Genomic DNA, 1,143,987 nt, shown 5'->3' on the forward strand with positions numbered 1-1,143,987 from the left:
GCTGTGCAGAGAAAGCTGGGATAATTTGAGAGTCCTTCCGTGTTTCGGTGGGGTCTCCTGAAACATCCATAGACAGCGAGGCCCGTGCAAAGAAATAGGGAGCGATTCATGAGAGAAGTTTCAGAGCTCTTTCTTCTCCAGCCACATGGGCGGGGCACTGCCAAAGAACTGAGCAGCCACGGCACAACCAGGGCCCTCCTGGCACAGGGCAACACAAAATAAACAGTGCTGAACAGGATTAGGGCACATGTCAGCAGGGAGCAGGGAGACCCCGTGCCCAGGCCATGCCTCTACCCCAGGGTCCCCTCTCCCATGACCTCATGGCAGGGGGGAGGAACCCCAACACTTCCGGAGGTGTAGTCTCTCTCCTCCTCCTTGCAGCTGGCTCGTGGGCCCACATTCAGGGCCCCCACCTCGGGAGAAAATTCTCCCAATGTGGTCTGATGTTGAAAGAGTCAAGAAGAGAAGAAGGGAAAAAAAACCCCAAAGTCCCAGGAAAACAAAGTTCAACTCTCCATCTCCCCCCAGAGAAAAGGAGCTGAAAACTGGCTAAAAAGAAACAAAGTTGCTTCCTCTGCTCTTGCTGCAAGCAGGATGCAGAGGAGTGTGTATGTGTGTCCTTGAACAAACGCTCTGAGAAGTTTGTCCGGTTTTTTTTCCCTCTCCCCCCTCTCAGGCTCAGTTGAAAGGCACAGAAATGCACAAAGTTCACTTCTGGGCATAGAGCAGCGATAGGGGATACACATGATAAAGTCACCCCAAGACACAGGGACAGAGAATTCAGTGGAAAGACTCCGAGAATTCTGCTCCCAGAGAATTCTGCTCACCCTGACCCTTGTAGAAAGGGGACATCGTTCCCGGCAGCCTGTACTGAGCATGTGGCTCCTGAGTGGGGTTTGTTGTTTGGGAAACCTGCTCCGGCTTTTCCATTCTTTCCTTCCAAACAGGAAAACTTCTCCTGGGGCTGTGTGCAGGCAGAGCCCTGAGGAGAGCAGGTGGCACATGGTGCGCTGGGCTGGGACAGCCAGCTGCAGAGCTCAAGGGAAGAAGCCCAAAGTGTCACAATGGCTCCTTGCCTTCACATGCAACACCTGGGTCACAATGGTCTCCTTGATTCCATGAGGCCCCACTGTGTCACAATGGCTCCTTGGTTCCATCGGGTTCCGCAGTGTCACCATGGTCTCCTTTGATCCGCACTGTCATCATGGACAATTGGTTCCATGAGGCCCCGCAGTGTCACAATGGTCCCTTGCTTCCATAGGTTTGATGTTGTAACAATGGACTCCTTGCTTCTATGAGCTAGCCTGCTTTTTGCAGAGGTGTCTTTGGTTCCAACAAGGCCCCGCTGTGTCTCAGTGCACCCTGGCTTCCATGTGGATCTGGAGTATCACAAAGGCTCCTTGGTTCCACCAGGTCCTGCTGTGTCACAATGGGTCCTGTGGTCCCCGAGGCCCTCCAAAGTCATCATGGAGGCTTGCTTCCATGAGGTTCCATTATGTGCCAGTGGTCATCTTGGTTCCAGGAGTTTCCTTAGTGTCACAATGCTCTCCATGCTTCCATGATTCCCCACAATGTCACAATGCTCTCCATGCTTCCATTAGGCCCTGCTTTGCCACAATGGTCCCCTTGTTTCCATGAGGCCCCGCTGTGTCACAATGGACCTATGGTTCCATGATGTTGCGTGGTGTCACCGTGCTCTTCTTGAATCCGCCGTGTTACCATGGACCATTGGTTCCATGCGGCCTGGCCGTGTCACAATGGGCTCCGTGATTCCATGATTCCCCACGGTGTCACAATGGAGCCTTGTTTCTAGGAGGTTCTGTACTGTCACAATTGCCTCCTTGATGCCATCAGCCCCTGCAGTGTCACAATGGCTCCTTGGTTCCATGAGGAACACAATAGCTTGGCATAAGCATTGAGCAACAGCTGCTGAACACACCTGGCAACATCTGCTTGCATCAAAAGAGGGCTTCAAGCTGACAATGGCACCAGCAGCTTCCATCTGCAACAGAGACCCAGGAAAGGACAGGCTGTGCCGGTTTGGACAAATGTGGAGGAAAATATCCTCTGATAGAAGGCAGGTTACACCCAGCCCTCCCCCACCAGCTTCGGGAAAAAAGAATTTTCCTGGGAAGAAAGTGAAAGAGATAAAAACCATTTTTTAACAAACACCCAGGAAAAGGAGAACAATGCTAAATGTTAAAAGCTCTCGCTGTGCAGAGAAAGCTGGGATAATTTGAGAGTCCTTCCGTGTTTCGGTGGGGTCTCCTGAAACATCCATAGACAGCGAGGCCCGTGCAAAGAAATAGGGAGCCATTCATGAGAGAAGTTTCAGAGCTCTTTCTTCTCCAGCCACATGGGCGGGGCACTGCCAAAGAACTGAGCAGTCACGGCACAACCAGGGCCCTCCTGGCACAGGTCAACACAAAATAAGCAGTGCTGAACAGGATTAGGGCACATGTCAGCAGGGAGCAGGGAGACCCCGTGCCCAGGCCATGCCTCTACCCCAGGGTCCCCTCTCCCATGACCTCATGGCAGGGGGGAGGAACCCCAACACTTCCGGAGGTGTAGTCTCTCTCCTCCTCCTTGCAGCTGGCTCATGGGCCCACATTCAGGGCCCCCACCTCAGTAGAAAATTCTCCCAATGTGGTCTGATGTTGAAAGAGTCAAGAAGAGAAGAAGGGAAAAAAAACCCCAAAGTCCCAGGAAAACAAAGTTCAACTCTCCATCTCCCCCCAGAGAAAAGGAGCTGAAAACTGGCTAAAAAGAAACAAAGTTGCTTCCTCTGCTCTTGCTGCAAGCAGGATGCAGAGGAGTGTGTATGTGTGTCCTTGAACAAACACTCTGAGAAGTTTGTCCGGTTTTTTTTCCTCTCCCCCCTCTCAGGCTCAGTTGAAAGGCACAGAAATGCACAAAGTTCACTTCTGGGCATAGAGCAGCAATAGGGGATACACATGATAAAGTCACCCCAAGACACAGGGACAGAGAATTCAGTGGAAAGACTCCGAGAATTCTGCTCCCAGAGAATTCTGCTCACCCTGACCCTTGTAGAAAGGGGACATCGTTCCCGGCAGCCTGTACTGAGCATGTGGCTCCTGAGTGGGGTTTGTTGTTTGGGAAACCTGCTCCGGCTTTTCCATTCTTTCCTTCCAAACAGGAAAACTTCTCCTGGGGCTGTGTGCAGGCAGAGCCCTGAGGAGAGCAGGTGGCACATGGTGCGCTGGGCTGGGACAGCCAGCTGCAGAGCTCAAGGGAAGAAGCCCAAAGTGTCACAATGGCTCCTTGCCTTCACATGCAACACCTGGGTCACAATGGTCTCCTTGATTCCATGAGGCCCCACTGTGTCACAATGGCTCCTTGGTTCCATCGGGTTCCGCAGTGTCACCATGGTCTCCTTTGATCCGCACTGTCATCATGGACAATTGGTTCCATGAGGCCCCGCAGTGTCACAATGGTCCCTTGCTTCCATAGGTTTGATGTTGTAACAATGGACTCCTTGCTTCTATGAGCTAGCCTGCTTTTTGCAGAGGTGTCTTTGGTTCCAACAAGGCCCCGCTGTGTCTCAGTGCACCCTGGCTTCCATGTGGATCTGGAGCATCACAAAGGCTCCTTGGTTCCACCAGGTCCTGCTGTGTCACAATGGGTCCTGTGGTCCCCGAGGCCCTCCAAAGTCATCATGGAGGCTTGCTTCCATGAGGTTCCATTATGTGCCAGTGGTCATCTTGGTTCCAGGAGTTTCCTTAGTGTCACAATGCTCTCCATGCTTCCATGATTCCCCACAATGTCACAATGCTCTCCATGCTTCCATTAGGCCCTGCTTTGCCACAATGGTCCCCTTGTTTCCATGAGGCCCCGCTGTGTCACAATGGACCTATGGTTCCATGATGTTGCGTGGTGTCACCGTGCTCTTCTTGAATCCGCAGTTTTACCATGGACCATTGGTTCCATGCGGCCTGGCCGTGTCACAATGGGCTCCGTGATTCCATGATTCCCCACGGTGTCACAATGGAGCCTTGTTTCTAGGAGGTTCTGTACTGTCACAATTGCCTCCTTGATGCCATCAGCCCCTGCAGTGTCACAATGGCTCCTTGGTTCCATGAGGAACACAATAGCTTGGCATAAGCATTGAGCAACAGCTGCTGAACACACCTGGCAACATCTGCTTGCATCAAAAGAGGGCTTCAAGCTGACAATGGCACCAGCAGCTTCCATCTGCAACAGAGACCCAGGAAAGGACAGGCTGTGCCGGTTTGGACAAATGTGGAGGAAAATATCCTCTGATAGAAGGCAGGTTACACCCAGCCCTCCCCCACCAGCTTCGGGAAAAAAGAATTTTCCTGGGAAGAAAGTGAAAGAGATAAAAACCATTTTTTAACAAACACCCAGGAAAAGGAGAACAATGCTAAATATTAAAAGCTCTCGCTGTGCAGAGAAAGCTGGGATAATTTGAGAGTCCTTCCGTGTTTCGGTGGGGTCTCCTGAAACATCCATAGACAGCGAGGCCCGTGCAAAGAAATAGGGAGCGATTCTTGAGAGAAGTTTCAGAGCTCTTTCTTCTCCAGCCACATGGGCGGGGCACTGCCAAAGAACTGAGCAATCACGGCACAACCAGGGCCCTCCTGGCACAAGGCAACACAAAATAAGCAGTGCTGAACAGGATTAGGGCACATGTCAGCAGGGAGCAGGGAGACCCCCGTGCCCAGGCCATGCCTCTACCCCAGGGTCCCCTCTCCCATGACCTCATGGCAGGGGGGAGGAACCCCAACACTTCCGTAGGTGCAGTCTCTCTCCTCCTCCTTGCAGCTGGCTCATGGGCCCACATTCAGGGCCCCCACCTCGGTAGAAAATTCTCCCAATGTGGTCTGATGTTGAAAGAGTCAAGAAGAGAAGAAGGGAAAAAAACCCCCAAAGTCCCAGGAAAACAAAGTTCAACTCTCCATCTCCCCCCAGAGAAAAGGAGCTGAAAACTGGCTAAAAAGAAACAAGGTTGCTTCCTCTGCTCTTGCTGCAAGCAGGATGCAGAGGAGTGTGTATGTGTGTCCTTGAACAAACGCTCTGAGAAGTTTGTCCGGTTTTTTTTCCCTCTCCCCCCTCTCAGGCTCAGTTGAAAGGCACAGAAATGCACAAAGTTCACTTCTGGGCATAGAGCAGCGATAGGGGATACACATGATAAAGTCACCCCAAGACACAGGGACAGAGAATTCAGTGGAAAGACTCCGAGAATTCTGCTCCCAGAGAATTCTGCTCACCCTGACCCTTGTAGAAAGGGGACATCGTTCCCGGCAGCCTGTACTGAGCATGTGGCTCCTGAGTGGGGTTTGTTGTTTGGGAAACCTGCTCCGGCTTTTCCATTCTTTCCTTCCAAACAGGAAAACTTCTCCTGGGGCTGTGTGCAGGCAGAGCCCTGAGGAGAGCAGGTGGCACATGGTGCGCTGGGCTGGGACAGCCAGCTGCAGAGCTCAAGGGAAGAAGCCCAAAGTGTCACAATGGCTCCTTGCCTTCACATGCAACACCTGGGTCACAATGGTCTCCTTGATTCCATGAGGCCCCACTGTGTCACAATGGCTCCTTGGTTCCATCGGGTTCCGCAGTGTCACCATGGTCTCTTTTGATCCGCACTGTCATCATGGACAATTGGTTCCATGAGGCCCCGCAGTGTCACAATGGTCCCTTGCTTCCATAGGTTTGATGTTGTAACAATGGACTCCTTGCTTCTATGAGCTAGCCTGCTTTTTGCAGAGGTGTCTTTGGTTCCAACAAGGCCCCGCTGTGTCTCAGTGCACCCTGGCTTCCATGTGGATCTGGAGCATCACAAAGGCTCCTTGGTTCCACCAGGTCCTGCTGTGTCACAATGGGTCCTGTGGTCCCCGAGGCCCTCCAAAGTCATCATGGAGGCTTGCTTCCATGAGGTTCCATTATGTGCCAGTGGTCATCTTGGTTCCAGGAGTTTCCTTAGTGTCACAATGCTCTCCATGCTTCCATGATTCCCCACAATGTCACAATGCTCTCCATGCTTCCATTAGGCCCTGCTTTGCCACAATGGTCCCCTTGTTTCCATGAGGCCCCGCTGTGTCACAATGGACCTATGGTTCCATGATGTTGCGTGGTGTCACCGTGCTCTTCTTGAATCCGCCGTGTTACCATGGACCATTGGTTCCATGCGGCCTGGCCGTGTCACAATGGGCTCCGTGATTCCATGATTCCCCACGGTGTCACAATGGAGCCTTGTTTCTAGGAGGTTCTGTACTGTCACAATTGCCTCCTTGATGCCATCAGCCCCTGCAGTGTCACAATGGCCCCTTGGTTCCATGAGGAACACAATAGCTTGGCATAAGCATTGAGCAACAGCTGCTGAACACACCTGGCAACATCTGCTTGCATCAAAAGAGGGCTTCAAGCTGACAATGGCACCAGCAGCTTCCATCTGCAACAGAGACCCAGGAAAGGACAGGCTGTGCCGGTTTGGACAAATGTGGAGGAAAATATCCTCTGATAGAAGGCAGGTTACACCCAGCCCTCCCCCACCAGCTTCGGGAAAAAAGAATTTTCCTGGGAAGAAAGTGAAAGAGATAAAAACCATTTTTTAACAAACACCCAGGAAAAGGAGAACAATGCTAAATATTAAAAGCTCTCGCTGTGCAGAGAAAGCTGGGATAATTTGAGAGTCCTTCCGTGTTTCGGTGGGGTCTCCTGAAACATCCATAGACAGCGAGGCCCGTGCAAAGAAATAGGGAGCGATTCTTGAGAGAAGTTTCAGAGCTCTTTCTTCTCCAGCCACATGGGCGGGGCACTGCCAAAGAACTGAGCAGCCACGGCACATCCAGGGCCCTCCTGGCACAGGGCAACACAAAATAAGCAGTGCTGAACAGGATTAGGACACATGTCAGCAGGGAGCAGGGAGACCCCGTGCCCAGGCCATGCCTCTACCCCAGGGTCCCCTCTCCCATGACCTCATGGCAGGGGGGAGGAACCCCAACACTTCCGGAGGTGTAGTCTCTCTCCTCCTCCTTGCAGCTGGCTCGTGGGCCCACATTCAGGGCCCCCACCTCGGGAGAAAATTCTCCCAATGTGGTCTGATGTTGAAAGAGTCAAGAAGAGAAGAAGGGAAAAAAAACCCCAAAGTCCCAGGAAAACAAAGTTCAACTCTCCAGCTCCCCCCAGAGAAAAGGAGCTGAAAACTGGCTAAAAAGAAACAAAGTTGCTTCCTCTGCTCTTGCTGCAAGCAGGATGCAGAGGAGTGTGTATGTGTGTCCTTGAACAAACGCTCTGAGAAGTTTGTCCGGTTTTTTTTCCCTCTCCCCCCTCTCAGGCTCAGTTGAAAGGCACAGAAATGCACAAAGTTCACTTCTGGGCATAGAGCAGCAATAGGGGATACACATGATAAAGTCACCCCAAGACACAGGGACAGAGAATTCAGTGGAAAGACTCCGAGAATTCTACTCCCAGAGAATTCTGCTCACCCTGACCCTTGTAGAAAGGGGACATCGTTCCCGGCAGCCTGTACTGAGCATGTGGCTCCTGAGTGGGGTTTGTTGTTTGGGAAACCTGCTCCGGCTTTTCCATTCTTTCCTTCCAAACAGGAAAACTTCTCCTGGGGCTGTGTGCAGGCAGAGCCCTGAGGAGAGCAGGTGGCACATGGTGCGCTGGGCTGGGACAGCCAGCTGCAGAGCTCAAGGGAAGAAGCCCAAAGTGTCACAATGGCTCCTTGCCTTCACATGCAACACCTGGGTCACAATGGTCTCCTTGATTCCATGAGGCCCCACTGTGTCACAATGGCTCCTTGGTTCCATCGGGTTCCGCAGTGTCACCATGGTCTCTTTTGATCCACACTGTCATCATGGACAATTGGTTCCATGAGGCCCCGCAGTGTCACAATGGTCCCTTGCTTCCATAGGTTTGATGTTGTAACAATGGACTCCTTGCTTCTATGAGCTAGCCTGCTTTTTGCAGAGGTGTCTTTGGTTCCAACAAGGCCCCGCTGTGTCTCAGTGCACCCTGGCTTCCATGTGGATCTGGAGCATCACAAAGGCTCCTTGGTTCCACCAGGTCCTGCTGTGTCACAATGGGTCCTGTGGTCCCCGAGGCCCTCCAAAGTCATCATGGAGGCTTGCTTCCATGAGGTTCCATTATGTGCCAGTGGTCATCTTGGTTCCAGGAGTTTCCTTAGTGTCACAATGCTCTCCATGCTTCCATGATTCCCCACAATGTCACAATGCTCTCCATGCTTCCATTAGGCCCTGCTTTGCCACAATGGTCCCCTTGTTTCCATGAGGCCCCGCTGTGTCACAATGGACCTATGGTTCCGTGATGTTGCGTGGTGTCACCGTGCTCTTCTTGAATCCGCCGTGTAACCATGGACCATTGGTTCCATGCGGCCTGGCCGTGTCACAATGGGCTCCGTGATTCCATGATTCCCCACGGTGTCACAATGGAGCCTTGTTTCTAGGAGGTTCTGTACTGTCACAATTGCCTCCTTGATGCCATCAGCCCCTGCAGTGTCACAATGGCTCCTTGGTTCCATGAGGAACACAATAGCTTGGCATAAGCATTGAGAAACAGCTGCTGAACACACCTGGCAACATCTGCTTGCATCAAAAGAGGGCTTCAAGCTGACAATGGCACCAGCAGCTTCCATCTGCAACAGAGACCCAGGAAAGGACAGGCTGTGCCGGTTTGGACAAATGTGGAGGAAAATATCCTCTGATAGAAGGCAGGTTACACCCAGCCCTCCCCCACCAGCTTCGGGAAAAAAGAATTTTCCTGGGAAGAAAGTGAAAGAGATAAAAACCATTTTTTAACAAACACCCAGGAAAAGGAGAACAATGCTAAATATTAAAAGCTCTCGCTGTGCAGAGAAAGCTGGGATAATTTGAGAGTCCTTCCGTGTTTCGGTGGGGTCTCCTGAAACATCCATAGACAGCGAGGCCCGTGCAAAGAAATAGGGAGCGATTCATGAGAGAAGTTTCAGAGCTCTTTCTTCTCCAGCCACATGGGCGGGGCACTGCCAAAGAACTGAGCAGCCACGGCACAACCAGGGCCCTCCTGGCACAGGGCAACACAAAATAAGCAGTGCTGAACAGGATTAGGGCACATGTCAGCAGGGAGCAGGGAGACCCCGTGCCCAGGCCATGCCTCTACCCCAGGGTCCCCTCTCCCATGACCTCATGGCAGGGGGGAGGAACCCCAACACTTCCGGAGGTGTAGTCTCTCTCCTCCTCCTTGCAGCTGGCTCGTGGGCCCACATTCAGGGCCCCCACCTCGGGAGAAAATTCTCCCAATGTGGTCTGATGTTGAAAGAGTCAAGAAGAGAAGAAGGGAAAAAAAACCCCAAAGTCCCAGGAAAACAAAGTTCAACTCTCCAGCTCCCCCCAGAGAAAAGGAGCTGAAAACTGGCTAAAAAGAAACAAAGTTGCTTCCTCTGCTCTTGCTGCAAGCAGGATGCAGAGGAGTGTGTATGTGTGTCCTTGAACAAACGCTCTGAGAAGTTTGTCCGGTTTTTTTTCCCTCTCCCCCCTCTCAGGCTCAGTTGAAAGGCACAGAAATGCACAAAGTTCACTTCTGGGCATAGAGCAGCGATAGGGGATACACATGATAAAGTCACCCCAAGACACAGGGACAGAGAATTCAGTGGAAAGACTCCGAGAATTCTGCTCCCAGAGAATTCTGCTCACCCTGACCCTTGTAGAAAGGGGACATCGTTCCCGGCAGCCTGTACTGAGCATGTGGCTCCTGAGTGGGGTTTGTTGTTTGGGAAACCTGCTCCGGCTTTTCCATTCTTTCCTTCCAAACAGGAAAACTTCTCCTGGGGCTGTGTGCAGGCAGAGCCCTGAGGAGAGCAGGTGGCACATGGTGCGCTGGGCTGGGACAGCCAGCTGCAGAGCTCAAGGGAAGAAGCCCAAAGTGTCACAATGGCTCCTTGCCTTCACATGCAACACCTGGGTCACAATGGTCTCCTTGATTCCATGAGGCCCCACTGTGTCACAATGGCTCCTTGGTTCCATCGGGTTCCGCAGTGTCACCATGGTCTCTTTTGATCCGCACTGTCATCATGGACAATTGGTTCCATGAGGCCCCGCAGTGTCACAATGGTCCCTTGCTTCCATAGGTTTGATGTTGTAACAATGGACTCCTTGCTTCTATGAGCTAGCCTGCTTTTTGCAGAGGTGTCTTTGGTTCCAACAAGGCCCCGCTGTGTCTCAGTGCACCCTGGCTTCCATGTGGATCTGGAGCATCGCAAAGGCTCCTTGGTTCCACCAGGTCCTGCTGTGTCACAATGGGTCCTGTGGTCCCCGAGGCCCTCCAAAGTCATCATGGAGGCTTGCTTCCATGAGGTTCCATTATGTGCCAGTGGTCATCTTGGTTCCAGGAGTTTCCTTAGTGTCACAATGCTCTCCATGCTTCCATGATTCCCCACAATGTCACAATGCTCTCCATGCTTCCATTAGGCCCTGCTTTGCCACAATGGTCCCCTTGTTTCCATGAGGCCCCGCTGTGTCACAATGGACCTATGGTTCCATGATGTTGCGTGGTGTCACCGTGCTCTTCTTGAATCCGCCGTGTAACCATGGACCATTGGTTCCATGCGGCCTGGCCGTGTCACAATGGGCTCCTTGATTCCATGATTCCCCACGGTGTCACAATGGAGCCTTGTTTCTAGGAGGTTCTGTACTGTCACAATTGCCTCCTTGATGCCATCAGCCCCTGCAGTGTCACAATGGCTCCTTGGTTCCATGAGGAACACAATAGCTTGGCATAAGCATTGAGCAACAGCTGCTGAACACACCTGGCAACATCTGCTTGCATCAAAAGAGGGCTTCAAGCTGACAATGGCACCAGCAGCTTCCATCTGCAACAGAGACCCAGGAAAGGACAGGCTGTGCCGGTTTGGACAAATGTGGAGGAAAATATCCTCTGATAGAAGGCAGGTTACACCCAGCCCTCCCCCACCAGCTTCGGGAAAAAAGAATTTTTCTGGGAAGAAAGTGAAAGAGATAAAAACCATTTTTTAACAAACACCCAGGAAAAGGAGAACAATGCTAAATATTAAAAGCTCTCGCTGTGCAGAGAAAGCTGGGATAATTTGAGAGTCCTTCCGTGTTTCGGTGGGGTCTCCTGAAACATCCATAGACAGCGAGGCCCGTGCAAAGAAATAGGGAGCGATTCTTGAGAGAAGTTTCAGAGCTCTTTCTTCTCCAGCCACATGGGCGGGGCACTGCCAAAGAACTGAGCAATCACAGCACAACCAGGGCCCTCCTGGCACAAGGCAACACAAAATAAGCAGTGCTGAACAGGATTAGGGCACATGTCAGCAGGGAGCAGGGAGACCCCCGTGCCCAGGCCATGCCTCTACCCCAGGGTCCCCTCTCCCATGACCTCATGGCAGGGGGGAGGAACCCCAACACTTCCGTAGGTGCAGTCTCTCTCCTCCTCCTTGCAGCTGGCTCATGGGCCCACATTCAGGGCCCCCACCTCGGTAGAAAATTCTCCCAATGTGGTCTGATGTTGAAAGAGTCAAGAAGAGAAGAAGGGAAAAAAACCCCCAAAGTCCCAGGAAAACAAAGTTCAACTCTCCAGCTCCCCCCAGAGAAAAGGAGCTGAAAACTGGCTAAAAAGAAACAAGGTTGCTTCCTCTGCTCTTGCTGCAAGCAGGATGCAGAGGAGTGTGTATGTGTGTCCTTGAACAAACGCTCTGAGAAGTTTGTCCGGTTTTTTTTCCCTCTCCCCCCTCTCAGGCTCAGTTGAAAGGCACAGAAATGCACAAAGTTCACTTCTGGGCATAGAGCAGCGATAGGGGATACACATGATAAAGTCACCCCAAGACACAGGGACAGAGAATTCAGTGGAAAGACTCCGAGAATTCTGCTCCCAGAGAATTCTGCTCACCCTGACCCTTGTAGAAAGGGGACATCGTTCCCGGCAGCCTGTACTGAGCATGTGGCTCCTGAGTGGGGTTTGTTGTTTGGGAAACCTGCTCCGGCTTTTCCATTCTTTCCTTCCAAACAGGAAAACTTCTCCTGGGGCTGTGTGCAGGCAGAGCCCTGAGGAGAGCAGGTGGCACATGGTGCGCTGGGCTGGGACAGCCAGCTGCAGAGCTCAAGGGAAGAAGCCCAAAGTGTCACAATGGCTCCTTGCCTTCACATGCAACACCTGGGTCACAATGGTCTCCTTGATTCCATGAGGCCCCACTGTGTCACAATGGCTCCTTGGTTCCATCGGGTTCCGCAGTGTCACCATGGTCTCTTTTGATCCGCACTGTCATCATGGACAATTGGTTCCATGAGGCCCCGCAGTGTCACAATGGTCCCTTGCTTCCATAGGTTTGATGTTGTAACAATGGACTCCTTGCTTCTATGAGCTAGCCTGCTTTTTGCAGAGGTGTCTTTGGTTCCAACAAGGCCCCGCTGTGTCTCAGTGCACCCTGGCTTCCATGTGGATCTGGAGCATCACAAAGGCTCCTTGGTTCCACCAGGTCCTGCTGTGTCACAATGGGTCCTGTGGTCCCCGAGGCCCTCCAAAGTCATCATGGAGGCTTGCTTCCATGAGGTTCCATTATGTGCCAGTGGTCATCTTGGTTCCAGGAGTTTCCTTAGTGTCACAATGCTCTCCATGCTTCCATGATTCCCCACAATGTCACAATGCTCTCCATGCTTCCATTAGGCCCTGCTTTGCCACAATGGTCCCCTTGTTTCCATGAGGCCCCGCTGTGTCACAATGGACCTATGGTTCCATGATGTTGCGTGGTGTCACCGTGCTCTTCTTGAATCCGCCGTGTTACCATGGACCATTGGTTCCATGCGGCCTGGCCGTGTCACAATGGGCTCCGTGATTCCATGATTCCCCACGGTGTCACAATGGAGCCTTGTTTCTAGGAGGTTCTGTACTGTCACAATTGCCTCCTTGATGCCATCAGCCCCTGCAGTGTCACAATGGCTCCTTGGTTCCATGAGGAACACAATAGCTTGGCATAAGCATTGAGAAACAGCTGCTGAACACACCTGGCAACATCTGCTTGCATCAAAAGAGGGCTTCAAGCTGACAATGGCACCAGCAGCTTCCATCTGCAACAGAGACCCAGGAAAGGACAGGCTGTGCCGGTTTGGACAAATGTGGAGGAAAATATCCTCTGATAGAAGGCAGGTTACACCCAGCCCTCCCCCACCAGCTTCGGGAAAAAAGAATTTTCCTGGGAAGAAAGTGAAAGAGATAAAAACCATTTTTTAACAAACACCCAGGAAAAGGAGAACAATGCTAAATATTAAAAGCTCTCGCTGTGCAGAGAAAGCTGGGATAATTTGAGAGTCCTTCCGTGTTTCGGTGGGGTCTCCTGAAACATCCATAGACAGCGAGGCCCGTGCAAAGAAATAGGGAGCGATTCTTGAGAGAAGTTTCAGAGCTCTTTCTTCTCCAGCCACATGGGCGGGGCACTGCCAAAGAACTGAGCAATCACGGCACAACCAGGGCCCTCCTGGCACAGGGCAACACAAAATAAGCAGTGCTGAACAGGATTAGGGCACATGTCAGCAGGGAGCAGGGAGACCCCCGTGCCCAGGCCATGCCTCTACCCCAGGGTCCCCTCTCCCATGACCTCATGGCAGGGGGGAGGAACCCCAACACTTCCGTAGGTGCAGTCTCTCTCCTCCTCCTTGCAGCTGGCTCATGGGCCCACATTCAGGGCCCCCACCTCGGTAGAAAATTCTCCCAATGTGGTCTGATGTTGAAAGAGTCAAGAAGAGAAGAAGGGAAAAAAACCCCCAAAGTCCCAGGAAAACAAAGTTCAACTCTCCAGCTCCCCCCAGAGAAAAGGAGCTGAAAACTGGCTAAAAAGAAACAAGGTTGCTTCCTCTGCTCTTGCTGCAAGCAGGATGCAGAGGAGTGTGTATGTGTGTCCTTGAACAAACGCTCTGAGAAGTTTGTCCGGTTTTTTTTCCCTCTCCCCCCTCTCAGGCTCAGTTGAAAGGCACAGAAATGCACAAAGTTCACTTCTGGGCATAGAGCAGCGATAGGGGATACACATGATAAAGTCACCCCAAGACACAGGGACAGAGAATTCAGTGGAAAGACTCCGAGAATTCTGCTCCCAGAGAATTCTGCTCACCCTGACCCTTGTAGAAAGGGGACATCGTTCCCGGCAGCCTGTACTGAGCATGTGGCTCCTGAGTGGGGTTTGTTGTTTGGGAAACCTGCTCCGGCTTTTCCATTCTTTCCTTCCAAACAGGAAAACTTCTCCTGGGGCTGTGTGCAGGCAGAGCCCTGAGGAGAGCAGGTGGCACATGGTGCGCTGGGCTGGGACAGCCAGCTGCAGAGCTCAAGGGAAGAAGCCCAAAGTGTCACAATGGCTCCTTGCCTTCACATGCAACACCTGGGTCACAATGGTCTCCTTGATTCCATGAGGCCCCACTGTGTCACAATGGCTCCTTGGTTCCATCGGGTTCCGCAGTGTCACCATGGTCTCTTTTGATCCGCACTGTCATCATGGACAATTGGTTCCATGAGGCCCCGCAGTGTCACAATGGTCCCTTGCTTCCATAGGTTTGATGTTGTAACAATGGACTCCTTGCTTCTATGAGCTAGCCTGCTTTTTGCAGAGGTGTCTTTGGTTCCAACAAGGCCCCGCTGTGTCTCAGTGCACCCTGGCTTCCATGTGGATCTGGAGCATCACAAAGGCTCCTTGGTTCCACCAGGTCCTGCTGTGTCACAATGGGTCCTGTGGTCCCCGAGGCCCTCCAAAGTCATCATGGAGGCTTGCTTCCATGAGGTTCCATTATGTGCCAGTGGTCATCTTGGTTCCAGGAGTTTCCTTAGTGTCACAATGCTCTCCATGCTTCCATGATTCCCCACAATGTCACAATGCTCTCCATGCTTCCATTAGGCCCTGCTTTGCCACAATGGTCCCCTTGTTTCCATGAGGCCCCGCTGTGTCACAATGGACCTATGGTTCCATGATGTTGCGTGGTGTCACCGTGCTCTTCTTGAATCCGCCGTGTTACCATGGACCATTGGTTCCATGCGGCCTGGCCGTGTCACAATGGGCTCCGTGATTCCATGATTCCCCACGGTGTCACAATGGAGCCTTGTTTCTAGGAGGTTCTGTACTGTCACAATTGCCTCCTTGATGCCATCAGCCCCTGCAGTGTCACAATGGCTCCTTGGTTCCATGAGGAACACAATAGCTTGGCATAAGCATTGAGCAACAGCTGCTGAACACACCTGGCAACATCTGCTTGCATCAAAAGAGGGCTTCAAGCTGACAATGGCACCAGCAGCTTCCATCTGCAACAGAGACCCAGGAAAGGACAGGCTGTGCCGGTTTGGACAAATGTGGAGGAAAATATCCTCTGATAGAAGGCAGGTTACACCCAGCCCTCCCCCACCAGCTTCGGGAAAAAAGAATTTTCCTGGGAAGAAAGTGAAAGAGATAAAAACCATTTTTTAACAAACACCCAGGAAAAGGAGAACAATGCTAAATATTAAAAGCTCTCGCTGTGCAGAGAAAGCTGGGATAATTTGAGAGTCCTTCCGTGTTTCGGTGGGGTCTCCTGAAACATCCATAGACAGCGAGGCCCGTGCAAAGAAATAGGGAGCGATTCTTGAGAGAAGTTTCAGAGCTCTTTCTTCTCCAGCCACATGGGCGGGGCACTGCCAAAGAACTGAGCAGCCACGGCACAACCAGGGCCCTCCTGGCACAGGGCAACACAAAATAAGCAGTGCTGAACAGGATTAGGGCACATGTCAGCAGGGAGCAGGGAGACCCCGTGCCCAGGCCATGCCTCTACCCCAGGGTCCCCTCTCCCATGACCTCATGGCAGGGGGGAGGAACCCCAACACTTCCGGAGGTGTAGTCTCTCTCCTCCTCCTTGCAGCTGGCTCGTGGGCCCACATTCAGGGCCCCCACCTCGGGAGAAAATTCTCCCAATGTGGTCTGATGTTGAAAGAGTCAAGAAGAGAAGAAGGGAAAAAAAACCCCAAAGTCCCAGGAAAACAAAGTTCAACTCTCCAGCTCCCCCCAGAGAAAAGGAGCTGAAAACTGGCTAAAAAGAAACAAAGTTGCTTCCTCTGCTCTTGCTGCAAGCAGGATGCAGAGGAGTGTGTATGTGTGTCCTTGAACAAACGCTCTGAGAAGTTTGTCCGGTTTTTTTTCCCTCTCCCCCCTCTCAGGCTCAGTTGAAAGGCACAGAAATGCACAAAGTTCACTTCTGGGCATAGAGCAGCGATAGGGGATACACATGATAAAGTCACCCCAAGACACAGGGACAGAGAATTCAGTGGAAAGACTCCGAGAATTCTACTCCCAGAGAATTCTGCTCACCCTGACCCTTGTAGAAAGGGGACATCGTTCCCGGCAGCCTGTACTGAGCATGTGGCTCCTGAGTGGGGTTTGTTGTTTGGGAAACCTGCTCCGGCTTTTCCATTCTTTCCTTCCAAACAGGAAAACTTCTCCTGGGGCTGTGTGCAGGCAGAGCCCTGAGGAGAGCAGGTGGCACATGGTGCGCTGGGCTGGGACAGCCAGCTGCAGAGCTCAAGGGAAGAAGCCCAAAGTGTCACAATGGCTCCTTGCCTTCACATGCAACACCTGGGTCACAATGGTCTCCTTGATTCCATGAGGCCCCACTGTGTCACAATGGCTCCTTGGTTCCATCGGGTTCCGCAGTGTCACCATGGTCTCTTTTGATCCACACTGTCATCATGGACAATTGGTTCCATGAGGCCCCGCAGTGTCACAATGGTCCCTTGCTTCCATAGGTTTGATGTTGTAACAATGGACTCCTTGCTTCTATGAGCTAGCCTGCTTTTTGCAGAGGTGTCTTTGGTTCCAACAAGGCCCCGCTGTGTCTCAGTGCACCCTGGCTTCCATGTGGATCTGGAGCATCACAAAGGCTCCTTGGTTCCACCAGGTCCTGCTGTGTCACAATGGGTCCTGTGGTCCCCGAGGCCCTCCAAAGTCATCATGGAGGCTTGCTTCCATGAGGTTCCATTATGTGCCAGTGGTCATCTTGGTTCCAGGAGTTTCCTTAGTGTCACAATGCTCTCCATGCTTCCATGATTCCCCACAATGTCACAATGCTCTCCATGCTTCCATTAGGCCCTGCTTTGCCACAATGGTCCCCTTGTTTCCATGAGGCCCCGCTGTGTCACAATGGACCTATGGTTCCGTGATGTTGCGTGGTGTCACCGTGCTCTTCTTGAATCCGCCGTGTAACCATGGACCATTGGTTCCATGCGGCCTGGCCGTGTCACAATGGGCTCCGTGATTCCATGATTCCCCACGGTGTCACAATGGAGCCTTGTTTCTAGGAGGTTCTGTACTGTCACAATTGCCTCCTTGATGCCATCAGCCCCTGCAGTGTCACAATGGCTCCTTGGTTCCATGAGGAACACAATAGCTTGGCATAAGCATTGAGCAACAGCTGCTGAACACACCTGGCAACATCTGCTTGCATCAAAAGAGGGCTTCAAGCTGACAATGGCACCAGCAGCTTCCATCTGCAACAGAGACCCAGGAAAGGACAGGCTGTGCCGGTTTGGACAAATGTGGAGGAAAATATCCTCTGATAGAAGGCAGGTTACACCCAGCCCTCCCCCACCAGCTTCGGGAAAAAAGAATTTTCCTGGGAAGAAAGTGAAAGAGATAAAAACCATTTTTTAACAAACACCCAGGAAAAGGAGAACAATGCTAAATATTAAAAGCTCTCGCTGTGCAGAGAAAGCTGGGATAATTTGAGAGTCCTTCCGTGTTTCGGTGGGGTCTCCTGAAACATCCATAGACAGCGAGGCCCGTGCAAAGAAATAGGGAGCGATTCTTGAGAGAAGTTTCAGAGCTCTTTCTTCTCCAGCCACATGGGCGGGGCACTGCCAAAGAACTGAGCAGCCACGGCACAACCAGGGCCCTCCTGGCACAGGGCAACACAAAATAAGCAGTGCTGAACAGGATTAGGGCACATGTCAGCAGGGAGCAGGGAGACCCCGTGCCCAGGCCATGCCTCTACCCCAGGGTCCCCTCTCCCATGACCTCATGGCAGGGGGGAGGAACCCCAACACTTCCGGAGGTGTAGTCTCTCTCCTCCTCCTTGCAGCTGGCTCGTGGGCCCACATTCAGGGCCCCCACCTCGGGAGAAAATTCTCCCAATGTGGTCTGATGTTGAAAGAGTCAAGAAGAGAAGAAGGGAAAAAAAACCCCAAAGTCCCAGGAAAACAAAGTTCAACTCTCCAGCTCCCCCCAGAGAAAAGGAGCTGAAAACTGGCTAAAAAGAAACAAAGTTGCTTCCTCTGCTCTTGCTGCAAGCAGGATGCAGAGGAGTGTGTATGTGTGTCCTTGAACAAACGCTCTGAGAAGTTTGTCCGGTTTTTTTTCCCTCTCCCCCCTCTCAGGCTCAGTTGAAAGGCACAGAAATGCACAAAGTTCACTTCTGGGCATAGAGCAGCGATAGGGGATACACATGATAAAGTCACCCCAAGACACAGGGACAGAGAATTCAGTGGAAAGACTCCGAGAATTCTACTCCCAGAGAATTCTGCTCACACTGACCCTTGTAGAAAGGGGACATCGTTCCCGGCAGCCTGTACTGAGCATGTGGCTCCTGAGTGGGGTTTGTTGTTTGGGAAACCTGCTCCGGCTTTTCCATTCTTTCCTTCCAAACAGGAAAACTTCTCCTGGGGCTGTGTGCAGGCAGAGCCCTGAGGAGAGCAGGTGGCACATGGTGCGCTGGGCTGGGACAGCCAGCTGCAGAGCTCAAGGGAAGAAGCCCAAAGTGTCACAATGGCTCCTTGCCTTCACATGCAACACCTGGGTCACAATGGTCTCCTTGATTCCATGAGGCCCCACTGTGTCACAATGGCTCCTTGGTTCCATCGGGTTCCGCAGTGTCACCATGGTCTCTTTTGATCCGCACTGTCATCATGGACAATTGGTTCCATGAGGCCCCGCAGTGTCACAATGGTCCCTTGCTTCCATAGGTTTGATGTTGTAACAATGGACTCCTTGCTTCTATGAGCTAGCCTGCTTTTTGCAGAGGTGTCTTTGGTTCCAACAAGGCCCCGCTGTGTCTCAGTGCACCCTGGCTTCCATGTGGATCTGGAGCATCGCAAAGGCTCCTTGGTTCCACCAGGTCCTGCTGTGTCACAATGGGTCCTGTGGTCCCTGAGGCCCTCCAAAGTCATCATGGAGGCTTGCTTCCATGAGGTTCCATTATGTGCCAGTGGTCATCTTGGTTCCAGGAGTTTCCTTAGTGTCACAATGCTCTCCATGCTTCCATGATTCCCCACAATGTCACAATGCTCTCCATGCTTCCATTAGGCCCTGCTTTGCCACAATGGTCCCCTTGTTTCCATGAGGCCCCGCTGTGTCACAATGGACCTATGGTTCCAGGATGTTGCGTGGTGTCACCGTGCTCTTCTTGAATCCGCCGTGTTACCATGGACCATTGGTTCCATGCGGCCTGGCCGTGTCACAATGGGCTCCGTGATTCCATGATTCCCCACGGTGTCACAATGGAGCCTTGTTTCTAGGAGGTTCTGTACTGTCACAATTGCCTCCTTGATGCCATCAGCCCCTGCAGTGTCACAATGGCTCCTTGGTTCCATGAGGAACACAATAGCTTGGCATAAGCATTGAGCAACAGCTGCTGAACACACCTGGCAACATCTGCTTGCATCAAAAGAGGGCTTCAAGCTGACAATGGCACCAGCAGCTTCCATCTGACACAGACACCCAGGGAAAGGACAGGCTGTGCCGGTTTGGACAAATGTGGAGGAAAATATCCTCTGATAGAAGGCAGGTTACACCCAGCCCTCCCCCACCAGCTTCGGGAAAAAAGAATTTTCCTGGGAAGAAAGTGAAAGAGATAAAAACCATTTTTTAACAAACACCCAGGAAAAGGAGAACAATGCTAAATGTTAAAAGCTCTCGCTGTGCAGAGAAAGCTGGGATAATTTGAGAGTCCTTCCGTGTTTCGGTGGGGTCTCCTGAAACATCCATAGACAGCGAGGCCCGTGCAAAGAAATAGGGAGCGATTCTTGAGAGAAGTTTCAGAGCTCTTTCTTCTCCAGCCACATGGGCGGGGCACTGCCAAAGAACTGAGCAATCACAGCACAACCAGGGCCCTCCTGGCACAGGGCAACACAAAATAAGCAGTGCTGAACAGGATTAGGGCACATGTCAGCAGGGAGCAGGGAGACCCCGTGCCCAGGCCATGCCTCTACCCCAGGGTCCCCTCTCCCATGACCTCATGGCAGGGGGGAGGAACCCCAACACTTCCGGAGGTGTAGTCTCTCTCCTCCTCCTTGCAGCTGGCTCGTGGGCCCACATTCAGGGCCCCCACCTCGGGAGAAAATTCTCCCAATGTGGTCTGATGTTGAAAGAGTCAAGAAGAGAAGAAGGGAAAAAAACCCCCAAAGTCCCAGGAAAACAAAGTTCAACTCTCCATCTCCCCCCAGAGAAAAGGAGCTGAAAACTGGCTAAAAAGAAACAAAGTTGCTTCCTCTGCTCTTGCTGCAAGCAGGATGCAGAGGAGTGTGTATGTGTGTCCTTGAACAAACGCTCTGAGAAGTTTGTCCGGTTTTTTTTCCTCTCCCCCCTCTCAGGCTCAGTTGAAAGGCACAGAAATGCACAAAGTTCACTTCTGGGCATAGAGCAGCAATAGGGGATACACGTGATAAAGTCACCCCAAGACACAGGGACAGAGAATTCAGTGGAAAGACTCCGAGAATTCTGCTCCCAGAGAATTCTGCTCACCCTGACCCTTGTAGAAAGGGGACATCGTTCCCGGCAGCCTGTACTGAGCATGTGGCTCCTGAGTGGGGTTTGTTGTTTGGGAAACCTGCTCCGGCTTTTCCATTCTTTCCTTCCAAACAGGAAAACTTCTCCTGGGGCTGTGTGCAGGCAGAGCCCTGAGGAGAGCAGGTGGCACATGGTGCGCTGGGCTGGGACAGCCAGCTGCAGAGCTCAAGGGAAGAAGCCCAAAGTGTCACAATGGCTCCTTGCCTTCACATGCAACACCTGGGTCACAATGGTCTCCTTGATTCCATGAGGCCCCACTGTGTCACAATGGCTCCTTGGTTCCATCGGGTTCCGCAGTGTCACCATGGTCTCCTTTGATCCGCACTGTCATCATGGACAATTGGTTCCATGAGGCCCCGCAGTGTCACAATGGTCCCTTGCTTCCATAGGTTTGATGTTGTAACAATGGACTCCTTGCTTCTATGAGCTAGCCTGCTTTTTGCAGAGGTGTCTTTGGTTCCAACAAGGCCCCGCTGTGTCTCAGTGCACCCTGGCTTCCATGTGGATCTGGAGTATCACAAAGGCTCCTTGGTTCCACCAGGTACTGCTGTGTCACAATCGGTCCTGTGGTCCCCGAGGCCCTCCAAAGTCATCATGGAGGCTTGCTTCCATGAGGTTCCATTATGTGCCAGTGGTCATCTTGGTTCCAGGAGTTTCCTTAGTGTCACAATGCTCTCCATGCTTCCATGATTCCCCACAATGTCACAATGCTCTCCATGCTTCCATTAGGCCCTGCTTTGCCACAATGGTCCCCTTGTTTCCATGAGGCCCCGCTGTGTCACAATGGACCTATGGTTCCATGATGTTGCGTGGTGTCACCGTGCTCTTCTTGAATCCGCCGTGTTACCATGGACCATTGGTTCCATGCGGCCTGGCCGTGTCACAATGGGCTCCGTGATTCCATGATTCCCCACGGTGTCACAATGGAGCCTTGTTTCTAGGAGGTTCTGTACTGTCACAATTGCCTCCTTGATGCCATCAGCCCCTGCAGTGTCACAATGGCTCCTTGGTTCCATGAGGAACACAATAGCTTGGCATAAGCATTGAGCAACAGCTGCTGAACACACCTGGCAACATCTGCTTGCATCAAAAGAGGGCTTCAAGCTGACAATGGCACCAGCAGCTTCCATCTGCAACAGAGACCCAGGGAAAGGACAGGCTGTGCCGGTTTGGAGAAATGTGGAGGAAAATATCCTCTGATAGAAGGCAGGTTACACCCAGCCCTCCCCCACCAGCTTCGGGAAAAAAGAATTTTCCTGGGAAGAAAGTGAAAGAGATAAAAACCATTTTTTAACAAACACCCAGGAAAAGGAGAACAATGCTAAATATTAAAAGCTCTCGCTGTGCAGAGAAAGCTGGGATAATTTGAGAGTCCTTCCGTGTTTCGATGGGGTCTCCTGAAACATCCATAGACAGCGAGGCCCGTGCAAAGAAATAGGGAGCGATTCTTGAGAGAAGTTTCAGAGCTCTTTCTTCTCCAGCCACATGGGCGGGGCACTGCCAAAGAACTGAGCAGCCACGGCACAACCAGGGCCCTCCTGGCACAGGGCAACACAAAATAAGCAGTGCTGAACAGGATTAGGGCACATGTCAGCAGGGAGCAGGGAGACCCCGTGCCCAGGCCATGCCTCTACCCCAGGGTCCCCTCTCCCATGACCTCATGGCAGGGGGGAGGAACCCCAACACTTCCGGAGGTGTAGTCTCTCTCCTCCTCCTTGCAGCTGGCTCGTGGGCCCACATTCAGGGCCCCCACCTCGGGAGAAAATTCTCCCAATGTGGTCTGATGTTGAAAGAGTCAAGAAGAGAAGAAGGGAAAAAAAACCCCAAAGTCCCAGGAAAACAAAGTTCAACTCTCCATCTCCCCCCAGAGAAAAGGAGCTGAAAACTGGCTAAAAAGAAACAAAGTTGCTTCCTCTGCTCTTGCTGCAAGCAGGATGCAGAGGAGTGTGTATGTGTGTCCTTGAACAAACGCTCTGAGAAGTTTGTCCGGTTTTTTTTCCCTCTCCCCCCTCTCAGGCTCAGTTGAAAGGCACAGAAATGCACAAAGTTCACTTCTGGGCATAGAGCAGCGATAGGGGATACACATGATAAAGTCACCCCAAGACACAGGGACAGAGAATTCAGTGGAAAGACTCCGAGAATTCTGCTCCCAGAGAATTCTGCTCACCCTGACCCTTGTAGAAAGGGGACATCGTTCCCGGCAGCCTGTACTGAGCATGTGGCTCCTGAGTGGGGTTTGTTGTTTGGGAAACCTGCTCCGGCTTTTCCATTCTTTCCTTCCAAACAGGAAAACTTCTCCTGGGGCTGTGTGCAGGCAGAGCCCTGAGGAGAGCAGGTGGCACATGGTGCGCTGGGCTGGGACAGCCAGCTGCAGAGCTCAAGGGAAGAAGCCCAAAGTGTCACAATGGCTCCTTGCCTTCACATGCAACACCTGGGTCACAATGGTCTCCTTGATTCCATGAGGCCCCACTGTGTCACAATGGCTCCTTGGTTCCATCGGGTTCCGCAGTGTCACCATGGTCTCTTTTGATCCGCACTGTCATCATGGACAATTGGTTCCATGAGGCCCCGCAGTGTCACAATGGTCCCTTGCTTCCATAGGTTTGATGTTGTAACAATGGACTCCTTGCTTCTATGAGCTAGCCTGCTTTTTGCAGAGGTGTCTTTGGTTCCAACAAGGCCCCGCTGTGTCTCAGTGCACCCTGGCTTCCATGTGGATCTGGAGCATCACAAAGGCTCCTTGGTTCCACCAGGTCCTGCTGTGTCACAATGGGTCCTGTGGTCCCCGAGGCCCTCCAAAGTCATCATGGAGGCTTGCTTCCATGAGGTTCCATTATGTGCCAGTGGTCATCTTGGTTCCAGGAGTTTCCTTAGTGTCACAATGCTCTCCATGCTTCCATGATTCCCCACAATGTCACAATGCTCTCCATGCTTCCATTAGGCCCTGCTTTGCCACAATGGTCCCCTTGTTTCCATGAGGCCCCGCTGTGTCACAATGGACCTATGGTTCCATGATGTTGCGTGGTGTCACCGTGCTCTTCTTGAATCCGCAGTGTTACCATGGACCATTGGTTCCATGCGGCCTGGCCGTGTCACAATGGGCTCCGTGATTCCATGATTCCCCACGGTGTCACAATGGAGCCTTGTTTCTAGGAGGTTCTGTACTGTCACAATTGCCTCCTTGATGCCATCAGCCCCTGCAGTGTCACAATGGCTCCTTGGTTCCATGAGGAACACAATAGCTTGGCATAAGCATTGAGCAACAGCTGCTGAACACACCTGGCAACATCTGCTTGCATCAAAAGAGGGCTTCAAGCTGAGAATGGCACCAGCAGCTTCCATCTGCAACAGAGACCCAGGAAAGGACAGGCTGTGCCGGTTTGGACAAATGTGGAGGAAAATATCCTCTGATAGAAGGCAGGTTACACCCAGCCCTCCCCCACCAGCTTCGGGAAAAAAGAATTTTCCTGGGAAGAAAGTGAAAGAGATAAAAACCATTTTTTAACAAACACCCAGGAAAAGGAGAACAATGCTAAATATTAAAAGCTCTCGCTGTGCAGAGAAAGCTGGGATAATTTGAGAGTCCTTTTGTGTTTCGGTGGGGTCTCCTGAAACATCCATAGACAGCGAGGCCCGTGCAAAGAAATAGGGAGCGATTCTTGAGAGAAGTTTCAGAGCTCTTTCTTCTCCAGCCACATGGGCGGGGCACTGCCAAAGAACTGAGCAATCACGGCACAACCAGGGCCCTCCTGGCACAAGGCAACACAAAATAAGCAGTGCTGAACAGGATTAGGGCACATGTCAGCAGGGAGCAGGGAGACCCCCGTGCCCAGGCCATGCCTCTACCCCAGGGTCCCCTCTCCCATGACCTCATGGCAGGGGGGAGGAACCCCAACACTTCCGTAGGTGCAGTCTCTCTCCTCCTCCTTGCAGCTGGCTCATGGGCCCACATTCAGGGCCCCAACCTCGGTAGAAAATTCTCCCAATGTGGTCTGATGTTGAAAGAGTCAAGAAGAGAAGAAGGGAAAAAAACCCCCAAAGTCCCAGGAAAACAAAGTTCAACTCTCCATCTCCCCCCAGAGAAAAGGAGCTGAAAACTGGCTAAAAAGAAACAAGGTTGCTTCCTCTGCTCTTGCTGCAAGCAGGATGCAGAGGAGTGTGTATGTGTGTCCTTGAACAAACGCTCTGAGAAGTTTGTCTGGTTTTTTTTCCCTCTCCCCCCTCTCAGGCTCAGTTGAAAGGCACAGAAATGCACAAAGTTCACTTCTGGGCATAGAGCAGCAATAGGGGATACACATGATAAAGTCACCCCAAGACACAGGGACAGAGAATTCAGTGGAAAGACTCCGAGAATTCTGCTCCCAGAGAATTCTGCTCACCCTGACCCTTGTAGAAAGGGGACATCGTTCCCGGCAGCCTGTACTGAGCATGTGGCTCCTGAGTGGGGTTTGTTGTTTGGGAAACCTGCTCCGGCTTTTCCATTCTTTCCTTCCAAACAGGAAAACTTCTCCTGGGGCTGTGTGCAGGCAGAGCCCTGAGGAGAGCAGGTGGCACATGGTGCGCTGGGCTGGGACAGCCAGCTGCAGAGCTCAAGGGAAGAAGCCCAAAGTGTCACAATGGCTCCTTGCCTTCACATGCAACACCTGGGTCACAATGGTCTCCTTGATTCCATGAGGCCCCACTGTGTCACAATGGCTCCTTGGTTCCATCGGGTTCCGCAGTGTCACCATGGTCTCTTTTGATCCGCACTGTCATCATGGACAATTGGTTCCATGAGGCCCCGCAGTGTCACAATGGTCCCTTGCTTCCATAGGTTTGATGTTGTAACAATGGACTCCTTGCTTCTATGAGCTAGCCTGCTTTTTGCAGAGGTGTCTTTGGTTCCAACAAGGCCCCGCTGTGTCTCAGTGCACCCTGGCTTCCATGTGGATCTGGAGCATCGCAAAGGCTCCTTGGTTCCACCAGGTCCTGCTGTGTCACAATGGGTCCTGTGGTCCCCGAGGCCCTCCAAAGTCATCATGGAGGCTTGCTTCCATGAGGTTCCATTATGTGCCAGTGGTCATCTTGGTTCCAGGAGTTTCCTTAGTGTCACAATGCTCTCCATGCTTCCATGATTCCCCACAATGTCACAATGCTCTCCATGCTTCCATTAGGCCCTGCTTTGCCACAATGGTCCCCTTGTTTCCATGAGGCCCCGCTGTGTCACAATGGACCTATGGTTCCATGATGTTGCGTGGTGTCACCGTGCTCTTCTTGAATCCGCCGTGTTACCATGGACCATTGGTTCCATGCGGCCTGGCCGTGTCACAATGGGCTCCGTGATTCCATGATTCCCCACGGTGTCACAATGGAGCCTTGTTTCTAGGAGGTTCTGTACTGTCACAATTGCCTCCTTGATGCCATCAGCCCCTGCAGTGTCACAATGGCTCCTTGGTTCCATGAGGAACACAATAGCTTGGCATAAGCATTGAGAAACAGCTGCTGAACACACCTGGCAACATCTGCTTGCATCAAAAGAGGGCTTCAAGCTGAGAATGGCACCAGCAGCTTCCATCTGCAACAGAGACCCAGGAAAGGACAGGCTGTGCCGGTTTGGACAAATGTGGAGGAAAATATCCTCTGATAGAAGGCAGGTTACACCCAGCCCTCCCCCACCAGCTTCGGGAAAAAAGAATTTTCCTGGGAAGAAAGTGAAAGAGATAAAAACCATTTTTTAACAAACACCCAGGAAAAGGAGAACAATGCTAAATATTAAAAGCTCTCGCTGTGCAGAGAAAGCTGGGATAATTTGAGAGTCCTTCCGTGTTTCGGTGGGGTCTCCTGAAACATCCATAGACAGCGAGGCCCGTGCAAAGAAATAGGGAGCGATTCTTGAGAGAAGTTTCAGAGCTCTTTCTTCTCCAGCCACATGGGCGGGGCACTGCCAAAGAACTGAGCAGCCACGGCACATCCAGGGCCCTCCTGGCACAGGGCAACACAAAATAAGCAGTGCTGAACAGGATTAGGGCACATGTCAGCAGGGAGCAGGGAGACCCCGTGCCCAGGCCATGCCTCTACCCCAGGGTCCCCTCTCCCATGACCTCATGGCAGGGGGGAGGAACCCCAACACTTCCGGAGGTGTAGTCTCTCTCCTCCTCCTTGCAGCTGGCTCGTGGGCCCACATTCAGGGCCCCCACCTCGGGAGAAAATTCTCCCAATGTGGTCTGATGTTGAAAGAGTCAAGAAGAGAAGAAGGGAAAAAAAACCCCAAAGTCCCAGGAAAACAAAGTTCAACTCTCCAGCTCCCCCCAGAGAAAAGGAGCTGAAAACTGGCTAAAAAGAAACAAAGTTGCTTCCTCTGCTCTTGCTGCAAGCAGGATGCAGAGGAGTGTGTATGTGTGTCCTTGAACAAACGCTCTGAGAAGTTTGTCCGGTTTTTTTTCCCTCTCCCCCCTCTCAGGCTCAGTTGAAAGGCACAGAAATGCACAAAGTTCACTTCTGGGCATAGAGCAGCGATAGGGGATACACATGATAAAGTCACCCCAAGACACAGGGACAGAGAATTCAGTGGAAAGACTCCGAGAATTCTACTCCCAGAGAATTCTGCTCACACTGACCCTTGTAGAAAGGGGACATCGTTCCCGGCAGCCTGTACTGAGCATGTGGCTCCTGAGTGGGGTTTGTTGTTTGGGAAACCTGCTCCGGCTTTTCCATTCTTTCCTTCCAAACAGGAAAACTTCTCCTGGGGCTGTGTGCAGGCAGAGCCCTGAGGAGAGCAGGTGGCACATGGTGCGCTGGGCTGGGACAGCCAGCTGCAGAGCTCAAGGGAAGAAGCCCAAAGTGTCACAATGGCTCCTTGCCTTCACATGCAACACCTGGGTCACAATGGTCTCCTTGATTCCATGAGGCCCCACTGTGTCACAATGGCTCCTTGGTTCCATCGGGTTCCGCAGTGTCACCATGGTCTCTTTTGATCCGCACTGTCATCATGGACAATTGGTTCCATGAGGCCCCGCAGTGTCACAATGGTCCCTTGCTTCCATAGGTTTGATGTTGTAACAATGGACTCCTTGCTTCTATGAGCTAGCCTGCTTTTTGCAGAGGTGTCTTTGGTTCCAACAAGGCCCCGCTGTGTCTCAGTGCACCCTGGCTTCCATGTGGATCTGGAGTATCACAAAGGCTCCTTGGTTCCACCAGGTCCTGCTGTGTCACAATGGGTCCTGTGGTCCCCGAGGCCCTCCAAAGTCATCATGGAGGCTTGCTTCCATGAGGTTCCATTATGTGCCAGTGGTCATCTTGGTTCCAGGAGTTTCCTTAGTGTCACAATGCTCTCCATGCTTCCATGATTCCCCACAATGTCACAATGCTCTCCATGCTTCCATTAGGCCCTGCTTTGCCACAATGGTCCCCTTGTTTCCATGAGGCCCCGCTGTGTCACAATGGACCTATGGTTCCATGATGTTGCGTGGTGTCACCGTGCTCTTCTTGAATCCGCCGTGTTACCATGGACCATTGGTTCCATGCGGCCTGGCCGTGTCACAATGGGCTCCGTGATTCCATGATTCCCCACGGTGTCACAATGGAGCCTTGTTTCTAGGAGGTTCTGTACTGTCACAATTGCCTCCTTGATGCCATCAGCCCCTGCAGTGTCACAATGGCTCCTTGGTTCCATGAGGAACACAATAGCTTGGCATAAGCATTGAGAAACAGCTGCTGAACACACCTGGCAACATCTGCTTGCATCAAAAGAGGGCTTCAAGCTGAGAATGGCACCAGCAGCTTCCATCTGCAACAGAGACCCAGGAAAGGACAGGCTGTGCCGGTTTGGACAAATGTGGAGGAAAATATCCTCTGATAGAAGGCAGGTTACACCCAGCCCTCCCCCACCAGCTTCGGGAAAAAAGAATTTTCCTGGGAAGAAAGTGAAAGAGATAAAAACCATTTTTTAACAAACACCCAGGAAAAGGAGAACAATGCTAAATATTAAAAGCTCTCGCTGTGCAGAGAAAGCTGGGATAATTTGAGAGTCCTTCCGTGTTTCGGTGGGGTCTCCTGAAACATCCATAGACAGCGAGGCCCGTGCAAAGAAATAGGGAGCGATTCTTGAGAGAAGTTTCAGAGCTCTTTCTTCTCCAGCCACATGGGCGGGGCACTGCCAAAGAACTGAGCAGCCACGGCACATCCAGGGCCCTCCTGGCACAGGGCAACACAAAATAAGCAGTGCTGAACAGGATTAGGGCACATGTCAGCAGGGAGCAGGGAGACCCCGTGCCCAGGCCATGCCTCTACCCCAGGGTCCCCTCTCCCATGACCTCATGGCAGGGGGGAGGAACCCCAACACTTCCGGAGGTGTAGTCTCTCTCCTCCTCCTTGCAGCTGGCTCGTGGGCCCACATTCAGGGCCCCCACCTCGGGAGAAAATTCTCCCAATGTGGTCTGATGTTGAAAGAGTCAAGAAGAGAAGAAGGGAAAAAAAACCCCAAAGTCCCAGGAAAACAAAGTTCAACTCTCCAGCTCCCCCCAGAGAAAAGGAGCTGAAAACTGGCTAAAAAGAAACAAAGTTGCTTCCTCTGCTCTTGCTGCAAGCAGGATGCAGAGGAGTGTGTATGTGTGTCCTTGAACAAACGCTCTGAGAAGTTTGTCCGGTTTTTTTTCCCTCTCCCCCCTCTCAGGCTCAGTTGAAAGGCACAGAAATGCACAAAGTTCACTTCTGGGCATAGAGCAGCGATAGGGGATACACATGATAAAGTCACCCCAAGACACAGGGACAGAGAATTCAGTGGAAAGACTCCGAGAATTCTACTCCCAGAGAATTCTGCTCACACTGACCCTTGTAGAAAGGGGACATCGTTCCCGGCAGCCTGTACTGAGCATGTGGCTCCTGAGTGGGGTTTGTTGTTTGGGAAACCTGCTCCGGCTTTTCCATTCTTTCCTTCCAAACAGGAAAACTTCTCCTGGGGCTGTGTGCAGGCAGAGCCCTGAGGAGAGCAGGTGGCACATGGTGCGCTGGGCTGGGACAGCCAGCTGCAGAGCTCAAGGGAAGAAGCCCAAAGTGTCACAATGGCTCCTTGCCTTCACATGCAACACCTGGGTCACAATGGTCTCCTTGATTCCATGAGGCCCCACTGTGTCACAATGGCTCCTTGGTTCCATCGGGTTCCGCAGTGTCACCATGGTCTCTTTTGATCCGCACTGTCATCATGGACAATTGGTTCCATGAGGCCCCGCAGTGTCACAATGGTCCCTTGCTTCCATAGGTTTGATGTTGTAACAATGGACTCCTTGCTTCTATGAGCTAGCCTGCTTTTTGCAGAGGTGTCTTTGGTTCCAACAAGGCCCCGCTGTGTCTCAGTGCACCCTGGCTTCCATGTGGATCTGGAGCATCGCAAAGGCTCCTTGGTTCCACCAGGTCCTGCTGTGTCACAATGGGTCCTGTGGTCCCTGAGGCCCTCCAAAGTCATCATGGAGGCTTGCTTCCATGAGGTTCCATTATGTGCCAGTGGTCATCTTGGTTCCAGGAGTTTCCTTAGTGTCACAATGCTCTCCATGCTTCCATGATTCCCCACAATGTCACAATGCTCTCCATGCTTCCATTAGGCCCTGCTTTGCCACAATGGTCCCCTTGTTTCCATGAGGCCCCGCTGTGTAACAATGGACCTATGGTTCCAGGATGTTGCGTGGTGTCACCGTGCTCTTCTTGAATCCGCCGTGTAACCATGGACCATTGGTTCCATGCGGCCTGGCCGTGTCACAACGGGCTCCGTGATTCCATGATTCCCCACGGTGTCACAATGGAGCCTTGTTTCTAGGAGGTTCTGTACTGTCACAATTGCCTCCTTGATGCCATCAGCCCCTGCAGTGTCACAATGGCTCCTTGGTTCCATGAGGAACACAATAGCTTGGCATAAGCATTGAGCAACAGCTGCTGAACACACCTGGCAACATCTGCTTGCATCAAAAGAGGGCTTCAAGCTGACAATGGCACCAGCAGCTTCCATCTGACACAGACACCCAGGGAAAGGACAGGCTGTGCCGGTTTGGACAAATGTGGAGGAAAATATCCTCTGATAGAAGGCAGGTTACACCCAGCCCTCCCCCACCAGCTTCGGGAAAAAAGAATTTTCCTGGGAAGAAAGTGAAAGAGATAAAAACCATTTTTTAACAAACACCCAGGAAAAGGAGAACAATGCTAAATGTTAAAAGCTCTCGCTGTGCAGAGAAAGCTGGGATAATTTGAGAGTCCTTCCGTGTTTCGGTGGGGTCTCCTGAAACATCCATAGACAGCGAGGCCCGTGCAAAGAAATAGGGAGCGATTCTTGAGAGAAGTTTCAGAGCTCTTTCTTCTCCAGCCACATGGGCGGGGCACTGCCAAAGAACTGAGCAATCACAGCACAACCAGGGCCCTCCTGGCACAGGGCAACACAAAATAAGCAGTGCTGAACAGGATTAGGGCACATGTCAGCAGGGAGCAGGGAGACCCCGTGCCCAGGCCATGCCTCTACCCCAGGGTCCCCTCTCCCATGACCTCATGGCAGGGGGGAGGAACCCCAACACTTCCGGAGGTGTAGTCTCTCTCCTCCTCCTTGCAGCTGGCTCGTGGGCCCACATTCAGGGCCCCCACCTCGGGAGAAAATTCTCCCAATGTGGTCTGATGTTGAAAGAGTCAAGAAGAGAAGAAGGGAAAAAAACCCCCAAAGTCCCAGGAAAACAAAGTTCAACTCTCCATCTCCCCCCAGAGAAAAGGAGCTGAAAACTGGCTAAAAAGAAACAAAGTTGCTTCCTCTGCTCTTGCTGCAAGCAGGATGCAGAGGAGTGTGTATGTGTGTCCTTGAACAAACGCTCTGAGAAGTTTGTCCGGTTTTTTTTCCTCTCCCCCCTCTCAGGCTCAGTTGAAAGGCACAGAAATGCACAAAGTTCACTTCTGGGCATAGAGCAGCAATAGGGGATACACATGATAAAGTCACCCCAAGACACAGGGACAGAGAATTCAGTGGAAAGACTCCGAGAATTCTGCTCCCAGAGAATTCTGCTCACCCTGACCCTTGTAGAAAGGGGACATCGTTCCCGGCAGCCTGTACTGAGCATGTGGCTCCTGAGTGGGGTTTGTTGTTTGGGAAACCTGCTCCGGCTTTTCCATTCTTTCCTTCCAAACAGGAAAACTTCTCCTGGGGCTGTGTGCAGGCAGAGCCCTGAGGAGAGCAGGTGGCACATGGTGCGCTGGGCTGGGACAGCCAGCTGCAGAGCTCAAGGGAAGAAGCCCAAAGTGTCACAATGGCTCCTTGCCTTCACATGCAACACCTGGGTCACAATGGTCTCCTTGATTCCATGAGGCCCCACTGTGTCACAATGGCTCCTTGGTTCCATCGGGTTCCGCAGTGTCACCATGGTCTCCTTTGATCCGCACTGTCATCATGGACAATTGGTTCCATGAGGCCCCGCAGTGTCACAATGGTCCCTTGCTTCCATAGGTTTGATGTTGTAACAATGGACTCCTTGCTTCTATGAGCTAGCCTGCTTTTTGCAGAGGTGTCTTTGGTTCCAACAAGGCCCCGCTGTGTCTCAGTGCACCCTGGCTTCCATGTGGATCTGGAGTATCACAAAGGCTCCTTAGTTCCACCAGGTCCTGCTGTGTCACAATGGGTCCTGTGGTCCCTGAGGCCCTCCAAAGTCATCATGGAGGCTTGCTTCCATGAGGTTCCATTATGTGCCAGTGGTCATCTTGGTTCCAGGAGTTTCCTTAGTGTCACAATGCTCTCCATGCTTCCATGATTCCCCACAATGTCACAATGCTCTCCAGGCTTCCATTAGGCCCTGCTTTGCCACAATGGTCCCCTTGTTTCCATGAGGCCCCGCTGTGTCACAATGGACCTATGGTTCCATGATGTTGCGTGGTGTCACCGTGCTCTTCTTGAATCCGCAGTGTAACCATGGACCATTGGTTCCATGCGGCCTGGCCGTGTCACAAAGGGCTCCGTGATTCCATGATTCCCCACGGTGTCACAATGGAGCCTTGTTTCTAGGAGGTTCTGTACTGTCACAATTGCCTCCTTGATGCCATCAGCCCCTGCAGTGTCACAATGGCTCCTTGGTTCCATGAGGAACACAATAGCTTGGCATAAGCATTGAGCAACAGCTGCTGAACACACCTGGCAACATCTGCTTGCATCAAAAGAGGGCTTCAAGCTGACAATGGCACCAGCAGCTTCCATCTGACACAGACACCCAGGAAAGGACAGGCTGTGCCGGTTTGGACAAATGTGGAGGAAAATATCCTCTGATAGAAGGCAGGTTACACCCAGCCCTCCCCCACCAGCTTCGGGAAAAAAGAATTTTCCTGGGAAGAAAGTGAAAGAGATAAAAACCATTTTTTAACAAACACCCAGGAAAAGGAGAACAATGCTAAATATTAAAAGCTCTCGCTGTGCAGAGAAAGCTGGGATAATTTGAGAGTCCTTCCGTGTTTCGGTGGGGTCTCCTGAAACATCCATAGACAGCGAGGCCCGTGCAAAGAAATAGGGAGCGATTCTTGAGAGAAGTTTCAGAGCTCTTTCTTCTCCAGCCACATGGGCGGGGCACTGCCAAAGAACTGAGCAGCCACGGCACAACCAGGGCCCTCCTGGCACAGGGCAACACAAAATAAGCAGTGCTGAACAGGATTAGGGCACATGTCAGCAGGGAGCAGGGAGACCCCGTGCCCAGGCCATGCCTCTACCCCAGGGTCCCCTCTCCCATGACCTCATGGCAGGGGGGAGGAACCCCAACACTTCCGGAGGTGTAGTCTCTCTCCTCCTCCTTGCAGCTGGCTCGTGGGCCCACATTCAGGGCCCCCACCTCGGGAGAAAATTCTCCCAATGTGGTCTGATGTTGAAAGAGTCAAGAAGAGAAGAAGGGAAAAAAAACCCCAAAGTCCCAGGAAAACAAAGTTCAACTCTCCAGCTCCCCCCAGAGAAAAGGAGCTGAAAACTGGCTAAAAAGAAACAAAGTTGCTTCCTCTGCTCTTGCTGCAAGCAGGATGCAGAGGAGTGTGTATGTGTGTCCTTGAACAAACGCTCTGAGAAGTTTGTCCGGTTTTTTTTCCCTCTCCCCCCTCTCAGGCTCAGTTGAAAGGCACAGAAATGCACAAAGTTCACTTCTGGGCATAGAGCAGCGATAGGGGATACACATGATAAAGTCACCCCAAGACACAGGGACAGAGAATTCAGTGGAAAGACTCCGAGAATTCTACTCCCAGAGAATTCTGCTCACCCTGACCCTTGTAGAAAGGGGACATCGTTCCCGGCAGCCTGTACTGAGCATGTGGCTCCTGAGTGGGGTTTGTTGTTTGGGAAACCTGCTCCGGCTTTTCCATTCTTTCCTTCCAAACAGGAAAACTTCTCCTGGGGCTGTGTGCAGGCAGAGCCCTGAGGAGAGCAGGTGGCACATGGTGCGCTGGGCTGGGACAGCCAGCTGCAGAGCTCAAGGGAAGAAGCCCAAAGTGTCACAATGGCTCCTTGCCTTCACATGCAACACCTGGGTCACAATGGTCTCCTTGATTCCATGAGGCCCCACTGTGTCACAATGGCTCCTTGGTTCCATCGGGTTCCGCAGTGTCACCATGGTCTCTTTTGATCCACACTGTCATCATGGACAATTGGTTCCATGAGGCCCCGCAGTGTCACAATGGTCCCTTGCTTCCATAGGTTTGATGTTGTAACAATGGACTCCTTGCTTCTATGAGCTAGCCTGCTTTTTGCAGAGGTGTCTTTGGTTCCAACAAGGCCCCGCTGTGTCTCAGTGCACCCTGGCTTCCATGTGGATCTGGAGCATCACAAAGGCTCCTTGGTTCCACCAGGTCCTGCTGTGTCACAATGGGTCCTGTGGTCCCCGAGGCCCTCCAAAGTCATCATGGAGGCTTGCTTCCATGAGGTTCCATTATGTGCCAGTGGTCATCTTGGTTCCAGGAGTTTCCTTAGTGTCACAATGCTCTCCATGCTTCCATGATTCCCCACAATGTCACAATGCTCTCCATGCTTCCATTAGGCCCTGCTTTGCCACAATGGTCCCCTTGTTTCCATGAGGCCCCGCTGTGTCACAATGGACCTATGGTTCCGTGATGTTGCGTGGTGTCACCGTGCTCTTCTTGAATCCGCCGTGTAACCATGGACCATTGGTTCCATGCGGCCTGGCCGTGTCACAATGGGCTCCGTGATTCCATGATTCCCCACGGTGTCACAATGGAGCCTTGTTTCTAGGAGGTTCTGTACTGTCACAATTGCCTCCTTGATGCCATCAGCCCCTGCAGTGTCACAATGGCTCCTTGGTTCCATGAGGAACACAATAGCTTGGCATAAGCATTGAGAAACAGCTGCTGAACACACCTGGCAACATCTGCTTGCATCAAAAGAGGGCTTCAAGCTGACAATGGCACCAGCAGCTTCCATCTGCAACAGAGACCCAGGAAAGGACAGGCTGTGCCGGTTTGGACAAATGTGGAGGAAAATATCCTCTGATAGAAGGCAGGTTACACCCAGCCCTCCCCCACCAGCTTCGGGAAAAAAGAATTTTCCTGGGAAGAAAGTGAAAGAGATAAAAACCATTTTTTAACAAACACCCAGGAAAAGGAGAACAATGCTAAATATTAAAAGCTCTCGCTGTGCAGAGAAAGCTGGGATAATTTGAGAGTCCTTCCGTGTTTCGGTGGGGTCTCCTGAAACATCCATAGACAGCGAGGCCCGTGCAAAGAAATAGGGAGCGATTCTTGAGAGAAGTTTCAGAGCTCTTTCTTCTCCAGCCACATGGGCGGGGCACTGCCAAAGAACTGAGCAGCCACGGCACAACCAGGGCCCTCCTGGCACAGGGCAACACAAAATAAGCAGTGCTGAACAGGATTAGGGCACATGTCAGCAGGGAGCAGGGAGACCCCGTGCCCAGGCCATGCCTCTACCCCAGGGTCCCCTCTCCCATGACCTCATGGCAGGGGGGAGGAACCCCAACACTTCCGGAGGTGTAGTCTCTCTCCTCCTCCTTGCAGCTGGCTCGTGGGCCCACATTCAGGGCCCCCACCTCGGGAGAAAATTCTCCCAATGTGGTCTGATGTTGAAAGAGTCAAGAAGAGAAGAAGGGAAAAAAAACCCCAAAGTCCCAGGAAAACAAAGTTCAACTCTCCAGCTCCCCCCAGAGAAAAGGAGCTGAAAATTGGCTAAAAAGAAACAAAGTTGCTTCCTCTGCTCTTGCTGCAAGCAGGATGCAGAGGAGTGTGTATGTGTGTCCTTGAACAAACGCTCTGAGAAGTTTGTCCGGTTTTTTTTCCCTCTCCCCCCTCTCAGGCTCAGTTGAAAGGCACAGAAATGCACAAAGTTCACTTCTGGGCATAGAGCAGCGATAGGGGATACACATGATAAAGTCACCCCAAGACACAGGGACAGAGAATTCAGTGGAAAGACTCCGAGAATTCTACTCCCAGAGAATTCTGCTCACACTGACCCTTGTAGAAAGGGGACATCGTTCCCGGCAGCCTGTACTGAGCATGTGGCTCCTGAGTGGGGTTTGTTGTTTGGGAAACCTGCTCCGGCTTTTCCATTCTTTCCTTCCAAACAGGAAAACTTCTCCTGGGGCTGTGTGCAGGCAGAGCCCTGAGGAGAGCAGGTGGCACATGGTGCGCTGGGCTGGGACAGCCAGCTGCAGAGCTCAAGGGAAGAAGCCCAAAGTGTCACAATGGCTCCTTGCCTTCACATGCAACACCTGGGTCACAATGGTCTCCTTGATTCCATGAGGCCCCACTGTGTCACAATGGCTCCTTGGTTCCATCGGGTTCCGCAGTGTCACCATGGTCTCTTTTGATCCGCACTGTCATCATGGACAATTGGTTCCATGAGGCCCCGCAGTGTCACAATGGTCCCTTGCTTCCATAGGTTTGATGTTGTAACAATGGACTCCTTGCTTCTATGAGCTAGCCTGCTTTTTGCAGAGGTGTCTTTGGTTCCAACAAGGCCCCGCTGTGTCTCAGTGCACCCTGGCTTCCATGTGGATCTGGAGCATCGCAAAGGCTCCTTGGTTCCACCAGGTCCTGCTGTGTCACAATGGGTCCTGTGGTCCCCGAGGCCCTCCAAAGTCATCATGGAGGCTTGCTTCCATGAGGTTCCATTATGTGCCAGTGGTCATCTTGGTTCCAGGAGTTTCCTTAGTGTCACAATGCTCTCCATGCTTCCATGATTCCCCACAATGTCACAATGCTCTCCATGCTTCCATTAGGCCCTGCTTTGCCACAATGGTCCCCTTGTTTCCATGAGGCCCCGCTGTGTCACAATGGACCTATGGTTCCATGATGTTGCGTGGTGTCACCGTGCTCTTCTTGAATCCGCCGTGTTACCATGGACCATTGGTTCCATGCGGCCTGGCCGTGTCACAATGGGCTCCGTGATTCCATGATTCCCCACGGTGTCACAATGGAGCCTTGTTTCTAGGAGGTTCTGTACTGTCACAATTGCCTCCTTGATGCCATCAGCCCCTGCAGTGTCACAATGGCTCCTTGGTTCCATGAGGAACACAATAGCTTGGCATAAGCATTGAGAAACAGCTGCTGAACACACCTGGCAACATCTGCTTGCATCAAAAGAGGGCTTCAAGCTGACAATGGCACCAGCAGCTTCCATCTGCAACAGAGACCCAGGAAAGGACAGGCTGTGCCGGTTTGGACAAATGTGGAGGAAAATATCCTCTGATAGAAGGCAGGTTACACCCAGCCCTCCCCCACCAGCTTCGGGAAAAAAGAATTTTCCTGGGAAGAAAGTGAAAGAGATAAAAACCATTTTTTAACAAACACCCAGGAAAAGGAGAACAATGCTAAATATTAAAAGCTCTCGCTGTGCAGAGAAAGCTGGGATAATTTGAGAGTCCTTCCGTGTTTCGGTGGGGTCTCCTGAAACATCCATAGACAGCGAGGCCCGTGCAAAGAAATAGGGAGCGATTCTTGAGAGAAGTTTCAGAGCTCTTTCTTCTCCAGCCACATGGGCGGGGCACTGCCAAAGAACTGAGCAGCCACGGCACAACCAGGGCCCTCCTGGCACAGGGCAACACAAAATAAGCAGTGCTGAACAGGATTAGGGCACATGTCAGCAGGGAGCAGGGAGACCCCGTGCCCAGGCCATGCCTCTACCCCAGGGTCCCCTCTCCCATGACCTTATGGCAGGGGGGAGGAACCCCAACACTTCCGGAGGTGTAGTCTCTCTCCTCCTCCTTGCAGCTGGCTCGTGGGCCCACATTCAGGGCCCCCACCTCGGGAGAAAATTCTCCCAATGTGGTCTGATGTTGAAAGAGTCAAGAAGAGAAGAAGGGAAAAAAAACCCCAAAGTCCCAGGAAAACAAAGTTCAACTCTCCAGCTCCCCCCAGAGAAAAGGAGCTGAAAATTGGCTAAAAAGAAACAAAGTTGCTTCCTCTGCTCTTGCTGCAAGCAGGATGCAGAGGAGTGTGTATGTGTGTCCTTGAACAAACGCTCTGAGAAGTTTGTCCGGTTTTTTTTCCCTCTCCCCCCTCTCAGGCTCAGTTGAAAGGCACAGAAATGCACAAAGTTCACTTCTGGGCATAGAGCAGCGATAGGGGATACACATGATAAAGTCACCCCAAGACACAGGGACAGAGAATTCAGTGGAAAGACTCCGAGAATTCTACTCCCAGAGAATTCTGCTCACACTGACCCTTGTAGAAAGGGGACATCGTTCCCGGCAGCCTGTACTGAGCATGTGGCTCCTGAGTGGGGTTTGTTGTTTGGGAAACCTGCTCCGGCTTTTCCATTCTTTCCTTCCAAACAGGAAAACTTCTCCTGGGGCTGTGTGCAGGCAGAGCCCTGAGGAGAGCAGGTGGCACATGGTGCGCTGGGCTGGGACAGCCAGCTGCAGAGCTCAAGGGAAGAAGCCCAAAGTGTCACAATGGCTCCTTGCCTTCACATGCAACACCTGGGTCACAATGGTCTCCTTGATTCCATGAGGCCCCACTGTGTCACAATGGCTCCTTGGTTCCATCGGGTTCCGCAGTGTCACCATGGTCTCTTTTGATCCGCACTGTCATCATGGACAATTGGTTCCATGAGGCCCCGCAGTGTCACAATGGTCCCTTGCTTCCATAGGTTTGATGTTGTAACAATGGACTCCTTGCTTCTATGAGCTAGCCTGCTTTTTGCAGAGGTGTCTTTGGTTCCAACAAGGCCCCGCTGTGTCTCAGTGCACCCTGGCTTCCATGTGGATCTGGAGCATCGCAAAGGCTCCTTGGTTCCACCAGGTCCTACTGTGTCACAATGGGTCCTGTGGTCCCCGAGGCCCTCCAAAGTCATCATGGAGGCTTGCTTCCATGAGGTTCCATTATGTGCCAGTGGTCATCTTGGTTCCAGGAGTTTCCTTAGTGTCACAATGCTCTCCATGCTTCCATGATTCCCCACAATGTCACAATGCTCTCCATGCTTCCATTAGGCCCTGCTTTGCCACAATGGTCCCCTTGTTTCCATGAGGCCCCGCTGTGTCACAATGGACCTATGGTTCCATGATGTTGCGTGGTGTCACCGTGCTCTTCTTGAATCCGCCGTGTTACCATGGACCATTGGTTCCATGCGGCCTGGCCGTGTCACAATGGGCTCCGTGATTCCATGATTCCCCACGGTGTCACAATGGAGCCTTGTTTCTAGGAGGTTCTGTACTGTCACAATTGCCTCCTTGATGCCATCAGCCCCTGCAGTGTCACAATGGCTCCTTGGTTCCATGAGGAACACAATAGCTTGGCATAAGCATTGAGAAACAGCTGCTGAACACACCTGGCAACATCTGCTTGCATCAAAAGAGGGCTTCAAGCTGACAATGGCACCAGCAGCTTCCATCTGCAACAGAGACCCAGGAAAGGACAGGCTGTGCCGGTTTGGACAAATGTGGAGGAAAATATCCTCTGATAGAAGGCAGGTTACACCCAGCCCTCCCCCACCAGCTTCGGGAAAAAAGAATTTTCCTGGGAAGAAAGTGAAAGAGATAAAAACCATTTTTTAACAAACACCCAGGAAAAGGAGAACAATGCTAAATATTAAAAGCTCTCGCTGTGCAGAGAAAGCTGGGATAATTTGAGAGTCCTTCCGTGTTTCGGTGGGGTCTCCTGAAACATCCATAGACAGCGAGGCCCGTGCAAAGAAATAGGGAGCGATTCTTGAGAGAAGTTTCAGAGCTCTTTCTTCTCCAGCCACATGGGCGGGGCACTGCCAAAGAACTGAGCAGCCACGGCACAACCAGGGCCCTCCTGGCACAGGGCAACACAAAATAAGCAGTGCTGAACAGGATTAGGGCACATGTCAGCAGGGAGCAGGGAGACCCCGTGCCCAGGCCATGCCTCTACCCCAGGGTCCCCTCTCCCATGACCTCATGGCAGGGGGGAGGAACCCCAACACTTCCGGAGGTGTAGTCTCTCTCCTCCTCCTTGCAGCTGGCTCGTGGGCCCACATTCAGGGCCCCCACCTCGGGAGAAAATTCTCCCAATGTGGTCTGATGTTGAAAGAGTCAAGAAGAGAAGAAGGGAAAAAAAACCCCAAAGTCCCAGGAAAACAAAGTTCAACTCTCCAGCTCCCCCCAGAGAAAAGGAGCTGAAAACTGGCTAAAAAGAAACAAAGTTGCTTCCTCTGCTCTTGCTGCAAGCAGGATGCAGAGGAGTGTGTATGTGTGTCCTTGAACAAACGCTCTGAGAAGTTTGTCCGGTTTTTTTTCCCTCTCCCCCCTCTCAGGCTCAGTTGAAAGGCACAGAAATGCACAAAGTTCACTTCTGGGCATAGAGCAGCGATAGGGGATACACATGATAAAGTCACCCCAAGACACAGGGACAGAGAATTCAGTGGAAAGACTCCGAGAATTCTACTCCCAGAGAATTCTGCTCACCCTGACCCTTGTAGAAAGGGGACATCGTTCCCGGCAGCCTGTACTGAGCATGTGGCTCCTGAGTGGGGTTTGTTGTTTGGGAAACCTGCTCCGGCTTTTCCATTCTTTCCTTCCAAACAGGAAAACTTCTCCTGGGGCTGTGTGCAGGCAGAGCCCTGAGGAGAGCAGGTGGCACATGGTGCGCTGGGCTGGGACAGCCAGCTGCAGAGTTCAAGGGAAGAAGCCCAAAGTGTCACAATGGCTCCTTGCCTTCACATGCAACACCTGGGTCACAATGGTCTCCTTGATTCCATGAGGCCCCACTGTGTCACAATGGCTCCTTGGTTCCATCGGGTTCCGCAGTGTCACCATGGTCTCTTTTGATCCGCACTGTCATCATGGACAATTGGTTCCATGAGGCCCCGCAGTGTCACAATGGTCCCTTGCTTCCATAGGTTTGATGTTGTAACAATGGACTCCTTGCTTCTATGAGCTAGCCTGCTTTTTGCAGAGGTGTCTTTGGTTCCAACAAGGCCCCGCTGTGTCTCAGTGCACCCTGGCTTCCATGTGGATCTGGAGCATCGCAAAGGCTCCTTGGTTCCACCAGGTCCTGCTGTGTCACAATGGGTCCTGTGGTCCCTGAGGCCCTCCAAAGTCATCATGGAGGCTTGCTTCCATGAGGTTCCATTATGTGCCAGTGGTCATCTTGGTTCCAGGAGTTTCCTTAGTGTCACAATGCTCTCCATGCTTCCATGATTCCCCACAATGTCACAATGCTCTCCATGCTTCCATTAGGCCCTGCTTTGCCACAATGGTCCCCTTGTTTCCATGAGGCCCCGCTGTGTAACAATGGACCTATGGTTCCAGGATGTTGCGTGGTGTCACCGTGCTCTTCTTGAATCCGCCGTGTTACCATGGACCATTGGTTCCATGCGGCCTGGCCGTGTCACAATGGGCTCCGTGATTCCATGATTCCCCACGGTGTCACAATGGAGCCTTGTTTCTAGGAGGTTCTGTACTGTCACAATTGCCTCCTTGATGCCATCAGCCCCTGCAGTGTCACAATGGCTCCTTGGTTCCATGAGGAACACAATAGCTTGGCATAAGCATTGAGCAACAGCTGCTGAACACACCTGGCAACATCTGCTTGCATCAAAAGAGGGCTTCAAGCTGACAATGGCACCAGCAGCTTCCATCTGACACAGACACCCAGGGAAAGGACAGGCTGTGCCGGTTTGGACAAATGTGGAGGAAAATATCCTCTGATAGAAGGCAGGTTACACCCAGCCCTCCCCCACCAGCTTCGGGAAAAAAGAATTTTCCTGGGAAGAAAGTGAAAGAGATAAAAACCATTTTTTAACAAACACCCAGGAAAAGGAGAACAATGCTAAATGTTAAAAGCTCTCGCTGTGCAGAGAAAGCTGGGATAATTTGAGAGTCCTTCCGTGTTTCGGTGGGGTCTCCTGAAACATCCATAGACAGCGAGGCCCGTGCAAAGAAATAGGGAGCGATTCTTGAGAGAAGTTTCAGAGCTCTTTCTTCTCCAGCCACATGGGCGGGGCACTGCCAAAGAACTGAGCAATCACAGCACAACCAGGGCCCTCCTGGCACAGGGCAACACAAAATAAGCAGTGCTGAACAGGATTAGGGCACATGTCAGCAGGGAGCAGGGAGACCCCGTGCCCAGGCCATGCCTCTACCCCAGGGTCCCCTCTCCCATGACCTCATGGCAGGGGGGAGGAACCCCAACACTTCCGTAGGTGCAGTCTCTCTCCTCCTCCTTGCAGCTGGCTCGTGGGCCCACATTCAGGGCCCCCACCTCGGGAGAAAATTCTCCCAATGTGGTCTGATGTTGAAAGAGTCAAGAAGAGAAGAAGGGAAAAAAACCCCCAAAGTCCCAGGAAAACAAAGTTCAACTCTCCATCTCCCCCCAGAGAAAAGGAGCTGAAAACTGGCTAAAAAGAAACAAAGTTGCTTCCTCTGCTCTTGCTGCAAGCAGGATGCAGAGGAGTGTGTATGTGTGTCCTTGAACAAACGCTCTGAGAAGTTTGTCCGGTTTTTTTTCCTCTCCCCCCTCTCAGGCTCAGTTGAAAGGCACAGAAATGCACAAAGTTCACTTCTGGGCATAGAGCAGCAATAGGGGATACACGTGATAAAGTCACCCCAAGACACAGGGACAGAGAATTCAGTGGAAAGACTCCGAGAATTCTGCTCCCAGAGAATTCTGCTCACCCTGACCCTTGTAGAAAGGGGACATCGTTCCCGGCAGCCTGTACTGAGCATGTGGCTCCTGAGTGGGGTTTGTTGTTTGGGAAACCTGCTCCGGCTTTTCCATTCTTTCCTTCCAAACAGGAAAACTTCTCCTGGGGCTGTGTGCAGGCAGAGCCCTGAGGAGAGCAGGTGGCACATGGTGCGCTGGGCTGGGACAGCCAGCTGCAGAGCTCAAGGGAAGAAGCCCAAAGTGTCACAATGGCTCCTTGCCTTCACATGCAACACCTGGGTCACAATGGTCTCCTTGATTCCATGAGGCCCCACTGTGTCACAATGGCTCCTTGGTTCCATCGGGTTCCGCAGTGTCACCATGGTCTCCTTTGATCCGCACTGTCATCATGGACAATTGGTTCCATGAGGCCCCGCAGTGTCACAATGGTCCCTTGCTTCCATAGGTTTGATGTTGTAACAATGGACTCCTTGCTTCTATGAGCTAGCCTGCTTTTTGCAGAGGTGTCTTTGGTTCCAACAAGGCCCCGCTGTGTCTCAGTGCACCCTGGCTTCCATGTGGATCTGGAGTATCACAAAGGCTCCTTGGTTCCACCAGGTACTGCTGTGTCACAATCGGTCCTGTGGTCCCCGAGGCCCTCCAAAGTCATCATGGAGGCTTGCTTCCATGAGGTTCCATTATGTGCCAGTGGTCATCTTGGTTCCAGGAGTTTCCTTAGTGTCACAATGCTCTCCATGCTTCCATGATTCCCCACAATGTCACAATGCTCTCCAGGCTTCCATTAGGCCCTGCTTTGCCACAATGGTCCCCTTGTTTCCATGAGGCCCCACTGTGTCACAATGGACCTATGGTTCCATGATGTTGCGTGGTGTCACCGTGCTCTTCTTGAATCCGCAGTGTTACCATGGACCATTGGTTCCATGCGGCCTGGCCGTGTCACAATGGGCTCCGTGATTCCATGATTCCCCACGGTGTCACAATGGAGCCTTGTTTCTAGGAGGTTCTGTACTGTCACAATTGCCTCCTTGATGCCATCAGCCCCTGCAGTGTCACAATGGCTCCTTGGTTCCATGAGGAACACAATAGCTTGGCATAAGCATTGAGCAACAGCTGCTGAACACACCTGGCAACATCTGCTTGCATCAAAAGAGGGCTTCAAGCTGAGAATGGCACCAGCAGCTTCCATCTGCAACAGAGACCCAGGAAAGGACAGGCTGTGCCGGTTTGGACAAATGTGGAGGAAAATATCCTCTGATAGAAGGCAGGTTACACCCAGCCCTCCCCCACCAGCTTCGGGAAAAAAGAATTTTCCTGGGAAGAAAGTGAAAGAGATAAAAACCATTTTTTAACAAACACCCAGGAAAAGGAGAACAATGCTAAATATTAAAAGCTCTCGCTGTGCAGAGAAAGCTGGGATAATTTGAGAGTCCTTCCGTGTTTCGGTGGGGTCTCCTGAAACATCCATAGACAGCGAGGCCCGTGCAAAGAAATAGGGAGCGATTCTTGAGAGAAGTTTCAGAGCTCTTTCTTCTCCAGCCACATGGGCGGGGCACTGCCAAAGAACTGAGCAATCACGGCACAACCAGGGCCCTCCTGGCACAAGGCAACACAAAATAAGCAGTGCTGAACAGGATTAGGGCACATGTCAGCAGGGAGCAGGGAGACCCCCGTGCCCAGGCCATGCCTCTACCCCAGGGTCCCCTCTCCCATGACCTCATGGCAGGGGGGAGGAACCCCAACACTTCCGTAGGTGCAGTCTCTCTCCTCCTCCTTGCAGCTGGCTCATGGGCCCACATTCAGGGCCCCAACCTCGGTAGAAAATTCTCCCAATGTGGTCTGATGTTGAAAGAGTCAAGAAGAGAAGAAGGGAAAAAAACCCCCAAAGTCCCAGGAAAACAAAGTTCAACTCTCCATCTCCCCCCAGAGAAAAGGAGCTGAAAACTGGCTAAAAAGAAACAAGGTTGCTTCCTCTGCTCTTGCTGCAAGCAGGATGCAGAGGAGTGTGTATGTGTGTCCTTGAAAAAACGCTCTGAGAAGTTTGTCTGGTTTTTTTTCCCTCTCCCCCCTCTCAGGCTCAGTTGAAAGGCACAGAAATGCACAAAGTTCACTTCTGGGCATAGAGCAGCAATAGGGGATACACATGATAAAGTCACCCCAAGACACAGGGACAGAGAATTCAGTGGAAAGACTCCGAGAATTCTGCTCCCAGAGAATTCTGCTCACCCTGACCCTTGTAGAAAGGGGACATCGTTCCCGGCAGCCTGTACTGAGCATGTGGCTCCTGAGTGGGGTTTGTTGTTTGGGAAACCTGCTCCGGCTTTTCCATTCTTTCCTTCCAAACAGGAAAACTTCTCCTGGGGCTGTGTGCAGGCAGAGCCCTGAGGAGAGCAGGTGGCACATGGTGCGCTGGGCTGGGACAGCCAGCTGCAGAGCTCAAGGGAAGAAGCCCAAAGTGTCACAATGGCTCCTTGCCTTCACATGCAACACCTGGGTCACAATGGTCTCCTTGATTCCATGAGGCCCCACTGTGTCACAATGGCTCCTTGGTTCCATCGGGTTCCGCAGTGTCACCATGGTCTCTTTTGATCCGCACTGTCATCATGGACAATTGGTTCCATGAGGCCCCGCAGTGTCACAATGGTCCCTTGCTTCCATAGGTTTGATGTTGTAACAATGGACTCCTTGCTTCTATGAGCTAGCCTGCTTTTTGCAGAGGTGTCTTTGGTTCCAACAAGGCCCCGCTGTGTCTCAGTGCACCCTGGCTTCCATGTGGATCTGGAGCATCGCAAAGGCTCCTTGGTTCCACCAGGTCCTGCTGTGTCACAATGGGTCCTGTGGTCCCCGAGGCCCTCCAAAGTCATCATGGAGGCTTGCTTCCATGAGGTTCCATTATGTGCCAGTGGTCATCTTGGTTCCAGGAGTTTCCTTAGTGTCACAATGCTCTCCATGCTTCCATGATTCCCCACAATGTCACAATGCTCTCCATGCTTCCATTAGGCCCTGCTTTGCCACAATGGTCCCCTTGTTTCCATGAGGCCCCGCTGTGTCACAATGGACCTATGGTTCCATGATGTTGCGTGGTGTCACCGTGCTCTTCTTGAATCCGCCGTGTTACCATGGACCATTGGTTCCATGCGGCCTGGCCGTGTCACAATGGGCTCCGTGATTCCATGATTCCCCATGGTGTCACAATGGAGCCTTGTTTCTAGGAGGTTCTGTACTGTCACAATTGCCTCCTTGATGCCATCAGCCCCTGCAGTGTCACAATGGCTCCTTGGTTCCATGAGGAACACAATAGCTTGGCATAAGCATTGAGAAACAGCTGCTGAACACACCTGGCAACATCTGCTTGCATCAAAAGAGGGCTTCAAGCTGACAATGGCACCAGCAGCTTCCATCTGCAACAGAGACCCAGGAAAGGACAGGCTGTGCCGGTTTGGACAAATGTGGAGGAAAATATCCTCTGATAGAAGGCAGGTTACACCCAGCCCTCCCCCACCAGCTTCGGGAAAAAAGAATTTTCCTGGGAAGAAAGTGAAAGAGATAAAAACCATTTTTTAACAAACACCCAGGAAAAGGAGAACAATGCTAAATATTAAAAGCTCTCGCTGTGCAGAGAAAGCTGGGATAATTTGAGAGTCCTTCCGTGTTTCGGTGGGGTCTCCTGAAACATCCATAGACAGCGAGGCCCGTGCAAAGAAATAGGGAGCGATTCTTGAGAGAAGTTTCAGAGCTCTTTCTTCTCCAGCCACATGGGCGGGGCACTGCCAAAGAACTGAGCAGCCACGGCACATCCAGGGCCCTCCTGGCACAGGGCAACACAAAATAAGCAGTGCTGAACAGGATTAGGGCACATGTCAGCAGGGAGCAGGGAGACCCCGTGCCCAGGCCATGCCTCTACCCCAGGGTCCCCTCTCCCATGACCTCATGGCAGGGGGGAGGAACCCCAACACTTCCGGAGGTGTAGTCTCTCTCCTCCTCCTTGCAGCTGGCTCGTGGGCCCACATTCAGGGCCCCCACCTCGGGAGAAAATTCTCCCAATGTGGTCTGATGTTGAAAGAGTCAAGAAGAGAAGAAGGGAAAAAAAACCCCAAAGTCCCAGGAAAACAAAGTTCAACTCTCCAGCTCCCCCCAGAGAAAAGGAGCTGAAAACTGGCTAAAAAGAAACAAAGTTGCTTCCTCTGCTCTTGCTGCAAGCAGGATGCAGAGGAGTGTGTATGTGTGTCCTTGAACAAACGCTCTGAGAAGTTTGTCCGGTTTTTTTTCCCTCTCCCCCCTCTCAGGCTCAGTTGAAAGGCACAGAAATGCACAAAGTTCACTTCTGGGCATAGAGCAGCGATAGGGGATACACATGATAAAGTCACCCCAAGACACAGGGACAGAGAATTCAGTGGAAAGACTCCGAGAATTCTACTCCCAGAGAATTCTGCTCACCCTGACCCTTGTAGAAAGGGGACATCGTTCCCGGCAGCCTGTACTGAGCATGTGGCTCCTGAGTGGGGTTTGTTGTTTGGGAAACCTGCTCCGGCTTTTCCATTCTTTCCTTCCAAACAGGAAAACTTCTCCTGGGGCTGTGTGCAGGCAGAGCCCTGAGGAGAGCAGGTGGCACATGGTGCGCTGGGCTGGGACAGCCAGCTGCAGAGCTCAAGGGAAGAAGCCCAAAGTGTCACAATGGCTCCTTGCCTTCACATGCAACACCTGGGTCACAATGGTCTCCTTGATTCCATGAGGCCCCACTGTGTCACAATGGCTCCTTGGTTCCATCGGGTTCCGCAGTGTCACCATGGTCTCTTTTGATCCGCACTGTCATCATGGACAATTGGTTCCATGAGGCCCCGCAGTGTCACAATGGTCCCTTGCTTCCATAGGTTTGATGTTGTAACAATGGACTCCTTGCTTCTATGAGCTAGCCTGCTTTTTGCAGAGGTGTCTTTGGTTCCAACAAGGCCCCGCTGTGTCTCAGTGCACCCTGGCTTCCATGTGGATCTGGAGTATCACAAAGGCTCCTTGGTTCCACCAGGTCCTGCTGTGTCACAATGGGTCCTGTGGTCCCCGAGGCCCTCCAAAGTCATCATGGAGGCTTGCTTCCATGAGGTTCCATTATGTGCCAGTGGTCATCTTGGTTCCAGGAGTTTCCTTAGTGTCACAATGCTCTCCATGCTTCCATGATTCCCCACAATGTCACAATGCTCTCCATGCTTCCATTAGGCCCTGCTTTGCCACAATGGTCCCCTTGTTTCCATGAGGCCCCGCTGTGTCACAATGGACCTATGGTTCCATGATGTTGCGTGGTGTCACCGTGCTCTTCTTGAATCCGCCGTGTTACCATGGACCATTGGTTCCATGCGGCCTGGCCGTGTCACAATGGGCTCCGTGATTCCATGATTCCCCACGGTGTCACAATGGAGCCTTGTTTCTAGGAGGTTCTGTACTGTCACAATTGCCTCCTTGATGCCATCAGCCCCTGCAGTGTCACAATGGCTCCTTGGTTCCATGAGGAACACAATAGCTTGGCATAAGCATTGAGAAACAGCTGCTGAACACACCTGGCAACATCTGCTTGCATCAAAAGAGGGCTTCAAGCTGAGAATGGCACCAGCAGCTTCCATCTGCAACAGAGACCCAGGAAAGGACAGGCTGTGCCGGTTTGGACAAATGTGGAGGAAAATATCCTCTGATAGAAGGCAGGTTACACCCAGCCCTCCCCCACCAGCTTCGGGAAAAAAGAATTTTCCTGGGAAGAAAGTGAAAGAGATAAAAACCATTTTTTAACAAACACCCAGGAAAAGGAGAACAATGCTAAATATTAAAAGCTCTCGCTGTGCAGAGAAAGCTGGGATAATTTGAGAGTCCTTCCGTGTTTCGGTGGGGTCTCCTGAAACATCCATAGACAGCGAGGCCCGTGCAAAGAAATAGGGAGCGATTCTTGAGAGAAGTTTCAGAGCTCTTTCTTCTCCAGCCACATGGGCGGGGCACTGCCAAAGAACTGAGCAGCCACGGCACATCCAGGGCCCTCCTGGCACAGGGCAACACAAAATAAGCAGTGCTGAACAGGATTAGGGCACATGTCAGCAGGGAGCAGGGAGACCCCGTGCCCAGGCCATGCCTCTACCCCAGGGTCCCCTCTCCCATGACCTCATGGCAGGGGGGAGGAACCCCAACACTTCCGGAGGTGTAGTCTCTCTCCTCCTCCTTGCAGCTGGCTCGTGGGCCCACATTCAGGGCCCCCACCTCGGGAGAAAATTCTCCCAATGTGGTCTGATGTTGAAAGAGTCAAGAAGAGAAGAAGGGAAAAAAAACCCCAAAGTCCCAGGAAAACAAAGTTCAACTCTCCAGCTCCCCCCAGAGAAAAGGAGCTGAAAACTGGCTAAAAAGAAACAAAGTTGCTTCCTCTGCTCTTGCTGCAAGCAGGATGCAGAGGAGTGTGTATGTGTGTCCTTGAACAAACGCTCTGAGAAGTTTGTCCGGTTTTTTTTCCCTCTCCCCCCTCTCAGGCTCAGTTGAAAGGCACAGAAATGCACAAAGTTCACTTCTGGGCATAGAGCAGCGATAGGGGATACACATGATAAAGTCACCCCAAGACACAGGGACAGAGAATTCAGTGGAAAGACTCCGAGAATTCTACTCCCAGAGAATTCTGCTCACACTGACCCTTGTAGAAAGGGGACATCGTTCCCGGCAGCCTGTACTGAGCATGTGGCTCCTGAGTGGGGTTTGTTGTTTGGGAAACCTGCTCCGGCTTTTCCATTCTTTCCTTCCAAACAGGAAAACTTCTCCTGGGGCTGTGTGCAGGCAGAGCCCTGAGGAGAGCAGGTGGCACATGGTGCGCTGGGCTGGGACAGCCAGCTGCAGAGCTCAAGGGAAGAAGCCCAAAGTGTCACAATGGCTCCTTGCCTTCACATGCAACACCTGGGTCACAATGGTCTCCTTGATTCCATGAGGCCCCACTGTGTCACAATGGCTCCTTGGTTCCATCGGGTTCCGCAGTGTCACCATGGTCTCTTTTGATCCGCACTGTCATCATGGACAATTGGTTCCATGAGGCCCCGCAGTGTCACAATGGTCCCTTGCTTCCATAGGTTTGATGTTGTAACAATGGACTCCTTGCTTCTATGAGCTAGCCTGCTTTTTGCAGAGGTGTCTTTGGTTCCAACAAGGCCCCGCTGTGTCTCAGTGCACCCTGGCTTCCATGTGGATCTGGAGCATCGCAAAGGCTCCTTGGTTCCACCAGGTCCTGCTGTGTCACAATGGGTCCTGTGGTCCCTGAGGCCCTCCAAAGTCATCATGGAGGCTTGCTTCCATGAGGTTCCATTATGTGCCAGTGGTCATCTTGGTTCCAGGAGTTTCCTTAGTGTCACAATGCTCTCCATGCTTCCATGATTCCCCACAATGTCACAATGCTCTCCATGCTTCCATTAGGCCCTGCTTTGCCACAATGGTCCCCTTGTTTCCATGAGGCCCCGCTGTGTAACAATGGACCTATGGTTCCAGGATGTTGCGTGGTGTCACCGTGCTCTTCTTGAATCCGCCGTGTAACCATGGACCATTGGTTCCATGCGGCCTGGCCGTGTCACAACGGGCTCCGTGATTCCATGATTCCCCACGGTGTCACAATGGAGCCTTGTTTCTAGGAGGTTCTGTACTGTCACAATTGCCTCCTTGATGCCATCAGCCCCTGCAGTGTCACAATGGCTCCTTGGTTCCATGAGGAACACAATAGCTTGGCATAAGCATTGAGCAACAGCTGCTGAACACACCTGGCAACATCTGCTTGCATCAAAAGAGGGCTTCAAGCTGACAATGGCACCAGCAGCTTCCATCTGACACAGACACCCAGGGAAAGGACAGGCTGTGCCGGTTTGGACAAATGTGGAGGAAAATATCCTCTGATAGAAGGCAGGTTACACCCAGCCCTCCCCCACCAGCTTCGGGAAAAAAGAATTTTCCTGGGAAGAAAGTGAAAGAGATAAAAACCATTTTTTAACAAACACCCAGGAAAAGGAGAACAATGCTAAATGTTAAAAGCTCTCGCTGTGCAGAGAAAGCTGGGATAATTTGAGAGTCCTTCCGTGTTTCGGTGGGGTCTCCTGAAACATCCATAGACAGCGAGGCCCGTGCAAAGAAATAGGGAGCGATTCTTGAGAGAAGTTTCAGAGCTCTTTCTTCTCCAGCCACATGGGCGGGGCACTGCCAAAGAACTGAGCAATCACAGCACAACCAGGGCCCTCCTGGCACAGGGCAACACAAAATAAGCAGTGCTGAACAGGATTAGGGCACATGTCAGCAGGGAGCAGGGAGACCCCGTGCCCAGGCCATGCCTCTACCCCAGGGTCCCCTCTCCCATGACCTCATGGCAGGGGGGAGGAACCCCAACACTTCCGGAGGTGTAGTCTCTCTCCTCCTCCTTGCAGCTGGCTCGTGGGCCCACATTCAGGGCCCCCACCTCGGGAGAAAATTCTCCCAATGTGGTCTGATGTTGAAAGAGTCAAGAAGAGAAGAAGGGAAAAAAACCCCCAAAGTCCCAGGAAAACAAAGTTCAACTCTCCATCTCCCCCCAGAGAAAAGGAGCTGAAAACTGGCTAAAAAGAAACAAAGTTGCTTCCTCTGCTCTTGCTGCAAGCAGGATGCAGAGGAGTGTGTATGTGTGTCCTTGAACAAACGCTCTGAGAAGTTTGTCCGGTTTTTTTTCCTCTCCCCCCTCTCAGGCTCAGTTGAAAGGCACAGAAATGCACAAAGTTCACTTCTGGGCATAGAGCAGCAATAGGGGATACACATGATAAAGTCACCCCAAGACACAGGGACAGAGAATTCAGTGGAAAGACTCCGAGAATTCTGCTCCCAGAGAATTCTGCTCACCCTGACCCTTGTAGAAAGGGGACATCGTTCCCGGCAGCCTGTACTGAGCATGTGGCTCCTGAGTGGGGTTTGTTGTTTGGGAAACCTGCTCCGGCTTTTCCATTCTTTCCTTCCAAACAGGAAAACTTCTCCTGGGGCTGTGTGCAGGCAGAGCCCTGAGGAGAGCAGGTGGCACATGGTGCGCTGGGCTGGGACAGCCAGCTGCAGAGCTCAAGGGAAGAAGCCCAAAGTGTCACAATGGCTCCTTGCCTTCACATGCAACACCTGGGTCACAATGGTCTCCTTGATTCCATGAGGCCCCACTGTGTCACAATGGCTCCTTGGTTCCATCGGGTTCCGCAGTGTCACCATGGTCTCCTTTGATCCGCACTGTCATCATGGACAATTGGTTCCATGAGGCCCCGCAGTGTCACAATGGTCCCTTGCTTCCATAGGTTTGATGTTGTAACAATGGACTCCTTGCTTCTATGAGCTAGCCTGCTTTTTGCAGAGGTGTCTTTGGTTCCAACAAGGCCCCGCTGTGTCTCAGTGCACCCTGGCTTCCATGTGGATCTGGAGTATCACAAAGGCTCCTTAGTTCCACCAGGTCCTGCTGTGTCACAATGGGTCCTGTGGTCCCTGAGGCCCTCCAAAGTCATCATGGAGGCTTGCTTCCATGAGGTTCCATTATGTGCCAGTGGTCATCTTGGTTCCAGGAGTTTCCTTAGTGTCACAATGCTCTCCATGCTTCCATGATTCCCCACAATGTCACAATGCTCTCCAGGCTTCCATTAGGCCCTGCTTTGCCACAATGGTCCCCTTGTTTCCATGAGGCCCCGCTGTGTCACAATGGACCTATGGTTCCATGATGTTGCGTGGTGTCACCGTGCTCTTCTTGAATCCGCAGTGTAACCATGGACCATTGGTTCCATGCGGCCTGGCCGTGTCACAAAGGGCTCCGTGATTCCATGATTCCCCACGGTGTCACAATGGAGCCTTGTTTCTAGGAGGTTCTGTACTGTCACAATTGCCTCCTTGATGCCATCAGCCCCTGCAGTGTCACAATGGCTCCTTGGTTCCATGAGGAACACAATAGCTTGGCATAAGCATTGAGCAACAGCTGCTGAACACACCTGGCAACATCTGCTTGCATCAAAAGAGGGCTTCAAGCTGACAATGGCACCAGCAGCTTCCATCTGACACAGACACCCAGGAAAGGACAGGCTGTGCCGGTTTGGACAAATGTGGAGGAAAATATCCTCTGATAGAAGGCAGGTTACACCCAGCCCTCCCCCACCAGCTTCGGGAAAAAAGAATTTTCCTGGGAAGAAAGTGAAAGAGATAAAAACCATTTTTTAACAAACACCCAGGAAAAGGAGAACAATGCTAAATATTAAAAGCTCTCGCTGTGCAGAGAAAGCTGGGATAATTTGAGAGTCCTTCCGTGTTTCGGTGGGGTCTCCTGAAACATCCATAGACAGCGAGGCCCGTGCAAAGAAATAGGGAGCGATTCTTGAGAGAAGTTTCAGAGCTCTTTCTTCTCCAGCCACATGGGCGGGGCACTGCCAAAGAACTGAGCAGCCACGGCACAACCAGGGCCCTCCTGGCACAGGGCAACACAAAATAAGCAGTGCTGAACAGGATTAGGGCACATGTCAGCAGGGAGCAGGGAGACCCCGTGCCCAGGCCATGCCTCTACCCCAGGGTCCCCTCTCCCATGACCTCATGGCAGGGGGGAGGAACCCCAACACTTCCGGAGGTGTAGTCTCTCTCCTCCTCCTTGCAGCTGGCTCGTGGGCCCACATTCAGGGCCCCCACCTCGGGAGAAAATTCTCCCAATGTGGTCTGATGTTGAAAGAGTCAAGAAGAGAAGAAGGGAAAAAAAACCCCAAAGTCCCAGGAAAACAAAGTTCAACTCTCCAGCTCCCCCCAGAGAAAAGGAGCTGAAAACTGGCTAAAAAGAAACAAAGTTGCTTCCTCTGCTCTTGCTGCAAGCAGGATGCAGAGGAGTGTGTATGTGTGTCCTTGAACAAACGCTCTGAGAAGTTTGTCCGGTTTTTTTTCCCTCTCCCCCCTCTCAGGCTCAGTTGAAAGGCACAGAAATGCACAAAGTTCACTTCTGGGCATAGAGCAGCGATAGGGGATACACATGATAAAGTCACCCCAAGACACAGGGACAGAGAATTCAGTGGAAAGACTCCGAGAATTCTACTCCCAGAGAATTCTGCTCACCCTGACCCTTGTAGAAAGGGGACATCGTTCCCGGCAGCCTGTACTGAGCATGTGGCTCCTGAGTGGGGTTTGTTGTTTGGGAAACCTGCTCCGGCTTTTCCATTCTTTCCTTCCAAACAGGAAAACTTCTCCTGGGGCTGTGTGCAGGCAGAGCCCTGAGGAGAGCAGGTGGCACATGGTGCGCTGGGCTGGGACAGCCAGCTGCAGAGCTCAAGGGAAGAAGCCCAAAGTGTCACAATGGCTCCTTGCCTTCACATGCAACACCTGGGTCACAATGGTCTCCTTGATTCCATGAGGCCCCACTGTGTCACAATGGCTCCTTGGTTCCATCGGGTTCCGCAGTGTCACCATGGTCTCTTTTGATCCACACTGTCATCATGGACAATTGGTTCCATGAGGCCCCGCAGTGTCACAATGGTCCCTTGCTTCCATAGGTTTGATGTTGTAACAATGGACTCCTTGCTTCTATGAGCTAGCCTGCTTTTTGCAGAGGTGTCTTTGGTTCCAACAAGGCCCCGCTGTGTCTCAGTGCACCCTGGCTTCCATGTGGATCTGGAGCATCACAAAGGCTCCTTGGTTCCACCAGGTCCTGCTGTGTCACAATGGGTCCTGTGGTCCCCGAGGCCCTCCAAAGTCATCATGGAGGCTTGCTTCCATGAGGTTCCATTATGTGCCAGTGGTCATCTTGGTTCCAGGAGTTTCCTTAGTGTCACAATGCTCTCCATGCTTCCATGATTCCCCACAATGTCACAATGCTCTCCATGCTTCCATTAGGCCCTGCTTTGCCACAATGGTCCCCTTGTTTCCATGAGGCCCCGCTGTGTCACAATGGACCTATGGTTCCGTGATGTTGCGTGGTGTCACCGTGCTCTTCTTGAATCCGCCGTGTAACCATGGACCATTGGTTCCATGCGGCCTGGCCGTGTCACAATGGGCTCCGTGATTCCATGATTCCCCACGGTGTCACAATGGAGCCTTGTTTCTAGGAGGTTCTGTACTGTCACAATTGCCTCCTTGATGCCATCAGCCCCTGCAGTGTCACAATGGCTCCTTGGTTCCATGAGGAACACAATAGCTTGGCATAAGCATTGAGAAACAGCTGCTGAACACACCTGGCAACATCTGCTTGCATCAAAAGAGGGCTTCAAGCTGACAATGGCACCAGCAGCTTCCATCTGCAACAGAGACCCAGGAAAGGACAGGCTGTGCCGGTTTGGACAAATGTGGAGGAAAATATCCTCTGATAGAAGGCAGGTTACACCCAGCCCTCCCCCACCAGCTTCGGGAAAAAAGAATTTTCCTGGGAAGAAAGTGAAAGAGATAAAAACCATTTTTTAACAAACACCCAGGAAAAGGAGAACAATGCTAAATATTAAAAGCTCTCGCTGTGCAGAGAAAGCTGGGATAATTTGAGAGTCCTTCCGTGTTTCGGTGGGGTCTCCTGAAACATCCATAGACAGCGAGGCCCGTGCAAAGAAATAGGGAGCGATTCTTGAGAGAAGTTTCAGAGCTCTTTCTTCTCCAGCCACATGGGCGGGGCACTGCCAAAGAACTGAGCAGCCACGGCACAACCAGGGCCCTCCTGGCACAGGGCAACACAAAATAAGCAGTGCTGAACAGGATTAGGGCACATGTCAGCAGGGAGCAGGGAGACCCCGTGCCCAGGCCATGCCTCTACCCCAGGGTCCCCTCTCCCATGACCTCATGGCAGGGGGGAGGAACCCCAACACTTCCGGAGGTGTAGTCTCTCTCCTCCTCCTTGCAGCTGGCTCGTGGGCCCACATTCAGGGCCCCCACCTCGGGAGAAAATTCTCCCAATGTGGTCTGATGTTGAAAGAGTCAAGAAGAGAAGAAGGGAAAAAAAACCCCAAAGTCCCAGGAAAACAAAGTTCAACTCTCCAGCTCCCCCCAGAGAAAAGGAGCTGAAAATTGGCTAAAAAGAAACAAAGTTGCTTCCTCTGCTCTTGCTGCAAGCAGGATGCAGAGGAGTGTGTATGTGTGTCCTTGAACAAACGCTCTGAGAAGTTTGTCCGGTTTTTTTTCCCTCTCCCCCCTCTCAGGCTCAGTTGAAAGGCACAGAAATGCACAAAGTTCACTTCTGGGCATAGAGCAGCGATAGGGGATACACATGATAAAGTCACCCCAAGACACAGGGACAGAGAATTCAGTGGAAAGACTCCGAGAATTCTACTCCCAGAGAATTCTGCTCACACTGACCCTTGTAGAAAGGGGACATCGTTCCCGGCAGCCTGTACTGAGCATGTGGCTCCTGAGTGGGGTTTGTTGTTTGGGAAACCTGCTCCGGCTTTTCCATTCTTTCCTTCCAAACAGGAAAACTTCTCCTGGGGCTGTGTGCAGGCAGAGCCCTGAGGAGAGCAGGTGGCACATGGTGCGCTGGGCTGGGACAGCCAGCTGCAGAGCTCAAGGGAAGAAGCCCAAAGTGTCACAATGGCTCCTTGCCTTCACATGCAACACCTGGGTCACAATGGTCTCCTTGATTCCATGAGGCCCCACTGTGTCACAATGGCTCCTTGGTTCCATCGGGTTCCGCAGTGTCACCATGGTCTCTTTTGATCCGCACTGTCATCATGGACAATTGGTTCCATGAGGCCCCGCAGTGTCACAATGGTCCCTTGCTTCCATAGGTTTGATGTTGTAACAATGGACTCCTTGCTTCTATGAGCTAGCCTGCTTTTTGCAGAGGTGTCTTTGGTTCCAACAAGGCCCCGCTGTGTCTCAGTGCACCCTGGCTTCCATGTGGATCTGGAGCATCGCAAAGGCTCCTTGGTTCCACCAGGTCCTGCTGTGTCACAATGGGTCCTGTGGTCCCCGAGGCCCTCCAAAGTCATCATGGAGGCTTGCTTCCATGAGGTTCCATTATGTGCCAGTGGTCATCTTGGTTCCAGGAGTTTCCTTAGTGTCACAATGCTCTCCATGCTTCCATGATTCCCCACAATGTCACAATGCTCTCCATGCTTCCATTAGGCCCTGCTTTGCCACAATGGTCCCCTTGTTTCCATGAGGCCCCGCTGTGTCACAATGGACCTATGGTTCCATGATGTTGCGTGGTGTCACCGTGCTCTTCTTGAATCCGCCGTGTTACCATGGACCATTGGTTCCATGCGGCCTGGCCGTGTCACAATGGGCTCCGTGATTCCATGATTCCCCACGGTGTCACAATGGAGCCTTGTTTCTAGGAGGTTCTGTACTGTCACAATTGCCTCCTTGATGCCATCAGCCCCTGCAGTGTCACAATGGCTCCTTGGTTCCATGAGGAACACAATAGCTTGGCATAAGCATTGAGAAACAGCTGCTGAACACACCTGGCAACATCTGCTTGCATCAAAAGAGGGCTTCAAGCTGACAATGGCACCAGCAGCTTCCATCTGCAACAGAGACCCAGGAAAGGACAGGCTGTGCCGGTTTGGACAAATGTGGAGGAAAATATCCTCTGATAGAAGGCAGGTTACACCCAGCCCTCCCCCACCAGCTTCGGGAAAAAAGAATTTTCCTGGGAAGAAAGTGAAAGAGATAAAAACCATTTTTTAACAAACACCCAGGAAAAGGAGAACAATGCTAAATATTAAAAGCTCTCGCTGTGCAGAGAAAGCTGGGATAATTTGAGAGTCCTTCCGTGTTTCGGTGGGGTCTCCTGAAACATCCATAGACAGCGAGGCCCGTGCAAAGAAATAGGGAGCGATTCTTGAGAGAAGTTTCAGAGCTCTTTCTTCTCCAGCCACATGGGCGGGGCACTGCCAAAGAACTGAGCAGCCACGGCACAACCAGGGCCCTCCTGGCACAGGGCAACACAAAATAAGCAGTGCTGAACAGGATTAGGGCACATGTCAGCAGGGAGCAGGGAGACCCCGTGCCCAGGCCATGCCTCTACCCCAGGGTCCCCTCTCCCATGACCTTATGGCAGGGGGGAGGAACCCCAACACTTCCGGAGGTGTAGTCTCTCTCCTCCTCCTTGCAGCTGGCTCGTGGGCCCACATTCAGGGCCCCCACCTCGGGAGAAAATTCTCCCAATGTGGTCTGATGTTGAAAGAGTCAAGAAGAGAAGAAGGGAAAAAAAACCCCAAAGTCCCAGGAAAACAAAGTTCAACTCTCCAGCTCCCCCCAGAGAAAAGGAGCTGAAAATTGGCTAAAAAGAAACAAAGTTGCTTCCTCTGCTCTTGCTGCAAGCAGGATGCAGAGGAGTGTGTATGTGTGTCCTTGAACAAACGCTCTGAGAAGTTTGTCCGGTTTTTTTTCCCTCTCCCCCCTCTCAGGCTCAGTTGAAAGGCACAGAAATGCACAAAGTTCACTTCTGGGCATAGAGCAGCGATAGGGGATACACATGATAAAGTCACCCCAAGACACAGGGACAGAGAATTCAGTGGAAAGACTCCGAGAATTCTACTCCCAGAGAATTCTGCTCACACTGACCCTTGTAGAAAGGGGACATCGTTCCCGGCAGCCTGTACTGAGCATGTGGCTCCTGAGTGGGGTTTGTTGTTTGGGAAACCTGCTCCGGCTTTTCCATTCTTTCCTTCCAAACAGGAAAACTTCTCCTGGGGCTGTGTGCAGGCAGAGCCCTGAGGAGAGCAGGTGGCACATGGTGCGCTGGGCTGGGACAGCCAGCTGCAGAGCTCAAGGGAAGAAGCCCAAAGTGTCACAATGGCTCCTTGCCTTCACATGCAACACCTGGGTCACAATGGTCTCCTTGATTCCATGAGGCCCCACTGTGTCACAATGGCTCCTTGGTTCCATCGGGTTCCGCAGTGTCACCATGGTCTCTTTTGATCCGCACTGTCATCATGGACAATTGGTTCCATGAGGCCCCGCAGTGTCACAATGGTCCCTTGCTTCCATAGGTTTGATGTTGTAACAATGGACTCCTTGCTTCTATGAGCTAGCCTGCTTTTTGCAGAGGTGTCTTTGGTTCCAACAAGGCCCCGCTGTGTCTCAGTGCACCCTGGCTTCCATGTGGATCTGGAGCATCGCAAAGGCTCCTTGGTTCCACCAGGTCCTACTGTGTCACAATGGGTCCTGTGGTCCCCGAGGCCCTCCAAAGTCATCATGGAGGCTTGCTTCCATGAGGTTCCATTATGTGCCAGTGGTCATCTTGGTTCCAGGAGTTTCCTTAGTGTCACAATGCTCTCCATGCTTCCATGATTCCCCACAATGTCACAATGCTCTCCATGCTTCCATTAGGCCCTGCTTTGCCACAATGGTCCCCTTGTTTCCATGAGGCCCCGCTGTGTCACAATGGACCTATGGTTCCATGATGTTGCGTGGTGTCACCGTGCTCTTCTTGAATCCGCCGTGTTACCATGGACCATTGGTTCCATGCGGCCTGGCCGTGTCACAATGGGCTCCGTGATTCCATGATTCCCCACGGTGTCACAATGGAGCCTTGTTTCTAGGAGGTTCTGTACTGTCACAATTGCCTCCTTGATGCCATCAGCCCCTGCAGTGTCACAATGGCTCCTTGGTTCCATGAGGAACACAATAGCTTGGCATAAGCATTGAGAAACAGCTGCTGAACACACCTGGCAACATCTGCTTGCATCAAAAGAGGGCTTCAAGCTGACAATGGCACCAGCAGCTTCCATCTGCAACAGAGACCCAGGAAAGGACAGGCTGTGCCGGTTTGGACAAATGTGGAGGAAAATATCCTCTGATAGAAGGCAGGTTACACCCAGCCCTCCCCCACCAGCTTCGGGAAAAAAGAATTTTCCTGGGAAGAAAGTGAAAGAGATAAAAACCATTTTTTAACAAACACCCAGGAAAAGGAGAACAATGCTAAATATTAAAAGCTCTCGCTGTGCAGAGAAAGCTGGGATAATTTGAGAGTCCTTCCGTGTTTCGGTGGGGTCTCCTGAAACATCCATAGACAGCGAGGCCCGTGCAAAGAAATAGGGAGCGATTCTTGAGAGAAGTTTCAGAGCTCTTTCTTCTCCAGCCACATGGGCGGGGCACTGCCAAAGAACTGAGCAGCCACGGCACAACCAGGGCCCTCCTGGCACAGGGCAACACAAAATAAGCAGTGCTGAACAGGATTAGGGCACATGTCAGCAGGGAGCAGGGAGACCCCGTGCCCAGGCCATGCCTCTACCCCAGGGTCCCCTCTCCCATGACCTCATGGCAGGGGGGAGGAACCCCAACACTTCCGGAGGTGTAGTCTCTCTCCTCCTCCTTGCAGCTGGCTCGTGGGCCCACATTCAGGGCCCCCACCTCGGGAGAAAATTCTCCCAATGTGGTCTGATGTTGAAAGAGTCAAGAAGAGAAGAAGGGAAAAAAAACCCCAAAGTCCCAGGAAAACAAAGTTCAACTCTCCAGCTCCCCCCAGAGAAAAGGAGCTGAAAACTGGCTAAAAAGAAACAAAGTTGCTTCCTCTGCTCTTGCTGCAAGCAGGATGCAGAGGAGTGTGTATGTGTGTCCTTGAACAAACGCTCTGAGAAGTTTGTCCGGTTTTTTTTCCCTCTCCCCCCTCTCAGGCTCAGTTGAAAGGCACAGAAATGCACAAAGTTCACTTCTGGGCATAGAGCAGCGATAGGGGATACACATGATAAAGTCACCCCAAGACACAGGGACAGAGAATTCAGTGGAAAGACTCCGAGAATTCTACTCCCAGAGAATTCTGCTCACCCTGACCCTTGTAGAAAGGGGACATCGTTCCCGGCAGCCTGTACTGAGCATGTGGCTCCTGAGTGGGGTTTGTTGTTTGGGAAACCTGCTCCGGCTTTTCCATTCTTTCCTTCCAAACAGGAAAACTTCTCCTGGGGCTGTGTGCAGGCAGAGCCCTGAGGAGAGCAGGTGGCACATGGTGCGCTGGGCTGGGACAGCCAGCTGCAGAGTTCAAGGGAAGAAGCCCAAAGTGTCACAATGGCTCCTTGCCTTCACATGCAACACCTGGGTCACAATGGTCTCCTTGATTCCATGAGGCCCCACTGTGTCACAATGGCTCCTTGGTTCCATCGGGTTCCGCAGTGTCACCATGGTCTCTTTTGATCCGCACTGTCATCATGGACAATTGGTTCCATGAGGCCCCGCAGTGTCACAATGGTCCCTTGCTTCCATAGGTTTGATGTTGTAACAATGGACTCCTTGCTTCTATGAGCTAGCCTGCTTTTTGCAGAGGTGTCTTTGGTTCCAACAAGGCCCCGCTGTGTCTCAGTGCACCCTGGCTTCCATGTGGATCTGGAGCATCGCAAAGGCTCCTTGGTTCCACCAGGTCCTGCTGTGTCACAATGGGTCCTGTGGTCCCTGAGGCCCTCCAAAGTCATCATGGAGGCTTGCTTCCATGAGGTTCCATTATGTGCCAGTGGTCATCTTGGTTCCAGGAGTTTCCTTAGTGTCACAATGCTCTCCATGCTTCCATGATTCCCCACAATGTCACAATGCTCTCCATGCTTCCATTAGGCCCTGCTTTGCCACAATGGTCCCCTTGTTTCCATGAGGCCCCGCTGTGTAACAATGGACCTATGGTTCCAGGATGTTGCGTGGTGTCACCGTGCTCTTCTTGAATCCGCCGTGTTACCATGGACCATTGGTTCCATGCGGCCTGGCCGTGTCACAATGGGCTCCGTGATTCCATGATTCCCCACGGTGTCACAATGGAGCCTTGTTTCTAGGAGGTTCTGTACTGTCACAATTGCCTCCTTGATGCCATCAGCCCCTGCAGTGTCACAATGGCTCCTTGGTTCCATGAGGAACACAATAGCTTGGCATAAGCATTGAGCAACAGCTGCTGAACACACCTGGCAACATCTGCTTGCATCAAAAGAGGGCTTCAAGCTGACAATGGCACCAGCAGCTTCCATCTGACACAGACACCCAGGGAAAGGACAGGCTGTGCCGGTTTGGACAAATGTGGAGGAAAATATCCTCTGATAGAAGGCAGGTTACACCCAGCCCTCCCCCACCAGCTTCGGGAAAAAAGAATTTTCCTGGGAAGAAAGTGAAAGAGATAAAAACCATTTTTTAACAAACACCCAGGAAAAGGAGAACAATGCTAAATGTTAAAAGCTCTCGCTGTGCAGAGAAAGCTGGGATAATTTGAGAGTCCTTCCGTGTTTCGGTGGGGTCTCCTGAAACATCCATAGACAGCGAGGCCCGTGCAAAGAAATAGGGAGCGATTCTTGAGAGAAGTTTCAGAGCTCTTTCTTCTCCAGCCACATGGGCGGGGCACTGCCAAAGAACTGAGCAATCACAGCACAACCAGGGCCCTCCTGGCACAGGGCAACACAAAATAAGCAGTGCTGAACAGGATTAGGGCACATGTCAGCAGGGAGCAGGGAGACCCCGTGCCCAGGCCATGCCTCTACCCCAGGGTCCCCTCTCCCATGACCTCATGGCAGGGGGGAGGAACCCCAACACTTCCGTAGGTGCAGTCTCTCTCCTCCTCCTTGCAGCTGGCTCGTGGGCCCACATTCAGGGCCCCCACCTCGGGAGAAAATTCTCCCAATGTGGTCTGATGTTGAAAGAGTCAAGAAGAGAAGAAGGGAAAAAAACCCCCAAAGTCCCAGGAAAACAAAGTTCAACTCTCCATCTCCCCCCAGAGAAAAGGAGCTGAAAACTGGCTAAAAAGAAACAAAGTTGCTTCCTCTGCTCTTGCTGCAAGCAGGATGCAGAGGAGTGTGTATGTGTGTCCTTGAACAAACGCTCTGAGAAGTTTGTCCGGTTTTTTTTCCTCTCCCCCCTCTCAGGCTCAGTTGAAAGGCACAGAAATGCACAAAGTTCACTTCTGGGCATAGAGCAGCAATAGGGGATACACGTGATAAAGTCACCCCAAGACACAGGGACAGAGAATTCAGTGGAAAGACTCCGAGAATTCTGCTCCCAGAGAATTCTGCTCACCCTGACCCTTGTAGAAAGGGGACATCGTTCCCGGCAGCCTGTACTGAGCATGTGGCTCCTGAGTGGGGTTTGTTGTTTGGGAAACCTGCTCCGGCTTTTCCATTCTTTCCTTCCAAACAGGAAAACTTCTCCTGGGGCTGTGTGCAGGCAGAGCCCTGAGGAGAGCAGGTGGCACATGGTGCGCTGGGCTGGGACAGCCAGCTGCAGAGCTCAAGGGAAGAAGCCCAAAGTGTCACAATGGCTCCTTGCCTTCACATGCAACACCTGGGTCACAATGGTCTCCTTGATTCCATGAGGCCCCACTGTGTCACAATGGCTCCTTGGTTCCATCGGGTTCCGCAGTGTCACCATGGTCTCCTTTGATCCGCACTGTCATCATGGACAATTGGTTCCATGAGGCCCCGCAGTGTCACAATGGTCCCTTGCTTCCATAGGTTTGATGTTGTAACAATGGACTCCTTGCTTCTATGAGCTAGCCTGCTTTTTGCAGAGGTGTCTTTGGTTCCAACAAGGCCCCGCTGTGTCTCAGTGCACCCTGGCTTCCATGTGGATCTGGAGTATCACAAAGGCTCCTTGGTTCCACCAGGTACTGCTGTGTCACAATCGGTCCTGTGGTCCCCGAGGCCCTCCAAAGTCATCATGGAGGCTTGCTTCCATGAGGTTCCATTATGTGCCAGTGGTCATCTTGGTTCCAGGAGTTTCCTTAGTGTCACAATGCTCTCCATGCTTCCATGATTCCCCACAATGTCACAATGCTCTCCAGGCTTCCATTAGGCCCTGCTTTGCCACAATGGTCCCCTTGTTTCCATGAGGCCCCACTGTGTCACAATGGACCTATGGTTCCATGATGTTGCGTGGTGTCACCGTGCTCTTCTTGAATCCGCAGTGTTACCATGGACCATTGGTTCCATGCGGCCTGGCCGTGTCACAATGGGCTCCGTGATTCCATGATTCCCCACGGTGTCACAATGGAGCCTTGTTTCTAGGAGGTTCTGTACTGTCACAATTGCCTCCTTGATGCCATCAGCCCCTGCAGTGTCACAATGGCTCCTTGGTTCCATGAGGAACACAATAGCTTGGCATAAGCATTGAGCAACAGCTGCTGAACACACCTGGCAACATCTGCTTGCATCAAAAGAGGGCTTCAAGCTGAGAATGGCACCAGCAGCTTCCATCTGCAACAGAGACCCAGGAAAGGACAGGCTGTGCCGGTTTGGACAAATGTGGAGGAAAATATCCTCTGATAGAAGGCAGGTTACACCCAGCCCTCCCCCACCAGCTTCGGGAAAAAAGAATTTTCCTGGGAAGAAAGTGAAAGAGATAAAAACCATTTTTTAACAAACACCCAGGAAAAGGAGAACAATGCTAAATATTAAAAGCTCTCGCTGTGCAGAGAAAGCTGGGATAATTTGAGAGTCCTTCCGTGTTTCGGTGGGGTCTCCTGAAACATCCATAGACAGCGAGGCCCGTGCAAAGAAATAGGGAGCGATTCTTGAGAGAAGTTTCAGAGCTCTTTCTTCTCCAGCCACATGGGCGGGGCACTGCCAAAGAACTGAGCAGCCACGGCACATCCAGGGCCCTCCTGGCACAGGGCAACACAAAATAAGCAGTGCTGAACAGGATTAGGGCACATGTCAGCAGGGAGCAGGGAGACCCCGTGCCCAGGCCATGCCTCTACCCCAGGGTCCCCTCTCCCATGACCTCATGGCAGGGGGGAGGAACCCCAACACTTCCGGAGGTGTAGTCTCTCTCCTCCTCCTTGCAGCTGGCTCGTGGGCCCACATTCAGGGCCCCCACCTCGGGAGAAAATTCTCCCAATGTGGTCTGATGTTGAAAGAGTCAAGAAGAGAAGAAGGGAAAAAAAACCCCAAAGTCCCAGGAAAACAAAGTTCAACTCTCCAGCTCCCCCCAGAGAAAAGGAGCTGAAAACTGGCTAAAAAGAAACAAAGTTGCTTCCTCTGCTCTTGCTGCAAGCAGGATGCAGAGGAGTGTGTATGTGTGTCCTTGAACAAACGCTCTGAGAAGTTTGTCCGGTTTTTTTTCCCTCTCCCCCCTCTCAGGCTCAGTTGAAAGGCACAGAAATGCACAAAGTTCACTTCTGGGCATAGAGCAGCGATAGGGGATACACATGATAAAGTCACCCCAAGACACAGGGACAGAGAATTCAGTGGAAAGACTCCGAGAATTCTACTCCCAGAGAATTCTGCTCACCCTGACCCTTGTAGAAAGGGGACATCGTTCCCGGCAGCCTGTACTGAGCATGTGGCTCCTGAGTGGGGTTTGTTGTTTGGGAAACCTGCTCCGGCTTTTCCATTCTTTCCTTCCAAACAGGAAAACTTCTCCTGGGGCTGTGTGCAGGCAGAGCCCTGAGGAGAGCAGGTGGCACATGGTGCGCTGGGCTGGGACAGCCAGCTGCAGAGCTCAAGGGAAGAAGCCCAAAGTGTCACAATGGCTCCTTGCCTTCACATGCAACACCTGGGTCACAATGGTCTCCTTGATTCCATGAGGCCCCACTGTGTCACAATGGCTCCTTGGTTCCATCGGGTTCCGCAGTGTCACCATGGTCTCTTTTGATCCGCACTGTCATCATGGACAATTGGTTCCATGAGGCCCCGCAGTGTCACAATGGTCCCTTGCTTCCATAGGTTTGATGTTGTAACAATGGACTCCTTGCTTCTATGAGCTAGCCTGCTTTTTGCAGAGGTGTCTTTGGTTCCAACAAGGCCCCGCTGTGTCTCAGTGCACCCTGGCTTCCATGTGGATCTGGAGCATCGCAAAGGCTCCTTGGTTCCACCAGGTCCTGCTGTGTCACAATGGGTCCTGTGGTCCCTGAGGCCCTCCAAAGTCATCATGGAGGCTTGCTTCCATGAGGTTCCATTATGTGCCAGTGGTCATCTTGGTTCCAGGAGTTTCCTTAGTGTCACAATGCTCTCCATGCTTCCATGATTCCCCACAATGTCACAATGCTCTCCATGCTTCCATTAGGCCCTGCTTTGCCACAATGGTCCCCTTGTTTCCATGAGGCCCCGCTGTGTAACAATGGACCTATGGTTCCAGGATGTTGCGTGGTGTCACCGTGCTCTTCTTGAATCCGCCGTGTAACCATGGACCATTGGTTCCATGCGGCCTGGCCGTGTCACAACGGGCTCCGTGATTCCATGATTCCCCACGGTGTCACAATGGAGCCTTGTTTCTAGGAGGTTCTGTACTGTCACAATTGCCTCCTTGATGCCATCAGCCCCTGCAGTGTCACAATGGCTCCTTGGTTCCATGAGGAACACAATAGCTTGGCATAAGCATTGAGCAACAGCTGCTGAACACACCTGGCAACATCTGCTTGCATCAAAAGAGGGCTTCAAGCTGACAATGGCACCAGCAGCTTCCATCTGCAACAGACACCCAGGAAAGGACAGGCTGTGCCGGTTTGGACAAATGTGGAGGAAAATGTCCTCTGATAGAAGGCAGGTTACACCCAGCCCTCCCCCACCAGCTTCGGGAAAAAAGAATTTTCCTGGGAAGAAAGTGAAAGAGATAAAAACCATTTTTTAACAAACACCCAGGAAAAGGAGAACAATGCTAAATATTAAAAGCTCTCGCTGTGCAGAGAAAGCTGGGATAATTTGAGAGTCCTTCCGTGTTTCGGTGGGGTCTCCTGAAACATCCATAGACAGCGAGGCCCGTGCAAAGAAATAGGGAGCGATTCTTGAGAGAAGTTTCAGAGCTCTTTCTTCTCCAGCCACATGGGCGGGGCACTGCCAAAGAACTGAGCAATCACAGCACAACCAGGGCCCTCCTGGCACAGGGCAACACAAAATAAGCAGTGCTGAACAGGATTAGGGCACATGTCAGCAGGGAGCAGGGAGACCCCGTGCCCAGGCCATGCCTCTACCCCAGGGTCCCCTCTCCCATGACCTCATGGCAGGGGGGAGGAACCCCAACACTTCCGGAGGTGTAGTCTCTCTCCTCCTCCTTGCAGCTGGCTCGTGGGCCCACATTCAGGGCCCCCACCTCGGGAGAAAATTCTCCCAATGTGGTCTGATGTTGAAAGAGTCAAGAAGAGAAGAAGGGAAAAAAACCCCCAAAGTCCCAGGAAAACAAAGTTCAACTCTCCATCTCCCCCCAGAGAAAAGGAGCTGAAAACTGGCTAAAAAGAAACAAAGTTGCTTCCTCTGCTCTTGCTGCAAGCAGGATGCAGAGGAGTGTGTATGTGTGTCCTTGAACAAACGCTCTGAGAAGTTTGTCCGGTTTTTTTTCCTCTCCCCCCTCTCAGGCTCAGTTGAAAGGCACAGAAATGCACAAAGTTCACTTCTGGGCATAGAGCAGCAATAGGGGATACACATGATAAAGTCACCCCAAGACACAGGGACAGAGAATTCAGTGGAAAGACTCCGAGAATTCTGCTCCCAGAGAATTCTGCTCACCCTGACCCTTGTAGAAAGGGGACATCGTTCCCGGCAGCCTGTACTGAGCATGTGGCTCCTGAGTGGGGTTTGTTGTTTGGGAAACCTGCTCCGGCTTTTCCATTCTTTCCTTCCAAACAGGAAAACTTCTCCTGGGGCTGTGTGCAGGCAGAGCCCTGAGGAGAGCAGGTGGCACATGGTGCGCTGGGCTGGGACAGCCAGCTGCAGAGCTCAAGGGAAGAAGCCCAAAGTGTCACAATGGCTCCTTGCCTTCACATGCAACACCTGGGTCACAATGGTCTCCTTGATTCCATGAGGCCCCACTGTGTCACAATGGCTCCTTGGTTCCATCGGGTTCCGCAGTGTCACCATGGTCTCCTTTGATCCGCACTGTCATCATGGACAATTGGTTCCATGAGGCCCCGCAGTGTCACAATGGTCCCTTGCTTCCATAGGTTTGATGTTGTAACAATGGACTCCTTGCTTCTATGAGCTAGCCTGCTTTTTGCAGAGGTGTCTTTGGTTCCAACAAGGCCCCGCTGTGTCTCAGTGCACCCTGGCTTCCATGTGGATCTGGAGTATCACAAAGGCTCCTTAGTTCCACCAGGTCCTGCTGTGTCACAATGGGTCCTGTGGTCCCTGAGGCCCTCCAAAGTCATCATGGAGGCTTGCTTCCATGAGGTTCCATTATGTGCCAGTGGTCATCTTGGTTCCAGGAGTTTCCTTAGTGTCACAATGCTCTCCATGCTTCCATGATTCCCCACAATGTCACAATGCTCTCCAGGCTTCCATTAGGCCCTGCTTTGCCACAATGGTCCCCTTGTTTCCATGAGGCCCCGCTGTGTCACAATGGACCTATGGTTCCATGATGTTGCGTGGTGTCACCGTGCTCTTCTTGAATCCGCAGTGTAACCATGGACCATTGGTTCCATGCGGCCTGGCCGTGTCACAAAGGGCTCCGTGATTCCATGATTCCCCACGGTGTCACAATGGAGCCTTGTTTCTAGGAGGTTCTGTACTGTCACAATTGCCTCCTTGATGCCATCAGCCCCTGCAGTGTCACAATGGCTCCTTGGTTCCATGAGGAACACAATAGCTTGGCATAAGCATTGAGCAACAGCTGCTGAACACACCTGGCAACATCTGCTTGCATCAAAAGAGGGCTTCAAGCTGACAATGGCACCAGCAGCTTCCATCTGACACAGACACCCAGGAAAGGACAGGCTGTGCCGGTTTGGACAAATGTGGAGGAAAATATCCTCTGATAGAAGGCAGGTTACACCCAGCCCTCCCCCACCAGCTTCGGGAAAAAAGAATTTTCCTGGGAAGAAAGTGAAAGAGATAAAAACCATTTTTTAACAAACACCCAGGAAAAGGAGAACAATGCTAAATATTAAAAGCTCTCGCTGTGCAGAGAAAGCTGGGATAATTTGAGAGTCCTTCCGTGTTTCGGTGGGGTCTCCTGAAACATCCATAGACAGCGAGGCCCGTGCAAAGAAATAGGGAGCGATTCTTGAGAGAAGTTTCAGAGCTCTTTCTTCTCCAGCCACATGGGCGGGGCACTGCCAAAGAACTGAGCAGCCACGGCACATCCAGGGCCCTCCTGGCACAGGGCAACACAAAATAAGCAGTGCTGAACAGGATTAGGGCACATGTCAGCAGGGAGCAGGGAGACCCCGTGCCCAGGCCATGCCTCTACCCCAGGGTCCCCTCTCCCATGACCTCATGGCAGGGGGGAGGAACCCCAACACTTCCGGAGGTGTAGTCTCTCTCCTCCTCCTTGCAGCTGGCTCGTGGGCCCACATTCAGGGCCCCCACCTCGGGAGAAAATTCTCCCAATGTGGTCTGATGTTGAAAGAGTCAAGAAGAGAAGAAGGGAAAAAAACCCCCAAAGTCCCAGGAAAACAAAGTTCAACTCTCCAGCTCCCCCCAGAGAAAAGGAGCTGAAAACTGGCTAAAAAGAAACAAAGTTGCTTCCTCTGCTCTTGCTGCAAGCAGGATGCAGAGGAGTGTGTATGTGTGTCCTTGAACAAACGCTCTGAGAAGTTTGTCCGGTTTTTTTTCCCTCTCCCCCCTCTCAGGCTCAGTTGAAAGGCACAGAAATGCACAAAGTTCACTTCTGGGCATAGAGCAGCGATAGGGGATACACATGATAAAGTCACCCCAAGACACAGGGACAGAGAATTCAGTGGAAAGACTCCGAGAATTCTACTCCCAGAGAATTCTGCTCACCCTGACCCTTGTAGAAAGGGGACATCGTTCCCGGCAGCCTGTACTGAGCATGTGGCTCCTGAGTGGGGTTTGTTGTTTGGGAAACCTGCTCCGGCTTTTCCATTCTTTCCTTCCAAACAGGAAAACTTCTCCTGGGGCTGTGTGCAGGCAGAGCCCTGAGGAGAGCAGGTGGCACATGGTGCGCTGGGCTGGGACAGCCAGCTGCAGAGCTCAAGGGAAGAAGCCCAAAGTGTCACAATGGCTCCTTGCCTTCACATGCAACACCTGGGTCACAATGGTCTCCTTGATTCCATGAGGCCCCACTGTGTCACAATGGCTCCTTGGTTCCATCGGGTTCCGCAGTGTCACCATGGTCTCTTTTGATCCACACTGTCATCATGGACAATTGGTTCCATGAGGCCCCGCAGTGTCACAATGGTCCCTTGCTTCCATAGGTTTGATGTTGTAACAATGGACTCCTTGCTTCTATGAGCTAGCCTGCTTTTTGCAGAGGTGTCTTTGGTTCCAACAAGGCCCCACTGTGTCTCAGTGCACCCTGGCTTCCATGTGGATCTGGAGCATCACAAAGGCTCCTTGGTTCCACCAGGTCCTGCTGTGTCACAATGGGTCCTGTGGTCCCCGAGGCCCTCCAAAGTCATCATGGAGGCTTGCTTCCATGAGGTTCCATTATGTGCCAGTGGTCATCTTGGTTCCAGGAGTTTCCTTAGTGTCACAATGCTCTCCATGCTTCCATGATTCCCCACAATGTCACAATGCTCTCCATGCTTCCATTAGGCCCTGCTTTGCCACAATGGTCCCCTTGTTTCCATGAGGCCCCGCTGTGTCACAATGGACCTATGGTTCCGTGATGTTGTGTGGTGTCACCGTGCTCTTCTTGAATCCGCCGTGTAACCATGGACCATTGGTTCCATGCGGCCTGGCCGTGTCACAATGGGCTCCGTGATTCCATGATTCCCCACGGTGTCACAATGGAGCCTTGTTTCTAGGAGGTTCTGTACTGTCACAATTGCCTCCTTGATGCCATCAGCCCCTGCAGTGTCACAATGGCTCCTTGGTTCCATGAGGAACACAATAGCTTGGCATAAGCATTGAGAAACAGCTGCTGAACACACCTGGCAACATCTGCTTGCATCAAAAGAGGGCTTCAAGCTGACAATGGCACCAGCAGCTTCCATCTGCAACAGAGACCCAGGAAAGGACAGGCTGTGCCGGTTTGGACAAATGTGGAGGAAAATATCCTCTGATAGAAGGCAGGTTACACCCAGCCCTCCCCCACCAGCTTCGGGAAAAAAGAATTTTCCTGGGAAGAAAGTGAAAGAGATAAAAACCATTTTTTAACAAACACCCAGGAAAAGGAGAACAATGCTAAATATTAAAAGCTCTCGCTGTGCAGAGAAAGCTGGGATAATTTGAGAGTCCTTCCGTGTTTCGGTGGGGTCTCCTGAAACATCCATAGACAGCGAGGCCCGTGCAAAGAAATAGGGAGCGATTCTTGAGAGAAGTTTCAGAGCTCTTTCTTCTCCAGCCACATGGGCGGGGCACTGCCAAAGAACTGAGCAGCCACGGCACAACCAGGGCCCTCCTGGCACAGGGCAACACAAAATAAGCAGTGCTGAACAGGATTAGGGCACATGTCAGCAGGGAGCAGGGAGACCCCGTGCCCAGGCCATGCCTCTACCCCAGGGTCCCCTCTCCCATGACCTCATGGCAGGGGGGAGGAACCCCAACACTTCCGGAGGTGTAGTCTCTCTCCTCCTCCTTGCAGCTGGCTCGTGGGCCCACATTCAGGGCCCCCACCTCGGGAGAAAATTCTCCCAATGTGGTCTGATGTTGAAAGAGTCAAGAAGAGAAGAAGGGAAAAAAAACCCCAAAGTCCCAGGAAAACAAAGTTCAACTCTCCAGCTCCCCCCAGAGAAAAGGAGCTGAAAACTGGCTAAAAAGAAACAAAGTTGCTTCCTCTGCTCTTGCTGCAAGCAGGATGCAGAGGAGTGTGTATGTGTGTCCTTGAACAAACGCTCTGAGAAGTTTGTCCGGTTTTTTTTCCCTCTCCCCCCTCTCAGGCTCAGTTGAAAGGCACAGAAATGCACAAAGTTCACTTCTGGGCATAGAGCAGCGATAGGGGATACACATGATAAAGTCACCCCAAGACACAGGGACAGAGAATTCAGTGGAAAGACTCCGAGAATTCTACTCCCAGAGAATTCTGCTCACACTGACCCTTGTAGAAAGGGGACATCGTTCCCGGCAGCCTGTACTGAGCATGTGGCTCCTGAGTGGGGTTTGTTGTTTGGGAAACCTGCTCCGGCTTTTCCATTCTTTCCTTCCAAACAGGAAAACTTCTCCTGGGGCTGTGTGCAGGCAGAGCCCTGAGGAGAGCAGGTGGCACATGGTGCGCTGGGCTGGGACAGCCAGCTGCAGAGCTCAAGGGAAGAAGCCCAAAGTGTCACAATGGCTCCTTGCCTTCACATGCAACACCTGGGTCACAATGGTCTCCTTGATTCCATGAGGCCCCACTGTGTCACAATGGCTCCTTGGTTCCATCGGGTTCCGCAGTGTCACCATGGTCTCTTTTGATCCGCACTGTCATCATGGACAATTGGTTCCATGAGGCCCCGCAGTGTCACAATGGTCCCTTGCTTCCATAGGTTTGATGTTGTAACAATGGACTCCTTGCTTCTATGAGCTAGCCTGCTTTTTGCAGAGGTGTCTTTGGTTCCAACAAGGCCCCGCTGTGTCTCAGTGCACCCTGGCTTCCATGTGGATCTGGAGCATCGCAAAGGCTCCTTGGTTCCACCAGGTCCTGCTGTGTCACAATGGGTCCTGTGGTCCCCGAGGCCCTCCAAAGTCATCATGGAGGCTTGCTTCCATGAGGTTCCATTATGTGCCAGTGGTCATCTTGGTTCCAGGAGTTTCCTTAGTGTCACAATGCTCTCCATGCTTCCATGATTCCCCACAATGTCACAATGCTCTCCATGCTTCCATTAGGCCCTGCTTTGCCACAATGGTCCCCTTGTTTCCATGAGGCCCCGCTGTGTCACAATGGACCTATGGTTCCATGATGTTGCGTGGTGTCACCGTGCTCTTCTTGAATCCGCCGTGTTACCATGGACCATTGGTTCCATGCGGCCTGGCCGTGTCACAATGGGCTCCGTGATTCCATGATTCCCCACGGTGTCACAATGGAGCCTTGTTTCTAGGAGGTTCTGTACTGTCACAATTGCCTCCTTGATGCCATCAGCCCCTGCAGTGTCACAATGGCTCCTTGGTTCCATGAGGAACACAATAGCTTGGCATAAGCATTGAGAAACAGCTGCTGAACACACCTGGCAACATCTGCTTGCATCAAAAGAGGGCTTCAAGCTGAGAATGGCACCAGCAGCTTCCATCTGCAACAGAGACCCAGGAAAGGACAGGCTGTGCCGGTTTGGACAAATGTGGAGGAAAATATCCTCTGATAGAAGGCAGGTTACACCCAGCCCTCCCCCACCAGCTTCGGGAAAAAAGAATTTTCCTGGGAAGAAAGTGAAAGAGATAAAAACCATTTTTTAACAAACACCCAGGAAAAGGAGAACAATGCTAAATATTAAAAGCTCTCGCTGTGCAGAGAAAGCTGGGATAATTTGAGAGTCCTTCCGTGTTTCGGTGGGGTCTCCTGAAACATCCATAGACAGCGAGGCCCGTGCAAAGAAATAGGGAGCGATTCTTGAGAGAAGTTTCAGAGCTCTTTCTTCTCCAGCCACATGGGCGGGGCACTGCCAAAGAACTGAGCAGCCACGGCACAACCAGGGCCCTCCTGGCACAGGGCAACACAAAATAAGCAGTGCTGAACAGGATTAGGGCACATGTCAGCAGGGAGCAGGGAGACCCCGTGCCCAGGCCATGCCTCTACCCCAGGGTCCCCTCTCCCATGACCTCATGGCAGGGGGGAGGAACCCCAACACTTCCGGAGGTGTAGTCTCTCTCCTCCTCCTTGCAGCTGGCTCGTGGGCCCACATTCAGGGCCCCCACCTCGGGAGAAAATTCTCCCAATGTGGTCTGATGTTGAAAGAGTCAAGAAGAGAAGAAGGGAAAAAAAACCCCAAAGTCCCAGGAAAACAAAGTTCAACTCTCCAGCTCCCCCCAGAGAAAAGGAGCTGAAAATTGGCTAAAAAGAAACAAAGTTGCTTCCTCTGCTCTTGCTGCAAGCAGGATGCAGAGGAGTGTGTATGTGTGTCCTTGAACAAACGCTCTGAGAAGTTTGTCCGGTTTTTTTTCCCTCTCCCCCCTCTCAGGCTCAGTTGAAAGGCACAGAAATGCACAAAGTTCACTTCTGGGCATAGAGCAGCGATAGGGGATACACATGATAAAGTCACCCCAAGACACAGGGACAGAGAATTCAGTGGAAAGACTCCGAGAATTCTACTCCCAGAGAATTCTGCTCACACTGACCCTTGTAGAAAGGGGACATCGTTCCCGGCAGCCTGTACTGAGCATGTGGCTCCTGAGTGGGGTTTGTTGTTTGGGAAACCTGCTCCGGCTTTTCCATTCTTTCCTTCCAAACAGGAAAACTTCTCCTGGGGCTGTGTGCAGGCAGAGCCCTGAGGAGAGCAGGTGGCACATGGTGCGCTGGGCTGGGACAGCCAGCTGCAGAGCTCAAGGGAAGAAGCCCAAAGTGTCACAATGGCTCCTTGCCTTCACATGCAACACCTGGGTCACAATGGTCTCCTTGATTCCATGAGGCCCCACTGTGTCACAATGGCTCCTTGGTTCCATCGGGTTCCGCAGTGTCACCATGGTCTCTTTTGATCCGCACTGTCATCATGGACAATTGGTTCCATGAGGCCCCGCAGTGTCACAATGGTCCCTTGCTTCCATAGGTTTGATGTTGTAACAATGGACTCCTTGCTTCTATGAGCTAGCCTGCTTTTTGCAGAGGTGTCTTTGGTTCCAACAAGGCCCCGCTGTGTCTCAGTGCACCCTGGCTTCCATGTGGATCTGGAGCATCGCAAAGGCTCCTTGGTTCCACCAGGTCCTGCTGTGTCACAATGGGTCCTGTGGTCCCTGAGGCCCTCCAAAGTCATCATGGAGGCTTGCTTCCATGAGGTTCCATTATGTGCCAGTGGTCATCTTGGTTCCAGGAGTTTCCTTAGTGTCACAATGCTCTCCATGCTTCCATGATTCCCCACAATGTCACAATGCTCTCCATGCTTCCATTAGGCCCTGCTTTGCCACAATGGTCCCCTTGTTTCCATGAGGCCCCGCTGTGTCACAATGGACCTATGGTTCCATGATGTTGCGTGGTGTCACCGTGCTCTTCTTGAATCCGCCGTGTTACCATGGACCATTGGTTCCATGCGGCCTGGCCGTGTCACAATGGGCTCCGTGATTCCATGATTCCCCACGGTGTCACAATGGAGCCTTGTTTCTAGGAGGTTCTGTACTGTCACAATTGCCTCCTTGATGCCATCAGCCCCTGCAGTGTCACAATGGCTCCTTGGTTCCATGAGGAACACAATAGCTTGGCATAAGCATTGAGAAACAGCTGCTGAACACACCTGGCAACATCTGCTTGCATCAAAAGAGGGCTTCAAGCTGAGAATGGCACCAGCAGCTTCCATCTGCAACAGAGACCCAGGAAAGGACAGGCTGTGCCGGTTTGGACAAATGTGGAGGAAAATATCCTCTGATAGAAGGCAGGTTACACCCAGCCCTCCCCCACCAGCTTCGGGAAAAAAGAATTTTCCTGGGAAGAAAGTGAAAGAGATAAAAACCATTTTTTAACAAACACCCAGGAAAAGGAGAACAATGCTAAATATTAAAAGCTCTCGCTGTGCAGAGAAAGCTGGGATAATTTGAGAGTCCTTCCGTGTTTCGGTGGGGTCTCCTGAAACATCCATAGACAGCGAGGCCCGTGCAAAGAAATAGGGAGCGATTCTTGAGAGAAGTTTCAGAGCTCTTTCTTCTCCAGCCACATGGGCGGGGCACTGCCAAAGAACTGAGCAGCCACGGCACAACCAGGGCCCTCCTGGCACAGGGCAACACAAAATAAGCAGTGCTGAACAGGATTAGGGCACATGTCAGCAGGGAGCAGGGAGACCCCGTGCCCAGGCCATGCCTCTACCCCAGGGTCCCCTCTCCCATGACCTCATGGCAGGGGGGAGGAACCCCAACACTTCCGGAGGTGTAGTCTCTCTCCTCCTCCTTGCAGCTGGCTCGTGGGCCCACATTCAGGGCCCCCACCTCGGGAGAAAATTCTCCCAATGTGGTCTGATGTTGAAAGAGTCAAGAAGAGAAGAAGGGAAAAAAAACCCCAAAGTCCCAGGAAAACAAAGTTCAACTCTCCAGCTCCCCCCAGAGAAAAGGAGCTGAAAACTGGCTAAAAAGAAACAAAGTTGCTTCCTCTGCTCTTGCTGCAAGCAGGATGCAGAGGAGTGTGTATGTGTGTCCTTGAACAAACGCTCTGAGAAGTTTGTCCGGTTTTTTTTCCCTCTCCCCCCTCTCAGGCTCAGTTGAAAGGCACAGAAATGCACAAAGTTCACTTCTGGGCATAGAGCAGCGATAGGGGATACACATGATAAAGTCACCCCAAGACACAGGGACAGAGAATTCAGTGGAAAGACTCCGAGAATTCTACTCCCAGAGAATTCTGCTCACCCTGACCCTTGTAGAAAGGGGACATCGTTCCCGGCAGCCTGTACTGAGCATGTGGCTCCTGAGTGGGGTTTGTTGTTTGGGAAACCTGCTCCGGCTTTTCCATTCTTTCCTTCCAAACAGGAAAACTTCTCCTGGGGCTGTGTGCAGGCAGAGCCCTGAGGAGAGCAGGTGGCACATGGTGCGCTGGGCTGGGACAGCCAGCTGCAGAGTTCAAGGGAAGAAGCCCAAAGTGTCACAATGGCTCCTTGCCTTCACATGCAACACCTGGGTCACAATGGTCTCCTTGATTCCATGAGGCCCCACTGTGTCACAATGGCTCCTTGGTTCCATCGGGTTCCGCAGTGTCACCATGGTCTCTTTTGATCCGCACTGTCATCATGGACAATTGGTTCCATGAGGCCCCGCAGTGTCACAATGGTCCCTTGCTTCCATAGGTTTGATGTTGTAACAATGGACTCCTTGCTTCTATGAGCTAGCCTGCTTTTTGCAGAGGTGTCTTTGGTTCCAACAAGGCCCCGCTGTGTCTCAGTGCACCCTGGCTTCCATGTGGATCTGGAGCATCGCAAAGGCTCCTTGGTTCCACCAGGTCCTGCTGTGTCACAATGGGTCCTGTGGTCCCTGAGGCCCTCCAAAGTCATCATGGAGGCTTGCTTCCATGAGGTTCCATTATGTGCCAGTGGTCATCTTGGTTCCAGGAGTTTCCTTAGTGTCACAATGCTCTCCATGCTTCCATGATTCCCCACAATGTCACAATGCTCTCCATGCTTCCATTAGGCCCTGCTTTGCCACAATGGTCCCCTTGTTTCCATGAGGCCCCGCTGTGTAACAATGGACCTATGGTTCCAGGATGTTGCGTGGTGTCACCGTGCTCTTCTTGAATCCGCCGTGTTACCATGGACCATTGGTTCCATGCGGCCTGGCCGTGTCACAATGGGCTCCGTGATTCCATGATTCCCCACGGTGTCACAATGGAGCCTTGTTTCTAGGAGGTTCTGTACTGTCACAATTGCCTCCTTGATGCCATCAGCCCCTGCAGTGTCACAATGGCTCCTTGGTTCCATGAGGAACACAATAGCTTGGCATAAGCATTGAGCAACAGCTGCTGAACACACCTGGCAACATCTGCTTGCATCAAAAGAGGGCTTCAAGCTGACAATGGCACCAGCAGCTTCCATCTGACACAGACACCCAGGGAAAGGACAGGCTGTGCCGGTTTGGACAAATGTGGAGGAAAATATCCTCTGATAGAAGGCAGGTTACACCCAGCCCTCCCCCACCAGCTTCGGGAAAAAAGAATTTTCCTGGGAAGAAAGTGAAAGAGATAAAAACCATTTTTTAACAAACACCCAGGAAAAGGAGAACAATGCTAAATGTTAAAAGCTCTCGCTGTGCAGAGAAAGCTGGGATAATTTGAGAGTCCTTCCGTGTTTCGGTGGGGTCTCCTGAAACATCCATAGACAGCGAGGCCCGTGCAAAGAAATAGGGAGCGATTCTTGAGAGAAGTTTCAGAGCTCTTTCTTCTCCAGCCACATGGGCGGGGCACTGCCAAAGAACTGAGCAATCACAGCACAACCAGGGCCCTCCTGGCACAGGGCAACACAAAATAAGCAGTGCTGAACAGGATTAGGGCACATGTCAGCAGGGAGCAGGGAGACCCCGTGCCCAGGCCATGCCTCTACCCCAGGGTCCCCTCTCCCATGACCTCATGGCAGGGGGGAGGAACCCCAACACTTCCGGAGGTGTAGTCTCTCTCCTCCTCCTTGCAGCTGGCTCGTGGGCCCACATTCAGGGCCCCCACCTCGGGAGAAAATTCTCCCAATGTGGTCTGATGTTGAAAGAGTCAAGAAGAGAAGAAGGGAAAAAAACCCCCAAAGTCCCAGGAAAACAAAGTTCAACTCTCCATCTCCCCCCAGAGAAAAGGAGCTGAAAACTGGCTAAAAAGAAACAAAGTTGCTTCCTCTGCTCTTGCTGCAAGCAGGATGCAGAGGAGTGTGTATGTGTGTCCTTGAACAAACGCTCTGAGAAGTTTGTCCGGTTTTTTTTCCTCTCCCCCCTCTCAGGCTCAGTTGAAAGGCACAGAAATGCACAAAGTTCACTTCTGGGCATAGAGCAGCAATAGGGGATACACGTGATAAAGTCACCCCAAGACACAGGGACAGAGAATTCAGTGGAAAGACTCCGAGAATTCTGCTCCCAGAGAATTCTGCTCACCCTGACCCTTGTAGAAAGGGGACATCGTTCCCGGCAGCCTGTACTGAGCATGTGGCTCCTGAGTGGGGTTTGTTGTTTGGGAAACCTGCTCCGGCTTTTCCATTCTTTCCTTCCAAACAGGAAAACTTCTCCTGGGGCTGTGTGCAGGCAGAGCCCTGAGGAGAGCAGGTGGCACATGGTGCGCTGGGCTGGGACAGCCAGCTGCAGAGCTCAAGGGAAGAAGCCCAAAGTGTCACAATGGCTCCTTGCCTTCACATGCAACACCTGGGTCACAATGGTCTCCTTGATTCCATGAGGCCCCACTGTGTCACAATGGCTCCTTGGTTCCATCGGGTTCCGCAGTGTCACCATGGTCTCCTTTGATCCGCACTGTCATCATGGACAATTGGTTCCATGAGGCCCCGCAGTGTCACAATGGTCCCTTGCTTCCATAGGTTTGATGTTGTAACAATGGACTCCTTGCTTCTATGAGCTAGCCTGCTTTTTGCAGAGGTGTCTTTGGTTCCAACAAGGCCCCGCTGTGTCTCAGTGCACCCTGGCTTCCATGTGGATCTGGAGTATCACAAAGGCTCCTTGGTTCCACCAGGTACTGCTGTGTCACAATCGGTCCTGTGGTCCCCGAGGCCCTCCAAAGTCATCATGGAGGCTTGCTTCCATGAGGTTCCATTATGTGCCAGTGGTCATCTTGGTTCCAGGAGTTTCCTTAGTGTCACAATGCTCTCCATGCTTCCATGATTCCCCACAATGTCACAATGCTCTCCAGGCTTCCATTAGGCCCTGCTTTGCCACAATGGTCCCCTTGTTTCCATGAGGCCCCGCTGTGTCACAATGGACCTATGGTTCCATGATGTTGCGTGGTGTCACCGTGCTCTTCTTGAATCCGCAGTGTTACCATGGACCATTGGTTCCATGCGGCCTGGCCGTGTCACAATGGGCTCCGTGATTCCATGATTCCCCACGGTGTCACAATGGAGCCTTGTTTCTAGGAGGTTCTGTACTGTCACAATTGCCTCCTTGATGCCATCAGCCCCTGCAGTGTCACAATGGCTCCTTGGTTCCATGAGGAACACAATAGCTTGGCATAAGCATTGAGCAACAGCTGCTGAACACACCTGGCAACATCTGCTTGCATCAAAAGAGGGCTTCAAGCTGAGAATGGCACCAGCAGCTTCCATCTGCAACAGAGACCCAGGAAAGGACAGGCTGTGCCGGTTTGGACAAATGTGGAGGAAAATATCCTCTGATAGAAGGCAGGTTACACCCAGCCCTCCCCCACCAGCTTCGGGAAAAAAGAATTTTCCTGGGAAGAAAGTGAAAGAGATAAAAACCATTTTTTAACAAACACCCAGGAAAAGGAGAACAATGCTAAATATTAAAAGCTCTCGCTGTGCAGAGAAAGCTGGGATAATTTGAGAGTCCTTCCGTGTTTCGGTGGGGTCTCCTGAAACATCCATAGACAGCGAGGCCCGTGCAAAGAAATAGGGAGCGATTCTTGAGAGAAGTTTCAGAGCTCTTTCTTCTCCAGCCACATGGGCGGGGCACTGCCAAAGAACTGAGCAATCACGGCACAACCAGGGCCCTCCTGGCACAAGACAACACAAAATAAGCAGTGCTGAACAGGATTAGGGCACATGTCAGCAGGGAGCAGGGAGACCCCCGTGCCCAGGCCATGCCTCTACCCCAGGGTCCCCTCTCCCATGACCTCATGGCAGGGGGGAGGAACCCCAACACTTCCGTAGGTGCAGTCTCTCTCCTCCTCCTTGCAGCTGGCTCATGGGCCCACATTCAGGGCCCCAACCTCGGTAGAAAATTCTCCCAATGTGGTCTGATGTTGAAAGAGTCAAGAAGAGAAGAAGGGAAAAAAACCCCCAAAGTCCCAGGAAAACAAAGTTCAACTCTCCATCTCCCCCCAGAGAAAAGGAGCTGAAAACTGGCTAAAAAGAAACAAGGTTGCTTCCTCTGCTCTTGCTGCAAGCAGGATGCAGAGGAGTGTGTATGTGTGTCCTTGAACAAACGCTCTGAGAAGTTTGTCCGGTTTTTTTTCCCTCTCCCCCCTCTCAGGCTCAGTTGAAAGGCACAGAAATGCACAAAGTTCACTTCTGGGCATAGAGCAGCAATAGGGGATACACATGATAAAGTCACCCCAAGACACAGGGACAGAGAATTCAGTGGAAAGACTCCGAGAATTCTGCTCCCAGAGAATTCTGCTCACCCTGACCCTTGTAGAAAGGGGACATCGTTCCCGGCAGCCTGTACTGAGCATGTGGCTCCTGAGTGGGGTTTGTTGTTTGGGAAACCTGCTCCGGCTTTTCCATTCTTTCCTTCCAAACAGGAAAACTTCTCCTGGGGCTGTGTGCAGGCAGAGCCCTGAGGAGAGCAGGTGGCACATGGTGCGCTGGGCTGGGACAGCCAGCTGCAGAGCTCAAGGGAAGAAGCCCAAAGTGTCACAATGGCTCCTTGCCTTCACATGCAACACCTGGGTCACAATGGTCTCCTTGATTCCATGAGGCCCCACTGTGTCACAATGGCTCCTTGGTTCCATCGGGTTCCGCAGTGTCACCATGGTCTCTTTTGATCCGCACTGTCATCATGGACAATTGGTTCCATGAGGCCCCGCAGTGTCACAATGGTCCCTTGCTTCCATAGGTTTGATGTTGTAACAATGGACTCCTTGCTTCTATGAGCTAGCCTGCTTTTTGCAGAGGTGTCTTTGGTTCCAACAAGGCCCCGCTGTGTCTCAGTGCACCCTGGCTTCCATGTGGATCTGGAGCATCGCAAAGGCTCCTTGGTTCCACCAGGTCCTGCTGTGTCACAATGGGTCCTGTGGTCCCCGAGGCCCTCCAAAGTCATCATGGAGGCTTGCTTCCATGAGGTTCCATTATGTGCCAGTGGTCATCTTGGTTCCAGGAGTTTCCTTAGTGTCACAATGCTCTCCATGCTTCCATGATTCCCCACAATGTCACAATGCTCTCCATGCTTCCATTAGGCCCTGCTTTGCCACAATGGTCCCCTTGTTTCCATGAGGCCCCGCTGTGTCACAATGGACCTATGGTTCCATGATGTTGCGTGGTGTCACCGTGCTCTTCTTGAATCCGCAGTGTTACCATGGACCATTGGTTCCATGCGGCCTGGCCGTGTCACAATGGGCTCCGTGATTCCATGATTCCCCACGGTGTCACAATGGAGCCTTGTTTCTAGGAGGTTCTGTACTGTCACAATTGCCTCCTTGATGCCATCAGCCCCTGCAGTGTCACAATGGCTCCTTGGTTCCATGAGGAACACAATAGCTTGGCATAAGCATTGAGCAACAGCTGCTGAACACACCTGGCAACATCTGCTTGCATCAAAAGAGGGCTTCAAGCTGAGAATGGCACCAGCAGCTTCCATCTGCAACAGAGACCCAGGAAAGGACAGGCTGTGCCGGTTTGGACAAATGTGGAGGAAAATATCCTCTGATAGAAGGCAGGTTACACCCAGCCCTCCCCCACCAGCTTCGGGAAAAAAGAATTTTCCTGGGAAGAAAGTGAAAGAGATAAAAACCATTTTTTAACAAACACCCAGGAAAAGGAGAACAATGCTAAATATTAAAAGCTCTCGCTGTGCAGAGAAAGCTGGGATAATTTGAGAGTCCTTTTGTGTTTCGGTGGGGTCTCCTGAAACATCCATAGACAGCGAGGCCCGTGCAAAGAAATAGGGAGCGATTCTTGAGAGAAGTTTCAGAGCTCTTTCTTCTCCAGCCACATGGGCGGGGCACTGCCAAAGAACTGAGCAATCACGGCACAACCAGGGCCCTCCTGGCACAAGGCAACACAAAATAAGCAGTGCTGAACAGGATTAGGGCACATGTCAGCAGGGAGCAGGGAGACCCCCGTGCCCAGGCCATGCCTCTACCCCAGGGTCCCCTCTCCCATGACCTCATGGCAGGGGGGAGGAACCCCAACACTTCCGTAGGTGCAGTCTCTCTCCTCCTCCTTGCAGCTGGCTCATGGGCCCACATTCAGGGCCCCAACCTCGGTAGAAAATTCTCCCAATGTGGTCTGATGTTGAAAGAGTCAAGAAGAGAAGAAGGGAAAAAAACCCCCAAAGTCCCAGGAAAACAAAGTTCAACTCTCCATCTCCCCCCAGAGAAAAGGAGCTGAAAACTGGCTAAAAAGAAACAAGGTTGCTTCCTCTGCTCTTGCTGCAAGCAGGATGCAGAGGAGTGTGTATGTGTGTCCTTGAACAAACGCTCTGAGAAGTTTGTCCGGTTTTTTTTCCCTCTCCCCCCTCTCAGGCTCAGTTGAAAGGCACAGAAATGCACAAAGTTCACTTCTGGGCATAGAGCAGCAATAGGGGATACACATGATAAAGTCACCCCAAGACACAGGGACAGAGAATTCAGTGGAAAGACTCCGAGAATTCTGCTCCCAGAGAATTCTGCTCACCCTGACCCTTGTAGAAAGGGGACATCGTTCCCGGCAGCCTGTACTGAGCATGTGGCTCCTGAGTGGGGTTTGTTGTTTGGGAAACCTGCTCCGGCTTTTCCATTCTTTCCTTCCAAACAGGAAAACTTCTCCTGGGGCTGTGTGCAGGCAGAGCCCTGAGGAGAGCAGGTGGCACATGGTGCGCTGGGCTGGGACAGCCAGCTGCAGAGCTCAAGGGAAGAAGCCCAAAGTGTCACAATGGCTCCTTGCCTTCACATGCAACACCTGGGTCACAATGGTCTCCTTGATTCCATGAGGCCCCACTGTGTCACAATGGCTCCTTGGTTCCATCGGGTTCCGCAGTGTCACCATGGTCTCTTTTGATCCGCACTGTCATCATGGACAATTGGTTCCATGAGGCCCCGCAGTGTCACAATGGTCCCTTGCTTCCATAGGTTTGATGTTGTAACAATGGACTCCTTGCTTCTATGAGCTAGCCTGCTTTTTGCAGAGGTGTCTTTGGTTCCAACAAGGCCCCGCTGTGTCTCAGTGCACCCTGGCTTCCATGTGGATCTGGAGCATCGCAAAGGCTCCTTGGTTCCACCAGGTCCTGCTGTGTCACAATGGGTCCTGTGGTCCCCGAGGCCCTCCAAAGTCATCATGGAGGCTTGCTTCCATGAGGTTCCATTATGTGCCAGTGGTCATCTTGGTTCCAGGAGTTTCCTTAGTGTCACAATGCTCTCCATGCTTCCATGATTCCCCACAATGTCACAATGCTCTCCATGCTTCCATTAGGCCCTGCTTTGCCACAATGGTCCCCTTGTTTCCATGAGGCCCCGCTGTGTCACAATGGACCTATGGTTCCATGATGTTGCGTGGTGTCACCGTGCTCTTCTTGAATCCGCCGTGTTACCATGGACCATTGGTTCCATGCGGCCTGGCCGTGTCACAATGGGCTCCGTGATTCCATGATTCCCCACGGTGTCACAATGGAGCCTTGTTTCTAGGAGGTTCTGTACTGTCACAATTGCCTCCTTGATGCCATCAGCCCCTGCAGTGTCACAATGGCTCCTTGGTTCCATGAGGAACACAATAGCTTGGCATAAGCATTGAGCAACAGCTGCTGAACACACCTGGCAACATCTGCTTGCATCAAAAGAGGGCTTCAAGCTGACAATGGCACCAGCAGCTTCCATCTGCAACAGAGACCCAGGAAAGGACAGGCTGTGCCGGTTTGGACAAATTTGGAGGAAAATATCCTCTGATAGAAGGCAGGTTACACCCAGCCCTCCCCCACCAGCTTCGGGAAAAAAGAATTTTCCTGGGAAGAAAGTGAAAGAGATAAAAACCATTTTTTAACAAACACCCAGGAAAAGGAGAACAATGCTAAATATTAAAAGCTCTCGCTGTGCAGAGAAAGCTGGGATAATTTGAGAGTCCTTTTGTGTTTCGGTGGGGTCTCCTGAAACATCCATAGACAGCGAGGCCCGTGCAAAGAAATAGGGAGCGATTCTTGAGAGAAGTTTCAGAGCTCTTTCTTCTCCAGCCACATGGGCGGGGCACTGCCAAAGAACTGAGCAATCACGGCACAACCAGGGCCCTCCTGGCACAAGGCAACACAAAATAAGCAGTGCTGAACAGGATTAGGGCACATGTCAGCAGGGAGCAGGGAGACCCCCGTGCCCAGGCCATGCCTCTACCCCAGGGTCCCCTCTCCCATGACCTCATGGCAGGGGGGAGGAACCCCAACACTTCCGTAGGTGCAGTCTCTCTCCTCCTCCTTGCAGCTGGCTCATGGGCCCACATTCAGGGCCCCAACCTCGGTAGAAAATTCTCCCAATGTGGTCTGATGTTGAAAGAGTCAAGAAGAGAAGAAGGGAAAAAAACCCCCAAAGTCCCAGGAAAACAAAGTTCAACTCTCCATCTCCCCCCAGAGAAAAGGAGCTGAAAACTGGCTAAAAAGAAACAAGGTTGCTTCCTCTGCTCTTGCTGCAAGCAGGATGCAGAGGAGTGTGTATGTGTGTCCTTGAACAAACGCTCTGAGAAGTTTGTCCGGTTTTTTTTCCCTCTCCCCCCTCTCAGGCTCAGTTGAAAGGCACAGAAATGCACAAAGTTCACTTCTGGGCATAGAGCAGCGATAGGGGATACACATGATAAAGTCACCCCAAGACACAGGGACAGAGAATTCAGTGGAAAGACTCCGAGAATTCTGCTCCCAGAGAATTCTGCTCACCCTGACCCTTGTAGAAAGGGGACATCGTTCCCGGCAGCCTGTACTGAGCATGTGGCTCCTGAGTGGGGTTTGTTGTTTAGGAAACCTGCTCCGGCTTTTCCATTCTTTCCTTCCAAACAGGAAAACTTCTCCTGGGGCTGTGTGCAGGCAGAGCCCTGAGGAGAGCAGGTGGCACATGGTGCGCTGGGCTGGGACAGCCAGCTGCAGAGCTCAAGGGAAGAAGCCCAAAGTGTCACAATGGCTCCTTGCCTTCACATGCAACACCTGGGTCACAATGGTCTCCTTGATTCCATGAGGCCCCACTGTGTCACAATGGCTCCTTGGTTCCATCGGGTTCCGCAGTGTCACCATGGTCTCTTTTGATCCGCACTGTCATCATGGACAATTGGTTCCATGAGGCCCCGCAGTGTCACAATGGTCCCTTGCTTCCATAGGTTTGATGTTGTAACAATGGACTCCTTGCTTCTATGAGCTAGCCTGCTTTTTGCAGAGGTGTCTTTGGTTCCAACAAGGCCCCGCTGTGTCTCAGTGCACCCTGGCTTCCATGTGGATCTGGAGCATCACAAAGGCTCCTTGGTTCCACCAGGTCCTGCTGTGTCACAATGGGTCCTGTGGTCCCCGAGGCCCTCCAAAGTCATCATGGAGGCTTGCTTCCATGAGGTTCCATTATGTGCCAGTGGTCATCTTGGTTCCAGGAGTTTCCTTAGTGTCACAATGCTCTCCATGCTTCCATGATTCCCCACAATGTCACAATGCTCTCCATGCTTCCATTAGGCCCTGCTTTGCCACAATGGTCCCCTTGTTTCCATGAGGCCCCGCTGTGTCACAATGGACCTATGGTTCCATGATGTTGCGTGGTGTCACCGTGCTCTTCTTGAATCCGCCGTGTTACCATGGACCATTGGTTCCATGCGGCCTGGCCGTGTCACAATGGGCTCCGTGATTCCATGATTCCCCACGGTGTCACAATGGAGCCTTGTTTCTAGGAGGTTCTGTACTGTCACAATTGCCTCCTTGATGCCATCAGCCCCTGCAGTGTCACAATGGCCCCTTGGTTCCATGAGGAACACAATAGCTTGGCATAAGCATTGAGAAACAGCTGCTGAACACACCTGGCAACATCTGCTTGCATCAAAAGAGGGCTTCAAGCTGACAATGGCACCAGCAGCTTCCATCTGCAACAGAGACCCAGGAAAGGACAGGCTGTGCCGGTTTGGACAAATGTGGAGGAAAATATCCTCTGATAGAAGGCAGGTTACACCCAGCCCTCCCCCACCAGCTTCGGGAAAAAAGAATTTTCCTGGGAAGAAAGTGAAAGAGATAAAAACCATTTTTTAACAAACACCCAGGAAAAGGAGAACAATGCTAAATATTAAAAGCTCTCGCTGTGCAGAGAAAGCTGGGATAATTTGAGAGTCCTTCCGTGTTTCGGTGGGGTCTCCTGAAACATCCATAGACAGCGAGGCCCGTGCAAAGAAATAGGGAGCGATTCTTGAGAGAAGTTTCAGAGCTCTTTCTTCTCCAGCCACATGGGCGGGGCACTGCCAAAGAACTGAGCAGCCACGGCACATCCAGGGCCCTCCTGGCACAGGGCAACACAAAATAAGCAGTGCTGAACAGGATTAGGGCACATGTCAGCAGGGAGCAGGGAGACCCCGTGCCCAGGCCATGCCTCTACCCCAGGGTCCCCTCTCCCATGACCTCATGGCAGGGGGGAGGAACCCCAACACTTCCGGAGGTGTAGTCTCTCTCCTCCTCCTTGCAGCTGGCTCGTGGGCCCACATTCAGGGCCCCCACCTCGGGAGAAAATTCTCCCAATGTGGTCTGATGTTGAAAGAGTCAAGAAGAGAAGAAGGGAAAAAAAACCCCAAAGTCCCAGGAAAACAAAGTTCAACTCTCCAGCTCCCCCCAGAGAAAAGGAGCTGAAAACTGGCTAAAAAGAAACAAAGTTGCTTCCTCTGCTCTTGCTGCAAGCAGGATGCAGAGGAGTGTGTATGTGTGTCCTTGAACAAACGCTCTGAGAAGTTTGTCCGGTTTTTTTTCCCTCTCCCCCCTCTCAGGCTCAGTTGAAAGGCACAGAAATGCACAAAGTTCACTTCTGGGCATAGAGCAGCGATAGGGGATACACATGATAAAGTCACCCCAAGACACAGGGACAGAGAATTCAGTGGAAAGACTCCGAGAATTCTACTCCCAGAGAATTCTGCTCACCCTGACCCTTGTAGAAAGGGGACATCGTTCCCGGCAGCCTGTACTGAGCATGTGGCTCCTGAGTGGGGTTTGTTGTTTGGGAAACCTGCTCCGGCTTTTCCATTCTTTCCTTCCAAACAGGAAAACTTCTCCTGGGGCTGTGTGCAGGCAGAGCCCTGAGGAGAGCAGGTGGCACATGGTGCGCTGGGCTGGGACAGCCAGCTGCAGAGCTCAAGGGAAGAAGCCCAAAGTGTCACAATGGCTCCTTGCCTTCACATGCAACACCTGGGTCACAATGGTCTCCTTGATTCCATGAGGCCCCACTGTGTCACAATGGCTCCTTGGTTCCATCGGGTTCCGCAGTGTCACCATGGTCTCTTTTGATCCGCACTGTCATCATGGACAATTGGTTCCATGAGGCCCCGCAGTGTCACAATGGTCCCTTGCTTCCATAGGTTTGATGTTGTAACAATGGACTCCTTGCTTCTATGAGCTAGCCTGCTTTTTGCAGAGGTGTCTTTGGTTCCAACAAGGCCCCGCTGTGTCTCAGTGCACCCTGGCTTCCATGTGGATCTGGAGCATCGCAAAGGCTCCTTGGTTCCACCAGGTCCTGCTGTGTCACAATGGGTCCTGTGGTCCCCGAGGCCCTCCAAAGTCATCATGGAGGCTTGCTTCCATGAGGTTCCATTATGTGCCAGTGGTCATCTTGGTTCCAGGAGTTTCCTTAGTGTCACAATGCTCTCCATGCTTCCATGATTCCCCACAATGTCACAATGCTCTCCATGCTTCCATTAGGCCCTGCTTTGCCACAATGGTCCCCTTGTTTCCATGAGGCCCCGCTGTGTAACAATGGACCTATGGTTCCAGGATGTTGCGTGGTGTCACCGTGCTCTTCTTGAATCCGCCGTGTTACCATGGACCATTGGTTCCATGCGGCCTGGCCGTGTCACAATGGGCTCCGTGATTCCATGATTCCCCACGGTGTCACAATGGAGCCTTGTTTCTAGGAGGTTCTGTACTGTCACAATTGCCTCCTTGATGCCATCAGCCCCTGCAGTGTCACAATGGCTCCTTGGTTCCATGAGGAACACAATAGCTTGGCATAAGCATTGAGCAACAGCTGCTGAACACACCTGGCAACATCTGCTTGCATCAAAAGAGGGCTTCAAGCTGACAATGGCACCAGCAGCTTCCATCTGACACAGACACCCAGGGAAAGGACAGGCTGTGCCGGTTTGGACAAATGTGGAGGAAAATATCCTCTGATAGAAGGCAGGTTACACCCAGCCCTCCCCCACCAGCTTCGGGAAAAAAGAATTTTCCTGGGAAGAAAGTGAAAGAGATAAAAACCATTTTTTAACAAACACCCAGGAAAAGGAGAACAATGCTAAATGTTAAAAGCTCTCGCTGTGCAGAGAAAGCTGGGATAATTTGAGAGTCCTTCCGTGTTTCGGTGGGGTCTCCTGAAACATCCATAGACAGCGAGGCCCGTGCAAAGAAATAGGGAGCGATTCTTGAGAGAAGTTTCAGAGCTCTTTCTTCTCCAGCCACATGGGCGGGGCACTGCCAAAGAACTGAGCAATCACAGCACAACCAGGGCCCTCCTGGCACAGGGCAACACAAAATAAGCAGTGCTGAACAGGATTAGGGCACATGTCAGCAGGGAGCAGGGAGACCCCGTGCCCAGGCCATGCCTCTACCCCAGGGTCCCCTCTCCCATGACCTCATGGCAGGGGGGAGGAACCCCAACACTTCCGGAGGTGTAGTCTCTCTCCTCCTCCTTGCAGCTGGCTCGTGGGCCCACATTCAGGGCCCCCACCTCGGGAGAAAATTCTCCCAATGTGGTCTGATGTTGAAAGAGTCAAGAAGAGAAGAAGGGAAAAAAACCCCCAAAGTCCCAGGAAAACAAAGTTCAACTCTCCATCTCCCCCCAGAGAAAAGGAGCTGAAAACTGGCTAAAAAGAAACAAAGTTGCTTCCTCTGCTCTTGCTGCAAGCAGGATGCAGAGGAGTGTGTATGTGTGTCCTTGAACAAACGCTCTGAGAAGTTTGTCCGGTTTTTTTTCCTCTCCCCCCTCTCAGGCTCAGTTGAAAGGCACAGAAATGCACAAAGTTCACTTCTGGGCATAGAGCAGCAATAGGGGATACACGTGATAAAGTCACCCCAAGACACAGGGACAGAGAATTCAGTGGAAAGACTCCGAGAATTCTGCTCCCAGAGAATTCTGCTCACCCTGACCCTTGTAGAAAGGGGACATCGTTCCCGGCAGCCTGTACTGAGCATGTGGCTCCTGAGTGGGGTTTGTTGTTTGGGAAACCTGCTCCGGCTTTTCCATTCTTTCCTTCCAAACAGGAAAACTTCTCCTGGGGCTGTGTGCAGGCAGAGCCCTGAGGAGAGCAGGTGGCACATGGTGCGCTGGGCTGGGACAGCCAGCTGCAGAGCTCAAGGGAAGAAGCCCAAAGTGTCACAATGGCTCCTTGCCTTCACATGCAACACCTGGGTCACAATGGTCTCCTTGATTCCATGAGGCCCCACTGTGTCACAATGGCTCCTTGGTTCCATCGGGTTCCGCAGTGTCACCATGGTCTCCTTTGATCCGCACTGTCATCATGGACAATTGGTTCCATGAGGCCCCGCAGTGTCACAATGGTCCCTTGCTTCCATAGGTTTGATGTTGTAACAATGGACTCCTTGCTTCTATGAGCTAGCCTGCTTTTTGCAGAGGTGTCTTTGGTTCCAACAAGGCCCCGCTGTGTCTCAGTGCACCCTGGCTTCCATGTGGATCTGGAGTATCACAAAGGCTCCTTGGTTCCACCAGGTACTGCTGTGTCACAATCGGTCCTGTGGTCCCCGAGGCCCTCCAAAGTCATCATGGAGGCTTGCTTCCATGAGGTTCCATTATGTGCCAGTGGTCATCTTGGTTCCAGGAGTTTCCTTAGTGTCACAATGCTCTCCATGCTTCCATGATTCCCCACAATGTCACAATGCTCTCCAGGCTTCCATTAGGCCCTGCTTTGCCACAATGGTCCCCTTGTTTCCATGAGGCCCCGCTGTGTCACAATGGACCTATGGTTCCATGATGTTGCGTGGTGTCACCGTGCTCTTCTTGAATCCGCAGTGTTACCATGGACCATTGGTTCCATGCGGCCTGGCCGTGTCACAATGGGCTCCGTGATTCCATGATTCCCCACGGTGTCACAATGGAGCCTTGTTTCTAGGAGGTTCTGTACTGTCACAATTGCCTCCTTGATGCCATCAGCCCCTGCAGTGTCACAATGGCTCCTTGGTTCCATGAGGAACACAATAGCTTGGCATAAGCATTGAGCAACAGCTGCTGAACACACCTGGCAACATCTGCTTGCATCAAAAGAGGGCTTCAAGCTGACAATGGCACCAGCAGCTTCCATCTGCAACAGAGACCCAGGAAAGGACAGGCTGTGCCGGTTTGGACAAATGTGGAGGAAAATATCCTCTGATAGAAGGCAGGTTACACCCAGCCCTCCCCCACCAGCTTCGGGAAAAAAGAATTTTCCTGGGAAGAAAGTGAAAGAGATAAAAACCATTTTTTAACAAACACCCAGGAAAAGGAGAACAATGCTAAATATTAAAAGCTCTCGCTGTGCAGAGAAAGCTGGGATAATTTGAGAGTCCTTCCGTGTTTCGGTGGGGTCTCCTGAAACATCCATAGACAGCGAGGCCCGTGCAAAGAAATAGGGAGCGATTCTTGAGAGAAGTTTCAGAGCTCTTTCTTCTCCAGCCACATGGGCGGGGCACTGCCAAAGAACTGAGCAGCCACGGCACAACCAGGGCCCTCCTGGCACAGGGCAACACAAAATAAGCAGTGCTGAACAGGATTAGGGCACATGTCAGCAGGGAGCAGGGAGACCCCGTGCCCAGGCCATGCCTCTACCCCAGGGTCCCCTCTCCCATGACCTCATGGCAGGGGGGAGGAACCCCAACACTTCCGGAGGTGTAGTCTCTCTCCTCCTCCTTGCAGCTGGCTCGTGGGCCCACATTCAGGGCCCCCACCTCGGGAGAAAATTCTCCCAATGTGGTCTGATGTTGAAAGAGTCAAGAAGAGAAGAAGGGAAAAAAAACCCCAAAGTCCCAGGAAAACAAAGTTCAACTCTCCAGCTCCCCCCAGAGAAAAGGAGCTGAAAATTGGCTAAAAAGAAACAAAGTTGCTTCCTCTGCTCTTGCTGCAAGCAGGATGCAGAGGAGTGTGTATGTGTGTCCTTGAACAAACGCTCTGAGAAGTTTGTCCGGTTTTTTTTCCCTCTCCCCCCTCTCAGGCTCAGTTGAAAGGCACAGAAATGCACAAAGTTCACTTCTGGGCATAGAGCAGCGATAGGGGATACACGTGATAAAGTCACCCCAAGACACAGGGACAGAGAATTCAGTGGAAAGACTCCGAGAATTCTACTCCCAGAGAATTCTGCTCACACTGACCCTTGTAGAAAGGGGACATCGTTCCCGGCAGCCTGTACTGAGCATGTGGCTCCTGAGTGGGGTTTGTTGTTTGGGAAACCTGCTCCGGCTTTTCCATTCTTTCCTTCCAAACAGGAAAACTTCTCCTGGGGCTGTGTGCAGGCAGAGCCCTGAGGAGAGCAGGTGGCACATGGTGCGCTGGGCTGGGACAGCCAGCTGCAGAGCTCAAGGGAAGAAGCCCAAAGTGTCACAATGGCTCCTTGCCTTCACATGCAACACCTGGGTCACAATGGTCTCCTTGATTCCATGAGGCCCCACTGTGTCACAATGGCTCCTTGGTTCCATCGGGTTCCGCAGTGTCACCATGGTCTCTTTTGATCCGCACTGTCATCATGGACAATTGGTTCCATGAGGCCCCGCAGTGTCACAATGGTCCCTTGCTTCCATAGGTTTGATGTTGTAACAATGGACTCCTTGCTTCTATGAGCTAGCCTGCTTTTTGCAGAGGTGTCTTTGGTTCCAACAAGGCCCCGCTGTGTCTCAGTGCACCCTGGCTTCCATGTGGATCTGGAGCATCACAAAGGCTCCTTGGTTCCACCAGGTCCTGCTGTGTCACAATGGGTCCTGTGGTCCCCGAGGCCCTCCAAAGTCATCATGGAGGCTTGCTTCCATGAGGTTCCATTATGTGCCAGTGGTCATCTTGGTTCCAGGAGTTTCCTTAGTGTCACAATGCTCTCCATGCTTCCATGATTCCCCACAATGTCACAATGCTCTCCATGCTTCCATTAGGCCCTGCTTTGCCACAATGGTCCCCTTGTTTCCATGAGGCCCCGCTGTGTCACAATGGACCTATGGTTCCATGATGTTGCGTGGTGTCACCGTGCTCTTCTTGAATCCGCCGTGTTACCATGGACCATTGGTTCCATGCGGCCTGGCCGTGTCACAATGGGCTCCGTGATTCCATGATTCCCCACGGTGTCACAATGGAGCCTTGTTTCTAGGAGGTTCTGTACTGTCACAATTGCCTCCTTGATGCCATCAGCCCCTGCAGTGTCACAATGGCTCCTTGGTTCCATGAGGAACACAATAGCTTGGCATAAGCATTGAGAAACAGCTGCTGAACACACCTGGCAACATCTGCTTGCATCAAAAGAGGGCTTCAAGCTGACAATGGCACCAGCAGCTTCCATCTGCAACAGAGACCCAGGAAAGGACAGGCTGTGCCGGTTTGGACAAATGTGGAGGAAAATATCCTCTGATAGAAGGCAGGTTACACCCAGCCCTCCCCCACCAGCTTCGGGAAAAAAGAATTTTCCTGGGAAGAAAGTGAAAGAGATAAAAACCATTTTTTAACAAACACCCAGGAAAAGGAGAACAATGCTAAATATTAAAAGCTCTCGCTGTGCAGAGAAAGCTGGGATAATTTGAGAGTCCTTCCGTGTTTCGGTGGGGTCTCCTGAAACATCCATAGACAGCGAGGCCCGTGCAAAGAAATAGGGAGCGATTCTTGAGAGAAGTTTCAGAGCTCTTTCTTCTCCAGCCACATGGGCGGGGCACTGCCAAAGAACTGAGCAGCCACGGCACAACCAGGGCCCTCCTGGCACAGGGCAACACAAAATAAGCAGTGCTGAACAGGATTAGGGCACATGTCAGCAGGGAGCAGGGAGACCCCGTGCCCAGGCCATGCCTCTACCCCAGGGTCCCCTCTCCCATGACCTCATGGCAGGGGGGAGGAACCCCAACACTTCCGGAGGTGTAGTCTCTCTCCTCCTCCTTGCAGCTGGCTCGTGGGCCCACATTCAGGGCCCCCACCTCGGGAGAAAATTCTCCCAATGTGGTCTGATGTTGAAAGAGTCAAGAAGAGAAGAAGGGAAAAAAAACCCCAAAGTCCCAGGAAAACAAAGTTCAACTCTCCAGCTCCCCCCAGAGAAAAGGAGCTGAAAACTGGCTAAAAAGAAACAAAGTTGCTTCCTCTGCTCTTGCTGCAAGCAGGATGCAGAGGAGTGTGTATGTGTGTCCTTGAACAAACGCTCTGAGAAGTTTGTCCGGTTTTTTTTCCCTCTCCCCCCTCTCAGGCTCAGTTGAAAGGCACAGAAATGCACAAAGTTCACTTCTGGGCATAGAGCAGCGATAGGGGATACACATGATAAAGTCACCCCAAGACACAGGGACAGAGAATTCAGTGGAAAGACTCCGAGAATTCTACTCCCAGAGAATTCTGCTCACCCTGACCCTTGTAGAAAGGGGACATCGTTCCCGGCAGCCTGTACTGAGCATGTGGCTCCTGAGTGGGGTTTGTTGTTTGGGAAACCTGCTCCGGCTTTTCCATTCTTTCCTTCCAAACAGGAAAACTTCTCCTGGGGCTGTGTGCAGGCAGAGCCCTGAGGAGAGCAGGTGGCACATGGTGCGCTGGGCTGGGACAGCCAGCTGCAGAGTTCAAGGGAAGAAGCCCAAAGTGTCACAATGGCTCCTTGCCTTCACATGCAACACCTGGGTCACAATGGTCTCCTTGATTCCATGAGGCCCCACTGTGTCACAATGGCTCCTTGGTTCCATCGGGTTCCGCAGTGTCACCATGGTCTCCTTTGATCCGCACTGTCATCATGGACAATTGGTTCCATGAGGCCCCGCAGTGTCACAATGGTCCCTTGCTTCCATAGGTTTGATGTTGTAACAATGGACTCCTTGCTTCTATGAGCTAGCCTGCTTTTTGCAGAGGTGTCTTTGGTTCCAACAAGGCCCCGCTGTGTCTCAGTGCACCCTGGCTTCCATGTGGATCTGGAGCATCGCAAAGGCTCCTTGGTTCCACCAGGTCCTGCTGTGTCACAATGGGTCCTGTGGTCCCCGAGGCCCTCCAAAGTCATCATGGAGGCTTGCTTCCATGAGGTTCCATTATGTGCCAGTGGTCATCTTGGTTCCAGGAGTTTCCTTAGTGTCACAATGCTCTCCATGCTTCCATGATTCCCCACAATGTCACAATGCTCTCCATGCTTCCATTAGGCCCTGCTTTGCCACAATGGTCCCCTTGTTTCCATGAGGCCCCGCTGTGTCACAATGGACCTATGGTTCCATGATGTTGCGTGGTGTCACCGTGCTCTTCTTGAATCCGCCGTGTTACCATGGACCATTGGTTCCATGCGGCCTGGCCGTGTCACAATGGGCTCCGTGATTCCATGATTCCCCACGGTGTCACAATGGAGCCTTGTTTCTAGGAGGTTCTGTACTGTCACAATTGCCTCCTTGATGCCATCAGCCCCTGCAGTGTCACAATGGCTCCTTGGTTCCATGAGGAACACAATAGCTTGGCATAAGCATTGAGAAACAGCTGCTGAACACACCTGGCAACATCTGCTTGCATCAAAAGAGGGCTTCAAGCTGACAATGGCACCAGCAGCTTCCATCTGCAACAGAGACCCAGGAAAGGACAGGCTGTGCCGGTTTGGACAAATGTGGAGGAAAATATCCTCTGATAGAAGGCAGGTTACACCCAGCCCTCCCCCACCAGCTTCGGGAAAAAAGAATTTTCCTGGGAAGAAAGTGAAAGAGATAAAAACCATTTTTTAACAAACACCCAGGAAAAGGAGAACAATGCTAAATATTAAAAGCTCTCGCTGTGCAGAGAAAGCTGGGATAATTTGAGAGTCCTTCCGTGTTTCGGTGGGGTCTCCTGAAACATCCATAGACAGCGAGGCCCGTGCAAAGAAATAGGGAGCGATTCTTGAGAGAAGTTTCAGAGCTCTTTCTTCTCCAGCCACATGGGCGGGGCACTGCCAAAGAACTGAGCAGCCACGGCACAACCAGGGCCCTCCTGGCACAGGGCAACACAAAATAAGCAGTGCTGAACAGGATTAGGGCACATGTCAGCAGGGAGCAGGGAGACCCCGTGCCCAGGCCATGCCTCTACCCCAGGGTCCCCTCTCCCATGACCTCATGGCAGGGGGGAGGAACCCCAACACTTCCGGAGGTGTAGTCTCTCTCCTCCTCCTTGCAGCTGGCTCGTGGGCCCACATTCAGGGCCCCCACCTCGGGAGAAAATTCTCCCAATGTGGTCTGATGTTGAAAGAGTCAAGAAGAGAAGAAGGGAAAAAAAACCCCAAAGTCCCAGGAAAACAAAGTTCAACTCTCCAGCTCCCCCCAGAGAAAAGGAGCTGAAAACTGGCTAAAAAGAAACAAAGTTGCTTCCTCTGCTCTTGCTGCAAGCAGGATGCAGAGGAGTGTGTATGTGTGTCCTTGAACAAACGCTCTGAGAAGTTTGTCCGGTTTTTTTTCCCTCTCCCCCCTCTCAGGCTCAGTTGAAAGGCACAGAAATGCACAAAGTTCACTTCTGGGCATAGAGCAGCGATAGGGGATACACATGATAAAGTCACCCCAAGACACAGGGACAGAGAATTCAGTGGAAAGACTCCGAGAATTCTACTCCCAGAGAATTCTGCTCACCCTGACCCTTGTAGAAAGGGGACATCGTTCCCGGCAGCCTGTACTGAGCATGTGGCTCCTGAGTGGGGTTTGTTGTTTGGGAAACCTGCTCCGGCTTTTCCATTCTTTCCTTCCAAACAGGAAAACTTCTCCTGGGGCTGTGTGCAGGCAGAGCCCTGAGGAGAGCAGGTGGCACATGGTGCGCTGGGCTGGGACAGCCAGCTGCAGAGTTCAAGGGAAGAAGCCCAAAGTGTCACAATGGCTCCTTGCCTTCACATGCAACACCTGGGTCACAATGGTCTCCTTGATTCCATGAGGCCCCACTGTGTCACAATGGCTCCTTGGTTCCATCGGGTTCCGCAGTGTCACCATGGTCTCTTTTGATCCGCACTGTCATCATGGACAATTGGTTCCATGAGGCCCCGCAGTGTCACAATGGTCCCTTGCTTCCATAGGTTTGATGTTGTAACAATGGACTCCTTGCTTCTATGAGCTAGCCTGCTTTTTGCAGAGGTGTCTTTGGTTCCAACAAGGCCCCGCTGTGTCTCAGTGCACCCTGGCTTCCATGTGGATCTGGAGCATCGCAAAGGCTCCTTGGTTCCACCAGGTCCTGCTGTGTCACAATGGGTCCTGTGGTCCCCGAGGCCCTCCAAAGTCATCATGGAGGCTTGCTTCCATGAGGTTCCATTATGTGCCAGTGGTCATCTTGGTTCCAGGAGTTTCCTTAGTGTCACAATGCTCTCCATGCTTCCATGATTCCCCACAATGTCACAATGCTCTCCATGCTTCCATTAGGCCCTGCTTTGCCACAATGGTCCCCTTGTTTCCATGAGGCCCCGCTGTGTAACAATGGACCTATGGTTCCAGGATGTTGCGTGGTGTCACCGTGCTCTTCTTGAATCCGCCGTGTTACCATGGACCATTGGTTCCATGCGGCCTGGCCGTGTCACAATGGGCTCCGTGATTCCATGATTCCCCACGGTGTCACAATGGAGCCTTGTTTCTAGGAGGTTCTGTACTGTCACAATTGCCTCCTTGATGCCATCAGCCCCTGCAGTGTCACAATGGCTCCTTGGTTCCATGAGGAACACAATAGCTTGGCATAAGCATTGAGCAACAGCTGCTGAACACACCTGGCAACATCTGCTTGCATCAAAAGAGGGCTTCAAGCTGACAATGGCACCAGCAGCTTCCATCTGACACAGACACCCAGGGAAAGGACAGGCTGTGCCGGTTTGGACAAATGTGGAGGAAAATATCCTCTGATAGAAGGCAGGTTACACCCAGCCCTCCCCCACCAGCTTCGGGAAAAAAGAATTTTCCTGGGAAGAAAGTGAAAGAGATAAAAACCATTTTTTAACAAACACCCAGGAAAAGGAGAACAATGCTAAATGTTAAAAGCTCTCGCTGTGCAGAGAAAGCTGGGATAATTTGAGAGTCCTTCCGTGTTTCGGTGGGGTCTCCTGAAACATCCATAGACAGCGAGGCCCGTGCAAAGAAATAGGGAGCGATTCTTGAGAGAAGTTTCAGAGCTCTTTCTTCTCCAGCCACATGGGCGGGGCACTGCCAAAGAACTGAGCAATCACGGCACAACCAGGGCCCTCCTGGCACAGGGCAACACAAAATAAGCAGTGCTGAACAGGATTAGGGCACATGTCAGCAGGGAGCAGGGAGACCCCGTGCCCAGGCCATGCCTCTACCCCAGGGTCCCCTCTCCCATGACCTCATGGCAGGGGGGAGGAACCCCAACACTTCCGGAGGTGTAGTCTCTCTCCTCCTCCTTGCAGCTGGCTCGTGGGCCCACATTCAGGGCCCCCACCTCGGGAGAAAATTCTCCCAATGTGGTCTGATGTTGAAAGAGTCAAGAAGAGAAGAAGGGAAAAAAACCCCCAAAGTCCCAGGAAAACAAAGTTCAACTCTCCATCTCCCCCCAGAGAAAAGGAGCTGAAAACTGGCTAAAAAGAAACAAAGTTGCTTCCTCTGCTCTTGCTGCAAGCAGGATGCAGAGGAGTGTGTATGTGTGTCCTTGAACAAACGCTCTGAGAAGTTTGTCCGGTTTTTTTTCCTCTCCCCCCTCTCAGGCTCAGTTGAAAGGCACAGAAATGCACAAAGTTCACTTCTGGGCATAGAGCAGCAATAGGGGATACACGTGATAAAGTCACCCCAAGACACAGGGACAGAGAATTCAGTGGAAAGACTCCGAGAATTCTGCTCCCAGAGAATTCTGCTCACCCTGACCCTTGTAGAAAGGGGACATCGTTCCCGGCAGCCTGTACTGAGCATGTGGCTCCTGAGTGGGGTTTGTTGTTTGGGAAACCTGCTCCGGCTTTTCCATTCTTTCCTTCCAAACAGGAAAACTTCTCCTGGGGCTGTGTGCAGGCAGAGCCCTGAGGAGAGCAGGTGGCACATGGTGCGCTGGGCTGGGACAGCCAGCTGCAGAGCTCAAGGGAAGAAGCCCAAAGTGTCACAATGGCTCCTTGCCTTCACATGCAACACCTGGGTCACAATGGTCTCCTTGATTCCATGAGGCCCCACTGTGTCACAATGGCTCCTTGGTTCCATCGGGTTCCGCAGTGTCACCATGGTCTCCTTTGATCCGCACTGTCATCATGGACAATTGGTTCCATGAGGCCCCGCAGTGTCACAATGGTCCCTTGCTTCCATAGGTTTGATGTTGTAACAATGGACTCCTTGCTTCTATGAGCTAGCCTGCTTTTTGCAGAGGTGTCTTTGGTTCCAACAAGGCCCCGCTGTGTCTCAGTGCACCCTGGCTTCCATGTGGATCTGGAGTATCACAAAGGCTCCTTGGTTCCACCAGGTACTGCTGTGTCACAATCGGTCCTGTGGTCCCCGAGGCCCTCCAAAGCCATCATGGAGGCTTGCTTCCATGAGGTTCCATTATGTGCCAGTGGTCATCTTGGTTCCAGGAGTTTCCTTAGTGTCACAATGCTCTCCATGCTTCCATGATTCCCCACAATGTCACAATGCTCTCCAGGCTTCCATTAGGCCCTGCTTTGCCACAATGGTCCCCTTGTTTCCATGAGGCCCCGCTGTGTCACAATGGACCTATGGTTCCATGATGTTGCGTGGTGTCACCGTGCTCTTCTTGAATCCGCAGTGTTACCATGGACCATTGGTTCCATGCGGCCTGGCCGTGTCACAATGGGCTCCGTGATTCCATGATTCCCCACGGTGTCACAATGGAGCCTTGTTTCTAGGAGGTTCTGTACTGTCACAATTGCCTCCTTGATGCCATCAGCCCCTGCAGTGTCACAATGGCTCCTTGGTTCCATGAGGAACACAATAGCTTGGCATAAGCATTGAGCAACAGCTGCTGAACACACCTGGCAACATCTGCTTGCATCAAAAGAGGGCTTCAAGCTGACAATGGCACCAGCAGCTTCCATCTGCAACAGAGACCCAGGAAAGGACAGGCTGTGCCGGTTTGGACAAATGTGGAGGAAAATATCCTCTGATAGAAGGCAGGTTACACCCAGCCCTCCCCCACCAGCTTCGGGAAAAAAGAATTTTCCTGGGAAGAAAGTGAAAGAGATAAAAACCATTTTTTAACAAACACCCAGGAAAAGGAGAACAATGCTAAATATTAAAAGCTCTCGCTGTGCAGAGAAAGCTGGGATAATTTGAGAGTCCTTCCGTGTTTCGGTGGGGTCTCCTGAAACATCCATAGACAGCGAGGCCCGTGCAAAGAAATAGGGAGCGATTCTTGAGAGAAGTTTCAGAGCTCTTTCTTCTCCAGCCACATGGGCGGGGCACTGCCAAAGAACTGAGCAGCCACGGCACAACCAGGGCCCTCCTGGCACAGGGCAACACAAAATAAGCAGTGCTGAACAGGATTAGGGCACATGTCAGCAGGGAGCAGGGAGACCCCGTGCCCAGGCCATGCCTCTACCCCAGGGTCCCCTCTCCCATGACCTCATGGCAGGGGGGAGGAACCCCAACACTTCCGGAGGTGTAGTCTCTCTCCTCCTCCTTGCAGCTGGCTCGTGGGCCCACATTCAGGGCCCCCACCTCGGGAGAAAATTCTCCCAATGTGGTCTGATGTTGAAAGAGTCAAGAAGAGAAGAAGGGAAAAAAAACCCCAAAGTCCCAGGAAAACAAAGTTCAACTCTCCAGCTCCCCCCAGAGAAAAGGAGCTGAAAACTGGCTAAAAAGAAACAAAGTTGCTTCCTCTGCTCTTGCTGCAAGCAGGATGCAGAGGAGTGTGTATGTGTGTCCTTGAACAAACGCTCTGAGAAGTTTGTCCGGTTTTTTTTCCCTCTCCCCCCTCTCAGGCTCAGTTGAAAGGCACAGAAATGCACAAAGTTCACTTCTGGGCATAGAGCAGCGATAGGGGATACACATGATAAAGTCACCCCAAGACACAGGGACAGAGAATTCAGTGGAAAGACTCCGAGAATTCTACTCCCAGAGAATTCTGCTCACCCTGACCCTTGTAGAAAGGGGACATCGTTCCCGGCAGCCTGTACTGAGCATGTGGCTCCTGAGTGGGGTTTGTTGTTTGGGAAACCTGCTCCGGCTTTTCCATTCTTTCCTTCCAAACAGGAAAACTTCTCCTGGGGCTGTGTGCAGGCAGAGCCCTGAGGAGAGCAGGTGGCACATGGTGCGCTGGGCTGGGACAGCCAGCTGCAGAGTTCAAGGGAAGAAGCCCAAAGTGTCACAATGGCTCCTTGCCTTCACATGCAACACCTGGGTCACAATGGTCTCCTTGATTCCATGAGGCCCCACTGTGTCACAATGGCTCCTTGGTTCCATCGGGTTCCGCAGTGTCACCATGGTCTCCTTTGATCCGCACTGTCATCATGGACAATTGGTTCCATGAGGCCCCGCAGTGTCACAATGGTCCCTTGCTTCCATAGGTTTGATGTTGTAACAATGGACTCCTTGCTTCTATGAGCTAGCCTGCTTTTTGCAGAGGTGTCTTTGGTTCCAACAAGGCCCCGCTGTGTCTCAGTGCACCCTGGCTTCCATGTGGATCTGGAGCATCGCAAAGGCTCCTTGGTTCCACCAGGTCCTGCTGTGTCACAATGGGTCCTGTGGTCCCCGAGGCCCTCCAAAGTCATCATGGAGGCTTGCTTCCATGAGGTTCCATTATGTGCCAGTGGTCATCTTGGTTCCAGGAGTTTCCTTAGTGTCACAATGCTCTCCATGCTTCCATGATTCCCCACAATGTCACAATGCTCTCCATGCTTCCATTAGGCCCTGCTTTGCCACAATGGTCCCCTTGTTTCCATGAGGCCCCGCTGTGTAACAATGGACCTATGGTTCCAGGATGTTGCGTGGTGTCACCGTGCTCTTCTTGAATCCGCCGTGTTACCATGGACCATTGGTTCCATGCGGCCTGGCCGTGTCACAATGGGCTCCGTGATTCCATGATTCCCCACGGTGTCACAATGGAGCCTTGTTTCTAGGAGGTTCTGTACTGTCACAATTGCCTCCTTGATGCCATCAGCCCCTGCAGTGTCACAATGGCTCCTTGGTTCCATGAGGAACACAATAGCTTGGCATAAGCATTGAGCAACAGCTGCTGAACACACCTGGCAACATCTGCTTGCATCAAAAGAGGGCTTCAAGCTGACAATGGCACCAGCAGCTTCCATCTGACACAGACACCCAGGGAAAGGACAGGCTGTGCCGGTTTGGACAAATGTGGAGGAAAATATCCTCTGATAGAAGGCAGGTTACACCCAGCCCTCCCCCACCAGCTTCGGGAAAAAAGAATTTTCCTGGGAAGAAAGTGAAAGAGATAAAAACCATTTTTTAACAAACACCCAGGAAAAGGAGAACAATGCTAAATATTAAAAGCTCTCGCTGTGCAGAGAAAGCTGGGATAATTTGAGAGTCCTTCCGTGTTTCGGTGGGGTCTCCTGAAACATCCATAGACAGCGAGGCCCGTGCAAAGAAATAGGGAGCGATTCTTGAGAGAAGTTTCAGAGCTCTTTCTTCTCCAGCCACATGGGCGGGGCACTGCCAAAGAACTGAGCAATCACAGCACAACCAGGGCCCTCCTGGCACAGGGCAACACAAAATAAGCAGTGCTGAACAGGATTAGGGCACATGTCAGCAGGGAGCAGGGAGACCCCGTGCCCAGGCCATGCCTCTACCCCAGGGTCCCCTCTCCCATGACCTCATGGCAGGGGGGAGGAACCCCAACACTTCCGGAGGTGTAGTCTCTCTCCTCCTCCTTGCAGCTGGCTCGTGGGCCCACATTCAGGGCCCCCACCTCGGGAGAAAATTCTCCCAATGTGGTCTGATGTTGAAAGAGTCAAGAAGAGAAGAAGGGAAAAAAACCCCCAAAGTCCCAGGAAAACAAAGTTCAACTCTCCATCTCCCCCCAGAGAAAAGGAGCTGAAAACTGGCTAAAAAGAAACAAAGTTGCTTCCTCTGCTCTTGCTGCAAGCAGGATGCAGAGGAGTGTGTATGTGTGTCCTTGAACAAACGCTCTGAGAAGTTTGTCCGGTTTTTTTTCCTCTCCCCCCTCTCAGGCTCAGTTGAAAGGCACAGAAATGCACAAAGTTCACTTCTGGGCATAGAGCAGCAATAGGGGATACACGTGATAAAGTCACCCCAAGACACAGGGACAGAGAATTCAGTGGAAAGACTCCGAGAATTCTGCTCCCAGAGAATTCTGCTCACCCTGACCCTTGTAGAAAGGGGACATCGTTCCCGGCAGCCTGTACTGAGCATGTGGCTCCTGAGTGGGGTTTGTTGTTTGGGAAACCTGCTCCGGCTTTTCCATTCTTTCCTTCCAAACAGGAAAACTTCTCCTGGGGCTGTGTGCAGGCAGAGCCCTGAGGAGAGCAGGTGGCACATGGTGCGCTGGGCTGGGACAGCCAGCTGCAGAGCTCAAGGGAAGAAGCCCAAAGTGTCACAATGGCTCCTTGCCTTCACATGCAACACCTGGGTCACAATGGTCTCCTTGATTCCATGAGGCCCCACTGTGTCACAATGGCTCCTTGGTTCCATCGGGTTCCGCAGTGTCACCATGGTCTCCTTTGATCCGCACTGTCATCATGGACAATTGGTTCCATGAGGCCCCGCAGTGTCACAATGGTCCCTTGCTTCCATAGGTTTGATGTTGTAACAATGGACTCCTTGCTTCTATGAGCTAGCCTGCTTTTTGCAGAGGTGTCTTTGGTTCCAACAAGGCCCCGCTGTGTCTCAGTGCACCCTGGCTTCCATGTGGATCTGGAGTATCACAAAGGCTCCTTGGTTCCACCAGGTACTGCTGTGTCACAATCGGTCCTGTGGTCCCCGAGGCCCTCCAAAGTCATCATGGAGGCTTGCTTCCATGAGGTTCCATTATGTGCCAGTGGTCATCTTGGTTCCAGGAGTTTCCTTAGTGTCACAATGCTCTCCATGCTTCCATGATTCCCCACAATGTCACAATGCTCTCCAGGCTTCCATTAGGCCCTGCTTTGCCACAATGGTCCCCTTGTTTCCATGAGGCCCCGCTGTGTCACAATGGACCTATGGTTCCATGATGTTGCGTGGTGTCACCGTGCTCTTCTTGAATCCGCAGTGTTACCATGGACCATTGGTTCCATGCGGCCTGGCCGTGTCACAATGGGCTCCGTGATTCCATGATTCCCCACGGTGTCACAATGGAGCCTTGTTTCTAGGAGGTTCTGTACTGTCACAATTGCCTCCTTGATGCCATCAGCCCCTGCAGTGTCACAATGGCTCCTTGGTTCCATGAGGAACACAATAGCTTGGCATAAGCATTGAGCAACAGCTGCTGAACACACCTGGCAACATCTGCTTGCATCAAAAGAGGGCTTCAAGCTGACAATGGCACCAGCAGCTTCCATCTGCAACAGAGACCCAGGAAAGGACAGGCTGTGCCGGTTTGGACAAATGTGGAGGAAAATATCCTCTGATAGAAGGCAGGTTACACCCAGCCCTCCCCCACCAGCTTCGGGAAAAAAGAATTTTCCTGGGAAGAAAGTGAAAGAGATAAAAACCATTTTTTAACAAACACCCAGGAAAAGGAGAACAATGCTAAATATTAAAAGCTCTCGCTGTGCAGAGAAAGCTGGGATAATTTGAGAGTCCTTCCGTGTTTCGGTGGGGTCTCCTGAAACATCCATAGACAGCGAGGCCCGTGCAAAGAAATAGGGAGCGATTCATGAGAGAAGTTTCAGAGCTCTTTCTTCTCCAGCCACATGGGCGGGGCACTGCCAAAGAACTGAGCAGCCACGGCACAACCAGGGCCCTCCTGGCACAGGGCAACACAAAATAAGCAGTGCTGAACAGGATTAGGGCACATGTCAGCAGGGAGCAGGGAGACCCCGTGCCCAGGCCATGCCTCTACCCCAGGGTCCCCTCTCCCATGACCTCATGGCAGGGGGGAGGAACCCCAACACTTCCGGAGGTGTAGTCTCTCTCCTCCTCCTTGCAGCTGGCTCGTGGGCCCACATTCAGGGCCCCCACCTCGGGAGAAAATTCTCCCAATGTGGTCTGATGTTGAAAGAGTCAAGAAGAGAAGAAGGGAAAAAAACCCCCAAAGTCCCAGGAAAACAAAGTTCAACTCTCCATCTCCCCCCAGAGAAAAGGAGCTGAAAACTGGCTAAAAAGAAACAAAGTTGCTTCCTCTGCTCTTGCTGCAAGCAGGATGCAGAGGAGTGTGTATGTGTGTCCTTGAACAAACGCTCTGAGAAGTTTGTCCGGTTTTTTTTCCCTCTCCCCCCTCTCAGGCTCAGTTGAAAGGCACAGAAATGCACAAAGTTCACTTCTGGGCATAGAGCAGCGATAGGGGATACACATGATAAAGTCACCCCAAGACACAGGGACAGAGAATTCAGTGGAAAGACTCCGAGAATTCTACTCCCAGAGAATTCTGCTCACCCTGACCCTTGTAGAAAGGGGACATCGTTCCCGGCAGCCTGTACTGAGCATGTGGCTCCTGAGTGGGGTTTGTTGTTTGGGAAACCTGCTCCGGCTTTTCCATTCTTTCCTTCCAAACAGGAAAACTTCTCCTGGGGCTGTGTGCAGGCAGAGCCCTGAGGAGAGCAGGTGGCACATGGTGCGCTGGGCTGGGACAGCCAGCTGCAGAGCTCAAGGGAAGAAGCCCAAAGTGTCACAATGGCTCCTTGCCTTCCCATGCAACACCTGGGTCACAATGGTCTCCTTGATTCCATGAGGCCCCACTGTGTCACAATGGCTCCTTGGTTCCATCGGGTTCCGCAGTGTCACCATGGTCTCTTTTGATCCGCACTGTCATCATGGACAATTGGTTCCATGAGGCCCCGCAGTGTCACAATGGTCCCTTGCTTCCATAGGTTTGATGTTGTAACAATGGACTCCTTGCTTCTATGAGCTAGCCTGCTTTTTGCAGAGGTGTCTTTGGTTCCAACAAGGCCCCGCTGTGTCTCAGTGCACCCTGGCTTCCATGTGGATCTGGAGCATCGCAAAGGCTCCTTGGTTCCACCAGGTACTGCTGTGTCACAATGGGTCCTGTGGTCCCCGAGGCCCTCCAAAGTCATCATGGAGGCTTGCTTCCATGAGGTTCCATTATGTGCCAGTGGTCATCTTGGTTCCAGGAGTTTCCTTAGTGTCACAATGCTCTCCATGCTTCCATGATTCCCCACAATGTCACAATGCTCTCCATGCTTCCATTAGGCCCTGCTTTGCCACAATGGTCCCCTTGTTTCCATGAGGCCCCGCTGTGTCACAATGGACCTATGGTTCCATGATGTTGCGTGGTGTCACCGTGCTCTTCTTGAATCCGCAGTGTTACCATGGACCATTGGTTCCATGCGGCCTGGCCGTGTCACAATGGGCTCCGTGATTCCATGATTCCCCACGGTGTCACAATGGAGCCTTGTTTCTAGGAGGTTCTGTACTGTCACAATTGCCTCCTTGATGCCATCAGCCCCTGCAGTGTCACAATGGCTCCTTGGTTCCATGAGGAACACAATAGCTTGGCATAAGCATTGAGCAACAGCTGCTGAACACACCTGGCAACATCTGCTTGCATCAAAAGAGGGCTTCAAGCTGACAATGGCACCAGCAGCTTCCATCTGCAACAGAGACCCAGGAAAGGACAGGCTGTGCCGGTTTGGACAAATGTGGAGGAAAATATCCTCTGATAGAAGGCAGGTTACACCCAGCCCTCCCCCACCAGCTTCGGGAAAAAAGAATTTTCCTGGGAAGAAAGTGAAAGAGATAAAAACCATTTTTTAACAAACACCCAGGAAAAGGAGAACAATGCTAAATATTAAAAGCTCTCGCTGTGCAGAGAAAGCTGGGATAATTTGAGAGTCCTTCCGTGTTTCGGTGGGGTCTCCTGAAACATCCATAGACAGCGAGGCCCGTGCAAAGAAATAGGGAGCGATTCTTGAGAGAAGTTTCAGAGCTCTTTCTTCTCCAGCCACATGGGCGGGGCACTGCCAAAGAACTGAGCAATCACGGCACAACCAGGGCCCTCCTGGCACAAGGCAACACAAAATAAGCAGTGCTGAACAGGATTAGGGCACATGTCAGCAGGGAGCAGGGAGACCCCCGTGCCCAGGCCATGCCTCTACCCCAGGGTCCCCTCTCCCATGACCTCATGGCAGGGGGGAGGAACCCCAACACTTCCGTAGGTGCAGTCTCTCTCCTCCTCCTTGCAGCTGGCTCATGGGCCCACATTCAGGGCCCCAACCTCGGTAGAAAATTCTCCCAATGTGGTCTGATGTTGAAAGAGTCAAGAAGAGAAGAAGGGAAAAAAACCCCCAAAGTCCCAGGAAAACAAAGTTCAACTCTCCATCTCCCCCCAGAGAAAAGGAGCTGAAAACTGGCTAAAAAGAAACAAGGTTGCTTCCTCTGCTCTTGCTGCAAGCAGGATGCAGAGGAGTGTGTATGTGTGTCCTTGAACAAACGCTCTGAGAAGTTTGTCCGGTTTTTTTTCCCTCTCCCCCCTCTCAGGCTCAGTTGAAAGGCACAGAAATGCACAAAGTTCACTTCTGGGCATAGAGCAGCAATAGGGGATACACATGATAAAGTCACCCCAAGACACAGGGACAGAGAATTCAGTGGAAAGACTCCGAGAATTCTGCTCCCAGAGAATTCTGCTCACCCTGACCCTTGTAGAAAGGGGACATCGTTCCCGGCAGCCTGTACTGAGCATGTGGCTCCTGAGTGGGGTTTGTTGTTTGGGAAACCTGCTCCGGCTTTTCCATTCTTTCCTTCCAAACAGGAAAACTTCTCCTGGGGCTGTGTGCAGGCAGAGCCCTGAGGAGAGCAGGTGGCACATGGTGCGCTGGGCTGGGACAGCCAGCTGCAGAGCTCAAGGGAAGAAGCCCAAAGTGTCACAATGGCTCCTTGCCTTCACATGCAACACCTGGGTCACAATGGTCTCCTTGATTCCATGAGGCCCCACTGTGTCACAATGGCTCCTTGGTTCCATCAGGTTCCGCAGTGTCACCATGGTCTCTTTTGATCCGCACTGTCATCATGGACAATTGGTTCCATGAGGCCCCGCAGTGTCACAATGGTCCCTTGCTTCCATAGGTTTGATGTTGTAACAATGGACTCCTTGCTTCTATGAGCTAGCCTGCTTTTTGCAGAGGTGTCTTTGGTTCCAACAAGGCCCCGCTGTGTCTCAGTGCACCCTGGCTTCCATGTGGATCTGGAGCATCGCAAAGGCTCCTTGGTTCCACCAGGTCCTGCTGTGTCACAATGGGTCCTGTGGTCCCCGAGGCCCTCCAAAGTCATCATGGAGGCTTGCTTCCATGAGGTTCCATTATGTGCCAGTGGTCATCTTGGTTCCAGGAGTTTCCTTAGTGTCACAATGCTCTCCATGCTTCCATGATTCCCCACAATGTCACAATGCTCTCCATGCTTCCATTAGGCCCTGCTTTGCCACAATGGTCCCCTTGTTTCCATGAGGCCCCGCTGTGTCACAATGGACCTATGGTTCCATGATGTTGCGTGGTGTCACCGTGCTCTTCTTGAATCCGCCGTGTTACCATGGACCATTGGTTCCATGCGGCCTGGCCGTGTCACAATGGGCTCCGTGATTCCATGATTCCCCACGGTGTCACAATGGAGCCTTGTTTCTAGGAGGTTCTGTACTGTCACAATTGCCTCCTTGATGCCATCAGCCCCTGCAGTGTCACAATGGCTCCTTGGTTCCATGAGGAACACAATAGCTTGGCATAAGCATTGAGAAACAGCTGCTGAACACACCTGGCAACATCTGCTTGCATCAAAAGAGGGCTTCAAGCTGACAATGGCACCAGCAGCTTCCATCTGCAACAGAGACCCAGGAAAGGACAGGCTGTGCCGGTTTGGACAAATGTGGAGGAAAATATCCTCTGATAGAAGGCAGGTTACACCCAGCCCTCCCCCACCAGCTTCGGGAAAAAAGAATTTTCCTGGGAAGAAAGTGAAAGAGATAAAAACCATTTTTTAACAAACACCCAGGAAAAGGAGAACAATGCTAAATATTAAAAGCTCTCGCTGTGCAGAGAAAGCTGGGATAATTTGAGAGTCCTTCCGTGTTTCGGTGGGGTCTCCTGAAACATCCATAGACAGCGAGGCCCGTGCAAAGAAATAGGGAGCGATTCTTGAGAGAAGTTTCAGAGCTCTTTCTTCTCCAGCCACATGGGCGGGGCACTGCCAAAGAACTGAGCAGCCACGGCACATCCAGGGCCCTCCTGGCACAGGGCAACACAAAATAAGCAGTGCTGAACAGGATTAGGGCACATGTCAGCAGGGAGCAGGGAGACCCCGTGCCCAGGCCATGCCTCTACCCCAGGGTCCCCTCTCCCATGACCTCATGGCAGGGGGGAGGAACCCCAACACTTCCGGAGGTGTAGTCTCTCTCCTCCTCCTTGCAGCTGGCTCGTGGGCCCACATTCAGGGCCCCCACCTCGGGAGAAAATTCTCCCAATGTGGTCTGATGTTGAAAGAGTCAAGAAGAGAAGAAGGGAAAAAAAACCCCAAAGTCCCAGGAAAACAAAGTTCAACTCTCCAGCTCCCCCCAGAGAAAAGGAGCTGAAAACTGGCTAAAAAGAAACAAAGTTGCTTCCTCTGCTCTTGCTGCAAGCAGGATGCAGAGGAGTGTGTATGTGTGTCCTTGAACAAACGCTCTGAGAAGTTTGTCCGGTTTTTTTTCCCTCTCCCCCCTCTCAGGCTCAGTTGAAAGGCACAGAAATGCACAAAGTTCACTTCTGGGCATAGAGCAGCGATAGGGGATACACATGATAAAGTCACCCCAAGACACAGGGACAGAGAATTCAGTGGAAAGACTCCGAGAATTCTACTCCCAGAGAATTCTGCTCACCCTGACCCTTGTAGAAAGGGGACATCGTTCCCGGCAGCCTGTACTGAGCATGTGGCTCCTGAGTGGGGTTTGTTGTTTGGGAAACCTGCTCCGGCTTTTCCATTCTTTCCTTCCAAACAGGAAAACTTCTCCTGGGGCTGTGTGCAGGCAGAGCCCTGAGGAGAGCAGGTGGCACATGGTGCGCTGGGCTGGGACAGCCAGCTGCAGAGCTCAAGGGAAGAAGCCCAAAGTGTCACAATGGCTCCTTGCCTTCACATGCAACACCTGGGTCACAATGGTCTCCTTGATTCCATGAGGCCCCACTGTGTCACAATGGCTCCTTGGTTCCATCGGGTTCCGCAGTGTCACCATGGTCTCTTTTGATCCGCACTGTCATCATGGACAATTGGTTCCATGAGGCCCCGCAGTGTCACAATGGTCCCTTGCTTCCATAGGTTTGATGTTGTAACAATGGACTCCTTGCTTCTATGAGCTAGCCTGCTTTTTGCAGAGGTGTCTTTGGTTCCAACAAGGCCCCGCTGTGTCTCAGTGCACCCTGGCTTCCATGTGGATCTGGAGCATCGCAAAGGCTCCTTGGTTCCACCAGGTCCTGCTGTGTCACAATGGGTCCTGTGGTCCCTGAGGCCCTCCAAAGTCATCATGGAGGCTTGCTTCCATGAGGTTCCATTATGTGCCAGTGGTCATCTTGGTTCCAGGAGTTTCCTTAGTGTCACAATGCTCTCCATGCTTCCATGATTCCCCACAATGTCACAATGCTCTCCATGCTTCCATTAGGCCCTGCTTTGCCACAATGGTCCCCTTGTTTCCATGAGGCCCCGCTGTGTAACAATGGACCTATGGTTCCAGGATGTTGCGTGGTGTCACCGTGCTCTTCTTGAATCCGCCGTGTAACCATGGACCATTGGTTCCATGCGGCCTGGCCGTGTCACAACGGGCTCCGTGATTCCATGATTCCCCACGGTGTCACAATGGAGCCTTGTTTCTAGGAGGTTCTGTACTGTCACAATTGCCTCCTTGATGCCATCAGCCCCTGCAGTGTCACAATGGCTCCTTGGTTCCATGAGGAACACAATAGCTTGGCATAAGCATTGAGCAACAGCTGCTGAACACACCTGGCAACATCTGCTTGCATCAAAAGAGGGCTTCAAGCTGACAATGGCACCAGCAGCTTCCATCTGACACAGACACCCAGGGAAAGGACAGGCTGTGCCGGTTTGGACAAATGTGGAGGAAAATATCCTCTGATAGAAGGCAGGTTACACCCAGCCCTCCCCCACCAGCTTCGGGAAAAAAGAATTTTCCTGGGAAGAAAGTGAAAGAGATAAAAACCATTTTTTAACAAACACCCAGGAAAAGGAGAACAATGCTAAATGTTAAAAGCTCTCGCTGTGCAGAGAAAGCTGGGATAATTTGAGAGTCCTTCCGTGTTTCGGTGGGGTCTCCTGAAACATCCATAGACAGCGAGGCCCGTGCAAAGAAATAGGGAGCGATTCTTGAGAGAAGTTTCAGAGCTCTTTCTTCTCCAGCCACATGGGCGGGGCACTGCCAAAGAACTGAGCAATCACAGCACAACCAGGGCCCTCCTGGCACAGGGCAACACAAAATAAGCAGTGCTGAACAGGATTAGGGCACATGTCAGCAGGGAGCAGGGAGACCCCGTGCCCAGGCCATGCCTCTACCCCAGGGTCCCCTCTCCCATGACCTCATGGCAGGGGGGAGGAACCCCAACACTTCCGGAGGTGTAGTCTCTCTCCTCCTCCTTGCAGCTGGCTCGTGGGCCCACATTCAGGGCCCCCACCTCGGGAGAAAATTCTCCCAATGTGGTCTGATGTTGAAAGAGTCAAGAAGAGAAGAAGGGAAAAAAACCCCCAAAGTCCCAGGAAAACAAAGTTCAACTCTCCATCTCCCCCCAGAGAAAAGGAGCTGAAAACTGGCTAAAAAGAAACAAAGTTGCTTCCTCTGCTCTTGCTGCAAGCAGGATGCAGAGGAGTGTGTATGTGTGTCCTTGAACAAACGCTCTGAGAAGTTTGTCCGGTTTTTTTTCCTCTCCCCCCTCTCAGGCTCAGTTGAAAGGCACAGAAATGCACAAAGTTCACTTCTGGGCATAGAGCAGCAATAGGGGATACACATGATAAAGTCACCCCAAGACACAGGGACAGAGAATTCAGTGGAAAGACTCCGAGAATTCTGCTCCCAGAGAATTCTGCTCACCCTGACCCTTGTAGAAAGGGGACATCGTTCCCGGCAGCCTGTACTGAGCATGTGGCTCCTGAGTGGGGTTTGTTGTTTGGGAAACCTGCTCCGGCTTTTCCATTCTTTCCTTCCAAACAGGAAAACTTCTCCTGGGGCTGTGTGCAGGCAGAGCCCTGAGGAGAGCAGGTGGCACATGGTGCGCTGGGCTGGGACAGCCAGCTGCAGAGCTCAAGGGAAGAAGCCCAAAGTGTCACAATGGCTCCTTGCCTTCACATGCAACACCTGGGTCACAATGGTCTCCTTGATTCCATGAGGCCCCACTGTGTCACAATGGCTCCTTGGTTCCATCGGGTTCCGCAGTGTCACCATGGTCTCCTTTGATCCGCACTGTCATCATGGACAATTGGTTCCATGAGGCCCCGCAGTGTCACAATGGTCCCTTGCTTCCATAGGTTTGATGTTGTAACAATGGACTCCTTGCTTCTATGAGCTAGCCTGCTTTTTGCAGAGGTGTCTTTGGTTCCAACAAGGCCCCGCTGTGTCTCAGTGCACCCTGGCTTCCATGTGGATCTGGAGTATCACAAAGGCTCCTTAGTTCCACCAGGTCCTGCTGTGTCACAATGGGTCCTGTGGTCCCTGAGGCCCTCCAAAGTCATCATGGAGGCTTGCTTCCATGAGGTTCCATTATGTGCCAGTGGTCATCTTGGTTCCAGGAGTTTCCTTAGTGTCACAATGCTCTCCATGCTTCCATGATTCCCCACAATGTCACAATGCTCTCCAGGCTTCCATTAGGCCCTGCTTTGCCACAATGGTCCCCTTGTTTCCATGAGGCCCCGCTGTGTCACAATGGACCTATGGTTCCATGATGTTGCGTGGTGTCACCGTGCTCTTCTTGAATCCGCCGTGTTACCATGGACCATTGGTTCCATGCGGCCTGGCCGTGTCACAATGGGCTCCGTGATTCCATGATTCCCCACGGTGTCACAATGGAGCCTTGTTTCTAGGAGGTTCTGTACTGTCACAATTGCCTCCTTGATGCCATCAGCCCCTGCAGTGTCACAATGGCTCCTTGGTTCCATGAGGAACACAATAGCTTGGCATAAGCATTGAGCAACAGCTGCTGAACACACCTGGCAACATCTGCTTGCATCAAAAGAGGGCTTCAAGCTGACAATGGCACCAGCAGCTTCCATCTGCAACAGAGACCCAGGAAAGGACAGGCTGTGCCGGTTTGGACAAATGTGGAGGAAAATATCCTCTGATAGAAGGCAGGTTACACCCAGCCCTCCCCCACCAGCTTCGGGAAAAAAGAATTTTCCTGGGAAGAAAGTGAAAGAGATAAAAACCATTTTTTAACAAACACCCAGGAAAAGGAGAACAATGCTAAATATTAAAAGCTCTCGCTGTGCAGAGAAAGCTGGGATAATTTGAGAGTCCTTCCGTGTTTCGGTGGGGTCTCCTGAAACATCCATAGACAGCGAGGCCCGTGCAAAGAAATAGGGAGCGATTCTTGAGAGAAGTTTCAGAGCTCTTTCTTCTCCAGCCACATGGGCGGGGCACTGCCAAAGAACTGAGCAGCCACGGCACATCCAGGGCCCTCCTGGCACAGGGCAACACAAAATAAGCAGTGCTGAACAGGATTAGGGCACATGTCAGCAGGGAGCAGGGAGACCCCGTGCCCAGGCCATGCCTCTACCCCAGGGTCCCCTCTCCCATGACCTCATGGCAGGGGGGAGGAACCCCAACACTTCCGGAGGTGTAGTCTCTCTCCTCCTCCTTGCAGCTGGCTCGTGGGCCCACATTCAGGGCCCTCACCTCGGGAGAAAATTCTCCCAATGTGGTCTGATGTTGAAAGAGTCAAGAAGAGAAGAAGGGAAAAAAAACCCCAAAGTCCCAGGAAAACAAAGTTCAACTCTCCAGCTCCCCCCAGAGAAAAGGAGCTGAAAACTGGCTAAAAAGAAACAAAGTTGCTTCCTCTGCTCTTGCTGCAAGCAGGATGCAGAGGAGTGTGTATGTGTGTCCTTGAACAAACGCTCTGAGAAGTTTGTCCGGTTTTTTTTCCCTCTCCCCCCTCTCAGGCTCAGTTGAAAGGCACAGAAATGCACAAAGTTCACTTCTGGGCATAGAGCAGCGATAGGGGATACACATGATAAAGTCACCCCAAGACACAGGGACAGAGAATTCAGTGGAAAGACTCCGAGAATTCTGCTCCCAGAGAATTCTGCTCACCCTGACCCTTGTAGAAAGGGGACATCGTTCCCGGCAGCCTGTACTGAGCATGTGGCTCCTGAGTGGGGTTTGTTGTTTGGGAAACCTGCTCCGGCTTTTCCATTCTTTCCTTCCAAACAGGAAAACTTCTCCTGGGGCTGTGTGCAGGCAGAGCCCTGAGGAGAGCAGGTGGCACATGGTGCGCTGGGCTGGGACAGCCAGCTGCAGAGCTCAAGGGAAGAAGCCCAAAGTGTCACAATGGCTCCTTGCCTTCACATGCAACACCTGGGTCACAATGGTCTCCTTGATTCCATGAGGCCCCACTGTGTCACAATGGCTCCTTGGTTCCATCGGGTTCCGCAGTGTCACCATGGTCTCTTTTGATCCGCACTGTCATCATGGACAATTGGTTCCATGAGGCCCCGCAGTGTCACAATGGTCCCTTGCTTCCATAGGTTTGATGTTGTAACAATGGACTCCTTGCTTCTATGAGCTAGCCTGCTTTTTGCAGAGGTGTCTTTGGTTCCAACAAGGCCCCGCTGTGTCTCAGTGCACCCTGGCTTCCATGTGGATCTGGAGCATCGCAAAGGCTCCTTGGTTCCACCAGGTCCTGCTGTGTCACAATGGGTCCTGTGGTCCCTGAGGCCCTCCAAAGTCATCATGGAGGCTTGCTTCCATGAGGTTCCATTATGTGCCAGTGGTCATCTTGGTTCCAGGAGTTTCCTTAGTGTCACAATGCTCTCCATGCTTCCATGATTCCCCACAATGTCACAATGCTCTCCATGCTTCCATTAGGCCCTGCTTTGCCACAATGGTCCCCTTGTTTCCATGAGGCCCCGCTGTGTAACAATGGACCTATGGTTCCAGGATGTTGCGTGGTGTCACCGTGCTCTTCTTGAATCCGCCGTGTAACCATGGACCATTGGTTCCATGCGGCCTGGCCGTGTCACAACGGGCTCCGTGATTCCATGATTCCCCACGGTGTCACAATGGAGCCTTGTTTCTAGGAGGTTCTGTACTGTCACAATTGCCTCCTTGATGCCATCAGCCCCTGCAGTGTCACAATGGCTCCTTGGTTCCATGAGGAACACAATAGCTTGGCATAAGCATTGAGCAACAGCTGCTGAACACACCTGGCAACATCTGCTTGCATCAAAAGAGGGCTTCAAGCTGACAATGGCACCAGCAGCTTCCATCTGACACAGACACCCAGGGAAAGGACAGGCTGTGCCGGTTTGGACAAATGTGGAGGAAAATATCCTCTGATAGAAGGCAGGTTACACCCAGCCCTCCCCCACCAGCTTTGGGAAAAAAGAATTTTCCTGGGAAGAAAGTGAAAGAGATAAAAACCATTTTTTAACAAACACCCAGGAAAAGGAGAACAATGCTAAATGTTAAAAGCTCTCGCTGTGCAGAGAAAGCTGGGATAATTTGAGAGTCCTTCCGTGTTTCGGTGGGGTCTCCTGAAACATCCATAGACAGCGAGGCCCGTGCAAAGAAATAGGGAGCGATTCTTGAGAGAAGTTTCAGAGCTCTTTCTTCTCCAGCCACATGGGCGGGGCACTGCCAAAGAACTGAGCAATCACAGCACAACCAGGGCCCTCCTGGCACAGGGCAACACAAAATAAGCAGTGCTGAACAGGATTAGGGCACATGTCAGCAGGGAGCAGGGAGACCCCGTGCCCAGGCCATGCCTCTACCCCAGGGTCCCCTCTCCCATGACCTCATGGCAGGGGGGAGGAACCCCAACACTTCCGGAGGTGTAGTCTCTCTCCTCCTCCTTGCAGCTGGCTCGTGGGCCCACATTCAGGGCCCCCACCTCGGGAGAAAATTCTCCCAATGTGGTCTGATGTTGAAAGAGTCAAGAAGAGAAGAAGGGAAAAAAACCCCCAAAGTCCCAGGAAAACAAAGTTCAACTCTCCATCTCCCCCCAGAGAAAAGGAGCTGAAAACTGGCTAAAAAGAAACAAAGTTGCTTCCTCTGCTCTTGCTGCAAGCAGGATGCAGAGGAGTGTGTATGTGTGTCCTTGAACAAACGCTCTGAGAAGTTTGTCCGGTTTTTTTTCCTCTCCCCCCTCTCAGGCTCAGTTGAAAGGCACAGAAATGCACAAAGTTCACTTCTGGGCATAGAGCAGCAATAGGGGATACACATGATAAAGTCACCCCAAGACACAGGGACAGAGAATTCAGTGGAAAGACTCCGAGAATTCTGCTCCCAGAGAATTCTGCTCACCCTGACCCTTGTAGAAAGGGGACATCGTTCCCGGCAGCCTGTACTGAGCATGTGGCTCCTGAGTGGGGTTTGTTGTTTGGGAAACCTGCTCCGGCTTTTCCATTCTTTCCTTCCAAACAGGAAAACTTCTCCTGGGGCTGTGTGCAGGCAGAGCCCTGAGGAGAGCAGGTGGCACATGGTGCGCTGGGCTGGGACAGCCAGCTGCAGAGCTCAAGGGAAGAAGCCCAAAGTGTCACAATGGCTCCTTGCCTTCACATGCAACACCTGGGTCACAATGGTCTCCTTGATTCCATGAGGCCCCACTGTGTCACAATGGCTCCTTGGTTCCATCGGGTTCCGCAGTGTCACCATGGTCTCCTTTGATCCGCACTGTCATCATGGACAATTGGTTCCATGAGGCCCCGCAGTGTCACAATGGTCCCTTGCTTCCATAGGTTTGATGTTGTAACAATGGACTCCTTGCTTCTATGAGCTAGCCTGCTTTTTGCAGAGGTGTCTTTGGTTCCAACAAGGCCCCGCTGTGTCTCAGTGCACCCTGGCTTCCATGTGGATCTGGAGTATCACAAAGGCTCCTTAGTTCCACCAGGTCCTGCTGTGTCACAATGGGTCCTGTGGTCCCTGAGGCCCTCCAAAGTCATCATGGAGGCTTGCTTCCATGAGGTTCCATTATGTGCCAGTGGTCATCTTGGTTCCAGGAGTTTCCTTAGTGTCACAATGCTCTCCATGCTTCCATGATTCCCCACAATGTCACAATGCTCTCCAGGCTTCCATTAGGCCCTGCTTTGCCACAATGGTCCCCTTGTTTCCATGAGGCCCCGCTGTGTCACAATGGACCTATGGTTCCATGATGTTGCGTGGTGTCACCGTGCTCTTCTTGAATCCGCCGTGTTACCATGGACCATTGGTTCCATGCGGCCTGGCCGTGTCACAATGGGCTCCGTGATTCAATGATTCCCCACGGTGTCACAATGGAGCCTTGTTTCTAGGAGGTTCTGTACTGTCACAATTGCCTCCTTGATGCCATCAGCCCCTGCAGTGTCACAATGGCTCCTTGGTTCCATGAGGAACACAATAGCTTGGCATAAGCATTGAGCAACAGCTGCTGAACACACCTGGCAACATCTGCTTGCATCAAAAGAGGGCTTCAAGCTGACAATGGCACCAGCAGCTTCCATCTGCAACAGAGACCCAGGAAAGGACAGGCTGTGCCGGTTTGGACAAATGTGGAGGAAAATATCCTCTGATAGAAGGCAGGTTACACCCAGCCCTCCCCCACCAGCTTCGGGAAAAAAGAATTTTCCTGGGAAGAAAGTGAAAGAGATAAAAACCATTTTTTAACAAACACCCAGGAAAAGGAGAACAATGCTAAATATTAAAAGCTCTCGCTGTGCAGAGAAAGCTGGGATAATTTGAGAGTCCTTCCGTGTTTCGGTGGGGTCTCCTGAAACATCCATAGACAGCGAGGCCCGTGCAAAGAAATAGGGAGCGATTCTTGAGAGAAGTTTCAGAGCTCTTTCTTCTCCAGCCACATGGGCGGGGCACTGCCAAAGAACTGAGCAGCCACGGCACAACCAGGGCCCTCCTGGCACAGGGCAACACAAAATAAGCAGTGCTGAACAGGATTAGGGCACATGTCAGCAGGGAGCAGGGAGACCCCGTGCCCAGGCCATGCCTCTACCCCAGGGTCCCCTCTCCCATGACCTCATGGCAGGGGGGAGGAACCCCAACACTTCCGGAGGTGTAGTCTCTCTCCTCCTCCTTGCAGCTGGCTCGTGGGCCCACATTCAGGGCCCCCACCTCGGGAGAAAATTCTCCCAATGTGGTCTGATGTTGAAAGAGTCAAGAAGAGAAGAAGGGAAAAAAAACCCCAAAGTCCCAGGAAAACAAAGTTCAACTCTCCAGCTCCCCCCAGAGAAAAGGAGCTGAAAACTGGCTAAAAAGAAACAAAGTTGCTTCCTCTGCTCTTGCTGCAAGCAGGATGCAGAGGAGTGTGTATGTGTGTCCTTGAACAAACGCTCTGAGAAGTTTGTCCGGTTTTTTTTCCCTCTCCCCCCTCTCAGGCTCAGTTGAAAGGCACAGAAATGCACAAAGTTCACTTCTGGGCATAGAGCAGCGATAGGGGATACACATGATAAAGTCACCCCAAGACACAGGGACAGAGAATTCAGTGGAAAGACTCCGAGAATTCTACTCCCAGAGAATTCTGCTCACCCTGACCCTTGTAGAAAGGGGACATCGTTCCCGGCAGCCTGTACTGAGCATGTGGCTCCTGAGTGGGGTTTGTTGTTTGGGAAACCTGCTCCGGCTTTTCCATTCTTTCCTTCCAAACAGGAAAACTTCTCCTGGGGCTGTGTGCAGGCAGAGCCCTGAGGAGAGCAGGTGGCACATGGTGCGCTGGGCTGGGACAGCCAGCTGCAGAGCTCAAGGGAAGAAGCCCAAAGTGTCACAATGGCTCCTTGCCTTCACATGCAACACCTGGGTCACAATGGTCTCCTTGATTCCATGAGGCCCCACTGTGTCACAATGGCTCCTTGGTTCCATCGGGTTCCGCAGTGTCACCATGGTCTCTTTTGATCCGCACTGTCATCATGGACAATTGGTTCCATGAGGCCCCGCAGTGTCACAATGGTCCCTTGCTTCCATAGGTTTGATGTTGTAACAATGGACTCCTTGCTTCTATGAGCTAGCCTGCTTTTTGCAGAGGTGTCTTTGGTTCCAACAAGGCCCCGCTGTGTCTCAGTGCACCCTGGCTTCCATGTGGATCTGGAGCATCGCAAAGGCTCCTTGGTTCCACCAGGTCCTGCTGTGTCACAATGGGTCCTGTGGTCCCTGAGGCCCTCCAAAGTCATCATGGAGGCTTGCTTCCATGAGGTTCCATTATGTGCCAGTGGTCATCTTGGTTCCAGGAGTTTCCTTAGTGTCACAATGCTCTCCATGCTTCCATGATTCCCCACAATGTCACAATGCTCTCCATGCTTCCATTAGGCCCTGCTTTGCCACAATGGTCCCCTTGTTTCCATGAGGCCCCGCTGTGTAACAATGGACCTATGGTTCCAGGATGTTGCGTGGTGTCACCGTGCTCTTCTTGAATCCGCCGTGTAACCATGGACCATTGGTTCCATGCGGCCTGGCCGTGTCACAACGGGCTCCGTGATTCCATGATTCCCCACGGTGTCACAATGGAGCCTTGTTTCTAGGAGGTTCTGTACTGTCACAATTGCCTCCTTGATGCCATCAGCCCCTGCAGTGTCACAATGGCTCCTTGGTTCCATGAGGAACACAATAGCTTGGCATAAGCATTGAGCAACAGCTGCTGAACACACCTGGCAACATCTGCTTGCATCAAAAGAGGGCTTCAAGCTGACAATGGCACCAGCAGCTTCCATCTGACACAGACACCCAGGGAAAGGACAGGCTGTGCCGGTTTGGACAAATGTGGAGGAAAATATCCTCTGATAGAAGGCAGGTTACACCCAGCCCTCCCCCACCAGCTTCGGGAAAAAAGAATTTTCCTGGGAAGAAAGTGAAAGAGATAAAAACCATTTTTTAACAAACACCCAGGAAAAGGAGAACAATGCTAAATGTTAAAAGCTCTCGCTGTGCAGAGAAAGCTGGGATAATTTGAGAGTCCTTCCGTGTTTCGGTGGGGTCTCCTGAAACATCCATAGACAGCGAGGCCCGTGCAAAGAAATAGGGAGCGATTCTTGAGAGAAGTTTCAGAGCTCTTTCTTCTCCAGCCACATGGGCGGGGCACTGCCAAAGAACTGAGCAATCACAGCACAACCAGGGCCCTCCTGGCACAGGGCAACACAAAATAAGCAGTGCTGAACAGGATTAGGGCACATGTCAGCAGGGAGCAGGGAGACCCCGTGCCCAGGCCATGCCTCTACCCCAGGGTCCCCTCTCCCATGACCTCATGGCAGGGGGGAGGAACCCCAACACTTCCGGAGGTGTAGTCTCTCTCCTCCTCCTTGCAGCTGGCTCGTGGGCCCACATTCAGGGCCCCCACCTCGGGAGAAAATTCTCCCAATGTGGTCTGATGTTGAAAGAGTCAAGAAGAGAAGAAGGGAAAAAAACCCCCAAAGTCCCAGGAAAACAAAGTTCAACTCTCCATCTCCCCCCAGAGAAAAGGAGCTGAAAACTGGCTAAAAAGAAACAAAGTTGCTTCCTCTGCTCTTGCTGCAAGCAGGATGCAGAGGAGTGTGTATGTGTGTCCTTGAACAAACGCTCTGAGAAGTTTGTCCGGTTTTTTTTCCTCTCCCCCCTCTCAGGCTCAGTTGAAAGGCACAGAAATGCACAAAGTTCACTTCTGGGCATAGAGCAGCAATAGGGGATACACGTGATAAAGTCACCCCAAGACACAGGGACAGAGAATTCAGTGGAAAGACTCCGAGAATTCTGCTCCCAGAGAATTCTGCTCACCCTGACCCTTGTAGAAAGGGGACATCGTTCCCGGCAGCCTGTACTGAGCATGTGGCTCCTGAGTGGGGTTTGTTGTTTGGGAAACCTGCTCCGGCTTTTCCATTCTTTCCTTCCAAACAGGAAAACTTCTCCTGGGGCTGTGTGCAGGCAGAGCCCTGAGGAGAGCAGGTGGCACATGGTGCGCTGGGCTGGGACAGCCAGCTGCAGAGCTCAAGGGAAGAAGCCCAAAGTGTCACAATGGCTCCTTGCCTTCACATGCAACACCTGGGTCACAATGGTCTCCTTGATTCCATGAGGCCCCACTGTGTCACAATGGCTCCTTGGTTCCATCGGGTTCCGCAGTGTCACCATGGTCTCCTTTGATCCGCACTGTCATCATGGACAATTGGTTCCATGAGGCCCCGCAGTGTCACAATGGTCCCTTGCTTCCATAGGTTTGATGTTGTAACAATGGACTCCTTGCTTCTATGAGCTAGCCTGCTTTTTGCAGAGGTGTCTTTGGTTCCAACAAGGCCCCGCTGTGTCTCAGTGCACCCTGGCTTCCATGTGGATCTGGAGTATCACAAAGGCTCCTTAGTTCCACCAGGTCCTGCTGTGTCACAATGGGTCCTGTGGTCCCTGAGGCCCTCCAAAGTCATCATGGAGGCTTGCTTCCATGAGGTTCCATTATGTGCCAGTGGTCATCTTGGTTCCAGGAGTTTCCTTAGTGTCACAATGCTCTCCATGCTTCCATGATTCCCCACAATGTCACAATGCTCTCCAGGCTTCCATTAGGCCCTGCTTTGCCACAATGGTCCCCTTGTTTCCATGAGGCCCCGCTGTGTCACAATGGACCTATGGTTCCATGATGTTGCGTGGTGTCACCGTGCTCTTCTTGAATCCGCCGTGTTACCATGGACCATTGGTTCCATGCGGCCTGGCCGTGTCACAATGGGCTCCGTGATTCAATGATTCCCCACGGTGTCACAATGGAGCCTTGTTTCTAGGAGGTTCTGTACTGTCACAATTGCCTCCTTGATGCCATCAGCCCCTGCAGTGTCACAATGGCTCCTTGGTTCCATGAGGAACACAATAGCTTGGCATAAGCATTGAGCAACAGCTGCTGAACACACCTGGCAACATCTGCTTGCATCAAAAGAGGGCTTCAAGCTGACAATGGCACCAGCAGCTTCCATCTGCAACAGAGACCCAGGAAAGGACAGGCTGTGCCGGTTTGGACAAATGTGGAGGAAAATATCCTCTGATAGAAGGCAGGTTACACCCAGCCCTCCCCCACCAGCTTCGGGAAAAAAGAATTTTCCTGGGAAGAAAGTGAAAGAGATAAAAACCATTTTTTAACAAACACCCAGGAAAAGGAGAACAATGCTAAATATTAAAAGCTCTCGCTGTGCAGAGAAAGCTGGGATAATTTGAGAGTCCTTCCGTGTTTCGGTGGGGTCTCCTGAAACATCCATAGACAGCGAGGCCCGTGCAAAGAAATAGGGAGCGATTCTTGAGAGAAGTTTCAGAGCTCTTTCTTCTCCAGCCACATGGGCGGGGCACTGCCAAAGAACTGAGCAGCCACGGCACAACCAGGGCCCTCCTGGCACAGGGCAACACAAAATAAGCAGTGCTGAACAGGATTAGGGCACATGTCAGCAGGGAGCAGGGAGACCCCGTGCCCAGGCCATGCCTCTACCCCAGGGTCCCCTCTCCCATGACCTCATGGCAGGGGGGAGGAACCCCAACACTTCCGGAGGTGTAGTCTCTCTCCTCCTCCTTGCAGCTGGCTCGTGGGCCCACATTCAGGGCCCCCACCTCGGGAGAAAATTCTCCCAATGTGGTCTGATGTTGAAAGAGTCAAGAAGAGAAGAAGGGAAAAAAAACCCCAAAGTCCCAGGAAAACAAAGTTCAACTCTCCAGCTCCCCCCAGAGAAAAGGAGCTGAAAACTGGCTAAAAAGAAACAAAGTTGCTTCCTCTGCTCTTGCTGCAAGCAGGATGCAGAGGAGTGTGTATGTGTGTCCTTGAACAAACGCTCTGAGAAGTTTGTCCGGTTTTTTTTCCCTCTCCCCCCTCTCAGGCTCAGTTGAAAGGCACAGAAATGCACAAAGTTCACTTCTGGGCATAGAGCAGCGATAGGGGATACACATGATAAAGTCACCCCAAGACACAGGGACAGAGAATTCAGTGGAAAGACTCCGAGAATTCTACTCCCAGAGAATTCTGCTCACCCTGACCCTTGTAGAAAGGGGACATCGTTCCCGGCAGCCTGTACTGAGCATGTGGCTCCTGAGTGGGGTTTGTTGTTTGGGAAACCTGCTCCGGCTTTTCCATTCTTTCCTTCCAAACAGGAAAACTTCTCCTGGGGCTGTGTGCAGGCAGAGCCCTGAGGAGAGCAGGTGGCACATGGTGCGCTGGGCTGGGACAGCCAGCTGCAGAGCTCAAGGGAAGAAGCCCAAAGTGTCACAATGGCTCCTTGCCTTCACATGCAACACCTGGGTCACAATGGTCTCCTTGATTCCATGAGGCCCCACTGTGTCACAATGGCTCCTTGGTTCCATCGGGTTCCGCAGTGTCACCATGGTCTCTTTTGATCCGCACTGTCATCATGGACAATTGGTTCCATGAGGCCCCGCAGTGTCACAATGGTCCCTTGCTTCCATAGGTTTGATGTTGTAACAATGGACTCCTTGCTTCTATGAGCTAGCCTGCTTTTTGCAGAGGTGTCTTTGGTTCCAACAAGGCCCCGCTGTGTCTCAGTGCACCCTGGCTTCCATGTGGATCTGGAGCATCGCAAAGGCTCCTTGGTTCCACCAGGTCCTGCTGTGTCACAATGGGTCCTGTGGTCCCTGAGGCCCTCCAAAGTCATCATGGAGGCTTGCTTCCATGAGGTTCCATTATGTGCCAGTGGTCATCTTGGTTCCAGGAGTTTCCTTAGTGTCACAATGCTCTCCATGCTTCCATGATTCCCCACAATGTCACAATGCTCTCCATGCTTCCATTAGGCCCTGCTTTGCCACAATGGTCCCCTTGTTTCCATGAGGCCCCGCTGTGTAACAATGGACCTATGGTTCCAGGATGTTGCGTGGTGTCACCGTGCTCTTCTTGAATCCGCCGTGTAACCATGGACCATTGGTTCCATGCGGCCTGGCCGTGTCACAACGGGCTCCGTGATTCCATGATTCCCCACGGTGTCACAATGGAGCCTTGTTTCTAGGAGGTTCTGTACTGTCACAATTGCCTCCTTGATGCCATCAGCCCCTGCAGTGTCACAATGGCTCCTTGGTTCCATGAGGAACACAATAGCTTGGCATAAGCATTGAGCAACAGCTGCTGAACACACCTGGCAACATCTGCTTGCATCAAAAGAGGGCTTCAAGCTGACAATGGCACCAGCAGCTTCCATCTGACACAGACACCCAGGGAAAGGACAGGCTGTGCCGGTTTGGACAAATGTGGAGGAAAATATCCTCTGATAGAAGGCAGGTTACACCCAGCCCTCCCCCACCAGCTTCGGGAAAAAAGAATTTTCCTGGGAAGAAAGTGAAAGAGATAAAAACCATTTTTTAACAAACACCCAGGAAAAGGAGAACAATGCTAAATGTTAAAAGCTCTCGCTGTGCAGAGAAAGCTGGGATAATTTGAGAGTCCTTCCGTGTTTCGGTGGGGTCTCCTGAAACATCCATAGACAGCGAGGCCCGTGCAAAGAAATAGGGAGCGATTCTTGAGAGAAGTTTCAGAGCTCTTTCTTCTCCAGCCACATGGGCGGGGCACTGCCAAAGAACTGAGCAATCACAGCACAACCAGGGCCCTCCTGGCACAGGGCAACACAAAATAAGCAGTGCTGAACAGGATTAGGGCACATGTCAGCAGGGAGCAGGGAGACCCCGTGCCCAGGCCATGCCTCTACCCCAGGGTCCCCTCTCCCATGACCTCATGGCAGGGGGGAGGAACCCCAACACTTCCGGAGGTGTAGTCTCTCTCCTCCTCCTTGCAGCTGGCTCGTGGGCCCACATTCAGGGCCCCCACCTCGGGAGAAAATTCTCCCAATGTGGTCTGATGTTGAAAGAGTCAAGAAGAGAAGAAGGGAAAAAAACCCCCAAAGTCCCAGGAAAACAAAGTTCAACTCTCCATCTCCCCCCAGAGAAAAGGAGCTGAAAACTGGCTAAAAAGAAACAAAGTTGCTTCCTCTGCTCTTGCTGCAAGCAGGATGCAGAGGAGTGTGTATGTGTGTCCTTGAACAAACGCTCTGAGAAGTTTGTCCGGTTTTTTTTCCTCTCCCCCCTCTCAGGCTCAGTTGAAAGGCACAGAAATGCACAAAGTTCACTTCTGGGCATAGAGCAGCAATAGGGGATACACATGATAAAGTCACCCCAAGACACAGGGACAGAGAATTCAGTGGAAAGACTCCGAGAATTCTGCTCCCAGAGAATTCTGCTCACCCTGACCCTTGTAGAAAGGGGACATCGTTCCCGGCAGCCTGTACTGAGCATGTGGCTCCTGAGTGGGGTTTGTTGTTTGGGAAACCTGCTCCGGCTTTTCCATTCTTTCCTTCCAAACAGGAAAACTTCTCCTGGGGCTGTGTGCAGGCAGAGCCCTGAGGAGAGCAGGTGGCACATGGTGCGCTGGGCTGGGACAGCCAGCTGCAGAGCTCAAGGGAAGAAGCCCAAAGTGTCACAATGGCTCCTTGCCTTCACATGCAACACCTGGGTCACAATGGTCTCCTTGATTCCATGAGGCCCCACTGTGTCACAATGGCTCCTTGGTTCCATCGGGTTCCGCAGTGTCACCATGGTCTCCTTTGATCCGCACTGTCATCATGGACAATTGGTTCCATGAGGCCCCGCAGTGTCACAATGGTCCCTTGCTTCCATAGGTTTGATGTTGTAACAATGGACTCCTTGCTTCTATGAGCTAGCCTGCTTTTTGCAGAGGTGTCTTTGGTTCCAACAAGGCCCCGCTGTGTCTCAGTGCACCCTGGCTTCCATGTGGATCTGGAGTATCACAAAGGCTCCTTAGTTCCACCAGGTCCTGCTGTGTCACAATGGGTCCTGTGGTCCCTGAGGCCCTCCAAAGTCATCATGGAGGCTTGCTTCCATGAGGTTCCATTATGTGCCAGTGGTCATCTTGGTTCCAGGAGTTTCCTTAGTGTCACAATGCTCTCCATGCTTCCATGATTCCCCACAATGTCACAATGCTCTCCAGGCTTCCATTAGGCCCTGCTTTGCCACAATGGTCCCCTTGTTTCCATGAGGCCCCGCTGTGTCACAATGGACCTATGGTTCCATGATGTTGCGTGGTGTCACCGTGCTCTTCTTGAATCCGCAGTGTAACCATGGACCATTGGTTCCATGCGGCCTGGCCGTGTCACAAAGGGCTCCGTGATTCCATGATTCCCCACGGTGTCACAATGGAGCCTTGTTTCTAGGAGGTTCTGTACTGTCACAATTGCCTCCTTGATGCCATCAGCCCCTGCAGTGTCACAATGGCTCCTTGGTTCCATGAGGAACACAATAGCTTGGCATAAGCATTGAGCAACAGCTGCTGAACACACCTGGCAACATCTGCTTGCATCAAAAGAGGGCTTCAAGCTGACAATGGCACCAGCAGCTTCCATCTGACACAGACACCCAGGAAAGGACAGGCTGTGCCGGTTTGGACAAATGTGGAGGAAAATATCCTCTGATAGAAGGCAGGTTACACCCAGCCCTCCCCCACCAGCTTCGGGAAAAAAGAATTTTCCTGGGAAGAAAGTGAAAGAGATAAAAACCATTTTTTAACAAACACCCAGGAAAAGGAGAACAATGCTAAATATTAAAAGCTCTCGCTGTGCAGAGAAAGCTGGGATAATTTGAGAGTCCTTCCGTGTTTCGGTGGGGTCTCCTGAAACATCCATAGACAGCGAGGCCCGTGCAAAGAAATAGGGAGCGATTCTTGAGAGAAGTTTCAGAGCTCTTTCTTCTCCAGCCACATGGGCGGGGCACTGCCAAAGAACTGAGCAGCCACGGCACATCCAGGGCCCTCCTGGCACAGGGCAACACAAAATAAGCAGTGCTGAACAGGATTAGGGCACATGTCAGCAGGGAGCAGGGAGACCCCGTGCCCAGGCCATGCCTCTACCCCAGGGTCCCCTCTCCCATGACCTCATGGCAGGGGGGAGGAACCCCAACACTTCCGGAGGTGTAGTCTCTCTCCTCCTCCTTGCAGCTGGCTCGTGGGCCCACATTCAGGGCCCCCACCTCGGGAGAAAATTCTCCCAATGTGGTCTGATGTTGAAAGAGTCAAGAAGAGAAGAAGGGAAAAAAACCCCCAAAGTCCCAGGAAAACAAAGTTCAACTCTCCAGCTCCCCCCAGAGAAAAGGAGCTGAAAACTGGCTAAAAAGAAACAAAGTTGCTTCCTCTACTCTTGCTGCAAGCAGGATGCAGAGGAGTGTGTATGTGTGTCCTTGAACAAACGCTCTGAGAAGTTTGTCCGGTTTTTTTTCCCTCTCCCCCCTCTCAGGCTCAGTTGAAAGGCACAGAAATGCACAAAGTTCACTTCTGGGCATAGAGCAGCGATAGGGGATACACATGATAAAGTCACCCCAAGACACAGGGACAGAGAATTCAGTGGAAAGACTCCGAGAATTCTACTCCCAGAGAATTCTGCTCACCCTGACCCTTGTAGAAAGGGGACATCGTTCCCGGCAGCCTGTACTGAGCATGTGGCTCCTGAGTGGGGTTTGTTGTTTGGGAAACCTGCTCCGGCTTTTCCATTCTTTCCTTCCAAACAGGAAAACTTCTCCTGGGGCTGTGTGCAGGCAGAGCCCTGAGGAGAGCAGGTGGCACATGGTGCGCTGGGCTGGGACAGCCAGCTGCAGAGCTCAAGGGAAGAAGCCCAAAGTGTCACAATGGCTCCTTGCCTTCACATGCAACACCTGGGTCACAATGGTCTCCTTGATTCCATGAGGCCCCACTGTGTCACAATGGCTCCTTGGTTCCATCGGGTTCCGCAGTGTCACCATGGTCTCTTTTGATCCACACTGTCATCATGGACAATTGGTTCCATGAGGCCCCGCAGTGTCACAATGGTCCCTTGCTTCCATAGGTTTGATGTTGTAACAATGGACTCCTTGCTTCTATGAGCTAGCCTGCTTTTTGCAGAGGTGTCTTTGGTTCCAACAAGGCCCCGCTGTGTCTCAGTGCACCCTGGCTTCCATGTGGATCTGGAGCATCACAAAGGCTCCTTGGTTCCACCAGGTCCTGCTGTGTCACAATGGGTCCTGTGGTCCCCGAGGCCCTCCAAAGTCATCATGGAGGCTTGCTTCCATGAGGTTCCATTATGTGCCAGTGGTCATCTTGGTTCCAGGAGTTTCCTTAGTGTCACAATGCTCTCCATGCTTCCATGATTCCCCACAATGTCACAATGCTCTCCATGCTTCCATTAGGCCCTGCTTTGCCACAATGGTCCCCTTGTTTCCATGAGGCCCCGCTGTGTCACAATGGACCTATGGTTCCGTGATGTTGCGTGGTGTCACCGTGCTCTTCTTGAATCCGCCGTGTAACCATGGACCATTGGTTCCATGCGGCCTGGCCGTGTCACAATGGGCTCCGTGATTCCATGATTCCCCACGGTGTCACAATGGAGCCTTGTTTCTAGGAGGTTCTGTACTGTCACAATTGCCTCCTTGATGCCATCAGCCCCTGCAGTGTCACAATGGCTCCTTGGTTCCATGAGGAACACAATAGCTTGGCATAAGCATTGAGAAACAGCTGCTGAACACACCTGGCAACATCTGCTTGCATCAAAAGAGGGCTTCAAGCTGACAATGGCACCAGCAGCTTCCATCTGCAACAGAGACCCAGGAAAGGACAGGCTGTGCCGGTTTGGACAAATGTGGAGGAAAATATCCTCTGATAGAAGGCAGGTTACACCCAGCCCTCCCCCACCAGCTTCGGGAAAAAAGAATTTTCCTGGGAAGAAAGTGAAAGAGATAAAAACCATTTTTTAACAAACACCCAGGAAAAGGAGAACAATGCTAAATATTAAAAGCTCTCGCTGTGCAGAGAAAGCTGGGATAATTTGAGAGTCCTTCCGTGTTTCGGTGGGGTCTCCTGAAACATCCATAGACAGCGAGGCCCGTGCAAAGAAATAGGGAGCGATTCTTGAGAGAAGTTTCAGAGCTCTTTCTTCTCCAGCCACATGGGCGGGGCACTGCCAAAGAACTGAGCAGCCACGGCACAACCAGGGCCCTCCTGGCACAGGGCAACACAAAATAAGCAGTGCTGAACAGGATTAGGGCACATGTCAGCAGGGAGCAGGGAGACCCCGTGCCCAGGCCATGCCTCTACCCCAGGGTCCCCTCTCCCATGACCTCATGGCAGGGGGGAGGAACCCCAACACTTCCGGAGGTGTAGTCTCTCTCCTCCTCCTTGCAGCTGGCTCGTGGGCCCACATTCAGGGCCCCCACCTCGGGAGAAAATTCTCCCAATGTGGTCTGATGTTGAAAGAGTCAAGAAGAGAAGAAGGGAAAAAAAACCCCAAAGTCCCAGGAAAACAAAGTTCAACTCTCCAGCTCCCCCCAGAGAAAAGGAGCTGAAAATTGGCTAAAAAGAAACAAAGTTGCTTCCTCTGCTCTTGCTGCAAGCAGGATGCAGAGGAGTGTGTATGTGTGTCCTTGAACAAACGCTCTGAGAAGTTTGTCCGGTTTTTTTTCCCTCTCCCCCCTCTCAGGCTCAGTTGAAAGGCACAGAAATGCACAAAGTTCACTTCTGGGCATAGAGCAGCGATAGGGGATACACATGATAAAGTCACCCCAAGACACAGGGACAGAGAATTCAGTGGAAAGACTCCGAGAATTCTACTCCCAGAGAATTCTGCTCACACTGACCCTTGTAGAAAGGGGACATCGTTCCCGGCAGCCTGTACTGAGCATGTGGCTCCTGAGTGGGGTTTGTTGTTTGGGAAACCTGCTCCGGCTTTTCCATTCTTTCCTTCCAAACAGGAAAACTTCTCCTGGGGCTGTGTGCAGGCAGAGCCCTGAGGAGAGCAGGTGGCACATGGTGCGCTGGGCTGGGACAGCCAGCTGCAGAGCTCAAGGGAAGAAGCCCAAAGTGTCACAATGGCTCCTTGCCTTCACATGCAACACCTGGGTCACAATGGTCTCCTTGATTCCATGAGGCCCCACTGTGTCACAATGGCTCCTTGGTTCCATCGGGTTCCGCAGTGTCACCATGGTCTCCTTTGATCCGCACTGTCATCATGGACAATTGGTTCCATGAGGCCCCGCAGTGTCACAATGGTCCCTTGCTTCCATAGGTTTGATGTTGTAACAATGGACTCCTTGCTTCTATGAGCTAGCCTGCTTTTTGCAGAGGTGTCTTTGGTTCCAACAAGGCCCCGCTGTGTCTCAGTGCACCCTGGCTTCCATGTGGATCTGGAGCATCGCAAAGGCTCCTTGGTTCCACCAGGTCCTGCTGTGTCACAATGGGTCCTGTGGTCCCCGAGGCCCTCCAAAGTCATCATGGAGGCTTGCTTCCATGAGGTTCCATTATGTGCCAGTGGTCATCTTGGTTCCAGGAGTTTCCTTAGTGTCACAATGCTCTCCATGCTTCCATGATTCCCCACAATGTCACAATGCTCTCCATGCTTCCATTAGGCCCTGCTTTGCCACAATGGTCCCCTTGTTTCCATGAGGCCCCGCTGTGTCACAATGGACCTATGGTTCCATGATGTTGCGTGGTGTCACCGTGCTCTTCTTGAATCCGCCGTGTTACCATGGACCATTGGTTCCATGCGGCCTGGCCGTGTCACAATGGGCTCCGTGATTCCATGATTCCCCACGGTGTCACAATGGAGCCTTGTTTCTAGGAGGTTCTGTACTGTCACAATTGCCTCCTTGATGCCATCAGCCCCTGCAGTGTCACAATGGCTCCTTGGTTCCATGAGGAACACAATAGCTTGGCATAAGCATTGAGAAACAGCTGCTGAACACACCTGGCAACATCTGCTTGCATCAAAAGAGGGCTTCAAGCTGACAATGGCACCAGCAGCTTCCATCTGCAACAGAGACCCAGGAAAGGACAGGCTGTGCCGGTTTGGACAAATGTGGAGGAAAATATCCTCTGATAGAAGGCAGGTTACACCCAGCCCTCCCCCACCAGCTTCGGGAAAAAAGAATTTTCCTGGGAAGAAAGTGAAAGAGATAAAAACCATTTTTTAACAAACACCCAGGAAAAGGAGAACAATGCTAAATATTAAAAGCTCTCGCTGTGCAGAGAAAGCTGGGATAATTTGAGAGTCCTTCCGTGTTTCGGTGGGGTCTCCTGAAACATCCATAGACAGCGAGGCCCGTGCAAAGAAATAGGGAGCGATTCTTGAGAGAAGTTTCAGAGCTCTTTCTTCTCCAGCCACATGGGCGGGGCACTGCCAAAGAACTGAGCAGCCACGGCACAACCAGGGCCCTCCTGGCACAGGGCAACACAAAATAAGCAGTGCTGAACAGGATTAGGGCACATGTCAGCAGGGAGCAGGGAGACCCCGTGCCCAGGCCATGCCTCTACCCCAGGGTCCCCTCTCCCATGACCTCATGGCAGGGGGGAGGAACCCCAACACTTCCGGAGGTGTAGTCTCTCTCCTCCTCCTTGCAGCTGGCTCGTGGGCCCACATTCAGGGCCCCCACCTCGGGAGAAAATTCTCCCAATGTGGTCTGATGTTGAAAGAGTCAAGAAGAGAAGAAGGGAAAAAAAACCCCAAAGTCCCAGGAAAACAAAGTTCAACTCTCCAGCTCCCCCCAGAGAAAAGGAGCTGAAAACTGGCTAAAAAGAAACAAAGTTGCTTCCTCTGCTCTTGCTGCAAGCAGGATGCAGAGGAGTGTGTATGTGTGTCCTTGAACAAACGCTCTGAGAAGTTTGTCCGGTTTTTTTTCCCTCTCCCCCCTCTCAGGCTCAGTTGAAAGGCACAGAAATGCACAAAGTTCACTTCTGGGCATAGAGCAGCGATAGGGGATACACATGATAAAGTCACCCCAAGACACAGGGACAGAGAATTCAGTGGAAAGACTCCGAGAATTCTACTCCCAGAGAATTCTGCTCACACTGACCCTTGTAGAAAGGGGACATCGTTCCCGGCAGCCTGTACTGAGCATGTGGCTCCTGAGTGGGGTTTGTTGTTTGGGAAACCTGCTCCGGCTTTTCCATTCTTTCCTTCCAAACAGGAAAACTTCTCCTGGGGCTGTGTGCAGGCAGAGCCCTGAGGAGAGCAGGTGGCACATGGTGCGCTGGGCTGGGACAGCCAGCTGCAGAGTTCAAGGGAAGAAGCCCAAAGTGTCACAATGGCTCCTTGCCTTCACATGCAACACCTGGGTCACAATGGTCTCCTTGATTCCATGAGGCCCCACTGTGTCACAATGGCTCCTTGGTTCCATCGGGTTCCGCAGTGTCACCATGGTCTCTTTTGATCCGGACTGTCATCATGGACAATTGGTTCCATGAGGCCCCGCAGTGTCACAATGGTCCCTTGCTTCCATAGGTTTGATGTTGTAACAATGGACTCCTTGCTTCTATGAGCTAGCCTGCTTTTTGCAGAGGTGTCTTTGGTTCCAACAAGGCCCCGCTGTGTCTCAGTGCACCCTGGCTTCCATGTGGATCTGGAGCATCGCAAAGGCTCCTTGGTTCCACCAGGTCCTGCTGTGTCACAATGGGTCCTGTGGTCCCTGAGGCCCTCCAAAGTCATCATGGAGGCTTGCTTCCATGAGGTTCCATTATGTGCCAGTGGTCATCTTGGTTCCAGGAGTTTCCTTAGTGTCACAATGCTCTCCATGCTTCCATGATTCCCCACAATGTCACAATGCTCTCCATGCTTCCATTAGGCCCTGCTTTGCCACAATGGTCCCCTTGTTTCCATGAGGCCCCGCTGTGTAACAATGGACCTATGGTTCCAGGATGTTGCGTGGTGTCACCGTGCTCTTCTTGAATCCGCCGTGTTACCATGGACCATTGGTTCCATGCGGCCTGGCCGTGTCACAATGGGCTCCGTGATTCCATGATTCCCCACGGTGTCACAATGGAGCCTTGTTTCTAGGAGGTTCTGTACTGTCACAATTGCCTCCTTGATGCCATCAGCCCCTGCAGTGTCACAATGGCTCCTTGGTTCCATGAGGAACACAATAGCTTGGCATAAGCATTGAGCAACAGCTGCTGAACACACCTGGCAACATCTGCTTGCATCAAAAGAGGGCTTCAAGCTGACAATGGCACCAGCAGCTTCCATCTGACACAGACACCCAGGGAAAGGACAGGCTGTGCCGGTTTGGACAAATGTGGAGGAAAATATCCTCTGATAGAAGGCAGGTTACACCCAGCCCTCCCCCACCAGCTTCGGGAAAAAAGAATTTTCCTGGGAAGAAAGTGAAAGAGATAAAAACCATTTTTTAACAAACACCCAGGAAAAGGAGAACAATGCTAAATGTTAAAAGCTCTCGCTGTGCAGAGAAAGCTGGGATAATTTGAGAGTCCTTCCGTGTTTCGGTGGGGTCTCCTGAAACATCCATAGACAGCGAGGCCCGTGCAAAGAAATAGGGAGCGATTCTTGAGAGAAGTTTCAGAGCTCTTTCTTCTCCAGCCACATGGGCGGGGCACTGCCAAAGAACTGAGCAATCACAGCACAACCAGGGCCCTCCTGGCACAGGGCAACACAAAATAAGCAGTGCTGAACAGGATTAGGGCACATGTCAGCAGGGAGCAGGGAGACCCCGTGCCCAGGCCATGCCTCTACCCCAGGGTCCCCTCTCCCATGACCTCATGGCAGGGGGGAGGAACCCCAACACTTCCGGAGGTGTAGTCTCTCTCCTCCTCCTTGCAGCTGGCTCGTGGGCCCACATTCAGGGCCCCCACCTCGGGAGAAAATTCTCCCAATGTGGTCTGATGTTGAAAGAGTCAAGAAGAGAAGAAGGGAAAAAAACCCCCAAAGTCCCAGGAAAACAAAGTTCAACTCTCCATCTCCCCCCAGAGAAAAGGAGCTGAAAACTGGCTAAAAAGAAACAAAGTTGCTTCCTCTGCTCTTGCTGCAAGCAGGATGCAGAGGAGTGTGTATGTGTGTCCTTGAACAAACGCTCTGAGAAGTTTGTCCGGTTTTTTTTCCTCTCCCCCCTCTCAGGCTCAGTTGAAAGGCACAGAAATGCACAAAGTTCACTTCTGGGCATAGAGCAGCAATAGGGGATACACGTGATAAAGTCACCCCAAGACACAGGGACAGAGAATTCAGTGGAAAGACTCCGAGAATTCTGCTCCCAGAGAATTCTGCTCACCCTGACCCTTGTAGAAAGGGGACATCGTTCCCGGCAGCCTGTACTGAGCATGTGGCTCCTGAGTGGGGTTTGTTGTTTGGGAAACCTGCTCCGGCTTTTCCATTCTTTCCTTCCAAACAGGAAAACTTCTCCTGGGGCTGTGTGCAGGCAGAGCCCTGAGGAGAGCAGGTGGCACATGGTGCGCTGGGCTGGGACAGCCAGCTGCAGAGCTCAAGGGAAGAAGCCCAAAGTGTCACAATGGCTCCTTGCCTTCACATGCAACACCTGGGTCACAATGGTCTCCTTGATTCCATGAGGCCCCACTGTGTCACAATGGCTCCTTGGTTCCATCGGGTTCCGCAGTGTCACCATGGTCTCCTTTGATCCGCACTGTCATCATGGACAATTGGTTCCATGAGGCCCCGCAGTGTCACAATGGTCCCTTGCTTCCATAGGTTTGATGTTGTAACAATGGACTCCTTGCTTCTATGAGCTAGCCTGCTTTTTGCAGAGGTGTCTTTGGTTCCAACAAGGCCCCGCTGTGTCTCAGTGCACCCTGGCTTCCATGTGGATCTGGAGTATCACAAAGGCTCCTTGGTTCCACCAGGTCCTGCTGTGTCACAATGGGTCCTGTGGTCCCCGAGGCCCTCCAAAGTCATCATGGAGGCTTGCTTCCATGAGGTTCCATTATGTGCCAGTGGTCATCTTGGTTCCAGGAGTTTCCTTAGTGTCACAATGCTCTCCATGCTTCCATGATTCCCCACAATGTCACAATGCTCTCCATGCTTCCATTAGGCCCTGCTTTGCCACAATGGTCCCCTTGTTTCCATGAGGCCCCGCTGTGTCACAATGGACCTATGGTTCCATGATGTTGCGTGGTGTCACCGTGCTCTTCTTGAATCCGCCGTGTTACCATGGACCATTGGTTCCATGCGGCCTGGCCGTGTCACAATGGGCTCCGTGATTCCATGATTCCCCACGGTGTCACAATGGAGCCTTGTTTCTAGGAGGTTCTGTACTGTCACAATTGCCTCCTTGATGCCATCAGCCCCTGCAGTGTCACAATGGCTCCTTGGTTCCATGAGGAACACAATAGCTTGGCATAAGCATTGAGCAACAGCTGCTGAACACACCTGGCAACATCTGCTTGCATCAAAAGAGGGCTTCAAGCTGAGAATGGCACCAGCAGCTTCCATCTGCAACAGAGACCCAGGAAAGGACAGGCTGTGCCGGTTTGGACAAATGTGGAGGAAAATATCCTCTGATAGAAGGCAGGTTACACCCAGCCCTCCCCCACCAGCTTCGGGAAAAAAGAATTTTCCTGGGAAGAAAGTGAAAGAGATAAAAACCATTTTTTAACAAACACCCAGGAAAAGGAGAACAATGCTAAATATTAAAAGCTCTCGCTGTGCAGAGAAAGCTGGGATAATTTGAGAGTCCTTCCGTGTTTCGGTGGGGTCTCCTGAAACATCCATAGACAGCGAGGCCCGTGCAAAGAAATAGGGAGCGATTCATGAGAGAAGTTTCAGAGCTCTTTCTTCTCCAGCCACATGGGCGGGGCACTGCCAAAGAACTGAGCAGCCACGGCACAACCAGGGCCCTCCTGGCACAGGGCAACACAAAATAAGCAGTGCTGAACAGGATTAGGGCACATGTCAGCAGGGAGCAGGGAGACCCCGTGCCCAGGCCATGCCTCTACCCCAGGGTCCCCTCTCCCATGACCTCATGGCAGGGGGGAGGAACCCCAACACTTCCGGAGGTGTAGTCTCTCTCCTCCTCCTTGCAGCTGGCTCGTGGGCCCACATTCAGGGCCCCCACCTCGGGAGAAAATTCTCCCAATGTGGTCTGATGTTGAAAGAGTCAAGAAGAGAAGAAGGGAAAAAAAACCCCAAAGTCCCAGGAAAACAAAGTTCAACTCTCCATCTCCCCCCAGAGAAAAGGAGCTGAAAACTGGCTAAAAAGAAACAAAGTTGCTTCCTCTGCTCTTGCTGCAAGCAGGATGCAGAGGAGTGTGTATGTGTGTCCTTGAACAAACGCTCTGAGAAGTTTGTCCGGTTTTTTTTCCCTCTCCCCCCTCTCAGGCTCAGTTGAAAGGCACAGAAATGCACAAAGTTCACTTCTGGGCATAGAGCAGCGATAGGGGATACACATGATAAAGTCACCCCAAGACACAGGGACAGAGAATTCAGTGGAAAGACTCCGAGAATTCTGCTCCCAGAGAATTCTGCTCACCCTGACCCTTGTAGAAAGGGGACATCGTTCCCGGCAGCCTGTACTGAGCATGTGGCTCCTGAGTGGGGTTTGTTGTTTGGGAAACCTGCTCCGGCTTTTCCATTCTTTCCTTCCAAACAGGAAAACTTCTCCTGGGGCTGTGTGCAGGCAGAGCCCTGAGGAGAGCAGGTGGCACATGGTGCGCTGGGCTGGGACAGCCAGCTGCAGAGCTCAAGGGAAGAAGCCCAAAGTGTCACAATGGCTCCTTGCCTTCACATGCAACACCTGGGTCACAATGGTCTCCTTGATTCCATGAGGCCCCACTGTGTCACAATGGCTCCTTGGTTCCATCGGGTTCCGCAGTGTCACCATGGTCTCTTTTGATCCGCACTGTCATCATGGACAATTGGTTCCATGAGGCCCCGCAGTGTCACAATGGTCCCTTGCTTCCATAGGTTTGATGTTGTAACAATGGACTCCTTGCTTCTATGAGCTAGCCTGCTTTTTGCAGAGGTGTCTTTGGTTCCAACAAGGCCCCGCTGTGTCTCAGTGCACCCTGGCTTCCATGTGGATCTGGAGCATCACAAAGGCTCCTTGGTTCCACCAGGTCCTGCTGTGTCACAATGGGTCCTGTGGTCCCCGAGGCCCTCCAAAGTCATCATGGAGGCTTGCTTCCATGAGGTTCCATTATGTGCCAGTGGTCATCTTGGTTCCAGGAGTTTCCTTAGTGTCACAATGCTCTCCATGCTTCCATGATTCCCCACAATGTCACAATGCTCTCCATGCTTCCATTAGGCCCTGCTTTGCCACAATGGTCCCCTTGTTTCCATGAGGCCCCGCTGTGTCACAATGGACCTATGGTTCCATGATGTTGCGTGGTGTCACCGTGCTCTTCTTGAATCCGCAGTGTTACCATGGACCATTGGTTCCATGCGGCCTGGCCGTGTCACAATGGGCTCCGTGATTCCATGATTCCCCACGGTGTCACAATGGAGCCTTGTTTCTAGGAGGTTCTGTACTGTCACAATTGCCTCCTTGATGCCATCAGCCCCTGCAGTGTCACAATGGCTCCTTGGTTCCATGAGGAACACAATAGCTTGGCATAAGCATTGAGCAACAGCTGCTGAACACACCTGGCAACATCTGCTTGCATCAAAAGAGGGCTTCAAGCTGAGAATGGCACCAGCAGCTTCCATCTGCAACAGAGACCCAGGAAAGGACAGGCTGTGCCGGTTTGGACAAATGTGGAGGAAAATATCCTCTGATAGAAGGCAGGTTACACCCAGCCCTCCCCCACCAGCTTCGGGAAAAAAGAATTTTCCTGGGAAGAAAGTGAAAGAGATAAAAACCATTTTTTAACAAACACCCAGGAAAAGGAGAACAATGCTAAATATTAAAAGCTCTCGCTGTGCAGAGAAAGCTGGGATAATTTGAGAGTCCTTTTGTGTTTCGGTGGGGTCTCCTGAAACATCCATAGACAGCGAGGCCCGTGCAAAGAAATAGGGAGCGATTCTTGAGAGAAGTTTCAGAGCTCTTTCTTCTCCAGCCACATGGGCGGGGCACTGCCAAAGAACTGAGCAATCACGGCACAACCAGGGCCCTCCTGGCACAAGGCAACACAAAATAAGCAGTGCTGAACAGGATTAGGGCACATGTCAGCAGGGAGCAGGGAGACCCCCGTGCCCAGGCCATGCCTCTACCCCAGGGTCCCCTCTCCCATGACCTCATGGCAGGGGGGAGGAACCCCAACACTTCCGTAGGTGCAGTCTCTCTCCTCCTCCTTGCAGCTGGCTCATGGGCCCACATTCAGGGCCCCAACCTCGGTAGAAAATTCTCCCAATGTGGTCTGATGTTGAAAGAGTCAAGAAGAGAAGAAGGGAAAAAAACCCCCAAAGTCCCAGGAAAACAAAGTTCAACTCTCCATCTCCCCCCAGAGAAAAGGAGCTGAAAACTGGCTAAAAAGAAACAAGGTTGCTTCCTCTGCTCTTGCTGCAAGCAGGATGCAGAGGAGTGTGTATGTGTGTCCTTGAACAAACGCTCTGAGAAGTTTGTCCGGTTTTTTTTCCCTCTCCCCCCTCTCAGGCTCAGTTGAAAGGCACAGAAATGCACAAAGTTCACTTCTGGGCATAGAGCAGCAATAGGGGATACACATGATAAAGTCACCCCAAGACACAGGGACAGAGAATTCAGTGGAAAGACTCCGAGAATTCTGCTCCCAGAGAATTCTGCTCACCCTGACCCTTGTAGAAAGGGGACATCGTTCCCGGCAGCCTGTACTGAGCATGTGGCTCCTGAGTGGGGTTTGTTGTTTGGGAAACCTGCTCCGGCTTTTCCATTCTTTCCTTCCAAACAGGAAAACTTCTCCTGGGGCTGTGTGCAGGCAGAGCCCTGAGGAGAGCAGGTGGCACATGGTGCGCTGGGCTGGGACAGCCAGCTGCAGAGCTCAAGGGAAGAAGCCCAAAGTGTCACAATGGCTCCTTGCCTTCACATGCAACACCTGGGTCACAATGGTCTCCTTGATTCCATGAGGCCCCACTGTGTCACAATGGCTCCTTGGTTCCATCGGGTTCCGCAGTGTCACCATGGTCTCTTTTGATCCGCACTGTCATCATGGACAATTGGTTCCATGAGGCCCCGCAGTGTCACAATGGTCCCTTGCTTCCATAGGTTTGATGTTGTAACAATGGACTCCTTGCTTCTATGAGCTAGCCTGCTTTTTGCAGAGGTGTCTTTGGTTCCAACAAGGCCCCGCTGTGTCTCAGTGCACCCTGGCTTCCATGTGGATCTGGAGCATCGCAAAGGCTCCTTGGTTCCACCAGGTCCTGCTGTGTCACAATGGGTCCTGTGGTCCCCGAGGCCCTCCAAAGTCATCATGGAGGCTTGCTTCCATGAGGTTCCATTATGTGCCAGTGGTCATCTTGGTTCCAGGAGTTTCCTTAGTGTCACAATGCTCTCCATGCTTCCATGATTCCCCACAATGTCACAATGCTCTCCATGCTTCCATTAGGCCCTGCTTTGCCACAATGGTCCCCTTGTTTCCATGAGGCCCCGCTGTGTCACAATGGACCTATGGTTCCATGATGTTGCGTGGTGTCACCGTGCTCTTCTTGAATCCGCCGTGTTACCATGGACCATTGGTTCCATGCGGCCTGGCCGTGTCACAATGGGCTCCGTGATTCCATGATTCCCCACGGTGTCACAATGGAGCCTTGTTTCTAGGAGGTTCTGTACTGTCACAATTGCCTCCTTGATGCCATCAGCCCCTGCAGTGTCACAATGGCTCCTTGGTTCCATGAGGAACACAATAGCTTGGCATAAGCATTGAGAAACAGCTGCTGAACACACCTGGCAACATCTGCTTGCATCAAAAGAGGGCTTCAAGCTGAGAATGGCACCAGCAGCTTCCATCTGCAACAGAGACCCAGGAAAGGACAGGCTGTGCCGGTTTGGACAAATGTGGAGGAAAATATCCTCTGATAGAAGGCAGGTTACACCCAGCCCTCCCCCACCAGCTTCGGGAAAAAAGAATTTTCCTGGGAAGAAAGTGAAAGAGATAAAAACCATTTTTTAACAAACACCCAGGAAAAGGAGAACAATGCTAAATATTAAAAGCTCTCGCTGTGCAGAGAAAGCTGGGATAATTTGAGAGTCCTTCCGTGTTTCGGTGGGGTCTCCTGAAACATCCATAGACAGCGAGGCCCGTGCAAAGAAATAGGGAGCGATTCTTGAGAGAAGTTTCAGAGCTCTTTCTTCTCCAGCCACATGGGCGGGGCACTGCCAAAGAACTGAGCAGCCACGGCACATCCAGGGCCCTCCTGGCACAGGGCAACACAAAATAAGCAGTGCTGAACAGGATTAGGGCACATGTCAGCAGGGAGCAGGGAGACCCCGTGCCCAGGCCATGCCTCTACCCCAGGGTCCCCTCTCCCATGACCTCATGGCAGGGGGGAGGAACCCCAACACTTCCGGAGGTGTAGTCTCTCTCCTCCTCCTTGCAGCTGGCTCGTGGGCCCACATTCAGGGCCCCCACCTCGGGAGAAAATTCTCCCAATGTGGTCTGATGTTGAAAGAGTCAAGAAGAGAAGAAGGGAAAAAAAACCCCAAAGTCCCAGGAAAACAAAGTTCAACTCTCCAGCTCCCCCCAGAGAAAAGGAGCTGAAAACTGGCTAAAAAGAAACAAAGTTGCTTCCTCTGCTCTTGCTGCAAGCAGGATGCAGAGGAGTGTGTATGTGTGTCCTTGAACAAACGCTCTGAGAAGTTTGTCCGGTTTTTTTTCCCTCTCCCCCCTCTCAGGCTCAGTTGAAAGGCACAGAAATGCACAAAGTTCACTTCTGGGCATAGAGCAGCAATAGGGGATACACATGATAAAGTCACCCCAAGACACAGGGACAGAGAATTCAGTGGAAAGACTCCGAGAATTCTACTCCCAGAGAATTCTGCTCACCCTGACCCTTGTAGAAAGGGGACATCGTTCCCGGCAGCCTGTACTGAGCATGTGGCTCCTGAGTGGGGTTTGTTGTTTGGGAAACCTGCTCCGGCTTTTCCATTCTTTCCTTCCAAACAGGAAAACTTCTCCTGGGGCTGTGTGCAGGCAGAGCCCTGAGGAGAGCAGGTGGCACATGGTGCGCTGGGCTGGGACAGCCAGCTGCAGAGCTCAAGGGAAGAAGCCCAAAGTGTCACAATGGCTCCTTGCCTTCCCATGCAACACCTGGGTCACAATGGTCTCCTTGATTCCATGAGGCCCCACTGTGTCACAATGGCTCCTTGGTTCCATCGGGTTCCGCAGTGTCACCATGGTCTCTTTTGATCCGCACTGTCATCATGGACAATTGGTTCCATGAGGCCCTGCAGTGTCACAATGGTCCCTTGCTTCCATAGGTTTGATGTTGTAACAATGGACTCCTTGCTTCTATGAGCTAGCCTGCTTTTTGCAGAGGTGTCTTTGGTTCCAACAAGGCCCCGCTGTGTCTCAGTGCACCCTGGCTTCCATGTGGATCTGGAGCATCGCAAAGGCTCCTTGGTTCCACCAGGTCCTGCTGTGTCACAATGGGTCCTGTGGTCCCTGAGGCCCTCCAAAGTCATCATGGAGGCTTGCTTCCATGAGGTTCCATTATGTGCCAGTGGTCATCTTGGTTCCAGGAGTTTCCTTAGTGTCACAATGCTCTCCATGCTTCCATGATTCCCCACAATGTCACAATGCTCTCCAGGCTTCCATTAGGCCCTGCTTTGCCACAATGGTCCCCTTGTTTCCATGAGGCCCCGCTGTGTAACAATGGACCTATGGTTCCAGGATGTTGCGTGGTGTCACCGTGCTCTTCTTGAATCCGCCGTGTAACCATGGACCATTGGTTCCATGCGGCCTGGCCGTGTCACAACGGGCTCCGTGATTCCATGATTCCCCACGGTGTCACAATGGAGCCTTGTTTCTAGGAGGTTCTGTACTGTCACAATTGCCTCCTTGATGCCATCAGCCCCTGCAGTGTCACAATGGCTCCTTGGTTCCATGAGGAACACAATAGCTTGGCATAAGCATTGAGCAACAGCTGCTGAACACACCTGGCAACATCTGCTTGCATCAAAAGAGGGCTTCAAGCTGACAATGGCACCAGCAGCTTCCATCTGACACAGACACCCAGGGAAAGGACAGGCTGTGCCGGTTTGGACAAATGTGGAGGAAAATATCCTCTGATAGAAGGCAGGTTACACCCAGCCCTCCCCCACCAGCTTCGGGAAAAAAGAATTTTCCTGGGAAGAAAGTGAAAGAGATAAAAACCATTTTTTAACAAACACCCAGGAAAAGGAGAACAATGCTAAATGTTAAAAGCTCTCGCTGTGCAGAGAAAGCTGGGATAATTTGAGAGTCCTTCCGTGTTTCGGTGGGGTCTCCTGAAACATCCATAGACAGCGAGGCCCGTGCAAAGAAATAGGGAGCGATTCTTGAGAGAAGTTTCAGAGCTCTTTCTTCTCCAGCCACATGGGCGGGGCACTGCCAAAGAACTGAGCAATCACAGCACAACCAGGGCCCTCCTGGCACAGGGCAACACAAAATAAGCAGTGCTGAACAGGATTAGGGCACATGTCAGCAGGGAGCAGGGAGACCCCGTGCCCAGGCCATGCCTCTACCCCAGGGTCCCCTCTCCCATGACCTCATGGCAGGGGGGAGGAACCCCAACACTTCCGGAGGTGTAGTCTCTCTCCTCCTCCTTGCAGCTGGCTCGTGGGCCCACATTCAGGGCCCCCACCTCGGGAGAAAATTCTCCCAATGTGGTCTGATGTTGAAAGAGTCAAGAAGAGAAGAAGGGAAAAAAACCCCCAAAGTCCCAGGAAAACAAAGTTCAACTCTCCATCTCCCCCCAGAGAAAAGGAGCTGAAAACTGGCTAAAAAGAAACAAAGTTGCTTCCTCTGCTCTTGCTGCAAGCAGGATGCAGAGGAGTGTGTATGTGTGTCCTTGAACAAACGCTCTGAGAAGTTTGTCCGGTTTTTTTTCCTCTCCCCCCTCTCAGGCTCAGTTGAAAGGCACAGAAATGCACAAAGTTCACTTCTGGGCATAGAGCAGCAATAGGGGATACACATGATAAAGTCACCCCAAGACACAGGGACAGAGAATTCAGTGGAAAGACTCCGAGAATTCTGCTCCCAGAGAATTCTGCTCACCCTGACCCTTGTAGAAAGGGGACATCGTTCCCGGCAGCCTGTACTGAGCATGTGGCTCCTGAGTGGGGTTTGTTGTTTGGGAAACCTGCTCCGGCTTTTCCATTCTTTCCTTCCAAACAGGAAAACTTCTCCTGGGGCTGTGTGCAGGCAGAGCCCTGAGGAGAGCAGGTGGCACATGGTGCGCTGGGCTGGGACAGCCAGCTGCAGAGCTCAAGGGAAGAAGCCCAAAGTGTCACAATGGCTCCTTGCCTTCACATGCAACACCTGGGTCACAATGGTCTCCTTGATTCCATGAGGCCCCACTGTGTCACAATGGCTCCTTGGTTCCATCGGGTTCCGCAGTGTCACCATGGTCTCCTTTGATCCGCACTGTCATCATGGACAATTGGTTCCATGAGGCCCCGCAGTGTCACAATGGTCCCTTGCTTCCATAGGTTTGATGTTGTAACAATGGACTCCTTGCTTCTATGAGCTAGCCTGCTTTTTGCAGAGGTGTCTTTGGTTCCAACAAGGCCCCGCTGTGTCTCAGTGCACCCTGGCTTCCATGTGGATCTGGAGTATCACAAAGGCTCCTTAGTTCCACCAGGTCCTGCTGTGTCACAATGGGTCCTGTGGTCCCTGAGGCCCTCCAAAGTCATCATGGAGGCTTGCTTCCATGAGGTTCCATTATGTGCCAGTGGTCATCTTGGTTCCAGGAGTTTCCTTAGTGTCACAATGCTCTCCATGCTTCCATGATTCCCCACAATGTCACAATGCTCTCCAGGCTTCCATTAGGCCCTGCTTTGCCACAATGGTCCCCTTGTTTCCATGAGGCCCCGCTGTGTCACAATGGACCTATGGTTCCATGATGTTGCGTGGTGTCACCGTGCTCTTCTTGAATCCGCAGTGTAACCATGGACCATTGGTTCCATGCGGCCTGGCCGTGTCACAAAGGGCTCCGTGATTCCATGATTCCCCACGGTGTCACAATGGAGCCTTGTTTCTAGGAGGTTCTGTACTGTCACAATTGCCTCCTTGATGCCATCAGCCCCTGCAGTGTCACAATGGCTCCTTGGTTCCATGAGGAACACAATAGCTTGGCATAAGCATTGAGCAACAGCTGCTGAACACACCTGGCAACATCTGCTTGCATCAAAAGAGGGCTTCAAGCTGACAATGGCACCAGCAGCTTCCATCTGACACAGACACCCAGGAAAGGACAGGCTGTGCCGGTTTGGACAAATGTGGAGGAAAATATCCTCTGATAGAAGGCAGGTTACACCCAGCCCTCCCCCACCAGCTTCGGGAAAAAAGAATTTTCCTGGGAAGAAAGTGAAAGAGATAAAAACCATTTTTTTAACAAACACCCAGGAAAAGGAGAACAATGCTAAATATTAAAAGCTCTCGCTGTGCAGAGAAAGCTGGGATAATTTGAGAGTCCTTCCGTGTTTCGGTGGGGTCTCCTGAAACATCCATAGACAGCGAGGCCCGTGCAAAGAAATAGGGAGTGATTCATGAGAGAAGTTTCAGAGCTCTTTCTTCTCCAGCCACATGGGCGGGGCACTGCCAAAGAACTGAGCAATCACGGCACAACCAGGGCCCTCCTGGCACAGGGCAACACAAAATAAGCAGTGCTGAACAGGATTAGGGCACATGTCAGCAGGGAGCAGGGAGACCCCGTGCCCAGGCCATGCCTCTACCCCAGGGTCCCCTCTCCCATGACCTCATGGCAGGGGGGAGGAACCCCAACACTTCCGGAGGTGTAGTCTCTCTCCTCCTCCTTGCAGCTGGCTCGTGGGCCCACATTCAGGGCCCCCACCTCGGTAGAAAATTCTCCCAATGTGGTCTGATGTTGAAAGAGTCAAGAAGAGAAGAAGGGAAAAAAAACCCCAAAGTCCCAGGAAAACAAAGTTCAACTCTCCAGCTCCCCCCAGAGAAAAGGAGCTGAAAACTGGCTAAAAAGAAACAAAGTTGCTTCCTCTGCTCTTGCTGCAAGCAGGATGCAGAGGAGTGTGTATGTGTGTCCTTGAACAAACGCTCTGAGAAGTTTGTCCGGTTTTTTTTCCCTCTCCCCCCTCTCAGGCTCAGTTGAAAGGCACAGAAATGCACAAAGTTCACTTCTGGGCATAGAGCAGCAATAGGGGATACACACGATAAAGTCACCCCAAGACACAGGGACAGAGAATTCAGTGGAAAGACTCCGAGAATTCTGCTCCCAGAGAATTCTGCTCACCCTGACCCTTGTAGAAAGGGGACATCGTTCCCGGCAGCCTGTACTGAGCATGTGGCTCCTGAGTGGGGTTTGTTGTTTGGGAAACCTGCTCCGGCTTTTCCATTCTTTCCTTCCAAACAGGAAAACTTCTCCTGGGGCTGTGTGCAGGCAGAGCCCTGAGGAGAGCAGGTGGCACATGGTGCGCTGGGCTGGGACAGCCAGCTGCAGAGCTCAAGGGAAGAAGCCCAAAGTGTCACAATGGCTCCTTGCCTTCACATGCAACACCTGGGTCACAATGGTCTCCTTGATTCCATGAGGCCCCACTGTGTCACAATGGCTCCTTGGTTCCATCGGGTTCCTCAGTGTCACCATGATCTCTTTTGATCCGCACTGTCATCATGGACAATTGGTTCCATGAGGCCCCGCAGTGTCACAATGGTCCCTTGCTTCCATAGGTTTGATGTTGTAACAATGGACTCCTTGCTTCTATGAGCTAGCCTGCTTTTTGCAGAGGTGTCTTTGGTTCCAACAAGGCCCCGCTGTATCTCAGTGCACCCTGGCTTCCATGTGGATCTGGAGTATCACAAAGGCTCCTTGGTTCCACCAGGTCCTGCTGTGTCACAATGGGTCCTGTGGTCCCCGAGGCCCTCCAAAGTCATCATGGAGGCTTGCTTCCATGAGGTTCCATTATGTGCCAGTGGTCATCTTGGTTCCAGGAGTTTCCTTAGTGTCACAATGCTCTCCATGCTTCCATGATTCCCCACAATGTCACAATGCTCTCCATGCTTCCATTAGGCCCTGCTTTGCCACAATGGTCCCCTTGTTTCCATGAGGCCCCGCTGTGTCACAATGGACCTATGGTTCCATGATGTTGCGTGGTGTCACCGTGCTCTTCTTGAATCCGCCGTGTTACCATGGACCATTGGTTCCATGCGGCCTGGCCGTGTCACAACGGGCTCCGTGATTCCATGATTCCCCACGGTGTCACAATGGAGCCTTGTTTCTAGGAGGTTCTGTACTGTCACAATTGCCTCCTTGATGCCATCAGCCCCTGCAGTGTCACAATGGCTCCTTGGTTCCATGAGGAACACAATAGCTTGGCATAAGCATTGAGAAACAGCTGCTGAACACACCTGGCAACATCTGCTTGCATCAAAAGAGGGCTTCAAGCTGACAATGGCACCAGCAGCTTCCATCTGCAACAGAGACCCAGGAAAGGACAGGCTGTGCCGGTTTGGACAAATGTGGAGGAAAATATCCTCTGATAGAAGGCAGGTTACATCCAGCCCTCCCCCACCAGCTTCGGGAAAAAAGAATTTTCCTGGGAAGAAAGTGAAAGAGATAAAAACTATTTTTTTAACAAACACACAGGAAAAGGATAACAATGCTAAATGTTAAAAGCTCTCGCTGTGCAGAGAAAGCTGGGATAATTTGAGAGTCCTTCCGTGTTTCGGTGGGGTCTCCTGAAACATCCATAGACAGCGAGGCCCGTGCAAAGAAATAGGGAGCGATTCTTGAGAGAAGTTTCAGAGCTCTTTCTTCTCCAGCCACATGGGCGGGGCACTGCCAAAGAACTGAGCAATCACGGCACAACCAGGGCCCTCCTGGCACAGGGCAACACAAAATAAGCAGTGCTGAACAGGATTAGGGCACATGTCAGCAGGGAGCAGGGAGACCCCGTGCCCAGGCCATGCCTCTACCCCAGGGTCCCCTCTCCCATGACCTCATGGCAGGGGGGAGGAACCCCAACACTTCCGGAGGTGTAGTCTCTCTCCTCCTCCTTGCAGCTGGCTCGTGGGCCCACATTCAGGGCCCCCACCTCGGGAGAAAATTCTCCCAATGTGGTCTGATGTTGAAAGAGTCAAGAAGAGAAGAAGGGAAAAAAACCCCCAAAGTCCCAGGAAAACAAATTCAACTCTCCATCTCTCCCCAGAGAAAAGGAGCTGAAAACTGGCTAAAAAGAAACAAAGTTGCTTCCTCCGCTCTTGCTGCAAGCAGGATGCAGAGGAGTGTGTATGTGTGTCCTTGAACAAACGCTCTGAGAAGTTTGTCCGGTTTTTTTTTCCTCTCCCCCCTCTCAGGCTCAGTTGAAAGGCACAGAAATGCACAAAGTTCACTTCTGGGCATAGAGCAGCAATAGGGGATACACATGATAAAGTCACCCCAAGACACAGGGACAGAGAATTCAGTGGAAAGACTCCGAGAATTCTGCTCCCAGAGATCATTCATTCCTGCTCACCCTGACCCTTGTAGAAAGGGGACATCGTTCCCGGCAGCCTGTACTGAGCATGTGGCTCCTGAGTGGGGTTTGTTGTTTGGGAAACCTGCTCCGGCTTTTCCATTCTTTCCTTGCAAACAGGAAAACTTCTCCTGGGGCTGTGTGCAGGCAGAGCCCTGAGGAGAGCAGGTGGCACATGGTGCGCTGGGCTGGGACAGCCAGCTGCAGAGCTCAAGGGAAGAAGCCCAAAGTGTCACAATGGCTCCTTGCCTTCACATGCAACACCTGGGTCACAATGGTCTCCTTGATTCCATGAGGCCCCACTGTGTCACAATGGCTCCTTGGTTCCATCGGGTTCCGCAGTGTCACCATGGTCTCTTTTGATCCGCACTGTCATCATGGACAATTGGTTCCATGAGGCCCCGCAGTGTCACAATGGTCCCTTGCTTCCATAGGTTTGATGTTGTAACAATGGACTCCTTGCTTCTATGAGCTAGCCTGCTTTTTGCAGAGGTGTCTTTGGTTCCAACAAGGCCCCGCTGTGTCTCAGTGCACCCTGGCTTCCATGTGGATCTGGAGTATCACAAAGGCTCCTTGGTTCCACCAGGTCCTGCTGTGTCACAATGGGTCCTGTGGTCCCTGAGGCCCTCCAAAGTCATCATGGAGGCTTGCTTCCATGAGGTTCCATTATGTGCCAGTGGTCATCTTGGTTCCAGGAGTTTCCTTAGTGTCACAATGCTCTCCATGCTTCCATGATTCCCCACAATGTCACAATGCTCTCCAGGCTTCCATTAGGCCCTGCTTTGCCACAATGGTCCCCTTGTTTCCATGAGGCCCCGCTGTGTCACAATGGACCTATGGTTCCATGATGTTGCGTGGTGTCACCGTGCTCTTCTTGAATCCGCCGTGTAACCATGGACCATTGGGTCCATGCGGCCTGGCCGTGTCACAATGGGCTCCGTGATTCCATGATTCCCCACGGTGTCACAATGGAGCCTTGTTTCTAGGAGGTTCTGTACTGTCACAATTGCCTCCTTGATGCCATCAGCCCCTGCAGTGTCACAATGGCTCCTTGGTTCCATGAGGAACACAATAGCTTGGCATAAGCATTGAGCAACAGCTGCTGAACACACCTGGCAACATCTGCTTGCATCAAAAGAGGGCTTCAAGCTGACAATGGCACCAGCAGCTTCCATCTGCAACAGAGACCCAGGAAAGGACAGGCTGTGCCGGTTTGGACAAATGTGGAGGAAAATATCCTCTGATAGAAGGCAGGTTACATCCAGCCCTCCCCCACCAGCTTCGGGAAAAAAGAATTTTCCTGGGAAGAAAGTGAAAGAGATAAAAACTATTTTTTTAACAAACACCCAGGAAAAGGATAACAATGCTAAATATTAAAAGCTCTCGCTGTGCAGAGAAAGCTGGGATAATTTGAGAGTCCTTCCGTGTTTCGGTGGGGTCTCCTGAAACATCCATAGACAGCGAGGCCCGTGCAAAGAAATAGGGAGCCATTCTTGAGAGAAGTTTCAGAGCTCTTTCTTCTCCAGCCACATGGGCGGGGCACTGCCAAAGAACTGAGCAATCACGGCACAACCAGGGCCCTCCTGGCACAGGGCAACACAAAATAAGCAGTGCTGAACAGGATTAGGGCACATGTCAGCAGGGAGCAGGGAGACCCCGTGCCCAGGCCATGCCTCTACCCCAGGGTCCCCTCTCCCATGACCTCATGGCAGGGGGGAGGAACCCCAACACTTCCGTAGGTGCAGTCTCTCTCCTCCTCCTTGCAGCTGGCTCATGGGCCCACATTCAGGGCCCCCACCTCGGGAGAAAATTCTCCCAATGTGGTCTGATGTTGAAAGAGTCAAGAAGAGAAGAAGGGAAAAAAACCCCCAAAGTCCCAGGAAAACAAAGTTCAACTCTCCATCTCCCCCCAGAGAAAAGGAGCTGAAAACTGGCTAAAAAGAAACAAAGTTGCTTCCTCTGCTCTTGCTGCAAGCAGGATGCAGAGGAGTGTGTATGTGTGTCCTTGAACAAACGCTCTGAGAAGTTTGTCCGGTTTTTTTTCCCTCTCCCCCCTCTCAGGCTCAGTTGAAAGGCACAGAAATGCACAAAGTTCACTTCTGGGCATAGAGCAGCGATAGGGGATACACATGATAAAGTCACCCCAAGACACAGGGACAGAGAATTCAGTGGAAAGACTCCGAGAATTCTGCTCCCAGAGAATTCTGCTCACCCTGACCCTTGTAGAAAGGGGACATCGTTCCCGGCAGCCTGTACTGAGCATGTGGCTCCTGAGTGGGGTTTGTTGTTTGGGAAACCTGCTCCGGCTTTTCCATTCTTTCCTTCCAAACAGGAAAACTTCTCCTGGGGCTGTGTGCAGGCAGAGCCCTGAGGAGAGCAGGTGGCACATGGTGCGCTGGGCTGGGACAGCCAGCTGCAGAGCTCAAGGGAAGAAGCCCAAAGTGTCACAATGGCTCCTTGCCTTCACATGCAACACCTGGGTCACAATGGTCTCCTTGATTCCATGAGGCCCCACTGTGTCACAATGGCTCCTTGGTTCCATCGGGTTCCGCAGTGTCACCATGGTCTCTTTTGATCCGCACTGTCATCATGGACAATTGGTTCCATGAGGCCCCGCAGTGTCACAATGGTCCCTTGCTTCCATAGGTTTGATGTTGTAACAATGGACTCCTTGCTTCTATGAGCTAGCCTGCTTTTTGCAGAGGTGTCTTTGGTTCCAACAAGGCCCCGCTGTGTCTCAGTGCACCCTGGCTTCCATGTGGATCTGGAGCATCACAAAGGCTCCTTGGTTCCACCAGGTCCTGCTGTGTCACAATGGGTCCTGTGGTCCCCGAGGCCCTCCAAAGTCATCATGGAGGCTTGCTTCCATGAGGTTCCATTATGTGCCAGTGGTCATCTTGGTTCCAGGAGTTTCCTTAGTGTCACAATGCTCTCCATGCTTCCATGATTCCCCACAATGTCACAATGCTCTCCATGCTTCCATTAGGCCCTGCTTTGCCACAATGGTCCCCTTGTTTCCATGAGGCCCCGCTGTGTCACAATGGACCTATGGTTCCATGATGTTGCGTGGTGTCACCGTGCTCTTCTTGAATCCGCAGTGTTACCATGGACCATTGGTTCCATGCGGCCTGGCCGTGTCACAATGGGCTCCGTGATTCCATGATTCCCCACGGTGTCACAATGGAGCCTTGTTTCTAGGAGGTTCTGTACTGTCACAATTGCCTCCTTGATGCCATCAGCCCCTGCAGTGTCACAATGGCTCCTTGGTTCCATGAGGAACACAATAGCTTGGCATAAGCATTGAGCAACAGCTGCTGAACACACCTGGCAACATCTGCTTGCATCAAAAGAGGGCTTCAAGCTGACAATGGCACCAGCAGCTTCCATCTGCAACAGAGACCCAGGAAAGGACAGGCTGTGCCGGTTTTGACAAATGTGGAGGAAAATATCCTCTGATAGAAGGCAGGTTACACCCAGCCCTCCCCCACCAGCTTCGGGAAAAAAGAATTTTCCTGGGAAGAAAGTGAAAGAGATAAAAACCATTTTTTAACAAACACCCAGGAAAAGGAGAACAATGCTAAATATTAAAAGCTCTCGCTGTGCAGAGAAAGCTGGGATAATTTGAGAGTCCTTCCGTGTTTCGGTGGGGTCTCCTGAAACATCCATAGACAGCGAGGCCCGTGCAAAGAAATAGGGAGCGATTCTTGAGAGAAGTTTCAGAGCTCTTTCTTCTCCAGCCACATGGGCGGGGCACTGCCAAAGAACTGAGCAATCACGGCACAACCAGGGCCCTCCTGGCACAAGGCAACACAAAATAAGCAGTGCTGAACAGGATTAGGGCACATGTCAGCAGGGAGCAGGGAGACCCCCGTGCCCAGGCCATGCCTCTACCCCAGGGTCCCCTCTCCCATGACCTCATGGCAGGGGGGAGGAACCCCAACACTTCCGTAGGTGCAGTCTCTCTCCTCCTCCTTGCAGCTGGCTCATGGGCCCACATTCAGGGCCCCCACCTCGGTAGAAAATTCTCCCAATGTGGTCTGATGTTGAAAGAGTCAAGAAGAGAAGAAGGGAAAAAAACCCCCAAAGTCCCAGGAAAACAAAGTTCAACTCTCCATCTCCCCCCAGAGAAAAGGAGCTGAAAACTGGCTAAAAAGAAACAAGGTTGCTTCCTCTGCTCTTGCTGCAAGCAGGATGCAGAGGAGTGTGTATGTGTGTCCTTGAACAAACGCTCTGAGAAGTTTGTCCGGTTTTTTTTCCCTCTCCCCCCTCTCAGGCTCAGTTGAAAGGCACAGAAATGCACAAAGTTCACTTCTGGGCATAGAGCAGCAATAGGGGATACACATGATAAAGTCACCCCAAGACACAGGGACAGAGAATTCAGTGGAAAGACTCCGAGAATTCTGCTCCCAGAGAATTCTGCTCACACTGACCCTTGTAGAAAGGGGACATCGTTCCCGGCAGCCTGTACTGAGCATGTGGCTCCTGAGTGGGGTTTGTTGTTTGGGAAACCTGCTCCGGCTTTTCCATTCTTTCCTTCCAAACAGGAAAACTTCTCCTGGGGCTGTGTGCAGGCAGAGCCCTGAGGAGAGCAGGTGGCACATGGTGCGCTGGGCTGGGACAGCCAGCTGCAGAGCTCAAGGGAAGAAGCCCAAAGTGTCACAATGGCTCCTTGCCTTCACATGCAACACCTGGGTCACAATGGTCTCCTTGATTCCATGAGGCCCCACTGTGTCACAATGGCTCCTTGGTTCCATCGGGTTCCGCAGTGTCACCATGGTCTCTTTTGATCCGCACTGTCATCATGGACAATTGGTTCCATGAGGCCCCGCAGTGTCACAATGGTCCCTTGCTTCCATAGGTTTGATGTTGTAACAATGGACTCCTTGCTTCTATGAGCTAGCCTGCTTTTTGCAGAGGTGTCTTTGGTTCCAACAAGGCCCCGCTGTGTCTCAGTGCACCCTGGCTTCCATGTGGATCTGGAGTATCACAAAGGCTCCTTGGTTCCACCAGGTCCTGCTGTGTCACAATGGGTCCTGTGGTCCCTGAGGCCCTCCAAAGTCATCATGGAGGCTTGCTTCCATGAGGTTCCATTATGTGCCAGTGGTCATCTTGGTTCCAGGAGTTTCCTTAGTGTCACAATGCTCTCCATGCTTCCATGATTCCCCACAATGTCACAATGCTCTCCAGGCTTCCATTAGGCCCTGCTTTGCCACAATGGTCCCCTTGTTTCCATGAGGCCCCGCTGTGTCACAATGGACCTATGGTTCCATGATGTTGCGTGGTGTCACCGTGCTCTTCTTGAATCCGCCGTGTAACCATGGACCATTGGGTCCATGCGGCCTGGCCGTGTCACAATGGGCTCCGTGATTCCATGATTCCCCACGGTGTCACAATGGAGCCTTGTTTCTAGGAGGTTCTGTACTGTCACAATTGCCTCCTTGATGCCATCAGCCCCTGCAGTGTCACAATGGCTCCTTGGTTCCATGAGGAACACAATAGCTTGGCATAAGCATTGAGCAACAGCTGCTGAACACACCTGGCAACATCTGCTTGCATCAAAAGAGGGCTTCAAGCTGACAATGGCACCAGCAGCTTCCATCTGCAACAGAGACCCAGGAAAGGACAGGCTGTGCCGGTTTGGACAAATGTGGAGGAAAATATCCTCTGATAGAAGGCAGGTTACATCCAGCCCTCCCCCACCAGCTTCGGGAAAAAAGAATTTTCCTGGGAAGAAAGTGAAAGAGATAAAAACTATTTTTTTAACAAACACCCAGGAAAAGGATAACAATGCTAAATATTAAAAGCTCTCGCTGTGCAGAGAAAGCTGGGATAATTTGAGAGTCCTTCCGTGTTTCGGTGGGGTCTCCTGAAACATCCATAGACAGCGAGGCCCGTGCAAAGAAATAGGGAGCCATTCTTGAGAGAAGTTTCAGAGCTCTTTCTTCTCCAGCCACATGGGCGGGGCACTGCCAAAGAACTGAGCAATCACGGCACAACCAGGGCCCTCCTGGCACAGGGCAACACAAAATAAGCAGTGCTGAACAGGATTAGGGCACATGTCAGCAGGGAGCAGGGAGACCCCGTGCCCAGGCCATGCCTCTACCCCAGGGTCCCCTCTCCCATGACCTCATGGCAGGGGGGAGGAACCCCAACACTTCCGTAGGTGCAGTCTCTCTCCTCCTCCTTGCAGCTGGCTCATGGGCCCACATTCAGGGCCCCCACCTCGGGAGAAAATTCTCCCAATGTGGTCTGATGTTGAAAGAGTCAAGAAGAGAAGAAGGGAAAAAAACCCCCAAAGTCCCAGGAAAACAAAGTTCAACTCTCCATCTCCCCCCAGAGAAAAGGAGCTGAAAACTGGCTAAAAAGAAACAAAGTTGCTTCCTCTGCTCTTGCTGCAAGCAGGATGCAGAGGAGTGTGTATGTGTGTCCTTGAACAAACGCTCTGAGAAGTTTGTCCGGTTTTTTTTCCCTCTCCCCCCTCTCAGGCTCAGTTGAAAGGCACAGAAATGCACAAAGTTCACTTCTGGGCATAGAGCAGCGATAGGGGATACACATGATAAAGTCACCCCAAGACACAGGGACAGAGAATTCAGTGGAAAGACTCCGAGAATTCTGCTCCCAGAGAATTCTGCTCACCCTGACCCTTGTAGAAAGGGGACATCGTTCCCGGCAGCCTGTACTGAGCATGTGGCTCCTGAGTGGGGTTTGTTGTTTGGGAAACCTGCTCCGGCTTTTCCATTCTTTCCTTCCAAACAGGAAAACTTCTCCTGGGGCTGTGTGCAGGCAGAGCCCTGAGGAGAGCAGGTGGCACATGGTGCGCTGGGCTGGGACAGCCAGCTGCAGAGCTCAAGGGAAGAAGCCCAAAGTGTCACAATGGCTCCTTGCCTTCACATGCAACACCTGGGTCACAATGGTCTCCTTGATTCCATGAGGCCCCACTGTGTCACAATGGCTCCTTGGTTCCATCGGGTTCCGCAGTGTCACCATGGTCTCTTTTGATCCGCACTGTCATCATGGACAATTGGTTCCATGAGGCCCCGCAGTGTCACAATGGTCCCTTGCTTCCATAGGTTTGATGTTGTAACAATGGACTCCTTGCTTCTATGAGCTAGCCTGCTTTTTGCAGAGGTGTCTTTGGTTCCAACAAGGCCCCGCTGTGTCTCAGTGCACCCTGGCTTCCATGTGGATCTGGAGCATCACAAAGGCTCCTTGGTTCCACCAGGTCCTGCTGTGTCACAATGGGTCCTGTGGTCCCCGAGGCCCTCCAAAGTCATCATGGAGGCTTGCTTCCATGAGGTTCCATTATGTGCCAGTGGTCATCTTGGTTCCAGGAGTTTCCTTAGTGTCACAATGCTCTCCATGCTTCCATGATTCCCCACAATGTCACAATGCTCTCCATGCTTCCATTAGGCCCTGCTTTGCCACAATGGTCCCCTTGTTTCCATGAGGCCCCGCTGTGTCACAATGGACCTATGGTTCCATGATGTTGCGTGGTGTCACCGTGCTCTTCTTGAATCCGCAGTGTTACCATGGACCATTGGTTCCATGCGGCCTGGCCGTGTCACAATGGGCTCCGTGATTCCATGATTCCCCACGGTGTCACAATGGAGCCTTGTTTCTAGGAGGTTCTGTACTGTCACAATTGCCTCCTTGATGCCATCAGCCCCTGCAGTGTCACAATGGCTCCTTGGTTCCATGAGGAACACAATAGCTTGGCATAAGCATTGAGCAACAGCTGCTGAACACACCTGGCAACATCTGCTTGCATCAAAAGAGGGCTTCAAGCTGACAATGGCACCAGCAGCTTCCATCTGCAACAGAGACCCAGGAAAGGACAGGCTGTGCCGGTTTTGACAAATGTGGAGGAAAATATCCTCTGATAGAAGGCAGGTTACACCCAGCCCTCCCCCACCAGCTTCGGGAAAAAAGAATTTTCCTGGGAAGAAAGTGAAAGAGATAAAAACCATTTTTTAACAAACACCCAGGAAAAGGAGAACAATGCTAAATATTAAAAGCTCTCGCTGTGCAGAGAAAGCTGGGATAATTTGAGAGTCCTTCCGTGTTTCGGTGGGGTCTCCTGAAACATCCATAGACAGCGAGGCCCGTGCAAAGAAATAGGGAGCGATTCTTGAGAGAAGTTTCAGAGCTCTTTCTTCTCCAGCCACATGGGCGGGGCACTGCCAAAGAACTGAGCAATCACGGCACAACCAGGGCCCTCCTGGCACAAGGCAACACAAAATAAGCAGTGCTGAACAGGATTAGGGCACATGTCAGCAGGGAGCAGGGAGACCCCCGTGCCCAGGCCATGCCTCTACCCCAGGGTCCCCTCTCCCATGACCTCATGGCAGGGGGGAGGAACCCCAACACTTCCGTAGGTGCAGTCTCTCTCCTCCTCCTTGCAGCTGGCTCATGGGCCCACATTCAGGGCCCCCACCTCGGTAGAAAATTCTCCCAATGTGGTCTGATGTTGAAAGAGTCAAGAAGAGAAGAAGGGAAAAAAACCCCCAAAGTCCCAGGAAAACAAAGTTCAACTCTCCATCTCCCCCCAGAGAAAAGGAGCTGAAAACTGGCTAAAAAGAAACAAGGTTGCTTCCTCTGCTCTTGCTGCAAGCAGGATGCAGAGGAGTGTGTATGTGTGTCCTTGAACAAACGCTCTGAGAAGTTTGTCCGGTTTTTTTTCCCTCTCCCCCCTCTCAGGCTCAGTTGAAAGGCACAGAAATGCACAAAGTTCACTTCTGGGCATAGAGCAGCAATAGGGGATACACATGATAAAGTCACCCCAAGACACAGGGACAGAGAATTCAGTGGAAAGACTCCGAGAATTCTGCTCCCAGAGAATTCTGCTCACACTGACCCTTGTAGAAAGGGGACATCGTTCCCGGCAGCCTGTACTGAGCATGTGGCTCCTGAGTGGGGTTTGTTCTTTGGGAAACCTGCTCCGGCTTTTCCATTCTTTCCTTCCAAACAGGAAAACTTCTCCTGGGGCTGTGTGCAGGCAGAGCCCTGAGGAGAGCAGGTGGCACATGGTGCGCTGGGCTGGGACAGCCAGCTGCAGAGCTCAAGGGAAGAAGCCCAAAGTGTCACAATGGCTCCTTGCCTTCACATGCAACACCTGGGTCACAATGGTCTCCTTGATTCCATGAGGCCCCACTGTGTCACAATGGCTCCTTGGTTCCATCGGGTTCCGCAGTGTCACCATGGTCTCCTTTGATCCGCACTGTCATCATGGACAATTGGTTCCATGAGGCCCCGCAGTGTCACAATGGTCCCTTGCTTCCATAGGTTTGATGTTGTAACAATGGACTCCTTGCTTCTATGAGCTAGCCTGCTTTTTGCAGAGGTGTCTTTGGTTCCAACAAGGCCCCGCTGTGTCTCAGTGCACCCTGGCTTCCATGTGGATCTGGAGCATCACAAAGGCTCCTTGGTTCCACCAGGTCCTGCTGTGTCACAATGGGTCCTGTGGTCCCCGAGGCCCTCCAAAGTCATCATGGAGGCTTGCTTCCATGAGGTTCCATTATGTGCCAGTGGTCATCTTGGTTCCAGGAGTTTCCTTAGTGTCACAATGCTCTCCATGCTTCCATGATTCCCCACAATGTCACAATGCTCTCCATGCTTCCATTAGGCCCTGCTTTGCCACAATGGTCCCCTTGTTTCCATGAGGCCCCGCTGTGTCACAATGGACCTATGGTTCCATGATGTTGCGTGGTGTCACCGTGCTCTTCTTGAATCCGCAGTGTTACCATGGACCATTGGTTCCATGCGGCCTGGCCGTGTCACAATGGGCTCCGTGATTCCATGATTCCCCACGGTGTCACAATGGAGCCTTGTTTCTAGGAGGTTCTGTACTGTCACAATTGCCTCCTTGATGCCATCAGCCCCTGCAGTGTCACAATGGCTCCTTGGTTCCATGAGGAACACAATAGCTTGGCATAAGCATTGAGCAACAGCTGCTGAACACACCTGGCAACATCTGCTTGCATCAAAAGAGGGCTTCAAGCTGAGAATGGCACCAGCAGCTTCCATCTGCAACAGAGACCCAGGAAAGGACAGGCTGTGCCGGTTTTGACAAATGTGGAGGAAAATATCCTCTGATAGAAGGCAGGTTACACCCAGCCCTCCCCCACCAGCTTCGGGAAAAAAGAATTTTCCTGGGAAGAAAGTGAAAGAGATAAAAACCATTTTTTAACAAACACCCAGGAAAAGGAGAACAATGCTAAATATTAAAAGCTCTCGCTGTGCAGAGAAAGCTGGGATAATTTGAGAGTCCTTCCGTGTTTCGGTGGGGTCTCCTGAAACATCCATAGACAGCGAGGCCCGTGCAAAGAAATAGGGAGCGATTCTTGAGAGAAGTTTCAGAGCTCTTTCTTCTCCAGCCACATGGGCGGGGCACTGCCAAAGAACTGAGCAGTCACGGCACAACCAGGGCCCTCCTGGCACAGGTCAACACAAAATAAGCAGTGCTGAACAGGATTAGGGCACATGTCAGCAGGGAGCAGGGAGACCCCGTGCCCAGGCCATGCCTCTACCCCAGGGTCCCCTCTCCCATGACCTCATGGCAGGGGGGAGGAACCCCAACACTTCCGGAGGTGTAGTCTCTCTCCTCCTCCTTGCAGCTGGCTCATGGGCCCACATTCAGGGCCCCCACCTCAGTAGAAAATTCTCCCAATGTGGTCTGATGTTGAAAGAGTCAAGAAGAGAAGAAGGGAAAAAAAACCCCAAAGTCCCAGGAAAACAAAGTTCAACTCTCCATCTCCCCCCAGAGAAAAGGAGCTGAAAACTGGCTAAAAAGAAACAAAGTTGCTTCCTCTGCTCTTGCTGCAAGCAGGATGCAGAGGAGTGTGTATGTGTGTCCTTGAACAAACGCTCTGAGAAGTTTGTCCGGTTTTTTTTCCTCTCCCCCCTCTCAGGCTCAGTTGAAAGGCACAGAAATGCACAAAGTTCACTTCTGGGCATAGAGCAGCAATAGGGGATACACATGATAAAGTCACCCCAAGACACAGGGACAGAGAATTCAGTGGAAAGACTCCGAGAATTCTGCTCCCAGAGAATTCTGCTCACCCTGACCCTTGTAGAAAGGGGACATCGTTCCTGGCAGCCTGTACTGAGCATGTGGCTCCTGAGTGGGGTTTGTTCTTTGGGAAACCTGCTCCGGCTTTTCCATTCTTTCCTTCCAAACAGGAAAACTTCTCCTGGGGCTGTGTGCAGGCAGAGCCCTGAGGAGAGCAGGTGGCACATGGTGCGCTGGGCTGGGACAGCCAGCTGCAGAGCTCAAGGGAAGAAGCCCAAAGTGTCACAATGGCTCCTTGCCTTCACATGCAACACCTGGGTCACAATGGTCTCCTTGATTCCATGAGGCCCCACTGTGTCACAATGGCTCCTTGGTTCCATCGGGTTCCGCAGTGTCACCATGGTCTCTTTTGATCCGCACTGTCATCATGGACAATTGGTTCCATGAGGCCCCGCAGTGTCACAATGGTCCCTTGCTTCCATAGGTTTGATGTTGTAACAATGGACTCCTTGCTTCTATGAGCTAGCCTGCTTTTTGCAGAGGTGTCTTTGGTTCCAACAAGGCCCCGCTGTGTCTCAGTGCACCCTGGCTTCCATGTGGATCTGGAGCATCACAAAGGCTCCTTGGTTCCACCAGGTCCTGCTGTGTCACAATGGGTCCTGTGGTCCCCGAGGCCCTCCAAAGTCATCATGGAGGCTTGCTTCCATGAGGTTCCATTATGTGCCAGTGGTCATCTTGGTTCCAGGAGTTTCCTTAGTGTCACAATGCTCTCCATGCTTCCATGATTCCCCACAATGTCACAATGCTCTCCATGCTTCCATTAGGCCCTGCTTTGCCACAATGGTCCCCTTGTTTCCATGAGGCCCCGCTGTGTCACAATGGACCTATGGTTCCAGGATGTTGCGTGGTGTCACCGTGCTCTTCTTGAATCCGCCGTGTTACCATGGACCATTGGTTCCATGCGGCCTGGCCGTGTCACAATGGGCTCCGTGATTCAATGATTCCCCACGGTGTCACAATGGAGCCTTGTTTCTAGGAGGTTCTGTACTGTCACAATTGCCTCCTTGATGCCATCAGCCCCTGCAGTGTCACAATGGCTCCTTGGTTCCATGAGGAACACAATAGCTTGGCATAAGCATTGAGCAACAGCTGCTGAACACACCTGGCAACATCTGCTTGCATCAAAAGAGGGCTTCAAGCTGACAATGGCACCAGCAGCTTCCATCTGCAACAGAGACCCAGGAAAGGACAGGCTGTGCCGGTTTGGACAAATGTGGAGGAAAATATCCTCTGATAGAAGGCAGGTTACACCCAGCCCTCCCCCACCAGCTTCGGGAAAAAAGAATTTTCCTGGGAAGAAAGTGAAAGAGATAAAAACCATTTTTTAACAAACACCCAGGAAAAGGAGAACAATGCTAAATATTAAAAGCTCTCGCTGTGCAGAGAAAGCTGGGATAATTTGAGAGTCCTTCCGTGTTTCGGTGGGGTCTCCTGAAACATCCATAGACAGCGAGGCCCGTGCAAAGAAATAGGGAGCGATTCTTGAGAGAAGTTTCAGAGCTCTTTCTTCTCCAGCCACATGGGCGGGGCACTGCCAAAGAACTGAGCAGCCACGGCACATCCAGGGCCCTCCTGGCACAGGGCAACACAAAATAAGCAGTGCTGAACAGGATTAGGGCACATGTCAGCAGGGAGCAGGGAGACCCCGTGCCCAGGCCATGCCTCTACCCCAGGGTCCCCTCTCCCATGACCTCATGGCAGGGGGGAGGAACCCCAACACTTCCGGAGGTGTAGTCTCTCTCCTCCTCCTTGCAGCTGGCTCGTGGGCCCACATTCAGGGCCCCCACCTCGGGAGAAAATTCTCCCAATGTGGTCTGATGTTGAAAGAGTCAAGAAGAGAAGAAGGGAAAAAAAACCCCAAAGTCCCAGGAAAACAAAGTTCAACTCTCCAGCTCCCCCCAGAGAAAAGGAGCTGAAAACTGGCTAAAAAGAAACAAAGTTGCTTCCTCTGCTCTTGCTGCAAGCAGGATGCAGAGGAGTGTGTATGTGTGTCCTTGAACAAACGCTCTGAGAAGTTTGTCCGGTTTTTTTTCCCTCTCCCCCCTCTCAGGCTCAGTTGAAAGGCACAGAAATGCACAAAGTTCACTTCTGGGCATAGAGCAGCGATAGGGGATACACATGATAAAGTCACCCCAAGACACAGGGACAGAGAATTCAGTGGAAAGACTCCGAGAATTCTACTCCCAGAGAATTCTGCTCACACTGACCCTTGTAGAAAGGGGACATCGTTCCCGGCAGCCTGTACTGAGCATGTGGCTCCTGAGTGGGGTTTGTTGTTTGGGAAACCTGCTCCGGCTTTTCCATTCTTTCCTTCCAAACAGGAAAACTTCTCCTGGGGCTGTGTGCAGGCAGAGCCCTGAGGAGAGCAGGTGGCACATGGTGCGCTGGGCTGGGACAGCCAGCTGCAGAGCTCAAGGGAAGAAGCCCAAAGTGTCACAATGGCTCCTTGCCTTCCCATGCAACACCTGGGTCACAATGGTCTCCTTGATTCCATGAGGCCCCACTGTGTCACAATGGCTCCTTGGTTCCATCGGGTTCCGCAGTGTCACCATGGTCTCTTTTGATCCGCACTGTCATCATGGACAATTGGTTCCATGAGGCCCCGCAGTGTCACAATGGTCCCTTGCTTCCATAGGTTTGATGTTGTAACAATGGACTCCTTGCTTCTATGAGCTAGCCTGCTTTTTGCAGAGGTGTCTTTGGTTCCAACAAGGCCCCGCTGTGTCTCAGTGCACCCTGGCTTCCATGTGGATCTGGAGCATCGCAAAGGCTCCTTGGTTCCACCAGGTCCTGCTGTGTCACAATGGGTCCTGTGGTCCCCGAGGCCCTCCAAAGTCATCATGGAGGCTTGCTTCCATGAGGTTCCATTATGTGCCAGTGGTCATCTTGGTTCCAGGAGTTTCCTTAGTGTCACAATGCTCTCCATGCTTCCATGATTCCCCACAATGTCACAATGCTCTCCATGCTTCCATTAGGCCCTGCTTTGCCACAATGGTCCCCTTGTTTCCATGAGGCCCCGCTGTGTCACAATGGACCTATGGTTCCGTGATGTTGCGTGGTGTCACCGTGCTCTTCTTGAATCCGCCGTGTTACCATGGACCATTGGTTCCATGCGGCCTGGCCGTGTCACAATGGGCTCCGTGATTCCATGATTCCCCACGGTGTCACAATGGAGCCTTGTTTCTAGGAGGTTCTGTACTGTCACAATTGCCTCCTTGATGCCATCAGCCCCTGCAGTGTCACAATGGCTCCTTGGTTCCATGAGGAACACAATAGCTTGGCATAAGCATTGAGCAACAGCTGCTGAACACACCTGGCAACATCTGCTTGCATCAAAAGAGGGCTTCAAGCTGACAATGGCACCAGCAGCTTCCATCTGCAACAGAGACCCAGGAAAGGACAGGCTGTGCCGGTTTGGACAAATGTGGAGGAAAATATCCTCTGATAGAAGGCAGGTTACACCCAGCCCTCCCCCACCAGCTTCGGGAAAAAAGAATTTTCCTGGGAAGAAAGTGAAAGAGATAAAAACCATTTTTTAACAAACACCCAGGAAAAGGAGAACAATGCTAAATATTAAAAGCTCTCGCTGTGCAGAGAAAGCTGGGATAATTTGAGAGTCCTTCCGTGTTTCGGTGGGGTCTCCTGAAACATCCATAGACAGCGAGGCCCGTGCAAAGAAATAGGGAGCGATTCTTGAGAGAAGTTTCAGAGCTCTTTCTTCTCCAGCCACATGGGCGGGGCACTGCCAAAGAACTGAGCAGCCACGGCACATCCAGGGCCCTCCTGGCACAGGGCAACACAAAATAAGCAGTGCTGAACAGGATTAGGGCACATGTCAGCAGGGAGCAGGGAGACCCCGTGCCCAGGCCATGCCTCTACCCCAGGGTCCCCTCTCCCATGACCTCATGGCAGGGGGGAGGAACCCCAACACTTCCGGAGGTGTAGTCTCTCTCCTCCTCCTTGCAGCTGGCTCGTGGGCCCACATTCAGGGCCCCCACCTCGGGAGAAAATTCTCCCAATGTGGTCTGATGTTGAAAGAGTCAAGAAGAGAAGAAGGGAAAAAAAACCCCAAAGTCCCAGGAAAACAAAGTTCAACTCTCCATCTCCCCCCAGAGAAAAGGAGCTGAAAACTGGCTAAAAAGAAACAAAGTTGCTTCCTCTGCTCTTGCTGCAAGCAGGATGCAGAGGAGTGTGTATGTGTGTCCTTGAACAAACGCTCTGAGAAGTTTGTCCGGTTTTTTTTCCCTCTCCCCCCTCTCAGGCTCAGTTGAAAGGCACAGAAATGCACAAAGTTCACTTCTGGGCATAGAGCAGCGATAGGGGATACACATGATAAAGTCACCCCAAGACACAGGGACAGAGAATTCAGTGGAAAGACTCCGAGAATTCTGCTCCCAGAGAATTCTGCTCACCCTGACCCTTGTAGAAAGGGGACATCGTTCCCGGCAGCCTGTACTGAGCATGTGGCTCCTGAGTGGGGTTTGTTGTTTGGGAAACCTGCTCCGGCTTTTCCATTCTTTCCTTCCAAACAGGAAAACTTCTCCTGGGGCTGTGTGCAGGCAGAGCCCTGAGGAGAGCAGGTGGCACATGGTGCGCTGGGCTGGGACAGCCAGCTGCAGAGCTCAAGGGAAGAAGCCCAAAGTGTCACAATGGCTCCTTGCCTTCACATGCAACACCTGGGTCACAATGGTCTCCTTGATTCCATGAGGCCCCACTGTGTCACAATGGCTCCTTGGTTCCATCGGGTTCCGCAGTGTCACCATGGTCTCCTTTGATCCGCACTGTCATCATGGACAATTGGTTCCATGAGGCCCCGCAGTGTCACAATGGTCCCTTGCTTCCATAGGTTTGATGTTGTAACAATGGACTCCTTGCTTCTATGAGCTAGCCTGCTTTTTGCAGAGGTGTCTTTGGTTCCAACAAGGCCCCGCTGTGTCTCAGTGCACCCTGGCTTCCATGTGGATCTGGAGTATCACAAAGGCTCCTTGGTTCCACCAGGTCCTGCTGTGTCACAATGGGTCCTGTGGTCCCCGAGGCCCTCCAAAGTCATCATGGAGGCTTGCTTCCATGAGGTTCCATTATGTGCCAGTGGTCATCTTGGTTCCAGGAGTTTCCTTAGTGTCACAATGCTCTCCATGCTTCCATGATTCCCCACAATGTCACAATGCTCTCCATGCTTCCATTAGGCCCTGCTTTGCCACAATGGTCCCCTTGTTTCCATGAGGCCCCGCTGTGTCACAATGGACCTATGGTTCCGTGATGTTGCGTGGTGTCACCGTGCTCTTCTTGAATCCGCCGTGTTACCATGGACCATTGGTTCCATGCGGCCTGGCCGTGTCACAATGGGCTCCGTGATTCCATGATTCCCCACGGTGTCACAATGGAGCCTTGTTTCTAGGAGGTTCTGTACTGTCACAATTGCCTCCTTGATGCCATCAGCCCCTGCAGTGTCACAATGGCTCCTTGGTTCCATGAGGAACACAATAGCTTGGCATAAGCATTGAGCAACAGCTGCTGAACACACCTGGCAACATCTGCTTGCATCAAAAGAGGGCTTCAAGCTGAGAATGGCACCAGCAGCTTCCATCTGCAACAGAGACCCAGGAAAGGACAGGCTGTGCCGGTTTGGACAAATGTGGAGGAAAATATCCTCTGATAGAAGGCAGGTTACACCCAGCCCTCCCCCACCAGCTTCGGGAAAAAAGAATTTTCCTGGGAAGAAAGTGAAAGAGATAAAAACCATTTTTTAACAAACACCCAGGAAAAGGAGAACAATGCTAAATATTAAAAGCTCTCGCTGTGCAGAGAAAGCTGGGATAATTTGAGAGTCCTTCCGTGTTTCGGTGGGGTCTCCTGAAACATCCATAGACAGCGAGGCCCGTGCAAAGAAATAGGGAGCGATTCATGAGAGAAGTTTCAGAGCTCTTTCTTCTCCAGCCACATGGGCGGGGCACTGCCAAAGAACTGAGCAGCCACGGCACAACCAGGGCCCTCCTGGCACAGGGCAACACAAAATAAGCAGTGCTGAACAGGATTAGGGCACATGTCAGCAGGGAGCAGGGAGACCCCGTGCCCAGGCCATGCCTCTACCCCAGGGTCCCCTCTCCCATGACCTCATGGCAGGGGGGAGGAACCCCAACACTTCCGGAGGTGTAGTCTCTCTCCTCCTCCTTGCAGCTGGCTCGTGGGCCCACATTCAGGGCCCCCACCTCGGGAGAAAATTCTCCCAATGTGGTCTGATGTTGAAAGAGTCAAGAAGAGAAGAAGGGAAAAAAAACCCCAAAGTCCCAGGAAAACAAAGTTCAACTCTCCATCTCCCCCCAGAGAAAAGGAGCTGAAAACTGGCTAAAAAGAAACAAAGTTGCTTCCTCTGCTCTTGCTGCAAGCAGGATGCAGAGGAGTGTGTATGTGTGTCCTTGAACAAACGCTCTGAGAAGTTTGTCCGGTTTTTTTTCCCTCTCCCCCCTCTCAGGCTCAGTTGAAAGGCACAGAAATGCACAAAGTTCACTTCTGGGCATAGAGCAGCGATAGGGGATACACATGATAAAGTCACCCCAAGACACAGGGACAGAGAATTCAGTGGAAAGACTCCGAGAATTCTGCTCCCAGAGAATTCTGCTCACCCTGACCCTTGTAGAAAGGGGACATCGTTCCCGGCAGCCTGTACTGAGCATGTGGCTCCTGAGTGGGGTTTGTTGTTTGGGAAACCTGCTCCGGCTTTTCCATTCTTTCCTTCCAAACAGGAAAACTTCTCCTGGGGCTGTGTGCAGGCAGAGCCCTGAGGAGAGCAGGTGGCACATGGTGCGCTGGGCTGGGACAGCCAGCTGCAGAGCTCAAGGGAAGAAGCCCAAAGTGTCACAATGGCTCCTTGCCTTCACATGCAACACCTGGGTCACAATGGTCTCCTTGATTCCATGAGGCCCCACTGTGTCACAATGGCTCCTTGGTTCCATCGGGTTCCGCAGTGTCACCATGGTCTCTTTTGATCCGCACTGTCATCATGGACAATTGGTTCCATGAGGCCCCGCAGTGTCACAATGGTCCCTTGCTTCCATAGGTTTGATGTTGTAACAATGGACTCCTTGCTTCTATGAGCTAGCCTGCTTTTTGCAGAGGTGTCTTTGGTTCCAACAAGGCCCCGCTGTGTCTCAGTGCACCCTGGCTTCCATGTGGATCTGGAGCATCGCAAAGGCTCCTTGGTTCCACCAGGTCCTGCTGTGTCACAATGGGTCCTGTGGTCCCCGAGGCCCTCCAAAGTCATCATGGAGGCTTGCTTCCATGAGGTTCCATTATGTGCCAGTGGTCATCTTGGTTCCAGGAGTTTCCTTAGTGTCACAATGCTCTCCATGCTTCCATGATTCCCCACAATGTCACAATGCTCTCCATGCTTCCATTAGGCCCTGCTTTGCCACAATGGTCCCCTTGTTTCCATGAGGCCCCGCTGTGTCACAATGGACCTATGGTTCCATGATGTTGCGTGGTGTCACCGTGCTCTTCTTGAATCCGCCGTGTTACCATGGACCATTGGTTCCATGCGGCCTGGCCGTGTCACAATGGGCTCCGTGATTCCATGATTCCCCACGGTGTCACAATGGAGCCTTGTTTCTAGGAGGTTCTGTACTGTCACAATTGCCTCCTTGATGCCATCAGCCCCTGCAGTGTCACAATGGCTCCTTGGTTCCATGAGGAACACAATAGCTTGGCATAAGCATTGAGAAACAGCTGCTGAACACACCTGGCAACATCTGCTTGCATCAAAAGAGGGCTTCAAGCTGACAATGGCACCAGCAGCTTCCATCTGCAACAGAGACCCAGGAAAGGACAGGCTGTGCCGGTTTGGACAAATGTGGAGGAAAATATCCTCTGATAGAAGGCAGGTTACACCCAGCCCTCCCCCACCAGCTTCGGGAAAAAAGAATTTTCCTGGGAAGAAAGTGAAAGAGATAAAAACCATTTTTTAACAAACACCCAGGAAAAGGAGAACAATGCTAAATATTAAAAGCTCTCGCTGTGCAGAGAAAGCTGGGATAATTTGAGAGTCCTTCCGTGTTTCGGTGGGGTCTCCTGAAACATCCATAGACAGCGAGGCCCGTGCAAAGAAATAGGGAGCGATTCTTGAGAGAAGTTTCAGAGCTCTTTCTTCTCCAGCCACATGGGCGGGGCACTGCCAAAGAACTGAGCAGCCACGGCACATCCAGGGCCCTCCTGGCACAGGGCAACACAAAATAAGCAGTGCTGAACAGGATTAGGGCACATGTCAGCAGGGAGCAGGGAGACCCCGTGCCCAGGCCATGCCTCTACCCCAGGGTCCCCTCTCCCATGACCTCATGGCAGGGGGGAGGAACCCCAACACTTCCGGAGGTGTAGTCTCTCTCCTCCTCCTTGCAGCTGGCTCGTGGGCCCACATTCAGGGCCCCCACCTCGGGAGAAAATTCTCCCAATGTGGTCTGATGTTGAAAGAGTCAAGAAGAGAAGAAGGGAAAAAAAACCCCAAAGTCCCAGGAAAACAAAGTTCAACTCTCCAGCTCCCCCCAGAGAAAAGGAGCTGAAAACTGGCTAAAAAGAAACAAAGTTGCTTCCTCTGCTCTTGCTGCAAGCAGGATGCAGAGGAGTGTGTATGTGTGTCCTTGAACAAACGCTCTGAGAAGTTTGTCCGGTTTTTTTTCCCTCTCCCCCCTCTCAGGCTCAGTTGAAAGGCACAGAAATGCACAAAGTTCACTTCTGGGCATAGAGCAGCGATAGGGGATACACATGATAAAGTCACCCCAAGACACAGGGACAGAGAATTCAGTGGAAAGACTCCGAGAATTCTACTCCCAGAGAATTCTGCTCACCCTGACCCTTGTAGAAAGGGGACATCGTTCCCGGCAGCCTGTACTGAGCATGTGGCTCCTGAGTGGGGTTTGTTGTTTGGGAAACCTGCTCCGGCTTTTCCATTCTTTCCTTCCAAACAGGAAAACTTCTCCTGGGGCTGTGTGCAGGCAGAGCCCTGAGGAGAGCAGGTGGCACATGGTGCGCTGGGCTGGGACAGCCAGCTGCAGAGCTCAAGGGAAGAAGCCCAAAGTGTCACAATGGCTCCTTGCCTTCACATGCAACACCTGGGTCACAATGGTCTCCTTGATTCCATGAGGCCCCACTGTGTCACAATGGCTCCTTGGTTCCATCGGGTTCCGCAGTGTCACCATGGTCTCTTTTGATCCGCACTGTCATCATGGACAATTGGTTCCATGAGGCCCCGCAGTGTCACAATGGTCCCTTGCTTCCATAGGTTTGATGTTGTAACAATGGACTCCTTGCTTCTATGAGCTAGCCTGCTTTTTGCAGAGGTGTCTTTGGTTCCAACAAGGCCCCGCTGTGTCTCAGTGCACCCTGGCTTCCATGTGGATCTGGAGCATCGCAAAGGCTCCTTGGTTCCACCAGGTCCTGCTGTGTCACAATGGGTCCTGTGGTCCCTGAGGCCCTCCAAAGTCATCATGGAGGCTTGCTTCCATGAGGTTCCATTATGTGCCAGTGGTCATCTTGGTTCCAGGAGTTTCCTTAGTGTCACAATGCTCTCCATGCTTCCATGATTCCCCACAATGTCACAATGCTCTCCAGGCTTCCATTAGGCCCTGCTTTGCCACAATGGTCCCCTTGTTTCCATGAGGCCCCGCTGTGTAACAATGGACCTATGGTTCCAGGATGTTGCGTGGTGTCACCGTGCTCTTCTTGAATCCGCCGTGTAACCATGGACCATTGGTTCCATGCGGCCTGGCCGTGTCACAACGGGCTCCGTGATTCCATGATTCCCCACGGTGTCACAATGGAGCCTTGTTTCTAGGAGGTTCTGTACTGTCACAATTGCCTCCTTGATGCCATCAGCCCCTGCAGTGTCACAATGGCTCCTTGGTTCCATGAGGAACACAATAGCTTGGCATAAGCATTGAGCAACAGCTGCTGAACACACCTGGCAACATCTGCTTGCATCAAAAGAGGGCTTCAAGCTGACAATGGCACCAGCAGCTTCCATCTGACACAGACACCCAGGGAAAGGACAGGCTGTGCCGGTTTGGACAAATGTGGAGGAAAATATCCTCTGATAGAAGGCAGGTTACACCCAGCCCTCCCCCACCAGCTTCGGGAAAAAAGAATTTTCCTGGGAAGAAAGTGAAAGAGATAAAAACCATTTTTTAACAAACACCCAGGAAAAGGAGAACAATGCTAAATGTTAAAAGCTCTCGCTGTGCAGAGAAAGCTGGGATAATTTGAGAGTCCTTCCGTGTTTCGGTGGGGTCTCCTGAAACATCCATAGACAGCGAGGCCCGTGCAAAGAAATAGGGAGCGATTCTTGAGAGAAGTTTCAGAGCTCTTTCTTCTCCAGCCACATGGGCGGGGCACTGCCAAAGAACTGAGCAATCACAGCACAACCAGGGCCCTCCTGGCACAGGGCAACACAAAATAAGCAGTGCTGAACAGGATTAGGGCACATGTCAGCAGGGAGCAGGGAGACCCCGTGCCCAGGCCATGCCTCTACCCCAGGGTCCCCTCTCCCATGACCTCATGGCAGGGGGGAGGAACCCCAACACTTCCGGAGGTGTAGTCTCTCTCCTCCTCCTTGCAGCTGGCTCGTGGGCCCACATTCAGGGCCCCCACCTCGGGAGAAAATTCTCCCAATGTGGTCTGATGTTGAAAGAGTCAAGAAGAGAAGAAGGGAAAAAAACCCCCAAAGTCCCAGGAAAACAAAGTTCAACTCTCCATCTCCCCCCAGAGAAAAGGAGCTGAAAACTGGCTAAAAAGAAACAAAGTTGCTTCCTCTGCTCTTGCTGCAAGCAGGATGCAGAGGAGTGTGTATGTGTGTCCTTGAACAAACGCTCTGAGAAGTTTGTCCGGTTTTTTTTCCTCTCCCCCCTCTCAGGCTCAGTTGAAAGGCACAGAAATGCACAAAGTTCACTTCTGGACATAGAGCAGCAATAGGGGATACACATGATAAAGTCACCCCAAGACACAGGGACAGAGAATTCAGTGGAAAGACTCCGAGAATTCTGCTCCCAGAGAATTCTGCTCACCCTGACCCTTGTAGAAAGGGGACATCGTTCCCGGCAGCCTGTACTGAGCATGTGGCTCCTGAGTGGGGTTTGTTGTTTGGGAAACCTGCTCCGGCTTTTCCATTCTTTCCTTCCAAACAGGAAAACTTCTCCTGGGGCTGTGTGCAGGCAGAGCCCTGAGGAGAGCAGGTGGCACATGGTGCGCTGGGCTGGGACAGCCAGCTGCAGAGCTCAAGGGAAGAAGCCCAAAGTGTCACAATGGCTCCTTGCCTTCACATGCAACACCTGGGTCACAATGGTCTCCTTGATTCCATGAGGCCCCACTGTGTCACAATGGCTCCTTGGTTCCATCGGGTTCCGCAGTGTCACCATGGTCTCTTTTGATCCGCACTGTCATCATGGACAATTGGTTCCATGAGGCCCCGCAGTGTCACAATGGTCCCTTGCTTCCATAGGTTTGATGTTGTAACAATGGACTCCTTGCTTCTATGAGCTAGCCTGCTTTTTGCAGAGGTGTCTTTGGTTCCAACAAGGCCCCGCTGTGTCTCAGTGCACCCTGGCTTCCATGTGGATCTGGAGCATCGCAAAGGCTCCTTGGTTCCACCAGGTCCTGCTGTGTCACAATGGGTCCTGTGGTCCCTGAGGCCCTCCAAAGTCATCATGGAGGCTTGCTTCCATGAGGTTCCATTATGTGCCAGTGGTCATCTTGGTTCCAGGAGTTTCCTTAGTGTCACAATGCTCTCCATGCTTCCATGATTCCCCACAATGTCACAATGCTCTCCAGGCTTCCATTAGGCCCTGCTTTGCCACAATGGTCCCCTTGTTTCCATGAGGCCCCGCTGTGTAACAATGGACCTATGGTTCCAGGATGTTGCGTGGTGTCACCGTGCTCTTCTTGAATCCGCCGTGTAACCATGGACCATTGGTTCCATGCGGCCTGGCCGTGTCACAACGGGCTCCGTGATTCCATGATTCCCCACGGTGTCACAATGGAGCCTTGTTTCTAGGAGGTTCTGTACTGTCACAATTGCCTCCTTGATGCCATCAGCCCCTGCAGTGTCACAATGGCTCCTTGGTTCCATGAGGAACACAATAGCTTGGCATAAGCATTGAGCAACAGCTGCTGAACACACCTGGCAACATCTGCTTGCATCAAAAGAGGGCTTCAAGCTGACAATGGCACCAGCAGCTTCCATCTGACACAGACACCCAGGGAAAGGACAGGCTGTGCCGGTTTGGACAAATGTGGAGGAAAATATCCTCTGATAGAAGGCAGGTTACACCCAGCCCTCCCCCACCAGCTTCGGGAAAAAAGAATTTTCCTGGGAAGAAAGTGAAAGAGATAAAAACCATTTTTTAACAAACACCCAGGAAAAGGAGAACAATGCTAAATGTTAAAAGCTCTCGCTGTGCAGAGAAAGCTGGGATAATTTGAGAGTCCTTCCGTGTTTCGGTGGGGTCTCCTGAAACATCCATAGACAGCGAGGCCCGTGCAAAGAAATAGGGAGCGATTCTTGAGAGAAGTTTCAGAGCTCTTTCTTCTCCAGCCACATGGGCGGGGCACTGCCAAAGAACTGAGCAATCACAGCACAACCAGGGCCCTCCTGGCACAGGGCAACACAAAATAAGCAGTGCTGAACAGGATTAGGGCACATGTCAGCAGGGAGCAGGGAGACCCCGTGCCCAGGCCATGCCTCTACCCCAGGGTCCCCTCTCCCATGACCTCATGGCAGGGGGGAGGAACCCCAACACTTCCGGAGGTGTAGTCTCTCTCCTCCTCCTTGCAGCTGGCTCGTGGGCCCACATTCAGGGCCCCCACCTCGGGAGAAAATTCTCCCAATGTGGTCTGATGTTGAAAGAGTCAAGAAGAGAAGAAGGGAAAAAAACCCCCAAAGTCCCAGGAAAACAAAGTTCAACTCTCCATCTCCCCCCAGAGAAAAGGAGCTGAAAACTGGCTAAAAAGAAACAAAGTTGCTTCCTCTGCTCTTGCTGCAAGCAGGATGCAGAGGAGTGTGTATGTGTGTCCTTGAACAAACGCTCTGAGAAGTTTGTCCGGTTTTTTTTCCTCTCCCCCCTCTCAGGCTCAGTTGAAAGGCACAGAAATGCACAAAGTTCACTTCTGGGCATAGAGCAGCAATAGGGGATACACATGATAAAGTCACCCCAAGACACAGGGACAGAGAATTCAGTGGAAAGACTCCGAGAATTCTGCTCCCAGAGAATTCTGCTCACCCTGACCCTTGTAGAAAGGGGACATCGTTCCCGGCAGCCTGTACTGAGCATGTGGCTCCTGAGTGGGGTTTGTTGTTTGGGAAACCTGCTCCGGCTTTTCCATTCTTTCCTTCCAAACAGGAAAACTTCTCCTGGGGCTGTGTGCAGGCAGAGCCCTGAGGAGAGCAGGTGGCACATGGTGCGCTGGGCTGGGACAGCCAGCTGCAGAGCTCAAGGGAAGAAGCCCAAAGTGTCACAATGGCTCCTTGCCTTCACATGCAACACCTGGGTCACAATGGTCTCCTTGATTCCATGAGGCCCCACTGTGTCACAATGGCTCCTTGGTTCCATCGGGTTCCGCAGTGTCACCATGGTCTCTTTTGATCCGCACTGTCATCATGGACAATTGGTTCCATGAGGCCCCGCAGTGTCACAATGGTCCCTTGCTTCCATAGGTTTGATGTTGTAACAATGGACTCCTTGCTTCTATGAGCTAGCCTGCTTTTTGCAGAGGTGTCTTTGGTTCCAACAAGGCCCCGCTGTGTCTCAGTGCACCCTGGCTTCCATGTGGATCTGGAGTATCGCAAAGGCTCCTTAGTTCCACCAGGTCCTGCTGTGTCACAATGGGTCCTGTGGTCCCTGAGGCCCTCCAAAGTCATCATGGAGGCTTGCTTCCATGAGGTTCCATTATGTGCCAGTGGTCATCTTGGTTCCAGGAGTTTCCTTAGTGTCACAATGCTCTCCATGCTTCCATGATTCCCCACAATGTCACAATGCTCTCCAGGCTTCCATTAGGCCCTGCTTTGCCACAATGGTCCCCTTGTTTCCATGAGGCCCCGCTGTGTCACAATGGACCTATGGTTCCATGATGTTGCGTGGTGTCACCGTGCTCTTCTTGAATCCGCAGTGTAACCATGGACCATTGGTTCCATGCGGCCTGGCCGTGTCACAAAGGGCTCCGTGATTCCATGATTCCCCACGGTGTCACAATGGAGCCTTGTTTCTAGGAGGTTCTGTACTGTCACAATTGCCTCCTTGATGCCATCAGCCCCTGCAGTGTCACAATGGCTCCTTGGTTCCATGAGGAACACAATAGCTTGGCATAAGCATTGAGCAACAGCTGCTGAACACACCTGGCAACATCTGCTTGCATCAAAAGAGGGCTTCAAGCTGACAATGGCACCAGCAGCTTCCATCTGACACAGACACCCAGGAAAGGACAGGCTGTGCCGGTTTGGACAAATGTGGAGGAAAATATCCTCTGATAGAAGGCAGGTTACACCCAGCCCTCCCCCACCAGCTTCGGGAAAAAAGAATTTTCCTGGGAAGAAAGTGAAAGAGATAAAAACCATTTTTTTAACAAACACCCAGGAAAAGGAGAACAATGCTAAATATTAAAAGCTCTCGCTGTGCAGAGAAAGCTGGGATAATTTGAGAGTCCTTCCGTGTTTCGGTGGGGTCTCCTGAAACATCCATAGACAGCGAGGCCCGTGCAAAGAAATAGGGAGTGATTCATGAGAGAAGTTTCAGAGCTCTTTCTTCTCCAGCCACATGGGCGGGGCACTGCCAAAGAACTGAGCAATCACGGCACAACCAGGGCCCTCCTGGCACAGGGCAACACAAAATAAGCAGTGCTGAACAGGATTAGGGCACATGTCAGCAGGGAGCAGGGAGACCCCGTGCCCAGGCCATGCCTCTACCCCAGGGTCCCCTCTCCCATGACCTCATGGCAGGGGGGAGGAACCCCAACACTTCCGGAGGTGTAGTCTCTCTCCTCCTCCTTGCAGCTGGCTCGTGGGCCCACATTCAGGGCCCCCACCTCGGGAGAAAATTCTCCCAATGTGGTCTGATGTTGAAAGAGTCAAGAAGAGAAGAAGGGAAAAAAAACCCCAAAGTCCCAGGAAAACAAAGTTCAACTCTCCAGCTCCCCCCAGAGAAAAGGAGCTGAAAACTGGCTAAAAAGAAACAAAGTTGCTTCCTCTGCTCTTGCTGCAAGCAGGATGCAGAGGAGTGTGTATGTGTGTCCTTGAACAAACGCTCTGAGAAGTTTGTCCGGTTTTTTTTCCCTCTCCCCCCTCTCAGGCTCAGTTGAAAGGCACAGAAATGCACAAAGTTCACTTCTGGGCATAGAGCAGCGATAGGGGATACACATGATAAAGTCACCCCAAGACACAGGGACAGAGAATTCAGTGGAAAGACTCCGAGAATTCTGCTCCCAGAGAATTCTGCTCACCCTGACCCTTGTAGAAAGGGGACATCGTTCCCGGCAGCCTGTACTGAGCATGTGGCTCCTGAGTGGGGTTTGTTGTTTGGGAAACCTGCTCCGGCTTTTCCATTCTTTCCTTCCAAACAGGAAAACTTCTCCTGGGGCTGTGTGCAGGCAGAGCCCTGAGGAGAGCAGGTGGCACATGGTGCGCTGGGCTGGGACAGCCAGCTGCAGAGCTCAAGGGAAGAAGCCCAAAGTGTCACAATGGCTCCTTGCCTTCACATGCAACACCTGGGTCACAATGGTCTCCTTGATTCCATGAGGCCCCACTGTGTCACAATGGCTCCTTGGTTCCATCGGGTTCCTCAGTGTCACCATGATCTCTTTTGATCCGCACTGTCATCATGGACAATTGGTTCCATGAGGCCCCGCAGTGTCACAATGGTCCCTTGCTTCCATAGGTTTGATGTTGTAACAATGGACTCCTTGCTTCTATGAGCTAGCCTGCTTTTTGCAGAGGTGTCTTTGGTTCCAACAAGGCCCCGCTGTATCTCAGTGCACCCTGGCTTCCATGTGGATCTGGAGTATCACAAAGGCTCCTTGGTTCCACCAGGTCCTGCTGTGTCACAATGGGTCCTGTGGTCCCCGAGGCCCTCCAAAGTCATCATGGAGGCTTGCTTCCATGAGGTTCCATTATGTGCCAGTGGTCATCTTGGTTCCAGGAGTTTCCTTAGTGTCACAATGCTCTCCATGCTTCCATGATTCCCCACAATGTCACAATGCTCTCCATGCTTCCATTAGGCCCTGCTTTGCCACAATGGTCCCCTTGTTTCCATGAGGCCCCGCTGTGTCACAATGGACCTATGGTTCCATGATGTTGCGTGGTGTCACCGTGCTCTTCTTGAATCCGCCGTGTTACCATGGACCATTGGTTCCATGCGGCCTGGCCGTGTCACAACGGGCTCCGTGATTCCATGATTCCCCACGGTGTCACAATGGAGCCTTGTTTCTAGGAGGTTCTGTACTGTCACAATTGCCTCCTTGATGCCATCAGCCCCTGCAGTGTCACAATGGCTCCTTGGTTCCATGAGGAACACAATAGCTTGGCATAAGCATTGAGAAACAGCTGCTGAACACACCTGGCAACATCTGCTTGCATCAAAAGAGGGCTTCAAGCTGACAATGGCACCAGCAGCTTCCATCTGCAACAGAGACCCAGGAAAGGACAGGCTGTGCCGGTTTGGACAAATGTGGAGGAAAATATCCTCTGATAGAAGGCAGGTTACATCCAGCCCTCCCCCACCAGCTTCGGGAAAAAAGAATTTTCCTGGGAAGAAAGTGAAAGAGATAAAAACTATTTTTTTAACAAACACACAGGAAAAGGATAACAATGCTAAATGTTAAAAGCTCTCGCTGTGCAGAGAAAGCTGGGATAATTTGAGAGTCCTTCCGTGTTTCGGTGGGGTCTCCTGAAACATCCATAGACAGCGAGGCCCGTGCAAAGAAATAGGGAGCGATTCTTGAGAGAAGTTTCAGAGCTCTTTCTTCTCCAGCCACATGGGCGGGGCACTGCCAAAGAACTGAGCAATCACGGCACAACCAGGGCCCTCCTGGCACAGGGCAACACAAAATAAGCAGTGCTGAACAGGATTAGGGCACATGTCAGCAGGGAGCAGGGAGACCCCGTGCCCAGGCCATGCCTCTACCCCAGGGTCCCCTCTCCCATGACCTCATGGCAGGGGGGAGGAACCCCAACACTTCCGGAGGTGTAGTCTCTCTCCTCCTCCTTGCAGCTGGCTCATGGGCCCACATTCAGGGCCCCCACCTCGGGAGAAAATTCTCCCAATGTGGTCTGATGTTGAAAGAGTCAAGAAGAGAAGAAGGGAAAAAAACCCCCAAAGTCCCAGGAAAACAAATTCAACTCTCCATCTCTCCCCAGAGAAAAGGAGCTGAAAACTGGCTAAAAAGAAACAAAGTTGCTTCCTCCGCTCTTGCTGCAAGCAGGATGCAGAGGAGTGTGTATGTGTGTCCTTGAACAAACGCTCTGAGAAGTTTGTCCGGTTTTTTTTTCCTCTCCCCCCTCTCAGGCTCAGTTGAAAGGCACAGAAATGCACAAAGTTCACTTCTGGGCATAGAGCAGCAATAGGGGATACACATGATAAAGTCACCCCAAGACACAGGGACAGAGAATTCAGTGGAAAGACTCCGAGAATTCTGCTCCCAGAGATCATTCATTCCTGCTCACCCTGACCCTTGTAGAAAGGGGACATCGTTCCCGGCAGCCTGTACTGAGCATGTGGCTCCTGAGTGGGGTTTGTTGTTTGGGAAACCTGCTCCGGCTTTTCCATTCTTTCCTTCCAAACAGGAAAACTTCTCCTGGGGCTGTGTGCAGGCAGAGCCCTGAGGAGAGCAGGTGGCACATGGTGCGCTGGGCTGGGACAGCCAGCTGCAGAGCTCAAGGGAAGAAGCCCAAAGTGTCACAATGGCTCCTTGCCTTCACATGCAACACCTGGGTCACAATGGTCTCCTTGATTCCATGAGGCCCCACTGTGTCACAATGGCTCCTTGGTTCCATCGGGTTCCGCAGTGTCACCATGGTCTCTTTTGATCCGCACTGTCATCATGGACAATTGGTTCCATGAGGCCCCGCAGTGTCACAATGGTCCCTTGCTTCCATAGGTTTGATGTTGTAACAATGGACTCCTTGCTTCTATGAGCTAGCCTGCTTTTTGCAGAGGTGTCTTTGGTTCCAACAAGGCCCCGCTGTGTCTCAGTGCACCCTGGCTTCCATGTGGATCTGGAGTATCACAAAGGCTCCTTGGTTCCACCAGGTCCTGCTGTGTCACAATGGGTCCTGTGGTCCCTGAGGCCCTCCAAAGTCATCATGGAGGCTTGCTTCCATGAGGTTCCATTATGTGCCAGTGGTCATCTTGGTTCCAGGAGTTTCCTTAGTGTCACAATGCTCTCCATGCTTCCATGATTCCCCACAATGTCACAATGCTCTCCAGGCTTCCATTAGGCCCTGCTTTGCCACAATGGTCCCCTTGTTTCCATGAGGCCCCGCTGTGTCACAATGGACCTATGGTTCCATGATGTTGCGTGGTGTCACCGTGCTCTTCTTGAATCCGCCGTGTAACCATGGACCATTGGGTCCATGCGGCCTGGCCGTGTCACAATGGGCTCCGTGATTCCATGATTCCCCACGGTGTCACAATGGAGCCTTGTTTCTAGGAGGTTCTGTACTGTCACAATTGCCTCCTTGATGCCATCAGCCCCTGCAGTGTCACAATGGCTCCTTGGTTCCATGAGGAACACAATAGCTTGGCATAAGCATTGAGCAACAGCTGCTGAACACACCTGGCAACATCTGCTTGCATCAAAAGAGGGCTTCAAGCTGACAATGGCACCAGCAGCTTCCATCTGCAACAGAGACCCAGGAAAGGACAGGCTGTGCCGGTTTGGACAAATGTGGAGGAAAATATCCTCTGATAGAAGGCAGGTTACATCCAGCCCTCCCCCACCAGCTTCGGGAAAAAAGAATTTTCCTGGGAAGAAAGTGAAAGAGATAAAAACTATTTTTTTAACAAACACCCAGGAAAAGGAGAACAATGCTAAATGTTAAAAGCTCTCGCTGTGCAGAGAAAGCTGGGATAATTTGAGAGTCCTTCCGTGTTTCGGTGGGGTCTCCTGAAACATCCATAGACAGCGAGGCCCGTGCAAAGAAATAGGGAGCCATTCTTGAGAGAAGTTTCAGAGCTCTTTCTTCTCCAGCCACATGGGCGGGGCACTGCCAAAGAACTGAGCAATCACGGCACAACCAGGGCCCTCCTGGCACAGGGCAACACAAAATAAGCAGTGCTGAACAGGATTAGGGCACATGTCAGCAGGGAGCAGGGAGACCCCGTGCCCAGGCCATGCCTCTACCCCAGGGTCCCCTCTCCCATGACCTCATGGCAGGGGGGAGGAACCCCAACACTTCCGTAGGTGCAGTCTCTCTCCTCCTCCTTGCAGCTGGCTCATGGGCCCACATTCAGGGCCCCCACCTCGGGAGAAAATTCTCCCAATGTGGTCTGATGTTGAAAGAGTCAAGAAGAGAAGAAGGGAAAAAAACCCCCAAAGTCCCAGGAAAACAAAGTTCAACTCTCCATCTCCCCCCAGAGAAAAGGAGCTGAAAACTGGCTAAAAAGAAACAAAGTTGCTTCCTCTGCTCTTGCTGCAAGCAGGATGCAGAGGAGTGTGTATGTGTGTCCTTGAACAAACGCTCTGAGAAGTTTGTCCGGTTTTTTTTCCCTCTCCCCCCTCTCAGGCTCAGTTGAAAGGCACAGAAATGCACAAAGTTCACTTCTGGGCATAGAGCAGCGATAGGGGATACACATGATAAAGTCACCCCAAGACACAGGGACAGAGAATTCAGTGGAAAGACTCCGAGAATTCTGCTCCCAGAGAATTCTGCTCACCCTGACCCTTGTAGAAAGGGGACATCGTTCCCGGCAGCCTGTACTGAGCATGTGGCTCCTGAGTGGGGTTTGTTGTTTGGGAAACCTGCTCCGGCTTTTCCATTCTTTCCTTCCAAACAGGAAAACTTCTCCTGGGGCTGTGTGCAGGCAGAGCCCTGAGGAGAGCAGGTGGCACATGGTGCGCTGGGCTGGGACAGCCAGCTGCAGAGCTCAAGGGAAGAAGCCCAAAGTGTCACAATGGCTCCTTGCCTTCACATGCAACACCTGGGTCACAATGGTCTCCTTGATTCCATGAGGCCCCACTGTGTCACAATGGCTCCTTGGTTCCATCGGGTTCCGCAGTGTCACCATGGTCTCTTTTGATCCGCACTGTCATCATGGACAATTGGTTCCATGAGGCCCCGCAGTGTCACAATGGTCCCTTGCTTCCATAGGTTTGATGTTGTAACAATGGACTCCTTGCTTCTATGAGCTAGCCTGCTTTTTGCAGAGGTGTCTTTGGTTCCAACAAGGCCCCGCTGTGTCTCAGTGCACCCTGGCTTCCATGTGGATCTGGAGCATCACAAAGGCTCCTTGGTTCCACCAGGTCCTGCTGTGTCACAATGGGTCCTGTGGTCCCCGAGGCCCTCCAAAGTCATCATGGAGGCTTGCTTCCATGAGGTTCCATTATGTGCCAGTGGTCATCTTGGTTCCAGGAGTTTCCTTAGTGTCACAATGCTCTCCATGCTTCCATGATTCCCCACAATGTCACAATGCTCTCCATGCTTCCATTAGGCCCTGCTTTGCCACAATGGTCCCCTTGTTTCCATGAGGCCCCGCTGTGTCACAATGGACCTATGGTTCCATGATGTTGCGTGGTGTCACCGTGCTCTTCTTGAATCCGCAGTGTTACCATGGACCATTGGTTCCATGCGGCCTGGCCGTGTCACAATGGGCTCCGTGATTCCATGATTCCCCACGGTGTCACAATGGAGCCTTGTTTCTAGGAGGTTCTGTACTGTCACAATTGCCTCCTTGATGCCATCAGCCCCTGCAGTGTCACAATGGCTCCTTGGTTCCATGAGGAACACAATAGCTTGGCATAAGCATTGAGCAACAGCTGCTGAACACACCTGGCAACATCTGCTTTCATCAAAAGAGGGCTTCAAGCTGACAATGGCACCAGCAGCTTCCATCTGCAACAGAGACCCAGGAAAGGACAGGCTGTGCCGGTTTTGACAAATGTGGAGGAAAATATCCTCTGATAGAAGGCAGGTTACATCCAGCCCTCCCCCACCAGCTTCGGGAAAAAAGAATTTTCCTGGGAAGAAAGTGAAAGAGATAAAAACCATTTTTTAACAAACACCCAGGAAAAGGAGAACAATGCTAAATATTAAAAGCTCTCGCTGTGCAGAGAAAGCTGGGATAATTTGAGAGTCCTTCCGTGTTTCGGTGGGGTCTCCTGAAACATCCATAGACAGCGAGGCCCGTGCAAAGAAATAGGGAGCGATTCTTGAGAGAAGTTTCAGAGCTCTTTCTTCTCCAGCCACATGGGCGGGGCACTGCCAAAGAACTGAGCAATCACGGCACAACCAGGGCCCTCCTGGCACAAGGCAACACAAAATAAGCAGTGCTGAACAGGATTAGGGCACATGTCAGCAGGGAGCAGGGAGACCCCCGTGCCCAGGCCATGCCTCTACCCCAGGGTCCCCTCTCCCATGACCTCATGGCAGGGGGGAGGAACCCCAACACTTCCGTAGGTGCAGTCTCTCTCCTCCTCCTTGCAGCTGGCTCATGGGCCCACATTCAGGGCCCCCACCTCGGTAGAAAATTCTCCCAATGTGGTCTGATGTTGAAAGAGTCAAGAAGAGAAGAAGGGAAAAAAACCCCCAAAGTCCCAGGAAAACAAAGTTCAACTCTCCATCTCCCCCCAGAGAAAAGGAGCTGAAAACTGGCTAAAAAGAAACAAGGTTGCTTCCTCTGCTCTTGCTGCAAGCAGGATGCAGAGGAGTGTGTATGTGTGTCCTTGAACAAACGCTCTGAGAAGTTTGTCCGGTTTTTTTTCCCTCTCCCCCCTCTCAGGCTCAGTTGAAAGGCACAGAAATGCACAAAGTTCACTTCTGGGCATAGAGCAGCAATAGGGGATACACATGATAAAGTCACCCCAAGACACAGGGACAGAGAATTCAGTGGAAAGACTCCGAGAATTCTGCTCCCAGAGAATTCTGCTCACACTGACCCTTGTAGAAAGGGGACATCGTTCCCGGCAGCCTGTACTGAGCATGTGGCTCCTGAGTGGGGTTTGTTCTTTGGGAAACCTGCTCCGGCTTTTCCATTCTTTCCTTCCAAACAGGAAAACTTCTCCTGGGGCTGTGTGCAGGCAGAGCCCTGAGGAGAGCAGGTGGCACATGGTGCGCTGGGCTGGGACAGCCAGCTGCAGAGCTCAAGGGAAGAAGCCCAAAGTGTCACAATGGCTCCTTGCCTTCACATGCAACACCTGGGTCACAATGGTCTCCTTGATTCCATGAGGCCCCACTGTGTCACAATGGCTCCTTGGTTCCATCGGGTTCCGCAGTGTCACCATGGTCTCCTTTGATCCGCACTGTCATCATGGACAATTGGTTCCATGAGGCCCCGCAGTGTCACAATGGTCCCTTGCTTCCATAGGTTTGATGTTGTAACAATGGACTCCTTGCTTCTATGAGCTAGCCTGCTTTTTGCAGAGGTGTCTTTGGTTCCAACAAGGCCCCGCTGTGTCTCAGTGCACCCTGGCTTCCATGTGGATCTGGAGCATCACAAAGGCTCCTTGGTTCCACCAGGTCCTGCTGTGTCACAATGGGTCCTGTGGTCCCCGAGGCCCTCCAAAGTCATCATGGAGGCTTGCTTCCATGAGGTTCCATTATGTGCCAGTGGTCATCTTGGTTCCAGGAGTTTCCTTAGTGTCACAATGCTCTCCATGCTTCCATGATTCCCCACAATGTCACAATGCTCTCCATGCTTCCATTAGGCCCTGCTTTGCCACAATGGTCCCCTTGTTTCCATGAGGCCCCGCTGTGTCACAATGGACCTATGGTTCCATGATGTTGCGTGGTGTCACCGTGCTCTTCTTGAATCCGCAGTGTTACCATGGACCATTGGTTCCATGCGGCCTGGCCGTGTCACAATGGGCTCCGTGATTCCATGATTCCCCACGGTGTCACAATGGAGCCTTGTTTCTAGGAGGTTCTGTACTGTCACAATTGCCTCCTTGATGCCATCAGCCCCTGCAGTGTCACAATGGCTCCTTGGTTCCATGAGGAACACAATAGCTTGGCATAAGCATTGAGCAACAGCTGCTGAACACACCTGGCAACATCTGCTTGCATCAAAAGAGGGCTTCAAGCTGAGAATGGCACCAGCAGCTTCCATCTGCAACAGAGACCCAGGAAAGGACAGGCTGTGCCGGTTTTGACAAATGTGGAGGAAAATATCCTCTGATAGAAGGCAGGTTACACCCAGCCCTCCCCCACCAGCTTCGGGAAAAAAGAATTTTCCTGGGAAGAAAGTGAAAGAGATAAAAACCATTTTTTAACAAACACCCAGGAAAAGGAGAACAATGCTAAATATTAAAAGCTCTCGCTGTGCAGAGAAAGCTGGGATAATTTGAGAGTCCTTCCGTGTTTCGGTGGGGTCTCCTGAAACATCCATAGACAGCGAGGCCCGTGCAAAGAAATAGGGAGCCATTCATGAGAGAAGTTTCAGAGCTCTTTCTTCTCCAGCCACATGGGCGGGGCACTGCCAAAGAACTGAGCAGTCACGGCACAACCAGGGCCCTCCTGGCACAGGTCAACACAAAATAAGCAGTGCTGAACAGGATTAGGGCACATGTCAGCAGGGAGCAGGGAGACCCCGTGCCCAGGCCATGCCTCTACCCCAGGGTCCCCTCTCCCATGACCTCATGGCAGGGGGGAGGAACCCCAACACTTCCGGAGGTGTAGTCTCTCTCCTCCTCCTTGCAGCTGGCTCATGGGCCCACATTCAGGGCCCCCACCTCAGTAGAAAATTCTCCCAATGTGGTCTGATGTTGAAAGAGTCAAGAAGAGAAGAAGGGAAAAAAAACCCCAAAGTCCCAGGAAAACAAAGTTCAACTCTCCATCTCCCCCCAGAGAAAAGGAGCTGAAAACTGGCTAAAAAGAAACAAAGTTGCTTCCTCTGCTCTTGCTGCAAGCAGGATGCAGAGGAGTGTGTATGTGTGTCCTTGAACAAACGCTCTGAGAAGTTTGTCCGGTTTTTTTTCCTCTCCCCCCTCTCAGGCTCAGTTGAAAGGCACAGAAATGCACAAAGTTCACTTCTGGGCATAGAGCAGCAATAGGGGATACACATGATAAAGTCACCCCAAGACACAGGGACAGAGAATTCAGTGGAAAGACTCCGAGAATTCTGCTCCCAGAGAATTCTGCTCACCCTGACCCTTGTAGAAAGGGGACATCGTTCCTGGCAGCCTGTACTGAGCATGTGGCTCCTGAGTGGGGTTTGTTGTTTGGGAAACCTGCTCCGGCTTTTCCATTCTTTCCTTGCAAACAGGAAAACTTCTCCTGGGGCTGTGTGCAGGCAGAGCCCTGAGGAGAGCAGGTGGCACATGGTGCGCTGGGCTGGGACAGCCAGCTGCAGAGCTCAAGGGAAGAAGCCCAAAGTGTCACAATGGCTCCTTGCCTTCACATGCAACACCTGGGTCACAATGGTCTCCTTGATTCCATGAGGCCCCACTGTGTCACAATGGCTCCTTGGTTCCATCGGGTTCCGCAGTGTCACCATGGTCTCTTTTGATCCGCACTGTCATCATGGACAATTGGTTCCATGAGGCCCCGCAGTGTCACAATGGTCCCTTGCTTCCATAGGTTTGATGTTGTAACAATGGACTCCTTGCTTCTATGAGCTAGCCTGCTTTTTGCAGAGGTGTCTTTGGTTCCAACAAGGCCCCGCTGTGTCTCAGTGCACCCTGGCTTCCATGTGGATCTGGAGCATCACAAAGGCTCCTTGGTTCCACCAGGTCCTGCTGTGTCACAATGGGTCCTGTGGTCCCCGAGGCCCTCCAAAGTCATCATGGAGGCTTGCTTCCATGAGGTTCCATTATGTGCCAGTGGTCATCTTGGTTCCAGGAGTTTCCTTAGTGTCACAATGCTCTCCATGCTTCCATGATTCCCCACAATGTCACAATGCTCTCCATGCTTCCATTAGGCCCTGCTTTGCCACAATGGTCCCCTTGTTTCCATGAGGCCCCGCTGTGTCACAATGGACCTATGGTTCCAGGATGTTGCGTGGTGTCACCGTGCTCTTCTTGAATCCGCCGTGTTACCATGGACCATTGGTTCCATGCGGCCTGGCCGTGTCACAATGGGCTCCGTGATTCCATGATTCCCCACGGTGTCACAATGGAGCCTTGTTTCTAGGAGGTTCTGTACTGTCACAATTGCCTCCTTGATGCCATCAGCCCCTGCAGTGTCACAATGGCTCCTTGGTTCCATGAGGAACACAATAGCTTGGCATAAGCATTGAGCAACAGCTGCTGAACACACCTGGCAACATCTGCTTGCATCAAAAGAGGGCTTCAAGCTGACAATGGCACCAGCAGCTTCCATCTGCAACAGAGACCCAGGAAAGGACAGGCTGTGCCGGTTTGGACAAATGTGGAGGAAAATATCCTCTGATAGAAGGCAGGTTACACCCAGCCCTCCCCCACCAGCTTCGGGAAAAAAGAATTTTCCTGGGAAGAAAGTGAAAGAGATAAAAACCATTTTTTAACAAACACCCAGGAAAAGGAGAGCAATGCTAAATATTAAAAGCTCTCGCTGTGCAGAGAAAGCTGGGATAATTTGAGAGTCCTTCCGTGTTTCGGTGGGGTCTCCTGAAACATCCATAGACAGCGAGGCCCGTGCAAAGAAATAGGGAGCGATTCTTGAGAGAAGTTTCAGAGCTCTTTCTTCTCCAGCCACATGGGCGGGGCACTGCCAAAGAACTGAGCAGCCACGGCACATCCAGGGCCCTCCTGGCACAGGGCAACACAAAATAAGCAGTGCTGAACAGGATTAGGGCACATGTCAGCAGGGAGCAGGGAGACCCCGTGCCCAGGCCATGCCTCTACCCCAGGGTCCCCTCTCCCATGACCTCATGGCAGGGGGGAGGAACCCCAACACTTCCGGAGGTGTAGTCTCTCTCCTCCTCCTTGCAGCTGGCTCGTGGGCCCACATTCAGGGCCCCCACCTCGGGAGAAAATTCTCCCAATGTGGTCTGATGTTGAAAGAGTCAAGAAGAGAAGAAGGGAAAAAAAACCCCAAAGTCCCAGGAAAACAAAGTTCAACTCTCCATCTCCCCCCAGAGAAAAGGAGCTGAAAACTGGCTAAAAAGAAACAAAGTTGCTTCCTCTGCTCTTGCTGCAAGCAGGATGCAGAGGAGTGTGTATGTGTGTCCTTGAACAAACGCTCTGAGAAGTTTGTCCGGTTTTTTTTCCCTCTCCCCCCTCTCAGGCTCAGTTGAAAGGCACAGAAATGCACAAAGTTCACTTCTGGGCATAGAGCAGCGATAGGGGATACACATGATAAAGTCACCCCAAGACACAGGGACAGAGAATTCAGTGGAAAGACTCCGAGAATTCTGCTCCCAGAGAATTCTGCTCACCCTGACCCTTGTAGAAAGGGGACATCGTTCCCGGCAGCCTGTACTGAGCATGTGGCTCCTGAGTGGGGTTTGTTGTTTGGGAAACCTGCTCCGGCTTTTCCATTCTTTCCTTCCAAACAGGAAAACTTCTCCTGGGGCTGTGTGCAGGCAGAGCCCTGAGGAGAGCAGGTGGCACATGGTGCGCTGGGCTGGGACAGCCAGCTGCAGAGCTCAAGGGAAGAAGCCCAAAGTGTCACAATGGCTCCTTGCCTTCACATGCAACACCTGGGTCACAATGGTCTCCTTGATTCCATGAGGCCCCACTGTGTCACAATGGCTCCTTGGTTCCATCGGGTTCCGCAGTGTCACCATGGTCTCTTTTGATCCGCACTGTCATCATGGACAATTGGTTCCATGAGGCCCCGCAGTGTCACAATGGTCCCTTGCTTCCATAGGTTTGATGTTGTAACAATGGACTCCTTGCTTCTATGAGCTAGCCTGCTTTTTGCAGAGGTGTCTTTGGTTCCAACAAGGCCCCGCTGTGTCTCAGTGCACCCTGGCTTCCATGTGGATCTGGAGCATCACAAAGGCTCCTTGGTTCCACCAGGTCCTGCTGTGTCACAATGGGTCCTGTGGTCCCCGAGGCCCTCCAAAGTCATCATGGAGGCTTGCTTCCATGAGGTTCCATTATGTGCCAGTGGTCATCTTGGTTCCAGGAGTTTCCTTAGTGTCACAATGCTCTCCATGCTTCCATGATTCCCCACAATGTCACAATGCTCTCCATGCTTCCATTAGGCCCTGCTTTGCCACAATGGTCCCCTTGTTTCCATGAGGCCCCGCTGTGTCACAATGGACCTATGGTTCCATGATGTTGCGTGGTGTCACCGTGCTCTTCTTGAATCCGCCGTGTTACCATGGACCATTGGTTCCATGCGGCCTGGCCGTGTCACAATGGGCTCCGTGATTCCATGATTCCCCACGGTGTCACAATGGAGCCTTGTTTCTAGGAGGTTCTGTACTGTCACAATTGCCTCCTTGATGCCATCAGCCCCTGCAGTGTCACAATGGCTCCTTGGTTCCATGAGGAACACAATAGCTTGGCATAAGCATTGAGCAACAGCTGCTGAACACACCTGGCAACATCTGCTTGCATCAAAAGAGGGCTTCAAGCTGACAATGGCACCAGCAGCTTCCATCTGCAACAGAGACCCAGGAAAGGACAGGCTGTGCCGGTTTGGACAAATGTGGAGGAAAATATCCTCTGATAGAAGGCAGGTTACACCCAGCCCTCCCCCACCAGCTTCGGGAAAAAAGAATTTTCCTGGGAAGAAAGTGAAAGAGATAAAAACCATTTTTTAACAAACACCCAGGAAAAGGAGAACAATGCTAAATATTAAAAGCTCTCGCTGTGCAGAGAAAGCTGGGATAATTTGAGAGTCCTTCCGTGTTTCGGTGGGGTCTCCTGAAACATCCATAGACAGCGAGGCCCGTGCAAAGAAATAGGGAGCGATTCTTGAGAGAAGTTTCAGAGCTCTTTCTTCTCCAGCCACATGGGCGGGGCACTGCCAAAGAACTGAGCAGCCACGGCACATCCAGGGCCCTCCTGGCACAGGGCAACACAAAATAAGCAGTGCTGAACAGGATTAGGGCACATGTCAGCAGGGAGCAGGGAGACCCCGTGCCCAGGCCATGCCTCTACCCCAGGGTCCCCTCTCCCATGACCTCATGGCAGGGGGGAGGAACCCCAACACTTCCGGAGGTGTAGTCTCTCTCCTCCTCCTTGCAGCTGGCTCGTGGGCCCACATTCAGGGCCCCCACCTCGGGAGAAAATTCTCCCAATGTGGTCTGATGTTGAAAGAGTCAAGAAGAGAAGAAGGGAAAAAAAACCCCAAAGTCCCAGGAAAACAAAGTTCAACTCTCCATCTCCCCCCAGAGAAAAGGAGCTGAAAACTGGCTAAAAAGAAACAAAGTTGCTTCCTCTGCTCTTGCTGCAAGCAGGATGCAGAGGAGTGTGTATGTGTGTCCTTGAACAAACGCTCTGAGAAGTTTGTCCGGTTTTTTTTCCCTCTCCCCCCTCTCAGGCTCAGTTGAAAGGCACAGAAATGCACAAAGTTCACTTCTGGGCATAGAGCAGCGATAGGGGATACACATGATAAAGTCACCCCAAGACACAGGGACAGAGAATTCAGTGGAAAGACTCCGAGAATTCTACTCCCAGAGAATTCTGCTCACCCTGACCCTTGTAGAAAGGGGACATCGTTCCCGGCAGCCTGTACTGAGCATGTGGCTCCTGAGTGGGGTTTGTTGTTTGGGAAACCTGCTCCGGCTTTTCCATTCTTTCCTTCCAAACAGGAAAACTTCTCCTGGGGCTGTGTGCAGGCAGAGCCCTGAGGAGAGCAGGTGGCACATGGTGCGCTGGGCTGGGACAGCCAGCTGCAGAGCTCAAGGGAAGAAGCCCAAAGTGTCACAATGGCTCCTTGCCTTCACATGCAACACCTGGGTCACAATGGTCTCCTTGATTCCATGAGGCCCCACTGTGTCACAATGGCTCCTTGGTTCCATCGGGTTCCGCAGTGTCACCATGGTCTCCTTTGATCCGCACTGTCATCATGGACAATTGGTTCCATGAGGCCCCGCAGTGTCACAATGGTCCCTTGCTTCCATAGGTTTGATGTTGTAACAATGGACTCCTTGCTTCTATGAGCTAGCCTGCTTTTTGCAGAGGTGTCTTTGGTTCCAACAAGGCCCCGCTGTGTCTCAGTGCACCCTGGCTTCCATGTGGATCTGGAGCATCACAAAGGCTCCTTGGTTCCACCAGGTCCTGCTGTGTCACAATGGGTCCTGTGGTCCCTGAGGCCCTCCAAAGTCATCATGGAGGCTTGCTTCCATGAGGTTCCATTATGTGCCAGTGGTCATCTTGGTTCCAGGAGTTTCCTTAGTGTCACAATGCTCTCCATGCTTCCATGATTCCCCACAATGTCACAATGCTCTCCATGCTTCCATTAGGCCCTGCTTTGCCACAATGGTCCCCTTGTTTCCATGAGGCCCCGCTGTGTAACAATGGACCTATGGTTCCAGGATGTTGCGTGGTGTCACCGTGCTCTTCTTGAATCCGCCGTGTAACCATGGACCATTGGTTCCATGCGGCCTGGCCGTGTCACAATGGGCTCCGTGATTCCATGATTCCCCACGGTGTCACAATGGAGCCTTGTTTCTAGGAGGTTCTGTACTGTCACAATTGCCTCCTTGATGCCATCAGCCCCTGCAGTGTCACAATGGCTCCTTGGTTCCATGAGGAACACAATAGCTTGGCATAAGCATTGAGCAACAGCTGCTGAACACACCTGGCAACATCTGCTTGCATCAAAAGAGGGCTTCAAGCTGAGAATGGCACCAGCAGCTTCCATCTGACACAGACACCCAGGGAAAGGACAGGCTGTGCCGGTTTGGACAAATGTGGAGGAAAATATCCTCTGATAGAAGGCAGGTTACACCCAGCCCTCCCCCACCAGCTTCGGGAAAAAAGAATTTTCCTGGGAAGAAAGTGAAAGAGATAAAAACCATTTTTTAACAAACACCCAGGAAAAGGAGAACAATGCTAAATGTTAAAAGCTCTCGCTGTGCAGAGAAAGCTGGGATAATTTGAGAGTCCTTCCGTGTTTCGGTGGGGTCTCCTGAAACATCCATAGACAGCGAGGCCCGTGCAAAGAAATAGGGAGCGATTCTTGAGAGAAGTTTCAGAGCTCTTTCTTCTCCAGCCACATGGGCGGGGCACTGCCAAAGAACTGAGCAATCACAGCACAACCAGGGCCCTCCTGGCACAGGGCAACACAAAATAAGCAGTGCTGAACAGGATTAGGGCACATGTCAGCAGGGAGCAGGGAGACCCCGTGCCCAGGCCATGCCTCTACCCCAGGGTCCCCTCTCCCATGACCTCATGGCAGGGGGGAGGAACCCCAACACTTCCGGAGGTGTAGTCTCTCTCCTCCTCCTTGCAGCTGGCTCGTGGGCCCACATTCAGGGCCCCCACCTCGGGAGAAAATTCTCCCAATGTGGTCTGATGTTGAAAGAGTCAAGAAGAGAAGAAGGGAAAAAAACCCCCAAAGTCCCAGGAAAACAAAGTTCAACTCTCCATCTCCCCCCAGAGAAAAGGAGCTGAAAACTGGCTAAAAAGAAACAAAGTTGCTTCCTCTGCTCTTGCTGCAAGCAGGATGCAGAGGAGTGTGTATGTGTGTCCTTGAACAAACGCTCTGAGAAGTTTGTCCGGTTTTTTTTCCTCTCCCCCCTCTCAGGCTCAGTTGAAAGGCACAGAAATGCACAAAGTTCACTTCTGGGCATAGAGCAGCAATAGGGGATACACATGATAAAGTCACCCCAAGACACAGGGACAGAGAATTCAGTGGAAAGACTCCGAGAATTCTGCTCCCAGAGAATTCTGCTCACCCTGACCCTTGTAGAAAGGGGACATCGTTCCCGGCAGCCTGTACTGAGCATGTGGCTCCTGAGTGGGGTTTGTTGTTTGGGAAACCTGCTCCGGCTTTTCCATTCTTTCCTTCCAAACAGGAAAACTTCTCCTGGGGCTGTGTGCAGGCAGAGCCCTGAGGAGAGCAGGTGGCACATGGTGCGCTGGGCTGGGACAGCCAGCTGCAGAGTTCAAGGGAAGAAGCCCAAAGTGTCACAATGGCTCCTTGCCTTCACATGCAACACCTGGGTCACAATGGTCTCCTTGATTCCATGAGGCCCCACTGTGTCACAATGGCTCCTTGGTTCCATCGGGTTCCGCAGTGTCACCATGGTCTCCTTTGATCCGCACTGTCATCATGGACAATTGGTTCCATGAGGCCCCGCAGTGTCACAATGGTCCCTTGCTTCCATAGGTTTGATGTTGTAACAATGGACTCCTTGCTTCTATGAGCTAGCCTGCTTTTTGCAGAGGTGTCTTTGGTTCCAACAAGGCCCCGCTGTGTCTCAGTGCACCCTGGCTTCCATGTGGATCTGGAGTATCACAAAGGCTCCTTGGTTCCACCAGGTACTGCTGTGTCACAATCGGTCCTGTGGTCCCCGAGGCCCTCCAAAGTCATCATGGAGGCTTGCTTCCATGAGGTTCCATTATGTGCCAGTGGTCATCTTGGTTCCAGGAGTTTCCTTAGTGTCACAATGCTCTCCATGCTTCCATGATTCCCCACAATGTCACAATGCTCTCCAGGCTTCCATTAGGCCCTGCTTTGCCACAATGGTCCCCTTGTTTCCATGAGGCCCCGCTGTGTCACAATGGACCTATGGTTCCATGATGTTGCGTGGTGTCACCGTGCTCTTCTTGAATCCGCAGTGTTACCATGGACCATTGGTTCCATGCGGCCTGGCCGTGTCACAATGGGCTCCGTGATTCCATGATTCCCCACGGTGTCACAATGGAGCCTTGTTTCTAGGAGGTTCTGTACTGTCACAATTGCCTCCTTGATGCCATCAGCCCCTGCAGTGTCACAATGGCTCCTTGGTTCCATGAGGAACACAATAGCTTGGCATAAGCATTGAGCAACAGCTGCTGAACACACCTGGCAACATCTGCTTGCATCAAAAGAGGGCTTCAAGCTGACAATGGCACCAGCAGCTTCCATCTGCAACAGAGACCCAGGAAAGGACAGGCTGTGCCGGTTTGGACAAATGTGGAGGAAAATATCCTCTGATAGAAGGCAGGTTACACCCAGCCCTCCCCCACCAGCTTCGGGAAAAAAGAATTTTCCTGGGAAGAAAGTGAAAGAGATAAAAACCATTTTTTAACAAACACCCAGGAAAAGGAGAACAATGCTAAATATTAAAAGCTCTCGCTGTGCAGAGAAAGCTGGGATAATTTGAGAGTCCTTTTGTGTTTCGGTGGGGTCTCCTGAAACATCCATAGACAGCGAGGCCCGTGCAAAGAAATAGGGAGCGATTCTTGAGAGAAGTTTCAGAGCTCTTTCTTCTCCAGCCACATGGGCGGGGCACTGCCAAAGAACTGAGCAATCACGGCACAACCAGGGCCCTCCTGGCACAAGGCAACACAAAATAAGCAGTGCTGAACAGGATTAGGGCACATGTCAGCAGGGAGCAGGGAGACCCCCGTGCCCAGGCCATGCCTCTACCCCAGGGTCCCCTCTCCCATGACCTCATGGCAGGGGGGAGGAACCCCAACACTTCCGTAGGTGCAGTCTCTCTCCTCCTCCTTGCAGCTGGCTCATGGGCCCACATTCAGGGCCCCAACCTCGGTAGAAAATTCTCCCAATGTGGTCTGATGTTGAAAGAGTCAAGAAGAGAAGAAGGGAAAAAAACCCCCAAAGTCCCAGGAAAACAAAGTTCAACTCTCCATCTCCCCCCAGAGAAAAGGAGCTGAAAACTGGCTAAAAAGAAACAAAGTTGCTTCCTCTGCTCTTGCTGCAAGCAGGATGCAGAGGAGTGTGTATGTGTGTCCTTGAACAAACGCTCTGAGAAGTTTGTCCGGTTTTTTTTCCCTCTCCCCCCTCTCAGGCTCAGTTGAAAGGCACAGAAATGCACAAAGTTCACTTCTGGGCATAGAGCAGCGATAGGGGATACACATGATAAAGTCACCCCAAGACACAGGGACAGAGAATTCAGTGGAAAGACTCCGAGAATTCTGCTCCCAGAGAATTCTGCTCACCCTGACCCTTGTAGAAAGGGGACATCGTTCCCGGCAGCCTGTACTGAGCATGTGGCTCCTGAGTGGGGTTTGTTGTTTGGGAAACCTGCTCCGGCTTTTCCATTCTTTCCTTCCAAACAGGAAAACTTCTCCTGGGGCTGTGTGCAGGCAGAGCCCTGAGGAGAGCAGGTGGCACATGGTGCGCTGGGCTGGGACAGCCAGCTGCAGAGCTCAAGGGAAGAAGCCCAAAGTGTCACAATGGCTCCTTGCCTTCACATGCAACACCTGGGTCACAATGGTCTCCTTGATTCCATGAGGCCCCACTGTGTCACAATGGCTCCTTGGTTCCATCGGGTTCCGCAGTGTCACCATGGTCTCCTTTGATCCGCACTGTCATCATGGACAATTGGTTCCATGAGGCCCCGCAGTGTCACAATGGTCCCTTGCTTCCATAGGTTTGATGTTGTAACAATGGACTCCTTGCTTCTATGAGCTAGCCTGCTTTTTGCAGAGGTGTCTTTGGTTCCAACAAGGCCCCGCTGTGTCTCAGTGCACCCTGGCTTCCATGTGGATCTGGAGCATCACAAAGGCTCCTTGGTTCCACCAGGTCCTGCTGTGTCACAATGGGTCCTGTGGTCCCTGAGGCCCTCCAAAGTCATCATGGATGCTTGCTTCCATGAGGTTCCATTATGTGCCAGTGGTCATCTTGGTTCCAGGAGTTTCCTTAGTGTCACAATGCTCTCCATGCTTCCATGATTCCCCACAATGTCACAATGCTCTCCATGCTTCCATTAGGCCCTGCTTTGCCACAATGGTCCCCTTGTTTCCATGAGGCCCCGCTGTGTAACAATGGACCTATGGTTCCAGGATGTTGCGTGGTGTCACCGTGCTCTTCTTGAATCCGCCGTGTAACCATGGACCATTGGTTCCATGCGGCCTGGCCGTGTCACAATGGGCTCCATGATTCCATGATTCCCCACGGTGTCACAATGGAGCCTTGTTTCTAGGAGGTTCTGTACTGTCACAATTGCCTCCTTGATGCCATCAGCCCCTGCAGTGTCACAATGGCTCCTTGGTTCCATGAGGAACACAATAGCTTGGCATAAGCATTGAGCAACAGCTGCTGAACACACCTGGCAACATCTGCTTGCATCAAAAGAGGGCTTCAAGCTGACAATGGCACCAGCAGCTTCCATCTGACACAGACACCCAGGGAAAGGACAGGCTGTGCCGGTTTGGACAAATGTGGAGGAAAATATCCTCTGATAGAAGGCAGGTTACACCCAGCCCTCCCCCACCAGCTTCGGGAAAAAAGAATTTTCCTGGGAAGAAAGTGAAAGAGATAAAAACCATTTTTTAACAAACACCCAGGAAAAGGAGAACAATGCTAAATGTTAAAAGCTCTCGCTGTGCAGAGAAAGCTGGGATAATTTGAGAGTCCTTCCGTGTTTCGGTGGGGTCTCCTGAAACATCCATAGACAGCGAGGCCCGTGCAAAGAAATAGGGAGCGATTCTTGAGAGAAGTTTCAGAGCTCTTTCTTCTCCAGCCACATGGGCGGGGCACTGCCAAAGAACTGAGCAATCACAGCACAACCAGGGCCCTCCTGGCACAGGGCAACACAAAATAAGCAGTGCTGAACAGGATTAGGGCACATGTCAGCAGGGAGCAGGGAGACCCCGTGCCCAGGCCATGCCTCTACCCCAGGGTCCCCTCTCCCATGACCTCATGGCAGGGGGGAGGAACCCCAACACTTCCGGAGGTGTAGTCTCTCTCCTCCTCCTTGCAGCTGGCTCGTGGGCCCACATTCAGGGCCCCCACCTCGGGAGAAAATTCTCCCAATGTGGTCTGATGTTGAAAGAGTCAAGAAGAGAAGAAGGGAAAAAAACCCCCAAAGTCCCAGGAAAACAAAGTTCAACTCTCCATCTCCCCCCAGAGAAAAGGAGCTGAAAACTGGCTAAAAAGAAACAAAGTTGCTTCCTCTGCTCTTGCTGCAAGCAGGATGCAGAGGAGTGTGTATGTGTGTCCTTGAACAAACGCTCTGAGAAGTTTGTCCGGTTTTTTTTCCTCTCCCCCCTCTCAGGCTCAGTTGAAAGGCACAGAAATGCACAAAGTTCACTTCTGGGCATAGAGCAGCAATAGGGGATACACATGATAAAGTCACCCCAAGACACAGGGACAGAGAATTCAGTGGAAAGACTCCGAGAATTCTGCTCCCAGAGAATTCTGCTCACCCTGACCCTTGTAGAAAGGGGACATCGTTCCCGGCAGCCTGTACTGAGCATGTGGCTCCTGAGTGGGGTTTGTTGTTTGGGAAACCTGCTCCGGCTTTTCCATTCTTTCCTTCCAAACAGGAAAACTTCTCCTGGGGCTGTGTGCAGGCAGAGCCCTGAGGAGAGCAGGTGGCACATGGTGCGCTGGGCTGGGACAGCCAGCTGCAGAGCTCAAGGGAAGAAGCCCAAAGTGTCACAATGGCTCCTTGCCTTCACATGCAACACCTGGGTCACAATGGTCTCCTTGATTCCATGAGGCCCCACTGTGTCACAATGGCTCCTTGGTTCCATCGGGTTCCGCAGTGTCACCATGGTCTCCTTTGATCCGCACTGTCATCATGGACAATTGGTTCCATGAGGCCCCGCAGTGTCACAATGGTCCCTTGCTTCCATAGGTTTGATGTTGTAACAATGGACTCCTTGCTTCTATGAGCTAGCCTGCTTTTTGCAGAGGTGTCTTTGGTTCCAACAAGGCCCCGCTGTGTCTCAGTGCACCCTGGCTTCCATGTGGATCTGGAGCATCACAAAGGCTCCTTGGTTCCACCAGGTCCTGCTGTGTCACAATGGGTCCTGTGGTCCCCGAGGCCCTCCAAAGTCATCATGGAGGCTTGCTTCCATGAGGTTCCATTATGTGCCAGTGGTCATCTTGGTTCCAGGAGTTTCCTTAGTGTCACAATGCTCTCCATGCTTCCATGATTCCCCACAATGTCACAATGCTCTCCAGGCTTCCATTAGGCCCTGCTTTGCCACAATGGTCCCCTTGTTTCCATGAGGCCCCGCTGTGTCACAATGGACCTATGGTTCCATGATGTTGCGTGGTGTCACCGTGCTCTTCTTGAATCCGCAGTGTTACCATGGACCATTGGTTCCATGCGGCCTGGCCGTGTCACAATGGGCTCCGTGATTCCATGATTCCCCACGGTGTCACAATGGAGCCTTGTTTCTAGGAGGTTCTGTACTGTCACAATTGCCTCCTTGATGCCATCAGCCCCTGCAGTGTCACAATGGCTCCTTGGTTCCATGAGGAACACAATAGCTTGGCATAAGCATTGAGCAACAGCTGCTGAACACACCTGGCAACATCTGCTTGCATCAAAAGAGGGCTTCAAGCTGACAATGGCACCAGCAGCTTCCATCTGCAACAGAGACCCAGGAAAGGACAGGCTGTGCCGGTTTGGACAAATGTGGAGGAAAATATCCTCTGATAGAAGGCAGGTTACACCCAGCCCTCCCCCACCAGCTTCGGGAAAAAAGAATTTTCCTGGGAAGAAAGTGAAAGAGATAAAAACCATTTTTTAACAAACACCCAGGAAAAGGAGAACAATGCTAAATATTAAAAGCTCTCGCTGTGCAGAGAAAGCTGGGATAATTTGAGAGTCCTTTTGTGTTTCGGTGGGGTCTCCTGAAACATCCATAGACAGCGAGGCCCGTGCAAAGAAATAGGGAGCGATTCTTGAGAGAAGTTTCAGAGCTCTTTCTTCTCCAGCCACATGGGCGGGGCACTGCCAAAGAACTGAGCAATCACGGCACAACCAGGGCCCTCCTGGCACAAGGCAACACAAAATAAGCAGTGCTGAACAGGATTAGGGCACATGTCAGCAGGGAGCAGGGAGACCCCCGTGCCCAGGCCATGCCTCTACCCCAGGGTCCCCTCTCCCATGACCTCATGGCAGGGGGGAGGAACCCCAACACTTCCGGAGGTGCAGTCTCTCTCCTCCTCCTTGCAGCTGGCTCATGGGCCCACATTCAGGGCCCCAACCTCGGTAGAAAATTCTCCCAATGTGGTCTGATGTTGAAAGAGTCAAGAAGAGAAGAAGGGAAAAAAACCCCCAAAGTCCCAGGAAAACAAAGTTCAACTCTCCATCTCCCCCCAGAGAAAAGGAGCTGAAAACTGGCTAAAAAGAAACAAGGTTGCTTCCTCTGCTCTTGCTGCAAGCAGGATGCAGAGGAGTGTGTATGTGTGTCCTTGAACAAACGCTCTGAGAAGTTTGTCCGGTTTTTTTTCCCTCTCCCCCCTCTCAGGCTCAGTTGAAAGGCACAGAAATGCACAAAGTTCACTTCTGGGCATAGAGCAGCGATAGGGGATACACATGATAAAGTCACCCCAAGACACAGGGACAGAGAATTCAGTGGAAAGACTCCGAGAATTCTGCTCCCAGAGAATTCTGCTCACCCTGACCCTTGTAGAAAGGGGACATCGTTCCCGGCAGCCTGTACTGAGCATGTGGCTCCTGAGTGGGGTTTGTTGTTTGGGAAACCTGCTCCGGCTTTTCCATTCTTTCCTTCCAAACAGGAAAACTTCTCCTGGGGCTGTGTGCAGGCAGAGCCCTGAGGAGAGCAGGTGGCACATGGTGCGCTGGGCTGGGACAGCCAGCTGCAGAGCTCAAGGGAAGAAGCCCAAAGTGTCACAATGGCTCCTTGCCTTCACATGCAACACCTGGGTCACAATGGTCTCCTTGATTCCATGAGGCCCCACTGTGTCACAATGGCTCCTTGGTTCCATCGGGTTCCGCAGTGTCACCATGGTCTCTTTTGATCCGCACTGTCATCATGGACAATTGGTTCCATGAGGCCCCGCAGTGTCACAATGGTCCCTTGCTTCCATAGGTTTGATGTTGTAACAATGGACTCCTTGCTTCTATGAGCTAGCCTGCTTTTTGCAGAGGTGTCTTTGGTTCCAACAAGGCCCCGCTGTGTCTCAGTGCACCCTGGCTTCCATGTGGATCTGGAGCATCGCAAAGGCTCCTTGGTTCCACCAGGTCCTGCTGTGTCACAATGGGTCCTGTGGTCCCCGAGGCCCTCCAAAGTCATCATGGAGGCTTGCTTCCATGAGGTTCCATTATGTGCCAGTGGTCATCTTGGTTCCAGGAGTTTCCTTAGTGTCACAATGCTCTCCATGCTTCCATGATTCCCCACAATGTCACAATGCTCTCCATGCTTCCATTAGGCCCTGCTTTGCCACAATGGTCCCCTTGTTTCCATGAGGCCCCGCTGTGTCACAATGGACCTATGGTTCCATGATGTTGCGTGGTGTCACCGTGCTCTTCTTGAATCCGCCGTGTTACCATGGACCATTGGTTCCATGCGGCCTGGCCGTGTCACAATGGGCTCCGTGATTCCATGATTCCCCACGGTGTCACAATGGAGCCTTGTTTCTAGGAGGTTCTGTACTGTCACAATTGCCTCCTTGATGCCATCAGCCCCTGCAGTGTCACAATGGCTCCTTGGTTCCATGAGGAACACAATAGCTTGGCATAAGCATTGAGAAACAGCTGCTGAACACACCTGGCAACATCTGCTTGCATCAAAAGAGGGCTTCAAGCTGAGAATGGCACCAGCAGCTTCCATCTGCAACAGAGACCCAGGAAAGGACAGGCTGTGCCGGTTTGGACAAATGTGGAGGAAAATATCCTCTGATAGAAGGCAGGTTACACCCAGCCCTCCCCCACCAGCTTCGGGAAAAAAGAATTTTCCTGGGAAGAAAGTGAAAGAGATAAAAACCATTTTTTAACAAACACCCAGGAAAAGGAGAACAATGCTAAATATTAAAAGCTCTCGCTGTGCAGAGAAAGCTGGGATAATTTGAGAGTCCTTCCGTGTTTCGGTGGGGTCTCCTGAAACATCCATAGACAGCGAGGCCCGTGCAAAGAAATAGGGAGCGATTCTTGAGAGAAGTTTCAGAGCTCTTTCTTCTCCAGCCACATGGGCGGGGCACTGCCAAAGAACTGAGCAGCCACGGCACATCCAGGGCCCTCCTGGCACAGGGCAACACAAAATAACCAGTGCTGAACAGGATTAGGGCACATGTCAGCAGGGAGCAGGGAGACCCCGTGCCCAGGCCATGCCTCTACCCCAGGGTCCCCTCTCCCATGACCTCATGGCAGGGGGGAGGAACCCCAACACTTCCGGAGGTGTAGTCTCTCTCCTCCTCCTTGCAGCTGGCTCGTGGGCCCACATTCAGGGCCCCCACCTCGGGAGAAAATTCTCCCAATGTGGTCTGATGTTGAAAGAGTCAAGAAGAGAAGAAGGGAAAAAAAACCCCAAAGTCCCAGGAAAACAAAGTTCAACTCTCCAGCTCCCCCCAGAGAAAAGGAGCTGAAAACTGGCTAAAAAGAAACAAAGTTGCTTCCTCTGCTCTTGCTGCAAGCAGGATGCAGAGGAGTGTGTATGTGTGTCCTTGAACAAACGCTCTGAGAAGTTTGTCCGGTTTTTTTTCCCTCTCCCCCCTCTCAGGCTCAGTTGAAAGGCACAGAAATGCACAAAGTTCACTTCTGGGCATAGAGCAGCGATAGGGGATACACATGATAAAGTCACCCCAAGACACAGGGACAGAGAATTCAGTGGAAAGACTCCGAGAATTCTACTCCCAGAGAATTCTGCTCACCCTGACCCTTGTAGAAAGGGGACATCGTTCCCGGCAGCCTGTACTGAGCATGTGGCTCCTGAGTGGGGTTTGTTGTTTGGGAAACCTGCTCCGGCTTTTCCATTCTTTCCTTCCAAACAGGAAAACTTCTCCTGGGGCTGTGTGCAGGCAGAGCCCTGAGGAGAGCAGGTGGCACATGGTGCGCTGGGCTGGGACAGCCAGCTGCAGAGCTCAAGGGAAGAAGCCCAAAGTGTCACAATGGCTCCTTGCCTTCACATGCAACACCTGGGTCACAGTGGTCTCCTTGATTCCATGAGGCCCCACTGTGTCACAATGGCTCCTTGGTTCCATCGGGTTCCGCAGTGTCACCATGGTCTCTTTTGATCCGCACTGTCATCATGGACAATTGGTTCCATGAGGCCCCGCAGTGTCACAATGGTCCCTTGCTTCCATAGGTTTGATGTTGTAACAATGGACTCCTTGCTTCTATGAGCTAGCCTGCTTTTTGCAGAGGTGTCTTTGGTTCCAACAAGGCCCCGCTGTGTCTCAGTGCACCCTGGCTTCCATGTGGATCTGGAGCATCGCAAAGGCTCCTTGGTTCCACCAGGTCCTGCTGTGTCACAATGGGTCCTGTGGTCCCTGAGGCCCTCCAAAGTCATCATGGAGGCTTGCTTCCATGAGGTTCCATTATGTGCCAGTGGTCATCTTGGTTCCAGGAGTTTCCTTAGTGTCACAATGCTCTCCATGCTTCCATGATTCCCCACAATGTCACAATGCTCTCCATGCTTCCATTAGGCCCTGCTTTGCCACAATGGTCCCCTTGTTTCCATGAGGCCCCGCTGTGTCACAATGGACCTATGGTTCCAGGATGTTGCGTGGTGTCACCGTGCTCTTCTTGAATCCGCCGTGTAACCATGGACCATTGGTTCCATGCGGCCTGGCCGTGTCACAATGGGCTCCGTGATTCCATGATTCCCCACGGTGTCACAATGGAGCCTTGTTTCTAGGAGGTTCTGTACTGTCACAATTGCCTCCTTGATGCCATCAGCCCCTGCAGTGTCACAATGGCTCCTTGGTTCCATGAGGAACACAATAGCTTGGCATAAGCATTGAGCAACAGCTGCTGAACACACCTGGCAACATCTGCTTGCATCAAAAGAGGGCTTCAAGCTGACAATGGCACCAGCAGCTTCCATCTGACACAGACACCCAGGGAAAGGACAGGCTGTGCCGGTTTGGACAAATGTGGAGGAAAATATCCTCTGATAGAAGGCAGGTTACACCCAGCCCTCCCCCACCAGCTTCGGGAAAAAAGAATTTTCCTGGGAAGAAAGTGAAAGAGATAAAAACCATTTTTTAACAAACACCCAGGAAAAGGAGAACAATGCTAAATGTTAAAAGCTCTCGCTGTGCAGAGAAAGCTGGGATAATTTGAGAGTCCTTCCGTGTTTCGGTGGGGTCTCCTGAAACATCCATAGACAGCGAGGCCCGTGCAAAGAAATAGGGAGCGATTCTTGAGAGAAGTTTCAGAGCTCTTTCTTCTCCAGCCACATGGGCGGGGCACTGCCAAAGAACTGAGCAATCACAGCACAACCAGGGCCCTCCTGGCACAGGGCAACACAAAATAAGCAGTGCTGAACAGGATTAGGGCACATGTCAGCAGGGAGCAGGGAGACCCCGTGCCCAGGCCATGCCTCTACCCCAGGGTCCCCTCTCCCATGACCTCATGGCAGGGGGGAGGAACCCCAACACTTCCGGAGGTGTAGTCTCTCTCCTCCTCCTTGCAGCTGGCTCGTGGGCCCACATTCAGGGCCCCCACCTCGGGAGAAAATTCTCCCAATGTGGTCTGATGTTGAAAGAGTCAAGAAGAGAAGAAGGGAAAAAAACCCCCAAAGTCCCAGGAAAACAAAGTTCAACTCTCCATCTCCCCCCAGAGAAAAGGAGCTGAAAACTTTCTAAAAAGAAACAAGGTTGCTTCCTCTGCTCTTGCTGCAAGCAGGATGCAGAGGAGTGTGTATGTGTGTCCTTGAACAAACGCTCTGAGAAGTTTGTCCGGTTTTTTTTCCCTCTCCCCCCTCTCAGGCTCAGTTGAAAGGCACAGAAATGCACAAAGTTCACTTCTGGGCATAGAGCAGCGATAGGGGATACACATGATAAAGTCACCCCAAGACACAGGGACAGAGAATTCAGTGGAAAGACTCCGAGAATTCTGCTCCCAGAGAATTCTGCTCACCCTGACCCTTGTAGAAAGGGGACATCGTTCCCGGCAGCCTGTACTGAGCATGTGGCTCCTGAGTGGGGTTTGTTGTTTGGGAAACCTGCTCCGGCTTTTCCATTCTTTCCTTCCAAACAGGAAAACTTCTCCTGGGGCTGTGTGCAGGCAGAGCCCTGAGGAGAGCAGGTGGCACATGGTGCGCTGGGCTGGGACAGCCAGCTGCAGAGCTCAAGGGAAGAAGCCCAAAGTGTCACAATGGCTCCTTGCCTTCACATGCAACACCTGGGTCACAATGGTCTCCTTGATTCCATGAGGCCCCACTGTGTCACAATGGCTCCTTGGTTCCATCGGGTTCCGCAGTGTCACCATGGTCTCTTTTGATCCGCACTGTCATCATGGACAATTGGTTCCATGAGGCCCCGCAGTGTCACAATGGTCCCTTGCTTCCATAGGTTTGATGTTGTAACAATGGACTCCTTGCTTCTATGAGCTAGCCTGCTTTTTGCAGAGGTGTCTTTGGTTCCAACAAGGCCCCGCTGTGTCTCAGTGCACCCTGGCTTCCATGTGGATCTGGAGCATCGCAAAGGCTCCTTGGTTCCACCAGGTCCTGCTGTGTCACAATGGGTCCTGTGGTCCCCGAGGCCCTCCAAAGTCATCATGGAGGCTTGCTTCCATGAGGTTCCATTATGTGCCAGTGGTCATCTTGGTTCCAGGAGTTTCCTTAGTGTCACAATGCTCTCCATGCTTCCATGATTCCCCACAATGTCACAATGCTCTCCATGCTTCCATTAGGCCCTGCTTTGCCACAATGGTCCCCTTGTTTCCATGAGGCCCCGCTGTGTCACAATGGACCTATGGTTCCAGGATGTTGCGTGGTGTCACCGTGCTCTTCTTGAATCCGCCGTGTTACCATGGACCATTGGTTCCATGCGGCCTGGCCGTGTCACAATGGGCTCCGTGATTCCATGATTCCCCACGGTGTCACAATGGAGCCTTGTTTCTAGGAGGTTCTGTACTGTCACAATTGCCTCCTTGATGCCATCAGCCCCTGCAGTGTCACAATGGCTCCTTGGTTCCATGAGGAACACAATAGCTTGGCATAAGCATTGAGCAACAGCTGCTGAACACACCTGGCAACATCTGCTTGCATCAAAAGAGGGCTTCAAGCTGACAATGGCACCAGCAGCTTCCATCTGCAACAGAGACCCAGGAAAGGACAGGCTGTGCCGGTTTGGACAAATGTGGAGGAAAATATCCTCTGATAGAAGGCAGGTTACACCCAGCCCTCCCCCACCAGCTTCGGGAAAAAAGAATTTTCCTGGGAAGAAAGTGAAAGAGATAAAAACCATTTTTTAACAAACACCCAGGAAAAGGAGAACAATGCTAAATATTAAAAGCTCTCGCTGTGCAGAGAAAGCTGGGATAATTTGAGAGTCCTTCCGTGTTTCGGTGGGGTCTCCTGAAACATCCATAGACAGCGAGGCCCGTGCAAAGAAATAGGGAGCGATTCTTGAGAGAAGTTTCAGAGCTCTTTCTTCTCCAGCCACATGGGCGGGGCACTGCCAAAGAACTGAGCAATCACGGCACAACCAGGGCCCTCCTGGCACAAGGCAACACAAAATAAGCAGTGCTGAACAGGATTAGGGCACATGTCAGCAGGGAGCAGGGAGACCCCCGTGCCCAGGCCATGCCTCTACCCCAGGGTCCCCTCTCCCATGACCTCATGGCAGGGGGGAGGAACCCCAACACTTCCGTAGGTGCAGTCTCTCTCCTCCTCCTTGCAGCTGGCTCATGGGCCCACATTCAGGGCCCCAACCTCGGTAGAAAATTCTCCCAATGTGGTCTGATGTTGAAAGAGTCAAGAAGAGAAGAAGGGAAAAAAAACCCCAAAGTCCCAGGAAAACAAAGTTCAACTCTCCAGCTCCCCCCAGAGAAAAGGAGCTGAAAACTGGCTAAAAAGAAACAAAGTTGCTTCCTCTGCTCTTGCTGCAAGCAGGATGCAGAGGAGTGTGTATGTGTGTCCTTGAACAAACGCTCTGAGAAGTTTGTCCGGTTTTTTTTCCCTCTCCCCCCTCTCAGGCTCAGTTGAAAGGCACAGAAATGCACAAAGTTCACTTCTGGGCATAGAGCAGCGATAGGGGATACACATGATAAAGTCACCCCAAGACACAGGGACAGAGAATTCAGTGGAAAGACTCCGAGAATTCTACTCCCAGAGAATTCTGCTCACCCTGACCCTTGTAGAAAGGGGACATCGTTCCCGGCAGCCTGTACTGAGCATGTGGCTCCTGAGTGGGGTTTGTTGTTTGGGAAACCTGCTCCGGCTTTTCCATTCTTTCCTTCCAAACAGGAAAACTTCTCCTGGGGCTGTGTGCAGGCAGAGCCCTGAGGAGAGCAGGTGGCACATGGTGCGCTGGGCTGGGACAGCCAGCTGCAGAGCTCAAGGGAAGAAGCCCAAAGTGTCACAATGGCTCCTTGCCTTCACATGCAACACCTGGGTCACAGTGGTCTCCTTGATTCCATGAGGCCCCACTGTGTCACAATGGCTCCTTGGTTCCATCGGGTTCCGCAGTGTCACCATGGTCTCTTTTGATCCGCACTGTCATCATGGACAATTGGTTCCATGAGGCCCCGCAGTGTCACAATGGTCCCTTGCTTCCATAGGTTTGATGTTGTAACAATGGACTCCTTGCTTCTATGAGCTAGCCTGCTTTTTGCAGAGGTGTCTTTGGTTCCAACAAGGCCCCGCTGTGTCTCAGTGCACCCTGGCTTCCATGTGGATCTGGAGCATCGCAAAGGCTCCTTGGTTCCACCAGGTCCTGCTGTGTCACAATGGGTCCTGTGGTCCCTGAGGCCCTCCAAAGTCATCATGGAGGCTTGCTTCCATGAGGTTCCATTATGTGCCAGTGGTCATCTTGGTTCCAGGAGTTTCCTTAGTGTCACAATGCTCTCCATGCTTCCATGATTCCCCACAATGTCACAATGCTCTCCATGCTTCCATTAGGCCCTGCTTTGCCACAATGGTCCCCTTGTTTCCATGAGGCCCCGCTGTGTAACAATGGACCTATGGTTCCAGGATGTTGCGTGGTGTCACCGTGCTCTTCTTGAATCCGCCGTGTAACCATGGACCATTGGTTCCATGCGGCCTGGCCGTGTCACAATGGGCTCCGTGATTCCATGATTCCCCACGGTGTCACAATGGAGCCTTGTTTCTAGGAGGTTCTGTACTGTCACAATTGCCTCCTTGATGCCATCAGCCCCTGCAGTGTCACAATGGCTCCTTGGTTCCATGAGGAACACAATAGCTTGGCATAAGCATTGAGCAACAGCTGCTGAACACACCTGGCAACATCTGCTTGCATCAAAAGAGGGCTTCAAGCTGAGAATGGCACCAGCAGCTTCCATCTGACACAGACACCCAGGGAAAGGACAGGCTGTGCCGGTTTGGACAAATGTGGAGGAAAATATCCTCTGATAGAAGGCAGGTTACACCCAGCCCTCCCCCACCAGCTTCGGGAAAAAAGAATTTTCCTGGGAAGAAAGTGAAAGAGATAAAAACCATTTTTTAACAAACACCCAGGAAAAGGAGAACAATGCTAAATGTTAAAAGCTCTCGCTGTGCAGAGAAAGCTGGGATAATTTGAGAGTCCTTCCGTGTTTCGGTGGGGTCTCCTGAAACATCCATAGACAGCGAGGCCCGTGCAAAGAAATAGGGAGCGATTCTTGAGAGAAGTTTCAGAGCTCTTTCTTCTCCAGCCACATGGGCGGGGCACTGCCAAAGAACTGAGCAATCACAGCACAACCAGGGCCCTCCTGGCACAGGGCAACACAAAATAAGCAGTGCTGAACAGGATTAGGGCACATGTCAGCAGGGAGCAGGGAGACCCCGTGCCCAGGCCATGCCTCTACCCCAGGGTCCCCTCTCCCATGACCTCATGGCAGGGGGGAGGAACCCCAACACTTCCGGAGGTGTAGTCTCTCTCCTCCTCCTTGCAGCTGGCTCGTGGGCCCACATTCAGGGCCCCCACCTCGGGAGAAAATTCTCCCAATGTGGTCTGATGTTGAAAGAGTCAAGAAGAGAAGAAGGGAAAAAAACCCCCAAAGTCCCAGGAAAACAAAGTTCAACTCTCCATCTCCCCCCAGAGAAAAGGAGCTGAAAACTTTCTAAAAAGAAACAAGGTTGCTTCCTCTGCTCTTGCTGCAAGCAGGATGCAGAGGAGTGTGTATGTGTGTCCTTGAACAAACGCTCTGAGAAGTTTGTCCGGTTTTTTTTCCCTCTCCCCCCTCTCAGGCTCAGTTGAAAGGCACAGAAATGCACAAAGTTCACTTCTGGGCATAGAGCAGCGATAGGGGATACACATGATAAAGTCACCCCAAGACACAGGGACAGAGAATTCAGTGGAAAGACTCCGAGAATTCTGCTCCCAGAGAATTCTGCTCACCCTGACCCTTGTAGAAAGGGGACATCGTTCCCGGCAGCCTGTACTGAGCATGTGGCTCCTGAGTGGGGTTTGTTGTTTGGGAAACCTGCTCCGGCTTTTCCATTCTTTCCTTCCAAACAGGAAAACTTCTCCTGGGGCTGTGTGCAGGCAGAGCCCTGAGGAGAGCAGGTGGCACATGGTGCGCTGGGCTGGGACAGCCAGCTGCAGAGCTCAAGGGAAGAAGCCCAAAGTGTCACAATGGCTCCTTGCCTTCACATGCAACACCTGGGTCACAATGGTCTCCTTGATTCCATGAGGCCCCACTGTGTCACAATGGCTCCTTGGTTCCATCGGGTTCCGCAGTGTCACCATGGTCTCTTTTGATCCGCACTGTCATCATGGACAATTGGTTCCATGAGGCCCCGCAGTGTCACAATGGTCCCTTGCTTCCATAGGTTTGATGTTGTAACAATGGACTCCTTGCTTCTATGAGCTAGCCTGCTTTTTGCAGAGGTGTCTTTGGTTCCAACAAGGCCCCGCTGTGTCTCAGTGCACCCTGGCTTCCATGTGGATCTGGAGCATCGCAAAGGCTCCTTGGTTCCACCAGGTCCTGCTGTGTCACAATGGGTCCTGTGGTCCCCGAGGCCCTCCAAAGTCATCATGGAGGCTTGCTTCCATGAGGTTCCATTATGTGCCAGTGGTCATCTTGGTTCCAGGAGTTTCCTTAGTGTCACAATGCTCTCCATGCTTCCATGATTCCCCACAATGTCACAATGCTCTCCATGCTTCCATTAGGCCCTGCTTTGCCACAATGGTCCCCTTGTTTCCATGAGGCCCCGCTGTGTCACAATGGACCTATGGTTCCATGATGTTGCGTGGTGTCACCGTGCTCTTCTTGAATCCGCCGTGTTACCATGGACCATTGGTTCCATGCGGCCTGGCCGTGTCACAATGGGCTCCGTGATTCCATGATTCCCCACGGTGTCACAATGGAGCCTTGTTTCTAGGAGGTTCTGTACTGTCACAATTGCCTCCTTGATGCCATCAGCCCCTGCAGTGTCACAATGGCTCCTTGGTTCCATGAGGAACACAATAGCTTGGCATAAGCATTGAGCAACAGCTGCTGAACACACCTGGCAACATCTGCTTGCATCAAAAGAGGGCTTCAAGCTGAGAATGGCACCAGCAGCTTCCATCTGCAACAGAGACCCAGGAAAGGACAGGCTGTGCCGGTTTGGACAAATGTGGAGGAAAATATCCTCTGATAGAAGGCAGGTTACACCCAGCCCTCCCCCACCAGCTTCGGGAAAAAAGAATTTTCCTGGGAAGAAAGTGAAAGAGATAAAAACCATTTTTTAACAAACACCCAGGAAAAGGAGAACAATGCTAAATATTAAAAGCTCTCGCTGTGCAGAGAAAGCTGGGATAATTTGAGAGTCCTTCCGTGTTTCGGTGGGGTCTCCTGAAACATCCATAGACAGCGAGGCCCGTGCAAAGAAATAGGGAGCGATTCTTGAGAGAAGTTTCAGAGCTCTTTCTTCTCCAGCCACATGGGCGGGGCACTGCCAAAGAACTGAGCAATCACGGCACAACCAGGGCCCTCCTGGCACAAGGCAACACAAAATAAGCAGTGCTGAACAGGATTAGGGCACATGTCAGCAGGGAGCAGGGAGACCCCCGTGCCCAGGCCATGCCTCTACCCCAGGGTCCCCTCTCCCATGACCTCATGGCAGGGGGGAGGAACCCCAACACTTCCGTAGGTGCAGTCTCTCTCCTCCTCCTTGCAGCTGGCTCATGGGCCCACATTCAGGGCCCCAACCTCGGTAGAAAATTCTCCCAATGTGGTCTGATGTTGAAAGAGTCAAGAAGAGAAGAAGGGAAAAAAACCCCCAAAGTCCCAGGAAAACAAAGTTCAACTCTCCATCTCCCCCCAGAGAAAAGGAGCTGAAAACTGGCTAAAAAGAAACAAGGTTGCTTCCTCTGCTCTTGCTGCAAGCAGGATGCAGAGGAGTGTGTATGTGTGTCCTTGAACAAACGCTCTGAGAAGTTTGTCCGGTTTTTTTTCCCTCTCCCCCCTCTCAGGCTCAGTTGAAAGGCACAGAAATGCACAAAGTTCACTTCTGGGCATAGAGCAGCGATAGGGGATACACATGATAAAGTCACCCCAAGACACAGGGACAGAGAATTCAGTGGAAAGACTCCGAGAATTCTGCTCCCAGAGAATTCTGCTCACCCTGACCCTTGTAGAAAGGGGACATCGTTCCCGGCAGCCTGTACTGAGCATGTGGCTCCTGAGTGGGGTTTGTTGTTTGGGAAACCTGCTCCGGCTTTTCCATTCTTTCCTTCCAAACAGGAAAACTTCTCCTGGGGCTGTGTGCAGGCAGAGCCCTGAGGAGAGCAGGTGGCACATGGTGCGCTGGGCTGGGACAGCCAGCTGCAGAGCTCAAGGGAAGAAGCCCAAAGTGTCACAATGGCTCCTTGCCTTCACATGCAACACCTGGGTCACAATGGTCTCCTTGATTCCATGAGGCCCCACTGTGTCACAATGGCTCCTTGGTTCCATCGGGTTCCGCAGTGTCACCATGGTCTCTTTTGATCCGCACTGTCATCATGGACAATTGGTTCCATGAGGCCCCGCAGTGTCACAATGGTCCCTTGCTTCCATAGGTTTGATGTTGTAACAATGGACTCCTTGCTTCTATGAGCTAGCCTGCTTTTTGCAGAGGTGTCTTTGGTTCCAACAAGGCCCCGCTGTGTCTCAGTGCACCCTGGCTTCCATGTGGATCTGGAGCATCGCAAAGGCTCCTTGGTTCCACCAGGTCCTGCTGTGTCACAATGGGTCCTGTGGTCCCCGAGGCCCTCCAAAGTCATCATGGAGGCTTGCTTCCATGAGGTTCCATTATGTGCCAGTGGTCATCTTGGTTCCAGGAGTTTCCTTAGTGTCACAATGCTCTCCATGCTTCCATGATTCCCCACAATGTCACAATGCTCTCCATGCTTCCATTAGGCCCTGCTTTGCCACAATGGTCCCCTTGTTTCCATGAGGCCCCGCTGTGTCACAATGGACCTATGGTTCCATGATGTTGCGTGGTGTCACCGTGCTCTTCTTGAATCCGCCGTGTTACCATGGACCATTGGTTCCATGCGGCCTGGCCGTGTCACAATGGGCTCCGTGATTCCATGATTCCCCACGGTGTCACAATGGAGCCTTGTTTCTAGGAGGTTCTGTACTGTCACAATTGCCTCCTTGATGCCATCAGCCCCTGCAGTGTCACAATGGCTCCTTGGTTCCATGAGGAACACAATAGCTTGGCATAAGCATTGAGAAACAGCTGCTGAACACACCTGGCAACATCTGCTTGCATCAAAAGAGGGCTTCAAGCTGAGAATGGCACCAGCAGCTTCCATCTGCAACAGAGACCCAGGAAAGGACAGGCTGTGCCGGTTTGGACAAATGTGGAGGAAAATATCCTCTGATAGAAGGCAGGTTACACCCAGCCCTCCCCCACCAGCTTCGGGAAAAAAGAATTTTCCTGGGAAGAAAGTGAAAGAGATAAAAACCATTTTTTAACAAACACCCAGGAAAAGGAGAACAATGCTAAATATTAAAAGCTCTCGCTGTGCAGAGAAAGCTGGGATAATTTGAGAGTCCTTCCGTGTTTCGGTGGGGTCTCCTGAAACATCCATAGACAGCGAGGCCCGTGCAAAGAAATAGGGAGCGATTCTTGAGAGAAGTTTCAGAGCTCTTTCTTCTCCAGCCACATGGGCGGGGCACTGCCAAAGAACTGAGCAGCCACGGCACATCCAGGGCCCTCCTGGCACAGGGCAACACAAAATAACCAGTGCTGAACAGGATTAGGGCACATGTCAGCAGGGAGCAGGGAGACCCCGTGCCCAGGCCATGCCTCTACCCCAGGGTCCCCTCTCCCATGACCTCATGGCAGGGGGGAGGAACCCCAACACTTCCGGAGGTGTAGTCTCTCTCCTCCTCCTTGCAGCTGGCTCGTGGGCCCACATTCAGGGCCCCCACCTCGGGAGAAAATTCTCCCAATGTGGTCTGATGTTGAAAGAGTCAAGAAGAGAAGAAGGGAAAAAAAACCCCAAAGTCCCAGGAAAACAAAGTTCAACTCTCCAGCTCCCCCCAGAGAAAAGGAGCTGAAAACTGGCTAAAAAGAAACAAAGTTGCTTCCTCTGCTCTTGCTGCAAGCAGGATGCAGAGGAGTGTGTATGTGTGTCCTTGAACAAACGCTCTGAGAAGTTTGTCCGGTTTTTTTTCCCTCTCCCCCCTCTCAGGCTCAGTTGAAAGGCACAGAAATGCACAAAGTTCACTTCTGGGCATAGAGCAGCGATAGGGGATACACATGATAAAGTCACCCCAAGACACAGGGACAGAGAATTCAGTGGAAAGACTCCGAGAATTCTACTCCCAGAGAATTCTGCTCACCCTGACCCTTGTAGAAAGGGGACATCGTTCCCGGCAGCCTGTACTGAGCATGTGGCTCCTGAGTGGGGTTTGTTGTTTGGGAAACCTGCTCCGGCTTTTCCATTCTTTCCTTCCAAACAGGAAAACTTCTCCTGGGGCTGTGTGCAGGCAGAGCCCTGAGGAGAGCAGGTGGCACATGGTGCGCTGGGCTGGGACAGCCAGCTGCAGAGCTCAAGGGAAGAAGCCCAAAGTGTCACAATGGCTCCTTGCCTTCACATGCAACACCTGGGTCACAGTGGTCTCCTTGATTCCATGAGGCCCCACTGTGTCACAATGGCTCCTTGGTTCCATCGGGTTCCGCAGTGTCACCATGGTCTCTTTTGATCCGCACTGTCATCATGGACAATTGGTTCCATGAGGCCCCGCAGTGTCACAATGGTCCCTTGCTTCCATAGGTTTGATGTTGTAACAATGGACTCCTTGCTTCTATGAGCTAGCCTGCTTTTTGCAGAGGTGTCTTTGGTTCCAACAAGGCCCCGCTGTGTCTCAGTGCACCCTGGCTTCCATGTGGATCTGGAGCATCGCAAAGGCTCCTTGGTTCCACCAGGTCCTGCTGTGTCACAATGGGTCCTGTGGTCCCTGAGGCCCTCCAAAGTCATCATGGAGGCTTGCTTCCATGAGGTTCCATTATGTGCCAGTGGTCATCTTGGTTCCAGGAGTTTCCTTAGTGTCACAATGCTCTCCATGCTTCCATGATTCCCCACAATGTCACAATGCTCTCCATGCTTCCATTAGGCCCTGCTTTGCCACAATGGTCCCCTTGTTTCCATGAGGCCCCGCTGTGTAACAATGGACCTATGGTTCCAGGATGTTGCGTGGTGTCACCGTGCTCTTCTTGAATCCGCCGTGTAACCATGGACCATTGGTTCCATGCGGCCTGGCCGTGTCACAATGGGCTCCGTGATTCCATGATTCCCCACGGTGTCACAATGGAGCCTTGTTTCTAGGAGGTTCTGTACTGTCACAATTGCCTCCTTGATGCCATCAGCCCCTGCAGTGTCACAATGGCTCCTTGGTTCCATGAGGAACACAATAGCTTGGCATAAGCATTGAGCAACAGCTGCTGAACACACCTGGCAACATCTGCTTGCATCAAAAGAGGGCTTCAAGCTGACAATGGCACCAGCAGCTTCCATCTGACGCAGACACCCAGGGAAAGGACAGGCTGTGCCGGTTTGGACAAATGTGGAGGAAAATATCCTCTGATAGAAGGCAGGTTACACCCAGCCCTCCCCCACCAGCTTCGGGAAAAAAGAATTTTCCTGGGAAGAAAGTGAAAGAGATAAAAACCATTTTTTAACAAACACCCAGGAAAAGGAGAACAATGCTAAATGTTAAAAGCTCTCGCTGTGCAGAGAAAGCTGGGATAATTTGAGAGTCCTTCCGTGTTTCGGTGGGGTCTCCTGAAACATCCATAGACAGCGAGGCCCGTGCAAAGAAATAGGGAGCGATTCTTGAGAGAAGTTTCAGAGCTCTTTCTTCTCCAGCCACATGGGCGGGGCACTGCCAAAGAACTGAGCAATCACAGCACAACCAGGGCCCTCCTGGCACAGGGCAACACAAAATAAGCAGTGCTGAACAGGATTAGGGCACATGTCAGCAGGGAGCAGGGAGACCCCGTGCCCAGGCCATGCCTCTACCCCAGGGTCCCCTCTCCCATGACCTCATGGCAGGGGGGAGGAACCCCAACACTTCCGGAGGTGTAGTCTCTCTCCTCCTCCTTGCAGCTGGCTCGTGGGCCCACATTCAGGGCCCCCACCTCGGGAGAAAATTCTCCCAATGTGGTCTGATGTTGAAAGAGTCAAGAAGAGAAGAAGGGAAAAAAACCCCCAAAGTCCCAGGAAAACAAAGTTCAACTCTCCATCTCCCCCCAGAGAAAAGGAGCTGAAAACTTTCTAAAAAGAAACAAAGTTGCTTCCTCTGCTCTTGCTGCAAGCAGGATGCAGAGGAGTGTGTATGTGTGTCCTTGAACAAACGCTCTGAGAAGTTTGTCCGGTTTTTTTTCCCTCTCCCCCCTCTCAGGCTCAGTTGAAAGGCACAGAAATGCACAAAGTTCACTTCTGGGCATAGAGCAGCGATAGGGGATACACATGATAAAGTCACCCCAAGACACAGGGACAGAGAATTCAGTGGAAAGACTCCGAGAATTCTGCTCCCAGAGAATTCTGCTCACCCTGACCCTTGTAGAAAGGGGACATCGTTCCCGGCAGCCTGTACTGAGCATGTGGCTCCTGAGTGGGGTTTGTTGTTTGGGAAACCTGCTCCGGCTTTTCCATTCTTTCCTTCCAAACAGGAAAACTTCTCCTGGGGCTGTGTGCAGGCAGAGCCCTGAGGAGAGCAGGTGGCACATGGTGCGCTGGGCTGGGACAGCCAGCTGCAGAGCTCAAGGGAAGAAGCCCAAAGTGTCACAATGGCTCCTTGCCTTCACATGCAACACCTGGGTCACAATGGTCTCCTTGATTCCATGAGGCCCCACTGTGTCACAATGGCTCCTTGGTTCCATCGGGTTCCGCAGTGTCACCATGGTCTCTTTTGATCCGCACTGTCATCATGGACAATTGGTTCCATGAGGCCCCGCAGTGTCACAATGGTCCCTTGCTTCCATAGGTTTGATGTTGTAACAATGGACTCCTTGCTTCTATGAGCTAGCCTGCTTTTTGCAGAGGTGTCTTTGGTTCCAACAAGGCCCCGCTGTGTCTCAGTGCACCCTGGCTTCCATGTGGATCTGGAGCATCGCAAAGGCTCCTTGGTTCCACCAGGTCCTGCTGTGTCACAATGGGTCCTGTGGTCCCCGAGGCCCTCCAAAGTCATCATGGAGGCTTGCTTCCATGAGGTTCCATTATGTGCCAGTGGTCATCTTGGTTCCAGGAGTTTCCTTAGTGTCACAATGCTCTCCATGCTTCCATGATTCCCCACAATGTCACAATGCTCTCCATGCTTCCATTAGGCCCTGCTTTGCCACAATGGTCCCCTTGTTTCCATGAGGCCCCGCTGTGTCACAATGGACCTATGGTTCCATGATGTTGCTTGGTGTCACCGTGCTCTTCTTGAATCCGCCGTGTTACCATGGACCATTGGTTCCATGCGGCCTGGCCGTGTCACAATGGGCTCCGTGATTCCATGATTCCCCACGGTGTCACAATGGAGCCTTGTTTCTAGGAGGTTCTGTACTGTCACAATTGCCTCCTTGATGCCATCAGCCCCTGCAGTGTCACAATGGCTCCTTGGTTCCATGAGGAACACAATAGCTTGGCATAAGCATTGAGCAACAGCTGCTGAACACACCTGGCAACATCTGCTTGCATCAAAAGAGGGCTTCAAGCTGACAATGGCACCAGCAGCTTCCATCTGCAACAGAGACCCAGGAAAGGACAGGCTGTGCCGGTTTGGACAAATGTGGAGGAAAATATCCTCTGATAGAAGGCAGGTTACACCCAGCCCTCCCCCACCAGCTTCGGGAAAAAAGAATTTTCCTGGGAAGAAAGTGAAAGAGATAAAAACCATTTTTTAACAAACACCCAGGAAAAGGAGAACAATGCTAAATATTAAAAGCTCTCGCTGTGCAGAGAAAGCTGGGATAATTTGAGAGTCCTTCCGTGTTTCGGTGGGGTCTCCTGAAACATCCATAGACAGCGAGGCCCGTGCAAAGAAATAGGGAGCGATTCTTGAGAGAAGTTTCAGAGCTCTTTCTTCTCCAGCCACATGGGCGGGGCACTGCCAAAGAACTGAGCAGCCACGGCACATCCAGGGCCCTCCTGGCACAGGGCAACACAAAATAAGCAGTGCTGAACAGGATTAGGGCACATGTCAGCAGGGAGCAGGGAGACCCCGTGCCCAGGCCATGCCTCTACCCCAGGGTCCCCTCTCCCATGACCTCATGGCAGGGGGGAGGAACCCCAACACTTCCGGAGGTGTAGTCTCTCTCCTCCTCCTTGCAGCTGGCTCGTGGGCCCACATTCAGGGCCCCCACCTCGGGAGAAAATTCTCCCAATGTGGTCTGATGTTGAAAGAGTCAAGAAGAGAAGAAGGGAAAAAAAACCCCAAAGTCCCAGGAAAACAAAGTTCAACTCTCCAGCTCCCCCCAGAGAAAAGGAGCTGAAAACTGGCTAAAAAGAAACAAAGTTGCTTCCTCTGCTCTTGCTGCAAGCAGGATGCAGAGGAGTGTGTATGTGTGTCCTTGAACAAACGCTCTGAGAAGTTTGTCCGGTTTTTTTTCCCTCTCCCCCCTCTCAGGCTCAGTTGAAAGGCACAGAAATGCACAAAGTTCACTTCTGGGCATAGAGCAGCGATAGGGGATACACATGATAAAGTCACCCCAAGACACAGGGACAGAGAATTCAGTGGAAAGACTCCGAGAATTCTGCTCCCAGAGAATTCTGCTCACCCTGACCCTTGTAGAAAGGGGACATCGTTCCCGGCAGCCTGTACTGAGCATGTGGCTCCTGAGTGGGGTTTGTTGTTTGGGAAACCTGCTCCGGCTTTTCCATTCTTTCCTTCCAAACAGGAAAACTTCTCCTGGGGCTGTGTGCAGGCAGAGCCCTGAGGAGAGCAGGTGGCACATGGTGCGCTGGGCTGGGACAGCCAGCTGCAGAGCTCAAGGGAAGAAGCCCAAAGTGTCACAATGGCTCCTTGCCTTCACATGCAACACCTGGGTCACAATGGTCTCCTTGATTCCATGAGGCCCCACTGTGTCACAATGGCTCCTTGGTTCCATCGGGTTCCGCAGTGTCACCATGGTCTCTTTTGATCCGCACTGTCATCATGGACAATTGGTTCCATGAGGCCCCGCAGTGTCACAATGGTCCCTTGCTTCCATAGGTTTGATGTTGTAACAATGGACTCCTTGCTTCTATGAGCTAGCCTGCTTTTTGCAGAGGTGTCTTTGGTTCCAACAAGGCCCCGCTGTGTCTCAGTGCACCCTGGCTTCCATGTGGATCTGGAGCATCGCAAAGGCTCCTTGGTTCCACCAGGTCCTGCTGTGTCACAATGGGTCCTGTGGTCCCCGAGGCCCTCCAAAGTCATCATGGAGGCTTGCTTCCATGAGGTTCCATTATGTGCCAGTGGTCATCTTGGTTCCAGGAGTTTCCTTAGTGTCACAATGCTCTCCATGCTTCCATGATTCCCCACAATGTCACAATGCTCTCCATGCTTCCATTAGGCCCTGCTTTGCCACAATGGTCCCCTTGTTTCCATGAGGCCCCGCTGTGTCACAATGGACCTATGGTTCCATGATGTTGCGTGGTGTCACCGTGCTCTTCTTGAATCCGCCGTGTTACCATGGACCATTGGTTCCATGCGGCCTGGCCGTGTCACAATGGGCTCCGTGATTCCATGATTCCCCACGGTGTCACAATGGAGCCTTGTTTCTAGGAGGTTCTGTACTGTCACAATTGCCTCCTTGATGCCATCAGCCCCTGCAGTGTCACAATGGCTCCTTGGTTCCATGAGGAACACAATAGCTTGGCATAAGCATTGAGAAACAGCTGCTGAACACACCTGGCAACATCTGCTTGCATCAAAAGAGGGCTTCAAGCTGAGAATGGCACCAGCAGCTTCCATCTGCAACAGAGACCCAGGAAAGGACAGGCTGTGCCGGTTTGGACAAATGTGGAGGAAAATATCCTCTGATAGAAGGCAGGTTACACCCAGCCCTCCCCCACCAGCTTCGGGAAAAAAGAATTTTCCTGGGAAGAAAGTGAAAGAGATAAAAACCATTTTTTAACAAACACCCAGGAAAAGGAGAACAATGCTAAATATTAAAAGCTCTCGCTGTGCAGAGAAAGCTGGGATAATTTGAGAGTCCTTCCGTGTTTCGGTGGGGTCTCCTGAAACATCCATAGACAGCGAGGCCCGTGCAAAGAAATAGGGAGCGATTCTTGAGAGAAGTTTCAGAGCTCTTTCTTCTCCAGCCACATGGGCGGGGCACTGCCAAAGAACTGAGCAGCCACGGCACATCCAGGGCCCTCCTGGCACAGGGCAACACAAAATAACCAGTGCTGAACAGGATTAGGGCACATGTCAGCAGGGAGCAGGGAGACCCCGTGCCCAGGCCATGCCTCTACCCCAGGGTCCCCTCTCCCATGACCTCATGGCAGGGGGGAGGAACCCCAACACTTCCGGAGGTGTAGTCTCTCTCCTCCTCCTTGCAGCTGGCTCGTGGGCCCACATTCAGGGCCCCCACCTCGGGAGAAAATTCTCCCAATGTGGTCTGATGTTGAAAGAGTCAAGAAGAGAAGAAGGGAAAAAAAACCCCAAAGTCCCAGGAAAACAAAGTTCAACTCTCCAGCTCCCCCCAGAGAAAAGGAGCTGAAAACTGGCTAAAAAGAAACAAAGTTGCTTCCTCTGCTCTTGCTGCAAGCAGGATGCAGAGGAGTGTGTATGTGTGTCCTTGAACAAACGCTCTGAGAAGTTTGTCCGGTTTTTTTTCCCTCTCCCCCCTCTCAGGCTCAGTTGAAAGGCACAGAAATGCACAAAGTTCACTTCTGGGCATAGAGCAGCGATAGGGGATACACATGATAAAGTCACCCCAAGACACAGGGACAGAGAATTCAGTGGAAAGACTCCGAGAATTCTACTCCCAGAGAATTCTGCTCACCCTGACCCTTGTAGAAAGGGGACATCGTTCCCGGCAGCCTGTACTGAGCATGTGGCTCCTGAGTGGGGTTTGTTGTTTGGGAAACCTGCTCCGGCTTTTCCATTCTTTCCTTCCAAACAGGAAAACTTCTCCTGGGGCTGTGTGCAGGCAGAGCCCTGAGGAGAGCAGGTGGCACATGGTGCGCTGGGCTGGGACAGCCAGCTGCAGAGCTCAAGGGAAGAAGCCCAAAGTGTCACAATGGCTCCTTGCCTTCACATGCAACACCTGGGTCACAGTGGTCTCCTTGATTCCATGAGGCCCCACTGTGTCACAATGGCTCCTTGGTTCCATCGGGTTCCGCAGTGTCACCATGGTCTCTTTTGATCCGCACTGTCATCATGGACAATTGGTTCCATGAGGCCCCGCAGTGTCACAATGGTCCCTTGCTTCCATAGGTTTGATGTTGTAACAATGGACTCCTTGCTTCTATGAGCTAGCCTGCTTTTTGCAGAGGTGTCTTTGGTTCCAACAAGGCCCCGCTGTGTCTCAGTGCACCCTGGCTTCCATGTGGATCTGGAGCATCGCAAAGGCTCCTTGGTTCCACCAGGTCCTGCTGTGTCACAATGGGTCCTGTGGTCCCTGAGGCCCTCCAAAGTCATCATGGAGGCTTGCTTCCATGAGGTTCCATTATGTGCCAGTGGTCATCTTGGTTCCAGGAGTTTCCTTAGTGTCACAATGCTCTCCATGCTTCCATGATTCCCCACAATGTCACAATGCTCTCCATGCTTCCATTAGGCCCTGCTTTGCCACAATGGTCCCCTTGTTTCCATGAGGCCCCGCTGTGTAACAATGGACCTATGGTTCCAGGATGTTGCGTGGTGTCACCGTGCTCTTCTTGAATCCGCCGTGTAACCATGGACCATTGGTTCCATGCGGCCTGGCCGTGTCACAATGGGCTCCGTGATTCCATGATTCCCCACGGTGTCACAATGGAGCCTTGTTTCTAGGAGGTTCTGTACTGTCACAATTGCCTCCTTGATGCCATCAGCCCCTGCAGTGTCACAATGGCTCCTTGGTTCCATGAGGAACACAATAGCTTGGCATAAGCATTGAGCAACAGCTGCTGAACACACCTGGCAACATCTGCTTGCATCAAAAGAGGGCTTCAAGCTGACAATGGCACCAGCAGCTTCCATCTGACACAGACACCCAGGGAAAGGACAGGCTGTGCCGGTTTGGACAAATGTGGAGGAAAATATCCTCTGATAGAAGGCAGGTTACACCCAGCCCTCCCCCACCAGCTTCGGGAAAAAAGAATTTTCCTGGGAAGAAAGTGAAAGAGATAAAAACCATTTTTTAACAAACACCCAGGAAAAGGAGAACAATGCTAAATGTTAAAAGCTCTCGCTGTGCAGAGAAAGCTGGGATAATTTGAGAGTCCTTCCGTGTTTCGGTGGGGTCTCCTGAAACATCCATAGACAGCGAGGCCCGTGCAAAGAAATAGGGAGCGATTCTTGAGAGAAGTTTCAGAGCTCTTTCTTCTCCAGCCACATGGGCGGGGCACTGCCAAAGAACTGAGCAATCACAGCACAACCAGGGCCCTCCTGGCACAGGGCAACACAAAATAAGCAGTGCTGAACAGGATTAGGGCACATGTCAGCAGGGAGCAGGGAGACCCCGTGCCCAGGCCATGCCTCTACCCCAGGGTCCCCTCTCCCATGACCTCATGGCAGGGGGGAGGAACCCCAACACTTCCGGAGGTGTAGTCTCTCTCCTCCTCCTTGCAGCTGGCTCGTGGGCCCACATTCAGGGCCCCCACCTCGGGAGAAAATTCTCCCAATGTGGTCTGATGTTGAAAGAGTCAAGAAGAGAAGAAGGGAAAAAAACCCCCAAAGTCCCAGGAAAACAAAGTTCAACTCTCCATCTCCCCCCAGAGAAAAGGAGCTGAAAACTTTCTAAAAAGAAACAAGGTTGCTTCCTCTGCTCTTGCTGCAAGCAGGATGCAGAGGAGTGTGTATGTGTGTCCTTGAACAAACGCTCTGAGAAGTTTGTCCGGTTTTTTTTCCCTCTCCCCCCTCTCAGGCTCAGTTGAAAGGCACAGAAATGCACAAAGTTCACTTCTGGGCATAGAGCAGCGATAGGGGATACACATGATAAAGTCACCCCAAGACACAGGGACAGAGAATTCAGTGGAAAGACTCCGAGAATTCTGCTCCCAGAGAATTCTGCTCACCCTGACCCTTGTAGAAAGGGGACATCGTTCCCGGCAGCCTGTACTGAGCATGTGGCTCCTGAGTGGGGTTTGTTGTTTGGGAAACCTGCTCCGGCTTTTCCATTCTTTCCTTCCAAACAGGAAAACTTCTCCTGGGGCTGTGTGCAGGCAGAGCCCTGAGGAGAGCAGGTGGCACATGGTGCGCTGGGCTGGGACAGCCAGCTGCAGAGCTCAAGGGAAGAAGCCCAAAGTGTCACAATGGCTCCTTGCCTTCACATGCAACACCTGGGTCACAATGGTCTCCTTGATTCCATGAGGCCCCACTGTGTCACAATGGCTCCTTGGTTCCATCGGGTTCCGCAGTGTCACCATGGTCTCTTTTGATCCGCACTGTCATCATGGACAATTGGTTCCATGAGGCCCCGCAGTGTCACAATGGTCCCTTGCTTCCATAGGTTTGATGTTGTAACAATGGACTCCTTGCTTCTATGAGCTAGCCTGCTTTTTGCAGAGGTGTCTTTGGTTCCAACAAGGCCCCGCTGTGTCTCAGTGCACCCTGGCTTCCATGTGGATCTGGAGCATCGCAAAGGCTCCTTGGTTCCACCAGGTCCTGCTGTGTCACAATGGGTCCTGTGGTCCCCGAGGCCCTCCAAAGTCATCATGGAGGCTTGCTTCCATGAGGTTCCATTATGTGCCAGTGGTCATCTTGGTTCCAGGAGTTTCCTTAGTGTCACAATGCTCTCCATGCTTCCATGATTCCCCACAATGTCACAATGCTCTCCATGCTTCCATTAGGCCCTGCTTTGCCACAATGGTCCCCTTGTTTCCATGAGGCCCCGCTGTGTCACAATGGACCTATGGTTCCATGATGTTGCGTGGTGTCACCGTGCTCTTCTTGAATCCGCCGTGTTACCATGGACCATTGGTTCCATGCGGCCTGGCCGTGTCACAATGGGCTCCGTGATTCCATGATTCCCCACGGTGTCACAATGGAGCCTTGTTTCTAGGAGGTTCTGTACTGTCACAATTGCCTCCTTGATGCCATCAGCCCCTGCAGTGTCACAATGGCTCCTTGGTTCCATGAGGAACACAATAGCTTGGCATAAGCATTGAGCAACAGCTGCTGAACACACCTGGCAACATCTGCTTGCATCAAAAGAGGGCTTCAAGCTGACAATGGCACCAGCAGCTTCCATCTGCAACAGAGACCCAGGAAAGGACAGGCTGTGCCGGTTTGGACAAATGTGGAGGAAAATATCCTCTGATAGAAGGCAGGTTACACCCAGCCCTCCCCCACCAGCTTCGGGAAAAAAGAATTTTCCTGGGAAGAAAGTGAAAGAGATAAAAACCATTTTTTAACAAACACCCAGGAAAAGGAGAACAATGCTAAATATTAAAAGCTCTCGCTGTGCAGAGAAAGCTGGGATAATTTGAGAGTCCTTCCGTGTTTCGGTGGGGTCTCCTGAAACATCCATAGACAGCGAGGCCCGTGCAAAGAAATAGGGAGCGATTCTTGAGAGAAGTTTCAGAGCTCTTTCTTCTCCAGCCACATGGGCGGGGCACTGCCAAAGAACTGAGCAGCCACGGCACATCCAGGGCCCTCCTGGCACAGGGCAACACAAAATAAGCAGTGCTGAACAGGATTAGGGCACATGTCAGCAGGGAGCAGGGAGACCCCGTGCCCAGGCCATGCCTCTACCCCAGGGTCCCCTCTCCCATGACCTCATGGCAGGGGGGAGGAACCCCAACACTTCCGGAGGTGTAGTCTCTCTCCTCCTCCTTGCAGCTGGCTCGTGGGCCCACATTCAGGGCCCCCACCTCGGTAGAAAATTCTCCCAATGTGGTCTGATGTTGAAAGAGTCAAGAAGAGAAGAAGGGAAAAAAAACCCCAAAGTCCCAGGAAAACAAAGTTCAACTCTCCAGCTCCCCCCAGAGAAAAGGAGCTGAAAACTGGCTAAAAAGAAACAAAGTTGCTTCCTCTGCTCTTGCTGCAAGCAGGATGCAGAGGAGTGTGTATGTGTGTCCTTGAACAAACGCTCTGAGAAGTTTGTCCGGTTTTTTTTCCCTCTCCCCCCTCTCAGGCTCAGTTGAAAGGCACAGAAATGCACAAAGTTCACTTCTGGGCATAGAGCAGCGATAGGGGATACACATGATAAAGTCACCCCAAGACACAGGGACAGAGAATTCAGTGGAAAGACTCCGAGAATTCTACTCCCAGAGAATTCTGCTCACCCTGACCCTTGTAGAAAGGGGACATCGTTCCCGGCAGCCTGTACTGAGCATGTGGCTCCTGAGTGGGGTTTGTTGTTTGGGAAACCTGCTCCGGCTTTTCCATTCTTTCCTTCCAAACAGGAAAACTTCTCCTGGGGCTGTGTGCAGGCAGAGCCCTGAGGAGAGCAGGTGGCACATGGTGCGCTGGGCTGGGACAGCCAGCTGCAGAGCTCAAGGGAAGAAGCCCAAAGTGTCACAATGGCTCCTTGCCTTCACATGCAACACCTGGGTCACAGTGGTCTCCTTGATTCCATGAGGCCCCACTGTGTCACAATGGCTCCTTGGTTCCATCGGGTTCCGCAGTGTCACCATGGTCTCTTTTGATCCGCACTGTCATCATGGACAATTGGTTCCATGAGGCCCCGCAGTGTCACAATGGTCCCTTGCTTCCATAGGTTTGATGTTGTAACAATGGACTCCTTGCTTCTATGAGCTAGCCTGCTTTTTGCAGAGGTGTCTTTGGTTCCAACAAGGCCCCGCTGTGTCTCAGTGCACCCTGGCTTCCATGTGGATCTGGAGCATCGCAAAGGCTCCTTGGTTCCACCAGGTCCTGCTGTGTCACAATGGGTCCTGTGGTCCCTGAGGCCCTCCAAAGTCATCATGGAGGCTTGCTTCCATGAGGTTCCATTATGTGCCAGTGGTCATCTTGGTTCCAGGAGTTTCCTTAGTGTCACAATGCTCTCCATGCTTCCATGATTCCCCACAATGTCACAATGCTCTCCATGCTTCCATTAGGCCCTGCTTTGCCACAATGGTCCCCTTGTTTCCATGAGGCCCCGCTGTGTAACAATGGACCTATGGTTCCAGGATGTTGCGTGGTGTCACCGTGCTCTTCTTGAATCCGCCGTGTAACCATGGACCATTGGTTCCATGCGGCCTGGCCGTGTCACAATGGGCTCCGTGATTCCATGATTCCCCACGGTGTCACAATGGAGCCTTGTTTCTAGGAGGTTCTGTACTGTCACAATTGCCTCCTTGATGCCATCAGCCCCTGCAGTGTCACAATGGCTCCTTGGTTCCATGAGGAACACAATAGCTTGGCATAAGCATTGAGCAACAGCTGCTGAACACACCTGGCAACATCTGCTTGCATCAAAAGAGGGCTTCAAGCTGAGAATGGCACCAGCAGCTTCCATCTGACACAGACACCCAGGGAAAGGACAGGCTGTGCCGGTTTGGACAAATGTGGAGGAAAATATCCTCTGATAGAAGGCAGGTTACACCCAGCCCTCCCCCACCAGCTTCGGGAAAAAAGAATTTTCCTGGGAAGAAAGTGAAAGAGATAAAAACCATTTTTTAACAAACACCCAGGAAAAGGAGAACAATGCTAAATGTTAAAAGCTCTCGCTGTGCAGAGAAAGCTGGGATAATTTGAGAGTCCTTCCGTGTTTCGGTGGGGTCTCCTGAAACATCCATAGACAGCGAGGCCCGTGCAAAGAAATAGGGAGCGATTCTTGAGAGAAGTTTCAGAGCTCTTTCTTCTCCAGCCACATGGGCGGGGCACTGCCAAAGAACTGAGCAATCACAGCACAACCAGGGCCCTCCTGGCACAGGGCAACACAAAATAAGCAGTGCTGAACAGGATTAGGGCACATGTCAGCAGGGAGCAGGGAGACCCCGTGCCCAGGCCATGCCTCTACCCCAGGGTCCCCTCTCCCATGACCTCATGGCAGGGGGGAGGAACCCCAACACTTCCGGAGGTGTAGTCTCTCTCCTCCTCCTTGCAGCTGGCTCGTGGGCCCACATTCAGGGCCCCCACCTCGGGAGAAAATTCTCCCAATGTGGTCTGATGTTGAAAGAGTCAAGAAGAGAAGAAGGGAAAAAAACCCCCAAAGTCCCAGGAAAACAAAGTTCAACTCTCCATCTCCCCCCAGAGAAAAGGAGCTGAAAACTGGCTAAAAAGAAACAAAGTTGCTTCCTCTGCTCTTGCTGCAAGCAGGATGCAGAGGAGTGTGTATGTGTGTCCTTGAACAAACGCTCTGAGAAGTTTGTCCGGTTTTTTTTCCCTCTCCCCCCTCTCAGGCTCAGTTGAAAGGCACAGAAATGCACAAAGTTCACTTCTGGGCATAGAGCAGCAATAGGGGATACACATGATAAAGTCACCCCAAGACACAGGGACAGAGAATTCAGTGGAAAGACTCCGAGAATTCTGCTCCCAGAGAATTCTGCTCACCCTGACCCTTGTAGAAAGGGGACATCGTTCCCGGCAGCCTGTACTGAGCATGTGGCTCCTGAGTGGGGTTTGTTGTTTGGGAAACCTGCTCCGGCTTTTCCATTCTTTCCTTCCAAACAGGAAAACTTCTCCTGGGGCTGTGTGCAGGCAGAGCCCTGAGGAGAGCAGGTGGCACATGGTGCGCTGGGCTGGGACAGCCAGCTGCAGAGCTCAAGGGAAGAAGCCCAAAGTGTCACAATGGCTCCTTGCCTTCACATGCAACACCTGGGTCACAATGGTCTCCTTGATTCCATGAGGCCCCACTGTGTCACAATGGCTCCTTGGTTCCATCGGGTTCCGCAGTGTCACCATGGTCTCCTTTGATCCGCACTGTCATCATGGACAATTGGTTCCATGAGGCCCCGCAGTGTCACAATGGTCCCTTGCTTCCATAGGTTTGATGTTGTAACAATGGACTCCTTGCTTCTATGAGCTAGCCTGCTTTTTGCAGAGGTGTCTTTGGTTCCAACAAGGCCCCGCTGTGTCTCAGTGCACCCTGGCTTCCATGTGGATCTGGAGTATCACAAAGGCTCCTTAGTTCCACCAGGTCCTGCTGTGTCACAATGGGTCCTGTGGTCCCTGAGGCCCTCCAAAGTCATCATGGAGGCTTGCTTCCATGAGGTTCCATTATGTGCCAGTGGTCATCTTGGTTCCAGGAGTTTCCTTAGTGTCACAATGCTCTCCATGCTTCCATGATTCCCCACAATGTCACAATGCTCTCCAGGCTTCCATTAGGCCCTGCTTTGCCACAATGGTCCCCTTGTTTCCATGAGGCCCCGCTGTGTCACAATGGACCTATGGTTCCATGATGTTGCGTGGTGTCACCGTGCTCTTCTTGAATCCGCAGTGTAACCATGGACCATTGGTTCCATGCGGCCTGGCCGTGTCACAAAGGGCTCCGTGATTCCATGATTCCCCACGGTGTCACAATGGAGCCTTGTTTCTAGGAGGTTCTGTACTGTCACAATTGCCTCCTTGATGCCATCAGCCCCTGCAGTGTCACAATGGCTCCTTGGTTCCATGAGGAACACAATAGCTTGGCATAAGCATTGAGCAACAGCTGCTGAACACACCTGGCAACATCTGCTTGCATCAAAAGAGGGCTTCAAGCTGACAATGGCACCAGCAGCTTCCATCTGACACAGACACCCAGGAAAGGACAGGCTGTGCCGGTTTGGACAAATGTGGAGGAAAATATCCTCTGATAGAAGGCAGGTTACACCCAGCCCTCCCCCACCAGCTTCGGGAAAAAAGAATTTTCCTGGGAAGAAAGTGAAAGAGATAAAAACCATTTTTTTAACAAACACTCAGGAAAAGGAGAACAATGCTAAATATTAAAAGCTCTCGCTGTGCAGAGAAAGCTGGGATAATTTGAGAGTCCTTCCGTGTTTCGGTGGGGTCTCCTGAAACATCCATAGACAGCGAGGCCTGTGCAAAGAAATAGGGAGTGATTCATGAGAGAAGTTTCAGAGCTCTTTCTTCTCCAGCCACATGGGCGGGGCACTGCCAAAGAACTGAGCAATCACGGCACAACCAGGGCCCTCCTGGCACAGGGCAACACAAAATAAGCAGTGCTGAACAGGATTAGGGCACATGTCAGCAGGGAGCAGGGAGACCCCGTGCCCAGGCCATGCCTCTACCCCAGGGTCCCCTCTCCCATGACCTCATGGCAGGGGGGAGGAACCCCAACACTTCCGGAGGTGTAGTCTCTCTCCTCCTCCTTGCAGCTGGCTCGTGGGCCCACATTCAGGGCCCCCACCTCGGTAGAAAATTCTCCCAATGTGGTCTGATGTTGAAAGAGTCAAGAAGAGAAGAAGGGAAAAAAAACCCCAAAGTCCCAGGAAAACAAAGTTCAACTCTCCAGCTCCCCCCAGAGAAAAGGAGCTGAAAACTGGCTAAAAAGAAACAAAGTTGCTTCCTCTGCTCTTGCTGCAAGCAGGATGCAGAGGAGTGTGTATGTGTGTCCTTGAACAAACGCTCTGAGAAGTTTGTCCGGTTTTTTTTCCCTCTCCCCCCTCTCAGGCTCAGTTGAAAGGCACAGAAATGCACAAAGTTCACTTCTGGGCATAGAGCAGCGATAGGGGATACACATGATAAAGTCACCCCAAGACACAGGGACAGAGAATTCAGTGGAAAGACTCCGAGAATTCTGCTCCCAGAGAATTCTGCTCACCCTGACCCTTGTAGAAAGGGGACATCGTTCCCGGCAGCCTGTACTGAGCATGTGGCTCCTGAGTGGGGTTTGTTGTTTGGGAAACCTGCTCCGGCTTTTCCATTCTTTCCTTCCAAACAGGAAAACTTCTCCTGGGGCTGTGTGCAGGCAGAGCCCTGAGGAGAGCAGGTGGCACATGGTGCGCTGGGCTGGGACAGCCAGCTGCAGAGCTCAAGGGAAGAAGCCCAAAGTGTCACAATGGCTCCTTGCCTTCACATGCAACACCTGGGTCACAATGGTCTCCTTGATTCCATGAGGCCCCACTGTGTCACAATGGCTCCTTGGTTCCATCGGGTTCCTCAGTGTCACCATGGTCTCTTTTGATCCGCACTGTCATCATGGACAATTGGTTCCATGAGGCCCCGCAGTGTCACAATGGTCCCTTGCTTCCATAGGTTTGATGTTGTAACAATGGACTCCTTGCTTCTATGAGCTAGCCTGCTTTTTGCAGAGGTGTCTTTGGTTCCAACAAGGCCCCGCTGTGTCTCAGTGCACCCTGGCTTCCATGTGGATCTGGAGTATCACAAAGGCTCCTTGGTTCCACCAGGTCCTGCTGTGTCACAATGGGTCCTGTGGTCCCCGAGGCCCTCCAAAGTCATCATGGAGGCTTGCTTCCATGAGGTTCCATTATGTGCCAGTGGTCATCTTGGTTCCAGGAGTTTCCTTAGTGTCACAATGCTCTCCATGCTTCCATGATTCCCCACAATGTCACAATGCTCTCCATGCTTCCATTAGGCCCTGCTTTGCCACAATGGTCCCCTTGTTTCCATGAGGCCCCGCTGTGTCACAATGGACCTATGGTTCCATGATGTTGCGTGGTGTCACCGTGCTCTTCTTGAATCCGCAGTGTAACCATGGACCATTGGTTCCATGCGGCCTGGCCGTGTCACAACGGGCTCCGTGATTCCATGATTCCCCACGGTGTCACAATGGAGCCTTGTTTCTAGGAGGTTCTGTACTGTCACAATTGCCTCCTTGATGCCATCAGCCCCTGCAGTGTCACAATGGCTCCTTGGTTCCATGAGGAACACAATAGCTTGGCATAAGCATTGAGCAACAGCTGCTGAACACACCTGGCAACATCTGCTTGCATCAAAAGAGTGCTTCAAGCTGACAATGGCACCAGCAGCTTCCATCTGCAACAGAGACCCAGGAAAGGACAGGCTGTGCCGGTTTGGACAAATGTGGAGGAAAATATCCTCTGATAGAAGGCAGGTTACATCCAGCCCTCCCCCACCAGCTTCGGGAAAAAAGAATTTTCCTGGGAAGAAAGTGAAAGAGATAAAAACCATTTTTTAACAAACACCCAGGAAAAGGAGAACAATGCTAAATGTTAAAAGCTCTCGCTGTGCAGAGAAAGCTGGGATAATTTGAGAGTCCTTCCGTGTTTCGGTGGGGTCTCCTGAAACATCCATAGACAGCGAGGCCCGTGCAAAGAAATAGGGAGCGATTCTTGAGAGAAGTTTCAGAGCTCTTTCTTCTCCAGCCACATGGGCGGGGCACTGCCAAAGAACTGAGCAATCACAGCACAACCAGGGCCCTCCTGGCACAGGGCAACACAAAATAAGCAGTGCTGAACAGGATTAGGGCACATGTCAGCAGGGAGCAGGGAGACCCCGTGCCCAGGCCATGCCTCTACCCCAGGGTCCCCTCTCCCATGACCTCATGGCAGGGGGGAGGAACCCCAACACTTCCGGAGGTGTAGTCTCTCTCCTCCTCCTTGCAGCTGGCTCGTGGGCCCACATTCAGGGCCCCCACCTCGGGAGAAAATTCTCCCAATGTGGTCTGATGTTGAAAGAGTCAAGAAGAGAAGAAGGGAAAAAAACCCCCAAAGTCCCAGGAAAACAAAGTTCAACTCTCCATCTCCCCCCAGAGAAAAGGAGCTGAAAACTTTCTAAAAAGAAACAAGGTTGCTTCCTCTGCTCTTGCTGCAAGCAGGATGCAGAGGAGTGTGTATGTGTGTCCTTGAACAAACGCTCTGAGAAGTTTGTCCGGTTTTTTTTCCCTCTCCCCCCTCTCAGGCTCAGTTGAAAGGCACAGAAATGCACAAAGTTCACTTCTGGGCATAGAGCAGCGATAGGGGATACACATGATAAAGTCACCCCAAGACACAGGGACAGAGAATTCAGTGGAAAGACTCCGAGAATTCTGCTCCCAGAGAATTCTGCTCACCCTGACCCTTGTAGAAAGGGGACATCGTTCCCGGCAGCCTGTACTGAGCATGTGGCTCCTGAGTGGGGTTTGTTGTTTGGGAAACCTGCTCCGGCTTTTCCATTCTTTCCTTCCAAACAGGAAAACTTCTCCTGGGGCTGTGTGCAGGCAGAGCCCTGAGGAGAGCAGGTGGCACATGGTGCGCTGGGCTGGGACAGCCAGCTGCAGAGCTCAAGGGAAGAAGCCCAAAGTGTCACAATGGCTCCTTGCCTTCACATGCAACACCTGGGTCACAATGGTCTCCTTGATTCCATGAGGCCCCACTGTGTCACAATGGCTCCTTGGTTCCATCGGGTTCCGCAGTGTCACCATGGTCTCTTTTGATCCGCACTGTCATCATGGACAATTGGTTCCATGAGGCCCCGCAGTGTCACAATGGTCCCTTGCTTCCATAGGTTTGATGTTGTAACAATGGACTCCTTGCTTCTATGAGCTAGCCTGCTTTTTGCAGAGGTGTCTTTGGTTCCAACAAGGCCCCGCTGTGTCTCAGTGCACCCTGGCTTCCATGTGGATCTGGAGCATCGCAAAGGCTCCTTGGTTCCACCAGGTCCTGCTGTGTCACAATGGGTCCTGTGGTCCCCGAGGCCCTCCAAAGTCATCATGGAGGCTTGCTTCCATGAGGTTCCATTATGTGCCAGTGGTCATCTTGGTTCCAGGAGTTTCCTTAGTGTCACAATGCTCTCCATGCTTCCATGATTCCCCACAATGTCACAATGCTCTCCATGCTTCCATTAGGCCCTGCTTTGCCACAATGGTCCCCTTGTTTCCATGAGGCCCCGCTGTGTCACAATGGACCTATGGTTCCATGATGTTGCGTGGTGTCACCGTGCTCTTCTTGAATCCGCCGTGTTACCATGGACCATTGGTTCCATGCGGCCTGGCCGTGTCACAATGGGCTCCGTGATTCCATGATTCCCCACGGTGTCACAATGGAGCCTTGTTTCTAGGAGGTTCTGTACTGTCACAATTGCCTCCTTGATGCCATCAGCCCCTGCAGTGTCACAATGGCTCCTTGGTTCCATGAGGAACACAATAGCTTGGCATAAGCATTGAGCAACAGCTGCTGAACACACCTGGCAACATCTGCTTGCATCAAAAGAGGGCTTCAAGCTGACAATGGCACCAGCAGCTTCCATCTGCAACAGAGACCCAGGAAAGGACAGGCTGTGCCGGTTTGGACAAATGTGGAGGAAAATATCCTCTGATAGAAGGCAGGTTACACCCAGCCCTCCCCCACCAGCTTCGGGAAAAAAGAATTTTCCTGGGAAGAAAGTGAAAGAGATAAAAACCATTTTTTAACAAACACCCAGGAAAAGGAGAACAATGCTAAATATTAAAAGCTCTCGCTGTGCAGAGAAAGCTGGGATAATTTGAGAGTCCTTCCGTGTTTCGGTGGGGTCTCCTGAAACATCCATAGACAGCGAGGCCCGTGCAAAGAAATAGGGAGCGATTCTTGAGAGAAGTTTCAGAGCTCTTTCTTCTCCAGCCACATGGGCGGGGCACTGCCAAAGAACTGAGCAATCACGGCACATCCAGGGCCCTCCTGGCACAGGGCAACACAAAATAAGCAGTGCTGAACAGGATTAGGGCACATGTCAGCAGGGAGCAGGGAGACCCCGTGCCCAGGCCATGCCTCTACCCCAGGGTCCCCTCTCCCATGACCTCATGGCAGGGGGGAGGAACCCCAACACTTCCGGAGGTGTAGTCTCTCTCCTCCTCCTTGCAGCTGGCTCGTGGGCCCACATTCAGGGCCCCCACCTCGGGAGAAAATTCTCCCAATGTGGTCTGATGTTGAAAGAGTCAAGAAGAGAAGAAGGGAAAAAAAACCCCAAAGTCCCAGGAAAACAAAGTTCAACTCTCCAGCTCCCCCCAGAGAAAAGGAGCTGAAAACTGGCTAAAAAGAAACAAAGTTGCTTCCTCTGCTCTTGCTGCAAGCAGGATGCAGAGGAGTGTGTATGTGTGTCCTTGAACAAACGCTCTGAGAAGTTTGTCCGGTTTTTTTTCCCTCTCCCCCCTCTCAGGCTCAGTTGAAAGGCACAGAAATGCACAAAGTTCACTTCTGGGCATAGAGCAGCGATAGGGGATACACATGATAAAGTCACCCCAAGACACAGGGACAGAGAATTCAGTGGAAAGACTCCAAGAATTCTACTCCCAGAGAATTCTGCTCACCCTGACCCTTGTAGAAAGGGGACATCGTTCCCGGCAGCCTGTACTGAGCATGTGGCTCCTGAGTGGGGTTTGTTGTTTGGGAAACCTGCTCCGGCTTTTCCATTCTTTCCTTCCAAACAGGAAAACTTCTCCTGGGGCTGTGTGCAGGCAGAGCCCTGAGGAGAGCAGGTGGCACATGGTGCGCTGGGCTGGGACAGCCAGCTGCAGAGCTCAAGGGAAGAAGCCCAAAGTGTCACAATGGCTCCTTGCCTTCACATGCAACACCTGGGTCACAGTGGTCTCCTTGATTCCATGAGGCCCCACTGTGTCACAATGGCTCCTTGGTTCCATCGGGTTCCGCAGTGTCACCATGGTCTCTTTTGATCCGCACTGTCATCATGGACAATTGGTTCCATGAGGCCCCGCAGTGTCACAATGGTCCCTTGCTTCCATAGGTTTGATGTTGTAACAATGGACTCCTTGCTTCTATGAGCTAGCCTGCTTTTTGCAGAGGTGTCTTTGGTTCCAACAAGGCCCCGCTGTGTCTCAGTGCACCCTGGCTTCCATGTGGATCTGGAGCATCGCAAAGGCTCCTTGGTTCCACCAGGTCCTGCTGTGTCACAATGGGTCCTGTGGTCCCTGAGGCCCTCCAAAGTCATCATGGAGGCTTGCTTCCATGAGGTTCCATTATGTGCCAGTGGTCATCTTGGTTCCAGGAGTTTCCTTAGTGTCACAATGCTCTCCATGCTTCCATGATTCCCCACAATGTCACAATGCTCTCCAGGCTTCCATTAGGCCCTGCTTTGCCACAATGGTCCCCTTGTTTCCATGAGGCCCCGCTGTGTAACAATGGACCTATGGTTCCAGGATGTTGCGTGGTGTCACCGTGCTCTTCTTGAATCCGCCGTGTAACCATGGACCATTGGTTCCATGCGGCCTGGCCGTGTCACAATGGGCTCCGTGATTCCATGATTCCCCACGGTGTCACAATGGAGCCTTGTTTCTAGGAGGTTCTGTACTGTCACAATTGCCTCCTTGATGCCATCAGCCCCTGCAGTGTCACAATGGCTCCTTGGTTCCATGAGGAACACAATAGCTTGGCATAAGCATTGAGCAACAGCTGCTGAACACACCTGGCAACATCTGCTTGCATCAGAAGAGGGCTTCAAGCTGAGAATGGCACCAGCAGCTTCCATCTGACACAGACACCCAGGGAAAGGACAGGCTGTGCCGGTTTGGACAAATGTGGAGGAAAATATCCTCTGATAGAAGGCAGGTTACACCCAGCCCTCCCCCACCAGCTTCGGGAAAAAAGAATTTTCCTGGGAAGAAAGTGAAAGAGATAAAAACCATTTTTTAACAAACACCCAGGAAAAGGAGAACAATGCTAAATGTTAAAAGCTCTCGCTGTGCAGAGAAAGCTGGGATAATTTGAGAGTCCTTCCGTGTTTCGGTGGGGTCTCCTGAAACATCCATAGACAGCGAGGCCCGTGCAAAGAAATAGGGAGCGATTCTTGAGAGAAGTTTCAGAGCTCTTTCTTCTCCAGCCACATGGGCGGGGCACTGCCAAAGAACTGAGCAATCACAGCACAACCAGGGCCCTCCTGGCACAGGGCAACACAAAATAAGCAGTGCTGAACAGGATTAGGGCACATGTCAGCAGGGAGCAGGGAGACCCCGTGCCCAGGCCATGCCTCTACCCCAGGGTCCCCTCTCCCATGACCTCATGGCAGGGGGGAGGAACCCCAACACTTCCGGAGGTGTAGTCTCTCTCCTCCTCCTTGCAGCTGGCTCGTGGGCCCACATTCAGGGCCCCCACCTCGGTAGAAAATTCTCCCAATGTGGTCTGATGTTGAAAGAGTCAAGAAGAGAAGAAGGGAAAAAAAACCCCAAAGTCCCAGGAAAACAAAGTTCAACTCTCCAGCTCCCCCCAGAGAAAAGGAGCTGAAAACTGGCTAAAAAGAAACAAAGTTGCTTCCTCTGCTCTTGCTGCAAGCAGGATGCAGAGGAGTGTGTATGTGTGTCCTTGAACAAACGCTCTGAGAAGTTTGTCCGGTTTTTTTTCCCTCTCCCCCCTCTCAGGCTCAGTTGAAAGGCACAGAAATGCACAAAGTTCACTTCTGGGCATAGAGCAGCGATAGGGGATACACATGATAAAGTCACCCCAAGACACAGGGACAGAGAATTCAGTGGAAAGACTCCGAGAATTCTGCTCCCAGAGAATTCTGCTCACCCTGACCCTTGTAGAAAGGGGACATCGTTCCCGGCAGCCTGTACTGAGCATGTGGCTCCTGAGTGGGGTTTGTTGTTTGGGAAACCTGCTCCGGCTTTTCCATTCTTTCCTTCCAAACAGGAAAACTTCTCCTGGGGCTGTGTGCAGGCAGAGCCCTGAGGAGAGCAGGTGGCACATGGTGCGCTGGGCTGGGACAGCCAGCTGCAGAGCTCAAGGGAAGAAGCCCAAAGTGTCACAATGGCTCCTTGCCTTCACATGCAACACCTGGGTCACAATGGTCTCCTTGATTCCATGAGGCCCCACTGTGTCACAATGGCTCCTTGGTTCCATCGGGTTCCGCAGTGTCACCATGGTCTCTTTTGATCCGCACTGTCATCATGGACAATTGGTTCCATGAGGCCCCGCAGTGTCACAATGGTCCCTTGCTTCCATAGGTTTGATGTTGTAACAATGGACTCCTTGCTTCTATGAGCTAGCCTGCTTTTTGCAGAGGTGTCTTTGGTTCCAACAAGGCCCCGCTGTGTCTCAGTGCACCCTGGCTTCCATGTGGATCTGGAGTATCACAAAGGCTCCTTGGTTCCACCAGGTCCTGCTGTGTCACAATGGGTCCTGTGGTCCCCGAGGCCCTCCAAAGTCATCATGGAGGCTTGCTTCCATGAGGTTCCATTATGTGCCAGTGGTCATCTTGGTTCCAGGAGTTTCCTTAGTGTCACAATGCTCTCCATGCTTCCATGATTCCCCACAATGTCACAATGCTCTCCATGCTTCCATTAGGCCCTGCTTTGCCACAATGGTCCCCTTGTTTCCATGAGGCCCCGCTGTGTCACAATGGACCTATGGTTCCATGATGTTGCGTGGTGTCACCGTGCTCTTCTTGAATCCGCAGTGTAACCATGGACCATTGGTTCCATGCGGCCTGGCCGTGTCACAACGGGCTCCGTGATTCCATGATTCCCCACGGTGTCACAATGGAGCCTTGTTTCTAGGAGGTTCTGTACTGTCACAATTGCCTCCTTGATGCCATCAGCCCCTGCAGTGTCACAATGGCTCCTTGGTTCCATGAGGAACACAATAGCTTGGCATAAGCATTGAGCAACAGCTGCTGAACACACCTGGCAACATCTGCTTGCATCAAAAGAGTGCTTCAAGCTGACAATGGCACCAGCAGCTTCCATCTGCAACAGAGACCCAGGAAAGGACAGGCTGTGCCGGTTTGGACAAATGTGGAGGAAAATATCCTCTGATAGAAGGCAGGTTACATCCAGCCCTCCCCCACCAGCTTCGGGAAAAAAGAATTTTCCTGGGAAGAAAGTGAAAGAGATAAAAACTATTTTTTTAACAAACACACAGGAAAAGGATAACAATGCTAAATGTTAAAAGCTCTCGCTGTGCAGAGAAAGCTGGGATAATTTGAGAGTCCTTCCGTGTTTCGGTGGGGTCTCCTGAAACATCCATAGACAGCGAGGCCCGTGCAAAGAAATAGGGAGCGATTCTTGAGAGAAGTTTCAGAGCTCTTTCTTCTCCAGCCACATGGGCGGGGCACTGCCAAAGAACTGAGCAATCACGGCACAACCAGGGCCCTCCTGGCACAGGGCAACACAAAATAAGCAGTGCTGAACAGGATTAGGGCACATGTCAGCAGGGAGCAGGGAGACCCCGTGCCCAGGCCATGCCTCTACCCCAGGGTCCCCTCTCCCATGACCTCATGGCAGGGGGGAGGAACCCCAACACTTCCGGAGGTGTAGTCTCTCTCCTCCTCCTTGCAGCTGGCTCATGGGCCCACATTCAGGGCCCCCACCTCGGGAGAAAATTCTCCCAATGTGGTCTGATGTTGAAAGAGTCAAGAAGAGAAGAAGGGAAAAAAACCCCCAAAGTCCCAGGAAAACAAATTCAACTCTCCATCTCTCCCCAGAGAAAAGGAGCTGAAAACTGGCTAAAAAGAAACAAAGTTGCTTCCTCCGCTCTTGCTGCAAGCAGGATGCAGAGGAGTGTGTATGTGTGTCCTTGAACAAACGCTCTGAGAAGTTTGTCCGGTTTTTTTTTCCTCTCCCCCCTCTCAGGCTCAGTTGAAAGGCACAGAAATGCACAAAGTTCACTTCTGGGCATAGAGCAGCAATAGGGGATACACATGATAAAGTCACCCCAAGACACAGGGACAGAGAATTCAGTGGAAAGACTCCGAGAATTCTGCTCCCAGAGATCATTCATTCCTGCTCACCCTGACCCTTGTAGAAAGGGGACATCATTCCCGGCAGCCTGTACTGAGCATGTGGCTCCTGAGTGGGGTTTGTTGTTTGGGAAACCTGCTCCGGCTTTTCCATTCTTTCCTTCCAAACAGGAAAACTTCTCCTGGGGCTGTGTGCAGGCAGAGCCCTGAGGAGAGCAGGTGGCACATGGTGCGCTGGGCTGGGACAGCCAGCTGCAGAGCTCAAGGGAAGAAGCCCAAAGTGTCACAATGGCTCCTTGCCTTCACATGCAACACCTGGGTCACAATGGTCTCCTTGATTCCATGAGGCCCCACTGTGTCACAATGGCTCCTTGGTTCCATCGGGTTCCGCAGTGTCACCATGGTCTCTTTTGATCCGCACTGTCATCATGGACAATTGGTTCCATGAGGCCCCGCAGTGTCACAATGGTCCCTTGCTTCCATAGGTTTGATGTTGTAACAATGGACTCCTTGCTTCTATGAGCTAGCCTGCTTTTTGCAGAGGTGTCTTTGGTTCCAACAAGGCCCCGCTGTGTCTCAGTGCACCCTGGCTTCCATGTGGATCTGGAGTATCACAAAGGCTCCTTGGTTCCACCAGGTCCTGCTGTGTCACAATGGGTCCTGTGGTCCCCGAGGCCCTCCAAAGTCATCATGGAGGCTTGCTTCCATGAGGTTCCATTATGTGCCAGTGGTCATCTTGGTTCCAGGAGTTTCCTTAGTGTCACAATGCTCTCCATGCTTCCATGATTCCCCACAATGTCACAATGCTCTCCAGGCTTCCATTAGGCCCTGCTTTGCCACAATGGTCCCCTTGTTTCCATGAGGCCCCGCTGTGTCACAATGGACCTATGGTTCCATGATGTTGCGTGGTGTCACCGTGCTCTTCTTGAATCCGCCGTGTAACCATGGACCATTGGGTCCATGCGGCCTGGCCGTGTCACAATGGGCTCCGTGATTCCATGATTCCCCACGGTGTCACAATGGAGCCTTGTTTCTAGGAGGTTCTGTACTGTCACAATTGCCTCCTTGATGCCATCAGCCCCTGCAGTGTCACAATGGCTCCTTGGTTCCATGAGGAACACAATAGCTTGGCATAAGCATTGAGCAACAGCTGCTGAACACACCTGGCAACATCTGCTTGCATCAAAAGAGGGCTTCAAGCTGACAATGGCACCAGCAGCTTCCATCTGCAACAGAGACCCAGGAAAGGACAGGCTGTGCCGGTTTGGACAAATGTGGAGGAAAATATCCTCTGATAGAAGGCAGGTTACATCCAGCCCTCCCCCACCAGCTTCGGGAAAAAAGAATTTTCCTGGGAAGAAAGTGAAAGAGATAAAAACTATTTTTTTAACAAACACCCAGGAAAAGGATAACAATGCTAAATATTAAAAGCTCTCGCTGTGCAGAGAAAGCTGGGATAATTTGAGAGTCCTTCCGTGTTTCGGTGGGGTCTCCTGAAACATCCATAGACAGCGAGGCCCGTGCAAAGAAATAGGGAGCCATTCTTGAGAGAAGTTTCAGAGCTCTTTCTTCTCCAGCCACATGGGCGGGGCACTGCCAAAGAACTGAGCAATCACGGCACAACCAGGGCCCTCCTGGCACAGGGCAACACAAAATAAGCAGTGCTGAACAGGATTAGGGCACATGTCAGCAGGGAGCAGGGAGACCCCGTGCCCAGGCCATGCCTCTACCCCAGGGTCCCCTCTCCCATGACCTCATGGCAGGGGGGAGGAACCCCAACACTTCCGGAGGTGTAGTCTCTCTCCTCCTCCTTGCAGCTGGCTCATGGGCCCACATTCAGGGCCCCCACCTCGGGAGAAAATTCTCCCAATGTGGTCTGATGTTGAAAGAGTCAAGAAGAGAAGAAGGGAAAAAAAACCCCAAAGTCCCAGGAAAACAAAGTTCAACTCTCCATCTCCCCCCAGAGAAAAGGAGCTGAAAACTGGCTAAAAAGAAACAAAGTTGCTTCCTCTGCTCTTGCTGCAAGCAGGATGCAGAGGAGTGTGTATGTGTGTCCTTGAACAAACGCTCTGAGAAGTTTGTCCGGTTTTTTTTCCCTCTCCCCCCTCTCAGGCTCAGTTGAAAGGCACAGAAATGCACAAAGTTCACTTCTGGGCATAGAGCAGCGATAGGGGATACACATGATAAAGTCACCCCAAGACACAGGGACAGAGAATTCAGTGGAAAGACTCCGAGAATTCTGCTCCCAGAGAATTCTGCTCACCCTGACCCTTGTAGAAAGGGGACATCGTTCCCGGCAGCCTGTACTGAGCATGTGGCTCCTGAGTGGGGTTTGTTGTTTGGGAAACCTGCTCCGGCTTTTCCATTCTTTCCTTCCAAACAGGAAAACTTCTCCTGGGGCTGTGTGCAGGCAGAGCCCTGAGGAGAGCAGGTGGCACATGGTGCGCTGGGCTGGGACAGCCAGCTGCAGAGCTCAAGGGAAGAAGCCCAAAGTGTCACAATGGCTCCTTGCCTTCACATGCAACACCTGGGTCACAATGGTCTCCTTGATTCCATGAGGCCCCACTGTGTCACAATGGCTCCTTGGTTCCATCGGGTTCCGCAGTGTCACCATGGTCTCTTTTGATCCGCACTGTCATCATGGACAATTGGTTCCATGAGGCCCCGCAGTGTCACAATGGTCCCTTGCTTCCATAGGTTTGATGTTGTAACAATGGACTCCTTGCTTCTATGAGCTAGCCTGCTTTTTGCAGAGGTGTCTTTGGTTCCAACAAGGCCCCGCTGTGTCTCAGTGCACCCTGGCTTCCATGTGGATCTGGAGCATCGCAAAGGCTCCTTGGTTCCACCAGGTCCTGCTGTGTCACAATGGGTCCTGTGGTCCCCGAGGCCCTCCAAAGTCATCATGGAGGCTTGCTTCCATGAGGTTCCATTATGTGCCAGTGGTCATCTTGGTTCCAGGAGTTTCCTTAGTGTCACAATGCTCTCCATGCTTCCATGATTCCCCACAATGTCACAATGCTCTCCATGCTTCCATTAGGCCCTGCTTTGCCACAATGGTCCCCTTGTTTCCATGAGGCCCCGCTGTGTCACAATGGACCTATGGTTCCATGATGTTGCGTGGTGTCACCGTGCTCTTCTTGAATCCGCCGTGTTACCATGGACCATTGGTTCCATGCGGCCTGGCCGTGTCACAATGGGCTCCGTGATTCCATGATTCCCCACGGTGTCACAATGGAGCCTTGTTTCTAGGAGGTTCTGTACTGTCACAATTGCCTCCTTGATGCCATCAGCCCCTGCAGTGTCACAATGGCTCCTTGGTTCCATGAGGAACACAATAGCTTGGCATAAGCATTGAGCAACAGCTGCTGAACACACCTGGCAACATCTGCTTGCATCAAAAGAGGGCTTCAAGCTGACAATGGCACCAGCAGCTTCCATCTGCAACAGAGACCCAGGAAAGGACAGGCTGTGCCGGTTTGGACAAATGTGGAGGAAAATATCCTCTGATAGAAGGCAGGTTACACCCAGCCCTCCCCCACCAGCTTCGGGAAAAAAGAATTTTCCTGGGAAGAAAGTGAAAGAGATAAAAACCATTTTTTAACAAACACCCAGGAAAAGGAGAACAATGCTAAATATTAAAAGCTCTCGCTGTGCAGAGAAAGCTGGGATAATTTGAGAGTCCTTCCGTGTTTCGGTGGGGTCTCCTGAAACATCCATAGACAGCGAGGCCCGTGCAAAGAAATAGGGAGCGATTCTTGAGAGAAGTTTCAGAGCTCTTTCTTCTCCAGCCACATGGGCGGGGCACTGCCAAAGAACTGAGCAATCACGGCACATCCAGGGCCCTCCTGGCACAGGGCAACACAAAATAAGCAGTGCTGAACAGGATTAGGGCACATGTCAGCAGGGAGCAGGGAGACCCCGTGCCCAGGCCATGCCTCTACCCCAGGGTCCCCTCTCCCATGACCTCATGGCAGGGGGGAGGAACCCCAACACTTCCGGAGGTGTAGTCTCTCTCCTCCTCCTTGCAGCTGGCTCGTGGGCCCACATTCAGGGCCCCCACCTCGGGAGAAAATTCTCCCAATGTGGTCTGATGTTGAAAGAGTCAAGAAGAGAAGAAGGGAAAAAAAACCCCAAAGTCCCAGGAAAACAAAGTTCAACTCTCCAGCTCCCCCCAGAGAAAAGGAGCTGAAAACTGGCTAAAAAGAAACAAAGTTGCTTCCTCTGCTCTTGCTGCAAGCAGGATGCAGAGGAGTGTGTATGTGTGTCCTTGAACAAACGCTCTGAGAAGTTTGTCCGGTTTTTTTTCCCTCTCCCCCCTCTCAGGCTCAGTTGAAAGGCACAGAAATGCACAAAGTTCACTTCTGGGCATAGAGCAGCGATAGGGGATACACATGATAAAGTCACCCCAAGACACAGGGACAGAGAATTCAGTGGAAAGACTCCAAGAATTCTACTCCCAGAGAATTCTGCTCACCCTGACCCTTGTAGAAAGGGGACATCGTTCCCGGCAGCCTGTACTGAGCATGTGGCTCCTGAGTGGGGTTTGTTGTTTGGGAAACCTGCTCCGGCTTTTCCATTCTTTCCTTCCAAACAGGAAAACTTCTCCTGGGGCTGTGTGCAGGCAGAGCCCTGAGGAGAGCAGGTGGCACATGGTGCGCTGGGCTGGGACAGCCAGCTGCAGAGCTCAAGGGAAGAAGCCCAAAGTGTCACAATGGCTCCTTGCCTTCACATGCAACACCTGGGTCACAGTGGTCTCCTTGATTCCATGAGGCCCCACTGTGTCACAATGGCTCCTTGGTTCCATCGGGTTCCGCAGTGTCACCATGGTCTCTTTTGATCCGCACTGTCATCATGGACAATTGGTTCCATGAGGCCCCGCAGTGTCACAATGGTCCCTTGCTTCCATAGGTTTGATGTTGTAACAATGGACTCCTTGCTTCTATGAGCTAGCCTGCTTTTTGCAGAGGTGTCTTTGGTTCCAACAAGGCCCCGCTGTGTCTCAGTGCACCCTGGCTTCCATGTGGATCTGGAGCATCGCAAAGGCTCCTTGGTTCCACCAGGTCCTGCTGTGTCACAATGGGTCCTGTGGTCCCTGAGGCCCTCCAAAGTCATCATGGAGGCTTGCTTCCATGAGGTTCCATTATGTGCCAGTGGTCATCTTGGTTCCAGGAGTTTCCTTAGTGTCACAATGCTCTCCATGCTTCCATGATTCCCCACAATGTCACAATGCTCTCCAGGCTTCCATTAGGCCCTGCTTTGCCACAATGGTCCCCTTGTTTCCATGAGGCCCCGCTGTGTAACAATGGACCTATGGTTCCAGGATGTTGCGTGGTGTCACCGTGCTCTTCTTGAATCCGCCGTGTAACCATGGACCATTGGTTCCATGCGGCCTGGCCGTGTCACAATGGGCTCCGTGATTCCATGATTCCCCACGGTGTCACAATGGAGCCTTGTTTCTAGGAGGTTCTGTACTGTCACAATTGCCTCCTTGATGCCATCAGCCCCTGCAGTGTCACAATGGCTCCTTGGTTCCATGAGGAACACAATAGCTTGGCATAAGCATTGAGCAACAGCTGCTGAACACACCTGGCAACATCTGCTTGCATCAGAAGAGGGCTTCAAGCTGAGAATGGCACCAGCAGCTTCCATCTGACACAGACACCCAGGGAAAGGACAGGCTGTGCCGGTTTGGACAAATGTGGAGGAAAATATCCTCTGATAGAAGGCAGGTTACACCCAGCCCTCCCCCACCAGCTTCGGGAAAAAAGAATTTTCCTGGGAAGAAAGTGAAAGAGATAAAAACCATTTTTTAACAAACACCCAGGAAAAGGAGAACAATGCTAAATGTTAAAAGCTCTCGCTGTGCAGAGAAAGCTGGGATAATTTGAGAGTCCTTCCGTGTTTCGGTGGGGTCTCCTGAAACATCCATAGACAGCGAGGCCCGTGCAAAGAAATAGGGAGCGATTCTTGAGAGAAGTTTCAGAGCTCTTTCTTCTCCAGCCACATGGGCGGGGCACTGCCAAAGAACTGAGCAATCACAGCACAACCAGGGCCCTCCTGGCACAGGGCAACACAAAATAAGCAGTGCTGAACAGGATTAGGGCACATGTCAGCAGGGAGCAGGGAGACCCCGTGCCCAGGCCATGCCTCTACCCCAGGGTCCCCTCTCCCATGACCTCATGGCAGGGGGGAGGAACCCCAACACTTCCGGAGGTGTAGTCTCTCTCCTCCTCCTTGCAGCTGGCTCGTGGGCCCACATTCAGGGCCCCCACCTCGGTAGAAAATTCTCCCAATGTGGTCTGATGTTGAAAGAGTCAAGAAGAGAAGAAGGGAAAAAAAACCCCAAAGTCCCAGGAAAACAAAGTTCAACTCTCCAGCTCCCCCCAGAGAAAAGGAGCTGAAAACTGGCTAAAAAGAAACAAAGTTGCTTCCTCTGCTCTTGCTGCAAGCAGGATGCAGAGGAGTGTGTATGTGTGTCCTTGAACAAACGCTCTGAGAAGTTTGTCCGGTTTTTTTTCCCTCTCCCCCCTCTCAGGCTCAGTTGAAAGGCACAGAAATGCACAAAGTTCACTTCTGGGCATAGAGCAGCGATAGGGGATACACATGATAAAGTCACCCCAAGACACAGGGACAGAGAATTCAGTGGAAAGACTCCGAGAATTCTGCTCCCAGAGAATTCTGCTCACCCTGACCCTTGTAGAAAGGGGACATCGTTCCCGGCAGCCTGTACTGAGCATGTGGCTCCTGAGTGGGGTTTGTTGTTTGGGAAACCTGCTCCGGCTTTTCCATTCTTTCCTTCCAAACAGGAAAACTTCTCCTGGGGCTGTGTGCAGGCAGAGCCCTGAGGAGAGCAGGTGGCACATGGTGCGCTGGGCTGGGACAGCCAGCTGCAGAGCTCAAGGGAAGAAGCCCAAAGTGTCACAATGGCTCCTTGCCTTCACATGCAACACCTGGGTCACAATGGTCTCCTTGATTCCATGAGGCCCCACTGTGTCACAATGGCTCCTTGGTTCCATCGGGTTCCGCAGTGTCACCATGGTCTCTTTTGATCCGCACTGTCATCATGGACAATTGGTTCCATGAGGCCCCGCAGTGTCACAATGGTCCCTTGCTTCCATAGGTTTGATGTTGTAACAATGGACTCCTTGCTTCTATGAGCTAGCCTGCTTTTTGCAGAGGTGTCTTTGGTTCCAACAAGGCCCCGCTGTGTCTCAGTGCACCCTGGCTTCCATGTGGATCTGGAGTATCACAAAGGCTCCTTGGTTCCACCAGGTCCTGCTGTGTCACAATGGGTCCTGTGGTCCCCGAGGCCCTCCAAAGTCATCATGGAGGCTTGCTTCCATGAGGTTCCATTATGTGCCAGTGGTCATCTTGGTTCCAGGAGTTTCCTTAGTGTCACAATGCTCTCCATGCTTCCATGATTCCCCACAATGTCACAATGCTCTCCATGCTTCCATTAGGCCCTGCTTTGCCACAATGGTCCCCTTGTTTCCATGAGGCCCCGCTGTGTCACAATGGACCTATGGTTCCATGATGTTGCGTGGTGTCACCGTGCTCTTCTTGAATCCGCAGTGTAACCATGGACCATTGGTTCCATGCGGCCTGGCCGTGTCACAACGGGCTCCGTGATTCCATGATTCCCCACGGTGTCACAATGGAGCCTTGTTTCTAGGAGGTTCTGTACTGTCACAATTGCCTCCTTGATGCCATCAGCCCCTGCAGTGTCACAATGGCTCCTTGGTTCCATGAGGAACACAATAGCTTGGCATAAGCATTGAGCAACAGCTGCTGAACACACCTGGCAACATCTGCTTGCATCAAAAGAGTGCTTCAAGCTGACAATGGCACCAGCAGCTTCCATCTGCAACAGAGACCCAGGAAAGGACAGGCTGTGCCGGTTTGGACAAATGTGGAGGAAAATATCCTCTGATAGAAGGCAGGTTACATCCAGCCCTCCCCCACCAGCTTCGGGAAAAAAGAATTTTCCTGGGAAGAAAGTGAAAGAGATAAAAACTATTTTTTTAACAAACACACAGGAAAAGGATAACAATGCTAAATGTTAAAAGCTCTCGCTGTGCAGAGAAAGCTGGGATAATTTGAGAGTCCTTCCGTGTTTCGGTGGGGTCTCCTGAAACATCCATAGACAGCGAGGCCCGTGCAAAGAAATAGGGAGCGATTCTTGAGAGAAGTTTCAGAGCTCTTTCTTCTCCAGCCACATGGGCGGGGCACTGCCAAAGAACTGAGCAATCACGGCACAACCAGGGCCCTCCTGGCACAGGGCAACACAAAATAAGCAGTGCTGAACAGGATTAGGGCACATGTCAGCAGGGAGCAGGGAGACCCCGTGCCCAGGCCATGCCTCTACCCCAGGGTCCCCTCTCCCATGACCTCATGGCAGGGGGGAGGAACCCCAACACTTCCGGAGGTGTAGTCTCTCTCCTCCTCCTTGCAGCTGGCTCATGGGCCCACATTCAGGGCCCCCACCTCGGGAGAAAATTCTCCCAATGTGGTCTGATGTTGAAAGAGTCAAGAAGAGAAGAAGGGAAAAAAACCCCCAAAGTCCCAGGAAAACAAATTCAACTCTCCATCTCTCCCCAGAGAAAAGGAGCTGAAAACTGGCTAAAAAGAAACAAAGTTGCTTCCTCCGCTCTTGCTGCAAGCAGGATGCAGAGGAGTGTGTATGTGTGTCCTTGAACAAACGCTCTGAGAAGTTTGTCCGGTTTTTTTTTCCTCTCCCCCCTCTCAGGCTCAGTTGAAAGGCACAGAAATGCACAAAGTTCACTTCTGGGCATAGAGCAGCAATAGGGGATACACATGATAAAGTCACCCCAAGACACAGGGACAGAGAATTCAGTGGAAAGACTCCGAGAATTCTGCTCCCAGAGATCATTCATTCCTGCTCACCCTGACCCTTGTAGAAAGGGGACATCATTCCCGGCAGCCTGTACTGAGCATGTGGCTCCTGAGTGGGGTTTGTTGTTTGGGAAACCTGCTCCGGCTTTTCCATTCTTTCCTTCCAAACAGGAAAACTTCTCCTGGGGCTGTGTGCAGGCAGAGCCCTGAGGAGAGCAGGTGGCACATGGTGCGCTGGGCTGGGACAGCCAGCTGCAGAGCTCAAGGGAAGAAGCCCAAAGTGTCACAATGGCTCCTTGCCTTCACATGCAACACCTGGGTCACAATGGTCTCCTTGATTCCATGAGGCCCCACTGTGTCACAATGGCTCCTTGGTTCCATCGGGTTCCGCAGTGTCACCATGGTCTCTTTTGATCCGCACTGTCATCATGGACAATTGGTTCCATGAGGCCCCGCAGTGTCACAATGGTCCCTTGCTTCCATAGGTTTGATGTTGTAACAATGGACTCCTTGCTTCTATGAGCTAGCCTGCTTTTTGCAGAGGTGTCTTTGGTTCCAACAAGGCCCCGCTGTGTCTCAGTGCACCCTGGCTTCCATGTGGATCTGGAGTATCACAAAGGCTCCTTGGTTCCACCAGGTCCTGCTGTGTCACAATGGGTCCTGTGGTCCCCGAGGCCCTCCAAAGTCATCATGGAGGCTTGCTTCCATGAGGTTCCATTATGTGCCAGTGGTCATCTTGGTTCCAGGAGTTTCCTTAGTGTCACAATGCTCTCCATGCTTCCATGATTCCCCACAATGTCACAATGCTCTCCAGGCTTCCATTAGGCCCTGCTTTGCCACAATGGTCCCCTTGTTTCCATGAGGCCCCGCTGTGTCACAATGGACCTATGGTTCCATGATGTTGCGTGGTGTCACCGTGCTCTTCTTGAATCCGCCGTGTAACCATGGACCATTGGGTCCATGCGGCCTGGCCGTGTCACAATGGGCTCCGTGATTCCATGATTCCCCACGGTGTCACAATGGAGCCTTGTTTCTAGGAGGTTCTGTACTGTCACAATTGCCTCCTTGATGCCATCAGCCCCTGCAGTGTCACAATGGCTCCTTGGTTCCATGAGGAACACAATAGCTTGGCATAAGCATTGAGCAACAGCTGCTGAACACACCTGGCAACATCTGCTTGCATCAAAAGAGGGCTTCAAGCTGACAATGGCACCAGCAGCTTCCATCTGCAACAGAGACCCAGGAAAGGACAGGCTGTGCCGGTTTGGACAAATGTGGAGGAAAATATCCTCTGATAGAAGGCAGGTTACATCCAGCCCTCCCCCACCAGCTTCGGGAAAAAAGAATTTTCCTGGGAAGAAAGTGAAAGAGATAAAAACTATTTTTTTAACAAACACCCAGGAAAAGGATAACAATGCTAAATATTAAAAGCTCTCGCTGTGCAGAGAAAGCTGGGATAATTTGAGAGTCCTTCCGTGTTTCGGTGGGGTCTCCTGAAACATCCATAGACAGCGAGGCCCGTGCAAAGAAATAGGGAGCCATTCTTGAGAGAAGTTTCAGAGCTCTTTCTTCTCCAGCCACATGGGCGGGGCACTGCCAAAGAACTGAGCAATCACGGCACAACCAGGGCCCTCCTGGCACAGGGCAACACAAAATAAGCAGTGCTGAACAGGATTAGGGCACATGTCAGCAGGGAGCAGGGAGACCCCGTGCCCAGGCCATGCCTCTACCCCAGGGTCCCCTCTCCCATGACCTCATGGCAGGGGGGAGGAACCCCAACACTTCCGGAGGTGTAGTCTCTCTCCTCCTCCTTGCAGCTGGCTCATGGGCCCACATTCAGGGCCCCCACCTCGGGAGAAAATTCTCCCAATGTGGTCTGATGTTGAAAGAGTCAAGAAGAGAAGAAGGGAAAAAAAACCCCAAAGTCCCAGGAAAACAAAGTTCAACTCTCCATCTCCCCCCAGAGAAAAGGAGCTGAAAACTGGCTAAAAAGAAACAAAGTTGCTTCCTCTGCTCTTGCTGCAAGCAGGATGCAGAGGAGTGTGTATGTGTGTCCTTGAACAAACGCTCTGAGAAGTTTGTCCGGTTTTTTTTCCCTCTCCCCCCTCTCAGGCTCAGTTGAAAGGCACAGAAATGCACAAAGTTCACTTCTGGGCATAGAGCAGCGATAGGGGATACACATGATAAAGTCACCCCAAGACACAGGGACAGAGAATTCAGTGGAAAGACTCCGAGAATTCTGCTCCCAGAGAATTCTGCTCACCCTGACCCTTGTAGAAAGGGGACATCGTTCCCGGCAGCCTGTACTGAGCATGTGGCTCCTGAGTGGGGTTTGTTGTTTGGGAAACCTGCTCCGGCTTTTCCATTCTTTCCTTCCAAACAGGAAAACTTCTCCTGGGGCTGTGTGCAGGCAGAGCCCTGAGGAGAGCAGGTGGCACATGGTGCGCTGGGCTGGGACAGCCAGCTGCAGAGCTCAAGGGAAGAAGCCCAAAGTGTCACAATGGCTCCTTGCCTTCACATGCAACACCTGGGTCACAATGGTCTCCTTGATTCCATGAGGCCCCACTGTGTCACAATGGCTCCTTGGTTCCATCGGGTTCCGCAGTGTCACCATGGTCTCTTTTGATCCGCACTGTCATCATGGACAATTGGTTCCATGAGGCCCCGCAGTGTCACAATGGTCCCTTGCTTCCATAGGTTTGATGTTGTAACAATGGACTCCTTGCTTCTATGAGCTAGCCTGCTTTTTGCAGAGGTGTCTTTGGTTCCAACAAGGCCCCGCTGTGTCTCAGTGCACCCTGGCTTCCATGTGGATCTGGAGCATCACAAAGGCTCCTTGGTTCCACCAGGTCCTGCTGTGTCACAATGGGTCCTGTGGTCCCCGAGGCCCTCCAAAGTCATCATGGAGGCTTGCTTCCATGAGGTTCCATTATGTGCCAGTGGTCATCTTGGTTCCAGGAGTTTCCTTAGTGTCACAATGCTCTCCATGCTTCCATGATTCCCCACAATGTCACAATGCTCTCCATGCTTCCATTAGGCCCTGCTTTGCCACAATGGTCCCCTTGTTTCCATGAGGCCCCGCTGTGTCACAATGGACCTATGGTTCCATGATGTTGCGTGGTGTCACCGTGCTCTTCTTGAATCCGCAGTGTTACCATGGACCATTGGTTCCATGCGGCCTGGCCGTGTCACAATGGGCTCCGTGATTCCATGATTCCCCACGGTGTCACAATGGAGCCTTGTTTCTAGGAGGTTCTGTACTGTCACAATTGCCTCCTTGATGCCATCAGCCCCTGCAGTGTCACAATGGCTCCTTGGTTCCATGAGGAACACAATAGCTTGGCATAAGCATTGAGCAACAGCTGCTGAACACACCTGGCAACATCTGCTTGCATCAAAAGAGGGCTTCAAGCTGAGAATGGCACCAGCAGCTTCCATCTGCAACAGAGACCCAGGAAAGGACAGGCTGTGCCGGTTTTGACAAATGTGGAGGAAAATATCCTCTGATAGAAGGCAGGTTACACCCAGCCCTCCCCCACCAGCTTCGGGAAAAAAGAATTTTCCTGGGAAGAAAGTGAAAGAGATAAAAACCATTTTTTAACAAACACCCAGGAAAAGGAGAACAATGCTAAATATTAAAAGCTCTCGCTGTGCAGAGAAAGCTGGGATAATTTGAGAGTCCTTCCGTGTTTCGGTGGGGTCTCCTGAAACATCCATAGACAGCGAGGCCCGTGCAAAGAAATAGGGAGCCATTCATGAGAGAAGTTTCAGAGCTCTTTCTTCTCCAGCCACATGGGCGGGGCACTGCCAAAGAACTGAGCAGTCACGGCACAACCAGGGCCCTCCTGGCACAGGTCAACACAAAATAAGCAGTGCTGAACAGGATTAGGGCACATGTCAGCAGGGAGCAGGGAGACCCCGTGCCCAGGCCATGCCTCTACCCCAGGGTCCCCTCTCCCATGACCTCATGGCAGTGGGGAGGAACCCCAACACTTCCGGAGGTGTAGTCTCTCTCCTCCTCCTTGCAGCTGGCTCATGGGCCCACATTCAGGGCCCCCACCTCAGTAGAAAATTCTCCCAATGTGGTCTGATGTTGAAAGAGTCAAGAAGAGAAGAAGGGAAATAAAACCCCAAAGTCCCAGGAAAACAAAGTTCAACTCTCCATCTCCCCCCAGAGAAAAGGAGCTGAAAACTGGCTAAAAAGAAACAAAGTTGCTTCCTCTGCTCTTGCTGCAAGCAGGATGCAGAGGAGTGTGTATGTGTGTCCTTGAACAAACACTCTGAGAAGTTTGTCCGGTTTTTTTTCCTCTCCCCCCTCTCAGGCTCAGTTGAAAGGCACAGAAATGCACAAAGTTCACTTCTGGGCATAGAGCAGCAATAGGGGATACACATGATAAAGTCACCCCAAGACACAGGGACAGAGAATTCAGTGGAAAGACTCCGAGAATTCTGCTCCCAGAGAATTCTGCTCACCCTGACCCTTGTAGAAAGGGGACATCGTTCCCGGCAGCCTGTACTGAGCATGTGGCTCCTGAGTGGGGTTTGTTGTTTGGGAAACCTGCTCCGGCTTTTCCATTCTTTCCTTCCAAACAGGAAAACTTCTCCTGGGGCTGTGTGCAGGCAGAGCCCTGAGGAGAGCAGGTGGCACATGGTGCGCTGGGCTGGGACAGCCAGCTGCAGAGCTCAAGGGAAGAAGCCCAAAGTGTCACAATGGCTCCTTGCCTTCACATGCAACACCTGGGTCACAATGGTCTCCTTGATTCCATGAGGCCCCACTGTGTCACAATGGCTCCTTGGTTCCATCGGGTTCCGCAGTGTCACCATGGTCTCTTTTGATCCGCACTGTCATCATGGACAATTGGTTCCATGAGGCCCCGCAGTGTCACAATGGTCCCTTGCTTCCATAGGTTTGATGTTGTAACAATGGACTCCTTGCTTCTATGAGCTAGCCTGCTTTTTGCAGAGGTGTCTTTGGTTCCAACAAGGCCCCGCTGTGTCTCAGTGCACCCTGGCTTCCATGTGGATCTGGAGCATCACAAAGGCTCCTTGGTTCCACCAGGTCCTGCTGTGTCACAATGGGTCCTGTGGTCCCCGAGGCCCTCCAAAGTCATCATGGAGGCTTGCTTCCATGAGGTTCCATTATGTGCCAGTGGTCATCTTGGTTCCAGGAGTTTCCTTAGTGTCACAATGCTCTCCATGCTTCCATGATTCCCCACAATGTCACAATGCTCTCCAGGCTTCCATTAGGCCCTGCTTTGCCACAATGGTCCCCTTGTTTCCATGAGGCCCCGCTGTGTCACAATGGACCTATGGTTCCATGATGTTGCGTGGTGTCACCGTGCTCTTCTTGAATCCGCAGTGTTACCATGGACCATTGGTTCCATGCGGCCTGGCCGTGTCACAATGGGCTCCGTGATTCCATGATTCCCCACGGTGTCACAATGGAGCCTTGTTTCTAGGAGGTTCTGTACTGTCACAATTGCCTCCTTGATGCCATCAGCCCCTGCAGTGTCACAATGGCTCCTTGGTTCCATGAGGAACACAATAGCTTGGCATAAGCATTGAGCAACAGCTGCTGAACACACCTGGCAACATCTGCTTGCATCAAAAGAGGGCTTCAAGCTGACAATGGCACCAGCAGCTTCCATCTGCAACAGAGACCCAGGAAAGGACAGGCTGTGCCGGTTTTGACAAATGTGGAGGAAAATATCCTCTGATAGAAGGCAGGTTACACCCAGCCCTCCCCCACCAGCTTCGGGAAAAAAGAATTTTCCTGGGAAGAAAGTGAAAGAGATAAAAACCATTTTTTAACAAACACCCAGGAAAAGGAGAACAATGCTAAATATTAAAAGCTCTCGCTGTGCAGAGAAAGCTGGGATAATTTGAGAGTCCTTCCGTGTTTCGGTGGGGTCTCCTGAAACATCCATAGACAGCGAGGCCCGTGCAAAGAAATAGGGAGCGATTCTTGAGAGAAGTTTCAGAGCTCTTTCTTCTCCAGCCACATGGGCGGGGCACTGCCAAAGAACTGAGCAATCACGGCACAACCAGGGCCCTCCTGGCACAAGGCAACACAAAATAAGCAGTGCTGAACAGGATTAGGGCACATGTCAGCAGGGAGCAGGGAGACCCCCGTGCCCAGGCCATGCCTCTACCCCAGGGTCCCCTCTCCCATGACCTCATGGCAGGGGGGAGGAACCCCAACACTTCCGTAGGTGCAGTCTCTCTCCTCCTCCTTGCAGCTGGCTCATGGGCCCACATTCAGGGCCCCCACCTCGGTAGAAAATTCTCCCAATGTGGTCTGATGTTGAAAGAGTCAAGAAGAGAAGAAGGGAAAAAAACCCCCAAAGTCCCAGGAAAACAAAGTTCAACTCTCCATCTCCCCCCAGAGAAAAGGAGCTGAAAACTGGCTAAAAAGAAACAAGGTTGCTTCCTCTGCTCTTGCTGCAAGCAGGATGCAGAGGAGTGTGTATGTGTGTCCTTGAACAAACGCTCTGAGAAGTTTGTCCGGTTTTTTTTCCCTCTCCCCCCTCTCAGGCTCAGTTGAAAGGCACAGAAATGCACAAAGTTCACTTCTGGGCATAGAGCAGCAATAGGGGATACACATGATAAAGTCACCCCAAGACACAGGGACAGAGAATTCAGTGGAAAGACTCCGAGAATTCTGCTCCCAGAGAATTCTGCTCACCCTGACCCTTGTAGAAAGGGGACATCGTTCCCGGCAGCCTGTACTGAGCATGTGGCTCCTGAGTGGGGTTTGTTGTTTGGGAAACCTGCTCCGGCTTTTCCATTCTTTCCTTCCAAACAGGAAAACTTCTCCTGGGGCTGTGTGCAGGCAGAGCCCTGAGGAGAGCAGGTGGCACATGGTGCGCTGGGCTGGGACAGCCAGCTGCAGAGCTCAAGGGAAGAAGCCCAAAGTGTCACAATGGCTCCTTGCCTTCACATGCAACACCTGGGTCACAATGGTCTCCTTGATTCCATGAGGCCCCACTGTGTCACAATGGCTCCTTGGTTCCATCGGGTTCCGCAGTGTCACCATGGTCTCCTTTGATCCGCACTGTCATCATGGACAATTGGTTCCATGAGGCCCCGCAGTGTCACAATGGTCCCTTGCTTCCATAGGTTTGATGTTGTAACAATGGACTCCTTGCTTCTATGAGCTAGCCTGCTTTTTGCAGAGGTGTCTTTGGTTCCAACAAGGCCCCGCTGTGTCTCAGTGCACCCTGGCTTCCATGTGGATCTGGAGTATCACAAAGGCTCCTTGGTTCCACCAGGTCCTGCTGTGTCACAATGGGTCCTGTGGTCCCCGAGGCCCTCCAAAGTCATCATGGAGGCTTGCTTCCATGAGGTTCCATTATGTGCCAGTGGTCATCTTGGTTCCAGGAGTTTCCTTAGTGTCACAATGCTCTCCATGCTTCCATGATTCCCCACAATGTCACAATGCTCTCCATGCTTCCATTAGGCCCTGCTTTGCCACAATGGTCCCCTTGTTTCCATGAGGCCCCGCTGTGTCACAATGGACCTATGGTTCCATGATGTTGCGTGGTGTCACCGTGCTCTTCTTGAATCCGCAGTGTAACCATGGACCATTGGTTCCATGCGGCCTGGCCGTGTCACAACGGGCTCCGTGATTCCATGATTCCCCACGGTGTCACAATGGAGCCTTGTTTCTAGGAGGTTCTGTACTGTCACAATTGCCTCCTTGATGCCATCAGCCCCTGCAGTGTCACAATGGCTCCTTGGTTCCATGAGGAACACAATAGCTTGGCATAAGCATTGAGAAACAGCTGCTGAACACACCTGGCAACATCTGCTTGCATCAAAAGAGGGCTTCAAGCTGACAATGGCACCAGCAGCTTCCATCTGCAACAGAGACCCAGGAAAGGACAGGCTGTGCCGGTTTGGACAAATGTGGAGGAAAATATCCTCTGATAGAAGGCAGGTTACATCCAGCCCTCCCCCACCAGCTTCGGGAAAAAAGAATTTTCCTGGGAAGAAAGTGAAAGAGATAAAAACTATTTTTTTAACAAACACCCAGGAAAAGGATAACAATGCTAAATGTTAAAAGCTCTCGCTGTGCAGAGAAAGCTGGGATAATTTGAGAGTCCTTCCGTGTTTCGGTGGGGTCTCCTGAAACATCCATAGACAGCGAGGCCCGTGCAAAGAAATAGGGAGCGATTCTTGAGAGAAGTTTCAGAGCTCTTTCTTCTCCAGCCACATGGGCGGGGCACTGCCAAAGAACTGAGCAATCACGGCACAACCAGGGCCCTCCTGGCACAGGGCAACACAAAATAAGCAGTGCTGAACAGGATTAGGGCACATGTCAGCAGGGAGCAGGGAGACCCCGTGCCCAGGCCATGCCTCTACCCCAGGGTCCCCTCTCCCATGACCTCATGGCAGGGGGGAGGAACCCCAACACTTCCGGAGGTGTAGTCTCTCTCCTCCTCCTTGCAGCTGGCTCATGGGCCCACATTCAGGGCCCCCACCTCGGGAGAAAATTCTCCCAATGTGGTCTGATGTTGAAAGAGTCAAGAAGAGAAGAAGGGAAAAAAAACCCCAAAGTCCCAGGAAAACAAATTCAACTCTCCATCTCTCCCCAGAGAAAAGGAGCTGAAAACTGGCTAAAAAGAAACAAAGTTGCTTCCTCCGCTCTTGCTGCAAGCAGGATGCAGAGGAGTGTGTATGTGTGTCCTTGAACAAACGCTCTGAGAAGTTTGTCCGGTTTTTTTTTCCTCTCCCCCCTCTCAGGCTCAGTTGAAAGGCACAGAAATGCACAAAGTTCACTTCTGGGCATAGAGCAGCAATAGGGGATACACATGATAAAGTCACCCCAAGACACAGGGACAGAGAATTCAGTGGAAAGACTCCGAGAATTCTGCTCCCAGAGATCATTCATTCCTGCTCACCCTGACCCTTGTAGAAAGGGGACATCGTTCCCGGCAGCCTGTACTGAGCATGTGGCTCCTGAGTGGGGTTTGTTGTTTGGGAAACCTGCTCCGGCTTTTCCATTCTTTCCTTCCAAACAGGAAAACTTCTCCTGGGGCTGTGTGCAGGCAGAGCCCTGAGGAGAGCAGGTGGCACATGGTGCGCTGGGCTGGGACAGCCAGCTGCAGAGCTCAAGGGAAGAAGCCCAAAGTGTCACAATGGCTCCTTGCCTTCACATGCAACACCTGGGTCACAATGGTCTCCTTGATTCCATGAGGCCCCACTGTGTCACAATGGCTCCTTGGTTCCATCGGGTTCCGCAGTGTCACCATGGTCTCTTTTGATCCGCACTGTCATCATGGACAATTGGTTCCATGAGGCCCCGCAGTGTCACAATGGTCCCTTGCTTCCATAGGTTTGATGTTGTAACAATGGACTCCTTGCTTCTATGAGCTAGCCTGCTTTTTGCAGAGGTGTCTTTGGTTCCAACAAGGCCCCGCTGTGTCTCAGTGCACCCTGGCTTCCATGTGGATCTGGAGTATCACAAAGGCTCCTTGGTTCCACCAGGTCCTGCTGTGTCACAATGGGTCCTGTGGTCCCCGAGGCCCTCCAAAGTCATCATGGAGGCTTGCTTCCATGAGGTTCCATTATGTGCCAGTGGTCATCTTGGTTCCAGGAGTTTCCTTAGTGTCACAATGCTCTCCATGCTTCCATGATTCCCCACAATGTCACAATGCTCTCCAGGCTTCCATTAGGCCCTGCTTTGCCACAATGGTCCCCTTGTTTCCATGAGGCCCCGCTGTGTCACAATGGACCTATGGTTCCATGATGTTGCGTGGTGTCACCGTGCTCTTCTTGAATCCGCCGTGTAACCATGGACCATTGGGTCCATGCGGCCTGGCCGTGTCACAATGGGCTCCGTGATTCCATGATTCCCCACGGTGTCACAATGGAGCCTTGTTTCTAGGAGGTTCTGTACTGTCACAATTGCCTCCTTGATGCCATCAGCCCCTGCAGTGTCACAATGGCTCCTTGGTTCCATGAGGAACACAATAGCTTGGCATAAGCATTGAGCAACAGCTGCTGAACACACCTGGCAACATCTGCTTGCATCAAAAGAGGGCTTCAAGCTGACAATGGCACCAGCAGCTTCCATCTGCAACAGAGACCCAGGAAAGGACAGGCTGTGCCGGTTTGGACAAATGTGGAGGAAAATATCCTCTGATAGAAGGCAGGTTACATCCAGCCCTCCCCCACCAGCTTCGGGAAAAAAGAATTTTCCTGGGAAGAAAGTGAAAGAGATAAAAACTATTTTTTTAACAAACACCCAGGAAAAGGATAACAATGCTAAATATTAAAAGCTCTCGCTGTGCAGAGAAAGCTGGGATAATTTGAGAGTCCTTCCGTGTTTCGGTGGGGTCTCCTGAAACATCCATAGACAGCGAGGCCCGTGCAAAGAAATAGGGAGCCATTCTTGAGAGAAGTTTCAGAGCTCTTTCTTCTCCAGCCACATGGGCGGGGCACTGCCAAAGAACTGAGCAATCACGGCACAACCAGGGCCCTCCTGGCACAGGGCAACACAAAATAAGCAGTGCTGAACAGGATTAGGGCACATGTCAGCAGGGAGCAGGGAGACCCCGTGCCCAGGCCATGCCTCTACCCCAGGGTCCCCTCTCCCATGACCTCATGGCAGGGGGGAGGAACCCCAACACTTCCGGAGGTGTAGTCTCTCTCCTCCTCCTTGCAGCTGGCTCATGGGCCCACATTCAGGGCCCCCACCTCGGGAGAAAATTCTCCCAATGTGGTCTGATGTTGAAAGAGTCAAGAAGAGAAGAAGGGAAAAAAAACCCCAAAGTCCCAGGAAAACAAAGTTCAACTCTCCATCTCCCCCCAGAGAAAAGGAGCTGAAAACTGGCTAAAAAGAAACAAAGTTGCTTCCTCTGCTCTTGCTGCAAGCAGGATGCAGAGGAGTGTGTATGTGTGTCCTTGAACAAACGCTCTGAGAAGTTTGTCCGGTTTTTTTTCCCTCTCCCCCCTCTCAGGCTCAGTTGAAAGGCACAGAAATGCACAAAGTTCACTTCTGGGCATAGAGCAGCGATAGGGGATACACATGATAAAGTCACCCCAAGACACAGGGACAGAGAATTCAGTGGAAAGACTCCGAGAATTCTGCTCCCAGAGAATTCTGCTCACCCTGACCCTTGTAGAAAGGGGACATCGTTCCCGGCAGCCTGTACTGAGCATGTGGCTCCTGAGTGGGGTTTGTTGTTTGGGAAACCTGCTCCGGCTTTTCCATTCTTTCCTTCCAAACAGGAAAACTTCTCCTGGGGCTGTGTGCAGGCAGAGCCCTGAGGAGAGCAGGTGGCACATGGTGCGCTGGGCTGGGACAGCCAGCTGCAGAGCTCAAGGGAAGAAGCCCAAAGTGTCACAATGGCTCCTTGCCTTCACATGCAACACCTGGGTCACAATGGTCTCCTTGATTCCATGAGGCCCCACTGTGTCACAATGGCTCCTTGGTTCCATCGGGTTCCGCAGTGTCACCATGGTCTCTTTTGATCCGCACTGTCATCATGGACAATTGGTTCCATGAGGCCCCGCAGTGTCACAATGGTCCCTTGCTTCCATAGGTTTGATGTTGTAACAATGGACTCCTTGCTTCTATGAGCTAGCCTGCTTTTTGCAGAGGTGTCTTTGGTTCCAACAAGGCCCCGCTGTGTCTCAGTGCACCCTGGCTTCCATGTGGATCTGGAGCATCACAAAGGCTCCTTGGTTCCACCAGGTCCTGCTGTGTCACAATGGGTCCTGTGGTCCCCGAGGCCCTCCAAAGTCATCATGGAGGCTTGCTTCCATGAGGTTCCATTATGTGCCAGTGGTCATCTTGGTTCCAGGAGTTTCCTTAGTGTCACAATGCTCTCCATGCTTCCATGATTCCCCACAATGTCACAATGCTCTCCATGCTTCCATTAGGCCCTGCTTTGCCACAATGGTCCCCTTGTTTCCATGAGGCCCCGCTGTGTCACAATGGACCTATGGTTCCATGATGTTGCGTGGTGTCACCGTGCTCTTCTTGAATCCGCAGTGTTACCATGGACCATTGGTTCCATGCGGCCTGGCCGTGTCACAATGGGCTCCGTGATTCCATGATTCCCCACGGTGTCACAATGGAGCCTTGTTTCTAGGAGGTTCTGTACTGTCACAATTGCCTCCTTGATGCCATCAGCCCCTGCAGTGTCACAATGGCTCCTTGGTTCCATGAGGAACACAATAGCTTGGCATAAGCATTGAGCAACAGCTGCTGAACACACCTGGCAACATCTGCTTGCATCAAAAGAGGGCTTCAAGCTGAGAATGGCACCAGCAGCTTCCATCTGCAACAGAGACCCAGGAAAGGACAGGCTGTGCCGGTTTTGACAAATGTGGAGGAAAATATCCTCTGATAGAAGGCAGGTTACACCCAGCCCTCCCCCACCAGCTTCGGGAAAAAAGAATTTTCCTGGGAAGAAAGTGAAAGAGATAAAAACCATTTTTTAACAAACACCCAGGAAAAGGAGAACAATGCTAAATATTAAAAGCTCTCGCTGTGCAGAGAAAGCTGGGATAATTTGAGAGTCCTTCCGTGTTTCGGTGGGGTCTCCTGAAACATCCATAGACAGCGAGGCCCGTGCAAAGAAATAGGGAGCCATTCATGAGAGAAGTTTCAGAGCTCTTTCTTCTCCAGCCACATGGGCGGGGCACTGCCAAAGAACTGAGCAGTCACGGCACAACCAGGGCCCTCCTGGCACAGGTCAACACAAAATAAGCAGTGCTGAACAGGATTAGGGCACATGTCAGCAGGGAGCAGGGAGACCCCGTGCCCAGGCCATGCCTCTACCCCAGGGTCCCCTCTCCCATGACCTCATGGCAGTGGGGAGGAACCCCAACACTTCCGGAGGTGTAGTCTCTCTCCTCCTCCTTGCAGCTGGCTCATGGGCCCACATTCAGGGCCCCCACCTCAGTAGAAAATTCTCCCAATGTGGTCTGATGTTGAAAGAGTCAAGAAGAGAAGAAGGGAAATAAAACCCCAAAGTCCCAGGAAAACAAAGTTCAACTCTCCATCTCCCCCCAGAGAAAAGGAGCTGAAAACTGGCCAAAAAGAAACAAAGTTGCTTCCTCTGCTCTTGCTGCAAGCAGGATGCAGAGGAGTGTGTATGTGTGTCCTTGAACAAACACTCTGAGAAGTTTGTCCGGTTTTTTTTCCTCTCCCCCCTCTCAGGCTCAGTTGAAAGGCACAGAAATGCACAAAGTTCACTTCTGGGCATAGAGCAGCAATAGGGGATACACATGATAAAGTCACCCCAAGACACAGGGACAGAGAATTCAGTGGAAAGACTCCGAGAATTCTGCTCCCAGAGAATTCTGCTCACCCTGACCCTTGTAGAAAGGGGACATCGTTCCCGGCAGCCTGTACTGAGCATGTGGCTCCTGAGTGGGGTTTGTTGTTTGGGAAACCTGCTCCGGCTTTTCCATTCTTTCCTTCCAAACAGGAAAACTTCTCCTGGGGCTGTGTGCAGGCAGAGCCCTGAGGAGAGCAGGTGGCACATGGTGCGCTGGGCTGGGACAGCCAGCTGCAGAGCTCAAGGGAAGAAGCCCAAAGTGTCACAATGGCTCCTTGCCTTCACATGCAACACCTGGGTCACAATGGTCTCCTTGATTCCATGAGGCCCCACTGTGTCACAATGGCTCCTTGGTTCCATCGGGTTCCGCAGTGTCACCATGGTCTCTTTTGATCCGCACTGTCATCATGGACAATTGGTTCCATGAGGCCCCGCAGTGTCACAATGGTCCCTTGCTTCCATAGGTTTGATGTTGTAACAATGGACTCCTTGCTTCTATGAGCTAGCCTGCTTTTTGCAGAGGTGTCTTTGGTTCCAACAAGGCCCCGCTGTGTCTCAGTGCACCCTGGCTTCCATGTGGATCTGGAGCATCACAAAGGCTCCTTGGTTCCACCAGGTCCTGCTGTGTCACAATGGGTCCTGTGGTCCCCGAGGCCCTCCAAAGTCATCATGGAGGCTTGCTTCCATGAGGTTCCATTATGTGCCAGTGGTCATCTTGGTTCCAGGAGTTTCCTTAGTGTCACAATGCTCTCCATGCTTCCATGATTCCCCACAATGTCACAATGCTCTCCATGCTTCCATTAGGCCCTGCTTTGCCACAATGGTCCCCTTGTTTCCATGAGGCCCCGCTGTGTCACAATGGACCTATGGTTCCATGATGTTGCGTGGTGTCACCGTGCTCTTCTTGAATCCGCAGTGTTACCATGGACCATTGGTTCCATGCGGCCTGGCCGTGTCACAATGGGCTCCGTGATTCCATGATTCCCCACGGTGTCACAATGGAGCCTTGTTTCTAGGAGGTTCTGTACTGTCACAATTGCCTCCTTGATGCCATCAGCCCCTGCAGTGTCACAATGGCTCCTTGGTTCCATGAGGAACACAATAGCTTGGCATAAGCATTGAGCAACAGCTGCTGAACACACCTGGCAACATCTGCTTGCATCAAAAGAGGGCTTCAAGCTGACAATGGCACCAGCAGCTTCCATCTGCAACAGAGACCCAGGAAAGGACAGGCTGTGCCGGTTTTGACAAATGTGGAGGAAAATATCCTCTGATAGAAGGCAGGTTACACCCAGCCCTCCCCCACCAGCTTCGGGAAAAAAGAATTTTCCTGGGAAGAAAGTGAAAGAGATAAAAACCATTTTTTAACAAACACCCAGGAAAAGGAGAACAATGCTAAATATTAAAAGCTCTCGCTGTGCAGAGAAAGCTGGGATAATTTGAGAGTCCTTCCGTGTTTCGGTGGGGTCTCCTGAAACATCCATAGACAGCGAGGCCCGTGCAAAGAAATAGGGAGCGATTCTTGAGAGAAGTTTCAGAGCTCTTTCTTCTCCAGCCACATGGGCGGGGCACTGCCAAAGAACTGAGCAATCACGGCACAACCAGGGCCCTCCTGGCACAAGGCAACACAAAATAAGCAGTGCTGAACAGGATTAGGGCACATGTCAGCAGGGAGCAGGGAGACCCCCGTGCCCAGGCCATGCCTCTACCCCAGGGTCCCCTCTCCCATGACCTCATGGCAGGGGGGAGGAACCCCAACACTTCCGTAGGTGCAGTCTCTCTCCTCCTCCTTGCAGCTGGCTCATGGGCCCACATTCAGGGCCCCCACCTCGGTAGAAAATTCTCCCAATGTGGTCTGATGTTGAAAGAGTCAAGAAGAGAAGAAGGGAAAAAAACCCCCAAAGTCCCAGGAAAACAAAGTTCAACTCTCCATCTCCCCCCAGAGAAAAGGAGCTGAAAACTGGCTAAAAAGAAACAAGGTTGCTTCCTCTGCTCTTGCTGCAAGCAGGATGCAGAGGAGTGTGTATGTGTGTCCTTGAACAAACGCTCTGAGAAGTTTGTCCGGTTTTTTTTCCCTCTCCCCCCTCTCAGGCTCAGTTGAAAGGCACAGAAATGCACAAAGTTCACTTCTGGGCATAGAGCAGCAATAGGGGATACACATGATAAAGTCACCCCAAGACACAGGGACAGAGAATTCAGTGGAAAGACTCCGAGAATTCTGCTCCCAGAGAATTCTGCTCACCCTGACCCTTGTAGAAAGGGGACATCGTTCCCGGCAGCCTGTACTGAGCATGTGGCTCCTGAGTGGGGTTTGTTGTTTGGGAAACCTGCTCCGGCTTTTCCATTCTTTCCTTCCAAACAGGAAAACTTCTCCTGGGGCTGTGTGCAGGCAGAGCCCTGAGGAGAGCAGGTGGCACATGGTGCGCTGGGCTGGGACAGCCAGCTGCAGAGCTCAAGGGAAGAAGCCCAAAGTGTCACAATGGCTCCTTGCCTTCACATGCAACACCTGGGTCACAATGGTCTCCTTGATTCCATGAGGCCCCACTGTGTCACAATGGCTCCTTGGTTCCATCGGGTTCCGCAGTGTCACCATGGTCTCCTTTGATCCGCACTGTCATCATGGACAATTGGTTCCATGAGGCCCCGCAGTGTCACAATGGTCCCTTGCTTCCATAGGTTTGATGTTGTAACAATGGACTCCTTGCTTCTATGAGCTAGCCTGCTTTTTGCAGAGGTGTCTTTGGTTCCAACAAGGCCCCGCTGTGTCTCAGTGCACCCTGGCTTCCATGTGGATCTGGAGTATCACAAAGGCTCCTTGGTTCCACCAGGTCCTGCTGTGTCACAATGGGTCCTGTGGTCCCCGAGGCCCTCCAAAGTCATCATGGAGGCTTGCTTCCATGAGGTTCCATTATGTGCCAGTGGTCATCTTGGTTCCAGGAGTTTCCTTAGTGTCACAATGCTCTCCATGCTTCCATGATTCCCCACAATGTCACAATGCTCTCCATGCTTCCATTAGGCCCTGCTTTGCCACAATGGTCCCCTTGTTTCCATGAGGCCCCGCTGTGTCACAATGGACCTATGGTTCCATGATGTTGCGTGGTGTCACCGTGCTCTTCTTGAATCCGCAGTGTAACCATGGACCATTGGTTCCATGCGGCCTGGCCGTGTCACAACGGGCTCCGTGATTCCATGATTCCCCACGGTGTCACAATGGAGCCTTGTTTCTAGGAGGTTCTGTACTGTCACAATTGCCTCCTTGATGCCATCAGCCCCTGCAGTGTCACAATGGCTCCTTGGTTCCATGAGGAACACAATAGCTTGGCATAAGCATTGAGAAACAGCTGCTGAACACACCTGGCAACATCTGCTTGCATCAAAAGAGGGCTTCAAGCTGACAATGGCACCAGCAGCTTCCATCTGCAACAGAGACCCAGGAAAGGACAGGCTGTGCCGGTTTGGACAAATGTGGAGGAAAATATCCTCTGATAGAAGGCAGGTTACATCCAGCCCTCCCCCACCAGCTTCGGGAAAAAAGAATTTTCCTGGGAAGAAAGTGAAAGAGATAAAAACTATTTTTTTAACAAACACCCAGGAAAAGGATAACAATGCTAAATGTTAAAAGCTCTCGCTGTGCAGAGAAAGCTGGGATAATTTGAGAGTCCTTCCGTGTTTCGGTGGGGTCTCCTGAAACATCCATAGACAGCGAGGCCCGTGCAAAGAAATAGGGAGCGATTCTTGAGAGAAGTTTCAGAGCTCTTTCTTCTCCAGCCACATGGGCGGGGCACTGCCAAAGAACTGAGCAATCACGGCACAACCAGGGCCCTCCTGGCACAGGGCAACACAAAATAAGCAGTGCTGAACAGGATTAGGGCACATGTCAGCAGGGAGCAGGGAGACCCCGTGCCCAGGCCATGCCTCTACCCCAGGGTCCCCTCTCCCATGACCTCATGGCAGGGGGGAGGAACCCCAACACTTCCGGAGGTGTAGTCTCTCTCCTCCTCCTTGCAGCTGGCTCATGGGCCCACATTCAGGGCCCCCACCTCGGGAGAAAATTCTCCCAATGTGGTCTGATGTTGAAAGAGTCAAGAAGAGAAGAAGGGAAAAAAAACCCCAAAGTCCCAGGAAAACAAATTCAACTCTCCATCTCTCCCCAGAGAAAAGGAGCTGAAAACTGGCTAAAAAGAAACAAAGTTGCTTCCTCCGCTCTTGCTGCAAGCAGGATGCAGAGGAGTGTGTATGTGTGTCCTTGAACAAACGCTCTGAGAAGTTTGTCCGGTTTTTTTTTCCTCTCCCCCCTCTCAGGCTCAGTTGAAAGGCACAGAAATGCACAAAGTTCACTTCTGGGCATAGAGCAGCAATAGGGGATACACATGATAAAGTCACCCCAAGACACAGGGACAGAGAATTCAGTGGAAAGACTCCGAGAATTCTGCTCCCAGAGATCATTCATTCCTGCTCACCCTGACCCTTGTAGAAAGGGGACATCGTTCCCGGCAGCCTGTACTGAGCATGTGGCTCCTGAGTGGGGTTTGTTGTTTGGGAAACCTGCTCCGGCTTTTCCATTCTTTCCTTCCAAACAGGAAAACTTCTCCTGGGGCTGTGTGCAGGCAGAGCCCTGAGGAGAGCAGGTGGCACATGGTGCGCTGGGCTGGGACAGCCAGCTGCAGAGCTCAAGGGAAGAAGCCCAAAGTGTCACAATGGCTCCTTGCCTTCACACGCAACACCTGGGTCACAATGGTCTCCTTGATTCCATGAGGCCCCACTGTGTCACAATGGCTCCTTGGTTCCATCGGGTTCCGCAGTGTCACCATGGTCTCTTTTGATCCGCACTGTCATCATGGACAATTGGTTCCATGAGGCCCCGCAGTGTCACAATGGTCCCTTGCTTCCATAGGTTTGATGTTGTAACAATGGACTCCTTGCTTCTATGAGCTAGCCTGCTTTTTGCAGAGGTGTCTTTGGTTCCAACAAGGCCCCGCTGTGTCTCAGTGCACCCTGGCTTCCATGTGGATCTGGAGTATCACAAAGGCTCCTTGGTTCCACCAGGTCCTGCTGTGTCACAATGGGTCCTGTGGTCCCTGAGGCCCTCCAAAGTCATCATGGAGGCTTGCTTCCATGAGGTTCCATTATGTGCCAGTGGTCATCTTGGTTCCAGGAGTTTCCTTAGTGTCACAATGCTCTCCATGCTTCCATGATTCCCCACAATGTCACAATGCTCTCCAGGCTTCCATTAGGCCCTGCTTTGCCACAATGGTCCCCTTGTTTCCATGAGGCCCCGCTGTGTCACAATGGACCTATGGTTCCATGATGTTGCGTGGTGTCACCGTGCTCTTCTTGAATCCGCCGTGTAACCATGGACCATTGGGTCCATGCGGCCTGGCCGTGTCACAATGGGCTCCGTGATTCCATGATTCCCCACGGTGTCACAATGGAGCCTTGTTTCTAGGAGGTTCTGTACTGTCACAATTGCCTCCTTGATGCCATCAGCCCCTGCAGTGTCACAATGGCTCCTTGGTTCCATGAGGAACACAATAGCTTGGCATAAGCATTGAGCAACAGCTGCTGAACACACCTGGCAACATCTGCTTGCATCAAAAGAGGGCTTCAAGCTGACAATGGCACCAGCAGCTTCCATCTGCAACAGAGACCCAGGAAAGGACAGGCTGTGCCGGTTTGGACAAATGTGGAGGAAAATATCCTCTGATAGAAGGCAGGTTACATCCAGCCCTCCCCCACCAGCTTCGGGAAAAAAGAATTTTCCTGGGAAGAAAGTGAAAGAGATAAAAACTATTTTTTTAACAAACACCCAGGAAAAGGATAACAATGCTAAATATTAAAAGCTCTCGCTGTGCAGAGAAAGCTGGGATAATTTGAGAGTCCTTCCGTGTTTCGGTGGGGTCTCCTGAAACATCCATAGACAGCGAGGCCCGTGCAAAGAAATAGGGAGCCATTCTTGAGAGAAGTTTCAGAGCTCTTTCTTCTCCAGCCACATGGGCGGGGCACTGCCAAAGAACTGAGCAATCACGGCACAACCAGGGCCCTCCTGGCACAGGGCAACACAAAATAAGCAGTGCTGAACAGGATTAGGGCACATGTCAGCAGGGAGCAGGGAGACCCCGTGCCCAGGCCATGCCTCTACCCCAGGGTCCCCTCTCCCATGACCTCATGGCAGGGGGGAGGAACCCCAACACTTCCGGAGGTGTAGTCTCTGTCCTCCTCCTTGCAGCTGGCTCATGGGCCCACATTCAGGGCCCCCACCTCGGGAGAAAATTCTCCCAATGTGGTCTGATGTTGAAAGAGTCAAGAAGAGAAGAAGGGAAAAAAACCCCCAAAGTCCCAGGAAAACAAAGTTCAACTCTCCATCTCCCCCCAGAGAAAAGGAGCTGAAAACTGGCTAAAAAGAAACAAAGTTGCTTCCTCTGCTCTTGCTGCAAGCAGGATGCAGAGGAGTGTGTATGTGTGTCCTTGAACAAACGCTCTGAGAAGTTTGTCCGGTTTTTTTTCCCTCTCCCCCCTCTCAGGCTCAGTTGAAAGGCACAGAAATGCACAAAGTTCACTTCTGGGCATAGAGCAGCGATAGGGGATACACATGATAAAGTCACCCCAAGACACAGGGACAGAGAATTCAGTGGAAAGACTCCGAGAATTCTGCTCCCAGAGAATTCTGCTCACCCTGACCCTTGTAGAAAGGGGACATCGTTCCCGGCAGCCTGTACTGAGCATGTGGCTCCTGAGTGGGGTTTGTTGTTTGGGAAACCTGCTCCGGCTTTTCCATTCTTTCCTTCCAAACAGGAAAACTTCTCCTGGGGCTGTGTGCAGGCAGAGCCCTGAGGAGAGCAGGTGGCACATGGTGCGCTGGGCTGGGACAGCCAGCTGCAGAGCTCAAGGGAAGAAGCCCAAAGTGTCACAATGGCTCCTTGCCTTCACATGCAACACCTGGGTCACAATGGTCTCCTTGATTCCATGAGGCCCCACTGTGTCACAATGGCTCCTTGGTTCCATCGGGTTCCGCAGTGTCACCATGGTCTCTTTTGATCCGCACTGTCATCATGGACAATTGGTTCCATGAGGCCCCGCAGTGTCACAATGGTCCCTTGCTTCCATAGGTTTGATGTTGTAACAATGGACTCCTTGCTTCTATGAGCTAGCCTGCTTTTTGCAGAGGTGTCTTTGGTTCCAACAAGGCCCCGCTGTGTCTCAGTGCACCCTGGCTTCCATGTGGATCTGGAGCATCACAAAGGCTCCTTGGTTCCACCAGGTCCTGCTGTGTCACAATGGGTCCTGTGGTCCCCGAGGCCCTCCAAAGTCATCATGGAGGCTTGCTTCCATGAGGTTCCATTATGTGCCAGTGGTCATCTTGGTTCCAGGAGTTTCCTTAGTGTCACAATGCTCTCCATGCTTCCATGATTCCCCACAATGTCACAATGCTCTCCATGCTTCCATTAGGCCCTGCTTTGCCACAATGGTCCCCTTGTTTCCATGAGGCCCCGCTGTGTCACAATGGACCTATGGTTCCATGATGTTGCGTGGTGTCACCGTGCTCTTCTTGAATCCGCAGTGTTACCATGGACCATTGGTTCCATGCGGCCTGGCCGTGTCACAATGGGCTCCGTGATTCCATGATTCCCCACGGTGTCACAATGGAGCCTTGTTTCTAGGAGGTTCTGTACTGTCACAATTGCCTCCTTGATGCCATCAGCCCCTGCAGTGTCACAATGGCTCCTTGGTTCCATGAGGAACACAATAGCTTGGCATAAGCATTGAGCAACAGCTGCTGAACACACCTGGCAACATCTGCTTGCATCAAAAGAGGGCTTCAAGCTGACAATGGCACCAGCAGCTTCCATCTGCAACAGAGACCCAGGAAAGGACAGGCTGTGCCGGTTTGGACAAATGTGGAGGAAAATATCCTCTGATAGAAGGCAGGTTACACCCAGCCCTCCCCCACCAGCTTCGGGAAAAAAGAATTTTCCTGGGAAGAAAGTGAAAGAGATAAAAACCATTTTTTAACAAACACCCAGGAAAAGGAGAACAATGCTAAATATTAAAAGCTCTCGCTGTGCAGAGAAAGCTGGGATAATTTGAGAGTCCTTCCGTGTTTCGGTGGGGTCTCCTGAAACATCCATAGACAGCGAGGCCCGTGCAAAGAAATAGGGAGCCATTCATGAGAGAAGTTTCAGAGCTCTTTCTTCTCCAGCCACATGGGCGGGGCACTGCCAAAGAACTGAGCAGTCACGGCACAACCAGGGCCCTCCTGGCACAGGTCAACACAAAATAAGCAGTGCTGAACAGGATTAGGGCACATGTGAGCAGGGAGCAGGGAGACCCCGTGCCCAGGCCATGCCTCTACCCCAGGGTCCCCTCTCCCATGACCTCATGGCAGGGGGGAGGAACCCCAACACTTCCGGAGGTGTAGTCTCTCTCCTCCTCCTTGCAGCTGGCTCATGGGCCCACATTCAGGGCCCCCACCTCAGTAGAAAATTCTCCCAATGTGGTCTGATGTTGAAAGAGTCAAGAAGAGAAGAAGGGAAATAAAACCCCAAAGTCCCAGGAAAACAAAGTTCAACTCTCCATCTCCCCCCAGAGAAAAGGAGCTGAAAACTGGCTAAAAAGAAACAAAGTTGCTTCCTCTGCTCTTGCTGCAAGCAGGATGCAGAGGAGTGTGTATGTGTGTCCTTGAACAAACACTCTGAGAAGTTTGTCCGGTTTTTTTTCCTCTCCCCCCTCTCAGGCTCAGTTGAAAGGCACAGAAATGCACAAAGTTCACTTCTGGGCATAGAGCAGCAATAGGGGATACACATGATAAAGTCACCCCAAGACACAGGGACAGAGAATTCAGTGGAAAGACTCCGAGAATTCTGCTCCCAGAGAATTCTGCTCACCCTGACCCTTGTAGAAAGGGGACATCGTTCCCGGCAGCCTGTACTGAGCATGTGGCTCCTGAGTGGGGTTTGTTGTTTGGGAAACCTGCTCCGGCTTTTCCATTCTTTCCTTCCAAACAGGAAAACTTCTCCTGGGGCTGTGTGCAGGCAGAGCCCTGAGGAGAGCAGGTGGCACATGGTGCGCTGGGCTGGGACAGCCAGCTGCAGAGCTCAAGGGAAGAAGCCCAAAGTGTCACAATGGCTCCTTGCCTTCACATGCAACACCTGGGTCACAATGGTCTCCTTGATTCCATGAGGCCCCACTGTGTCACAATGGCTCCTTGGTTCCATCGGGTTCCGCAGTGTCACCATGGTCTCTTTTGATCCGCACTGTCATCATGGACAATTGGTTCCATGAGGCCCCGCAGTGTCACAATGGTCCCTTGCTTCCATAGGTTTGATGTTGTAACAATGGACTCCTTGCTTCTATGAGCTAGCCTGCTTTTTGCAGAGGTGTCTTTGGTTCCAACAAGGCCCCGCTGTGTCTCAGTGCACCCTGGCTTCCATGTGGATCTGGAGCATCACAAAGGCTCCTTGGTTCCACCAGGTCCTGCTGTGTCACAATGGGTCCTGTGGTCCCCGAGGCCCTCCAAAGTCATCATGGAGGCTTGCTTCCATGAGGTTCCATTATGTGCCAGTGGTCATCTTGGTTCCAGGAGTTTCCTTAGTGTCACAATGCTCTCCATGCTTCCATGATTCCCCACAATGTCACAATGCTCTCCATGCTTCCATTAGGCCCTGCTTTGCCACAATGGTCCCCTTGTTTCCATGAGGCCCCGCTGTGTCACAATGGACCTATGGTTCCATGATGTTGCGTGGTGTCACCGTGCTCTTCTTGAATCCGCAGTGTTACCATGGACCATTGGTTCCATGCGGCCTGGCCGTGTCACAATGGGCTCCGTGATTCCATGATTCCCCACGGTGTCACAATGGAGCCTTGTTTCTAGGAGGTTCTGTACTGTCACAATTGCCTCCTTGATGCCATCAGCCCCTGCAGTGTCACAATGGCTCCTTGGTTCCATGAGGAACACAATAGCTTGGCATAAGCATTGAGCAACAGCTGCTGAACACACCTGGCAACATCTGCTTGCATCAAAAGAGGGCTTCAAGCTGACAATGGCACCAGCAGCTTCCATCTGCAACAGAGACCCAGGAAAGGACAGGCTGTGCCGGTTTGGACAAATGTGGAGGAAAATATCCTCTGATAGAAGGCAGGTTACACCCAGCCCTCCCCCACCAGCTTCGGGAAAAAAGAATTTTCCTGGGAAGAAAGTGAAAGAGATAAAAACCATTTTTTAACAAACACCCAGGAAAAGGAGAACAATGCTAAATATTAAAAGCTCTCGCTGTGCAGAGAAAGCTGGGATAATTTGAGAGTCCTTCCGTGTTTCGGTGGGGTCTCCTGAAACATCCATAGACAGCGAGGCCCGTGCAAAGAAATAGGGAGCGATTCTTGAGAGAAGTTTCAGAGCTCTTTCTTCTCCAGCCACATGGGCGGGGCACTGCCAAAGAACTGAGCAATCACGGCACAACCAGGGCCCTCCTGGCACAAGGCAACACAAAATAAGCAGTGCTGAACAGGATTAGGGCACATGTCAGCAGGGAGCAGGGAGACCCCCGTGCCCAGGCCATGCCTCTACCCCAGGGTCCCCTCTCCCATGACCTCATGGCAGGGGGGAGGAACCCCAACACTTCCGTAGGTGCAGTCTCTCTCCTCCTCCTTGCAGCTGGCTCATGGGCCCACATTCAGGGCCCCCACCTCGGTAGAAAATTCTCCCAATGTGGTCTGATGTTGAAAGAGTCAAGAAGAGAAGAAGGGAAAAAAACCCCCAAAGTCCCAGGAAAACAAAGTTCAACTCTCCATCTCCCCCCAGAGAAAAGGAGCTGAAAACTGGCTAAAAAGAAACAAGGTTGCTTCCTCTGCTCTTGCTGCAAGCAGGATGCAGAGGAGTGTGTATGTGTGTCCTTGAACAAACGCTCTGAGAAGTTTGTCCGGTTTTTTTTCCCTCTCCCCCCTCTCAGGCTCAGTTGAAAGGCACAGAAATGCACAAAGTTCACTTCTGGGCATAGAGCAGCAATAGGGGATACACATGATAAAGTCACCCCAAGACACAGGGACAGAGAATTCAGTGGAAAGACTCCGAGAATTCTGCTCCCAGAGAATTCTGCTCACACTGACCCTTGTAGAAAGGGGACATCGTTCCCGGCAGCCTGTACTGAGCATGTGGCTCCTGAGTGGGGTTTGTTGTTTGGGAAACCTGCTCCGGCTTTTCCATTCTTTCCTTCCAAACAGGAAAACTTCTCCTGGGGCTGTGTGCAGGCAGAGCCCTGAGGAGAGCAGGTGGCACATGGTGCGCTGGGCTGGGACAGCCAGCTGCAGAGCTCAAGGGAAGAAGCCCAAAGTGTCACAATGGCTCCTTGCCTTCACATGCAACACCTGGGTCACAATGGTCTCCTTGATTCCATGAGGCCCCACTGTGTCACAATGGCTCCTTGGTTCCATCGGGTTCCGCAGTGTCACCATGGTCTCCTTTGATCCGCACTGTCATCATGGACAATTGGTTCCATGAGGCCCCGCAGTGTCACAATGGTCCCTTGCTTCCATAGGTTTGATGTTGTAACAATGGACTCCTTGCTTCTATGAGCTAGCCTGCTTTTTGCAGAGGTGTCTTTGGTTCCAACAAGGCCCCGCTGTGTCTCAGTGCACCCTGGCTTCCATGTGGATCTGGAGTATCACAAAGGCTCCTTGGTTCCACCAGGTCCTGCTGTGTCACAATGGGTCCTGTGGTCCCCGAGGCCCTCCAAAGTCATCATGGAGGCTTGCTTCCATGAGGTTCCATTATGTGCCAGTGGTCATCTTGGTTCCAGGAGTTTCCTTAGTGTCACAATGCTCTCCATGCTTCCATGATTCCCCACAATGTCACAATGCTCTCCATGCTTCCATTAGGCCCTGCTTTGCCACAATGGTCCCCTTGTTTCCATGAGGCCCCGCTGTGTCACAATGGACCTATGGTTCCATGATGTTGCGTGGTGTCACCGTGCTCTTCTTGAATCCGCCGTGTTACCATGGACCATTGGTTCCATGCGGCCTGGCCGTGTCACAATGGGCTCCGTGATTCCATGATTCCCCACGGTGTCACAATGGAGCCTTGTTTCTAGGAGGTTCTGTACTGTCACAATTGCCTCCTTGATGCCATCAGCCCCTGCAGTGTCACAATGGCTCCTTGGTTCCATGAGGAACACAATAGCTTGGCATAAGCATTGAGCAACAGCTGCTGAACACACCTGGCAACATCTGCTTGCATCAAAAGAGGGCTTCAAGCTGACAATGGCACCAGCAGCTTCCATCTGCAACAGAGACCCAGGAAAGGACAGGCTGTGCCGGTTTGGACAAATGTGGAGGAAAATATCCTCTGATAGAAGGCAGGTTACACCCAGCCCTCCCCCACCAGCTTCGGGAAAAAAGAATTTTCCTGGGAAGAAAGTGAAAGAGATAAAAACCATTTTTTAACAAACACCCAGGAAAAGGAGAACAATGCTAAATATTAAAAGCTCTCGCTGTGCAGAGAAAGCTGGGATAATTTGAGAGTCCTTCCGTGTTTCGGTGGGGTCTCCTGAAACATCCATAGACAGCGAGGCCCGTGCAAAGAAATAGGGAGCCATTCATGAGAGAAGTTTCAGAGCTCTTTCTTCTCCAGCCACATGGGCGGGGCACTGCCAAAGAACTGAGCAGTCACGGCACAACCAGGGCCCTCCTGGCACAGGTCAACACAAAATAAGCAGTGCTGAACAGGATTAGGGCACATGTCAGCAGGGAGCAGGGAGACCCCGTGCCCAGGCCATGCCTCTACCCCAGGGTCCCCTCTCCCATGACCTCATGGCAGGGGGGAGGAACCCCAACACTTCCGGAGGTGTAGTCTCTCTCCTCCTCCTTGCAGCTGGCTCATGGGCCCACATTCAGGGCCCCCACCTCAGTAGAAAATTCTCCCAATGTGGTCTGATGTTGAAAGAGTCAAGAAGAGAAGAAGGGAAAAAAACCCCCAAAGTCCCAGGAAAACAAAGTTCAACTCTCCATCTCCCCCCAGAGAAAAGGAGCTGAAAACTGGCTAAAAAGAAACAAGGTTGCTTCCTCTGCTCTTGCTGCAAGCAGGATGCAGAGGAGTGTGTATGTGTGTCCTTGAACAAACGCTCTGAGAAGTTTGTCCGGTTTTTTTTTCCTCTCCCCCCTCTCAGGCTCAGTTGAAAGGCACAGAAATGCACAAAGTTCACTTCTGGGCATAGAGCAGCAATAGGGGATACACATGATAAAGTCACCCCAAGACACAGGGACAGAGAATTCAGTGGAAAGACTCCGAGAATTCTGCTCCCAGAGAATTCTGCTCACCCTGACCCTTGTAGAAAGGGGACATCGTTCCCGGCAGCCTGTACTGAGCATGTGGCTCCTGAGTGGGGTTTGTTGTTTGGGAAACCTGCTCCGGCTTTTCCATTCTTTCCTTCCAAACAGGAAAACTTCTCCTGGGGCTGTGTGCAGGCAGAGCCCTGAGGAGAGCAGGTGGCACATGGTGCGCTGGGCTGGGACAGCCAGCTGCAGAGCTCAAGGGAAGAAGCCCAAAGTGTCACAATGGCTCCTTGCCTTCACATGCAACACCTGGGTCACAATGGTCTCCTTGATTCCATGAGGCCCCACTGTGTCACAATGGCTCCTTGGTTCCATCGGGTTCCGCAGTGTCACCATGGTCTCCTTTGATCCGCACTGTCATCATGGACAATTGGTTCCATGAGGCCCCGCAGTGTCACAATGGTCCCTTGCTTCCATAGGTTTGATGTTGTAACAATGGACTCCTTGCTTCTATGAGCTAGCCTGCTTTTTGCAGAGGTGTCTTTGGTTCCAACAAGGCCCCGCTGTGTCTCAGTGCACCCTGGCTTCCATGTGGATCTGGAGTATCACAAAGGCTCCTTGGTTCCACCAGGTCCTGCTGTGTCACAATGGGTCCTGTGGTCCCCGAGGCCCTCCAAAGTCATCATGGAGGCTTGCTTCCATGAGGTTCCATTATGTGCCAGTGGTCATCTTGGTTCCAGGAGTTTCCTTAGTGTCACAATGCTCTCCATGCTTCCATGATTCCCCACAATGTCACAATGCTCTCCATGCTTCCATTAGGCCCTGCTTTGCCACAATGGTCCCCTTGTTTCCATGAGGCCCCGCTGTGTCACAATGGACCTATGGTTCCATGATGTTGCGTGGTGTCACCGTGCTCTTCTTGAATCCGCCGTGTTACCATGGACCATTGGTTCCATGCGGCCTGGCCGTGTCACAATGGGCTCCGTGATTCCATGATTCCCCACGGTGTCACAATGGAGCCTTGTTTCTAGGAGGTTCTGTACTGTCACAATTGCCTCCTTGATGCCATCAGCCCCTGCAGTGTCACAATGGCTCCTTGGTTCCATGAGGAACACAATAGCTTGGCATAAGCATTGAGCAACAGCTGCTGAACACACCTGGCAACATCTGCTTGCATCAAAAGAGGGCTTCAAGCTGACAATGGCACCAGCAGCTTCCATCTGCAACAGAGACCCAGGAAAGGACAGGCTGTGCCGGTTTGGACAAATGTGGAGGAAAATATCCTCTGATAGAAGGCAGGTTACACCCAGCCCTCCCCCACCAGCTTCGGGAAAAAAGAATTTTCCTGGGAAGAAAGTGAAAGAGATAAAAACCATTTTTTAACAAACACCCAGGAAAAGGAGAACAATGCTAAATATTAAAAGCTCTCGCTGTGCAGAGAAAGCTGGGATAATTTGAGAGTCCTTCCGTGTTTCGGTGGGGTCTCCTGAAACATCCATAGACAGCGAGGCCCGTGCAAAGAAATAGGGAGCCATTCATGAGAGAAGTTTCAGAGCTCTTTCTTCTCCAGCCACATGGGCGGGGCACTGCCAAAGAACTGAGCAGTCACGGCACAACCAGGGCCCTCCTGGCACAGGTCAACACAAAATAAGCAGTGCTGAACAGGATTAGGGCACATGTCAGCAGGGAGCAGGGAGACCCCGTGCCCAGGCCATGCCTCTACCCCAGGGTCCCCTCTCCCATGACCTCATGGCAGGGGGGAGGAACCCCAACACTTCCGGAGGTGTAGTCTCTCTCCTCCTCCTTGCAGCTGGCTCATGGGCCCACATTCAGGGCCCCCACCTCAGTAGAAAATTCTCCCAATGTGGTCTGATGTTGAAAGAGTCAAGAAGAGAAGAAGGGAAAAAAACCCCCAAAGTCCCAGGAAAACAAAGTTCAACTCTCCATCTCCCCCCAGAGAAAAGGAGCTGAAAACTGGCTAAAAAGAAACAAGGTTGCTTCCTCTGCTCTTGCTGCAAGCAGGATGCAGAGGAGTGTGTATGTGTGTCCTTGAACAAACGCTCTGAGAAGTTTGTCCGGTTTTTTTTTCCTCTCCCCCCTCTCAGGCTCAGTTGAAAGGCACAGAAATGCACAAAGTTCACTTCTGGGCATAGAGCAGCAATAGGGGATACACATGATAAAGTCACCCCAAGACACAGGGACAGAGAATTCAGTGGAAAGACTCCGAGAATTCTGCTCCCAGAGAATTCTGCTCACCCTGACCCTTGTAGAAAGGGGACATCGTTCCCGGCAGCCTGTACTGAGCATGTGGCTCCTGAGTGGGGTTTGTTGTTTGGGAAACCTGCTCCGGCTTTTCCATTCTTTCCTTCCAAACAGGAAAACTTCTCCTGGGGCTGTGTGCAGGCAGAGCCCTGAGGAGAGCAGGTGGCACATGGTGCGCTGGGCTGGGACAGCCAGCTGCAGAGCTCAAGGGAAGAAGCCCAAAGTGTCACAATGGCTCCTTGCCTTCACATGCAACACCTGGGTCACAATGGTCTCCTTGATTCCATGAGGCCCCACTGTGTCACAATGGCTCCTTGGTTCCATCGGGTTCCGCAGTGTCACCATGGTCTCCTTTGATCCGCACTGTCATCATGGACAATTGGTTCCATGAGGCCCCGCAGTGTCACAATGGTCCCTTGCTTCCATAGGTTTGATGTTGTAACAATGGACTCCTTGCTTCTATGAGCTAGCCTGCTTTTTGCAGAGGTGTCTTTGGTTCCAACAAGGCCCCGCTGTGTCTCAGTGCACCCTGGCTTCCATGTGGATCTGGAGTATCACAAAGGCTCCTTGGTTCCACCAGGTCCTGCTGTGTCACAATGGGTCCTGTGGTCCCCGAGGCCCTCCAAAGTCATCATGGAGGCTTGCTTCCATGAGGTTCCATTATGTGCCAGTGGTCATCTTGGTTCCAGGAGTTTCCTTAGTGTCACAATGCTCTCCATGCTTCCATGATTCCCCACAATGTCACAATGCTCTCCATGCTTCCATTAGGCCCTGCTTTGCCACAATGGTCCCCTTGTTTCCATGAGGCCCCGCTGTGTCACAATGGACCTATGGTTCCATGATGTTGCGTGGTGTCACCGTGCTCTTCTTGAATCCGCCGTGTTACCATGGACCATTGGTTCCATGCGGCCTGGCCGTGTCACAATGGGCTCCGTGATTCCATGATTCCCCACGGTGTCACAATGGAGCCTTGTTTCTAGGAGGTTCTGTACTGTCACAATTGCCTCCTTGATGCCATCAGCCCCTGCAGTGTCACAATGGCTCCTTGGTTCCATGAGGAACACAATAGCTTGGCATAAGCATTGAGCAACAGCTGCTGAACACACCTGGCAACATCTGCTTGCATCAAAAGAGGGCTTCAAGCTGACAATGGCACCAGCAGCTTCCATCTGCAACAGAGACCCAGGAAAGGACAGGCTGTGCCGGTTTGGACAAATGTGGAGGAAAATATCCTCTGATAGAAGGCAGGTTACACCCAGCCCTCCCCCACCAGCTTCGGGAAAAAAGAATTTTCCTGGGAAGAAAGTGAAAGAGATAAAAACCATTTTTTAACAAACACCCAGGAAAAGGAGAACAATGCTAAATATTAAAAGCTCTCGCTGTGCAGAGAAAGCTGGGATAATTTGAGAGTCCTTCCGTGTTTCGGTGGGGTCTCCTGAAACATCCATAGACAGCGAGGCCCGTGCAAAGAAATAGGGAGCGATTCATGAGAGAAGTTTCAGAGCTCTTTCTTCTCCAGCCACATGGGCGGGGCACTGCCAAAGAACTGAGCAGCCACGGCACAACCAGGGCCCTCCTGGCACAGGGCAACACAAAATAAACAGTGCTGAACAGGATTAGGGCACATGTCAGCAGGGAGCAGGGAGACCCCGTGCCCAGGCCATGCCTCTACCCCAGGGTCCCCTCTCCCATGACCTCATGGCAGGGGGGAGGAACCCCAACACTTCCGGAGGTGTAGTCTCTCTCCTCCTCCTTGCAGCTGGCTCGTGGGCCCACATTCAGGGCCCCCACCTCGGGAGAAAATTCTCCCAATGTGGTCTGATGTTGAAAGAGTCAAGAAGAGAAGAAGGGAAAAAAAACCCCAAAGTCCCAGGAAAACAAAGTTCAACTCTCCATCTCCCCCCAGAGAAAAGGAGCTGAAAACTGGCTAAAAAGAAACAAAGTTGCTTCCTCTGCTCTTGCTGCAAGCAGGATGCAGAGGAGTGTGTATGTGTGTCCTTGAACAAACGCTCTGAGAAGTTTGTCCGGTTTTTTTTCCCTCTCCCCCCTCTCAGGCTCAGTTGAAAGGCACAGAAATGCACAAAGTTCACTTCTGGGCATAGAGCAGCAATAGGGGATACACATGATAAAGTCACCCCAAGACACAGGGACAGAGAATTCAGTGGAAAGACTCCGAGAATTCTGCTCCCAGAGAATTCTGCTCACCCTGACCCTTGTAGAAAGGGGACATCGTTCCCGGCAGCCTGTACTGAGCATGTGGCTCCTGAGTGGGGTTTGTTGTTTGGGAAACCTGCTCCGGCTTTTCCATTCTTTCCTTCCAAACAGGAAAACTTCTCCTGGGGCTGTGTGCAGGCAGAGCCCTGAGGAGAGCAGGTGGCACATGGTGCGCTGGGCTGGGACAGCCAGCTGCAGAGCTCAAGGGAAGAAGCCCAAAGTGTCACAATGGCTCCTTGCCTTCACATGCAACACCTGGGTCACAATGGTCTCCTTGATTCCATGAGGCCCCACTGTGTCACAATGGCTCCTTGGTTCCATCGGGTTCCGCAGTGTCACCATGGTCTCTTTTGATCCGCACTGTCATCATGGACAATTGGTTCCATGAGGCCCCGCAGTGTCACAATGGTCCCTTGCTTCCATAGGTTTGATGTTGTAACAATGGACTCCTTGCTTCTATGAGCTAGCCTGCTTTTTGCAGAGGTGTCTTTGGTTCCAACAAGGCCCCGCTGTGTCTCAGTGCACCCTTGCTTCCATGTGGATCTGGAGCATCCCAAAGGCTCCTTGGTTCCACCAGGTCCTGCTGTGTCACAATGGGTCCTGTGGTCCCCGAGGCCCTCCAAAGTCATCATGGAGGCTTGCTTCCATGAGGTTCCATTATGTGCCAGTGGTCATCTTGGTTCCAGGAGTTTCCTTAGTGTCACAATGCTCTCCATGCTTCCATGATTCCCCACAATGTCACAATGCTCTCCATGCTTCCATTAGGCCCTGCTTTGCCACAATGGTCCCCTTGTTTCCATGAGGCCCCGCTGTGTCACAATGGACCTATGGTTCCATGATGTTGCGTGGTGTCACCGTGCTCTTCTTGAATCCGCAGTGTTACCATGGACCATTGGTTCCATGCGGCCTGGCCGTGTCACAATGGGCTCCGTGATTCCATGATTCCCCACGGTGTCACAATGGAGCCTTGTTTCTAGGAGGTTCTGTACTGTCACAATTGCCTCCTTGATGCCATCAGCCCCTGCAGTGTCACAATGGCTCCTTGGTTCCATGAGGAACACAATAGCTTGGCACAAGCATTGAGCAACAGCTGCTGAACACACCTGGCAACATCTGCTTGCATCAAAAGAGGGCTTCAAGCTGACAATGGCACCAGCAGCTTCCATCTGCAACAGAGACCCAGGAAAGGACAGGCTGTGCCGGTTTGGACAAATGTGGAGGAAAATATCCTCTGATAGAAGGCAGGTTACACCCAGCCCTCCCCCACCAGCTTCGGGAAAAAAGAATTTTCCTGGGAAGAAAGTGAAAGAGATAAAAACCATTTTTTAACAAACACCCAGGAAAAGGAGAACAATGCTAAATATTAAAAGCTCTCGCTGTGCAGAGAAAGCTGGGATAATTTGAGAGTCCTTCCGTGTTTCGGTGGGGTCTCCTGAAACATCCATAGACAGCGAGGCCCGTGCAAAGAAATAGGGAGCGATTCTTGAGAGAAGTTTCAGAGCTCTTTCTTCTCCAGCCACATGGGCGGGGCACTGCCAAAGAACTGAGCAATCACGGCACAACCAGGGCCCTCCTGGCACAAGGCAACACAAAATAAGCAGTGCTGAACAGGATTAGGGCACATGTCAGCAGGGAGCAGGGAGACCCCCGTGCCCAGGCCATGCCTCTACCCCAGGGTCCCCTCTCCCATGACCTCATGGCAGGGGGGAGGAACCCCAACACTTCCGTAGGTGCAGTCTCTCTCCTCCTCCTTGCAGCTGGCTCATGGGCCCACATTCAGGGCCCCCACCTCGGTAGAAAATTCTCCCAATGTGGTCTGATGTTGAAAGAGTCAAGAAGAGAAGAAGGGAAAAAAACCCCCAAAGTCCCAGGAAAACAAAGTTCAACTCTCCATCTCCCCCCAGAGAAAAGGAGCTGAAAACTGGCTAAAAAGAAACAAGGTTGCTTCCTCTGCTCTTGCTGCAAGCAGGATGCAGAGGAGTGTGTATGTGTGTCCTTGAACAAACGCTCTGAGAAGTTTGTCCGGTTTTTTTTCCCTCTCCCCCCTCTCAGGCTCAGTTGAAAGGCACAGAAATGCACAAAGTTCACTTCTGGGCATAGAGCAGCAATAGGGGATACACATGATAAAGTCACCCCAAGACACAGGGACAGAGAATTCAGTGGAAAGACTCCGAGAATTCTGCTCCCAGAGAATTCTGCTCACCCTGACCCTTGTAGAAAGGGGACATCGTTCCCGGCAGCCTGTACTGAGCATGTGGCTCCTGAGTGGGGTTTGTTGTTTGGGAAACCTGCTCCGGCTTTTCCATTCTTTCCTTCCAAACAGGAAAACTTCTCCTGGGGCTGTGTGCAGGCAGAGCCCTGAGGAGAGCAGGTGGCACATGGTGCGCTGGGCTGGGACAGCCAGCTGCAGAGCTCAAGGGAAGAAGCCCAAAGTGTCACAATGGCTCCTTGCCTTCACATGCAACACCTGGGTCACAATGGTCTCCTTGATTCCATGAGGCCCCACTGTGTCACAATGGCTCCTTGGTTCCATCGGGTTCCGCAGTGTCACCATGGTCTCCTTTGATCCGCACTGTCATCATGGACAATTGGTTCCATGAGGCCCCGCAGTGTCACAATGGTCCCTTGCTTCCATAGGTTTGATGTTGTAACAATGGACTCCTTGCTTCTATGAGCTAGCCTGCTTTTTGCAGAGGTGTCTTTGGTTCCAACAAGGCCCCGCTGTGTCTCAGTGCACCCTGGCTTCCATGTGGATCTGGAGTATCACAAAGGCTCCTTGGTTCCACCAGGTCCTGCTGTGTCACAATGGGTCCTGTGGTCCCCGAGGCCCTCCAAAGTCATCATGGAGGCTTGCTTCCATGAGGTTCCATTATGTGCCAGTGGTCATCTTGGTTCCAGGAGTTTCCTTAGTGTCACAATGCTCTCCATGCTTCCATGATTCCCCACAATGTCACAATGCTCTCCATGCTTCCATTAGGCCCTGCTTTGCCACAATGGTCCCCTTGTTTCCATGAGGCCCCGCTGTGTCACAATGGACCTATGGTTCCATGATGTTGCGTGGTGTCACCGTGCTCTTCTTGAATCCGCCGTGTTACCATGGACCATTGGTTCCATGCGGCCTGGCCGTGTCACAATGGGCTCCGTGATTCCATGATTCCCCACGGTGTCACAATGGAGCCTTGTTTCTAGGAGGTTCTGTACTGTCACAATTGCCTCCTTGATGCCATCAGCCCCTGCAGTGTCACAATGGCTCCTTGGTTCCATGAGGAACACAATAGCTTGGCATAAGCATTGAGAAACAGCTGCTGAACACACCTGGCAACATCTGCTTGCATCAAAAGAGGGCTTCAAGCTGACAATGGCACCAGCAGCTTCCATCTGCAACAGAGACCCAGGAAAGGACAGGCTGTGCCGGTTTGGACAAATGTGGAGGAAAATATCCTCTGATAGAAGGCAGGTTACACCCAGCCCTCCCCCACCAGCTTCGGGAAAAAAGAATTTTCCTGGGAAGAAAGTGAAAGAGATAAAAACCATTTTTTAACAAACACCCAGGAAAAGGAGAACAATGCTAAATGTTAAAAGCTCTCGCTGTGCAGAGAAAGCTGGGATAATTTGAGAGTCCTTTTGTGTTTCGGTGGGGTCTCCTGAAACATCCATAGACAGCGAGGCCCGTGCAAAGAAATAGGGAGCCATTCATGAGAGAAGTTTCAGAGCTCTTTCTTCTCCAGCCACATGGGCGGGGCACTGCCAAAGAACTGAGCAGTCACGGCACAACCAGGGCCCTCCTGGCACAGGTCAACACAAAATAAGCAGTGCTGAACAGGATTAGGGCACATGTCAGCAGGGAGCAGGGAGACCCCGTGCCCAGGCCATGCCTCTACCCCAGGGTCCCCTCTCCCATGACCTCATGGCAGGGGGGAGGAACCCCAACACTTCCGGAGGTGTAGTCTCTCTCCTCCTCCTTGCAGCTGGCTCATGGGCCCACATTCAGGGCCCCCACCTCAGTAGAAAATTCTCCCAATGTGGTCTGATGTTGAAAGAGTCAAGAAGAGAAGAAGGGAAAAAAACCCCCAAAGTCCCAGGAAAGCAAAGTTCAACTCTCCATCTCCCCCCAGAGAAAAGGAGCTGAAAACTGGCTAAAAAGAAACAAGGTTGCTTCCTCTGCTCTTGCTGCAAGCAGGATGCAGAGGAGTGTGTATGTGTGTCCTTGAACAAACGCTCTGAGAAGTTTGTCCGGTTTTTTTTCCCTCTCCCCCCTCTCAGGCTCAGTTGAAAGGCACAGAAATGCACAAAGTTCACTTCTGGGCATAGAGCAGCAATAGGGGATACACATGATAAAGTCACCCCAAGACACAGGGACAGAGAATTCAGTGGAAAGACTCCGAGAATTCTGCTCCCAGAGAATTCTGCTCACACTGACCCTTGTAGAAAGGGGACATCGTTCCCGGCAGCCTGTACTGAGCATGTGGCTCCTGAGTGGGGTTTGTTGTTTGGGAAACCTGCTCCGGCTTTTCCATTCTTTCCTTCCAAACAGGAAAACTTCTCCTGGGGCTGTGTGCAGGCAGAGCCCTGAGGAGAGCAGGTGGCACATGGTGCGCTGGGCTGGGACAGCCAGCTGCAGAGCTCAAGGGAAGAAGCCCAAAGTGTCACAATGGCTCCTTGCCTTCACATGCAACACCTGGGTCACAATGGTCTCCTTGATTCCATGAGGCCCCACTGTGTCACAATGGCTCCTTGGTTCCATCGGGTTCCGCAGTGTCACCATGGTCTCCTTTGATCCGCACTGTCATCATGGACAATTGGTTCCATGAGGCCCCGCAGTGTCACAATGGTCCCTTGCTTCCATAGGTTTGATGTTGTAACAATGGACTCCTTGCTTCTATGAGCTAGCCTGCTTTTTGCAGAGGTGTCTTTGGTTCCAACAAGGCCCCGCTGTGTCTCAGTGCACCCTGGCTTCCATGTGGATCTGGAGTATCACAAAGGCTCCTTGGTTCCACCAGGTCCTGCTGTGTCACAATGGGTCCTGTGGTCCCCGAGGCCCTCCAAAGTCATCATGGAGGCTTGCTTCCATGAGGTTCCATTATGTGCCAGTGGTCATCTTGGTTCCAGGAGTTTCCTTAGTGTCACAATGCTCTCCATGCTTCCATGATTCCCCACAATGTCACAATGCTCTCCATGCTTCCATTAGGCCCTGCTTTGCCACAATGGTCCCCTTGTTTCCATGAGGCCCCGCTGTGTCACAATGGACCTATGGTTCCATGATGTTGCGTGGTGTCACCGTGCTCTTCTTGAATCCGCCGTGTTACCATGGACCATTGGTTCCATGCGGCCTGGCCGTGTCACAATGGGCTCCGTGATTCCATGATTCCCCACGGTGTCACAATGGAGCCTTGTTTCTAGGAGGTTCTGTACTGTCACAATTGCCTCCTTGATGCCATCAGCCCCTGCAGTGTCACAATGGCTCCTTGGTTCCATGAGGAACACAATAGCTTGGCATAAGCATTGAGCAACAGCTGCTGAACACACCTGGCAACATCTGCTTGCATCAAAAGAGGGCTTCAAGCTGACAATGGCACCAGCAGCTTCCATCTGCAACAGAGACCCAGGAAAGGACAGGCTGTGCCGGTTTGGACAAATGTGGAGGAAAATATCCTCTGATAGAAGGCAGGTTACACCCAGCCCTCCCCCACCAGCTTCGGGAAAAAAGAATTTTCCTGGGAAGAAAGTGAAAGAGATAAAAACCATTTTTTAACAAACACCCAGGAAAAGGAGAACAATGCTAAATGTTAAAAGCTCTCGCTGTGCAGAGAAAGCTGGGATAATTTGAGAGTCCTTCCGTGTTTCGGTGGGGTCTCCTGAAACATCCATAGACAGCGAGGCCCGTGCAAAGAAATAGGGAGCCATTCATGAGAGAAGTTTCAGAGCTCTTTCTTCTCCAGCCACATGGGCGGGGCACTGCCAAAGAACTGAGCAGTCACGGCACAACCAGGGCCCTCCTGGCACAGGTCAACACAAAATAAGCAGTGCTGAACAGGATTAGGGCACATGTCAGCAGGGAGCAGGGAGACCCCGTGCCCAGGCCATGCCTCTACCCCAGGGTCCCCTCTCCCATGACCTCATGGCAGGGGGGAGGAACCCCAACACTTCCGGAGGTGTAGTCTCTCTCCTCCTCCTTGCAGCTGGCTCATGGGCCCACATTCAGGGCCCCCACCTCAGTAGAAAATTCTCCCAATGTGGTCTGATGTTGAAAGAGTCAAGAAGAGAAGAAGGGAAAAAAACCCCCAAAGTCCCAGGAAAACAAAGTTCAACTCTCCATCTCCCCCCAGAGAAAAGGAGCTGAAAACTGGCTAAAAAGAAACAAGGTTGCTTCCTCTGCTCTTGCTGCAAGCAGGATGCAGAGGAGTGTGTATGTGTGTCCTTGAACAAACGCTCTGAGAAGTTTGTCCGGTTTTTTTTCCCTCTCCCCCCTCTCAGGCTCAGTTGAAAGGCACAGAAATGCACAAAGTTCACTTCTGGGCATAGAGCAGCAATAGGGGATACACATGATAAAGTCACCCCAAGACACAGGGACAGAGAATTCAGTGGAAAGACTCCGAGAATTCTGCTCCCAGAGAATTCTGCTCACACTGACCCTTGTAGAAAGGGGACATCGTTCCCGGCAGCCTGTACTGAGCATGTGGCTCCTGAGTGGGGTTTGTTGTTTGGGAAACCTGCTCCGGCTTTTCCATTCTTTCCTTCCAAACAGGAAAACTTCTCCTGGGGCTGTGTGCAGGCAGAGCCCTGAGGAGAGCAGGTGGCACATGGTGCGCTGGGCTGGGACAGCCAGCTGCAGAGCTCAAGGGAAGAAGCCCAAAGTGTCACAATGGCTCCTTGCCTTCACATGCAACACCTGGGTCACAATGGTCTCCTTGATTCCATGAGGCCCCACTGTGTCACAATGGCTCCTTGGTTCCATCGGGTTCCGCAGTGTCACCATGGTCTCCTTTGATCCGCACTGTCATCATGGACAATTGGTTCCATGAGGCCCCGCAGTGTCACAATGGTCCCTTGCTTCCATAGGTTTGATGTTGTAACAATGGACTCCTTGCTTCTATGAGCTAGCCTGCTTTTTGCAGAGGTGTCTTTGGTTCCAACAAGGCCCCGCTGTGTCTCAGTGCACCCTGGCTTCCATGTGGATCTGGAGTATCACAAAGGCTCCTTGGTTCCACCAGGTCCTGCTGTGTCACAATGGGTCCTGTGGTCCCCGAGGCCCTCCAAAGTCATCATGGAGGCTTGCTTCCATGAGGTTCCATTATGTGCCAGTGGTCATCTTGGTTCCAGGAGTTTCCTTAGTGTCACAATGCTCTCCATGCTTCCATGATTCCCCACAATGTCACAATGCTCTCCATGCTTCCATTAGGCCCTGCTTTGCCACAATGGTCCCCTTGTTTCCATGAGGCCCCGCTGTGTCACAATGGACCTATGGTTCCATGATGTTGCGTGGTGTCACCGTGCTCTTCTTGAATCCGCCGTGTTACCATGGACCATTGGTTCCATGCGGCCTGGCCGTGTCACAATGGGCTCCGTGATTCCATGATTCCCCACGGTGTCACAATGGAGCCTTGTTTCTAGGAGGTTCTGTACTGTCACAATTGCCTCCTTGATGCCATCAGCCCCTGCAGTGTCACAATGGCTCCTTGGTTCCATGAGGAACACAATAGCTTGGCATAAGCATTGAGCAACAGCTGCTGAACACACCTGGCAACATCTGCTTGCATCAAAAGAGGGCTTCAAGCTGACAATGGCACCAGCAGCTTCCATCTGCAACAGAGACCCAGGAAAGGACAGGCTGTGCCGGTTTGGACAAATGTGGAGGAAAATATCCTCTGATAGAAGGCAGGTTACACCCAGCCCTCCCCCACCAGCTTCGGGAAAAAAGAATTTTCCTGGGAAGAAAGTGAAAGAGATAAAAACCATTTTTTAACAAACACCCAGGAAAAGGAGAACAATGCTAAATGTTAAAAGCTCTCGCTGTGCAGAGAAAGCTGGGATAATTTGAGAGTCCTTCCGTGTTTCGGTGGGGTCTCCTGAAACATCCATAGACAGCGAGGCCCGTGCAAAGAAATAGGGAGCCATTCATGAGAGAAGTTTCAGAGCTCTTTCTTCTCCAGCCACATGGGCGGGGCACTGCCAAAGAACTGAGCAGTCACGGCACAACCAGGGCCCTCCTGGCACAGGTCAACACAAAATAAGCAGTGCTGAACAGGATTAGGGCACATGTGAGCAGGGAGCAGGGAGACCCCGTGCCCAGGCCATGCCTCTACCCCAGGGTCCCCTCTCCCATGACCTCATGGCAGGGGGGAGGAACCCCAACACTTCCGGAGGTGTAGTCTCTCTCCTCCTCCTTGCAGCTGGCTCATGGGCCCACATTCAGGGCCCCCACCTCAGTAGAAAATTCTCCCAATGTGGTCTGATGTTGAAAGAGTCAAGAAGAGAAGAAGGGAAAAAAACCCCCAAAGTCCCAGGAAAACAAAGTTCAACTCTCCATCTCCCCCCAGAGAAAAGGAGCTGAAAACTGGCTAAAAAGAAACAAAGTTGCTTCCTCTGCTCTTGCTGCAAGCAGGATGCAGAGGAGTGTGTATGTGTGTCCTTGAACAAACGCTCTGAGAAGTTTGTCCGGTTTTTTTTCCTCTCCCCCCTCTCAGGCTCAGTTGAAAGGCACAGAAATGCACAAAGTTCACTTCTGGGCATAGAGCAGCAATAGGGGATACACATGATAAAGTCACCCCAAGACACAGGGACAGAGAATTCAGTGGAAAGACTCCGAGAATTCTGCTCCCAGAGAATTCTGCTCACCCTGACCCTTGTAGAAAGGGGACATCGTTCCCGGCAGCCTGTACTGAGCATGTGGCTCCTGAGTGGGGTTTGTTGTTTGGGAAACCTGCTCCGGCTTTTCCATTCTTTCCTTCCAAACAGGAAAACTTCTCCTGGGGCTGTGTGCAGGCAGAGCCCTGAGGAGAGCAGGTGGCACATGGTGCGCTGGGCTGGGACAGCCAGCTGCAGAGCTCAAGGGAAGAAGCCCAAAGTGTCACAATGGCTCCTTGCCTTCACATGCAACACCTGGGTCACAATGGTCTCCTTGATTCCATGAGGCCCCACTGTGTCACAATGGCTCCTTGGTTCCATCGGGTTCCGCAGTGTCACCATGGTCTCCTTTGATCCGCACTGTCATCATGGACAATTGGTTCCATGAGGCCCCGCAGTGTCACAATGGTCCCTTGCTTCCATAGGTTTGATGTTGTAACAATGGACTCCTTGCTTCTATGAGCTAGCCTGCTTTTTGCAGAGGTGTCTTTGGTTCCAACAAGGCCCCGCTGTGTCTCAGTGCACCCTGGCTTCCATGTGGATCTGGAGTATCACAAAGGCTCCTTGGTTCCACCAGGTCCTGCTGTGTCACAATGGGTCCTGTGGTCCCCGAGGCCCTCCAAAGTCATCATGGAGGCTTGCTTCCATGAGGTTCCATTATGTGCCAGTGGTCATCTTGGTTCCAGGAGTTTCCTTAGTGTCACAATGCTCTCCATGCTTCCATGATTCCCCACAATGTCACAATGCTCTCCATGCTTCCATTAGGCCCTGCTTTGCCACAATGGTCCCCTTGTTTCCATGAGGCCCCGCTGTGTCACAATGGACCTATGGTTCCATGATGTTGCGTGGTGTCACCGTGCTCTTCTTGAATCCGCCGTGTTACCATGGACCATTGGTTCCATGCGGCCTGGCCGTGTCACAATGGGCTCCGTGATTCCATGATTCCCCACGGTGTCACAATGGAGCCTTGTTTCTAGGAGGTTCTGTACTGTCACAATTGCCTCCTTGATGCCATCAGCCCCTGCAGTGTCACAATGGCTCCTTGGTTCCATGAGGAACACAATAGCTTGGCATAAGCATTGAGCAACAGCTGCTGAACACACCTGGCAACATCTGCTTGCATCAAAAGAGGGCTTCAAGCTGACAATGGCACCAGCAGCTTCCATCTGCAACAGAGACCCAGGAAAGGACAGGCTGTGCCGGTTTGGACAAATGTGGAGGAAAATATCCTCTGATAGAAGGCAGGTTACATCCAGCCCTCCCCCACCAGCTTCGGGAAAAAAGAATTTTCCTGGGAAGAAAGTGAAAGAGATAAAAACCATTTTTTAACAAACACCCAGGAAAAGGAGAACAATGCTAAATGTTAAAAGCTCTCGCTGTGCAGAGAAAGCTGGGATAATTTGAGAGTCCTTCCGTGTTTCGGTGGGGTCTCCTGAAACATCCATAGACAGCGAGGCCCGTGCAAAGAAATAGGGAGCGATTCTTGAGAGAAGTTTCAGAGCTCTTTCTTCTCCAGCCACATGGGCGGGGCACTGCCAAAGAACTGAGCAGTCACGGCACAACCAGGGCCCTCCTGGCACAGGGCAACACAAAATAAGCAGTGCTGAACAGGATTAGGGCACATGTCAGCAGGGAGCAGGGAGACCCCGTGCCCAGGCCATGCCTCTACCCCAGGGTCCCCTCTCCCATGACCTCATGGCAGGGGGGAGGAACCCCAACACTTCCGGAGGTGTAGTCTCTCTCCTCCTCCTTGCAGCTGGCTCGTGGGCCCACATTCAGGGCCCCCACCTCGGGAGAAAATTCTCCCAATGTGCTCTGATGTTGAAAGAGTCAAGAAGAGAAGAAGGGAAAAAAAACCCCAAAGTCCCAGGAAAACAAAGTTCAACTCTCCAGCTCCCCCCAGAGAAAAGGAGCTGAAAACTGGCTAAAAAGAAACAAAGTTGCTTCCTCTGCTCTTGCTGCAAGCAGGATGCAGAGGAGTGTGTATGTGTGTCCTTGAACAAACGCTCTGAGAAGTTTGTCCGGTTTTTTTTCCCTCTCCCCCCTCTCAGGCTCAGTTGAAAGGCACAGAAATGCACAAAGTTCACTTCTGGGCATAGAGCAGCGATAGGGGATACACATGATAAAGTCACCCCAAGACACAGGGACAGAGAATTCAGTGGAAAGACTCCGAGAATTCTGCTCCCAGAGAATTCTGCTCACCCTGACCCTTGTAGAAAGGGGACATCGTTCCCGGCAGCCTGTACTGAGCATGTGGCTCCTGAGTGGGGTTTGTTGTTTGGGAAACCTGCTCCGGCTTTTCCATTCTTTCCTTCCAAACAGGAAAACTTCTCCTGGGGCTGTGTGCAGGCAGAGCCCTGAGGAGAGCAGGTGGCACATGGTGCGCTGGGCTGGGACAGCCAGCTGCAGAGCTCAAGGGAAGAAGCCCAAAGTGTCACAATGGCTCCTTGCCTTCACATGCAACACCTGGGTCACAATGGTCTCCTTGATTCCATGAGGCCCCACTGTGTCACAATGGCTCCTTGGTTCCATCGGGTTCCGCAGTGTCACCATGGTCTCTTTTGATCCGCACTGTCATCATGGACAATTGGTTCCATGAGGCCCCGCAGTGTCACAATGGTCCCTTGCTTCCATAGGTTTGATGTTGTAACAATGGACTCCTTGCTTCTATGAGCTAGCCTGCTTTTTGCAGAGGTGTCTTTGGTTCCAACAAGGCCCCGCTGTGTCTCAGTGCACCCTGGCTTCCATGTGGATCTGGAGCATCACAAAGGCTCCTTGGTTCCACCAGGTACTGCTGTGTCACAATGGGTCCTGTGGTCCCCGAGGCCCTCCAAAGTCATCATGGAGGCTTGCTTCCATGAGGTTCCATTATGTGCCAGTGGTCATCTTGGTTCCAGGAGTTTCCTTAGTGTCACAATGCTCTCCATGCTTCCATGATTCCCCACAATGTCACAATGCTCTCCATGCTTCCATTAGGCCCTGCTTTGCCACAATGGTCCCCTTGTTTCCATGAGGCCCCGCTGTGTCACAATGGACCTATGGTTCCATGATGTTGCGTGGTGTCACCGTGCTCTTCTTGAATCCGCAGTGTTACCATGGACCATTGGTTCCATGCGGCCTGGCCGTGTCACAATGGGCTCCGTGATTCCATGATTCCCCACGGTGTCACAATGGAGCCTTGTTTCTAGGAGGTTCTGTACTGTCACAATTGCCTCCTTGATGCCATCAGCCCCTGCAGTGTCACAATGGCTCCTTGGTTCCATGAGGAACACAATAGCTTGGCATAAGCATTGAGCAACAGCTGCTGAACACACCTGGCAACATCTGCTTGCATCAAAAGAGGGCTTCAAGCTGAGAATGGCACCAGCAGCTTCCATCTGCAACAGAGACCCAGGAAAGGACAGGCTGTGCCGGTTTGGACAAATGTGGAGGAAAATATCCTCTGATAGAAGGCAGGTTACACCCAGCCCTCCCCCACCAGCTTCGGGAAAAAAGAATTTTCCTGGGAAGAAAGTGAAAGAGATAAAAACCATTTTTTAACAAACACCCAGGAAAAGGAGAACAATGCTAAATATTAAAAGCTCTCGCTGTGCAGAGAAAGCTGGGATAATTTGAGAGTCCTTTTGTGTTTCGGTGGGGTCTCCTGAAACATCCATAGACAGCGAGGCCCGTGCAAAGAAATAGGGAGCGATTCTTGAGAGAAGTTTCAGAGCTCTTTCTTCTCCAGCCACATGGGCGGGGCACTGCCAAAGAACTGAGCAATCACGGCACAATCAGGGCCCTCCTGGCACAGGTCAACACAAAATAAGCAGTGCTGAACAGGATTAGGGCACATGTCAGCAGGGAGCAGGGAGACCCCCGTGCCCAGGCCATGCCTCTACCCCAGGGTCCCCTCTCCCATGACCTCATGGCAGGGGGGAGGAACCCCAACACTTCCGTAGGTGCAGTCTCTCTCCTCCTCCTTGCAGCTGGCTCATGGGCCCACATTCAGGGCCCCCACCTCGGGAGAAAATTCTCCCAATGTGGTCTGATGTTGAAAGAGTCAAGAAGAGAAGAAGGGAAAAAAACCCCCAAAGTCCCAGGAAAACAAAGTTCAACTCTCCATCTCCCCCCAGAGAAAAGGAGCTGAAAACTGGCTAAAAAGAAACAAGGTTGCTTCCTCTGCTCTTGCTGCAAGCAGGATGCAGAGGAGTGTGTATTGTGTGTCCTTGAACAAACGCTCTGAGAAGTTTGTCCGGTTTTTTTTCCCTCTCCCCCCTCTCAGGCTCAGTTGAAAGGCACAGAAATGCACAAAGTTCACTTCTGGGCATAGAGCAGCGATAGGGGATACACATGATAAAGTCACCCCAAGACACAGGGACAGAGAATTCAGTGGAAAGACTCCGAGAATTCTGCTCCCAGAGAATTCTGCTCACCCTGACCCTTGTAGAAAGGGGACATCGTTCCCGGCAGCCTGTACTGAGCATGTGGCTCCTGAGTGGGGTTTGTTGTTTGGGAAACCTGCTCCGGCTTTTCCATTCTTTCCTTCCAAACAGGAAAACTTCTCCTGGGGCTGTGTGCAGGCAGAGCCCTGAGGAGAGCAGGTGGCACATGGTGCGCTGGGCTGGGACAGCCAGCTGCAGAGCTCAAGGGAAGAAGCCCAAAGTGTCACAATGGCTCCTTGCCTTCACATGCAACACCTGGGTCACAATGGTCTCCTTGATTCCATGAGGCCCCACTGTGTCACAATGGCTCCTTGGTTCCATCGGGTTCCGCAGTGTCACCATGGTCTCCTTTGATCCGCACTGTCATCATGGACAATTGGTTCCATGAGGCCCCGCAGTGTCACAATGGTCCCTTGCTTCCATAGGTTTGATGTTGTAACAATGGACTCCTTGCTTCTATGAGCTAGCCTGCTTTTTGCAGAGGTGTCTTTGGTTCCAACAAGGCCCCGCTGTGTCTCAGTGCACCCTGTCTTCCATGTGGATCTGGAGTATCACAAAGGCTCCTTGGTTCCACCAGGTCCTGCTGTGTCACAATGGGTCCTGTGGTCCCCGAGGCCCTCCAAAGTCATCATGGAGGCTTGCTTCCATGAGGTTCCATTATGTGCCAGTGGTCATCTTGGTTCCAGGAGTTTCCTTAGTGTCACAATGCTCTCCATGCTTCCATGATTCCCCACAATGTCACAATGCTCTCCAGGCTTCCATTAGGCCCTGCTTTGCCACAATGGTCCCCTTGTTTCCATGAGGCCCCGCTGTGTCACAATGGACCTATGGTTCCATGATGTTGCGTGGTGTCACCGTGCTCTTCTTGAATCCGCCGTGTTACCATGGACCATTGGTTCCATGCGGCCTGGCCGTGTCACAATGGGCTCCGTGATTCCATGATTCCCCACGGTGTCACAATGGAGCCTTGTTTCTAGGAGGTTCTGTACTGTCACAATTGCCTCCTTGATGCCATCAGCCCCTGCAGTGTCACAATGGCTCCTTGGTTCCATGAGGAACACAATAGCTTGGCATAAGCATTGAGCAACAGCTGCTGAACACACCTGGCAACATCTGCTTGCATCAAAAGAGGGCTTCAAGCTGACAATGGCACCAGCAGCTTCCATCTGCAACAGAGACCCAGGAAAGGACAGGCTGTGCCGGTTTGGACAAATGTGGAGGAAAATATCCTCTGATAGAAGGCAGGTTACACCCAGCCCTCCCCCACCAGCTTCGGGAAAAAAGAATTTTCCTGGGAAGAAAGTGAAAGAGATAAAAACCATTTTTTAACAAACACCCAGGAAAAGGAGAACAATGCTAAATATTAAAAGCTCTCGCTGTGCAGAGAAAGCTGGGATAATTTGAGAGTCCTTCCGTGTTTCGGTGGGGTCTCCTGAAACATCCATAGACAGCGAGGCCCGTGCAAAGAAATAGGGAGCCATTCATGAGAGAAGTTTCAGAGCTCTTTCTTCTCCAGCCACATGGGCGGGGCACTGCCAAAGAACTGAGCAGCCACGGCACAACCAGGGCCCTCCTGGCACAGGGCAACACAAAATAAGCAGTGCTGAACAGGATTAGGGCACATGTCAGCAGGGAGCAGGGAGACCCCGTGCCCAGGCCATGCCTCTACCCCAGGGTCCCCTCTCCCATGACCTCATGGCAGGGGGGAGGAACCCCAACACTTCCGGAGGTGTAGTCTCTCTCCTCCTCCTTGCAGCTGGCTCGTGGGCCCACATTCAGGGCCCCCACCTCGGGAGAAAATTCTCCCAATGTGGTCTGATGTTGAAAGAGTCAAGAAGAGAAGAAGGGAAAAAAAACCCCAAAGTCCCAGGAAAACAAAGTTCAACTCTCCATCTCCCCCCAGAGAAAAGGAGCTGAAAACTGGCTAAAAAGAAACAAAGTTGCTTCCTCCGCTCTTGCTGCAAGCAGGATGCAGAGGAGTGTGTATGTGTGTCCTTGAACAAACGCTCTGAGAAGTTTGTCCGGTTTTTTTTCCCTCTCCCCCCTCTCAGGCTCAGTTGAAAGGCACAGAAATGCACAAAGTTCACTTCTGGGCATAGAGCAGCGATAGGGGATACACATGATAAAGTCACCCCAAGACACAGGGACAGAGAATTCAGTGGAAAGACTCCGAGAATTCTGCTCCCAGAGAATTCTGCTCACCCTGACCCTTGTAGAAAGGGGACATCGTTCCCGGCAGCCTGTACTGAGCATGTGGCTCCTGAGTGGGGTTTGTTGTTTGGGAAACCTGCTCCGGCTTTTCCATTCTTTCCTTCCAAACAGGAAAACTTCTCCTGGGGCTGTGTGCAGGCAGAGCCCTGAGGAGAGCAGGTGGCACATGGTGCGCTGGGCTGGGACAGCCAGCTGCAGAGCTCAAGGGAAGAAGCCCAAAGTGTCACAATGGCTCCTTGCCTTCACATGCAACACCTGGGTCACAATGGTCTCCTTGATTCCATGAGGCCCCACTGTGTCACAATGGCTCCTTGGTTCCATCGGGTTCCGCAGTGTCACCATGGTCTCTTTTGATCCGCACTGTCATCATGGACAATTGGTTCCATGAGGCCCCGCAGTGTCACAATGGTCCCTTGCTTCCATAGGTTTGATGTTGTAACAATGGACTCCTTGCTTCTATGAGCTAGCCTGCTTTTTGCAGAGGTGTCTTTGGTTCCAACAAGGCCCCGCTGTGTCTCAGTGCACCCTGGCTTCCATGTGGATCTGGAGCATCACAAAGGCTCCTTGGTTCCACCAGGTCCTGCTGTGTCACAATGGGTCCTGTGGTCCCCGAGGCCCTCCAAAGTCATCATGGAGGCTTGCTTCCATGAGGTTCCATTATGTGCCAGTGGTCATCTTGGTTCCAGGAGTTTCCTTAGTGTCACAATGCTCTCCATGCTTCCATGATTCCCCACAATGTCACAATGCTCTCCATGCTTCCATTAGGCCCTGCTTTGCCACAATGGTCCCCTTGTTTCCATGAGGCCCCGCTGTGTCACAATGGACCTATGGTTCCATGATGTTGCGTGGTGTCACCGTGCTCTTCTTGAATCCGCAGTGTTACCATGGACCATTGGTTCCATGCGGCCTGGCCGTGTCACAATGGGCTCCGTGATTCCATGATTCCCCACGGTGTCACAATGGAGCCTTGTTTCTAGGAGGTTCTGTACTGTCACAATTGCCTCCTTGATGCCATCAGCCCCTGCAGTGTCACAATGGCTCCTTGGTTCCATGAGGAACACAATAGCTTGGCATAAGCATTGAGCAACAGCTGCTGAACACACCTGGCAACATCTGCTTGCATCAAAAGAGGGCTTCAAGCTGACAATGGCACCAGCAGCTTCCATCTGCAACAGAGACCCAGGAAAGGACAGGCTGTGCCGGTTTGGACAAATTTGGAGGAAAATATCCTCTGATAGAAGGCAGGTTACACCCAGCCCTCCCCCACCAGCTTCGGGAAAAAAGAATTTTCCTGGGAAGAAAGTGAAAGAGATAAAAACCATTTTTTAACAAACACCCAGGAAAAGGAGAACAATGCTAAATATTAAAAGCTCTCGCTGTGCAGAGAAAGCTGGGATAATTTGAGAGTCCTTTTGTGTTTCGGTGGGGTCTCCTGAAACATCCATAGACAGCGAGGCCCGTGCAAAGAAATAGGGAGCGATTCTTGAGAGAAGTTTCAGAGCTCTTTCTTCTCCAGCCACATGGGCGGGGCACTGCCAAAGAACTGAGCAATCACGGCACAACCAGGGCCCTCCTGGCACAAGGCAACACAAAATAAGCAGTGCTGAACAGGATTAGGGCACATGTCAGCAGGGAGCAGGGAGACCCCCGTGCCCAGGCCATGCCTCTACCCCAGGGTCCCCTCTCCCATGACCTCATGGCAGGGGGGAGGAACCCCAACACTTCCGGAGGTGCAGTCTCTCTCCTCCTCCTTGCAGCTGGCTCATGGGCCCACATTCAGGGCCCCCACCTTGGGAGAAAATTCTCCCAATGTGGTCTGATGTTGAAAGAGTCAAGAAGAGAAGAAGGGAAAAAAACCCCCAAAGTCCCAGGAAAACAAAGTTCAACTCTCCATCTCCCCCCAGAGAAAAGGAGCTGAAAACTGGCTAAAAAGAAACAAGGTTGCTTCCTCTGCTCTTGCTGCAAGCAGGATGCAGAGGAGTGTGTATGTGTGTCCTTGAACAAACGCTCTGAGAAGTTTGTCCGGTTTTTTTTCCCTCTCCCCCCTCTCAGGCTCAGTTGAAAGGCACAGAAATGCACAAAGTTCACTTCTGGGCATAGAGCAGCGATAGGGGATACACATGATAAAGTCACCCCAAGACACAGGGACAGAGAATTCAGTGGAAAGACTCCGAGAATTCTGCTCCCAGAGAATTCTGCTCACCCTGACCCTTGTAGAAAGGGGACATCGTTCCCGGCAGCCTGTACTGAGCATGTGGCTCCTGAGTGGGGTTTGTTGTTTGGGAAACCTGCTCCGGCTTTTCCATTCTTTCCTTCCAAACAGGAAAACTTCTCCTGGGGCTGTGTGCAGGCAGAGCCCTGAGGAGAGCAGGTGGCACATGGTGCGCTGGGCTGGGACAGCCAGCTGCAGAGCTCAAGGGAAGAAGCCCAAAGTGTCACAATGGCTCCTTGCCTTCACATGCAACACCTGGGTCACAATGGTCTCCTTGATTCCATGAGGCCCCACTGTGTCACAATGGCTCCTTGGTTCCATCGGGTTCCGCAGTGTCACCATGGTCTCTTTTGATCCGCACTGTCATCATGGACAATTGGTTCCATGAGGCCCCGCAGTGTCACAATGGTCCCTTGCTTCCATAGGTTTGATGTTGTAACAATGGACTCCTTGCTTCTATGAGCTAGCCTGCTTTTTGCAGAGGTGTCTTTGGTTCCAACAAGGCCCCGCTGTGTCTCAGTGCACCCTGGCTTCCATGTGGATCTGGAGTATCACAAAGGCTCCTTGGTTCCACCAGGTCCTGCTGTGTCACAATGGGTCCTGTGGTCCCCGAGGCCCTCCAAAGTCATCATGGAGGCTTGCTTCCATGAGGTTCCATTATGTGCCAGTGGTCATCTTGGTTCCAGGAGTTTCCTTAGTGTCACAATGCTCTCCATGCTTCCATGATTCCCCACAATGTCACAATGCTCTCCATGCTTCCATTAGGCCCTGCTTTGCCACAATGGTCCCCTTGTTTCCATGAGGCCCCGCTGTGTCACAATGGACCTATGGTTCCATGATGTTGCGTGGTGTCACCGTGCTCTTCTTGAATCCGCCGTGTTACCATGGACCATTGGTTCCATGCGGCCTGGCCGTGTCACAATGGGCTCCGTGATTCCATGATTCCCCACGGTGTCACAATGGAGCCTTGTTTCTAGGAGGTTCTGTACTGTCACAATTGCCTCCTTGATGCCATCAGCCCCTGCAGTGTCACAATGGCTCCTTGGTTCCATGAGGAACACAATAGCTTGGCATAAGCATTGAGAAACAGCTGCTGAACACACCTGGCAACATCTGCTTGCATCAAAAGAGGGCTTCAAGCTGACAATGGCACCAGCAGCTTCCATCTGCAACAGAGACCCAGGAAAGGACAGGCTGTGCCGGTTTTGACAAATGTGGAGGAAAATATCCTCTGATAGAAGGCAGGTTACATCCAGCCCTCCCCCACCAGCTTCGGGAAAAAAGAATTTTCCTGGGAAGAAAGTGAAAGAGATAAAAACCATTTTTTAACAAACACCCAGGAAAAGGAGAACAATGCTAAATGTTAAAAGCTCTCGCTGTGCAGAGAAAGCTGGGATAATTTGAGAGTCCTTCCGTGTTTCGGTGGGGTCTCCTGAAACATCCATAGACAGCGAGGCCCGTGCAAAGAAATAGGGAGCGATTCTTGAGAGAAGTTTCAGAGCTCTTTCTTCTCCAGCCACATGGGCGGGGCACTGCCAAAGAACTGAGCAGTCACGGCACAACCAGGGCCCTCCTGGCACAGGGCAACACAAAATAAACAGTGCTGAACAGGATTAGGGCACATGTCAGCAGGGAGCAGGGAGACCCCGTGCCCAGGCCATGCCTCTACCCCAGGGTCCCCTCTCCCATGACCTCATGGCAGGGGGGAGGAACCCCAACACTTCCGGAGGTGTAGTCTCTCTCCTCCTCCTTGCAGCTGGCTCATGGGCCCACATTCAGGGCCCCCACCTCAGTAGAAAATTCTCCCAATGTGGTCTGATGTTGAAAGAGTCAAGAAGAGAAGAAGGGAAAAAAAACCCCAAAGTCCCAGGAAAACAAAGTTCAACTCTCCATCTCTCCCCAGAGAAAAGGAGCTGAAAACTGGCTAAAAAGAAACAAAGTTGCTTCCTCTGCTCTTGCTGCAAGCAGGATGCAGAGGAGTGTGTATGTGTGTCCTTGAACAAACGCTCTGAGAAGTTTGTCCGGTTTTTTTTCCTCTCCCCCCTCTCAGGCTCAGTTGAAAGGCACAGAAATGCACAAAGTTCACTTCTGGGCATAGAGCAGCAATAGGGGATACACATGATAAAGTCACCCCAAGACACAGGGACAGAGAATTCAGTGGAAAGACTCCGAGAATTCTGCTCCCAGAGAATTCTGCTCACCCTGACCCTTGTAGAAAGGGGACATCGTTCCCGGCAGCCTGTACTGAGCATGTGGCTCCTGAGTGGGGTTTGTTGTTTGGGAAACCTGCTCCGGCTTTTCCATTCTTTCCTTCCAAACAGGAAAACTTCTCCTGGGGCTGTGTGCAGGCAGAGCCCTGAGGAGAGCAGGTGGCACATGGTGCGCTGGGCTGGGACAGCCAGCTGCAGAGCTCAAGGGAAGAAGCCCAAAGTGTCACAATGGCTCCTTGCCTTCACATGCAACACCTGGGTCACAATGGTCTCCTTGATTCCATGAGGCCCCACTGTGTCACAATGGCTCCTTGGTTCCATCGGGTTCCGCAGTGTCACCATGGTCTCCTTTGATCCGCACTGTCATCATGGACAATTGGTTCCATGAGGCCCCGCAGTGTCACAATGGTCCCTTGCTTCCATAGGTTTGATGTTGTAACAATGGACTCCTTGCTTCTATGAGCTAGCCTGCTTTTTGCAGAGGTGTCTTTGGTTCCAACAAGGCCCCGCTGTGTCTCAGTGCACCCTGGCTTCCATGTGGATCTGGAGTATCACAAAGGCTCCTTGGTTCCACCAGGTACTGCTGTGTCACAATCGGTCCTGTGGTCCCCGAGGCCCTCCAAAGTCATCATGGAGGCTTGCTTCCATGAGGTTCCATTATGTGCCAGTGGTCATCTTGGTTCCAGGAGTTTCCTTAGTGTCACAATGCTCTCCATGCTTCCATGATTCCCCACAATGTCACAATGCTCTCCAGGCTTCCATTAGGCCCTGCTTTGCCACAATGGTCCCCTTGTTTCCATGAGGCCCCGCTGTGTCACAATGGACCTATGGTTCCATGATGTTGCGTGGTGTCACCGTGCTCTTCTTGAATCCGCCGTGTTACCATGGACCATTGGTTCCATGCGGCCTGGCCGTGTCACAATGGGCTCCGTGATTCCATGATTCCCCACGGTGTCACAATGGAGCCTTGTTTCTAGGAGGTTCTGTACTGTCACAATTGCCTCCTTGATGCCATCAGCCCCTGCAGTGTCACAATGGCTCCTTGGTTCCATGAGGAACACAATAGCTTGGCATAAGCATTGAGCAACAGCTGCTGAACACACCTGGCAACATCTGCTTGCATCAAAAGAGGGCTTCAAGCTGACAATGGCACCAGCAGCTTCCATCTGCAACAGAGACCCAGGAAAGGACAGGCTGTGCCGGTTTGGACAAATGTGGAGGAAAATATCCTCTGATAGAAGGCAGGTTACACCCAGCCCTCCCCCACCAGCTTCGGGAAAAAAGAATTTTCCTGGGAAGAAAGTGAAAGAGATAAAAACCATTTTTTAACAAACACCCAGGAAAAGGAGAACAATGCTAAATATTAAAAGCTCTCGCTGTGCAGAGAAAGCTGGGATAATTTGAGAGTCCTTCCGTGTTTCGGTGGGGTCTCCTGAAACATCCATAGACAGCGAGGCCCGTGCAAAGAAATAGGGAGCGATTCATGAGAGAAGTTTCAGAGCTCTTTCTTCTCCAGCCACATGGGCGGGGCACTGCCAAAGAACTGAGCAGCCACGGCACAACCAGGGCCCTCCTGGCACAGGGCAACACAAAATAAGCAGTGCTGAACAGGATTAGGGCACATGTCAGCAGGGAGCAGGGAGACCCCGTGCCCAGGCCATGCCTCTACCCCAGGGTCCCCTCTCCCATGACCTCATGGCAGGGGGGAGGAACCCCAACACTTCCGGAGGTGTAGTCTCTCTCCTCCTCCTTGCAGCTGGCTCGTGGGCCCACATTCAGGGCCCCCACCTCGGGAGAAAATTCTCCCAATGTGGTCTGATGTTGAAAGAGTCAAGAAGAGAAGAAGGGAAAAAAACCCCCAAAGTCCCAGGAAAACAAAGTTCAACTCTCCATCTCCCCCCAGAGAAAAGGAGCTAAAAACTGGCTAAAAAGAAACAAAGTTGCTTCCTCCGCTCTTGCTGCAAGCAGGATGCAGAGGAGTGTGTATGTGTGTCCTTGAACAAACGCTCTGAGAAGTTTGTCCGTTTTTTTTTCCCTCTCCCCCCTCTCAGGCTCAGTTGAAAGGCACAGAAATGCACAAAGTTCACTTCTGGGCATAGAGCAGCGATAGGGGATACACATGATAAAGTCACCCCAAGACACAGGGACAGAGAATTCAGTGGAAAGACTCCGAGAATTCTGCTCCCAGAGAATTCTGCTCACCCTGACCCTTGTAGAAAGGGGACATCGTTCCCGGCAGCCTGTACTGAGCATGTGGCTCCTGAGTGGGGTTTGTTGTTTGGGAAACCTGCTCCGGCTTTTCCATTCTTTCCTTCCAAACAGGAAAACTTCTCCTGGGGCTGTGTGCAGGCAGAGCCCTGAGGAGAGCAGGTGGCACATGGTGCGCTGGGCTGGGACAGCCAGCTGCAGAGCTCAAGGGAAGAAGCCCAAAGTGTCACAATGGCTCCTTGCCTTCACATGCAACACCTGGGTCACAATGGTCTCCTTGATTCCATGAGGCCCCACTGTGTCACAATGGCTCCTTGGTTCCATCGGGTTCCGCAGTGTCACCATGGTCTCTTTTGATCCGCACTGTCATCATGGACAATTGGTTCCATGAGGCCCCGCAGTGTCACAATGGTCCCTTGCTTCCATAGGTTTGATGTTGTAACAATGGACTCCTTGCTTCTATGAGCTAGCCTGCTTTTTGCAGAGGTGTCTTTGGTTCCAACAAGGCCCCGCTGTGTCTCAGTGCACCCTGGCTTCCATGTGGATCTGGAGCATCACAAAGGCTCCTTGGTTCCACCAGGTCCTGCTGTGTCACAATGGGTCCTGTGGTCCCCGAGGCCCTCCAAAGTCATCATGGAGGCTTGCTTCCATGAGGTTCCATTATGTGCCAGTGGTCATCTTGGTTCCAGGAGTTTCCTTAGTGTCACAATGCTCTCCATGCTTCCATGATTCCCCACAATGTCACAATGCTCTCCAGGCTTCCATTAGGCCCTGCTTTGCCACAATGGTCCCCTTGTTTCCATGAGGCCCCGCTGTGTCACAATGGACCTATGGTTCCATGATGTTGCGTGGTGTCACCGTGCTCTTCTTGAATCCGCAGTGTTACCATGGACCATTGGTTCCATGCGGCCTGGCCGTGTCACAATGGGCTCCGTGATTCCATGATTCCCCACGGTGTCACAATGGAGCCTTGTTTCTAGGAGGTTCTGTACTGTCACAATTGCCTCCTTGATGCCATCAGCCCCTGCAGTGTCACAATGGCTCCTTGGTTCCATGAGGAACACAATAGCTTGGCATAAGCATTGAGCAACAGCTGCTGAACACACCTGGCAACATCTGCTTGCATCAAAAGAGGGCTTCAAGCTGAGAATGGCACCAGCAGCTTCCATCTGCAACAGAGACCCAGGAAAGGACAGGCTGTGCCGGTTTGGACAAATGTGGAGGAAAATATCCTCTGATAGAAGGCAGGTTACACCCAGCCCTCCCCCACCAGCTTCGGGAAAAAAGAATTTTCCTGGGAAGAAAGTGAAAGAGATAAAAACCATTTTTTAACAAACACCCAGGAAAAGGAGAACAATGCTAAATATTAAAAGCTCTCGCTGTGCAGAGAAAGCTGGGATAATTTGAGAGTCCTTTTGTGTTTCGGTGGGGTCTCCTGAAACATCCATAGACAGCGAGGCCCGTGCAAAGAAATAGGGAGCGATTCTTGAGAGAAGTTTCAGAGCTCTTTCTTCTCCAGCCACATGGGCGGGGCACTGCCAAAGAACTGAGCAATCACGGCACAACCAGGGCCCTCCTGGCACAAGGCAACACAAAATAAGCAGTGCTGAACAGGATTAGGGCACATGTCAGCAGGGAGCAGGGAGACCCCCGTGCCCAGGCCATGCCTCTACCCCAGGGTCCCCTCTCCCATGACCTCATGGCAGGGGGGAGGAACCCCAACACTTCCGTAGGTGCAGTCTCTCTCCTCCTCCTTGCAGCTGGCTCATGGGCCCACATTCAGGGCCCCCACCTCGGTAGAAAATTCTCCCAATGTGGTCTGATGTTGAAAGAGTCAAGAAGAGAAGAAGGGAAAAAAACCCCCAAAGTCCCAGGAAAACAAAGTTCAACTCTCCATCTCCCCCCAGAGAAAAGGAGCTGAAAACTGGCTAAAAAGAAACAAGGTTGCTTCCTCTGCTCTTGCTGCAAGCAGGATGCAGAGGAGTGTGTATGTGTGTCCTTGAACAAACGCTCTGAGAAGTTTGTCCGGTTTTTTTTCCCTCTCCCCCCTCTCAGGCTCAGTTGAAAGGCACAGAAATGCACAAAGTTCACTTCTGGGCATAGAGCAGCGATAGGGGATACACATGATAAAGTCACCCCAAGACACAGGGACAGAGAATTCAGTGGAAAGACTCCGAGAATTCTGCTCCCAGAGAATTCTGCTCACCCTGACCCTTGTAGAAAGGGGACATCGTTCCCGGCAGCCTGTACTGAGCATGTGGCTCCTGAGTGGGGTTTGTTGTTTGGGAAACCTGCTCCGGCTTTTCCATTCTTTCCTTCCAAACAGGAAAACTTCTCCTGGGGCTGTGTGCAGGCAGAGCCCTGAGGAGAGCAGGTGGCACATGGTGCGCTGGGCTGGGACAGCCAGCTGCAGAGCTCAAGGGAAGAAGCCCAAAGTGTCACAATGGCTCCTTGCCTTCACATGCAACACCTGGGTCACAATGGTCTCCTTGATTCCATGAGGCCCCACTGTGTCACAATGGCTCCTTGGTTCCATCGGGTTCCGCAGTGTCACCATGGTCTCTTTTGATCCGCACTGTCATCATGGACAATTGGTTCCATGAGGCCCCGCAGTGTCACAATGGTCCCTTGCTTCCATAGGTTTGATGTTGTAACAATGGACTCCTTGCTTCTATGAGCTAGCCTGCTTTTTGCAGAGGTGTCTTTGGTTCCAACAAGGCCCCGCTGTGTCTCAGTGCACCCTGGCTTCCATGTGGATCTGGAGCATCACAAAGGCTCCTTGGTTCCACCAGGTCCTGCTGTGTCACAATGGGTCCTGTGGTCCCCGAGGCCCTCCAAAGTCATCATGGAGGCTTGCTTCCATGAGGTTCCATTATGTGCCAGTGGTCATCTTGGTTCCAGGAGTTTCCTTAGTGTCACAATGCTCTCCATGCTTCCATGATTCCCCACAATGTCACAATGCTCTCCATGCTTCCATTAGGCCCTGCTTTGCCACAATGGTCCCCTTGTTTCCATGAGGCCCCGCTGTGTCACAATGGACCTATGGTTCCATGATGTTGCGTGGTGTCACCGTGCTCTTCTTGAATCCGCAGTGTTACCATGGACCATTGGTTCCATGCGGCCTGGCCGTGTCACAATGGGCTCCGTGATTCCATGATTCCCCACGGTGTCACAATGGAGCCTTGTTTCTAGGAGGTTCTGTACTGTCACAATTGCCTCCTTGATGCCATCAGCCCCTGCAGTGTCACAATGGCTCCTTGGTTCCATGAGGAACACAATAGCTTGGCATAAGCATTGAGCAACAGCTGCTGAACACACCTGGCAACATCTGCTTGCATCAAAAGAGGGCTTCAAGCTGAGAATGGCACCAGCAGCTTCCATCTGCAACAGAGACCCAGGAAAGGACAGGCTGTGCCGGTTTGGACAAATTTGGAGGAAAATATCCTCTGATAGAAGGCAGGTTACACCCAGCCCTCCCCCACCAGCTTCGGGAAAAAAGAATTTTCCTGGGAAGAAAGTGAAAGAGATAAAAACCATTTTTTAACAAACACCCAGGAAAAGGAGAACAATGCTAAATATTAAAAGCTCTCGCTGTGCAGAGAAAGCTGGGATAATTTGAGAGTCCTTCCGTGTTTCGGTGGGGTCTCCTGAAACATCCATAGACAGCGAGGCCCGTGCAAAGAAATAGGGAGCGATTCTTGAGAGAAGTTTCAGAGCTCTTTCTTCTCCAGCCACATGGGCGGGGCACTGCCAAAGAACTGAGCAATCACGGCACAACCAGGGCCCTCCTGGCACAAGGCAACACAAAATAAGCAGTGCTGAACAGGATTAGGGCACATGTCAGCAGGGAGCAGGGAGACCCCGTGCCCAGGCCATGCCTCTACCCCAGGGTCCCCTCTCCCATGACCTCATGGCAGGGGGGAGGAACCCCAACACTTCCGTAGGTGCAGTCTCTCTCCTCCTCCTTGCAGCTGGCTCATGGGCCCACATTCAGGGCCCCCACCTCGGTAGAAAATTCTCCCAATGTGGTCTGATGTTGAAAGAGTCAAGAAGAGAAGAAGGGAAAAAAACCCCCAAAGTCCCAGGAAAACAAAGTTCAACTCTCCATCTCCCCCCAGAGAAAAGGAGCTGAAAACTGGCTAAAAAGAAACAAGGTTGCTTCCTCTGCTCTTGCTGCAAGCAGGATGCAGAGGAGTGTGTATGTGTGTCCTTGAACAAACGCTCTGAGAAGTTTGTCCGGTTTTTTTTCCCTCTCCCCCCTCTCAGGCTCAGTTGAAAGGCACAGAAATGCACAAAGTTCACTTCTGGGCATAGAGCAGCGATAGGGGATACACATGATAAAGTCACCCCAAGACACAGGGACAGAGAATTCAGTGGAAAGACTCCGAGAATTCTGCTCCCAGAGAATTCTGCTCACCCTGACCCTTGTAGAAAGGGGACATCGTTCCCGGCAGCCTGTACTGAGCATGTGGCTCCTGAGTGGGGTTTGTTGTTTGGGAAACCTGCTCCGGCTTTTCCATTCTTTCCTTCCAAACAGGAAAACTTCTCCTGGGGCTGTGTGCAGGCAGAGCCCTGAGGAGAGCAGGTGGCACATGGTGCGCTGGGCTGGGACAGCCAGCTGCAGAGCTCAAGGGAAGAAGCCCAAAGTGTCACAATGGCTCCTTGCCTTCACATGCAACACCTGGGTCACAATGGTCTCCTTGATTCCATGAGGCCCCACTGTGTCACAATGGCTCCTTGGTTCCATCGGGTTCCGCAGTGTCACCATGGTCTCTTTTGATCCGCACTGTCATCATGGACAATTGGTTCCATGAGGCCCCGCAGTGTCACAATGGTCCCTTGCTTCCATAGGTTTGATGTTGTAACAATGGACTCCTTGCTTCTATGAGCTAGCCTGCTTTTTGCAGAGGTGTCTTTGGTTCCAACAAGGCCCCGCTGTGTCTCAGTGCACCCTGGCTTCCATGTGGATCTGGAGCATCACAAAGGCTCCTTGGTTCCACCAGGTCCTGCTGTGTCACAATGGGTCCTGTGGTCCCCGAGGCCCTCCAAAGTCATCATGGAGGCTTGCTTCCATGAGGTTCCATTATGTGCCAGTGGTCATCTTGGTTCCAGGAGTTTCCTTAGTGTCACAATGCTCTCCATGCTTCCATGATTCCCCACAATGTCACAATGCTCTCCAGGCTTCCATTAGGCCCTGCTTTGCCACAATGGTCCCCTTGTTTCCATGAGGCCCCGCTGTGTCACAATGGACCTATGGTTCCATGATGTTGCGTGGTGTCACCGTGCTCTTCTTGAATCCGCAGTGTTACCATGGACCATTGGTTCCATGCGGCCTGGCCGTGTCACAATGGGCTCCGTGATTCCATGATTCCCCACGGTGTCACAATGGAGCCTTGTTTCTAGGAGGTTCTGTACTGTCACAATTGCCTCCTTGATGCCATCAGCCCCTGCAGTGTCACAATGGCTCCTTGGTTCCATGAGGAACACAATAGCTTGGCATAAGCATTGAGCAACAGCTGCTGAACACACCTGGCAACATCTGCTTGCATCAAAAGAGGGCTTCAAGCTGAGAATGGCACCAGCAGCTTCCATCTGCAACAGAGACCCAGGAAAGGACAGGCTGTGCCGGTTTGGACAAATGTGGAGGAAAATATCCTCTGATAGAAGGCAGGTTACATCCAGCCCTCCCCCACCAGCTTCGGGAAAAAAGAATTTTCCTGGGAAGAAAGTGAAAGAGATAAAAACCATTTTTTAACAAACACCCAGGAAAAGGAGAACAATGCTAAATATTAAAAGCTCTCGCTGTGCAGAGAAAGCTGGGATAATTTGAGAGTCCTTCCGTGTTTCGGTGGGGTCTCCTGAAACATCCATAGACAGCGAGGCCCGTGCAAAGAAATAGGGAGCGATTCTTGAGAGAAGTTTCAGAGCTCTTTCTTCTCCAGCCACATGGGCGGGGCACTGCCAAAGAACTGAGCAGCCACGGCACATCCAGGGCCCTCCTGGCACAGGGCAACACAAAATAAGCAGTGCTGAACAGGATTAGGGCACATGTCAGCAGGGAGCAGGGAGACCCCGTGCCCAGGCCATGCCTCTACCCCAGGGTCCCCTCTCCCATGACCTCATGGCAGGGGGGAGGAACCCCAACACTTCCGGAGGTGTAGTCTCTCTCCTCCTCCTTGCAGCTGGCTCGTGGGCCCACATTCAGGGCCCCCACCTCGGGAGAAAATTCTCCCAATGTGGTCTGATGTTGAAAGAGTCAAGAAGAGAAGAAGGGAAAAAAAACCCCAAAGTCCCAGGAAAACAAAGTTCAACTCTCCAGCTCCCCCCAGAGAAAAGGAGCTGAAAACTGGCTAAAAAGAAACAAAGTTGCTTCCTCTGCTCTTGCTGCAAGCAGGATGCAGAGGAGTGTGTATGTGTGTCCTTGAACAAACGCTCTGAGAAGTTTGTCCGGTTTTTTTTCCCTCTCCCCCCTCTCAGGCTCAGTTGAAAGGCACAGAAATGCACAAAGTTCACTTCTGGGCATAGAGCAGCGATAGGGGATACACATGATAAAGTCACCCCAAGACACAGGGACAGAGAATTCAGTGGAAAGACTCCGAGAATTCTGCTCCCAGAGAATTCTGCTCACCCTGACCCTTGTAGAAAGGGGACATCGTTCCCGGCAGCCTGTACTGAGCATGTGGCTCCTGAGTGGGGTTTGTTGTTTGGGAAACCTGCTCCGGCTTTTCCATTCTTTCCTTCCAAACAGGAAAACTTCTCCTGGGGCTGTGTGCAGGCAGAGCCCTGAGGAGAGCAGGTGGCACATGGTGCGCTGGGCTGGGACAGCCAGCTGCAGAGCTCAAGGGAAGAAGCCCAAAGTGTCACAATGGCTCCTTGCCTTCACATGCAACACCTGGGTCACAATGGTCTCCTTGATTCCATGAGGCCCCACTGTGTCACAATGGCTCCTTGGTTCCATCGGGTTCCGCAGTGTCACCATGGTCTCCTTTGATCCGCACTGTCATCATGGACAATTGGTTCCATGAGGCCCCGCAGTGTCACAATGGTCCCTTGCTTCCATAGGTTTGATGTTGTAACAATGGACTCCTTGCTTCTATGAGCTAGCCTGCTTTTTGCAGAGGTGTCTTTGGTTCCAACAAGGCCCCGCTGTGTCTCAGTGCACCCTGGCTTCCATGTGGATCTGGAGTATCACAAAGGCTCCTTGGTTCCACCAGGTACTGCTGTGTCACAATCGGTCCTGTGGTCCCCGAGGCCCTCCAAAGTCATCATGGAGGCTTGCTTCCATGAGGTTCCATTATGTGCCAGTGGTCATCTTGGTTCCAGGAGTTTCCTTAGTGTCACAATGCTCTCCATGCTTCCATGATTCCCCACAATGTCACAATGCTCTCCAGGCTTCCATTAGGCCCTGCTTTGCCACAATGGTCCCCTTGTTTCCATGAGGCCCCGCTGTGTCACAATGGACCTATGGTTCCATGATGTTGCGTGGTGTCACCGTGCTCTTCTTGAATCCGCCGTGTTACCATGGACCATTGGTTCCATGCGGCCTGGCCGTGTCACAATGGGCTCCGTGATTCCATGATTCCCCACGGTGTCACAATGGAGCCTTGTTTCTAGGAGGTTCTGTACTGTCACAATTGCCTCCTTGATGCCATCAGCCCCTGCAGTGTCACAATGGCTCCTTGGTTCCATGAGGAACACAATAGCTTGGCATAAGCATTGAGCAACAGCTGCTGAACACACCTGGCAACATCTGCTTGCATCAAAAGAGGGCTTCAAGCTGAGAATGGCACCAGCAGCTTCCATCTGCAACAGAGACCCAGGAAAGGACAGGCTGTGCCGGTTTGGACAAATGTGGAGGAAAATATCCTCTGATAGAAGGCAGGTTACACCCAGCCCTCCCCCACCAGCTTCGGGAAAAAAGAATTTTCCTGGGAAGAAAGTGAAAGAGATAAAAACCATTTTTTAACAAACACCCAGGAAAAGGAGAACAATGCTAAATATTAAAAGCTCTCGCTGTGCAGAGAAAGCTGGGATAATTTGAGAGTCCTTCCGTGTTTCGGTGGGGTCTCCTGAAACATCCATAGACAGCGAGGCCCGTGCAAAGAAATAGGGAGCGATTCATGAGAGAAGTTTCAGAGCTCTTTCTTCTCCAGCCACATGGGCGGGGCACTGCCAAAGAACTGAGCAGCCACGGCACATCCAGGGCCCTCCTGGCACAGGGCAACACAAAATAAGCAGTGCTGAACAGGATTAGGGCACATGTCAGCAGGGAGCAGGGAGACCCCGTGCCCAGGCCATGCCTCTACCCCAGGGTCCCCTCTCCCATGACCTCATGGCAGGGGGGAGGAACCCCAACACTTCCGGAGGTGTAGTCTCTCTCCTCCTCCTTGCAGCTGGCTCGTGGGCCCACATTCAGGGCCCCCACCTCGGGAGAAAATTCTCCCAATGTGGTCTGATGTTGAAAGAGTCAAGAAGAGAAGAAGGGAAAAAAAACCCCAAAGTCCCAGGAAAACAAAGTTCAACTCTCCAGCTCCCCCCAGAGAAAAGGAGCTGAAAACTGGCTAAAAAGAAACAAAGTTGCTTCCTCTGCTCTTGCTGCAAGCAGGATGCAGAGGAGTGTGTATGTGTGTCCTTGAACAAACGCTCTGAGAAGTTTGTCCGGTTTTTTTTCCCTCTCCCCCCTCTCAGGCTCAGTTGAAAGGCACAGAAATGCACAAAGTTCACTTCTGGGCATAGAGCAGCGATAGGGGATACACATGATAAAGTCACCCCAAGACACAGGGACAGAGAATTCAGTGGAAAGACTCCGAGAATTCTGCTCCCAGAGAATTCTGCTCACCCTGACCCTTGTAGAAAGGGGACATCGTTCCCGGCAGCCTGTACTGAGCATGTGGCTCCTGAGTGGGGTTTGTTGTTTGGGAAACCTGCTCCGGCTTTTCCATTCTTTCCTTCCAAACAGGAAAACTTCTCCTGGGGCTGTGTGCAGGCAGAGCCCTGAGGAGAGCAGGTGGCACATGGTGCGCTGGGCTGGGACAGCCAGCTGCAGAGCTCAAGGGAAGAAGCCCAAAGTGTCACAATGGCTCCTTGCCTTCACATGCAACACCTGGGTCACAATGGTCTCCTTGATTCCATGAGGCCCCACTGTGTCACAATGGCTCCTTGGTTCCATCGGGTTCCGCAGTGTCACCATGGTCTCCTTTGATCCGCACTGTCATCATGGACAATTGGTTCCATGAGGCCCCGCAGTGTCACAATGGTCCCTTGCTTCCATAGGTTTGATGTTGTAACAATGGACTCCTTGCTTCTATGAGCTAGCCTGCTTTTTGCAGAGGTGTCTTTGGTTCCAACAAGGCCCCGCTGTGTCTCAGTGCACCCTGGCTTCCATGTGGATCTGGAGTATCACAAAGGCTCCTTGGTTCCACCAGGTCCTGCTGTGTCACAATGGGTCCTGTGGTCCCCGAGGCCCTCCAAAGTCATCATGGAGGCTTGCTTCCATGAGGTTCCATTATGTGCCAGTGGTCATCTTGGTTCCAGGAGTTTCCTTAGTGTCACAATGCTCTCCATGCTTCCATGATTCCCCACAATGTCACAATGCTCTCCATGCTTCCATTAGGCCCTGCTTTGCCACAATGGTCCCCTTGTTTCCATGCGGCCTTGCTGTGTCACAATGGACCTATGGTTCCATGATGTTGCGTGGTGTCACCGTGCTCTTCTTGAATCCGCCGTGTTACCATGGACCATTGGTTCCATGCGGCCTGGCCGTGTCACAATGGGCTCCGTGATTCCATGATTCCCCACGGTGTCACAATGGAGCCTTGTTTCTAGGAGGTTCTGTACTGTCACAATTGCCTCCTTGATGCCATCAGCCCCTGCAGTGTCACAATGGCTCCTTGGTTCCATGAGGAACACAATAGCTTGGCATAAGCATTGAGCAACAGCTGCTGAACACACCTGGCAACATCTGCTTGCATCAAAAGAGGGCTTCAAGCTGACAATGGCACCAGCAGCTTCCATCTGCAACAGAGACCCAGGAAAGGACAGGCTGTGCCGGTTTGGACAAATGTGGAGGAAAATATCCTCTGATAGAAGGCAGGTTACACCCAGCCCTCCCCCACCAGCTTCGGGAAAAAAGAATTTTCCTGGGAAGAAAGTGAAAGAGATAAAAACCATTTTTTAACAAACACCCAGGAAAAGGAGAACAATGCTAAATATTAAAAGCTCTCGCTGTGCAGAGAAAGCTGGGATAATTTGAGAGTCCTTCCGTGTTTCGGTGGGGTCTCCTGAAACATCCATAGACAGCGAGGCCCGTGCAAAGAAATAGGGAGCGATTCATGAGAGAAGTTTCAGAGCTCTTTCTTCTCCAGCCACATGGGCGGGGCACTGCCAAAGAACTGAGCAATCACGGCACAACCAGGGCCCTCCTGGCACAAGGCAACACAAAATAAGCAGTGCTGAACAGGATTAGGGCACATGTCAGCAGGGAGCAGGGAGACCCCCGTGCCCAGGCCATGCCTCTACCCCAGGGTCCCCTCTCCCATGACCTCATGGCAGGGGGGAGGAACCCCAACACTTCCGGAGGTGCAGTCTCTCTCCTCCTCCTTGCAGCTGGCTCATGGGCCCACATTCAGGGCCCCCACCTCGGTAGAAAATTCTCCCAATGTGGTCTGATGTTGAAAGAGTCAAGAAGAGAAGAAGGGAAAAAAACCCCCAAAGTCCCAGGAAAACAAAGTTCAACTCTCCATCTCCCCCCAGAGAAAAGGAGCTGAAAACTGGCTAAAAAGAAACAAGGTTGCTTCCTCTGCTCTTGCTGCAAGCAGGATGCAGAGGAGTGTGTATGTGTGTCCTTGAACAAACGCTCTGAGAAGTTTGTCCGGTTTTTTTTCCCTCTCCCCCCTCTCAGGCTCAGTTGAAAGGCACAGAAATGCACAAAGTTCACTTCTGGGCATAGAGCAGCGATAGGGGATACACATGATAAAGTCACCCCAAGACACAGGGACAGAGAATTCAGTGGAAAGACTCCGAGAATTCTGCTCCCAGAGAATTCTGCTCACCCTGACCCTTGTAGAAAGGGGACATCGTTCCCGGCAGCCTGTACTGAGCATGTGGCTCCTGAGTGGGGTTTGTTGTTTGGGAAACCTGCTCCGGCTTTTCCATTCTTTCCTTCCAAACAGGAAAACTTCTCCTGGGGCTGTGTGCAGGCAGAGCCCTGAGGAGAGCAGGTGGCACATGGTGCGCTGGGCTGGGACAGCCAGCTGCAGAGCTCAAGGGAAGAAGCCCAAAGTGTCACAATGGCTCCTTGCCTTCACATGCAACACCTGGGTCACAATGGTCTCCTTGATTCCATGAGGCCCCACTGTGTCACAATGGCTCCTTGGTTCCATCGGGTTCCGCAGTGTCACCATGGTCTCTTTTGATCCGCACTGTCATCATGGACAATTGGTTCCATGAGGCCCCGCAGTGTCACAATGGTCCCTTGCTTCCATAGGTTTGATGTTGTAACAATGGACTCCTTGCTTCTATGAGCTAGCCTGCTTTTTGCAGAGGTGTCTTTGGTTCCAACAAGGCCCCGCTGTGTCTCAGTGCACCCTGGCTTCCATGTGGATCTGGAGTATCACAAAGGCTCCTTGGTTCCACCAGGTCCTGCTGTGTCACAATGGGTCCTGTGGTCCCCGAGGCCCTCCAAAGTCATCATGGAGGCTTGCTTCCATGAGGTTCCATTATGTGCCAGTGGTCATCTTGGTTCCAGGAGTTTCCTTAGTGTCACAATGCTCTCCATGCTTCCATGATTCCCCACAATGTCACAATGCTCTCCATGCTTCCATTAGGCCCTGCTTTGCCACAATGGTCCCCTTGTTTCCATGCGGCCTTGCTGTGTCACAATGGACCTATGGTTCCATGATGTTGCGTGGTGTCACCGTGCTCTTCTTGAATCCGCCGTGTTACCATGGACCATTGGTTCCATGCGGCCTGGCCGTGTCACAATGGGCTCCGTGATTCCATGATTCCCCACGGTGTCACAATGGAGCCTTGTTTCTAGGAGGTTCTGTACTGTCACAATTGCCTCCTTGATGCCATCAGCCCCTGCAGTGTCACAATGGCTCCTTGGTTCCATGAGGAACACAATAGCTTGGCATAAGCATTGAGCAACAGCTGCTGAACATACCTGGCAACATCTGCTTGCATCAAAAGAGGGCTTCAAGCTGAGAATGGCACCAGCAGCTTCCATCTGCAACAGACACCCAGGAAAGGACAGGCTGTGCCGGTTTGGACAAATGTGGAGGAAAATATCCTCTGATAGAAGGCAGGTTACACCCAGCCCTCCCCCACCAGCTTCGGGAAAAAAGAATTTTCCTGGGAAGAAAGTGAAAGAGATAAAAACCATTTTTTAACAAACACCCAGGAAAAGGAGAACAATGCTAAATATTAAAAGCTCTCGCTGTGCAGAGAAAGCTGGGATAATTTGAGAGTCCTTCCGTGTTTCGGTGGGGTCTCCTGAAACATCCATAGACAGCGAGGCCCGTGCAAAGAAATAGGGAGCGATTCATGAGAGAAGTTTCAGAGCTCTTTCTTCTCCAGCCACATGGGCGGGGCACTGCCAAAGAACTGAGCAATCACGGCACAACCAGGGCCCTCCTGGCACAAGGCAACACAAAATAAGCAGTGCTGAACAGGATTAGGGCACATGTCAGCAGGGAGCAGGGAGACCCCCGTGCCCAGGCCATGCCTCTACCCCAGGGTCCCCTCTCCCATGACCTCATGGCAGGGGGGAGGAACCCCAACACTTCCGTAGGTGCAGTCTCTCTCCTCCTCCTTGCAGCTGGCTCATGGGCCCACATTCAGGGCCCCCACCTCGGGAGAAAATTCTCCCAATGTGGTCTGATGTTGAAAGAGTCAAGAAGAGAAGAAGGGAAAAAAACCCCCAAAGTCCCAGGAAAACAAAGTTCAACTCTCCATCTCCCCCCAGAGAAAAGGAGCTGAAAACTGGCTAAAAAGAAACAAGGTTGCTTCCTCTGCTCTTGCTGCAAGCAGGATGCAGAGGAGTGTGTATGTGTGTCCTTGAACAAACGCTCTGAGAAGTTTGTCCGGTTTTTTTTCCCTCTCCCCCCTCTCAGGCTCAGTTGAAAGGCACAGAAATGCACAAAGTTCACTTCTGGGCATAGAGCAGCGATAGGGGATACACATGATAAAGTCACCCCAAGACACAGGGACAGAGAATTCAGTGGAAAGACTCCGAGAATTCTGCTCCCAGAGAATTCTGCTCACCCTGACCCTTGTAGAAAGGGGACATCGTTCCCGGCAGCCTGTACTGAGCATGTGGCTCCTGAGTGGGGTTTGTTGTTTGGGAAACCTGCTCCGGCTTTTCCATTCTTTCCTTCCAAACAGGAAAACTTCTCCTGGGGCTGTGTGCAGGCAGAGCCCTGAGGAGAGCAGGTGGCACATGGTGCGCTGGGCTGGGACAGCCAGCTGCAGAGCTCAAGGGAAGAAGCCCAAAGTGTCACAATGGCTCCTTGCCTTCACATGCAACACCTGGGTCACAATGGTCTCCTTGATTCCATGAGGCCCCACTGTGTCACAATGGCTCCTTGGTTCCATCGGGTTCCGCAGTGTCACCATGGTCTCTTTTGATCCGCACTGTCATCATGGACAATTGGTTCCATGAGGCCCCGCAGTGTCACAATGGTCCCTTGCTTCCATAGGTTTGATGTTGTAACAATGGACTCCTTGCTTCTATGAGCTAGCCTGCTTTTTGCAGAGGTGTCTTTGGTTCCAACAAGGCCCCGCTGTGTCTCAGTGCACCCTGGCTTCCATGTGGATCTGGAGTATCACAAAGGCTCCTTGGTTCCACCAGGTCCTGCTGTGTCACAATGGGTCCTGTGGTCCCCGAGGCCCTCCAAAGTCATCATGGAGGCTTGCTTCCATGAGGTTCCATTATGTGCCAGTGGTCATCTTGGTTCCAGGAGTTTCCTTAGTGTCACAATGCTCTCCATGCTTCCATGATTCCCCACAATGTCACAATGCTCTCCATGCTTCCATTAGGCCCTGCTTTGCCACAATGGTCCCCTTGTTTCCATGAGGCCCCGCTGTGTCACAATGGACCTATGGTTCCATGATGTTGCGTGGTGTCACCGTGCTCTTCTTGAATCCGCAGTGTTACCATGGACCATTGGTTCCATGCGGCCTGGCCGTGTCACAATGGGCTCCGTGATTCCATGATTCCCCACGGTGTCACAATGGAGCCTTGTTTCTAGGAGGTTCTGTACTGTCACAATTGCCTCCTTGATGCCATCAGCCCCTGCAGTGTCACAATGGCTCCTTGGTTCCATGAGGAACACAATAGCTTGGCATAAGCATTGAGCAACAGCTGCTGAACACACCTGGCAACATCTGCTTGCATCAAAAGAGGGCTTCAAGCTGAGAATGGCACCAGCAGCTTCCATCTGCAACAGAGACCCAGGAAAGGACAGGCTGTGCCGGTTTGGACAAATTTGGAGGAAAATATCCTCTGATAGAAGGCAGGTTACACCCAGCCCTCCCCCACCAGCTTCGGGAAAAAAGAATTTTCCTGGGAAGAAAGTGAAAGAGATAAAAACCATTTTTTAACAAACACCCAGGAAAAGGAGAACAATGCTAAATATTAAAAGCTCTCGCTGTGCAGAGAAAGCTGGGATAATTTGAGAGTCCTTCCGTGTTTCGGTGGGGTCTCCTGAAACATCCATAGACAGCGAGGCCCGTGCAAAGAAATAGGGAGCCATTCTTGAGAGAAGTTTCAGAGCTCTTTCTTCTCCAGCCACATGGGCGGGGCACTGCCAAAGAACTGAGCAATCACGGCACAACCAGGGCCCTCCTGGCACAGGGCAACACAAAATAAGCAGTGCTGAACAGGATTAGGGCACATGTCAGCAGGGAGCAGGGAGACCCCGTGCCCAGGCCATGCCTCTACCCCAGGGTCCCCTCTCCCATGACCTCATGGCAGGGGGGAGGAACCCCAACACTTCCGTAGGTGCAGTCTCTCTCCTCCTCCTTGCAGCTGGCTCATGGGCCCACATTCAGGGCCCCCACCTCGGGAGAAAATTCTCCCAATGTGGTCTGATGTTGAAAGAGTCAAGAAGAGAAGAAGGGAAAAAAACCCCCAAAGTCCCAGGAAAACAAAGTTCAACTCTCCATCTCCCCCCAGAGAAAAGGAGCTGAAAACTGGCTAAAAAGAAACAAGGTTGCTTCCTCTGCTCTTGCTGCAAGCAGGATGCAGAGGAGTGTGTATGTGTGTCCTTGAACAAACGCTCTGAGAAGTTTGTCCGGTTTTTTTTCCCTCTCCCCCCTCTCAGGCTCAGTTGAAAGGCACAGAAATGCACAAAGTTCACTTCTGGGCATAGAGCAGCGATAGGGGATACACATGATAAAGTCACCCCAAGACACAGGGACAGAGAATTCAGTGGAAAGACTCCGAGAATTCTGCTCCCAGAGAATTCTGCTCACCCTGACCCTTGTAGAAAGGGGACATCGTTCCCGGCAGCCTGTACTGAGCATGTGGCTCCTGAGTGGGGTTTGTTGTTTGGGAAACCTGCTCCGGCTTTTCCATTCTTTCCTTCCAAACAGGAAAACTTCTCCTGGGGCTGTGTGCAGGCAGAGCCCTGAGGAGAGCAGGTGGCACATGGTGCGCTGGGCTGGGACAGCCAGCTGCAGAGCTCAAGGGAAGAAGCCCAAAGTGTCACAATGGCTCCTTGCCTTCACATGCAACACCTGGGTCACAATGGTCTCCTTGATTCCATGAGGCCCCACTGTGTCACAATGGCTCCTTGGTTCCATCGGGTTCCGCAGTGTCACCATGGTCTCTTTTGATCCGCACTGTCATCATGGACAATTGGTTCCATGAGGCCCCGCAGTGTCACAATGGTCCCTTGCTTCCATAGGTTTGATGTTGTAACAATGGACTCCTTGCTTCTATGAGCTAGCCTGCTTTTTGCAGAGGTGTCTTTGGTTCCAACAAGGCCCCGCTGTGTCTCAGTGCACCCTGGCTTCCATGTGGATCTGGAGCATCACAAAGGCTCCTTGGTTCCACCAGGTCCTGCTGTGTCACAATGGGTCCTGTGGTCCCCGAGGCCCTCCAAAGTCATCATGGAGGCTTGCTTCCATGAGGTTCCATTATGTGCCAGTGGTCATCTTGGTTCCAGGAGTTTCCTTAGTGTCACAATGCTCTCCATGCTTCCATGATTCCCCACAATGTCACAATGCTCTCCAGGCTTCCATTAGGCCCTGCTTTGCCACAATGGTCCCCTTGTTTCCATGAGGCCCCGCTGTGTCACAATGGACCTATGGTTCCATGATGTTGCGTGGTGTCACCGTGCTCTTCTTGAATCCGCAGTGTTACCATGGACCATTGGTTCCATGCGGCCTGGCCGTGTCACAATGGGCTCCGTGATTCCATGATTCCCCACGGTGTCACAATGGAGCCTTGTTTCTAGGAGGTTCTGTACTGTCACAATTGCCTCCTTGATGCCATCAGCCCCTGCAGTGTCACAATGGCTCCTTGGTTCCATGAGGAACACAATAGCTTGGCATAAGCATTGAGCAACAGCTGCTGAACACACCTGGCAACATCTGCTTGCATCAAAAGAGGGCTTCAAGCTGACAATGGCACCAGCAGCTTCCATCTGCAACAGACACCCAGGGAAAGGACAGGCTGTGCCGGTTTGGACAAATGTGGAGGAAAATATCCTCTGATAGAAGGCAGGTTACACCCAGCCCTCCCCCACCAGCTTCGGGAAAAAAGAATTTTCCTGGGAAGAAAGTGAAAGAGATAAGAACTATTTTTTTAACAAACACCCAGGAAAAGGAGAACAATGCTAAATATTAAAAGCTCTCGCTGTGCAGAGAAAGCTGGGATAATTTGAGAGTCCTTCCGTGTTTCGGTGGGGTCTCCTGAAACATCCATAGACAGCGAGGCCCGTGCAAAGAAATAGGGAGCGATTCATGAGAGAAGTTTCAGAGCTCTTTCTTCTCCAGCCACATGGGCGGGGCACTGCCAAAGAACTGAGCAGTCACGGCACAACCAGGGCCCTCCTGGCACAGGGCAACACAAAATAAGCAGTGCTGAACAGGATTAGGGCACATGTGAGCAGGGAGCAGGGAGACCCCGTGCCCAGGCCATGCCTCTACCCCAGGGTCCCCTCTCCCATGACCTCATGGCAGGGGGGAGGAACCCCAACACTTCCGGAGGTGTAGTCTCTCTCCTCCTCCTTGCAGCTGGCTCATGGGCCCACATTCAGGGCCCCCACCTTGGGAGAAAATTCTCCCAATGTGGTCTGATGTTGAAAGAGTCAAGAAGAGAAGAAGGGAAAAAAACGCCCAAAGTCCCAGGAAAACAAAGTTCAACTCTCCATCTCTCCCCAGAGAAAAGGAGCTGAAAACTGGCTAAAAAGAAACAAAGTTGCTTCCTCCGCTCTTGCTGCAAGCAGGATGCAGAGGAGTGTGTATGTGTGTCCTTGAACAAACGCTCTGAGAAGTTTGTCCGGTTTTTTTTTCCTCTCCCCCCTCTCAGGCTCAGTTGAAAGGCACAGAAATGCACAAAGTTCACTTCTGGGCATAGAGTAGCAATAGGGGATACACATGATAAAGTCACCCCAAGACACAGGGACAGAGAATTCAGTGGAAAGACTCCGAGAATTCTGCGCCCAGAGATCATTCATTCCTGCTCCCCCTGACCCTTGTAGAAAGGGGACATCGTTCCCGGCAGCCTGTACTGAGCATGTGGCTCCTGAGTGGGGTTTGTTGTTTGGGAAACCTGCTCCGGCTTTTCCATTCTTTCCTTCCAAACAGGAAAACTTCTCCTGGGGCTGTGTGCAGGCAGAGCCCTGAGGAGAGCAGGTGGCACATGGTGCGCTGGGCTGGGACAGCCAGCTGCAGAGCTCAAGGGAAGAAGCCCAAAGTGTCACAATGGCTCCTTGCCTTCACATGCAACACCTGGGTCACAATGGTCTCCTTGATTCCATGAGGCCCCACTGTGTCACAATGGCTCCTTGGTTCCATCGGGTTCCGCAGTGTCACCATGGTCTCCTTTGATCCGCACTGTCATCATGGACAATTGGTTCCATGAGGCCCCGCAGTGTCACAATGGTCCCTTGCTTCCATAGGTTTGATGTTGTAACAATGGACTCCTTGCTTCTATGAGCTAGCCTGCTTTTTGCAGAGGTGTCTTTGGTTCCAACAAGGCCCCGCTGTGTCTCAGTGCACCCTGGCTTCCATGTGGATCTGGAGTATCACAAAGGCTCCTTGGTTCCACCAGGTACTGCTGTGTCACAATCGGTCCTGTGGTCCCCGAGGCCCTCCAAAGTCATCATGGAGGCTTGCTTCCATGAGGTTCCATTATGTGCCAGTGGTCATCTTGGTTCCAGGAGTTTCCTTAGTGTCACAATGCTCTCCATGCTTCCATGATTCCCCACAATGTCACAATGCTCTCCAGGCTTCCATTAGGCCCTGCTTTGCCACAATGGTCCCCTTGTTTCCATGAGGCCCCGCTGTGTCACAATGGACCTATGGTTCCATGATGTTGCGTGGTGTCACCGTGCTCTTCTTGAATCCGCCGTGTTACCATGGACCATTGGTTCCATGCGGCCTGGCCGTGTCACAATGGGCTCCGTGATTCCATGATTCCCCACGGTGTCACAATGGAGCCTTGTTTCTAGGAGGTTCTGTACTGTCACAATTGCCTCCTTGATGCCATCAGCCCCTGCAGTGTCACAATGGCTCCTTGGTTCCATGAGGAACACAATAGCTTGGCATAAGCATTGAGCAACAGCTGCTGAACACACCTGGCAACATCTGCTTGCATCAAAAGAGGGCTTCAAGCTGACAATGGCACCAGCAGCTTCCATCTGCAACAGAGACCCAGGAAAGGACAGGCTGTGCCGGTTTGGACAAATGTGGAGGAAAATATCCTCTGATAGAAGGCAGGTTACACCCAGCCCTCCCCCACCAGCTTCGGGAAAAAAGAATTTTCCTGGGAAGAAAGTGAAAGAGATAAAAACCATTTTTTAACAAACACCCAGGAAAAGGAGAACAATGCTAAATATTAAAAGCTCTCGCTGTGCAGAGAAAGCTGGGATAATTTGAGAGTCCTTCCGTGTTTCGGTGGGGTCTCCTGAAACATCCATAGACAGCGAGGCCCGTGCAAAGAAATAGGGAGCGATTCATGAGAGAAGTTTCAGAGCTCTTTCTTCTCCAGCCACATGGGCGGGGCACTGCCAAAGAACTGAGCAGCCACGGCACAACCAGGGCCCTCCTGGCACAGGGCAACACAAAATAAGCAGTGCTGAACAGGATTAGGGCACATGTCAGCAGGGAGCAGGGAGACCCCGTGCCCAGGCCATGCCTCTACCCCAGGGTCCCCTCTCCCATGACCTCATGGCAGGGGGGAGGAACCCCAACACTTCCGGAGGTGTAGTCTCTCTCCTCCTCCTTGCAGCTGGCTCGTGGGCCCACATTCAGGGCCCCCACCTCGGGAGAAAATTCTCCCAATGTGGTCTGATGTTGAAAGAGTCAAGAAGAGAAGAAGGGAAAAAAAACCCCAAAGTCCCAGGAAAACAAAGTTCAACTCTCCATCTCCCCCCAGAGAAAAGGAGCTGAAAACTGGCTAAAAAGAAACAAAGTTGCTTCCTCCGCTCTTGCTGCAAGCAGGATGCAGAGGAGTGTGTATGTGTGTCCTTGAACAAACGCTCTGAGAAGTTTGTCCGGTTTTTTTTCCCTCTCCCCCCTCTCAGGCTCAGTTGAAAGGCACAGAAATGCACAAAGTTCACTTCTGGGCATAGAGCAGCGATAGGGGATACACATGATAAAGTCACCCCAAGACACAGGGACAGAGAATTCAGTGGAAAGACTCCGAGAATTCTGCTCCCAGAGAATTCTGCTCACCCTGACCCTTGTAGAAAGGGGACATCGTTCCCGGCAGCCTGTACTGAGCATGTGGCTCCTGAGTGGGGTTTGTTGTTTGGGAAACCTGCTCCGGCTTTTCCATTCTTTCCTTCCAAACAGGAAAACTTCTCCTGGGGCTGTGTGCAGGCAGAGCCCTGAGGAGAGCAGGTGGCACATGGTGCGCTGGGCTGGGACAGCCAGCTGCAGAGCTCAAGGGAAGAAGCCCAAAGTGTCACAATGGCTCCTTGCCTTCACATGCAACACCTGGGTCACAATGGTCTCCTTGATTCCATGAGGCCCCACTGTGTCACAATGGCTCCTTGGTTCCATCGGGTTCCGCAGTGTCACCATGGTCTCTTTTGATCCGCACTGTCATCATGGACAATTGGTTCCATGAGGCCCCGCAGTGTCACAATGGTCCCTTGCTTCCATAGGTTTGATGTTGTAACAATGGACTCCTTGCTTCTATGAGCTAGCCTGCTTTTTGCAGAGGTGTCTTTGGTTCCAACAAGGCCCCGCTGTGTCTCAGTGCACCCTGGCTTCCATGTGGATCTGGAGCATCACAAAGGCTCCTTGGTTCCACCAGGTCCTGCTGTGTCACAATGGGTCCTGTGGTCCCCGAGGCCCTCCAAAGTCATCATGGAGGCTTGCTTCCATGAGGTTCCATTATGTGCCAGTGGTCATCTTGGTTCCAGGAGTTTCCTTAGTGTCACAATGCTCTCCATGCTTCCATGATTCCCCACAATGTCACAATGCTCTCCATGCTTCCATTAGGCCCTGCTTTGCCACAATGGTCCCCTTGTTTCCATGAGGCCCCGCTGTGTCACAATGGACCTATGGTTCCATGATGTTGCGTGGTGTCACCGTGCTCTTCTTGAATCCGCAGTGTTACCATGGACCATTGGTTCCATGCGGCCTGGCCGTGTCACAATGGGCTCCGTGATTCCATGATTCCCCACGGTGTCACAATGGAGCCTTGTTTCTAGGAGGTTCTGTACTGTCACAATTGCCTCCTTGATGCCATCAGCCCCTGCAGTGTCACAATGGCTCCTTGGTTCCATGAGGAACACAATAGCTTGGCATAAGCATTGAGCAACAGCTGCTGAACACACCTGGCAACATCTGCTTGCATCAAAAGAGGGCTTCAAGCTGAGAATGGCACCAGCAGCTTCCATCTGCAACAGAGACCCAGGAAAGGACAGGCTGTGCCGGTTTGGACAAATTTGGAGGAAAATATCCTCTGATAGAAGGCAGGTTACACCCAGCCCTCCCCCACCAGCTTCGGGAAAAAAGAATTTTCCTGGGAAGAAAGTGAAAGAGATAAAAACCATTTTTTAACAAACACCCAGGAAAAGGAGAACAATGCTAAATATTAAAAGCTCTCGCTGTGCAGAGAAAGCTGGGATAATTTGAGAGTCCTTTTGTGTTTCGGTGGGGTCTCCTGAAACATCCATAGACAGCGAGGCCCGTGCAAAGAAATAGGGAGCGATTCTTGAGAGAAGTTTCAGAGCTCTTTCTTCTCCAGCCACATGGGCGGGGCACTGCCAAAGAACTGAGCAATCACGGCACAACCAGGGCCCTCCTGGCACAAGGCAACACAAAATAAGCAGTGCTGAACAGGATTAGGGCACATGTCAGCAGGGAGCAGGGAGACCCCCGTGCCCAGGCCATGCCTCTACCCCAGGGTCCCCTCTCCCATGACCTCATGGCAGGGGGGAGGAACCCCAACACTTCCGGAGGTGCAGTCTCTCTCCTCCTCCTTGCAGCTGGCTCATGGGCCCACATTCAGGGCCCCCACCTCGGTAGAAAATTCTCCCAATGTGGTCTGATGTTGAAAGAGTCAAGAAGAGAAGAAGGGAAAAAAACCCCCAAAGTCCCAGGAAAACAAAGTTCAACTCTCCATCTCCCCCCAGAGAAAAGGAGCTGAAAACTGGCTAAAAAGAAACAAGGTTGCTTCCTCTGCTCTTGCTGCAAGCAGGATGCAGAGGAGTGTGTATGTGTGTCCTTGAACAATTGCTCTGAGAAGTTTGTCCGGTTTTTTTTCCCTCTCCCCCCTCTCAGGCTCAGTTGAAAGGCACAGAAATGCACAAAGTTCACTTCTGGGCATAGAGCAGCGATAGGGGATACACATGATAAAGTCACCCCAAGACACAGGGACAGAGAATTCAGTGGAAAGACTCCGAGAATTCTGCTCCCAGAGAATTCTGCTCACCCTGACCCTTGTAGAAAGGGGACATCGTTCCCGGCAGCCTGTACTGAGCATGTGGCTCCTGAGTGGGGTTTGTTGTTTGGGAAACCTGCTCCGGCTTTTCCATTCTTTCCTTCCAAACAGGAAAACTTCTCCTGGGGCTGTGTGCAGGCAGAGCCCTGAGGAGAGCAGGTGGCACATGGTGCGCTGGGCTGGGACAGCCAGCTGCAGAGCTCAAGGGAAGAAGCCCAAAGTGTCACAATGGCTCCTTGCCTTCACATGCAACACCTGGGTCACAATGGTCTCCTTGATTCCATGAGGCCCCACTGTGTCACAATGGCTCCTTGGTTCCATCGGGTTCCGCAGTGTCACCATGGTCTCCTTTGATCCGCACTGTCATCATGGACAATTGGTTCCATGAGGCCCCGCAGTGTCACAATGGTCCCTTGCTTCCATAGGTTTGATGTTGTAACAATGGACTCCTTGCTTCTATGAGCTAGCCTGCTTTTTGCAGAGGTGTCTTTGGTTCCAACAAGGCCCCGCTGTGTCTCAGTGCACCCTGGCTTCCATGTGGATCTGGAGTATCACAAAGGCTCCTTGGTTCCACCAGGTCCTGCTGTGTCACAATGGGTCCTGTGGTCCCCGAGGCCCTCCAAAGTCATCATGGAGGCTTGCTTCCATGAGGTTCCATTATGTGCCAGTGGTCATCTTGGTTCCAGGAGTTTCCTTAGTGTCACAATGCTCTCCATGCTTCCATGATTCCCCACAATGTCACAATGCTCTCCATGCTTCCATTAGGCCCTGCTTTGCCACAATGGTCCCCTTGTTTCCATGAGGCCCCGCTGTGTCACAATGGACCTATGGTTCCATGATGTTGCGTGGTGTCACCGTGCTCTTCTTGAATCCGCCGTGTTACCATGGACCATTGGTTCCATGCGGCCTGGCCGTGTCACAATGGGCTCCGTGATTCCATGATTCCCCACGGTGTCACAATGGAGCCTTGTTTCTAGGAGGTTCTGTACTGTCACAATTGCCTCCTTGATGCCATCAGCCCCTGCAGTGTCACAATGGCTCCTTGGTTCCATGAGGAACACAATAGCTTGGCATAAGCATTGAGCAACAGCTGCTGAACACACCTGGCAACATCTGCTTGCATCAAAAGAGGGCTTCAAGCTGACAATGGCACCAGCAGCTTCCATCTGCAACAGAGACCCAGGAAAGGACAGGCTGTGCCGGTTTGGACAAATGTGGAGGAAAATATCCTCTGATAGAAGGCAGGTTACATCCAGCCCTCCCCCACCAGCTTCGGGAAAAAAGAATTTTCCTGGGAAGAAAGTGAAAGAGATAAAAACCATTTTTTAACAAACACCCAGGAAAAGGAGAACAATGCTAAATGTTAAAAGCTCTCGCTGTGCAGAGAAAGCTGGGATAATTTGAGAGTCCTTCCGTGTTTCGGTGGGGTCTCCTGAAACATCCATAGACAGCGAGGCCCGTGCAAAGAAATAGGGAGCGATTCTTGAGAGAAGTTTCAGAGCTCTTTCTTCTCCAGCCACATGGGCGGGGCACTGCCAAAGAACTGAGCAGTCACGGCACAACCAGGGCCCTCCTGGCACAGGGCAACACAAAATAAACAGTGCTGAACAGGATTAGGGCACATGTCAGCAGGGAGCAGGGAGACCCCGTGCCCAGGCCATGCCTCTACCCCAGGGTCCCCTTCCCATGACCTCATGGCAGGGGGGAGGAACCCCAACACTTCCGGAGGTGTAGTCTCTCTCCTCCTCCTTGCAGCTGGCTCATGGGCCCACATTCAGGGCCCCCACCTCAGTAGAAAATTCTCCCAATGTGGTCTGATGTTGAAAGAGTCAAGAAGAGAAGAAGGGAAAAAAAACCCCAAAGTCCCAGGAAAACAAAGTTCAACTCTCCATCTCTCCCCAGAGAAAAGGAGCTGAAAACTGGCTAAAAAGAAACAAAGTTGCTTCCTCTGCTCTTGCTGCAAGCAGGATGCAGAGGAGTGTGTATGTGTGTCCTTGAACAAACGCTCTGAGAAGTTTGTCCGGTTTTTTTTCCTCTCCCCCCTCTCAGGCTCAGTTGAAAGGCACAGAAATGCACAAAGTTCACTTCTGGGCATAGAGCAGCAATAGGGGATACACATGATAAAGTCACCCCAAGACACAGGGACAGAGAATTCAGTGGAAAGACTCCGAGAATTCTGCTCCCAGAGAATTCTGCTCACCCTGACCCTTGTAGAAAGGGGACATCGTTCCCGGCAGCCTGTACTGAGCATGTGGCTCCTGAGTGGGGTTTGTTGTTTGGGAAACCTGCTCCGGCTTTTCCATTCTTTCCTTCCAAACAGGAAAACTTCTCCTGGGGCTGTGTGCAGGCAGAGCCCTGAGGAGAGCAGGTGGCACATGGTGCGCTGGGCTGGGACAGCCAGCTGCAGAGCTCAAGGGAAGAAGCCCAAAGTGTCACAATGGCTCCTTGCCTTCACATGCAACACCTGGGTCACAATGGTCTCCTTGATTCCATGAGGCCCCACTGTGTCACAATGGCTCCTTGGTTCCATCGGGTTCCGCAGTGTCACCATGGTCTCCTTTGATCCGCACTGTCATCATGGACAATTGGTTCCATGAGGCCCCGCAGTGTCACAATGGTCCCTTGCTTCCATAGGTTTGATGTTGTAACAATGGACTCCTTGCTTCTATGAGCTAGCCTGCTTTTTGCAGAGGTGTCTTTGGTTCCAACAAGGCCCCGCTGTGTCTCAGTGCACCCTGGCTTCCATGTGGATCTGGAGTATCACAAAGGCTCCTTGGTTCCACCAGGTACTGCTGTGTCACAATCGGTCCTGTGGTCCCCGAGGCCCTCCAAAGTCATCATGGAGGCTTGCTTCCATGAGGTTCCATTATGTGCCAGTGGTCATCTTGGTTCCAGGAGTTTCCTTAGTGTCACAATGCTCTCCATGCTTCCATGATTCCCCACAATGTCACAATGCTCTCCAGGCTTCCATTAGGCCCTGCTTTGCCACAATGGTCCCCTTGTTTCCATGAGGCCCCGCTGTGTCACAATGGACCTATGGTTCCATGATGTTGCGTGGTGTCACCGTGCTCTTCTTGAATCCGCCGTGTTACCATGGACCATTGGTTCCATGCGGCCTGGCCGTGTCACAATGGGCTCCGTGATTCCATGATTCCCCACGGTGTCACAATGGAGCCTTGTTTCTAGGAGGTTCTGTACTGTCACAATTGCCTCCTTGATGCCATCAGCCCCTGCAGTGTCACAATGGCTCCTTGGTTCCATGAGGAACACAATAGCTTGGCATAAGCATTGAGCAACAGCTGCTGAACACACCTGGCAACATCTGCTTGCATCAAAAGAGGGCTTCAAGCTGACAATGGCACCAGCAGCTTCCATCTGCAACAGAGACCCAGGAAAGGACAGGCTGTGCCGGTTTGGACAAATGTGGAGGAAAATATCCTCTGATAGAAGGCAGGTTACACCCAGCCCTCCCCCACCAGCTTCGGGAAAAAAGAATTTTCCTGGGAAGAAAGTGAAAGAGATAAAAACCATTTTTTAACAAACACCCAGGAAAAGGAGAACAATGCTAAATGTTAAAAGCTCTCGCTGTGCAGAGAAAGCTGGGATAATTTGAGAGTCCTTCCGTGTTTCGGTGGGGTCTCCTGAAACATCCATAGACAGCGAGGCCCGTGCAAAGAAATAGGGAGCGATTCATGAGAGAAGTTTCAGAGCTCTTTCTTCTCCAGCCACATGGGCGGGGCACTGCCAAAGAACTGAGCAGCCACGGCACAACCAGGGCCCTCCTGGCACAGGGCAACACAAAATAAGCAGTGCTGAACAGGATTAGGGCACATGTCAGCAGGGAGCAGGGAGACCCCGTGCCCAGGCCATGCCTCTACCCCAGGGTCCCCTCTCCCATGACCTCATGGCAGGGGGGAGGAACCCCAACACTTCCGGAGGTGTAGTCTCTCTCCTCCTCCTTGCAGCTGGCTCGTGGGCCCACATTCAGGGCCCCCACCTCGGGAGAAAATTCTCCCAATGTGGTCTGATGTTGAAAGAGTCAAGAAGAGAAGAAGGGAAAAAAAACCCCAAAGTCCCAGGAAAACAAAGTTCAACTCTCCATCTCCCCCCAGAGAAAAGGAGCTAAAAACTGGCTAAAAAGAAACAAAGTTGCTTCCTCCGCTCTTGCTGCAAGCAGGATGCAGAGGAGTGTGTATGTGTGTCCTTGAACAAACGCTCTGAGAAGTTTGTCCGTTTTTTTTTCCCTCTCCCCCCTCTCAGGCTCAGTTGAAAGGCACAGAAATGCACAAAGTTCACTTCTGGGCATAGAGCAGCGATAGGGGATACACATGATAAAGTCACCCCAAGACACAGGGACAGAGAATTCAGTGGAAAGACTCCGAGAATTCTGCTCCCAGAGAATTCTGCTCACCCTGACCCTTGTAGAAAGGGGACATCGTTCCCGGCAGCCTGTACTGAGCATGTGGCTCCTGAGTGGGGTTTGTTGTTTGGGAAACCTGCTCCGGCTTTTCCATTCTTTCCTTCCAAACAGGAAAACTTCTCCTGGGGCTGTGTGCAGGCAGAGCCCTGAGGAGAGCAGGTGGCACATGGTGCGCTGGGCTGGGACAGCCAGCTGCAGAGCTCAAGGGAAGAAGCCCAAAGTGTCACAATGGCTCCTTGCCTTCACATGCAACACCTGGGTCACAATGGTCTCCTTGATTCCATGAGGCCCCACTGTGTCACAATGGCTCCTTGGTTCCATCGGGTTCCGCAGTGTCACCATGGTCTCTTTTGATCCGCACTGTCATCATGGACAATTGGTTCCATGAGGCCCCGCAGTGTCACAATGGTCCCTTGCTTCCATAGGTTTGATGTTGTAACAATGGACTCCTTGCTTCTATGAGCTAGCCTGCTTTTTGCAGAGGTGTCTTTGGTTCCAACAAGGCCCCGCTGTGTCTCAGTGCACCCTGGCTTCCATGTGGATCTGGAGCATCACAAAGGCTCCTTGGTTCCACCAGGTCCTGCTGTGTCACAATGGGTCCTGTGGTCCCCGAGGCCCTCCAAAGTCATCATGGAGGCTTGCTTCCATGAGGTTCCATTATGTGCCAGTGGTCATCTTGGTTCCAGGAGTTTCCTTAGTGTCACAATGCTCTCCATGCTTCCATGATTCCCCACAATGTCACAATGCTCTCCATGCTTCCATTAGGCCCTGCTTTGCCACAATGGTCCCCTTGTTTCCATGAGGCCCCGCTGTGTCACAATGGACCTATGGTTCCATGATGTTGCGTGGTGTCACCGTGCTCTTCTTGAATCCGCAGTGTTACCATGGACCATTGGTTCCATGCGGCCTGGCCGTGTCACAATGGGCTCCGTGATTCCATGATTCCCCACGGTGTCACAATGGAGCCTTGTTTCTAGGAGGTTCTGTACTGTCACAATTGTCTCCTTGATGCCATCAGCCCCTGCAGTGTCACAATGGCTCCTTGGTTCCATGAGGAACACAATAGCTTGGCATAAGCATTGAGCAACAGCTGCTGAACACACCTGGCAACATCTGCTTGCATCAAAAGAGGGCTTCAAGCTGACAATGGCACCAGCAGCTTCCATCTGCAACAGAGACCCAGGAAAGGACAGGCTGTGCCGGTTTGGACAAATTTGGAGGAAAATATCCTCTGATAGAAGGCAGGTTACACCCAGCCCTCCCCCACCAGCTTCGGGAAAAAAGAATTTTCCTGGGAAGAAAGTGAAAGAGATAAAAACCATTTTTTAACAAACACCCAGGAAAAGGAGAACAATGCTAAATATTAAAAGCTCTCGCTGTGCAGAGAAAGCTGGGATAATTTGAGAGTCCTTCCGTGTTTCGGTGGGGTCTCCTGAAACATCCATAGACAGCGAGGCCCGTGCAAAGAAATAGGGAGCGATTCTTGAGAGAAGTTTCAGAGCTCTTTCTTCTCCAGCCACATGGGCGGGGCACTGCCAAAGAACTGAGCAATCACGGCACAACCAGGGCCCTCCTGGCACAAGGCAACACAAAATAAGCAGTGCTGAACAGGATTAGGGCACATGTCAGCAGGGAGCAGGGAGACCCCCGTGCCCAGGCCATGCCTCTACCCCAGGGTCCCCTCTCCCATGACCTCATGGCAGGGGGGAGGAACCCCAACACTTCCGTAGGTGCAGTCTCTCTCCTCCTCCTTGCAGCTGGCTCATGGGCCCACATTCAGGGCCCCCACCTCGGTAGAAAATTCTCCCAATGTGGTCTGATGTTGAAAGAGTCAAGAAGAGAAGAAGGGAAAAAAACCCCCAAAGTCCCAGGAAAACAAAGTTCAACTCTCCATCTCCCCCCAGAGAAAAGGAGCTGAAAACTGGCTAAAAAGAAACAAGGTTGCTTCCTCTGCTCTTGCTGCAAGCAGGATGCAGAGGAGTGTGTATGTGTGTCCTTGAACAAACGCTCTGAGAAGTTTGTCCGGTTTTTTTTCCCTCTCCCCCCTCTCAGGCTCAGTTGAAAGGCACAGAAATGCACAAAGTTCACTTCTGGGCATAGAGCAGCGATAGGGGATACACATGATAAAGTCACCCCAAGACACAGGGACAGAGAATTCAGTGGAAAGACTCCGAGAATTCTGCTCCCAGAGAATTCTGCTCACCCTGACCCTTGTAGAAAGGGGACATCGTTCCCGGCAGCCTGTACTGAGCATGTGGCTCCTGAGTGGGGTTTGTTGTTTGGGAAACCTGCTCCGGCTTTTCCATTCTTTCCTTCCAAACAGGAAAACTTCTCCTGGGGCTGTGTGCAGGCAGAGCCCTGAGGAGAGCAGGTGGCACATGGTGCGCTGGGCTGGGACAGCCAGCTGCAGAGTTCAAGGGAAGAAGCCCAAAGTGTCACAATGGCTCCTTGCCTTCACATGCAACACCTGGGTCACAATGGTCTCCTTGATTCCATGAGGCCCCACTGTGTCACAATGGCTCCTTGGTTCCATCGGGTTCCGCAGTGTCACCATGGTCTCTTTTGATCCGCACTGTCATCATGGACAATTGGTTCCATGAGGCCCCGCAGTGTCACAATGGTCCCTTGCTTCCATAGGTTTGATGTTGTAACAATGGACTCCTTGCTTCTATGAGCTAGCCTGCTTTTTGCAGAGGTGTCTTTGGTTCCAACAAGGCCCCGCTGTGTCTCAGTGCACCCTGGCTTCCATGTGGATCTGGAGCATCACAAAGGCTCCTTGGTTCCACCAGGTCCTGCTGTGTCACAATGGGTCCTGTGGTCCCCGAGGCCCTCCAAAGTCATCATGGAGGCTTGCTTCCATGAGGTTCCATTATGTGCCAGTGGTCATCTTGGTTCCAGGAGTTTCCTTAGTGTCACAATGCTCTCCATGCTTCCATGATTCCCCACAATGTCACAATGCTCTCCATGCTTCCATTAGGCCCTGCTTTGCCACAATGGTCCCCTTGTTTCCATGAGGCCCCGCTGTGTCACAATGGACCTATGGTTCCATGATGTTGCGTGGTGTCACCGTGCTCTTCTTGAATCCGCAGTGTTACCATGGACCATTGGTTCCATGCGGCCTGGCCGTGTCACAATGGGCTCCGTGATTCCATGATTCCCCACGGTGTCACAATGGAGCCTTGTTTCTAGGAGGTTCTGTACTGTCACAATTGCCTCCTTGATGCCATCAGCCCCTGCAGTGTCACAATGGCTCCTTGGTTCCATGAGGAACACAATAGCTTGGCATAAGCATTGAGCAACAGCTGCTGAACACACCTGGCAACATCTGCTTGCATCAAAAGAGGGCTTCAAGCTGAGAATGGCACCAGCAGCTTCCATCTGCAACAGAGACCCAGGAAAGGACAGGCTGTGCCGGTTTGGACAAATGTGGAGGAAAATATCCTCTGATAGAAGGCAGGTTACACCCAGCCCTCCCCCACCAGCTTCGGGAAAAAAGAATTTTCCTGGGAAGAAAGTGAAAGAGATAAAAACCATTTTTTAACAAACACCCAGGAAAAGGAGAACAATGCTAAATATTAAAAGCTCTCGCTGTGCAGAGAAAGCTGGGATAATTTGAGAGTCCTTCCGTGTTTCGGTGGGGTCTCCTGAAACATCCATAGACAGCGAGGCCCGTGCAAAGAAATAGGGAGCGATTCTTGAGAGAAGTTTCAGAGCTCTTTCTTCTCCAGCCACATGGGCGGGGCACTGCCAAAGAACTGAGCAATCACGGCACAACCAGGGCCCTCCTGGCACAAGGCAACACAAAATAAGCAGTGCTGAACAGGATTAGGGCACATGTCAGCAGGGAGCAGGGAGACCCCGTGCCCAGGCCATGCCTCTACCCCAGGGTCCCCTCTCCCATGACCTCATGGCAGGGGGGAGGAACCCCAACACTTCCGGAGGTGCAGTCTCTCTCCTCCTCCTTGCAGCTGGCTCATGGGCCCACATTCAGGGCCCCCACCTCGGTAGAAAATTCTCCCAATGTGGTCTGATGTTGAAAGAGTCAAGAAGAGAAGAAGGGAAAAAAACCCCCAAAGTCCCAGGAAAACAAAGTTCAACTCTCCATCTCCCCCCAGAGAAAAGGAGCTGAAAACTGGCTAAAAAGAAACAAGGTTGCTTCCTCTGCTCTTGCTGCAAGCAGGATGCAGAGGAGTGTGTATGTGTGTCCTTGAACAAACGCTCTGAGAAGTTTGTCCGGTTTTTTTTCCCTCTCCCCCCTCTCAGGCTCAGTTGAAAGGCACAGAAATGCACAAAGTTCACTTCTGGGCATAGAGCAGCGATAGGGGATACACATGATAAAGTCACCCCAAGACACAGGGACAGAGAATTCAGTGGAAAGACTCCGAGAATTCTGCTCCCAGAGAATTCTGCTCACCCTGACCCTTGTAGAAAGGGGACATCGTTCCCGGCAGCCTGTACTGAGCATGTGGCTCCTGAGTGGGGTTTGTTGTTTGGGAAACCTGCTCCGGCTTTTCCATTCTTTCCTTCCAAACAGGAAAACTTCTCCTGGGGCTGTGTGCAGGCAGAGCCCTGAGGAGAGCAGGTGGCACATGGTGCGCTGGGCTGGGACAGCCAGCTGCAGAGCTCAAGGGAAGAAGCCCAAAGTGTCACAATGGCTCCTTGCCTTCACATGCAACACCTGGGTCACAATGGTCTCCTTGATTCCATGAGGCCCCACTGTGTCACAATGGCTCCTTGGTTCCATCGGGTTCCGCAGTGTCACCATGGTCTCTTTTGATCCGCACTGTCATCATGGACAATTGGTTCCATGAGGCCCCGCAGTGTCACAATGGTCCCTTGCTTCCATAGGTTTGATGTTGTAACAATGGACTCCTTGCTTCTATGAGCTAGCCTGCTTTTTGCAGAGGTGTCTTTGGTTCCAACAAGGCCCCGCTGTGTCTCAGTGCACCCTGGCTTCCATGTGGATCTGGAGCATCCCAAAGGCTCCTTGGTTCCACCAGGTCCTGCTGTGTCACAATGGGTCCTGTGGTCCCCGAGGCCCTCCAAAGTCATCATGGAGGCTTGCTTCCATGAGGTTCCATTATGTGCCAGTGGTCATCTTGGTTCCAGGAGTTTCCTTAGTGTCACAATGCTCTCCATGCTTCCATGATTCCCCACAATGTCACAATGCTCTCCAGGCTTCCATTAGGCCCTGCTTTGCCACAATGGTCCCCTTGTTTCCATGAGGCCCCGCTGTGTCACAATGGACCTATGGTTCCATGATGTTGCGTGGTGTCACCGTGCTCTTCTTGAATCCGCAGTGTTACCATGGACCATTGGTTCCATGCGGCCTGGCCGTGTCACAATGGGCTCCGTGATTCCATGATTCCCCACGGTGTCACAATGGAGCCTTGTTTCTAGGAGGTTCTGTACTGTCACAATTGCCTCCTTGATGCCATCAGCCCCTGCAGTGTCACAATGGCTCCTTGGTTCCATGAGGAACACAATAGCTTGGCATAAGCATTGAGCAACAGCTGCTGAACACACCTGGCAACATCTGCTTGCATCAAAAGAGGGCTTCAAGCTGACAATGGCACCAGCAGCTTCCATCTGCAACAGAGACCCAGGAAAGGACAGGCTGTGCCGGTTTGGACAAATGTGGAGGAAAATATCCTCTGATAGAAGGCAGGTTACACCCAGCCCTCCCCCACCAGCTTCGGGAAAAAAGAATTTTCCTGGGAAGAAAGTGAAAGAGATAAAAACCATTTTTTAACAAACACCCAGGAAAAGGAGAACAATGCTAAATATTAAAAGCTCTCGCTGTGCAGAGAAAGCTGGGATAATTTGAGAGTCCTTCCGTGTTTCGGTGGGGTCTCCTGAAACATCCATAGACAGCGAGGCCCGTGCAAAGAAATAGGGAGCGATTCTTGAGAGGAGTTTCAGAGCTCTTTCTTCTCCAGCCACATGGGCGGGGCACTGCCAAAGAACTGAGCAGCCACGGCACATCCAGGGCCCTCCTGGCACAGGGCAACACAAAATAAGCAGTGCTGAACAGGATTAGGGCACATGTCAGCAGGGAGCAGGGAGACCCCGTGCCCAGGCCATGCCTCTACCCCAGGGTCCCCTCTCCCATGACCTCATGGCAGGGGGGAGGAACCCCAACACTTCCGGAGGTGTAGTCTCTCTCCTCCTCCTTGCAGCTGGCTCGTGGGCCCACATTCAGGGCCCCCACCTCGGGAGAAAATTCTCCCAATGTGGTCTGATGTTGAAAGAGTCAAGAAGAGAAGAAGGGAAAAAAAACCCCAAAGTCCCAGGAAAACAAAGTTCAACTCTCCATCTCCCCCCAGAGAAAAGGAGCTGAAAACTGGCTAAAAAGAAACAAAGTTGCTTCCTCTGCTCTTGCTGCAAGCAGGATGCAGAGGAGTGTGTATGTGTGTCCTTGAACAAACGCTCTGAGAAGTTTGTCCGGTTTTTTTTCCCTCTCCCCCCTCTCAGGCTCAGTTGAAAGGCACAGAAATGCACAAAGTTCACTTCTGGGCATAGAGCAGCGATAGGGGATACACATGATAAAGTCACCCCAAGACACAGGGACAGAGAATTCAGTGGAAAGACTCCGAGAATTCTGCTCCCAGAGAATTCTGCTCACCCTGACCCTTGTAGAAAGGGGACATCGTTCCCGGCAGCCTGTACTGAGCATGTGGCTCCTGAGTGGGGTTTGTTGTTTGGGAAACCTGCTCCGGCTTTTCCATTCTTTCCTTCCAAACAGGAAAACTTCTCCTGGGGCTGTGTGCAGGCAGAGCCCTGAGGAGAGCAGGTGGCACATGGTGCGCTGGGCTGGGACAGCCAGCTGCAGAGCTCAAGGGAAGAAGCCCAAAGTGTCACAATGGCTCCTTGCCTTCACATGCAACACCTGGGTCACAATGGTCTCCTTGATTCCATGAGGCCCCACTGTGTCACAATGGCTCCTTGGTTCCATCGGGTTCCGCAGTGTCACCATGGTCTCCTTTGATCCGCACTGTCATCATGGACAATTGGTTCCATGAGGCCCCGCAGTGTCACAATGGTCCCTTGCTTCCATAGGTTTGATGTTGTAACAATGGACTCCTTGCTTCTATGAGCTAGCCTGCTTTTTGCAGAGGTGTCTTTGGTTCCAACAAGGCCCCGCTGTGTCTCAGTGCACCCTGGCTTCCATGTGGATCTGGAGCATCACAAAGGCTCCTTGGTTCCACCAGGTCCTGCTGTGTCACAATGGGTCCTGTGGTCCCCGAGGCCCTCCAAAGTCATCATGGAGGCTTGCTTCCATGAGGTTCCATTATGTGCCAGTGGTCATCTTGGTTCCAGGAGTTTCCTTAGTGTCACAATGCTCTCCATGCTTCCATGATTCCCCACAATGTCACAATGCTCTCCATGCTTCCATTAGGCCCTGCTTTGCCACAATGGTCCCCTTGTTTCCATGAGGCCCCGCTGTGTCACAATGGACCTATGGTTCCATGATGTTGCGTGGTGTCACCGTGCTCTTCTTGAATCCGCCCTGTAACCATGGACCATTGGTTCCATGCGGCCTGGCCGTGTCACAATGGGCTCCGTGATTCCATGATTCCCCACGGTGTCACAATGGAGCCTTGTTTCTAGGAGGTTCTGTACTGTCACAATTGCCTCCTTGATGCCATCAGCCCCTGCAGTGTCACAATGGCTCCTTGGTTCCATGAGGAACACAATAGCTTGGCATAAGCATTGAGCAACAGCTGCTGAACACACCTGGCAACATCTGCTTGCATCAAAAGAGGGCTTCAAGCTGACAATGGCACCAGCAGCTTCCATCTGCAACAGACACCCAGGGAAAGGACAGGCTGTGCCGGTTTGGACAAATGTGGAGGAAAATATCCTCTGATAGAAGGCAGGTTACACCCAGCCCTCCCCCACCAGCTTCGGGAAAAAAGAATTTTCCTGGGAAGAAAGTGAAAGAGATAAAAACTATTTTTTTAACAAACACCCAGGAAAAGGAGAACAATGCTAAATATTAAAAGCTCTCGCTGTGCAGAGAAAGCTGGGATAATTTGAGAGTCCTTCCGTGTTTCGGTGGGGTCTCCTGAAACATCCATAGACAGCGAGGCCCGTGCAAAGAAATAGGGAGCGATTCATGAGAGAAGTTTCAGAGCTCTTTCTTCTCCAGCCACATGGGCGGGGCACTGCCAAAGAACTGAGCAGTCACGGCACAACCAGGGCCCTCCTGGCACAGGGCAACACAAAATAAGCAGTGCTGAACAGGATTAGGGCACATGTGAGCAGGGAGCAGGGAGACCCCGTGCCCAGGCCATGCCTCTACCCCAGGGTCCCCTCTCCCATGACCTCATGGCAGGGGGGAGGAACCCCAACACTTCCGGAGGTGTAGTCTCTCTCCTCCTCCTTGCAGCTGGCTCATGGGCCCACATTCAGGGCCCCCACCTTGGGAGAAAATTCTCCCAATGTGGTCTGATGTTGAAAGAGTCAAGAAGAGAAGAAGGGAAAAAAACGCCCAAAGTCCCAGGAAAACAAAGTTCAACTCTCCATCTCCCCCCAGAGAAAAGGAGCTGAAAACTGGCTAAAAAGAAACAAAGTTGCTTCCTCCGCTCTTGCTGCAAGCAGGATGCAGAGGAGTGTGTATGTGTGTCCTTGAACAAACGCTCTGAGAAGTTTGTCCGGTTTTTTTTTCCTCTCCCCCCTCTCAGGCTCAGTTGAAAGGCACAGAAATGCACAAAGTTCACTTCTGGGCATAGAGCAGCAATAGGGGATACACATGATAAAGTCACCCCAAGACACAGGGACAGAGAATTCAGTGGAAAGACTCCGAGAATTCTGCGCCCAGAGATCATTCATTCCTGCTCCCCCTGACCCTTGTAGAAAGGGGACATCGTTCCCGGCAGCCTGTACTGAGCATGTGGCTCCTGAGTGGGGTTTGTTGTTTGGGAAACCTGCTCCGGCTTTTCCATTCTTTCCTTCCAAACAGGAAAACTTCTCCTGGGGCTGTGTGCAGGCAGAGCCCTGAGGAGAGCAGGTGGCACATGGTGCGCTGGGCTGGGACAGCCAGCTGCAGAGCTCAAGGGAAGAAGCCCAAAGTGTCACAATGGCTCCTTGCCTTCACATGCAACACCTGGGTCACAATGGTCTCCTTGATTCCATGAGGCCCCACTGTGTCACAATGGCTCCTTGGTTCCATCGGGTTCCGCAGTGTCACCATGGTCTCCTTTGATCCGCACTGTCATCATGGACAATTGGTTCCATGAGGCCCCGCAGTGTCACAATGGTCCCTTGCTTCCATAGGTTTGATGTTGTAACAATGGACTCCTTGCTTCTATGAGCTAGCCTGCTTTTTGCAGAGGTGTCTTTGGTTCCAACAAGGCCCCGCTGTGTCTCAGTGCACCCTGGCTTCCATGTGGATCTGGAGTATCACAAAGGCTCCTTGGTTCCACCAGGTCCTGCTGTGTCACAATCGGTCCTGTGGTCCCCGAGGCCCTCCAAAGTCATCATGGAGGCTTGCTTCCATGAGGTTCCATTATGTGCCAGTGGTCATCTTGGTTCCAGGAGTTTCCTTAGTGTCACAATGCTCTCCATGCTTCCATGATTCCCCACAATGTCACAATGCTCTCCAGGCTTCCATTAGGCCCTGCTTTGCCACAATGGTCCCCTTGTTTCCATGAGGCCCCGCTGTGTCACAATGGACCTATGGTTCCATGATGTTGCGTGGTGTCACCGTGCTCTTCTTGAATCCGCCGTGTTACCATGGACCATTGGTTCCATGCGGCCTGGCCGTGTCACAATGGGCTCCGTGATTCCATGATTCCCCACGGTGTCACAATGGAGCCTTGTTTCTAGGAGGTTCTGTACTGTCACAATTGCCTCCTTGATGCCATCAGCCCCTGCAGTGTCACAATGGCTCCTTGGTTCCATGAGGAACACAATAGCTTGGCATAAGCATTGAGCAACAGCTGCTGAACACACCTGGCAACATCTGCTTGCATCAAAAGAGGGCTTCAAGCTGAGAATGGCACCAGCAGCTTCCATCTGCAACAGAGACCCAGGAAAGGACAGGCTGTGCCGGTTTGGACAAATGTGGAGGAAAATATCCTCTGATAGAAGGCAGGTTACACCCAGCCCTCCCCCACCAGCTTCGGGAAAAAAGAATTTTCCTGGGAAGAAAGTGAAAGAGATAAAAACCATTTTTTAACAAACACCCAGGAAAAGGAGAACAATGCTAAATATTAAAAGCTCTCGCTGTGCAGAGAAAGCTGGGATAATTTGAGAGTCCTTCCGTGTTTCGGTGGGGTCTCCTGAAACATCCATAGACAGCGAGGCCCGTGCAAAGAAATAGGGAGCGATTCATGAGAGAAGTTTCAGAGCTCTTTCTTCTCCAGCCACATGGGCGGGGCACTGCCAAAGAACTGAGCAGCCACGGCACAACCAGGGCCCTCCTGGCACAGGGCAACACAAAATAAGCAGTGCTGAACAGGATTAGGGCACATGTCAGCAGGGAGCAGGGAGACCCCGTGCCCAGGCCATGCCTCTACCCCAGGGTCCCCTCTCCCATGACCTCATGGCAGGGGGGAGGAACCCCAACACTTCCGGAGGTGTAGTCTCTCTCCTCCTCCTTGCAGCTGGCTCGTGGGCCCACATTCAGGGCCCCCACCTCGGGAGAAAATTCTCCCAATGTGGTCTGATGTTGAAAGAGTCAAGAAGAGAAGAAGGGAAAAAAAACCCCAAAGTCCCAGGAAAACAAAGTTCAACTCTCCATCTCCCCCCAGAGAAAAGGAGCTGAAAACTGGCTAAAAAGAAACAAAGTTGCTTCCTCCGCTCTTGCTGCAAGCAGGATGCAGAGGAGTGTGTATGTGTGTCCTTGAACAAACGCTCTGAGAAGTTTGTCCGGTTTTTTTTCCCTCTCCCCCCTCTCAGGCTCAGTTGAAAGGCACAGAAATGCACAAAGTTCACTTCTGGGCATAGAGCAGCGATAGGGGATACACATGATAAAGTCACCCCAAGACACAGGGACAGAGAATTCAGTGGAAAGACTCCGAGAATTCTGCTCCCAGAGAATTCTGCTCACCCTGACCCTTGTAGAAAGGGGACATCGTTCCCGGCAGCCTGTACTGAGCATGTGGCTCCTGAGTGGGGTTTGTTGTTTGGGAAACCTGCTCCGGCTTTTCCATTCTTTCCTTCCAAACAGGAAAACTTCTCCTGGGGCTGTGTGCAGGCAGAGCCCTGAGGAGAGCAGGTGGCACATGGTGCGCTGGGCTGGGACAGCCAGCTGCAGAGCTCAAGGGAAGAAGCCCAAAGTGTCACAATGGCTCCTTGCCTTCACATGCAACACCTGGGTCACAATGGTCTCCTTGATTCCATGAGGCCCCACTGTGTCACAATGGCTCCTTGGTTCCATCGGGTTCCGCAGTGTCACCATGGTCTCCTTTGATCCGCACTGTCATCATGGACAATTGGTTCCATGAGGCCCCGCAGTGTCACAATGGTCCCTTGCTTCCATAGGTTTGATGTTGTAACAATGGACTCCTTGCTTCTATGAGCTAGCCTGCTTTTTGCAGAGGTGTCTTTGGTTCCAACAAGGCCCCGCTGTGTCTCAGTGCACCCTGGCTTCCATGTGGATCTGGAGCATCACAAAGGCTCCTTGGTTCCACCAGGTCCTGCTGTGTCACAATGAGTCCTGTGGTCCCTGAGGCCCTCCAAAGTCATCATGGAGGCTTGCTTCCATGAGGTTCCATTATGTGCCAGTGGTCATCTTGGTTCCAGGAGTTTCCTTAGTGTCACAATGCTCTCCATGCTTCCATGATTCCCCACAATGTCACAATGCTCTCCATGCTTCCATTAGGCCCTGCTTTGCCACAATGGTCCCCTTGTTTCCATGAGGCCCCGCTGTGTCACAATGGACCTATGGTTCCATGATGTTGCGTGGTGTCACCGTGCTCTTCTTGAATCCGCCGTGTTACCATGGACCATTGGTTCCATGCGGCCTGGCCGTGTCACAATGGGCTCCGTGATTCCATGATTCCCCACGGTGTCACAATGGAGCCTTGTTTCTAGGAGGTTCTGTACTGTCACAATTGCCTCCTTGATGCCATCAGCCCCTGCAGTGTCACAATGGCTCCTTGGTTCCATGAGGAACACAATAGCTTGGCATAAGCATTGAGCAACAGCTGCTGAACACACCTGGCAACATCTGCTTGCATCAAAAGAGGGCTTCAAGCTGACAATGGCACCAGCAGCTTCCATCTGCAACAGACACCCAGGGAAAGGACAGGCTGTGCCGGTTTGGACAAATGTGGAGGAAAATATCCTCTGATAGAAGGCAGGTTACACCCAGCCCTCCCCCACCAGCTTCGGGAAAAAAGAATTTTCCTGGGAAGAAAGTGAAAGAGATAAAAACTATTTTTTTAACAAACACCCAGGAAAAGGAGAACAATGCTAAATATTAAAAGCTCTCGCTGTGCAGAGAAAGCTGGGATAATTTGAGAGTCCTTCCGTGTTTCGGTGGGGTCTCCTGAAACATCCATAGACAGCGAGGCCCGTGCAAAGAAATAGGGAGCGATTCATGAGAGAAGTTTCAGAGCTCTTTCTTCTCCAGCCACATGGGCGGGGCACTGCCAAAGAACTGAGCAGTCACGGCACAACCAGGGCCCTCCTGGCACAGGGCAACACAAAATAAGCAGTGCTGAACAGGATTAGGGCACATGTGAGCAGGGAGCAGGGAGACCCCGTGCCCAGGCCATGCCTCTACCCCAGGGTCCCCTCTCCCATGACCTCATGGCAGGGGGGAGGAACCCCAACACTTCCGGAGGTGTAGTCTCTCTCCTCCTCCTTGCAGCTGGCTCATGGGCCCACATTCAGGGCCCCCACCTTGGGAGAAAATTCTCCCAATGTGGTCTGATGTTGAAAGAGTCAAGAAGAGAAGAAGGGAAAAAAACGCCCAAAGTCCCAGGAAAACAAAGTTCAACTCTCCATCTCCCCCCAGAGAAAAGGAGCTGAAAACTGGCTAAAAAGAAACAAAGTTGCTTCCTCCGCTCTTGCTGCAAGCAGGATGCAGAGGAGTGTGTATGTGTGTCCTTGAACAAACGCTCTGAGAAGTTTGTCCGGTTTTTTTTTCCTCTCCCCCCTCTCAGGCTCAGTTGAAAGGCACAGAAATGCACAAAGTTCACTTCTGGGCATAGAGTAGCAATAGGGGATACACATGATAAAGTCACCCCAAGACACAGGGACAGAGAATTCAGTGGAAAGACTCCGAGAATTCTGCTCCCAGAGATCATTCATTCCTGCTCCCCCTGACCCTTGTAGGAAGGGGACATCGTTCCCGGCAGCCTGTACTGAGCATGTGGCTCCTGAGTGGGGTTTGTTGTTTGGGAAACCTGCTCCGGCTTTTCCATTCTTTCCTTCCAAACAGGAAAACTTCTCCTGGGGCTGTGTGCAGGCAGAGCCCTGAGGAGAGCAGGTGGCACATGGTGCGCTGGGCTGGGACAGCCAGCTGCAGAGCTCAAGGGAAGAAGCCCAAAGTGTCACAATGGCTCCTTGCCTTCACATGCAACACCTGGGTCACAATGGTCTCCTTGATTCCATGAGGCCCCACTGTGTCACAATGGCTCCTTGGTTCCATCGGGTTCCGCAGTGTCACCATGGTCTCCTTTGATCCGCACTGTCATCATGGACAATTGGTTCCATGAGGCCCCGCAGTGTCACAATGGTCCCTTGCTTCCATAGGTTTGATGTTGTAACAATGGACTCCTTGCTTCTATGAGCTAGCCTGCTTTTTGCAGAGGTGTCTTTGGTTCCAACAAGGCCCCGCTGTGTCTCAGTGCACCCTGGCTTCCATGTGGATCTGGAGTATCACAAAGGCTCCTTGGTTCCACCAGGTCCTGCTGTGTCACAATGGGTCCTGTGGTCCCCGAGGCCCTCCAAAGTCATCATGGAGGCTTGCTTCCATGAGGTTCCATTATGTGCCAGTGGTCATCTTGGTTCCAGGAGTTTCCTTAGTGTCACAATGCTCTCCATGCTTCCATGATTCCCCACAATGTCACAATGCTCTCCAGGCTTCCATTAGGCCCTGCTTTGCCACAATGGTCCCCTTGTTTCCATGAGGCCCCGCTGTGTCACAATGGACCTATGGTTCCATGATGTTGCGTGGTGTCACCGTGCTCTTCTTGAATCCGCCGTGTAACCATGGACCATTGGTTCCATGCGGCCTGGCCGTGTCACAATGGGCTCCGTGATTCCATGATTCCCCACGGTGTCACAATGGAGCCTTGTTTCTAGGAGGTTCTGTACTGTCACAATTGCCTCCTTGATGCCATCAGCCCCTGCAGTGTCACAATGGCTCCTTGGTTCCATGAGGAACACAATAGCTTGGCATAAGCATTGAGCAACAGCTGCTGAACACACCTGGCAACATCTGCTTGCATCAAAAGAGGGCTTCAAGCTGAGAATGGCACCAGCAGCTTCCATCTGCAACAGAGACCCAGGAAAGGACAGGCTGTGCCGGTTTGGACAAATGTGGAGGAAAATATCCTCTGATAGAAGGCAGGTTACACCCAGCCCTCCCCCACCAGCTTCGGGAAAAAAGAATTTTCCTGGGAAGAAAGTGAAAGAGATAAAAACCATTTTTTAACAAACACCCAGGAAAAGGAGAACAATGCTAAATATTAAAAGCTCTCGCTGTGCAGAGAAAGCTGGGATAATTTGAGAGTCCTTCCGTGTTTCGGTGGGGTCTCCTGAAACATCCATAGACAGCGAGGCCCGTGCAAAGAAATAGGGAGCGATTCATGAGAGAAGTTTCAGAGCTCTTTCTTCTCCAGCCACATGGGCGGGGCACTGCCAAAGAACTGAGCAGCCACGGCACAACCAGGGCCCTCCTGGCACAGGGCAACACAAAATAAGCAGTGCTGAACAGGATTAGGGCACATGTCAGCAGGGAGCAGGGAGACCCCGTGCCCAGGCCATGCCTCTACCCCAGGGTCCCCTCTCCCATGACCTCATGGCAGGGGGGAGGAACCCCAACACTTCCGGAGGTGTAGTCTCTCTCCTCCTCCTTGCAGCTGGCTCGTGGGCCCACATTCAGGGCCCCCACCTCGGGAGAAAATTCTCCCAATGTGGTCTGATGTTGAAAGAGTCAAGAAGAGAAGAAGGGAAAAAAAACCCCAAAGTCCCAGGAAAACAAAGTTCAACTCTCCATCTCCCCCCAGAGAAAAGGAGCTGAAAACTGGCTAAAAAGAAACAAAGTTGCTTCCTCCGCTCTTGCTGCAAGCAGGATGCAGAGGAGTGTGTATGTGTGTCCTTGAACAAACGCTCTGAGAAGTTTGTCCGGTTTTTTTTCCCTCTCCCCCCTCTCAGGCTCAGTTGAAAGGCACAGAAATGCACAAAGTTCACTTCTGGGCATAGAGCAGCGATAGGGGATACACATGATAAAGTCACCCCAAGACACAGGGACAGAGAATTCAGTGGAAAGACTCCGAGAATTCTGCTCCCAGAGAATTCTGCTCACCCTGACCCTTGTAGAAAGGGGACATCGTTCCCGGCAGCCTGTACTGAGCATGTGGCTCCTGAGTGGGGTTTGTTGTTTGGGAAACCTGCTCCGGCTTTTCCATTCTTTCCTTCCAAACAGGAAAACTTCTCCTGGGGCTGTGTGCAGGCAGAGCCCTGAGGAGAGCAGGTGGCACATGGTGCGCTGGGCTGGGACAGCCAGCTGCAGAGCTCAAGGGAAGAAGCCCAAAGTGTCACAATGGCTCCTTGCCTTCACATGCAACACCTGGGTCACAATGGTCTCCTTGATTCCATGAGGCCCCACTGTGTCACAATGGCTCCTTGGTTCCATCGGGTTCCGCAGTGTCACCATGGTCTCTTTTGATCCGCACTGTCATCATGGACAATTGGTTCCATGAGGCCCCGCAGTGTCACAATGGTCCCTTGCTTCCATAGGTTTGATGTTGTAACAATGGACTCCTTGCTTCTATGAGCTAGCCTGCTTTTTGCAGAGGTGTCTTTGGTTCCAACAAGGCCCCGCTGTGTCTCAGTGCACCCTGGCTTCCATGTGGATCTGGAGCATCACAAAGGCTCCTTGGTTCCACCAGGTCCTGCTGTGTCACAATGGGTCCTGTGGTCCCCGAGGCCCTCCAAAGTCATCATGGAGGCTTGCTTCCATGAGGTTCCATTATGTGCCAGTGGTCATCTTGGTTCCAGGAGTTTCCTTAGTGTCACAATGCTCTCCATGCTTCCATGATTCCCCACAATGTCACAATGCTCTCCAGGCTTCCATTAGGCCCTGCTTTGCCACAATGGTCCCCTTGTTTCCATGAGGCCCCGCTGTGTCACAATGGACCTATGGTTCCATGATGTTGCGTGGTGTCACCGTGCTCTTCTTGAATCCGCAGTGTTACCATGGACCATTGGTTCCATGCGGCCTGGCCGTGTCACAATGGGCTCCGTGATTCCATGATTCCCCACGGTGTCACAATGGAGCCTTGTTTCTAGGAGGTTCTGTACTGTCACAATTGCCTCCTTGATGCCATCAGCCCCTGCAGTGTCACAATGGCTCCTTGGTTCCATGAGGAACACAATAGCTTGGCATAAGCATTGAGCAACAGCTGCTGAACACACCTGGCAACATCTGCTTGCATCAAAAGAGGGCTTCAAGCTGAGAATGGCACCAGCAGCTTCCATCTGCAACAGAGACCCAGGAAAGGACAGGCTGTGCCGGTTTGGACAAATGTGGAGGAAAATATCCTCTGATAGAAGGCAGGTTACACCCAGCCCTCCCCCACCAGCTTCGGGAAAAAAGAATTTTCCTGGGAAGAAAGTGAAAGAGATAAAAACTATTTTTTTAACAAACACCCAGGAAAAGGAGAACAATGCTAAATATTAAAAGCTCTCGCTGTGCAGAGAAAGCTGGGATAATTTGAGAGTCCTTCCGTGTTTCGGTGGGGTCTCCTGAAACATCCATAGACAGCGAGGCCCGTGCAAAGAAATAGGGAGCGATTCATGAGAGAAGTTTCAGAGCTCTTTCTTCTCCAGCCACATGGGCGGGGCACTGCCAAAGAACTGAGCAGTCACGGCACAACCAGGGCCCTCCTGGCACAGGGCAACACAAAATAAGCAGTGCTGAACAGGATTAGGGCACATGTGAGCAGGGAGCAGGGAGACCCCGTGCCCAGGCCATGCCTCTACCCCAGGGTCCCCTCTCCCATGACCTCATGGCAGGGGGGAGGAACCCCAACACTTCCGGAGGTGTAGTCTCTCTCCTCCTCCTTGCAGCTGGCTCATGGGCCCACATTCAGGGCCCCCACCTTGGGAGAAAATTCTCCCAATGTGGTCTGATGTTGAAAGAGTCAAGAAGAGAAGAAGGGAAAAAAACGCCCAAAGTCCCAGGAAAACAAAGTTCAACTCTCCATCTCCCCCCAGAGAAAAGGAGCTGAAAACTGGCTAAAAAGAAACAAAGTTGCTTCCTCCGCTCTTGCTGCAAGCAGGATGCAGAGGAGTGTGTATGTGTGTCCTTGAACAAACGCTCTGAGAAGTTTGTCCGGTTTTTTTTTCCTCTCCCCCCTCTCAGGCTCAGTTGAAAGGCACAGAAATGCACAAAGTTCACTTCTGGGCATAGAGTAGCAATAGGGGATACACATGATAAAGTCACCCCAAGACACAGGGACAGAGAATTCAGTGGAAAGACTCCGAGAATTCTGCTCCCAGAGATCATTCATTCCTGCTCCCCCTGACCCTTGTAGGAAGGGGACATCGTTCCCGGCAGCCTGTACTGAGCATGTGGCTCCTGAGTGGGGTTTGTTGTTTGGGAAACCTGCTCCGGCTTTTCCATTCTTTCCTTCCAAACAGGAAAACTTCTCCTGGGGCTGTGTGCAGGCAGAGCCCTGAGGAGAGCAGGTGGCACATGGTGCGCTGGGCTGGGACAGCCAGCTGCAGAGCTCAAGGGAAGAAGCCCAAAGTGTCACAATGGCTCCTTGCCTTCACATGCAACACCTGGGTCACAATGGTCTCCTTGATTCCATGAGGCCCCACTGTGTCACAATGGCTCCTTGGTTCCATCGGGTTCCGCAGTGTCACCATGGTCTCCTTTGATCCGCACTGTCATCATGGACAATTGGTTCCATGAGGCCCCGCAGTGTCACAATGGTCCCTTGCTTCCATAGGTTTGATGTTGTAACAATGGACTCCTTGCTTCTATGAGCTAGCCTGCTTTTTGCAGAGGTGTCTTTGGTTCCAACAAGGCCCCGCTGTGTCTCAGTGCACCCTGGCTTCCATGTGGATCTGGAGTATCACAAAGGCTCCTTGGTTCCACCAGGTCCTGCTGTGTCACAATGGGTCCTGTGGTCCCCGAGGCCCTCCAAAGTCATCATGGAGGCTTGCTTCCATGAGGTTCCATTATGTGCCAGTGGTCATCTTGGTTCCAGGAGTTTCCTTAGTGTCACAATGCTCTCCATGCTTCCATGATTCCCCACAATGTCACAATGCTCTCCAGGCTTCCATTAGGCCCTGCTTTGCCACAATGGTCCCCTTGTTTCCATGAGGCCCCGCTGTGTCACAATGGACCTATGGTTCCATGATGTTGCGTGGTGTCACCGTGCTCTTCTTGAATCCGCCGTGTAACCATGGACCATTGGTTCCATGCGGCCTGGCCGTGTCACAATGGGCTCCGTGATTCCATGATTCCCCACGGTGTCACAATGGAGCCTTGTTTCTAGGAGGTTCTGTACTGTCACAATTGCCTCCTTGATGCCATCAGCCCCTGCAGTGTCACAATGGCTCCTTGGTTCCATGAGGAACACAATAGCTTGGCATAAGCATTGAGCAACAGCTGCTGAACACACCTGGCAACATCTGCTTGCATCAAAAGAGGGCTTCAAGCTGAGAATGGCACCAGCAGCTTCCATCTGCAACAGAGACCCAGGAAAGGACAGGCTGTGCCGGTTTGGACAAATGTGGAGGAAAATATCCTCTGATAGAAGGCAGGTTACACCCAGCCCTCCCCCACCAGCTTCGGGAAAAAAGAATTTTCCTGGGAAGAAAGTGAAAGAGATAAAAACCATTTTTTAACAAACACCCAGGAAAAGGAGAACAATGCTAAATATTAAAAGCTCTCGCTGTGCAGAGAAAGCTGGGATAATTTGAGAGTCCTTCCGTGTTTCGGTGGGGTCTCCTGAAACATCCATAGACAGCGAGGCCCGTGCAAAGAAATAGGGAGCGATTCATGAGAGAAGTTTCAGAGCTCTTTCTTCTCCAGCCACATGGGCGGGGCACTGCCAAAGAACTGAGCAGCCACGGCACAACCAGGGCCCTCCTGGCACAGGGCAACACAAAATAAGCAGTGCTGAACAGGATTAGGGCACATGTCAGCAGGGAGCAGGGAGACCCCGTGCCCAGGCCATGCCTCTACCCCAGGGTCCCCTCTCCCATGACCTCATGGCAGGGGGGAGGAACCCCAACACTTCCGGAGGTGTAGTCTCTCTCCTCCTCCTTGCAGCTGGCTCGTGGGCCCACATTCAGGGCCCCCACCTCGGGAGAAAATTCTCCCAATGTGGTCTGATGTTGAAAGAGTCAAGAAGAGAAGAAGGGAAAAAAAACCCCAAAGTCCCAGGAAAACAAAGTTCAACTCTCCATCTCCCCCCAGAGAAAAGGAGCTGAAAACTGGCTAAAAAGAAACAAAGTTGCTTCCTCCGCTCTTGCTGCAAGCAGGATGCAGAGGAGTGTGTATGTGTGTCCTTGAACAAACGCTCTGAGAAGTTTGTCCGGTTTTTTTTCCCTCTCCCCCCTCTCAGGCTCAGTTGAAAGGCACAGAAATGCACAAAGTTCACTTCTGGGCATAGAGCAGCGATAGGGGATACACATGATAAAGTCACCCCAAGACACAGGGACAGAGAATTCAGTGGAAAGACTCCGAGAATTCTGCTCCCAGAGAATTCTGCTCACCCTGACCCTTGTAGAAAGGGGACATCGTTCCCGGCAGCCTGTACTGAGCATGTGGCTCCTGAGTGGGGTTTGTTGTTTGGGAAACCTGCTCCGGCTTTTCCATTCTTTCCTTGCAAACAGGAAAACTTCTCCTGGGGCTGTGTGCAGGCAGAGCCCTGAGGAGAGCAGGTGGCACATGGTGCGCTGGGCTGGGACAGCCAGCTGCAGAGCTCAAGGGAAGAAGCCCAAAGTGTCACAATGGCTCCTTGCCTTCACATGCAACACCTGGGTCACAATGGTCTCCTTGATTCCATGAGGCCCCACTGTGTCACAATGGCTCCTTGGTTCCATCGGGTTCCGCAGTGTCACCATGGTCTCTTTTGATCCGCACTGTCATCATGGACAATTGGTTCCATGAGGCCCCGCAGTGTCACAATGGTCCCTTGCTTCCATAGGTTTGATGTTGTAACAATGGACTCCTTGCTTCTATGAGCTAGCCTGCTTTTTGCAGAGGTGTCTTTGGTTCCAACAAGGCCCCGCTGTGTCTCAGTGCACCCTGGCTTCCATGTGGATCTGGAGCATCACAAAGGCTCCTTGGTTCCACCAGGTCCTGCTGTGTCACAATGGGTCCTGTGGTCCCCGAGGCCCTCCAAAGTCATCATGGAGGCTTGCTTCCATGAGGTTCCATTATGTGCCAGTGGTCATCTTGGTTCCAGGAGTTTCCTTAGTGTCACAATGCTCTCCATGCTTCCATGATTCCCCACAATGTCACAATGCTCTCCATGCTTCCATTAGGCCCTGCTTTGCCACAATGGTCCCCTTGTTTCCATGAGGCCCCGCTGTGTCACAATGGACCTATGGTTCCATGATGTTGCGTGGTGTCACCGTGCTCTTCTTGAATCCGCAGTGTTACCATGGACCATTGGTTCCATGCGGCCTGGCCGTGTCACAATGGGCTCCGTGATTCCATGATTCCCCACGGTGTCACAATGGAGCCTTGTTTCTAGGAGGTTCTGTACTGTCACAATTGCCTCCTTGATGCCATCAGCCCCTGCAGTGTCACAATGGCTCCTTGGTTCCATGAGGAACACAATAGCTTGGCATAAGCATTGAGCAACAGCTGCTGAACACACCTGGCAACATCTGCTTGCATCAAAAGAGGGCTTCAAGCTGAGAATGGCACCAGCAGCTTCCATCTGCAACAGAGACCCAGGAAAGGACAGGCTGTGCCGGTTTGGACAAATTTGGAGGAAAATATCCTCTGATAGAAGGCAGGTTACACCCAGCCCTCCCCCACCAGCTTCGGGAAAAAAGAATTTTCCTGGGAAGAAAGTGAAAGAGATAAAAACCATTTTTTAACAAACACCCAGGAAAAGGAGAACAATGCTAAATATTAAAAGCTCTCGCTGTGCAGAGAAAGCTGGGATAATTTGAGAGTCCTTCCGTGTTTCGGTGGGGTCTCCTGAAACATCCATAGACAGCGAGGCCCGTGCAAAGAAATAGGGAGCGATTCTTGAGAGAAGTTTCAGAGCTCTTTCTTCTCCAGCCACATGGGCGGGGCACTGCCAAAGAACTGAGCAATCACGGCACAACCAGGGCCCTCCTGGCACAAGGCAACACAAAATAAGCAGTGCTGAACAGGATTAGGGCACATGTCAGCAGGGAGCAGGGAGACCCCCGTGCCCAGGCCATGCCTCTACCCCAGGGTCCCCTCTCCCATGACCTCATGGCAGGGGGGAGGAACCCCAACACTTCCGTAGGTGCAGTCTCTCTCCTCCTCCTTGCAGCTGGCTCATGGGCCCACATTCAGGGCCCCCACCTCGGGAGAAAATTCTCCCAATGTGGTCTGATGTTGAAAGAGTCAAGAAGAGAAGAAGGGAAAAAAACCCCCAAAGTCCCAGGAAAACAAAGTTCAACTCTCCATCTCCCCCCAGAGAAAAGGAGCTGAAAACTGGCTAAAAAGAAACAAGGTTGCTTCCTCTGCTCTTGCTGCAAGCAGGATGCAGAGGAGTGTGTATGTGTGTCCTTGAACAAACGCTCTGAGAAGTTTGTCCGGTTTTTTTTCCCTCTCCCCCCTCTCAGGCTCAGTTGAAAGGCACAGAAATGCACAAAGTTCACTTCTGGGCATAGAGCAGCGATAGGGGATACACATGATAAAGTCACCCCAAGACACAGGGACAGAGAATTCAGTGGAAAGACTCCGAGAATTCTGCTCCCAGAGAATTCTGCTCACCCTGACCCTTGTAGAAAGGGGACATCGTTCCCGGCAGCCTGTACTGAGCATGTGGCTCCTGAGTGGGGTTTGTTGTTTGGGAAACCTGCTCCGGCTTTTCCATTCTTTCCTTCCAAACAGGAAAACTTCTCCTGGGGCTGTGTGCAGGCAGAGCCCTGAGGAGAGCAGGTGGCACATGGTGCGCTGGGCTGGGACAGCCAGCTGCAGAGCTCAAGGGAAGAAGCCCAAAGTGTCACAATGGCTCCTTGCCTTCACATGCAACACCTGGGTCACAATGGTCTCCTTGATTCCATGAGGCCCCACTGTGTCACAATGGCTCCTTGGTTCCATCGGGTTCCGCAGTGTCACCATGGTCTCTTTTGATCCGCACTGTCATCATGGACAATTGGTTCCATGAGGCCCCGCAGTGTCACAATGGTCCCTTGCTTCCATAGGTTTGATGTTGTAACAATGGACTCCTTGCTTCTATGAGCTAGCCTGCTTTTTGCAGAGGTGTCTTTGGTTCCAACAAGGCCCCGCTGTGTCTCAGTGCACCCTGGCTTCCATGTGGATCTGGAGCATCACAAAGGCTCCTTGGTTCCACCAGGTCCTGCTGTGTCACAATGGGTCCTGTGGTCCCCGAGGCCCTCCAAAGTCATCATGGAGGCTTGCTTCCATGAGGTTCCATTATGTGCCAGTGGTCATCTTGGTTCCAGGAGTTTCCTTAGTGTCACAATGCTCTCCATGCTTCCATGATTCCCCACAATGTCACAATGCTCTCCAGGCTTCCATTAGGCCCTGCTTTGCCACAATGGTCCCCTTGTTTCCATGAGGCCCCGCTGTGTCACAATGGACCTATGGTTCCATGATGTTGCGTGGTGTCACCGTGCTCTTCTTGAATCCACCGTGTAACCATGGACCATTGGTTCCATGCGGCCTGGCCGTGTCACAATGGGCTCCGTGATTCCATGATTCCCCACGGTGTCACAATGGAGCCTTGTTTCTAGGAGGTTCTGTACTGTCACAATTGCCTCCTTGATGCCATCAGCCCCTGCAGTGTCACAATGGCTCCTTGGTTCCATGAGGAACACAATAGCTTGGCATAAGCATTGAGCAACAGCTGCTGAACACACCTGGCAACATCTGCTTGCATCAAAAGAGGGCTTCAAGCTGACAATGGCACCAGCAGCTTCCATCTGCAACAGAGACCCAGGAAAGGACAGGCTGTGCCGGTTTGGACAAATTTGGAGGAAAATATCCTCTGATAGAAGGCAGGTTACACCCAGCCCTCCCCCACCAGCTTCGGGAAAAAAGAATTTTCCTGGGAAGAAAGTGAAAGAGATAAAAACCATTTTTTAACAAACACCCAGGAAAAGGAGAACAATGCTAAATATTAAAAGCTCTCGCTGTGCAGAGAAAGCTGGGATAATTTGAGAGTCCTTCCGTGTTTCGGTGGGGTCTCCTGAAACATCCATAGACAGCGAGGCCCGTGCAAAGAAATAGGGAGCGATTCTTGAGAGAAGTTTCAGAGCTCTTTCTTCTCCAGCCACATGGGCGGGGCACTGCCAAAGAACTGAGCAATCACGGCACAACCAGGGCCCTCCTGGCACAAGGCAACACAAAATAAGCAGTGCTGAACAGGATTAGGGCACATGTCAGCAGGGAGCAGGGAGACCCCCGTGCCCAGGCCATGCCTCTACCCCAGGGTCCCCTCTCCCATGACCTCATGGCAGGGGGGAGGAACCCCAACACTTCCGTAGGTGCAGTCTCTCTCCTCCTCCTTGCAGCTGGCTCATGGGCCCACATTCAGGGCCCCCACCTCGGTAGAAAATTCTCCCAATGTGGTCTGATGTTGAAAGAGTCAAGAAGAGAAGAAGGGAAAAAAACCCCCAAAGTCCCAGGAAAACAAAGTTCAACTCTCCATCTCCCCCCAGAGAAAAGGAGCTGAAAACTGGCTAAAAAGAAACAAGGTTGCTTCCTCTGCTCTTGCTGCAAGCAGGATGCAGAGGAGTGTGTATGTGTGTCCTTGAACAAACGCTCTGAGAAGTTTGTCCGGTTTTTTTTCCCTCTCCCCCCTCTCAGGCTCAGTTGAAAGGCACAGAAATGCACAAAGTTCACTTCTGGGCATAGAGCAGCGATAGGGGATACACATGATAAAGTCACCCCAAGACACAGGGACAGAGAATTCAGTGGAAAGACTCCGAGAATTCTGCTCCCAGAGAATTCTGCTCACCCTGACCCTTGTAGAAAGGGGACATCGTTCCCGGCAGCCTGTACTGAGCATGTGGCTCCTGAGTGGGGTTTGTTGTTTGGGAAACCTGCTCCGGCTTTTCCATTCTTTCCTTCCAAACAGGAAAACTTCTCCTGGGGCTGTGTGCAGGCAGAGCCCTGAGGAGAGCAGGTGGCACATGGTGCGCTGGGCTGGGACAGCCAGCTGCAGAGCTCAAGGGAAGAAGCCCAAAGTGTCACAATGGCTCCTTGCCTTCACATGCAACACCTGGGTCACAATGGTCTCCTTGATTCCATGAGGCCCCACTGTGTCACAATGGCTCCTTGGTTCCATCGGGTTCCGCAGTGTCACCATGGTCTCTTTTGATCCGCACTGTCATCATGGACAATTGGTTCCATGAGGCCCCGCAGTGTCACAATGGTCCCTTGCTTCCATAGGTTTGATGTTGTAACAATGGACTCCTTGCTTCTATGAGCTAGCCTGCTTTTTGCAGAGGTGTCTTTGGTTCCAACAAGGCCCCGCTGTGTCTCAGTGCACCCTGGCTTCCATGTGGATCTGGAGCATCACAAAGGCTCCTTGGTTCCACCAGGTCCTGCTGTGTCACAATGGGTCCTGTGGTCCCCGAGGCCCTCCAAAGTCATCATGGAGGCTTGCTTCCATGAGGTTCCATTATGTGCCAGTGGTCATCTTGGTTCCAGGAGTTTCCTTAGTGTCACAATGCTCTCCATGCTTCCATGATTCCCCACAATGTCACAATGCTCTCCAGGCTTCCATTAGGCCCTGCTTTGCCACAATGGTCCCCTTGTTTCCATGAGGCCCCGCTGTGTCACAATGGACCTATGGTTCCATGATGTTGCGTGGTGTCACCGTGCTCTTCTTGAATCCACCGTGTAACCATGGACCATTGGTTCCATGCGGCCTGGCCGTGTCACAATGGGCTCCGTGATTCCATGATTCCCCACGGTGTCACAATGGAGCCTTGTTTCTAGGAGGTTCTGTACTGTCACAATTGCCTCCTTGATGCCATCAGCCCCTGCAGTGTCACAATGGCTCCTTGGTTCCATGAGGAACACAATAGCTTGGCATAAGCATTGAGCAACAGCTGCTGAACACACCTGGCAACATCTGCTTGCATCAAAAGAGGGCTTCAAGCTGACAATGGCACCAGCAGCTTCCATCTGCAACAGAGACCCAGGAAAGGACAGGCTGTGCCGGTTTGGACAAATGTGGAGGAAAATATCCTCTGATAGAAGGCAGGTTACACCCAGCCCTCCCCCACCAGCTTCGGGAAAAAAGAATTTTCCTGGGAAGAAAGTGAAAGAGATAAAAACTATTTTTTTAACAAACACCCAGGAAAAGGAGAACAATGCTAAATGTTAAAAGCTCTCGCTGTGCAGAGAAAGCTGGGATAATTTGAGAGTCCTTCCGTGTTTCGGTGGGGTCTCCTGAAACATCCATAGACAGCGAGGCCCGTGCAAAGAAATAGGGAGCGATTCATGAGAGAAGTTTCAGAGCTCTTTCTTCTCCAGCCACATGGGCGGGGCACTGCCAAAGAACTGAGCAATCACAGCACAACCAGGGCCCTCCTGGCACAGGGCAACACAAAATAAGCAGTGCTGAACAGGATTAGGGCACATGTGAGCAGGGAGCAGGGAGACCCCGTGCCCAGGCCATGCCTCTACCCCAGGGTCCCCTCTCCCATGACCTCATGGCAGGGGGGAGGAACCCCAACACTTCCGGAGGTGTAGTCTCTCTCCTCCTCCTTGCAGCTGGCTCATGGGCCCACATTCAGGGCCCCCACCTCGGGAGAAAATTCTCCCAATGTGGTCTGATGTTGAAAGAGTCAAGAAGAGAAGAAGGGAAAAAAACCCCCAAAGTCCCAGGAAAACAAAGTTCAACTCTCCATCTCCCCCCAGAGAAAAGGAGCTGAAAACTGGCTAAAAAGAAACAAAGTTGCTTCCTCCGCTCTTGCTGCAAGCAGGATGCAGAGGAGTGTGTATGTGTGTCCTTGAACAAACGCTCTGAGAAGTTTGTCCGGTTTTTTTTTCCTCTCCCCCCTCTCAGGCTCAGTTGAAAGGCACAGAAATGCACAAAGTTCACTTCTGGGCATAGAGTAGCAATAGGGGATACACATGATAAAGTCACCCCAAGACACAGGGACAGAGAATTCAGTGGAAAGACTCCGAGAATTCTGCGCCCAGAGATCATTCATTCCTGCTCCCCCTGACCCTTGTAGAAAGGGGACATCGTTCCCGGCAGCCTGTACTGAGCATGTGGCTCCTGAGTGGGGTTTGTTGTTTGGGAAACCTGCTCCGGCTTTTCCATTCTTTCCTTCCAAACAGGAAAACTTCTCCTGGGGCTGTGTGCAGGCAGAGCCCTGAGGAGAGCAGGTGGCACATGGTGCGCTGGGCTGGGACAGCCAGCTGCAGAGCTCAAGGGAAGAAGCCCAAAGTGTCACAATGGCTCCTTGCCTTCACATGCAACACCTGGGTCACAATGGTCTCCTTGATTCCATGAGGCCCCACTGTGTCACAATGGCTCCTTGGTTCCATCGGGTTCCGCAGTGTCACCATGGTCTCCTTTGATCCGCACTGTCATCATGGACAATTGGTTCCATGAGGCCCCGCAGTGTCACAATGGTCCCTTGCTTCCATAGGTTTGATGTTGTAACAATGGACTCCTTGCTTCTATGAGCTAGCCTGCTTTTTGCAGAGGTGTCTTTGGTTCCAACAAGGCCCCGCTGTGTCTCAGTGCACCCTGGCTTCCATGTGGATCTGGAGTATCACAAAGGCTCCTTGGTTCCACCAGGTACTGCTGTGTCACAATCGGTCCTGTGGTCCCCGAGGCCCTCCAAAGTCATCATGGAGGCTTGCTTCCATGAGGTTCCATTATGTGCCAGTGGTCATCTTGGTTCCAGGAGTTTCCTTAGTGTCACAATGCTCTCCATGCTTCCATGATTCCCCACAATGTCACAATGCTCTCCAGGCTTCCATTAGGCCCTGCTTTGCCACAATGGTCCCCTTGTTTCCATGAGGCCCCGCTGTGTCACAATGGACCTATGGTTCCATGATGTTGCGTGGTGTCACCGTGCTCTTCTTGAATCCGCAGTGTAACCATGGACCATTGGTTCCATGCGGCCTGGCCGTGTCACAATGGGCTCCGTGATTCCATGATTCCCCACGGTGTCACAATGGAGCCTTGTTTCTAGGAGGTTCTGTACTGTCACAATTGCCTCCTTGATGCCATCAGCCCCTGCAGTGTCACAATGGCTCCTTGGTTCCATGAGGAACACAATAGCTTGGCATAAGCATTGAGCAACAGCTGCTGAACACACCTGGCAACATCTGCTTGCATCAAAAGAGGGCTTCAAGCTGAGAATGGCACCAGCAGCTTCCATCTGCAACAGAGACCCAGGAAAGGACAGGCTGTGCCGGTTTGGACAAATGTGGAGGAAAATATCCTCTGATAGAAGGCAGGTTACACCCAGCCCTCCCCCACCAGCTTCGGGAAAAAAGAATTTTCCTGGGAAGAAAGTGAAAGAGATAAAAACCATTTTTTAACAAACACCCAGGAAAAGGAGAACAATGCTAAATATTAAAAGCTCTCGCTGTGCAGAGAAAGCTGGGATAATTTCAGAGTCCTTCCGTGTTTCGGTGGGGTCTCCTGAAACATCCATAGACAGCGAGGCCCGTGCAAAGAAATAGGGAGCCATTCTTGAGAGAAGTTTCAGAGCTCTTTCTTCTCCAGCCACATGGGCAGGGCACTGCCAAAGAACTGAGCAGCCACGGCACAACCAGGGCCCTCCTGGCACAGGGCAACACAAAATAAGCAGTGCTGGACAGGATTAGGGCACATGTCAGCAGGGAGCAGGGAGACCCCGTGCCCAGGCCATGCCTCTACCCCAGGGTCCCCTCTCCCATGACCTCATGGCAGGGGGGAGGAACCCCAACACTTCCGGAGGTGTAGTCTCTCTCCTCCTCCTTGCAGCTGGCTCGTGGGCCCACATTCAGGGCCCCCACCTCGGGAGAAAATTCTCCCAATGTGGTCTGATGTTGAAAGAGTCAAGAAGAGAAGAAGGGAAAAAAAACCCCAAAGTCCCAGGAAAACAAAGTTCAACTCTCCATCTCCCCCCAGAGAAAAGGAGCTGAAAACTGGCTAAAAAGAAACAAAGTTGCTTCCTCCGCTCTTGCTGCAAGCAGGATGCAGAGGAGTGTGTATGTGTGTCCTTGAACAAACGCTCTGAGAAGTTTGTCCGGTTTTTTTTCCCTCTCCCCCCTCTCAGGCTCAGTTGAAAGGCACAGAAATGCACAAAGTTCACTTCTGGGCATAGAGCAGCGATAGGGGATACACATGATAAAGTCACCCCAAGACACGGGGACAGAGAATTCAGTGGAAAGACTCCGAGAATTCTGCTCCCAGAGAATTCTGCTCACCCTGACCCTTGTAGAAAGGGGACATCGTTCCCGGCAGCCTGTACTGAGCATGTGGCTCCTGAGTGGGGTTTGTTGTTTGGGAAACCTGCTCCGGCTTTTCCATTCTTTCCTTCCAAACAGGAAAACTTCTCCTGGGGCTGTGTGCAGGCAGAGCCCTGAGGAGAGCAGGTGGCACATGGTGCGCTGGGCTGGGACAGCCAGCTGCAGAGCTCAAGGGAAGAAGCCCAAAGTGTCACAATGGCTCCTTGCCTTCACATGCAACACCTGGGTCACAATGGTCTCCTTGATTCCATGAGGCCCCACTGTGTCACAATGGCTCCTTGGTTCCATCGGGTTCCGCAGTGTCACCATGGTCTCTTTTGATCCGCACTGTCATCATGGACAATTGGTTCCATGAGGCCCCGCAGTGTCACAATGGTCCCTTGCTTCCATAGGTTTGATGTTGTAACAATGGACTCCTTGCTTCTATGAGCTAGCCTGCTTTTTGCAGAGGTGTCTTTGGTTCCAACAAGGCCCCGCTGTGTCTCAGTGCACCCTGGCTTCCATGTGGATCTGGAGCATCCCAAAGGCTCCTTGGTTCCACCAGGTCCTGCTGTGTCACAATGGGTCCTGTGGTCCCCGAGGCCCTCCAAAGTCATCATGGAGGCTTGCTTCCATGAGGTTCCATTATGTGCCAGTGGTCATCTTGGTTCCAGGAGTTTCCTTAGTGTCACAATGCTCTCCATGCTTCCATGATTCCCCACAATGTCACAATGCTCTCCATGCTTCCATTAGGCCCTGCTTTGCCACAATGGTCCCCTTGTTTCCATGAGGCCCCGCTGTGTCACAATGGACCTATGGTTCCATGATGTTGCGTGGTGTCACCGTGCTCTTCTTGAATCCGCCGTGTTACCATGGACCATTGGTTCCATGCGGCCTGGCCGTGTCACAATGGGCTCCGTGATTCCATGATTCCCCACGGTGTCACAATGGAGCCTTGTTTCTAGGAGGTTCTGTACTGTCACAATTGCCTCCTTGATGCCATCAGCCCCTGCAGTGTCACAATGGCTCCTTGGTTCCATGAGGAACACAATAGCTTGGCATAAGCATTGAGCAACAGCTGCTGAACACACCTGGCAACATCTGCTTGCATCAAAAGAGGGCTTCAAGCTGAGAATGGCACCAGCAGCTTCCATCTGCAACAGAGACCCAGGAAAGGACAGGCTGTGCCGGTTTGGACAAATGTGGAGGAAAATATCCTCTGATAGAAGGCAGGTTACACCCAGCCCTCCCCCACCAGCTTCGGGAAAAAAGAATTTTCCTGGGAAGAAAGTGAAAGAGATAAAAACCATTTTTTAACAAACACCCAGGAAAAGGAGAACAATGCTAAATATTAAAAGCTCTCGCTGTGCAGAGAAAGCTGGGATAATTTGAGAGTCCTTCCGTGTTTCGGTGGGGTCTCCTGAAACATCCATAGACAGCGAGGCCCGTGCAAAGAAATAGGGAGCCATTCTTGAGAGAAGTTTCAGAGCTCTTTCTTCTCCAGCCACATGGGCGGGGCACTGCCAAAGAACTGAGCAGCCACGGCACAACCAGGGCCCTCCTGGCACAGGGCAACACAAAATAAGCAGTGCTGAACAGGATTAGGGCACATGTCAGCAGGGAGCAGGGAGACCCCGTGCCCAGGCCATGCCTCTACCCCAGGGTCCCCTCTCCCATGACCTCATGGCAGGGGGGAGGAACCCCAACACTTCCGGAGGTGTAGTCTCTCTCCTCCTCCTTGCAGCTGGCTCGTGGGCCCACATTCAGGGCCCCCACCTCGGGAGAAAATTCTCCCAATGTGGTCTGATGTTGAAAGAGTCAAGAAGAGAAGAAGGGAAAAAAAACCCCAAAGTCCCAGGAAAACAAAGTTCAACTCTCCATCTCCCCCCAGAGAAAAGGAGCTGAAAACTGGCTAAAAAGAAACAAAGTTGCTTCCTCCGCTCTTGCTGCAAGCAGGATGCAGAGGAGTGTGTATGTGTGTCCTTGAACAAACGCTCTGAGAAGTTTGTCCGGTTTTTTTTCCCTCTCCCCCCTCTCAGGCTCAGTTGAAAGGCACAGAAATGCACAAAGTTCACTTCTGGGCATAGAGCAGCGATAGGGGATACACATGATAAAGTCACCCCAAGACACGGGGACAGAGAATTCAGTGGAAAGACTCCGAGAATTCTGCTCCCAGAGAATTCTGCTCACCCTGACCCTTGTAGAAAGGGGACATCGTTCCCGGCAGCCTGTACTGAGCATGTGGCTCCTGAGTGGGGTTTGTTGTTTGGGAAACCTGCTCCGGCTTTTCCATTCTTTCCTTCCAAACAGGAAAACTTCTCCTGGGGCTGTGTGCAGGCAGAGCCCTGAGGAGAGCAGGTGGCACATGGTGCGCTGGGCTGGGACAGCCAGCTGCAGAGCTCAAGGGAAGAAGCCCAAAGTGTCACAATGGCTCCTTGCCTTCACATGCAACACCTGGGTCACAATGGTCTCCTTGATTCCATGAGGCCCCACTGTGTCACAATGGCTCCTTGGTTCCATCGGGTTCCGCAGTGTCACCATGGTCTCTTTTGATCCGCACTGTCATCATGGACAATTGGTTCCATGAGGCCCCGCAGTGTCACAATGGTCCCTTGCTTCCATAGGTTTGATGTTGTAACAATGGACTCCTTGCTTCTATGAGCTAGCCTGCTTTTTGCAGAGGTGTCTTTGGTTCCAACAAGGCCCCGCTGTGTCTCAGTGCACCCTGGCTTCCATGTGAATCTGGAGCATCCCAAAGGCTCCTTGGTTCCACCAGGTCCTGCTGTGTCACAATGGGTCCTGTGGTCCCCGAGGCCCTCCAAAGTCATCATGGAGGCTTGCTTCCATGAGGTTCCATTATGTGCCAGTGGTCATCTTGGTTCCAGGAGTTTCCTTAGTGTCACAATGCTCTCCATGCTTCCATGATTCCCCACAATGTCACAATGCTCTCCATGCTTCCATTAGGCCCTGCTTTGCCACAATGGTCCCCTTGTTTCCATGAGGCCCCGCTGTGTCACAATGGACCTATGGTTCCATGATGTTGCGTGGTGTCACCGTGCTCTTCTTGAATCCGCAGTGTTACCATGGACCATTGGTTCCATGCGGCCTGGCCGTGTCACAATGGGCTCCGTGATTCCATGATTCCCCACGGTGTCACAATGGAGCCTTGTTTCTAGGAGGTTCTGTACTGTCACAATTGCCTCCTTGATGCCATCAGCCCCTGCAGTGTCACAATGGCTCCTTGGTTCCATGAGGAACACAATAGCTTGGCATAAGCATTGAGCAACAGCTGCTGAACACACCTGGCAACATCTGCTTGCATCAAAAGAGGGCTTCAAGCTGAGAATGGCACCAGCAGCTTCCATCTGCAACAGAGACCCAGGAAAGGACAGGCTGTGCCGGTTTGGACAAATTTGGAGGAAAATATCCTCTGATAGAAGGCAGGTTACACCCAGCCCTCCCCCACCAGCTTCGGGAAAAAAGAATTTTCCTGGGAAGAAAGTGAAAGAGATAAAAACCATTTTTTAACAAACACCCAGGAAAAGGAGAACAATGCTAAATATTAAAAGCTCTCGCTGTGCAGAGAAAGCTGGGATAATTTGAGAGTCCTTCCGTGTTTCGGTGGGGTCTCCTGAAACATCCATAGACAGCGAGGCCCGTGCAAAGAAATAGGGAGCGATTCATGAGAGAAGTTTCAGAGCTCTTTCTTCTCCAGCCACATGGGCGGGGCACTGCCAAAGAACTGAGCAATCACGGCACAACCAGGGCCCTCCTGGCACAAGGCAACACAAAATAAGCAGTGCTGAACAGGATTAGGGCACATGTCAGCAGGGAGCAGGGAGACCCCCGTGCCCAGGCCATGCCTCTACCCCAGGGTCCCCTCTCCCATGACCTCATGGCAGGGGGGAGGAACCCCAACACTTCCGTAGGTGCAGTCTCTCTCCTCCTCCTTGCAGCTGGCTCATGGGCCCACATTCAGGGCCCCCACCTCGGGAGAAAATTCTCCCAATGTGGTCTGATGTTGAAAGAGTCAAGAAGAGAAGAAGGGAAAAAAACCCCCAAAGTCCCAGGAAAACAAAGTTCAACTCTCCATCTCCCCCCAGAGAAAAGGAGCTGAAAACTGGCTAAAAAGAAACAAGGTTGCTTCCTCTGCTCTTGCTGCAAGCAGGATGCAGAGGAGTGTGTATGTGTGTCCTTGAACAAACGCTCTGAGAAGTTTGTCCGGTTTTTTTTCCCTCTCCCCCCTCTCAGGCTCAGTTGAAAGGCACAGAAATGCACAAAGTTCACTTCTGGGCATAGAGCAGCGATAGGGGATACACATGATAAAGTCACCCCAAGACACAGGGACAGAGAATTCAGTGGAAAGACTCCGAGAATTCTGCTCCCAGAGAATTCTGCTCACCCTGACCCTTGTAGAAAGGGGACATCGTTCCCGGCAGCCTGTACTGAGCATGTGGCTCCTGAGTGGGGTTTGTTGTTTGGGAAACCTGCTCCGGCTTTTCCATTCTTTCCTTGCAAACAGGAAAACTTCTCCTGGGGCTGTGTGCAGGCAGAGCCCTGAGGAGAGCAGGTGGCACATGGTGCGCTGGGCTGGGACAGCCAGCTGCAGAGCTCAAGGGAAGAAGCCCAAAGTGTCACAATGGCTCCTTGCCTTCACATGCAACACCTGGGTCACAATGGTCTCCTTGATTCCATGAGGCCCCACTGTGTCACAATGGCTCCTTGGTTCCATCGGGTTCCGCAGTGTCACCATGGTCTCTTTTGATCCGCACTGTCATCATGGACAATTGGTTCCATGAGGCCCCGCAGTGTCACAATGGTCCCTTGCTTCCATAGGTTTGATGTTGTAACAATGGACTCCTTGCTTCTATGAGCTAGCCTGCTTTTTGCAGAGGTGTCTTTGGTTCCAACAAGGCCCCGCTGTGTCTCAGTGCACCCTGGCTTCCATGTGGATCTGGAGCATCCCAAAGGCTCCTTGGTTCCACCAGGTCCTGCTGTGTCACAATGGGTCCTGTGGTCCCCGAGGCCCTCCAAAGTCATCATGGAGGCTTGCTTCCATGAGGTTCCATTATGTGCCAGTGGTCATCTTGGTTCCAGGAGTTTCCTTAGTGTCACAATGCTCTCCATGCTTCCATGATTCCCCACAATGTCACAATGCTCTCCATGCTTCCATTAGGCCCTGCTTTGCCACAATGGTCCCCTTGTTTCCATGAGGCCCCGCTGTGTCACAATGGACCTATGGTTCCATGATGTTGCGTGGTGTCACCGTGCTCTTCTTGAATCCGCAGTGTTACCATGGACCATTGGTTCCATGCGGCCTGGCCGTGTCACAATGGGCTCCGTGATTCCATGATTCCCCACGGTGTCACAATGGAGCCTTGTTTCTAGGAGGTTCTGTACTGTCACAATTGCCTCCTTGATGCCATCAGCCCCTGCAGTGTCACAATGGCTCCTTGGTTCCATGAGGAACACAATAGCTTGGCATAAGCATTGAGCAACAGCTGCTGAACACACCTGGCAACATCTGCTTGCATCAAAAGAGGGCTTCAAGCTGAGAATGGCACCAGCAGCTTCCATCTGCAACAGAGACCCAGGAAAGGACAGGCTGTGCCGGTTTGGACAAATTTGGAGGAAAATATCCTCTGATAGAAGGCAGGTTACACCCAGCCCTCCCCCACCAGCTTCGGGAAAAAAGAATTTTCCTGGGAAGAAAGTGAAAGAGATAAAAACCATTTTTTAACAAACACCCAGGAAAAGGAGAACAATGCTAAATATTAAAAGCTCTCGCTGTGCAGAGAAAGCTGGGATAATTTGAGAGTCCTTTTGTGTTTCGGTGGGGTCTCCTGAAACATCCATAGACAGCGAGGCCCGTGCAAAGAAATAGGGAGCGATTCTTGAGAGAAGTTTCAGAGCTCTTTCTTCTCCAGCCACATGGGCGGGGCACTGCCAAAGAACTGAGCAATCACGGCACAACCAGGGCCCTCCTGGCACAAGGCAACACAAAATAAGCAGTGCTGAACAGGATTAGGGCACATGTCAGCAGGGAGCAGGGAGACCCCCGTGCCCAGGCCATGCCTCTACCCCAGGGTCCCCTCTCCCATGACCTCATGGCAGGGGGGAGGAACCCCAACACTTCCGTAGGTGCAGTCTCTCTCCTCCTCCTTGCAGCTGGCTCATGGGCCCACATTCAGGGCCCCCACCTCGGTAGAAAATTCTCCCAATGTGGTCTGATGTTGAAAGAGTCAAGAAGAGAAGAAGGGAAAAAAACCCCCAAAGTCCCAGGAAAACAAAGTTCAACTCTCCATCTCCCCCCAGAGAAAAGGAGCTGAAAACTGGCTAAAAAGAAACAAGGTTGCTTCCTCTGCTCTTGCTGCAAGCAGGATGCAGAGGAGTGTGTATGTGTGTCCTTGAACAAACGCTCTGAGAAGTTTGTCCGGTTTTTTTTCCCTCTCCCCCCTCTCAGGCTCAGTTGAAAGGCACAGAAATGCACAAAGTTCACTTCTGGGCATAGAGCAGCGATAGGGGATACACATGATAAAGTCACCCCAAGACACAGGGACAGAGAATTCAGTGGAAAGACTCCGAGAATTCTGCTCCCAGAGAATTCTGCTCACCCTGACCCTTGTAGAAAGGGGACATCGTTCCCGGCAGCCTGTACTGAGCATGTGGCTCCTGAGTGGGGTTTGTTGTTTGGGAAACCTGCTCCGGCTTTTCCATTCTTTCCTTCCAAACAGGAAAACTTCTCCTGGGGCTGTGTGCAGGCAGAGCCCTGAGGAGAGCAGGTGGCACATGGTGCGCTGGGCTGGGACAGCCAGCTGCAGAGCTCAAGGGAAGAAGCCCAAAGTGTCACAATGGCTCCTTGCCTTCACATGCAACACCTGGGTCACAATGGTCTCCTTGATTCCATGAGGCCCCACTGTGTCACAATGGCTCCTTGGTTCCATCGGGTTCCGCAGTGTCACCATGGTCTCTTTTGATCCGCACTGTCATCATGGACAATTGGTTCCATGAGGCCCCGCAGTGTCACAATGGTCCCTTGCTTCCATAGGTTTGATGTTGTAACAATGGACTCCTTGCTTCTATGAGCTAGCCTGCTTTTTGCAGAGGTGTCTTTGGTTCCAACAAGGCCCCGCTGTGTCTCAGTGCACCCTGGCTTCCATGTGAATCTGGAGCATCCCAAAGGCTCCTTGGTTCCACCAGGTCCTGCTGTGTCACAATGGGTCCTGTGGTCCCCGAGGCCCTCCAAAGTCATCATGGAGGCTTGCTTCCATGAGGTTCCATTATGTGCCAGTGGTCATCTTGGTTCCAGGAGTTTCCTTAGTGTCACAATGCTCTCCATGCTTCCATGATTCCCCACAATGTCACAATGCTCTCCATGCTTCCATTAGGCCCTGCTTTGCCACAATGGTCCCCTTGTTTCCATGAGGCCCCGCTGTGTCACAATGGACCTATGGTTCCATGATGTTGCGTGGTGTCACCGTGCTCTTCTTGAATCCGCAGTGTTACCATGGACCATTGGTTCCATGCGGCCTGGCCGTGTCACAATGGGCTCCGTGATTCCATGATTCCCCACGGTGTCACAATGGAGCCTTGTTTCTAGGAGGTTCTGTACTGTCACAATTGCCTCCTTGATGCCATCAGCCCCTGCAGTGTCACAATGGCTCCTTGGTTCCATGAGGAACACAATAGCTTGGCATAAGCATTGAGCAACAGCTGCTGAACACACCTGGCAACATCTGCTTGCATCAAAAGAGGGCTTCAAGCTGACAATGGCACCAGCAGCTTCCATCTGCAACAGAGACCCAGGAAAGGACAGGCTGTGCCGGTTTGGACAAATTTGGAGGAAAATATCCTCTGATAGAAGGCAGGTTACACCCAGCCCTCCCCCACCAGCTTCGGGAAAAAAGAATTTTCCTGGGAAGAAAGTGAAAGAGATAAAAACCATTTTTTAACAAACACCCAGGAAAAGGAGAACAATGCTAAATATTAAAAGCTCTCGCTGTGCAGAGAAAGCTGGGATAATTTGAGAGTCCTTCCGTGTTTCGGTGGGGTCTCCTGAAACATCCATAGACAGCGAGGCCCGTGCAAAGAAATAGGGAGCCATTCTTGAGAGAAGTTTCAGAGCTCTTTCTTCTCCAGCCACATGGGCGGGGCACTGCCAAAGAACTGAGCAATCACGGCACAACCAGGGCCCTCCTGGCACAAGGCAACGCAAAATAAGCAGTGCTGAACAGGATTAGGGCACATGTCAGCAGGGAGCAGGGAGACCCCCGTGCCCAGGCCATGCCTCTACCCCAGGGTCCCCTCTCCCATGACCTCATGGCAGGGGGGAGGAACCCCAACACTTCCGTAGGTGCAGTCTCTCTCCTCCTCCTTGCAGCTAGCTCATGGGCCCACATTCAGGGCCCCCACCTCGGGAGAAAATTCTCCCAATGTGGTCTGATGTTGAAAGAGTCAAGAAGAGAAGAAGGGAAAAAAACCCCCAAAGTCCCAGGAAAACAAAGTTCAACTCTCCATCTCCCCCCAGAGAAAAGGAGCTGAAAACTGGCTAAAAAGAAACAAGGTTGCTTCCTCTGCTCTTGCTGCAAGCAGGATGCAGAGGAGTGTGTATGTGTGTCCTTGAACAAACGCTCTGAGAAGTTTGTCCGGTTTTTTTTCCCTCTCCCCCCTCTCAGGCTCAGTTGAAAGGCACAGAAATGCACAAAGTTCACTTCTGGGCATAGAGCAGCGATAGGGGATACACATGATAAAGTCACCCCAAGACACAGGGACAGAGAATTCAGTGGAAAGACTCCGAGAATTCTGCTCCCAGAGAATTCTGCTCACCCTGACCCTTGTAGAAAGGGGACATCGTTCCCGGCAGCCTGTACTGAGCATGTGGCTCCTGAGTGGGGTTTGTTGTTTGGGAAACCTGCTCCGGCTTTTCCATTCTTTCCTTGCAAACAGGAAAACTTCTCCTGGGGCTGTGTGCAGGCAGAGCCCTGAGGAGAGCAGGTGGCACATGGTGCGCTGGGCTGGGACAGCCAGCTGCAGAGCTCAAGGGAAGAAGCCCAAAGTGTCACAATGGCTCCTTGCCTTCACATGCAACACCTGGGTCACAATGGTCTCCTTGATTCCATGAGGCCCCACTGTGTCACAATGGCTCCTTGGTTCCATCGGGTTCCGCAGTGTCACCATGGTCTCTTTTGATCCGCACTGTCATCATGGACAATTGGTTCCATGAGGCCCCGCAGTGTCACAATGGTCCCTTGCTTCCATAGGTTTGATGTTGTAACAATGGACTCCTTGCTTCTATGAGCTAGCCTGCTTTTTGCAGAGGTGTCTTTGGTTCCAACAAGGCCCCGCTGTGTCTCAGTGCACCCTGGCTTCCATGTGGATCTGGAGCATCCCAAAGGCTCCTTGGTTCCACCAGGTCCTGCTGTGTCACAATGGGTCCTGTGGTCCCCGAGGCCCTCCAAAGTCATCATGGAGGCTTGCTTCCATGAGGTTCCATTATGTGCCAGTGGTCATCTTGGTTCCAGGAGTTTCCTTAGTGTCACAATGCTCTCCATGCTTCCATGATTCCCCACAATGTCACAATGCTCTCCATGCTTCCATTAGGCCCTGCTTTGCCACAATGGTCCCCTTGTTTCCATGAGGCCCCGCTGTGTCACAATGGACCTATGGTTCCATGATGTTGCGTGGTGTCACCGTGCTCTTCTTGAATCCGCAGTGTTACCATGGACCATTGGTTCCATGCGGCCTGGCCGTGTCACAATGGGCTCCGTGATTCCATGATTCCCCACGGTGTCACAATGGAGCCTTGTTTCTAGGAGGTTCTGTACTGTCACAATTGCCTCCTTGATGCCATCAGCCCCTGCAGTGTCACAATGGCTCCTTGGTTCCATGAGGAACACAATAGCTTGGCATAAGCATTGAGCAACAGCTGCTGAACACACCTGGCAACATCTGCTTGCATCAAAAGAGGGCTTCAAGCTGACAATGGCACCAGCAGCTTCCATCTGCAACAGAGACCCAGGAAAGGACAGGCTGTGCCGGTTTGGACAAATGTGGAGGAAAATATCCTCTGATAGAAGGCAGGTTACACCCAGCCCTCCCCCACCAGCTTCGGGAAAAAAGAATTTTCCTGGGAAGAAAGTGAAAGAGATAAAAACCATTTTTTAACAAACACCCAGGAAAAGGAGAACAATGCTAAATATTAAAAGCTCTCGCTGTGCAGAGAAAGCTGGGATAATTTGAGAGTCCTTCCGTGTTTCGGTGGGGTCTCCTGAAACATCCATAGACAGCGAGGCCCGTGCAAAGAAATAGGGAGCCATTCTTGAGAGAAGTTTCAGAGCTCTTTCTTCTCCAGCCACATGGGCGGGGCACTGCCAAAGAACTGAGCAATCACGGCACAACCAGGGCCCTCCTGGCACAAGGCAACGCAAAATAAGCAGTGCTGAACAGGATTAGGGCACATGTCAGCAGGGAGCAGGGAGACCCCCGTGCCCAGGCCATGCCTCTACCCCAGGGTCCCCTCTCCCATGACCTCATGGCAGGGGGGAGGAACCCCAACACTTCCGTAGGTGCAGTCTCTCTCCTCCTCCTTGCAGCTGGCTCATGGGCCCACATTCAGGGCCCCCACCTCGGTAGAAAATTCTCCCAATGTGGTCTGATGTTGAAAGAGTCAAGAAGAGAAGAAGGGAAAAAAACCCCCAAAGTCCCAGGAAAACAAAGTTCAACTCTCCATCTCCCCCCAGAGAAAAGGAGCTGAAAACTGGCTAAAAAGAAACAAGGTTGCTTCCTCTGCTCTTGCTGCAAGCAGGATGCAGAGGAGTGTGTATGTGTGTCCTTGAACAAACGCTCTGAGAAGTTTGTCCGGTTTTTTTTCCCTCTCCCCCCTCTCAGGCTCAGTTGAAAGGCACAGAAATGCACAAAGTTCACTTCTGGGCATAGAGCAGCGATAGGGGATACACATGATAAAGTCACCCCAAGACACAGGGACAGAGAATTCAGTGGAAAGACTCCGAGAATTCTGCTCCCAGAGAATTCTGCTCACCCTGACCCTTGTAGAAAGGGGACATCGTTCCCGGCAGCCTGTACTGAGCATGTGGCTCCTGAGTGGGGTTTGTTGTTTGGGAAACCTGCTCCGGCTTTTCCATTCTTTCCTTGCAAACAGGAAAACTTCTCCTGGGGCTGTGTGCAGGCAGAGCCCTGAGGAGAGCAGGTGGCACATGGTGCGCTGGGCTGGGACAGCCAGCTGCAGAGCTCAAGGGAAGAAGCCCAAAGTGTCACAATGGCTCCTTGCCTTCACATGCAACACCTGGGTCACAATGGTCTCCTTGATTCCATGAGGCCCCACTGTGTCACAATGGCTCCTTGGTTCCATCGGGTTCCGCAGTGTCACCATGGTCTCTTTTGATCCGCACTGTCATCATGGACAATTGGTTCCATGAGGCCCCGCAGTGTCACAATGGTCCCTTGCTTCCATAGGTTTGATGTTGTAACAATGGACTCCTTGCTTCTATGAGCTAGCCTGCTTTTTGCAGAGGTGTCTTTGGTTCCAACAAGGCCCCGCTGTGTCTCAGTGCACCCTGTCTTCCATGTGGATCTGGAGCATCACAAAGGCTCCTTGGTTCCACCAGGTCCTGCTGTGTCACAATGGGTCCTGTGGTCCCCGAGGCCCTCCAAAGTCATCATGGAGGCTTGCTTCCATGAGGTTCCATTATGTGCCAGTGGTCATCTTGGTTCCAGGAGTTTCCTTAGTGTCACAATGCTCTCCATGCTTCCATGATTCCCCACAATGTCACAATGCTCTCCATGCTTCCATTAGGCCCTGCTTTGCCACAATGGTCCCCTTGTTTCCATGAGGCCCCGCTGTGTCACAATGGACCTATGGTTCCAGGATGTTGCGTGGTGTCACCGTGCTCTTCTTGAATCCGCCGTGTAACCATGGACCATTGGTTCCATGCGGCCTGGCCGTGTCACAATGGGCTCCGTGATTCCATGATTCCCCACGGTGTCACAATGGAGCCTTGTTTCTAGGAGGTTCTGTACTGTCACAATTGCCTCCTTGATGCCATCAGCCCCTGCAGTGTCACAATGGCTCCTTGGTTCCATGAGGAACACAATAGCTTGGCATAAGCATTGAGCAACAGCTGCTGAACACACCTGGCAACATCTGCTTGCATCAAAAGAGGGCTTCAAGCTGACAATGGCACCAGCAGCTTCCATCTGCAACAGAGACCCAGGAAAGGACAGGCTGTGCCGGTTTGGACAAATGTGGAGGAAAATATCCTCTGATAGAAGGCAGGTTACACCCAGCCCTCCCCCACCAGCTTCGGGAAAAAAGAATTTTCCTGGGAAGAAAGTGAAAGAGATAAAAACCATTTTTTAACAAACACCCAGGAAAAGGAGAACAATGCTAAATATTAAAAGCTCTCGCTGTGCAGAGAAAGCTGGGATAATTTGAGAGTCCTTTTGTGTTTCGGTGGGGTCTCCTGAAACATCCATAGACAGCGAGGCCCGTGCAAAGAAATAGGGAGCGATTCTTGAGAGAAGTTTCAGAGCTCTTTCTTCTCCAGCCACATGGGCGGGGCACTGCCAAAGAACTGAGCAATCACGGCACAACCAGGGCCCTCCTGGCACAAGGCAACACAAAATAAGCAGTGCTGAACAGGATTAGGGCACATGTCAGCAGGGAGCAGGGAGACCCCCGTGCCCAGGCCATGCCTCTACCCCAGGGTCCCCTCTCCCATGACCTCATGGCAGGGGGGAGGAACCCCAACACTTCCGGAGGTGTAGTCTCTCTCCTCCTCCTTGCAGCTGGCTCGTGGGCCCACATTCAGGGCCCCCACCTCGGGAGAAAATTCTCCCAATGTGCTCTGATGTTGAAAGAGTCAAGAAGAGAAGAAGGGAAAAAAAACCCCAAAGTCCCAGGAAAACAAAGTTCAACTCTCCAGCTCCCCCCAGAGAAAAGGAGCTGAAAACTGGCTAAAAAGAAACAAAGTTGCTTCCTCTGCTCTTGCTGCAAGCAGGATGCAGAGGAGTGTGTATGTGTGTCCTTGAACAAACGCTCTGAGAAGTTTGTCCGGTTTTTTTTCCCTCTCCCCCCTCTCAGGCTCAGTTGAAAGGCACAGAAATGCACAAAGTTCACTTCTGGGCATAGAGCAGCGATAGGGGATACACATGATAAAGTCACCCCAAGACACAGGGACAGAGAATTCAGTGGAAAGACTCCGAGAATTCTGCTCCCAGAGAATTCTGCTCACCCTGACCCTTGTAGAAAGGGGACATCGTTCCCGGCAGCCTGTACTGAGCATGTGGCTCCTGAGTGGGGTTTGTTGTTTGGGAAACCTGCTCCGGCTTTTCCATTCTTTCCTTCCAAACAGGAAAACTTCTCCTGGGGCTGTGTGCAGGCAGAGCCCTGAGGAGAGCAGGTGGCACATGGTGCGCTGGGCTGGGACAGCCAGCTGCAGAGCTCAAGGGAAGAAGCCCAAAGTGTCACAATGGCTCCTTGCCTTCACATGCAACACCTGGGTCACAATGGTCTCCTTGATTCCATGAGGCCCCACTGTGTCACAATGGCTCCTTGGTTCCATCGGGTTCCGCAGTGTCACCATGGTCTCCTTTGATCCGCACTGTCATCATGGACAATTGGTTCCATGAGGCCCCGCAGTGTCACAATGGTCCCTTGCTTCCATAGGTTTGATGTTGTAACAATGGACTCCTTGCTTCTATGAGCTAGCCTGCTTTTTGCAGAGGTGTCTTTGGTTCCAACAAGGCCCCGCTGTGTCTCAGTGCACCCTGGCTTCCATGTGGATCTGGAGCATCACAAAGGCTCCTTGGTTCCACCAGGTCCTGCTGTGTCACAATGGGTCCTGTGGTCCCTGAGGCCCTCCAAAGTCATCATGGAGGCTTGCTTCCATGAGGTTCCATTATGTGCCAGTGGTCATCTTGGTTCCAGGAGTTTCCTTAGTGTCACAATGCTCTCCATGCTTCCATGATTCCCCACAATGTCACAATGCTCTCCATGCTTCCATTAGGCCCTGCTTTGCCACAATGGTCCCCTTGTTTCCATGAGGCCCCGCTGTGTAACAATGGACCTATGGTTCCAGGATGTTGCGTGGTGTCACCGTGCTCTTCTTGAATCCGCCGTGTAACCATGGACCATTGGTTCCATGCGGCCTGGCCGTGTCACAATGGGCTCCGTGATTCCATGATTCCCCACGGTGTCACAATGGAGCCTTGTTTCTAGGAGGTTCTGTACTGTCACAATTGCCTCCTTGATGCCATCAGCCCCTGCAGTGTCACAATGGCTCCTTGGTTCCATGAGGAACACAATAGCTTGGCATAAGCATTGAGCAACAGCTGCTGAACACACCTGGCAACATCTGCTTGCATCAAAAGAGGGCTTCAAGCTGACAATGGCACCAGCAGCTTCCATCTGCAACAGACACCCAGGGAAAGGACAGGCTGTGCCGGTTTGGACAAATGTGGAGGAAAATATCCTCTGATAGAAGGCAGGTTACACCCAGCCCTCCCCCACCAGCTTCGGGAAAAAAGAATTTTCCTGGGAAGAAAGTGAAAGAGATAAAAACTATTTTTTTAACAAACACCCAGGAAAAGGAGAACAATGCTAAATATTAAAAGCTCTCGCTGTGCAGAGAAAGCTGGGATAATTTGAGAGTCCTTCCGTGTTTCGGTGGGGTCTCCTGAAACATCCATAGACAGCGAGGCCCGTGCAAAGAAATAGGGAGCGATTCTTGAGAGAAGTTTCAGAGCTCTTTCTTCTCCAGCCACATGGGCGGGGCACTGCCAAAGAACTGAGCAGTCACGGCACAACCAGGGCCCTCCTGGCACAGGGCAACACAAAATAAGCAGTGCTGAACAGGATTAGGGCACATGTCAGCAGGGAGCAGGGAGACCCCGTGCCCAGGCCATGCCTCTACCCCAGGGTCCCCTCTCCCATGACCTCATGGCAGGGGGGAGGAACCCCAACACTTCCGGAGGTGTAGTCTCTCTCCTCCTCCTTGCAGCTGGCTCATGGGCCCACATTCAGGGCCCCCACCTCGGGAGAAAATTCTCCCAATGTGGTCTGATGTTGAAAGAGTCAAGAAGAGAAGAAGGGAAAAAAAACCCCAAAGTCCCAGGAAAACAAAGTTCAACTCTCCATCTCCCCCCAGAGAAAAGGAGCTGAAAACTGGCTAAAAAGAAACAAAGTTGCTTCCTCTGCTCTTGCTGCAAGCAGGATGCAGAGGAGTGTGTATGTGTGTCCTTGAACAAACGCTCTGAGAAGTTTGTCCGGTTTTTTTTCCTCTCCCCCCTCTCAGGCTCAGTTGAAAGGCACAGAAATGCACAAAGTTCACTTCTGGGCATAGAGCAGCAATAGGGGATACACATGATAAAGTCACCCCAAGACACAGGGACAGAGAATTCAGTGGAAAGACTCCGAGAATTCTGCTCCCAGAGATCATTCATTCCTGCTCACCCTGACCCTTGTAGAAAGGGGACATCGTTCCCGGCAGCCTGTACTGAGCATGTGGCTCCTGAGTGGGGTTTGTTGTTTGGGAAACCTGCTCCGGCTTTTCCATTCTTTCCTTCCAAACAGGAAAACTTCTCCTGGGGCTGTGTGCAGGCAGAGCCCTGAGGAGAGCAGGTGGCACATGGTGCGCTGGGCTGGGACAGCCAGCTGCAGAGCTCAAGGGAAGAAGCCCAAAGTGTCACAATGGCTCCTTGCCTTCACATGCAACACCTGGGTCACAATGGTCTCCTTGATTCCATGAGGCCCCACTGTGTCACAATGGCTCCTTGGTTCCATCGGGTTCCGCAGTGTCACCATGGTCTCCTTTGATCCGCACTGTCATCATGGACAATTGGTTCCATGAGGCCCCGCAGTGTCACAATGGTCCCTTGCTTCCATAGGTTTGATGTTGTAACAATGGACTCCTTGCTTCTATGAGCTAGCCTGCTTTTTGCAGAGGTGTCTTTGGTTCCAACAAGGCCCCGCTGTGTCTCAGTGCACCCTGGCTTCCATGTGGATCTGGAGCATCACAAAGGCTCCTTGGTTCCACCAGGTCCTGCTGTGTCACAATGGGTCCTGTGGTCCCTGAGGCCCTCCAAAGTCATCATGGAGGCTTGCTTCCATGAGGTTCCATTATGTGCCAGTGGTCATCTTGGTTCCAGGAGTTTCCTTAGTGTCACAATGCTCTCCATGCTTCCATGATTCCCCACAATGTCACAATGCTCTCCATGCTTCCATTAGGCCCTGCTTTGCCACAATGGTCCCCTTGTTTCCATGAGACCCCGCTGTGTCACAATGGACCTATGGTTCCAGGATGTTGCGTGGTGTCACCGTGCTCTTCTTGAATCCGCCGTGTAACCATGGACCATTGGTTCCATGCGGCCTGGCCGTGTCACAATGGGCTCCGTGATTCCATGATTCCCCACGGTGTCACAATGGAGCCTTGTTTCTAGGAGGTTCTGTACTGTCACAATTGCCTCCTTGATGCCATCAGCCCCTGCAGTGTCACAATGGCTCCTTGGTTCCATGAGGAACACAATAGCTTGGCATAAGCATTGAGCAACAGCTGCTGAACACACCTGGCAACATCTGCTTGCATCAAAAGAGGGCTTCAAGCTGAGAATGGCACCAGCAGCTTCCATCTGACACAGACACCCAGGGAAAGGACAGGCTGTGCCGGTTTGGACAAATGTGGAGGAAAATATCCTCTGATAGAAGGCAGGTTACACCCAGCCCTCCCCCACCAGCTTCGGGAAAAAAGAATTTTCCTGGGAAGAAAGTGAAAGAGATAAAAACTATTTTTTTAACAAACACCCAGGAAAAGGAGAACAATGCTAAATATTAAAAGCTCTCGCTGTGCAGAGAAAGCTGGGATAATTTGAGAGTCCTTCCGTGTTTCGGTGGGGTCTCCTGAAACATCCATAGACAGCGAGGCCCGTGCAAAGAAATAGGGAGCCATTCATGAGAGAAGTTTCAGAGCTCTTTCTTCTCCAGCCACATGGGCGGGGCACTGCCAAAGAACTGAGCAGTCACGGCACAACCAGGGCCCTCCTGGCACAGGGCAACACAAAATAAGCAGTGCTGAACAGGATTAGGGCACATGTCAGCAGGGAGCAGGGAGACCCCGTGCCCAGGCCATGCCTCTACCCCAGGGTCCCCTCTCCCATGACCTCATGGCAGGGGGGAGGAACCCCAACACTTCCGGAGGTGTAGTCTCTCTCCTCCTCCTTGCAGCTGGCTCATGGGCCCACATTCAGGGCCCCCACCTCGGGAGAAAATTCTCCCAATGTGGTCTGATGTTGAAAGAGTCAAGAAGAGAAGAAGGGAAAAAAACCCCCAAAGTCCCAGGAAAACAAAGTTCAACTCTCCATCTCCCCCCAGAGAAAAGGAGCTGAAAACTGGCTAAAAAGAAACAAAGTTGCTTCCTCCGCTTTTGCTGCAAGCAGGATGCAGAGGAGTGTGTATGTGTGTCCTTGAACAAACGCTCTGAGAAGTTTGTCCGGTTTTTTTTTCCTCTCCCCCCTCTCAGGCTCAGTTGAAAGGCACAGAAATGCACAAAGTTCACTTCTGGGCATAGAGTAGCAATAGGGGATACACATGATAAAGTCACCCCAAGACACAGGGACAGAGAATTCAGTTGAAAGACTCCGAGAATTCTGCTCCCAGAGAATTCTGCTCACCCTGACCCTTGTAGAAAGGGGACATCGTTCCCGGCAGCCTGTACTGAGCATGTGGCTCCTGAGTGGGGTTTGTTGTTTGGGAAACCTGCTCCGGCTTTTCCATTCTTTCCTTCCAAACAGGAAAACTTCTCCTGGGGCTGTGTGCAGGCAGAGCCCTGAGGAGAGCAGGTGGCACATGGTGCGCTGGGCTGGGACAGCCAGCTGCAGAGCTCAAGGGAAGAAGCCCAAAGTGTCACAATGGCTCCTTGCCTTCACATGCAACACCTGGGTCACAATGGTCTCCTTGATTCCATGAGGCCCCACTGTGTCACAATGGCTCCTTGGTTCCATCGGGTTCCGCAGTGTCACCATGGTCTCTTTTGATCCGCACTGTCATCATGGACAATTGGTTCCATGAGGCCCCGCAGTGTCACAATGGTTCCTTGCTTCCATAGGTGTGATGTTGTAACAAGGACTCCTTGCTTCTATGAGCTAGCCTGCTTTTTGCAGAGGTGTCTTTGGTTCCAACAAGGCCCCGCTGTGTCTCAGTGCACCCTGGCTTCCATGTGGATCTGGAGCATCACAAAGGCTCCTTGGTTCCACCAGGTCCTGCTGTGTCACAATGGGTCCTGTGGTCCCCGAGGCCCTCCAAAGTCATCATGGAGGCTTGCTTCCATGAGGTTCCATTATGTGCCAGTGGTCATCTTGGTTCCAGGAGTTTCCTTAGTGTCACAATGCTCTCCATGCTTCCATGATTCCCCACAATGTCACAATGCTCTCCAGGCTTCCATTAGGCCCTGCTTTGCCACAATGGTCCCCTTGTTTCCATGAGGCCCCGCTGTGTCACAATGGACCTATGGTTCCATGATGTTGCGTGGTGTCACCGTGCTCTTCTTGAATCCGCCGTGTTACCATGGACCATTGGTTCCATGCGGCCTGGCCGTGTCACAATGGGCTCCGTGATTCCATGATTCCCCACGGTGTCACAATGGAGCCTTGTTTCTAGGAGGTTCTGTACTGTCACAATTGCCTCCTTGATGCCATCAGCCCCTGCAGTGTCACAATGGCTCCTTGGTTCCATGAGGAACACAATAGCTTGGCATAAGCATTGAGCAACAGCTGCTGAACACACCTGGCAACATCTGCTTGCATCAAAAGAGGGCTTCAAGCTGACAATGGCACCAGCAGCTTCCATCTGCAACAGAGACCCAGGAAAGGACAGGCTGTGCCGGTTTGGACAAATGTGGAGGAAAATATCCTCTGATAGAAGGCAGGTTACACCCAGCCCTCCCCCACCAGCTTCGGGAAAAAAGAATTTTCCTGGGAAGAAAGTGAAAGAGATAAAAACTATTTTTTTAACAAACACCCAGGAAAAGGATAACAATGCTAAATATTAAAAGCTCTCGCTGTGCAGAGAAAGCTGGGATAATTTGAGAGTCCTTCCGTGTTTCGGTGGGGTCTCCTGAAACATCCATAGACAGCGAGGCCCGTGCAAAGAAATAGGGAGCCATTCATGAGAGAAGTTTCAGAGCTCTTTCTTCTCCAGCCACATGGGCGGGGCACTGCCAAAGAACTGAGCAATCACGGCACAACCAGGGCCCTCCTGGCACAGGGCAACACAAAATAAGCAGTGCTGAACAGGATTAGGGCACATGTCAGCAGGGAGCAGGGAGACCCCGTGCCCAGGCCATGCCTCTACCCCAGGGTCCCCTCTCCCATGACCTCATGGCAGGGGGGAGGAACCCCAACACTTCCGGAGGTGTAGTCTCTCTCCTCCTCCTTGCAGCTGGCTCATGGGCCCACATTCAGGGCCCCCACCTCGGGAGAAAATTCTCCCAATGTGGTCTGATGTTGAAAGAGTCAAGAAGAGAAGAAGGGAAAAAAACCCCCAAAGTCCCAGGAAAACAAAGTTCAACTCTCCATCTCCCCCCAGAGAAAAGGAGCTGAAAACTGGCTAAAAAGAAACAAAGTTGCTTCCTCTGCTCTTGCTGCAAGCAGGATGCAGAGGAGTGTGTATGTGTGTCCTTGAACAAACGCTCTGAGAAGTTTGTCCGGTTTTTTTTCCTCTCCCCCCTCTCAGGCTCAGTTGAAAGGCACAGAAATGCACAAAGTTCACTTCTGGGCATAGAGCAGCAATAGGGGATACACATGATAAAGTCACCCCAAGACACAGGGACAGAGAATTCAGTGGAAAGACTCCGAGAATTCTGCTCCCAGAGATCATTCATTCCTGCTCACCCTGACCCTTGTAGAAAGGGGACATCGTTCCCGGCAGCCTGTACTGAGCATGTGGCTCCTGAGTGGGGTTTGTTGTTTGGGAAACCTGCTCCGGCTTTTCCATTCTTTCCTTGCAAACAGGAAAACTTCTCCTGGGGCTGTGTGCAGGCAGAGCCCTGAGGAGAGCAGGTGGCACATGGTGCGCTGGGCTGGGACAGCCAGCTGCAGAGCTCAAGGGAAGAAGCCCAAAGTGTCACAATGGCTCCTTGCCTTCACATGCAACACCTGGGTCACAATGGTCTCCTTGATTCCATGAGGCCCCACTGTGTCACAATGGCTCCTTGGTTCCATCGGGTTCCGCAGTGTCACCATGGTCTCCTTTGATCCGCACTGTCATCATGGACAATTGGTTCCATGAGGCCCCGCAGTGTCACAATGGTCCCTTGGTTCCATAGGTTTGATGTTGTAACAATGGACTCCTTGCTTCTATGAGCTAGCCTGCTTTTTGCAGAGGTGTCTTTGGTTCCAACAAGGCCCCGCTGTGTCTCAGTGCACCCTGGCTTCCATGTGGATCTGGAGCATCACAAAGGCTCCTTGGTTCCACCAGGTCCTGCTGTGTCACAATGGGTCCTGTGGTCCCTGAGGCCCTCCAAAGTCATCATGGAGGCTTGCTTCCATGAGGTTCCATTATGTGCCAGTGGTCATCTTGGTTCCAGGAGTTTCCTTAGTGTCACAATGCTCTCCATGCTTCCATGATTCCCCACAATGTCACAATGCTCTCCAGGCTTCCATTAGGCCCTGCTTTGCCACAATGGTCCCCTTGTTTCCATGAGACCCCGCTGTGTCACAATGGACCTATGGTTCCAGGATGTTGCGTGGTGTCACCGTGCTCTTCTTGAATCCGCCGTGTAACCATGGACCATTGGTTCCATGCGGCCTGGCCGTGTCACAATGGGCTCCGTGATTCCATGATTCCCCACGGTGTCACAATGGAGCCTTGTTTCTAGGAGGTTCTGTACTGTCACAATTGCCTCCTTGATGCCATCAGCCCCTGCAGTGTCACAATGGCTCCTTGGTTCCATGAGGAACACAATAGCTTGGCATAAGCATTGAGCAACAGCTGCTGAACACACCTGGCAACATCTGCTTGCATCAAAAGAGGGCTTCAAGCTGACAATGGCACCAGCAGCTTCCATCTGACACAGACACCCAGGGAAAGGACAGGCTGTGCCGGTTTGGACAAATGTGGAGGAAAATATCCTCTGATAGAAGGCAGGTTACACCCAGCCCTCCCCCACCAGGTTTTTGGAAAAAAGAATTTTCCTGGGAAGAAAGTGAAAGAGATAAAAACTATTTTTTTAACAAACACCCAGGAAAAGGAGAACAATGCTAAATATTAAAAGCTCTCGCTGTGCAGAGAAAGCTGGGATAATTTGAGAGTCCTTCCGTGTTTCGGTGGGGTCTCCTGAAACATCCATAGACAGCGAGGCCCGTGCAAAGAAATAGGGAGCGATTCTTGAGAGAAGTTTCAGAGCTCTTTCTTCTCCAGCCACATGGGCGGGGCACTGCCAAAGAACTGAGCAGTCACGGCACAACCAGGGCCCTCCTGGCACAGGGCAACACAAAATAAGCAGTGCTGAACAGGATTAGGGCACATGTGAGCAGGGAGCAGGGAGACCCCGTGCCCAGGCCATGCCTCTACCCCAGGGTCCCCTCTCCCATGACCTCATGGCAGGGGGGAGGAACCCCAACACTTCCGGAGGTGTAGTCTCTCTCCTCCTCCTTGCAGCTGGCTCATGGGCCCACATTCAGGGCCCCCACCTCGGGAGAAAATTCTCCCAATGTGGTCTGATGTTGAAAGAGTCAAGAAGAGAAGAAGGGAAAAAAACCCCCAAAGTCCCAGGAAAACAAAGTTCAACTCTCCATCTCCCCCCAGAGAAAAGGAGCTGAAAACTGGCTAAAAAGAAACAAAGTTGCTTCCTCCGCTCTTGCTGCAAGCAGGATGCAGAGGAGTGTGTATGTGTGTCCTTGAACAAACGCTCTGAGAAGTTTGTCCGGTTTTTTTTTCCTCTCCCCCCTCTCAGGCTCAGTTGAAAGGCACAGAAATGCACAAAGTTCACTTCTGGGCATAGAGTAGCAATAGGGGATACACATGATAAAGTCACCCCAAGACACAGGGACAGAGAATTCAGTGGAAAGACTCCGAGAATTCTGCGCCCAGAGATCATTCATTCCTGCTCACCCTGACCCTTGTAGAAAGGGGACATCGTTCCCGGCAGCCTGTACTGAGCATGTGGCTCCTGAGTGGGGTTTGTTGTTTGGGAAACCTGCTCCGGCTTTTCCATTCTTTCCTTCCAAACAGGAAAACTTCTCCTGGGGCTGTGTGCAGGCAGAGCCCTGAGGAGAGCAGGTGGCACATGGTGCGCTGGGCTGGGACAGCCAGCTGCAGAGCTCAAGGGAAGAAGCCCAAAGTGTCACAATGGCTCCTTGCCTTCACATGCAACACCTGGGTCACAATGGTCTCCTTGATTCCATGAGGCCCCGCAGTGTCACAATGGTCCCTTGGTTCCATAGGTTTGATGTTGTAACAATGGACTCCTTGCTTCTATGAGCTAGCCTGCTTTTTGCAGAGGTGTCTTTGGTTCCAACAAGGCCCCGCTGTGTCTCAGTGCACCCTGGCTTCCATGTGGATCTGGAGCATCACAAAGGCTCCTTGGTTCCACCAGGTCCTGCTGTGTCACAATGGGTCCTGTGGTCCCTGAGGCCCTCCAAAGTCATCATGGAGGCTTGCTTCCATGAGGTTCCATTATGTGCCAGTGGTCATCTTGGTTCCAGGAGTTTCCTTAGTGTCACAATGCTCTCCATGCTTCCATGATTCCCCACAATGTCACAATGCTCTCCATGCTTCCATTAGGCCCTGCTTTGCCACAATGGTCCCCTTGTTTCCATGAGGCCCCGCTGTGTCACAATGGACCTATGGTTCCAGGATGTTGCGTGGTGTCACCGTGCTCTTCTTGAATCCGCCGTGTAACCATGGACCATTGGTTCCATGCGGCCTGGCCGTGTCACAATGGGCTCCGTGATTCCATGATTCCCCACGGTGTCACAATGGAGCCTTGTTTCTAGGAGGTTCTGTACTGTCACAATTGCCTCCTTGATGCCATCAGCCCCTGCAGTGTCACAATGGCTCCTTGGTTCCATGAGGAACACAATAGCTTGGCATAAGCATTGAGCAACAGCTGCTGAACACACCTGGCAACATCTGCTTGCATCAAAAGAGGGCTTCAAGCTGACAATGGCACCAGCAGCTTCCATCTGACACAGACACCCAGGGAAAGGACAGGCTGTGCCGGTTTGGACAAATGTGGAGGAAAATATCCTCTGATAGAAGGCAGGTTACACCCAGCCCTCCCCCACCAGCTTCGGGAAAAAAGAATTTTCCTGGGAAGAAAGTGAAAGAGATAAAAACTATTTTTTTAACAAACACCCAGGAAAAGGAGAACAATGCTAAATATTAAAAGCTCTCGCTGTGCAGAGAAAGCTGGGATAATTTGAGAGTCCTTCCGTGTTTCGGTGGGGTCTCCTGAAACATCCATAGACAGCGAGGCCCGTGCAAAGAAATAGGGAGCGATTCTTGAGAGAAGTTTCAGAGCTCTTTCTTCTCCAGCCACATGGGCGGGGCACTGCCAAAGAACTGAGCAATCACGGCACAACCAGGGCCCTCCTGGCACAGGGCAACACAAAATAAGCAGTGCTGAACAGGATTAGGGCACATGTGAACAGGGAGCAGGGAGACCCCGTGCCCAGGCCATGCCTCTACCCCAGGGTCCCCTCTCCCATGACCTCATGGCAGGGGGGAGGAACCCCAACACTTCCGGAGGTGTAGTCTCTCTCCTCCTCCTTGCAGCTGGCTCATGGGCCCACATTCAGGGCCCCCACCTCGGGAGAAAATTCTCCCAATGTGGTCTGATGTTGAAAGAGTCAAGAAGAGAAGAAGGGAAAAAAACCCCCAAAGTCCCAGGAAAACAAAGTTCAACTCTCCATCTCCCCCCAGAGAAAAGGAGCTGAAAACTGGCTAAAAAGAAACAAAGTTGCTTCCTCCGCTCTTGCTGCAAGCAGGATGCAGAGGAGTGTGTATGTGTGTCCTTGAACAAACGCTCTGAGAAGTTTGTCCGGTTTTTTTTCCTCTCCCCCCTCTCAGGCTCAGTTGAAAGGCACAGAAATGCACAAAGTTCACTTCTGGGCGTAGAGCAGCAATAGGGGATACACATGATAAAGTCACCCCAAGACACAGGGACAGAGAATTCAGTGGAAAGACTCCGAGAATTCTGCTCCCAGAGATCATTCATTCCTGCTCACCCTGACCCTTGTAGAAAGGGGACATCGTTCCCGGCAGCCTGTACTGAGCATGTGGCTCCTGAGTGGGGTTTGTTGTTTGGGAAACCTGCTCCGGCTTTTCCATTCTTTCCTTCCAAACAGGAAAACTTCTCCTGGGGCTGTGTGCAGGCAGAGCCCTGAGGAGAGCAGGTGGCACATGGTGCGCTGGGCTGGGACAGCCAGCTGCAGAGCTCAAGGGAAGAAGCCCAAAGTGTCACAATGGCTCCTTGCCTTCACATGCAACACCTGGGTCACAATGGTCTCCTTGATTCCATGAGGCCCCACTGTGTCACAATGGCTCCTTGGTTCCATCGGGTTCCGCAGTGTCACCATGGTCTCCTTTGATCCGCACTGTCATCATGGACAATTGGTTCCATGAGGCCCCGCAGTGTCACAATGGTCCCTTGCTTCCATAGGTTTGATGTTGTAACAATGGACTCCTTGCTTCTATGAGCTAGCCTGCTTTTTGCAGAGGTGTCTTTGGTTCCAACAAGGCCCCGCTGTGTCTCAGTGCACCCTGGCTTCCATGTGGATCTGGAGCATCACAAAGGCTCCTTGGTTCCACCAGGTCCTGCTGTGTCACAATGGGTCCTGTGGTCCCTGAGGCCCTCCAAAGTCATCATGGAGGCTTGCTTCCATGAGGTTCCATTATGTGCCAGTGGTCATCTTGGTTCCAGGAGTTTCCTTAGTGTCACAATGCTCTCCATGCTTCCATGATTCCCCACAATGTCACAATGCTCTCCATGCTTCCATTAGGCCCTGCTTTGCCACAATGGTCCCCTTGTTTCCATGAGGCCCCGCTGTGTCACAATGGACCTATGGTTCCAGGATGTTGCATGGTGTCACCGTGCTCTTCTTGAATCCGCCGTGTAACCATGGACCATTGGTTCCATGCGGCCTGGCCGTGTCGCAATGGGCTCCGTGATTCCATGATTCCCCACGGTGTCACAATGGAGCCTTGTTTCTAGGAGGTTCTGTACTGTCACAATTGCCTCCTTGATGCCATCAGCCCCTGCAGTGTCACAATGGCTCCTTGGTTCCATGAGGAACACAATAGCTTGGCATAAGCATTGAGCAACAGCTGCTGAACACACCTGGCAACATCTGCTTGCATCAAAAGAGGGCTTCAAGCTGAGAATGGCACCAGCAGCTTCCATCTGACACAGACACCCAGGGAAAGGACAGGCTGTGCCGGTTTGGACAAATGTGGAGGAAAATATCCTCTGATAGAAGGCAGGTTACACCCAGCCCTCCCCCACCAGCTTCGGGAAAAAAGAATTTTCCTGGGAAGAAAGTGAAAGAGATAAAAACTATTTTTTTAACAAACACACAGGAAAAGGATAACAATGCTAAATATTAAAAGCTCTCGCTGTGCAGAGAAAGCTGGGATAATTTGAGAGTCCTTCCGTGTTTCGGTGGGGTCTCCTGAAACATCCATAGACAGCGAGGCCCGTGCAAAGAAATAGGGAGCCATTCATGAGAGAAGTTTCAGAGCTCTTTCTTCTCCAGCCACATGGGCGGGGCACTGCCAAAGAACTGAGCAATCACGGCACAACCAGGGCCCTCCTGGCACAGGGCAACACAAAATAACCAGTGCTGAACAGGATTAGGGCACATGTGAGCAGGGAGCAGGGAGACCCCGTGCCCAGGCCATGCCTCTACCCCAGGGTCCCCTCTCCCATGACCTCATGGCAGGGGGGAGGAACCCCAACACTTCCGGAGGTGTAGTCTCTCTCCTCCTCCTTGCAGCTGGCTCATGGGCCCACATTCAGGGCCCCCACCTCGGGAGAAAATTCTCCCAATGTGGTCTGATGTTGAAAGAGTCAAGAAGAGAAGAAGGGAAAAAAAACCCCAAAGTCCCAGGAAAACAAAGTTCAACTCTCCATCTCTCCCCAGAGAAAAGGAGCTGAAAACTGGCTAAAAAGAAACAAAGTTGCTTCCTCTGCTCTTGCTGCAAGCAGGATGCAGAGGAGTGTGTATGTGTGTCCTTGAACAAACGCTCTGAGAAGTTTGTCCGGTTTTTTTCCTCTCCCCCCTCTCAGGCTCAGTTGAAAGGCACAGAAATGCACAAAGTTCACTTCTGGGCATAGAGCAGCAATAGGGGATACACATGATAAAGTCACCCCAAGACACAGGGACAGAGAATTCAGTGGAAAGACTCCGAGAATTCTGCTCCCAGAGATCATTCATTCCTGCTCACCCTGACCCTTGTAGAAAGGGGACATCGTTCCCGGCAGCCTGTACTGAGCATGTGGCTCCTGAGTGGGGTTTGTTGTTTGGGAAACCTGCTCCGGCTTTTCCATTCTTTCCTTCCAAACAGGAAAACTTCTCCTGGGGCTGTGTGCAGGCAGAGCCCTGAGGAGAGCAGGTGGCACATGGTGCGCTGGGCTGGGACAGCCAGCTGCAGAGCTCAAGGGAAGAAGCCCAAAGTGTCACAATGGCTCCTTGCCTTCACATGCAACACCTGGGTCACAATGGTCTCCTTGATTCCATGAGGCCCCACTGTGTCACAATGGCTCCTTGGTTCCATCGGGTTCCGCAGTGTCACCATGGTCTCCTTTGATCCGCACTGTCATCATGGACAATTGGTTCCATGAGGCCCCGCAGTGTCACAATGGTCCCTTGGTTCCATAGGTTTGATGTTGTAACAATGGACTCCTTGCTTCTATGAGCTAGCCTGCTTTTTGCAGAGGTGTCTTTGGTTCCAACAAGGCCCCGCTGTGTCTCAGTGCACCCTGTCTTCCATGTGGATCTGGAGCATCACAAAGGCTCCTTGGTTCCACCAGGTCCTGCTGTGTCACAATGGGTCCTGTGGTCCCTGAGGCCCTCCAAAGTCATCATGGAGGCTTGCTTCCATGAGGTTCCATTATGTGCCAGTGGTCATCTTGGTTCCAGGAGTTTCCTTAGTGTCACAATGCTCTCCATGCTTCCATGATTCCCCACAATGTCACAATGCTCTCCATGCTTCCATTAGGCCCTGCTTTGCCACAATGGTCCCCTTGTTTCCATGAGGCCCCGCTGTGTCACAATGGACCTATGGTTCCAGGATGTTGCGTGGTGTCACCGTGCTCTTCTTGAATCCGCCGTGTAACCATGGACCATTGGTTCCATGCGGCCTGGCCGTGTCGCAATGGGCTCCGTGATTCCATGATTCCCCACGGTGTCACAATGGAGCCTTGTTTCTAGGAGGTTCTGTACTGTCACAATTGCCTCCTTGATGCCATCAGCCCCTGCAGTGTCACAATGGCTCCTTGGTTCCATGAGGAACACAATAGCTTGGCATAAGCATTGAGCAACAGCTGCTGAACACACCTGGCAACATCTGCTTGCATCAAAAGAGGGCTTCAAGCTGAGAATGGCACCAGCAGCTTCCATCTGACACAGACACCCAGGGAAAGGACAGGCTGTGCCGGTTTGGACAAATGTGGAGGAAAATATCCTCTGATAGAAGGCAGGTTACACCCAGCCCTCCCCCACCAGCTTCGGGAAAAAAGAATTTTCCTGGGAAGAAAGTGAAAGAGATAAAAACTATTTTTTTAACAAACACCCAGGAAAAGGAGAACAATGCTAAATATTAAAAGCTCTCGCTGTGCAGAGAAAGCTGGGATAATTTGAGAGTCCTTCCGTGTTTCGGTGGGGTCTCCTGAAACATCCATAGACAGCGAGGCCCGTGCAAAGAAATAGGGAGCCATTCATGAGAGAAGTTTCAGAGCTCTTTCTTCTCCAGCCACATGGGCGGGGCACTGCCAAAGAACTGAGCAATCACGGCACAACCAGGGCCCTCCTGGCACAGGGCAACACAAAATAAGCAGTGCTGAACAGGATTAGGGCACATGTGAGCAGGGAGCAGGGAGACCCCGTGCCCAGGCCATGCCTCTACCCCAGGGTCCCCTCTCCCATGACCTCATGGCAGGGGGGAGGAACCCCAACACTTCCGGAGGTGTAGTCTCTCTCCTCCTCCTTGCAGCTGGCTCATGGGCCCACATTCAGGGCCCCCACCTCAGTAGAAAATTCTCCCAATGTGGTCTGATGTTGAAAGAGTCAAGAAGAGAAGAAGGGAAAAAAAACCCCAAAGTCCCAGGAAAACAAAGTTCAACTCTCCATCTCTCCCCAGAGAAAAGGAGCTGAAAACTGGCTAAAAAGAAACAAAGTTGCTTCCTCTGCTCTTGCTGCAAGCAGGATGCAGAGGAGTGTGTATGTGTGTCCTTGAACAAACGCTCTGAGAAGTTTGTCCGGTTTTTTTCCTCTCCCCCCTCTCAGGCTCAGTTGAAAGGCACAGAAATGCACAAAGTTCACTTCTGGGCATAGAGCAGCAATAGGGGATACACATGATAAAGTCACCCCAAGACACAGGGACAGAGAATTCAGTGGAAAGACTCCGAGAATTCTGCTCCCAGAGATCATTCATTCCTGCTCACCCTGACCCTTGTAGAAAGGGGACATCGTTCCCGGCAGCCTGTACTGAGCATGTGGCTCCTGAGTGGGGTTTGTTGTTTGGGAAACCTGCTCCGGCTTTTCCATTCTTTCCTTCCAAACAGGAAAACTTCTCCTGGGGCTGTGTGCAGGCAGAGCCCTGAGGAGAGCAGGTGGCACATGGTGCGCTGGGCTGGGACAGCCAGCTGCAGAGCTCAAGGGAAGAAGCCCAAAGTGTCACAATGGCTCCTTGCCTTCACATGCAACACCTGGGTCACAATGGTCTCCTTGATTCCATGAGGCCCCACTGTGTCACAATGGCTCCTTGGTTCCATCGGGTTCCGCAGTGTCACCATGGTCTCCTTTGATCCGCACTGTCATCATGGACAATTGGTTCCATGAGGCCCCGCAGTGTCACAATGGTCCCTTGCTTCCATAGGTTTGATGTTGTAACAATGGACTCCTTGCTTCTATGAGCTAGCCTGCTTTTTGCAGAGGTGTCTTTGGTTCCAACAAGGCCCCGCTGTGTCTCAGTGCACCCTGGCTTCCATGTGGATCTGGAGCATCACAAAGGCTCCTTGGTTCCACCAGGTCCTGCTGTGTCACAATGGGTCCTGTGGTCCCTGAGGCCCTCCAAAGTCATCATGGAGGCTTGCTTCCATGAGGTTCCATTATGTGCCAGTGGTCATCTTGGTTCCAGGAGTTTCCTTAGTGTCACAATGCTCTCCATGCTTCCATGATTCCCCACAATGTCACAATGCTCTCCATGCTTCCATTAGGCCCTGCTTTGCCACAATGGTCCCCTTGTTTCCATGAGGCCCCGCTGTGTCACAATGGACCTATGGTTCCAGGATGTTGCGTGGTGTCACCGTGCTCTTCTTGAATCCGCCGTGTAACCATGGACCATTGGTTCCATGCGGCCTGGCCGTGTCACAATGGGCTCCGTGATTCCATGATTCCCCACGGTGTCACAATGGAGCCTTGTTTCTAGGAGGTTCTGTACTGTCACAATTGCCTCCTTGATGCCATCAGCCCCTGCAGTGTCACAATGGCTCCTTGGTTCCATGAGGAACACAATAGCTTGGCATAAGCATTGAGCAACAGCTGCTGAACACACCTGGCAACATCTGCTTGCATCAAAAGAGGGCTTCAAGCTGAGAATGGCACCAGCAGCTTCCATCTGACACAGACACCCAGGGAAAGGACAGGCTGTGCCGGTTTGGACAAATGTGGAGGAAAATATCCTCTGATAGAAGGCAGGTTACACCCAGCCCTCCCCCACCAGCTTCGGGAAAAAAGAATTTTCCTGGGAAGAAAGTGAAAGAGATAAAAACTATTTTTTTAACAAACACACAGGAAAAGGATAACAATGCTAAATATTAAAAGCTCTCGCTGTGCAGAGAAAGCTGGGATAATTTGAGAGTCCTTCCGTGTTTCGGTGGGGTCTCCTGAAACATCCATAGACAGCGAGGCCCGTGCAAAGAAATAGGGAGCCATTCATGAGAGAAGTTTCAGAGCTCTTTCTTCTCCAGCCACATGGGCGGGGCACTGCCAAAGAACTGAGCAATCACGGCACAACCAGGGCCCTCCTGGCACAGGGCAACACAAAATAAGCAGTGCTGAACAGGATTAGGGCACATGTGAGCAGGGAGCAGGGAGACCCCGTGCCCAGGCCATGCCTCTACCCCAGGGTCCCCTCTCCCATGACCTCATGGCAGGGGGGAGGAACCCCAACACTTCCGGAGGTGTAGTCTCTCTCCTCCTCCTTGCAGCTGGCTCATGGGCCCACATTCAGGGCCCCCACCTCGGGAGAAAATTCTCCCAATGTGGTCTGATGTTGAAAGAGTCAAGAAGAGAAGAAGGGAAAAAAAACCCCAAAGTCCCAGGAAAACAAAGTTCAACTCTCCATCTCTCCCCAGAGAAAAGGAGCTGAAAACTGGCTAAAAAGAAACAAAGTTGCTTCCTCTGCTCTTGCTGCAAGCAGGATGCAGAGGAGTGTGTATGTGTGTCCTTGAACAAACGCTCTGAGAAGTTTGTCCGGTTTTTTTTCCTCTCCCCCCTCTCAGGCTCAGTTGAAAGGCACAGAAATGCACAAAGTTCACTTCTGGGCATAGAGCAGCAATAGGGGATACACATGATAAAGTCACCCCAAGACACAGGGACAGAGAATTCAGTGGAAAGACTCCGAGAATTCTGCTCCCAGAGATCATTCATTCCTGCTCACCCTGACCCTTGTAGAAAGGGGACATCGTTCCCGGCAGCCTGTACTGAGCATGTGGCTCCTGAGTGGGGTTTGTTGTTTGGGAAACCTGCTCCGGCTTTTCCATTCTTTCCTTCCAAACAGGAAAACTTCTCCTGGGGCTGTGTGCAGGCAGAGCCCTGAGGAGAGCAGGTGGCACATGGTGCGCTGGGCTGGGACAGCCAGCTGCAGAGCTCAAGGGAAGAAGCCCAAAGTGTCACAATGGCTCCTTGCCTTCACATGCAACACCTGGGTCACAATGGTCTCCTTGATTCCATGAGGCCCCACTGTGTCACAATGGCTCCTTGGTTCCATCGGGTTCCGCAGTGTCACCATGGTCTCCTTTGATCCGCACTGTCATCATGGACAATTGGTTCCATGAGGCCCCGCAGTGTCACAATGGTCCCTTGGTTCCATAGGTTTGATGTTGTAACAATGGACTCCTTGCTTCTATGAGCTAGCCTGCTTTTTGCAGAGGTGTCTTTGGTTCCAACAAGGCCCCGCTGTGTCTCAGTGCACCCTGGCTTCCATGTGGATCTGGAGCATCACAAAGGCTCCTTGGTTCCACCAGGTCCTGCTGTGTCACAATGGGTCCTGTGGTCCCTGAGGCCCTCCAAAGTCATCATGGAGGCTTGCTTCCATGAGGTTCCATTATGTGCCAGTGGTCATCTTGGTTCCAGGAGTTTCCTTAGTGTCACAATGCTCTCCATGCTTCCATGATTCCCCACAATGTCACAATGCTCTCCATGCTTCCATTAGGCCCTGCTTTGCCACAATGGTCCCCTTGTTTCCATGAGGCCCCGCTGTGTCACAATGGACCTATGGTTCCAGGATGTTGCGTGGTGTCACCGTGCTCTTCTTGAATCCGCCGTGTAACCATGGACCATTGGTTCCATGCGGCCTGGCCGTGTCGCAATGGGCTCCGTGATTCCATGATTCCCCACGGTGTCACAATGGAGCCTTGTTTCTAGGAGGTTCTGTACTGTCACAATTGCCTCCTTGATGCCATCAGCCCCTGCAGTGTCACAATGGCTCCTTGGTTCCATGAGGAACACAATAGCTTGGCATAAGCATTGAGCAACAGCTGCTGAACACACCTGGCAACATCTGCTTGCATCAAAAGAGGGCTTCAAGCTGAGAATGGCACCAGCAGCTTCCATCTGACACAGACACCCAGGGAAAGGACAGGCTGTGCCGGTTTGGACAAATGTGGAGGAAAATATCCTCTGATAGAAGGCAGGTTACACCCAGCCCTCCCCCACCAGCTTCGGGAAAAAAGAATTTTCCTGGGAAGAAAGTGAAAGAGATAAAAACTATTTTTTTAACAAACACACAGGAAAAGGATAACAATGCTAAATATTAAAAGCTCTCGCTGTGCAGAGAAAGCTGGGATAATTTGAGAGTCCTTCCGTGTTTCGGTGGGGTCTCCTGAAACATCCATAGACAGCGAGGCCCGTGCAAAGAAATAGGGAGCCATTCATGAGAGAAGTTTCAGAGCTCTTTCTTCTCCAGCCACATGGGCGGGGCACTGCCAAAGAACTGAGCAATCACGGCACAACCAGGGCCCTCCTGGCACAGGGCAACACAAAATAAGCAGTGCTGAACAGGATTAGGGCACATGTGAGCAGGGAGCAGGGAGACCCCGTGCCCAGGCCATGCCTCTACCCCAGGGTCCCCTCTCCCATGACCTCATGGCAGGGGGGAGGAACCCCAACACTTCCGGAGGTGTAGTCTCTCTCCTCCTCCTTGCAGCTGGCTCATGGGCCCACATTCAGGGCCCCCACCTCGGGAGAAAATTCTCCCAATGTGGTCTGATGTTGAAAGAGTCAAGAAGAGAAGAAGGGAAAAAAAACCCCAAAGTCCCAGGAAAACAAAGTTCAACTCTCCATCTCTCCCCAGAGAAAAGGAGCTGAAAACTGGCTAAAAAGAAACAAAGTTGCTTCCTCTGCTCTTGCTGCAAGCAGGATGCAGAGGAGTGTGTATGTGTGTCCTTGAACAAACGCTCTGAGAAGTTTGTCCGGTTTTTTTTCCTCTCCCCCCTCTCAGGCTCAGTTGAAAGGCACAGAAATGCACAAAGTTCACTTCTGGGCATAGAGCAGCAATAGGGGATACACATGATAAAGTCACCCCAAGACACAGGGACAGAGAATTCAGTGGAAAGACTCCGAGAATTCTGCTCCCAGAGATCATTCATTCCTGCTCACCCTGACCCTTGTAGAAAGGGGACATCGTTCCCGGCAGCCTGTACTGAGCATGTGGCTCCTGAGTGGGGTTTGTTGTTTGGGAAACCTGCTCCGGCTTTTCCATTCTTTCCTTCCAAACAGGAAAACTTCTCCTGGGGCTGTGTGCAGGCAGAGCCCTGAGGAGAGCAGGTGGCACATGGTGCGCTGGGCTGGGACAGCCAGCTGCAGAGCTCAAGGGAAGAAGCCCAAAGTGTCACAATGGCTCCTTGCCTTCACATGCAACACCTGGGTCACAATGGTCTCCTTGATTCCATGAGGCCCCACTGTGTCACAATGGCTCCTTGGTTCCATCGGGTTCCGCAGTGTCACCATGGTCTCCTTTGATCCGCACTGTCATCATGGACAATTGGTTCCATGAGGCCCCGCAGTGTCACAATGGTCCCTTGGTTCCATAGGTTTGATGTTGTAACAATGGACTCCTTGCTTCTATGAGCTAGCCTGCTTTTTGCAGAGGTGTCTTTGGTTCCAACAAGGCCCCGCTGTGTCTCAGTGCACCCTGTCTTCCATGTGGATCTGGAGCATCACAAAGGCTCCTTGGTTCCACCAGGTCCTGCTGTGTCACAATGGGTCCTGTGGTCCCTGAGGCCCTCCAAAGTCATCATGGAGGCTTGCTTCCATGAGGTTCCATTATGTGCCAGTGGTCATCTTGGTTCCAGGAGTTTCCTTAGTGTCACAATGCTCTCCATGCTTCCATGATTCCCCACAATGTCACAATGCTCTCCATGCTTCCATTAGGCCCTGCTTTGCCACAATGGTCCCCTTGTTTCCATGAGGCCCCGCTGTGTCACAATGGACCTATGGTTCCAGGATGTTGCGTGGTGTCACCGTGCTCTTCTTGAATCCGCCGTGTAACCATGGACCATTGGTTCCATGCGGCCTGGCCGTGTCGCAATGGGCTCCGTGATTCCATGATTCCCCACGGTGTCACAATGGAGCCTTGTTTCTAGGAGGTTCTGTACTGTCACAATTGCCTCCTTGATGCCATCAGCCCCTGCAGTGTCACAATGGCTCCTTGGTTCCATGAGGAACACAATAGCTTGGCATAAGCATTGAGCAACAGCTGCTGAACACACCTGGCAACATCTGCTTGCATCAAAAGAGGGCTTCAAGCTGAGAATGGCACCAGCAGCTTCCATCTGACACAGACACCCAGGGAAAGGACAGGCTGTGCCGGTTTGGACAAATGTGGAGGAAAATATCCTCTGATAGAAGGCAGGTTACACCCAGCCCTCCCCCACCAGCTTCGGGAAAAAAGAATTTTCCTGGGAAGAAAGTGAAAGAGATAAAAACTATTTTTTTAACAAACACACAGGAAAAGGATAACAATGCTAAATATTAAAAGCTCTCGCTGTGCAGAGAAAGCTGGGATAATTTGAGAGTCCTTCCGTGTTTCGGTGGGGTCTCCTGAAACATCCATAGACAGCGAGGCCCGTGCAAAGAAATAGGGAGCCATTCATGAGAGAAGTTTCAGAGCTCTTTCTTCTCCAGCCACATGGGCGGGGCACTGCCAAAGAACTGAGCAATCACGGCACAACCAGGGCCCTCCTGGCACAGGGCAACACAAAATAAGCAGTGCTGAACAGGATTAGGGCACATGTGAGCAGGGAGCAGGGAGACCCCGTGCCCAGGCCATGCCTCTACCCCAGGGTCCCCTCTCCCATGACCTCATGGCAGGGGGGAGGAACCCCAACACTTCCGGAGGTGTAGTCTCTCTCCTCCTCCTTGCAGCTGGCTCATGGGCCCACATTCAGGGCCCCCACCTCAGTAGAAAATTCTCCCAATGTGGTCTGATGTTGAAAGAGTCAAGAAGAGAAGAAGGGAAAAAAAACCCCAAAGTCCCAGGAAAACAAAGTTCAACTCTCCATCTCTCCCCAGAGAAAAGGAGCTGAAAACTGGCTAAAAAGAAACAAAGTTGCTTCCTCTGCTCTTGCTGCAAGCAGGATGCAGAGGAGTGTGTATGTGTGTCCTTGAACAAACGCTCTGAGAAGTTTGTCCGGTTTTTTTCCTCTCCCCCCTCTCAGGCTCAGTTGAAAGGCACAGAAATGCACAAAGTTCACTTCTGGGCATAGAGCAGCAATAGGGGATACACATGATAAAGTCACCCCAAGACACAGGGACAGAGAATTCAGTGGAAAGACTCTGAGAATTCTGCTCCCAGAGAATTCTGCTCACACTGACCCTTGTAGAAAGGGGACATCGTTCCCGGCAGCCTGTACTGAGCATGTGGCTCCTGAGTGGGGTTTGTTGTTTAGGAAACCTGCTCCGGCTTTTCCATTCTTTCCTTCCAAACAGGAAAACTTCTCCTGGGGCTGTGTGCAGGCAGAGCCCTGAGGAGAGCAGGTGGCACATGGTGCGCTGGGCTGGGACAGCCAGCTGCAGAGCTCAAGGGAAGAAGCCCAAAGTGTCACAATGGCTCCTTGCCTTCACATGCAACACCTGGGTCACAATGGTCTCCTTGATTCCATGAGGCCCCACTGTGTCACAATGGCTCCTTGGTTCCATCGGGTTCCGCAGTGTCACCATGGTCTCCTTTGATCCGCACTGTCATCATGGACAATTGGTTCCATGAGGCCCCGCAGTGTCACAATGGTCCCTTGCTTCCATAGGTTTGATGTTGTAACAATGGACTCCTTGCTTCTATGAGCTAGCCTGCTTTTTGCAGAGGTGTCTTTGGTTCCAACAAGGCCCCGCTGTGTCTCAGTGCACCCTGGCTTCCATGTGGATCTGGAGCATCACAAAGGCTCCTTGGTTCCACCAGGTCCTGCTGTGTCACAATGGGTCCTGTGGTCCCTGAGGCCCTCCAAAGTCATCATGGAGGCTTGCTTCCATGAGGTTCCATTATGTGCCAGTGGTCATCTTGGTTCCAGGAGTTTCCTTAGTGTCACAATGCTCTCCATGCTTCCATGATTCCCCACAATGTCACAATGCTCTCCATGCTTCCATTAGGCCCTGCTTTGCCACAATGGTCCCCTTGTTTCCATGAGGCCCCGCTGTGTCACAATGGACCTATGGTTCCATGATGTTGCGTGGTGTCACCGTGCTCTTCTTGAATCCGCAGTGTAACCATGGACCATTGGTTCCATGCGGCCTGGCCGTGTCACAATGGGCTCCGTGATTCCATGATTCCCCACGGTGTCACAATGGAGCCTTGTTTCTAGGAGGTTCTGTACTGTCACAATTGCCTCCTTGATGCCATCAGCCCCTGCAGTGTCACAATGGCTCCTTGGTTCCATGAGGAACACAATAGCTTGGCATAAGCATTGAGCAACAGCTGCTGAACACACCTGGCAACATCTGCTTGCATCAAAAGAGGGCTTCAAGCTGACAATGGCACCAGCAGCTTCCATCTGCAACAGAGACCCAGGAAAGGACAGGCTGTGCCGGTTTGGACAAATGTGGAGGAAAATATCCTCTGATAGAAGGCAGGTTACACCCAGCCCTCCCCCACCAGCTTCGGGAAAAAAGAATTTTCCTGGGAAGAAAGTGAAAGAGATAAAAACTATTTTTTTAACAAACACACAGGAAAAGGATAACAATGCTAAATATTAAAAGCTCTCGCTGTGCAGAGAAAGCTGGGATAATTTGAGAGTCCTTCCGTGTTTCGGTGGGGTCTCCTGAAACATCCATAGACAGCGAGGCCCGTGCAAAGAAATAGGGAGCGATTCTTGAGAGAAGTTTCAGAGCTCTTTCTTCTCCAGCCACATGGGCGGGGCACTGCCAAAGAACTGAGCAGTCACGGCACAACCAGGGCCCTCCTGGCACAGGGCAACACAAAATAAGCAGTGCTGAACAGGATTAGGGCACATGTGAGCAGGGAGCAGGGAGACCCCGTGCCCAGGCCATGCCTCTACCCCAGGGTCCCCTCTCCCATGACCTCATGGCAGGGGGGAGGAACCCCAACACTTCCGGAGGTGTAGTCTCTCTCCTCCTCCTTGCAGCTGGCTCATGGGCCCACATTCAGGGCCCCCACCTCGGGAGAAAATTCTCCCAATGTGGTCTGATGTTGAAAGAGTCAAGAAGAGAAGAAGGGAAAAAAACCCCCAAAGTCCCAGGAAAACAAAGTTCAACTCTCCATCTCCCCCCAGAGAAAAGGAGCTGAAAACTGGCTAAAAAGAAACAAAGTTGCTTCCTCCGCTCTTGCTGCAAGCAGGATGCAGAGGAGTGTGTATGTGTGTCCTTGAACAAACGCTCTGAGAAGTTTGTCCGGTTTTTTTTTCCTCTCCCCCCTCTCAGGCTCAGTTGAAAGGCACAGAAATGCACAAAGTTCACTTCTGGGCATAGAGTAGCAATAGGGGATACACATGATAAAGTCACCCCAAGACACAGGGACAGAGAATTCAGTGGAAAGACTCCGAGAATTCTGCGCCCAGAGATCATTCATTCCTGCTCACCCTGACCCTTGTAGAAAGGGGACATCGTTCCCGGCAGCCTGTACTGAGCATGTGGCTCCTGAGTGGGGTTTGTTGTTTGGGAAACCTGCTCCGGCTTTTCCATTCTTTCCTTCCAAACAGGAAAACTTCTCCTGGGGCTGTGTGCAGGCAGAGCCCTGAGGAGAGCAGGTGGCACATGGTGCGCTGGGCTGGGACAGCCAGCTGCAGAGCTCAAGGGAAGAAGCCCAAAGTGTCACAATGGCTCCTTGCCTTCACATGCAACACCTGGGTCACAATGGTCTCCTTGATTCCATGAGGCCCCACTGTGTCACAATGGCTCCTTGGTTCCATCGGGTTCCGCAGTGTCACCATGGTCTCCTTTGATCCGCACTGTCATCATGGACAATTGGTTCCATGAGGCCCCGCAGTGTCACAATGGTCCCTTGCTTCCATAGGTTTGATGTTGTAACAATGGACTCCTTGCTTCTATGAGCTAGCCTGCTTTTTGCAGAGGTGTCTTTGGTTCCAACAAGGCCCCGCTGTGTCTCAGTGCACCCTGGCTTCCATGTGGATCTGGAGCATCACAAAGGCTCCTTGGTTCCACCAGGTCCTGCTGTGTCACAATGGGTCCTGTGGTCCCTGAGGCCCTCCAAAGTCATCATGGAGGCTTGCTTCCATGAGGTTCCATTATGTGCCAGTGGTCATCTTGGTTCCAGGAGTTTCCTTAGTGTCACAATGCTCTCCATGCTTCCATGATTCCCCACAATGTCACAATGCTCTCCATGCTTCCATTAGGCCCTGCTTTGCCACAATGGTCCCCTTGTTTCCATGAGGCCCCGCTGTGTCACAATGGACCTATGGTTCCAGGATGTTGCGTGGTGTCACCGTGCTCTTCTTGAATCCGCCGTGTAACCATGGACCATTGGTTCCATGCGGCCTGGCCGTGTCGCAATGGGCTCCGTGATTCCATGATTCCCCACGGTGTCACAATGGAGCCTTGTTTCTAGGAGGTTCTGTACTGTCACAATTGCCTCCTTGATGCCATCAGCCCCTGCAGTGTCACAATGGCTCCTTGGTTCCATGAGGAACACAATAGCTTGGCATAAGCATTGAGCAACAGCTGCTGAACACACCTGGCAACATCTGCTTGCATCAAAAGAGGGCTTCAAGCTGAGAATGGCACCAGCAGCTTCCATCTGACACAGACACCCAGGGAAAGGACAGGCTGTGCCGGTTTGGACAAATGTGGAGGAAAATATCCTCTGATAGAAGGCAGGTTACACCCAGCCCTCCCCCACCAGCTTCGGGAAAAAAGAATTTTCCTGGGAAGAAAGTGAAAGAGATAAAAACTATTTTTTTAACAAACACACAGGAAAAGGATAACAATGCTAAATATTAAAAGCTCTCGCTGTGCAGAGAAAGCTGGGATAATTTGAGAGTCCTTCCGTGTTTCGGTGGGGTCTCCTGAAACATCCATAGACAGCGAGGCCCGTGCAAAGAAATAGGGAGCCATTCATGAGAGAAGTTTCAGAGCTCTTTCTTCTCCAGCCACATGGGCGGGGCACTGCCAAAGAACTGAGCAATCACGGCACAACCAGGGCCCTCCTGGCACAGGGCAACACAAAATAAGCAGTGCTGAACAGGATTAGGGCACATGTGAGCAGGGAGCAGGGAGACCCCGTGCCCAGGCCATGCCTCTACCCCAGGGTCCCCTCTCCCATGACCTCATGGCAGGGGGGAGGAACCCCAACACTTCCGGAGGTGTAGTCTCTCTCCTCCTCCTTGCAGCTGGCTCATGGGCCCACATTCAGGGCCCCCACCTCGGGAGAAAATTCTCCCAATGTGGTCTGATGTTGAAAGAGTCAAGAAGAGAAGAAGGGAAAAAAAACCCCAAAGTCCCAGGAAAACAAAGTTCAACTCTCCATCTCTCCCCAGAGAAAAGGAGCTGAAAACTGGCTAAAAAGAAACAAAGTTGCTTCCTCTGCTCTTGCTGCAAGCAGGATGCAGAGGAGTGTGTATGTGTGTCCTTGAACAAACGCTCTGAGAAGTTTGTCCGGTTTTTTTCCTCTCCCCCCTCTCAGGCTCAGTTGAAAGGCACAGAAATGCACAAAGTTCACTTCTGGGCATAGAGCAGCAATAGGGGATACACATGATAAAGTCACCCCAAGACACAGGGACAGAGAATTCAGTGGAAAGACTCTGAGAATTCTGCTCCCAGAGAATTCTGCTCACCCTGACCCTTGTAGAAAGGGGACATCGTTCCCGGCAGCCTGTACTGAGCATGTGGCTCCTGAGTGGGGTTTGTTGTTTAGGAAACCTGCTCCGGCTTTTCCATTCTTTCCTTCCAAACAGGAAAACTTCTCCTGGGGCTGTGTGCAGGCAGAGCCCTGAGGAGAGCAGGTGGCACATGGTGCGCTGGGCTGGGACAGCCAGCTGCAGAGCTCAAGGGAAGAAGCCCAAAGTGTCACAATGGCTCCTTGCCTTCACATGCAACACCTGGGTCACAATGGTCTCCTTGATTCCATGAGGCCCCACTGTGTCACAATGGCTCCTTGGTTCCATCGGGTTCCGCAGTGTCACCATGGTCTCCTTTGATCCGCACTGTCATCATGGACAATTGGTTCCATGAGGCCCCGCAGTGTCACAATGGTCCCTTGCTTCCATAGGTTTGATGTTGTAACAATGGACTCCTTGCTTCTATGAGCTAGCCTGCTTTTTGCAGAGGTGTCTTTGGTTCCAACAAGGCCCCGCTGTGTCTCAGTGCACCCTGGCTTCCATGTGGATCTGGAGCATCACAAAGGCTCCTTGGTTCCACCAGGTCCTGCTGTGTCACAATGGGTCCTGTGGTCCCTGAGGCCCTCCAAAGTCATCATGGAGGCTTGCTTCCATGAGGTTCCATTATGTGCCAGTGGTCATCTTGGTTCCAGGAGTTTCCTTAGTGTCACAATGCTCTCCATGCTTCCATGATTCCCCACAATGTCACAATGCTCTCCATGCTTCCATTAGGCCCTGCTTTGCCACAATGGTCCCCTTGTTTCCATGAGGCCCCGCTGTGTCACAATGGACCTATGGTTCCATGATGTTGCGTGGTGTCACCGTGCTCTTCTTGAATCCGCAGTGTAACCATGGACCATTGGTTCCATGCGGCCTGGCCGTGTCACAATGGGCTCCGTGATTCCATGATTCCCCACGGTGTCACAATGGAGCCTTGTTTCTAGGAGGTTCTGTACTGTCACAATTGCCTCCTTGATGCCATCAGCCCCTGCAGTGTCACAATGGCTCCTTGGTTCCATGAGGAACACAATAGCTTGGCATAAGCATTGAGCAACAGCTGCTGAACACACCTGGCAACATCTGCTTGCATCAAAAGAGGGCTTCAAGCTGAGAATGGCACCAGCAGCTTCCATCTGCAACAGAGACCCAGGAAAGGACAGGCTGTGCCGGTTTGGACAAATGTGGAGGAAAATATCCTCTGATAGAAGGCAGGTTACACCCAGCCCTCCCCCACCAGCTTCGGGAAAAAAGAATTTTCCTGGGAAGAAAGTGAAAGAGATAAAAACTATTTTTTTAACAAACACACAGGAAAAGGATAACAATGCTAAATATTAAAAGCTCTCGCTGTGCAGAGAAAGCTGGGATAATTTGAGAGTCCTTCCGTGTTTCGGTGGGGTCTCCTGAAACATCCATAGACAGCGAGGCCCGTGCAAAGAAATAGGGAGCGATTCTTGAGAGAAGTTTCAGAGCTCTTTCTTCTCCAGCCACATGGGCGGGGCACTGCCAAAGAACTGAGCAGTCACGGCACAACCAGGGCCCTCCTGGCACAGGGCAACACAAAATAAGCAGTGCTGAACAGGATTAGGGCACATGTGAGCAGGGAGCAGGGAGACCCCGTGCCCAGGCCATGCCTCTACCCCAGGGTCCCCTCTCCCATGACCTCATGGCAGGGGGGAGGAACCCCAACACTTCCGGAGGTGTAGTCTCTCTCCTCCTCCTTGCAGCTGGCTCATGGGCCCACATTCAGGGCCCCCACCTCGGGAGAAAATTCTCCCAATGTGGTCTGATGTTGAAAGAGTCAAGAAGAGAAGAAGGGAAAAAAACCCCCAAAGTCCCAGGAAAACAAAGTTCAACTCTCCATCTCCCCCCAGAGAAAAGGAGCTGAAAACTGGCTAAAAAGAAACAAAGTTGCTTCCTCCGCTCTTGCTGCAAGCAGGATGCAGAGGAGTGTGTATGTGTGTCCTTGAACAAACGCTCTGAGAAGTTTGTCCGGTTTTTTTTTCCTCTCCCCCCTCTCAGGCTCAGTTGAAAGGCACAGAAATGCACAAAGTTCACTTCTGGGCATAGAGTAGCAATAGGGGATACACATGATAAAGTCACCCCAAGACACAGGGACAGAGAATTCAGTGGAAAGACTCCGAGAATTCTGCTCCCAGAGATCATTCATTCCTGCTCACCCTGACCCTTGTAGAAAGGGGACATCGTTCCCGGCAGCCTGTACTGAGCATGTGGCTCCTGAGTGGGGTTTGTTGTTTGGGAAACCTGCTCCGGCTTTTCCATTCTTTCCTTCCAAACAGGAAAACTTCTCCTGGGGCTGTGTGCAGGCAGAGCCCTGAGGAGAGCAGGTGGCACATGGTGCGCTGGGCTGGGACAGCCAGCTGCAGAGCTCAAGGGAAGAAGCCCAAAGTGTCACAATGGCTCCTTGCCTTCACATGCAACACCTGGGTCACAATGGTCTCCTTGATTCCATGAGGCCCCACTGTGTCACAATGGCTCCTTGGTTCCATCGGGTTCCGCAGTGTCACCATGGTCTCCTTTGATCCGCACTGTCATCATGGACAATTGGTTCCATGAGGCCCCGCAGTGTCACAATGGTCCCTTGCTTCCATAGGTTTGATGTTGTAACAATGGACTCCTTGCTTCTATGAGCTAGCCTGCTTTTTGCAGAGGTGTCTTTGGTTCCAACAAGGCCCCGCTGTGTCTCAGTGCACCCTGGCTTCCATGTGGATCTGGAGCATCACAAAGGCTCCTTGGTTCCACCAGGTCCTGCTGTGTCACAATGGGTCCTGTGGTCCCTGAGGCCCTCCAAAGTCATCATGGAGGCTTGCTTCCATGAGGTTCCATTATGTGCCAGTGCTCATCTTGGTTCCAGGAGTTTCCTTAGTGTCACAATGCTCTCCATGCTTCCATGATTCCCCACAATGTCACAATGCTCTCCATGCTTCCATTAGGCCCTGCTTTGCCACAATGGTCCCCTTGTTTCCATGAGACCCCGCTGTGTCACAATGGACCTATGGTTCCGTGATGTTGCGTGGTGTCACCGTGCTCTTCTTGAATCCGCCGTGTAACCATTGACCATTGGTTCCATGCGGCCTGGCCGTGTCACAATGGGCTCCGTGATTCCATGATTCCCCACGGTGTCACAATGGAGCCTTGTTTCTAAGAGGTTCTGTACTGTCACAATTGCCTCCTTGATGCCATCAGCCCCTGCAGTGTCACAATGGCTCCTTGGTTCCATGAGGAACACAATAGCTTGGCATAAGCATTGAGCAACAGCTGCTGAACACACCTGGCAACATCTGCTTGCATCAAAAGAGGGCTTCAAGCTGACAATGGCACCAGCAGCTTCCATCTGCAACAGACACCCAGGGAAAGGACAGGCTGTGCCGGTTTGGACAAATGTGGAGGAAAATATCCTCTGATAGAAGGCAGGTTACACCCAGCCCTCCCCCACCACGTTTTTGGAAAAAAGAACTTTCCTGGGAAGAAAGTGAAAGAGATAAAAACTATTTTTTTAACAAACACACAGGAAAAGGATTACAATGCTAAATATTAAAAGCTCTCGCTGTGCAGAGAAAGCTGGGATAATTTGAGAGTCCTTCCGTGTTTCGGTGGGGTCTCCTGAAACATCCATAGACAGCGAGGCCCGTGCAAAGAAATAGGGAGCCATTCATGAGAGAAGTTTCAGAGCTCTTTCTTCTCCAGCCACATGGGCGGGGCACTGCCAAAGAACTGAGCAATCATGGCACAACCAGGGCCCTCCTGGCACAGGGCAACACAAAATAAGCAGTGCTGAACAGGATTAGGGCACATGTGAGCAGGGAGCAGGGAGACCCCGTGCCCAGGCCATGCCTCTACCCCAGGGTCCCCTCTCCCATGACCTCATGGCAGGGGGGAGGAACCCCAACACTTCCGGAGGTGTAGTCTCTCTCCTCCTCCTTGCAGCTGGCTCATGGGCCCACATTCAGGGCCCCCACCTCGGGAGAAAATTCTCCCAATGTGCTCTGATGTTGAAAGAGTCAAGAAGAGAAGAAGGGAAAAAAACCCCCAAAGTCCCAGGAAAACAAAGTTCAACTCTCCATCTCTCCCCAGAGAAAAGGAGCTGAAAACTGGCTAAAAAGAAACAAAGTTGCTTCCTCTGCTCTTGCTGCAAGCAGGATGCAGAGGAGTGTGTATGTGTGTCCTTGAACAAACGCTCTGAGAAGTTTGTCCGGTTTTTTTCCTCTCCCCCCTCTCAGGCTCAGTTGAAAGGCACAGAAATGCACAAAGTTCACTTCTGGGCATAGAGCAGCAATAGGGGATACACATGATAAAGTCACCCCAAGACACAGGGACAGAGAATTCAGTGGAAAGACTCCGAGAATTCTGCTCCCAGAGAATTCTGCTCACACTGACCCTTGTAGAAAGGGGACATCGTTCCCGGCAGCCTGTACTGAGCATGTGGCTCCTGAGTGGGGTTTGTTGTTTAGGAAACCTGCTCCGGCTTTTCCATTCTTTCCTTCCAAACAGAAAAACTTCTCCTGGGGCTGTGTGCAGGCAGAGCCCTGAGGAGAGCAGGTGGCACATGGTGCGCTGGGCTGGGACAGCCAGCTGCAGAGCTCAAGGGAAGAAGCCCAAAGTGTCACAATGGCTCCTTGCCTTCACATGCAACACCTGGGTCACAATGGTCTCCTTGATTCCATGAGGCCCCACTGTGTCACAATGGCTCCTTGGTTCCATCGGGTTCCGCAGTGTCACCATGGTCTCCTTTGATCCGCACTGTCATCATGGACAATTGGTTCCATGAGGCCCCGCAGTGTCACAATGGTCCCTTGCTTCCATAGGTTTGATGTTGTAACAATGGACTCCTTGCTTCTATGAGCTAGCCTGCTTTTTGCAGAGGTGTCTTTGGTTCCAACAAGGCCCCGCTGTGTCTCAGTGCACCCTGTCTTCCATGTGGATCTGGAGCATCACAAAGGCTCCTTGGTTCCACCAGGTCCTGCTGTGTCACAATGGGTCCTGTGGTCCCTGAGGCCCTCCAAAGTCATCATGGAGGTTTGGTTCCATGAGGTTCCATTATGTGCCAGTGGTCATCTTGGTTCCAGGAGTTTCCTTAGTGTCACAATGCTCTCCATGCTTCCATGATTCCCCACAATGTCACAATGCTCTCCATGCTTCCATTAGGCCCTGCTTTGCCACAATGGTCCCCTTGTTTCCATGAGGCCCCGCTGTGTCACAATGGACCTATGGTTCCATGATGTTGCGTGGTGTCACCGTGCTCTTCTTGAATCCGCAGTGTAACCATGGACCATTGGTTCCATGCGGCCTGGCCGTGTCACAATGGGCTCCGTGATTCCATGATTCCCCACGGTGTCACAATGGAGCCTTGTTTCTAGGAGGTTCTGTACTGTCACAATTGCCTCCTTGATGCCATCAGCCCCTGCAGTGTCACAATGGCTCCTTGGTTCCATGAGGAACACAATAGCTTGGCATAAGCATTGAGCAACAGCTGCTGAACACACCTGGCAACATCTGCTTGCATCAAAAGAGGGCTTCAAGCTGACAATGGCACCAGCAGCTTCCATCTGCAACAGAGACCCAGGAAAGGACAGGCTGTGCCGGTTTGGACAAATGTGGAGGAAAATATCCTCTGATAGAAGGCAGGTTACACCCAGCCCTCCCCCACCAGCTTCGGGAAAAAAGAATTTTCCTGGGAAGAAAGTGAAAGAGATAAAAACTATTTTTTTAACAAACACACAGGAAAAGGATAACAATGCTAAATATTAAAAGCTCTCGCTGTGCAGAGAAAGCTGGGATAATTTGAGAGTCCTTCCGTGTTTCGGTGGGGTCTCCTGAAACATCCATAGACAGCGAGGCCCGTGCAAAGAAATAGGGAGCCATTCTTGAGAGAAGTTTCAGAGCTCTTTCTTCTCCAGCCACATGGGCGGGGCACTGCCAAAGAACTGAGCAGCCACGGCACAACCAGGGCCCTCCTGGCACAGGGCAACACAAAATAAGCAGTGCTGAACAGGATTAGGGCACATGTCAGCAGGGAGCAGGGAGACCCCGTGCCCAGGCCATGCCTCTACCCCAGGGTCCCCTCTCCCATGACCTCATGGCAGGGGGGAGGAACCCCAACACTTCCGGAGGTGTAGTCTCTCTCCTCCTCCTTGCAGCTGGCTCATGGGCCCACATTCAGGGCCCCCACCTCGGGAGAAAATTCTCCCAATGTGCTCTGATGTTGAAAGAGTCAAGAAGAGAAGAAGGGAAAAAAACCCCCAAAGTCCCAGGAAAACAAAGTTCAACTCTCCATCTCCCCCCAGAGAAAAGGAGCTGAAAACTGGCTAAAAAGAAACAAAGTTGCTTCCTCCGCTCTTGCTGCAAGCAGGATGCAGAGGAGTGTGTATGTGTGTCCTTGAACAAACGCTCTGAGAAGTTTGTCCGGTTTTTTTTTCCTCTCCCCCCTCTCAGGCTCAGTTGAAAGGCACAGAAATGCACAAAGTTCACTTCTGGGCATAGAGTAGCAATAGGGGATACACATGATAAAGTCACCCCAAGACACAGGGACAGAGAATTCAGTGGAAAGACTCCGAGAATTCTGCTCCCAGAGATCATTCATTCCTGCTCACCCTGACCCTTGTAGAAAGGGGACATCGTTCCCGGCAGCCTGTACTGAGCATGTGGCTCCTGAGTGGGGTTTGTTGTTTGGGAAACCTGCTCCGGCTTTTCCATTCTTTCCTTCCAAACAGGAAAACTTCTCCTGGGGCTGTGTGCAGGCAGAGCCCTGAGGAGAGCAGGTGGCACATGGTGCGCTGGGCTGGGACAGCCAGCTGCAGAGCTCAAGGGAAGAAGCCCAAAGTGTCACAATGGCTCCTTGCCTTCACATGCAACACCTGGGTCACAATGGTCTCCTTGATTCCATGAGGCCCCACTGTGTCACAATGGCTCCTTGGTTCCATCGGGTTCCGCAGTGTCACCATGGTCTCCTTTGATCCGCACTGTCATCATGGACAATTGGTTCCATGAGGCCCCGCAGTGTCACAATGGTCCCTTGCTTCCATAGGTTTGATGTTGTAACAATGGACTCCTTGCTTCTATGAGCTAGCCTGCTTTTTGCAGAGGTGTCTTTGGTTCCAACAAGGCCCCGCTGTGTCTCAGTGCACCCTGGCTTCCATGTGGATCTGGAGCATCACAAAGGCTCCTTGGTTCCACCAGGTCCTGCTGTGTCACAATGGGTCCTGTGGTCCCTGAGGCCCTCCAAAGTCATCATGGAGGCTTGCTTCCATGAGGTTCCATTATGTGCCAGTGGTCATCTTGGTTCCAGGAGTTTCCTTAGTGTCACAATGCTCTCCATGCTTCCATGATTCCCCACAATGTCACAATGCTCTCCATGCTTCCATTAGGCCCTGCTTTGCCACAATGGTCCCCTTGTTTCCATGAGGCCCCGCTGTGTCACAATGGACCTATGGTTCCATGATGTTGCGTGGTGTCACCGTGCTCTTCTTGAATCCGCAGTGTAACCATGGACCATTGGTTCCATGCGGCCTGGCCGTGTCACAATGGGCTCCGTGATTCCATGATTCCCCACGGTGTCACAATGGAGCCTTGTTTCTAGGAGGTTCTGTACTGTCACAATTGCCTCCTTGATGCCATCAGCCCCTGCAGTGTCACAATGGCTCCTTGGTTCCATGAGGAACACAATAGCTTGGCATAAGCATTGAGCAACAGCTGCTGAACACACCTGGCAACATCTGCTTGCATCAAAAGAGGGCTTCAAGCTGACAATGGCACCAGCAGCTTCCATCTGCAACAGAGACCCAGGGAAAGGACAGGCTGTGCCGGTTTGGACAAATGTGGAGGAAAATATCCTCTGATAGAAGGCAGGTTACACCCAGCCCTCCCCCACCAGCTTCGGGAAAAAAGAATTTTCCTGGGAAGAAAGTGAAAGAGATAAAAACTATTTTTTTAACAAACACCCAGGAAAAGGAGAACAATGCTAAATATTAAAAGCTCTCGCTGTGCAGAGAAAGCTGGGATAATTTGAGAGTCCTTCCGTGTTTCGGTGGGGTCTCCTGAAACATCCATAGACAGCGAGGCCCGTGCAAAGAAATAGGGAGCCATTCATGAGAGAAGTTTCAGAGCTCTTTCTTCTCCAGCCACATGGGCGGGGCACTGCCAAAGAACTGAGCAATCACGGCACAACCAGGGCCCTCCTGGCACAGGGCAACACAAAATAAGCAGTGCTGAACAGGATTAGGGCACATGTGAGCAGGGAGCAGGGAGACCCCGTGCCCAGGCCATGCCTCTACCCCAGGGTCCCCTCTCCCATGACCTCATGGAAGGGGGGAGGAACCCCAACACTTCCGGAGGTGTAGTCTCTCTCCTCCTCCTTGCAGCTGGCTCATGGGCCCACATTCAGGGCCCCCACCTCGGGAGAAAATTCTCCCAATGTGCTCTGATGTTGAAAGAGTCAAGAAGAGAAGAAGGGAAAAAAACCCCCAAAGTCCCAGGAAAACAAAGTTCAACTCTCCATCTCTCCCCAGAGAAAAGGAGCTGAAAACTGGCTAAAAAGAAACAAAGTTGCTTCCTCTGCTCTTGCTGCAAGCAGGATGCAGAGGAGTGTGTATGTGTGTCCTTGAACAAACGCTCTGAGAAGTTTGTCCGGTTTTTTTCCTCTCCCCCCTCTCAGGCTCAGTTGAAAGGCACAGAAATGCACAAAGTTCACTTCTGGGCATAGAGCAGCAATAGGGGATACACATGATAAAGTCACCCCAAGACACAGGGACAGAGAATTCAGTGGAAAGACTCTGAGAATTCTGCTCCCAGAGAATTCTGCTCACCCTGACCCTTGTAGAAAGGGGACATCGTTCCCGGCAGCCTGTACTGAGCATGTGGCTCCTGAGTGGGGTTTGTTGTTTGGGAAACCTGCTCCGGCTTTTCCATTCTTTCCTTGCAAACAGGAAAACTTCTCCTGGGGCTGTGTGCAGGCAGAGCCCTGAGGAGAGCAGGTGGCACATGGTGCGCTGGGCTGGGACAGCCAGCTGCAGAGCTCAAGGGAAGAAGCCCAAAGTGTCACAATGGCTCCTTGCCTTCACATGCAACACCTGGGTCACAATGGTCTCCTTGATTCCATGAGGCCCCACTGTGTCACAATGGCTCCTTGGTTCCATCGGGTTCCGCAGTGTCACCATGGTCTCCTTTGATCCGCACTGTCATCATGGACAATTGGTTCCATGAGGCCCCGCAGTGTCACAATGGTCCCTTGCTTCCATAGGTTTGATGTTGTAACAATGGACTCCTTGCTTCTATGAGCTAGCCTGCTTTTTGCAGAGGTGTCTTTGGTTCCAACAAGGCCCCGCTGTGTCTCAGTGCACCCTGGCTTCCATGTGGATCTGGAGCATCACAAAGGCTCCTTGGTTCCACCAGGTCCTGCTGTGTCACAATGGGTCCTGTGGTCCCTGAGGCCCTCCAAAGTCATCATGGAGGCTTGCTTCCATGAGGTTCCATTATGTGCCAGTGGTCATCTTGGTTCCAGGAGTTTCCTTAGTGTCACAATGCTCTCCATGCTTCCATGATTCCCCACAATGTCACAATGCTCTCCATGCTTCCATTAGGCCCTGCTTTGCCACAATGGTCCCCTTGTTTCCATGAGGCCCCGCTGTGTCACAATGGACCTATGGTTCCATGATGTTGCGTGGTGTCACCGTGCTCTTCTTGAATCCGCCGTGTAACCATGGACCATTGGTTCCATGCGGCCTGGCCGTGTCACAATGGGCTCCGTGATTCCATGATTCCCCACGGTGTCACAATGGAGCCTTGTTTCTAGGAGGTTCTGTACTGTCACAATTGCCTCCTTGATGCCATCAGCCCCTGCAGTGTCACAATGGCTCCTTGGTTCCATGAGGAACACAATAGCTTGGCATAAGCATTGAGAAACAGCTGCTGAACACACCTGGCAACATCTGCTTGCATCAAAAGAGGGCTTCAAGCTGAGAATGGCACCAGCAGCTTCCATCTGACACAGACACCCAGGGAAAGGACAGGCTGTGCCGGTTTGGACAAATGTGGAGGAAAATATCCTCTGATAGAAGGCAGGTTACACCCAGCCCTCCCCCACCAGCTTCGGGAAAAAAGAATTTTCCTGGGAAGAAAGTGAAAGAGATAAAAACTATTTTTTTAACAAACACCCAGGAAAAGGAGAACAATGCTAAATATTAAAAGCTCTCGCTGTGCAGAGAAAGCTGGGATAATTTGAGAGTCCTTCCGTGTTTCGGTGGGGTCTCCTGAAACATCCATAGACAGCGAGGCCCGTGCAAAGAAATAGGGAGCCATTCATGAGAGAAGTTTCAGAGCTCTTTCTTCTCCAGCCACATGGGCGGGGCACTGCCAAAGAACTGAGCAATCACGGCACAACCAGGGCCCTCCTGGCACAGGGCAACACAAAATAAGCAGTGCTGAACAGGATTAGGGCACATGTGAGCAGGGAGCAGGGAGACCCCGTGCCCAGGCCATGCCTCTACCCCAGGGTCCCCTCTCCCATGACCTCATGGCAGGGGGGAGGAACCCCAACACTTCCGGAGGTGTAGTCTCTCTCCTCCTCCTTGCAGCTGGCTCATGGGCCCACATTCAGGGCCCCCACCTCAGTAGAAAATTCTCCCAATGTGGTCTGATGTTGAAAGAGTCAAGAAGAGAAGAAGGGAAAAAAAACCCCAAAGTCCCAGGAAAACAAAGTTCAACTCTCCATCTCTCCCCAGAGAAAAGGAGCTGAAAACTGGCTAAAAAGAAACAAAGTTGCTTCCTCTGCTCTTGCTGCAAGCAGGATGCAGAGGAGTGTGTATGTGTGTCCTTGAACAAACGCTCTGAGAAGTTTGTCCGGTTTTTTTCCTCTCCCCCCTCTCAGGCTCAGTTGAAAGGCACAGAAATGCACAAAGTTCACTTCTGGGCATAGAGCAGCAATAGGGGATACACATGATAAAGTCACCCCAAGACACAGGGACAGAGAATTCAGTGGAAAGACTCCGAGAATTCTGCTCCCAGAGATCATTCATTCCTGCTCACCCTGACCCTTGTAGAAAGGGGACATCGTTCCCGGCAGCCTGTACTGAGCATGTGGCTCCTGAGTGGGGTTTGTTGTTTGGGAAACCTGCTCCGGCTTTTCCATTCTTTCCTTCCAAACAGGAAAACTTCTCCTGGGGCTGTGTGCAGGCAGAGCCCTGAGGAGAGCAGGTGGCACATGGTGCGCTGGGCTGGGACAGCCAGCTGCAGAGCTCAAGGGAAGAAGCCCAAAGTGTCACAATGGCTCCTTGCCTTCACATGCAACACCTGGGTCACAATGGTCTCCTTGATTCCATGAGGCCCCACTGTGTCACAATGGCTCCTTGGTTCCATCGGGTTCCGCAGTGTCACCATGGTCTCCTTTGATCCGCACTGTCATCATGGACAATTGGTTCCATGAGGCCCCGCAGTGTCACAATGGTCCCTTGCTTCCATAGGTTTGATGTTGTAACAATGGACTCCTTGCTTCTATGAGCTAGCCTGCTTTTTGCAGAGGTGTCTTTGGTTCCAACAAGGCCCCGCTGTGTCTCAGTGCACCCTGGCTTCCATGTGGATCTGGAGCATCACAAAGGCTCCTTGGTTCCACCAGGTCCTGCTGTGTCACAATGGGTCCTGTGGTCCCTGAGGCCCTCCAAAGTCATCATGGAGGCTTGCTTCCATGAGGTTCCATTATGTGCCAGTGGTCATCTTGGTTCCAGGAGTTTCCTTAGTGTCACAATGCTCTCCATGCTTCCATGATTCCCCACAATGTCACAATGCTCTCCATGCTTCCATTAGGCCCTGCTTTGCCACAATGGTCCCCTTGTTTCCATGAGGCCCCGCTGTGTCACAATGGACCTATGGTTCCAGGATGTTGCGTGGTGTCACCGTGCTCTTCTTGAATCCGCCGTGTAACCATGGACCATTGGTTCCATGCGGCCTGGCCGTGTCACAATGGGCTCCGTGATTCCATGATTCCCCACGGTGTCACAATGGAGCCTTGTTTCTAGGAGGTTCTGTACTGTCACAATTGCCTCCTTGATGCCATCAGCCCCTGCAGTGTCACAATGGCTCCTTGGTTCCATGAGGAACACAATAGCTTGGCATAAGCATTGAGCAACAGCTGCTGAACACACCTGGCAACATCTGCTTGCATCAAAAGAGGGCTTCAAGCTGAGAATGGCACCAGCAGCTTCCATCTGACACAGACACCCAGGGAAAGGACAGGCTGTGCCGGTTTGGACAAATGTGGAGGAAAATATCCTCTGATAGAAGGCAGGTTACACCCAGCCCTCCCCCACCAGCTTCGGGAAAAAAGAATTTTCCTGGGAAGAAAGTGAAAGAGATAAAAACTATTTTTTTAACAAACACACAGGAAAAGGATAACAATGCTAAATATTAAAAGCTCTCGCTGTGCAGAGAAAGCTGGGATAATTTGAGAGTCCTTCCGTGTTTCGGTGGGGTCTCCTGAAACATCCATAGACAGCGAGGCCCGTGCAAAGAAATAGGGAGCCATTCATGAGAGAAGTTTCAGAGCTCTTTCTTCTCCAGCCACATGGGCGGGGCACTGCCAAAGAACTGAGCAATCACGGCACAACCAGGGCCCTCCTGGCACAGGGCAACACAAAATAAGCAGTGCTGAACAGGATTAGGGCACATGTGAGCAGGGAGCAGGGAGACCCCGTGCCCAGGCCATGCCTCTACCCCAGGGTCCCCTCTCCCATGACCTCATGGCAGGGGGGAGGAACCCCAACACTTCCGGAGGTGTAGTCTCTCTCCTCCTCCTTGCAGCTGGCTCATGGGCCCACATTCAGGGCCCCCACCTCGGGAGAAAATTCTCCCAATGTGGTCTGATGTTGAAAGAGTCAAGAAGAGAAGAAGGGAAAAAAAACCCCAAAGTCCCAGGAAAACAAAGTTCAACTCTCCATCTCTCCCCAGAGAAAAGGAGCTGAAAACTGGCTAAAAAGAAACAAAGTTGCTTCCTCTGCTCTTGCTGCAAGCAGGATGCAGAGGAGTGTGTATGTGTGTCCTTGAACAAACGCTCTGAGAAGTTTGTCCGGTTTTTTTTCCTCTCCCCCCTCTCAGGCTCAGTTGAAAGGCACAGAAATGCACAAAGTTCACTTCTGGGCATAGAGCAGCAATAGGGGATACACATGATAAAGTCACCCCAAGACACAGGGACAGAGAATTCAGTGGAAAGACTCCGAGAATTCTGCTCCCAGAGATCATTCATTCCTGCTCACCCTGACCCTTGTAGAAAGGGGACATCGTTCCCGGCAGCCTGTACTGAGCATGTGGCTCCTGAGTGGGGTTTGTTGTTTGGGAAACCTGCTCCGGCTTTTCCATTCTTTCCTTCCAAACAGGAAAACTTCTCCTGGGGCTGTGTGCAGGCAGAGCCCTGAGGAGAGCAGGTGGCACATGGTGCGCTGGGCTGGGACAGCCAGCTGCAGAGCTCAAGGGAAGAAGCCCAAAGTGTCACAATGGCTCCTTGCCTTCACATGCAACACCTGGGTCACAATGGTCTCCTTGATTCCATGAGGCCCCACTGTGTCACAATGGCTCCTTGGTTCCATCGGGTTCCGCAGTGTCACCATGGTCTCCTTTGATCCGCACTGTCATCATGGACAATTGGTTCCATGAGGCCCCGCAGTGTCACAATGGTCCCTTGGTTCCATAGGTTTGATGTTGTAACAATGGACTCCTTGCTTCTATGAGCTAGCCTGCTTTTTGCAGAGGTGTCTTTGGTTCCAACAAGGCCCCGCTGTGTCTCAGTGCACCCTGGCTTCCATGTGGATCTGGAGCATCACAAAGGCTCCTTGGTTCCACCAGGTCCTGCTGTGTCACAATGGGTCCTGTGGTCCCTGAGGCCCTCCAAAGTCATCATGGAGGCTTGCTTCCATGAGGTTCCATTATGTGCCAGTGGTCATCTTGGTTCCAGGAGTTTCCTTAGTGTCACAATGCTCTCCATGCTTCCATGATTCCCCACAATGTCACAATGCTCTCCATGCTTCCATTAGGCCCTGCTTTGCCACAATGGTCCCCTTGTTTCCATGAGGCCCCGCTGTGTCACAATGGACCTATGGTTCCAGGATGTTGCGTGGTGTCACCGTGCTCTTCTTGAATCCGCCGTGTAACCATGGACCATTGGTTCCATGCGGCCTGGCCGTGTCGCAATGGGCTCCGTGATTCCATGATTCCCCACGGTGTCACAATGGAGCCTTGTTTCTAGGAGGTTCTGTACTGTCACAATTGCCTCCTTGATGCCATCAGCCCCTGCAGTGTCACAATGGCTCCTTGGTTCCATGAGGAACACAATAGCTTGGCATAAGCATTGAGCAACAGCTGCTGAACACACCTGGCAACATCTGCTTGCATCAAAAGAGGGCTTCAAGCTGAGAATGGCACCAGCAGCTTCCATCTGACACAGACACCCAGGGAAAGGACAGGCTGTGCCGGTTTGGACAAATGTGGAGGAAAATATCCTCTGATAGAAGGCAGGTTACACCCAGCCCTCCCCCACCAGCTTCGGGAAAAAAGAATTTTCCTGGGAAGAAAGTGAAAGAGATAAAAACTATTTTTTTAACAAACACCCAGGAAAAGGATAACAATGCTAAATATTAAAAGCTCTCGCTGTGCAGAGAAAGCTGGGATAATTTGAGAGTCCTTCCGTGTTTCGGTGGGGTCTCCTGAAACATCCATAGACAGCGAGGCCCGTGCAAAGAAATAGGGAGCCATTCATGAGAGAAGTTTCAGAGCTCTTTCTTCTCCAGCCACATGGGCGGGGCACTGCCAAAGAACTGAGCAATCACGGCACAACCAGGGCCCTCCTGGCACAGGGCAACACAAAATAAGCAGTGCTGAACAGGATTAGGGCACATGTGAGCAGGGAGCAGGGAGACCCCGTGCCCAGGCCATGCCTCTACCCCAGGGTCCCCTCTCCCATGACCTCATGGAAGGGGGGAGGAACCCCAACACTTCCGGAGGTGTAGTCTCTCTCCTCCTCCTTGCAGCTGGCTCATGGGCCCACATTCAGGGCCCCCACCTCGGGAGAAAATTCTCCCAATGTGCTCTGATGTTGAAAGAGTCAAGAAGAGAAGAAGGGAAAAAAACCCCCAAAGTCCCAGGAAAACAAAGTTCAACTCTCCATCTCTCCCCAGAGAAAAGGAGCTGAAAACTGGCTAAAAAGAAACAAAGTTGCTTCCTCTGCTCTTGCTGCAAGCAGGATGCAGAGGAGTGTGTATGTGTGTCCTTGAACAAACGCTCTGAGAAGTTTGTCCGGTTTTTTTCCTCTCCCCCCTCTCAGGCTCAGTTGAAAGGCACAGAAATGCACAAAGTTCACTTCTGGGCATAGAGCAGCAATAGGGGATACACATGATAAAGTCACCCCAAGACACAGGGACAGAGAATTCAGTGGAAAGACTCTGAGAATTCTGCTCCCAGAGAATTCTGCTCACCCTGACCCTTGTAGAAAGGGGACATCGTTCCCGGCAGCCTGTACTGAGCATGTGGCTCCTGAGTGGGGTTTGTTGTTTGGGAAACCTGCTCCGGCTTTTCCATTCTTTCCTTGCAAACAGGAAAACTTCTCCTGGGGCTGTGTGCAGGCAGAGCCCTGAGGAGAGCAGGTGGCACATGGTGCGCTGGGCTGGGACAGCCAGCTGCAGAGCTCAAGGGAAGAAGCCCAAAGTGTCACAATGGCTCCTTGCCTTCACATGCAACACCTGGGTCACAATGGTCTCCTTGATTCCATGAGGCCCCACTGTGTCACAATGGCTCCTTGGTTCCATCGGGTTCCGCAGTGTCACCATGGTCTCCTTTGATCCGCACTGTCATCATGGACAATTGGTTCCATGAGGCCCCGCAGTGTCACAATGGTCCCTTGCTTCCATAGGTTTGATGTTGTAACAATGGACTCCTTGCTTCTATGAGCTAGCCTGCTTTTTGCAGAGGTGTCTTTGGTTCCAACAAGGCCCCGCTGTGTCTCAGTGCACCCTGGCTTCCATGTGGATCTGGAGCATCACAAAGGCTCCTTGGTTCCACCAGGTCCTGCTGTGTCACAATGGGTCCTGTGGTCCCTGAGGCCCTCCAAAGTCATCATGGAGGCTTGCTTCCATGAGGTTCCATTATGTGCCAGTGGTCATCTTGGTTCCAGGAGTTTCCTTAGTGTCACAATGCTCTCCATGCTTCCATGATTCCCCACAATGTCACAATGCTCTCCATGCTTCCATTAGGCCCTGCTTTGCCACAATGGTCCCCTTGTTTCCATGAGGCCCCGCTGTGTCACAATGGACCTATGGTTCCATGATGTTGCGTGGTGTCACCGTGCTCTTCTTGAATCCGCCGTGTAACCATGGACCATTGGTTCCATGCGGCCTGGCCGTGTCACAATGGGCTCCGTGATTCCATGATTCCCCACGGTGTCACAATGGAGCCTTGTTTCTAGGAGGTTCTGTACTGTCACAATTGCCTCCTTGATGCCATCAGCCCCTGCAGTGTCACAATGGCTCCTTGGTTCCATGAGGAACACAATAGCTTGGCATAAGCATTGAGAAACAGCTGCTGAACACACCTGGCAACATCTGCTTGCATCAAAAGAGGGCTTCAAGCTGAGAATGGCACCAGCAGCTTCCATCTGACACAGACACCCAGGGAAAGGACAGGCTGTGCCGGTTTGGACAAATGTGGAGGAAAATATCCTCTGATAGAAGGCAGGTTACACCCAGCCCTCCCCCACCAGCTTCGGGAAAAAAGAATTTTCCTGGGAAGAAAGTGAAAGAGATAAAAACTATTTTTTTAACAAACACCCAGGAAAAGGAGAACAATGCTAAATATTAAAAGCTCTCGCTGTGCAGAGAAAGCTGGGATAATTTGAGAGTCCTTCCGTGTTTCGGTGGGGTCTCCTGAAACATCCATAGACAGCGAGGCCCGTGCAAAGAAATAGGGAGCCATTCATGAGAGAAGTTTCAGAGCTCTTTCTTCTCCAGCCACATGGGCGGGGCACTGCCAAAGAACTGAGCAATCACGGCACAACCAGGGCCCTCCTGGCACAGGGCAACACAAAATAAGCAGTGCTGAACAGGATTAGGGCACATGTGAGCAGGGAGCAGGGAGACCCCGTGCCCAGGCCATGCCTCTACCCCAGGGTCCCCTCTCCCATGACCTCATGGCAGGGGGGAGGAACCCCAACACTTCCGGAGGTGTAGTCTCTCTCCTCCTCCTTGCAGCTGGCTCATGGGCCCACATTCAGGGCCCCCACCTCAGTAGAAAATTCTCCCAATGTGGTCTGATGTTGAAAGAGTCAAGAAGAGAAGAAGGGAAAAAAAACCCCAAAGTCCCAGGAAAACAAAGTTCAACTCTCCATCTCTCCCCAGAGAAAAGGAGCTGAAAACTGGCTAAAAAGAAACAAAGTTGCTTCCTCTGCTCTTGCTGCAAGCAGGATGCAGAGGAGTGTGTATGTGTGTCCTTGAACAAACGCTCTGAGAAGTTTGTCCGGTTTTTTTCCTCTCCCCCCTCTCAGGCTCAGTTGAAAGGCACAGAAATGCACAAAGTTCACTTCTGGGCATAGAGCAGCAATAGGGGATACACATGATAAAGTCACCCCAAGACACAGGGACAGAGAATTCAGTGGAAAGACTCCGAGAATTCTGCTCCCAGAGATCATTCATTCCTGCTCACCCTGACCCTTGTAGAAAGGGGACATCGTTCCCGGCAGCCTGTACTGAGCATGTGGCTCCTGAGTGGGGTTTGTTGTTTGGGAAACCTGCTCCGGCTTTTCCATTCTTTCCTTCCAAACAGGAAAACTTCTCCTGGGGCTGTGTGCAGGCAGAGCCCTGAGGAGAGCAGGTGGCACATGGTGCGCTGGGCTGGGACAGCCAGCTGCAGAGCTCAAGGGAAGAAGCCCAAAGTGTCACAATGGCTCCTTGCCTTCACATGCAACACCTGGGTCACAATGGTCTCCTTGATTCCATGAGGCCCCACTGTGTCACAATGGCTCCTTGGTTCCATCGGGTTCCGCAGTGTCACCATGGTCTCCTTTGATCCGCACTGTCATCATGGACAATTGGTTCCATGAGGCCCCGCAGTGTCACAATGGTCCCTTGCTTCCATAGGTTTGATGTTGTAACAATGGACTCCTTGCTTCTATGAGCTAGCCTGCTTTTTGCAGAGGTGTCTTTGGTTCCAACAAGGCCCCGCTGTGTCTCAGTGCACCCTGGCTTCCATGTGGATCTGGAGCATCACAAAGGCTCCTTGGTTCCACCAGGTCCTGCTGTGTCACAATGGGTCCTGTGGTCCCTGAGGCCCTCCAAAGTCATCATGGAGGCTTGCTTCCATGAGGTTCCATTATGTGCCAGTGGTCATCTTGGTTCCAGGAGTTTCCTTAGTGTCACAATGCTCTCCATGCTTCCATGATTCCCCACAATGTCACAATGCTCTCCATGCTTCCATTAGGCCCTGCTTTGCCACAATGGTCCCCTTGTTTCCATGAGGCCCCGCTGTGTCACAATGGACCTATGGTTCCAGGATGTTGCGTGGTGTCACCGTGCTCTTCTTGAATCCGCCGTGTAACCATGGACCATTGGTTCCATGCGGCCTGGCCGTGTCACAATGGGCTCCGTGATTCCATGATTCCCCACGGTGTCACAATGGAGCCTTGTTTCTAGGAGGTTCTGTACTGTCACAATTGCCTCCTTGATGCCATCAGCCCCTGCAGTGTCACAATGGCTCCTTGGTTCCATGAGGAACACAATAGCTTGGCATAAGCATTGAGCAACAGCTGCTGAACACACCTGGCAACATCTGCTTGCATCAAAAGAGGGCTTCAAGCTGAGAATGGCACCAGCAGCTTCCATCTGACACAGACACCCAGGGAAAGGACAGGCTGTGCCGGTTTGGACAAATGTGGAGGAAAATATCCTCTGATAGAAGGCAGGTTACACCCAGCCCTCCCCCACCAGCTTCGGGAAAAAAGAATTTTCCTGGGAAGAAAGTGAAAGAGATAAAAACTATTTTTTTAACAAACACACAGGAAAAGGATAACAATGCTAAATATTAAAAGCTCTCGCTGTGCAGAGAAAGCTGGGATAATTTGAGAGTCCTTCCGTGTTTCGGTGGGGTCTCCTGAAACATCCATAGACAGCGAGGCCCGTGCAAAGAAATAGGGAGCCATTCATGAGAGAAGTTTCAGAGCTCTTTCTTCTCCAGCCACATGGGCGGGGCACTGCCAAAGAACTGAGCAATCACGGCACAACCAGGGCCCTCCTGGCACAGGGCAACACAAAATAAGCAGTGCTGAACAGGATTAGGGCACATGTGAGCAGGGAGCAGGGAGACCCCGTGCCCAGGCCATGCCTCTACCCCAGGGTCCCCTCTCCCATGACCTCATGGCAGGGGGGAGGAACCCCAACACTTCCGGAGGTGTAGTCTCTCTCCTCCTCCTTGCAGCTGGCTCATGGGCCCACATTCAGGGCCCCCACCTCGGGAGAAAATTCTCCCAATGTGGTCTGATGTTGAAAGAGTCAAGAAGAGAAGAAGGGAAAAAAAACCCCAAAGTCCCAGGAAAACAAAGTTCAACTCTCCATCTCTCCCCAGAGAAAAGGAGCTGAAAACTGGCTAAAAAGAAACAAAGTTGCTTCCTCTGCTCTTGCTGCAAGCAGGATGCAGAGGAGTGTGTATGTGTGTCCTTGAACAAACGCTCTGAGAAGTTTGTCCGGTTTTTTTTCCTCTCCCCCCTCTCAGGCTCAGTTGAAAGGCACAGAAATGCACAAAGTTCACTTCTGGGCATAGAGCAGCAATAGGGGATACACATGATAAAGTCACCCCAAGACACAGGGACAGAGAATTCAGTGGAAAGACTCCGAGAATTCTGCTCCCAGAGATCATTCATTCCTGCTCACCCTGACCCTTGTAGAAAGGGGACATCGTTCCCGGCAGCCTGTACTGAGCATGTGGCTCCTGAGTGGGGTTTGTTGTTTGGGAAACCTGCTCCGGCTTTTCCATTCTTTCCTTCCAAACAGGAAAACTTCTCCTGGGGCTGTGTGCAGGCAGAGCCCTGAGGAGAGCAGGTGGCACATGGTGCGCTGGGCTGGGACAGCCAGCTGCAGAGCTCAAGGGAAGAAGCCCAAAGTGTCACAATGGCTCCTTGCCTTCACATGCAACACCTGGGTCACAATGGTCTCCTTGATTCCATGAGGCCCCACTGTGTCACAATGGCTCCTTGGTTCCATCGGGTTCCGCAGTGTCACCATGGTCTCCTTTGATCCGCACTGTCATCATGGACAATTGGTTCCATGAGGCCCCGCAGTGTCACAATGGTCCCTTGCTTCCATAGGTTTGATGTTGTAACAATGGACTCCTTGCTTCTATGAGCTAGCCTGCTTTTTGCAGAGGTGTCTTTGGTTCCAACAAGGCCCCGCTGTGTCTCAGTGCACCCTGGCTTCCATGTGGATCTGGAGCATCACAAAGGCTCCTTGGTTCCACCAGGTCCTGCTGTGTCACAATGGGTCCTGTGGTCCCTGAGGCCCTCCAAAGTCATCATGGAGGCTTGCTTCCATGAGGTTCCATTATGTGCCAGTGGTCATCTTGGTTCCAGGAGTTTCCTTAGTGTCACAATGCTCTCCATGCTTCCATGATTCCCCACAATGTCACAATGCTCTCCATGCTTCCATTAGGCCCTGCTTTGCCACAATGGTCCCCTTGTTTCCATGAGGCCCCGCTGTGTCACAATGGACCTATGGTTCCAGGATGTTGCGTGGTGTCACCGTGCTCTTCTTGAATCCGCCGTGTAACCATGGACCATTGGTTCCATGCGGCCTGGCCGTGTCGCAATGGGCTCCGTGATTCCATGATTCCCCACGGTGTCACAATGGAGCCTTGTTTCTAGGAGGTTCTGTACTGTCACAATTGCCTCCTTGATGCCATCAGCCCCTGCAGTGTCACAATGGCTCCTTGGTTCCATGAGGAACACAATAGCTTGGCATAAGCATTGAGCAACAGCTGCTGAACACACCTGGCAACATCTGCTTGCATCAAAAGAGGGCTTCAAGCTGAGAATGGCACCAGCAGCTTCCATCTGACACAGACACCCAGGGAAAGGACAGGCTGTGCCGGTTTGGACAAATGTGGAGGAAAATATCCTCTGATAGAAGGCAGGTTACACCCAGCCCTCCCCCACCAGCTTCGGGAAAAAAGAATTTTCCTGGGAAGAAAGTGAAAGAGATAAAAACTATTTTTTTAACAAACACACAGGAAAAGGATAACAATGCTAAATATTAAAAGCTCTCGCTGTGCAGAGAAAGCTGGGATAATTTGAGAGTCCTTCCGTGTTTCGGTGGGGTCTCCTGAAACATCCATAGACAGCGAGGCCCGTGCAAAGAAATAGGGAGCCATTCATGAGAGAAGTTTCAGAGCTCTTTCTTCTCCAGCCACATGGGCGGGGCACTGCCAAAGAACTGAGCAATCACGGCACAACCAGGGCCCTCCTGGCACAGGGCAACACAAAATAAGCAGTGCTGAACAGGATTAGGGCACATGTGAGCAGGGAGCAGGGAGACCCCGTGCCCAGGCCATGCCTCTACCCCAGGGTCCCCTCTCCCATGACCTCATGGCAGGGGGGAGGAACCCCAACACTTCCGGAGGTGTAGTCTCTCTCCTCCTCCTTGCAGCTGGCTCATGGGCCCACATTCAGGGCCCCCACCTCGGGAGAAAATTCTCCCAATGTGGTCTGATGTTGAAAGAGTCAAGAAGAGAAGAAGGGAAAAAAAACCCCAAAGTCCCAGGAAAACAAAGTTCAACTCTCCATCTCTCCCCAGAGAAAAGGAGCTGAAAACTGGCTAAAAAGAAACAAAGTTGCTTCCTCTGCTCTTGCTGCAAGCAGGATGCAGAGGAGTGTGTATGTGTGTCCTTGAACAAACGCTCTGAGAAGTTTGTCCGGTTTTTTTTCCTCTCCCCCCTCTCAGGCTCAGTTGAAAGGCACAGAAATGCACAAAGTTCACTTCTGGGCATAGAGCAGCAATAGGGGATACACATGATAAAGTCACCCCAAGACACAGGGACAGAGAATTCAGTGGAAAGACTCCGAGAATTCTGCTCCCAGAGATCATTCATTCCTGCTCACCCTGACCCTTGTAGAAAGGGGACATCGTTCCCGGCAGCCTGTACTGAGCATGTGGCTCCTGAGTGGGGTTTGTTGTTTGGGAAACCTGCTCCGGCTTTTCCATTCTTTCCTTCCAAACAGGAAAACTTCTCCTGGGGCTGTGTGCAGGCAGAGCCCTGAGGAGAGCAGGTGGCACATGGTGCGCTGGGCTGGGACAGCCAGCTGCAGAGCTCAAGGGAAGAAGCCCAAAGTGTCACAATGGCTCCTTGCCTTCACATGCAACACCTGGGTCACAATGGTCTCCTTGATTCCATGAGGCCCCACTGTGTCACAATGGCTCCTTGGTTCCATCGGGTTCCGCAGTGTCACCATGGTCTCCTTTGATCCGCACTGTCATCATGGACAATTGGTTCCATGAGGCCCCGCAGTGTCACAATGGTCCCTTGGTTCCATAGGTTTGATGTTGTAACAATGGACTCCTTGCTTCTATGAGCTAGCCTGCTTTTTGCAGAGGTGTCTTTGGTTCCAACAAGGCCCCGCTGTGTCTCAGTGCACCCTGTCTTCCATGTGGATCTGGAGCATCACAAAGGCTCCTTGGTTCCACCAGGTCCTGCTGTGTCACAATGGGTCCTGTGGTCCCTGAGGCCCTCCAAAGTCATCATGGAGGCTTGCTTCCATGAGGTTCCATTATGTGCCAGTGGTCATCTTGGTTCCAGGAGTTTCCTTAGTGTCACAATGCTCTCCATGCTTCCATGATTCCCCACAATGTCACAATGCTCTCCATGCTTCCATTAGGCCCTGCTTTGCCACAATGGTCCCCTTGTTTCCATGAGGCCCCGCTGTGTCACAATGGACCTATGGTTCCAGGATGTTGCGTGGTGTCACCGTGCTCTTCTTGAATCCGCCGTGTAACCATGGACCATTGGTTCCATGCGGCCTGGCCGTGTCGCAATGGGCTCCGTGATTCCATGATTCCCCACGGTGTCACAATGGAGCCTTGTTTCTAGGAGGTTCTGTACTGTCACAATTGCCTCCTTGATGCCATCAGCCCCTGCAGTGTCACAATGGCTCCTTGGTTCCATGAGGAACACAATAGCTTGGCATAAGCATTGAGCAACAGCTGCTGAACACACCTGGCAACATCTGCTTGCATCAAAAGAGGGCTTCAAGCTGAGAATGGCACCAGCAGCTTCCATCTGACACAGACACCCAGGGAAAGGACAGGCTGTGCCGGTTTGGACAAATGTGGAGGAAAATATCCTCTGATAGAAGGCAGGTTACACCCAGCCCTCCCCCACCAGCTTCGGGAAAAAAGAATTTTCCTGGGAAGAAAGTGAAAGAGATAAAAACTATTTTTTTAACAAACACACAGGAAAAGGATAACAATGCTAAATATTAAAAGCTCTCGCTGTGCAGAGAAAGCTGGGATAATTTGAGAGTCCTTCCGTGTTTCGGTGGGGTCTCCTGAAACATCCATAGACAGCGAGGCCCGTGCAAAGAAATAGGGAGCCATTCATGAGAGAAGTTTCAGAGCTCTTTCTTCTCCAGCCACATGGGCGGGGCACTGCCAAAGAACTGAGCAATCACGGCACAACCAGGGCCCTCCTGGCACAGGGCAACACAAAATAAGCAGTGCTGAACAGGATTAGGGCACATGTGAGCAGGGAGCAGGGAGACCCCGTGCCCAGGCCATGCCTCTACCCCAGGGTCCCCTCTCCCATGACCTCATGGCAGGGGGGAGGAACCCCAACACTTCCGGAGGTGTAGTCTCTCTCCTCCTCCTTGCAGCTGGCTCATGGGCCCACATTCAGGGCCCCCACCTCAGTAGAAAATTCTCCCAATGTGGTCTGATGTTGAAAGAGTCAAGAAGAGAAGAAGGGAAAAAAAACCCCAAAGTCCCAGGAAAACAAAGTTCAACTCTCCATCTCTCCCCAGAGAAAAGGAGCTGAAAACTGGCTAAAAAGAAACAAAGTTGCTTCCTCTGCTCTTGCTGCAAGCAGGATGCAGAGGAGTGTGTATGTGTGTCCTTGAACAAACGCTCTGAGAAGTTTGTCCGGTTTTTTTCCTCTCCCCCCTCTCAGGCTCAGTTGAAAGGCACAGAAATGCACAAAGTTCACTTCTGGGCATAGAGCAGCAATAGGGGATACACATGATAAAGTCACCCCAAGACACAGGGACAGAGAATTCAGTGGAAAGACTCTGAGAATTCTGCTCCCAGAGAATTCTGCTCACACTGACCCTTGTAGAAAGGGGACATCGTTCCCGGCAGCCTGTACTGAGCATGTGGCTCCTGAGTGGGGTTTGTTGTTTAGGAAACCTGCTCCGGCTTTTCCATTCTTTCCTTCCAAACAGGAAAACTTCTCCTGGGGCTGTGTGCAGGCAGAGCCCTGAGGAGAGCAGGTGGCACATGGTGCGCTGGGCTGGGACAGCCAGCTGCAGAGCTCAAGGGAAGAAGCCCAAAGTGTCACAATGGCTCCTTGCCTTCACATGCAACACCTGGGTCACAATGGTCTCCTTGATTCCATGAGGCCCCACTGTGTCACAATGGCTCCTTGGTTCCATCGGGTTCCGCAGTGTCACCATGGTCTCCTTTGATCCGCACTGTCATCATGGACAATTGGTTCCATGAGGCCCCGCAGTGTCACAATGGTCCCTTGCTTCCATAGGTTTGATGTTGTAACAATGGACTCCTTGCTTCTATGAGCTAGCCTGCTTTTTGCAGAGGTGTCTTTGGTTCCAACAAGGCCCCGCTGTGTCTCAGTGCACCCTGGCTTCCATGTGGATCTGGAGCATCACAAAGGCTCCTTGGTTCCACCAGGTCCTGCTGTGTCACAATGGGTCCTGTGGTCCCTGAGGCCCTCCAAAGTCATCATGGAGGCTTGCTTCCATGAGGTTCCATTATGTGCCAGTGGTCATCTTGGTTCCAGGAGTTTCCTTAGTGTCACAATGCTCTCCATGCTTCCATGATTCCCCACAATGTCACAATGCTCTCCATGCTTCCATTAGGCCCTGCTTTGCCACAATGGTCCCCTTGTTTCCATGAGGCCCCGCTGTGTCACAATGGACCTATGGTTCCATGATGTTGCGTGGTGTCACCGTGCTCTTCTTGAATCCGCAGTGTAACCATGGACCATTGGTTCCATGCGGCCTGGCCGTGTCACAATGGGCTCCGTGATTCCATGATTCCCCACGGTGTCACAATGGAGCCTTGTTTCTAGGAGGTTCTGTACTGTCACAATTGCCTCCTTGATGCCATCAGCCCCTGCAGTGTCACAATGGCTCCTTGGTTCCATGAGGAACACAATAGCTTGGCATAAGCATTGAGCAACAGCTGCTGAACACACCTGGCAACATCTGCTTGCATCAAAAGAGGGCTTCAAGCTGACAATGGCACCAGCAGCTTCCATCTGCAACAGAGACCCAGGAAAGGACAGGCTGTGCCGGTTTGGACAAATGTGGAGGAAAATATCCTCTGATAGAAGGCAGGTTACACCCAGCCCTCCCCCACCAGCTTCGGGAAAAAAGAATTTTCCTGGGAAGAAAGTGAAAGAGATAAAAACTATTTTTTTAACAAACACACAGGAAAAGGATAACAATGCTAAATATTAAAAGCTCTCGCTGTGCAGAGAAAGCTGGGATAATTTGAGAGTCCTTCCGTGTTTCGGTGGGGTCTCCTGAAACATCCATAGACAGCGAGGCCCGTGCAAAGAAATAGGGAGCGATTCTTGAGAGAAGTTTCAGAGCTCTTTCTTCTCCAGCCACATGGGCGGGGCACTGCCAAAGAACTGAGCAGTCACGGCACAACCAGGGCCCTCCTGGCACAGGGCAACACAAAATAAGCAGTGCTGAACAGGATTAGGGCACATGTGAGCAGGGAGCAGGGAGACCCCGTGCCCAGGCCATGCCTCTACCCCAGGGTCCCCTCTCCCATGACCTCATGGCAGGGGGGAGGAACCCCAACACTTCCGGAGGTGTAGTCTCTCTCCTCCTCCTTGCAGCTGGCTCATGGGCCCACATTCAGGGCCCCCACCTCGGGAGAAAATTCTCCCAATGTGGTCTGATGTTGAAAGAGTCAAGAAGAGAAGAAGGGAAAAAAACCCCCAAAGTCCCAGGAAAACAAAGTTCAACTCTCCATCTCCCCCCAGAGAAAAGGAGCTGAAAACTGGCTAAAAAGAAACAAAGTTGCTTCCTCCGCTCTTGCTGCAAGCAGGATGCAGAGGAGTGTGTATGTGTGTCCTTGAACAAACGCTCTGAGAAGTTTGTCCGGTTTTTTTTTCCTCTCCCCCCTCTCAGGCTCAGTTGAAAGGCACAGAAATGCACAAAGTTCACTTCTGGGCATAGAGTAGCAATAGGGGATACACATGATAAAGTCACCCCAAGACACAGGGACAGAGAATTCAGTGGAAAGACTCCGAGAATTCTGCGCCCAGAGATCATTCATTCCTGCTCACCCTGACCCTTGTAGAAAGGGGACATCGTTCCCGGCAGCCTGTACTGAGCATGTGGCTCCTGAGTGGGGTTTGTTGTTTGGGAAACCTGCTCCGGCTTTTCCATTCTTTCCTTCCAAACAGGAAAACTTCTCCTGGGGCTGTGTGCAGGCAGAGCCCTGAGGAGAGCAGGTGGCACATGGTGCGCTGGGCTGGGACAGCCAGCTGCAGAGCTCAAGGGAAGAAGCCCAAAGTGTCACAATGGCTCCTTGCCTTCACATGCAACACCTGGGTCACAATGGTCTCCTTGATTCCATGAGGCCCCACTGTGTCACAATGGCTCCTTGGTTCCATCGGGTTCCGCAGTGTCACCATGGTCTCCTTTGATCCGCACTGTCATCATGGACAATTGGTTCCATGAGGCCCCGCAGTGTCACAATGGTCCCTTGCTTCCATAGGTTTGATGTTGTAACAATGGACTCCTTGCTTCTATGAGCTAGCCTGCTTTTTGCAGAGGTGTCTTTGGTTCCAACAAGGCCCCGCTGTGTCTCAGTGCACCCTGGCTTCCATGTGGATCTGGAGCATCACAAAGGCTCCTTGGTTCCACCAGGTCCTGCTGTGTCACAATGGGTCCTGTGGTCCCTGAGGCCCTCCAAAGTCATCATGGAGGCTTGCTTCCATGAGGTTCCATTATGTGCCAGTGGTCATCTTGGTTCCAGGAGTTTCCTTAGTGTCACAATGCTCTCCATGCTTCCATGATTCCCCACAATGTCACAATGCTCTCCATGCTTCCATTAGGCCCTGCTTTGCCACAATGGTCCCCTTGTTTCCATGAGGCCCCGCTGTGTCACAATGGACCTATGGTTCCAGGATGTTGCGTGGTGTCACCGTGCTCTTCTTGAATCCGCCGTGTAACCATGGACCATTGGTTCCATGCGGCCTGGCCGTGTCGCAATGGGCTCCGTGATTCCATGATTCCCCACGGTGTCACAATGGAGCCTTGTTTCTAGGAGGTTCTGTACTGTCACAATTGCCTCCTTGATGCCATCAGCCCCTGCAGTGTCACAATGGCTCCTTGGTTCCATGAGGAACACAATAGCTTGGCATAAGCATTGAGCAACAGCTGCTGAACACACCTGGCAACATCTGCTTGCATCAAAAGAGGGCTTCAAGCTGAGAATGGCACCAGCAGCTTCCATCTGACACAGACACCCAGGGAAAGGACAGGCTGTGCCGGTTTGGACAAATGTGGAGGAAAATATCCTCTGATAGAAGGCAGGTTACACCCAGCCCTCCCCCACCAGCTTCGGGAAAAAAGAATTTTCCTGGGAAGAAAGTGAAAGAGATAAAAACTATTTTTTTAACAAACACACAGGAAAAGGATAACAATGCTAAATATTAAAAGCTCTCGCTGTGCAGAGAAAGCTGGGATAATTTGAGAGTCCTTCCGTGTTTCGGTGGGGTCTCCTGAAACATCCATAGACAGCGAGGCCCGTGCAAAGAAATAGGGAGCCATTCATGAGAGAAGTTTCAGAGCTCTTTCTTCTCCAGCCACATGGGCGGGGCACTGCCAAAGAACTGAGCAATCACGGCACAACCAGGGCCCTCCTGGCACAGGGCAACACAAAATAAGCAGTGCTGAACAGGATTAGGGCACATGTGAGCAGGGAGCAGGGAGACCCCGTGCCCAGGCCATGCCTCTACCCCAGGGTCCCCTCTCCCATGACCTCATGGCAGGGGGGAGGAACCCCAACACTTCCGGAGGTGTAGTCTCTCTCCTCCTCCTTGCAGCTGGCTCATGGGCCCACATTCAGGGCCCCCACCTCGGGAGAAAATTCTCCCAATGTGGTCTGATGTTGAAAGAGTCAAGAAGAGAAGAAGGGAAAAAAAACCCCAAAGTCCCAGGAAAACAAAGTTCAACTCTCCATCTCTCCCCAGAGAAAAGGAGCTGAAAACTGGCTAAAAAGAAACAAAGTTGCTTCCTCTGCTCTTGCTGCAAGCAGGATGCAGAGGAGTGTGTATGTGTGTCCTTGAACAAACGCTCTGAGAAGTTTGTCCGGTTTTTTTCCTCTCCCCCCTCTCAGGCTCAGTTGAAAGGCACAGAAATGCACAAAGTTCACTTCTGGGCATAGAGCAGCAATAGGGGATACACATGATAAAGTCACCCCAAGACACAGGGACAGAGAATTCAGTGGAAAGACTCTGAGAATTCTGCTCCCAGAGAATTCTGCTCACCCTGACCCTTGTAGAAAGGGGACATCGTTCCCGGCAGCCTGTACTGAGCATGTGGCTCCTGAGTGGGGTTTGTTGTTTAGGAAACCTGCTCCGGCTTTTCCATTCTTTCCTTCCAAACAGGAAAACTTCTCCTGGGGCTGTGTGCAGGCAGAGCCCTGAGGAGAGCAGGTGGCACATGGTGCGCTGGGCTGGGACAGCCAGCTGCAGAGCTCAAGGGAAGAAGCCCAAAGTGTCACAATGGCTCCTTGCCTTCACATGCAACACCTGGGTCACAATGGTCTCCTTGATTCCATGAGGCCCCACTGTGTCACAATGGCTCCTTGGTTCCATCGGGTTCCGCAGTGTCACCATGGTCTCCTTTGATCCGCACTGTCATCATGGACAATTGGTTCCATGAGGCCCCGCAGTGTCACAATGGTCCCTTGCTTCCATAGGTTTGATGTTGTAACAATGGACTCCTTGCTTCTATGAGCTAGCCTGCTTTTTGCAGAGGTGTCTTTGGTTCCAACAAGGCCCCGCTGTGTCTCAGTGCACCCTGGCTTCCATGTGGATCTGGAGCATCACAAAGGCTCCTTGGTTCCACCAGGTCCTGCTGCGTCACAATGGGTCCTGTGGTCCCTGAGGCCCTCCAAAGTCATCATGGAGGCTTGCTTCCATGAGGTTCCATTATGTGCCAGTGGTCATCTTGGTTCCAGGAGTTTCCTTAGTGTCACAATGCTCTCCATGCTTCCATGATTCCCCACAATGTCACAATGCTCTCCAGGCTTCCATTAGGCCCTGCTTTGCCACAATGGTCCCCTTGTTTCCATGAGGCCCCGCTGTGTCACAATGGACCTATGGTTCCATGATGTTGCGTGGTGTCACCGTGCTCTTCTTGAATCCGCAGTGTAACCATGGACCATTGGTTCCATGCGGCCTGGCCGTGTCACAATGGGCTCCGTGATTCCATGATTCCCCACGGTGTCACAATGGAGCCTTGTTTCTAGGAGGTTCTGTACTGTCACAATTGCCTCCTTGATGCCATCAGCCCCTGCAGTGTCACAATGGCTCCTTGGTTCCATGAGGAACACAATAGCTTGGCATAAGCATTGAGCAACAGCTGCTGAACACACCTGGCAACATCTGCTTGCATCAAAAGAGGGCTTCAAGCTGACAATGGCACCAGCAGCTTCCATCTGCAACAGAGACCCAGGAAAGGACAGGCTGTGCCGGTTTGGACAAATGTGGAGGAAAATATCCTCTGATAGAAGGCAGGTTACACCCAGCCCTCCCCCACCAGCTTCGGGAAAAAAGAATTTTCCTGGGAAGAAAGTGAAAGAGATAAAAACTATTTTTTTAACAAACACACAGGAAAAGGATAACAATGCTAAATATTAAAAGCTCTCGCTGTGCAGAGAAAGCTGGGATAATTTGAGAGTCCTTCCGTGTTTCGGTGGGGTCTCCTGAAACATCCATAGACAGCGAGGCCCGTGCAAAGAAATAGGGAGCGATTCTTGAGAGAAGTTTCAGAGCTCTTTCTTCTCCAGCCACATGGGCGGGGCACTGCCAAAGAACTGAGCAGTCACGGCACAACCAGGGCCCTCCTGGCACAGGGCAACACAAAATAAGCAGTGCTGAACAGGATTAGGGCACATGTCAGCAGGGAGCAGGGAGACCCCGTGCCCAGGCCATGCCTCTACCCCAGGGTCCCCTCTCCCATGACCTCATGGCAGGGGGGAGGAACCCCAACACTTCCGGAGGTGTAGTCTCTCTCCTCCTCCTTGCAGCTGGCTCATGGGCCCACATTCAGGGCCCCCACCTCGGGAGAAAATTCTCCCAATGTGGTCTGATGTTGAAAGAGTCAAGAAGAGAAGAAGGGAAAAAAACCCCCAAAGTCCCAGGAAAACAAAGTTCAACTCTCCATCTCCCCCCAGAGAAAAGGAGCTGAAAACTGGCTAAAAAGAAACAAAGTTGCTTCCTCCGCTCTTGCTGCAAGCAGGATGCAGAGGAGTGTGTATGTGTGTCCTTGAACAAACGCTCTGAGAAGTTTGTCCGGTTTTTTTTTCCTCTCCCCCCTCTCAGGCTCAGTTGAAAGGCACAGAAATGCACAAAGTTCACTTCTGGGCATAGAGTAGCAATAGGGGATACACATGATAAAGTCACCCCAAGACACAGGGACAGAGAATTCAGTGGAAAGACTCCGAGAATTCTGCGCCCAGAGATCATTCATTCCTGCTCACCCTGACCCTTGTAGAAAGGGGACATCGTTCCCGGCAGCCTGTACTGAGCATGTGGCTCCTGAGTGGGGTTTGTTGTTTGGGAAACCTGCTCCGGCTTTTCCATTCTTTCCTTCCAAACAGGAAAACTTCTCCTGGGGCTGTGTGCAGGCAGAGCCCTGAGGAGAGCAGGTGGCACATGGTGCGCTGGGCTGGGACAGCCAGCTGCAGAGCTCAAGGGAAGAAGCCCAAAGTGTCACAATGGCTCCTTGCCTTCACATGCAACACCTGGGTCACAATGGTCTCCTTGATTCCATGAGGCCCCACTGTGTCACAATGGCTCCTTGGTTCCATCGGGTTCCGCAGTGTCACCATGGTCTCCTTTGATCCGCACTGTCATCATGGACAATTGGTTCCATGAGGCCCCGCAGTGTCACAATGGTCCCTTGCTTCCATAGGTTTGATGTTGTAACAATGGACTCCTTGCTTCTATGAGCTAGCCTGCTTTTTGCAGAGGTGTCTTTGGTTCCAACAAGGCCCCGCTGTGTCTCAGTGCACCCTGGCTTCCATGTGGATCTGGAGCATCACAAAGGCTCCTTGGTTCCACCAGGTCCTGCTGTGTCACAATGGGTCCTGTGGTCCCTGAGGCCCTCCAAAGTCATCATGGAGGCTTGCTTCCATGAGGTTCCATTATGTGCCAGTGGTCATCTTGGTTCCAGGAGTTTCCTTAGTGTCACAATGCTCTCCATGCTTCCATGATTCCCCACAATGTCACAATGCTCTCCATGCTTCCATTAGGCCCTGCTTTGCCACAATGGTCCCCTTGTTTCCATGAGGCCCCGCTGTGTCACAATGGACCTATGGTTCCATGATGTTGCGTGGTGTCACCGTGCTCTTCTTGAATCCGCAGTGTAACCATGGACCATTGGTTCCATGCGGCCTGGCCGTGTCACAATGGGCTCCGTGATTCCATGATTCCCCACGGTGTCACAATGGAGCCTTGTTTCTAGGAGGTTCTGTACTGTCACAATTGCCTCCTTGATGCCATCAGCCCCTGCAGTGTCACAATGGCTCCTTGGTTCCATGAGGAACACAATAGCTTGGCATAAGCATTGAGCAACAGCTGCTGAACACACCTGGCAACATCTGCTTGCATCAAAAGAGGGCTTCAAGCTGACAATGGCACCAGCAGCTTCCATCTGCAACAGACACCCAGGGAAAGGACAGGCTGTGCCGGTTTGGACAAATGTGGAGGAAAATATCCTCTGATAGAAGGCAGGTTACACCCAGCCCTCCCCCACCAGCTTCGGGAAAAAAGAATTTTCCTGGGAAGAAAGTGAAAGAGATAAAAACTATTTTTTTAACAAACACCCAGGAAAAGGAGAACAATGCTAAATATTAAAAGCTCTCGCTGTGCAGAGAAAGCTGGGATAATTTGAGAGTCCTTCCGTGTTTCGGTGGGGTCTCCTGAAACATCCATAGACAGCGAGGCCCGTGCAAAGAAATAGGGAGCCATTCATGAGAGAAGTTTCAGAGCTCTTTCTTCTCCAGCCACATGGGCGGGGCACTGCCAAAGAACTGAGCAATCACGGCACAACCAGGGCCCTCCTGGCACAGGGCAACACAAAATAAGCAGTGCTGAACAGGATTAGGGCACATGTGAGCAGGGAGCAGGGAGACCCCGTGCCCAGGCCATGCCTCTACCCCAGGGTCCCCTCTCCCATGACCTCATGGCAGGGGGGAGGAACCCCAACACTTCCGGAGGTGTAGTCTCTCTCCTCCTCCTTGCAGCTGGCTCATGGGCCCACATTCAGGGCCCCCACCTCGGGAGAAAATTCTCCCAATGTGGTCTGATGTTGAAAGAGTCAAGAAGAGAAGAAGGGAAAAAAACCCCCAAAGTCCCAGGAAAACAAAGTTCAACTCTCCATCTCTCCCCAGAGAAAAGGAGCTGAAAACTGGCTAAAAAGAAACAAAGTTGCTTCCTCTGCTCTTGCTGCAAGCAGGATGCAGAGGAGTGTGTATGTGTGTCCTTGAACAAACGCTCTGAGAAGTTTGTCCGGTTTTTTTCCTCTCCCCCCTCTCAGGCTCAGTTGAAAGGCACAGAAATGCACAAAGTTCACTTCTGGGCATAGAGCAGCAATAGGGGATACACATGATAAAGTCACCCCAAGACACAGGGACAGAGAATTCAGTGGAAAGACTCCGAGAATTCTGCTCCCAGAGATCATTCATTCCTGCTCACCCTGACCCTTGTAGAAAGGGGACATCGTTCCCGGCAGCCTGTACTGAGCATGTGGCTCCTGAGTGGGGTTTGTTGTTTGGGAAACCTGCTCCGGCTTTTCCATTCTTTCCTTCCAAACAGGAAAACTTCTCCTGGGGCTGTGTGCAGGCAGAGCCCTGAGGAGAGCAGGTGGCACATGGTGCGCTGGGCTGGGACAGCCAGCTGCAGAGCTCAAGGGAAGAAGCCCAAAGTGTCACAATGGCTCCTTGCCTTCACATGCAACACCTGGGTCACAATGGTCTCCTTGATTCCATGAGGCCCCACTGTGTCACAATGGCTCCTTGGTTCCATCGGGTTCCGCAGTGTCACCATGGTCTCCTTTGATCCGCACTGTCATCATGGACAATTGGTTCCATGAGGCCCCGCAGTGTCACAATGGTCCCTTGCTTCCATAGGTTTGATGTTGTAACAATGGACTCCTTGCTTCTATGAGCTAGCCTGCTTTTTGCAGAGGTGTCTTTGGTTCCAACAAGGCCCCGCTGTGTCTCAGTGCACCCTGGCTTCCATGTGGATCTGGAGCATCACAAAGGCTCCTTGGTTCCACCAGGTCCTGCTGTGTCACAATGGGTCCTGTGGTCCCTGAGGCCCTCCAAAGTCATCATGGAGGCTTGCTTCCATGAGGTTCCATTATGTGCCAGTGGTCATCTTGGTTCCAGGAGTTTCCTTAGTGTCACAATGCTCTCCATGCTTCCATGATTCCCCACAATGTCACAATGCTCTCCATGCTTCCATTAGGCCCTGCTTTGCCACAATGGTCCCCTTGTTTCCATGAGGCCCCGCTGTGTCACAATGGACCTATGGTTCCAGGATGTTGCGTGGTGTCACCGTGCTCTTCTTGAATCCGCCGTGTAACCATGGACCATTGGTTCCATGCGGCCTGGCCGTGTCGCAATGGGCTCCGTGATTCCATGATTCCCCACGGTGTCACAATGGAGCCTTGTTTCTAGGAGGTTCTGTACTGTCACAATTGCCTCCTTGATGCCATCAGCCCCTGCAGTGTCACAATGGCTCCTTGGTTCCATGAGGAACACAATAGCTTGGCATAAGCATTGAGCAACAGCTGCTGAACACACCTGGCAACATCTGCTTGCATCAAAAGAGGGCTTCAAGCTGAGAATGGCACCAGCAGCTTCCATCTGACACAGACACCCAGGGAAAGGACAGGCTGTGCCGGTTTGGACAAATGTGGAGGAAAATATCCTCTGATAGAAGGCAGGTTACACCCAGCCCTCCCCCACCAGCTTCGGGAAAAAAGAATTTTCCTGGGAAGAAAGTGAAAGAGATAAAAACTATTTTTTTAACAAACACACAGGAAAAGGATAACAATGCTAAATATTAAAAGCTCTCGCTGTGCAGAGAAAGCTGGGATAATTTGAGAGTCCTTCCGTGTTTCGGTGGGGTCTCCTGAAACATCCATAGACAGCGAGGCCCGTGCAAAGAAATAGGGAGCCATTCATGAGAGAAGTTTCAGAGCTCTTTCTTCTCCAGCCACATGGGCGGGGCACTGCCAAAGAACTGAGCAATCACGGCACAACCAGGGCCCTCCTGGCACAGGGCAACACAAAATAAGCAGTGCTGAACAGGATTAGGGCACATGTCAGCAGGGAGCAGGGAGACCCCGTGCCCAGGCCATGCCTCTACCCCAGGGTCCCCTCTCCCATGACCTCATGGCAGGGGGGAGGAACCCCAACACTTCCGGAGGTGTAGTCTCTCTCCTCCTCCTTGCAGCTGGCTCATGGGCCCACATTCAGGGCCCCCACCTCGGGAGAAAATTCTCCCAATGTGGTCTGATGTTGAAAGAGTCAAGAAGAGAAGAAGGGAAAAAAAACCCCAAAGTCCCAGGAAAACAAAGTTCAACTCTCCATCTCTCCCCAGAGAAAAGGAGCTGAAAACTGGCTAAAAAGAAACAAAGTTGCTTCCTCTGCTCTTGCTGCAAGCAGGATGCAGAGGAGTGTGTATGTGTGTCCTTGAACAAACGCTCTGAGAAGTTTGTCCGGTTTTTTTCCTCTCCCCCCTCTCAGGCTCAGTTGAAAGGCACAGAAATGCACAAAGTTCACTTCTGGGCATAGAGCAGCAATAGGGGATACACATGATAAAGTCACCCCAAGACACAGGGACAGAGAATTCAGTGGAAAGACTCTGAGAATTCTGCTCCCAGAGAATTCTGCTCACCCTGACCCTTGTAGAAAGGGGACATCGTTCCCGGCAGCCTGTACTGAGCATGTGGCTCCTGAGTGGGGTTTGTTGTTTAGGAAACCTGCTCCGGCTTTTCCATTCTTTCCTTCCAAACAGGAAAACTTCTCCTGGGGCTGTGTGCAGGCAGAGCCCTGAGGAGAGCAGGTGGCACATGGTGCGCTGGGCTGGGACAGCCAGCTGCAGAGCTCAAGGGAAGAAGCCCAAAGTGTCACAATGGCTCCTTGCCTTCACATGCAACACCTGGGTCACAATGGTCTCCTTGATTCCATGAGGCCCCACTGTGTCACAATGGCTCCTTGGTTCCATCGGGTTCCGCAGTGTCACCATGGTCTCCTTTGATCCGCACTGTCATCATGGACAATTGGTTCCATGAGGCCCCGCAGTGTCACAATGGTCCCTTGCTTCCATAGGTTTGATGTTGTAACAATGGACTCCTTGCTTCTATGAGCTAGCCTGCTTTTTGCAGAGGTGTCTTTGGTTCCAACAAGGCCCCGCTGTGTCTCAGTGCACCCTGGCTTCCATGTGGATCTGGAGCATCACAAAGGCTCCTTGGTTCCACCAGGTCCTGCTGTGTCACAATGGGTCCTGTGGTCCCTGAGGCCCTCCAAAGTCATCATGGAGGCTTGCTTCCATGAGGTTCCATTATGTGCCAGTGGTCATCTTGGTTCCAGGAGTTTCCTTAGTGTCACAATGCTCTCCATGCTTCCATGATTCCCCACAATGTCACAATGCTCTCCATGCTTCCATTAGGCCCTGCTTTGCCACAATGGTCCCCTTGTTTCCATGAGGCCCCGCTGTGTCACAATGGACCTATGGTTCCATGATGTTGCGTGGTGTCACCGTGCTCTTCTTGAATCCGCAGTGTAACCATGGACCATTGGTTCCATGCGGCCTGGCCGTGTCACAATGGGCTCCGTGATTCCATGATTCCCCACGGTGTCACAATGGAGCCTTGTTTCTAGGAGGTTCTGTACTGTCACAATTGCCTCCTTGATGCCATCAGCCCCTGCAGTGTCACAATGGCTCCTTGGTTCCATGAGGAACACAATAGCTTGGCATAAGCATTGAGCAACAGCTGCTGAACACACCTGGCAACATCTGCTTGCATCAAAAGAGGGCTTCAAGCTGAGAATGGCACCAGCAGCTTCCATCTGCAACAGAGACCCAGGAAAGGACAGGCTGTGCCGGTTTGGACAAATGTGGAGGAAAATATCCTCTGATAGAAGGCAGGTTACACCCAGCCCTCCCCCACCAGCTTCGGGAAAAAAGAATTTTCCTGGGAAGAAAGTGAAAGAGATAAAAACTATTTTTTTAACAAACACACAGGAAAAGGATAACAATGCTAAATATTAAAAGCTCTCGCTGTGCAGAGAAAGCTGGGATAATTTGAGAGTCCTTCCGTGTTTCGGTGGGGTCTCCTGAAACATCCATAGACAGCGAGGCCCGTGCAAAGAAATAGGGAGCGATTCTTGAGAGAAGTTTCAGAGCTCTTTCTTCTCCAGCCACATGGGCGGGGCACTGCCAAAGAACTGAGCAGTCACGGCACAACCAGGGCCCTCCTGGCACAGGGCAACACAAAATAAGCAGTGCTGAACAGGATTAGGGCACATGTGAGCAGGGAGCAGGGAGACCCCGTGCCCAGGCCATGCCTCTACCCCAGGGTCCCCTCTCCCATGACCTCATGGCAGGGGGGAGGAACCCCAACACTTCCGGAGGTGTAGTCTCTCTCCTCCTCCTTGCAGCTGGCTCATGGGCCCACATTCAGGGCCCCCACCTCGGGAGAAAATTCTCCCAATGTGGTCTGATGTTGAAAGAGTCAAGAAGAGAAGAAGGGAAAAAAACCCCCAAAGTCCCAGGAAAACAAAGTTCAACTCTCCATCTCCCCCCAGAGAAAAGGAGCTGAAAACTGGCTAAAAAGAAACAAAGTTGCTTCCTCCGCTCTTGCTGCAAGCAGGATGCAGAGGAGTGTGTATGTGTGTCCTTGAACAAACGCTCTGAGAAGTTTGTCCGGTTTTTTTTTCCTCTCCCCCCTCTCAGGCTCAGTTGAAAGGCACAGAAATGCACAAAGTTCACTTCTGGGCATAGAGTAGCAATAGGGGATACACATGATAAAGTCACCCCAAGACACAGGGACAGAGAATTCAGTGGAAAGACTCCGAGAATTCTGCTCCCAGAGATCATTCATTCCTGCTCACCCTGACCCTTGTAGAAAGGGGACATCGTTCCCGGCAGCCTGTACTGAGCATGTGGCTCCTGAGTGGGGTTTGTTGTTTGGGAAACCTGCTCCGGCTTTTCCATTCTTTCCTTCCAAACAGGAAAACTTCTCCTGGGGCTGTGTGCAGGCAGAGCCCTGAGGAGAGCAGGTGGCACATGGTGCGCTGGGCTGGGACAGCCAGCTGCAGAGCTCAAGGGAAGAAGCCCAAAGTGTCACAATGGCTCCTTGCCTTCACATGCAACACCTGGGTCACAATGGTCTCCTTGATTCCATGAGGCCCCACTGTGTCACAATGGCTCCTTGGTTCCATCGGGTTCCGCAGTGTCACCATGGTCTCCTTTGATCCGCACTGTCATCATGGACAATTGGTTCCATGAGGCCCCGCAGTGTCACAATGGTCCCTTGCTTCCATAGGTTTGATGTTGTAACAATGGACTCCTTGCTTCTATGAGCTAGCCTGCTTTTTGCAGAGGTGTCTTTGGTTCCAACAAGGCCCCGCTGTGTCTCAGTGCACCCTGGCTTCCATGTGGATCTGGAGCATCACAAAGGCTCCTTGGTTCCACCAGGTCCTGCTGTGTCACAATGGGTCCTGTGGTCCCTGAGGCCCTCCAAAGTCATCATGGAGGCTTGCTTCCATGAGGTTCCATTATGTGCCAGTGCTCATCTTGGTTCCAGGAGTTTCCTTAGTGTCACAATGCTCTCCATGCTTCCATGATTCCCCACAATGTCACAATGCTCTCCATGCTTCCATTAGGCCCTGCTTTGCCACAATGGTCCCCTTGTTTCCATGAGACCCCGCTGTGTCACAATGGACCTATGGTTCCGTGATGTTGCGTGGTGTCACCGTGCTCTTCTTGAATCCGCCGTGTAACCATTGACCATTGGTTCCATGCGGCCTGGCCGTGTCACAATGGGCTCCGTGATTCCATGATTCCCCACGGTGTCACAATGGAGCCTTGTTTCTAAGAGGTTCTGTACTGTCACAATTGCCTCCTTGATGCCATCAGCCCCTGCAGTGTCACAATGGCTCCTTGGTTCCATGAGGAACACAATAGCTTGGCATAAGCATTGAGCAACAGCTGCTGAACACACCTGGCAACATCTGCTTGCATCAAAAGAGGGCTTCAAGCTGACAATGGCACCAGCAGCTTCCATCTGCAACAGACACCCAGGGAAAGGACAGGCTGTGCCGGTTTGGACAAATGTGGAGGAAAATATCCTCTGATAGAAGGCAGGTTACACCCAGCCCTCCCCCACCACGTTTTTGGAAAAAAGAACTTTCCTGGGAAGAAAGTGAAAGAGATAAAAACTATTTTTTTAACAAACACACAGGAAAAGGATTACAATGCTAAATATTAAAAGCTCTCGCTGTGCAGAGAAAGCTGGGATAATTTGAGAGTCCTTCCGTGTTTCGGTGGGGTCTCCTGAAACATCCATAGACAGCGAGGCCCGTGCAAAGAAATAGGGAGCCATTCATGAGAGAAGTTTCAGAGCTCTTTCTTCTCCAGCCACATGGGCGGGGCACTGCCAAAGAACTGAGCAATCATGGCACAACCAGGGCCCTCCTGGCACAGGGCAACACAAAATAAGCAGTGCTGAACAGGATTAGGGCACATGTGAGCAGGGAGCAGGGAGACCCCGTGCCCAGGCCATGCCTCTACCCCAGGGTCCCCTCTCCCATGACCTCATGGCAGGGGGGAGGAACCCCAACACTTCCGGAGGTGTAGTCTCTCTCCTCCTCCTTGCAGCTGGCTCATGGGCCCACATTCAGGGCCCCCACCTCGGGAGAAAATTCTCCCAATGTGCTCTGATGTTGAAAGAGTCAAGAAGAGAAGAAGGGAAAAAAACCCCCAAAGTCCCAGGAAAACAAAGTTCAACTCTCCATCTCTCCCCAGAGAAAAGGAGCTGAAAACTGGCTAAAAAGAAACAAAGTTGCTTCCTCTGCTCTTGCTGCAAGCAGGATGCAGAGGAGTGTGTATGTGTGTCCTTGAACAAACGCTCTGAGAAGTTTGTCCGGTTTTTTTCCTCTCCCCCCTCTCAGGCTCAGTTGAAAGGCACAGAAATGCACAAAGTTCACTTCTGGGCATAGAGCAGCAATAGGGGATACACATGATAAAGTCACCCCAAGACACAGGGACAGAGAATTCAGTGGAAAGACTCCGAGAATTCTGCTCCCAGAGAATTCTGCTCACACTGACCCTTGTAGAAAGGGGACATCGTTCCCGGCAGCCTGTACTGAGCATGTGGCTCCTGAGTGGGGTTTGTTGTTTAGGAAACCTGCTCCGGCTTTTCCATTCTTTCCTTCCAAACAGAAAAACTTCTCCTGGGGCTGTGTGCAGGCAGAGCCCTGAGGAGAGCAGGTGGCACATGGTGCGCTGGGCTGGGACAGCCAGCTGCAGAGCTCAAGGGAAGAAGCCCAAAGTGTCACAATGGCTCCTTGCCTTCACATGCAACACCTGGGTCACAATGGTCTCCTTGATTCCATGAGGCCCCACTGTGTCACAATGGCTCCTTGGTTCCATCGGGTTCCGCAGTGTCACCATGGTCTCCTTTGATCCGCACTGTCATCATGGACAATTGGTTCCATGAGGCCCCGCAGTGTCACAATGGTCCCTTGCTTCCATAGGTTTGATGTTGTAACAATGGACTCCTTGCTTCTATGAGCTAGCCTGCTTTTTGCAGAGGTGTCTTTGGTTCCAACAAGGCCCCGCTGTGTCTCAGTGCACCCTGTCTTCCATGTGGATCTGGAGCATCACAAAGGCTCCTTGGTTCCACCAGGTCCTGCTGTGTCACAATGGGTCCTGTGGTCCCTGAGGCCCTCCAAAGTCATCATGGAGGTTTGGTTCCATGAGGTTCCATTATGTGCCAGTGGTCATCTTGGTTCCAGGAGTTTCCTTAGTGTCACAATGCTCTCCATGCTTCCATGATTCCCCACAATGTCACAATGCTCTCCATGCTTCCATTAGGCCCTGCTTTGCCACAATGGTCCCCTTGTTTCCATGAGGCCCCGCTGTGTCACAATGGACCTATGGTTCCATGATGTTGCGTGGTGTCACCGTGCTCTTCTTGAATCCGCAGTGTAACCATGGACCATTGGTTCCATGCGGCCTGGCCGTGTCACAATGGGCTCCGTGATTCCATGATTCCCCACGGTGTCACAATGGAGCCTTGTTTCTAGGAGGTTCTGTACTGTCACAATTGCCTCCTTGATGCCATCAGCCCCTGCAGTGTCACAATGGCTCCTTGGTTCCATGAGGAACACAATAGCTTGGCATAAGCATTGAGCAACAGCTGCTGAACACACCTGGCAACATCTGCTTGCATCAAAAGAGGGCTTCAAGCTGACAATGGCACCAGCAGCTTCCATCTGCAACAGAGACCCAGGAAAGGACAGGCTGTGCCGGTTTGGACAAATGTGGAGGAAAATATCCTCTGATAGAAGGCAGGTTACACCCAGCCCTCCCCCACCAGCTTCGGGAAAAAAGAATTTTCCTGGGAAGAAAGTGAAAGAGATAAAAACTATTTTTTTAACAAACACACAGGAAAAGGATAACAATGCTAAATATTAAAAGCTCTCGCTGTGCAGAGAAAGCTGGGATAATTTGAGAGTCCTTCCGTGTTTCGGTGGGGTCTCCTGAAACATCCATAGACAGCGAGGCCCGTGCAAAGAAATAGGGAGCCATTCTTGAGAGAAGTTTCAGAGCTCTTTCTTCTCCAGCCACATGGGCGGGGCACTGCCAAAGAACTGAGCAGCCACGGCACAACCAGGGCCCTCCTGGCACAGGGCAACACAAAATAAGCAGTGCTGAACAGGATTAGGGCACATGTCAGCAGGGAGCAGGGAGACCCCGTGCCCAGGCCATGCCTCTACCCCAGGGTCCCCTCTCCCATGACCTCATGGCAGGGGGGAGGAACCCCAACACTTCCGGAGGTGTAGTCTCTCTCCTCCTCCTTGCAGCTGGCTCATGGGCCCACATTCAGGGCCCCCACCTCGGGAGAAAATTCTCCCAATGTGGTCTGATGTTGAAAGAGTCAAGAAGAGAAGAAGGGAAAAAAACCCCCAAAGTCCCAGGAAAACAAAGTTCAACTCTCCATCTCCCCCCAGAGAAAAGGAGCTGAAAACTGGCTAAAAAGAAACAAAGTTGCTTCCTCCGCTCTTGCTGCAAGCAGGATGCAGAGGAGTGTGTATGTGTGTCCTTGAACAAACGCTCTGAGAAGTTTGTCCGGTTTTTTTTTCCTCTCCCCCCTCTCAGGCTCAGTTGAAAGGCACAGAAATGCACAAAGTTCACTTCTGGGCATAGAGTAGCAATAGGGGATACACATGATAAAGTCACCCCAAGACACAGGGACAGAGAATTCAGTGGAAAGACTCCGAGAATTCTGCTCCCAGAGATCATTCATTCCTGCTCACCCTGACCCTTGTAGAAAGGGGACATCGTTCCCGGCAGCCTGTACTGAGCATGTGGCTCCTGAGTGGGGTTTGTTGTTTGGGAAACCTGCTCCGGCTTTTCCATTCTTTCCTTCCAAACAGGAAAACTTCTCCTGGGGCTGTGTGCAGGCAGAGCCCTGAGGAGAGCAGGTGGCACATGGTGCGCTGGGCTGGGACAGCCAGCTGCAGAGCTCAAGGGAAGAAGCCCAAAGTGTCACAATGGCTCCTTGCCTTCACATGCAACACCTGGGTCACAATGGTCTCCTTGATTCCATGAGGCCCCACTGTGTCACAATGGCTCCTTGGTTCCATCGGGTTCCGCAGTGTCACCATGGTCTCCTTTGATCCGCACTGTCATCATGGACAATTGGTTCCATGAGGCCCCGCAGTGTCACAATGGTCCCTTGCTTCCATAGGTTTGATGTTGTAACAATGGACTCCTTGCTTCTATGAGCTAGCCTGCTTTTTGCAGAGGTGTCTTTGGTTCCAACAAGGCCCCGCTGTGTCTCAGTGCACCCTGGCTTCCATGTGGATCTGGAGCATCACAAAGGCTCCTTGGTTCCACCAGGTCCTGCTGTGTCACAATGGGTCCTGTGGTCCCTGAGGCCCTCCAAAGTCATCATGGAGGCTTGCTTCCATGAGGTTCCATTATGTGCCAGTGGTCATCTTGGTTCCAGGAGTTTCCTTAGTGTCACAATGCTCTCCATGCTTCCATGATTCCCCACAATGTCACAATGCTCTCCATGCTTCCATTAGGCCCTGCTTTGCCACAATGGTCCCCTTGTTTCCATGAGGCCCCGCTGTGTCACAATGGACCTATGGTTCCATGATGTTGCGTGGTGTCACCGTGCTCTTCTTGAATCCGCAGTGTAACCATGGACCATTGGTTCCATGCGGCCTGGCCGTGTCACAATGGGCTCCGTGATTCCATGATTCCCCACGGTGTCACAATGGAGCCTTGTTTCTAGGAGGTTCTGTACTGTCACAATTGCCTCCTTGATGCCATCAGCCCCTGCAGTGTCACAATGGCTCCTTGGTTCCATGAGGAACACAATAGCTTGGCATAAGCATTGAGCAACAGCTGCTGAACACACCTGGCAACATCTGCTTGCATCAAAAGAGGGCTTCAAGCTGACAATGGCACCAGCAGCTTCCATCTGCAACAGACACCCAGGGAAAGGACAGGCTGTGCCGGTTTGGACAAATGTGGAGGAAAATATCCTCTGATAGAAGGCAGGTTACACCCAGCCCTCCCCCACCAGCTTCGGGAAAAAAGAATTTTCCTGGGAAGAAAGTGAAAGAGATAAAAACTATTTTTTTAACAAACACCCAGGAAAAGGAGAACAATGCTAAATATTAAAAGCTCTCGCTGTGCAGAGAAAGCTGGGATAATTTGAGAGTCCTTCCGTGTTTCGGTGGGGTCTCCTGAAACATCCATAGACAGCGAGGCCCGTGCAAAGAAATAGGGAGCCATTCATGAGAGAAGTTTCAGAGCTCTTTCTTCTCCAGCCACATGGGCGGGGCACTGCCAAAGAACTGAGCAATCACGGCACAACCAGGGCCCTCCTGGCACAGGGCAACACAAAATAAGCAGTGCTGAACAGGATTAGGGCACATGTGAGCAGGGAGCAGGGAGACCCCGTGCCCAGGCCATGCCTCTACCCCAGGGTCCCCTCTCCCATGACCTCATGGAAGGGGGGAGGAACCCCAACACTTCCGGAGGTGTAGTCTCTCTCCTCCTCCTTGCAGCTGGCTCATGGGCCCACATTCAGGGCCCCCACCTCGGGAGAAAATTCTCCCAATGTGCTCTGATGTTGAAAGAGTCAAGAAGAGAAGAAGGGAAAAAAACCCCCAAAGTCCCAGGAAAACAAAGTTCAACTCTCCATCTCTCCCCAGAGAAAAGGAGCTGAAAACTGGCTAAAAAGAAACAAAGTTGCTTCCTCTGCTCTTGCTGCAAGCAGGATGCAGAGGAGTGTGTATGTGTGTCCTTGAACAAACGCTCTGAGAAGTTTGTCCGGTTTTTTTCCTCTCCCCCCTCTCAGGCTCAGTTGAAAGGCACAGAAATGCACAAAGTTCACTTCTGGGCATAGAGCAGCAATAGGGGATACACATGATAAAGTCACCCCAAGACACAGGGACAGAGAATTCAGTGGAAAGACTCTGAGAATTCTGCTCCCAGAGAATTCTGCTCACCCTGACCCTTGTAGAAAGGGGACATCGTTCCCGGCAGCCTGTACTGAGCATGTGGCTCCTGAGTGGGGTTTGTTGTTTGGGAAACCTGCTCCGGCTTTTCCATTCTTTCCTTGCAAACAGGAAAACTTCTCCTGGGGCTGTGTGCAGGCAGAGCCCTGAGGAGAGCAGGTGGCACATGGTGCGCTGGGCTGGGACAGCCAGCTGCAGAGCTCAAGGGAAGAAGCCCAAAGTGTCACAATGGCTCCTTGCCTTCACATGCAACACCTGGGTCACAATGGTCTCCTTGATTCCATGAGGCCCCACTGTGTCACAATGGCTCCTTGGTTCCATCGGGTTCCGCAGTGTCACCATGGTCTCCTTTGATCCGCACTGTCATCATGGACAATTGGTTCCATGAGGCCCCGCAGTGTCACAATGGTCCCTTGCTTCCATAGGTTTGATGTTGTAACAATGGACTCCTTGCTTCTATGAGCTAGCCTGCTTTTTGCAGAGGTGTCTTTGGTTCCAACAAGGCCCCGCTGTGTCTCAGTGCACCCTGGCTTCCATGTGGATCTGGAGCATCACAAAGGCTCCTTGGTTCCACCAGGTCCTGCTGTGTCACAATGGGTCCTGTGGTCCCTGAGGCCCTCCAAAGTCATCATGGAGGCTTGCTTCCATGAGGTTCCATTATGTGCCAGTGGTCATCTTGGTTCCAGGAGTTTCCTTAGTGTCACAATGCTCTCCATGCTTCCATGATTCCCCACAATGTCACAATGCTCTCCATGCTTCCATTAGGCCCTGCTTTGCCACAATGGTCCCCTTGTTTCCATGAGGCCCCGCTGTGTCACAATGGACCTATGGTTCCATGATGTTGCGTGGTGTCACCGTGCTCTTCTTGAATCCGCCGTGTAACCATGGACCATTGGTTCCATGCGGCCTGGCCGTGTCACAATGGGCTCCGTGATTCCATGATTCCCCACGGTGTCACAATGGAGCCTTGTTTCTAGGAGGTTCTGTACTGTCACAATTGCCTCCTTGATGCCATCAGCCCCTGCAGTGTCACAATGGCTCCTTGGTTCCATGAGGAACACAATAGCTTGGCATAAGCATTGAGAAACAGCTGCTGAACACACCTGGCAACATCTGCTTGCATCAAAAGAGGGCTTCAAGCTGACAATGGCACCAGCAGCTTCCATCTGCAACAGAGACCCAGGAAAGGACAGGCTGTGCTGGTTTGGACAAATGTGGAGGAAAATATCCTCTGATAGAAGGCAGGTTACACCCAGCCCTCCCCCACCAGCTTCGGGAAAAAAGAATTTTCCTGGGAAGAAAGTGAAAGAGATAAAAACTATTTTTTTAACAAACACACAGGAAAAGGATAACAATGCTAAATATTAAAAGCTCTCGCTGTGCAGAGAAAGCTGGGATAATTTGAGAGTCCTTCCGTGTTTCGGTGGGGTCTCCTGAAACATCCATAGACAGCGAGGCCCGTGCAAAGAAATAGGGAGCCATTCATGAGAGAAGTTTCAGAGCTCTTTCTTCTCCAGCCACATGGGCGGGGCACTGCCAAAGAACTGAGCAGTCACGGCACAACCAGGGCCCTCCTGGCACAGGGCAACACAAAATAAGCAGTGCTGAACAGGATTAGGGCACATGTGAGCAGGGAGCAGGGAGACCCCGTGCCCAGGCCATGCCTCTACCCCAGGGTCCCCTCTCCCATGACCTCATGGCAGGGGGGAGGAACCCCAACACTTCCGGAGGTGTAGTCTCTCTCCTCCTCCTTGCAGCTGGCTCATGGGCCCACATTCAGGGCCCCCACCTCGGGAGAAAATTCTCCCAATGTGGTCTGATGTTGAAAGAGTCAAGAAGAGAAGAAGGGAAAAAAAACCCTAAAGTCCCAGGAAAACAAAGTTCAACTCTCCATCTCCCCCCAGAGAAAAGGAGCTGAAAACTGGCTAAAAAGAAACAAAGTTGCTTCCTCTGCTCTTGCTGCAAGCAGGATGCAGAGGAGTGTGTATGTGTGTCCTTGAACAAACGCTCTGAGAAGTTTGTCCGGTTTTTTTTTCCTCTCCCCCCTCTCAGGCTCAGTTGAAAGGCACAGAAATGCACAAAGTTCACTTCTGGGCATAGAGTAGCAATAGGGGATACACATGATAAAGTCACCCCAAGACACAGGGACAGAGAATTCAGTGGAAAGACTCCGAGAATTCTGCTCCCAGAGATCATTCATTCCTGCTCACCCTGACCCTTGTAGAAAGGGGACATCGTTCCCGGCAGCCTGTACTGAGCATGTGGCTCCTGAGTGGGGTTTGTTGTTTGGGAAACCTGCTCCGGCTTTTCCATTCTTTCCTTCCAAACAGGAAAACTTCTCCTGGGGCTGTGTGCAGGCAGAGCCCTGAGGAGAGCAGGTGGCACATGGTGCGCTGGGCTGGGACAGCCAGCTGCAGAGCTCAAGGGAAGAAGCCCAAAGTGTCACAATGGCTCCTTGCCTTCACATGCAACACCTGGGTCACAATGGTCTCCTTGATTCCATGAGGCCCCACTGTGTCACAATGGCTCCTTGGTTCCATCGGGTTCCGCAGTGTCACCATGGTCTCCTTTGATCCGCACTGTCATCATGGACAATTGGTTCCATGAGGCCCCGCAGTGTCACAATGGTCCCTTGCTTCCATAGGTTTGATGTTGTAACAATGGACTCCTTGCTTCTATGAGCTAGCCTGCTTTTTGCAGAGGTGTCTTTGGTTCCAACAAGGCCCCGCTGTGTCTCAGTGCACCCTGGCTTCCATGTGGATCTGGAGCATCACAAAGGCTCCTTGGTTCCACCAGGTCCTGCTGTGTCACAATGGGTCCTGTGGTCCCTGAGGCCCTCCAAAGTCATCATGGAGGCTTGCTTCCATGAGGTTCCATTATGTGCCAGTGGTCATCTTGGTTCCAGGAGTTTCCTTAGTGTCACAATGCTCTCCATGCTTCCATGATTCCCCACAATGTCACAATGCTCTCCATGCTTCCATTAGGCCCTGCTTTGCCACAATGGTCCCCTTGTTTCCATGAGACCCCGCTGTGTCACAATGGACCTATGGTTCCGTGATGTTGCGTGGTGTCACCGTGCTCTTCTTGAATCCGCCGTGTAACCATTGACCATTGGTTCCATGCGGCCTGGCCGTGTCACAATGGGCTCCGTGATTCCATGATTCCCCACGGTGTCACAATGGAGCCTTGTTTCTAGGAGGTTCTGTACTGTCACAATTGCCTCCTTGATGCCATCAGCCCCTGCAGTGTCACAATGGCTCCTTGGTTCCATGAGGAACACAATAGCTTGGCATAAGCATTGAGCAACAGCTGCTGAACACACCTGGCAACATCTGCTTGCATCAAAAGAGGGCTTCAAGCTGACAATGGCACCAGCAGCTTCCATCTGCAACAGACACCCAGGGAAAGGACAGGCTGTGCCGGTTTGGACAAATGTGGAGGAAAATATCCTCTGATAGAAGGCAGGTTACACCCAGCCCTCCCCCACCACGTTTTTGGAAAAAAGAACTTTCCTGGGAAGAAAGTGAAAGAGATAAAAACTATTTTTTTAACAAACACACAGGAAAAGGATAACAATGCTAAATATTAAAAGCTCTCGCTGTGCAGAGAAAGCTGGGATAATTTGAGAGTCCTTCCGTGTTTCGGTGGGGTCTCCTGAAACATCCATAGACAGCGAGGCCCGTGCAAAGAAATAGGGAGCCATTCATGAGAGAAGTTTCAGAGCTCTTTCTTCTCCAGCCACATGGGCGGGGCACTGCCAAAGAACTGAGCAATCATGGCACAACCAGGGCCCTCCTGGCACAGGGCAACACAAAATAAGCAGTGCTGAACAGGATTAGGGCACATGTGAGCAGGGAGCAGGGAGACCCCGTGCCCAGGCCATGCCTCTACCCCAGGGTCCCCTCTCCCATGACCTCATGGCAGGGGGGAGGAACCCCAACACTTCCGGAGGTGTAGTCTCTCTCCTCCTCCTTGCAGCTGGCTCATGGGCCCACATTCAGGGCCCCCACCTCGGGAGAAAATTCTCCCAATGTGGTCTGATGTTGAAAGAGTCAAGAAGAGAAGAAGGGAAAAAAACCCCCAAAGTCCCAGGAAAACAAAGTTCAACTCTCCATCTCTCCCCAGAGAAAAGGAGCTGAAAACTGGCTAAAAAGAAACAAAGTTGCTTCCTCTGCTCTTGCTGCAAGCAGGATGCAGAGGAGTGTGTATGTGTGTCCTTGAACAAACGCTCTGAGAAGTTTGTCCGGTTTTTTTCCTCTCCCCCCTCTCAGGCTCAGTTGAAAGGCACAGAAATGCACAAAGTTCACTTCTGGGCATAGAGCAGCAATAGGGGATACACATGATAAAGTCACCCCAAGACACAGGGACAGAGAATTCAGTGGAAAGACTCCGAGAATTCTGCTCCCAGAGAATTCTGCTCACACTGACCCTTGTAGAAAGGGGACATCGTTCCCGGCAGCCTGTACTGAGCATGTGGCTCCTGAGTGGGGTTTGTTGTTTAGGAAACCTGCTCCGGCTTTTCCATTCTTTCCTTCCAAACAGAAAAACTTCTCCTGGGGCTGTGTGCAGGCAGAGCCCTGAGGAGAGCAGGTGGCACATGGTGCGCTGGGCTGGGACAGCCAGCTGCAGAGCTCAAGGGAAGAAGCCCAAAGTGTCACAATGGCTCCTTGCCTTCACATGCAACACCTGGGTCACAATGGTCTCCTTGATTCCATGAGGCCCCACTGTGTCACAATGGCTCCTTGGTTCCATCGGGTTCCGCAGTGTCACCATGGTCTCCTTTGATCCGCACTGTCATCATGGACAATTGGTTCCATGAGGCCCCGCAGTGTCACAATGGTCCCTTGCTTCCATAGGTTTGATGTTGTAACAATGGACTCCTTGCTTCTATGAGCTAGCCTGCTTTTTGCAGAGGTGTCTTTGGTTCCAACAAGGCCCCGCTGTGTCTCAGTGCACCCTGGCTTCCATGTGGATCTGGAGCATCACAAAGGCTCCTTGGTTCCACCAGGTCCTGCTGTGTCACAATGGGTCCTGTGGTCCCTGAGGCCCTCCAAAGTCATCATGGAGGTTTGGTTCCATGAGGTTCCATTATGTGCCAGTGCTCATCTTGGTTCCAGGAGTTTCCTTAGTGTCACAATGCTCTCCATGCTTCCATGATTCCCCACAATGTCACAATGCTCTCCATGCTTCCATTAGGCCCTGCTTTGCCACAATGGTCCCCTTGTTTCCATGAGGCCCCGCTGTGTCACAATGGACCTATGGTTCCATGATGTTGCGTGGTGTCACCGTGCTCTTCTTGAATCCGCAGTGTAACCATGGACCATTGGTTCCATGCGGCCTGGCCGTGTCACAATGGGCTCCGTGATTCCATGATTCCCCACGGTGTCACAATGGAGCCTTGTTTCTAGGAGGTTCTGTACTGTCACAATTGCCTCCTTGATGCCATCAGCCCCTGCAGTGTCACAATGGCTCCTTGGTTCCATGAGGAACACAATAGCTTGGCATAAGCATTGAGCAACAGCTGCTGAACACACCTGGCAACATCTGCTTGCATCAAAAGAGGGCTTCAAGCTGACAATGGCACCAGCAGCTTCCATCTGCAACAGAGACCCAGGAAAGGACAGGCTGTGCCGGTTTGGACAAATGTGGAGGAAAATATCCTCTGATAGAAGGCAGGTTACACCCAGCCCTCCCCCACCAGCTTCGGGAAAAAAGAATTTTCCTGGGAAGAAAGTGAAAGAGATAAAAACTATTTTTTTAACAAACACACAGGAAAAGGATAACAATGCTAAATATTAAAAGCTCTCGCTGTGCAGAGAAAGCTGGGATAATTTGAGAGTCCTTCCGTGTTTCGGTGGGGTCTCCTGAAACATCCATAGACAGCGAGGCCCGTGCAAAGAAATAGGGAGCCATTCTTGAGAGAAGTTTCAGAGCTCTTTCTTCTCCAGCCACATGGGCGGGGCACTGCCAAAGAACTGAGCAGCCACGGCACAACCAGGGCCCTCCTGGCACAGGGCAACACAAAATAAGCAGTGCTGAACAGGATTAGGGCACATGTCAGCAGGGAGCAGGGAGACCCCGTGCCCAGGCCATGCCTCTACCCCAGGGTCCCCTCTCCCATGACCTCATGGCAGGGGGGAGGAACCCCAACACTTCCGGAGGTGTAGTCTCTCTCCTCCTCCTTGCAGCTGGCTCATGGGCCCACATTCAGGGCCCCCACCTCGGGAGAAAATTCTCCCAATGTGGTCTGATGTTGAAAGAGTCAAGAAGAGAAGAAGGGAAAAAAACCCCCAAAGTCCCAGGAAAACAAAGTTCAACTCTCCATCTCCCCCCAGAGAAAAGGAGCTGAAAACTGGCTAAAAAGAAACAAAGTTGCTTCCTCCGCTCTTGCTGCAAGCAGGATGCAGAGGAGTGTGTATGTGTGTCCTTGAACAAACGCTCTGAGAAGTTTGTCCGGTTTTTTTTTCCTCTCCCCCCTCTCAGGCTCAGTTGAAAGGCACAGAAATGCACAAAGTTCACTTCTGGGCATAGAGTAGCAATAGGGGATACACATGATAAAGTCACCCCAAGACACAGGGACAGAGAATTCAGTGGAAAGACTCCGAGAATTCTGCTCCCAGAGATCATTCATTCCTGCTCACCCTGACCCTTGTAGAAAGGGGACATCGTTCCCGGCAGCCTGTACTGAGCATGTGGCTCCTGAGTGGGGTTTGTTGTTTGGGAAACCTGCTCCGGCTTTTCCATTCTTTCCTTCCAAACAGGAAAACTTCTCCTGGGGCTGTGTGCAGGCAGAGCCCTGAGGAGAGCAGGTGGCACATGGTGCGCTGGGCTGGGACAGCCAGCTGCAGAGCTCAAGGGAAGAAGCCCAAAGTGTCACAATGGCTCCTTGCCTTCACATGCAACACCTGGGTCACAATGGTCTCCTTGATTCCATGAGGCCCCACTGTGTCACAATGGCTCCTTGGTTCCATCGGGTTCCGCAGTGTCACCATGGTCTCCTTTGATCCGCACTGTCATCATGGACAATTGGTTCCATGAGGCCCCGCAGTGTCACAATGGTCCCTTGCTTCCATAGGTTTGATGTTGTAACAATGGACTCCTTGCTTCTATGAGCTAGCCTGCTTTTTGCAGAGGTGTCTTTGGTTCCAACAAGGCCCCGCTGTGTCTCAGTGCACCCTGGCTTCCATGTGGATCTGGAGCATCACAAAGGCTCCTTGGTTCCACCAGGTCCTGCTGTGTCACAATGGGTCCTGTGGTCCCTGAGGCCCTCCAAAGTCATCATGGAGGCTTGCTTCCATGAGGTTCCATTATGTGCCAGTGGTCATCTTGGTTCCAGGAGTTTCCTTAGTGTCACAATGCTCTCCATGCTTCCATGATTCCCCACAATGTCACAATGCTCTCCATGCTTCCATTAGGCCCTGCTTTGCCACAATGGTCCCCTTGTTTCCATGAGGCCCCGCTGTGTCACAATGGACCTATGGTTCCATGATGTTGCGTGGTGTCACCGTGCTCTTCTTGAATCCGCAGTGTAACCATGGACCATTGGTTCCATGCGGCCTGGCCGTGTCACAATGGGCTCCGTGATTCCATGATTCCCCACGGTGTCACAATGGAGCCTTGTTTCTAGGAGGTTCTGTACTGTCACAATTGCCTCCTTGATGCCATCAGCCCCTGCAGTGTCACAATGGCTCCTTGGTTCCATGAGGAACACAATAGCTTGGCATAAGCATTGAGCAACAGCTGCTGAACACACCTGGCAACATCTGCTTGCATCAAAAGAGGGCTTCAAGCTGACAATGGCACCAGCAGCTTCCATCTGCAACAGACACCCAGGGAAAGGACAGGCTGTGCCGGTTTGGACAAATGTGGAGGAAAATATCCTCTGATAGAAGGCAGGTTACACCCAGCCCTCCCCCACCAGCTTCGGGAAAAAAGAATTTTCCTGGGAAGAAAGTGAAAGAGATAAAAACTATTTTTTTAACAAACACCCAGGAAAAGGAGAACAATGCTAAATATTAAAAGCTCTCGCTGTGCAGAGAAAGCTGGGATAATTTGAGAGTCCTTCCGTGTTTCGGTGGGGTCTCCTGAAACATCCATAGACAGCGAGGCCCGTGCAAAGAAATAGGGAGCCATTCATGAGAGAAGTTTCAGAGCTCTTTCTTCTCCAGCCACATGGGCGGGGCACTGCCAAAGAACTGAGCAATCACGGCACAACCAGGGCCCTCCTGGCACAGGGCAACACAAAATAAGCAGTGCTGAACAGGATTAGGGCACATGTGAGCAGGGAGCAGGGAGACCCCGTGCCCAGGCCATGCCTCTACCCCAGGGTCCCCTCTCCCATGACCTCATGGCAGGGGGGAGGAACCCCAACACTTCCGGAGGTGTAGTCTCTCTCCTCCTCCTTGCAGCTGGCTCATGGGCCCACATTCAGGGCCCCCACCTCGGGAGAAAATTCTCCCAATGTGCTCTGATGTTGAAAGAGTCAAGAAGAGAAGAAGGGAAAAAAACCCCCAAAGTCCCAGGAAAACAAAGTTCAACTCTCCATCTCTCCCCAGAGAAAAGGAGCTGAAAACTGGCTAAAAAGAAACAAAGTTGCTTCCTCTGCTCTTGCTGCAAGCAGGATGCAGAGGAGTGTGTATGTGTGTCCTTGAACAAACGCTCTGAGAAGTTTGTCCGGTTTTTTTCCTCTCCCCCCTCTCAGGCTCAGTTGAAAGGCACAGAAATGCACAAAGTTCACTTCTGGGCATAGAGCAGCAATAGGGGATACACATGATAAAGTCACCCCAAGACACAGGGACAGAGAATTCAGTGGAAAGACTCTGAGAATTCTGCTCCCAGAGAATTCTGCTCACCCTGACCCTTGTAGAAAGGGGACATCGTTCCCGGCAGCCTGTACTGAGCATGTGGCTCCTGAGTGGGGTTTGTTGTTTGGGAAACCTGCTCCGGCTTTTCCATTCTTTCCTTGCAAACAGGAAAACTTCTCCTGGGGCTGTGTGCAGGCAGAGCCCTGAGGAGAGCAGGTGGCACATGGTGCGCTGGGCTGGGACAGCCAGCTGCAGAGCTCAAGGGAAGAAGCCCAAAGTGTCACAATGGCTCCTTGCCTTCACATGCAACACCTGGGTCACAATGGTCTCCTTGATTCCATGAGGCCCCACTGTGTCACAATGGCTCCTTGGTTCCATCGGGTTCCGCAGTGTCACCATGGTCTCCTTTGATCCGCACTGTCATCATGGACAATTGGTTCCATGAGGCCCCGCAGTGTCACAATGGTCCCTTGCTTCCATAGGTTTGATGTTGTAACAATGGACTCCTTGCTTCTATGAGCTAGCCTGCTTTTTGCAGAGGTGTCTTTGGTTCCAACAAGGCCCCGCTGTGTCTCAGTGCACCCTGGCTTCCATGTGGATCTGGAGCATCACAAAGGCTCCTTGGTTCCACCAGGTCCTGCTGTGTCACAATGGGTCCTGTGGTCCCTGAGGCCCTCCAAAGTCATCATGGAGGCTTGCTTCCATGAGGTTCCATTATGTGCCAGTGGTCATCTTGGTTCCAGGAGTTTCCTTAGTGTCACAATGCTCTCCATGCTTCCATGATTCCCCACAATGTCACAATGCTCTCCATGCTTCCATTAGGCCCTGCTTTGCCACAATGGTCCCCTTGTTTCCATGAGGCCCCGCTGTGTCACAATGGACCTATGGTTCCATGATGTTGCGTGGTGTCACCGTGCTCTTCTTGAATCCGCCGTGTAACCATGGACCATTGGTTCCATGCGGCCTGGCCGTGTCACAATGGGCTCCGTGATTCCATGATTCCCCACGGTGTCACAATGGAGCCTTGTTTCTAGGAGGTTCTGTACTGTCACAATTGCCTCCTTGATGCCATCAGCCCCTGCAGTGTCACAATGGCTCCTTGGTTCCATGAGGAACACAATAGCTTGGCATAAGCATTGAGAAACAGCTGCTGAACACACCTGGCAACATCTGCTTGCATCAAAAGAGGGCTTCAAGCTGACAATGGCACCAGCAGCTTCCATCTGCAACAGAGACCCAGGAAAGGACAGGCTGTGCTGGTTTGGACAAATGTGGAGGAAAATATCCTCTGATAGAAGGCAGGTTACACCCAGCCCTCCCCCACCAGCTTCGGGAAAAAAGAATTTTCCTGGGAAGAAAGTGAAAGAGATAAAAACTATTTTTTTAACAAACACACAGGAAAAGGATAACAATGCTAAATATTAAAAGCTCTCGCTGTGCAGAGAAAGCTGGGATAATTTGAGAGTCCTTCCGTGTTTCGGTGGGGTCTCCTGAAACATCCATAGACAGCGAGGCCCGTGCAAAGAAATAGGGAGCCATTCATGAGAGAAGTTTCAGAGCTCTTTCTTCTCCAGCCACATGGGCGGGGCACTGCCAAAGAACTGAGCAGTCACGGCACAACCAGGGCCCTCCTGGCACAGGGCAACACAAAATAAGCAGTGCTGAACAGGATTAGGGCACATGTGAGCAGGGAGCAGGGAGACCCCGTGCCCAGGCCATGCCTCTACCCCAGGGTCCCCTCTCCCATGACCTCATGGCAGGGGGGAGGAACCCCAACACTTCCGGAGGTGTAGTCTCTCTCCTCCTCCTTGCAGCTGGCTCATGGGCCCACATTCAGGGCCCCCACCTCGGGAGAAAATTCTCCCAATGTGGTCTGATGTTGAAAGAGTCAAGAAGAGAAGAAGGGAAAAAAAACCCTAAAGTCCCAGGAAAACAAAGTTCAACTCTCCATCTCCCCCCAGAGAAAAGGAGCTGAAAACTGGCTAAAAAGAAACAAAGTTGCTTCCTCTGCTCTTGCTGCAAGCAGGATGCAGAGGAGTGTGTATGTGTGTCCTTGAACAAACGCTCTGAGAAGTTTGTCCGGTTTTTTTTTCCTCTCCCCCCTCTCAGGCTCAGTTGAAAGGCACAGAAATGCACAAAGTTCACTTCTGGGCATAGAGTAGCAATAGGGGATACACATGATAAAGTCACCCCAAGACACAGGGACAGAGAATTCAGTGGAAAGACTCTGAGAATTCTGCTCCCAGAGAATTCTGCTCACACTGACCCTTGTAGAAAGGGGACATCGTTCCCGGCAGCCTGTACTGAGCATGTGGCTCCTGAGTGGGGTTTGTTGTTTAGGAAACCTGCTCCGGCTTTTCCATTCTTTCCTTCCAAACAGGAAAACTTCTCCTGGGGCTGTGTGCAGGCAGAGCCCTGAGGAGAGCAGGTGGCACATGGTGCGCTGGGCTGGGACAGCCAGCTGCAGAGCTCAAGGGAAGAAGCCCAAAGTGTCACAATGGCTCCTTGCCTTCACATGCAACACCTGGGTCACAATGGTCTCCTTGATTCCATGAGGCCCCACTGTGTCACAATGGCTCCTTGGTTCCATCGGGTTCCGCAGTGTCACCATGGTCTCCTTTGATCCGCACTGTCATCATGGACAATTGGTTCCATGAGGCCCCGCAGTGTCACAATGGTCCCTTGCTTCCATAGGTTTGATGTTGTAACAATGGACTCCTTGCTTCTATGAGCTAGCCTGCTTTTTGCAGAGGTGTCTTTGGTTCCAACAAGGCCCCGCTGTGTCTCAGTGCACCCTGTCTTCCATGTGGATCTGGAGCATCACAAAGGCTCCTTGGTTCCACCAGGTCCTGCCGTGTCACAATGGGTCCTGTGGTCCCTGAGGCCCTCCAAAGTCATCATGGAGGCTTGCTTCCATGAGGTTCCATTATGTGCCAGTGGTCATCTTGGTTCCAGGAGTTTCCTTAGTGTCACAATGCTCTCCATGCTTCCATGATTCCCCACAATGTCACAATGCTCTCCATGCTTCCATTAGGCCCTGCTTTGCCACAATGGTCCCCTTGTTTCCATGAGGCCCCGCTGTGTCACAATGGACCTATGGTTCCATGATGTTGCGTGGTGTCACCGTGCTCTTCTTGAATCCGCAGTGTAACCATGGACCATTGGTTCCATGCGGCCTGGCCGTGTCACAATGGGCTCCGTGATTCCATGATTCCCCACGGTGTCACAATGGAGCCTTGTTTCTAGGAGGTTCTGTACTGTCACAATTGCCTCCTTGATGCCATCAGCCCCTGCAGTGTCACAATGGCTCCTTGGTTCCATGAGGAACACAATAGCTTGGCATAAGCATTGAGCAACAGCTGCTGAACACACCTGGCAACATCTGCTTGCATCAAAAGAGGGCTTCAAGCTGACAATGGCACCAGCAGCTTCCATCTGACACAGACACCCAGGAAAGGACAGGCTGTGCGGGTTTGGACAAATGTGGAGGAAAATATCCTCTGATAGAAGGCAGGTTACACCCAGCCCTCCCCCACCAGCTTCGGGAAAAAAGAATTTTCCTGGGAAGAAAGTGAAAGAGATAAAAACTATTTTTTTAACAAACACACAGGAAAAGGATAACAATGCTAAATATTAAAAGCTCTCGCTGTGCAGAGAAAGCTGGGATAATTTGAGAGTCCTTCCGTGTTTCGGTGGGGTCTCCTGAAACATCCATAGACAGCGAGGCCCGTGCAAAGAAATAGGGAGCGATTCTTGAGAGAAGTTTCAGAGCTCTTTCTTCTCCAGCCACATGGGCGGGGCACTGCCAAAGAACTGAGCAGTCACGGCACAACCAGGGCCCTCCTGGCACAGGGCAACACAAAATAAGCAGTGCTGAACAGGATTAGGGCACATGTGAGCAGGGAGCAGGGAGACCCCGTGCCCAGGCCATGCCTCTACCCCAGGGTCCCCTCTCCCATGACCTCATGGCAGGGGGGAGGAACCCCAACACTTCCGGAGGTGTAGTCTCTCTCCTCCTCCTTGCAGCTGGCTCATGGGCCCACATTCAGGGCCCCCACCTCGGGAGAAAATTCTCCCAATGTGGTCTGATGTTGAAAGAGTCAAGAAGAGAAGAAGGGAAAAAAACCCCCAAAGTCCCAGGAAAACAAAGTTCAACTCTCCATCTCCCCCCAGAGAAAAGGAGCTGAAAACTGGCTAAAAAGAAACAAAGTTGCTTCCTCCGCTCTTGCTGCAAGCAGGATGCAGAGGAGTGTGTATGTGTGTCCTTGAACAAACGCTCTGAGAAGTTTGTCCGGTTTTTTTTTCCTCTCCCCCCTCTCAGGCTCAGTTGAAAGGCACAGAAATGCACAAAGTTCACTTCTGGGCATAGAGCAGCAATAGGGGATACACATGATAAAGTCACCCCAAGACACAGGGACAGAGAATTCAGTGGAAAGACTCCGAGAATTCTGCTCCCAGAGATCATTCATTCCTGCTCACCCTGACCCTTGTAGAAAGGGGACATCGTTCCCGGCAGCCTGTACTGAGCATGTGGCTCCTGAGTGGGGTTTGTTGTTTGGGAAACCTGCTCCGGCTTTTCCATTCTTTCCTTCCAAACAGGAAAACTTCTCCTGGGGCTGTGTGCAGGCAGAGCCCTGAGGAGAGCAGGTGGCACATGGTGCGCTGGGCTGGGACAGCCAGCTGCAGAGCTCAAGGGAAGAAGCCCAAAGTGTCACAATGGCTCCTTGCCTTCACATGCAACACCTGGGTCACAATGGTCTCCTTGATTCCATGAGGCCCCACTGTGTCACAATGGCTCCTTGGTTCCATCGGGTTCCGCAGTGTCACCATGGTCTCTTTTGATCCGCATTGTCATCATGGACAATTGGTTCCATGAGGCCCCGCAGTGTCACAATGGTCCCTTGCTTCCATAGGTTTGATGTTGTAACAATGGACTCCTTGCTTCTATGAGCTAGCCTGCTTTTTGCAGAGGTGTCTTTGGTTCCAACAAGGCCCCGCTGTGTCTCAGTGCACCCTGGCTTCCATGTGGATCTGGAGTATCACAAAGGCTCCTTGGTTCCACCAGGTCCTGCTGTGTCACAATGGGTCCTGTGGTCCCTGAGGCCCTCCAAAGTCATCATGGAGGCTTGCTTCCATGAGGTTCCATTATGTGCCAGTGGTCATCTTGGTTCCAGGAGTTTCCTTAGTGTCACAATGCTCTCCATGCTTCCATGATTCCCCACAATGTCACAATGCTCTCCATGCTTCCATTAGGCCCTGCTTTGCCACAATGGTCCCCTTGTTTCCATGAGGCCCCGCTGTGTCACAATGGACCTATGGTTCCATGATGTTGCGTGGTGTCACCGTGCTCTTCTTGAATCCGCAGTGTAACCATGGACCATTGGTTCCATGCGGCCTGGCCGTGTCACAATGGGCTCCGTGATTCCATGATTCCCCACGGTGTCACAATGGAGCCTTGTTTCTAGGAGGTTCTGTACTGTCACAATTGCCTCCTTGATGCCATCAGCCCCTGCAGTGTCACAATGGCTCCTTGGTTCCATGAGGAACACAATAGCTTGGCATAAGCATTGAGCAACAGCTGCTGAACACACCTGGCAACATCTGCTTGCATCAAAAGAGGGCTTCAAGCTGACAATGGCACCAGCAGCTTCCATCTGCAACAGAGACCCAGGAAAGGACAGGCTGTGCCGGTTTGGACAAATGTGGAGGAAAATATCCTCTGATAGAAGGCAGGTTACACCCAGCCCTCCCCCACCAGCTTCGGGAAAAAAGAATTTTCCTGGGAAGAAAGTGAAAGAGATAAAAACTATTTTTTTAACAAACACACAGGAAAAGGATAACAATGCTAAATATTAAAAGCTCTCGCTGTGCAGAGAAAGCTGGGATAATTTGAGAGTCCTTCCGTGTTTCGGTGGGGTCTCCTGAAACATCCATAGACAGCGAGGCCCGTGCAAAGAAATAGGGAGCGATTCTTGAGAGAAGTTTCAGAGCTCTTTCTTCTCCAGCCACATGGGCGGGGCACTGCCAAAGAACTGAGCAGTCACGGCACAACCAGGGCCCTCCTGGCACAGGGCAACACAAAATAAGCAGTGCTGAACAGGATTAGGGCACATGTGAGCAGGGAGCAGGGAGACCCCGTGCCCAGGCCATGCCTCTACCCCAGGGTCCCCTCTCCCATGACCTCATGGCAGGGGGGAGGAACCCCAACACTTCCGGAGGTGTAGTCTCTCTCCTCCTCCTTGCAGCTGGCTCATGGGCCCACATTCAGGGCCCCCACCTCGGGAGAAAATTCTCCCAATGTGGTCTGATGTTGAAAGAGTCAAGAAGAGAAGAAGGGAAAAAAACCCCCAAAGTCCCAGGAAAACAAAGTTCAACTCTCCATCTCCCCCCAGAGAAAAGGAGCTGAAAACTGGCTAAAAAGAAACAAAGTTGCTTCCTCCGCTCTTGCTGCAAGCAGGATGCAGAGGAGTGTGTATGTGTGTCCTTGAACAAACGCTCTGAGAAGTTTGTCCGGTTTTTTTTTCCTCTCCCCCCTCTCAGGCTCAGTTGAAAGGCACAGAAATGCACAAAGTTCACTTCTGGGCATAGAGCAGCAATAGGGGATACACATGATAAAGTCACCCCAAGACACAGGGACAGAGAATTCAGTGGAAAGACTCCGAGAATTCTGCTCCCAGAGATCATTCATTCCTGCTCACCCTGACCCTTGTAGAAAGGGGACATCGTTCCCGGCAGCCTGTACTGAGCATGTGGCTCCTGAGTGGGGTTTGTTGTTTGGGAAACCTGCTCCGGCTTTTCCATTCTTTCCTTCCAAACAGGAAAACTTCTCCTGGGGCTGTGTGCAGGCAGAGCCCTGAGGAGAGCAGGTGGCACATGGTGCGCTGGGCTGGGACAGCCAGCTGCAGAGCTCAAGGGAAGAAGCCCAAAGTGTCACAATGGCTCCTTGCCTTCACATGCAACACCTGGGTCACAATGGTCTCCTTGATTCCATGAGGCCCCACTGTGTCACAATGGCTCCTTGGTTCCATCGGGTTCCGCAGTGTCACCATGGTCTCTTTTGATCCGCATTGTCATCATGGACAATTGGTTCCATGAGGCCCCGCAGTGTCACAATGGTCCCTTGCTTCCATAGGTTTGATGTTGTAACAATGGACTCCTTGCTTCTATGAGCTAGCCTGCTTTTTGCAGAGGTGTCTTTGGTTCCAACAAGGCCCCGCTGTGTCTCAGTGCACCCTGGCTTCCATGTGGATCTGGAGTATCACAAAGGCTCCTTGGTTCCACCAGGTCCTGCTGTGTCACAATGGGTCCTGTGGTCCCTGAGGCCCTCCAAAGTCATCATGGAGGCTTGCTTCCATGAGGTTCCATTATGTGCCAGTGGTCATCTTGGTTCCAGGAGTTTCCTTAGTGTCACAATGCTCTCCATGCTTCCATGATTCCCCACAATGTCACAATGCTCTCCATGCTTCCATTAGGCCCTGCTTTGCCACAATGGTCCCCTTGTTTCCATGAGGCCCCGCTGTGTCACAATGGACCTATGGTTCCATGATGTTGCGTGGTGTCACCGTGCTCTTCTTGAATCCGCAGTGTAACCATGGACCATTGGTTCCATGCGGCCTGGCCGTGTCGCAATGGGCTCCGTGATTCCATGATTCCCCACGGTGTCACAATGGAGCCTTGTTTCTAGGAGGTTCTGTACTGTCACAATTGCCTCCTTGATGCCATCAGCCCCTGCAGTGTCACAATGGCTCCTTGGTTCCATGAGGAACACAATAGCTTGGCATAAGCATTGAGCAACAGCTGCTGAACACACCTGGCAACATCTGCTTGCATCAAAAGAGGGCTTCAAGCTGAGAATGGCACCAGCAGCTTCCATCTGCAACAGAGACCCAGGAAAGGACAGGCTGTGCCGGTTTGGACAAATGTGGAGGAAAATATCCTCTGATAGAAGGCAGGTTACACCCAGCCCTCCCCCACCAGCTTCGGGAAAAAAGAATTTTCCTGGGAAGAAAGTGAAAGAGATAAAAACTATTTTTTTAACAAACACACAGGAAAAGGATAACAATGCTAAATATTAAAAGCTCTCGCTGTGCAGAGAAAGCTGGGATAATTTGAGAGTCCTTCCGTGTTTCGGTGGGGTCTCCTGAAACATCCATAGACAGCGAGGCCCGTGCAAAGAAATAGGGAGCCATTCTTGAGAGAAGTTTCAGAGCTCTTTCTTCTCCAGCCACATGGGCGGGGCACTGCCAAAGAACTGAGCAGTCACGGCACAACCAGGGCCCTCCTGGCACAGGGCAACACAAAATAAGCAGTGCTGAACAGGATTAGGGCACATGTGAGCAGGGAGCAGGGAGACCCCGTGCCCAGGCCATGCCTCTACCCCAGGGTCCCCTCTCCCATGACCTCATGGCAGGGGGGAGGAACCCCAACACTTCCGGAGGTGTAGTCTCTCTCCTCCTCCTTGCAGCTGGCTCATGGGCCCACATTCAGGGCCCCCACCTCGGGAGAAAATTCTCCCAATGTGGTCTGATGTTGAAAGAGTCAAGAAGAGAAGAAGGGAAAAAAACCCCCAAAGTCCCAGGAAAACAAAGTTCAACTCTCCATCTCCCCCCAGAGAAAAGGAGCTGAAAACTGGCTAAAAAGAAACAAAGTTGCTTCCTCCGCTCTTGCTGCAAGCAGGATGCAGAGGAGTGTGTATGTGTGTCCTTGAACAAACGCTCTGAGAAGTTTGTCCGGTTTTTTTTTCCTCTCCCCCCTCTCAGGCTCAGTTGAAAGGCACAGAAATGCACAAAGTTCACTTCTGGGCATAGAGCAGCAATAGGGGATACACATGATAAAGTCACCCCAAGACACAGGGACAGAGAATTCAGTGGAAAGACTCCGAGAATTCTGCTCCCAGAGATCATTCATTCCTGCTCACCCTGACCCTTGTAGAAAGGGGACATCGTTCCAGGCAGCCTGTACTGAGCATGTGGCTCCTGAGTGGGGTTTGTTGTTTGGGAAACCTGCTCCAGCTTTTCCATTCTTTCCTTCCAAACAGGAAAACTTCTCCTGGGGCTGTGTGCAGGCAGAGCCCTGAGGAGAGCAGGTGGCACATGGTGCGCTGGGCTGGGACAGCCAGCTGCAGAGCTCAAGGGAAGAAGCCCAAAGTGTCACAATGGCTCCTTGCCTTCACATGCAACACCTGGGTCACAATGGTCTCCTTGATTCCATGAGGCCCCACTGTGTCACAATGGCTCCTTGGTTCCATCGGGTTCCGCAGTGTCACCATGGTCTCCTTTGATCCGCACTGTCATCATGGACAATTGGTTCCATGAGGCCCCGCAGTGTCACAATGGTCCCTTGGTTCCATAGGTTTGATGTTGTAACAATGGACTCCTTGCTTCTATGAGCTAGCCTGCTTTTTGCAGAGGTGTCTTTGGTTCCAACAAGGCCCCGCTGTGTCTCAGTGCACCCTGGCTTCCATGTGGATCTGGAGCATCACAAAGGCTCCTTGGTTCCACCAGGTCCTGCTGTGTCACAATGGGTCCTGTGGTCCCTGAGGCCCTCCAAAGTCATCATGGAGGCTTGCTTCCATGAGGTTCCATTATGTGCCAGTGGTCATCTTGGTTCCAGGAGTTTCCTTAGTGTCACAATGCTCTCCATGCTTCCATGATTCCCCACAATGTCACAATGCTCTCCATGCTTCCATTAGGCCCTGCTTTGCCACAATGGTCCCCTTGTTTCCATGAGACCCCGCTGTGTCACAATGGACCTATGGTTCCAGGATGTTGCGTGGTGTCACCGTGCTCTTCTTGAATCCGCCGTGTAACCATGGACCATTGGTTCCATGCGGCCTGGCCGTGTCACAATGGGCTCCGTGATTCCATGATTCCCCACGGTGTCACAATGGAGCCTTGTTTCTAGGAGGTTCTGTACTGTCACAATTGCCTCCTTGATGCCATCAGCCCCTGCAGTGTCACAATGGCTCCTTGGTTCCATGAGGAACACAATAGCTTGGCATAAGCATTGAGCAACAGCTGCTGAACACACCTGGCAACATCTGCTTGCATCAAAAGAGGGCTTCAAGCTGACAATGGCACCAGCAGCTTCCATCTGCAACAGACACCCAGGGAAAGGACAGGCTGTGCCGGTTTGGACAAATTTGGAGGAAAATATCCTCTGATAGAAGGCAGGTTACACCCAGCCCTCCCCCACCAGCTTCGGGAAAAAAGAATTTTCCTGGGAAGAAAGTGAAAGAGATAAAAACTATTTTTTTAACAAACACCCAGGAAAAGGAGAACAATGCTAAATATTAAAAGCTCTCGCTGTGCAGAGAAAGCTGGGATAATTTGAGAGTCCTTCCGTGTTTCGGTGGGGTCTCCTGAAACATCCATAGACAGCGAGGCCCGTGCAAAGAAATAGGGAGCCATTCATGAGAGAAGTTTCAGAGCTCTTTCTTCTCCAGCCACATGGGCGGGGCACTGCCAAAGAACTGAGCAATCACGGCACAACCAGGGCCCTCCTGGCACAGGGCAACACAAAATAAGCAGTGCTGAACAGGATTAGGGCACATGTGAGCAGGGAGCAGGGAGACCCCGTGCCCAGGCCATGCCTCTACCCCAGGGTCCCCTCTCCCATGACCTCATGGCAGGGGGGAGGAACCCCAACACTTCCGGAGGTGTAGTCTCTCTCCTCCTCCTTGCAGCTGGCTCATGGGCCCACATTCAGGGCCCCCACCTCGGGAGAAAATTCTCCCAATGTGGTCTGATGTTGAAAGAGTCAAGAAGAGAAGAAGGGAAAAAAACCCCCAAAGTCCCAGGAAAACAAAGTTCAACTCTCCATCTCTCCCCAGAGAAAAGGAGCTGAAAACTGGCTAAAAAGAAACAAAGTTGCTTCCTCTGCTCTTGCTGCAAGCAGGATGCAGAGGAGTGTGTTTGTGTGTCCTTGAACAAACGCTCTGAGAAGTTTGTCCGGTTTTTTTCCTCTCCCCCCTCTCAGGCTCAGTTGAAAGGCACAGAAATGCACAAAGTTCACTTCTGGGCATAGAGCAGCAATAGGGGATACACATGATAAAGTCACCCCAAGACACAGGGACAGAGAATTCAGTGGAAAGACTCTGAGAATTCTGCTCCCAGAGAATTCTGCTCACCCTGACCCTTGTAGAAAGGGGACATCGTTCCCGGCAGCCTGTACTGAACATGTGGCTCCTGAGTGGGGTTTGTTGTTTAGGAAACCTGCTCCGGCTTTTCCATTCTTTCCTTCCAAACAGGAAAACTTCTCCTGGGGCTGTGTGCAGGCAGAGCCCTGAGGAGAGCAGGTGGCACATGGTGCGCTGGGCTGGGACAGCCAGCTGCAGAGCTCAAGGGAAGAAGCCCAAAGTGTCACAATGGCTCCTTGCCTTCACATGCAACACCTGGGTCACAATGGTCTCCTTGATTCCATGAGGCCCCACTGTGTCACAATGGCTCCTTGGTTCCATCGGGTTCCGCAGTGTCACCATGGTCTCCTTTGATCCGCACTGTCATCATGGACAATTGGTTCCATGAGGCCCCGCAGTGTCACAATGGTCCCTTGCTTCCATAGGTTTGATGTTGTAACAATGGACTCCTTGCTTCTATGAGCTAGCCTGCTTTTTGCAGAGGTGTCTTTGGTTCCAACAAGGCCCCGCTGTGTCTCAGTGCACCCTGGCTTCCATGTGGATCTGGAGCATCACAAAGGCTCCTTGGTTCCACCAGGTCCTGCTGTGTCACAATGGGTCCTGTGGTCCCTGAGGCCCTCCAAAGTCATCATGGAGGCTTGCTTCCATGAGGTTCCATTATGTGCCAGTGGTCATCTTGGTTCCAGGAGTTTCCTTAGTGTCACAATGCTCTCCATGCTTCCATGATTCCCCACAATGTCACAATGCTCTCCATGCTTCCATTAGGCCCTGCTTTGCCACAATGGTCCCCTTGTTTCCATGAGGCCCCGCTGTGTCACAATGGACCTATGGTTCCATGATGTTGCGTGGTGTCACCGTGCTCTTCTTGAATCCGCAGTGTAACCATGGACCATTGGTTCCATGCGGCCTGGCCGTGTCACAATGGGCTCCGTGATTCCATGATTCCCCACGGTGTCACAATGGAGCCTTGTTTCTAGGAGGTTCTGTACTGTCACAATTGCCTCCTTGATGCCATCAGCCCCTGCAGTGTCACAATGGCTCCTTGGTTCCATGAGGAACACAATAGCTTGGCATAAGCATTGAGCAACAGCTGCTGAACACACCTGGCAACATCTGCTTGCATCAAAAGAGGGCTTCAAGCTGACAATGGCACCAGCAGCTTCCATCTGCAACAGAGACCCAGGAAAGGACAGGCTGTGCCGGTTTGGACAAATGTGGAGGAAAATATCCTCTGATAGAAGGCAGGTTACACCCAGCCCTCCCCCACCAGCTTCGGGAAAAAAGAATTTTCCTGGGAAGAAAGTGAAAGAGATAAAAACTATTTTTTTAACAAACACCCAGGAAAAGGAGAACAATGCTAAATGTTAAAAGCTCTCGCTGTGCAGAGAAAGCTGGGATAATTTGAGAGTCCTTCCGTGTTTCGGTGGGGTCTCCTGAAACATCCATAGACAGCGAGGCCCGTGCAAAGAAATAGGGAGCGATTCTTGAGAGAAGTTTCAGAGCTCTTTCTTCTCCAGCCACATGGGCGGGGCACTGCCAAAGAACTGAGCAGTCACGGCACAACCAGGGCCCTCCTGGCACAGGGCAACACAAAATAAGCAGTGCTGAACAGGATTAGGGCACATGTGAGCAGGGAGCAGGGAGACCCCGTGCCCAGGCCATGCCTCTACCCCAGGGTCCCCTCTCCCATGACCTCATGGCAGGGGGGAGGAACCCCAACACTTCCGGAGGTGTAGTCTCTCTCCTCCTCCTTGCAGCTGGCTCATGGGCCCACATTCAGGGCCCCCACCTCGGGAGAAAATTCTCCCAATGTGGTCTGATGTTGAAAGAGTCAAGAAGAGAAGAAGGGAAAAAAACCCCCAAAGTCCCAGGAAAACAAAGTTCAACTCTCCATCTCCCCCCAGAGAAAAGGAGCTGAAAACTGGCTAAAAAGAAACAAAGTTGCTTCCTCCGCTCTTGCTGCAAGCAGGATGCAGAGGAGTGTGTATGTGTGTCCTTGAACAAACGCTCTGAGAAGTTTGTCCGGTTTTTTTTCCTCTCCCCCCTCTCAGGCTCAGTTGAAAGGCACAGAAATGCACAAAGTTCACTTCTGGGCATAGAGTAGCAATAGGGGATACACATGATAAAGTCACCCCAAGACACAGGGACAGAGAATTCAGTGGAAAGACTCCGAGAATTCTGCTCCCAGAGATCATTCATTCCTGCTCACCCTGACCCTTGTAGAAAGGGGACATCGTTCCCGGCAGCCTGTACTGAGCATGTGGCTCCTGAGTGGGGTTTGTTGTTTGGGAAACCTGCTCCGGCTTTTCCATTCTTTCCTTCCAAACAGGAAAACTTCTCCTGGGGCTGTGTGCAGGCAGAGCCCTGAGGAGAGCAGGTGGCACATGGTGCGCTGGGCTGGGACAGCCAGCTGCAGAGCTCAAGGGAAGAAGCCCAAAGTGTCACAATGGCTCCTTGCCTTCACATGCAACACCTGGGTCACAATGGTCTCCTTGATTCCATCAGGTTCCGCAGTGTCACCATGGTCTCCTTTGATCCGCACTGTCATCATGGACAATTGGTTCCATGAGGCCCCGCAGTGTCACAATGGTCCCTTGCTTCCATAGGTTTGATGTTGTAACAATGGACTCCTTGCTTCTATGAGCTAGCCTGCTTTTTGCAGAGGTGTCTTTGGTTCCAACAAGGCCCCGCTGTGTCTCAGTGCACCCTGGCTTCCATGTGGATCTGGAGCATCACAAAGGCTCCTTGGTTCCACCAGGTCCTGCTGTGTCACAATGGGTCCTGTGGTCCCTGAGGCCCTCCAAAGTCATCATGGAGGCTTGCTTCCATGAGGTTCCATTATGTGCCAGTGGTCATCTTGGTTCCAGGAGTTTCCTTAGTGTCACAATGCTCTCCATGCTTCCATGATTCCCCACAATGTCACAATGCTCTCCATGCTTCCATTAGGCCCTGCTTTGCCACAATGGTCCCCTTGTTTCCATGAGGCCCCGCTGTGTCACAATGGACCTATGGTTCCATGATGTTGCGTGGTGTCACCGTGCTCTTCTTGAATCCGCAGTGTAACCATGGACCATTGGTTCCATGCGGCCTGGCCGTGTCACAATGGGCTCCGTGATTCCATGATTCCCCACGGTGTCACAATGGAGCCTTGTTTCTAGGAGGTTCTGTACTGTCACAATTGCCTCCTTGATGCCATCAGCCCCTGCAGTGTCACAATGGCTCCTTGGTTCCATGAGGAACACAATAGCTTGGCATAAGCATTGAGCAACAGCTGCTGAACACACCTGGCAACATCTGCTTGCATCAAAAGAGGGCTTCAAGCTGACAATGGCACCAGCAGCTTCCATCTGCAACAGAGACCCAGGAAAGGACAGGCTGTGCCGGTTTGGACAAATGTGGAGGAAAATATCCTCTGATAGAAGGCAGGTTACACCCAGCCCTCCCCCACCAGCTTCGGGAAAAAAGAATTTTCCTGGGAAGAAAGTGAAAGAGATAAAAACTATTTTTTTAACAAACACCCAGGAAAAGGAGAACAATGCTAAATGTTAAAAGCTCTCGCTGTGCAGAGAAAGCTGGGATAATTTGAGAGTCCTTCCGTGTTTCGGTGGGGTCTCCTGAAACATCCATAGACAGCGAGGCCCGTGCAAAGAAATAGGGAGCGATTCTTGAGAGAAGTTTCAGAGCTCTTTCTTCTCCAGCCACATGGGCGGGGCACTGCCAAAGAACTGAGCAATCACGGCACAACCAGGGCCCTCCTGGCACAGGGCAACACAAAATAAGCAGTGCTGAACAGGATTAGGGCACATGTGAGCAGGGAGCAGGGAGACCCCGTGCCCAGGCCATGCCTCTACCCCAGGGTCCCCTCTCCCATGACCTCATGGCAGGGGGGAGGAACCCCAACACTTCCGGAGGTGTAGTCTCTCTCCTCCTCCTTGCAGCTGGCTCATGGGCCCACATTCAGGGCCCCCACCTCGGGAGAAAATTCTCCCAATGTGGTCTGATGTTGAAAGAGTCAAGAAGAGAAGAAGGGAAAAAACCCCCCAAAGTCCCAGGAAAGCAAAGTTCAACTCTCCATCTCCCCCCAGAGAAAAGGAGCTGAAAACTGGCTAAAAAGAAACAAAGTTGCTTCCTCCGCTCTTGCTGCAAGCAGGATGCAGAGGAGTGTGTATGTGTGTCCTTGAACAAACGCTCTGAGAAGTTTGTCCGGTTTTTTTTTCCTCTCCCCCCTCTCAGGCTCAGTTGAAAGGCACAGAAATGCACAAAGTTCACTTCTGGGCATAGAGTAGCAATAGGGGATACACATGATAAAGTCACCCCAAGACACAGGGACAGAGAATTCAGTGGAAAGACTCCGAGAATTCTGCTCCCAGAGATCATTCATTCCTGCTCACCCTGACCCTTGTAGAAAGGGGACCTCGTTCCAGGCAGCCTGTACTGAGCATGTGGCTCCTGAGTGGGGTTTGTTGTTTGGGAAACCTGCTCCGGCTTTTCCATTCTTTCCTTCCAAACAGGAAAACTTCTCCTGGGGCTGTGTGCAGGCAGAGCCCTGAGGAGAGCAGGTGGCACATGGTGCGCTGGGCTGGGACAGCCAGCTGCAGAGCTCAAGGGAAGAAGCCCAAAGTGTCACAATGGCTCCTTGCCTTCACATGCAACACCTGGGTCACAATGGTCTCCTTGATTCCATGAGGCCCCACTGTGTCACAATGGCTCCTTGGTTCCATCGGGTTCCGCAGTGTCACCATGGTCTCTTTTGATCCGCATTGTCATCATGGACAATTGGTTCCATGAGGCCCCGCAGTGTCACAATGGTCCCTTGCTTCCATAGGTTTGATGTTGTAACAATGGACTCCTTGCTTCTATGAGCTAGCCTGCTTTTTGCAGAGGTGTCTTTGGTTCCAACAAGGCCCCGCTGTGTCTCAGTGCACCCTGTCTTCCATGTGGATCTGGAGTATCACAAAGGCTCCTTGGTTCCACCAGGTCCTGCTGTGTCACAATGGGTCCTGTGGTCCCTGAGGCCCTCCAAAGTCATCATGGAGGCTTGCTTCCATGAGGTTCCATTATGTGCCAGTGGTCATCTTGGTTCCAGGAGTTTCCTTAGTGTCACAATGCTCTCCATGCTTCCATGATTCCCCACAATGTCACAATGCTCTCCATGCTTCCATTAGGCCCTGCTTTGCCACAATGGTCCCCTTGTTTCCATGAGGCCCCGCTGTGTCACAATGGACCTATGGTTCCATGATGTTGCGTGGTGTCACCGTGCTCTTCTTGAATCCGCAGTGTAACCATGGACCATTGGTTCCATGCGGCCTGGCCGTGTCACAATGGGCTCCGTGATTCCATGATTCCCCACGGTGTCACAATGGAGCCTTGTTTCTAGGAGGTTCTGTACTGTCACAATTGCCTCCTTGATGCCATCAGCCCCTGCAGTGTCACAATGGCTCCTTGGTTCCATGAGGAACACAATAGCTTGGCATAAGCATTGAGCAACAGCTGCTGAACACACCTGGCAACATCTGCTTGCATCAAAAGAGGGCTTCAAGCTGACAATGGCACCAGCAGCTTCCATCTGCAACAGAGACCCAGGAAAGGACAGGCTGTGCCGGTTTGGACAAATGTGGAGGAAAATATCCTCTGATAGAAGGCAGGTTACACCCAGCCCTCCCCCACCAGCTTCGGGAAAAAAGAATTTTCCTGGGAAGAAAGTGAAAGAGATAAAAACTATTTTTTTAACAAACACCCAGGAAAAGGAGAACAATGCTAAATGTTAAAAGCTCTCGCTGTGCAGAGAAAGCTGGGATAATTTGAGAGTCCTTCCGTGTTTCGGTGGGGTCTCCTGAAACATCCATAGACAGCGAGGCCCGTGCAAAGAAATAGGGAGCGATTCTTGAGAGAAGTTTCAGAGCTCTTTCTTCTCCAGCCACATGGGCGGGGCACTGCCAAAGAACTGAGCAGTCACGGCACAACCAGGGCCCTCCTGGCACAGGGCAACACAAAATAAGCAGTGCTGAACAGGATTAGGGCACATGTGAGCAGGGAGCAGGGAGACCCCGTGCCCAGGCCATGCCTCTACCCCAGGGTCCCCTCTCCCATGACCTCATGGCAGGGGGGAGGAACCCCAACACTTCCGGAGGTGTAGTCTCTCTCCTCCTCCTTGCAGCTGGCTCATGGGCCCACATTCAGGGCCCCCACCTCGGGAGAAAATTCTCCCAATGTGGTCTGATGTTGAAAGAGTCAAGAAGAGAAGAAGGGAAAAAAACCCCCAAAGTCCCAGGAAAACAAAGTTCAACTCTCCATCTCCCCCCAGAGAAAAGGAGCTGAAAACTGGCTAAAAAGAAACAAAGTTGCTTCCTCCGCTCTTGCTGCAAGCAGGATGCAGAGGAGTGTGTATGTGTGTCCTTGAACAAACGCTCTGAGAAGTTTGTCCGGTTTTTTTTCCTCTCCCCCCTCTCAGGCTCAGTTGAAAGGCACAGAAATGCACAAAGTTCACTTCTGGGCATAGAGCAGCGATAGGGGATACACATGATAAAGTCACCCCAAGACACAGGGACAGAGAATTCAGTGGAAAGACTCCGAGAATTCTGCTCCCAGAGATCATTCATTCCTGCTCACCCTGACCCTTGTAGAAAGGGGACATCGTTCCCGGCAGCCTGTACTGAGCATGTGGCTCCTGAGTGGGGTTTGTTGTTTGGGAAACCTGCTCCGGCTTTTCCATTCTTTCCTTCCAAACAGGAAAACTTCTCCTGGGGCTGTGTGCAGGCAGAGCCCTGAGGAGAGCAGGTGGCACATGGTGCGCTGGGCTGGGACAGCCAGCTGCAGAGCTCAAGGGAAGAAGCCCAAAGTGTCACAATGGCTCCTTGCCTTCACATGCAACACCTGGGTCACAATGGTCTCCTTGATTCCATGAGGCCCCACTGTGTCACAATGGCTCCTTGGTTCCATCGGGTTCCGCAGTGTCACCATGGTTTCCTTTGATCCGCACTGTCATCATGGACAATTGGTTCCATGAGGCCCCGCAGTGTCACAATGGTCCCTTGCTTCCATAGGTTTGATGTTGTAACAATGGACTCCTTGCTTCTATGAGCTAGCCTGCTTTTTGCAGAGGTGTCTTTGGTTCCAACAAGGCCCCGCTGTGTCTCAGTGCACCCTGGCTTCCATGTGGATCTGGAGCATCACAAAGGCTCCTTGGTTCCACCAGGTCCTGCTGTGTCACAATGGGTCCTGTGGTCCCTGAGGCCCTCCAAAGTCATCATGGAGGCTTGCTTCCATGAGGTTCCATTATGTGCCAGTGGTCATCTTGGTTCCAGGAGTTTCCTTAGTGTCACAATGCTCTCCATGCTTCCATGATTCCCCACAATGTCACAATGCTCTCCATGCTTCCATTAGGCCCTGCTTTGCCACAATGGTCCCCTTGTTTCCATGAGGCCCCGCTGTGTCACAATGGACCTATGGTTCCATGATGTTGCGTGGTGTCACCGTGCTCTTCTTGAATCCGCAGTGTAACCATGGACCATTGGTTCCATGCGGCCTGGCCGTGTCACAATGGGCTCCGTGATTCCATGATTCCCCACGGTGTCACAATGGAGCCTTGTTTCTAGGAGGTTCTGTACTGTCACAATTGCCTCCTTGATGCCATCAGCCCCTGCAGTGTCACAATGGCTCCTTGGTTCCATGAGGAACACAATAGCTTGGCATAAGCATTGAGCAACAGCTGCTGAACACACCTGGCAACATCTGCTTGCATCAAAAGAGGGCTTCAAGCTGACAATGGCACCAGCAGCTTCCATCTGCAACAGAGACCCAGGAAAGGACAGGCTGTGCCGGTTTGGACAAATGTGGAGGAAAATATCCTCTGATAGAAGGCAGGTTACACCCAGCCCTCCCCCACCAGCTTCGGGAAAAAAGAATTTTCCTGGGAAGAAAGTGAAAGAGATAAAAACTATTTTTTTAACAAACACCCAGGAAAAGGAGAACAATGCTAAATGTTAAAAGCTCTCGCTGTGCAGAGAAAGCTGGGATAATTTGAGAGTCCTTCCGTGTTTCGGTGGGGTCTCCTGAAACATCCATAGACAGCGAGGCCCGTGCAAAGAAATAGGGAGCGATTCTTGAGAGAAGTTTCAGAGCTCTTTCTTCTCCAGCCACATGGGCGGGGCACTGCCAAAGAACTGAGCAATCACGGCACAACCAGGGCCCTCCTGGCACAGGGCAACACAAAATAAGCAGTGCTGAACAGGATTAGGGCACATGTGAGCAGGGAGCAGGGAGACCCCGTGCCCAGGCCATGCCTCTACCCCAGGGTCCCCTCTCCCATGACCTCATGGCAGGGGGGAGGAACCCCAACACTTCCGGAGGTGTAGTCTCTCTCCTCCTCCTTGCAGCTGGCTCATGGGCCCACATTCAGGGCCCCCACCTCGGGAGAAAATTCTCCCAATGTGGTCTGATGTTGAAAGAGTCAAGAAGAGAAGAAGGGAAAAAACCCCCCAAAGTCCCAGGAAAGCAAAGTTCAACTCTCCATCTCCCCCCAGAGAAAAGGAGCTGAAAACTGGCTAAAAAGAAACAAAGTTGCTTCCTCCGCTCTTGCTGCAAGCAGGATGCAGAGGAGTGTGTATGTGTGTCCTTGAACAAACGCTCTGAGAAGTTTGTCCGGTTTTTTTTTCCTCTCCCCCCTCTCAGGCTCAGTTGAAAGGCACAGAAATGCACAAAGTTCACTTCTGGGCATAGAGTAGCAATAGGGGATACACATGATAAAGTCACCCCAAGACACAGGGACAGAGAATTCAGTGGAAAGACTCCGAGAATTCTGCTCCCAGAGATCATTCATTCCTGCTCACCCTGACCCTTGTAGAAAGGGGACCTCGTTCCAGGCAGCCTGTACTGAGCATGTGGCTCCTGAGTGGGGTTTGTTGTTTGGGAAACCTGCTCCGGCTTTTCCATTCTTTCCTTCCAAACAGGAAAACTTCTCCTGGGGCTGTGTGCAGGCAGAGCCCTGAGGAGAGCAGGTGGCACATGGTGCGCTGGGCTGGGACAGCCAGCTGCAGAGCTCAAGGGAAGAAGCCCAAAGTGTCACAATGGCTCCTTGCCTTCACATGCAACACCTGGGTCACAATGGTCTCCTTGATTCCATGAGGCCCCACTGTGTCACAATGGCTCCTTGGTTCCATCGGGTTCCGCAGTGTCACCATGGTCTCTTTTGATCCGCATTGTCATCATGGACAATTGGTTCCATGAGGCCCCGCAGTGTCACAATGGTCCCTTGCTTCCATAGGTTTGATGTTGTAACAATGGACTCCTTGCTTCTATGAGCTAGCCTGCTTTTTGCAGAGGTGTCTTTGGTTCCAACAAGGCCCCGCTGTGTCTCAGTGCACCCTGTCTTCCATGTGGATCTGGAGTATCACAAAGGCTCCTTGGTTCCACCAGGTCCTGCTGTGTCACAATGGGTCCTGTGGTCCCTGAGGCCCTCCAAAGTCATCATGGAGGCTTGCTTCCATGAGGTTCCATTATGTGCCAGTGGTCATCTTGGTTCCAGGAGTTTCCTTAGTGTCACAATGCTCTCCATGCTTCCATGATTCCCCACAATGTCACAATGCTCTCCATGCTTCCATTAGGCCCTGCTTTGCCACAATGGTCCCCTTGTTTCCATGAGGCCCCGCTGTGTCACAATGGACCTATGGTTCCATGATGTTGCGTGGTGTCACCGTGCTCTTCTTGAATCCGCAGTGTAACCATGGACCATTGGTTCCATGCGGCCTGGCCGTGTCACAATGGGCTCCGTGATTCCATGATTCCCCACGGTGTCACAATGGAGCCTTGTTTCTAGGAGGTTCTGTACTGTCACAATTGCCTCCTTGATGCCATCAGCCCCTGCAGTGTCACAATGGCTCCTTGGTTCCATGAGGAACACAATAGCTTGGCATAAGCATTGAGCAACAGCTGCTGAACACACCTGGCAACATCTGCTTGCATCAAAAGAGGGCTTCAAGCTGACAATGGCACCAGCAGCTTCCATCTGCAACAGAGACCCAGGAAAGGACAGGCTGTGCCGGTTTGGACAAATGTGGAGGAAAAAATCCTCTGATAGAAGGCAGGTTACACCCAGCCCTCCCCCACCAGCTTCGGGAAAAAAGAATTTTCCTGGGAAGAAAGTGAAAGAGATAAAAACCATTTTTTTAACAAACACCCAGGAAAAGGAGAACAATGCTAAATATTAAAAGCTCTCGCTGTGCAGAGAAAGCTGGGATAATTTGAGAGTCCTTCCGTGTTTCGGTGGGGTCTCCTGAAACATCCATAGACAGCGAGGCCCGTGCAAAGAAATAGGGAGCCATTCATGAGAGAAGTTTCAGAGCTCTTTCTTCTCCAGCCACATGGGCGGGGCACTGCCAAAGAACTGAGCAATCACGGCACAACCAGGGCCCTCCTGGCACAGGGCAACACAAAATAAGCAGTGCTGAACAGGATTAGGGCACATGTGAGCAGGGAGCAGGGAGACCCCGTGCCCAGGCCATGCCTCTACCCCAGGGTCCCCTCTCCCATGACCTCATGGCAGGGGGGAGGAACCCCAACACTTCCGGAGGTGTAGTCTCTCTCCTCCTCCTTGCAGCTGGCTCATGGGCCCACATTCAGGGCCCCCACCTCGGGAGAAAATTCTCCCAATGTGGTCTGATGTTGAAAGAGTCAAGAAGAGAAGAAGGGAAAAAAACCCCCAAAGTCCCAGGAAAACAAAGTTCAACTCTCCATCTCCCCCCAGAGAAAAGGAGCTGAAAACTGGCTAAAAAGAAACAAAGTTGCTTCCTCCGCTCTTGCTGCAAGCAGGATGCAGAGGAGTGTGTATGTGTGTCCTTGAACAAACGCTCTGAGAAGTTTGTCCGGTTTTTTTTTCCTCTCCCCCCTCTCAGGCTCAGTTGAAAGGCACAGAAATGCACAAAGTTCACTTCTGGGCATAGAGTAGCAATAGGGGATACACATGATAAAGTCACCCCAAGACACAGGGACAGAGAATTCAGTGGAAAGACTCCGAGAATTCTGCTCCCAGAGATCATTCATTCCTGCTCACCCTGACCCTTGTAGAAAGGGGACATCGTTCCCGGCAGCCTGTACTGAGCATGTGGCTCCTGAGTGGGGTTTGTTGTTTGGGAAACCTGCTCCGGCTTTTCCATTCTTTCCTTCCAAACAGGAAAACTTCTCCTGGGGCTGTGTGCAGGCAGAGCCCTGAGGAGAGCAGGTGGCACATGGTGCGCTGGGCTGGGACAGCCAGCTGCAGAGCTCAAGGGAAGAAGCCCAAAGTGTCACAATGGCTCCTTGCCTTCACATGCAACACCTGGGTCACAATGGTCTCCTTGATTCCATAAGGCCCCACTGTGTCACAATGGCTCCTTGGTTCCATTGGGTTCCGCAGTGTCACCATGGTCTCCTTTGATCCGCACTGTCATCATGGACAATTGGTTCCATGAGGCCCCGCAGTGTCACAATGGTCCCTTGCTTCCATAGGTTTGATGTTGTAACAATGGACTCCTTGCTTCTATGAGCTAGCCTGCTTTTTGCAGAGGTGTCTTTGGTTCCAACAAGGCCCCGCTGTGTCTCAGTGCACCCTGGCTTCCATGTGGATCTGGAGCATCACAAAGGCTCCTTGGTTCCACCAGGTCCTGCTGTGTCACAATGGGTCCTGTGGTCCCTGAGGCCCTCCAAAGTCATCATGGAGGCTTGCTTCCATGAGGTTCCATTATGTGCCAGTGGTCATCTTGGTTCCAGGAGTTTCCTTAGTGTCACAATGCTCTCCATGCTTCCATGATTCCCCACAATGTCACAATGCTCTCCATGCTTCCATTAGGCCCTGCTTTGCCACAATGGTCCCCTTGTTTCCATGAGGCCCCGCTGTGTCACAATGGACCTATGGTTCCATGATGTTGCGTGGTGTCACCGTGCTCTTCTTGAATCCGCAGTGTAACCATGGACCATTGGTTCCATGCGGCCTGGCCATGTCACAATGGGCTCCGTGATTCCATGATTCCCCACGGTGTCACAATGGAGCCTTGTTTCTAGGAGGTTCTGTACTGTCACAATTGCCTCCTTGATGCCATCAGCCCCTGCAGTGTCACAATGGCTCCTTGGTTCCATGAGGAACACAATAGCTTGGCATAAGCATTGAGCAACAGCTGCTGAACACACCTGGCAACATCTGCTTGCATCAAAAGAGGGCTTCAAGCTGACAATGGCACCAGCAGCTTCCATCTGCAACAGAGACCCAGGAAAGGACAGGCTGTGCCGGTTTGGACAAATGTGGAGGAAAATATCCTCTGATAGAAGGCAGGTTACACCCAGCCCTCCCCCACCAGCTTCAGGAAAAAAGAATTTTCCTGGGAAGAAAGTGAAAGAGATAAAAACTATTTTTTTAACAAACACCCAGGAAAAGGATAACAATGCTAAATATTAAAAGCTCTCGCTGTGCAGAGAAAGCTGGGATAATTTGAGAGTCCTTCCGTGTTTCGGTGGGGTCTCCTGAAACATCCATAGACAGCGAGGCCCGTGCAAAGAAATAGGGAGCCATTCATGAGAGAAGTTTCAGAGCTCTTTCTTCTCCAGCCACATGTGCGGGGCACTGCCAAAGAACTGAGCAGTCACGGCACAACCAGGGCCCTCCTGGCACAGGGCAACACAAAATAAGCAGTGCTGAACAGGATTAGGGCACATGTGAGCAGGGAGCAGGGAGACCCCGTGCCCAGGCCATGCCTCTACCCCAGGGTCCCCTCTCCCATGACCTCATGGCAGGGGGGAGGAACCCCAACACTTCCGGAGGTGTAGTCTCTCTCCTCCTCCTTGCAGCTGGCTCATGGGCCCACATTCAGGGCCCCCACCTCGGGAGAAAATTCTCCCAATGTGGTCTGATGTTGAAAGAGTCAAGAAGAGAAGAAGGGAAAAAAACCCCCAAAGTCCCAGGAAAGCAAAGTTCAACTCTCCATCTCCCCCCAGAGAAAAGGAGCTGAAAACTGGCTAAAAAGAAACAAAGTTGCTTCCTCCGCTCTTGCTGCAAGCAGGATGCAGAGGAGTGTGTATGTGTGTCCTTGAACAAACGCTCTGAGAAGTTTGTCCGGTTTTTTTTTCCTCTCCCCCCTCTCAGGCTCAGTTGAAAGGCACAGAAATGCACAAAGTTCACTTCTGGGCATAGAGTAGCAATAGGGGATACACATGATAAAGTCACCCCAAGACACAGGGACAGAGAATTCAGTGGAAAGACTCCGAGAATTCTGCTCCCAGAGATCATTCATTCCTGCTCACCCTGACCCTTGTAGAAAGGGGACATCGTTCCCGGCAGCCTGTACTGAGCATGTGGCTCCTGAGTGGGGTTTGTTGTTTGGGAAACCTGCTCCGGCTTTTCCATTCTTTCCTTCCAAACAGGAAAACTTCTCCTGGGGCTGTGTGCAGGCAGAGCCCTGAGGAGAGCAGGTGGCACATGGTGCGCTGGGCTGGGACAGCCAGCTGCAGAGCTCAAGGGAAGAAGCCCAAAGTGTCACAATGGCTCCTTGCCTTCACATGCAACACCTGGGACACAATGGTCTCCTTGATTCCATGAGGCCCCACTGTGTCACAATGGCTCCTTGGTTCCATCGGGTTCCGCAGTGTCACCATGGTCTCCTTTGATCCGCACTGTCATCATGGACAATTGGTTCCATGAGGCCCCGCAGTGTCACAATGGTCCCTTGCTTCCATAGGTTTGATGTTGTAACAATGGACTCCTTGCTTCTATGAGCTAGCCTGCTTTTTGCAGAGGTGTCTTTGGTTCCAACAAGGCCCCGCTGTGTCTCAGTGCACCCTGGCTTCCATGTGGATCTGGAGCATCACAAAGGCTCCTTGGTTCCACCAGGTCCTGCTGTGTCACAATGGGTCCTGTGGTCCCTGAGGCCCTCCAAAGTCATCATGGAGGCTTGCTTCCATGAGGTTCCATTATGTGCCAGTGGTCATCTTGGTTCCAGGAGTTTCCTTAGTGTCACAATGCTCTCCATGCTTCCATGATTCCCCACAATGTCACAATGCTCTCCATGCTTCCATTAGGCCCTGCTTTGCCACAATGGTCCCCTTGTTTCCATGAGGCCCCGCTGTGTCACAATGGACCTATGGTTCCATGATGTTGCGTGGTGGCACCGTGCTCTTCTTGAATCCGCAGTGTAAACATGGACCATTGGTTCCATGCGGCCTGGCCGTGTCACAATGGGCTCCGTGATTCCATGATTCCCCACGGTGTCACAATGGAGCCTTGTTTCTAGGAGGTTCTGTACTGTCACAATTGCCTCCTTGATGCCATCAGCCCCTGCAGTGTCACAATGGCTCCTTGGTTCCATGAGGAACACAATAGCTTGGCATAAGCATTGAGCAACAGCTGCTGAACACACCTGGCAACATCTGCTTGCATCAAAAGAGGGCTTCAAGCTGACAATGGCACCAGCAGCTTCCATCTGCAACAGAGACCCAGGAAAGGACAGGCTGTGCCGGTTTGGACAAATGTGGAGGAAAATATCCTCTGATAGAAGGCAGGTTACACCCAGCCCTCCCCCACCAGCTTCGGGAAAAAAGAATTTTCCTGGGAAGAAAGTGAAAGAGATAAAAACTATTTTTTTAACAAACACACAGGAAAAGGATAACAATGCTAAATATTAAAAGCTCTCGCTGTGCAGAGAAAGCTGGGATAATTTGAGAGTCCTTCCGTGTTTCGGTGGGGTCTCCTGAAACATCCATAGACAGCGAGGCCCGTGCAAAGAAATAGGGAGATATTCTTGAGAGAAGTTTCAGAGCTCTTTCTTCTCCAGCCACATGGGCGGGGCACTGCCAAAGAACTGAGCAGTCACGGCACAACCAGGGCCCTCCTGGCACAGGGCAACACAAAATAAGCAGTGCTGAACAGGATTAGGGCACATGTGAGCAGGGAGCAGGGAGACCCCGTGCCCAGGCCATGCCTCTACCCCAGGGTCCCCTCTCCCATGACCTCATGGCAGTGGGGAGGAACCCCAACACTTCCGGAGGTGTAGTCTCTCTCCTCCTCCTTGCAGCTGGCTCATGGGCCCACATTCAGGGCCCCCACCTCGGGAGAAAATTCTCCCAATGTGGTCTGATGTTGAAAGAGTCAAGAAGAGAAGAAGGGAAAAAAACCCCCAAAGTCCCAGGAAAACAAAGTTCAACTCTCCATCTCCCCCCAGAGAAAAGGAGCTGAAAACTGGCTAAAAAGAAACAAAGTTGCTTCCTCCGCTCTTGCTGCAAGCAGGATGCAGAGGAGTGTGTATGTGTGTCCTTGAACAAACGCTCTGAGAAGTTTGTCCGGTTTTTTTTTCCTCTCCCCCCTCTCAGGCTCAGTTGAAAGGCACAGAAATGCACAAAGTTCACTTCTGGGCATAGAGTAGCAATAGGGGATACACATGATAAAGTCACCCCAAGACACAGGGACAGAGAATTCAGTGGAAAGACTCCGAGAATTCTGCTCCCAGAGAATTCTGCTCACACTGACCCTTGTAGAAAGGGGACATCGTTCCCGGCAGCCTGTACTGAGCATGTGGCTCCTGAGTGGGGTTTGTTGTTTGGGAAACCTGCTCCGGCTTTTCCATTCTTTCCTTCCAAACAGGAAAACTTCTCCTGGGGCTGTGTGCAGGCAGAGCCCTGAGGAGAGCAGGTGGCACATGGTGCGCTGGGCTGGGACAGCCAGCTGCAGAGCTCAAGGGAAGAAGCCCAAAGTGTCACAATGGCTCCTTGCCTTCACATGCAACACCTGGGTCACAATGGTCTCCTTGATTCCATGAGGCCCCACTGTGTCACAATGGCTCCTTGGTTCCATCGGGTTCCGCAGTGTCACCATGGTCTCCTTTGATCCGCACTGTCATCATGGACAATTGGTTCCATGAGGCCCCGCAGTGTCACAATGGTCCCTTGCTTCCATAGGTTTGATGTTGTAACAATGGACTCCTTGCTTCTATGAGCTAGCCTGCTTTTTGCAGAGGTGTCTTTGGTTCCAACAAGGCCCCGCTGTGTCTCAGTGCACCCTGGCTTCCATGTGGATCTGGAGTATCACAAAGGCTCCTTGGTTCCACCAGGTCCTGCTGTGTCACAATGGGTCCTGTGGTCCCTGAGGCCCTCCAAAGTCATCATGGAGGCTTGCTTCCATGAGGTTCCATTATGTGCCAGTGCTCATCTTGGTTCCAGGAGTTTCCTTAGTGTCACAATGCTCTCCATGCTTCCATGATTCCCCACAATGTCACAATGCTCTCCATGCTTCCATTAGGCCCTGCTTTGCCACAATGGTCCCCTTGTTTCCATGAGGCCCCGCTGTGTCACAATGGACCTATGGTTCCATGATGTTGCGTGGTGTCACCGTGCTCTTCTTGAATCCGCAGTGTAACCATGGACCATTGGTTCCATGCGGCCTGGCCGTGTCACAATGGGCTCCGTGATTCCATGATTCCCCACGGTGTCACAATGGAGCCTTGTTTCTAGGAGGTTCTGTACTGTCACAATTGCCTCCTTGATGCCATCAGCCCCTGCAGTGTCACAATGGCTCCTTGGTTCCATGAGGAACACAATAGCTTGGCATAAGCATTGAGCAACAGCTGCTGAACACACCTGGCAACATCTGCTTGCATCAAAAGAGGGCTTCAAGCTGACAATGGCACCAGCAGCTTCCATCTGCAACAGAGACCCAGGAAAGGACAGGCTGTGCCGGTTTGGACAAATGTGGAGGAAAATATCCTCTGATAGAAGGCAGGTTACACCCAGCCCTCCCCCACCAGCTTCGGGAAAAAAGAATTTTCCTGGGAAGAAAGTGAAAGAGATAAAAACTATTTTTTTAACAAACACCCAGGAAAAGGAGAACAATGCTAAATATTAAAAGCTCTCGCTGTGCAGAGAAAGCTGGGATAATTTGAGAGTCCTTCCGTGTTTCGGTGGGGTCTCCTGAAACATCCATAGACAGCGAGGCCCGTGCAAAGAAATAGGGAGCGATTCTTGAGAGAAGTTTCAGAGCTCTTTCTTCTCCAGCCACATGGGCGGGGCACTGCCAAAGAACTGAGCAGTCACGGCACAACCAGGGCCCTCCTGGCACAGGGCAACACAAAATAAGCAGTGCTGAACAGGATTAGGGCACATGTGAGCAGGGAGCAGGGAGACCCCGTGCCCAGGCCATGCCTCTACCCCAGGGTCCCCTCTCCCATGACCTCATGGCAGGGGGGAGGAACCCCAACACTTCCGGAGGTGTAGTCTCTCTCCTCCTCCTTGCAGCTGGCTCATGGGCCCACATTCAGGGCCCCCACCTCGGGAGAAAATTCTCCCAATGTGGTCTGATGTTGAAAGAGTCAAGAAGAGAAGAAGGGAAAAAAACCCCCAAAGTCCCAGGAAAACAAAGTTCAACTCTCCATCTCCCCCCAGAGAAAAGGAGCTGAAAACTGGCTAAAAAGAAACAAAGTTGCTTCCTCCGCTCTTGCTGCAAGCAGGATGCAGAGGAGTGTGTATGTGTGTCCTTGAACAAACGCTCTGAGAAGTTTGTCCGGTTTTTTTTTCCTCTCCCCCCTCTCAGGCTCAGTTGAAAGGCACAGAAATGCACAAAGTTCACTTCTGGGCATAGAGTAGCAATAGGGGATACACATGATAAAGTCACCCCAAGACACAGGGACAGAGAATTCAGTGGAAAGACTCCGAGAATTCTGCTCCCAGAGATCATTCATTCCTGCTCACCCTGACCCTTGTAGAAAGGGGACATCGTTCCCGGCAGCCTGTACTGAGCATGTGGCTCCTGAGTGGGGTTTGTTGTTTGGGAAACCTGCTCCGGCTTTTCCATTCTTTCCTTCCAAACAGGAAAACTTCTCCTGGGGCTGTGTGCAGGCAGAGCCCTGAGGAGAGCAGGTGGCACATGGTGCGCTGGGCTGGGACAGCCAGCTGCAGAGCTCAAGGGAAGAAGCCCAAAGTGTCACAATGGCTCCTTGCCTTCACATGCAACACCTGGGACACAATGGTCTCCTTGATTCCATGAGGCCCCACTGTGTCACAATGGCTCCTTGGTTCCATCGGGTTCCGCAGTGTCACCATGGTCTCCTTTGATCCGCATTGTCATCATGGACAATTGGTTCCATGAGGCCCCGCAGTGTCACAATGGTCCCTTGGTTGCATAGGTTTGATGTTGTAACAATGGACTCCTTGCTTCTATGAGCTAGCCTGCTTTTTGCAGAGGTGTCTTTGGTTCCAACAAGGCCCCGCTGTGTCTCAGTGCACCCTGGCTTCCATGTGGATCTGGAGCATCACAAAGGCTCCTTGGTTCCACCAGGTCCTGCTGTGTCACAATGGGTCCTGTGGTCCCTGAGGCCCTCCAAAGTCATCATGGAGGCTTGCTTCCATGAGGTTCCATTATGTGCCAGTGGTCATCTTGGTTCCAGGAGTTTCCTTAGTGTCACAATGCTCTCCATGCTTCCATGATTCCCCACAATGTCACAATGCTCTCCATGCTTCCATTAGGCCCTGCTTTGCCACAATGGTCCCCTTGTTTCCATGAGGCCCCGCTGTGTCACAATGGACCTATGGTTCCATGATGTTGCGTGGTGTCACCGTGCTCTTCTTGAATCCGCAGTGTAACCATGGACCATTGGTTCCATGCGGCCTGGCCGTGTCACAATGGGCTCCGTGATTCCATGATTCCCCACGGTGTCACAATGGAGCCTTGTTTCTAGGAGGTTCTGTACTGTCACAATTGCCTCCTTGATGCCATCAGCCCCTGCAGTGTCACAATGGCTCCTTGGTTCCATGAGGAACACAATAGCTTGGCATAAGCATTGAGCAACAGCTGCTGAACACACCTGGCAACATCTGCTTGCATCAAAAGAGGGCTTCAAGCTGACAATGGCACCAGCAGCTTCCATCTGCAACAGAGACCCAGGAAAGGACAGGCTGTGCCGGTTTGGACAAATGTGGAGGAAAATATCCTCTGATAGAAGGCAGGTTACACCCAGCCCTCCCCCACCAGCTTCAGGAAAAAAGAATTTTCCTGGGAAGAAAGTGAAAGAGATAAAAACTACTTTTTTAACAAACACACAGGAAAAGGATAACAATGCTAAATATTAAAAGCTCTCGCTGTGCAGAGAAAGCTGGGATAATTTGAGAGTCCTTCCGTGTTTCGGTGGGGTCTCCTGAAACATCCATAGACAGCGAGGCCCGTGCAAAGAAATAGGGAGCCATTCTTGAGAGAAGTTTCAGAGCTCTTTCTTCTCCAGCCACATGGGCGGGGCACTGCCAAAGAACTGAGCAGTCACGGCACAACCAGGGCCCTCCTGGCACAGGGCAACACAAAATAAGCAGTGCTGAACAGGATTAGGGCACATGTGAGCAGGGAGCAGGGAGACCCCGTGCCCAGGCCATGCCTCTACCCCAGGGTCCCCTCTCCCATGACCTCATGGCAGGGGGGAGGAACCCCAACACTTCCGGAGGTGTAGTCTCTCTCCTCCTCCTTGCAGCTGGCTCATGGGCCCACATTCAGGGCCCCCACCTCGGGAGAAAATTCTCCCAATGTGGTCTGATGTTGAAAGAGTCAAGAAGAGAAGAAGGGAAAAAAACCCCCAAAGTCCCAGGAAAACAAAGTTCAACTCTCCATCTCCCCCCAGAGAAAAGGAGCTGAAAACTGGCTAAAAAGAAACAAAGTTGCTTCCTCCGCTCTTGCTGCAAGCAGGATGCAGAGGAGTGTGTATGTGTGTCCTTGAACAAACGCTCTGAGAAGTTTGTCCGGTTTTTTTTCCTCTCCCCCCTCTCAGGCTCAGTTGAAAGGCACAGAAATGCACAAAGTTCACTTCTGGGCATAGAGTAGCAATAGGGGATACACATGATAAAGTCACCCCAAGACACAGGGACAGAGAATTCAGTGGAAAGACTCTGAGAATTCTGATCCCAGAGATCATTCATTCCTGCTCACCCTGACCCTTGTAGAAAGGGGACCTCGTTCCAGGCAGCCTGTACTGAGCATGTGGCTCCTGAGTGGGGTTTGTTGTTTGGGAAACCTGCTCCGGCTTTTCCATTCTTTCCTTCCAAACAGGAAAACTTCTCCTGGGGCTGTGTGCAGGCAGAGCCCTGAGGAGAGCAGGTGGCACATGGTGCGCTGGGCTGGGACAGCCAGCTGCAGAGCTCAAGGGAAGAAGCCCAAAGTGTCACAATGGCTCCTTGCCTTCACATGCAACACCTGGGTCACAATGGTCTCCTTGATTCCATGAGGCCCCACTGTGTCACAATGGCTCCTTGGTTCCATCGGGTTCCGCAGTGTCACCATGGTCTCCTTTGATCCGCACTGTCATCATGGACAATTGGTTCCATGAGGCCCCGCAGTGTCACAATGGTCCCTTGCTTCCATAGGTTTGATGTTGTAACAATGGACTCCTTGCTTCTATGAGCTAGCCTGCTTTTTGCAGAGGTGTCTTTGGTTCCAACAAGGCCCCGCTGTGTCTCAGTGCACCCTGGCTTCCATGTGGATCTGGAGTATCACAAAGGCTCCTTGGTTCCACCAGGTCCTGCTGTGTCACAATGGGTCCTGTGGTCCCTGAGGCCCTCCAAAGTCATCATGGAGGCTTGCTTCCATGAGGTTCCATTATGTGCCAGTGCTCATCTTGGTTCCAGGAGTTTCCTTAGTGTCACAATGCTCTCCATGCTTCCATGATTCCCCACAATGTCACAATGCTCTCCATGCTTCCATTAGGCCCTGCTTTGCCACAATGGTCCCCTTGTTTCCATGAGGCCCCGCTGTGTCACAATGGACCTATGGTTCCATGATGTTGCGTGGTGTCACCGTGCTCTTCTTGAATCCGCCGTGTAACCATGGACCATTGGTTCCATGCGGCCTGGCCGTGTCACAATGGGCTCCGTGATTCCATGATTCCCCACGGTGTCACAATGGAGCCTTGTTTCTAGGAGGTTCTGTACTGTCACAATTGCCTCCTTGATGCCATCAGCCCCTGCAGTGTCACAATGGCTCCTTGGTTCCATGAGGAACACAATAGCTTGGCATAAGCATTGAGCAACAGCTGCTGAACACACCTGGCAACATCTGCTTGCATCAAAAGAGGGCTTCAAGCTGACAATGGCACCAGCAGCTTCCATCTGCAACAGAGACCCAGGAAAGGACAGGCTGTGCCGGTTTGGACAAATGTGGAGGAAAATATCCTCTGATAGAAGGCAGGTTACACCCAGCCCTCCCCCACCAGCTTCGGGAAAAAAGAATTTTCCTGGGAAGAAAGTGAAAGAGATAAAAACTATTTTTTTAACAAACACCCAGGAAAAGGAGAACAATGCTAAATATTAAAAGCTCTCGCTGTGCAGAGAAAGCTGGGATAATTTGAGAGTCCTTCCGTGTTTCGGTGGGGTCTCCTGAAACATCCATAGACAGCGAGGCCCGTGCAAAGAAATAGGGAGCGATTCTTGAGAGAAGTTTCAGAGCTCTTTCTTCTCCAGCCACATGGGCGGGGCACTGCCAAAGAACTGAGCAGTCACGGCACAACCAGGGCCCTCCTGGCACAGGGCAACACAAAATAAGCAGTGCTGAACAGGATTAGGGCACATGTGAGCAGGGAGCAGGGAGACCCCGTGCCCAGGCCATGCCTCTACCCCAGGGTCCCCTCTCCCATGACCTCATGGCAGGGGGGAGGAACCCCAACACTTCCGGAGGTGTAGTCTCTCTCCTCCTCCTTGCAGCTGGCTCATGGGCCCACATTCAGGGCCCCCACCTCGGGAGAAAATTCTCCCAATGTGGTCTGATGTTGAAAGAGTCAAGAAGAGAAGAAGGGAAAAAAACCCCCAAAGTCCCAGGAAAACAAAGTTCAACTCTCCATCTCCCCCCAGAGAAAAGGAGCTGAAAACTGGCTAAAAAGAAACAAAGTTGCTTCCTCCGCTCTTGCTGCAAGCAGGATGCAGAGGAGTGTGTATGTGTGTCCTTGAACAAACGCTCTGAGAAGTTTGTCCGGTTTTTTTTTCCTCTCCCCCCTCTCAGGCTCAGTTGAAAGGCACAGAAATGCACAAAGTTCACTTCTGGGCATAGAGTAGCAATAGGGGATACACATGATAAAGTCACCCCAAGACACAGGGACAGAGAATTCAGTGGAAAGACTCCGAGAATTCTGCTCCCAGAGATCATTCATTCCTGCTCACCCTGACCCTTGTAGAAAGGGGACATCGTTCCCGGCAGCCTGTACTGAGCATGTGGCTCCTGAGTGGGGTTTGTTGTTTGGGAAACCTGCTCCGGCTTTTCCATTCTTTCCTTCCAAACAGGAAAACTTCTCCTGGGGCTGTGTGCAGGCAGAGCCCTGAGGAGAGCAGGTGGCACATGGTGCGCTGGGCTGGGACAGCCAGCTGCAGAGCTCAAGGGAAGAAGCCCAAAGTGTCACAATGGCTCCTTGCCTTCACATGCAACACCTGGGTCACAATGGTCTCCTTGATTCCATGAGGCCCCACTGTGTCACAATGGCTCCTTGGTTCCATCGGGTTCCGCAGTGTCACCATGGTTTCCTTTGATCCGCACTGTCATCATGGACAATTGGTTCCATGAGGCCCCGCAGTGTCACAATGGTCCCTTGGTTGCATAGGTTTGATGTTGTAACAATGGACTCCTTGCTTCTATGAGCTAGCCTGCTTTTTGCAGAGGTGTCTTTGGTTCCAACAAGGCCCCGCTGTGTCTCAGTGCACCCTGGCTTCCATGTGGATCTGGAGCATCACAAAGGCTCCTTGGTTCCACCAGGTCCTGCTGTGTCACAATGGGTCCTGTGGTCCCTGAGGCCCTCCGAAGTCATCATGGAGGCTTGGTTCCATGAGGTTCCATTATGTGCCAGTGGTCATCTTGGTTCCAGGAGTTTCCTTAGTGTCACAATGCTCTCCATGCTTCCATGATTCCCCACAATGTCACAATGCTCTCCATGCTTCCATTAGGCCCTGCTTTGCCACAATGGTCCCCTTGTTTCCATGAGGCCCCGCTGTGTCACAATGGACCTATGGTTCCATGATGTTGCGTGGTGTCACCGTGCTCTTCTTGAATCCGCAGTGTAACCATGGACCATTGGTTCCATGCGGCCTGGCCGTGTCACAATGGGCTCCGTGATTCCATGATTCCCCACGGTGTCACAATGGAGCCTTGTTTCTAGGAGGTTCTGTACTGTCACAATTGCCTCCTTGATGCCATCAGCCCCTGCAGTGTCACAATGGCTCCTTGGTTCCATGAGGAACACAATAGCTTGGCATAAGCATTGAGCAACAGCTGCTGAACACACCTGGCAACATCTGCTTGCATCAAAAGAGGGCTTCAAGCTGACAATGGCACCAGCAGCTTCCATCTGCAACAGAGACCCAGGAAAAAACAGGCTGTGCCGGTTTGGACAAATGTGGAGGAAAATATCCTCTGATAGAAGGCAGGTTACACCCAGCCCTCCCCCACCAGCTTCGGGAAAAAAGAATTTTCCTGGGAAGAAAGTGAAAGAGATAAAAACTATTTTTTTAACAAACACCCAGGAAAAGGAGAACAATGCTAAATATTAAAAGCTCTCGCTGTGCAGAGAAAGCTGGGATAATTTGAGAGTCCTTCCGTGTTTCGGTGGGGTCTCCTGAAACATCCATAGACAGCGAGGCCCGTGCAAAGAAATAGGGAGCCATTCATGAGAGAAGTTTCAGAGCTCTTTCTTCTCCAGCCACATGGGCGGGGCACTGCCAAAGAACTGAGCAGTCACGGCACAACCAGGGCCCTCCTGGCACAGGGCAACACAAAATAAGCAGTGCTGAACAGGATTAGGGCACATGTGAGCAGGGAGCAGGGAGACCCCGTGCCCAGGCCATGCCTCTACCCCAGGGTCCCCTCTCCCATGACCTCATGGCAGGGGGGAGGAACCCCAACACTTCCGGAGGTGTAGTCTCTCTCCTCCTCCTTGCAGCTGGCTCATGGGCCCACATTCAGGGCCCCCACCTCGGGAGAAAATTCTCCCAATGTGGTCTGATGTTGAAAGAGTCAAGAAGAGAAGAAGGGAAAAAAACCCCCAAAGTCCCAGGAAAACAAAGTTCAACTCTCCATCTCCCCCCAGAGAAAAGGAGCTGAAAACTGGCTAAAAAGAAACAAAGTTGCTTCCTCTGCTCTTGCTGCAAGCAGGATGCAGAGGAGTGTGTATGTGTGTCCTTGAACAAACGCTCTGAGAAGTTTGTCCGGTTTTTTTTCCTCTCCCCCCTCTCAGGCTCAGTTGAAAGGCACAGAAATGCACAAAGTTCACTTCTGGGCATAGAGTAGCAATAGGGGATACACATGATAAAGTCACCCCAAGACACAGGGACAGAGAATTCAGTGGAAAGACTCCGAGAATTCTGCTCCCAGAGATCATTCCTGCTCACCCTGACCCTTGTAGAAAGGCGACCTCGTTCCAGGCAGCCTGTACTGAGCATGTGGCTCCTGAGTGGGGTTTGTTGTTTGGGAAACCTGCTCCGGCTTTTCCATTCTTTCCTTCCAAACAGGAAAACTTCTCCTGGGGCTGTGTGCAGGCAGAGCCCTGAGGAGAGCAGGTGGCACATGGTGCGCTGGGCTGGGACAGCCAGCTGCAGAGCTCAAGGGAAGAAGCCCAAAGTGTCACAATGGCTCCTTGCCTTCACATGCAACACCTGGGTCACAATGGTCTCCTTGATTCCATGAGGCCCCACTGTGTCACAATGGCTCCTTGGTTCCATCGGGTTCCGCAGTGTCACCATGGTCTCCTTTGATCCGCACTGTCATCATGGACAATTGGTTCCATGAGGCCCCGCAGTGTCACAATGGTCCCTTGCTTCCATAGGTTTGATGTTGTAACAATGGACTCCTTGCTTCTATGAGCTAGCCTGCTTTTTGCAGAGGTGTCTTTGGTTCCAACAAGGCCCCGCTGTGTCTCAGTGCACCCTGGCTTCCATGTGGATCTGGAGCATCACAAAGGCTCCTTGGTTCCACCAGGTCCTGCTGTGTCACAATGGGTCCTGTGGTCCCTGAGGCCCTCCAAAGTCATCATGGAGGCTTGCTTCCATGAGGTTCCATTATGTGCCAGTGGTCATCTTGGTTCCAGGAGTTTCCTTAGTGTCACAATGCTCTCCATGCTTCCATGATTCCCCACAATGTCACAATGCTCTCCATGCTTCCATTAGGCCCTGCTTTGCCACAATGGTCCCCTTGTTTCCATGAGGCCCTGCTGTGTCACAATGGACCTATGGTTCCAGGATGTTGCGTGGTGGCACCGTGCTCTTCTTGAATCCGCAGTGTAAACATGGACCATTGGTTCCATGCGGCCTGGCCGTGTCACAATGGGCTCCGTGATTCCATGATTCCCCACGGTGTCACAATGGAGCCTTGTTTCTAGGAGGTTCTGTACTGTCACAATTGCCTCCTTGATGCCATCAGCCCCTGCAGTGTCACAATGGCTCCTTGGTTCCATGAGGAACACAATAGCTTGGCATAAGCATTGAGCAACAGCTGCTGAACACACCTGGCAACATCTGCTTGCATCAAAAGAGGGCTTCAAGCTGACAATGGCACCAGCAGCTTCCATCTGCAACAGAGACCCAGGAAAGGACAGGCTGTGCCGGTTTGGACAAATGTGGAGGAAAATATCCTCTGATAGAAGGCAGGTTACACCCAGCCCTCCCCCACCAGCTTCGGGAAAAAAGAATTTTCCTGGGAAGAAAGTGAAAGAGATAAAAACTATTTTTTTAACAAACACACAGGAAAAGGATAACAATGCTAAATATTAAAAGCTCTCGCTGTGCAGAGAAAGCTGGGATAATTTGAGAGTCCTTCCGTGTTTCGGTGGGGTCTCCTGAAACATCCATAGACAGCGAGGCCCGTGCAAAGAAATAGGGAGCGATTCTTGAGAGAAGTTTCAGAGCTCTTTCTTCTCCAGCCACATGGGCGGGGCACTGCCAAAGAACTGAGCAGTCACGGCACAACCAGGGCCCTCCTGGCACAGGGCAACACAAAATAAGCAGTGCTGAACAGGATTAGGGCACATGTCAGCAGGGAGCAGGGAGACCCCGTGCCCAGGCCATGCCTCTACCCCAGGGTCCCCTCTCCCATGACCTCATGGCAGGGGGGAGGAACCCCAACACTTCCGGAGGTGTAGTCTCTCTCCTCCTCCTTGCAGCTGGCTCATGGGCCCACATTCAGGGCCCCCACCTCGGGAGAAAATTCTCCCAATGTGGTCTGATGTTGAAAGAGTCAAGAAGAGAAGAAGGGAAAAAAACCCCCAAAGTCCCAGGAAAACAAAGTTCAACTCTCCATCTCCCCCCAGAGAAAAGGAGCTGAAAACTGGCTAAAAAGAAACAAAGTTGCTTCCTCCGCTCTTGCTGCAAGCAGGATGCAGAGGAGTGTGTATGTGTGTCCTTGAACAAACGCTCTGAGAAGTTTGTCCGGTTTTTTTTTCCTCTCCCCCCTCTCAGGCTCAGTTGAAAGGCACAGAAATGCACAAAGTTCACTTCTGGGCATAGAGTAGCAATAGGGGATACACATGATAAAGTCACCCCAAGACACAGGGACAGAGAATTCAGTGGAAAGACTCCGAGAATTCTGCTCCCAGAGATCATTCATTCCTGCTCACCCTGACCCTTGTAGAAAGGGGACATCGTTCCCGGCAGCCTGTACTGAGCATGTGGCTCCTGAGTGGGGTTTGTTGTTTGGGAAACCTGCTCCGGCTTTTCCATTCTTTCCTTCCAAACAGGAAAACTTCTCCTGGGGCTGTGTGCAGGCAGAGCCCTGAGGAGAGCAGGTGGCACATGGTGCGCTGGGCTGGGACAGCCAGCTGCAGAGCTCAAGGGAAGAAGCCCAAAGTGTCACAATGGCTCCTTGCCTTCACATGCAACACCTGGGTCACAATGGTCTCCTTGATTCCATGAGGCCCCACTGTGTCACAATGGCTCCTTGGTTCCATCGGGTTCCGCAGTGTCACCATGGTCTCCTTTGATCCGCACTGTCATCATGGACAATTGGTTCCATGAGGCCCCGCAGTGTCACAATGGTCCCTTGGTTCCATAGGTTTGATGTTGTAACAATGGACTCCTTGCTTCTATGAGCTAGCCTGCTTTTTGCAGAGGTGTCTTTGGTTCCAACAAGGCCCCGCTGTGTCTCAGTGCACCCTGGCTTCCATGTGGATCTGGAGCATCACAAAGGCTCCTTGGTTCCACCAGGTCCTGCTGTGTCACAATGGGTCCTGTGGTCCCTGAGGCCCTCCAAAGTCATCATGGAGGCTTGCTTCCATGAGGTTCCATTATGTGCCAGTGGTCATCTTGGTTCCAGGAGTTTCCTTAGTGTCACAATGCTCTCCATGCTTCCATGATTCCCCACAATGTCACAATGCTCTCCATGCTTCCATTAGGCCCTGCTTTGCCACAATGGTCCCCTTGTTTCCATGAGGCCCCGCTGTGTCACAATGGACCTATGGTTCCATGATGTTGCGTGGTGTCACCGTGCTCTTCTTGAATCCGCAGTGTAACCATGGACCATTGGTTCCATGCGGCCTGGCCGTGTCACAATGGGCTCCGTGATTCCATGATTCCCCACGGTGTCACAATGGAGCCTTGTTTCTAGGAGGTTCTGTACTGTCACAATTGCCTCCTTGATGCCATCAGCCCCTGCAGTGTCACAATGGCTCCTTGGTTCCATGAGGAACACAATAGCTTGGCATAAGCATTGAGCAACAGCTGCTGAACACACCTGGCAACATCTGCTTGCATCAAAAGAGGGCTTCAAGCTGACAATGGCACCAGCAGCTTCCATCTGCAACAGAGACCCAGGAAAGGACAGGCTGTGCCGGTTTGGACAAATGTGGAGGAAAATATCCTCTGATAGAAGGCAGGTTACACCCAGCCCTCCCCCACCAGCTTCGGGAAAAAAGAATTTTCCTGGGAAGAAAGTGAAAGAGATAAAAACTATTTTTTTAACAAACACCCAGGAAAAGGAGAACAATGCTAAATATTAAAAGCTCTCGCTGTGCAGAGAAAGCTGGGATAATTTGAGAGTCCTTCCGTGTTTCGGTGGGGTCTCCTGAAACATCCATAGACAGCGAGGCCCGTGCAAAGAAATAGGGAGCCATTCATGAGAGAAGTTTCAGAGCTCTTTCTTCTCCAGCCACATGGGCGGGGCACTGCCAAAGAACTGAGCAGTCACGGCACAACCAGGGCCCTCCTGGCACAGGGCAACACAAAATAAGCAGTGCTGAACAGGATTAGGGCACATGTGAGCAGGGAGCAGGGAGACCCCGTGCCCAGGCCATGCCTCTACCCCAGGGTCCCCTCTCCCATGACCTCATGGCAGGGGGGAGGAACCCCAACACTTCCGGAGGTGTAGTCTCTCTCCTCCTCCTTGCAGCTGGCTCATGGGCCCACATTCAGGGCCCCCACCTCGGGAGAAAATTCTCCCAATGTGGTCTGATGTTGAAAGAGTCAAGAAGAGAAGAAGGGAAAAAAACCCCCAAAGTCCCAGGAAAACAAAGTTCAACTCTCCATCTCCCCCCAGAGAAAAGGAGCTGAAAACTGGCTAAAAAGAAACAAAGTTGCTTCCTCCGCTCTTGCTGCAAGCAGGATGCAGAGGAGTGTGTATGTGTGTCCTTGAACAAACGCTCTGAGAAGTTTGTCCGGTTTTTTTTTCCTCTCCCCCCTCTCAGGCTCAGTTGAAAGGCACAGAAATGCACAAAGTTCACTTCTGGGCATAGAGTAGCAATAGGGGATACACATGATAAAGTCACCCCAAGACACAGGGACAGAGAATTCAGTGGAAAGACTCCGAGAATTCTGCTCCCAGAGATCATTCATTCCTGCTCACCCTGACCCTTGTAGAAAGGGGACATCGTTCCCGGCAGCCTGTACTGAGCATGTGGCTCCTGAGTGGGGTTTGTTGTTTGGGAAACCTGCTCCGGCTTTTCCATTCTTTCCTTCCAAACAGGAAAACTTCTCCTGGGGCTGTGTGCAGGCAGAGCCCTGAGGAGAGCAGGTGGCACATGGTGCGCTGGGCTGGGACAGCCAGCTGCAGAGCTCAAGGGAAGAAGCCCAAAGTGTCACAATGGCTCCTTGCCTTCACATGCAACACCTGGGTCACAATGGTCTCCTTGATTCCATGAGGCCCCACTGTGTCACAATGGCTCCTTGGTTCCATCGGGTTCCGCAGTGTCACCATGGTTTCCTTTGATCCGCACTGTCATCATGGACAATTGGTTCCATGAGGCCCCGCAGTGTCACAATGGTCCCTTGGTTCCATAGGTTTGATGTTGTAACAATGGACTCCTTGCTTCTATGAGCTAGCCTGCTTTTTGCAGAGGTGTCTTTGGTTCCAACAAGGCCCCGCTGTGTCTCAGTGCACCCTGGCTTCCATGTGGATCTGGAGCATCACAAAGGCTCCTTGGTTCCACCAGGTCCTGCTGTGTCACAATGGGTCCTGTGGTCCCTGAGGCCCTCCAAAGTCATCATGGAGGCTTGCTTCCATGAGGTTCCATTATGTGCCAGTGGTCATCTTGGTTCCAGGAGTTTCCTTAGTGTCACAATGCTCTCCATGCTTCCATGATTCCCCACAATGTCACAATGCTCTCCATGCTTCCATTAGGCCCTGCTTTGCCACAATGGTCCCCTTGTTTCCATGAGGCCCCGCTGTGTCACAATGGACCTATGGTTCCATGATGTTGCGTGGTGTCACCGTGCTCTTCTTGAATCCGCAGTGTAACCATGGACCATTGGTTCCATGCGGCCTGGCCGTGTCACAATGGGCTCCGTGATTCCATGATTCCCCACGGTGTCACAATGGAGCCTTGTTTCTAGGAGGTTCTGTACTGTCACAATTGCCTCCTTGATGCCATCAGCCCCTGCAGTGTCACAATGGCTCCTTGGTTCCATGAGGAACACAATAGCTTGGCATAAGCATTGAGCAACAGCTGCTGAACACACCTGGCAACATCTGCTTGCATCAAAAGAGGGCTTCAAGCTGACAATGGCACCAGCAGCTTCCATCTGCAACAGAGACCCAGGAAAGGACAGGCTGTGCCGGTTTGGACAAATGTGGAGGAAAATATCCTCTGATAGAAGGCAGGTTACACCCAGCCCTCCCCCACCAGCTTCGGGAAAAAAGAATTTTCCTGGGAAGAAAGTGAAAGAGATAAAAACTATTTTTTTAACAAACACCCAGGAAAAGGAGAACAATGCTAAATATTAAAAGCTCTCGCTGTGCAGAGAAAGCTGGGATAATTTGAGAGTCCTTCCGTGTTTCGGTGGGGTCTCCTGAAACATCCATAGACAGCGAGGCCCGTGCAAAGAAATAGGGAGCCATTCATGAGAGAAGTTTCAGAGCTCTTTCTTCTCCAGCCACATGGGCGGGGCACTGCCAAAGAACTGAGCAGTCACGGCACAACCAGGGCCCTCCTGGCACAGGGCAACACAAAATAAGCAGTGCTGAACAGGATTAGGGCACATGTGAGCAGGGAGCAGGGAGACCCCGTGCCCAGGCCATGCCTCTACCCCAGGGTCCCCTCTCCCATGACCTCATGGCAGGGGGGAGGAACCCCAACACTTCCGGAGGTGTAGTCTCTCTCCTCCTCCTTGCAGCTGGCTCATGGGCCCACATTCAGGGCCCCCACCTCGGGAGAAAATTCTCCCAATGTGGTCTGATGTTGAAAGAGTCAAGAAGAGAAGAAGGGAAAAAAACCCCCAAAGTCCCAGGAAAACAAAGTTCAACTCTCCATCTCTCCCCAGAGAAAAGGAGCTGAAAACTGGCTAAAAAGAAACAAAGTTGCTTCCTCTGCTCTTGCTGCAAGCAGGATGCAGAGGAGTGTGTATGTGTGTCCTTGAACAAACGCTCTGAGAAGTTTGTCCGGTTTTTTTTCCTCTCCCCCCTCTCAGGCTCAGTTGAAAGGCACAGAAATGCACAAAGTTCACTTCTGGGCATAGAGTAGCAATAGGGGATACACATGATAAAGTCACCCCAAGACACAGGGACAGAGAATTCAGTGGAAAGACTCCGAGAATTCTGCTCCCAGAGATCATTCATTCCTGCTCACCCTGACCCTTGTAGAAAGGCGACCTCGTTCCAGGCAGCCTGTACTGAGCATGTGGCTCCTGAGTGGGGTTTGTTGTTTGGGAAACCTGCTCCGGCTTTTCCATTCTTTCCTTCCAAACAGGAAAACTTCTCCTGGGGCTGTGTGCAGGCAGAGCCCTGAGGAGAGCAGGTGGCACATGGTGCGCTGGGCTGGGACAGCCAGCTGCAGAGCTCAAGGGAAGAAGCCCAAAGTGTCACAATGGCTCCTTGCCTTCACATGCAACACCTGGGTCACAATGGTCTCCTTGATTCCATGAGGCCCCACTGTGTCACAATGGCTCCTTGGTTCCATCGGGTTCCGCAGTGTCACCATGGTTTCCTTTGATCCGCACTGTCATCATGGACAATTGGTTCCATGAGGCCCCGCAGTGTCACAATGGTCCCTTGCTTCCATAGGTTTGATGTTGTAACAATGGACTCCTTGCTTCTATGAGCTAGCCTGCTTTTTGCAGAGGTGTCTTTGGTTCCAACAAGGCCCCGCTGTGTCTCAGTGCACCCTGGCTTCCATGTGGATCTGGAGCATCACAAAGGCTCCTTGGTTCCACCAGGTCCTGCTGTGTCACAATGGGTCCTGTGGTCCCTGAGGCCCTCCAAAGTCATCATGGAGGCTTGCTTCCATGAGGTTCCATTATGTGCCAGTGGTCATCTTGGTTCCAGGAGTTTCCTTAGTGTCACAATGCTCTCCATGCTTCCATGATTCCCCACAATGTCACAATGCTCTCCATGCTTCCATTAGGCCCTGCTTTGCCACAATGGTCCCCTTGTTTCCATGAGGCCCCGCTGTGTCACAATGGACCTATGGTTCCATGATGTTGCGTGGTGTCACCGTGCTCTTCTTGAATCCGCAGTGTAACCATGGACCATTGGTTCCATGCGGCCTGGCCGTGTCACAATGGGCTCCGTGATTCCATGATTCCCCACGGTGTCACAATGGAGCCTTGTTTCTAGGAGGTTCTGTACTGTCACAATTGCCTCCTTGATGCCATCAGCCCCTGCAGTGTCACAATGGCTCCTTGGTTCCATGAGGAACACAATAGCTTGGCATAAGCATTGAGCAACAGCTGCTGAACACACCTGGCAACATCTGCTTGCATCAAAAGAGGGCTTCAAGCTGACAATGGCACCAGCAGCTTCCATCTGCAACAGAGACCCAGGAAAGGACAGGCTGTGCCGGTTTGGACAAATGTGGAGGAAAATATCCTCTGATAGAAGGCAGGTTACACCCAGCCCTCCCCCACCAGCTTCGGGAAAAAAGAATTTTCCTGGGAAGAAAGTGAAAGAGATAAAAACTATTTTTTTAACAAACACCCAGGAAAAGGAGAACAATGCTAAATATTAAAAGCTCTCGCTGTGCAGAGAAAGCTGGGATAATTTGAGAGTCCTTCCGTGTTTCGGTGGGGTCTCCTGAAACATCCATAGACAGCGAGGCCCGTGCAAAGAAATAGGGAGCCATTCATGAGAGAAGTTTCAGAGCTCTTTCTTCTCCAGCCACATGGGCGGGGCACTGCCAAAGAACTGAGCAGTCACGGCACAACCAGGGCCCTCCTGGCACAGGGCAACACAAAATAAGCAGTGCTGAACAGGATTAGGGCACATGTGAGCAGGGAGCAGGGAGACCCCGTGCCCAGGCCATGCCTCTACCCCAGGGTCCCCTCTCCCATGACCTCATGGCAGGGGGGAGGAACCCCAACACTTCCGGAGGTGTAGTCTCTCTCCTCCTCCTTGCAGCTGGCTCATGGGCCCACATTCAGGGCCCCCACCTCGGGAGAAAATTCTCCCAATGTGGTCTGATGTTGAAAGAGTCAAGAAGAGAAGAAGGGAAAAAAACCCCCAAAGTCCCAGGAAAACAAAGTTCAACTCTCCATCTCCCCCCAGAGAAAAGGAGCTGAAAACTGGCTAAAAAGAAACAAAGTTGCTTCCTCTGCTCTTGCTGCAAGCAGGATGCAGAGGAGTGTGTATGTGTGTCCTTGAACAAACGCTCTGAGAAGTTTGTCCGGTTTTTTTTTCCTCTCCCCCCTCTCAGGCTCAGTTGAAAGGCACAGAAATGCACAAAGTTCACTTCTGGGCATAGAGCAGCAATAGGGGATACACATGATAAAGTCACCCCAAGACACAGGGACAGAGAATTCAGTGGAAAGACTCCGAGAATTCTGCTCCCAGAGATCATTCATTCCTGCTCACCCTGACCCTTGTAGAAAGGCGACCTCGTTCCAGGCAGCCTGTACTGAGCATGTGGCTCCTGAGTGGGGTTTGTTGTTTGGGAAACCTGCTCCGGCTTTTCCATTCTTTCCTTCCAAACAGGAAAACTTCTCCTGGGGCTGTGTGCAGGCAGAGCCCTGAGGAGAGCAGGTGGCACATGGTGCGCTGGGCTGGGACAGCCAGCTGCAGAGCTCAAGGGAAGAAGCCCAAAGTGTCACAATGGCTCCTTGCCTTCACATGCAACACCTGGGTCACAATGGTCTCCTTGATTCCATGAGGCCCCACTGTGTCACAATGGCTCCTTGGTTCCATCGGGTTCCGCAGTGTCACCATGGTCTCCTTTGATCCGCATTGTCATCATGGACAATTGGTTCCATGAGGCCCCGCAGTGTCACAATGGTCCCTTGGTTCCATAGGTTTGATGTTGTAACAATGGACTCCTTGCTTCTATGAGCTAGCCTGCTTTTTGCAGAGGTGTCTTTGGTTCCAACAAGGCCCCGCTGTGTCTCAGTGCACCCTGGCTTCCATGTGGATCTGGAGTATCACAAAGGCTCCTTGGTTCCACCAGGTCCTGCTGTGTCACAATGGGTCCTGTGGTCCCTGAGGCCCTCCAAAGTCATCATGGAGGCTTGCTTCCATGAGGTTCCATTATGTGCCAGTGGTCATCTTGGTTCCAGGAGTTTCCTTAGTGTCACAATGCTCTCCATGCTTCCATGATTCCCCACAATGTCACAATGCTCTCCATGCTTCCATTAGGCCCTGCTTTGCCACAATGGTCCCCTTGTTTCCATGAGGCCCCGCTGTGTCACAATGGACCTATGGTTCCATGATGTTGCGTGGTGTCACCGTGCTCTTCTTGAATCCGCCGTGTAACCATGGACCATTGGTTCCATGCGGCCTGGCCGTGTCACAATGGGCTCCGTGATTCCATGATTCCCCACGGTGTCACAATGGAGCCTTGTTTCTAGGAGGTTCTGTACTGTCACAATTGCCTCCTTGATGCCATCAGCCCCTGCAGTGTCACAATGGCTCCTTGGTTCCATGAGGAACACAATAGCTTGGCATAAGCATTGAGCAACAGCTGCTGAACACACCTGGCAACATCTGCTTGCATCAAAAGAGGGCTTCAAGCTGACAATGGCACCAGCAGCTTCCATCTGCAACAGAGACCCAGGAAAGGACAGGCTGTGCCGGTTTGGACAAATGTGGAGGAAAATATCCTCTGATAGAAGGCAGGTTACACCCAGCCCTCCCCCACCAGCTTCAGGAAAAAAGAATTTTCCTGGGAAGAAAGTGAAAGAGATAAAAACTATTTTTTTAACAAACACCCAGGAAAAGGAGAACAATGCTAAATGTTAAAAGCTCTCGCTGTGCAGAGAAAGCTGGGATAATTTGAGAGTCCTTCCGTGTTTCGGTGGGGTCTCCTGAAACATCCATAGACAGCGAGGCCCGTGCAAAGAAATAGGGAGCCATTCTTGAGAGAAGTTTCAGAGCTCTTTCTTCTCCAGCCACATGGGCGGGGCACTGCCAAAGAACTGAGCAGTCACGGCACAACCAGGGCCCTCCTGGCACAGGGCAACACAAAATAAGCAGTGCTGAACAGGATTAGGGCACATGTGAGCAGGGAGCAGGGAGACCCCGTGCCCAGGCCATGCCTCTACCCCAGGGTCCCCTCTCCCATGACCTCATGGCAGGGGGGAGGAACCCCAACACTTCCGGAGGTGTAGTCTCTCTCCTCCTCCTTGCAGCTGGCTCATGGGCCCACATTCAGGGCCCCCACCTCGGGAGAAAATTCTCCCAATGTGGTCTGATGTTGAAAGAGTCAAGAAGAGAAGAAGGGAAAAAAAACCCCAAAGTCCCAGGAAAACAAAGTTCAACTCTCCATCTCCCCCCAGAGAAAAGGAGCTGAAAACTGGCTAAAAAGAAACAAAGTTGCTTCCTCCGCTCTTGCTGCAAGCAGGATGCAGAGGAGTGTGTATGTGTGTCCTTGAACAAACGCTCTGAGAAGTTTGTCCGGTTTTTTTTCCTCTCCCCCCTCTCAGGCTCAGTTGAAAGGCACAGAAATGCACAAAGTTCACTTCTGGGCATAGAGTAGCAATAGGGGATACACATGATAAAGTCACCCCAAGACACAGGGACAGAGAATTCAGTGGAAAGACTCCGAGAATTCTGCTCCCAGAGATCATTCATTCCTGCTCACCCTGACCCTTGTAGAAAGGCGACCTCGTTCCAGGCAGCCTGTACTGAGCATGTGGCTCCTGAGTGGGGTTTGTTGTTTGGGAAACCTGCTCCGGCTTTTCCATTCTTTCCTTCCAAACAGGAAAACTTCTCCTGGGGCTGTGTGCAGGCAGAGCCCTGAGGAGAGCAGGTGGCACATGGTGCGCTGGGCTGGGACAGCCAGCTGCAGAGCTCAAGGGAAGAAGCCCAAAGTGTCACAATGGCTCCTTGCCTTCACATGCAACACCTGGGTCACAATGGTCTCCTTGATTCCATGAGGCCCCACTGTGTCACAATGGCTCCTTGGTTCCATCGGGTTCCGCAGTGTCACCATGGTCTCCTTTGATCCGCACTGTCATCATGGACAATTGGTTCCATGAGGCCCTGCAGTGTCACAATGGTCCCTTGGTTCCATAGGTTTGATGTTGTAACAATGGACTCCTTGCTTCTATGAGCTAGCCTGCTTTTTGCAGAGGTGTCTTTGGTTCCAACAAGGCCCCGCTGTGTCTCAGTGCACCCTGGCTTCCATGTGGATCTGGAGCATCACAAAGGCTCCTTGGTTCCACCAGGTCCTGCTGTGTCACAATGGGTCCTGTGGTCCCTGAGGCCCTCCAAAGTCATCATGGAGGCTTGCTTCCATGAGGTTCCATTATGTGCCAGTGGTCATCTTGGTTCCAGGAGTTTCCTTAGTGTCACAATGCTCTCCATGCTTCCATGATTCCCCACAATGTCACAATGCTCTCCATGCTTCCATTAGGCCCTGCTTTGCCACAATGGTCCCCTTGTTTCCATGAGGCCCCGCTGTGTCACAATGGACCTATGGTTCCATGATGTTGCGTGGTGTCACCGTGCTCTTCTTGAATCCGCAGTGTAACCATGGACCATTGGTTCCATGCGGCCTGGCCGTGTCACAATGGGCTCCGTGATTCCATGATTCCCCACGGTGTCACAATGGAGCCTTGTTTCTAGGAGGTTCTGTACTGTCACAATTGCCTCCTTGATGCCATCAGCCCCTGCAGTGTCACAATGGCTCCTTGGTTCCATGAGGAACACAATAGCTTGGCATAAGCATTGAGCAACAGCTGCTGAACACACCTGGCAACATCTGCTTGCATCAAAAGAGGGCTTCAAGCTGAGAATGGCACCAGCAGCTTCCATCTGCAACAGACACCCAGGAAAGGACAGGCTGTGCCGGTTTGGACAAATGTGGAGGAAAATATCCTCTGATAGAAGGCAGGTTACACCCAGCCCTCCCCCACCAGCTTCGGGAAAAAAGAATTTTCCTGGGAAGAAAGTGAAAGAGATAAAAACTACTTTTTTAACAAACACACAGGAAAAGGAGAACAATGCTAAATATTAAAAGCTCTCGCTGTGCAGAGAAAGCTGGGATAATTTGAGAGTCCTTCCGTGTTTCGGTGGGGTCTCCTGAAACATACATAGACAGCGAGGCCCGTGCAAAGAAATAGGGAGCCATTCATGAGAGAAGTTTCAGAGCTCTTTCTTCTCCAGCCACATGGGCGGGGCACTGCCAAAGAACTGAGCAGTCACGGCACAACCAGGGCCCTCCTGGCACAGGGCAACACAAAATAAGCAGTGCTGAACAGGATTAGGGCACATGTGAGCAGGGAGCAGGGAGACCCCGTGCCCAGGCCATGCCTCTACCCCAGGGTCCCCTCTCCCATGACCTCATGGCAGGGGGGAGGAACCCCAACACTTCCGGAGGTGTAGTCTCTCTCCTCCTCCTTGCAGCTGGCTCATGGGCCCACATTCAGGGCCCCCATCTCGGGAGAAAATTCTCCCAATGTGGTCTGATGTTGAAAGAGTCAAGAAGAGAAGAAGGGAAAAAAACCCCCAAAGTCCCAGGAAAACAAAGTTCAACTCTCCATCTCCCCCCAGAGAAAAGGAGCTGAAAACTGGCTAAAAAGAAACAAAGTTGCTTCCTCTGCTCTTGCTGCAAGCAGGATGCAGAGGAGTGTGTATGTGTGTCCTTGAACAAACGCTCTGAGAAGTTTGTCCGGTTTTTTTTTCCTCTCCCCCCTCTCAGGCTCAGTTGAAAGGCACAGAAATGCACAAAGTTCACTTCTGGGCATAGAGTAGCAATAGGGGATACACATGATAAAGTCACCCCAAGACACAGGGACAGAGAATTCAGTGGAAAGACTCCGAGAATTCTGCTCCCAGAGATCATTCATTCCTGCTCACCCTGACCCTTGTAGAAAGGCGACCTCGTTCCAGGCAGCCTGTACTGAGCATGTGGCTCCTGAGTGGGGTTTGTTGTTTGGGAAACCTGCTCCGGCTTTTCCATTCTTTCCTTCCAAACAGGAAAACTTCTCCTGGGGCTGTGTGCAGGCAGAGCCCTGAGGAGAGCAGGTGGCACATGGTGCGCTGGGCTGGGACAGCCAGCTGCAGAGCTCAAGGGAAGAAGCCCAAAGTGTCACAATGGCTCCTTGCCTTCACATGCAACACCTGGGTCACAATGGTCTCCTTGATTCCATGAGGCCCCACTGTGTCACAATGGCTCCTTGGTTCCATCGGGTTCCGCAGTGTCACCATGGTTTCCTTTGATCCGCACTGTCATCATGGACAATTGGTTCCATGAGGCCCCGCAGTGTCACAATGGTCCCTTGCTTCCATAGGTTTGATGTTGTAACAATGGACTCCTTGCTTCTATGAGCTAGCCTGCTTTTTGCAGAGGTGTCTTTGGTTCCAACAAGGCCCCGCTGTGTCTCAGTGCACCCTGGCTTCCATGTGGATCTGGAGCATCACAAAGGCTCCTTGGTTCCACCAGGTCCTGCTGTGTCACAATGGGTCCTGTGGTCCCTGAGGCCCTCCAAAGTCATCATGGAGGCTTGCTTCCATGAGGTTCCATTATGTGCCAGTGGTCATCTTGGTTCCAGGAGTTTCCTTAGTGTCACAATGCTCTCCATGCTTCCATGATTCCCCACAATGTCACAATGCTCTCCATGCTTCCATTAGGCCCTGCTTTGCCACAATGGTCCCCTTGTTTCCATGAGACCCCGCTGTGTCACAATGGACCTATGGTTCCATGATGTTGCGTGGTGTCACCGTGCTCTTCTTGAATCCGCAGTGTAACCATGGACCATTGGTTCCATGCGGCCTGGCCGTGTCACAATGGGCTCCGTGATTCCATGATTCCCCACGGTGTCACAATGGAGCCTTGTTTCTAGGAGGTTCTGTACTGTCACAATTGCCTCCTTGATGCCATCAGCCCCTGCAGTGTCACAATGGCTCCTTGGTTCCATGAGGAACACAATAGCTTGGCATAAGCATTGAGCAACAGCTGCTGAACACACCTGGCAACATCTGCTTGCATCAAAAGAGGGCTTCAAGCTGACAATGGCACCAGCAGCTTCCATCTGCAACAGAGACCCAGGAAAGGACAGGCTGTGCCGGTTTGGACAAATGTGGAGGAAAATATCCTCTGATAGAAGGCAGGTTACACCCAGCCCTCCCCCACCAGCTTCGGGAAAAAAGAATTTTCCTGGGAAGAAAGTGAAAGAGATAAAAACTATTTTTTTAACAAACACACAGGAAAAGGATAACAATGCTAAATATTAAAAGCTCTCGCTGTGCAGAGAAAGCTGGGATAATTTGAGAGTCCTTCCGTGTTTCGGTGGGGTCTCCTGAAACATCCATAGACAGCGAGGCCCGTGCAAAGAAATAGGGAGAGATTCTTGAGAGAAGTTTCAGAGCTCTTTCTTCTCCAGCCACATGGGCGGGGCACTGCCAAAGAACTGAGCAGTCACGGCACAACCAGGGCCCTCCTGGCACAGGGCAACACAAAATAAGCAGTGCTGAACAGGATTAGGGCACATGTGAGCAGGGAGCAGGGAGACCCCGTGCCCAGGCCATGCCTCTACCCCAGGGTCCCCTCTCCCATGACCTCATGGCAGTGTGGAGGAACCCCAACACTTCCGGAGGTGTAGTCTCTCTCCTCCTCCTTGCAGCTGGCTCATGGGCCCACATTCAGGGCCCCCACCTCGGGAGAAAATTCTCCCAATGTGGTCTGATGTTGAAAGAGTCAAGAAGAGAAGAAGGGAAAAAAACCCCCAAAGTCCCAGGAAAACAAAGTTCAACTCTCCATCTCCCCCCAGAGAAAAGGAGCTGAAAACTGGCTAAAAAGAAACAAAGTTGCTTCCTCCGCTCTTGCTGCAAGCAGGATGCAGAGGAGTGTGTATGTGTGTCCTTGAACAAACGCTCTGAGAAGTTTGTCCGGTTTTTTTTCCTCTCCCCCCTCTCAGGCTCAGTTGAAAGGCACAGAAATGCACAAAGTTCACTTCTGGGCATAGAGCAGCAATAGGGGATACACATGATAAAGTCACCCCAAGACACAGGGACAGAGAATTCAGTGGAAAGACTCCGAGAATTCTGCTCCCAGAGATCATTCATTCCTGCTCACCCTGACCCTTGTAGAAAGGGGACATCGTTCCCGGCAGCCTGTACTGAGCATGTGGCTCCTGAGTGGGGTTTGTTGTTTGGGAAACCTGCTCCGGCTTTTCCATTCTTTCCTTCCAAACAGGAAAACTTCTCCTGGGGCTGTGTGCAGGCAGAGCCCTGAGGAGAGCAGGTGGCACATGGTGCGCTGGGCTGGGACAGCCAGCTGCAGAGCTCAAGGGAAGAAGCCCAAAGTGTCACAATGGCTCCTTGCCTTCACATGCAACACCTGGGACACAATGGTCTCCTTGATTCCATGAGGCCCCACTGTGTCACAATGGCTCCTTGGTTCCATCGGGTTCCGCAGTGTCACCATGGTCTCTTTTGATCCGCATTGTCATCATGGACAATTGGTTCCATGAGGCCCCGCAGTGTCACAATGGTCCCTTGCTTCCATAGGTTTGATGTTGTAACAATGGACTCCTTGCTTCTATGAGCTAGCCTGCTTTTTGCAGAGGTGTCTTTGGTTCCAACAAGGCCCCGCTGTGTCTCAGTGCACCCTGGCTTCCATGTGGATCTGGAGTATCACAAAGGCTCCTTGGTTCCACCAGGTCCTGCTGTGTCACAATGGGTCCTGTGGTCCCTGAGGCCCTCCAAAGTCATCATGGAGGCTTGCTTCCATGAGGTTCCATTATGTGCCAGTGGTCATCTTGGTTCCAGGAGTTTCCTTAGTGTCACAATGCTCTCCATGCTTCCATGATTCCCCACAATGTCACAATGCTCTCCATGCTTCCATTAGGCCCTGCTTTGCCACAATGGTCCCCTTGTTTCCATGAGGCCCCGCTGTGTCACAATGGACCTATGGTTCCATGATGTTGCGTGGTGTCACCGTGCTCTTCTTGAATCCGCAGTGTAACCATGGACCATTGGTTCCATGCGGCCTGGCCGTGTCACAATGGGCTCCGTGATTCCATGATTCCCCACGGTGTCACAATGGAGCCTTGTTTCTAGGAGGTTCTGTACTGTCACAATTGCCTCCTTGATGCCATCAGCCCCTGCAGTGTCACAATGGCTCCTTGGTTCCATGAGGAACACAATAGCTTGGCATAAGCATTGAGCAACAGCTGCTGAACACACCTGGCAACATCTGCTTGCATCAAAAGAGGGCTTCAAGCTGACAATGGCACCAGCAGCTTCCATCTGCAACAGAGACCCAGGAAAGGACAGGCTGTGCCGGTTTGGACAAATGTGGAGGAAAATATCCTCTGATAGAAGGCAGGTTACACCCAGCCCTCCCCCACCAGCTTCAGGAAAAAAGAATTTTCCTGGGAAGAAAGTGAAAGAGATAAAAACTATTTTTTTAACAAACACCCAGGAAAAGGAGAACAATGCTAAATGTTAAAAGCTCTCGCTGTGCAGAGAAAGCTGGGATAATTTGAGAGTCCTTCCGTGTTTCGGTGGGGTCTCCTGAAACATCCATAGACAGCGAGGCCCGTGCAAAGAAATAGGGAGCGATTCTTGAGAGAAGTTTCAGAGCTCTTTCTTCTCCAGCCACATGGGCGGGGCACTGCCAAAGAACTGAGCAGTCACGGCACAACCAGGGCCCTCCTGGCACAGGGCAACACAAAATAAGCAGTGCTGAACAGGATTAGGGCACATGTGAGCAGGGAGCAGGGAGACCCCGTGCCCAGGCCATGCCTCTACCCCAGGGTCCCCTCTCCCATGACCTCATGGCAGGGGGGAGGAACCCCAACACTTCCGGAGGTGTAGTCTCTCTCCTCCTCCTTGCAGCTGGCTCATGGGCCCACATTCAGGGCCCCCACCTCGGGAGAAAATTCTCCCAATGTGGTCTGATGTTGAAAGAGTCAAGAAGAGAAGAAGGGAAAAAAACCCCCAAAGTCCCAGGAAAACAAAGTTCAACTCTCCATCTCCCCCCAGAGAAAAGGAGCTGAAAACTGGCTAAAAAGAAACAAAGTTGCTTCCTCCGCTCTTGCTGCAAGCAGGATGCAGAGGAGTGTGTATGTGTGTCCTTGAACAAACGCTCTGAGAAGTTTGTCCGGTTTTTTTTCCTCTCCCCCCTCTCAGGCTCAGTTGAAAGGCACAGAAATGCACAAAGTTCACTTCTGGGCATAGAGTAGCAATAGGGGATACACATGATAAAGTCACCCCAAGACACAGGGACAGAGAATTCAGTGGAAAGACTCCGAGAATTCTGCTCCCAGAGATCATTCATTCCTGCTCACCCTGACCCTTGTAGGAAGGGGACATCGTTCCCGGCAGCCTGTACTGAGCATGTGGCTCCTGAGTGGGGTTTGTTGTTTGGGAAACCTGCTCCGGCTTTTCCATTCTTTCCTTCCAAACAGGAAAACTTCTCCTGGGGCTGTGTGCAGGCAGAGCCCTGAGGAGAGCAGGTGGCACATGGTGCGCTGGGCTGGGACAGCCAGCTGCAGAGCTCAAGGGAAGAAGCCCAAAGTGTCACAATGGCTCCTTGCCTTCACATGCAACACCTGGGTCACAATGGTCTCCTTGATTCCATGAGGCCCCACTGTGTCACAATGGCTCCTTGGTTCCATCGGGTTCCGCAGTGTCACCATGGTCTCCTTTGATCCGCACTGTCATCATGGACAATTGGTTCCATGAGGCCCCGCAGTGTCACAATGGTCCCTTGCTTCCATAGGTTTGATGTTGTAACAATGGACTCCTTGCTTCTATGAGCTAGCCTGCTTTTTGCAGAGGTGTCTTTGGTTCCAACAAGGCCCCGCTGTGTCTCAGTGCACCCTGGCTTCCATGTGGATCTGGAGCATCACAAAGGCTCCTTGGTTCCACCAGGTCCTGCTGTGTCACAATGGGTCCTGTGGTCCCTGAGGCCCTCCAAAGTCATCATGGAGGCTTGCTTCCATGAGGTTCCATTATGTGCCATTGATCATCTTTGTTCCAGGAGTTTCCTTAGTGTCACAATGCTCTCCATGCTTCCATGATTCCCCACAATGTCACAATGCTCTCCATGCTTCCATTAGGCCCTGCTTTGCCACAATGGTCCCCTTGTTTCCATGAGGCCCCGCTGTGTCACAATGGACCTATGGTTCCATGATGTTGCGTGGTGTCACCGTGCTCTTCTTGAATCCGCAGTGTAACCATGGACCATTGGTTCCATGCGGCCTGGCCGTGTCACAATGGGCTCCGTGATTCCATGATTCCCCACGGTGTCACAATGGAGCCTTGTTTCTAGGAGGTTCTGTACTGTCACAATTGCCTCCTTGATGCCATCAGCCCCTGCAGTGTCACAATGGCTCCTTGGTTCCATGAGGAACACAATAGCTTGGCATAAGCATTGAGCAACAGCTGCTGAACACACCTGGCAACATCTGCTTGCATCAAAAGAGGGCTTCAAGCTGACAATGGCACCAGCAGCTTCCATCTGCAACAGAGACCCAGGAAAGGACAGGCTGTGCCGGTTTGGACAAATGTGGAGGAAAATATCCTCTGATAGAAGGCAGGTTACACCCAGCCCTCCCCCACCAGCTTCAGGAAAAAAGAATTTTCCTGGGAAGAAAGTGAAAGAGATAAAAACTATTTTTTTAACAAACACCCAGGAAAAGGAGAACAATGCTAAATGTTAAAAGCTCTCGCTGTGCAGAGAAAGCTGGGATAATTTGAGAGTCCTTCCGTGTTTCGGTGGGGTCTCCTGAAACATCCATAGACAGCGAGGCCCGTGCAAAGAAATAGGGAGCGATTCTTGAGAGAAGTTTCAGAGCTCTTTCTTCTCCAGCCACATGGGCGGGGCACTGCCAAAGAACTGAGCAGTCACGGCACAACCAGGGCCCTCCTGGCACAGGGCAACACAAAATAAGCAGTGCTGAACAGGATTAGGGCACATGTGAGCAGGGAGCAGGGAGACCCCGTGCCCAGGCCATGCCTCTACCCCAGGGTCCCCTCTCCCATGACCTCATGGCAGGGGGGAGGAACCCCAACACTTCCGGAGGTGTAGTCTCTCTCCTCCTCCTTGCAGCTGGCTCATGGGCCCACATTCAGGGCCCCCACCTCGGGAGAAAATTCTCCCAATGTGGTCTGATGTTGAAAGAGTCAAGAAGAGAAGAAGGGAAAAAAACCCCCAAAGTCCCAGGAAAACAAAGTTCAACTCTCCATCTCCCCCCAGAGAAAAGGAGCTGAAAACTGGCTAAAAAGAAACAAAGTTGCTTCCTCCGCTCTTGCTGCAAGCAGGATGCAGAGGAGTGTGTATGTGTGTCCTTGAACAAACGCTCTGAGAAGTTTGTCCGGTTTTTTTTCCTCTCCCCCCTCTCAGGCTCAGTTGAAAGGCACAGAAATGCACAAAGTTCACTTCTGGGCATAGAGTAGCAATAGGGGATACACATGATAAAGTCACCCCAAGACACAGGGACAGAGAATTCAGTGGAAAGACTCCGAGAATTCTGCGCCCAGAGATCATTCATTCCTGCTCCCCCTGACCCTTGTAGAAAGGGGACATCGTTCCCGGCAGCCTGTACTGAGCATGTGGCTCCTGAGTGGGGTTTGTTGTTTGGGAAACCTGCTCCGGCTTTTCCATTCTTTCCTTCCAAACAGGAAAACTTCTCCTGGGGCTGTGTGCAGGCAGAGCCCTGAGGAGAGCAGGTGGCACATGGTGCGCTGGGCTGGGACAGCCAGCTGCAGAGCTCAAGGGAAGAAGCCCAAAGTGTCACAATGGCTCCTTGCCTTCACATGCAACACCTGGGTCACAATGGTCTCCTTGATTCCATGAGGCCCCACTGTGTCACAATGGCTCCTTGGTTCCATCGGGTTCCGCAGTGTCACCATGGTCTCCTTTGATCCGCACTGTCATCATGGACAATTGGTTCCATGAGGCCCCGCAGTGTCACAATGGTCCCTTGCTTCCATAGGTTTGATGTTGTAACAATGGACTCCTTGCTTCTATGAGCTAGCCTGCTTTTTGCAGAGGTGTCTTTGGTTCCAACAAGGCCCCGCTGTGTCTCAGTGCACCCTGGCTTCCATGTGGATCTGGAGCATCACAAAGGCTCCTTGGTTCCACCAGGTCCTGCTGTGTCACAATGGGTCCTGTGGTCCCTGAGGCCCTCCAAAGTCATCATGGAGGCTTGCTTCCATGAGGTTCCATTATGTGCCAGTGGTCATCTTGGTTCCAGGAGTTTCCTTAGTGTCACAATGCTCTCCATGCTTCCATGATTCCCCACAATGTCACAATGCTCTCCATGCTTCCATTAGGCCCTGCTTTGCCACAATGGTCCCCTTGTTTCCATGAGGCCCCGCTGTGTCACAATGGACCTATGGTTCCATGATGTTGCGTGGTGTCACCGTGCTCTTCTTGAATCCGCAGTGTAACCATGGACCATTGGTTCCATGCGGCCTGGCCGTGTCACAATGGGCTCCGTGATTCCATGATTCCCCACGGTGTCACAATGGAGCCTTGTTTCTAGGAGGTTCTGTACTGTCACAATTGCCTCCTTGATGCCATCAGCCCCTGCAGTGTCACAATGGCTCCTTGGTTCCATGAGGAACACAATAGCTTGGCATAAGCATTGAGCAACAGCTGCTGAACACACCTGGCAACATCTGCTTGCATCAAAAGAGGGCTTCAAGCTGAGAATGGCACCAGCAGCTTCCATCTGCAACAGACACCCAGGAAAGGACAGGCTGTGCCGGTTTGGACAAATGTGGAGGAAAATATCCTCTGATAGAAGGCAGGTTACACCCAGCCCTCCCCCACCAGCTTCGGGAAAAAAGAATTTTCCTGGGAAGAAAGTGAAAGAGATAAAAACTACTTTTTTAACAAACACACAGGAAAAGGAGAACAATGCTAAATATTAAAAGCTCTCGCTGTGCAGAGAAAGCTGGGATAATTTGAGAGTCCTTCCGTGTTTCGGTGGGGTCTCCTGAAACATACATAGACAGCGAGGCCCGTGCAAAGAAATAGGGAGCCATTCATGAGAGAAGTTTCAGAGCTCTTTCTTCTCCAGCCACATGGGCGGGGCACTGCCAAAGAACTGAGCAGTCACGGCACAACCAGGGCCCTCCTGGCACAGGGCAACACAAAATAAGCAGTGCTGAACAGGATTAGGGCACATGTGAGCAGGGAGCAGGGAGACCCCGTGCCCAGGCCATGCCTCTACCCCAGGGTCCCCTCTCCCATGACCTCATGGCAGGGGGGAGGAACCCCAACACTTCCGGAGGTGTAGTCTCTCTCCTCCTCCTTGCAGCTGGCTCATGGGCCCACATTCAGGGCCCCCACCTCGGGAGAAAATTCTCCCAATGTGGTCTGATGTTGAAAGAGTCAAGAAGAGAAGAAGGGAAAAAAACCCCCAAAGTCCCAGGAAAACAAAGTTCAACTCTCCATCTCCCCCCAGAGAAAAGGAGCTGAAAACTGGCTAAAAAGAAACAAAGTTGCTTCCTCCGCTCTTGCTGCAAGCAGGATGCAGAGGAGTGTGTATGTGTGTCCTTGAACAAACGCTCTGAGAAGTTTGTCCGGTTTTTTTTTCCTCTCCCCCCTCTCAGGCTCAGTTGAAAGGCACAGAAATGCACAAAGTTCACTTCTGGGCATAGAGTAGCAATAGGGGATACACATGATAAAGTCACCCCAAGACACAGGGACAGAGAATTCAGTGGAAAGACTCCGAGAATTCTGCTCCCAGAGATCATTCATTCCTGCTCACCCTGACCCTTGTAGAAAGGCGACCTCGTTCCAGGCAGCCTGTACTGAGCATGTGGCTCCTGAGTGGGGTTTGTTGTTTGGGAAACCTGCTCCGGCTTTTCCATTCTTTCCTTCCAAACAGGAAAACTTCTCCTGGGGCTGTGTGCAGGCAGAGCCCTGAGGAGAGCAGGTGGCACATGGTGCGCTGGGCTGGGACAGCCAGCTGCAGAGCTCAAGGGAAGAAGCCCAAAGTGTCACAATGGCTCCTTGCCTTCACATGCAACACCTGGGTCACAATGGTCTCCTTGATTCCATGAGGCCCCACTGTGTCACAATGGCTCCTTGGTTCCATCGGGTTCCGCAGTGTCACCATGGTCTCCTTTGATCCGCACTGTCATCATGGACAATTGGTTCCATGAGGCCCCGCAGTGTCACAATGGTCCCTTGCTTCCATAGGTTTGATGTTGTAACAATGGACTCCTTGCTTCTATGAGCTAGCCTGCTTTTTGCAGAGGTGTCTTTGGTTCCAACAAGGCCCCGCTGTGTCTCAGTGCACCCTGGCTTCCATGTGGATCTGGAGTATCACAAAGGCTCCTTGGTTCCACCAGGTCCTGCTGTGTCACAATGGGTCCTGTGGTCCCCGAGGCCCTCCAAAGTCATCATGGAGGCTTGCTTCCATGAGGTTCCATTATGTGCCAGTGGTCATCTTGGTTCCAGGAGTTTCCTTAGTGTCACAATGCTCTCCATGCTTCCATGATTCCCCACAATGTCACAATGCTCTCCATGCTTCCATTAGGCCCTGCTTTGCCACAATGGTCCCCTTGTTTCCATGAGGCCCCGCTGTGTCACAATGGACCTATGGTTCCATGATGTTGCGTGGTGTCACCGTGCTCTTCTTGAATCCGCAGTGTAACCATGGACCATTGGTTCCATGCGGCCTGGCCGTGTCACAATGGGCTCCGTGATTCCATGATTCCCCACGGTGTCACAATGGAGCCTTGTTTCTAGGAGGTTCTGTACTGTCACAATTGCCTCCTTGATGCCATCAGCCCCTGCAGTGTCACAATGGCTCCTTGGTTCCATGAGGAACACAATAGCTTGGCATAAGCATTGAGCAACAGCTGCTGAACACACCTGGCAACATCTGCTTGCATCAAAAGAGGGCTTCAAGCTGACAATGGCACCAGCAGCTTCCATCTGCAACAGAGACCCAGGAAAGGACAGGCTGTGCCGGTTTGGACAAATGTGGAGGAAAATATCCTCTGATAGAAGGCAGGTTACACCCAGCCCTCCCCCACCAGCTTCGGGAAAAAAGAATTTTCCTGGGAAGAAAGTGAAAGAGATGAAAACTATTTTTTTAACAAACACCCAGGAAAAGGAGAACAATGCTAAATATTAAAAGCTCTCGCTGTGTAGAGAAAGCTGGGATAATTTGAGAGTCCTTCCGTGTTTCGGTGGGGTCTCCTGAAACATCCATAGACAGCGAGGCCCGTGCAAAGAAATAGGGAGCGATTCTTGAGAGAAGTTTCAGAGCTCTTTCTTCTCCAGCCACATGGGCGGGGCACTGCCAAAGAACTGAGCAGTCACGGCACAACCAGGGCCCTCCTGGCACAGGGCAACACAAAATAAGCAGTGCTGAACAGGATTAGGGCACATGTGAGCAGGGAGCAGGGAGACCCCGTGCCCAGGCCATGCCTCTACCCCAGGGTCCCCTCTCCCATGACCTCATGGCAGGGGGGAGGAACCCCAACACTTCCGGAGGTGTAGTCTCTCTCCTCCTCCTTGCAGCTGGCTCATGGGCCCACATTCAGGGCCCCCACCTCGGGAGAAAATTCTCCCAATGTGGTCTGATGTTGAAAGAGTCAAGAAGAGAAGAAGGGAAAAAAACCCCCAAAGTCCCAGGAAAACAAAGTTCAACTCTCCATCTCCCCCCAGAGAAAAGGAGCTGAAAACTGGCTAAAAAGAAACAAAGTTGCTTCCTCCGCTCTTGCTGCAAGCAGGATGCAGAGGAGTGTGTATGTGTGTCCTTGAACAAACGCTCTGAGAAGTTTGTCCGGTTTTTTTTTCCTCTCCCCCCTCTCAGGCTCAGTTGAAAGGCACAGAAATGCACAAAGTTCACTTCTGGGCATAGAGCAGCAATAGGGGATACACATGATAAAGTCACCCCAAGACACAGGGACAGAGAATTCAGTGGAAAGACTCCGAGAATTCTGCTCCCAGAGATCATTCATTCCTGCTCACCCTGACCCTTGTAGAAAGGGGACATCGTTCCCGGCAGCCTGTACTGAGCATGTGGCTCCTGAGTGGGGTTTGTTGTTTGGGAAACCTGCTCCGGCTTTTCCATTCTTTCCTTCCAAACAGGAAAACTTCTCCTGGGGCTGTGTGCAGGCAGAGCCCGAGGAGAGCAGGTGGCACATGGTGCGCTGGGCTGGGACAGCCAGCTGCAGAGCTCAAGGGAAGAAGCCCAAAGTGTCACAATGGCTCCTTGCCTTCACATGCAACACCTGGGTCACAATGGTCTCCTTGATTCCATGAGGCCCCACTGTGTCACAATGGCTCCTTGGTTCCATCGGGTTCCGCAGTGTCACCATGGTCTCCTTTGATCCGCACTGTCATCATGGACAATTGGTTCCATGAGGCCCCGCAGTGTCACAATGGTCCCTTGCTTCCATAGGTTTGATGTTGTAACAATGGACTCCTTGCTTCTATGAGCTAGCCTGCTTTTTGCAGAGGTGTCTTTGGTTCCAACAAGGCCCCGCTGTGTCTCAGTGCACCCTGGCTTCCATGTGGATCTGGAGCATCACAAAGGCTCCTTGGTTCCACCAGGTCCTGCTGTGTCACAATGGGTCCTGTGGTCCCTGAGGCCCTCCAAAGTCATCATGGAGGCTTGCTTCCATGAGGTTCCATTATGTGCCAGTGCTCATCTTGGTTCCAGGAGTTTCCTTAGTGTCACAATGCTCTCCATGCTTCCATGATTCCCCACAATGTCACAATGCTCTCCATGCTTCCATTAGGCCCTGCTTTGCCACAATGGTCCCCTTGTTTCCATGAGGCCCCGCTGTGTCACAATGGACCTATGGTTCCATGATGTTGCGTGGTGTCACCGTGCTCTTCTTGAATCCGCAGTGTAACCATGGACCATTGGTTCCATGCGGCCTGGCCGTGTCACAATGGGCTCCGTGATTCCATGATTCCCCACGGTGTCACAATGGAGCCTTGTTTCTAGGAGGTTCTGTACTGTCACAATTGCCTCCTTGATGCCATCAGCCCCTGCAGTGTCACAATGGCTCCTTGGTTCCATGAGGAACACAATAGCTTGGCATAAGCATTGAGCAACAGCTGCTGAACACACCTGGCAACATCTGCTTGCATCAAAAGAGGGCTTCAAGCTGACAATGGCACCAGCAGCTTCCATCTGCAACAGAGACCCAGGAAAGGACAGGCTGTGCCGGTTTGGACAAATGTGGAGGAAAATATCCTCTGATAGAAGGCAGGTTACACCCAGCCCTCCCCCACCAGCTTCGGGAAAAAAGAATTTTCCTGGGAAGAAAGTGAAAGAGATAAAAACTACTTTTTTAACAAACACCCAGGAAAAGGATAACAATGCTAAATATTAAAAGCTCTCGCTGTGCAGAGAAAGCTGGGATAATTTGAGAGTCCTTCCGTGTTTCGGTGGGGTCTCCTGAAACATCCATAGACAGCGAGGCCCGTGCAAAGAAATAGGGAGCGATTCTTGAGAGAAGTTTCAGAGCTCTTTCTTCTCCAGCCACATGGGCGGGGCACTGCCAAAGAACTGAGCAGTCACGGCACAACCAGGGCCCTCCTGGCACAGGGCAACACAAAATAAGCAGTGCTGAACAGGATTAGGGCACATGTGAGCAGGGAGCAGGGAGACCCCGTGCCCAGGCCATGCCTCTACCCCAGGGTCCCCTCTCCCATGACCTCATGGCAGGGGGGAGGAACCCCAACACTTCCGGAGGTGTAGTCTCTCTCCTCCTCCTTGCAGCTGGCTCATGGGCCCACATTCAGGGCCCCCACCTCGGGAGAAAATTCTCCCAATGTGGTCTGATGTTGAAAGAGTCAAGAAGAGAAGAAGGGAAAAAAACCCCCAAAGTCCCAGGAAAGCAAAGTTCAACTCTCCATCTCCCCCCAGAGAAAAGGAGCTGAAAACTGGCTAAAAAGAAACAAAGTTGCTTCCTCCGCTCTTGCTGCAAGCAGGATGCAGAGGAGTGTGTATGTGTGTCCTTGAACAAACGCTCTGAGAAGTTTGTCCGGTTTTTTTTCCTCTCCCCCCTCTCAGGCTCAGTTGAAAGGCACAGAAATGCACAAAGTTCACTTCTGGGCATAGAGTAGCAATAGGGGATACACATGATAAAGTCACCCCAAGACACAGGGACAGAGAATTCAGTGGAAAGACTCCGAGAATTCTGCTCCCAGAGGTCATTCCTGCTCACCCTGACCCTTGTAGAAAGGGGACCTCGTTCCAGGCAGCCTGTACTGAGCATGTGGCTCCTGAGTGGGGTTTGTTGTTTGGGAAACCTGCTCCGGCTTTTCCATTCTTTCCTTCCAAACAGGAAAACTTCTCCTGGGGCTGTGTGCAGGCAGAGCCCTGAGGAGAGCAGGTGGCACATGGTGCGCTGGGCTGGGACAGCCAGCTGCAGAGCTCAAGGGAAGAAGCCCAAAGTGTCACAATGGCTCCTTGCCTTCACATGCAACACCTGGGTCACAATGGTCTCCTTGATTCCATGAGGCCCCACTGTGTCACAATGGCTCCTTGGTTCCATCGGGTTCCGCAGTGTCACCATGGTCTCCTTTGATCCGCACTGTCATCATGGACAATTGGTTCCATGAGGCCCCGCAGTGTCACAATGGTCCCTTGGTTCCATAGGTTTGATGTTGTAACAATGGACTCCTTGCTTCTATGAGCTAGCCTGCTTTTTGCAGAGGTGTCTTTGGTTCCAACAAGGCCCCGCTGTGTCTCAGTGCACCCTGGCTTCCATGTGGATCTGGAGCATCACAAAGGCTCCTTGGTTCCACCAGGTCCTGCTGTGTCACAATGGGTCCTGTGGTCCCTGAGGCCCTCCAAAGTCATCATGGAGGCTTGCTTCCATGAGGTTCCATTATGTGCCAGTGCTCATCTTGGTTCCAGGAGTTTCCTTAGTGTCACAATGCTCTCCATGCTTCCATGATTCCCCACAATGTCACAATGCTCTCCATGCTTCCATTAGGCCCTGCTTTGCCACAATGGTCCCCTTGTTTCCATGAGGCCCCGCTGTGTCACAATGGACCTATGGTTCCATGATGTTGCGTGGTGTCACCGTGCTCTTCTTGAATCCGCAGTGTAACCATGGACCATTGGTTCCATGCGGCCTGGCCGTGTCACAATGGGCTCCGTGATTCCATGATTCCCCACGGTGTCACAATGGAGCCTTGTTTCTAGGAGGTTCTGTACTGTCACAATTGCCTCCTTGATGCCATCAGCCCCTGCAGTGTCACAATGGCTCCTTGGTTCCATGAGGAACACAATAGCTTGGCATAAGCATTGAGCAACAGCTGCTGAACACACCTGGCAACATCTGCTTGCATCAAAAGAGGGCTTCAAGCTGACAATGGCACCAGCAGCTTCCATCTGCAACAGAGACCCAGGAAAGGACAGGCTGTGCCGGTTTGGACAAATGTGGAGGAAAATATCCTCTGATAGAAGGCAGGTTACACCCAGCCCTCCCCCACCAGCTTCGGGAAAAAAGAATTTTCCTGGGAAGAAAGTGAAAGAGATAAAAACTATTTTTTTAACAAACACCCAGGAAAAGGAGAACAATGCTAAATATTAAAAGCTCTCGCTGTGCAGAGAAAGCTGGGATAATTTGAGAGTCCTTCCGTGTTTCGGTGGGGTCTCCTGAAACATCCATAGACAGCGAGGCCCGTGCAAAGAAATAGGGAGCGATTCTTGAGAGAAGTTTCAGAGCTCTTTCTTCTCCAGCCACATGGGCGGGGCACTGCCAAAGAACTGAGCAGTCACGGCACAACCAGGGCCCTCCTGGCACAGGGCAACACAAAATAAGCAGTGCTGAACAGGATTAGGGCACATGTGAGCAGGGAGCAGGGAGACCCCGTGCCCAGGCCATGCCTCTACCCCAGGGTCCCCTCTCCCATGACCTCATGGCAGGGGGGAGGAACCCCAACACTTCCGGAGGTGTAGTCTCTCTCCTCCTCCTTGCAGCTGGCTCATGGGCCCACATTCAGGGCCCCCACCTCGGGAGAAAATTCTCCCAATGTGGTCTGATGTTGAAAGAGTCAAGAAGAGAAGAAGGGAAAAAAACCCCCAAAGTCCCAGGAAAACAAAGTTCAACTCTCCATCTCCCCCCAGAGAAAAGGAGCTGAAAACTGGCTAAAAAGAAACAAAGTTGCTTCCTCCGCTCTTGCTGCAAGCAGGATGCAGAGGAGTGTGTATGTGTGTCCTTGAACAAACGCTCTGAGAAGTTTGTCCGGTTTTTTTTTCCTCTCCCCCCTCTCAGGCTCAGTTGAAAGGCACAGAAATGCACAAAGTTCACTTCTGGGCATAGAGCAGCAATAGGGGATACACATGATAAAGTCACCCCAAGACACAGGGACAGAGAATTCAGTGGAAAGACTCCGAGAATTCTGCTCCCAGAGATCATTCATTCCTGCTCACCCTGACCCTTGTAGAAAGGGGACATCGTTCCCGGCAGCCTGTACTGAGCATGTGGCTCCTGAGTGGGGTTTGTTGTTTGGGAAACCTGCTCCAGCTTTTCCATTCTTTCCTTCCAAACAGGAAAACTTCTCCTGGGGCTGTGTGCAGGCAGAGCCCTGAGGAGAGCAGGTGGCACATGGTGCGCTGGGCTGGGACAGCCAGCTGCAGAGCTCAAGGGAAGAAGCCCAAAGTGTCACAATGGCTCCTTGCCTTCACATGCAACACCTGGGTCACAATGGTCTCCTTGATTCCATGAGGCCCCACTGTGTCACAATGGCTCCTTGGTTCCATCGGGTTCCGCAGTGTCACCATGGTCTCCTTTGATCCGCACTGTCATCATGGACAATTGGTTCCATGAGGCCCCGCAGTGTCACAATGGTCCCTTGGTTCCATAGGTTTGATGTTGTAACAATGGACTCCTTGCTTCTATGAGCTAGCCTGCTTTTTGCAGAGGTGTCTTTGGTTCCAACAAGGCCCCGCTGTGTCTCAGTGCACCCTGGCTTCCATGTGGATCTGGAGCATCACAAAGGCTCCTTGGTTCCACCAGGTCCTGCTGTGTCACAATGGGTCCTGTGGTCCCTGAGGCCCTCCAAAGTCATCATGGAGGCTTGCTTCCATGAGGTTCCATTATGTGCCAGTGGTCATCTTGGTTCCAGGAGTTTCCTTAGTGTCACAATGCTCTCCATGCTTCCATGATTCCCCACAATGTCACAATGCTCTCCATGCTTCCATTAGGCCCTGCTTTGCCACAATGGTCCCCTTGTTTCCATGAGACCCCGCTGTGTCACAATGGACCTATGGTTCCAGGATGTTGCGTGGTGTCACCGTGCTCTTCTTGAATCCGCCGTGTAACCATGGACCATTGGTTCCATGCGGCCTGGCCGTGTCACAATGGGCTCCGTGATTCCATGATTCCCCACGGTGTCACAATGGAGCCTTGTTTCTAGGAGGTTCTGTACTGTCACAATTGCCTCCTTGATGCCATCAGCCCCTGCAGTGTCACAATGGCTCCTTGGTTCCATGAGGAACACAATAGCTTGGCATAAGCATTGAGCAACAGCTGCTGAACACACCTGGCAACATCTGCTTGCATCAAAAGAGGGCTTCAAGCTGAGAATGGCACCAGCAGCTTCCATCTGACACAGACACCCAGGGAAAGGACAGGCTGTGCCGGTTTGGACAAATGTGGAGGAAAATATCCTCTGATAGAAGGCAGGTTACACCCAGCCCTCCCCCACCAGCTTCGGGAAAAAAGAATTTTCCTGGGAAGAAAGTGAAAGAGATAAAAACTATTTATTTAACAAACACCCAGGAAAAGGAGAACAATGCTAAATATTAAAAGCTCTCGCTGTGCAGAGAAAGCTGGGATAATTTGAGAGTCCTTCCGTGTTTCGGTGGGGTCTCCTGAAACATCCATAGACAGCGAGGCCCGTGCAAAGAAATAGGGAGCCATTCATGAGAGAAGTTTCAGAGCTCTTTCTTCTCCAGCCACATGGGCGGGGCACTGCCAAAGAACTGAGCAATCACGGCACAACCAGGGCCCTCCTGGCACAGGGCAACACAAAATAAGCAGTGCTGAACAGGATTAGGGCACATGTGAGCAGGGAGCAGGGAGACCCCGTGCCCAGGCCATGCCTCTACCCCAGGGTCCCCTCTCCCATGACCTCATGGCAGGGGGGAGGAACCCCAACACTTCCGGAGGTGTAGTCTCTCTCCTCCTCCTTGCAGCTGGCTCATGGGCCCACATTCAGGGCCCCCACCTCGGGAGAAAATTCTCCCAATGTGGTCTGATGTTGAAAGAGTCAAGAAGAGAAGAAGGGAAAAAAACCCCCAAAGTCCCAGGAAAACAAAGTTCAACTCTCCATCTCCCCCCAGAGAAAAGGAGCTGAAAACTGGCTAAAAAGAAACAAAGTTGCTTCCTCCGCTCTTGCTGCAAGCAGGATGCAGAGGAGTGTGTATGTGTGTCCTTGAACAAACGCTCTGAGAAGTTTGTCCGGTTTTTTTTTTCCTCTCCCCCCTCTCAGGCTCAGTTGAAAGGCACAGAAATGCACAAAGTTCACTTCTGGGCATAGAGCAGCAATAGGGGATACACATGATAAAGTCACCCCAAGACACAGGGACAGAGAATTCAGTGGAAAGACTCCGAGAATTCTGCTCCCAGAGATCATTCATTCCTGCTCACCCTGACCCTTGTAGAAAGGGGACATCGTTCCCGGCAGCCTGTACTGAGCATGTGGCTCCTGAGTGGGGTTTGTTGTTTGGGAAACCTGCTCCGGCTTTTCCATTCTTTCCTTCCAAACAGGAAAACTTCTCCTGGGGCTGTGTGCAGGCAGAGCCCTGAGGAGAGCAGGTGGCACATGGTGCGCTGGGCTGGGACAGCCAGCTGCAGAGCTCAAGGGAAGAAGCCCAAAGTGTCACAATGGCTCCTTGCCTTCACATGCAACACCTGGGTCACAATGGTCTCCTTGATTCCATGAGGCCCCACTGTGTCACAATGGCTCCTTGGTTCCATCGGGTTCCGCAGTGTCACCATGGTCTCCTTTGATCCGCACTGTCATCATGGACAATTGGTTCCATGAGGCCCCGCAGTGTCACAATGGTCCCTTGCTTCCATAGGTTTGATGTTGTAACAATGGACTCCTTGCTTCTATGAGCTAGCCTGCTTTTTGCAGAGGTGTCTTTGGTTCCAACAAGGCCCCGCTGTGTCTCAGTGCACCCTGGCTTCCATGTGGATCTGGAGCATCACAAAGGCTCCTTGGTTCCACCAGGTCCTGCTGTGTCACAATGGGTCCTGTGGTCCCTGAGGCCCTCCAAAGTCATCATGGAGGCTTGCTTCCATGAGGTTCCATTATGTGCCAGTGGTCATCTTGGTTCCAGGAGTTTCCTTAGTGTCACAATGCTCTCCATGCTTCCATGATTCCCCACAATGTCACAATGCTCTCCATGCTTCCATTAGGCCCTGCTTTGCCACAATGGTCCCCTTGTTTCCATGAGACCCCGCTGTGTCACAATGGACCTATGGTTCCAGGATGTTGCGTGGTGTCACCGTGCTCTTCTTGAATCCGCCGTGTAACCATGGACCATTGGTTCCATGCGGCCTGGCCGTGTCACAATGGGCTCCGTGATTCCATGATTCCCCACGGTGTCACAATGGAGCCTTGTTTCTAGGAGGTTCTGTACTGTCACAATTGCCTCCTTGATGCCATCAGCCCCTGCAGTGTCACAATGGCTCCTTGGTTCCATGAGGAACACAATAGCTTGGCATAAGCATTGAGCAACAGCTGCTGAACACACCTGGCAACATCTGCTTGCATCAAAAGAGGGCTTCAAGCTGACAATGGCACCAGCAGCTTCCATCTGCAACAGACACCCAGGGAAAGGACAGGCTGTGCCAGTTTGGACAAATGTGGAGGAAAATATCCTCTGATAGAAGGCAGGTTACACCCAGCCCTCCCCCACCAGCTTCGGGAAAAAAGAATTTTCCTGGGAAGAAAGTGAAAGAGATAAAAACTATTTTTTTAACAAACACCCAGGAAAAGGAGAACAATGCTAAATATTAAAAGCTCTCGCTGTGCAGAGAAAGCTGGGATAATTTGAGAGTCCTTCCGTGTTTCGGTGGGGTCTCCTGAAACATCCATAGACAGCGAGGCCCGTGCAAAGAAATAGGGAGCCATTCATGAGAGAAGTTTCAGAGCTCTTTCTTCTCCAGCCACATGGGCGGGGCACTGCCAAAGAACTGAGCAATCACGGCACAACCAGGGCCCTCCTGGCACAGGGCAACACAAAATAAGCAGTGCTGAACAGGATTAGGGCACATGTGAGCAGGGAGCAGGGAGACCCCGTGCCCAGGCCATGCCTCTACCCCAGGGTCCCCTCTCCCATGACCTCATGGCAGGGGGGAGGAACCCCAACACTTCCGGAGGTGTAGTCTCTCTCCTCCTCCTTGCAGCTGGCTCATGGGCCCACATTCAGGGCCCCCACCTCGGGAGAAAATTCTCCCAATGTGGTCTGATGTTGAAAGAGTCAAGAAGAGAAGAAGGGAAAAAAAACCCCAAAGTCCCAGGAAAACAAAGTTCAACTCTCCATCTCCCCCCAGAGAAAAGGAGCTGAAAACTGGCTAAAAAGAAACAAAGTTGCTTCCTCCGCTCTTGCTGCAAGCAGGATGCAGAGGAGTGTGTATGTGTGTCCTTGAACAAACGCTCTGAGAAGTTTGTCCGGTTTTTTTTTCCTCTCCCCCCTCTCAGGCTCAGTTGAAAGGCACAGAAATGCACAAAGTTCACTTCTGGGCATAGAGCAGCAATAGGGGATACACATGATAAAGTCACCCCAAGACACAGGGACAGAGAATTCAGTGGAAAGACTCCGAGAATTCTGCTCCCAGAGATCATTCATTCCTGCTCACCCTGACCCTTGTAGAAAGGGGACATCGTTCCCGGCAGCCTGGACTGAGCATGTGGCTCCTGAGTGGGGTTTGTTGTTTGGGAAACCTGCTCCAGCTTTTCCATTCTTTCCTTCCAAACAGGAAAACTTCTCCTGGGGCTGTGTGCAGGCAGAGCCCTGAGGAGAGCAGGTGGCACATGGTGCGCTGGGCTGGGACAGCCAGCTGCAGAGCTCAAGGGAAGAAGCCCAAAGTGTCACAATGGCTCCTTGCCTTCACATGCAACACCTGGGTCACAATGGTCTCCTTGATTCCATGAGGCCCCACTGTGTCACAATGGCTCCTTGGTTCCATCGGGTTCCGCAGTGTCACCATGGTCTCCTTTGATCCGCATTATCATCATGGACAATTGGTTCCATGAGGCCCCGCAGTGTCACAATGGTCCCTTGCTTCCATAGGTTTGATGTTGTAACAATGGACTCCTTGCTTCTATGAGCTAGCCTGCTTTTTGCAGAGGTGTCTTTGGTTCCAACAAGGCCCCGCTGTGTCTCAGTGCACCCTGGCTTCCATGTGGATCTGGAGCATCACAAAGGCTCCTTGGTTCCACCAGGTCCTGCTGTGTCACAATGGGTCCTGTGGTCCCTGAGGCCCTCCAAAGTCATCATGGAGGCTTGCTTCCATGAGGTTCCATTATGTGCCAGTGCTCATCTTGGTTCCAGGAGTTTCCTTAGTGTCACAATGCTCTCCATGCTTCCATGATTCCCCACAATGTCACAATGCTCTCCATGCTTCCATTAGGCCCTGCTTTGCCACAATGGTCCCCTTGTTTCCATGAGGCCCCGCTGTGTCACAATGGACCTATGGTTCCATGATGTTGCGTGGTGTCACCGTGCTCTTCTTGAATCCGCAGTGTAACCATGGACCATTGGTTCCATGCGGCCTGGCCGTGTCACAATGGGCTCCGTGATTCCATGATTCCCCACGGTGTCACAATGGAGCCTTGTTTCTAGGAGGTTCTGTACTGTCACAATTGCCTCCTTGATGCCATCAGCCCCTGCAGTGTCACAATGGCTCCTTGGTTCCATGAGGAACACAATAGCTTGGCATAAGCATTGAGCAACAGCTGCTGAACACACCTGGCAACATCTGCTTGCATCAAAAGAGGGCTTCAAGCTGACAATGGCACCAGCAGCTTCCATCTGCAACAGAGACCCAGGAAAGGACAGGCTGTGCCGGTTTGGACAAATGTGGAGGAAAATATCCTCTGATAGAAGGCAGGTTACACCCAGCCCTCCCCCACCAGCTTCGGGAAAAAAGAATTTTCCTGGGAAGAAAGTGAAAGAGATAAAAACTACTTTTTTAACAAACACCCAGGAAAAGGATAACAATGCTAAATATTAAAAGCTCTCGCTGTGCAGAGAAAGCTGGGATAATTTGAGAGTCCTTCCGTGTTTCGGTGGGGTCTCCTGAAACATCCATAGACAGCGAGGCCCGTGCAAAGAAATAGGGAGCGATTCTTGAGAGAAGTTTCAGAGCTCTTTCTTCTCCAGCCACATGGGCGGGGCACTGCCAAAGAACTGAGCAGTCACGGCACAACCAGGGCCCTCCTGGCACACGGCAACACAAAATAAGCAGTGCTGAACAGGATTAGGGCACATGTGAGCAGGGAGCAGGGAGACCCCGTGCCCAGGCCATGCCTCTACCCCAGGGTCCCCTCTCCCATGACCTCATGGCAGGGGGGAGGAACCCCAACACTTCCGGAGGTGTAGTCTCTCTCCTCCTCCTTGCAGCTGGCTCATGGGCCCACATTCAGGGCCCCCACCTCGGGAGAAAATTCTCCCAATGTGCTCTGATGTTGAAAGAGTCAAGAAGAGAAGAAGGGAAAAAAACCCCCAAAGTCCCAGGAAAGCAAAGTTCAACTCTCCATCTCCCCCCAGAGAAAAGGAGCTGAAAACTGGCTAAAAAGAAACAAAGTTGCTTCCTCCGCTCTTGCTGCAAGCAGGATGCAGAGGAGTGTGTATGTGTGTCCTTGAACAAACGCTCTGAGAAGTTTGTCCGGTTTTTTTTCCTCTCCCCCCTCTCAGGCTCAGTTGAAAGGCACAGAAATGCACAAAGTTCACTTCTGGGCATAGAGTAGCAATAGGGGATACACATGATAAAGTCACCCCAAGACACAGGGACAGAGAATTCAGTGGAAAGACTCCGAGAATTCTGCTCCCAGAGGTCATTCCTGCTCACCCTGACCCTTGTAGAAAGGGGACCTCGTTCCAGGCAGCCTGTACTGAGCATGTGGCTCCTGAGTGGGGTTTGTTGTTTGGGAAACCTGCTCCGGCTTTTCCATTCTTTCCTTCCAAACAGGAAAACTTCTCCTGGGGCTGTGTGCAGGCAGAGCCCTGAGGAGAGCAGGTGGCACATGGTGCGCTGGGCTGGGACAGCCAGCTGCAGAGCTCAAGGGAAGAAGCCCAAAGTGTCACAATGGCTCCTTGCCTTCACATGCAACACCTGGGTCACAATGGTCTCCTTGATTCCATGAGGCCCCACTGTGTCACAATGGCTCCTTGGTTCCATCGGGTTCCGCAGTGTCACCATGGTCTCCTTTGATCCGCACTGTCATCATGGACAATTGGTTCCATGAGGCCCCGCAGTGTCACAATGGTCCCTTGCTTCCATAGGTTTGATGTTGTAACAATGGACTCCTTGCTTCTATGAGCTAGCCTGCTTTTTGCAGAGGTGTCTTTGGTTCCAACAAGGCCCCGCTGTGTCTCAGTGCACCCTGGCTTCCATGTGGATCTGGAGCATCACAAAGGCTCCTTGGTTCCACCAGGTCCTGCTGTGTCACAATGGGTCCTGTGGTCCCTGAGGCCCTCCAAAGTCATCATGGAGGCTTGCTTCCATGAGGTTCCATTATGTGCCAGTGCTCATCTTGGTTCCAGGAGTTTCCTTAGTGTCACAATGCTCTCCATGCTTCCATGATTCCCCACAATGTCACAATGCTCTCCATGCTTCCATTAGGCCCTGCTTTGCCACAATGGTCCCCTTGTTTCCATGAGGCCCCGCTGTGTCACAATGGACCTATGGTTCCATGATGTTGCGTGGTGTCACCGTGCTCTTCTTGAATCCGCAGTGTAACCATGGACCATTGGTTCCATGCGGCCTGGCCGTGTCACAATGGGCTCCGTGATTCCATGATTCCCCACGGTGTCACAATGGAGCCTTGTTTCTAGGAGGTTCTGTACTGTCACAATTGCCTCCTTGATGCCATCAGCCCCTGCAGTGTCACAATGGCTCCTTGGTTCCATGAGGAACACAATAGCTTGGCATAAGCATTGAGCAACAGCTGCTGAACACACCTGGCAACATCTGCTTGCATCAAAAGAGGGCTTCAAGCTGAGAATGGCACCAGCAGCTTCCATCTGCAACAGAGACCCAGGAAAGGACAGGCTGTGCCGGTTTGGACAAATGTGGAGGAAAATATCCTCTGATAGAAGGCAGGTTACACCCAGCCCTCCCCCACCAGCTTCGGGAAAAAAGAATTTTCCTGGGAAGAAAGTGAAAGAGATAAAAACTATTTATTTAACAAACACCCAGGAAAAGGAGAACAATGCTAAATATTAAAAGCTCTCGCTGTGCAGAGAAAGCTGGGATAATTTGAGAGTCCTTCCGTGTTTCGGTGGGGTCTCCTGAAACATCCATAGACAGCGAGGCCCGTGCAAAGAAATAGGGAGCCATTCTTGAGAGAAGTTTCACAGCTCTTTCTTCTCCAGCCACATGGGCGGGGCACTGCCAAAGAACTGAGCAGTCACGGCACAACCAGGGCCCTCCTGGCACAGGGCAACACAAAATAAGCAGTGCTGAACAGGATTAGGGCACATGTGAGCAGGGAGCAGGGAGACCCCGTGCCCAGGCCATGCCTCTACCCCAGGGTCCCCTCTCCCATGACCTCATGGCAGGGGGGAGGAACCCCAACACTTCCGGAGGTGTAGTCTCTCTCCTCCTCCTTGCAGCTGGCTCATGGGCCCACATTCAGGGCCCCCACCTCGGGAGAAAATTCTCCCAATGTGGTCTGATGTTGAAAGAGTCAAGAAGAGAAGAAGGGAAAAAAACCCCCAAAGTCCCAGGAAAACAAAGTTCAACTCTCCATCTCCCCCCAGAGAAAAGGAGCTGAAAACTGGCTAAAAAGAAACAAAGTTGCTTCCTCCGCTCTTGCTGCAAGCAGGATGCAGAGGAGTGTGTATGTGTGTCCTTGAACAAACGCTCTGAGAAGTTTGTCCGGTTTTTTTTTCCTCTCCCCCCTCTCAGGCTCAGTTGAAAGGCACAGAAATGCACAAAGTTCACTTCTGGGCATAGAGCAGCAATAGGGGATACACATGATAAAGTCACCCCAAGACACAGGGACAGAGAATTCAGTGGAAAGACTCCGAGAATTCTGCTCCCAGAGATCATTCATTCCTGCTCACCCTGACCCTTGTAGAAAGGGGACATCGTTCCCGGCAGCCTGTACTGAGCATGTGGCTCCTGAGTGGGGTTTGTTGTTTGGGAAACCTGCTCCAGCTTTTCCATTCTTTCCTTCCAAACAGGAAAACTTCTCCTGGGGCTGTGTGCAGGCAGAGCCCTGAGGAGAGCAGGTGGCACATGGTGCGCTGGGCTGGGACAGCCAGCTGCAGAGCTCAAGGGAAGAAGCCCAAAGTGTCACAATGGCTCCTTGCCTTCACATGCAACACCTGGGTCACAATGGTCTCCTTGATTCCATGAGGCCCCACTGTGTCACAATGGCTCCTTGGTTCCATCGGGTTCCGCAGTGTCACCATGGTCTCCTTTGATCCGCACTGTCATCATGGACAATTGGTTCCATGAGGCCCCGCAGTGTCACAATGGTCCCTTGGTTCCATAGGTTTGATGTTGTAACAATGGACTCCTTGCTTCTATGAGCTAGCCTGCTTTTTGCAGAGGTGTCTTTGGTTCCAACAAGGCCCCGCTGTGTCTCAGTGCACCCTGGCTTCCATGTGGATCTGGAGCATCACAAAGGCTCCTTGGTTCCACCAGGTCCTGCTGTGTCACAATGGGTCCTGTGGTCCCTGAGGCCCTCCAAAGTCATCATGGAGGCTTGCTTCCATGAGGTTCCATTATGTGCCAGTGGTCATCTTGGTTCCAGGAGTTTCCTTAGTGTCACAATGCTCTCCATGCTTCCATGATTCCCCACAATGTCACAATGCTCTCCATGCTTCCATTAGGCCCTGCTTTGCCACAATGGTCCCCTTGTTTCCATGAGACCCCGCTGTGTCACAATGGACCTATGGTTCCAGGATGTTGCGTGGTGTCACCGTGCTCTTCTTGAATCCGCCGTGTAACCATGGACCATTGGTTCCATGCGGCCTGGCCGTGTCACAATGGGCTCCGTGATTCCATGATTCCCCACGGTGTCACAATGGAGCCTTGTTTCTAGGAGGTTCTGTACTGTCACAATTGCCTCCTTGATGCCATCAGCCCCTGCAGTGTCACAATGGCTCCTTGGTTCCATGAGGAACACAATAGCTTGGCATAAGCATTGAGCAACAGCTGCTGAACACACCTGGCAACATCTGCTTGCATCAAAAGAGGGCTTCAAGCTGACAATGGCACCAGCAGCTTCCATCTGACACAGACACCCAGGGAAAGGACAGGCTGTGCCGGTTTGGACAAATGTGGAGGAAAATATCCTCTGATAGAAGGCAGGTTACACCCAGCCCTCCCCCACCAGCTTCGGGAAAAAAGAATTTTCCTGGGAAGAAAGTGAAAGAGATAAAAACTATTTATTTAACAAACACCCAGGAAAAGGAGAACAATGCTAAATATTAAAAGCTCTCGCTGTGCAGAGAAAGCTGGGATAATTTGAGAGTCCTTCCGTGTTTCGGTGGGGTCTCCTGAAACATCCATAGACAGCGAGGCCCGTGCAAAGAAATAGGGAGCCATTCATGAGAGAAGTTTCAGAGCTCTTTCTTCTCCAGCCACATGGGCGGGGCACTGCCAAAGAACTGAGCAATCACGGCACAACCAGGGCCCTCCTGGCACAGGGCAACACAAAATAAGCAGTGCTGAACAGGATTAGGGCACATGTGAGCAGGGAGCAGGGAGACCCCGTGCCCAGGCCATGCCTCTACCCCAGGGTCCCCTCTCCCATGACCTCATGGCAGTGGGGAGGAACCCCAACACTTCCGGAGGTGTAGTCTCTCTCCTCCTCCTTGCAGCTGGCTCATGGGCCCACATTCAGGGCCCCCACCTCGGGAGAAAATTCTCCCAATGTGGTCTGATGTTGAAAGAGTCAAGAAGAGAAGAAGGGAAAAAAACCCCCAAAGTCCCAGGAAAACAAAGTTCAACTCTCCATCTCCCCCCAGAGAAAAGGAGCTGAAAACTGGCTAAAAAGAAACAAAGTTGCTTCCTCCGCTCTTGCTGCAAGCAGGATGCAGAGGAGTGTGTATGTGTGTCCTTGAACAAACGCTCTGAGAAGTTTGTCCGGTTTTTTTTTCCTCTCCCCCCTCTCAGGCTCAGTTGAAAGGCACAGAAATGCACAAAGTTCACTTCTGGGCATAGAGTAGCAATAGGGGATACACATGATAAAGTCACCCCAAGACACAGGGACAGAGAATTCAGTGGAAAGACTCCGAGAATTCTGCTCCCAGAGAATTCTGCTCACACTGACCCTTGTAGGAAGGGGACATCGTTCCCGGCAGCCTGTACTGAGCATGTGGCTCCTGAGTGGGGTTTGTTGTTTGGGAAACCTGCTCCGGCTTTTCCATTCTTTCCTTCCAAACAGGAAAACTTCTCCTGGGGCTGTGTGCAGGCAGAGCCCTGAGGAGAGCAGGTGGCACATGGTGCGCTGGGCTGGGACAGCCAGCTGCAGAGCTCAAGGGAAGAAGCCCAAAGTGTCACAATGGCTCCTTGCCTTCACATGCAACACCTGGGTCACAATGGTCTCCTTGATTCCATGAGGCCCCACTGTGTCACAATGGCTCCTTGGTTCCATCGGGTTCCGCAGTGTCACCATGGTCTCCTTTGATCCGCACTGTCATCATGGACAATTGGTTCCATGAGGCCCCGCAGTGTCACAATGGTCCCTTGCTTCCATAGGTTTGATGTTGTAACAATGGACTCCTTGCTTCTATGAGCTAGCCTGCTTTTTGCAGAGGTGTCTTTGGTTCCAACAAGGCCCCGCTGTGTCTCAGTGCACCCTGGCTTCCATGTGGATCTGGAGCATCACAAAGGCTCCTTGGTTCCACCAGGTCCTGCTGTGTCACAATGGGTCCTGTGGTCCCTGAGGCCCTCCAAAGTCATCATGGAGGCTTGCTTCCATGAGGTTCCATTATGTGCCAGTGGTCATCTTGGTTCCAGGAGTTTCCTTAGTGTCACAATGCTCTCCATGCTTCCATGATTCCCCACAATGTCACAATGCTCTCCATGCTTCCATTAGGCCCTGCTTTGCCACAATGGTCCCCTTGTTTCCATGAGACCCCGCTGTGTCACAATGGACCTATGGTTCCAGGATGTTGCGTGGTGTCACCGTGCTCTTCTTGAATCCGCCGTGTAACCATGGACCATTGGTTCCATGCGGCCTGGCCGTGTCACAATGGGCTCCGTGATTCCATGATTCCCCACGGTGTCACAATGGAGCCTTGTTTCTAGGAGGTTCTGTACTGTCACAATTGCCTCCTTGATGCCATCAGCCCCTGCAGTGTCACAATGGCTCCTTGGTTCCATGAGGAACACAATAGCTTGGCATAAGCATTGAGCAACAGCTGCTGAACACACCTGGCAACATCTGCTTGCATCAAAAGAGGGCTTCAAGCTGACAATGGCACCAGCAGCTTCCATCTGCAACAGACACCCAGGGAAAGGACAGGCTGTGCCAGTTTGGACAAATGTGGAGGAAAATATCCTCTGATAGAAGGCAGGTTACACCCAGCCCTCCCCCACCAGCTTCGGGAAAAAAGAATTTTCCTGGGAAGAAAGTGAAAGAGATAAAAACTATTTTTTTAACAAACACCCAGGAAAAGGAGAACAATGCTAAATATTAAAAGCTCTCGCTGTGCAGAGAAAGCTGGGATAATTTGAGAGTCCTTCCGTGTTTCGGTGGGGTCTCCTGAAACATCCATAGACAGCGAGGCCCGTGCAAAGAAATAGGGAGCCATTCATGAGAGAAGTTTCAGAGCTCTTTCTTCTCCAGCCACATGGGCGGGGCACTGCCAAAGAACTGAGCAATCACGGCACAACCAGGGCCCTCCTGGCACAGGGCAACACAAAATAAGCAGTGCTGAACAGGATTAGGGCACATGTGAGCAGGGAGCAGGGAGACCCCGTGCCCAGGCCATGCCTCTACCCCAGGGTCCCCTCTCCCATGACCTCATGGCAGGGGGGAGGAACCCCAACACTTCCGGAGGTGTAGTCTCTCTCCTCCTCCTTGCAGCTGGCTCATGGGCCCACATTCAGGGCCCCCACCTCGGGAGAAAATTCTCCCAATGTGGTCTGATGTTGAAAGAGTCAAGAAGAGAAGAAGGGAAAAAAAACCCCAAAGTCCCAGGAAAACAAAGTTCAACTCTCCATCTCCCCCCAGAGAAAAGGAGCTGAAAACTGGCTAAAAAGAAACAAAGTTGCTTCCTCCGCTCTTGCTGCAAGCAGGATGCAGAGGAGTGTGTATGTGTGTCCTTGAACAAACGCTCTGAGAAGTTTGTCCGGTTTTTTTTTCCTCTCCCCCCTCTCAGGCTCAGTTGAAAGGCACAGAAATGCACAAAGTTCACTTCTGGGCATAGAGCAGCAATAGGGGATACACATGATAAAGTCACCCCAAGACACAGGGACAGAGAATTCAGTGGAAAGACTCCGAGAATTCTGCTCCCAGAGATCATTCATTCCTGCTCACCCTGACCCTTGTAGAAAGGGGACATCGTTCCCGGCAGCCTGGACTGAGCATGTGGCTCCTGAGTGGGGTTTGTTGTTTGGGAAACCTGCTCCAGCTTTTCCATTCTTTCCTTCCAAACAGGAAAACTTCTCCTGGGGCTGTGTGCAGGCAGAGCCCTGAGGAGAGCAGGTGGCACATGGTGCGCTGGGCTGGGACAGCCAGCTGCAGAGCTCAAGGGAAGAAGCCCAAAGTGTCACAATGGCTCCTTGCCTTCACATGCAACACCTGGGTCACAATGGTCTCCTTGATTCCATGAGGCCCCACTGTGTCACAATGGCTCCTTGGTTCCATCGGGTTCCGCAGTGTCACCATGGTCTCCTTTGATCCGCATTATCATCATGGACAATTGGTTCCATGAGGCCCCGCAGTGTCACAATGGTCCCTTGCTTCCATAGGTTTGATGTTGTAACAATGGACTCCTTGCTTCTATGAGCTAGCCTGCTTTTTGCAGAGGTGTCTTTGGTTCCAACAAGGCCCCGCTGTGTCTCAGTGCACCCTGGCTTCCATGTGGATCTGGAGCATCACAAAGGCTCCTTGGTTCCACCAGGTCCTGCTGTGTCACAATGGGTCCTGTGGTCCCTGAGGCCCTCCAAAGTCATCATGGAGGCTTGCTTCCATGAGGTTCCATTATGTGCCAGTGCTCATCTTGGTTCCAGGAGTTTCCTTAGTGTCACAATGCTCTCCATGCTTCCATGATTCCCCACAATGTCACAATGCTCTCCATGCTTCCATTAGGCCCTGCTTTGCCACAATGGTCCCCTTGTTTCCATGAGGCCCCGCTGTGTCACAATGGACCTATGGTTCCATGATGTTGCGTGGTGTCACCGTGCTCTTCTTGAATCCGCAGTGTAACCATGGACCATTGGTTCCATGCGGCCTGGCCGTGTCACAATGGGCTCCGTGATTCCATGATTCCCCACGGTGTCACAATGGAGCCTTGTTTCTAGGAGGTTCTGTACTGTCACAATTGCCTCCTTGATGCCATCAGCCCCTGCAGTGTCACAATGGCTCCTTGGTTCCATGAGGAACACAATAGCTTGGCATAAGCATTGAGCAACAGCTGCTGAACACACCTGGCAACATCTGCTTGCATCAAAAGAGGGCTTCAAGCTGACAATGGCACCAGCAGCTTCCATCTGCAACAGAGACCCAGGAAAGGACAGGCTGTGCCGGTTTGGACAAATGTGGAGGAAAATATCCTCTGATAGAAGGCAGGTTACACCCAGCCCTCCCCCACCAGCTTCGGGAAAAAAGAATTTTCCTGGGAAGAAAGTGAAAGAGATAAAAACTACTTTTTTAACAAACACCCAGGAAAAGGATAACAATGCTAAATATTAAAAGCTCTCGCTGTGCAGAGAAAGCTGGGATAATTTGAGAGTCCTTCCGTGTTTCGGTGGGGTCTCCTGAAACATCCATAGACAGCGAGGCCCGTGCAAAGAAATAGGGAGCGATTCTTGAGAGAAGTTTCAGAGCTCTTTCTTCTCCAGCCACATGGGCGGGGCACTGCCAAAGAACTGAGCAGTCACGGCACAACCAGGGCCCTCCTGGCACACGGCAACACAAAATAAGCAGTGCTGAACAGGATTAGGGCACATGTGAGCAGGGAGCAGGGAGACCCCGTGCCCAGGCCATGCCTCTACCCCAGGGTCCCCTCTCCCATGACCTCATGGCAGGGGGGAGGAACCCCAACACTTCCGGAGGTGTAGTCTCTCTCCTCCTCCTTGCAGCTGGCTCATGGGCCCACATTCAGGGCCCCCACCTCGGGAGAAAATTCTCCCAATGTGCTCTGATGTTGAAAGAGTCAAGAAGAGAAGAAGGGAAAAAAACCCCCAAAGTCCCAGGAAAGCAAAGTTCAACTCTCCATCTCCCCCCAGAGAAAAGGAGCTGAAAACTGGCTAAAAAGAAACAAAGTTGCTTCCTCCGCTCTTGCTGCAAGCAGGATGCAGAGGAGTGTGTATGTGTGTCCTTGAACAAACGCTCTGAGAAGTTTGTCCGGTTTTTTTTCCTCTCCCCCCTCTCAGGCTCAGTTGAAAGGCACAGAAATGCACAAAGTTCACTTCTGGGCATAGAGTAGCAATAGGGGATACACATGATAAAGTCACCCCAAGACACAGGGACAGAGAATTCAGTGGAAAGACTCCGAGAATTCTGCTCCCAGAGGTCATTCCTGCTCACCCTGACCCTTGTAGAAAGGGGACCTCGTTCCAGGCAGCCTGTACTGAGCATGTGGCTCCTGAGTGGGGTTTGTTGTTTGGGAAACCTGCTCCGGCTTTTCCATTCTTTCCTTCCAAACAGGAAAACTTCTCCTGGGGCTGTGTGCAGGCAGAGCCCTGAGGAGAGCAGGTGGCACATGGTGCGCTGGGCTGGGACAGCCAGCTGCAGAGCTCAAGGGAAGAAGCCCAAAGTGTCACAATGGCTCCTTGCCTTCACATGCAACACCTGGGTCACAATGGTCTCCTTGATTCCATGAGGCCCCACTGTGTCACAATGGCTCCTTGGTTCCATCGGGTTCCGCAGTGTCACCATGGTCTCCTTTGATCCGCACTGTCATCATGGACAATTGGTTCCATGAGGCCCCGCAGTGTCACAATGGTCCCTTGCTTCCATAGGTTTGATGTTGTAACAATGGACTCCTTGCTTCTATGAGCTAGCCTGCTTTTTGCAGAGGTGTCTTTGGTTCCAACAAGGCCCCGCTGTGTCTCAGTGCACCCTGGCTTCCATGTGGATCTGGAGCATCACAAAGGCTCCTTGGTTCCACCAGGTCCTGCTGTGTCACAATGGGTCCTGTGGTCCCTGAGGCCCTCCAAAGTCATCATGGAGGCTTGCTTCCATGAGGTTCCATTATGTGCCAGTGCTCATCTTGGTTCCAGGAGTTTCCTTAGTGTCACAATGCTCTCCATGCTTCCATGATTCCCCACAATGTCACAATGCTCTCCATGCTTCCATTAGGCCCTGCTTTGCCACAATGGTCCCCTTGTTTCCATGAGGCCCCGCTGTGTCACAATGGACCTATGGTTCCATGATGTTGCGTGGTGTCACCGTGCTCTTCTTGAATCCGCAGTGTAACCATGGACCATTGGTTCCATGCGGCCTGGCCGTGTCACAATGGGCTCCGTGATTCCATGATTCCCCACGGTGTCACAATGGAGCCTTGTTTCTAGGAGGTTCTGTACTGTCACAATTGCCTCCTTGATGCCATCAGCCCCTGCAGTGTCACAATGGCTCCTTGGTTCCATGAGGAACACAATAGCTTGGCATAAGCATTGAGCAACAGCTGCTGAACACACCTGGCAACATCTGCTTGCATCAAAAGAGGGCTTCAAGCTGAGAATGGCACCAGCAGCTTCCATCTGCAACAGAGACCCAGGAAAGGACAGGCTGTGCCGGTTTGGACAAATGTGGAGGAAAATATCCTCTGATAGAAGGCAGGTTACACCCAGCCCTCCCCCACCAGCTTCGGGAAAAAAGAATTTTCCTGGGAAGAAAGTGAAAGAGATAAAAACTATTTATTTAACAAACACCCAGGAAAAGGAGAACAATGCTAAATATTAAAAGCTCTCGCTGTGCAGAGAAAGCTGGGATAATTTGAGAGTCCTTCCGTGTTTCGGTGGGGTCTCCTGAAACATCCATAGACAGCGAGGCCCGTGCAAAGAAATAGGGAGCCATTCTTGAGAGAAGTTTCACAGCTCTTTCTTCTCCAGCCACATGGGCGGGGCACTGCCAAAGAACTGAGCAGTCACGGCACAACCAGGGCCCTCCTGGCACAGGGCAACACAAAATAAGCAGTGCTGAACAGGATTAGGGCACATGTGAGCAGGGAGCAGGGAGACCCCGTGCCCAGGCCATGCCTCTACCCCAGGGTCCCCTCTCCCATGACCTCATGGCAGGGGGGAGGAACCCCAACACTTCCGGAGGTGTAGTCTCTCTCCTCCTCCTTGCAGCTGGCTCATGGGCCCACATTCAGGGCCCCCACCTCGGGAGAAAATTCTCCCAATGTGGTCTGATGTTGAAAGAGTCAAGAAGAGAAGAAGGGAAAAAAACCCCCAAAGTCCCAGGAAAACAAAGTTCAACTCTCCATCTCCCCCCAGAGAAAAGGAGCTGAAAACTGGCTAAAAAGAAACAAAGTTGCTTCCTCCGCTCTTGCTGCAAGCAGGATGCAGAGGAGTGTGTATGTGTGTCCTTGAACAAACGCTCTGAGAAGTTTGTCCGGTTTTTTTTTCCTCTCCCCCCTCTCAGGCTCAGTTGAAAGGCACAGAAATGCACAAAGTTCACTTCTGGGCATAGAGCAGCAATAGGGGATACACATGATAAAGTCACCCCAAGACACAGGGACAGAGAATTCAGTGGAAAGACTCCGAGAATTCTGCTCCCAGAGATCATTCATTCCTGCTCACCCTGACCCTTGTAGAAAGGGGACATCGTTCCCGGCAGCCTGTACTGAGCATGTGGCTCCTGAGTGGGGTTTGTTGTTTGGGAAACCTGCTCCAGCTTTTCCATTCTTTCCTTCCAAACAGGAAAACTTCTCCTGGGGCTGTGTGCAGGCAGAGCCCTGAGGAGAGCAGGTGGCACATGGTGCGCTGGGCTGGGACAGCCAGCTGCAGAGCTCAAGGGAAGAAGCCCAAAGTGTCACAATGGCTCCTTGCCTTCACATGCAACACCTGGGTCACAATGGTCTCCTTGATTCCATGAGGCCCCACTGTGTCACAATGGCTCCTTGGTTCCATCGGGTTCCGCAGTGTCACCATGGTCTCCTTTGATCCGCACTGTCATCATGGACAATTGGTTCCATGAGGCCCCGCAGTGTCACAATGGTCCCTTGGTTCCATAGGTTTGATGTTGTAACAATGGACTCCTTGCTTCTATGAGCTAGCCTGCTTTTTGCAGAGGTGTCTTTGGTTCCAACAAGGCCCCGCTGTGTCTCAGTGCACCCTGGCTTCCATGTGGATCTGGAGCATCACAAAGGCTCCTTGGTTCCACCAGGTCCTGCTGTGTCACAATGGGTCCTGTGGTCCCTGAGGCCCTCCAAAGTCATCATGGAGGCTTGCTTCCATGAGGTTCCATTATGTGCCAGTGGTCATCTTGGTTCCAGGAGTTTCCTTAGTGTCACAATGCTCTCCATGCTTCCATGATTCCCCACAATGTCACAATGCTCTCCATGCTTCCATTAGGCCCTGCTTTGCCACAATGGTCCCCTTGTTTCCATGAGACCCCGCTGTGTCACAATGGACCTATGGTTCCAGGATGTTGCGTGGTGTCACCGTGCTCTTCTTGAATCCGCCGTGTAACCATGGACCATTGGTTCCATGCGGCCTGGCCGTGTCACAATGGGCTCCGTGATTCCATGATTCCCCACGGTGTCACAATGGAGCCTTGTTTCTAGGAGGTTCTGTACTGTCACAATTGCCTCCTTGATGCCATCAGCCCCTGCAGTGTCACAATGGCTCCTTGGTTCCATGAGGAACACAATAGCTTGGCATAAGCATTGAGCAACAGCTGCTGAACACACCTGGCAACATCTGCTTGCATCAAAAGAGGGCTTCAAGCTGACAATGGCACCAGCAGCTTCCATCTGACACAGACACCCAGGGAAAGGACAGGCTGTGCCGGTTTGGACAAATGTGGAGGAAAATATCCTCTGATAGAAGGCAGGTTACACCCAGCCCTCCCCCACCAGCTTCGGGAAAAAAGAATTTTCCTGGGAAGAAAGTGAAAGAGATAAAAACTATTTATTTAACAAACACCCAGGAAAAGGAGAACAATGCTAAATATTAAAAGCTCTCGCTGTGCAGAGAAAGCTGGGATAATTTGAGAGTCCTTCCGTGTTTCGGTGGGGTCTCCTGAAACATCCATAGACAGCGAGGCCCGTGCAAAGAAATAGGGAGCCATTCATGAGAGAAGTTTCAGAGCTCTTTCTTCTCCAGCCACATGGGCGGGGCACTGCCAAAGAACTGAGCAATCACGGCACAACCAGGGCCCTCCTGGCACAGGGCAACACAAAATAAGCAGTGCTGAACAGGATTAGGGCACATGTGAGCAGGGAGCAGGGAGACCCCGTGCCCAGGCCATGCCTCTACCCCAGGGTCCCCTCTCCCATGACCTCATGGCAGTGGGGAGGAACCCCAACACTTCCGGAGGTGTAGTCTCTCTCCTCCTCCTTGCAGCTGGCTCATGGGCCCACATTCAGGGCCCCCACCTCGGGAGAAAATTCTCCCAATGTGGTCTGATGTTGAAAGAGTCAAGAAGAGAAGAAGGGAAAAAAACCCCCAAAGTCCCAGGAAAACAAAGTTCAACTCTCCATCTCCCCCCAGAGAAAAGGAGCTGAAAACTGGCTAAAAAGAAACAAAGTTGCTTCCTCCGCTCTTGCTGCAAGCAGGATGCAGAGGAGTGTGTATGTGTGTCCTTGAACAAACGCTCTGAGAAGTTTGTCCGGTTTTTTTTTCCTCTCCCCCCTCTCAGGCTCAGTTGAAAGGCACAGAAATGCACAAAGTTCACTTCTGGGCATAGAGTAGCAATAGGGGATACACATGATAAAGTCACCCCAAGACACAGGGACAGAGAATTCAGTGGAAAGACTCCGAGAATTCTGCTCCCAGAGAATTCTGCTCACACTGACCCTTGTAGGAAGGGGACATCGTTCCCGGCAGCCTGTACTGAGCATGTGGCTCCTGAGTGGGGTTTGTTGTTTGGGAAACCTGCTCCGGCTTTTCCATTCTTTCCTTCCAAACAGGAAAACTTCTCCTGGGGCTGTGTGCAGGCAGAGCCCTGAGGAGAGCAGGTGGCACATGGTGCGCTGGGCTGGGACAGCCAGCTGCAGAGCTCAAGGGAAGAAGCCCAAAGTGTCACAATGGCTCCTTGCCTTCACATGCAACACCTGGGTCACAATGGTCTCCTTGATTCCATGAGGCCCCACTGTGTCACAATGGCTCCTTGGTTCCATCGGGTTCCGCAGTGTCACCATGGTCTCCTTTGATCCGCACTGTCATCATGGACAATTGGTTCCATGAGGCCCCGCAGTGTCACAATGGTCCCTTGCTTCCATAGGTTTGATGTTGTAACAATGGACTCCTTGCTTCTATGAGCTAGCCTGCTTTTTGCAGAGGTGTCTTTGGTTCCAACAAGGCCCCGCTGTGTCTCAGTGCACCCTGGCTTCCATGTGGATCTGGAGCATCACAAAGGCTCCTTGGTTCCACCAGGTCCTGCTGTGTCACAATGGGTCCTGTGGTCCCTGAGGCCCTCCAAAGTCATCATGGAGGCTTGCTTCCATGAGGTTCCATTATGTGCCAGTGGTCATCTTGGTTCCAGGAGTTTCCTTAGTGTCACAATGCTCTCCATGCTTCCATGATTCCCCACAATGTCACAATGCTCTCCATGCTTCCATTAGGCCCTGCTTTGCCACAATGGTCCCCTTGTTTCCATGAGACCCCGCTGTGTCACAATGGACCTATGGTTCCAGGATGTTGCGTGGTGTCACCGTGCTCTTCTTGAATCCGCCGTGTAACCATGGACCATTGGTTCCATGCGGCCTGGCCGTGTCACAATGGGCTCCGTGATTCCATGATTCCCCACGGTGTCACAATGGAGCCTTGTTTCTAGGAGGTTCTGTACTGTCACAATTGCCTCCTTGATGCCATCAGCCCCTGCAGTGTCACAATGGCTCCTTGGTTCCATGAGGAACACAATAGCTTGGCATAAGCATTGAGCAACAGCTGCTGAACACACCTGGCAACATCTGCTTGCATCAAAAGAGGGCTTCAAGCTGACAATGGCACCAGCAGCTTCCATCTGCAACAGACACCCAGGGAAAGGACAGGCTGTGCCAGTTTGGACAAATGTGGAGGAAAATATCCTCTGATAGAAGGCAGGTTACACCCAGCCCTCCCCCACCAGCTTCGGGAAAAAAGAATTTTCCTGGGAAGAAAGTGAAAGAGATAAAAACTATTTTTTTAACAAACACCCAGGAAAAGGAGAACAATGCTAAATATTAAAAGCTCTCGCTGTGCAGAGAAAGCTGGGATAATTTGAGAGTCCTTCCGTGTTTCGGTGGGGTCTCCTGAAACATCCATAGACAGCGAGGCCCGTGCAAAGAAATAGGGAGCCATTCATGAGAGAAGTTTCAGAGCTCTTTCTTCTCCAGCCACATGGGCGGGGCACTGCCAAAGAACTGAGCAATCACGGCACAACCAGGGCCCTCCTGGCACAGGGCAACACAAAATAAGCAGTGCTGAACAGGATTAGGGCACATGTGAGCAGGGAGCAGGGAGACCCCGTGCCCAGGCCATGCCTCTACCCCAGGGTCCCCTCTCCCATGACCTCATGGCAGGGGGGAGGAACCCCAACACTTCCGGAGGTGTAGTCTCTCTCCTCCTCCTTGCAGCTGGCTCATGGGCCCACATTCAGGGCCCCCACCTCGGGAGAAAATTCTCCCAATGTGGTCTGATGTTGAAAGAGTCAAGAAGAGAAGAAGGGAAAAAAAACCCCAAAGTCCCAGGAAAACAAAGTTCAACTCTCCATCTCCCCCCAGAGAAAAGGAGCTGAAAACTGGCTAAAAAGAAACAAAGTTGCTTCCTCCGCTCTTGCTGCAAGCAGGATGCAGAGGAGTGTGTATGTGTGTCCTTGAACAAACGCTCTGAGAAGTTTGTCCGGTTTTTTTTTCCTCTCCCCCCTCTCAGGCTCAGTTGAAAGGCACAGAAATGCACAAAGTTCACTTCTGGGCATAGAGCAGCAATAGGGGATACACATGATAAAGTCACCCCAAGACACAGGGACAGAGAATTCAGTGGAAAGACTCCGAGAATTCTGCTCCCAGAGATCATTCATTCCTGCTCACCCTGACCCTTGTAGAAAGGGGACATCGTTCCCGGCAGCCTGGACTGAGCATGTGGCTCCTGAGTGGGGTTTGTTGTTTGGGAAACCTGCTCCAGCTTTTCCATTCTTTCCTTCCAAACAGGAAAACTTCTCCTGGGGCTGTGTGCAGGCAGAGCCCTGAGGAGAGCAGGTGGCACATGGTGCGCTGGGCTGGGACAGCCAGCTGCAGAGCTCAAGGGAAGAAGCCCAAAGTGTCACAATGGCTCCTTGCCTTCACATGCAACACCTGGGTCACAATGGTCTCCTTGATTCCATGAGGCCCCACTGTGTCACAATGGCTCCTTGGTTCCATCGGGTTCCGCAGTGTCACCATGGTCTCCTTTGATCCGCACTGTCATCATGGACAATTGGTTCCATGAGGCCCCGCAGTGTCACAATGGTCCCTTGGTTCCATAGGTTTGATGTTGTAACAATGGACTCCTTGCTTCTATGAGCTAGCCTGCTTTTTGCAGAGGTGTCTTTGGTTCCAACAAGGCCCCGCTGTGTCTCAGTGCACCCTGGCTTCCATGTGGATCTGGAGCATCACAAAGGCTCCTTGGTTCCACCAGGTCCTGCTGTGTCACAATGGGTCCTGTGGTCCCTGAGGCCCTCCAAAGTCATCATGGAGGCTTGCTTCCATGAGGTTCCATTATGTGCCAGTGGTCATCTTGGTTCCAGGAGTTTCCTTAGTGTCACAATGCTCTCCATGCTTCCATGATTCCCCACAATGTCACAATGCTCTCCATGCTTCCATTAGGCCCTGCTTTGCCACAATGGTCCCCTTGTTTCCATGAGGCCCCGCTGTGTCACAATGGACCTATGGTTCCATGATGTTGCGTGGTGTCACCGTGCTCTTCTTGAATCCGCAGTGTAACCATGGACCATTGGTTCCATGCGGCCTGGCCGTGTCACAATGGGCTCCGTGATTCCATGATTCCCCACGGTGTCACAATGGAGCCTTGTTTCTAGGAGGTTCTGTACTGTCACAATTGCCTCCTTGATGCCATCAGCCCCTGCAGTGTCACAATGGCTCCTTGGTTCCATGAGGAACACAATAGCTTGGCATAAGCATTGAGCAACAGCTGCTGAACACACCTGGCAACATCTGCTTGCATCAAAAGAGGGCTTCAAGCTGACAATGGCACCAGCAGCTTCCATCTGCAACAGAGACCCAGGAAAGGACAGGCTGTGCCGGTTTGGACAAATGTGGAGGAAAATATCCTCTGATAGAAGGCAGGTTACACCCAGCCCTCCCCCACCAGCTTCGGGAAAAAAGAATTTTCCTGGGAAGAAAGTGAAAGAGATAAAAACTATTTTTTTAACAAACACCCAGGAAAAGGATAACAATGCTAAATGTTAAAAGCTCTCGCTGTGCAGAGAAAGCTGGGATAATTTGAGAGTCCTTCCGTGTTTCGGTGGGGTCTCCTGAAACATCCATAGACAGCGAGGCCCGTGCAAAGAAATAGGGAGCGATTCTTGAGAGAAGTTTCAGAGCTCTTTCTTCTCCAGCCACATGGGCGGGGCACTGCCAAAGAACTGAGCAGTCACGGCACAACCAGGGCCCTCCTGGCACAGGGCAACACAAAATAAGCAGTGCTGAACAGGATTAGGGCACATGTGAGCAGGGAGCAGGGAGACCCCGTGCCCAGGCCATGCCTCTACCCCAGGGTCCCCTCTCCCATGACCTCATGGCAGGGGGGAGGAACCCCAACACTTCCGGAGGTGTAGTCTCTCTCCTCCTCCTTGCAGCTGGCTCATGGGCCCACATTCAGGGCCCCCACCTCGGGAGAAAATTCTCCCAATGTGGTCTGATGTTGAAAGAGTCAAGAAGAGAAGAAGGGAAAAAAACCCCCAAAGTCCCAGGAAAACAAAGTTCAACTCTCCATCTCCCCCCAGAGAAAAGGAGCTGAAAACTGGCTAAAAAGAAACAAAGTTGCTTCCTCCGCTCTTGCTGCAAGCAGGATGCAGAGGAGTGTGTATGTGTGTCCTTGAACAAACGCTCTGAGAAGTTTGTCCGGTTTTTTTTCCTCTCCCCCCTCTCAGGCTCAGTTGAAAGGCACAGAAATGCACAAAGTTCACTTCTGGGCATAGAGTAGCAATAGGGGATACACATGATAAAGTCACCCCAAGACACAGGGACAGAGAATTCAGTGGAAAGACTCCGAGAATTCTGCTCCCAGAGATCATTCATTCCTGCTCACCCTGACCCTTGTAGGAAGGGGACATCGTTCCCGGCAGCCTGTACTGAGCATGTGGCTCCTGAGTGGGGTTTGTTGTTTGGGAAACCTGCTCCGGCTTTTCCATTCTTTCCTTCCAAACAGGAAAACTTCTCCTGGGGCTGTGTGCAGGCAGAGCCCTGAGGAGAGCAGGTGGCACATGGTGCGCTGGGCTGGGACAGCCAGCTGCAGAGCTCAAGGGAAGAAGCCCAAAGTGTCACAATGGCTCCTTGCCTTCACATGCAACACCTGGGACACAATGGTCTCCTTGATTCCATGAGGCCCCACTGTGTCACAATGGCTCCTTGGTTCCATCGGGTTCCGCAGTGTCACCATGGTCTCCTTTGATCCGCACTGTCATCATGGACAATTGGTTCCATGAGGCCCCGCAGTGTCACAATGGTCCCTTGCTTCCATAGGTTTGATGTTGTAACAATGGACTCCTTGCTTCTATGAGCTAGCCTGCTTTTTGCAGAGGTGTCTTTGGTTCCAACAAGGCCCCGCTGTGTCTCAGTGCACCCTGGCTTCCATGTGGATCTGGAGCATCACAAAGGCTCCTTGGTTCCACCAGGTCCTGCTGTGTCACAATGGGTCCTGTGGTCCCTGAGGCCCTCCAAAGTCATCATGGAGGCTTGCTTCCATGAGGTTCCATTATGTGCCAGTGGTCATCTTGGTTCCAGGAGTTTCCTTAGTGTCACAATGCTCTCCATGCTTCCATGATTCCCCACAATGTCACAATGCTCTCCATGCTTCCATTAGGCCCTGCTTTGCCACAATGGTCCCCTTGTTTCCATGAGGCCCCGCTGTGTCACAATGGACCTATGGTTCCATGATGTTGCGTGGTGTCACCGTGCTCTTCTTGAATCCGCAGTGTAACCATGGACCATTGGTTCCATGCGGCCTGGCCGTGTCACAATGGGCTCCGTGATTCCATGATTCCCCACGGTGTCACAATGGAGCCTTGTTTCTAGGAGGTTCTGTACTGTCACAATGGTCTCCTTGATGCCATCAGCCCCTGCAGTGTCACAATGGCTCCTTGGTTCCATGAGGAACACAATAGCTTGGCATAAGCATTGAGCAACAGCTGCTGAACACACCTGGCAACATCTGCTTGCATCAAAAGAGGGCTTCAAGCTGACAATGGCACCAGCAGCTTCCATCTGCAACAGAGACCCAGGAAAGGACAGGCTGTGCCGGTTTGGACAAATGTGGAGGAAAATATCCTCTGATAGAAGGCAGGTTACACCCAGCCCTCCCCCACCAGCTTCGGGAAAATAGAATTTTCCTGGGAAGAAAGTGAAAGAGATAAAAACTATTTTTTTAACAAACACCCAGGAAAAGGAGAACAATGCTAAATGTTAAAAGCTCTCGCTGTGCAGAGAAAGCTGGGATAATTTGAGAGTCCTTCCGTGTTTCGGTGGGGTCTCCTGAAACATCCATAGACAGCGAGGCCCGTGCAAAGAAATAGGGAGCCATTCTTGAGAGAAGTTTCAGAGCTCTTTCTTCTCCAGCCACATGGGCGGGGCACTGCCAAAGAACTGAGCAGTCACGGCACAACCAGGGCCCTCCTGGCACAGGGCAACACAAAATAAGCAGTGCTGAACAGGATTAGGGCACATGTGAGCAGGGAGCAGGGAGACCCCGTGCCCAGGCCATGCCTCTACCCCAGGGTCCCCTCTCCCATGACCTCATGGCAGGGGGGAGGAACCCCAACACTTCCGGAGGTGTAGTCTCTCTCCTCCTCCTTGCAGCTGGCTCATGGGCCCACATTCAGGGCCCCCACCTCGGGAGAAAATTCTCCCAATGTGCTCTGATGTTGAAAGAGTCAAGAAGAGAAGAAGGGAAAAAAACCCCCAAAGTCCCAGGAAAGCAAAGTTCAACTCTCCATCTCCCCCCAGAGAAAAGGAGCTGAAAACTGGCTAAAAAGAAACAAAGTTGCTTCCTCCGCTCTTGCTGCAAGCAGGATGCAGAGGAGTGTGTATGTGTGTCCTTGAACAAACGCTCTGAGAAGTTTGTCCGGTTTTTTTTTCCTCTCCCCCCTCTCAGGCTCAGTTGAAAGGCACAGAAATGCACAAAGTTCACTTCTGGGCATAGAGTAGCAATAGGGGATACACATGATAAAGTCACCCCAAGACACAGGGACAGAGAATTCAGTGGAAAGACTCCAAAAATTCTGCTCCCAGAGATCATTCATTCCTGCTCACCCTGACCCTTGTAGAAAGGGGACCTCGTTCCAGGCAGCCTGTACTGAGCATGTGGCTCCTGAGTGGGGTTTGTTGTTTGGGAAACCTGCTCCGGCTTTTCCATTCTTTCCTTCCAAACAGGAAAACTTCTCCTGGGGCTGTGTGCAGGCAGAGCCCTGAGGAGAGCAGGTGGCACATGGTGCGCTGGGCTGGGACAGCCAGCTGCAGAGCTCAAGGGAAGAAGCCCAAAGTGTCACAATGGCTCCTTGCCTTCACATGCAACACCTGGGTCACAATGGTCTCCTTGATTCCATGAGGCCCCACTGTGTCACAATGGCTCCTTGGTTCCATCGGGTTCCGCAGTGTCACCATGGTCTCCTTTGATCCGCACTGTCATCATGGACAATTGGTTCCATGAGGCCCCGCAGTGTCACAATGGTCCCTTGCTTCCATAGGTTTGATGTTGTAACAATGGACTCCTTGCTTCTATGAGCTAGCCTGCTTTTTGCAGAGGTGTCTTTGGTTCCAACAAGGCCCCGCTGTGTCTCAGTGCACCCTGGCTTCCATGTGGATCTGGAGCATCACAAAGGCTCCTTGGTTCCACCAGGTCCTGCTGTGTCACAATGGGTCCTGTGGTCCCTGAGGCCCTCCAAAGTCATCATGGAGGCTTGCTTCCATGAGGTTCCATTATGTGCCAGTGGTCATCTTGGTTCCAGGAGTTTCCTTAGTGTCACAATGCTCTCCATGCTTCCATGATTCCCCACAATGTCACAATGCTCTCCATGCTTCCATTAGGCCCTGCTTTGCCACAATGGTCCCCTTGTTTCCATGAGGCCCCGCTGTGTCACAATGGACCTATGGTTCCATGATGTTGCGTGGTGTCACCGTGCTCTTCTTGAATCCGCCGTGTAACCATGGACCATTGGTTCCATGCGGCCTGGCCGTGTCACAATGGGCTCCGTGATTCCATGATTCCCCACGGTGTCACAATGGAGCCTTGTTTCTAGGAGGTTCTGTACTGTCACAATTGCCTCCTTGATGCCATCAGCCCCTGCAGTGTCACAATGGCTCCTTGGTTCCATGAGGAACACAATAGCTTGGCATAAGCATTGAGCAACAGCTGCTGAACACACCTGGCAACATCTGCTTGCATCAAAAGAGGGCTTCAAGCTGACAATGGCACCAGCAGCTTCCATCTGCAACAGACACCCAGGGAAAGGACAGGCTGTGCCAGTTTGGACAAATGTGGAGGAAAATATCCTCTGATAGAAGGCAGGTTACACCCAGCCCTCCCCCACCAGCTTCGGGAAAAAAGAATTTTCCTGGGAAGAAAGTGAAAGAGATAAAAACTATTTTTTTAACAAACACCCAGGAAAAGGAGAACAATGCTAAATATTAAAAGCTCTCGCTGTGCAGAGAAAGCTGGGATAATTTGAGAGTCCTTCCGTGTTTCGGTGGGGTCTCCTGAAACATCCATAGACAGCGAGGCCCGTGCAAAGAAATAGGGAGCCATTCATGAGAGAAGTTTCAGAGCTCTTTCTTCTCCAGCCACATGGGCGGGGCACTGCCAAAGAACTGAGCAATCACGGCACAACCAGGGCCCTCCTGGCACAGGGCAACACAAAATAAGCAGTGCTGAACAGGATTAGGGCACATGTGAGCAGGGAGCAGGGAGACCCCGTGCCCAGGCCATGCCTCTACCCCAGGGTCCCCTCTCCCATGACCTCATGGCAGGGGGGAGGAACCCCAACACTTCCGGAGGTGTAGTCTCTCTCCTCCTCCTTGCAGCTGGCTCATGGGCCCACATTCAGGGCCCCCACCTCGGGAGAAAATTCTCCCAATGTGGTCTGATGTTGAAAGAGTCAAGAAGAGAAGAAGGGAAAAAAAACCCCAAAGTCCCAGGAAAACAAAGTTCAACTCTCCATCTCCCCCCAGAGAAAAGGAGCTGAAAACTGGCTAAAAAGAAACAAAGTTGCTTCCTCCGCTCTTGCTGCAAGCAGGATGCAGAGGAGTGTGTATGTGTGTCCTTGAACAAACGCTCTGAGAAGTTTGTCCGGTTTTTTTTTCCTCTCCCCCCTCTCAGGCTCAGTTGAAAGGCACAGAAATGCACAAAGTTCACTTCTGGGCATAGAGCAGCAATAGGGGATACACATGATAAAGTCACCCCAAGACACAGGGACAGAGAATTCAGTGGAAAGACTCCGAGAATTCTGCTCCCAGAGATCATTCATTCCTGCTCACCCTGACCCTTGTAGAAAGGGGACATCGTTCCCGGCAGCCTGGACTGAGCATGTGGCTCCTGAGTGGGGTTTGTTGTTTGGGAAACCTGCTCCGGCTTTTCCATTCTTTCCTTCCAAACAGGAAAACTTCTCCTGGGGCTGTGTGCAGGCAGAGCCCTGAGGAGAGCAGGTGGCACATGGTGCGCTGGGCTGGGACAGCCAGCTGCAGAGCTCAAGGGAAGAAGCCCAAAGTGTCACAATGGCTCCTTGCCTTCACATGCAACACCTGGGTCACAATGGTCTCCTTGATTCCATGAGGCCCCACTGTGTCACAATGGCTCCTTGGTTCCATCGGGTTCCGCAGTGTCACCATGGTCTCCTTTGATCCGCACTGTCATCATGGACAATTGGTTCCATGAGGCCCCGCAGTGTCACAATGGTCCCTTGCTTCCATAGGTTTGATGTTGTAACAATGGACTCCTTGCTTCTATGAGCTAGCCTGCTTTTTGCAGAGGTGTCTTTGGTTCCAACAAGGCCCCGCTGTGTCTCAGTGCACCCTGGCTTCCATGTGGATCTGGAGCATCACAAAGGCTCCTTGGTTCCACCAGGTCCTGCTGTGTCACAATGGGTCCTGTGGTCCCTGAGGCCCTCCAAAGTCATCATGGAGGCTTGCTTCCATGAGGTTCCATTATGTGCCAGTGGTCATCTTGGTTCCAGGAGTTTCCTTAGTGTCACAATGCTCTCCATGCTTCCATGATTCCCCACAATGTCACAATGCTCTCCATGCTTCCATTAGGCCCTGCTTTGCCACAATGGTCCCCTTGTTTCCATGAGGCCCCGCTGTGTCACAATGGACCTATGGTTCCATGATGTTGCGTGGTGTCACCGTGCTCTTCTTGAATCCGCAGTGTAACCATGGACCATTGGTTCCATGCGGCCTGGCCGTGTCACAATGGGCTCCGTGATTCCATGATTCCCCACGGTGTCACAATGGAGCCTTGTTTCTAGGAGGTTCTGTACTGTCACAATTGCCTCCTTGATGCCATCAGCCCCTGCAGTGTCACAATGGCTCCTTGGTTCCATGAGGAACACAATAGCTTGGCATAAGCATTGAGCAACAGCTGCTGAACACACCTGGCAACATCTGCTTGCATCAAAAGAGGGCTTCAAGCTGACAATGGCACCAGCAGCTTCCATCTGCAACAGAGACCCAGGAAAGGACAGGCTGTGCCGGTTTGGACAAATGTGGAGGAAAATATCCTCTGATAGAAGGCAGGTTACACCCAGCCCTCCCCCACCAGCTTCGGGAAAAAAGAATTTTCCTGGGAAGAAAGTGAAAGAGATAAAAACTATTTTTTTAACAAACACACAGGAAAAGGATAACAATGCTAAATGTTAAAAGCTCTCGCTGTGCAGAGAAAGCTGGGATAATTTGAGAGTCCTTCCGTGTTTCGGTGGGGTCTCCTGAAACATCCATAGACAGCGAGGCCCGTGCAAAGAAATAGGGAGCGATTCTTGAGAGAAGTTTCAGAGCTCTTTCTTCTCCAGCCACATGGGCGGGGCACTGCCAAAGAACTGAGCAGTCACGGCACAACCAGGGCCCTCCTGGCACAGGGCAACACAAAATAAGCAGTGCTGAACAGGATTAGGGCACATGTGAGCAGGGAGCAGGGAGACCCCGTGCCCAGGCCATGCCTCTACCCCAGGGTCCCCTCTCCCATGACCTCATGGCAGGGGGGAGGAACCCCAACACTTCCGGAGGTGTAGTCTCTCTCCTCCTCCTTGCAGCTGGCTCATGGGCCCACATTCAGGGCCCCCACCTCGGGAGAAAATTCTCCCAATGTGGTCTGATGTTGAAAGAGTCAAGAAGAGAAGAAGGGAAAAAAACCCCCAAAGTCCCAGGAAAACAAAGTTCAACTCTCCATCTCCCCCCAGAGAAAAGGAGCTGAAAACTGGCTAAAAAGAAACAAAGTTGCTTCCTCCGCTCTTGCTGCAAGCAGGATGCAGAGGAGTGTGTATGTGTGTCCTTGAACAAACGCTCTGAGAAGTTTGTCCGGTTTTTTTTCCTCTCCCCCCTCTCAGGCTCAGTTGAAAGGCACAGAAATGCACAAAGTTCACTTCTGGGCATAGAGTAGCAATAGGGGATACACATGATAAAGTCACCCCAAGACACAGGGACAGAGAATTCAGTGGAAAGACTCCGAGAATTCTGCTCCCAGAGATCATTCATTCCTGCTCACCCTGACCCTTGTAGGAAGGGGACATCGTTCCCGGCAGCCTGTACTGAGCATGTGGCTCCTGAGTGGGGTTTGTTGTTTGGGAAACCTGCTCCGGCTTTTCCATTCTTTCCTTCCAAACAGGAAAACTTCTCCTGGGGCTGTGTGCAGGCAGAGCCCTGAGGAGAGCAGGTGGCACATGGTGCGCTGGGCTGGGACAGCCAGCTGCAGAGCTCAAGGGAAGAAGCCCAAAGTGTCACAATGGCTCCTTGCCTTCACATGCAACACCTGGGACACAATGGTCTCCTTGATTCCATGAGGCCCCACTGTGTCACAATGGCTCCTTGGTTCCATCGGGTTCCGCAGTGTCACCATGGTCTCCTTTGATCCGCACTGTCATCATGGACAATTGGTTCCATGAGGCCCCGCAGTGTCACAATGGTCCCTTGCTTCCATAGGTTTGATGTTGTAACAATGGACTCCTTGCTTCTATGAGCTAGCCTGCTTTTTGCAGAGGTGTCTTTGGTTCCAACAAGGCCCCGCTGTGTCTCAGTGCACCCTGGCTTCCATGTGGATCTGGAGCATCACAAAGGCTCCTTGGTTCCACCAGGTCCTGCTGTGTCACAATGGGTCCTGTGGTCCCTGAGGCCCTCCAAAGTCATCATGGAGGCTTGCTTCCATGAGGTTCCATTATGTGCCAGTGGTCATCTTGGTTCCAGGAGTTTCCTTAGTGTCACAATGCTCTCCATGCTTCCATGATTCCCCACAATGTCACAATGCTCTCCATGCTTCCATTAGGCCCTGCTTTGCCACAATGGTCCCCTTGTTTCCATGAGGCCCCGCTGTGTCACAATGGACCTATGGTTCCATGATGTTGCGTGGTGTCACCGTGCTCTTCTTGAATCCGCAGTGTAACCATGGACCATTGGTTCCATGCGGCCTGGCCGTGTCACAATGGGCTCCGTGATTCCATGATTCCCCACGGTGTCACAATGGAGCCTTGTTTCTAGGAGGTTCTGTACTGTCACAATGGTCTCCTTGATGCCATCAGCCCCTGCAGTGTCACAATGGCTCCTTGGTTCCATGAGGAACACAATAGCTTGGCATAAGCATTGAGCAACAGCTGCTGAACACACCTGGCAACATCTGCTTGCATCAAAAGAGGGCTTCAAGCTGACAATGGCACCAGCAGCTTCCATCTGCAACAGAGACCCAGGAAAGGACAGGCTGTGCCGGTTTGGACAAATGTGGAGGAAAATATCCTCTGATAGAAGGCAGGTTACACCCAGCCCTCCCCCACCAGCTTTGGGAAAATAGAATTTTCCTGGGAAGAAAGTGAAAGAGATAAAAACTATTTTTTTAACAAACACCCAGGAAAAGGAGAACAATGCTAAATGTTAAAAGCTCTCGCTGTGCAGAGAAAGCTGGGATAATTTGAGAGTCCTTCCGTGTTTCGGTGGGGTCTCCTGAAACATCCATAGACAGCGAGGCCCGTGCAAAGAAATAGGGAGCCATTCTTGAGAGAAGTTTCAGAGCTCTTTCTTCTCCAGCCACATGGGCGGGGCACTGCCAAAGAACTGAGCAGTCACGGCACAACCAGGGCCCTCCTGGCACAGGGCAACACAAAATAAGCAGTGCTGAACAGGATTAGGGCACATGTGAGCAGGGAGCAGGGAGACCCCGTGCCCAGGCCATGCCTCTACCCCAGGGTCCCCTCTCCCATGACCTCATGGCAGGGGGGAGGAACCCCAACACTTCCGGAGGTGTAGTCTCTCTCCTCCTCCTTGCAGCTGGCTCATGGGCCCACATTCAGGGCCCCCACCTCGGGAGAAAATTCTCCCAATGTGCTCTGATGTTGAAAGAGTCAAGAAGAGAAGAAGGGAAAAAAACCCCCAAAGTCCCAGGAAAGCAAAGTTCAACTCTCCATCTCCCCCCAGAGAAAAGGAGCTGAAAACTGGCTAAAAAGAAACAAAGTTGCTTCCTCCGCTCTTGCTGCAAGCAGGATGCAGAGGAGTGTGTATGTGTGTCCTTGAACAAACGCTCTGAGAAGTTTGTCCGGTTTTTTTTCCTCTCCCCCCTCTCAGGCTCAGTTGAAAGGCACAGAAATGCACAAAGTTCACTTCTGGGCATAGAGTAGCAATAGGGGATACACATGATAAAGTCACCCCAAGACACAGGGACAGAGAATTCAGTGGAAAGACTCCAAAAATTCTGCTCCCAGAGATCATTCATTCCTGCTCACCCTGACCCTTGTAGAAAGGGGACCTCGTTCCAGGCAGCCTGTACTGAGCATGTGGCTCCTGAGTGGGGTTTGTTGTTTGGGAAACCTGCTCCGGCTTTTCCATTCTTTCCTTCCAAACAGGAAAACTTCTCCTGGGGCTGTGTGCAGGCAGAGCCCTGAGGAGAGCAGGTGGCACATGGTGCGCTGGGCTGGGACAGCCAGCTGCAGAGCTCAAGGGAAGAAGCCCAAAGTGTCACAATGGCTCCTTGCCTTCACATGCAACACCTGGGTCACAATGGTCTCCTTGATTCCATGAGGCCCCACTGTGTCACAATGGCTCCTTGGTTCCATCGGGTTCCGCAGTGTCACCATGGTCTCCTTTGATCCGCACTGTCATCATGGACAATTGGTTCCATGAGGCCCCGCAGTGTCACAATGGTCCCTTGCTTCCATAGGTTTGATGTTGTAACAATGGACTCCTTGCTTCTATGAGCTAGCCTGCTTTTTGCAGAGGTGTCTTTGGTTCCAACAAGGCCCCGCTGTGTCTCAGTGCACCCTGGCTTCCATGTGGATCTGGAGCATCACAAAGGCTCCTTGGTTCCACCAGGTCCTGCTGTGTCACAATGGGTCCTGTGGTCCCTGAGGCCCTCCAAAGTCATCATGGAGGCTTGCTTCCATGAGGTTCCATTATGTGCCAGTGCTCATCTTGGTTCCAGGAGTTTCCTTAGTGTCACAATGCTCTCCATGCTTCCATGATTCCCCACAATGTCACAATGCTCTCCATGCTTCCATTAGGCCCTGCTTTGCCACAATGGTCCCCTTGTTTCCATGAGGCCCCGCTGTGTCACAATGGACCTATGGTTCCATGATGTTGCGTGGTGGCACCGTGCTCTTCTTGAATCCGCAGTGTAAACATGGACCATTGGTTCCATGCGGCCTGGCCGTGTCACAATGGGCTCCGTGATTCCATGATTCCCCACGGTGTCACAATGGAGCCTTGTTTCTAGGAGGTTCTGTACTGTCACAATTGCCTCCTTGATGCCATCAGCCCCTGCAGTGTCACAATGGCTCCTTGGTTCCATGAGGAACACAATAGCTTGGCATAAGCATTGAGCAACAGCTGCTGAACACACCTGGCAACATCTGCTTGCATCAAAAGAGGGCTTCAAGCTGAGAATGGCACCAGCAGCTTCCATCTGCAACAGAGACCCAGGAAAGGACAGGCTGTGCCGGTTTGGACAAATGTGGAGGAAAATATCCTCTGATAGAAGGCAGGTTACACCCAGCCCTCCCCCACCAGCTTCGGGAAAAAAGAATTTTCCTGGGAAGAAAGTGAAAGAGATAAAAACTATTTTTTTAACAAACACCCAGGAAAAGGATAACAATGCTAAATATTAAAAGCTCTCGCTGTGCAGAGAAAGCTGGGATAATTTGAGAGTCCTTCCGTGTTTCGGTGGGGTCTCCTGAAACATCCATAGACAGCGAGGCCCGTGCAAAGAAATAGGGAGAGATTCTTGAGAGAAGTTTCAGAGCTCTTTCTTCTCCAGCCACATGGGCGGGGCACTGCCAAAGAACTGAGCAGTCACGGCACAACCAGGGCCCTCCTGGCACAGGGCAACACAAAATAAGCAGTGCTGAACAGGATTAGGGCACATGTGAGCAGGGAGCAGGGAGACCCCGTGCCCAGGCCATGCCTCTACCCCAGGGTCCCCTCTCCCATGACCTCATGGCAGTGGGGAGGAACCCCAACACTTCCGTAGGTGTAGTCTCTCTCCTCCTCCTTGCAGCTGGCTCATGGGCCCACATTCAGGGCCCCCACCTCGGGAGAAAATTCTCCCAATGTGGTCTGATGTTGAAAGAGTCAAGAAGAGAAGAAGGGAAAAAAACCCCCAAAGTCCCAGGAAAACAAAGTTCAACTCTCCATCTCCCCCCAGAGAAAAGGAGCTGAAAACTGGCTAAAAAGAAACAAAGTTGCTTCCTCCGCTCTTGCTGCAAGCAGGATGCAGAGGAGTGTGTATGTGTGTCCTTGAACAAACGCTCTGAGAAGTTTGTCCGGTTTTTTTTTCCTCTCCCCCCTCTCAGGCTCAGTTGAAAGGCACAGAAATGCACAAAGTTCACTTCTGGGCATAGAGTAGCAATAGGGGATACACATGATAAAGTCACCCCAAGACACAGGGACAGAGAATTCAGTGGAAAGACTCCGAGAATTCTGCTCCCAGAGAATTCTGCTCACCCTGACCCTTGTAGGAAGGGGACATCGTTCCCGGCAGCCTGTACTGAGCATGTGGCTCCTGAGTGGGGTTTGTTGTTTGGGAAACCTGCTCCGGCTTTTCCATTCTTTCCTTCCAAACAGGAAAACTTCTCCTGGGGCTGTGTGCAGGCAGAGCCCTGAGGAGAGCAGGTGGCACATGGTGCGCTGGGCTGGGACAGCCAGCTGCAGAGCTCAAGGGAAGAAGCCCAAAGTGTCACAATGGCTCCTTGCCTTCACATGCAACACCTGGGACACAATGGTCTCCTTGATTCCATGAGGCCCCACTGTGTCACAATGGCTCCTTGGTTCCATCGGGTTCCGCAGTGTCACCATGGTCTCCTTTGATCCGCACTGTCATCATGGACAATTGGTTCCATGAGGCCCCGCAGTGTCACAATGGTCCCTTGCTTCCATAGGTTTGATGTTGTAACAATGGACTCCTTGCTTCTATGAGCTAGCCTGCTTTTTGCAGAGGTGTCTTTGGTTCCAACAAGGCCCCGCTGTGTCTCAGTGCACCCTGGCTTCCATGTGGATCTGGAGCATCACAAAGGCTCCTTGGTTCCACCAGGTCCTGCTGTGTCACAATGGGTCCTGTGGTCCCTGAGGCCCTCCAAAGTCATCATGGAGGCTTGCTTCCATGAGGTTCCATTATGTGCCAGTGGTCATCTTGGTTCCAGGAGTTTCCTTAGTGTCACAATGCTCTCCATGCTTCCATGATTCCCCACAATGTCACAATGCTCTCCATGCTTCCATTAGGCCCTGCTTTGCCACAATGGTCCCCTTGTTTCCATGAGGCCCCGCTGTGTCACAATGGACCTATGGTTCCATGATGTTGCGTGGTGTCACCGTGCTCTTCTTGAATCCGCAGTGTAACCATGGACCATTGGTTCCATGCGGCCTGGCCGTGTCACAATGGGCTCCGTGATTCCATGATTCCCCACGGTGTCACAATGGAGCCTTGTTTCTAGGAGGTTCTGTACTGTCACAATGGTCTCCTTGATGCCATCAGCCCCTGCAGTGTCACAATGGCTCCTTGGTTCCATGAGGAACACAATAGCTTGGCATAAGCATTGAGCAACAGCTGCTGAACACACCTGGCAACATCTGCTTGCATCAAAAGAGGGCTTCAAGCTGACAATGGCACCAGCAGCTTCCATCTGCAACAGAGACCCAGGAAAGGACAGGCTGTGCCGGTTTGGACAAATGTGGAGGAAAATATCCTCTGATAGAAGGCAGGTTACACCCAGCCCTCCCCCACCAGCTTTGGGAAAATAGAATTTTCCTGGGAAGAAAGTGAAAGAGATAAAAACTATTTTTTTAACAAACACCCAGGAAAAGGAGAACAATGCTAAATGTTAAAAGCTCTCGCTGTGCAGAGAAAGCTGGGATAATTTGAGAGTCCTTCCGTGTTTCGGTGGGGTCTCCTGAAACATCCATAGACAGCGAGGCCCGTGCAAAGAAATAGGGAGCCATTCTTGAGAGAAGTTTCAGAGCTCTTTCTTCTCCAGCCACATGGGCGGGGCACTGCCAAAGAACTGAGCAGTCACGGCACAACCAGGGCCCTCCTGGCACAGGGCAACACAAAATAAGCAGTGCTGAACAGGATTAGGGCACATGTGAGCAGGGAGCAGGGAGACCCCGTGCCCAGGCCATGCCTCTACCCCAGGGTCCCCTCTCCCATGACCTCATGGCAGGGGGGAGGAACCCCAACACTTCCGGAGGTGTAGTCTCTCTCCTCCTCCTTGCAGCTGGCTCATGGGCCCACATTCAGGGCCCCCACCTCGGGAGAAAATTCTCCCAATGTGCTCTGATGTTGAAAGAGTCAAGAAGAGAAGAAGGGAAAAAAACCCCCAAAGTCCCAGGAAAGCAAAGTTCAACTCTCCATCTCCCCCCAGAGAAAAGGAGCTGAAAACTGGCTAAAAAGAAACAAAGTTGCTTCCTCCGCTCTTGCTGCAAGCAGGATGCAGAGGAGTGTGTATGTGTGTCCTTGAACAAACGCTCTGAGAAGTTTGTCCGGTTTTTTTTCCTCTCCCCCCTCTCAGGCTCAGTTGAAAGGCACAGAAATGCACAAAGTTCACTTCTGGGCATAGAGTAGCAATAGGGGATACACATGATAAAGTCACCCCAAGACACAGGGACAGAGAATTCAGTGGAAAGACTCCAAAAATTCTGCTCCCAGAGATCATTCATTCCTGCTCACCCTGACCCTTGTAGAAAGGGGACCTCGTTCCAGGCAGCCTGTACTGAGCATGTGGCTCCTGAGTGGGGTTTGTTGTTTGGGAAACCTGCTCCGGCTTTTCCATTCTTTCCTTCCAAACAGGAAAACTTCTCCTGGGGCTGTGTGCAGGCAGAGCCCTGAGGAGAGCAGGTGGCACATGGTGCGCTGGGCTGGGACAGCCAGCTGCAGAGCTCAAGGGAAGAAGCCCAAAGTGTCACAATGGCTCCTTGCCTTCACATGCAACACCTGGGTCACAATGGTCTCCTTGATTCCATGAGGCCCCACTGTGTCACAATGGCTCCTTGGTTCCATCGGGTTCCGCAGTGTCACCATGGTCTCCTTTGATCCGCACTGTCATCATGGACAATTGGTTCCATGAGGCCCCGCAGTGTCACAATGGTCCCTTGCTTCCATAGGTTTGATGTTGTAACAATGGACTCCTTGCTTCTATGAGCTAGCCTGCTTTTTGCAGAGGTGTCTTTGGTTCCAACAAGGCCCCGCTGTGTCTCAGTGCACCCTGGCTTCCATGTGGATCTGGAGCATCACAAAGGCTCCTTGGTTCCACCAGGTCCTGCTGTGTCACAATGGGTCCTGTGGTCCCTGAGGCCCTCCAAAGTCATCATGGAGGCTTGCTTCCATGAGGTTCCATTATGTGCCAGTGCTCATCTTGGTTCCAGGAGTTTCCTTAGTGTCACAATGCTCTCCATGCTTCCATGATTCCCCACAATGTCACAATGCTCTCCATGCTTCCATTAGGCCCTGCTTTGCCACAATGGTCCCCTTGTTTCCATGAGGCCCCGCTGTGTCACAATGGACCTATGGTTCCATGATGTTGCGTGGTGGCACCGTGCTCTTCTTGAATCCGCAGTGTAAACATGGACCATTGGTTCCATGCGGCCTGGCCGTGTCACAATGGGCTCCGTGATTCCATGATTCCCCACGGTGTCACAATGGAGCCTTGTTTCTAGGAGGTTCTGTACTGTCACAATTGCCTCCTTGATGCCATCAGCCCCTGCAGTGTCACAATGGCTCCTTGGTTCCATGAGGAACACAATAGCTTGGCATAAGCATTGAGCAACAGCTGCTGAACACACCTGGCAACATCTGCTTGCATCAAAAGAGGGCTTCAAGCTGAGAATGGCACCAGCAGCTTCCATCTGCAACAGAGACCCAGGAAAGGACAGGCTGTGCCGGTTTGGACAAATGTGGAGGAAAATATCCTCTGATAGAAGGCAGGTTACACCCAGCCCTCCCCCACCAGCTTCGGGAAAAAAGAATTTTCCTGGGAAGAAAGTGAAAGAGATAAAAACTATTTTTTTAACAAACACCCAGGAAAAGGATAACAATGCTAAATATTAAAAGCTCTCGCTGTGCAGAGAAAGCTGGGATAATTTGAGAGTCCTTCCGTGTTTCGGTGGGGTCTCCTGAAACATCCATAGACAGCGAGGCCCGTGCAAAGAAATAGGGAGAGATTCTTGAGAGAAGTTTCAGAGCTCTTTCTTCTCCAGCCACATGGGCGGGGCACTGCCAAAGAACTGAGCAGTCACGGCACAACCAGGGCCCTCCTGGCACAGGGCAACACAAAATAAGCAGTGCTGAACAGGATTAGGGCACATGTGAGCAGGGAGCAGGGAGACCCCGTGCCCAGGCCATGCCTCTACCCCAGGGTCCCCTCTCCCATGACCTCATGGCAGTGGGGAGGAACCCCAACACTTCCGTAGGTGTAGTCTCTCTCCTCCTCCTTGCAGCTGGCTCATGGGCCCACATTCAGGGCCCCCACCTCGGGAGAAAATTCTCCCAATGTGGTCTGATGTTGAAAGAGTCAAGAAGAGAAGAAGGGAAAAAAACCCCCAAAGTCCCAGGAAAACAAAGTTCAACTCTCCATCTCCCCCCAGAGAAAAGGAGCTGAAAACTGGCTAAAAAGAAACAAAGTTGCTTCCTCCGCTCTTGCTGCAAGCAGGATGCAGAGGAGTGTGTATGTGTGTCCTTGAACAAACGCTCTGAGAAGTTTGTCCGGTTTTTTTTTCCTCTCCCCCCTCTCAGGCTCAGTTGAAAGGCACAGAAATGCACAAAGTTCACTTCTGGGCATAGAGTAGCAATAGGGGATACACATGATAAAGTCACCCCAAGACACAGGGACAGAGAATTCAGTGGAAAGACTCCGAGAATTCTGCTCCCAGAGAATTCTGCTCACACTGACCCTTGTAGGAAGGGGACATCGTTCCCGGCAGCCTGTACTGAGCATGTGGCTCCTGAGTGGGGTTTGTTGTTTGGGAAACCTGCTCCGGCTTTTCCATTCTTTCCTTCCAAACAGGAAAACTTCTCCTGGGGCTGTGTGCAGGCAGAGCCCTGAGGAGAGCAGGTGGCACATGGTGCGCTGGGCTGGGACAGCCAGCTGCAGAGCTCAAGGGAAGAAGCCCAAAGTGTCACAATGGCTCCTTGCCTTCACATGCAACACCTGGGTCACAATGGTCTCCTTGATTCCATGAGGCCCCACTGTGTCACAATGGCTCCTTGGTTCCATCGGGTTCCGCAGTGTCACCATGGTCTCCTTTGATCCGCACTGTCATCATGGACAATTGGTTCCATGAGGCCCCGCAGTGTCACAATGGTCCCTTGCTTCCATAGGTTTGATGTTGTAACAATGGACTCCTTGCTTCTATGAGCTAGCCTGCTTTTTGCAGAGGTGTCTTTGGTTCCAACAAGGCCCCGCTGTGTCTCAGTGCACCCTGGCTTCCATGTGGATCTGGAGCATCACAAAGGCTCCTTGGTTCCACCAGGTCCTGCTGTGTCACAATGGGTCCTGTGGTCCCTGAGGCCCTCCAAAGTCATCATGGAGGCTTGCTTCCATGAGGTTCCATTATGTGCCAGTGCTCATCTTGGTTCCAGGAGTTTCCTTAGTGTCACAATGCTCTCCATGCTTCCATGATTCCCCACAATGTCACAATGCTCTCCATGCTTCCATTAGGCCCTGCTTTGCCACAATGGTCCCCTTGTTTCCATGAGGCCCCGCTGTGTCACAATGGACCTATGGTTCCATGATGTTGCGTGGTGTCACCGTGCTCTTCTTGAATCCGCCGTGTAACCATGGACCATTGGTTCCATGCGGCCTGGCCGTGTCACAATGGGCTCCGTGATTCCATGATTCCCCACGGTGTCACAATGGAGCCTTGTTTCTAGGAGGTTCTGTACTGTCACAATTGCCTCCTTGATGCCATCAGCCCCTGCAGTGTCACAATGGCTCCTTGGTTCCATGAGGAACACAATAGCTTGGCATAAGCATTGAGCAACAGCTGCTGAACACACCTGGCAACATCTGCTTGCATCAAAAGAGGGCTTCAAGCTGACAATGGCACCAGCAGCTTCCATCTGCAACAGACACCCAGGGAAAGGACAGGCTGTGCCAGTTTGGACAAATGTGGAGGAAAATATCCTCTGATAGAAGGCAGGTTACACCCAGCCCTCCCCCACCAGCTTCGGGAAAAAAGAATTTTCCTGGGAAGAAAGTGAAAGAGATAAAAACTATTTTTTTAACAAACACCCAGGAAAAGGAGAACAATGCTAAATATTAAAAGCTCTCGCTGTGCAGAGAAAGCTGGGATAATTTGAGAGTCCTTCCGTGTTTCGGTGGGGTCTCCTGAAACATCCATAGACAGCGAGGCCCGTGCAAAGAAATAGGGAGCCATTCATGAGAGAAGTTTCAGAGCTCTTTCTTCTCCAGCCACATGGGCGGGGCACTGCCAAAGAACTGAGCAATCACGGCACAACCAGGGCCCTCCTGGCACAGGGCAACACAAAATAAGCAGTGCTGAACAGGATTAGGGCACATGTGAGCAGGGAGCAGGGAGACCCCGTGCCCAGGCCATGCCTCTACCCCAGGGTCCCCTCTCCCATGACCTCATGGCAGGGGGGAGGAACCCCAACACTTCCGGAGGTGTAGTCTCTCTCCTCCTCCTTGCAGCTGGCTCATGGGCCCACATTCAGGGCCCCCACCTCGGGAGAAAATTCTCCCAATGTGGTCTGATGTTGAAAGAGTCAAGAAGAGAAGAAGGGAAAAAAAACCCCAAAGTCCCAGGAAAACAAAGTTCAACTCTCCATCTCCCCCCAGAGAAAAGGAGCTGAAAACTGGCTAAAAAGAAACAAAGTTGCTTCCTCCGCTCTTGCTGCAAGCAGGATGCAGAGGAGTGTGTATGTGTGTCCTTGAACAAACGCTCTGAGAAGTTTGTCCGGTTTTTTTTTCCTCTCCCCCCTCTCAGGCTCAGTTGAAAGGCACAGAAATGCACAAAGTTCACTTCTGGGCATAGAGCAGCAATAGGGGATACACATGATAAAGTCACCCCAAGACACAGGGACAGAGAATTCAGTGGAAAGACTCCGAGAATTCTGCTCCCAGAGATCATTCATTCCTGCTCACCCTGACCCTTGTAGAAAGGGGACATCGTTCCCGGCAGCCTGGACTGAGCATGTGGCTCCTGAGTGGGGTTTGTTGTTTGGGAAACCTGCTCCGGCTTTTCCATTCTTTCCTTCCAAACAGGAAAACTTCTCCTGGGGCTGTGTGCAGGCAGAGCCCTGAGGAGAGCAGGTGGCACATGGTGCGCTGGGCTGGGACAGCCAGCTGCAGAGCTCAAGGGAAGAAGCCCAAAGTGTCACAATGGCTCCTTGCCTTCACATGCAACACCTGGGTCACAATGGTCTCCTTGATTCCATGAGGCCCCACTGTGTCACAATGGCTCCTTGGTTCCATCGGGTTCCGCAGTGTCACCATGGTCTCCTTTGATCCGCACTGTCATCATGGACAATTGGTTCCATGAGGCCCCGCAGTGTCACAATGGTCCCTTGGTTCCATAGGTTTGATGTTGTAACAATGGACTCCTTGCTTCTATGAGCTAGCCTGCTTTTTGCAGAGGTGTCTTTGGTTCCAACAAGGCCCCGCTGTGTCTCAGTGCACCCTGGCTTCCATGTGGATCTGGAGCATCACAAAGGCTCCTTGGTTCCACCAGGTCCTGCTGTGTCACAATGGGTCCTGTGGTCCCTGAGGCCCTCCAAAGTCATCATGGAGGCTTGCTTCCATGAGGTTCCATTATGTGCCAGTGGTCATCTTGGTTCCAGGAGTTTCCTTAGTGTCACAATGCTCTCCATGCTTCCATGATTCCCCACAATGTCACAATGCTCTCCATGCTTCCATTAGGCCCTGCTTTGCCACAATGGTCCCCTTGTTTCCATGAGGCCCCGCTGTGTCACAATGGACCTATGGTTCCATGATGTTGCGTGGTGTCACCGTGCTCTTCTTGAATCCGCAGTGTAACCATGGACCATTGGTTCCATGCGGCCTGGCCGTGTCACAATGGGCTCCGTGATTCCATGATTCCCCACGGTGTCACAATGGAGCCTTGTTTCTAGGAGGTTCTGTACTGTCACAATTGCCTCCTTGATGCCATCAGCCCCTGCAGTGTCACAATGGCTCCTTGGTTCCATGAGGAACACAATAGCTTGGCATAAGCATTGAGCAACAGCTGCTGAACACACCTGGCAACATCTGCTTGCATCAAAAGAGGGCTTCAAGCTGACAATGGCACCAGCAGCTTCCATCTGCAACAGAGACCCAGGAAAGGACAGGCTGTGCCGGTTTGGACAAATGTGGAGGAAAATATCCTCTGATAGAAGGCAGGTTACACCCAGCCCTCCCCCACCAGCTTCGGGAAAAAAGAATTTTCCTGGGAAGAAAGTGAAAGAGATAAAAACTATTTTTTTAACAAACACACAGGAAAAGGATAACAATGCTAAATGTTAAAAGCTCTCGCTGTGCAGAGAAAGCTGGGATAATTTGAGAGTCCTTCCGTGTTTCGGTGGGGTCTCCTGAAACATCCATAGACAGCGAGGCCCGTGCAAAGAAATAGGGAGCGATTCTTGAGAGAAGTTTCAGAGCTCTTTCTTCTCCAGCCACATGGGCGGGGCACTGCCAAAGAACTGAGCAGTCACGGCACAACCAGGGCCCTCCTGGCACAGGGCAACACAAAATAAGCAGTGCTGAACAGGATTAGGGCACATGTGAGCAGGGAGCAGGGAGACCCCGTGCCCAGGCCATGCCTCTACCCCAGGGTCCCCTCTCCCATGACCTCATGGCAGGGGGGAGGAACCCCAACACTTCCGGAGGTGTAGTCTCTCTCCTCCTCCTTGCAGCTGGCTCATGGGCCCACATTCAGGGCCCCCACCTCGGGAGAAAATTCTCCCAATGTGGTCTGATGTTGAAAGAGTCAAGAAGAGAAGAAGGGAAAAAAACCCCCAAAGTCCCAGGAAAACAAAGTTCAACTCTCCATCTCCCCCCAGAGAAAAGGAGCTGAAAACTGGCTAAAAAGAAACAAAGTTGCTTCCTCCGCTCTTGCTGCAAGCAGGATGCAGAGGAGTGTGTATGTGTGTCCTTGAACAAACGCTCTGAGAAGTTTGTCCGGTTTTTTTCCTCTCCCCCCTCTCAGGCTCAGTTGAAAGGCACAGAAATGCACAAAGTTCACTTCTGGGCATAGAGTAGCAATAGGGGATACACATGATAAAGTCACCCCAAGACACAGGGACAGAGAATTCAGTGGAAAGACTCCGAGAATTCTGCTCCCAGAGATCATTCATTCCTGCTCACCCTGACCCTTGTAGGAAGGGGACATCGTTCCCGGCAGCCTGTACTGAGCATGTGGCTCCTGAGTGGGGTTTGTTGTTTGGGAAACCTGCTCCGGCTTTTCCATTCTTTCCTTCCAAACAGGAAAACTTCTCCTGGGGCTGTGTGCAGGCAGAGCCCTGAGGAGAGCAGGTGGCACATGGTGCGCTGGGCTGGGACAGCCAGCTGCAGAGCTCAAGGGAAGAAGCCCAAAGTGTCACAATGGCTCCTTGCCTTCACATGCAACACCTGGGACACAATGGTCTCCTTGATTCCATGAGGCCCCACTGTGTCACAATGGCTCCTTGGTTCCATCGGGTTCCGCAGTGTCACCATGGTCTCCTTTGATCCGCACTGTCATCATGGACAATTGGTTCCATGAGGCCCCGCAGTGTCACAATGGTCCCTTGCTTCCATAGGTTTGATGTTGTAACAATGGACTCCTTGCTTCTATGAGCTAGCCTGCTTTTTGCAGAGGTGTCTTTGGTTCCAACAAGGCCCCGCTGTGTCTCAGTGCACCCTGGCTTCCATGTGGATCTGGAGCATCACAAAGGCTCCTTGGTTCCACCAGGTCCTGCTGTGTCACAATGGGTCCTGTGGTCCCTGAGGCCCTCCAAAGTCATCATGGAGGCTTGCTTCCATGAGGTTCCATTATGTGCCAGTGGTCATCTTGGTTCCAGGAGTTTCCTTAGTGTCACAATGCTCTCCATGCTTCCATGATTCCCCACAATGTCACAATGCTCTCCATGCTTCCATTAGGCCCTGCTTTGCCACAATGGTCCCCTTGTTTCCATGAGGCCCCGCTGTGTCACAATGGACCTATGGTTCCATGATGTTGCGTGGTGTCACCGTGCTCTTCTTGAATCCGCAGTGTAACCATGGACCATTGGTTCCATGCGGCCTGGCCGTGTCACAATGGGCTCCGTGATTCCATGATTCCCCACGGTGTCACAATGGAGCCTTGTTTCTAGGAGGTTCTGTACTGTCACAATGGTCTCCTTGATGCCATCAGCCCCTGCAGTGTCACAATGGCTCCTTGGTTCCATGAGGAACACAATAGCTTGGCATAAGCATTGAGCAACAGCTGCTGAACACACCTGGCAACATCTGCTTGCATCAAAAGAGGGCTTCAAGCTGACAATGGCACCAGCAGCTTCCATCTGCAACAGAGACCCAGGAAAGGACAGGCTGTGCCGGTTTGGACAAATGTGGAGGAAAATATCCTCTGATAGAAGGCAGGTTACACCCAGCCCTCCCCCACCAGCTTTGGGAAAATAGAATTTTCCTGGGAAGAAAGTGAAAGAGATAAAAACTATTTTTTTAACAAACACCCAGGAAAAGGAGAACAATGCTAAATGTTAAAAGCTCTCGCTGTGCAGAGAAAGCTGGGATAATTTGAGAGTCCTTCCGTGTTTCGGTGGGGTCTCCTGAAACATCCATAGACAGCGAGGCCCGTGCAAAGAAATAGGGAGCCATTCTTGAGAGAAGTTTCAGAGCTCTTTCTTCTCCAGCCACATGGGCGGGGCACTGCCAAAGAACTGAGCAGTCACGGCACAACCAGGGCCCTCCTGGCACAGGGCAACACAAAATAAGCAGTGCTGAACAGGATTAGGGCACATGTGAGCAGGGAGCAGGGAGACCCCGTGCCCAGGCCATGCCTCTACCCCAGGGTCCCCTCTCCCATGACCTCATGGCAGGGGGGAGGAACCCCAACACTTCCGGAGGTGTAGTCTCTCTCCTCCTCCTTGCAGCTGGCTCATGGGCCCACATTCAGGGCCCCCACCTCGGGAGAAAATTCTCCCAATGTGCTCTGATGTTGAAAGAGTCAAGAAGAGAAGAAGGGAAAAAAACCCCCAAAGTCCCAGGAAAGCAAAGTTCAACTCTCCATCTCCCCCCAGAGAAAAGGAGCTGAAAACTGGCTAAAAAGAAACAAAGTTGCTTCCTCCGCTCTTGCTGCAAGCAGGATGCAGAGGAGTGTGTATGTGTGTCCTTGAACAAACGCTCTGAGAAGTTTGTCCGGTTTTTTTTCCTCTCCCCCCTCTCAGGCTCAGTTGAAAGGCACAGAAATGCACAAAGTTCACTTCTGGGCATAGAGTAGCAATAGGGGATACACATGATAAAGTCACCCCAAGACACAGGGACAGAGAATTCAGTGGAAAGACTCCAAAAATTCTGCTCCCAGAGATCATTCATTCCTGCTCACCCTGACCCTTGTAGAAAGGGGACCTCGTTCCAGGCAGCCTGTACTGAGCATGTGGCTCCTGAGTGGGGTTTGTTGTTTGGGAAACCTGCTCCGGCTTTTCCATTCTTTCCTTCCAAACAGGAAAACTTCTCCTGGGGCTGTGTGCAGGCAGAGCCCTGAGGAGAGCAGGTGGCACATGGTGCGCTGGGCTGGGACAGCCAGCTGCAGAGCTCAAGGGAAGAAGCCCAAAGTGTCACAATGGCTCCTTGCCTTCACATGCAACACCTGGGTCACAATGGTCTCCTTGATTCCATGAGGCCCCACTGTGTCACAATGGCTCCTTGGTTCCATCGGGTTCCGCAGTGTCACCATGGTCTCCTTTGATCCGCACTGTCATCATGGACAATTGGTTCCATGAGGCCCCGCAGTGTCACAATGGTCCCTTGGTTCCATAGGTTTGATGTTGTAACAATGGACTCCTTGCTTCTATGAGCTAGCCTGCTTTTTGCAGAGGTGTCTTTGGTTCCAACAAGGCCCCGCTGTGTCTCAGTGCACCCTGGCTTCCATGTGGATCTGGAGCATCACAAAGGCTCCTTGGTTCCACCAGGTCCTGCTGTGTCACAATGGGTCCTGTGGTCCCTGAGGCCCTCCAAAGTCATCATGGAGGCTTGCTTCCATGAGGTTCCATTATGTGCCAGTGGTCATCTTGGTTCCAGGAGTTTCCTTAGTGTCACAATGCTCTCCATGCTTCCATGATTCCCCACAATGTCACAATGCTCTCCATGCTTCCATTAGGCCCTGCTTTGCCACAATGGTCCCCTTGTTTCCATGAGGCCCCGCTGTGTCACAATGGACCTATGGTTCCATGATGTTGCGTGGTGGCACCGTGCTCTTCTTGAATCCGCAGTGTAAACATGGACCATTGGTTCCATGCGGCCTGGCCGTGTCACAATGGGCTCCGTGATTCCATGATTCCCCACGGTGTCACAATGGAGCCTTGTTTCTAGGAGGTTCTGTACTGTCACAATTGCCTCCTTGATGCCATCAGCCCCTGCAGTGTCACAATGGCTCCTTGGTTCCATGAGGAACACAATAGCTTGGCATAAGCATTGAGCAACAGCTGCTGAACACACCTGGCAACATCTGCTTGCATCAAAAGAGGGCTTCAAGCTGAGAATGGCACCAGCAGCTTCCATCTGCAACAGAGACCCAGGAAAGGACAGGCTGTGCCGGTTTGGACAAATGTGGAGGAAAATATCCTCTGATAGAAGGCAGGTTACACCCAGCCCTCCCCCACCAGCTTCGGGAAAAAAGAATTTTCCTGGGAAGAAAGTGAAAGAGATAAAAACTATTTTTTTAACAAACACCCAGGAAAAGGATAACAATGCTAAATATTAAAAGCTCTCGCTGTGCAGAGAAAGCTGGGATAATTTGAGAGTCCTTCCGTGTTTCGGTGGGGTCTCCTGAAACATCCATAGACAGCGAGGCCCGTGCAAAGAAATAGGGAGAGATTCTTGAGAGAAGTTTCAGAGCTCTTTCTTCTCCAGCCACATGGGCGGGGCACTGCCAAAGAACTGAGCAGTCACGGCACAACCAGGGCCCTCCTGGCACAGGGCAACACAAAATAAGCAGTGCTGAACAGGATTAGGGCACATGTGAGCAGGGAGCAGGGAGACCCCGTGCCCAGGCCATGCCTCTACCCCAGGGTCCCCTCTCCCATGACCTCATGGCAGTGGGGAGGAACCCCAACACTTCCGGAGGTGTAGTCTCTCTCCTCCTCCTTGCAGCTGGCTCATGGGCCCACATTCAGGGCCCCCACCTCGGGAGAAAATTCTCCCAATGTGGTCTGATGTTGAAAGAGTCAAGAAGAGAAGAAGGGAAAAAAACCCCCAAAGTCCCAGGAAAACAAAGTTCAACTCTCCATCTCCCCCCAGAGAAAAGGAGCTGAAAACTGGCTAAAAAGAAACAAAGTTGCTTCCTCCGCTCTTGCTGCAAGCAGGATGCAGAGGAGTGTGTATGTGTGTCCTTGAACAAACGCTCTGAGAAGTTTGTCCGGTTTTTTTTTCCTCTCCCCCCTCTCAGGCTCAGTTGAAAGGCACAGAAATGCACAAAGTTCACTTCTGGGCATAGAGTAGCAATAGGGGATACACATGATAAAGTCACCCCAAGACACAGGGACAGAGAATTCAGTGGAAAGACTCCAAAAATTCTGCTCCCAGAGAATTCTGCTCACACTGACCCTTGTAGGAAGGGGACATCGTTCCCGGCAGCCTGTACTGAGCATGTGGCTCCTGAGTGGGGTTTGTTGTTTGGGAAACCTGCTCCGGCTTTTCCATTCTTTCCTTCCAAACAGGAAAACTTCTCCTGGGGCTGTGTGCAGGCAGAGCCCTGAGGAGAGCAGGTGGCACATGGTGCGCTGGGCTGGGACAGCCAGCTGCAGAGCTCAAGGGAAGAAGCCCAAAGTGTCACAATGGCTCCTTGCCTTCACATGCAACACCTGGGTCACAATGGTCTCCTTGATTCCATGAGGCCCCACTGTGTCACAATGGCTCCTTGGTTCCATCGGGTTCCGCAGTGTCACCATGGTCTCCTTTGATCCGCACTGTCATCATGGACAATTGGTTCCATGAGGCCCCGCAGTGTCACAATGGTCCCTTGCTTCCATAGGTTTGATGTTGTAACAATGGACTCCTTGCTTCTATGAGCTAGCCTGCTTTTTGCAGAGGTGTCTTTGGTTCCAACAAGGCCCCGCTGTGTCTCAGTGCACCCTGGCTTCCATGTGGATCTGGAGCATCACAAAGGCTCCTTGGTTCCACCAGGTCCTGCTGTGTCACAATGGGTCCTGTGGTCCCTGAGGCCCTCCAAAGTCATCATGGAGGCTTGCTTCCATGAGGTTCCATTATGTGCCAGTGCTCATCTTGGTTCCAGGAGTTTCCTTAGTGTCACAATGCTCTCCATGCTTCCATGATTCCCCACAATGTCACAATGCTCTCCATGCTTCCATTAGGCCCTGCTTTGCCACAATGGTCCCCTTGTTTCCATGAGGCCCCGCTGTGTCACAATGGACCTATGGTTCCATGATGTTGCGTGGTGTCACCGTGCTCTTCTTGAATCCGCAGTGTAACCATGGACCATTGGTTCCATGCGGCCTGGCCGTGTCACAATGGGCTCCGTGATTCCATGATTCCCCACGGTGTCACAATGGAGCCTTGTTTCTAGGAGGTTCTGTACTGTCACAATTGCCTCCTTGATGCCATCAGCCCCTGCAGTGTCACAATGGCTCCTTGGTTCCATGAGGAACACAATAGCTTGGCATAAGCATTGAGCAACAGCTGCTGAACACACCTGGCAACATCTGCTTGCATCAAAAGAGGGCTTCAAGCTGACAATGGCACCAGCAGCTTCCATCTGCAACAGAGACCCAGGAAAGGACAGGCTGTGCCGGTTTGGACAAATGTGGAGGAAAATATCCTCTGATAGAAGGCAGGTTACACCCAGCCCTCCCCCACCAGCTTCGGGAAAAAAGAATTTTCCTGGGAAGAAAGTGAAAGAGATAAAAACTACTTTTTTAACAAACACCCAGGAAAAGGATAACAATGCTAAATATTAAAAGCTCTCGCTGTGCAGAGAAAGCTGGGATAATTTGAGAGTCCTTCCGTGTTTCGGTGGGGTCTCCTGAAACATCCATAGACAGCGAGGCCCGTGCAAAGAAATAGGGAGCGATTCTTGAGAGAAGTTTCAGAGCTCTTTCTTCTCCAGCCACATGGGCGGGGCACTGCCAAAGAACTGAGCAGTCACGGCACAACCAGGGCCCTCCTGGCACAGGGCAACACAAAATAAGCAGTGCTGAACAGGATTAGGGCACATGTGAGCAGGGAGCAGGGAGACCCCGTGCCCAGGCCATGCCTCTACCCCAGGGTCCCCTCTCCCATGACCTCATGGCAGGGGGGAGGAACCCCAACACTTCCGGAGGTGTAGTCTCTCTCCTCCTCCTTGCAGCTGGCTCATGGGCCCACATTCAGGGCCCCCACCTCGGGAGAAAATTCTCCCAATGTGGTCTGATGTTGAAAGAGTCAAGAAGAGAAGAAGGGAAAAAAACCCCCAAAGTCCCAGGAAAACAAAGTTCAACTCTCCATCTCCCCCCAGAGAAAAGGAGCTGAAAACTGGCTAAAAAGAAACAAAGTTGCTTCCTCCGCTCTTGCTGCAAGCAGGATGCAGAGGAGTGTGTATGTGTGTCCTTGAACAAACGCTCTGAGAAGTTTGTCCGGTTTTTTTTTCCTCTCCCCCCTCTCAGGCTCAGTTGAAAGGCACAGAAATGCACAAAGTTCACTTCTGGGCATAGAGTAGCAATAGGGGATACACATGATAAAGTCACCCCAAGACACAGGGACAGAGAATTCAGTGGAAAGACTCCGAGAATTCTGCTCCCAGAGATCATTCATTCCTGCTCACCCTGACCCTTGTAGAAAGGGGACATCGTTCCCGGCAGCCTGTACTGAGCATGTGGCTCCTGAGTGGGGTTTGTTGTTTGGGAAACCTGCTCCGGCTTTTCCATTCTTTCCTTCCAAACAGGAAAACTTCTCCTGGGGCTGTGTGCAGGCAGAGCCCTGAGGAGAGCAGGTGGCACATGGTGCGCTGGGCTGGGACAGCCAGCTGCAGAGCTCAAGGGAAGAAGCCCAAAGTGTCACAATGGCTCCTTGCCTTCACATGCAACACCTGGGACACAATGGTCTCCTTGATTCCATGAGGCCCCACTGTGTCACAATGGCTCCTTGGTTCCATCGGGTTCCGCAGTGTCACCATGGTCTCCTTTGATCCGCACTGTCATCATGGACAATTGGTTCCATGAGGCCCCGCAGTGTCACAATGGTCCCTTGCTTCCATAGGTTTGATGTTGTAACAATGGACTCCTTGCTTCTATGAGCTAGCCTGCTTTTTGCAGAGGTGTCTTTGGTTCCAACAAGGCCCCGCTGTGTCTCAGTGCACCCTGGCTTCCATGTGGATCTGGAGCATCACAAAGGCTCCTTGGTTCCACCAGGTCCTGCTGTGTCACAATGGGTCCTGTGGTCCCTGAGGCCCTCCAAAGTCATCATGGAGGCTTGCTTCCATGAGGTTCCATTATGTGCCAGTGGTCATCTTGGTTCCAGGAGTTTCCTTAGTGTCACAATGCTCTCCATGCTTCCATGATTCCCCACAATGTCACAATGCTCTCCATGCTTCCATTAGGCCCTGCTTTGCCACAATGGTCCCCTTGTTTCCATGAGGCCCCGCTGTGTCACAATGGACCTATGGTTCCATGATGTTGCGTGGTGTCACCGTGCTCTTCTTGAATCCGCAGTGTAACCATGGACCATTGGTTCCATGCGGCCTGGCCGTGTCACAATGGGCTCCGTGATTCCATGATTCCCCACGGTGTCACAATGGAGCCTTGTTTCTAGGAGGTTCTGTACTGTCACAATGGTCTCCTTGATGCCATCAGCCCCTGCAGTGTCACAATGGCTCCTTGGTTCCATGAGGAACACAATAGCTTGGCATAAGCATTGAGCAACAGCTGCTGAACACACCTGGCAACATCTGCTTGCATCAAAAGAGGGCTTCAAGCTGACAATGGCACCAGCAGCTTCCATCTGCAACAGAGACCCAGGAAAGGACAGGCTGTGCCGGTTTGGACAAATGTGGAGGAAAATATCCTCTGATAGAAGGCAGGTTACACCCAGCCCTCCCCCACCAGCTTCGGGAAAATAGAATTTTCCTGGGAAGAAAGTGAAAGAGATAAAAACTATTTTTTTAACAAACACCCAGGAAAAGGAGAACAATGCTAAATGTTAAAAGCTCTCGCTGTGCAGAGAAAGCTGGGATAATTTGAGAGTCCTTCCGTGTTTCGGTGGGGTCTCCTGAAACATCCATAGACAGCGAGGCCCGTGCAAAGAAATAGGGAGCCATTCTTGAGAGAAGTTTCAGAGCTCTTTCTTCTCCAGCCACATGGGCGGGGCACTGCCAAAGAACTGAGCAGTCACGGCACAACCAGGGCCCTCCTGGCACAGGGCAACACAAAATAAGCAGTGCTGAACAGGATTAGGGCACATGTGAGCAGGGAGCAGGGAGACCCCGTGCCCAGGCCATGCCTCTACCCCAGGGTCCCCTCTCCCATGACCTCATGGCAGGGGGGAGGAACCCCAACACTTCCGGAGGTGTAGTCTCTCTCCTCCTCCTTGCAGCTGGCTCATGGGCCCACATTCAGGGCCCCCACCTCGGGAGAAAATTCTCCCAATGTGCTCTGATGTTGAAAGAGTCAAGAAGAGAAGAAGGGAAAAAAACCCCCAAAGTCCCAGGAAAGCAAAGTTCAACTCTCCATCTCCCCCCAGAGAAAAGGAGCTGAAAACTGGCTAAAAAGAAACAAAGTTGCTTCCTCCGCTCTTGCTGCAAGCAGGATGCAGAGGAGTGTGTATGTGTGTCCTTGAACAAACGCTCTGAGAAGTTTGTCCGGTTTTTTTTTCCTCTCCCCCCTCTCAGGCTCAGTTGAAAGGCACAGAAATGCACAAAGTTCACTTCTGGGCATAGAGTAGCAATAGGGGATACACATGATAAAGTCACCCCAAGACACAGGGACAGAGAATTCAGTGGAAAGACTCCAAAAATTCTGCTCCCAGAGATCATTCATTCCTGCTCACCCTGACCCTTGTAGAAAGGGGACCTCGTTCCAGGCAGCCTGTACTGAGCATGTGGCTCCTGAGTGGGGTTTGTTGTTTGGGAAACCTGCTCCGGCTTTTCCATTCTTTCCTTCCAAACAGGAAAACTTCTCCTGGGGCTGTGTGCAGGCAGAGCCCTGAGGAGAGCAGGTGGCACATGGTGCGCTGGGCTGGGACAGCCAGCTGCAGAGCTCAAGGGAAGAAGCCCAAAGTGTCACAATGGCTCCTTGCCTTCACATGCAACACCTGGGTCACAATGGTCTCCTTGATTCCATGAGGCCCCACTGTGTCACAATGGCTCCTTGGTTCCATCGGGTTCCGCAGTGTCACCATGGTCTCCTTTGATCCGCACTGTCATCATGGACAATTGGTTCCATGAGGCCCCGCAGTGTCACAATGGTCCCTTGCTTCCATAGGTTTGATGTTGTAACAATGGACTCCTTGCTTCTATGAGCTAGCCTGCTTTTTGCAGAGGTGTCTTTGGTTCCAACAAGGCCCCGCTGTGTCTCAGTGCACCCTGGCTTCCATGTGGATCTGGAGCATCACAAAGGCTCCTTGGTTCCACCAGGTCCTGCTGTGTCACAATGGGTCCTGTGGTCCCTGAGGCCCTCCAAAGTCATCATGGAGGCTTGCTTCCATGAGGTTCCATTATGTGCCAGTGCTCATCTTGGTTCCAGGAGTTTCCTTAGTGTCACAATGCTCTCCATGCTTCCATGATTCCCCACAATGTCACAATGCTCTCCATGCTTCCATTAGGCCCTGCTTTGCCACAATGGTCCCCTTGTTTCCATGAGGCCCCGCTGTGTCACAATGGACCTATGGTTCCATGATGTTGCGTGGTGGCACCGTGCTCTTCTTTAATCCGCAGTGTAAACATGGACCATTGGTTCCATGCGGCCTGGCCGTGTCACAATGGGCTCCGTGATTCCATGATTCCCCACGGTGTCACAATGGAGCCTTGTTTCTAGGAGGTTCTGTACTGTCACAATTGCCTCCTTGATGCCATCAGCCCCTGCAGTGTCACAATGGCTCCTTGGTTCCATGAGGAACACAATAGCTTGGCATAAGCATTGAGCAACAGCTGCTGAACACACCTGGCAACATCTGCTTGCATCAAAAGAGGGCTTCAAGCTGACAATGGCACCAGCAGCTTCCATCTGCAACAGAGACCCAGGAAAGGACAGGCTGTGCCGGTTTGGACAAATGTGGAGGAAAATATCCTCTGATAGAAGGCAGGTTACACCCAGCCCTCCCCCACCAGCTTCGGGAAAAAAGAATTTTCCTGGGAAGAAAGTGAAAGAGATAAAAACTATTTTTTTAACAAACACCCAGGAAAAGGATAACAATGCTAAATATTAAAAGCTCTCGCTGTGCAGAGAAAGCTGGGATAATTTGAGAGTCCTTCCGTGTTTCGGTGGGGTCTCCTGAAACATCCATAGACAGCGAGGCCCGTGCAAAGAAATAGGGAGAGATTCTTGAGAGAAGTTTCAGAGCTCTTTCTTCTCCAGCCACATGGGCGGGGCACTGCCAAAGAACTGAGCAGTCACGGCACAACCAGGGCCCTCCTGGCACAGGGCAACACAAAATAAGCAGTGCTGAACAGGATTAGGGCACATGTGAGCAGGGAGCAGGGAGACCCCGTGCCCAGGCCATGCCTCTACCCCAGGGTCCCCTCTCCCATGACCTCATGGCAGTGGGGAGGAACCCCAACACTTCCGGAGGTGTAGTCTCTCTCCTCCTCCTTGCAGCTGGCTCATGGGCCCACATTCAGGGCCCCCACCTCGGGAGAAAATTCTCCCAATGTGGTCTGATGTTGAAAGAGTCAAGAAGAGAAGAAGGGAAAAAAACCCCCAAAGTCCCAGGAAAACAAAGTTCAACTCTCCATCTCCCCCCAGAGAAAAGGAGCTGAAAACTGGCTAAAAAGAAACAAAGTTGCTTCCTCCGCTCTTGCTGCAAGCAGGATGCAGAGGAGTGTGTATGTGTGTCCTTGAACAAACGCTCTGAGAAGTTTGTCCGGTTTTTTTTTCCTCTCCCCCCTCTCAGGCTCAGTTGAAAGGCACAGAAATGCACAAAGTTCACTTCTGGGCATAGAGTAGCAATAGGGGATACACATGATAAAGTCACCCCAAGACACAGGGACAGAGAATTCAGTGGAAAGACTCCGAGAATTCTGCTCCCAGAGAATTCTGCTCACACTGACCCTTGTAGAAAGGGGACATCGTTCCCGGCAGCCTGTACTGAGCATGTGGCTCCTGAGTGGGGTTTGTTGTTTGGGAAACCTGCTCCGGCTTTTCCATTCTTTCCTTCCAAACAGGAAAACTTCTCCTGGGGCTGTGTGCAGGCAGAGCCCTGAGGAGAGCAGGTGGCACATGGTGCGCTGGGCTGGGACAGCCAGCTGCAGAGCTCAAGGGAAGAAGCCCAAAGTGTCACAATGGCTCCTTGCCTTCACATGCAACACCTGGGTCACAATGGTCTCCTTGATTCCATGAGGCCCCACTGTGTCACAATGGCTCCTTGGTTCCATCGGGTTCCGCAGTGTCACCATGGTCTCCTTTGATCCGCACTGTCATCATGGACAATTGGTTCCATGAGGCCCCGCAGTGTCACAATGGTCCCTTGCTTCCATAGGTTTGATGTTGTAACAATGGACTCCTTGCTTCTATGAGCTAGCCTGCTTTTTGCAGAGGTGTCTTTGGTTCCAACAAGGCCCCGCTGTGTCTCAGTGCACCCTGGCTTCCATGTGGATCTGGAGCATCACAAAGGCTCCTTGGTTCCACCAGGTCCTGCTGTGTCACAATGGGTCCTGTGGTCCCTGAGGCCCTCCAAAGTCATCATGGAGGCTTGCTTCCATGAGGTTCCATTATGTGCCAGTGCTCATCTTGGTTCCAGGAGTTTCCTTAGTGTCACAATGCTCTCCATGCTTCCATGATTCCCCACAATGTCACAATGCTCTCCATGCTTCCATTAGGCCCTGCTTTGCCACAATGGTCCCCTTGTTTCCATGAGGCCCCGCTGTGTCACAATGGACCTATGGTTCCATGATGTTGCGTGGTGTCACCGTGCTCTTCTTGAATCCGCAGTGTAACCATGGACCATTGGTTCCATGCGGCCTGGCCGTGTCACAATGGGCTCCGTGATTCCATGATTCCCCACGGTGTCACAATGGAGCCTTGTTTCTAGGAGGTTCTGTACTGTCACAATTGCCTCCTTGATGCCATCAGCCCCTGCAGTGTCACAATGGCTCCTTGGTTCCATGAGGAACACAATAGCTTGGCATAAGCATTGAGCAACAGCTGCTGAACACACCTGGCAACATCTGCTTGCATCAAAAGAGGGCTTCAAGCTGAGAATGGCACCAGCAGCTTCCATCTGCAACAGAGACCCAGGAAAGGACAGGCTGTGCCGGTTTGGACAAATGTGGAGGAAAATATCCTCTGATAGAAGGCAGGTTACACCCAGCCCTCCCCCACCAGCTTCGGGAAAAAAGAATTTTCCTGGGAAGAAAGTGAAAGAGATAAAAACTACTTTTTTAACAAACACCCAGGAAAAGGATAACAATGCTAAATATTAAAAGCTCTCGCTGTGCAGAGAAAGCTGGGATAATTTGAGAGTCCTTCCGTGTTTCGGTGGGGTCTCCTGAAACATCCATAGACAGCGAGGCCCGTGCAAAGAAATAGGGAGCGATTCTTGAGAGAAGTTTCAGAGCTCTTTCTTCTCCAGCCACATGGGCGGGGCACTGCCAAAGAACTGAGCAGTCACGGCACAACCAGGGCCCTCCTGGCACAGGGCAACACAAAATAAGCAGTGCTGAACAGGATTAGGGCACATGTCAGCAGGGAGCAGGGAGACCCCGTGCCCAGGCCATGCCTCTACCCCAGGGTCCCCTCTCCCATGACCTCATGGCAGGGGGGAGGAACCCCAACACTTCCGGAGGTGTAGTCTCTCTCCTCCTCCTTGCAGCTGGCTCATGGGCCCACATTCAGGGCCCCCACCTCGGGAGAAAATTCTCCCAATGTGGTCTGATGTTGAAAGAGTCAAGAAGAGAAGAAGGGAAAAAAACCCCCAAAGTCCCAGGAAAACAAAGTTCAACTCTCCATCTCCCCCCAGAGAAAAGGAGCTGAAAACTGGCTAAAAAGAAACAAAGTTGCTTCCTCCGCTCTTGCTGCAAGCAGGATGCAGAGGAGTGTGTATGTGTGTCCTTGAACAAACGCTCTGAGAAGTTTGTCCGGTTTTTTTTTCCTCTCCCCCCTCTCAGGCTCAGTTGAAAGGCACAGAAATGCACAAAGTTCACTTCTGGGCATAGAGTAGCAATAGGGGATACACATGATAAAGTCACCCCAAGACACAGGGACAGAGAATTCAGTGGAAAGACTCCGAGAATTCTGCTCCCAGAGATCATTCATTCCTGCTCACCCTGACCCTTGTAGAAAGGGGACATCGTTCCCGGCAGCCTGTACTGAGCATGTGGCTCCTGAGTGGGGTTTGTTGTTTAGGAAACCTGCTCCGGCTTTTCCATTCTTTCCTTCCAAACAGGAAAACTTCTCCTGGGGCTGTGTGCAGGCAGAGCCCTGAGGAGAGCAGGTGGCACATGGTGCGCTGGGCTGGGACAGCCAGCTGCAGAGCTCAAGGGAAGAAGCCCAAAGTGTCACAATGGCTCCTTGCCTTCACATGCAACACCTGGGTCACAATGGTCTCCTTGATTCCATGAGGCCCCACTGTGTCACAATGGCTCCTTGGTTCCATCGGGTTCCGCAGTGTCACCATGGTCTCCTTTGATCCGCATTATCATCATGGACAATTGGTTCCATGAGGCCCCGCAGTGTCACAATGGTCCCTTGGTTCCATAGGTTTGATGTTGTAACAATGGACTCCTTGCTTCTATGAGCTAGCCTGCTTTTTGCAGAGGTGTCTTTGGTTCCAACAAGGCCCCGCTGTGTCTCAGTGCACCCTGGCTTCCATGTGGATCTGGAGCATCACAAAGGCTCCTTGGTTCCACCAGGTCCTGCTGTGTCACAATGGGTCCTGTGGTCCCTGAGGCCCTCCAAAGTCATCATGGAGGCTTGCTTCCATGAGGTTCCATTATGTGCCAGTGGTCATCTTGGTTCCAGGAGTTTCCTTAGTGTCACAATGCTCTCCATGCTTCCATGATTCCCCACAATGTCACAATGCTCTCCATGCTTCCATTAGGCCCTGCTTTGCCACAATGGTCCCCTTGTTTCCATGAGGCCCCGCTGTGTCACAATGGACCTATGGTTCCATGATGTTGCGTGGTGTCACCGTGCTCTTCTTGAATCCGCAGTGTAACCATGGACCATTGGTTCCATGCGGCCTGGCCGTGTCACAATGGGCTCCGTGATTCCATGATTCCCCACGGTGTCACAATGGAGCCTTGTTTCTAGGAGGTTCTGTACTGTCACAATTGCCTCCTTGATGCCATCAGCCCCTGCAGTGTCACAATGGCTCCTTGGTTCCATGAGGAACACAATAGCTTGGCATAAGCATTGAGCAACAGCTGCTGAACACACCTGGCAACATCCGCTTGCATCAAAAGAGGGCTTCAAGCTGACAATGGCACCAGCAGCTTCCATCTGCAACAGACACCCAGGAAAGGACAGGCTGTGCCGGTTTGGACAAATGTGGAGGAAAATATCCTCTGATAGAAGGCAGGTTACACCCAGCCCTCCCCCACCAGCTTCGGGAAAAAAGAATTTTCCTGGGAAGAAAGTGAAAGAGATAAAAACTACTTTTTTAACAAACACCCAGGAAAAGGATAACAATGCTAAATATTAAAAGCTCTCGCTGTGCAGAGAAAGCTGGGATAATTTGAGAGTCCTTCCGTGTTTCGGTGGGGTCTCCTGAAACATCCATAGACAGCGAGGCCCGTGCAAAGAAATAGGGAGCCATTCTTGAGAGAAGTTTCAGAGCTCTTTCTTCTCCAGCCACATGGGCGGGGCACTGCCAAAGAACTGAGCAGTCACGGCACAACCAGGGCCCTCCTGGCACAGGGCAACACAAAATAAGCAGTGCTGAACAGGATTAGGGCACATGTGAGCAGGGAGCAGGGAGACCCCGTGCCCAGGCCATGCCTCTACCCCAGGGTCCCCTCTCCCATGACCTCATGGCAGTGGGGAGGAACCCCAACACTTCCGGAGGTGTAGTCTCTCTCCTCCTCCTTGCAGCTGGCTCATGGGCCCACATTCAGGGCCCCCACCTCGGGAGAAAATTCTCCCAATGTGGTCTGATGTTGAAAGAGTCAAGAAGAGAAGAAGGGAAAAAAACCCCCAAAGTCCCAGGAAAACAAAGTTCAACTCTCCATCTCCCCCCAGAGAAAAGGAGCTGAAAACTGGCTAAAAAGAAACAAAGTTGCTTCCTCCGCTCTTGCTGCAAGCAGGATGCAGAGGAGTGTGTATGTGTGTCCTTGAACAAACGCTCTGAGAAGTTTGTCCGGTTTTTTTTTCCTCTCCCCCCTCTCAGGCTCAGTTGAAAGGCACAGAAATGCACAAAGTTCACTTCTGGGCATAGAGTAGCAATAGGGGATACACATGATAAAGTCACCCCAAGACACAGGGACAGAGAATTCAGTGGAAAGACTCCGAGAATTCTGCTCCCAGAGAATTCTGCTCACACTGACCCTTGTAGGAAGGGGACATCGTTCCCGGCAGCCTGTACTGAGCATGTGGCTCCTGAGTGGGGTTTGTTGTTTGGGAAACCTGCTCCGGCTTTTCCATTCTTTCCTTCCAAACAGGAAAACTTCTCCTGGGGCTGTGTGCAGGCAGAGCCCTGAGGAGAGCAGGTGGCACATGGTGCGCTGGGCTGGGACAGCCAGCTGCAGAGCTCAAGGGAAGAAGCCCAAAGTGTCACAATGGCTCCTTGCCTTCACATGCAACACCTGGGTCACAATGGTCTCCTTGATTCCATGAGGCCCCACTGTGTCACAATGGCTCCTTGGTTCCATCGGGTTCCGCAGTGTCACCATGGTCTCCTTTGATCCGCACTGTCATCATGGACAATTGGTTCCATGAGGCCCCGCAGTGTCACAATGGTCCCTTGCTTCCATAGGTTTGATGTTGTAACAATGGACTCCTTGCTTCTATGAGCTAGCCTGCTTTTTGCAGAGGTGTCTTTGGTTCCAACAAGGCCCCGCTGTGTCTCAGTGCACCCTGGCTTCCATGTGGATCTGGAGCATCACAAAGGCTCCTTGGTTCCACCAGGTCCTGCTGTGTCACAATGGGTCCTGTGGTCCCTGAGGCCCTCCAAAGTCATCATGGAGGCTTGCTTCCATGAGGTTCCATTATGTGCCAGTGCTCATCTTGGTTCCAGGAGTTTCCTTAGTGTCACAATGCTCTCCATGCTTCCATGATTCCCCACAATGTCACAATGCTCTCCATGCTTCCATTAGGCCCTGCTTTGCCACAATGGTCCCCTTGTTTCCATGAGGCCCCGCTGTGTCACAATGGACCTATGGTTCCATGATGTTGCGTGGTGTCACCGTGCTCTTCTTGAATCCGCAGTGTAACCATGGACCATTGGTTCCATGCGGCCTGGCCGTGTCACAATGGGCTCCGTGATTCCATGATTCCCCACGGTGTCACAATGGAGCCTTGTTTCTAGGAGGTTCTGTACTGTCACAATTGCCTCCTTGATGCCATCAGCCCCTGCAGTGTCACAATGGCTCCTTGGTTCCATGAGGAACACAATAGCTTGGCATAAGCATTGAGCAACAGCTGCTGAACACACCTGGCAACATCTGCTTGCATCAAAAGAGGGCTTCAAGCTGAGAATGGCACCAGCAGCTTCCATCTGCAACAGAGACCCAGGAAAGGACAGGCTGTGCCGGTTTGGACAAATGTGGAGGAAAATATCCTCTGATAGAAGGCAGGTTACACCCAGCCCTCCCCCACCAGCTTCGGGAAAAAAGAATTTTCCTGGGAAGAAAGTGAAAGAGATAAAAACTACTTTTTTAACAAACACCCAGGAAAAGGATAACAATGCTAAATATTAAAAGCTCTCGCTGTGCAGAGAAAGCTGGGATAATTTGAGAGTCCTTCCGTGTTTCGGTGGGGTCTCCTGAAACATCCATAGACAGCGAGGCCCGTGCAAAGAAATAGGGAGCCATTCTTGAGAGAAGTTTCAGAGCTCTTTCTTCTCCAGCCACATGGGCGGGGCACTGCCAAAGAACTGAGCAGTCACGGCACAACCAGGGCCCTCCTGGCACAGGGCAACACAAAATAAGCAGTGCTGAACAGGATTAGGGCACATGTGAGCAGGGAGCAGGGAGACCCCGTGCCCAGGCCATGCCTCTACCCCAGGGTCCCCTCTCCCATGACCTCATGGCAGGGGGGAGGAACCCCAACACTTCCGGAGGTGTAGTCTCTCTCCTCCTCCTTGCAGCTGGCTCATGGGCCCACATTCAGGGCCCCCACCTCGGGAGAAAATTCTCCCAATGTGGTCTGATGTTGAAAGAGTCAAGAAGAGAAGAAGGGAAAAAAACCCCCAAAGTCCCAGGAAAACAAAGTTCAACTCTCCATCTCCCCCCAGAGAAAAGGAGCTGAAAACTGGCTAAAAAGAAACAAAGTTGCTTCCTCCGCTCTTGCTGCAAGCAGGATGCAGAGGAGTGTGTATGTGTGTCCTTGAACAAACGCTCTGAGAAGTTTGTCCGGTTTTTTTTTCCTCTCCCCCCTCTCAGGCTCAGTTGAAAGGCACAGAAATGCACAAAGTTCACTTCTGGGCATAGAGTAGCAATAGGGGATACACATGATAAAGTCACCCCAAGACACAGGGACAGAGAATTCAGTGGAAAGACTCCGAGAATTCTGCTCCCAGAGAATTCTGCTCACACTGACCCTTGTAGGAAGGGGACATCGTTCCCGGCAGCCTGTACTGAGCATGTGGCTCCTGAGTGGGGTTTGTTGTTTGGGAAACCTGCTCCGGCTTTTCCATTCTTTCCTTCCAAACAGGAAAACTTCTCCTGGGGCTGTGTGCAGGCAGAGCCCTGAGGAGAGCAGGTGGCACATGGTGCGCTGGGCTGGGACAGCCAGCTGCAGAGCTCAAGGGAAGAAGCCCAAAGTGTCACAATGGCTCCTTGCCTTCACATGCAACACCTGGGTCACAATGGTCTCCTTGATTCCATGAGGCCCCACTGTGTCACAATGGCTCCTTGGTTCCATCGGGTTCCGCAGTGTCACCATGGTCTCCTTTGATCCGCACTGTCATCATGGACAATTGGTTCCATGAGGCCCCGCAGTGTCACAATGGTCCCTTGCTTCCATAGGTTTGATGTTGTAACAATGGACTCCTTGCTTCTATGAGCTAGCCTGCTTTTTGCAGAGGTGTCTTTGGTTCCAACAAGGCCCCGCTGTGTCTCAGTGCACCCTGGCTTCCATGTGGATCTGGAGCATCACAAAGGCTCCTTGGTTCCACCAGGTCCTGCTGTGTCACAATGGGTCCTGTGGTCCCTGAGGCCCTCCAAAGTCATCATGGAGGCTTGCTTCCATGAGGTTCCATTATGTGCCAGTGGTCATCTTGGTTCCAGGAGTTTCCTTAGTGTCACAATGCTCTCCATGCTTCCATGATTCCCCACAATGTCACAATGCTCTCCATGCTTCCATTAGGCCCTGCTTTGCCACAATGGTCCCCTTGTTTCCATGAGGCCCCGCTGTGTCACAATGGACCTATGGTTCCATGATGTTGCGTGGTGTCACCGTGCTCTTCTTGAATCCGCAGTGTAACCATGGACCATTGGTTCCATGCGGCCTGGCCGTGTCACAATGGGCTCCGTGATTCCATGATTCCCCACGGTGTCACAATGGAGCCTTGTTTCTAGGAGGTTCTGTACTGTCACAATTGCCTCCTTGATGCCATCAGCCCCTGCAGTGTCACAATGGCTCCTTGGTTCCATGAGGAACACAATAGCTTGGCATAAGCATTGAGCAACAGCTGCTGAACACACCTGGCAACATCTGCTTGCATCAAAAGAGGGCTTCAAGCTGAGAATGGCACCAGCAGCTTCCATCTGCAACAGAGACCCAGGAAAGGACAGGCTGTGCCGGTTTGGACAAATGTGGAGGAAAATATCCTCTGATAGAAGGCAGGTTACACCCAGCCCTCCCCCACCAGCTTCGGGAAAAAAGAATTTTCCTGGGAAGAAAGTGAAAGAGATAAAAACTACTTTTTTAACAAACACCCAGGAAAAGGATAACAATGCTAAATATTAAAAGCTCTCGCTGTGCAGAGAAAGCTGGGATAATTTGAGAGTCCTTCCGTGTTTCGGTGGGGTCTCCTGAAACATCCATAGACAGCGAGGCCCGTGCAAAGAAATAGGGAGCGATTCTTGAGAGAAGTTTCAGAGCTCTTTCTTCTCCAGCCACATGGGCGGGGCACTGCCAAAGAACTGAGCAGTCACGGCACAACCAGGGCCCTCCTGGCACAGGGCAACACAAAATAAGCAGTGCTGAACAGGATTAGGGCACATGTCAGCAGGGAGCAGGGAGACCCCGTGCCCAGGCCATGCCTCTACCCCAGGGTCCCCTCTCCCATGACCTCATGGCAGTGGGGAGGAACCCCAACACTTCCGGAGGTGTAGTCTCTCTCCTCCTCCTTGCAGCTGGCTCATGGGCCCACATTCAGGGCCCCCACCTCGGGAGAAAATTCTCCCAATGTGGTCTGATGTTGAAAGAGTCAAGAAGAGAAGAAGGGAAAAAAACCCCCAAAGTCCCAGGAAAACAAAGTTCAACTCTCCATCTCCCCCCAGAGAAAAGGAGCTGAAAACTGGCTAAAAAGAAACAAAGTTGCTTCCTCCGCTCTTGCTGCAAGCAGGATGCAGAGGAGTGTGTATGTGTGTCCTTGAACAAACGCTCTGAGAAGTTTGTCCGGTTTTTTTTTCCTCTCCCCCCTCTCAGGCTCAGTTGAAAGGCACAGAAATGCACAAAGTTCACTTCTGGGCATAGAGTAGCAATAGGGGATACACATGATAAAGTCACCCCAAGACACAGGGACAGAGAATTCAGTGGAAAGACTCCGAGAATTCTGCTCCCAGAGAATTCTGCTCACACTGACCCTTGTAGGAAGGGGACATCGTTCCCGGCAGCCTGTACTGAGCATGTGGCTCCTGAGTGGGGTTTGTTGTTTGGGAAACCTGCTCCGGCTTTTCCATTCTTTCCTTCCAAACAGGAAAACTTCTCCTGGGGCTGTGTGCAGGCAGAGCCCTGAGGAGAGCAGGTGGCACATGGTGCGCTGGGCTGGGACAGCCAGCTGCAGAGCTCAAGGGAAGAAGCCCAAAGTGTCACAATGGCTCCTTGCCTTCACATGCAACACCTGGGTCACAATGGTCTCCTTGATTCCATGAGGCCCCACTGTGTCACAATGGCTCCTTGGTTCCATCGGGTTCCGCAGTGTCACCATGGTCTCCTTTGATCCGCACTGTCATCATGGACAATTGGTTCCATGAGGCCCCGCAGTGTCACAATGGTCCCTTGCTTCCATAGGTTTGATGTTGTAACAATGGACTCCTTGCTTCTATGAGCTAGCCTGCTTTTTGCAGAGGTGTCTTTGGTTCCAACAAGGCCCCGCTGTGTCTCAGTGCACCCTGGCTTCCATGTGGATCTGGAGCATCACAAAGGCTCCTTGGTTCCACCAGGTCCTGCTGTGTCACAATGGGTCCTGTGGTCCCTGAGGCCCTCCAAAGTCATCATGGAGGCTTGCTTCCATGAGGTTCCATTATGTGCCAGTGGTCATCTTGGTTCCAGGAGTTTCCTTAGTGTCACAATGCTCTCCATGCTTCCATGATTCCCCACAATGTCACAATGCTCTCCATGCTTCCATTAGGCCCTGCTTTGCCACAATGGTCCCCTTGTTTCCATGAGGCCCCGCTGTGTCACAATGGACCTATGGTTCCATGATGTTGCGTGGTGTCACCGTGCTCTTCTTGAATCCGCAGTGTAACCATGGACCATTGGTTCCATGCGGCCTGGCCGTGTCACAATGGGCTCCGTGATTCCATGATTCCCCACGGTGTCACAATGGAGCCTTGTTTCTAGGAGGTTCTGTACTGTCACAATTGCCTCCTTGATGCCATCAGCCCCTGCAGTGTCACAATGGCTCCTTGGTTCCATGAGGAACACAATAGCTTGGCATAAGCATTGAGCAACAGCTGCTGAACACACCTGGCAACATCTGCTTGCATCAAAAGAGGGCTTCAAGCTGACAATGGCACCAGCAGCTTCCATCTGCAACAGAGACCCAGGAAAGGACAGGCTGTGCCGGTTTGGACAAATGTGGAGGAAAATATCCTCTGATAGAAGGCAGGTTACACCCAGCCCTCCCCCACCAGCTTCGGGAAAAAAGAATTTTCCTGGGAAGAAAGTGAAAGAGATAAAAACTACTTTTTTAACAAACACCCAGGAAAAGGATAACAATGCTAAATATTAAAAGCTCTCGCTGTGCAGAGAAAGCTGGGATAATTTGAGAGTCCTTCCGTGTTTCGGTGGGGTCTCCTGAAACATCCATAGACAGCGAGGCCCGTGCAAAGAAATAGGGAGCCATTCTTGAGAGAAGTTTCAGAGCTCTTTCTTCTCCAGCCACATGGGCGGGGCACTGCCAAAGAACTGAGCAGTCACGGCACAACCAGGGCCCTCCTGGCACAGGGCAACACAAAATAAGCAGTGCTGAACAGGATTAGGGCACATGTGAGCAGGGAGCAGGGAGACCCCGTGCCCAGGCCATGCCTCTACCCCAGGGTCCCCTCTCCCATGACCTCATGGCAGGGGGGAGGAACCCCAACACTTCCGGAGGTGTAGTCTCTCTCCTCCTCCTTGCAGCTGGCTCATGGGCCCACATTCAGGGCCCCCACCTCGGGAGAAAATTCTCCCAATGTGGTCTGATGTTGAAAGAGTCAAGAAGAGAAGAAGGGAAAAAAACCCCCAAAGTCCCAGGAAAACAAAGTTCAACTCTCCATCTCCCCCCAGAGAAAAGGAGCTGAAAACTGGCTAAAAAGAAACAAAGTTGCTTCCTCCGCTCTTGCTGCAAGCAGGATGCAGAGGAGTGTGTATGTGTGTCCTTGAACAAACGCTCTGAGAAGTTTGTCCGGTTTTTTTTTCCTCTCCCCCCTCTCAGGCTCAGTTGAAAGGCACAGAAATGCACAAAGTTCACTTCTGGGCATAGAGTAGCAATAGGGGATACACATGATAAAGTCACCCCAAGACACAGGGACAGAGAATTCAGTGTTAAGACTCCGAGAATTCTGCTCCCAGAGAATTCTGCTCACACTGACCCTTGTAGGAAGGGGACATCGTTCCCGGCAGCCTGTACTGAGCATGTGGCTCCTGAGTGGGGTTTGTTGTTTGGGAAACCTGCTCCGGCTTTTCCATTCTTTCCTTCCAAACAGGAAAACTTCTCCTGGGGCTGTGTGCAGGCAGAGCCCTGAGGAGAGCAGGTGGCACATGGTGCGCTGGGCTGGGACAGCCAGCTGCAGAGCTCAAGGGAAGAAGCCCAAAGTGTCACAATGGCTCCTTGCCTTCACATGCAACACCTGGGTCACAATGGTCTCCTTGATTCCATGAGGCCCCACTGTGTCACAATGGCTCCTTGGTTCCATCGGGTTCCGCAGTGTCACCATGGTCTCCTTTGATCCGCACTGTCATCATGGACAATTGGTTCCATGAGGCCCCGCAGTGTCACAATGGTCCCTTGCTTCCATAGGTTTGATGTTGTAACAATGGACTCCTTGCTTCTATGAGCTAGCCTGCTTTTTGCAGAGGTGTCTTTGGTTCCAACAAGGCCCCGCTGTGTCTCAGTGCACCCTGGCTTCCATGTGGATCTGGAGCATCACAAAGGCTCCTTGGTTCCACCAGGTCCTGCTGTGTCACAATGGGTCCTGTGGTCCCTGAGGCCCTCCAAAGTCATCATGGAGGCTTGCTTCCATGAGGTTCCATTATGTGCCAGTGGTCATCTTGGTTCCAGGAGTTTCCTTAGTGTCACAATGCTCTCCATGCTTCCATGATTCCCCACAATGTCACAATGCTCTCCATGCTTCCATTAGGCCCTGCTTTGCCACAATGGTCCCCTTGTTTCCATGAGGCCCCGCTGTGTCACAATGGACCTATGGTTCCATGATGTTGCGTGGTGTCACCGTGCTCTTCTTGAATCCGCAGTGTAACCATGGACCATTGGTTCCATGCGGCCTGGCCGTGTCACAATGGGCTCCGTGATTCCATGATTCCCCACGGTGTCACAATGGAGCCTTGTTTCTAGGAGGTTCTGTACTGTCACAATTGCCTCCTTGATGCCATCAGCCCCTGCAGTGTCACAATGGCTCCTTGGTTCCATGAGGAACACAATAGCTTGGCATAAGCATTGAGCAACAGCTGCTGAACACACCTGGCAACATCTGCTTGCATCAAAAGAGGGCTTCAAGCTGAGAATGGCACCAGCAGCTTCCATCTGCAACAGAGACCCAGGAAAGGACAGGCTGTGCCGGTTTGGACAAATGTGGAGGAAAATATCCTCTGATAGAAGGCAGGTTACACCCAGCCCTCCCCCACCAGCTTCGGGAAAAAAGAATTTTCCTGGGAAGAAAGTGAAAGAGATAAAAACTACTTTTTTAACAAACACCCAGGAAAAGGATAACAATGCTAAATATTAAAAGCTCTCGCTGTGCAGAGAAAGCTGGGATAATTTGAGAGTCCTTCCGTGTTTCGGTGGGGTCTCCTGAAACATCCATAGACAGCGAGGCCCGTGCAAAGAAATAGGGAGCCATTCTTGAGAGAAGTTTCAGAGCTCTTTCTTCTCCAGCCACATGGGCGGGGCACTGCCAAAGAACTGAGCAGTCACGGCACAACCAGGGCCCTCCTGGCACAGGGCAACACAAAATAAGCAGTGCTGAACAGGATTAGGGCACATGTCAGCAGGGAGCAGGGAGACCCCGTGCCCAGGCCATGCCTCTACCCCAGGGTCCCCTCTCCCATGACCTCATGGCAGGGGGGAGGAACCCCAACACTTCCGGAGGTGTAGTCTCTCTCCTCCTCCTTGCAGCTGGCTCATGGGCCCACATTCAGGGCCCCCACCTCGGGAGAAAATTCTCCCAATGTGGTCTGATGTTGAAAGAGTCAAGAAGAGAAGAAGGGAAAAAAACCCCCAAAGTCCCAGGAAAACAAAGTTCAACTCTCCATCTCCCCCCAGAGAAAAGGAGCTGAAAACTGGCTAAAAAGAAACAAAGTTGCTTCCTCCGCTCTTGCTGCAAGCAGGATGCAGAGGAGTGTGTATGTGTGTCCTTGAACAAACGCTCTGAGAAGTTTGTCCGGTTTTTTTTTCCTCTCCCCCCTCTCAGGCTCAGTTGAAAGGCACAGAAATGCACAAAGTTCACTTCTGGGCATAGAGTAGCAATAGGGGATACACATGATAAAGTCACCCCAAGACACAGGGACAGAGAATTCAGTGGAAAGACTCCGAGAATTCTGCTCCCAGAGATCATTCATTCCTGCTCACCCTGACCCTTGTAGAAAGGGGACATCGTTCCCGGCAGCCTGTACTGAGCATGTGGCTCCTGAGTGGGGTTTGTTGTTTAGGAAACCTGCTCCGGCTTTTCCATTCTTTCCTTCCAAACAGGAAAACTTCTCCTGGGGCTGTGTGCAGGCAGAGCCCTGAGGAGAGCAGGTGGCACATGGTGCGCTGGGCTGGGACAGCCAGCTGCAGAGCTCAAGGGAAGAAGCCCAAAGTGTCACAATGGCTCCTTGCCTTCACATGCAACACCTGGGTCACAATGGTCTCCTTGATTCCATGAGGCCCCACTGTGTCACAATGGCTCCTTGGTTCCATCGGGTTCCGCAGTGTCACCATGGTCTCCTTTGATCCGCATTATCATCATGGACAATTGGTTCCATGAGGCCCCACAGTGTCACAATGGTCCCTTGGTTCCATAGGTTTGATGTTGTAACAATGGACTCCTTGCTTCTATGAGCTAGCCTGCTTTTTGCAGAGGTGTCTTTGGTTCCAACAAGGCCCCGCTGTGTCTCAGTGCACCCTGGCTTCCATGTGGATCTGGAGCATCACAAAGGCTCCTTGGTTCCACCAGGTCCTGCTGTGTCACAATGGGTCCTGTGGTCCCTGAGGCCCTCCAAAGTCATCATGGAGGCTTGCTTCCATGAGGTTCCATTATGTGCCAGTGGTCATCTTGGTTCCAGGAGTTTCCTTAGTGTCACAATGCTCTCCATGCTTCCATGATTCCCCACAATGTCACAATGCTCTCCATGCTTCCATTAGGCCCTGCTTTGCCACAATGGTCCCCTTGTTTCCATGAGGCCCCGCTGTGTCACAATGGACCTATGGTTCCATGATGTTGCGTGGTGTCACCGTGCTCTTCTTGAATCCGCAGTGTAACCATGGACCATTGGTTCCATGCGGCCTGGCCGTGTCACAATGGGCTCCGTGATTCCATGATTCCCCACGGTGTCACAATGGAGCCTTGTTTCTAGGAGGTTCTGTACTGTCACAATTGCCTCCTTGATGCCATCAGCCCCTGCAGTGTCACAATGGCTCCTTGGTTCCATGAGGAACACAATAGCTTGGCATAAGCATTGAGCAACAGCTGCTGAACACACCTGGCAACATCTGCTTGCATCAAAAGAGGGCTTCAAGCTGAGAATGGCACCAGCAGCTTCCATCTGCAACAGAGACCCAGGAAAGGACAGGCTGTGCCGGTTTGGACAAATGTGGAGGAAAATATCCTCTGATAGAAGGCAGGTTACACCCAGCCCTCCCCCACCAGCTTCGGGAAAAAAGAATTTTCCTGGGAAGAAAGTGAAAGAGATAAAAACTATTTTTTTAACAAACACCCAGGAAAAGGAGAACAATGCTAAATATTAAAAGCTCTCGCTGTGCAGAGAAAGCTGGGATAATTTGAGAGTCCTTCCGTGTTTCGGTGGGGTCTCCTGAAACATCCATAGACAGCGAGGCCCGTGCAAAGAAATAGGGAGCCATTCATGAGAGAAGTTTCAGAGCTCTTTCTTCTCCAGCCACATGTGCGGGGCACTGCCAAAGAACTGAGCAGTCACGGCACAACCAGGGCCCTCCTGGCACAGGGCAACACAAAATAAGCAGTGCTGAACAGGATTAGGGCACATGTCAGCAGGGAGCAGGGAGACCCCGTGCCCAGGCCATGCCTCTACCCCAGGGTCCCCTCTCCCATGACCTCATGGCAGGGGGGAGGAACCCCAACACTTCCGGAGGTGTAGTCTCTCTCCTCCTCCTTGCAGCTGGCTCATGGGCCCACATTCAGGGCCCCCACCTCGGGAGAAAATTCTCCCAATGTGGTCTGATGTTGAAAGAGTCAAGAAGAGAAGAAGGGAAAAAAACCCCCAAAGTCCCAGGAAAACAAAGTTCAACTCTCCATCTCCCCCCAGAGAAAAGGAGCTGAAAACTGGCTAAAAAGAAACAAAGTTGCTTCCTCTGCTCTTGCTGCAAGCAGGATGCAGAGGAGTGTGTATGTGTGTCCTTGAACAAACGCTCTGAGAAGTTTGTCCGGTTTTTTTTTCCTCTCCCCCCTCTCAGGCTCAGTTGAAAGGCACAGAAATGCACAAAGTTCACTTCTGGGCATAGAGTAGCAATAGGGGATACACATGATAAAGTCACCCCAAGACACAGGGACAGAGAATTCAGTGGAAAGACTCTGAGAATTCTGCTCCCAGAGATCATTCATTCCTGCTCACACTGACCCTTGTAGGAAGGGGACATCGTTCCCGGCAGCCTGTACTGAGCATGTGGCTCCTGAGTGGGGTTTGTTGTTTAGGAAACCTGCTCCGGCTTTTCCATTCTTTCCTTCCAAACAGGAAAACTTCTCCTGGGGCTGTGTGCAGGCAGAGCCCTGAGGAGAGCAGGTGGCACATGGTGTGCTGGGCTGGGACAGCCAGCTGCAGAGCTCAAGGGAAGAAGCCCAAAGTGTCACAATGGCTCCTTGCCTTCACATGCAACACCTGGGTCACAATGGTCTCCTTGATTCCATGAGGCCCCACTGTGTCACAATGGCTCCTTGGTTCCATCGGGTTCCGCAGTGTCACCATGGTCTCCTTTGATCCGCACTGTCATCATGGACAATTGGTTCCATGAGGCCCCGCAGTGTCACAATGGTCCCTTGCTTCCATAGGTTTGATGTTGTAACAATGGACTCCTTGCTTCTATGAGCTAGCCTGCTTTTTGCAGAGGTGTCTTTGGTTCCAACAAGGCCCCGCTGTGTCTCAGTGCACCCTGGCTTCCATGTGGATCTGGAGCATCACAAAGGCTCCTTGGTTCCACCAGGTCCTGCTGTGTCACAATGGGTCCTGTGGTCCCTGAGGCCCTCCAAAGTCATCATGGAGGCTTGCTTCCATGAGGTTCCATTATGTGCCAGTGCTCATCTTGGTTCCAGGAGTTTCCTTAGTGTCACAATGCTCTCCATGCTTCCATGATTCCCCACAATGTCACAATGCTCTCCATGCTTCCATTAGGCCCTGCTTTGCCACAATGGTCCCCTTGTTTCCATGAGGCCCCGCTGTGTCACAATGGACCTATGGTTCCATGATGTTGCGTGGTGTCACCGTGCTCTTCTTGAATCCGCAGTGTAACCATGGACCATTGGTTCCATGCGGCCTGGCCGTGTCACAATGGGCTCCGTGATTCCATGATTCCCCACGGTGTCACAATGGAGCCTTGTTTCTAGGAGGTTCTGTACTGTCACAATTGCCTCCTTGATGCCATCAGCCCCTGCAGTGTCACAATGGCTCCTTGGTTCCATGAGGAACACAATAGCTTGGCATAAGCATTGAGCAACAGCTGCTGAACACACCTGGCAACATCTGCTTGCATCAAAAGAGGGCTTCAAGCTGACAATGGCACCAGCAGCTTCCATCTGCAACAGAGACCCAGGAAAGGACAGGCTGTGCCGGTTTGGACAAATGTGGAGGAAAATATCCTCTGATAGAAGGCAGGTTACACCCAGCCCTCCCCCACCAGCTTCGGGAAAAAAGAATTTTCCTGGGAAGAAAGTGAAAGAGATAAAAACTACTTTTTTAACAAACACACAGGAAAAGGATAACAATGCTAAATATTAAAAGCTCTCGCTGTGCAGAGAAAGCTGGGATAATTTGAGAGTCCTTCCGTGTTTCGGTGGGGTCTCCTGAAACATCCATAGACAGCGAGGCCCGTGCAAAGAAATAGGGAGCCATTCTTGAGAGAAGTTTCAGAGCTCTTTCTTCTCCAGCCACATGGGCGGGGCACTGCCAAAGAACTGAGCAGTCACGGCACAACCAGGGCCCTCCTGGCACAGGGCAACACAAAATAAGCAGTGCTGAACAGGATTAGGGCACATGTGAGCAGGGAGCAGGGAGACCCCGTGCCCAGGCCATGCCTCTACCCCAGGGTCCCCTCTCCCATGACCTCATGGCAGTGGGGAGGAACCCCAACACTTCCGGAGGTGTAGTCTCTCTCCTCCTCCTTGCAGCTGGCTCATGGGCCCACATTCAGGGCCCCCACCTCGGGAGAAAATTCTCCCAATGTGGTCTGATGTTGAAAGAGTCAAGAAGAGAAGAAGGGAAAAAAACCCCCAAAGTCCCAGGAAAACAAAGTTCAACTCTCCATCTCCCCCCAGAGAAAAGGAGCTGAAAACTGGCTAAAAAGAAACAAAGTTGCTTCCTCCGCTCTTGCTGCAAGCAGGATGCAGAGGAGTGTGTATGTGTGTCCTTGAACAAACGCTCTGAGAAGTTTGTCCGGTTTTTTTTTCCTCTCCCCCCTCTCAGGCTCAGTTGAAAGGCACAGAAATGCACAAAGTTCACTTCTGGGCATAGAGTAGCAATAGGGGATACACATGATAAAGTCACCCCAAGACACAGGGACAGAGAATTCAGTGGAAAGACTCCGAGAATTCTGCTCCCAGAGATCATTCATTCCTGCTCACCCTGACCCTTGTAGAAAGGGGACATCGTTCCCGGCAGCCTGTACTGAGCATGTGGCTCCTGAGTGGGGTTTGTTGTTTAGGAAACCTGCTCCGGCTTTTCCATTCTTTCCTTCCAAACAGGAAAACTTCTCCTGGGGCTGTGTGCAGGCAGAGCCCTGAGGAGAGCAGGTGGCACATGGTGCGCTGGGCTGGGACAGCCAGCTGCAGAGCTCAAGGGAAGAAGCCCAAAGTGTCACAATGGCTCCTTGCCTTCACATGCAACACCTGGGTCACAATGGTCTCCTTGATTCCATGAGGCCCCACTGTGTCACAATGGCTCCTTGGTTCCATCGGGTTCCGCAGTGTCACCATGGTCTCCTTTGATCCGCATTATCATCATGGACAATTGGTTCCATGAGGCCCCACAGTGTCACAATGGTCCCTTGGTTCCATAGGTTTGATGTTGTAACAATGGACTCCTTGCTTCTATGAGCTAGCCTGCTTTTTGCAGAGGTGTCTTTGGTTCCAACAAGGCCCCGCTGTGTCTCAGTGCACCCTGGCTTCCATGTGGATCTGGAGCATCACAAAGGCTCCTTGGTTCCACCAGGTCCTGCTGTGTCACAATGGGTCCTGTGGTCCCTGAGGCCCTCCAAAGTCATCATGGAGGCTTGCTTCCATGAGGTTCCATTATGTGCCAGTGGTCATCTTGGTTCCAGGAGTTTCCTTAGTGTCACAATGCTCTCCATGCTTCCATGATTCCCCACAATGTCACAATGCTCTCCATGCTTCCATTAGGCCCTGCTTTGCCACAATGGTCCCCTTGTTTCCATGAGGCCCCGCTGTGTCACAATGGACCTATGGTTCCATGATGTTGCGTGGTGTCACCGTGCTCTTCTTGAATCCGCAGTGTAACCATGGACCATTGGTTCCATGCGGCCTGGCCGTGTCACAATGGGCTCCGTGATTCCATGATTCCCCACGGTGTCACAATGGAGCCTTGTTTCTAGGAGGTTCTGTACTGTCACAATTGCCTCCTTGATGCCATCAGCCCCTGCAGTGTCACAATGGCTCCTTGGTTCCATGAGGAACACAATAGCTTGGCATAAGCATTGAGCAACAGCTGCTGAACACACCTGGCAACATCTGCTTGCATCAAAAGAGGGCTTCAAGCTGACAATGGCACCAGCAGCTTCCATCTGCAACAGACACCCAGGAAAGGACAGGCTGTGCCGGTTTGGACAAATGTGGAGGAAAATATCCTCTGATAGAAGGCAGGTTACACCCAGCCCTCCCCCACCAGCTTCGGGAAAAAAGAATTTTCCTGGGAAGAAAGTGAAAGAGATAAAAACTATTTTTTTAACAAACACCCAGGAAAAGGAGAACAATGCTAAATATTAAAAGCTCTCGCTGTGCAGAGAAAGCTGGGATAATTTGAGAGTCCTTCCGTGTTTCGGTGGGGTCTCCTGAAACATCCATAGACAGCGAGGCCCGTGCAAAGAAATAGGGAGCCATTCATGAGAGAAGTTTCAGAGCTCTTTCTTCTCCAGCCACATGTGCGGGGCACTGCCAAAGAACTGAGCAGTCACGGCACAACCAGGGCCCTCCTGGCACAGGGCAACACAAAATAAGCAGTGCTGAACAGGATTAGGGCACATGTCAGCAGGGAGCAGGGAGACCCCGTGCCCAGGCCATGCCTCTACCCCAGGGTCCCCTCTCCCATGACCTCATGGCAGGGGGGAGGAACCCCAACACTTCCGGAGGTGTAGTCTCTCTCCTCCTCCTTGCAGCTGGCTCATGGGCCCACATTCAGGGCCCCCACCTCGGGAGAAAATTCTCCCAATGTGGTCTGATGTTGAAAGAGTCAAGAAGAGAAGAAGGGAAAAAAACCCCCAAAGTCCCAGGAAAACAAAGTTCAACTCTCCATCTCCCCCCAGAGAAAAGGAGCTGAAAACTGGCTAAAAAGAAACAAAGTTGCTTCCTCTGCTCTTGCTGCAAGCAGGATGCAGAGGAGTGTGTATGTGTGTCCTTGAACAAACGCTCTGAGAAGTTTGTCCGGTTTTTTTTTCCTCTCCCCCCTCTCAGGCTCAGTTGAAAGGCACAGAAATGCACAAAGTTCACTTCTGGGCATAGAGTAGCAATAGGGGATACACATGATAAAGTCACCCCAAGACACAGGGACAGAGAATTCAGTGGAAAGACTCTGAGAATTCTGCTCCCAGAGATCATTCATTCCTGCTCACACTGACCCTTGTAGGAAGGGGACATCGTTCCCGGCAGCCTGTACTGAGCATGTGGCTCCTGAGTGGGGTTTGTTGTTTAGGAAACCTGCTCCGGCTTTTCCATTCTTTCCTTCCAAACAGGAAAACTTCTCCTGGGGCTGTGTGCAGGCAGAGCCCTGAGGAGAGCAGGTGGCACATGGTGTGCTGGGCTGGGACAGCCAGCTGCAGAGCTCAAGGGAAGAAGCCCAAAGTGTCACAATGGCTCCTTGCCTTCACATGCAACACCTGGGTCACAATGGTCTCCTTGATTCCATGAGGCCCCACTGTGTCACAATGGCTCCTTGGTTCCATCGGGTTCCGCAGTGTCACCATGGTCTCCTTTGATCCGCACTGTCATCATGGACAATTGGTTCCATGAGGCCCCGCAGTGTCACAATGGTCCCTTGGTTCCATAGGTTTGATGTTGTAACAATGGACTCCTTGCTTCTATGAGCTAGCCTGCTTTTTGCAGAGGTGTCTTTGGTTCCAACAAGGCCCCGCTGTGTCTCAGTGCACCCTGGCTTCCATGTGGATCTGGAGCATCACAAAGGCTCCTTGGTTCCACCAGGTCCTGCTGTGTCACAATGGGTCCTGTGGTCCCTGAGGCCCTCCAAAGTCATCATGGAGGCTTGCTTCCATGAGGTTCCATTATGTGCCAGTGGTCATCTTGGTTCCAGGAGTTTCCTTAGTGTCACAATGCTCTCCATGCTTCCATGATTCCCCACAATGTCACAATGCTCTCCATGCTTCCATTAGGCCCTGCTTTGCCACAATGGTCCCCTTGTTTCCATGAGGCCCCGCTGTGTCACAATGGACCTATGGTTCCATGATGTTGCGTGGTGTCACCGTGCTCTTCTTGAATCCGCAGTGTAACCATGGACCATTGGTTCCATGCGGCCTGGCCGTGTCACAATGGGCTCCGTGATTCCATGATTCCCCACGGTGTCACAATGGAGCCTTGTTTCTAGGAGGTTCTGTACTGTCACAATTGCCTCCTTGATGCCATCAGCCCCTGCAGTGTCACAATGGCTCCTTGGTTCCATGAGGAACACAATAGCTTGGCATAAGCATTGAGCAACAGCTGCTGAACACACCTGGCAACATCTGCTTGCATCAAAAGAGGGCTTCAAGCTGACAATGGCACCAGCAGCTTCCATCTGCAACAGAGACCCAGGAAAGGACAGGCTGTGCCGGTTTGGACAAATGTGGAGGAAAATATCCTCTGATAGAAGGCAGGTTACACCCAGCCCTCCCCCACCAGCTTCGGGAAAAAAGAATTTTCCTGGGAAGAAAGTGAAAGAGATAAAAACTACTTTTTTAACAAACACACAGGAAAAGGATAACAATGCTAAATATTAAAAGCTCTCGCTGTGCAGAGAAAGCTGGGATAATTTGAGAGTCCTTCCGTGTTTCGGTGGGGTCTCCTGAAACATCCATAGACAGCGAGGCCCGTGCAAAGAAATAGGGAGCCATTCTTGAGAGAAGTTTCAGAGCTCTTTCTTCTCCAGCCACATGGGCGGGGCACTGCCAAAGAACTGAGCAGTCACGGCACAACCAGGGCCCTCCTGGCACAGGGCAACACAAAATAAGCAGTGCTGAACAGGATTAGGGCACATGTGAGCAGGGAGCAGGGAGACCCCGTGCCCAGGCCATGCCTCTACCCCAGGGTCCCCTCTCCCATGACCTCATGGCAGTGGGGAGGAACCCCAACACTTCCGGAGGTGTAGTCTCTCTCCTCCTCCTTGCAGCTGGCTCATGGGCCCACATTCAGGGCCCCCACCTCGGGAGAAAATTCTCCCAATGTGGTCTGATGTTGAAAGAGTCAAGAAGAGAAGAAGGGAAAAAAACCCCCAAAGTCCCAGGAAAACAAAGTTCAACTCTCCATCTCCCCCCAGAGAAAAGGAGCTGAAAACTGGCTAAAAAGAAACAAAGTTGCTTCCTCCGCTCTTGCTGCAAGCAGGATGCAGAGGAGTGTGTATGTGTGTCCTTGAACAAACGCTCTGAGAAGTTTGTCCGGTTTTTTTTTCCTCTCCCCCCTCTCAGGCTCAGTTGAAAGGCACAGAAATGCACAAAGTTCACTTCTGGGCATAGAGTAGCAATAGGGGATACACATGATAAAGTCACCCCAAGACACAGGGACAGAGAATTCAGTGGAAAGACTCCGAGAATTCTGCTCCCAGAGAATTCTGCTCACACTGACCCTTGTAGGAAGGGGACATCGTTCCCGGCAGCCTGTACTGAGCATGTGGCTCCTGAGTGGGGTTTGTTGTTTGGGAAACCTGCTCCGGCTTTTCCATTCTTTCCTTCCAAACAGGAAAACTTCTCCTGGGGCTGTGTGCAGGCAGAGCCCTGAGGAGAGCAGGTGGCACATGGTGCGCTGGGCTGGGACAGCCAGCTGCAGAGCTCAAGGGAAGAAGCCCAAAGTGTCACAATGGCTCCTTGCCTTCACATGCAACACCTGGGTCACAATGGTCTCCTTGATTCCATGAGGCCCCACTGTGTCACAATGGCTCCTTGGTTCCATCGGGTTCCGCAGTGTCACCATGGTCTCCTTTGATCCGCACTGTCATCATGGACAATTGGTTCCATGAGGCCCCGCAGTGTCACAATGGTCCCTTGCTTCCATAGGTTTGATGTTGTAACAATGGACTCCTTGCTTCTATGAGCTAGCCTGCTTTTTGCAGAGGTGTCTTTGGTTCCAACAAGGCCCCGCTGTGTCTCAGTGCACCCTGGCTTCCATGTGGATCTGGAGCATCACAAAGGCTCCTTGGTTCCACCAGGTCCTGCTGTGTCACAATGGGTCCTGTGGTCCCTGAGGCCCTCCAAAGTCATCATGGAGGCTTGCTTCCATGAGGTTCCATTATGTGCCAGTGCTCATCTTGGTTCCAGGAGTTTCCTTAGTGTCACAATGCTCTCCATGCTTCCATGATTCCCCACAATGTCACAATGCTCTCCATGCTTCCATTAGGCCCTGCTTTGCCACAATGGTCCCCTTGTTTCCATGAGGCCCCGCTGTGTCACAATGGACCTATGGTTCCATGATGTTGCGTGGTGTCACCGTGCTCTTCTTGAATCCGCAGTGTAACCATGGACCATTGGTTCCATGCGGCCTGGCCGTGTCACAATGGGCTCCGTGATTCCATGATTCCCCACGGTGTCACAATGGAGCCTTGTTTCTAGGAGGTTCTGTACTGTCACAATTGCCTCCTTGATGCCATCAGCCCCTGCAGTGTCACAATGGCTCCTTGGTTCCATGAGGAACACAATAGCTTGGCATAAGCATTGAGCAACAGCTGCTGAACACACCTGGCAACATCTGCTTGCATCAAAAGAGGGCTTCAAGCTGACAATGGCACCAGCAGCTTCCATCTGCAACAGAGACCCAGGAAAGGACAGGCTGTGCCGGTTTGGACAAATGTGGAGGAAAATATCCTCTGATAGAAGGCAGGTTACACCCAGCCCTCCCCCACCAGCTTCGGGAAAAAAGAATTTTCCTGGGAAGAAAGTGAAAGAGATAAAAACTACTTTTTTAACAAACACCCAGGAAAAGGAGAACAATGCTAAATATTAAAAGCTCTCGCTGTGCAGAGAAAGCTGGGATAATTTGAGAGTCCTTCCGTGTTTCGGTGGGGTCTCCTGAAACATCCATAGACAGCGAGGCCCGTGCAAAGAAATAGGGAGCCATTCTTGAGAGAAGTTTCAGAGCTCTTTCTTCTCCAGCCACATGGGCGGGGCACTGCCAAAGAACTGAGCAGTCACGGCACAACCAGGGCCCTCCTGGCACAGGGCAACACAAAATAAGCAGTGCTGAACAGGATTAGGGCACATGTGAGCAGGGAGCAGGGAGACCCCGTGCCCAGGCCATGCCTCTACCCCAGGGTCCCCTCTCCCATGACCTCATGGCAGGGGGGAGGAACCCCAACACTTCCGGAGGTGTAGTCTCTCTCCTCCTCCTTGCAGCTGGCTCATGGGCCCACATTCAGGGCCCCCACCTCGGGAGAAAATTCTCCCAATGTGGTCTGATGTTGAAAGAGTCAAGAAGAGAAGAAGGGAAAAAAACCCCCAAAGTCCCAGGAAAACAAAGTTCAACTCTCCATCTCCCCCCAGAGAAAAGGAGCTGAAAACTGGCTAAAAAGAAACAAAGTTGCTTCCTCCGCTCTTGCTGCAAGCAGGATGCAGAGGAGTGTGTATGTGTGTCCTTGAACAAACGCTCTGAGAAGTTTGTCCGGTTTTTTTTTCCTCTCCCCCCTCTCAGGCTCAGTTGAAAGGCACAGAAATGCACAAAGTTCACTTCTGGGCATAGAGTAGCAATAGGGGATACACATGATAAAGTCACCCCAAGACACAGGGACAGAGAATTCAGTGGAAAGACTCCGAGAATTCTGCTCCCAGAGAATTCTGCTCACACTGACCCTTGTAGGAAGGGGACATCGTTCCCGGCAGCCTGTACTGAGCATGTGGCTCCTGAGTGGGGTTTGTTGTTTGGGAAACCTGCTCCGGCTTTTCCATTCTTTCCTTCCAAACAGGAAAACTTCTCCTGGGGCTGTGTGCAGGCAGAGCCCTGAGGAGAGCAGGTGGCACATGGTGCGCTGGGCTGGGACAGCCAGCTGCAGAGCTCAAGGGAAGAAGCCCAAAGTGTCACAATGGCTCCTTGCCTTCACATGCAACACCTGGGTCACAATGGTCTCCTTGATTCCATGAGGCCCCACTGTGTCACAATGGCTCCTTGGTTCCATCGGGTTCCGCAGTGTCACCATGGTCTCCTTTGATCCGCACTGTCATCATGGACAATTGGTTCCATGAGGCCCCGCAGTGTCACAATGGTCCCTTGCTTCCATAGGTTTGATGTTGTAACAATGGACTCCTTGCTTCTATGAGCTAGCCTGCTTTTTGCAGAGGTGTCTTTGGTTCCAACAAGGCCCCGCTGTGTCTCAGTGCACCCTGGCTTCCATGTGGATCTGGAGCATCACAAAGGCTCCTTGGTTCCACCAGGTCCTGCTGTGTCACAATGGGTCCTGTGGTCCCTGAGGCCCTCCAAAGTCATCATGGAGGCTTGCTTCCATGAGGTTCCATTATGTGCCAGTGGTCATCTTGGTTCCAGGAGTTTCCTTAGTGTCACAATGCTCTCCATGCTTCCATGATTCCCCACAATGTCACAATGCTCTCCATGCTTCCATTAGGCCCTGCTTTGCCACAATGGTCCCCTTGTTTCCATGAGGCCCCGCTGTGTCACAATGGACCTATGGTTCCATGATGTTGCGTGGTGTCACCGTGCTCTTCTTGAATCCGCAGTGTAACCATGGACCATTGGTTCCATGCGGCCTGGCCGTGTCACAATGGGCTCCGTGATTCCATGATTCCCCACGGTGTCACAATGGAGCCTTGTTTCTAGGAGGTTCTGTACTGTCACAATTGCCTCCTTGATGCCATCAGCCCCTGCAGTGTCACAATGGCTCCTTGGTTCCATGAGGAACACAATAGCTTGGCATAAGCATTGAGCAACAGCTGCTGAACACACCTGGCAACATCTGCTTGCATCAAAAGAGGGCTTCAAGCTGACAATGGCACCAGCAGCTTCCATCTGCAACAGAGACCCAGGAAAGGACAGGCTGTGCCGGTTTGGACAAATGTGGAGGAAAATATCCTCTGATAGAAGGCAGGTTACACCCAGCCCTCCCCCACCAGCTTCGGGAAAAAAGAATTTTCCTGGGAAGAAAGTGAAAGAGATAAAAACTACTTTTTTAACAAACACCCAGGAAAAGGAGAACAATGCTAAATATTAAAAGCTCTCGCTGTGCAGAGAAAGCTGGGATAATTTGAGAGTCCTTCCGTGTTTCGGTGGGGTCTCCTGAAACATCCATAGACAGCGAGGCCCGTGCAAAGAAATAGGGAGCCATTCTTGAGAGAAGTTTCAGAGCTCTTTCTTCTCCAGCCACATGGGCGGGGCACTGCCAAAGAACTGAGCAGTCACGGCACAACCAGGGCCCTCCTGGCACAGGGCAACACAAAATAAGCAGTGCTGAACAGGATTAGGGCACATGTGAGCAGGGAGCAGGGAGACCCCGTGCCCAGGCCATGCCTCTACCCCAGGGTCCCCTCTCCCATGACCTCATGGCAGGGGGGAGGAACCCCAACACTTCCGGAGGTGTAGTCTCTCTCCTCCTCCTTGCAGCTGGCTCATGGGCCCACATTCAGGGCCCCCACCTCGGGAGAAAATTCTCCCAATGTGGTCTGATGTTGAAAGAGTCAAGAAGAGAAGAAGGGAAAAAAACCCCCAAAGTCCCAGGAAAACAAAGTTCAACTCTCCATCTCCCCCCAGAGAAAAGGAGCTGAAAACTGGCTAAAAAGAAACAAAGTTGCTTCCTCCGCTCTTGCTGCAAGCAGGATGCAGAGGAGTGTGTATGTGTGTCCTTGAACAAACGCTCTGAGAAGTTTGTCCGGTTTTTTTTTCCTCTCCCCCCTCTCAGGCTCAGTTGAAAGGCACAGAAATGCACAAAGTTCACTTCTGGGCATAGAGTAGCAATAGGGGATACACATGATAAAGTCACCCCAAGACACAGGGACAGAGAATTCAGTGGAAAGACTCCGAGAATTCTGCTCCCAGAGATCATTCATTCCTGCTCACCCTGACCCTTGTAGAAAGGGGACATCGTTCCCGGCAGCCTGTACTGAGCATGTGGCTCCTGAGTGGGGTTTGTTGTTTAGGAAACCTGCTCCGGCTTTTCCATTCTTTCCTTCCAAACAGGAAAACTTCTCCTGGGGCTGTGTGCAGGCAGAGCCCTGAGGAGAGCAGGTGGCACATGGTGCGCTGGGCTGGGACAGCCAGCTGCAGAGCTCAAGGGAAGAAGCCCAAAGTGTCACAATGGCTCCTTGCCTTCACATGCAACACCTGGGTCACAATGGTCTCCTTGATTCCATGAGGCCCCACTGTGTCACAATGGCTCCTTGGTTCCATCGGGTTCCGCAGTGTCACCATGGTCTCCTTTGATCCGCATTATCATCATGGACAATTGGTTCCATGAGGCCCCACAGTGTCACAATGGTCCCTTGGTTCCATAGGTTTGATGTTGTAACAATGGACTCCTTGCTTCTATGAGCTAGCCTGCTTTTTGCAGAGGTGTCTTTGGTTCCAACAAGGCCCCGCTGTGTCTCAGTGCACCCTGGCTTCCATGTGGATCTGGAGCATCACAAAGGCTCCTTGGTTCCACCAGGTCCTGCTGTGTCACAATGGGTCCTGTGGTCCCTGAGGCCCTCCAAAGTCATCATGGAGGCTTGCTTCCATGAGGTTCCATTATGTGCCAGTGGTCATCTTGGTTCCAGGAGTTTCCTTAGTGTCACAATGCTCTCCATGCTTCCATGATTCCCCACAATGTCACAATGCTCTCCATGCTTCCATTAGGCCCTGCTTTGCCACAATGGTCCCCTTGTTTCCATGAGGCCCCGCTGTGTCACAATGGACCTATGGTTCCATGATGTTGCGTGGTGTCACCGTGCTCTTCTTGAATCCGCAGTGTAACCATGGACCATTGGTTCCATGCGGCCTGGCCGTGTCACAATGGGCTCCGTGATTCCATGATTCCCCACGGTGTCACAATGGAGCCTTGTTTCTAGGAGGTTCTGTACTGTCACAATTGCCTCCTTGATGCCATCAGCCCCTGCAGTGTCACAATGGCTCCTTGGTTCCATGAGGAACACAATAGCTTGGCATAAGCATTGAGCAACAGCTGCTGAACACACCTGGCAACATCTGCTTGCATCAAAAGAGGGCTTCAAGCTGACAATGGCACCAGCAGCTTCCATCTGCAACAGAGACCCAGGAAAGGACAGGCTGTGCCGGTTTGGACAAATGTGGAGGAAAATATCCTCTGATAGAAGGCAGGTTACACCCAGCCCTCCCCCACCAGCTTCAGGAAAAAAGAATTTTCCTGGGAAGAAAGTGAAAGAGATAAAAACTACTTTTTTAACAAACACCCAGGAAAAGGAGAACAATGCTAAATATTAAAAGCTCTCGCTGTGCAGAGAAAGCTGGGATAATTTGAGAGTCCTTCCGTGTTTCGGTGGGGTCTCCTGAAACATCCATAGACAGCGAGGCCCGTGCAAAGAAATAGGGAGCCATTCATGAGAGAAGTTTCAGAGCTCTTTCTTCTCCAGCCACATGGGCGGGGCACTGCCAAAGAACTGAGCAGTCACGGCACAACCAGGGCCCTCCTGGCACAGGGCAACACAAAATAAGCAGTGCTGAACAGGATTAGGGCACATGTGAGCAGGGAGCAGGGAGACCCCGTGCCCAGGCCATGCCTCTACCCCAGGGTCCCCTCTCCCATGACCTCATGGCAGGGGGGAGGAACCCCAACACTTCCGGAGGTGTAGTCTCTCTCCTCCTCCTTGCAGCTGGCTCATGGGCCCACATTCAGGGCCCCCACCTCGGGAGAAAATTCTCCCAATGTGGTCTGATGTTGAAAGAGTCAAGAAGAGAAGAAGGGAAAAAAACCCCCAAAGTCCCAGGAAAACAAAGTTCAACTCTCCATCTCCCCCCAGAGAAAAGGAGCTGAAAACTGGCTAAAAAGAAACAAAGTTGCTTCCTCCGCTCTTGCTGCAAGCAGGATGCAGAGGAGTGTGTATGTGTGTCCTTGAACAAACGCTCTGAGAAGTTTGTCCGGTTTTTTTTTCCTCTCCCCCCTCTCAGGCTCAGTTGAAAGGCACAGAAATGCACAAAGTTCACTTCTGGGCATAGAGTAGCAATAGGGGATACACATGATAAAGTCACCCCAAGACACAGGGACAGAGAATTCAGTGGAAAGACTCCGAGAATTCTGCTCCCAGAGAATTCTGCTCACACTGACCCTTGTAGGAAGGGGACATCGTTCCCGGCAGCCTGTACTGAGCATGTGGCTCCTGAGTGGGGTTTGTTGTTTGGGAAACCTGCTCCGGCTTTTCCATTCTTTCCTTCCAAACAGGAAAACTTCTCCTGGGGCTGTGTGCAGGCAGAGCCCTGAGGAGAGCAGGTGGCACATGGTGCGCTGGGCTGGGACAGCCAGCTGCAGAGCTCAAGGGAAGAAGCCCAAAGTGTCACAATGGCTCCTTGCCTTCACATGCAACACCTGGGTCACAATGGTCTCCTTGATTCCATGAGGCCCCACTGTGTCACAATGGCTCCTTGGTTCCATCGGGTTCCGCAGTGTCACCATGGTCTCCTTTGATCCGCACTGTCATCATGGACAATTGGTTCCATGAGGCCCCGCAGTGTCACAATGGTCCCTTGCTTCCATAGGTTTGATGTTGTAACAATGGACTCCTTGCTTCTATGAGCTAGCCTGCTTTTTGCAGAGGTGTCTTTGGTTCCAACAAGGCCCCGCTGTGTCTCAGTGCACCCTGGCTTCCATGTGGATCTGGAGCATCACAAAGGCTCCTTGGTTCCACCAGGTCCTGCTGTGTCACAATGGGTCCTGTGGTCCCTGAGGCCCTCCAAAGTCATCATGGAGGCTTGCTTCCATGAGGTTCCATTATGTGCCAGTGCTCATCTTGGTTCCAGGAGTTTCCTTAGTGTCACAATGCTCTCCATGCTTCCATGATTCCCCACAATGTCACAATGCTCTCCATGCTTCCATTAGGCCCTGCTTTGCCACAATGGTCCCCTTGTTTCCATGAGGCCCCGCTGTGTCACAATGGACCTATGGTTCCATGATGTTGCGTGGTGTCACCGTGCTCTTCTTGAATCCGCAGTGTAACCATGGACCATTGGTTCCATGCGGCCTGGCCGTGTCACAATGGGCTCCGTGATTCCATGATTCCCCACGGTGTCACAATGGAGCCTTGTTTCTAGGAGGTTCTGTACTGTCACAATTGCCTCCTTGATGCCATCAGCCCCTGCAGTGTCACAATGGCTCCTTGGTTCCATGAGGAACACAATAGCTTGGCATAAGCATTGAGCAACAGCTGCTGAACACACCTGGCAACATCTGCTTGCATCAAAAGAGGGCTTCAAGCTGACAATGGCACCAGCAGCTTCCATCTGCAACAGAGACCCAGGAAAGGACAGGCTGTGCCGGTTTGGACAAATGTGGAGGAAAATATCCTCTGATAGAAGGCAGGTTACACCCAGCCCTCCCCCACCAGCTTCGGGAAAAAAGAATTTTCCTGGGAAGAAAGTGAAAGAGATAAAAACTACTTTTTTAACAAACACCCAGGAAAAGGATAACAATGCTAAATATTAAAAGCTCTCGCTGTGCAGAGAAAGCTGGGATAATTTGAGAGTCCTTCCGTGTTTCGGTGGGGTCTCCTGAAACATCCATAGACAGCGAGGCCCGTGCAAAGAAATAGGGAGCCATTCTTGAGAGAAGTTTCAGAGCTCTTTCTTCTCCAGCCACATGGGCGGGGCACTGCCAAAGAACTGAGCAGTCACGGCACAACCAGGGCCCTCCTGGCACAGGGCAACACAAAATAAGCAGTGCTGAACAGGATTAGGGCACATGTGAGCAGGGAGCAGGGAGACCCCGTGCCCAGGCCATGCCTCTACCCCAGGGTCCCCTCTCCCATGACCTCATGGCAGGGGGGAGGAACCCCAACACTTCCGGAGGTGTAGTCTCTCTCCTCCTCCTTGCAGCTGGCTCATGGGCCCACATTCAGGGCCCCCACCTCGGGAGAAAATTCTCCCAATGTGGTCTGATGTTGAAAGAGTCAAGAAGAGAAGAAGGGAAAAAAACCCCCAAAGTCCCAGGAAAACAAAGTTCAACTCTCCATCTCCCCCCAGAGAAAAGGAGCTGAAAACTGGCTAAAAAGAAACAAAGTTGCTTCCTCCGCTCTTGCTGCAAGCAGGATGCAGAGGAGTGTGTATGTGTGTCCTTGAACAAATGCTCTGAGAAGTTTGTCCGGTTTTTTTTTCCTCTCCCCCCTCTCAGGCTCAGTTGAAAGGCACAGAAATGCACAAAGTTCACTTCTGGGCATAGAGTAGCAATAGGGGATACACATGATAAAGTCACCCCAAGACACAGGGACAGAGAATTCAGTGGAAAGACTCCGAGAATTCTGCTCCCAGAGATCATTCATTCCTGCTCACCCTGACCCTTGTAGAAAGGGGACATCGTTCCCGGCAGCCTGTACTGAGCATGTGGCTCCTGAGTGGGGTTTGTTGTTTGGGAAACCTGCTCCGGCTTTTCCATTCTTTCCTTCCAAACAGGAAAACTTCTCCTGGGGCTGTGTGCAGGCAGAGCCCTGAGGAGAGCAGGTGGCACATGGTGCGCTGGGCTGGGACAGCCAGCTGCAGAGCTCAAGGGAAGAAGCCCAAAGTGTCACAATGGCTCCTTGCCTTCACATGCAACACCTGGGTCACAATGGTCTCCTTGATTCCATGAGGCCCCACTGTGTCACAATGGCTCCTTGGTTCCATCGGGTTCCGCAGTGTCACCATGGTCTCCTTTGATCCGCATTATCATCATGGACAATTGGTTCCATGAGGCCCCGCAGTGTCACAATGGTCCCTTGGTTCCATAGGTTTGATGTTGTAACAATGGACTCCTTGCTTCTATGAGCTAGCCTGCTTTTTGCAGAGGTGTCTTTGGTTCCAACAAGGCCCCGCTGTGTCTCAGTGCACCCTGGCTTCCATGTGGATCTGGAGCATCACAAAGGCTCCTTGGTTCCACCAGGTCCTGCTGTGTCACAATGGGTCCTGTGGTCCCTGAGGCCCTCCAAAGTCATCATGGAGGCTTGCTTCCATGAGGTTCCATTATGTGCCAGTGGTCATCTTGGTTCCAGGAGTTTCCTTAGTGTCACAATGCTCTCCATGCTTCCATGATTCCCCACAATGTCACAATGCTCTCCATGCTTCCATTAGGCCCTGCTTTGCCACAATGGTCCCCTTGTTTCCATGAGGCCCCGCTGTGTCACAATGGACCTATGGTTCCATGATGTTGCGTGGTGTCACCGTGCTCTTCTTGAATCCGCAGTGTAACCATGGACCATTGGTTCCATGCGGCCTGGCCGTGTCACAATGGGCTCCGTGATTCCATGATTCCCCACGGTGTCACAATGGAGCCTTGTTTCTAGGAGGTTCTGTACTGTCACAATTGCCTCCTTGATGCCATCAGCCCCTGCAGTGTCACAATGGCTCCTTGGTTCCATGAGGAACACAATAGCTTGGCATAAGCATTGAGCAACAGCTGCTGAACACACCTGGCAACATCTGCTTGCATCAAAAGAGGGCTTCAAGCTGACAATGGCACCAGCAGCTTCCATCTGCAACAGAGACCCAGGAAAGGACAGGCTGTGCCGGTTTGGACAAATGTGGAGGAAAATATCCTCTGATAGAAGGCAGGTTACACCCAGCCCTCCCCCACCAGCTTCAGGAAAAAAGAATTTTCCTGGGAAGAAAGTGAAAGAGATAAAAACTACTTTTTTAACAAACACCCAGGAAAAGGAGAACAATGCTAAATATTAAAAGCTCTCGCTGTGCAGAGAAAGCTGGGATAATTTGAGAGTCCTTCCGTGTTTCGGTGGGGTCTCCTGAAACATCCATAGACAGCGAGGCCCGTGCAAAGAAATAGGGAGCCATTCATGAGAGAAGTTTCAGAGCTCTTTCTTCTCCAGCCACATGGGCGGGGCACTGCCAAAGAACTGAGCAGTCACGGCACAACCAGGGCCCTCCTGGCACAGGGCAACACAAAATAAGCAGTGCTGAACAGGATTAGGGCACATGTGAGCAGGGAGCAGGGAGACCCCGTGCCCAGGCCATGCCTCTACCCCAGGGTCCCCTCTCCCATGACCTCATGGCAGGGGGGAGGAACCCCAACACTTCCGGAGGTGTAGTCTCTCTCCTCCTCCTTGCAGCTGGCTCATGGGCCCACATTCAGGGCCCCCACCTCGGGAGAAAATTCTCCCAATGTGGTCTGATGTTGAAAGAGTCAAGAAGAGAAGAAGGGAAAAAAACCCCCAAAGTCCCAGGAAAACAAAGTTCAACTCTCCATCTCCCCCCAGAGAAAAGGAGCTGAAAACTGGCTAAAAAGAAACAAAGTTGCTTCCTCCGCTCTTGCTGCAAGCAGGATGCAGAGGAGTGTGTATGTGTGTCCTTGAACAAACGCTCTGAGAAGTTTGTCCGGTTTTTTTTTCCTCTCCCCCCTCTCAGGCTCAGTTGAAAGGCACAGAAATGCACAAAGTTCACTTCTGGGCATAGAGTAGCAATAGGGGATACACATGATAAAGTCACCCCAAGACACAGGGACAGAGAATTCAGTGGAAAGACTCCGAGAATTCTGCTCCCAGAGATCATTCATTCCTGCTCACCCTGACCCTTGTAGAAAGGGGACATCGTTCCCGGCAGCCTGTACTGAGCATGTGGCTCCTGAGTGGGGTTTGTTGTTTAGGAAACCTGCTCCGGCTTTTCCATTCTTTCCTTCCAAACAGGAAAACTTCTCCTGGGGCTGTGTGCAGGCAGAGCCCTGAGGAGAGCAGGTGGCACATGGTGCGCTGGGCTGGGACAGCCAGCTGCAGAGCTCAAGGGAAGAAGCCCAAAGTGTCACAATGGCTCCTTGCCTTCACATGCAACACCTGGGTCACAATGGTCTCCTTGATTCCATGAGGCCCCACTGTGTCACAATGGCTCCTTGGTTCCATCGGGTTCCGCAGTGTCACCATGGTCTCCTTTGATCCGCATTATCATCATGGACAATTGGTTCCATGAGGCCCCGCAGTGTCACAATGGTCCCTTGGTTCCATAGGTTTGATGTTGTAACAATGGACTCCTTGCTTCTATGAGCTAGCCTGCTTTTTGCAGAGGTGTCTTTGGTTCCAACAAGGCCCCGCTGTGTCTCAGTGCACCCTGGCTTCCATGTGGATCTGGAGCATCACAAAGGCTCCTTGGTTCCACCAGGTCCTGCTGTGTCACAATGGGTCCTGTGGTCCCTGAGGCCCTCCAAAGTCATCATGGAGGCTTGCTTCCATGAGGTTCCATTATGTGCCAGTGCTCATCTTGGTTCCAGGAGTTTCCTTAGTGTCACAATGCTCTCCATGCTTCCATGATTCCCCACAATGTCACAATGCTCTCCATGCTTCCATTAGGCCCTGCTTTGCCACAATGGTCCCCTTGTTTCCATGAGGCCCCGCTGTGTCACAATGGACCTATGGTTCCATGATGTTGCGTGGTGTCACCGTGCTCTTCTTGAATCCGCAGTGTAACCATGGACCATTGGTTCCATGCGGCCTGGCCGTGTCACAATGGGCTCCGTGATTCCATGATTCCCCACGGTGTCACAATGGAGCCTTGTTTCTAGGAGGTTCTGTACTGTCACAATTGCCTCCTTGATGCCATCAGCCCCTGCAGTGTCACAATGGCTCCTTGGTTCCATGAGGAACACAATAGCTTGGCATAAGCATTGAGCAACAGCTGCTGAACACACCTGGCAACATCTGCTTGCATCAAAAGAGGGCTTCAAGCTGACAATGGCACCAGCAGCTTCCATCTGCAACAGACACCCAGGAAAGGACAGGCTGTGCCGGTTTGGACAAATGTGGAGGAAAATATCCTCTGATAGAAGGCAGGTTACACCCAGCCCTCCCCCACCAGCTTCGGGAAAAAAGAATTTTCCTGGGAAGAAAGTGAAAGAGATAAAAACTATTTTTTTAACAAACACCCAGGAAAAGGAGAACAATGCTAAATATTAAAAGCTCTCGCTGTGCAGAGAAAGCTGGGATAATTTGAGAGTCCTTCCGTGTTTCGGTGGGGTCTCCTGAAACATCCATAGACAGCGAGGCCCGTGCAAAGAAATAGGGAGCCATTCATGAGAGAAGTTTCAGAGCTCTTTCTTCTCCAGCCACATGTGCGGGGCACTGCCAAAGAACTGAGCAGTCACGGCACAACCAGGGCCCTCCTGGCACAGGGCAACACAAAATAAGCAGTGCTGAACAGGATTAGGGCACATGTGAGCAGGGAGCAGGGAGACCCCGTGCCCAGGCCATGCCTCTACCCCAGGGTCCCCTCTCCCATGACCTCATGGCAGGGGGGAGGAACCCCAACACTTCCGGAGGTGTAGTCTCTCTCCTCCTCCTTGCAGCTGGCTCATGGGCCCACATTCAGGGCCCCCACCTCGGGAGAAAATTCTCCCAATGTGGTCTGATGTTGAAAGAGTCAAGAAGAGAAGAAGGGAAAAAAACCCCCAAAGTCCCAGGAAAACAAAGTTCAACTCTCCATCTCCCCCCAGAGAAAAGGAGCTGAAAACTGGCTAAAAAGAAACAAAGTTGCTTCCTCTGCTCTTGCTGCAAGCAGGATGCAGAGGAGTGTGTATGTGTGTCCTTGAACAAACGCTCTGAGAAGTTTGTCCGGTTTTTTTTTCCTCTCCCCCCTCTCAGGCTCAGTTGAAAGGCACAGAAATGCACAAAGTTCACTTCTGGGCATAGAGTAGCAATAGGGGATACACATGATAAAGTCACCCCAAGACACAGGGACAGAGAATTCAGTGGAAAGACTCTGAGAATTCTGCTCCCAGAGATCATTCATTCCTGCTCACACTGACCCTTGTAGGAAGGGGACATCGTTCCCGGCAGCCTGTACTGAGCATGTGGCTCCTGAGTGGGGTTTGTTGTTTAGGAAACCTGCTCCGGCTTTTCCATTCTTTCCTTCCAAACAGGAAAACTTCTCCTGGGGCTGTGTGCAGGCAGAGCCCTGAGGAGAGCAGGTGGCACATGGTGTGCTGGGCTGGGACAGCCAGCTGCAGAGCTCAAGGGAAGAAGCCCAAAGTGTCACAATGGCTCCTTGCCTTCACATGCAACACCTGGGTCACAATGGTCTCCTTGATTCCATGAGGCCCCACTGTGTCACAATGGCTCCTTGGTTCCATCGGGTTCCGCAGTGTCACCATGGTCTCCTTTGATCCGCACTGTCATCATGGACAATTGGTTCCATGAGGCCCTGCAGTGTCACAATGGTCCCTTGCTTCCATAGGTTTGATGTTGTAACAATGGACTCCTTGCTTCTATGAGCTAGCCTGCTTTTTGCAGAGGTGTCTTTGGTTCCAACAAGGCCCCGCTGTGTCTCAGTGCACCCTGGCTTCCATGTGGATCTGGAGCATCACAAAGGCTCCTTGGTTCCACCAGGTCCTGCTGTGTCACAATGGGTCCTGTGGTCCCTGAGGCCCTCCAAAGTCATCATGGAGGCTTGCTTCCATGAGGTTCCATTATGTGCCAGTGGTCATCTTGGTTCCAGGAGTTTCCTTAGTGTCACAATGCTCTCCATGCTTCCATGATTCCCCACAATGTCACAATGCTCTCCATGCTTCCATTAGGCCCTGCTTTGCCACAATGGTCCCCTTGTTTCCATGAGGCCCCGCTGTGTCACAATGGACCTATGGTTCCATGATGTTGCGTGGTGTCACCGTGCTCTTCTTGAATCCGCAGTGTAACCATGGACCATTGGTTCCATGCGGCCTGGCCGTGTCACAATGGGCTCCGTGATTCCATGATTCCCCACGGTGTCACAATGGAGCCTTGTTTCTAGGAGGTTCTGTACTGTCACAATTGCCTCCTTGATGCCATCAGCCCCTGCAGTGTCACAATGGCTCCTTGGTTCCATGAGGAACACAATAGCTTGGCATAAGCATTGAGCAACAGCTGCTGAACACACCTGGCAACATCTGCTTGCATCAAAAGAGGGCTTCAAGCTGACAATGGCACCAGCAGCTTCCATCTGCAACAGAGACCCAGGAAAGGACAGGCTGTGCCGGTTTGGACAAATGTGGAGGAAAATATCCTCTGATAGAAGGCAGGTTACACCCAGCCCTCCCCCACCAGCTTCGGGAAAAAAGAATTTTCCTGGGAAGAAAGTGAAAGAGATAAAAACTACTTTTTTAACAAACACCCAGGAAAAGGAGAACAATGCTAAATATTAAAAGCTCTCGCTGTGCAGAGAAAGCTGGGATAATTTGAGAGTCCTTCCGTGTTTCGGTGGGGTCTCCTGAAACATCCATAGACAGCGAGGCCCGTGCAAAGAAATAGGGAGCCATTCATGAGAGAAGTTTCAGAGCTCTTTCTTCTCCAGCCACATGGGCGGGGCACTGCCAAAGAACTGAGCAGTCACGGCACAACCAGGGCCCTCCTGGCACAGGGCAACACAAAATAAGCAGTGCTGAACAGGATTAGGGCACATGTGAGCAGGGAGCAGGGAGACCCCGTGCCCAGGCCATGCCTCTACCCCAGGGTCCCCTCTCCCATGACCTCATGGCAGGGGGGAGGAACCCCAACACTTCCGGAGGTGTAGTCTCTCTCCTCCTCCTTGCAGCTGGCTCATGGGCCCACATTCAGGGCCCCCACCTCGGGAGAAAATTCTCCCAATGTGGTCTGATGTTGAAAGAGTCAAGAAGAGAAGAAGGGAAAAAAACCCCCAAAGTCCCAGGAAAACAAAGTTCAACTCTCCATCTCCCCCCAGAGAAAAGGAGCTGAAAACTGGCTAAAAAGAAACAAAGTTGCTTCCTCCGCTCTTGCTGCAAGCAGGATGCAGAGGAGTGTGTATGTGTGTCCTTGAACAAACGCTCTGAGAAGTTTGTCCGGTTTTTTTTTCCTCTCCCCCCTCTCAGGCTCAGTTGAAAGGCACAGAAATGCACAAAGTTCACTTCTGGGCATAGAGTAGCAATAGGGGATACACATGATAAAGTCACCCCAAGACACAGGGACAGAGAATTCAGTGGAAAGACTCCGAGAATTCTGCTCCCAGAGATCATTCATTCCTGCTCACCCTGACCCTTGTAGAAAGGGGACATCGTTCCCGGCAGCCTGTACTGAGCATGTGGCTCCTGAGTGGGGTTTGTTGTTTGGGAAACCTGCTCCGGCTTTTCCATTCTTTCCTTCCAAACAGGAAAACTTCTCCTGGGGCTGTGTGCAGGCAGAGCCCTGAGGAGAGCAGGTGGCACATGGTGCGCTGGGCTGGGACAGCCAGCTGCAGAGCTCAAGGGAAGAAGCCCAAAGTGTCACAATGGCTCCTTGCCTTCACATGCAACACCTGGGTCACAATGGTCTCCTTGATTCCATGAGGCCCCACTGTGTCACAATGGCTCCTTGGTTCCATCGGGTTCCGCAGTGTCACCATGGTCTCCTTTGATCCGCACTGTCATCATGGACAATTGGTTCCATGAGGCCCCGCAGTGTCACAATGGTCCCTTGCTTCCATAGGTTTGATGTTGTAACAATGGACTCCTTGCTTCTATGAGCTAGCCTGCTTTTTGCAGAGGTGTCTTTGGTTCCAACAAGGCCCCGCTGTGTCTCAGTGCACCCTGGCTTCCATGTGGATCTGGAGCATCACAAAGGCTCCTTGGTTCCACCAGGTCCTGCTGTGTCACAATGGGTCCTGTGGTCCCTGAGGCCCTCCAAAGTCATCATGGAGGCTTGCTTCCATGAGGTTCCATTATGTGCCAGTGCTCATCTTGGTTCCAGGAGTTTCCTTAGTGTCACAATGCTCTCCATGCTTCCATGATTCCCCACAATGTCACAATGCTCTCCATGCTTCCATTAGGCCCTGCTTTGCCACAATGGTCCCCTTGTTTCCATGAGGCCCCGCTGTGTCACAATGGACCTATGGTTCCATGATGTTGCGTGGTGTCACCGTGCTCTTCTTGAATCCGCAGTGTAACCATGGACCATTGGTTCCATGCGGCCTGGCCGTGTCACAATGGGCTCCGTGATTCCATGATTCCCCACGGTGTCACAATGGAGCCTTGTTTCTAGGAGGTTCTGTACTGTCACAATTGCCTCCTTGATGCCATCAGCCCCTGCAGTGTCACAATGGCTCCTTGGTTCCATGAGGAACACAATAGCTTGGCATAAGCATTGAGCAACAGCTGCTGAACACACCTGGCAACATCTGCTTGCATCAAAAGAGGGCTTCAAGCTGACAATGGCACCAGCAGCTTCCATCTGCAACAGAGACCCAGGAAAGGACAGGCTGTGCCGGTTTGGACAAATGTGGAGGAAAATATCCTCTGATAGAAGGCAGGTTACACCCAGCCCTCCCCCACCAGCTTCGGGAAAAAAGAATTTTCCTGGGAAGAAAGTGAAAGAGATAAAAACTACTTTTTTAACAAACACCCAGGAAAAGGAGAACAATGCTAAATATTAAAAGCTCTCGCTGTGCAGAGAAAGCTGGGATAATTTGAGAGTCCTTCCGTGTTTCGGTGGGGTCTCCTGAAACATCCATAGACAGCGAGGCCCGTGCAAAGAAATAGGGAGCCATTCATGAGAGAAGTTTCAGAGCTCTTTCTTCTCCAGCCACATGGGCGGGGCACTGCCAAAGAACTGAGCAGTCACGGCACAACCAGGGCCCTCCTGGCACAGGGCAACACAAAATAAGCAGTGCTGAACAGGATTAGGGCACATGTGAGCAGGGAGCAGGGAGACCCCGTGCCCAGGCCATGCCTCTACCCCAGGGTCCCCTCTCCCATGACCTCATGGCAGGGGGGAGGAACCCCAACACTTCCGGAGGTGTAGTCTCTCTCCTCCTCCTTGCAGCTGGCTCATGGGCCCACATTCAGGGCCCCCACCTCGGGAGAAAATTCTCCCAATGTGCTCTGATGTTGAAAGAGTCAAGAAGAGAAGAAGGGAAAAAAACCCCCAAAGTCCCAGGAAAACAAAGTTCAACTCTCCATCTCCCCCCAGAGAAAAGGAGCTGAAAACTGGCTAAAAAGAAACAAAGTTGCTTCCTCCGCTCTTGCTGCAAGCAGGATGCAGAGGAGTGTGTATGTGTGTCCTTGAACAAACGCTCTGAGAAGTTTGTCCGGTTTTTTTTTCCTCTCCCCCCTCTCAGGCTCAGTTGAAAGGCACAGAAATGCACAAAGTTCACTTCTGGGCATAGAGTAGCAATAGGGGATACACATGATAAAGTCACCCCAAGACACAGGGACAGAGAATTCAGTGGAAAGACTCCGAGAATTCTGCTCCCAGAGATCATTCATTCCTGCTCACCCTGACCCTTGTAGAAAGGGGACATCGTTCCCGGCAGCCTGTACTGAGCATGTGGCTCCTGAGTGGGGTTTGTTGTTTGGGAAACCTGCTCCGGCTTTTCCATTCTTTCCTTCCAAACAGGAAAACTTCTCCTGGGGCTGTGTGCAGGCAGAGCCCTGAGGAGAGCAGGTGGCACATGGTGCGCTGGGCTGGGACAGCCAGCTGCAGAGCTCAAGGGAAGAAGCCCAAAGTGTCACAATGGCTCCTTGCCTTCACATGCAACACCTGGGTCACAATGGTCTCCTTGATTCCATGAGGCCCCACTGTGTCACAATGGCTCCTTGGTTCCATCGGGTTCCGCAGTGTCACCATGGTCTCCTTTGATCCGCACTGTCATCATGGACAATTGGTTCCATGAGGCCCCGCAGTGTCACAATGGTCCCTTGCTTCCATAGGTTTGATGTTGTAACAATGGACTCCTTGCTTCTATGAGCTAGCCTGCTTTTTGCAGAGGTGTCTTTGGTTCCAACAAGGCCCCGCTGTGTCTCAGTGCACCCTGGCTTCCATGTGGATCTGGAGCATCACAAAGGCTCCTTGGTTCCACCAGGTCCTGCTGTGTCACAATGGGTCCTGTGGTCCCTGAGGCCCTCCAAAGTCATCATGGAGGCTTGCTTCCATGAGGTTCCATTATGTGCCAGTGGTCATCTTGGTTCCAGGAGTTTCCTTAGTGTCACAATGCTCTCCATGCTTCCATGATTCCCCACAATGTCACAATGCTCTCCATGCTTCCATTAGGCCCTGCTTTGCCACAATGGTCCCCTTGTTTCCATGAGGCCCCGCTGTGTCACAATGGACCTATGGTTCCATGATGTTGCGTGGTGTCACCGTGCTCTTCTTGAATCCGCAGTGTAACCATGGACCATTGGTTCCATGCGGCCTGGCCGTGTCACAATGGGCTCCGTGATTCCATGATTCCCCACGGTGTCACAATGGAGCCTTGTTTCTAGGAGGTTCTGTACTGTCACAATTGCCTCCTTGATGCCATCAGCCCCTGCAGTGTCACAATGGCTCCTTGGTTCCATGAGGAACACAATAGCTTGGCATAAGCATTGAGCAACAGCTGCTGAACACACCTGGCAACATCTGCTTGCATCAAAAGAGGGCTTCAAGCTGACAATGGCACCAGCAGCTTCCATCTGCAACAGAGACCCAGGAAAGGACAGGCTGTGCCGGTTTGGACAAATGTGGAGGAAAATATCCTCTGATAGAAGGCAGGTTACACCCAGCCCTCCCCCACCAGCTTCGGGAAAAAAGAATTTTCCTGGGAAGAAAGTGAAAGAGATAAAAACTACTTTTTTAACAAACACCCAGGAAAAGGAGAACAATGCTAAATATTAAAAGCTCTCGCTGTGCAGAGAAAGCTGGGATAATTTGAGAGTCCTTCCGTGTTTCGGTGGGGTCTCCTGAAACATCCATAGACAGCGAGGCCCGTGCAAAGAAATAGGGAGCCATTCATGAGAGAAGTTTCAGAGCTCTTTCTTCTCCAGCCACATGGGCGGGGCACTGCCAAAGAACTGAGCAGTCACGGCACAACCAGGGCCCTCCTGGCACAGGGCAACACAAAATAAGCAGTGCTGAACAGGATTAGGGCACATGTGAGCAGGGAGCAGGGAGACCCCGTGCCCAGGCCATGCCTCTACCCCAGGGTCCCCTCTCCCATGACCTCATGGCAGGGGGGAGGAACCCCAACACTTCCGGAGGTGTAGTCTCTCTCCTCCTCCTTGCAGCTGGCTCATGGGCCCACATTCAGGGCCCCCACCTCGGGAGAAAATTCTCCCAATGTGGTCTGATGTTGAAAGAGTCAAGAAGAGAAGAAGGGAAAAAAACCCCCAAAGTCCCAGGAAAACAAAGTTCAACTCTCCATCTCCCCCCAGAGAAAAGGAGCTGAAAACTGGCTAAAAAGAAACAAAGTTGCTTCCTCCGCTCTTGCTGCAAGCAGGATGCAGAGGAGTGTGTATGTGTGTCCTTGAACAAACGCTCTGAGAAGTTTGTCCGGTTTTTTTTTCCTCTCCCCCCTCTTAGGCTCAGTTGAAAGGCACAGAAATGCACAAAGTTCACTTCTGGGCATAGAGTAGCAATAGGGGATACACATGATAAAGTCACCCCAAGACACAGGGACAGAGAATTCAGTGGAAAGACTCCGAGAATTCTGCTCCCAGAGATCATTCATTCCTGCTCACCCTGACCCTTGTAGAAAGGGGACATCGTTCCCGGCAGCCTGTACTGAGCATGTGGCTCCTGAGTGGGGTTTGTTGTTTGGGAAACCTGCTCCGGCTTTTCCATTCTTTCCTTCCAAACAGGAAAACTTCTCCTGGGGCTGTGTGCAGGCAGAGCCCTGAGGAGAGCAGGTGGCACATGGTGCGCTGGGCTGGGACAGCCAGCTGCAGAGCTCAAGGGAAGAAGCCCAAAGTGTCACAATGGCTCCTTGCCTTCACATGCAACACCTGGGTCACAATGGTCTCCTTGATTCCATGAGGCCCCACTGTGTCACAATGGCTCCTTGGTTCCATCGGGTTCCGCAGTGTCACCATGGTCTCCTTTGATCCGCACTGTCATCATGGACAATTGGTTCCATGAGGCCCCGCAGTGTCACAATGGTCCCTTGCTTCCATAGGTTTGATGTTGTAACAATGGACTCCTTGCTTCTATGAGCTAGCCTGCTTTTTGCAGAGGTGTCTTTGGTTCCAACAAGGCCCCGCTGTGTCTCAGTGCACCCTGGCTTCCATGTGGATCTGGAGCATCACAAAGGCTCCTTGGTTCCACCAGGTCCTGCTGTGTCACAATGGGTCCTGTGGTCCCTGAGGCCCTCCAAAGTCATCATGGAGGCTTGCTTCCATGAGGTTCCATTATGTGCCAGTGCTCATCTTGGTTCCAGGAGTTTCCTTAGTGTCACAATGCTCTCCATGCTTCCATGATTCCCCACAATGTCACAATGCTCTCCATGCTTCCATTAGGCCCTGCTTTGCCACAATGGTCCCCTTGTTTCCATGAGGCCCCGCTGTGTCACAATGGACCTATGGTTCCATGATGTTGCGTGGTGTCACCGTGCTCTTCTTGAATCCGCAGTGTAACCATGGACCATTGGTTCCATGCGGCCTGGCCGTGTCACAATGGGCTCCGTGATTCCATGATTCCCCACGGTGTCACAATGGAGCCTTGTTTCTAGGAGGTTCTGTACTGTCACAATTGCCTCCTTGATGCCATCAGCCCCTGCAGTGTCACAATGGCTCCTTGGTTCCATGAGGAACACAATAGCTTGGCATAAGCATTGAGCAACAGCTGCTGAACACACCTGGCAACATCTGCTTGCATCAAAAGAGGGCTTCAAGCTGACAATGGCACCAGCAGCTTCCATCTGCAACAGAGACCCAGGAAAGGACAGGCTGTGCCGGTTTGGACAAATGTGGAGGAAAATATCCTCTGATAGAAGGCAGGTTACACCCAGCCCTCCCCCACCAGCTTCGGGAAAAAAGAATTTTCCTGGGAAGAAAGTGAAAGAGATAAAAACTACTTTTTTAACAAACACCCAGGAAAAGGAGAACAATGCTAAATATTAAAAGCTCTCGCTGTGCAGAGAAAGCTGGGATAATTTGAGAGTCCTTCCGTGTTTCGGTGGGGTCTCCTGAAACATCCATAGACAGCGAGGCCCGTGCAAAGAAATAGGGAGCCATTCATGAGAGAAGTTTCAGAGCTCTTTCTTCTCCAGCCACATGGGCGGGGCACTGCCAAAGAACTGAGCAGTCACGGCACAACCAGGGCCCTCCTGGCACAGGGCAACACAAAATAAGCAGTGCTGAACAGGATTAGGGCACATGTGAGCAGGGAGCAGGGAGACCCCGTGCCCAGGCCATGCCTCTACCCCAGGGTCCCCTCTCCCATGACCTCATGGCAGGGGGGAGGAACCCCAACACTTCCGGAGGTGTAGTCTCTCTCCTCCTCCTTGCAGCTGGCTCATGGGCCCACATTCAGGGCCCCCACCTCGGGAGAAAATTCTCCCAATGTGGTCTGATGTTGAAAGAGTCAAGAAGAGAAGAAGGGAAAAAAACCCCCAAAGTCCCAGGAAAACAAAGTTCAACTCTCCATCTCCCCCCAGAGAAAAGGAGCTGAAAACTGGCTAAAAAGAAACAAAGTTGCTTCCTCCGCTCTTGCTGCAAGCAGGATGCAGAGGAGTGTGTATGTGTGTCCTTGAACAAACGCTCTGAGAAGTTTGTCCGGTTTTTTTTTCCTCTCCCCCCTCTCAGGCTCAGTTGAAAGGCACAGAAATGCACAAAGTTCACTTCTGGGCATAGAGTAGCAATAGGGGATACACATGATAAAGTCACCCCAAGACACAGGGACAGAGAATTCAGTGGAAAGACTCCGAGAATTCTGCTCCCAGAGAATTCTGCTCACACTGACCCTTGTAGGAAGGGGACATCGTTCCCGGCAGCCTGTACTGAGCATGTGGCTCCTGAGTGGGGTTTGTTGTTTGGGAAACCTGCTCCGGCTTTTCCATTCTTTCCTTCCAAACAGGAAAACTTCTCCTGGGGCTGTGTGCAGGCAGAGCCCTGAGGAGAGCAGGTGGCACATGGTGCGCTGGGCTGGGACAGCCAGCTGCAGAGCTCAAGGGAAGAAGCCCAAAGTGTCACAATGGCTCCTTGCCTTCACATGCAACACCTGGGTCACAATGGTCTCCTTGATTCCATGAGGCCCCACTGTGTCACAATGGCTCCTTGGTTCCATCGGGTTCCGCAGTGTCACCATGGTCTCCTTTGATCCGCACTGTCATCATGGACAATTGGTTCCATGAGGCCCCGCAGTGTCACAATGGTCCCTTGCTTCCATAGGTTTGATGTTGTAACAATGGACTCCTTGCTTCTATGAGCTAGCCTGCTTTTTGCAGAGGTGTCTTTGGTTCCAACAAGGCCCCGCTGTGTCTCAGTGCACCCTGGCTTCCATGTGGATCTGGAGCATCACAAAGGCTCCTTGGTTCCACCAGGTCCTGCTGTGTCACAATGGGTCCTGTGGTCCCTGAGGCCCTCCAAAGTCATCATGGAGGCTTGCTTCCATGAGGTTCCATTATGTGCCAGTGGTCATCTTGGTTCCAGGAGTTTCCTTAGTGTCACAATGCTCTCCATGCTTCCATGATTCCCCACAATGTCACAATGCTCTCCATGCTTCCATTAGGCCCTGCTTTGCCACAATGGTCCCCTTGTTTCCATGAGGCCCCGCTGTGTCACAATGGACCTATGGTTCCATGATGTTGCGTGGTGTCACCGTGCTCTTCTTGAATCCGCAGTGTAACCATGGACCATTGGTTCCATGCGGCCTGGCCGTGTCACAATGGGCTCCGTGATTCCATGATTCCCCACGGTGTCACAATGGAGCCTTGTTTCTAGGAGGTTCTGTACTGTCACAATTGCCTCCTTGATGCCATCAGCCCCTGCAGTGTCACAATGGCTCCTTGGTTCCATGAGGAACACAATAGCTTGGCATAAGCATTGAGCAACAGCTGCTGAACACACCTGGCAACATCTGCTTGCATCAAAAGAGGGCTTCAAGCTGACAATGGCACCAGCAGCTTCCATCTGCAACAGAGACCCAGGAAAGGACAGGCTGTGCCGGTTTGGACAAATGTGGAGGAAAATATCCTCTGATAGAAGGCAGGTTACACCCAGCCCTCCCCCACCAGCTTCGGGAAAAAAGAATTTTCCTGGGAAGAAAGTGAAAGAGATAAAAACTACTTTTTTAACAAACACCCAGGAAAAGGAGAACAATGCTAAATATTAAAAGCTCTCGCTGTGCAGAGAAAGCTGGGATAATTTGAGAGTCCTTCCGTGTTTCGGTGGGGTCTCCTGAAACATCCATAGACAGCGAGGCCCGTGCAAAGAAATAGGGAGCCATTCATGAGAGAAGTTTCAGAGCTCTTTCTTCTCCAGCCACATGGGCGGGGCACTGCCAAAGAACTGAGCAGTCACGGCACAACCAGGGCCCTCCTGGCACAGGGCAACACAAAATAAGCAGTGCTGAACAGGATTAGGGCACATGTGAGCAGGGAGCAGGGAGACCCCGTGCCCAGGCCATGCCTCTACCCCAGGGTCCCCTCTCCCATGACCTCATGGCAGGGGGGAGGAACCCCAACACTTCCGGAGGTGTAGTCTCTCTCCTCCTCCTTGCAGCTGGCTCATGGGCCCACATTCAGGGCCCCCACCTCGGGAGAAAATTCTCCCAATGTGGTCTGATGTTGAAAGAGTCAAGAAGAGAAGAAGGGAAAAAAACCCCCAAAGTCCCAGGAAAACAAAGTTCAACTCTCCATCTCCCCCCAGAGAAAAGGAGCTGAAAACTGGCTAAAAAGAAACAAAGTTGCTTCCTCCGCTCTTGCTGCAAGCAGGATGCAGAGGAGTGTGTATGTGTGTCCTTGAACAAACGCTCTGAGAAGTTTGTCCGGTTTTTTTTTCCTCTCCCCCCTCTCAGGCTCAGTTGAAAGGCACAGAAATGCACAAAGTTCACTTCTGGGCATAGAGTAGCAATAGGGGATACACATGATAAAGTCACCCCAAGACACAGGGACAGAGAATTCAGTGGAAAGACTCCGAGAATTCTGCTCCCAGAGATCATTCATTCCTGCTCACCCTGACCCTTGTAGAAAGGGGACATCGTTCCCGGCAGCCTGTACTGAGCATGTGGCTCCTGAGTGGGGTTTGTTGTTTGGGAAACCTGCTCCGGCTTTTCCATTCTTTCCTTCCAAACAGGAAAACTTCTCCTGGGGCTGTGTGCAGGCAGAGCCCTGAGGAGAGCAGGTGGCACATGGTGCGCTGGGCTGGGACAGCCAGCTGCAGAGCTCAAGGGAAGAAGCCCAAAGTGTCACAATGGCTCCTTGCCTTCACATGCAACACCTGGGTCACAATGGTCTCCTTGATTCCATGAGGCCCCACTGTGTCACAATGGCTCCTTGGTTCCATCGGGTTCCGCAGTGTCACCATGGTCTCCTTTGATCCGCACTGTCATCATGGACAATTGGTTCCATGAGGCCCCGCAGTGTCACAATGGTCCCTTGCTTCCATAGGTTTGATGTTGTAACAATGGACTCCTTGCTTCTATGAGCTAGCCTGCTTTTTGCAGAGGTGTCTTTGGTTCCAACAAGGCCCCGCTGTGTCTCAGTGCACCCTGGCTTCCATGTGGATCTGGAGCATCACAAAGGCTCCTTGGTTCCACCAGGTCCTGCTGTGTCACAATGGGTCCTGTGGTCCCTGAGGCCCTCCAAAGTCATCATGGAGGCTTGCTTCCATGAGGTTCCATTATGTGCCAGTGCTCATCTTGGTTCCAGGAGTTTCCTTAGTGTCACAATGCTCTCCATGCTTCCATGATTCCCCACAATGTCACAATGCTCTCCATGCTTCCATTAGGCCCTGCTTTGCCACAATGGTCCCCTTGTTTCCATGAGGCCCCGCTGTGTCACAATGGACCTATGGTTCCATGATGTTGCGTGGTGTCACCGTGCTCTTCTTGAATCCGCAGTGTAACCATGGACCATTGGTTCCATGCGGCCTGGCCGTGTCACAATGGGCTCCGTGATTCCATGATTCCCCACGGTGTCACAATGGAGCCTTGTTTCTAGGAGGTTCTGTACTGTCACAATTGCCTCCTTGATGCCATCAGCCCCTGCAGTGTCACAATGGCTCCTTGGTTCCATGAGGAACACAATAGCTTGGCATAAGCATTGAGCAACAGCTGCTGAACACACCTGGCAACATCTGCTTGCATCAAAAGAGGGCTTCAAGCTGACAATGGCACCAGCAGCTTCCATCTGCAACAGAGACCCAGGAAAGGACAGGCTGTGCCGGTTTGGACAAATGTGGAGGAAAATATCCTCTGATAGAAGGCAGGTTACACCCAGCCCTCCCCCACCAGCTTCGGGAAAAAAGAATTTTCCTGGGAAGAAAGTGAAAGAGATAAAAACTACTTTTTTAACAAACACCCAGGAAAAGGAGAACAATGCTAAATATTAAAAGCTCTCGCTGTGCAGAGAAAGCTGGGATAATTTGAGAGTCCTTCCGTGTTTCGGTGGGGTCTCCTGAAACATCCATAGACAGCGAGGCCCGTGCAAAGAAATAGGGAGCCATTCATGAGAGAAGTTTCAGAGCTCTTTCTTCTCCAGCCACATGGGCGGGGCACTGCCAAAGAACTGAGCAGTCACGGCACAACCAGGGCCCTCCTGGCACAGGGCAACACAAAATAAGCAGTGCTGAACAGGATTAGGGCACATGTGAGCAGGGAGCAGGGAGACCCCGTGCCCAGGCCATGCCTCTACCCCAGGGTCCCCTCTCCCATGACCTCATGGCAGGGGGGAGGAACCCCAACACTTCCGGAGGTGTAGTCTCTCTCCTCCTCCTTGCAGCTGGCTCATGGGCCCACATTCAGGGCCCCCACCTCGGGAGAAAATTCTCCCAATGTGCTCTGATGTTGAAAGAGTCAAGAAGAGAAGAAGGGAAAAAAACCCCCAAAGTCCCAGGAAAACAAAGTTCAACTCTCCATCTCCCCCCAGAGAAAAGGAGCTGAAAACTGGCTAAAAAGAAACAAAGTTGCTTCCTCCGCTCTTGCTGCAAGCAGGATGCAGAGGAGTGTGTATGTGTGTCCTTGAACAAACGCTCTGAGAAGTTTGTCCGGTTTTTTTTTCCTCTCCCCCCTCTCAGGCTCAGTTGAAAGGCACAGAAATGCACAAAGTTCACTTCTGGGCATAGAGTAGCAATAGGGGATACACATGATAAAGTCACCCCAAGACACAGGGACAGAGAATTCAGTGGAAAGACTCCGAGAATTCTGCTCCCAGAGATCATTCATTCCTGCTCACCCTGACCCTTGTAGAAAGGGGACATCGTTCCCGGCAGCCTGTACTGAGCATGTGGCTCCTGAGTGGGGTTTGTTGTTTGGGAAACCTGCTCCGGCTTTTCCATTCTTTCCTTCCAAACAGGAAAACTTCTCCTGGGGCTGTGTGCAGGCAGAGCCCTGAGGAGAGCAGGTGGCACATGGTGCGCTGGGCTGGGACAGCCAGCTGCAGAGCTCAAGGGAAGAAGCCCAAAGTGTCACAATGGCTCCTTGCCTTCACATGCAACACCTGGGTCACAATGGTCTCCTTGATTCCATGAGGCCCCACTGTGTCACAATGGCTCCTTGGTTCCATCGGGTTCCGCAGTGTCACCATGGTCTCCTTTGATCCGCACTGTCATCATGGACAATTGGTTCCATGAGGCCCCGCAGTGTCACAATGGTCCCTTGGTTCCATAGGTTTGATGTTGTAACAATGGACTCCTTGCTTCTATGAGCTAGCCTGCTTTTTGCAGAGGTGTCTTTGGTTCCAACAAGGCCCCGCTGTGTCTCAGTGCACCCTGGCTTCCATGTGGATCTGGAGCATCACAAAGGCTCCTTGGTTCCACCAGGTCCTGCTGTGTCACAATGGGTCCTGTGGTCCCTGAGGCCCTCCAAAGTCATCATGGAGGCTTGCTTCCATGAGGTTCCATTATGTGCCAGTGCTCATCTTGGTTCCAGGAGTTTCCTTAGTGTCACAATGCTCTCCATGCTTCCATGATTCCCCACAATGTCACAATGCTCTCCATGCTTCCATTAGGCCCTGCTTTGCCACAATGGTCCCCTTGTTTCCATGAGGCCCCGCTGTGTCACAATGGACCTATGGTTCCATGATGTTGCGTGGTGTCACCGTGCTCTTCTTGAATCCGCAGTGTAACCATGGACCATTGGTTCCATGCGGCCTGGCCGTGTCACAATGGGCTCCGTGATTCCATGATTCCCCACGGTGTCACAATGGAGCCTTGTTTCTAGGAGGTTCTGTACTGTCACAATTGCCTCCTTGATGCCATCAGCCCCTGCAGTGTCACAATGGCTCCTTGGTTCCATGAGGAACACAATAGCTTGGCATAAGCATTGAGCAACAGCTGCTGAACACACCTGGCAACATCTGCTTGCATCAAAAGAGGGCTTCAAGCTGACAATGGCACCAGCAGCTTCCATCTGCAACAGAGACCCAGGAAAGGACAGGCTGTGCCGGTTTGGACAAATGTGGAGGAAAATATCCTCTGATAGAAGGCAGGTTACACCCAGCCCTCCCCCACCAGCTTCGGGAAAAAAGAATTTTCCTGGGAAGAAAGTGAAAGAGATAAAAACTACTTTTTTAACAAACACCCAGGAAAAGGATAACAATGCTAAATATTAAAAGCTCTCGCTGTGCAGAGAAAGCTGGGATAATTTGAGAGTCCTTCCGTGTTTCGGTGGGGTCTCCTGAAACATCCATAGACAGCGAGGCCCGTGCAAAGAAATAGGGAGCCATTCTTGAGAGAAGTTTCAGAGCTCTTTCTTCTCCAGCCACATGGGCGGGGCACTGCCAAAGAACTGAGCAGTCACGGCACAACCAGGGCCCTCCTGGCACAGGGCAACACAAAATAAGCAGTGCTGAACAGGATTAGGGCACATGTGAGCAGGGAGCAGGGAGACCCCGTGCCCAGGCCATGCCTCTACCCCAGGGTCCCCTCTCCCATGACCTCATGGCAGGGGGGAGGAACCCCAACACTTCCGGAGGTGTAGTCTCTCTCCTCCTCCTTGCAGCTGGCTCATGGGCCCACATTCAGGGCCCCCACCTCGGGAGAAAATTCTCCCAATGTGCTCTGATGTTGAAAGAGTCAAGAAGAGAAGAAGGGAAAAAAACCCCCAAAGTCCCAGGAAAACAAAGTTCAACTCTCCATCTCCCCCCAGAGAAAAGGAGCTGAAAACTGGCTAAAAAGAAACAAAGTTGCTTCCTCCGCTCTTGCTGCAAGCAGGATGCAGAGGAGTGTGTATGTGTGTCCTTGAACAAACGCTCTGAGAAGTTTGTCCGGTTTTTTTTTCCTCTCCCCCCTCTCAGGCTCAGTTGAAAGGCACAGAAATGCACAAAGTTCACTTCTGGGCATAGAGTAGCAATAGGGGATACACATGATAAAGTCACCCCAAGACACAGGGACAGAGAATTCAGTGGAAAGACTCCGAGAATTCTGCTCCCAGAGATCATTCATTCCTGCTCACCCTGACCCTTGTAGAAAGGGGACATCGTTCCCGGCAGCCTGTACTGAGCATGTGGCTCCTGAGTGGGGTTTGTTGTTTGGGAAACCTGCTCCGGCTTTTCCATTCTTTCCTTCCAAACAGGAAAACTTCTCCTGGGGCTGTGTGCAGGCAGAGCCCTGAGGAGAGCAGGTGGCACATGGTGCGCTGGGCTGGGACAGCCAGCTGCAGAGCTCAAGGGAAGAAGCCCAAAGTGTCACAATGGCTCCTTGCCTTCACATGCAACACCTGGGTCACAATGGTCTCCTTGATTCCATGAGGCCCCACTGTGTCACAATGGCTCCTTGGTTCCATCGGGTTCCGCAGTGTCACCATGGTCTCCTTTGATCCGCATTATCATCATGGACAATTGGTTCCATGAGGCCCCGCAGTGTCACAATGGTCCCTTGGTTCCATAGGTTTGATGTTGTAACAATGGACTCCTTGCTTCTATGAGCTAGCCTGCTTTTTGCAGAGGTGTCTTTGGTTCCAACAAGGCCCCGCTGTGTCTCAGTGCACCCTGGCTTCCATGTGGATCTGGAGCATCACAAAGGCTCCTTGGTTCCACCAGGTCCTGCTGTGTCACAATGGGTCCTGTGGTCCCTGAGGCCCTCCAAAGTCATCATGGAGGCTTGCTTCCATGAGGTTCCATTATGTGCCAGTGGTCATCTTGGTTCCAGGAGTTTCCTTAGTGTCACAATGCTCTCCATGCTTCCATGATTCCCCACAATGTCACAATGCTCTCCATGCTTCCATTAGGCCCTGCTTTGCCACAATGGTCCCCTTGTTTCCATGAGGCCCCGCTGTGTCACAATGGACCTATGGTTCCATGATGTTGCGTGGTGTCACCGTGCTCTTCTTGAATCCGCAGTGTAACCATGGACCATTGGTTCCATGCGGCCTGGCCGTGTCACAATGGGCTCCGTGATTCCATGATTCCCCACGGTGTCACAATGAAGCCTTGTTTCTAGGAGGTTCTGTACTGTCACAATTGCCTCCTTGATGCCATCAGCCCCTGCAGTGTCACAATGGCTCCTTGGTTCCATGAGGAACACAATAGCTTGGCATAAGCATTGAGCAACAGCTGCTGAACACACCTGGCAACATCTGCTTGCATCAAAAGAGGGCTTCAAGCTGACAATGGCACCAGCAGCTTCCATCTGCAACAGAGACCCAGGAAAGGACAGGCTGTGCCGGTTTGGACAAATGTGGAGGAAAATATCCTCTGATAGAAGGCAGGTTACACCCAGCCCTCCCCCACCAGCTTCGGGAAAAAAGAATTTTCCTGGGAAGAAAGTGAAAGAGATAAAAACTACTTTTTTAACAAACACCCAGGAAAAGGAGAACAATGCTAAATATTAAAAGCTCTCGCTGTGCAGAGAAAGCTGGGATAATTTGAGAGTCCTTCCGTGTTTCGGTGGGGTCTCCTGAAACATCCATAGACAGCGAGGCCCGTGCAAAGAAATAGGGAGCGATTCTTGAGAGAAGTTTCAGAGCTCTTTCTTCTCCAGCCACATGGGCGGGGCACTGCCAAAGAACTGAGCAATCACGGCACAACCAGGGCCCTCCTGGCACAGGGCAACACAAAATAAGCAGTGCTGAACAGGATTAGGGCACATGTGAGCAGGGAGCAGGGAGACCCCGTGCCCAGGCCATGCCTCTACCCCAGGGTCCCCTCTCCCATGACCTCATGGCAGGGGGGAGGAACCCCAACACTTCCGGAGGTGTAGTCTCTCTCCTCCTCCTTGCAGCTGGCTCATGGGCCCACATTCAGGGCCCCCACCTCGGGAGAAAATTCTCCCAATGTGGTCTGATGTTGAAAGAGTCAAGAAGAGAAGAAGGGAAAAAAACCCCCAAAGTCCCAGGAAAACAAAGTTCAACTCTCCATCTCCCCCCAGAGAAAAGGAGCTGAAAACTGGCTAAAAAGAAACAAAGTTGCTTCCTCCGCTCTTGCTGCAAGCAGGATGCAGAGGAGTGTGTATGTGTGTCCTTGAACAAACGCTCTGAGAAGTTTGTCCGGTTTTTTTTTCCTCTCCCCCCTCTCAGGCTCAGTTGAAAGGCACAGAAATGCACAAAGTTCACTTCTGGGCATAGAGCAGCAATAGGGGATACACATGATAAAGTCACCCCAAGACACAGGGACAGAGAATTCAGTGGAAAGACTCCGAGAATTCTGCTCCCAGAGATCATTCATTCCTGCTCACCCTGACCCTTGTAGAAAGGGGACATCGTTCCCGGCAGCCTGTACTGAGCATGTGGCTCCTGAGTGGGGTTTGTTGTTTGGGAAACCTGCTCCGGCTTTTCCATTCTTTCCTTCCAAACAGGAAAACTTCTCCTGGGGCTGTGTGCAGGCAGAGCCCTGAGGAGAGCAGGTGGCACATGGTGCGCTGGGCTGGGACAGCCAGCTGCAGAGCTCAAGGGAAGAAGCCCAAAGTGTCACAATGGCTCCTTGCCTTCACATGCAACACCTGGGTCACAATGGTCTCCTTGATTCCATGAGGCCCCACTGTGTCACAATGGCTCCTTGGTTCCATCGGGTTCCGCAGTGTCACCATGGTCTCCTTTGATCCGCACTGTCATCATGGACAATTGGTTCCATGAGGCCCCGCAGTGTCACAATGGTCCCTTGGTTCCATAGGTTTGATGTTGTAACAATGGACTCCTTGCTTCTATGAGCTAGCCTGCTTTTTGCAGAGGTGTCTTTGGTTCCAACAAGGCCCCGCTGTGTCTCAGTGCACCCTGGCTTCCATGTGGATCTGGAGCATCACAAAGGCTCCTTGGTTCCACCAGGTCCTGCTGTGTCACAATGGGTCCTGTGGTCCCTGAGGCCCTCCAAAGTCATCATGGAGGCTTGCTTCCATGAGGTTCCATTATGTGCCAGTGCTCATCTTGGTTCCAGGAGTTTCCTTAGTGTCACAATGCTCTCCATGCTTCCATGATTCCCCACAATGTCACAATGCTCTCCATGCTTCCATTAGGCCCTGCTTTGCCACAATGGTCCCCTTGTTTCCATGAGGCCCCGCTGTGTCACAATGGACCTATGGTTCCATGATGTTGCGTGGTGTCACCGTGCTCTTCTTGAATCCGCAGTGTAACCATGGACCATTGGTTCCATGCGGCCTGGCCGTGTCACAATGGGCTCCGTGATTCCATGATTCCCCACGGTGTCACAATGGAGCCTTGTTTCTAGGAGGTTCTGTACTGTCACAATTGCCTCCTTGATGCCATCAGCCCCTGCAGTGTCACAATGGCTCCTTGGTTCCATGAGGAACACAATAGCTTGGCATAAGCATTGAGCAACAGCTGCTGAACACACCTGGCAACATCTGCTTGCATCAAAAGAGGGCTTCAAGCTGACAATGGCACCAGCAGCTTCCATCTGCAACAGAGACCCAGGAAAGGACAGGCTGTGCCGGTTTGGACAAATGTGGAGGAAAATATCCTCTGATAGAAGGCAGGTTACACCCAGCCCTCCCCCACCAGCTTCGGGAAAAAAGAATTTTCCTGGGAAGAAAGTGAAAGAGATAAAAACTATTTTTTTAACAAACACCCAGGAAAAGGAGAACAATGCTAAATATTAAAAGCTCTCGCTGTGCAGAGAAAGCTGGGATAATTTGAGAGTCCTTCCGTGTTTCGGTGGGGTCTCCTGAAACATCCATAGACAGCGAGGCCCGTGCAAAGAAATAGGGAGCCATTCATGAGAGAAGTTTCAGAGCTCTTTCTTCTCCAGCCACATGTGCGGGGCACTGCCAAAGAACTGAGCAGTCACGGCACAACCAGGGCCCTCCTGGCACAGGGCAACACAAAATAAGCAGTGCTGAACAGGATTAGGGCACATGTGAGCAGGGAGCAGGGAGACCCCGTGCCCAGGCCATGCCTCTACCCCAGGGTCCCCTCTCCCATGACCTCATGGCAGGGGGGAGGAACCCCAACACTTCCGGAGGTGTAGTCTCTCTCCTCCTCCTTGCAGCTGGCTCATGGGCCCACATTCAGGGCCCCCACCTCGGGAGAAAATTCTCCCAATGTGGTCTGATGTTGAAAGAGTCAAGAAGAGAAGAAGGGAAAAAAACCCCCAAAGTCCCAGGAAAACAAAGTTCAACTCTCCATCTCCCCCCAGAGAAAAGGAGCTGAAAACTGGCTAAAAAGAAACAAAGTTGCTTCCTCCGCTCTTGCTGCAAGCAGGATGCAGAGGAGTGTGTATGTGTGTCCTTGAACAAACGCTCTGAGAAGTTTGTCCGGTTTTTTTTTCCTCTCCCCCCTCTCAGGCTCAGTTGAAAGGCACAGAAATGCACAAAGTTCACTTCTGGGCATAGAGCAGCAATAGGGGATACACATGATAAAGTCACCCCAAGACACAGGGACAGAGAATTCAGTGGAAAGACTCCGAGAATTCTGCTCCCAGAGATCATTCATTCCTGCTCACCCTGACCCTTGTAGAAAGGGGACATCGTTCCCGGCAGCCTGTACTGAGCATGTGGCTCCTGAGTGGGGTTTGTTGTTTGGGAAACCTGCTCCGGCTTTTCCATTCTTTCCTTCCAAACAGGAAAACTTCTCCTGGGGCTGTGTGCAGGCAGAGCCCTGAGGAGAGCAGGTGGCACATGGTGCGCTGGGCTGGGACAGCCAGCTGCAGAGCTCAAGGGAAGAAGCCCAAAGTGTCACAATGGCTCCTTGCCTTCACATGCAACACCTGGGTCACAATGGTCTCCTTGATTCCATGAGGCCCCACTGTGTCACAATGGCTCCTTGGTTCCATCGGGTTCCGCAGTGTCACCATGGTCTCCTTTGATCCGCACTGTCATCATGGACAATTGGTTCCATGAGGCCCCGCAGTGTCACAATGGTCCCTTGGTTCCATAGGTTTGATGTTGTAACAATGGACTCCTTGCTTCTATGAGCTAGCCTGCTTTTTGCAGAGGTGTCTTTGGTTCCAACAAGGCCCCGCTGTGTCTCAGTGCACCCTGGCTTCCATGTGGATCTGGAGCATCACAAAGGCTCCTTGGTTCCACCAGGTCCTGCTGTGTCACAATGGGTCCTGTGGTCCCTGAGGCCCTCCAAAGTCATCATGGAGGCTTGCTTCCATGAGGTTCCATTATGTGCCAGTGCTCATCTTGGTTCCAGGAGTTTCCTTAGTGTCACAATGCTCTCCATGCTTCCATGATTCCCCACAATGTCACAATGCTCTCCATGCTTCCATTAGGCCCTGCTTTGCCACAATGGTCCCCTTGTTTCCATGAGGCCCCGCTGTGTCACAATGGACCTATGGTTCCATGATGTTGCGTGGTGTCACCGTGCTCTTCTTGAATCCGCAGTGTAACCATGGACCATTGGTTCCATGCGGCCTGGCCGTGTCACAATGGGCTCCGTGATTCCATGATTCCCCACGGTGTCACAATGGAGCCTTGTTTCTAGGAGGTTCTGTACTGTCACAATTGCCTCCTTGATGCCATCAGCCCCTGCAGTGTCACAATGGCTCCTTGGTTCCATGAGGAACACAATAGCTTGGCATAAGCATTGAGCAACAGCTGCTGAACACACCTGGCAACATCTGCTTGCATCAAAAGAGGGCTTCAAGCTGACAATGGCACCAGCAGCTTCCATCTGCAACAGAGACCCAGGAAAGGACAGGCTGTGCCGGTTTGGACAAATGTGGAGGAAAATATCCTCTGATAGAAGGCAGGTTACACCCAGCCCTCCCCCACCAGCTTCGGGAAAAAAGAATTTTCCTGGGAAGAAAGTGAAAGAGATAAAAACTATTTTTTTAACAAACACCCAGGAAAAGGAGAACAATGCTAAATATTAAAAGCTCTCGCTGTGCAGAGAAAGCTGGGATAATTTGAGAGTCCTTCCGTGTTTCGGTGGGGTCTCCTGAAACATCCATAGACAGCGAGGCCCGTGCAAAGAAATAGGGAGCCATTCATGAGAGAAGTTTCAGAGCTCTTTCTTCTCCAGCCACATGTGCGGGGCACTGCCAAAGAACTGAGCAGTCACGGCACAACCAGGGCCCTCCTGGCACAGGGCAACACAAAATAAGCAGTGCTGAACAGGATTAGGGCACATGTGAGCAGGGAGCAGGGAGACCCCGTGCCCAGGCCATGCCTCTACCCCAGGGTCCCCTCTCCCATGACCTCATGGCAGGGGGGAGGAACCCCAACACTTCCGGAGGTGTAGTCTCTCTCCTCCTCCTTGCAGCTGGCTCATGGGCCCACATTCAGGGCCCCCACCTCGGGAGAAAATTCTCCCAATGTGGTCTGATGTTGAAAGAGTCAAGAAGAGAAGAAGGGAAAAAAACCCCCAAAGTCCCAGGAAAACAAAGTTCAACTCTCCATCTCCCCCCAGAGAAAAGGAGCTGAAAACTGGCTAAAAAGAAACAAAGTTGCTTCCTCTGCTCTTGCTGCAAGCAGGATGCAGAGGAGTGTGTATGTGTGTCCTTGAACAAACGCTCTGAGAAGTTTGTCCGGTTTTTTTTTCCTCTCCCCCCTCTCAGGCTCAGTTGAAAGGCACAGAAATGCACAAAGTTCACTTCTGGGCATAGAGTAGCAATAGGGGATACACATGATAAAGTCACCCCAAGACACAGGGACAGAGAATTCAGTGGAAAGACTCCGAGAATTCTGCTCCCAGAGATCATTCATTCCTGCTCACCCTGACCCTTGTAGAAAGGCGACCTCGTTCCAGGCAGCCTGTACTGAGCATGTGGCTCCTGAGTGGGGTTTGTTGTTTGGGAAACCTGCTCCGGCTTTTCCATTCTTTCCTTCCAAACAGGAAAACTTCTCCTGGGGCTGTGTGCAGGCAGAGCCCTGAGGAGAGCAGGTGGCACATGGTGCGCTGGGCTGGGACAGCCAGCTGCAGAGCTCAAGGGAAGAAGCCCAAAGTGTCACAATGGCTCCTTGCCTTCACATGCAACACCTGGGTCACAATGGTCTCCTTGATTCCATGAGGCCCCACTGTGTCACAATGGCTCCTTGGTTCCATCGGGTTCCGCAGTGTCACCATGGTCTCCTTTGATCCGCACTGTCATCATGGACAATTGGTTCCATGAGGCCCCGCAGTGTCACAATGGTCCCTTGGTTCCATAGGTTTGATGTTGTAACAATGGACTCCTTGCTTCTATGAGCTAGCCTGCTTTTTGCAGAGGTGTCTTTGGTTCCAACAAGGCCCCGCTGTGTCTCAGTGCACCCTGGCTTCCATGTGGATCTGGAGCATCACAAAGGCTCCTTGGTTCCACCAGGTCCTGCTGTGTCACAATGGGTCCTGTGGTCCCTGAGGCCCTCCAAAGTCATCATGGAGGCTTGCTTCCATGAGGTTCCATTATGTGCCAGTGCTCATCTTGGTTCCAGGAGTTTCCTTAGTGTCACAATGCTCTCCATGCTTCCATGATTCCCCACAATGTCACAATGCTCTCCATGCTTCCATTAGGCCCTGCTTTGCCACAATGGTCCCCTTGTTTCCATGAGGCCCTGCTGTGTCACAATGGACCAATGGTTCCATGATGTTGCGTGGTGGCACCGTGCTCTTCTTGAATCCGCAGTGTAACCATGGACCATTGGTTCCATGCGGCCTGGCCGTGTCACAATGGGCTCCGTGATTCCATGATTCCCCACGGTGTCACAATGGAGCCTTGTTTCTAGGAGGTTCTGTACTGTCACAATTGCCTCCTTGATGCCATCAGCCCCTGCAGTGTCACAATGGCTCCTTGGTTCCATGAGGAACACAATAGCTTGGCATAAGCATTGAGCAACAGCTGCTGAACACACCTGGCAACATCTGCTTGCATCAAAAGAGGGCTTCAAGCTGAGAATGGCACCAGCAGCTTCCATCTGCAACAGAGACCCAGGAAAGGACAGGCTGTGCCGGTTTGGACAAATGTGGAGGAAAATATCCTCTGATAGAAGGCAGGTTACACCCAGCCCTCCCCCACCAGCTTCGGGAAAAAAGAATTTTCCTGGGAAGAAAGGGAAAGAGATAAAAACTATTTTTTTAACAAACACACAGGAAAAGGATAACAATGCTAAATATTAAAAGCTCTCGCTGTGCAGAGAAAGCTGGGATAATTTGAGAGTCCTTCCGTGTTTCGGTGGGGTCTCCTGAAACATCCATAGACAGCGAGGCCCGTGCAAAGAAATAGGGAGAGATTCTTGAGAGAAGTTTCAGAGCTCTTTCTTCTCCAGCCACATGGGCGGGGCACTGCCAAAGAACTGAGCAGTCACGGCACAACCAGGGCCCTCCTGGCACAGGGCAACACAAAATAAGCAGTGCTGAACAGGATTAGGGCACATGTGAGCAGGGAGCAGGGAGACCCCGTGCCCAGGCCATGCCTCTACCCCAGGGTCCCCTCTCCCATGACCTCATGGCAGTGGGGAGGAACCCCAACACTTCCGGAGGTGTAGTCTCTCTCCTCCTCCTTGCAGCTGGCTCATGGGCCCACATTCAGGGCCCCCACCTCGGGAGAAATTTCTCCCAATGTGGTCTGATGTTGAAAGAGTCAAGAAGAGAAGAAGGGAAAAAAACCCCCAAAGTCCCAGGAAAACAAAGTTCAACTCTCCATCTCCCCCCAGAGAAAAGGAGCTGAAAACTGGCTAAAAAGAAACAAAGTTGCTTCCTCCGCTCTTGCTGCAAGCAGGATGCAGAGGAGTGTGTATGTGTGTCCTTGAACAAACGCTCTGAGAAGTTTGTCCGGTTTTTTTTTCCTCTCCCCCCTCTCAGGCTCAGTTGAAAGGCACAGAAATGCACAAAGTTCACTTCTGGGCATAGAGTAGCAATAGGGGATACACATGATAAAGTCACCCCAAGACACAGGGACAGAGAATTCAGTGGAAAGACTCCGAGAATTCTGCTCCCAGAGATCATTCATTCCTGCTCACCCTGACCCTTGTAGAAAGGGGACATCGTTCCCGGCAGCCTGTACTGAGCATGTGGCTCCTGAGTGGGGTTTGTTGTTTGGGAAACCTGCTCCGGCTTTTCCATTCTTTCCTTCCAAACAGGAAAACTTCTCCTGGGGCTGTGTGCAGGCAGAGCCCTGAGGAGAGCAGGTGGCACATGGTGCGCTGGGCTGGGACAGCCAGCTGCAGAGCTCAAGGGAAGAAGCCCAAAGTGTCACAATGGCTCCTTGCCTTCACATGCAACACCTGGGACACAATGGTCTCCTTGATTCCATGAGGCCCCACTGTGTCACAATGGCTCCTTGGTTCCATCGGGTTCCGCAGTGTCACCATGGTCTCTTTTGATCCGCATTGTCATCATGGACAATTGGTTCCATGAGGCCCCGCAGTGTCACAATGGTCCCTTGGTTCCATAGGTTTGATGTTGTAACAATGGACTCCTTGCTTCTATGAGCTAGCCTGCTTTTTGCAGAGGTGTCTTTGGTTCCAACAAGGCCCCGCTGTGTCTCAGTGCACCCTGGCTTCCATGTGGATCTGGAGTATCACAAAGGCTCCTTGGTTCCACCAGGTCCTGCTGTGTCACAATGGGTCCTGTGGTCCCTGAGGCCCTCCAAAGTCATCATGGAGGCTTGCTTCCATGAGGTTCCATTATGTGCCAGTGGTCATCTTGGTTCCAGGAGTTTCCTTAGTGTCACAATGCTCTCCATGCTTCCATGATTCCCCACAATGTCACAATGCTCTCCATGCTTCCATTAGGCCCTGCTTTGCCACAATGGTCCCCTTGTTTCCATGAGGCCCCGCTGTGTCACAATGGACCTATGGTTCCATGATGTTGCGTGGTGTCACCGTGCTCTTCTTGAATCCGCAGTGTAACCATGGACCATTGGTTCCATGCGGCCTGGCCGTGTCACAATGGGCTCCGTGATTCCATGATTCCCCACGGTGTCACAATGGAGCCTTGTTTCTAGGAGGTTCTGTACTGTCACAATTGCCTCCTTGATGCCATCAGCCCCTGCAGTGTCACAATGGCTCCTTGGTTCCATGAGGAACACAATAGCTTGGCATAAGCATTGAGCAACAGCTGCTGAACACACCTGGCAACATCTGCTTGCATCAAAAGAGGGCTTCAAGCTGAGAATGGCACCAGCAGCTTCCATCTGCAACAGAGACCCAGGAAAGGACAGGCTGTGCCGGTTTGGACAAATGTGGAGGAAAATATCCTCTGATAGAAGGCAGGTTACACCCAGCCCTCCCCCACCAGCTTCGGGAAAAAAGAATTTTCCTGGGAAGAAAGTGAAAGAGATAAAAACTATTTTTTTAACAAACACCCAGGAAAAGGAGAACAATGCTAAATGTTAAAAGCTCTCGCTGTGCAGAGAAAGCTGGGATAATTTGAGAGTCCTTCCGTGTTTCGGTGGGGTCTCCTGAAACATCCATAGACAGCGAGGCCCGTGCAAAGAAATAGGGAGCCATTCTTGAGAGAAGTTTCAGAGCTCTTTCTTCTCCAGCCACATGGGCGGGGCACTGCCAAAGAACTGAGCAGTCACGGCACAACCAGGGCCCTCCTGGCACAGGGCAACACAAAATAAGCAGTGCTGAACAGGATTAGGGCACATGTGAGCAGGGAGCAGGGAGACCCCGTGCCCAGGCCATGCCTCTACCCCAGGGTCCCCTCTCCCATGACCTCATGGCAGGGGGGAGGAACCCCAACACTTCCGGAGGTGTAGTCTCTCTCCTCCTCCTTGCAGCTGGCTCATGGGCCCACATTCAGGGCCCCCACCTCGGGAGAAAATTCTCCCAATGTGGTCTGATGTTGAAAGAGTCAAGAAGAGAAGAAGGGAAAAAAACCCCCAAAGTCCCAGGAAAACAAAGTTCAACTCTCCATCTCCCCCCAGAGAAAAGGAGCTGAAAACTGGCTAAAAAGAAACAAAGTTGCTTCCTCCGCTCTTGCTGCAAGCAGGATGCAGAGGAGTGTGTATGTGTGTCCTTGAACAAACGCTCTGAGAAGTTTGTCCGGTTTTTTTTCCTCTCCCCCCTCTCAGGCTCAGTTGAAAGGCACAGAAATGCACAAAGTTCACTTCTGGGCATAGAGTAGCAATAGGGGATACACATGATAAAGTCACCCCAAGACACAGGGACAGAGAATTCAGTGGAAAGACTCCGAGAATTCTGCTCCCAGAGATCATTCATTCCTGCTCACCCTGACCCTTGTAGAAAGGGGACATCGTTCCAGGCAGCCTGTACTGAGCATGTGGCTCCTGAGTGGGGTTTGTTGTTTGGGAAACCTGCTCCGGCTTTTCCATTCTTTCCTTCCAAACAGGAAAACTTCTCCTGGGGCTGTGTGCAGGCAGAGCCCTGAGGAGAGCAGGTGGCACATGGTGCGCTGGGCTGGGACAGCCAGCTGCAGAGCTCAAGGGAAGAAGCCCAAAGTGTCACAATGGCTCCTTGCCTTCACATGCAACACCTGGGACACAATGGTCTCCTTGATTCCATGAGGCCCCACTGTGTCACAATGGCTCCTTGGTTCCATCGGGTTCCGCAGTGTCACCATGGTCTCTTTTGATCCGCATTGTCATCATGGACAATTGGTTCCATGAGGCCCCGCAGTGTCACAATGGTCCCTTGGTTCCATAGGTTTGATGTTGTAACAATGGACTCCTTGCTTCTATGAGCTAGCCTGCTTTTTGCAGAGGTGTCTTTGGTTCCAACAAGGCCCCGCTGTGTCTCAGTGCACCCTGGCTTCCATGTGGATCTGGAGTATCACAAAGGCTCCTTGGTTCCACCAGGTCCTGCTGTGTCACAATGGGTCCTGTGGTCCCTGAGGCCCTCCAAAGTCATCATGGAGGCTTGCTTCCATGAGGTTCCATTATGTGCCAGTGGTCATCTTGGTTCCAGGAGTTTCCTTAGTGTCACAATGCTCTCCATGCTTCCATGATTCCCCACAATGTCACAATGCTCTCCATGCTTCCATTAGGCCCTGCTTTGCCACAATGGTCCCCTTGTTTCCATGAGGCCCCGCTGTGTCACAATGGACCTATGGTTCCATGATGTTGCGTGGTGTCACCGTGCTCTTCTTGAATCCGCAGTGTAACCATGGACCATTGGTTCCATGCGGCCTGGCCGTGTCACAATGGGCTCCGTGATTCCATGATTCCCCACGGTGTCACAATGGAGCCTTGTTTCTAGGAGGTTCTGTACTGTCACAATTGCCTCCTTGATGCCATCAGCCCCTGCAGTGTCACAATGGCTCCTTGGTTCCATGAGGAACACAATAGCTTGGCATAAGCATTGAGCAACAGCTGCTGAACACACCTGGCAACATCTGCTTGCATCAAAAGAGGGCTTCAAGCTGACAATGGCACCAGCAGCTTCCATCTGCAACAGAGACCCAGGAAAGGACAGGCTGTGCCGGTTTGGACAAATGTGGAGGAAAATATCCTCTGATAGAAGGCAGGTTACACCCAGCCCTCCCCCACCAGCTTCAGGAAAAAAGAATTTTCCTGGGAAGAAAGTGAAAGAGATAAAAACTACTTTTTTAACAAACACACAGGAAAAGGATAACAATGCTAAATATTAAAAGCTCTCGCTGTGCAGAGAAAGCTGGGATAATTTGAGAGTCCTTCCGTGTTTCAGTGGGGTCTCCTGAAACATCCATAGACAGCGAGGCCCGTGCAAAGAAATAGGGAGCGATTCTTGAGAGAAGTTTCAGAGCTCTTTCTTCTCCAGCCACATGGGCGGGGCACTGCCAAAGAACTGAGCAGTCACGGCACAACCAGGGCCCTCCTGGCACAGGGCAACACAAAATAAGCAGTGCTGAACAGGATTAGGGCACATGTGAGCAGGGAGCAGGGAGACCCCTTGCCCAGGCCATGCCTCTACCCCAGGGTCCCCTCTCCCATGACCTCATGGCAGGGGGGAGGAACCCCAACACTTCCGGAGGTGTAGTCTCTCTCCTCCTCCTTGCAGCTGGCTCATGGGCCCACATTCAGGGCCCCCACCTCGGGAGAAAATTCTCCCAATGTGGTCTGATGTTGAAAGAGTCAAGAAGAGAAGAAGGGAAAAAAACCCCCAAAGTCCCAGGAAAACAAAGTTCAACTCTCCATCTCCCCCCAGAGAAAAGGAGCTGAAAACTGGCTAAAAAGAAACAAAGTTGCTTCCTCCGCTCTTGCTGCAAGCAGGATGCAGAGGAGTGTGTATGTGTGTCCTTGAACAAACGCTCTGAGAAGTTTGTCCGGTTTTTTTTTCCTCTCCCCCCTCTCAGGCTCAGTTGAAAGGCACAGAAATGCACAAAGTTCACTTCTGGGCATAGAGTAGCAATAGGGGATACACATGATAAAGTCACCCCAAGACACAGGGACAGAGAATTCAGTGGAAAGACTCCGAGAATTCTGCTCCCAGAGAATTCTGCTCACCCTGACCCTTGTAGGAAGGGGACATCGTTCCCGGCAGCCTGTACTGAGCATGTGGCTCCTGAGTGGGGTTTGTTGTTTGGGAAACCTGCTCCGGCTTTTCCATTCTTTCCTTCCAAACAGGAAAACTTCTCCTGGGGCTGTGTGCAGGCAGAGCCCTGAGGAGAGCAGGTGGCACATGGTGCGCTGGGCTGGGACAGCCAGCTGCAGAGCTCAAGGGAAGAAGCCCAAAGTGTCACAATGGCTCCTTGCCTTCACATGCAACACCTGGGTCACAATGGTCTCCTTGATTCCATGAGGCCCCACTGTGTCACAATGGCTCCTTGGTTCCATCGGGTTCCGCAGTGTCACCATGGTCTCCTTTGATCCGCACTGTCATCATGGACAATTGGTTCCATGAGGCCCCGCAGTGTCACAATGGTCCCTTGCTTCCATAGGTTTGATGTTGTAACAATGGACTCCTTGCTTCTATGAGCTAGCCTGCTTTTTGCAGAGGTGTCTTTGGTTCCAACAAGGCCCCGCTGTGTCTCAGTGCACCCTGGCTTCCATGTGGATCTGGAGCATCACAAAGGCTCCTTGGTTCCACCAGGTCCTGCTGTGTCACAATGGGTCCTGTGGTCCCTGAGGCCCTCCAAAGTCATCATGGAGGCTTGCTTCCATGAGGTTCCATTATGTGCCAGTGCTCATCTTGGTTCCAGGAGTTTCCTTAGTGTCACAATGCTCTCCATGCTTCCATGATTCCCCACAATGTCACAATGCTCTCCATGCTTCCATTAGGCCCTGCTTTGCCACAATGGTCCCCTTGTTTCCATGAGGCCCCGCTGTGTCACAATGGACCTATGGTTCCATGATGTTGCGTGGTGTCACCGTGCTCTTCTTGAATCCGCAGTGTAACCATGGACCATTGGTTCCATGCGGCCTGGCCGTGTCACAATGGGCTCCGTGATTCCATGATTCCCCACGGTGTCACAATGGAGCCTTGTTTCTAGGAGGTTCTGTACTGTCACAATGGTCTCCTTGATGCCATCAGCCCCTGCAGTGTCACAATGGCTCCTTGGTTCCATGAGGAACACAATAGCTTGGCATAAGCATTGAGCAACAGCTGCTGAACACACCTGGCAACATCTGCTTGCATCAAAAGAGGGCTTCAAGCTGACAATGGCACCAGCAGCTTCCATCTGCAACAGAGACCCAGGAAAGGACAGGCTGTGCCGGTTTGGACAAATGTGGAGGAAAATATCCTCTGATAGAAGGCAGGTTACACCCAGCCCTCCCCCACCAGCTTCGGGAAAATAGAATTTTCCTGGGAAGAAAGTGAAAGAGATAAAAACTATTTTTTTAACAAACACCCAGGAAAAGGAGAACAATGCTAAATGTTAAAAGCTCTCGCTGTGCAGAGAAAGCTGGGATAATTTGAGAGTCCTTCCGTGTTTCGGTGGGGTCTCCTGAAACATCCATAGACAGCGAGGCCCGTGCAAAGAAATAGGGAGCCATTCTTGAGAGAAGTTTCAGAGCTCTTTCTTCTCCAGCCACATGGGCGGGGCACTGCCAAAGAACTGAGCAGTCACGGCACAACCAGGGCCCTCCTGGCACAGGGCAACACAAAATAAGCAGTGCTGAACAGGATTAGGGCACATGTGAGCAGGGAGCAGGGAGACCCCGTGCCCAGGCCATGCCTCTACCCCAGGGTCCCCTCTCCCATGACCTCATGGCAGGGGGGAGGAACCCCAACACTTCCGGAGGTGTAGTCTCTCTCCTCCTCCTTGCAGCTGGCTCATGGGCCCACATTCAGGGCCCCCACCTCGGGAGAAAATTCTCCCAATGTGCTCTGATGTTGAAAGAGTCAAGAAGAGAAGAAGGGAAAAAAACCCCCAAAGTCCCAGGAAAGCAAAGTTCAACTCTCCATCTCCCCCCAGAGAAAAGGAACTGAAAACTGGCTAAAAAGAAACAAAGTTGCTTCCTCCGCTCTTGCTGCAAGCAGGATGCAGAGGAGTGTGTATGTGTGTCCTTGAACAAACGCTCTGAGAAGTTTGTCCGGTTTTTTTTTCCTCTCCCCCCTCTCAGGCTCAGTTGAAAGGCACAGAAATGCACAAAGTTCACTTCTGGGCATAGAGTAGCAATAGGGGATACACATGATAAAGTCACCCCAAGACACAGGGACAGAGAATTCAGTGGAAAGACTCCAAAAATTCTGCTCCCAGAGATCATTCATTCCTGCTCACCCTGACCCTTGTAGAAAGGGGACCTCGTTCCAGGCAGCCTGTACTGAGCATGTGGCTCCTGAGTGGGGTTTGTTGTTTGGGAAACCTGCTCCGGCTTTTCCATTCTTTCCTTCCAAACAGGAAAACTTCTCCTGGGGCTGTGTGCAGGCAGAGCCCTGAGGAGAGCAGGTGGCACATGGTGCGCTGGGCTGGGACAGCCAGCTGCAGAGCTCAAGGGAAGAAGCCCAAAGTGTCACAATGGCTCCTTGCCTTCACATGCAACACCTGGGTCACAATGGTCTCCTTGATTCCATGAGGCCCCACTGTGTCACAATGGCTCCTTGGTTCCATCGGGTTCCGCAGTGTCACCATGGTCTCCTTTGATCCGCACTGTCATCATGGACAATTGGTTCCATGAGGCCCCGCAGTGTCACAATGGTCCCTTGCTTCCATAGGTTTGATGTTGTAACAATGGACTCCTTGCTTCTATGAGCTAGCCTGCTTTTTGCAGAGGTGTCTTTGGTTCCAACAAGGCCCCGCTGTGTCTCAGTGCACCCTGGCTTCCATGTGGATCTGGAGCATCACAAAGGCTCCTTGGTTCCACCAGGTCCTGCTGTGTCACAATGGGTCCTGTGGTCCCTGAGGCCCTCCAAAGTCATCATGGAGGCTTGCTTCCATGAGGTTCCATTATGTGCCAGTGCTCATCTTGGTTCCAGGAGTTTCCTTAGTGTCACAATGCTCTCCATGCTTCCATGATTCCCCACAATGTCACAATGCTCTCCATGCTTCCATTAGGCCCTGCTTTGCCACAATGGTCCCCTTGTTTCCATGAGGCCCCGCTGTGTCACAATGGACCTATGGTTCCATGATGTTGCGTGGTGTCACCGTGCTCTTCTTGAATCCGCAGTGTAACCATGGACCATTGGTTCCATGCGGCCTGGCCGTGTCACAATGGGCTCCGTGATTCCATGATTCCCCACGGTGTCACAATGGAGCCTTGTTTCTAGGAGGTTCTGTACTGTCACAATGGTCTCCTTGATGCCATCAGCCCCTGCAGTGTCACAATGGCTCCTTGGTTCCATGAGGAACACAATAGCTTGGCATAAGCATTGAGCAACAGCTGCTGAACACACCTGGCAACATCTGCTTGCATCAAAAGAGGGCTTCAAGCTGACAATGGCACCAGCAGCTTCCATCTGCAACAGAGACCCAGGAAAGGACAGGCTGTGCCGGTTTGGACAAATGTGGAGGAAAATATCCTCTGATAGAAGGCAGGTTACACCCAGCCCTCCCCCACCAGCTTCGGGAAAATAGAATTTTCCTGGGAAGAAAGTGAAAGAGATAAAAACTATTTTTTTAACAAACACCCAGGAAAAGGAGAACAATGCTAAATGTTAAAAGCTCTCGCTGTGCAGAGAAAGCTGGGATAATTTGAGAGTCCTTCCGTGTTTCGGTGGGGTCTCCTGAAACATCCATAGACAGCGAGGCCCGTGCAAAGAAATAGGGAGCCATTCTTGAGAGAAGTTTCAGAGCTCTTTCTTCTCCAGCCACATGGGCGGGGCACTGCCAAAGAACTGAGCAGTCACGGCACAACCAGGGCCCTCCTGGCACAGGGCAACACAAAATAAGCAGTGCTGAACAGGATTAGGGCACATGTGAGCAGGGAGCAGGGAGACCCCGTGCCCAGGCCATGCCTCTACCCCAGGGTCCCCTCTCCCATGACCTCATGGCAGGGGGGAGGAACCCCAACACTTCCGGAGGTGTAGTCTCTCTCCTCCTCCTTGCAGCTGGCTCATGGGCCCACATTCAGGGCCCCCACCTCGGGAGAAAATTCTCCCAATGTGCTCTGATGTTGAAAGAGTCAAGAAGAGAAGAAGGGAAAAAAACCCCCAAAGTCCCAGGAAAGCAAAGTTCAACTCTCCATCTCCCCCCAGAGAAAAGGAACTGAAAACTGGCTAAAAAGAAACAAAGTTGCTTCCTCCGCTCTTGCTGCAAGCAGGATGCAGAGGAGTGTGTATGTGTGTCCTTGAACAAACGCTCTGAGAAGTTTGTCCGGTTTTTTTTTCCTCTCCCCCCTCTCAGGCTCAGTTGAAAGGCACAGAAATGCACAAAGTTCACTTCTGGGCATAGAGTAGCAATAGGGGATACACATGATAAAGTCACCCCAAGACACAGGGACAGAGAATTCAGTGGAAAGACTCCAAAAATTCTGCTCCCAGAGATCATTCATTCCTGCTCACCCTGACCCTTGTAGAAAGGGGACATCGTTCCAGGCAGCCTGTACTGAGCATGTGGCTCCTGAGTGGGGTTTGTTGTTTGGGAAACCTGCTCCGGCTTTTCCATTCTTTCCTTCCAAACAGGAAAACTTCTCCTGGGGCTGTGTGCAGGCAGAGCCCTGAGGAGAGCAGGTGGCACATGGTGCGCTGGGCTGGGACAGCCAGCTGCAGAGCTCAAGGGAAGAAGCCCAAAGTGTCACAATGGCTCCTTGCCTTCACATGCAACACCTGGGTCACAATGGTCTCCTTGATTCCATGAGGCCCCACTGTGTCACAATGGCTCCTTGGTTCCATCGGGTTCCGCAGTGTCACCATGGTCTCCTTTGATCCGCACTGTCATCATGGACAATTGGTTCCATGAGGCCCCGCAGTGTCACAATGGTCCCTTGCTTCCATAGGTTTGATGTTGTAACAATGGACTCCTTGCTTCTATGAGCTAGCCTGCTTTTTGCAGAGGTGTCTTTGGTTCCAACAAGGCCCCGCTGTGTCTCAGTGCACCCTGGCTTCCATGTGGATCTGGAGCATCACAAAGGCTCCTTGGTTCCACCAGGTCCTGCTGTGTCACAATGGGTCCTGTGGTCCCTGAGGCCCTCCAAAGTCATCATGGAGGCTTGCTTCCATGAGGTTCCATTATGTGCCAGTGCTCATCTTGGTTCCAGGAGTTTCCTTAGTGTCACAATGCTCTCCATGCTTCCATGATTCCCCACAATGTCACAATGCTCTCCATGCTTCCATTAGGCCCTGCTTTGCCACAATGGTCCCCTTGTTTCCATGAGGCCCCGCTGTGTCACAATGGACCTATGGTTCCATGATGTTGCGTGGTGGCACCGTGCTCTTCTTGAATCCGCAGTGTAAACATGGACCATTGGTTCCATGCGGCCTGGCCGTGTCACAATGGGCTCCGTGATTCCATGATTCCCCACGGTGTCACAATGGAGCCTTGTTTCTAGGAGGTTCTGTACTGTCACAATTGCCTCCTTGATGCCATCAGCCCCTGCAGTGTCACAATGGCTCCTTGGTTCCATGAGGAACACAATAGCTTGGCATAAGCATTGAGCAACAGCTGCTGAACACACCTGGCAACATCTGCTTGCATCAAAAGAGGGCTTCAAGCTGACAATGGCACCAGCAGCTTCCATCTGCAACAGAGACCCAGGAAAGGACAGGCTGTGCCGGTTTGGACAAATGTGGAGGAAAATATCCTCTGATAGAAGGCAGGTTACACCCAGCCCTCCCCCACCAGCTTCGGGAAAAAAGAATTTTCCTGGGAAGAAAGTGAAAGAGATAAAAACTATTTTTTTAACAAACACCCAGGAAAAGGATAACAATGCTAAATATTAAAAGCTCTCGCTGTGCAGAGAAAGCTGGGATAATTTGAGAGTCCTTCCGTGTTTCGGTGGGGTCTCCTGAAACATCCATAGACAGCGAGGCCCGTGCAAAGAAATAGGGAGAGATTCTTGAGAGAAGTTTCAGAGCTCTTTCTTCTCCAGCCACATGGGCGGGGCACTGCCAAAGAACTGAGCAGTCACGGCACAACCAGGGCCCTCCTGGCACAGGGCAACACAAAATAAGCAGTGCTGAACAGGATTAGGGCACATGTGAGCAGGGAGCAGGGAGACCCCGTGCCCAGGCCATGCCTCTACCCCAGGGTCCCCTCTCCCATGACCTCATGGCAGTGGGGAGGAACCCCAACACTTCCGGAGGTGTAGTCTCTCTCCTCCTCCTTGCAGCTGGCTCATGGGCCCACATTCAGGGCCCCCACCTCGGGAGAAAATTCTCCCAATGTGGTCTGATGTTGAAAGAGTCAAGAAGAGAAGAAGGGAAAAAAACCCCCAAAGTCCCAGGAAAACAAAGTTCAACTCTCCATCTCCCCCCAGAGAAAAGGAGCTGAAAACTGGCTAAAAAGAAACAAAGTTGCTTCCTCCGCTCTTGCTGCAAGCAGGATGCAGAGGAGTGTGTATGTGTGTCCTTGAACAAACGCTCTGAGAAGTTTGTCCGGTTTTTTTTTCCTCTCCCCCCTCTCAGGCTCAGTTGAAAGGCACAGAAATGCACAAAGTTCACTTCTGGGCATAGAGTAGCAATAGGGGATACACATGATAAAGTCACCCCAAGACACAGGGACAGAGAATTCAGTGGAAAGACTCCGAGAATTCTGCTCCCAGAGAATTCTGCTCACACTGACCCTTGTAGGAAGGGGACATCGTTCCCGGCAGCCTGTACTGAGCATGTGGCTCCTGAGTGGGGTTTGTTGTTTGGGAAACCTGCTCCGGCTTTTCCATTCTTTCCTTCCAAACAGGAAAACTTCTCCTGGGGCTGTGTGCAGGCAGAGCCCTGAGGAGAGCAGGTGGCACATGGTGCGCTGGGCTGGGACAGCCAGCTGCAGAGCTCAAGGGAAGAAGCCCAAAGTGTCACAATGGCTCCTTGCCTTCACATGCAACACCTGGGTCACAATGGTCTCCTTGATTCCATGAGGCCCCACTGTGTCACAATGGCTCCTTGGTTCCATCGGGTTCCGCAGTGTCACCATGGTCTCCTTTGATCCGCACTGTCATCATGGACAATTGGTTCCATGAGGCCCCGCAGTGTCACAATGGTCCCTTGCTTCCATAGGTTTGATGTTGTAACAATGGACTCCTTGCTTCTATGAGCTAGCCTGCTTTTTGCAGAGGTGTCTTTGGTTCCAACAAGGCCCCGCTGTGTCTCAGTGCACCCTGGCTTCCATGTGGATCTGGAGCATCACAAAGGCTCCTTGGTTCCACCAGGTCCTGCTGTGTCACAATGGGTCCTGTGGTCCCTGAGGCCCTCCAAAGTCATCATGGAGGCTTGCTTCCATGAGGTTCCATTATGTGCCAGTGCTCATCTTGGTTCCAGGAGTTTCCTTAGTGTCACAATGCTCTCCATGCTTCCATGATTCCCCACAATGTCACAATGCTCTCCATGCTTCCATTAGGCCCTGCTTTGCCACAATGGTCCCCTTGTTTCCATGAGGCCCCGCTGTGTCACAATGGACCTATGGTTCCATGATGTTGCGTGGTGTCACCGTGCTCTTCTTGAATCCGCAGTGTAACCATGGACCATTGGTTCCATGCGGCCTGGCCGTGTCACAATGGGCTCCGTGATTCCATGATTCCCCACGGTGTCACAATGGAGCCTTGTTTCTAGGAGGTTCTGTACTGTCACAATTGCCTCCTTGATGCCATCAGCCCCTGCAGTGTCACAATGGCTCCTTGGTTCCATGAGGAACACAATAGCTTGGCATAAGCATTGAGCAACAGCTGCTGAACACACCTGGCAACATCTGCTTGCATCAAAAGAGGGCTTCAAGCTGACAATGGCACCAGCAGCTTCCATCTGCAACAGAGACCCAGGAAAGGACAGGCTGTGCCGGTTTGGACAAATGTGGAGGAAAATATCCTCTGATAGAAGGCAGGTTACACCCAGCCCTCCCCCACCAGCTTCAGGAAAAAAGAATTTTCCTGGGAAGAAAGTGAAAGAGATAAAAACTACTTTTTTAACAAACACACAGGAAAAGGATAACAATGCTAAATATTAAAAGCTCTCGCTGTGCAGAGAAAGCTGGGATAATTTGAGAGTCCTTCCGTGTTTCAGTGGGGTCTCCTGAAACATCCATAGACAGCGAGGCCCGTGCAAAGAAATAGGGAGCGATTCTTGAGAGAAGTTTCAGAGCTCTTTCTTCTCCAGCCACATGGGCGGGGCACTGCCAAAGAACTGAGCAGTCACGGCACAACCAGGGCCCTCCTGGCACAGGGCAACACAAAATAAGCAGTGCTGAACAGGATTAGGGCACATGTGAGCAGGGAGCAGGGAGACCCCTTGCCCAGGCCATGCCTCTACCCCAGGGTCCCCTCTCCCATGACCTCATGGCAGGGGGGAGGAACCCCAACACTTCCGGAGGTGTAGTCTCTCTCCTCCTCCTTGCAGCTGGCTCATGGGCCCACATTCAGGGCCCCCACCTCGGGAGAAAATTCTCCCAATGTGGTCTGATGTTGAAAGAGTCAAGAAGAGAAGAAGGGAAAAAAACCCCCAAAGTCCCAGGAAAACAAAGTTCAACTCTCCATCTCCCCCCAGAGAAAAGGAGCTGAAAACTGGCTAAAAAGAAACAAAGTTGCTTCCTCCGCTCTTGCTGCAAGCAGGATGCAGAGGAGTGTGTATGTGTGTCCTTGAACAAACGCTCTGAGAAGTTTGTCCGGTTTTTTTTTCCTCTCCCCCCTCTCAGGCTCAGTTGAAAGGCACAGAAATGCACAAAGTTCACTTCTGGGCATAGAGTAGCAATAGGGGATACACATGATAAAGTCACCCCAAGACACAGGGACAGAGAATTCAGTGGAAAGACTCCGAGAATTCTGCTCCCAGAGAATTCTGCTCACACTGACCCTTGTAGGAAGGGGACATCGTTCCCGGCAGCCTGTACTGAGCATGTGGCTCCTGAGTGGGGTTTGTTGTTTGGGAAACCTGCTCCGGCTTTTCCATTCTTTCCTTCCAAACAGGAAAACTTCTCCTGGGGCTGTGTGCAGGCAGAGCCCTGAGGAGAGCAGGTGGCACATGGTGCGCTGGGCTGGGACAGCCAGCTGCAGAGCTCAAGGGAAGAAGCCCAAAGTGTCACAATGGCTCCTTGCCTTCACATGCAACACCTGGGTCACAATGGTCTCCTTGATTCCATGAGGCCCCACTGTGTCACAATGGCTCCTTGGTTCCATCGGGTTCCGCAGTGTCACCATGGTCTCCTTTGATCCGCACTGTCATCATGGACAATTGGTTCCATGAGGCCCCGCAGTGTCACAATGGTCCCTTGCTTCCATAGGTTTGATGTTGTAACAATGGACTCCTTGCTTCTATGAGCTAGCCTGCTTTTTGCAGAGGTGTCTTTGGTTCCAACAAGGCCCCGCTGTGTCTCAGTGCACCCTGGCTTCCATGTGGATCTGGAGCATCACAAAGGCTCCTTGGTTCCACCAGGTCCTGCTGTGTCACAATGGGTCCTGTGGTCCCTGAGGCCCTCCAAAGTCATCATGGAGGCTTGCTTCCATGAGGTTCCATTATGTGCCAGTGCTCATCTTGGTTCCAGGAGTTTCCTTAGTGTCACAATGCTCTCCATGCTTCCATGATTCCCCACAATGTCACAATGCTCTCCATGCTTCCATTAGGCCCTGCTTTGCCACAATGGTCCCCTTGTTTCCATGAGGCCCCGCTGTGTCACAATGGACCTATGGTTCCATGATGTTGCGTGGTGTCACCGTGCTCTTCTTGAATCCGCAGTGTAACCATGGACCATTGGTTCCATGCGGCCTGGCCGTGTCACAATGGGCTCCGTGATTCCATGATTCCCCACGGTGTCACAATGGAGCCTTGTTTCTAGGAGGTTCTGTACTGTCACAATTGCCTCCTTGATGCCATCAGCCCCTGCAGTGTCACAATGGCTCCTTGGTTCCATGAGGAACACAATAGCTTGGCATAAGCATTGAGCAACAGCTGCTGAACACACCTGGCAACATCTGCTTGCATCAAAAGAGGGCTTCAAGCTGACAATGGCACCAGCAGCTTCCATCTGCAACAGAGACCCAGGAAAGGACAGGCTGTGCCGGTTTGGACAAATGTGGAGGAAAATATCCTCTGATAGAAGGCAGGTTACACCCAGCCCTCCCCCACCAGCTTCGGGAAAAAAGAATTTTCCTGGGAAGAAAGTGAAAGAGATAAAAACTATTTTTTTAACAAACACCCAGGAAAAGGAGAACAATGCTAAATGTTAAAAGCTCTCGCTGTGCAGAGAAAGCTGGGATAATTTGAGAGTCCTTCCGTGTTTCGGTGGGGTCTCCTGAAACATCCATAGACAGCGAGGCCCGTGCAAAGAAATAGGGAGCGATTCTTGAGAGAAGTTTCAGAGCTCTTTCTTCTCCAGCCACATGGGCGGGGCACTGCCAAAGAACTGAGCAGTCACGGCACAACCAGGGCCCTCCTGGCACAGGGCAACACAAAATAAGCAGTGCTGAACAGGATTAGGGCACATGTCAGCAGGGAGCAGGGAGACCCCGTGCCCAGGCCATGCCTCTACCCCAGGGTCCCCTCTCCCATGACCTCATGGCAGGGGGGAGGAACCCCAACACTTCCGGAGGTGTAGTCTCTCTCCTCCTCCTTGCAGCTGGCTCATGGGCCCACATTCAGGGCCCCCACCTCGGGAGAAAATTCTCCCAATGTGGTCTGATGTTGAAACAGTCAAGAAGAGAAGAAGGGAAAAAAACCCCCAAAGTCCCAGGAAAACAAAGTTCAACTCTCCATCTCCCCCCAGAGAAAAGGAGCTGAAAACTGGCTAAAAAGAAACAAAGTTGCTTCCTCCGCTCTTGCTGCAAGCAGGATGCAGAGGAGTGTGTATGTGTGTCCTTGAACAAACGCTCTGAGAAGTTTGTCCGGTTTTTTTTTCCTCTCCCCCCTCTCAGGCTCAGTTGAAAGGCACAGAAATGCACAAAGTTCACTTCTGGGCATAGAGTAGCAATAGGGGATACACATGATAAAGTCACCCCAAGACACAGGGACAGAGAATTCAGTGGAAAGACTCCGAGAATTCTGCTCCCAGAGAATTCTGCTCACACTGACCCTTGTAGGAAGGGGACATCGTTCCCGGCAGCCTGTACTGAGCATGTGGCTCCTGAGTGGGGTTTGTTGTTTGGGAAACCTGCTCCGGCTTTTCCATTCTTTCCTTCCAAACAGGAAAACTTCTCCTGGGGCTGTGTGCAGGCAGAGCCCTGAGGAGAGCAGGTGGCACATGGTGCGCTGGGCTGGGACAGCCAGCTGCAGAGCTCAAGGGAAGAAGCCCAAAGTGTCACAATGGCTCCTTGCCTTCACATGCAACACCTGGGTCACAATGGTCTCCTTGATTCCATGAGGCCCCACTGTGTCACAATGGCTCCTTGGTTCCATCGGGTTCCGCAGTGTCACCATGGTCTCCTTTGATCCGCACTGTCATCATGGACAATTGGTTCCATGAGGCCCCGCAGTGTCACAATGGTCCCTTGCTTCCATAGGTTTGATGTTGTAACAATGGACTCCTTGCTTCTATGAGCTAGCCTGCTTTTTGCAGAGGTGTCTTTGGTTCCAACAAGGCCCCGCTGTGTCTCAGTGCACCCTGGCTTCCATGTGGATCTGGAGCATCACAAAGGCTCCTTGGTTCCACCAGGTCCTGCTGTGTCACAATGGGTCCTGTGGTCCCTGAGGCCCTCCAAAGTCATCATGGAGGCTTGCTTCCATGAGGTTCCATTATGTGCCAGTGCTCATCTTGGTTCCAGGAGTTTCCTTAGTGTCACAATGCTCTCCATGCTTCCATGATTCCCCACAATGTCACAATGCTCTCCATGCTTCCATTAGGCCCTGCTTTGCCACAATGGTCCCCTTGTTTCCATGAGGCCCCGCTGTGTCACAATGGACCTATGGTTCCATGATGTTGCGTGGTGTCACCGTGCTCTTCTTGAATCCGCAGTGTAACCATGGACCATTGGTTCCATGCGGCCTGGCCGTGTCACAATGGGCTCCGTGATTCCATGATTCCCCACGGTGTCACAATGGAGCCTTGTTTCTAGGAGGTTCTGTACTGTCACAATTGCCTCCTTGATGCCATCAGCCCCTGCAGTGTCACAATGGCTCCTTGGTTCCATGAGGAACACAATAGCTTGGCATAAGCATTGAGCAACAGCTGCTGAACACACCTGGCAACATCTGCTTGCATCAAAAGAGGGCTTCAAGCTGACAATGGCACCAGCAGCTTCCATCTGCAACAGAGACCCAGGAAAGGACAGGCTGTGCCGGTTTGGACAAATGTGGAGGAAAATATCCTCTGATAGAAGGCAGGTTACACCCAGCCCTCCCCCACCAGCTTCAGGAAAAAAGAATTTTCCTGGGAAGAAAGTGAAAGAGATAAAAACTACTTTTTTAACAAACACACAGGAAAAGGATAACAATGCTAAATATTAAAAGCTCTCGCTGTGCAGAGAAAGCTGGGATAATTTGAGAGTCCTTCCGTGTTTCAGTGGGGTCTCCTGAAACATCCATAGACAGCGAGGCCCGTGCAAAGAAATAGGGAGCGATTCTTGAGAGAAGTTTCAGAGCTCTTTCTTCTCCAGCCACATGGGCGGGGCACTGCCAAAGAACTGAGCAGTCACGGCACAACCAGGGCCCTCCTGGCACAGGGCAACACAAAATAAGCAGTGCTGAACAGGATTAGGGCACATGTGAGCAGGGAGCAGGGAGACCCCTTGCCCAGGCCATGCCTCTACCCCAGGGTCCCCTCTCCCATGACCTCATGGCAGGGGGGAGGAACCCCAACACTTCCGGAGGTGTAGTCTCTCTCCTCCTCCTTGCAGCTGGCTCATGGGCCCACATTCAGGGCCCCCACCTCGGGAGAAAATTCTCCCAATGTGGTCTGATGTTGAAAGAGTCAAGAAGAGAAGAAGGGAAAAAAACCCCCAAAGTCCCAGGAAAACAAAGTTCAACTCTCCATCTCCCCCCAGAGAAAAGGAGCTGAAAACTGGCTAAAAAGAAACAAAGTTGCTTCCTCCGCTCTTGCTGCAAGCAGGATGCAGAGGAGTGTGTATGTGTGTCCTTGAACAAACGCTCTGAGAAGTTTGTCCGGTTTTTTTTTCCTCTCCCCCCTCTCAGGCTCAGTTGAAAGGCACAGAAATGCACAAAGTTCACTTCTGGGCATAGAGTAGCAATAGGGGATACACATGATAAAGTCACCCCAAGACACAGGGACAGAGAATTCAGTGGAAAGACTCCGAGAATTCTGCTCCCAGAGAATTCTGCTCACACTGACCCTTGTAGGAAGGGGACATCGTTCCCGGCAGCCTGTACTGAGCATGTGGCTCCTGAGTGGGGTTTGTTGTTTGGGAAACCTGCTCCGGCTTTTCCATTCTTTCCTTCCAAACAGGAAAACTTCTCCTGGGGCTGTGTGCAGGCAGAGCCCTGAGGAGAGCAGGTGGCACATGGTGCGCTGGGCTGGGACAGCCAGCTGCAGAGCTCAAGGGAAGAAGCCCAAAGTGTCACAATGGCTCCTTGCCTTCACATGCAACACCTGGGTCACAATGGTCTCCTTGATTCCATGAGGCCCCACTGTGTCACAATGGCTCCTTGGTTCCATCGGGTTCCGCAGTGTCACCATGGTCTCCTTTGATCCGCACTGTCATCATGGACAATTGGTTCCATGAGGCCCCGCAGTGTCACAATGGTCCCTTGCTTCCATAGGTTTGATGTTGTAACAATGGACTCCTTGCTTCTATGAGCTAGCCTGCTTTTTGCAGAGGTGTCTTTGGTTCCAACAAGGCCCCGCTGTGTCTCAGTGCACCCTGGCTTCCATGTGGATCTGGAGCATCACAAAGGCTCCTTGGTTCCACCAGGTCCTGCTGTGTCACAATGGGTCCTGTGGTCCCTGAGGCCCTCCAAAGTCATCATGGAGGCTTGCTTCCATGAGGTTCCATTATGTGCCAGTGCTCATCTTGGTTCCAGGAGTTTCCTTAGTGTCACAATGCTCTCCATGCTTCCATGATTCCCCACAATGTCACAATGCTCTCCATGCTTCCATTAGGCCCTGCTTTGCCACAATGGTCCCCTTGTTTCCATGAGGCCCCGCTGTGTCACAATGGACCTATGGTTCCATGATGTTGCGTGGTGTCACCGTGCTCTTCTTGAATCCGCAGTGTAACCATGGACCATTGGTTCCATGCGGCCTGGCCGTGTCACAATGGGCTCCGTGATTCCATGATTCCCCACGGTGTCACAATGGAGCCTTGTTTCTAGGAGGTTCTGTACTGTCACAATTGCCTCCTTGATGCCATCAGCCCCTGCAGTGTCACAATGGCTCCTTGGTTCCATGAGGAACACAATAGCTTGGCATAAGCATTGAGCAACAGCTGCTGAACACACCTGGCAACATCTGCTTGCATCAAAAGAGGGCTTCAAGCTGACAATGGCACCAGCAGCTTCCATCTGCAACAGAGACCCAGGAAAGGACAGGCTGTGCCGGTTTGGACAAATGTGGAGGAAAATATCCTCTGATAGAAGGCAGGTTACACCCAGCCCTCCCCCACCAGCTTCGGGAAAAAAGAATTTTCCTGGGAAGAAAGTGAAAGAGATAAAAACTATTTTTTTAACAAACACCCAGGAAAAGGAGAACAATGCTAAATGTTAAAAGCTCTCGCTGTGCAGAGAAAGCTGGGATAATTTGAGAGTCCTTCCGTGTTTCGGTGGGGTCTCCTGAAACATCCATAGACAGCGAGGCCCGTGCAAAGAAATAGGGAGCGATTCTTGAGAGAAGTTTCAGAGCTCTTTCTTCTCCAGCCACATGGGCGGGGCACTGCCAAAGAACTGAGCAGTCACGGCACAACCAGGGCCCTCCTGGCACAGGGCAACACAAAATAAGCAGTGCTGAACAGGATTAGGGCACATGTCAGCAGGGAGCAGGGAGACCCCGTGCCCAGGCCATGCCTCTACCCCAGGGTCCCCTCTCCCATGACCTCATGGCAGGGGGGAGGAACCCCAACACTTCCGGAGGTGTAGTCTCTCTCCTCCTCCTTGCAGCTGGCTCATGGGCCCACATTCAGGGCCCCCACCTCGGGAGAAAATTCTCCCAATGTGCTCTGATGTTGAAAGAGTCAAGAAGAGAAGAAGGGAAAAAAACCCCCAAAGTCCCAGGAAAACAAAGTTCAACTCTCCATCTCCCCCCAGAGAAAAGGAGCTGAAAACTGGCTAAAAAGAAACAAAGTTGCTTCCTCCGCTCTTGCTGCAAGCAGGATGCAGAGGAGTGTGTATGTGTGTCCTTGAACAAACGCTCTGAGAAGTTTGTCCGGTTTTTTTTCCTCTCCCCCCTCTCAGGCTCAGTTGAAAGGCACAGAAATGCACAAAGTTCACTTCTGGGCATAGAGTAGCAATAGGGGATACACATGATAAAGTCACCCCAAGACACAGGGACAGAGAATTCAGTGGAAAGACTCCGAGAATTCTGCTCCCAGAGATCATTCATTCCTGCTCACCCTGACCCTTGTAGAAAGGGGACATCGTTCCCGGCAGCCTGTACTGAGCATGTGGCTCCTGAGTGGGGTTTGTTGTTTGGGAAACCTGCTCCGGCTTTTCCATTCTTTCCTTCCAAACAGGAAAACTTCTCCTGGGGCTGTGTGCAGGCAGAGCCCTGAGGAGAGCAGGTGGCACATGGTGCGCTGGGCTGGGACAGCCAGCTGCAGAGCTCAAGGGAAGAAGCCCAAAGTGTCACAATGGCTCCTTGCCTTCACATGCAACACCTGGGACACAATGGTCTCCTTGATTCCATGAGGCCCCACTGTGTCACAATGGCTCCTTGGTTCCATCGGGTTCCGCAGTGTCACCATGGTCTCTTTTGATCCGCATTGTCATCATGGACAATTGGTTCCATGAGGCCCCGCAGTGTCACAATGGTCCCTTGGTTCCATAGGTTTGATGTTGTAACAATGGACTCCTTGCTTCTATGAGCTAGCCTGCTTTTTGCAGAGGTGTCTTTGGTTCCAACAAGGCCCCGCTGTGTCTCAGTGCACCCTGGCTTCCATGTGGATCTGGAGTATCACAAAGGCTCCTTGGTTCCACCAGGTCCTGCTGTGTCACAATGGGTCCTGTGGTCCCTGAGGCCCTCCAAAGTCATCATGGAGGCTTGCTTCCATGAGGTTCCATTATGTGCCAGTGGTCATCTTGGTTCCAGGAGTTTCCTTAGTGTCACAATGCTCTCCATGCTTCCATGATTCCCCACAATGTCACAATGCTCTCCATGCTTCCATTAGGCCCTGCTTTGCCACAATGGTCCCCTTGTTTCCATGAGGCCCCGCTGTGTCACAATGGACCTATGGTTCCATGATGTTGCGTGGTGTCACCGTGCTCTTCTTGAATCCGCAGTGTAACCATGGACCATTGGTTCCATGCGGCCTGGCCGTGTCACAATGGGCTCCGTGATTCCATGATTCCCCACGGTGTCACAATGGAGCCTTGTTTCTAGGAGGTTCTGTACTGTCACAATTGCCTCCTTGATGCCATCAGCCCCTGCAGTGTCACAATGGCTCCTTGGTTCCATGAGGAACACAATAGCTTGGCATAAGCATTGAGCAACAGCTGCTGAACACACCTGGCAACATCTGCTTGCATCAAAAGAGGGCTTCAAGCTGACAATGGCACCAGCAGCTTCCATCTGCAACAGAGACCCAGGAAAGGACAGGCTGTGCCGGTTTGGACAAATGTGGAGGAAAATATCCTCTGATAGAAGGCAGGTTACACCCAGCCCTCCCCCACCAGCTTCAGGAAAAAAGAATTTTCCTGGGAAGAAAGTGAAAGAGATAAAAACTACTTTTTTAACAAACACACAGGAAAAGGATAACAATGCTAAATATTAAAAGCTCTCGCTGTGCAGAGAAAGCTGGGATAATTTGAGAGTCCTTCCGTGTTTCAGTGGGGTCTCCTGAAACATCCATAGACAGCGAGGCCCGTGCAAAGAAATAGGGAGCGATTCTTGAGAGAAGTTTCAGAGCTCTTTCTTCTCCAGCCACATGGGCGGGGCACTGCCAAAGAACTGAGCAGTCACGGCACAACCAGGGCCCTCCTGGCACAGGGCAACACAAAATAAGCAGTGCTGAACAGGATTAGGGCACATGTGAGCAGGGAGCAGGGAGACCCCTTGCCCAGGCCATGCCTCTACCCCAGGGTCCCCTCTCCCATGACCTCATGGCAGGGGGGAGGAACCCCAACACTTCCGGAGGTGTAGTCTCTCTCCTCCTCCTTGCAGCTGGCTCATGGGCCCACATTCAGGGCCCCCACCTCGGGAGAAAATTCTCCCAATGTGGTCTGATGTTGAAAGAGTCAAGAAGAGAAGAAGGGAAAAAAACCCCCAAAGTCCCAGGAAAACAAAGTTCAACTCTCCATCTCCCCCCAGAGAAAAGGAGCTGAAAACTGGCTAAAAAGAAACAAAGTTGCTTCCTCCGCTCTTGCTGCAAGCAGGATGCAGAGGAGTGTGTATGTGTGTCCTTGAACAAACGCTCTGAGAAGTTTGTCCGGTTTTTTTTTCCTCTCCCCCCTCTCAGGCTCAGTTGAAAGGCACAGAAATGCACAAAGTTCACTTCTGGGCATAGAGTAGCAATAGGGGATACACATGATAAAGTCACCCCAAGACACAGGGACAGAGAATTCAGTGGAAAGACTCCGAGAATTCTGCTCCCAGAGAATTCTGCTCACACTGACCCTTGTAGGAAGGGGACATCGTTCCCGGCAGCCTGTACTGAGCATGTGGCTCCTGAGTGGGGTTTGTTGTTTGGGAAACCTGCTCCGGCTTTTCCATTCTTTCCTTCCAAACAGGAAAACTTCTCCTGGGGCTGTGTGCAGGCAGAGCCCTGAGGAGAGCAGGTGGCACATGGTGCGCTGGGCTGGGACAGCCAGCTGCAGAGCTCAAGGGAAGAAGCCCAAAGTGTCACAATGGCTCCTTGCCTTCACATGCAACACCTGGGTCACAATGGTCTCCTTGATTCCATGAGGCCCCACTGTGTCACAATGGCTCCTTGGTTCCATCGGGTTCCGCAGTGTCACCATGGTCTCCTTTGATCCGCACTGTCATCATGGACAATTGGTTCCATGAGGCCCCGCAGTGTCACAATGGTCCCTTGCTTCCATAGGTTTGATGTTGTAACAATGGACTCCTTGCTTCTATGAGCTAGCCTGCTTTTTGCAGAGGTGTCTTTGGTTCCAACAAGGCCCCGCTGTGTCTCAGTGCACCCTGGCTTCCATGTGGATCTGGAGCATCACAAAGGCTCCTTGGTTCCACCAGGTCCTGCTGTGTCACAATGGGTCCTGTGGTCCCTGAGGCCCTCCAAAGTCATCATGGAGGCTTGCTTCCATGAGGTTCCATTATGTGCCAGTGCTCATCTTGGTTCCAGGAGTTTCCTTAGTGTCACAATGCTCTCCATGCTTCCATGATTCCCCACAATGTCACAATGCTCTCCATGCTTCCATTAGGCCCTGCTTTGCCACAATGGTCCCCTTGTTTCCATGAGGCCCCGCTGTGTCACAATGGACCTATGGTTCCATGATGTTGCGTGGTGTCACCGTGCTCTTCTTGAATCCGCAGTGTAACCATGGACCATTGGTTCCATGCGGCCTGGCCGTGTCACAATGGGCTCCGTGATTCCATGATTCCCCACGGTGTCACAATGGAGCCTTGTTTCTAGGAGGTTCTGTACTGTCACAATTGCCTCCTTGATGCCATCAGCCCCTGCAGTGTCACAATGGCTCCTTGGTTCCATGAGGAACACAATAGCTTGGCATAAGCATTGAGCAACAGCTGCTGAACACACCTGGCAACATCTGCTTGCATCAAAAGAGGGCTTCAAGCTGACAATGGCACCAGCAGCTTCCATCTGCAACAGAGACCCAGGAAAGGACAGGCTGTGCCGGTTTGGACAAATGTGGAGGAAAATATCCTCTGATAGAAGGCAGGTTACACCCAGCCCTCCCCCACCAGCTTCGGGAAAAAAGAATTTTCCTGGGAAGAAAGTGAAAGAGATAAAAACTATTTTTTTAACAAACACCCAGGAAAAGGAGAACAATGCTAAATGTTAAAAGCTCTCGCTGTGCAGAGAAAGCTGGGATAATTTGAGAGTCCTTCCGTGTTTCGGTGGGGTCTCCTGAAACATCCATAGACAGCGAGGCCCGTGCAAAGAAATAGGGAGCGATTCTTGAGAGAAGTTTCAGAGCTCTTTCTTCTCCAGCCACATGGGCGGGGCACTGCCAAAGAACTGAGCAGTCACGGCACAACCAGGGCCCTCCTGGCACAGGGCAACACAAAATAAGCAGTGCTGAACAGGATTAGGGCACATGTCAGCAGGGAGCAGGGAGACCCCGTGCCCAGGCCATGCCTCTACCCCAGGGTCCCCTCTCCCATGACCTCATGGCAGGGGGGAGGAACCCCAACACTTCCGGAGGTGTAGTCTCTCTCCTCCTCCTTGCAGCTGGCTCATGGGCCCACATTCAGGGCCCCCACCTCGGGAGAAAATTCTCCCAATGTGCTCTGATGTTGAAAGAGTCAAGAAGAGAAGAAGGGAAAAAAACCCCCAAAGTCCCAGGAAAACAAAGTTCAACTCTCCATCTCCCCCCAGAGAAAAGGAGCTGAAAACTGGCTAAAAAGAAACAAAGTTGCTTCCTCCGCTCTTGCTGCAAGCAGGATGCAGAGGAGTGTGTATGTGTGTCCTTGAACAAACGCTCTGAGAAGTTTGTCCGGTTTTTTTTCCTCTCCCCCCTCTCAGGCTCAGTTGAAAGGCACAGAAATGCACAAAGTTCACTTCTGGGCATAGAGTAGCAATAGGGGATACACATGATAAAGTCACCCCAAGACACAGGGACAGAGAATTCAGTGGAAAGACTCCGAGAATTCTGCTCCCAGAGATCATTCATTCCTGCTCACCCTGACCCTTGTAGAAAGGGGACATCGTTCCCGGCAGCCTGTACTGAGCATGTGGCTCCTGAGTGGGGTTTGTTGTTTGGGAAACCTGCTCCGGCTTTTCCATTCTTTCCTTCCAAACAGGAAAACTTCTCCTGGGGCTGTGTGCAGGCAGAGCCCTGAGGAGAGCAGGTGGCACATGGTGCGCTGGGCTGGGACAGCCAGCTGCAGAGCTCAAGGGAAGAAGCCCAAAGTGTCACAATGGCTCCTTGCCTTCACATGCAACACCTGGGACACAATGGTCTCCTTGATTCCATGAGGCCCCACTGTGTCACAATGGCTCCTTGGTTCCATCGGGTTCCGCAGTGTCACCATGGTCTCTTTTGATCCGCATTGTCATCATGGACAATTGGTTCCATGAGGCCCCGCAGTGTCACAATGGTCCCTTGGTTCCATAGGTTTGATGTTGTAACAATGGACTCCTTGCTTCTATGAGCTAGCCTGCTTTTTGCAGAGGTGTCTTTGGTTCCAACAAGGCCCCGCTGTGTCTCAGTGCACCCTGGCTTCCATGTGGATCTGGAGTATCACAAAGGCTCCTTGGTTCCACCAGGTCCTGCTGTGTCACAATGGGTCCTGTGGTCCCTGAGGCCCTCCAAAGTCATCATGGAGGCTTGCTTCCATGAGGTTCCATTATGTGCCAGTGGTCATCTTGGTTCCAGGAGTTTCCTTAGTGTCACAATGCTCTCCATGCTTCCATGATTCCCCACAATGTCACAATGCTCTCCATGCTTCCATTAGGCCCTGCTTTGCCACAATGGTCCCCTTGTTTCCATGAGGCCCCGCTGTGTCACAATGGACCTATGGTTCCATGATGTTGCGTGGTGTCACCGTGCTCTTCTTGAATCCGCAGTGTAACCATGGACCATTGGTTCCATGCGGCCTGGCCGTGTCACAATGGGCTCCGTGATTCCATGATTCCCCACGGTGTCACAATGGAGCCTTGTTTCTAGGAGGTTCTGTACTGTCACAATTGCCTCCTTGATGCCATCAGCCCCTGCAGTGTCACAATGGCTCCTTGGTTCCATGAGGAACACAATAGCTTGGCATAAGCATTGAGCAACAGCTGCTGAACACACCTGGCAACATCTGCTTGCATCAAAAGAGGGCTTCAAGCTGACAATGGCACCAGCAGCTTCCATCTGCAACAGAGACCCAGGAAAGGACAGGCTGTGCCGGTTTGGACAAATGTGGAGGAAAATATCCTCTGATAGAAGGCAGGTTACACCCAGCCCTCCCCCACCAGCTTCAGGAAAAAAGAATTTTCCTGGGAAGAAAGTGAAAGAGATAAAAACTACTTTTTTAACAAACACACAGGAAAAGGATAACAATGCTAAATATTAAAAGCTCTCGCTGTGCAGAGAAAGCTGGGATAATTTGAGAGTCCTTCCGTGTTTCAGTGGGGTCTCCTGAAACATCCATAGACAGCGAGGCCCGTGCAAAGAAATAGGGAGCGATTCTTGAGAGAAGTTTCAGAGCTCTTTCTTCTCCAGCCACATGGGCGGGGCACTGCCAAAGAACTGAGCAGTCACGGCACAACCAGGGCCCTCCTGGCACAGGGCAACACAAAATAAGCAGTGCTGAACAGGATTAGGGCACATGTGAGCAGGGAGCAGGGAGACCCCTTGCCCAGGCCATGCCTCTACCCCAGGGTCCCCTCTCCCATGACCTCATGGCAGGGGGGAGGAACCCCAACACTTCCGGAGGTGTAGTCTCTCTCCTCCTCCTTGCAGCTGGCTCATGGGCCCACATTCAGGGCCCCCACCTCGGGAGAAAATTCTCCCAATGTGGTCTGATGTTGAAAGAGTCAAGAAGAGAAGAAGGGAAAAAAACCCCCAAAGTCCCAGGAAAACAAAGTTCAACTCTCCATCTCCCCCCAGAGAAAAGGAGCTGAAAACTGGCTAAAAAGAAACAAAGTTGCTTCCTCCGCTCTTGCTGCAAGCAGGATGCAGAGGAGTGTGTATGTGTGTCCTTGAACAAACGCTCTGAGAAGTTTGTCCGGTTTTTTTTTCCTCTCCCCCCTCTCAGGCTCAGTTGAAAGGCACAGAAATGCACAAAGTTCACTTCTGGGCATAGAGTAGCAATAGGGGATACACATGATAAAGTCACCCCAAGACACAGGGACAGAGAATTCAGTGGAAAGACTCCGAGAATTCTGCTCCCAGAGAATTCTGCTCACCCTGACCCTTGTAGGAAGGGGACATCGTTCCCGGCAGCCTGTACTGAGCATGTGGCTCCTGAGTGGGGTTTGTTGTTTGGGAAACCTGCTCCGGCTTTTCCATTCTTTCCTTCCAAACAGGAAAACTTCTCCTGGGGCTGTGTGCAGGCAGAGCCCTGAGGAGAGCAGGTGGCACATGGTGCGCTGGGCTGGGACAGCCAGCTGCAGAGCTCAAGGGAAGAAGCCCAAAGTGTCACAATGGCTCCTTGCCTTCACATGCAACACCTGGGTCACAATGGTCTCCTTGATTCCATGAGGCCCCACTGTGTCACAATGGCTCCTTGGTTCCATCGGGTTCCGCAGTGTCACCATGGTCTCCTTTGATCCGCACTGTCATCATGGACAATTGGTTCCATGAGGCCCCGCAGTGTCACAATGGTCCCTTGCTTCCATAGGTTTGATGTTGTAACAATGGACTCCTTGCTTCTATGAGCTAGCCTGCTTTTTGCAGAGGTGTCTTTGGTTCCAACAAGGCCCCGCTGTGTCTCAGTGCACCCTGGCTTCCATGTGGATCTGGAGCATCACAAAGGCTCCTTGGTTCCACCAGGTCCTGCTGTGTCACAATGGGTCCTGTGGTCCCTGAGGCCCTCCAAAGTCATCATGGAGGCTTGCTTCCATGAGGTTCCATTATGTGCCAGTGCTCATCTTGGTTCCAGGAGTTTCCTTAGTGTCACAATGCTCTCCATGCTTCCATGATTCCCCACAATGTCACAATGCTCTCCATGCTTCCATTAGGCCCTGCTTTGCCACAATGGTCCCCTTGTTTCCATGAGGCCCCGCTGTGTCACAATGGACCTATGGTTCCATGATGTTGCGTGGTGGCACCGTGCTCTTCTTGAATCCGCAGTGTAACCATGGACCATTGGTTCCATGCGGCCTGGCCGTGTCACAATGGGCTCCGTGATTCCATGATTCCCCACGGTGTCACAATGGAGCCTTGTTTCTAGGAGGTTCTGTACTGTCACAATGGTCTCCTTGATGCCATCAGCCCCTGCAGTGTCACAATGGCTCCTTGGTTCCATGAGGAACACAATAGCTTGGCATAAGCATTGAGCAACAGCTGCTGAACACACCTGGCAACATCTGCTTGCATCAAAAGAGGGCTTCAAGCTGACAATGGCACCAGCAGCTTCCATCTGCAACAGAGACCCAGGAAAGGACAGGCTGTGCCGGTTTGGACAAATGTGGAGGAAAATATCCTCTGATAGAAGGCAGGTTACACCCAGCCCTCCCCCACCAGCTTCGGGAAAATAGAATTTTCCTGGGAAGAAAGTGAAAGAGATAAAAACTATTTTTTTAACAAACACCCAGGAAAAGGAGAACAATGCTAAATGTTAAAAGCTCTCGCTGTGCAGAGAAAGCTGGGATAATTTGAGAGTCCTTCCGTGTTTCGGTGGGGTCTCCTGAAACATCCATAGACAGCGAGGCCCGTGCAAAGAAATAGGGAGCGATTCTTGAGAGAAGTTTCAGAGCTCTTTCTTCTCCAGCCACATGGGCGGGGCACTGCCAAAGAACTGAGCAGTCACGGCACAACCAGGGCCCTCCTGGCACAGGGCAACACAAAATAAGCAGTGCTGAACAGGATTAGGGCACATGTGAGCAGGGAGCAGGGAGACCCCGTGCCCAGGCCATGCCTCTACCCCAGGGTCCCCTCTCCCATGACCTCATGGCAGGGGGGAGGAACCCCAACACTTCCGGAGGTGTAGTCTCTCTCCTCCTCCTTGCAGCTGGCTCATGGGCCCACATTCAGGGCCCCCACCTCGGGAGAAAATTCTCCCAATGTGGTCTGATGTTGAAAGAGTCAAGAAGAGAAGAAGGGAAAAAAACCCCCAAAGTCCCAGGAAAGCAAAGTTCAACTCTCCATCTCCCCCCAGAGAAAAGGAGCTGAAAACTGGCTAAAAAGAAACAAAGTTGCTTCCTCCGCTCTTGCTGCAAGCAGGATGCAGAGGAGTGTGTATGTGTGTCCTTGAACAAACGCTCTGAGAAGTTTGTCCGGTTTTTTTTTCCTCTCCCCCCTCTCAGGCTCAGTTGAAAGGCACAGAAATGCACAAAGTTCACTTCTGGGCATAGAGTAGCAATAGGGGATACACATGATAAAGTCACCCCAAGACACAGGGACAGAGAATTCAGTGGAAAGACTCCAAAAATTCTGCTCCCAGAGATCATTCATTCCTGCTCACCCTGACCCTTGTAGAAAGGGGACCTCGTTCCAGGCAGCCTGTACTGAGCATGTGGCTCCTGAGTGGGGTTTGTTGTTTGGGAAACCTGCTCCGGCTTTTCCATTCTTTCCTTCCAAACAGGAAAACTTCTCCTGGGGCTGTGTGCAGGCAGAGCCCTGAGGAGAGCAGGTGGCACATGGTGCGCTGGGCTGGGACAGCCAGCTGCAGAGCTCAAGGGAAGAAGCCCAAAGTGTCACAATGGCTCCTTGCCTTCACATGCAACACCTGGGTCACAATGGTCTCCTTGATTCCATGAGGCCCCACTGTGTCACAATGGCTCCTTGGTTCCATCGGGTTCCGCAGTGTCACCATGGTCTCCTTTGATCCGCACTGTCATCATGGACAATTGGTTCCATGAGGCCCCGCAGTGTCACAATGGTCCCTTGCTTCCATAGGTTTGATGTTGTAACAATGGACTCCTTGCTTCTATGAGCTAGCCTGCTTTTTGCAGAGGTGTCTTTGGTTCCAACAAGGCCCCGCTGTGTCTCAGTGCACCCTGGCTTCCATGTGGATCTGGAGCATCACAAAGGCTCCTTGGTTCCACCAGGTCCTGCTGTGTCACAATGGGTCCTGTGGTCCCTGAGGCCCTCCAAAGTCATCATGGAGGCTTGCTTCCATGAGGTTCCATTATGTGCCAGTGCTCATCTTGGTTCCAGGAGTTTCCTTAGTGTCACAATGCTCTCCATGCTTCCATGATTCCCCACAATGTCACAATGCTCTCCATGCTTCCATTAGGCCCTGCTTTGCCACAATGGTCCCCTTGTTTCCATGAGGCCCCGCTGTGTCACAATGGACCTATGGTTCCATGATGTTGCGTGGTGGCACCGTGCTCTTCTTGAATCCGCAGTGTAACCATGGACCATTGGTTCCATGCGGCCTGGCCGTGTCACAATGGGCTCCGTGATTCCATGATTCCCCACGGTGTCACAATGGAGCCTTGTTTCTAGGAGGTTCTGTACTGTCACAATTGCCTCCTTGATGCCATCAGCCCCTGCAGTGTCACAATGGCTCCTTGGTTCCATGAGGAACACAATAGCTTGGCATAAGCATTGAGCAACAGCTGCTGAACACACCTGGCAACATCTGCTTGCATCAAAAGAGGGCTTCAAGCTGAGAATGGCACCAGCAGCTTCCATCTGCAACAGAGACCCAGGAAAGGACAGGCTGTGCCGGTTTGGACAAATGTGGAGGAAAATATCCTCTGATAGAAGGCAGGTTACACCCAGCCCTCCCCCACCAGCTTCGGGAAAAAAGAATTTTCCTGGGAAGAAAGTGAAAGAGATAAAAACTATTTTTTTAACAAACACCCAGGAAAAGGAGAACAATGCTAAATGTTAAAAGCTCTCGCTGTGCAGAGAAAGCTGGGATAATTTGAGAGTCCTTCCGTGTTTCGGTGGGGTCTCCTGAAACATCCATAGACAGCGAGGCCCGTGCAAAGAAATAGGGAGCGATTCTTGAGAGAAGTTTCAGAGCTCTTTCTTCTCCAGCCACATGGGCGGGGCACTGCCAAAGAACTGAGCAGTCACGGCACAACCAGGGCCCTCCTGGCACAGGGCAACACAAAATAAGCAGTGCTGAACAGGATTAGGGCACATGTGAGCAGGGAGCAGGGAGACCCCGTGCCCAGGCCATGCCTCTACCCCAGGGTCCCCTCTCCCATGACCTCATGGCAGGGGGGAGGAACCCCAACACTTCCGGAGGTGTAGTCTCTCTCCTCCTCCTTGCAGCTGGCTCATGGGCCCACATTCAGGGCCCCCACCTCGGGAGAAAATTCTCCCAATGTGGTCTGATGTTGAAAGAGTCAAGAAGAGAAGAAGGGAAAAAAACCCCCAAAGTCCCAGGAAAACAAAGTTCAACTCTCCATCTCCCCCCAGAGAAAAGGAGCTGAAAACTGGCTAAAAAGAAACAAAGTTGCTTCCTCCGCTCTTGCTGCAAGCAGGATGCAGAGGAGTGTGTATGTGTGTCCTTGAACAAACGCTCTGAGAAGTTTGTCCGGTTTTTTTTTCCTCTCCCCCCTCTCAGGCTCAGTTGAAAGGCACAGAAATGCACAAAGTTCACTTCTGGGCATAGAGTAGCAATAGGGGATACACATGATAAAGTCACCCCAAGACACAGGGACAGAGAATTCAGTGGAAAGACTCCGAGAATTCTGCTCCCAGAGATCATTCATTCCTGCTCACCCTGACCCTTGTAGAAAGGGGACATCGTTCCCGGCAGCCTGTACTGAGCATGTGGCTCCTGAGTGGGGTTTGTTGTTTGGGAAACCTGCTCCGGCTTTTCCATTCTTTCCTTCCAAACAGGAAAACTTCTCCTGGGGCTGTGTGCAGGCAGAGCCCTGAGGAGAGCAGGTGGCACATGGTGCGCTGGGCTGGGACAGCCAGCTGCAGAGCTCAAGGGAAGAAGCCCAAAGTGTCACAATGGCTCCTTGCCTTCACATGCAACACCTGGGTCACAATGGTCTCCTTGATTCCATGAGGCCCCACTGTGTCACAATGGCTCCTTGGTTCCATCGGGTTCCGCAGTGTCACCATGGTCTCTTTTGATCCGCATTGTCATCATGGACAATTGGTTCCATGAGGCCCCGCAGTGTCACAATGGTCCCTTGGTTCCATAGGTTTGATGTTGTAACAATGGACTCCTTGCTTCTATGAGCTAGCCTGCTTTTTGCAGAGGTGTCTTTGGTTCCAACAAGGCCCCGCTGTGTCTCAGTGCACCCTGGCTTCCATGTGGATCTGGAGTATCACAAAGGCTCCTTGGTTCCACCAGGTCCTGCTGTGTCACAATGGGTCCTGTGGTCCCTGAGGCCCTCCAAAGTCATCATGGAGGCTTGCTTCCATGAGGTTCCATTATGTGCCAGTGGTCATCTTGGTTCCAGGAGTTTCCTTAGTGTCACAATGCTCTCCATGCTTCCATGATTCCCCACAATGTCACAATGCTCTCCATGCTTCCATTAGGCCCTGCTTTGCCACAATGGTCCCCTTGTTTCCATGAGGCCCCGCTGTGTCACAATGGACCTATGGTTCCATGATGTTGCGTGGTGTCACCGTGCTCTTCTTGAATCCGCAGTGTAACCATGGACCATTGGTTCCATGCGGCCTGGCCGTGTCACAATGGGCTCCGTGATTCCATGATTCCCCACGGTGTCACAATGGAGCCTTGTTTCTAGGAGGTTCTGTACTGTCACAATTGCCTCCTTGATGCCATCAGCCCCTGCAGTGTCACAATGGCTCCTTGGTTCCATGAGGAACACAATAGCTTGGCATAAGCATTGAGCAACAGCTGCTGAACACACCTGGCAACATCTGCTTGCATCAAAAGAGGGCTTCAAGCTGACAATGGCACCAGCAGCTTCCATCTGCAACAGAGACCCAGGAAAGGACAGGCTGTGCCGGTTTGGACAAATGTGGAGGAAAATATCCTCTGATAGAAGGCAGGTTACACCCAGCCCTCCCCCACCAGCTTCAGGAAAAAAGAATTTTCCTGGGAAGAAAGTGAAAGAGATAAAAACTACTTTTTTAACAAACACACAGGAAAAGGATAACAATGCTAAATATTAAAAGCTCTCGCTGTGCAGAGAAAGCTGGGATAATTTGAGAGTCCTTCCGTGTTTCAGTGGGGTCTCCTGAAACATCCATAGACAGCGAGGCCCGTGCAAAGAAATAGGGAGCGATTCTTGAGAGAAGTTTCAGAGCTCTTTCTTCTCCAGCCACATGGGCGGGGCACTGCCAAAGAACTGAGCAGTCACGGCACAACCAGGGCCCTCCTGGCACAGGGCAACACAAAATAAGCAGTGCTGAACAGGATTAGGGCACATGTGAGCAGGGAGCAGGGAGACCCCTTGCCCAGGCCATGCCTCTACCCCAGGGTCCCCTCTCCCATGACCTCATGGCAGGGGGGAGGAACCCCAACACTTCCGGAGGTGTAGTCTCTCTCCTCCTCCTTGCAGCTGGCTCATGGGCCCACATTCAGGGCCCCCACCTCGGGAGAAAATTCTCCCAATGTGGTCTGATGTTGAAAGAGTCAAGAAGAGAAGAAGGGAAAAAAACCCCCAAAGTCCCAGGAAAACAAAGTTCAACTCTCCATCTCCCCCCAGAGAAAAGGAGCTGAAAACTGGCTAAAAAGAAACAAAGTTGCTTCCTCCGCTCTTGCTGCAAGCAGGATGCAGAGGAGTGTGTATGTGTGTCCTTGAACAAACGCTCTGAGAAGTTTGTCCGGTTTTTTTTTCCTCTCCCCCCTCTCAGGCTCAGTTGAAAGGCACAGAAATGCACAAAGTTCACTTCTGGGCATAGAGTAGCAATAGGGGATACACATGATAAAGTCACCCCAAGACACAGGGACAGAGAATTCAGTGGAAAGACTCCGAGAATTCTGCTCCCAGAGAATTCTGCTCACCCTGACCCTTGTAGGAAGGGGACATCGTTCCCGGCAGCCTGTACTGAGCATGTGGCTCCTGAGTGGGGTTTGTTGTTTGGGAAACCTGCTCCGGCTTTTCCATTCTTTCCTTCCAAACAGGAAAACTTCTCCTGGGGCTGTGTGCAGGCAGAGCCCTGAGGAGAGCAGGTGGCACATGGTGCGCTGGGCTGGGACAGCCAGCTGCAGAGCTCAAGGGAAGAAGCCCAAAGTGTCACAATGGCTCCTTGCCTTCACATGCAACACCTGGGTCACAATGGTCTCCTTGATTCCATGAGGCCCCACTGTGTCACAATGGCTCCTTGGTTCCATCGGGTTCCGCAGTGTCACCATGGTCTCCTTTGATCCGCACTGTCATCATGGACAATTGGTTCCATGAGGCCCCGCAGTGTCACAATGGTCCCTTGCTTCCATAGGTTTGATGTTGTAACAATGGACTCCTTGCTTCTATGAGCTAGCCTGCTTTTTGCAGAGGTGTCTTTGGTTCCAACAAGGCCCCGCTGTGTCTCAGTGCACCCTGGCTTCCATGTGGATCTGGAGCATCACAAAGGCTCCTTGGTTCCACCAGGTCCTGCTGTGTCACAATGGGTCCTGTGGTCCCTGAGGCCCTCCAAAGTCATCATGGAGGCTTGCTTCCATGAGGTTCCATTATGTGCCAGTGCTCATCTTGGTTCCAGGAGTTTCCTTAGTGTCACAATGCTCTCCATGCTTCCATGATTCCCCACAATGTCACAATGCTCTCCATGCTTCCATTAGGCCCTGCTTTGCCACAATGGTCCCCTTGTTTCCATGAGGCCCCGCTGTGTCACAATGGACCTATGGTTCCATGATGTTGCGTGGTGTCACCGTGCTCTTCTTGAATCCGCAGTGTAACCATGGACCATTGGTTCCATGCGGCCTGGCCGTGTCACAATGGGCTCCGTGATTCCATGATTCCCCACGGTGTCACAATGGAGCCTTGTTTCTAGGAGGTTCTGTACTGTCACAATTGCCTCCTTGATGCCATCAGCCCCTGCAGTGTCACAATGGCTCCTTGGTTCCATGAGGAACACAATAGCTTGGCATAAGCATTGAGCAACAGCTGCTGAACACACCTGGCAACATCTGCTTGCATCAAAAGAGGGCTTCAAGCTGACAATGGCACCAGCAGCTTCCATCTGCAACAGAGACCCAGGAAAGGACAGGCTGTGCCGGTTTGGACAAATGTGGAGGAAAATATCCTCTGATAGAAGGCAGGTTACACCCAGCCCTCCCCCACCAGCTTCGGGAAAAAAGAATTTTCCTGGGAAGAAAGTGAAAGAGATAAAAACTATTTTTTTAACAAACACCCAGGAAAAGGAGAACAATGCTAAATGTTAAAAGCTCTCGCTGTGCAGAGAAAGCTGGGATAATTTGAGAGTCCTTCCGTGTTTCGGTGGGGTCTCCTGAAACATCCATAGACAGCGAGGCCCGTGCAAAGAAATAGGGAGCGATTCTTGAGAGAAGTTTAAGAGCTCTTTCTTCTCCAGCCACATGGGCGGGGCACTGCCAAAGAACTGAGCAGTCACGGCACAACCAGGGCCCTCCTGGCACAGGGCAACACAAAATAAGCAGTGCTGAACAGGATTAGGGCACATGTGAGCAGGGAGCAGGGAGACCCCGTGCCCAGGCCATGCCTCTACCCCAGGGTCCCCTCTCCCATGACCTCATGGCAGGGGGGAGGAACCCCAACACTTCCGGAGGTGTAGTCTCTCTCCTCCTCCTTGCAGCTGGCTCATGGGCCCACATTCAGGGCCCCCACCTCGGGAGAAAATTCTCCCAATGTGCTCTGATGTTGAAAGAGTCAAGAAGAGAAGAAGGGAAAAAAACCCCCAAAGTCCCAGGAAAACAAAGTTCAACTCTCCATCTCCCCCCAGAGAAAAGGAGCTGAAAACTGGCTAAAAAGAAACAAAGTTGCTTCCTCCGCTCTTGCTGCAAGCAGGATGCAGAGGAGTGTGTATGTGTGTCCTTGAGCAAACGCTCTGAGAAGTTTGTCCGGTTTTTTTTCCTCTCCCCCCTCTCAGGCTCAGTTGAAAGGCACAGAAATGCACAAAGTTCACTTCTGGGCATAGAGTAGCAATAGGGGATACACATGATAAAGTCACCCCAAGACACAGGGACAGAGAATTCAGTGGAAAGACTCCGAGAATTCTGCTCCCAGAGATCATTCATTCCTGCTCACCCTGACCCTTGTAGAAAGGGGACATCGTTCCCGGCAGCCTGTACTGAGCATGTGGCTCCTGAGTGGGGTTTGTTGTTTGGGAAACCTGCTCCGGCTTTTCCATTCTTTCCTTCCAAACAGGAAAACTTCTCCTGGGGCTGTGTGCAGGCAGAGCCCTGAGGAGAGCAGGTGGCACATGGTGCGCTGGGCTGGGACAGCCAGCTGCAGAGCTCAAGGGAAGAAGCCCAAAGTGTCACAATGGCTCCTTGCCTTCACATGCAACACCTGGGACACAATGGTCTCCTTGATTCCATGAGGCCCCACTGTGTCACAATGGCTCCTTGGTTCCATCGGGTTCCGCAGTGTCACCATGGTCTCTTTTGATCCGCATTGTCATCATGGACAATTGGTTCCATGAGGCCCCGCAGTGTCACAATGGTCCCTTGGTTCCATAGGTTTGATGTTGTAACAATGGACTCCTTGCTTCTATGAGCTAGCCTGCTTTTTGCAGAGGTGTCTTTGGTTCCAACAAGGCCCCGCTGTGTCTCAGTGCACCCTGGCTTCCATGTGGATCTGGAGTATCACAAAGGCTCCTTGGTTCCACCAGGTCCTGCTGTGTCACAATGGGTCCTGTGGTCCCTGAGGCCCTCCAAAGTCATCATGGAGGCTTGCTTCCATGAGGTTCCATTATGTGCCAGTGGTCATCTTGGTTCCAGGAGTTTCCTTAGTGTCACAATGCTCTCCATGCTTCCATGATTCCCCACAATGTCACAATGCTCTCCATGCTTCCATTAGGCCCTGCTTTGCCACAATGGTCCCCTTGTTTCCATGAGGCCCCGCTGTGTCACAATGGACCTATGGTTCCATGATGTTGCGTGGTGTCACCGTGCTCTTCTTGAATCCGCAGTGTAACCATGGACCATTGGTTCCATGCGGCCTGGCCGTGTCACAATGGGCTCCGTGATTCCATGATTCCCCACGGTGTCACAATGGAGCCTTGTTTCTAGGAGGTTCTGTACTGTCACAATTGCCTCCTTGATGCCATCAGCCCCTGCAGTGTCACAATGGCTCCTTGGTTCCATGAGGAACACAATAGCTTGGCATAAGCATTGAGCAACAGCTGCTGAACACACCTGGCAACATCTGCTTGCATCAAAAGAGGGCTTCAAGCTGACAATGGCACCAGCAGCTTCCATCTGCAACAGAGACCCAGGAAAGGACAGGCTGTGCCGGTTTGGACAAACGTGGAGGAAAATATCCTCTGATAGAAGGCAGGTTACACCCAGCCCTCCCCCACCAGCTTCGGGAAAAAAGAATTTTCCTGGGAAGAAAGTGAAAGAGATAAAAACTATTTTTTTAACAAACACACAGGAAAAGGATAACAATGCTAAATATTAAAAGCTCTCGCTGTGCAGAGAAAGCTGGGATAATTTGAGAGTCCTTCCGTGTTTCGGTGGGGTCTCCTGAAACATCCATAGACAGCGAGGCCCGTGCAAAGAAATAGGGAGCCATTCTTGAGAGAAGTTTCAGAGCTCTTTCTTCTCCAGCCACATGGGCGGGGCACTGCCAAAGAACTGAGCAGTCACGGCACAACCAGGGCCCTCCTGGCACAGGGCAACACAAAATAAGCAGTGCTGAACAGGATTAGGGCACATGTGAGCAGGGAGCAGGGAGACCCCGTGCCCAGGCCAAGCCTCTACCCCAGGGTCCCCTCTCCCATGACCTCATGGCAGGGGGGAGGAACCCCAACACTTCCGGAGGTGTAGTCTCTCTCCTCCTCCTTGCAGCTGGCTCATGGGCCCACATTCAGGGCCCCCACCTCGGGAGAAAATTCTCCCAATGTGGTCTGATGTTGAAAGAGTCAAGAAGAGAAGAAGGGAAAAAAACCCCCAAAGTCCCAGGAAAACAAAGTTCAACTCTCCATCTCCCCCCAGAGAAAAGGAGCTGAAAACTGGCTAAAAAGAAACAAAGTTGCTTCCTCCGCTCTTGCTGCAAGCAGGATGCAGAGGAGTGTGTATGTGTGTCCTTGAACAAACGCTCTGAGAAGTTTGTCCGGTTTTTTTTCCTCTCCCCCCTCTCAGGCTCAGTTGAAAGGCACAGAAATGCACAAAGTTCACTTCTGGGCATAGAGTAGCAATAGGGGATACACATGATAAAGTCACCCCAAGACACAGGGACAGAGAATTCAGTGGAAAGACTCCGAGAATTCTGCTCCCAGAGAATTCTGCTCACACTGACCCTTGTAGGAAGGGGACATCGTTCCCGGCAGCCTGTACTGAGCATGTGGCTCCTGAGTGGGGTTTGTTGTTTGGGAAACCTGCTCCGGCTTTTCCATTCTTTCCTTCCAAACAGGAAAACTTCTCCTGGGGCTGTGTGCAGGCAGAGCCCTGAGGAGAGCAGGTGGCACATGGTGCGCTGGGCTGGGACAGCCAGCTGCAGAGCTCAAGGGAAGAAGCCCAAAGTGTCACAATGGCTCCTTGCCTTCACATGCAACACCTGGGTCACAATGGTCTCCTTGATTCCATGAGGCCCCACTGTGTCACAATGGCTCCTTGGTTCCATCGGGTTCCGCAGTGTCACCATGGTCTCCTTTGATCCGCACTGTCATCATGGACAATTGGTTCCATGAGGCCCCGCAGTGTCACAATGGTCCCTTGCTTCCATAGGTTTGATGTTGTAACAATGGACTCCTTGCTTCTATGAGCTAGCCTGCTTTTTGCAGAGGTGTCTTTGGTTCCAACAAGGCCCCGCTGTGTCTCAGTGCACCCTGGCTTCCATGTGGATCTGGAGCATCACAAAGGCTCCTTGGTTCCACCAGGTCCTGCTGTGTCACAATGGGTCCTGTGGTCCCTGAGGCCCTCCAAAGTCATCATGGAGGCTTGCTTCCATGAGGTTCCATTATGTGCCAGTGCTCATCTTGGTTCCAGGAGTTTCCTTAGTGTCACAATGCTCTCCATGCTTCCATGATTCCCCACAATGTCACAATGCTCTCCATGCTTCCATTAGGCCCTGCTTTGCCACAATGGTCCCCTTGTTTCCATGAGGCCCCGCTGTGTCACAATGGACCTATGGTTCCATGATGTTGCGTGGTGTCACCGTGCTCTTCTTGAATCCGCAGTGTAACCATGGACCATTGGTTCCATGCGGCCTGGCCGTGTCACAATGGGCTCCGTGATTCCATGATTCCCCACGGTGTCACAATGGAGCCTTGTTTCTAGGAGGTTCTGTACTGTCACAATGGTCTCCTTGATGCCATCAGCCCCTGCAGTGTCACAATGGCTCCTTGGTTCCATGAGGAACACAATAGCTTGGCATAAGCATTGAGCAACAGCTGCTGAACACACCTGGCAACATCTGCTTGCATCAAAAGAGGGCTTCAAGCTGACAATGGCACCAGCAGCTTCCATCTGCAACAGAGACCCAGGAAAGGACAGGCTGTGCCGGTTTGGACAAATGTGGAGGAAAATATCCTCTGATAGAAGGCAGGTTACACCCAGCCCTCCCCCACCAGCTTCGGGAAAATAGAATTTTCCTGGGAAGAAAGTGAAAGAGATAAAAACTATTTTTTTAACAAACACCCAGGAAAAGGAGAACAATGCTAAATGTTAAAAGCTCTCGCTGTGCAGAGAAAGCTGGGATAATTTGAGAGTCCTTCCGTGTTTCGGTGGGGTCTCCTGAAACATCCATAGACAGCGAGGCCCGTGCAAAGAAATAGGGAGCGATTCTTGAGAGAAGTTTCAGAGCTCTTTCTTCTCCAGCCACATGGGCGGGGCACTGCCAAAGAACTGAGCAGTCACGGCACAACCAGGGCCCTCCTGGCACAGGGCAACACAAAATAAGCAGTGCTGAACAGGATTAGGGCACATGTGAGCAGGGAGCAGGGAGACCCCGTGCCCAGGCCATGCCTCTACCCCAGGGTCCCCTCTCCCATGACCTCATGGCAGGGGGGAGGAACCCCAACACTTCCGGAGGTGTAGTCTCTCTCCTCCTCCTTGCAGCTGGCTCATGGGCCCACATTCAGGGCCCCCACCTCGGGAGAAAATTCTCCCAATGTGCTCTGATGTTGAAAGAGTCAAGAAGAGAAGAAGGGAAAAAAACCCCCAAAGTCCCAGGAAAGCAAAGTTCAACTCTCCATCTCCCCCCAGAGAAAAGGAGCTGAAAACTGGCTAAAAAGAAACAAAGTTGCTTCCTCCGCTCTTGCTGCAAGCAGGATGCAGAGGAGTGTGTATGTGTGTCCTTGAACAAACGCTCTGAGAAGTTTGTCCGGTTTTTTTTTCCTCTCCCCCCTCTCAGGCTCAGTTGAAAGGCACAGAAATGCACAAAGTTCACTTCTGGGCATAGAGTAGCAATAGGGGATACACATGATAAAGTCACCCCAAGACACAGGGACAGAGAATTCAGTGGAAAGACTCCGAGAATTCTGCTCCCAGAGATCATTCATTCCTGCTCACCCTGACCCTTGTAGAAAGGGGACCTCGTTCCAGGCAGCCTGTACTGAGCATGTGGCTCCTGAGTGGGGTTTGTTGTTTGGGAAACCTGCTCCGGCTTTTCCATTCTTTCCTTCCAAACAGGAAAACTTCTCCTGGGGCTGTGTGCAGGCAGAGCCCTGAGGAGAGCAGGTGGCACATGGTGCGCTGGGCTGGGACAGCCAGCTGCAGAGCTCAAGGGAAGAAGCCCAAAGTGTCACAATGGCTCCTTGCCTTCACATGCAACACCTGGGTCACAATGGTCTCCTTGATTCCATGAGGCCCCACTGTGTCACAATGGCTCCTTGGTTCCATCGGGTTCCGCAGTGTCACCATGGTCTCCTTTGATCCGCACTGTCATCATGGACAATTGGTTCCATGAGGCCCCGCAGTGTCACAATGGTCCCTTGCTTCCATAGGTTTGATGTTGTAACAATGGACTCCTTGCTTCTATGAGCTAGCCTGCTTTTTGCAGAGGTGTCTTTGGTTCCAACAAGGCCCCGCTGTGTCTCAGTGCACCCTGGCTTCCATGTGGATCTGGAGCATCACAAAGGCTCCTTGGTTCCACCAGGTCCTGCTGTGTCACAATGGGTCCTGTGGTCCCTGAGGCCCTCCAAAGTCATCATGGAGGCTTGCTTCCATGAGGTTCCATTATGTGCCAGTGCTCATCTTGGTTCCAGGAGTTTCCTTAGTGTCACAATGCTCTCCATGCTTCCATGATTCCCCACAATGTCACAATGCTCTCCATGCTTCCATTAGGCCCTGCTTTGCCACAATGGTCCCCTTGTTTCCATGAGGCCCCGCTGTGTCACAATGGACCTATGGTTCCATGATGTTGCGTGGTGGCACCGTGCTCTTCTTGAATCCGCAGTGTAAACATGGACCATTGGTTCCATGCGGCCTGGCCGTGTCACAATGGGCTCCGTGATTCCATGATTCCCCACGGTGTCACAATGGAGCCTTGTTTCTAGGAGGTTCTGTACTGTCACAATTGCCTCCTTGATGCCATCAGCCCCTGCAGTGTCACAATGGCTCCTTGGTTCCATGAGGAACACAATAGCTTGGCATAAGCATTGAGCAACAGCTGCTGAACACACCTGGCAACATCTGCTTGCATCAAAAGAGGGCTTCAAGCTGACAATGGCACCAGCAGCTTCCATCTGCAACAGAGACCCAGGAAAGGACAGGCTGTGCCGGTTTGGACAAATGTGGAGGAAAATATCCTCTGATAGAAGGCAGGTTACACCCAGCCCTCCCCCACCAGCTTCGGGAAAAAAGAATTTTCCTGGGAAGAAAGTGAAAGAGATAAAAACTATTTTTTTAACAAACACCCAGGAAAAGGAGAACAATGCTAAATGTTAAAAGCTCTCGCTGTGCAGAGAAAGCTGGGATAATTTGAGAGTCCTTCCGTGTTTCGGTGGGGTCTCCTGAAACATCCATAGACAGCGAGGCCCGTGCAAAGAAATAGGGAGCGATTCTTGAGAGAAGTTTCAGAGCTCTTTCTTCTCCAGCCACATGGGCGGGGCACTGCCAAAGAACTGAGCAGTCACGGCACAACCAGGGCCCTCCTGGCACAGGGCAACACAAAATAAGCAGTGCTGAACAGGATTAGGGCACATGTGAGCAGGGAGCAGGGAGACCCCGTGCCCAGGCCATGCCTCTACCCCAGGGTCCCCTCTCCCATGACCTCATGGCAGGGGGGAGGAACCCCAACACTTCCGGAGGTGTAGTCTCTCTCCTCCTCCTTGCAGCTGGCTCATGGGCCCACATTCAGGGCCCCCACCTCGGGAGAAAATTCTCCCAATGTGGTCTGATGTTGAAAGAGTCAAGAAGAGAAGAAGGGAAAAAAACCCCCAAAGTCCCAGGAAAGCAAAGTTCAACTCTCCATCTCCCCCCAGAGAAAAGGAGCTGAAAACTGGCTAAAAAGAAACAAAGTTGCTTCCTCCGCTCTTGCTGCAAGCAGGATGCAGAGGAGTGTGTATGTGTGTCCTTGAACAAACGCTCTGAGAAGTTTGTCCGGTTTTTTTTTCCTCTCCCCCCTCTCAGGCTCAGTTGAAAGGCACAGAAATGCACAAAGTTCACTTCTGGGCATAGAGTAGCAATAGGGGATACACATGATAAAGTCACCCCAAGACACAGGGACAGAGAATTCAGTGGAAAGACTCCGAGAATTCTGCTCCCAGAGATCATTCATTCCTGCTCACCCTGACCCTTGTAGAAAGGGGACATCGTTCCCGGCAGCCTGTACTGAGCATGTGGCTCCTGAGTGGGGTTTGTTGTTTGGGAAACCTGCTCCGGCTTTTCCATTCTTTCCTTCCAAACAGGAAAACTTCTCCTGGGGCTGTGTGCAGGCAGAGCCCTGAGGAGAGCAGGTGGCACATGGTGCGCTGGGCTGGGACAGCCAGCTGCAGAGCTCAAGGGAAGAAGCCCAAAGTGTCACAATGGCTCCTTGCCTTCACATGCAACACCTGGGACACAATGGTCTCCTTGATTCCATGAGGCCCCACTGTGTCACAATGGCTCCTTGGTTCCATCGGGTTCCGCAGTGTCACCATGGTCTCTTTTGATCCGCATTGTCATCATGGACAATTGGTTCCATGAGGCCCCGCAGTGTCACAATGGTCCCTTGGTTCCATAGGTTTGATGTTGTAACAATGGACTCCTTGCTTCTATGAGCTAGCCTGCTTTTTGCAGAGGTGTCTTTGGTTCCAACAAGGCCCCGCTGTGTCTCAGTGCACCCTGGCTTCCATGTGGATCTGGAGCATCACAAAGGCTCCTTGGTTCCACCAGGTCCTGCTGTGTCACAATGGGTCCTGTGGTCCCTGAGGCCCTCCAAAGTCATCATGGAGGCTTGCTTCCATGAGGTTCCATTATGTGCCAGTGGTCATCTTGGTTCCAGGAGTTTCCTTAGTGTCACAATGCTCTCCATGCTTCCATGATTCCCCACAATGTCACAATGCTCTCCATGCTTCCATTAGGCCCTGCTTTGCCACAATGGTCCCCTTGTTTCCATGAGGCCCCGCTGTGTCACAATGGACCTATGGTTCCATGATGTTGCGTGGTGTCACCGTGCTCTTCTTGAATCCGCAGTGTAACCATGGACCATTGGTTCCATGCGGCCTGGCCGTGTCACAATGGGCTCCGTGATTCCATGATTCCCCACGGTGTCACAATGGAGCCTTGTTTCTAGGAGGTTCTGTACTGTCACAATTGCCTCCTTGATGCCATCAGCCCCTGCAGTGTCACAATGGCTCCTTGGTTCCATGAGGAACACAATAGCTTGGCATAAGCATTGAGCAACAGCTGCTGAACACACCTGGCAACATCTGCTTGCATCAAAAGAGGGCTTCAAGCTGACAATGGCACCAGCAGCTTCCATCTGCAACAGAGACCCAGGAAAGGACAGGCTGTGCCGGTTTGGACAAATGTGGAGGAAAATATCCTCTGATAGAAGGCAGGTTACACCCAGCCCTCCCCCACCAGCTTCAGGAAAAAAGAATTTTCCTGGGAAGAAAGTGAAAGAGATAAAAACTACTTTTTTAACAAACACACAGGAAAAGGATAACAATGCTAAATATTAAAAGCTCTCGCTGTGCAGAGAAAGCTGGGATAATTTGAGAGTCCTTCCGTGTTTCAGTGGGGTCTCCTGAAACATCCATAGACAGCGAGGCCCGTGCAAAGAAATAGGGAGCGATTCTTGAGAGAAGTTTCAGAGCTCTTTCTTCTCCAGCCACATGGGCGGGGCACTGCCAAAGAACTGAGCAGTCACGGCACAACCAGGGCCCTCCTGGCACAGGGCAACACAAAATAAGCAGTGCTGAACAGGATTAGGGCACATGTGAGCAGGGAGCAGGGAGACCCCTTGCCCAGGCCATGCCTCTACCCCAGGGTCCCCTCTCCCATGACCTCATGGCAGGGGGGAGGAACCCCAACACTTCCGGAGGTGTAGTCTCTCTCCTCCTCCTTGCAGCTGGCTCATGGGCCCACATTCAGGGCCCCCACCTCGGGAGAAAATTCTCCCAATGTGGTCTGATGTTGAAAGAGTCAAGAAGAGAAGAAGGGAAAAAAACCCCCAAAGTCCCAGGAAAACAAAGTTCAACTCTCCATCTCCCCCCAGAGAAAAGGAGCTGAAAACTGGCTAAAAAGAAACAAAGTTGCTTCCTCCGCTCTTGCTGCAAGCAGGATGCAGAGGAGTGTGTATGTGTGTCCTTGAACAAACGCTCTGAGAAGTTTGTCCGGTTTTTTTTTCCTCTCCCCCCTCTCAGGCTCAGTTGAAAGGCACAGAAATGCACAAAGTTCACTTCTGGGCATAGAGTAGCAATAGGGGATACACATGATAAAGTCACCCCAAGACACAGGGACAGAGAATTCAGTGGAAAGACTCCGAGAATTCTGCTCCCAGAGAATTCTGCTCACCCTGACCCTTGTAGGAAGGGGACATCGTTCCCGGCAGCCTGTACTGAGCATGTGGCTCCTGAGTGGGGTTTGTTGTTTGGGAAACCTGCTCCGGCTTTTCCATTCTTTCCTTCCAAACAGGAAAACTTCTCCTGGGGCTGTGTGCAGGCAGAGCCCTGAGGAGAGCAGGTGGCACATGGTGCGCTGGGCTGGGACAGCCAGCTGCAGAGCTCAAGGGAAGAAGCCCAAAGTGTCACAATGGCTCCTTGCCTTCACATGCAACACCTGGGTCACAATGGTCTCCTTGATTCCATGAGGCCCCACTGTGTCACAATGGCTCCTTGGTTCCATCGGGTTCCGCAGTGTCACCATGGTCTCCTTTGATCCGCACTGTCATCATGGACAATTGGTTCCATGAGGCCCCGCAGTGTCACAATGGTCCCTTGCTTCCATAGGTTTGATGTTGTAACAATGGACTCCTTGCTTCTATGAGCTAGCCTGCTTTTTGCAGAGGTGTCTTTGGTTCCAACAAGGCCCCGCTGTGTCTCAGTGCACCCTGGCTTCCATGTGGATCTGGAGCATCACAAAGGCTCCTTGGTTCCACCAGGTCCTGCTGTGTCACAATGGGTCCTGTGGTCCCTGAGGCCCTCCAAAGTCATCATGGAGGCTTGCTTCCATGAGGTTCCATTATGTGCCAGTGCTCATCTTGGTTCCAGGAGTTTCCTTAGTGTCACAATGCTCTCCATGCTTCCATGATTCCCCACAATGTCACAATGCTCTCCATGCTTCCATTAGGCCCTGCTTTGCCACAATGGTCCCCTTGTTTCCATGAGGCCCCGCTGTGTCACAATGGACCTATGGTTCCATGATGTTGCGTGGTGTCACCGTGCTCTTCTTGAATCCGCAGTGTAACCATGGACCATTGGTTCCATGCGGCCTGGCCGTGTCACAATGGGCTCCGTGATTCCATGATTCCCCACGGTGTCACAATGGAGCCTTGTTTCTAGGAGGTTCTGTACTGTCACAATGGTCTCCTTGATGCCATCAGCCCCTGCAGTGTCACAATGGCTCCTTGGTTCCATGAGGAACACAATAGCTTGGCATAAGCATTGAGCAACAGCTGCTGAACACACCTGGCAACATCTGCTTGCATCAAAAGAGGGCTTCAAGCTGACAATGGCACCAGCAGCTTCCATCTGCAACAGAGACCCAGGAAAGGACAGGCTGTGCCGGTTTGGACAAATGTGGAGGAAAATATCCTCTGATAGAAGGCAGGTTACACCCAGCCCTCCCCCACCAGCTTCGGGAAAATAGAATTTTCCTGGGAAGAAAGTGAAAGAGATAAAAACTATTTTTTTAACAAACACCCAGGAAAAGGAGAACAATGCTAAATGTTAAAAGCTCTCGCTGTGCAGAGAAAGCTGGGATAATTTGAGAGTCCTTCCGTGTTTCGGTGGGGTCTCCTGAAACATCCATAGACAGCGAGGCCCGTGCAAAGAAATAGGGAGCCATTCTTGAGAGAAGTTTCAGAGCTCTTTCTTCTCCAGCCACATGGGCGGGGCACTGCCAAAGAACTGAGCAGTCACGGCACAACCAGGGCCCTCCTGGCACAGGGCAACACAAAATAAGCAGTGCTGAACAGGATTAGGGCACATGTGAGCAGGGAGCAGGGAGACCCCGTGCCCAGGCCATGCCTCTACCCCAGGGTCCCCTCTCCCATGACCTCATGGCAGGGGGGAGGAACCCCAACACTTCCGGAGGTGTAGTCTCTCTCCTCCTCCTTGCAGCTGGCTCATGGGCCCACATTCAGGGCCCCCACCTCGGGAGAAAATTCTCCCAATGTGGTCTGATGTTGAAAGAGTCAAGAAGAGAAGAAGGGAAAAAAACCCCCAAAGTCCCAGGAAAACAAAGTTCAACTCTCCATCTCCCCCCAGAGAAAAGGAGCTGAAAACTGGCTAAAAAGAAACAAAGTTGCTTCCTCCGCTCTTGCTGCAAGCAGGATGCAGAGGAGTGTGTATGTGTGTCCTTGAACAAACGCTCTGAGAAGTTTGTCCGGTTTTTTTTTCCTCTCCCCCCTCTCAGGCTCAGTTGAAAGGCACAGAAATGCACAAAGTTCACTTCTGGGCATAGAGTAGCAATAGGGGATACACATGATAAAGTCACCCCAAGACACAGGGACAGAGAATTCAGTGGAAAGACTCCAAAAATTCTGCTCCCAGAGATCATTCATTCCTGCTCACCCTGACCCTTGTAGAAAGGGGACCTCGTTCCAGGCAGCCTGTACTGAGCATGTGGCTCCTGAGTGGGGTTTGTTGTTTGGGAAACCTGCTCCGGCTTTTCCATTCTTTCCTTCCAAACAGGAAAACTTCTCCTGGGGCTGTGTGCAGGCAGAGCCCTGAGGAGAGCAGGTGGCACATGGTGCGCTGGGCTGGGACAGCCAGCTGCAGAGCTCAAGGGAAGAAGCCCAAAGTGTCACAATGGCTCCTTGCCTTCCCATGCAACACCTGGGTCACAATGGTCTCCTTGATTCCATGAGGCCCCACTGTGTCACAATGGCTCCTTGGTTCCATCGGGTTCCGCAGTGTCACCATGGTCTCCTTTGATCCGCACTGTCATCATGGACAATTGGTTCCATGAGGCCCCGCAGTGTCACAATGGTCCCTTGCTTCCATAGGTTTGATGTTGTAACAATGGACTCCTTGCTTCTATGAGCTAGCCTGCTTTTTGCAGAGGTGTCTTTGGTTCCAACAAGGCCCCGCTGTGTCTCAGTGCACCCTGGCTTCCATGTGGATCTGGAGCATCACAAAGGCTCCTTGGTTCCACCAGGTCCTGCTGTGTCACAATGGGTCCTGTGGTCCCTGAGGCCCTCCAAAGTCATCATGGAGGCTTGCTTCCATGAGGTTCCATTATGTGCCAGTGCTCATCTTGGTTCCAGGAGTTTCCTTAGTGTCACAATGCTCTCCATGCTTCCATGATTCCCCACAATGTCACAATGCTCTCCACGCTTCCATTAGGCCCTGCTTTGCCACAATGGTCCCCTTGTTTCCATGAGGCCCCGCTGTGTCACAATGGACCTATGGTTCCATGATGTTGCGTGGTGGCACCGTGCTCTTCTTGAATCCGCAGTGTAAACATGGACCATTGGTTCCATGCGGCCTGGCCGTGTCACAATGGGCTCCGTGATTCCATGATTCCCCACGGTGTCACAATGGAGCCTTGTTTCTAGGAGGTTCTGTACTGTCACAATTGCCTCCTTGATGCCATCAGCCCCTGCAGTGTCACAATGGCTCCTTGGTTCCATGAGGAACACAATAGCTTGGCATAAGCATTGAGCAACAGCTGCTGAACACACCTGGCAACATCTGCTTGCATCAAAAGAGGGCTTCAAGCTGAGAATGGCACCAGCAGCTTCCATCTGCAACAGAGACCCAGGAAAGGACAGGCTGTGCCGGTTTGGACAAATGTGGAGGAAAATATCCTCTGATAGAAGGCAGGTTACACCCAGCCCTCCCCCACCAGCTTCGGGAAAAAAGAATTTTCCTGGGAAGAAAGTGAAAGAGATAAAAACTATTTTTTTAACAAACACCCAGGAAAAGGATAACAATGCTAAATATTAAAAGCTCTCGCTGTGCAGAGAAAGCTGGGATAATTTGAGAGTCCTTCCGTGTTTCGGTGGGGTCTCCTGAAACATCCATAGACAGCGAGGCCCGTGCAAAGAAATAGGGAGAGATTCTTGAGAGAAGTTTCAGAGCTCTTTCTTCTCCAGCCACATGGGCGGGGCACTGCCAAAGAACTGAGCAGTCACGGCACAACCAGGGCCCTCCTGGCACAGGGCAACACAAAATAAGCAGTGCTGAACAGGATTAGGGCACATGTGAGCAGGGAGCAGGGAGACCCCGTGCCCAGGCCATGCCTCTACCCCAGGGTCCCCTCTCCCATGACCTCATGGCAGTGGGGAGGAACCCCAACACTTCCGGAGGTGTAGTCTCTCTCCTCCTCCTTGCAGCTGGCTCATGGGCCCACATTCAGGGCCCCCACCTCGGGAGAAAATTCTCCCAATGTGGTCTGATGTTGAAAGAGTCAAGAAGAGAAGAAGGGAAAAAAACCCCCAAAGTCCCAGGAAAACAAAGTTCAACTCTCCATCTCCCCCCAGAGAAAAGGAGCTGAAAACTGGCTAAAAAGAAACAAAGTTGCTTCCTCCGCTCTTGCTGCAAGCAGGATGCAGAGGAGTGTGTATGTGTGTCCTTGAACAAACGCTCTGAGAAGTTTGTCCGGTTTTTTTTTCCTCTCCCCCCTCTCAGGCTCAGTTGAAAGGCACAGAAATGCACAAAGTTCACTTCTGGGCATAGAGTAGCAATAGGGGATACACATGATAAAGTCACCCCAAGACACAGGGACAGAGAATTCAGTGGAAAGACTCCGAGAATTCTGCTCCCAGAGATCATTCATTCCTGCTCACCCTGACCCTTGTAGAAAGGGGACATCGTTCCCGGCAGCCTGTACTGAGCATGTGGCTCCTGAGTGGGGTTTGTTGTTTGGGAAACCTGCTCCGGCTTTTCCATTCTTTCCTTCCAAACAGGAAAACTTCTCCTGGGGCTGTGTGCAGGCAGAGCCCTGAGGAGAGCAGGTGGCACATGGTGCGCTGGGCTGGGACAGCCAGCTGCAGAGCTCAAGGGAAGAAGCCCAAAGTGTCACAATGGCTCCTTGCCTTCACATGCAACACCTGGGACACAATGGTCTCCTTGATTCCATGAGGCCCCACTGTGTCACAATGGCTCCTTGGTTCCATCGGGTTCCGCAGTGTCACCATGGTCTCCTTTGATCCGCACTGTCATCATGGACAATTGGTTCCATGAGGCCCCGCAGTGTCACAATGGTCCCTTGCTTCCATAGGTTTGATGTTGTAACAATGGACTCCTTGCTTCTATGAGCTAGCCTGCTTTTTGCAGAGGTGTCTTTGGTTCCAACAAGGCCCCGCTGTGTCTCAGTGCACCCTGGCTTCCATGTGGATCTGGAGCATCACAAAGGCTCCTTGGTTCCACCAGGTCCTGCTGTGTCACAATGGGTCCTGTGGTCCCTGAGGCCCTCCAAAGTCATCATGGAGGCTTGCTTCCATGAGGTTCCATTATGTGCCAGTGCTCATCTTGGTTCCAGGAGTTTCCTTAGTGTCACAATGCTCTCCATGCTTCCATGATTCCCCACAATGTCACAATGCTCTCCATGCTTCCATTAGGCCCTGCTTTGCCACAATGGTCCCCTTGTTTCCATGAGGCCCCGCTGTGTCACAATGGACCTATGGTTCCATGATGTTGCGTGGTGTCACCGTGCTCTTCTTGAATCCGCAGTGTAACCATGGACCATTGGTTCCATGCGGCCTGGCCGTGTCACAATGGGCTCCGTGATTCCATGATTCCCCACGGTGTCACAATGGAGCCTTGTTTCTAGGAGGTTCTGTACTGTCACAATGGTCTCCTTGATGCCATCAGCCCCTGCAGTGTCACAATGGCTCCTTGGTTCCATGAGGAACACAATAGCTTGGCATAAGCATTGAGCAACAGCTGCTGAACACACCTGGCAACATCTGCTTGCATCAAAAGAGGGCTTCAAGCTGAGAATGGCACCAGCAGCTTCCATCTGCAACAGAGACCCAGGAAAGGACAGGCTGTGCCGGTTTGGACAAATGTGGAGGAAAATATCCTCTGATAGAAGGCAGGTTACACCCAGCCCTCCCCCACCAGCTTCGGGAAAATAGAATTTTCCTGGGAAGAAAGTGAAAGAGATAAAAACTATTTTTTTAACAAACACCCAGGAAAAGGAGAACAATGCTAAATGTTAAAAGCTCTCGCTGTGCAGAGAAAGCTGGGATAATTTGAGAGTCCTTCCGTGTTTCGGTGGGGTCTCCTGAAACATCCATAGACAGCGAGGCCCGTGCAAAGAAATAGGGAGCCATTCTTGAGAGAAGTTTCAGAGCTCTTTCTTCTCCAGCCACATGGGCGGGGCACTGCCAAAGAACTGAGCAGTCACGGCACAACCAGGGCCCTCCTGGCACAGGGCAACACAAAATAAGCAGTGCTGAACAGGATTAGGGCACATGTGAGCAGGGAGCAGGGAGACCCCGTGCCCAGGCCATGCCTCTACCCCAGGGTCCCCTCTCCCATGACCTCATGGCAGGGGGGAGGAACCCCAACACTTCCGGAGGTGTAGTCTCTCTCCTCCTCCTTGCAGCTGGCTCATGGGCCCACATTCAGGGCCCCCACCTCGGGAGAAAATTCTCCCAATGTGCTCTGATGTTGAAAGAGTCAAGAAGAGAAGAAGGGAAAAAAACCCCCAAAGTCCCAGGAAAGCAAAGTTCAACTCTCCATCTCCCCCCAGAGAAAAGGAGCTGAAAACTGGCTAAAAAGAAACAAAGTTGCTTCCTCCGCTCTTGCTGCAAGCAGGATGCAGAGGAGTGTGTATGTGTGTCCTTGAACAAACGCTCTGAGAAGTTTGTCCGGTTTTTTTTTCCTCTCCCCCCTCTCAGGCTCAGTTGAAAGGCACAGAAATGCACAAAGTTCACTTCTGGGCATAGAGTAGCAATAGGGGATACACATGATAAAGTCACCCCAAGACACAGGGACAGAGAATTCAGTGGAAAGACTCCAAAAATTCTGCTCCCAGAGATCATTCATTCCTGCTCACCCTGACCCTTGTAGAAAGGGGACCTCGTTCCAGGCAGCCTGTACTGAGCATGTGGCTCCTGAGTGGGGTTTGTTGTTTGGGAAACCTGCTCCGGCTTTTCCATTCTTTCCTTCCAAACAGGAAAACTTCTCCTGGGGCTGTGTGCAGGCAGAGCCCTGAGGAGAGCAGGTGGCACATGGTGCGCTGGGCTGGGACAGCCAGCTGCAGAGCTCAAGGGAAGAAGCCCAAAGTGTCACAATGGCTCCTTGCCTTCACATGCAACACCTGGGTCACAATGGTCTCCTTGATTCCATGAGGCCCCACTGTGTCACAATGGCTCCTTGGTTCCATCGGGTTCCGCAGTGTCACCATGGTCTCCTTTGATCCGCACTGTCATCATGGACAATTGGTTCCATGAGGCCCCGCAGTGTCACAATGGTCCCTTGGTTCCATAGGTTTGATGTTGTAACAATGGACTCCTTGCTTCTATGAGCTAGCCTGCTTTTTGCAGAGGTGTCTTTGGTTCCAACAAGGCCCCGCTGTGTCTCAGTGCACCCTGGCTTCCATGTGGATCTGGAGCATCACAAAGGCTCCTTGGTTCCACCAGGTCCTGCTGTGTCACAATGGGTCCTGTGGTCCCTGAGGCCCTCCAAAGTCATCATGGAGGCTTGCTTCCATGAGGTTCCATTATGTGCCAGTGGTCATCTTGGTTCCAGGAGTTTCCTTAGTGTCACAATGCTCTCCATGCTTCCATGATTCCCCACAATGTCACAATGCTCTCCATGCTTCCATTAGGCCCTGCTTTGCCACAATGGTCCCCTTGTTTCCATGAGGCCCCGCTGTGTCACAATGGACCTATGGTTCCATGATGTTGCGTGGTGGCACCGTGCTCTTCTTGAATCCGCAGTGTAACCATGGACCATTGGTTCCATGCGGCCTGGCCGTGTCACAATGGGCTCCGTGATTCCATGATTCCCCACGGTGTCACAATGGAGCCTTGTTTCTAGGAGGTTCTGTACTGTCACAATTGCCTCCTTGATGCCATCAGCCCCTGCAGTGTCACAATGGCTCCTTGGTTCCATGAGGAACACAATAGCTTGGCATAAGCATTGAGCAACAGCTGCTGAACACACCTGGCAACATCTGCTTGCATCAAAAGAGGGCTTCAAGCTGACAATGGCACCAGCAGCTTCCATCTGCAACAGAGACCCAGGAAAGGACAGGCTGTGCCGGTTTGGACAAATGTGGAGGAAAATATCCTCTGATAGAAGGCAGGTTACACCCAGCCCTCCCCCACCAGCTTCGGGAAAAAAGAATTTTCCTGGGAAGAAAGTGAAAGAGATAAAAACTATTTTTTTAACAAACACCCAGGAAAAGGATAACAATGCTAAATATTAAAAGCTCTCGCTGTGCAGAGAAAGCTGGGATAATTTGAGAGTCCTTCCGTGTTTCGGTGGGGTCTCCTGAAACATCCATAGACAGCGAGGCCCGTGCAAAGAAATAGGGAGAGATTCTTGAGAGAAGTTTCAGAGCTCTTTCTTCTCCAGCCACATGGGCGGGGCACTGCCAAAGAACTGAGCAGTCACGGCACAACCAGGGCCCTCCTGGCACAGGGCAACACAAAATAAGCAGTGCTGAACAGGATTAGGGCACATGTGAGCAGGGAGCAGGGAGACCCCGTGCCCAGGCCATGCCTCTACCCCAGGGTCCCCTCTCCCATGACCTCATGGCAGTGGGGAGGAACCCCAACACTTCCGGAGGTGTAGTCTCTCTCCTCCTCCTTGCAGCTGGCTCATGGGCCCACATTCAGGGCCCCCACCTCGGGAGAAAATTCTCCCAATGTGGTCTGATGTTGAAAGAGTCAAGAAGAGAAGAAGGGAAAAAAACCCCCAAAGTCCCAGGAAAACAAAGTTCAACTCTCCATCTCCCCCCAGAGAAAAGGAGCTGAAAACTGGCTAAAAAGAAACAAAGTTGCTTCCTCCGCTCTTGCTGCAAGCAGGATGCAGAGGAGTGTGTATGTGTGTCCTTGAACAAACGCTCTGAGAAGTTTGTCCGGTTTTTTTTTCCTCTCCCCCCTCTCAGGCTCAGTTGAAAGGCACAGAAATGCACAAAGTTCACTTCTGGGCATAGAGTAGCAATAGGGGATACACATGATAAAGTCACCCCAAGACACAGGGACAGAGAATTCAGTGGAAAGACTCCGAGAATTCTGCTCCCAGAGATCATTCATTCCTGCTCACCCTGACCCTTGTAGAAAGGGGACATCGTTCCCGGCAGCCTGTACTGAGCATGTGGCTCCTGAGTGGGGTTTGTTGTTTGGGAAACCTGCTCCGGCTTTTCCATTCTTTCCTTCCAAACAGGAAAACTTCTCCTGGGGCTGTGTGCAGGCAGAGCCCTGAGGAGAGCAGGTGGCACATGGTGCGCTGGGCTGGGACAGCCAGCTGCAGAGCTCAAGGGAAGAAGCCCAAAGTGTCACAATGGCTCCTTGCCTTCACATGCAACACCTGGGTCACAATGGTCTCCTTGATTCCATGAGGCCCCACTGTGTCACAATGGCTCCTTGGTTCCATCGGGTTCCGCAGTGTCACCATGGTCTCCTTTGATCCGCATTATCATCATGGACAATTGGTTCCATGAGGCCCCGCAGTGTCACAATGGTCCCTTGGTTCCATAGGTTTGATGTTGTAACAATGGACTCCTTGCTTCTATGAGCTAGCCTGCTTTTTGCAGAGGTGTCTTTGGTTCCAACAAGGCCCCGCTGTGTCTCAGTGCACCCTGGCTTCCATGTGGATCTGGAGCATCACAAAGGCTCCTTGGTTCCACCAGGTCCTGCTGTGTCACAATGGGTCCTGTGGTCCCTGAGGCCCTCCAAAGTCATCATGGAGGCTTGCTTCCATGAGGTTCCATTATGTGCCAGTGGTCATCTTGGTTCCAGGAGTTTCCTTAGTGTCACAATGCTCTCCATGCTTCCATGATTCCCCACAATGTCACAATGCTCTCCATGCTTCCATTAGGCCCTGCTTTGCCACAATGGTCCCCTTGTTTCCATGAGGCCCCGCTGTGTCACAATGGACCTATGGTTCCATGATGTTGCGTGGTGTCACCGTGCTCTTCTTGAATCCGCAGTGTAACCATGGACCATTGGTTCCATGCGGCCTGGCCGTGTCACAATGGGCTCCGTGATTCCATGATTCCCCACGGTGTCACAATGGAGCCTTGTTTCTAGGAGGTTCTGTACTGTCACAATTGCCTCCTTGATGCCATCAGCCCCTGCAGTGTCACAATGGCTCCTTGGTTCCATGAGGAACACAATAGCTTGGCATAAGCATTGAGCAACAGCTGCTGAACACACCTGGCAACATCTGCTTGCATCAAAAGAGGGCTTCAAGCTGACAATGGCACCAGCAGCTTCCATCTGCAACAGACACCCAGGAAAGGACAGGCTGTGCTGGTTTGGACAAATGTGGAGGAAAATATCCTCTGATAGAAGGCAGGTTACACCCAGCCCTCCCCCACCAGCTTCGGGAAAAAAGAATTTTCCTGGGAAGAAAGTGAAAGAGATAAAAACTATTTTTTTAACAAACACCCAGGAAAAGGAGAACAATGCTAAATATTAAAAGCTCTCGCTGTGCAGAGAAAGCTGGGATAATTTGAGAGTCCTTCCGTGTTTCGGTGGGGTCTCCTGAAACATCCATAGACAGCGAGGCCCGTGCAAAGAAATAGGGAGCCATTCATGAGAGAAGTTTCAGAGCTCTTTCTTCTCCAGCCACATGTGCGGGGCACTGCCAAAGAACTGAGCAGTCACGGCACAACCAGGGCCCTCCTGGCACAGGGCAACACAAAATAAGCAGTGCTGAACAGGATTAGGGCACATGTGAGCAGGGAGCAGGGAGACCCCGTGCCCAGGCCATGCCTCTACCCCAGGGTCCCCTCTCCCATGACCTCATGGCAGGGGGGAGGAACCCCAACACTTCCGGAGGTGTAGTCTCTCTCCTCCTCCTTGCAGCTGGCTCATGGGCCCACATTCAGGGCCCCCACCTCGGGAGAAAATTCTCCCAATGTGGTCTGATGTTGAAAGAGTCAAGAAGAGAAGAAGGGAAAAAAACCCCCAAAGTCCCAGGAAAACAAAGTTCAACTCTCCATCTCCCCCCAGAGAAAAGGAGCTGAAAACTGGCTAAAAAGAAACAAAGTTGCTTCCTCCGCTCTTGCTGCAAGCAGGATGCAGAGGAGTGTGTATGTGTGTCCTTGAACAAACGCTCTGAGAAGTTTGTCCGGTTTTTTTTTCCTCTCCCCCCTCTCAGGCTCAGTTGAAAGGCACAGAAATGCACAAAGTTCACTTCTGGGCATAGAGTAGCAATAGGGGATACACATGATAAAGTCACCCCAAGACACAGGGACAGAGAATTCAGTGGAAAGACTCCGAGAATTCTGCTCCCAGAGATCATTCATTCCTGCTCACCCTGACCCTTGTAGAAAGGGGACATCGTTCCCGGCAGCCTGTACTGAGCATGTGGCTCCTGAGTGGGGTTTGTTGTTTGGGAAACCTGCTCCGGCTTTTCCATTCTTTCCTTCCAAACAGGAAAACTTCTCCTGGGGCTGTGTGCAGGCAGAGCCCTGAGGAGAGCAGGTGGCACATGGTGCGCTGGGCTGGGACAGCCAGCTGCAGAGCTCAAGGGAAGAAGCCCAAAGTGTCACAATGGCTCCTTGCCTTCACATGCAACACCTGGGTCACAATGGTCTCCTTGATTCCATGAGGCCCCACTGTGTCACAATGGCTCCTTGGTTCCATCGGGTTCCGCAGTGTCACCATGGTCTCCTTTGATCCGCATTATCATCATGGACAATTGGTTCCATGAGGCCCCGCAGTGTCACAATGGTCCCTTGCTTCCATAGGTTTGATGTTGTAACAATGGACTCCTTGCTTCTATGAGCTAGCCTGCTTTTTGCAGAGGTGTCTTTGGTTCCAACAAGGCCCCGCTGTGTCTCAGTGCACCCTGGCTTCCATGTGGATCTGGAGCATCACAAAGGCTCCTTGGTTCCACCAGGTCCTGCTGTGTCACAATGGGTCCTGTGGTCCCTGAGGCCCTCCAAAGTCATCATGGAGGCTTGCTTCCATGAGGTTCCATTATGTGCCAGTGGTCATCTTGGTTCCAGGAGTTTCCTTAGTGTCACAATGCTCTCCATGCTTCCATGATTCCCCACAATGTCACAATGCTCTCCATGCTTCCATTAGGCCCTGCTTTGCCACAATGGTCCCCTTGTTTCCATGAGGCCCCGCTGTGTCACAATGGACCTATGGTTCCATGATGTTGCGTGGTGTCACCGTGCTCTTCTTGAATCCGCAGTGTAACCATGGACCATTGGTTCCATGCGGCCTGGCCGTGTCACAATGGGCTCCGTGATTCCATGATTCCCCACGGTGTCACAATGGAGCCTTGTTTCTAGGAGGTTCTGTACTGTCACAATTGCCTCCTTGATGCCATCAGCCCCTGCAGTGTCACAATGGCTCCTTGGTTCCATGAGGAACACAATAGCTTGGCATAAGCATTGAGCAACAGCTGCTGAACACACCTGGCAACATCTGCTTGCATCAAAAGAGGGCTTCAAGCTGACAATGGCACCAGCAGCTTCCATCTGCAACAGACACCCAGGAAAGGACAGGCTGTGCCGGTTTGGACAAATGTGGAGGAAAATATCCTCTGATAGAAGGCAGGTTACACCCAGCCCTCCCCCACCAGCTTCGGGAAAAAAGAATTTTCCTGGGAAGAAAGTGAAAGAGATAAAAACTATTTTTTTAACAAACACCCAGGAAAAGGAGAACAATGCTAAATATTAAAAGCTCTCGCTGTGCAGAGAAAGCTGGGATAATTTGAGAGTCCTTCCGTGTTTCGGTGGGGTCTCCTGAAACATCCATAGACAGCGAGGCCCGTGCAAAGAAATAGGGAGCCATTCATGAGAGAAGTTTCAGAGCTCTTTCTTCTCCAGCCACATGTGCGGGGCACTGCCAAAGAACTGAGCAGTCACGGCACAACCAGGGCCCTCCTGGCACAGGGCAACACAAAATAAGCAGTGCTGAACAGGATTAGGGCACATGTGAGCAGGGAGCAGGGAGACCCCGTGCCCAGGCCATGCCTCTACCCCAGGGTCCCCTCTCCCATGACCTCATGGCAGGGGGGAGGAACCCCAACACTTCCGGAGGTGTAGTCTCTCTCCTCCTCCTTGCAGCTGGCTCATGGGCCCACATTCAGGGCCCCCACCTCGGGAGAAAATTCTCCCAATGTGGTCTGATGTTGAAAGAGTCAAGAAGAGAAGAAGGGAAAAAAACCCCCAAAGTCCCAGGAAAACAAAGTTCAACTCTCCATCTCCCCCCAGAGAAAAGGAGCTGAAAACTGGCTAAAAAGAAACAAAGTTGCTTCCTCTGCTCTTGCTGCAAGCAGGATGCAGAGGAGTGTGTATGTGTGTCCTTGAACAAACGCTCTGAGAAGTTTGTCCGGTTTTTTTTTCCTCTCCCCCCTCTCAGGCTCAGTTGAAAGGCACAGAAATGCACAAAGTTCACTTCTGGGCATAGAGTAGCAATAGGGGATACACATGATAAAGTCACCCCAAGACACAGGGACAGAGAATTCAGTGGAAAGACTCTGAGAATTCTGCTCCCAGAGATCATTCATTCCTGCTCACACTGACCCTTGTAGGAAGGGGACATCGTTCCCGGCAGCCTGTACTGAGCATGTGGCTCCTGAGTGGGGTTTGTTGTTTAGGAAACCTGCTCCGGCTTTTCCATTCTTTCCTTCCAAACAGGAAAACTTCTCCTGGGGCTGTGTGCAGGCAGAGCCCTGAGGAGAGCAGGTGGCACATGGTGTGCTGGGCTGGGACAGCCAGCTGCAGAGCTCAAGGGAAGAAGCCCAAAGTGTCACAATGGCTCCTTGCCTTCACATGCAACACCTGGGTCACAATGGTCTCCTTGATTCCATGAGGCCCCACTGTGTCACAATGGCTCCTTGGTTCCATCGGGTTCCGCAGTGTCACCATGGTCTCCTTTGATCCGCACTGTCATCATGGACAATTGGTTCCATGAGGCCCCGCAGTGTCACAATGGTCCCTTGCTTCCATAGGTTTGATGTTGTAACAATGGACTCCTTGCTTCTATGAGCTAGCCTGCTTTTTGCAGAGGTGTCTTTGGTTCCAACAAGGCCCCGCTGTGTCTCAGTGCACCCTGGCTTCCATGTGGATCTGGAGCATCACAAAGGCTCCTTGGTTCCACCAGGTCCTGCTGTGTCACAATGGGTCCTGTGGTCCCTGAGGCCCTCCAAAGTCATCATGGAGGCTTGCTTCCATGAGGTTCCATTATGTGCCAGTGGTCATCTTGGTTCCAGGAGTTTCCTTAGTGTCACAATGCTCTCCATGCTTCCATGATTCCCCACAATGTCACAATGCTCTCCATGCTTCCATTAGGCCCTGCTTTGCCACAATGGTCCCCTTGTTTCCATGAGGCCCCGCTGTGTCACAATGGACCTATGGTTCCATGATGTTGCGTGGTGTCACCGTGCTCTTCTTGAATCCGCAGTGTAACCATGGACCATTGGTTCCATGCGGCCTGGCCGTGTCACAATGGGCTCCGTGATTCCATGATTCCCCACGGTGTCACAATGGAGCCTTGTTTCTAGGAGGTTCTGTACTGTCACAATTGCCTCCTTGATGCCATCAGCCCCTGCAGTGTCACAATGGCTCCTTGGTTCCATGAGGAACACAATAGCTTGGCATAAGCATTGAGCAACAGCTGCTGAACACACCTGGCAACATCTGCTTGCATCAAAAGAGGGCTTCAAGCTGACAATGGCACCAGCAGCTTCCATCTGCAACAGAGACCCAGGAAAGGACAGGCTGTGCCGGTTTGGACAAATGTGGAGGAAAATATCCTCTGATAGAAGGCAGGTTACACCCAGCCCTCCCCCACCAGCTTCGGGAAAAAAGAATTTTCCTGGGAAGAAAGTGAAAGAGATAAAAACTACTTTTTTAACAAACACCCAGGAAAAGGAGAACAATGCTAAATATTAAAAGCTCTCGCTGTGCAGAGAAAGCTGGGATAATTTGAGAGTCCTTCCGTGTTTCGGTGGGGTCTCCTGAAACATCCATAGACAGCGAGGCCCGTGCAAAGAAATAGGGAGCGATTCTTGAGAGAAGTTTCAGAGCTCTTTCTTCTCCAGCCACATGGGCGGGGCACTGCCAAAGAACTGAGCAGTCACGGCACAACCAGGGCCCTCCTGGCACAGGGCAACACAAAATAAGCAGTGCTGAACAGGATTAGGGCACATGTGAGCAGGGAGCAGGGAGACCCCGTGCCCAGGCCATGCCTCTACCCCAGGGTCCCCTCTCCCATGACCTCATGGCAGGGGGGAGGAACCCCAACACTTCCGGAGGTGTAGTCTCTCTCCTCCTCCTTGCAGCTGGCTCATGGGCCCACATTCAGGGCCCCCACCTCGGGAGAAAATTCTCCCAATGTGGTCTGATGTTGAAAGAGTCAAGAAGAGAAGAAGGGAAAAAAACCCCCAAAGTCCCAGGAAAACAAAGTTCAACTCTCCATCTCCCCCCAGAGAAAAGGAGCTGAAAACTGGCTAAAAAGAAACAAAGTTGCTTCCTCCGCTCTTGCTGCAAGCAGGATGCAGAGGAGTGTGTATGTGTGTCCTTGAACAAACGCTCTGAGAAGTTTGTCCGGTTTTTTTTTCCTCTCCCCCCTCTCAGGCTCAGTTGAAAGGCACAGAAATGCACAAAGTTCACTTCTGGGCATAGAGTAGCAATAGGGGATACACATGATAAAGTCACCCCAAGACACAGGGACAGAGAATTCAGTGGAAAGACTCCGAGAATTCTGCTCCCAGAGATCATTCATTCCTGCTCACCCTGACCCTTGTAGAAAGGGGACATCGTTCCCGGCAGCCTGTACTGAGCATGTGGCTCCTGAGTGGGGTTTGTTGTTTGGGAAACCTGCTCCGGCTTTTCCATTCTTTCCTTCCAAACAGGAAAACTTCTCCTGGGGCTGTGTGCAGGCAGAGCCCTGAGGAGAGCAGGTGGCACATGGTGCGCTGGGCTGGGACAGCCAGCTGCAGAGCTCAAGGGAAGAAGCCCAAAGTGTCACAATGGCTCCTTGCCTTCACATGCAACACCTGGGTCACAATGGTCTCCTTGATTCCATGAGGCCCCACTGTGTCACAATGGCTCCTTGGTTCCATCGGGTTCCGCAGTGTCACCATGGTCTCCTTTGATCCGCACTGTCATCATGGACAATTGGTTCCATGAGGCCCCGCAGTGTCACAATGGTCCCTTGCTTCCATAGGTTTGATGTTGTAACAATGGACTCCTTGCTTCTATGAGCTAGCCTGCTTTTTGCAGAGGTGTCTTTGGTTCCAACAAGGCCCCGCTGTGTCTCAGTGCACCCTGGCTTCCATGTGGATCTGGAGCATCACAAAGGCTCCTTGGTTCCACCAGGTCCTGCTGTGTCACAATGGGTCCTGTGGTCCCTGAGGCCCTCCAAAGTCATCATGGAGGCTTGCTTCCATGAGGTTCCATTATGTGCCAGTGGTCATCTTGGTTCCAGGAGTTTCCTTAGTGTCACAATGCTCTCCATGCTTCCATGATTCCCCACAATGTCACAATGCTCTCCATGCTTCCATTAGGCCCTGCTTTGCCACAATGGTCCCCTTGTTTCCATGAGGCCCCGCTGTGTCACAATGGACCTATGGTTCCATGATGTTGCGTGGTGTCACCGTGCTCTTCTTGAATCCGCAGTGTAACCATGGACCATTGGTTCCATGCGGCCTGGCCGTGTCACAATGGGCTCCGTGATTCCATGATTCCCCACGGTGTCACAATGGAGCCTTGTTTCTAGGAGGTTCTGTACTGTCACAATTGCCTCCTTGATGCCATCAGCCCCTGCAGTGTCACAATGGCTCCTTGGTTCCATGAGGAACACAATAGCTTGGCATAAGCATTGAGCAACAGCTGCTGAACACACCTGGCAACATCTGCTTGCATCAAAAGAGGGCTTCAAGCTGACAATGGCACCAGCAGCTTCCATCTGCAACAGAGACCCAGGAAAGGACAGGCTGTGCCGGTTTGGACAAATGTGGAGGAAAATATCCTCTGATAGAAGGCAGGTTACACCCAGCCCTCCCCCACCAGCTTCGGGAAAAAAGAATTTTCCTGGGAAGAAAGTGAAAGAGATAAAAACTACTTTTTTAACAAACACACAGGAAAAGGATAACAATGCTAAATATTAAAAGCTCTCGCTGTGCAGAGAAAGCTGGGATAATTTGAGAGTCCTTCCGTGTTTCGGTGGGGTCTCCTGAAACATCCATAGACAGCGAGGCCCGTGCAAAGAAATAGGGAGCCATTCTTGAGAGAAGTTTCAGAGCTCTTTCTTCTCCAGCCACATGGGCGGGGCACTGCCAAAGAACTGAGCAGTCACGGCACAACCAGGGCCCTCCTGGCACAGGGCAACACAAAATAAGCAGTGCTGAACAGGATTAGGGCACATGTGAGCAGGGAGCAGGGAGACCCCGTGCCCAGGCCATGCCTCTACCCCAGGGTCCCCTCTCCCATGACCTCATGGCAGTGGGGAGGAACCCCAACACTTCCGGAGGTGTAGTCTCTCTCCTCCTCCTTGCAGCTGGCTCATGGGCCCACATTCAGGGCCCCCACCTCGGGAGAAAATTCTCCCAATGTGGTCTGATGTTGAAAGAGTCAAGAAGAGAAGAAGGGAAAAAAACCCCCAAAGTCCCAGGAAAACAAAGTTCAACTCTCCATCTCCCCCCAGAGAAAAGGAGCTGAAAACTGGCTAAAAAGAAACAAAGTTGCTTCCTCCGCTCTTGCTGCAAGCAGGATGCAGAGGAGTGTGTATGTGTGTCCTTGAACAAACGCTCTGAGAAGTTTGTCCGGTTTTTTTTTCCTCTCCCCCCTCTCAGGCTCAGTTGAAAGGCACAGAAATGCACAAAGTTCACTTCTGGGCATAGAGTAGCAATAGGGGATACACATGATAAAGTCACCCCAAGACACAGGGACAGAGAATTCAGTGGAAAGACTCCGAGAATTCTGCTCCCAGAGAATTCTGCTCACACTGACCCTTGTAGGAAGGGGACATCGTTCCCGGCAGCCTGTACTGAGCATGTGGCTCCTGAGTGGGGTTTGTTGTTTGGGAAACCTGCTCCGGCTTTTCCATTCTTTCCTTCCAAACAGGAAAACTTCTCCTGGGGCTGTGTGCAGGCAGAGCCCTGAGGAGAGCAGGTGGCACATGGTGCGCTGGGCTGGGACAGCCAGCTGCAGAGCTCAAGGGAAGAAGCCCAAAGTGTCACAATGGCTCCTTGCCTTCACATGCAACACCTGGGTCACAATGGTCTCCTTGATTCCATGAGGCCCCACTGTGTCACAATGGCTCCTTGGTTCCATCGGGTTCCGCAGTGTCACCATGGTCTCCTTTGATCCGCACTGTCATCATGGACAATTGGTTCCATGAGGCCCCGCAGTGTCACAATGGTCCCTTGCTTCCATAGGTTTGATGTTGTAACAATGGACTCCTTGCTTCTATGAGCTAGCCTGCTTTTTGCAGAGGTGTCTTTGGTTCCAACAAGGCCCCGCTGTGTCTCAGTGCACCCTGGCTTCCATGTGGATCTGGAGCATCACAAAGGCTCCTTGGTTCCACCAGGTCCTGCTGTGTCACAATGGGTCCTGTGGTCCCTGAGGCCCTCCAAAGTCATCATGGAGGCTTGCTTCCATGAGGTTCCATTATGTGCCAGTGCTCATCTTGGTTCCAGGAGTTTCCTTAGTGTCACAATGCTCTCCATGCTTCCATGATTCCCCACAATGTCACAATGCTCTCCATGCTTCCATTAGGCCCTGCTTTGCCACAATGGTCCCCTTGTTTCCATGAGGCCCCGCTGTGTCACAATGGACCTATGGTTCCATGATGTTGCGTGGTGTCACCGTGCTCTTCTTGAATCCGCAGTGTAACCATGGACCATTGGTTCCATGCGGCCTGGCCGTGTCACAATGGGCTCCGTGATTCCATGATTCCCCACGGTGTCACAATGGAGCCTTGTTTCTAGGAGGTTCTGTACTGTCACAATTGCCTCCTTGATGCCATCAGCCCCTGCAGTGTCACAATGGCTCCTTGGTTCCATGAGGAACACAATAGCTTGGCATAAGCATTGAGCAACAGCTGCTGAACACACCTGGCAACATCTGCTTGCATCAAAAGAGGGCTTCAAGCTGACAATGGCACCAGCAGCTTCCATCTGCAACAGAGACCCAGGAAAGGACAGGCTGTGCCGGTTTGGACAAATGTGGAGGAAAATATCCTCTGATAGAAGGCAGGTTACACCCAGCCCTCCCCCACCAGCTTCGGGAAAAAAGAATTTTCCTGGGAAGAAAGTGAAAGAGATAAAAACTACTTTTTTAACAAACACCCAGGAAAAGGAGAACAATGCTAAATATTAAAAGCTCTCGCTGTGCAGAGAAAGCTGGGATAATTTGAGAGTCCTTCCGTGTTTCGGTGGGGTCTCCTGAAACATCCATAGACAGCGAGGCCCGTGCAAAGAAATAGGGAGCCATTCTTGAGAGAAGTTTCAGAGCTCTTTCTTCTCCAGCCACATGGGCGGGGCACTGCCAAAGAACTGAGCAGTCACGGCACAACCAGGGCCCTCCTGGCACAGGGCAACACAAAATAAGCAGTGCTGAACAGGATTAGGGCACATGTGAGCAGGGAGCAGGGAGACCCCGTGCCCAGGCCATGCCTCTACCCCAGGGTCCCCTCTCCCATGACCTCATGGCAGGGGGGAGGAACCCCAACACTTCCGGAGGTGTAGTCTCTCTCCTCCTCCTTGCAGCTGGCTCATGGGCCCACATTCAGGGCCCCCACCTCGGGAGAAAATTCTCCCAATGTGGTCTGATGTTGAAAGAGTCAAGAAGAGAAGAAGGGAAAAAAACCCCCAAAGTCCCAGGAAAACAAAGTTCAACTCTCCATCTCCCCCCAGAGAAAAGGAGCTGAAAACTGGCTAAAAAGAAACAAAGTTGCTTCCTCCGCTCTTGCTGCAAGCAGGATGCAGAGGAGTGTGTATGTGTGTCCTTGAACAAACGCTCTGAGAAGTTTGTCCGGTTTTTTTTTCCTCTCCCCCCTCTCAGGCTCAGTTGAAAGGCACAGAAATGCACAAAGTTCACTTCTGGGCATAGAGTAGCAATAGGGGATACACATGATAAAGTCACCCCAAGACACAGGGACAGAGAATTCAGTGGAAAGACTCCGAGAATTCTGCTCCCAGAGATCATTCATTCCTGCTCACCCTGACCCTTGTAGAAAGGGGACATCGTTCCCGGCAGCCTGTACTGAGCATGTGGCTCCTGAGTGGGGTTTGTTGTTTGGGAAACCTGCTCCGGCTTTTCCATTCTTTCCTTCCAAACAGGAAAACTTCTCCTGGGGCTGTGTGCAGGCAGAGCCCTGAGGAGAGCAGGTGGCACATGGTGCGCTGGGCTGGGACAGCCAGCTGCAGAGCTCAAGGGAAGAAGCCCAAAGTGTCACAATGGCTCCTTGCCTTCACATGCAACACCTGGGTCACAATGGTCTCCTTGATTCCATGAGGCCCCACTGTGTCACAATGGCTCCTTGGTTCCATCGGGTTCCGCAGTGTCACCATGGTCTCCTTTGATCCGCATTATCATCATGGACAATTGGTTCCATGAGGCCCTGCAGTGTCACAATGGTCCCTTGGTTCCATAGGTTTGATGTTGTAACAATGGACTCCTTGCTTCTATGAGCTAGCCTGCTTTTTGCAGAGGTGTCTTTGGTTCCAACAAGGCCCCGCTGTGTCTCAGTGCACCCTGGCTTCCATGTGGATCTGGAGCATCACAAAGGCTCCTTGGTTCCACCAGGTCCTGCTGTGTCACAATGGGTCCTGTGGTCCCTGAGGCCCTCCAAAGTCATCATGGAGGCTTGCTTCCATGAGGTTCCATTATGTGCCAGTGGTCATCTTGGTTCCAGGAGTTTCCTTAGTGTCACAATGCTCTCCATGCTTCCATGATTCCCCACAATGTCACAATGCTCTCCATGCTTCCATTAGGCCCTGCTTTGCCACAATGGTCCCCTTGTTTCCATGAGGCCCCGCTGTGTCACAATGGACCTATGGTTCCATGATGTTGCGTGGTGTCACCGTGCTCTTCTTGAATCCGCAGTGTAACCATGGACCATTGGTTCCATGCGGCCTGGCCGTGTCACAATGGGCTCCGTGATTCCATGATTCCCCACGGTGTCACAATGGAGCCTTGTTTCTAGGAGGTTCTGTACTGTCACAATTGCCTCCTTGATGCCATCAGCCCCTGCAGTGTCACAATGGCTCCTTGGTTCCATGAGGAACACAATAGCTTGGCATAAGCATTGAGCAACAGCTGCTGAACACACCTGGCAACATCTGCTTGCATCAAAAGAGGGCTTCAAGCTGACAATGGCACCAGCAGCTTCCATCTGCAACAGAGACCCAGGAAAGGACAGGCTGTGCCGGTTTGGACAAATGTGGAGGAAAATATCCTCTGATAGAAGGCAGGTTACACCCAGCCCTCCCCCACCAGCTTCGGGAAAAAAGAATTTTCCTGGGAAGAAAGTGAAAGAGATAAAAACTACTTTTTTAACAAACACCCAGGAAAAGGAGAACAATGCTAAATATTAAAAGCTCTCGCTGTGCAGAGAAAGCTGGGATAATTTGAGAGTCCTTCCGTGTTTCGGTGGGGTCTCCTGAAACATCCATAGACAGCGAGGCCCGTGCAAAGAAATAGGGAGCGATTCTTGAGAGAAGTTTCAGAGCTCTTTCTTCTCCAGCCACATGGGCGGGGCACTGCCAAAGAACTGAGCAGTCACGGCACAACCAGGGCCCTCCTGGCACAGGGCAACACAAAATAAGCAGTGCTGAACAGGATTAGGGCACATGTGAGCAGGGAGCAGGGAGACCCCGTGCCCAGGCCATGCCTCTACCCCAGGGTCCCCTCTCCCATGACCTCATGGCAGGGGGGAGGAACCCCAACACTTCCGGAGGTGTAGTCTCTCTCCTCCTCCTTGCAGCTGGCTCATGGGCCCACATTCAGGGCCCCCACCTCGGGAGAAAATTCTCCCAATGTGGTCTGATGTTGAAAGAGTCAAGAAGAGAAGAAGGGAAAAAAACCCCCAAAGTCCCAGGAAAACAAAGTTCAACTCTCCATCTCCCCCCAGAGAAAAGGAGCTGAAAACTGGCTAAAAAGAAACAAAGTTGCTTCCTCCGCTCTTGCTGCAAGCAGGATGCAGAGGAGTGTGTATGTGTGTCCTTGAACAAACGCTCTGAGAAGTTTGTCCGGTTTTTTTTTCCTCTCCCCCCTCTCAGGCTCAGTTGAAAGGCACAGAAATGCACAAAGTTCACTTCTGGGCATAGAGTAGCAATAGGGGATACACATGATAAAGTCACCCCAAGACACAGGGACAGAGAATTCAGTGGAAAGACTCCGAGAATTCTGCTCCCAGAGATCATTCATTCCTGCTCACCCTGACCCTTGTAGAAAGGGGACATCGTTCCCGGCAGCCTGTACTGAGCATGTGGCTCCTGAGTGGGGTTTGTTGTTTGGGAAACCTGCTCCGGCTTTTCCATTCTTTCCTTCCAAACAGGAAAACTTCTCCTGGGGCTGTGTGCAGGCAGAGCCCTGAGGAGAGCAGGTGGCACATGGTGCGCTGGGCTGGGACAGCCAGCTGCAGAGCTCAAGGGAAGAAGCCCAAAGTGTCACAATGGCTCCTTGCCTTCACATGCAACACCTGGGTCACAATGGTCTCCTTGATTCCATGAGGCCCCACTGTGTCACAATGGCTCCTTGGTTCCATCGGGTTCCGCAGTGTCACCATGGTCTCCTTTGATCCGCACTGTCATCATGGACAATTGGTTCCATGAGGCCCCGCAGTGTCACAATGGTCCCTTGCTTCCATAGGTTTGATGTTGTAACAATGGACTCCTTGCTTCTATGAGCTAGCCTGCTTTTTGCAGAGGTGTCTTTGGTTCCAACAAGGCCCCGCTGTGTCTCAGTGCACCCTGGCTTCCATGTGGATCTGGAGCATCACAAAGGCTCCTTGGTTCCACCAGGTCCTGCTGTGTCACAATGGGTCCTGTGGTCCCTGAGGCCCTCCAAAGTCATCATGGAGGCTTGCTTCCATGAGGTTCCATTATGTGCCAGTGCTCATCTTGGTTCCAGGAGTTTCCTTAGTGTCACAATGCTCTCCATGCTTCCATGATTCCCCACAATGTCACAATGCTCTCCATGCTTCCATTAGGCCCTGCTTTGCCACAATGGTCCCCTTGTTTCCATGAGGCCCCGCTGTGTCACAATGGACCTATGGTTCCATGATGTTGCGTGGTGTCACCGTGCTCTTCTTGAATCCGCAGTGTAACCATGGACCATTGGTTCCATGCGGCCTGGCCGTGTCACAATGGGCTCCGTGATTCCATGATTCCCCACGGTGTCACAATGGAGCCTTGTTTCTAGGAGGTTCTGTACTGTCACAATTGCCTCCTTGATGCCATCAGCCCCTGCAGTGTCACAATGGCTCCTTGGTTCCATGAGGAACACAATAGCTTGGCATAAGCATTGAGCAACAGCTGCTGAACACACCTGGCAACATCTGCTTGCATCAAAAGAGGGCTTCAAGCTGACAATGGCACCAGCAGCTTCCATCTGCAACAGAGACCCAGGAAAGGACAGGCTGTGCCGGTTTGGACAAATGTGGAGGAAAATATCCTCTGATAGAAGGCAGGTTACACCCAGCCCTCCCCCACCAGCTTCGGGAAAAAAGAATTTTCCTGGGAAGAAAGTGAAAGAGATAAAAACTACTTTTTTAACAAACACACAGGAAAAGGATAACAATGCTAAATATTAAAAGCTCTCGCTGTGCAGAGAAAGCTGGGATAATTTGAGAGTCCTTCCGTGTTTCGGTGGGGTCTCCTGAAACATCCATAGACAGCGAGGCCCGTGCAAAGAAATAGGGAGCCATTCTTGAGAGAAGTTTCAGAGCTCTTTCTTCTCCAGCCACATGGGCGGGGCACTGCCAAAGAACTGAGCAGTCACGGCACAACCAGGGCCCTCCTGGCACAGGGCAACACAAAATAAGCAGTGCTGAACAGGATTAGGGCACATGTGAGCAGGGAGCAGGGAGACCCCGTGCCCAGGCCATGCCTCTACCCCAGGGTCCCCTCTCCCATGACCTCATGGCAGTGGGGAGGAACCCCAACACTTCCGGAGGTGTAGTCTCTCTCCTCCTCCTTGCAGCTGGCTCATGGGCCCACATTCAGGGCCCCCACCTCGGGAGAAAATTCTCCCAATGTGGTCTGATGTTGAAAGAGTCAAGAAGAGAAGAAGGGAAAAAAACCCCCAAAGTCCCAGGAAAACAAAGTTCAACTCTCCATCTCCCCCCAGAGAAAAGGAGCTGAAAACTGGCTAAAAAGAAACAAAGTTGCTTCCTCCGCTCTTGCTGCAAGCAGGATGCAGAGGAGTGTGTATGTGTGTCCTTGAACAAACGCTCTGAGAAGTTTGTCCGGTTTTTTTTTCCTCTCCCCCCTCTCAGGCTCAGTTGAAAGGCACAGAAATGCACAAAGTTCACTTCTGGGCATAGAGTAGCAATAGGGGATACACATGATAAAGTCACCCCAAGACACAGGGACAGAGAATTCAGTGGAAAGACTCCGAGAATTCTGCTCCCAGAGAATTCTGCTCACACTGACCCTTGTAGGAAGGGGACATCGTTCCCGGCAGCCTGTACTGAGCATGTGGCTCCTGAGTGGGGTTTGTTGTTTGGGAAACCTGCTCCGGCTTTTCCATTCTTTCCTTCCAAACAGGAAAACTTCTCCTGGGGCTGTGTGCAGGCAGAGCCCTGAGGAGAGCAGGTGGCACATGGTGCGCTGGGCTGGGACAGCCAGCTGCAGAGCTCAAGGGAAGAAGCCCAAAGTGTCACAATGGCTCCTTGCCTTCACATGCAACACCTGGGTCACAATGGTCTCCTTGATTCCATGAGGCCCCACTGTGTCACAATGGCTCCTTGGTTCCATCGGGTTCCGCAGTGTCACCATGGTCTCCTTTGATCCGCACTGTCATCATGGACAATTGGTTCCATGAGGCCCCGCAGTGTCACAATGGTCCCTTGCTTCCATAGGTTTGATGTTGTAACAATGGACTCCTTGCTTCTATGAGCTAGCCTGCTTTTTGCAGAGGTGTCTTTGGTTCCAACAAGGCCCCGCTGTGTCTCAGTGCACCCTGGCTTCCATGTGGATCTGGAGCATCACAAAGGCTCCTTGGTTCCACCAGGTCCTGCTGTGTCACAATGGGTCCTGTGGTCCCTGAGGCCCTCCAAAGTCATCATGGAGGCTTGCTTCCATGAGGTTCCATTATGTGCCAGTGGTCATCTTGGTTCCAGGAGTTTCCTTAGTGTCACAATGCTCTCCATGCTTCCATGATTCCCCACAATGTCACAATGCTCTCCATGCTTCCATTAGGCCCTGCTTTGCCACAATGGTCCCCTTGTTTCCATGAGGCCCCGCTGTGTCACAATGGACCTATGGTTCCATGATGTTGCGTGGTGTCACCGTGCTCTTCTTGAATCCGCAGTGTAACCATGGACCATTGGTTCCATGCGGCCTGGCCGTGTCACAATGGGCTCCGTGATTCCATGATTCCCCACGGTGTCACAATGGAGCCTTGTTTCTAGGAGGTTCTGTACTGTCACAATTGCCTCCTTGATGCCATCAGCCCCTGCAGTGTCACAATGGCTCCTTGGTTCCATGAGGAACACAATAGCTTGGCATAAGCATTGAGCAACAGCTGCTGAACACACCTGGCAACATCTGCTTGCATCAAAAGAGGGCTTCAAGCTGACAATGGCACCAGCAGCTTCCATCTGCAACAGAGACCCAGGAAAGGACAGGCTGTGCCGGTTTGGACAAATGTGGAGGAAAATATCCTCTGATAGAAGGCAGGTTACACCCAGCCCTCCCCCACCAGCTTCGGGAAAAAAGAATTTTCCTGGGAAGAAAGTGAAAGAGATAAAAACTACTTTTTTAACAAACACCCAGGAAAAGGATAACAATGCTAAATATTAAAAGCTCTCGCTGTGCAGAGAAAGCTGGGATAATTTGAGAGTCCTTCCGTGTTTCGGTGGGGTCTCCTGAAACATCCATAGACAGCGAGGCCCGTGCAAAGAAATAGGGAGCGATTCTTGAGAGAAGTTTCAGAGCTCTTTCTTCTCCAGCCACATGGGCGGGGCACTGCCAAAGAACTGAGCAGTCACGGCACAACCAGGGCCCTCCTGGCACAGGGCAACACAAAATAAGCAGTGCTGAACAGGATTAGGGCACATGTGAGCAGGGAGCAGGGAGACCCCGTGCCCAGGCCATGCCTCTACCCCAGGGTCCCCTCTCCCATGACCTCATGGCAGGGGGGAGGAACCCCAACACTTCCGGAGGTGTAGTCTCTCTCCTCCTCCTTGCAGCTGGCTCATGGGCCCACATTCAGGGCCCCCACCTCGGGAGAAAATTCTCCCAATGTGGTCTGATGTTGAAAGAGTCAAGAAGAGAAGAAGGGAAAAAAACCCCCAAAGTCCCAGGAAAACAAAGTTCAACTCTCCATCTCCCCCCAGAGAAAAGGAGCTGAAAACTGGCTAAAAAGAAACAAAGTTGCTTCCTCCGCTCTTGCTGCAAGCAGGATGCAGAGGAGTGTGTATGTGTGTCCTTGAACAAACGCTCTGAGAAGTTTGTCCGGTTTTTTTTTCCTCTCCCCCCTCTCAGGCTCAGTTGAAAGGCACAGAAATGCACAAAGTTCACTTCTGGGCATAGAGTAGCAATAGGGGATACACATGATAAAGTCACCCCAAGACACAGGGACAGAGAATTCAGTGGAAAGACTCCGAGAATTCTGCTCCCAGAGATCATTCATTCCTGCTCACCCTGACCCTTGTAGAAAGGGGACATCGTTCCCGGCAGCCTGTACTGAGCATGTGGCTCCTGAGTGGGGTTTGTTGTTTGGGAAACCTGCTCCGGCTTTTCCATTCTTTCCTTCCAAACAGGAAAACTTCTCCTGGGGCTGTGTGCAGGCAGAGCCCTGAGGAGAGCAGGTGGCACATGGTGCGCTGGGCTGGGACAGCCAGCTGCAGAGCTCAAGGGAAGAAGCCCAAAGTGTCACAATGGCTCCTTGCCTTCACATGCAACACCTGGGTCACAATGGTCTCCTTGATTCCATGAGGCCCCACTGTGTCACAATGGCTCCTTGGTTCCATCGGGTTCCGCAGTGTCACCATGGTCTCCTTTGATCCGCATTATCATCATGGACAATTGGTTCCATGAGGCCCCGCAGTGTCACAATGGTCCCTTGGTTCCATAGGTTTGATGTTGTAACAATGGACTCCTTGCTTCTATGAGCTAGCCTGCTTTTTGCAGAGGTGTCTTTGGTTCCAACAAGGCCCCGCTGTGTCTCAGTGCACCCTGGCTTCCATGTGGATCTGGAGCATCACAAAGGCTCCTTGGTTCCACCAGGTCCTGCTGTGTCACAATGGGTCCTGTGGTCCCTGAGGCCCTCCAAAGTCATCATGGAGGCTTGCTTCCATGAGGTTCCATTATGTGCCAGTGGTCATCTTGGTTCCAGGAGTTTCCTTAGTGTCACAATGCTCTCCATGCTTCCATGATTCCCCACAATGTCACAATGCTCTCCATGCTTCCATTAGGCCCTGCTTTGCCACAATGGTCCCCTTGTTTCCATGAGGCCCCGCTGTGTCACAATGGACCTATGGTTCCATGATGTTGCGTGGTGTCACCGTGCTCTTCTTGAATCCGCAGTGTAACCATGGACCATTGGTTCCATGCGGCCTGGCCGTGTCACAATGGGCTCCGTGATTCCATGATTCCCCACGGTGTCACAATGGAGCCTTGTTTCTAGGAGGTTCTGTACTGTCACAATTGCCTCCTTGATGCCATCAGCCCCTGCAGTGTCACAATGGCTCCTTGGTTCCATGAGGAACACAATAGCTTGGCATAAGCATTGAGCAACAGCTGCTGAACACACCTGGCAACATCTGCTTGCATCAAAAGAGGGCTTCAAGCTGACAATGGCACCAGCAGCTTCCATCTGCAACAGACACCCAGGAAAGGACAGGCTGTGCCGGTTTGGACAAATGTGGAGGAAAATATCCTCTGATAGAAGGCAGGTTACACCCAGCCCTCCCCCACCAGCTTCGGGAAAAAAGAATTTTCCTGGGAAGAAAGTGAAAGAGATAAAAACTATTTTTTTAACAAACACCCAGGAAAAGGAGAACAATGCTAAATATTAAAAGCTCTCGCTGTGCAGAGAAAGCTGGGATAATTTGAGAGTCCTTCCGTGTTTCGGTGGGGTCTCCTGAAACATCCATAGACAGCGAGGCCCGTGCAAAGAAATAGGGAGCCATTCATGAGAGAAGTTTCAGAGCTCTTTCTTCTCCAGCCACATGGGCGGGGCACTGCCAAAGAACTGAGCAGTCACGGCACAACCAGGGCCCTCCTGGCACAGGGCAACACAAAATAAGCAGTGCTGAACAGGATTAGGGCACATGTGAGCAGGGAGCAGGGAGACCCCGTGCCCAGGCCATGCCTCTACCCCAGGGTCCCCTCTCCCATGACCTCATGGCAGGGGGGAGGAACCCCAACACTTCCGGAGGTGTAGTCTCTCTCCTCCTCCTTGCAGCTGGCTCATGGGCCCACATTCAGGGCCCCCACCTCGGGAGAAAATTCTCCCAATGTGGTCTGATGTTGAAAGAGTCAAGAAGAGAAGAAGGGAAAAAAAACCCCAAAGTCCCAGGAAAACAAAGTTCAACTCTCCATCTCCCCCCAGAGAAAAGGAGCTGAAAACTGGCTAAAAAGAAACAAAGTTGCTTCCTCCGCTCTTGCTGCAAGCAGGATGCAGAGGAGTGTGTATGTGTGTCCTTGAACAAACGCTCTGAGAAGTTTGTCCGGTTTTTTTTCCTCTCCCCCCTCTCAGGCTCAGTTGAAAGGCACAGAAATGCACAAAGTTCACTTCTGGGCATAGAGCAGCAATAGGGGATACACATGATAAAGTCACCCCAAGACACAGGGACAGAGAATTCAGTGGAAAGACTCCGAGAATTCTGCTCCCAGAGATCATTCATTCCTGCTCACCCTGACCCTTGTAGAAAGGGGACATCGTTCCCGGCAGCCTGTACTGAGCATGTGGCTCCTGAGTGGGGTTTGTTGTTTGGGAAACCTGCTCCGGCTTTTCCATTCTTTCCTTCCAAACAGGAAAACTTCTCCTGGGGCTGTGTGCAGGCAGAGCCCTGAGGAGAGCAGGTGGCACATGGTGCGCTGGGCTGGGACAGCCAGCTGCAGAGCTCAAGGGAAGAAGCCCAAAGTGTCACAATGGCTCCTTGCCTTCACATGCAACACCTGGGTCACAATGGTCTCCTTGATTCCATGAGGCCCCACTGTGTCACAATGGCTCCTTGGTTCCATCGGGTTCCGCAGTGTCACCATGGTCTCCTTTGATCCGCACTGTCATCATGGACAATTGGTTCCATGAGGCCCCGCAGTGTCACAATGGTCCCTTGCTTCCATAGGTTTGATGTTGTAACAATGGACTCCTTGCTTCTATGAGCTAGCCTGCTTTTTGCAGAGGTGTCTTTGGTTCCAACAAGGCCCCGCTGTGTCTCAGTGCACCCTGGCTTCCATGTGGATCTGGAGCATCACAAAGGCTCCTTGGTTCCACCAGGTCCTGCTGTGTCACAATGGGTCCTGTGGTCCCTGAGGCCCTCCAAAGTCATCATGGAGGCTTGCTTCCATGAGGTTCCATTATGTGCCAGTGGTCATCTTGGTTCCAGGAGTTTCCTTAGTGTCACAATGCTCTCCATGCTTCCATGATTCCCCACAATGTCACAATGCTCTCCATGCTTCCATTAGGCCCTGCTTTGCCACAATGGTCCCCTTGTTTCCATGAGGCCCCGCTGTGTCACAATGGACCTATGGTTCCATGATGTTGCGTGGTGTCACCGTGCTCTTCTTGAATCCGCAGTGTAACCATGGACCATTGGTTCCATGCGGCCTGGCCGTGTCACAATGGGCTCCGTGATTCCATGATTCCCCACGGTGTCACAATGGAGCCTTGTTTCTAGGAGGTTCTGTACTGTCACAATTGCCTCCTTGATGCCATCAGCCCCTGCAGTGTCACAATGGCTCCTTGGTTCCATGAGGAACACAATAGCTTGGCATAAGCATTGAGCAACAGCTGCTGAACACACCTGGCAACATCTGCTTGCATCAAAAGAGGGCTTCAAGCTGACAATGGCACCAGCAGCTTCCATCTGCAACAGAGACCCAGGAAAGGACAGGCTGTGCCGGTTTGGACAAATGTGGAGGAAAATATCCTCTGATAGAAGGCAGGTTACACCCAGCCCTCCCCCACCAGCTTCGGGAAAAAAGAATTTTCCTGGGAAGAAAGTGAAAGAGATAAAAACTATTTTTTTAACAAACACCCAGGAAAAGGAGAACAATGCTAAATATTAAAAGCTCTCGCTGTGCAGAGAAAGCTGGGATAATTTGAGAGTCCTTCCGTGTTTCGGTGGGGTCTCCTGAAACATCCATAGACAGCGAGGCCCGTGCAAAGAAATAGGGAGCCATTCATGAGAGAAGTTTCAGAGCTCTTTCTTCTCCAGCCACATGTGCGGGGCACTGCCAAAGAACTGAGCAGTCACGGCACAACCAGGGCCCTCCTGGCACAGGGCAACACAAAATAAGCAGTGCTGAACAGGATTAGGGCACATGTCAGCAGGGAGCAGGGAGACCCCGTGCCCAGGCCATGCCTCTACCCCAGGGTCCCCTCTCCCATGACCTCATGGCAGGGGGGAGGAACCCCAACACTTCCGGAGGTGTAGTCTCTCTCCTCCTCCTTGCAGCTGGCTCATGGGCCCACATTCAGGGCCCCCACCTCGGGAGAAAATTCTCCCAATGTGGTCTGATGTTGAAAGAGTCAAGAAGAGAAGAAGGGAAAAAAACCCCCAAAGTCCCAGGAAAACAAAGTTCAACTCTCCATCTCCCCCCAGAGAAAAGGAGCTGAAAACTGGCTAAAAAGAAACAAAGTTGCTTCCTCCGCTCTTGCTGCAAGCAGGATGCAGAGGAGTGTGTATGTGTGTCCTTGAACAAACGCTCTGAGAAGTTTGTCCGGTTTTTTTTTCCTCTCCCCCCTCTCAGGCTCAGTTGAAAGGCACAGAAATGCACAAAGTTCACTTCTGGGCATAGAGTAGCAATAGGGGATACACATGATAAAGTCACCCCAAGACACAGGGACAGAGAATTCAGTGGAAAGACTCCGAGAATTCTGCTCCCAGAGAATTCTGCTCACACTGACCCTTGTAGGAAGGGGACATCGTTCCCGGCAGCCTGTACTGAGCATGTGGCTCCTGAGTGGGGTTTGTTGTTTGGGAAACCTGCTCCGGCTTTTCCATTCTTTCCTTCCAAACAGGAAAACTTCTCCTGGGGCTGTGTGCAGGCAGAGCCCTGAGGAGAGCAGGTGGCACATGGTGCGCTGGGCTGGGACAGCCAGCTGCAGAGCTCAAGGGAAGAAGCCCAAAGTGTCACAATGGCTCCTTGCCTTCACATGCAACACCTGGGTCACAATGGTCTCCTTGATTCCATGAGGCCCCACTGTGTCACAATGGCTCCTTGGTTCCATCGGGTTCCGCAGTGTCACCATGGTCTCCTTTGATCCGCACTGTCATCATGGACAATTGGTTCCATGAGGCCCCGCAGTGTCACAATGGTCCCTTGCTTCCATAGGTTTGATGTTGTAACAATGGACTCCTTGCTTCTATGAGCTAGCCTGCTTTTTGCAGAGGTGTCTTTGGTTCCAACAAGGCCCCGCTGTGTCTCAGTGCACCCTGGCTTCCATGTGGATCTGGAGCATCACAAAGGCTCCTTGGTTCCACCAGGTCCTGCTGTGTCACAATGGGTCCTGTGGTCCCTGAGGCCCTCCAAAGTCATCATGGAGGCTTGCTTCCATGAGGTTCCATTATGTGCCAGTGGTCATCTTGGTTCCAGGAGTTTCCTTAGTGTCACAATGCTCTCCATGCTTCCATGATTCCCCACAATGTCACAATGCTCTCCATGCTTCCATTAGGCCCTGCTTTGCCACAATGGTCCCCTTGTTTCCATGAGGCCCCGCTGTGTCACAATGGACCTATGGTTCCATGATGTTGCGTGGTGTCACCGTGCTCTTCTTGAATCCGCAGTGTAACCATGGACCATTGGTTCCATGCGGCCTGGCCGTGTCACAATGGGCTCCGTGATTCCATGATTCCCCACGGTGTCACAATGGAGCCTTGTTTCTAGGAGGTTCTGTACTGTCACAATTGCCTCCTTGATGCCATCAGCCCCTGCAGTGTCACAATGGCTCCTTGGTTCCATGAGGAACACAATAGCTTGGCATAAGCATTGAGCAACAGCTGCTGAACACACCTGGCAACATCTGCTTGCATCAAAAGAGGGCTTCAAGCTGAGAATGGCACCAGCAGCTTCCATCTGCAACAGAGACCCAGGAAAGGACAGGCTGTGCCGGTTTGGACAAATGTGGAGGAAAATATCCTCTGATAGAAGGCAGGTTACACCCAGCCCTCCCCCACCAGCTTCGGGAAAAAAGAATTTTCCTGGGAAGAAAGTGAAAGAGATAAAAACTATTTTTTTAACAAACACCCAGGAAAAGGAGAACAATGCTAAATGTTAAAAGCTCTCGCTGTGCAGAGAAAGCTGGGATAATTTGAGAGTCCTTCCGTGTTTCGGTGGGGTCTCCTGAAACATCCATAGACAGCGAGGCCCGTGCAAAGAAATAGGGAGCGATTCTTGAGAGAAGTTTCAGAGCTCTTTCTTCTCCAGCCACATGGGCGGGGCACTGCCAAAGAACTGAGCAGTCACGGCACAACCAGGGCCCTCCTGGCACAGGGCAACACAAAATAAGCAGTGCTGAACAGGATTAGGGCACATGTGAGCAGGGAGCAGGGAGACCCCGTGCCCAGGCCATGCCTCTACCCCAGGGTCCCCTCTCCCATGACCTCATGGCAGGGGGGAGGAACCCCAACACTTCCGGAGGTGTAGTCTCTCTCCTCCTCCTTGCAGCTGGCTCATGGGCCCACATTCAGGGCCCCCACCTCGGGAGAAAATTCTCCCAATGTGGTCTGATGTTGAAAGAGTCAAGAAGAGAAGAAGGGAAAAAAACCCCCAAAGTCCCAGGAAAACAAAGTTCAACTCTCCATCTCCCCCCAGAGAAAAGGAGCTGAAAACTGGCTAAAAAGAAACAAAGTTGCTTCCTCCGCTCTTGCTGCAAGCAGGATGCAGAGGAGTGTGTATGTGTGTCCTTGAACAAACGCTCTGAGAAGTTTGTCCGGTTTTTTTTCCTCTCCCCCCTCTCAGGCTCAGTTGAAAGGCACAGAAATGCACAAAGTTCACTTCTGGGCATAGAGTAGCAATAGGGGATACACATGATAAAGTCACCCCAAGACACAGGGACAGAGAATTCAGTGGAAAGACTCCGAGAATTCTGCTCCCAGAGATCATTCATTCCTGCTCACCCTGACCCTTGTAGAAAGGGGACATCGTTCCCGGCAGCCTGTACTGAGCATGTGGCTCCTGAGTGGGGTTTGTTGTTTGGGAAACCTGCTCCGGCTTTTCCATTCTTTCCTTCCAAACAGGAAAACTTCTCCTGGGGCTGTGTGCAGGCAGAGCCCTGAGGAGAGCAGGTGGCACATGGTGCGCTGGGCTGGGACAGCCAGCTGCAGAGCTCAAGGGAAGAAGCCCAAAGTGTCACAATGGCTCCTTGCCTTCACATGCAACACCTGGGTCACAATGGTCTCCTTGATTCCATGAGGCCCCACTGTGTCACAATGGCTCCTTGGTTCCATCGGGTTCCGCAGTGTCACCATGGTCTCCTTTGATCCGCATTATCATCATGGACAATTGGTTCCATGAGGCCCCGCAGTGTCACAATGGTCCCTTGGTTCCATAGGTTTGATGTTGTAACAATGGACTCCTTGCTTCTATGAGCTAGCCTGCTTTTTGCAGAGGTGTCTTTGGTTCCAACAAGGCCCCGCTGTGTCTCAGTGCACCCTGGCTTCCATGTGGATCTGGAGCATCACAAAGGCTCCTTGGTTCCACCAGGTCCTGCTGTGTCACAATGGGTCCTGTGGTCCCTGAGGCCCTCCAAAGTCATCATGGAGGCTTGCTTCCATGAGGTTCCATTATGTGCCAGTGGTCATCTTGGTTCCAGGAGTTTCCTTAGTGTCACAATGCTCTCCATGCTTCCATGATTCCCCACAATGTCACAATGCTCTCCATGCTTCCATTAGGCCCTGCTTTGCCACAATGGTCCCCTTGTTTCCATGAGGCCCCGCTGTGTCACAATGGACCTATGGTTCCATGATGTTGCGTGGTGTCACCGTGCTCTTCTTGAATCCGCAGTGTAACCATGGACCATTGGTTCCATGCGGCCTGGCCGTGTCACAATGGGCTCCGTGATTCCATGATTCCCCACGGTGTCACAATGGAGCCTTGTTTCTAGGAGGTTCTGTACTGTCACAATTGCCTCCTTGATGCCATCAGCCCCTGCAGTGTCACAATGGCTCCTTGGTTCCATGAGGAACACAATAGCTTGGCATAAGCATTGAGCAACAGCTGCTGAACACACCTGGCAACATCTGCTTGCATCAAAAGAGGGCTTCAAGCTGACAATGGCACCAGCAGCTTCCATCTGCAACAGACACCCAGGAAAGGACAGGCTGTGCCGGTTTGGACAAATGTGGAGGAAAATATCCTCTGATAGAAGGCAGGTTACACCCAGCCCTCCCCCACCAGCTTCGGGAAAAAAGAATTTTCCTGGGAAGAAAGTGAAAGAGATAAAAACTATTTTTTTAACAAACACCCAGGAAAAGGAGAACAATGCTAAATATTAAAAGCTCTCGCTGTGCAGAGAAAGCTGGGATAATTTGAGAGTCCTTCCGTGTTTCGGTGGGGTCTCCTGAAACATCCATAGACAGCGAGGCCCGTGCAAAGAAATAGGGAGCCATTCATGAGAGAAGTTTCAGAGCTCTTTCTTCTCCAGCCACATGGGCGGGGCACTGCCAAAGAACTGAGCAGTCACGGCACAACCAGGGCCCTCCTGGCACAGGGCAACACAAAATAAGCAGTGCTGAACAGGATTAGGGCACATGTGAGCAGGGAGCAGGGAGACCCCGTGCCCAGGCCATGCCTCTACCCCAGGGTCCCCTCTCCCATGACCTCATGGCAGGGGGGAGGAACCCCAACACTTCCGGAGGTGTAGTCTCTCTCCTCCTCCTTGCAGCTGGCTCATGGGCCCACATTCAGGGCCCCCACCTCGGGAGAAAATTCTCCCAATGTGGTCTGATGTTGAAAGAGTCAAGAAGAGAAGAAGGGAAAAAAAACCCCAAAGTCCCAGGAAAACAAAGTTCAACTCTCCATCTCCCCCCAGAGAAAAGGAGCTGAAAACTGGCTAAAAAGAAACAAAGTTGCTTCCTCCGCTCTTGCTGCAAGCAGGATGCAGAGGAGTGTGTATGTGTGTCCTTGAACAAACGCTCTGAGAAGTTTGTCCGGTTTTTTTTCCTCTCCCCCCTCTCAGGCTCAGTTGAAAGGCACAGAAATGCACAAAGTTCACTTCTGGGCATAGAGCAGCAATAGGGGATACACATGATAAAGTCACCCCAAGACACAGGGACAGAGAATTCAGTGGAAAGACTCCGAGAATTCTGCTCCCAGAGATCATTCATTCCTGCTCACCCTGACCCTTGTAGAAAGGGGACATCGTTCCCGGCAGCCTGTACTGAGCATGTGGCTCCTGAGTGGGGTTTGTTGTTTGGGAAACCTGCTCCGGCTTTTCCATTCTTTCCTTCCAAACAGGAAAACTTCTCCTGGGGCTGTGTGCAGGCAGAGCCCTGAGGAGAGCAGGTGGCACATGGTGCGCTGGGCTGGGACAGCCAGCTGCAGAGCTCAAGGGAAGAAGCCCAAAGTGTCACAATGGCTCCTTGCCTTCACATGCAACACCTGGGTCACAATGGTCTCCTTGATTCCATGAGGCCCCACTGTGTCACAATGGCTCCTTGGTTCCATCGGGTTCCGCAGTGTCACCATGGTCTCCTTTGATCCGCACTGTCATCATGGACAATTGGTTCCATGAGGCCCCGCAGTGTCACAATGGTCCCTTGCTTCCATAGGTTTGATGTTGTAACAATGGACTCCTTGCTTCTATGAGCTAGCCTGCTTTTTGCAGAGGTGTCTTTGGTTCCAACAAGGCCCCGCTGTGTCTCAGTGCACCCTGGCTTCCATGTGGATCTGGAGCATCACAAAGGCTCCTTGGTTCCACCAGGTCCTGCTGTGTCACAATGGGTCCTGTGGTCCCTGAGGCCCTCCAAAGTCATCATGGAGGCTTGCTTCCATGAGGTTCCATTATGTGCCAGTGGTCATCTTGGTTCCAGGAGTTTCCTTAGTGTCACAATGCTCTCCATGCTTCCATGATTCCCCACAATGTCACAATGCTCTCCATGCTTCCATTAGGCCCTGCTTTGCCACAATGGTCCCCTTGTTTCCATGAGGCCCCGCTGTGTCACAATGGACCTATGGTTCCATGATGTTGCGTGGTGTCACCGTGCTCTTCTTGAATCCGCAGTGTAACCATGGACCATTGGTTCCATGCGGCCTGGCCGTGTCACAATGGGCTCCGTGATTCCATGATTCCCCACGGTGTCACAATGGAGCCTTGTTTCTAGGAGGTTCTGTACTGTCACAATTGCCTCCTTGATGCCATCAGCCCCTGCAGTGTCACAATGGCTCCTTGGTTCCATGAGGAACACAATAGCTTGGCATAAGCATTGAGCAACAGCTGCTGAACACACCTGGCAACATCTGCTTGCATCAAAAGAGGGCTTCAAGCTGACAATGGCACCAGCAGCTTCCATCTGCAACAGAGACCCAGGAAAGGACAGGCTGTGCCGGTTTGGACAAATGTGGAGGAAAATATCCTCTGATAGAAGGCAGGTTACACCCAGCCCTCCCCCACCAGCTTCGGGAAAAAAGAATTTTCCTGGGAAGAAAGTGAAAGAGATAAAAACTATTTTTTTAACAAACACCCAGGAAAAGGAGAACAATGCTAAATATTAAAAGCTCTCGCTGTGCAGAGAAAGCTGGGATAATTTGAGAGTCCTTCCGTGTTTCGGTGGGGTCTCCTGAAACATCCATAGACAGCGAGGCCCGTGCAAAGAAATAGGGAGCCATTCATGAGAGAAGTTTCAGAGCTCTTTCTTCTCCAGCCACATGTGCGGGGCACTGCCAAAGAACTGAGCAGTCACGGCACAACCAGGGCCCTCCTGGCACAGGGCAACACAAAATAAGCAGTGCTGAACAGGATTAGGGCACATGTCAGCAGGGAGCAGGGAGACCCCGTGCCCAGGCCATGCCTCTACCCCAGGGTCCCCTCTCCCATGACCTCATGGCAGGGGGGAGGAACCCCAACACTTCCGGAGGTGTAGTCTCTCTCCTCCTCCTTGCAGCTGGCTCATGGGCCCACATTCAGGGCCCCCACCTCGGGAGAAAATTCTCCCAATGTGGTCTGATGTTGAAAGAGTCAAGAAGAGAAGAAGGGAAAAAAACCCCCAAAGTCCCAGGAAAACAAAGTTCAACTCTCCATCTCCCCCCAGAGAAAAGGAGCTGAAAACTGGCTAAAAAGAAACAAAGTTGCTTCCTCCGCTCTTGCTGCAAGCAGGATGCAGAGGAGTGTGTATGTGTGTCCTTGAACAAACGCTCTGAGAAGTTTGTCCGGTTTTTTTTTCCTCTCCCCCCTCTCAGGCTCAGTTGAAAGGCACAGAAATGCACAAAGTTCACTTCTGGGCATAGAGTAGCAATAGGGGATACACATGATAAAGTCACCCCAAGACACAGGGACAGAGAATTCAGTGGAAAGACTCCGAGAATTCTGCTCCCAGAGAATTCTGCTCACACTGACCCTTGTAGGAAGGGGACATCGTTCCCGGCAGCCTGTACTGAGCATGTGGCTCCTGAGTGGGGTTTGTTGTTTGGGAAACCTGCTCCGGCTTTTCCATTCTTTCCTTCCAAACAGGAAAACTTCTCCTGGGGCTGTGTGCAGGCAGAGCCCTGAGGAGAGCAGGTGGCACATGGTGCGCTGGGCTGGGACAGCCAGCTGCAGAGCTCAAGGGAAGAAGCCCAAAGTGTCACAATGGCTCCTTGCCTTCACATGCAACACCTGGGTCACAATGGTCTCCTTGATTCCATGAGGCCCCACTGTGTCACAATGGCTCCTTGGTTCCATCGGGTTCCGCAGTGTCACCATGGTCTCCTTTGATCCGCACTGTCATCATGGACAATTGGTTCCATGAGGCCCCGCAGTGTCACAATGGTCCCTTGCTTCCATAGGTTTGATGTTGTAACAATGGACTCCTTGCTTCTATGAGCTAGCCTGCTTTTTGCAGAGGTGTCTTTGGTTCCAACAAGGCCCCGCTGTGTCTCAGTGCACCCTGGCTTCCATGTGGATCTGGAGCATCACAAAGGCTCCTTGGTTCCACCAGGTCCTGCTGTGTCACAATGGGTCCTGTGGTCCCTGAGGCCCTCCAAAGTCATCATGGAGGCTTGCTTCCATGAGGTTCCATTATGTGCCAGTGGTCATCTTGGTTCCAGGAGTTTCCTTAGTGTCACAATGCTCTCCATGCTTCCATGATTCCCCACAATGTCACAATGCTCTCCATGCTTCCATTAGGCCCTGCTTTGCCACAATGGTCCCCTTGTTTCCATGAGGCCCCGCTGTGTCACAATGGACCTATGGTTCCATGATGTTGCGTGGTGTCACCGTGCTCTTCTTGAATCCGCAGTGTAACCATGGACCATTGGTTCCATGCGGCCTGGCCGTGTCACAATGGGCTCCGTGATTCCATGATTCCCCACGGTGTCACAATGGAGCCTTGTTTCTAGGAGGTTCTGTACTGTCACAATTGCCTCCTTGATGCCATCAGCCCCTGCAGTGTCACAATGGCTCCTTGGTTCCATGAGGAACACAATAGCTTGGCATAAGCATTGAGCAACAGCTGCTGAACACACCTGGCAACATCTGCTTGCATCAAAAGAGGGCTTCAAGCTGAGAATGGCACCAGCAGCTTCCATCTGCAACAGAGACCCAGGAAAGGACAGGCTGTGCCGGTTTGGACAAATGTGGAGGAAAATATCCTCTGATAGAAGGCAGGTTACACCCAGCCCTCCCCCACCAGCTTCGGGAAAAAAGAATTTTCCTGGGAAGAAAGTGAAAGAGATAAAAACTATTTTTTTAACAAACACCCAGGAAAAGGAGAACAATGCTAAATGTTAAAAGCTCTCGCTGTGCAGAGAAAGCTGGGATAATTTGAGAGTCCTTCCGTGTTTCGGTGGGGTCTCCTGAAACATCCATAGACAGCGAGGCCCGTGCAAAGAAATAGGGAGCGATTCTTGAGAGAAGTTTCAGAGCTCTTTCTTCTCCAGCCACATGGGCGGGGCACTGCCAAAGAACTGAGCAGTCACGGCACAACCAGGGCCCTCCTGGCACAGGGCAACACAAAATAAGCAGTGCTGAACAGGATTAGGGCACATGTGAGCAGGGAGCAGGGAGACCCCGTGCCCAGGCCATGCCTCTACCCCAGGGTCCCCTCTCCCATGACCTCATGGCAGGGGGGAGGAACCCCAACACTTCCGGAGGTGTAGTCTCTCTCCTCCTCCTTGCAGCTGGCTCATGGGCCCACATTCAGGGCCCCCACCTCGGGAGAAAATTCTCCCAATGTGGTCTGATGTTGAAAGAGTCAAGAAGAGAAGAAGGGAAAAAAACCCCCAAAGTCCCAGGAAAACAAAGTTCAACTCTCCATCTCCCCCCAGAGAAAAGGAGCTGAAAACTGGCTAAAAAGAAACAAAGTTGCTTCCTCCGCTCTTGCTGCAAGCAGGATGCAGAGGAGTGTGTATGTGTGTCCTTGAACAAACGCTCTGAGAAGTTTGTCCGGTTTTTTTTCCTCTCCCCCCTCTCAGGCTCAGTTGAAAGGCACAGAAATGCACAAAGTTCACTTCTGGGCATAGAGTAGCAATAGGGGATACACATGATAAAGTCACCCCAAGACACAGGGACAGAGAATTCAGTGGAAAGACTCCGAGAATTCTGCTCCCAGAGATCATTCATTCCTGCTCACCCTGACCCTTGTAGAAAGGGGACATCGTTCCCGGCAGCCTGTACTGAGCATGTGGCTCCTGAGTGGGGTTTGTTGTTTGGGAAACCTGCTCCGGCTTTTCCATTCTTTCCTTCCAAACAGGAAAACTTCTCCTGGGGCTGTGTGCAGGCAGAGCCCTGAGGAGAGCAGGTGGCACATGGTGCGCTGGGCTGGGACAGCCAGCTGCAGAGCTCAAGGGAAGAAGCCCAAAGTGTCACAATGGCTCCTTGCCTTCACATGCAACACCTGGGACACAATGGTCTCCTTGATTCCATGAGGCCCCACTGTGTCACAATGGCTCCTTGGTTCCATCGGGTTCCGCAGTGTCACCATGGTCTCTTTTGATCCGCATTGTCATCATGGACAATTGGTTCCATGAGGCCCCGCAGTGTCACAATGGTCCCTTGCTTCCATAGGTTTGATGTTGTAACAATGGACTCCTTGCTTCTATGAGCTAGCCTGCTTTTTGCAGAGGTGTCTTTGGTTCCAACAAGGCCCCGCTGTGTCTCAGTGCACCCTGGCTTCCATGTGGATCTGGAGTATCACAAAGGCTCCTTGGTTCCACCAGGTCCTGCTGTGTCACAATGGGTCCTGTGGTCCCTGAGGCCCTCCAAAGTCATCATGGAGGCTTGCTTCCATGAGGTTCCATTATGTGCCAGTGGTCATCTTGGTTCCAGGAGTTTCCTTAGTGTCACAATGCTCTCCATGCTTCCATGATTCCCCACAATGTCACAATGCTCTCCATGCTTCCATTAGGCCCTGCTTTGCCACAATGGTCCCCTTGTTTCCATGAGGCCCCGCTGTGTCACAATGGACCTATGGTTCCATGATGTTGCGTGGTGTCACCGTGCTCTTCTTGAATCCGCAGTGTAACCATGGACCATTGGTTCCATGCGGCCTGGCCGTGTCACAATGGGCTCCGTGATTCCATGATTCCCCACGGTGTCACAATGGAGCCTTGTTTCTAGGAGGTTCTGTACTGTCACAATTGCCTCCTTGATGCCATCAGCCCCTGCAGTGTCACAATGGCTCCTTGGTTCCATGAGGAACACAATAGCTTGGCATAAGCATTGAGCAACAGCTGCTGAACACACCTGGCAACATCTGCTTGCATCAAAAGAGGGCTTCAAGCTGACAATGGCACCAGCAGCTTCCATCTGCAACAGAGACCCAGGAAAGGACAGGCTGTGCCGGTTTGGACAAATGTGGAGGAAAATATCCTCTGATAGAAGGCAGGTTACACCCAGCCCTCCCCCACCAGCTTCAGGAAAAAAGAATTTTCCTGGGAAGAAAGTGAAAGAGATAAAAACTACTTTTTTAACAAACACACAGGAAAAGGATAACAATGCTAAATATTAAAAGCTCTCGCTGTGCAGAGAAAGCTGGGATAATTTGAGAGTCCTTCCGTGTTTCAGTGGGGTCTCCTGAAACATCCATAGACAGCGAGGCCCGTGCAAAGAAATAGGGAGCGATTCTTGAGAGAAGTTTCAGAGCTCTTTCTTCTCCAGCCACATGGGCGGGGCACTGCCAAAGAACTGAGCAGTCACGGCACAACCAGGGCCCTCCTGGCACAGGGCAACACAAAATAAGCAGTGCTGAACAGGATTAGGGCACATGTGAGCAGGGAGCAGGGAGACCCCGTGCCCAGGCCATGCCTCTACCCCAGGGTCCCCTCTCCCATGACCTCATGGCAGGGGGGAGGAACCCCAACACTTCCGGAGGTGTAGTCTCTCTCCTCCTCCTTGCAGCTGGCTCATGGGCCCACATTCAGGGCCCCCACCTCGGGAGAAAATTCTCCCAATGTGGTCTGATGTTGAAAGAGTCAAGAAGAGAAGAAGGGAAAAAAACCCCCAAAGTCCCAGGAAAACAAAGTTCAACTCTCCATCTCCCCCCAGAGAAAAGGAGCTGAAAACTGGCTAAAAAGAAACAAAGTTGCTTCCTCCGCTCTTGCTGCAAGCAGGATGCAGAGGAGTGTGTATGTGTGTCCTTGAACAAACGCTCTGAGAAGTTTGTCCGGTTTTTTTTTCCTCTCCCCCCTCTCAGGCTCAGTTGAAAGGCACAGAAATGCACAAAGTTCACTTCTGGGCATAGAGTAGCAATAGGGGATACACATGATAAAGTCACCCCAAGACACAGGGACAGAGAATTCAGTGGAAAGACTCCGAGAATTCTGCTCCCAGAGAATTCTGCTCACACTGACCCTTGTAGGAAGGGGACATCGTTCCCGGCAGCCTGTACTGAGCATGTGGCTCCTGAGTGGGGTTTGTTGTTTGGGAAACCTGCTCCGGCTTTTCCATTCTTTCCTTCCAAACAGGAAAACTTCTCCTGGGGCTGTGTGCAGGCAGAGCCCTGAGGAGAGCAGGTGGCACATGGTGCGCTGGGCTGGGACAGCCAGCTGCAGAGCTCAAGGGAAGAAGCCCAAAGTGTCACAATGGCTCCTTGCCTTCACATGCAACACCTGGGTCACAATGGTCTCCTTGATTCCATGAGGCCCCACTGTGTCACAATGGCTCCTTGGTTCCATCGGGTTCCGCAGTGTCACCATGGTCTCCTTTGATCCGCACTGTCATCATGGACAATTGGTTCCATGAGGCCCCGCAGTGTCACAATGGTCCCTTGCTTCCATAGGTTTGATGTTGTAACAATGGACTCCTTGCTTCTATGAGCTAGCCTGCTTTTTGCAGAGGTGTCTTTGGTTCCAACAAGGCCCCGCTGTGTCTCAGTGCACCCTGGCTTCCATGTGGATCTGGAGCATCACAAAGGCTCCTTGGTTCCACCAGGTCCTGCTGTGTCACAATGGGTCCTGTGGTCCCTGAGGCCCTCCAAAGTCATCATGGAGGCTTGCTTCCATGAGGTTCCATTATGTGCCAGTGCTCATCTTGGTTCCAGGAGTTTCCTTAGTGTCACAATGCTCTCCATGCTTCCATGATTCCCCACAATGTCACAATGCTCTCCATGCTTCCATTAGGCCCTGCTTTGCCACAATGGTCCCCTTGTTTCCATGAGGCCCCGCTGTGTCACAATGGACCTATGGTTCCATGATGTTGCGTGGTGTCACCGTGCTCTTCTTGAATCCGCAGTGTAACCATGGACCATTGGTTCCATGCGGCCTGGCCGTGTCACAATGGGCTCCGTGATTCCATGATTCCCCACGGTGTCACAATGGAGCCTTGTTTCTAGGAGGTTCTGTACTGTCACAATTGCCTCCTTGATGCCATCAGCCCCTGCAGTGTCACAATGGCTCCTTGGTTCCATGAGGAACACAATAGCTTGGCATAAGCATTGAGCAACAGCTGCTGAACACACCTGGCAACATCTGCTTGCATCAAAAGAGGGCTTCAAGCTGAGAATGGCACCAGCAGCTTCCATCTGCAACAGAGACCCAGGAAAGGACAGGCTGTGCCGGTTTGGACAAATGTGGAGGAAAATATCCTCTGATAGAAGGCAGGTTACACCCAGCCCTCCCCCACCAGCTTCGGGAAAAAAGAATTTTCCTGGGAAGAAAGTGAAAGAGATAAAAACTATTTTTTTAACAAACACCCAGGAAAAGGAGAACAATGCTAAATGTTAAAAGCTCTCGCTGTGCAGAGAAAGCTGGGATAATTTGAGAGTCCTTCCGTGTTTCGGTGGGGTCTCCTGAAACATCCATAGACAGCGAGGCCCGTGCAAAGAAATAGGGAGCGATTCTTGAGAGAAGTTTCAGAGCTCTTTCTTCTCCAGCCACATGGGCGGGGCACTGCCAAAGAACTGAGCAGTCACGGCACAACCAGGGCCCTCCTGGCACAGGGCAACACAAAATAAGCAGTGCTGAACAGGATTAGGGCACATGTGAGCAGGGAGCAGGGAGACCCCGTGCCCAGGCCATGCCTCTACCCCAGGGTCCCCTCTCCCATGACCTCATGGCAGGGGGGAGGAACCCCAACACTTCCGGAGGTGTAGTCTCTCTCCTCCTCCTTGCAGCTGGCTCATGGGCCCACATTCAGGGCCCCCACCTCGGGAGAAAATTCTCCCAATGTGGTCTGATGTTGAAAGAGTCAAGAAGAGAAGAAGGGAAAAAAACCCCCAAAGTCCCAGGAAAACAAAGTTCAACTCTCCATCTCCCCCCAGAGAAAAGGAGCTGAAAACTGGCTAAAAAGAAACAAAGTTGCTTCCTCCGCTCTTGCTGCAAGCAGGATGCAGAGGAGTGTGTATGTGTGTCCTTGAACAAACGCTCTGAGAAGTTTGTCCGGTTTTTTTTCCTCTCCCCCCTCTCAGGCTCAGTTGAAAGGCACAGAAATGCACAAAGTTCACTTCTGGGCATAGAGTAGCAATAGGGGATACACATGATAAAGTCACCCCAAGACACAGGGACAGAGAATTCAGTGGAAAGACTCCGAGAATTCTGCTCCCAGAGATCATTCATTCCTGCTCACCCTGACCCTTGTAGAAAGGGGACATCGTTCCCGGCAGCCTGTACTGAGCATGTGGCTCCTGAGTGGGGTTTGTTGTTTGGGAAACCTGCTCCGGCTTTTCCATTCTTTCCTTCCAAACAGGAAAACTTCTCCTGGGGCTGTGTGCAGGCAGAGCCCTGAGGAGAGCAGGTGGCACATGGTGCGCTGGGCTGGGACAGCCAGCTGCAGAGCTCAAGGGAAGAAGCCCAAAGTGTCACAATGGCTCCTTGCCTTCACATGCAACACCTGGGTCACAATGGTCTCCTTGATTCCATGAGGCCCCACTGTGTCACAATGGCTCCTTGGTTCCATCGGGTTCCGCAGTGTCACCATGGTCTCCTTTGATCCGCACTGTCATCATGGACAATTGGTTCCATGAGGCCCCGCAGTGTCACAATGGTCCCTTGCTTCCATAGGTTTGATGTTGTAACAATGGACTCCTTGCTTCTATGAGCTAGCCTGCTTTTTGCAGAGGTGTCTTTGGTTCCAACAAGGCCCCGCTGTGTCTCAGTGCACCCTGGCTTCCATGTGGATCTGGAGCATCACAAAGGCTCCTTGGTTCCACCAGGTCCTGCTGTGTCACAATGGGTCCTGTGGTCCCTGAGGCCCTCCAAAGTCATCATGGAGGCTTGCTTCCATGAGGTTCCATTATGTGCCAGTGGTCATCTTGGTTCCAGGAGTTTCCTTAGTGTCACAATGCTCTCCATGCTTCCATGATTCCCCACAATGTCACAATGCTCTCCATGCTTCCATTAGGCCCTGCTTTGCCACAATGGTCCCCTTGTTTCCATGAGGCCCTGCTGTGTCACAATGGACCAATGGTTCCATGATGTTGCGTGGTGGCACCGTGCTCTTCTTGAATCCGCAGTGTAACCATGGACCATTGGTTCCATGCGGCCTGGCCGTGTCACAATGGGCTCCGTGATTCCATGATTCCCCACGGTGTCACAATGGAGCCTTGTTTCTAGGAGGTTCTGTACTGTCACAATTGCCTCCTTGATGCCATCAGCCCCTGCAGTGTCACAATGGCTCCTTGGTTCCATGAGGAACACAATAGCTTGGCATAAGCATTGAGCAACAGCTGCTGAACACACCTGGCAACATCTGCTTGCATCAAAAGAGGGCTTCAAGCTGAGAATGGCACCAGCAGCTTCCATCTGCAACAGAGACCCAGGAAAGGACAGGCTGTGCCGGTTTGGACAAATGTGGAGGAAAATATCCTCTGATAGAAGGCAGGTTACACCCAGCCCTCCCCCACCAGCTTCGGGAAAAAAGAATTTTCCTGGGAAGAAAGGGAAAGAGATAAAAACTATTTTTTTAACAAACACACAGGAAAAGGATAACAATGCTAAATATTAAAAGCTCTCGCTGTGCAGAGAAAGCTGGGATAATTTGAGAGTCCTTCCGTGTTTCGGTGGGGTCTCCTGAAACATCCATAGACAGCGAGGCCCGTGCAAAGAAATAGGGAGCGATTCTTGAGAGAAGTTTCAGAGCTCTTTCTTCTCCAGCCACATGGGCGGGGCACTGCCAAAGAACTGAGCAGTCACGGCACAACCAGGGCCCTCCTGGCACAGGGCAACACAAAATAAGCAGTGCTGAACAGGATTAGGGCACATGTGAGCAGGGAGCAGGGAGACCCCTTGCCCAGGCCATGCCTCTACCCCAGGGTCCCCTCTCCCATGACCTCATGGCAGGGGGGAGGAACCCCAACACTTCCGGAGGTGTAGTCTCTCTCCTCCTCCTTGCAGCTGGCTCATGGGCCCACATTCAGGGCCCCCACCTCGGGAGAAAATTCTCCCAATGTGGTCTGATGTTGAAAGAGTCAAGAAGAGAAGAAGGGAAAAAAACCCCCAAAGTCCCAGGAAAACAAAGTTCAACTCTCCATCTCCCCCCAGAGAAAAGGAGCTGAAAACTGGCTAAAAAGAAACAAAGTTGCTTCCTCCGCTCTTGCTGCAAGCAGGATGCAGAGGAGTGTGTATGTGTGTCCTTGAACAAACGCTCTGAGAAGTTTGTCCGGTTTTTTTTTCCTCTCCCCCCTCTCAGGCTCAGTTGAAAGGCACAGAAATGCACAAAGTTCACTTCTGGGCATAGAGTAGCAATAGGGGATACACATGATAAAGTCACCCCAAGACACAGGGACAGAGAATTCAGTGGAAAGACTCCGAGAATTCTGCTCCCAGAGAATTCTGCTCACACTGACCCTTGTAGGAAGGGGACATCGTTCCCGGCAGCCTGTACTGAGCATGTGGCTCCTGAGTGGGGTTTGTTGTTTGGGAAACCTGCTCCGGCTTTTCCATTCTTTCCTTCCAAACAGGAAAACTTCTCCTGGGGCTGTGTGCAGGCAGAGCCCTGAGGAGAGCAGGTGGCACATGGTGCGCTGGGCTGGGACAGCCAGCTGCAGAGCTCAAGGGAAGAAGCCCAAAGTGTCACAATGGCTCCTTGCCTTCACATGCAACACCTGGGTCACAATGGTCTCCTTGATTCCATGAGGCCCCACTGTGTCACAATGGCTCCTTGGTTCCATCGGGTTCCGCAGTGTCACCATGGTCTCCTTTGATCCGCACTGTCATCATGGACAATTGGTTCCATGAGGCCCCGCAGTGTCACAATGGTCCCTTGCTTCCATAGGTTTGATGTTGTAACAATGGACTCCTTGCTTCTATGAGCTAGCCTGCTTTTTGCAGAGGTGTCTTTGGTTCCAACAAGGCCCCGCTGTGTCTCAGTGCACCCTGGCTTCCATGTGGATCTGGAGCATCACAAAGGCTCCTTGGTTCCACCAGGTCCTGCTGTGTCACAATGGGTCCTGTGGTCCCTGAGGCCCTCCAAAGTCATCATGGAGGCTTGCTTCCATGAGGTTCCATTATGTGCCAGTGGTCATCTTGGTTCCAGGAGTTTCCTTAGTGTCACAATGCTCTCCATGCTTCCATGATTCCCCACAATGTCACAATGCTCTCCATGCTTCCATTAGGCCCTGCTTTGCCACAATGGTCCCCTTGTTTCCATGAGGCCCCGCTGTGTCACAATGGACCTATGGTTCCATGATGTTGCGTGGTGTCACCGTGCTCTTCTTGAATCCGCAGTGTAACCATGGACCATTGGTTCCATGCGGCCTGGCCGTGTCACAATGGGCTCCGTGATTCCATGATTCCCCACGGTGTCACAATGGAGCCTTGTTTCTAGGAGGTTCTGTACTGTCACAATTGCCTCCTTGATGCCATCAGCCCCTGCAGTGTCACAATGGCTCCTTGGTTCCATGAGGAACACAATAGCTTGGCATAAGCATTGAGCAACAGCTGCTGAACACACCTGGCAACATCTGCTTGCATCAAAAGAGGGCTTCAAGCTGAGAATGGCACCAGCAGCTTCCATCTGCAACAGAGACCCAGGAAAGGACAGGCTGTGCCGGTTTGGACAAATGTGGAGGAAAATATCCTCTGATAGAAGGCAGGTTACACCCAGCCCTCCCCCACCAGCTTCGGGAAAAAAGAATTTTCCTGGGAAGAAAGTGAAAGAGATAAAAACTATTTTTTTAACAAACACCCAGGAAAAGGAGAACAATGCTAAATGTTAAAAGCTCTCGCTGTGCAGAGAAAGCTGGGATAATTTGAGAGTCCTTCCGTGTTTCGGTGGGGTCTCCTGAAACATCCATAGACAGCGAGGCCCGTGCAAAGAAATAGGGAGCGATTCTTGAGAGAAGTTTCAGAGCTCTTTCTTCTCCAGCCACATGGGCGGGGCACTGCCAAAGAACTGAGCAGTCACGGCACAACCAGGGCCCTCCTGGCACAGGGCAACACAAAATAAGCAGTGCTGAACAGGATTAGGGCACATGTGAGCAGGGAGCAGGGAGACCCCGTGCCCAGGCCATGCCTCTACCCCAGGGTCCCCTCTCCCATGACCTCATGGCAGGGGGGAGGAACCCCAACACTTCCGGAGGTGTAGTCTCTCTCCTCCTCCTTGCAGCTGGCTCATGGGCCCACATTCAGGGCCCCCACCTCGGGAGAAAATTCTCCCAATGTGGTCTGATGTTGAAAGAGTCAAGAAGAGAAGAAGGGAAAAAAACCCCCAAAGTCCCAGGAAAACAAAGTTCAACTCTCCATCTCCCCCCAGAGAAAAGGAGCTGAAAACTGGCTAAAAAGAAACAAAGTTGCTTCCTCCGCTCTTGCTGCAAGCAGGATGCAGAGGAGTGTGTATGTGTGTCCTTGAACAAACGCTCTGAGAAGTTTGTCCGGTTTTTTTTCCTCTCCCCCCTCTCAGGCTCAGTTGAAAGGCACAGAAATGCACAAAGTTCACTTCTGGGCATAGAGTAGCAATAGGGGATACACATGATAAAGTCACCCCAAGACACAGGGACAGAGAATTCAGTGGAAAGACTCCGAGAATTCTGCTCCCAGAGATCATTCATTCCTGCTCACCCTGACCCTTGTAGGAAGGGGACATCGTTCCCGGCAGCCTGTACTGAGCATGTGGCTCCTGAGTGGGGTTTGTTGTTTGGGAAACCTGCTCCGGCTTTTCCATTCTTTCCTTCCAAACAGGAAAACTTCTCCTGGGGCTGTGTGCAGGCAGAGCCCTGAGGAGAGCAGGTGGCACATGGTGTGCTGGGCTGGGACAGCCAGCTGCAGAGCTCAAGGGAAGAAGCCCAAAGTGTCACAATGGCTCCTTGCCTTCACATGCAACACCTGGGTCACAATGGTCTCCTTGATTCCATGAGGCCCCACTGTGTCACAATGGCTCCTTGGTTCCATCGGGTTCCGCAGTGTCACCATGGTCTCCTTTGATCCGCACTGTCATCATGGACAATTGGTTCCATGAGGCCCCGCAGTGTCACAATGGTCCCTTGGTTCCATAGGTTTGATGTTGTAACAATGGACTCCTTGCTTCTATGAGCTAGCCTGCTTTTTGCAGAGGTGTCTTTGGTTCCAACAAGGCCCCGCTGTGTCTCAGTGCACCCTGGCTTCCATGTGGATCTGGAGCATCACAAAGGCTCCTTGGTTCCACCAGGTCCTGCTGTGTCACAATGGGTCCTGTGGTCCCCGAGGCCCTCCAAAGTCATCATGGAGGCTTGGTTCCATGAGGTTCCATTATGTGCCAGTGGTCATCTTGGTTCCAGGAGTTTCCTTAGTGTCACAATGCTCTCCATGCTTCCATGATTCCCCACAATGTCACAATGCTCTCCATGCTTCCATTAGGCCCTGCTTTGCCACAATGGTCCCCTTGTTTCCATGAGGCCCCGCTGTGTCACAATGGACCTATGGTTCCATGATGTTGCGTGGTGTCACCGTGCTCTTCTTGAATCCGCAGTGTAACCATGGACCATTGGTTCCATGCGGCCTGGCCGTGTCACAATGGGCTCCGTGATTCCATGATTCCCCACGGTGTCACAATGGAGCCTTGTTTCTAGGAGGTTCTGTACTGTCACAATTGCCTCCTTGATGCCATCAGCCCCTGCAGTGTCACAATGGCTCCTTGGTTCCATGAGGAACACAATAGCTTGGCATAAGCATTGAGCAACAGCTGCTGAACACACCTGGCAACATCTGCTTGCATCAAAAGAGGGCTTCAAGCTGACAATGGCACCAGCAGCTTCCATCTGCAACAGAGACCCAGGAAAGGACAGGCTGTGCCGGTTTTGACAAATGTGGAGGAAAATATCCTCTGATAGAAGGCAGGTTACACCCAGCCCTCCCCCACCAGCTTCGGGAAAAAAGAATTTTCCTGGGAAGAAAGGGAAAGAGATAAAAACTATTTTTTTAACAAACACACAGGAAAAGGATAACAATGCTAAATATTAAAAGCTCTCGCTGTGCAGAGAAAGCTGGGATAATTTGAGAGTCCTTCCGTGTTTCGGTGGGGTCTCCTGAAACATCCATAGACAGCGAGGCCCGTGCAAAGAAATAGGGAGAGATTCTTGAGAGAAGTTTCAGAGCTCTTTCTTCTCCAGCCACATGGGCGGGGCACTGCCAAAGAACTGAGCAGTCACGGCACAACCAGGGCCCTCCTGGCACAGGGCAACACAAAATAAGCAGTGCTGAACAGGATTAGGGCACATGTGAGCAGGGAGCAGGGAGACCCCGTGCCCAGGCCATGCCTCTACCCCAGGGTCCCCTCTCCCATGACCTCATGGCAGGGGGGAGGAACCCCAACACTTCCGGAGGTGTAGTCTCTCTCCTCCTCCTTGCAGCTGGCTCATGGGCCCACATTCAGGGCCCCCACCTCGGGAGAAAATTCTCCCAATGTGGTCTGATGTTGAAAGAGTCAAGAAGAGAAGAAGGGAAAAAAACCCCCAAAGTCCCAGGAAAACAAAGTTCAACTCTCCATCTCCCCCCAGAGAAAAGGAGCTGAAAACTGGCTAAAAAGAAACAAAGTTGCTTCCTCCGCTCTTGCTGCAAGCAGGATGCAGAGGAGTGTGTATGTGTGTCCTTGAACAAACGCTCTGAGAAGTTTGTCCGGTTTTTTTTTCCTCTCCCCCCTCTCAGGCTCAGTTGAAAGGCACAGAAATGCACAAAGTTCACTTCTGGGCATAGAGTAGCAATAGGGGATACACATGATAAAGTCACCCCAAGACACAGGGACAGAGAATTCAGTGGAAAGACTCCGAGAATTCTGCTCCCAGAGATCATTCATTCCTGCTCACCCTGACCCTTGTAGAAAGGGGACATCGTTCCCGGCAGCCTGTACTGAGCATGTGGCTCCTGAGTGGGGTTTGTTGTTTGGGAAACCTGCTCCGGCTTTTCCATTCTTTCCTTCCAAACAGGAAAACTTCTCCTGGGGCTGTGTGCAGGCAGAGCCCTGAGGAGAGCAGGTGGCACATGGTGCGCTGGGCTGGGACAGCCAGCTGCAGAGCTCAAGGGAAGAAGCCCAAAGTGTCACAATGGCTCCTTGCCTTCACATGCAACACCTGGGTCACAATGGTCTCCTTGATTCCATGAGGCCCCACTGTGTCACAATGGCTCCTTGGTTCCATCGGGTTCCGCAGTGTCACCATGGTCTCTTTTGATCCGCACTGTCATCATGGACAATTGGTTCCATGAGGCCCCGCAGTGTCACAATGGTCCCTTGCTTCCATAGGTTTGATGTTGTAACAATGGACTCCTTGCTTCTATGAGCTAGCCTGCTTTTTGCAGAGGTGTCTTTGGTTCCAACAAGGCCCCGCTGTGTCTCAGTGCACCCTGGCTTCCATGTGGATCTGGAGTATCACAAAGGCTCCTTGGTTCCACCAGGTCCTGCTGTGTCACAATGGGTCCTGTGGTCCCTGAGGCCCTCCAAAGTCATCATGGAGGCTTGCTTCCATGAGGTTCCATTATGTGCCAGTGGTCATCTTGGTTCCAGGAGTTTCCTTAGTGTCACAATGCTCTCCATGCTTCCATGATTCCCCACAATGTCACAATGCTCTCCATGCTTCCATTAGGCCCTGCTTTGCCACAATGGTCCCCTTGTTTCCATGAGGCCCCGCTGTGTCACAATGGACCTATGGTTCCATGATGTTGCGTGGTGTCACCGTGCTCTTCTTGAATCCGCAGTGTAACCATGGACCATTGGTTCCATGCGGCCTGGCCGTGTCACAATGGGCTCCGTGATTCCATGATTCCCCACGGTGTCACAATGGAGCCTTGTTTCTAGGAGGTTCTGTACTGTCACAATTGCCTCCTTGATGCCATCAGCCCCTGCAGTGTCACAATGGCTCCTTGGTTCCATGAGGAACACAATAGCTTGGCATAAGCATTGAGCAACAGCTGCTGAACACACCTGGCAACATCTGCTTGCATCAAAAGAGGGCTTCAAGCTGAGAATGGCACCAGCAGCTTCCATCTGCAACAGAGACCCAGGAAAGGACAGGCTGTGCCGGTTTGGACAAATGTGGAGGAAAATATCCTCTGATAGAAGGCAGGTTACACCCAGCCCTCCCCCACCAGCTTCAGGAAAAAAGAATTTTCCTGGGAAGAAAGTGAAAGAGATAAAAACTACTTTTTTAACAAACACACAGGAAAAGGATAACAATGCTAAATATTAAAAGCTCTCGCTGTGCAGAGAAAGCTGGGATAATTTGAGAGTCCTTCCGTGTTTCAGTGGGGTCTCCTGAAACATCCATAGACAGCGAGGCCCGTGCAAAGAAATAGGGAGCGATTCTTGAGAGAAGTTTCAGAGCTCTTTCTTCTCCAGCCACATGGGCGGGGCACTGCCAAAGAACTGAGCAGTCACGGCACAACCAGGGCCCTCCTGGCACAGGGCAACACAAAATAAGCAGTGCTGAACAGGATTAGGGCACATGTGAGCAGGGAGCAGGGAGACCCCTTGCCCAGGCCATGCCTCTACCCCAGGGTCCCCTCTCCCATGACCTCATGGCAGGGGGGAGGAACCCCAACACTTCCGGAGGTGTAGTCTCTCTCCTCCTCCTTGCAGCTGGCTCATGGGCCCACATTCAGGGCCCCCACCTCGGGAGAAAATTCTCCCAATGTGGTCTGATGTTGAAAGAGTCAAGAAGAGAAGAAGGGAAAAAAACCCCCAAAGTCCCAGGAAAACAAAGTTCAACTCTCCATCTCCCCCCAGAGAAAAGGAGCTGAAAACTGGCTAAAAAGAAACAAAGTTGCTTCCTCCGCTCTTGCTGCAAGCAGGATGCAGAGGAGTGTGTATGTGTGTCCTTGAACAAACGCTCTGAGAAGTTTGTCCGGTTTTTTTTTCCTCTCCCCCCTCTCAGGCTCAGTTGAAAGGCACAGAAATGCACAAAGTTCACTTCTGGGCATAGAGTAGCAATAGGGGATACACATGATAAAGTCACCCCAAGACACAGGGACAGAGAATTCAGTGGAAAGACTCTGAAAATTCTGCTCCCAGAGATCATTCATTCCTGCTCACCCTGACCCTTGTAGGAAGGGGACATCGTTCCCGGCAGCCTGTACTGAGCATGTGGCTCCTGAGTGGGGTTTGTTGTTTGGGAAACCTGCTCCGGCTTTTCCATTCTTTCCTTCCAAACAGGAAAACTTCTCCTGGGGCTGTGTGCAGGCAGAGCCCTGAGGAGAGCAGGTGGCACATGGTGTGCTGGGCTGGGACAGCCAGCTGCAGAGCTCAAGGGAAGAAGCCCAAAGTGTCACAATGGCTCCTTGCCTTCACATGCAACACCTGGGTCACAATGGTCTCCTTGATTCCATGAGGCCCCACTGTGTCACAATGGCTCCTTGGTTCCATCGGGTTCCGCAGTGTCACCATGGTCTCCTTTGATCCGCACTGTCATCATGGACAATTGGTTCCATGAGGCCCCGCAGTGTCACAATGGTCCCTTGGTTCCATAGGTTTGATGTTGTAACAATGGACTCCTTGCTTCTATGAGCTAGCCTGCTTTTTGCAGAGGTGTCTTTGGTTCCAACAAGGCCCCGCTGTGTCTCAGTGCACCCTGGCTTCCATGTGGATCTGGAGCATCACAAAGGCTCCTTGGTTCCACCAGGTCCTGCTGTGTCACAATGGGTCCTGTGGTCCCCGAGGCCCTCCAAAGTCATCATGGAGGCTTGGTTCCATGAGGTTCCATTATGTGCCAGTGGTCATCTTGGTTCCAGGAGTTTCCTTAGTGTCACAATGCTCTCCATGCTTCCATGATTCCCCACAATGTCACAATGCTCTCCATGCTTCCATTAGGCCCTGCTTTGCCACAATGGTCCCCTTGTTTCCATGAGGCCCCGCTGTGTCACAATGGACCTATGGTTCCATGATGTTGCGTGGTGTCACCGTGCTCTTCTTGAATCCGCAGTGTAACCATGGACCATTGGTTCCATGCGGCCTGGCCGTGTCACAATGGGCTCCGTGATTCCATGATTCCCCACGGTGTCACAATGGAGCCTTGTTTCTAGGAGGTTCTGTACTGTCACAATTGCCTCCTTGATGCCATCAGCCCCTGCAGTGTCACAATGGCTCCTTGGTTCCATGAGGAACACAATAGCTTGGCATAAGCATTGAGCAACAGCTGCTGAACACACCTGGCAACATCTGCTTGCATCAAAAGAGGGCTTCAAGCTGACAATGGCACCAGCAGCTTCCATCTGCAACAGAGACCCAGGAAAGGACAGGCTGTGCCGGTTTTGACAAATGTGGAGGAAAATATCCTCTGATAGAAGGCAGGTTACACCCAGCCCTCCCCCACCAGCTTCGGGAAAAAAGAATTTTCCTGGGAAGAAAGGGAAAGAGATAAAAACTATTTTTTTAACAAACACACAGGAAAAGGATAACAATGCTAAATATTAAAAGCTCTCGCTGTGCAGAGAAAGCTGGGATAATTTGAGAGTCCTTCCGTGTTTCGGTGGGGTCTCCTGAAACATCCATAGACAGCGAGGCCCGTGCAAAGAAATAGGGAGAGATTCTTGAGAGAAGTTTCAGAGCTCTTTCTTCTCCAGCCACATGGGCGGGGCACTGCCAAAGAACTGAGCAGTCACGGCACAACCAGGGCCCTCCTGGCACAGGGCAACACAAAATAAGCAGTGCTGAACAGGATTAGGGCACATGTGAGCAGGGAGCAGGGAGACCCCGTGCCCAGGCCATGCCTCTACCCCAGGGTCCCCTCTCCCATGACCTCATGGCAGTGGGGAGGAACCCCAACACTTCCGGAGGTGTAGTCTCTCTCCTCCTCCTTGCAGCTGGCTCATGGGCCCACATTCAGGGCCCCCACCTCGGGAGAAAATTCTCCCAATGTGGTCTGATGTTGAAAGAGTCAAGAAGAGAAGAAGGGAAAAAAACCCCCAAAGTCCCAGGAAAACAAAGTTCAACTCTCCATCTCCCCCCAGAGAAAAGGAGCTGAAAACTGGCTAAAAAGAAACAAAGTTGCTTCCTCCGCTCTTGCTGCAAGCAGGATGCAGAGGAGTGTGTATGTGTGTCCTTGAACAAACGCTCTGAGAAGTTTGTCCGGTTTTTTTTTCCTCTCCCCCCTCTCAGGCTCAGTTGAAAGGCACAGAAATGCACAAAGTTCACTTCTGGGCATAGAGTAGCAATAGGGGATACACATGATAAAGTCACCCCAAGACACAGGGACAGAGAATTCAGTGGAAAGACTCCGAGAATTCTGCTCCCAGAGATCATTCATTCCTGCTCACCCTGACCCTTGTAGAAAGGGGACATCGTTCCCGGCAGCCTGTACTGAGCATGTGGCTCCTGAGTGGGGTTTGTTGTTTGGGAAACCTGCTCCGGCTTTTCCATTCTTTCCTTCCAAACAGGAAAACTTCTCCTGGGGCTGTGTGCAGGCAGAGCCCTGAGGAGAGCAGGTGGCACATGGTGCGCTGGGCTGGGACAGCCAGCTGCAGAGCTCAAGGGAAGAAGCCCAAAGTGTCACAATGGCTCCTTGCCTTCACATGCAACACCTGGGACACAATGGTCTCCTTGATTCCATGAGGCCCCACTGTGTCACAATGGCTCCTTGGTTCCATCGGGTTCCGCAGTGTCACCATGGTCTCTTTTGATCCGCATTGTCATCATGGACAATTGGTTCCATGAGGCCCCGCAGTGTCACAATGGTCCCTTGGTTCCATAGGTTTGATGTTGTAACAATGGACTCCTTGCTTCTATGAGCTAGCCTGCTTTTTGCAGAGGTGTCTTTGGTTCCAACAAGGCCCCGCTGTGTCTCAGTGCACCCTGGCTTCCATGTGGATCTGGAGTATCACAAAGGCTCCTTGGTTCCACCAGGTCCTGCTGTGTCACAATGGGTCCTGTGGTCCCTGAGGCCCTCCAAAGTCATCATGGAGGCTTGCTTCCATGAGGTTCCATTATGTGCCAGTGGTCATCTTGGTTCCAGGAGTTTCCTTAGTGTCACAATGCTCTCCATGCTTCCATGATTCCCCACAATGTCACAATGCTCTCCATGCTTCCATTAGGCCCTGCTTTGCCACAATGGTCCCCTTGTTTCCATGAGGCCCCGCTGTGTCACAATGGACCTATGGTTCCATGATGTTGCGTGGTGTCACCGTGCTCTTCTTGAATCCGCAGTGTAACCATGGACCATTGGTTCCATGCGGCCTGGCCGTGTCACAATGGGCTCCGTGATTCCATGATTCCCCACGGTGTCACAATGGAGCCTTGTTTCTAGGAGGTTCTGTACTGTCACAATTGCCTCCTTGATGCCATCAGCCCCTGCAGTGTCACAATGGCTCCTTGGTTCCATGAGGAACACAATAGCTTGGCATAAGCATTGAGCAACAGCTGCTGAACACACCTGGCAACATCTGCTTGCATCAAAAGAGGGCTTCAAGCTGACAATGGCACCAGCAGCTTCCATCTGCAACAGAGACCCAGGAAAGGACAGGCTGTGCCGGTTTGGACAAATGTGGAGGAAAATATCCTCTGATAGAAGGCAGGTTACACCCAGCCCTCCCCCACCAGCTTCAGGAAAAAAGAATTTTCCTGGGAAGAAAGTGAAAGAGATAAAAACTACTTTTTTAACAAACACACAGGAAAAGGATAACAATGCTAAATATTAAAAGCTCTCGCTGTGCAGAGAAAGCTGGGATAATTTGAGAGTCCTTCCGTGTTTCAGTGGGGTCTCCTGAAACATCCATAGACAGCGAGGCCCGTGCAAAGAAATAGGGAGCGATTCTTGAGAGAAGTTTCAGAGCTCTTTCTTCTCCAGCCACATGGGCGGGGCACTGCCAAAGAACTGAGCAGTCACGGCACAACCAGGGCCCTCCTGGCACAGGGCAACACAAAATAAGCAGTGCTGAACAGGATTAGGGCACATGTGAGCAGGGAGCAGGGAGACCCCTTGCCCAGGCCATGCCTCTACCCCAGGGTCCCCTCTCCCATGACCTCATGGCAGGGGGGAGGAACCCCAACACTTCCGGAGGTGTAGTCTCTCTCCTCCTCCTTGCAGCTGGCTCATGGGCCCACATTCAGGGCCCCCACCTCGGGAGAAAATTCTCCCAATGTGGTCTGATGTTGAAAGAGTCAAGAAGAGAAGAAGGGAAAAAAACCCCCAAAGTCCCAGGAAAACAAAGTTCAACTCTCCATCTCCCCCCAGAGAAAAGGAGCTGAAAACTGGCTAAAAAGAAACAAAGTTGCTTCCTCCGCTCTTGCTGCAAGCAGGATGCAGAGGAGTGTGTATGTGTGTCCTTGAACAAACGCTCTGAGAAGTTTGTCCGGTTTTTTTTTCCTCTCCCCCCTCTCAGGCTCAGTTGAAAGGCACAGAAATGCACAAAGTTCACTTCTGGGCATAGAGTAGCAATAGGGGATACACATGATAAAGTCACCCCAAGACACAGGGACAGAGAATTCAGTGGAAAGACTCCGAGAATTCTGCTCCCAGAGAATTCTGCTCACACTGACCCTTGTAGGAAGGGGACATCGTTCCCGGCAGCCTGTACTGAGCATGTGGCTCCTGAGTGGGGTTTGTTGTTTGGGAAACCTGCTCCGGCTTTTCCATTCTTTCCTTCCAAACAGGAAAACTTCTCCTGGGGCTGTGTGCAGGCAGAGCCCTGAGGAGAGCAGGTGGCACATGGTGCGCTGGGCTGGGACAGCCAGCTGCAGAGCTCAAGGGAAGAAGCCCAAAGTGTCACAATGGCTCCTTGCCTTCACATGCAACACCTGGGTCACAATGGTCTCCTTGATTCCATGAGGCCCCACTGTGTCACAATGGCTCCTTGGTTCCATCGGGTTCCGCAGTGTCACCATGGTCTCCTTTGATCCGCACTGTCATCATGGACAATTGGTTCCATGAGGCCCCGCAGTGTCACAATGGTCCCTTGCTTCCATAGGTTTGATGTTGTAACAATGGACTCCTTGCTTCTATGAGCTAGCCTGCTTTTTGCAGAGGTGTCTTTGGTTCCAACAAGGCCCCGCTGTGTCTCAGTGCACCCTGGCTTCCATGTGGATCTGGAGCATCACAAAGGCTCCTTGGTTCCACCAGGTCCTGCTGTGTCACAATGGGTCCTGTGGTCCCTGAGGCCCTCCAAAGTCATCATGGAGGCTTGCTTCCATGAGGTTCCATTATGTGCCATTGATCATCTTTGTTCCAGGAGTTTCCTTAGTGTCACAATGCTCTCCATGCTTCCATGATTCCCCACAATGTCACAATGCTCTCCATGCTTCCATTAGGCCCTGCTTTGCCACAATGGTCCCCTTGTTTCCATGAGGCCCCGCTGTGTCACAATGGACCTATGGTTCCATGATGTTGCGTGGTGTCACCGTGCTCTTCTTGAATCCGCAGTGTAACCATGGACCATTGGTTCCATGCGGCCTGGCCGTGTCACAATGGGCTCCGTGATTCCATGATTCCCCACGGTGTCACAATGGAGCCTTGTTTCTAGGAGGTTCTGTACTGTCACAATTGCCTCCTTGATGCCATCAGCCCCTGCAGTGTCACAATGGCTCCTTGGTTCCATGAGGAACACAATAGCTTGGCATAAGCATTGAGCAACAGCTGCTGAACACACCTGGCAACATCTGCTTGCATCAAAAGAGGGCTTCAAGCTGAGAATGGCACCAGCAGCTTCCATCTGCAACAGAGACCCAGGAAAGGACAGGCTGTGCCGGTTTGGACAAATGTGGAGGAAAATATCCTCTGATAGAAGGCAGGTTACACCCAGCCCTCCCCCACCAGCTTCGGGAAAAAAGAATTTTCCTGGGAAGAAAGTGAAAGAGATAAAAACTATTTTTTTAACAAACACCCAGGAAAAGGAGAACAATGCTAAATGTTAAAAGCTCTCGCTGTGCAGAGAAAGCTGGGATAATTTGAGAGTCCTTCCGTGTTTCGGTGGGGTCTCCTGAAACATCCATAGACAGCGAGGCCCGTGCAAAGAAATAGGGAGCGATTCTTGAGAGAAGTTTCAGAGCTCTTTCTTCTCCAGCCACATGGGCGGGGCACTGCCAAAGAACTGAGCAGTCACGGCACAACCAGGGCCCTCCTGGCACAGGGCAACACAAAATAAGCAGTGCTGAACAGGATTAGGGCACATGTGAGCAGGGAGCAGGGAGACCCCGTGCCCAGGCCATGCCTCTACCCCAGGGTCCCCTCTCCCATGACCTCATGGCAGGGGGGAGGAACCCCAACACTTCCGGAGGTGTAGTCTCTCTCCTCCTCCTTGCAGCTGGCTCATGGGCCCACATTCAGGGCCCCCACCTCGGGAGAAAATTCTCCCAATGTGGTCTGATGTTGAAAGAGTCAAGAAGAGAAGAAGGGAAAAAAACCCCCAAAGTCCCAGGAAAACAAAGTTCAACTCTCCATCTCCCCCCAGAGAAAAGGAGCTGAAAACTGGCTAAAAAGAAACAAAGTTGCTTCCTCTGCTCTTGCTGCAAGCAGGATGCAGAGGAGTGTGTATGTGTGTCCTTGAACAAACGCTCTGAGAAGTTTGTCCGGTTTTTTTTCCTCTCCCCCCTCTCAGGCTCAGTTGAAAGGCACAGAAATGCACAAAGTTCACTTCTGGGCATAGAGTAGCAATAGGGGATACACATGATAAAGTCACCCCAAGACACAGGGACAGAGAATTCAGTGGAAAGACTCCGAGAATTCTGCTCCCAGAGATCATTCATTCCTGCTCACCCTGACCCTTGTAGGAAGGGGACATCGTTCCCGGCAGCCTGTACTGAGCATGTGGCTCCTGAGTGGGGTTTGTTGTTTGGGAAACCTGCTCCGGCTTTTCCATTCTTTCCTTCCAAACAGGAAAACTTCTCCTGGGGCTGTGTGCAGGCAGAGCCCTGAGGAGAGCAGGTGGCACATGGTGTGCTGGGCTGGGACAGCCAGCTGCAGAGCTCAAGGGAAGAAGCCCAAAGTGTCACAATGGCTCCTTGCCTTCACATGCAACACCTGGGTCACAATGGTCTCCTTGATTCCATGAGGCCCCACTGTGTCACAATGGCTCCTTGGTTCCATCGGGTTCCGCAGTGTCACCATGGTCTCCTTTGATCCGCACTGTCATCATGGACAATTGGTTCCATGAGGCCCCGCAGTGTCACAATGGTCCCTTGGTTCCATAGGTTTGATGTTGTAACAATGGACTCCTTGCTTCTATGAGCTAGCCTGCTTTTTGCAGAGGTGTCTTTGGTTCCAACAAGGCCCCGCTGTGTCTCAGTGCACCCTGGCTTCCATGTGGATCTGGAGCATCACAAAGGCTCCTTGGTTCCACCAGGTCCTGCTGTGTCACAATGGGTCCTGTGGTCCCCGAGGCCCTCCAAAGTCATCATGGAGGCTTGGTTCCATGAGGTTCCATTATGTGCCAGTGGTCATCTTGGTTCCAGGAGTTTCCTTAGTGTCACAATGCTCTCCATGCTTCCATGATTCCCCACAATGTCACAATGCTCTCCATGCTTCCATTAGGCCCTGCTTTGCCACAATGGTCCCCTTGTTTCCATGAGGCCCCGCTGTGTCACAATGGACCTATGGTTCCATGATGTTGCGTGGTGTCACCGTGCTCTTCTTGAATCCGCAGTGTAACCATGGACCATTGGTTCCATGCGGCCTGGCCGTGTCACAATGGGCTCCGTGATTCCATGATTCCCCACGGTGTCACAATGGAGCCTTGTTTCTAGGAGGTTCTGTACTGTCACAATTGCCTCCTTGATGCCATCAGCCCCTGCAGTGTCACAATGGCTCCTTGGTTCCATGAGGAACACAATAGCTTGGCATAAGCATTGAGCAACAGCTGCTGAACACACCTGGCAACATCTGCTTGCATCAAAAGAGGGCTTCAAGCTGACAATGGCACCAGCAGCTTCCATCTGCAACAGAGACCCAGGAAAGGACAGGCTGTGCCGGTTTGGACAAATGTGGAGGAAAATATCCTCTGATAGAAGGCAGGTTACACCCAGCCCTCCCCCACCAGCTTCGGGAAAAAAGAATTTTCCTGGGAAGAAAGTGAAAGAGATAAAAACTATTTTTTTAACAAACACCCAGGAAAAGGAGAACAATGCTAAATATTAAAAGCTCTCGCTGTGCAGAGAAAGCTGGGATAATTTGAGAGTCCTTCCGTGTTTCGGTGGGGTCTCCTGAAACATCCATAGACAGCGAGGCCCGTGCAAAGAAATAGGGAGCGATTCTTGAGAGAAGTTTCAGAGCTCTTTCTTCTCCAGCCACATGGGCGGGGCACTGCCAAAGAACTGAGCAGTCACGGCACAACCAGGGCCCTCCTGGCACAGGGCAACACAAAATAAGCAGTGCTGAACAGGATTAGGGCACATGTGAGCAGGGAGCAGGGAGACCCCGTGCCCAGGCCATGCCTCTACCCCAGGGTCCCCTCTCCCATGACCTCATGGCAGGGGGGAGGAACCCCAACACTTCCGGAGGTGTAGTCTCTCTCCTCCTCCTTGCAGCTGGCTCATGGGCCCACATTCAGGGCCCCCACCTCGGGAGAAAATTCTCCCAATGTGGTCTGATGTTGAAAGAGTCAAGAAGAGAAGAAGGGAAAAAAACCCCCAAAGTCCCAGGAAAGCAAAGTTCAACTCTCCATCTCTCCCCAGAGAAAAGGAGCTGAAAACTGGCTAAAAAGAAACAAAGTTGCTTCCTCCGCTCTTGCTGCAAGCAGGATGCAGAGGAGTGTGTATGTGTGTCCTTGAACAAACGCTCTGAGAAGTTTGTCCGGTTTTTTTTCCTCTCCCCCCTCTCAGGCTCAGTTGAAAGGCACAGAAATGCACAAAGTTCACTTCTGGGCATAGAGTAGCAATAGGGGATACACATGATAAAGTCACCCCAAGACACAGGGACAGAGAATTCAGTGGAAAGACTCCGAGAATTCTGCTCCCAGAGATCATTCATTCCTGCTCACCCTGACCCTTGTAGAAAGGGGACATCGTTCCCGGCAGCCTGTACTGAGCATGTGGCTCCTGAGTGGGGTTTGTTGTTTGGGAAACCTGCTCCGGCTTTTCCATTCTTTCCTTCCAAACAGGAAAACTTCTCCTGGGGCTGTGTGCAGGCAGAGCCCTGAGGAGAGCAGGTGGCACATGGTGCGCTGGGCTGGGACAGCCAGCTGCAGAGCTCAAGGGAAGAAGCCCAAAGTGTCACAATGGCTCCTTGCCTTCACATGCAACACCTGGGTCACAATGGTCTCCTTGATTCCATGAGGCCCCACTGTGTCACAATGGCTCCTTGGTTCCATCGGGTTCCGCAGTGTCACCATGGTCTCCTTTGATCCGCACTGTCATCATGGACAATTGGTTCCATGAGGCCCCGCAGTGTCACAATGGTCCCTTGCTTCCATAGGTTTGATGTTGTAACAATGGACTCCTTGCTTCTATGAGCTAGCCTGCTTTTTGCAGAGGTGTCTTTGGTTCCAACAAGGCCCCGCTGTGTCTCAGTGCACCCTGGCTTCCATGTGGATCTGGAGTATCACAAAGGCTCCTTGGTTCCACCAGGTCCTGCTGTGTCACAATGGGTCCTGTGGTCCCTGAGGCCCTCCAAAGTCATCATGGAGGCTTGCTTCCATGAGGTTCCATTATGTGCCAGTGCTCATCTTGGTTCCAGGAGTTTCCTTAGTGTCACAATGCTCTCCATGCTTCCATGATTCCCCACAATGTCACAATGCTCTCCATGCTTCCATTAGGCCCTGCTTTGCCACAATGGTCCCCTTGTTTCCATGAGGCCCCGCTGTGTCACAATGGACCTATGGTTCCATGATGTTGCGTGGTGTCACCGTGCTCTTCTTGAATCCGCAGTGTAACCATGGACCATTGGTTCCATGCGGCCTGGCCGTGTCACAATGGGCTCCGTGATTCCATGATTCCCCACGGTGTCACAATGGAGCCTTGTTTCTAGGAGGTTCTGTACTGTCACAATTGCCTCCTTGATGCCATCAGCCCCTGCAGTGTCACAATGGCTCCTTGGTTCCATGAGGAACACAATAGCTTGGCATAAGCATTGAGCAACAGCTGCTGAACACACCTGGCAACATCTGCTTGCATCAAAAGAGGGCTTCAAGCTGACAATGGCACCAGCAGCTTCCATCTGCAACAGAGACCCAGGAAAGGACAGGCTGTGCCGGTTTGGACAAATGTGGAGGAAAATATCCTCTGATAGAAGGCAGGTTACACCCAGCCCTCCCCCACCAGCTTCAGGAAAAAAGAATTTTCCTGGGAAGAAAGTGAAAGAGATAAAAACTACTTTTTTAACAAACACACAGGAAAAGGAGAACAATGCTAAATATTAAAAGCTCTCGCTGTGCAGAGAAAGCTGGGATAATTTGAGAGTCCTTCCGTGTTTCGGTGGGGTCTCCTGAAACATCCATAGACAGCGAGGCCCGTGCAAAGAAATAGGGAGCCATTCATGAGAGAAGTTTCAGAGCTCTTTCTTCTCCAGCCACATGGGCGGGGCACTGCCAAAGAACTGAGCAGTCACGGCACAACCAGGGCCCTCCTGGCACAGGGCAACACAAAATAAGCAGTGCTGAACAGGATTAGGGCACATGTGAGCAGGGAGCAGGGAGACCCCGTGCCCAGGCCATGCCTCTACCCCAGGGTCCCCTCTCCCATGACCTCATGGCAGGGGGGAGGAACCCCAACACTTCCGGAGGTGTAGTCTCTCTCCTCCTCCTTGCAGCTGGCTCATGGGCCCACATTCAGGGCCCCCACCTCGGGAGAAAATTCTCCCAATGTGGTCTGATGTTGAAAGAGTCAAGAAGAGAAGAAGGGAAAAAAACCCCCAAAGTCCCAGGAAAACAAAGTTCAACTCTCCATCTCCCCCCAGAGAAAAGGAGCTGAAAACTGGCTAAAAAGAAACAAAGTTGCTTCCTCCGCTCTTGCTGCAAGCAGGATGCAGAGGAGTGTGTATGTGTGTCCTTGAACAAACGCTCTGAGAAGTTTGTCCGGTTTTTTTTTCCTCTCCCCCCTCTCAGGCTCAGTTGAAAGGCACAGAAATGCACAAAGTTCACTTCTGGGCATAGAGTAGCAATAGGGGATACACATGATAAAGTCACCCCAAGACACAGGGACAGAGAATTCAGTGGAAAGACTCCGAGAATTCTGCTCCCAGAGAATTCTGCTCACACTGACCCTTGTAGGAAGGGGACATCGTTCCCGGCAGCCTGTACTGAGCATGTGGCTCCTGAGTGGGGTTTGTTGTTTGGGAAACCTGCTCCGGCTTTTCCATTCTTTCCTTCCAAACAGGAAAACTTCTCCTGGGGCTGTGTGCAGGCAGAGCCCTGAGGAGAGCAGGTGGCACATGGTGCGCTGGGCTGGGACAGCCAGCTGCAGAGCTCAAGGGAAGAAGCCCAAAGTGTCACAATGGCTCCTTGCCTTCACATGCAACACCTGGGTCACAATGGTCTCCTTGATTCCATGAGGCCCCACTGTGTCACAATGGCTCCTTGGTTCCATCGGGTTCCGCAGTGTCACCATGGTCTCCTTTGATCCGCACTGTCATCATGGACAATTGGTTCCATGAGGCCCCGCAGTGTCACAATGGTCCCTTGCTTCCATAGGTTTGATGTTGTAACAATGGACTCCTTGCTTCTATGAGCTAGCCTGCTTTTTGCAGAGGTGTCTTTGGTTCCAACAAGGCCCCGCTGTGTCTCAGTGCACCCTGGCTTCCATGTGGATCTGGAGCATCACAAAGGCTCCTTGGTTCCACCAGGTCCTGCTGTGTCACAATGGGTCCTGTGGTCCCTGAGGCCCTCCAAAGTCATCATGGAGGCTTGCTTCCATGAGGTTCCATTATGTGCCATTGATCATCTTTGTTCCAGGAGTTTCCTTAGTGTCACAATGCTCTCCATGCTTCCATGATTCCCCACAATGTCACAATGCTCTCCATGCTTCCATTAGGCCCTGCTTTGCCACAATGGTCCCCTTGTTTCCATGAGGCCCCGCTGTGTCACAATGGACCTATGGTTCCATGATGTTGCGTGGTGTCACCGTGCTCTTCTTGAATCCGCAGTGTAACCATGGACCATTGGTTCCATGCGGCCTGGCCGTGTCACAATGGGCTCCGTGATTCCATGATTCCCCACGGTGTTACAATGGAGCCTTGTTTCTAGGAGGTTCTGTACTGTCACAATTGCCTCCTTGATGCCATCAGCCCCTGCAGTGTCACAATGGCTCCTTGGTTCCATGAGGAACACAATAGCTTGGCATAAGCATTGAGCAACAGCTGCTGAACACACCTGGCAACATCTGCTTGCATCAAAAGAGGGCTTCAAGCTGAGAATGGCACCAGCAGCTTCCATCTGCAACAGAGACCCAGGAAAGGACAGGCTGTGCCGGTTTGGACAAATGTGGAGGAAAATATCCTCTGATAGAAGGCAGGTTACACCCAGCCCTCCCCCACCAGCTTCGGGAAAAAAGAATTTTCCTGGGAAGAAAGTGAAAGAGATAAAAACTATTTTTTTAACAAACACCCAGGAAAAGGAGAACAATGCTAAATGTTAAAAGCTCTCGCTGTGCAGAGAAAGCTGGGATAATTTGAGAGTCCTTCCGTGTTTCGGTGGGGTCTCCTGAAACATCCATAGACAGCGAGGCCCGTGCAAAGAAATAGGGAGCGATTCTTGAGAGAAGTTTCAGAGCTCTTTCTTCTCCAGCCACATGGGCGGGGCACTGCCAAAGAACTGAGCAGTCACGGCACAACCAGGGCCCTCCTGGCACAGGGCAACACAAAATAAGCAGTGCTGAACAGGATTAGGGCACATGTGAGCAGGGAGCAGGGAGACCCCGTGCCCAGGCCATGCCTCTACCCCAGGGTCCCCTCTCCCATGACCTCATGGCAGGGGGGAGGAACCCCAACACTTCCGGAGGTGTAGTCTCTCTCCTCCTCCTTGCAGCTGGCTCATGGGCCCACATTCAGGGCCCCCACCTCGGGAGAAAATTCTCCCAATGTGGTCTGATGTTGAAAGAGTCAAGAAGAGAAGAAGGGAAAAAAACCCCCAAAGTCCCAGGAAAACAAAGTTCAACTCTCCATCTCCCCCCAGAGAAAAGGAGCTGAAAACTGGCTAAAAAGAAACAAAGTTGCTTCCTCTGCTCTTGCTGCAAGCAGGATGCAGAGGAGTGTGTATGTGTGTCCTTGAACAAACGCTCTGAGAAGTTTGTCCGGTTTTTTTTCCTCTCCCCCCTCTCAGGCTCAGTTGAAAGGCACAGAAATGCACAAAGTTCACTTCTGGGCATAGAGTAGCAATAGGGGATACACATGATAAAGTCACCCCAAGACACAGGGACAGAGAATTCAGTGGAAAGACTCCGAGAATTCTGCTCCCAGAGATCATTCATTCCTGCTCACCCTGACCCTTGTAGGAAGGGGACATCGTTCCCGGCAGCCTGTACTGAGCATGTGGCTCCTGAGTGGGGTTTGTTGTTTGGGAAACCTGCTCCGGCTTTTCCATTCTTTCCTTCCAAACAGGAAAACTTCTCCTGGGGCTGTGTGCAGGCAGAGCCCTGAGGAGAGCAGGTGGCACATGGTGTGCTGGGCTGGGACAGCCAGCTGCAGAGCTCAAGGGAAGAAGCCCAAAGTGTCACAATGGCTCCTTGCCTTCACATGCAACACCTGGGTCACAATGGTCTCCTTGATTCCATGAGGCCCCACTGTGTCACAATGGCTCCTTGGTTCCATCGGGTTCCGCAGTGTCACCATGGTCTCCTTTGATCCGCACTGTCATCATGGACAATTGGTTCCATGAGGCCCCGCAGTGTCACAATGGTCCCTTGGTTCCATAGGTTTGATGTTGTAACAATGGACTCCTTGCTTCTATGAGCTAGCCTGCTTTTTGCAGAGGTGTCTTTGGTTCCAACAAGGCCCCGCTGTGTCTCAGTGCACCCTGGCTTCCATGTGGATCTGGAGCATCACAAAGGCTCCTTGGTTCCACCAGGTCCTGCTGTGTCACAATGGGTCCTGTGGTCCCCGAGGCCCTCCAAAGTCATCATGGAGGCTTGGTTCCATGAGGTTCCATTATGTGCCAGTGGTCATCTTGGTTCCAGGAGTTTCCTTAGTGTCACAATGCTCTCCATGCTTCCATGATTCCCCACAATGTCACAATGCTCTCCATGCTTCCATTAGGCCCTGCTTTGCCACAATGGTCCCCTTGTTTCCATGAGGCCCCGCTGTGTCACAATGGACCTATGGTTCCATGATGTTGCGTGGTGTCACCGTGCTCTTCTTGAATCCGCAGTGTAACCATGGACCATTGGTTCCATGCGGCCTGGCCGTGTCACAATGGGCTCCGTGATTCCATGATTCCCCACGGTGTCACAATGGAGCCTTGTTTCTAGGAGGTTCTGTACTGTCACAATTGCCTCCTTGATGCCATCAGCCCCTGCAGTGTCACAATGGCTCCTTGGTTCCATGAGGAACACAATAGCTTGGCATAAGCATTGAGCAACAGCTGCTGAACACACCTGGCAACATCTGCTTGCATCAAAAGAGGGCTTCAAGCTGACAATGGCACCAGCAGCTTCCATCTGCAACAGAGACCCAGGAAAGGACAGGCTGTGCCGGTTTGGACAAATGTGGAGGAAAATATCCTCTGATAGAAGGCAGGTTACACCCAGCCCTCCCCCACCAGCTTCGGGAAAAAAGAATTTTCCTGGGAAGAAAGTGAAAGAGATAAAAACTATTTTTTTAACAAACACCCAGGAAAAGGAGAACAATGCTAAATATTAAAAGCTCTCGCTGTGCAGAGAAAGCTGGGATAATTTGAGAGTCCTTCCGTGTTTCGGTGGGGTCTCCTGAAACATCCATAGACAGCGAGGCCCGTGCAAAGAAATAGGGAGCGATTCTTGAGAGAAGTTTCAGAGCTCTTTCTTCTCCAGCCACATGGGCGGGGCACTGCCAAAGAACTGAGCAGTCACGGCACAACCAGGGCCCTCCTGGCACAGGGCAACACAAAATAAGCAGTGCTGAACAGGATTAGGGCACATGTGAGCAGGGAGCAGGGAGACCCCGTGCCCAGGCCATGCCTCTACCCCAGGGTCCCCTCTCCCATGACCTCATGGCAGGGGGGAGGAACCCCAACACTTCCGGAGGTGTAGTCTCTCTCCTCCTCCTTGCAGCTGGCTCATGGGCCCACATTCAGGGCCCCCACCTCGGGAGAAAATTCTCCCAATGTGGTCTGATGTTGAAAGAGTCAAGAAGAGAAGAAGGGAAAAAAACCCCCAAAGTCCCAGGAAAGCAAAGTTCAACTCTCCATCTCTCCCCAGAGAAAAGGAGCTGAAAACTGGCTAAAAAGAAACAAAGTTGCTTCCTCCGCTCTTGCTGCAAGCAGGATGCAGAGGAGTGTGTATGTGTGTCCTTGAACAAACGCTCTGAGAAGTTTGTCCGGTTTTTTTTTCCTCTCCCCCCTCTCAGGCTCAGTTGAAAGGCACAGAAATGCACAAAGTTCACTTCTGGGCATAGAGTAGCAATAGGGGATACACATGATAAAGTCACCCCAAGACACAGGGACAGAGAATTCAGTGGAAAGACTCCGAGAATTCTGCTCCCAGAGATCATTCATTCCTGCTCACCCTGACCCTTGTAGAAAGGGGACATCGTTCCCGGCAGCCTGTACTGAGCATGTGGCTCCTGAGTGGGGTTTGTTGTTTGGGAAACCTGCTCCGGCTTTTCCATTCTTTCCTTCCAAACAGGAAAACTTCTCCTGGGGCTGTGTGCAGGCAGAGCCCTGAGGAGAGCAGGTGGCACATGGTGCGCTGGGCTGGGACAGCCAGCTGCAGAGCTCAAGGGAAGAAGCCCAAAGTGTCACAATGGCTCCTTGCCTTCACATGCAACACCTGGGTCACAATGGTCTCCTTGATTCCATGAGGCCCCACTGTGTCACAATGGCTCCTTGGTTCCATCGGGTTCCGCAGTGTCACCATGGTCTCCTTTGATCCGCACTGTCATCATGGACAATTGGTTCCATGAGGCCCCGCAGTGTCACAATGGTCCCTTGCTTCCATAGGTTTGATGTTGTAACAATGGACTCCTTGCTTCTATGAGCTAGCCTGCTTTTTGCAGAGGTGTCTTTGGTTCCAACAAGGCCCCGCTGTGTCTCAGTGCACCCTGGCTTCCATGTGGATCTGGAGTATCACAAAGGCTCCTTGGTTCCACCAGGTCCTGCTGTGTCACAATGGGTCCTGTGGTCCCTGAGGCCCTCCAAAGTCATCATGGAGGCTTGCTTCCATGAGGTTCCATTATGTGCCAGTGCTCATCTTGGTTCCAGGAGTTTCCTTAGTGTCACAATGCTCTCCATGCTTCCATGATTCCCCACAATGTCACAATGCTCTCCATGCTTCCATTAGGCCCTGCTTTGCCACAATGGTCCCCTTGTTTCCATGAGGCCCCGCTGTGTCACAATGGACCTATGGTTCCATGATGTTGCGTGGTGTCACCGTGCTCTTCTTGAATCCGCAGTGTAACCATGGACCATTGGTTCCATGCGGCCTGGCCGTGTCACAATGGGCTCCGTGATTCCATGATTCCCCACGGTGTCACAATGGAGCCTTGTTTCTAGGAGGTTCTGTACTGTCACAATTGCCTCCTTGATGCCATCAGCCCCTGCAGTGTCACAATGGCTCCTTGGTTCCATGAGGAACACAATAGCTTGGCATAAGCATTGAGCAACAGCTGCTGAACACACCTGGCAACATCTGCTTGCATCAAAAGAGGGCTTCAAGCTGACAATGGCACCAGCAGCTTCCATCTGCAACAGAGACCCAGGAAAGGACAGGCTGTGCCGGTTTGGACAAATGTGGAGGAAAATATCCTCTGATAGAAGGCAGGTTACACCCAGCCCTCCCCCACCAGCTTCAGGAAAAAAGAATTTTCCTGGGAAGAAAGTGAAAGAGATAAAAACTACTTTTTTAACAAACACACAGGAAAAGGAGAACAATGCTAAATATTAAAAGCTCTCGCTGTGCAGAGAAAGCTGGGATAATTTGAGAGTCCTTCCGTGTTTCGGTGGGGTCTCCTGAAACATCCATAGACAGCGAGGCCCGTGCAAAGAAATAGGGAGCCATTCATGAGAGAAGTTTCAGAGCTCTTTCTTCTCCAGCCACATGGGCGGGGCACTGCCAAAGAACTGAGCAGTCACGGCACAACCAGGGCCCTCCTGGCACAGGGCAACACAAAATAAGCAGTGCTGAACAGGATTAGGGCACATGTGAGCAGGGAGCAGGGAGACCCCGTGCCCAGGCCATGCCTCTACCCCAGGGTCCCCTCTCCCATGACCTCATGGCAGGGGGGAGGAACCCCAACACTTCCGGAGGTGTAGTCTCTCTCCTCCTCCTTGCAGCTGGCTCATGGGCCCACATTCAGGGCCCCCACCTCGGGAGAAAATTCTCCCAATGTGGTCTGATGTTGAAAGAGTCAAGAAGAGAAGAAGGGAAAAAAACCCCCAAAGTCCCAGGAAAACAAAGTTCAACTCTCCATCTCCCCCCAGAGAAAAGGAGCTGAAAACTGGCTAAAAAGAAACAAAGTTGCTTCCTCCGCTCTTGCTGCAAGCAGGATGCAGAGGAGTGTGTATGTGTGTCCTTGAACAAACGCTCTGAGAAGTTTGTCCGGTTTTTTTTTCCTCTCCCCCCTCTCAGGCTCAGTTGAAAGGCACAGAAATGCACAAAGTTCACTTCTGGGCATAGAGTAGCAATAGGGGATACACATGATAAAGTCACCCCAAGACACAGGGACAGAGAATTCAGTGGAAAGACTCCGAGAATTCTGCTCCCAGAGAATTCTGCTCACACTGACCCTTGTAGGAAGGGGACATCGTTCCCGGCAGCCTGTACTGAGCATGTGGCTCCTGAGTGGGGTTTGTTGTTTGGGAAACCTGCTCCGGCTTTTCCATTCTTTCCTTCCAAACAGGAAAACTTCTCCTGGGGCTGTGTGCAGGCAGAGCCCTGAGGAGAGCAGGTGGCACATGGTGCGCTGGGCTGGGACAGCCAGCTGCAGAGCTCAAGGGAAGAAGCCCAAAGTGTCACAATGGCTCCTTGCCTTCACATGCAACACCTGGGTCACAATGGTCTCCTTGATTCCATGAGGCCCCACTGTGTCACAATGGCTCCTTGGTTCCATCGGGTTCCGCAGTGTCACCATGGTCTCCTTTGATCCGCACTGTCATCATGGACAATTGGTTCCATGAGGCCCCGCAGTGTCACAATGGTCCCTTGCTTCCATAGGTTTGATGTTGTAACAATGGACTCCTTGCTTCTATGAGCTAGCCTGCTTTTTGCAGAGGTGTCTTTGGTTCCAACAAGGCCCCGCTGTGTCTCAGTGCACCCTGGCTTCCATGTGGATCTGGAGCATCACAAAGGCTCCTTGGTTCCACCAGGTCCTGCTGTGTCACAATGGGTCCTGTGGTCCCTGAGGCCCTCCAAAGTCATCATGGAGGCTTGCTTCCATGAGGTTCCATTATGTGCCAGTGGTCATCTTGGTTCCAGGAGTTTCCTTAGTGTCACAATGCTCTCCATGCTTCCATGATTCCCCACAATGTCACAATGCTCTCCATGCTTCCATTAGGCCCTGCTTTGCCACAATGGTCCCCTTGTTTCCATGAGGCCCCGCTGTGTCACAATGGACCTATGGTTCCATGATGTTGCGTGGTGTCACCGTGCTCTTCTTGAATCCGCAGTGTAACCATGGACCATTGGTTCCATGCGGCCTGGCCGTGTCACAATGGGCTCCGTGATTCCATGATTCCCCACGGTGTCACAATGGAGCCTTGTTTCTAGGAGGTTCTGTACTGTCACAATTGCCTCCTTGATGCCATCAGCCCCTGCAGTGTCACAATGGCTCCTTGGTTCCATGAGGAACACAATAGCTTGGCATAAGCATTGAGCAACAGCTGCTGAACACACCTGGCAACATCTGCTTGCATCAAAAGAGGGCTTCAAGCTGAGAATGGCACCAGCAGCTTCCATCTGCAACAGAGACCCAGGAAAGGACAGGCTGTGCCGGTTTGGACAAATGTGGAGGAAAATATCCTCTGATAGAAGGCAGGTTACACCCAGCCCTCCCCCACCAGCTTCGGGAAAAAAGAATTTTCCTGGGAAGAAAGTGAAAGAGATAAAAACTATTTTTTTAACAAACACCCAGGAAAAGGAGAACAATGCTAAATATTAAAAGCTCTCGCTGTGCAGAGAAAGCTGGGATAATTTGAGAGTCCTTCCGTGTTTCGGTGGGGTCTCCTGAAACATCCATAGACAGCGAGGCCCGTGCAAAGAAATAGGGAGCGATTCTTGAGAGAAGTTTCAGAGCTCTTTCTTCTCCAGCCACATGGGCGGGGCACTGCCAAAGAACTGAGCAGTCACGGCACAACCAGGGCCCTCCTGGCACAGGGCAACACAAAATAAGCAGTGCTGAACAGGATTAGGGCACATGTCAGCAGGGAGCAGGGAGACCCCGTGCCCAGGCCATGCCTCTACCCCAGGGTCCCCTCTCCCATGACCTCATGGCAGGGGGGAGGAACCCCAACACTTCCGGAGGTGTAGTCTCTCTCCTCCTCCTTGCAGCTGGCTCATGGGCCCACATTCAGGGCCCCCACCTCGGGAGAAAATTCTCCCAATGTGGTCTGATGTTGAAAGAGTCAAGAAGAGAAGAAGGGAAAAAAACCCCCAAAGTCCCAGGAAAACAAAGTTCAACTCTCCATCTCCCCCCAGAGAAAAGGAGCTGAAAACTGGCTAAAAAGAAACAAAGTTGCTTCCTCTGCTCTTGCTGCAAGCAGGATGCAGAGGAGTGTGTATGTGTGTCCTTGAACAAACGCTCTGAGAAGTTTGTCCGGTTTTTTTTTCCTCTCCCCCCTCTCAGGCTCAGTTGAAAGGCACAGAAATGCACAAAGTTCACTTCTGGGCATAGAGTAGCAATAGGGGATACACATGATAAAGTCACCCCAAGACACAGGGACAGAGAATTCAGTGGAAAGACTCCGAGAATTCTGCTCCCAGAGATCATTCATTCCTGCTCACCCTGACCCTTGTAGAAAGGCGACCTCGTTCCAGGCAGCCTGTACTGAGCATGTGGCTCCTGAGTGGGGTTTGTTGTTTGGGAAACCTGCTCCGGCTTTTCCATTCTTTCCTTCCAAACAGGAAAACTTCTCCTGGGGCTGTGTGCAGGCAGAGCCCTGAGGAGAGCAGGTGGCACATGGTGCGCTGGGCTGGGACAGCCAGCTGCAGAGCTCAAGGGAAGAAGCCCAAAGTGTCACAATGGCTCCTTGCCTTCACATGCAACACCTGGGTCACAATGGTCTCCTTGATTCCATGAGGCCCCACTGTGTCACAATGGCTCCTTGGTTCCATCGGGTTCCGCAGTGTCACCATGGTCTCCTTTGATCCGCACTGTCATCATGGACAATTGGTTCCATGAGGCCCCGCAGTGTCACAATGGTCCCTTGCTTCCATAGGTTTGATGTTGTAACAATGGACTCCTTGCTTCTATGAGCTAGCCTGCTTTTTGCAGAGGTGTCTTTGGTTCCAACAAGGCCCCGCTGTGTCTCAGTGCACCCTGGCTTCCATGTGGATCTGGAGCATCACAAAGGCTCCTTGGTTCCACCAGGTCCTGCTGTGTCACAATGGGTCCTGTGGTCCCCGAGGCCCTCCAAAGTCATCATGGAGGCTTGCTTCCATGAGGTTCCATTATGTGCCAGTGGTCATCTTGGTTCCAGGAGTTTCCTTAGTGTCACAATGCTCTCCATGCTTCCATGATTCCCCACAATGTCACAATGCTCTCCATGCTTCCATTAGGCCCTGCTTTGCCACAATGGTCCCCTTGTTTCCATGAGGCCCCGCTGTGTCACAATGGACCTATGGTTCCATGATGTTGCGTGGTGTCACCGTGCTCTTCTTGAATCCGCAGTGTAACCATGGACCATTGGTTCCATGCGGCCTGGCCGTGTCACAATGGGCTCCGTGATTCCATGATTCCCCACGGTGTCACAATGGAGCCTTGTTTCTAGGAGGTTCTGTACTGTCACAATTGCCTCCTTGATGCCATCAGCCCCTGCAGTGTCACAATGGCTCCTTGGTTCCATGAGGAACACAATAGCTTGGCATAAGCATTGAGCAACAGCTGCTGAACACACCTGGCAACATCTGCTTGCATCAAAAGAGGGCTTCAAGCTGAGAATGGCACCAGCAGCTTCCATCTGCAACAGAGACCCAGGAAAGGACAGGCTGTGCCGGTTTGGACAAATGTGGAGGAAAATATCCTCTGATAGAAGGCAGGTTACACCCAGCCCTCCCCCACCAGCTTCGGGAAAAAAGAATTTTCCTGGGAAGAAAGTGAAAGAGATAAAAACTATTTTTTTAACAAACACCCAGGAAAAGGAGAACAATGCTAAATATTAAAAGCTCTCGCTGTGCAGAGAAAGCTGGGATAATTTGAGAGTCCTTCCGTGTTTCGGTGGGGTCTCCTGAAACATCCATAGACAGCGAGGCCCGTGCAAAGAAATAGGGAGCGATTCTTGAGAGAAGTTTCAGAGCTCTTTCTTCTCCAGCCACATGGGCGGGGCACTGCCAAAGAACTGAGCAGTCACGGCACAACCAGGGCCCTCCTGGCACAGGGCAACACAAAATAAGCAGTGCTGAACAGGATTAGGGCACATGTGAGCAGGGAGCAGGGAGACCCCGTGCCCAGGCCATGCCTCTACCCCAGGGTCCCCTCTCCCATGACCTCATGGCAGGGGGGAGGAACCCCAACACTTCCGGAGGTGTAGTCTCTCTCCTCCTCCTTGCAGCTGGCTCATGGGCCCACATTCAGGGCCCCCACCTCGGGAGAAAATTCTCCCAATGTGGTCTGATGTTGAAAGAGTCAAGAAGAGAAGAAGGGAAAAAAACCCCCAAAGTCCCAGGAAAGCAAAGTTCAACTCTCCATCTCTCCCCAGAGAAAAGGAGCTGAAAACTGGCTAAAAAGAAACAAAGTTGCTTCCTCCGCTCTTGCTGCAAGCAGGATGCAGAGGAGTGTGTATGTGTGTCCTTGAACAAACGCTCTGAGAAGTTTGTCCGGTTTTTTTTCCTCTCCCCCCTCTCAGGCTCAGTTGAAAGGCACAGAAATGCACAAAGTTCACTTCTGGGCATAGAGTAGCAATAGGGGATACACATGATAAAGTCACCCCAAGACACAGGGACAGAGAATTCAGTGGAAAGACTCCGAGAATTCTGCTCCCAGAGATCATTCATTCCTGCTCACCCTGACCCTTGTAGAAAGGGGACATCGTTCCCGGCAGCCTGTACTGAGCATGTGGCTCCTGAGTGGGGTTTGTTGTTTGGGAAACCTGCTCCGGCTTTTCCATTCTTTCCTTCCAAACAGGAAAACTTCTCCTGGGGCTGTGTGCAGGCAGAGCCCTGAGGAGAGCAGGTAGCACATGGTGCGCTGGGCTGGGACAGCCAGCTGCAGAGCTCAAGGGAAGAAGCCCAAAGTGTCACAATGGCTCCTTGCCTTCACATGCAACACCTGGGTCACAATGGTCTCCTTGATTCCATGAGGCCCCACTGTGTCACAATGGCTCCTTGGTTCCATCGGGTTCCGCAGTGTCACCATGGTCTCCTTTGATCCGCACTGTCATCATGGACAATTGGTTCCATGAGGCCCCGCAGTGTCACAATGGTCCCTTGCTTCCATAGGTTTGATGTTGTAACAATGGACTCCTTGCTTCTATGAGCTAGCCTGCTTTTTGCAGAGGTGTCTTTGGTTCCAACAAGGCCCCGCTGTGTCTCAGTGCACCCTGGCTTCCATGTGGATCTGGAGCATCACAAAGGCTCCTTGGTTCCACCAGGTCCTGCTGTGTCACAATGGGTCCTGTGGTCCCTGAGGCCCTCCAAAGTCATCATGGAGGCTTGCTTCCATGAGGTTCCATTATGTGCCAGTGGTCATCTTGGTTCCAGGAGTTTCCTTAGTGTCACAATGCTCTCCATGCTTCCATGATTCCCCACAATGTCACAATGCTCTCCATGCTTCCATTAGGCCCTGCTTTGCCACAATGGTCCCCTTGTTTCCATGAGGCCCCGCTGTGTCACAATGGACCTATGGTTCCATGATGTTGCGTGGTGTCACCGTGCTCTTCTTGAATCCGCAGTGTAACCATGGACCATTGGTTCCATGCGGCCTGGCCGTGTCACAATGGGCTCCGTGATTCCATGATTCCCCACGGTGTCACAATGGAGCCTTGTTTCTAGGAGGTTCTGTACTGTCACAATTGCCTCCTTGATGCCATCAGCCCCTGCAGTGTCACAATGGCTCCTTGGTTCCATGAGGAACACAATAGCTTGGCATAAGCATTGAGCAACAGCTGCTGAACACACCTGGCAACATCTGCTTGCATCAAAAGAGGGCTTCAAGCTGAGAATGGCACCAGCAGCTTCCATCTGCAACAGAGACCCAGGAAAGGACAGGCTGTGCCGGTTTGGACAAATGTGGAGGAAAAAATCCTCTGATAGAAGGCAGGTTACACCCAGCCCTCCCCCACCAGCTTCGGGAGAAAAGAATTTTCCTGGGAAGAAAGTGAAAGAGATAAAAACTATTTTTTTAACAAACACCCAGGAAAAGGATAACAATGCTAAATATTAAAAGCTCTCGCTGTGCAGAGAAAGCTGGGATAATTTGAGAGTCCTTCCGTGTTTCGGTGGGGTCTCCTGAAACATCCATAGACAGCGAGGCCCGTGCAAAGAAATAGGGAGCCATTCTTGAGAGAAGTTTCAGAGCTCTTTCTTCTCCAGCCACATGGGCGGGGCACTGCCAAAGAACTGAGCAGTCACGGCACAACCAGGGCCCTCCTGGCACAGGGCAACACAAAATAAGCAGTGCTGAACAGGATTAGGGCACATGTGAGCAGGGAGCAGGGAGACCCCGTGCCCAGGCCATGCCTCTACCCCAGGGTCCCCTCTCCCATGACCTCATGGCAGGGGGGAGGAACCCCAACACTTCCGGAGGTGTAGTCTCTCTCCTCCTCCTTGCAGCTGGCTCATGGGCCCACATTCAGGGCCCCCACCTCGGGAGAAAATTCTCCCAATGTGGTCTGATGTTGAAAGAGTCAAGAAGAGAAGAAGGGAAAAAAACCCCCAAAGTCCCAGGAAAGCAAAGTTCAACTCTCCATCTCTCCCCAGAGAAAAGGAGCTGAAAACTGGCTAAAAAGAAACAAAGTTGCTTCCTCCGCTCTTGCTGCAAGCAGGATGCAGAGGAGTGTGTATGTGTGTCCTTGAACAAACGCTCTGAGAAGTTTGTCCGGTTTTTTTTCCTCTCCCCCCTCTCAGGCTCAGTTGAAAGGCACAGAAATGCACAAAGTTCACTTCTGGGCATAGAGTAGCAATAGGGGATACACATGATAAAGTCACCCCAAGACACAGGGACAGAGAATTCAGTGGAAAGACTCCGAGAATTCTGCTCCCAGAGATCATTCATTCCTGCTCACCCTGACCCTTGTAGAAAGGGGACATCGTTCCCGGCAGCCTGTACTGAGCATGTGGCTCCTGAGTGGGGTTTGTTGTTTGGGAAACCTGCTCCGGCTTTTCCATTCTTTCCTTCCAAACAGGAAAACTTCTCCTGGGGCTGTGTGCAGGCAGAGCCCTGAGGAGAGCAGGTGGCACATGGTGCGCTGGGCTGGGACAGCCAGCTGCAGAGCTCAAGGGAAGAAGCCCAAAGTGTCACAATGGCTCCTTGCCTTCACATGCAACACCTGGGTCACAATGGTCTCCTTGATTCCATGAGGCCCCACTGTGTCACAATGGCTCCTTGGTTCCATCGGGTTCCGCAGTGTCACCATGGTCTCCTTTGATCCGCACTGTCATCATGGACAATTGGTTCCATGAGGCCCCGCAGTGTCACAATGGTCCCTTGGTTCCATAGGTTTGATGTTGTAACAATGGACTCCTTGCTTCTATGAGCTAGCCTGCTTTTTGCAGAGGTGTCTTTGGTTCCAACAAGGCCCCGCTGTGTCTCAGTGCACCCTGGCTTCCATGTGGATCTGGAGCATCACAAAGGCTCCTTGGTTCCACCAGGTCCTGCTGTGTCACAATGGGTCCTGTGGTCCCTGAGGCCCTCCAAAGTCATCATGGAGGCTTGCTTCCATGAGGTTCCATTATGTGCCAGTGGTCATCTTGGTTCCAGGAGTTTCCTTAGTGTCACAATGCTCTCCATGCTTCCATGATTCCCCACAATGTCACAATGCTCTCCATGCTTCCATTAGGCCCTGCTTTGCCACAATGGTCCCCTTGTTTCCATGAGGCCCCGCTGTGTCACAATGGACCTATGGTTCCATGATGTTGCGTGGTGTCACCGTGCTCTTCTTGAATCCGCAGTGTAACCATGGACCATTGGTTCCATGCGGCCTGGCCGTGTCACAATGGGCTCCGTGATTCCATGATTCCCCACGGTGTCACAATGGAGCCTTGTTTCTAGGAGGTTCTGTACTGTCACAATTGCCTCCTTGATGCCATCAGCCCCTGCAGTGTCACAATGGCTCCTTGGTTCCATGAGGAACACAATAGCTTGGCATAAGCATTGAGCAACAGCTGCTGAACACACCTGGCAACATCTGCTTGCATCAAAAGAGGGCTTCAAGCTGACAATGGCACCAGCAGCTTCCATCTGCAACAGAGACCCAGGAAAGGACAGGCTGTGCCGGTTTGGACAAATGTGGAGGAAAAAATCCTCTGATAGAAGGCAGGTTACACCCAGCCCTCCCCCACCAGCTTCGGGAAAAAAGAATTTTCCTGGGAAGAAAGTGAAAGAGATAAAAACTATTTTTTTAACAAACACACAGGAAAAGGATAACAATGCTAAATATTAAAAGCTCTCGCTGTGCAGAGAAAGCTGGGATAATTTGAGAGTCCTTCCGTGTTTCGGTGGGGTCTCCTGAAACATCCATAGACAGCGAGGCCCGTGCAAAGAAATAGGGAGCCATTCATGAGAGAAGTTTCAGAGCTCTTTCTTCTCCAGCCACATGGGCGGGGCACTGCCAAAGAACTGAGCAATCACAGCACAACCAGGGCCCTCCTGGCACAGGGCAACACAAAATAAGCAGTGCTGAACAGGATTAGGGCACATGTGAGCAGGGAGCAGGGAGACCCCGTGCCCAGGCCATGCCTCTACCCCAGGGTCCCCTCTCCCATGACCTCATGGCAGGGGGGAGGAACCCCAACACTTCCGGAGGTGTAGTCTCTCTCCTCCTCCTTGGAGCTGGCTCATGGGCCCACATTCAGGGCCCCCACCTCAGTAGAAAATTCTCCCAATGTGGTCTGATGTTGAAAGAGTCAAGAAGAGAAGAAGGGAAAAAAACCCCCAAAGTCCCAGGAAAGCAAAGTTCAACTCTCCATCTCTCCCCAGAGAAAAGGAGCTGAAAACTGGCTAAAAAGAAACAAAGTTGCTTCCTCCGCTCTTGCTGCAAGTAGGATGCAGAGGAGTGTGTATGTGTGTCCTTGAACAAACGCTCTGAGAAGTTTGTCCGGTTTTTTTTCCTCTCCCCCCTCTCAGGCTCAGTTGAAAGGCACAGAAATGCACAAAGTTCACTTCTGGGCATAGAGTAGCAATAGGGGATACACATGATAAAGTCACCCCAAGACACAGGGACAGAGAATTCAGTGGAAAGACTTCGAGAATTCTGCTCCCAGAGATCATTCATTCCTGCTCACCCTGACCCTTGTAGAAAGGGGACCTCGTTCCAGGCAGCCTGTACTGAGCATGTGGCTCCTGAGTGGGGTTTGTTGTTTGGGAAACCTGCTCCGGCTTTTCCATTCTTTCCTTCCAAACAGGAAAACTTCTCCTGGGGCTGTGTGCAGGCAGAGCCCTGAGGAGAGCAGGTGGCACATGGTGCGCTGGGCTGGGACAGCCAGCTGCAGAGCTCAAGGGAAGAAGCCCAAAGTGTCACAATGGCTCCTTGCCTTCACATGCAACACCTGGGTCACAATGGTCTCCTTGATTCCATGAGGCCCCACTGTGTCACAATGGCTCCTTGGTTCCATCGGGTTCCGCAGTGTCACCATGGTCTCCTTTGATCCGCACTGTCATCATGGACAATTGGTTCCATGAGGCCCCGCAGTGTCACAATGGTCCCTTGCTTCCATAGGTTTGATGTTGTAACAATGGACTCCTTGCTTCTATGAGCTAGCCTGCTTTTTGCAGAGGTGTCTTTGGTTCCAACAAGGCCCCGCTGTGTCTCAGTGCACCCTGGCTTCCATGTGGATCTGGAGCATCACAAAGGCTCCTTGGTTCCACCAGGTCCTGCTGTGTCACAATGGGTCCTGTGGTCCCTGAGGCCCTCCAAAGTCATCATGGAGGCTTGGTTCCATGAGGTTCCATTATGTGCCAGTGGTCATCTTGGTTCCAGGAGTTTCCTTAGTGTCACAATGCTCTCCATGCTTCCATGATTCCCCACAATGTCACAATGCTCTCCATGCTTCCATTAGGCCCTGCTTTGCCACAATGGTCCCCTTGTTTCCATGAGGCCCCGCTGTGTCACAATGGACCTATGGTTCCATGATGTTGCGTGGTGTCACCGTGCTCTTCTTGAATCCGCAGTGTAACCATGGACCATTGGTTCCATGCGGCCTGGCCGTGTCACAATGGGCTCCGTGATTCCATGATTCCCCACGGTGTCACAATGGAGCCTTGTTTCTAGGAGGTTCTGTACTGTCACAATTGCCTCCTTGATGCCATCAGCCCCTGCAGTGTCACAATGGCTCCTTGGTTCCATGAGGAACACAATAGCTTGGCATAAGCATTGAGCAACAGCTGCTGAACACACCTGGCAACATCTGCTTGCATCAAAAGAGGGCTTCAAGCTGACAATGGCACCAGCAGCTTCCATCTGCAACAGAGACCCAGGAAAGGACAGGCTGTGCCGGTTTGGACAAACGTGGAGGAAAATATCCTCTGATAGAAGGCAGGTTACACCCAGCCCTCCCCCACCAGCTTCGGGAAAAAAGAATTTTCCTGGGAAGAAAGTGAAAGAGATAAAAACCATTTTTTTAACAAACACCCAGGAAAAGGAGAACAATGCTAAATATTAAAAGCTCTCGCTGTGCAGAGAAAGCTGGGATAATTTGAGAGTCCTTCCGTGTTTCGGTGGGGTCTCCTGAAACATCCATAGACAGCGAGGCCCGTGCAAAGAAATAGGGAGCCATTCTTGAGAGAAGTTTCAGAGCTCTTTCTTCTCCAGCCACATGGGCGGGGCACTGCCAAAGAACTGAGCAGTCACGGCACAACCAGGGCCCTCCTGGCACAGGGCAACACAAAATAAGCAGTGCTGAACAGGATTAGGGCACATGTGAGCAGGGAGCAGGGAGACCCCGTGCCCAGGCCATGCCTCTACCCCAGGGTCCCCTCTCCCATGACCTCATGGCAGGGGGGAGGAACCCCAACACTTCCGGAGGTGTAGTCTCTCTCCTCCTCCTTGCAGCTGGCTCATGGGCCCACATTCAGGGCCCCCACCTCGGGAGAAAATTCTCCCAATGTGGTCTGATGTTGAAAGAGTCAAGAAGAGAAGAAGGGAAAAAAACCCCCAAAGTCCCAGGAAAGCAAAGTTCAACTCTCCATCTCCCCCCAGAGAAAAGGAGCTGAAAACTGGCTAAAAAGAAACAAAGTTGCTTCCTCTGCTCTTGCTGCAAGCAGGATGCAGAGGAGTGTGTATGTGTGTCCTTGAACAAACGCTCTGAGAAGTTTGTCCGGTTTTTTTTCCTCTCCCCCCTCTCAGGCTCAGTTGAAAGGCACAGAAATGCACAAAGTTCACTTCTGGGCATAGAGCAGCAATAGGGGATACACATGATAAAGTCACCCCAAGACACAGGGACAGAGAATTCAGTGGAAAGACTCCGAGAATTCTGCTCCCAGAGAATTCTGCTCACCCTGACCCTTGTAGAAAGGGGACATCGTTCCCGGCAGCCTGTACTGAGCATGTGGCTCCTGAGTGGGGTTTGTTGTTTGGGAAACCTGCTCCGGCTTTTCCATTCTTTCCTTCCAAACAGGAAAACTTCTCCTGGGGCTGTGTGCAGGCAGAGCCCTGAGGAGAGCAGGTGGCACATGGTGCGCTGGGCTGGGACAGCCAGCTGCAGAGCTCAAGGGAAGAAGCCCAAAGTGTCACAATGGCTCCTTGCCTTCACATGCAACACCTGGGTCACAATGGTCTCCTTGATTCCATGAGGCCCCACTGTGTCACAATGGCTCCTTGGTTCCATCGGGTTCCGCAGTGTCACCATGGTCTCCTTTGATCCGCACTGTCATCATGGACAATTGGTTCCATGAGGCCCCGCAGTGTCACAATGGTCCCTTGCTTCCATAGGTTTGATGTTGTAACAATGGACTCCTTGCTTCTATGAGCTAGCCTGCTTTTTGCAGAGGTGTCTTTGGTTCCAACAAGGCCCCGCTGTGTCTCAGTGCACCCTGGCTTCCATGTGGATCTGGAGCATCACAAAGGCTCCTTGGTTCCACCAGGTCCTGCTGTGTCACAATGGGTCCTGTGGTCCCTGAGGCCCTCCAAAGTCATCATGGAGGCTTGCTTCCATGAGGTTCCATTATGTGCCAGTGGTCATCTTGGTTCCAGGAGTTTCCTTAGTGTCACAATGCTCTCCATGCTTCCATGATTCCCCACAATGTCACAATGCTCTCCATGCTTCCATTAGGCCCTGCTTTGCCACAATGGTCCCCTTGTTTCCATGAGGCCCCGCTGTGTCACAATGGACCTATGGTTCCATGATGTTGCGTGGTGTCACCGTGCTCTTCTTGAATCCGCAGTGTAACCATGGACCATTGGTTCCATGCGGCCTGGCCGTGTCACAATGGGCTCCGTGATTCCATGATTCCCCACGGTGTCACAATGGAGCCTTGTTTCTAGGAGGTTCTGTACTGTCACAATTGCCTCCTTGATGCCATCAGCCCCTGCAGTGTCACAATGGCTCCTTGGTTCCATGAGGAACACAATAGCTTGGCATAAGCATTGAGCAACAGCTGCTGAACACACCTGGCAACATCTGCTTGCATCAAAAGAGGGCTTCAAGCTGACAATGGCACCAGCAGCTTCCATCTGCAACAGAGACCCAGGAAAGGACAGGCTGTGCCGGTTTGGACAAATGTGGAGGAAAATATCCTCTGATAGAAGGCAGGTTACACCCAGCCCTCCCCCACCAGCTTCGGGAAAAAAGAATTTTCCTGGGAAGAAAGTGAAAGAGATAAAAACTATTTTTTTAACAAACACACAGGAAAAGGATAACAATGCTAAATATTAAAAGCTCTCGCTGTGCAGAGAAAGCTGGGATAATTTGAGAGTCCTTCCGTGTTTCGGTGGGGTCTCCTGAAACATCCATAGACAGCGAGGCCCGTGCAAAGAAATAGGGAGCGATTCTTGAGAGAAGTTTCAGAGCTCTTTCTTCTCCAGCCACATGGGCGGGGCACTGCCAAAGAACTGAGCAGTCACGGCACAACCAGGGCCCTCCTGGCACAGGGCAACACAAAATAAGCAGTGCTGAACAGGATTAGGGCACATGTGAGCAGGGAGCAGGGAGACCCCGTGCCCAGGCCATGCCTCTACCCCAGGGTCCCCTCTCCCATGACCTCATGGCAGGGGGGAGGAACCCCAACACTTCCGGAGGTGTAGTCTCTCTCCTCCTCCTTGCAGCTGGCTCATGGGCCCACATTCAGGGCCCCCACCTCGGGAGAAAATTCTCCCAATGTGGTCTGATGTTGAAAGAGTCAAGAAGAGAAGAAGGGAAAAAAACCCCCAAAGTCCCAGGAAAGCAAAGTTCAACTCTCCATCTCCCCCCAGAGAAAAGGAGCTGAAAACTGGCTAAAAAGAAACAAAGTTGCTTCCTCCGCTCTTGCTGCAAGCAGGATGCAGAGGAGTGTGTATGTGTGTCCTTGAACAAACGCTCTGAGAAGTTTGTCCGGTTTTTTTTCCTCTCCCCCCTCTCAGGCTCAGTTGAAAGGCACAGAAATGCACAAAGTTCACTTCTGGGCATAGAGTAGCAATAGGGGATACACATGATAAAGTCACCCCAAGACACAGGGACAGAGAATTCAGTGGAAAGACTCCGAGAATTCTGCTCCCAGAGATCATTCATTCCTGCTCACACTGACCCTTGTAGAAAGGGGACCTCGTTCCAGGCAGCCTGTACTGAGCATGTGGCTCCTGAGTGGGGTTTGTTGTTTGGGAAACCTGCTCCGGCTTTTCCATTCTTTCCTTCCAAACAGGAAAACTTCTCCTGGGGCTGTGTGCAGGCAGAGCCCTGAGGAGAGCAGGTGGCACATGGTGCGCTGGGCTGGGACAGCCAGCTGCAGAGCTCAAGGGAAGAAGCCCAAAGTGTCACAATGGCTCCTTGCCTTCACATGCAACACCTGGGTCACAATGGTCTCCTTGATTCCATGAGGCCCCACTGTGTCACAATGGCTCCTTGGTTCCATCGGGTTCCGCAGTGTCACCATGGTCTCCTTTGATCCGCACTGTCATCATGGACAATTGGTTCCATGAGGCCCCGCAGTGTCACAATGGTCCCTTGCTTCCATAGGTTTGATGTTGTAACAATGGACTCCTTGCTTCTATGAGCTAGCCTGCTTTTTGCAGAGGTGTCTTTGGTTCCAACAAGGCCCCGCTGTGTCTCAGTGCACCCTGGCTTCCATGTGGATCTGGAGCATCACAAAGGCTCCTTGGTTCCACCAGGTCCTGCTGTGTCACAATGGGTCCTGTGGTCCCTGAGGCCCTCCAAAGTCATCATGGAGGCTTGCTTCCATGAGGTTCCATTATGTGCCAGTGGTCATCTTGGTTCCAGGAGTTTCCTTAGTGTCACAATGCTCTCCATGCTTCCATGATTCCCCACAATGTCACAATGCTCTCCATGCTTCCATTAGGCCCTGCTTTGCCACAATGGTCCCCTTGTTTCCATGAGGCCCCGCTGTGTCACAATGGACCTATGGTTCCATGATGTTGCATGGTGTCACCGTGCTCTTCTTGAATCCGCAGTGTAACCATGGACCATTGGTTCCATGCGGCCTGGCCGTGTCACAATGGGCTCCGTGATTCCATGATTCCCCACGGTGTCACAATGGAGCCTTGTTTCTAGGAGGTTCTGTACTGTCACAATTGCCTCCTTGATGCCATCAGCCCCTGCAGTGTCACAATGGCTCCTTGGTTCCATGAGGAACACAATAGCTTGGCATAAGCATTGAGCAACAGCTGCTGAACACACCTGGCAACATCTGCTTGCATCAAAAGAGGGCTTCAAGCTGAGAATGGCACCAGCAGCTTCCATCTGCAACAGAGACCCAGGAAAGGACAGGCTGTGCCGGTTTGGACAAATGTGGAGGAAAATATCCTCTGATAGAAGGCAGGTTACACCCAGCCCTCCCCCACCAGCTTCGGGAAAAAAGAATTTTCCTGGGAAGAAAGTGAAAGAGATAAAAACTATTTTTTTAACAAACACACAGGAAAAGGATAACAATGCTAAATATTAAAAGCTCTCGCTGTGCAGAGAAAGCTGGGATAATTTGAGAGTCCTTCCGTGTTTCGGTGGGGTCTCCTGAAACATCCATAGACAGCGAGGCCCGTGCAAAGAAATAGGGAGCCATTCATGAGAGAAGTTTCAGAGCTCTTTCTTCTCCAGCCACATGGGCGGGGCACTGCCAAAGAACTGAGCAGTCACGGCACAACCAGGGCCCTCCTGGCACAGGGCAACACAAAATAAGCAGTGCTGAACAGGATTAGGGCACATGTGAGCAGGGAGCAGGGAGACCCCGTGCCCAGGCCATGCCTCTACCCCAGGGTCCCCTCTCCCATGACCTCATGGCAGGGGGGAGGAACCCCAACACTTCCGGAGGTGTAGTCTCTCTCCTCCTCCTTGCAGCTGGCTCATGGGCCCACATTCAGGGCCCCCACCTCAGTAGAAAATTCTCCCAATGTGGTCTGATGTTGAAAGAGTCAAGAAGAGAAGAAGGGAAAAAAACCCCCAAAGTCCCAGGAAAGCAAAGTTCAACTCTCCATCTCTCCCCAGAGAAAAGGAGCTGAAAACTGGCTAAAAAGAAACAAAGTTGCTTCCTCCGCTCTTGCTGCAAGCAGGATGCAGAGGAGTGTGTATGTGTGTCCTTGAACAAACGCTCTGAGAAGTTTGTCCGGTTTTTTTTTCCTCTCCCCCCTCTCAGGCTCAGTTGAAAGGCACAGAAATGCACAAAGTTCACTTCTGGGCATAGAGTAGCAATAGGGGATACACATGATAAAGTCACCCCAAGACACAGGGACAGAGAATTCAGTGGAAAGACTTCGAGAATTCTGCTCCCAGAGATCATTCATTCCTGCTCACCCTGACCCTTGTAGAAAGGGGACCTCGTTCCAGGCAGCCTGTACTGAGCATGTGGCTCCTGAGTGGGGTTTGTTGTTTGGGAAACCTGCTCCGGCTTTTCCATTCTTTCCTTCCAAACAGGAAAACTTCTCCTGGGGCTGTGTGCAGGCAGAGCCCTGAGGAGAGCAGGTGGCACATGGTGCGCTGGGCTGGGACAGCCAGCTGCAGAGCTCAAGGGAAGAAGCCCAAAGTGTCACAATGGCTCCTTGCCTTCACATGCAACACCTGGGTCACAATGGTCTCCTTGATTCCATGAGGCCCCACTGTGTCACAATGGCTCCTTGGTTCCATCGGGTTCCGCAGTGTCACCATGGTCTCCTTTGATCCGCACTGTCATCATGGACAATTGGTTCCATGAGGCCCCGCAGTGTCACAATGGTCCCTTGCTTCCATAGGTTTGATGTTGTAACAATGGACTCCTTGCTTCTATGAGCTAGCCTGCTTTTTGCAGAGGTGTCTTTGGTTCCAACAAGGCCCCGCTGTGTCTCAGTGCACCCTGGCTTCCATGTGGATCTGGAGCATCACAAAGGCTCCTTGGTTCCACCAGGTCCTGCTGTGTCACAATGGGTCCTGTGGTCCCTGAGGCCCTCCAAAGTCATCATGGAGGCTTGCTTCCATGAGGTTCCATTATGTGCCAGTGGTCATCTTGGTTCCAGGAGTTTCCTTAGTGTCACAATGCTCTCCATGCTTCCATGATTCCCCACAATGTCACAATGCTCTCCATGCTTCCATTAGGCCCTGCTTTGCCACAATGGTCCCCTTGTTTCCATGAGGCCCCGCTGTGTCACAATGGACCTATGGTTCCATGATGTTGCGTGGTGTCACCGTGCTCTTCTTGAATCCGCAGTGTAACCATGGACCATTGGTTCCATGCGGCCTGGCCGTGTCACAATGGGCTCCGTGATTCCATGATTCCCCACGGTGTCACAATGGAGCCTTGTTTCTAGGAGGTTCTGTACTGTCACAATTGCCTCCTTGATGCCATCAGCCCCTGCAGTGTCACAATGGCTCCTTGGTTCCATGAGGAACACAATAGCTTGGCATAAGCATTGAGCAACAGCTGCTGAACACACCTGGCAACATCTGCTTGCATCAAAAGAGTGCTTCAAGCTGACAATGGCACCAGCAGCTTCCATCTGCAACAGAGACCCAGGAAAGGACAGGCTGTGCTGGTTTGGACAAATGTGGAGGAAAATATCCTCTGATAGAAGGCAGGTTACACCCAGCCCTCCCCCACCAGCTTCGGGAAAAAAGAATTTTCCTGGGAAGAAAGTGAAAGAGATAAAAACCATTTTTTTAACAAACACCCAGGAAAAGGAGAACAATGCTAAATATTAAAAGCTCTCGCTGTGCAGAGAAAGCTGGGATAATTTGAGAGTCCTTCCGTGTTTCGGTGGGGTCTCCTGAAACATCCATAGACAGCGAGGCCCGTGCAAAGAAATAGGGAGCCATTCATGAGAGAAGTTTCAGAGCTCTTTCTTCTCCAGCCACATGGGCGGGGCACTGCCAAAGAACTGAGCAGTCACGGCACAACCAGGGCCCTCCTGGCACAGGGCAACACAAAATAAGCAGTGCTGAACAGGATTAGGGCACATGTGAGCAGGGAGCAGGGAGACCCCGTGCCCAGGCCATGCCTCTACCCCAGGGTCCCCTCTCCCATGACCTCATGGCAGGGGGGAGGAACCCCAACACTTCCGGAGGTGTAGTCTCTCTCCTCCTCCTTGCAGCTGGCTCATGGGCCCACATTCAGGGCCCCCACCTCGGGAGAAAATTCTCCCAATGTGGTCTGATGTTGAAAGAGTCAAGAAGAGAAGAAGGGAAAAAAACCCCCAAAGTCCCAGGAAAGCAAAGTTCAACTCTCCATCTCCCCCCAGAGAAAAGGAGCTGAAAACTGGCTAAAAAGAAACAAAGTTGCTTCCTCTGCTCTTGCTGCAAGCAGGATGCAGAGGAGTGTGTATGTGTGTCCTTGAACAAACGCTCTGAGAAGTTTGTCCGGTTTTTTTTCCTCTCCCCCCTCTCAGGCTCAGTTGAAAGGCACAGAAATGCACAAAGTTCACTTCTGGGCATAGAGCAGCAATAGGGGATACACATGATAAAGTCACCCCAAGACACAGGGACAGAGAATTCAGTGGAAAGACTCCGAGAATTCTGCTCCCAGAGAATTCTGCTCACCCTGACCCTTGTAGAAAGGGGACATCGTTCCCGGCAGCCTGTACTGAGCATGTGGCTCCTGAGTGGGGTTTGTTGTTTGGGAAACCTGCTCCGGCTTTTCCATTCTTTCCTTCCAAACAGGAAAACTTCTCCTGGGGCTGTGTGCAGGCAGAGCCCTGAGGAGAGCAGGTGGCACATGGTGCGCTGGGCTGGGACAGCCAGCTGCAGAGCTCAAGGGAAGAAGCCCAAAGTGTCACAATGGCTCCTTGCCTTCACATGCAACACCTGGGTCACAATGGTCTCCTTGATTCCATGAGGCCCCACTGTGTCACAATGGCTCCTTGGTTCCATCGGGTTCCGCAGTGTCACCATGGTCTCCTTTGATCCGCACTGTCATCATGGACAATTGGTTCCATGAGGCCCCGCAGTGTCACAATGGTCCCTTGGTTCCATAGGTTTGATGTTGTAACAATGGACTCCTTGCTTCTATGAGCTAGCCTGCTTTTTGCAGAGGTGTCTTTGGTTCCAACAAGGCCCCGCTGTGTCTCAGTGCACCCTGGCTTCCATGTGGATCTGGAGCATCACAAAGGCTCCTTGGTTCCACCAGGTCCTGCTGTGTCACAATGGGTCCTGTGGTCCCTGAGGCCCTCCAAAGTCATCATGGAGGCTTGCTTCCATGAGGTTCCATTATGTGCCAGTGGTCATCTTGGTTCCAGGAGTTTCCTTAGTGTCACAATGCTCTCCATGCTTCCATGATTCCCCACAATGTCACAATGCTCTCCATGCTTCCATTAGGCCCTGCTTTGCCACAATGGTCCCCTTGTTTCCATGAGGCCCCGCTGTGTCACAATGGACCTATGGTTCCATGATGTTGCGTGGTGTCACCGTGCTCTTCTTGAATCCGCAGTGTAACCATGGACCATTGGTTCCATGCGGCCTGGCCGTGTCACAATGGGCTCCTTGATTCCATGATTCCCCACGGTGTCACAATGGAGCCTTGTTTCTAGGAGGTTCTGTACTGTCACAATTGCCTCCTTGATGCCATCAGCCCCTGCAGTGTCACAATGGCTCCTTGGTTCCATGAGGAACACAATAGCTTGGCATAAGCATTGAGCAACAGCTGCTGAACACACCTGGCAACATCTGCTTGCATCAAAAGAGGGCTTCAAGCTGACAATGGCACCAGCAGCTTCCATCTGCAACAGAGACCCAGGAAAGGACAGGCTGTGCCGGTTTGGACAAATGTGGAGGAAAATATCCTCTGATAGAAGGCAGGTTACACCCAGCCCTCCCCCACCAGCTTCGGGAAAAAAGAATTTTCCTGGGAAGAAAGTGAAAGAGATAAAAACTATTTTTTTAACAAACACACAGGAAAAGGATAACAATGCTAAATATTAAAAGCTCTCGCTGTGCAGAGAAAGCTGGGATAATTTGAGAGTCCTTCCGTGTTTCGGTGGGGTCTCCTGAAACATCCATAGACAGCGAGGCCCGTGCAAAGAAATAGGGAGCGATTCTTGAGAGAAGTTTCAGAGCTCTTTCTTCTCCAGCCACATGGGCGGGGCACTGCCAAAGAACTGAGCAGTCACGGCACAACCAGGGCCCTCCTGGCACAGGGCAACACAAAATAAGCAGTGCTGAACAGGATTAGGGCACATGTCAGCAGGGAGCAGGGAGACCCCGTGCCCAGGCCATGCCTCTACCCCAGGGTCCCCTCTCCCATGACCTCATGGCAGGGGGGAGGAACCCCAACACTTCCGGAGGTGTAGTCTCTCTCCTCCTCCTTGCAGCTGGCTCATGGGCCCACATTCAGGGCCCCCACCTCGGGAGAAAATTCTCCCAATGTGGTCTGATGTTGAAAGAGTCAAGAAGAGAAGAAGGGAAAAAAACCCCCAAAGTCCCAGGAAAGCAAAGTTCAACTCTCCATCTCCCCCCAGAGAAAAGGAGCTGAAAACTGGCTAAAAAGAAACAAAGTTGCTTCCTCCGCTCTTGCTGCAAGCAGGATGCAGAGGAGTGTGTATGTGTGTCCTTGAACAAACGCTCTGAGAAGTTTGTCCGGTTTTTTTTCCTCTCCCCCCTCTCAGGCTCAGTTGAAAGGCACAGAAATGCACAAAGTTCACTTCTGGGCATAGAGTAGCAATAGGGGATACACATGATAAAGTCACCCCAAGACACAGGGACAGAGAATTCAGTGGAAAGACTCCGAGAATTCTGCTCCCAGAGGTCATTCCTGCTCACCCTGACCCTTGTAGAAAGGGGACCTCGTTCCAGGCAGCCTGTACTGAGCATGTGGCTCCTGAGTGGGGTTTGTTGTTTGGGAAACCTGCTCCGGCTTTTCCATTCTTTCCTTCCAAACAGGAAAACTTCTCCTGGGGCTGTGTGCAGGCAGAGCCCTGAGGAGAGCAGGTGGCACATGGTGCGCTGGGCTGGGACAGCCAGCTGCAGAGCTCAAGGGAAGAAGCCCAAAGTGTCACAATGGCTCCTTGCCTTCACATGCAACACCTGGGTCACAATGGTCTCCTTGATTCCATGAGGCCCCACTGTGTCACAATGGCTCCTTGGTTCCATCGGGTTCCGCAGTGTCACCATGGTCTCCTTTGATCCGCACTGTCATCATGGACAATTGGTTCCATGAGGCCCCGCAGTGTCACAATGGTCCCTTGCTTCCATAGGTTTGATGTTGTAACAATGGACTCCTTGCTTCTATGAGCTAGCCTGCTTTTTGCAGAGGTGTCTTTGGTTCCAACAAGGCCCCGCTGTGTCTCAGTGCACCCTGGCTTCCATGTGGATCTGGAGCATCACAAAGGCTCCTTGGTTCCACCAGGTCCTGCTGTGTCACAATGGGTCCTGTGGTCCCTGAGGCCCTCCAAAGTCATCATGGAGGCTTGCTTCCATGAGGTTCCATTATGTGCCAGTGGTCATCTTGGTTCCAGGAGTTTCCTTAGTGTCACAATGCTCTCCATGCTTCCATGATTCCCCACAATGTCACAATGCTCTCCATGCTTCCATTAGGCCCTGCTTTGCCACAATGGTCCCCTTGTTTCCATGAGGCCCCGCTGTGTCACAATGGACCTATGGTTCCATGATGTTGCGTGGTGTCACCGTGCTCTTCTTGAATCCGCAGTGTAACCATGGACCATTGGTTCCATGCGGCCTGGCCGTGTCACAATGGGCTCCTTGATTCCATGATTCCCCACGGTGTCACAATGGAGCCTTGTTTCTAGGAGGTTCTGTACTGTCACAATTGCCTCCTTGATGCCATCAGCCCCTGCAGTGTCACAATGGCTCCTTGGTTCCATGAGGAACACAATAGCTTGGCATAAGCATTGAGCAACAGCTGCTGAACACACCTGGCAACATCTGCTTGCATCAAAAGAGGGCTTCAAGCTGACAATGGCACCAGCAGCTTCCATCTGCAACAGAGACCCAGGAAAGGACAGGCTGTGCCGGTTTGGACAAATGTGGAGGAAAATATCCTCTGATAGAAGGCAGGTTACACCCAGCCCTCCCCCACCAGCTTCGGGAAAAAAGAATTTTCCTGGGAAGAAAGTGAAAGAGATAAAAACTATTTTTTTAACAAACACACAGGAAAAGGATAACAATGCTAAATATTAAAAGCTCTCGCTGTGCAGAGAAAGCTGGGATAATTTGAGAGTCCTTCCGTGTTTCGGTGGGGTCTCCTGAAACATCCATAGACAGCGAGGCCCGTGCAAAGAAATAGGGAGCGATTCTTGAGAGAAGTTTCAGAGCTCTTTCTTCTCCAGCCACATGGGCGGGGCACTGCCAAAGAACTGAGCAGTCACGGCACAACCAGGGCCCTCCTGGCACAGGGCAACACAAAATAAGCAGTGCTGAACAGGATTAGGGCACATGTCAGCAGGGAGCAGGGAGACCCCGTGCCCAGGCCATGCCTCTACCCCAGGGTCCCCTCTCCCATGACCTCATGGCAGGGGGGAGGAACCCCAACACTTCCGGAGGTGTAGTCTCTCTCCTCCTCCTTGCAGCTGGCTCATGGGCCCACATTCAGGGCCCCCACCTCGGGAGAAAATTCTCCCAATGTGGTCTGATGTTGAAAGAGTCAAGAAGAGAAGAAGGGAAAAAAACCCCCAAAGTCCCAGGAAAGCAAAGTTCAACTCTCCATCTCCCCCCAGAGAAAAGGAGCTGAAAACTGGCTAAAAAGAAACAAAGTTGCTTCCTCCGCTCTTGCTGCAAGCAGGATGCAGAGGAGTGTGTATGTGTGTCCTTGAACAAACGCTCTGAGAAGTTTGTCCGGTTTTTTTTCCTCTCCCCCCTCTCAGGCTCAGTTGAAAGGCACAGAAATGCACAAAGTTCACTTCTGGGCATAGAGTAGCAATAGGGGATACACATGATAAAGTCACCCCAAGACACAGGGACAGAGAATTCAGTGGAAAGACTCCGAGAATTCTGCTCCCAGAGGTCATTCCTGCTCACCCTGACCCTTGTAGAAAGGGGACCTCGTTCCAGGCAGCCTGTACTGAGCATGTGGCTCCTGAGTGGGGTTTGTTGTTTGGGAAACCTGCTCCGGCTTTTCCATTCTTTCCTTCCAAACAGGAAAACTTCTCCTGGGGCTGTGTGCAGGCAGAGCCCTGAGGAGAGCAGGTGGCACATGGTGCGCTGGGCTGGGACAGCCAGCTGCAGAGCTCAAGGGAAGAAGCCCAAAGTGTCACAATGGCTCCTTGCCTTCACATGCAACACCTGGGTCACAATGGTCTCCTTGATTCCATGAGGCCCCACTGTGTCACAATGGCTCCTTGGTTCCATCGGGTTCCGCAGTGTCACCATGGTCTCCTTTGATCCGCACTGTCATCATGGACAATTGGTTCCATGAGGCCCCGCAGTGTCACAATGGTCCCTTGCTTCCATAGGTTTGATGTTGTAACAATGGACTCCTTGCTTCTATGAGCTAGCCTGCTTTTTGCAGAGGTGTCTTTGGTTCCAACAAGGCCCCGCTGTGTCTCAGTGCACCCTGGCTTCCATGTGGATCTGGAGCATCACAAAGGCTCCTTGGTTCCACCAGGTCCTGCTGTGTCACAATGGGTCCTGTGGTCCCTGAGGCCCTCCAAAGTCATCATGGAGGCTTGCTTCCATGAGGTTCCATTATGTGCCAGTGGTCATCTTGGTTCCAGGAGTTTCCTTAGTGTCACAATGCTCTCCATGCTTCCATGATTCCCCACAATGTCACAATGCTCTCCATGCTTCCATTAGGCCCTGCTTTGCCACAATGGTCCCCTTGTTTCCATGAGGCCCCGCTGTGTCACAATGGACCTATGGTTCCATGATGTTGCGTGGTGTCACCGTGCTCTTCTTGAATCCGCAGTGTAACCATGGACCATTGGTTCCATGCGGCCTGGCCGTGTCACAATGGGCTCCTTGATTCCATGATTCCCCACGGTGTCACAATGGAGCCTTGTTTCTAGGAGGTTCTGTACTGTCACAATTGCCTCCTTGATGCCATCAGCCCCTGCAGTGTCACAATGGCTCCTTGGTTCCATGAGGAACACAATAGCTTGGCATAAGCATTGAGCAACAGCTGCTGAACACACCTGGCAACATCTGCTTGCATCAAAAGAGGGCTTCAAGCTGACAATGGCACCAGCAGCTTCCATCTGCAACAGAGACCCAGGAAAGGACAGGCTGTGCCGGTTTGGACAAATGTGGAGGAAAATATCCTCTGATAGAAGGCAGGTTACACCCAGCCCTCCCCCACCAGCTTCGGGAAAAAAGAATTTTCCTGGGAAGAAAGTGAAAGAGATAAAAACTATTTTTTTAACAAACACACAGGAAAAGGATAACAATGCTAAATATTAAAAGCTCTCGCTGTGCAGAGAAAGCTGGGATAATTTGAGAGTCCTTCCGTGTTTCGGTGGGGTCTCCTGAAACATCCATAGACAGCGAGGCCCGTGCAAAGAAATAGGGAGCGATTCTTGAGAGAAGTTTCAGAGCTCTTTCTTCTCCAGCCACATGGGCGGGGCACTGCCAAAGAACTGAGCAGTCACGGCACAACCAGGGCCCTCCTGGCACAGGGCAACACAAAATAAGCAGTGCTGAACAGGATTAGGGCACATGTCAGCAGGGAGCAGGGAGACCCCGTGCCCAGGCCATGCCTCTACCCCAGGGTCCCCTCTCCCATGACCTCATGGCAGGGGGGAGGAACCCCAACACTTCCGGAGGTGTAGTCTCTCTCCTCCTCCTTGCAGCTGGCTCATGGGCCCACATTCAGGGCCCCCACCTCGGGAGAAAATTCTCCCAATGTGGTCTGATGTTGAAAGAGTCAAGAAGAGAAGAAGGGAAAAAAACCCCCAAAGTCCCAGGAAAGCAAAGTTCAACTCTCCATCTCCCCCCAGAGAAAAGGAGCTGAAAACTGGCTAAAAAGAAACAAAGTTGCTTCCTCCGCTCTTGCTGCAAGCAGGATGCAGAGGAGTGTGTATGTGTGTCCTTGAACAAACGCTCTGAGAAGTTTGTCCGGTTTTTTTTCCTCTCCCCCCTCTCAGGCTCAGTTGAAAGGCACAGAAATGCACAAAGTTCACTTCTGGGCATAGAGTAGCAATAGGGGATACACATGATAAAGTCACCCCAAGACACAGGGACAGAGAATTCAGTGGAAAGACTCCGAGAATTCTGCTCCCAGAGGTCATTCCTGCTCACCCTGACCCTTGTAGAAAGGGGACCTCGTTCCAGGCAGCCTGTACTGAGCATGTGGCTCCTGAGTGGGGTTTGTTGTTTGGGAAACCTGCTCCGGCTTTTCCATTCTTTCCTTCCAAACAGGAAAACTTCTCCTGGGGCTGTGTGCAGGCAGAGCCCTGAGGAGAGCAGGTGGCACATGGTGCGCTGGGCTGGGACAGCCAGCTGCAGAGCTCAAGGGAAGAAGCCCAAAGTGTCACAATGGCTCCTTGCCTTCACATGCAACACCTGGGTCACAATGGTCTCCTTGATTCCATGAGGCCCCACTGTGTCACAATGGCTCCTTGGTTCCATCGGGTTCCGCAGTGTCACCATGGTCTCCTTTGATCCGCACTGTCATCATGGACAATTGGTTCCATGAGGCCCCGCAGTGTCACAATGGTCCCTTGCTTCCATAGGTTTGATGTTGTAACAATGGACTCCTTGCTTCTATGAGCTAGCCTGCTTTTTGCAGAGGTGTCTTTGGTTCCAACAAGGCCCCGCTGTGTCTCAGTGCACCCTGGCTTCCATGTGGATCTGGAGCATCACAAAGGCTCCTTGGTTCCACCAGGTCCTGCTGTGTCACAATGGGTCCTGTGGTCCCTGAGGCCCTCCAAAGTCATCATGGAGGCTTGCTTCCATGAGGTTCCATTATGTGCCAGTGGTCATCTTGGTTCCAGGAGTTTCCTTAGTGTCACAATGCTCTCCATGCTTCCATGATTCCCCACAATGTCACAATGCTCTCCATGCTTCCATTAGGCCCTGCTTTGCCACAATGGTCCCCTTGTTTCCATGAGGCCCCGCTGTGTCACAATGGACCTATGGTTCCATGATGTTGCGTGGTGTCACCGTGCTCTTCTTGAATCCGCAGTGTAACCATGGACCATTGGTTCCATGCGGCCTGGCCGTGTCACAATGGGCTCCGTGATTCCATGATTCCCCACGGTGTCACAATGGAGCCTTGTTTCTAGGAGGTTCTGTACTGTCACAATTGCCTCCTTGATGCCATCAGCCCCTGCAGTGTCACAATGGCTCCTTGGTTCCATGAGGAACACAATAGCTTGGCATAAGCATTGAGCAACAGCTGCTGAACACACCTGGCAACATCTGCTTGCATCAAAAGAGGGCTTCAAGCTGACAATGGCACCAGCAGCTTCCATCTGCAACAGAGACCCAGGAAAGGACAGGCTGTGCCGGTTTGGACAAACGTGGAGGAAAATATCCTCTGATAGAAGGCAGGTTACACCCAGCCCTCCCCCACCAGCTTCGGGAAAAAAGAATTTTCCTGGGAAGAAAGTGAAAGAGATAAAAACTATTTTTTTAACAAACACACAGGAAAAGGATAACAATGCTAAATATTAAAAGCTCTCGCTGTGCAGAGAAAGCTGGGATAATTTGAGAGTCCTTCCGTGTTTCGGTGGGGTCTCCTGAAACATCCATAGACAGCGAGGCCCGTGCAAAGAAATAGGGAGCGATTCTTGAGAGAAGTTTCAGAGCTCTTTCTTCTCCAGCCACATGGGCGGGGCACTGCCAAAGAACTGAGCAGTCACGGCACAACCAGGGCCCTCCTGGCACAGGGCAACACAAAATAAGCAGTGCTGAACAGGATTAGGGCACATGTGAGCAGGGAGCAGGGAGACCCCGTGCCCAGGCCAAGCCTCTACCCCAGGGTCCCCTCTCCCATGACCTCATGGCAGGGGGGAGGAACCCCAACACTTCCGGAGGTGTAGTCTCTCTCCTCCTCCTTGCAGCTGGCTCATGGGCCCACATTCAGGGCCCCCACCTCGGGAGAAAATTCTCCCAATGTGGTCTGATGTTGAAAGAGTCAAGAAGAGAAGAAGGGAAAAAAACCCCCAAAGTCCCAGGAAAACAAAGTTCAACTCTCCATCTCCCCCCAGAGAAAAGGAGCTGAAAACTGGCTAAAAAGAAACAAAGTTGCTTCCTCCGCTCTTGCTGCAAGCAGGATGCAGAGGAGTGTGTATGTGTGTCCTTGAACAAACGCTCTGAGAAGTTTGTCCGGTTTTTTTTCCTCTCCCCCCTCTCAGGCTCAGTTGAAAGGCACAGAAATGCACAAAGTTCACTTCTGGGCATAGAGTAGCAATAGGGGATACACATGATAAAGTCACCCCAAGACACAGGGACAGAGAATTCAGTGGAAAGACTCCGAGAATTCTGCTCCCAGAGGTCATTCCTGCTCACCCTGACCCTTGTAGAAAGGGGACATCGTTCCAGGCAGCCTGTACTGAGCATGTGGCTCCTGAGTGGGGTTTGTTGTTTGGGAAACCTGCTCCGGCTTTTCCATTCTTTCCTTCCAAACAGGAAAACTTCTCCTGGGGCTGTGTGCAGGCAGAGCCCTGAGGAGAGCAGGTGGCACATGGTGCGCTGGGCTGGGACAGCCAGCTGCAGAGCTCAAGGGAAGAAGCCCAAAGTGTCACAATGGCTCCTTGCCTTCACATGCAACACCTGGGTCACAATGGTCTCCTTGATTCCATGAGGCCCCACTGTGTCACAATGGCTCCTTGGTTCCATCGGGTTCCGCAGTGTCACCATGGTCTCCTTTGATCCGCACTGTCATCATGGACAATTGGTTCCATGAGGCCCCGCAGTGTCACAATGGTCCCTTGCTTCCATAGGTTTGATGTTGTAACAATGGACTCCTTGCTTCTATGAGCTAGCCTGCTTTTTGCAGAGGTGTCTTTGGTTCCAACAAGGCCCCGCTGTGTCTCAGTGCACCCTGGCTTCCATGTGGATCTGGAGCATCACAAAGGCTCCTTGGTTCCACCAGGTCCTGCTGTGTCACAATGGGTCCTGTGGTCCCTGAGGCCCTCCAAAGTCATCATGGAGGCTTGCTTCCATGAGGTTCCATTATGTGCCAGTGCTCATCTTGGTTCCAGGAGTTTCCTTAGTGTCACAATGCTCTCCATGCTTCCATGATTCCCCACAATGTCACAATGCTCTCCATGCTTCCATTAGGCCCTGCTTTGCCACAATGGTCCCCTTGTTTCCATGAGGCCCCGCTGTGTCACAATGGACCTATGGTTCCATGATGTTGCGTGGTGTCACCGTGCTCTTCTTGAATCCGCAGTGTAACCATGGACCATTGGTTCCATGCGGCCTGGCCGTGTCACAATGGGCTCCGTGATTCCATGATTCCCCACGGTGTCACAATGGAGCCTTGTTTCTAGGAGGTTCTGTACTGTCACAATTGCCTCCTTGATGCCATCAGCCCCTGCAGTGTCACAATGGCTCCTTGGTTCCATGAGGAACACAATAGCTTGGCATAAGCATTGAGCAACAGCTGCTGAACACACCTGGCAACATCTGCTTGCATCAAAAGAGGGCTTCAAGCTGACAATGGCACCAGCAGCTTCCATCTGCAACAGAGACCCAGGAAAGGACAGGCTGTGCCGGTTTGGACAAATGTGGAGGAAAATATCCTCTGATAGAAGGCAGGTTACACCCAGCCCTCCCCCACCAGCTTCGGGAAAAAAGAATTTTCCTGGGAAGAAAGTGAAAGAGATAAAAACTATTTTTTTAACAAACACACAGGAAAAGGATAACAATACTAAATATTAAAAGCTCTCGCTGTGCAGAGAAAGCTGGGATAATTTGAGAGTCCTTCCGTGTTTCGGTGGGGTCTCCTGAAACATCCATAGACAGCGAGGCCCGTGCAAAGAAATAGGGAGCGATTCTTGAGAGAAGTTTCAGAGCTCTTTCTTCTCCAGCCACATGGGCGGGGCACTGCCAAAGAACTGAGCAGTCACGGCACAAGCAGGGCCCTCCTGGCACAGGGCAACACAAAATAAGCAGTGCTGAACAGGATTAGGGCACATGTGAGCAGGGAGCAGGGAGACCCCGTGCCCAGGCCATGCCTCTACCCCAGGGTCCCCTCTCCCATGACCTCATGGCAGGGGGGAGGAACCCCAACACTTCCGGAGGTGTAGTCTCTCTCCTCCTCCTTGCAGCTGGCTCATGGGCCCACATTCAGGGCCCCCACCTCGGGAGAAAATTCTCCCAATGTGGTCTGATGTTGAAAGAGTCAAGAAGAGAAGAAGGGAAAAAAACCCCCAAAGTCCCAGGAAAGCAAAGTTCAACTCTCCATCTCCCCCCAGAGAAAAGGAGCTGAAAACTGGCTAAAAAGAAACAAAGTTGCTTCCTCTGCTCTTGCTGCAAGCAGGATGCAGAGGAGTGTGTATGTGTGTCCTTGAACAAACGCTCTGAGAAGTTTGTCCGGTTTTTTTTCCCTCTCCCCCCTCTCAGGCTCAGTTGAAAGGCACAGAAATGCACAAAGTTCACTTCTGGGCATAGAGCAGCAATAGGGGATACACATGATAAAGTCACCCCAAGACACAGGGACAGAGAATTCAGTGGAAAGACTCCGAGAATTCTGCTCCCAGAGAATTCTGCTCACCCTGACCCTTGTAGAAAGGGGACATCGTTCCCGGCAGCCTGTACTGAGCATGTGGCTCCTGAGTGGGGTTTGTTGTTTGGGAAACCTGCTCCGGCTTTTCCATTCTTTCCTTCCAAACAGGAAAACTTCTCCTGGGGCTGTGTGCAGGCAGAGCCCTGAGGAGAGCAGGTGGCACATGGTGCGCTGGGCTGGGACAGCCAGCTGCAGAGCTCAAGGGAAGAAGCCCAAAGTGTCACAATGGCTCCTTGCCTTCACATGCAACACCTGGGTCACAATGGTCTCCTTGATTCCATGAGGCCCCACTGTGTCACAATGGCTCCTTGGTTCCATCGGGTTCCGCAGTGTCACCATGGTCTCCTTTGATCCGCACTGTCATCATGGACAATTGGTTCCATGAGGCCCCGCAGTGTCACAATGGTCCCTTGCTTCCATAGGTTTGATGTTGTAACAATGGACTCCTTGCTTCTATGAGCTAGCCTGCTTTTTGCAGAGGTGTCTTTGGTTCCAACAAGGCCCCGCTGTGTCTCAGTGCACCCTGGCTTCCATGTGGATCTGGAGCATCACAAAGGCTCCTTGGTTCCACCAGGTCCTGCTGTGTCACAATGGGTCCTGTGGTCCCTGAGGCCCTCCAAAGTCATCATGGAGGCTTGCTTCCATGAGGTTCCATTATGTGCCAGTGGTCATCTTGGTTCCAGGAGTTTCCTTAGTGTCACAATGCTCTCCATGCTTCCATGATTCCCCACAATGTCACAATGCTCTCCATGCTTCCATTAGGCCCTGCTTTGCCACAATGGTCCCCTTGTTTCCATGAGGCCCCGCTGTGTCACAATGGACCTATGGTTCCATGATGTTGCGTGGTGTCACCGTGCTCTTCTTGAATCCGCAGTGTAACCATGGACCATTGGTTCCATGCGGCCTGGCCGTGTCACAATGGGCTCCGTGATTCCATGATTCCCCACGGTGTCACAATGGAGCCTTGTTTCTAGGAGGTTCTGTACTGTCACAATTGCCTCCTTGATGCCATCAGCCCCTGCAGTGTCACAATGGCTCCTTGGTTCCATGAGGAACACAATAGCTTGGCATAAGCATTGAGCAACAGCTGCTGAACACACCTGGCAACATCTGCTTGCATCAAAAGAGGGCTTCAAGCTGACAATGGCACCAGCAGCTTCCATCTGCAACAGAGACCCAGGAAAGGACAGGCTGTGCCGGTTTGGACAAATGTGGAGGAAAATATCCTCTGATAGAAGGCAGGTTACACCCAGCCCTCCCCCACCAGCTTCGGGAAAAAAGAATTTTCCTGGGAAGAAAGTGAAAGAGATAAAAACTATTTTTTTAACAAACACACAGGAAAAGGATAACAATGCTAAATATTAAAAGCTCTCGCTGTGCAGAGAAAGCTGGGATAATTTGAGAGTCCTTCCGTGTTTCGGTGGGGTCTCCTGAAACATCCATAGACAGCGAGGCCCGTGCAAAGAAATAGGGAGCGATTCTTGAGAGAAGTTTCAGAGCTCTTTCTTCTCCAGCCACATGGGCGGGGCACTGCCAAAGAACTGAGCAGTCACGGCACAACCAGGGCCCTCCTGGCACAGGGCAACACAAAATAAGCAGTGCTGAACAGGATTAGGGCACATGTGAGCAGGGAGCAGGGAGACCCCGTGCCCAGGCCATGCCTCTACCCCAGGGTCCCCTCTCCCATGACCTCATGGCAGGGGGGAGGAACCCCAACACTTCCGGAGGTGTAGTCTCTCTCCTCCTCCTTGCAGCTGGCTCATGGGCCCACATTCAGGGCCCCCACCTCGGGAGAAAATTCTCCCAATGTGGTCTGATGTTGAAAGAGTCAAGAAGAGAAGAAGGGAAAAAAACCCCCAAAGTCCCAGGAAAGCAAAGTTCAACTCTCCATCTCCCCCCAGAGAAAAGGAGCTGAAAACTGGCTAAAAAGAAACAAAGTTGCTTCCTCCGCTCTTGCTGCAAGCAGGATGCAGAGGAGTGTGTATGTGTGTCCTTGAACAAACGCTCTGAGAAGTTTGTCCGGTTTTTTTTCCTCTCCCCCCTCTCAGGCTCAGTTGAAAGGCACAGAAATGCACAAAGTTCACTTCTGGGCATAGAGTAGCAATAGGGGATACACATGATAAAGTCACCCCAAGACACAGGGACAGAGAATTCAGTGGAAAGACTCCGAGAATTCTGCTCCCAGAGATCATTCATTCCTGCTCACACTGACCCTTGTAGAAAGGGGACCTCGTTCCAGGCAGCCTGTACTGAGCATGTGGCTCCTGAGTGGGGTTTGTTGTTTGGGAAACCTGCTCCGGCTTTTCCATTCTTTCCTTCCAAACAGGAAAACTTCTCCTGGGGCTGTGTGCAGGCAGAGCCCTGAGGAGAGCAGGTGGCACATGGTGCGCTGGGCTGGGACAGCCAGCTGCAGAGCTCAAGGGAAGAAGCCCAAAGTGTCACAATGGCTCCTTGCCTTCACATGCAACACCTGGGTCACAATGGTCTCCTTGATTCCATGAGGCCCCACTGTGTCACAATGGCTCCTTGGTTCCATCGGGTTCCGCAGTGTCACCATGGTCTCCTTTGATCCGCACTGTCATCATGGACAATTGGTTCCATGAGGCCCCGCAGTGTCACAATGGTCCCTTGCTTCCATAGGTTTGATGTTGTAACAATGGACTCCTTGCTTCTATGAGCTAGCCTGCTTTTTGCAGAGGTGTCTTTGGTTCCAACAAGGCCCCGCTGTGTCTCAGTGCACCCTGGCTTCCATGTGGATCTGGAGCATCACAAAGGCTCCTTGGTTCCACCAGGTCCTGCTGTGTCACAATGGGTCCTGTGGTCCCTGAGGCCCTCCAAAGTCATCATGGAGGCTTGCTTCCATGAGGTTCCATTATGTGCCAGTGCTCATCTTGGTTCCAGGAGTTTCCTTAGTGTCACAATGCTCTCCATGCTTCCATGATTCCCCACAATGTCACAATGCTCTCCATGCTTCCATTAGGCCCTGCTTTGCCACAATGGTCCCCTTGTTTCCATGAGGCCCCGCTGTGTCACAATGGACCTATGGTTCCATGATGTTGCATGGTGTCACCGTGCTCTTCTTGAATCCGCAGTGTAACCATGGACCATTGGTTCCATGCGGCCTGGCCGTGTCACAATGGGCTCCGTGATTCCATGATTCCCCACGGTGTCACAATGGAGCCTTGTTTCTAGGAGGTTCTGTACTGTCACAATTGCCTCCTTGATGCCATCAGCCCCTGCAGTGTCACAATGGCTCCTTGGTTCCATGAGGAACACAATAGCTTGGCATAAGCATTGAGCAACAGCTGCTGAACACACCTGGCAACATCTGCTTGCATCAAAAGAGGGCTTCAAGCTGAGAATGGCACCAGCAGCTTCCATCTGCAACAGAGACCCAGGAAAGGACAGGCTGTGCCGGTTTGGACAAATGTGGAGGAAAATATCCTCTGATAGAAGGCAGGTTACACCCAGCCCTCCCCCACCAGCTTCGGGAAAAAAGAATTTTCCTGGGAAGAAAGTGAAAGAGATAAAAACTATTTTTTTAACAAACACACAGGAAAAGGATAACAATGCTAAATATTAAAAGCTCTCGCTGTGCAGAGAAAGCTGGGATAATTTGAGAGTCCTTCCGTGTTTCGGTGGGGTCTCCTGAAACATCCATAGACAGCGAGGCCCGTGCAAAGAAATAGGGAGCCATTCATGAGAGAAGTTTCAGAGCTCTTTCTTCTCCAGCCACATGGGCGGGGCACTGCCAAAGAACTGAGCAGTCACGGCACAACCAGGGCCCTCCTGGCACAGGGCAACACAAAATAAGCAGTGCTGAACAGGATTAGGGCACATGTGAGCAGGGAGCAGGGAGACCCCGTGCCCAGGCCATGCCTCTACCCCAGGGTCCCCTCTCCCATGACCTCATGGCAGGGGGGAGGAACCCCAACACTTCCGGAGGTGTAGTCTCTCTCCTCCTCCTTGCAGCTGGCTCATGGGCCCACATTCAGGGCCCCCACCTCAGTAGAAAATTCTCCCAATGTGGTCTGATGTTGAAAGAGTCAAGAAGAGAAGAAGGGAAAAAAACCCCCAAAGTCCCAGGAAAGCAAAGTTCAACTCTCCATCTCTCCCCAGAGAAAAGGAGCTGAAAACTGGCTAAAAAGAAACAAAGTTGCTTCCTCCGCTCTTGCTGCAAGCAGGATGCAGAGGAGTGTGTATGTGTGTCCTTGAACAAACGCTCTGAGAAGTTTGTCCGGTTTTTTTTTCCTCTCCCCCCTCTCAGGCTCAGTTGAAAGGCACAGAAATGCACAAAGTTCACTTCTGGGCATAGAGTAGCAATAGGGGATACACATGATAAAGTCACCCCAAGACACAGGGACAGAGAATTCAGTGGAAAGACTTCGAGAATTCTGCTCCCAGAGATCATTCATTCCTGCTCACCCTGACCCTTGTAGAAAGGGGACCTCGTTCCAGGCAGCCTGTACTGAGCATGTGGCTCCTGAGTGGGGTTTGTTGTTTGGGAAACCTGCTCCGGCTTTTCCATTCTTTCCTTCCAAACAGGAAAACTTCTCCTGGGGCTGTGTGCAGGCAGAGCCCTGAGGAGAGCAGGTGGCACATGGTGCGCTGGGCTGGGACAGCCAGCTGCAGAGCTCAAGGGAAGAAGCCCAAAGTGTCACAATGGCTCCTTGCCTTCACATGCAACACCTGGGTCACAATGGTCTCCTTGATTCCATGAGGCCCCACTGTGTCACAATGGCTCCTTGGTTCCATCGGGTTCCGCAGTGTCACCATGGTCTCCTTTGATCCGCACTGTCATCATGGACAATTGGTTCCATGAGGCCCCGCAGTGTCACAATGGTCCCTTGCTTCCATAGGTTTGATGTTGTAACAATGGACTCCTTGCTTCTATGAGCTAGCCTGCTTTTTGCAGAGGTGTCTTTGGTTCCAACAAGGCCCCGCTGTGTCTCAGTGCACCCTGGCTTCCATGTGGATCTGGAGCATCACAAAGGCTCCTTGGTTCCACCAGGTCCTGCTGTGTCACAATGGGTCCTGTGGTCCCTGAGGCCCTCCAAAGTCATCATGGAGGCTTGGTTCCATGAGGTTCCATTATGTGCCAGTGGTCATCTTGGTTCCAGGAGTTTCCTTAGTGTCACAATGCTCTCCATGCTTCCATGATTCCCCACAATGTCACAATGCTCTCCATGCTTCCATTAGGCCCTGCTTTGCCACAATGGTCCCCTTGTTTCCATGAGGCCCCGCTGTGTCACAATGGACCTATGGTTCCATGATGTTGCGTGGTGTCACCGTGCTCTTCTTGAATCCGCAGTGTAACCATGGACCATTGGTTCCATGCGGCCTGGCCGTGTCACAATGGGCTCCGTGATTCCATGATTCCCCACGGTGTCACAATGGAGCCTTGTTTCTAGGAGGTTCTGTACTGTCACAATTGCCTCCTTGATGCCATCAGCCCCTGCAGTGTCACAATGGCTCCTTGGTTCCATGAGGAACACAATAGCTTGGCATAAGCATTGAGCAACAGCTGCTGAACACACCTGGCAACATCTGCTTGCATCAAAAGAGTGCTTCAAGCTGACAATGGCACCAGCAGCTTCCATCTGCAACAGAGACCCAGGAAAGGACAGGCTGTGCTGGTTTGGACAAATGTGGAGGAAAATATCCTCTGATAGAAGGCAGGTTACACCCAGCCCTCCCCCACCAGCTTCGGGAAAAAAGAATTTTCCTGGGAAGAAAGTGAAAGAGATAAAAACCATTTTTTTAACAAACACCCAGGAAAAGGAGAACAATGCTAAATATTAAAAGCTCTCGCTGTGCAGAGAAAGCTGGGATAATTTGAGAGTCCTTCCGTGTTTCGGTGGGGTCTCCTGAAACATCCATAGACAGCGAGGCCCGTGCAAAGAAATAGGGAGCCATTCATGAGAGAAGTTTCAGAGCTCTTTCTTCTCCAGCCACATGGGCGGGGCACTGCCAAAGAACTGAGCAGTCACGGCACAACCAGGGCCCTCCTGGCACAGGGCAACACAAAATAAGCAGTGCTGAACAGGATTAGGGCACATGTGAGCAGGGAGCAGGGAGACCCCGTGCCCAGGCCATGCCTCTACCCCAGGGTCCCCTCTCCCATGACCTCATGGCAGGGGGGAGGAACCCCAACACTTCCGGAGGTGTAGTCTCTCTCCTCCTCCTTGCAGCTGGCTCATGGGCCCACATTCAGGGCCCCCACCTCGGGAGAAAATTCTCCCAATGTGGTCTGATGTTGAAAGAGTCAAGAAGAGAAGAAGGGAAAAAAACCCCCAAAGTCCCAGGAAAGCAAAGTTCAACTCTCCATCTCCCCCCAGAGAAAAGGAGCTGAAAACTGGCTAAAAAGAAACAAAGTTGCTTCCTCTGCTCTTGCTGCAAGCAGGATGCAGAGGAGTGTGTATGTGTGTCCTTGAACAAACGCTCTGAGAAGTTTGTCCGGTTTTTTTTCCTCTCCCCCCTCTCAGGCTCAGTTGAAAGGCACAGAAATGCACAAAGTTCACTTCTGGGCATAGAGCAGCAATAGGGGATACACATGATAAAGTCACCCCAAGACACAGGGACAGAGAATTCAGTGGAAAGACTCCGAGAATTCTGCTCCCAGAGAATTCTGCTCACCCTGACCCTTGTAGAAAGGGGACATCGTTCCCGGCAGCCTGTACTGAGCATGTGGCTCCTGAGTGGGGTTTGTTGTTTGGGAAACCTGCTCCGGCTTTTCCATTCTTTCCTTCCAAACAGGAAAACTTCTCCTGGGGCTGTGTGCAGGCAGAGCCCTGAGGAGAGCAGGTGGCACATGGTGCGCTGGGCTGGGACAGCCAGCTGCAGAGCTCAAGGGAAGAAGCCCAAAGTGTCACAATGGCTCCTTGCCTTCACATGCAACACCTGGGTCACAATGGTCTCCTTGATTCCATGAGGCCCCACTGTGTCACAATGGCTCCTTGGTTCCATCGGGTTCCGCAGTGTCACCATGGTCTCCTTTGATCCGCACTGTCATCATGGACAATTGGTTCCATGAGGCCCCGCAGTGTCACAATGGTCCCTTGCTTCCATAGGTTTGATGTTGTAACAATGGACTCCTTGCTTCTATGAGCTAGCCTGCTTTTTGCAGAGGTGTCTTTGGTTCCAACAAGGCCCCGCTGTGTCTCAGTGCACCCTGGCTTCCATGTGGATCTGGAGCATCACAAAGGCTCCTTGGTTCCACCAGGTCCTGCTGTGTCACAATGGGTCCTGTGGTCCCTGAGGCCCTCCAAAGTCATCATGGAGGCTTGCTTCCATGAGGTTCCATTATGTGCCAGTGGTCATCTTGGTTCCAGGAGTTTCCTTAGTGTCACAATGCTCTCCATGCTTCCATGATTCCCCACAATGTCACAATGCTCTCCATGCTTCCATTAGGCCCTGCTTTGCCACAATGGTCCCCTTGTTTCCATGAGGCCCCGCTGTGTCACAATGGACCTATGGTTCCATGATGTTGCGTGGTGTCACCGTGCTCTTCTTGAATCCGCAGTGTAACCATGGACCATTGGTTCCATGCGGCCTGGCCGTGTCACAATGGGCTCCTTGATTCCATGATTCCCCACGGTGTCACAATGGAGCCTTGTTTCTAGGAGGTTCTGTACTGTCACAATTGCCTCCTTGATGCCATCAGCCCCTGCAGTGTCACAATGGCTCCTTGGTTCCATGAGGAACACAATAGCTTGGCATAAGCATTGAGCAACAGCTGCTGAACACACCTGGCAACATCTGCTTGCATCAAAAGAGGGCTTCAAGCTGACAATGGCACCAGCAGCTTCCATCTGCAACAGAGACCCAGGAAAGGACAGGCTGTGCCGGTTTGGACAAATGTGGAGGAAAATATCCTCTGATAGAAGGCAGGTTACACCCAGCCCTCCCCCACCAGCTTCGGGAAAAAAGAATTTTCCTGGGAAGAAAGTGAAAGAGATAAAAACTATTTTTTTAACAAACACACAGGAAAAGGATAACAATGCTAAATATTAAAAGCTCTCGCTGTGCAGAGAAAGCTGGGATAATTTGAGAGTCCTTCCGTGTTTCGGTGGGGTCTCCTGAAACATCCATAGACAGCGAGGCCCGTGCAAAGAAATAGGGAGCGATTCTTGAGAGAAGTTTCAGAGCTCTTTCTTCTCCAGCCACATGGGCGGGGCACTGCCAAAGAACTGAGCAGTCACGGCACAACCAGGGCCCTCCTGGCACAGGGCAACACAAAATAAGCAGTGCTGAACAGGATTAGGGCACATGTCAGCAGGGAGCAGGGAGACCCCGTGCCCAGGCCATGCCTCTACCCCAGGGTCCCCTCTCCCATGACCTCATGGCAGGGGGGAGGAACCCCAACACTTCCGGAGGTGTAGTCTCTCTCCTCCTCCTTGCAGCTGGCTCATGGGCCCACATTCAGGGCCCCCACCTCGGGAGAAAATTCTCCCAATGTGGTCTGATGTTGAAAGAGTCAAGAAGAGAAGAAGGGAAAAAAACCCCCAAAGTCCCAGGAAAGCAAAGTTCAACTCTCCATCTCCCCCCAGAGAAAAGGAGCTGAAAACTGGCTAAAAAGAAACAAAGTTGCTTCCTCCGCTCTTGCTGCAAGCAGGATGCAGAGGAGTGTGTATGTGTGTCCTTGAACAAACGCTCTGAGAAGTTTGTCCGGTTTTTTTTCCTCTCCCCCCTCTCAGGCTCAGTTGAAAGGCACAGAAATGCACAAAGTTCACTTCTGGGCATAGAGTAGCAATAGGGGATACACATGATAAAGTCACCCCAAGACACAGGGACAGAGAATTCAGTGGAAAGACTCCGAGAATTCTGCTCCCAGAGGTCATTCCTGCTCACCCTGACCCTTGTAGAAAGGGGACCTCGTTCCAGGCAGCCTGTACTGAGCATGTGGCTCCTGAGTGGGGTTTGTTGTTTGGGAAACCTGCTCCGGCTTTTCCATTCTTTCCTTCCAAACAGGAAAACTTCTCCTGGGGCTGTGTGCAGGCAGAGCCCTGAGGAGAGCAGGTGGCACATGGTGCGCTGGGCTGGGACAGCCAGCTGCAGAGCTCAAGGGAAGAAGCCCAAAGTGTCACAATGGCTCCTTGCCTTCACATGCAACACCTGGGTCACAATGGTCTCCTTGATTCCATGAGGCCCCACTGTGTCACAATGGCTCCTTGGTTCCATCGGGTTCCGCAGTGTCACCATGGTCTCCTTTGATCCGCACTGTCATCATGGACAATTGGTTCCATGAGGCCCCGCAGTGTCACAATGGTCCCTTGCTTCCATAGGTTTGATGTTGTAACAATGGACTCCTTGCTTCTATGAGCTAGCCTGCTTTTTGCAGAGGTGTCTTTGGTTCCAACAAGGCCCCGCTGTGTCTCAGTGCACCCTGGCTTCCATGTGGATCTGGAGCATCACAAAGGCTCCTTGGTTCCACCAGGTCCTGCTGTGTCACAATGGGTCCTGTGGTCCCTGAGGCCCTCCAAAGTCATCATGGAGGCTTGCTTCCATGAGGTTCCATTATGTGCCAGTGGTCATCTTGGTTCCAGGAGTTTCCTTAGTGTCACAATGCTCTCCATGCTTCCATGATTCCCCACAATGTCACAATGCTCTCCATGCTTCCATTAGGCCCTGCTTTGCCACAATGGTCCCCTTGTTTCCATGAGGCCCCGCTGTGTCACAATGGACCTATGGTTCCATGATGTTGCGTGGTGTCACCGTGCTCTTCTTGAATCCGCAGTGTAACCATGGACCATTGGTTCCATGCGGCCTGGCCGTGTCACAATGGGCTCCTTGATTCCATGATTCCCCACGGTGTCACAATGGAGCCTTGTTTCTAGGAGGTTCTGTACTGTCACAATTGCCTCCTTGATGCCATCAGCCCCTGCAGTGTCACAATGGCTCCTTGGTTCCATGAGGAACACAATAGCTTGGCATAAGCATTGAGCAACAGCTGCTGAACACACCTGGCAACATCTGCTTGCATCAAAAGAGGGCTTCAAGCTGACAATGGCACCAGCAGCTTCCATCTGCAACAGAGACCCAGGAAAGGACAGGCTGTGCCGGTTTGGACAAATGTGGAGGAAAATATCCTCTGATAGAAGGCAGGTTACACCCAGCCCTCCCCCACCAGCTTCGGGAAAAAAGAATTTTCCTGGGAAGAAAGTGAAAGAGATAAAAACTATTTTTTTAACAAACACACAGGAAAAGGATAACAATGCTAAATATTAAAAGCTCTCGCTGTGCAGAGAAAGCTGGGATAATTTGAGAGTCCTTCCGTGTTTCGGTGGGGTCTCCTGAAACATCCATAGACAGCGAGGCCCGTGCAAAGAAATAGGGAGCGATTCTTGAGAGAAGTTTCAGAGCTCTTTCTTCTCCAGCCACATGGGCGGGGCACTGCCAAAGAACTGAGCAGTCACGGCACAACCAGGGCCCTCCTGGCACAGGGCAACACAAAATAAGCAGTGCTGAACAGGATTAGGGCACATGTCAGCAGGGAGCAGGGAGACCCCGTGCCCAGGCCATGCCTCTACCCCAGGGTCCCCTCTCCCATGACCTCATGGCAGGGGGGAGGAACCCCAACACTTCCGGAGGTGTAGTCTCTCTCCTCCTCCTTGCAGCTGGCTCATGGGCCCACATTCAGGGCCCCCACCTCGGGAGAAAATTCTCCCAATGTGGTCTGATGTTGAAAGAGTCAAGAAGAGAAGAAGGGAAAAAAACCCCCAAAGTCCCAGGAAAGCAAAGTTCAACTCTCCATCTCCCCCCAGAGAAAAGGAGCTGAAAACTGGCTAAAAAGAAACAAAGTTGCTTCCTCCGCTCTTGCTGCAAGCAGGATGCAGAGGAGTGTGTATGTGTGTCCTTGAACAAACGCTCTGAGAAGTTTGTCCGGTTTTTTTTCCTCTCCCCCCTCTCAGGCTCAGTTGAAAGGCACAGAAATGCACAAAGTTCACTTCTGGGCATAGAGTAGCAATAGGGGATACACATGATAAAGTCACCCCAAGACACAGGGACAGAGAATTCAGTGGAAAGACTCCGAGAATTCTGCTCCCAGAGGTCATTCCTGCTCACCCTGACCCTTGTAGAAAGGGGACCTCGTTCCAGGCAGCCTGTACTGAGCATGTGGCTCCTGAGTGGGGTTTGTTGTTTGGGAAACCTGCTCCGGCTTTTCCATTCTTTCCTTCCAAACAGGAAAACTTCTCCTGGGGCTGTGTGCAGGCAGAGCCCTGAGGAGAGCAGGTGGCACATGGTGCGCTGGGCTGGGACAGCCAGCTGCAGAGCTCAAGGGAAGAAGCCCAAAGTGTCACAATGGCTCCTTGCCTTCACATGCAACACCTGGGTCACAATGGTCTCCTTGATTCCATGAGGCCCCACTGTGTCACAATGGCTCCTTGGTTCCATCGGGTTCCGCAGTGTCACCATGGTCTCCTTTGATCCGCACTGTCATCATGGACAATTGGTTCCATGAGGCCCCGCAGTGTCACAATGGTCCCTTGCTTCCATAGGTTTGATGTTGTAACAATGGACTCCTTGCTTCTATGAGCTAGCCTGCTTTTTGCAGAGGTGTCTTTGGTTCCAACAAGGCCCCGCTGTGTCTCAGTGCACCCTGGCTTCCATGTGGATCTGGAGCATCACAAAGGCTCCTTGGTTCCACCAGGTCCTGCTGTGTCACAATGGGTCCTGTGGTCCCTGAGGCCCTCCAAAGTCATCATGGAGGCTTGCTTCCATGAGGTTCCATTATGTGCCAGTGGTCATCTTGGTTCCAGGAGTTTCCTTAGTGTCACAATGCTCTCCATGCTTCCATGATTCCCCACAATGTCACAATGCTCTCCATGCTTCCATTAGGCCCTGCTTTGCCACAATGGTCCCCTTGTTTCCATGAGGCCCCGCTGTGTCACAATGGACCTATGGTTCCATGATGTTGCGTGGTGTCACCGTGCTCTTCTTGAATCCGCAGTGTAACCATGGACCATTGGTTCCATGCGGCCTGGCCGTGTCACAATGGGCTCCGTGATTCCATGATTCCCCACGGTGTCACAATGGAGCCTTGTTTCTAGGAGGTTCTGTACTGTCACAATTGCCTCCTTGATGCCATCAGCCCCTGCAGTGTCACAATGGCTCCTTGGTTCCATGAGGAACACAATAGCTTGGCATAAGCATTGAGCAACAGCTGCTGAACACACCTGGCAACATCTGCTTGCATCAAAAGAGGGCTTCAAGCTGACAATGGCACCAGCAGCTTCCATCTGCAACAGAGACCCAGGAAAGGACAGGCTGTGCCGGTTTGGACAAACGTGGAGGAAAATATCCTCTGATAGAAGGCAGGTTACACCCAGCCCTCCCCCACCAGCTTCGGGAAAAAAGAATTTTCCTGGGAAGAAAGTGAAAGAGATAAAAACTATTTTTTTAACAAACACACAGGAAAAGGATAACAATGCTAAATATTAAAAGCTCTCGCTGTGCAGAGAAAGCTGGGATAATTTGAGAGTCCTTCCGTGTTTCGGTGGGGTCTCCTGAAACATCCATAGACAGCGAGGCCCGTGCAAAGAAATAGGGAGCGATTCTTGAGAGAAGTTTCAGAGCTCTTTCTTCTCCAGCCACATGGGCGGGGCACTGCCAAAGAACTGAGCAGTCACGGCACAACCAGGGCCCTCCTGGCACAGGGCAACACAAAATAAGCAGTGCTGAACAGGATTAGGGCACATGTGAGCAGGGAGCAGGGAGACCCCGTGCCCAGGCCAAGCCTCTACCCCAGGGTCCCCTCTCCCATGACCTCATGGCAGGGGGGAGGAACCCCAACACTTCCGGAGGTGTAGTCTCTCTCCTCCTCCTTGCAGCTGGCTCATGGGCCCACATTCAGGGCCCCCACCTCGGGAGAAAATTCTCCCAATGTGGTCTGATGTTGAAAGAGTCAAGAAGAGAAGAAGGGAAAAAAACCCCCAAAGTCCCAGGAAAACAAAGTTCAACTCTCCATCTCCCCCCAGAGAAAAGGAGCTGAAAACTGGCTAAAAAGAAACAAAGTTGCTTCCTCCGCTCTTGCTGCAAGCAGGATGCAGAGGAGTGTGTATGTGTGTCCTTGAACAAACGCTCTGAGAAGTTTGTCCGGTTTTTTTTCCTCTCCCCCCTCTCAGGCTCAGTTGAAAGGCACAGAAATGCACAAAGTTCACTTCTGGGCATAGAGTAGCAATAGGGGATACACATGATAAAGTCACCCCAAGACACAGGGACAGAGAATTCAGTGGAAAGACTCCGAGAATTCTGCTCCCAGAGGTCATTCCTGCTCACCCTGACCCTTGTAGAAAGGGGACATCGTTCCAGGCAGCCTGTACTGAGCATGTGGCTCCTGAGTGGGGTTTGTTGTTTGGGAAACCTGCTCCGGCTTTTCCATTCTTTCCTTCCAAACAGGAAAACTTCTCCTGGGGCTGTGTGCAGGCAGAGCCCTGAGGAGAGCAGGTGGCACATGGTGCGCTGGGCTGGGACAGCCAGCTGCAGAGCTCAAGGGAAGAAGCCCAAAGTGTCACAATGGCTCCTTGCCTTCACATGCAACACCTGGGTCACAATGGTCTCCTTGATTCCATGAGGCCCCACTGTGTCACAATGGCTCCTTGGTTCCATCGGGTTCCGCAGTGTCACCATGGTCTCCTTTGATCCGCACTGTCATCATGGACAATTGGTTCCATGAGGCCCCGCAGTGTCACAATGGTCCCTTGCTTCCATAGGTTTGATGTTGTAACAATGGACTCCTTGCTTCTATGAGCTAGCCTGCTTTTTGCAGAGGTGTCTTTGGTTCCAACAAGGCCCCGCTGTGTCTCAGTGCACCCTGGCTTCCATGTGGATCTGGAGCATCACAAAGGCTCCTTGGTTCCACCAGGTCCTGCTGTGTCACAATGGGTCCTGTGGTCCCTGAGGCCCTCCAAAGTCATCATGGAGGCTTGCTTCCATGAGGTTCCATTATGTGCCAGTGCTCATCTTGGTTCCAGGAGTTTCCTTAGTGTCACAATGCTCTCCATGCTTCCATGATTCCCCACAATGTCACAATGCTCTCCATGCTTCCATTAGGCCCTGCTTTGCCACAATGGTCCCCTTGTTTCCATGAGGCCCCGCTGTGTCACAATGGACCTATGGTTCCATGATGTTGCGTGGTGTCACCGTGCTCTTCTTGAATCCGCAGTGTAACCATGGACCATTGGTTCCATGCGGCCTGGCCGTGTCACAATGGGCTCCGTGATTCCATGATTCCCCACGGTGTCACAATGGAGCCTTGTTTCTAGGAGGTTCTGTACTGTCACAATTGCCTCCTTGATGCCATCAGCCCCTGCAGTGTCACAATGGCTCCTTGGTTCCATGAGGAACACAATAGCTTGGCATAAGCATTGAGCAACAGCTGCTGAACACACCTGGCAACATCTGCTTGCATCAAAAGAGGGCTTCAAGCTGACAATGGCACCAGCAGCTTCCATCTGCAACAGAGACCCAGGAAAGGACAGGCTGTGCCGGTTTGGACAAATGTGGAGGAAAATATCCTCTGATAGAAGGCAGGTTACACCCAGCCCTCCCCCACCAGCTTCGGGAAAAAAGAATTTTCCTGGGAAGAAAGTGAAAGAGATAAAAACTATTTTTTTAACAAACACACAGGAAAAGGATAACAATACTAAATATTAAAAGCTCTCGCTGTGCAGAGAAAGCTGGGATAATTTGAGAGTCCTTCCGTGTTTCGGTGGGGTCTCCTGAAACATCCATAGACAGCGAGGCCCGTGCAAAGAAATAGGGAGCGATTCTTGAGAGAAGTTTCAGAGCTCTTTCTTCTCCAGCCACATGGGCGGGGCACTGCCAAAGAACTGAGCAGTCACGGCACAAGCAGGGCCCTCCTGGCACAGGGCAACACAAAATAAGCAGTGCTGAACAGGATTAGGGCACATGTGAGCAGGGAGCAGGGAGACCCCGTGCCCAGGCCATGCCTCTACCCCAGGGTCCCCTCTCCCATGACCTCATGGCAGGGGGGAGGAACCCCAACACTTCCGGAGGTGTAGTCTCTCTCCTCCTCCTTGCAGCTGGCTCATGGGCCCACATTCAGGGCCCCCACCTCGGGAGAAAATTCTCCCAATGTGGTCTGATGTTGAAAGAGTCAAGAAGAGAAGAAGGGAAAAAAACCCCCAAAGTCCCAGGAAAGCAAAGTTCAACTCTCCATCTCCCCCCAGAGAAAAGGAGCTGAAAACTGGCTAAAAAGAAACAAAGTTGCTTCCTCCGCTCTTGCTGCAAGCAGGATGCAGAGGAGTGTGTATGTGTGTCCTTGAACAAACGCTCTGAGAAGTTTGTCCGGTTTTTTTTCCTCTCCCCCCTCTCAGGCTCAGTTGAAAGGCACAGAAATGCACAAAGTTCACTTCTGGGCATAGAGTAGCAATAGGGGATACACATGATAAAGTCACCCCAAGACACAGGGACAGAGAATTCAGTGGAAAGACTCCGAGAATTCTGCTCCCAGAGATCATTCATTCCTGCTCACCCTGACCCTTGTAGAAAGGGGACATCGTTCCCGGCAGCCTGTACTGAGCATGTGGCTCCTGAGTGGGGTTTGTTGTTTGGGAAACCTGCTCCGGCTTTTCCATTCTTTCCTTCCAAACAGGAAAACTTCTCCTGGGGCTGTGTGCAGGCAGAGCCCTGAGGAGAGCAGGTGGCACATGGTGCGCTGGGCTGGGACAGCCAGCTGCAGAGCTCAAGGGAAGAAGCCCAAAGTGTCACAATGGCTCCTTGCCTTCACATGCAACACCTGGGTCACAATGGTCTCCTTGATTCCATGAGGCCCCACTGTGTCACAATGGCTCCTTGGTTCCATCGGGTTCCGCAGTGTCACCATGGTCTCCTTTGATCCGCACTGTCATCATGGACAATTGGTTCCATGAGGCCCCGCAGTGTCACAATGGTCCCTTGCTTCCATAGGTTTGATGTTGTAACAATGGACTCCTTGCTTCTATGAGCTAGCCTGCTTTTTGCAGAGGTGTCTTTGGTTCCAACAAGGCCCCGCTGTGTCTCAGTGCACCCTGGCTTCCATGTGGATCTGGAGCATCACAAAGGCTCCTTGGTTCCACCAGGTCCTGCTGTGTCACAATGGGTCCTGTGGTCCCTGAGGCCCTCCAAAGTCATCATGGAGGCTTGCTTCCATGAGGTTCCATTATGTGCCAGTGGTCATCTTGGTTCCAGGAGTTTCCTTAGTGTCACAATGCTCTCCATGCTTCCATGATTCCCCACAATGTCACAATGCTCTCCATGCTTCCATTAGGCCCTGCTTTGCCACAATGGTCCCCTTGTTTCCATGAGGCCCCGCTGTGTCACAATGGACCTATGGTTCCATGATGTTGCGTGGTGTCACCGTGCTCTTCTTGAATCCGCAGTGTAACCATGGACCATTGGTTCCATGCGGCCTGGCCGTGTCACAATGGGCTCCGTGATTCCATGATTCCCCACGGTGTCACAATGGAGCCTTGTTTCTAGGAGGTTCTGTACTGTCACAATTGCCTCCTTGATGCCATCAGCCCCTGCAGTGTCACAATGGCTCCTTGGTTCCATGAGGAACACAATAGCTTGGCATAAGCATTGAGCAACAGCTGCTGAACACACCTGGCAACATCTGCTTGCATCAAAAGAGGGCTTCAAGCTGACAATGGCACCAGCAGCTTCCATCTGCAACAGAGACCCAGGAAAGGACAGGCTGTGCCGGTTTGGACAAATGTGGAGGAAAATATCCTCTGATAGAAGGCAGGTTACACCCAGCCCTCCCCCACCAGCTTCGGGAAAAAAGAATTTTCCTGGGAAGAAAGTGAAAGAGATAAAAACTATTTTTTTAACAAACACACAGGAAAAGGATAACAATGCTAAATATTAAAAGCTCTCGCTGTGCAGAGAAAGCTGGGATAATTTGAGAGTCCTTCCGTGTTTCGGTGGGGTCTCCTGAAACATCCATAGACAGCGAGGCCCGTGCAAAGAAATAGGGAGCGATTCTTGAGAGAAGTTTCAGAGCTCTTTCTTCTCCAGCCACATGGGCGGGGCACTGCCAAAGAACTGAGCAGTCACGGCACAAGCAGGGCCCTCCTGGCACAGGGCAACACAAAATAAGCAGTGCTGAACAGGATTAGGGCACATGTGAGCAGGGAGCAGGGAGACCCCGTGCCCAGGCCATGCCTCTACCCCAGGGTCCCCTCTCCCATGACCTCATGGCAGGGGGGAGGAACCCCAACACTTCCGGAGGTGTAGTCTCTCTCCTCCTCCTTGCAGCTGGCTCATGGGCCCACATTCAGGGCCCCCACCTCGGGAGAAAATTCTCCCAATGTGGTCTGATGTTGAAAGAGTCAAGAAGAGAAGAAGGGAAAAAAACCCCCAAAGTCCCAGGAAAGCAAAGTTCAACTCTCCATCTCCCCCCAGAGAAAAGGAGCTGAAAACTGGCTAAAAAGAAACAAAGTTGCTTCCTCCGCTCTTGCTGCAAGCAGGATGCAGAGGAGTGTGTATGTGTGTCCTTGAACAAACGCTCTGAGAAGTTTGTCCGGTTTTTTTTCCTCTCCCCCCTCTCAGGCTCAGTTGAAAGGCACAGAAATGCACAAAGTTCACTTCTGGGCATAGAGTAGCAATAGGGGATACACATGATAAAGTCACCCCAAGACACAGGGACAGAGAATTCAGTGGAAAGACTCCGAGAATTCTGCTCCCAGAGATCATTCATTCCTGCTCACACTGACCCTTGTAGAAAGGGGACCTCGTTCCAGGCAGCCTGTACTGAGCATGTGGCTCCTGAGTGGGGTTTGTTGTTTGGGAAACCTGCTCCGGCTTTTCCATTCTTTCCTTCCAAACAGGAAAACTTCTCCTGGGGCTGTGTGCAGGCAGAGCCCTGAGGAGAGCAGGTGGCACATGGTGCGCTGGGCTGGGACAGCCAGCTGCAGAGCTCAAGGGAAGAAGCCCAAAGTGTCACAATGGCTCCTTGCCTTCACATGCAACACCTGGGTCACAATGGTCTCCTTGATTCCATGAGGCCCCACTGTGTCACAATGGCTCCTTGGTTCCATCGGGTTCCGCAGTGTCACCATGGTCTCCTTTGATCCGCACTGTCATCATGGACAATTGGTTCCATGAGGCCCCGCAGTGTCACAATGGTCCCTTGCTTCCATAGGTTTGATGTTGTAACAATGGACTCCTTGCTTCTATGAGCTAGCCTGCTTTTTGCAGAGGTGTCTTTGGTTCCAACAAGGCCCCGCTGTGTCTCAGTGCACCCTGGCTTCCATGTGGATCTGGAGCATCACAAAGGCTCCTTGGTTCCACCAGGTCCTGCTGTGTCACAATGGGTCCTGTGGTCCCTGAGGCCCTCCAAAGTCATCATGGAGGCTTGCTTCCATGAGGTTCCATTATGTGCCAGTGGTCATCTTGGTTCCAGGAGTTTCCTTAGTGTCACAATGCTCTCCATGCTTCCATGATTCCCCACAATGTCACAATGCTCTCCATGCTTCCATTAGGCCCTGCTTTGCCACAATGGTCCCCTTGTTTCCATGAGGCCCCGCTGTGTCACAATGGACCTATGGTTCCATGATGTTGCGTGGTGTCACCGTGCTCTTCTTGAATCCGCAGTGTAACCATGGACCATTGGTTCCATGCGGCCTGGCCGTGTCACAATGGGCTCCGTGATTCCATGATTCCCCACGGTGTCACAATGGAGCCTTGTTTCTAGGAGGTTCTGTACTGTCACAATTGCCTCCTTGATGCCATCAGCCCCTGCAGTGTCACAATGGCTCCTTGGTTCCATGAGGAACACAATAGCTTGGCATAAGCATTGAGCAACAGCTGCTGAACACACCTGGCAACATCTGCTTGCATCAAAAGAGGGCTTCAAGCTGAGAATGGCACCAGCAGCTTCCATCTGCAACAGAGACCCAGGAAAGGACAGGCTGTGCCGGTTTGGACAAATGTGGAGGAAAATATCCTCTGATAGAAGGCAGGTTACACCCAGCCCTCCCCCACCAGCTTCGGGAAAAAAGAATTTTCCTGGGAAGAAAGTGAAAGAGATAAAAACTATTTTTTTAACAAACACACAGGAAAAGGATAACAATGCTAAATATTAAAAGCTCTCGCTGTGCAGAGAAAGCTGGGATAATTTGAGAGTCCTTCCGTGTTTCGGTGGGGTCTCCTGAAACATCCATAGACAGCGAGGCCCGTGCAAAGAAATAGGGAGCCATTCATGAGAGAAGTTTCAGAGCTCTTTCTTCTCCAGCCACATGGGCGGGGCACTGCCAAAGAACTGAGCAGTCACGGCACAACCAGGGCCCTCCTGGCACAGGGCAACACAAAATAAGCAGTGCTGAACAGGATTAGGGCACATGTGAGCAGGGAGCAGGGAGACCCCGTGCCCAGGCCATGCCTCTACCCCAGGGTCCCCTCTCCCATGACCTCATGGCAGGGGGGAGGAACCCCAACACTTCCGGAGGTGTAGTCTCTCTCCTCCTCCTTGCAGCTGGCTCATGGGCCCACATTCAGGGCCCCCACCTCAGTAGAAAATTCTCCCAATGTGGTCTGATGTTGAAAGAGTCAAGAAGAGAAGAAGGGAAAAAAACCCCCAAAGTCCCAGGAAAGCAAAGTTCAACTCTCCATCTCTCCCCAGAGAAAAGGAGCTGAAAACTGGCTAAAAAGAAACAAAGTTGCTTCCTCCGCTCTTGCTGCAAGCAGGATGCAGAGGAGTGTGTATGTGTGTCCTTGAACAAACGCTCTGAGAAGTTTGTCCGGTTTTTTTTTCCTCTCCCCCCTCTCAGGCTCAGTTGAAAGGCACAGAAATGCACAAAGTTCACTTCTGGGCATAGAGTAGCAATAGGGGATACACATGATAAAGTCACCCCAAGACACAGGGACAGAGAATTCAGTGGAAAGACTTCGAGAATTCTGCTCCCAGAGATCATTCATTCCTGCTCACCCTGACCCTTGTAGAAAGGGGACCTCGTTCCAGGCAGCCTGTACTGAGCATGTGGCTCCTGAGTGGGGTTTGTTGTTTGGGAAACCTGCTCCGGCTTTTCCATTCTTTCCTTCCAAACAGGAAAACTTCTCCTGGGGCTGTGTGCAGGCAGAGCCCTGAGGAGAGCAGGTGGCACATGGTGCGCTGGGCTGGGACAGCCAGCTGCAGAGCTCAAGGGAAGAAGCCCAAAGTGTCACAATGGCTCCTTGCCTTCACATGCAACACCTGGGTCACAATGGTCTCCTTGATTCCATGAGGCCCCACTGTGTCACAATGGCTCCTTGGTTCCATCGGGTTCCGCAGTGTCACCATGGTCTCCTTTGATCCGCACTGTCATCATGGACAATTGGTTCCATGAGGCCCCGCAGTGTCACAATGGTCCCTTGCTTCCATAGGTTTGATGTTGTAACAATGGACTCCTTGCTTCTATGAGCTAGCCTGCTTTTTGCAGAGGTGTCTTTGGTTCCAACAAGGCCCCGCTGTGTCTCAGTGCACCCTGGCTTCCATGTGGATCTGGAGCATCACAAAGGCTCCTTGGTTCCACCAGGTCCTGCTGTGTCACAATGGGTCCTGTGGTCCCTGAGGCCCTCCAAAGTCATCATGGAGGCTTGGTTCCATGAGGTTCCATTATGTGCCAGTGGTCATCTTGGTTCCAGGAGTTTCCTTAGTGTCACAATGCTCTCCATGCTTCCATGATTCCCCACAATGTCACAATGCTCTCCATGCTTCCATTAGGCCCTGCTTTGCCACAATGGTCCCCTTGTTTCCATGAGGCCCCGCTGTGTCACAATGGACCTATGGTTCCATGATGTTGCGTGGTGTCACCGTGCTCTTCTTGAATCCGCAGTGTAACCATGGACCATTGGTTCCATGCGGCCTGGCCGTGTCACAATGGGCTCCGTGATTCCATGATTCCCCACGGTGTCACAATGGAGCCTTGTTTCTAGGAGGTTCTGTACTGTCACAATTGCCTCCTTGATGCCATCAGCCCCTGCAGTGTCACAATGGCTCCTTGGTTCCATGAGGAACACAATAGCTTGGCATAAGCATTGAGCAACAGCTGCTGAACACACCTGGCAACATCTGCTTGCATCAAAAGAGTGCTTCAAGCTGACAATGGCACCAGCAGCTTCCATCTGCAACAGAGACCCAGGAAAGGACAGGCTGTGCTGGTTTGGACAAATGTGGAGGAAAATATCCTCTGATAGAAGGCAGGTTACACCCAGCCCTCCCCCACCAGCTTCGGGAAAAAAGAATTTTCCTGGGAAGAAAGTGAAAGAGATAAAAACCATTTTTTTAACAAACACCCAGGAAAAGGAGAACAATGCTAAATATTAAAAGCTCTCGCTGTGCAGAGAAAGCTGGGATAATTTGAGAGTCCTTCCGTGTTTCGGTGGGGTCTCCTGAAACATCCATAGACAGCGAGGCCCGTGCAAAGAAATAGGGAGCCATTCATGAGAGAAGTTTCAGAGCTCTTTCTTCTCCAGCCACATGGGCGGGGCACTGCCAAAGAACTGAGCAGTCACGGCACAACCAGGGCCCTCCTGGCACAGGGCAACACAAAATAAGCAGTGCTGAACAGGATTAGGGCACATGTGAGCAGGGAGCAGGGAGACCCCGTGCCCAGGCCATGCCTCTACCCCAGGGTCCCCTCTCCCATGACCTCATGGCAGGGGGGAGGAACCCCAACACTTCCGGAGGTGTAGTCTCTCTCCTCCTCCTTGCAGCTGGCTCATGGGCCCACATTCAGGGCCCCCACCTCGGGAGAAAATTCTCCCAATGTGGTCTGATGTTGAAAGAGTCAAGAAGAGAAGAAGGGAAAAAAACCCCCAAAGTCCCAGGAAAGCAAAGTTCAACTCTCCATCTCCCCCCAGAGAAAAGGAGCTGAAAACTGGCTAAAAAGAAACAAAGTTGCTTCCTCTGCTCTTGCTGCAAGCAGGATGCAGAGGAGTGTGTATGTGTGTCCTTGAACAAACGCTCTGAGAAGTTTGTCCGGTTTTTTTTCCTCTCCCCCCTCTCAGGCTCAGTTGAAAGGCACAGAAATGCACAAAGTTCACTTCTGGGCATAGAGCAGCAATAGGGGATACACATGATAAAGTCACCCCAAGACACAGGGACAGAGAATTCAGTGGAAAGACTCCGAGAATTCTGCTCCCAGAGAATTCTGCTCACCCTGACCCTTGTAGAAAGGGGACATCGTTCCCGGCAGCCTGTACTGAGCATGTGGCTCCTGAGTGGGGTTTGTTGTTTGGGAAACCTGCTCCGGCTTTTCCATTCTTTCCTTCCAAACAGGAAAACTTCTCCTGGGGCTGTGTGCAGGCAGAGCCCTGAGGAGAGCAGGTGGCACATGGTGCGCTGGGCTGGGACAGCCAGCTGCAGAGCTCAAGGGAAGAAGCCCAAAGTGTCACAATGGCTCCTTGCCTTCACATGCAACACCTGGGTCACAATGGTCTCCTTGATTCCATGAGGCCCCACTGTGTCACAATGGCTCCTTGGTTCCATCGGGTTCCGCAGTGTCACCATGGTCTCCTTTGATCCGCACTGTCATCATGGACAATTGGTTCCATGAGGCCCCGCAGTGTCACAATGGTCCCTTGCTTCCATAGGTTTGATGTTGTAACAATGGACTCCTTGCTTCTATGAGCTAGCCTGCTTTTTGCAGAGGTGTCTTTGGTTCCAACAAGGCCCCGCTGTGTCTCAGTGCACCCTGGCTTCCATGTGGATCTGGAGCATCACAAAGGCTCCTTGGTTCCACCAGGTCCTGCTGTGTCACAATGGGTCCTGTGGTCCCTGAGGCCCTCCAAAGTCATCATGGAGGCTTGCTTCCATGAGGTTCCATTATGTGCCAGTGGTCATCTTGGTTCCAGGAGTTTCCTTAGTGTCACAATGCTCTCCATGCTTCCATGATTCCCCACAATGTCACAATGCTCTCCATGCTTCCATTAGGCCCTGCTTTGCCACAATGGTCCCCTTGTTTCCATGAGGCCCCGCTGTGTCACAATGGACCTATGGTTCCATGATGTTGCGTGGTGTCACCGTGCTCTTCTTGAATCCGCAGTGTAACCATGGACCATTGGTTCCATGCGGCCTGGCCGTGTCACAATGGGCTCCTTGATTCCATGATTCCCCACGGTGTCACAATGGAGCCTTGTTTCTAGGAGGTTCTGTACTGTCACAATTGCCTCCTTGATGCCATCAGCCCCTGCAGTGTCACAATGGCTCCTTGGTTCCATGAGGAACACAATAGCTTGGCATAAGCATTGAGCAACAGCTGCTGAACACACCTGGCAACATCTGCTTGCATCAAAAGAGGGCTTCAAGCTGACAATGGCACCAGCAGCTTCCATCTGCAACAGAGACCCAGGAAAGGACAGGCTGTGCCGGTTTGGACAAATGTGGAGGAAAATATCCTCTGATAGAAGGCAGGTTACACCCAGCCCTCCCCCACCAGCTTCGGGAAAAAAGAATTTTCCTGGGAAGAAAGTGAAAGAGATAAAAACTATTTTTTTAACAAACACACAGGAAAAGGATAACAATGCTAAATATTAAAAGCTCTCGCTGTGCAGAGAAAGCTGGGATAATTTGAGAGTCCTTCCGTGTTTCGGTGGGGTCTCCTGAAACATCCATAGACAGCGAGGCCCGTGCAAAGAAATAGGGAGCGATTCTTGAGAGAAGTTTCAGAGCTCTTTCTTCTCCAGCCACATGGGCGGGGCACTGCCAAAGAACTGAGCAGTCACGGCACAACCAGGGCCCTCCTGGCACAGGGCAACACAAAATAAGCAGTGCTGAACAGGATTAGGGCACATGTCAGCAGGGAGCAGGGAGACCCCGTGCCCAGGCCATGCCTCTACCCCAGGGTCCCCTCTCCCATGACCTCATGGCAGGGGGGAGGAACCCCAACACTTCCGGAGGTGTAGTCTCTCTCCTCCTCCTTGCAGCTGGCTCATGGGCCCACATTCAGGGCCCCCACCTCGGGAGAAAATTCTCCCAATGTGGTCTGATGTTGAAAGAGTCAAGAAGAGAAGAAGGGAAAAAAACCCCCAAAGTCCCAGGAAAGCAAAGTTCAACTCTCCATCTCCCCCCAGAGAAAAGGAGCTGAAAACTGGCTAAAAAGAAACAAAGTTGCTTCCTCCGCTCTTGCTGCAAGCAGGATGCAGAGGAGTGTGTATGTGTGTCCTTGAACAAACGCTCTGAGAAGTTTGTCCGGTTTTTTTTCCTCTCCCCCCTCTCAGGCTCAGTTGAAAGGCACAGAAATGCACAAAGTTCACTTCTGGGCATAGAGTAGCAATAGGGGATACACATGATAAAGTCACCCCAAGACACAGGGACAGAGAATTCAGTGGAAAGACTCCGAGAATTCTGCTCCCAGAGGTCATTCCTGCTCACCCTGACCCTTGTAGAAAGGGGACCTCGTTCCAGGCAGCCTGTACTGAGCATGTGGCTCCTGAGTGGGGTTTGTTGTTTGGGAAACCTGCTCCGGCTTTTCCATTCTTTCCTTCCAAACAGGAAAACTTCTCCTGGGGCTGTGTGCAGGCAGAGCCCTGAGGAGAGCAGGTGGCACATGGTGCGCTGGGCTGGGACAGCCAGCTGCAGAGCTCAAGGGAAGAAGCCCAAAGTGTCACAATGGCTCCTTGCCTTCACATGCAACACCTGGGTCACAATGGTCTCCTTGATTCCATGAGGCCCCACTGTGTCACAATGGCTCCTTGGTTCCATCGGGTTCCGCAGTGTCACCATGGTCTCCTTTGATCCGCACTGTCATCATGGACAATTGGTTCCATGAGGCCCCGCAGTGTCACAATGGTCCCTTGCTTCCATAGGTTTGATGTTGTAACAATGGACTCCTTGCTTCTATGAGCTAGCCTGCTTTTTGCAGAGGTGTCTTTGGTTCCAACAAGGCCCCGCTGTGTCTCAGTGCACCCTGGCTTCCATGTGGATCTGGAGCATCACAAAGGCTCCTTGGTTCCACCAGGTCCTGCTGTGTCACAATGGGTCCTGTGGTCCCTGAGGCCCTCCAAAGTCATCATGGAGGCTTGCTTCCATGAGGTTCCATTATGTGCCAGTGGTCATCTTGGTTCCAGGAGTTTCCTTAGTGTCACAATGCTCTCCATGCTTCCATGATTCCCCACAATGTCACAATGCTCTCCATGCTTCCATTAGGCCCTGCTTTGCCACAATGGTCCCCTTGTTTCCATGAGGCCCCGCTGTGTCACAATGGACCTATGGTTCCATGATGTTGCGTGGTGTCACCGTGCTCTTCTTGAATCCGCAGTGTAACCATGGACCATTGGTTCCATGCGGCCTGGCCGTGTCACAATGGGCTCCTTGATTCCATGATTCCCCACGGTGTCACAATGGAGCCTTGTTTCTAGGAGGTTCTGTACTGTCACAATTGCCTCCTTGATGCCATCAGCCCCTGCAGTGTCACAATGGCTCCTTGGTTCCATGAGGAACACAATAGCTTGGCATAAGCATTGAGCAACAGCTGCTGAACACACCTGGCAACATCTGCTTGCATCAAAAGAGGGCTTCAAGCTGACAATGGCACCAGCAGCTTCCATCTGCAACAGAGACCCAGGAAAGGACAGGCTGTGCCGGTTTGGACAAATGTGGAGGAAAATATCCTCTGATAGAAGGCAGGTTACACCCAGCCCTCCCCCACCAGCTTCGGGAAAAAAGAATTTTCCTGGGAAGAAAGTGAAAGAGATAAAAACTATTTTTTTAACAAACACACAGGAAAAGGATAACAATGCTAAATATTAAAAGCTCTCGCTGTGCAGAGAAAGCTGGGATAATTTGAGAGTCCTTCCGTGTTTCGGTGGGGTCTCCTGAAACATCCATAGACAGCGAGGCCCGTGCAAAGAAATAGGGAGCGATTCTTGAGAGAAGTTTCAGAGCTCTTTCTTCTCCAGCCACATGGGCGGGGCACTGCCAAAGAACTGAGCAGTCACGGCACAACCAGGGCCCTCCTGGCACAGGGCAACACAAAATAAGCAGTGCTGAACAGGATTAGGGCACATGTCAGCAGGGAGCAGGGAGACCCCGTGCCCAGGCCATGCCTCTACCCCAGGGTCCCCTCTCCCATGACCTCATGGCAGGGGGGAGGAACCCCAACACTTCCGGAGGTGTAGTCTCTCTCCTCCTCCTTGCAGCTGGCTCATGGGCCCACATTCAGGGCCCCCACCTCGGGAGAAAATTCTCCCAATGTGGTCTGATGTTGAAAGAGTCAAGAAGAGAAGAAGGGAAAAAAACCCCCAAAGTCCCAGGAAAGCAAAGTTCAACTCTCCATCTCCCCCCAGAGAAAAGGAGCTGAAAACTGGCTAAAAAGAAACAAAGTTGCTTCCTCCGCTCTTGCTGCAAGCAGGATGCAGAGGAGTGTGTATGTGTGTCCTTGAACAAACGCTCTGAGAAGTTTGTCCGGTTTTTTTTCCTCTCCCCCCTCTCAGGCTCAGTTGAAAGGCACAGAAATGCACAAAGTTCACTTCTGGGCATAGAGTAGCAATAGGGGATACACATGATAAAGTCACCCCAAGACACAGGGACAGAGAATTCAGTGGAAAGACTCCGAGAATTCTGCTCCCAGAGGTCATTCCTGCTCACCCTGACCCTTGTAGAAAGGGGACCTCGTTCCAGGCAGCCTGTACTGAGCATGTGGCTCCTGAGTGGGGTTTGTTGTTTGGGAAACCTGCTCCGGCTTTTCCATTCTTTCCTTCCAAACAGGAAAACTTCTCCTGGGGCTGTGTGCAGGCAGAGCCCTGAGGAGAGCAGGTGGCACATGGTGCGCTGGGCTGGGACAGCCAGCTGCAGAGCTCAAGGGAAGAAGCCCAAAGTGTCACAATGGCTCCTTGCCTTCACATGCAACACCTGGGTCACAATGGTCTCCTTGATTCCATGAGGCCCCACTGTGTCACAATGGCTCCTTGGTTCCATCGGGTTCCGCAGTGTCACCATGGTCTCCTTTGATCCGCACTGTCATCATGGACAATTGGTTCCATGAGGCCCCGCAGTGTCGCAATGGTCCCTTGCTTCCATAGGTTTGATGTTGTAACAATGGACTCCTTGCTTCTATGAGCTAGCCTGCTTTTTGCAGAGGTGTCTTTGGTTCCAACAAGGCCCCGCTGTGTCTCAGTGCACCCTGGCTTCCATGTGGATCTGGAGCATCACAAAGGCTCCTTGGTTCCACCAGGTCCTGCTGTGTCACAATGGGTCCTGTGGTCCCTGAGGCCCTCCAAAGTCATCATGGAGGCTTGCTTCCATGAGGTTCCATTATGTGCCAGTGGTCATCTTGGTTCCAGGAGTTTCCTTAGTGTCACAATGCTCTCCATGCTTCCATGATTCCCCACAATGTCACAATGCTCTCCATGCTTCCATTAGGCCCTGCTTTGCCACAATGGTCCCCTTGTTTCCATGAGGCCCCGCTGTGTCACAATGGACCTATGGTTCCATGATGTTGCGTGGTGTCACCGTGCTCTTCTTGAATCCGCAGTGTAACCATGGACCATTGGTTCCATGCGGCCTGGCCGTGTCACAATGGGCTCCGTGATTCCATGATTCCCCACGGTGTCACAATGGAGCCTTGTTTCTAGGAGGTTCTGTACTGTCACAATTGCCTCCTTGATGCCATCAGCCCCTGCAGTGTCACAATGGCTCCTTGGTTCCATGAGGAACACAATAGCTTGGCATAAGCATTGAGCAACAGCTGCTGAACACACCTGGCAACATCTGCTTGCATCAAAAGAGGGCTTCAAGCTGACAATGGCACCAGCAGCTTCCATCTGCAACAGAGACCCAGGAAAGGACAGGCTGTGCCGGTTTGGACAAACGTGGAGGAAAATATCCTCTGATAGAAGGCAGGTTACACCCAGCCCTCCCCCACCAGCTTCGGGAAAAAAGAATTTTCCTGGGAAGAAAGTGAAAGAGATAAAAACTATTTTTTTAACAAACACACAGGAAAAGGATAACAATGCTAAATATTAAAAGCTCTCGCTGTGCAGAGAAAGCTGGGATAATTTGAGAGTCCTTCCGTGTTTCGGTGGGGTCTCCTGAAACATCCATAGACAGCGAGGCCCGTGCAAAGAAATAGGGAGCGATTCTTGAGAGAAGTTTCAGAGCTCTTTCTTCTCCAGCCACATGGGCGGGGCACTGCCAAAGAACTGAGCAGTCACGGCACAACCAGGGCCCTCCTGGCACAGGGCAACACAAAATAAGCAGTGCTGAACAGGATTAGGGCACATGTGAGCAGGGAGCAGGGAGACCCCGTGCCCAGGCCAAGCCTCTACCCCAGGGTCCCCTCTCCCATGACCTCATGGCAGGGGGGAGGAACCCCAACACTTCCGGAGGTGTAGTCTCTCTCCTCCTCCTTGCAGCTGGCTCATGGGCCCACATTCAGGGCCCCCACCTCGGGAGAAAATTCTCCCAATGTGGTCTGATGTTGAAAGAGTCAAGAAGAGAAGAAGGGAAAAAAACCCCCAAAGTCCCAGGAAAACAAAGTTCAACTCTCCATCTCCCCCCAGAGAAAAGGAGCTGAAAACTGGCTAAAAAGAAACAAAGTTGCTTCCTCCGCTCTTGCTGCAAGCAGGATGCAGAGGAGTGTGTATGTGTGTCCTTGAACAAACGCTCTGAGAAGTTTGTCCGGTTTTTTTTCCTCTCCCCCCTCTCAGGCTCAGTTGAAAGGCACAGAAATGCACAAAGTTCACTTCTGGGCATAGAGTAGCAATAGGGGATACACATGATAAAGTCACCCCAAGACACAGGGACAGAGAATTCAGTGGAAAGACTCCGAGAATTCTGCTCCCAGAGGTCATTCCTGCTCACCCTGACCCTTGTAGAAAGGGGACATCGTTCCAGGCAGCCTGTACTGAGCATGTGGCTCCTGAGTGGGGTTTGTTGTTTGGGAAACCTGCTCCGGCTTTTCCATTCTTTCCTTCCAAACAGGAAAACTTCTCCTGGGGCTGTGTGCAGGCAGAGCCCTGAGGAGAGCAGGTGGCACATGGTGCGCTGGGCTGGGACAGCCAGCTGCAGAGCTCAAGGGAAGAAGCCCAAAGTGTCACAATGGCTCCTTGCCTTCACATGCAACACCTGGGTCACAATGGTCTCCTTGATTCCATGAGGCCCCACTGTGTCACAATGGCTCCTTGGTTCCATCGGGTTCCGCAGTGTCACCATGGTCTCCTTTGATCCGCACTGTCATCATGGACAATTGGTTCCATGAGGCCCCGCAGTGTCACAATGGTCCCTTGCTTCCATAGGTTTGATGTTGTAACAATGGACTCCTTGCTTCTATGAGCTAGCCTGCTTTTTGCAGAGGTGTCTTTGGTTCCAACAAGGCCCCGCTGTGTCTCAGTGCACCCTGGCTTCCATGTGGATCTGGAGCATCACAAAGGCTCCTTGGTTCCACCAGGTCCTGCTGTGTCACAATGGGTCCTGTGGTCCCTGAGGCCCTCCAAAGTCATCATGGAGGCTTGCTTCCATGAGGTTCCATTATGTGCCAGTGGTCATCTTGGTTCCAGGAGTTTCCTTAGTGTCACAATGCTCTCCATGCTTCCATGATTCCCCACAATGTCACAATGCTCTCCATGCTTCCATTAGGCCCTGCTTTGCCACAATGGTCCCCTTGTTTCCATGAGGCCCCGCTGTGTCACAATGGACCTATGGTTCCATGATGTTGCGTGGTGTCACCGTGCTCTTCTTGAATCCGCAGTGTAACCATGGACCATTGGTTCCATGCGGCCTGGCCGTGTCACAATGGGCTCCGTGATTCCATGATTCCCCACGGTGTCACAATGGAGCCTTGTTTCTAGGAGGTTCTGTACTGTCACAATTGCCTCCTTGATGCCATCAGCCCCTGCAGTGTCACAATGGCTCCTTGGTTCCATGAGGAACACAATAGCTTGGCATAAGCATTGAGCAACAGCTGCTGAACACACCTGGCAACATCTGCTTGCATCAAAAGAGGGCTTCAAGCTGACAATGGCACCAGCAGCTTCCATCTGCAACAGAGACCCAGGAAAGGACAGGCTGTGCCGGTTTGGACAAATGTGGAAGAAAATATCCTCTGATAGAAGGCAGGTTACACCCAGCCCTCCCCCACCAGCTTCGGGAAAAAAGAATTTTCCTGGGAAGAAAGTGAAAGAGATAAAAACTATTTTTTTAACAAACACACAGGAAAAGGATAACAATACTAAATATTAAAAGCTCTCGCTGTGCAGAGAAAGCTGGGATAATTTGAGAGTCCTTCCGTGTTTCGGTGGGGTCTCCTGAAACATCCATAGACAGCGAGGCCCGTGCAAAGAAATAGGGAGCGATTCTTGAGAGAAGTTTCAGAGCTCTTTCTTCTCCAGCCACATGGGCGGGGCACTGCCAAAGAACTGAGCAGTCACGGCACAAGCAGGGCCCTCCTGGCACAGGGCAACACAAAATAAGCAGTGCTGAACAGGATTAGGGCACATGTGAGCAGGGAGCAGGGAGACCCCGTGCCCAGGCCATGCCTCTACCCCAGGGTCCCCTCTCCCATGACCTCATGGCAGGGGGGAGGAACCCCAACACTTCCGGAGGTGTAGTCTCTCTCCTCCTCCTTGCAGCTGGCTCATGGGCCCACATTCAGGGCCCCCACCTCGGGAGAAAATTCTCCCAATGTGGTCTGATGTTGAAAGAGTCAAGAAGAGAAGAAGGGAAAAAAACCCCCAAAGTCCCAGGAAAGCAAAGTTCAACTCTCCATCTCCCCCCAGAGAAAAGGAGCTGAAAACTGGCTAAAAAGAAACAAAGTTGCTTCCTCCGCTCTTGCTGCAAGCAGGATGCAGAGGAGTGTGTATGTGTGTCCTTGAACAAACGCTCTGAGAAGTTTGTCCGGTTTTTTTTCCTCTCCCCCCTCTCAGGCTCAGTTGAAAGGCACAGAAATGCACAAAGTTCACTTCTGGGCATAGAGTAGCAATAGGGGATACACATGATAAAGTCACCCCAAGACACAGGGACAGAGAATTCAGTGGAAAGACTCCGAGAATTCTGCTCCCAGAGATCATTCATTCCTGCTCACCCTGACCCTTGTAGAAAGGGGACATCGTTCCCGGCAGCCTGTACTGAGCATGTGGCTCCTGAGTGGGGTTTGTTGTTTGGGAAACCTGCTCCGGCTTTTCCATTCTTTCCTTCCAAACAGGAAAACTTCTCCTGGGGCTGTGTGCAGGCAGAGCCCTGAGGAGAGCAGGTGGCACATGGTGCGCTGGGCTGGGACAGCCAGCTGCAGAGCTCAAGGGAAGAAGCCCAAAGTGTCACAATGGCTCCTTGCCTTCACATGCAACACCTGGGTCACAATGGTCTCCTTGATTCCATGAGGCCCCACTGTGTCACAATGGCTCCTTGGTTCCATCGGGTTCCGCAGTGTCACCATGGTCTCCTTTGATCCGCACTGTCATCATGGACAATTGGTTCCATGAGGCCCCGCAGTGTCACAATGGTCCCTTGCTTCCATAGGTTTGATGTTGTAACAATGGACTCCTTGCTTCTATGAGCTAGCCTGCTTTTTGCAGAGGTGTCTTTGGTTCCAACAAGGCCCCGCTGTGTCTCAGTGCACCCTGGCTTCCATGTGGATCTGGAGCATCACAAAGGCTCCTTGGTTCCACCAGGTCCTGCTGTGTCACAATGGGTCCTGTGGTCCCTGAGGCCCTCCAAAGTCATCATGGAGGCTTGCTTCCATGAGGTTCCATTATGTGCCAGTGGTCATCTTGGTTCCAGGAGTTTCCTTAGTGTCACAATGCTCTCCATGCTTCCATGATTCCCCACAATGTCACAATGCTCTCCATGCTTCCATTAGGCCCTGCTTTGCCACAATGGTCCCCTTGTTTCCATGAGGCCCCGCTGTGTCACAATGGACCTATGGTTCCATGATGTTGCGTGGTGTCACCGTGCTCTTCTTGAATCCGCAGTGTAACCATGGACCATTGGTTCCATGCGGCCTGGCCGTGTCACAATGGGCTCCGTGATTCCATGATTCCCCACGGTGTCACAATGGAGCCTTGTTTCTAGGAGGTTCTGTACTGTCACAATTGCCTCCTTGATGCCATCAGCCCCTGCAGTGTCACAATGGCTCCTTGGTTCCATGAGGAACACAATAGCTTGGCATAAGCATTGAGCAACAGCTGCTGAACACACCTGGCAACATCTGCTTGCATCAAAAGAGGGCTTCAAGCTGACAATGGCACCAGCAGCTTCCATCTGCAACAGAGACCCAGGAAAGGACAGGCTGTGCCGGTTTGGACAAATGTGGAGGAAAATATCCTCTGATAGAAGGCAGGTTACACCCAGCCCTCCCCCACCAGCTTCGGGAAAAAAGAATTTTCCTGGGAAGAAAGTGAAAGAGATAAAAACTATTTTTTTAACAAACACACAGGAAAAGGATAACAATGCTAAATATTAAAAGCTCTCGCTGTGCAGAGAAAGCTGGGATAATTTGAGAGTCCTTCCGTGTTTCGGTGGGGTCTCCTGAAACATCCATAGACAGCGAGGCCCGTGCAAAGAAATAGGGAGCGATTCTTGAGAGAAGTTTCAGAGCTCTTTCTTCTCCAGCCACATGGGCGGGGCACTGCCAAAGAACTGAGCAGTCACGGCACAAGCAGGGCCCTCCTGGCACAGGGCAACACAAAATAAGCAGTGCTGAACAGGATTAGGGCACATGTGAGCAGGGAGCAGGGAGACCCCGTGCCCAGGCCATGCCTCTACCCCAGGGTCCCCTCTCCCATGACCTCATGGCAGGGGGGAGGAACCCCAACACTTCCGGAGGTGTAGTCTCTCTCCTCCTCCTTGCAGCTGGCTCATGGGCCCACATTCAGGGCCCCCACCTCGGGAGAAAATTCTCCCAATGTGGTCTGATGTTGAAAGAGTCAAGAAGAGAAGAAGGGAAAAAAACCCCCAAAGTCCCAGGAAAGCAAAGTTCAACTCTCCATCTCCCCCCAGAGAAAAGGAGCTGAAAACTGGCTAAAAAGAAACAAAGTTGCTTCCTCCGCTCTTGCTGCAAGCAGGATGCAGAGGAGTGTGTATGTGTGTCCTTGAACAAACGCTCTGAGAAGTTTGTCCGGTTTTTTTTCCTCTCCCCCCTCTCAGGCTCAGTTGAAAGGCACAGAAATGCACAAAGTTCACTTCTGGGCATAGAGTAGCAATAGGGGATACACATGATAAAGTCACCCCAAGACACAGGGACAGAGAATTCAGTGGAAAGACTCCGAGAATTCTGCTCCCAGAGATCATTCATTCCTGCTCACCCTGACCCTTGTAGAAAGGGGACATCGTTCCCGGCAGCCTGTACTGAGCATGTGGCTCCTGAGTGGGGTTTGTTGTTTGGGAAACCTGCTCCGGCTTTTCCATTCTTTCCTTCCAAACAGGAAAACTTCTCCTGGGGCTGTGTGCAGGCAGAGCCCTGAGGAGAGCAGGTGGCACATGGTGCGCTGGGCTGGGACAGCCAGCTGCAGAGCTCAAGGGAAGAAGCCCAAAGTGTCACAATGGCTCCTTGCCTTCACATGCAACACCTGGGTCACAATGGTCTCCTTGATTCCATGAGGCCCCACTGTGTCACAATGGCTCCTTGGTTCCATCGGGTTCCGCAGTGTCACCATGGTCTCCTTTGATCCGCACTGTCATCATGGACAATTGGTTCCATGAGGCCCCGCAGTGTCACAATGGTCCCTTGCTTCCATAGGTTTGATGTTGTAACAATGGACTCCTTGCTTCTATGAGCTAGCCTGCTTTTTGCAGAGGTGTCTTTGGTTCCAACAAGGCCCCGCTGTGTCTCAGTGCACCCTGGCTTCCATGTGGATCTGGAGCATCACAAAGGCTCCTTGGTTCCACCAGGTCCTGCTGTGTCACAATGGGTCCTGTGGTCCCTGAGGCCCTCCAAAGTCATCATGGAGGCTTGCTTCCATGAGGTTCCATTATGTGCCAGTGCTCATCTTGGTTCCAGGAGTTTCCTTAGTGTCACAATGCTCTCCATGCTTCCATGATTCCCCACAATGTCCCAATGCTCTCCATGCTTCCATTAGGCCCTGCTTTGCCACAATGGTCCCCTTGTTTCCATGAGGCCCCGCTGTGTCACAATGGACCTATGGTTCCATGATGTTGCGTGGTGTCACCGTGCTCTTCTTGAATCCGCAGTGTAACCATGGACCATTGGTTCCATGCGGCCTGGCCGTGTCACAATGGGCTCCGTGATTCCATGATTCCCCACGGTGTCACAATGGAGCCTTGTTTCTAGGAGGTTCTGTACTGTCACAATTGCCTCCTTGATGCCATCAGCCCCTGCAGTGTCACAATGGCTCCTTGGTTCCATGAGGAACACAATAGCTTGGCATAAGCATTGAGCAACAGCTGCTGAACACACCTGGCAACATCTGCTTGCATCAAAAGAGGGCTTCAAGCTGACAATGGCACCAGCAGCTTCCATCTGCAACAGAGACCCAGGAAAGGACAGGCTGTGCCGGTTTGGACAAATGTGGAGGAAAATATCCTCTGATAGAAGGCAGGTTACACCCAGCCCTCCCCCACCAGCTTCGGGAAAAAAGAATTTTCCTGGGAAGAAAGTGAAAGAGATAAAAACTATTTTTTTAACAAACACCCAGGAAAAGGAGAACAATGCTAAATATTAAAAGCTCTCGCTGTGCAGAGAAAGCTGGGATAATTTGAGAGTCCTTCCGTGTTTCGGTGGGGTCTCCTGAAACATCCATAGACAGCGAGGCCCGTGCAAAGAAATAGGGAGCCATTCTTGAGAGAAGTTTCAGAGCTCTTTCTTCTCCAGCCACATGGGCGGGGCACTGCCAAAGAACTGAGCAGTCACGGCACAACCAGGGCCCTCCTGGCACAGGGCAACACAAAATAAGCAGTGCTGAACAGGATTAGGGCACATGTCAGCAGGGAGCAGGGAGACCCCGTGCCCAGGCCATGCCTCTACCCCAGGGTCCCCTCTCCCATGACCTCATGGCAGGGGGGAGGAACCCCAACACTTCCGGAGGTGTAGTCTCTCTCCTCCTCCTTGCAGCTGGCTCATGGGCCCACATTCAGGGCCCCCACCTCGGGAGAAAATTCTCCCAATGTGGTCTGATGTTGAAAGAGTCAAGAAGAGAAGAAGGGAAAAAAAACCCCAAAGTCCCAGGAAAACAAAGTTCAACTCTCCATCTCCCCCCAGAGAAAAGGAGCTGAAAACTGGCTAAAAAGAAACAAAGTTGCTTCCTCCGCTCTTGCTGCAAGCAGGATGCAGAGGAGTGTGTATGTGTGTCCTTGAACAAACGCTCTGAGAAGTTTGTCCGGTTTTTTTTTCCTCTCCCCCCTCTCAGGCTCAGTTGAAAGGCACAGAAATGCACAAAGTTCACTTCTGGGCATAGAGCAGCAATAGGGGATACACATGATAAAGTCACCCCAAGACACAGGGACAGAGAATTCAGTGGAAAGACTCCGAGAATTCTGCTCCCAGAGATCATTCATTCCTGCTCACCCTGACCCTTGTAGAAAGGGGACATCGTTCCCGGCAGCCTGTACTGAGCATGTGGCTCCTGAGTGGGGTTTGTTGTTTGGGAAACCTGCTCCGGCTTTTCCATTCTTTCCTTCCAAACAGGAAAACTTCTCCTGGGGCTGTGTGCAGGCAGAGCCCTGAGGAGAGCAGGTGGCACATGGTGCGCTGGGCTGGGACAGCCAGCTGCAGAGCTCAAGGGAAGAAGCCCAAAGTGTCACAATGGCTCCTTGCCTTCACATGCAACACCTGGGTCACAATGGTCTCCTTGATTCCATGAGGCCCCACTGTGTCACAATGGCTCCTTGGTTCCATCGGGTTCCGCAGTGTCACCATGGTCTCCTTTGATCCGCACTGTCATCATGGACAATTGGTTCCATGAGGCCCCGCAGTGTCACAATGGTCCCTTGCTTCCATAGGTTTGATGTTGTAACAATGGACTCCTTGCTTCTATGAGCTAGCCTGCTTTTTGCAGAGGTGTCTTTGGTTCCAACAAGGCCCCGCTGTGTCTCAGTGCACCCTGGCTTCCATGTGGATCTGGAGCATCACAAAGGCTCCTTGGTTCCACCAGGTCCTGCTGTGTCACAATGGGTCCTGTGGTCCCTGAGGCCCTCCAAAGTCATCATGGAGGCTTGCTTCCATGAGGTTCCATTATGTGCCAGTGGTCATCTTGGTTCCAGGAGTTTCCTTAGTGTCACAATGCTCTCCATGCTTCCATGATTCCCCACAATGTCACAATGCTCTCCATGCTTCCATTAGGCCCTGCTTTGCCACAATGGTCCCCTTGTTTCCATGAGGCCCCGCTGTGTCACAATGGACCTATGGTTCCATGATGTTGCGTGGTGTCACCGTGCTCTTCTTGAATCCGCAGTGTAACCATGGACCATTGGTTCCATGCGGCCTGGCCGTGTCACAATGGGCTCCGTGATTCCATGATTCCCCACGGTGTCACAATGGAGCCTTGTTTCTAGGAGGTTCTGTACTGTCACAATTGCCTCCTTGATGCCATCAGCCCCTGCAGTGTCACAATGGCTCCTTGGTTCCATGAGGAACACAATAGCTTGGCATAAGCATTGAGCAACAGCTGCTGAACACACCTGGCAACATCTGCTTGCATCAAAAGAGGGCTTCAAGCTGACAATGGCACCAGCAGCTTCCATCTGCAACAGAGACCCAGGAAAGGACAGGCTGTGCCGGTTTGGACAAATGTGGAGGAAAATATCCTCTGATAGAAGGCAGGTTACACCCAGCCCTCCCCCACCAGCTTCGGGAAAAAAGAATTTTCCTGGGAAGAAAGTGAAAGAGATAAAAACTATTTTTTTAACAAACACACAGGAAAAGGATAACAATGCTAAATATTAAAAGCTCTCGCTGTGCAGAGAAAGCTGGGATAATTTGAGAGTCCTTCCGTGTTTCGGTGGGGTCTCCTGAAACATCCATAGACAGCGAGGCCCGTGCAAAGAAATAGGGAGCCATTCATGAGAGAAGTTTCAGAGCTCTTTCTTCTCCAGCCACATGGGCGGGGCACTGCCAAAGAACTGAGCAATCACGGCACAACCAGGGCCCTCCTGGCACAGGGCAACACAAAATAAGCAGTGCTGAACAGGATTAGGGCACATGTCAGCAGGGAGCAGGGAGACCCCGTGCCCAGGCCATGCCTCTACCCCAGGGTCCCCTCTCCCATGACCTCATGGCAGGGGGGAGGAACCCCAACACTTCCGGAGGTGTAGTCTCTCTCCTCCTCCTTGCAGCTGGCTCATGGGCCCACATTCAGGGCCCCCACCTCAGTAGAAAATTCTCCCAATGTGGTCTGATGTTGAAAGAGTCAAGAAGAGAAGAAGGGAAAAAAAACCCCAAAGTCCCAGGAAAACAAAGTTCAACTCTCCATCTCCCCCCAGAGAAAAGGAGCTGAAAACTGGCTAAAAAGAAACAAAGTTGCTTCCTCTGCTCTTGCTGCAAGCAGGATGCAGAGGAGTGTGTATGTGTGTCCTTGAACAAACGCTCTGAGAAGTTTGTCCGGTTTTTTTTCCCTCTCCCCCCTCTCAGGCTCAGTTGAAAGGCACAGAAATGCACAAAGTTCACTTCTGGGCATAGAGCAGCGATAGGGGATACACATGATAAAGTCACCCCAAGACACAGGGACAGAGAATTCAGTGGAAAGACTCCGAGAATTCTGCTCCCAGAGAATTCTGCTCACCCTGACCCTTGTAGAAAGGGGACATCGTTCCCGGCAGCCTGTACTGAGCATGTGGCTCCTGAGTGGGGTTTGTTGTTTGGGAAACCTGCTCCGGCTTTTCCATTCTTTCCTTCCAAACAGGAAAACTTCTCCTGGGGCTGTGTGCAGGCAGAGCCCTGAGGAGAGCAGGTGGCACATGGTGCGCTGGGCTGGGACAGCCAGCTGCAGAGCTCAAGGGAAGAAGCCCAAAGTGTCACAATGGCTCCTTGCCTTCACATGCAACACCTGGGTCACAATGGTCTCCTTGATTCCATGAGGCCCCACTGTGTCACAATGGCTCCTTGGTTCCATCGGGTTCCGCAGTGTCACCATGGTCTCTTTTGATCCGCACTGTCATCATGGACAATTGGTTCCATGAGGCCCCGCAGTGTCACAATGGTCCCTTGCTTCCATAGGTTTGATGTTGTAACAATGGACTCCTTGCTTCTATGAGCTAGCCTGCTTTTTGCAGAGGTGTCTTTGGTTCCAACAAGGCCCCGCTGTGTCTCAGTGCACCCTGGCTTCCATGTGGATCTGGAGCATCACAAAGGCTCCTTGGTTCCACCAGGTCCTGCTGTGTCACAATGGGTCCTGTGGTCCCCGAGGCCCTCCAAAGTCATCATGGAGGCTTGCTTCCATGAGGTTCCATTATGTGCCAGTGGTCATCTTGGTTCCAGGAGTTTCCTTAGTGTCACAATGCTCTCCATGCTTCCATGATTCCCCACAATGTCACAATGCTCTCCATGCTTCCATTAGGCCCTGCTTTGCCACAATGGTCCCCTTGTTTCCATGAGGCCCCGCTGTGTCACAATGGACCTATGGTTCCATGATGTTGCGTGGTGTCACCGTGCTCTTCTTGAATCCGCCGTGTTACCATGGACCATTGGTTCCATGCGGCCTGGCCGTGTCACAATGGGCTCCGTGATTCCATGATTCCCCACGGTGTCACAATGGAGCCTTGTTTCTAGGAGGTTCTGTACTGTCACAATTGCCTCCTTGATGCCATCAGCCCCTGCAGTGTCACAATGGCTCCTTGGTTCCATGAGGAACACAATAGCTTGGCATAAGCATTGAGCAACAGCTGCTGAACACACCTGGCAACATCTGCTTGCATCAAAAGAGGGCTTCAAGCTGACAATGGCACCAGCAGCCATTGGAAAGGACAGGCTGTGCCGGTTTGGACAAATGTGGAGGAAAATATCCTCTGATAGAAGGCAGGTTACACCCAGCCCTCCCCCACCAGCTTCGGGAAAAAAGAATTTTCCTGGGAAGAAAGTGAAAGAGATAAAAACTATTTTTTTAACAAACACACAGGAAAAGGATAACAATGCTAAATATTAAAAGCTCTCGCTGTGCAGAGAAAGCTGGGATAATTTGAGAGTCCTTCCGTGTTTCGGTGGGGTCTCCTGAAACATCCATAGACAGCGAGGCCCGTGCAAAGAAATAGGGAGCCATTCATGAGAGAAGTTTCAGAGCTCTTTCTTCTCCAGCCACATGGGCGGGGCACTGCCAAAGAACTGAGCAATCACGGCACAACCAGGGCCCTCCTGGCACAGGGCAACACAAAATAAGCAGTGCTGAACAGGATTAGGGCACATGTCAGCAGGGAGCAGGGAGACCCCGTGCCCAGGCCATGCCTCTACCCCAGGGTCCCCTCTCCCATGACCTCATGGCAGGGGGGAGGAACCCCAACACTTCCGGAGGTGTAGTCTCTCTCCTCCTCCTTGCAGCTGGCTCATGGGCCCACATTCAGGGCCCCCACCTCAGTAGAAAATTCTCCCAATGTGGTCTGATGTTGAAAGAGTCAAGAAGAGAAGAAGGGAAAAAAAACCCCAAAGTCCCAGGAAAACAAAGTTCAACTCTCCATCTCCCCCCAGAGAAAAGGAGCTGAAAACTGGCTAAAAAGAAACAAAGTTGCTTCCTCTGCTCTTGCTGCAAGCAGGATGCAGAGGAGTGTGTATGTGTGTCCTTGAACAAACGCTCTGAGAAGTTTGTCCGGTTTTTTTTCCCTCTCCCCCCTCTCAGGCTCAGTTGAAAGGCACAGAAATGCACAAAGTTCACTTCTGGGCATAGAGCAGCGATAGGGGATACACATGATAAAGTCACCCCAAGACACAGGGACAGAGAATTCAGTGGAAAGACTCCGAGAATTCTGCTCCCAGAGAATTCTGCTCACCCTGACCCTTGTAGAAAGGGGACATCGTTCCCGGCAGCCTGTACTGAGCATGTGGCTCCTGAGTGGGGTTTGTTGTTTGGGAAACCTGCTCCGGCTTTTCCATTCTTTCCTTCCAAACAGGAAAACTTCTCCTGGGGCTGTGTGCAGGCAGAGCCCTGAGGAGAGCAGGTGGCACATGGTGCGCTGGGCTGGGACAGCCAGCTGCAGAGCTCAAGGGAAGAAGCCCAAAGTGTCACAATGGCTCCTTGCCTTCACATGCAACACCTGGGTCACAATGGTCTCCTTGATTCCATGAGGCCCCACTGTGTCACAATGGCTCCTTGGTTCCATCGGGTTCCGCAGTGTCACCATGGTCTCTTTTGATCCGCACTGTCATCATGGACAATTGGTTCCATGAGGCCCCGCAGTGTCACAATGGTCCCTTGCTTCCATAGGTTTGATGTTGTAACAATGGACTCCTTGCTTCTATGAGCTAGCCTGCTTTTTGCAGAGGTGTCTTTGGTTCCAACAAGGCCCCGCTGTGTCTCAGTGCACCCTGGCTTCCATGTGGATCTGGAGCATCACAAAGGCTCCTTGGTTCCACCAGGTCCTGCTGTGTCACAATGGGTCCTGTGGTCCCCGAGGCCCTCCAAAGTCATCATGGAGGCTTGCTTCCATGAGGTTCCATTATGTGCCAGTGGTCATCTTGGTTCCAGGAGTTTCCTTAGTGTCACAATGCTCTCCATGCTTCCATGATTCCCCACAATGTCACAATGCTCTCCATGCTTCCATTAGGCCCTGCTTTGCCACAATGGTCCCCTTGTTTCCATGAGGCCCCGCTGTGTCACAATGGACCTATGGTTCCATGATGTTGCGTGGTGTCACCGTGCTCTTCTTGAATCCGCCGTGTTACCATGGACCATTGGTTCCATGCGGCCTGGCCGTGTCACAATGGGCTCCGTGATTCCATGATTCCCCACGGTGTCACAATGGAGCCTTGTTTCTAGGAGGTTCTGTACTGTCACAATTGCCTCCTTGATGCCATCAGCCCCTGCAGTGTCACAATGGCTCCTTGGTTCCATGAGGAACACAATAGCTTGGCATAAGCATTGAGCAACAGCTGCTGAACACACCTGGCAACATCTGCTTGCATCAAAAGAGGGCTTCAAGCTGACAATGGCACCAGCAGCCATTGGAAAGGACAGGCTGTGCCGGTTTGGACAAATGTGGAGGAAAATATCCTCTGATAGAAGGCAGGTTACACCCAGCCCTCCCCCACCAGCTTCGGGAAAAAAGAATTTTCCTGGGAAGAAAGTGAAAGAGATAAAAACTATTTTTTTAACAAACACCCAGGAAAAGGAGAACAATGCTAAATATTAAAAGCTCTCGCTGTGCAGAGAAAGCTGGGATAATTTGAGAGTCCTTCCGTGTTTCGGTGGGGTCTCCTGAAACATCCATAGACAGCGAGGCCCGTGCAAAGAAATAGGGAGCCATTCTTGAGAGAAGTTTCAGAGCTCTTTCTTCTCCAGCCACATGGGCGGGGCACTGCCAAAGAACTGAGCAGTCACGGCACAACCAGGGCCCTCCTGGCACAGGGCAACACAAAATAAGCAGTGCTGAACAGGATTAGGGCACATGTCAGCAGGGAGCAGGGAGACCCCGTGCCCAGGCCATGCCTCTACCCCAGGGTCCCCTCTCCCATGACCTCATGGCAGGGGGGAGGAACCCCAACACTTCCGGAGGTGTAGTCTCTCTCCTCCTCCTTGCAGCTGGCTCATGGGCCCACATTCAGGGCCCCCACCTCGGGAGAAAATTCTCCCAATGTGGTCTGATGTTGAAAGAGTCAAGAAGAGAAGAAGGGAAAAAAACCCCCAAAGTCCCAGGAAAGCAAAGTTCAACTCTCCATCTCCCCCCAGAGAAAAGGAGCTGAAAACTGGCTAAAAAGAAACAAAGTTGCTTCCTCCGCTCTTGCTGCAAGCAGGATGCAGAGGAGTGTGTATGTGTGTCCTTGAACAAACGCTCTGAGAAGTTTGTCCGGTTTTTTTTTCCTCTCCCCCCTCTCAGGCTCAGTTGAAAGGCACAGAAATGCACAAAGTTCACTTCTGGGCATAGAGCAGCAATAGGGGATACACATGATAAAGTCACCCCAAGACACAGGGACAGAGAATTCAGTGGAAAGACTCCGAGAATTCTGCTCCCAGAGATCATTCATTCCTGCTCACCCTGACCCTTGTAGAAAGGGGACATCGTTCCCGGCAGCCTGTACTGAGCATGTGGCTCCTGAGTGGGGTTTGTTGTTTGGGAAACCTGCTCCGGCTTTTCCATTCTTTCCTTCCAAACAGGAAAACTTCTCCTGGGGCTGTGTGCAGGCAGAGCCCTGAGGAGAGCAGGTGGCACATGGTGCGCTGGGCTGGGACAGCCAGCTGCAGAGCTCAAGGGAAGAAGCCCAAAGTGTCACAATGGCTCCTTGCCTTCACATGCAACACCTGGGTCACAATGGTCTCCTTGATTCCATGAGGCCCCACTGTGTCACAATGGCTCCTTGGTTCCATCGGGTTCCGCAGTGTCACCATGGTCTCCTTTGATCCGCACTGTCATCATGGACAATTGGTTCCATGAGGCCCCGCAGTGTCACAATGGTCCCTTGCTTCCATAGGTTTGATGTTGTAACAATGGACTCCTTGCTTCTATGAGCTAGCCTGCTTTTTGCAGAGGTGTCTTTGGTTCCAACAAGGCCCCGCTGTGTCTCAGTGCACCCTGGCTTCCATGTGGATCTGGAGCATCACAAAGGCTCCTTGGTTCCACCAGGTCCTGCTGTGTCACAATGGGTCCTGTGGTCCCTGAGGCCCTCCAAAGTCATCATGGAGGCTTGCTTCCATGAGGTTCCATTATGTGCCAGTGGTCATCTTGGTTCCAGGAGTTTCCTTAGTGTCACAATGCTCTCCATGCTTCCATGATTCCCCACAATGTCACAATGCTCTCCATGCTTCCATTAGGCCCTGCTTTGCCACAATGGTCCCCTTGTTTCCATGAGGCCCCGCTGTGTCACAATGGACCTATGGTTCCATGATGTTGCGTGGTGTCACCGTGCTCTTCTTGAATCCGCAGTGTAACCATGGACCATTGGTTCCATGCGGCCTGGCCGTGTCACAATGGGCTCCGTGATTCCATGATTCCCCACGGTGTCACAATGGAGCCTTGTTTCTAGGAGGTTCTGTACTGTCACAATTGCCTCCTTGATGCCATCAGCCCCTGCAGTGTCACAATGGCTCCTTGGTTCCATGAGGAACACAATAGCTTGGCATAAGCATTGAGCAACAGCTGCTGAACACACCTGGCAACATCTGCTTGCATCAAAAGAGGGCTTCAAGCTGACAATGGCACCAGCAGCTTCCATCTGCAACAGAGACCCAGGAAAGGACAGGCTGTGCCGGTTTGGACAAATGTGGAGGAAAATATCCTCTGATAGAAGGCAGGTTACACCCAGCCCTCCCCCACCAGCTTCGGGAAAAAAGAATTTTCCTGGGAAGAAAGTGAAAGAGATAAAAACTATTTTTTTAACAAACACACAGGAAAAGGATAACAATGCTAAATATTAAAAGCTCTCGCTGTGCAGAGAAAGCTGGGATAATTTGAGAGTCCTTCCGTGTTTCGGTGGGGTCTCCTGAAACATCCATAGACAGCGAGGCCCGTGCAAAGAAATAGGGAGCCATTCATGAGAGAAGTTTCAGAGCTCTTTCTTCTCCAGCCACATGGGCGGGGCACTGCCAAAGAACTGAGCAATCACGGCACAACCAGGGCCCTCCTGGCACAGGGCAACACAAAATAAGCAGTGCTGAACAGGATTAGGGCACATGTCAGCAGGGAGCAGGGAGACCCCGTGCCCAGGCCATGCCTCTACCCCAGGGTCCCCTCTCCCATGACCTCATGGCAGGGGGGAGGAACCCCAACACTTCCGGAGGTGTAGTCTCTCTCCTCCTCCTTGCAGCTGGCTCATGGGCCCACATTCAGGGCCCCCACCTCAGTAGAAAATTCTCCCAATGTGGTCTGATGTTGAAAGAGTCAAGAAGAGAAGAAGGGAAAAAAAACCCCAAAGTCCCAGGAAAACAAAGTTCAACTCTCCATCTCCCCCCAGAGAAAAGGAGCTGAAAACTGGCTAAAAAGAAACAAAGTTGCTTCCTCTGCTCTTGCTGCAAGCAGGATGCAGAGGAGTGTGTATGTGTGTCCTTGAACAAACGCTCTGAGAAGTTTGTCCGGTTTTTTTTCCCTCTCCCCCCTCTCAGGCTCAGTTGAAAGGCACAGAAATGCACAAAGTTCACTTCTGGGCATAGAGCAGCAATAGGGGATACACATGATAAAGTCACCCCAAGACACAGGGACAGAGAATTCAGTGGAAAGACTCCGAGAATTCTGCTCCCAGAGAATTCTGCTCACCCTGACCCTTGTAGAAAGGGGACATCGTTCCCGGCAGCCTGTACTGAGCATGTGGCTCCTGAGTGGGGTTTGTTGTTTGGGAAACCTGCTCCGGCTTTTCCATTCTTTCCTTCCAAACAGGAAAACTTCTCCTGGGGCTGTGTGCAGGCAGAGCCCTGAGGAGAGCAGGTGGCACATGGTGCGCTGGGCTGGGACAGCCAGCTGCAGAGCTCAAGGGAAGAAGCCCAAAGTGTCACAATGGCTCCTTGCCTTCACATGCAACACCTGGGTCACAATGGTCTCCTTGATTCCATGAGGCCCCACTGTGTCACAATGGCTCCTTGGTTCCATCGGGTTCCGCAGTGTCACCATGGTCTCTTTTGATCCGCACTGTCATCATGGACAATTGGTTCCATGAGGCCCCGCAGTGTCACAATGGTCCCTTGCTTCCATAGGTTTGATGTTGTAACAATGGACTCCTTGCTTCTATGAGCTAGCCTGCTTTTTGCAGAGGTGTCTTTGGTTCCAACAAGGCCCCGCTGTGTCTCAGTGCACCCTGGCTTCCATGTGGATCTGGAGCATCACAAAGGCTCCTTGGTTCCACCAGGTCCTGCTGTGTCACAATGGGTCCTGTGGTCCCCGAGGCCCTCCAAAGTCATCATGGAGGCTTGCTTCCATGAGGTTCCATTATGTGCCAGTGGTCATCTTGGTTCCAGGAGTTTCCTTAGTGTCACAATGCTCTCCATGCTTCCATGATTCCCCACAATGTCACAATGCTCTCCATGCTTCCATTAGGCCCTGCTTTGCCACAATGGTCCCCTTGTTTCCATGAGGCCCCGCTGTGTCACAATGGACCTATGGTTCCATGATGTTGCGTGGTGTCACCGTGCTCTTCTTGAATCCGCCGTGTTACCATGGACCATTGGTTCCATGCGGCCTGGCCGTGTCACAATGGGCTCCGTGATTCCATGATTCCCCACGGTGTCACAATGGAGCCTTGTTTCTAGGAGGTTCTGTACTGTCACAATTGCCTCCTTGATGCCATCAGCCCCTGCAGTGTCACAATGGCTCCTTGGTTCCATGAGGAACACAATAGCTTGGCATAAGCATTGAGCAACAGCTGCTGAACACACCTGGCAACATCTGCTTGCATCAAAAGAGGGCTTCAAGCTGACAATGGCACCAGCAGCCATTGGAAAGGACAGGCTGTGCCGGTTTGGACAAATTTGGAGGAAAATATCCTCTGATAGAAGGCAGGTTACACCCAGCCCTCCCCCACCAGCTTCGGGAAAAAAGAATTTTCCTGGGAAGAAAGTGAAAGAGATAAAAACTATTTTTTTAACAAACACCCAGGAAAAGGAGAACAATGCTAAATATTAAAAGCTCTCGCTGTGCAGAGAAAGCTGGGATAATTTGAGAGTCCTTCCGTGTTTCGGTGGGGTCTCCTGAAACATCCATAGACAGCGAGGCCCGTGCAAAGAAATAGGGAGCCATTCTTGAGAGAAGTTTCAGAGCTCTTTCTTCTCCAGCCACATGGGCGGGGCACTGCCAAAGAACTGAGCAGTCACGGCACAACCAGGGCCCTCCTGGCACAGGGCAACACAAAATAAGCAGTGCTGAACAGGATTAGGGCACATGTCAGCAGGGAGCAGGGAGACCCCGTGCCCAGGCCATGCCTCTACCCCAGGGTCCCCTCTCCCATGACCTCATGGCAGGGGGGAGGAACCCCAACACTTCCGGAGGTGTAGTCTCTCTCCTCCTCCTTGCAGCTGGCTCATGGGCCCACATTCAGGGCCCCCACCTCGGGAGAAAATTCTCCCAATGTGGTCTGATGTTGAAAGAGTCAAGAAGAGAAGAAGGGAAAAAAAACCCCAAAGTCCCAGGAAAACAAAGTTCAACTCTCCATCTCCCCCCAGAGAAAAGGAGCTGAAAACTGGCTAAAAAGAAACAAAGTTGCTTCCTCCGCTCTTGCTGCAAGCAGGATGCAGAGGAGTGTGTATGTGTGTCCTTGAACAAACGCTCTGAGAAGTTTGTCCGGTTTTTTTTTCCTCTCCCCCCTCTCAGGCTCAGTTGAAAGGCACAGAAATGCACAAAGTTCACTTCTGGGCATAGAGCAGCAATAGGGGATACACATGATAAAGTCACCCCAAGACACAGGGACAGAGAATTCAGTGGAAAGACTCCGAGAATTCTGCTCCCAGAGATCATTCATTCCTGCTCACCCTGACCCTTGTAGAAAGGGGACATCGTTCCCGGCAGCCTGTACTGAGCATGTGGCTCCTGAGTGGGGTTTGTTGTTTGGGAAACCTGCTCCGGCTTTTCCATTCTTTCCTTCCAAACAGGAAAACTTCTCCTGGGGCTGTGTGCAGGCAGAGCCCTGAGGAGAGCAGGTGGCACATGGTGCGCTGGGCTGGGACAGCCAGCTGCAGAGCTCAAGGGAAGAAGCCCAAAGTGTCACAATGGCTCCTTGCCTTCACATGCAACACCTGGGTCACAATGGTCTCCTTGATTCCATGAGGCCCCACTGTGTCACAATGGCTCCTTGGTTCCATCGGGTTCCGCAGTGTCACCATGGTCTCCTTTGATCCGCACTGTCATCATGGACAATTGGTTCCATGAGGCCCCGCAGTGTCACAATGGTCCCTTGCTTCCATAGGTTTGATGTTGTAACAATGGACTCCTTGCTTCTATGAGCTAGCCTGCTTTTTGCAGAGGTGTCTTTGGTTCCAACAAGGCCCCGCTGTGTCTCAGTGCACCCTGGCTTCCATGTGGATCTGGAGCATCACAAAGGCTCCTTGGTTCCACCAGGTCCTGCTGTGTCACAATGGGTCCTGTGGTCCCTGAGGCCCTCCAAAGTCATCATGGAGGCTTGCTTCCATGAGGTTCCATTATGTGCCAGTGGTCATCTTGGTTCCAGGAGTTTCCTTAGTGTCACAATGCTCTCCATGCTTCCATGATTCCCCACAATGTCACAATGCTCTCCATGCTTCCATTAGGCCCTGCTTTGCCACAATGGTCCCCTTGTTTCCATGAGGCCCCGCTGTGTCACAATGGACCTATGGTTCCATGATGTTGCGTGGTGTCACCGTGCTCTTCTTGAATCCGCAGTGTAACCATGGACCATTGGTTCCATGCGGCCTGGCCGTGTCACAATGGGCTCCGTGATTCCATGATTCCCCACGGTGTCACAATGGAGCCTTGTTTCTAGGAGGTTCTGTACTGTCACAATTGCCTCCTTGATGCCATCAGCCCCTGCAGTGTCACAATGGCTCCTTGGTTCCATGAGGAACACAATAGCTTGGCATAAGCATTGAGCAACAGCTGCTGAACACACCTGGCAACATCTGCTTGCATCAAAAGAGGGCTTCAAGCTGACAATGGCACCAGCAGCTTCCATCTGCAACAGAGACCCAGGAAAGGACAGGCTGTGCCGGTTTGGACAAATGTGGAGGAAAATATCCTCTGATAGAAGGCAGGTTACACCCAGCCCTCCCCCACCAGCTTCGGGAAAAAAGAATTTTCCTGGGAAGAAAGTGAAAGAGATAAAAACTATTTTTTTAACAAACACACAGGAAAAGGATAACAATGCTAAATATTAAAAGCTCTCGCTGTGCAGAGAAAGCTGGGATAATTTGAGAGTCCTTCCGTGTTTCGGTGGGGTCTCCTGAAACATCCATAGACAGCGAGGCCCGTGCAAAGAAATAGGGAGCCATTCATGAGAGAAGTTTCAGAGCTCTTTCTTCTCCAGCCACATGGGCGGGGCACTGCCAAAGAACTGAGCAATCACGGCACAACCAGGGCCCTCCTGGCACAGGGCAACACAAAATAAGCAGTGCTGAACAGGATTAGGGCACATGTCAGCAGGGAGCAGGGAGACCCCGTGCCCAGGCCATGCCTCTACCCCAGGGTCCCCTCTCCCATGACCTCATGGCAGGGGGGAGGAACCCCAACACTTCCGGAGGTGTAGTCTCTCTCCTCCTCCTTGCAGCTGGCTCATGGGCCCACATTCAGGGCCCCCACCTCAGTAGAAAATTCTCCCAATGTGGTCTGATGTTGAAAGAGTCAAGAAGAGAAGAAGGGAAAAAAAACCCCAAAGTCCCAGGAAAACAAAGTTCAACTCTCCATCTCCCCCCAGAGAAAAGGAGCTGAAAACTGGCTAAAAAGAAACAAAGTTGCTTCCTCTGCTCTTGCTGCAAGCAGGATGCAGAGGAGTGTGTATGTGTGTCCTTGAACAAACGCTCTGAGAAGTTTGTCCGGTTTTTTTTCCCTCTCCCCCCTCTCAGGCTCAGTTGAAAGGCACAGAAATGCACAAAGTTCACTTCTGGGCATAGAGCAGCGATAGGGGATACACATGATAAAGTCACCCCAAGACACAGGGACAGAGAATTCAGTGGAAAGACTCCGAGAATTCTGCTCCCAGAGAATTCTGCTCACCCTGACCCTTGTAGAAAGGGGACATCGTTCCCGGCAGCCTGTACTGAGCATGTGGCTCCTGAGTGGGGTTTGTTGTTTGGGAAACCTGCTCCGGCTTTTCCATTCTTTCCTTCCAAACAGGAAAACTTCTCCTGGGGCTGTGTGCAGGCAGAGCCCTGAGGAGAGCAGGTGGCACATGGTGCGCTGGGCTGGGACAGCCAGCTGCAGAGCTCAAGGGAAGAAGCCCAAAGTGTCACAATGGCTCCTTGCCTTCACATGCAACACCTGGGTCACAATGGTCTCCTTGATTCCATGAGGCCCCACTGTGTCACAATGGCTCCTTGGTTCCATCGGGTTCCGCAGTGTCACCATGGTCTCCTTTGATCCGCACTGTCATCATGGACAATTGGTTCCATGAGGCCCCGCAGTGTCACAATGGTCCCTTGCTTCCATAGGTTTGATGTTGTAACAATGGACTCCTTGCTTCTATGAGCTAGCCTGCTTTTTGCAGAGGTGTCTTTGGTTCCAACAAGGCCCCGCTGTGTCTCAGTGCACCCTGGCTTCCATGTGGATCTGGAGCATCACAAAGGCTCCTTGGTTCCACCAGGTCCTGCTGTGTCACAATGGGTCCTGTGGTCCCCGAGGCCCTCCAAAGTCATCATGGAGGCTTGCTTCCATGAGGTTCCATTATGTGCCAGTGGTCATCTTGGTTCCAGGAGTTTCCTTAGTGTCACAATGCTCTCCATGCTTCCATGATTCCCCACAATGTCCCAATGCTCTCCATGCTTCCATTAGGCCCTGCTTTGCCACAATGGTCCCCTTGTTTCCATGAGGCCCCGCTGTGTCACAATGGACCTATGGTTCCATGATGTTGCGTGGTGTCACCGTGCTCTTCTTGAATCCGCAGTGTAACCATGGACCATTGGTTCCATGCGGCCTGGCCGTGTCACAATGGGCTCCGTGATTCCATGATTCCCCACGGTGTCACAATGGAGCCTTGTTTCTAGGAGGTTCTGTACTGTCACAATTGCCTCCTTGATGCCATCAGCCCCTGCAGTGTCACAATGGCTCCTTGGTTCCATGAGGAACACAATAGCTTGGCATAAGCATTGAGCAACAGCTGCTGAACACACCTGGCAACATCTGCTTGCATCAAAAGAGGGCTTCAAGCTGACAATGGCACCAGCAGCCATTGGAAAGGACAGGCTGTGCCGGTTTGGACAAATTTGGAGGAAAATATCCTCTGATAGAAGGCAGGTTACACCCAGCCCTCCCCCACCAGCTTCGGGAAAAAAGAATTTTCCTGGGAAGAAAGTGAAAGAGATAAAAACTATTTTTTTAACAAACACCCAGGAAAAGGAGAACAATGCTAAATATTAAAAGCTCTCGCTGTGCAGAGAAAGCTGGGATAATTTGAGAGTCCTTCCGTGTTTCGGTGGGGTCTCCTGAAACATCCATAGACAGCGAGGCCCGTGCAAAGAAATAGGGAGCCATTCTTGAGAGAAGTTTCAGAGCTCTTTCTTCTCCAGCCACATGGGCGGGGCACTGCCAAAGAACTGAGCAGTCACGGCACAACCAGGGCCCTCCTGGCACAGGGCAACACAAAATAAGCAGTGCTGAACAGGATTAGGGCACATGTCAGCAGGGAGCAGGGAGACCCCGTGCCCAGGCCATGCCTCTACCCCAGGGTCCCCTCTCCCATGACCTCATGGCAGGGGGGAGGAACCCCAACACTTCCGGAGGTGTAGTCTCTCTCCTCCTCCTTGCAGCTGGCTCATGGGCCCACATTCAGGGCCCCCACCTCGGGAGAAAATTCTCCCAATGTGGTCTGATGTTGAAAGAGTCAAGAAGAGAAGAAGGGAAAAAAAACCCCAAAGTCCCAGGAAAACAAAGTTCAACTCTCCATCTCCCCCCAGAGAAAAGGAGCTGAAAACTGGCTAAAAAGAAACAAAGTTGCTTCCTCCGCTCTTGCTGCAAGCAGGATGCAGAGGAGTGTGTATGTGTGTCCTTGAACAAACGCTCTGAGAAGTTTGTCCGGTTTTTTTTTCCTCTCCCCCCTCTCAGGCTCAGTTGAAAGGCACAGAAATGCACAAAGTTCACTTCTGGGCATAGAGCAGCAATAGGGGATACACATGATAAAGTCACCCCAAGACACAGGGACAGAGAATTCAGTGGAAAGACTCCGAGAATTCTGCTCCCAGAGAATTCTGCTCACCCTGACCCTTGTAGAAAAGGGACATCGTTCCCGGCAGCCTGTACTGAGCATGTGGCTCCTGAGTGGGGTTTGTTGTTTAGGAAACCTGCTCCGGCTTTTCCATTCTTTCCTTCCAAACAGGAAAACTTCTCCTGGGGCTGTGTGCAGGCAGAGCCCTGAGGAGAGCAGGTGGCACATGGTGCGCTGGGCTGGGACAGCCAGCTGCAGAGCTCAAGGGAAGAAGCCCAAAGTGTCACAATGGCTCCTTGCCTTCACATGCAACACCTGGGTCACAATGGTCTCCTTGATTCCATGAGGCCCCACTGTGTCACAATGGCTCCTTGGTTCCATCGGGTTCCGCAGTGTCACCATGGTCTCTTTTGATCCGCACTGTCATCATGGACAATTGGTTCCATGAGGCCCCGCAGTGTCACAATGGTCCCTTGCTTCCATAGGTTTGATGTTGTAACAATGGACTCCTTGCTTCTATGAGCTAGCCTGCTTTTTGCAGAGGTGTCTTTGGTTCCAACAAGGCCCCGCTGTGTCTCAGTGCACCCTGGCTTCCATGTGGATCTGGAGCATCACAAAGGCTCCTTGGTTCCACCAGGTCCTGCTGTGTCACAATGGGTCCTGTGGTCCCCGAGGCCCTCCAAAGTCATCATGGAGGCTTGCTTCCATGAGGTTCCATTATGTGCCAGTGGTCATCTTGGTTCCAGGAGTTTCCTTAGTGTCACAATGCTCTCCATGCTTCCATGATTCCCCACAATGTCCCAATGCTCTCCATGCTTCCATTAGGCCCTGCTTTGCCACAATGGTCCCCTTGTTTCCATGAGGCCCCGCTGTGTCACAATGGACCTATGGTTCCATGATGTTGCGTGGTGTCACCGTGCTCTTCTTGAATCCGCCGTGTTACCATGGACCATTGGTTCCATGCGGCCTGGCCGTGTCACAATGGGCTCCGTGATTCCATGATTCCCCACGGTGTCACAATGGAGCCTTGTTTCTAGGAGGTTCTGTACTGTCACAATTGCCTCCTTGATGCCATCAGCCCCTGCAGTGTCACAATGGCTCCTTGGTTCCATGAGGAACACAATAGCTTGGCATAAGCATTGAGCAACAGCTGCTGAACACACCTGGCAACATCTGCTTGCATCAAAAGAGGGCTTCAAGCTGAGAATGGCACCAGCAGCTTCCATCTGCAACAGAGACCCAGGAAAGGACAGGCTGTGCCGGTATTGACAAATGTGGAGGAAAATATCCTCTGATAGAAGGCAGGTTACACCCAGCCCTCCCCCACCAGCTTCGGGAAAAAAGAATTTTCCTGGGAAGAAAGTGAAAGAGATAAAAACCATTTTTTAACAAACACCCAGGAAAAGGATAACAATGCTAAATGTTAAAAGCTCTCGCTGTGCAGAGAAAGCTGGGATAATTTGAGAGTCCTTCCGTGTTTCGGTGGGGTCTCCTGAAACATCCATAGACAGCGAGGCCCGTGCAAAGAAATAGGGAGCCATTCATGAGAGAAGTTTCAGAGCTCTTTCTTCTCCAGCCACATGGGCGGGGCACTGCCAAAGAACTGAGCAATCACGGCACAACCAGGGCCCTCCTGGCACAGGGCAACACAAAATAAGCAGTGCTGAACAGGATTAGGGCACATGTCAGCAGGGAGCAGGGAGACCCCGTGCCCAGGCCATGCCTCTACCCCAGGGTCCCCTCTCCCATGACCTCATGGCAGGGGGGAGGAACCCCAACACTTCCGGAGGTGTAGTCTCTCTCCTCCTCCTTGCAGCTGGCTCATGGGCCCACATTCAGGGCCCCCACCTCGGGAGAAAATTCTCCCAATGTGGTCTGATGTTGAAAGAGTCAAGAAGAGAAGAAGGGAAAAAAAACCCCAAAGTCCCAGGAAAACAAAGTTCAACTCTCCATCTCCCCCCAGAGAAAAGGAGCTGAAAACTGGCTAAAAAGAAACAAAGTTGCTTCCTCTGCTCTTGCTGCAAGCAGGATGCAGAGGAGTGTGTATGTGTGTCCTTGAACAAACGCTCTGAGAAGTTTGTCCGGTTTTTTTTTCCTCTCCCCCCTCTCAGGCTCAGTTGAAAGGCACAGAAATGCACAAAGTTCACTTCTGGGCATAGAGCAGCAATAGGGGATACACATGATAAAGTCACCCCAAGACACAGGGACAGAGAATTCAGTGGAAAGACTCCGAGAATTCTGCTCCCAGAGAATTCTGCTCACCCTGACCCTTGTAGAAAAGGGACATCGTTCCCGGCAGCCTGTACTGAGCATGTGGCTCCTGAGTGGGGTTTGTTGTTTAGGAAACCTGCTCCGGCTTTTCCATTCTTTCCTTCCAAACAGGAAAACTTCTCCTGGGGCTGTGTGCAGGCAGAGCCCTGAGGAGAGCAGGTGGCACATGGTGCGCTGGGCTGGGACAGCCAGCTGCAGAGCTCAAGGGAAGAAGCCCAAAGTGTCACAATGGCTCCTTGCCTTCACATGCAACACCTGGGTCACAATGGTCTCCTTGATTCCATGAGGCCCCACTGTGTCACAATGGCTCCTTGGTTCCATCGGGTTCCGCAGTGTCACCATGGTCTCCTTTGATCCGCACTGTCATCATGGACAATTGGTTCCATGAGGCCCCGCAGTGTCACAATGGTCCCTTGCTTCCATAGGTTTGATGTTGTAACAATGGACTCCTTGCTTCTATGAGCTAGCCTGCTTTTTGCAGAGGTGTCTTTGGTTCCAACAAGGCCCCGCTGTGTCTCAGTGCACCCTGGCTTCCATGTGGATCTGGAGCATCACAAAGGCTCCTTGGTTCCACCAGGTCCTGCTGTGTCACAATGGGTCCTGTGGTCCCTGAGGCCCTCCAAAGTCATCATGGAGGCTTGCTTCCATGAGGTTCCATTATGTGCCAGTGGTCATCTTGGTTCCAGGAGTTTCCTTAGTGTCACAATGCTCTCCATGCTTCCATGATTCCCCACAATGTCACAATGCTCTCCATGCTTCCATTAGGCCCTGCTTTGCCACAATGGTCCCCTTGTTTCCATGAGGCCCCGCTGTGTCACAATGGACCTATGGTTCCATGATGTTGCGTGGTGTCACCGTGCTCTTCTTGAATCCGCAGTGTAACCATGGACCATTGGTTCCATGCGGCCTGGCCGTGTCACAATGGGCTCCGTGATTCCATGATTCCCCACGGTGTCACAATGGAGCCTTGTTTCTAGGAGGTTCTGTACTGTCACAATTGCCTCCTTGATGCCATCAGCCCCTGCAGTGTCACAATGGCTCCTTGGTTCCATGAGGAACACAATAGCTTGGCATAAGCATTGAGCAACAGCTGCTGAACACACCTGGCAACATCTGCTTGCATCAAAAGAGGGCTTCAAGCTGACAATGGCACCAGCAGCTTCCATCTGCAACAGACACCCAGGAAAGGACAGGCTGTGCCGGTTTGGACAAATGTGGAGGAAAATATCCTCTGATAGAAGGCAGGTTACACCCAGCCCTCCCCCACCAGCTTCGGGAAAAAAGAATTTTCCTGGGAAGAAAGTGAAAGAGATAAAAACCATTTTTTAACAAACACCCAGGAAAAGGATAACAATGCTAAATGTTAAAAGCTCTCGCTGTGCAGAGAAAGCTGGGATAATTTGAGAGTCCTTCCGTGTTTCGGTGGGGTCTCCTGAAACATCCATAGACAGCGAGGCCCGTGCAAAGAAATAGGGAGCCATTCATGAGAGAAGTTTCAGAGCTCTTTCTTCTCCAGCCACATGGGCGGGGCACTGCCAAAGAACTGAGCAATCACGGCACAACCAGGGCCCTCCTGGCACAGGGCAACACAAAATAAGCAGTGCTGAACAGGATTAGGGCACATGTCAGCAGGGAGCAGGGAGACCCCGTGCCCAGGCCATGCCTCTACCCCAGGGTCCCCTCTCCCATGACCTCATGGCAGGGGGGAGGAACCCCAACACTTCCGGAGGTGTAGTCTCTCTCCTCCTCCTTGCAGCTGGCTCATGGGCCCACATTCAGGGCCCCCACCTCGGGAGAAAATTCTCCCAATGTGGTCTGATGTTGAAAGAGTCAAGAAGAGAAGAAGGGAAAAAAAACCCCAAAGTCCCAGGAAAACAAAGTTCAACTCTCCATCTCCCCCCAGAGAAAAGGAGCTGAAAACTGGCTAAAAAGAAACAAAGTTGCTTCCTCTGCTCTTGCTGCAAGCAGGATGCAGAGGAGTGTGTATGTGTGTCCTTGAACAAACGCTCTGAGAAGTTTGTCCGGTTTTTTTTTCCTCTCCCCCCTCTCAGGCTCAGTTGAAAGGCACAGAAATGCACAAAGTTCACTTCCGGGCATAGAGCAGCAATAGGGGATACACATGATAAAGTCACCCCAAGACACAGGGACAGAGAATTCAGTGGAAAGACTCCGAGAATTCTGCTCCCAGAGAATTCTGCTCACCCTGACCCTTGTAGAAAAGGGACATCGTTCCCGGCAGCCTGTACTGAGCATGTGGCTCCTGAGTGGGGTTTGTTGTTTAGGAAACCTGCTCCGGCTTTTCCATTCTTTCCTTCCAAACAGGAAAACTTCTCCTGGGGCTGTGTGCAGGCAGAGCCCTGAGGAGAGCAGGTGGCACATGGTGCGCTGGGCTGGGACAGCCAGCTGCAGAGCTCAAGGGAAGAAGCCCAAAGTGTCACAATGGCTCCTTGCCTTCACATGCAACACCTGGGTCACAATGGTCTCCTTGATTCCATGAGGCCCCACTGTGTCACAATGGCTCCTTGGTTCCATCGGGTTCCGCAGTGTCACCATGGTCTCCTTTGATCCGCACTGTCATCATGGACAATTGGTTCCATGAGGCCCCGCAGTGTCACAATGGTCCCTTGCTTCCATAGGTTTGATGTTGTAACAATGGACTCCTTGCTTCTATGAGCTAGCCTGCTTTTTGCAGAGGTGTCTTTGGTTCCAACAAGGCCCCGCTGTGTCTCAGTGCACCCTGGCTTCCATGTGGATCTGGAGCATCACAAAGGCTCCTTGGTTCCACCAGGTCCTGCTGTGTCACAATGGGTCCTGTGGTCCCTGAGGCCCTCCAAAGTCATCATGGAGGCTTGCTTCCATGAGGTTCCATTATGTGCCAGTGGTCATCTTGGTTCCAGGAGTTTCCTTAGTGTCACAATGCTCTCCATGCTTCCATGATTCCCCACAATGTCACAATGCTCTCCATGCTTCCATTAGGCCCTGCTTTGCCACAATGGTCCCCTTGTTTCCATGAGGCCCCGCTGTGTCACAATGGACCTATGGTTCCATGATGTTGCGTGGTGTCACCGTGCTCTTCTTGAATCCGCAGTGTAACCATGGACCATTGGTTCCATGCGGCCTGGCCGTGTCACAATGGGCTCCGTGATTCCATGATTCCCCACGGTGTCACAATGGAGCCTTGTTTCTAGGAGGTTCTGTACTGTCACAATTGCCTCCTTGATGCCATCAGCCCCTGCAGTGTCACAATGGCTCCTTGGTTCCATGAGGAACACAATAGCTTGGCATAAGCATTGAGCAACAGCTGCTGAACACACCTGGCAACATCTGCTTGCATCAAAAGAGGGCTTCAAGCTGACAATGGCACCAGCAGCTTCCATCTGCAACAGAGACCCAGGAAAGGACAGGCTGTGCCGGTTTTGACAAATGTGGAGGAAAATATCCTCTGATAGAAGGCAGGTTACACCCAGCCCTCCCCCACCAGCTTCGGGAAAAAAGAATTTTCCTGGGAAGAAAGTGAAAGAGATAAAAACCATTTTTTAACAAACACCCAGGAAAAGGATAACAATGCTAAATGTTAAAAGCTCTCGCTGTGCAGAGAAAGCTGGGATAATTTGAGAGTCCTTCCGTGTTTCGGTGGGGTCTCCTGAAACATCCATAGACAGCGAGGCCCGTGCAAAGAAATAGGGAGCCATTCATGAGAGAAGTTTCAGAGCTCTTTCTTCTCCAGCCACATGGGCGGGGCACTGCCAAAGAACTGAGCAATCACGGCACAACCAGGGCCCTCCTGGCACAGGGCAACACAAAATAAGCAGTGCTGAACAGGATTAGGGCACATGTCAGCAGGGAGCAGGGAGACCCCGTGCCCAGGCCATGCCTCTACCCCAGGGTCCCCTCTCCCATGACCTCATGGCAGGGGGGAGGAACCCCAACACTTCCGGAGGTGTAGTCTCTCTCCTCCTCCTTGCAGCTGGCTCATGGGCCCACATTCAGGGCCCCCACCTCGGGAGAAAATTCTCCCAATGTGGTCTGATGTTGAAAGAGTCAAGAAGAGAAGAAGGGAAAAAAAACCCCAAAGTCCCAGGAAAACAAAGTTCAACTCTCCATCTCCCCCCAGAGAAAAGGAGCTGAAAACTGGCTAAAAAGAAACAAAGTTGCTTCCTCTGCTCTTGCTGCAAGCAGGATGCAGAGGAGTGTGTATGTGTGTCCTTGAACAAACGCTCTGAGAAGTTTGTCCGGTTTTTTTTTCCTCTCCCCCCTCTCAGGCTCAGTTGAAAGGCACAGAAATGCACAAAGTTCACTTCTGGGCATAGAGCAGCAATAGGGGATACACATGATAAAGTCACCCCAAGACACAGGGACAGAGAATTCAGTGGAAAGACTCCGAGAATTCTGCTCCCAGAGAATTCTGCTCACCCTGACCCTTGTAGAAAAGGGACATCGTTCCCGGCAGCCTGTACTGAGCATGTGGCTCCTGAGTGGGGTTTGTTGTTTAGGAAACCTGCTCCGGCTTTTCCATTCTTTCCTTCCAAACAGGAAAACTTCTCCTGGGGCTGTGTGCAGGCAGAGCCCTGAGGAGAGCAGGTGGCACATGGTGCGCTGGGCTGGGACAGCCAGCTGCAGAGCTCAAGGGAAGAAGCCCAAAGTGTCACAATGGCTCCTTGCCTTCACATGCAACACCTGGGTCACAATGGTCTCCTTGATTCCATGAGGCCCCACTGTGTCACAATGGCTCCTTGGTTCCATCGGGTTCCGCAGTGTCACCATGGTCTCCTTTGATCCGCACTGTCATCATGGACAATTGGTTCCATGAGGCCCCGCAGTGTCACAATGGTCCCTTGCTTCCATAGGTTTGATGTTGTAACAATGGACTCCTTGCTTCTATGAGCTAGCCTGCTTTTTGCAGAGGTGTCTTTGGTTCCAACAAGGCCCCGCTGTGTCTCAGTGCACCCTGGCTTCCATGTGGATCTGGAGCATCACAAAGGCTCCTTGGTTCCACCAGGTCCTGCTGTGTCACAATGGGTCCTGTGGTCCCTGAGGCCCTCCAAAGTCATCATGGAGGCTTGCTTCCATGAGGTTCCATTATGTGCCAGTGGTCATCTTGGTTCCAGGAGTTTCCTTAGTGTCACAATGCTCTCCATGCTTCCATGATTCCCCACAATGTCACAATGCTCTCCATGCTTCCATTAGGCCCTGCTTTGCCACAATGGTCCCCTTGTTTCCATGAGGCCCCGCTGTGTCACAATGGACCTATGGTTCCATGATGTTGCGTGGTGTCACCGTGCTCTTCTTGAATCCGCAGTGTAACCATGGACCATTGGTTCCATGCGGCCTGGCCGTGTCACAATGGGCTCCGTGATTCCATGATTCCCCACGGTGTCACAATGGAGCCTTGTTTCTAGGAGGTTCTGTACTGTCACAATTGCCTCCTTGATGCCATCAGCCCCTGCAGTGTCACAATGGCTCCTTGGTTCCATGAGGAACACAATAGCTTGGCATAAGCATTGAGCAACAGCTGCTGAACACACCTGGCAACATCTGCTTGCATCAAAAGAGGGCTTCAAGCTGACAATGGCACCAGCAGCTTCCATCTGCAACAGAGACCCAGGAAAGGACAGGCTGTGCCGGTTTGGACAAATGTGGAGGAAAATATCCTCTGATAGAAGGCAGGTTACACCCAGCCCTCCCCCACCAGCTTCGGGAAAAAAGAATTTTCCTGGGAAGAAAGTGAAAGAGATAAAAACGATTTTTTTAACAAACACACAGGAAAAGGATAACAATGCTAAATATTAAAAGCTCTCGCTGTGCAGAGAAAGCTGGGATAATTTGAGAGTCCTTCCGTGTTTCGGTGGGGTCTCCTGAAACATCCATAGACAGCGAGGCCCGTGCAAAGAAATAGGGAGCCATTCATGAGAGAAGTTTCAGAGCTCTTTCTTCTCCAGCCACATGGGCGGGGCACTGCCAAAGAACTGAGCAATCACAGCACAACCAGGGCCCTCCTGGCACAGGGCAACACAAAATAAGCAGTGCTGAACAGGATTAGGGCACATGTGAGCAGGGAGCAGGGAGACCCCGTGCCCAGGCCATGCCTCTACCCCAGGGTCCCCTCTCCCATGACCTCATGGCAGGGGGGAGGAACCCCAACACTTCCGGAGGTGTAGTCTCTCTCCTCCTCCTTGCAGCTGGCTCATGGGCCCACATTCAGGGCCCCCACCTCGGGAGAAAATTCTCCCAATGTGGTCTGATGTTGAAAGAGTCAAGAAGAGAAGAAGGGAAAAAAACCCCCAAAGTCCCAGGAAAGCAAAGTTCAACTCTCCATCTCTCCCCAGAGAAAAGGAGCTGAAAACTGGCTAAAAAGAAACAAAGTTGCTTCCTCCGCTCTTGCTGCAAGCAGGATGCAGAGGAGTGTGTATGTGTGTCCTTGAACAAACGCTCTGAGAAGTTTGTCCGGTTTTTTTTTCCTCTCCCCCCTCTCAGGCTCAGTTGAAAGGCACAGAAATGCACAAAGTTCACTTCTGGGCATAGAGTAGCAATAGGGGATACACATGATAAAGTCACCCCAAGACACAGGGACAGAGAATTCAGTGGAAAGACTCCGAGAATTCTGCTCCCAGAGATCATTCATTCCTGCTCACCCTGACCCTTGTAGAAAGGGGACCTCGTTCCAGGCAGCCTGTACTGAGCATGTGGCTCCTGAGTGGGGTTTGTTGTTTGGGAAACCTGCTCCGGCTTTTCCATTCTTTCCTTCCAAACAGGAAAACTTCTCCTGGGGCTGTGTGCAGGCAGAGCCCTGAGTAGAGCAGGTGGCACATGGTGCGCTGGGCTGGGACAGCCAGCTGCAGAGCTCAAGGGAAGAAGCCCAAAGTGTCACAATGGCTCCTTGCCTTCACATGCAACACCTGGGTCACAATGGTCTCCTTGATTCCATGAGGCCCCACTGTGTCACAATGGCTCCTTGGTTCCATCGGGTTCCGCAGTGTCACCATGGTCTCCTTTGATCCGCACTGTCATCATGGACAATTGGTTCCATGAGGCCCCGCAGTGTCACAATGGTCCCTTGCTTCCATAGGTTTGATGTTGTAACAATGGACTCCTTGCTTCTATGAGCTAGCCTGCTTTTTGCAGAGGTGTCTTTGGTTCCAACAAGGCCCCGCTGTGTCTCAGTGCACCCTGGCTTCCATGTGGATCTGGAGCATCACAAAGGCTCCTTGGTTCCACCAGGTCCTGCTGTGTCACAATGGGTCCTGTGGTCCCTGAGGCCCTCCAAAGTCATCATGGAGGCTTGCTTCCATGAGGTTCCATTATGTGCCAGTGGTCATCTTGGTTCCAGGAGTTTCCTTAGTGTCACAATGCTCTCCATGCTTCCATGATTCCCCACAATGTCACAATGCTCTCCATGCTTCCATTAGGCCCTGCTTTGCCACAATGGTCCCCTTGTTTCCATGAGGCCCCGCTGTGTCACAATGGACCTATGGTTCCATGATGTTGCGTGGTGTCACCGTGCTCTTCTTGAATCCGCCGTGTTACCATGGACCATTGGTTCCATGCGGCCTGGCCGTGTCACAATGGGCTCCGTGATTCCATGATTCCCCACGGTGTCACAATGGAGCCTTGTTTCTAGGAGGTTCTGTACTGTCACAATTGCCTCCTTGATGCCATCAGCCCCTGCAGTGTCACAATGGCTCCTTGGTTCCATGAGGAACACAATAGCTTGGCATAAGCATTGAGCAACAGCTGCTGAACACACCTGGCAACATCTGCTTGCATCAAAAGAGTGCTTCAAGCTGACAATGGCACCAGCAGCTTCCATCTGCAACAGAGACCCAGGAAAGGACAGGCTGTGCTGGTTTGGACAAATGTGGAGGAAAATATCCTCTGATAGAAGGCAGGTTACACCCAGCCCTCCCCCACCAGCTTCGGGAAAAAAGAATTTTCCTGGGAAGAAAGTGAAAGAGATAAAAACCATTTTTTTAACAAACACACAGGAAAAGGAGAACAATGCTAAATATTAAAAGCTCTCACTGTGCAGAGAAAGCTGGGATAATTTGAGAGTCCTTCCGTGTTTCGGTGGGGTCTCCTGAAACATCCATAGACAGCGAGGCCCGTGCAAAGAAATAGGGAGCCATTCATGAGAGAAGTTTCAGAGCTCTTTCTTCTCCAGCCACATGGGCGGGGCACTGCCAAAGAACTGAGCAATCACGGCACAACCAGGGCCCTCCTGGCACAGGGCAACACAAAATAAGCAGTGCTGAACAGGATTAGGGCACATGTGAGCAGGGAGCAGGGAGACCCCGTGCCCAGGCCATGCCTCTACCCCAGGGTCCCCTCTCCCATGACCTCATGGCAGGGGGGAGGAACCCCAACACTTCCGGAGGTGTAGTCTCTCTCCTCCTCCTTGCAGCTGGCTCATGGGCCCACATTCAGGGCCCCCACCTCGGGAGAAAATTCTCCCAATGTGGTCTGATGTTGAAAGAGTCAAGAAGAGAAGAAGGGAAAAAAAACCCCAAAGTCCCAGGAAAGCAAAGTTCAACTCTCCATCTCCCCCCAGAGAAAAGGAGCTGAAAACTGGCTAAAAAGAAACAAAGTTGCTTCCTCTGCTCTTGCTGCAAGCAGGATGCAGAGGAGTGTGTATGTGTGTCCTTGAACAAACGCTCTGAGAAGTTTGTCCGGTTTTTTTTCCTCTCCCCCCTCTAAGGCTCAGTTGAAAGGCACAGAAATGCACAAAGTTCACTTCTGGGCATAGAGCAGCAATAGGGGATACACATGATAAAGTCACCCCAAGACACAGGGACAGAGAATTCAGTGGAAAGACTCTGAGAATTCTGCTCCCAGAGAATTCTGCTCACCCTGACCCTTGTAGAAAGGGGACATCGTTCCCGGCAGCCTGTACTGAGCATGTGGCTCCTGAGTGGGGTTTGTTGTTTGGGAAACCTGCTCCGGCTTTTCCATTCTTTCCTTCCAAACAGGAAAACTTCTCCTGGGGCTGTGTGCAGGCAGAGCCCTGAGGAGAGCAGGTGGCACATGGTGCGCTGGGCTGGGACAGCCAGCTGCAGAGCTCAAGGGAAGAAGCCCAAAGTGTCACAATGGCTCCTTGCCTTCACATGCAACACCTGGGTCACAATGGTCTCCTTGATTCCATGAGGCCCCACTGTGTCACAATGGCTCCTTGGTTCCATCGGGTTCCGCAGTGTCACCATGGTCTCCTTTGATCCGCACTGTCATCATGGACAATTGGTTCCATGAGGCCCCGCAGTGTCACAATGGTCCCTTGCTTCCATAGGTTTGATGTTGTAACAATGGACTCCTTGCTTCTATGAGCTAGCCTGCTTTTTGCAGAAGTGTCTTTGGTTCCAACAAGGCCCCGCTGTGTCTCAGTGCACCCTGGCTTCCATGTGGATCTGGAGCATCACAAAGGCTCCTTGGTTCCACCAGGTCCTGCTGTGTCACAATGGGTCCTGTGGTCCCTGAGGCCCTCCAAAGTCATCATGGAGGCTTGCTTCCATGAGGTTCCATTATGTGCCAGTGGTCATCTTGGTTCCAGGAGTTTCCTTAGTGTCACAATGCTCTCCATGCTTCCATGATTCCCCACAATGTCACAATGCTCTCCATGCTTCCATTAGGCCCTGCTTTGCCACAATGGTCCCCTTGTTTCCATGAGGCCCCGCTGTGTCACAATGGACCTATGGTTCCATGATGTTGCGTGGTGTCACCGTGCTCTTCTTGAATCCGCAGTGTAACCATGGACCATTGGTTCCATGCGGCCTGGCCGTGTCACAATGGGCTCCGTGATTCCATGATTCCCCACGGTGTCACAATGGAGCCTTGTTTCTAGGAGGTTCTGTACTGTCACAATTGCCTCCTTGATGCCATCAGCCCCTGCAGTGTCACAATGGCTCCTTGGTTCCATGAGGAACACAATAGCTTGGCATAAGCATTGAGCAACAGCTGCTGAACACACCTGGCAACATCTGCTTGCATCAAAAGAGGGCTTCAAGCTGACAATGGCACCAGCAGCTTCCATCTGCAACAGAGACCCAGGAAAGGACAGGCTGTGCCGGTTTGGACAAATGTGGAGGAAAATATCCTCTGATAGAAGGCAGGTTACACCCAGCCCTCCCCCACCAGCTTCGGGAAAAAAGAATTTTCCTGGGAAGAAAGTGAAAGAGATAAAAACGATTTTTTTAACAAACACACAGGAAAAGGATAACAATGCTAAATATTAAAAGCTCTCGCTGTGCAGAGAAAGCTGGGATAATTTGAGAGTCCTTCCGTGTTTCGGTGGGGTCTCCTGAAACATCCATAGACAGCGAGGCCCGTGCAAAGAAATAGGGAGCCATTCATGAGAGAAGTTTCAGAGCTCTTTCTTCTCCAGCCACATGGGCGGGGCACTGCCAAAGAACTGAGCAATCACAGCACAACCAGGGCCCTCCTGGCACAGGGCAACACAAAATAAGCAGTGCTGAACAGGATTAGGGCACATGTGAGCAGGGAGCAGGGAGACCCCGTGCCCAGGCCATGCCTCTACCCCAGGGTCCCCTCTCCCATGACCTCATGGCAGGGGGGAGGAACCCCAACACTTCCGGAGGTGTAGTCTCTCTCCTCCTCCTTGCAGCTGGCTCATGGGCCCACATTCAGGGCCCCCACCTCAGTAGAAAATTCTCCCAATGTGGTCTGATGTTGAAAGAGTCAAGAAGAGAAGAAGGGAAAAAAACCCCCAAAGTCCCAGGAAAGCAAAGTTCAACTCTCCATCTCTCCCCAGAGAAAAGGAGCTGAAAACTGGCTAAAAAGAAACAAAGTTGCTTCCTCCGCTCTTGCTGCAAGCAGGATGCAGAGGAGTGTGTATGTGTGTCCTTGAACAAACGCTCTGAGAAGTTTGTCCGGTTTTTTTTTCCTCTCCCCCCTCTCAGGCTCAGTTGAAAGGCACAGAAATGCACAAAGTTCACTTCTGGGCATAGAGTAGCAATAGGGGATACACATGATAAAGTCACCCCAAGACACAGGGACAGAGAATTCAGTGGAAAGACTCCGAGAATTCTGCTCCCAGAGATCATTCATTCCTGCTCACCCTGACCCTTGTAGAAAGGGGACCTCGTTCCAGGCAGCCTGTACTGAGCATGTGGCTCCTGAGTGGGGTTTGTTGTTTGGGAAACCTGCTCCGGCTTTTCCATTCTTTCCTTCCAAACAGGAAAACTTCTCCTGGGGCTGTGTGCAGGCAGAGCCCTGAGTAGAGCAGGTGGCACATGGTGCGCTGGGCTGGGACAGCCAGCTGCAGAGCTCAAGGGAAGAAGCCCAAAGTGTCACAATGGCTCCTTGCCTTCACATGCAACACCTGGGTCACAATGGTCTCCTTGATTCCATGAGGCCCCACTGTGTCACAATGGCTCCTTGGTTCCATCGGGTTCCGCAGTGTCACCATGGTCTCCTTTGATCCGCACTGTCATCATGGACAATTGGTTCCATGAGGCCCCGCAGTGTCACAATGGTCCCTTGCTTCCATAGGTTTGATGTTGTAACAATGGACTCCTTGCTTCTATGAGCTAGCCTGCTTTTTGCAGAGGTGTCTTTGGTTCCAACAAGGCCCCGCTGTGTCTCAGTGCACCCTGGCTTCCATGTGGATCTGGAGCATCACAAAGGCTCCTTGGTTCCACCAGGTCCTGCTGTGTCACAATGGGTCCTGTGGTCCCTGAGGCCCTCCAAAGTCATCATGGAGGCTTGCTTCCATGAGGTTCCATTATGTGCCAGTGGTCATCTTGGTTCCAGGAGTTTCCTTAGTGTCACAATGCTCTCCATGCTTCCATGATTCCCCACAATGTCACAATGCTCTCCATGCTTCCATTAGGCCCTGCTTTGCCACAATGGTCCCCTTGTTTCCATGAGGCCCCGCTGTGTCACAATGGACCTATGGTTCCATGATGTTGCGTGGTGTCACCGTGCTCTTCTTGAATCCGCCGTGTTACCATGGACCATTGGTTCCATGCGGCCTGGCCGTGTCACAATGGGCTCCGTGATTCCATGATTCCCCACGGTGTCACAATGGAGCCTTGTTTCTAGGAGGTTCTGTACTGTCACAATTGCCTCCTTGATGCCATCAGCCCCTGCAGTGTCACAATGGCTCCTTGGTTCCATGAGGAACACAATAGCTTGGCATAAGCATTGAGCAACAGCTGCTGAACACACCTGGCAACATCTGCTTGCATCAAAAGAGTGCTTCAAGCTGACAATGGCACCAGCAGCTTCCATCTGCAACAGAGACCCAGGAAAGGACAGGCTGTGCCGGTTTGGACAAATGTGGAGGAAAATATCCTCTGATAGAAGGCAGGTTACACCCAGCCCTCCCCCACCAGCTTCGGGAAAAAAGAATTTTCCTGGGAAGAAAGTGAAAGAGATAAAAACCATTTTTTTAACAAACACACAGGAAAAGGAGAACAATGCTAAATATTAAAAGCTCTCACTGTGCAGAGAAAGCTGGGATAATTTGAGAGTCCTTCCGTGTTTCGGTGGGGTCTCCTGAAACATCCATAGACAGCGAGGCCCGTGCAAAGAAATAGGGAGCCATTCATGAGAGAAGTTTCAGAGCTCTTTCTTCTCCAGCCACATGGGCGGGGCACTGCCAAAGAACTGAGCAATCACGGCACAACCAGGGCCCTCCTGGCACAGGGCAACACAAAATAAGCAGTGCTGAACAGGATTAGGGCACATGTGAGCAGGGAGCAGGGAGACCCCGTGCCCAGGCCATGCCTCTACCCCAGGGTCCCCTCTCCCATGACCTCATGGCAGGGGGGAGGAACCCCAACACTTCCGGAGGTGTAGTCTCTCTCCTCCTCCTTGCAGCTGGCTCATGGGCCCACATTCAGGGCCCCCACCTCGGGAGAAAATTCTCCCAATGTGGTCTGATGTTGAAAGAGTCAAGAAGAGAAGAAGGGAAAAAAAACCCCAAAGTCCCAGGAAAGCAAAGTTCAACTCTCCATCTCCCCCCAGAGAAAAGGAGCTGAAAACTGGCTAAAAAGAAACAAAGTTGCTTCCTCTGCTCTTGCTGCAAGCAGGATGCAGAGGAGTGTGTATGTGTGTCCTTGAACAAACGCTCTGAGAAGGTTGTCCGGTTTTTTTTCCTCTCCCCCCTCTAAGGCTCAGTTGAAAGGCACAGAAATGCACAAAGTTCACTTCTGGGCATAGAGCAGCAATAGGGGATACACATGATAAAGTCACCCCAAGACACAGGGACAGAGAATTCAGTGGAAAGACTCTGAGAATTCTGCTCCCAGAGAATTCTGCTCACCCTGACCCTTGTAGAAAGGGGACATCGTTCCCGGCAGCCTGTACTGAGCATGTGGCTCCTGAGTGGGGTTTGTTGTTTGGGAAACCTGCTCCGGCTTTTCCATTCTTTCCTTCCAAACAGGAAAACTTCTCCTGGGGCTGTGTGCAGGCAGAGCCCTGAGGAGAGCAGGTGGCACATGGTGCGCTGGGCTGGGACAGCCAGCTGCAGAGCTCAAGGGAAGAAGCCCAAAGTGTCACAATGGCTCCTTGCCTTCACATGCAACACCTGGGTCACAATGGTCTCCTTGATTCCATGAGGCCCCACTGTGTCACAATGGCTCCTTGGTTCCATCGGGTTCCGCAGTGTCACCATGGTCTCCTTTGATCCGCACTGTCATCATGGACAATTGGTTCCATGAGGCCCCGCAGTGTCACAATGGTCCCTTGCTTCCATAGGTTTGATGTTGTAACAATGGACTCCTTGCTTCTATGAGCTAGCCTGCTTTTTGCAGAAGTGTCTTTGGTTCCAACAAGGCCCCGCTGTGTCTCAGTGCACCCTGGCTTCCATGTGGATCTGGAGCATCACAAAGGCTCCTTGGTTCCACCAGGTCCTGCTGTGTCACAATGGGTCCTGTGGTCCCTGAGGCCCTCCAAAGTCATCATGGAGGCTTGCTTCCATGAGGTTCCATTATGTGCCAGTGGTCATCTTGGTTCCAGGAGTTTCCTTAGTGTCACAATGCTCTCCATGCTTCCATGATTCCCCACAATGTCACAATGCTCTCCATGCTTCCATTAGGCCCTGCTTTGCCACAATGGTCCCCTTGTTTCCATGAGGCCCCGCTGTGTCACAATGGACCTATGGTTCCATGATGTTGCGTGGTGTCACCGTGCTCTTCTTGAATCCGCAGTGTAACCATGGACCATTGGTTCCATGCGGCCTGGCCGTGTCACAATGGGCTCCGTGATTCCATGATTCCCCACGGTGTCACAATGGAGCCTTGTTTCTAGGAGGTTCTGTACTGTCACAATTGCCTCCTTGATGCCATCAGCCCCTGCAGTGTCACAATGGCTCCTTGGTTCCATGAGGAACACAATAGCTTGGCATAAGCATTGAGCAACAGCTGCTGAACACACCTGGCAACATCTGCTTGCATCAAAAGAGGGCTTCAAGCTGACAATGGCACCAGCAGCTTCCATCTGCAACAGAGACCCAGGAAAGGACAGGCTGTGCCGGTTTGGACAAACGTGGAGGAAAATATCCTCTGATAGAAGGCAGGTTACACCCAGCCCTCCCCCACCAGCTTCGGGAAAAAAGAATTTTCCTGGGAAGAAAGTGAAAGAGATAAAAACGATTTTTTTAACAAACACACAGGAAAAGGATAACAATGCTAAATATTAAAACCTCTCGCTGTGCAGAGAAAGCTGGGATAATTTGAGAGTCCTTCCGTGTTTCGGTGGGGTCTCCTGAAACATCCATAGACAGCGAGGCCCGTGCAAAGAAATAGGGAGCCATTCTTGAGAGAAGTTTCAGAGCTCTTTCTTCTCCAGCCACATGGGCGGGGCACTGCCAAAGAACTGAGCAGTCACGGCACAACCAGGGCCCTCCTGGCACAGGGCAACACAAAATAAGCAGTGCTGAACAGGATTAGGGCACATGTGAGCAGGGAGCAGGGAGACCCCGTGCCCAGGCCATGCCTCTACCCCAGGGTCCCCTCTCCCATGACCTCATGGCAGGGGGGAGGAACCCCAACACTTCCGGAGGTGTAGTCTCTCTCCTCCTCCTTGCAGCTGGCTCATGGGCCCACATTCAGGGCCCCCACCTCGGGAGAAAATTCTCCCAATGTGGTCTGATGTTGAAAGAGTCAAGAAGAGAAGAAGGGAAAAAAACCCCCAAAGTCCCAGGAAAGCAAAGTTCAACTCTCCATCTCCCCCCAGAGAAAAGGAGCTGAAAACTGGCTAAAAAGAAACAAAGTTGCTTCCTCTGCTCTTGCTGCAAGCAGGATGCAGAGGAGTGTGTATGTGTGTCCTTGAACAAACGCTCTGAGAAGTTTGTCCGGTTTTTTTTCCTCTCCCCCCTCTCAGGCTCAGTTGAAAGGCACAGAAATGCACAAAGTTCACTTCTGGGCATAGAGCAGCGATAGGGGATACACATGATAAAGTCACCCCAAGACACAGGGACAGAGAATTCAGTGGAAAGACTCCGAGAATTCTGCTCCCAGAGGTCATTCCTGCTCACCCTGACCCTTGTAGAAAGGGGACATCGTTCCCGGCAGCCTGTACTGAGCATGTGGCTCCTGAGTGGGGTTTGTTGTTTGGGAAACCTGCTCCGGCTTTTCCATTCTTTCCTTCCAAACAGGAAAACTTCTCCTGGGGCTGTGTGCAGGCAGAGCCCTGAGGAGAGCAGGTGGCACATGGTGCGCTGGGCTGGGACAGCCAGCTGCAGAGCTCAAGGGAAGAAGCCCAAAGTGTCACAATGGCTCCTTGCCTTCACATGCAACACCTGGGTCACAATGGTCTCCTTGATTCCATGAGGCCCCACTGTGTCACAATGGCTCCTTGGTTCCATCGGGTTCCGCAGTGTCACCATGGTCTCCTTTGATCCGCACTGTCATCATGGACAATTGGTTCCATGAGGCCCCGCAGTGTCACAATGGTCCCTTGCTTCCATAGGTTTGATGTTGTAACAATGGACTCCTTGCTTCTATGAGCTAGCCTGCTTTTTGCAGAGGTGTCTTTGGTTCCAACAAGGCCCCGCTGTGTCTCAGTGCACCCTGGCTTCCATGTGGATCTGGAGCATCACAAAGGCTCCTTGGTTCCACCAGGTCCTGCTGTGTCACAATGGGTCCTGTGGTCCCTGAGGCCCTCCAAAGTCATCATGGAGGCTTGCTTCCATGAGGTTCCATTATGTGCCAGTGGTCATCTTGGTTCCAGGAGTTTCCTTAGTGTCACAATGCTCTCCATGCTTCCATGATTCCCCACAATGTCACAATGCTCTCCATGCTTCCATTAGGCCCTGCTTTGCCACAATGGTCCCCTTGTTTCCATGAGGCCCCGCTGTGTCACAATGGACCTATGGTTCCATGATGTTGCGTGGTGTCACCGTGCTCTTCTTGAATCCGCAGTGTAACCATGGACCATTGGTTCCATGCGGCCTGGCCGTGTCACAATGGGCTCCGTGATTCCATGATTCCCCACGGTGTCACAATGGAGCCTTGTTTCTAGGAGGTTCTGTACTGTCACAATTGCCTCCTTGATGCCATCAGCCCCTGCAGTGTCACAATGGCTCCTTGGTTCCATGAGGAACACAATAGCTTGGCATAAGCATTGAGCAACAGCTGCTGAACACACCTGGCAACATCTGCTTGCATCAAAAGAGGGCTTCAAGCTGACAATGGCACCAGCAGCTTCCATCTGCAACAGAGACCCAGGAAAGGACAGGCTGTGCCGGTTTGGACAAACGTGGAGGAAAATATCCTCTGATAGAAGGCAGGTTACACCCAGCCCTCCCCCACCAGCTTCGGGAAAAAAGAATTTTCCTGGGAAGAAAGTGAAAGAGATAAAAACGATTTTTTTAACAAACACACAGGAAAAGGATAACAATGCTAAATATTAAAAGCTCTCGCTGTGCAGAGAAAGCTGGGATAATTTGAGAGTCCTTCCGTGTTTCGGTGGGGTCTCCTGAAACATCCATAGACAGCGAGGCCCGTGCAAAGAAATAGGGAGCCATTCTTGAGAGAAGTTTCAGAGCTCTTTCTTCTCCAGCCACATGGGCGGGGCACTGCCAAAGAACTGAGCAGTCACGGCACAACCAGGGCCCTCCTGGCACAGGGCAACACAAAATAAGCAGTGCTGAACAGGATTAGGGCACATGTGAGCAGGGAGCAGGGAGACCCCGTGCCCAGGCCATGCCTCTACCCCAGGGTCCCCTCTCCCATGACCTCATGGCAGGGGGGAGGAACCCCAACACTTCCGGAGGTGTAGTCTCTCTCCTCCTCCTTGCAGCTGGCTCATGGGCCCACATTCAGGGCCCCCACCTCGGGAGAAAATTCTCCCAATGTGGTCTGATGTTGAAAGAGTCAAGAAGAGAAGAAGGGAAAAAAACCCCCAAAGTCCCAGGAAAGCAAAGTTCAACTCTCCATCTCCCCCCAGAGAAAAGGAGCTGAAAACTGGCTAAAAAGAAACAAAGTTGCTTCCTCTGCTCTTGCTGCAAGCAGGATGCAGAGGAGTGTGTATGTGTGTCCTTGAACAAACGCTCTGAGAAGTTTGTCCGGTTTTTTTTCCTCTCCCCCCTCTCAGGCTCAGTTGAAAGGCACAGAAATGCACAAAGTTCACTTCTGGGCATAGAGCAGCGATAGGGGATACACATGATAAAGTCACCCCAAGACACAGGGACAGAGAATTCAGTGGAAAGACTCCGAGAATTCTGCTCCCAGAGGTCATTCCTGCTCACCCTGACCCTTGTAGAAAGGGGACATCGTTCCCGGCAGCCTGTACTGAGCATGTGGCTCCTGAGTGGGGTTTGTTGTTTGGGAAACCTGCTCCGGCTTTTCCATTCTTTCCTTCCAAACAGGAAAACTTCTCCTGGGGCTGTGTGCAGGCAGAGCCCTGAGGAGAGCAGGTGGCACATGGTGCGCTGGGCTGGGACAGCCAGCTGCAGAGCTCAAGGGAAGAAGCCCAAAGTGTCACAATGGCTCCTTGCCTTCACATGCAACACCTGGGTCACAATGGTCTCCTTGATTCCATGAGGCCCCACTGTGTCACAATGGCTCCTTGGTTCCATCGGGTTCCGCAGTGTCACCATGGTCTCCTTTGATCCGCACTGTCATCATGGACAATTGGTTCCATGAGGCCCCGCAGTGTCACAATGGTCCCTTGCTTCCATAGGTTTGATGTTGTAACAATGGACTCCTTGCTTCTATGAGCTAGCCTGCTTTTTGCAGAGGTGTCTTTGGTTCCAACAAGGCCCCGCTGTGTCTCAGTGCACCCTGGCTTCCATGTGGATCTGGAGCATCACAAAGGCTCCTTGGTTCCACCAGGTCCTGCTGTGTCACAATGGGTCCTGTGGTCCCTGAGGCCCTCCAAAGTCATCATGGAGGCTTGCTTCCATGAGGTTCCATTATGTGCCAGTGGTCATCTTGGTTCCAGGAGTTTCCTTAGTGTCACAATGCTCTCCATGCTTCCATGATTCCCCACAATGTCACAATGCTCTCCATGCTTCCATTAGGCCCTGCTTTGCCACAATGGTCCCCTTGTTTCCATGAGGCCCCGCTGTGTCACAATGGACCTATGGTTCCATGATGTTGCGTGGTGTCACCGTGCTCTTCTTGAATCCGCAGTGTAACCATGGACCATTGGTTCCATGCGGCCTGGCCGTGTCACAATGGGCTCCGTGATTCCATGATTCCCCACGGTGTCACAATGGAGCCTTGTTTCTAGGAGGTTCTGTACTGTCACAATTGCCTCCTTGATGCCATCAGCCCCTGCAGTGTCACAATGGCTCCTTGGTTCCATGAGGAACACAATAGCTTGGCATAAGCATTGAGCAACAGCTGCTGAACACACCTGGCAACATCTGCTTGCATCAAAAGAGGGCTTCAAGCTGACAATGGCACCAGCAGCTTCCATCTGCAACAGAGACCCAGGAAAGGACAGGCTGTGCCGGTTTGGACAAACGTGGAGGAAAATATCCTCTGATAGAAGGCAGGTTACACCCAGCCCTCCCCCACCAGCTTCGGGAAAAAAGAATTTTCCTGGGAAGAAAGTGAAAGAGATAAAAACGATTTTTTTAACAAACACACAGGAAAAGGATAACAATGCTAAATATTAAAAGCTCTCGCTGTGCAGAGAAAGCTGGGATAATTTGAGAGTCCTTCCGTGTTTCGGTGGGGTCTCCTGAAACATCCATAGACAGCGAGGCCCGTGCAAAGAAATAGGGAGCCATTCTTGAGAGAAGTTTCAGAGCTCTTTCTTCTCCAGCCACATGGGCGGGGCACTGCCAAAGAACTGAGCAGTCACGGCACAACCAGGGCCCTCCTGGCACAGGGCAACACAAAATAAGCAGTGCTGAACAGGATTAGGGCACATGTGAGCAGGGAGCAGGGAGACCCCGTGCCCAGGCCATGCCTCTACCCCAGGGTCCCCTCTCCCATGACCTCATGGCAGGGGGGAGGAACCCCAACACTTCCGGAGGTGTAGTCTCTCTCCTCCTCCTTGCAGCTGGCTCATGGGCCCACATTCAGGGCCCCCACCTCGGGAGAAAATTCTCCCAATGTGGTCTGATGTTGAAAGAGTCAAGAAGAGAAGAAGGGAAAAAAACCCCCAAAGTCCCAGGAAAGCAAAGTTCAACTCTCCATCTCCCCCCAGAGAAAAGGAGCTGAAAACTGGCTAAAAAGAAACAAAGTTGCTTCCTCCGCTCTTGCTGCAAGCAGGATGCAGAGGAGTGTGTATGTGTGTCCTTGAACAAACGCTCTGAGAAGTTTGTCCGGTTTTTTTTTCCTCTCCCCCCTCTCAGGCTCAGTTGAAAGGCACAGAAATGCACAAAGTTCACTTCTGGGCATAGAGTAGCAATAGGGGATACACATGATAAAGTCACCCCAAGACACAGGGACAGAGAATTCAGTGGAAAGACTCCGAGAATTCTGCTCCCAGAGGTCATTCCTGCTCACCCTGACCCTTGTAGAAAGGGGACCTCGTTCCAGGCAGCCTGTACTGAGCATGTGGCTCCTGAGTGGGGTTTGTTGTTTGGGAAACCTGCTCCGGCTTTTCCATTCTTTCCTTCCAAACAGGAAAACTTCTCCTGGGGCTGTGTGCAGGCAGAGCCCTGAGGAGAGCAGGTGGCACATGGTGCGCTGGGCTGGGACAGCCAGCTGCAGAGCTCAAGGGAAGAAGCCCAAAGTGTCACAATGGCTCCTTGCCTTCACATGCAACACCTGGGTCACAATGGTCTCCTTGATTCCATGAGGCCCCACTGTGTCACAATGGCTCCTTGGTTCCATCGGGTTCCGCAGTGTCACCATGGTCTCCTTTGATCCGCACTGTCATCATGGACAATTGGTTCCATGAGGCCCCGCAGTGTCACAATGGTCCCTTGCTTCCATAGGTTTGATGTTGTAACAATGGACTCCTTGCTTCTATGAGCTAGCCTGCTTTTTGCAGAAGTGTCTTTGGTTCCAACAAGGCCCCGCTGTGTCTCAGTGCACCCTGGCTTCCATGTGGATCTGGAGCATCACAAAGGCTCCTTGGTTCCACCAGGTCCTGCTGTGTCACAATGGGTCCTGTGGTCCCTGAGGCCCTCCAAAGTCATCATGGAGGCTTGCTTCCATGAGGTTCCATTATGTGCCAGTGGTCATCTTGGTTCCAGGAGTTTCCTTAGTGTCACAATGCTCTCCATGCTTCCATGATTCCCCACAATGTCACAATGCTCTCCATGCTTCCATTAGGCCCTGCTTTGCCACAATGGTCCCCTTGTTTCCATGAGGCCCCGCTGTGTCACAATGGACCTATGGTTCCATGATGTTGCGTGGTGTCACCGTGCTCTTCTTGAATCCGCCGTGTAACCATGGACCATTGGTTCCATGCGGCCTGGCCGTGTCACAATGGGCTCCGTGATTCCATGATTCCCCACGGTGTCACAATGGAGCCTTGTTTCTAGGAGGTTCTGTACTGTCACAATTGCCTCCTTGATGCCATCAGCCCCTGCAGTGTCACAATGGCTCCTTGGTTCCATGAGGAACACAATAGCTTGGCATAAGCATTGAGCAACAGCTGCTGAACACACCTGGCAACATCTGCTTGCATCAAAAGAGGGCTTCAAGCTGACAATGGCACCAGCAGCTTCCATCTGCAACAGAGACCCAGGAAAGGACAGGCTGTGCCGGTTTGGACAAACGTGGAGGAAAATATCCTCTGATAGAAGGCAGGTTACACCCAGCCCTCCCCCACCAGCTTCGGGAAAAAAGAATTTTCCTGGGAAGAAAGTGAAAGAGATAAAAACCATTTTTTTAACAAACACACAGGAAAAGGATAACAATGCTAAATATTAAAACCTCTCGCTGTGCAGAGAAAGCTGGGATAATTTGAGAGTCCTTCCGTGTTTCGGTGGGGTCTCCTGAAACATCCATAGACAGCGAGGCCCGTGCAAAGAAATAGGGAGCCATTCTTGAGAGAAGTTTCAGAGCTCTTTCTTCTCCAGCCACATGGGCGGGGCACTGCCAAAGAACTGAGCAGTCACGGCACAACCAGGGCCCTCCTGGCACAGGGCAACACAAAATAAGCAGTGCTGAACAGGATTAGGGCACATGTGAGCAGGGAGCAGGGAGACCCCCGTGCCCAGGCCATGCCTCTACCCCAGGGTCCCCTCTCCCATGACCTCATGGCAGGGGGGAGGAACCCCAACACTTCCGGAGGTGTAGTCTCTCTCCTCCTCCTTGCAGCTGGCTCATGGGCCCACATTCAGGGCCCCCACCTCGGGAGAAAATTCTCCCAATGTGGTCTGATGTTGAAAGAGTCAAGAAGAGAAGAAGGGAAAAAAACCCCCAAAGTCCCAGGAAAGCAAAGTTCAACTCTCCATCTCCCCCCAGAGAAAAGGAGCTGAAAACTGGCTAAAAAGAAACAAAGTTGCTTCCTCTGCTCTTGCTGCAAGCAGGATGCAGAGGAGTGTGTATGTGTGTCCTTGAACAAACGCTCTGAGAAGTTTGTCCGGTTTTTTTTCCTCTCCCCCCTCTCAGGCTCAGTTGAAAGGCACAGAAATGCACAAAGTTCACTTCTGGGCATAGAGCAGCGATAGGGGATACACATGATAAAGTCACCCCAAGACACAGGGACAGAGAATTCAGTGGAAAGACTCCGAGAATTCTGCTCCCAGAGGTCATTCCTGCTCACCCTGACCCTTGTAGAAAGGGGACATCGTTCCCGGCAGCCTGTACTGAGCATGTGGCTCCTGAGTGGGGTTTGTTGTTTGGGAAACCTGCTCCGGCTTTTCCATTCTTTCCTTCCAAACAGGAAAACTTCTCCTGGGGCTGTGTGCAGGCAGAGCCCTGAGGAGAGCAGGTGGCACATGGTGCGCTGGGCTGGGACAGCCAGCTGCAGAGCTCAAGGGAAGAAGCCCAAAGTGTCACAATGGCTCCTTGCCTTCACATGCAACACCTGGGTCACAATGGTCTCCTTGATTCCATGAGGCCCCACTGTGTCACAATGGCTCCTTGGTTCCATCGGGTTCCGCAGTGTCACCATGGTCTCCTTTGATCCGCACTGTCATCATGGACAATTGGTTCCATGAGGCCCCGCAGTGTCACAATGGTCCCTTGCTTCCATAGGTTTGATGTTGTAACAATGGACTCCTTGCTTCTATGAGCTAGCCTGCTTTTTGCAGAGGTGTCTTTGGTTCCAACAAGGCCCCGCTGTGTCTCAGTGCACCCTGGCTTCCATGTGGATCTGGAGCATCACAAAGGCTCCTTGGTTCCACCAGGTCCTGCTGTGTCACAATGGGTCCTGTGGTCCCTGAGGCCCTCCAAAGTCATCATGGAGGCTTGCTTCCATGAGGTTCCATTATGTGCCAGTGGTCATCTTGGTTCCAGGAGTTTCCTTAGTGTCACAATGCTCTCCATGCTTCCATGATTCCCCACAATGTCACAATGCTCTCCATGCTTCCATTAGGCCCTGCTTTGCCACAATGGTCCCCTTGTTTCCATGAGGCCCCGCTGTGTCACAATGGACCTATGGTTCCATGATGTTGCGTGGTGTCACCGTGCTCTTCTTGAATCCGCAGTGTAACCATGGACCATTGGTTCCATGCGGCCTGGCCGTGTCACAATGGGCTCCGTGATTCCATGATTCCCCACGGTGTCACAATGGAGCCTTGTTTCTAGGAGGTTCTGTACTGTCACAATTGCCTCCTTGATGCCATCAGCCCCTGCAGTGTCACAATGGCTCCTTGGTTCCATGAGGAACACAATAGCTTGGCATAAGCATTGAGCAACAGCTGCTGAACACACCTGGCAACATCTGCTTGCATCAAAAGAGGGCTTCAAGCTGACAATGGCACCAGCAGCTTCCATCTGCAACAGAGACCCAGGAAAGGACAGGCTGTGCCGGTTTGGACAAACGTGGAGGAAAATATCCTCTGATAGAAGGCAGGTTACACCCAGCCCTCCCCCACCAGCTTCGGGAAAAAAGAATTTTCCTGGGAAGAAAGTGAAAGAGATAAAAACGATTTTTTTAACAAACACACAGGAAAAGGATAACAATGCTAAATATTAAAAGCTCTCGCTGTGCAGAGAAAGCTGGGATAATTTGAGAGTCCTTCCGTGTTTCGGTGGGGTCTCCTGAAACATCCATAGACAGCGAGGCCCGTGCAAAGAAATAGGGAGCCATTCTTGAGAGAAGTTTCAGAGCTCTTTCTTCTCCAGCCACATGGGCGGGGCACTGCCAAAGAACTGAGCAGTCACGGCACAACCAGGGCCCTCCTGGCACAGGGCAACACAAAATAAGCAGTGCTGAACAGGATTAGGGCACATGTGAGCAGGGAGCAGGGAGACCCCGTGCCCAGGCCATGCCTCTACCCCAGGGTCCCCTCTCCCATGACCTCATGGCAGGGGGGAGGAACCCCAACACTTCCGGAGGTGTAGTCTCTCTCCTCCTCCTTGCAGCTGGCTCATGGGCCCACATTCAGGGCCCCCACCTCGGGAGAAAATTCTCCCAATGTGGTCTGATGTTGAAAGAGTCAAGAAGAGAAGAAGGGAAAAAAACCCCCAAAGTCCCAGGAAAGCAAAGTTCAACTCTCCATCTCCCCCCAGAGAAAAGGAGCTGAAAACTGGCTAAAAAGAAACAAAGTTGCTTCCTCTGCTCTTGCTGCAAGCAGGATGCAGAGGAGTGTGTATGTGTGTCCTTGAACAAACGCTCTGAGAAGTTTGTCCGGTTTTTTTTCCTCTCCCCCCTCTCAGGCTCAGTTGAAAGGCACAGAAATGCACAAAGTTCACTTCTGGGCATAGAGCAGCGATAGGGGATACACATGATAAAGTCACCCCAAGACACAGGGACAGAGAATTCAGTGGAAAGACTCCGAGAATTCTGCTCCCAGAGGTCATTCCTGCTCACCCTGACCCTTGTAGAAAGGGGACATCGTTCCCGGCAGCCTGTACTGAGCATGTGGCTCCTGAGTGGGGTTTGTTGTTTGGGAAACCTGCTCCGGCTTTTCCATTCTTTCCTTCCAAACAGGAAAACTTCTCCTGGGGCTGTGTGCAGGCAGAGCCCTGAGGAGAGCAGGTGGCACATGGTGCGCTGGGCTGGGACAGCCAGCTGCAGAGCTCAAGGGAAGAAGCCCAAAGTGTCACAATGGCTCCTTGCCTTCACATGCAACACCTGGGTCACAATGGTCTCCTTGATTCCATGAGGCCCCACTGTGTCACAATGGCTCCTTGGTTCCATCGGGTTCCGCAGTGTCACCATGGTCTCCTTTGATCCGCACTGTCATCATGGACAATTGGTTCCATGAGGCCCCGCAGTGTCACAATGGTCCCTTGCTTCCATAGGTTTGATGTTGTAACAATGGACTCCTTGCTTCTATGAGCTAGCCTGCTTTTTGCAGAGGTGTCTTTGGTTCCAACAAGGCCCCGCTGTGTCTCAGTGCACCCTGGCTTCCATGTGGATCTGGAGCATCACAAAGGCTCCTTGGTTCCACCAGGTCCTGCTGTGTCACAATGGGTCCTGTGGTCCCTGAGGCCCTCCAAAGTCATCATGGAGGCTTGCTTCCATGAGGTTCCATTATGTGCCAGTGGTCATCTTGGTTCCAGGAGTTTCCTTAGTGTCACAATGCTCTCCATGCTTCCATGATTCCCCACAATGTCACAATGCTCTCCATGCTTCCATTAGGCCCTGCTTTGCCACAATGGTCCCCTTGTTTCCATGAGGCCCCGCTGTGTCACAATGGACCTATGGTTCCATGATGTTGCGTGGTGTCACCGTGCTCTTCTTGAATCCGCAGTGTAACCATGGACCATTGGTTCCATGCGGCCTGGCCGTGTCACAATGGGCTCCGTGATTCCATGATTCCCCACGGTGTCACAATGGAGCCTTGTTTCTAGGAGGTTCTGTACTGTCACAATTGCCTCCTTGATGCCATCAGCCCCTGCAGTGTCACAATGGCTCCTTGGTTCCATGAGGAACACAATAGCTTGGCATAAGCATTGAGCAACAGCTGCTGAACACACCTGGCAACATCTGCTTGCATCAAAAGAGGGCTTCAAGCTGACAATGGCACCAGCAGCTTCCATCTGCAACAGAGACCCAGGAAAGGACAGGCTGTGCCGGTTTGGACAAACGTGGAGGAAAATATCCTCTGATAGAAGGCAGGTTACACCCAGCCCTCCCCCACCAGCTTCGGGAAAAAAGAATTTTCCTGGGAAGAAAGTGAAAGAGATAAAAACGATTTTTTTAACAAACACACAGGAAAAGGATAACAATGCTAAATATTAAAAGCTCTCGCTGTGCAGAGAAAGCTGGGATAATTTGAGAGTCCTTCCGTGTTTCGGTGGGGTCTCCTGAAACATCCATAGACAGCGAGGCCCGTGCAAAGAAATAGGGAGCCATTCTTGAGAGAAGTTTCAGAGCTCTTTCTTCTCCAGCCACATGGGCGGGGCACTGCCAAAGAACTGAGCAGTCACGGCACAACCAGGGCCCTCCTGGCACAGGGCAACACAAAATAAGCAGTGCTGAACAGGATTAGGGCACATGTGAGCAGGGAGCAGGGAGACCCCGTGCCCAGGCCATGCCTCTACCCCAGGGTCCCCTCTCCCATGACCTCATGGCAGGGGGGAGGAACCCCAACACTTCCGGAGGTGTAGTCTCTCTCCTCCTCCTTGCAGCTGGCTCATGGGCCCACATTCAGGGCCCCCACCTCGGGAGAAAATTCTCCCAATGTGGTCTGATGTTGAAAGAGTCAAGAAGAGAAGAAGGGAAAAAAACCCCCAAAGTCCCAGGAAAGCAAAGTTCAACTCTCCATCTCCCCCCAGAGAAAAGGAGCTGAAAACTGGCTAAAAAGAAACAAAGTTGCTTCCTCCGCTCTTGCTGCAAGCAGGATGCAGAGGAGTGTGTATGTGTGTCCTTGAACAAACGCTCTGAGAAGTTTGTCCGGTTTTTTTTTCCTCTCCCCCCTCTCAGGCTCAGTTGAAAGGCACAGAAATGCACAAAGTTCACTTCTGGGCATAGAGTAGCAATAGGGGATACACATGATAAAGTCACCCCAAGACACAGGGACAGAGAATTCAGTGGAAAGACTCCGAGAATTCTGCTCCCAGAGGTCATTCCTGCTCACCCTGACCCTTGTAGAAAGGGGACCTCGTTCCAGGCAGCCTGTACTGAGCATGTGGCTCCTGAGTGGGGTTTGTTGTTTGGGAAACCTGCTCCGGCTTTTCCATTCTTTCCTTCCAAACAGGAAAACTTCTCCTGGGGCTGTGTGCAGGCAGAGCCCTGAGGAGAGCAGGTGGCACATGGTGCGCTGGGCTGGGACAGCCAGCTGCAGAGCTCAAGGGAAGAAGCCCAAAGTGTCACAATGGCTCCTTGCCTTCACATGCAACACCTGGGTCACAATGGTCTCCTTGATTCCATGAGGCCCCACTGTGTCACAATGGCTCCTTGGTTCCATCGGGTTCCGCAGTGTCACCATGGTCTCCTTTGATCCGCACTGTCATCATGGACAATTGGTTCCATGAGGCCCCGCAGTGTCACAATGGTCCCTTGCTTCCATAGGTTTGATGTTGTAACAATGGACTCCTTGCTTCTATGAGCTAGCCTGCTTTTTGCAGAGGTGTCTTTGGTTCCAACAAGGCCCCGCTGTGTCTCAGTGCACCCTGGCTTCCATGTGGATCTGGAGCATCACAAAGGCTCCTTGGTTCCACCAGGTCCTGCTGTGTCACAATGGGTCCTGTGGTCCCTGAGGCCCTCCAAAGTCATCATGGAGGCTTGCTTCCATGAGGTTCCATTATGTGCCAGTGGTCATCTTGGTTCCAGGAGTTTCCTTAGTGTCACAATGCTCTCCATGCTTCCATGATTCCCCACAATGTCACAATGCTCTCCATGCTTCCATTAGGCCCTGCTTTGCCACAATGGTCCCCTTGTTTCCATGAGGCCCCGCTGTGTCACAATGGACCTATGGTTCCATGATGTTGCGTGGTGTCACCGTGCTCTTCTTGAATCCGCCGTGTAACCATGGACCATTGGTTCCATGCGGCCTGGCCGTGTCACAATGGGCTCCGTGATTCCATGATTCCCCACGGTGTCACAATGGAGCCTTGTTTCTAGGAGGTTCTGTACTGTCACAATTGCCTCCTTGATGCCATCAGCCCCTGCAGTGTCACAATGGCTCCTTGGTTCCATGAGGAACACAATAGCTTGGCATAAGCATTGAGCAACAGCTGCTGAACACACCTGGCAACATCTGCTTGCATCAAAAGAGGGCTTCAAGCTGACAATGGCACCAGCAGCTTCCATCTGCAACAGAGACCCAGGAAAGGACAGGCTGTGCCGGTTTGGACAAATGTGGAGGAAAATATCCTCTGATAGAAGGCAGGTTACACCCAGCCCTCCCCCACCAGCTTCGGGAAAAAAGAATTTTCCTGGGAAGAAAGTGAAAGAGATAAAAACTATTTTTTTAACAAACACCCAGGAAAAGGAGAACAATGCTAAATATTAAAAGCTCTCGCTGTGCAGAGAAAGCTGGGATAATTTGAGAGTCCTTCCGTGTTTCGGTGGGGTCTCCTGAAACATCCATAGACAGCGAGGCCCGTGCAAAGAAATAGGGAGCCATTCTTGAGAGAAGTTTCAGAGCTCTTTCTTCTCCAGCCACATGGGCGGGGCACTGCCAAAGAACTGAGCAGTCACGGCACAACCAGGGCCCTCCTGGCACAGGGCAACACAAAATAAGCAGTGCTGAACAGGATTAGGGCACATGTCAGCAGGGAGCAGGGAGACCCCGTGCCCAGGCCATGCCTCTACCCCAGGGTCCCCTCTCCCATGACCTCATGGCAGGGGGGAGGAACCCCAACACTTCCGGAGGTGTAGTCTCTCTCCTCCTCCTTGCAGCTGGCTCATGGGCCCACATTCAGGGCCCCCACCTCGGGAGAAAATTCTCCCAATGTGGTCTGATGTTGAAAGAGTCAAGAAGAGAAGAAGGGAAAAAAACCCCCAAAGTCCCAGGAAAGCAAAGTTCAACTCTCCATCTCCCCCCAGAGAAAAGGAGCTGAAAACTGGCTAAAAAGAAACAAAGTTGCTTCCTCCGCTCTTGCTGCAAGCAGGATGCAGAGGAGTGTGTATGTGTGTCCTTGAACAAACGCTCTGAGAAGTTTGTCCGGTTTTTTTTCCTCTCCCCCCTCTCAGGCTCAGTTGAAAGGCACAGAAATGCACAAAGTTCACTTCTGGGCATAGAGCAGCGATAGGGGATACACATGATAAAGTCACCCCAAGACACAGGGACAGAGAATTCAGTGGAAAGACTCCGAGAATTCTGCTCCCAGAGATCATTCATTCCTGCTCACCCTGACCCTTGTAGAAAGGGGACATCGTTCCCGGCAGCCTGTACTGAGCATGTGGCTCCTGAGTGGGGTTTGTTGTTTGGGAAACCTGCTCCGGCTTTTCCATTCTTTCCTTCCAAACAGGAAAACTTCTCCTGGGGCTGTGTGCAGGCAGAGCCCTGAGGAGAGCAGGTGGCACATGGTGCGCTGGGCTGGGACAGCCAGCTGCAGAGCTCAAGGGAAGAAGCCCAAAGTGTCACAATGGCTCCTTGCCTTCACATGCAACACCTGGGTCACAATGGTCTCCTTGATTCCATGAGGCCCCACTGTGTCACAATGGCTCCTTGGTTCCATCGGGTTCCGCAGTGTCACCATGGTCTCCTTTGATCCGCACTGTCATCATGGACAATTGGTTCCATGAGGCCCCGCAGTGTCACAATGGTCCCTTGCTTCCATAGGTTTGATGTTGTAACAATGGACTCCTTGCTTCTATGAGCTAGCCTGCTTTTTGCAGAGGTGTCTTTGGTTCCAACAAGGCCCCGCTGTGTCTCAGTGCACCCTGGCTTCCATGTGGATCTGGAGCATCACAAAGGCTCCTTGGTTCCACCAGGTCCTGCTGTGTCACAATGGGTCCTGTGGTCCCTGAGGCCCTCCAAAGTCATCATGGAGGCTTGCTTCCATGAGGTTCCATTATGTGCCAGTGGTCATCTTGGTTCCAGGAGTTTCCTTAGTGTCACAATGCTCTCCATGCTTCCATGATTCCCCACAATGTCACAATGCTCTCCATGCTTCCATTAGGCCCTGCTTTGCCACAATGGTCCCCTTGTTTCCATGAGGCCCCGCTGTGTCACAATGGACCTATGGTTCCATGATGTTGCGTGGTGTCACCGTGCTCTTCTTGAATCCGCAGTGTAACCATGGACCATTGGTTCCATGCGGCCTGGCCGTGTCACAATGGGCTCCGTGATTCCATGATTCCCCACGGTGTCACAATGGAGCCTTGTTTCTAGGAGGTTCTGTACTGTCACAATTGCCTCCTTGATGCCATCAGCCCCTGCAGTGTCACAATGGCTCCTTGGTTCCATGAGGAACACAATAGCTTGGCATAAGCATTGAGCAACAGCTGCTGAACACACCTGGCAACATCTGCTTGCATCAAAAGAGGGCTTCAAGCTGACAATGGCACCAGCAGCTTCCATCTGCAACAGAGACCCAGGAAAGGACAGGCTGTGCCGGTTTGGACAAACGTGGAGGAAAATATCCTCTGATAGAAGGCAGGTTACACCCAGCCCTCCCCCACCAGCTTCGGGAAAAAAGAATTTTCCTGGGAAGAAAGTGAAAGAGATAAAAACGATTTTTTTAACAAACACACAGGAAAAGGATAACAATGCTAAATATTAAAAGCTCTCGCTGTGCAGAGAAAGCTGGGATAATTTGAGAGTCCTTCCGTGTTTCGGTGGGGTCTCCTGAAACATCCATAGACAGCGAGGCCCGTGCAAAGAAATAGGGAGCCATTCTTGAGAGAAGTTTCAGAGCTCTTTCTTCTCCAGCCACATGGGCGGGGCACTGCCAAAGAACTGAGCAGTCACGGCACAACCAGGGCCCTCCTGGCACAGGGCAACACAAAATAAGCAGTGCTGAACAGGATTAGGGCACATGTGAGCAGGGAGCAGGGAGACCCCGTGCCCAGGCCATGCCTCTACCCCAGGGTCCCCTCTCCCATGACCTCATGGCAGGGGGGAGGAACCCCAACACTTCCGGAGGTGTAGTCTCTCTCCTCCTCCTTGCAGCTGGCTCATGGGCCCACATTCAGGGCCCCCACCTCGGGAGAAAATTCTCCCAATGTGGTCTGATGTTGAAAGAGTCAAGAAGAGAAGAAGGGAAAAAAACCCCCAAAGTCCCAGGAAAGCAAAGTTCAACTCTCCATCTCCCCCCAGAGAAAAGGAGCTGAAAACTGGCTAAAAAGAAACAAAGTTGCTTCCTCTGCTCTTGCTGCAAGCAGGATGCAGAGGAGTGTGTATGTGTGTCCTTGAACAAACGCTCTGAGAAGTTTGTCCGGTTTTTTTTCCTCTCCCCCCTCTCAGGCTCAGTTGAAAGGCACAGAAATGCACAAAGTTCACTTCTGGGCATAGAGCAGCGATAGGGGATACACATGATAAAGTCACCCCAAGACACAGGGACAGAGAATTCAGTGGAAAGACTCCGAGAATTCTGCTCCCAGAGGTCATTCCTGCTCACCCTGACCCTTGTAGAAAGGGGACATCGTTCCCGGCAGCCTGTACTGAGCATGTGGCTCCTGAGTGGGGTTTGTTGTTTGGGAAACCTGCTCCGGCTTTTCCATTCTTTCCTTCCAAACAGGAAAACTTCTCCTGGGGCTGTGTGCAGGCAGAGCCCTGAGGAGAGCAGGTGGCACATGGTGCGCTGGGCTGGGACAGCCAGCTGCAGAGCTCAAGGGAAGAAGCCCAAAGTGTCACAATGGCTCCTTGCCTTCACATGCAACACCTGGGTCACAATGGTCTCCTTGATTCCATGAGGCCCCACTGTGTCACAATGGCTCCTTGGTTCCATCGGGTTCCGCAGTGTCACCATGGTCTCCTTTGATCCGCACTGTCATCATGGACAATTGGTTCCATGAGGCCCCGCAGTGTCACAATGGTCCCTTGCTTCCATAGGTTTGATGTTGTAACAATGGACTCCTTGCTTCTATGAGCTAGCCTGCTTTTTGCAGAGGTGTCTTTGGTTCCAACAAGGCCCCGCTGTGTCTCAGTGCACCCTGGCTTCCATGTGGATCTGGAGCATCACAAAGGCTCCTTGGTTCCACCAGGTCCTGCTGTGTCACAATGGGTCCTGTGGTCCCTGAGGCCCTCCAAAGTCATCATGGAGGCTTGCTTCCATGAGGTTCCATTATGTGCCAGTGGTCATCTTGGTTCCAGGAGTTTCCTTAGTGTCACAATGCTCTCCATGCTTCCATGATTCCCCACAATGTCACAATGCTCTCCATGCTTCCATTAGGCCCTGCTTTGCCACAATGGTCCCCTTGTTTCCATGAGGCCCCGCTGTGTCACAATGGACCTATGGTTCCATGATGTTGCGTGGTGTCACCGTGCTCTTCTTGAATCCGCAGTGTAACCATGGACCATTGGTTCCATGCGGCCTGGCCGTGTCACAATGGGCTCCGTGATTCCATGATTCCCCACGGTGTCACAATGGAGCCTTGTTTCTAGGAGGTTCTGTACTGTCACAATTGCCTCCTTGATGCCATCAGCCCCTGCAGTGTCACAATGGCTCCTTGGTTCCATGAGGAACACAATAGCTTGGCATAAGCATTGAGCAACAGCTGCTGAACACACCTGGCAACATCTGCTTGCATCAAAAGAGGGCTTCAAGCTGACAATGGCACCAGCAGCTTCCATCTGCAACAGAGACCCAGGAAAGGACAGGCTGTGCCGGTTTGGACAAACGTGGAGGAAAATATCCTCTGATAGAAGGCAGGTTACACCCAGCCCTCCCCCACCAGCTTCGGGAAAAAAGAATTTTCCTGGGAAGAAAGTGAAAGAGATAAAAACGATTTTTTTAACAAACACACAGGAAAAGGATAACAATGCTAAATATTAAAAGCTCTCGCTGTGCAGAGAAAGCTGGGATAATTTGAGAGTCCTTCCGTGTTTCGGTGGGGTCTCCTGAAACATCCATAGACAGCGAGGCCCGTGCAAAGAAATAGGGAGCCATTCTTGAGAGAAGTTTCAGAGCTCTTTCTTCTCCAGCCACATGGGCGGGGCACTGCCAAAGAACTGAGCAGTCACGGCACAACCAGGGCCCTCCTGGCACAGGGCAACACAAAATAAGCAGTGCTGAACAGGATTAGGGCACATGTCAGCAGGGAGCAGGGAGACCCCGTGCCCAGGCCATGCCTCTACCCCAGGGTCCCCTCTCCCATGACCTCATGGCAGGGGGGAGGAACCCCAACACTTCCGGAGGTGTAGTCTCTCTCCTCCTCCTTGCAGCTGGCTCATGGGCCCACATTCAGGGCCCCCACCTCGGGAGAAAATTCTCCCAATGTGGTCTGATGTTGAAAGAGTCAAGAAGAGAAGAAGGGAAAAAAACCCCCAAAGTCCCAGGAAAGCAAAGTTCAACTCTCCATCTCCCCCCAGAGAAAAGGAGCTGAAAACTGGCTAAAAAGAAACAAAGTTGCTTCCTCCGCTCTTGCTGCAAGCAGGATGCAGAGGAGTGTGTATGTGTGTCCTTGAACAAACGCTCTGAGAAGTTTGTCCGGTTTTTTTTTCCTCTCCCCCCTCTCAGGCTCAGTTGAAAGGCACAGAAATGCACAAAGTTCACTTCTGGGCATAGAGTAGCAATAGGGGATACACATGATAAAGTCACCCCAAGACACAGGGACAGAGAATTCAGTGGAAAGACTCCGAGAATTCTGCTCCCAGAGGTCATTCCTGCTCACCCTGACCCTTGTAGAAAGGGGACCTCGTTCCAGGCAGCCTGTACTGAGCATGTGGCTCCTGAGTGGGGTTTGTTGTTTGGGAAACCTGCTCCGGCTTTTCCATTCTTTCCTTCCAAACAGGAAAACTTCTCCTGGGGCTGTGTGCAGGCAGAGCCCTGAGGAGAGCAGGTGGCACATGGTGCGCTGGGCTGGGACAGCCAGCTGCAGAGCTCAAGGGAAGAAGCCCAAAGTGTCACAATGGCTCCTTGCCTTCACATGCAACACCTGGGTCACAATGGTCTCCTTGATTCCATGAGGCCCCACTGTGTCACAATGGCTCCTTGGTTCCATCGGGTTCCGCAGTGTCACCATGGTCTCCTTTGATCCGCACTGTCATCATGGACAATTGGTTCCATGAGGCCCCGCAGTGTCACAATGGTCCCTTGCTTCCATAGGTTTGATGTTGTAACAATGGACTCCTTGCTTCTATGAGCTAGCCTGCTTTTTGCAGAGGTGTCTTTGGTTCCAACAAGGCCCCGCTGTGTCTCAGTGCACCCTGGCTTCCATGTGGATCTGGAGCATCACAAAGGCTCCTTGGTTCCACCAGGTCCTGCTGTGTCACAATGGGTCCTGTGGTCCCTGAGGCCCTCCAAAGTCATCATGGAGGCTTGCTTCCATGAGGTTCCATTATGTGCCAGTGGTCATCTTGGTTCCAGGAGTTTCCTTAGTGTCACAATGCTCTCCATGCTTCCATGATTCCCCACAATGTCACAATGCTCTCCATGCTTCCATTAGGCCCTGCTTTGCCACAATGGTCCCCTTGTTTCCATGAGGCCCCGCTGTGTCACAATGGACCTATGGTTCCATGATGTTGCGTGGTGTCACCGTGCTCTTCTTGAATCCGCCGTGTAACCATGGACCATTGGTTCCATGCGGCCTGGCCGTGTCACAATGGGCTCCGTGATTCCATGATTCCCCACGGTGTCACAATGGAGCCTTGTTTCTAGGAGGTTCTGTACTGTCACAATTGCCTCCTTGATGCCATCAGCCCCTGCAGTGTCACAATGGCTCCTTGGTTCCATGAGGAACACAATAGCTTGGCATAAGCATTGAGCAACAGCTGCTGAACACACCTGGCAACATCTGCTTGCATCAAAAGAGGGCTTCAAGCTGACAATGGCACCAGCAGCTTCCATCTGCAACAGAGACCCAGGAAAGGACAGGCTGTGCCGGTTTGGACAAATGTGGAGGAAAATATCCTCTGATAGAAGGCAGGTTACACCCAGCCCTCCCCCACCAGCTTCGGGAAAAAAGAATTTTCCTGGGAAGAAAGTGAAAGAGATAAAAACTATTTTTTTAACAAACACCCAGGAAAAGGAGAACAATGCTAAATATTAAAAGCTCTCGCTGTGCAGAGAAAGCTGGGATAATTTGAGAGTCCTTCCGTGTTTCGGTGGGGTCTCCTGAAACATCCATAGACAGCGAGGCCCGTGCAAAGAAATAGGGAGCGATTCTTGAGAGAAGTTTCAGAGCTCTTTCTTCTCCAGCCACATGGGCGGGGCACTGCCAAAGAACTGAGCAGTCACGGCACAACCAGGGCCCTCCTGGCACAGGGCAACACAAAATAAGCAGTGCTGAACAGGATTAGGGCACATGTCAGCAGGGAGCAGGGAGACCCCGTGCCCAGGCCATGCCTCTACCCCAGGGTCCCCTCTCCCATGACCTCATGGCAGGGGGGAGGAACCCCAACACTTCCGGAGGTGTAGTCTCTCTCCTCCTCCTTGCAGCTGGCTCATGGGCCCACATTCAGGGCCCCCACCTCGGGAGAAAATTCTCCCAATGTGGTCTGATGTTGAAAGAGTCAAGAAGAGAAGAAGGGAAAAAAACCCCCAAAGTCCCAGGAAAGCAAAGTTCAACTCTCCATCTCCCCCCAGAGAAAAGGAGCTGAAAACTGGCTAAAAAGAAACAAAGTTGCTTCCTCCGCTCTTGCTGCAAGCAGGATGCAGAGGAGTGTGTATGTGTGTCCTTGAACAAACGCTCTGAGAAGTTTGTCCGGTTTTTTTTCCTCTCCCCCCTCTCAGGCTCAGTTGAAAGGCACAGAAATGCACAAAGTTCACTTCTGGGCATAGAGCAGCGATAGGGGATACACATGATAAAGTCACCCCAAGACACAGGGACAGAGAATTCAGTGGAAAGACTCCGAGAATTCTGCTCCCAGAGATCATTCATTCCTGCTCACCCTGACCCTTGTAGAAAGGGGACATCGTTCCCGGCAGCCTGTACTGAGCATGTGGCTCCTGAGTGGGGTTTGTTGTTTGGGAAACCTGCTCCGGCTTTTCCATTCTTTCCTTCCAAACAGGAAAACTTCTCCTGGGGCTGTGTGCAGGCAGAGCCCTGAGGAGAGCAGGTGGCACATGGTGCGCTGGGCTGGGACAGCCAGCTGCAGAGCTCAAGGGAAGAAGCCCAAAGTGTCACAATGGCTCCTTGCCTTCACATGCAACACCTGGGTCACAATGGTCTCCTTGATTCCATGAGGCCCCACTGTGTCACAATGGCTCCTTGGTTCCATCGGGTTCCGCAGTGTCACCATGGTCTCTTTTGATCCGCATTGTCATCATGGACAATTGGTTCCATGAGGCCCCGCAGTGTCACAATGGTCCCTTGCTTCCATAGGTTTGATGTAACAATGGACTCCTTGCTTCTATGAGCTAGCCTGCTTTTTGCAGAGGTGTCTTTGGTTCCAACAAGGCCCCGCTGTGTCTCAGTGCACCCTGGCTTCCATGTGGATCTGGAGCATCACAAAGGCTCCTTGGTTCCACCAGGTCCTGCTGTGTCACAATGGGTCCTGTGGTCCCTGAGGCCCTCCAAAGTCATCATGGAGGCTTGCTTCCATGAGGTTCCATTATGTGCCAGTGGTCATCTTGGTTCCAGGAGTTTCCTTAGTGTCACAATGCTCTCCATGCTTCCATGATTCCCCACAATGTCACAATGCTCTCCATGCTTCCATTAGGCCCTGCTTTGCCACAATGGTCCCCTTGTTTCCATGAGGCCCCGCTGTGTCACAATGGACCTATGGTTCCATGATGTTGCGTGGTGTCACCGTGCTCTTCTTGAATCCGCAGTGTAACCATGGACCATTGGTTCCATGCGGCCTGGCCGTGTCACAATGGGCTCCGTGATTCCATGATTCCCCACGGTGTCACAATGGAGCCTTGTTTCTAGGAGGTTCTGTACTGTCACAATTGCCTCCTTGATGCCATCAGCCCCTGCAGTGTCACAATGGCTCCTTGGTTCCATGAGGAACACAATAGCTTGGCATAAGCATTGAGCAACAGCTGCTGAACACACCTGGCAACATCTGCTTGCATCAAAAGAGGGCTTCAAGCTGACAATGGCACCAGCAGCTTCCATCTGCAACAGACACCCAGGGAAAGGACAGGCTGTGCCGGTTTGGACAAATGTGGAGGAAAATATCCTCTGATAGAAGGCAGGTTACACCCAGCCCTCCCCCACCAGCTTCGGGAAAAAAGAATTTTCCTGGGAAGAAAGTGAAAGAGATAAAAACTATTTTTTTAACAAACACACAGGAAAAGGATAACAATGCTAAATATTAAAAGCTCTCGCTGTGCAGAGAAAGCTGGGATAATTTGAGAGTCCTTCCGTGTTTCGGTGGGGTCTCCTGAAACATCCATAGACAGCGAGGCCCGTGCAAAGAAATAGGGAGCCATTCATGAGAGAAGTTTCAGAGCTCCTTCTTCTCCAGCCACATGGGCGGGGCACTGCCAAAGAACTGAGCAATCACGGCACAACCAGGGCCCTCCTGGCACAGGGCAACACAAAATAAGCAGTGCTGAACAGGATTAGGGCACATGTGAGCAGGGAGCAGGGAGACCCCGTGCCCAGGCCATGCCTCTACCCCAGGGTCCCCTCTCCCATGACCTCATGGCAGGGGGGAGGAACCCCAACACTTCCGGAGGTGTAGTCTCTCTCCTCCTCCTTGCAGCTGGCTCATGGGCCCACATTCAGGGCCCCCACCTCAGTAGAAAATTCTCCCAATGTGGTCTGATGTTGAAAGAGTCAAGAAGAGAAGAAGGGAAAAAAAACCCCAAAGTCCCAGGAAAACAAAGTTCAACTCTCCATCTCCCCCCAGAGAAAAGGAGCTGAAAACTGGCTAAAAAGAAACAAAGTTGCTTCCTCTGCTCTTGCTGCAAGCAGGATGCAGAGGAGTGTGTATGTGTGTCCTTGAACAAACGCTCTGAGAAGTTTGTCCGGTTTTTTTTCCCTCTCCCCCCTCTCAGGCTCAGTTGAAAGGCACAGAAATGCACAAAGTTCACTTCTGGGCATAGAGCAGCGATAGGGGATACACATGATAAAGTCACCCCAAGACACAGGGACAGAGAATTCAGTGGAAAGACTCCGAGAATTCTGCTCCCAGAGAATTCTGCTCACCCTGACCCTTGTAGAAAGGGGACATCGTTCCCGGCAGCCTGTACTGAGCATGTGGCTCCTGAGTGGGGTTTGTTGTTTGGGAAACCTGCTCCGGCTTTTCCATTCTTTCCTTCCAAACAGGAAAACTTCTCCTGGGGCTGTGTGCAGGCAGAGCCCTGAGGAGAGCAGGTGGCACATGGTGCGCTGGGCTGGGACAGCCAGCTGCAGAGCTCAAGGGAAGAAGCCCAAAGTGTCACAATGGCTCCTTGCCTTCACATGCAACACCTGGGTCACAATGGTCTCCTTGATTCCATGAGGCCCCACTGTGTCACAATGGCTCCTTGGTTCCATCGGGTTCCGCAGTGTCACCATGGTCTCCTTTGATCCGCACTGTCATCATGGACAATTGGTTCCATGAGGCCCCGCAGTGTCACAATGGTCCCTTGCTTCCATAGGTTTGATGTTGTAACAATGGACTCCTTGCTTCTATGAGCTAGCCTGCTTTTTGCAGAGGTGTCTTTGGTTCCAACAAGGCCCCGCTGTGTCTCAGTGCACCCTGGCTTCCATGTGGATCTGGAGCATCACAAAGGCTCCTTGGTTCCACCAGGTCCTGCTGTGTCACAATGGGTCCTGTGGTCCCCGAGGCCCTCCAAAGTCATCATGGAGGCTTGCTTCCATGAGGTTCCATTATGTGCCAGTGGTCATCTTGGTTCCAGGAGTTTCCTTAGTGTCACAATGCTCTCCATGCTTCCATGATTCCCCACAATGTCACAATGCTCTCCATGCTTCCATTAGGCCCTGCTTTGCCACAATGGTCCCCTTGTTTCCATGAGGCCCCGCTGTGTCACAATGGACCTATGGTTCCATGATGTTGCGTGGTGTCACCGTGCTCTTCTTGAATCCGCCGTGTTACCATGGACCATTGGTTCCATGCGGCCTGGCCGTGTCACAATGGGCTCCGTGATTCCATGATTCCCCACGGTGTCACAATGGAGCCTTGTTTCTAGGAGGTTCTGTACTGTCACAATTGCCTCCTTGATGCCATCAGCCCCTGCAGTGTCACAATGGCTCCTTGGTTCCATGAGGAACACAATAGCTTGGCATAAGCATTGAGCAACAGCTGCTGAACACACCTGGCAACATCTGCTTGCATCAAAAGAGGGCTTCAAGCTGACAATGGCACCAGCAGCTTCCATCTGCAACAGAGACCCAGGAAAGGACAGGCTGTGCCGGTTTGGACAAATGTGGAGGAAAATATCCTCTGATAGAAGGCAGGTTACACCCAGCCCTCCCCCACCAGCTTCGGGAAAAAAGAATTTTCCTGGGAAGAAAGTGAAAGAGATAAAAACTATTTTTTTAACAAACACCCAGGAAAAGGAGAACAATGCTAAATATTAAAAGCTCTCGCTGTGCAGAGAAAGCTGGGATAATTTGAGAGTCCTTCCGTGTTTCGGTGGGGTCTCCTGAAACATCCATAGACAGCGAGGCCCGTGCAAAGAAATAGGGAGCGATTCTTGAGAGAAGTTTCAGAGCTCTTTCTTCTCCAGCCACATGGGCGGGGCACTGCCAAAGAACTGAGCAGTCACGGCACAACCAGGGCCCTCCTGGCACAGGGCAACACAAAATAAGCAGTGCTGAACAGGATTAGGGCACATGTCAGCAGGGAGCAGGGAGACCCCGTGCCCAGGCCATGCCTCTACCCCAGGGTCCCCTCTCCCATGACCTCATGGCAGGGGGGAGGAACCCCAACACTTCCGGAGGTGTAGTCTCTCTCCTCCTCCTTGCAGCTGGCTCATGGGCCCACATTCAGGGCCCCCACCTCGGGAGAAAATTCTCCCAATGTGGTCTGATGTTGAAAGAGTCAAGAAGAGAAGAAGGGAAAAAAACCCCCAAAGTCCCAGGAAAGCAAAGTTCAACTCTCCATCTCCCCCCAGAGAAAAGGAGCTGAAAACTGGCTAAAAAGAAACAAAGTTGCTTCCTCCGCTCTTGCTGCAAGCAGGATGCAGAGGAGTGTGTATGTGTGTCCTTGAACAAACGCTCTGAGAAGTTTGTCCGGTTTTTTTTCCTCTCCCCCCTCTCAGGCTCAGTTGAAAGGCACAGAAATGCACAAAGTTCACTTCTGGGCATAGAGCAGCGATAGGGGATACACATGATAAAGTCACCCCAAGACACAGGGACAGAGAATTCAGTGGAAAGACTCCGAGAATTCTGCTCCCAGAGATCATTCATTCCTGCTCACCCTGACCCTTGTAGAAAGGGGACATCGTTCCCGGCAGCCTGTACTGAGCATGTGGCTCCTGAGTGGGGTTTGTTGTTTGGGAAACCTGCTCCGGCTTTTCCATTCTTTCCTTCCAAACAGGAAAACTTCTCCTGGGGCTGTGTGCAGGCAGAGCCCTGAGGAGAGCAGGTGGCACATGGTGCGCTGGGCTGGGACAGCCAGCTGCAGAGCTCAAGGGAAGAAGCCCAAAGTGTCACAATGGCTCCTTGCCTTCACATGCAACACCTGGGTCACAATGGTCTCCTTGATTCCATGAGGCCCCACTGTGTCACAATGGCTCCTTGGTTCCATCGGGTTCCGCAGTGTCACCATGGTCTCCTTTGATCCGCACTGTCATCATGGACAATTGGTTCCATGAGGCCCCGCAGTGTCACAATGGTCCCTTGCTTCCATAGGTTTGATGTTGTAACAATGGACTCCTTGCTTCTATGAGCTAGCCTGCTTTTTGCAGAGGTGTCTTTGGTTCCAACAAGGCCCCGCTGTGTCTCAGTGCACCCTGGCTTCCATGTGGATCTGGAGCATCACAAAGGCTCCTTGGTTCCACCAGGTCCTGCTGTGTCACAATGGGTCCTGTGGTCCCCGAGGCCCTCCAAAGTCATCATGGAGGCTTGCTTCCATGAGGTTCCATTATGTGCCAGTGGTCATCTTGGTTCCAGGAGTTTCCTTAGTGTCACAATGCTCTCCATGCTTCCATGATTCCCCACAATGTCACAATGCTCTCCATGCTTCCATTAGGCCCTGCTTTGCCACAATGGTCCCCTTGTTTCCATGAGGCCCCGCTGTGTCACAATGGACCTATGGTTCCATGATGTTGCGTGGTGTCACCGTGCTCTTCTTGAATCCGCCGTGTTACCATGGACCATTGGTTCCATGCGGCCTGGCCGTGTCACAATGGGCTCCGTGATTCCATGATTCCCCACGGTGTCACAATGGAGCCTTGTTTCTAGGAGGTTCTGTACTGTCACAATTGCCTCCTTGATGCCATCAGCCCCTGCAGTGTCACAATGGCTCCTTGGTTCCATGAGGAACACAATAGCTTGGCATAAGCATTGAGCAACAGCTGCTGAACACACCTGGCAACATCTGCTTGCATCAAAAGAGGGCTTCAAGCTGACAATGGCACCAGCAGCTTCCATCTGCAACAGAGACCCAGGAAAGGACAGGCTGTGCCGGTTTTGACAAATGTGGAGGAAAATATCCTCTGATAGAAGGCAGGTTACACCCAGCCCTCCCCCACCAGCTTCGGGAAAAAAGAATTTTCCTGGGAAGAAAGTGAAAGAGATAAAAACCATTTTTTAACAAACACCCAGGAAAAGGAGAACAATGCTAAATATTAAAAGCTCTCGCTGTGCAGAGAAAGCTGGGATAATTTGAGAGTCCTTCCGTGTTTCGGTGGGGTCTCCTGAAACATCCATAGACAGCGAGGCCCGTGCAAAGAAATAGGGAGCCATTCATGAGAGAAGTTTCAGAGCTCTTTCTTCTCCAGCCACATGGGCGGGGCACTGCCAAAGAACTGAGCAGTCACGGCACAACCAGGGCCCTCCTGGCACAGGGCAACACAAAATAAGCAGTGCTGAACAGGATTAGGGCACATGTGAGCAGGGAGCAGGGAGACCCCGTGCCCAGGCCATGCCTCTACCCCAGGGTCCCCTCTCCCATGACCTCATGGCAGGGGGGAGGAACCCCAACACTTCCGGAGGTGTAGTCTCTCTCCTCCTCCTTGCAGCTGGCTCATGGGCCCACATTCAGGGCCCCCACCTCAGTAGAAAATTCTCCCAATGTGGTCTGATGTTGAAAGAGTCAAGAAGAGAAGAAGGGAAAAAAAACCCCAAAGTCCCAGGAAAACAAAGTTCAACTCTCCATCTCCCCCCAGAGAAAAGGAGCTGAAAACTGGCTAAAAAGAAACAAAGTTGCTTCCTCTGCTCTTGCTGCAAGCAGGATGCAGAGGAGTGTGTATGTGTGTCCTTGAACAAACGCTCTGAGAAGTTTGTCCGGTTTTTTTTCCCTCTCCCCCCTCTCAGGCTCAGTTGAAAGGCACAGAAATGCACAAAGTTCACTTCTGGGCATAGAGCAGCGATAGGGGATACACATGATAAAGTCACCCCAAGACACAGGGACAGAGAATTCAGTGGAAAGACTCCGAGAATTCTGCTCCCAGAGAATTCTGCTCACCCTGACCCTTGTAGAAAGGGGACATCGTTCCCGGCAGCCTGTACTGAGCATGTGGCTCCTGAGTGGGGTTTGTTGTTTGGGAAACCTGCTCCGGCTTTTCCATTCTTTCCTTCCAAACAGGAAAACTTCTCCTGGGGCTGTGTGCAGGCAGAGCCCTGAGGAGAGCAGGTGGCACATGGTGCGCTGGGCTGGGACAGCCAGCTGCAGAGCTCAAGGGAAGAAGCCCAAAGTGTCACAATGGCTCCTTGCCTTCACATGCAACACCTGGGTCACAATGGTCTCCTTGATTCCATGAGGCCCCACTGTGTCACAATGGCTCCTTGGTTCCATCGGGTTCCGCAGTGTCACCATGGTCTCCTTTGATCCGCACTGTCATCATGGACAATTGGTTCCATGAGGCCCCGCAGTGTCACAATGGTCCCTTGCTTCCATAGGTTTGATGTTGTAACAATGGACTCCTTGCTTCTATGAGCTAGCCTGCTTTTTGCAGAGGTGTCTTTGGTTCCAACAAGGCCCCGCTGTGTCTCAGTGCACCCTGGCTTCCATGTGGATCTGGAGCATCACAAAGGCTCCTTGGTTCCACCAGGTCCTGCTGTGTCACAATGGGTCCTGTGGTCCCCGAGGCCCTCCAAAGTCATCATGGAGGCTTGCTTCCATGAGGTTCCATTATGTGCCAGTGGTCATCTTGGTTCCAGGAGTTTCCTTAGTGTCACAATGCTCTCCATGCTTCCATGATTCCCCACAATGTCACAATGCTCTCCATGCTTCCATTAGGCCCTGCTTTGCCACAATGGTCCCCTTGTTTCCATGAGGCCCCGCTGTGTCACAATGGACCTATGGTTCCATGATGTTGCGTGGTGTCACCGTGCTCTTCTTGAATCCGCCGTGTTACCATGGACCATTGGTTCCATGCGGCCTGGCCGTGTCACAATGGGCTCCGTGATTCCATGATTCCCCACGGTGTCACAATGGAGCCTTGTTTCTAGGAGGTTCTGTACTGTCACAATTGCCTCCTTGATGCCATCAGCCCCTGCAGTGTCACAATGGCTCCTTGGTTCCATGAGGAACACAATAGCTTGGCATAAGCATTGAGCAACAGCTGCTGAACACACCTGGCAACATCTGCTTGCATCAAAAGAGGGCTTCAAGCTGACAATGGCACCAGCAGCTTCCATCTGCAACAGAGACCCAGGAAAGGACAGGCTGTGCCGGTTTGGACAAATGTGGAGGAAAATATCCTCTGATAGAAGGCAGGTTACACCCAGCCCTCCCCCACCAGCTTCGGGAAAAAAGAATTTTCCTGGGAAGAAAGTGAAAGAGATAAAAACCATTTTTTAACAAACACCCAGGAAAAGGAGAACAATGCTAAATATTAAAAGCTCTCGCTGTGCAGAGAAAGCTGGGATAATTTGAGAGTCCTTCCGTGTTTCGGTGGGGTCTCCTGAAACATCCATAGACAGCGAGGCCCGTGCAAAGAAATAGGGAGCCATTCATGAGAGAAGTTTCAGAGCTCTTTCTTCTCCAGCCACATGGGCGGGGCACTGCCAAAGAACTGAGCAGTCACGGCACAACCAGGGCCCTCCTGGCACAGGGCAACACAAAATAAGCAGTGCTGAACAGGATTAGGGCACATGTGAGCAGGGAGCAGGGAGACCCCGTGCCCAGGCCATGCCTCTACCCCAGGGTCCCCTCTCCCATGACCTCATGGCAGGGGGGAGGAACCCCAACACTTCCGGAGGTGTAGTCTCTCTCCTCCTCCTTGCAGCTGGCTCATGGGCCCACATTCAGGGCCCCCACCTCAGTAGAAAATTCTCCCAATGTGGTCTGATGTTGAAAGAGTCAAGAAGAGAAGAAGGGAAAAAAAACCCCAAAGTCCCAGGAAAACAAAGTTCAACTCTCCATCTCCCTCCAGAGAAAAGGAGCTGAAAACTGGCTAAAAAGAAACAAAGTTGCTTCCTCTGCTCTTGCTGCAAGCAGGATGCAGAGGAGTGTGTGTATGTGTGTCCTTGAACAAACGCTCTGAGAAGTTTGTCCGGTTTTTTTTCCCTCTCCCCCCTCTCAGGCTCAGTTGAAAGGCACAGAAATGCACAAAGTTCACTTCTGGGCATAGAGCAGCAATAGGGGATACACATGATAAAGTCACCCCAAGACACAGGGACAGAGAATTCAGTGGAAAGACTCCGAGAATTCTGCTCCCAGAGAATTCTGCTCACCCTGACCCTTGTAGAAAGGGGACATCGTTCCCGGCAGCCTGTACTGAGCATGTGGCTCCTGAGTGGGGTTTGTTGTTTGGGAAACCTGCTCCGGCTTTTCCATTCTTTCCTTCCAAACAGGAAAACTTCTCCTGGGGCTGTGTGCAGGCAGAGCCCTGAGGAGAGCAGGTGGCACATGGTGCGCTGGGCTGGGACAGCCAGCTGCAGAGCTCAAGGGAAGAAGCCCAAAGTGTCACAATGGCTCCTTGCCTTCACATGCAACACCTGGGTCACAATGGTCTCCTTGATTCCATGAGGCCCCACTGTGTCACAATGGCTCCTTGGTTCCATCGGGTTCCGCAGTGTCACCATGGTCTCCTTTGATCCGCACTGTCATCATGGACAATTGGTTCCATGAGGCCCCGCAGTGTCACAATGGTCCCTTGCTTCCATAGGTTTGATGTTGTAACAATGGACTCCTTGCTTCTATGAGCTAGCCTGCTTTTTGCAGAGGTGTCTTTGGTTCCAACAAGGCCCCGCTGTGTCTCAGTGCACCCTGGCTTCCATGTGGATCTGGAGCATCACAAAGGCTCCTTGGTTCCACCAGGTCCTGCTGTGTCACAATGGGTCCTGTGGTCCCCGAGGCCCTCCAAAGTCATCATGGAGGCTTGCTTCCATGAGGTTCCATTATGTGCCAGTGCTCATCTTGGTTCCAGGAGTTTCCTTAGTGTCACAATGCTCTCCATGCTTCCATGATTCCCCACAATGTCACAATGCTCTCCATGCTTCCATTAGGCCCTGCTTTGCCACAATGGTCCCCTTGTTTCCATGAGGCCCCGCTGTGTCACAATGGACCTATGGTTCCATGATGTTGCGTGGTGTCACCGTGCTCTTCTTGAATCCGCCGTGTTACCATGGACCATTGGTTCCATGCGGCCTGGCCGTGTCACAATGGGCTCCGTGATTCCATGATTCCCCACGGTGTCACAATGGAGCCTTGTTTCTAGGAGGTTCTGTACTGTCACAATGGTCTCCTTGATGCCATCAGCCCCTGCAGTGTCACAATGGCTCCTTGGTTCCATGAGGAACACAATAGCTTGGCATAAGCATTGAGCAACAGCTGCTGAACACACCTGGCAACATCTGCTTGCATCAAAAGAGGGCTTCAAGCTGACAATGGCACCAGCAGCTTCCATCTGCAACAGAGACCCAGGAAAGGACAGGCTGTGCCGGTTTTGACAAATGTGGAGGAAAATATCCTCTGATAGAAGGCAGGTTACACCCAGCCCTCCCCCACCAGCTTCGGGAAAAAAGAATTTTCCTGGGAAGAAAGTGAAAGAGATAAAAACCATTTTTTAACAAACACCCAGGAAAAGGAGAACAATGCTAAATATTAAAAGCTCTCGCTGTGCAGAGAAAGCTGGGATAATTTGAGAGTCCTTCCGTGTTTCGGTGGGGTCTCCTGAAACATCCATAGACAGCGAGGCCCATGCAAAGAAATAGGGAGCCATTCATGAGAGAAGTTTCAGAGCTCTTTCTTCTCCAGCCACATGGGCGGGGCACTGCCAAAGAACTGAGCAGTCACGGCACAACCAGGGCCCTCCTGGCACAGGGCAACACAAAATAAGCAGTGCTGAACAGGATTAGGGCACATGTCAGCAGGGAGCAGGGAGACCCCGTGCCCAGGCCATGCCTCTACCCCAGGGTCCCCTCTCCCATGACCTCATGGCAGGGGGGAGGAACCCCAACACTTCCGGAGGTGTAGTCTCTCTCCTCCTCCTTGCAGCTGGCTCATGGGCCCACATTCAGGGCCCCCACCTCAGTAGAAAATTCTCCCAATGTGGTCTGATGTTGAAAGAGTCAAGAAGAGAAGAAGGGAAAAAAAACCCCAAAGTCCCAGGAAAACAAAGTTCAACTCTCCATCTCCCCCCAGAGAAAAGGAGCTGAAAACTGGCTAAAAAGAAACAAAGTTGCTTCCTCTGCTCTTGCTGCAAGCAGGATGCAGAGGAGTGTGTATGTGTGTCCTTGAACAAACGCTCTGAGAAGTTTGTCCGGTTTTTTTTCCCTCTCCCCCCTCTCAGGCTCAGTTGAAAGGCACAGAAATGCACAAAGTTCACTTCTGGGCATAGAGCAGCGATAGGGGATACACATGATAAAGTCACCCCAAGACACAGGGACAGAGAATTCAGTGGAAAGACTCCGAGAATTCTGCTCCCAGAGAATTCTGCTCACCCTGACCCTTGTAGAAAGGGGACATCGTTCCCGGCAGCCTGTACTGAGCATGTGGCTCCTGAGTGGGGTTTGTTGTTTGGGAAACCTGCTCCGGCTTTTCCATTCTTTCCTTCCAAACAGGAAAACTTCTCCTGGGGCTGTGTGCAGGCAGAGCCCTGAGGAGAGCAGGTGGCACATGGTGCGCTGGGCTGGGACAGCCAGCTGCAGAGCTCAAGGGAAGAAGCCCAAAGTGTCACAATGGCTCCTTGCCTTCACATGCAACACCTGGGTCACAATGGTCTCCTTGATTCCATGAGGCCCCACTGTGTCACAATGGCTCCTTGGTTCCATCGGGTTCCGCAGTGTCACCATGGTCTCCTTTGATCCGCACTGTCATCATGGACAATTGGTTCCATGAGGCCCCGCAGTGTCACAGTGGTCCCTTGCTTCCATAGGTTTGATGTTGTAACAATGGACTCCTTGCTTCTATGAGCTAGCCTGCTTTTTGCAGAGGTGTCTTTGGTTCCAACAAGGCCCCGCTGTGTCTCAGTGCACCCTGGCTTCCATGTGGATCTGGAGCATCACAAAGGCTCCTTGGTTCCACCAGGTCCTGCTGTGTCACAATGGGTCCTGTGGTCCCCGAGGCCCTCCAAAGTCATCATGGAGGCTTGCTTCCATGAGGTTCCATTATGTGCCAGTGGTCATCTTGGTTCCAGGAGTTTCCTTAGTGTCACAATGCTCTCCATGCTTCCATGATTCCCCACAATGTCACAATGCTCTCCATGCTTCCATTAGGCCCTGCTTTGCCACAATGGTCCCCTTGTTTCCATGAGGCCCCGCTGTGTCACAATGGACGCATGGTTCCGTGATGTTGCGTGGTGTCACCGTGCTCTTCTTGAATCCGCCGTGTTACCATGGACCATTGGTTCCATGCGGCCTGGCCGTGTCACAATGGGCTCCGTGATTCCATGATTCCCCACGGTGTCACAATGGAGCCTTGTTTCTAGGAGGTTCTGTACTGTCACAATGGTCTCCTTGATGCCATCAGCCCCTGCAGTGTCACAATGGCTCCTTGGTTCCATGAGGAACACAATAGCTTGGCATAAGCATTGAGCAACAGCTGCTGAACACACCTGGCAACATCTGCTTGCATCAAAAGAGGGCTTCAAGCTGACAATGGCACCAGCAGCTTCCATCTGCAACAGAGACCCAGGAAAGGACAGGCTGTGCCGGTTTTGACAAATGTGGAGGAAAATATCCTCTGATAGAAGGCAGGTTACACCCAGCCCTCCCCCACCAGCTTCGGGAAAAAAGAATTTTCCTGGGAAGAAAGTGAAAGAGATAAAAACCATTTTTTAACAAACACCCAGGAAAAGGAGAACAATGCTAAATATTAAAAGCTCTCGCTGTGCAGAGAAAGCTGGGATAATTTGAGAGTCCTTCCGTGTTTCGGTGGGGTCTCCTGAAACATCCATAGACAGCGAGGCCCGTGCAAAGAAATAGGGAGCCATTCTTGAGAGAAGTTTCAGAGCTCTTTCTTCTCCAGCCACATGGGCGGGGCACTGCCAAAGAACTGAGCAATCACGGCACAACCAGGGCCCTCCTGGCACAGGGCAACACAAAATAAGCAGTGCTGAACAGGATTAGGGCACATGTCAGCAGGGAGCAGGGAGACCCCGTGCCCAGGCCATGCCTCTACCCCAGGGTCCCCTCTCCCATGACCTCATGGCAGGGGGGAGGAACCCCAACACTTCCGGAGGTGTAGTCTCTCTCCTCCTCCTTGCAGCTGGCTCATGGGCCCACATTCAGGGCCCCCACCTCGGGAGAAAATTCTCCCAATGTGGTCTGATGTTGAAAGAGTCAAGAAGAGAAGAAGGGAAAAAAAACCCCAAAGTCCCAGGAAAACAAAGTTCAACTCTCCATCTCCCCCCAGAGAAAAGGAGCTGAAAACTGGCTAAAAAGAAACAAAGTTGCTTCCTCCGCTCTTGCTGCAAGCAGGATGCAGAGGAGTGTGTATGTGTGTCCTTGAACAAACGCTCTGAGAAGTTTGTCCGGTTTTTTTTTCCTCTCCCCCCTCTCAGGCTCAGTTGAAAGGCACAGAAATGCACAAAGTTCACTTCTGGGCATAGAGCAGCAATAGGGGATACACATGATAAAGTCACCCCAAGACACAGGGACAGAGAATTCAGTGGAAAGACTCCGAGAATTCTGCTCCCAGAGAATTCTGCTCACCCTGACCCTTGTAGAAAAGGGACATCGTTCCCGGCAGCCTGTACTGAGCATGTGGCTCCTGAGTGGGGTTTGTTGTTTAGGAAACCTGCTCCGGCTTTTCCATTCTTTCCTTCCAAACAGGAAAACTTCTCCTGGGGCTGTGTGCAGGCAGAGCCCTGAGGAGAGCAGGTGGCACATGGTGCGCTGGGCTGGGACAGCCAGCTGCAGAGCTCAAGGGAAGAAGCCCAAAGTGTCACAATGGCTCCTTGCCTTCACATGCAACACCTGGGTCACAATGGTCTCCTTGATTCCATGAGGCCCCACTGTGTCACAATGGCTCCTTGGTTCCATCGGGTTCCGCAGTGTCACCATGGTCTCTTTTGATCCGCACTGTCATCATGGACAATTGGTTCCATGAGGCCCCGCAGTGTCACAATGGTCCCTTGCTTCCATAGGTTTGATGTTGTAACAATGGACTCCTTGCTTCTATGAGCTAGCCTGCTTTTTGCAGAGGTGTCTTTGGTTCCAACAAGGCCCCGCTGTGTCTCAGTGCACCCTGGCTTCCATGTGGATCTGGAGCATCACAAAGGCTCCTTGGTTCCACCAGGTCCTGCTGTGTCACAATGGGTCCTGTGGTCCCCGAGGCCCTCCAAAGTCATCATGGAGGCTTGCTTCCATGAGGTTCCATTATGTGCCAGTGCTCATCTTGGTTCCAGGAGTTTCCTTAGTGTCACAATGCTCTCCATGCTTCCATGATTCCCCACAATGTCACAATGCTCTCCATGCTTCCATTAGGCCCTGCTTTGCCACAATGGTCCCCTTGTTTCCATGAGGCCCCGCTGTGTCACAATGGACGCATGGTTCCGTGATGTTGCGTGGTGTCACCGTGCTCTTCTTGAATCCGCCGTGTTACCATGGACCATTGGTTCCATGCGGCCTGGCCGTGTCACAATGGGCTCCGTGATTCCATGATTCCCCACGGTGTCACAATGGAGCCTTGTTTCTAGGAGGTTCTGTACTGTCACAATGGTCTCCTTGATGCCATCAGCCCCTGCAGTGTCACAATGGCTCCTTGGTTCCATGAGGAACACAATAGCTTGGCATAAGCATTGAGCAACAGCTGCTGAACACACCTGGCAACATCTGCTTGCATCAAAAGAGGGCTTCAAGCTGACAATGGCACCAGCAGCTTCCATCTGCAACAGAGACCCAGGAAAGGACAGGCTGTGCCGGTTTTGACAAATGTGGAGGAAAATATCCTCTGATAGAAGGCAGGTTACACCCAGCCCTCCCCCACCAGCTTCGGGAAAAAAGAATTTTCCTGGGAAGAAAGTGAAAGAGATAAAAACCATTTTTTAACAAACACCCAGGAAAAGGAGAACAATGCTAAATATTAAAAGCTCTCGCTGTGCAGAGAAAGCTGGGATAATTTGAGAGTCCTTCCGTGTTTCGGTGGGGTCTCCTGAAACATCCATAGACAGCGAGGCCCGTGCAAAGAAATAGGGAGCCATTCTTGAGAGAAGTTTCAGAGCTCTTTCTTCTCCAGCCACATGGGCGGGGCACTGCCAAAGAACTGAGCAGTCACGGCACAACCAGGGCCCTCCTGGCACAGGGCAACACAAAATAAGCAGTGCTGAACAGGATTAGGGCACATGTCAGCAGGGAGCAGGGAGACCCCGTGCCCAGGCCATGCCTCTACCCCAGGGTCCCCTCTCCCATGACCTCATGGCAGGGGGGAGGAACCCCAACACTTCCGGAGGTGTAGTCTCTCTCCTCCTCCTTGCAGCTGGCTCATGGGCCCACATTCAGGGCCCCCACCTCGGGAGAAAATTCTCCCAATGTGGTCTGATGTTGAAAGAGTCAAGAAGAGAAGAAGGGAAAAAAAACCCCAAAGTCCCAGGAAAACAAAGTTCAACTCTCCATCTCCCCCCAGAGAAAAGGAGCTGAAAACTGGCTAAAAAGAAACAAAGTTGCTTCCTCCGCTCTTGCTGCAAGCAGGATGCAGAGGAGTGTGTATGTGTGTCCTTGAACAAACGCTCTGAGAAGTTTGTCCGGTTTTTTTTTCCTCTCCCCCCTCTCAGGCTCAGTTGAAAGGCACAGAAATGCACAAAGTTCACTTCTGGGCATAGAGCAGCAATAGGGGATACACATGATAAAGTCACCCCAAGACACAGGGACAGAGAATTCAGTGGAAAGACTCCGAGAATTCTGCTCCCAGAGAATTCTGCTCACCCTGACCCTTGTAGAAAAGGGACATCGTTCCCGGCAGCCTGTACTGAGCATGTGGCTCCTGAGTGGGGTTTGTTGTTTAGGAAACCTGCTCCGGCTTTTCCATTCTTTCCTTCCAAACAGGAAAACTTCTCCTGGGGCTGTGTGCAGGCAGAGCCCTGAGGAGAGCAGGTGGCACATGGTGCGCTGGGCTGGGACAGCCAGCTGCAGAGCTCAAGGGAAGAAGCCCAAAGTGTCACAATGGCTCCTTGCCTTCACATGCAACACCTGGGTCACAATGGTCTCCTTGATTCCATGAGGCCCCACTGTGTCACAATGGCTCCTTGGTTCCATCGGGTTCCGCAGTGTCACCATGGTCTCTTTTGATCCGCACTGTCATCATGGACAATTGGTTCCATGAGGCCCCGCAGTGTCACAATGGTCCCTTGCTTCCATAGGTTTGATGTTGTAACAATGGACTCCTTGCTTCTATGAGCTAGCCTGCTTTTTGCAGAGGTGTCTTTGGTTCCAACAAGGCCCCGCTGTGTCTCAGTGCACCCTGGCTTCCATGTGGATCTGGAGCATCACAAAGGCTCCTTGGTTCCACCAGGTCCTGCTGTGTCACAATGGGTCCTGTGGTCCCCGAGGCCCTCCAAAGTCATCATGGAGGCTTGCTTCCATGAGGTTCCATTATGTGCCAGTGGTCATCTTGGTTCCAGGAGTTTCCTTAGTGTCACAATGCTCTCCATGCTTCCATGATTCCCCACAATGTCACAATGCTCTCCATGCTTCCATTAGGCCCTGCTTTGCCACAATGGTCCCCTTGTTTCCATGAGGCCCCGCTGTGTCACAATGGACCTATGGTTCCATGATGTTGCGTGGTGTCACCGTGCTCTTCTTGAATCCGCCGTGTTACCATGGACCATTGGTTCCATGCGGCCTGGCCGTGTCACAATGGGCTCCGTGATTCCATGATTCCCCACGGTGTCACAATGGAGCCTTGTTTCTAGGAGGTTCTGTACTGTCACAATTGCCTCCTTGATGCCATCAGCCCCTGCAGTGTCACAATGGCTCCTTGGTTCCATGAGGAACACAATAGCTTGGCATAAGCATTGAGCAACAGCTGCTGAACACACCTGGCAACATCTGCTTGCATCAAAAGAGGGCTTCAAGCTGACAATGGCACCAGCAGCTTCCATCTGCAACAGAGACCCAGGAAAGGACAGGCTGTGCCGGTTTTGACAAATGTGGAGGAAAATATCCTCTGATAGAAGGCAGGTTACACCCAGCCCTCCCCCACCAGCTTCGGGAAAAAAGAATTTTCCTGGGAAGAAAGTGAAAGAGATAAAAACCATTTTTTAACAAACACCCAGGAAAAGGATAACAATGCTAAATGTTAAAAGCTCTCGCTGTGCAGAGAAAGCTGGGATAATTTGAGAGTCCTTCCGTGTTTCGGTGGGGTCTCCTGAAACATCCATAGACAGCGAGGCCCGTGCAAAGAAATAGGGAGCCATTCATGAGAGAAGTTTCAGAGCTCTTTCTTCTCCAGCCACATGGGCGGGGCACTGCCAAAGAACTGAGCAATCACGGCACAACCAGGGCCCTCCTGGCACAGGGCAACACAAAATAAGCAGTGCTGAACAGGATTAGGGCACATGTCAGCAGGGAGCAGGGAGACCCCGTGCCCAGGCCATGCCTCTACCCCAGGGTCCCCTCTCCCATGACCTCATGGCAGGGGGGAGGAACCCCAACACTTCCGGAGGTGTAGTCTCTCTCCTCCTCCTTGCAGCTGGCTCATGGGCCCACATTCAGGGCCCCCACCTCGGGAGAAAATTCTCCCAATGTGGTCTGATGTTGAAAGAGTCAAGAAGAGAAGAAGGGAAAAAAAACCCCAAAGTCCCAGGAAAACAAAGTTCAACTCTCCATCTCCCCCCAGAGAAAAGGAGCTGAAAACTGGCTAAAAAGAAACAAAGTTGCTTCCTCTGCTCTTGCTGCAAGCAGGATGCAGAGGAGTGTGTATGTGTGTCCTTGAACAAACGCTCTGAGAAGTTTGTCCGGTTTTTTTTTCCTCTCCCCCCTCTCAGGCTCAGTTGAAAGGCACAGAAATGCACAAAGTTCACTTCTGGGCATAGAGCAGCAATAGGGGATACACATGATAAAGTCACCCCAAGACACAGGGACAGAGAATTCAGTGGAAAGACTCCGAGAATTCTGCTCCCAGAGATCATTCATTCCTGCTCACCCTGACCCTTGTAGAAAGGGGACATCGTTCCCGGCAGCCTGTACTGAGCATGTGGCTCCTGAGTGGGGTTTGTTGTTTGGGAAACCTGCTCCGGCTTTTCCATTCTTTCCTTCCAAACAGGAAAACTTCTCCTGGGGCTGTGTGCAGGCAGAGCCCTGAGGAGAGCAGGTGGCACATGGTGCGCTGGGCTGGGACAGCCAGCTGCAGAGCTCAAGGGAAGAAGCCCAAAGTGTCACAATGGCTCCTTGCCTTCACATGCAACACCTGGGTCACAATGGTCTCCTTGATTCCATGAGGCCCCACTGTGTCACAATGGCTCCTTGGTTCCATCGGGTTCCGCAGTGTCACCATGGTCTCCTTTGATCCGCACTGTCATCATGGACAATTGGTTCCATGAGGCCCCGCAGTGTCACAATGGTCCCTTGCTTCCATAGGTTTGATGTTGTAACAATGGACTCCTTGCTTCTATGAGCTAGCCTGCTTTTTGCAGAGGTGTCTTTGGTTCCAACAAGGCCCCGCTGTGTCTCAGTGCACCCTGGCTTCCATGTGGATCTGGAGCATCACAAAGGCTCCTTGGTTCCACCAGGTCCTGCTGTGTCACAATGGGTCCTGTGGTCCCCGAGGCCCTCCAAAGTCATCATGGAGGCTTGCTTCCATGAGGTTCCATTATGTGCCAGTGCTCATCTTGGTTCCAGGAGTTTCCTTAGTGTCACAATGCTCTCCATGCTTCCATGATTCCCCACAATGTCACAATGCTCTCCATGCTTCCATTAGGCCCTGCTTTGCCACAATGGTCCCCTTGTTTCCATGAGGCCCCGCTGTGTCACAATGGACCTATGGTTCCATGATGTTGCGTGGTGTCACCGTGCTCTTCTTGAATCCGCCGTGTTACCATGGACCATTGGTTCCATGCGGCCTGGCCGTGTCACAATGGGCTCCGTGATTCCATGATTCCCCACGGTGTCACAATGGAGCCTTGTTTCTAGGAGGTTCTGTACTGTCACAATTGTCTCCTTGATGCCATCAGCCCCTGCAGTGTCACAATGGCTCCTTGGTTCCATGAGGAACACAATAGCTTGGCATAAGCATTGAGCAACAGCTGCTGAACACACCTGGCAACATCTGCTTGCATCAAAAGAGGGCTTCAAGCTGACAATGGCACCAGCAGCCATTGGAAAGGACAGGCTGTGCTGGTTTGGACAAATTTGGAGGAAAATATCCTCTGATAGAAGGCAGGTTACACCCAGCCCTCCCCCACCAGCTTCGGGAAAAAAGAATTTTCCTGGGAAGAAAGTGAAAGAGATAAAAACTATTTTTTTAACAAACACCCAGGAAAAGGAGAACAATGCTAAATATTAAAAGCTCTCGCTGTGCAGAGAAAGCTGGGATAATTTGAGAGTCCTTCCGTGTTTCGGTGGGGTCTCCTGAAACATCCATAGACAGCGAGGCCCGTGCAAAGAAATAGGGAGCCATTCTTGAGAGAAGTTTCAGAGCTCTTTCTTCTCCAGCCACATGGGCGGGGCACTGCCAAAGAACTGAGCAGTCACGGCACAACCAGGGCCCTCCTGGCACAGGGCAACACAAAATAAGCAGTGCTGAACAGGATTAGGGCACATGTCAGCAGGGAGCAGGGAGACCCCGTGCCCAGGCCATGCCTCTACCCCAGGGTCCCCTCTCCCATGACCTCATGGCAGGGGGGAGGAACCCCAACACTTCCGGAGGTGTAGTCTCTCTCCTCCTCCTTGCAGCTGGCTCATGGGCCCACATTCAGGGCCCCCACCTCGGGAGAAAATTCTCCCAATGTGGTCTGATGTTGAAAGAGTCAAGAAGAGAAGAAGGGAAAAAAAACCCCAAAGTCCCAGGAAAACAAAGTTCAACTCTCCATCTCCCCCCAGAGAAAAGGAGCTGAAAACTGGCTAAAAAGAAACAAAGTTGCTTCCTCCGCTCTTGCTGCAAGCAGGATGCAGAGGAGTGTGTATGTGTGTCCTTGAACAAACGCTCTGAGAAGTTTGTCCGGTTTTTTTTTCCTCTCCCCCCTCTCAGGCTCAGTTGAAAGGCACAGAAATGCACAAAGTTCACTTCTGGGCATAGAGCAGCAATAGGGGATACACATGATAAAGTCACCCCAAGACACAGGGACAGAGAATTCAGTGGAAAGACTCCGAGAATTCTGCTCCCAGAGAATTCTGCTCACCCTGACCCTTGTAGAAAAGGGACATCGTTCCCGGCAGCCTGTACTGAGCATGTGGCTCCTGAGTGGGGTTTGTTGTTTAGGAAACCTGCTCAGGCTTTTCCATTCTTTCCTTCCAAACAGGAAAACTTCTCCTGGGGCTGTGTGCAGGCAGAGCCCTGAGGAGAGCAGGTGGCACATGGTGCGCTGGGCTGGGACAGCCAGCTGCAGAGCTCAAGGGAAGAAGCCCAAAGTGTCACAATGGCTCCTTGCCTTCACATGCAACACCTGGGTCACAATGGTCTCCTTGATTCCATGAGGCCCCACTGTGTCACAATGGCTCCTTGGTTCCATCGGGTTCCGCAGTGTCACCATGGTCTCTTTTGATCCGCACTGTCATCATGGACAATTGGTTCCATGAGGCCCCGCAGTGTCACAATGGTCCCTTGCTTCCATAGGTTTGATGTTGTAACAATGGACTCCTTGCTTCTATGAGCTAGCCTGCTTTTTGCAGAGGTGTCTTTGGTTCCAACAAGGCCCCGCTGTGTCTCAGTGCACCCTGGCTTCCATGTGGATCTGGAGCATCACAAAGGCTCCTTGGTTCCACCAGGTCCTGCTGTGTCACAATGGGTCCTGTGGTCCCCGAGGCCCTCCAAAGTCATCATGGAGGCTTGCTTCCATGAGGTTCCATTATGTGCCAGTGGTCATCTTGGTTCCAGGAGTTTCCTTAGTGTCACAATGCTCTCCATGCTTCCATGATTCCCCACAATGTCACAATGCTCTCCATGCTTCCATTAGGCCCTGCTTTGCCACAATGGTCCCCTTGTTTCCATGAGGCCCCGCTGTGTCACAATGGACCTATGGTTCCATGATGTTGCGTGGTGTCACCGTGCTCTTCTTGAATCCGCCGTGTTACCATGGACCATTGGTTCCATGCGGCCTGGCCGTGTCACAATGGGCTCCGTGATTCCATGATTCCCCACGGTGTCACAATGGAGCCTTGTTTCTAGGAGGTTCTGTACTGTCACAATTGCCTCCTTGATGCCATCAGCCCCTGCAGTGTCACAATGGCTCCTTGGTTCCATGAGGAACACAATAGCTTGGCATAAGCATTGAGCAACAGCTGCTGAACACACCTGGCAACATCTGCTTGCATCAAAAGAGGGCTTCAAGCTGACAATGGCACCAGCAGCTTCCATCTGCAACAGAGACCCAGGAAAGGACAGGCTGTGCCGGTTTTGACAAATGTGGAGGAAAATATCCTCTGATAGAAGGCAGGTTACACCCAGCCCTCCCCCACCAGCTTCGGGAAAAAAGAATTTTCCTGGGAAGAAAGTGAAAGAGATAAAAACCATTTTTTAACAAACACCCAGGAAAAGGAGAACAATGCTAAATGTTAAAAGCTCTCGCTGTGCAGAGAAAGCTGGGATAATTTGAGAGTCCTTCCGTGTTTCGGTGGGGTCTCCTGAAACATCCATAGACAGCGAGGCCCGTGCAAAGAAATAGGGAGCCATTCATGAGAGAAGTTTCAGAGCTCTTTCTTCTCCAGCCACATGGGCGGGGCACTGCCAAAGAACTGAGCAATCACGGCACAACCAGGGCCCTCCTGGCACAGGGCAACACAAAATAAGCAGTGCTGAACAGGATTAGGGCACATGTGAGCAGGGAGCAGGGAGACCCCGTGCCCAGGCCATGCCTCTACCCCAGGGTCCCCTCTCCCATGACCTCATGGCAGGGGGGAGGAACCCCAACACTTCCGGAGGTGTAGTCTCTCTCCTCCTCCTTGCAGCTGGCTCATGGGCCCACATTCAGGGCCCCCACCTCGGGAGAAAATTCTCCCAATGTGGTCTGATGTTGAAAGAGTCAAGAAGAGAAGAAGGGAAAAAAAACCCCAAAGTCCCAGGAAAACAAAGTTCAACTCTCCATCTCCCCCCAGAGAAAAGGAGCTGAAAACTGGCTAAAAAGAAACAAAGTTGCTTCCTCTGCTCTTGCTGCAAGCAGGATGCAGAGGAGTGTGTATGTGTGTCCTTGAACAAACGCTCTGAGAAGTTTGTCCGGTTTTTTTTTCCTCTCCCCCCTCTCAGGCTCAGTTGAAAGGCACAGAAATGCACAAAGTTCACTTCTGGGCATAGAGCAGCAATAGGGGATACACATGATAAAGTCACCCCAAGACACAGGGACAGAGAATTCAGTGGAAAGACTCCGAGAATTCTGCTCCCAGAGAATTCTGCTCACCCTGACCCTTGTAGAAAAGGGACATCGTTCCCGGCAGCCTGTACTGAGCATGTGGCTCCTGAGTGGGGTTTGTTGTTTAGGAAACCTGCTCCGGCTTTTCCATTCTTTCCTTCCAAACAGGAAAACTTCTCCTGGGGCTGTGTGCAGGCAGAGCCCTGAGGAGAGCAGGTGGCACATGGTGCGCTGGGCTGGGACAGCCAGCTGCAGAGCTCAAGGGAAGAAGCCCAAAGTGTCACAATGGCTCCTTGCCTTCACATGCAACACCTGGGTCACAATGGTCTCCTTGATTCCATGAGGCCCCACTGTGTCACAATGGCTCCTTGGTTCCATCGGGTTCCGCAGTGTCACCATGGTCTCTTTTGATCCGCACTGTCATCATGGACAATTGGTTCCATGAGGCCCCGCAGTGTCACAATGGTCCCTTGCTTCCATAGGTTTGATGTTGTAACAATGGACTCCTTGCTTCTATGAGCTAGCCTGCTTTTTGCAGAGGTGTCTTTGGTTCCAACAAGGCCCCGCTGTGTCTCAGTGCACCCTGGCTTCCATGTGGATCTGGAGCATCACAAAGGCTCCTTGGTTCCACCAGGTCCTGCTGTGTCACAATGGGTCCTGTGGTCCCCGAGGCCCTCCAAAGTCATCATGGAGGCTTGCTTCCATGAGGTTCCATTATGTGCCAGTGGTCATCTTGGTTCCAGGAGTTTCCTTAGTGTCACAATGCTCTCCATGCTTCCATGATTCCCCACAATGTCACAATGCTCTCCATGCTTCCATTAGGCCCTGCTTTGCCACAATGGTCCCCTTGTTTCCATGAGGCCCCGCTGTGTCACAATGGACCTATGGTTCCATGATGTTGCGTGGTGTCACCGTGCTCTTCTTGAATCCGCCGTGTTACCATGGACCATTGGTTCCATGCGGCCTGGCCGTGTCACAATGGGCTCCGTGATTCCATGATTCCCCACGGTGTCACAATGGAGCCTTGTTTCTAGGAGGTTCTGTACTGTCACAATTGCCTCCTTGATGCCATCAGCCCCTGCAGTGTCACAATGGCTCCTTGGTTCCATGAGGAACACAATAGCTTGGCATAAGCATTGAGCAACAGCTGCTGAACACACCTGGCAACATCTGCTTGCATCAAAAGAGGGCTTCAAGCTGACAATGGCACCAGCAGCTTCCATCTGCAACAGAGACCCAGGAAAGGACAGGCTGTGCCGGTTTTGACAAATGTGGAGGAAAATATCCTCTGATAGAAGGCAGGTTACACCCAGCCCTCCCCCACCAGCTTCGGGAAAAAAGAATTTTCCTGGGAAGAAAGTGAAAGAGATAAAAACCATTTTTTAACAAACACCCAGGAAAAGGAGAACAATGCTAAATGTTAAAAGCTCTCGCTGTGCAGAGAAAGCTGGGATAATTTGAGAGTCCTTCCGTGTTTCGGTGGGGTCTCCTGAAACATCCATAGACAGCGAGGCCCGTGCAAAGAAATAGGGAGCCATTCATGAGAGAAGTTTCAGAGCTCTTTCTTCTCCAGCCACATGGGCGGGGCACTGCCAAAGAACTGAGCAATCACGGCACAACCAGGGCCCTCCTGGCACAGGGCAACACAAAATAAGCAGTGCTGAACAGGATTAGGGCACATGTCAGCAGGGAGCAGGGAGACCCCGTGCCCAGGCCATGCCTCTACCCCAGGGTCCCCTCTCCCATGACCTCATGGCAGGGGGGAGGAACCCCAACACTTCCGGAGGTGTAGTCTCTCTCCTCCTCCTTGCAGCTGGCTCATGGGCCCACATTCAGGGCCCCCACCTCGGGAGAAAATTCTCCCAATGTGGTCTGATGTTGAAAGAGTCAAGAAGAGAAGAAGGGAAAAAAAACCCCAAAGTCCCAGGAAAACAAAGTTCAACTCTCCATCTCCCCCCAGAGAAAAGGAGCTGAAAACTGGCTAAAAAGAAACAAAGTTGCTTCCTCTGCTCTTGCTGCAAGCAGGATGCAGAGGAGTGTGTATGTGTGTCCTTGAACAAACGCTCTGAGAAGTTTGTCCGGTTTTTTTTTCCTCTCCCCCCTCTCAGGCTCAGTTGAAAGGCACAGAAATGCACAAAGTTCACTTCTGGGCATAGAGCAGCAATAGGGGATACACATGATAAAGTCACCCCAAGACACAGGGACAGAGAATTCAGTGGAAAGACTCCGAGAATTCTGCTCCCAGAGAATTCTGCTCACCCTGACCCTTGTAGAAAAGGGACATCGTTCCCGGCAGCCTGTACTGAGCATGTGGCTCCTGAGTGGGGTTTGTTGTTTAGGAAACCTGCTCCGGCTTTTCCATTCTTTCCTTCCAAACAGGAAAACTTCTCCTGGGGCTGTGTGCAGGCAGAGCCCTGAGGAGAGCAGGTGGCACATGGTGCGCTGGGCTGGGACAGCCAGCTGCAGAGCTCAAGGGAAGAAGCCCAAAGTGTCACAATGGCTCCTTGCCTTCACATGCAACACCTGGGTCACAATGGTCTCCTTGATTCCATGAGGCCCCACTGTGTCACAATGGCTCCTTGGTTCCATCGGGTTCCGCAGTGTCACCATGGTCTCTTTTGATCCGCACTGTCATCATGGACAATTGGTTCCATGAGGCCCCGCAGTGTCACAATGGTCCCTTGCTTCCATAGGTTTGATGTTGTAACAATGGACTCCTTGCTTCTATGAGCTAGCCTGCTTTTTGCAGAGGTGTCTTTGGTTCCAACAAGGCCCCGCTGTGTCTCAGTGCACCCTGGCTTCCATGTGGATCTGGAGCATCACAAAGGCTCCTTGGTTCCACCAGGTCCTGCTGTGTCACAATGGGTCCTGTGGTCCCCGAGGCCCTCCAAAGTCATCATGGAGGCTTGCTTCCATGAGGTTCCATTATGTGCCAGTGGTCATCTTGGTTCCAGGAGTTTCCTTAGTGTCACAATGCTCTCCATGCTTCCATGATTCCCCACAATGTCACAATGCTCTCCATGCTTCCATTAGGCCCTGCTTTGCCACAATGGTCCCCTTGTTTCCATGAGGCCCCGCTGTGTCACAATGGACCTATGGTTCCATGATGTTGCGTGGTGTCACCGTGCTCTTCTTGAATCCGCCGTGTTACCATGGACCATTGGTTCCATGCGGCCTGGCCGTGTCACAATGGGCTCCGTGATTCCATGATTCCCCACGGTGTCACAATGGAGCCTTGTTTCTAGGAGGTTCTGTACTGTCACAATTGCCTCCTTGATGCCATCAGCCCCTGCAGTGTCACAATGGCTCCTTGGTTCCATGAGGAACACAATAGCTTGGCATAAGCATTGAGCAACAGCTGCTGAACACACCTGGCAACATCTGCTTGCATCAAAAGAGGGCTTCAAGCTGACAATGGCACCAGCAGCTTCCATCTGCAACAGAGACCCAGGAAAGGACAGGCTGTGCCGGTTTTGACAAATGTGGAGGAAAATATCCTCTGATAGAAGGCAGGTTACACCCAGCCCTCCCCCACCAGCTTCGGGAAAAAAGAATTTTCCTGGGAAGAAAGTGAAAGAGATAAAAACCATTTTTTAACAAACACCCAGGAAAAGGATAACAATGCTAAATGTTAAAAGCTCTCGCTGTGCAGAGAAAGCTGGGATAATTTGAGAGTCCTTCCGTGTTTCGGTGGGGTCTCCTGAAACATCCATAGACAGCGAGGCCCGTGCAAAGAAATAGGGAGCCATTCATGAGAGAAGTTTCAGAGCTCTTTCTTCTCCAGCCACATGGGCGGGGCACTGCCAAAGAACTGAGCAATCACGGCACAACCAGGGCCCTCCTGGCACAGGGCAACACAAAATAAGCAGTGCTGAACAGGATTAGGGCACATGTCAGCAGGGAGCAGGGAGACCCCGTGCCCAGGCCATGCCTCTACCCCAGGGTCCCCTCTCCCATGACCTCATGGCAGGGGGGAGGAACCCCAACACTTCCGGAGGTGTAGTCTCTCTCCTCCTCCTTGCAGCTGGCTCATGGGCCCACATTCAGGGCCCCCACCTCGGGAGAAAATTCTCCCAATGTGGTCTGATGTTGAAAGAGTCAAGAAGAGAAGAAGGGAAAAAAAACCCCAAAGTCCCAGGAAAACAAAGTTCAACTCTCCATCTCCCCCCAGAGAAAAGGAGCTGAAAACTGGCTAAAAAGAAACAAAGTTGCTTCCTCTGCTCTTGCTGCAAGCAGGATGCAGAGGAGTGTGTATGTGTGTCCTTGAACAAACGCTCTGAGAAGTTTGTCCGGTTTTTTTTTCCTCTCCCCCCTCTCAGGCTCAGTTGAAAGGCACAGAAATGCACAAAGTTCACTTCTGGGCATAGAGCAGCAATAGGGGATACACATGATAAAGTCACCCCAAGACACAGGGACAGAGAATTCAGTGGAAAGACTCCGAGAATTCTGCTCCCAGAGAATTCTGCTCACCCTGACCCTTGTAGAAAAGGGACATCGTTCCCGGCAGCCTGTACTGAGCATGTGGCTCCTGAGTGGGGTTTGTTGTTTAGGAAACCTGCTCAGGCTTTTCCATTCTTTCCTTCCAAACAGGAAAACTTCTCCTGGGGCTGTGTGCAGGCAGAGCCCTGAGGAGAGCAGGTGGCACATGGTGCGCTGGGCTGGGACAGCCAGCTGCAGAGCTCAAGGGAAGAAGCCCAAAGTGTCACAATGGCTCCTTGCCTTCACATGCAACACCTGGGTCACAATGGTCTCCTTGATTCCATGAGGCCCCACTGTGTCACAATGGCTCCTTGGTTCCATCGGGTTCCGCAGTGTCACCATGGTCTCTTTTGATCCGCATTGTCATCATGGACAATTGGTTCCATGAGGCCCCGCAGTGTCACAATGGTCCCTTGCTTCCATAGGTTTGATGTTGTAACAATGGACTCCTTGCTTCTATGAGCTAGCCTGCTTTTTGCAGAGGTGTCTTTGGTTCCAACAAGGCCCCGCTGTGTCTCAGTGCACCCTGGCTTCCATGTGGATCTGGAGCATCACAAAGGCTCCTTGGTTCCACCAGGTCCTGCTGTGTCACAATGGGTCCTGTGGTCCCCGAGGCCCTCCAAAGTCATCATGGAGGCTTGGTTCCATGAGGTTCCATTATGTGCCAGTGGTCATCTTGGTTCCAGGAGTTTCCTTAGTGTCACAATGCTCTCCATGCTTCCATGATTCCCCACAATGTCACAATGCTCTCCATGCTTCCATTAGGCCCTGCTTTGCCACAATGGTCCCCTTGTTTCCATGAGGCCCCGCTGTGTCACAATGGACCTATGGTTCCATGATGTTGCGTGGTGTCACCGTGCTCTTCTTGAATCCGCCGTGTAACCATGGACCATTGGTTCCATGCGGCCTGGCCGTGTCACAATGGGCTCCGTGATTCCATGATTCCCCACGGTGTCACAATGGAGCCTTGTTTCTAGGAGGTTCTGTACTGTCACAATTGTCTCCTTGATGCCATCAGCCCCTGCAGTGTCACAATGGCTCCTTGGTTCCATGAGGAACACAATAGCTTGGCATAAGCATTGAGCAACAGCTGCTGAACACACCTGGCAACATCTGCTTGCATCAAAAGAGGGCTTCAAGCTGACAATGGCACCAGCAGCTTCCATCTGCAACAGAGACCCAGGAAAGGACAGGCTGTGCCGGTTTTGACAAATGTGGAGGAAAATATCCTCTGATAGAAGGCAGGTTACACCCAGCCCTCCCCCACCAGCTTCGGGAAAAAAGAATTTTCCTGGGAAGAAAGTGAAAGAGATAAAAACCATTTTTTAACAAACACCCAGGAAAAGGAGAACAATGCTAAATATTAAAAGCTCTCGCTGTGCAGAGAAAGCTGGGATAATTTGAGAGTCCTTCCGTGTTTCGGTGGGGTCTCCTGAAACATCCATAGACAGCGAGGCCCGTGAAAAGAAATAGGGAGCCATTCATGAGAGAAGTTTCAGAGCTCTTTCTTCTCCAGCCACATGGGCGGGGCACTGCCAAAGAACTGAGCAATCACGGCACAACCAGGGCCCTCCTGGCACAGGGCAACACAAAATAAGCAGTGCTGAACAGGATTAGGGCACATGTGAGCAGGGAGCAGGGAGACCCCGTGCCCAGGCCATGCCTCTACCCCAGGGTCCCCTCTCCCATGACCTCATGGCAGGGGGGAGGAACCCCAACACTTCCGGAGGTGTAGTCTCTCTCCTCCTCCTTGCAGCTGGCTCATGGGCCCACATTCAGGGCCCCCACCTCGGGAGAAAATTCTCCCAATGTGGTCTGATGTTGAAAGAGTCAAGAAGAGAAGAAGGGAAAAAAAACCCCAAAGTCCCAGGAAAACAAAGTTCAACTCTCCATCTCCCCCCAGAGAAAAGGAGCTGAAAACTGGCTAAAAAGAAACAAAGTTGCTTCCTCTGCTCTTGCTGCAAGCAGGATGCAGAGGAGTGTGTATGTGTGTCCTTGAACAAACGCTCTGAGAAGTTTGTCCGGTTTTTTTTTCCTCTCCCCCCTCTCAGGCTCAGTTGAAAGGCACAGAAATGCACAAAGTTCACTTCTGGGCATAGAGCAGCAATAGGGGATACACATGATAAAGTCACCCCAAGACACAGGGACAGAGAATTCAGTGGAAAGACTCCGAGAATTCTGCTCCCAGAGAATTCTGCTCACACTGACCCTTGTAGAAAGGGGACATCAGTCCCGGCAGCCTGTACTGAGCATGTGGCTCCTGAGTGGGGTTTGTTGTTTGGGAAACCTGCTCCGGCTTTTCCATTCTTTCCTTCCAAACAGGAAAACTTCTCCTGGGGCTGTGTGCAGGCAGAGCCCTGAGGAGAGCAGGTGGCACATGGTGCGCTGGGCTGGGACAGCCAGCTGCAGAGCTCAAGGGAAGAAGCCCAAAGTGTCACAATGGCTCCTTGCCTTCACATGCAACACCTGGGTCACAATGGTCTCCTTGATTCCATGAGGCCCCACTGTGTCACAATGGCTCCTTGGTTCCATCGGGTTCCGCAGTGTCACCATGGTCTCTTTTGATCCGCACTGTCATCATGGACAATTGGTTCCATGAGGCCCCGCAGTGTCACAATGGTCCCTTGCTTCCATAGGTTTGATGTTGTAACAATGGACTCCTTGCTTCTATGAGCTAGCCTGCTTTTTGCAGAGGTGTCTTTGGTTCCAACAAGGCCCCGCTGTGTCTCAGTGCACCCTGGCTTCCATGTGGATCTGGAGCATCACAAAGGCTCCTTGGTTCCACCAGGTCCTGCTGTGTCACAATGGGTCCTGTGGTCCCCGAGGCCCTCCAAAGTCATCATGGAGGCTTGCTTCCATGAGGTTCCATTATGTGCCAGTGGTCATCTTGGTTCCAGGAGTTTCCTTAGTGTCACAATGCTCTCCATGCTTCCATGATTCCCCACAATGTCACAATGCTCTCCATGCTTCCATTAGGCCCTGCTTTGCCACAATGGTCCCCTTGTTTCCATGAGGCCCCGCTGTGTCACAATGGACCTATGGTTCCATGATGTTGCGTGGTGTCACCGTGCTCTTCTTGAATCCGCCGTGTTACCATGGACCATTGGTTCCATGCGGCCTGGCCGTGTCACAATGGGCTCCGTGATTCCATGATTCCCCACGGTGTCACAATGGAGCCTTGTTTCTAGGAGGTTCTGTACTGTCACAATTGCCTCCTTGATGCCATCAGCCCCTGCAGTGTCACAATGGCTCCTTGGTTCCATGAGGAACACAATAGCTTGGCATAAGCATTGAGCAACAGCTGCTGAACACACCTGGCAACATCTGCTTGCATCAAAAGAGGGCTTCAAGCTGACAATGGCACCAGCAGCTTCCATCTGCAACAGAGACCCAGGAAAGGACAGGCTGTGCCGGTTTTGACAAATGTGGAGGAAAATATCCTCTGATAGAAGGCAGGTTACACCCAGCCCTCCCCCACCAGCTTCGGGAAAAAAGAATTTTCCTGGGAAGAAAGTGAAAGAGATAAAAACCATTTTTTAACAAACACCCAGGAAAAGGAGAACAATGCTAAATATTAAAAGCTCTCGCTGTGCAGAGAAAGCTGGGATAATTTGAGAGTCCTTCCGTGTTTCGGTGGGGTCTCCTGAAACATCCATAGACAGCGAGGCCCGTGCAAAGAAATAGGGAGCCATTCATGAGAGAAGTTTCAGAGCTCTTTCTTCTCCAGCCACATGGGCGGGGCACTGCCAAAGAACTGAGCAGTCACGGCACAACCAGGGCCCTCCTGGCACAGGGCAACACAAAATAAGCAGTGCTGAACAGGATTAGGGCACATGTCAGCAGGGAGCAGGGAGACCCCGTGCCCAGGCCATGCCTCTACCCCAGGGTCCCCTCTCCCATGACCTCATGGCAGGGGGGAGGAACCCCAACACTTCCGGAGGTGTAGTCTCTCTCCTCCTCCTTGCAGCTGGCTCATGGGCCCACATTCAGGGCCCCCACCTCAGTAGAAAATTCTCCCAATGTGGTCTGATGTTGAAAGAGTCAAGAAGAGAAGAAGGGAAAAAAACCCCCAAAGTCCCAGGAAAACAAAGTTCAACTCTCCATCTCCCCCCAGAGAAAAGGAGCTGAAAACTGGCTAAAAAGAAACAAAGTTGCTTCCTCTGCTCTTGCTGCAAGCAGGATGCAGAGGAGTGTGTATGTGTGTCCTTGAACAAACGCTCTGAGAAGTTTGTCCGGTTTTTTTTCCCTCTCCCCCCTCTCAGGCTCAGTTGAAAGGCACAGAAATGCACAAAGTTCACTTCTGGGCATAGAGCAGCGATAGGGGATACACATGATAAAGTCACCCCAAGACACAGGGACAGAGAATTCAGTGGAAAGACTCCGAGAATTCTGCTCCCAGAGAATTCTGCTCACCCTGACCCTTGTAGAAAGGGGACATCGTTCCCGGCAGCCTGTACTGAGCATGTGGCTCCTGAGTGGGGTTTGTTGTTTGGGAAACCTGCTCCGGCTTTTCCATTCTTTCCTTCCAAACAGGAAAACTTCTCCTGGGGCTGTGTGCAGGCAGAGCCCTGAGGAGAGCAGGTGGCACATGGTGCGCTGGGCTGGGACAGCCAGCTGCAGAGCTCAAGGGAAGAAGCCCAAAGTGTCACAATGGCTCCTTGCCTTCACATGCAACACCTGGGTCACAATGGTCTCCTTGATTCCATGAGGCCCCACTGTGTCACAATGGCTCCTTGGTTCCATCGGGTTCCGCAGTGTCACCATGGTCTCCTTTGATCCGCACTGTCATCATGGACAATTGGTTCCATGAGGCCCCGCAGTGTCACAATGGTCCCTTGCTTCCATAGGTTTGATGTTGTAACAATGGACTCCTTGCTTCTATGAGCTAGCCTGCTTTTTGCAGAGGTGTCTTTGGTTCCAACAAGGCCCCGCTGTGTCTCAGTGCACCCTGGCTTCCATGTGGATCTGGAGCATCACAAAGGCTCCTTGGTTCCACCAGGTCCTGCTGTGTCACAATGGGTCCTGTGGTCCCCGAGGCCCTCCAAAGTCATCATGGAGGCTTGCTTCCATGAGGTTCCATTATGTGCCAGTGGTCATCTTGGTTCCAGGAGTTTCCTTAGTGTCACAATGCTCTCCATGCTTCCATGATTCCCCACAATGTCACAATGCTCTCCATGCTTCCATTAGGCCCTGCTTTGCCACAATGGTCCCCTTGTTTCCATGAGGCCCCGCTGTGTCACAATGAACCTATGGTTCCATGATGTTGCGTGGTGTCACCGTGCTCTTCTTGAATCCGCCGTGTTACCATGGACCATTGGTTCCATGCGGCCTGGCCGTGTCACAATGGGCTCCGTGATTCCATGATTCCCCACGGTGTCACAATGGAGCCTTGTTTCTAGGAGGTTCTGTACTGTCACAATTGTCTCCTTGATGCCATCAGCCCCTGCAGTGTCACAATGGCTCCTTGGTTCCATGAGGAACACAATAGCTTGGCATAAGCATTGAGCAACAGCTGCTGAACACACCTGGCAACATCTGCTTGCATCAAAAGAGGGCTTCAAGCTGACAATGGCACCAGCAGCCATTGGAAAGGACAGGCTGTGCCGGTTTGGACAAATGTGGAGGAAAATATCCTCTGATAGAAGGCAGGTTACACCCAGCCCTCCCCCACCAGCTTCGGGAAAAAAGAATTTTCCTGGGAAGAAAGTGAAAGAGATAAAAACTATTTTTTTAACAAACACACAGGAAAAGGAGAACAATGCTAAATATTAAAAGCTCTCGCTGTGCAGAGAAAGCTGGGATAATTTGAGAGTCCTTCCGTGTTTCGGTGGGGTCTCCTGAAACATCCATAGACAGCGAGGCCCGTGCAAAGAAATAGGGAGCCATTCTTGAGAGAAGTTTCAGAGCTCTTTCTTCTCCAGCCACATGGGCGGGGCACTGCCAAAGAACTGAGCAGTCACGGCACAACCAGGGCCCTCCTGGCACAGGGCAACACAAAATAAGCAGTGCTGAACAGGATTAGGGCACATGTCAGCAGGGAGCAGGGAGACCCCGTGCCCAGGCCATGCCTCTACCCCAGGGTCCCCTCTCCCATGACCTCATGGCAGGGGGGAGGAACCCCAACACTTCCGGAGGTGTAGTCTCTCTCCTCCTCCTTGCAGCTGGCTCATGGGCCCACATTCAGGGCCCCCACCTCGGGAGAAAATTCTCCCAATGTGGTCTGATGTTGAAAGAGTCAAGAAGAGAAGAAGGGAAAAAAAACCCCAAAGTCCCAGGAAAACAAAGTTCAACTCTCCATCTCCCCCCAGAGAAAAGGAGCTGAAAACTGGCTAAAAAGAAACAAAGTTGCTTCCTCCGCTCTTGCTGCAAGCAGGATGCAGAGGAGTGTGTATGTGTGTCCTTGAACAAACGCTCTGAGAAGTTTGTCCGGTTTTTTTTTCCTCTCCCCCCTCTCAGGCTCAGTTGAAAGGCACAGAAATGCACAAAGTTCACTTCTGGGCATAGAGCAGCAATAGGGGATACACATGATAAAGTCACCCCAAGACACAGGGACAGAGAATTCAGTGGAAAGACTCCGAGAATTCTGCTCCCAGAGAATTCTGCTCACCCTGACCCTTGTAGAAAAGGGACATCGTTCCCGGCAGCCTGTACTGAGCATGTGGCTCCTGAGTGGGGTTTGTTGTTTAGGAAACCTGCTCCGGCTTTTCCATTCTTTCCTTCCAAACAGGAAAACTTCTCCTGGGGCTGTGTGCAGGCAGAGCCCTGAGGAGAGCAGGTGGCACATGGTGCGCTGGGCTGGGACAGCCAGCTGCAGAGCTCAAGGGAAGAAGCCCAAAGTGTCACAATGGCTCCTTGCCTTCACATGCAACACCTGGGTCACAATGGTCTCCTTGATTCCATGAGGCCCCACTGTGTCACAATGGCTCCTTGGTTCCATCGGGTTCCGCAGTGTCACCATGGTCTCTTTTGATCCGCACTGTCATCATGGACAATTGGTTCCATGAGGCCCCGCAGTGTCACAATGGTCCCTTGCTTCCATAGGTTTGATGTTGTAACAATGGACTCCTTGCTTCTATGAGCTAGCCTGCTTTTTGCAGAGGTGTCTTTGGTTCCAACAAGGCCCCGCTGTGTCTCAGTGCACCCTGGCTTCCATGTGGATCTGGAGCATCACAAAGGCTCCTTGGTTCCACCAGGTCCTGCTGTGTCACAATGGGTCCTGTGGTCCCCGAGGCCCTCCAAAGTCATCATGGAGGCTTGCTTCCATGAGGTTCCATTATGTGCCAGTGGTCATCTTGGTTCCAGGAGTTTCCTTAGTGTCACAATGCTCTCCATGCTTCCATGATTCCCCACAATGTCACAATGCTCTCCATGCTTCCATTAGGCCCTGCTTTGCCACAATGGTCCCCTTGTTTCCATGAGGCCCCGCTGTGTCACAATGGACCTATGGTTCCATGATGTTGCGTGGTGTCACCGTGCTCTTCTTGAATCCGCCGTGTTACCATGGACCATTGGTTCCATGCGGCCTGGCCGTGTCACAATGGGCTCCGTGATTCCATGATTCCCCACGGTGTCACAATGGAGCCTTGTTTCTAGGAGGTTCTGTACTGTCACAATTGCCTCCTTGATGCCATCAGCCCCCGCAGTGTCACAATGGCTCCTTGGTTCCATGAGGAACACAATAGCTTGGCATAAGCATTGAGCAACAGCTGCTGAACACACCTGGCAACATCTGCTTGCATCAAAAGAGGGCTTCAAGCTGACAATGGCACCAGCAGCTTCCATCTGCAACAGAGACCCAGGAAAGGACAGGCTGTGCCGGTTTTGACAAATGTGGAGGAAAATATCCTCTGATAGAAGGCAGGTTACACCCAGCCCTCCCCCACCAGCTTCGGGAAAAAAGAATTTTCCTGGGAAGAAAGTGAAAGAGATAAAAACCATTTTTTAACAAACACCCAGGAAAAGGAGAACAATGCTAAATGTTAAAAGCTCTCGCTGTGCAGAGAAAGCTGGGATAATTTGAGAGTCCTTCCGTGTTTCGGTGGGGTCTCCTGAAACATCCATAGACAGCGAGGCCCGTGCAAAGAAATAGGGAGCCATTCATGAGAGAAGTTTCAGAGCTCTTTCTTCTCCAGCCACATGGGCGGGGCACTGCCAAAGAACTGAGCAATCACGGCACAAGCAGGGCCCTCCTGGCACAGGGCAACACAAAATAACCAGTGCTGAACAGGATTAGGGCACATGTCAGCAGGGAGCAGGGAGACCCCGTGCCCAGGCCATGCCTCTACCCCAGGGTCCCCTCTCCCATGACCTCATGGCAGGGGGGAGGAACCCCAACACTTCCGGAGGTGTAGTCTCTCTCCTCCTCCTTGCAGCTGGCTCATGGGCCCACATTCAGGGCCCCCACCTCGGGAGAAAATTCTCCCAATGTGGTCTGATGTTGAAAGAGTCAAGAAGAGAAGAAGGGAAAAAAAACCCCAAAGTCCCAGGAAAACAAAGTTCAACTCTCCATCTCCCCCCAGAGAAAAGGAGCTGAAAACTGGCTAAAAAGAAACAAAGTTGCTTCCTCTGCTCTTGCTGCAAGCAGGATGCAGAGGAGTGTGTATGTGTGTCCTTGAACAAACGCTCTGAGAAGTTTGTCCGGTTTTTTTTTCCTCTCCCCCCTCTCAGGCTCAGTTGAAAGGCACAGAAATGCACAAAGTTCACTTCTGGGCATAGAGCAGCAATAGGGGATACACATGATAAAGTCACCCCAAGACACAGGGACAGAGAATTCAGTGGAAAGACTCCGAGAATTCTGCTCCCAGAGAATTCTGCTCACCCTGACCCTTGTAGAAAAGGGACATCGTTCCCGGCAGCCTGTACTGAGCATGTGGCTCCTGAGTGGGGTTTGTTGTTTAGGAAACCTGCTCCGGCTTTTCCATTCTTTCCTTCCAAACAGGAAAACTTCTCCTGGGGCTGTGTGCAGGCAGAGCCCTGAGGAGAGCAGGTGGCACATGGTGCGCTGGGCTGGGACAGCCAGCTGCAGAGCTCAAGGGAAGAAGCCCAAAGTGTCACAATGGCTCCTTGCCTTCACATGCAACACCTGGGTCACAATGGTCTCCTTGATTCCATGAGGCCCCACTGTGTCACAATGGCTCCTTGGTTCCATCGAGTTCCGCAGTGTCACCATGGTCTCTTTTGATCCGCACTGTCATCATGGACAATTGGTTCCATGAGGCCCCGCAGTGTCACAATGGTCCCTTGCTTCCATAGGTTTGATGTTGTAACAATGGACTCCTTGCTTCTATGAGCTAGCCTGCTTTTTGCAGAGGTGTCTTTGGTTCCAACAAGGCCCCGCTGTGTCTCAGTGCACCCTGGCTTCCATGTGGATCTGGAGCATCACAAAGGCTCCTTGGTTCCACCAGGTCCTGCTGTGTCACAATGGGTCCTGTGGTCCCTGAGGCCCTCCAAAGTCATCATGGAGGCTTGCTTCCATGAGGTTCCATTATGTGCCAGTGGTCATCTTGGTTCCAGGAGTTTCCTTAGTGTCACAATGCTCTCCATGCTTCCATGATTCCCCACAATGTCACAATGCTCTCCATGCTTCCATTAGGCCCTGCTTTGCCACAATGGTCCCCTTGTTTCCATGAGGCCCCGCTGTGTCACAATGGACCTATGGTTCCATGATGTTGCGTGGTGTCACCGTGCTCTTCTTGAATCCGCCGTGTTACCATGGACCATTGGTTCCATGCGGCCTGGCCGTGTCACAATGGGCTCCGTGATTCCATGATTCCCCACGGTGTCACAATGGAGCCTTGTTTCTAGGAGGTTCTGTACTGTCACAATTGCCTCCTTGATGCCATCAGCCCCTGCAGTGTCACAATGGCTCCTTGGTTCCATGAGGAACACAATAGCTTGGCATAAGCATTGAGCAACAGCTGCTGAACACACCTGGCAACATCTGCTTGCATCAAAAGAGGGCTTCAAGCTGAGAATGGCACCAGCAGCTTCCATCTGCAACAGAGACCCAGGAAAGGACAGGCTGTGCCGGTTTGGACAAATGTGGAGGAAAATATCCTCTGATAGAAGGCAGGTTACACCCAGCCCTCCCCCACCAGCTTCGGGAAAAAAGAATTTTCCTGGGAAGAAAGTGAAAGAGATAAAAACCATTTTTTAACAAACACCCAGGAAAAGGAGAACAATGCTAAATATTAAAAGCTCTCGCTGTGCAGAGAAAGCTGGGATAATTTGAGAGTCCTTCCGTGTTTCGGTGGGGTCTCCTGAAACATCCATAGACAGCGAGGCCCGTGCAAAGAAATAGGGAGCCATTCATGAGAGAAGTTTCAGAGCTCTTTCTTCTCCAGCCACATGGGCGGGGCACTGCCAAAGAACTGAGCAGTCACGGCACAACCAGGGCCCTCCTGGCACAGGGCAACACAAAATAAGCAGTGCTGAACAGGATTAGGGCACATGTCAGCAGGGAGCAGGGAGACCCCGTGCCCAGGCCATGCCTCTACCCCAGGGTCCCCTCTCCCATGATCTCATGGCAGGGGGGAGGAACCCCAACACTTCCGGAGGTGTAGTCTCTCTCCTCCTCCTTGCAGCTGGCTCATGGGCCCACATTCAGGGCCCCCACCTCAGTAGAAAATTCTCCCAATGTGGTCTGATGTTGAAAGAGTCAAGAAGAGAAGAAGGGAAAAAAAACCCCAAAGTCCCAGGAAAACAAAGTTCAACTCTCCATCTCCCCCCAGAGAAAAGGAGCTGAAAACTGGCTGAAAAGAAACAAAGTTGCTTCCTCCGCTCTTGCTGCAAGCAGGATGCAGAGGAGTGTGTATGTGTGTCCTTGAACAAACGCTCTGAGAAGTTTGTCCGGTTTTTTTTTCCTCTCCCCCCTCTCAGGCTCAGTTGAAAGGCACAGAAATGCACAAAGTTCACTTCTGGGCATAGAGCAGCAATAGGGGATACACATGATAAAGTCACCCCAAGACACAGGGACAGAGAATTCAGTGGAAAGACTCCGAGAATTCTGCTCCCAGAGAATTCTGCTCACCCTGACCCTTGTAGAAAAGGGACATCGTTCCCGGCAGCCTGTACTGAGCATGTGGCTCCTGAGTGGGGTTTGTTGTTTAGGAAACCTGCTCCGGCTTTTCCATTCTTTCCTTCCAAACAGGAAAACTTCTCCTGGGGCTGTGTGCAGGCAGAGCCCTGAGGAGAGCAGGTGGCACATGGTGCGCTGGGCTGGGACAGCCAGCTGCAGAGCTCAAGGGAAGAAGCCCAAAGTGTCACAATGGCTCCTTGCCTTCACATGCAACACCTGGGTCACAATGGTCTCCTTGATTCCATGAGGCCCCACTGTGTCACAATGGCTCCTTGGTTCCATCGGGTTCCGCAGTGTCACCATGGTCTCTTTTGATCCGCACTGTCATCATGGACAATTGGTTCCATGAGGCCCCGCAGTGTCACAATGGTCCCTTGCTTCCATAGGTTTGATGTTGTAACAATGGACTCCTTGCTTCTATGAGCTAGCCTGCTTTTTGCAGAGGTGTCTTTGGTTCCAACAAGGCCCCGCTGTGTCTCAGTGCACCCTGGCTTCCATGTGGATCTGGAGCATCACAAAGGCTCCTTGGTTCCACCAGGTCCTGCTGTGTCACAATGGGTCCTGTGGTCCCCGAGGCCCTCCAAAGTCATCATGGAGGCTTGCTTCCATGAGGTTCCATTATGTGCCAGTGGTCATCTTGGTTCCAGGAGTTTCCTTAGTGTCACAATGCTCTCCATGCTTCCATGATTCCCCACAATGTCACAATGCTCTCCATGCTTCCATTAGGCCCTGCTTTGCCACAATGGTCCCCTTGTTTCCATGAGGCCCCGCTGTGTCACAATGGACCTATGGTTCCATGATGTTGCGTGGTGTCACCGTGCTCTTCTTGAATCCGCCGTGTTACCATGGACCATTGGTTCCATGCGGCCTGGCCGTGTCACAATGGGCTCCGTGATTCCATGATTCCCCACGGTGTCACAATGGAGCCTTGTTTCTAGGAGGTTCTGTACTGTCACAATTGCCTCCTTGATGCCATCAGCCCCCGCAGTGTCACAATGGCTCCTTGGTTCCATGAGGAACACAATAGCTTGGCATAAGCATTGAGCAACAGCTGCTGAACACACCTGGCAACATCTGCTTGCATCAAAAGAGGGCTTCAAGCTGACAATGGCACCAGCAGCTTCCATCTGCAACAGAGACCCAGGAAAGGACAGGCTGTGCCGGTTTTGACAAATGTGGAGGAAAATATCCTCTGATAGAAGGCAGGTTACACCCAGCCCTCCCCCACCAGCTTCGGGAAAAAAGAATTTTCCTGGGAAGAAAGTGAAAGAGATAAAAACCATTTTTTAACAAACACCCAGGAAAAGGAGAACAATGCTAAATGTTAAAAGCTCTCGCTGTGCAGAGAAAGCTGGGATAATTTGAGAGTCCTTCCGTGTTTCGGTGGGGTCTCCTGAAACATCCATAGACAGCGAGGCCCGTGCAAAGAAATAGGGAGCCATTCATGAGAGAAGTTTCAGAGCTCTTTCTTCTCCAGCCACATGGGCGGGGCACTGCCAAAGAACTGAGCAATCACGGCACAACCAGGGCCCTCCTGGCACAGGGCAACACAAAATAAGCAGTGCTGAACAGGATTAGGGCACATGTCAGCAGGGAGCAGGGAGACCCCGTGCCCAGGCCATGCCTCTACCCCAGGGTCCCCTCTCCCATGACCTCATGGCAGGGGGGAGGAACCCCAACACTTCCGGAGGTGTAGTCTCTCTCCTCCTCCTTGCAGCTGGCTCATGGGCCCACATTCAGGGCCCCCACCTCGGGAGAAAATTCTCCCAATGTGGTCTGATGTTGAAAGAGTCAAGAAGAGAAGAAGGGAAAAAAAACCCCAAAGTCCCAGGAAAACAAAGTTCAACTCTCCATCTCCCCCCAGAGAAAAGGAGCTGAAAACTGGCTAAAAAGAAACAAAGTTGCTTCCTCCGCTCTTGCTGCAAGCAGGATGCAGAGGAGTGTGTATGTGTGTCCTTGAACAAACGCTCTGAGAAGTTTGTCCGGTTTTTTTTTCCTCTCCCCCCTCTCAGGCTCAGTTGAAAGGCACAGAAATGCACAAAGTTCACTTCTGGGCATAGAGCAGCAATAGGGGATACACATGATAAAGTCACCCCAAGACACAGGGACAGAGAATTCAGTGGAAAGACTCCGAGAATTCTGCTCCCAGAGAATTCTGCTCACCCTGACCCTTGTAGAAAAGGGACATCGTTCCCGGCAGCCTGTACTGAGCATGTGGCTCCTGAGTGGGGTTTGTTGTTTAGGAAACCTGCTCCGGCTTTTCCATTCTTTCCTTCCAAACAGGAAAACTTCTCCTGGGGCTGTGTGCAGGCAGAGCCCTGAGGAGAGCAGGTGGCACATGGTGCGCTGGGCTGGGACAGCCAGCTGCAGAGCTCAAGGGAAGAAGCCCAAAGTGTCACAATGGCTCCTTGCCTTCACATGCAACACCTGGGTCACAATGGTCTCCTTGATTCCATGAGGCCCCACTGTGTCACAATGGCTCCTTGGTTCCATCGGGTTCCGCAGTGTCACCATGGTCTCTTTTGATCCGCACTGTCATCATGGACAATTGGTTCCATGAGGCCCCGCAGTGTCACAATGGTCCCTTGCTTCCATAGGTTTGATGTTGTAACAATGGACTCCTTGCTTCTATGAGCTAGCCTGCTTTTTGCAGAGGTGTCTTTGGTTCCAACAAGGCCCCGCTGTGTCTCAGTGCACCCTGGCTTCCATGTGGATCTGGAGCATCACAAAGGCTCCTTGGTTCCACCAGGTCCTGCTGTGTCACAATGGGTCCTGTGGTCCCCGAGGCCCTCCAAAGTCATCATGGAGGCTTGCTTCCATGAGGTTCCATTATGTGCCAGTGGTCATCTTGGTTCCAGGAGTTTCCTTAGTGTCACAATGCTCTCCATGCTTCCATGATTCCCCACAATGTCACAATGCTCTCCATGCTTCCATTAGGCCCTGCTTTGCCACAATGGTCCCCTTGTTTCCATGAGGCCCCGCTGTGTCACAATGGACCTATGGTTCCATGATGTTGCGTGGTGTCACCGTGCTCTTCTTGAATCCGCCGTGTAACCATGGACCATTGGTTCCATGCGGCCTGGCCGTGTCACAATGGGCTCCGTGATTCCATGATTCCCCACGGTGTCACAATGGAGCCTTGTTTCTAGGAGGTTCTGTACTGTCACAATTGTCTCCTTGATGCCATCAGCCCCTGCAGTGTCACAATGGCTCCTTGGTTCCATGAGGAACACAATAGCTTGGCATAAGCATTGAGCAACAGCTGCTGAACACACCTGGCAACATCTGCTTGCATCAAAAGAGGGCTTCAAGCTGACAATGGCACCAGCAGCTTCCATCTGCAACAGAGACCCAGGAAAGGACAGGCTGTGCCGGTTTTGACAAATGTGGAGGAAAATATCCTCTGATAGAAGGCAGGTTACACCCAGCCCTCCCCCACCAGCTTCGGGAAAAAAGAATTTTCCTGGGAAGAAAGTGAAAGAGATAAAAACCATTTTTTAACAAACACCCAGGAAAAGGAGAACAATGCTAAATATTAAAAGCTCTCGCTGTGCAGAGAAAGCTGGGATAATTTGAGAGTCCTTCCGTGTTTCGGTGGGGTCTCCTGAAACATCCATAGACAGCGAGGCCCGTGAAAAGAAATAGGGAGCCATTCATGAGAGAAGTTTCAGAGCTCTTTCTTCTCCAGCCACATGGGCGGGGCACTGCCAAAGAACTGAGCAATCACGGCACAACCAGGGCCCTCCTGGCACAGGGCAACACAAAATAAGCAGTGCTGAACAGGATTAGGGCACATGTGAGCAGGGAGCAGGGAGACCCCGTGCCCAGGCCATGCCTCTACCCCAGGGTCCCCTCTCCCATGACCTCATGGCAGGGGGGAGGAACCCCAACACTTCCGGAGGTGTAGTCTCTCTCCTCCTCCTTGCAGCTGGCTCATGGGCCCACATTCAGGGCCCCCACCTCGGGAGAAAATTCTCCCAATGTGGTCTGATGTTGAAAGAGTCAAGAAGAGAAGAAGGGAAAAAAAACCCCAAAGTCCCAGGAAAACAAAGTTCAACTCTCCATCTCCCCCCAGAGAAAAGGAGCTGAAAACTGGCTAAAAAGAAACAAAGTTGCTTCCTCTGCTCTTGCTGCAAGCAGGATGCAGAGGAGTGTGTATGTGTGTCCTTGAACAAACGCTCTGAGAAGTTTGTCCGGTTTTTTTTTCCTCTCCCCCCTCTCAGGCTCAGTTGAAAGGCACAGAAATGCACAAAGTTCACTTCTGGGCATAGAGCAGCAATAGGGGATACACATGATAAAGTCACCCCAAGACACAGGGACAGAGAATTCAGTGGAAAGACTCCGAGAATTCTGCTCCCAGAGAATTCTGCTCACACTGACCCTTGTAGAAAGGGGACATCAGTCCCGGCAGCCTGTACTGAGCATGTGGCTCCTGAGTGGGGTTTGTTGTTTGGGAAACCTGCTCCGGCTTTTCCATTCTTTCCTTCCAAACAGGAAAACTTCTCCTGGGGCTGTGTGCAGGCAGAGCCCTGAGGAGAGCAGGTGGCACATGGTGCGCTGGGCTGGGACAGCCAGCTGCAGAGCTCAAGGGAAGAAGCCCAAAGTGTCACAATGGCTCCTTGCCTTCACATGCAACACCTGGGTCACAATGGTCTCCTTGATTCCATGAGGCCCCACTGTGTCACAATGGCTCCTTGGTTCCATCGGGTTCCGCAGTGTCACCATGGTCTCTTTTGATCCGCACTGTCATCATGGACAATTGGTTCCATGAGGCCCCGCAGTGTCACAATGGTCCCTTGCTTCCATAGGTTTGATGTTGTAACAATGGACTCCTTGCTTCTATGAGCTAGCCTGCTTTTTGCAGAGGTGTCTTTGGTTCCAACAAGGCCCCGCTGTGTCTCAGTGCACCCTGGCTTCCATGTGGATCTGGAGCATCACAAAGGCTCCTTGGTTCCACCAGGTCCTGCTGTGTCACAATGGGTCCTGTGGTCCCCGAGGCCCTCCAAAGTCATCATGGAGGCTTGCTTCCATGAGGTTCCATTATGTGCCAGTGGTCATCTTGGTTCCAGGAGTTTCCTTAGTGTCACAATGCTCTCCATGCTTCCATGATTCCCCACAATGTCACAATGCTCTCCATGCTTCCATTAGGCCCTGCTTTGCCACAATGGTCCCCTTGTTTCCATGAGGCCCCGCTGTGTCACAATGGACCTATGGTTCCATGATGTTGCGTGGTGTCACCGTGCTCTTCTTGAATCCGCCGTGTTACCATGGACCATTGGTTCCATGCGGCCTGGCCGTGTCACAATGGGCTCCGTGATTCCATGATTCCCCACGGTGTCACAATGGAGCCTTGTTTCTAGGAGGTTCTGTACTGTCACAATTGCCTCCTTGATGCCATCAGCCCCTGCAGTGTCACAATGGCTCCTTGGTTCCATGAGGAACACAATAGCTTGGCATAAGCATTGAGCAACAGCTGCTGAACACACCTGGCAACATCTGCTTGCATCAAAAGAGGGCTTCAAGCTGAGAATGGCACCAGCAGCTTCCATCTGCAACAGAGACCCAGGAAAGGACAGGCTGTGCCGGTTTTGACAAATGTGGAGGAAAATATCCTCTGATAGAAGGCAGGTTACACCCAGCCCTCCCCCACCAGCTTCGGGAAAAAAGAATTTTCCTGGGAAGAAAGTGAAAGAGATAAAAACCATTTTTTAACAAACACCCAGGAAAAGGAGAACAATGCTAAATATTAAAAGCTCTCGCTGTGCAGAGAAAGCTGGGATAATTTGAGAGTCCTTCCGTGTTTCGGTGGGGTCTCCTGAAACATCCATAGACAGCGAGGCCCGTGCAAAGAAATAGGGAGCCATTCATGAGAGAAGTTTCAGAGCTCTTTCTTCTCCAGCCACATGGGCGGGGCACTGCCAAAGAACTGAGCAGTCACGGCACAACCAGGGCCCTCCTGGCACAGGGCAACACAAAATAAGCAGTGCTGAACAGGATTAGGGCACATGTCAGCAGGGAGCAGGGAGACCCCGTGCCCAGGCCATGCCTCTACCCCAGGGTCCCCTCTCCCATGACCTCATGGCAGGGGGGAGGAACCCCAACACTTCCGGAGGTGTAGTCTCTCTCCTCCTCCTTGCAGCTGGCTCATGGGCCCACATTCAGGGCCCCCACCTCAGTAGAAAATTCTCCCAATGTGGTCTGATGTTGAAAGAGTCAAGAAGAGAAGAAGGGAAAAAAAACCCCAAAGTCCCAGGAAAACAAAGTTCAACTCTCCATCTCCCCCCAGAGAAAAGGAGCTGAAAACTGGCTAAAAAGAAACAAAGTTGCTTCCTCTGCTCTTGCTGCAAGCAGGATGCAGAGGAGTGTGTATGTGTGTCCTTGAACAAACGCTCTGAGAAGTTTGTCCGGTTTTTTTTCCCTCTCCCCCCTCTCAGGCTCAGTTGAAAGGCACAGAAATGCACAAAGTTCACTTCTGGGCATAGAGCAGCGATAGGGGATACACATGATAAAGTCACCCCAAGACACAGGGACAGAGAATTCAGTGGAAAGACTCCGAGAATTCTGCTCCCAGAGAATTCTGCTCACCCTGACCCTTGTAGAAAGGGGACATCGTTCCCGGCAGCCTGTACTGAGCATGTGGCTCCTGAGTGGGGTTTGTTGTTTGGGAAACCTGCTCCGGCTTTTCCATTCTTTCCTTCCAAACAGGAAAACTTCTCCTGGGGCTGTGTGCAGGCAGAGCCCTGAGGAGAGCAGGTGGCACATGGTGCGCTGGGCTGGGACAGCCAGCTGCAGAGCTCAAGGGAAGAAGCCCAAAGTGTCACAATGGCTCCTTGCCTTCACATGCAACACCTGGGTCACAATGGTCTCCTTGATTCCATGAGGCCCCACTGTGTCACAATGGCTCCTTGGTTCCATCGGGTTCCGCAGTGTCACCATGGTCTCCTTTGATCCGCACTGTCATCATGGACAATTGGTTCCATGAGGCCCCGCAGTGTCACAATGGTCCCTTGCTTCCATAGGTTTGATGTTGTAACAATGGACTCCTTGCTTCTATGAGCTAGCCTGCTTTTTGCAGAGGTGTCTTTGGTTCCAACAAGGCCCCGCTGTGTCTCAGTGCACCCTGGCTTCCATGTGGATCTGGAGCATCACAAAGGCTCCTTGGTTCCACCAGGTCCTGCTGTGTCACAATGGGTCCTGTGGTCCCCGAGGCCCTCCAAAGTCATCATGGAGGCTTGCTTCCATGAGGTTCCATTATGTGCCAGTGGTCATCTTGGTTCCAGGAGTTTCCTTAGTGTCACAATGCTCTCCATGCTTCCATGATTCCCCACAATGTCACAATGCTCTCCATGCTTCCATTAGGCCCTGCTTTGCCACAATGGTCCCCTTGTTTCCATGAGGCCCCGCTGTGTCACAATGAACCTATGGTTCCATGATGTTGCGTGGTGTCACCGTGCTCTTCTTGAATCCGCCGTGTTACCATGGACCATTGGTTCCATGCGGCCTGGCCGTGTCACAATGGGCTCCGTGATTCCATGATTCCCCACGGTGTCACAATGGAGCCTTGTTTCTAGGAGGTTCTGTACTGTCACAATTGTCTCCTTGATGCCATCAGCCCCTGCAGTGTCACAATGGCTCCTTGGTTCCATGAGGAACACAATAGCTTGGCATAAGCATTGAGCAACAGCTGCTGAACACACCTGGCAACATCTGCTTGCATCAAAAGAGGGCTTCAAGCTGACAGTGGCACCAGCAGCCATTGGAAAGGACAGGCTGTGCCGGTTTGGACAAATGTGGAGGAAAATATCCTCTGATAGAAGGCAGGTTACACCCAGCCCTCCCCCACCAGCTTCGGGAAAAAAGAATTTTCCTGGGAAGAAAGTGAAAGAGATAAAAACTATTTTTTTAACAAACACACAGGAAAAGGAGAACAATGCTAAATATTAAAAGCTCTCGCTGTGCAGAGAAAGCTGGGATAATTTGAGAGTCCTTCCGTGTTTCGGTGGGGTCTCCTGAAACATCCATAGACAGCGAGGCCCGTGCAAAGAAATAGGGAGCCATTCTTGAGAGAAGTTTCAGAGCTCTTTCTTCTCCAGCCACATGGGCGGGGCACTGCCAAAGAACTGAGCAATCACGGCACAACCAGGGCCCTCCTGGCACAGGGCAACACAAAATAAGCAGTGCTGAACAGGATTAGGGCACATGTCAGCAGGGAGCAGGGAGACCCCGTGCCCAGGCCATGCCTCTACCCCAGGGTCCCCTCTCCCATGACCTCATGGCAGGGGGGAGGAACCCCAACACTTCCGGAGGTGTAGTCTCTCTCCTCCTCCTTGCAGCTGGCTCATGGGCCCACATTCAGGGCCCCCACCTCAGTAGAAAATTCTCCCAATGTGGTCTGATGTTGAAAGAGTCAAGAAGAGAAGAAGGGAAAAAAAACCCCAAAGTCCCAGGAAAACAAAGTTCAACTCTCCATCTCCCCCCAGAGAAAAGGAGCTGAAAACTGGCTAAAAAGAAACAAAGTTGCTTCCTCCGCTCTTGCTGCAAGCAGGATGCAGAGGAGTGTGTATGTGTGTCCTTGAACAAACGCTCTGAGAAGTTTGTCCGGTTTTTTTTTCCTCTCCCCCCTCTCAGGCTCAGTTGAAAGGCACAGAAATGCACAAAGTTCACTTCTGGGCATAGAGCAGCAATAGGGGATACACATGATAAAGTCACCCCAAGACACAGGGACAGAGAATTCAGTGGAAAGACTCCGAGAATTCTGCTCCCAGAGAATTCTGCTCACCCTGACCCTTGTAGAAAAGGGACATCGTTCCCGGCAGCCTGTACTGAGCATGTGGCTCCTGAGTGGGGTTTGTTGTTTAGGAAACCTGCTCCGGCTTTTCCATTCTTTCCTTCCAAACAGGAAAACTTCTCCTGGGGCTGTGTGCAGGCAGAGCCCTGAGGAGAGCAGGTGGCACATGGTGCGCTGGGCTGGGACAGCCAGCTGCAGAGCTCAAGGGAAGAAGCCCAAAGTGTCACAATGGCTCCTTGCCTTCACATGCAACACCTGGGTCACAATGGTCTCCTTGATTCCATGAGGCCCCACTGTGTCACAATGGCTCCTTGGTTCCATCGGGTTCCGCAGTGTCACCATGGTCTCTTTTGATCCGCACTGTCATCATGGACAATTGGTTCCATGAGGCCCCGCAGTGTCACAATGGTCCCTTGCTTCCATAGGTTTGATGTTGTAACAATGGACTCCTTGCTTCTATGAGCTAGCCTGCTTTTTGCAGAGGTGTCTTTGGTTCCAACAAGGCCCCGCTGTGTCTCAGTGCACCCTGGCTTCCATGTGGATCTGGAGCATCACAAAGGCTCCTTGGTTCCACCAGGTCCTGCTGTGTCACAATGGGTCCTGTGGTCCCCGAGGCCCTCCAAAGTCATCATGGAGGCTTGCTTCCATGAGGTTCCATTATGTGCCAGTGGTCATCTTGGTTCCAGGAGTTTCCTTAGTGTCACAATGCTCTCCATGCTTCCATGATTCCCCACAATGTCACAATGCTCTCCATGCTTCCATTAGGCCCTGCTTTGCCACAATGGTCCCCTTGTTTCCATGAGGCCCCGCTGTGTCACAATGGACCTATGGTTCCATGATGTTGCGTGGTGTCACCGTGCTCTTCTTGAATCCGCCGTGTTACCATGGACCATTGGTTCCATGCGGCCTGGCCGTGTCACAATGGGCTCCGTGATTCCATGATTCCCCACGGTGTCACAATGGAGCCTTGTTTCTAGGAGGTTCTGTACTGTCACAATTGCCTCCTTGATGCCATCAGCCCCCGCAGTGTCACAATGGCTCCTTGGTTCCATGAGGAACACAATAGCTTGGCATAAGCATTGAGCAACAGCTGCTGAACACACCTGGCAACATCTGCTTGCATCAAAAGAGGGCTTCAAGCTGAGAATGGCACCAGCAGCTTCCATCTGCAACAGAGACCCAGGAAAGGACAGGCTGTGCCGGTTTGGACAAATGTGGAGGAAAATATCCTCTGATAGAAGGCAGGTTACACCCAGCCCTCCCCCACCAGCTTCGGGAAAAAAGAATTTTCCTGGGAAGAAAGTGAAAGAGATAAAAACCATTTTTTAACAAACACCCAGGAAAAGGAGAACAATGCTAAATATTAAAAGCTCTCGCTGTGCAGAGAAAGCTGGGATAATTTGAGAGTCCTTCCGTGTTTCGGTGGGGTCTCCTGAAACATCCATAGACAGCGAGGCCCGTGCAAAGAAATAGGGAGCCATTCATGAGAGAAGTTTCAGAGCTCTTTCTTCTCCAGCCACATGGGCGGGGCACTGCCAAAGAACTGAGCAGTCACGGCACAACCAGGGCCCTCCTGGCACAGGGCAACACAAAATAAGCAGTGCTGAACAGGATTAGGGCACATGTCAGCAGGGAGCAGGGAGACCCCGTGCCCAGGCCATGCCTCTACCCCAGGGTCCCCTCTCCCATGATCTCATGGCAGGGGGGAGGAACCCCAACACTTCCGGAGGTGTAGTCTCTCTCCTCCTCCTTGCAGCTGGCTCATGGGCCCACATTCAGGGCCCCCACCTCAGTAGAAAATTCTCCCAATGTGGTCTGATGTTGAAAGAGTCAAGAAGAGAAGAAGGGAAAAAAAACCCCAAAGTCCCAGGAAAACAAAGTTCAACTCTCCATCTCCCCCCAGAGAAAAGGAGCTGAAAACTGGCTGAAAAGAAACAAAGTTGCTTCCTCTGCTCTTGCTGCAAGCAGGATGCAGAGGAGTGTGTATGTGTGTCCTTGAACAAACGCTCTGAGAAGTTTGTCCGGTTTTTTTTTCCTCTCCCCCCTCTCAGGCTCAGTTGAAAGGCACAGAAATGCACAAAGTTCACTTCTGGGCATAGAGCAGCAATAGGGGATACACATGATAAAGTCACCCCAAGACACAGGGACAGAGAATTCAGTGGAAAGACTCCGAGAATTCTGCTCCCAGAGAATTCTGCTCACCCTGACCCTTGTAGAAAAGGGACATCGTTCCCGGCAGCCTGTACTGAGCATGTGGCTCCTGAGTGGGGTTTGTTGTTTAGGAAACCTGCTCCGGCTTTTCCATTCTTTCCTTCCAAACAGGAAAACTTCTCCTGGGGCTGTGTGCAGGCAGAGCCCTGAGGAGAGCAGGTGGCACATGGTGCGCTGGGCTGGGACAGCCAGCTGCAGAGCTCAAGGGAAGAAGCCCAAAGTGTCACAATGGCTCCTTGCCTTCACATGCAACACCTGGGTCACAATGGTCTCCTTGATTCCATGAGGCCCCACTGTGTCACAATGGCTCCTTGGTTCCATCGGGTTCCGCAGTGTCACCATGGTCTCTTTTGATCCGCACTGTCATCATGGACAATTGGTTCCATGAGGCCCCGCAGTGTCACAATGGTCCCTTGCTTCCATAGGTTTGATGTTGTAACAATGGACTCCTTGCTTCTATGAGCTAGCCTGCTTTTTGCAGAGGTGTCTTTGGTTCCAACAAGGCCCCGCTGTGTCTCAGTGCACCCTGGCTTCCATGTGGATCTGGAGCATCACAAAGGCTCCTTGGTTCCACCAGGTCCTGCTGTGTCACAATGGGTCCTGTGGTCCCTGAGGCCCTCCAAAGTCATCATGGAGGCTTGCTTCCATGAGGTTCCATTATGTGCCAGTGGTCATCTTGGTTCCAGGAGTTTCCTTAGTGTCACAATGCTCTCCATGCTTCCATGATTCCCCACAATGTCACAATGCTCTCCATGCTTCCATTAGGCCCTGCTTTGCCACAATGGTCCCCTTGTTTCCATGAGGCCCCGCTGTGTCACAATGGACCTATGGTTCCATGATGTTGCGTGGTGTCACCGTGCTCTTCTTGAATCCGCCGTGTTACCATGGACCATTGGTTCCATGCGGCCTGGCCGTGTCACAATGGGCTCCGTGATTCCATGATTCCCCACGGTGTCACAATGGAGCCTTGTTTCTAGGAGGTTCTGTACTGTCACAATTGCCTCCTTGATGCCATCAGCCCCCGCAGTGTCACAATGGCTCCTTGGTTCCATGAGGAACACAATAGCTTGGCATAAGCATTGAGCAACAGCTGCTGAACACACCTGGCAACATCTGCTTGCATCAAAAGAGGGCTTCAAGCTGACAATGGCACCAGCAGCTTCCATCTGCAACAGAGACCCAGGAAAGGACAGGCTGTGCCGGTTTTGACAAATGTGGAGGAAAATATCCTCTGATAGAAGGCAGGTTACACCCAGCCCTCCCCCACCAGCTTCGGGAAAAAAGAATTTTCCTGGGAAGAAAGTGAAAGAGATAAAAACCATTTTTTAACAAACACCCAGGAAAAGGAGAACAATGCTAAATGTTAAAAGCTCTCGCTGTGCAGAGAAAGCTGGGATAATTTGAGAGTCCTTCTGTGTTTCGGTGGGGTCTCCTGAAACATCCATAGACAGCGAGGCCCGTGAACAGAAATAGGGAGCCATTCATGAGAGAAGTTTCAGAGCTCTTTCTTCTCCAGCCACATGGGCGGGGCACTGCCAAAGAACTGAGCAATCACGGCACAAGCAGGGCCCTCCTGGCACAGGGCAACACAAAATAAGCAGTGCTGAACAGGATTAGGGCACATGTCAGCAGGGAGCAGGGAGACCCCGTGCCCAGGCCATGCCTCTACCCCAGGGTCCCCTCTCCCATGACCTCATGGCAGGGGGGAGGAACCCCAACACTTCCGGAGGTGTAGTCTCTCTCCTCCTCCTTGCAGCTGGCTCATGGGCCCACATTCAGGGCCCCCACCTCGGGAGAAAATTCTCCCAATGTGGTCTGATGTTGAAAGAGTCAAGAAGAGAAGAAGGGAAGAAAAACCCCAAAGTCCCAGGAAAACAAAGTTCAACTCTCCATCTCCCCCCAGAGAAAAGGAGCTGAAAACTGGCTAAAAAGAAACAAAGTTGCTTCCTCTGCTCTTGCTGCAAGCAGGATGCAGAGGAGTGTGTATGTGTGTCCTTGAACAAACGCTCTGAGAAGTTTGTCCGGTTTTTTTTTCCTCTCCCCCCTCTCAGGCTCAGTTGAAAGGCACAGAAATGCACAAAGTTCACTTCTGGGCATAGAGCAGCAATAGGGGATACACATGATAAAGTCACCCCAAGACACAGGGACAGAGAATTCAGTGGAAAGACTCCGAGAATTCTGCTCCCAGAGAATTCTGCTCACCCTGACCCTTGTAGAAAAGGGACATCGTTCCCGGCAGCCTGTACTGAGCATGTGGCTCCTGAGTGGGGTTTGTTGTTTAGGAAACCTGCTCCGGCTTTTCCATTCTTTCCTTCCAAACAGGAAAACTTCTCCTGGGGCTGTGTGCAGGCAGAGCCCTGAGGAGAGCAGGTGGCACATGGTGCGCTGGGCTGGGACAGCCAGCTGCAGAGCTCAAGGGAAGAAGCCCAAAGTGTCACAATGGCTCCTTGCCTTCACATGCAACACCTGGGTCACAATGGTCTCCTTGATTCCATGAGGCCCCACTGTGTCACAATGGCTCCTTGGTTCCATCGAGTTCCGCAGTGTCACCATGGTCTCTTTTGATCCGCACTGTCATCATGGACAATTGGTTCCATGAGGCCCCGCAGTGTCACAATGGTCCCTTGCTTCCATAGGTTTGATGTTGTAACAATGGACTCCTTGCTTCTATGAGCTAGCCTGCTTTTTGCAGAGGTGTCTTTGGTTCCAACAAGGCCCCGCTGTGTCTCAGTGCACCCTGGCTTCCATGTGGATCTGGAGCATCACAAAGGCTCCTTGGTTCCACCAGGTCCTGCTGTGTCACAATGGGTCCTGTGGTCCCTGAGGCCCTCCAAAGTCATCATGGAGGCTTGCTTCCATGAGGTTCCATTATGTGCCAGTGGTCATCTTGGTTCCAGGAGTTTCCTTAGTGTCACAATGCTCTCCATGCTTCCATGATTCCCCACAATGTCACAATGCTCTCCATGCTTCCATTAGGCCCTGCTTTGCCACAATGGTCCCCTTGTTTCCATGAGGCCCCGCTGTGTCACAATGGACCTATGGTTCCATGATGTTGCGTGGTGTCACCGTGCTCTTCTTGAATCCGCCGTGTTACCATGGACCATTGGTTCCATGCGGCCTGGCCGTGTCACAATGGGCTCCGTGATTCCATGATTCCCCACGGTGTCACAATGGAGCCTTGTTTCTAGGAGGTTCTGTACTGTCACAATTGCCTCCTTGATGCCATCAGCCCCTGCAGTGTCACAATGGCTCCTTGGTTCCATGAGGAACACAATAGCTTGGCATAAGCATTGAGCAACAGCTGCTGAACACACCTGGCAACATCTGCTTGCATCAAAAGAGGGCTTCAAGCTGAGAATGGCACCAGCAGCTTCCATCTGCAACAGAGACCCAGGAAAGGACAGGCTGTGCCGGTTTTGACAAATGTGGAGGAAAATATCCTCTGATAGAAGGCAGGTTACACCCAGCCCTCCCCCACCAGCTTCGGGAAAAAAGAATTTTCCTGGGAAGAAAGTGAAAGAGATAAAAACCATTTTTTAACAAACACCCAGGAAAAGGATAACAATGCTAAATGTTAAAAGCTCTCGCTGTGCAGAGAAAGCTGGGATAATTTGAGAGTCCTTCCGTGTTTCGGTGGGGTCTCCTGAAACATCCATAGACAGCGAGGCCCGTGCAAAGAAATAGGGAGCCATTCATGAGAGAAGTTTCAGAGCTCTTTCTTCTCCAGCCACATGGGCGGGGCACTGCCAAAGAACTGAGCAATCACGGCACAACCAGGGCCCTCCTGGCACAGGGCAACACAAAATAAGCAGTGCTGAACAGGATTAGGGCACATGTCAGCAGGGAGCAGGGAGACCCCGTGCCCAGGCCATGCCTCTACCCCAGGGTCCCCTCTCCCATGACCTCATGGCAGGGGGGAGGAACCCCAACACTTCCGGAGGTGTAGTCTCTCTCCTCCTCCTTGCAGCTGGCTCATGGGCCCACATTCAGGGCCCCCACCTCGGGAGAAAATTCTCCCAATGTGGTCTGATGTTGAAAGAGTCAAGAAGAGAAGAAGGGAAGAAAAACCCCAAAGTCCCAGGAAAACAAAGTTCAACTCTCCATCTCCCCCCAGAGAAAAGGAGCTGAAAACTGGCTAAAAAGAAACAAAGTTGCTTCCTCTGCTCTTGCTGCAAGCAGGATGCAGAGGAGTGTGTATGTGTGTCCTTGAACAAACGCTCTGAGAAGTTTGTCCGGTTTTTTTTTCCTCTCCCCCCTCTCAGGCTCAGTTGAAAGGCACAGAAATGCACAAAGTTCACTTCTGGGCATAGAGCAGCAATAGGGGATACACATGATAACGTCACCCCAAGACACAGGGACAGAGAATTCAGTGGAAAGACTCCGAGAATTCTGCTCCCAGAGATCATTCATTCCTGCTCACCCTGACCCTTGTAGAAAGGGGACATCGTTCCCGGCAGCCTGTACTGAGCATGTGGCTCCTGAGTGGGGTTTGTTGTTTGGGAAACCTGCTCCGGCTTTTCCATTTTTTCCTTCCAAACAGGAAAACTTCTCCTGGGGCTGTGTGCAGGCAGAGCCCTGAGGAGAGCAGGTGGCACATGGTGCGCTGGGCTGGGACAGCCAGCTGCAGAGCTCAAGGGAAGAAGCCCAAAGTGTCACAATGGCTCCTTGCCTTCACATGCAACACCTGGGTCACAATGGTCTCCTTGATTCCATGAGGCCCCACTGTGTCACAATGGCTCCTTGGTTCCATGCGGTTCCGCAGTGTCACCATGGTCTCTTTTGATCCGCACTGTCATCATGGACAATTGGTTCCATGAGGCCCCGCAGTGTCACAATGGTCCCTTGCTTCCATAGGTTTGATGTTGTAACAATGGACTCCTTGCTTCTATGAGCTAGCCTGCTTTTTGCAGAGGTGTCTTTGGTTCCAACAAGGCCCCGCTGTGTCTCAGTGCACCCTGGCTTCCATGTGGATCCGGAGTATCACAAAGGCTCCTTGGTTCCACCAGGTCCTGCTGTGTCACAATGGGTCCTGTGGTCCCCGAGGCCCTCCAAAGTCATCATGGAGGCTTGCTTCCATGAGGTTCCATTATGTGCCAGTGCTCATCTTGGTTCCAGGAGTTTCCTTAGTGTCACAATGCTCTCCATGCTTCCATGATTCCCCACAATGTCACAATGCTCTCCATGCTTCCATTAGGCCCTGCTTTGCCACAATGGTCCCCTTGTTTCCATGAGGCCCCGCTGTGTCACAATGGACCTATGGTTCCATGATGTTGCGTGGTGTCACCGTGCTCTTCTTGAATCCGCCGTGTTACCATGGACCATTGGTTCCATGCGGCCTGGCCGTGTCACAATGGGCTCCGTGATTCCATGATTCCCCACGGTGTCACAATGGAGCCTTGTTTCTAGGAGGTTCTGTACTGTCACAATTGCCTCCTTGATGCCATCAGCCCCTGCAGTGTCACAATGGCTCCTTGGTTCCATGAGGAACACAATAGCTTGGCATAAGCATTGAGCAACAGCTGCTGAACACACCTGGCAACATCTGCTTGCATCAAAAGAGGGCTTCAAGCTGAGAATGGCACCAGCAGCTTCCATCTGCAACAGAGACCCAGGAAAGGACAGGCTGTGCCGGTTTTGACAAATGTGGAGGAAAATATCCTCTGATAGAAGGCAGGTTACACCCAGCCCTCCCCCACCAGCTTCGGGAAAAAAGAATTTTCCTGGGAAGAAAGTGAAAGAGATAAAAACCATTTTTTAACAAACACCCAGGAAAAGGAGAACAATGCTAAATGTTAAAAGCTCTCGCTGTGCAGAGAAAGCTGGGATAATTTGAGAGTCCTTCCGTGTTTCGGTGGGGTCTCCTGAAACATCCATAGACAGCGAGGCCCGTGCAAAGAAATAGGGAGCCATTCATGAGAGAAGTTTCAGAGCTCTTTCTTCTCCAGCCACATGGGCGGGGCACTGCCAAAGAACTGAGCAATCACGGCACAACCAGGGCCCTCCTGGCACAGGGCAACACAAAATAAGCAGTGCTGAACAGGATTAGGGCACATGTCAGCAGGGAGCAGGGAGACCCCGTGCCCAGGCCATGCCTCTACCCCAGGGTCCCCTCTCCCATGACCTCATGGCAGGGGGGAGGAACCCCAACACTTCCGGAGGTGTAGTCTCTCTCCTCCTCCTTGCAGCTGGCTCATGGGCCCACATTCAGGGCCCCCACCTCGGGAGAAAATTCTCCCAATGTGGTCTGATGTTGAAAGAGTCAAGAAGAGAAGAAGGGAAGAAAAACCCCAAAGTCCCAGGAAAACAAAGTTCAACTCTCCATCTCCCCCCAGAGAAAAGGAGCTGAAAACTGGCTAAAAAGAAACAAAGTTGCTTCCTCTGCTCTTGCTGCAAGCAGGATGCAGAGGAGTGTGTATGTGTGTCCTTGAACAAACGCTCTGAGAAGTTTGTCCGGTTTTTTTTTCCTCTCCCCCCTCTCAGGCTCAGTTGAAAGGCACAGAAATGCACAAAGTTCACTTCTGGGCATAGAGCAGCAATAGGGGATACACATGATAACGTCACCCCAAGACACAGGGACAGAGAATTCAGTGGAAAGACTCCGAGAATTCTGCTCCCAGAGATCATTCATTCCTGCTCACCCTGACCCTTGTAGAAAGGGGACATCGTTCCCGGCAGCCTGTACTGAGCATGTGGCTCCTGAGTGGGGTTTGTTGTTTGGGAAACCTGCTCCGGCTTTTCCATTTTTTCCTTCCAAACAGGAAAACTTCTCCTGGGGCTGTGTGCAGGCAGAGCCCTGAGGAGAGCAGGTGGCACATGGTGCGCTGGGCTGGGACAGCCAGCTGCAGAGCTCAAGGGAAGAAGCCCAAAGTGTCACAATGGCTCCTTGCCTTCACATGCAACACCTGGGTCACAATGGTCTCCTTGATTCCATGAGGCCCCACTGTGTCACAATGGCTCCTTGGTTCCATGCGGTTCCGCAGTGTCACCATGGTCTCTTTTGATCCGCACTGTCATCATGGACAATTGGTTCCATGAGGCCCCGCAGTGTCACAATGGTCCCTTGCTTCCATAGGTTTGATGTTGTAACAATGGACTCCTTGCTTCTATGAGCTAGCCTGCTTTTTGCAGAGGTGTCTTTGGTTCCAACAAGGCCCCGCTGTGTCTCAGTGCACCCTGGCTTCCATGTGGATCCGGAGTATCACAAAGGCTCCTTGGTTCCACCAGGTCCTGCTGTGTCACAATGGGTCCTGTGGTCCCCGAGGCCCTCCAAAGTCATCATGGAGGCTTGCTTCCATGAGGTTCCATTATGTGCCAGTGGTCATCTTGGTTCCAGGAGTTTCCTTAGTGTCACAATGCTCTCCATGCTTCCATGATTCCCCACAATGTCACAATGCTCTCCATGCTTCCATTAGGCCCTGCTTTGCCACAATGGTCCCCTTGTTTCCATGAGGCCCCGCTGTGTCACAATGGACCTATGGTTCCATGATGTTGCGTGGTGTCACCGTGCTCTTCTTGAATCCGCCGTGTTACCATGGACCATTGGTTCCATGCGGCCTGGCCGTGTCACAATGGGCTCCGTGATTCCATGATTCCCCACGGTGTCACAATGGAGCCTTGTTTCTAGGAGGTTCTGTACTGTCACAATTGCCTCCTTGATGCCATCAGCCCCTGCAGTGTCACAATGGCTCCTTGGTTCCATGAGGAACACAATAGCTTGGCATAAGCATTGAGCAACAGCTGCTGAACACACCTGGCAACATCTGCTTGCATCAAAAGAGGGCTTCAAGCTGACAATGGCACCAGCAGCTTCCATCTGCAACAGAGACCCAGGAAAGGACAGGCTGTGCCGGTTTTGACAAATGTGGAGGAAAATATCCTCTGATAGAAGGCAGGTTACACCCAGCCCTCCCCCACCAGCTTCGGGAAAAAAGAATTTTCCTGGGAAGAAAGTGAAAGAGATAAAAACCATTTTTTAACAAACACCCAGGAAAAGGAGAACAATGCTAAATATTAAAAGCTCTCGCTGTGCAGAGAAAGCTGGGATAATTTGAGAGTCCTTCCGTGTTTCGGTGGGGTCTCCTGAAACATCCATAGACAGCGAGGCCCGTGCAAAGAAATAGGGAGCCATTCATGAGAGAAGTTTCAGAGCTCTTTCTTCTCCAGCCACATGGGCGGGGCACTGCCAAAGAACTGAGCAGTCACGGCACAACCAGGGCCCTCCTGGCACAGGGCAACACAAAATAAGCAGTGCTGAACAGGATTAGGGCACATGTCAGCAGGGAGCAGGGAGACCCCGTGCCCAGGCCATGCCTCTACCCCAGGGTCCCCTCTCCCATGACCTCATGGCAGGGGGGAGGAACCCCAACACTTCCGGAGGTGTAGTCTCTCTCCTCCTCCTTGCAGCTGGCTCATGGGCCCACATTCAGGGCCCCCACCTCAGTAGAAAATTCTCCCAATGTGGTCTGATGTTGAAAGAGTCAAGAAGAGAAGAAGGGAAAAAAAACCCCAAAGTCCCAGGAAAACAAAGTTCAACTCTCCATCTCCCCCCAGAGAAAAGGAGCTGAAAACTGGCTAAAAAGAAACAAAGTTGCTTCCTCCGCTCTTGCTGCAAGCAGGATGCAGAGGAGTGTGTATGTGTGTCCTTGAACAAACGCTCTGAGAAGTTTGTCCGGTTTTTTTTTCCTCTCCCCCCTCTCAGGCTCAGTTGAAAGGCACAGAAATGCACAAAGTTCACTTCTGGGCATAGAGCAGCAATAGGGGATACACATGATAAAGTCACCCCAAGACACAGGGACAGAGAATTCAGTGGAAAGACTCCGAGAATTCTGCTCCCAGAGAATTCTGCTCACCCTGACCCTTGTAGAAAAGGGACATCGTTCCCGGCAGCCTGTACTGAGCATGTGGCTCCTGAGTGGGGTTTGTTGTTTAGGAAACCTGCTCAGGCTTTTCCATTCTTTCCTTCCAAACAGGAAAACTTCTCCTGGGGCTGTGTGCAGGCAGAGCCCTGAGGAGAGCAGGTGGCACATGGTGCGCTGGGCTGGGACAGCCAGCTGCAGAGCTCAAGGGAAGAAGCCCAAAGTGTCACAATGGCTCCTTGCCTTCACATGCAACACCTGGGTCACAATGGTCTCCTTGATTCCATGAGGCCCCACTGTGTCACAATGGCTCCTTGGTTCCATCGGGTTCCGCAGTGTCACCATGGTCTCTTTTGATCCGCATTGTCATCATGGACAATTGGTTCCATGAGGCCCCGCAGTGTCACAATGGTCCCTTGCTTCCATAGGTTTGATGTTGTAACAATGGACTCCTTGCTTCTATGAGCTAGCCTGCTTTTTGCAGAGGTGTCTTTGGTTCCAACAAGGCCCCGCTGTGTCTCAGTGCACCCTGGCTTCCATGTGGATCTGGAGCATCACAAAGGCTCCTTGGTTCCACCAGGTCCTGCTGTGTCACAATGGGTCCTGTGGTCCCCGAGGCCCTCCAAAGTCATCATGGAGGCTTGGTTCCATGAGGTTCCATTATGTGCCAGTGGTCATCTTGGTTCCAGGAGTTTCCTTAGTGTCACAATGCTCTCCATGCTTCCATGATTCCCCACAATGTCACAATGCTCTCCATGCTTCCATTAGGCCCTGCTTTGCCACAATGGTCCCCTTGTTTCCATGAGGCCCCGCTGTGTCACAATGGACCTATGGTTCCATGATGTTGCGTGGTGTCACCGTGCTCTTCTTGAATCCGCCGTGTAACCATGGACCATTGGTTCCATGCGGCCTGGCCGTGTCACAATGGGCTCCGTGATTCCATGATTCCCCACGGTGTCACAATGGAGCCTTGTTTCTAGGAGGTTCTGTACTGTCACAATTGTCTCCTTGATGCCATCAGCCCCTGCAGTGTCACAATGGCTCCTTGGTTCCATGAGGAACACAATAGCTTGGCATAAGCATTGAGCAACAGCTGCTGAACACACCTGGCAACATCTGCTTGCATCAAAAGAGGGCTTCAAGCTGACAATGGCACCAGCAGCTTCCATCTGCAACAGAGACCCAGGAAAGGACAGGCTGTGCCGGTTTTGACAAATGTGGAGGAAAATATCCTCTGATAGAAGGCAGGTTACACCCAGCCCTCCCCCACCAGCTTCGGGAAAAAAGAATTTTCCTGGGAAGAAAGTGAAAGAGATAAAAACCATTTTTTAACAAACACCCAGGAAAAGGAGAACAATGCTAAATATTAAAAGCTCTCGCTGTGCAGAGAAAGCTGGGATAATTTGAGAGTCCTTCCGTGTTTCGGTGGGGTCTCCTGAAACATCCATAGACAGCGAGGCCCGTGCAAAGAAATAGGGAGCCATTCATGAGAGAAGTTTCAGAGCTCTTTCTTCTCCAGCCACATGGGCGGGGCACTGCCAAAGAACTGAGCAATCACGGCACAACCAGGGCCCTCCTGGCACAGGGCAACACAAAATAAGCAGTGCTGAACAGGATTAGGGCACATGTCAGCAGGGAGCAGGGAGACCCCGTGCCCAGGCCATGCCTCTACCCCAGGGTCCCCTCTCCCATGACCTCATGGCAGGGGGGAGGAACCCCAACACTTCCGGAGGTGTAGTCTCTCTCCTCCTCCTTGCAGCTGGCTCATGGGCCCACATTCAGGGCCCCCACCTCGGGAGAAAATTCTCCCAATGTGGTCTGATGTTGAAAGAGTCAAGAAGAGAAGAAGGGAAAAAAAACCCCAAAGTCCCAGGAAAACAAAGTTCAACTCTCCATCTCCCTCCAGAGAAAAGGAGCTGAAAACTGGCTAAAAAGAAACAAAGTTGCTTCCTCTGCTCTTGCTGCAAGCAGGATGCAGAGGAGTGTGTATGTGTGTCCTTGAACAAACGCTCTGAGAAGTTTGTCCGGTTTTTTTTCCTCTCCCCCCTCTCAGGCTCAGTTGAAAGGCACAGAAATGCACAAAGTTCACTTCTGGGCATAGAGCAGCAATAGGGGATACACATGATAAAGTCACCCCAAGAAACAGGGACAGAGAATTCAGTGGAAAGACTCCGAGAATTCTGCTCCCAGAGAATTCTGCTCACACTGACCCTTGTAGAAAGGGGACATCAGTCCCGGCAGCCTGTACTGAGCATGTGGCTCCTGAGTGGGGTTTGTTGTTTGGGAAACCTGCTCCGGCTTTTCCATTCTTTCCTTCCAAACAGGAAAACTTCTCCTGGGGCTGTGTGCAGGCAGAGCCCTGAGGAGAGCAGGTGGCACATGGTGCGCTGGGCTGGGACAGCCAGCTGCAGAGCTCAAGGGAAGAAGCCCAAAGTGTCACAATGGCTCCTTGCCTTCACATGCAACACCTGGGTCACAATGGTCTCCTTGATTCCATGAGGCCCCACTGTGTCACAATGGCTCCTTGGTTCCATCGGGTTCCGCAGTGTCACCATGGTCTCTTTTGATCCGCACTGTCATCATGGACAATTGGTTCCATGAGGCCCCGCAGTGTCACAATGGTCCCTTGCTTCCATAGGTTTGATGTTGTAACAATGGACTCCTTGCTTCTATGAGCTAGCCTGCTTTTTGCAGAGGTGTCTTTGGTTCCAACAAGGCCCCGCTGTGTCTCAGTGCACCCTGGCTTCCATGTGGATCTGGAGCATCACAAAGGCTCCTTGGTTCCACCAGGTCCTGCTGTGTCACAATGGGTCCTGTGGTCCCCGAGGCCCTCCAAAGTCATCATGGAGGCTTGCTTCCATGAGGTTCCATTATGTGCCAGTGGTCATCTTGGTTCCAGGAGTTTCCTTAGTGTCACAATGCTCTCCATGCTTCCATGATTCCCCACAATGTCACAATGCTCTCCATGCTTCCATTAGGCCCTGCTTTGCCACAATGGTCCCCTTGTTTCCATGAGGCCCCGCTGTGTCACAATGGACCTATGGTTCCATGATGTTGCGTGGTGTCACCGTGCTCTTCTTGAATCCGCCGTGTTACCATGGACCATTGGTTCCATGCGGCCTGGCCGTGTCACAATGGGCTCCGTGATTCCATGATTCCCCACGGTGTCACAATGGAGCCTTGTTTCTAGGAGGTTCTGTACTGTCACAATTGCCTCCTTGATGCCATCAGCCCCTGCAGTGTCACAATGGCTCCTTGGTTCCATGAGGAACACAATAGCTTGGCATAAGCATTGAGCAACAGCTGCTGAACACACCTGGCAACATCTGCTTGCATCAAAAGAGGGCTTCAAGCTGACAATGGCACCAGCAGCTTCCATCTGCAACAGAGACCCAGGAAAGGACAGGCTGTGCCGGTTTTGACAAATGTGGAGGAAAATATCCTCTGATAGAAGGCAGGTTACACCCAGCCCTCCCCCACCAGCTTCGGGAAAAAAGAATTTTCCTGGGAAGAAAGTGAAAGAGATAAAAACCATTTTTTAACAAACACCCAGGAAAAGGAGAACAATGCTAAATATTAAAAGCTCTCGCTGTGCAGAGAAAGCTGGGATAATTTGAGAGTCCTTCCGTGTTTCGGTGGGGTCTCCTGAAACATCCATAGACAGCGAGGCCCGTGCAAAGAAATAGGGAGCCATTCATGAGAGAAGTTTCAGAGCTCTTTCTTCTCCAGCCACATGGGCGGGGCACTGCCAAAGAACTGAGCAGTCACGGCACAACCAGGGCCCTCCTGGCACAGGGCAACACAAAATAAGCAGTGCTGAACAGGATTAGGGCACATGTGAGCAGGGAGCAGGGAGACCCCGTGCCCAGGCCATGCCTCTACCCCAGGGTCCCCTCTCCCATGACCTCATGGCAGGGGGGAGGAACCCCAACACTTCCGGAGGTGTAGTCTCTCTCCTCCTCCTTGCAGCTGGCTCATGGGCCCACATTCAGGGCCCCCACCTCAGTAGAAAATTCTCCCAATGTGGTCTGATGTTGAAAGAGTCAAGAAGAGAAGAAGGGAAAAAAAACCCCAAAGTCCCAGGAAAACAAAGTTCAACTCTCCATCTCCCCCCAGAGAAAAGGAGCTGAAAACTGGCTAAAAAGAAACAAAGTTGCTTCCTCTGCTCTTGCTGCAAGCAGGATGCAGAGGAGTGTGTATGTGTGTCCTTGAACAAACGCTCTGAGAAGTTTGTCCGGTTTTTTTTCCCTCTCCCCCCTCTCAGGCTCAGTTGAAAGGCACAGAAATGCACAAAGTTCACTTCTGGGCATAGAGCAGCGATAGGGGATACACATGATAAAGTCACCCCAAGACACAGGGACAGAGAATTCAGTGGAAAGACTCCGAGAATTCTGCTCCCAGAGAATTCTGCTCACCCTGACCCTTGTAGAAAGGGGACATCGTTCCCGGCAGCCTGTACTGAGCATGTGGCTCCTGAGTGGGGTTTGTTGTTTGGGAAACCTGCTCCGGCTTTTCCATTCTTTCCTTCCAAACAGGAAAACTTCTCCTGGGGCTGTGTGCAGGCAGAGCCCTGAGGAGAGCAGGTGGCACATGGTGCGCTGGGCTGGGACAGCCAGCTGCAGAGCTCAAGGGAAGAAGCCCAAAGTGTCACAATGGCTCCTTGCCTTCACATGCAACACCTGGGTCACAATGGTCTCCTTGATTCCATGAGGCCCCACTGTGTCACAATGGCTCCTTGGTTCCATCGGGTTCCGCAGTGTCACCATGGTCTCCTTTGATCCGCACTGTCATCATGGACAATTGGTTCCATGAGGCCCCGCAGTGTCACAATGGTCCCTTGCTTCCATAGGTTTGATGTTGTAACAATGGACTCCTTGCTTCTATGAGCTAGCCTGATTTTGCAGAGGTGTCTTTGGTTCCAACAAGGCCCCGCTGTGTCTCAGTGCACCCTGGCTTCCATGTGGATCTGGAGCATCACAAAGGCTCCTTGGTTCCACCAGGTCCTGCTGTGTCACAATGGGTCCTGTGGTCCCCGAGGCCCTCCAAAGTCATCATGGAGGCTTGCTTCCATGAGGTTCCATTATGTGCCAGTGGTCATCTTGGTTCCAGGAGTTTCCTTAGTGTCACAATGCTCTCCATGCTTCCATGATTCCCCACAATGTCACAATGCTCTCCATGCTTCCATTAGGCCCTGCTTTGCCACAATGGTCCCCTTGTTTCCATGAGGCCCCGCTGTGTCACAATGAACCTATGGTTCCATGATGTTGCGTGGTGTCACCGTGCTCTTCTTGAATCCGCCGTGTTACCATGGACCATTGGTTCCATGCGGCCTGGCCGTGTCACAATGGGCTCCGTGATTCCATGATTCCCCACGGTGTCACAATGGAGCCTTGTTTCTAGGAGGTTCTGTACTGTCACAATTGTCTCCTTGATGCCATCAGCCCCTGCAGTGTCACAATGGCTCCTTGGTTCCATGAGGAACACAATAGCTTGGCATAAGCATTGAGCAACAGCTGCTGAACACACCTGGCAACATCTGCTTGCATCAAAAGAGGGCTTCAAGCTGACAATGGCACCAGCAGCTTCCATCTGCAACAGAGACCCAGGAAAGGACAGGCTGTGCCGGTTTTGACAAATGTGGAGGAAAATATCCTCTGATAGAAGGCAGGTTACACCCAGCCCTCCCCCACCAGCTTCGGGAAAAAAGAATTTTCCTGGGAAGAAAGTGAAAGAGATAAAAACTATTTTTTTAACAAACACCCAGGAAAAGGAGAACAATGCTAAATATTAAAAGCTCTCGCTGTGCAGAGAAAGCTGGGATAATTTGAGAGTCCTTCCGTGTTTCGGTGGGGTCTCCTGAAACATCCATAGACAGCGAGGCCCGTGCAAAGAAATAGGGAGCCATTCTTGAGAGAAGTTTCAGAGCTCTTTCTTCTCCAGCCACATGGGCGGGGCACTGCCAAAGAACTGAGCAGTCACGGCACAACCAGGGCCCTCCTGGCACAGGGCAACACAAAATAAGCAGTGCTGAACAGGATTAGGGCACATGTCAGCAGGGAGCAGGGAGACCCCGTGCCCAGGCCATGCCTCTACCCCAGGGTCCCCTCTCCCATGACCTCATGGCAGGGGGGAGGAACCCCAACACTTCCGGAGGTGTAGTCTCTCTCCTCCTCCTTGCAGCTGGCTCATGGGCCCACATTCAGGGCCCCCACCTCGGGAGAAAATTCTCCCAATGTGGTCTGATGTTGAAAGAGTCAAGAAGAGAAGAAGGGAAAAAAAACCCCAAAGTCCCAGGAAAACAAAGTTCAACTCTCCATCTCCCCCCAGAGAAAAGGAGCTGAAATCTGGCTAAAAAGAAACAAAGTTGCTTCCTCCGCTCTTGCTGCAAGCAGGATGCAGAGGAGTGTGTATGTGTGTCCTTGAACAAACGCTCTGAGAAGTTTGTCCGGTTTTTTTTTCCTCTCCCCCCTCTCAGGCTCAGTTGAAAGGCACAGAAATGCACAAAGTTCACTTCTGGGCATAGAGCAGCAATAGGGGATACACATGATAAAGTCACCCCAAGACACAGGGACAGAGAATTCAGTGGAAAGACTCCGAGAATTCTGCTCCCAGAGAATTCTGCTCACCCTGACCCTTGTAGAAAAGGGACATCGTTCCCGGCAGCCTGTACTGAGCATGTGGCTCCTGAGTGGGGTTTGTTGTTTAGGAAACCTGCTCCGGCTTTTCCATTCTTTCCTTCCAAACAGGAAAACTTCTCCTGGGGCTGTGTGCAGGCAGAGCCCTGAGGAGAGCAGGTGGCACATGGTGCGCTGGGCTGGGACAGCCAGCTGCAGAGCTCAAGGGAAGAAGCCCAAAGTGTCACAATGGCTCCTTGCCTTCACATGCAACACCTGGGTCACAATGGTCTCCTTGATTCCATGAGGCCCCACTGTGTCACAATGGCTCCTTGGTTCCATCGAGTTCCGCAGTGTCACCATGGTCTCTTTTGATCCGCACTGTCATCATGGACAATTGGTTCCATGAGGCCCCGCAGTGTCACAATGGTCCCTTGCTTCCATAGGTTTGATGTTGTAACAATGGACTCCTTGCTTCTATGAGCTAGCCTGCTTTTTGCAGAGGTGTCTTTGGTTCCAACAAGGCCCCGCTGTGTCTCAGTGCACCCTGGCTTCCATGTGGATCTGGAGCATCACAAAGGCTCCTTGGTTCCACCAGGTCCTGCTGTGTCACAATGGGTCCTGTGGTCCCTGAGGCCCTCCAAAGTCATCATGGAGGCTTGCTTCCATGAGGTTCCATTATGTGCCAGTGGTCATCTTGGTTCCAGGAGTTTCCTTAGTGTCACAATGCTCTCCATGCTTCCATGATTCCCCACAATGTCACAATGCTCTCCATGCTTCCATTAGGCCCTGCTTTGCCACAATGGTCCCCTTGTTTCCATGAGGCCCCGCTGTGTCACAATGGACCTATGGTTCCATGATGTTGCGTGGTGTCACCGTGCTCTTCTTGAATCCGCCGTGTTACCATGGACCATTGGTTCCATGCGGCCTGGCCGTGTCACAATGGGCTCCGTGATTCCATGATTCCCCACGGTGTCACAATGGAGCCTTGTTTCTAGGAGGTTCTGTACTGTCACAATTGCCTCCTTGATGCCATCAGCCCCTGCAGTGTCACAATGGCTCCTTGGTTCCATGAGGAACACAATAGCTTGGCATAAGCATTGAGCAACAGCTGCTGAACACACCTGGCAACATCTGCTTGCATCAAAAGAGGGCTTCAAGCTGAGAATGGCACCAGCAGCTTCCATCTGCAACAGAGACCCAGGAAAGGACAGGCTGTGCCGGTTTGGACAAATGTGGAGGAAAATATCCTCTGATAGAAGGCAGGTTACACCCAGCCCTCCCCCACCAGCTTCGGGAAAAAAGAATTTTCCTGGGAAGAAAGTGAAAGAGATAAAAACCATTTTTTAACAAACACCCAGGAAAAGGAGAACAATGCTAAATGTTAAAAGCTCTCGCTGTGCAGAGAAAGCTGGGATAATTTGAGAGTCCTTCCGTGTTTCGGTGGGGTCTCCTGAAACATCCATAGACAGCGAGGCCCGTGCAAAGAAATAGGGAGCCATTCATGAGAGAAGTTTCAGAGCTCTTTCTTCTCCAGCCACATGGGCGGGGCACTGCCAAAGAACTGAGCAATCACGGCACAACCAGGGCCCTCCTGGCACAGGGCAACACAAAATAAGCAGTGCTGAACAGGATTAGGGCACATGTCAGCAGGGAGCAGGGAGACCCCGTGCCCAGGCCATGCCTCTACCCCAGGGTCCCCTCTCCCATGACCTCATGGCAGGGGGGAGGAACCCCAACACTTCCGGAGGTGTAGTCTCTCTCCTCCTCCTTGCAGCTGGCTCATGGGCCCACATTCAGGGCCCCCACCTCGGGAGAAAATTCTCCCAATGTGGTCTGATGTTGAAAGAGTCAAGAAGAGAAGAAGGGAAAAAAAACCCCAAAGTCCCAGGAAAACAAAGTTCAACTCTCCATCTCCCCCCAGAGAAAAGGAGCTGAAAACTGGCTAAAAAGAAACAAAGTTGCTTCCTCTGCTCTTGCTGCAAGCAGGATGCAGAGGAGTGTGTATGTGTGTCCTTGAACAAACGCTCTGAGAAGTTTGTCCGGTTTTTTTTTCCTCTCCCCCCTCTCAGGCTCAGTTGAAAGGCACAGAAATGCACAAAGTTCACTTCTGGGCATAGAGCAGCAATAGGGGATACACATGATAACGTCACCCCAAGACACAGGGACAGAGAATTCAGTGGAAAGACTCCGAGAATTCTGCTCCCAGAGATCATTCATTCCTGCTCACCCTGACCCTTGTAGAAAGGGGACATCGTTCCCGGCAGCCTGTACTGAGCATGTGGCTCCTGAGTGGGGTTTGTTGTTTGGGAAACCTGCTCCGGCTTTTCCATTTTTTCCTTCCAAACAGGAAAACTTCTCCTGGGGCTGTGTGCAGGCAGAGCCCTGAGGAGAGCAGGTGGCACATGGTGCGCTGGGCTGGGACAGCCAGCTGCAGAGCTCAAGGGAAGAAGCCCAAAGTGTCACAATGGCTCCTTGCCTTCACATGCAACACCTGGGTCACAATGGTCTCCTTGATTCCATGAGGCCCCACTGTGTCACAATGGCTCCTTGGTTCCATGCGGTTCCGCAGTGTCACCATGGTCTCTTTTGATCCGCACTGTCATCATGGACAATTGGTTCCATGAGGCCCCGCAGTGTCACAATGGTCCCTTGCTTCCATAGGTTTGATGTTGTAACAATGGACTCCTTGCTTCTATGAGCTAGCCTGCTTTTTGCAGAGGTGTCTTTGGTTCCAACAAGGCCCCGCTGTGTCTCAGTGCACCCTGGCTTCCATGTGGATCCGGAGTATCACAAAGGCTCCTTGGTTCCACCAGGTCCTGCTGTGTCACAATGGGTCCTGTGGTCCCCGAGGCCCTCCAAAGTCATCATGGAGGCTTGCTTCCATGAGGTTCCATTATGTGCCAGTGCTCATCTTGGTTCCAGGAGTTTCCTTAGTGTCACAATGCTCTCCATGCTTCCATGATTCCCCACAATGTCACAATGCTCTCCATGCTTCCATTAGGCCCTGCTTTGCCACAATGGTCCCCTTGTTTCCATGAGGCCCCGCTGTGTCACAATGGACGCATGGTTCCGTGATGTTGCGTGGTGTCACCGTACTCTTCTTGAATCCGCCAAGTAACCATGGACCATTGGTTCCATGCGGCCTGGCCGTGTCACAATGGGCTCCATGATTCCATGATTCCCCACGGTGTCACAATGGAGCCTTGTTTCTAGGAGGTTCTGTACTGTCACAATTGTCTCCTTGATGCCATCAGCCCCTGCAGTGTCACAATGGCTCCTTGGTTCCATGAGGAACACAATAGCTTGGCATAAGCATTGAGCAACAGCTGCTGAACACACCTGGCAACATCTGCTTGCATCAAAAGAGGGCTTCAAGCTGACAATGGCACCAGCAGCTTCCATCTGCAACAGACACCCAGGGAAAGGACAGGCTGTGCCGGTTTGGACAAATGTGGAGGAAAATATCCTCTGATAGAAGGCAGGTTACACCCAGCCCTCCCCCACCAGCTTCGGGAAAAAAGAATTTTCCTGGGAAGAAAGTGAAAGAGATAAAAACTATTTTTTTAACAAACACCCAGGAAAAGGAGAACAATGCTAAATATTAAAAGCTCTCGCTGTGCAGAGAAAGCTGGGATAATTTGAGAGTCCTTCCGTGTTTCGGTGGGGTCTCCTGAAACATCCATAGACAGCGAGGCCCGTGCAAAGAAATAGGGAGCCATTCTTGAGAGAAGTTTCAGAGCTCTTTCTTCTCCAGCCACATGGGCGGGGCACTGCCAAAGAACTGAGCAATCACGGCACAACCAGGGCCCTCCTGGCACAGGGCAACACAAAATAAGCAGTGCTGAACAGGATTAGGGCACATGTCAGCAGGGAGCAGGGAGACCCCGTGCCCAGGCCATGCCTCTACCCCAGGGTCCCCTCTCCCATGACCTCATGGCAGGGGGGAGGAACCCCAACACTTCCGGAGGTGTAGTCTCTCTCCTCCTCCTTGCAGCTGGCTCATGGGCCCACATTCAGGGCCCCCACCTCGGGAGAAAATTCTCCCAATGTGGTCTGGTGTTGAAAGAGTCAAGAAGAGAAGAAGGGAAAAAAAACCCCAAAGTCCCAGGAAAACAAAGTTCAACTCTCCATCTCCCCCCAGAGAAAAGGAGCTGAAAACTGGCTAAAAAGAAACAAAGTTGCTTCCTCTGCTCTTGCTGCAAGCAGGATGCAGAGGAGTGTGTGTATGTGTGTCCTTGAACAAACGCTCTGAGAAGTTTGTCCGGTTTTTTTTCCTCTCCCCCCTCTCAGGCTCAGTTGAAAGGCACAGAAATGCACAAAGTTCACTTCTGGGCATAGAGCAGCAATAGGGGATACACATGATAAAGTCACCCCAAGACACGGGGACAGAGAATTCAGTGGAAAGACTCCGAGAATTCTGCTCCCAGAGAATTCTGCTCACCCTGACCCTTGTAGAAAGGGGACATCGTTCCCGGCAGCCTGTACTGAGCATGTGGCTCCTGAGTGGGGTTTGTTGTTTAGGAAACCTGCTCCGGCTTTTCCATTCTTTCCTTCCAAACAGGAAAACTTCTCCTGGGGCTGTGTGCAGGCAGAGCCCTGAGGAGAGCAGGTGGCACATGGTGCGCTGGGCTGGGACAGCCAGCTGCAGAGCTCAAGGGAAGAAGCCCAAAGTGTCACAATGGCTCCTTGCCTTCACATGCAACACCTGGGTCACAATGGTCTCCTTGATTCCATGAGGCCCCACTGTGTCACAATGGCTCCTTGGTTCCATCGGGTTCCGCAGTGTCACCATGGTCTCTTTTGATCCGCATTGTCATCATGGACAATTGGTTCCATGAGGCCCCGCAGTGTCACAATGGTCCCTTGCTTCCATAGGTTTGATGTTGTAACAATGGACTCCTTGCTTCTATGAGCTAGCCTGCTTTTTGCAGAGGTGTCTTTGGTTCCAACAAGGCCCCGCTGTGTCTCAGTGCACCCTGGCTTCCATGTGGATCTGGAGCATCACAAAGGCTCCTTGGTTCCACCAGGTCCTGCTGTGTCACAATGGGTCCTGTGGTCCCCGAGGCCCTCCAAAGTCATCATGGAGGCTTGCTTCCATGAGGTTCCATTATGTGCCAGTGGTCATCTTGGTTCCAGGAGTTTCCTTAGTGTCACAATGCTCTCCATGCTTCCATGATTCCCCACAATGTCACAATGCTCTCCATGCTTCCATTAGGCCCTGCTTTGCCACAATGGTCCCCTTGTTTCCATGAGGCCCCGCTGTGTCACAATGGACCTATGGTTCCATGATGTTGCGTGGTGTCACCGTGCTCTTCTTGAATCCGCCGTGTAACCATGGACCATTGGTTCCATGCGGCCTGGCCGTGTCACAATGGGCTCCGTGATTCCATGATTCCCCACGGTGTCACAATGGAGCCTTGTTTCTAGGAGGTTCTGTACTGTCACAATTGTCTCCTTGATGCCATCAGCCCCTGCAGTGTCACAATGGCTCCTTGGTTCCATGAGGAACACAATAGCTTGGCATAAGCATTGAGCAACAGCTGCTGAACACACCTGGCAACATCTGCTTGCATCAAAAGAGGGCTTCAAGCTGACAATGGCACCAGCAGCTTCCATCTGCAACAGAGACCCAGGAAAGGACAGGCTGTGCCGGTTTGGACAAATGTGGAGGAAAATATCCTCTGATAGAAGGCAGGTTACACCCAGCCCTCCCCCACCAGCTTCGGGAAAAAAGAATTTTCCTGGGAAGAAAGTGAAAGAGATAAAAACCATTTTTTAACAAACACCCAGGAAAAGGAGAACAATGCTAAATATTAAAAGCTCTCGCTGTGCAGAGAAAGCTGGGATAATTTGAGAGTCCTTCCGTGTTTCGGTGGGGTCTCCTGAAACATCCATAGACAGCGAGGCCCGTGCAAAGAAATAGGGAGCCATTCATGAGAGAAGTTTCAGAGCTCTTTCTTCTCCAGCCACATGGGCGGGGCACTGCCAAAGAACTGAGCAATCACGGCACAACCAGGGCCCTCCTGGCACAAGGCAACACAAAATAAGCAGTGCTGAACAGGATTAGGGCACATGTCAGCAGGGAGCAGGGAGACCCCCGTGCCCAGGCCATGCCTCTACCCCAGGGTCCCCTCTCCCATGACCTCATGGCAGGGGGGAGGAACCCCAACACTTCCGTAGGTGCAGTCTCTCTCCTCCTCCTTGCAGCTGGCTCATGGGCCCACATTCAGGGCCCCCACCTCGGGAGAAAATTCTCCCAATGTGGTCTGATGTTGAAAGAGTCAAGAAGAGAAGAAGGGAAAAAAAACCCCAAAGTCCCAGGAAAACAAAGTTCAACTCTCCATCTCCCCCCAGAGAAAAGGAGCTGAAAACTGGCTAAAAAGAAACAAAGTTGCTTCCTCCGCTCTTGCTGCAAGCAGGATGCAGAGGAGTGTGTATGTGTGTCCTTGAACAAACGCTCTGAGAAGTTTGTCCGGTTTTTTTTCTTCTCCCCCCTCTCAGGCTCAGTTGAAAGGCACAGAAATGCACAAAGTTCACTTCTGGGCATAGAGCAGCGATAGGGGATACACATGATAAAGTCACCCCAAGACACGGGGACAGAGAATTCAGTGGAAAGACTCCGAGAATTCTGCTCCCAGAGAATTCTGCTCACCCTGACCCTTGTAGAAAGGGGACATCGTTCCCGGCAGCCTGTACTGAGCATGTGGCTCCTGAGTGGGGTTTGTTGTTTGGGAAACCTGCTCCGGCTTTTCCATTCTTTCCTTCCAAACAGGAAAACTTCTCCTGGGGCTGTGTGCAGGCAGAGCCCTGAGGAGAGCAGGTGGCACATGGTGCGCTGGGCTGGGACAGCCAGCTGCAGAGCTCAAGGGAAGAAGCCCAAAGTGTCACAATGGCTCCTTGCCTTCACATGCAACACCTGGGTCACAATGGTCTCCTTGATTCCATGAGGCCCCACTGTGTCACAATGGCTCCTTGGTTCCATGCGGTTCCGCAGTGTCACCATGGTCTCTTTTGATCCGCACTGTCATCATGGACAATTGGTTCCATGAGGCCCCGCAGTGTCACAATGGTCCCTTGCTTCCATAGGTTTGATGTTGTAACAATGGACTCCTTGCTTCTATGAGCTAGCCTGCTTTTTGCAGAGGTGTCTTTGGTTCCAACAAGGCCCCGCTGTGTCTCAGTGCACCCTGGCTTCCATGTGGATCTGGAGCATCACAAAGGCTCCTTGGTTCCACCAGGTCCTGCTGTGTCACAATCGGTCCTGTGGTCCCCGAGGCCCTCCAAAGTCATCATGGAGGCTTGGTTCCATGAGGTTCCATTATGTGCCAGTGGTCATCTTGGTTCCAGGAGTTTCCTTAGTGTCACAATGCTCTCCATGCTTCCATGATTCCCCACAATGTCCCAATGCTCTCCATGCTTCCATTAGGCCCTGCTTTGCCACAATGGTCCCCTTGTTTCCATGAGGCCCCGCTGTGTCACAATGGACCTATGGTTCCAGGATGTTGCGTGGTGTCACCGTGCTCTTCTTGAATCCGCCAAGTAACCATGGACCATTGGTTCCATGCGGCCTGGCCGTGTCACAATGGGCTCCGTGATTCCATGATTCCCCGCGGTGTCACAATGGAGCCTTGTTTCTAGGAGGTTCTGTACTGTCACAATTGTCTCCTTGATGCCATCAGCCCCTGCAGTGTCACAATGGCTCCTTGGTTCCATGAGGAACACAATAGCTTGGCATAAGCATTGAGCAACAGCTGCTGAACACACCTGGCAACATCTGCTTGCATCAAAAGAGGGCTTCAAGCTGACAATGGCACCAGCAGCTTCCATCTGCAACAGAGACCCAGGAAAGGACAGGCTGTGCCGGTTTGGACAAATGTGGAGGAAAATATCCTCTGATAGAAGGCAGGTTACACCCAGCCCTCCCCCACCAGCTTCGGGAAAAAAGAATTTTCCTGGGAAGAAAGTGAAAGAGATAAAAACTATTTTTTTAACAAACACCCAGGAAAAGGAGAACAATGCTAAATATTAAAAGCTCTCGCTGTGCAGAGAAAGCTGGGATAATTTGAGAGTCCTTCCGTGTTTCGGTGGGGTCTCCTGAAACATCCATAGACAGCGAGGCCCGTGCAAAGAAATAGGGAGCCATTCTTGAGAGAAGTTTCAGAGCTCTTTCTTCTCCAGCCACATGGGCGGGGCACTGCCAAAGAACTGAGCAATCACGGCACAACCAGGGCCCTCCTGGCACAGGGCAACACAAAATAAGCAGTGCTGAACAGGATTAGGGCACATGTCAGCAGGGAGCAGGGAGACCCCCGTGCCCAGGCCATGCCTCTACCCCAGGGTCCCCTCTCCCATGACCTCATGGCAAGGGGGAGGAACCCCAACACTTCCGGAGGTGTAGTCTCTCTCCTCCTCCTTGCAGCTGGCTCATGGGCCCACATTCAGGGCCCCCACCTCGGGAGAAAATTCTCCCAATGTGGTCTGGTGTTGAAAGAGTCAAGAAGAGAAGAAGGGAAAAAAAACCCCAAAGTCCCAGGAAAACAAAGTTCAACTCTCCATCTCCCCCCAGAGAAAAGGAGCTGAAAACTGGCTAAAAAGAAACAAAGTTGCTTCCTCTGCTCTTGCTGCAAGCAGGATGCAGAGGAGTGTGTGTATGTGTGTCCTTGAACAAACGCTCTGAGAAGTTTGTCCGGTTTTTTTTCCTCTCCCCCCTCTCAGGCTCAGTTGAAAGGCACAGAAATGCACAAAGTTCACTTCTGGGCATAGAGCAGCAATAGGGGATACACATGATAAAGTCACCCCAAGACACGGGGACAGAGAATTCAGTGGAAAGACTCCGAGAATTCTGCTCCCAGAGAATTCTGCTCACCCTGACCCTTGTAGAAAGGGGACATCGTTCCCGGCAGCCTGTACTGAGCATGTGGCTCCTGAGTGGGGTTTGTTGTTTAGGAAACCTGCTCCGGCTTTTCCATTCTTTCCTTCCAAACAGGAAAACTTCTCCTGGGGCTGTGTGCAGGCAGAGCCCTGAGGAGAGCAGGTGGCACATGGTGCGCTGGGCTGGGACAGCCAGCTGCAGAGCTCAAGGGAAGAAGCCCAAAGTGTCACAATGGCTCCTTGCCTTCACATGCAACACCTGGGTCACAATGGTCTCCTTGATTCCATGAGGCCCCACTGTGTCACAATGGCTCCTTGGTTCCATCGGGTTCCGCAGTGTCACCATGGTCTCTTTTGATCCGCATTGTCATCATGGACAATTGGTTCCATGAGGCCCCGCAGTGTCACAATGGTCCCTTGCTTCCATAGGTTTGATGTTGTAACAATGGACTCCTTGCTTCTATGAGCTAGCCTGCTTTTTGCAGAGGTGTCTTTGGTTCCAACAAGGCCCCGCTGTGTCTCAGTGCACCCTGGCTTCCATGTGGATCTGGAGCATCACAAAGGCTCCTTGGTTCCACCAGGTCCTGCTGTGTCACAATGGGTCCTGTGGTCCCCGAGGCCCTCCAAAGTCATCATGGAGGCTTGCTTCCATGAGGTTCCATTATGTGCCAGTGGTCATCTTGGTTCCAGGAGTTTCCTTAGTGTCACAATGCTCTCCATGCTTCCATGATTCCCCACAATGTCACAATGCTCTCCATGCTTCCATTAGGCCCTGCTTTGCCACAATGGTCCCCTTGTTTCCATGAGGCCCCGCTGTGTCACAATGGACCTATGGTTCCATGATGTTGCGTGGTGTCACCGTGCTCTTCTTGAATCCGCCGTGTAACCATGGACCATTGGTTCCATACGGCCTGGCCGTGTCACAATGGGCTCCGTGATTCCATGATTCCCCACGGTGTCACAATGGAGCCTTGTTTCTAGGAGGTTCTGTACTGTCACAATTGTCTCCTTGATGCCATCAGCCCCTGCAGTGTCACAATGGCTCCTTGGTTCCATGAGGAACACAATAGCTTGGCATAAGCATTGAGCAACAGCTGCTGAACACACCTGGCAACATCTGCTTGCATCAAAAGAGGGCTTCAAGCTGAGAATGGCACCAGCAGCTTCCATCTGCAACAGAGACCCAGGAAAGGACAGGCTGTGCCGGTTTGGACAAATGTGGAGGAAAATATCCTCTGATAGAAGGCAGGTTACACCCAGCCCTCCCCCACCAGCTTCGGGAAAAAAGAATTTTCCTGGGAAGAAAGTGAAAGAGATAAAAACCATTTTTTAACAAACACCCAGGAAAAGGAGAACAATGCTAAATATTAAAAGCTCTCGCTGTGCAGAGAAAGCTGGGATAATTTGAGAGTCCTTCCGTGTTTCGGTGGGGTCTCCTGAAACATCCATAGACAGCGAGGCCCGTGCAAAGAAATAGGGAGCCATTCTTGAGAGAAGTTTCAGAGCTCTTTCTTCTCCAGCCACATGGGCGGGGCACTGCCAAAGAACTGAGCAATCACGGCACAACCAGGGCCCTCCTGGCACAAGGCAACACAAAATAAGCAGTGCTGAACAGGATTAGGGCACATGTCAGCAGGGAGCAGGGAGACCCCCGTGCCCAGGCCATGCCTCTACCCCAGGGTCCCCTCTCCCATGACCTCATGGCAGGGGGGAGGAACCCCAACACTTCCGTAGGTGCAGTCTCTCTCCTCCTCCTTGCAGCTGGCTCATGGGCCCACATTCAGGGCCCCCACCTCGGGAGAAAATTCTCCCAATGTGCTCTGATGTTGAAAGAGTCAAGAAGAGAAGAAGGGAAAAAAAACCCCAAAGTCCCAGGAAAACAAAGTTCAACTCTCCATCTCTCCCCAGAGAAAAGGAGCTGAAAACTGGCTAAAAAGAAACAAAGTTGCTTCCTCCGCTCTTGCTGCAAGCAGGATGCAGAGGAGTGTGTATGTGTGTCCTTGAACAAACGCTCTGAGAAGTTTGTCCGGTTTTTTTTCCTCTCCCCCCTCTCAGGCTCAGTTGAAAGGCACAGAAATGCACAAAGTTCACTTCTGGGCATAGAGCAGCGATAGGGGATACACATGATAAAGTCACCCCAAGACACGGGGACAGAGAATTCAGTGGAAAGACTCCGAGAATTCTGCTCCCAGAGAATTCTGCTCACCCTGACCCTTGTAGAAAGGGGACATCGTTCCCGGCAGCCTGTACTGAGCATGTGGCTCCTGAGTGGGGTTTGTTGTTTGGGAAACCTGCTCCGGCTTTTCCATTCTTTCCTTCCAAACAGGAAAACTTCTCCTGGGGCTGTGTGCAGGCAGAGCCCTGAGGAGAGCAGGTGGCACATGGTGCGCTGGGCTGGGACAGCCAGCTGCAGAGCTCAAGGGAAGAAGCCCAAAGTGTCACAATGGCTCCTTGCCTTCACATGCAACACCTGGGTCACAATGGTCTCCTTGATTCCATGAGGCCCCACTGTGTCACAATGGCTCCTTGGTTCCATGCGGTTCCGCAGTGTCACCATGGTCTCTTTTGATCCGCACTGTCATCATGGACAATTGGTTCCATGAGGCCCCGCAGTGTCACAATGGTCCCTTGCTTCCATAGGTTTGATGTTGTAACAATGGACTCCTTGCTTCTATGAGCTAGCCTGCTTTTTGCAGAGGTGTCTTTGGTTCCAACAAGGCCCCGCTGTGTCTCAGTGCACCCTGGCTTCCATGTGGATCTGGAGTATCACAAAGGCTCCTTGGTTCCACCAGGTCCTGCTGTGTCACAATGGGTCCTGTGGTCCCCGAGGCCCTCCAAAGTCATCATGGAGGCTTGCTTCCATGAGGTTCCATTATGTGCCAGTGGTCATCTTGGTTCCAGGAGTTTCCTTAGTGTCACAATGCTCTCCATGCTTCCATGATTCCCCACAATGTCCCAATGCTCTCCATGCTTCCATTAGGCCCTGCTTTGCCACAATGGTCCCCTTGTTTCCATGAGGCCCCGCTGTGTCACAATGGACCTATGGTTCCAGGATGTTGCGTGGTGTCACCGTGCTCTTCTTGAATCCGCCAAGTAACCATGGACCATTGGTTCCATGCGGCCTGGCCGTGTCACAATGGGCTCCGTGATTCCATGATTCCCCACGGTGTCACAATGGAGCCTTGTTTCTAGGAGGTTCTGTACTGTCACAATTGTCTCCTTGATGCCATCAGCCCCTGCAGTGTCACAATGGCTCCTTGGTTCCATGAGGAACACAATAGCTTGGCATAAGCATTGAGCAACAGCTGCTGAACACACCTGGCAACATCTGCTTGCATCAAAAGAGGGCTTCAAGCTGACAATGGCACCAGCAGCTTCCATCTGCAACAGAGACCCAGGAAAGGACAGGCTGTGCCGGTTTGGACAAATGTGGAGGAAAATATCCTCTGATAGAAGGCAGGTTACACCCAGCCCTCCCCCACCAGCTTCGGGAAAAAAGAATTTTCCTGGGAAGAAAGTGAAAGAGATAAAAACTATTTTTTTAACAAACACACAGGAAAAGGATAACAATGCTAAATATTAAAAGCTCTCGCTGTGCAGAGAAAGCTGGGATAATTTGAGAGTCCTTCCGTGTTTCGGTGGGGTCTCCTGAAACATCCATAGACAGCGAGGCCCGTGCAAAGAAATAGGGAGCGATTCTTGAGAGAAGTTTCAGAGCTCTTTCTTCTCCAGCCACATGGGCGGGGCACTGCCAAAGAACTGAGCAATCACGGCACAACCAGGGCCCTCCTGGCACAGGGCAACACAAAATAAGCAGTGCTGAACAGGATTAGGGCACATGTCAGCAGGGAGCAGGGAGACCCCGTGCCCAGGCCATGCCTCTACCCCAGGGTCCCCTCTCCCATGACCTCATGGCAGGGGGGAGGAACCCCAACACTTCCGGAGGTGTAGTCTCTCTCCTCCTCCTTGCAGCTGGCTCATGGGCCCACATTCAGGGCCCCCACCTCGGGAGAAAATTCTCCCAATGTGGTCTGATGTTGAAAGAGTCAAGAAGAGAAGAAGGGAAGAAAAACCCCAAAGTCCCAGGAAAACAAAGTTCAACTCTCCATCTCCCCCCAGAGAAAAGGAGCTGAAAACTGGCTAAAAAGAAACAAAGTTGCTTCCTCTGCTCTTGCTGCAAGCAGGATGCAGAGGAGTGTGTATGTGTGTCCTTGAACAAACGCTCTGAGAAGTTTGTCCGGTTTTTTTTTCCTCTCCCCCCTCTCAGGCTCAGTTGAAAGGCACAGAAATGCACAAAGTTCACTTCTGGGCATAGAGCAGCAATAGGGGATACACATGATAACGTCACCCCAAGACACAGGGACAGAGAATTCAGTGGAAAGACTCCGAGAATTCTGCTCCCAGAGATCATTCATTCCTGCTCACCCTGACCCTTGTAGAAAGGGGACATCGTTCCCGGCAGCCTGTACTGAGCATGTGGCTCCTGAGTGGGGTTTGTTGTTTGGGAAACCTGCTCCGGCTTTTCCATTTTTTCCTTCCAAACAGGAAAACTTCTCCTGGGGCTGTGTGCAGGCAGAGCCCTGAGGAGAGCAGGTGGCACATGGTGCGCTGGGCTGGGACAGCCAGCTGCAGAGCTCAAGGGAAGAAGCCCAAAGTGTCACAATGGCTCCTTGCCTTCACATGCAACACCTGGGTCACAATGGTCTCCTTGATTCCATGAGGCCCCACTGTGTCACAATGGCTCCTTGGTTCCATGCGGTTCCGCAGTGTCACCATGGTCTCTTTTGATCCGCACTGTCATCATGGACAATTGGTTCCATGAGGCCCCGCAGTGTCACAATGGTCCCTTGCTTCCATAGGTTTGATGTTGTAACAATGGACTCCTTGCTTCTATGAGCTAGCCTGCTTTTTGCAGAGGTGTCTTTGGTTCCAACAAGGCCCCGCTGTGTCTCAGTGCACCCTGGCTTCCATGTGGATCCGGAGTATCACAAAGGCTCCTTGGTTCCACCAGGTCCTGCTGTGTCACAATGGGTCCTGTGGTCCCCGAGGCCCTCCAAAGTCATCATGGAGGCTTGCTTCCATGAGGTTCCATTATGTGCCAGTGGTCATCTTGGTTCCAGGAGTTTCCTTAGTATCACAATGCTCTCCATGCTTCCATGATTCCCCACAATGTCACAATGCTCTCCATGCTTCCATTAGGCCCTGCTTTGCCACAATGGTCCCCTTGTTTCCATGAGGCCCCGCTGTGTCACAATGGACCTATGGTTCCATGATGTTGCGTGGTGTCACCGTGCTCTTCTTGAATCCGCCGTGTTACCATGGACCATTGGTTCCATGCGGCCTGGCCGTGTCACAATGGGCTCCGTGATTCCATGATTCCCCACGGTGTCACAATGGAGCCTTGTTTCTAGGAGGTTCTGTACTGTCACAATTGCCTCCTTGATGCCATCAGCCCCTGCAGTGTCACAATGGCTCCTTGGTTCCATGAGGAACACAATAGCTTGGCATAAGCATTGAGCAACAGCTGCTGAACACACCTGGCAACATCTGCTTGCATCAAAAGAGGGCTTCAAGCTGACAATGGCACCAGCAGCTTCCATCTGCAACAGAGACCCAGGAAAGGACAGGCTGTGCCGGTTTTGACAAATGTGGAGGAAAATATCCTCTGATAGAAGGCAGGTTACACCCAGCCCTCCCCCACCAGCTTCGGGAAAAAAGAATTTTCCTGGGAAGAAAGTGAAAGAGATAAAAACCATTTTTTAACAAACACCCAGGAAAAGGAGAACAATGCTAAATATTAAAAGCTCTCGCTGTGCAGAGAAAGCTGGGATAATTTGAGAGTCCTTCCGTGTTTCGGTGGGGTCTCCTGAAACATCCATAGACAGCGAGGCCCGTGCAAAGAAATAGGGAGCCATTCATGAGAGAAGTTTCAGAGCTCTTTCTTCTCCAGCCACATGGGCGGGGCACTGCCAAAGAACTGAGCAGTCACGGCACAACCAGGGCCCTCCTGGCACAGGGCAACACAAAATAAGCAGTGCTGAACAGGATTAGGGCACATGTCAGCAGGGAGCAGGGAGACCCCGTGCCCAGGCCATGCCTCTACCCCAGGGTCCCCTCTCCCATGACCTCATGGCAGGGGGGAGGAACCCCAACACTTCCGGAGGTGTAGTCTCTCTCCTCCTCCTTGCAGCTGGCTCATGGGCCCACATTCAGGGCCCCCACCTCAGTAGAAAATTCTCCCAATGTGGTCTGATGTTGAAAGAGTCAAGAAGAGAAGAAGGGAAAAAAAACCCCAAAGTCCCAGGAAAACAAAGTTCAACTCTCCATCTCCCCCCAGAGAAAAGGAGCTGAAAACTGGCTAAAAAGAAACAAAGTTGCTTCCTCCGCTCTTGCTGCAAGCAGGATGCAGAGGAGTGTGTATGTGTGTCCTTGAACAAACGCTCTGAGAAGTTTGTCCGGTTTTTTTTTCCTCTCCCCCCTCTCAGGCTCAGTTGAAAGGCACAGAAATGCACAAAGTTCACTTCTGGGCATAGAGCAGCAATAGGGGATACACATGATAAAGTCACCCCAAGACACAGGGACAGAGAATTCAGTGGAAAGACTCCGAGAATTCTGCTCCCAGAGAATTCTGCTCACCCTGACCCTTGTAGAAAAGGGACATCGTTCCCGGCAGCCTGTACTGAGCATGTGGCTCCTGAGTGGGGTTTGTTGTTTAGGAAACCTGCTCAGGCTTTTCCATTCTTTCCTTCCAAACAGGAAAACTTCTCCTGGGGCTGTGTGCAGGCAGAGCCCTGAGGAGAGCAGGTGGCACATGGTGCGCTGGGCTGGGACAGCCAGCTGCAGAGCTCAAGGGAAGAAGCCCAAAGTGTCACAATGGCTCCTTGCCTTCACATGGAACACCTGGGTCACAATGGTCTCCTTGATTCCATGAGGCCCCACTGTGTCACAATGGCTCCTTGGTTCCATCGGGTTCCGCAGTGTCACCATGGTCTCTTTTGATCCGCATTGTCATCATGGACAATTGGTTCCATGAGGCCCCGCAGTGTCACAATGGTCCCTTGCTTCCATAGGTTTGATGTTGTAACAATGGACTCCTTGCTTCTATGAGCTAGCCTGCTTTTTGCAGAGGTGTCTTTGGTTCCAACAAGGCCCCGCTGTGTCTCAGTGCACCCTGGCTTCCATGTGGATCTGGAGCATCACAAAGGCTCCTTGGTTCCACCAGGTCCTGCTGTGTCACAATGGGTCCTGTGGTCCCTGAGGCCCTCCAAAGTCATCATGGAGGCTTGCTTCCATGAGGTTCCATTATGTGCCAGTGGTCATCTTGGTTCCAGGAGTTTCCTTAGTGTCACAATGCTCTCCATGCTTCCATGATTCCCCACAATGTCACAATGCTCTCCATGCTTCCATTAGGCCCTGCTTTGCCACAATGGTCCCCTTGTTTCCATGAGGCCCCGCTGTGTCACAATGGACCTATGGTTCCATGATGTTGCGTGGTGTCACCGTGCTCTTCTTGAATCCGCCGTGTAACCATGGACCATTGGTTCCATGCGGCCTGGCCGTGTCACAATGGGCTCCGTGATTCCATGATTCCCCACGGTGTCACAATGGAGCCTTGTTTCTAGGAGGTTCTGTACTGTCACAATTGTCTCCTTGATGCCATCAGCCCCTGCAGTGTCACAATGGCTCCTTGGTTCCATGAGGAACACAATAGCTTGGCATAAGCATTGAGCAACAGCTGCTGAACACACCTGGCAACATCTGCTTGCATCAAAAGAGGGCTTCAAGCTGACAATGGCACCAGCAGCTTCCATCTGCAACAGAGACCCAGGAAAGGACAGGCTGTGCCGGTTTTGACAAATGTGGAGGAAAATATCCTCTGATAGAAGGCAGGTTACACCCAGCCCTCCCCCACCAGCTTCGGGAAAAAAGAATTTTCCTGGGAAGAAAGTGAAAGAGATAAAAACCATTTTTTAACAAACACCCAGGAAAAGGAGAACAATGCTAAATATTAAAAGCTCTCGCTGTGCAGAGAAAGCTGGGATAATTTGAGAGTCCTTCCGTGTTTCGGTGGGGTCTCCTGAAACATCCATAGACAGCGAGGCCCGTGCAAAGAAATAGGGAGCCATTCATGAGAGAAGTTTCAGAGCTCTTTCTTCTCCAGCCACATGGGCGGGGCACTGCCAAAGAACTGAGCAATCACGGCACAACCAGGGCCCTCCTGGCACAGGGCAACACAAAATAAGCAGTGCTGAACAGGATTAGGGCACATGTCAGCAGGGAGCAGGGAGACCCCGTGCCCAGGCCATGCCTCTACCCCAGGGTCCCCTCTCCCATGACCTCATGGCAGGGGGGAGGAACCCCAACACTTCCGGAGGTGTAGTCTCTCTCCTCCTCCTTGCAGCTGGCTCATGGGCCCACATTCAGGGCCCCCACCTCGGGAGAAAATTCTCCCAATGTGGTCTGATGTTGAAAGAGTCAAGAAGAGAAGAAGGGAAAAAAAACCCCAAAGTCCCAGGAAAACAAAGTTCAACTCTCCATCTCCCTCCAGAGAAAAGGAGCTGAAAACTGGCTAAAAAGAAACAAAGTTGCTTCCTCTGCTCTTGCTGCAAGCAGGATGCAGAGGAGTGTGTATGTGTGTCCTTGAACAGACGCTCTGAGAAGTTTGTCCGGTTTTTTTTCCTCTCCCCCCTCTCAGGCTCAGTTGAAAGGCACAGAAATGCACAAAGTTCACTTCTGGGCATAGAGCAGCAATAGGGGATACACATGATAAAGTCACCCCAAGAAACAGGGACAGAGAATTCAGTGGAAAGACTCCGAGAATTCTGCTCCCAGAGAATTCTGCTCACACTGACCCTTGTAGAAAGGGGACATCAGTCCCGGCAGCCTGTACTGAGCATGTGGCTCCTGAGTGGGGTTTGTTGTTTGGGAAACCTGCTCCGGCTTTTCCATTCTTTCCTTCCAAACAGGAAAACTTCTCCTGGGGCTGTGTGCAGGCAGAGCCCTGAGGAGAGCAGGTGGCACATGGTGCGCTGGGCTGGGACAGCCAGCTGCAGAGCTCAAGGGAAGAAGCCCAAAGTGTCACAATGGCTCCTTGCCTTCACATGCAACACCTGGGTCACAATGGTCTCCTTGATTCCATGAGGCCCCACTGTGTCACAATGGCTCCTTGGTTCCATCGGGTTCCGCAGTGTCACCATGGTCTCTTTTGATCCGCACTGTCATCATGGACAATTGGTTCCATGAGGCCCCGCAGTGTCACAATGGTCCCTTGCTTCCATAGGTTTGATGTTGTAACAATGGACTCCTTGCTTCTATGAGCTAGCCTGCTTTTTGCAGAGGTGTCTTTGGTTCCAACAAGGCCCCGCTGTGTCTCAGTGCACCCTGGCTTCCATGTGGATCTGGAGCATCACAAAGGCTCCTTGGTTCCACCAGGTCCTGCTGTGTCACAATGGGTCCTGTGGTCCCCGAGGCCCTCCAAAGTCATCATGGAGGCTTGCTTCCATGAGGTTCCATTATGTGCCAGTGGTCATCTTGGTTCCAGGAGTTTCCTTAGTGTCACAATGCTCTCCATGCTTCCATGATTCCCCACAATGTCACAATGCTCTCCATGCTTCCATTAGGCCCTGCTTTGCCACAATGGTCCCCTTGTTTCCATGAGGCCCCGCTGTGTCACAATGGACCTATGGTTCCATGATGTTGCGTGGTGTCACCGTGCTCTTCTTGAATCCGCCGTGTTACCATGGACCATTGGTTCCATGCGGCCTGGCCGTGTCACAATGGGCTCCGTGATTCCATGATTCCCCACGGTGTCACAATGGAGCCTTGTTTCTAGGAGGTTCTGTACTGTCACAATTGCCTCCTTGATGCCATCAGCCCCTGCAGTGTCACAATGGCTCCTTGGTTCCATGAGGAACACAATAGCTTGGCATAAGCATTGAGCAACAGCTGCTGAACACACCTGGCAACATCTGCTTGCATCAAAAGAGGGCTTCAAGCTGAGAATGGCACCAGCAGCTTCCATCTGCAACAGAGACCCAGGAAAGGACAGGCTGTGCCGGTTTGGACAAATGTGGAGGAAAATATCCTCTGATAGAAGGCAGGTTACACCCAGCCCTCCCCCACCAGCTTCGGGAAAAAAGAATTTTCCTGGGAAGAAAGTGAAAGAGATAAAAACCATTTTTTAACAAACACCCAGGAAAAGGAGAACAATGCTAAATATTAAAAGCTCTCGCTGTGCAGAGAAAGCTGGGATAATTTGAGAGTCCTTCCGTGTTTCGGTGGGGTCTCCTGAAACATCCATAGACAGCGAGGCCCGTGCAAAGAAATAGGGAGCCATTCATGAGAGAAGTTTCAGAGCTCTTTCTTCTCCAGCCACATGGGCGGGGCACTGCCAAAGAACTGAGCAGTCACGGCACAACCAGGGCCCTCCTGGCACAGGGCAACACAAAATAAGCAGTGCTGAACAGGATTAGGGCACATGTGAGCAGGGAGCAGGGAGACCCCGTGCCCAGGCCATGCCTCTACCCCAGGGTCCCCTCTCCCATGACCTCATGGCAGGGGGGAGGAACCCCAACACTTCCGGAGGTGTAGTCTCTCTCCTCCTCCTTGCAGCTGGCTCATGGGCCCACATTCAGGGCCCCCACCTCAGTAGAAAATTCTCCCAATGTGGTCTGATGTTGAAAGAGTCAAGAAGAGAAGAAGGGAAAAAAAACCCCAAAGTCCCAGGAAAACAAAGTTCAACTCTCCATCTCCCCCCAGAGAAAAGGAGCTGAAAACTGGCTAAAAAGAAACAAAGTTGCTTCCTCTGCTCTTGCTGCAAGCAGGATGCAGAGGAGTGTGTATGTGTGTCCTTGAACAAACGCTCTGAGAAGTTTGTCCGGTTTTTTTTCCCTCTCCCCCCTCTCAGGCTCAGTTGAAAGGCACAGAAATGCACAAAGTTCACTTCTGGGCATAGAGCAGCGATAGGGGATACACATGATAAAGTCACCCCAAGACACAGGGACAGAGAATTCAGTGGAAAGACTCCGAGAATTCTGCTCCCAGAGAATTCTGCTCACCCTGACCCTTGTAGAAAGGGGACATCGTTCCCGGCAGCCTGTACTGAGCATGTGGCTCCTGAGTGGGGTTTGTTGTTTGGGAAACCTGCTCCGGCTTTTCCATTCTTTCCTTCCAAACAGGAAAACTTCTCCTGGGGCTGTGTGCAGGCAGAGCCCTGAGGAGAGCAGGTGGCACATGGTGCGCTGGGCTGGGACAGCCAGCTGCAGAGCTCAAGGGAAGAAGCCCAAAGTGTCACAATGGCTCCTTGCCTTCACATGCAACACCTGGGTCACAATGGTCTCCTTGATTCCATGAGGCCCCACTGTGTCACAATGGCTCCTTGGTTCCATCGGGTTCCGCAGTGTCACCATGGTCTCCTTTGATCCGCACTGTCATCATGGACAATTGGTTCCATGAGGCCCCGCAGTGTCACAATGGTCCCTTGCTTCCATAGGTTTGATGTTGTAACAATGGACTCCTTGCTTCTATGAGCTAGCCTGATTTTGCAGAGGTGTCTTTGGTTCCAACAAGGCCCCGCTGTGTCTCAGTGCACCCTGGCTTCCATGTGGATCTGGAGCATCACAAAGGCTCCTTGGTTCCACCAGGTCCTGCTGTGTCACAATGGGTCCTGTGGTCCCCGAGGCCCTCCAAAGTCATCATGGAGGCTTGCTTCCATGAGGTTCCATTATGTGCCAGTGGTCATCTTGGTTCCAGGAGTTTCCTTAGTGTCACAATGCTCTCCATGCTTCCATGATTCCCCACAATGTCACAATGCTCTCCATGCTTCCATTAGGCCCTGCTTTGCCACAATGGTCCCCTTGTTTCCATGAGGCCCCGCTGTGTCACAATGAACCTATGGTTCCATGATGTTGCGTGGTGTCACCGTGCTCTTCTTGAATCCGCCGTGTTACCATGGACCATTGGTTCCATGCGGCCTGGCCGTGTCACAATGGGCTCCGTGATTCCATGATTCCCCACGGTGTCACAATGGAGCCTTGTTTCTAGGAGGTTCTGTACTGTCACAATTGTCTCCTTGATGCCATCAGCCCCTGCAGTGTCACAATGGCTCCTTGGTTCCATGAGGAACACAATAGCTTGGCATAAGCATTGAGCAACAGCTGCTGAACACACCTGGCAACATCTGCTTGCATCAAAAGAGGGCTTCAAGCTGACAATGGCACCAGCAGCTTCCATCTGCAACAGAGACCCAGGAAAGGACAGGCTGTGCCGGTTTTGACAAATGTGGAGGAAAATATCCTCTGATAGAAGGCAGGTTACACCCAGCCCTCCCCCACCAGCTTCGGGAAAAAAGAATTTTCCTGGGAAGAAAGTGAAAGAGATAAAAACTATTTTTTTAACAAACACCCAGGAAAAGGAGAACAATGCTAAATATTAAAAGCTCTCGCTGTGCAGAGAAAGCTGGGATAATTTGAGAGTCCTTCCGTGTTTCGGTGGGGTCTCCTGAAACATCCATAGACAGCGAGGCCCGTGCAAAGAAATAGGGAGCCATTCTTGAGAGAAGTTTCAGAGCTCTTTCTTCTCCAGCCACATGGGCGGGGCACTGCCAAAGAACTGAGCAGTCACGGCACAACCAGGGCCCTCCTGGCACAGGGCAACACAAAATAAGCAGTGCTGAACAGGATTAGGGCACATGTCAGCAGGGAGCAGGGAGACCCCGTGCCCAGGCCATGCCTCTACCCCAGGGTCCCCTCTCCCATGACCTCATGGCAGGGGGGAGGAACCCCAACACTTCCGGAGGTGTAGTCTCTCTCCTCCTCCTTGCAGCTGGCTCATGGGCCCACATTCAGGGCCCCCACCTCGGGAGAAAATTCTCCCAATGTGGTCTGATGTTGAAAGAGTCAAGAAGAGAAGAAGGGAAAAAAAACCCCAAAGTCCCAGGAAAACAAAGTTCAACTCTCCATCTCCCCCCAGAGAAAAGGAGCTGAAATCTGGCTAAAAAGAAACAAAGTTGCTTCCTCCGCTCTTGCTGCAAGCAGGATGCAGAGGAGTGTGTATGTGTGTCCTTGAACAAACGCTCTGAGAAGTTTGTCCGGTTTTTTTTTCCTCTCCCCCCTCTCAGGCTCAGTTGAAAGGCACAGAAATGCACAAAGTTCACTTCTGGGCATAGAGCAGCAATAGGGGATACACATGATAAAGTCACCCCAAGACACAGGGACAGAGAATTCAGTGGAAAGACTCCGAGAATTCTGCTCCCAGAGAATTCTGCTCACCCTGACCCTTGTAGAAAAGGGACATCGTTCCCGGCAGCCTGTACTGAGCATGTGGCTCCTGAGTGGGGTTTGTTGTTTAGGAAACCTGCTCCGGCTTTTCCATTCTTTCCTTCCAAACAGGAAAACTTCTCCTGGGGCTGTGTGCAGGCAGAGCCCTGAGGAGAGCAGGTGGCACATGGTGCGCTGGGCTGGGACAGCCAGCTGCAGAGCTCAAGGGAAGAAGCCCAAAGTGTCACAATGGCTCCTTGCCTTCACATGCAACACCTGGGTCACAATGGTCTCCTTGATTCCATGAGGCCCCACTGTGTCACAATGGCTCCTTGGTTCCATCGAGTTCCGCAGTGTCACCATGGTCTCTTTTGATCCGCACTGTCATCATGGACAATTGGTTCCATGAGGCCCCGCAGTGTCACAATGGTCCCTTGCTTCCATAGGTTTGATGTTGTAACAATGGACTCCTTGCTTCTATGAGCTAGCCTGCTTTTTGCAGAGGTGTCTTTGGTTCCAACAAGGCCCCGCTGTGTCTCAGTGCACCCTGGCTTCCATGTGGATCTGGAGCATCACAAAGGCTCCTTGGTTCCACCAGGTCCTGCTGTGTCACAATGGGTCCTGTGGTCCCTGAGGCCCTCCAAAGTCATCATGGAGGCTTGCTTCCATGAGGTTCCATTATGTGCCAGTGGTCATCTTGGTTCCAGGAGTTTCCTTAGTGTCACAATGCTCTCCATGCTTCCATGATTCCCCACAATGTCACAATGCTCTCCATGCTTCCATTAGGCCCTGCTTTGCCACAATGGTCCCCTTGTTTCCATGAGGCCCCGCTGTGTCACAATGGACCTATGGTTCCATGATGTTGCGTGGTGTCACCGTGCTCTTCTTGAATCCGCCGTGTTACCATGGACCATTGGTTCCATGCGGCCTGGCCGTGTCACAATGGGCTCCGTGATTCCATGATTCCCCACGGTGTCACAATGGAGCCTTGTTTCTAGGAGGTTCTGTACTGTCACAATTGCCTCCTTGATGCCATCAGCCCCTGCAGTGTCACAATGGCTCCTTGGTTCCATGAGGAACACAATAGCTTGGCATAAGCATTGAGCAACAGCTGCTGAACACACCTGGCAACATCTGCTTGCATCAAAAGAGGGCTTCAAGCTGAGAATGGCACCAGCAGCTTCCATCTGCAACAGAGACCCAGGAAAGGACAGGCTGTGCCGGTTTTGACAAATGTGGAGGAAAATATCCTCTGATAGAAGGCAGGTTACACCCAGCCCTCCCCCACCAGCTTCGGGAAAAAAGAATTTTCCTGGGAAGAAAGTGAAAGAGATAAAAACCATTTTTTAACAAACACCCAGGAAAAGGAGAACAATGCTAAATGTTAAAAGCTCTCGCTGTGCAGAGAAAGCTGGGATAATTTGAGAGTCCTTCCGTGTTTCGGTGGGGTCTCCTGAAACATCCATAGACAGCGAGGCCCGTGCAAAGAAATAGGGAGCCATTCATGAGAGAAGTTTCAGAGCTCTTTCTTCTCCAGCCACATGGGCGGGGCACTGCCAAAGAACTGAGCAATCACGGCACAACCAGGGCCCTCCTGGCACAGGGCAACACAAAATAAGCAGTGCTGAACAGGATTAGGGCACATGTCAGCAGGGAGCAGGGAGACCCCGTGCCCAGGCCATGCCTCTACCCCAGGGTCCCCTCTCCCATGACCTCATGGCAGGGGGGAGGAACCCCAACACTTCCGGAGGTGTAGTCTCTCTCCTCCTCCTTGCAGCTGGCTCATGGGCCCACATTCAGGGCCCCCACCTCGGGAGAAAATTCTCCCAATGTGGTCTGATGTTGAAAGAGTCAAGAAGAGAAGAAGGGAAAAAAAACCCCAAAGTCCCAGGAAAACAAAGTTCAACTCTCCATCTCCCCCCAGAGAAAAGGAGCTGAAAACTGGCTAAAAAGAAACAAAGTTGCTTCCTCTGCTCTTGCTGCAAGCAGGATGCAGAGGAGTGTGTATGTGTGTCCTTGAACAAACGCTCTGAGAAGTTTGTCCGGTTTTTTTTTCCTCTCCCCCCTCTCAGGCTCAGTTGAAAGGCACAGAAATGCACAAAGTTCACTTCTGGGCATAGAGCAGCAATAGGGGATACACATGATAACGTCACCCCAAGACACAGGGACAGAGAATTCAGTGGAAAGACTCCGAGAATTCTGCTCCCAGAGATCATTCATTCCTTCTCACCCTGACCCTTGTAGAAAGGGGACATCGTTCCCGGCAGCCTGTACTGAGCATGTGGCTCCTGAGTGGGGTTTGTTGTTTGGGAAACCTGCTCCGGCTTTTCCATTTTTTCCTTCCAAACAGGAAAACTTCTCCTGGGGCTGTGTGCAGGCAGAGCCCTGAGGAGAGCAGGTGGCACATGGTGCGCTGGGCTGGGACAGCCAGCTGCAGAGCTCAAGGGAAGAAGCCCAAAGTGTCACAATGGCTCCTTGCCTTCACATGCAACACCTGGGTCACAATGGTCTCCTTGATTCCATGAGGCCCCACTGTGTCACAATGGCTCCTTGGTTCCATGCGGTTCCGCAGTGTCACCATGGTCTCTTTTGATCCGCACTGTCATCATGGACAATTGGTTCCATGAGGCCCCGCAGTGTCACAATGGTCCCTTGCTTCCATAGGTTTGATGTTGTAACAATGGACTCCTTGCTTCTATGAGCTAGCCTGCTTTTTGCAGAGGTGTCTTTGGTTCCAACAAGGCCCCGCTGTGTCTCAGTGCACCCTGGCTTCCATGTGGATCCGGAGTATCACAAAGGCTCCTTGGTTCCACCAGGTCCTGCTGTGTCACAATGGGTCCTGTGGTCCCCGAGGCCCTCCAAAGTCATCATGGAGGCTTGCTTCCATGAGGTTCCATTATGTGCCAGTGCTCATCTTGGTTCCAGGAGTTTCCTTAGTGTCACAATGCTCTCCATGCTTCCATGATTCCCCACAATGTCACAATGCTCTCCATGCTTCCATTAGGCCCTGCTTTGCCACAATGGTCCCCTTGTTTCCATGAGGCCCCGCTGTGTCACAATGGACGCATGGTTCCGTGATGTTGCGTGGTGTCACCGTACTCTTCTTGAATCCGCCAAGTAACCATGGACCATTGGTTCCATGCGGCCTGGCCGTGTCACAATGGGCTCCATGATTCCATGATTCCCCACGGTGTCACAATGGAGCCTTGTTTCTAGGAGGTTCTGTACTGTCACAATTGTCTCCTTGATGCCATCAGCCCCTGCAGTGTCACAATGGCTCCTTGGTTCCATGAGGAACACAATAGCTTGGCATAAGCATTGAGCAACAGCTGCTGAACACACCTGGCAACATCTGCTTGCATCAAAAGAGGGCTTCAAGCTGACAATGGCACCAGCAGCTTCCATCTGCAACAGAGACCCAGGAAAGGACAGGCTGTGCCGGTTTTGACAAATGTGGAGGAAAATATCCTCTGATAGAAGGCAGGTTACACCCAGCCCTCCCCCACCAGCTTCGGGAAAAAAGAATTTTCCTGGGAAGAAAGTGAAAGAGATAAAAACCATTTTTTAACAAACACCCAGGAAAAGGAGAACAATGCTAAATGTTAAAAGCTCTCGCTGTGCAGAGAAAGCTGGGATAATTTGAGAGTCCTTCCGTGTTTCGGTGGGGTCTCCTGAAACATCCATAGACAGCGAGGCCCGTGCAAAGAAATAGGGAGCCATTCATGAGAGAAGTTTCAGAGCTCTTTCTTCTCCAGCCACATGGGCGGGGCACTGCCAAAGAACTGAGCAATCACGGCACAACCAGGGCCCTCCTGGCACAGGGCAACACAAAATAAGCAGTGCTGAACAGGATTAGGGCACATGTCAGCAGGGAGCAGGGAGACCCCGTGCCCAGGCCATGCCTCTACCCCAGGGTCCCCTCTCCCATGACCTCATGGCAGGGGGGAGGAACCCCAACACTTCCGGAGGTGTAGTCTCTCTCCTCCTCCTTGCAGCTGGCTCATGGGCCCACATTCAGGGCCCCCACCTCGGGAGAAAATTCTCCCAATGTGGTCTGATGTTGAAAGAGTCAAGAAGAGAAGAAGGGAAAAAAAACCCCAAAGTCCCAGGAAAACAAAGTTCAACTCTCCATCTCCCCCCAGAGAAAAGGAGCTGAAAACTGGCTAAAAAGAAACAAAGTTGCTTCCTCTGCTCTTGCTGCAAGCAGGATGCAGAGGAGTGTGTATGTGTGTCCTTGAACAAACGCTCTGAGAAGTTTGTCCGGTTTTTTTTTCCTCTCCCCCCTCTCAGGCTCAGTTGAAAGGCACAGAAATGCACAAAGTTCACTTCTGGGCATAGAGCAGCAATAGGGGATACACATGATAAAGTCACCCCAAGACACAGGGACAGAGAATTCAGTGGAAAGACTCCGAGAATTCTGCTCCCAGAGAATTCTGCTCACCCTGACCCTTGTAGAAAAGGGACATCGTTCCCGGCAGCCTGTACTGAGCATGTGGCTCCTGAGTGGGGTTTGTTGTTTAGGAAACCTGCTCCGGCTTTTCCATTCTTTCCTTCCAAACAGGAAAACTTCTCCTGGGGCTGTGTGCAGGCAGAGCCCTGAGGAGAGCAGGTGGCACATGGTGCGCTGGGCTGGGACAGCCAGCTGCAGAGCTCAAGGGAAGAAGCCCAAAGTGTCACAATGGCTCCTTGCCTTCACATGCAACACCTGGGTCACAATGGTCTCCTTGATTCCATGAGGCCCCACTGTGTCACAATGGCTCCTTGGTTCCATCGGGTTCCGCAGTGTCACCATGGTCTCTTTTGATCCGCACTGTCATCATGGACAATTGGTTCCATGAGGCCCCGCAGTGTCACAATGGTCCCTTGCTTCCATAGGTTTGATGTTGTAACAATGGACTCCTTGCTTCTATGAGCTAGCCTGCTTTTTGCAGAGGTGTCTTTGGTTCCAACAAGGCCCCGCTGTGTCTCAGTGCACCCTGGCTTCCATGTGGATCTGGAGCATCACAAAGGCTCCTTGGTTCCACCAGGTCCTGCTGTGTCACAATGGGTCCTGTGGTCCCTGAGGCCCTCCAAAGTCATCATGGAGGCTTGCTTCCATGAGGTTCCATTATGTGCCAGTGGTCATCTTGGTTCCAGGAGTTTCCTTAGTGTCACAATGCTCTCCATGCTTCCATGATTCCCCACAATGTCACAATGCTCTCCATGCTTCCATTAGGCCCTGCTTTGCCACAATGGTCCCCTTGTTTCCATGAGGCCCCGCTGTGTCACAATGGACCTATGGTTCCATGATGTTGCGTGGTGTCACCGTGCTCTTCTTGAATCCGCCGTGTTACCATGGACCATTGGTTCCATGCGGCCTGGCCGTGTCACAATGGGCTCCGTGATTCCATGATTCCCCACGGTGTCACAATGGAGCCTTGTTTCTAGGAGGTTCTGTACTGTCACAATTGCCTCCTTGATGCCATCAGCCCCTGCAGTGTCACAATGGCTCCTTGGTTCCATGAGGAACACAATAGCTTGGCATAAGCATTGAGCAACAGCTGCTGAACACACCTGGCAACATCTGCTTGCATCAAAAGAGGGCTTCAAGCTGACAATGGCACCAGCAGCTTCCATCTGCAACAGAGACCCAGGAAAGGACAGGCTGTGCCGGTTTTGACAAATGTGGAGGAAAATATCCTCTGATAGAAGGCAGGTTACACCCAGCCCTCCCCCACCAGCTTCGGGAAAAAAGAATTTTCCTGGGAAGAAAGTGAAAGAGATAAAAACCATTTTTTAACAAACACCCAGGAAAAGGATAACAATGCTAAATGTTAAAAGCTCTCGCTGTGCAGAGAAAGCTGGGATAATTTGAGAGTCCTTCCGTGTTTCGGTGGGGTCTCCTGAAACATCCATAGACAGCGAGGCCCGTGCAAAGAAATAGGGAGCCATTCATGAGAGAAGTTTCAGAGCTCTTTCTTCTCCAGCCACATGGGCGGGGCACTGCCAAAGAACTGAGCAATCACGGCACAACCAGGGCCCTCCTGGCACAGGGCAACACAAAATAAGCAGTGCTGAACAGGATTAGGGCACATGTCAGCAGGGAGCAGGGAGACCCCGTGCCCAGGCCATGCCTCTACCCCAGGGTCCCCTCTCCCATGACCTCATGGCAGGGGGGAGGAACCCCAACACTTCCGGAGGTGTAGTCTCTCTCCTCCTCCTTGCAGCTGGCTCATGGGCCCACATTCAGGGCCCCCACCTCGGGAGAAAATTCTCCCAATGTGGTCTGATGTTGAAAGAGTCAAGAAGAGAAGAAGGGAAAAAAAACCCCAAAGTCCCAGGAAAACAAAGTTCAACTCTCCATCTCCCCCCAGAGAAAAGGAGCTGAAAACTGGCTAAAAAGAAACAAAGTTGCTTCCTCTGCTCTTGCTGCAAGCAGGATGCAGAGGAGTGTGTATGTGTGTCCTTGAACAAACGCTCTGAGAAGTTTGTCCGGTTTTTTTTTCCTCTCCCCCCTCTCAGGCTCAGTTGAAAGGCACAGAAATGCACAAAGTTCACTTCTGGGCATAGAGCAGCAATAGGGGATACACATGATAACGTCACCCCAAGACACAGGGACAGAGAATTCAGTGGAAAGACTCCGAGAATTCTGCTCCCAGAGATCATTCATTCCTGCTCACCCTGACCCTTGTAGAAAGGGGACATCGTTCCCGGCAGCCTGTACTGAGCATGTGGCTCCTGAGTGGGGTTTGTTGTTTGGGAAACCTGCTCCGGCTTTTCCATTTTTTCCTTCCAAACAGGAAAACTTCTCCTGGGGCTGTGTGCAGGCAGAGCCCTGAGGAGAGCAGGTGGCACATGGTGCGCTGGGCTGGGACAGCCAGCTGCAGAGCTCAAGGGAAGAAGCCCAAAGTGTCACAATGGCTCCTTGCCTTCACATGCAACACCTGGGTCACAATGGTCTCCTTGATTCCATGAGGCCCCACTGTGTCACAATGGCTCCTTGGTTCCATGCGGTTCCGCAGTGTCACCATGGTCTCTTTTGATCCGCACTGTCATCATGGACAATTGGTTCCATGAGGCCCCGCAGTGTCACAATGGTCCCTTGCTTCCATAGGTTTGATGTTGTAACAATGGACTCCTTGCTTCTATGAGCTAGCCTGCTTTTTGCAGAGGTGTCTTTGGTTCCAACAAGGCCCCGCTGTGTCTCAGTGCACCCTGGCTTCCATGTGGATCTGGAGTATCACAAAGGCTCCTTGGTTCCACCAGGTCCTGCTGTGTCACAATGGGTCCTGTGGTCCCCGAGGCCCTCCAAAGTCATCATGGAGGCTTGGTTCCATGAGGTTCCATTATGTGCCAGTGGTCATCTTGGTTCCAGGAGTTTCCTTAGTGTCACAATGCTCTCCATGCTTCCATGATTCCCCACAATGTCACAATGCTCTCCATGCTTCCATTAGGCCCTGCTTTGCCACAATGGTCCCCTTGTTTCCATGAGGCCCCGCTGTGTCACAATGGACGCATGGTTCCGTGATGTTGCGTGGTGTCACCGTACTCTTCTTGAATCCGCCAAGTAACCATGGACCATTGGTTCCATGCGGCCTGGCCGTGTCACAATGGGCTCCATGATTCCATGATTCCCCACGGTGTCACAATGGAGCCTTGTTTCTAGGAGGTTCTGTACTGTCACAATTGTCTCCTTGATGCCATCAGCCCCTGCAGTGTCACAATGGCTCCTTGGTTCCATGAGGAACACAATAGCTTGGCATAAGCATTGAGCAACAGCTGCTGAACACACCTGGCAACATCTGCTTGCATCAAAAGAGGGCTTCAAGCTGACAATGGCACCAGCAGCTTCCATCTGCAACAGACACCCAGGGAAAGGACAGGCTGTGCCGGTTTGGACAAATGTGGAGGAAAATATCCTCTGATAGAAGGCAGGTTACACCCAGCCCTCCCCCACCAGCTTCGGGAAAAAAGAATTTTCCTGGGAAGAAAGTGAAAGAGATAAAAACTATTTTTTTAACAAACACCCAGGAAAAGGAGAACAATGCTAAATATTAAAAGCTCTCGCTGTGCAGAGAAAGCTGGGATAATTTGAGAGTCCTTCCGTGTTTCGGTGGGGTCTCCTGAAACATCCATAGACAGCGAGGCCCGTGCAAAGAAATAGGGAGCCATTCTTGAGAGAAGTTTCAGAGCTCTTTCTTCTCCAGCCACATGGGCGGGGCACTGCCAAAGAACTGAGCAATCACGGCACAACCAGGGCCCTCCTGGCACAGGGCAACACAAAATAAGCAGTGCTGAACAGGATTAGGGCACATGTCAGCAGGGAGCAGGGAGACCCCGTGCCCAGGCCATGCCTCTACCCCAGGGTCCCCTCTCCCATGACCTCATGGCAGGGGGGAGGAACCCCAACACTTCCGGAGGTGTAGTCTCTCTCCTCCTCCTTGCAGCTGGCTCATGGGCCCACATTCAGGGCCCCCACCTCGGGAGAAAATTCTCCCAATGTGGTCTGGTGTTGAAAGAGTCAAGAAGAGAAGAAGGGAAAAAAAACCCCAAAGTCCCAGGAAAACAAAGTTCAACTCTCCATCTCCCCCCAGAGAAAAGGAGCTGAAAACTGGCTAAAAAGAAACAAAGTTGCTTCCTCTGCTCTTGCTGCAAGCAGGATGCAGAGGAGTGTGTGTATGTGTGTCCTTGAACAAACGCTCTGAGAAGTTTGTCCGGTTTTTTTTCCTCTCCCCCCTCTCAGGCTCAGTTGAAAGGCACAGAAATGCACAAAGTTCACTTCTGGGCATAGAGCAGCAATAGGGGATACACATGATAAAGTCACCCCAAGACACGGGGACAGAGAATTCAGTGGAAAGACTCCGAGAATTCTGCTCCCAGAGAATTCTGCTCACCCTGACCCTTGTAGAAAGGGGACATCGTTCCCGGCAGCCTGTACTGAGCATGTGGCTCCTGAGTGGGGTTTGTTGTTTAGGAAACCTGCTCCGGCTTTTCCATTCTTTCCTTCCAAACAGGAAAACTTCTCCTGGGGCTGTGTGCAGGCAGAGCCCTGAGGAGAGCAGGTGGCACATGGTGCGCTGGGCTGGGACAGCCAGCTGCAGAGCTCAAGGGAAGAAGCCCAAAGTGTCACAATGGCTCCTTGCCTTCACATGCAACACCTGGGTCACAATGGTCTCCTTGATTCCATGAGGCCCCACTGTGTCACAATGGCTCCTTGGTTCCATCGGGTTCCGCAGTGTCACCATGGTCTCTTTTGATCCGCATTGTCATCATGGACAATTGGTTCCATGAGGCCCCGCAGTGTCACAATGGTCCCTTGCTTCCATAGGTTTGATGTTGTAACAATGGACTCCTTGCTTCTATGAGCTAGCCTGCTTTTTGCAGAGGTGTCTTTGGTTCCAACAAGGCCCCGCTGTGTCTCAGTGCACCCTGGCTTCCATGTGGATCTGGAGCATCACAAAGGCTCCTTGGTTCCACCAGGTCCTGCTGTGTCACAATGGGTCCTGTGGTCCCCGAGGCCCTCCAAAGTCATCATGGAGGCTTGCTTCCATGAGGTTCCATTATGTGCCAGTGGTCATCTTGGTTCCAGGAGTTTCCTTAGTGTCACAATGCTCTCCATGCTTCCATGATTCCCCACAATGTCACAATGCTCTCCATGCTTCCATTAGGCCCTGCTTTGCCACAATGGTCCCCTTGTTTCCATGAGGCCCCGCTGTGTCACAATGGACCTATGGTTCCATGATGTTGCGTGGTGTCACCGTGCTCTTCTTGAATCCGCCGTGTAACCATGGACCATTGGTTCCATGCGGCCTGGCCGTGTCACAATGGGCTCCGTGATTCCATGATTCCCCACGGTGTCACAATGGAGCCTTGTTTCTAGGAGGTTCTGTACTGTCACAATTGTCTCCTTGATGCCATCAGCCCCTGCAGTGTCACAATGGCTCCTTGGTTCCATGAGGAACACAATAGCTTGGCATAAGCATTGAGCAACAGCTGCTGAACACACCTGGCAACATCTGCTTGCATCAAAAGAGGGCTTCAAGCTGACAATGGCACCAGCAGCTTCCATCTGCAACAGAGACCCAGGAAAGGACAGGCTGTGCCGGTTTGGACAAATGTGGAGGAAAATATCCTCTGATAGAAGGCAGGTTACACCCAGCCCTCCCCCACCAGCTTCGGGAAAAAAGAATTTTCCTGGGAAGAAAGTGAAAGAGATAAAAACCATTTTTTAACAAACACCCAGGAAAAGGAGAACAATGCTAAATATTAAAAGCTCTCGCTGTGCAGAGAAAGCTGGGATAATTTGAGAGTCCTTCCGTGTTTCGGTGGGGTCTCCTGAAACATCCATAGACAGCGAGGCCCGTGCAAAGAAATAGGGAGCCATTCTTGAGAGAAGTTTCAGAGCTCTTTCTTCTCCAGCCACATGGGCGGGGCACTGCCAAAGAACTGAGCAATCACGGCACAACCAGGGCCCTCCTGGCACAAGGCAACACAAAATAAGCAGTGCTGAACAGGATTAGGGCACATGTCAGCAGGGAGCAGGGAGACCCCCGTGCCCAGGCCATGCCTCTACCCCAGGGTCCCCTCTCCCATGACCTCATGGCAGGGGGGAGGAACCCCAACACTTCCGTAGGTGCAGTCTCTCTCCTCCTCCTTGCAGCTGGCTCATGGGCCCACATTCAGGGCCCCCACCTCGGGAGAAAATTCTCCCAATGTGGTCTGATGTTGAAAGAGTCAAGAAGAGAAGAAGGGAAAAAAAACCCCAAAGTCCCAGGAAAACAAAGTTCAACTCTCCATCTCCCCCCAGAGAAAAGGAGCTGAAAACTGGCTAAAAAGAAACAAAGTTGCTTCCTCCGCTCTTGCTGCAAGCAGGATGCAGAGGAGTGTGTATGTGTGTCCTTGAACAAACGCTCTGAGAAGTTTGTCCGGTTTTTTTTCTTCTCCCCCCTCTCAGGCTCAGTTGAAAGGCACAGAAATGCACAAAGTTCACTTCTGGGCATAGAGCAGCGATAGGGGATACACATGATAAAGTCACCCCAAGACACGGGGACAGAGAATTCAGTGGAAAGACTCCGAGAATTCTGCTCCCAGAGAATTCTGCTCACCCTGACCCTTGTAGAAAGGGGACATCGTTCCCGGCAGCCTGTACTGAGCATGTGGCTCCTGAGTGGGGTTTGTTGTTTGGGAAACCTGCTCCGGCTTTTCCATTCTTTCCTTCCAAACAGGAAAACTTCTCCTGGGGCTGTGTGCAGGCAGAGCCCTGAGGAGAGCAGGTGGCACATGGTGCGCTGGGCTGGGACAGCCAGCTGCAGAGCTCAAGGGAAGAAGCCCAAAGTGTCACAATGGCTCCTTGCCTTCACATGCAACACCTGGGTCACAATGGTCTCCTTGATTCCATGAGGCCCCACTGTGTCACAATGGCTCCTTGGTTCCATGCGGTTCCGCAGTGTCACCATGGTCTCTTTTGATCCGCACTGTCATCATGGACAATTGGTTCCATGAGGCCCCGCAGTGTCACAATGGTCCCTTGCTTCCATAGGTTTGATGTTGTAACAATGGACTCCTTGCTTCTATGAGCTAGCCTGCTTTTTGCAGAGGTGTCTTTGGTTCCAACAAGGCCCCGCTGTGTCTCAGTGCACCCTGGCTTCCATGTGGATCTGGAGCATCACAAAGGCTCCTTGGTTCCACCAGGTCCTGCTGTGTCACAATCGGTCCTGTGGTCCCCGAGGCCCTCCAAAGTCATCATGGAGGCTTGGTTCCATGAGGTTCCATTATGTGCCAGTGGTCATCTTGGTTCCAGGAGTTTCCTTAGTGTCACAATGCTCTCCATGCTTCCATGATTCCCCACAATGTCCCAATGCTCTCCATGCTTCCATTAGGCCCTGCTTTGCCACAATGGTCCCCTTGTTTCCATGAGGCCCCGCTGTGTCACAATGGACCTATGGTTCCAGGATGTTGCGTGGTGTCACCGTGCTCTTCTTGAATCCGCCAAGTAACCATGGACCATTGGTTCCATGCGGCCTGGCCGTGTCACAATGGGCTCCGTGATTCCATGATTCCCCGCGGTGTCACAATGGAGCCTTGTTTCTAGGAGGTTCTGTACTGTCACAATTGTCTCCTTGATGCCATCAGCCCCTGCAGTGTCACAATGGCTCCTTGGTTCCATGAGGAACACAATAGCTTGGCATAAGCATTGAGCAACAGCTGCTGAACACACCTGGCAACATCTGCTTGCATCAAAAGAGGGCTTCAAGCTGACAATGGCACCAGCAGCTTCCATCTGCAACAGAGACCCAGGAAAGGACAGGCTGTGCCGGTTTGGACAAATGTGGAGGAAAATATCCTCTGATAGAAGGCAGGTTACACCCAGCCCTCCCCCACCAGCTTCGGGAAAAAAGAATTTTCCTGGGAAGAAAGTGAAAGAGATAAAAACTATTTTTTTAACAAACACCCAGGAAAAGGAGAACAATGCTAAATATTAAAAGCTCTCGCTGTGCAGAGAAAGCTGGGATAATTTGAGAGTCCTTCCGTGTTTCGGTGGGGTCTCCTGAAACATCCATAGACAGCGAGGCCCGTGCAAAGAAATAGGGAGCCATTCTTGAGAGAAGTTTCAGAGCTCTTTCTTCTCCAGCCACATGGGCGGGGCACTGCCAAAGAACTGAGCAATCACGGCACAAGCAGGGCCCTCCTGGCACAGGGCAACACAAAATAAGCAGTGCTGAACAGGATTAGGGCACATGTCAGCAGGGAGCAGGGAGACCCCCGTGCCCAGGCCATGCCTCTACCCCAGGGTCCCCTCTCCCATGACCTCATGGCAAGGGGGAGGAACCCCAACACTTCCGGAGGTGTAGTCTCTCTCCTCCTCCTTGCAGCTGGCTCATGGGCCCACATTCAGGGCCCCCACCTCGGGAGAAAATTCTCCCAATGTGGTCTGGTGTTGAAAGAGTCAAGAAGAGAAGAAGGGAAAAAAAACCCCAAAGTCCCAGGAAAACAAAGTTCAACTCTCCATCTCCCCCCAGAGAAAAGGAGCTGAAAACTGGCTAAAAAGAAACAAAGTTGCTTCCTCTGCTCTTGCTGCAAGCAGGATGCAGAGGAGTGTGTGTATGTGTGTCCTTGAACAAACGCTCTGAGAAGTTTGTCCGGTTTTTTTTCCTCTCCCCCCTCTCAGGCTCAGTTGAAAGGCACAGAAATGCACAAAGTTCACTTCTGGGCATAGAGCAGCAATAGGGGATACACATGATAAAGTCACCCCAAGACACGGGGACAGAGAATTCAGTGGAAAGACTCCGAGAATTCTGCTCCCAGAGAATTCTGCTCACCCTGACCCTTGTAGAAAGGGGACATCGTTCCCGGCAGCCTGTACTGAGCATGTGGCTCCTGAGTGGGGTTTGTTGTTTAGGAAACCTGCTCCGGCTTTTCCATTCTTTCCTTCCAAACAGGAAAACTTCTCCTGGGGCTGTGTGCAGGCAGAGCCCTGAGGAGAGCAGGTGGCACATGGTGCGCTGGGCTGGGACAGCCAGCTGCAGAGCTCAAGGGAAGAAGCCCAAAGTGTCACAATGGCTCCTTGCCTTCACATGCAACACCTGGGTCACAATGGTCTCCTTGATTCCATGAGGCCCCACTGTGTCACAATGGCTCCTTGGTTCCATCGGGTTCCGCAGTGTCACCATGGTCTCTTTTGATCCGCATTGTCATCATGGACAATTGGTTCCATGAGGCCCCGCAGTGTCACAATGGTCCCTTGCTTCCATAGGTTTGATGTTGTAACAATGGACTCCTTGCTTCTATGAGCTAGCCTGCTTTTTGCAGAGGTGTCTTTGGTTCCAACAAGGCCCCGCTGTGTCTCAGTGCACCCTGGCTTCCATGTGGATCTGGAGCATCACAAAGGCTCCTTGGTTCCACCAGGTCCTGCTGTGTCACAATGGGTCCTGTGGTCCCCGAGGCCCTCCAAAGTCATCATGGAGGCTTGCTTCCATGAGGTTCCATTATGTGCCAGTGGTCATCTTGGTTCCAGGAGTTTCCTTAGTGTCACAATGCTCTCCATGCTTCCATGATTCCCCACAATGTCACAATGCTCTCCATGCTTCCATTAGGCCCTGCTTTGCCACAATGGTCCCCTTGTTTCCATGAGGCCCCGCTGTGTCACAATGGACCTATGGTTCCATGATGTTGCGTGGTGTCACCGTGCTCTTCTTGAATCCGCCGTGTAACCATGGACCATTGGTTCCATACGGCCTGGCCGTGTCACAATGGGCTCCGTGATTCCATGATTCCCCACGGTGTCACAATGGAGCCTTGTTTCTAGGAGGTTCTGTACTGTCACAATTGTCTCCTTGATGCCATCAGCCCCTGCAGTGTCACAATGGCTCCTTGGTTCCATGAGGAACACAATAGCTTGGCATAAGCATTGAGCAACAGCTGCTGAACACACCTGGCAACATCTGCTTGCATCAAAAGAGGGCTTCAAGCTGACAATGGCACCAGCAGCTTCCATCTGCAACAGAGACCCAGGAAAGGACAGGCTGTGCCGGTTTGGACAAATGTGGAGGAAAATATCCTCTGATAGAAGGCAGGTTACACCCAGCCCTCCCCCACCAGCTTCGGGAAAAAAGAATTTTCCTGGGAAGAAAGTGAAAGAGATAAAAACCATTTTTTAACAAACACCCAGGAAAAGGAGAACAATGCTAAATATTAAAAGCTCTCGCTGTGCAGAGAAAGCTGGGATAATTTGAGAGTCCTTCCGTGTTTCGGTGGGGTCTCCTGAAACATCCATAGACAGCGAGGCCCGTGCAAAGAAATAGGGAGCCATTCTTGAGAGAAGTTTCAGAGCTCTTTCTTCTCCAGCCACATGGGCGGGGCACTGCCAAAGAACTGAGCAATCACGGCACAACCAGGGCCCTCCTGGCACAAGGCAACACAAAATAAGCAGTGCTGAACAGGATTAGGGCACATGTCAGCAGGGAGCAGGGAGACCCCCGTGCCCAGGCCATGCCTCTACCCCAGGGTCCCCTCTCCCATGACCTCATGGCAGGGGGGAGGAACCCCAACACTTCCGTAGGTGCAGTCTCTCTCCTCCTCCTTGCAGCTGGCTCATGGGCCCACATTCAGGGCCCCCACCTCGGGAGAAAATTCTCCCAATGTGCTCTGATGTTGAAAGAGTCAAGAAGAGAAGAAGGGAAAAAAAACCCCAAAGTCCCAGGAAAACAAAGTTCAACTCTCCATCTCTCCCCAGAGAAAAGGAGCTGAAAACTGGCTAAAAAGAAACAAAGTTGCTTCCTCCGCTCTTGCTGCAAGCAGGATGCAGAGGAGTGTGTATGTGTGTCCTTGAACAAACGCTCTGAGAAGTTTGTCCGGTTTTTTTTCCTCTCCCCCCTCTCAGGCTCAGTTGAAAGGCACAGAAATGCACAAAGTTCACTTCTGGGCATAGAGCAGCGATAGGGGATACACATGATAAAGTCACCCCAAGACACGGGGACAGAGAATTCAGTGGAAAGACTCCGAGAATTCTGCTCCCAGAGAATTCTGCTCACCCTGACCCTTGTAGAAAGGGGACATCGTTCCCGGCAGCCTGTACTGAGCATGTGGCTCCTGAGTGGGGTTTGTTGTTTGGGAAACCTGCTCCGGCTTTTCCATTCTTTCCTTCCAAACAGGAAAACTTCTCCTGGGGCTGTGTGCAGGCAGAGCCCTGAGGAGAGCAGGTGGCACATGGTGCGCTGGGCTGGGACAGCCAGCTGCAGAGCTCAAGGGAAGAAGCCCAAAGTGTCACAATGGCTCCTTGCCTTCACATGCAACACCTGGGTCACAATGGTCTCCTTGATTCCATGAGGCCCCACTGTGTCACAATGGCTCCTTGGTTCCATGCGGTTCCGCAGTGTCACCATGGTCTCTTTTGATCCGCACTGTCATCATGGACAATTGGTTCCATGAGGCCCCGCAGTGTCACAATGGTCCCTTGCTTCCATAGGTTTGATGTTGTAACAATGGACTCCTTGCTTCTATGAGCTAGCCTGCTTTTTGCAGAGGTGTCTTTGGTTCCAACAAGGCCCCGCTGTGTCTCAGTGCACCCTGGCTTCCATGTGGATCTGGAGTATCACAAAGGCTCCTTGGTTCCACCAGGTCCTGCTGTGTCACAATGGGTCCTGTGGTCCCCGAGGCCCTCCAAAGTCATCATGGAGGCTTGCTTCCATGAGGTTCCATTATGTGCCAGTGGTCATCTTGGTTCCAGGAGTTTCCTTAGTGTCACAATGCTCTCCATGCTTCCATGATTCCCCACAATGTCCCAATGCTCTCCATGCTTCCATTAGGCCCTGCTTTGCCACAATGGTCCCCTTGTTTCCATGAGGCCCCGCTGTGTCACAATGGACCTATGGTTCCAGGATGTTGCGTGGTGTCACCGTGCTCTTCTTGAATCCGCCAAGTAACCATGGACCATTGGTTCCATGCGGCCTGGCCGTGTCACAATGGGCTCCGTGATTCCATGATTCCCCACGGTGTCACAATGGAGCCTTGTTTCTAGGAGGTTCTGTACTGTCACAATTGTCTCCTTGATGCCATCAGCCCCTGCAGTGTCACAATGGCTCCTTGGTTCCATGAGGAACACAATAGCTTGGCATAAGCATTGAGCAACAGCTGCTGAACACACCTGGCAACATCTGCTTGCATCAAAAGAGGGCTTCAAGCTGACAATGGCACCAGCAGCTTCCATCTGCAACAGAGACCCAGGAAAGGACAGGCTGTGCCGGTTTGGACAAATGTGGAGGAAAATATCCTCTGATAGAAGGCAGGTTACACCCAGCCCTCCCCCACCAGCTTCGGGAAAAAAGAATTTTCCTGGGAAGAAAGTGAAAGAGATAAAAACTATTTTTTTAACAAACACACAGGAAAAGGATAACAATGCTAAATATTAAAAGCTCTCGCTGTGCAGAGAAAGCTGGGATAATTTGAGAGTCCTTCCGTGTTTCGGTGGGGTCTCCTGAAACATCCATAGACAGCGAGGCCCGTGCAAAGAAATAGGGAGCGATTCTTGAGAGAAGTTTCAGAGCTCTTTCTTCTCCAGCCACATGGGCGGGGCACTGCCAAAGAACTGAGCAATCACGGCACAACCAGGGCCCTCCTGGCACAGGGCAACACAAAATAAGCAGTGCTGAACAGGATTAGGGCACATGTCAGCAGGGAGCAGGGAGACCCCCGTGCCCAGGCCATGCCTCTACCCCAGGGTCCCCTCTCCCATGACCTCATGGCAGGGGGGAGGAACCCCAACACTTCCGGAGGTGTAGTCTCTCTCCTCCTCCTTGCAGCTGGCTCATGGGCCCACATTCAGGGCCCCCACCTCGGGAGAAAATTCTCCCAATGTGGTCTGGTGTTGAAAGAGTCAAGAAGAGAAGAAGGGAAAAAAAACCCCAAAGTCCCAGGAAAACAAAGTTCAACTCTCCATCTCCCCCCAGAGAAAAGGAGCTGAAAACTGGCTAAAAAGAAACAAAGTTGCTTCCTCTGCTCTTGCTGCAAGCAGGATGCAGAGGAGTGTGTATGTGTGTCCTTGAACAAACGCTCTGAGAAGTTTGTCCGGTTTTTTTTCCTCTCCCCCCTCTCAGGCTCAGTTGAAAGGCACAGAAATGCACAAAGTTCACTTCTGGGCATAGAGCAGCGATAGGGGATACACATGATAAAGTCACCCCAAGACACGGGGACAGAGAATTCAGTGGAAAGACTCCGAGAATTCTGCTCCCAGAGAATTCTGCTCACCCTGACCCTTGTAGAAAGGGGACATCGTTCCCGGCAGCCTGTACTGAGCATGTGGCTCCTGAGTGGGGTTTGTTGTTTAGGAAACCTGCTCCGGCTTTTCCATTCTTTCCTTCCAAACAGGAAAACTTCTCCTGGGGCTGTGTGCAGGCAGAGCCCTGAGGAGAGCAGGTGGCACATGGTGCGCTGGGCTGGGACAGCCAGCTGCAGAGCTCAAGGGAAGAAGCCCAAAGTGTCACAATGGCTCCTTGCCTTCACATGCAACACCTGGGTCACAATGGTCTCCTTGATTCCATGAGGCCCCACTGTGTCACAATGGCTCCTTGGTTCCATCGGGTTCCGCAGTGTCACCATGGTCTCTTTTGATCCGCATTGTCATCATGGACAATTGGTTCCATGAGGCCCCGCAGTGTCACAATGGTCCCTTGCTTCCATAGGTTTGATGTTGTAACAATGGACTCCTTGCTTCTATGAGCTAGCCTGCTTTTTGCAGAGGTGTCTTTGGTTCCAACAAGGCCCCGCTGTGTCTCAGTGCACCCTGGCTTCCATGTGGATCTGGAGTATCACAAAGGCTCCTTGGTTCCACCAGGTCCTGCTGTGTCACAATGGGTCCTGTGGTCCCCGAGGCCCTCCAAAGTCATCATGGAGGCTTGCTTCCATGAGGTTCCATTATGTGCCAGTGGTCATCTTGGTTCCAGGAGTTTCCTTAGTGTCACAATGCTCTCCATGCTTCCATGATTCCCCACAATGTCCCAATGCTCTCCATGCTTCCATTAGGCCCTGCTTTGCCACAATGGTCCCCTTGTTTCCATGAGGCCCCGCTGTGTCACAATGGACCTATGGTTCCAGGATGTTGCGTGGTGTCACCGTGCTCTTCTTGAATCCGCCAAGTAACCATGGACCATTGGTTCCATGCGGCCTGGCCGTGTCACAATGGGCTCCGTGATTCCATGATTCCCCACGGTGTCACAATGGAGCCTTGTTTCTAGGAGGTTCTGTACTGTCACAATTGTCTCCTTGATGCCATCAGCCCCTGCAGTGTCACAATGGCTCCTTGGTTCCATGAGGAACACAATAGCTTGGCATAAGCATTGAGCAACAGCTGCTGAACACACCTGGCAACATCTGCTTGCATCAAAAGAGGGCTTCAAGCTGACAATGGCACCAGCAGCTTCCATCTGCAACAGAGACCCAGGAAAGGACAGGCTGTGCCGGTTTGGACAAATGTGGAGGAAAATATCCTCTGATAGAAGGCAGGTTACACCCAGCCCTCCCCCACCAGCTTCGGGAAAAAAGAATTTTCCTGGGAAGAAAGTGAAAGAGATAAAAACTATTTTTTTAACAAACACCCAGGAAAAGGAGAACAATGCTAAATATTAAAAGCTCTCGCTGTGCAGAGAAAGCTGGGATAATTTGAGAGTCCTTCCGTGTTTCGGTGGGGTCTCCTGAAACATCCATAGACAGCGAGGCCCGTGCAAAGAAATAGGGAGCCATTCATGAGAGAAGTTTCAGAGCTCTTTCTTCTCCAGCCACATGGGCGGGGCACTGCCAAAGAACTGAGCAATCACGGCACAACCAGGGCCCTCCTGGCACAGGGCAACACAAAATAAGCAGTGCTGAACAGGATTAGGGCACATGTCAGCAGGGAGCAGGGAGACCCCCGTGCCCAGGCCATGCCTCTACCCCAGGGTCCCCTCTCCCATGACCTCATGGCAGGGGGGAGGAACCCCAACACTTCCGGAGGTGTAGTCTCTCTCCTCCTCCTTGCAGCTGGCTCATGGGCCCACATTCAGGGCCCCCACCTCGGGAGAAAATTCTCCCAATGTGGTCTGGTGTTGAAAGAGTCAAGAAGAGAAGAAGGGAAAAAAAACCCCAAAGTCCCAGGAAAACAAAGTTCAACTCTCCATCTCCCCCCAGAGAAAAGGAGCTGAAAACTGGCTAAAAAGAAACAAAGTTGCTTCCTCTGCTCTTGCTGCAAGCAGGATGCAGAGGAGTGTGTATGTGTGTCCTTGAACAAACGCTCTGAGAAGTTTGTCCGGTTTTTTTTCCTCTCCCCCCTCTCAGGCTCAGTTGAAAGGCACAGAAATGCACAAAGTTCACTTCTGGGCATAGAGCAGCGATAGGGGATACACATGATAAAGTCACCCCAAGACACGGGGACAGAGAATTCAGTGGAAAGACTCCGAGAATTCTGCTCCCAGAGAATTCTGCTCACCCTGACCCTTGTAGAAAGGGGACATCGTTCCCGGCAGCCTGTACTGAGCATGTGGCTCCTGAGTGGGGTTTGTTGTTTAGGAAACCTGCTCCGGCTTTTCCATTCTTTCCTTCCAAACAGGAAAACTTCTCCTGGGGCTGTGTGCAGGCAGAGCCCTGAGGAGAGCAGGTGGCACATGGTGCGCTGGGCTGGGACAGCCAGCTGCAGAGCTCAAGGGAAGAAGCCCAAAGTGTCACAATGGCTCCTTGCCTTCACATGCAACACCTGGGTCACAATGGTCTCCTTGATTCCATGAGGCCCCACTGTGTCACAATGGCTCCTTGGTTCCATCGGGTTCCGCAGTGTCACCATGGTCTCTTTTGATCCGCATTGTCATCATGGACAATTGGTTCCATGAGGCCCCGCAGTGTCACAATGGTCCCTTGCTTCCATAGGTTTGATGTTGTAACAATGGACTCCTTGCTTCTATGAGCTAGCCTGCTTTTTGCAGAGGTGTCTTTGGTTCCAACAAGGCCCCGCTGTGTCTCAGTGCACCCTGGCTTCCATGTGGATCTGGAGTATCACAAAGGCTCCTTGGTTCCACCAGGTCCTGCTGTGTCACAATGGGTCCTGTGGTCCCCGAGGCCCTCCAAAGTCATCATGGAGGCTTGCTTCCATGAGGTTCCATTATGTGCCAGTGGTCATCTTGGTTCCAGGAGTTTCCTTAGTGTCACAATGCTCTCCATGCTTCCATGATTCCCCACAATGTCACAATGCTCTCCATGCTTCCATTAGGCCCTGCTTTGCCACAATGGTCCCCTTGTTTCCATGAGGCCCCGCTGTGTCACAATGGACGCATGGTTCCGTGATGTTGCGTGGTGTCACCGTACTCTTCTTGAATCCGCCAAGTAACCATGGACCATTGGTTCCATGCGGCCTGGCCGTGTCACAATGGGCTCCATGATTCCATGATTCCCCACGGTGTCACAATGGAGCCTTGTTTCTAGGAGGTTCTGTACTGTCACAATTGTCTCCTTGATGCCATCAGCCCCTGCAGTGTCACAATGGCTCCTTGGTTCCATGAGGAACACAATAGCTTGGCATAAGCATTGAGCAACAGCTGCTGAACACACCTGGCAACATCTGCTTGCATCAAAAGAGGGCTTCAAGCTGACAATGGCACCAGCAGCTTCCATCTGCAACAGACACCCAGGGAAAGGACAGGCTGTGCCGGTTTGGACAAATGTGGAGGAAAATATCCTCTGATAGAAGGCAGGTTACACCCAGCCCTCCCCCACCAGCTTCGGGAAAAAAGAATTTTCCTGGGAAGAAAGTGAAAGAGATAAAAACTATTTTTTTAACAAACACCCAGGAAAAGGAGAACAATGCTAAATATTAAAAGCTCTCGCTGTGCAGAGAAAGCTGGGATAATTTGAGAGTCCTTCCGTGTTTCGGTGGGGTCTCCTGAAACATCCATAGACAGCGAGGCCCGTGCAAAGAAATAGGGAGCCATTCTTGAGAGAAGTTTCAGAGCTCTTTCTTCTCCAGCCACATGGGCGGGGCACTGCCAAAGAACTGAGCAATCACGGCACAACCAGGGCCCTCCTGGCACAGGGCAACACAAAATAAGCAGTGCTGAACAGGATTAGGGCACATGTCAGCAGGGAGCAGGGAGACCCCCGTGCCCAGGCCATGCCTCTACCCCAGGGTCCCCTCTCCCATGACCTCATGGCAGGGGGGAGGAACCCCAACACTTTCAGAGGTGTAGTCTCTCTCCTCCTCCTTGCAGCTGGCTCATGGGCCCACATTCAGGGCCCCCACCTCGGGAGAAAATTCTCCCAATGTGGTCTGGTGTTGAAAGAGTCAAGAAGAGAAGAAGGGAAAAAAAACCCCAAAGTCCCAGGAAAACAAAGTTCAACTCTCCATCTCCCCCCAGAGAAAAGGAGCTGAAAACTGGCTAAAAAGAAACAAAGTTGCTTCCTCTGCTCTTGCTGCAAGCAGGATGCAGAGGAGTGTGTGTATGTGTGTCCTTGAACAAACGCTCTGAGAAGTTTGTCCGGTTTTTTTTCCTCTCCCCCCTCTCAGGCTCAGTTGAAAGGCACAGAAATGCACAAAGTTCACTTCTGGGCATAGAGCAGCAATAGGGGATACACATGATAAAGTCACCCCAAGACACGGGGACAGAGAATTCAGTGGAAAGACTCCGAGAATTCTGCTCCCAGAGAATTCTGCTCACCCTGACCCTTGTAGAAAGGGGACATCGTTCCCAGCAGCCTGTACTGAGCATGTGGCTCCTGAGTGGGGTTTGTTGTTTAGGAAACCTGCTCCGGCTTTTCCATTCTTTCCTTCCAAACAGGAAAACTTCTCCTGGGGCTGTGTGCAGGCAGAGCCCTGAGGAGAGCAGGTGGCACATGGTGCGCTGGGCTGGGACAGCCAGCTGCAGAGCTCAAGGGAAGAAGCCCAAAGTGTCACAATGGCTCCTTGCCTTCACATGCAACACCTGGGTCACAATGGTCTCCTTGATTCCATGAGGCCCCACTGTGTCACAATGGCTCCTTGGTTCCATGCGGTTCCGCAGTGTCACCATGGTCTCTTTTGATCCACATTGTCATCATGGACAATTGGTTCCATGAGGCCCCGCAGTGTCACAATGGTCCCTTGCTTCCATAGGTTTGATGTTGTAACAATGGACTCCTTGCTTCTATGAGCTAGCCTGCTTTTTGCAGAGGTGTCTTTGGTTCCAACAAGGCCCCGCTGTGTCTCAGTGCACCCTGGCTTCCATGTGGATCTGGAGCATCACAAAGGCTCCTTGGTTCCACCAGGTCCTGCTGTGTCACAATGGGTCCTGTGGTCCCTGAGGCCCTCCAAAGTCATCATGGAGGCTTGCTTCCATGAGGTTCCATTATGTGCCAGTGGTCATCTTGGTTCCAGGAGTTTCCTTAGTGTCACAATGCTCTCCATGCTTCCATGATTCCCCACAATGTCCCAATGCTCTCCATGCTTCCATTAGGCCCTGCTTTGCCACAATGGTCCCCTTGTTTCCATGAGGCCCCGCTGTGTCACAATGGACCTATGGTTCCATGATGTTGCGTGGTGTCACCGTGCTCTTCTTGAATCCGCCAAGTAACCATGGACCATTGGTTCCATGCGGCCTGGCCGTGTCACAATGGGCTCCGTGATTCCATGATTCCCCACGGTGTCACAATGGAGCCTTGTTTCTAGGAGGTTCTGTACTGTCACAATTATCTCCTTGATGCCATCAGCCCCTGCAGTGTCACAATGGCTCCTTGGTTCCATGAGGAACACAATAGCTTGGCATAAGCATTGAGCAACAGCTGCTGAACACACCTGGCAACATCTGCTTGCATCAAAAGAGGGCTTCAAGCTGACAATGGCACCAGCAGCTTCCATCTGCAACAGAGACCCAGGAAAGGACAGGCTGTGCCGGTTTGGACAAATGTGGAGGAAAATATCCTCTGATAGAAGGCAGGTTACACCCAGCCCTCCCCCACCAGCTTCGGGAAAAAAGAATTTTCCTGGGAAGAAAGTGAAAGAGATAAAAACTATTTTTTTAACAAACACCCAGGAAAAGGAGAACAATGCTAAATATTAAAAGCTCTCGCTGTGCAGAGAAAGCTGGGATAATTTGAGAGTCCTTCCGTGTTTCGGTGGGGTCTCCTGAAACATCCATAGACAGCGAGGCCCGTGCAAAGAAATAGGGAGCCATTCTTGAGAGAAGTTTCAGAGCTCTTTCTTCTCCAGCCACATGGGCGGGGCACTGCCAAAGAACTGAGCAATCACGGCACAACCAGGGCCCTCCTGGCACAGGGCAACACAAAATAAGCAGTGCTGAACAGGATTAGGGCACATGTCAGCAGGGAGCAGGGAGACCCCCGTGCCCAGGCCATGCCTCTACCCCAGGGTCCCCTCTCCCATGACCTCATGGCAGGGGGGAGGAACCCCAAAACTTCCGTAGGTGCAGTCTCTCTCCTCCTCCTTGCAGCTGGCTCATGGGCCCACATTCAGGGCCCCCACCTCGGGAGAAAATTCTCCCAATGTGGTCTGATGTTGAAAGAGTCAAGAAGAGAAGAAGGGAAAAAAAACCCCAAAGTCCCAGGAAAACAAAGTTCAACTCTCCATCTCCCCCCAGAGAAAAGGAGCTGAAAACTGGCTCAAAAGAAACAAAGTTGCTTCCTCTGCTCTTGCTGCAAGCAGGATGCAGAGGAGTGTGTGTATGTGTGTCCTTGAACAAACGCTCTGAGAAGTTTGTCCGGTTTTTTTTCCTCTCCCCCCTCTCAGGCTCAGTTGAAAGGCACAGAAATGCACAAAGTTCACTTCTGGGCATAGAGCAGCGATAGGGGATACACATGATAAAGTCACCCCAAGACACGGGGACAGAGAATTCAGTGGAAAGACTCCGAGAATTCTGCTCCCAGAGAATTCTGCTCACCCTGACCCTTGTAGAAAGGGGACATCGTTCCCGGCAGCCTGTACTGAGCATGTGGCTCCTGAGTGGGGTTTGTTGTTTGGGAAACCTGCTCCGGCTTTTCCATTCTTTCCTTCCAAACAGGAAAACTTCTCCTGGGGCTGTGTGCAGGCAGAGCCCTGAGGAGAGCAGGTGGCACATGGTGCGCTGGGCTGGGACAGCCAGCTGCAGAGCTCAAGGGAAGAAGCCCAAAGTGTCACAATGGCTCCTTGCCTTCACATGCAACACCTGGGTCACAATGGTCTCCTTGATTCCATGAGGCCCCACTGTGTCACAATGGCTCCTTGGTTCCATCGGGTTCCGCAGTGTCACCATGGTCTCTTTTGATCCGCATTGTCATCATGGACAATTGGTTCCATGAGGCCCCGCAGTGTCACAATGGTCCCTTGCTTCCATAGGTTTGATGTTGTAACAATGGACTCCTTGCTTCTATGAGCTAGCCTGCTTTTTGCAGAGGTGTCTTTGGTTCCAACAAGGCCCCGCTGTGTCTCAGTGCACCCTGGCTTCCATGTGGATCTGGAGCATCACAAAGGCTCCTTGGTTCCACCAGGTCCTGCTGTGTCACAATGGGTCCTGTGGTCCCCGAGGCCCTCCAAAGTCATCATGGAGGCTTGGTTCCATGAGGTTCCATTATGTGCCAGTGGTCATCTTGGTTCCAGGAGTTTCCTTAGTGTCACAATGCTCTCCATGCTTCCATGATTCCCCACAATGTCACAATGCTCTCCATGCTTCCATTAGGCCCTGCTTTGCCACAATGGTCCCCTTGTTTCCATGAGGCCCAGCTGTGTCACAATGGACCTATGGTTCCATGATGTTGCGTGGTGTCACCGTGCTCTTCTTGAATCCGCCAAGTAACCATGGACCATTGGTTCCATGCGGCCTGGCCGTGTCACAATGGGCTCCGTGATTCCATGATTCCCCACGGTGTCACAATGGAGCCTTGTTTCTAGGAGGTTCTGTACTGTCACAATTGTCTCCTTGATGCCATCAGCCCCTGCAGTGTCACAATGGCTCCTTGGTTCCATGAGGAACACAATAGCTTGGCATAAGCATTGAGCAACAGCTGCTGAACACACCTGGCAACATCTGCTTGCATCAAAAGAGGGCTTCAAGCTGACAATGGCACCAGCAGCTTCCATCTGCAACAGAGACCCAGGAAAGGACAGGCTGTGCCGGTTTGGACAAATGTGGAGGAAAATATCCTCTGATAGAAGGCAGGTTACACCCAGCCCTCCCCCACCAGCTTTGGGAAAAAAGAATTTTCCTGGGAAGAAAGTGAAAGAGATAAAAACTATTTTTTTAACAAACACCCAGGAAAAGGATAACAATGCTAAATATTAAAAGCTCTCGCTGTGCAGAGAAAGCTGGGATAATTTGAGAGTCCTTCCGTGTTTCGGTGGGGTCTCCTGAAACATCCATAGACAGCGAGGCCCGTGAAAAGAAATAGGGAGCCATTTTTGAGAGAAGTTTCAGAGCTCTTTCTTCTCCAGCCACATGGGCGGGGCACTGCCAAAGAACTGAGCAATCACGGCACAACCAGGGCCCTCCTGGCACAGGGCAACACAAAATAAGCAGTGCTGAACAGGATTAGGGCACATGTGAGCAGGGAGCAGGGAGACCCCGTGCCCAGGCCATGCCTCTACCCCAGGGTCCCCTCTCCCATGACCTCATGGCAAGGGGGAGGAACCCCAACACTTCCGGAGGTGTAGTCTCTCTCCTCCTCCTTGCAGCTGGCTCATGGGCCCACATTCAGGGCCCCCACCTCGGGAGAAAATTCTCCCAATGTGGTCTGATGTTGAAAGAGTCAAGAAGAGAAGAAGGGAAAAAAAACCCCAAAGTCCCAGGAAAACAAAGTTCAACTCTCCATCTCCCCCCAGAGAAAAGGAGCTGAAAACTGGCTAAAAAGAAACAAAGTTGCTTCCTCTGCTCTTGCTGCAAGCAGGATGCAGAGGAGTGTGTATGTGTGTCCTTGAACAAACGCTCTGAGAAGTTTGTCTGGCTTTTTTTTCCTCTCCCCCCTCTCAGGCTCAGTTGAAAGGCACAGAAATGCACAAAGTTCACTTCTGGGCATAGAGCAGCGATAGGGGATACACATGATAAAGTCACCCCAAGACACAGGGACAGAGAATTCAGTGGAAAGACTCCGAGAATTCTGCTCCCAGAGAATTCTGCTCACCCTGACCCTTGTAGAAAGGGGACATCGTTCCCGGCAGCCTGTACTGAGCATGTGGCTCCTGAGTGGGGTTTGTTGTTTAGGAAACCTGCTCCGGCTTTTCCATTCTTTCCTTCCAAACAGGAAAACTTCTCCTGGGGCTGTGTGCAGGCAGAGCCCTGAGGAGAGCAGGTGGCACATGGTGCGCTGGGCTGGGACAGCCAGCTGCAGAGCTCAAGGGAAGAAGCCCAAAGTGTCACAATGGCTCCTTGCCTTCACATGCAACACCTGGGTCACAATGGTCTCCTTGATTCCATGAGGCCCCACTGTGTCACAATGGCTCCTTGGTTCCATGCGGTTCCGCATTGTCACCATGGTCTCTTTTGATCCGCATTGTCATCATGGACAATTGGTTCCATGAGGCCCCGCAGTGTCACAATGGTCCCTTGCTTCCATAGGTTTGATGTTGTAACAATGGACTCCTTGCTTCTATGAGCTAGCCTGCTTTTTGCAGAGGTGTCTTTGGTTCCAACAAGGCCCCGCTGTGTCTCAGTGCACCCTGGCTTCCATGTGGATCTGGAGCATCACAAAGGCTCCTTGGTTCCACCAGGTCCTGCTGTGTCACAATCGGTCCTGTGGTCCCTGAAGCCCTCCAAAGTCATCATGGAGGCTTGCTTCCATGAGGTTCCATTATGTGCCAGTGGTCATCTTGGTTCCAGGAGTTTCCTTAGTGTCACAATGCTCTCCATGCTTCCATGATTCCCCACAATGTCACAATGCTCTCCATGCTTCCATTAGGCCCTGCTTTGCCACAATGGTCCCCTTGTTTCCATGAGGCCCCGCTGTGTCACAATGGACGCATGGTTCCGTGATGTTGCGTGGTGTCACCGTGCTCTTCTTGAATCCGCAGTGTAACCATGGACCATTGGTTCCATGCAGCCTGGCCGTGTCACATTGGGCTCCGTGATTCCATGATTCCCCGCGGTGTCACAATGGAGCCTTGTTTCTAGGAGGTTCTGTACTGTCACAATTGTCTCCTTGATGCCATCAGCCCCTGCAGTGTCACAATGGCTCCTTGGTTCCATGAGGAACACAATAGCTTGGCATAAGCATTGAGCAACAGCTGCTGAACACACCTGGCAACATCTGCTTGCATCAAAAGAGGGCTTCAAGCTGACAATGGCACCAGCAGCTTCCATCTGCAACAGAGACCCAGGAAAGGACAGGCTGTGCCGGTTTGGACAAATGTGGAGGAAAATATCCTCTGATAGAAGGCAGGTTACACCCAGCCCTCCCCCACCAGCTTCGGGAAAAAAGAATTTTCCTGGGAAGAAAGTGAAAGAGATAAAAACCATTTTTTAACAAACACCCAGGAAAAGGAGAACAATGCTAAATATTAAAAGCTCTCGCTGTGCAGAGAAAGCTGGGATAATTTGAGAGTCCTTCCGTGTTTCGGTGGGGTCTCCTGAAACATCCATAGACAGCGAGGCCCGTGCAAAGAAATAGGGAGCGATTCTTGAGAGAAGTTTCAGAGCTCTTTCTTCTCCAGCCACATGGGCGGGGCACTGCCAAAGAACTGAGCAATCACGGCACAACCAGGGCCCTCCTGGCACAAGGCAACACAAAATAAGCAGTGCTGAACAGGATTAGGGCACATGTCAGCAGGGAGCAGGGAGACCCCCGTGCCCAGGCCATGCCTCTACCCCAGGGTCCCCTCTCCCATGACCTCATGGCAGGGGGGAGGAACCCCAACACTTCCGGAGGTGTAGTCTCTCTCCTCCTCCTTGGAGCTGGCTCATGGGCCCACATTCAGGGCCCCCACCTGGGTAGAAAATTCTCCCAATGTGGTCTGATGTTGAAAGAGTCAAGAAGAGAAGAAGGGAAAAAAAACCCCAAAGTCCCAGGAAAACAAAGTTCAACTCTCCATCTCCCCCCAGAGAAAAGGAGCTGAAAACTGGCTAAAAAGAAACAAAGTTGCTTCCTCTGCTCTTGCTGCAAGCAGGATGCAGAGGAGTGTGTATGTGTGTCCTTGAACAAACGCTCTGAGAAGTTTGTCCGGTTTTTTTTTCCTCTCCCCCCTCTCAGGCTCAGTTGAAAGGCACAGAAATGCACAAAGTTCACTTCTGGGCATAGAGCAGCAATAGGGGATACACATGATAAAGTCACCCCAAGACACAGGGACAGAGAATTCAGTGGAAAGACTCCGAGAATTCTGCTCCCAGAGATCATTCATTCCTGCTCACCCTGACCCTTGTAGAAAGGGGACATCGTTCCCGGCAGCCTGTACTGAGCATGTGGCTCCTGAGTGGGGTTTGTTGCTTGGGAAACCTGCTCCGGCTTTTCCATTCTTTCCTTCCAAACAGGAAAACTTCTCCTGGGGCTGTGTGCAGGCAGAGCCCTGAGGAGAGCAGGTGGCACATGGTGCGCTGGGCTGGGACAGCCAGCTGCAGAGCTCAAGGGAAGAAGCCCAAAGTGTCACAATGGCTCCTTGCCTTCACATGCAACACCTGGGTCACAATGGTCTCCTTGATTCCATGAGGCCCCACTGTGTCACAATGGCTCCTTGGTTCCATGCGGTTCCGCAGTGTCACCATGGTCTCTTTTGATCCGCACTGTCATCATGGACAATTGGTTCCATGAGGCCCCGCAGTGTCACAATGGTCCCTTGCTTCCATAGGTTTGATGTTGTAACAATGGACTCCTTGCTTCTATGAGCTAGCCTGCTTTTTGCAGAGGTGTCTTTGGTTCCAACAAGGCCCCGCTGTGTCTCAGTGCACCCTGGCTTCCATGTGGATCTGGAGTATCACAAAGGCTCCTTGGTTCCACCAGGTCCTGCTGTGTCACAATGGGTCCTGTGGTCCCTGAGGCCCTCCAAAGTCATCATGGAGGCTTGCTTCCATGAGGTTCCATTATGTGCCAGTGGTCATCTTGGTTCCAGGAGTTTCCTTAGTGTCACAATGCTCTCCATGCTTCCATGATTCCCCACAATGTCACAATGCTCTCCATGCTTCCATTAGGCCCTGCTTTGCCACAATGGTCCCCTTGTTTCCATGAGGCCCCGCTGTGTCACAATGGACCTATGGTTCCAGGATGTTGCGTGGTGTCACCGTGCTCTTCTTGAATCCGCCAAGTAACCATGGACCATTGGTTCCATGCGGCCTGGCCGTGTCACAATGGGCTCCGTGATTCCATGATTCCCCACGGTGTCACAATGGAGCCTTGTTTCTAGGAGGTTCTGTACTGTCACAATTGTCTCCTTGATGCCATCAGCCCCTGCAGTGTCACAATGGCTCCTTGGTTCCATGAGGAACACAATAGCTTGGCATAAGCATTGAGCAACAGCTGCTGAACACACCTGGCAACATCTGCTTGCATCAAAAGAGGGCTTCAAGCTGACAATGGCACCAGCAGCTTCCATCTGCAACAGACACCCAGGGAAAGGACAGGCTGTGCCGGTTTGGACAAATGTGGAGGAAAATATCCTCTGATAGAAGGCAGGTTACACCCAGCCCTCCCCCACCAGCTTCGGGAAAAAAGAATTTTCCTGGGACGAAAGTGAAAGAGATAAAAACCATTTTTTAACAAACACCCAGGAAAAGGAGAACAATGCTAAATATTAAAAGCTCTCGCTGTGCAGAGAAAGCTGGGATAATTTGAGAGTCCTTCCGTGTTTCGGTGGGGTCTCCTGAAACATCCATAGACAGCGAGGCCCGTGCAAAGAAATAGGGAGCGATTCTTGAGAGAAGTTTCAGAGCTCTTTCTTCTCCAGCCACATGGGCGGGGCACTGCCAAAGAACTGAGCAATCACGGCACAACCAGGGCCCTCCTGGCACAGGGCAACACAAAATAAGCAGTGCTGAACAGGATTAGGGCACATGTCAGCAGGGAGCAGGGAGACCCCCGTGCCCAGGCCATGCCTCTACCCCAGGGTCCCCTCTCCCATGACCTCATGGCAGGGGGGAGGAACCCCAAAACTTCCGTAGGTGCAGTCTCTCTCCTCCTCCTTGCAGCTGGCTCATGGGCCCACATTCAGGGCCCCCACCTCGGGAGAAAATTCTCCCAATGTGGTCTGATGTTGAAAGAGTCAAGAAGAGAAGAAGGGAAAAAAAACCCCAAAGTCCCAGGAAAACAAAGTTCAACTCTCCATCTCCCCCCAGAGAAAAGGAGCTGAAAACTGGCTCAAAAGAAACAAAGTTGCTTCCTCTGCTCTTGCTGCAAGCAGGATGCAGAGGAGTGTGTGTATGTGTGTCCTTGAACAAACGCTCTGAGAAGTTTGTCCGGTTTTTTTTCCTCTCCCCCCTCTCAGGCTCAGTTGAAAGGCACAGAAATGCACAAAGTTCACTTCTGGGCATAGAGCAGCGATAGGGGATACACATGATAAAGTCACCCCAAGACACGGGGACAGAGAATTCAGTGGAAAGACTCCGAGAATTCTGCTCCCAGAGAATTCTGCTCACCCTGACCCTTGTAGAAAGGGGACATCGTTCCCGGCAGCCTGTACTGAGCATGTGGCTCCTGAGTGGGGTTTGTTGTTTGGGAAACCTGCTCCGGCTTTTCCATTCTTTCCTTCCAAACAGGAAAACTTCTCCTGGGGCTGTGTGCAGGCAGAGCCCTGAGGAGAGCAGGTGGCACATGGTGCGCTGGGCTGGGACAGCCAGCTGCAGAGCTCAAGGGAAGAAGCCCAAAGTGTCACAATGGCTCCTTGCCTTCACATGCAACACCTGGGTCACAATGGTCTCCTTGATTCCATGAGGCCCCACTGTGTCACAATGGCTCCTTGGTTCCATCGGGTTCCGCAGTGTCACCATGGTCTCTTTTGATCCGCATTGTCATCATGGACAATTGGTTCCATGAGGCCCCGCAGTGTCACAATGGTCCCTTGCTTCCATAGGTTTGATGTTGTAACAATGGACTCCTTGCTTCTATGAGCTAGCCTGCTTTTTGCAGAGGTGTCTTTGGTTCCAACAAGGCCCCGCTGTGTCTCAGTGCACCCTGGCTTCCATGTGGATCTGGAGCATCACAAAGGCTCCTTGGTTCCACCAGGTCCTGCTGTGTCACAATGGGTCCTGTGGTCCCCGAGGCCCTCCAAAGTCATCATGGAGGCTTGCTTCCATGAGGTTCCATTATGTGCCAGTGGTCATCTTGGTTCCAGGAGTTTCCTTAGTGTCACAATGCTCTCCATGCTTCCATGATTCCCCACAATGTCACAATGCTCTCCATGCTTCCATTAGGCCCTGCTTTGCCACAATGGTCCCCTTGTTTCCATGAGGCCCAGCTGTGTCACAATGGACCTATGGTTCCATGATGTTGCGTGGTGTCACCGTGCTCTTCTTGAATCCGCCAAGTAACCATGGACCATTGGTTCCATGCGGCCTGGCCGTGTCACAATGGGCTCCGTGATTCCATGATTCCCCACGGTGTCACAATGGAGCCTTGTTTCTAGGAGGTTCTGTACTGTCACAATTGTCTCCTTGATGCCATCAGCCCCTGCAGTGTCACAATGGCTCCTTGGTTCCATGAGGAACACAATAGCTTGGCATAAGCATTGAGCAACAGCTGCTGAACACACCTGGCAACATCTGCTTGCATCAAAAGAGGGCTTCAAGCTGACAATGGCACCAGCAGCTTCCATCTGCAACAGAGACCCAGGAAAGGACAGGCTGTGCCGGTTTGGACAAATGTGGAGGAAAATATCCTCTGATAGAAGGCAGGTTACACCCAGCCCTCCCCCACCAGCTTTGGGAAAAAAGAATTTTCCTGGGAAGAAAGTGAAAGAGATAAAAACTATTTTTTTAACAAACACCCAGGAAAAGGATAACAATGCTAAATATTAAAAGCTCTCGCTGTGCAGAGAAAGCTGGGATAATTTGAGAGTCCTTCCGTGTTTCGGTGGGGTCTCCTGAAACATCCATAGACAGCGAGGCCCGTGCAAAGAAACAGGGAGCGATTCTTGAGAGAAGTTTCAGAGCTCTTTCTTCTCCAGCCACATGGGCGGGGCACTGCCAAAGAACTGAGCAATCACGGCACAACCAGGGCCCTCCTGGCACAGGGCAACACAAAATAAGCAGTGCTGAACAGGATTAGGGCACATGTCAGCAGGGAGCAGGGAGACCCCGTGCCCAGGCCATGCCTCTACCCCAGGGTCCCCTCTCCCATGACCTCATGGCAAGGGGGAGGAACCCCAACACTTCCGGAGGTGTAGTCTCTCTCCTCCTCCTTGCAGCTGGCTCATGGGCCCACATTCAGGGCCCCCACCTCGGGAGAAAATTCTCCCAATGTGGTCTGATGTTGAAAGAGTCAAGAAGAGAAGAAGGGAAAAAAAACCCCAAAGTCCCAGGAAAACAAAGTTCAACTCTCCATCTCCCCCCAGAGAAAAGGAGCTGAAAACTGGCTAAAAAGAAACAAAGTTGCTTCCTCTGCTCTTGCTGCAAGCAGGATGCAGAGGAGTGTGTATGTGTGTCCTTGAACAAACGCTCTGAGAAGTTTGTCTGGCTTTTTTTTCCTCTCCCCCCTCTCAGGCTCAGTTGAAAGGCACAGAAATGCACAAAGTTCACTTCTGGGCATAGAGCAGCGATAGGGGATACACATGATAAAGTCACCCCAAGACACAGGGACAGAGAATTCAGTGGAAAGACTCCGAGAATTCTGCTCCCAGAGAATTCTGCTCACCCTGACCCTTGTAGAAAGGGGACATCGTTCCCGGCAGCCTGTACTGAGCATGTGGCTCCTGAGTGGGGTTTGTTGTTTAGGAAACCTGCTCCGGCTTTTCCATTCTTTCCTTCCAAACAGGAAAACTTCTCCTGGGGCTGTGTGCAGGCAGAGCCCTGAGGAGAGCAGGTGGCACATGGTGCGCTGGGCTGGGACAGCCAGCTGCAGAGCTCAAGGGAAGAAGCCCAAAGTGTCACAATGGCTCCTTGCCTTCACATGCAACACCTGGGTCACAATGGTCTCCTTGATTCCATGAGGCCCCACTGTGTCACAATGGCTCCTTGGTTCCATGCGGTTCCGCAGTGTCACCATGGTCTCTTTTGATCCGCATTGTCATCATGGACAATTGGTTCCATGAGGCCCCGCAGTGTCACAATGGTCCCTTGCTTCCATAGGTTTGATGTTGTAACAATGGACTCCTTGCTTCTATGAGCTAGCCTGCTTTTTGCAGAGGTGTCTTTGGTTCCAACAAGGCCCCGCTGTGTCTCAGTGCACCCTGGCTTCCATGTGGATCTGGAGCATCACAAAGGCTCCTTGGTTCCACCAGGTCCTGCTGTGTCACAATCGGTCCTGTGGTCCCTGAAGCCCTCCAAAGTCATCATGGAGGCTTGCTTCCATGAGGTTCCATTATGTGCCAGTGGTCATCTTGGTTCCAGGAGTTTCCTTAGTGTCACAATGCTCTCCATGCTTCCATGATTCCCCACAATGTCACAATGCTCTCCATGCTTCCATTAGGCCCTGCTTTGCCACAATGGTCCCCTTGTTTCCATGAGGCCCCGCTGTGTCACAATGGACCTATGGTTCCGTGATGTTGCGTGGTGTCACCGTGCTCTTCTTGAATCCGCAGTGTAACCATGGACCATTGGTTCCATGCAGCCTGGCCGTGTCACATTGGGCTCCGTGATTCCATGATTCCCCGCGGTGTCACAATGGAGCCTTGTTTCTAGGAGGTTCTGTACTGTCACAATTGTCTCCTTGATGCCATCAGCCCCTGCAGTGTCACAATGGCTCCTTGGTTCCATGAGGAACACAATAGCTTGGCATAAGCATTGAGCAACAGCTGCTGAACACACCTGGCAACATCTGCTTGCATCAAAAGAGGGCTTCAAGCTGACAATGGCACCAGCAGCTTCCATCTGCAACAGAGACCCAGGAAAGGACAGGCTGTGCCGGTTTGGACAAATGTGGAGGAAAATATCCTCTGATAGAAGGCAGGTTACACCCAGCCCTCCCCCACCAGCTTCGGGAAAAAAGAATTTTCCTGGGAAGAAAGTGAAAGAGATAAAAACCATTTTTTAACAAACACCCAGGAAAAGGAGAACAATGCTAAATATTAAAAGCTCTCGCTGTGCAGAGAAAGCTGGGATAATTTGAGAGTCCTTCCGTGTTTCGGTGGGGTCTCCTGAAACATCCATAGACAGCGAGGCCCGTGCAAAGAAATAGGGAGCCATTCTTGAGAGAAGTTTCAGAGCTCTTTCTTCTCCAGCCACATGGGCGGGGCACTGCCAAAGAACTGAGCAATCACGGCACAACCAGGGCCCTCCTGGCACAAGGCAACACAAAATAAGCAGTGCTGAACAGGATTAGGGCACATGTCAGCAGGGAGCAGGGAGACCCCCGTGCCCAGGCCATGCCTCTACCCCAGGGTCCCCTCTCCCATGACCTCATGGCAGGGGGGAGGAACCCCAACACTTCCGGAGGTGTAGTCTCTCTCCTCCTCCTTGGAGCTGGCTCATGGGCCCACATTCAGGGCCCCCACCTGGGTAGAAAATTCTCCCAATGTGGTCTGATGTTGAAAGAGTCAAGAAGAGAAGAAGGGAAAAAAAACCCCAAAGTCCCAGGAAAACAAAGTTCAACTCTCCATCTCCCCCCAGAGAAAAGGAGCTGAAAACTGGCTAAAAAGAAACAAAGTTGCTTCCTCTGCTCTTGCTGCAAGCAGGATGCAGAGGAGTGTGTATGTGTGTCCTTGAACAAACGCTCTGAGAAGTTTGTCCGGTTTTTTTTTCCTCTCCCCCCTCTCAGGCTCAGTTGAAAGGCACAGAAATGCACAAAGTTCACTTCTGGGCATAGAGCAGCAATAGGGGATACACATGATAAAGTCACCCCAAGACACAGGGACAGAGAATTCAGTGGAAAGACTCCGAGAATTCTGCTCCCAGAGATCATTCATTCCTGCTCACCCTGACCCTTGTAGAAAGGGGACATCGTTCCCGGCAGCCTGTACTGAGCATGTGGCTCCTGAGTGGGGTTTGTTGTTTGGGAAACCTGCTCCGGCTTTTCCATTCTTTCCTTCCAAACAGGAAAACTTCTCCTGGGGCTGTGTGCAGGCAGAGCCCTGAGGAGAGCAGGTGGCACATGGTGCGCTGGGCTGGGACAGCCAGCTGCAGAGCTCAAGGGAAGAAGCCCAAAGTGTCACAATGGCTCCTTGCCTTCACATGCAACACCTGGGTCACAATGGTCTCCTTGATTCCATGAGGCCCCACTGTGTCACAATGGCTCCTTGGTTCCATGCGGTTCCGCAGTGTCACCATGGTCTCTTTTGATCCGCACTGTCATCATGGACAATTGGTTCCATGACGCCCCGCAGTGTCACAATGGTCCCTTGCTTCCATAGGTTTGATGTTGTAACAATGGACTCCTTGCTTCTATGAGCTAGCCTGCTTTTTGCAGAGGTGTCTTTGGTTCCAACAAGGCCCCGCTGTGTCTCAGTGCACCCTGGCTTCCATGTGGATCTGGAGTATCACAAAGGCTCCTTGGTTCCACCAGGTCCTGCTGTGTCACAATGGGTCCTGTGGTCCCTGAGGCCCTCCAAAGTCATCATGGAGGCTTGCTTCCATGAGGTTCCATTATGTGCCAGTGGTCATCTTGGTTCCAGGAGTTTCCTTAGTGTCACAATGCTCTCCATGCTTCCATGATTCCCCACAATGTCACAATGCTCTCCATGCTTCCATTAGGCCCTGCTTTGCCACAATGGTCCCCTTGTTTCCATGAGGCCCCGCTGTGTCACAATGGACCTATGGTTCCAGGATGTTGCGTGGTGTCACCGTGCTCTTCTTGAATCCGCCAAGTAACCATGGACCATTGGTTCCATGCGGCCTGGCCGTGTCACAATGGGCTCCGTGATTCCATGATTCCCCACGGTGTCACAATGGAGCCTTGTTTCTAGGAGGTTCTGTACTGTCACAATTGTCTCCTTGATGCCATCAGCCCCTGCAGTGTCACAATGGCTCCTTGGTTCCATGAGGAACACAATAGCTTGGCATAAGCATTGAGCAACAGCTGCTGAACACACCTGGCAACATCTGCTTGCATCAAAAGAGGGCTTCAAGCTGACAATGGCACCAGCAGCTTCCATCTGCAACAGACACCCAGGGAAAGGACAGGCTGTGCCGGTTTGGACAAATGTGGAGGAAAATATCCTCTGATAGAAGGCAGGTTACACCCAGCCCTCCCCCACCAGCTTCGGGAAAAAAGAATTTTCCTGGGACGAAAGTGAAAGAGATAAAAACCATTTTTTAACAAACACCCAGGAAAAGGAGAACAATGCTAAATATTAAAAGCTCTCGCTGTGCAGAGAAAGCTGGGATAATTTGAGAGTCCTTCCGTGTTTCGGTGGGGTCTCCTGAAACATCCATAGACAGCGAGGCCCGTGCAAAGAAATAGGGAGCCATTCTTGAGAGAAGTTTCAGAGCTCTTTCTTCTCCAGCCACATGGGCGGGGCACTGCCAAAGAACTGAGCAATCACGGCACAACCAGGGCCCTCCTGGCACAGGGCAACACAAAATAAGCAGTGCTGAACAGGAGTAGGGCACATGTCAGCAGGGAGCAGGGAGACCCCCGTGCCCAGGCCATGCCTCTACCCCAGGGTCCCCTCTCCCATGACCTCATGGCAGGGGGGAGGAACCCCAACACTTCCGGAGGTGTAGTCTCTCTCCTCCTCCTTGCAGCTGGCTCATGGGCCCACATTCAGGGCCCCCACCTCGGGAGAAAATTCTCCCAATGTGGTCTGATGTTGAAACAGTCAAGAAGAGAAGAAGGGAAAAAAAACCCCAAAGTCCCAGGAAAACAAAGTTCAACTCTCCATCTCCCCCCAGAGAAAAGGAGCTGAAAACTGGCTAAAAAGAAACAAAGTTGCTTCCTCTGCTCTTGCTGCAAGCAGGATGCAGAGGAGTGTGTATGTGTGTCCTTGAACAAACGCTCTGAGAAGTTTGTCTGGCTTTTTTTTCCTCTCCCCCCTCTCAGGCTCAGTTGAAAGGCACAGAAATGCACAAAGTTCACTTCTGGGCATAGAGCAGCGATAGGGGATACACATGATAAAGTCACCCCAAGACACAGGGACAGAGAATTCAGTGGAAAGACTCCGAGAATTCTGCTCCCAGAGAATTCTGCTCACCCTGACCCTTGTAGAAAGGGGACATCGTTCCCGGCAGCCTGTACTGAGCATGTGGCTCCTGAGTGGGGTTTGTTGTTTAGGAAACCTGCTCCGGCTTTTCCATTCTTTCCTTCCAAACAGGAAAACTTCTCCTGGGGCTGTGTGCAGGCAGAGCCCTGAGGAGAGCAGGTGGCACATGGTGCGCTGGGCTGGGACAGCCAGCTGCAGAGCTCAAGGGAAGAAGCCCAAAGTGTCACAATGGCTCCTTGCCTTCACATGCAACACCTGGGTCACAATGGTCTCCTTGATTCCATGAGGCCCCACTGTGTCACAATGGCTCCTTGGTTCCATCGGGTTCCGCAGTGTCACCATGGTCTCTTTTGATCCGCATTGTCATCATGGACAATTGGTTCCATGAGGCCCCGCAGTGTCACAATGGTCCCTTGCTTCCATAGGTTTGATGTTGTAACAATGGACTCCTTGCTTCTATGAGCTAGCCTGCTTTTTGCAGAGGTGTCTTTGGTTCCAACAAGGCCCCGCTGTGTCTCAGTGCACCCTGGCTTCCATGTGGATCTGGAGCATCACAAAGGCTCCTTGGTTCCACCAGGTCCTGCTGTGTCACAATGGGTCCTGTGGTCCCTGAGGCCCTCCAAAGTCATCATGGAGGCTTGGTTCCATGAGGTTCCATTATGTGCCAGTGGTCATCTTGGTTCCAGGAGTTTCCTTAGTGTCACAATGCTCTCCATGCTTCCATGATTCCCCACAATGTCACAATGCTCTCCATGCTTCCATTAGGCCCTGCTTTGCCACAATGGTCCCCTTGTTTCCATGAGGCCCCGCTGTGTCACAATGGACCTATGGTTCCAGGATGTTGCGTGGTGTCACCGTGCTCTTCTTGAATCCGCAGTGTAACCATGGACCATTGGTTCCATGCAGCCTGGCCGTGTCACAATGGGCTCCGTGATTCCATGATTCCCCACGGTGTCACAATGGAGCCTTGTTTCTAGGAGGTTCTGTACTGTCACAATTGCCTCCTTGATGCCATCAGCCCCTGCAGTGTCACAATGGCTCCTTGGTTCCATGAGGAACACAATAGCTTGGCATAAGCATTGAGCAACAGCTGCTGAACACACCTGGCAACATCTGCTTGCATCAAAAGAGGGCTTCAAGCTGACAATGGCACCAGCAGCTTCCATCTGCAACAGACACCCAGGAAAGGACAGGCTGTGCCGGTTTGGACAAATGTGGAGGAAAATATCCTCTGATAGAAGGCAGGTTACACCCAGCCCTCCCCCACCAGCTTCGGGAAAAAAGAATTTTCCTGGGAAGAAAGTGAAAGAGATAAAAACCATTTTTTAACAAACACCCAGGAAAAGGAGAACAATGCTAAATATTAAAAGCTCTCGCTGTGCAGAGAAAGCTGGGATAATTTGAGAGTCCTTCCGTGTTTCGGTGGGGTCTCCTGAAACATCCATAGACAGCGAGGCCCGTGCAAAGAAATAGGGAGCCATTCTTGAGAGAAGTTTCAGAGCTCTTTCTTCTCCAGCCACATGGGCGGGGCACTGCCAAAGAACTGAGCAATCACGGCACAACCAGGGCCCTCCTGGCACAAGGCAACACAAAATAAGCAGTGCTGAACAGGATTAGGGCACATGTCAGCAGGGAGCAGGGAGACCCCCGTGCCCAGGCCATGCCTCTACCCCAGAGTCCCCTCTCCCATGACCTCATGGCAGGGGGGAGGAACCCCAACACTTCCGGAGGTGTAGTCTCTCTCCTCCTCCTTGCAGCTGGCTCATGGGCCCACATTCAGGGCCCCCACCTGGGTAGAAAATTCTCCCAATGTGGTCTGATGTTGAAAGAGTCAAGAAGAGAAGAAGGGAAAAAAAACCCCAAAGTCCCAGGAAAACAAAGTTCAACTCTCCATCTCCCCCCAGAGAAAAGGAGCTGAAAACTGGCTAAAAAGAAACAAAGTTGCTTCCTCTGCTCTTGCTGCAAGCAGGATGCAGAGGAGTGTGTATGTGTGTCCTTGAACAAACGCTCTGAGAAGTTTGTCCGGTTTTTTTTTCCTCTCCCCCCTCTCAGGCTCAGTTGAAAGGCACAGAAATGCACAAAGTTCACTTCTGGGCATAGAGCAGCAATAGGGGATACACATGATAACGTCACCCCAAGACACAGGGACAGAGAATTCAGTGGAAAGACTCCGAGAATTCTGCTCCCAGAGAATTCTGCTCACCCTGACCCTTGTAGAAAGGGGACATCGTTCCCGGCAGCCTGTACTGAGCATGTGGCTCCTGAGTGGGGTTTGTTGTTTAGGAAACCTGCTCCGGCTTTTCCATTCTTTCCTTCCAAACAGGAAAACTTCTCCTGGGGCTGTGTGCAGGCAGAGCCCTGAGGAGAGCAGGTGGCACATGGTGCGCTGGGCTGGGACAGCCAGCTGCAGAGCTCAAGGGAAGAAGCCCAAAGTGTCACAATGGCTCCTTGCCTTCACATGCAACACCTGGGTCACAATGGTCTCCTTGATTCCATGAGGCCCCACTGTGTCACAATGGCTCCTTGGTTCCATCAGGTTCCGCAGTGTCACCATGGTCTCTTTTGATCCGCATTGTCATCATGGACAATTGGTTCCATGAGGCCCCGCAGTGTCACAATGGTCCCTTGCTTCCATAGGTTTGATGTTGTAACAATGGACTCCTTGCTTCTATGAGCTAGCCTGCTTTTTGCAGAGGTGTCTTTGGTTCCAACAAGGCCCCGCTGTGTCTCAGTGCACCCTGGCTTCCATGTGGATCTGGAGCATCACAAAGGCTCCTTGGTTCCACCAGGTCCTGCTGTGTCACAATGGGTCCTGTGGTCCCTGAGGCCCTCCAAAGTCATCATGGAGGCTTGGTTCCATGAGGTTCCATTATGTGCCAGTGGTCATCTTGGTTCCAGGAGTTTCCTTAGTGTCACAATGCTCTCCATGCTTCCATGATTCCCCACAATGTCACAATGCTCTCCATGCTTCCATTAGGCCCTGCTTTGCCACAATGGTCCCCTTGTTTCCATGAGGCCCCGCTGTGTCACAATGGACCTATGGTTCCAGGATGTTGCGTGGTGTCGCCGTGCTCTTCTTGAATCCGCAGTGTAACCATGGACCATTGGTTCCATGCGGCCTGGCCGTGTCACAATGGGCTCCGTGATTCCATGATTCCCCACGGTGTCACAATGGAGCCTTGTTTCTAGGAGGTTCTGTACTGTCACAATTGTCTCCTTGATGCCATCAGCCCCTGCAGTGTCACAATGGCTCCTTGGTTCCATGAGGAACACAATAGCTTGGCATAAGCATTGAGCAACAGCTGCTGAACACACCTGGCAACATCTGCTTGCATCAAAAGAGGGCTTCAAGCTGAGAATGGCACCAGCAGCTTCCATCTGCAACAGAGACCCAGGAAAGGACAGGCTGTGCCGGTTTGGACAAATGTGGAGGAAAATATCCTCTGATAGAAGGCAGGTTACACCCAGCCCTCCCCCACCAGCTTCGGGAAAAAAGAATTTTCCTGGGAAGAAAGTGAAAGAGATAAAAACTATTTTTTTAACAAACACCCAGGAAAAGGAGAACAATGCTAAATATTAAAAGCTCTCGCTGTGCAGAGAAAGCTGGGATAATTTGAGAGTCCTTCCGTGTTTCGGTGGGGTCTCCTGAAACATCCATAGACAGCGAGGCCCGTGCAAAGAAACAGGGAGCGATTCTTGAGAGAAGTTTCAGAGCTCTTTCTTCTCCAGCCACATGGGCGGGGCACTGCCAAAGAACTGAGCAATCACGGCACAACCAGGGCCCTCCTGGCACAGGGCAACACAAAATAAGCAGTGCTGAACAGGATTAGGGCACATGTCAGCAGGGAGCAGGGAGCAGGGAGACCCCGTGCCCAGGCCATGCCTCTACCCCAGGGTCCCCTCTCCCATGACCTCATGGCAGGGGGGAGGAACCCCAACACTTCCGGAGGTGTAGTCTCTCTCCTCCTCCTTGCAGCTGGCTCATGGGCCCACATTCAGGGCCCCCACCTCGGGAGAAAATTCTCCCAATGTGGTCTGATGTTGAAACAGTCAAGAAGAGAAGAAGGGAAAAAAAACCCCAAAGTCCCAGGAAAACAAAGTTCAACTCTCCATCTCCCCCCAGAGAAAAGGAGCTGAAAACTGGCTAAAAAGAAACAAAGTTGCTTCCTCTGCTCTTGCTGCAAGCAGGATGCAGAGGAGTGTGTGTATGTGTGTCCTTGAACAAACGCTCTGAGAAGTTTGTCCGGTTTTTTTTCCTCTCCCCCCTCTCAGGCTCAGTTGAAAGGCACAGAAATGCACAAAGTTCACTTCGGGGCATAGAGCAGCGATAGGGGATACACATGATAAAGTCACCCCAAGACACGGGGACAGAGAATTCAGTGGAAAGACTCCGAGAATTCTGCTCCCAGAGAATTCTGCTCACCCTGACCCTTGTAGAAAGGGGACATCGTTCCCGGCAGCCTGTACTGAGCATGTGGCTCCTGAGTGGGGTTTGTTGTTTGGGAAACCTGCTCCGGCTTTTCCATTCTTTCCTTCCAAACAGGAAAACTTCTCCTGGGGCTGTGTGCAGGCAGAGCCCTGAGGAGAGCAGGTGGCACATGGTGCGCTGGGCTGGGACAGCCAGCTGCAGAGCTCAAGGGAAGAAGCCCAAAGTGTCACAATGGCTCCTTGCCTTCACATGCAACACCTGGGTCACAATGGTCTCCTTGATTCCATGAGGCCCCACTGTGTCACAATGGCTCCTTGGTTCCATCGGGTTCCGCAGTGTCACCATGGTCTCTTTTGATCCGCATTGTCATCATGGACAATTGGTTCCATGAGGCCCCGCAGTGTCACAATGGTCCCTTGCTTCCATAGGTTTGATGTTGTAACAATGGACTCCTTGCTTCTATGAGCTAGCCTGCTTTTTGCAGAGGTGTCTTTGGTTCCAACAAGGCCCCGCTGTGTCTCAGTGCACCCTGGCTTCCATGTGGATCTGGAGCATCACAAAGGCTCCTTGGTTCCACCAGGTCCTGCTGTGTCACAATGGGTCCTGTGGTCCCTGAGGCCCTCCAAAGTCATCATGGAGGCTTGCTTCCATGAGGTTCCATTATGTGCCAGTGGTCATCTTGGTTCCAGGAGTTTCCTTAGTGTCACAATGCTCTCCATGCTTCCATGATTCCCCACAATGTCACAATGCTCTCCATGCTTCCATTAGGCCCTGCTTTGCCACAATGGTCCCCTTGTTTCCATGAGGCCCCGCTGTGTCACAATGGACCTATGGTTCCAGGATGTTGCGTGGTGTCACCGTGCTCTTCTTGAATCCGCCAAGTAACCATGGACCATTGGTTCCATGCGGCCTGGCCGTGTCACAATGGGCTCCGTGATTCCATGATTCCCCACGGTGTCACAATGGAGCCTTGTTTCTAGGAGGTTCTGTACTGTCACAATTGTCTCCTTGATGCCATCAGCCCCTGCAGTGTCACAATGGCTCCTTGGTTCCATGAGGAACACAATAGCTTGGCATAAGCATTGAGCAACAGCTGCTGAACACACCTGGCAACATCTGCTTGCATCAAAAGAGGGCTTCAAGCTGACAATGGCACCAGCAGCTTCCATCTGCAACAGAGACCCAGGAAAGGACAGGCTGTGCCGGTTTGGACAAATGTGGAGGAAAATATCCTCTGATAGAAGGCAGGTTACACCCAGCCCTCCCCCACCAGCTTCGGGAAAAAAGAATTTTCCTGGGAAGAAAGTGAAAGAGATAAAAACTATTTTTTTAACAAACACCCAGGAAAAGGAGAACAATGCTAAATATTAAAAGCTCTCGCTGTGCAGAGAAAGCTGGGATAATTTGAGAGTCCTTCCGTGTTTCGGTGGGGTCTCCTGAAACATCCATAGACAGCGAGGCCCGTGAAAAGAAATAGGGAGCGATTCTTGAGAGAAGTTTCAGAGCTCTTTCTTCTCCAGCCACATGGGCGGGGCACTGCCAAAGAACTGAGCAATCACGGCACAACCAGGGCCCTCCTGGCACAGGGCAACACAAAATAAGCAGTGCTGAACAGGATTAGGGCACATGTCAGCAGGGAGCAGGGAGACCCCGTGCCCAGGCCATGCCTCTACCCCAGGGTCCCCTCTCCCATGACCTCATGGCAGGGGGGAGGAACCCCAACACTTCCGGAGGTGTAGTCTCTCTCCTCCTCCTTGCAGCTGGCTCATGGGCCCACATTCAGGGCCCCCACCTCGGGAGAAAATTCTCCCAATGTGGTCTGATGTTGAAACAGTCAAGAAGAGAAGAAGGGATAAAAAACCCCAAAGTCCCAGGAAAACAAAGTTCAACTCTCCATCTCCCCCCAGAGAAAAGGAGCTGAAAACTGGCTAAAAAGAAACAAAGTTGCCTCCTCTGCTCTTGCTGCAAGCAGGATGCAGAGGAGTGTGTGTATGTGTGTCCTTGAACAAACGCTCTGAGAAGTTTGTCCGGTTTTTTTTCCTCTCCCCCCTCTCAGGCTCAGTTGAAAGGCACAGAAATGCACAAAGTTCACTTCTGGGCATAGAGCAGCGATAGGGGATACACATGATAAAGTCACCCCAAGACACGGGGACAGAGAATTCAGTGGAAAGACTCCGAGAATTCTGCTCCCAGAGAATTCTGCTCACCCTGACCCTTGTAGAAAGGGGACATCGTTCCCGGCAGCCTGTACTGAGCATGTGGCTCCTGAGTGGGGTTTGTTGTTTGGGAAACCTGCTCCGGCTTTTCCATTCTTTCCTTCCAAACAGGAAAACTTCTCCTGGGGCTGTGTGCAGGCAGAGCCCTGAGGAGAGCAGGTGGCACATGGTGCGCTGGGCTGGGACAGCCAGCTGCAGAGCTCAAGGGAAGAAGCCCAAAGTGTCACAATGGCTCCTTGCCTTCACATGCAACACCTGGGTCACAATGGTCTCCTTGATTCCATGAGGCCCCACTGTGTCACAATGGCTCCTTGGTTCCATCAGGTTCCGCAGTGTCACCATGGTCTCTTTTGATCCGCACTGTCATCATGGACAATTGGTTCCATGAGGCCCCGCAGTGTCACAATGGTCCCTTGCTTCCATAGGTTTGATGTTGTAACAATGGACTCCTTGCTTCTATGAGCTAGCCTGCTTTTTGCAGAGGTGTCTTTGGTTCCAAAAAGGCCCCGCTGTGTCTCAGTGCACCCTGGCTTCCATGTGGATCTGGAGTATCACAAAGGCTCCTTGGTTCCACCAGGTCCTGCTGTGTCACAATGGGTCCTGTGGTCCCCGAGGCCCTCCAAAGTCATCATGGAGGCTTGCTTCCATGAGGTTCCATTATGTGCCAGTGGTCATCTTGGTTCCAGGAGTTTCCTTAGTGTCACAATGCTCTCCATGCTTCCATGATTCCCCACAATGTCACAATGCTCTCCATGCTTCCATTAGGCCCTGCTTTGCCACAATGGTCCCCTTGTTTCCATGAGGCCCCGCTGTGTCACAATGGACCTATGGTTCCAGGATGTTGCGTGGTGTCACCGTGCTCTTCTTGAATCCGCCAAGTAACCATGGACCATTGGTTCCATGCGGCCTGGCCGTGTCACAATGGGCTCCGTGATTCCATGATTCCCCACGGTGTCACAATGGAGCCTTGTTTCTAGGAGGTTCTGTACTGTCACAATTGTCTCCTTGATGCCATCAGCCCCTGCAGTGTCACAATGGCTCCTTGGTTCCATGAGGAACACAATAGCTTGGCATAAGCATTGAGCAACAGCTGCTGAACACACCTGGCAACATCTGCTTGCATCAAAAGAGGGCTTCAAGCTGACAATGGCACCAGCAGCTTCCATCTGCAACAGAGACCCAGGAAAGGACAGGCTGTGCCGGTTTGGACAAATGTGGAGGAAAATATCCTCTGATAGAAGGCAGGTTACACCCAGCCCTCCCCCACCAGCTTCGGGAAAAAAGAATTTTCCTGGGAAGAAAGTGAAAGAGATAAAAACTATTTTTTTAACAAACACCCAGGAAAAGGAGAACAATGCTAAATATTAAAAGCTCTCGCTGTGCAGAGAAAGCTGGGATAATTTGAGAGTCCTTCCGTGTTTCGGTGGGGTCTCCTGAAACATCCATAGACAGCGAGGCCCGTGCAAAGAAATAGGGAGCCATTCTTGAGAGAAGTTTCAGAGCTCTTTCTTCTCCAGCCACATGGGCGGGGCACTGCCAAAGAACTGAGCAATCACGGCACAACCAGGGCCCTCCTGGCACAGGGCAACACAAAATAAGCAGTGCTGAACAGGAGTAGGGCACATGTCAGCAGGGAGCAGGGAGACCCCCGTGCCCAGGCCATGCCTCTACCCCAGGGTCCCCTCTCCCATGACCTCATGGCAGGGGGGAGGAACCCCAACACTTCCGGAGGTGTAGTCTCTCTCCTCCTCCTTGCAGCTGGCTCATGGGCCCACATTCAGGGCCCCCACCTCGGGAGAAAATTCTCCCAATGTGGTCTGATGTTGAAAGAGTCAAGAAGAGAAGAAGGGAAAAAAAACCCCAAAGTCCCAGGAAAACAAAGTTCAACTCTCCATCTCCCCCCAGAGAAAAGGAGCTGAAAACTGGCTAAAAAGAAACAAAGTTGCTTCCTCTGCTCTTGCTGCAAGCAGGATGCAGAGGAGTGTGTATGTGTGTCCTTGAACAAACGCTCTGAGAAGTTTGTCTGGCTTTTTTTTCCTCTCCCCCCTCTCAGGCTCAGTTGAAAGGCACAGAAATGCACAAAGTTCACTTCTGGGCATAGAGCAGCGATAGGGGATACACATGATAAAGTCACCCCAAGACACAGGGACAGAGAATTCAGTGGAAAGACTCCGAGAATTCTGCTCCCAGAGAATTCTGCTCACCCTGACCCTTGTAGAAAGGGGACATCGTTCCCGGCAGCCTGTACTGAGCATGTGGCTCCTGAGTGGGGTTTGTTGTTTAGGAAACCTGCTCCGGCTTTTCCATTCTTTCCTTCCAAACAGGAAAACTTCTCCTGGGGCTGTGTGCAGGCAGAGCCCTGAGGAGAGCAGGTGGCACATGGTGCGCTGGGCTGGGACAGCCAGCTGCAGAGCTCAAGGGAAGAAGCCCAAAGTGTCACAATGGCTCCTTGCCTTCACATGCAACACCTGGGTCACAATGGTCTCCTTGATTCCATGAGGCCCCACTGTGTCACAATGGCTCCTTGGTTCCATCGGGTTCCGCAGTGTCACCATGGTCTCTTTTGATCCGCATTGTCATCATGGACAATTGGTTCCATGAGGCCCCGCAGTGTCACAATGGTCCCTTGCTTCCATAGGTTTGATGTTGTAACAATGGACTCCTTGCTTCTATGAGCTAGCCTGCTTTTTGCAGAGGTGTCTTTGGTTCCAACAAGGCCCCGCTGTGTCTCAGTGCACCCTGGCTTCCATGTGGATCTGGAGCATCACAAAGGCTCCTTGGTTCCACCAGGTCCTGCTGTGTCACAATGGGTCCTGTGGTCCCTGAGGCCCTCCAAAGTCATCATGGAGGCTTGGTTCCATGAGGTTCCATTATGTGCCAGTGGTCATCTTGGTTCCAGGAGTTTCCTTAGTGTCACAATGCTCTCCATGCTTCCATGATTCCCCACAATGTCACAATGCTCTCCATGCTTCCATTAGGCCCTGCTTTGCCACAATGGTCCCCTTGTTTCCATGAGGCCCCGCTGTGTCACAATGGACCTATGGTTCCAGGATGTTGCGTGGTGTCACCGTGCTCTTCTTGAATCCGCAGTGTAACCATGGACCATTGGTTCCATGCAGCCTGGCCGTGTCACAATGGGCTCCGTGATTCCATGATTCCCCACGGTGTCACAATGGAGCCTTGTTTCTAGGAGGTTCTGTACTGTCACAATTGCCTCCTTGATGCCATCAGCCCCTGCAGTGTCACAATGGCTCCTTGGTTCCATGAGGAACACAATAGCTTGGCATAAGCATTGAGCAACAGCTGCTGAACACACCTGGCAACATCTGCTTGCATCAAAAGAGGGCTTCAAGCTGACAATGGCACCAGCAGCTTCCATCTGCAACAGACACCCAGGAAAGGACAGGCTGTGCCGGTTTGGACAAATGTGGAGGAAAATATCCTCTGATAGAAGGCAGGTTACACCCAGCCCTCCCCCACCAGCTTCGGGAAAAAAGAATTTTCCTGGGAAGAAAGTGAAAGAGATAAAAACCATTTTTTAACAAACACCCAGGAAAAGGAGAACAATGCTAAATATTAAAAGCTCTCGCTGTGCAGAGAAAGCTGGGATAATTTGAGAGTCCTTCCGTGTTTCGGTGGGGTCTCCTGAAACATCCATAGACAGCGAGGCCCGTGCAAAGAAATAGGGAGCCATTCTTGAGAGAAGTTTCAGAGCTCTTTCTTCTCCAGCCACATGGGCGGGGCACTGCCAAAGAACTGAGCAATCACGGCACAACCAGGGCCCTCCTGGCACAAGGCAACACAAAATAAGCAGTGCTGAACAGGATTAGGGCACATGTCAGCAGGGAGCAGGGAGACCCCCGTGCCCAGGCCATGCCTCTACCCCAGAGTCCCCTCTCCCATGACCTCATGGCAGGGGGGAGGAACCCCAACACTTCCGGAGGTGTAGTCTCTCTCCTCCTCCTTGCAGCTGGCTCATGGGCCCACATTCAGGGCCCCCACCTGGGTAGAAAATTCTCCCAATGTGGTCTGATGTTGAAAGAGTCAAGAAGAGAAGAAGGGAAAAAAAACCCCAAAGTCCCAGGAAAACAAAGTTCAACTCTCCATCTCCCCCCAGAGAAAAGGAGCTGAAAACTGGCTAAAAAGAAACAAAGTTGCTTCCTCTGCTCTTGCTGCAAGCAGGATGCAGAGGAGTGTGTATGTGTGTCCTTGAACAAACGCTCTGAGAAGTTTGTCCGGTTTTTTTTTCCTCTCCCCCCTCTCAGGCTCAGTTGAAAGGCACAGAAATGCACAAAGTTCACTTCTGGGCATAGAGCAGCAATAGGGGATACACATGATAACGTCACCCCAAGACACAGGGACAGAGAATTCAGTGGAAAGACTCCGAGAATTCTGCTCCCAGAGAATTCTGCTCACCCTGACCCTTGTAGAAAGGGGACATCGTTCCCGGCAGCCTGTACTGAGCATGTGGCTCCTGAGTGGGGTTTGTTGTTTAGGAAACCTGCTCCGGCTTTTCCATTCTTTCCTTCCAAACAGGAAAACTTCTCCTGGGGCTGTGTGCAGGCAGAGCCCTGAGGAGAGCAGGTGGCACATGGTGCGCTGGGCTGGGACAGCCAGCTGCAGAGCTCAAGGGAAGAAGCCCAAAGTGTCACAATGGCTCCTTGCCTTCACATGCAACACCTGGGTCACAATGGTCTCCTTGATTCCATGAGGCCCCACTGTGTCACAATGGCTCCTTGGTTCCATCAGGTTCCGCAGTGTCACCATGGTCTCTTTTGATCCGCATTGTCATCATGGACAATTGGTTCCATGAGGCCCCGCAGTGTCACAATGGTCCCTTGCTTCCATAGGTTTGATGTTGTAACAATGGACTCCTTGCTTCTATGAGCTAGCCTGCTTTTTGCAGAGGTGTCTTTGGTTCCAACAAGGCCCCGCTGTGTCTCAGTGCACCCTGGCTTCCATGTGGATCTGGAGCATCACAAAGGCTCCTTGGTTCCACCAGGTCCTGCTGTGTCACAATGGGTCCTGTGGTCCCTGAGGCCCTCCAAAGTCATCATGGAGGCTTGCTTCCATGAGGTTCCATTATGTGCCAGTGGTCATCTTGGTTCCAGGAGTTTCCTTAGTGTCACAATGCTCTCCATGCTTCCATGATTCCCCACAATGTCACAATGCTCTCCATGCTTCCATTAGGCCCTGCTTTGCCACAATGGTCCCCTTGTTTCCATGAGGCCCCGCTGTGTCACAATGGACCTATGGTTCCATGATGTTGCGTGGTGTCACCGTGCTCTTCTTGAATCCGCAGTGGAACCATGGACCATTGGTTCCATGCGGCCTGGCCGTGTCACAATGGGCTCCGTGATTCCATGATTCCCCACGGTGTCACAATGGAGCCTTGTTTCTAGGAGGTTCTGTACTGTCACAATTGTCTCCTTGATGCCATCAGCCCCTGCAGTGTCACAATGGCTCCTTGGTTCCATGAGGAACACAATAGCTTGGCATAAGCATTGAGCAACAGCTGCTGAACACACCTGGCAACATCTGCTTGCATCAAAAGAGGGCTTCAAGCTGACAATGGCACCAGCAGCTTCCATCTGCAACAGAGACCCAGGAAAGGACAGGCTGTGCCGGTTTGGACAAATGTGGAGGAAAATATCCTCTGATAGAAGGCAGGTTACACCCAGCCCTCCCCCACCAGCTTCGGGAAAAAAGAATTTTCCTGGGACGAAAGTGAAAGAGATAAAAACAATTTTTTAACAAACACCCAGGAAAAGGAGAACAATGCTAAATATTAAAAGCTCTCGCTGTGCAGAGAAAGCTGGGATAATTTGAGAGTCCTTCCGTGTTTCGGTGGGGTCTCCTGAAACATCCATAGACAGCGAGGCCCGTGCAAAGAAATAGGGAGCCATTCTTGAGAGAAGTTTCAGAGCTCTTTCTTCTCCAGCCACATGGGCGGGGCACTGCCAAAGAACTGAGCAATCACGGCACAACCAGGGCCCTCCTGGCACAGGGCAACACAAAATAAGCAGTGCTGAACAGGATTAGGGCACATGTCAGCAGGGAGCAGGGAGACCCCGTGCCCAGGCCATGCCTCTACCCCAGGGTCCCCTCTCCCATGACCTCATGGCAGGGGGGAGGAACCCCAACACTTCCGGAGGTGTAGTCTCTCTCCTCCTCCTTGCAGCTGGCTCATGGGCCCACATTCAGGGCCCCCACCTCGGGAGAAAATTCTCCCAATGTGGTCTGATGTTGAAAGAGTCAAGAAGAGAAGAAGGGAAAAAAAACCCCAAAGTCCCAGGAAAACAAAGTTCAACTCTCCATCTCCCCCCAGAGAAAAGGAGCTGAAAACTGGCTAAAAAGAAACAAAGTTGCTTCCTCTGCTCTTGCTGCAAGCAGGATGCAGAGGAGTGTGTGTATGTGTGTCCTTGAACAAACGCTCTGAGAAGTTTGTCCGGTTTTTTTTCCTCTCCCCCCTCTCAGGCTCAGTTGAAAGGCACAGAAATGCACAAAGTTCACTTCTGGGCATAGAGCAGCGATAGGGGATACACATGATAAAGTCACCCCAAGACACAGGGACAGAGAATTCAGTGGAAAGACTCCGAGAATTCTGCTCCCAGAGAATTCTGCTCACCCTGACCCTTGTAGAAAGGGGACCTCGTTCCCGGCAGCCTGTACTGAGCATGTGGCTCCTGAGTGGGGTTTGTTGTTTAGGAAACCTGCTCCGGCTTTTCCATTCTTTCCTTCCAAACAGGAAAACTTCTCCTGGGGCTGTGTGCAGGCAGAGCCCTGAGGAGAGCAGGTGGCACATGGTGCGCTGGGCTGGGACAGCCAGCTGCAGAGCTCAAGGGAAGAAGCCCAAAGTGTCACAATGGCTCCTTGCCTTCACATGCAACACCTGGGTCACAATGGTCTCCTTGATTCCATGAGGCCCCACTGTGTCACAATGGCTCCTTGGTTCCATCGGGTTCCGCAGTGTCACCATGGTCTCTTTTGATCCGCATTGTCATCATGGACAATTGGTTCCATGAGGCCCCGCAGTGTCACAATGGTCCCTTGGTTCCATAGGTTTGATGTTGTAACAATGGACTCCTTGCTTCTATGAGCTAGCCTGCTTTTTGCAGAGGTGTCTTTGGTTCCAACAAGGCCCCGCTGTGTCTCAGTGCACCCTGGCTTCCATGTGGATCTGGAGCATCACAAAGGCTCCTTGGTTCCACCAGGTCCTGCTGTGTCACAATGGGTCCTGTGGTCCCTGAGGCCCTCCAAAGTCATCATGGAGGCTTGGTTCCATGAGGTTCCATTATGTGCCAGTGGTCATCTTGGTTCCAGGAGTTTCCTTAGTGTCACAATGCTCTCCATGCTTCCATGATTCCCCACAATGTCACAATGCTCTCCATGCTTCCATTAGGCCCTGCTTTGCCACAATGGTCCCCTTGTTTCCATGAGGCCCCGCTGTGTCACAATGGACCTATGGTTCCAGGATGTTGCGTGGTGTCGCCGTGCTCTTCTTGAATCCGCAGTGTAACCATGGACCATTGGTTCCATGCGGCCTGGCCGTGTCACAATGGGCTCCGTGATTCCATGATTCCCCACGGTGTCACAATGGAGCCTTGTTTCTAGGAGGTTCTGTACTGTCACAATTGTCTCCTTGATGCCATCAGCCCCTGCAGTGTCACAATGGCTCCTTGGTTCCATGAGGAACACAATAGCTTGGCATAAGCATTGAGCAACAGCTGCTGAACACACCTGGCAACATCTGCTTGCATCAAAAGAGGGCTTCAAGCTGAGAATGGCACCAGCAGCTTCCATCTGCAACAGAGACCCAGGAAAGGACAGGCTGTGCCGGTTTGGACAAATGTGGAGGAAAATATCCTCTGATAGAAGGCAGGTTACACCCAGCCCTCCCCCACCAGCTTCGGGAAAAAAGAATTTTCCTGGGAAGAAAGTGAAAGAGATAAAAACTATTTTTTTAACAAACACCCAGGAAAAGGAGAACAATGCTAAATATTAAAAGCTCTCGCTGTGCAGAGAAAGCTGGGATAATTTGAGAGTCCTTCCGTGTTTCGGTGGGGTCTCCTGAAACATCCATAGACAGCGAGGCCCGTGCAAAGAAACAGGGAGCGATTCTTGAGAGAAGTTTCAGAGCTCTTTCTTCTCCAGCCACATGGGCGGGGCACTGCCAAAGAACTGAGCAATCACGGCACAACCAGGGCCCTCCTGGCACAGGGCAACACAAAATAAGCAGTGCTGAACAGGATTAGGGCACATGTCAGCAGGGAGCAGGGAGCAGGGAGACCCCGTGCCCAGGCCATGCCTCTACCCCAGGGTCCCCTCTCCCATGACCTCATGGCAGGGGGGAGGAACCCCAACACTTCCGGAGGTGTAGTCTCTCTCCTCCTCCTTGCAGCTGGCTCATGGGCCCACATTCAGGGCCCCCACCTCGGGAGAAAATTCTCCCAATGTGGTCTGATGTTGAAACAGTCAAGAAGAGAAGAAGGGAAAAAAAACCCCAAAGTCCCAGGAAAACAAAGTTCAACTCTCCATCTCCCCCCAGAGAAAAGGAGCTGAAAACTGGCTAAAAAGAAACAAAGTTGCTTCCTCTGCTCTTGCTGCAAGCAGGATGCAGAGGAGTGTGTGTATGTGTGTCCTTGAACAAACGCTCTGAGAAGTTTGTCCGGTTTTTTTTCCTCTCCCCCCTCTCAGGCTCAGTTGAAAGGCACAGAAATGCACAAAGTTCACTTCGGGGCATAGAGCAGCGATAGGGGATACACATGATAAAGTCACCCCAAGACACGGGGACAGAGAATTCAGTGGAAAGACTCCGAGAATTCTGCTCCCAGAGAATTCTGCTCACCCTGACCCTTGTAGAAAGGGGACATCGTTCCCGGCAGCCTGTACTGAGCATGTGGCTCCTGAGTGGGGTTTGTTGTTTGGGAAACCTGCTCCGGCTTTTCCATTCTTTCCTTCCAAACAGGAAAACTTCTCCTGGGGCTGTGTGCAGGCAGAGCCCTGAGGAGAGCAGGTGGCACATGGTGCGCTGGGCTGGGACAGCCAGCTGCAGAGCTCAAGGGAAGAAGCCCAAAGTGTCACAATGGCTCCTTGCCTTCACATGCAACACCTGGGTCACAATGGTCTCCTTGATTCCATGAGGCCCCACTGTGTCACAATGGCTCCTTGGTTCCATCGGGTTCCGCAGTGTCACCATGGTCTCTTTTGATCCGCATTGTCATCATGGACAATTGGTTCCATGAGGCCCCGCAGTGTCACAATGGTCCCTTGCTTCCATAGGTTTGATGTTGTAACAATGGACTCCTTGCTTCTATGAGCTAGCCTGCTTTTTGCAGAGGTGTCTTTGGTTCCAACAAGGCCCCGCTGTGTCTCAGTGCACCCTGGCTTCCATGTGGATCTGGAGCATCACAAAGGCTCCTTGGTTCCACCAGGTCCTGCTGTGTCACAATGGGTCCTGTGGTCCCTGAGGCCCTCCAAAGTCATCATGGAGGCTTGCTTCCATGAGGTTCCATTATGTGCCAGTGGTCATCTTGGTTCCAGGAGTTTCCTTAGTGTCACAATGCTCTCCATGCTTCCATGATTCCCCACAATGTCACAATGCTCTCCATGCTTCCATTAGGCCCTGCTTTGCCACAATGGTCCCCTTGTTTCCATGAGGCCCCGCTGTGTCACAATGGACCTATGGTTCCAGGATGTTGCGTGGTGTCACCGTGCTCTTCTTGAATCCGCCGTGTAACCATGGACCATTGGTTCCATGCGGCCTGGCCGTGTCACAATGGGCTCCGTGATTCCATGATTCCCCACGGTGTCACAATGGAGCCTTGTTTCTAGGAGGTTCTGTACTGTCACAATTGTCTCCTTGATGCCATCAGCCCCTGCAGTGTCACAATGGCTCCTTGGTTCCATGAGGAACACAATAGCTTGGCATAAGCATTGAGCAACAGCTGCTGAACACACCTGGCAACATCTGCTTGCATCAAAAGAGGGCTTCAAGCTGACAATGGCACCAGCAGCTTCCATCTGCAACAGAGACCCAGGAAAGGACAGGCTGTGCCGGTTTGGACAAATGTGGAGGAAAATATCCTCTGATAGAAGGCAGGTTACACCCAGCCCTCCCCCACCAGCTTCGGGAAAAAAGAATTTTCCTGGGACGAAAGTGAAAGAGATAAAAACTATTTTTTTAACAAACACCCAGGAAAAGGAGAACAATGCTAAATATTAAAAGCTCTCGCTGTGCAGAGAAAGCTGGGATAATTTGAGAGTCCTTCCGTGTTTCGGTGGGGTCTCCTGAAACATCCATAGACAGCGAGGCCCGTGAAAAGAAATAGGGAGCGATTCTTGAGAGAAGTTTCAGAGCTCTTTCTTCTCCAGCCACATGGGCGGGGCACTGCCAAAGAACTGAGCAATCACGGCACAACCAGGGCCCTCCTGGCACAGGGCAACACAAAATAAGCAGTGCTGAACAGGATTAGGGCACATGTCAGCAGGGAGCAGGGAGACCCCGTGCCCAGGCCATGCCTCTACCCCAGGGTCCCCTCTCCCATGACCTCATGGCAGGGGGGAGGAACCCCAACACTTCCGGAGGTGTAGTCTCTCTCCTCCTCCTTGCAGCTGGCTCATGGGCCCACATTCAGGGCCCCCACCTCGGGAGAAAATTCTCCCAATGTGGTCTGATGTTGAAAGAGTCAAGAAGAGAAGAAGGGATAAAAAACCCCAAAGTCCCAGGAAAACAAAGTTCAACTCTCCATCTCCCCCCAGAGAAAAGGAGCTGAAAACTGGCTAAAAAGAAACAAAGTTGCCTCCTCTGCTCTTGCTGCAAGCAGGATGCAGAGGAGTGTGTGTATGTGTGTCCTTGAACAAACGCTCTGAGAAGTTTGTCCGGTTTTTTTTCCTCTCCCCCCTCTCAGGCTCAGTTGAAAGGCACAGAAATGCACAAAGTTCACTTCTGGGCATAGAGCAGCGATAGGGGATACACATGATAAAGTCACCCCAAGACACGGGGACAGAGAATTCAGTGGAAAGACTCCGAGAATTCTGCTCCCAGAGAATTCTGCTCACCCTGACCCTTGTAGAAAGGGGACATCGTTCCCGGCAGCCTGTACTGAGCATGTGGCTCCTGAGTGGGGTTTGTTGTTTGGGAAACCTGCTCCGGCTTTTCCATTCTTTCCTTCCAAACAGGAAAACTTCTCCTGGGGCTGTGTGCAGGCAGAGCCCTGAGGAGAGCAGGTGGCACATGGTGCGCTGGGCTGGGACAGCCAGCTGCAGAGCTCAAGGGAAGAAGCCCAAAGTGTCACAATGGCTCCTTGCCTTCACATGCAACACCTGGGTCACAATGGTCTCCTTGATTCCATGAGGCCCCACTGTGTCACAATGGCTCCTTGGTTCCATGCGGTTCCGCAGTGTCACCATGGTCTCTTTTGATCCGCACTGTCATCATGGACAATTGGTTCCATGAGGCCCCGCAGTGTCACAATGGTCCCTTGCTTCCATAGGTTTGATGTTGTAACAATGGACTCCTTGCTTCTATGAGCTAGCCTGCTTTTTGCAGAGGTGTCTTTGGTTCCAACAAGGCCCCGCTGTGTCTCAGTGCACCCTGGCTTCCATGTGGATCTGGAGTATCACAAAGGCTCCTTGGTTCCACCAGGTCCTGCTGTGTCACAATGGGTCCTGTGGTCCCCGAGACCCTCCAAAGTCATCATGGAGGCTTGCTTCCATGAGGTTCCATTATGTGCCAGTGGTCATCTTGGTTCCAGGAGTTTCCTTAGTGTCACAATGCTCTCCATGCTTCCATGATTCCCCACAATGTCACAATGCTCTCCATGCTTCCATTAGGCCCTGCTTTGCCACAATGGTCCCCTTGTTTCCATGAGGCCCCGCTGTGTCACAATGGACCTATGGTTCCAGGATGTTGCGTGGTGTCACCGTGCTCTTCTTGAATCCGCCAAGTAACCATGGACCATTGGTTCCATGCGGCCTGGCCGTGTCACAATGGGCTCCGTGATTCCATGATTCCCCACGGTGTCACAATGGAGCCTTGTTTCTAGGAGGTTCTGTACTGTCACAATTGTCTCCTTGATGCCATCAGCCCCTGCAGTGTCACAATGGCTCCTTGGTTCCATGAGGAACACAATAGCTTGGCATAAGCATTGAGCAACAGCTGCTGAACACACCTGGCAACATCTGCTTGCATCAAAAGAGGGCTTCAAGCTGACAATGGCACCAGCAGCTTCCATCTGCAACAGAGACCCAGGAAAGGACAGGCTGTGCCGGTTTGGACAAATGTGGAGGAAAATATCCTCTGATAGAAGGCAGGTTACACCCAGCCCTCCCCCACCAGCTTCGGGAAAAAAGAATTTTCCTGGGAAGAAAGTGAAAGAGATAAAAACTATTTTTTTAACAAACACCCAGGAAAAGGAGAACAATGCTAAATATTAAAAGCTCTCGCTGTGCAGAGAAAGCTGGGATAATTTGAGAGTCCTTCCGTGTTTCGGTGGGGTCTCCTGAAACATCCATAGACAGCGAGGCCCGTGCAAAGAAATAGGGAGCCATTCTTGAGAGAAGTTTCAGAGCTCTTTCTTCTCCAGCCACATGGGCGGGGCACTGCCAAAGAACTGAGCAATCACGGCACAACCAGGGCCCTCCTGGCACAGGGCAACACAAAATAAGCAGTGCTGAACAGGAGTAGGGCACATGTCAGCAGGGAGCAGGGAGACCCCCGTGCCCAGGCCATGCCTCTACCCCAGGGTCCCCTCTCCCATGACCTCATGGCAGGGGGGAGGAACCCCAACACTTCCGGAGGTGTAGTCTCTCTCCTCCTCCTTGCAGCTGGCTCATGGGCCCACATTCAGGGCCCCCACCTCGGGAGAAAATTCTCCCAATGTGGTCTGATGTTGAAACAGTCAAGAAGAGAAGAAGGGAAAAAAAACCCCAAAGTCCCAGGAAAACAAAGTTCAACTCTCCATCTCCCCCCAGAGAAAAGGAGCTGAAAACTGGCTAAAAAGAAACAAAGTTGCTTCCTCTGCTCTTGCTGCAAGCAGGATGCAGAGGAGTGTGTATGTGTGTCCTTGAACAAACGCTCTGAGAAGTTTGTCTGGCTTTTTTTTCCTCTCCCCCCTCTCAGGCTCAGTTGAAAGGCACAGAAATGCACAAAGTTCACTTCTGGGCATAGAGCAGCGATAGGGGATACACATGATAAAGTCACCCCAAGACACAGGGACAGAGAATTCAGTGGAAAGACTCCGAGAATTCTGCTCCCAGAGAATTCTGCTCACCCTGACCCTTGTAGAAAGGGGACATCGTTCCCGGCAGCCTGTACTGAGCATGTGGCTCCTGAGTGGGGTTTGTTGTTTAGGAAACCTGCTCCGGCTTTTCCATTCTTTCCTTCCAAACAGGAAAACTTCTCCTGGGGCTGTGTGCAGGCAGAGCCCTGAGGAGAGCAGGTGGCACATGGTGCGCTGGGCTGGGACAGCCAGCTGCAGAGCTCAAGGGAAGAAGCCCAAAGTGTCACAATGGCTCCTTGCCTTCACATGCAACACCTGGGTCACAATGGTCTCCTTGATTCCATGAGGCCCCACTGTGTCACAATGGCTCCTTGGTTCCATCAGGTTCCGCAGTGTCACCATGGTCTCTTTTGATCCGCATTGTCATCATGGACAATTGGTTCCATGAGGCCCCGCAGTGTCACAATGGTCCCTTGCTTCCATAGGTTTGATGTTGTAACAATGGACTCCTTGCTTCTATGAGCTAGCCTGCTTTTTGCAGAGGTGTCTTTGGTTCCAACAAGGCCCCGCTGTGTCTCAGTGCACCCTGGCTTCCATGTGGATCTGGAGCATCACAAAGGCTCCTTGGTTCCACCAGGTCCTGCTGTGTCACAATGGGTCCTGTGGTCCCTGAGGCCCTCCAAAGTCATCATGGAGGCTTGCTTCCATGAGGTTCCATTATGTGCCAGTGGTCATCTTGGTTCCAGGAGTTTCCTTAGTGTCACAATGCTCTCCATGCTTCCATGATTCCCCACAATGTCACAATGCTCTCCATGCTTCCATTAGGCCCTGCTTTGCCACAATGGTCCCCTTGTTTCCATGAGGCCCCGCTGTGTCACAATGGACCTATGGTTCCAGGATGTTGCGTGGTGTCACCGTGCTCTTCTTGAATCCGCAGTGTAACCATGGACCATTGGTTCCATGCAGCCTGGCCGTGTCACAATGGGCTCCGTGATTCCATGATTCCCCACGGTGTCACAATGGAGCCTTGTTTCTAGGAGGTTCTGTACTGTCACAATTGCCTCCTTGATGCCATCAGCCCCTGCAGTGTCACAATGGCTCCTTGGTTCCATGAGGAACACAATAGCTTGGCATAAGCATTGAGCAACAGCTGCTGAACACACCTGGCAACATCTGCTTGCATCAAAAGAGGGCTTCAAGCTGACAATGGCACCAGCAGCTTCCATCTGCAACAGACACCCAGGAAAGGACAGGCTGTGCCGGTTTGGACAAATGTGGAGGAAAATATCCTCTGATAGAAGGCAGGTTACACCCAGCCCTCCCCCACCAGCTTCGGGAAAAAAGAATTTTCCTGGGAAGAAAGTGAAAGAGATAAAAACCATTTTTTAACAAACACCCAGGAAAAGGAGAACAATGCTAAATATTAAAAGCTCTCGCTGTGCAGAGAAAGCTGGGATAATTTGAGAGTCCTTCCGTGTTTCGGTGGGGTCTCCTGAAACATCCATAGACAGCGAGGCCCGTGCAAAGAAATAGGGAGCCATTCTTGAGAGAAGTTTCAGAGCTCTTTCTTCTCCAGCCACATGGGCGGGGCACTGCCAAAGAACTGAGCAATCACGGCACAACCAGGGCCCTCCTGGCACAAGGCAACACAAAATAAGCAGTGCTGAACAGGATTAGGGCACATGTCAGCAGGGAGCAGGGAGACCCCCGTGCCCAGGCCATGCCTCTACCCCAGAGTCCCCTCTCCCATGACCTCATGGCAGGGGGGAGGAACCCCAACACTTCCGGAGGTGTAGTCTCTCTCCTCCTCCTTGCAGCTGGCTCATGGGCCCACATTCAGGGCCCCCACCTGGGTAGAAAATTCTCCCAATGTGGTCTGATGTTGAAAGAGTCAAGAAGAGAAGAAGGGAAAAAAAACCCCAAAGTCCCAGGAAAACAAAGTTCAACTCTCCATCTCCCCCCAGAGAAAAGGAGCTGAAAACTGGCTAAAAAGAAACAAAGTTGCTTCCTCTGCTCTTGCTGCAAGCAGGATGCAGAGGAGTGTGTATGTGTGTCCTTGAACAAACGCTCTGAGAAGTTTGTCCGGTTTTTTTTTCCTCTCCCCCCTCTCAGGCTCAGTTGAAAGGCACAGAAATGCACAAAGTTCACTTCTGGGCATAGAGCAGCAATAGGGGATACACATGATAACGTCACCCCAAGACACAGGGACAGAGAATTCAGTGGAAAGACTCCGAGAATTCTGCTCCCAGAGAATTCTGCTCACCCTGACCCTTGTAGAAAGGGGACATCGTTCCCGGCAGCCTGTACTGAGCATGTGGCTCCTGAGTGGGGTTTGTTGTTTAGGAAACCTGCTCCGGCTTTTCCATTCTTTCCTTCCAAACAGGAAAACTTCTCCTGGGGCTGTGTGCAGGCAGAGCCCTGAGGAGAGCAGGTGGCACATGGTGCGCTGGGCTGGGACAGCCAGCTGCAGAGCTCAAGGGAAGAAGCCCAAAGTGTCACAATGGCTCCTTGCCTTCACATGCAACACCTGGGTCACAATGGTCTCCTTGATTCCATGAGGCCCCACTGTGTCACAATGGCTCCTTGGTTCCATCAGGTTCCGCAGTGTCACCATGGTCTCTTTTGATCCGCATTGTCATCATGGACAATTGGTTCCATGAGGCCCCGCAGTGTCACAATGGTCCCTTGCTTCCATAGGTTTGATGTTGTAACAATGGACTCCTTGCTTCTATGAGCTAGCCTGCTTTTTGCAGAGGTGTCTTTGGTTCCAACAAGGCCCCGCTGTGTCTCAGTGCACCCTGGCTTCCATGTGGATCTGGAGCATCACAAAGGCTCCTTGGTTCCACCAGGTCCTGCTGTGTCACAATGGGTCCTGTGGTCCCTGAGGCCCTCCAAAGTCATCATGGAGGCTTGCTTCCATGAGGTTCCATTATGTGCCAGTGGTCATCTTGGTTCCAGGAGTTTCCTTAGTGTCACAATGCTCTCCATGCTTCCATGATTCCCCACAATGTCACAATGCTCTCCATGCTTCCATTAGGCCCTGCTTTGCCACAATGGTCCCCTTGTTTCCATGAGGCCCCGCTGTGTCACAATGGACCTATGGTTCCATGATGTTGCGTGGTGTCACCGTGCTCTTCTTGAATCCGCAGTGGAACCATGGACCATTGGTTCCATGCGGCCTGGCCGTGTCACAATGGGCTCCGTGATTCCATGATTCCCCACGGTGTCACAATGGAGCCTTGTTTCTAGGAGGTTCTGTACTGTCACAATTGTCTCCTTGATGCCATCAGCCCCTGCAGTGTCACAATGGCTCCTTGGTTCCATGAGGAACACAATAGCTTGGCATAAGCATTGAGCAACAGCTGCTGAACACACCTGGCAACATCTGCTTGCATCAAAAGAGGGCTTCAAGCTGACAATGGCACCAGCAGCTTCCATCTGCAACAGAGACCCAGGAAAGGACAGGCTGTGCCGGTTTGGACAAATGTGGAGGAAAATATCCTCTGATAGAAGGCAGGTTACACCCAGCCCTCCCCCACCAGCTTCGGGAAAAAAGAATTTTCCTGGGACGAAAGTGAAAGAGATAAAAACAATTTTTTAACAAACACCCAGGAAAAGGAGAACAATGCTAAATATTAAAAGCTCTCGCTGTGCAGAGAAAGCTGGGATAATTTGAGAGTCCTTCCGTGTTTCGGTGGGGTCTCCTGAAACATCCATAGACAGCGAGGCCCGTGCAAAGAAATAGGGAGCCATTCTTGAGAGAAGTTTCAGAGCTCTTTCTTCTCCAGCCACATGGGCGGGGCACTGCCAAAGAACTGAGCAATCACGGCACAACCAGGGCCCTCCTGGCACAGGGCAACACAAAATAAGCAGTGCTGAACAGGATTAGGGCACATGTCAGCAGGGAGCAGGGAGACCCCGTGCCCAGGCCATGCCTCTACCCCAGGGTCCCCTCTCCCATGACCTCATGGCAGGGGGGAGGAACCCCAACACTTCCGGAGGTGTAGTCTCTCTCCTCCTCCTTGCAGCTGGCTCATGGGCCCACATTCAGGGCCCCCACCTCGGGAGAAAATTCTCCCAATGTGGTCTGATGTTGAAAGAGTCAAGAAGAGAAGAAGGGATAAAAAACCCCAAAGTCCCAGGAAAACAAAGTTCAACTCTCCATCTCCCCCCAGAGAAAAGGAGCTGAAAACTGGCTAAAAAGAAACAAAGTTGCCTCCTCTGCTCTTGCTGCAAGCAGGATGCAGAGGAGTGTGTGTATGTGTGTCCTTGAACAAACGCTCTGAGAAGTTTGTCCGGTTTTTTTTCCTCTCCCCCCTCTCAGGCTCAGTTGAAAGGCACAGAAATGCACAAAGTTCACTTCTGGGCATAGAGCAGCGATAGGGGATACACATGATAAAGTCACCCCAAGACACGGGGACAGAGAATTCAGTGGAAAGACTCCGAGAATTCTGCTCCCAGAGAATTCTGCTCACCCTGACCCTTGTAGAAAGGGGACATCGTTCCCGGCAGCCTGTACTGAGCATGTGGCTCCTGAGTGGGGTTTGTTGTTTGGGAAACCTGCTCCGGCTTTTCCATTCTTTCCTTCCAAACAGGAAAACTTCTCCTGGGGCTGTGTGCAGGCAGAGCCCTGAGGAGAGCAGGTGGCACATGGTGCGCTGGGCTGGGACAGCCAGCTGCAGAGCTCAAGGGAAGAAGCCCAAAGTGTCACAATGGCTCCTTGCCTTCACATGCAACACCTGGGTCACAATGGTCTCCTTGATTCCATGAGGCCCCACTGTGTCACAATGGCTCCTTGGTTCCATCAGGTTCCGCAGTGTCACCATGGTCTCTTTTGATCCGCACTGTCATCATGGACAATTGGTTCCATGAGGCCCCGCAGTGTCACAATGGTCCCTTGCTTCCATAGGTTTGATGTTGTAACAATGGACTCCTTGCTTCTATGAGCTAGCCTGCTTTTTGCAGAGGTGTCTTTGGTTCCAACAAGGCCCCGCTGTGTCTCAGTGCACCCTGGCTTCCATGTGGATCTGGAGTATCACAAAGGCTCCTTGGTTCCACCAGGTCCTGCTGTGTCACAATGGGTCCTGTGGTCCCCGAGGCCCTCCAAAGTCATCATGGAGGCTTGCTTCCATGAGGTTCCATTATGTGCCAGTGGTCATCTTGGTTCCAGGAGTTTCCTTAGTGTCACAATGCTCTCCATGCTTCCATGATTCCCCACAATGTCCCAATGCTCTCCATGCTTCCATTAGGCCCTGCTTTGCCACAATGGTCCCCTTGTTTCCATGAGGCCCCGCTGTGTCACAATGGACCTATGGTTCCAGGATGTTGCGTGGTGTCACCGTGCTCTTCTTGAATCCGCCAAGTAACCATGGACCATTGGTTCCATGCGGCCTGGCCGTGTCACAATGGGCTCCGTGATTCCATGATTCCCCACGGTGTCACAATGGAGCCTTGTTTCTAGGAGGTTCTGTACTGTCACAATTGTCTCCTTGATGCCATCAGCCCCTGCAGTGTCACAATGGCTCCTTGGTTCCATGAGGAACACAATAGCTTGGCATAAGCATTGAGCAACAGCTGCTGAACACACCTGGCAACATCTGCTTGCATCAAAAGAGGGCTTCAAGCTGACAATGGCACCAGCAGCTTCCATCTGCAACAGAGACCCAGGAAAGGACAGGCTGTGCCGGTTTGGACAAATGTGGAGGAAAATATCCTCTGATAGAAGGCAGGTTACACCCAGCCCTCCCCCACCAGCTTCGGGAAAAAAGAATTTTCCTGGGAAGAAAGTGAAAGAGATAAAAACTATTTTTTTAACAAACACCCAGGAAAAGGATAACAATGCTAAATATTAAAAGCTCTCGCTGTGCAGAGAAAGCTGGGATAATTTGAGAGTCCTTCCGTGTTTCGGTGGGGTCTCCTGAAACATCCATAGACAGCGAGGCCCGTGCAAAGAAATAGGGAGCCATTCTTGAGAGAAGTTTCAGAGCTCTTTCTTCTCCAGCCACATGGGCGGGGCACTGCCAAAGAACTGAGCAATCACGGCACAACCAGGGCCCTCCTGGCACAGGGCAACACAAAATAAGCAGTGCTGAACAGGAGTAGGGCACATGTCAGCAGGGAGCAGGGAGACCCCCGTGCCCAGGCCATGCCTCTACCCCAGGGTCCCCTCTCCCATGACCTCATGGCAGGGGGGAGGAACCCCAACACTTCCGGAGGTGTAGTCTCTCTCCTCCTCCTTGCAGCTGGCTCATGGGCCCACATTCAGGGCCCCCACCTCGGGAGAAAATTCTCCCAATGTGGTCTGATGTTGAAACAGTCAAGAAGAGAAGAAGGGAAAAAAAACCCCAAAGTCCCAGGAAAACAAAGTTCAACTCTCCATCTCCCCCCAGAGAAAAGGAGCTGAAAACTGGCTAAAAAGAAACAAAGTTGCTTCCTCTGCTCTTGCTGCAAGCAGGATGCAGAGGAGTGTGTGTATGTGTGTCCTTGAACAAACGCTCTGAGAAGTTTGTCCGGTTTTTTTTCCTCTCCCCCCTCTCAGGCTCAGTTGAAAGGCACAGAAATGCACAAAGTTCACTTCTGGGCATAGAGCAGCGATAGGGGATACACATGATAAAGTCACCCCAAGACACGGGGACAGAGAATTCAGTGGAAAGACTCCGAGAATTCTGCTCCCAGAGAATTCTGCTCACCCTGACCCTTGTAGAAAGGGGACATCGTTCCCGGCAGCCTGTACTGAGCATGTGGCTCCTGAGTGGGGTTTGTTGTTTAGGAAACCTGCTCCGGCTTTTCCATTCTTTCCTTCCAAACAGGAAAACTTCTCCTGGGGCTGTGTGCAGGCAGAGCCCTGAGGAGAGCAGGTGGCACATGGTGCGCTGGGCTGGGACAGCCAGCTGCAGAGCTCAAGGGAAGAAGCCCAAAGTGTCACAATGGCTCCTTGCCTTCACATGCAACACCTGGGTCACAATGGTCTCCTTGATTCCATGAGGCCCCACTGTGTCACAATGGCTCCTTGGTTCCATCGGGTTCCGCAGTGTCACCATGGTCTCTTTTGATCCGCATTGTCATCATGGACAATTGGTTCCATGAGGCCCCGCAGTGTCACAATGGTCCCTTGCTTCCATAGGTTTGATGTTGTAACAATGGACTCCTTGCTTCTATGAGCTAGCCTGCTTTTTGCAGAGGTGTCTTTGGTTCCAACAAGGCCCCGCTGTGTCTCAGTGCACCCTGGCTTCCATGTGGATCTGGAGCATCACAAAGGCTCCTTGGTTCCACCAGGTCCTGCTGTGTCACAATGGGTCCTGTGGTCCCTGAGGCCCTCCAAAGTCATCATGGAGGCTTGCTTCCATGAGGTTCCATTATGTGCCAGTGGTCATCTTGGTTCCAGGAGTTTCCTTAGTGTCACAATGCTCTCCATGCTTCCATGATTCCCCACAATGTCACAATGCTCTCCATGCTTCCATTAGGCCCTGCTTTGCCACAATGGTCCCCTTGTTTCCATGAGGCCCCGCTGTGTCACAATGGACCTATGGTTCCATGATGTTGCGTGGTGTCACCGTGCTCTTCTTGAATCCGCAGTGGAACCATGGACCATTGGTTCCATGCGGCCTGGCCGTGTCACAATGGGCTCCGTGATTCCATGATTCCCCACGGTGTCACAATGGAGCCTTGTTTCTAGGAGGTTCTGTACTGTCACAATTGTCTCCTTGATGCCATCAGCCCCTGCAGTGTCACAATGGCTCCTTGGTTCCATGAGGAACACAATAGCTTGGCATAAGCATTGAGCAACAGCTGCTGAACACACCTGGCAACATCTGCTTGCATCAAAAGAGGGCTTCAAGCTGACAATGGCACCAGCAGCTTCCATCTGCAACAGAGACCCAGGAAAGGACAGGCTGTGCCGGTTTGGACAAATGTGGAGGAAAATATCCTCTGATAGAAGGCAGGTTACACCCAGCCCTCCCCCACCAGCTTCGGGAAAAAAGAATTTTCCTGGGACGAAAGTGAAAGAGATAAAAACAATTTTTTAACAAACACCCAGGAAAAGGAGAACAATGCTAAATATTAAAAGCTCTCGCTGTGCAGAGAAAGCTGGGATAATTTGAGAGTCCTTCCGTGTTTCGGTGGGGTCTCCTGAAACATCCATAGACAGCGAGGCCCGTGCAAAGAAATAGGGAGCCATTCTTGAGAGAAGTTTCAGAGCTCTTTCTTCTCCAGCCACATGGGCGGGGCACTGCCAAAGAACTGAGCAATCACGGCACAACCAGGGCCCTCCTGGCACAGGGCAACACAAAATAAGCAGTGCTGAACAGGATTAGGGCACATGTCAGCAGGGAGCAGGGAGACCCCGTGCCCAGGCCATGCCTCTACCCCAGGGTCCCCTCTCCCATGACCTCATGGCAGGGGGGAGGAACCCCAACACTTCCGGAGGTGTAGTCTCTCTCCTCCTCCTTGCAGCTGGCTCATGGGCCCACATTCAGGGCCCCCACCTCGGGAGAAAATTCTCCCAATGTGGTCTGATGTTGAAAGAGTCAAGAAGAGAAGAAGGGATAAAAAACCCCAAAGTCCCAGGAAAACAAAGTTCAACTCTCCATCTCCCCCCAGAGAAAAGGAGCTGAAAACTGGCTAAAAAGAAACAAAGTTGCCTCCTCTGCTCTTGCTGCAAGCAGGATGCAGAGGAGTGTGTGTATGTGTGTCCTTGAACAAACGCTCTGAGAAGTTTGTCCGGTTTTTTTTCCTCTCCCCCCTCTCAGGCTCAGTTGAAAGGCACAGAAATGCACAAAGTTCACTTCTGGGCATAGAGCAGCGATAGGGGATACACATGATAAAGTCACCCCAAGACACGGGGACAGAGAATTCAGTGGAAAGACTCCGAGAATTCTGCTCCCAGAGAATTCTGCTCACCCTGACCCTTGTAGAAAGGGGACATCGTTCCCGGCAGCCTGTACTGAGCATGTGGCTCCTGAGTGGGGTTTGTTGTTTGGGAAACCTGCTCCGGCTTTTCCATTCTTTCCTTCCAAACAGGAAAACTTCTCCTGGGGCTGTGTGCAGGCAGAGCCCTGAGGAGAGCAGGTGGCACATGGTGCGCTGGGCTGGGACAGCCAGCTGCAGAGCTCAAGGGAAGAAGCCCAAAGTGTCACAATGGCTCCTTGCCTTCACATGCAACACCTGGGTCACAATGGTCTCCTTGATTCCATGAGGCCCCACTGTGTCACAATGGCTCCTTGGTTCCATCAGGTTCCGCAGTGTCACCATGGTCTCTTTTGATCCGCACTGTCATCATGGACAATTGGTTCCATGAGGCCCCGCAGTGTCACAATGGTCCCTTGCTTCCATAGGTTTGATGTTGTAACAATGGACTCCTTGCTTCTATGAGCTAGCCTGCTTTTTGCAGAGGTGTCTTTGGTTCCAACAAGGCCCCGCTGTGTCTCAGTGCACCCTGGCTTCCATGTGGATCTGGAGTATCACAAAGGCTCCTTGGTTCCACCAGGTCCTGCTGTGTCACAATGGGTCCTGTGGTCCCCGAGGCCCTCCAAAGTCATCATGGAGGCTTGCTTCCATGAGGTTCCATTATGTGCCAGTGCTCATCTTGGTTCCAGGAGTTTCCTTAGTGTCACAATGCTCTCCATGCTTCCATGATTCCCCACAATGTCCCAATGCTCTCCATGCTTCCATTAGGCCCTGCTTTGCCACAATGGTCCCCTTGTTTCCATGAGGCCCCGCTGTGTCACAATGGACCTATGGTTCCATGATGTTGCGTGGTGTCACCGTGCTCTTCTTGAATCCGCCAAGTAACCATGGACCATTGGTTCCATGCGGCCTGGCCGTGTCACAATGGGCTCCGTGATTCCATGATTCCCCACGGTGTCACAATGGAGCCTTGTTTCTAGGAGGTTCTGTACTGTCACAATTGTCTCCTTGATGCCATCAGCCCCTGCAGTGTCACAATGGCTCCTTGGTTCCATGAGGAACACAATAGCTTGGCATAAGCATTGAGCAACAGCTGCTGAACACACCTGGCAACATCTGCTTGCATCAAAAGAGGGCTTCAAGCTGACAATGGCACCAGCAGCTTCCATCTGCAACAGAGACCCAGGAAAGGACAGGCTGTGCCGGTTTGGACAAATGTGGAGGAAAATATCCTCTGATAGAAGGCAGGTTACACCCAGCCCTCCCCCACCAGCTTCGGGAAAAAAGAATTTTCCTGGGAAGAAAGTGAAAGAGATAAAAACTATTTTTTTAACAAACACCCAGGAAAAGGATAACAATGCTAAATATTAAAAGCTCTCGCTGTGCAGAGAAAGCTGGGATAATTTGAGAGTCCTTCCGTGTTTCGGTGGGGTCTCCTGAAACATCCATAGACAGCGAGGCCCGTGCAAAGAAATAGGGAGCCATTCTTGAGAGAAGTTTCAGAGCTCTTTCTTCTCCAGCCACATGGGCGGGGCACTGCCAAAGAACTGAGCAATCACGGCACAACCAGGGCCCTCCTGGCACAGGGCAACACAAAATAAGCAGTGCTGAACAGGAGTAGGGCACATGTCAGCAGGGAGCAGGGAGACCCCCGTGCCCAGGCCATGCCTCTACCCCAGGGTCCCCTCTCCCATGACCTCATGGCAGGGGGGAGGAACCCCAACACTTCCGGAGGTGTAGTCTCTCTCCTCCTCCTTGCAGCTGGCTCATGGGCCCACATTCAGGGCCCCCACCTCGGGAGAAAATTCTCCCAATGTGGTCTGATGTTGAAACAGTCAAGAAGAGAAGAAGGGAAAAAAAACCCCAAAGTCCCAGGAAAACAAAGTTCAACTCTCCATCTCCCCCCAGAGAAAAGGAGCTGAAAACTGGCTAAAAAGAAACAAAGTTGCTTCCTCTGCTCTTGCTGCAAGCAGGATGCAGAGGAGTGTGTGTATGTGTGTCCTTGAACAAACGCTCTGAGAAGTTTGTCCGGTTTTTTTTCCTCTCCCCCCTCTCAGGCTCAGTTGAAAGGCACAGAAATGCACAAAGTTCACTTCTGGGCATAGAGCAGCGATAGGGGATACACATGATAAAGTCACCCCAAGACACGGGGACAGAGAATTCAGTGGAAAGACTCCGAGAATTCTGCTCCCAGAGAATTCTGCTCACCCTGACCCTTGTAGAAAGGGGACATCGTTCCCGGCAGCCTGTACTGAGCATGTGGCTCCTGAGTGGGGTTTGTTGTTTAGGAAACCTGCTCCGGCTTTTCCATTCTTTCCTTCCAAACAGGAAAACTTCTCCTGGGGCTGTGTGCAGGCAGAGCCCTGAGGAGAGCAGGTGGCACATGGTGCGCTGGGCTGGGACAGCCAGCTGCAGAGCTCAAGGGAAGAAGCCCAAAGTGTCACAATGGCTCCTTGCCTTCACATGCAACACCTGGGTCACAATGGTCTCCTTGATTCCATGAGGCCCCACTGTGTCACAATGGCTCCTTGGTTCCATCGGGTTCCGCAGTGTCACCATGGTCTCTTTTGATCCGCATTGTCATCATGGACAATTGGTTCCATGAGGCCCCGCAGTGTCACAATGGTCCCTTGCTTCCATAGGTTTGATGTTGTAACAATGGACTCCTTGCTTCTATGAGCTAGCCTGCTTTTTGCAGAGGTGTCTTTGGTTCCAACAAGGCCCCGCTGTGTCTCAGTGCACCCTGGCTTCCATGTGGATCTGGAGCATCACAAAGGCTCCTTGGTTCCACCAGGTCCTGCTGTGTCACAATGGGTCCTGTGGTCCCTGAGGCCCTCCAAAGTCATCATGGAGGCTTGCTTCCATGAGGTTCCATTATGTGCCAGTGGTCATCTTGGTTCCAGGAGTTTCCTTAGTGTCACAATGCTCTCCATGCTTCCATGATTCCCCACAATGTCACAATGCTCTCCATGCTTCCATTAGGCCCTGCTTTGCCACAATGGTCCCCTTGTTTCCATGAGGCCCCGCTGTGTCACAATGGACCTATGGTTCCATGATGTTGCGTGGTGTCACCGTGCTCTTCTTGAATCCGCCGTGTAACCATGGACCATTGGTTCCATGCGGCCTGGCCGTGTCACAATGGGCTCCGTGATTCCATGATTCCCCACGGTGTCACAATGGAGCCTTGTTTCTAGGAGGTTCTGTACTGTCACAATTGTCTCCTTGATGCCATCAGCCCCTGCAGTGTCACAATGGCTCCTTGGTTCCATGAGGAACACAATAGCTTGGCATAAGCATTAAGCAACAGCTGCTGAACACACCTGGCAACATCTGCTTGCATCAAAAGAGGGCTTCAAGCTGACAATGGCACCAGCAGCTTCCATCTGCAACAGAGACCCAGGAAAGGACAGGCTGTGCCGGTTTGGACAAATGTGGAGGAAAATATCCTCTGATAGAAGGCAGGTTACACCCAGCCCTCCCCCACCAGCTTCGGGAAAAAAGAATTTTCCTGGGAAGAAAGTGAAAGAGATAAAAACTATTTTTTTAACAAACACCCAGGAAAAGGAGAACAATGCTAAATATTAAAAGCTCTCGCTGTGCAGAGAAAGCTGGGATAATTTGAGAGTCCTTCCGTGTTTCGGTGGGGTCTCCTGAAACATCCATAGACAGCGAGGCCCGTGAAAAAAATAGGGAGCGATTCTTGAGAGAAGTTTCAGAGCTCTTTCTTCTCCAGCCACATGGGCGGGGCACTGCCAAAGAACTGAGCAATCACGGCACAACCAGGGCCCTCCTGGCACAGGGCAACACAAAATAAGCAGTGCTGAACAGGATTAGGGCACATGTCAGCAGGGAGCAGGGAGACCCCGTGCCCAGGCCATGCCTCTACCCCAGGGTCCCCTGTCCCATGACCTCATGGCAGGTGGGAGGAACCCCAACACTTCCGGAGGTGTAGTCTCTCTCCTCCTCCTTGCAGCTGGCTCATGGGCCCACATTCAGGGCCCCCACCTCGGGAGAAAATTCTCCCAATGTGGTCTGATGTTGAAAGAGTCAAGAAGAGAAGAAGGGATAAAAAACCCCAAAGTCCCAGGAAAACAAAGTTCAACTCTCCATCTCCCCCCAGAGAAAAGGAGCTGAAAACTGGCTAAAAAGAAACAAAGTTGCCTCCTCTGCTCTTGCTGCAAGCAGGATGCAGAGGAGTGTGTGTATGTGTGTCCTTGAACAAACGCTCTGAGAAGTTTGTCCGGTTTTTTTTCCTCTCCCCCCTCTCAGGCTCAGTTGAAAGGCACAGAAATGCACAAAGTTCACTTCTGGGCATAGAGCAGCGATAGGGGATACACATGATAAAGTCACCCCAAGACACGGGGACAGAGAATTCAGTGGAAAGACTCCGAGAATTCTGCTCCCAGAGAATTCTGCTCACCCTGACCCTTGTAGAAAGGGGACATCGTTCCCGGCAGCCTGTACTGAGCATGTGGCTCCTGAGTGGGGTTTGTTGTTTGGGAAACCTGCTCCGGCTTTTCCATTCTTTCCTTCCAAACAGGAAAACTTCTCCTGGGGCTGTGTGCAGGCAGAGCCCTGAGGAGAGCAGGTGGCACATGGTGCGCTGGGCTGGGACAGCCAGCTGCAGAGCTCAAGGGAAGAAGCCCAAAGTGTCACAATGGCTCCTTGCCTTCACATGCAACACCTGGGTCACAATGGTCTCCTTGATTCCATGAGGCCCCACTGTGTCACAATGGCTCCTTGGTTCCATCAGGTTCCGCAGTGTCACCATGGTCTCTTTTGATCCGCACTGTCATCATGGACAATTGGTTCCATGAGGCCCCGCAGTGTCACAATGGTCCCTTGCTTCCATAGGTTTGATGTTGTAACAATGGACTCCTTGCTTCTATGAGCTAGCCTGCTTTTTGCAGAGGTGTCTTTGGTTCCAACAAGGCCCCGCTGTGTCTCAGTGCACCCTGGCTTCCATGTGGATCTGGAGCATCACAAAGGCTCCTTGGTTCCACCAGGTCCTGCTGTGTCACAATGGGTCCTGTGGTCCCCGAGGCCCTCCAAAGTCATCATGGAGGCTTGCTTCCATGAGGTTCCATTATGTGCCAGTGGTCATCTTGGTTCCAGGAGTTTCCTTAGTGTCACAATGCTCTCCATGCTTCCATGATTCCCCACAATGTCACAATGCTCTCCATGCTTCCATTAGGCCCTGCTTTGCCACAATGGTCCCCTTGTTTCCATGAGGCCCCGCTGTGTCACAATGGACCTATGGTTCCATGATGTTGCGTGGTGTCACCGTGCTCTTCTTGAATCCGCCGTGTAACCATGGACCATTGGTTCCATGCGGCCTGGCCGTGTCACAATGGGCTCCGTGATTCCATGATTCCCCACGGTGTCACAATGGAGCCTTGTTTCTAGGAGGTTCTGTACTGTCACAATTGTCTCCTTGATGCCATCAGCCCCTGCAGTGTCACAATGGCTCCTTGGTTCCATGAGGAACACAATAGCTTGGCATAAGCATTGAGCAACAGCTGCTGAACACACCTGGCAACATCTGCTTGCATCAAAAGAGGGCTTCAAGCTGACAATGGCACCAGCAGCTTCCATCTGCAACAGACACCCAGGGAAAGGACAGGCTGTGCCGGTTTGGACAAATGTGGAGGAAAATATCCTCTGATAGAAGGCAGGTTACACCCAGCCCTCCCCCACCAGCTTCGGGAAAAAAGAATTTTCCTGGGAAGAAAGTGAAAGAGATAAAAACTATTTTTTTAACAAACACCCAGGAAAAGGATAACAATGCTAAATATTAAAAGCTCTCGCTGTGCAGAGAAAGCTGGGATAATTTGAGAGTCCTTCCGTGTTTCGGTGGGGTCTCCTGAAACATCCATAGACAGCGAGGCCCGTGCAAAGAAATAGGGAGCCATTCTTGAGAGAAGTTTCAGAGCTCTTTCTTCTCCAGCCACATGGGCGGGGCACTGCCAAAGAACTGAGCAATCACGGCACAACCAGGGCCCTCCTGGCACAGGGCAACACAAAATAAGCAGTGCTGAACAGGAGTAGGGCACATGTCAGCAGGGAGCAGGGAGACCCCCGTGCCCAGGCCATGCCTCTACCCCAGGGTCCCCTCTCCCATGACCTCATGGCAGGGGGGAGGAACCCCAACACTTCCGGAGGTGTAGTCTCTCTCCTCCTCCTTGCAGCTGGCTCATGGGCCCACATTCAGGGCCCCCACCTCGGGAGAAAATTCTCCCAATGTGGTCTGATGTTGAAACAGTCAAGAAGAGAAGAAGGGAAAAAAAACCCCAAAGTCCCAGGAAAACAAAGTTCAACTCTCCATCTCCCCCCAGAGAAAAGGAGCTGAAAACTGGCTAAAAAGAAACAAAGTTGCTTCCTCTGCTCTTGCTGCAAGCAGGATGCAGAGGAGTGTGTGTATGTGTGTCCTTGAACAAACGCTCTGAGAAGTTTGTCCGGTTTTTTTTCCTCTCCCCCCTCTCAGGCTCAGTTGAAAGGCACAGAAATGCACAAAGTTCACTTCTGGGCATAGAGCAGCGATAGGGGATACACATGATAAAGTCACCCCAAGACACGGGGACAGAGAATTCAGTGGAAAGACTCCGAGAATTCTGCTCCCAGAGAATTCTGCTCACCCTGACCCTTGTAGAAAGGGGACATCGTTCCCGGCAGCCTGTACTGAGCATGTGGCTCCTGAGTGGGGTTTGTTGTTTAGGAAACCTGCTCCGGCTTTTCCATTCTTTCCTTCCAAACAGGAAAACTTCTCCTGGGGCTGTGTGCAGGCAGAGCCCTGAGGAGAGCAGGTGGCACATGGTGCGCTGGGCTGGGACAGCCAGCTGCAGAGCTCAAGGGAAGAAGCCCAAAGTGTCACAATGGCTCCTTGCCTTCACATGCAACACCTGGGTCACAATGGTCTCCTTGATTCCATGAGGCCCCACTGTGTCACAATGGCTCCTTGGTTCCATCGGGTTCCGCAGTGTCACCATGGTCTCTTTTGATCCGCATTGTCATCATGGACAATTGGTTCCATGAGGCCCCGCAGTGTCACAATGGTCCCTTGCTTCCATAGGTTTGATGTTGTAACAATGGACTCCTTGCTTCTATGAGCTAGCCTGCTTTTTGCAGAGGTGTCTTTGGTTCCAACAAGGCCCCGCTGTGTCTCAGTGCACCCTGGCTTCCATGTGGATCTGGAGCATCACAAAGGCTCCTTGGTTCCACCAGGTCCTGCTGTGTCACAATGGGTCCTGTGGTCCCTGAGGCCCTCCAAAGTCATCATGGAGGCTTGCTTCCATGAGGTTCCATTATGTGCCAGTGGTCATCTTGGTTCCAGGAGTTTCCTTAGTGTCACAATGCTCTCCATGCTTCCATGATTCCCCACAATGTCACAATGCTCTCCATGCTTCCATTAGGCCCTGCTTTGCCACAATGGTCCCCTTGTTTCCATGAGGCCCCGCTGTGTCACAATGGACCTATGGTTCCATGATGTTGCGTGGTGTCACCGTGCTCTTCTTGAATCCGCCGTGTAACCATGGACCATTGGTTCCATGCGGCCTGGCCGTGTCACAATGGGCTCCGTGATTCCATGATTCCCCACGGTGTCACAATGGAGCCTTGTTTCTAGGAGGTTCTGTACTGTCACAATTGTCTCCTTGATGCCATCAGCCCCTGCAGTGTCACAATGGCTCCTTGGTTCCATGAGGAACACAATAGCTTGGCATAAGCATTGAGCAACAGCTGCTGAACACACCTGGCAACATCTGCTTGCATCAAAAGAGGGCTTCAAGCTGACAATGGCACCAGCAGCTTCCATCTGCAACAGAGACCCAGGAAAGGACAGGCTGTGCCGGTTTGGACAAATGTGGAGGAAAATATCCTCTGATAGAAGGCAGGTTACACCCAGCCCTCCCCCACCAGCTTCGGGAAAAAAGAATTTTCCTGGGAAGAAAGTGAAAGAGATAAAAACTATTTTTTTAACAAACACCCAGGAAAAGGATAACAATGCTAAATATTAAAAGCTCTCGCTGTGCAGAGAAAGCTGGGATAATTTGAGAGTCCTTCCGTGTTTCGGTGGGGTCTCCTGAAACATCCATAGACAGCGAGGCCCGTGCAAAGAAATAGGGAGCCATTCTTGAGAGAAGTTTCAGAGCTCTTTCTTCTCCAGCCACATGGGCGGGGCACTGCCAAAGAACTGAGCAATCACGGCACAACCAGGGCCCTCCTGGCACAGGGCAACACAAAATAAGCAGTGCTGAACAGGATTAGGGCACATGTCAGCAGGGAGCAGGGAGACCCCGTGCCCAGGCCATGCCTCTACCCCAGGGTCCCCTCTCCCATGACCTCATGGCAGGGGGGAGGAACCCCAACACTTCCGGAGGTGTAGTCTCTCTCCTCCTCCTTGCAGCTGGCTCATGGGCCCACATTCAGGGCCCCCACCTCGGGAGAAAATTCTCCCAATGTGGTCTGATGTTGAAAGAGTCAAGAAGAGAAGAAGGGATAAAAAACCCCAAAGTCCCAGGAAAACAAAGTTCAACTCTCCATCTCCCCCCAGAGAAAAGGAGCTGAAAACTGGCTAAAAAGAAACAAAGTTGCCTCCTCTGCTCTTGCTGCAAGCAGGATGCAGAGGAGTGTGTGTATGTGTGTCCTTGAACAAACGCTCTGAGAAGTTTGTCCGGTTTTTTTTCCTCTCCCCCCTCTCAGGCTCAGTTGAAAGGCACAGAAATGCACAAAGTTCACTTCTGGGCATAGAGCAGCAATAGGGGATACACATGATAAAGTCACCCCAAGACACGGGGACAGAGAATTCAGTGGAAAGACTCCGAGAATTCTGCTCCCAGAGAATTCTGCTCACCCTGACCCTTGTAGAAAGGGGACATCGTTCCCGGCAGCCTGTACTGAGCATGTGGCTCCTGAGTGGGGTTTGTTGTTTGGGAAACCTGCTCCGGCTTTTCCATTCTTTCCTTCCAAACAGGAAAACTTCTCCTGGGGCTGTGTGCAGGCAGAGCCCTGAGGAGAGCAGGTGGCACATGGTGCGCTGGGCTGGGACAGCCAGCTGCAGAGCTCAAGGGAAGAAGCCCAAAGTGTCACAATGGCTCCTTGCCTTCACATGCAACACCTGGGTCACAATGGTCTCCTTGATTCCATGAGGCCCCACTGTGTCACAATGGCTCCTTGGTTCCATGCGGTTCCGCAGTGTCACCATGGTCTCTTTTGATCCGCACTGTCATCATGGACAATTGGTTCCATGAGGCCCCGCAGTGTCACAATGGTCCCTTGCTTCCATAGGTTTGATGTTGTAACAATGGACTCCTTGCTTCTATGAGCTAGCCTGCTTTTTGCAGAGGTGTCTTTGGTTCCAACAAGGCCCCGCTGTGTCTCAGTGCACCCTGGCTTCCATGTGGATCTGGAGCATCACAAAGGCTCCTTGGTTCCACCAGGTCCTGCTGTGTCACAATGGGTCCTGTGGTCCCTGAGGCCCTCCAAAGTCATCATGGAGGCTTGCTTCCATGAGGTTCCATTATGTGCCAGTGGTCATCTTGGTTCCAGGAGTTTCCTTAGTGTCACAATGCTCTCCATGCTTCCATGATTCCCCACAATGTCACAATGCTCTCCATGCTTCCATTAGGCCCTGCTTTGCCACAATGGTCCCCTTGTTTCCATGAGGCCCCGCTGTGTCACAATGGACCTATGGTTCCATGATGTTGCGTGGTGTCACCGTGCTCTTCTTGAATCCGCCAAGTAACCATGGACCATTGGTTCCATGCGGCCTGGCCGTGTCACAATGGGCTCCGTGATTCCATGATTCCCCACGGTGTCACAATGGAGCCTTGTTTCTAGGAGGTTCTGTACTGTCACAATTGTCTCCTTGATGCCATCAGCCCCTGCAGTGTCACAATGGCTCCTTGGTTCCATGAGGAACACAATAGCTTGGCATAAGCATTGAGCAACAGCTGCTGAACACACCTGGCAACATCTGCTTGCATCAAAAGAGGGCTTCAAGCTGACAATGGCACCAGCAGCTTCCATCTGCAACAGAGACCCAGGAAAGGACAGGCTGTGCCGGTTTGGACAAATGTGGAGGAAAATATCCTCTGATAGAAGGCAGGTTACACCCAGCCCTCCCCCACCAGCTTCGGGAAAAAAGAATTTTCCTGGGAAGAAAGTGAAAGAGATAAAAACTATTTTTTTAACAAACACCCAGGAAAAGGAGAACAATGCTAAATATTAAAAGCTCTCGCTGTGCAGAGAAAGCTGGGATAATTTGAGAGTCCTTCCGTGTTTCGGTGGGGTCTCCTGAAACATCCATAGACAGCGAGGCCCGTGAAAAGAAATAGGGAGCGATTCTTGAGAGAAGTTTCAGAGCTCTTTCTTCTCCAGCCACATGGGCGGGGCACTGCCAAAGAACTGAGCAATCACGGCACAACCAGGGCCCTCCTGGCACAGGGCAACACAAAATAAGCAGTGCTGAACAGGATTAGGGCACATGTCAGCAGGGAGCAGGGAGACCCCGTGCCCAGGCCATGCCTCTACCCCAGGGTCCCCTCTCCCATGACCTCATGGCAGGGGGGAGGAACCCCAACACTTCCGGAGGTGTAGTCTCTCTCCTCCTCCTTGCAGCTGGCTCATGGGCCCACATTCAGGGCCCCCACCTCGGGAGAAAATTCTCCCAATGTGGTCTGATGTTGAAAGAGTCAAGAAGAGAAGAAGGGATAAAAAACCCCAAAGTCCCAGGAAAACAAAGTTCAACTCTCCATCTCCCCCCAGAGAAAAGGAGCTGAAAACTGGCTAAAAAGAAACAAAGTTGCCTCCTCTGCTCTTGCTGCAAGCAGGATGCAGAGGAGTGTGTGTATGTGTGTCCTTGAACAAACGCTCTGAGAAGTTTGTCCGGTTTTTTTTCCTCTCCCCCCTCTCAGGCTCAGTTGAAAGGCACAGAAATGCACAAAGTTCACTTCTGGGCATAGAGCAGCGATAGGGGATACACATGATAAAGTCACCCCAAGACACGGGGACAGAGAATTCAGTGGAAAGACTCCGAGAATTCTGCTCCCAGAGAATTCTGCTCACCCTGACCCTTGTAGAAAGGGGACATCGTTCCCGGCAGCCTGTACTGAGCATGTGGCTCCTGAGTGGGGTTTGTTGTTTGGGAAACCTGCTCCGGCTTTTCCATTCTTTCCTTCCAAACAGGAAAACTTCTCCTGGGGCTGTGTGCAGGCAGAGCCCTGAGGAGAGCAGGTGGCACATGGTGCGCTGGGCTGGGACAGCCAGCTGCAGAGCTCAAGGGAAGAAGCCCAAAGTGTCACAATGGCTCCTTGCCTTCACATGCAACACCTGGGTCACAATGGTCTCCTTGATTCCATGAGGCCCCACTGTGTCACAATGGCTCCTTGGTTCCATCAGGTTCCGCAGTGTCACCATGGTCTCCTTTGATCCGCACTGTCATCATGGACAATTGGTTCCATGAGGCCCCGCAGTGTCACAATGGTCCCTTGCTTCCATAGGTTTGATGTTGTAACAATGGACTCCTTGCTTCTATGAGCTAGCCTGCTTTTTGCAGAGGTGTCTTTGGTTCCAACAAGGCCCCGCTGTGTCTCAGTGCACCCTGGCTTCCATGTGGATCTGGAGTATCACAAAGGCTCCTTGGTTCCACCAGGTCCTGCTGTGTCACAATGGGTCCTGTGGTCCCCGAGGCCCTCCAAAGTCATCATGGAGGCTTGCTTCCATGAGGTTCCATTATGTGCCAGTGGTCATCTTGGTTCCAGGAGTTTCCTTAGTGTCACAATGCTCTCCATGCTTCCATGATTCCCCACAATGTCACAATGCTCTCCATGCTTCCATTAGGCCCTGCTTTGCCACAATGGTCCCCTTGTTTCCATGAGGCCCCGCTGTGTCACAATGGACCTATGGTTCCAGGATGTTGCGTGGTGTCACCGTGCTCTTCTTGAATCCGCAGTGGAACCATGGACCATTGGTTCCATGCGGCCTGGCCGTGTCACAATGGGCTCCGTGATTCCATGATTCCCCACGGTGTCACGATGGAGCCTTGTTTCTAGGAGGTTCTGTACTGTCACAATTGTCTCCTTGATGCCATCAGCCCCTGCAGTGTCACAATGGCTCCTTGGTTCCATGAGGAACACAATAGCTTGGCATAAGCATTGAGCAACAGCTGCTGAACACACCTGGCAACATCTGCTTGCATCAAAAGAGGGCTTCAAGCTGACAATGGCACCAGCAGCTTCCATCTGCAACAGAGACCCAGGAAAGGACAGGCTGTGCCGGTTTGGACAAATGTGGAGGAAAATATCCTCTGATAGAAGGCAGGTTACACCCAGCCCTCCCCCACCAGCTTCGGGAAAAAAGAATTTTCCTGGGAAGAAAGTGAAAGAGATAAAAACTATTTTTTTAACAAACACCCAGGAAAAGGAGAACAATACTAAATATTAAAAGCTCTCGCTGTGCAGAGAAAGCTGGGATAATTTGAGAGTCCTTCCGTGTTTCGGTGGGGTCTCCTGAAACATCCATAGACAGCGAGGCCCGTGCAAAGAAATAGGGAGCCATTCTTGAGAGAAGTTTCAGAGCTCTTTCTTCTCCAGCCACATGGGCGGGGCACTGCCAAAGAACTGAGCAATCACGGCACAACCAGGGCCCTCCTGGCACAAGGCAACACAAAATAAGCAGTGCTGAACAGGATTAGGGCACATGTCAGCAGGGAGCAGGGAGACCCCCGTGCCCAGGCCATGCCTCTACCCCAGAGTCCCCTCTCCCATGACCTCATGGCAGGGGGGAGGAACCCCAACACTTCCGGAGGTGTAGTCTCTCTCCTCCTCCTTGCAGCTGGCTCATGGGCCCACATTCAGGGCCCCCACCTGGGTAGAAAATTCTCCCAATGTGGTCTGATGTTGAAAGAGTCAAGAAGAGAAGAAGGGAAAAAAAACCCCAAAGTCCCAGGAAAACAAAGTTCAACTCTCCATCTCCCCCCAGAGAAAAGGAGCTGAAAACTGGCTAAAAAGAAACAAAGTTGCTTCCTCTGCTCTTGCTGCAAGCAGGATGCAGAGGAGTGTGTATGTGTGTCCTTGAACAAACGCTCTGAGAAGTTTGTCCGGTTTTTTTTTCCTCTCCCCCCTCTCAGGCTCAGTTGAAAGGCACAGAAATGCACAAAGTTCACTTCTGGGCATAGAGCAGCAATAGGGGATACACATGATAACGTCACCCCAAGACACAGGGACAGAGAATTCAGTGGAAAGACTCCGAGAATTCTGCTCCCAGAGAATTCTGCTCACCCTGACCCTTGTAGAAAGGGGACATCGTTCCCGGCAGCCTGTACTGAGCATGTGGCTCCTGAGTGGGGTTTGTTGTTTAGGAAACCTGCTCCGGCTTTTCCATTCTTTCCTTCCAAACAGGAAAACTTCTCCTGGGGCTGTGTGCAGGCAGAGCCCTGAGGAGAGCAGGTGGCACATGGTGCGCTGGGCTGGGACAGCCAGCTGCAGAGCTCAAGGGAAGAAGCCCAAAGTGTCACAATGGCTCCTTGCCTTCACATGCAACACCTGGGTCACAATGGTCTCCTTGATTCCATGAGGCCCCACTGTGTCACAATGGCTCCTTGGTTCCATCGGGTTCCGCAGTGTCACCATGGTCTCTTTTGATCCGCATTGTCATCATGGACAATTGGTTCCATGAGGCCCCGCAGTGTCACAATGGTCCCTTGCTTCCATAGGTTTGATGTTGTAACAATGGACTCCTTGCTTCTATGAGCTAGCCTGCTTTTTGCAGAGGTGTCTTTGGTTCCAACAAGGCCCCGCTGTGTCTCAGTGCACCCTGGCTTCCATGTGGATCTGGAGCATCACAAAGGCTCCTTGGTTCCACCAGGTCCTGCTGTGTCACAATGGGTCCTGTGGTCCCTGAGGCCCTCCAAAGTCATCATGGAGGCTTGCTTCCATGAGGTTCCATTATGTGCCAGTGGTCATCTTGGTTCCAGGAGTTTCCTTAGTGTCACAATGCTCTCCATGCTTCCATGATTCCCCACAATGTCACAATGCTCTCCATGCTTCCATTAGGCCCTGCTTTGCCACAATGGTCCCCTTGTTTCCATGAGGCCCCGCTGTGTCACAATGGACCTATGGTTCCAGGATGTTGCGTGGTGTCACCGTGCTCTTCTTGAATCCGCCGTGTAACCATGGACCATTGGTTCCATGCGGCCTGGCCGTGTCACAATGGGCTCCGTGATTCCATGATTCCCCACGGTGTCACAATGGAGCCTTGTTTCTAGGAGGTTCTGTACTGTCACAATTGCCTCCTTGATGCCATCAGCCCCTGCAGTGTCACAATGGCTCCTTGGTTCCATGAGGAACACAATAGCTTGGCATAAGCATTGAGCAACAGCTGCTGAACACACCTGGCAACATCTGCTTGCATCAAAAGAGGGCTTCAAGCTGACAATGGCACCAGCAGCTTCCATCTGCAACAGAGACCCAGGAAAGGACAGGCTGTGCCGGTTTGGACAAATGTGGAGGAAAATATCCTCTGATAGAAGGCAGGTTACACCCAGCCCTCCCCCACCAGCTTCGGGAAAAAAGAATTTTCCTGGGACGAAAGTGAAAGAGATAAAAACAATTTTTTAACAAACACCCAGGAAAAGGAGAACAATGCTAAATATTAAAAGCTCTCGCTGTGCAGAGAAAGCTGGGATAATTTGAGAGTCCTTCCGTGTTTCGGTGGGGTCTCCTGAAACATCCATAGACAGCGAGGCCCGTGCAAAGAAATAGGGAGCCATTCTTGAGAGAAGTTTCAGAGCTCTTTCTTCTCCAGCCACATGGGCGGGGCACTGCCAAAGAACTGAGCAATCACGGCACAACCAGGGCCCTCCTGGCACAGGGCAACACAAAATAAGCAGTGCTGAACAGGATTAGGGCACATGTCAGCAGGGAGCAGGGAGACCCCGTGCCCAGGCCATGCCTCTACCCCAGGGTCCCCTCTCCCATGACCTCATGGCAGGGGGGAGGAACCCCAACACTTCCGGAGGTGTAGTCTCTCTCCTCCTCCTTGCAGCTGGCTCATGGGCCCACATTCAGGGCCCCCACCTCGGGAGAAAATTCTCCCAATGTAGTCTGATGTTGAAAGAGTCAAGAAGAGAAGAAGGGAAAAAAAACCCTAAAGTCCCAGGAAAACAAAGTTCAACTCTCCATCTCCCCCCAGAGAAAAGGAGCTGAAAACTGGCTAAAAAGAAACAAAGTTGCTTCCTCTGCTCTTGCTGCAAGCAGGATGCAGAGGAGTGTGTGTATGTGTGTCCTTGAACAAACGCTCTGAGAAGTTTGTCCGGTTTTTTTTCCTCTCCCCCCTCTCAGGCTCAGTTGAAAGGCACAGAAATGAACAAAGTTCACTTCTGGGCATAGAGCAGCGATAGGGGATACACATGATAAAGTCACCCCAAGACACGGGGACAGAGAATTCAGTGGAAAGACTCCGAGAATTCTGCTCCCAGAGAATTCTGCTCACCCTGACCCTTGTAGAAAGGGGACATCGTTCCCGGCAGCCTGTACTGAGCATGTGGCTCCTGAGTGGGGTTTGTTGTTTGGGAAACCTGCTCCGGCTTTTCCATTCTTTCCTTCCAAACAGGAAAACTTCTCCTGGGGCTGTGTGCAGGCAGAGCCCTGAGGAGAGCAGGTGGCACATGGTGCGCTGGGCTGGGACAGCCAGCTGCAGAGCTCAAGGGAAGAAGCCCAAAGTGTCACAATGGCTCCTTGCCTTCACATGCAACACCTGGGTCACAATGGTCTCCTTGATTCCATGAGGCCCCACTGTGTCACAATGGCTCCTTGGTTCCATCGGGTTCCGCAGTGTCACCATGGTCTCTTTTGATCCGCATTGTCATCATGGACAATTGGTTCCATGAGGCCCCGCAGTGTCACAATGGTCCCTTGCTTCCATAGGTTTGATGTTGTAACAATGGACTCCTTGCTTCTATGAGCTAGCCTGCTTTTTGCAGAGGTGTCTTTGGTTCCAACAAGGCCCCGCTGTGTCTCAGTGCACCCTGGCTTCCATGTGGATCTGGAGCATCACAAAGGCTCCTTGGTTCCACCAGGTCCTGCTGTGTCACAATCGGTCCTGTGGTCCCTGAGGCCCTCCAAAGTCATCATGGAGGCTTGCTTCCATGAGGTTCCATTATGTGCCAGTGCTCATCTTGGTTCCAGGAGTTTCCTTAGTGTCACAATGCTCTCCATGCTTCCATGATTCCCCACAATGTCACAATGCTCTCCATGCTTCCATTAGGCCCTGCTTTGCCACAATGGTCCCCTTGTTTCCATGAGGCCCCGCTGTGTCACAATGGACCTATGGTTCCATGATGTTGCGTGGTGTCACCGTGCTCTTCTTGAATCCGCCAAGTAACCATGGACCATTGGTTCCATGCGGCCTGGCCGTGTCACAATGGGCTCCTTGATTCCATGATTCCCCACGGTGTCACAATGGAGCCTTGTTTCTAGGAGGTTCTGTACTGTCACAATTGCCTCCTTGATGCCATCAGCCCCTGCAGTGTCACAATGGCTCCTTGGTTCCATGAGGAACACAATAGCTTGGCATAAGCATTGAGCAACAGCTGCTGAACACACCTGGCAACATCTGCTTGCATCAAAAGAGGGCTTCAAGCTGACAATGGCACCAGCAGCTTCCATCTGCAACAGACACCCAGGAAAGGACAGGCTGTGCCGCTTTGGACAAATGTGGAGGAAAATATCCTCTGATAGAAGGCAGGTTACACCCAGCCCTCCCCCACCAGCTTCGGGAAAAAAGAATTTTCCTGGGAAGAAAGTGAAAGAGATAAAAACCATTTTTTAACAAACACCCAGGAAAAGGAGAACAATGCTAAATATTAAAAGCTCTCGCTGTGCAGAGAAAGCTGGGATAATTTGAGAGTCCTTCCGTGTTTCGGTGGGGTCTCCTGAAACATCCATAGACAGCGAGGCCCGTGCAAAGAAATAGGGAGCCATTCTTGAGAGAAGTTTCAGAGCTCTTTCTTCTCCAGCCACATGGGCGGGGCACTGCCAAAGAACTGAGCAATCACGGCACAACCAGGGCCCTCCTGGCACAAGGCAACACAAAATAAGCAGTGCTGAACAGGATTAGGGCACATGTCAGCAGGGAGCAGGGAGACCCCCGTGCCCAGGCCATGCCTCTACCCCAGAGTCCCCTCTCCCATGACCTCATGGCAGGGGGGAGGAACCCCAACACTTCCGGAGGTGTAGTCTCTCTCCTCCTCCTTGGAGCTGGCTCATGGGCCCACATTCAGGGCCCCCACCTGGGTAGAAAATTCTCCCAATGTGGTCTGATGTTGAAAGAGTCAAGAAGAGAAGAAGGGAAAAAAAACCCCAAAGTCCCAGGAAAACAAAGTTCAACTCTCCATCTCCCCCCAGAGAAAAGGAGCTGAAAACTGGCTAAAAAGAAACAAAGTTGCTTCCTCTGCTCTTGCTGCAAGCAGGATGCAGAGGAGTGTGTGTATGTGTGTCCTTGAACAAACGCTCTGAGAAGTTTGTCCGGTTTTTTTTCCTCTCCCCCCTCTCAGGCTCAGTTGAAAGGCACAGAAATGCACAAAGTTCACTTCTGGGCATAGAGCAGCGATAGGGGATACACATGATAAAGTCACCCCAAGACACGGGGACAGAGAATTCAGTGGAAAGACTCCGAGAATTCTGCTCCCAGAGAATTCTGCTCACCCTGACCCTTGTAGAAAGGGGACATCGTTCCCGGCAGCCTGTACTGAGCATGTGGCTCCTGAGTGGGGTTTGTTGTTTAGGAAACCTGCTCCGGCTTTTCCATTCTTTCCTTCCAAACAGGAAAACTTCTCCTGGGGCTGTGTGCAGGCAGAGCCCTGAGGAGAGCAGGTGGCACATGGTGCGCTGGGCTGGGACAGCCAGCTGCAGAGCTCAAGGGAAGAAGCCCAAAGTGTCACAATGGCTCCTTGCCTTCACATGCAACACCTGGGTCACAATGGTCTCCTTGATTCCATGAGGCCCCACTGTGTCACAATGGCTCCTTGGTTCCATCGGGTTCCGCAGTGTCACCATGGTCTCTTTTGATCCGCATTGTCATCATGGACAATTGGTTCCATGAGGCCCCGCAGTGTCACAATGGTCCCTTGCTTCCATAGGTTTGATGTTGTAACAATGGACTCCTTGCTTCTATGAGCTAGCCTGCTTTTTGCAGAGGTGTCTTTGGTTCCAACAAGGCCCCGCTGTGTCTCAGTGCACCCTGGCTTCCATGTGGATCTGGAGCATCACAAAGGCTCCTTGGTTCCACCAGGTCCTGCTGTGTCACAATGGGTCCTGTGGTCCCTGAGGCCCTCCAAAGTCATCATGGAGGCTTGCTTCCATGAGGTTCCATTATGTGCCAGTGGTCATCTTGGTTCCAGGAGTTTCCTTAGTGTCACAATGCTCTCCATGCTTCCATGATTCCCCACAATGTCACAATGCTCTCCATGCTTCCATTAGGCCCTGCTTTGCCACAATGGTCCCCTTGTTTCCATGAGGCCCCGCTGTGTCACAATGGACCTATGGTTCCATGATGTTGCGTGGTGTCACCGTGCTCTTCTTGAATCCGCCGTGTAACCATGGACCATTGGTTCCATGCGGCCTGGCCGTGTCACAATGGGCTCCGTGATTCCATGATTCCCCACGGTGTCACAATGGAGCCTTGTTTCTAGGAGGTTCTGTACTGTCACAATTGTCTCCTTGATGCCATCAGCCCCTGCAGTGTCACAATGGCTCCTTGGTTCCATGAGGAACACAATAGCTTGGCATAAGCATTAAGCAACAGCTGCTGAACACACCTGGCAACATCTGCTTGCATCAAAAGAGGGCTTCAAGCTGACAATGGCACCAGCAGCTTCCATCTGCAACAGAGACCCAGGAAAGGACAGGCTGTGCCGGTTTGGACAAATGTGGAGGAAAATATCCTCTGATAGAAGGCAGGTTACACCCAGCCCTCCCCCACCAGCTTCGGGAAAAAAGAATTTTCCTGGGAAGAAAGTGAAAGAGATAAAAACTATTTTTTTAACAAACACCCAGGAAAAGGAGAACAATGCTAAATATTAAAAGCTCTCGCTGTGCAGAGAAAGCTGGGATAATTTGAGAGTCCTTCCGTGTTTCGGTGGGGTCTCCTGAAACATCCATAGACAGCGAGGCCCGTGAAAAAAATAGGGAGCGATTCTTGAGAGAAGTTTCAGAGCTCTTTCTTCTCCAGCCACATGGGCGGGGCACTGCCAAAGAACTGAGCAATCACGGCACAACCAGGGCCCTCCTGGCACAGGGCAACACAAAATAAGCAGTGCTGAACAGGATTAGGGCACATGTCAGCAGGGAGCAGGGAGACCCCGTGCCCAGGCCATGCCTCTACCCCAGGGTCCCCTCTCCCATGACCTCATGGCAGGGGGGAGGAACCCCAACACTTCCGGAGGTGTAGTCTCTCTCCTCCTCCTTGCAGCTGGCTCATGGGCCCACATTCAGGGCCCCCACCTCGGGAGAAAATTCTCCCAATGTGGTCTGATGTTGAAAGAGTCAAGAAGAGAAGAAGGGATAAAAAACCCCAAAGTCCCAGGAAAACAAAGTTCAACTCTCCATCTCCCCCCAGAGAAAAGGAGCTGAAAACTGGCTAAAAAGAAACAAAGTTGCCTCCTCTGCTCTTGCTGCAAGCAGGATGCAGAGGAGTGTGTGTATGTGTGTCCTTGAACAAACGCTCTGAGAAGTTTGTCCGGTTTTTTTTCCTCTCCCCCCTCTCAGGCTCAGTTGAAAGGCACAGAAATGCACAAAGTTCACTTCTGGGCATAGAGCAGCGATAGGGGATACACATGATAAAGTCACCCCAAGACACGGGGACAGAGAATTCAGTGGAAAGACTCCGAGAATTCTGCTCCCAGAGAATTCTGCTCACCCTGACCCTTGTAGAAAGGGGACATCGTTCCCGGCAGCCTGTACTGAGCATGTGGCTCCTGAGTGGGGTTTGTTGTTTGGGAAACCTGCTCCGGCTTTTCCATTCTTTCCTTCCAAACAGGAAAACTTCTCCTGGGGCTGTGTGCAGGCAGAGCCCTGAGGAGAGCAGGTGGCACATGGTGCGCTGGGCTGGGACAGCCAGCTGCAGAGCTCAAGGGAAGAAGCCCAAAGTGTCACAATGGCTCCTTGCCTTCACATGCAACACCTGGGTCACAATGGTCTCCTTGATTCCATGAGGCCCCACTGTGTCACAATGGCTCCTTGGTTCCATCAGGTTCCGCAGTGTCACCATGGTCTCTTTTGATCCGCATTGTCATCATGGACAATTGGTTCCATGAGGCCCCGCAGTGTCACAATGGTCCCTTGCTTCCATAGGTTTGATGTTGTAACAATGGACTCCTTGCTTCTATGAGCTAGCCTGCTTTTTGCAGAGGTGTCTTTGGTTCCAACAAGGCCCCGCTGTGTCTCAGTGCACCCTGGCTTCCATGTGGATCTGGAGCATCACAAAGGCTCCTTGGTTCCACCAGGTCCTGCTGTGTCACAATGGGTCCTGTGGTCCCCGAGGCCCTCCAAAGTCATCATGGAGGCTTGCTTCCATGAGGTTCCATTATGTGCCAGTGGTCATCTTGGTTCCAGGAGTTTCCTTAGTGTCACAATGCTCTCCATGCTTCCATGATTCCCCACAATGTCACAATGCTCTCCATGCTTCCATTAGGCCCTGCTTTGCCACAATGGTCCCCTTGTTTCCATGAGGCCCCGCTGTGTCACAATGGACCTATGGTTCCATGATGTTGCGTGGTGTCACCGTGCTCTTCTTGAATCCGCCGTGTAACCATGGACCATTGGTTCCATGCGGCCTGGCCGTGTCACAATGGGCTCCGTGATTCCATGATTCCCCACGGTGTCACAATGGAGCCTTGTTTCTAGGAGGTTCTGTACTGTCACAATTGTCTCCTTGATGCCATCAGCCCCTGCAGTGTCACAATGGCTCCTTGGTTCCATGAGGAACACAATAGCTTGGCATAAGCATTGAGCAACAGCTGCTGAACACACCTGGCAACATCTGCTTGCATCAAAAGAGGGCTTCAAGCTGACAATGGCACCAGCAGCTTCCATCTGCAACAGACACCCAGGGAAAGGACAGGCTGTGCCGGTTTGGACAAATGTGGAGGAAAATATCCTCTGATAGAAGGCAGGTTACACCCAGCCCTCCCCCACCAGCTTCGGGAAAAAAGAATTTTCCTGGGAAGAAAGTGAAAGAGATAAAAACTATTTTTTTAACAAACACCCAGGAAAAGGATAACAATGCTAAATATTAAAAGCTCTCGCTGTGCAGAGAAAGCTGGGATAATTTGAGAGTCCTTCCGTGTTTCGGTGGGGTCTCCTGAAACATCCATAGACAGCGAGGCCCGTGCAAAGAAATAGGGAGCCATTCTTGAGAGAAGTTTCAGAGCTCTTTCTTCTCCAGCCACATGGGCGGGGCACTGCCAAAGAACTGAGCAATCACGGCACAACCAGGGCCCTCCTGGCACAGGGCAACACAAAATAAGCAGTGCTGAACAGGAGTAGGGCACATGTCAGCAGGGAGCAGGGAGACCCCCGTGCCCAGGCCATGCCTCTACCCCAGGGTCCCCTCTCCCATGACCTCATGGCAGGGGGGAGGAACCCCAACACTTCCGGAGGTGTAGTCTCTCTCCTCCTCCTTGCAGCTGGCTCATGGGCCCACATTCAGGGCCCCCACCTCGGGAGAAAATTCTCCCAATGTGGTCTGATGTTGAAACAGTCAAGAAGAGAAGAAGGGAAAAAAAACCCCAAAGTCCCAGGAAAACAAAGTTCAACTCTCCATCTCCCCCCAGAGAAAAGGAGCTGAAAACTGGCTAAAAAGAAACAAAGTTGCTTCCTCTGCTCTTGCTGCAAGCAGGATGCAGAGGAGTGTGTGTATGTGTGTCCTTGAACAAACGCTCTGAGAAGTTTGTCCGGTTTTTTTTCCTCTCCCCCCTCTCAGGCTCAGTTGAAAGGCACAGAAATGCACAAAGTTCACTTCTGGGCATAGAGCAGCGATAGGGGATACACATGATAAAGTCACCCCAAGACACGGGGACAGAGAATTCAGTGGAAAGACTCCGAGAATTCTGCTCCCAGAGAATTCTGCTCACCCTGACCCTTGTAGAAAGGGGACATCGTTCCCGGCAGCCTGTACTGAGCATGTGGCTCCTGAGTGGGGTTTGTTGTTTAGGAAACCTGCTCCGGCTTTTCCATTCTTTCCTTCCAAACAGGAAAACTTCTCCTGGGGCTGTGTGCAGGCAGAGCCCTGAGGAGAGCAGGTGGCACATGGTGCGCTGGGCTGGGACAGCCAGCTGCAGAGCTCAAGGGAAGAAGCCCAAAGTGTCACAATGGCTCCTTGCCTTCACATGCAACACCTGGGTCACAATGGTCTCCTTGATTCCATGAGGCCCCACTGTGTCACAATGGCTCCTTGGTTCCATCGGGTTCCGCAGTGTCACCATGGTCTCTTTTGATCCGCATTGTCATCATGGACAATTGGTTCCATGAGGCCCCGCAGTGTCACAATGGTCCCTTGCTTCCATAGGTTTGATGTTGTAACAATGGACTCCTTGCTTCTATGAGCTAGCCTGCTTTTTGCAGAGGTGTCTTTGGTTCCAACAAGGCCCCGCTGTGTCTCAGTGCACCCTGGCTTCCATGTGGATCTGGAGCATCACAAAGGCTCCTTGGTTCCACCAGGTCCTGCTGTGTCACAATGGGTCCTGTGGTCCCTGAGGCCCTCCAAAGTCATCATGGAGGCTTGCTTCCATGAGGTTCCATTATGTGCCAGTGGTCATCTTGGTTCCAGGAGTTTCCTTAGTGTCACAATGCTCTCCATGCTTCCATGATTCCCCACAATGTCACAATGCTCTCCATGCTTCCATTAGGCCCTGCTTTGCCACAATGGTCCCCTTGTTTCCATGAGGCCCCGCTGTGTCACAATGGACCTATGGTTCCATGATGTTGCGTGGTGTCACCGTGCTCTTCTTGAATCCGCCGTGTAACCATGGACCATTGGTTCCATGCGGCCTGGCCGTGTCACAATGGGCTCCGTGATTCCATGATTCCCCACGGTGTCACAATGGAGCCTTGTTTCTAGGAGGTTCTGTACTGTCACAATTGTCTCCTTGATGCCATCAGCCCCTGCAGTGTCACAATGGCTCCTTGGTTCCATGAGGAACACAATAGCTTGGCATAAGCATTGAGCAACAGCTGCTGAACACACCTGGCAACATCTGCTTGCATCAAAAGAGGGCTTCAAGCTGACAATGGCACCAGCAGCTTCCATCTGCAACAGAGACCCAGGAAAGGACAGGCTGTGCCGGTTTGGACAAATGTGGAGGAAAATATCCTCTGATAGAAGGCAGGTTACACCCAGCCCTCCCCCACCAGCTTCGGGAAAAAAGAATTTTCCTGGGAAGAAAGTGAAAGAGATAAAAACTATTTTTTTAACAAACACCCAGGAAAAGGATAACAATGCTAAATATTAAAAGCTCTCGCTGTGCAGAGAAAGCTGGGATAATTTGAGAGTCCTTCCGTGTTTCGGTGGGGTCTCCTGAAACATCCATAGACAGCGAGGCCCGTGCAAAGAAATAGGGAGCCATTCTTGAGAGAAGTTTCAGAGCTCTTTCTTCTCCAGCCACATGGGCGGGGCACTGCCAAAGAACTGAGCAATCACGGCACAACCAGGGCCCTCCTGGCACAGGGCAACACAAAATAAGCAGTGCTGAACAGGATTAGGGCACATGTCAGCAGGGAGCAGGGAGACCCCGTGCCCAGGCCATGCCTCTACCCCAGGGTCCCCTCTCCCATGACCTCATGGCAGGGGGGAGGAACCCCAACACTTCCGGAGGTGTAGTCTCTCTCCTCCTCCTTGCAGCTGGCTCATGGGCCCACATTCAGGGCCCCCACCTCGGGAGAAAATTCTCCCAATGTGGTCTGATGTTGAAAGAGTCAAGAAGAGAAGAAGGGATAAAAAACCCCAAAGTCCCAGGAAAACAAAGTTCAACTCTCCATCTCCCCCCAGAGAAAAGGAGCTGAAAACTGGCTAAAAAGAAACAAAGTTGCCTCCTCTGCTCTTGCTGCAAGCAGGATGCAGAGGAGTGTGTGTATGTGTGTCCTTGAACAAACGCTCTGAGAAGTTTGTCCGGTTTTTTTTCCTCTCCCCCCTCTCAGGCTCAGTTGAAAGGCACAGAAATGCACAAAGTTCACTTCTGGGCATAGAGCAGCAATAGGGGATACACATGATAAAGTCACCCCAAGACACGGGGACAGAGAATTCAGTGGAAAGACTCCGAGAATTCTGCTCCCAGAGAATTCTGCTCACCCTGACCCTTGTAGAAAGGGGACATCGTTCCCGGCAGCCTGTACTGAGCATGTGGCTCCTGAGTGGGGTTTGTTGTTTGGGAAACCTGCTCCGGCTTTTCCATTCTTTCCTTCCAAACAGGAAAACTTCTCCTGGGGCTGTGTGCAGGCAGAGCCCTGAGGAGAGCAGGTGGCACATGGTGCGCTGGGCTGGGACAGCCAGCTGCAGAGCTCAAGGGAAGAAGCCCAAAGTGTCACAATGGCTCCTTGCCTTCACATGCAACACCTGGGTCACAATGGTCTCCTTGATTCCATGAGGCCCCACTGTGTCACAATGGCTCCTTGGTTCCATCAGGTTCCGCAGTGTCACCATGGTCTCTTTTGATCCGCACTGTCATCATGGACAATTGGTTCCATGAGGCCCCGCAGTGTCACAATGGTCCCTTGCTTCCATAGGTTTGATGTTGTAACAATGGACTCCTTGCTTCTATGAGCTAGCCTGCTTTTTGCAGAGGTGTCTTTGGTTCCAACAAGGCCCCGCTGTGTCTCAGTGCACCCTGGCTTCCATGTGGATCTGGAGCATCACAAAGGCTCCTTGGTTCCACCAGGTCCTGCTGTGTCACAATGGGTCCTGTGGTCCCTGAGGCCCTCCAAAGTCATCATGGAGGCTTGCTTCCATGAGGTTCCATTATGTGCCAGTGGTCATCTTGGTTCCAGGAGTTTCCTTAGTGTCACAATGCTCTCCATGCTTCCATGATTCCCCACAATGTCACAATGCTCTCCATGCTTCCATTAGGCCCTGCTTTGCCACAATGGTCCCCTTGTTTCCATGAGGCCCCGCTGTGTCACAATGGACCTATGGTTCCATGATGTTGCGTGGTGTCACCGTGCTCTTCTTGAATCCGCCAAGTAACCATGGACCATTGGTTCCATGCGGCCTGGCCGTGTCACAATGGGCTCCGTGATTCCATGATTCCCCACGGTGTCACAATGGAGCCTTGTTTCTAGGAGGTTCTGTACTGTCACAATTGTCTCCTTGATGCCATCAGCCCCTGCAGTGTCACAATGGCTCCTTGGTTCCATGAGGAACACAATAGCTTGGCATAAGCATTGAGCAACAGCTGCTGAACACACCTGGCAACATCTGCTTGCATCAAAAGAGGGCTTCAAGCTGACAATGGCACCAGCAGCTTCCATCTGCAACAGAGACCCAGGAAAGGACAGGCTGTGCCGGTTTGGACAAATGTGGAGGAAAATATCCTCTGATAGAAGGCAGGTTACACCCAGCCCTCCCCCACCAGCTTCGGGAAAAAAGAATTTTCCTGGGAAGAAAGTGAAAGAGATAAAAACTATTTTTTTAACAAACACCCAGGAAAAGGAGAACAATGCTAAATATTAAAAGCTCTCGCTGTGCAGAGAAAGCTGGGATAATTTGAGAGTCCTTCCGTGTTTCGGTGGGGTCTCCTGAAACATCCATAGACAGCGAGGCCCGTGAAAAGAAATAGGGAGCGATTCTTGAGAGAAGTTTCAGAGCTCTTTCTTCTCCAGCCACATGGGCGGGGCACTGCCAAAGAACTGAGCAATCACGGCACAACCAGGGCCCTCCTGGCACAGGGCAACACAAAATAAGCAGTGCTGAACAGGATTAGGGCACATGTCAGCAGGGAGCAGGGAGACCCCGTGCCCAGGCCATGCCTCTACCCCAGGGTCCCCTCTCCCATGACCTCATGGCAGGGGGGAGGAACCCCAACACTTCCGGAGGTGTAGTCTCTCTCCTCCTCCTTGCAGCTGGCTCATGGGCCCACATTCAGGGCCCCCACCTCGGGAGAAAATTCTCCCAATGTGGTCTGATGTTGAAAGAGTCAAGAAGAGAAGAAGGGATAAAAAACCCCAAAGTCCCAGGAAAACAAAGTTCAACTCTCCATCTCCCCCCAGAGAAAAGGAGCTGAAAACTGGCTAAAAAGAAACAAAGTTGCCTCCTCTGCTCTTGCTGCAAGCAGGATGCAGAGGAGTGTGTGTATGTGTGTCCTTGAACAAACGCTCTGAGAAGTTTGTCCGGTTTTTTTTCCTCTCCCCCCTCTCAGGCTCAGTTGAAAGGCACAGAAATGCACAAAGTTCACTTCTGGGCATAGAGCAGCGATAGGGGATACACATGATAAAGTCACCCCAAGACACGGGGACAGAGAATTCAGTGGAAAGACTCCGAGAATTCTGCTCCCAGAGAATTCTGCTCACCCTGACCCTTGTAGAAAGGGGACATCGTTCCCGGCAGCCTGTACTGAGCATGTGGCTCCTGAGTGGGGTTTGTTGTTTGGGAAACCTGCTCCGGCTTTTCCATTCTTTCCTTCCAAACAGGAAAACTTCTCCTGGGGCTGTGTGCAGGCAGAGCCCTGAGGAGAGCAGGTGGCACATGGTGCGCTGGGCTGGGACAGCCAGCTGCAGAGCTCAAGGGAAGAAGCCCAAAGTGTCACAATGGCTCCTTGCCTTCACATGCAACACCTGGGTCACAATGGTCTCCTTGATTCCATGAGGCCCCACTGTGTCACAATGGCTCCTTGGTTCCATCAGGTTCCGCAGTGTCACCATGGTCTCTTTTGATCCGCACTGTCATCATGGACAATTGGTTCCATGAGGCCCCGCAGTGTCACAATGGTCCCTTGCTTCCATAGGTTTGATGTTGTAACAATGGACTCCTTGCTTCTATGAGCTAGCCTGCTTTTTGCAGAGGTGTCTTTGGTTCCAACAAGGCCCCGCTGTGTCTCAGTGCACCCTGGCTTCCATGTGGATCTGGAGTATCACAAAGGCTCCTTGGTTCCACCAGGTCCTGCTGTGTCACAATGGGTCCTGTGGTCCCCGAGGCCCTCCAAAGTCATCATGGAGGCTTGCTTCCATGAGGTTCCATTATGTGCCAGTGGTCATCTTGGTTCCAGGAGTTTCCTTAGTGTCACAATGCTCTCCATGCTTCCATGATTCCCCACAATGTCACAATGCTCTCCATGCTTCCATTAGGCCCTGCTTTGCCACAATGGTCCCCTTGTTTCCATGAGGCCCCGCTGTGTCACAATGGACCTATGGTTCCAGGATGTTGCGTGGTGTCACCGTGCTCTTCTTGAATCCGCAGTGGAACCATGGACCATTGGTTCCATGCGGCCTGGCCGTGTCACAATGGGCTCCGTGATTCCATGATTCCCCACGGTGTCACGATGGAGCCTTGTTTCTAGGAGGTTCTGTACTGTCACAATTGTCTCCTTGATGCCATCAGCCCCTGCAGTGTCACAATGGCTCCTTGGTTCCATGAGGAACACAATAGCTTGGCATAAGCATTGAGCAACAGCTGCTGAACACACCTGGCAACATCTGCTTGCATCAAAAGAGGGCTTCAAGCTGACAATGGCACCAGCAGCTTCCATCTGCAACAGAGACCCAGGAAAGGACAGGCTGTGCCGGTTTGGACAAATGTGGAGGAAAATATCCTCTGATAGAAGGCAGGTTACACCCAGCCCTCCCCCACCAGCTTCGGGAAAAAAGAATTTTCCTGGGAAGAAAGTGAAAGAGATAAAAACTATTTTTTTAACAAACACCCAGGAAAAGGAGAACAATACTAAATATTAAAAGCTCTCGCTGTGCAGAGAAAGCTGGGATAATTTGAGAGTCCTTCCGTGTTTCGGTGGGGTCTCCTGAAACATCCATAGACAGCGAGGCCCGTGCAAAGAAATAGGGAGCCATTCTTGAGAGAAGTTTCAGAGCTCTTTCTTCTCCAGCCACATGGGCGGGGCACTGCCAAAGAACTGAGCAATCACGGCACAACCAGGGCCCTCCTGGCACAAGGCAACACAAAATAAGCAGTGCTGAACAGGATTAGGGCACATGTCAGCAGGGAGCAGGGAGACCCCCGTGCCCAGGCCATGCCTCTACCCCAGAGTCCCCTCTCCCATGACCTCATGGCAGGGGGGAGGAACCCCAACACTTCCGGAGGTGTAGTCTCTCTCCTCCTCCTTGCAGCTGGCTCATGGGCCCACATTCAGGGCCCCCACCTGGGTAGAAAATTCTCCCAATGTGGTCTGATGTTGAAAGAGTCAAGAAGAGAAGAAGGGAAAAAAAACCCCAAAGTCCCAGGAAAACAAAGTTCAACTCTCCATCTCCCCCCAGAGAAAAGGAGCTGAAAACTGGCTAAAAAGAAACAAAGTTGCTTCCTCTGCTCTTGCTGCAAGCAGGATGCAGAGGAGTGTGTATGTGTGTCCTTGAACAAACGCTCTGAGAAGTTTGTCCGGTTTTTTTTTCCTCTCCCCCCTCTCAGGCTCAGTTGAAAGGCACAGAAATGCACAAAGTTCACTTCTGGGCATAGAGCAGCAATAGGGGATACACATGATAACGTCACCCCAAGACACAGGGACAGAGAATTCAGTGGAAAGACTCCGAGAATTCTGCTCCCAGAGAATTCTGCTCACCCTGACCCTTGTAGAAAGGGGACATCGTTCCCGGCAGCCTGTACTGAGCATGTGGCTCCTGAGTGGGGTTTGTTGTTTAGGAAACCTGCTCCGGCTTTTCCATTCTTTCCTTCCAAACAGGAAAACTTCTCCTGGGGCTGTGTGCAGGCAGAGCCCTGAGGAGAGCAGGTGGCACATGGTGCGCTGGGCTGGGACAGCCAGCTGCAGAGCTCAAGGGAAGAAGCCCAAAGTGTCACAATGGCTCCTTGCCTTCACATGCAACACCTGGGTCACAATGGTCTCCTTGATTCCATGAGGCCCCACTGTGTCACAATGGCTCCTTGGTTCCATCGGGTTCCGCAGTGTCACCATGGTCTCTTTTGATCCGCATTGTCATCATGGACAATTGGTTCCATGAGGCCCCGCAGTGTCACAATGGTCCCTTGCTTCCATAGGTTTGATGTTGTAACAATGGACTCCTTGCTTCTATGAGCTAGCCTGCTTTTTGCAGAGGTGTCTTTGGTTCCAACAAGGCCCCGCTGTGTCTCAGTGCACCCTGGCTTCCATGTGGATCTGGAGCATCACAAAGGCTCCTTGGTTCCACCAGGTCCTGCTGTGTCACAATGGGTCCTGTGGTCCCTGAGGCCCTCCAAAGTCATCATGGAGGCTTGCTTCCATGAGGTTCCATTATGTGCCAGTGGTCATCTTGGTTCCAGGAGTTTCCTTAGTGTCACAATGCTCTCCATGCTTCCATGATTCCCCACAATGTCACAATGCTCTCCATGCTTCCATTAGGCCCTGCTTTGCCACAATGGTCCCCTTGTTTCCATGAGGCCCCGCTGTGTCACAATGGACCTATGGTTCCAGGATGTTGCGTGGTGTCACCGTGCTCTTCTTGAATCCGCCGTGTAACCATGGACCATTGGTTCCATGCGGCCTGGCCGTGTCACAATGGGCTCCGTGATTCCATGATTCCCCACGGTGTCACAATGGAGCCTTGTTTCTAGGAGGTTCTGTACTGTCACAATTGCCTCCTTGATGCCATCAGCCCCTGCAGTGTCACAATGGCTCCTTGGTTCCATGAGGAACACAATAGCTTGGCATAAGCATTGAGCAACAGCTGCTGAACACACCTGGCAACATCTGCTTGCATCAAAAGAGGGCTTCAAGCTGACAATGGCACCAGCAGCTTCCATCTGCAACAGAGACCCAGGAAAGGACAGGCTGTGCCGGTTTGGACAAATGTGGAGGAAAATATCCTCTGATAGAAGGCAGGTTACACCCAGCCCTCCCCCACCAGCTTCGGGAAAAAAGAATTTTCCTGGGACGAAAGTGAAAGAGATAAAAACAATTTTTTAACAAACACCCAGGAAAAGGAGAACAATGCTAAATATTAAAAGCTCTCGCTGTGCAGAGAAAGCTGGGATAATTTGAGAGTCCTTCCGTGTTTCGGTGGGGTCTCCTGAAACATCCATAGACAGCGAGGCCCGTGCAAAGAAATAGGGAGCCATTCTTGAGAGAAGTTTCAGAGCTCTTTCTTCTCCAGCCACATGGGCGGGGCACTGCCAAAGAACTGAGCAATCACGGCACAACCAGGGCCCTCCTGGCACAGGGCAACACAAAATAAGCAGTGCTGAACAGGATTAGGGCACATGTCAGCAGGGAGCAGGGAGACCCCGTGCCCAGGCCATGCCTCTACCCCAGGGTCCCCTCTCCCATGACCTCATGGCAGGGGGGAGGAACCCCAACACTTCCGGAGGTGTAGTCTCTCTCCTCCTCCTTGCAGCTGGCTCATGGGCCCACATTCAGGGCCCCCACCTCGGGAGAAAATTCTCCCAATGTAGTCTGATGTTGAAAGAGTCAAGAAGAGAAGAAGGGAAAAAAAACCCTAAAGTCCCAGGAAAACAAAGTTCAACTCTCCATCTCCCCCCAGAGAAAAGGAGCTGAAAACTGGCTAAAAAGAAACAAAGTTGCTTCCTCTGCTCTTGCTGCAAGCAGGATGCAGAGGAGTGTGTGTATGTGTGTCCTTGAACAAACGCTCTGAGAAGTTTGTCCGGTTTTTTTTCCTCTCCCCCCTCTCAGGCTCAGTTGAAAGGCACAGAAATGAACAAAGTTCACTTCTGGGCATAGAGCAGCGATAGGGGATACACATGATAAAGTCACCCCAAGACACGGGGACAGAGAATTCAGTGGAAAGACTCCGAGAATTCTGCTCCCAGAGAATTCTGCTCACCCTGACCCTTGTAGAAAGGGGACATCGTTCCCGGCAGCCTGTACTGAGCATGTGGCTCCTGAGTGGGGTTTGTTGTTTGGGAAACCTGCTCCGGCTTTTCCATTCTTTCCTTCCAAACAGGAAAACTTCTCCTGGGGCTGTGTGCAGGCAGAGCCCTGAGGAGAGCAGGTGGCACATGGTGCGCTGGGCTGGGACAGCCAGCTGCAGAGCTCAAGGGAAGAAGCCCAAAGTGTCACAATGGCTCCTTGCCTTCACATGCAACACCTGGGTCACAATGGTCTCCTTGATTCCATGAGGCCCCACTGTGTCACAATGGCTCCTTGGTTCCATCGGGTTCCGCAGTGTCACCATGGTCTCTTTTGATCCGCATTGTCATCATGGACAATTGGTTCCATGAGGCCCCGCAGTGTCACAATGGTCCCTTGCTTCCATAGGTTTGATGTTGTAACAATGGACTCCTTGCTTCTATGAGCTAGCCTGCTTTTTGCAGAGGTGTCTTTGGTTCCAACAAGGCCCCGCTGTGTCTCAGTGCACCCTGGCTTCCATGTGGATCTGGAGCATCACAAAGGCTCCTTGGTTCCACCAGGTCCTGCTGTGTCACAATCGGTCCTGTGGTCCCTGAGGCCCTCCAAAGTCATCATGGAGGCTTGCTTCCATGAGGTTCCATTATGTGCCAGTGCTCATCTTGGTTCCAGGAGTTTCCTTAGTGTCACAATGCTCTCCATGCTTCCATGATTCCCCACAATGTCACAATGCTCTCCATGCTTCCATTAGGCCCTGCTTTGCCACAATGGTCCCCTTGTTTCCATGAGGCCCCGCTGTGTCACAATGGACCTATGGTTCCATGATGTTGCGTGGTGTCACCGTGCTCTTCTTGAATCCGCCAAGTAACCATGGACCATTGGTTCCATGCGGCCTGGCCGTGTCACAATGGGCTCCTTGATTCCATGATTCCCCACGGTGTCACAATGGAGCCTTGTTTCTAGGAGGTTCTGTACTGTCACAATTGCCTCCTTGATGCCATCAGCCCCTGCAGTGTCACAATGGCTCCTTGGTTCCATGAGGAACACAATAGCTTGGCATAAGCATTGAGCAACAGCTGCTGAACACACCTGGCAACATCTGCTTGCATCAAAAGAGGGCTTCAAGCTGACAATGGCACCAGCAGCTTCCATCTGCAACAGACACCCAGGAAAGGACAGGCTGTGCCGCTTTGGACAAATGTGGAGGAAAATATCCTCTGATAGAAGGCAGGTTACACCCAGCCCTCCCCCACCAGCTTCGGGAAAAAAGAATTTTCCTGGGAAGAAAGTGAAAGAGATAAAAACCATTTTTTAACAAACACCCAGGAAAAGGAGAACAATGCTAAATATTAAAAGCTCTCGCTGTGCAGAGAAAGCTGGGATAATTTGAGAGTCCTTCCGTGTTTCGGTGGGGTCTCCTGAAACATCCATAGACAGCGAGGCCCGTGCAAAGAAATAGGGAGCCATTCTTGAGAGAAGTTTCAGAGCTCTTTCTTCTCCAGCCACATGGGCGGGGCACTGCCAAAGAACTGAGCAATCACGGCACAACCAGGGCCCTCCTGGCACAAGGCAACACAAAATAAGCAGTGCTGAACAGGATTAGGGCACATGTCAGCAGGGAGCAGGGAGACCCCCGTGCCCAGGCCATGCCTCTACCCCAGAGTCCCCTCTCCCATGACCTCATGGCAGGGGGGAGGAACCCCAACACTTCCGGAGGTGTAGTCTCTCTCCTCCTCCTTGCAGCTGGCTCATGGGCCCACATTCAGGGCCCCCACCTGGGTAGAAAATTCTCCCAATGTGGTCTGATGTTGAAAGAGTCAAGAAGAGAAGAAGGGAAAAAAAACCCCAAAGTCCCAGGAAAACAAAGTTCAACTCTCCATCTCCCCCCAGAGAAAAGGAGCTGAAAACTGGCTAAAAAGAAACAAAGTTGCTTCCTCTGCTCTTGCTGCAAGCAGGATGCAGAGGAGTGTGTATGTGTGTCCTTGAACAAACGCTCTGAGAAGTTTGTCCGGTTTTTTTTTCCTCTCCCCCCTCTCAGGCTCAGTTGAAAGGCACAGAAATGCACAAAGTTCACTTCTGGGCATAGAGCAGCAATAGGGGATACACATGATAACGTCACCCCAAGACACAGGGACAGAGAATTCAGTGGAAAGACTCCGAGAATTCTGCTCCCAGAGAATTCTGCTCACCCTGACCCTTGTAGAAAGGGGACATCGTTCCCGGCAGCCTGTACTGAGCATGTGGCTCCTGAGTGGGGTTTGTTGTTTAGGAAACCTGCTCCGGCTTTTCCATTCTTTCCTTCCAAACAGGAAAACTTCTCCTGGGGCTGTGTGCAGGCAGAGCCCTGAGGAGAGCAGGTGGCACATGGTGCGCTGGGCTGGGACAGCCAGCTGCAGAGCTCAAGGGAAGAAGCCCAAAGTGTCACAATGGCTCCTTGCCTTCACATGCAACACCTGGGTCACAATGGTCTCCTTGATTCCATGAGGCCCCACTGTGTCACAATGGCTCCTTGGTTCCATCGGGTTCCGCAGTGTCACCATGGTCTCTTTTGATCCGCATTGTCATCATGGACAATTGGTTCCATGAGGCCCCGCAGTGTCACAATGGTCCCTTGCTTCCATAGGTTTGATGTTGTAACAATGGACTCCTTGCTTCTATGAGCTAGCCTGCTTTTTGCAGAGGTGTCTTTGGTTCCAACAAGGCCCCGCTGTGTCTCAGTGCACCCTGGCTTCCATGTGGATCTGGAGCATCACAAAGGCTCCTTGGTTCCACCAGGTCCTGCTGTGTCACAATGGGTCCTGTGGTCCCTGAGGCCCTCCAAAGTCATCATGGAGGCTTGCTTCCATGAGGTTCCATTATGTGCCAGTGGTCATCTTGGTTCCAGGAGTTTCCTTAGTGTCACAATGCTCTCCATGCTTCCATGATTCCCCACAATGTCACAATGCTCTCCATGCTTCCATTAGGCCCTGCTTTGCCACAATGGTCCCCTTGTTTCCATGAGGCCCCGCTGTGTCACAATGGACCTATGGTTCCAGGATGTTGCGTGGTGTCACCGTGCTCTTCTTGAATCCGCCGTGTAACCATGGACCATTGGTTCCATGCGGCCTGGCCGTGTCACAATGGGCTCCGTGATTCCATGATTCCCCACGGTGTCACAATGGAGCCTTGTTTCTAGGAGGTTCTGTACTGTCACAATTGCCTCCTTGATGCCATCAGCCCCTGCAGTGTCACAATGGCTCCTTGGTTCCATGAGGAACACAATAGCTTGGCATAAGCATTGAGCAACAGCTGCTGAACACACCTGGCAACATCTGCTTGCATCAAAAGAGGGCTTCAAGCTGACAATGGCACCAGCAGCTTCCATCTGCAACAGACACCCAGGAAAGGACAGGCTGTGCCGGTTTGGACAAATGTGGAGGAAAATATCCTCTGATAGAAGGCAGGTTACACCCAGCCCTCCCCCACCAGCTTCGGGAAAAAAGAATTTTCCTGGGACGAAAGTGAAAGAGATAAAAACAATTTTTTAACAAACACCCAGGAAAAGGAGAACAATGCTAAATATTAAAAGCTCTCGCTGTGCAGAGAAAGCTGGGATAATTTGAGAGTCCTTCCGTGTTTCGGTGGGGTCTCCTGAAACATCCATAGACAGCGAGGCCCGTGCAAAGAAATAGGGAGCCATTCTTGAGAGAAGTTTCAGAGCTCTTTCTTCTCCAGCCACATGGGCGGGGCACTGCCAAAGAACTGAGCAATCACGGCACAACCAGGGCCCTCCTGGCACAGGGCAACACAAAATAAGCAGTGCTGAACAGGATTAGGGCACATGTCAGCAGGGAGCAGGGAGACCCCGTGCCCAGGCCATGCCTCTACCCCAGGGTCCCCTCTCCCATGACCTCATGGCAGGGGGGAGGAACCCCAACACTTCCGTAGGTGCAGTCTCTCTCCTCCTCCTTGCAGCTGGCTCATGGGCCCACATTCAGGGCCCCCACCTCGGGAGAAAATTCTCCCAATGTGCTCTGATGTTGAAAGAGTCAAGAAGAGAAGAAGGGAAAAAAACCCCCAAAGTCCCAGGAAAACAAAGTTCAACTCTCCATCTCTCCCCAGAGAAAAGGAGCTGAAAACTGGCTAAAAAGAAACAAAGTTGCCTCCTCTGCTCTTGCTGCAAGCAGGATGCAGAGGAGTGTGTGTATGTGTGTCCTTGAACAAACGCTCTGAGAAGTTTGTCCGGTTTTTTTTCCTCTCCCCCCTCTCAGGCTCAGTTGAAAGGCACAGAAATGCACAAAGTTCACTTCTGGGCATAGAGCAGCAATAGGGGATACACATGATAAAGTCACCCCAAGACACGGGGACAGAGAATTCAGTGGAAAGACTCCGAGAATTCTGCTCCCAGAGAATTCTGCTCACCCTGACCCTTGTAGAAAGGGGACATCGTTCCCGGCAGCCTGTACTGAGCATGTGGCTCCTGAGTGGGGTTTGTTGTTTGGGAAACCTGCTCCGGCTTTTCCATTCTTTCCTTCCAAACAGGAAAACTTCTCCTGGGGCTGTGTGCAGGCAGAGCCCTGAGGAGAGCAGGTGGCACATGGTGCGCTGGGCTGGGACAGCCAGCTGCAGAGCTCAAGGGAAGAAGCCCAAAGTGTCACAATGGCTCCTTGCCTTCACATGCAACACCTGGGTCACAATGGTCTCCTTGATTCCATGAGGCCCCACTGTGTCACAATGGCTCCTTGGTTCCATCAGGTTCCGCAGTGTCACCATGGTCTCTTTTGATCCGCACTGTCATCATGGACAATTGGTTCCATGAGGCCCCGCAGTGTCACAATGGTCCCTTGCTTCCATAGGTTTGATGTTGTAACAATGGACTCCTTGCTTCTATGAGCTAGCCTGCTTTTTGCAGAGGTGTCTTTGGTTCCAACAAGGCCCCGCTGTGTCTCAGTGCACCCTGGCTTCCATGTGGATCTGGAGCATCACAAAGGCTCCTTGGTTCCACCAGGTCCTGCTGTGTCACAATGGGTCCTGTGGTCCCTGAGGCCCTCCAAAGTCATCATGGAGGCTTGCTTCCATGAGGTTCCATTATGTGCCAGTGGTCATCTTGGTTCCAGGAGTTTCCTTAGTGTCACAATGCTCTCCATGCTTCCATGATTCCCCACAATGTCACAATGCTCTCCATGCTTCCATTAGGCCCTGCTTTGCCACAATGGTCCCCTTGTTTCCATGAGGCCCCGCTGTGTCACAATGGACCTATGGTTCCATGATGTTGCGTGGTGTCACCGTGCTCTTCTTGAATCCGCCAAGTAACCATGGACCATTGGTTCCATGCGGCCTGGCCGTGTCACAATGGGCTCCGTGATTCCATGATTCCCCACGGTGTCACAATGGAGCCTTGTTTCTAGGAGGTTCTGTACTGTCACAATTGTCTCCTTGATGCCATCAGCCCCTGCAGTGTCACAATGGCTCCTTGGTTCCATGAGGAACACAATAGCTTGGCATAAGCATTGAGCAACAGCTGCTGAACACACCTGGCAACATCTGCTTGCATCAAAAGAGGGCTTCAAGCTGACAATGGCACCAGCAGCTTCCATCTGCAACAGAGACCCAGGAAAGGACAGGCTGTGCCGGTTTGGACAAATGTGGAGGAAAATATCCTCTGATAGAAGGCAGGTTACACCCAGCCCTCCCCCACCAGCTTCGGGAAAAAAGAATTTTCCTGGGAAGAAAGTGAAAGAGATAAAAACTATTTTTTTAACAAACACCCAGGAAAAGGAGAACAATGCTAAATATTAAAAGCTCTCGCTGTGCAGAGAAAGCTGGGATAATTTGAGAGTCCTTCCGTGTTTCGGTGGGGTCTCCTGAAACATCCATAGACAGCGAGGCCCGTGAAAAGAAATAGGGAGCGATTCTTGAGAGAAGTTTCAGAGCTCTTTCTTCTCCAGCCACATGGGCGGGGCACTGCCAAAGAACTGAGCAATCACGGCACAACCAGGGCCCTCCTGGCACAGGGCAACACAAAATAAGCAGTGCTGAACAGGATTAGGGCACATGTCAGCAGGGAGCAGGGAGACCCCGTGCCCAGGCCATGCCTCTACCCCAGGGTCCCCTCTCCCATGACCTCATGGCAGGGGGGAGGAACCCCAACACTTCCGGAGGTGTAGTCTCTCTCCTCCTCCTTGCAGCTGGCTCATGGGCCCACATTCAGGGCCCCCACCTCGGGAGAAAATTCTCCCAATGTGGTCTGATGTTGAAAGAGTCAAGAAGAGAAGAAGGGATAAAAAACCCCAAAGTCCCAGGAAAACAAAGTTCAACTCTCCATCTCCCCCCAGAGAAAAGGAGCTGAAAACTGGCTAAAAAGAAACAAAGTTGCCTCCTCTGCTCTTGCTGCAAGCAGGATGCAGAGGAGTGTGTGTATGTGTGTCCTTGAACAAACGCTCTGAGAAGTTTGTCCGGTTTTTTTTCCTCTCCCCCCTCTCAGGCTCAGTTGAAAGGCACAGAAATGCACAAAGTTCACTTCTGGGCATAGAGCAGCGATAGGGGATACACATGATAAAGTCACCCCAAGACACGGGGACAGAGAATTCAGTGGAAAGACTCCGAGAATTCTGCTCCCAGAGAATTCTGCTCACCCTGACCCTTGTAGAAAGGGGACATCGTTCCCGGCAGCCTGTACTGAGCATGTGGCTCCTGAGTGGGGTTTGTTGTTTGGGAAACCTGCTCCGGCTTTTCCATTCTTTCCTTCCAAACAGGAAAACTTCTCCTGGGGCTGTGTGCAGGCAGAGCCCTGAGGAGAGCAGGTGGCACATGGTGCGCTGGGCTGGGACAGCCAGCTGCAGAGCTCAAGGGAAGAAGCCCAAAGTGTCACAATGGCTCCTTGCCTTCACATGCAACACCTGGGTCACAATGGTCTCCTTGATTCCATGAGGCCCCACTGTGTCACAATGGCTCCTTGGTTCCATCAGGTTCCGCAGTGTCACCATGGTCTCTTTTGATCCGCACTGTCATCATGGACAATTGGTTCCATGAGGCCCCGCAGTGTCACAATGGTCCCTTGCTTCCATAGGTTTGATGTTGTAACAATGGACTCCTTGCTTCTATGAGCTAGCCTGCTTTTTGCAGAGGTGTCTTTGGTTCCAACAAGGCCCCGCTGTGTCTCAGTGCACCCTGGCTTCCATGTGGATCTGGAGTATCACAAAGGCTCCTTGGTTCCACCAGGTCCTGCTGTGTCACAATGGGTCCTGTGGTCCCCGAGGCCCTCCAAAGTCATCATGGAGGCTTGCTTCCATGAGGTTCCATTATGTGCCAGTGGTCATCTTGGTTCCAGGAGTTTCCTTAGTGTCACAATGCTCTCCATGCTTCCATGATTCCCCACAATGTCACAATGCTCTCCATGCTTCCATTAGGCCCTGCTTTGCCACAATGGTCCCCTTGTTTCCATGAGGCCCCGCTGTGTCACAATGGACCTATGGTTCCAGGATGTTGCGTGGTGTCACCGTGCTCTTCTTGAATCCGCAGTGGAACCATGGACCATTGGTTCCATGCGGCCTGGCCGTGTCACAATGGGCTCCGTGATTCCATGATTCCCCACGGTGTCACGATGGAGCCTTGTTTCTAGGAGGTTCTGTACTGTCACAATTGTCTCCTTGATGCCATCAGCCCCTGCAGTGTCACAATGGCTCCTTGGTTCCATGAGGAACACAATAGCTTGGCATAAGCATTGAGCAACAGCTGCTGAACACACCTGGCAACATCTGCTTGCATCAAAAGAGGGCTTCAAGCTGACAATGGCACCAGCAGCTTCCATCTGCAACAGAGACCCAGGAAAGGACAGGCTGTGCCGGTTTGGACAAATGTGGAGGAAAATATCCTCTGATAGAAGGCAGGTTACACCCAGCCCTCCCCCACCAGCTTCGGGAAAAAAGAATTTTCCTGGGAAGAAAGTGAAAGAGATAAAAACTATTTTTTTAACAAACACCCAGGAAAAGGAGAACAATACTAAATATTAAAAGCTCTCGCTGTGCAGAGAAAGCTGGGATAATTTGAGAGTCCTTCCGTGTTTCGGTGGGGTCTCCTGAAACATCCATAGACAGCGAGGCCCGTGCAAAGAAATAGGGAGCCATTCTTGAGAGAAGTTTCAGAGCTCTTTCTTCTCCAGCCACATGGGCGGGGCACTGCCAAAGAACTGAGCAATCACGGCACAACCAGGGCCCTCCTGGCACAAGGCAACACAAAATAAGCAGTGCTGAACAGGATTAGGGCACATGTCAGCAGGGAGCAGGGAGACCCCCGTGCCCAGGCCATGCCTCTACCCCAGAGTCCCCTCTCCCATGACCTCATGGCAGGGGGGAGGAACCCCAACACTTCCGGAGGTGTAGTCTCTCTCCTCCTCCTTGCAGCTGGCTCATGGGCCCACATTCAGGGCCCCCACCTGGGTAGAAAATTCTCCCAATGTGGTCTGATGTTGAAAGAGTCAAGAAGAGAAGAAGGGAAAAAAAACCCCAAAGTCCCAGGAAAACAAAGTTCAACTCTCCATCTCCCCCCAGAGAAAAGGAGCTGAAAACTGGCTAAAAAGAAACAAAGTTGCTTCCTCTGCTCTTGCTGCAAGCAGGATGCAGAGGAGTGTGTATGTGTGTCCTTGAACAAACGCTCTGAGAAGTTTGTCCGGTTTTTTTTTCCTCTCCCCCCTCTCAGGCTCAGTTGAAAGGCACAGAAATGCACAAAGTTCACTTCTGGGCATAGAGCAGCAATAGGGGATACACATGATAACGTCACCCCAAGACACAGGGACAGAGAATTCAGTGGAAAGACTCCGAGAATTCTGCTCCCAGAGAATTCTGCTCACCCTGACCCTTGTAGAAAGGGGACATCGTTCCCGGCAGCCTGTACTGAGCATGTGGCTCCTGAGTGGGGTTTGTTGTTTAGGAAACCTGCTCCGGCTTTTCCATTCTTTCCTTCCAAACAGGAAAACTTCTCCTGGGGCTGTGTGCAGGCAGAGCCCTGAGGAGAGCAGGTGGCACATGGTGCGCTGGGCTGGGACAGCCAGCTGCAGAGCTCAAGGGAAGAAGCCCAAAGTGTCACAATGGCTCCTTGCCTTCACATGCAACACCTGGGTCACAATGGTCTCCTTGATTCCATGAGGCCCCACTGTGTCACAATGGCTCCTTGGTTCCATCGGGTTCCGCAGTGTCACCATGGTCTCTTTTGATCCGCATTGTCATCATGGACAATTGGTTCCATGAGGCCCCGCAGTGTCACAATGGTCCCTTGCTTCCATAGGTTTGATGTTGTAACAATGGACTCCTTGCTTCTATGAGCTAGCCTGCTTTTTGCAGAGGTGTCTTTGGTTCCAACAAGGCCCCGCTGTGTCTCAGTGCACCCTGGCTTCCATGTGGATCTGGAGCATCACAAAGGCTCCTTGGTTCCACCAGGTCCTGCTGTGTCACAATGGGTCCTGTGGTCCCTGAGGCCCTCCAAAGTCATCATGGAGGCTTGCTTCCATGAGGTTCCATTATGTGCCAGTGGTCATCTTGGTTCCAGGAGTTTCCTTAGTGTCACAATGCTCTCCATGCTTCCATGATTCCCCACAATGTCACAATGCTCTCCATGCTTCCATTAGGCCCTGCTTTGCCACAATGGTCCCCTTGTTTCCATGAGGCCCCGCTGTGTCACAATGGACCTATGGTTCCAGGATGTTGCGTGGTGTCACCGTGCTCTTCTTGAATCCGCCGTGTAACCATGGACCATTGGTTCCATGCGGCCTGGCCGTGTCACAATGGGCTCCGTGATTCCATGATTCCCCACGGTGTCACAATGGAGCCTTGTTTCTAGGAGGTTCTGTACTGTCACAATTGCCTCCTTGATGCCATCAGCCCCTGCAGTGTCACAATGGCTCCTTGGTTCCATGAGGAACACAATAGCTTGGCATAAGCATTGAGCAACAGCTGCTGAACACACCTGGCAACATCTGCTTGCATCAAAAGAGGGCTTCAAGCTGACAATGGCACCAGCAGCTTCCATCTGCAACAGAGACCCAGGAAAGGACAGGCTGTGCCGGTTTGGACAAATGTGGAGGAAAATATCCTCTGATAGAAGGCAGGTTACACCCAGCCCTCCCCCACCAGCTTCGGGAAAAAAGAATTTTCCTGGGACGAAAGTGAAAGAGATAAAAACAATTTTTTAACAAACACCCAGGAAAAGGAGAACAATGCTAAATATTAAAAGCTCTCGCTGTGCAGAGAAAGCTGGGATAATTTGAGAGTCCTTCCGTGTTTCGGTGGGGTCTCCTGAAACATCCATAGACAGCGAGGCCCGTGCAAAGAAATAGGGAGCCATTCTTGAGAGAAGTTTCAGAGCTCTTTCTTCTCCAGCCACATGGGCGGGGCACTGCCAAAGAACTGAGCAATCACGGCACAACCAGGGCCCTCCTGGCACAGGGCAACACAAAATAAGCAGTGCTGAACAGGATTAGGGCACATGTCAGCAGGGAGCAGGGAGACCCCGTGCCCAGGCCATGCCTCTACCCCAGGGTCCCCTCTCCCATGACCTCATGGCAGGGGGGAGGAACCCCAACACTTCCGGAGGTGTAGTCTCTCTCCTCCTCCTTGCAGCTGGCTCATGGGCCCACATTCAGGGCCCCCACCTCGGGAGAAAATTCTCCCAATGTAGTCTGATGTTGAAAGAGTCAAGAAGAGAAGAAGGGAAAAAAAACCCTAAAGTCCCAGGAAAACAAAGTTCAACTCTCCATCTCCCCCCAGAGAAAAGGAGCTGAAAACTGGCTAAAAAGAAACAAAGTTGCTTCCTCTGCTCTTGCTGCAAGCAGGATGCAGAGGAGTGTGTGTATGTGTGTCCTTGAACAAACGCTCTGAGAAGTTTGTCCGGTTTTTTTTCCTCTCCCCCCTCTCAGGCTCAGTTGAAAGGCACAGAAATGAACAAAGTTCACTTCTGGGCATAGAGCAGCGATAGGGGATACACATGATAAAGTCACCCCAAGACACGGGGACAGAGAATTCAGTGGAAAGACTCCGAGAATTCTGCTCCCAGAGAATTCTGCTCACCCTGACCCTTGTAGAAAGGGGACATCGTTCCCGGCAGCCTGTACTGAGCATGTGGCTCCTGAGTGGGGTTTGTTGTTTGGGAAACCTGCTCCGGCTTTTCCATTCTTTCCTTCCAAACAGGAAAACTTCTCCTGGGGCTGTGTGCAGGCAGAGCCCTGAGGAGAGCAGGTGGCACATGGTGCGCTGGGCTGGGACAGCCAGCTGCAGAGCTCAAGGGAAGAAGCCCAAAGTGTCACAATGGCTCCTTGCCTTCACATGCAACACCTGGGTCACAATGGTCTCCTTGATTCCATGAGGCCCCACTGTGTCACAATGGCTCCTTGGTTCCATCGGGTTCCGCAGTGTCACCATGGTCTCTTTTGATCCGCATTGTCATCATGGACAATTGGTTCCATGAGGCCCCGCAGTGTCACAATGGTCCCTTGCTTCCATAGGTTTGATGTTGTAACAATGGACTCCTTGCTTCTATGAGCTAGCCTGCTTTTTGCAGAGGTGTCTTTGGTTCCAACAAGGCCCCGCTGTGTCTCAGTGCACCCTGGCTTCCATGTGGATCTGGAGCATCACAAAGGCTCCTTGGTTCCACCAGGTCCTGCTGTGTCACAATCGGTCCTGTGGTCCCTGAGGCCCTCCAAAGTCATCATGGAGGCTTGCTTCCATGAGGTTCCATTATGTGCCAGTGCTCATCTTGGTTCCAGGAGTTTCCTTAGTGTCACAATGCTCTCCATGCTTCCATGATTCCCCACAATGTCACAATGCTCTCCATGCTTCCATTAGGCCCTGCTTTGCCACAATGGTCCCCTTGTTTCCATGAGGCCCCGCTGTGTCACAATGGACCTATGGTTCCATGATGTTGCGTGGTGTCACCGTGCTCTTCTTGAATCCGCCAAGTAACCATGGACCATTGGTTCCATGCGGCCTGGCCGTGTCACAATGGGCTCCTTGATTCCATGATTCCCCACGGTGTCACAATGGAGCCTTGTTTCTAGGAGGTTCTGTACTGTCACAATTGCCTCCTTGATGCCATCAGCCCCTGCAGTGTCACAATGGCTCCTTGGTTCCATGAGGAACACAATAGCTTGGCATAAGCATTGAGCAACAGCTGCTGAACACACCTGGCAACATCTGCTTGCATCAAAAGAGGGCTTCAAGCTGACAATGGCACCAGCAGCTTCCATCTGCAACAGACACCCAGGAAAGGACAGGCTGTGCCGCTTTGGACAAATGTGGAGGAAAATATCCTCTGATAGAAGGCAGGTTACACCCAGCCCTCCCCCACCAGCTTCGGGAAAAAAGAATTTTCCTGGGAAGAAAGTGAAAGAGATAAAAACCATTTTTTAACAAACACCCAGGAAAAGGAGAACAATGCTAAATATTAAAAGCTCTCGCTGTGCAGAGAAAGCTGGGATAATTTGAGAGTCCTTCCGTGTTTCGGTGGGGTCTCCTGAAACATCCATAGACAGCGAGGCCCGTGCAAAGAAATAGGGAGCCATTCTTGAGAGAAGTTTCAGAGCTCTTTCTTCTCCAGCCACATGGGCGGGGCACTGCCAAAGAACTGAGCAATCACGGCACAACCAGGGCCCTCCTGGCACAAGGCAACACAAAATAAGCAGTGCTGAACAGGATTAGGGCACATGTCAGCAGGGAGCAGGGAGACCCCCGTGCCCAGGCCATGCCTCTACCCCAGAGTCCCCTCTCCCATGACCTCATGGCAGGGGGGAGGAACCCCAACACTTCCGGAGGTGTAGTCTCTCTCCTCCTCCTTGGAGCTGGCTCATGGGCCCACATTCAGGGCCCCCACCTGGGTAGAAAATTCTCCCAATGTGGTCTGATGTTGAAAGAGTCAAGAAGAGAAGAAGGGAAAAAAAACCCCAAAGTCCCAGGAAAACAAAGTTCAACTCTCCATCTCCCCCCAGAGAAAAGGAGCTGAAAACTGGCTAAAAAGAAACAAAGTTGCTTCCTCTGCTCTTGCTGCAAGCAGGATGCAGAGGAGTGTGTATGTGTGTCCTTGAACAAACGCTCTGAGAAGTTTGTCCGGTTTTTTTTTCCTCTCCCCCCTCTCAGGCTCAGTTGAAAGGCACAGAAATGCACAAAGTTCACTTCTGGGCATAGAGCAGCAATAGGGGATACACATGATAACGTCACCCCAAGACACAGGGACAGAGAATTCAGTGGAAAGACTCCGAGAATTCTGCTCCCAGAGAATTCTGCTCACCCTGACCCTTGTAGAAAGGGGACATCGTTCCCGGCAGCCTGTACTGAGCATGTGGCTCCTGAGTGGGGTTTGTTGTTTAGGAAACCTGCTCCGGCTTTTCCATTCTTTCCTTCCAAACAGGAAAACTTCTCCTGGGGCTGTGTGCAGGCAGAGCCCTGAGGAGAGCAGGTGGCACATGGTGCGCTGGGCTGGGACAGCCAGCTGCAGAGCTCAAGGGAAGAAGCCCAAAGTGTCACAATGGCTCCTTGCCTTCACATGCAACACCTGGGTCACAATGGTCTCCTTGATTCCATGAGGCCCCACTGTGTCACAATGGCTCCTTGGTTCCATCGGGTTCCGCAGTGTCACCATGGTCTCTTTTGATCCGCATTGTCATCATGGACAATTGGTTCCATGAGGCCCCGCAGTGTCACAATGGTCCCTTGCTTCCATAGGTTTGATGTTGTAACAATGGACTCCTTGCTTCTATGAGCTAGCCTGCTTTTTGCAGAGGTGTCTTTGGTTCCAACAAGGCCCCGCTGTGTCTCAGTGCACCCTGGCTTCCATGTGGATCTGGAGCATCACAAAGGCTCCTTGGTTCCACCAGGTCCTGCTGTGTCACAATGGGTCCTGTGGTCCCTGAGGCCCTCCAAAGTCATCATGGAGGCTTGCTTCCATGAGGTTCCATTATGTGCCAGTGGTCATCTTGGTTCCAGGAGTTTCCTTAGTGTCACAATGCTCTCCATGCTTCCATGATTCCCCACAATGTCACAATGCTCTCCATGCTTCCATTAGGCCCTGCTTTGCCACAATGGTCCCCTTGTTTCCATGAGGCCCCGCTGTGTCACAATGGACCTATGGTTCCAGGATGTTGCGTGGTGTCACCGTGCTCTTCTTGAATCCGCCGTGTAACCATGGACCATTGGTTCCATGCGGCCTGGCCGTGTCACAATGGGCTCCGTGATTCCATGATTCCCCACGGTGTCACAATGGAGCCTTGTTTCTAGGAGGTTCTGTACTGTCACAATTGCCTCCTTGATGCCATCAGCCCCTGCAGTGTCACAATGGCTCCTTGGTTCCATGAGGAACACAATAGCTTGGCATAAGCATTGAGCAACAGCTGCTGAACACACCTGGCAACATCTGCTTGCATCAAAAGAGGGCTTCAAGCTGACAATGGCACCAGCAGCTTCCATCTGCAACAGACACCCAGGAAAGGACAGGCTGTGCCGGTTTGGACAAATGTGGAGGAAAATATCCTCTGATAGAAGGCAGGTTACACCCAGCCCTCCCCCACCAGCTTCGGGAAAAAAGAATTTTCCTGGGACGAAAGTGAAAGAGATAAAAACAATTTTTTAACAAACACCCAGGAAAAGGAGAACAATGCTAAATATTAAAAGCTCTCGCTGTGCAGAGAAAGCTGGGATAATTTGAGAGTCCTTCCGTGTTTCGGTGGGGTCTCCTGAAACATCCATAGACAGCGAGGCCCGTGCAAAGAAATAGGGAGCCATTCTTGAGAGAAGTTTCAGAGCTCTTTCTTCTCCAGCCACATGGGCGGGGCACTGCCAAAGAACTGAGCAATCACGGCACAACCAGGGCCCTCCTGGCACAGGGCAACACAAAATAAGCAGTGCTGAACAGGATTAGGGCACATGTCAGCAGGGAGCAGGGAGACCCCGTGCCCAGGCCATGCCTCTACCCCAGGGTCCCCTCTCCCATGACCTCATGGCAGGGGGGAGGAACCCCAACACTTCCGTAGGTGCAGTCTCTCTCCTCCTCCTTGCAGCTGGCTCATGGGCCCACATTCAGGGCCCCCACCTCGGGAGAAAATTCTCCCAATGTGCTCTGATGTTGAAAGAGTCAAGAAGAGAAGAAGGGAAAAAAACCCCCAAAGTCCCAGGAAAACAAAGTTCAACTCTCCATCTCTCCCCAGAGAAAAGGAGCTGAAAACTGGCTAAAAAGAAACAAAGTTGCTTCCTCTGCTCTTGCTGCAAGCAGGATGCAGAGGAGTGTGTATGTGTGTCCTTGAACAAACGCTCTGAGAAGTTTGTCCGGTATTTTTTCCTCTCCCCCCTCTCAGGCTCAGTTGAAAGGCACAGAAATGCACAAAGTTCACTTCTGGGCATAGAGCAGCGATAGGGGATACACATGATAAAGTCACCCCAAGACACGGGGACAGAGAATTCAGTGGAAAGACTCCGAGAATTCTGCTCCCAGAGAATTCTGCTCACCCTGACCCTTGTAGAAAGGGGACATCGTTCCCGGCAGCCTGTACTGAGCATGTGGCTCCTGAGTGGGGTTTGTTGTTTGGGAAACCTGCTCCGGCTTTTCCATTCTTTCCTTCCAAACAGGAAAACTTCTCCTGGGGCTGTGTGCAGGCAGAGCCCTGAGGAGAGCAGGTGGCACATGGTGCGCTGGGCTGGGACAGCCAGCTGCAGAGCTCAAGGGAAGAAGCCCAAAGTGTCACAATGGCTCCTTGCCTTCACATGCAACACCTGGGTCACAATGGTCTCCTTGATTCCATGAGGCCCCACTGTGTCACAATGGCTCCTTGGTTCCATGCGGTTCCGCAGTGTCACCATGGTCTCTTTTGATCCGCACTGTGATCATGGACAATTGGTTCCATGAGGCCCCGCAGTGTCACAATGGTCCCTTGCTTCCATAGGTTTGATGTTGTAACAATGGACTCCTTGCTTCTATGAGCTAGCCTGCTTTTTGCAGAGGTGTCTTTGGTTCCAACAAGGCCCCGCTGTGTCTCAGTGCACCCTGGCTTCCATGTGGATCTGGAGTATCACAAAGGCTCCTTGGTTCCACCAGGTCCTGCTGTGTCACAATGGGTCCTGTGGTCCCCGAGGCCCTCCAAAGTCATCATGGAGGCTTGCTTCCATGAGGTTCCATTATGTGCCAGTGGTCATCTTGGTTCCAGGAGTTTCCTTAGTGTCACAATGCTCTCCATGCTTCCATGATTCCCCACAATGTCACAATGCTCTCCATGCTTCCATTAGGCCCTGCTTTGCCACAATGGTCCCCTTGTTTCCATGAGGCCCCGCTGTGTCACAATGGACGCATGGTTCCGTGATGTTGCGTGGTGTCACCGTGCTCTTCTTGAATCCGCAGTGGAACCATGGACCATTGGTTCCATGCGGCCTGGCCGTGTCACAATGGGCTCCGTGATTCCATGATTCCCCACGGTGTCACAATGGAGCCTTGTTTCTAGGAGGTTCTGTACTGTCACAATTGTCTCCTTGATGCCATCAGCCCCTGCAGTGTCACAATGGCTCCTTGGTTCCATGAGGAACACAATAGCTTGGCATAAGCATTGAGCAACAGCTGCTGAACACACCTGGCAACATCTGCTTGCATCAAAAGAGGGCTTCAAGCTGACAATGGCACCAGCAGCTTCCATCTGCAACAGACACCCAGGGAAAGGACAGGCTGTGCCGGTTTGGACAAATGTGGAGGAAAATATCCTCTGATAGAAGGCAGGTTACACCCAGCCCTCCCCCACCAGCTTCGGGAAAAAAGAATTTTCCTGGGAAGAAAGTGAAAGAGATAAAAACTATTTTTTTAACAAACACCCAGGAAAAGGATAACAATGCTAAATATTAAAACCTCTCGCTGTGGAGAGAAAGCTGGGATAATTTGAGAGTCCTTCCGTGTTTCGGTGGGGTCTCCTGAAACATCCATAGACAGCGAGGCCCGTGCAAAGAAACAGGGAGCGATTCTTGAGAGAAGTTTCAGAGCTCTTTCTTCTCCAGCCACATGGGCGGGGCACTGCCAAAGAACTGAGCAATCACGGCACAACCAGGGCCCTCCTGGCACAGGGCAACACAAAATAACCAGTGCTGAACAGGATTAGGGCACATGTCAGCAGGGAGCAGGGAGACCCCGTGCCCAGGCCATGCCTCTACCCCAGGGTCCCCTCTCCCATGACCTCATGGCAGGGGGGAGGAACCCCAACACTTCCGTAGGCGCAGTCTCTCTCCTCCTCCTTGGAGCTGGCTCATGGGCCCACATTCAGGGCCCCCACCTCGGGAGAAAATTCTCCCAATGTGCTCTGATGTTGAAACAGTCAAGAAGAGAAGAACGGATAAAAACCCCCAAAGTCCCAGGAAAACAAAGTTCAACTCTCCATCTCCCTCCAGAGAAAAGGAGCTGAAAACTGGCTCAAAAGAAACAAGGTTGCTTCCTCTGCTCTTGCTGCAAGCAGGATGCAGAGGAGTGTGTATGTGTGTCCTTGAACAAATGGTCTGAGAAGGTTGTCCGGTTTTTTTTCCCTCTTCCCCCTCTCAGGCTCAGTTGAAAGGCACAGAAATGCACAAAGTTCACTTCTGGGCATAGAGCAGCGATAGGGGATACACATGATAAAGTCACCCCAAGACACAGGGACAGAGAATTCAGTGGAAAGACTCCGAGAATTCTGCTCCCAGAGATCATTCCTGCTCACACTGACCCTTGTAGAAAGGGGACCTCGTTCCAGGCAGCCTGTACTGAGCATGTGGCTCCTGAGTGGGGTTTGTTGTTTGGGAAACCTGCTCCGGCTTTTCCATTCTTTCCTTCCAAACAGGAAAACTTCTCCTGGGGCTGTGTGCAGGCAGAGCCCTGAGGAGAGCAGGTGGCACATGGTGCGCTGGGCTGGGACAGCCAGCTGCAGAGCTCAAGGGAAGAAGCCCAAAGTGTCACAATGGCTCCTTGCCTTCACATGCAACACCTGGGTCACAATGGTCTCCTTGATTCCATGAGGCCCCACTGTGTCACAATGGCTCCTTGGTTCCATCAGGTTCCGCAGTGTCACCATGGTCTCTTTTGATCCGCATTGTCATCATGGACAATTGGTTCCATGAGGCCCCGCAGTGTCACAATGGTCCCTTGCTTCCATAGGTTTGATGTTGTAACAATGGACTCCTTGCTTCTATGAGCTAGCCTGCTTTTTGCAGAGGTGTCTTTGGTTCCAACAAGGCCCCGCTGTGTCTCAGTGCACCCTGGCTTCCATGTGGATCTGGAGTATCACAAAGGCTCCTTGGTTCCACCAGGTCCTGCTGTGTCACAATGGGTCCTGTGGTCCCCGAGGCCCTCCAAAGTCATCATGGAGGCTTGCTTCCATGAGGTTCCATTATGTGCCAGTGCTCATCTTGGTTCCAGGAGTTTCCTTAGTGTCACAATGCTCTCCATGCTTCCATGATTCCCCACAATGTCACAATGCTCTCCATGCTTCCATTAGGCCCTGCTTTGCCACAATGGTCCCCTTGTTTCCATGAGGCCCCGCTGTGTCACAATGGACGCATGGTTCCGTGATGTTGCGTGGTGTCACCGTGCTCTTCTTGAATCCGCAGTGGAACCATGGACCATTGGTTCCATGCGGCCTGGCCGTGTCACAATGGGCTCCGTGATTCCATGATTCCCCACGGTGTCACAATGGAGCCTTGTTTCTAGGAGGTTCTGTACTGTCACAATTGTCTCCTTGATGCCATCAGCCCCTGCAGTGTCACAATGGCTCCTTGGTTCCATGAGGAACACAATAGCTTGGCATAAGCATTGAGCAACAGCTGCTGAACACACCTGGCAACATCTGCTTGCATCAAAAGAGGGCTTCAAGCTGACAATGGCACCAGCAGCTTCCATCTGCAACAGACACCCAGGGAAAGGACAGGCTGTGCCGGTTTGGACAAATGTGGAGGAAAATATCCTCTGATAGAAGGCAGGTTACACCCAGCCCTCCCCCACCAGGTTCGGGAAAAAACAATTTTCCTGGGAAGAAAGTGAAAGAGATAAAAACTATTTTTTTAACAAACAGACAGGAAAAGGAGAACAATGCTAAATATTAAAACCTCTCGCTGTGGAGAGAAACCTGGGATAATTTGAGAGTCCTTCCGTGTTTCGGTGGGGTCTCCTGAAACATCCATAGACAGCGAGGCCCGTGCAAAGAAACAGGGAGCGATTCTTGAGAGAAGTTTCAGAGCTCTTTCTTCTCCAGCCACATGGGCGGGGCACTGCCAAAGAACTGAGCAATCACGGCACAAGCAGGGCCCTCCTGGCACAGGGCAACACAAAATAACCAGTGCTGAACAGGATTAGGGCACATGTCAGCAGGGAGCAGGGAGACCCCCGTGCCCAGGCCATGCCTCTACCCCAGGGTCCCCTCTCCCATGACCTCATGGCAGAGGGGAGGAACCCCAACACTTCCGTAGGTGTAGTCTCTCTCCTCCTCCTTGGAGCTGGCTCATGGGCCCACATTCAGGGCCCCCACCTCGGGAGAAAATTCTCCCAATGTGGTCTGATGTTGAAACAGTCAAGAAGAGAAGAAGGGAAAAAAAACCCCAAAGTCCCAGGAAAACAAAGTTCAACTCTCCATCTCCCTCCAGAGAAAAGGAGCTGAAAACTGGCTCAAAAGAAACAAGGTTGCTTCCTCTGCTCTTGCTGCAAGCAGGATGCAGAGGAGTGTGTGAGTGTCCTTAAACAAATGGTCTGAGAAGTTTGTCCGGTTTTTTTTCCTCTCCCCCCTCTCAGGCTCAGTTGAAAGGCACAGAAATGCACAAAGTTCACTTCTGGGCATAGAGCAGCGATAGGGGATACACATGATAAAGTCACCCCAAGACACAGGGACAGAGAATTCAGTGGAAAGACTCCGAGAATTCTGCTCCCAGAGATCATTCCTGCTCACACTGACCCTTGTAGAAAGGGGACCTCGTTCCAGGCAGCCTGTACTGAGCATGTGGCTCCTGAGTGGGGTTTGTTGTTTAGGAAACCTGCTCAGGCTTTTCCATTCTTTCCTTGCAAACAGGAAAACTTCTCCTGGGGCTGTGTGCAGGCAGAGCCCTGAGGAGAGCAGGTGGCACATGGTGCGCTGGGCTGGGACAGCCAGCTGCAGAGCTCAAGGGAAGAAGCCCAAAGTGTCACAATGGCTCCTTGCCTTCACATGCAACACCTGGGTCACAATGGTCTCCTTGATTCCATGAGGCCCCACTGTGTCACAATGGCTCCTTGGTTCCATCAGGTTCCGCAGTGTCACCATGGTCTCCTTTGATCCGCATTATCATCATGGACAATTGGTTCCATGAGGCCCCGCAATGTCACAATGGTCCCTTGGTTCCATAGATTTTACGTTGTAACAATGGACTCCTTGCTTCTATGAGCTAGCCTGCTTTTTGCAGAGGTGTCTTTGGTTCCAACAAGGCCCCGCTGTGTCTCAGTGCACCCTGGCTTCCATGTGGATCTGGAGTATCACAAAGGCTCCTTGGTTCCACCAGGTCCTGCTGTGTCACAATGGGTCCTGTGGTCCCTGAGGCCCTCCAAAGTCACCATGGAGGCTTGCTTCCATGAGGTTCCATTATGTGCCAGTGCTCATCTTGGTTCCAGGAGTTTCCTTAGTGTCCCAATGCTCTCCATGCTTCCATGATTCCCCACAATGTCCCAATGCTCTCCAGGCTTCCATTAGGCCCTGCTTTGCCACAATGGTCCCCTTGTTTCCATGAGGCCCAGCTGTGTCACAATGGACGCATGGTTCCGTGATGTTGCGTGGTGTCACCGTGCTCTTCTTGAATCCGCAGTGGAACCATGGACCATTGGTTCCGTGCGGCCTGGCCGTGTCACAATGGGCTCCTTGATTTCATGATTCCCCACGGTGTCACAATGGAGCCTTGTTTCTAGGAGGTTCTGTACTGTCACAATTGTCTCCTTGATGCCATCAGCCCCTGCAGTGTCACAATGGCTCCTTGGTTCCATGAGGAACACAATAGCTTGGCATAAGCATTGAGCAACAGCTGCTGAATACACCTGGCAACATCTGCTTGCATCAAAAGAGGGCTTCAAGCTGAGAATGGCACCAGCAGCTTCCATCTGCAACAGACACCCCGGGAACGGACAGGCTGTGCCGGTTTGGACAAATGTGGAGGAAAATACCCTCTGATAGAAGGCAGGTTACACCCAGCCCTCCCCCACCAGGTTCGGGAAAAAGGAATTTTCCTGGGAAGAAAGTGAAAGAGATAAAAACTATTTTTTTAACAAACAGACAGGAAAAGGAGAACAATGCTAAATGTTAAAACCTCTCGCTGTGGAGAGAAATCTGGGATAATTTGAGAGTCCTTCCGTGTTTTGGTGGGGTCTCCTGAAACATCCATAGACAGCGAGGCCCGTGCAAAGAAACAGGGAGCGATTCTTGAGAGAAGTTTCAGAGCTCTTTCTTCTCCAGCCACATGGGCGGGGCACTGCCAAAGAACTGAGCAATCACGGCACAAGCAGGGCCCTCCTGGCACAGGGCAACACAAAATAACCAGTGCTGAACAGGATTAGGGCACATGTCAGCAGGGAGCAGGGAGACCCCCGTGCCCAGGCCATGCCTCTACCCCAGGGTCCCCTCTCCCATGACCTCATGGCAGGGGGGAGGAACCCCAACACTTCCGTAGGTGTAGTCTCTCTCCTCCTCCTTGCAGCTGGCTCATGGGCCCACATTCAGGGCCCCCACCTCGGGAGAAAATTCTCCCAATGTGCTCTGATGTTGAAACAGTCAAGAAGAGAAGAAGGGAAAAAAAACCCCCAAAGTCCCAGGAAAACAAAGTTCAACTCTCCATCTCCCTCCAGAGAAAAGGAGCTGAAAACTGGCTCAAAAGAAACAAGGTTGCTTCCTCTGCTCTTGCTGCAAGCAGGATGCAGAGGAGTGTGTGAGTGTCCTTGAACAAATGGTCTGAGAAGTTTGTCCGGTTTTTTTTCCTCTCCCCCCTCTCAGGCTCAGTTGAAAGGCACAGAAATGCACAAAGTTCACTTCTGGGCATAGAGCAGCAATAGGGGATACACATGATAAAGTCACCCCAAGACACAGGGACAGAGAATTCAGTGGAAAGACTCTGAGAATTCTGCTCCCAGAGATCATTCCTGCTCACACTGACCCTTGTAGAAAGGGGACCTCGTTCCAGGCAGCCTGTACTGAGCATGTGGCTCCTGAGTGGGGTTTGTTGTTTGGGAAACCTGCTCCGGCTTTTCCATTCTTTCCTTCCAAACAGGAAAACTTCTCCTGGGGCTGTGTGCAGGCAGAGCCCTGAGGAGAGCAGGTGGCACATGGTGCGCTGGGCTGGGACAGCCAGCTGCAGAGCTCAAGGGAAGAAGCCCAAAGTGTCACAATGGCTCCTTGCCTTCACATGCAACACCTGGGTCACAATGGTCTCCTTGATTCCATGAGGCCCCACTGTGTCACAATGGCTCCTTGGTTCCATCAGGTTCCGCAGTGTCACCATGGTCTCTTTTGATCCGCATTGTCATCATGGACAATTGGTTCCATGAGGCCCCGCAGTGTCACAATGGTCCCTTGCTTCCATAGGTTTGATGTTGTAACAATGGACTCCTTGCTTCTATGAGCTAGCCTGCTTTTTGCAGAGGTGTCTTTGGTTCCAACAAGGCCCCGCTGTGTCTCAGTGCACCCTGGCTTCCATGTGGATCTGGAGTATCACAAAGGCTCCTTGGTTCCACCAGGTCCTGCTGTGTCACAATGGGTCCTGTGGTCCCTGAGGCCCTCCAAAGTCACCATGGAGGCTTGCTTCCATGAGGTTCCATTATGTGCCAGTGCTCATCTTGGTTCCAGGAGTTTCCTTAGTGTCCCAATGCTCTCCATGCTTCCATGATTCCCCACAATGTCCCAATGCTCTCCAGGCTTCCATTAGGCCCTGCTTTGCCACAATGGTCCCCTTGTTTCCATGAGGCCCAGCTGTGTCACAATGGACGCATGGTTCCGTGATGTTGCGTGGTGTCACCGTGCTCTTCTTGAATCCGCAGTGGAACCATGGACCATTGGTTCCGTGCGGCCTGGCCGTGTCACAATGGGCTCCTTGATTTCATGATTCCCCACGGTGTCACAATGGAGCCTTGTTTCTAGGAGGTTCTGTACTGTCACAATTGTCTCCTTGATGCCATCAGCCCCTGCAGTGTCACAATGGCTCCTTGGTTCCATGAGGAACACAATAGCTTGGCATAAGCATTGAGCAACAGCTGCTGAATACACCTGGCAACATCTGCTTGCATCAAAAGAGGGCTTCAAGCTGAGAATGGCACCAGCAGCTTCCATCTGCAACAGACACCCCGGGAACGGACAGGCTGTGCCGGTTTGGACAAATGTGGAGGAAAATACCCTCTGATAGAAGGCAGGTTACACCCAGCCCTCCCCCACCAGGTTCGGGAAAAAGGAATTTTCCTGGGAAGAAAGTGAAAGAGATAAAAACTATTTTTTTAACAAACAGACAGGAAAAGGAGAACAATGCTAAATGTTAAAACCTCTCGCTGTGGAGAGAAATCTGGGATAATTTGAGAGTCCTTCCGTGTTTTGGTGGGGTCTCCTGAAACATCCATAGACAGCGAGGCCCGTGCAAAGAAACAGGGAGCGATTCTTGAGAGAAGTTTCAGAGCTCTTTCTTCTCCAGCCACATGGGCGGGGCACTGCCAAAGAACTGAGCAATCACGGCACAAGCAGGGCCCTCCTGGCACAGGGCAACACAAAATAACCAGTGCTGAACAGGATTAGGGCACATGTCAGCAGGGAGCAGGGAGACCCCCGTGCCCAGGCCATGCCTCTACCCCAGGGTCCCCTCTCCCATGACCTCATGGCAGGGGGGAGGAACCCCAACACTTCCGTAGGTGTAGTCTCTCTCCTCCTCCTTGCAGCTGGCTCATGGGCCCACATTCAGGGCCCCCACCTCGGGAGAAAATTCTCCCAATGTGCTCTGATGTTGAAACAGTCAAGAAGAGAAGAAGGGAAAAAAAACCCCCAAAGTCCCAGGAAAACAAAGTTCAACTCTCCATCTCCCTCCAGAGAAAAGGAGCTGAAAACTGGCTCAAAAGAAACAAGGTTGCTTCCTCTGCTCTTGCTGCAAGCAGGATGCAGAGGAGTGTGTGAGTGTCCTTGAACAAATGGTCTGAGAAGTTTGTCCGGTTTTTTTTCCTCTCCCCCCTCTCAGGCTCAGTTGAAAGGCACAGAAATGCACAAAGTTCACTTCTGGGCATAGAGCAGCAATAGGGGATACACATGATAAAGTCACCCCAAGACACAGGGACAGAGAATTCAGTGGAAAGACTCTGAGAATTCTGCTCCCAGAGATCATTCCTGCTCACACTGACCCTTGTAGAAAGGGGACCTCGTTCCAGGCAGCCTGTACTGAGCATGTGGCTCCTGAGTGGGGTTTGTTGTTTAGGAAACCTGCTCAGGCTTTTCCATTCTTTCCTTGCAAACAGGAAAACTTCTCCTGGGGCTGTGTGCAGGCAGAGCCCTGAGGAGAGCAGGTGGCACATGGTGCGCTGGGCTGGGACAGCCAGCTGCAGAGCTCAAGGGAAGAAGCCCAAAGTGTCACAATGGCTCCTTGCCTTTACATGGAACACCTGGGTCACAATGGTCTCCTTGATTCCATGAGGCCCCACTGTGTCACAATGGCTCCTTGGTTCCATCGGGTTCCGCAGTGTCACCATGGTCTCCTTTGATCCGCATTATCATCATGGACAATTGGTTCCATGAGGCCCCGCAGTGTCACAATGGTCCCTTGGTTCCATAGATTTTACGTTGTAACAATGGACTCCTTGCTTCTATGAGCTAGCCTGCTTTTTGCAGAGGTGTCTTTGGTTCCAACAAGGCCCCGCTGTGTCTCAGTGCACCCTGGCTTCCATGTGGATCTGGAGTATCACAAAGGCTCCTTGGTTCCACCAGGTCCTGCTGTGTCACAATGGGTCCTGTGGTCCCTGAGGCCCTCCAAAGTCATCATGGAGGCTTGGTGCCATGAGGTTCCATTATGTGCCAGTGCTCATCTTGGTTCCAGGAGTTTCCTTAGTGTCACAATGCTCTCCATGCTTCCATGATTCCCCACATTGTCCCAATGCTCTCCATGCTTCCATTAGGCCCTGCTTTGCCACAATGGTCCCCTTGTTTCCATGAGGCCCCGCTGTGTCACAATGGACGCATGGTTCCGTGATGTTGCGTGGTGTCACCGTGCTCTTCTTGAATCCGCAGTGGAACCATGGACCATTGGTTCCGTGCGGCCTGGCCGTGTCACAATGGGCTCCTTGATTCCATGATTCCCCACGGTGTCACAATGGAGCCTTGTTTCTAGGAGGTTCTGTACTGTCACAATTGTCTCCTTGATGCCATCAGCCCCTGCAGTGTCACAATGGCTCCTTGGTTCCATGAGGAACACAATAGCTTGGCATAAGCATTGAGCAACAGCTGCTGAACACACCTGGCAACATCTGCTTGCATCAAAAGAGGGCTTCAAGCTGACAATGGCACCAGCAGCTTCCATCTGCAACAGACACCCAGGGAAAGGACAGGCTGTGCCGGTTTGGACAAATGTGGAGGAAAATATCCTCTGATAGAAGGCAGGTTACACCCAGCCCTCCCCCACCAGCTTCGGGAAAAAAGAATTTTCCTGGGAAGAAAGTGAAAGAGATAAAAACTATTTTTTTAACAAACAGACAGGAAAAGGAGAACAATGCTAAATATTAAAAGCTCTCGCTGTGCAGAGAAAGCTGGGATAATTTGAGAGTCCTTCCGTGTTTCGGTGGGGTCTCCTGAAACATCCATAGACAGCGAGGCCCGTGCAAAGAAATAGGGAGCCATTCTTGAGAGAAGTTTCAGAGCTCTTTCTTCTCCAGCCACATGGGCGGGGCACTGCCAAAGAACTGAGCAATCACGGCACAAGCAGGGCCCTCCTGGCACAGGGCAACACAAAATAACCAGTGCTGAACAGGATTAGGGCACATGTCAGCAGGGAGCAGGGAGACCCCCGTGCCCAGGCCATGCCTCTACCCCAGGGTCCCCTCTCCCATGACCTCATGGCAGGGGGGAGGAACCCCAACACTTCCGGAGGTGTAGTCTCTCTCCTCCTCCTTGGAGCTGGCTCATGGGCCCACATTCAGGGCCCCCACCTCGGGAGAAAATTCTCCCAATGTGCTCTGATGTTGAAACAGTCAAGAAGAGAAGAACGGATAAAAACCCCCAAAGTCCCAGGAAAACAAAGTTCAACTCTCCATCTCCCCCCAGAGAAAAGGAGCTGAAAACTGGCTCAAAAGAAACAAGGTTGCTTCCTCTGCTCTTGCTGCAAGCAGGATGCAGAGGAGTGTGTATGTGTGTCTTTGAACAAACGCTCTGAGAAGTTTGTCCGGTTTTTTTTTCCTCTCCCCCCTCTCAGGCTCAGTTGAAAGGCACAGAAATGCACAAAGTTCACTTCTGGGCATAGAGCAGCGATAGGGGATACACATGATAAAGTCACCCCAAGACACAGGGACAGAGAATTCAGTGGAAAGACTCCGAGAATTCTGCTCCCAGAGATCATTCCTGCTCACACTGACCCTTGTAGAAAGGGGACCTCGTTCCAGGCAGCCTGTACTGAGCATGTGGCTCCTGAGTGGGGTTTGTTGTTTAGGAAACCTGCTCAGGCTTTTCCATTCTTTCCTTGCAAACAGGAAAACTTCTCCTGGGGCTGTGTGCAGGCAGAGCCCTGAGGAGAGCAGGTGGCACATGGTGCGCTGGGCTGGGACAGCCAGCTGCAGAGCTCAAGGGAAGAAGCCCAAAGTGTCACAATGGCTCCTTGCCTTCACATGCAACACCTGGGTCACAATGGTCTCCTTGATTCCATGAGGCCCCACTGTGTCACAATGGCTCCTTGGTTCCATCAGGTTCCGCAGTGTCACCATGGTCTCCTTTGATCCGCACTGTCATCATGGACAATTGGTTCCATGAGGCCCCGCAGTGTCACAATGGTCCCTTGGTTCCATAGGTTTGATGTTGTAACAATGGACTCCTTGCTTCTATGAGCTAGCCTGCTTTTTGCAGAGGTGTCTTTGGTTCCAACAAGGCCCCGCTGTGTCTCAGTGCACCCTGGCTTCCATGTGGATCTGGAGTATCACAAAGGCTCCTTGGTTCCACCAGGTCCTGCTGTGTCACAATGGGTCCTGTGGTCCCTGAGGTGCCCCAAAGTCATCATGGAGGCTTGCTTCCATGAGGTTCCATTATGTGCCAGTGCTCATCTTGGTTCCAGGAGTTCCCTTAGTGTCACAATGCTCTCCATGCTTCCATGATTCCCCACAATGTCCCAATGCTCTCCATGCTTCCATTAGGCCCTGCTTTGCCACAATGGTCCCCTTGTTTCCATGAGGCCCCGCTGTGTCACAATGGACGCATGGTTCCGTGATGTTGCGTGGTGTCACCGTGCTCTTCTTGAATCCGCAGTGGAACCATGGACCATTGGTTCCGTGCGGCCTGGCCGTGTCACAATGGGCTCCTTGATTCCATGATTCCCCACGGTGTCACAATGGAGCCTTGTTTCTAGGAGGTTCTGTACTGTCACAATTGTCTCCTTGATGCCATCAGCCCCTGCAGTGTCACAATGGCTCCTTGGTTCCATGAGGAACACAATAGCTTGGCATAAGCATTGAGCAACAGCTGCTGAACACACCTGGCAACATCTGCTTGCATCAAAAGAGGGCTTCAAGCTGAGAATGGCACCAGCAGCTTCCATCTGCAACAAACACCCAGGGAAAGGACAGGCTGTGCCGGTTTGGACAAATGTGGAGGAAAATATCCTCTGATAGAAGGCAGGTTACACCCAGCCCTCCCCCACCAGCTTCGGGAAAAAAGAATTTTCCTGGGAAGAAAGTGAAAGAGATAAAAACTATTTTTTTAACAAACAGACAGGAAAAGGAGAACAATGCTAAATGTTAAAACCTCTCGCTGTGGAGAGAAAGCTGGGATAATTTGAGAGTCCTTCCGTGTTTCGGTGGGGTCTCCTGAAACATCCATAGACAGCGAGGCCCGTGCAAAGAAATAGGGAGCCATTCTTGAGAGAAGTTTCAGAGCTCTTTCTTCTCCAGCCACATGGGCGGGGCACTGCCAAAGAACTGAGCAATCACGGCACAAGCAGGGCCCTCCTGGCACAGGGCAACACAAAATAACCAGTGCTGAACAGGATTAGGGCACATGTCAGCAGGGAGCAGGGAGACCCCATGCCCAGGCCATGCCTCTACCCCAGGGTCCCCTCTCCCATGACCTCATGGCAGGGGGGAGGAACCCCAACACTTCCGTAGGCACAGTCTCTCTCCTCCTCCTTGCAGCTGGCTCATGGGCCCACATTCAGGGCCCCCACCTCGGGAGAAAATTCTCCCAATGTGGTCTGATGTTGAAACAGTCAAGAAGAGAAGAACGGATAAAAACCCCCAAAGTCCCAGGAAAACAAAGTTCAACTCTCCATCTCCCTCCAGAGAAAAGGAGCTGAAAACTGGCTCAAAAGAAACAAGGTTGCTTCCTCTGCTCTTGCTGCAAGCAGGATGCAGAGGAGTGTGTATGTGTGTCCTTGAACAAATGGTCTGAGAAGTTTGTCCGGTTTTTTTTTCCTCTCCCCCCTCTCAGGCTCAGTTGAAAGGCACAGAAATGCACAAAGTTCACTTCTGGGCATAGAGCAGCGATAGGGGATACACATGATAAAGTCACCCCAAGACACGGGGACAGAGAATTCAGTGGAAAGACTCCGAGAATTCTGCTCCCAGAGAATTCTGCTCACCCTGACCCTTGTAGAAAGGGGACATCGTTCCCGGCAGCCTGTACTGAGCATGTGGCTCCTGAGTGGGGTTTGTTGTTTGGGAAACCTGCTCCGGCTTTTCCATTCTTTCCTTCCAAACAGGAAAACTTCTCCTGGGGCTGTGTGCAGGCAGAGCCCTGAGGAGAGCAGGTGGCACATGGTGCGCTGGGCTGGGACAGCCAGCTGCAGAGCTCAAGGGAAGAAGCCCAAAGTGTCACAATGGCTCCTTGCCTTCACATGCAACACCTGGGTCACAATGGTCTCCTTGATTCCATGAGGCCCCACTGTGTCACAATGGCTCCTTGGTTCCATGCGGTTCCGCAGTGTCACCATGGTCTCTTTTGATCCGCACTGTGATCATGGACAATTGGTTCCATGAGGCCCCGCAGTGTCACAATGGTCCCTTGCTTCCATAGGTTTGATGTTGTAACAATGGACTCCTTGCTTCTATGAGCTAGCCTGCTTTTTGCAGAGGTGTCTTTGGTTCCAACAAGGCCCCGCTGTGTCTCAGTGCACCCTGGCTTCCATGTGGATCTGGAGTATCACAAAGGCTCCTTGGTTCCACCAGGTCCTGCTGTGTCACAATGGGTCCTGTGGTCCCCGAGGCCCTCCAAAGTCATCATGGAGGCTTGCTTCCATGAGGTTCCATTATGTGCCAGTGGTCATCTTGGTTCCAGGAGTTTCCTTAGTGTCACAATGCTCTCCATGCTTCCATGATTCCCCACAATGTCACAATGCTCTCCATGCTTCCATTAGGCCCTGCTTTGCCACAATGGTCCCCTTGTTTCCATGAGGCCCCGCTGTGTCACAATGGACGCATGGTTCCGTGATGTTGCGTGGTGTCACCGTGCTCTTCTTGAATCCGCAGTGGAACCATGGACCATTGGTTCCATGCGGCCTGGCCGTGTCACAATGGGCTCCGTGATTCCATGATTCCCCACGGTGTCACAATGGAGCCTTGTTTCTAGGAGGTTCTGTACTGTCACAATTGTCTCCTTGATGCCATCAGCCCCTGCAGTGTCACAATGGCTCCTTGGTTCCATGAGGAACACAATAGCTTGGCATAAGCATTGAGCAACAGCTGCTGAACACACCTGGCAACATCTGCTTGCATCAAAAGAGGGCTTCAAGCTGACAATGGCACCAGCAGCTTCCATCTGCAACAGACACCCAGGGAAAGGACAGGCTGTGCCGGTTTGGACAAATGTGGAGGAAAATATCCTCTGATAGAAGGCAGGTTACACCCAGCCCTCCCCCACCAGCTTCGGGAAAAAAGAATTTTCCTGGGAAGAAAGTGAAAGAGATAAAAACTATTTTTTTAACAAACACCCAGGAAAAGGATAACAATGCTAAATATTAAAACCTCTCGCTGTGGAGAGAAAGCTGGGATAATTTGAGAGTCCTTCCGTGTTTCGGTGGGGTCTCCTGAAACATCCATAGACAGCGAGGCCCGTGCAAAGAAACAGGGAGCGATTCTTGAGAGAAGTTTCAGAGCTCTTTCTTCTCCAGCCACATGGGCGGGGCACTGCCAAAGAACTGAGCAATCACGGCACAACCAGGGCCCTCCTGGCACAGGGCAACACAAAATAACCAGTGCTGAACAGGATTAGGGCACATGTCAGCAGGGAGCAGGGAGACCCCGTGCCCAGGCCATGCCTCTACCCCAGGGTCCCCTCTCCCATGACCTCATGGCAGGGGGGAGGAACCCCAACACTTCCGTAGGCGCAGTCTCTCTCCTCCTCCTTGCAGCTGGCTCATGGGCCCACATTCAGGGCCCCCACCTCGGGAGAAAATTCTCCCAATGTGCTCTGATGTTGAAACAGTCAAGAAGAGAAGAACGGATAAAAACCCCCAAAGTCCCAGGAAAACAAAGTTCAACTCTCCATCTCCCTCCAGAGAAAAGGAGCTGAAAACTGGCTCAAAAGAAACAAGGTTGCTTCCTCTGCTCTTGCTGCAAGCAGGATGCAGAGGAGTGTGTATGTGTGTCCTTGAACAAATGGTCTGAGAAGGTTGTCCGGTTTTTTTTCCCTCTTCCCCCTCTCAGGCTCAGTTGAAAGGCACAGAAATGCACAAAGTTCACTTCTGGGCATAGAGCAGCGATAGGGGATACACATGATAAAGTCACCCCAAGACACAGGGACAGAGAATTCAGTGGAAAGACTCCGAGAATTCTGCTCCCAGAGATCATTCCTGCTCACACTGACCCTTGTAGAAAGGGGACCTCGTTCCAGGCAGCCTGTACTGAGCATGTGGCTCCTGAGTGGGGTTTGTTGTTTGGGAAACCTGCTCCGGCTTTTCCATTCTTTCCTTCCAAACAGGAAAACTTCTCCTGGGGCTGTGTGCAGGCAGAGCCCTGAGGAGAGCAGGTGGCACATGGTGCGCTGGGCTGGGACAGCCAGCTGCAGAGCTCAAGGGAAGAAGCCCAAAGTGTCACAATGGCTCCTTGCCTTCACATGCAACACCTGGGTCACAATGGTCTCCTTGATTCCATGAGGCCCCACTGTGTCACAATGGCTCCTTGGTTCCATCAGGTTCCGCAGTGTCACCATGGTCTCTTTTGATCCGCATTGTCATCATGGACAATTGGTTCCATGAGGCCCCGCAGTGTCACAATGGTCCCTTGCTTCCATAGGTTTGATGTTGTAACAATGGACTCCTTGCTTCTATGAGCTAGCCTGCTTTTTGCAGAGGTGTCTTTGGTTCCAACAAGGCCCCGCTGTGTCTCAGTGCACCCTGGCTTCCATGTGGATCTGGAGTATCACAAAGGCTCCTTGGTTCCACCAGGTCCTGCTGTGTCACAATGGGTCCTGTGGTCCCCGAGGCCCTCCAAAGTCATCATGGAGGCTTGCTTCCATGAGGTTCCATTATGTGCCAGTGCTCATCTTGGTTCCAGGAGTTTCCTTAGTGTCACAATGCTCTCCATGCTTCCATGATTCCCCACAATGTCACAATGCTCTCCATGCTTCCATTAGGCCCTGCTTTGCCACAATGGTCCCCTTGTTTCCATGAGGCCCCGCTGTGTCACAATGGACGCATGGTTCCGTGATGTTGCGTGGTGTCACCGTGCTCTTCTTGAATCCGCAGTGGAACCATGGACCATTGGTTCCATGCGGCCTGGCCGTGTCACAATGGGCTCCGTGATTCCATGATTCCCCACGGTGTCACAATGGAGCCTTGTTTCTAGGAGGTTCTGTACTGTCACAATTGTCTCCTTGATGCCATCAGCCCCTGCAGTGTCACAATGGCTCCTTGGTTCCATGAGGAACACAATAGCTTGGCATAAGCATTGAGCAACAGCTGCTGAACACACCTGGCAACATCTGCTTGCATCAAAAGAGGGCTTCAAGCTGACAATGGCACCAGCAGCTTCCATCTGCAACAGACACCCAGGGAAAGGACAGGCTGTGCCGGTTTGGACAAATGTGGAGGAAAATATCCTCTGATAGAAGGCAGGTTACACCCAGCCCTCCCCCACCAGGTTCGGGAAAAAACAATTTTCCTGGGAAGAAAGTGAAAGAGATAAAAACTATTTTTTTAACAAACAGACAGGAAAAGGAGAACAATGCTAAATATTAAAACCTCTCGCTGTGGAGAGAAACCTGGGATAATTTGAGAGTCCTTCCGTGTTTCGGTGGGGTCTCCTGAAACATCCATAGACAGCGAGGCCCGTGCAAAGAAACAGGGAGCGATTCTTGAGAGAAGTTTCAGAGCTCTTTCTTCTCCAGCCACATGGGCGGGGCACTGCCAAAGAACTGAGCAATCACGGCACAAGCAGGGCCCTCCTGGCACAGGGCAACACAAAATAACCAGTGCTGAACAGGATTAGGGCACATGTCAGCAGGGAGCAGGGAGACCCCCGTGCCCAGGCCATGCCTCTACCCCAGGGTCCCCTCTCCCATGACCTCATGGCAGAGGGGAGGAACCCCAACACTTCCGTAGGTGTAGTCTCTCTCCTCCTCCTTGGAGCTGGCTCATGGGCCCACATTCAGGGCCCCCACCTCGGGAGAAAATTCTCCCAATGTGGTCTGATGTTGAAACAGTCAAGAAGAGAAGAAGGGAAAAAAAACCCCAAAGTCCCAGGAAAACAAAGTTCAACTCTCCATCTCCCTCCAGAGAAAAGGAGCTGAAAACTGGCTCAAAAGAAACAAGGTTGCTTCCTCTGCTCTTGCTGCAAGCAGGATGCAGAGGAGTGTGTGAGTGTCCTTAAACAAATGGTCTGAGAAGTTTGTCCGGTTTTTTTTCCTCTCCCCCCTCTCAGGCTCAGTTGAAAGGCACAGAAATGCACAAAGTTCACTTCTGGGCATAGAGCAGCGATAGGGGATACACATGATAAAGTCACCCCAAGACACAGGGACAGAGAATTCAGTGGAAAGACTCCGAGAATTCTGCTCCCAGAGATCATTCCTGCTCACACTGACCCTTGTAGAAAGGGGACCTCGTTCCAGGCAGCCTGTACTGAGCATGTGGCTCCTGAGTGGGGTTTGTTGTTTAGGAAACCTGCTCAGGCTTTTCCATTCTTTCCTTGCAAACAGGAAAACTTCTCCTGGGGCTGTGTGCAGGCAGAGCCCTGAGGAGAGCAGGTGGCACATGGTGCGCTGGGCTGGGACAGCCAGCTGCAGAGCTCAAGGGAAGAAGCCCAAAGTGTCACAATGGCTCCTTGCCTTCACATGCAACACCTCGGTCACAATGGTCTCCTTGATTCCATGAGGCCCCACTGTGTCACAATGGCTCCTTGGTTCCATCAGGTTCCGCAGTGTCACCATGGTCTCCTTTGATCCGCATTATCATCATGGACAATTGGTTCCATGAGGCCCCGCAATGTCACAATGGTCCCTTGGTTCCATAGATTTTACGTTGTAACAATGGACTCCTTGCTTCTATGAGCTAGCCTGCTTTTTGCAGAGGTGTCTTTGGTTCCAACAAGGCCCCGCTGTGTCTCAGTGCACCCTGGCTTCCATGTGGATCTGGAGTATCACAAAGGCTCCTTGGTTCCACCAGGTCCTGCTGTGTCACAATGGGTCCTGTGGTCCCTGAGGCCCTCCAAAGTCACCATGGAGGCTTGCTTCCATGAGGTTCCATTATGTGCCAGTGCTCATCTTGGTTCCAGGAGTTTCCTTAGTGTCCCAATGCTCTCCATGCTTCCATGATTCCCCACAATGTCCCAATGCTCTCCAGGCTTCCATTAGGCCCTGCTTTGCCACAATGGTCCCCTTGTTTCCATGAGGCCCAGCTGTGTCACAATGGACGCATGGTTCCGTGATGTTGCGTGGTGTCACCGTGCTCTTCTTGAATCCGCAGTGGAACCATGGACCATTGGTTCCGTGCGGCCTGGCCGTGTCACAATGGGCTCCTTGATTTCATGATTCCCCACGGTGTCACAATGGAGCCTTGTTTCTAGGAGGTTCTGTACTGTCACAATTGCCTCCTTGATGCCATCAGCCCCTGCAGTGTCACAATGGCTCCTTGGTTCCATGAGGAACACAATAGCTTGGCATAAGCATTGAGCAACAGCTGCTGAATACACCTGGCAACATCTGCTTGCATCAAAAGAGGGCTTCAAGCTGAGAATGGCACCAGCAGCTTCCATCTGCAACAGACACCCCGGGAACGGACAGGCTGTGCCGGTTTGGACAAATGTGGAGGAAAATATCCTCTGATAGAAGGCAGGTTACACCCAGCCCTCCCCCACCAGGTTCGGGAAAAAAGAATTTTCCTGGGAAGAAAGTGAAAGAGATAAAAACTATTTTTTTAACAAACAGACAGGAAAAGGAGAACAATGCTAAATGTTAAAACCTCTCGCTGTGGAGAGAAAGCTGGGATAATTTGAGAGTCCTTCCGTGTTTCGGTGGGGTCTCCTGAAACATCCATAGACAGCGAGGCCCGTGCAAAGAAACAGGGAGCGATTCTTGAGAGAAGTTTCAGAGCTCTTTCTTCTCCAGCCACATGGGCGGGGCACTGCCAAAGAACTGAGCAATCACGGCACAAGCAGGGCCCTCCTGGCACAGGGCAACACAAAATAAGCAGTGCTGAACAGGATTAGGGCACATGTCAGCAGGGAGCAGGGAGACCCCATGCCCAGGCCATGCCTCTACCCCAGGGTCCCCTCTCCCATGACCTCATGGCAGGGGGGAGGAACCCCAACACTTCCGTAGGCGCAGTCTCTCTCCTCCTCCTTGCAGCTGGCTCATGGGCCCACATTCAGGGCCCCCACCTCGGGAGAAAATTCTCCCAATGTGCTCTGATGTTGAAACAGTCAAGAAGAGAAGAACGGATAAAAACCCCCAAAGTCCCAGGAAAACAAAGTTCAACTCTCCATCTCCCTCCAGAGAAAAGGAGCTGAAAACTGGCTCAAAAGAAACAAGGTTGCTTCCTCTGCTCTTGCTGCAAGCAGGATGCAGAGGAGTGTGTATGTGTGTCCTTGAACAAATGGTCTGAGAAGGTTGTCCGGTTTTTTTTCCCTCTTCCCCCTCTCAGGCTCAGTTGAAAGGCACAGAAATGCACAAAGTTCACTTCTGGGCATAGAGCAGCGATAGGGGATACACATGATAAAGTCACCCCAAGACACAGGGACAGAGAATTCAGTGGAAAGACTCCGAGAATTCTGCTCCCAGAGATCATTCCTGCTCACACTGACCCTTGTAGAAAGGGGACCTCGTTCCAGGCAGCCTGTACTGAGCATGTGGCTCCTGAGTGGGGTTTGTTGTTTAGGAAACCTGCTCAGGCTTTTCCATTCTTTCCTTGCAAACAGGAAAACTTCTCCTGGGGCTGTGTGCAGGCAGAGCCCTGAGGAGAGCAGGTGGCACATGGTGCGCTGGGCTGGGACAGCCAGCTGCAGAGCTCAAGGGAAGAAGCCCAAAGTGTCACAATGGCTCCTTGCCTTCACATGCAACACCTGGGTCACAATGGTCTCCTTGATTCCATGAGGCCCCACTGTGTCACAATGGCTCCTTGGTTCCATCAGGTTCCGCAGTGTCACCATGGTCTCCTTTGATCCGCACTGTCATCATGGACAATTGGTTCCATGAGGCCCCGCAGTGTCACAATGGTCCCTTGGTTCCATAGGTTTGATGTTGTAACAATGGACTCCTTGCTTCTATGAGCTAGCCTGCTTTTTGCAGAGGTGTCTTTGGTTCCAACAAGGCCCCGCTGTGTCTCAGTGCACCCTGGCTTCCATGTGGATCTGGAGTATCACAAAGGCTCCTTGGTTCCACCAGGTCCTGCTGTGTCACAATGGGTCCTGTGGTCCCTGAGGCGCCCCAAAGTCATCATGGAGGCTTGCTTCCATGAGGTTCCATTATGTGCCAGTGCTCATCTTGGTTCCAGGAGTTCCCTTAGTGTCACAATGCTCTCCATGCTTCCATGATTCCCCACAATGTCCCAATGCTCTCCATGCTTCCATTAGGCCCTGCTTTGCCACAATGGTCCCCTTGTTTCCATGAGGCCCCGCTGTGTCACAATGGACGCATGGTTCCGTGATGTTGCGTGGTGTCACCGTGCTCTTCTTGAATCCGCAGTGGAACCATGGACCATTGGTTCCGTGCGGCCTGGCCGTGTCACAATGGGCTCCTTGATTCCATGATTCCCCACGGTGTCACAATGGAGCCTTGTTTCTAGGAGGTTCTGTACTGTCACAATTGTCTCCTTGATGCCATCAGCCCCTGCAGTGTCACAATGGCTCCTTGGTTCCATGAGGAACACAATAGCTTGGCATAAGCATTGAGCAACAGCTGCTGAACACACCTGGCAACATCTGCTTGCATCAAAAGAGGGCTTCAAGCTGAGAATGGCACCAGCAGCTTCCATCTGCAACAAACACCCAGGGAAAGGACAGGCTGTGCCGGTTTGGACAAATGTGGAGGAAAATATCCTCTGATAGAAGGCAGGTTACACCCAGCCCTCCCCCACCAGCTTCGGGAAAAAAGAATTTTCCTGGGAAGAAAGTGAAAGAGATAAAAACTATTTTTTTAACAAACAGACAGGAAAAGGAGAACAATGCTAAATGTTAAAACCTCTCGCTGTGGAGAGAAAGCTGGGATAATTTGAGAGTCCTTCCGTGTTTCGGTGGGGTCTCCTGAAACATCCATAGACAGCGAGGCCCGTGCAAAGAAATAGGGAGCCATTCTTGAGAGAAGTTTCAGAGCTCTTTCTTCTCCAGCCACATGGGCGGGGCACTGCCAAAGAACTGAGCAATCACGGCACAAGCAGGGCCCTCCTGGCACAGGGCAACACAAAATAACCAGTGCTGAACAGGATTAGGGCACATGTCAGCAGGGAGCAGGGAGACCCCATGCCCAGGCCATGCCTCTACCCCAGGGTCCCCTCTCCCATGACCTCATGGCAGGGGGGAGGAACCCCAACACTTCCGTAGGCGCAGTCTCTCTCCTCCTCCTTGCAGCTGGCTCATGGGCCCACATTCAGGGCCCCCACCTCGGGAGAAAATTCTCCCAATGTGGTCTGATGTTGAAACAGTCAAGAAGAGAAGAACGGATAAAAACCCCCAAAGTCCCAGGAAAACAAAGTTCAACTCTCCATCTCCCTCCAGAGAAAAGGAGCTGAAAACTGGCTCAAAAGAAACAAGGTTGCTTCCTCGGCTCTTGCTGCAAGCAGGATGCAGAGGAGTGTGTATGTGTGTCCTTGAACAAACGCTCTGAGAAGGTTGTCCGGTTTTTTTTCCCTCTTCCCCCTCTCAGGCTCAGTTGAAAGGCACAGAAATGCACAAAGTTCACTTCTGGGCATAGAGCAGCGATAGGGGATACACATGATAAAGTCACCCCAAGACACAGGGACAGAGAATTCAGTGGAAAGACTCCGAGAATTCTGCTCCCAGAGATCATTCCTGCTCACCCTGACCCTTGTAGAAAGGGGACCTCGTTCCAGGCAGCCAGTACTGAGCATGTGGCTCCTGAGTGGGGTTTGTTGTTTAGGAAACCTGCTCAGGCTTTTCCATTCTTTCCTTGCAAACAGGAAAACTTCTCCTGGGGCTGTGTGCAGGCAGAGCCCTGAGGAGAGCAGGTGGCACATGGTGCGCTGGGCTGGGACAGCCAGCTGCAGAGCTCAAGGGAAGAAGCCCAAAGTGTCACAATGGCTCCTTGCCTTCACATGCAACACCTGGGTCACAATGGTCTCCTTGATTCCATGAGGCCCCACTGTGTCACAATGGCTCCTTGGTTCCATCAGGTTCCGCAGTGTCACCATGGTCTCCTTTGATCCGCACTGTCATCATGGACAATTGGTTCCATGAGGCCCCGCAGTGTCACAATGGTCCCTTGGTTCCATAGGTTTGATGTTGTAACAATGGACTCCTTGCTTCTATGAGCTAGCCTGCTTTTTGCAGAGGTGTCTTTGGTTCCAACAAGGCCCCGCTGTGTCTCAGTGCACCCTGGCTTCCATGTGGATCTGGAGTATCACAAAGGCTCCTTGGTTCCACCAGGTCCTGCTGTGTCACAATGGGTCCTGTGGTCCCTGAGGCCCTCCAAAGTCACCATGGAGGCTTGCTTCCATGAGGTTCCATTATGTGCCAGTGCTCATCTTGGTTCCAGGAGTTTCCTTAGTGTCCCAATGCTCTCCATGCTTCCATGATTCCCCACAATGTCCCAATGCTCTCCATGCTTCCATTAGGCCCTGCTTTGCCACAATGGTCCCCTTGTTTCCATGAGGCCCAGCTGTGTCACAATGGACGCATGGTTCCGTGATGTTGCGTGGTGTCACCGTGCTCTTCTTGAATCTGCCGTGGAGCCATGGACCTTTGGTTCCGTGCGGCCTGGCCGTGTCACAATGGGCTCCTTGATTTCATGATTCCCCACGGTGTCACAATGGAGCCTTGTTTCTAGGAGGTTCTGTACTGTCACAATTGTCTCCTTGATGCCATCAGCCCCTGCAGTGTCACAATGGCTCCTTGGTTCCATGAGGAACACAATAGCTTGGCATAAGCATTGAGCAACAGCTGCTGAATACACCTGGCAACATCTGCTTGCATCAAAAGAGGGCTTCAAGCTGACAATGGCACCAGCAGCTTCCATCTGCAACAGACACCCCGGGAACGGACAGGCTGTGCCGGTTTGGACAAATGTGGAGGAAAATATCCTCTGATAGAAGGCAGGTTACACCCAGCCCTCCCCCACCAGCTTCGGGAAAAAAGAATTTTCCTGGGAAGAAAGTGAAAGAGATAAAAACTATTTTTTTAACAAACAGACAGGAAAAGGAGAACAATGCTAAATATTAAAACCTCTCGCTGTGGAGAGAAAGCTGGGATAATTTGAGAGTCCTTCCGTGTTTCGGTGGGGTCTCCTGAAACATCCATAGACAGCGAGGCCCGTGCAAAGAAACAGGGAGCGATTCTTGAGAGAAGTTTCAGAGCTCTTTCTTCTCCAGCCACATGGGCGGGGCACTGCCAAAGAACTGAGCAATCACGGCACAAGCAGGGCCCTCCTGGCACAGGGCAACACAAAATAACCAGTGCTGAACAGGATTAGGGCACATGTCAGCAGGGAGCAGGGAGACCCCGTGCCCAGGCCATGCCTCTACCCCAGGGTCCCCTCTCCCATGACCTCATGGCAGGGGGGAGGAACCCCAACACTTCCGTAGGCGCAGTCTCTCTCCTCCTCCTTGGAGCTGGCTCATGGGCCCACATTCAGGGCCCCCACCTCGGGAGAAAATTCTCCCAATGTGCTCTGATGTTGAAACAGTCAAGAAGAGAAGAACGGATAAAAACCCCCAAAGTCCCAGGAAAACAAAGTTCAACTCTCCATCTCCCTCCAGAGAAAAGGAGCTGAAAACTGGCTCAAAAGAAACAAGGTTGCTTCCTCTGCTCTTGCTGCAAGCAGGATGCAGAGGAGTGTGTATGTGTGTCCTTGAACAAATGGTCTGAGAAGGTTGTCCGGTTTTTTTTCCCTCTTCCCCCTCTCAGGCTCAGTTGAAAGGCACAGAAATGCACAAAGTTCACTTCTGGGCATAGAGCAGCGATAGGGGATACACATGATAAAGTCACCCCAAGACACAGGGACAGAGAATTCAGTGGAAAGACTCCGAGAATTCTGCTCCCAGAGATCATTCCTGCTCACACTGACCCTTGTAGAAAGGGGACCTCGTTCCAGGCAGCCTGTACTGAGCATGTGGCTCCTGAGTGGGGTTTGTTGTTTAGGAAACCTGCTCAGGCTTTTCCATTCTTTCCTTGCAAACAGGAAAACTTCTCCTGGGGCTGTGTGCAGGCAGAGCCCTGAGGAGAGCAGGTGGCACATGGTGCGCTGGGCTGGGACAGCCAGCTGCAGAGCTCAAGGGAAGAAGCCCAAAGTGTCACAATGGCTCCTTGCCTTCACATGCAACACCTGGGTCACAATGGTCTCCTTGATTCCATGAGGCCCCACTGTGTCACAATGGCTCCTTGGTTCCATCAGGTTCCGCAGTGTCACCATGGTCTCCTTTGATCCGCACTGTCATCATGGACAATTGGTTCCATGAGGCCCCGCAGTGTCACAATGGTCCCTTGGTTCCATAGGTTTGATGTTGTAACAATGGACTCCTTGCTTCTATGAGCTAGCCTGCTTTTTGCAGAGGTGTCTTTGGTTCCAACAAGGCCCCGCTGTGTCTCAGTGCACCCTGGCTTCCATGTGGATCTGGAGTATCACAAAGGCTCCTTGGTTCCACCAGGTCCTGCTGTGTCACAATGGGTCCTGTGGTCCCTGAGGCGCCCCAAAGTCATCATGGAGGCTTGCTTCCATGAGGTTCCATTATGTGCCAGTGCTCATCTTGGTTCCAGGAGTTCCCTTAGTGTCACAATGCTCTCCATGCTTCCATGATTCCCCACAATGTCCCAATGCTCTCCATGCTTCCATTAGGCCCTGCTTTGCCACAATGGTCCCCTTGTTTCCATGAGGCCCAGCTGTGTCACAATGGACGCATGGTTCCGTGATGTTGCGTGGTGTCACCGTGCTCTTCTTGAATCCGCAGTGGAACCATGGACCATTGGTTCCGTGCGGCCTGGCCGTGTCACAATGGGCTCCTTGATTCCATGATTCCCCACGGTGTCACAATGGAGCCTTGTTTCTAGGAGGTTCTGTACTGTCACAATTGTCTCCTTGATGCCATCAGCCCCTGCAGTGTCACAATGGCTCCTTGGTTCCATGAGGAACACAATAGCTTGGCATAAGCATTGAGCAACAGCTGCTGAACACACCTGGCAACATCTGCTTGCATCAAAAGAGGGCTTCAAGCTGAGAATGGCACCAGCAGCTTCCATCTGCAACAGACACCCAGGGAAAGGACAGGCTGTGCCAGTTTGGACAAATGTGGAGGAAAATATCCTCTGATAGAAGGCAGGTTACACCCAGCCCTCCCCCACCAGGTTCGGGAAAAAAGAATTTTCCTGGGAAGAAAGTGAAAGAGATAAAAACTATTTTTTTAACAAACAGACAGGAAAAGGAGAACAATGCTAAATATTAAAACCTCTCGCTGTGCAGAGAAAGCTGGGATAATTTGAGAGTCCTTCCGTGTTTCGGTGGGGTCTCCTGAAACATCCATAGACAGCGAGGCCCGTGCAAAGAAATAGGGAGCCATTCTTGAGAGAAGTTTCAGAGCTCTTTCTTCTCCAGCCACATGGGCGGGGCACTGCCAAAGAACTGAGCAATCACGGCACAACCAGGGCCCTCCTGGCACAGGGCAACACAAAATAACCAGTGCTGAACAGGATTAGGGCACATGTCAGCAGGGAGCAGGGAGACCCCCGTGCCCAGGCCATGCCTCTACCCCAGGGTCCCCTCTCCCATGACCTTATGGCAGGGGGGAGGAACCCCAACACTTCCGTAGGTGTAGTCTCTCTCCTCCTCCTTGCAGCTGGCTCATGGGCCCACATTCAGGGCCCCCACCTCGGGAGAAAATTCTCCCAATGTGGTCTGATGTTGAAACAGTCAAGAAGAGAAAAACGGAGAAAAACCCCCAAAGTCCCAGGAAAACAAAGTTCAACTCTCCATCTCCCTCCAGAGAAAAGGAGCTGAAAACTGGCTCAAAAGAAACAAGGTTGCTTCCTCTGCTCTTGCTGCAAGCAGGATGCAGAGGAGTGTGTATGTGTGTCCTTGAACAAACGCTCTGAGAAGGTTGTCCGGTTTTTTTTCCCTCTTCCCCCTCTCAGGCTCAGTTGAAAGGCACAGAAATGCACAAAGTTCACTTCTGGGCATAGAGCAGCGATAGAGGATACACATGATAAAGTCACCCCAAGACACAGGGACAGAGAATTCAGTGGAAAGACTCCGAGAATTCTGCTCCCAGAGATCATTCCTGCTCACACTGACCCTTGTAGAAAGGGGACCTCGTTCCAGGCAGCCTGTACTGAGCATGTGGCTCCTGAGTGGGGTTTGTTGTTTAGGAAACCTGCTCAGGCTTTTCCATTCTTTCCTTCCAAACAGGAAAACTTCTCCTGGGGCTGTGTGCAGGCAGAGCCCTGAGGAGAGCAGGTGGCACATGGTGCGCTGGGCTGGGACAGCCAGCTGCAGAGCTCAAGGGAAGAAGCCCAAAGTGTCACAATGGCTCCTTGCCTTCACATGCAACACCTCGGTCACAATGGTCTCCTTGATTCCATGAGGCCCCACTGTGTCACAATGGCTCCTTGGTTCCATCAGGTTCCGCAGTGTCACCATGGTCTCCTTTGATCCGCACTGTCATCATGGACAATTGGTTCCATGAGGCCCCGCAGTGTCACAATGGTCCCTTGGTTCCATAGGTTTGATGTTGTAACAATGGACTCCTTGCTTCTATGAGCTAGCCTGCTTTTTGCAGAGGTGTCTTTGGTTCCAACAAGGCCCCGCTGTGTCTCAGTGCACCCTGGCTTCCATGTGGATCTGGAGTATCACAAAGGCTCCTTGGTTCCACCAGGTCCTGCTGTGTCACAATGGGTCCTGTGGTCCCTGAGGCCCTCCAAAGTCACCATGGAGGCTTGCTTCCATGAGGTTCCATTATGTGCCAGTGCTCATCTTGGTTCCAGGAGTTTCCTTAGTGTCCCAATGCTCTCCATGCTTCCATGATTCCCCACAATGTCCCAATGCTCTCCATGCTTCCATTAGGCCCTGCTTTGCCACAATGGTCCCCTTGTTTCCATGAGGCCCAGCTGTGTCACAATGGACGCATGGTTCCGTGATGTTGCGTGGTGTCACCGTGCTCTTCTTGAATCTGCCGTGGAGCCATGGACCTTTGGTTCCGTGCGGCCTGGCCGTGTCACAATGGGCTCCTTGATTTCATGATTCCCCACGGTGTCACAATGGAGCCTTGTTTCTAGGAGGTTCTGTACTGTCACAATTGTCTCCTTGATGCCATCAGCCCCTGCAGTGTCACAATGGCTCCTTGGTTCCATGAGGAACACAATAGCTTGGCATAAGCATTGAGCAACAGCTGCTGAATACACCTGGCAACATCTGCTTGCATCAAAAGAGGGCTTCAAGCTGACAATGGCACCAGCAGCTTCCATCTGCAACAGACACCCCGGGAACGGACAGGCTGTGCCGGTTTGGACAAATGTGGAGGAAAATATCCTCTGATAGAAGGCAGGTTACACCCAGCCCTCCCCCACCAGCTTCGGGAAAAAAGAATTTTCCTGGGAAGAAAGTGAAAGAGATAAAAACTATTTTTTTAACAAACAGACAGGAAAAGGAGAACAATGCTAAATATTAAAACCTCTCGCTGTGGAGAGAAAGCTGGGATAATTTGAGAGTCCTTCCGTGTTTCGGTGGGGTCTCCTGAAACATCCATAGACAGCGAGGCCCGTGCAAAGAAACAGGGAGCGATTCTTGAGAGAAGTTTCAGAGCTCTTTCTTCTCCAGCCACATGGGCGGGGCACTGCCAAAGAACTGAGCAATCACGGCACAACCAGGGCCCTCCTGGCACAGGGCAACACAAAATAACCAGTGCTGAACAGGATTAGGGCACATGTCAGCAGGGAGCAGGGAGACCCCGTGCCCAGGCCATGCCTCTACCCCAGGGTCCCCTCTCCCATGACCTCATGGCAGGGGGGAGGAACCCCAACACTTCCGTAGGCGCAGTCTCTCTCCTCCTCCTTGGAGCTGGCTCATGGGCCCACATTCAGGGCCCCCACCTCGGGAGAAAATTCTCCCAATGTGCTCTGATGTTGAAACAGTCAAGAAGAGAAGAACGGATAAAAACCCCCAAAGTCCCAGGAAAACAAAGTTCAACTCTCCATCTCCCTCCAGAGAAAAGGAGCTGAAAACTGGCTCAAAAGAAACAAGGTTGCTTCCTCTGCTCTTGCTGCAAGCAGGATGCAGAGGAGTGTGTATGTGTGTCCTTGAACAAATGGTCTGAGAAGGTTGTCCGGTTTTTTTTCCCTCTTCCCCCTCTCAGGCTCAGTTGAAAGGCACAGAAATGCACAAAGTTCACTTCTGGGCATAGAGCAGCGATAGGGGATACACATGATAAAGTCACCCCAAGACACAGGGACAGAGAATTCAGTGGAAAGACTCCGAGAATTCTGCTCCCAGAGATCATTCCTGCTCACACTGACCCTTGTAGAAAGGGGACCTCGTTCCAGGCAGCCTGTACTGAGCATGTGGCTCCTGAGTGGGGTTTGTTGTTTAGGAAACCTGCTCAGGCTTTTCCATTCTTTCCTTGCAAACAGGAAAACTTCTCCTGGGGCTGTGTGCAGGCAGAGCCCTGAGGAGAGCAGGTGGCACATGGTGCGCTGGGCTGGGACAGCCAGCTGCAGAGCTCAAGGGAAGAAGCCCAAAGTGTCACAATGGCTCCTTGCCTTCACATGCAACACCTGGGTCACAATGGTCTCCTTGATTCCATGAGGCCCCACTGTGTCACAATGGCTCCTTGGTTCCATCAGGTTCCGCAGTGTCACCATGGTCTCCTTTGATCCGCACTGTCATCATGGACAATTGGTTCCATGAGGCCCCGCAGTGTCACAATGGTCCCTTGGTTCCATAGGTTTGATGTTGTAACAATGGACTCCTTGCTTCTATGAGCTAGCCTGCTTTTTGCAGAGGTGTCTTTGGTTCCAACAAGGCCCCGCTGTGTCTCAGTGCACCCTGGCTTCCATGTGGATCTGGAGTATCACAAAGGCTCCTTGGTTCCACCAGGTCCTGCTGTGTCACAATGGGTCCTGTGGTCCCTGAGGCGCCCCAAAGTCATCATGGAGGCTTGCTTCCATGAGGTTCCATTATGTGCCAGTGCTCATCTTGGTTCCAGGAGTTCCCTTAGTGTCACAATGCTCTCCATGCTTCCATGATTCCCCACAATGTCCCAATGCTCTCCATGCTTCCATTAGGCCCTGCTTTGCCACAATGGTCCCCTTGTTTCCATGAGGCCCAGCTGTGTCACAATGGACGCATGGTTCCGTGATGTTGCGTGGTGTCACCGTGCTCTTCTTGAATCCGCAGTGGAACCATGGACCATTGGTTCCGTGCGGCCTGGCCGTGTCACAATGGGCTCCTTGATTCCATGATTCCCCACGGTGTCACAATGGAGCCTTGTTTCTAGGAGGTTCTGTACTGTCACAATTGTCTCCTTGATGCCATCAGCCCCTGCAGTGTCACAATGGCTCCTTGGTTCCATGAGGAACACAATAGCTTGGCATAAGCATTGAGCAACAGCTGCTGAACACACCTGGCAACATCTGCTTGCATCAAAAGAGGGCTTCAAGCTGAGAATGGCACCAGCAGCTTCCATCTGCAACAGACACCCAGGGAAAGGACAGGCTGTGCCAGTTTGGACAAATGTGGAGGAAAATATCCTCTGATAGAAGGCAGGTTACACCCAGCCCTCCCCCACCAGCTTCGGGAAAAAAGAATTTTCCTGGGAAGAAAGTGAAAGAGATAAAAACTATTTTTTTAACAAACAGACAGGAAAAGGAGAACAATGCTAAATATTAAAACCTCTCGCTGTGCAGAGAAAGCTGGGATAATTTGAGAGTCCTTCCGTGTTTCGGTGGGGTCTCCTGAAACATCCATAGACAGCGAGGCCCGTGCAAAGAAATAGGGAGCCATTCTTGAGAGAAGTTTCAGAGCTCTTTCTTCTCCAGCCACATGGGCGGGGCACTGCCAAAGAACTGAGCAATCACGGCACAACCAGGGCCCTCCTGGCACAGGGCAACACAAAATAACCAGTGCTGAACAGGATTAGGGCACATGTCAGCAGGGAGCAGGGAGACCCCCGTGCCCAGGCCATGCCTCTACCCCAGGGTCCCCTCTCCCATGACCTTATGGCAGGGGGGAGGAACCCCAACACTTCCGTAGGTGTAGTCTCTCTCCTCCTCCTTGCAGCTGGCTCATGGGCCCACATTCAGGGCCCCCACCTCGGGAGAAAATTCTCCCAATGTGGTCTGATGTTGAAACAGTCAAGAAGAGAAAAACGGAGAAAAACCCCCAAAGTCCCAGGAAAACAAAGTTCAACTCTCCATCTCCCTCCAGAGAAAAGGAGCTGAAAACTGGCTCAAAAGAAACAAGGTTGCTTCCTCTGCTCTTGCTGCAAGCAGGATGCAGAGGAGTGTGTATGTGTGTCCTTGAACAAATGGTCTGAGAAGTTTGTCCGGTTTTTTTTTCCTCTCCCCCCTCTCAGGCTCAGTTGAAAGGCACAGAAATGCACAAAGTTCACTTCTGGGCATAGAGCAGCGATAGAGGATACACATGATAAAGTCACCCCAAGACACAGGGACAGAGAATTCAGTGGAAAGACTCCGAGAATTCTGCTCCCAGAGATCATTCCTGCTCACACTGACCCTTGTAGAAAGGGGACCTCGTTCCAGGCAGCCTGTACTGAGCATGTGGCTCCTGAGTGGGGTTTGTTGTTTAGGAAACCTGCTCAGGCTTTTCCATTCTTTCCTTCCAAACAGGAAAACTTCTCCTGGGGCTGTGTGCAGGCAGAGCCCTGAGGAGAGCAGGTGGCACATGGTGCGCTGGGCTGGGACAGCCAGCTGCAGAGCTCAAGGGAAGAAGCCCAAAGTGTCACAATGGCTCCTTGCCTTCACATGCAACACCTCGGTCACAATGGTCTCCTTGATTCCATGAGGCCCCACTGTGTCACAATGGCTCCTTGGTTCCATCAGGTTCCGCAGTGTCACCATGGTCTCCTTTGATCCGCATTATCATCATGGACAATTGGTTCCATGAGGCCCCGCAATGTCACAATGGTCCCTTGGTTCCATAGATTTTACGTTGTAACAATGGACTCCTTGCTTCTATGAGCTAGCCTGCTTTTTGCAGAGGTGTCTTTGGTTCCAACAAGGCCCCGCTGTGTCTCAGTGCACCCTGGCTTCCATGTGGATCTGGAGTATCACAAAGGCTCCTTGGTTCCACCAGGTCCTGCTGTGTCACAATGGGTCCTGTGGTCCCTGAGGCCCTCCAAAGTCACCATGGAGGCTTGCTTCCATGAGGTTCCATTATGTGCCAGTGCTCATCTTGGTTCCAGGAGTTTCCTTAGTGTCCCAATGCTCTCCATGCTTCCATGATTCCCCACAATGTCCCAATGCTCTCCAGGCTTCCATTAGGCCCTGCTTTGCCACAATGGTCCCCTTGTTTCCATGAGGCCCAGCTGTGTCACAATGGACGCATGGTTCCGTGATGTTGCGTGGTGTCACCGTGCTCTTCTTGAATCCGCAGTGGAACCATGGACCATTGGTTCCGTGCGGCCTGGCCGTGTCACAATGGGCTCCTTGATTTCATGATTCCCCACGGTGTCACAATGGAGCCTTGTTTCTAGGAGGTTCTGTACTGTCACAATTGTCTCCTTGATGCCATCAGCCCCTGCAGTGTCACAATGGCTCCTTGGTTCCATGAGGAACACAATAGCTTGGCATAAGCATTGAGCAACAGCTGCTGAATACACCTGGCAACATCTGCTTGCATCAAAAGAGGGCTTCAAGCTGAGAATGGCACCAGCAGCTTCCATCTGCAACAGACACCCCGGGAACGGACAGGCTGTGCCGGTTTGGACAAATGTGGAGGAAAATATCCTCTGATAGAAGGCAGGTTACACCCAGCCCTCCCCCACCAGGTTCGGGAAAAAAGAATTTTCCTGGGAAGAAAGTGAAAGAGATAAAAACTATTTTTTTAACAAACAGACAGGAAAAGGAGAACAATGCTAAATGTTAAAACCTCTCGCTGTGGAGAGAAAGCTGGGATAATTTGAGAGTCCTTCCGTGTTTCGGTGGGGTCTCCTGAAACATCCATAGACAGCGAGGCCCGTGCAAAGAAATAGGGAGCCATTCTTGAGAGAAGTTTCAGAGCTCTTTCTTCTCCAGCCACATGGGCGGGGCACTGCCAAAGAACTGAGCAATCACGGCACAACCAGGGCCCTCCTGGCACAGGGCAACACAAAATAACCAGTGCTGAACAGGATTAGGGCACATGTCAGCAGGGAGCAGGGAGACCCCCGTGCCCAGGCCATGCCTCTACCCCAGGGTCCCCTCTCCCATGACCTTATGGCAGGGGGGAGGAACCCCAACACTTCCGTAGGTGTAGTCTCTCTCCTCCTCCTTGCAGCTGGCTCATGGGCCCACATTCAGGGCCCCCACCTCGGGAGAAAATTCTCCCAATGTGGTCTGATGTTGAAACAGTCAAGAAGAGAAAAACGGAGAAAAACCCCCAAAGTCCCAGGAAAACAAAGTTCAACTCTCCATCTCCCTCCAGAGAAAAGGAGCTGAAAACTGGCTCAAAAGAAACAAGGTTGCTTCCTCTGCTCTTGCTGCAAGCAGGATGCAGAGGAGTGTGTATGTGTGTCCTTGAACAAATGGTCTGAGAAGTTTGTCCGGTTTTTTTTTCCTCTCCCCCCTCTCAGGCTCAGTTGAAAGGCACAGAAATGCACAAAGTTCACTTCTGGGCATAGAGCAGCGATAGAGGATACACATGATAAAGTCACCCCAAGACACAGGGACAGAGAATTCAGTGGAAAGACTCCGAGAATTCTGCTCCCAGAGATCATTCCTGCTCACACTGACCCTTGTAGAAAGGGGACCTCGTTCCAGGCAGCCTGTACTGAGCATGTGGCTCCTGAGTGGGGTTTGTTGTTTAGGAAACCTGCTCAGGCTTTTCCATTCTTTCCTTCCAAACAGGAAAACTTCTCCTGGGGCTGTGTGCAGGCAGAGCCCTGAGGAGAGCAGGTGGCACATGGTGCGCTGGGCTGGGACAGCCAGCTGCAGAGCTCAAGGGAAGAAGCCCAAAGTGTCACAATGGCTCCTTGCCTTCACATGCAACACCTCGGTCACAATGGTCTCCTTGATTCCATGAGGCCCCACTGTGTCACAATGGCTCCTTGGTTCCATCAGGTTCCGCAGTGTCACCATGGTCTCCTTTGATCCGCATTATCATCATGGACAATTGGTTCCATGAGGCCCCGCAGTGTCACAATGGTCCCTTGGTTCCATAGGTTTGATGTTGTAACAATGGACTCCTTGCTTCTATGAGCTAGCCTGCTTTTTGCAGAGGTGTCTTTGGTTCCAACAAGGCCCCGCTGTGTCTCAGTGCACCCTGGCTTCCATGTGGATCTGGAGTATCACAAAGGCTCCTTGGTTCCACCAGGTCCTGCTGTGTCACAATGGGTCCTGTGGTCCCTGAGGCCCTCCAAAGTCACCATGGAGGCTTGCTTCCATGAGGTTCCATTATGTGCCAGTGCTCATCTTGGTTCCAGGAGTTTCCTTAGTGTCCCAATGCTCTCCATGCTTCCATGATTCCCCACAATGTCCCAATGCTCTCCATGCTTCCATTAGGCCCTGCTTTGCCACAATGGTCCCCTTGTTTCCATGAGGCCCAGCTGTGTCACAATGGACGCATGGTTCCGTGATGTTGCGTGGTGTCACCGTGCTCTTCTTGAATCTGCCGTGGAGCCATGGACCTTTGGTTCCGTGCGGCCTGGCCGTGTCACAATGGGCTCCTTGATTTCATGATTCCCCACGGTGTCACAATGGAGCCTTGTTTCTAGGAGGTTCTGTACTGTCACAATTGTCTCCTTGATGCCATCAGCCCCTGCAGTGTCACAATGGCTCCTTGGTTCCATGAGGAACACAATAGCTTGGCATAAGCATTGAGCAACAGCTGCTGAATACACCTGGCAACATCTGCTTGCATCAAAAGAGGGCTTCAAGCTGAGAATGGCACCAGCAGCTTCCATCTGCAACAGACACCCCGGGAACGGACAGGCTGTGCCGGTTTGGACAAATGTGGAGGAAAATATCCTCTGATAGAAGGCAGGTTACACCCAGCCCTCCCCCACCAGCTTCGGGAAAAAAGAATTTTCCTGGGAAGAAAGTGAAAGAGATAAAAACTATTTTTTTAACAAACAGACAGGAAAAGGAGAACAATGCTAAATATTAAAACCTCTCGCTGTGGAGAGAAAGCTGGGATAATTTGAGAGTCCTTCCGTGTTTCGGTGGGGTCTCCTGAAACATCCATAGACAGCGAGGCCCGTGCAAAGAAACAGGGAGCGATTCTTGAGAGAAGTTTCAGAGCTCTTTCTTCTCCAGCCACATGGGCGGGGCACTGCCAAAGAACTGAGCAATCACGGCACAACCAGGGCCCTCCTGGCACAGGGCAACACAAAATAACCAGTGCTGAACAGGATTAGGGCACATGTCAGCAGGGAGCAGGGAGACCCCGTGCCCAGGCCATGCCTCTACCCCAGGGTCCCCTCTCCCATGACCTCATGGCAGGGGGGAGGAACCCCAACACTTCCGTAGGCGCAGTCTCTCTCCTCCTCCTTGGAGCTGGCTCATGGGCCCACATTCAGGGCCCCCACCTCGGGAGAAAATTCTCCCAATGTGCTCTGATGTTGAAACAGTCAAGAAGAGAAGAACGGATAAAAACCCCCAAAGTCCCAGGAAAACAAAGTTCAACTCTCCATCTCCCTCCAGAGAAAAGGAGCTGAAAACTGGCTCAAAAGAAACAAGGTTGCTTCCTCTGCTCTTGCTGCAAGCAGGATGCAGAGGAGTGTGTATGTGTGTCCTTGAACAAATGGTCTGAGAAGGTTGTCCGGTTTTTTTTCCCTCTTCCCCCTCTCAGGCTCAGTTGAAAGGCACAGAAATGCACAAAGTTCACTTCTGGGCATAGAGCAGCGATAGGGGATACACATGATAAAGTCACCCCAAGACACAGGGACAGAGAATTCAGTGGAAAGACTCCGAGAATTCTGCTCCCAGAGATCATTCCTGCTCACACTGACCCTTGTAGAAAGGGGACCTCGTTCCAGGCAGCCTGTACTGAGCATGTGGCTCCTGAGTGGGGTTTGTTGTTTAGGAAACCTGCTCAGGCTTTTCCATTCTTTCCTTGCAAACAGGAAAACTTCTCCTGGGGCTGTGTGCAGGCAGAGCCCTGAGGAGAGCAGGTGGCACATGGTGCGCTGGGCTGGGACAGCCAGCTGCAGAGCTCAAGGGAAGAAGCCCAAAGTGTCACAATGGCTCCTTGCCTTCACATGCAACACCTGGGTCACAATGGTCTCCTTGATTCCATGAGGCCCCACTGTGTCACAATGGCTCCTTGGTTCCATCAGGTTCCGCAGTGTCACCATGGTCTCCTTTGATCCGCACTGTCATCATGGACAATTGGTTCCATGAGGCCCCGCAGTGTCACAATGGTCCCTTGGTTCCATAGGTTTGATGTTGTAACAATGGACTCCTTGCTTCTATGAGCTAGCCTGCTTTTTGCAGAGGTGTCTTTGGTTCCAACAAGGCCCCGCTGTGTCTCAGTGCACCCTGGCTTCCATGTGGATCTGGAGTATCACAAAGGCTCCTTGGTTCCACCAGGTCCTGCTGTGTCACAATGGGTCCTGTGGTCCCTGAGGCGCCCCAAAGTCATCATGGAGGCTTGCTTCCATGAGGTTCCATTATGTGCCAGTGCTCATCTTGGTTCCAGGAGTTCCCTTAGTGTCACAATGCTCTCCATGCTTCCATGATTCCCCACAATGTCCCAATGCTCTCCATGCTTCCATTAGGCCCTGCTTTGCCACAATGGTCCCCTTGTTTCCATGAGGCCCAGCTGTGTCACAATGGACGCATGGTTCCGTGATGTTGCGTGGTGTCACCGTGCTCTTCTTGAATCCGCAGTGGAACCATGGACCATTGGTTCCGTGCGGCCTGGCCGTGTCACAATGGGCTCCTTGATTCCATGATTCCCCACGGTGTCACAATGGAGCCTTGTTTCTAGGAGGTTCTGTACTGTCACAATTGTCTCCTTGATGCCATCAGCCCCTGCAGTGTCACAATGGCTCCTTGGTTCCATGAGGAACACAATAGCTTGGCATAAGCATTGAGCAACAGCTGCTGAACACACCTGGCAACATCTGCTTGCATCAAAAGAGGGCTTCAAGCTGAGAATGGCACCAGCAGCTTCCATCTGCAACAGACACCCAGGGAAAGGACAGGCTGTGCCAGTTTGGACAAATGTGGAGGAAAATATCCTCTGATAGAAGGCAGGTTACACCCAGCCCTCCCCCACCAGCTTCGGGAAAAAAGAATTTTCCTGGGAAGAAAGTGAAAGAGATAAAAACTATTTTTTTAACAAACAGACAGGAAAAGGAGAACAATGCTAAATATTAAAACCTCTCGCTGTGCAGAGAAAGCTGGGATAATTTGAGAGTCCTTCCGTGTTTCGGTGGGGTCTCCTGAAACATCCATAGACAGCGAGGCCCGTGCAAAGAAATAGGGAGCCATTCTTGAGAGAAGTTTCAGAGCTCTTTCTTCTCCAGCCACATGGGCGGGGCACTGCCAAAGAACTGAGCAATCACGGCACAACCAGGGCCCTCCTGGCACAGGGCAACACAAAATAACCAGTGCTGAACAGGATTAGGGCACATGTCAGCAGGGAGCAGGGAGACCCCCGTGCCCAGGCCATGCCTCTACCCCAGGGTCCCCTCTCCCATGACCTTATGGCAGGGGGGAGGAACCCCAACACTTCCGTAGGTGTAGTCTCTCTCCTCCTCCTTGCAGCTGGCTCATGGGCCCACATTCAGGGCCCCCACCTCGGGAGAAAATTCTCCCAATGTGGTCTGATGTTGAAACAGTCAAGAAGAGAAAAACGGAGAAAAACCCCCAAAGTCCCAGGAAAACAAAGTTCAACTCTCCATCTCCCTCCAGAGAAAAGGAGCTGAAAACTGGCTCAAAAGAAACAAGGTTGCTTCCTCTGCTCTTGCTGCAAGCAGGATGCAGAGGAGTGTGTATGTGTGTCCTTGAACAAATGGTCTGAGAAGTTTGTCCGGTTTTTTTTTCCTCTCCCCCCTCTCAGGCTCAGTTGAAAGGCACAGAAATGCACAAAGTTCACTTCTGGGCATAGAGCAGCGATAGAGGATACACATGATAAAGTCACCCCAAGACACAGGGACAGAGAATTCAGTGGAAAGACTCCGAGAATTCTGCTCCCAGAGATCATTCCTGCTCACACTGACCCTTGTAGAAAGGGGACCTCGTTCCAGGCAGCCTGTACTGAGCATGTGGCTCCTGAGTGGGGTTTGTTGTTTAGGAAACCTGCTCAGGCTTTTCCATTCTTTCCTTCCAAACAGGAAAACTTCTCCTGGGGCTGTGTGCAGGCAGAGCCCTGAGGAGAGCAGGTGGCACATGGTGCGCTGGGCTGGGACAGCCAGCTGCAGAGCTCAAGGGAAGAAGCCCAAAGTGTCACAATGGCTCCTTGCCTTCACATGCAACACCTCGGTCACAATGGTCTCCTTGATTCCATGAGGCCCCACTGTGTCACAATGGCTCCTTGGTTCCATCAGGTTCCGCAGTGTCACCATGGTCTCCTTTGATCCGCATTATCATCATGGACAATTGGTTCCATGAGGCCCCGCAATGTCACAATGGTCCCTTGGTTCCATAGATTTTACGTTGTAACAATGGACTCCTTGCTTCTATGAGCTAGCCTGCTTTTTGCAGAGGTGTCTTTGGTTCCAACAAGGCCCCGCTGTGTCTCAGTGCACCCTGGCTTCCATGTGGATCTGGAGTATCACAAAGGCTCCTTGGTTCCACCAGGTCCTGCTGTGTCACAATGGGTCCTGTGGTCCCTGAGGCCCTCCAAAGTCACCATGGAGGCTTGCTTCCATGAGGTTCCATTATGTGCCAGTGCTCATCTTGGTTCCAGGAGTTTCCTTAGTGTCCCAATGCTCTCCATGCTTCCATGATTCCCCACAATGTCCCAATGCTCTCCAGGCTTCCATTAGGCCCTGCTTTGCCACAATGGTCCCCTTGTTTCCATGAGGCCCAGCTGTGTCACAATGGACGCATGGTTCCGTGATGTTGCGTGGTGTCACCGTGCTCTTCTTGAATCCGCAGTGGAACCATGGACCATTGGTTCCGTGCGGCCTGGCCGTGTCACAATGGGCTCCTTGATTTCATGATTCCCCACGGTGTCACAATGGAGCCTTGTTTCTAGGAGGTTCTGTACTGTCACAATTGTCTCCTTGATGCCATCAGCCCCTGCAGTGTCACAATGGCTCCTTGGTTCCATGAGGAACACAATAGCTTGGCATAAGCATTGAGCAACAGCTGCTGAATACACCTGGCAACATCTGCTTGCATCAAAAGAGGGCTTCAAGCTGAGAATGGCACCAGCAGCTTCCATCTGCAACAGACACCCCGGGAACGGACAGGCTGTGCCGGTTTGGACAAATGTGGAGGAAAATATCCTCTGATAGAAGGCAGGTTACACCCAGCCCTCCCCCACCAGGTTCGGGAAAAAAGAATTTTCCTGGGAAGAAAGTGAAAGAGATAAAAACTATTTTTTTAACAAACAGACAGGAAAAGGAGAACAATGCTAAATGTTAAAACCTCTCGCTGTGGAGAGAAAGCTGGGATAATTTGAGAGTCCTTCCGTGTTTCGGTGGGGTCTCCTGAAACATCCATAGACAGCGAGGCCCGTGCAAAGAAACAGGGAGCGATTCTTGAGAGAAGTTTCAGAGCTCTTTCTTCTCCAGCCACATGGGCGGGGCACTGCCAAAGAACTGAGCAATCACGGCACAAGCAGGGCCCTCCTGGCACAGGGCAACACAAAATAAGCAGTGCTGAACAGGATTAGGGCACATGTCAGCAGGGAGCAGGGAGACCCCATGCCCAGGCCATGCCTCTACCCCAGGGTCCCCTCTCCCATGACCTCATGGCAGGGGGGAGGAACCCCAACACTTCCGTAGGCGCAGTCTCTCTCCTCCTCCTTGGAGCTGGCTCATGGGCCCACATTCAGGGCCCCCACCTCGGGAGAAAATTCTCCCAATGTGCTCTGATGTTGAAACAGTCAAGAAGAGAAGAACGGATAAAAACCCCCAAAGTCCCAGGAAAACAAAGTTCAACTCTCCATCTCCCTCCAGAGAAAAGGAGCTGAAAACTGGCTCAAAAGAAACAAGGTTGCTTCCTCTGCTCTTGCTGCAAGCAGGATGCAGAGGAGTGTGTATGTGTGTCCTTGAACAAATGGTCTGAGAAGGTTGTCCGGTTTTTTTTCCCTCTTCCCCCTCTCAGGCTCAGTTGAAAGGCACAGAAATGCACAAAGTTCACTTCTGGGCATAGAGCAGCGATAGAGGATACACATGATAAAGTCACCCCAAGACACAGGGACAGAGAATTCAGTGGAAAGACTCTGAGAATTCTGCTCCCAGAGATCATTCCTGCTCACACTGACCCTTGTAGAAAGGGGACCTCGTTCCAGGCAGCCTGTACTGAGCATGTGGCTCCTGAGTGGGGTTTGTTGTTTAGGAAACCTGCTCAGGCTTTTCCATTCTTTCCTTGCAAACAGGAAAACTTCTCCTGGGGCTGTGTGCAGGCAGAGCCCTGAGGAGAGCAGGTGGCACATGGTGCGCTGGGCTGGGACAGCCAGCTGCAGAGCTCAAGGGAAGAAGCCCAAAGTGTCACAATGGCTCCTTGCCTTCACATGCAACACCTGGGTCACAATGGTCTCCTTGATTCCATGAGGCCCCACTGTGTCACAATGGCTCCTTGGTTCCATCAGGTTCCGCAGTGTCACCATGGTCTCCTTTGATCCGCACTGTCATCATGGACAATTGGTTCCATGAGGCCCCGCAGTGTCACAATGGTCCCTTGGTTCCATAGGTTTGATGTTGTAACAATGGACTCCTTGCTTCTATGAGCTAGCCTGCTTTTTGCAGAGGTGTCTTTGGTTCCAACAAGGCCCCGCTGTGTCTCAGTGCACCCTGGCTTCCATGTGGATCTGGAGTATCACAAAGGCTCCTTGGTTCCACCAGGTCCTGCTGTGTCACAATGGGTCCTGTGGTCCCTGAGGCGCCCCAAAGTCATCATGGAGGCTTGCTTCCATGAGGTTCCATTATGTGCCAGTGGTCATCTTGGTTCCAGGAGTTCCCTTAGTGTCACAATGCTCTCCATGCTTCCATGATTCCCCACAATGTCCCAATGCTCTCCATGCTTCCATTAGGCCCTGCTTTGCCACAATGGTCCCCTTGTTTCCATGAGGCCCCGCTGTGTCACAATGGACGCATGGTTCCGTGATGTTGCGTGGTGTCACCGTGCTCTTCTTGAATCCGCAGTGGAACCATGGACCATTGGTTCCGTGCGGCCTGGCCGTGTCACAATGGGCTCCTTGATTCCATGATTCCCCACGGTGTCACAATGGAGCCTTGTTTCTAGGAGGTTCTGTACTGTCACAATTGGCTCCTTGATGCCATCAGCCCCTGCAGTGTCACAATGGCTCCTTGGTTCCATGAGGAACACAATAGCTTGGCATAAGCATTGAGCAACAGCTGCTGAATACACCTGGCAACATCTGCTTGCATCAAAAGAGGGCTTCAAGCTGAGAATGGCACCAGCAGCTTCCATCTGAAACAGACACCCCGGGAACGGACAGGCTGTGCCGGTTTGGACAAATGTGGAGGAAAATATCCTCTGATAGAAGGCAGGTTACACCCAGCCCTCCCCCACCAGGTTCGGGAAAAAAGAATTTTCCTGGGAAGAAAGTGAAAGAGATAAAAACTATTTTTTTAACAAACACCCAGGAAAAGGATAACAATGCTAAATATTAAAACCTCTCGCTGTGGAGAGAAAGCTGGGATAATTTGAGAGTCCTTCCGTGTTTCGGTGGGGTCTCCTGAAACATCCATAGACAGCGAGGCCCGTGCAAAGAAACAGGGAGCGATTCTTGAGAGAAGTTTCAGAGCTCTTTCTTCTCCAGCCACATGGGCGGGGCACTGCCAAAGAACTGAGCAATCACGGCACAACCAGGGCCCTCCTGGCACAGGGCAACACAAAATAACCAGTGCTGAACAGGATTAGGGCACATGTCAGCAGGGAGCAGGGAGACCCCGTGCCCAGGCCATGCCTCTACCCCAGGGTCCCCTCTCCCATGACCTCATGGCAGGGGGGAGGAACCCCAACACTTCCGTAGGCGCAGTCTCTCTCCTCCTCCTTGGAGCTGGCTCATGGGCCCACATTCAGGGCCCCCACCTCGGGAGAAAATTCTCCCAATGTGCTCTGATGTTGAAACAGTCAAGAAGAGAAGAACGGATAAAAACCCCCAAAGTCCCAGGAAAACAAAGTTCAACTCTCCATCTCCCTCCAGAGAAAAGGAGCTGAAAACTGGCTCAAAAGAAACAAGGTTGCTTCCTCTGCTCTTGCTGCAAGCAGGATGCAGAGGAGTGTGTATGTGTGTCCTTGAACAAATGGTCTGAGAAGGTTGTCCGGTTTTTTTTCCCTCTTCCCCCTCTCAGGCTCAGTTGAAAGGCACAGAAATGCACAAAGTTCACTTCTGGGCATAGAGCAGCGATAGGGGATACACATGATAAAGTCACCCCAAGACACAGGGACAGAGAATTCAGTGGAAAGACTCCGAGAATTCTGCTCCCAGAGATCATTCCTGCTCACACTGACCCTTGTAGAAAGGGGACCTCGTTCCAGGCAGCCTGTACTGAGCATGTGGCTCCTGAGTGGGGTTTGTTGTTTAGGAAACCTGCTCAGGCTTTTCCATTCTTTCCTTGCAAACAGGAAAACTTCTCCTGGGGCTGTGTGCAGGCAGAGCCCTGAGGAGAGCAGGTGGCACATGGTGCGCTGGGCTGGGACAGCCAGCTGCAGAGCTCAAGGGAAGAAGCCCAAAGTGTCACAATGGCTCCTTGCCTTCACATGCAACACCTGGGTCACAATGGTCTCCTTGATTCCATGAGGCCCCACTGTGTCACAATGGCTCCTTGGTTCCATCAGGTTCCGCAGTGTCACCATGGTCTCCTTTGATCCGCACTGTCATCATGGACAATTGGTTCCATGAGGCCCCGCAGTGTCACAATGGTCCCTTGGTTCCATAGGTTTGATGTTGTAACAATGGACTCCTTGCTTCTATGAGCTAGCCTGCTTTTTGCAGAGGTGTCTTTGGTTCCAACAAGGCCCCGCTGTGTCTCAGTGCACCCTGGCTTCCATGTGGATCTGGAGTATCACAAAGGCTCCTTGGTTCCACCAGGTCCTGCTGTGTCACAATGGGTCCTGTGGTCCCTGAGGCGCCCCAAAGTCATCATGGAGGCTTGCTTCCATGAGGTTCCATTATGTGCCAGTGCTCATCTTGGTTCCAGGAGTTCCCTTAGTGTCACAATGCTCTCCATGCTTCCATGATTCCCCACAATGTCCCAATGCTCTCCATGCTTCCATTAGGCCCTGCTTTGCCACAATGGTCCCCTTGTTTCCATGAGGCCCCGCTGTGTCACAATGGACGCATGGTTCCGTGATGTTGCGTGGTGTCACCGTGCTCTTCTTGAATCCGCAGTGGAACCATGGACCATTGGTTCCGTGCGGCCTGGCCGTGTCACAATGGGCTCCTTGATTCCATGATTCCCCGCGGTGTCACAATGGAGCCTTGTTTCTAGGAGGTTCTGTACTGTCACAATTGTCTCCTTGATGCCATCAGCCCCTGCAGTGTCACAATGGCTCCTTGGTTCCATGAGGAACACAATAGCTTGGCATAAGCATTGAGCAACAGCTGCTGAACACACCTGGCAACATCTGCTTGCATCAAAAGAGGGCTTCAAGCTGAGAATGGCACCAGCAGCTTCCATCTGCAACAGACACCCAGGGAAAGGACAGGCTGTGCCGGTTTGGACAAATGTGGAGGAAAATATCCTCTGATAGAAGGCAGGTTACACCCAGCCCTCCCCCACCAGCTTCGGGAAAAAAGAATTTTCCTGGGAAGAAAGTGAAAGAGATATAATCTATTTTTTTAACAAACAGACAGGAAAAGGAGAACAATGCTAAATATTAAAACCTCTCCCTGTGGAGAGAAACCTGGGATAATTTGAGAGTCCTTCCGTGTTTCGATGGGGTCTCCTGAAACATCCATAGACAGCGAGGCCCGTGCAAAGAAACAGGGAGCGATTCTTGAGAGAAGTTTCAGAGCTCTTTCTTCTCCAGCCACATGGGCGGGGCACTGCCAAAGAACTGAGCAATCACGGCACAAGCAGGGCCCTCCTGGCACAGGGCAACACAAAATAACCAGTGCTGAACAGGATTAGGGCACATGTCAGCAGGGAGCAGGGAGACCCCCGTGCCCAGGCCATGCCTCTACCCCAGGGTCCCCTCTCCCATGACCTCATGGCAGTGGGGAGGAACCCCAACACTTCCGGAGGTGTAGTCTCTCTCCTCCTCCTTGCAGCTGGCTCATGGGCCCACATTCAGGGCCCCCACCTCGGGAGAAAATTCTCCCAATGTGGTCTGATGTTGAAACAGTCAAGAAGAGAAGAAGGGAAAAAAAACCCCAAAGTCCCAGGAAAACAAAGTTCAACTCTCCATCTCCCTCCAGAGAAAAGGAGCTGAAAACTGGCTCAAAAGAAACAAGGTTGCTTCCTCTGCTCTTGCTGCAAGCAGGATGCAGAGGAGTGTGTGAGTGTCCTTGAACAAATGGTCTGAGAAGTTTGTCCGGTTTTTTTTTCCTCTCCCCCCTCTCAGGCTCAGTTGAAAGGCACAGAAATGCACAAAGTTCACTTCTGGGCATAGAGCAGCAATAGGGGATACACATGATAAAGTCACCCCAAGACACAGGGACAGAGAATTCAGTGGAAAGACTCTGAGAATTCTGCTCCCAGAGATCATTCCTGCTCACACTGACCCTTGTAGAAAGGGGACCTCGTTCCAGGCAGCCAGTACTGAGCATGTGGCTCCTGAGTGGGGTTTGTTGTTTAGGAAACCTGCTCAGGCTTTTCCATTCTTTCCTTCCAAACAGGAAAACTTCTCCTGGGGCTGTGTGCAGGCAGAGCCCTGAGGAGAGCAGGTGGCACATGGTGCGCTGGGCTGGGACAGCCAGCTGCAGAGCTCAAGGGAAGAAGCCCAAAGTGTCACAATGGCTCCTTGCCTTTACATGGAACACCTGGGTCACAATGGTCTCCTTGATTCCATGAGGCCCCACTGTGTCACAATGGCTCCTTGGTTCCATCGGGTTCCGCAGTGTCACCATGGTCTCCTTTGATCCGCATTATCATCATGGACAATTGGTTCCATGAGGCCCCGCAGTGTCACAATGGTCCCTTGGTTCCATAGATTTTACGTTGTAACAATGGACTCCTTGCTTCTATGAGCTAGCCTGCTTTTTGCAGAGGTGTCTTTGGTTCCAACAAGGCCCCGCTGTGTCTCAGTGCACCCTGGCTTCCATGTGGATCTGGAGTATCACAAAGGCTCCTTGGTTCCACCAGGTCCTGCTGTGTCACAATGGGTCCTGTGGTCCCTGAGGCCCTCCAAAGTCACCATGGAGGCTTGCTTCCATGAGGTTCCATTATGTGCCAGTGCTCATCTTGGTTCCAGGAGTTTCCTTAGTGTCCCAATGCTCTCCATGCTTCCATGATTCCCCACAATGTCCCAATGCTCTCCAGGCTTCCATTAGGCCCTGCTTTGCCACAATGGTCCCCTTGTTTCCATGAGGCCCAGCTGTGTCACAATGGACGCATGGTTCCGTGATGTTGCGTGGTGTCACCGTGCTCTTCTTGAATCCGCCGTGTAACCATGGACCATTGGTTTCGTGCGGCCTGGCCGTGTCACAATGGGCTCCTTGATTTCATGATTCCCCACGGTGTCACAATGGAGCCTTGTTTCTAGGAGGTTCTGTACTGTCACAATTGTCTCCTTGATGCCATCAGCCCCTGCAGTGTCACAATGGCTCCTTGGTTCCATGAGGAACACAATAGCTTGGCATAAGCATTGAGCAACAGCTGCTGAATACACCTGGCAACATCTGCTTGCATCAAAAGAGGGCTTCAAGCTGACAATGGCACCAGCAGCTTCCATCTGAAACAGACACCCCGGGAACGGACAGGCTGTGCCGGTTTGGACAAATGTGGAGGAAAATATCCTCTGATAGAAGGCAGGTTACACCCAGCCCTCCCCCACCAGGTTCGGGAAAAAAGAATTTTCCTGGGAAGAAAGTGAAAGAGATAAAAACTATTTTTTTAACAAACACCCAGGAAAAGGATAACAATGCTAAATATTAAAACCTCTCGCTGTGGAGAGAAAGCTGGGATAATTTGAGAGTCCTTCCGTGTTTCGGTGGGGTCTCCTGAAACATCCATAGACAGCGAGGCCCGTGCAAAGAAACAGGGAGCGATTCTTGAGAGAAGTTTCAGAGCTCTTTCTTCTCCAGCCACATGGGCGGGGCACTGCCAAAGAACTGAGCAATCACGGCACAACCAGGGCCCTCCTGGCACAGGGCAACACAAAATAACCAGTGCTGAACAGGATTAGGGCACATGTCAGCAGGGAGCAGGGAGACCCCGTGCCCAGGCCATGCCTCTACCCCAGGGTCCCCTCTCCCATGACCTCATGGCAGGGGGGAGGAACCCCAACACTTCCGTAGGCGCAGTCTCTCTCCTCCTCCTTGGAGCTGGCTCATGGGCCCACATTCAGGGCCCCCACCTCGGGAGAAAATTCTCCCAATGTGCTCTGATGTTGAAAGAGTCAAGAAGAGAAGAACGGATAAAAACCCCCAAAGTCCCAGGAAAACAAAGTTCAACTCTCCATCTCCCTCCAGAGAAAAGGAGCTGAAAACTGGCTCAAAAGAAACAAGGTTGCTTCCTCTGCTCTTGCTGCAAGCAGGATGCAGAGGAGTGTGTATGTGTGTCCTTGAACAAATGGTCTGAGAAGGTTGTCCGGTTTTTTTTCCCTCTTCCCCCTCTCAGGCTCAGTTGAAAGGCACAGAAATGCACAAAGTTCACTTCTGGGCATAGAGCAGCGATAGGGGATACACATGATAAAGTCACCCCAAGACACAGGGACAGAGAATTCAGTGGAAAGACTCCGAGAATTCTGCTCCCAGAGATAATTCCTGCTCACACTGACCCTTGTAGAAAGGGGACCTCGTTCCAGGCAGCCTGTACTGAGCATGTGGCTCCTGAGTGGGGTTTGTTGTTTGGGAAACCTGCTCCGGCTTTTCCATTCTTTCCTTCCAAACAGGAAAACTTCTCCTGGGGCTGTGTGCAGGCAGAGCCCTGAGGAGAGCAGGTGGCACATGGTGCGCTGGGCTGGGACAGCCAGCTGCAGAGCTCAAGGGAAGAAGCCCAAAGTGTCACAATGGCTCCTTGCCTTCACATGCAACACCTGGGTCACAATGGTCTCCTTGATTCCATGAGGCCCCACTGTGTCACAATGGCTCCTTGGTTCCATCAGGTTCCGCAGTGTCACCATGGTCTCCTTTGATCCGCACTGTCATCATGGACAATTGGTTCCATGAGGCCCCGCAGTGTCACAATGGTCCCTTGGTTCCATAGGTTTGATGTTGTAACAATGGACTCCTTGCTTCTATGAGCTAGCCTGCTTTTTGCAGAGGTGTCTTTGGTTCCAACAAGGCCCCGCTGTGTCTCAGTGCACCCTGGCTTCCATGTGGATCTGGAGTATCACAAAGGCTCCTTGGTTCCACCAGGTCCTGCTGTGTCACAATGGGTCCTGTGGTCCCTGAGGCGCCCCAAAGTCATCATGGAGGCTTGCTTCCATGAGGTTCCATTATGTGCCAGTGCTCATCTTGGTTCCAGGAGTTCCCTTAGTGTCCCAATGCTCTCCATGCTTCCATGATTCCCCACAATGTCCCAATGCTCTCCAGGCTTCCATTAGGCCCTGCTTTGCCACAATGGTCCCCTTGTTTCCATGAGGCCCCGCTGTGTCACAATGGACGCATGGTTCCGTGATGTTGCGTGGTGTCACCGTGCTCTTCTTGAATCCGCCGTGTAACCATGGACCATTGGTTCCGTGCGGCCTGGCCATGTCACAATGGGCTCCTTGATTCCATGATTCCCCACGGTGTCACAATGGAGCCTTGTTTCTAGGAGGTTCTGTACTGTCACAATTGTCTCCTTGATGCCATCAGCCCCTGCAGTGTCACAATGGCTCCTTGGTTCCATGAGGAACACAATAGCTTGGCATAAGCATTGAGCAACAGCTGCTGAACACACCTGGCAACATCTGCTTGCATCAAAAGAGGGCTTCAAGCTGAGAATGGCACCAGCAGCTTCCATCTGCAACAGACACCCCGGGAAAGGACAGGCTGTGCCGGTTTGGACAAATGTGGAGGAAAATATCCTCTGATAGAAGGCAGGTTACACCCAGCCCTCCCCCACCAGGTTCGGGAAAAAAGAATTTTCCTGGGAAGAAAGTGAAAGAGATATAATCTATTTTTTTAACAAACAGACAGGAAAAGGAGAACAATGCTAAATATTAAAACCTCTCGCTGTGGAGAGAAACCTGGGATAATTTGAGAGTCCTTCCGTGTTTCGATGGGGTCTCCTGAAACATCCATAGACAGCGAGGCCCGTGCAAAGAAACAGGGAGCGATTCTTGAGAGAAGTTTCAGAGCTCTTTCTTCTCCAGCCACATGGGCGGGGCACTGCCAAAGAACTGAGCAATCACGGCACAAGCAGGGCCCTCCTGGCACAGGGCAACACAAAATAACCAGTGCTGAACAGGATTAGGGCACATGTCAGCAGGGAGCAGGGAGACCCCCGTGCCCAGGCCATGCCTCTACCCCAGGGTCCCCTCTCCCATGACCTCATGGCAGGGGGGAGGAACCCCAACACTTCCGTAGGTGTAGTCTCTCTCCTCCTCCTTGGAGCTGGCTCATGGGCCCACATTCAGGGCCCCCACCTCGGGAGAAAATTCTCCCAATGTGCTCTGATGTTGAAACAGTCAAGAAGAGAAGAAGGGAAAAAAAACCCCAAAGTCCCAGGAAAACAAAGTTCAACTCTCCATCTCCCTCCAGAGAAAAGGAGCTGAAAACTGGCTCAAAAGAAACAAGGTTGCTTCCTCTGCTCTTGCTGCAAGCAGGATGCAGAGGAGTGTGTATGTGTGTCCTTGAACAAATGGTCTGAGAAGTTTGTCCGGTTTTTTTTCCTCTCCCCCCTCTCAGGCTCAGTTGAAAGGCACAGAAATGCACAAAGTTCACTTCTGGGCATAGAGCAGCGATAGGGGATACACATGATAAAGTCACCCCAAGACACAGGGACAGAGAATTCAGTGGAAAGACTCCGAGAATTCTGCTCCCAGAGATAATTCCTGCTCACACTGACCCTTGTAGAAAGGGGACCTCGTTCCAGGCAGCCAGTACTGAGCATGTGGCTCCTGAGTGGGGTTTGTTGTTTAGGAAACCTGCTCAGGCTTTTCCATTCTTTCCTTCCAAACAGGAAAACTTCTCCTGGGGCTGTGTGCAGGCAGAGCCCTGAGGAGAGCAGGTGGCACATGGTGCGCTGGGCTGGGACAGCCAGCTGCAGAGCTCAAGGGAAGAAGCCCAAAGTGTCACAATGGCTCCTTGCCTTCACATGCAACACCTGGGTCACAATGGTCTCCTTGATTCCATGAGGCCCCACTGTGTCACAATGGCTCCTTGGTTCCATCAGGTTCCGCAGTGTCACCATGGTCTCCTTTGATCCGCACTGTCATCATGGACAATTGGTTCCATGAGGCCCCGCAGTGTCACAATGGTCCCTTGGTTCCATAGGTTTGATGTTGTAACAATGGACTCCTTGCTTCTATGAGCTAGCCTGCTTTTTGCAGAGGTGTCTTTGGTTCCAACAAGGCCCCGCTGTGTCTCAGTGCACCCTGGCTTCCATGTGGATCTGGAGTATCACAAAGGCTCCTTGGTTCCACCAGGTCCTGCTGTGTCACAATGGGTCCTGTGGTCCCTGAGGCGCCCCAAAGTCATCATGGAGGCTTGCTTCCATGAGGTTCCATTATGTGCCAGTGGTCATCTTGGTTCCAGGAGTTCCCTTAGTGTCACAATGCTCTCCATGCTTCCATGATTCCCCACAATGTCCCAATGCTATCCATGCTTCCATTAGGCCCTGCTTTGCCACAATGGTCCCCTTGTTTCCATGAGGCCCCGCTGTGTCACAATGGACGCATGGTTCCGTGATGTTGCGTGGTGTCACCGTGCTCTTCTTGAATCCGCAGTGGAACCATGGACCATTGGTTCCGTGCGGCCTGGCCGTGTCACAATGGGCTCCTTGATTCCATGATTCCCCACGGTGTCACAATGGAGCCTTGTTTCTAGGAGGTTCTGTACTGTCACAATTGTCTCCTTGATGCCATCAGCCCCTGCAGTGTCACAATGGCTCCTTGGTTCCATGAGGAACACAATAGCTTGGCATAAGCATTGAGCAACAGCTGCTGAACACACCTGGCAACATCTGCTTGCATCAAAAGAGGGCTTCAAGCTGAGAATGGCACCAGCAGCTTCCATCTGCAACAAACACCCAGGGAAAGGACAGGCTGTGCCGGTTTGGACAAATGTGGAGGAAAATATCCTCTGATAGAAGGCAGGTTACACCCAGCCCTCCCCCACCAGCTTCGGGAAAAAAGAATTTTCCTGGGAAGAAAGTGAAAGAGATAAAAACTATTTTTTTAACAAACAGACAGGAAAAGGAGAACAATGCTAAATGTTAAAACCTCTCGCTGTGGAGAGAAAGCTGGGATAATTTGAGAGTCCTTCCGTGTTTCGGTGGGGTCTCCTGAAACATCCATAGACAGCGAGGCCCGTGCAAAGAAATAGGGAGCCATTCTTGAGAGAAGTTTCAGAGCTCTTTCTTCTCCAGCCACATGGGCGGGGCACTGCCAAAGAACTGAGCAATCACGGCACAAGCAGGGCCCTCCTGGCACAGGGCAACACAAAATAACCAGTGCTGAACAGGATTAGGGCACATGTCAGCAGGGAGCAGGGAGACCCCATGCCCAGGCCATGCCTCTACCCCAGGGTCCCCTCTCCCATGACCTCATGGCAGGGGGGAGGAACCCCAACACTTCCGTAGGCGCAGTCTCTCTCCTCCTCCTTGCAGCTGGCTCATGGGCCCACATTCAGGGCCCCCACCTCGGGAGAAAATTCTCCCAATGTGGTCTGATGTTGAAACAGTCAAGAAGAGAAGAACGGATAAAAACCCCCAAAGTCCCAGGAAAACAAAGTTCAACTCTCCATCTCCCTCCAGAGAAAAGGAGCTGAAAACTGGCTCAAAAGAAACAAGGTTGCTTCCTCGGCTCTTGCTGCAAGCAGGATGCAGAGGAGTGTGTATGTGTGTCCTTGAACAAACGCTCTGAGAAGGTTGTCCGGTTTTTTTTCCCTCTTCCCCCTCTCAGGCTCAGTTGAAAGGCACAGAAATGCACAAAGTTCACTTCTGGGCATAGAGCAGCGATAGAGGATACACATGATAAAGTCACCCCAAGACACAGGGACAGAGAATTCAGTGGAAAGACTCCGAGAATTCTGCTCCCAGAGATCATTCCTGCTCACCCTGACCCTTGTAGAAAGGGGACCTCGTTCCAGGCAGCCAGTACTGAGCATGTGGCTCCTGAGTGGGGTTTGTTGTTTAGGAAACCTGCTCAGGCTTTTCCATTCTTTCCTTGCAAACAGGAAAACTTCTCCTGGGGCTGTGTGCAGGCAGAGCCCTGAGGAGAGCAGGTGGCACATGGTGCGCTGGGCTGGGACAGCCAGCTGCAGAGCTCAAGGGAAGAAGCCCAAAGTGTCACAATGGCTCCTTGCCTTCACATGCAACACCTGGGTCACAATGGTCTCCTTGATTCCATGAGGCCCCACTGTGTCACAATGGCTCCTTGGTTCCATCAGGTTCCGCAGTGTCACCATGGTCTCCTTTGATCCGCACTGTCATCATGGACAATTGGTTCCATGAGGCCCCGCAGTGTCACAATGGTCCCTTGGTTCCATAGGTTTGATGTTGTAACAATGGACTCCTTGCTTCTATGAGCTAGCCTGCTTTTTGCAGAGGTGTCTTTGGTTCCAACAAGGCCCCGCTGTGTCTCAGTGCACCCTGGCTTCCATGTGGATCTGGAGTATCACAAAGGCTCCTTGGTTCCACCAGGTCCTGCTGTGTCACAATGGGTCCTGTGGTCCCTGAGGAGCCCCAAAGTCATCATGGAGGCTTGCTTCCATGAGGTTCCATTATGTGCCAGTGCTCATCTTGGTTCCAGGAGTTCCCTTAGTGTCACAATGCTCTCCATGCTTCCATGATTCCCCACAATGTCCCAATGCTCTCCATGCTTCCATTAGGCCCTGCTTTGCCACAATGGTCCCCTTGTTTCCATGAGGCCCCGCTGTGTCACAATGGACGCATGGTTCCGTGATGTTGCGTGGTGTCACCGTGCTCTTCTTGAATCCGCAGTGGAACCATGGACCATTGGTTCCGTGCGGCCTGGCCGTGTCACAATGGGCTCCTTGATTCCATGATTCCCCGCGGTGTCACAATGGAGCCTTGTTTCTAGGAGGTTCTGTACTGTCACAATTGTCTCCTTGATGCCATCAGCCCCTGCAGTGTCACATTGGCTCCTTGGTTCCATGAGGAACACAATAGCTTGGCATAAGCATTGAGCAACAGCTGCTGAACACACCTGGCAACATCTGCTTGCATCAAAAGAGGGCTTCAAGCTGAGAATGGCACCAGCAGCTTCCATCTGCAACAAACACCCAGGGAAAGGACAGGCTGTGCCGGTTTGGACAAATGTGGAGGAAAATATCCTCTGATAGAAGGCAGGTTACACCCAGCCCTCCCCCACCAGGTTCGGGAAAAAAGAATTTTCCTGGGAAGAAAGTGAAAGAGATATAATCTATTTTTTTAACAAACAGACAGGAAAAGGAGAACAATGCTAAATATTAAAACCTCTCCCTGTGGAGAGAAACCTGGGATAATTTGAGAGTCCTTCCGTGTTTCGATGGGGTCTCCTGAAACATCCATAGACAGCGAGGCCCGTGCAAAGAAACAGGGAGCGATTCTTGAGAGAAGTTTCAGAGCTCTTTCTTCTCCAGCCACATGGGCGGGGCACTGCCAAAGAACTGAGCAATCACGGCACAAGCAGGGCCCTCCTGGCACAGGGCAACACAAAATAACCAGTGCTGAACAGGATTAGGGCACATGTCAGCAGGGAGCAGGGAGACCCCCGTGCCCAGGCCATGCCTCTACCCCAGGGTCCCCTCTCCCATGACCTCATGGCAGGGGGGAGGAACCCCAACACTTCCGTAGGTGTAGTCTCTCTCCTCCTCCTTGGAGCTGGCTCATGGGCCCACATTCAGGGCCCCCACCTCGGTAGAAAATTCTCCCAATGTGGTCTGATGTTGAAACAGTCAAGAAGAGAAGAAGGGAAAAAAACCCCCAAAGTCCCAGGAAAACAAAGTTCAACTCTCCATCTCCCTCCAGAGAAAAGGAGCTGAAAACTGGCTCAAAAGAAACAAGGTTGCTTCCTCTGCTCTTGCTGCAAGCAGGATGCAGAGGAGTGTGTATGTGTGTCCTTGAACAAATGGTCTGAGAAGTTTGTCCGGTTTTTTTTCCTCTCCCCCCTCTCAGGCTCAGTTGAAAGGCACAGAAATGCACAAAGTTCACTTCTGGGCATAGAGCAGCAATAGGGGATACACATGATAAAGTCACCCCAAGACACAGGGACAGAGAATTCAGTGGAAAGACTCTGAGAATTCTGCTCCCAGAGATCATTCCTGCTCACACTGACCCTTGTAGAAAGGGGACCTCGTTCCAGGAAGCCAGTACTGAGCATGTGGCTCCTGAGTGGGGTTTGTTGTTTAGGAAACCTGCTCAGGCTTTTCCATTCTTTCCTTGCAAACAGGAAAACTTCTCCTGGGGCTGTGTGCAGGCAGAGCCCTGAGGAGAGCAGGTGGCACATGGTGCGCTGGGCTGGGACAGCCAGCTGCAGAGCTCAAGGGAAGAAGCCCAAAGTGTCACAATGGCTCCTTGCCTTTACATGGAACACCTGGGTCACAATGGTCTCCTTGATTCCATGAGGCCCCACTGTGTCACAATGGCTCCTTGGTTCCATCAGGTTCCGCAGTGTCACCATGGTCTCCTTTGATCCGCATTATCATCATGGACAATTGGTTCCATGAGGCCCCGCAGTGTCACAATGGTCCCTTGGTTCCATAGGTTTGATGTTGTAACAATGGACTCCTTGCTTCTATGAGCTAGCCTGCTTTTTGCAGAGGTGTCTTTGGTTCCAACAAGGCCCCGCTGTGTCTCAGTGCACCCTGGCTTCCATGTGGATCTGGAGTATCACAAAGGCTCCTTGGTTCCACCAGGTCCTGCTGTGTCACAATGGGTCCTGTGGTCCCTGAGGCGCCCCAAAGTCATCATGGAGGCTTGCTTCCATGAGGTTCCATTATGTGCCAGTGCTCATCTTGGTTCCAGGAGTTCCCTTAGTGTCACAATGCTCTCCATGCTTCCATGATTCCCCACAATGTCCCAATGCTCTCCATGCTTCCATTAGGCCCTGCTTTGCCACAATGGTCCCCTTGTTTCCATGAGGCCCCGCTGTGTCACAATGGACGCATGGTTCCGTGATGTTGCGTGGTGTCACCGTGCTCTTCTTGAATCCGCAGTGGAACCATGGACCATTGGTTCCGTGCGGCCTGGCCGTGTCACAATGGGCTCCTTGATTCCATGATTCCCCGCGGTGTCACAATGGAGCCTTGTTTCTAGGAGGTTCTGTACTGTCACAATTGTCTCCTTGATGCCATCAGCCCCTGCAGTGTCACAATGGCTCCTTGGTTCCATGAGGAACACAATAGCTTGGCATAAGCATTGAGCAACAGCTGCTGAACACACCTGGCAACATCTGCTTGCATCAAAAGAGGGCTTCAAGCTGAGAATGGCACCAGCAGCTTCCATCTGCAACAGACACCCAGGGAAAGGACAGGCTGTGCCGGTTTGGACAAATGTGGAGGAAAATATCCTCTGATAGAAGGCAGGTTACACCCAGCCCTCCCCCACCAGCTTCGGGAAAAAAGAATTTTCCTGGGAAGAAAGTGAAAGAGATATAATCTATTTTTTTAACAAACAGACAGGAAAAGGAGAACAATGCTAAATATTAAAACCTCTCCCTGTGGAGAGAAACCTGGGATAATTTGAGAGTCCTTCCGTGTTTCGATGGGGTCTCCTGAAACATCCATAGACAGCGAGGCCCGTGCAAAGAAACAGGGAGCGATTCTTGAGAGAAGTTTCAGAGCTCTTTCTTCTCCAGCCACATGGGCGGGGCACTGCCAAAGAACTGAGCAATCACGGCACAAGCAGGGCCCTCCTGGCACAGGGCAACACAAAATAACCAGTGCTGAACAGGATTAGGGCACATGTCAGCAGGGAGCAGGGAGACCCCCGTGCCCAGGCCATGCCTCTACCCCAGGGTCCCCTCTCCCATGACCTCATGGCAGGGGGGAGGAACCCCAACACTTCCGTAGGTGTAGTCTCTCTCCTCCTCCTTGGAGCTGGCTCATGGGCCCACATTCAGGGCCCCCACCTCGGTAGAAAATTCTCCCAATGTGGTCTGATGTTGAAACAGTCAAGAAGAGAAGAACGGATAAAAACCCCCAAAGTCCCAGGAAAACAAAGTTCAACTCTCCATCTCCCTCCAGAGAAAAGGAGCTGAAAACTGGCTCAAAAGAAACAAGGTTGCTTCCTCTGCTCTTGCTGCAAGCAGGATGCAGAGGAGTGTGTGAGTGTCCTTGAACAAATGGTCTGAGAAGTTTGTCCGGTTTTTTTTCCTCTCCCCCCTCTCAGGCTCAGTTGAAAGGCACAGAAATGCACAAAGTTCACTTCTGGGCATAGAGCAGCAATAGGGGATACACATGATAAAGTCACCCCAAGACACAGGGACAGAGAATTCAGTGGAAAGACTCTGAGAATTCTGCTCCCAGAGATCATTCCTGCTCACACTGACCCTTGTAGAAAGGGGACCTCGTTCCAGGCAGCCAGTACTGAGCATGTGGCTCCTGAGTGGGGTTTGTTGTTTAGGAAACCTGCTCAGGCTTTTCCATTCTTTCCTTGCAAACAGGAAAACTTCTCCTGGGGCTGTGTGCAGGCAGAGCCCTGAGGAGAGCAGGTGGCACATGGTGCGCTGGGCTGGGACAGCCAGCTGCAGAGCTCAAGGGAAGAAGCCCAAAGTGTCACAATGGCTCCTTGCCTTTACATGGAACACCTGGGTCACAATGGTCTCCTTGATTCCATGAGGCCCCACTGTGTCACAATGGCTCCTTGGTTCCATCGGGTTCCGCAGTGTCACCATGGTCTCCTTTGATCCGCATTATCATCATGGACAATTGGTTCCATGAGGCCCCGCAGTGTCACAATGGTCCCTTGGTTCCATAGATTTTACGTTGTAACAATGGACTCCTTGCTTCTATGAGCTAGCCTGCTTTTTGCAGAGGTGTCTTTGGTTCCAACAAGGCCCCGCTGTGTCTCAGTGCACCCTGGCTTCCATGTGGATCTGGAGTATCACAAAGGCTCCTTGGTTCCACCAGGTCCTGCTGTGTCACAATGGGTCCTGTGGTCCCTGAGGCCCTCCAAAGTCACCATGGAGGCTTGCTTCCATGAGGTTCCATTATGTGCCAGTGCTCATCTTGGTTCCAGGAGTTTCCTTAGTGTCCCAATGCTCTCCATGCTTCCATGATTCCCCACAATGTCCCAATGCTCTCCAGGCTTCCATTAGGCCCTGCTTTGCCACAATGGTCCCCTTGTTTCCATGAGGCCCCGCTGTGTCACAATGGACGCATGGTTCCGTGATGTTGCGTGGTGTCACCGTGCTCTTCTTGAATCCGCAGTGGAACCATGGACCATTGGTTCCGTGCGGCCTGGCCGTGTCACAATGGGCTCCTTGATTCCATGATTCCCCACGGTGTCACAATGGAGCCTTGTTTCTAGGAGGTTCTGTACTGTCACAATTGTCTCCTTGATGCCATCAGCCCCTGCAGTGTCACAATGGCTCCTTGGTTCCATGAGGAACACAATAGCTTGGCATAAGCATTGAGCAACAGCTGCTGAACACACCTGGCAACATCTGCTTGCATCAAAAGAGGGCTTCAAGCTGAGAATGGCACCAGCAGCTTCCATCTGCAACAAACACCCAGGGAAAGGACAGGCTGTGCCGGTTTGGACAAATGTGGAGGAAAATATCCTCTGATAGAAGGCAGGTTACACCCAGCCCTCCCCCACCAGCTTCGGGAAAAAAGAATTTTCCTGGGAAGAAAGTGAAAGAGATAAAAACTATTTTTTTAACAAACAGACAGGAAAAGGAGAACAATGCTAAATGTTAAAACCTCTCGCTGTGGAGAGAAAGCTGGGATAATTTGAGAGTCCTTCCGTGTTTCGGTGGGGTCTCCTGAAACATCCATAGACAGCGAGGCCCGTGCAAAGAAATAGGGAGCCATTCTTGAGAGAAGTTTCAGAGCTCTTTCTTCTCCAGCCACATGGGCGGGGCACTGCCAAAGAACTGAGCAATCACGGCACAAGCAGGGCCCTCCTGGCACAGGGCAACACAAAATAACCAGTGCTGAACAGGATTAGGGCACATGTCAGCAGGGAGCAGGGAGACCCCATGCCCAGGCCATGCCTCTACCCCAGGGTCCCCTCTCCCATGACCTCATGGCAGGGGGGAGGAACCCCAACACTTCCGTAGGCGCAGTCTCTCTCCTCCTCCTTGCAGCTGGCTCATGGGCCCACATTCAGGGCCCCCACCTCGGGAGAAAATTCTCCCAATGTGGTCTGATGTTGAAACAGTCAAGAAGAGAAGAACGGATAAAAACCCCCAAAGTCCCAGGAAAACAAAGTTCAACTCTCCATCTCCCTCCAGAGAAAAGGAGCTGAAAACTGGCTCAAAAGAAACAAGGTTGCTTCCTCGGCTCTTGCTGCAAGCAGGATGCAGAGGAGTGTGTATGTGTGTCCTTGAACAAACGCTCTGAGAAGGTTGTCCGGTTTTTTTTCCCTCTTCCCCCTCTCAGGCTCAGTTGAAAGGCACAGAAATGCACAAAGTTCACTTCTGGGCATAGAGCAGCGATAGGGGATACACATGATAAAGTCACCCCAAGACACAGGGACAGAGAATTCAGTGGAAAGACTCCGAGAATTCTGCTCCCAGAGATCATTCCTGCTCACCCTGACCCTTGTAGAAAGGGGACCTCGTTCCAGGCAGCCAGTACTGAGCATGTGGCTCCTGAGTGGGGTTTGTTGTTTAGGAAACCTGCTCAGGCTTTTCCATTCTTTCCTTGCAAACAGGAAAACTTCTCCTGGGGCTGTGTGCAGGCAGAGCCCTGAGGAGAGCAGGTGGCACATGGTGCGCTGGGCTGGGACAGCCAGCTGCAGAGCTCAAGGGAAGAAGCCCAAAGTGTCACAATGGCTCCTTGCCTTCACATGCAACACCTGGGTCACAATGGTCTCCTTGATTCCATGAGGCCCCACTGTGTCACAATGGCTCCTTGGTTCCATCAGGTTCCGCAGTGTCACCATGGTCTCCTTTGATCCGCACTGTCATCATGGACAATTGGTTCCATGAGGCCCCGCAGTGTCACAATGGTCCCTTGGTTCCATAGGTTTGATGTTGTAACAATGGACTCCTTGCTTCTATGAGCTAGCCTGCTTTTTGCAGAGGTGTCTTTGGTTCCAACAAGGCCCCGCTGTGTCTCAGTGCACCCTGGCTTCCATGTGGATCTGGAGTATCACAAAGGCTCCTTGGTTCCACCAGGTCCTGCTGTGTCACAATGGGTCCTGTGGTCCCTGAGGCGCCCCAAAGTCATCATGGAGGCTTGCTTCCATGAGGTTCCATTATGTGCCAGTGCTCATCTTGGTTCCAGGAGTTCCCTTAGTGTCACAATGCTCTCCATGCTTCCATGATTCCCCACAATGTCCCAATGCTCTCCATGCTTCCATTAGGCCCTGCTTTGCCACAATGGTCCCCTTGTTTCCATGAGGCCCCGCTGTGTCACAATGGACGCATGGTTCCGTGATGTTGCGTGGTGTCACCGTGCTCTTCTTGAATCCGCAGTGGAACCATGGACCATTGGTTCCGTGCGGCCTGGCCGTGTCACAATGGGCTCCTTGATTCCATGATTCCCCGCGGTGTCACAATGGAGCCTTGTTTCTAGGAGGTTCTGTACTGTCACAATTGTCTCCTTGATGCCATCAGCCCCTGCAGTGTCACAATGGCTCCTTGGTTCCATGAGGAACACAATAGCTTGGCATAAGCATTGAGCAACAGCTGCTGAACACACCTGGCAACATCTGCTTGCATCAAAAGAGGGCTTCAAGCTGAGAATGGCACCAGCAGCTTCCATCTGCAACAGACACCCAGGGAAAGGACAGGCTGTGCCGGTTTGGACAAATGTGGAGGAAAATATCCTCTGATAGAAGGCAGGTTACACCCAGCCCTCCCCCACCAGCTTCGGGAAAAAAGAATTTTCCTGGGAAGAAAGTGAAAGAGATATAATCTATTTTTTTAACAAACAGACAGGAAAAGGAGAACAATGCTAAATATTAAAACCTCTCCCTGTGGAGAGAAACCTGGGATAATTTGAGAGTCCTTCCGTGTTTCGATGGGGTCTCCTGAAACATCCATAGACAGCGAGGCCCGTGCAAAGAAACAGGGAGCGATTCTTGAGAGAAGTTTCAGAGCTCTTTCTTCTCCAGCCACATGGGCGGGGCACTGCCAAAGAACTGAGCAACCACGGCACAAGCAGGGCCCTCCTGGCACAGGGCAACACAAAATAACCAGTGCTGAACAGGATTAGGGCACATGTCAGCAGGGAGCAGGGAGACCCCCGTGCCCAGGCCATGCCTCTACCCCAGGGTCCCCTCTCCCATGACCTCATGGCAGGGGGGAGGAACCCCAACACTTCCGGAGGTGTAGTCTCTCTCCTCCTCCTTGGAGCTGGCTCATGGGCCCACATTCAGGGCCCCCACCTCGGTAGAAAATTCTCCCAATGTGGTCTGATGTTGAAACAGTCAAGAAGAGAAGAAGGGAAAAAAAACCCCAAAGTCCCAGGAAAACAAAGTTCAACTCTCCATCTCCCTCCAGAGAAAAGGAGCTGAAAACTGGCTCAAAAGAAACAAGGTTGCTTCCTCTGCTCTTGCTGCAAGCAGGATGCAGAGGAGTGTGTATGTGTGTCCTTGAACAAATGGTCTGAGAAGTTTGTCCGGTTTTTTTTCCTCTCCCCCCTCTCAGGCTCAGTTGAAAGGCACAGAAATGCACAAAGTTCACTTCTGGGCATAGAGCAGCAATAGGGGATACACATGATAAAGTCACCCCAAGACACAGGGACAGAGAATTCAGTGGAAAGACTCTGAGAATTCTGCTCCCAGAGATCATTCCTGCTCACACTGACCCTTGTAGAAAGGGGACCTCGTTCCAGGCAGCCAGTACTGAGCATGTGGCTCCTGAGTGGGGTTTGTTGTTTAGGAAACCTGCTCAGGCTTTTCCATTCTTTCCTTGCAAACAGGAAAACTTCTCCTGGGGCTGTGTGCAGGCAGAGCCCTGAGGAGAGCAGGTGGCACATGGTGCGCTGGGCTGGGACAGCCAGCTGCAGAGCTCAAGGGAAGAAGCCCAAAGTGTCACAATGGCTCCTTGCCTTTACATGGAACACCTGGGTCACAATGGTCTCCTTGATTCCATGAGGCCCCACTGTGTCACAATGGCTCCTTGGTTCCATCGGGTTCCGCAGTGTCACCATGGTCTCCTTTGATCCGCATTATCATCATGGACAATTGGTTCCATGAGGCCCCGCAGTGTCACAATGGTCCCTTGGTTCCATAGGTTTGATGTTGTAACAATGGACTCCTTGCTTCTATGAGCTAGCCTGCTTTTTGCAGAGGTGTCTTTGGTTCCAACAAGGCCCCGCTGTGTCTCAGTGCACCCTGGCTTCCATGTGGATCTGGAGTATCACAAAGGCTCCTTGGTTCCACCAGGTCCTGCTGTGTCACAATGGGTCCTGTGGTCCCTGAGGCCCTCCAAAGTCACCATGGAGGCTTGCTTCCATGAGGTTCCATTATGTGCCAGTGCTCATCTTGGTTCCAGGAGTTTCCTTAGTGTCACAATGCTCTCCATGCTTCCATGATTCCCCACAATGTCCCAATGCTCTCCAGGCTTCCATTAGGCCCTGCTTTGCCACAATGGTCCCCTTGTTTCCATGAGGCCCAGCTGTGTCACAATGGACGCATGGTTCCGTGATGTTGCGTGGTGTCACCGTGCTCTTCTTGAATCCGCCGTGTAACCATGGACCATTGGTTCCGTGCGGCCTGGCCGTGTCACAATGGGCTCCTTGATTTCATGATTCCCCACGGTGTCACAATGGAGCCTTGTTTCTAGGAGGTTCTGTACTGTCACAATTGTCTCCTTGATGCCATCAGCCCCTGCAGTGTCACAATGGCTCCTTGGTTCCATGAGGAACACAATAGCTTGGCATAAGCATTGAGCAACAGCTGCTGAATACACCTGGCAACATCTGCTTGCATCAAAAGAGGGCTTCATGCTGAGAATGGCACCAGCAGCTTCCATCTGCAACAGACACCCCGGGAACGGGCAGGCTGTGCCGGTTTGGACAAATGTGGAGGAAAATATCCTCTGATAGAAGGCAGGTTACACCCAGCCCTCCCCCACCAGGTTCGGGAAAAAAGAATTTTCCTGGGAAGAAAGTGAAAGAGATAAAAACTATTTTTTTAACAAACACCCAGGAAAAGGATAACAATGCTAAATATTAAAACCTCTCGCTGTGGAGAGAAACCTGGGATAATTTGAGAGTCCTTCCGTGTTTCGGTGGGGTCTCCTGAAACATCCATAGACAGCGAGGCCCGTGCAAAGAAACAGGGAGCGATTCTTGAGAGAAGTTTCAGAGCTCTTTCTTCTCCAGCCACATGGGCGGGGCACTGCCAAAGAACTGAGCAATCACGGCACAACCAGGGCCCTCCTGGCACAGGGCAACACAAAATAACCAGTGCTGAACAGGATTAGGGCACATGTCAGCAGGGAGCAGGGAGACCCCGTGCCCAGGCCATGCCTCTACCCCAGGGTCCCCTCTCCCATGACCTCATGGCAGGGGGGAGGAACCCCAACACTTCCGTAGGCGCAGTCTCTCTCCTCCTCCTTGCAGCTGGCTCATGGGCCCACATTCAGGGCCCCCACCTCGGGAGAAAATTCTCCCAATGTGCTCTGATGTTGAAACAGTCAAGAAGAGAAGAACGGATAAAAACCCCCAAAGTCCCAGGAAAACAAAGTTCAACTCTCCATCTCCCTCCAGAGAAAAGGAGCTGAAAACTGGCTCAAAAGAAACAAGGTTGCTTCCTCTGCTCTTGCTGCAAGCAGGATGCAGAGGAGTGTGTATGTGTGTCCTTGAACAAATGGTCTGAGAAGGTTGTCCGGTTTTTTTTCCCTCTTCCCCCTCTCAGGCTCAGTTGAAAGGCACAGAAATGCACAAAGTTCACTTCTGGGCATAGAGCAGCAATAGGGGATACACATGATAAAGTCACCCCAAGACACAGGGACAGAGAATTCAGTGGAAAGACTCTGAGAATTCTGCTCCCAGAGATCATTCCTGCTCACACTGACCCTTGTAGAAAGGGGACCTCGTTCCAGGCAGCCAGTACTGAGCATGTGGCTCCTGAGTGGGGTTTGTTGTTTAGGAAACCTGCTCAGGCTTTTCCATTCTTTCCTTGCAAACAGGAAAACTTCTCCTGGGGCTGTGTGCAGGCAGAGCCCTGAGGAGAGCAGGTGGCACATGGTGCGCTGGGCTGGGACAGCCAGCTGCAGAGCTCAAGGGAAGAAGCCCAAAGTGTCACAATGGCTCCTTGCCTTTACATGGAACACCTGGGTCACAATGGTCTCCTTGATTCCATGAGGCCCCACTGTGTCACAATGGCTCCTTGGTTCCATCGGGTTCCGCAGTGTCACCATGGTCTCCTTTGATCCGCATTATCATCATGGACAATTGGTTCCATGAGGCCCCGCAGTGTCACAATGGTCCCTTGGTTCCATAGATTTTACGTTGTAACAATGGACTCCTTGCTTCTATAAGCTAGCCTGCTTTTTGCAGAGGTGTCTTTGGTTCCAACAAGGCCCCGCTGTGTCTCAGTGCACCCTGGCTTCCATGTGGATCTGGAGTATCACAAAGGCTCCTTGGTTCCACCAGGTCCTGCTGTGTCACAATGGGTCCTGTGGTCCCTGAGGCCCTCCAAAGTCATCATGGAGGCTTGGTGCCATGAGGTTCCATTATGTGCCAGTGCTCATCTTGGTTCCAGGAGTTTCCTTAGTGTCACAATGCTCTCCATGCTTCCATGATTCCCCACATTGTCCCAATGCTCTCCATGCTTCCATTAGGCCCTGCTTTGCCACAATGGTCCCCTTGTTTCCATGAGGCCCCGCTGTGTCACAATGGACGCATGGTTCCGTGATGTTGCGTGGTGTCACCGTGCTCTTCTTGAATCCGCAGTGGAACCATGGACCATTGGTTCCGTGCGGCCTGGCCGTGTCACAATGGGCTCCTTGATTCCATGATTCCCCACGGTGTCACAATGGAGCCTTGTTTCTAGGAGGTTCTGTACTGTCACAATTGTCTCCTTGATGCCATCAGCCCCTGCAGTGTCACAATGGCTCCTTGGTTCCATGAGGAACACAATAGCTTGGCATAAGCATTGAGCAACAGCTGCTGAACACACCTGGCAACATCTGCTTGCATCAAAAGAGGGCTTCAAGCTGACAATGGCACCAGCAGCTTCCATCTGCAACAGACACCCAGGGAAAGGACAGGCTGTGCCAGTTTGGACAAATGTGGAGGAAAATATCCTCTGATAGAAGGCAGGTTACACCCAGCCCTCCCCCACCAGCTTCGGGAAAAAAGAATTTTCCTGGGAAGAAAGTGAAAGAGATAAAAACTATTTTTTTAACAAACAGACAGGAAAAGGAGAACAATGCTAAATGTTAAAAGCTCTCGCTGTGCAGAGAAAGCTGGGATAATTTGAGAGTCCTTCCGTGTTTCGGTGGGGTCTCCTGAAACATCCATAGACAGCGAGGCCCGTGCAAAGAAATAGGGAGCCATTCTTGAGAGAAGTTTCAGAGCTCTTTCTTCTCCAGCCACATGGGCGGGGCACTGCCAAAGAACTGAGCAATCACGGCACAAGCAGGGCCCTCCTGGCACAGGGCAACACAAAATAACCAGTGCTGAACAGGATTAGGGCACATGTCAGCAGGGAGCAGGGAGACCCCCGTGCCCAGGCCATGCCTCTACCCCAGGGTCCCCTCTCCCATGACCTCATGGCAGGGGGGAGGAACCCCAACACTTCCGGAGGTGTAGTCTCTCTCCTCCTCCTTGGAGCTGGCTCATGGGCCCACATTCAGGGCCCCCACCTCGGGAGAAAATTCTCCCAATGTGCTCTGATGTTGAAACAGTCAAGAAGAGAAGAACGGATAAAAACCCCCAAAGTCCCAGGAAAACAAAGTTCAACTCTCCATCTCCCCCCAGAGAAAAGGAGCTGAAAACTGGCTCAAAAGAAACAAGGTTGCTTCCTCGGCTCTTGCTGCAAGCAGGATGCAGAGGAGTGTGTATGTGTGTCTTTGAACAAACGCTCTGAGAAGGTTGTCCGGTTTTTTTTTCCTCTCCCCCCTCTCAGGCTCAGTTGAAAGGCACAGAAATGCACAAAGTTCACTTCTGGGCATAGAGCAGCGATAGGGGATACACATGATAAAGTCACCCCAAGACACAGGGACAGAGAATTCAGTGGAAAGACTCCGAGAATTCTGCTCCCAGAGATCATTCCTGCTCACACTGACCCTTGTAGAAAGGGGACCTCGTTCCAGGCAGCCAGTACTGAGCATGTGGCTCCTGAGTGGGGTTTGTTGTTTAGGAAACCTGCTCAGGCTTTTCCATTCTTTCCTTGCAAACAGGAAAACTTCTCCTGGGGCTGTGTGCAGGCAGAGCCCTGAGGAGAGCAGGTGGCACATGGTGCGCTGGGCTGGGACAGCCAGCTGCAGAGCTCAAGGGAAGAAGCCCAAAGTGTCACAATGGCTCCTTGCCTTCACATGCAACACCTGGGTCACAATGGTCTCCTTGATTCCATGAGGCCCCACTGTGTCACAATGGCTCCTTGGTTCCATCAGGTTCCGCAGTGTCACCATGGTCTCCTTTGATCCGCATTATCATCATGGACAATTGGTTCCATGAGGCCCCGCAATGTCACAATGGTCCCTTGGTTCCATAGATTTTACGTTGTAACAATGGACTCCTTGCTTCTATGAGCTAGCCTGCTTTTTGCAGAGGTGTCTTTGGTTCCAACAAGGCCCCGCTGTGTCTCAGTGCACCCTGGCTTCCATGTGGATCTGGAGTATCACAAAGGCTCCTTGGTTCCACCAGGTCCTGCTGTGTCACAATGGGTCCTGTGGTCCCTGAGGCCCTCCAAAGTCACCATGGAGGCTTGCTTCCATGAGGTTCCATTATGTGCCAGTGCTCATCTTGGTTCCAGGAGTTTCCTTAGTGTCCCAATGCTCTCCATGCTTCCATGATTCCCCACAATGTCCCAATGCTCTCCAGGCTTCCATTAGGCCCTGCTTTGCCACAATGGTCCCCTTGTTTCCATGAGGCCCCGCTGTGTCACAATGGACGCATGGTTCCGTGATGTTGCGTGGTGTCACCGTGCTCTTCTTGAATCCGCAGTGGAACCATGGACCATTGGTTCCGTGCGGCCTGGCCGTGTCACAATGGGCTCCTTGATTTCATGATTCCCCACGGTGTCACAATGGAGCCTTGTTTCTAGGAGGTTCTGTACTGTCACAATTGTCTCCTTGATGCCATCAGCCCCTGCAGTGTCACAATGGCTCCTTGGTTCCATGAGGAACACAATAGCTTGGCATAAGCATTGAGCAACAGCTGCTGAATACACCTGGCAACATCTGCTTGCATCAAAAGAGGGCTTCAAGCTGAGAATGGCACCAGCAGCTTCCATCTGCAACAGACACCCCGGGAACGGGCAGGCTGTGCCGGTTTGGACAAATGTGGAGGAAAATATCCTCTGATAGAAGGCAGGTTACACCCAGCCCTCCCCCACCAGGTTCGGGAAAAAAGAATTTTCCTGGGAAGAAAGTGAAAGAGATAAAAACTATTTTTTTAACAAACAGACAGGAAAAGGAGAACAATGCTAAATGTTAAAACCTCTCGCTGTGGAGAGAAAGCTGGGATAATTTGAGAGTCCTTCCGTGTTTCGGTGGTGTCTCCTGAAACATCCATAGACAGCGAGGCCCGTGCAAAGAAACAGGGAGCGATTCTTGAGAGAAGTTTCAGAGCTCTTTCTTCTCCAGCCACATGGGCGGGGCACTGCCAAAGAACTGAGCAATCACGGCACAAGCAGGGCCCTCCTGGCACAGGGCAACACAAAATAACCAGTGCTGAACAGGATTAGGGCACATGTCAGCAGGGAGCAGGGAGACCCCCGTGCCCAGGCCATGCCTCTACCCCAGGGTCCCCTCTCCCATGACCTCATGGCAGGGGGGAGGAACCCCAACACTTCCGTAGGTGTAGTCTCTCTCCTCCTCCTTGGAGCTGGCTCATGGGCCCACATTCAGGGCCCCCACCTCGGGAGAAAATTCTCCCAATGTGGTCTGATGTTGAAACAGTCAAGAAGAGAAGAAGGGAAAAAAAACCCCCAAAGTCCCAGGAAAACAAAGTTCAACTCTCCATCTCCCTCCAGAGAAAAGGAGCTGAAAACTGGCTCAAAAGAAACAAGGTTGCTTCCTCTGCTCTTGCTGCAAGCAGGATGCAGAGGAGTGTGTGAGTGTCCTTGAACAAATGGTCTGAGAAGTTTGTCCGGTTTTTTTTCCTCTCCCCCCTCTCAGGCTCAGTTGAAAGGCACAGAAATGCACAAAGTTCACTTCTGGGCATAGAGCAGCAATAGGGGATACACATGATAAAGTCACCCCAAGACACAGGGACAGAGAATTCAGTGGAAAGACTCTGAGAATTCTGCTCCCAGAGATCATTCCTGCTCACACTGACCCTTGTAGAAAGGGGACCTCGTTCCAGGCAGCCAGTACTGAGCATGTGGCTCCTGAGTGGGGTTTGTTGTTTAGGAAACCTGCTCAGGCTTTTCCATTCTTTCCTTGCAAACAGGAAAACTTCTCCTGGGGCTGTGTGCAGGCAGAGCCCTGAGGAGAGCAGGTGGCACATGGTGCGCTGGGCTGGGACAGCCAGCTGCAGAGCTCAAGGGAAGAAGCCCAAAGTGTCACAATGGCTCCTTGCCTTTACATGGAACACCTGGGTCACAATGGTCTCCTTGATTCCATGAGGCCCCACTGTGTCACAATGGCTCCTTGGTTCCATCGGGTTCCGCAGTGTCACCATGGTCTCCTTTGATCCGCATTATCATCATGGACAATTGGTTCCATGAGGCCCCGCAGTGTCACAATGGTCCCTTGGTTCCATAGATTTTACGTTGTAACAATGGACTCCTTGCTTCTATGAGCTAGCCTGCTTTTTGCAGAGGTGTCTTTGGTTCCAACAAGGCCCCGCTGTGTCTCAGTGCACCCTGGCTTCCATGTGGATCTGGAGTATCACAAAGGCTCCTTGGTTCCACCAGGTCCTGCTGTGTCACAATGGGTCCTGTGGTCCCTGAGGCCCTCCAAAGTCATCATGGAGGCTTGGTGCCATGAGGTTCCATTATGTGCCAGTGCTCAACTTGGTTCCAGGAGTTTCCTTAGTGTCACAATGCTCTCCATGCTTCCATGATTCCCCACATTGTCCCAATGCTCTCCATGCTTCCATTAGGCCCTGCTTTGCCACAATGGTCCCCTTGTTTCCATGAGGCCCCGCTGTGTCACAATGGACGCATGGTTCCGTGATGTTGCGTGGTGTCACCGTGCTCTTCTTGAATCCGCAGTGGAACCATGGACCATTGGTTCCGTGCGGCCTGGCCGTGTCACAATGGGCTCCTTGATTCCATGATTCCCCACGGTGTCACAATGGAGCCTTGTTTCTAGGAGGTTCTGTACTGTCACAATTGTCTCCTTGATGCCATCAGCCCCTGCAGTGTCACAATGGCTCCTTGGTTCCATGAGGAACACAATAGCTTGGCATAAGCATTGAGCAACAGCTGCTGAACACACCTGGCAACATCTGCTTGCATCAAAAGAGGGCTTCAAGCTGACAATGGCACCAGCAGCTTCCATCTGCAACAGACACCCAGGGAAAGGACAGGCTGTGCCAGTTTGGACAAATGTGGAGGAAAATATCCTCTGATAGAAGGCAGGTTACACCCAGCCCTCCCCCACCAGCTTCGGGAAAAAAGAATTTTCCTAGGAAGAAAGTGAAAGAGATAAAAACTATTTTTTTAACAAACAGACAGGAAAAGGAGAACAATGCTAAATATTAAAACCTCTCGCTGTGCAGAGAAAGCTGGGATAATTTGAGAGTCCTTCCGTGTTTCGGTGGGGTCTCCTGAAACATCCATAGACAGCGAGGCCCGTGCAAAGAAATAGGGAGCCATTCTTGAGAGAAGTTTCAGAGCTCTTTCTTCTCCAGCCACATGGGCGGGGCACTGCCAAAGAACTGAGCAATCACGGCACAAGCAGGGCCCTCCTGGCACAGGGCAACACAAAATAACCAGTGCTGAACAGGATTAGGGCACATGTCAGCAGGGAGCAGGGAGACCCCCGTGCCCAGGCCATGCCTCTACCCCAGGGTCCCCTCTCCCATGACCTCATGGCAGGGGGGAGGAACCCCAACACTTCCGGAGGTGTAGTCTCTCTCCTCCTCCTTGGAGCTGGCTCATGGGCCCACATTCAGGGCCCCCACCTCGGGAGAAAATTCTCCCAATGTGGTCTGATGTTGAAACAGTCAAGAAGAGAAGAACGGATAAAAACCCCCAAAGTCCCAGGAAAACAAAGTTCAACTCTCCATCTCCCCCCAGAGAAAAGGAGCTGAAAACTGGCTCAAAAGAAACAAGGTTGCTTCCTCTGCTCTTGCTGCAAGCAGGATGCAGAGGAGTGTGTATGTGTGTCTTTGAACAAACGCTCTGAGAAGTTTGTCCGGTTTTTTTTTCCTCTCCCCCCTCTCAGGCTCAGTTGAAAGGCACAGAAATGCACAAAGTTCACTTCTGGGCATAGAGCAGCGATAGGGGATACACATGATAAAGTCACCCCAAGACACAGGGACAGAGAATTCAGTGGAAAGACTCCGAGAATTCTGCTCCCAGAGATCATTCCTGCTCACACTGACCCTTGTAGAAAGGGGACCTCGTTCCAGGCAGCCTGTACTGAGCATGTGGCTCCTGAGTGGGGTTTGTTGTTTAGGAAACCTGCTCAGGCTTTTCCATTCTTTCCTTCCAAACAGGAAAACTTCTCCTGGGGCTGTGTGCAGGCAGAGCCCTGAGGAGAGCAGGTGGCACATGGTGCGCTGGGCTGGGACAGCCAGCTGCAGAGCTCAAGGGAAGAAGCCCAAAGTGTCACAATGGCTCCTTGCCTTCACATGCAACACCTGGGTCACAATGGTCTCCTTGATTCCATGAGGCCCCACTGTGTCACAATGGCTCCTTGGTTCCATCAGGTTCCGCAGTGTCACCATGGTCTCCTTTGATCCGCATTATCATCATGGACAATTGGTTCCATGAGGCCCCGCAATGTCACAATGGTCCCTTGGTTCCATAGATTTTACGTTGTAACAATGGACTCCTTGCTTCTATGAGCTAGCCTGCTTTTTGCAGAGGTGTCTTTGGTTCCAACAAGGCCCCGCTGTGTCTCAGTGCACCCTGGCTTCCATGTGGATCTGGAGTATCACAAAGGCTCCTTGGTTCCACCAGGTCCTGCTGTGTCACAATGGGTCCTGCGGTCCCTGAGGCCCTCCAAAGTCATCATGGAGGCTTGGTGCCATGAGGTTCCATTATGTGCCAGTGCTCATCTTGGTTCCAGGAGTTTCCTTAGTGTCACAATGCTCTCCATGCTTCCATGATTCCCCACATTGTCCCAATGCTCTCCATGCTTCCATTAGGCCCTGCTTTGCCACAATGGTCCCCTTGTTTCCATGAGGCCCCGCTGTGTCACAATGGACGCATGGTTCCGTGATGTTGCGTGGTGTCACCGTGCTCTTCTTGAATCCGCAGTGGAACCATGGACCATTGGTTCCGTGCGGCCTGGCCGTGTCACAATGGGCTCCTTGATTCCATGATTCCCCACGGTGTCACAATGGAGCCTTGTTTCTAGGAGGTTCTGTACTGTCACAATTGTCTCCTTGATGCCATCAGCCCCTGCAGTGTCACAATGGCTCCTTGGTTCCATGAGGAACACAATAGCTTGGCATAAGCATTGAGCAACAGCTGCTGAACACACCTGGCAACATCTGCTTGCATCAAAAGAGGGCTTCAAGCTGACAATGGCACCAGCAGCTTCCATCTGCAACAGACACCCAGGGAAAGGACAGGCTGTGCCAGTTTGGACAAATGTGGAGGAAAATATCCTCTGATAGAAGGCAGGTTACACCCAGCCCTCCCCCACCAGCTTCGGGAAAAAAGAATTTTCCTGGGAAGAAAGTGAAAGAGATAAAAACTATTTTTTTAACAAACAGACAGGAAAAGGAGAACAATGCTAAATATTAAAAGCTCTCGCTGTGCAGAGAAAGCTGGGATAATTTGAGAGTCCTTCCGTGTTTCGGTGGGGTCTCCTGAAACATCCATAGACAGCGAGGCCCGTGCAAAGAAATAGGGAGCCATTCTTGAGAGAAGTTTCAGAGCTCTTTCTTCTCCAGCAACATGGGCGGGGCACTGCCAAAGAACTGAGCAATCACGGCACAAGCAGGGCCCTCCTGGCACAGGGCAACACAAAATAACCAGTGCTGAACAGGATTAGGGCACATGTCAGCAGGGAGCAGGGAGACCCCCGTGCCCAGGCCATGCCTCTACCCCAGGGTCCCCTCTCCCATGACCTCATGGCAGGGGGGAGGAACCCCAACACTTCCGGAGGTGTAGTCTCTCTCCTCCTCCTTGGAGCTGGCTCATGGGCCCACATTCAGGGCCCCCACCTCGGGAGAAAATTCTCCCAATGTGCTCTGATGTTGAAACAGTCAAGAAGAGAAGAACGGATAAAAACCCCCAAAGTCCCAGGAAAACAAAGTTCAACTCTCCATCTCCCCCCAGAGAAAAGGAGCTGAAAACTGGCTCAAAAGAAACAAGGTTGCTTCCTCTGCTCTTGCTGCAAGCAGGATGCAGAGGAGTGTGTATGTGTGTCTTTGAACAAACGCTCTGAGAAGTTTGTCCGGTTTTTTTTTCCTCTCCCCCCTCTCAGGCTCAGTTGAAAGGCACAGAAATGCACAAAGTTCACTTCTGGGCATAGAGCAGCGATAGGGGATACACATGATAAAGTCACCCCAAGACACAGGGACAGAGAATTCAGTGGAAAGACTCCGAGAATTCTGCTCCCAGAGATCATTCCTGCTCACACTGACCCTTGTAGAAAGGGGACCTCGTTCCAGGCAGCCTGTACTGAGCATGTGGCTCCTGAGTGGGGTTTGTTGTTTAGGAAACCTGCTCAGGCTTTTCCATTCTTTCCTTGCAAACAGGAAAACTTCTCCTGGGGCTGTGTGCAGGCAGAGCCCTGAGGAGAGCAGGTGGCACATGGTGCGCTGGGCTGGGACAGCCAGCTGCAGAGCTCAAGGGAAGAAGCCCAAAGTGTCACAATGGCTCCTTGCCTTCACATGCAACACCTGGGTCACAATGGTCTCCTTGATTCCATGAGGCCCCACTGTGTCACAATGGCTCCTTGGTTCCATCAGGTTCCGCAGTGTCACCATGGTCTCCTTTGATCCGCATTATCATCATGGACAATTGGTTCCATGAGGCCCCGCAATGTCACAATGGTCCCTTGGTTCCATAGATTTTACGTTGTAACAATGGACTCCTTGCTTCTATGAGCTAGCCTGCTTTTTGCAGAGGTGTCTTTGGTTCCAACAAGGCCCCGCTGTGTCTCAGTGCACCCTGGCTTCCATGTGGATCTGGAGTATCACAAAGGCTCCTTGGTTCCACCAGGTCCTGCTGTGTCACAATGGGTCCTGTGGTCCCTGAGGCCCTCCAAAGTCACCATGGAGGCTTGCTTCCATGAGGTTCCATTATGTGCCAGTGCTCATCTTGGTTCCAGGAGTTTCCTTAGTGTCACAATGCTCTCCATGTTTCCATGATTCCCCACAATGTCCCAATGCTCTCCAGGCTTCCATTAGGCCCTGCTTTGCCACAATGGTCCCCTTGTTTCCATGAGGCCCAGCTGTGTCACAATGGACGCATGGTTCCGTGATGTTGCGTGGTGTCACCGTGCTCTTCTTGAATCCGCAGTGGAACCATGGACCATTGGTTCCGTGCGGCCTGGCCGTGTCACAATGGGCTCCTTGATTTCATGATTCCCCACGGTGTCACAATGGAGCCTTGTTTCTAGGAGGTTCTGTACTGTCACAATTGTCTCCTTGATGCCATCAGCCCCTGCAGTGTCACAATGGCTCCTTGGTTCCATGAGGAACACAATAGCTTGGCATAAGCATTGAGCAACAGCTGCTGAATACACCTGGCAACATCTGCTTGCATCAAAAGAGGGCTTCAAGCTGAGAATGGCACCAGCAGCTTCCATCTGCAACAGACACCCCGGGAACGGACAGGCTGTGCCGGTTTGGACAAATGTGGAGGAAAATATCCTCTGATAGAAGGCAGGTTACACCCAGCCCTCCCCCACCAGCTTCGGGAAAAAAGAATTTTCCTGGGAAGAAAGTGAAAGAGATAAAAACTATTTTTTTAACAAACAGACAGGAAAAGGAGAACAATGCTAAATGTTAAAACCTCTCGCTGTGGAGAGAAAGCTGGGATAATTTGAGAGTCCTTCCGTGTTTCGGTGGGGTCTCCTGAAACATCCATAGACAGCGAGGCCCGTGCAAAGAAACAGGGAGCGATTCTTGAGAGAAGTTTCAGAGCTCTTTCTTCTCCAGCCACATGGGCGGGGCACTGCCAAAGAACTGAGCAATCACGGCACAAGCAGGGCCCTCCTGGCACAGGGCAACACAAAATAACCAGTGCTGAACAGGATTAGGGCACATGTCAGCAGGGAGCAGGGAGACCCCGTGCCCAGGCCATGCCTCTACCCCAGGGTCCCCTCTCCCATGACCTCATGGCAGGGGGGAGGAACCCCAACACTTCCGTAGGCGCAGTCTCTCTCCTCCTCCTTGCAGCTGGCTCATGGGCCCACATTCAGGGCCCCCACCTCGGGAGAAAATTCTCCCAATGTGCTCTGATGTTGAAACAGTCAAGAAGAGAAGAACGGATAAAAACCCCCAAAGTCCCAGGAAAACAAAGTTCAACTCTCCATCTCCCTCCAGAGAAAAGGAACTGAAAACTGGCTCAAAAGAAACAAGGTTGCTTCCTCTGCTCTTGCTGCAAGCAGGATGCAGAGGAGTGTGTATGTGTGTCCTTGAACAAATGGTCTGAGAAGGTTGTCCGGTTTTTTTTCCCTCTTCCCCCTCTCAGGCTCAGTTGAAAGGCACAGAAATGCACAAAGTTCACTTCTGGGCATAGAGCAGCGATAGGGGATACACATGATAAAGTCACCCCAAGACACAGGGACAGAGAATTCAGTGGAAAGACTCCGAGAATTCTGCTCCCAGAGATCATTCCTGCTCACCCTGACCCTTGTAGAAAGGGGACCTCGTTCCAGGCAGCCAGTACTGAGCATGTGGCTCCTGAGTGGGGTTTGTTGTTTAGGAAACCTGCTCAGGCTTTTCCATTCTTTCCTTCCAAACAGGAAAACTTCTCCTGGGGCTGTGTGCAGGCAGAGCCCTGAGGAGAGCAGGTGGCACATGGTGCGCTGGGCTGGGACAGCCAGCTGCAGAGCTCAAGGGAAGAAGCCCAAAGTGTCACAATGGCTCCTTGCCTTCACATGCAACACCTGGGTCACAATGGTCTCCTTGATTCCATGAGGCCCCACTGTGTCACAATGGCTCCTTGGTTCCATCAGGTTCCGCAGTGTCACCATGGTCTCCTTTGATCCGCACTGTCATCATGGACAATTGGTTCCATGAGGCCCCGCAGTGTCACAATGGTCCCTTGGTTCCATAGGTTTGATGTTGTAACAATGGACTCCTTGCTTCTATGAGCTAGCCTGCTTTTTGCAGAGGTGTCTTTGGTTCCAACAAGGCCCCGCTGTGTCTCAGTGCACCCTGGCTTCCATGTGGATCTGGAGTATCACAAAGGCTCCTTGGTTCCACCAGGTCCTGCTGTGTCACAATGGGTCCTGTGGTCCCTGAGGCGCCCCAAAGTCATCATGGAGGCTTGCTTCCATGAGGTTCCATTATGTGCCAGTGGTCATCTTGGTTCCAGGAGTTCCCTTAGTGTCACAATGCTCTCCATGCTTCCATGATTCCCCACAATGTCCCAATGCTCTCCATGCTTCCATTAGGCCCTGCTTTGCCACAATGGTCCCCTTGTTTCCATGAGGCCCTGCTGTGTCACAATGGACGCATGGTTCCGTGATGTTGCGTGGTGTCACCGTGCTCTTCTTGAATCCGCAGTGGAACAATGGACCATTGGTTCCGTGCGGCCTGGCCGTGTCACAATGGGCTCCTTGATTCCATGATTCCCCACGGTGTCACAATGGAGCCTTGTTTCTAGGAGGTTCTGTACTGTCACAATTGTCTCCTTGATGCCATCAGCCCCTGCAGTGTCACAATGGCTCCTTGGTTCCATGAGGAACACAATAGCTTGGCATAAGCATTGAGCAACAGCTGCTGAACACACCTGGCAACATCTGCTTGCATCAAAAGAGGGCTTCAAGCTGAGAATGGCACCAGCAGCTTCCATCTGCAACAAACACCCAGGGAAAGGACAGGCTGTGCCGGTTTGGACAAATGTGGAGGAAAATATCCTCTGATAGAAGGCAGGTTACACCCAGCCCTCCCCCACCAGCTTCGGGAAAAAAGAATTTTCCTGGGAAGAAAGTGAAAGAGATAAAAACTATTTTTTTAACAAACAGACAGGAAAAGGAGAACAATGCTAAATGTTAAAACCTCTCGCTGTGGAGAGAAAGCTGGGATAATTTGAGAGTCCTTCCGTGTTTCGGTGGGGTCTCCTGAAACATCCATAGACAGCGAGGCCCGTGCAAAGAAATAGGGAGCCATTCTTGAGAGAAGTTTCAGAGCTCTTTCTTCTCCAGCCACATGGGCGGGGCACTGCCAAAGAACTGAGCAATCACGGCACAAGCAGGGCCCTCCTGGCACAGGGCAACACAAAATAACCAGTGCTGAACAGGATTAGGGCACATGTCAGCAGGGAGCAGGGAGACCCCATGCCCAGGCCATGCCTCTACCCCAGGGTCCCCTCTCCCATGACCTCATGGCAGGGGGGAGGAACCCCAACACTTCCGTAGGCACAGTCTCTCTCCTCCTCCTTGCAGCTGGCTCATGGGCCCACATTCAGGGCCCCCACCTCGGGAGAAAATTCTCCCAATGTGGTCTGATGTTGAAACAGTCAAGAAGAGAAGAACGGATAAAAACCCCCAAAGTCCCAGGAAAACAAAGTTCAACTCTCCATCTCCCTCCAGAGAAAAGGAGCTGAAAACTGGCTCAAAAGAAACAAGGTTGCTTCCTCTGCTCTTGCTGCAAGCAGGATGCAGAGGAGTGTGTATGTGTGTCCTTGAACAAACGCTCTGAGAAGGTTGTCCGGTTTTTTTTCCCTCTTCCCCCTCTCAGGCTCAGTTGAAAGGCACAGAAATGCACAAAGTTCACTTCTGGGCATAGAGCAGCGATAGAGGATACACATGATAAAGTCACCCCAAGACACAGGGACAGAGAATTCAGTGGAAAGACTCCGAGAATTCTGCTCCCAGAGATCATTCCTGCTCACCCTGACCCTTGTAGAAAGGGGACCTCGTTCCAGGCAGCCAGTACTGAGCATGTGGCTCCTGAGTGGGGTTTGTTGTTTAGGAAACCTGCTCAGGCTTTTCCATTCTTTCCTTGCAAACAGGAAAACTTCTCCTGGGGCTGTGTGCAGGCAGAGCCCTGAGGAGAGCAGGTGGCACATGGTGCGCTGGGCTGGGACAGCCAGCTGCAGAGCTCAAGGGAAGAAGCCCAAAGTGTCACAATGGCTCCTTGCCTTCACATGCAACACCTGGGTCACAATGGTCTCCTTGATTCCATGAGGCCCCACTGTGTCACAATGGCTCCTTGGTTCCATCAGGTTCCGCAGTGTCACCATGGTCTCCTTTGATCCGCACTGTCATCATGGACAATTGGTTCCATGAGGCCCCGCAGTGTCACAATGGTCCCTTGGTTCCATAGGTTTGATGTTGTAACAATGGACTCCTTGCTTCTATGAGCTAGCCTGCTTTTTGCAGAGGTGTCTTTGGTTCCAACAAGGCCCCGCTGTGTCTCAGTGCACCCTGGCTTCCATGTGGATCTGGAGTATCACAAAGGCTCCTTGGTTCCACCAGGTCCTGCTGTGTCACAATGGGTCCTGTGGTCCCTGAGGCGCCCCAAAGTCATCATGGAGGCTTGCTTCCATGAGGTTCCATTATGTGCCAGTGGTCATCTTGGTTCCAGGAGTTCCCTTAGTGTCACAATGCTCTCCATGCTTCCATGATTCCCCACAATGTCCCAATGCTCTCCATGCTTCCATTAGGCCCTGCTTTGCCACAATGGTCCCCTTGTTTCCATGAGGCCCCGCTGTGTCACAATGGACGCATGGTTCCGTGATGTTGCGTGGTGTCACCGTGCTCTTCTTGAATCCGCAGTGGAACCATGGACCATTGGTTCCGTGCGGCCTGGCCGTGTCACAATGGGCTCCTTGATTCCATGATTCCCCGCGGTGTCACAATGGAGCCTTGTTTCTAGGAGGTTCTGTACTGTCACAATTGTCTCCTTGATGCCATCAGCCCCTGCAGTGTCACAATGGCTCCTTGGTTCCATGAGGAACACAATAGCTTGGCATAAGCATTGAGCAACAGCTGCTGAACACACCTGGCAACATCTGCTTGCATCAAAAGAGGGCTTCAAGCTGACAATGGCACCAGCAGCTTCCATCTGCAACAGACACCCAGGGAAAGGACAGGCTGTGCCGGTTTGGACAAATGTGGAGGAAAATATCCTCTGATAGAAGGCAGGTTACACCCAGCCCTCCCCCACCAGCTTCGGGAAAAAAGAATTTTCCTGGGAAGAAAGTGAAAGAGATATAATCTATTTTTTTAACAAACAGACAGGAAAAGGAGAACAATGCTAAATATTAAAACCTCTCCCTGTGGAGAGAAACCTGGGATAATTTGAGAGTCCTTCCGTGTTTCGGTGGGGTCTCCTGAAACATCCATAGACAGCGAGGCCCGTGCAAAGAAACAGGGAGCGATTCTTGAGAGAAGTTTCAGAGCTCTTTCTTCTCCAGCCACATGGGCGGGGCACTGCCAAAGAACTGAGCAATCACGGCACAACCAGGGCCCTCCTGGCACAGGGCAACACAAAATAACCAGTGCTGAACAGGATTAGGGCACATGTCAGCAGGGAGCAGGGAGACCCCGTGCCCAGGCCATGCCTCTACCCCAGGGTCCCCTCTCCCATGACCTCATGGCAGGGGGGAGGAACCCCAACACTTCCGTAGGCGCAGTCTCTCTCCTCCTCCTTGCAGCTGGCTCATGGGCCCACATTCAGGGCCCCCACCTCGGGAGAAAATTCTCCCAATGTGCTCTGATGTTGAAACAGTCAAGAAGAGAAGAACGGATAAAAACCCCCAAAGTCCCAGGAAAACAAAGTTCAACTCTCCATCTCCCTCCAGAGAAAAGGAGCTGAAAACTGGCTCAAAAGAAACAAGGTTGCTTCCTCTGCTCTTGCTGCAAGCAGGATGCAGAGGAGTGTGTATGTGTGTCCTTGAACAAATGGTCTGAGAAGGTTGTCCGGTTTTTTTTCCCTCTTCCCCCTCTCAGGCTCAGTTGAAAGGCACAGAAATGCACAAAGTTCACTTCTGGGCATAGAGCAGCGATAGGGGATACACATGATAAAGTCACCCCAAGACACAGGGACAGAGAATTCAGTGGAAAGACTCCGAGAATTCTGCTCCCAGAGATCATTCCTGCTCACACTGACCCTTGTAGAAAGGGGACCTCGTTCCAGGCAGCCTGTACTGAGCATGTGGCTCCTGAGTGGGGTTTGTTGTTTAGGAAACCTGCTCAGGCTTTTCCATTCTTTCCTTCCAAACAGGAAAACTTCTCCTGGGGCTGTGTGCAGGCAGAGCCCTGAGGAGAGCAGGTGGCACATGGTGCGCTGGGCTGGGACAGCCAGCTGCAGAGCTCAAGGGAAGAAGCCCAAAGTGTCACAATGGCTCCTTGCCTTCACATGCAACACCTGGGTCACAATGGTCTCCTTGATTCCATGAGGCCCCACTGTGTCACAATGGCTCCTTGGTTCCATCAGGTTCCGCAGTGTCACCATGGTCTCCTTTGATCCGCACTGTCATCATGGACAATTGGTTCCATGAGGCCCCGCAGTGTCACAATGGTCCCTTGGTTCCATAGGTTTGATGTTGTAACAATGGACTCCTTGCTTCTATGAGCTAGCCTGCTTTTTGCAGAGGTGTCTTTGGTTCCAACAAGGCCCCGCTGTGTCTCAGTGCACCCTGGCTTCCATGTGGATCTGGAGTATCACAAAGGCTCCTTGGTTCCACCAGGTCCTGCTGTGTCACAATGGGTCCTGTGGTCCCTGAGGCGCCCCAAAGTCATCATGGAGGCTTGCTTCCATGAGGTTCCATTATGTGCCAGTGGTCATCTTGGTTCCAGGAGTTCCCTTAGTGTCACAATGCTCTCCATGCTTCCATGATTCCCCACAATGTCCCAATGCTCTCCATGCTTCCATTAGGCCCTGCTTTGCCACAATGGTCCCCTTGTTTCCATGAGGCCCCGCTGTGTCACAATGGACGCATGGTTCCGTGATGTTGCGTGGTGTCACCGTGCTCTTCTTGAATCCGCAGTGGAACCATGGACCATTGGTTCCGTGCGGCCTGGCCGTGTCACAATGGGCTCCTTGATTCCATGATTCCCCACGGTGTCACAATGGAGCCTTGTTTCTAGGAGGTTCTGTACTGTCACAATTGTCTCCTTGATGCCATCAGCCCCTGCAGTGTCACAATGGCTCCTTGGTTCCATGAGGAACACAATAGCTTGGCATAAGCATTGAGCAACAGCTGCTGAACACACCTGGCAACATCTGCTTGCATCAAAAGAGGGCTTCAAGCTGACAATGGCACCAGCAGCTTCCATCTGCAACAGACACCCAGGGAAAGGACAGGCTGTGCCAGTTTGGACAAATGTGGAGGAAAATATCCTCTGATAGAAGGCAGGTTACACCCAGCCCTCCCCCACCAGCTTCGGGAAAAAAGAATTTTCCTGGGAAGAAAGTGAAAGAGATAAAAACTATTTTTTTAACAAACAGACAGGAAAAGGAGAACAATGCTAAATGTTAAAAGCTCTCGCTGTGCAGAGAAAGCTGGGATAATTTGAGAGTCCTTCCGTGTTTCGGTGGGGTCTCCTGAAACATCCATAGACAGCGAGGCCCGTGCAAAGAAATAGGGAGCCATTCTTGAGAGAAGTTTCAGAGCTCTTTCTTCTCCAGCCACATGGGCGGGGCACTGCCAAAGAACTGAGCAATCACGGCACAAGCAGGGCCCTCCTGGCACAGGGCAACACAAAATAACCAGTGCTGAACAGGATTAGGGCACATGTCAGCAGGGAGCAGGGAGACCCCCGTGCCCAGGCCATGCCTCTACCCCAGGGTCCCCTCTCCCATGACCTCATGGCAGGGGGGAGGAACCCCAACACTTCCGGAGGTGTAGTCTCTCTCCTCCTCCTTGGAGCTGGCTCATGGGCCCACATTCAGGGCCCCCACCTCGGGAGAAAATTCTCCCAATGTGGTCTGATGTTGAAACAGTCAAGAAGAGAAGAACGGATAAAAACCCCCAAAGTCCCAGGAAAACAAAGTTCAACTCTCCATCTCCCTCCAGAGAAAAGGAGCTGAAAACTGGCTCAAAAGAAACAAGGTTGCTTCCTCGGCTCTTGCTGCAAGCAGGATGCAGAGGAGTGTGTATGTGTGTCCTTGAACAAACGCTCTGAGAAGGTTGTCCGGTTTTTTTTCCCTCTTCCCCCTCTCAGGCTCAGTTGAAAGGCACAGAAATGCACAAAGTTCACTTCTGGGCATAGAGCAGCGATAGGGGATACACATGATAAAGTCACCCCAAGACACAGGGACAGAGAATTCAGTGGAAAGACTCCGAGAATTCTGCTCCCAGAGATCATTCCTGCTCACACTGACCCTTGTAGAAAGGGGACCTCGTTCCAGGCAGCCAGTACTGAGCATGTGGCTCCTGAGTGGGGTTTGTTGTTTAGGAAACCTGCTCAGGCTTTTCCATTCTTTCCTTGCAAACAGGAAAACTTCTCCTGGGGCTGTGTGCAGGCAGAGCCCTGAGGAGAGCAGGTGGCACATGGTGCGCTGGGCTGGGACAGCCAGCTGCAGAGCTCAAGGGAAGAAGCCCAAAGTGTCACAATGGCTCCTTGCCTTCACATGCAACACCTGGGTCACAATGGTCTCCTTGATTCCATGAGGCCCCACTGTGTCACAATGGCTCCTTGGTTCCATCAGGTTCCGCAGTGTCACCATGGTCTCCTTTGATCCGCATTATCATCATGGACAATTGGTTCCATGAGGCCCCGCAATGTCACAATGGTCCCTTGGTTCCATAGATTTTACGTTGTAACAATGGACTCCTTGCTTCTATGAGCTAGCCTGCTTTTTGCAGAGGTGTCTTTGGTTCCAACAAGGCCCCGCTGTGTCTCAGTGCACCCTGGCTTCCATGTGGATCTGGAGTATCACAAAGGCTCCTTGGTTCCACCAGGTCCTGCTGTGTCACAATGGGTCCTGTGGTCCCTGAGGCCCTCCAAAGTCACCATGGAGGCTTGCTTCCATGAGGTTCCATTATGTGCCAGTGCTCATCTTGGTTCCAGGAGTTTCCTTAGTGTCCCAATGCTCTCCATGCTTCCATGATTCCCCACAATGTCCCAATGCTCTCCAGGCTTCCATTAGGCCCTGCTTTGCCACAATGGTCCCCTTGTTTCCATGAGGCCCAGCTGTGTCACAATGGACGCATGGTTCCGTGATGTTGCGTGGTGTCACCGTGCTCTTCTTGAATCCGCCGTGTAACCATGGACCATTGGTTCCATGCGGCCTGGCCGTGTCACAATGGGCTCCGTGATTCCATGATTCCCCACGGTGTCACAATGGAGCCTTGTTTCTAGGAGGTTCTGTACTGTCACAATTGTCTCCTTGATGCCATCAGCCCCTGCAGTGTCACAATGGCTCCTTGGTTCCATGAGGAACACAATAGCTTGGCATAAGCATTGAGCAACAGCTGCTGAATACACCTGGCAACATCTGCTTGCATCAAAAGAGGGCTTCAAGCTGAGAATGGCACCAGCAGCTTCCATCTGCAACAGACACCCCGGGAACGGACAGGCTGTGCCGGTTTGGACAAATGTGGAGGAAAATATCCTCTGATAGAAGGCAGGTTACACCCAGCCCTCCCCCACCAGCTTCGGGAAAAAAGAATTTTCCTGGGAAGAAAGTGAAAGAGATAAAAACTATTTTTTTAACAAACAGACAGGAAAAGGAGAACAATGCTAAATGTTAAAACCTCTCGCTGTGGAGAGAAAGCTGGGATAATTTGAGAGTCCTTCCGTGTTTCGGTGGTGTCTCCTGAAACATCCATAGACAGCGAGGCCCGTGCAAAGAAACAGGGAGCGATTCTTGAGAGAAGTTTCAGAGCTCTTTCTTCTCCAGCCACATGGGCGGGGCACTGCCAAAGAACTGAGCAATCACGGCACAAGCAGGGCCCTCCTGGCACAGGGCAACACAAAATAACCAGTGCTGAACAGGATTAGGGCACATGTCAGCAGGGAGCAGGGAGACCCCCGTGCCCAGGCCATGCCTCTACCCCAGGGTCCCCTCTCCCATGACCTCATGGCAGGGGGGAGGAACCCCAACACTTCCGTAGGTGTAGTCTCTCTCCTCCTCCTTGGAGCTGGCTCATGGGCCCACATTCAGGGCCCCCACCTCGGGAGAAAATTCTCCCAATGTGGTCTGATGTTGAAACAGTCAAGAAGAGAAGAAGGGAAAAAAAACCCCCAAAGTCCCAGGAAAACAAAGTTCAACTCTCCATCTCCCTCCAGAGAAAAGGAGCTGAAAACTGGCTCAAAAGAAACAAGGTTGCTTCCTCTGCTCTTGCTGCAAGCAGGATGCAGAGGAGTGTGTGAGTGTCCTTGAACAAATGGTCTGAGAAGTTTGTCCGGTTTTTTTTCCTCTCCCCCCTCTCAGGCTCAGTTGAAAGGCACAGAAATGCACAAAGTTCACTTCTGGGCATAGAGCAGCAATAGGGGATACACATGATAAAGTCACCCCAAGACACAGGGACAGAGAATTCAGTGGAAAGACTCTGAGAATTCTGCTCCCAGAGATCATTCCTGCTCACACTGACCCTTGTAGAAAGGGGACCTCGTTCCAGGCAGCCAGTACTGAGCATGTGGCTCCTGAGTGGGGTTTGTTGTTTAGGAAACCTGCTCAGGCTTTTCCATTCTTTCCTTGCAAACAGGAAAACTTCTCCTGGGGCTGTGTGCAGGCAGAGCCCTGAGGAGAGCAGGTGGCACATGGTGCGCTGGGCTGGGACAGCCAGCTGCAGAGCTCAAGGGAAGAAGCCCAAAGTGTCACAATGGCTCCTTGCCTTTACATGGAACACCTGGGTCACAATGGTCTCCTTGATTCCATGAGGCCCCACTGTGTCACAATGGCTCCTTGGTTCCATCGGGTTCCGCAGTGTCACCATGGTCTCCTTTGATCCGCATTATCATCATGGACAATTGGTTCCATGAGGCCCCGCAATGTCACAATGGTCCCTTGGTTCCATAGATTTTACGTTGTAACAATGGACTCCTTGCTTCTATGAGCTAGCCTGCTTTTTGCAGAGGTGTCTTTGGTTCCAACAAGGCCCCGCTGTGTCTCAGTGCACCCTGGCTTCCATGTGGATCTGGAGTATCACAAAGGCTCCTTGGTTCCACCAGGTCCTGCTGTGTCACAATGGGTCCTGTGGTCCCTGAGGCCCTCCAAAGTCATCATGGAGGCTTGGTGCCATGAGGTTCCATTATGTGCCAGTGCTCATCTTGGTTCCAGGAGTTTCCTTAGTGTCACAATGCTCTCCATGCTTCCATGATTCCCCACATTGTCCCAATGCTCTCCATGCTTCCATTAGGCCCTGCTTTGCCACAATGGTCCCCTTGTTTCCATGAGGCCCCGCTGTGTCACAATGGACGCATGGTTCCGTGATGTTGCGTGGTGTCACCGTGCTCTTCTTGAATCCGCAGTGGAACCATGGACCATTGGTTCCGTGCGGCCTGGCCGTGTCACAATGGGCTCCTTGATTCCATGATTCCCCACGGTGTCACAATGGAGCCTTGTTTCTAGGAGGTTCTGTACTGTCACAATTGTCTCCTTGATGCCATCAGCCCCTGCAGTGTCACAATGGCTCCTTGGTTCCATGAGGAACACAATAGCTTGGCATAAGCATTGAGCAACAGCTGCTGAACACACCTGGCAACATCTGCTTGCATCAAAAGAGGGCTTCAAGCTGACAATGGCACCAGCAGCTTCCATCTGCAACAGACACCCAGGGAAAGGACAGGCTGTGCCAGTTTGGACAAATGTGGAGGAAAATATCCTCTGATAGAAGGCAGGTTACACCCAGCCCTCCCCCACCAGCTTCGGGAAAAAAGAATTTTCCTAGGAAGAAAGTGAAAGAGATAAAAACTATTTTTTTAACAAACAGACAGGAAAAGGAGAACAATGCTAAATATTAAAAGCTCTCGCTGTGCAGAGAAAGCTGGGATAATTTGAGAGTCCTTCCGTGTTTCGGTGGGGTCTCCTGAAACATCCATAGACAGCGAGGCCCGTGCAAAGAAATAGGGAGCCATTCTTGAGAGAAGTTTCAGAGCTCTTTCTTCTCCAGCCACATGGGCGGGGCACTGCCAAAGAACTGAGCAATCACGGCACAAGCAGGGCCCTCCTGGCACAGGGCAACACAAAATAACCAGTGCTGAACAGGATTAGGGCACATGTCAGCAGGGAGCAGGGAGACCCCCGTGCCCAGGCCATGCCTCTACCCCAGGGTCCCCTCTCCCATGACCTCATGGCAGGGGGGAGGAACCCCAACACTTCCGGAGGTGTAGTCTCTCTCCTCCTCCTTGGAGCTGGCTCATGGGCCCACATTCAGGGCCCCCACCTCGGGAGAAAATTCTCCCAATGTGGTCTGATGTTGAAACAGTCAAGAAGAGAAGAACGGATAAAAACCCCCAAAGTCCCAGGAAAACAAAGTTCAACTCTCCATCTCCCCCCAGAGAAAAGGAGCTGAAAACTGGCTCAAAAGAAACAAGGTTGCTTCCTCTGCTCTTGCTGCAAGCAGGATGCAGAGGAGTGTGTATGTGTGTCTTTGAACAAACGCTCTGAGAAGTTTGTCCGGTTTTTTTTTCCTCTCCCCCCTCTCAGGCTCAGTTGAAAGGCACAGAAATGCACAAAGTTCACTTCTGGGCATAGAGCAGCGATAGGGGATACACATGATAAAGTCACCCCAAGACACAGGGACAGAGAATTCAGTGGAAAGACTCCGAGAATTCTGCTCCCAGAGATCATTCCTGCTCACACTGACCCTTGTAGAAAGGGGACCTCGTTCCAGGCAGCCTGTACTGAGCATGTGGCTCCTGAGTGGGGTTTGTTGTTTAGGAAACCTGCTCAGGCTTTTCCATTCTTTCCTTCCAAACAGGAAAACTTCTCCTGGGGCTGTGTGCAGGCAGAGCCCTGAGGAGAGCAGGTGGCACATGGTGCGCTGGGCTGGGACAGCCAGCTGCAGAGCTCAAGGGAAGAAGCCCAAAGTGTCACAATGGCTCCTTGCCTTCACATGCAACACCTGGGTCACAATGGTCTCCTTGATTCCATGAGGCCCCACTGTGTCACAATGGCTCCTTGGTTCCATCAGGTTCCGCAGTGTCACCATGGTCTCCTTTGATCCGCATTATCATCATGGACAATTGGTTCCATGAGGCCCCGCAATGTCACAATGGTCCCTTGGTTCCATAGATTTTACGTTGTAACAATGGACTCCTTGCTTCTATGAGCTAGCCTGCTTTTTGCAGAGGTGTCTTTGGTTCCAACAAGGCCCCGCTGTGTCTCAGTGCACCCTGGCTTCCATGTGGATCTGGAGTATCACAAAGGCTCCTTGGTTCCACCAGGTCCTGCTGTGTCACAATGGGTCCTGCGGTCCCTGAGGCCCTCCAAAGTCATCATGGAGGCTTGGTGCCATGAGGTTCCATTATGTGCCAGTGCTCATCTTGGTTCCAGGAGTTTCCTTAGTGTCACAATGCTCTCCATGCTTCCATGATTCCCCACATTGTCCCAATGCTCTCCATGCTTCCATTAGGCCCTGCTTTGCCACAATGGTCCCCTTGTTTCCATGAGGCCCCGCTGTGTCACAATGGACGCATGGTTCCGTGATGTTGCGTGGTGTCACCGTGCTCTTCTTGAATCCGCAGTGGAACCATGGACCATTGGTTCCGTGCGGCCTGGCCGTGTCACAATGGGCTCCTTGATTCCATGATTCCCCACGGTGTCACAATGGAGCCTTGTTTCTAGGAGGTTCTGTACTGTCACAATTGTCTCCTTGATGCCATCAGCCCCTGCAGTGTCACAATGGCTCCTTGGTTCCATGAGGAACACAATAGCTTGGCATAAGCATTGAGCAACAGCTGCTGAACACACCTGGCAACATCTGCTTGCATCAAAAGAGGGCTTCAAGCTGACAATGGCACCAGCAGCTTCCATCTGCAACAGACACCCAGGGAAAGGACAGGCTGTGCCAGTTTGGACAAATGTGGAGGAAAATATCCTCTGATAGAAGGCAGGTTACACCCAGCCCTCCCCCACCAGCTTCGGGAAAAAAGAATTTTCCTGGGAAGAAAGTGAAAGAGATAAAAACTATTTTTTTAACAAACAGACAGGAAAAGGAGAACAATGCTAAATATTAAAAGCTCTCGCTGTGCAGAGAAAGCTGGGATAATTTGAGAGTCCTTCCGTGTTTCGGTGGGGTCTCCTGAAACATCCATAGACAGCGAGGCCCGTGCAAAGAAATAGGGAGCCATTCTTGAGAGAAGTTTCAGAGCTCTTTCTTCTCCAGCAACATGGGCGGGGCACTGCCAAAGAACTGAGCAATCACGGTACAAGCAGGGCCCTCCTGGCACAGGGCAACACAAAATAACCAGTGCTGAACAGGATTAGGGCACATGTCAGCAGGGAGCAGGGAGACCCCCGTGCCCAGGCCATGCCTCTACCCCAGGGTCCCCTCTCCCATGACCTCATGGCAGGGGGGAGGAACCCCAACACTTCCGGAGGTGTAGTCTCTCTCCTCCTCCTTGGAGCTGGCTCATGGGCCCACATTCAGGGCCCCCACCTCGGGAGAAAATTCTCCCAATGTGCTCTGATGTTGAAACAGTCAAGAAGAGAAGAACGGATAAAAACCCCCAAAGTCCCAGGAAAACAAAGTTCAACTCTCCATCTCCCCCCAGAGAAAAGGAGCTGAAAACTGGCTCAAAAGAAACAAGGTTGCTTCCTCTGCTCTTGCTGCAAGCAGGATGCAGAGGAGTGTGTATGTGTGTCTTTGAACAAACGCTCTGAGAAGTTTGTCCGGTTTTTTTTTCCTCTCCCCCCTCTCAGGCTCAGTTGAAAGGCACAGAAATGCACAAAGTTCACTTCTGGGCATAGAGCAGCGATAGGGGATACACATGATAAAGTCACCCCAAGACACAGGGACAGAGAATTCAGTGGAAAGACTCCGAGAATTCTGCTCCCAGAGATCATTCCTGCTCACACTGACCCTTGTAGAAAGGGGACCTCGTTCCAGGCAGCCTGTACTGAGCATGTGGCTCCTGAGTGGGGTTTGTTGTTTAGGAAACCTGCTCAGGCTTTTCCATTCTTTCCTTGCAAACAGGAAAACTTCTCCTGGGGCTGTGTGCAGGCAGAGCCCTGAGGAGAGCAGGTGGCACATGGTGCGCTGGGCTGGGACAGCCAGCTGCAGAGCTCAAGGGAAGAAGCCCAAAGTGTCACAATGGCTCCTTGCCTTCACATGCAACACCTGGGTCACAATGGTCTCCTTGATTCCATGAGGCCCCACTGTGTCACAATGGCTCCTTGGTTCCATCAGGTTCCGCAGTGTCACCATGGTCTCCTTTGATCCGCATTATCATCATGGACAATTGGTTCCATGAGGCCCCGCAATGTCACAATGGTCCCTTGGTTCCATAGATTTTACGTTGTAACAATGGACTCCTTGCTTCTATGAGCTAGCCTGCTTTTTGCAGAGGTGTCTTTGGTTCCAACAAGGCCCCGCTGTGTCTCAGTGCACCCTGGCTTCCATGTGGATCTGGACTATCACAAAGGCTCCTTGGTTCCACCAGGTCCTGCTGTGTCACAATGGGTCCTGTGGTCCCTGAGGCCCTCCAAAGTCACCATGGAGGCTTGCTTCCATGAGGTTCCATTATGTGCCAGTGCTCATCTTGGTTCCAGGAGTTTCCTTAGTGTCCCAATGCTCTCCATGTTTCCATGATTCCCCACAATGTCCCAATGCTCTCCAGGCTTCCATTAGGCCCTGCTTTGCCACAATGGTCCCCTTGTTTCCATGAGGCCCAGCTGTGTCACAATGGACGCATGGTTCCGTGATGTTGCGTGGTGTCACCGTGCTCTTCTTGAATCCGCAGTGGAACCATGGACCATTGGTTCCGTGCGGCCTGGCCGTGTCACAATGGGCTCCTTGATTTCATGATTCCCCACGGTGTCACAATGGAGCCTTGTTTCTAGGAGGTTCTGTACTGTCACAATTGTCTCCTTGATGCCATCAGCCCCTGCAGTGTCACAATGGCTCCTTGGTTCCATGAGGAACACAATAGCTTGGCATAAGCATTGAGCAACAGCTGCTGAACACACCTGGCAACATCTGCTTGCATCAAAAGAGGGCTTCAAGCTGAGAATGGCACCAGCAGCTTCCATCTGCAACAAACACCCAGGGAAAGGACAGGCTGTGCCGGTTTGGACAAATGTGGAGGAAAATATCCTCTGATAGAAGGCAGGTTACACCCAGCCCTCCCCCACCAGGTTCGGGAAAAAAGAATTTTCCTGGGAAGAAAGTGAAAGAGATAAAAACTATTTTTTTAACAAACAGACAGGAAAAGGAGAACAATGCTAAATGTTAAAACCTCTCGCTGTGGAGAGAAAGCTGGGATAATTTGAGAGTCCTTCCGTGTTTCGGTGGGGTCTCCTGAAACATCCATAGACAGCGAGGCCCGTGCAAAGAAATAGGGAGCCATTCTTGAGAGAAGTTTCAGAGCTCTTTCTTCTCCAGCCACATGGGCGGGGCACTGCCAAAGAACTGAGCAATCACGGCACAAGCAGGGCCCTCCTGGCACAGGGCAACACAAAATAACCAGTGCTGAACAGGATTAGGGCACATGTCAGCAGGGAGCAGGGAGACCCCATGCCCAGGCCATGCCTCTACCCCAGGGTCCCCTCTCCCATGACCTCATGGCAGGGGGGAGGAACCCCAACACTTCCGTAGGCACAGTCTCTCTCCTCCTCCTTGCAGCTGGCTCATGGGCCCACATTCAGGGCCCCCACCTCGGGAGAAAATTCTCCCAATGTGGTCTGATGTTGAAACAGTCAAGAAGAGAAGAACGGATAAAAACCCCCAAAGTCCCAGGAAAACAAAGTTCAACTCTCCATCTCCCTCCAGAGAAAAGGAGCTGAAAACTGGCTCAAAAGAAACAAGGTTGCTTCCTCTGCTCTTGCTGCAAGCAGGATGCAGAGGAGTGTGTATGTGTGTCCTTGAACAAACGCTCTGAGAAGGTTGTCCGGTTTTTTTTCCCTCTTCCCCCTCTCAGGCTCAGTTGAAAGGCACAGAAATGCACAAAGTTCACTTCTGGGCATAGAGCAGCGATAGAGGATACACATGATAAAGTCACCCCAAGACACAGGGACAGAGAATTCAGTGGAAAGACTCCGAGAATTCTGCTCCCAGAGATCATTCCTGCTCACCCTGACCCTTGTAGAAAGGGGACCTCGTTCCAGGCAGCCAGTACTGAGCATGTGGCTCCTGAGTGGGGTTTGTTGTTTAGGAAACCTGCTCAGGCTTTTCCATTCTTTCCTTGCAAACAGGAAAACTTCTCCTGGGGCTGTGTGCAGGCAGAGCCCTGAGGAGAGCAGGTGGCACATGGTGCGCTGGGCTGGGACAGCCAGCTGCAGAGCTCAAGGGAAGAAGCCCAAAGTGTCACAATGGCTCCTTGCCTTCACATGCAACACCTGGGTCACAATGGTCTCCTTGATTCCATGAGGCCCCACTGTGTCACAATGGCTCCTTGGTTCCATCAGGTTCCGCAGTGTCACCATGGTCTCCTTTGATCCGCACTGTCATCATGGACAATTGGTTCCATGAGGCCCCGCAGTGTCACAATGGTCCCTTGGTTCCATAGGTTTGATGTTGTAACAATGGACTCCTTGCTTCTATGAGCTAGCCTGCTTTTTGCAGAGGTGTCTTTGGTTCCAACAAGGCCCCGCTGTGTCTCAGTGCACCCTGGCTTCCATGTGGATCTGGAGTATCACAAAGGCTCCTTGGTTCCACCAGGTCCTGCTGTGTCACAATGGGTCCTGTGGTCCCTGAGGCGCCCCAAAGTCATCATGGAGGCTTGCTTCCATGAGGTTCCATTATGTGCCAGTGCTCATCTTGGTTCCAGGAGTTCCCTTAGTGTCACAATGCTCTCCATGCTTCCATGATTCCCCACAATGTCCCAATGCTCTCCATGCTTCCATTAGGCCCTGCTTTGCCACAATGGTCCCCTTGTTTCCATGAGGCCCCGCTGTGTCACAATGGACGCATGGTTCCGTGATGTTGCGTGGTGTCACCGTGCTCTTCTTGAATCCG

Source organism: Aphelocoma coerulescens, unplaced genomic scaffold, assembly GCF_041296385.1.
Source record: "Aphelocoma coerulescens isolate FSJ_1873_10779 unplaced genomic scaffold, UR_Acoe_1.0 HiC_scaffold_55, whole genome shotgun sequence".
Taxonomy (NCBI): Eukaryota; Metazoa; Chordata; class Aves; order Passeriformes; family Corvidae; genus Aphelocoma; species Aphelocoma coerulescens.